At 42.2% G+C, this 1,153,433-nt stretch overlaps 2 protein-coding genes, 1 long non-coding RNA gene and 1 pseudogene across 5 annotated transcripts; 2 read left to right on the plus strand and 2 right to left on the minus strand.

Moving 5' to 3' along the window:
- The first annotated feature begins 884 nt into the window (after nt 1-884).
- LOC124796417 lies at nt 885-524,300 on the plus strand. 3 transcript variants are annotated; one of them, XM_047260593.1, is made up of 13 exons: nt 885-1,049; nt 301,010-301,182; nt 342,322-342,398; nt 351,906-352,004; nt 410,049-410,175; nt 429,641-430,057; nt 434,377-434,533; nt 435,057-435,163; nt 441,691-441,841; nt 455,269-455,593; nt 457,814-459,050; nt 481,019-481,301; nt 522,851-524,300. In XM_047260593.1, exons 1-13 carry the CDS (start codon nt 976-978, stop codon nt 522,879-522,881), a joined length of 3,258 nt encoding a protein of 1,085 aa, XP_047116549.1. In that variant the 5' UTR covers nt 885-975; the 3' UTR covers nt 522,882-524,300. The 3 variants fall into 3 exon arrangements, with proteins under 3 accessions (XP_047116549.1, XP_047116548.1, XP_047116550.1); XM_047260592.1 differs by lacking the exon at nt 522,851-524,300 and adding an exon at nt 491,721-491,993; XM_047260594.1 differs by lacking the exons at nt 885-1,049; nt 522,851-524,300 and adding exons at nt 208,802-209,044; nt 491,721-491,993.
- LOC124797098 lies at nt 433,273-433,391 on the minus strand (annotated as a pseudogene).
- Nucleotides 524,301-686,541: 162,241 nt separating the features above from the next.
- Nucleotides 686,542-1,045,822, minus strand: LOC124795610 (JNK-interacting protein 1). The gene is made up of 9 exons (XM_047259681.1): nt 1,045,817-1,045,822; nt 1,045,486-1,045,703; nt 837,278-837,591; nt 813,163-813,315; nt 789,461-789,577; nt 779,605-779,784; nt 749,956-750,239; nt 718,013-718,191; nt 686,542-687,255 (listed from the first exon to the last, which is right to left on the minus strand). The coding sequence occupies exons 1-9, from the start codon at nt 1,045,820-1,045,822 to the stop codon at nt 687,183-687,185; spliced, it is 1,524 nt and encodes a 507-aa protein (XP_047115637.1). The 3' UTR covers nt 686,542-687,182.
- LOC124795406 lies at nt 801,369-801,943 on the plus strand. The gene is made up of 2 exons (XR_007016687.1): nt 801,369-801,574; nt 801,687-801,943. It is a non-coding gene; the product is annotated as an uncharacterized LOC124795406 (long non-coding RNA).
- Nucleotides 1,045,823-1,153,433: the final 107,611 nt, after the last annotated feature.

Raw genomic sequence — 1,153,433 nt, forward strand, 5'->3', positions numbered from 1 at the left:
AAGAAGCAGCATGCACAGGATGGAGTAGCATGGAGAGCTGCATCAAACCAGTCTCAGGGCTGAAGACGACAACAACAACATCAACAAGCTCACATAGGCAGTAATGTAAAGTTATCATAACTTTAAATCGAGAGCTAATCTTGCATTTTCACCAACATTTCGATCTTCGACAAATTAACATTTTCGTTATCAGCACACTCGAAAACATGGAGAGTAGTTGTTTTCATGCCAGTTAAAAAAAATGAAGTAAAATTTGTAAGCTGGTGTAATAGCGCAAGCACAGAACGCTGAGGGACTCCAACCAGTATTATGTCCCACTCGGAGGTCGCCTTATCTTGGGATATGGCATTTGGAACGACGAAGACTGCCATACGTTTACAAGGTAGAATTGTGAATCAGTGCCACAGGTCCTGCGGTTGCCTGACGCCGAGCACCCTCATTTGACACGTCGTTCCGTGTCTTCCATTACGAACCGACGTTAAGGCACCTGGTCGCAGTGTCTCCCAAAAGCACCTCGCCGAGGTGGTGAGTGCGTAAACGCACGGGGAACTGCAGCGGTGCACCGCGGTGCCGGAGTGCGCAGCAGCAGCGGCGGAGGCGGCGCAGAGCTGCAACCTGCGCAAGCACGCGTGTCGTGCGTGGCGCACTGCGCGGACGCGTGGCCGTGGCGCTGGCGACAGGTGGCTGCGGCTCTGGCTGCGGTTCCAATCTCCCGCCCAGCGCCGGCCGGCAGCCATGTTGGGCGGCGTTGCCTCGCGGCGGCGTTTGCGCGCAGAGGCGCCGCGGCAGCAGCCGCTCGGAAGGCCGCCGGCGCCCCCCTCCATCCGCCGCGCTATCGAGGAGGGTGGGGGCCGGCGCGGAAAATACACGGCGCGATGCCAGTCAAGTTGCGGACGGCTGCCGCGACGACATGCGACCGTGCTAGCCCGCGCGCCCTTCAGCTTGAGGCAGGCTGTCCGTAGCGCCGCAGCAGAGATGACGAGCTGGGTGCACTCCATCTACGTGCCGCCGCCTCCGCCGGACGTCTACCATGAGCTCTGTCCGGTCAGGTAGGTGTCACACTCACCGCTGTGCTCTACCGGCGTCGGCGTGACGTTCGAACGTGGACAGCGCGTGGCCCCCGGCGGCGGCTTCTCCCTGCCTGCGCGATCGGTCGGACCACTTCTTCGCCGTCAGCGAGTTGCAGCGCGGAAGGCATCCTCAGCGTCTATCAGTGTTTGAGGGTTTCAGAAGTGTTCGTGTACTACGATGATGATGTTTGGTTTGTGGGGCGCTCAACTGCGCGGTTATCAGCGCCCGTACAAATTCCCAATCTTTGCTCAGTCCAGTCTCGCCACTTTCATGAATGATGATGAAATGATGAGGACAACACAAACACCCAGTCATCTCGAGGCAGGTGGAAACTCCTGACCCCGCAGGGAATGGAACCCGGGACCCCGTGCTCGGGAAGCGAGAACGCGACCGCGAGGCCACGAGCTGCGGACTCCGTGTATTACGTCGAGCACTAATTGTGGAACTTTGTCAACTGGTTGAACATCCTTTTAGAACGCGACCACCGTCTAGTGTCGCCTGTGACAGCTCGGGAAGTTCCTGGATTCTAGACAGCAAAGAGAAATCGCCAGTAGGCGCCTCTCAGAGGGATGCCACTTTCTCGGGATGTGATTCGGAAATATCTGTCTCTCAGTCCAAAAGCTGAACAATCGACAACGCGAACGATATCGTCCGAGCTACTTGCCTTTCAGCTACGAAAACAAGGTAGTGGCGACTTTGATCTGGCGGTAAAAAGTGCTGCGAACTTGGTGTGAGGAGAGGCTTTGGGGCCCTGAGTGAAAATGATGAATCGTGCGTGCCGTGGAGCGGAGATAATGGCGTTTCCGCTGTTACATAACGATTGATGTAGGTCGTGTGGCCAGGACTCGCCCTAGCCGCCGGTTTGGCAGTTTCCTGGTGGCCCTCGCGCCGCATTGTCACGTTCCGGCTGGCTTTCCGTTAGGAGGCTCGACTGCTGAGAGCCACCGGAGATGACCAGGCGAAGAGCTCCCGCCCGCGCCCGGGTATACGTGCTGGTGCTGATGCTGCCTAGCGAATAGCCCCCTAAAATAATGATAGGGGCGTCTTGTGTGCTGAGAACCCACGACACAACTGTTACTGGTTTATGACTGTGCTGCCGAAGTACGATTTTTAGGTCTTTGTATCTTGTTGGCAAAAGAAAACTTGTAGGATGCGAAAAACTGAAAACCGAACCTTGGCAACTCGGTCGTAAACCAATAAAGCTAGTGCCACTGGCACACTAGATACAGCGCCAAAAGAGCTCAGTGGGCACTACAGACCCTCCCACGTCGATAAAATATCCGTCTGGCAACTATAAAAAAGACACTTGGCTCGGATCTGCGCGTATTATTCGCCAGTACATCGCGCAGTCGAAGGTACCTGAGAAGTGTCCGACGTGACAAAATACCGAGCCCAGTACAGCCATCTCGTTTGCTGTTTACCGGTGGCTTTTATGCCAACAAATATTTGCGATGGATATATTTCCTAGTGCACTTTCAATATTCCTATTGGCGGAGAGATGGAGAAAGAATGGAATGAAATGAAATATAAGACGCCGTAACAGGAAATTCCGGTATTTTAAAAGACTTATAGATAAACGGTCTCGCGTTGTCAGCGGAGACGGCCATTTGGAAGTACGGAAAACATGGTTTTTAAACAAAAAAGTTTATCGTCGCACACACGACATGGAAGTGTCTTGAACAGATATGGGTAATATGAGGTGCCACTGCATGTTTTGAAAATGCTTGAGAATAACGCCTTACAGAGGTATAATTACGGTGTCGGGAGGGAAACAAGTATTAAATGACGTAGGAAACGGGAGAAGTGACGCCAGCGGTCGGCAGGCCGTTTTATGTCTATGCACGCGCGATTTGTGTGGCCCTTTGTTGCACTCACGGACGTTGTGACTTCCTAAACGCATTCGTTTTCCTATCAAAATGAATACAATGCGGCGATGTCTTCGATGTGCAAAGCACTGAAGCCAGTAAACGAATAAATGTGTGCGGGCACAAGCAACCGTGTTACTTTAGGCCCAAAGTTTTGCCTCCTGCTATGGAACTTCTGGCATCTGTGTTGCACCGAATTCATAATATACATTGGAACATTTACATTAAGACGAATGTGTTAATGCTTTGCTGGTTTCTTTAGGTATTGACCGAACAAAAAAAAAGTAAATGATCCGAAAGTGCAGGAAGATTAATCTAGGGTAAGTAGTTGATGTCTCGGAAATTAAATGTGTTGTTGATGAGTTAAACTGTTCCTCGACAACTAGAGCATGAGATACAAAGCTTTAGTTTGTACGTAAAAGGATTCTTGTGTTGTAGATATAACCATCTCGACAGAAACTTGAGAGGAATCAGTGAAATCACAGGAATCATAAACTAGAATAGGCGAAAGGTATTTGAACCCACTTGTCATTATGATTCCTGTGCCTTGTACTTTGGTGGTTCGTGCCCAGTTTCATTTGCGGTATCCCTTCGGATTTATGAAGGAAAATATCTAAATTGCTACTTTGCAAGCCTTACAGGACAACGAACAATTTGGCTTGGATAAGTTTCCTGTAACAAAATGGCTTAGATAAGTTTCCTGTAACAAAATAAACTGTTAGGATTTGTATAACATTCTGATAGGAATTCGTGCCGGTAAAGAAATCCATAATGTATTTGACGATAACGATGTACCATATTTCGCTTACATATTTTAAGTTTTTCAAATTCTGTGTTGTTGAAGACTGATTAATAATGGCTACCATTCAGTTGCTTGTTTACTGTCTTTTGAAATTTGTGAAAAAATGTATTCGCAATCTGGACGTGGCAGGTTTCACAAAGTGAGAATTGTGAAGCGAAAACTGTTCATTTAAAAAAAGGACGCATTTAACGACGTGTAACTGCCGTGCAGTACAAGATAATACTGATCATGACAACAGTGGCAAAAAAAGCACTTCGCCCAAGTATAGTTTCAACAAATGTAGGCTTATTTAGGTTTAGTCGCAAGTCCATTCTTACACGGCGAGATACAGTTGTACAGTGGGCAGGAAAATTTGCTTGAATTGTTTGTGAAATTATATGCTCATTAATAGGTATCGCATTTTCGGAGGAGGAAGTCACCATAGTGAGACTGTATGTTTACGGCTCTGACCGCTTTTCAAGCGGGGCTCCGTACTGGAAGCGTGTATATTTTTCTTTTTTTGAAACGCTGACGGTTTGCGAGCCGATGTAATTTGCGGGAGTCACATATGCACCCAGAAAAGTTAGAAGTTTCGAAAACGGACAGTGATAATTGTCCATAATGAAACAACGTGGAAGCGACGACGAGAAACACAGCGAAACCGTCGTTTCCATTGCGCCCTCTGTTAGTCACCAGCGTAACAAACATCTCCCAAAATAATACAAGTAGCTGAGACGACAGTCTAGTTCAGTGGCAGCTGATTGTTGAGTGGTTACTCGTACGTTGCGGAGCAGCACTAATTACTGCTCCTAACGTAGAAAAAATCCCTGGATTACGATAAGGAAACAAGGTTAAATTACGATGAGCTGCAGAACATCCATAGCTGTCAGCGAGCTACTGTCAGTAACTACTTGTAAGAAAGTAACTTTGTTTAGCGCCGGTGATATCGAAAATGGATTAGCGTTCTTTTTTCGGAAAGAGGGACTTTTTCCGGAAATTCCACTGAGAAGAACACGAGAGAAGCAATAAAGCAGATTCTTACTTCAAACCACCGTAATTACACCTCTGTCGGGCACCACTTCACGCCTCATCGCTACTATGACGACTAAGACAATTAAACACGGCTTATTTGTAACTCCTATTCGTCATATTATCGAATATCTTATACCAGACGGTAGGAGAAAGCTATCATATTGCCAATTAAAGGTCCGTCACTAATCGGAGAAGAATAAGAAAACAATGAAAACACAGGGGAAGGAGCAATATAAGAGAATAGCTTACCACCTACTAACTGTGAGTACAAATGAGCGATGGTATGTACGTGTGTGTGTGTGTGTGTGTGTGTGTGTGTGTGTGTGTGTGTGTGTGTGTGTGTGTGAGAGAGAGAGAGAGAGAGAGAGAGAAAGAGAGAGAGAGAATTTGGGACAGTACTCTTACCGGTTGTTTTCTACGAAGCAAATTGTCATACTACTCTGGGTGCTTTAATAAGAACAGTAAAACATTTGTAAACTCAGTAGGAGAAAAAGAAAGATACTGCGTATAAACGCATAGATGTGAATTTACTATTGTTTGGATATTACTTTAGGAGAAACCTCACGAAATGATAGCTTAGTCACTTAGTTACTAAAAAATACGCAGTTTCCGGAAAATGGGTTTAATAGTAATTAACAATTATAGCCTTATAATTCAAGTCACCGCTGTGCTCTTTTGTACGAGGAAGCGAGCAACCAATTCTACCTTTGCGTCGTTTATACTGTCCTGATTCATTCATGAGAGCTCGACTGTTTTCTCCTCTTTGTGACGGCACTGTTCAACGGACAATTGCCATACCTTCCTTTTTAATTTTCTCTGAACATTTACGTGCAGCCCATAAACAATATTTTGCAGCGGCATAAGTGGCTCTCTAGTGCGCTATTGCCATCTTCAATTCCCAGAAAACCTGACAAGCGTAGAGTCGTCATAATAAGTCACACTGTCGATACCCATGTCTGTTCACTCCTCGCCCCATACACGCCATACCTGTAGGACAGTAAGTCGCTTCGTACCAGCATCCTTTCCACACTTACCATATTGCATCCCATGTATTCTAATACTCATTATCTCCTCTTACTTAATTTTATTATTAATTTATTTATTGCTTGCTTAGCCTGACCGGATTAGGGCCTTAAGGCCCTCTCTTACATCTCACTAAGAACAACACATACCAAAGACACTACAAAACATTCCCACAGATAATAATAATAATAATAATAATAATAATAGTTGTAGTAGTAGTAGTAGAACAAAGCATTTAGCATGATACAGATTGGCTTAGCGCATTTGAAGGCACATTTAGTGTTATCAGAAGTGGATACAGGAAGGGGAGAAGATTGAGATGACAGTGACTGGCTGTTGGGAAATAACGGAATATAAATAGAGGATTCTGCCGACAGGGGGTAGGGAAAAGTTGGGTTCAAGGGGGACTGACGAGAGTGAGCTGCACACAATGTGAAGGAGGGATTACCATTGTTACAGAAGGTGGATCGTTAGCTGTCTTTTGATGTTTGGAAGGAATTTAATTTCTCTGTTATTTTGAGGAAATGATTTAAAGAACATGGTTGTGTTATGTAATGGTAAAGAGAGGTTTTTATTTTGTTGAGAACCAGTATTTCTGCAGTGTTGTTCATATAGTAGTGTAAGAGGTGAAGATGAATAGGAGGGAGTGCAGTGATTGAAAAGACGCTTGTCGGCATGTAGCCATGACAGTTGTTCGTGGCTGGTGTGGTACGGTCGAAAAAGTGTACGTCACGAATGAATCGCACACAAACATTCATCGCCAGTTCCATCCTGCGTGATTCTTCGTACGAAAGTCCTTGGAGAATATCACCATAGTCAAGTATGGGGAGTATTATTACCTCTACGAGCTTCTTTTTAAGCTCGAAAGGAAATACTTTTTTGTATTTCTGTATTGAATGAAGTGACGCTGAAATCTTGCAGACTGCAGTTCTGTGTTCAGTCCCGTTCAAGCGATGGTCCAGAATTATCCCCAAATTCTTTTTTTAATTTAGTTACGGGACCAGTCTATGGCACGTTGTACACATGGCTACGGCTTAGCAATAGAGAAGGTAAAGATAAGAAATATAAAAGCAAATAAGCGGCGATAGACTATGATCTTAAAATAGAACTGGAAGCGGCGATAGAATATGATCTTAAAATAGAACTGTAAGTGTTCGAAATGTAGAAATGTGCAGTGAGTATTTGTAAATACTGAACTCATATGTTCTTTTGGCATAGCGTAGATGAGTTTGTGTTTACTCTCAGGATAGATTATGCAGCTTCCCCGAACGCATTACCTTTCATTGTTTTATCACTGTGCGAAGCAAGGACCGCTGTCAGTTTCGGACCTGTTCAAGTTGTCTGCGTTGTGCAGCGACGCTAGACACGGCTATTTTCGACCAGCGATTGTTCTTCCCTGATTGGAACTTGGCAGGCTGCATGACTACAGTCGCCAAAGATAAGCACGTCTGCTTGCTATTTGTGAGCACCGTCCGCTGCTATGGTCTTCTATAGCCGCGTTGTTGCATATCTTTGTTGAATTTACATCGCGTGTCGAATAATGTACGAAGCTGTCTGCAAAGGCAAAAGATTCTTGATGGCATAGCGCTCTTATTTATGTGACTGTTAATGTCGCGATGCCTGCTCTGCACCTCTGCCAACCCGTCGGAAGTTGCGACGAGCTGGTAATAAGTAGGAGGTAACTGAGGAATTGTTCCACACGTCACGCATCCATTAATTATTAGTGGAACTGCCCTCCTTCTTTGGTCTGTCTATTCACACGTAAGCTATTCTGGTGTAATAGTGTTTCACGCGTCTCGGATCTGTGTCATCATTGAGTAAGCATTGCTATATAGAATGTCCATAAGCAAAATAAAAAATATTTCGAGTAAATGTTGTTTTGCTACCACGGGAACGTTGACCAGCTGAATTGCCTCCCTTGTAACTTCGTTCGTCGGAAGATTTGGACAGCAGTGCATTTTTTTTAAATAGTAGCACCCTATTGTCTTATTCGGTAATCTACTTCATTTTCTCAAGCTCAGTTCAGAAAAGTATCACAATTTTCCATTTAGCAAACATGACAGTATTAAAATGGTAACACAAAACTGGTAACTTAACTCGTGCACTTGCAGGAGTTGACAATAAACAGATCAAATCACACGAAACATGCACACCGGTCTCCAAGTCAACCGTCTTAAGTTGAAGCCATTACATTTATTTTCAATCACAATAAAAGAAAAGTAATGACAATTAGTTTTTAATCGAGGACTACCTTTGCTGTATACGAAGTTCAATCCAAAAGTGCTACAGTACTCTTTTACATGTACCCTTATTATTGTAAATAATAAAACATAATTGCAATTCTTGTTTTTTTTATTTACCTTCCCCACAGGATGAACAGCATTTCTGCCTTCTCTTCTGTGGTGTACATTGCACTCACACAAACTGAAACTTAAGACAGCTGAGTGAATGAGTGGTGCATATTTTCCTTGTATTTTGATATGTTTACGGTCAACTCTAGCAAGTAGACGAGTTACGTCGCCCACGGTTACGTTTTAAATAACGTCATGTGATAATTTTCTGAACTGATGTTGAGGAGAATGAGTGGATTACCGTATAAAAAAATAATGTGCTGTATACACCGGATACGCGAATGGTTATAAGGATATTAACCTACTTTTGAAAAAATTCCAACGGCGAAAACTACGAAGCATAGTAAATTGATTATTGTATACTTTGTATAGACTCTACCTGGGCTATGTCGTGAATGACACTAGCGAATCAACTGAAAACCTATTCGTGGTATTAGACGCCAGGAAAGTCTGACGCTCCATTTTTATTTACTGCCACGTTATGCAAGTCGATAGTATCCTTTCGTGCCATTTTGCCTGGGTTTCCACATTACGAACAAGGAGATACCCGAACGCCAGCAGAGAGCTTCATGCCGCCACTGTGACCGACATGAAAGTTTATTTGGGGCGACAAGAGTTATTGTCGTTTGTAACATCCGTCTTCGCCTGTCTCGTGTTTCAGATCACTAGGAATTTTTCTGTATTAGCAAATATAATCTGTGGTATTTGGAGTAGGAGAAAAAAGTTTGACAAAAGAAAGCGATAAATCCAAGAACGAAGCGTAGTTCCCAACGGCCGTGATTCGTAGATTAAGCTGCCAATGCTCCAGTGAGATAAGCTTTTCGCTGAAAGGCACTTAGCGTTTCTACGCGTCCACAGAGGGATTGTGCGTGCAAAGCTTTCAGCGCAAGACACCAGCTGCTGCCAGCATTCAACACCAGTGTATGCTTACAGCTTGTGTTTGCATCGCTCTGGACGAGCAACTAAAATAAGTACTTATCAGTGGCATATGACCAACGTCGGAAATGGGCGCGTGACGTCCCTCGCTCGTTCTGTGATGGTTGTCTTGACCGCCGAATTTACGAAAGCGTTGTTACGGTAAGGGTTCGATGCCAGGTAAACTTAGTGACAAGCAAAAATATAGATGTCATCGCTTCTCGTTTCACTCGCAGTGATTTAAGCTGTACCCTTAGGTTGCTGCCTAGCTATACCCTCGGAAATGTGGATATATTCGGAAAATACAGCCACATATTTGTGACAAGAAAGAGTATAAATTTCATTGCTGTTTTTTTTTCACTCACTGCAGTTTAATCTTTCGTTTTTTACTCAAACTAAAGTTACAAAATCGAACACACTCACTCCTGAGAGAGAGCGCTCTTAACACCGAATACTGCAGAACACACTTCTGCTACATTAATAAGTAAATCCCAGAGTCTTTTATAAATGCGAAGATGGAAAAAAAAAAGATTATAGGAGGCTGTGAACCTACTTCCTTCAGCCCCGTAACTCGACGTCTCTAACCACTACATGATGGTGAACACAAACAGCTTTCAACGACAGTGTCTTTCGTCTTAGGATTTATTGAATGCTTTTACCGTCTTCTGTCATTAACTGGCATTTAATTATAAGAAATCGTACCAAGATTCTACAAAGAGAGCGATTTCTGGTTTCAGTGAAACGCCATTGTGGCGTTCATTCACATTTTAGTTGCTCGTCCTGTCTTGTAACTCCAGGGCGTTCCTAAGTAGGAACATATGCGAGGTGGCGGATGAGTGGGTCGTAGCACAGATAAACCTCCATCACGATTTGTGCAATTTCCCTAGATGTAGCGGTCAAGTACAGTATCTGTTCACACTTTTCTTAAAACTGAGCAGGTAATATCCCACTAATGACTCATTCTCACAAAACATTTGTCACTAATGCTGCAAGAAGAGACCCTATTTGGGCATGGTAGGATCAAAGTGAGTAAACTCTTCACCGTCCTTTTTCTTTCCCGTAATTGCACATTATAAGCTTAAACTTTTTGCGGCACTATGGTAAGACGTATTAGACTTTTAGCGAGGGCGTGTACAGGCTTAGTTTTTGAAGCGTCCACTTTATTGACGGATATCCGCAAAGGTGCAGTTTATTCCATGTACGGCTCTTTGTAGTTATTTGCTTTCGCTCATGAAAGTTACAGTTATCGCTAATTTTCAGCGCATAAAGTAAGATATTTGGTAGACATTTCTGAGCGAGCAAGTGTCTGTATTGTAGAAGCGGACAGCAGTTTGTGCTGTGGGAGACATTCATCCCATTCACTCGAGCGAAACATTAGAATTTTTCCTACAGTTCTCTCTTTAGCGATTCCTGTTGTAGACGAGTTGTGTTTCTCTCTTTAGCGATTCCTGTTGTAGACGAGTTGTGTTTCGTCATTAACTCGCCAAAAAACTCGCTTACCAACTATTGAGTTTACATAATATTTACATTTCATGAGCTCTTTCACTGTTCCTTTCATGTATCTGTAAGAAGCTACTGTTTGTAGTTCACACATTAATGTTGCTGTCGAAAACAATTATGTTACACAGATTTGATGGGATATTTCAGCTAATGCCACGAAAAGTACTCACATAGATAGGGAAAGCGTGTCTAAAAATTTATAGGGCAATCAACAATCTCAACACCACATTAGACGTTGGGGGGGGGGGGGGAGAACTACACTCAAGCAAACCAACTATTTAATCTATTAAAGCGTCACCAGCCCGTATACATCGATTACTTTTGACCAATACGCATCTCGGAGCAGGTGCTCCAGCCTTTGGGATCTAAATGTAGGCATTTGTTTTTGTGCATTTTTAGAGCTCATCCTCGAAACAGTAATATCGTTTATACACTCGGAATAAAACGTCGTGGGGTTTCTCGCCGCGTCATTGCAGTTTGTCCGCTACCTTTCGGAAGGCACGTCCGCTCCTGACATGTCCTGGGGAAGTCCCGGCGCCCCGCGCACCTTTATATTGTCATCAGCGGAAGAAGGGAACATGGCTTGTGGAACGTTGCGGACACACTACGAACTGATGCCACAAGAAATCAGAGATGATTTTATTACGTTGACGTGCCGGTCTTCTGATAAAGTATTGACATATTGTTTGCGAAGTTCGTCATCTCTAAAATAAGTGAGGTTGCTGATGAGAAAGACTTAAATTATGGCATGCTCGATTTTCCTGCGTGTGCGCTGTACTATGTATCAGTTGACACGAATGTTTTCTCACAAATGTGCACCAGGGATAAGCTCACTTAGTGACAGTACAAAAACCAACTCGAATCAGTCACAAACGATTTTGTTAATTTATACGGAGCATTTCAAGGTTTTATCTCTCGTCTTCGGTTATTTTGAATTAAATTTGGTCTACAAAATATGGCATAGTTTCCAGCTGGTGATATTATTATAGTATCACAGCAGAACATAGCCGGTAGAAAATTTTGTGTTATTTCTTAACATGTTGTCTTCCGAATTACATACTTTCTTCTCAGACTTTTTGTGATAATGAATTCTAAATTAAAGATACTGTGTGTCTAAGTTCATGTAGTGACGAAACATATCTACGCTGTACCCCATGTAGATAACAAATGGTTCAAATGGCTCTGAGCACTATGGGACTTAACATCTGTGGTCATCAGTCCCCTAGAACTTAGAACTACTTAAACCTAACTAACCTAAGGACATCACACGCATCCATGCCCGAGGCAGGACTCGAACCTGCGACCGTAGCAGTCGCGCGGTTCCGGACTGAGCGCCTAGAACCGCTAGACCACCGCGGCCGGCGTGTAGATAACAATTAATATTCATCTTTTAAAAATTAATTTTATTTCATTGCAATAGACGAGTAGTAGTGCAATGTAAACGACGTTGAATAAACAAGTGAGAAAGGAAGGCTGCAAATATTTGTAGTAGTGTTTGAACTTCAGTTTTAAAGTGAACTAAGTGGAATTCTCAGTTACATATTTCGTAACTTTTGTGAGCCCTGCCACCAGATGGACAACAGTCTAGATGCTATGGACCAAGTTATTAAAAACGTCGTGTCTGTGACCGGTTGAGGATTTCATTTTCTGTAAAACAAGTGTGTAAAAGATAGACACGATAATCGTAACCTCAGAATATATAATTTCAAAGCATTCGTATACTGTGAACTCGTAACTTCAGAATATATTATTTCAAAGTATCCGTGTGCTGTGAACATTCTCGAGTAGCAGTACTCTAAGAGTTTTCTTGAATCGTTTCTCCCGCCTCATTCCATCCGGAACCAACTTCTTTTTTAGTCTGATGTTTATGTTATTCTATTACTATTACTGTAGCACAACGTTAACAAATTTCTGTTGTATTTGATCTCTTTCAATATTGGTGTTCCCAGTGATCTGCATATGATGTTAAATCTGTATCAAACAAGATTTTCTCATCTGCTTCACTCTCACACTAATCTTCACGTGCCTCGATAACAAAAGCTACATTATTAACAACCGAGATCACACATCTCTTGCCACAATGTTGCCAGAGTTTTATCTGTTTACGCATTAAAAGTGTCTACGGTGCAGTGCTTCACCTTGCATTCGAGATAGTATCGTTTACTCAGTGGCGTTATCTTGTCTGGCCAGTCCCTAGGTTAACGCCGATTTCATTTTATCGCATTACCGACCGTCCTTTTTGTACACATTACCAAGAAGACGGTTCTTTCGTGTAGAAGGCATTAAACTCTAGACGCATTCGACTGGCAGCAGGTACTCCAGTGGTCCACTTGTTTCTACTTGCAAATAACTGGTATTTGGGTCAGCGAAACACGTAAGCAGGCGTGGGGGGGATGGATGGAGGTTGGTTAGCAGTGAAAGGTTTGTGTTATATAATTTGCGTGCGCCATGAGTGTTCACGAAAAGAGGCGCGTAAGCAGCGAACACATGATACCATCAGATTCGCAGAAACCACTCTTAAACAACTTATTTGGAATAATACCCGTGATATACTACAAACGAATTGTGAATCGAATCTGTGACTGATAAGAAAAAAATTATAGGCCAATTTTCACTATCATTCTTAGTGTGAAGATCACGAAGGAGTTAGTAAATCTTCGTAAAATTATTTTACGTGCTCTCTTTCGTCTGTAAACAGAAATTTGTGAGATCTGTGCTGTTAGGATAATAGTTGAAATTTCTGTGCTGTTGAAATAATTGTTAATATTCGCGAAAAAATGCTACGAAATTTACGGAAGTTATTGATAAACGAGCCAGTTATACGCCGGATGATTGAAGCTAGTATTCTTTTATTCCTTTTCGGGTCGTCTCGATTTGCTTGGCTTTTTCATATTGACCCAGGACATAGAATCACTGCGTTTGCACTCGAGTGAATTTCCAGGATACACTACAGCGCAAAATTAGTCAGATATTAACGTGGCGGTGTATGCTTCACAGAAACAACACATTACTCCGAAAATCATAGGTTGCAGAATTTGAGAGGAATTTCTTTGCAACTACAAGAGTCCCGTGCTTTTGGTTTAAATAGGAAGTGCATCTGAGTTTCAGTGTTGTGATGCTACTCAATGGGCGATTGTTGCCGAGATATAATAAGTTTCATACTACTGAAATACAGTAATTGGAGAAACATCACAGTTACAGATCCAGATTCGCTGATAAGTGAACAAGTTGGAACTGATTCCAATTAAAATAGGTAATTAACATGTACAATGTATTTATCTTAACACCAAAAATGTTTGAGTATCAGTAATTTCAAGCCATTTATAATACAGTAACATCAATCGAGCGCGAATCTGTGTACATCGTGAAATGTTTACTGAATTTCAACAGTGGATAGTCTTTCTTCTGATGATAACTTTTATACATATTGGAGGATGTTAAATTCTGACAAGTGTTGAAGCATAATGTAAGTGATGTGTTATTTTCACCATTTTCTGCAACTTACTGCTGTCTGATGGCATGTTTGTGCGACAGTGTATACAGGGTAATTCACGTAAAGCTTGCACCACAAATATTGCAGAAATGGATAGTGCTATTTGCATGCGGTTTTCACAGAACGGATTGGTACTCAGGAGCTTTAAGCCAATAATAAGATTGTAATAATACTTCTTTTGAAAACATACACTTTTAAATGGAACAATACCTATTGACATTAGTAGACTAAAATCAGGGTAAATTAGAATGTCAGTGGCTTTCGTTGCAGGATTCCAGTGAGAGTCGTTTACGAGATACCGTATTTTGAAAAATTCGCACACCGACGGTTGTACAATGCCTGTGGCAGCACATGCAAAAGAACAACCCAAGTTTATACACGTTTTGTGGATTCTGACCAGTAACGAGATAATTGACCATCACTGGTTGTGCTCATAGTGATCACTGGCAGCGCCAATACACGATTCCAGGCTGGTATGGAACGACTGCATTTCAACGGAAATGCCCGAGCTAACTGCAGTAATACATCGTTAAATATCATCGGCTGTAGTTTGTATGTCCCAGTAGACAGCGTCTTCCAGCTTTTCTCACAGAAAAAAGAAGGAAGATTGGGTTTAACATCCCGTCGACGTAGAGGTCATTAGAGACGGTTCAAATGGTTCAGAGCACTATGGGACTTAACATCTGTGGTCATCAGTCCCCTAGAACTTAGAACTACTTAAACCTAACTAACCTAAGGACATCACACACATCCATGCCCGAGGCAGGATTCGAACCTGCGACCGTAGCAGTCGCGCGTTTCCGGACTGAGCGCCTGAACCGCTAGACCACCGCGGCCGGCATTAGAGACAGAGCACAGCTCGGATTGTGTCAAGGGTGGGGAAGAAAATCGGCCGTGCCTTTTGAAGGGAACCATCCCGGCATTTGCCTGGAGCGATTTAGGAAAATGACGGAAAACCTAAATTTGGATGGCCGAACGCGGGTTTGAACCGTCGCCCTCCCAAATGCGAGTCCAGTGTATTCTAACCATTGCGCCTCCTCTCTCGGTAAATCCGGGAAACTGGCCGGCCAAGGTACTGATCCTCTGCGTGCAGTCCAACAATTTGGAAACAATTTGTGCACCATGAGCTGGACAGCCATCTTGTTGGTACCATATGTTCCTCCTAGTCTGTAGAGGAACGTGTAGCATCCGTGGAAGATGCTGTGTTGGGAGGGGGGGGGGGGGGGGCTGCGATACTTGCGCGCGTTCAGTGTTTTGTCTATGAAAAACGGGCCTATGAGCTGATGGCTCACTATCCTACACCACACGTTTACACTGCATGGACACTGACGTTCCACCTGACGAGGCCAAGAGCGATTGTCAACAGCCTATATAGTCTGTTTCGACGGTTTACCAGGCCATGATTTGGAAATGTGATTTCATCACTAAACAATATACATGATACATCTGGAGTATCCTGTCTTAATGCCAGTATGCAGAAGTCAGAACGATTGTCACAATAGGGACAATGCAGCCCTTGATGGAGGGAGATGTGATAGGGATGGAACCTATGTTGCTGGAGAATCCGTAGGACACTTGTCTGGCTCATGCCATTCCCTCGTGCGATTCCGCGGGAGCTAACGTGCAGATCAACTGCGACAGTGGCGTGAACACTAGTTTTTCTCTCTTCTGGCGACAGTGGTTTCCTTTTGTTACGAAAATGGTTCAAATGGCTCTGAGCACTATGTGACTTAACATCCCCTAGAACTTAGAACTACTTAAACCTAATTAATTTAAGGACATCACACACATCCATGCCCGAGGCAGGATTCGAACCTGCGAACGTAGCAGTCGCGCGGTTTCGGACTGCAGCGCCTAGAACCGCTCGGCCACCGCGGCCGGTCCTTTTGTTACGTTGTCTAGTTGTTACACCACCACTTTCATGTAATTGGATGAGGACGTTGATAAGTAATTGCCGAAATGGTTGACGTCTGTTGGGATATATTGCCGCATAACCGTACAAGAACGAACTGCATTCTTCCTACAGTCTCTGTACACCACATGCATGTCTGCTTTTTCTGCATTGGTAAATCAAGACCTACTGCGTGGACTGTCACACAGTAACTGACTGGCAAGTCGCAATGCACTCAAGGAATACACAGGCGCACTGGAAGTAAACGTATCAGCATCATACCTAGCAATTATGCGTGTCGAATGGCACAAACAAGTGTCGGCATGGGAACATTTCAAAATACGATGTCCCTTAGACGATTCGCACTAGAATCCTGCAACGAAAACCACTGGCATTCTAATTTCCCCTACTTTTAGGCTGTTAACATCAATAAGCATAATTTCATTTAAAAATGTGTATGTTTGCACAGAAAAGAGACTTTCTAAGTATTATTACAGTATGTTTATTGGCTAGCAATACGAGCCCCTGACTTTGAAAACGGCACATCAATAGCACTTTCTATTTCCTCAATATTTGCGGTGTAAATTTTACGTGATGCACCCCGTATACACTCTGTGCTTCATTTTTTATATATTTTTTGGCTTTGACTATACCGCTTGATAATAGCCCAAAAGCTAAAATCGGTATAGTAAAATAAAAAAAAAATATAGTCGACGGCGAATATGAAATTCCTTCAAAAAATTCTACGTGACTGTGAATAATGACCAGGATACGTTAAATCAGGTAAAAGTTGTTCTCATACTGAGAGAAGTATTCGCACTGGGTGAGTAACGTCGGGCCCGCCTTCTGTAAGGCGACGTTTTGCGGAGGGAGGTGCTGAGTTGCTGCCGCCTGACGAGAAGTAGTTTACGGTCGCTGATAGGAGGCGGCAAACACGGTTGCCGATAGCGCCGGCCCGGCGCACTGCCGCGCGACGCGCCCGCTCCACAACCATTCGCGGTTCTGGCGTATTTTGCGCGAGTTGCGCCGGCAAAAAACTCGTGGATCACTGTTTTCGGAACCGGGCTATTTTTCAAAACCTGCTTAGTACAGGCGTAAGAGCTTCACCGTGCAACGCGTCTCTAAAACTTGTTAAGCAGCATTTCGTCTGACGGTATTTGAAAGAACAGTATTTCATATGTTATGTATTCACATCCTTTGGAATTATGAGATTGTCAGGGACAAGAGGCAGAGAGTGAAAAGATTATCTACAACTGTTACAGAAAGCAAACTGTCGAAGAACATGAAAGCAACTGAAAAAGGAGTCAGACAGGGCTGTAGCGTACCTCTCACATGATTCCATCTGTAGTCTTAGCAAGCAGAAAAGGAAATTAACGATACGACAGCAAAAGGCTATGGAAATTTGTTGGACGGGGGTGGCAAAGTGGTTATGAAATGAACATCTACAGACGTAATGGTAAGGGTAATGGGCGATTCTAGAATTACCTCAGGCGACACTGTGGGAATTATTTTAGGAAACGAAATGGTACAAGCACGAGGGCGTGCTGAAAAGTAATGCCTCCGATTTTTTTAATGTGATAATTATGAAATCTTGTTTAAATAAAACAAACGTTAGTGACATTCTGCATCTTTATTCTTAACGTCTACGTACTTGTAGCCCTCCGTCGCTAGAGGGCTCCGAATTGTAGGGTGTGAAGTGGCGGCGTGTAACCTAGCTTTGTTGGTGCGTGAGTAAGAGCGTGCTGTAATCGAGTTTCGAATTCGAAGGGTTCGTCCTTACATGGAACACCTTCGGCTTCAGCATGACAATTCCAGGCCACACAGGAGCGCTGCGACATGTGCAACAATCCGACGCCTCGGTTACAGTGTCACTGGTCGTCAGTGCTGACTTGACTCCATCCTTTTTTATCTGTTTCTAAAACTTAAGGAAAACCTTCGAGGACTTTACTTAGATAGTGGTGAAGCGGTGCAAGCAGAGGTGAGGTCGTGTGCCCGTCAATCAAGTGATGATATCAACAGACTGGTCTCTCGTTGGGAGAAATGTGTTCGTTGCCAGGGTGACTATTTTAAGAGATACTGTAAATATGTCGACACGAACGGTAGAGGTGTAGAATATTAATAAAGTTTGTTTTACATAAAAAATTCCAAGTCATTGCTTCTCAGCTCGACCTCGTATTAGGCAAGTTTTGCTGCTGAATAAATGACGGTAACATTAATTTGTAGATAGGAAGCCTTTTCAGAAGTTACCTGCTCAGAATAAAGCTTTAGATGAAAGTGAAAGTATAGAGAAGGAGAGAATGCTGAAAATTAGATGTGTAGCTCGAGTAACTGTCCAAGAGCTGCAGAATCAACCTGGGGTTAAAGAACTTTACGCCACAACCTTACTGGAAGAAGGAATCTGTTGATAGGACATATGTTGAGGCATGAAACAAGAATTTGGCCGTGGAGAAAAGAGGGTGTGGTGACGGTAACGGGGGGGGGGGGGGGGGGTAGCTTTTGTAAACGTTGTAGAAGGAGACGAGGGTTGTGTACAGTAAACGTGCCCAAGTGAAAGTATGAAGTCCATCTAGTGATGGAACTGTAGTCGTCCGAAACGTTTAGTTGAAAGAGTAACGTAGTTCAATTTATATTCATAACAGTCCGGTCAAACTTAACCTAAAATGTTCACATGTTAGGTAAAGACTGGATATAAATAGCGCCGGAAGTATTGTGTCCACATGTGATTGTCATCGTTGAAGGTCTTACGCAAGTAAAAGCAAAGAAATCGAGAAGGAAGTAATAGAAAACTATTGACTTTGATTCCATGTGTTTTCATTACGTTTCGGTTTGCATAGCAGTTAGTTGATTAGCCAACTGCATTAGTCAGTAGTTACATTTATTTAATATCTTGTTGCAGTTGTGTCATTCTCTTTATAACTCATTTGTAATCTTGTCCATTAACCGTTGAACATTTTAGGAAATGGCGATTAGTGGGTGTTTAGAGGGGTGTTCAGAAGCTAATTGTAGGCACAGGAGCGTTACAAAGTAGCAGCCGGGCTCGAGTTTGGCGGCGCCGCTCTCTGGCGCTCCTTGTGATGCAACGCTGATGGCGCGGCGTTGCAAGTTCACGCGCTTGCTGCCCCCCCGCCCCCCTGCCCGCTTCTCTCCTCTACATCACTCACGGTTAATTACGGGTTCGTCCTCAGCGGCGCTCGACGCACTCCCCATCACACTGCAGCGCAGCAGGTGCCCCTGCGCTGTACAGCAGCTGGCATCGCACTGCGCGTTGCGCGTCCGGCCTGGCTAGGTCGCGACACTCACCTTGGGACGCGCCAAGCCGGCGGCTGTCCGTTGCGATATCAGCGCCTTCTTTTGGACTGCCGTGTTCAGGAGTCTGAGGCAGTGCACCAAAGATATTAAGTATAGCTAATATTTTGTTTGGTGCACTCAGACCTTGGGCGTCCACACAAACGGAATGTTCCACTGCAGATTTCCGCCGTTACTCTGCAAAAACGTCGTTTCATGTGAATATTCTCCTTAAATACTGCAACGAGAAATGCTGCTCAAAACGATATAGCAGTTCGTCAAGCATGCGGCGCTAGCCACAATTCTCCATTTTTAAGTCTTCTATACACCCAAATTTTGTTTTACCATGCCTCTGTCGGAGCATTTGCACAGAAAGCAATGTCTACGAGTGTAAATTTATTGTTATCACTGGAAGGTCTTGAAGTACAATAGAAAACTCTGCTGTTCAAAAACCATGTACGAAAGTAACTTTCATATGATGCACCATTACCAAGTAATATAGCTCAATGAAACTTGGACCACAAACAGAAGTAACTACTACAATGTAGTAAAGAAGGTAACTGAAAGAAAAAAGCATAGAGACGACAGGAAAGACACTTTTATTCGAAGACAGTAATTCCTCTGAAATCACTGCGTTTTATGATGGTTGCCTGGACATATTACTAAGCGTAGGGCACGGTTCTTAATGGAGCGTGTGATCACCACAGACAGTAGCGCGTCCCATGCTGGCCACAAGCTTGGTAAGGAGTTGTCGTCGTAGACGTTCCATTCATCCACCAGCGCGGTTGACAACTGCTGCATGTGGGACTGCTGCAGTGCGTCTCCCCAGCGCATCCCAGAAGCGCTCCGTGGAATTTAAGGCGGGGAAATGGGCAGGCCAGTCCAAGAGCTGTAGTCCGATGCGATCGCTCATCTTGCAGTATATGAGGGTGCGTCCAGAATCACTACTCAGACTGAATCTGCCCTCATCAGAGAAGGTGCGCAAGCGACCCCACTTCACGTTGTCCGAGTCCCTGTGCTCTCGACACCATCGCCAACGGTGCCGCTGATGTTTGACGTCAGCAGAACACACGGGCAGCGAGACCACCCCCATGCAACTGCCGTTCCACCGTGGGGCGTGAGTTGCGTGCTTTCAGTCCTGTGCATCTGCACCCGGTGTTTGGCGTGGGTCCCTTCCATGCGCCTGGAGCAGAGCTACGAGCGATACCTGACTCCTGGGCTACACTCGTCACACTTCGTCCTTCCTACAGTTTGCCGCTGATTCTTCCCTTTGCGAAGTCATCCAAATGGTGTCTCCAGGCCACGGTGCAAAGAAGAAAATCACCGCAGTACACCGGAACTGCTCGCTAATCGAGACACTTTTTTTTCTATTCCTTGAACTGCCTCGTGTTGCGGGGCAAACCTCATTTGGCGCGATAGTCATGCTGATATCAAGCCCTGTAAAATCCATTTTGGTACATTTCGCATAAATCGGGGAAACTATGAACCGGAGCAACTGATTCCCATGTGGCCCTACAAACTTTTTTTCCACATCAGAAGAAAGATAATGGAAATAAATACAGGATGTAAAAAAACCGTCTACCATGTTAACTAAATAGACACCCACTTGATCGGTCCTGTTTCATCGAATTATAACAGTAAGTAGCTACAGTGCCATATTTTCCTGTACGCATCTGTCTTTCAATCACAACAATAAAGTCGAAACGGATGCACCTAAAGGATGGGTATAGGGAACTGCAAGAAAATTTTGAGCTTTATAATACGTTACTCTCAGACTCTCTTCCATAGAAGCCATGCTCACAGTCTGAATCAGCTGTAAGAAACAGAACCTTTCAAATAAGTTCTCACAGTTGAAACACGATTCCATCTCTGCGGTTTCCACTATCTACAACTGTTTTCCAGCATCCCCAAACAACTGCTGAAGTTGGCGCTTTTTCAAAACACTTTTGTATTAAGAATCATCTTTTCGGCGAAAAAACCTGATACACACTCCGCTAACTTCGTATTTTGCATTCACCTTCGAATCTCATCGTTTTCAAAATTATGCCATATGTTTTGACAATGGCGAAATTTTGAAAAAGATGAGATTCGAAGATGACAGCAAAGTAATGTTGAAACGGTCATCAATTGAAGATAAATATTTCAATGCAATCTTAGCTGTGAAGTATTTCTTCAAATATTATAATCTCCAGATCGGCCCCCTGATCACACTGTCTGTAATATATAACTCCACTGTTCCTCTGCAAGCGAATTATTACCTCTCATTGCCATTGCTTAACGACAGCTGTACAATGTTGTACGGGAAAGAACGCAGGCTGTCTAGCAATTAAGGCGAGACCACTATGCAGTAACTGACGCGGTGCTTCTGGCAGTCACATCATGCATTGAGATGTAACTGACGCACACGGGTAACAACATCGCTTAGCGTCATCCGGTTGCAGTCGGGAGATGAAAACGAAGCTCTTCACACTAAGATACGCGTTTAATAGATGAAGAGGCTTTTTCAGTATAATGCAAAACATAGCGCGCCCATATCGTTCAGATATCGCATTTGGTTATTTAAGCATTTAGCGTTGTTTATGCCTCAGTCAAATGGCTCTGAGCAGTATGGGACTTAACTTCTGAGGTCATCAGTCCCCTAGAACTTAGAACTACTTAAACCTAACTAACCTAAGGACATCACACACATCCATGCTCGAGGCAGGATTCGAACCTGCGACCGTAGCGGTCGCGCCGTTCCAGACTGTTGCGCCTAGAACCGCTCGGCTATGCATCAGTCGCTTAAAAGTAAGAGAAGGTCACCATTTAATTATAGTGGCTTTCCGTCAGCGCTATCAGTTTTCTTCAAAATTTTGTTGGAGCTGTTATTTTCCGCAGCTACTATAGAAATATTCGTTTGTAAAGAAATACACATACATGGACTTCAATAGATCACGTCTTAATTTTTTTTTTTGTAGAAAAAAGGGTCCTTAGACTTTATTCTTAACCTGGCGATCTCTGATTTATCAACAAGCTGAAACACGCTTTTCCGCTTCACTTACGAAAATTCGACACACATTTACGTGGAAGGCTTCGATGAAATATTATTATTAATTTATGGAAAAACAGAACTGTATGCTATTCCGATGATCAGCTGGAAATGCCTATCACATACAAGGCAACACGCATGGGGGAAATTAAATACTAATGATGCAGCAATAAAAATGAGTTTTGCTTATAAACAGATATTCCTGCAGACCATCTGGCTTTATTATGAACTAGTCTTATTGAATTTTATCCGTCCAAATATCTTCTGCTGCATACCAGGGATGTAAGAGAACACATTTAGTTACAGTCTCACAGCCAGAAAATTGGCCTGAAAAGCGATAACTTGGACCATAATATTTTCCTAGTGATATCGTGATAAGAGTAATATTCTAAAATTCCTGCACCGAACGAATTTAATTAGAACGTAAATCGAGGCACTTACGAATAATTCGAATTATCTATCTATTCCAAATTTAAGACCGGTATAATAAAACTCGTTGCTTCCTGTAGTGTGTGTGTGTGTGTGTGTGTGTGTGTGTGTGTGTGTGTGTGTGTGTGTGCGTGCGCGAGCGCGCCTTGATTAATGTACATCCTGCCGGACTATTTGTGGGCTCAGCGAAAGAAGTGCGTGCCATCCAGCTGAATGGCATCTGGCGATTGTTTACAGCACAAGTATTCGCTGAGCCGTCTGCAGGCGTCGTGTGACACGAACAGTGCTTGCACGTTTCTCGGTAATCTCCGAAACGCTAAGGAGCTGCTAAATACCCAGCAGCAATTTGGCTCAAATGTTAGCAGCGCTGTTTCCAATAGGAGTACAAGGATGAGCCATGTTCGCTTTCCACACTATCCCTGGCGTTACTTCTGAGTTAATAATCTAACCCGGCAACTCGTCACCCGATTTTTAAGCTCACAAATCACTGATTAACTTCCTAAACGTGCGACAAACTTAACGCTGTACTTAGTGCCCCCCTTAATGACACAGCGATGTGTGAAGAGAGTTCCCTCTTGATACAAGAGTGTCAATGCTTTATAGTTGAAAGAGACAACACGCATCGTACAATTTTGTATGTTAGAGTGTTAAGCGTTACAAAATATGACGTTCTCTTCGAAATTTGCAGTCTGTTTGAATCAAAAATGTTCAAATGTGTGTGAAATCATATGGGACTTAACTATTAAGGTCATCAGTCCCTAAGCTTATACACTACTTAACCTAAATTATCCTAAGGACAAACACACACACCCATGTCCGAGGGAGGACTCGAACCTCTGTTTGAATCAGACGTTAAAGAAAAATCTTCACTCATTGTAGTTTATTCTATATTTGAAATGGAAGACTATGAAAATGTATGCATCTTATTAAAAGAAAGCGAAGAGGAGTCGGTTAATGTTATCAGCTGCTGTGGGTTAAAAAAAAAAAAAAAAAAGGCTATGTTCGTAAGCTCTTACACACCTTTAGATGGAGTGCTTTGAAATACCTTAGATTCTTCCCTTTGCAGGACAGTGTATATGATGTCACTAAAAGCGATGAAGCGTAGTTAAACTCAGGCGATGCTTATTTGTAACCGGAATTTATTCCAGAGACTCGGCAGATATTATGACAGCCGGACCTACCATAATATCGGCTTTTGCACACTTTCTACTTGAAGTCTATAGATATTACTCTTCTTAAGGCAGAAGGGTATTGTGCTTGTATGTGCTCGTTAATCCTAAACGCAGATTAAAATCTTCCTCGTTAAAGTTTCAAAATTGCATGTACCGTTTTGCTCAAATAAAAGTGTCACTATTTTGTTTAAGAATGAGATGCTCTCTCTTTTTCCTGTTTCTGTAACTTTACCTTTTTCCCGAGGTAAAGCGTCTTCTATTATGTCGCTGAAAATGTCATCTATTCCTTCACCGAACGTGTGATAAAGAATCACAATGACAAAATTTCACCCAACGGAAAATTCTGGTGAGCAACTCGCCAAAGTATTTTGGAAAACCTGTAGTTTATAGCTTTCAAGGTACGGAAAGTAACTGTTTAACTGATAGAAAGCAAAGGGTGCAGTTTTCATGATGAATCTTCTGAGTAAGAAAAAATTACCACTGATGTTCCACAGGGACGGTACTTGACTCGCTCCTGTTCAGTAATAATGCTCTTTCCTTATGGTGTAGTCATCAGATGGAACGATAAATGAAATATCCACAAAAATATTGATAAATTTTCGGTAAATAATCTATGACTTTACGTAGAAGAAACACAGTTCACTCAGTTCTGTACACGGCACAATATACGACAGTCAGCAGTGGTAGTCGACGGAGGAAAGAAAGAATATAAAACAGAACGTTCAAAATTTCTGGATGGCTTTATTGATCAGAACTTGAAATAGTAATCGCGTGCTACAGATCTTCTCAACGCTTCAGATCAATAACATTTTAAGTACGTGTAATTGCTGACTTTGGTGATAACCGTCAGAAAGTTGTCATACATTGCGTACTTCAGTTCATTAATTTAGTATGGAATAATTTCGTGGAGAGATGCCTCAATTACACACGTATTTACTGCACAGGAACGTTCTCCGAAGATAATATTTAATGTCCATCTTCGGGCTTCAGGTAGGCAGCAGTTATAAAAAAGTAGGTGTTGTGGCAACATTCTTACTTGTTCTCTGTTGAAATTTGCTTTGAAGATCCATTGACACTTGGAAAATTATACTAGCGTTTTATAACACTAGAGACAAAAATAGCCTCCACTGTCAACAATTTCGCCTTACTCTTACACAGGAAAGAGAAAAATGGGCAGCCATGAAAATAACTGACCACCTCCACTGTGATTTAACCCTTTGATTATTTGATTATCAGTGGTTTCTGCCCAAGCAACCATTTTTTTTGGAGTGCCGGTACCTGTAGCATGAAAACAGCGATGTTGTTGCAAGACAGACACATCTAGTGGTACGCTTACGTAGATACTTCTACGAATACGACGCTCGGCGAGATCACTGAGAGTAAAAGAAAGTTTGTCGAGAGTTACTGAGGACATTAAGTAGTTTGGATAGAGTATTTATTGAATTTTAGGACCATTTTTGCTTGTTACTTAGGACTAAAATTTGTTTTAGGCATTGTGAGTTCATGGAAGTTTAGAGATGTGGGATTGTGTCTAGGAAAGATTCGAATTTGCTTTCAAACATATCACATGAAATGATGGTTTTTAGTCATCAGTCTTCTGACTGGTTCCATGCGGCTCACCACGAATTCCTCTTCTGTACCAACTTTTCATCTCAGACTAGCAGTTGCAACTACGTCCTCAATCGCCTGCTGGATGTATTTTCCACGGTGTCTTAACAGATGTCCTATCAACCCGCCCCTTCTTCTTGTCAGTGTGTACATGTGTTCTTTTATTCGCCTACTTTGCGGAGAACGTCCTCGTTCCTTACCTAATCAGTCCACCTAATTCTGAACGTTCTTCTGTAGCATCCGTCTCAGATGTTTCCCTATTCTTCTGTTCCAGTTTTCTCATAGTCCATGTCTCACTACCATATAATATTGATACAATGTTGTGCTCCAGACGTACGTTCTCAGAAATTATTCCTCGAAGTAAGGCCTATAATTCATACAAGTAGATTTGTCTTGGCCAGAAATGCCCTTTTTGCCATTTCCAGGCAGTGCTAGTCTGCTTATTATGTTCTCCTTGCTCGTTCCGTCATGGATAATTTTGCTGCCTAAGTAGCAGCATTCCTTAAGTTTTCATACTGGACTCGCATTCGGGAGGACGACGGTTCAAACCCGCGTTCGGCCATACTGATTTAGGTTCTCTGTGTGATTTTCCTTAATCGATTCACGCAATTGCCGGGTTGGTTCCTGTGAGAGGTCACGGCCGATTTCCTTCCCCATTCTTCCCTAAATCCGATGGGACCGATGACCGCGCTCTTTGCTCTCCTCCCGCGAAACAGCCAACCTCAGCGTTCATCTGCTTGGTGATCACCAATTCTGATATTAAGTCTCTCGCTGTTCTCATTTTTGCCACTTCTCATTAATTTCGTCATTTTTCGATCTACTCGCGGTCCATATTCTGCAGTCTTTTTGCCACTTTCTTCTTGTATTCGTTGCTTCCTATGAATAAGGTTACTTAAATGAAAAATTCCATTTGTTTTCATGTAGTTGGGCCCGAAGGTTTTCTAAAATTTGTCTGATCAGTTCCATAGACGAACCTCAGGACAGGTAACCTCTTGTGTTGCTGAGCTACGTTTATAAATTTTGTTTCAGATTAACATTAAAGTAAAAATGAAATTACGTAAATGGACAGCGTGTAGACCTAGAGGGTGACAATTATTGAACTAAATGAAGAAAAACGTAAATTAGTTGCAAACTACGGCTTGCACACACTTTATTCAACATGTAACATCACTACAGATATTCGGATTTAGGTTATGACATGTTCGATATGCCTCCATCATTGGCGATGGTGTGAGGGAGGCGAATAGCGAAATTCTACAGGACTCGCTGAAGTGTCAGAACATCGATACTGTCGATGACCTTCTGAATGGCTGTTTTCAGCTCACCAATCATTTTGAGGTCATTGCTGTTCACCTTGTCTTTGATACAGCGCCACAAAAAGAAGTCGCATGTGTTCAGATCGTGAGACTATTGCGGCCAATCGAGGCCCATGCCAATGGCCTCTGGGTACTTCCAGAGCCAGAAAATGTGGAATTTGGAATATCTTAAGAGATGAAACTACTGAGGTCATCGGCTCCTCAGTTTACACACTACTTAATCAAACTTAAATCAACCTACGCTAAGGACAACACACACGCCGATGCCCGATGGAGGACTCGAACCTCCGACGTGGGAGCCGTGCGGACCGTGACAAGTCGCCCTAGACGGCGCGGCTATCCCAGGTGGCCCAGAGCTAGAATGCGGTCCCGAAAGTGTTCCTCCAGGACATCAGATACTCTCCTGCTTCGATGGGGTCGAGCTGCGTCTTGCATGAACCACATCTGGACGAAATCAGGGTTACTTTGGGTAAGAGGGATAAAATGATCTTTCAAAGCCTTGACGTACTGTTCGGTAGTCACCGTGCCATCAAGGAATGTCGCTTAACACAGACACTCGTTAAGGGTGAAGAGACTTTTCGATCGAGAAATGTGGGTTATCTGTCGCCCGAATGCGCCAATTTTGCTTATTGGTAAACCCATCCAAATGAAAGTGAGCGTCGTCGCCAAACCAAACCATGCACATGCGCACACTAATTCCCATCATGCCCCGCGGTCAACCGTGCAGTTTGGACGTCCTAACGCAAACCGTTCAGAAGTTACGACGATTTTTCTTTATACAGATGAATAATTGTCACCCTGAATTTTTACTGAGGAAGATACTTACAAGCTTAATGACTCGTCGCATGCCATAGCTAATTATCGCAGATTGGTCCACTGAACATGAAATAACTAACTACCAGCTAGTTACCCTCTTACCGAAGACTCGCCGATTCCGTCCACAGCGCGACACGGGAGCACGTTGTCTCGTACGCTTCCTTTTTTGTACTAAGGTCGCCACAACAGAGCACATTCATAGTCGTTCCGTGTTCAACACAAATACGGATCTCATCTAATTCGGTTCGCGACTGTGCGTGGGAGAGCTGATTACTGCGGCGGACCTCGCCTTGGCTGCTGCAGTCGCCGGCGCGCACAGTCCTTTGTCGCCGGCAGCAGCTGACGTCCCGCTGCCTTGGACAGTTCGCGTCGCCAACTTGCCCGATCGTAATTGCCGTTGTGTTCTTTGTAGTCTATCGGTACACACGTCACGGCGATATAATTTCACTCCCCCACTCCGACGGGAAATTTCAATAGCTCTTGAAGGGGTCTGTAGAGTAGGTCCTCGTCCAGGAGTACCGACTTCAGTGGCTAATTTATTTGGGAGTCGCAGAGGTCTTTATTACATTTCTTAGAATTCCATTGCAGCTTCTAACAATACCACCACTTGCAAAGTAGGTTAGAAATCAGATTAATAATGTTGCTCGCGCAGCATATATTCGCTTTATCGGGCAACAACAGTTATCGACTGTGAATGGTATCGTCAGAATGGAAATAATGAAGTCAGTGTAAAAAAGTCATTAATTTTGGCACTTATCTTGAATGGATTCCCACGTAGATTTCGTCGAAGTTGTTATGACTCATCTTGTTGATTCTAGGGTGATTCCACTTTGACTGCTAGAAGCTCCAGATCTGTATTTTAGCGATATTTGAAGACCTAACAAATGCGTTTTTCAGGAAATTCTTAATGATCAAACAATCCCAGATCAGAACAATGGTATGGTAGAAATAATTTTTGACCTGGTGTTTACGATCCACATTTTTATTAAACTTCTTGTAAATTCACATATACTTCTTCTTAATTGTCACATCATCAAGAAAACAGTTTTTTATCAATCTTCACATATTTAATTTCCACTTTAAACAAACCAAGACTTGACTGTTCTTTTACAAAGCGAAATAGCAACTTAACGTCTGCAGAGTGAAACAAAGACTGCTCTGTGCGCATTCGCGCCAAAATGGTTACAAGTAAGTCAAAGATTATGACAGTCTCACAGAAATGATTACACACAAGAACCATATCACTGTAATATATCGATACATCGGAGTACCTATACATTAATAAAACCAAATGTGAATATTGTCACAGAACTATGAGTCTTACTTCGCAGAAAAGTAGTACGATATTACTGGTATCGAGAACTGGGTTTGGAGTGCCGTAATGGTCACATAAATAGAAAACCATTACAAGCTGATGCCTACATTGCCCAAACAATTAGGGCGTCAATGCGTAACTGGAAGCTAAATGTTTGCAACGCGAAGCTTTTGTGAAAACAATAAACATTCGTACAGAATGCTCGCAAAAACTCTGTATATGAAAGGAAAAGTCCTCACTGACTGACTCGTCAGTGCTCAGCCAAAACCACTAAGGATAGAAATTCGAAATTAGGAGAGAATAGACACCGTTTAACGAAGGATTTTTCGAAATAAAGACTGAAAATATGTCGATGTTAAGGTAATTTTGAAGCTAGAACTAGGACAGTTGGTGTTTGGTTTCTCGGTTAAAAATTAAAAAAAAAAATGTGTTTCACCATTTGTGGAAACTGAATGACTAGGGGGATGAAATAGCGGTCGAAAGTTTCTTTAGATAAGTCGTTATTAAAGAACGACTGAAGCACTATTATAGCTACAGTTATGAAAATTAGCATTTCACTTCTCGATTAGAAATAAAAACATACCTGTTTCAGGGTTTTTGGAAATTCAACCTTTATGGGAGTGAATTAGAAGATGAAAATTTTAAGAAAATACCTTGTGAGTGAATCCCAAGAAATAATGAGAAGATGGGAAGAATATATATAATGGCTGTACGCTGAAATTGCCCCTAAAGGCGGAAGAATCAGCAATGATCAACGACATGAGGATGCAGAAGGCAATGGAAACCACTGCATTAAAGACAAGTAACGTGTATCCACAGGACATGTGGCCTGTAATTGAAGAAGTGTCATGATGATCTCTCCATTGGCAAAAGATTCCGAAATAGTCCCCCACTCGGATCTCCGGGAGGGGACTGCCAAGGGGGAGGTTACCATGAGAAAAAGATTGAATAATCTACGAAAAGATAACGTTCTACGAGTCGGGGCGTGGAATGTCAGAAGCTTGAACGTGGTAGGGAAACTAGAAAATCTGAAAAGGGAAATGCAAAGGCTCAATCTAGATATAGTAGGGGTCAGTAAAGTGAAGTGGAAGGAGGACAAGGATTTCTGGTAAGATGAGGATCGGGTAATATCAACAGCAGCAGAAAATGGTATAACAGGTGTAGGATTCGTTATGAATTGGAAGGTAGGGCAGAGGATGTGTTACTGTGAACAGTTCAGTGACCAGGTTGTTCTAATCAGAATCGACAGCAGACCAACACCGACAACGATAGTTCAGGTATACATGCCGACGTCGCAAGCTGAAGATGAACAGATAGAGAAAGTGTATGAGGATATTGAAAGGGTAATGCAGTATGTAAAGGGGGACGAAAATCTAATAGTCATGGGCGACTGGAATGCAGTTGTAGGGGAAGGAGTAGAAGAAAAGGTTACAGGAGAATATGGGCTTGGGACAGGGAATGAAAGAGGAGAAAGACTAATTGAGTTCTGTAACAAGTTTCAGCTAGTAATAGCGAATATCCTGTTCAAGAATCACAAGAGGAGGAGGTATACTTGGAAAAGGCCGGGAGATACGGGAAGATTTCAATTAGATTACATCATGGTCAGACAGAGATTCCGAAATGAATACTGGATTGTAAGGCGTACCCAGGAGCAGATATAGACTCAGATCACAATATAGTAGTGATGAAGAGTAGGCTGAAGTTCAAGACATTAGTCAGGAAGGATCAATACGCAAAGAAGTGGGATACGTTTGAAGTTCTCTAACGCTATAGATACAGCAATAAGGAATAGCGCAGTAGGCAGTACAGTTGAAGAGGAATGGACATCTCTAAAAAGGGCCATCACAGAAGTTGGGAAGGAAAACATAGGTACAAAGAAGGTAGCTGCGAAGAAACCATGGGTAACAGAAGAAATACTTCAATTGATTGATGAAAGGAGGAAGTACAAACATGTTCCGGGAAAATCAGGAATACAGAGTCGCTGAGGAATTAAATAAATAGGAAGTGCAGGGAAGCTAAGACGAAATGGCTGCAGGAAAAATGTGAAGACATCGAAAAAGATATGATTGTCGGAAGGAGAGACTCAGCATACAGGAAAGTCAAAACAACCTGTGGTGACATTAAAAGCAACGGTGGTAACATTAAGAGTGCAACGGGAATTCCACTGTTAAATGCAGAGGAGAGGGCAGATAGGTGGAAAGAATACCTTGAAAGCCTCCATGAGGGTGAAGATTTGTCTGATGTGATAGAAGAAACAGGAGTCGATTTAGAAGAGATAGGGGATCCAGTATTAGAATTGGAACTTAAAAGAGCTTTGGAGGACTTACGGTCAAATAAGGCAGAAGGGATAGATAACATTCCATCAGAATTTCTAAAATCATTGGGGGAAGTGGCAACAAAACGACTATTCACGTTGGTGTGTAGAATATATGAGTCTGGTGATATACCATCTGACTTTCGGAAAAGCATCATCCACACAATTCCGAAGACGACAAGAGCTGACAAGTGCGAGAATTATCGCTCAATCAGCTTAACAGCTCATGCATCGAAGCTGCTTACAAGAATAATATATAGAAGAATGGAAAAGAAAATTGAGAATGCGCTAGGTGACGATCAGTTTGGCTTCAGGAAAAGTAAAGGGACGAGAGAGGCAATTCTGACGTTACGGCTAATAATGGAAGCAAGGCTAAAGAAAAATCAAGACACTTTCATAGGATTTGTCGACCTGGAAAAAGCGTTCGACAATATAAAATGGTGCAAGCTGTTCGAGATTCTGAAAAAAGTAGGGGTAAGCTATAGGGAGAGACGGGTCATATACAATATGTACAACAACCAAGAGGGAATAATAAGAGTGGACGATCAAGAACGAAGTGCTCGTATTAAGAAGGGTGTAAGACAAGGCTGTAGCCTTTCGCCCCTACTCTTCAATCTGTACATCGAGGAAGCAATGATGGAGATAAAAGAAAGGTTCAGGAGTGGAATTAAAATACAAGGTGAAAGGATATCAATGATACGATTCGCTGATGACATTGCTATCCTGAGTGAAAGTGAAGAAGAATTAAATGATCTGCTGAAAGGAATGAACAGTCTAATGAGTACACAGTATGGTTTGAGAGTAAATCGGAGAAAGACAGAGGTAATGAGAAGTAGTAGACATGAGAACAGCGAGAAACTTAACATCAGGATTGATGGTCACGAAGTCAATGAAGTTAAGGAATTCTGCTACCTAGGCAGTAAAATAACTAATGACGGACGGAGCAAGGAGGACATCAAAAGCAGACTCGCTATGGCAAAAAAGGCATTTCTGGCCAAGAGAAGTCTACTAATATCAAATACCGGCCTTAATTTGAGGAAGAAATTTCTGAGGATGTACGTCTGGAGTACGGCATTGTATGGTAGTGAAACATGGACTGTGGGAAAACCGGAACAGAAGAGAATCGAAGCATTTGAGATGTGGTGCTATAGACGAATGTTGAAAATTAGGTGGACTGATAAGGTAAGGAATGATGAGGTTCTAAGCAGAATCGGAGAGGAGAAACACTGATAAGGAGAAGGGACAGGATGATAGGACATCTGCTAAGACGTGAGGGAATGACTTCCATGGTACTAGAGGGAGCTGTAGAGGGCAAAAACTGTAGAGGAAGACAGAGATTGGAATACGTCAAGCAAGTAATTGAGGACGGACGTAGGTTGCAAGTGCTACTCTGAGATGAAGAGGTTAGCACAGGAAAGGAATTCGTGGCGGGCCGCATCAAACCAGTCAGTAGACTGATGACCAAAAACAAAAAAAAAGCGCTGCAGACCGCCGACGACGTGAAGAAGACCTTGCGATAGAAGAAGAAGATATAGTTGCAGATGATGACAAAGGAAATGCAATACTAACTAGTGAGATTGAAGAATCTTTGAAGGAGATGAAAAATGGAAAGCAAATGGGAATTGATGAGATTCCTGGGGAACTGTTAAAGTCATTGGAGAAAGAAGGGAAAAAGGAGTTGATTGAATTGTGTAATCAAATATACATGAAAGGAAAATGGTCAAAGGACTTTACAGAAAGTACCCTAATACCCATAGAAAAGAAAAAGAACAGAAAAAAGTGTGAGAAACATAGAACAGTGAGCGTGATATCGCATGCAGCCAAAGTCTTGCTGAGGACTCAACAGAAGGCTATATGGAAAGTTGAATTGCGCAATAGGAGATGAACAATTTGGTTTCGAGCGAGGAATGGGAATTAGAGATGCCATTGAGCTCCTGAGGAGGAGAGGTACATAGAGAAGAAAATGAAGGTGTATGTTGTGTTCATTGATCTTGAGAAGGCTTTTGACTGTGTCGGATGGGGCAGACTGATGGAAATCCTAAGGAAACATGGAGTTGACTGGAGAGATAGACGGCTAATTAGAAATTTATATTTGAACCAGAGAGCACGAGTAAGAATAGGAGGTGTGACGAATGAAGAAATTGAACTGGAAAGAGGTGTAAGACAAGGTTGTTGTTTATCACCAAAACTGTTCCGTATATATCTGGAGGAAATTATTACTGAAAGTTTTGATGGAAGGAGAGGAGTTCGTATAGGGGGTCGGAGAGTGGAGTGTGTAAGATTTGCAGACGACATGGTTGTGATGGCAGAGACTGCAAGAGAGATGGAACAAATGTTAGATGGTCTAAACACAAAATTAGAATAATATGGAATGAAGATTAACAAGAAGAAAACGAAAAGCATGGTAATTGGAGGAAAGGGGAGAAAAAGCCATATGAAAATTATGGGGAGAAGAAGAAGAGCAAGTGAATAACTTCAATTACTTGGGAAGTGTAATAATGGATGATATGTATTGCTCAACAGAATTTAGAAAAAGAATTGCAATGGCATAAGAAGGATTCAAGAGGAAACAGAACTTACTTTGTGGACCACTAAACAAAGATCTGAGGAAAAGACTTGCCAAATGTTACATCTGGAGCGTTACACTATATAGTGCGGAGACCTGGACATTGAGGAAGGAAGATGAAAGAAGATTGGAGGCACTAGAGATGTGGATATGGAGAAGAATGGAATAAGTGAAATGGGAAGACCGAGTAAGGAATGAAGAAGTATTAAGAAGAGTTGGAGAAGAAAGAAACAGGCTGAAAGTCATCAGAAAGAGAAAACGGAACTGGATTGGACATTGTTTGAGGAGGGACTGTTTATTGAAGGGAGGAATAGAAGGAATGGTGGAGGTAAAGGGGGAAGAGGAAAAAGAAGATATCAAATGCTAGACAATATAAAAGGAGACAAATATTCAGAAATGAAAAGACTGGCTATGGACAGACAAAAGTGGAAGAGGCTTAACCCATGACAAGACCTGCCGTAAGGCAGAATACCATACTACTACTACTACTACTACTACTACTACTCGTTATATTAAAATATTGTTCAAGCTAAATGTGTGAAAATTGTTATATCACTTCTCGGCAGAAATAAATAAATGGTTGAGAGGATGAAATTTTCAATGTAAATATCAGCACAAGACCTCAAAAAGCATGATTAACAAAAACATCTGCTTCTAGCTACCAGACTCGGCTTTTGGTCAGAAGTACATTCGGAAAAGACTTTACTTCCATGGCGTTAATTATCGTGAAAAGCTTAGAAGGCGTGGCAATTTGATTTGTGAACAATATAAAAAATCTATTAAAGAAAAAAATCTTTGCAGACCACACACAGCCTACCCGAGCAAGGCAGCGGACACTGAGCTAGTCATAGATATTTCTCCAATCGACGCTCTTTCTACAAACGCAGTCCCACTATCGACATACGTTTAAAGAGTTCATCCGACTCTTTGACAAAAAAGACAGGTGAATGCTGGAGGAAATTTTACACAGGAAAGTATTGCCACATCAGTTAATAGAAGTAATTAACAAATGCACAAATACTGGAGAACTGCCGTTGCTGGACACGAGGATGCTAAATTTAGAAGAGCTATAAATTTAAGACAAGGATCCAGTTACTTTCCGATACCCTTCTTTTTAATATATACTCGTACATTATAGATATCCTGAGGTAACGGCTCAGGGAAATACAGTTTCGCACTGACAACCTTACATGACGAACTTATTTAGATGATCAAATTTTTAAAACTGAAAACGTCAGCTACTACCAAAAGTCCATCTATTAATCAAATGTAACTACCAAATGTGTAATTGAACAATTTTTGCCCCCAACCACAGAAAAAGAATCAAATTAAAATTAATTTTGCTGTTACAGTTCAAGAGATGGTCCCAAGCATAATTGTAATAAGCGATAAGAAAATATTGTTGCTTAAGAAACTAAACTCATTTATTCCTATCTTCTGCACAGATGAGTCTTCCCGAAGACAAAAGAATGATTCATTTATATCAAAGTAACCATGTAGAAGACATATGATAATCAGACGAGGGAAGAAACTCGTAATAATTTTGTGAAAAGGCAGAAGACAAATTGCAGAGATGAGGCTTTTAAGGAGAACAGATCAAAGAATACAGCTTTTAGACAAGAATTGAGAGCTACAATACTATCGAACAGATTAAGGAGCATATAAATAAACAGAGCTATTACAACAAAAATTATGAAAAATGAAATACCCAAAGTAACAATGAACTGTGGAACTATGGAGAAAAGGATCACTAAATATACGAAGAAAAGAGGTGGAGATACCAAAAAAAGCAATCAACCATGTGCAGTAGACGTATATAACGAACGGAGGACATAAGAGGCGAAGTCCAAAGGAAGTGGTGTAGCGAATAATTATGAATTGTTCTATGGACCTCTCCCGTGGTTTGTTTAATTTTGATGACCATGTCACGAACATGGCTGCGAAAGACTGCTACGCTAATTGTTGACACATGCTGACAGTGTAAAAATGTTATATTTTCTGATGGGACCGTTCCAACAGAGAATAGTTTTGGACTGAGAGTGTGGCACGGTTTTACGCATTTGCAGTGTGTTTAGTGTTTACGACGTTCGCTCGCGTCCTCAGCGAAATCACGCACGCTCCATTACGGGAACATTGTATGGGAGGGGCTTTTTGCAGCTGGGACCTCGGTCTGCTAATAGTTTATTTGACTGGAGAATCCATTCGAGCAGTAATCGAAGAGACGTTATTGCTGTGACTTTCTTTTTCCTCTCTCTTGGTTCTATAGACAAATATGGATCGTGCTGCCCCGCGTCTGCACTTGCCGTAACTGTCCGGAAAGCTTTTATCTTTGAGCTGCGTAGCGCAGCGAAGAGTGCCAAACGTTCGCGTGGAGCTCGTATTTCTGTTACAGCAACAGCGTAATGAAACGAGTGGGGTTTCTGGGCGGTAGAACAGAATTCTGATCGAGACGCAACTCAATTAACAATATGGCAGCTGTCGTTAATTTACCTATGAATGCAGAGTTCTACTTGTGACCGTGCCTTCCGCTCGTCGAGAGCTCGATTTACTTTTTATTTCCTATTGGTTATCCGTGTAGTTATTGTGACAAGTCGGTTAATGAAGACAACGGTAGGTAATACCTCCAGGAAAGTGTAAGGAGGTCTCTATTTGACGCATATTTTTTTCGGTCCTCTGTTAACATTTTCGTCTGCCGAGAGGGGCTCCTGGCACAAAGTATTATATTGGTATATGTGAGGGTCAGCTAGCTTCGGATCCTCATAGTATTTGTATGCACTAATGAAGCAGATACATTAAATATATGTCGTGTGGCAGGGTCTGGTCTGACTACAATCAGAAAAAATTGAAGAAGCTGGCCTGCTGTTTTGAGTCAGTGACTAGACTGTATTGTGAACTTCAAAATTCAAACGATAGTCTCACAAGAGCCTTGGATTATCGTCGATCGGTTACAGAGAAATGGTACGTGGAATCTGATTAGCATATTTGCGGCTAAAAAATTTGATGATTATATGCGTAATAGAAGCTCACGAATCTAAGATTAATTTAGTAACCTGGATTCGGTCACGTAGTGGGCAAACCAAGAAATTTTCCCCGAGCAGTAGATCCCATTTGGATATAGTCAGGAATAGTTAGAGCGTAGCTTGTGAGAGCAAAATTCGCTAGATAATTTGCACGTAGAGAGAGGGAGGCGAGGAGTGGGAGGAGTAGGGGGAGGGGGGGGGGGGGAGAGAGAGAGAGAGAGAGAGAGAGAGAGAGACACGTGGGCGTCAAAGCGAGCTGGAATTTGCGTATTGCGGTGCGGCGCGTGCCGATAGCAGCGCAGCTTTGTCGTAACTACACGTGGGAGTTAATCCCGTTTTGAAAACATAAACGGGAACTATTTGCTCGTATTGATCACCGGCACAAAATTTGCGTCAGACGAAGAACCATTACGATGTAATAACACGATTCGGCTAACGCGCGATTTTTAGATTTGCGCAACTGCATTTTTTTGAACTTCTGTGCCATTAAGGCATCCTTCTCACGCAAGAAAATGAAGTTTTTTTCCAAGCTTGGATGTCTGAATTTTGCTATTTTGGAGACTGAATGGTATTGTCTGGTTTGTTTTCATTATAACTGCGTTACCTTAACATGATATTGTTTTATTCCAATCAAATTGTTCAAATGGCTCTGAGCACTATGGGACTTAACATCTGGGGTCATCAGTCCTCTAGAACTTAGAACTACTTAAACCTAACAAACCTAAGGACACCACACACATCCATGCCCGAGGCAGGATTTCAGCCAGCGACCGTAGCAGTCGCGCAGTTCCGGGCTGAAGCGCTTAGAACCACTCTGTCACCGTGGCCGGCTCTTGTTTTATTGAGTTCTCGAATTTGTAGTTAATCTTTCATTATTTATTGGTCGTCTAGAAACGTCTTTTGGACAGCTGTTCCATTGTGGGTATAGGTATTTGGAGAGGAGGTAATACGAAATGTGAAATTAGCGTTTAAAGCAGCGTAATGTGTGATCTTCTGTAGTCAAGCGTTGGAGTCCGCATCTTCTTGTTGTTATTTATTGATTTGTCAATGACTGTCTCTATTTCTGTCAACGACACGTGGAGTTTAATAATAGGATCCAGTTGCTAGTCTGAGGAGATTGCTGTAATCGAAGACGAATCTTCAGTTTCCAATATCCTTGAGAACCTAAAGTCATAAGAAAAATATAGATTCCAAGACGCGGCGTTATCAGCACGTATCCATAGTACCTGAGGAGTATAACGCCTTTTGCTTCGGCTTTCAGAAGTTGGGAGAAGATAAAGAAATGTACGTACAAGGTTTTCAGTATTCTGATGTATACTAAGAGGCAGACGACACGCTGGCGCCATAGTCCCATAAGTTGAACAATGCGACTTAATAGGAGTTTCACAGGGTTCTTCCGATGTCTGCGTGTTTTATTATTTCATGATAGTGAGGTTCACAAACAGAGTATAATCTAGCTACACCTGGATATTGGCATATCTAGAGGGCTGCATTTCTTCCCGCTGTAAACTGACTGAAATGTATTTAGTTTTCGGTTGATAGCGTTGAACACCGTGGGGAATAAGAACAACTAGATATTGGTAGCGTCCGGCTCGTTATGCCACATACCACTTCAGATATTTAGCTCCGAAATTTAAAGATGTTGATGTGTAATAGGCAGAGTGTATCGTAATGAATGACGTAAATGCATACAGTTTAAAGTGCACGGTACTGGAAGCAAAAAAGTCTCAGTAAACATGGGGTCGAAAATGCATACCTTATGAGCTACGAGCAATTTTTGATCTTTGATACTGTCAATCAAATCTCTTCTGTTGCAAGCTCTTTGCTTTCCACATTTTGTGAAGTAGTAATATGGACCAAAACAAGAAAAAAAGTCCACTAAACATGTGCTTTAAAATGCATACCTTAAGAGCTATGGGCACGTGCTCATCTTCGCTCCTTGGAAAAACAACTCTTCTAATGAACAATTCCAGATAACTTTTAAGGTGAGCATTTTTGAACAAATGTTTACTGGAAATTTTTGTTTTGGTCCATACAATTACTTCCCAAAATGTGGAAAGCAAAGAGCTTGCAAAAGAAGAGATTTGCTTCACAGAATCGAAGATGAAAAATTGCTCGTAGCTCTTAAGGTGTGCATTTTCGACCCTATGTTTACTGAGACTTTTTTGCTTCTAGTATCGTGTACTTTAAACTGTATGCGTTTACGCCATTAATTATGATACACCCTGAAGATTTACGTAGTTTTCCTCGTACAGGGCGCACAGGTTGGGGATATTAGGACTGTTTACTGGTTAGCCGGGCTTGTGTATAATCTCTTGAGGCGGCTGTATCACAGACTGTTAAAACCCCGGGGTTTGAGTAACACGTTACCTCAGCGTGTTCCGCGCTTTACTTTTCGTCCAAAGCAAATTTCGAGGCTGGCGAAAAATCTCCATCTAGTTTCCCATGTCGCTGAAATTCCTTCTGAAATATACCCATCGATGACGAAAGATAAGATTACGTATTTTTCAAACACTGTTCCGCCATCTTTGTGAACCAAACATCTCCCTTGAGCGACGATCACAGTACGTGATAAATATAACAACTACTCTTTATAAATAACGTGAAGGTAAATAAATTAACAAATAGCATTGTCAGTACTTATATGTATTTACAATTTCTTTTGTCTTGTTTTTTTTTCCGTGGCATCGAAATGTAGTTTCACAAGTAGAAGTGAACTGCGATCAATAAGGGCGTACAGAGGCAATAGAGAACAGTTTTCATACTTTCATCAAAGTGTCCGCGTTCCTGTCTTTGTTCTGTCGTTTAAAATAAATTGTTTTGTCAATTTCACAATCCTTATTAGTCCGCCGATCCATTCAGTGCCCTGTAACATTTCAGAAAAAGCTGAAACAATTCCTTTTGTGACCCTCTTAGTTCTTTTAATTTCTAAACGTAGTATAACATTGTAGTATAAAATTTCTAAATGTAAAATAACGTGTTTACCCTAATACATAAGGGGCATTCATATGAAAACGAGGCAGTTGGAAAAAAATTAAGTACACTGTTATTATCTTAAGACGGTCAATGGTTACATGGAAAAATGTTTTTGTTTGGCTACGGAACCATGTTTGTACCTGGGAGAGCACTTCTTCATCCGAAGCAAATCGACGGCCACGAATGTTTCCTCGGAGCTCCAGAAATCTCGAAATCGCATGGGGAGAGATCGGGACTGTATGAATGATGTGTAAGGGTTTCCCAGCGAAACTTCCGCAGTGTAATCGAAACAACCTTGGCAGTATGTGGGCGGGGATTATTCTGCAGTAGAATGACACCGTCCGTCAACATTCCTGGTCGTTTGAACTACGCTGCAAAAGTTTCGCCGGAAAGCCCTTACACGTACTTCATACAGTCCCGATCTCTTCCCATGTCAATTCCATATTTTTGGAGCTCAGAACAAAGACATTTATGGCCATCGGTTTACTTCGGCCGAAGAGGTGCACACATAGGTACAAACATGGTTCCGTAGGCCCCGAAACATTTTTCATGACGGTACTGACTGTCTTATTTCACTGTGGGATGCTTGTATCAACGGTTATTACTTTTAAAATAATAAACAGTTTACCTATTTTTTCCCGTCTGTCTCTTTTTCATTTGACTTTCCCTTACATATAACGTAAATTGTATAGAATACCACATTAGGTGTAGGAGAGGATCTGATGCTACCAGGTTAAATAAATCAACAAATAAATTAAAGCAAAGTAAGAATCTGTTACCTCACAATTTCTCCTTTTCCCGGTTGCTAGGCATCGGCAGCAACGGTTAAATCTGGGTTGGTTTAACGTGTGGCATAACATAGGGCGCTTGGATAGAACGACTGAAATACCATGTCTTGTAAAGTTAACTAATTTGTGACCACACAGCGCCCACTTGGTTAGGGCTTACAACAGCCAAGTAATTCGTGCAAGCTCATTAATGCCACAAGTTGGTGCGAACCCCTCAGACAAACATTAAGTGTAAATGTTTTACCTCTCGTCCTATCTCGGCCGTTGACACGCACATAATCAACCGAAAAGGCCAGACGAAGCCCGAAACTGCGCACGTGAACTCTGAAATTGTAGCTAGTTTCTTTATTTATTAACATTCTCACTAAAGTCAGTGGAACCTGCTGGGAATTACAGCAATAGAGCGCTTGTTAGTAAACGTTTCCTTGTTACGTAAACATCATATGAAGACTGGAATTATTGCGCTATGAGAGGCGTAGACGCCGAAATCGGCTGAGAGAAACTGCAACGCTGTGCATTCTTGACCTTCTTGAGCAAGTCGTCCATGGGTAACTTGGGTTCGCCAAATATTTTGAGGTCAGCCATGTCCAATTTTCGCAGACACTTGCCAGCAAGACCGGTTTCTGACACACAGGCCGTCTGTGCTAACTGGAATACTGCGCCACCATTTAACTTTCCATCGACACACCTGTGCATTTATTCTTGGCACCTATGATGCGTGGTAGTCTCTCTCTCTCCCTCTCCCTCTCTCTTTCTTTTTTTCTCTCTCTCTCTCTCTTTATTGTGTGTCCCAGTCGTGATACAGTTAAGACACTGCTTTCATACATGAAAGGAACGCATCAAACTGTCCGTCCCCAAACAGTTTAGCTGTACCATTGTTTCTCTAAGTAATTTGATGCGAATGCCGGGATGGCTCTTAAAAAAGGCCACGGCCTATATATCCTACCCACTCCATGTGGGATGTGAGCTTGCCTATTGTCGCTAATGGTGTCAGTATCGAGAGGACTTTAACCCCCCTTGCTCTCTGTTCGTAATTGCTAATACTAGGTGTAGGTGCGTTTTACTTGTATCATAAAACTGTTTCAGAAATCATTGTTTGCGACTGTAGTTGTACGTCGCCTTGTAAAACTAGCAGTATCGGTCAAGCAACAATCATTCTCAAGCATAAAAAGCGAAACTAATTACAGGATATTTGATACTGTTTTTATGACGCAAGATAATATGTACTTCAGTCTGATCTTTTCCTTCGCCACTTTAACAGACTATCGGTTACTTTCCTACATTCTGTAATATTGATATAGTTAATGCATAACGATAACCCAGATAGAAAGTATCATGATAGAGCGCATGTTCTCTAATTAATGTAGTTTTATCACGCCCGAGTATGGTCTGCCGTTTGACCGAACCTGGTAGTTATAATAGATATTTTGACATATGAAGTTCTTTCAAAAATATTTAAAAGTTGAAAATTTCGCTTTCATAGAATAATGTTATAGAACTATGTTCCAGAGAGAAAACTGAAAAGCTTCTGTCACAATACAGTACTTTTACATCCTTGGAGTTGGTCTGTGGATGGCGTCTCAAAGTTAGAATTCCTGTCATTACGTAAGGAGGCACAGCGATTAAATGCTGGGACTCGTAATGGCCTTAGACCACGTTTCGAATGTCTGTCTATCCATACGTGAGAGATTCCTCGTGGCATCCCTAACCGATGGTGCAGCTGACAGCAGCTGATGAGAGGGAGTACGTAGTACTGTGCGGGCGGGTGTCTCGAACGAGTGTGTCGCAGCAAATTGCTCGGAAGTCGCACAACTTCTTGCAACTTAAGTAAAATAACAAAACAGAAACTCGGATACCGCGAAGAATATCAGTAGTCATTCTCTAAGCCCTTAGTTTTAGCTTACTTTCGTTTCTCGTATAAGCAACCGTGCGTGTGAACAGAGTCTAACATAGCAAGAAATCGCGGTGCTTAAAGAGATTTTTCACTTTTCAGAAGGTTAGGACTTCTGAATCCACTATGTGCAGTTGTGATAAAGATTTTCGGTGTATACTCTTAACCACATCAACGAAATATCAGAATTAATCATGGCACAAGGCCACAGGTCAACAGAAAATCATTGATCGTCGATTGACCTCCATGTGGACATCCTGCATACGTCATATAAAATACATCCACACGGAAACGTACAGCTGCGGCTACGGGCGAGTGCAGTAGTTATTGCCCAGACAGGACCGTACCCGAATTCCGAAATTGCCCTTCAATTAGAAGACTAGTTCTCTGTGCTTTTGAGTACGACAAATGCGTGCGAGAGTTTTTAACTCTGTGGTTGAATCGGCCTACGCTAATATTTAGATTTTTATGAGTAATTGGAGAAGATTACAAACACATATCGCTAAATGGTGTCGGCTCTGATACCATACAAAAAACTGACAAGAAAACCAAAGCAGCACAAACATTCATCCAGAGCAAAATCGTCCAATGAAAAAATATTGAAATAAACAAATTGCACATTTTAAAGTGTATTCTATACAAGGCTTAAACGTTATCATTAGCTTAAAAATATGTTCTCAATACAGGTACTTGCTTTTGTAGCTCGTTATTATATACTTCCTTTCCTTGAACACTTTTTCGTCATCCTTCACCTATATGGGATTATAGTTTATCTTTTTATAAACATTGCCATAAAAATATAATAATGCGCATTGCTCTCTCTCTCTCTCTCTCTCTCTCTCTCTCTCTCTCCCAGAACCCTTGTCCTTCCCTTCTCTCCTCTTACTGCTCCCCCTCTACCTTAATTCCCCCTCTCTCTCTCCTTTTTCTTTCACCATTCCTCTCTCTCCCCCTCCCTCCCAGAACCCTTGTCCTTCCCTTCTCTCCTCTCTGTGCTCCCCCTTTACCTTCACCCTCCCTCCCTCCCTCCCTCCCCCCCCACCCCTCTCTCTGCCTGCGTATACCATCATTCTCTTGCAGCCTGCCGTGTTAGAGCCACTTAGAGCATACACCACCTGCACATGTGCAGTCCACAGTTCGTGTCGGACCGGCAGTATCGAGTTGATTCGTCGTGCCGCTATGTTATTGATTTATCAGCCATCTGAGGCGAGTGTGGCGGAACCTGGAGGCGGATAAGCATTCGTGGGGGGAGGTAGCGGCTGCGCTTTGCCGTGGCTGCCTACATTATTCATGCCGCGCAACAGGTGTGGCTCACGGAGACTGGAGGTGCCGCCGCTAAGTGGCAGGCGGCTGGACGCCGAGGAATTAGGCCGGCCTCCGCTTCTGCCTTGCAGTCAAGTATTGGGTGAAACAGCGGGCAGCGCAAGACGAGCTGCGAGCAAGTGTCCGCCAATGATTGTGAATCAGTGCGGTCTTGATATTCCTCCACTGAGGGACAAACGTATTTAGTTCACAGAAGCCTTCGTTTATAAAATTCCCGAAAGTGTTGGCGAATATTCACTTTGGACAGAGTGGCCAAAATAAAACTCGCCATACAATTGTTTCGTTACAACTTGAGTAGAACGAACGTTAAGTCATGGTATTTCTGATGGACATCTCATCAACGACTCTGACTTATTGCAAATGGAGACAGTACTACTAGATCGGCAGTAAGTCGCCCTATAGTCCAGAGCTGCGTCGAGAAGCCTTACATTTTTCTGGTAACATTGTTTAAGCCGGTAGAAATGTTTCCAGATCTCTGCCTCCCCCCTGTCTCTCTCTCTCTCTCTCTCTCTCTCTCTCTCTCAATCTCTTTTTTTCTTTCTCTCTCTTCCTCCCTCCGCTCCTTCCTCTTCTGCCCTCACCGCTTTAGGAACCAGGTAACGTTATTTAAACACAGAAAAGATTCTAAAGATTATCTTAATCTAATCCCAACACGGGAAAGTGAAAGACAGCACGCAGAAAAGTCGGATAAAATCGCAATATCCGGATTAAAGGGTTAGTGGCGTCAGATCGTTATAAAAAAGGAGCTTCGTCTCTATCGTTACAATTTTTCTCTGCTCCATGAGGAAAAGTATCTACACCAACCAGCAAATGTTCAGTACTGCCGCTGATTTCTAAATAAATTTATATCGGGACAGTTGCGTCCTGAGTTTTTCATTTCACCAGGTGAGACCATTATGGTTCAGAAAACAAGAAGTTTGCGCCATCGCTGATACTGTGCGTCCAAAATATCGACTGTGCGCGATTTGTGCGTGTGGTTGCTTGCGTCGGATCTGTCTGTGGGAGGAGCTCAAATTCCGCCCTTTGATTTCCTTTGAAGACTGCGTATGTTGTTGGTTCGAGTCAGAAAAGTGACTAGAAGTATAGGAACATTTATCGCGGCCTTTGACGGAACGCGTATTATCTGAGACCGTCGTGTCGTTCCAGCAGTGAACTACCTTATGTATAGCATACAAGACGTACATCAAAGATCGCGTAAATATTTCTTTATTTACGAACAACCAGTTTCTACAGACTTTGGTGCGATCTTCAGGTCTTCAAACATTTTTCTTATAAAATGTGTTCATTTTGACTTAGAACCTCACTTCAAGTTATCATGTAGATAAAATGCAGCGCATAATATAAAGGTTTGTCATAAGTAAAACTTTTAAAATCAAAAAGGACCTTGTGCGCTTGGCCATTTCCGTACCTGTAGCGGTCACAGATGATTGTTACGTCTTAAAAAACACAGTACACAATAAAACGCACAATAGCACATCTGTTTACGTTAGCAGGATGTGTTCTGCAGTCGTACCTTATCTAAACGGGTTATTTGTGGATAAGGATATATCAATGCGCTCTAGGCCTTAGAAAGTTTTTACCAATGAAACAGATCACTCCTTCTGATCTCTGTACATGAGAAAATTTAATCCAATTGTACATCGGTGGAATATTTCAGCAAAGCAAGTATTGCCAAGAGACGTGGAATTATAGGTACGTAACCCACGTTCGTACCCGAGTTTTATACTATTATTATTATTATTATTATTATTATTATTATTGTTTGCGACAAAGAAATGGAAGGTAACTTGCGGTACTCCGTTCATAAGTGAAAATATGTGTATGTTCCATTCTCCTGACGACTTGTATTTCATTTTGAAACTTGAATCACATTTGCAGTAGCTCCGCTGTTCAGCCGAGGTACACCTGGAAGCAGTAAACTTGTTTTTTGAAGATGCGAGACTGCTCCACAGTGAGGCCGGCGGCGGTCGGCGCCCCCACTCCTTTGTATCCAGGCCCCGCTTCACCCCTGCTAAGCTCTCCGTTAAACCTGTAATCGGATTGGTGTCTGCGGTGAGAGCTCGCTAACAGCGGACCCGTAGTCGCATTTGCAATCGTAACTACAACACCAACAACGTACAACACGTTGTTTCATCTGCCACTCCGAACACCTTTTTGTCGTTGGTTGGTTTAAAGGGAGAGAGGGGGGGGGACCAAACTGCTTGGTCATCGGTCCCTTCTGGTCGTGCAAAAGCAGTTTTTGCATCACGTTACATTATGTAACTGAATAATGCTGCAAATGCGTAATAAGGTATCACTGTTGTCCACTAGTTTTGACTTGGCCAGCCATGTTCTGCTCGTTTAGTTAGCCGCTATGTGTCGTACGCGCATGTAGTCCTATACACTCTTTCACTATTAAACTGTACATTACATCGCTTCTGTTCAAGAAGGCGTTGGTGTCATGTGTTTTTATTGCAAAGTCAGGCCGACCCCATTCGCTTTCACCGTTGCGTGTTTTGATGAACGCTTATACTGTTAACCAAGTATGTCCGTTTTAATCATACCTACATCTTTACTTCGGTGTGTGGCGGAGGGTACTTACTGTACCAATGTCACTCCCCCCCTCTTTCCTTTTACTGCAGAATGGTTCTTATTCGAGCGACGAAATATTTTATTGTTACAGTCTAATTTCCTTCACAAGCTTCTGAGCTCATGCTTCTGGTGTTTCGTCTCCCTTGTTCTCAAATGTAAGCTGGAGGCTGTAATCTGTAGTAAAAGGTCAAAACCGTGTGGAAGTTACTGTGTAAATGGGAACCTGCACTACCGTAAGACGGTGTGGCCTGTTGCTTGTACCGTAAGCTTAAAAAGGCGCTGCTGAAAGCCACTCACGTGCATCGATTGACGTCCGGCAGCCGATTAACTGCGCCGCAGTTCGGCGCTGCATAACCTCAGGCGAACGGCGTGTATGTAAATCTAAAGCTCGCCGTCGTAGCACATTAGCAAACCTGTCTTCTCACCATTCGTCGGGGTACTGTGGATGAGGCATCACTGCTGCGATACATCGGTTTCTTGAGTCTCTCTCCTTCTTAGCCATTACCCCGTCGTTCAGTGTCCACTGTTTTTTTGAAGAATTCTCAAATTTATTCGCCCCTTAACCTGAGAAAGGGAACTAGTGTGCGCCATCTGCTGTGGATCGTGTAAATCTTGTCCTCTATGTTACTGTATGTGAACTGTGGTTCGCATTTTCTGAAGCGGAGATTGGGAACCAGCTCAGCATTTGCCAAAATGGACTTGGAAAAGGCGCACTCAGAATGCCCGGTACACCAGACCAACGGTCTTAATTTCTTCTATGTCTTTTTGCTAGTGTACGTGGTACACAGTGGTGAAAATTAGTATAAAGGCATGTGGTTGTTTGTGGAAAGAACACGTTTATTTATGTATTTGGTAATAATATAATGTGTGTGAAATCTTATGAGACTTAACTGCCAAGGTCATCAGTCCCTAAGCTTACACACTACTTGGCCTAAATTATCGTAAGGACAAACACACACGCACCCATGCCCGAGGAAGGAGTCGAACCTCCGCCGGGACCAGCCGCACAGTCTATGACTGCAGCGCCTTAGAACGCTCGGCTAATCCCGCGCGGCACGTATGTGGTATTGCACGTATTTTTCCCGTACAGTTTACAACAAAGCAAAGCAAAACAAAATACATTCTCATTTTACTATTGCTACTTAAGAAATTTAAAGAAACAAGAAAACCTTAGGGGTGGGAACTGCACTTATGAATTGTTTTCAGAAAAACCTAACGTATACGGTAAATAGATCACAACTATGACCTAGTATTTAGTCGACCATCCATTGTTCTTAATAACCGCTAAAATCCTCTTAGGCATTGATTGTAGAAGGATAGTGGTCTGTTGTACCGAGTTTGAGGTCCACCCCATTGGAATTGCAGTTTTCAGGTTGGGCACAGACTCGAACTGTCTTCCATTGCGATAAATACGTCGTAATAGAATCCCACACTGATATTCCATAGAATTTAAATCCGGACTTTTCGATGGCCAGCTCAGAAATGGAATGCCTTTATCTTGAAGCCACGACTTTGTTTTGGCAGACCTGTGAATTCCGGCGTTTTCGCGTTGGAATAGTAAATTTTCATAGTCAAATTACTCATATATACGAGCCAGTTCGATTTCCAGCATTCCTGTACAATTACCTGACTTCATTGTGGGGTGCAGCCATGCTATGTTGGACGTACCTTTAGCACAAAATGCTGCCCAGGTCTTAACGCTGCCACAGCCAAAGTTTCTACTCATCCGAACGTGTTCTTCTCTACGGAGATCATACCAGTAGTTCTGAAAACCAATTGCCACTTCCATATTAAACTTCTTCTCATTACTGATATTTTTTGTTCCATTCTACGGTCCACGGTCCACTCCGCAAACTTCAGTCGAGCCTACTTACGTCCATTGTTTAAAGATGGCTTATGGAGCCGTTTCTTGAATGCCAGATGCCGTCTTGAGCCAGGATTTGTTTAACGCGCCGGTAAGTGGCTGATAACTGCAAATCAGACACTGTTTGAGAGAGACAGAAGCAGACGACTTTTTCTTTACGCAAAATCAAATGCGTATCTGATGCTGACAGTTTTCGTGTCCGGATAAATTTGCCATTTTTGTCACACCGTGCACCCAATCTGACAAAATTATAAATAACAAACCTGGAACGCCTTAATGTCTTCGCAGTCTGGCGATTAAACGGGCCCATTTCTTTGTACGCTTTAATACATGCTTGCTCATCAGCTGGTATGGGCTTCCCACGTGCCATTACCACAATACGACGTTAGCAGACACACCTCCGAACTGTAACTGTAGGGAACTGTTGACATCTACCGCTGTGCGCCTTATCCAACGGACCTGTCGTCATACCAACTTCCGCCCCTACTTACTCGTAAGACCACCCTTTTTCGATAAGCACTCGGCCTAATTCTTACGGTGAAACCGGAATGTATTTTTTGTGTTCTGTTTTGCTTTGTTGTAAGCTGTAGGGGAAAATGCGTGCAATATCAAATACGTAAATAAATATGTTTTTTCCCACAAATAACCACGTGTATTTATACTAATTACCACCACTGTGTATTGTAGGAACGGAGTCCTGTCAAACGTTTCCATCACCATAAACGTTAAGAGTGTCCTTAACCATTTAAACTGTGGATGTCGCGAATAGAGATACGGCGAAAGTGCCCTCAGCGACGGGTGGGTAGCGGTTTGGATTTAAGGAAGACACGCATTGAAATGTATGCTGGAATATTTTTGGCTCGAGCAATTTCCTTGGCAGCTTTCTCCCGAGGTGACGACGAATCAGAGACATGTCACACGGTCACCTTGGTCATTGATGTATATCCACTTAGGCTCAGTATGCCGTAGGACCGCGTCAGCACGGTCATTCTTAAGATGACGGAAACTGAAGAGAAGTCGCTCAAATATTTTGTGAAATTATGTGTCTAAAGATAAGAAACAAACTAGATTCAACAAACATTACACGTACATTACTTCGAGCATCATTCAGATGCGTGTCAAATGTCTTACAACTCTTTTATTTCTTATTTTCAGGCAAAGCATTTCAGAAAACATTCGACAGTTTTGTTAACGTTTTTTTTGTTTTCACGTTTTGTTGATAAAGCGTGAACTTATTGTCACTTCATTTGCTTTCCTAGCGTCTTCTGTTCTCGAAATGCCCTGTATTTTATACCTGATTCGAAGTAAACCATTTTGACAGTTAAACATCACACCCACGTAACCTCTTATGCACAGGATATTTAGGTCTTGAAGAGAGTAATTTTTTGGCACTTCATTTACGTAGCTAGCAGCATCTATTCGTTAAATATATTAAAATTTCCCTCAAATCATTGATTAAGTTTTTCTTAATCACCGTAATTATTTTAAAGCAGTTGAATATATTTGTGCAAAATTGCACCTAACGATAGTCTATTTGATACCCCACTCTTCGTTTGGGTAAGTAATTTCGGACAAAATTTGTCCCTCAAATAATTAATTCATTTTTTCATAACTAAGCTGATTTCTTTCGACCAAATGAACCATGTTTTGTAAAGCAACACGTGACGCTTGCCAATTTGATACCGTTGTCCATTTCCTACTCATCGTTTGGCTATGAAAATTCGGACAAAAACGCTTTGTGTAATTTGAAGGGAGTCTTACTTTCGCTCCGCTTAAACATTTGACCAAAAACGCTACTGCCCCGATGGAGTAACATATAGGTGACAGTTGTCGAAAACAATAGTTTCCCCATGGACTTTGTTCACAAATACTGCAGATGTTCTTCGCTTTGAATAACGCAGGTTTTCCAAAATTTATTGTTTCCGCTCTTTTTCGATCATGTCACTTCCAGATAACCGAATAGAGTACTTATATCCCACTGGAAATATAACCATTCGCTATGTGTTTTGTCCTTTTGTATATAATTGAGTTGCTATATTACACGTCAGATTTCACGTTAACAATGTATTTATTGATTCTTTTAATCGTTTGCGTACTTCAACATAAAACGCATTGGCGGCAGAACGGCCTGTTCGGTCAAGGTGCTTGTGGCATCCCTTCCTCTTTGCTACCGTAGAATCTGTCGCGTTGACAACGAGGGAAGATAGAAAAAAGTATGAAGAAATTACATATTTGAGTAAGAGACACATTTCATGGAAATTTGTGTTACGATAGCGGTATTGTCATTCTTGACATTGTTCGCGTTGTTGTTGTTTATTTACCATGTAAGGCTTTTCCGAGAACAGGCTGCACTGGAAAAACTTCATTAACGATTATGTGACTATGTAACATATCGAACTACAAGAAAGTACTTATAGGTCGAGTGTGTGACTTCTTCGACAGACCTTATTGCGGTTTTCTTACTTCCTTCACACTTTAGACGGAAATTAATTTGATGCCTGCGGCTACTTTTATACAGTTTGGCGTAAAGAACAGGGCGTGCTCGGTGCAGAGAAACCGCGCTGGACTGGCAGCGACCCCTCCGGAGTACTCTGGAGATTGCTGGCCAGTGGCTTACGTAACCAGCTGAAGGCAGGAGGCGCATGCGTTCGTGCGCGTCTGCTGCTGCAGGTGCCCTGCCGAGAGAGAACTGACTAAATGCTGTCCGTGTACCGCATCTGTCGTGTTATGGCACAGTTTGACTAAGAGAAGGGATAGGACACTTTCTTAATCGTGAAGAAATAACCAGTTTGATGATGGATTGAAATTGAGAGGGGGAGGGGATGTGAGGAGACTAAAGCTTGTCTAACAGCAAGCAGGTGCAAGTCGGAGAAAGTTGCAGGAGTTACGAAAATATGACAGACAATGAGACATGCACTGCTTTGATACGTACAGAGAGCTATATCATGCCATTCTTCAGACTGATGACCGCAGCAACAGCAAAGCAAAAGCAGTGAAGAAATGAAGAAAGAGTGACACACAAGACCTTAATCTTTCGCGGCTGCTATTGATTAAGTTAAAAGTCCTGTGGTTTATTCCGCCGATACTTAGAGGAATCTGTTCAGTCTTGTCGTCTGATGATGTCCTAGAAATAGGCTTAACGTACGTCCGCGTAATGTCCGGGATTGCGGAAATATCCGGGGATTGATAATTTTGTGGATAGCGAGGATTTTTTTTAAACTATAGATCTATACGCTCGACATCACGTTTTGAAACATTTTCTTACGGCCGTGCCTCTCTCAGCCGACCTTGGAGCAAGCGCTGACCTCGATGGGGAGGCGTGGCTACCAGTTCTGCCACAACTTTTCAGCTGGTTATTTGGCAACACTATAGGGGCAATGTGTGATGTAACACGTCTACACGATATGGACCATTTTATTTCTATTCGTATTTTGGTCTCATCGTTATGCAATCGGCAAAACAATATGCGTGTTTAACAAGGATAATCCTTCAACAAGGATACAGGTTTTTTTTTTTTTTTTTCAAATTGTGTAATGACAGTAGCCATGGACTTTTGTATTGCTCACTGTGTAGGCTACTGGTGAATTTTCTATTGCACTTAAAGGAAAGGCGATATCATACTAATTACCGTGTGAAAACAGCTAAACATTGGAGTACCATCAATACTGATGCTTAACAAAACGTAAGATAATTTTTTGAATCCAAAGATGAGAATAACTGTGATCTGAACTGTATTGCAAAAGAGGCAATTTTTTTGTTGGAATACTACTAAAATGTTTGTGTTCGCGATGTCTTTACTTGGGACATCTGCCGGCCGGTGTGGCCGAGCGGTTCTAGGCGCTTTAGTCTGGAATCGCGCGACCACTACGGTCGCAGGTTCGAATCCTACCTCGGGCATTGATGTGGGTGTTGTCCGTAGGTTAGTTAGGTTTAAGTAGTTCTAAGTTCTAGGGGACTGATGACCTCAGATGTTAAGTCCCATAGAGCTCAGAGCCATTTGAACCAACCATTTTTGACCACAGCTGCTAAGCCCCATAGTGCTCAGAGCCATTTTAAACCTTGGGACATCTGCCCCAGTTGCGAGTGTGCTTCAGTTATTGGGAACATCTGGTCTCAGTATCTATTGTTATAAATCTGCTAAAAGTTAAAATTAATTCAGAAAATTCCTGTGGTATATTTTATGATGTGATTAAAACAAGCAATTTCTGAAGAAAGTCAGTGCAACTGAATAAGTGAAGTATAATGTTTCGGCACACTGTTAAGACTTTCAACTAATTTCTGATATACGTACTGAGCTAGATACAAAGGAAAGTTATATGTCCAAGGCTGGACCCAAAAACAATGGTAACCTGTCCAGAAAGCCGAAATCTCGTGTATTACGAAACATAATAGAAACATTGTTGTGCAAAGTTAGTACTGTATATTTCAGTTTTTAAAAGGTTTTTAGGTTTTGATACCGCGTTATTCTTTTTCATTGTAGGCTCCAAAAAATCTGCATAAAATGATGCTGTATGAAAACAAGCGAGAACTTTATACGTCAAAATAAGAGTGACAAGTAGTTAGGTACAAACGTGTGGCCGCATCCCCGTGGCGCCCGTTGAACGCGTGGGAGGGCAGGGCGGCGCGGTGCGGCCTGTCACCAAGGCGACGGCGCGCTCGGACGCCGGCAAACAAGTCGATATGGCGACACTTGCCGCCCGCCGCTCGATGGCGCCAGGTGAGCGCGGCTGGCAGCGGGGAACTCCGAGTTACGTTGGCCATTTACGTCGCTACAATATGCAACCAGGCGGTTTTTTGTGAATTTTGATACAATTTATTGTGCCATTAACTAGTTTTCGAGTCGCTACAAGCTCATCGGATCGACGTGTTAAAGTAATCTTACATGGACCATATACCGCTAGACCTAGGCTCGTCGCATCCATGGCTTGGTTATTCTGATGATGCCCTTATGGGGTCTTTCTGCCCTCCTCTCTCCAACCGTCTTCCTCCCTGCCTCCCCCCCCCTCTCTCTCTCTCCCTCTCTCTCTCTCTCTCTCTCTCTCACACACACACACACACACACACACACACACACACACACACACACACACTGTCTAGCTGCACTTTGCTTCACATTCACTCGCAGTAAGCAAACAGCGTTACATCTATCTTCCGATGGATCATGCAACAGTAGCTGTTAATAAATATTTGTTTAGTGTGGATGACACGTTCGGCTTTATTTAGATGTCTTACTGTATTTGCAATCGACTGCATTGTTGCTCTTTGCAGTCGATTGCCGCTGTCATCTTCATGAGCTTGATCTTATTTACTGTGGATTCGCTGGTTTGTCCCATTGACCGTTATGGCACGGTTAATCTGCGTACGCCGGCCGGGGTGGCCGAGCGGTTCTAGGCGCTACAGTCTGGAACCGCGCGGCCGCTACGGTCGCAGGTTCGAATCCTGCCTCGGGCATGGATGTGTGTGATGTCCTTAGGTTAGTTAGGTTTAAGTAGTTTGAAGTTCTAGGCGCCTGATGACCTCAGAAGTTGAGTCCCATAGTGCTCAGAGCTATTTGAACCATTTTTGAGTCTGCTTCCATCTATCTTCAGATAGCTGTCGTCCCAGTCTGACAAACAGTAAACAAGATCAAGCTTATGAAGGTGACAGCGGCAGTCAATTTCAACAAGCAGTGCGTGGAAGAAGGGCCCAGCAGATGGTGTAATGCAATACCGAAACCCATTATACACATAATAAAACATGTAAGTAGTCAAACCCCCCCCCCCCCCCCCCTTCTGCACATAAAAGTCGTACAAGAAACGTCTCTCTGTCGTCAATGCCGGCCGGAATGGCCGAGCGGTTAAAGGCGCTACAGTCTGGAACCGCACGACCGCTACGGTCGCAGGTTCGAATCCTGCCTCGGGCATGTATGTGTGTGATGTCCTTAGGTTAGTTAGGTTTAAGTAGTTCTAGGTTCTAGGGGACTGATGACCACAGCAGTTGAGTCCCATAGTGCTCAGAGCCATTTTTTTCTGTCGTCAATCATCACGCTGGCTACGTTAACCCAGCTGTCGAAAAAGCGCCGGTTCCAGTGGAGGAGGAGCACACGTGGTGCTCACAGTGGCAGGTGAAGGAGGGTCTGCCTCGCGATGCCTGCGGTGGCGCTTGTTTTCCGTGACATGTGTGGATTTCGCCTCCGCCGCAAGGCCGGGGTGACGCAGGGCTCGGCTCGTCCGGCACGTGTCACTGCAAGGGCGACCACCTGTGACTCGTCCCGGCCAAATAATTCGCCCGCTAATGAGCTGGCGCTGCAGCTGTACAGTCGTAGTTTCCAGCTCCGGCGTGTAATTAGCCACGCTCTTTTCTGTGTATCTCACGGAACGGATTGCACTGAAGAATAAATGGATCCTCGCATCCAGTTATTCACTATCAATAAATCGCACGATTTTATACACGGTGCTCGCAAATTCCCGTTACAGACTTCTAGCACTTGCAAAGGGGGCCGGCCGCGGTGGCCGAGCGGTTCTAGGCGCTTCAGTCCGGAACCGCGCGACTGCTACGGCGCAGGTTCGAATCCTGCCTCGGGCATGGATGTGTGTGTTGTCCTTAGGTTAGTTAGGTTTAAGTAGTTCTAAGTTCTAGGGGACTGATGACCTCAGATGTGAAGTCTCATAGTGCTCAAAGCACCAGAGGGGAGTGAGTACGTATTATTTTGAGTAGGAACCCTCGTCCTGATACGGAACGCGTCCACGTCCACTGAGGTAAAGAAAATAGTCTCGGAGTTGCTTGCTCTGGAATATAATAGCGTAGACAGGATGACGTGCACTAGTAGTTGTGTGGTCGTACACAAAGTTTAATTTGCGAGACTCCTGTAGAGACAGAGGGAGATCCGCTGGCACGATTTCAGGCCACTGCAATAGCCGCCGTTGCAATGCATCAGTACGGATCTGTACGTACAGTATGCTGGACTGTAATTTGTTTTGGAATAATGTAAACATTTAATTTTTTGGTGTTCATACAATCAAATGCGCGTAAGTGACAAATGGATGTTTCGCTGTGTTTACCTTCGTATTGTGACCTAACAGTTGTACTGTATTGTTACCTAACAAAAAAAAAAAAAGGTTCAAATGGCTCTGAGCACTATGGGACTTAACATCTGAGGTCATCAGTCCCCTAGAACTTAGAACTACTTAAACCTAACTAACCTAAGGACATCACACACATCCATGCCCGAGGCAGGATTCGAACCTGCGACCGTAGCAGCAGGGCGGTTCCGGACTGAAGAGCCTAGAACCGCTCGACGACAGCGGCCGGCGATAATATCCAAACTACCTGTTGTATATTTTAAGAGGGAAAGGGGTGGGAGGACGTTTGTTGTCACTTCTGCTGGAACTCTAACTTGAGTTACATGATATGACGCGGAAACAGCAGTATCGTATTCACAAAACGGTTGAAAATTTGAAAAATGCTTGTTATGATATTGGTTTTAGAACCGCAGGAACTTTGAGTTACTCCTTTATCTTAATGAGCATTGTCGGACCTTGCTGCCGCAGGAACAGTTTATTTGATCCATTGATCCCGTAGGACAGCAATTTTGACGACGCGATTTAAATGCAGGGTGTAAAAAGAACCACGAATGCAAAATTTTAAGAGTATGTAGAGGAGATAACAAGAAACAATCTTTAAAATCACAAAAATGTCTACATCGTTTCTCCGCTAGGGGTCCATGAACGTTTCGAGGTTATATTCCATATTCCTAGATTTCCGGAGAGCGTTTGACACGGTGTTCCGCCGCATACCGTTAACAAAGCTTATGGGATAGATTCCCAGGTATGTGAGTGGTTTGATGACTTGTTAACCAATACAGCCTAGTACCTTGTCGTCGACGGCGAGTGCTCATCGTAAACAGGGATATCGTTGGGAGTGCCCCAGCGAAGTGTGATAGGACCGCTATTATTCTGTGTACACACAAATGATCCGACGGACAGGTTGAGCAGCAATCTCCGAGTATTTTCTTATACTTTACGGAAAAGTGTCGTCGTTAAGTGACTGTAGGAGGATACAAGATGATTTAGACAAAATTTCTAGTTAGTGTGATGAATGACAGCATGCTCTAAATGTAGAAAAATTTAAGTTAATGTAAATGAGTACGAAAAATAAATACCGTAATGTACGAATATAGCATTAGTAGTGTACTGCTTGATACAGTCACGTCGTTTAAATAGCGGGGTGTAACGTCGCGAAGCGATATGAAATGGAATCAGCGCGTAATGACTGTTGTATGAAAGACGAATGGTCGACTTCGGTCTATTGTGAGAGTCTTAGGAAAGTGTGGGTCATCTGGAACACTAGTGCGACCTATTCTTGAGTACTGCTCGAGTTTCCGGGATCCCCGTCAGATCAGATTAAAGGAAGACATCAAAGCGATACAGAGGCGTGCTGCTAGAATTGTTACCGGTACTTTCGATCAAGACGCTAGTATTACGTAGATGTGGGAATCCCTGGAGGGCAGAGGATGTTCTTTCTGCAGAACACTGTGTACAAAATTCAGATAACCGCATTTGAAGCTCACATCGGAACATTTCTGCGCCGTCAGTTAACATTTCGCGGAAAGACCACGAAGGCTCGTCCGGAGGCGCATAGGCAGTCGTTTATCTCTCTCTGTTTACGAGTGGAGCAGGAAAGGAAGTGAAAATATCCATGACACGGCAGTTTGAACACCGTCTCTGAATGTCACTAGCCTCAAAACTATCACAGAAAAGGTGCAACTGAGACATTTTTGTCACATAAAGTAGTGTTTCTTGTTCTCCTGTAGCACTCTAAAACTGCGTGTTCGTAGTTATGAAGCCACAGTGTTGTGCTACTATCAAATTTTGGATTAAATTTATCTTCTGATACCTTGACCTTTTACACGGTAGTTGTGCCATGCTACTGGGTAATTTTTCTATTTTTGTGAGCTACATTGACGTGGAGTTGTGTATTGAATAACATTGATGCAATTTCGGCCCTTTAGGCACATTGAAGTGACTCGTTATTATCTTTAAGTAGTTAGTCAATTATTTTTATGCTAGTTACCATTAAAACCAACAGACAATAGTCTCTGAGTGTTTAACGGAGGACTAGACCATGTAACACTACCGTCCTGCTCGGACGTAGGTTAGCTCTATAAAGCCTGTACTGTAATAAGTTCACGGGCTTCACCTTATAAACAAGGATTTTTAGTACATTAGTTGACCGCGTGTACCTAATAGAAGCAAAATCGGACTTATATTCAGTCAATAACTACAGTGATGAATCAAGCAGAAGCAAAGTATAATTACTCTTTGGCATGGACAAGAAGTACACACAGTAGATGCTACCTATAATTAACAATTCGGTCGCCAGCCTACTTAGGCAATTAGTGAGTTTTTCCTTGTACAAGTGGGTGCATGTACAAGCATAGTAACACGTAGTAATGATGCGTTATATGGCAAAGTTTGGAGCCCGAAAAATCCACTGAACTAAAGTTTTCTCTTTTTGTACTAATTTGTACGAGCTAAAATTACACAACACCACACAGTAATGATTACTACTAACTGCATTTTGTATGTTGAGCAGACTGAAATCGGGCATAGATTGCCCTAGCATCGACAATCTTGAAAGTACACACACAATATCACTATTAATGATGGAAAAACACTAATACATTTAGGATTAATATAGAATTTAGTTTTACTGGTCAAATCTGATCAACACATTTCAAGGTTTGAAAGAATGAACAAGAGAAAGGGGGGGGGGGGGCTGAAACTGTTATAGTCGTTATACTGAAACTGTTAAGTACTGAAGGCAAATTAACACTCAAAATTTATTAATCTCTGGATAACTACTCTTTTGTCTCACTTCTGAATTATTTAACAGTCATTATTTCTGTCTCAGATTAATTAAATAACATCGCTAACTCAATTCAAAAAAAAAAAACTCTTTTGTTCTTTACCAACATTTGCAACAACACACAGAACTTTAGATCCCTTTATGGCATAGATTAATCTGCTGATAATTTTCTTTAACACAAACATTAAACTTTCAGTTTAGGATACTCGGATTGCACAATACGAGGTAAGGATCTTGTCTAGGTCAGTGATCAGGATAAGTCATGGCTAAAGCAATTCTGGTAAAAGTCACGTTATTATTGAACCATTAGAAACAGTTTCGACACTGGTCCACACAGTTACACTTCTAAAGATGAAATAAATGTTTGACCTGTGCAAGTCGGTGCGGCGGATGGCGGGCAGCGAGATAGCGGGCAGCACGGCACACATGCAAGCACGGCTAAGGCTCACACAACATCGGCACTTTCCATCTTCTTAGCGTCGTAATCTTTCCATCTTCTTAGCGTCGTAATTTTTCCAATTTTGTGCCTCAGAATATAGCCATGCCAAGTAGTCGTCGGAATCGGTTCATCCGAGGCTCAAAGGCTCAATGGAATCCACTTTTCCTGGGTAGCCTCCTCGGTATAGTACGTGTACTTCCGACTGTTGCTCGCCTCCGACTGTAGTACTGAGCCCGTTGTGCCGAACCGCGCCAGCGTGCGTTTTCCCGCCTCGCCTGCCTCCACCTTTTCCCGCTCCCCTACAGGTAGGGTATTCACCACAGGTTTTCTACTACACATATCCTAATGCATTACCTACGTATGGACCAAGTGTATAAATTACAATTTTCACATCTTACAATAGTTTTAACATTAAATACACTTCCTTTGATTACCACATTATTTGAAATCTAACATAAATAATAATATTCGTTTCAAAAGTTGCTCACAGTTTCTTTAACACGACACGAAAAGAATCGAAAAAGAAATCCAACACATTGCTATTATTAATTTATCTAAATTCATAAATAAAAATTATTATATGTATAATTCTTGTTACAACCACTGTTCACAGTTCATGACTGGTTGTGGAAAATGGGGCATTACTCATTACAGGAACTAGTAAACTTTCATTTTATACATAGTGCAGAAGAATATAGTATCCATAAAGCCGAAGAGATATACAGGGAGAGGTTTCGGAGTAGGTGGGATCGAAAGAAATTTATCGCTGTTTATAAAAGCCGGCCAGAGAGCCGGCCAGTGTTTTCCACAAAGACTTATTCGTCCAATAGAAAGTGAGAAAATGGCGTTGGATAACATGGAAGAAGATTTGTCAATGAGCAAGCGTTTACCTGTCCGCGAAGTGCGCTATTCGGAGAGTATATTGTGCAGAATATTGGTGGATCAGCAATACATCCGTATCTCGAACAATATCTGGAAACATCGGGACCGGAGTTCGTATTTATCAGTGGATGACGTTGTCACGAAGCTCTCAGACTGGGGATAGTCTCTTTGAAGACTTAACTGTGAGTCTATTGTTGCTATAACGTGTAAGTCGTTTACACCATTAAAAAATATATTGCCGACCATTAATTCCTTATTCAGAGCATTCTGTTTAGTCTCCAATGGCATTTACACTCCTAATGTGGACCGTGGAGGTTTGGGTTACCCTATGTCCATAAACATTTCTGTCAGTCGACTCTCTGTCTAAGTGAGAAAAACAACCTGCCCTCATATCCACGTCAGAGTCTGGACCCGAACCCGCTACCTCCACTTTCCGCAGTAGTCATGCTACCTCTACACGACGAAGGCTAGTGCATGACAGCTCTGTTACGCAACAGTAGCAACTCGTTTTTCACAGTCCTTCGCTAACAGGTTGTGTACTGACAAATAGAACACACACTGCACATGGACGCTGCGAAAATTTCGTGACGTGTCATGAGGAACAAATATACAGCGAATAAGCACAATCGTGTCAAATCTGACAAAAACAGAACTCCTTCCTCTGCCTTACTTTCAGCCGCTTACCAAGGATTACAGTTCTGGGAGTTTCTCTTCGTTTTCAAAACGTCAGTCACGTTACGCGTACTGCACGGATGAGCCAAATGTCATCATCGCAGTAGGTGGATATTTCTTTCGCAAGAGCGAGTCAAAGTGACATTCTAATGTGATGTCATGTTTTATGCGATGTGCACACTCATTGCTCCCACGCCTCTTACCCCCCCCCCCCCCCCCCCCCACACACACACACACGTTTGTATTCACAGACTCTAATGACAGCGTCGGGCTGCGGACGTGTGTGAAATTTCCAAGAAGGGTGCGCTTCACGGTAGTCGTAACCTTGGTAGGTAACTGCAGCCAAGGTGAGGGGCAAGGGCATGGCCGTGAAACAGCCGCTGACCCGCGGCTCACCAACTCCGTCTGTTGTCTGTGTCGTCCCACTTCTGTACACTCTTAATGATCTGTAGTAATCCAAAGCACAGTCAACCATATTCTGGACGAAGCGTTTCTCGGCTCACAGCTTACACGCAGGCTGTTACATGTAGTAAATAACAGATTATTCAACTTCTCATTAAGGAAGTCACATATTCGCGACCTCCTGAAGAATCTGAAAAGGCCTGTATTAACGAGTAGAACAATAGCCACAAGCAGGAGCAGCATTAAAATAATACTCGTCTAGTTCTTTACGCATCTTATTTTTTGCATCGTGTGGGATATTACTTTGGGGAAAATAATTTCAGGCACCAAGATAACTTACAGCCTGAAAAATTACCAACAGGGCCATACATGGGGTAAATACGAGAATCTCCTGTAGATATTTACTGAAAGAGCTGGCGATGATTACAATAACAACACGTGCATCTGCACCTTTATAAGATTTGTTCTCTAAGAACATGAGCTCGATTAAAAGGAACAGCAATATCCATTCAACGAACAAAAGACAGCCAGATTCTGAGACAACATCTGTAACCTCTGTTCAGACTAATAAGCAGCATTCTACAACATGTATTTTTAATAGGCTTACACAAGAACGGAAAGTCGTAAAGGACAAACCGCAGTATGTTTATAAATGAAAACTGAAGAAGGTTCTGTTTACAAAATTGTTTATTCTTTAGCTCCTTTTGTGGGAATGTACACACAAGTCAACAAAAGTGTTGCCTTTCCCGATATGCCTTGCAGTGACTGCTGTGACTTCCCTGTGCCGATTGGAGGGTCACTCCTGATATGCACCCAGTCACTATGAGCGCCATATAGGGCCTACAGGTAAAATGCCGCACTCGAATGTATTGCAGCATTTCAGGTGAAACTGAAGCACCAGTAGGACGCATAGAGGTGTCTGTGAACAGGAGAGTGAAAAGCCATCACGTCAAGAAGTTCCATACTACCACGTCACTCGTAGAAGGATTGTCACCCACGGAAGTTCCTCGACGTGTTCGCCGGAATCAAAGTGATGTGGTGCGGAGAACATGGAATCGCATCAAATGGCTCTGAGCACTATAGGACTTAACATCTATGGTCATCAGTCCCCTAGAACTTAGAACTACTTAAACCTAACTAACCTAAGGACAGCACACAACACCCAGTCATCAAGAGGCAGAGAAAATCCCTGACCCTGCCGGGAATCGAACCCGGGCGTCGGAAGCGAGAACGCTACCGCACGACCACGAGCTGCGGACCATGGAATCGCATCCCAATTGACAGCTAGTTTTGAGGACTAACACAGGACAAGGCCACCACCGTTCGACAGGTGCACAATATGATCACTGTCTACGACTTCTGATTCAAAGGAACCGTGTTCTGAGTGTTCTAGAACTGAATTCGGCGTTCCAAGAGGATGCAGAACGTCATATATCGCATAAAACTGTTAGGACACGATTGCTTGATGCGAAACGCCGTTCCCAACGAGCACATCGCCATTCATCATAGCATGGACTCCGTTACAGATGGGCAAGATATCGTGCATAATGGACGAACAAAACTCCGATCTGTTTGTACCCTGACAATCGCAGACAACGTGTTTGGAGACAAGCGGGTAATGTCGAACGCCCCCACCCCTGTGTCCCGCATGAGCAACAATAGTATGGAAGAGTGAGTGTTCAGGAGTGGCGTAACCGGGTCCACCATACACCTCTAGTGGCTGTTGAAGGCCATCTCACTGATTACATTATGGGCACAACATTCTGCAGCAATTAGTGGGGACGTATCGCCAACATTTTGGTGATAATTTCATCTTGATGGATGGTAATTCATGTGCCCATCGTGCTGTTTTCGAGAACACGTTCCTTCAGCATGGTAGCATCTCCAGAATGGAGCGGCCTGCCTGTTCTCCGGACATTAACCAAGTTGAAAGTGTGTGGGATCGATTGAAGCGGGCTGCTTTTGTGCGTCAACAACGACGACGCACTCTGCACGACTTATGCAGAATCGCCATCGAATAGCGGAACATTTGACGAGAGCTGACTTGATGATCTCATCAATGGTATAGCAAGACGGTTCGAGCTTATATCCGAGCAACGGGACCTACCACCACGTATTGACATTGCTCAGGAGTTATTTGAAAAACCCCCATGGTAAACAGACGAGGTTGTCGGTACATAATTTTTTATTTGGAGATTGGACCCATTGCAAATGAATATGTACGCATGCTTCAGTGCCACTTATTATTTTCTGTGCCATGAATTTCGAAATAAAGGTGTGCTGCCGGCCGGAGTGGCCGCGCGGTTCTAGGCGCTACAATCTGGAACGGCGCGACCGCTACGGTCGCAGGTTCGAATCCTGCCTCGGACATGGATGTGTGTGATGTTCTTAGCTTGGTTAGGTTTAATTAGTTCTAAGTTCTAGGCGACTGATGACCTCAGAAGTTAAGTCGCATAGTGCTCAGAGCCAGCCAGCCAAAGGTGTGCTGTAAAACTTTTATTGATGTGTGTAATTAACTGAAATAAACAGAAAAGTAGAAAATACTGCTCACACATGTGCATCCTTATGACATTGTTATGGTAATTTATCATATCAAAAAGAAATCATAAATACCAAAAATTGTTTGTGTTATCCATGTCTTTTTTTCTTTTCGAATAAATCGTGGTGGATGCTGGAATGACCCTTACTATGAGCTATGGCCGACACTTCCCACTTTCCTAAACCGTTATGAGATTTATAAAGTGAAGTAACTTCTTATGTTTATTCTTTTTATATTATTATTATGTTATTATTATTGTTTCCATTTGCGACTTTTGAATGTACACAATTAATATAACTAAGAACTTAATGAGTTCGCTCTGTTTGGCTGTTGTGCTGGAGAACACGCCGTGAGTATGCGACTGGCAATGTTATGTAGCCGTTTAACCAGTGCCAGAGAAATCGTACGTTAAAATCAGCTGTCGAAATCGCAATAATATTTGTTTATTTATTGGTTTCGTCTTATGTTAAAGCCAACTTCAGAATTTTAGGCTCCTTATGGCTGATGCTGGCGGCTCCTCGGTATCCTCGTGATACTGTGATCGTCCACTGTACGCAGCGCACGAGCGTGGTACGACAGTGCACAGTGTACAGTCGCGGTAGAACGAGGAAACCGACGAGCCGCCAGCACCAGCCATAAGGGGGCCAAAAATTCTGAAGACAGCTTTAACATAAGCCGAAACCAGTAAATAAAGAAATATTATTGCGACTTCGACTAAATATAGGACCAGGTCGCTGTGCTCTAGGTACAATGCTGTCTAAATTTATGAACATTTTATTGGAGTGCTTTAGGTGGCGCCATTGGGCTCTGAGAATACTGTTATAAAATTAGTCTTTCTTTGCCTGCCTCCATTAACGATTAAGTTCGTCAAGATCGACAAAAACGTGTAGTTGGAAAAAAGTTACAAATGCTGTGCCCAGGATTACTGAAAATAGTCGATATGTGAGATACAGGCATCGTTAGGCGTCTCGAAGAGTGCAGTACATTCAGTTTTGCAGAAACATTTAGCCGCGAAGAACTTCTGTTCCATGTAGATGCAGCTCAGCGTGACCGAATCCCAGAAATAAGCTTGTGTGAGCTGGTATTAGAATGTGTTTCAAAAATTCGAAAGCAGATATGCAAAATCCGTATACAACATATGAAAGGACGATATGGTTATTGTGAAAGCTGTAAGAATATTACGCAGATATTTCGATGTAACTAGTACTCCAAAGGCCAGAGCGATAAATCCCACCAGTGAAGCGTAAAATGACGCTTGCGTACTGAAGGAAGAGGTTTAAATCACGTATTCCATTGAATACATGTCGGAATCCAGTAGTATGGCAACGAGGCGCTGTTTTCAAACACTAATGTTCCGAAAAGAGCCGATGCGAAAACCATTCACAAAGATCTTCGTCATATTTGGACAGGCGGAGTGGCTGATGATCTAGTGCGGAATCTGATTCACAGGTGAAGCAAGTTTCCACCCGAATGGAATCGAGAATATACAAAACTGACGAGTTTGAGGTTCCGAAATTCTCCATTTACTGTTTGGGTTGTATGCAGCAGAGGCATTATCGACCCCATTTTGAAGCAAGAATCGATAACTTGTGAACGTTACGTTGCCATTTTGGAGCTGAGTTATGGCTAGATAGCAAGCGTCGGTGCATCGACCAGACACCGAGTGATTCATGCGAGATGGGATACGACCACATCGTACCGAAAACATCTTTCGTTTTTTTGATGAATACTTCAGGAAGAGTGCCATTGTGTTGGATTGTCCTAAATTTACTGGTGCGGGCATGAATTAGCCTTCATATTCGTCCAATTTCACTCCTAGGGAAAAAGTTTTTGTGCGGCATATTGAAAAACGTCGTTCACCGGAACTATCATTCTGGGCGAGCTTGAATCGTCGATTTATGTAGTACCTGAAATCATTTTCGCCGAGACGGTACAAGATGCGATAGGAATTTTCGTTGTTAGTTTCGTCACCTCTGTACTCCGAGCGGTGGATGTTTTGAGAAGTTTATGATGTGACTACAAAGGCTGCTTACGGAAGACGAGTTTATTATGCGTGCTGATAAAGAGCTGCACAAGGTGCAGTGCCATCTACTAGCCGCTTTTGTAACAACTATTTCGAAACTTCTACACGAAGACAGAACTTTTGTAGGAGTACAGTTTTCCCACTTATACCGCTTGATGCATACTTCTATCGCTCTTTGTTTTCCTGTTATTTAATATTAAAATCAGGGAGTTTCTTGTTGGACACCCTATATTTTCAATACGGTGTACCATACGCAGCAAGAGATGTCAGGATGCTGAATTGTAATGAATAATCATTCTAGTTCAAGACCATTGTAAGGTACAGGTGTATTTGTAATTTGGGAGCAGCGAGATTTTCGTAGCAGCCTGCACCAGAGGCGCGAGGTTGGTCCCGTTTGGGCTCGGTTGTGGGCATCGGACAGGACAGGTAGGCATTGTTCGGCGCCGCCAACGCGCTTACCTGCCGTCGTGTGCGTAATGTAATCTGGCGGCCAGTGACGCAGGTAAGCTCCATTCTGTGGAAGCGCAGCGCGCGCGGTCCAGTCACACACAGCCATGCGCTGCGCGAGCGCCTTTTTATCTCCGCTCCAGGATAGGCTAACCACCAGAAAGCACAATCTCATCCTCATTCCTCGAGTCAGGCTTAAGCATTTCATTATCTATTGCTATACTCCTTCATTCTCAGGATCCCTGCCCTTTCCTGTGTGTCTGTGCTCAAAGTCAGGCGCGAATCGAGGACTCTGGCCGGGGGTGGGATCACAATCTCTTCCCCGCTTTAACCAAACCCCCAAATCTAACTTCCCGTCGCCACCTTTTAACACGCCATGTACGCCAAGGATAGTAATAACAAAATATTTTAACATAAAAATGAGTTTTTGTACATTAGGAACTCCATCGCTTGTGCAGCATTTGAAAACATTTGTCCAAAAATTTGAGAAGTACATGTATCAGACGATTGATTTAAGAACTAGAATAGTAACAAACTCCCACAAGGTTGACGTCAAGATTTGCACAATGTAAAATCAAAGTGTTTCTTCATCATGAACGATCTTCCACTTACCACTGTCATTGTGAGTAGAGGCATGCAGAATATGCATATGCGAGCATGTTATCGTGTGGAAATGTTGCCTCCCTTAATCATTTCCGCCTGCCTTCAGGAAGTCGGACTGTCGGTAATTTTTTCTTATTATGGTGGGGTTTCCTTCCCTTATTGTTTCGGCATACCCATCTTCCTCTGGTTTAGCCTTTCCCTTCCTACCAATAGACTCACGAACCGCACCGGATTTATTGTCGGCAGCACGTATGGCCAGCCTGTGAATGTTCTCTGCAGGCTAGCAGACTGCAGGCTCTCCCACGTGGGTAAGAAACAGAGGAGGTGATTGAAATTCCTTAGAATTCGAAATTCGTTTCTCTGTTTTCGAGGCTTAATTTTTGCGTTGCTGTGTTCCTCGACACTGAGCTGAGAAATTAGGAAATTTATATTTGTAGCCTATTATTTTTGGGGGGGGGGGGGCGGGGGGGGGGATATCATGAACTAGTCAACTCCCCCCCCCCCCCCCCCCCCCCCACACACACACACACTTTTGGAATCCAATCCTGCCATCCAGCCTTACGTTCTCCTACGGTTATTGAACTCGCTCAACGCAAATTTAGTTCCTTTCGAAAAGGACACTGTCATTTTGCTTGCCATATCCTAGCTTGAGCTCCGTGCCAAGGACATCGTCGTTGACTAGAACCCAAACCCTTCCTTCTTCTGGGACCATATCTAGTACGTACCCATTAAGTTACCTCATTGCCTGTTTCGCAGCCAAACATGGGAGTATCTCACATTTCAGCTTTTGCGTTCAGTCCGTTTCCCGAATCTCTCACCCTTTTCCGGCTAGCAGCTTCTTAACATTATTTCTTCTTGTCCAGCAGACCTTGCTTCCTAGACATTAAGTTTTGTTCGTGTACGGTTACTAAACTTTACGACGCCGACTGGCCGCTGTGTCGCCATGCGAATGCGGCCCGGTGACTTGGGGTCAGCCGGCCCTCCTTGTCAGCTTTCCAGACCCCGGAACTGATGCTTCCCACACAAGTAGCTCATCGTTGACTGCACCCAGCTGCAGACTGGGAAAAGCTCTCTAGAAGAATCGGGAATTTTTCGGGGGTCCTTCGTTTGGCAGTGACCATTATGATTACGACTTGGTGATCAAAATTTGATCAAGGCAAGAAGGTACAACTGTCAGAAAAGTAGAGATTATATTGACTGTTTTTTGACGTTGTTGCGCATTATACCACAGTCATTGAAGGCAGCGTCCATTAAGTTCCGTCTACCACAAGTTTACAGGCGGGAAACATTGAGTTTCCATAAAATATAAGCATTGCTCAATTGGTGGTCTATTTCTAGTCCTCGTAAATTCTGTAGGAAAGACGGAATTTTACTGTCATTTCATTATTAGTCTATATAAGTCGAAAATATGATTAAAAGCAATACTGAAATTACCTACCGTTTCGGTTCCTGGCAGCGTCCGACCGAGTAACTTCGTGTTTCAGTAATCCCTGATTGCGATGTGCTGCACCACATGCTCATATAGCATATTCTCGCATTTTTATATCTGTAGGAAGCTGTGTGGCTGTCTAACGTTAACTGTGAGACACACATGAGAGCATATGATTTACATAATAGAGAACAGTAAATCATACGCAGAAATAGTGCAAACGAAATAGGGAAAATCATCAAAATTAAGTCATTCAGGGCGAAGGGGCGCGGAGGTAATGTGCTAGATTCGTAATCGGACTATTTGTTCTTTAAGATTATTGGTAACATGTTTTAATTTTTTTATTGGTATATAGCAGAATTAAATACCTGGTGTGATTTTAGCCGAACAACTGTGGTCTTAATAGCAGTGGAGGAAAGAGGTAATTGAGAAGCAATTTATGCACGCCAAGACGGACGTGTTCGCTGAAGATGAATTTCCAGTCTCAACCTCCGTCTCTGCTCACCTCATCATCGACGTAGTTAGACGCTAATCTAGCTTGCTTTTTCCTCCAAGTCTTAACCAACGATACTCTTTTCTTCCGCCAGTAACACTAGGAGTCTCTTTAAACAAAGGTGAGGAAGTGCCTGCTTGCGGAAAGATGCGTCGATAGACAACGCTTGTAGTTTCAGATTGAGGAGTTGATTCGAAAACTTCAATTTTTAGCATTGCACCTTGTGCCCTTAGCGGGATAGGTCGATATGCCTGCTGCGACCTGGAAATACGGTGATCGCGTTTGTTCAGTGGCTTCCAGGCACTTGGAGCCATAGGTGGGCAACTTTAGTGAAGAACTTAACTTCGCTAAGCATTAATCCGTTCCAAAAAACTTATCTACGTTAAACGTTAAAACTTTACAGGAAATTTATTTGAAATTAATCGTTAATCCTTAACTCGTAATAGTAAAATTCATGAATTTTTTAACCGGTTACTGCTACTGACTCCGCTGTCGACATCTGAATGCCCATGTTGATTTTTCTTTTGGGCTTTCCTCGACCGGACCCTGCTTTCACTGTTCCTTCAAACTATATATTTCCTTATGCGTCATTTCAGGTTCGAAGTGTGAGCGCTAACTGCTGTTTTTTTTTTTAGGCTACCACAGTTTACAAGGAAAAGGATTTGTTCCTCAGATCTGGATACAAAATTAACGTTATACTTAAATGCTGCCATGGATTTTCATCAGCTATAGAGCTGCAATCTGATTCCACGATTTAGTTTCCACAGTCGATCCACTAACAAAAAGTAGTACTTATCGCGGCCCGCGCCCGGGTTCCCGGATTCGATTCCCGGCGGGGTCTGGGATTTTCTCTGCCTTGTGATGACTGGGTGTTGTGTGATGTCCTTAGGTTAGTTAGGTTTAAGTAGTTCTAAGTTCTAGGGGACTGATGACCATAGATGTTAAGTCCCATAGTGCTCAGAGCCATTTTGAACTTATCGCGAACTTGGTAAACAAACAACAGTAAACAGCCAACACCTATAGTTATTCTCGCTCGCAGCACTCCGTTCTGTACATAAATCGCGCGCACCCGGCGATGCCACACACCTACATGACGTTAACTTGTTAGAACATGATTTGCGCGGGCGGCGCGGCGCAATTTTTGTCATAAACAGTAAGTACGTAATTAACCCTTAACGGGCTCAGAAAAAGTTAACGAAAGTTAACGTTTTTTAGAATAAACGAAAAGGTCAATCTGTTCCTTGAAAATTTAACTTCGTTAATTAACGATTAACGCTTGGAGAACAGCTTTGCTCTTTATCTGTGACGTCAGCAAAGTGAAGCCACGTTTGATTGCGGAACGTGACAGGATAGGAAGTACTTTGCAGTTTTATGTCTCGAGTATGTGTGCTTGTTACCTGGTCTGTAGTTTTAACAGGTTTCTTTCTCGGGGTCGTTCAGATCGCGGCAGAGTACAGTACCTCAGTGTAAGTAGGCAGTGCGCAAGCCCTTACTGTGGCACCTCTGTCATTTCCCTTTGCTATTCGGTAATGGTGCGTAGGAAGAATGGCTCCGAGCACTATGCGACTTAACTTCTAAGGTCATCAGTCGCCTAGAGCTTAGAACTAATTAAACCTAACTAACCTAAGGACATCACGCACGTCCATGCCCGAGGCAGGATTCGAGCCTGCGTCGTAGCGGTCGCTCGGTTCCAGACTGTAGCGCCTAGAACCGCACGGCCACTCCGGCCGGCAGTGCGTAAGAAGAACCTGAACCTCTTCATAGTTGGTATTTAGGCCTTACGAGAGAATTATTTTCTCTTACGGTAATATGTCCCCATTATGTTCTCGGCACGGACGCGTGCGACCGCGGTGGGCGTGTCTTCTAAGTTTTGTTGCCTACAAACTGTGTCCATTATTTGTGGCTTGATCGCGTCGAGAGCGTAGCGCACAGGCAAAGGTAAATGGTCGGGAATACAGGGTACAGCGAACAGACGCGTTGAAGTATTGGATTTGTTGGTCTGCGACGCCTAATCACTTTGATGTGGGCGGTTCTCCGTTGCAGTAGACTTTCACCAACCTAGCATGTATTGCTGCTGCGTTGTTCCCCTCCCCTAGAGTGTACGCCTCATCGTGGCTGAATGCTATGCGGAGGACCCGGGTTCGATCCCCGGCACTGCCAAGAATTTTTCGTAGTTGGGTGGGCGGGAATGGAGTGCAGTCAGCTACGTGAGGTCAACTGAGGAGCTGCGTGACCGACTAGTAGCGGTTCCACTCTAAAGGCATCCTACGACGACCGGGAGAGCGGTGTGCTGACCGCGAGCCCCTTCACACTGCATCCACTGACGCCATTGGCAGAGGGTGACGAGACAGTTGCGCTCGGGCTAGAATACGGAACTTCTTCGGCTGCCTTATTCCTCCACTATATTAATGGGCTGCCCCAGTTTCTTTTGGTCCAGTAGCGACGTGCTACAATATTGTAGCGCGGGGATTTCAGCGTGTACGGAGACTGTGATGCATCTGGGAAAAAAAAATTAATTATCTGTCTTTTTTCGAGGCAGTAATTAAAACTTTGATTACTGGTCGTATGATTCTGTTTCGGGGGGAATAATGGTAACATTATGTAAGCAGACGGGTATAAGCCCATTTTGAATACTTTAATAAGGAAGACTATTTTTTTGGGGCTAGAGTACAACAAAATAAACATCACGCAGAAGAATATAGGTGTCTCCTGTTAAAATGTGGAAATAGAACTTACATCCTTCTGCCCGAGAGGATTAACAATAAGCTATTGGCAGTCTGTGGAGACGAAACATTGAATCGAAGTATTGTGTTTCGATGACTTCAGAGATTTCGGCATAGTGATGGAAGCATTTAGGACAAGCCAAATTCAGACACGCCGCCAACAGGCAGTGTCAGTGAAAGCGCGTCAACCATTATCGCTTAGACTCCAGCAGTGCCGACCAGTCAGTGTTCGTAACAAAACTATATTCACATCTAATCAGTATTCCGGCGCAGAATTGCTAAATACCGCCTAGGCAATTTTCAACCAACTTATAAAATGAGAACTTCGTGACGATGACGAAACGCCTGTACCGGCTGCAGTATAGAAAAGCGAGTTGACGCTAGTAACACTAGGCGCCGTGGGGTTTGGTTGGATGCGCGCGAACTCGCAGAGAGTTCGGCGGTTATCGACAGGCAGAAGCTGCCTCCCAGTTATGCAGCTACTGTTGTGCTGTGACACGTTCTCCAAATTCCACTGCTTTAAAGCCCGGCCAACTGCCACGGTGGTATGCGACCTGCATTCATGGAGGCAGGCATGTGCAAACGGATCTGTGCATGCTGGAATTGGTCCTTTGTGGAAATCACCTCCCGTTGTCTGACCAGAAAACCTCTCCTCTGCTTTGACTCGACATCCAAAGCGAAACCTGTCGCCTCTTCAGTTCTTCTGCTCGGAAAACAGCAACTATAATGGGATGTCAGCTGCATTAAATAAAAGGGGTACGGAAGAGCTGTCCCGTCGAAATTGCTGTTGGCATTACTATACGTGTCTCCTATGAAAAGACCAGTGCAGCTGCCGAATATTGCGACAATTATTCCGGAATTTCTGGCTCCTGGCGGAATCTGAAAACAAAGCCTTTCCTGTCACTGTTATTCAGCATTCACATTTCTGTCGTTTCAAGACCGAGACCGGTGTCTCGTTCAAAAATGGTTCAAATGGCTCTGGGCACTATGGGACTTAACATCTGTGGTCATCAGTCCCCTAGAACTTAGAACTACTTAAACCTAACTAACCTAAGGACATCACACACATCCATGCCCGAGGCAGGATTCGAACCTGCGACCGTAGCAGTCCCGCGGTTCCGGACTGAGCGCCTGAACCGCTAGACCACCGCGGCCGGCCCGGGGTCTCGTGGCTTTGCAACCGACATGACTTGTGAAGAATGCAAAAATAAACTGCTGCCCTCGGAAAGGTACTTATTAAATGGTTTGCTCCGGCTTTCCGCGAATTTATCTACTGCGTGAGGAAAGGCGTCTTTTCGCAACTCACTAGCGAAAACAAAAAGCGCAACAGAAATGGAGTATGGTAAATTTATATTACCTATGGTCTTTCCGAGAACCTCATGTGTCAGGTGGAATTGCTTTTGGGTGGGTATGTACCTGCCATGTATGCCAGTAACTCACAAAACAGCTTACTACGGTAGCTGATTCTTCCGTGAATGTCCTCGTCAAAGCAGCTACAGTATTTGTTAACTAGATTGGAAAAGATGGTACTCATCTAACAGAAGCGCAGACACACAGTAGATGTCTTATTTGTTAGTGCTATGGTAAAGTAATTAGAAATGGATAAAAGTTGAACAGTAAATAAATATAAATGGAGCGAACCAGGAAAAACCAAAACACCAAACTCTAAAAACAGTGCCTATATAACAGTTTTAATCAACAATCCTAATAAAATAAAGTTAGTTCTTGACAGGACTACTAAAGAATAGCTTGAAGATATATTACACATGAAAAGTAATACGGAAAGAGTAAGAGTTTGAACTACGGGCCGGCCGCGGTGGTCTAGCGGTTCTAGGCGCTCAGTCCGGAACCGCGCGACTGCTACGGTCGCAGGTTCGAATCTTGCCTCGGGCATGGATGTGTGTTATGTCCTTAGGTTAGTTAGGTTTAAGTAGTTCTAAGTTCTAGGGGACTGATGACCACAGATGTTAAGTCCCATAGTGCTCAGAGCCATTTGAACCATTTGAACTTCGGGTGCTAGTATTTTAAATTGTTTTTATAGGCATATTCAGTGATTAGTTGTCGCTGTCCAGGTACTAAATGTGTGAGGCTCGAAAGAATTATAGCGTTGCACAAGACGGATATGCGTGTTCACTATTCCCTTCGTCGTAGATTCCGTCGTCTTGCTACATAATGTCATGCGGCCATTTGATGGAGATAGAACTGGATGAAGAGGGGCATGCAGCAAGTTGATCTCCGATGTCTCATTAATTATCCATCGTGGCAACGGCTAGCAATAATTTAGGCCAAACACGACAGACCTCTATCAGAATAAGCGCATTGGGGTTAGCCAAACTCAGAGGTAGATGAAGTGCAGAAAATGAAAGTACAATTCGACATAAATTATGATGGTTTTGATGGAAGTAGTATCGGCGTTTAGGAATGCTTTATAATGTGGCGCAGTTAGTCACATAAAATTCTACAAATCTTTCTTTACATATGTTTTACATAATCCATTCGACGTTGTTCTGGATATTAGTCGTTCTTTGCTCTCGAGCGGGCCAGGTGGAGTGCTATGTCGAGTCTCTTCAGCGCATCGTGCATTGTTTTGTGTGAAAGTTCACTAAAGTCCGCCTGCTTAGCTGAGTGGTAACGTGTTTACCTACCATGCCGCGGGCCCAGGTTGTAGATTTTTCTCTGCTCGTGGACTGGGTTGTATTGTCCTCATCATGATTTCATTAACATCGACACGCAAGTAGCCCAATGTGGCGTCACCTGAAATACACTCCTGGAAATGGAAAAAAGAACACATTGACACCGGTGTGTCAGACCCACCATACTTGCTCCGGACACTGCGAGAGGGCTGTACAAGCAATGATCACACGCACGGCACAGCGGACACACCAGGAACCGCGGTGTTGGCCGTCGAATGGCGCTAGCTGCGCAGCATTTGTGCACCGCCGCCGTCAATGTGTCAATAAAGTTTCCCCTTCCTGGGACAATGAATTCACAGTGTTCTTATTTCAATTTCCAGGAGTGTAATACTTGCAACCTGGCGTCCGAACTGCCCCCGGAAGGGGCCTCCCGGCCATCAATGCAGCTTGGTCGTTTTTTTTTTTCTAGTAGAAAAATTACTGTCATCTGTATTTAAATATTTGCTTTCAGTCAAAGCTAACAATAATTACCGACAGTTTAATACGAGACTTTAGCCGGAAAATGTCGCTGCTTGTTTCAAAATAGTGTGTCACGTATGTTTAAAAAGTGTGTATAGTTTTGACGTTATCTTAATGCCACAGATTCATTCTGATCCAGAGACGTACCCAGCCAACCGAAACGCTTTAAGCTACATTGTACGAAAAATTATACATAATGAAATAAATTTCGACAAATTTTTTTATGGGAAGGGCATTTTTTACTTCATTTTCGACTAGTTTTGGTACGTTACGTGACAGCGAGCCTGTATACGAAACGGATGATATACTGTTGTGCAATTGTTCTGGAGACTGTAGTAAGTAGTAAGGTCTTTCTAAGATAGAGGTATATCCTTTTCGAACAATACTAGAGGACGTAAACTTGACAACGTCATTGATGTCAGGGCGAATACTGTTGATCTTATGCAAGAGGCCAGCTTTTATGCGTTCTTTGTATGATACTCAAGCTCACATTTTTGTGCTGTTTCTGCTGCGATTCTTCATACATCTCCTGTCTAGACTTACCTGCAGTAGAAATCGCTTCAGCCGTTTCGCATTGTGATAGAAAAGAGCTTTTTTCCCACGAAAGCCTGGTATGCACTTGGAAGACCACGAGTGATTTCTGGATCATGTGCTACTTGCATGAGCATCATAAACTGACGATTCGTCTACAATATAGCAAACTTTCGCTGCAACTTCTTATACGGCGGCCACGTTCATGGTAAAATAAACGGATACAGCTACAGAGCAATACCGAGAAGAAATACTGTTAATCACCGACGGGCTCTCGTACAGAATGCTTTATTCGATAAATTTACGTTGCAGGAATCTCCAAAGGCAGTTGAATATGTAACGCGATTAGTGATTCAAGAACGTTGCTGATCTTTGTTGCTAGAAGTGTCTTCCTGAAAATTTTAGGAAATAGAACTACCCTTTGTCTCCAGGAAGGGCCTTCATTTTTTTATTTGTGACTCAGTCTCGCTTGAAGCAATGCACACAGCTTACAGAGGGTATTTAAGAGGAACTGTAATGGTGGACAAACGTATGCATCAATAACCAGGAACTGTGGATCGACAATAATTATATTCTGATCCATACGGTACCCTGCTCTACCTTAGCGTCAGTTCACCTCGTACATTAAATCAGATACAAATGTCTAATTCTTAATCTTGTTCGTTAAATGTTTTGTTTTCCACATTGAAAGCACTCTTAACTATGCTCCTTCCCTATAGTCAGACTTGTGCTATCGCCACAGTATCATCATCAATATCATCATCATCATCGTCTACTTGACATCTACTGGTGGATAAAAGGAATCTTGCAGACCGGTTCCCAGCGCCATTCTCGTTGCTGGGCATGTTTCCTGATTTCATCTACCTACATACCATTAGGTCGTTGATTGGTTCTCGTCTGTTGGAACTCAAGGAAAAAATCTTTGGTCCATCTACCCATCCATCCATATTTCATTTTCATTGCAGCCATGTGTACGTCTTCCTCTGTGAGCTGTTCCGTGACTGACTTGTTTGTATTCCAGCTTTTCCTAGTAATTTACAACAGGAGATTCTCTCTTGCACGCTGAGCAACGCTCAGGTTTTGAATAGATTTCGCATTGAAATTTCATGTCTCACAGTCATAAATCAACAGTGTTGATTGACGTTGATTATAGGCTTGGTGTCCCTTGCGCTGTTTCATGTTGCTTAAGTGTATATATCACCATACTCAAATGCAAATGTAAACACCTACACTTTTTGCTACGGGATGGAACATGTGCCAAGTTTATCTCCTATTACTTTCTTTCTAGGTTTTTTTTTTTTTTTTTTTTTTTTTTTTGGCATGGCTCTGTAACATAGTGAATTAATTAAAATGTCCAGGGTTAAATCGACGGTTGGCCCATGTTTCGGAGTCCTCTTTAAACTGCATGCCCTTCCTATAACTTGAGCCGGTTAATTGAGTTCAAACGGCGGCAGAAGGGAAGGGCTTTCTACTTCCTATAGGGCCATGCCAACCAGTCCTTCGGTTGATAGTAACTATATCGTACTTAGAATTGTTTATCGTGACTGTTGCAAGATTTCGAACGCACGTACGTGTTTCTGGTATAGGCACATGGTAAAATGTCATAGTATAACTTGAAAATTAGAAGCAGATAAGAAATAAATAGACAGATAAGCAGGAGTAATGTCCTTCTGGGCCTAGTGAGAGTGTTTTCCATGTTCTCTGTAACTTTTGTCACCAGAAACGTCCTTCGAATAGTGGACTAAGTGTACAAAGGACGACACGCCTTGTAAGTGACAGCTGTGTAAGCGATGCCCATTCTGTTTCGCTTTTTACATCATTGGTGACGCAGTGCACAGACAAATTCGGGGCGTGTTTATTTCCCACTGAATGCGTTTACACTGCATGAAATACATAAATTAGTGACGCATTAAGTAATTCGAGAAACGCACACGATCAGAATCTACGTAAATACCCAGACGCTGCACGGCATTGCTAAAAATTTATTTTTAGTTATCCTACCAGCCTGCATAGCCGACGGCGTTAACGCGTCGCTCCCGGTATGACGAGGGCCACACTGTCCCGGGTCGAGTCCGCCTCGCGGGTAAACGACGAGGACTGTCTGTACGCAGACGAATAGGATACACGCATTCCGCCGGCCGTGGTGGCCGAGCGGTTCTAGGCGCTTCAGTCTGGAACCGCGCGACCGCTACGGTCGCAGGTTCGAATCCTGCCTCGGGCATAGATGTGTGGGATGTCCTTAGGTTAGTTAAGTTTAATTAGTTCTAAGTTCTAGGCGACTGATGACCGCAGATGTTAAGTTCCATTGTGCTCAGAGCCATTTGAACCATTTTGAACACGCATTCCTTCATGAGGGGGCGGGAAGGGGGCAATGAGAGACTGACGACTATAGATGTTTGGTCTCTTTAAACCCACAACAGTAATAAGGGTCAGGGTGCCTGCTCCACCAAAAGCGCTGCTCGCTCTTGGGTTGACAGTCAGACTATACTCGCGACGTGGCGGTACACGCCTACCAGACGCGTTCGGCCGCAGGTCTCGGATTGCAGCTGCAGCCGCAGCCCCTACTCCCGAGAGGAGGACGGCTCTGCCGCCGGCAACCGCAGACTGCGAGCCAGCTGGGGGGCCTGGCCTCGGCTTGTCGCAGCTCCTCCCCAACCCTCTCTGCTCTCGTCTTGTTCCGCAGTTCTACTTCCTGAGCCGCTCTACACTGCGTGCCTGTGATTACACATCTCAGCTCTAGTCTTACAAGGGAACCGCTCCTAATTCATCACCGATTTCCTCCAAATTTATGCAGGGCCTGACCAGAAATGAAAGTGACTAGAGTGGGAACCTCAGATGGCCAGGCGTTTAGAGAAAATAAATTTCAGCGCGAGTTGGGTGAGGTATGAGGCATGTATGTTTGCATACTTGCCAGGCTGTTGTTGGTGCAACAGAAAGAGTACGGAACGGTAATCCGAGGGAGGTGGGATCTAGTCCTTATCCAGAACTTTTTTTTTTTCAATTTTCACGGTACTTACACAGCACATAAAGTGAGATGATTCTCAGTATTTGATGTGATGAAACGCTACGTGCAGGAGAAACAATTTCTGTTAATTGACTCGTGGGAGGACAAAAAATAATCGGCAGTTACACCACGAGATTTGTCATGATAAGAGGATTGCCATCTCGCACTGTGAAAGTAATTTCCTCCTAAATGCACTCTGCTAGTGCAACTCTGCGACATCTAGTTTTATAGTCGGTTAAACAATTTGATCATAAAGTTTCAAAAATTGGTCTACGGGAAAAAAGAAACCACGTCCCGAGAAGATGTATTAGTATATAATATTATATATATTAATAATAAATATAAAAACTGTGCGATGAGTGAGTTTTTGTGAATGTAAACCAAATTTGTTTCTCTATCGAAACTTTAAAACAACAATGTAATTGGAAAAATGATACGTTTATAACGAGTGAAAGATGCAGAGAAAATTACTGGTTCCTCTGTTTTTATGATGAATATTACTACAGCACGTGTAAATCATCAACTTTAAAATAATAAACGTATCTAATTTTATATGCGAAGTTCTCATGTATGCCTTATAATACCTTTCTGGAAGTTTATTTGCAATCCCAAATCTTCATTTTATGAAAATATTAGTAAATATTAGAGGTGGCATGCCTTTCCGATTCACACAGTGGCCTGCCCCCTCTCATGTTTACAGCAATCATCTTACTCTTAGTAATTCGATTTGGAGAGGTATAGCTGAGAATGGTCATTACAATGCTAGTATTGAGAACTCGGAAGATATGAATGTTTTCCTCTTTAATTGCATGCGGTGAAGAGTAGCTGCTCCTTCCCACGCGGCGTCTCTAGTGCCTGGGTGCTCCGGAAGGACAGGAGGGCTCTGCTGGTCAAGAAAGGCTTATGCCGGTTGGTGTGAGGGACTGGCTGAATGGGGTGGATGCTGCCCCGACGCCGACATTGTCAAAAGAGCGGGACGACACGCCCACGGTGGGTTCTGAGGGAGCGCCTGGCGTGAGATATTCCGTTTCTTCGCGGAAATTCGGTTGGCTGGCTCTCAGCACTATGGGACTTACAGGCTATGGTCATCAGTCCCCTAGAACGTAGAACTACTTAAACCTAACTAACCTAAGGACAGCACACAACACCCAGCCATCACGAGGCAGAGAAAATCCCTGACCCCGCCGGGAATCGAACCCGGTAACCCGGGCGTGGGAAGCGAGAACACTACCGCACGACCACTAGATGCGGGCGGAAATTCGGTAAACACACCTTCTGGCGAGCAACGAGCGAGGCGTGGGAACGACGCCAGTTCCCAGGCAGTTTTGGTGGGCAAATTCCTGCGTTTTCTGTGAAAGATTACGTATGTGTGATTGGCTTGCTCAGGGCTAAGCTCCGCGACGTAGCAAAATCGGCGCAGAAATTGGCGCCAAGTATCTCTATTGGTGTAGTATAAGTGCTTCGGCAATAGAGTGGAATTTTCTACCGGTTATCAAGTTGCTGATTGGCACGTTTAACCACGGCCACTGTGATGGGGGTGGTAATGTACTAGGCTCGGCTTGTACTGGTGCTCTGTGAAAGAGTCTAGTCTCGCCTTTCAGTCTGAGTAGGTGACAAGACTGAGCACTAGCTGCTCTTGACAGTCTGCCTTCCGTTGGCTGTCTAATATGTTTTTGTTTAATAGTACCTCTGTGACGAAGTTGCTGAAGTTTCGGCTTGAACGTAACTTTCCGCGTACAGTTGGCAATTGAGCGTTCTGCGTACAAACGGCCTATGTTGTCCGTCTTGAGCACTTTTGGCTAAAGTTGACTGTATCGGAGTTACTGTCAGACTTCACTTGCTAAAATCAATCACTGTAGCGATTGTGTAGCGAGCTTTCTTCTTCTCCCTCAGAGGCGCATTTGAACTGCTAGGAATTCTTTAGTCTGCAACAACCAGGCCAGGATAATTAGTATTGGGCTATACTCGGACATTATCATCACCACGACGGGACGTCGAAGCAACCAGCCATCGCTTCCGGTACGCCAGATTGTGTTCTTGCAGTAAAGAAGACAGCTTGGTAATGTATGTCCGGAGCACCGGCAGATTAGGGAATTTTGCTTCGTGATAATCAGAGCTCAGCAGAGAGCGCCTGTTTCCGTTCTTTCTATCTTGGTTCTGTCTTGGGTTTTCATTGTCTGAGTTCTCGCTACTGTTGCATCGCGCCGGCCGGTGTGGCCAAGCGGTTCTAGGCGCTTCTGACTGGAACCGCGCGACCGCTACGGTCGCAGGTTCGAATCCTGCCTTGGGCATAGATGTGTGTGATGTTCTTAGGTTAGTTAGGTTTAAGTAGTTCTAAGTTCTAGGGGACTGATGACCTCAGATGTTAAGTGCCATAGTGCTTAGAGCCATTTGAACTATTTTTTTTTTCATAGCCCTGTAGTAATTAAATACCGTGTGGTTCAATGGTCTGGTGCAAGTCTTTCAGTTTTACCCCACTTCGGTGACTTGCGTGTCCCTAACCTACCCTCCCTATCCAACTGGAGAAGGAGGATCCACAGTTTACTATGGAATACGAACCACGTGTCGTTTCTAGCGACTCTGCGCATCGTTGAGAGGTGAAGGTTGGGTTAAAGGTAGACTGAATGAGAAGGTTACAATCGCAGGATGCCAAATCAAGAGGATAGACAGGCCGCTAAGGATATCTCCACTCAAATGCCCAAATTTTCTCTACAGTACACGAGCAGTATTTGGTGTTTCAAGACCTCGTTTGTGTCATATTTGCTGCTGTTAGTACGAAACTACGCTGCCGTTTAATACTACAGGCTAAAACCAGCTTGCCCTGACCTCCAGACATTACGCTGCACCAGGTAACGAGAAGCAGTACATTGGAGTACAGGTCATGTGGACATTGTATATGCAGGGTGTCTCTCCTAGGGATCGCCAGACGCATTTGCTCTGGTGTTTCAGCAGATAATTCCATTTATATGTTTGCTGGACTCAGCGGAAACAAACACTGCGCATTACGTCTTTCATACGACACCCAGCGTCGACGGAAAGCTTCGGTTTGTCTCCCGTTACAAACAAAATGATTTTTAAATCGCAATTTCAAGAGCCCATTCGATAGAGTAGTCGCAAGTCAGTGTAGTGCGATAGTCGTTTCATCGTTGTGTATTGACTGGAAGTACGGTCGCAGGTTCGAATCCTGCCTCGGGCATGGGTGTGTGTGATGTCCTTAGGTTAGTTAGGTTTAAGTAGTTCTAAGTTATAGGAGACTGATGACCTCAGATGTTAAGTCCCATAGTGCACAGAGCCATTTGAACCAAGCCATATTAACAGGAAGAATAATCAGTGCTCGAGCAGTGACAGCGCCTCTCTGGCCCGCGCTGACTGCTGCCGTCACGCAGCAGCGCTGCCCAGCCGGTGCTGGAGTACCGGTCATTCACTGTGTTTTCCTGTCCCTCTTAACAAATATCCCACTAGAGCAATCCGGGACCGCTCTATCGAACAGGCGCGTAAAATTCCGCTTTAAAAATAACAGTAACACTGTGTGGGACGGGACGGGAAACAAACGGGCGCGTCGTGTCGACACTGGGCATCGCATGAGACACAAAATGAGCAGTACTTGTTTTGGCTCAATGCAAATACGAAATGGCAAACATCTGCCGAGACACCAGAGCAAATGCGCCTGACAACTCTTGGGAGAGAGACCCTGTATATGCAAATTACTTGGCATGACGGCCTTCCCCCGAAGTTTCTTCCTTAAAGCCTCAAGCAATAGGATGTGCACGCGCATGTGCACTAAAGTGAGTTAGCTTCCATTGGATATGTAACTAGCAACATTTTTCAAATATCGATGTCGTCGCATGTATTAATGCTGTATTTAGCCAAAGGCTCCCATGTAGATGCACTGGCGAAAACAGAATGTTCATCTGTCATCACCGTCTGTGCAGTTTACTGGGCACGAGCACAGACATAATTGATTTACGGAGACATCGCGAATTCTGAGGATCAGCTGATGACTAACTTGAAAGACGTAGGGTTGTTGTAGCTTCTTAAATTGTCTTTGTGTGTTAGGGCCTTGTGTCCGTTATTCCAACTCTAAAAATCTGTTGTCTTCCGAGAGAGTGTGCAACTCTGCCTCTACGAAATACGAACGAGCCGTCTTCTGTTTATGGAAAATTCCAGGCTTGTGTACCATCTTCGCGGAATTTCACTATTATTGCTGGTTGTCAGATTTAATCTGCATGAACTTTTTTCGAGGCGGAGATGTATGTTTCTTGCTTAGTCAAGATTGGTCCACAATCGGTATGCTACAGAAGTGCGCTGGCGCATTCCGATGAAAATTGGCAGCCTTTATATGCCATCGGAAAGTTTCCGCATTTCTAGTGGAGACTTACTAATCTTGAAGAACGAGACGATCAAACCTGGACTAACCTGTCCCCTGTGTTACGTAACACTCGTCGGTGAAAAGGCTCTCCTGTTTGCTACGAGTAGGGATCAAATTCAAACGAAATGACTCACTACCTACCACTCAGCTTAAGTGTGATAAAGGAAGGAGTGATTTGCCCAACACGAAACGTTTTTACCACCTACCTAGGAATGTAAATAATTTAATAGATACTAAAATAAACTTTGAATACAAAAAAATATGTCAGCAAGGTAAGAGCACGGTAGATGGCGTCGAACAGAGCAAAATTTTGCAAATAACCATAGGTCGAAAGTGCACCTATCTGGAGCTACGGCTATAAAACTACTGCCAGTCGAGGACAAGTGCGCGTGCATTGAAACTAGACGAACTAAGGAATTTAACCTGAATATTCATAGATAAGCAAACTTTAAATTCCTGTCTGGATGGTTATGTGAGTTTTTTGTCATGTTTACTTGACGAAGCTTTATTCAGCTACGCTAAAAGTACAGTAATGCTATTAATTTGGTAAAAAATAGGCTGTACTGTAGGAGTAGCACTGTAGTAAGACGTGGACATGTGGTACTGTTAGGCTCGTTGCACACGAGCGAATATCTGCAGCGCGTGGTCGCAGCGAGACCGCGGCGTCAGACTGCGGTGCACACAAGGCGGTATCGCAGCGGTCATCGCGCAGCAGTGCTAGATTGGAAGCGAACCAGTGTGGACGTAGACAGAAGAAAGCAGGCAGTGTTAGCTTATTTCGCTCGTGAGTACATTGAGAAGCTCAGCCTAAGGTTTTACTCTCACCGACTGGTTAGTTCACCAAGCCCTTGTGGTGCACCTGCCAGAGTTCTTTGTTGCCTTGGATGACAAGCACGCGATACTAGTTAGACCAGATGTCAGTGGTTCTCATTTCTGCAACTACGACAAATTCCATTCTGTAGTTCTGTTCGTGGCCGCAGATGCAAACTATTTGTTTAGCTACGTTGAAGTTGGTTCTCGTGGTAGCGTTTTTGACAGCACTTTCTTCTAAGTTGTGTATAATGGTAGAAATTGGCCAAGTGAGCATACCAGTAGGATAGCCACTACCAAGGACTACAGAACCTTCTGTGCCCTTTTAATTATTGGGGGATGAGGCAGTTTCTCTGTCTAATTTTGTGATGAGATTGTACACAGGAACTTTCCTCTCTTACAAGTAACTACAGTTTATGGAGGCGTACCTCGAGGTATGTAGAGTGTGCATTTGTAATTGCAACGAATAAATGGAGAATATTTCACAGACATGTCATTGTTAAGCTTGACTTCACTGTTTGCATTATGAGACGTTAGTGTGTCCTTCACAAGCAGTGCCATTCGAGAGATGGTTGTAATTTTGAAAACACTTTAAGTATAAAGGGGCTAAGTGATCTGGATAGTGAAATACCAGCAGCCAAAAGAGTAAGTTTACTGAACAGCAGAAGAAATGTTTCAGCTTATTATTTTATAGAAAATGCTGGAAAAGTACCATGGCGGGACAATAATGAATGTAAAACTGATCGGTAATAATAATAATAATATCGTAGTAAACTCTGAACCGATTTTTTGTCAAATGTGAAAGACTGTAGAACTTAAATCACTATTGAAATGTGGGTAATCATGTATTTTGTAGCTGGAAATACAATAAAGCGTTGACTTCATTGAACCGACTTATTATTAATTGAAGATTTGTTCATTTGTATAAAAGGGCTCTCGCCATGGAGGAAAGCATTTGGAGTTTTGCGGTATTTCGAGTTTTGATTGTCTACATTCGAGCAATAAGGCCACCGCTGGTTGGTTCAAATGGCTCTGAGCACTATGGGACTTAACATCTATGGTCATCAGTCCCCTAGAACTTAGAACTACGTAAACCTAACTAACCTAAGGACAGCACACAACACCCAGCCATCACGAGGCAGAGAAAATCCCTGACCCCGCCGGGAATCGAACCCGGGAACCCGGGCGTGGGAAGCGAGAACGCTACCGCACGACCACGAGATGCGGGCGCCACCGCTGGATCACATACACCAAATAGTTTAAAAGCGATACTTAACTATAGCATTTTTCTCCTGATCCGGTTTCGCAGCAGGACGTTCACAAAACTTTTACCACATTTGAAACCAAGAGGCTCCCTTCTTAATTCCATCATGATACTCCTTGTGAGATGTGTTCCATACTTCTGAGTGCTTTTTCACCTCTTCAGTGAACAATTCCACGACGAAACGGGCTGCATCCATGACAGGCTGGCGGCAGCTGTTGCTGGGATTGTGATCATGTGTGCAGTGTCCCAATAATTTAGAACCACAAAACACCAAGATATCAGAAGTGCAAGACCCATGTCGCGACGCGGAAACGGAGGACCACAGCAGCGCTCCGAGCCGCGTGGCATTGATCTCTGAGCTTTAAATAATAAGGCAAGGCAATCACATGAGGAACAGGAAAAATTAATCAAGACAAAATACCACCAAAAACAGCAACAAACAATAAACCAATTATACTGTACGAGAGATATGACGTGGTATCATTGATTCCGAAATACGAGTACTAGATGATAGTATTTTTCATTTATACTTTATTGGTGGGTCGGGTAGTCGCCTGGTAAACTGTATTTATCTGTACAACAGACTATTGCAGTTTTGACCGTGTGGCTGTTATCAAGTGGAAATTATTGTTCAAATGGCTCTGAGCACCATGGGACTTAATATTTGAGGTCATCAGTCCCCTAGAACGTAGAACTACTTAAACCTAACTAACCTAAGGACATCACACACATCCATGCCCGAGGCAGGATTCGAACCTGCGACCGTAGCGGTCGCGCGGTTCCAAAGTGAAGCGCCTAGAACCGCTCGACCACTTCGGCCGAGCGTGAAATTATGGTCCTGATTACGGACTTCTTCTGCGTAGTGTACTCCTTGAATTGCAACGTAAATATGTTGCTCGTATTGTGCTTAATTTTTGCTCTCATCCGTAATATGAGGTGGGGTAAATGTTTCAATGTTTGCTTTTCTTTAATATGAAATAGAAACTGATGTCGTCGCACGGCACTCTGTGGAGTCATGTCTATTTGTTACTGCTTATTAATCAGTGTGTAAACGGCTCGATTCAAATGAACTGTCAAGTATATTGTACGTTATTTTTGTTACTATCTGTTTTTCGTAGTCACGCATTCAACGGTGTCCATCAGAATTTTCATTGACCTCTATTAAAATATACTATTTGTAGGAATTGTTAATAACGCAAAGGGCGAAACACGAAATAATCAGTCTTTGCAGTGACTGCTTGTCTCTAACTGACAAAGTCTGTCCTGAACTGCTATCCAAGTGGGTAATCTTGAAGCTGCTATCGAACTGGGCCGCCACCAGTCGAGGGCGGCGCTTATGTCCTCTTCACCCAGGGTCCGCTGCTGTCGCGTTGTCGTCCTGGAAGGGAGGTCGGTCAGCTTCCCGTTGGCTGACCCCTTCTCGCAGCCTTCTTTGCTCTATCGTTCCCGTCCTGCATGCCGGCGCTTGACTTTACGCCGTAACAATACCCACTCCAGTTCAAAAGAGTACAAGATGTCCTCTTTAACTGCACAGTGTTCTTAAGTCGGAGTGAGTATTTACTTTAGCTGGTATTTAGATTGATATTTTGTCAAAAACTGACATATTGAGCCCGTGGCTGTGTACAAAATATAGGTTGACTGTTACACAGAAGCTTACACCAATTACAATTACACTTAAAAATACATTCATCACTTAACATTTCCGGGCTGAGTTGCCGTGGTCCGTACGTAAGACTCTCCCCTGACGTTTCGCCTTCGACTGCGAAAGGCATCCTCTGCAGTCGAAGGCGAAACGTCAGGGGAGAGTCTTATGTACGGACCACGGCATCTCAGCCCGGAAATGTTAAGTGATGACAACACCTGTCGTGAAAGCCTTCATTCTATGATAAAAATACATTGTCTCACATCTTGTTTTGGTTGTAGGACATCAGCACCCCGAAGAAGTTTCATCAGTTGGGGAAACAAAACACGAAATGTAATGTGAAACGTGAACTTGCCGTCTGAAGATGAACCTATCGGTTCGAAACCGGTAACGGCGCTGTTGAAGTAAATAAATAGCATTATAAAAAGTGGCTGGTTGCTGTAATCTTCTGTGTAAGAGTCAACCTATATAACGGGTATTTAGATGTGTTGGTATGCATGTGCACTGTTCCTAACCATCATGAGTCATGACCTACTGCCCCTGAGACCAGATTTAAGAAACAGTGACGTATGTACAGACTGCTAGATTGCCAGCTTGTTAGTACCTCTGAATTTAATGTCCTCGTTACAGAGCGTTGATCATTCTGCATTTTCCTGAACTGTAGGCCGATGTTAGTGTAGAAACTGATGAGAGTTTTTGCATGATGGGAGTTTTAGCGATGGTCAAAACATTCGTTGCCTGCCCCCATATCCGCTGGAAAGATATTTTCGTATGGAGAGCTTTCGCCAGGTAGATTTTCTATATGGTACACAGTTTTTCTTTCCGAACCCTGCTACGGATTTAAGTGCTTTACAGGTCTAAGAGGTTTGCAGAAATCACCGGTCTCAGAAGCGGCTACTATTTTCGAGGAAGGCAGCAGCGTTACTACTGACGGCTGCGCACAGCAGTGGTTATCTCGGCTCGGAAGGAGCGCTTGCCAAGTGTTTACTCCGCGTGAAGGCAAAAACGCGAGGGTCAAAGGGCCGCTGTTCCGCGATTTGAAGGTGCCAAGTTCGGACTGAGACAGTCTATCTTTGTGAGACGGAAGACCAGTGTGAACGGAGTAGTGCGTGCACGCATCACTGTGTCTAGACTTCGGTGCTTATTTTTCTGACACTTTAAAGTATGATGTGAAATGTGTTTTCCACGTAACTACTTGCCAGCGCAAATCCACGAGGGACAGGACGACACACTGAGGAGAATATAGTTTTAGTTCTTTCTGCTGCTTCTGACGTTTTCTTGAACACTTTGCTTATTTTACCACAGGCGACTACAAAACATTTTGTCTGGAGAAGGGATACTGCAGCCTAATGATGATTAATATGTAGTTGAATGATAAATTATTTCCGAATTTCGTTGAGACTATTCCACACAATACCTTGGCACAACAGTATTGTGTCTTCTCAACAGTAATGACTCGACACCAAGACTTATCCATCTCCTCTCACGTCTAATGGTACACAAGATGGGAGGTAATAAATAATTTCCTTCTTCCCCGCAAGTAAGAGAGCTGCCAAAGAACAGGCGCGGCCCTGATATTCTCTAATATGATTGCTGATCACAATAAAACTATCTTTAGCTGTAAATATTAAATATTTTTTTTGTTATGATGATCCAATGTTTCAGAATGTTTCAGCTCGTCAAGTAAACAAGAAAGAGAACGGGGACGCGACCGCGAAAGTAGTCGCAAAAAATTAAATGTAAATACGAAATAGAAACTTTAAAGTTGAGCTGTGGAACTTTTATTTCCGAAATAAATACGTCATCGGCTAAGAACTTGCAAATACAAAATGATGGAGAAGATCGTGGCAAATAATGAATATTCAGAATTATTCAGTGGCTCTAGTACGGAGCAATTTCCCATATACGAAAGGGTCGTAGCGTTGTATCACAGGAGGTACAGACATTTAACATTTTAGTAACTATTGCTTCATTATTGGGCGAACTATGTTCAAGTATTGAAAACTACGTAGATAAAAGAGGAAGGAGAGTATCTGGTGCAGACGAAGGAAAACTAGCAGCGTCACCTTGTTAAAACTTAGCAACGCTATAACAAGGCACTTCTTTTGTTGAATGCAGCTGTTTGTATGTCTCCGGTCTTGAGATTCGCCTGCCCATGAACTGTGTTGACGTATTGTGTGACACGAAGTACTTCCTTCGTGTGACTACATTTTGTAAGATGTTGTTACGTCGTCTTTTGGTTGGCTCCGATGAAGGCATTGCTCATGACGGTCGAGGGAACTGTGCAAAGAAGGTTCCCACTTCTACAGTTGGCTTTCTTTTACACCACTTGGTTTCAATGCTAGAAGCGCCAGAGAAAGCACAATAACATACAGTTATATTGTGTTATTTTCGGGAGTCCGTTTTCGCCGGGCACTGTAAAGGAAAAACTTGTTGCTAACATCCTCCCTCCCTTCTCCTCCTTTGGTGCAACGAGCGCGGCTACCTTCAGCTAGCCTGATACCTTTTTTATGGTGGTTTCTCGTCGGATGTGATCCTCTAACTCGAGCAAGGTGTGTGGTTGTTTGTCGTGCACCTCCTCCTTGTTAAGAACAGCTCCTCCGTTGCGGCTTAAGTTATCAGATGACAAATGTATTTTCTTTTTATAATATCTTCGTTTTGCAGTTTGCGACATGTGTATGATAAGAGAGAGAACTTTCGCTTTGGCATTTTCGGACTGCAATCAACGGCCGGTGAAGGAAATTTATTTCACTATTCTTCAAATTAATTTATGTAGCTAACATGTGAATGAGATGTAGTATTAACATGGAATATTCGTACAGTAGTTATTGACAATTGTGTAATTGCCAGCTACTGTCCTCATTTGAAATTGTGCAGTGACATGTATATTCCATAAACTTTCACAGCTCATTGGCGTAAAATGGCAGAGGACCAAATTGTTTGTGAATCGTGTAAACTTTATTTTGTGATTTATCGTATTTCACCGTTTCTGTAATTATGGTCTTTCCTGAGGCAGAAATTGGGGATTTGCTCATTATTAGGCAAAACTAGCGTGGAAAACCGCCTAAAAACAACAGCCAGGCCGCTCAGTCCACAAGGCCAACGGGAGTTAACCTCCACGGATGAGTCACCTCCCAGTGTCGCAACCTGCAGTGTGTACTGAGCTACACGAGTAGCTTATACGAGGTGTGTCAGTCGAGTAGTGGCATTGATTTTTTTTCACATGTTTTATTATTGCAACTTTACAGTTGAACATTGTCTCCATCAAAGGACTTGCCTTGGGAAACCTCACAGTATTGGAGACGGTTCTTCCACTCATATAAGTTCTGGAACTCATATTCTGAAATAACCTTCAGCTGGTCAGTTAAAGCTATTTGAATGTAGTCCAGGACCCCAAAGCGACGGCGCTTAGATTAGATTAGATTAGTTTTTCTTTCCATAGATCCGTGCTGAGGAGATCTTCGTAGATGCGGAACGCTAGAGTGCGTTTCTCCTCGGAAAGAGAAAAAAGTGACAAGGACTTAAATAGGACACGCCTTAAATCGCCGACACACCTGGGCCATTGGCGTATATCACCATAGGCCTGCCGAAGTCTCCGTTGTCGAGGTCTGAAGCAAAATCAGATCGCACACCGTTGCTCTAAATTCCTATCAATCATTGTCAAAAACGCACGAGCAAAACCTTCTTCAATGAAAAAGACGCTAAGCACAGGCAACTTCACACTAGCCGTGATCGGAATAAGCGTATCACACATTCACCTGTCCGCCGTCGTCAGCGTTGCCGGATCCAACACTACGGTACCAGTCTCGTTACTTTATTTGCACAACTCGTACACTTTGTGAGCGCCTACAGTGAGTATGCCATACACGGCAAAACTTTTCTTGAAGTTTTCGGGACCTTTAAACGATAAACGGTTGCCAGTGTTTCTACCTACATATGTAAGAATGAGACAGCTGATTTTCAAAAATGGTTCAAATGGCTCTGAGCACTATGGGACTTAACATCTATGGTCATCAGTCCCCTAGAACTTAGAACTACTTAAATCTAACCAACCTAAGGACAGCACACACACCCAGTCATCACGAGCTGATTTTACACCTAAGGAAAAAGAACATGTTTTTCAAATGAGCAGTTCGCTCACGGCAGTGGAGGTTCTCGCGATTTCTTTTTATTATTAATGACAATGGTTTTGTGATTAATGACTTAATCACAAAACAATAAACAATAAAATTCATTTCTCTGGAGCACTGAAATATATTCTTATTATGGGCGTATACGTTATTTCCGCGTGTTGGCGCCGCCGCATGTCTTTATTGTTCTTGGGAGTCTGTCAGGCCCGTCCAGTATTTGTGGTCTTGTTTTTGATTAACATATAGATGATGGTCTGTATTTTATTCTTCGTCAGGTATTAGTGTAAAGTTGTGTATTATTGTGCTATTGAAATTTCCTTTCTCACTTATCATCTAGCAGAGTGTGTCATAGAGTACCATTAGTTTCTTGGACTCTCCCTGAGAAGTTTTTGGGTGGTACTTTAAAACAGGTTAAGATTGACGTGGCCATGAGTTGGGGATCAGAACTATGATTTTACAAGACAGGGGTCCCCGTTGCTAAAATGTCTAATTGTCCTACGATACGCACCAGTGACAGGACCGGCTGTTTCATTTGTGAACTTCGCCTGAAAGTGAAACGTACTGTTTGTTCCTTATAACGTCTGTCTGAATGGAATGGCAAATGCAGTAAGTCAGGTGGGCAGGGTACAGGCTGTTAGTCACTATTCATTTGGCCGTGACATTTATAGCGGTCGTGCTAAAACGTACGTTGGCATCCCGCCTAGGGCGTCAGTACGGAGCTGCCGGGCTCCTGAACGACAGCCCGCTAACGCGCCACGCTGGCTCGGCTGCCAGACACTCAGTAGGCACGTCCTTTGTGCCCTCCCCCTCCCCATCCTCCTCTTTCTTCTTCTTCTTCTTCTTATGTCGCCCGTTCAATACGTATCAGTAACGGTTACCATATCTCTTCATGCGAGCTTTTGATGTGGCGCTCGCTTCTGACGCAGCTGGTTCGAATCCCGTTGGCGGAAGAAGTTGTACTCCAAAGCGAGGGAGACGTGCTGGCGTAAAGCTCTGTGTCATCAGGCTTCCTGCCGGTATTCTGAATTCGATTCTACTCTTCTCTGCGATGCGACACGGTGGTGGTGATTCTGCCGGCGAATGGAGACATTAAAGTTCGCAGACACCGTTGGTGTTTTTCGAGAGGAGCCGACAGTGTGCCGGCATCGGGGTTCACACCCACCCTTCACTCATCGTCATCGAAAACAAAAATGGCGACTCAAAAACTACACAAGCACCAATCACAGTCATCTGCAGACAAGATACAACTCTGACAGTTTGCGAAAGAGAGAAACCTTTCCTATTAGTTGGCCGAATCTACCAGCCAAAAATACCATTGTGGTCTTTTTAATACATTCGACGCCAAATAACATCGTGTAAGCATGAAGTTCGGAAGGATCAACAAGTCACTGACTCTACATCTTCTTCGAAGTGCACACCGCAACCATCCGTTTCCTAAACGCCGGCGACATTTTTCCACTTAATTAATTACACGTTTTATTACTTAAACAATTAGTTTAGAATTAAAAAACCCATTTTCGAGCGTTTACCCAGAGTTTGAAAATGTCAGCGAACGAATACGCCTTGCCATCGTTCGTAAAGGTGGTTTGCAAATCGTGGTAGAGATGCTGTTGATCGTGAAGGCTTGACAGTTAGTCGCTTCAAATATGTCATGTTAATGATAACTGTTTGACATAAGCTACTTGTTCGTAATACGTCAGATATTTAAAAATGATAATAACAGAAACAGTAACTATAGTGCTACCTATACCTGAAATAAATGAATTTCGCTTTCGAAAGGCTGCTACTCATTAGAGTATTGTAATGACGCTTAAACTGTAACGACGCGTTTCGGAAAGAATAGTCGCATCTCAAACAAATTTGACTAGTATTTTCAACAATGACAGTTACCGCTCAATACGCGAGAGGAGACACGTGTCAGCTAAACTACTACAATTCGCAAACTTGACGATTCCTCAGACTAATTTGTACAATTGTTGTGTGACTGCGAGCGAAGAGAGAGAAGAACGGACACTTCCACAAATGAGAACACGGATATCGGTAGCTTGAACGTTGGCTGATCTTTGTCTGACCCTATTAAAGAACAACGAATGTAAAGAACAACGAATGTAAATGAAATGGAGAAGGATGCCTCACGATATCTTCCTCCGAATCATTTTGTGATCGTTGATGGGCGTCTTAAAAGAAGAGACGAGAGGCTTTTTTAAATTCGTATGGGCAGTATAGGACGGCAAGAGCTATAATGCGTGATTGGCTATGTGGGTGATATTAGAAAACATGCGGGAGATTCAGGGATGCGTATAGCTGAAGAAAGAATCTAGAGGACGCATTTATCCAACAAACAATGTGGGATGGTGGTGGTGGTGATCACGAATATGACACACCTAATGAAATCATTGCGTTGATTGTATAGCACGGAAAGCGGGAGTGGAATAGGCTTGTTTTATTTGTTTGTAACATCATATATCAGCGGAGAAGATACTGATGTAAAAAATACTTTAATGTACGTGGTGGAGAGCTTTTCCGAGAGTTCGTGTACCTATACGAGTAGCGAAACCTGACACCTCCTCTATCCCTCACCCCTGCCCAGCTATTCACTGTAAGCGGCGGCTAGAGCAAGACGTTGTGGCGTGGGTGTCTGCCGGCGCGGTACTTTTCCGCGAAGCGCGTGCGCTAGTCTGCGCCGCTGGGTGTGACGGGGCGTGCGTGAGCCGGGCGGCAGCGACAGAGGCGCTCGCGGTGGCCACGACGAGCTGCAGGAATAGCAGCGGGCAGCCAAGGTCACGGCCCGTGCCCCCTCCCCCGTGTATTTATACGCACGCGGCTGCAGCGCACAGCCGCTGCAGTTTTATGGCCGACACCCGCTGCCCGCCGCCTGCGTGCCAGCCCTCGTCTTTTTGCACGCAGCGCCGGAATTAGTGGCGTTTCAATTCCCCGCAGAGCCGCGCTCTTGCTCCGCTGACCGAGTGCCGCACTTAGGCCCCACGTCGTCTCTTCACACAACAAACGTTAGCTTACTTGTTCGTCTGTACGCATCCAGCCCCCGTCAACAAGTGCCAGTACTTTGAAGTGCGGAACACTGTGTTCACTCACAGAGTTACATCATGTGTCATGTAAAAAAAAAATGGTTCAAATGGCTCTGAGCACTATGGGACTTAACTTCTGAGGTCATCAGTCCCCTAGAACTTAGAACTACTTAAACCTAACTAACCTAAGGACATCACACACACCCATGCCCGAGGCAGGATTCGAACCTGCGACCGTAGCGGTCACGCAGTTCCAGACTGTAGCGCCTAGAACCGCACGGCCATTCCGGCCGGCCCCACTGATAATTCATGCAGTCCTAATTCATGCAGTCCTAAATGCTTAGGCAGTTTCCTACTAGTGACGAAATATGAAATCTGTTGTTGTTGTTGTTGTTATGGTCTTCAGTCCTGAGACTGGTTTGATGCAGCTCTCCATGACAGTAAAGCTGCATGCCCTCGGGAAAAATTACGGCTGTAGTTTCCCCTTGCTTTCAGCCGTTCGCAGTACCAGCACAGCAAGGCCGTTTTGGTTATTGTTACAAGGCCAGATCAGTCAATCATCCAGACTGTTGCCCTTGCAACTACTGAAAAGGCTGCTGCCCCTCTTCAGGAACCACACGTTTGTCTGGCCTCTCAACAGATACCCCTCCGTTGTGGTTGCACCTACGGTACGGCTATCTGTATCGCTGAGGCACGCAAGCCTCCCCACCAACGGCAAGGTCCATGGTTCATGGGGGGGATATGAAATCTAGCCTACTGAATTCATTTGCTACGTTTACTATTATCACAACAAGAGTGCTGAAAAGTAACGCGTCCGGATATTTTATTATGTTCTCGTTATCGGTTGAGGTATTACATGTCATCTACAGTGGAGATTCGATTATCGGGGCTTCAGTTGTATGGATTCGCGATTATCCGTATTGTAAATCGCGAACAAATGTCTTTGGAGACTACTCCGTGCGTGTACGGACGTGTCGCGTTGGCTCTACCCTCCCGCACTCCGCACGATCTCTGCCCCACGCTTTTCCTTATTGTTTGAGTTGGACAGTTGCCGATCATTACCGTCCTGCGGCGTGTCGAGTCTGTGCTTAAAAAATGTCAGTCCGCAAGAGAGTGGTGTTTTCGCTTAAAGGTAAGCAAACATTATTGATTATTTTTTTTTAGAAAAAAAGGGGAAATTGGTCGTAAGTTAGCCGATAAGTATGGTGTAGGTACTTCTACGGTAAGCGATATTAAGAATATCCAAACAGTTCTGAGATACAGTTGCAAAAACGGGAGTAAACATCGAAATCTCATGAAGAAACCCAAAACTGAACTTTTGGAATAAGCTTTGTATTGTTGGTTTTTACAAAAACGATAAACTGGACAATAGATATGAGGTCCTTTGCTTTGTGAAAAGCACTGCAGTTGAATAAAATAGTAGGTATCGACGAATCGTTTGTGACAAGTAACAGATGGTTGTACGGATTTAGATGTCATGGAATTCGCGATTCGGATATAGGAGAAGAGAAAATGTCAGCTAATGTAGATGCAGCATTTTAAGCGAGATTATACTACAGCGATTGTCGTATGTGACCTGACAGGCATTTGATGATTACAGTTTTCGTATTTTAGTAATTTCAAGAAAATATGTACGTTCCTTAATGAACATCAGTTTTCTTTGATTTTAGTAACTTTATACGCGGGCGATGTACGTTATCTTTCTAGAGTTATTAATACAAAATGACTTTCCTTCATACATTCAATTATCCGGATTTTCGGTTATGCGAATGAGTTATGAGACTATTAATTCGGTTAATCGAGTCTCCGCCGGCCGGTGTAGCCGAGCCGTTCTAGGCGCTTCAGTCTGGAACCGTGCGACCGCTACGGTCGCAGGTTCGAATCCTGCCTCGGGCATGGATGTGTGTGATGTCCGTAGGTTAGTTAGGTTTAAGTAGTTCTAAGTTCTAGGGGACTGATGACCTCAGATGTTAAGACCCTTAGTGCTCAGAACCATTTGAACCATTTGAATCGAGTCTCGAATGTTTGTTACTTGGTCGACTTTCCCGCTTCGCTGACGAAAATTGCAACCCTATGCCGCTATAGGACTCCGATTTGTACTCTGTAGCATGGCTGTGTGTAACGTCGGTGCGTGAGAAGCAGCGTGCTGTAATATTGTTTCTAACCGTGCCTCCAGCTGAAATCCATAGGAGGAGGAAACCTGTGTATGCTGATGGTTCCCTTAACAACACTGTGACAGGTGATGAAAACCGGATTAACTATTTTGACCCCGAAAACAACACAGGATCAGTGGTGCTTTCGCCGCATAGGATCAACAACGCCAATAAAGTTCAAAACGATGCCATTAGTGGATAAAGCCAAACTCAAGGAGTTTTAGGATGTTCAACGTGAGGTGCATTTGGAAGTCGTGGGGTTCCACCATATCCTCTGTAACATACTGCGAGACCATCAGAAAACCGTGAACGTATAAACAAACTGATCTCTCGTTGGCAAAAATGAGTTAAATACGAGTATGTAGACTTGTGGAATAAAGCTGTAGAATGTTAAAAACGTTTGCTTTATTTAAAAAGCCTTAAGTGTTATAATAATAATAATAATAATAATAATAATAATAAAACTAATGATGATAAATATTAATAATGATAAAAGTGAACATCTGTGAATACAGGCTTGAAGGCTATGGCTACAGGGACTGTGTAATTCAGGGGAATCCACTTTCTTTCAGCCCTTTCCGCTTACCTTCTCGTAGTCTTATTTCTGTTGTGTTTTCCTTAGTGGACGATCTTTTGTTCTTCGTCGTGCCTTTCTCAACATCCTGCGGTTTGCCGGTTCTGCCTGTCGACTGCCGAAGCGTGTCAGGTTTTTGTTGCCAGACGGTACGATCAACCCCTTCAGTGGACGCCTTCACGTGGCTCCTGGGCTTTCTCAGACCGCATGCCCGTCCGTCTGTGTGTGCCCCTCCCCCCCCCCCCCCCCCCCCCATTGTCAAGCAACGGAAAAAACCCACGTTAAATATAGCTCGTAATTTCTAGAATTCTGTCCAATCTTTAACAGTGTATCAGCTTTGATGCCACTTTATTCTCCAAAAATTTGCTCAGCGGTTTGGAAACTAATATGTGAAAAATTATAAAGACATTTATTAAAAAGGTCATTTTTTGGGGGAGGGGGGATGTCCTTACCGACCATCGCTCCATCCCACTCCATCTCCGTGTGTTCTTGTGCAATAAATAATTGAAAGTGCTCCCGGACTTTATGTAGTAAAAAGAAAGTAGTTAAAAGAGCATGTGCAGTTCGTAGGCTGTGGTGGCAGGGAACTTCACATGCAGACCAGGAAGGACACCTGGAGAGAACCGACACGTACGAGGGGCGTTTGAAAAGTCCTTGCAAAAATAAAAACTACTTACGTGTTTGGGGTAAACCTTTTTTATTTTTCGACGTAGTCTCCGTTTAGATTTATACACTTCGTCCAACTCTGTTCTAATTTGTTGATCCCTTCCGAATAATAGGAATTGTCCAAGTCTGCAAAATAGTTATTAGTTGCTGCAATCACCTCCTCGTTTGAATAAAATCTTTGTCCCGCCAGCCATTGCTCAGATTGGGGAACAAATAGTAGTCCGAGGGAGCCAAGTCTGGAGAATAGGGGGGATGTGAAACGAGTTGGAATCATGTTTCCATTAATTTTGCGACCACAACTGCTGAGGTGTGTGCTGGTGCATTGTCGTGATGGAAAATGACCTTTTTGCGGTCCAATCGCCGGCGTTTTTCTTGTAGCTCGGTTTTCAAACGGTCCAATAACGATGAATAATATTCACCTGTAACAGTTTTACCCTTTTCCAGCTAGTCTATGAGGCTTATCCCTTTCGAATCCCAAAAGACAGTCATCATAACCTTTCCGGCCGAAGGAATGGTCTTCGACCTTTTTGGTGCAGATTCTCCCTTCGTAACCCATTGTTTAGATTGTTGTTTGGTCTCAGGAGTATAGTAATGTATCCATGTTTCATCCACAGTGACGAAACGACGCTTTAAGTCCTGCGGATTCTTCCTGAAGAGCTGCAAAGCATCCTTGTAACACTTCACACGATTCCGTTTTTGGTCAAGCGTGAGCAATCGCGGAGCCCATGTTGCGGATGTCCAAATATTTATGCAAAATATTATGTACCGGTTCATTCGAGATCCCCACAGCACTAGCAATCTCACGCACCTTAACTCTTCCGTCATCCATCACTATATCATGGAATTTATCAATTATTTCTGGAGTTGTAACCTCCACAGGGCGTCCGGAACGTTCAGCATCACTTGCGCCCATGTGGCCACTCCGAAAATATTGAAACCACTTATAAACTGTTCTAATCGAAGGTGCAGTTTCACCGTAATGTTTATCAAGCTTCTCTTTAGTCTCCTAGGGCGTTTTGCCTTTCATAAAGTAATGTTTAATCACCACACGATATTCTTTTTCGTCTATTTTTTGACATTTACTCGACTTCCTTGATTCACAAGAATGCCAAACACAAAGAAATAGACCAATATGGCTGAAACGTGGTGTGCGTTCTTTTCAAAGATGCTACTAACTAAACACGACCTCGATACGCGCCGGTGGTGCCATCTCTTGGAACTGGCACGGACTTTTCAAACGCCCCTCATGTTATTAGTAATGGAACATATTGAATGATCAAGAGAGTGCTAGAGCGAAAACTTTATATAGCTTCCAAGTACATTTGCACAGCATGTAAGTTAAATGTGGTGCATTTAAGCGGAAATACATGGTGACAATTATTGCACTATATGGAAAAAGAAACGTAAATTAGGTACAAACTACAGCATGCCCACACTTTATTCAACGTGTAAACGTCACTACAGATATTCGGATTTAGGTTATGACATATTCGATATGACTGACATCATTGGCGATGTTGTGTCACAGACGAATACCAAAATTCCTCATAACCCGATGCTGTTGGTGACATCTTGAATGGCTGTTTTCAGCTCAGCAATGGTTTTTGGGTTATTGCTGTACACTTTGTCTTTAATATAGCCCGATAAAAAGGAGTCGCACGTGTTCAGATCCGGAGAATATGGCGGCCAATAGAGAACCATGGCAGCGGCATCTAGATACCCCAGACCCAGAATGCGGTCCCAAAAGTGCTCCACCAGGACATCAAACACTCTCCTGCTTCGATGGGGTCGAGCTCCATCTTGCATGAAGCACATCTTGTGGAAATCAGGGTCACTTTGGATAAGGGGGATGAAATCATCTTGCAAAACCTCCGTCACTGGCCATTGCATATAGTCACCGGTTGAGGGTGAAGAGACTTCTCGATCGTGAAAAGCGGATTCTCAGTCCCCGAAATGCCCCAGTTTTGCTTATTGACGAACCCATCCAAATGAAAGTAGGCTGCGTCGCCTAACCAGACCACACATGTGTATATTAATTCCCATCCTGCCCCACGGCCAACTGTGCAGTTTGAATGTCCTAACACAAACCGTCCGAAATTTAACGACGATTTTATTTCATACAGTTCAATAATTGTCACCCTGTACGTATGTATTTCAAGCGACTGAAAATGTTTAAATAAATGTAGGCTATATGCATTGGTCAAAACGTAAATTATGTTTATTCAGTTGCATTTAGCTTTAAGCAGCGAATCATGAACACAAAGGTAACGTGAATAATAGTTACGCCTTTGTATCAGTTGACGCATTAAAATGACCAGCAGTGCCAGAAAGCACAAGGACAGTAGATTAGTATAAAATTTATACTCTATTAGCATTGTGACTTTTAATTATAACACAGTCGTAGAAAACCAATACTGCCCATAGGACAAATGTTTAGCGTAATGTTGCGGACAACTGAGGACAGGCAGGTAAAGATTTTACAATAAAAGTTGACGTAATTTTGAAACGCCTTGTATTGGGCGTCGGGGAGGAAGACGAGAGCTGCGAATGGCTGCAGCAGGGCGAAGACAAGAAGTAGACGCTAGTGTGGTTGGCGTTGCGTCATCGTGAGCGGGCGCCCTGCTGCAGGGCAGCTCGAGGGGAAATCGAGTGGTCGAGCGGGGGAGGAGGAGGAGGAGCCTTACATCCCCTGTCTGTGCGCCGGCGTCGCGGGAGAGACGCGCTGTGGTGCGGTGTGGTGCCCAATCGTGCAACAAGGCGGTGAGTCACGGCCGCAGCAGACGAGGCGGCTGCCGAACCTCACCTCGCCCCGCCTGTCAAAGAGCGGGCGCCGCGTCGTGAATCACGCCGTCTGGGCGGCCCGCCGAACTCACTTCCAGAGCTCTTTGTTTTGTCCTTGCCGCGGTGTGGTCTTGATGTCAACGTTCTGTTCAGCGTGCGTTTAGTTTTGGCAGTTTTTTCCCTTACTTTGCTTCCTTTTAAAATTCATTTGTGAGTGGTGTTATAAATACACTTATGCTCATAAATTAAGGATAATAGCAGAATGTGGTGCCACACAATGTGGCACTACACAAAACTAGCGCTGATAGCATAGGCACATAGGGAACACACACGACACAGATCTGTAAGTCCACGGTATTCGTGATAAGTTGAGAAAACCATCCCGAAACACATGTGCTACAATACGCCACTGTTTCCTGTGCATGTACCCCGACATCTATATGGGATATGATGACCATGCACACGTACACAGCCCGCACAACGGGTTGGCATACTCTGGATCAGGTGGTCGAGCAGCTGCTGGGGTATAGCCTCCCATTCTTGCACCAGTGCCTGTCGGACCTCCTAAAGTGTTGTGGGGGTTTGAAGATGTGCAGCGATACGTCGACGGGGAGCATTCCAGACGTGCTCGATGGGCTTTAGGCTTAGGGAACAGGTAGGCCACTCCATTCGCCTGATATCTTCTTTTTCAAGGTACTCCTCCACGATGGCAGCTCGTTGGGCCCTTGCGTTATCATCCATCAGGAGGAAGGTGGGACCCACAGCAACACTGAAAAGGACTTCCTGGTGCAAAATGACGTCCCGATGCACCTGACCTGTTACAGTTCTTCTGTCAAAGAAATGCGGGGGTTTACGTGCGCCAATCATATTCCCACCTCACACCATCAAACCACGACCTCCATACAGATCCGTTTCAAGGACATAAAGGGGTTGGTATCTGGTTCCTGGTTCACACTAGATGAGAACCCGGCGAGAATCACTGTTCAGACTATACCTGGACTCGTCCGTGAACATAACCTGGGACCACTGTTCAAATGACCATGTACTGTGTTCTTGACACCAGGCTTTACGGGCTCTCCTGTGACCAGGGGTCAGTGGAATGCACCTTGGAGGTCTCCGGGCGGATAAACCATTTCTGTTCAGTCGTCTGTAGACTGTGTGTCTGGAGACAACTGTCAGTGGCTGCGGTAAGGTCCCGAGCAAGACTACCCGCAGTACTCCGTGGCCGTCTGCGGGCCGTGATGGTGAGATATCGGTCTTCTTGTGGTGTTGTACACTATGGACGTCCCGTACTGTAGCGCCAGGACACGTTTCCTGTCTGCTGGAATCGTTGCCACAATCTTGAGATCACACATTGTGGCACACGGAGGGCCCGTGCTACGACCTGCTGTGTTTGACCAGCCTCCAGTCGCCGTATTATCCTATCCCTCATAACGTCATCAATATGTGTTCTTTGAACCATTTTCAACACACAGTCACCATTAGCACGTCTGAAAACGTCTGCACCGTAATTTGACATGCACCAACACACACCTCTGCGTATGTGGACTACTGCCAGTGCCACCGTGCGATGGCCGCAGGTCAAATGCACCGCATGGTCATACCCCGAGGTGATTTAAACCCGCAAACCGCCCACCAGAGCGTTGTTTCACCATGTATCAGCATTATCCTTAATTTATGAGCATGAGTGTAGCTGATTTTGCAAGACATTTCCGTTTTTAATAGGAATAAACTCGTATATCATGTCTCCCGGTAGTGCGTCGCTACTGCTGCTGCAATGAGGAGGGGTTCATACCGCTACGCCGCTTTCGCTGTCACCCCTTCCACACTCAGAACTTGATCAGAGTGCGAGACGCACCAGGATTAGCTTTTGCCGCGATTCCAGTTTACGGACCACTCTTAATCATTTTACGGTGGAATAAAATTTTCACTGTCAATAAGAACGTCTACATACGATTAGAAGGATCGCCACTGATTTTTAATCAATGTAAATAATGTATCATTTACTGGTTGCTGTGTTGTTCTTTCTTTTACGTTTCTTTCTTTTACGTTTCCCCGGACCTTTGTTAGAAATCGGTGCGTTATTAGTGTACGTAAGGTCATGCGATCAGTTAAGTCACACATAGTTTCATCCATCATGTGGAGAGCGCTAGTAGTGTTGTTCTCTTGCTTCATTGATAATATTCCAGTAGCTATATGGGAAAAATGCGATAGCTCAGCGATATCGTCCGTTTTCATACTGATTTCTCTGACCCTTTTGCACTTGAAGCAGAAAAGCTATACGAAAACGTTTAAAGATTTCTTTCTGACCATCGGGCCCGAAAGACACATGGTTGATCAAGCAAGTGTCTCTCAGCCCGATGATCAGAAAGAAATCGCTGAAATACACATGGTTGATTTTAAAATATATAACATTGACTAAATGTGGAAGAGTGATAAGAAATCCACAGTTTCTATTTAGACAAGGAGTGAAACAAGAAAAGCTATAATCACAACGGAAATGTTATCCAGAGTTGTTACCACTAAAGAAAAGATGATACCCGAAACTTGATATATAGGTCCAAAGGACATCCGATGTATAGAAGCCTTCGACAAGACTGCCAGGTAAAAGCTGATGGTAAGTTGTCCAACTTATTACAAATGAAGAATGTGGTAAGACAGAGATGAGTACCATCTCCACTTTTCCGCAACCTTTATTTGCAAACACATTTTCAGAGGATTTTGTGAGAAAGATATGGCAACTGGAGCTAAGGCTGACTGCATCAACAACATTTGTTATGTTGACGGTGCGGTGCTAATGACCAGTAATATAAATTATCCACAAGATTGGCTAGACTAATAGAATAACACACTAAAAATAGAAACACCAAAATTCATGGCAGTGTCAAGGAAATTTAATTTGTTTCACAGTTCGAAAATTCTACAGCGTAGAAGACTAGAAGAAAGAAAGAAGGAAGATTGGGTGTTTCACATCCCTTCCACATCGACGTCATTAGGGACGGAGCCCAAGATCGGATGTGTCGGGATGGGGAAGGAAATAAGCCGTGCTTATTCAAAGGAGCAATTTAGGGAAAGCCCGGAAAACCCAAATCTGGATGGTCGGACGCGGGTTTGAACTGTCGTTCTCCCGAATGCGAGTCCAGTGTGCTAACCACTGCGCCTCCAGGATCGGTAGAAGAATGGAGTGGACCACGTGGAGTGTGGCTGTCCTCCTAGCACCCACTCAGACATCCATGGGAAAAGCCGCTCATAAAATGTTTTATATTGTCCACACACGCACTGTCGTCAGTCTGCTGTAGAAATGTACTAAACAGCAGATGAGTTTGCATTGCGTTTGCTGGAGGGCCATTGCCGCCGGATGTATTGGCCGCTTCTCTGGATACGGCAAGCTTTCGCTCGTTCTTTGGCATCGCGAATTCCCCTGCAAAACTTGCCAGCTCTCTTCTGCACGCTCCAGTGCCGTAACACTGCACAGCGTTTCATTTTCTTCTGGTAGTGCCAAAGTGGTCCATTAGGTAGCCGACACAGCTGAGCAAGAAACATTTCGATAGAAATTTGCAACGCAAGTCGCACTAAGTACAGCGTCTATCTCCTGTTCAACCACAGGCGCAAAATACGAAACAGCACAGACGATGTGAATCCGGATGATGCGTGAAACCGAACAGAAACGCTTCGACCGTCCAGTCTTTCGCTGCTTTGCTCCAATATGTGTTTGTTATTAGTCTGCACTTACATTTCCCCGTTCTATTCGCAAATATATAAAGTGTTCCGAAAAGATTCGTATTGTTTCAGAATAATATATCTTGTGCATGAATGTAGATAGAAAATTGTAATAGATTTCAACTTACACGTACACTACGAACTTTTATGTTCAGCACAACCTACACGATTTTAGAAATTTGTATCTTATACATCGTTGCTCATACAACCACGAGGTGCAGGGCGCTTATAATTAAATTTCACTGTTTACCGGTACCGCATGGGTGCCCAACTTCATGGGAATGATGCTCAGCCTGTGCGCTGCAAGATTTACGTTGTTGGCAGTGTTATGGTTGAAACACAAGGAACAGTACAGTTGCAGACAGTAAGTTTGGGTCTCGACAAGGTTAGCGGGGCGTTACACGTAAACCTGTTTTATCAGAAGGAGCGCCATAGTGCTGCAGCTCTTCCCGAGTATCGACCCGTTAAAGGAACACGGAGAAATCCTCATCCGCCCCGAAGTCGAAGAAAATTATTTGAAAGTCGACTTAACTGACGATATGGTAATTGCTCCATGGAGAGGCCGACGGCGAATTACACCACAAACTTTCGAAGAAGCTGCTGTTGCTATGACTGAGATCGCCGGAAGCAATGTGCAGTCTTCAGGCAATGCACGAGCTGTGTCACGACAGCTGAACATTCCGTAGTCCACTGTTCGAAAAGTGGAGCGGACAATTGCGAGGCGGTGTCTCTAGTGCGGTTCCTGGCTTTCGTGGATGGAAATGGCCGTTGCATTGACCAACGTCTGTAACCTGGAACGTAAACGTGGTGCGCAATTGACAAATGTTACCTTCTCGTCTCGAAATTAAAATTCGTTTCTTGCAATGGTTTATTCGTTATTTATTTTCGCATGTCAATACAGATGTTACAACAATGTTTCACTGTCCTTCGATTACTCGTTTTACACGGGGCCCTCTCAGGTAGCGAAAGTTTAACCATAACCACCCTGTAGTATTTACAATACGCTTAGGATGAAAATTTTCATTTACCTTTCAGAAATGATCGATATGCCCTTCCCCATACACGAGAAAACTCTAGAAGATAGTCTAATTCATCCCACACTTTTACGGACAGCCGGCCGGAGTGGCCGTGCGGTTCTAGGCGCTACAGTCTGGAGCCGAGCGACCGTTTCGGTCGCAGGTTCGAATCCTGCCTCGGGCATGGATGTGTGTGATGTCCTTAGGTTTAAGTAGTTCTAAGTTCTAGGCGACTGATGACCTCAGAAGTTAAGTCGCATAGTGCTCAGAGCCATTTAAACCATTTGAACTTTTGCGGACATGTTTGGAGTTACTGCAACGCGTATTTTCCATGGGGCGTCGGAGTTTATGCCAAGTTGTAGCAAGTGGGGCACATAAACGAAGTTCTTCTCCCCCCCCCCCCCCCCCTTACACCTTTAACCTTCTCTGTTACGACTCTCTCGCCGCTAACTGGGTAGTCCATGAACAAGTGAGTGAGATGTCCGCCACTAGAGAGACCCTATCGGCAACCGCATTAAGCGACATCACGGTAAACTTTTAGTTTCGATGTGTAAATTAAAATTTGCGCCTAGTTTCTGTCTCGATTAATGTAGAATGTAATGTTGTGAAATCGACTGAATCTCTTAGAAACGTCCGGTACACAGCACGATAACTGAGTTAAACTTTTATGTTTTACTGTAGAGCGCATTTTTTCCAAATTCAGCAAACTCGTTCACAAAGAGCAACAACGGCTTTTTATTAATCACGGTTAAGTTAATTACGAATGACATTTCTGGAGAAAACGTACTCCTTTTCACCTGAAGCGCTTCAGTCGAATCCCAAGTTTTGGGCTTAGTGCAGCTTTTCCGAGTTACGTGTAAGTTTCTACCATGACAACTTCACGCTGTGCGATTCAGTGTTGGACGAACTAAAAAGCTTGCCAGGCTTAATTATATGCCTTCATCTGCCGCTGTCCGGTTTCCGGCCGTTGAGTTCCGGTCCTCTGTCACTGGAATGAAAGTGAAGCTTGTAGCGGAACTAATGCTTTTATGCGCAGCTATGCAAAACTTGGGACCTTTCAGTAACTGCAGCAAAAAATTCAGAGCATTTTTCATTTGTAGAGTCTTTTCAGAGAATGTCTGCAGCAGACGATGGGCTTGATAACGCGAAATGGAATGATTGACTGAGAACGGAGGCCTTATAGGGGAAGGGTTGCTATCGATGGGCTGGCTCCGTCGAAGGGTCGGATAGATTTCTCTGTAGGTATTGATAATAGGTGCATTCTAGCGGTCAGTAAGTGTACTCGCTGTTGCCAAACGTTGGCTTAGTGGTGAGTTATCACACGAAGACACAAAGAAATGCTGGGTTGGGTTGGGTTGTGTTGTTTGGGGGAGGAAACCAGACAGCGAGGTCATCGGTCTCGTCGAATTAGGGAAGGACGGGGAAGGAAGTCGGCCGTGCCCTTTTCAAAGGAACCACCCCGGCATTTGCCTCGAGCGATTTAGGGAAATCACGGAAAACCTAAATCAGGATGGCCGGACGCGGGATTGAACCGTCGTCCTCCCGAATGCGGTCTAAAGAAACGCTGGAAAATGTAAGATGTCCACTATGGCTCAAATGGCTCTGAGCACTATGGGACTTAACATCTGACGTCATGTCCACTATGTTTTCCTAATTGATTAATATTAATGACTGAAACGTCGTAGTGATATGGTAATAGTGTTTAAATTTCTGCAACCATCGTTGGAAAGAACGATCATTTTACAACATGTTGTCTGTTCACAATATGAAGTTACGTGATGTTGACGAAGAGTAGGTGTTGTTAAGTGATGCGCTGCCTTGAATGAGTCACCTCGAATTTTGTGTAGTCTTTAGCTGGAAGTCACTGTGAACAAAATTTAAGAATGGTTTTCTTATATGTTTTCTAATAGTTCTTTCGTAATCGGTCAAATGATGTCCTTTTTGTATTATACTTTCGAAGGCGACACTTCTACTTTAGCCTCCTTGGTGTCGAATACATATTATTCGGTTACAGATGCTAAGAAAAGAATTCCTAAAAATTAAAAATATGAAATGTATCGACACCAGTTTAGATGTGTGTAGTATATTGAGAGCTATTACACAGTAGCCCATTCACGGACAGTGCCTGGACCAATGAGGAAAAGCTGTTTCGTTGAATGGGACTGTGACATGTAATTTTATTTTTCAACTATTTCATTAACGCTGAATTAACTGTCGTAAAATGTGTTCACGGTACACTGAAAATGTAGTGTTGCTACAATATCAGAGGATTTTTCACCCCTTTTTTTAGGTGACCCATCAATAACAACCTTCCCCTATGTGACAGCAATAGAGTTTGTCACTGTTTCACGGCAGTGGTGGAAGATGCAGTATCATGACTTGCCTTTTGGATACTATATGCGGTTTGAAACTTTAATTTGACGTGATTTCCTACGGGCGTTATCCTTTGACGTAAACCTCATTGCATTTACAGGACGTTCCGCGGTCCACGCGAATTTCTTCAGCATAATATCACCTTTTTGTTGGTTTGTACGATGAAAACATTCGTTCATTGATTGACACAGTAATTAATCAGGATTTGTATAAAATATTCAGTATTTTTTCGCCTCCCTGTGCGCTTGTCTTGTCATACTGTAGTCGTTGTAAGTATATCCACTTTGTACACTCGGGTGTCTTCATAAAAATACACTCCATTTACATTTATTCAGGCTCCAGCCCTAGGCTGGTCTCAGATGTGGGAGAGAAACCAGTCGGTCAATCTTTGTTGGGGCGTGTGGCATTGCGTTTCAGTCCGCAACGTATCGTAGGTGTTATACATGGAACGTATATTGTAATGTGCTTTTGTGCTTGAAAACATCGTCATGTCCAACTTCGGCAACAATACAGACGTTTGATTTTGCTGCAAATATCTGTGGAGTCAGAGGGACCTAAATATATGTGACATGAATATAGATTAATGCAGATGGGCACATTTTTACTTACAAAAAGGAACATTTTTACTTACAAAAATAAAAAGCACTTTTGATTACTGTTTACCAAAAAAGTAATCACTGTAATGTAAGATTGCATGTGTCTAGAACATTTGAACTAACAGTACTGGCTAGGAACCGGTTTCAAGGAAAATAGTGTTACTACTACCGCTGTTGCTACTGCTGCTGCTGCTGTTACTACTACTACTACTACTACTACTACTACTACTACGTAGTAACAGTAATAATAACAACAATAACAATAATAATAATATTAATATTAATAATAGCGACAGTAGTTGATGCAAATATATTCATGGGAGTGCAAAAGTGAGATATTGTTATATAGAAGTTCTAACTTCGAGAAATTCGAGTAGAACGTCCTAACTATGGATTTTGGCAAATGAGAAAGTTGTGATGGTAAACAAGTTAAATTTCATCGATTTGGAATTATCACGAGGGCGCGCTCGAAAATGATGCCTCCGAATTCTTTATGTGAAAACTCTAGTTTTTAAATAAAATAACGTTATTAACATTCTGCATCTTTATTCTTCATGTCATCGTTTTTATTTCTCGACGTAGCCACCCTGGCGACGAACAGATTTCTCCCAATGAGAGACCAGTTTGTTGATAGCATAACTGTAGAATGTTTGTTGACGGTGCCTCAACCTCACCTCTACTTGCACCGCTTCATCACTGTGAAAGTGAAGTCTTCGAAGTTGTTCCTTAAGTTTTGGGAACAGTTGAAAATAGGATGCGGCAAAGTCCAGACTGTATGGGGGATGACCGAGCAGCGAACTCAAGGCGTCGAATTGCTGTTAATGCCGTAGTGTTCGTGTGTGATCCGGCATTATTTGTGTTCATGAGTTCGTCAACCATATTCCGCCGAGCCTCGTCGGTTTCCGTTCGCGATCGTCTCAACTCAGAGCTCTGCCACACACGTTGAGGTTGTCACCACCGTTTCCTTTATTACGAGCACCGACAACGCAACATCGCACATGACTGATGTGGTACAATCATTACCGTACACAGGTTTCATTCTTCTTTGGGTTTCAGTCGAAGGCACGTTTTCTGCTATTGGAAACTCGATTACAACAGGCTTCCCTACGCACCGACGTATTTACGTTATGCATCGCCACGTTATACGTTACTATTTGGAGCACTCTAACGGTAGAGGGCTGCAAAGATGTAGACATCAAGAATAAAAATGTAGAATGATAGAAACATTTGTTTTATTTAAAAAGCTGTAAGAGTTTCGCTTAAAAAAATTTGGAGGAATCAGTTTTCAGCTCGCCTTCATGAACAACAAAATAAAAAACCATGAATATTGTCCCAGGAACGAATTACGCACTACACAAAGTATATTCCAGAAAATATCTGAGAAGTCTGCAGGTAGAATGCTGGGAAACTATAGTGAAGCAAGTCAATAATAATGTGGAGGATGGAACAGAGAGATTGGTGCAGTGATGGATATTTACTGCAGGCCCAAGTTGTATAATAACTGCATGACGATGGTGGACGAGGTTGGAGTCCCCTAGCCCCGGAGGGGCAGCGCAATGCAAGCAGCAGAATAAATACCGCCGAAGAAGGGGAGAAGACGCGGGGATGCTCTGCTCCTTGTCGTGGATCAATGCGGCGTCTCTCGCTCGTTGGTCGGGAACATAAGGGGAAGAAGCAGAGCCGTCATTAACAGTGCGCGCCCCAAGCCACCCCTGTTTGCTCGGGGGTCGACGACCGCGGCGTCAGCTGACTGCTGCTGCTGCTGCTGCGAGGGGAGACAGCGAGGAGGGTGTGCTCCCGTCGTCCCCGAATAATAGCTCGGGCCTGCTCTAGCCGGCTCCAGTGTGCCCAGGCATGTCGCAGCTGCCGCTCCGAGCCGGCTGCCGCCTCTGATGGAGTGGTAAGCCCTCCGCGACGAGCCAGGCCTGCACTGAGCTGCCCGCGCTTCTTCCTAACGCCGACTGCTGCAGCATTCCATTTTAGTTTTGTCGATCTCCAGCCAGTCGTGGTAGTCCTTACACAGTTTAAATCGGTATAGAGATCGTGTGTGTTTTCGGCGGGCATCTGCCCTCACAGTTCCACGTTGAACTGCAGATGTGCGCGAGTGGTGAACTCGTCGATCTTGGTGTATTGGCTGTGCAGGAAGACCGGCTGCCGGAAACCGCGGTAACGAGTCGAATATTACAGACTATTCCCTAGGGACGCTGGACACTGTACGGTCACGACAGAAATGTGACTATAGGACGAGCCAAGTGCTGTACAACAAACACACCTTACTCTGTCTGTTTTACTGATTTCTAAATTTTATTCTCTTAGGTATTCTAATACTTGTGGTGGTGTGTATCTGCAAGATAGAATCCTGAGTCTTCCGCAACACATGTTTTATTGTGATTAGATTTTAAGGCGATTACGTTGTAAGTGTAGTTGAGATGAAGTATTGTCTCATACTGAAACGTACATGACTTCATACTTGGAAAACGTGCTTATTTGTTAAAGTAATTCAGTTCTTCGATCATTACCAGCAGACTTTGTTCGTACGAATCATTTAATATACCCATATTCGCTGGAAATACACATCGTGGCCGTTAAATTTGGAAGTTCGTTTTCCATAAAAGTGGTTGCTAAGGTGTTACAAATTGCAATAAGGGACAAGTCGTCACAAAGATGAGAGCCGGGCACAAAAAATGAAAAGTCGTGTAAATTTTTAAAAGTAGTAATTCCATCGATATTTTGTAGACAACGCTAGAGATAAAGGTTTCGCAGTAAACTAGAGTAGTGTGCACATCCGTTAGAGTTTCTGTCATGTGAAGTAAACACGGTATTGCTGGTTAGAAAAGCAGCATCTGTGACGGGCGTTGAGATTGTTGCGTTAACATTCACTGAACGTTCTCAGTCAAGTGGCTGCGATTGAGAAATGTAGCTCGACCACGATAGCTGAACTATCGAGACACAGCAGGGTGTCATCGTGGTGGGAGCTTGGGCAGTGGCGTACCTTCAGGGGCGACAAGGTCCTATTCAGAAAGTAGAGGGGAGACCGTCATAGCGTGCTTGCCGTGACATCAAACTGTGCTCCCGAAAGTGAACAACTGCTAATTATACAATATACAACTGAAACTTAATCGAGACATAGTGTTAGTGTACACTGTGAATGTAGCATAAGGAAAGTACGTTTATCTTGAGTGAAGTACCTAAAATGACTGAAAGAGAGTATTTACTCGAACGAACTACTTTATTGTTGTAGTGTACGCGTAGCTAAACTCCTCCCCTAAGTGGTTTCCTGGAATTCTTCATCGTTGTCTGAGTATACGTGAAGTACAAGTGCGTACGAAGAACTATGTAAATATATTGCCCAAAACTGCGATGTGCACGCCCGACTTCTACCACCACCACCACCACCACCAGCACCACCACCAGCAGCAGCAGCAGCAGCAGCAGTAGAATAATGCAATTGAAGACGGTTGTTCCACAATCATATCTACGTGTGTCATCAGGCCAGCTGTTTCCCTCTGTGCACATTATCAATAGTGACAGGCACTGGAAGGCACTGGAGCTTCGTTAGCGGTCATCAAATCCATGGCGTCTTTCAACATCTGTGTCTTTCCGAGATGAGTCAACATAAAAGACCAACTAGGATTTCAAAGGGGTTCATTAGCGATTGTCTTAGTGTGGATGACAGTGATGAGTGCTTATGCTCTTTGTTTCTGTTGCTGATTTAATCAGTCTGTTTCCTTTCAGTCATGTGTTCGTCTTAGATGGGAGGATGTGTTCCAAACAGAAGACGGAAGTGAGCACCTAGGTGACGTCTTCCCAGATACCCCAGAGGCGTCCGACATTGATTGAGTGATTGATTCATTCATTCATTCGTTGGTTCCATAGACAACATCAAGAAGGAGAAATTTGAGGTGATGTGGAACGAGTGCAACAGAAATAGGTATTGCCCTCGTTATTTGGTCGGATCGCTGTTAATATTCTCCTGATATTGACGTTTTTGTTATTATAAATCATGAACCCTTTATCCTGAAGCCATTACTAGACTGTGTCACGCATTACGATTTTCATCCGTGTTGTTCCCGCCTGTTTTCTAACGTCGTCTCTGCAGCCTCCTTTTAATGGTCGTTTCGTTCTTTTGTTATCTCTTGAAATCCAGCAACGAACTTGCTTTGCCAATGTACCATCCGACCGCCTTGATTCATCTGCTATCCATTCGTGTGGCTGGTGTCGTGCCAGGTCCATTTCATTGTCATTACAATCATAAATACATCCCTTGTGTTCCTTATCCAATCCCTGTCCTGCCTTTCTTAATTATTCCCAACGTTTCTCGGTGAGAAAATCTGGTTTTGAATGGTTTTTACATTAAAAGTACATCTCACTGGCGTAACTTTTCAGTCATGTCTGTTGTTTCAAGTTGTATAAGGTCTTTTAATCTTAACATGGGTAACGCACTCCGACTGCAGGCTTTCATTTTCGGAAGCGTCAGAAGCTTGGTGTTGAAAACATTGTTTAGTTTATCAAAAGCATTCCTGCCCGTTTTCAATCTTCTGTTTATTTCTTTTTCCGCCCATCCAACCTCGACTTTAATGATCCTTGAACAAGTTTCTTCCCGATATACTTTTATACATAATTTTTTTAATTATTGTAGTTAGACACTTTTGAAAACGTTACTAGGAATCAACGGCGATCTGATAGACAATTAAAATACTAATCAGTCGTGATCGTCGGGACGTATTAAAACTGAAGTGCGATTTTCAATTTGTAATAAATCCTTGCTATCAGACTGATTACTATTTTATTATCGTTTAAACTGCAATCTCACTGTTAAACTTATTACCGGTATATTAATTGTTTTAACGAATCTATAATACTTGAACACGACGCGCGTGCACACACATACATACACACACACACACACACACACACACACACACACACACACACACACACATAAAAATAAATATTTAACGAATAAAATCCTGTCGATTGTCTGTCTGTAAGTACATTTTTATTTCCTATTCGTATTTCGGAGCGAAAGCACCATCACCAAAGATTCAGGTAAGGTATTTTACGTATAGGAAATAAAAACCGAAATACAGACAATGGATCAATTTTTATTCATAAAGTATTGCTCTATTAATTTCTTTAATTCTTTGTTGAAATTTATCTGTACTAGAGGCAAATTGTACAATATGATTCGCAAAACGCCCATGCACTTACTTGCTAGTTTGAAATAATTTTCGTCATTTTGCTTGAATAAAGTGGTTGTTGACTAATGCCCTATGCATTTTCAGTCGCTTCCCTTAGAAAACGACGTATATTCCTCCGACAATGCGATCGCTTCCACTAAGAACGGTCAGTATTTCGAATTTGCCTTCTCATTAGAAACTAATAGCAACCTTTCCCGCGATCAAAAGAAAACGGCTAGATTAAGAGAAGACATGGCCACAATAGAGAGGAACTGGCTGTTAGTTATTTGTTACTGATAGGTTCGATAAACAGATGAATATTACGGAAATCCTTCGTGAACTCAAACGGGAATTCCTGGAGGGAAGAAGATGTTCGTTTCGTGAAACTACTGCGAAAGTTGTGACAATACTGGTTTGCCACATGTCTCTATATATAACCGCTCCCTTTGAGGAGTTCACGAAATATCTCTGCAATATTCATCTGTTGATCGAACCTACCAGTACCAAATCTAGCAGCCAGCCTCTGTATTGTTTTCATGCCTTCCCTTAATCCGACTGTGTGGGGCTGCCGAAGACTCGAGCAGTACCCAAGAATGGGTTGCAGTAGTGTTCTGCACGCCGTCGCCTTTACAGATGGGTTACACTTCAAAATTCTCCCAATGAAACGAAGTCGGCCATTCGCCTTCCCCACAAACGACCTAACGTGCTCGTTCCGATTCATTTCACTTTGCGACGTTACGCCCAGATATTTAATTGACGTGACTGTGTCAAGCAGCACACCCAATATATTGTATTCGAAAATTATCGAATTCTTTTTCCTACTAATCTGCACTGATTTACATATTCCCATACTACTTAGAACAAGCTGCCATTCATCACAAAAAATAGAAATTTTGCTGATGTCATCCTGTATCCTCCCACATTCATTCAACACTTTACCGTATACTACGTCATCAGCAAACAGTTGCTGATGGTTGCTCACCTATCCGTCGAACTGCTCATACACATGGAGAAGAAGAACGGTCATATCACACCCCCTCGGAGAATTCCTGACGATAGCTTTGTCTCTGATGAAGACTCGCCGTCCAGGAAAACTTAATTGTTCACTTTAAAATACGATAAAGATTATTATTCACAAACGATTTATTGTTTCCTACTTTATCCATTGGTTTACGAAGTGTCCAGACGCTTGGAATATTCTTTTCTAGTGGTAAAAATTCATAAAGTACCTCATAGGTGCAGCGCGATTGTGGATGGGAGGCAAAGGGACGTGACTGTCGTAGGGTTAAAAAAGTATTCGAGGCGCACACATATCTGAAGACCTATTCCGTATATTCGGTCCTTTCTTAAAGGGGGACGATCATGAAATTTACCGAAAATGTAAATTTTCATTTTTTATTTATTAGTAGAACTCGTCGACAATATGTTCTCAAAGTTGCAGTGAGAAACCTCATCCGAAGTTTCTGAAAAATAATTAAATGTGTGACGCAACCTCCCTGCCACGCCCTCTTTTTGAAGCAACACTTCAGTACTAGCACGATTCCGTGGATTACTTTCAAGCATCTAGAAGGCTGTGATTACTCTCTTTGGTTTTATAGATCATCTGTGACTCTGTTCCATAACGTAAAAAATAAGAAACCAAGTGCTTTGTTTATGAATTCTTGTTTTACTTTGTGCTACTGACGAAGATTTACGCAGGTGTTCGATTCTTTCATCATTCATGTTCTTGCGTTTAATAAGGGGAACGTAGGGAGGAAGAAGTTATTACGGAGAATGGGCATTACGATAGTAGGAAATTTCATTCAAGACATCTTGAGAAAAATAGTTTAACAGCGCATCTGTGATGCTGAAAAAATCGGGTGAAGACTCGATAAAGGAAAGAAAACAGAAGAGAAACCTTGAAGGGAAAGAGGACCCTGAGTACAAGTCTAGGGCTTTCTGGAGAGATGTCATAAGAAAAAACGTTAAGTTCAACTTTCGATTGCATTTCTTGGAAATTATGTTTTTTAGAGTTTATATATCTTTTTCTCGGAATCTGTAAAGGCTAGACTTACGGAATTTTGTACACTTATTTCTGTAAACCCAATAAATGTCTCAAGAGTAAAATTTGAAATTCTGACTTTAAGGTGAGGTGTGGATCAAAGTGCTTGGAATTTTGCGTGAATTTTGTATTATACTTACAGAATCATAATTTAAAAAAATAATAAAATTCTACCATTCGATATATTCAAAAAATCATAATGAGAGAAGCTTATCATACGCAAAGAGATTAAACAAAGAAAATTTTGTAGAAATTTCTCGAATAGTTTTGAGGAAAAGGTACATAAATTATTTTTTGAAAATAAAATTTTTAAATTCCATTGTAAAAAGTTACATAATAGTAAATGTTTTAATTTTATGTAAAGCATTTCACAGCCACATCTTCAGAATTGTGGATTTGGTGAATGTTTTATATATTGTGTGTGTTTTTCATTAATGTCCCTCCATAATGGTCTGCAGTGTATTATTGCGTCAAACAGGACAACTTCTTCAAATTGCGAGGTATAACTAACACCTCATGAAGATTGAAAATGAGCCCAGTTGCACTGGATCCTTGAGTTCTGGCGCACCCGCGAATAGTAAGCTTCAAGATCTTGTTTTGAAGAAATGTTTATATATAAAAGGGAATATCCTGACTGTTCGACTCATCATCCTCCAGCTCAAACTGCTAAGGATAGGAACTTGAAATTTGGAGAGAGTGTTGGTTCAAATGGCTCTGAGCACTATGGGACTTAACATCTAAGGTCATCAGTCCCCTAGACTTAGAACTACTTAAACCTAACTAATGTAAGGACGTCACACACATCCATGCCCGAGGCAGGATTCGAACCTGCGACCGTAGCAGCAGCGCGGTTCCGGACCGAAGCGCCTAGAACCGCTCGACCACAACTGCTGGCGGAGAGAGTATTGATCTTATACTGTAGGCATAGTTTAAGAAGCGATTTTTCGAACTTTCTCCCCTAAGTGGGTGAAATAGGTCACGAAAGGGTTTTTGAAAATTTGTCGTTATTAAGGAAATTTTGAAGTTAGAACTACGAAAATTGTTATTTGGTTTCTCATTCAGAAATTGTGTGTCAACATTTTTGGAAATTTAATCCTAAAGGGGGTGAGATAGTAAGGTGGTTGTTGCGGGTTGTTTTTGGGGGAAAGAGACCAAACTGCGAGGTCATCGGTCTCATCGGATTAGGGAAGGTAGGGAAGGAAATCGGCCATACCCTTTCAGAGGAACCAACGTGGCATTTGCCTAGAGCGATTTAGGGAAATCATGGAAGACCTAAATCAGGACGGCCGGACGCGGGATTGAACCGTCGTCATCCCGAATGCGAGTCCAGTGTGCTAACCACTGCGCCACCTTGCTCGGTGGTGAAATAGTAAGTGTAAGTTATTAAAGAACTACTAAAGTATTTTTAAAGCTAAATGTATGAAAACTGTTATTAGACTTCTTGGTTAGAAATTAGAAAAAAAAGAAAAAAAACATGTTTCAGCGTTTTTGGAAATTCAACCCCCAAGGGAGAGGAATAGTGGATGAAAGGTTGTATGAAAATATTGCATTATGAATGCAAATTCGCCGTTCTAATCAGAAGTACATTCGGAAAAGACCGTGCATGCTTCTATGGTCATGATTAGGGGAAAAGTTTAGGTGCTACAGTTTCTGAAATAAACCAATAAAACTATTTAACAGTCACCGTCACCACGACAAATCGGCCTTGTCAAAATTGCGTAGTAAAAGAAACGGATCTTTAATAGATTAATTTTTCATTGGGCCTGATATATGTCTTTTTGTTGTAATTACTACGCAAAGTAATCATTACTGATCACAAAACAGATACCACTTTTAAATGCGGTTCCATGTAGTGGGATGTCCGTTAGAGATGAGAGAACTGAGTTCAGAATGTAAGACTAGCGCAAATAACTATAGAACCTCCGATTTGTCTCTATCTTCTTTTAACTCGCTACATGGAATTAAATTAAACTCATTGGAACATTTTTAATTATGCAAAGACTGGCCGTCATGTAAAGGACCAGTAGCTTATTTATAGCGTATAGATTTCCACTTGAGCAATGGGCGTAACAACATACAAATTCGATGAAACAAATACAAAACACTGTGCACGTCATACAGTCTACGCGAACGAAGCAGCGGGCGCTAAAGCTAAGCAGCGGGAGCGCCGAGCATCCAAAGGAGCACGCTTAGCATTTATTTGGGGGAATAAAGCCCCTCGAACCGCCCAGTTCCCGCATCTGTGTCGACGAGAGCGATCGAGGTCTGCCCGCGTCCGCATTAGCACATGAGTCGGTGCAGCCGTTACGTAAGAAGCCGGCGGGCACGTTGCAGCAGTTATAAGTACCAGTACTGCAGTGAAGCCTGCCGCTTGCAGCTGCCACGTCGGCGAGGTTTCTCCGCACTCGCCGAAATCTCTCCCGCCTAATTGGCCGACACAGCCGGCCAGCCGGCGGCAGGCAGTTGCCTGCCTCGCGTTTACCTTACCCAGCACCGGTTAATCAATCGAATGGGGAAAAGCGGGCGGGCGCCTGTTTACAAAGCACCGATTCTGTCAACAGCGCGTGGCCCTTCTTCCCTCCCCTACCATTTCTCCGTTCTTTCCATTTTATCATTTTGTTTTTTCTTTGCTGTCTGCCTTTGGAGTGGTGCTACTTTTCGCTGTTTCTGCCGGACCTCCGTCTCCGCCCTGGCTACAGTTAGAATCACGAACACCTGATAAATTGACGACACGTCGTTTCATCTCGTGTTCGTTTTTGTGGTCTTCAGTCCAGAGACTTGTTTGATGCAGCTCTCCTTGCTACTCTATCCTGTGCAAGCTACATCATTTCCCTGTACCTACTGCAACCTACATACTTCCGAATCTGCTTAGCGTATTCATCTCTTGGTCTCCCTCTACGATTTTTACTCTCCACGCTGCCCCAGATAGTAAATCGGTGATCCCTTGATGCCTCAGAACATGTCCTACCAACCGATCCCTTCTTCTAGTCAACTTGTGCTACAAACTTCTCTTTTCCTTAATTCTATTCAATACCTCCACATTAGTTATGTGATCTACCCATCTAATCTTCAGCATTCTTCTGTAGCACCAGATTTCGAAAGTTTCTATTCTCTTCTTGTCCAAACTATTTATCGTCCACGTTTCACCTAGCTAAAAATCTATCTACATATTTCTACATCATACTCCATAAGCCACCCTGTTCCACTCACGAATAGCACGTGGGGAGAATGAGTGTCGGTAAGCGTCTGTATTGGCTCTCATTTCTCGAATTTTCTCCTCATGGTAATTACGCGAGTCGTATTTAAGAGGAAGTAATATGTTGTCCGACTCTTCCCGGAAAGTTCTCTATCGAAATTTCAATAGTAAATCTCTCCGTGGTGCACAACGCCTCTCTTGTAACGTCTGCCAGTGGAGCTTGTTGACTATGTCCGTAACGCTCTCGTGCCGGCTAAACGATCCCGCGACGAAACGTGCCGCTCTTTGTTGGATCTTGTCTATCTCCTCCATCAGTCGTATCTGGCAGGGATCCCAGGTAGATGAGCAGTACTCAAGAATGGGTCGAACAAGCGCCTTATAACCCACTTCCTTCGTGGATGAGTTACATTTCCTTAAGATTCTTATTATGACTCTGGGTCTGGCATCTGCTTTTCCTACTATTTGTTTTATATGGTCACACTTCAAGATAATTCAAAAATACAGTCTACACTTCATATCTGACCTTGCTGTGCCGCTTTCTTTATGTCTCGTCAATATGATAATAAATACATGAGTACTATAGGAAGACCTACTCTTATGACGACTTTTAATTTAGGAAAGCGTAGGTCACTTTCGGATGACAGAAACTTTTCGTACTTCACCTGGCAGTGGAAGTATGCAGTAATCGAGGAGATACATTTAATCAGTGTAAGCCTCGCACAAGCTCGATATATGACGAGATAACTACGCCGCAGTCAAGGTCGTTTAGTTTTATACGTAAATAGTATGATATAAGTTCCACCAAATCGAGCTAAAGCAAGAGCTAGGTTTCCTGTGTTCCATACAGGAAACTTCAGAAGTAATCATTTTGAGCCACTCTTCTAGTACATTAAATTTGAGAGATAGTAAATTTGATGCGAGCTTTATTAAAACTGCTTTTGTATTTAATTTCACCAAATTCATATGGTTTGGCACAAAAAAGTACTAATGTGCTGCATACATGTCTTACTTTTATCGGAAATTGACATTCTCTGAAACAAAACTTACCCATTACATTGTGTATTACCCATTATTGGTGTAGTACTGCGTAGACACCATTGGTCAAGTACTCATGAAACAACATTTTAATGAAAAAGGCTCGTCGTTGGATTGGCGAAAACTGCCACAGTAGTCCTAAACGACGAATTTAGTACATATGTTACATATTAGCTAGATGGTCCTCCACAAATTCTGTTATTCATCTCTATACATTTTGTGCGTACTTTGCCTATCACGTCTCTCATGCTATCCCTTCTCACCCCCTTTTTGTTAACATTTGACGTCAGGATGACACTAAGATTCTTACGAATTAAGTAGTGGACCATATTTAGTAAGGTCAGAGCAAAAACAGTATTGTTTCAACATATTTTATTGCAATTTTACGTTGTTTGTTCCACAATTCTTTCGTAGATACGGTATAGAAATACGTAACTGAAACATATAGGGCGACAATTATTCAACTACATGAAATAAAATCGTTCTAACATCTGAACGATTTGCCTTAGGACGTTTAAACTGCACAGTTGGCCTCGGGGCATAATGGCAATTAGTAGTATGCGCATGCACATGGTTTGGCTTAGCGACGAAGCCTACTTTCATTTGGATCGGTTCGTCAGTAAGCAAAATTGACGCATTTGGGGGACTGAGAATCTGCATTTCACAATCGAGAAGTCTCTTCGCCATCAACGGGTAACTGTGTGGTGTGCAAAGCCCAGTCACGGAATAATCGGTGCTGTATTTCTCGATGGCACGGCGACTACCGAAAGGTACACAAATGCTTTGCAAGATGATTTCGTCCCCATTATCCAAAGCAAGCCTGATTTTGACAAGCTTTGGTTCATACAAGACGGAGCTCGACGTCATCGAAGTAGGAGAGTGTTTGATGTTCTGGAGGAGCACTTTGGGGACCACATTTTGTCTTTGGGGTACCTAAAGGCTACGGCATGGGCCTCGATTGGCTGCCCTATTCTCCTGATCTGAACACATGCGACTCCTTTTTGTGGCGCTATATTAAAGACAAGGTGTACAGCAATAACCCCAAAACCATTGCTGAGCTGAAAACAGCCATTTAGGTCATCGACAGCATCGATATTTCGACACTTTAGCTGGTCATCAGAATTTCGCTTTTAGTCTACGTCGTAACCTAAATCCGAAATCTGTGGTGACGTTTATATGTTGAATAAAGTGTGTGCACGCCGTAGTTTGTAACTAATTTAAGTTTTTTTTCGTATAGTTAAATAATTGTCACCCTCTACCTTTCGTTTTGTCTTTAAGAATGCAATATTCTTTGTATTTCCACGACAGTAGGCATATGGTGGCACGCTTCTGTCATTATCATCAAATGCAGTTGGACAGCAAGTCTCCACATCATTACAGAATTGCTCTTGTTGTAGCTCGAATCTTTAAACTAAAGTATGTGGTGGTTTTTTGCTACACGATCCGAGCACTGACGCTTCCGGTAGTTATTAGTTTATAAAATATTCACAGCCACCATTTTTAGAAATTCTAGTTTCGTAACGTTAGTTTGCGATGCCGCGCGACTCACAATCAGTTCCCACAAGCGGTGAGCCAATTGCAAAATCGAGTTGCCTCTGAACACTTCTGTAATAACGAAGACACGCCTTTAATGCCTGCATGATAGTCATAGTAATACTGATGCTGAGTTTTATTGTTAGCTTTAGTATCAGTGACGTCAAAAATTAATCAGCAATTAAAAAAAAAAACCTGACTGTTGGCGTAGTTAAATTGTTCGCAATGCCCAATCGCAGACTGTGTCATTACAGTGATGACAGTGACCTAGTCCATCATTGTCTTAGTTACAGGTTGCCTGCTGTCCATTTTATTATGAACTATTAGTAAGATCGCTAAATCCTTAGTCACGAAGTTGTTCTTGAATCTGGACACTGTCCGCTAAAACGCGTGACGCTGTAACTTGACATTTTTTTCGTTTTGTTTCGTGAGGCGGATAACTGCATTTCGTCTAGCTTAAATCTCAGTCTCCAAGAGTGGGATTTGCTGCATAAAAAGCTTTTACTCGGTCGGGATTTACTAGAGCTTGTGGGCACACATGCAATACCAACAGGTTTAGTGCTCGGGCACTTCATAGGATTTGAGCTCGGAAACATAAGCCGAAGTACATTAATGTAAAAAAGAAACGAGAGAAAAAGAACGTTTACTCCCAGCAGCCCTCCACTCTGAGACAGAACTGGATATGGAAAGCGATTCTTATCGTCGTCCTGCAGGTAAAACTAATGGGGCCAAGTACTGATTACGAGGAACCATCGTTCTGAAGAATTGATACGGCAGGGCGATGGATGTAATATATCCGAAGTTTGTTTGTGTAGGGCGTACGTAGCTATCTCTCCCCTTTCGGTTTCTTGCTTTGTTTTCTAATTGTCAGTCCTTTCGCATTACGCTTGTAGTAAGGTTTAGCGATACAGTCGCCACGCCACGCTTCACGGAGATACATCAGCTGATTAGGCCAGTCAAAGCATACACAGAAAAAGGTTAAAAACGCAAATCAGTTATGGTAGTGCCAACGAAGTTTGCAGCTGCGAAAAAAGTTCTTGAGTAATACACAGAAAACTGCTAACTTTTTGGACGGTTTTTACTTGTTGCTTAATAAACTATGCGTTTTCCAATATTAGTCGTTCTTTACGTTTTTAAAGTACATTAAGTATGCCACAATTTAAGTTCAGCCGCAGCTCTAAAGATCCAGTAATTTCCGAGGTATGGAACTTCAAATATGGCCCTTTTTTTAACAAAAATTAAAATACTAAGTTGCCTTTGTTTAGGGGTGAATAGCGGCATAACAGATTTTCCTGCGAGCACACTCAGGGAAATTGAAATTGTTGTAAATTTTATTAGCCTTCATTTAAGCACAAAATGAAGTCTCCAGATCTAGTATTTCTCTTGAAATCGTACAAAAACAAAATACCAGGAAACTGAATATTTGAAGAAGTGGCCCTACATTTCCAGTAACAAATTGTGGGCATTCAAAGAAACGGGAAAATGCATAGCATCGTGTTTAAAGGTTGGATTGTATGTTTGTAGGAAACTACAACCACCAGTACCAGCTTTCTCTAACGAGTATATATAGTTTTATGACCCAGTGGATTTTATTGTTGGACTACGATCGTATTTCTGTGTCACTATCATTTTGTTGTGAGGACTGTTAAGAACTGTCTCGATCTGCACATTCATCTGTAGTCGGGTGTTCTTTCAAAGTGAACCCAACAACCGTTGATCCATCGTTCGGGATCGTTTCATCTTTCTCGATAACAGCACAAACACATTTATTATCGAAGACATTTTTTCTCGTAGATGTGATCTGTCTAGCAACTAAGTGACGGACTGGTTTGTTTTGTTCCGTACGCGCTTTACTTCTTTTTATTTGTGAAGTATCTTCATAACATGTAATGCATGTTTGTTTTATTTATATAATAATTAGAACACACACACACACACACACACACACACACACACACATAAAACTATATGCAATCACCATAACAGAAACGAAAAACGATTGAAAAACACACAGCGGCAATTGGAAAAGCTGTATATAGTAAACACAACGACCAACAGAAAGCAAAAAGTGAAAGTGAAGTGTTTAATCAAAATGTGTTCGAAAAACTTTGGATGTCGGACATTTTGGTGTACACAGAACAACAAGGTGCAACTCGAGGACGTGTGTGGATTAACAAGAAAAACAAATCGAAAGTAGAAGAAAATAGTAATTTAAGTCCGCGAAACTTGCGCTGCAAAATGTTCTCGCCACAAAACAAGAGAATAACAGAAAACTCTAATGTGATAACATATATATAATTATTATATGACGCATTTCTTATATACATAAACAGACAAGTATTACAGACCACTGAAGACGCTTCACAAACGAAAAGAAACGAAACCTCGTACGACACAAACCAAACAGCCTTTCGTTTAGTGTGATAGGATGACCAAATCTCCAAGAATACAGAAGGAACAAAAAACGGTGGAAAAGGTAAAAAAAAAAAAACAAAAGTGAGTATTTGAGTACCTCATACAACACAAAATGTTCAACTAGAATAACCAACTAAGGTCGTGCACTTCTAAAGAATGGAGGCTCATGCTCTGCCTGGTCATTCTGAATTGGGTTTTCCGTGGTTTTCCTAAATCAATTCAGGCAAATGCCGGGATGGTTCCTGCAATCACAGCCACGGTCAAATACCTGTCCTGCTCCCTCCTTGTTAAAGACGTTTGGATATTCATATATTTGTGTATATCACTTATGTTTTCCTTGTACAGGTTGGTGCACGAAAAACCGACCTCTAGAACTAGACTGCTCATTTTCGGCCGGCAGCTGTCATCAGGCATTAGATTATTTATTATTTCTTTATTATCTAGTTATTACATGCACGTCAGTTTCTTGTATCTGCTCGTGGCGGGCAGCGATTCGTGCGTAACTGGCGGGCAGCCTACTCGGGGCCGGTTTTTCGTACGCCACACTGTATTTAGTTGACGGATCCTACATCATTCTAAAATGATCCGAATCAAATAAATTACTGAAACTGATAGCTTCTTCACAGACAGCTCACGCTGTCTGCATACGGAACGTATGTTACCGTTGACCCCGCATGAGTCTAATGTCATGCTTCGAAGGGTAAGTACGATCAGCTGCAAAGAATTAATATAACTGGTGACTGTCAGTGCGTGTGAATGGCTCTCTTCGTCACTCCGTACCGCATCCGAGAGTGCGTTCACGTACATAGTCATGGGAAAAAAGTGTTCATACATCGTTTTTCATGTAGAGTAACTGTATTTGTTAGAACTAAAGATAAAAACAAGAGATTTTATTTGCTAAACTAACAGTATGGAGTTTCCTCCCTAATCTTTGTATAAAGGATTAACTAAATTAGCCTTTTGTATAAAGTAAATAAAAATTTATACCAGGTGGCTTCACACATTGTGGAAAAAAAGTATTCACGCGTACAAAGAAAATTAAAATGTACATAAATATAATGACAATTCCTCCTTGACTTGAAATAAAAGAGTTTTTTGATCCTCTGTGCTGTAAGATTTTGCTGTTCTTGTTGTAGACATTGTTTCAGAGCAGTCTTACTTCGTGTTTCCTGTTTTCTGACCCCCTTTCACCATAATCCAAAGAAGTTCAATCCAGTTTAGGTCTGCGCTCTGTGCTGGAAACTTGAGAGTGAGGGGAGTACGGTATAACAGTTTCTGCTGTATTGTTTGGGCCATTGTCTTGTTGAAAGTAGTTATCAGATTTTCTTGGCTCAAATGGCTCTGAGCACTATGGGACTTAACATCTGAGGTCATCAGTCCCCTAGAACTTAGAACTACTTAAAACTAACTAACCTAAGGACATCACACACATCCATGCCCGAGGCAGGATTCGAACCTGCGTCCGTAGCGGTCACGCGGTTCCAGACTGAAGTGCCTATAACCGCACGGCCACCCCGGCCGGCTCAGATTTTCTTTTGGGATACTTAAATTCTGAAATCTGCCCATGTTACCTTCAACAAAAACCGAGTTGCGCAACATCAGATGTAGCCATACATCCCCATACCATAATTCCTCCGTAGCCGCACTATAGTGTGGGATGAATGTGTTTGGTTGTCTCCACACCAAAGTTTTACTTTCATCTATGAACAGTAACTTGCCCCGGAAAGTTACGTTCTTGCTTAGGCTCTAGAGCACATTCCAATGTCAATTTCTTGTTCTTTTTGCAGGTGTATGGTATCTTCTATGTTCCCTAGCGCCATAACCTCAACTGCTTAAAATATAGCGAACAGCCCTTGGTCTGATGACCTTCCCGAACTGATCATTAACATGCGCAGACAATGCAGAACCTGTCAATTTAGAATCTTTTCTGATCATCCTCATTAACATATCTCGTTCTCTTTGCGTCAGCTTCTGTGGTCGACCACTTCTTTTGCTATTAATGAGAGCACTTCTTTCTCTAAGTTGCGATATGATGGACTTCACAGTTGCCCGACTTCTTCCAAGAATATGAGGTTTTTCTTAAAACGATTTTTCCTTTTCATATTGGGAGGTAACTATTTGTCTTTCCTTCTCTTTGCGGTCCATTTTGCTGTTTTTGCACGGCATTCACCGCGTATCAGAACTAACATGCATGAAGTGCAGCTTGCCACTGGAGACATTCCTAGGCGCAAGCGGTTCGTTGGTCGTTTCTACATTTACATTTCCAGCAGTGTATGAATACTGTTCTCCCGACTGTATGAAGCCAGCTGGTATCGAATTTTTGTTTCCTCTCTGCAGGAGATTAGTTTAGTTAATCCTTTTATATGTACAGATCAGAAAGGAAACCCCATACTTTTAGTATGTGGTTGTAATCCTTAGTTCTATTAAATAAAGTTATTCTACATGGACAGCCTTGTATGAATATATGAGAAATATGAGAGCACAAGAGAGAAAAAGTTTTGCCTTCGTTGAATAAAGGTAACTGCGTGTATGTTAATGATGCGGTTAGTGTTGAACCCAAATTAGTGCGATATTAGCGTGATGATGTAGCGACTGCATTGGGCTCGCTTTCAGCAGAGGCCCGTGCAACCGGCCGGTAGCCATTTGTGCGCGAGCTGCTGTCGGAGAGGCATAAGAAGCGGCCAGGCCAGGCCAGAACAGGCGAGACGTCTAAATGTCAATGCCAGCGGCACAGCGGGGCGTGGGAAGCGCTCTGCCCGCCGTGCGCGCGCACGCATGCGCGCACACACACACACACACATAGCGCAGCTGGATACCGGCCAGCAAGCGGCTGCGCGCGCTCACTTTCCAACCAACCCTTTAGACCGCTGCTCTATTTGAGAGCTATGACCAGCTATGACCACTATTTCCGACTCCTTTCTTAGTTTGCGGTATAGTTACTACTATAACATCTGCTTTACGGATCGACAGTTCCGTCAAGTGAGCAAAGCTATTGCTTTTCATGTGATTGCTCACAAGCGTTTGTCTCTGTTTCATTGAAAAGATCTACACAACAGTTCAAACGTCGACGATAGGAAACAACTCCTACCATTCACATACACAGTGTTTGATATTGACACCTGTAATTCCCACTTGACTCACCGCCTTCAATGCTGCTAGATTCCCTCTCGACTTCCCTGTTTCTTCGGACAAATGGCTCTGAGCGCTATGGGACTTAACATCTGAGGTCATCAATCCCCTAGAACTTAGAACTACTTAAACCTAACTAACCTAAGGACGTCACACACATCCATGCCCGAGGCAGGATTCGAACCTGCTACTGTAGCGGTCGCGCGGTTCCAGACTGAAGCGCCTAGAACCGCTTGGCCACTTCGGCCGGCGTTTCTTCGGAAGTGTCGGTGTTGGGTTAACAGTTATGCACAGCAGTAGGCTATGCTTGCTGATGAAGTGTGGACCGACATGCACCACGTATACGTGTTAGCTTTATGCAGTGAAAGAGCCGAAGAACGACGAAATGTTGAACTGTTTCCACGGCGATGGCAACCAAATCACACAACTTTTGCATCTGTGCATATGCTCCTACGAGAAAAGATGCGGCTTCTGTGTTAGAATGAATGCATATTACAAACTTGTTCGCTATTGTGAAGGTGTTTTCACAGGAACGAAGGCAACTGGGATAGCTAACTGAATAAATCATGCTGTATATATGCAGACTGAAGTAATGAATGAAAATCTGTACCGAGCCAGGGATTGCCCCAGTGGGGTGAGGTGCGAATGGAAATTCGGAATGAGGAGGGAGGCGTGCCAGGGTAAACCGCTCAATTCTGGAACGCCACTGTGGCAGGATGGTGTAGTGGTTAGCGCATCTGCCTTGTGATCGGGGGCCCAGTTTCGATTCCGGCCTCAGCACAAATTTTTATTCGTCGCTGCAGTTTGCATTTGTACATCGTAGATGTTTGAGACTTGAAGCGGACTCAGGAACCATATAGTTTCATATGAATAAATCATAATTACATTTCTACTATGCAACGAGCCACCCGAGAGCGCGGGTACTTTTTACCAAAATTCATACAGAATATCCCTAGACAACCCCCGAAATTTTGTCGGTGTAGTTCGTCTGAACTCTGTAGATATGACTATTTGCGGGTGATATATTTGTTTATGGGGAAGACGCAACGCCTGAAAATAGTGTAGGGAGACCTCGCGACGAATGACTGTCAGTGCGGGGACTGGCAACAGACCCCAAAACAAACAAGTGTAACATAATTCGTATAAATAGAACCTACTGTTCACACGGCTGAAATAGTCAAGATCTTAAATGTCTATGAGTATGCTTCCTGATCGATTCAAGGTGGAATTACCACATAAAACTAATTGTACGAAAATTAGACAAAGATTCAGTGGAATAATTTTAAGAAAATGTAATTTATCCACGTAAGAGGTAGCTTGCAAGTCTCCCATCAGACCGATTCTTGAGTGTTACTCGTAAGTTCGAATATTCCTTATCACCTGTTGTATTCGTGCCAAATGAGAAAGGTCCCACAGATAAGCTGCGCATTTCATCACTCATGAGTTTTTTTCGCTGCGACAGCGTCACGAAAGCGCTCTACCAACTCTACTCTTTGTAGTACCAGAGTCTGCAAGGCACATGTTTTGCATTACTGAGGGTATTTCGTTTAAAATTACAAGAGCGCATGTTCGTAGTAGGCATGGGACATATTACATCACATTTATTATGCGAAGTGACCATGATAGTGATAACTAAAAAATTTGGACTCATGTGAAGCTTACCGTAAGTCGTCCTTTTCTCGCACCATTTAGGAGTGGAACAGGCAGAGGAGAGGTGAGCAGGTCAAGGGTAGTGGTACTCGCTTCACACATGCGCCATGTTGTGGCCTGTGGAGTCTAAATACAGAGGCTGCTTCTGAGTATTCTCACAGACCGTTCGCAGTTTTCAGAACTGTCGTCGACTCCCACAACGAGTGCTGTTCTGTGAAGCGTAGTAGCAGTTGCAACCCAATGAGAGAAAAACAAATACTCATAACCCCCCCCCCCCCCTCCTTGCGGACGAACAAAAACCGACAAATTTTTGGAGGAAAATTCTGGTACATAAGTGTCATTTGTTGGAAAAAATACTGCGTGAAATTTTGCGTAATTTTCTTTCATTGAAAGATAACAATGTTTTCCGAGCGGACAAAGGCCTATTTAAAGACAACTGCATGGTACTTGGTGGAAATTATTATATTTCGTTTTTAGCGCAAGATCCACAGTGATGTTAACTACAGACAATGTCATCCACACTTTGTCTGCAGATAGCATATTCGTCGGCAAATTCAGTAACCTTTCCAGGAAAGTGAAAGTCTGTTGCAAGCGGTTTTGCACAACTGGTTTGTAGATACGAGAATGTAGCTCCGGAAATTGTATTAATGTATTTTCGGATATATTTCGAGTTTAATTAGCGGCAGAGTCATCTTTTTGATTGCATTTTTGTCGGGTCTGCAACCGGATCATACTACCGTCTTGACAAAATATTTCAGCGATCCATTTGGCCGCCATCTTTAGCGTTTTCACCTGAAGAAGGTAGCCCGCGGAATCAGGATTGGCAATATGATCCGGCAGCAGACCCGATAAGAATATAATCAGTCGGTACCTCGTGAAAATTTCCGGACTCACATCTTATTCCACTTATAAATTATTCAATAGGAAGAGAAATCAGAAAGAGAAAATGGGCCGCGTGACAAGGATAAGTTGTTCCAACTTACTGAAGTAAAATAAATGTGTAAATAATCATCGACAAGATTATGTGCAATGCCGTTGAACTGACCCTCAGCAGACGAGACAGTCAGGACAAGCAATACGAAAGAGCCGGCCGGTGTGGCCGAGCGGTTCTAGGCGTTTCAGTCTGGAACCGCGCGACCGCTACGGTCACAGGTTCGAATCCTGCCTCGGGCATGGATGTGTGTGATGTCCTTAGGTTTAAGTAGTTCTAAGATCAAGGGGACTGATGACCTCAGATGTTAAATCCCATAGTGCTCAGTGCCATTGGAATACGAAAGAAACTTTAACAGTACGAAGTAGCCTGTCGTTGTTGTTGCTGTAAATTGTATTGTTTGTATGAACAGGGAACTTAATTGTGCGAAGGTGCTAAGTGTCATATTTACGGAAATTTAGGTACTGACTTAGGCAGAGCGGTGTACTAAGGAGCATTATATGAGGAAGGCGACGTGTCAAATGATGTTTCCATAATGACCACTTGGAAGACAGTGAGGCCATTCTCGGTGACCGCACGTAAAAAGTGTACAATATGACACTCACATGTCCATTTTGAGTTATAATTGTAGTGTGTAGAACAAGAATCGAAAGATTGTCTTCCTCTGTAGCTTGTGGCAAATGGGTTATTCAAAAACACACATCAACGATTTCGTGTCATTGAAGCCTTCTTCCTCGTGCCCCTGATTTTGAATGTTAGAAAGCAGATAAACTAATCGTTATGGAATTTGTATGAAGCTACTCGTAACTGTGAAAATCAGTGATAGTGTAATGTAAGGATTTAAACCATTTGAAATCACTTACAAAAAAATAAAAATGTGCCATCAACTTCAAGGTTTGTTATAACACCACATTGCTTCGTGTTTATCGGGAGGTTTATGTGCTAGTTTTTCATATAGATGGTCAGTATTTCTTCCATGACTAACTGCTTCATAGCTGCGTAAAAACTAAACATTTCCACACGACTCACCAGGTTTAGACGATGTAATGGTTAAACAATCGCACAGTGATACAGAAATATTAAGATAAAGAGTCACTAGAAAAATAAAATATGTGAAGAATTGATGGCATTTGTAAGTTTACTTTTCACTGAATCGTGAACGGAAGAAATAGCAAGAAAAAACACACTAAATTTTAGACATACTTGTGGCGCAAGTATGTTGTATTCTCACACTTCTCCCGGCTGCGGCATAATGCACTCCCTTCGGCTTCGTGCAGTGCTGTTCTTTGTTACGTCTGTTTCGCTATCGATTACATCTCTGCTGCCATTTTCAAATGTCACGAAACGAATGAAGATTTTTGAGGGTTGCTCTTGCCCTTTACCAGTCGTTTCGAGTGGTCGAAAGTCAGAAGCGCACTTGCATTTGTATGTGGTTTCACAAAAAAAGGGTAAGTTTTTAAAATAATAGAAAAGAATGGAGATTTTTTTGCATAGACTGAATGATAAATTGATACCTGACGTGCTTAGTGTAATTTTGTGCTTTTCGTAAATTTTAATATGTACGAGTAGTATCCACTCAGCTCGCTTACTCAGCAAACTGACTTCACTTGTCATCCGGAAGTTATTATTTCTTGTGGTATTCAGGTTTGAAGACTACACCGTGTGAACACTCGAGTGTATCCTACATCGATAAATTTGGCGCTTTAAGCGCGATGTGGAGCTGCTGTAGTTGGCCGCATCGCTCTTTCTGAAGTGTCGCCTCCAGCGCGTCGCCCGCAGGCGTGGGCGGGCGCGGTGCACGGGCGAAGTGCAGGCCGTGGGATGCCAGCAGGTCGGCGGTTTACGACCTGGCTGCGATGAGGCAGTGCGCGGGTTATGAAAGCCAGCCCCCGGGTCGGCGAACCCTCGCAGCGCGCGCGCGTGGCAGCCAACTGCCCCGCCTCACTTCTCGCAGCTTACGGCTTGTCACTTAGTAGCGCAACCTCTCATCGCTTTAATGCGAGCCACGTGGAGAGTTGAACGTACGGCGAATGTTTCCCGCGAAGTGCACCAGCGTGCACTCAAAGTGTTGCACTCTGGGAAACGAATGACGGATTGTTTGCTTACATTCAAGTGTCCTCCCTGTCGGTGGGACGTTCAACTCTAACCTCGGTTCGTCCGGCGAAGACTTACAAACGCGTATCACACTGCTGCACGCTGTGACACATGTTTTTCATCGTGTTCTCAGTTCGAACACCTGACTTATTTAATACCCACACACTTTAATTTTTAGCTGATCCTGAAATAAGCTGAAGACAAGTTCCACGTGGATTCTTCTACTTCTCGTATCTGCCATCTGCGGACCATCTTATTTCTTCTGTAATGATCCTTGCGCCGGGGCTCAAATTTTAGCACAGTATTCACACAGTCGTTTCTTGTGCTGTTCCTCCGTTGCCAGTCTTTAGTTGTGGTTCTTCTTGGAAATCGAGCGCTCTTGTGTTTCTTCTGTATTTCTGCGCTCTTGTGTTTCTTCTTGAGCTGCGTGCGCATCTGGATATCATCCTCTATTGTCTCCACTTCTTGCAGATGAACCGCGCCTCCTTCGTTTCGTTATTGAGATAGTAGCTGAAGAAGCGATTGCTCTGTCTTGTAGGATTCATGCCCCTAGAAAACAATCATCCTCTCACAAATAGCGTCTGTTAACCATTTCAGTGATTATCTGTAGTATACTACTTAACGTCTTGATGTTACATCTATTCTGGCTTTTTAAAAATAATTTTCCAACAATTGACCACTTTTATGTTGAGGAGAAGAAGAAATCTGTCGTATCATTTAATTCGAGTGCTTCAGGTTTTGATTGTGAATGATGAATTCTCGGGATACAGAAAAGGAAAAATATTTGTGTGTTGATGTAGAGAGCAGTCACAAACACTTTCTGAACTGACTGAAAAACCCATTCAGCGAGCACAAAAAAAAGAAAGAAAGAAAAAAAAGATATTACTAGATCAGAGAAAAGAAAAATTTCGTTGTTACGGCATTCAGGACCGCGTAACTAATTAATAATGAATTTCTTTTAAGAAAAAAATGTGTTGCGAAAATAAACAAGTAGGCTGCCCAGAACATCCGTACTCCAAAATATGTGGAATGGAATGCATTAGTTTACAACACAGTGGTATCAAACTGCATTATTCCAGCAACTCTGCTAATGGTGCATCTTTACGCGTCGCGTAAAATACAGGTGCAGCTGTAAACCCTTCTTCGCATTTGGCTAAATTTCGTCTGGACCAGTCCAGTGTCATCAGAAAGTTTTGGGATACGCTTGACAGCTCCCTCGAAACTAACGACCTCCTAACACTTCTTGTAAACAGTAACTACCATGACGCATCGTCCATTGCAGTGACTTGTGCAGTCCAGAACCACTGTTCGGAAAGAAGCCTGCTGAAACTGAAGTTGCATTGGCGGAACGGTTTTAGTTTTATCAAAACACGTATTCTACAGGCTGTTACAGAGGGCCACGGAGGAAGAGATAGCTAACGGATGTTGTTGCAGTAGCTGTAGGCAGAGATGAAGATAGTTGCACACGAAAGACTAACATGGAGAGTGCATCAGAACAGTCTTCGAACTGAAGACAACACGTAAAGTGTTGCCAGTAATACACGACGATTAATGTTGATGTGTTTTGCACTCTGACGATTAGTGACTAGTGACTCACAAAATAAGTGGCCAACTCATTTTCCTTAATTAATTTACTGCGTATATAACAGATATTTTACCAGATGTACGTTAGTCGCTGTCTGAAGGAAGTACCATGGCGCCATTGTCTACAATGACAATTTTCGAGTTAACTTAAAGTGTGCTCTTAGTAAAATACGTTATAGTTCGACGAGAGTGGGAAGGTGACTTAAGGCAGAATCGCTGTTTCATCGGAAACATTATACTGCTTATTTTTGCTTCTTCGGGTCGTGTGTCGCGAACCTTATTGACAGAACTTAGCGATCTGGAGTGAGGTGGCTGCAGCTCACTTTGTGTTACTCTTTATGCATTTCGCTAATGGATTAACTTCATGGCTTCCACCAGTTCGTTAGTAAAACTCGTTACAAGTGGATAACGGTTCGACGATGCTGATGTTTTCCGGTCAGCGTGTCAGCAAATTTCGAAATTTGTGGTGTCATCGGTCTCTAAGCTTACTTAAACTAGCTTACGCTAAGGACAACATACACACACCCATGCCCCACGGAGCACTCGAACCTTCGACGGCGGGAGCCGCACGTACCATGACAAGACGCCGTAGACCGCACGGCTAGCGTGTCACGCAATATACGCAACACATTTCGAGCATCTTCTATGCTTGCGAAGCATTTTACGAAAAGATAATGACAGTAGGCTCCGGCTAATGCATCGATCAACCCACTACAAGAATAAGAACGACGACAGTAGAACTGTACTTACATTTTTCAATGCAGTTTACCTTTGGATTTTTCTAAGCCTACAAAATAGTCTTACCACAATCACTATCACCAAAACTGCTGTGCTGGACTGTTACGCTAGCAATTTTGTAGATATAATTAGTGTTCCATGTGTAATGGCGTCTGATCGTAGGATAACAGTAGTAGAGAAAAGACCATCTGATGGTAACAAAAATTGTCGGAACCGTTAATTCCAAGGTTAGTAAAAAACGCGATCGTGACAAATAAATGAAAGTGACTAAGTTTATTATTTAGAATCTGTTGGTACCAGTATCTCTCTCTCTCTCTCTCTCTCTCTCTCTCTCTCTCTCTCTATCTATCTATCTATCTATCTCTCATATTGTCTCAATTATACCTGCTTTTAACACACTGAAGTTATTAATGGTCGTTGTTCACGTGGCTGAGCAGTTGGATGAAAACAATCACCAGCTTCATTTCTTAACTTCATTAGCCACTGAGAAAAGAAGTCGATCGAAGAGCGGCTTCATGTGTACTGTCTCTTATCTTCATGTTAATCCTGACTGATTGCAGGTCACTGGCGTGAAATGAATTGAATCAATGAGGATGAATTTTGCGGTGACGTGAAGTTACATCATCTAAGCAGCCGTACACTAAATAAATAAATAAAATAAATATGCATTGAAGTATACTCAAATTTCAAAAAACTCCTTTGTAATGATGTTACGAATTCGAGTCACTTGGCTTGAGGAAACATCAACCACAGCGAAAGTTTAAGTGATGTTCGGATGCTTGCTCAGAAAGCCTAGTGGTGAAAGTGATCTCTCAAAAAAAGCAGCAAATCCGGATTAGAGTCCCGGTCAGTCGCATTTTGACAGCATCAACTACATATTCATCTCAGTCCTGTTGTCAGTGGACTTTTCATATGTGCGGTAAACCAATACTGTGCATATGACATTTACTAATCTATCCAGCGGTAAAACTAGCGTGAAGCCTCAACGTGTTCTCTCATTCTAATGATGTACAGAGGGCGTCTAAGAGAGAACTAAGGACGACACGCAACATTCGAGATTTAAACAGAACACCAGAAGTAGAGACCTCGACCAGCCTTGAGGCTGTTTAAAATATAGCAGCGTAGACATGGTTCTGGTTGTGGCTAAATCCTATGTAGGGAGGGGGGGGGGGGGTCGGAGAGATGCTGATAGGCCTTTACTAATATGGGGAGAGATACCAGTCTACATTGAATTCAAAAAGTAGTACATGCGGTAGTTTTCCTACATGGCAGTAGTTTCGTAGTGGAAACCACGATCAGGTCTGCGCCAGTCCCCATGCAATCATTGTTGATTAATGTTTATCAAAGTTGAACCCGAAAGCGTGTCATCCTGCGTTCCTTCTGATGCCACAAGTCGATATTGCGCTCCTCCTCCTTCTCTTCACTGACGAAGCAGAAACAGGTATTTATTGTGTTTGCAGTCATGTTTCGAATCTTGCTGTAGAGTACAAGACAGAGTCTACCTTCATGTGTCAAGATTTCTGTTAATTTAAGTCTCTTTAATGCTGTGGTGGAACTTAATAATGTTACTGTCTTTGCCTTGCATTTACGAGGAAAGTTTGATATATGAGATTCCCTCTCACTGGTATATACGCGGAACTCACAATATCGTTACGAATGTTTTCCACCGGTTCTTGATCAAAATATATTTTCGCCCACAGTTAGGATATTGAGCCTCCTTCCAAATTTTACAAGGTTCCCAGCATTTGTATTGCGCTGCTTTGTGAGCAGGGTGGCCGGTGGCGTCTTTGAAGACACGCCGTTGTCGCTTTTACAGCTAGTGCAGTGATCGCGCTCTTTAAAGGCATGGCCGTAGTTTGCGGATCGGGGCCAAACCTGTCTCTTCAGCCGTAAGAAAAGCGTTTGTAAGGGTTTGTCCGTGCTCGTATCTTTGTGAACATCTAGACGTGAGTATAAGCTAGGTAGCTATATTTGTTCAGTAATGACTGAGTAATGATACAGAGAAAAGGATTTTTTAACGTATGTTCTTTTATCAATCGTGTTATTTGTTTGAGATGAGTTCCGCGCTAGTGGGCTATCGTAAACAATTTATAAAATTGACAATAGTAGTATTTTCCACCCAGGTTATCCAAATGTATTGATTTTATTGACCGTTACGTCGGTGAGCAGATTATTTTGCGTTTTCCGTTTTATTCTTTGTGTTCCATAGTCTGTTGAATAATAAGCAGAAGTCTTCAGTCGAATTTTTGGAGTATGTCATTGCCATTAAATAGTGAACCTTAACAGTTAATATAAAGATTGTCCCATAGATGCTAGATTGTCCCATAGATGCTTCATTGACTGGTTCTTAATAGCCACAGCTCGTTCTGTGTTCTGTAATTGTTCAATACAAATACTTCGCAGTGGACTGAAGTTGCCTTCCCACCAGATGAATGATTCCTAACCAAATAACTGATACATTTTATAATTTATTTACGGAATACCGAGCTGCCAAGTTTACTTTACCACACAGAGCGATAGTGTTTGTGCCTTAGAGATATACAACAAAAATATGTACTATGTAATCAAAAATATTGCGGACACCAAGCTGGAAAATGACTTACAAGTTCGTGGCGCCCTTCATCGGTAATGCTGGAATTCAATATGGTGTTGGCCCACCCTTAGCGTTGATGACAGCTTCCACTCTCGCAGGCATTCGTTCAGTAAGGTGCTCCAAAGTTTCCTGGGGAATGGCAGCCCATTCCTCACGGAGTGTTGCACTGAGGAGAGGTATCGATATCGGTCGGTGAGGCCTGGCACGAAGTCGGCGTTCCAAAACATCCCGAAGGTTTCTATAGGATTCAGGTCAGGACTCTGTGCAGGCCCATCTATTAATGGGATGTTATTGTCATGTAACCACTCCGCCACAGGCTGTTCATTATGAAGAGGTGCTCGATCGTGTTGAAAGATGCAGTCGCCATCCCCGAATTGCTCTTCAAGAATGGGAAGCAAGAAGGTGCCTAAAACATTAATGTAGGCCTGTGCTGTGATAGTGCCAGGCGAAACAACAAGGGGTGCAAGCCCGCTCCATGAAAAACATGACCACACCATAACACCGCCGCCTCCGAATTTTACTGTTGGCACTAAACACGCTGGCAGATGACGTTCACCGGGCATTCGCCATACCCACACCCTGCCATCGGATCACTATTTTGGCTACCGCGATTCGTCACTCCACACAACGTTTTCCCACTGTTCAGTCGTCCAATGTTCACGCTCCTTACACCAAGCGAGACCTCGTTTGGCATTTACCGGCGTGATGTGTGGCTTGTGAGCAGCCACTCGACCATGAAATCCAAGTTTTCTCACCTCCCGTCTAACTGTCATAGTACTTGCAGTGGATCGTGATGCAGTTTGGGATTCCTATGTGATGGTCTGGATAGATATCTGCCTATTACACATTACGACCGTCTTGAACTGTCGGCGGTCTCAATCAGTAAACAGACGAGGTCGGCCTGTACGCTTTTGTGCTGTACGTGTTCTTACGCGTTTCCACTTCACTATCACATCGGGAACAGTGGACCTAGGGATGTTTAGGAATCTGGAAATCTCGCTTACAGATGTATGACACAAGTGACACCCAATCACCTAACCACGTTCGAAGTCCGCGGAGCTCCCATTCTGCTGTCTCACGATGTGGTCGCTGATATAGAGTACCTGGCAGTAGGTGGTAGCACAATCCACCTAATGTGAAAAACTTATGTGTTTGGGGGTGTCCGGATACTTTTGATCACAGAGTGTATAAAATTTTAAGTATTTTGTTTCTTCCAAACCTGATATAGAGGAACTCTGTATTTTTATTACTTTTCTGAGTTTATTTGAGGCATTTTGGGCTGTTAACGACAGCTATTTTTATCTTACTAAAAGTGGTTTGTCATTATCGGAAACGGATACCGTTTTGTCCGTAAAGAGCAATTGGCGTCCTGTAGAGTGGAGTCCTAGGCCACACTTTCAGAAGGAAGCAGGTTTCAAATCCTCGTTCGGCCATTCTTATTTACGATCCGTCGACTTTCTGAATCTTTTGAGAAGGATGGTTCAGTTAGCTCTCCGTGAAGACTATCGCCGATCGCTTCCTAATACGTCTCTGGAGCTAATGGCCACACCGTCGAGGTAAGGTTAAGCTCTAACTCTGTTCCTTCCCCAGAGTATTCGTAAGGCCTTAGGGGACGAAAGTGATCGTCTTGTAAACGAATTCTTTTTATATATTTTGCAGTCTCAGATCACACTAAGGGTTACATAACCGGTTTCGAATATTTATGTAGTCGTCGTTAGATGATCTGACTTGCAACTGGCTGCACCGAGTGCTCTAGATTACCGTCGGCAGAGCCCCTTCCACATCTCGGCTCGGACACCCCCTCCCACTTAGCGTGCAGTCACTGCCCTTCCTTCCCGACTTACCTGCAGTATCGCCAAGGGGGTTCTGTCACCCAAGATGGAAATCCCAGTGACAGCAGCCTCTGCACTAGTCCGGATCTTTGCCGCTCCCAACAGACGAGGCGTCTCCTGCTTTACTTCAGCAGTGTGGGGAAGAAGTCTAACCTGATGTGAGGCTTAAGCAGACAACTGTGCTACCAATACACACATCTGGCTCCTCCCAGATATCCGTGATCTCCACCACCGGTCCAGTGCAGGAGTCTGAAACGTATGAGTAGTGTCCATTGCATCTCCAGGCGATCCCAAATCCCCCAGCATTCGTAAATATAACAGGCACACTCCCTATCCATCTTTAACCTACATTCGTCTAAGAAAAAATGATACAAGTCAAGGTGACGCTAGATGTTATCCAACCACTGTTGTTGCGCAGCTTCCGGCTATCACTAACTGCACTGCTATCACTAACTGCACTGAAGAGAACCGCTGCAAATGTGGTCGAAACGTCAGTTTTAGTGTTTCATAATAACGCAGCCTAATTTTATTCCAGCTAACACTGCCCCTGTAAACATGCGAACGTATATTTAAAAGAAAATAAACAATTTTTTCAGCCTCCAGTTGCAAGGTAATTTTTACTCGTTTACCTAGGTTTCGATTCCAGTAATGGAATCTTCTTCAGAACAAAAAATTAAATTATTTTGAGAGCCGAACACTGGCCATGTCACAGATTAAAAATTAAAACAATAAAGACGCATAATCATAAGATTATGTCTGTCGTAATTAAAACCATTAAAAACCATGATAATTTAATTTTTTGTTCTGAAGAAGATTCCATTACTGGAATCGAAACCTAGGTAAACGAGTAAAAATTACCTTGCAACTGAAGGCTGAAAAAATTGTTTATTTTCTGTACATTTCACAGTTGCTGACGCACTGCAATATGTTAAAGATTTGTATATTTAAAAATGAAACTCCCAATCGCACCCACCTCAGATTTAGTGATAAGATAGTAAAGAGGATAGCCCGTCAAAAACGGGACACATATTAAGCATGAAAACAGGAAGAAAGTGTATCGAGCCGTGGAAAAAGAAGCAAACTGGAAACAGTGAAGGGTACAAGATCATGAAGTGCAACATTGAGCGAGATTGAAAAGTCTACGCATTTTGGTTACGTGATCACGGTGTTGGACGGACTGCGAAGTGGGAGACCACTGTTAAAATCTCTCTCGTGCCTCACATTTTTCTTTCACAGAATTATGAACTTTCCGTCCGGTGATTGCCTTGTCTGTTTGCTGTTTTCAAATATGTGTCGTGGGGTGATGTCCGTTTGCATTAGCGAGCTGTAAGTAGGGACCTCCAGGCTTACGTACCTCCTATTTGTTCTACACAAGTACCACACGTTATGAGTCTTGCGTTCCGTTTTATAAGTTTTGACTCTTGAATTTCTTGTTATTGTAACATAGTTCACACCAGTTTATTTGTTGTTTACATTTCTGTGAGAGGTCTGTGTGGCATCTCGCCCGCATCTCGTGGTCGTGCGGTAGCGTTCTCGCTTCCCACGCCCGGGTTCCCGGGTTCGATTCCCGGCGGGGTCAGGGATTTTCTCTGCCTCGTGATGGCTGGGTGTTGTGTGATGTCCTTAGGTTAGTTAGGATTAAGTAGTTCTAAGTTCTAGGGGACTGATGACCATAGATGTTAAGTCCCATAGTGCTCAGAGCCATTTGAACCATTTTGGCATCTCGCCTGCTCACACTATTCATCACATTTACTTCCGACGTAATATGCTCTTACCCGAGAACTCATATTCTATTACCAGTGTATAGTATGACAATTGCCAAGAGTACAGAAGAACAAATACGTCAATGATCGGACGGTGAGTTCATAATTTTGTGAAAAGAAAGGGGGGCACGAGGGAGATTTGAACACGGACCTCCCGCTTTGCAGTCCAAAACCGTGACCATACAACCACGAAGCCGTGGTTCTAGTAATTCGCTCGATGTGGCACATTTTGGGCTTGGACCGTTCACTGTTTCTAGTTTGCTAATTTTTTTTCACAGTTCAGTACATCTTCTGCATGTTTTCATGCTTGATCTTTGTTCATTTTTTGATGTACTATCCACTTGGCCATTTTACCGCTAAATCTGAGGGGTGCGCGATGTTAGAAAAGAGTTAATAAACACCACTAACCATAGCTGTGTACAAACAGGAGCTGTTACCGCTTCTCGCGGCTGAAGCCAGACGAATTTGAAAACTGCCACGAATGAATCCATCGTTAAATAATGAATCCATCGTAAAATTAATAGAAACTGTCTAATTATCCTATTACAGGAGGCAGATAATGTCGAGATACCTGCGTAATGGCTTCTCTCGAAGCAAGATCTATAGTTCTCTACTTTTTTGTCACTCAGACATAGCTCTCTGACTGAGAACGCGGTTAAATGATGTGTACGGAAGTTCAGTATCCAGTAATAATCTTTTACAGATAGCATCTTTAGCGAATTCATCACCTCTATCGTTCTTTTTTATTCCATAGTGTGCTTCTGTCCAAATAAACACGGTGATGTGGCTCCGTTTAACGCGTTCATAATAGGTTAGACGGGTTGCCGAATGAGGAAGGGGGGGAGGGGAATTTGGGCGGGGAAGGATCACGTTCCCGCTATCCTGTTTTCCGAACCATTGGAGGTACCGGTGCGTAAAAGATTCCTTAAACATGCTGATGACGAGGACCACGGAAGTGCGCCACAGGTGCGGTAAGCTGGTAGCGTGACGGGAAGTGGTCGGCCAGTTTGGGAGAACAGCGAGTGTCGTGCCTGGCTGAAAACTGCGGCGCATCGGTCGGGGTGACCCAGTGCGAACCAAGGTCACGCAGCGGCGGTGTAGGGATCGATACGGGCGTCTGGCGGCTCGGCTGTTTGGGTCCCGACTCCCGACCCGCGCAACGCAACGGAACGGCCGCCGCCGCTGCCGGCCCGGCACAGCACGGCCGCCACCGCCGCCGCTAAAAATAGTGCCGCAGCCCAGGCCGGCCCGGCAGCGCCGAGGCGCGACCTTGGCCACGACCCGCTCCCGAAAAATACCGCGCCACGCGACACATCGCAAGTGTACTCCTTGCCTGGGTATGCAAATGGTTACCATCACAGAGCTGTCGCATAGCGTAACGTCATCTGAATTTCGTATACAGGGTTAATGTAATAAAACCGACATACTGCAGGGACAGTGCCTCTGACCGCGTGTCGTTTCTGTAGCGCACAGATAACGATTATGCAGATGATGCCAGTTCTGGTAAAGATTGCTTCGTGTGTAAAGAGTACTGATGACAGAAATCCAATAATTGTCATGATATGCTGCAAAAACCATCCACAAAATCCTTCCCGTAGAGGGAAATCCGCTACTGATAAACCTTGCACTCGTTGCAGGTGATAGGAATTGTAGATGTTGTCATGCAGAATACGAATAACCGTACTTTGGCTTACAGCATGTTGGCGGACCACTTGCCTGGAGCTCGTACTATGTTTCGTTTCAATATCGTGTAGAACCCGGTCCTACAAATCTGGTGTATGCACAGTCGGCCTCCTCCCTGCACGTTCGTCTGGCTGGGACGACCCGTGATCACATAAACGCCCAAAAAGGGCTTGAAATGTTGTGTGATGTGGTTGATGTTGTAAGGGTACTTGTTTTGGTACAGCCGCGCTGACTCTCGACCGTTTCCATCTGCTTGGCCGTACACAAACCCCATCTCAGCGTCTTCCCAACATGAATTCCGGACCATTCTGCTTCTTCCACTGCTCTGCTTCAATCACACAGCCTGCAACACACAAGGAACACACGGCACGTGGTCAGAGGAAGAGTCATTCGTCAGTGCCATCTACCGTGGCAGCGATGCATTTCCGGACACATGTTCATAGGACCTTCCTTCCTCGATTTCCAGTCAGGGATCCGCCCCTGCCAGTCGGTTTTATTAACGTTCCCCCTGTATAAGAAAAGCAGATCGGGCAAGAAGAGAACAGAAGCTTTTAGTATCTGATGCTACAGGAGAAAATTTGATGCGTACATCGAATAACAAATGAGGAGATACTGAATGGGATTAGAGAAAAAGAATTTGATTAAACAAGGGATGGATTGATAGGACACATTGAGCGGCATCAAGTAGTCGCTAAAAAAAATGGTTCAAATGGCTCTGGCTCTGAGCACTATGGGACTTAACTTCTGAGGTCATCGGTCCCCTAGAACTTAGAACTACTTAAGCCTAACTAACTTAAGGACATCACACACAACCATGCCCAAGGCAGGATTCGAACTTGCGACCATAGCGGTCGCCCGGTTCCAGACTGTAGCGCCTAGGACCGCTCGGCCACTCCGGCGGTCTTTATATTACAATCTGCTGGTTTATTGAAGTATGATGAGTCAGATGCACTCAGTTATTGGTAATAAATTGCTTAATCACTCTTGACTGCTGTATCATGTCCTTTACATATTCTGGAACAATACAATTCGTAACTCTTTCTCATTTCTCAATAACAGCGAAATCCCTGTCGCAATTTAAGGAATGACCTAATGCAAGGAACTTGTGGTTTATTTCTTCAAGAACACCGGGTTATAACTGGGTACATCCAGAGAAAGAGAATGATTGTTTTTGTTTTGGCCGCAATAGTTGTCGCTCCAGATTATCATTTTTTTAGAAGGTGTGTCATTGGCGAACCAGTCTCATTAACACCACGCCCTGTGACACCTTCGTGCCACAGAGTCACGTATACGTCATTGTTATCAGCGATATGCACAGCGTAGTTGTAAACTGCCAGCCGTCTGAGGTAAAACATTTAGTTAAGTGTCAAAGTTGGAACGAACAGCACTCGCTGTAAATCAGTGGGTGCTGTACAGGTAACACTACTTCGTTTCTGGGGTTAATTCTGCTCTAACTTCATCATAGTCAAAGGTTTATCGATCTTGCGTTGATGTAACTCCAGACAAGTTGTCAGCTCCTTTTTCTCATGCGGGTTAATGAGAATCTGTGCTTGTCACTGATCACACGCGTCTGAATGAGAATGGTGAAAAGGGAAGTTAAGGGAATGATTCTTACAAGTATCGTAATAAAAGGAGTATGTCACAAGTGTGAATCACACTTGATGTTCTTGAAGACAATGAACATACGATGCACATTAAGTTCAGGTCTGAGATATTCCTTTCTTGTTTCGCACCTAGGAAAGGATTTTACATGCTGTACCATTTGATTTTCTGTTTCGACTCTGAATTTTCTGTGTTGCGTTTTATTACCCCTTGTCTCCTTATATGTGGTAAGATCTTTTCATCTTTTTCAGTTAGTACTGCCTGGATTTTTATTTCTGAGTTAACGAAGATATTCTAGCAAATGTTCATCTGCAAACTTGCACGAAGTCACCTTCCCCACCTGGAACAGTGTAATGAACAGTTGCTTGTCTCCTGCTCTGTGCGGTGTCATCGTAGCTGCCACGACGTATCTTTTAACATGCGATACTTGCATCAACCCCATCAAGTAAATCTTTTGCCTTTCAATATCTTCCAGGGCATAAAAATCTTCAAAAAAACCTACTCTATGTACATAGATGAGGTTCTTGCATTAAGAGTTTTTTTTCCATTTGTCATAATCATTTTGTATGACAGGGCATGCGTTTGTGGAACCTCTTCTCCTGACGGGGAGACAGTGGTTTGAGGCGCTGTTTTCTTGATACTATTTGATCACGTCAAATGCATGTTATGTCGTTGAAGTTCTCTTAGAAGCTTCTTTCAAATGCCACAGAAAAAAGTTTATAGTTCCATTAGGAAAGAAAGACAAAAGTCGGTGCCGTAATTCGACGATTACAAACGATGAAAATTACTTGCGAACGACAGGAAATTCCCCATTTTGTCCGTCGTGAAACTCGCACCTCTTCGCCTGATCTGTTCTGGAAGTATTGGGAGTGGCATATTCTAGATGCCTCACTCTGTGTGTACGCAGCAGCTATGTCCACATACAGCGCGTAGCAGTGGCTATACTGATAAGGTTGTCTATACTTACTGACGTATTCACGTCACTTTGCTGGTTATCATTGTGGCTAAGACAGCCCAGTCGGTTACCGTCAAGCCATCCGTTCTACCGCCGAAACAACATTGAAAACCACTGTACCCGGCAGTCGCCGTATCAGTGTACTATCAAGTGTCGGTAAAAAGTACCAGATGTGACCGTGAACGACCTACCCGTATATCGAAATACGCCAGCATGGTCCATGAGAGAGGCCTTGGGTTCACTCATTTTCAGATTACGGCTGCCCCAATAACGGTGGCTTATCGTCAGTTAGTTACATGTATACAGCCCTACAGTAATATCTCTCCCCTCCCTCTGAGATGAGACTATTTAATTTATTTCAAATACGAACTGCATCGTCTAACACATTTTCATCGACTTTGGTGAAAACAAATAGTTTGGCGTTGCGTAAGTGTATGCATAAGGCCAGTACGCATGTTTTGTTCGCACAACGCTAGTTTCAGCTATTGTTATTTAACTTAGTGATGTGATACTCGTGCATGTTGTAAACATTAGATCACAAGGCGTATGGATCTGTTGTTAGCCGTTACCTTAAGCAAACGTTTTGACACAATATTTAAAAAAAACCGAGCTTCTGGAAATGGCGACAGAGATTTGTAATCACGGATACTTAATTTGCCAGACAGTACTAGAAGGATGACAACTGCTTGTGATGCACTCCTGCTTACTTTAAACCACGTGCACCTTTTGTCACACAGTTACAACTCAGAAATTGTTTCGTTTTTGCACTCTAACATAGCATGTAGATGTTATTTTACTTCTAAAGCGTAGTAAAACAAACCAGCATTTCTACTTTTAAAATGAAATGTTGTTATTGTAGGATGTGAGGTCTGCCAGTTATGCAAAACACAGTTTTTATCTTAGTACCCCAAACATGTTTCAGCACCACTGTGCCATCATCAGTGGGTTTGCGTTCTACGGAAAAATCGTGCACACCAAGTGTAAAGAATAAATAAAACGGAAACCCACTGATGATGGCACAGTGGTGCTGAAACATGTTTGGATACTGAGAAAAAACGGTGTTTTGCATAACTGGCGGACCTTACATCCTACAAAGGTCAACACAAGGAGCTGCAAATCCAAATGATGAATAAAATGTTATTATTGATTGTAAAATGGTAATAAAGCACTCACTCCGTCTTCAGGCCACGAGTGGCCTACCGGGACCATCCGACCGCCGTGTCACCCTCATGGAGGATGCGGATAGGAGGGGCGTGGGGTCAGCACACCCACCGCTCTCCGGTCGTTATGGTGGTATTCTTGACCGAAGCCGCTACCATTCGGTCGAGTAGCTCCTCAATTTGCATCACGAGGCTGAGTGCACCCCGAAAAATGTCAACAGCGCATGGCGGCCTGGATGGTCACCCATCCAAGTGCCGACCACGCCTGACAGCGCTTAATTAACTTCGGTGATCCCACGGGAACCGGTGTATCCATTGCGGCATGGCCGTTGCAAAATGGTAATGAAGAGAAATGGAAATTATAATTAAACAATTAGAATTGCCTCATTTCATAACATAAATTAACAAGCGGTACTGTTGCTAGAAACATGTCTGTAACGATATATCACCGTTTCCAGTTTTCCGTTTCATTACAAGAGTGTGGTAATTGCAGAGGGGGAAAAAAAGATCTTAGCTAATGCCGAATACAATTATGACAAGATTAAATTAATGGTTTGGTTTGTTATAAAAAGACTTCTTTGCTTTTATTTTATTTATTACTTTTACATTTGCAAATGTAGAGGCGAAAATATCAGTTAACTGCACCTAAGTATCACAAGACATTGGAGAACATGCAGATGCAAAACATACAGGAAAGATAGGATCATCAGCACCACGATCCCTACAACTTCATACCACTCAAACATTCATAAACAAGCAACATAAACGTCAGTGCTATACAGGGCAAATAAAAGTACCTCTAAACTAAGAAAACACGCAACAGGAGACAAAGAAAGTGAAAGATATTGTAATTGTCAATTACTACACTCCTTTCGTAGTACCGTATTCATTCCACTCCATCGTGGGCTAATTGATACAGCAACCGGTTTTCATGGTCATATTAAAAATAAAATAGTCACCGTTGAAAAATTATTTTTATTTAAAAATAATGTGTTTCGTAGTGATAGGCATCATCATTTTAGACAGCCTGATGATATCTAACCACGGCGAAACGCGTCTATTTTAAAATAAAAAAACTTTGCCACCCTGACTGTTTTAAATTCAATAGATACTGCTTTTGCTTCGTTGACTCAATTACTGGGCCAAGCAAAGAAAGACCCTGATACAGACCAAACGACAGAAGAAAAAGATAAAAGCAAATCTGTATCTAGCATACCCCTTATTTGCAAATATTACAAAAGATTGCAAATATCTTCAAAACACACAAGGTAGAGACTGAAGTCCATCTAGAGCAAAATGCCAAAGTACTGCGACGATTAAAAAGAGGTCATAAAATATGCAAACAGTACATTGAGTGAAAACGTAGAAAGTATGACTCAATGAATTTCTTCACATGCTGCAGTGTCTTCTTTAAATAAGTAAATAAAATATTGATACAAAGAAATAAATTTCTTTGTAACTAATATATAAACAAATAATGATTCAGATTACGTACGGAAAATACCTTCTGCACTAAAGAATAGTGTACACGATCTGTGGACGATCTATAGCATTCTCTATCTTGATCATATGTAAAAATCTTTGTGACTGTTTATTAGTATGTGTCTTTTTTTCAACTTGTATTGTACACTGTAAATTGTGTGAGTAACATTTCATGTTTTTTAATTTCTACGTAAGAGAACTATAAGAAAATTGTAAGTAAAAGAATTTTTTCCCACATTCGCCATCAACAGATATATGAAGAACCATAATTAATTTCAATATGGTGCGTGTTTATATAATGCAGGAAAGGCAATAGAATAATGCAGCAGCATCCATATCGAAACCTACCGCATAAGCGCCACAATACAAGAAAAACGGCACTTGAAAGAGAGAATTATTTCCCAAAGCACGTCGTGTTGAAGTAAATAAAAGAAAATCTTAACTTGTACCAGCAAACATTATTATATACATAAAATATGATTTGGTGAACAAGCACAACTGAGGATCATATTGATAAGCATTGAGAAACCCCGTTCAGTTGCAAATGATACTTTCTTAGCACGAGTAGTTTCGGAGGCTATAGCTCCATCATCGAGAGCTACACACCGCAACAAGAACGGGAGGCCTTGGTGTAATGCAGTATTAACATCAAACGTCAAAATGATTAAGGCCTCGGTTGTGGGGCTGTCCAGTTAATCGCAGTTCGCCGGTGCAACGTCGTACTGATTAGTGTGTTCTTTCTGCTGAGTTCTTACAAATTTAAGTAGATTAAGTAACATTGAAATAACATGACATACCCTCTCAACCTGTGGCGTTTCACTTTGTTTCTTGCTCCTCTTAGGTGATTCATTTTTCTCCAGGGAGTGTCAGTACTGCTCCAGGTGCTAATGACATTTCTATGCGTACTAGAGAGATGAAGTGTACGCTGCAGGAAGAGCGCTGTGTGCGGCGTGCGGCCTAACAATCTCGCCGCCTGGTTGTCTCCAGTGACTGCGCGATCAGCAGTCTCACCGCCTCTCCAAGTCTGTCGTCCGGGTCCCTTCTCGGTGACATGCGCACCACCTCTTGACGGTCTCGTAGCCTTGACGATGTCCTATTGCCTTGGTGAAAATTCACTGTCCAGTCGCATTAGTGTAACCACCTGCCAAAAGCCTCAACAATCACCTTTTGTCCTGCGGACCGCGACGAGACGTGCAACAAAAGGGCCAGTGAGGTTTTGGGAGCTACGGGCCGGGATATGGAGCCGTGATGAATCAAGTAATGTGGCCGGCTGCGCTACGTTTCTCGGTTCAGGATCCATTGCACGAACAGCCCGATCGATGTGGTCCCATACATTCTCGACTTCGTTTAAATCCGGGAGAGTTCGACGGTTGGGGGGGGGGATAGACTCATCCGGTGCTCTTCGAACCACGTACGTGAACTGCGAGCGGTGTGATACGTCGCATTGTCTTGCAGGTAGATGCCATCGTACCGAGGAAAAACAAACCGCATGTAGGGGTGGACATTTAGTAGTGAACTTGGTCCTCGAAGATAGATGCATACTTGTGTGGTGTTGATATCTGTAACAAGACAAAAGCGATTACCCAAAAAATCCTGATTAACGCCGGTTCCAAAGTGAACATCAGAGGAGAAACGTCTGATACCTTTGAAATTAGGACAGGAGTGAGACAACGAGTTGGAGTACCGCCTATGTTCTTCAACTTAGTTTTGGAAATGGTCATCTACGAATGACGGCAAGAGATGAGCAATTCAAGGGTGGAAAAATGCTAGGCTACAAGTGTATCAATATTCCAGTCGCCCATCTAGCCTTTACAGATGATCCAGTGATATTTTCAGACTCCATAGATACGGCAGCAGAACAGCCTAACCAACTGAAGACACAAGCAGCGAAGACAGTGCTTCAAATCTCCTTCGAGAAGATGCACTGTATGACAATCATAAAATCAGCTCCAAGGGAACTGTAATTCGGACTAGGAAAAATTAATCTGGCAGGAAAGTTTAAATACTCGGGTGATTGGATAGTGCATAACGTATTAGAGAAAGAAACCTTCGCGTCCGTATTTAAAAAAAATGGGAATGGCCTCCCAACTAAACTAAAGGCAACTACGATAAGAAATAGAAATCCTAAAACGCTAAAATTAAACACTACTGCATTGGTATTCGACTGGTGGCTCTAAAAAAAACTGGTGTGTGCAGAAGGTTTCACGATCAGGAACTGTATAAGTATTTGGAGAAGATACGTGACACGACTCGGAAAAGGAGGATTGCCTTTTATGGTTAAGTGGCACAAGTAAGCCGATGAAGGATATGTGAAAGGATGCTGTCCTACTGTCAAGATAAAAAGACCAAAGGGGCATGGATCACAGAAGTTGGAAAAAGATCTACAAGAACTGGAAATTTCTAAAGATATCTAGGAGCACGATCCGCTTAAGAAAAAACTGCGTAAATACAAAGGTTCCCAGGAAAAACCGAAGCTGAAGACAGGGAAGGCATTGACGCGAAAGAGTAAAGAACAACACCAGAAACGAATGCAGGGACGTTGGGCAGCAGTTATAACTCGAAAAAAGAGTCAGTTGAATTGACGTGATTACAAGTCAGCTGAAACCAGGGAAACAGATGAATAATTTGTTTACATCACTGCTTAGGACACTGCTTTAGTACAACTTTCAAGAACTCGGAAGTTCAGAGGAATATAACATTTGAAAAGAATTCGTCCATATATTTGAGGAGTACTTGTGCCATTCAGTTAATTTCAGGTATATTAGATACAAACTCTCACAAATCTGACAACATTATAGTTTTACACAATGTAAAATTGAAGTGGTCACACACATTAGCTGTATTTCGCCAAGCAATAAAGTTGTGAACACTACTCTCCAGACTAGACATGCCCATAAGAAAGTAGCTGAAAAGCATGCTGTGTTATACTTGCCTTGTTATTTCGAGACTCGTTTTCATGCTATTTCATTTTCTGGAAGTTAGCTGTGACTTCAGTCCCATGATCCCAATGCTGTCTCCTCCCCTTGAGCCGGCCGCTGTGGCCGAGCGGTTCTAGGCGCTTCAGTCTGGAACCACGCGCCCGCTACGGTCGCAGGTACGAATCCTGCCCCGGGCATGGATGTGTGTGATGTCCTTAAGTTAGTTGGGTTTAAGTATTTCGAAGTTCTAGGGGACTGTTGACCTCAGATGTTAAGTCCCATAGTGCTCAGAGCTATTTGAGCCATTGTGAGCCTCCGCTTGTCCCACCTCCCCTGCCCCCTTTTGCGCGACACGGATTCGGTATGGTACGTCGGTCAGATAAGTCCTAGGCATCTGGAAGGTATCTAGTCCGACCCGGTAGTGCGCTGTTTCCGCATTACCGATAGGCGCAAAACATCCAGCGTCGGATTATGAATTTACACCCCTATAAAATGCTGACTCGGCAGAAATTAGGTGCTAAAGCCGATCGGTGAAAAAGTTTTCACAGAGTTTAGGTTGGAAATGACAGTGGCTCGAGATGATCTGACGTGTGATGCGCTCCAGAACTGCTGCTTTTGTCAGCAAAATTTCTGGGATGAGTCTAACGTCTGTCACTACCTTCTGCATTACCATCCACTGACAGTACTATGGAGTAAAACAAGAGCGCAACAGTGGATAGCATCGGACTCGCATATTTTTGAATCATTATCATGATTAGCATTATCCTCAATCACAACGTCCCCCTTTGTTTGTCAATAATTGGCATCATTCGCCGTCTGTCTACTGTTACTCGCAGTAATACCCAAATGTGTGTGTCTTTTTTTAAAAACATTTTCAAAAGCATCAGTTCTTTTGCCGACTTTGAATGGGGCAGTGTGAGTCCAATAACCGAACTCGTCGTTCCTTTTGTGCATGAAGCAAGCAGCAGCGCTCCTGGTGCAACGATTTGACCGAAGCGCGGCGCAGTGCTTGCGTTACATAAGCAAGGTCGGCACGACGTGACGTCAGCGTTCCCTTCACGGCGGTGCCCGCTCTGCTTGCTCAGAGCGGCTAAGGACGCTGTTGCGAACGTTTTAGTAGCCCCGCCTTCTACTCGCCTGATTTTGCCAGTCCAAACTCGAAACCCACCAAGTTCGCTTAAGCTATATTCGTTTCGGTCACAGGTAGACTAGTTACATTTAGCGTGGAAACAAATGATGCCGTTTGCTTCTCTACCACTGCAGCCGTCGATGTTACCGAAAGTAGTTTTTTTTTATCCGCTGTTCAAAACGACCATTCGAGACGGAATGTTGCACGCTCACTTTTAAAGTTTCCCCGTTGCCATGTGCACTGCTAGTCACTGATAAAAGCTTCTTGGACGTCGACATTTCCTGACTCGTTAAATACCACTGACCATCATCATTAGCATCATTGTGTGTAACTTTTAGTGGCATGTTGTATAACTTTCTCCCTAGTTCAGCAGTTCCTCTCACAGCATTGATACGTAGCTGGCTATTAAAACTGCAACACGGTTTAGGCGGCGAGGAACAGATGTGTGGCATGAAGTGTTGGATATGCGAATGGTTGGTATTTCTGCACAACCGCACGAAGTAGGTAGGTGTTAACGTCAGCTACCGACACCGCGCCTTCACAGGGACGGCACATACTGGAGTACCGCGCCTACTCGACAGTGCCGATTTCCTCCAAATTTACGGTTTATGCAGGTCATCGGCGGAAGTGAAAGTGACAGAAGTGGGAACTCCATATGGCTAAGCGTTTTGAAGAAAACGGCTTTTTTAGCGCGGGTCGGGTGAGACGTGAGTCATTTTATTAGGGTAGTTTCCAGGCAGCTGGTAGCGCAGCAAAAAGAGTATGGAACGGTATTTGGAAGGTCATGGGATCGAGTCCCTCTTCGGGAACTTTTTTTAAAATTCTTATGTTATTTATACTGGAAATAAAGCGAAATAATTCAATATATTGTGTTATTTATATTTTCGTAAAAGACATGAAGAGGAAAGGCAAAGGAAAATTTAGGATTGTAAATAAATTTCGGGGAAGCGATTGTAAAGCGTACATGAGAACTTCCAATATAACGTGAGATACTTTTATTTTTGTACAATTGATGATTTACACTTGCTGTGGTAGTACTCACAGTAAATAAATAAATAAATAAATATACAGGGAAGTAGTAATTTTCTTGCATCTTGCACGCGTTATAAACGGCGCATTTTGCAATTACGTAGTTGTTTTCAAGTCTCTGTACAAAAACGATCTTGGTTTAAATTCTCAAAAGGTTCTCTCTCATCGTGCACTTTAGCAGCAAACCTTGCGTAATGTATCATTTCGCCAATTATCGGTGACGATAGCTTGTGATGTACAATAGAATGGATTCTGATTCAGTCATTTCAGGATGTGGCTGTATTTTTTTTTCTCTGTCTACGGGATGAGAGCCGTTTTGAAGTTTTTAATTAAATTCCTCAGATGACATTAAAAATAGATATCGCAGGGTTGCATTAGCTGTTTGCCTTTGGGATGATCACTGTAATACTAAACGATGGAAGTCCTTCATCTTGAAAATTCTCATCGTACACATGGTTTTTGTCCTCCCTACAACGAGTCAATTAACAGAAGAAATTTGTTCTTCAGGGTGTCATAAAATCAAATGCTATATGTCGAGTATTATCTCGGTTTATTGGAAATATAAGCAGCGTAAAAAACTGAAAATAAAAACAAGGACCCACGCAGGGAATCGATACCACGGCTCTTGGATTACCGTTCGTACTCCTTCCGCTGCGTAAACCGCTGCCTGTTAACGACGCTAACCTTAATGGGTCATACCTCGCCCGACACGTTTTTTTTTTTTCTTCTAACGCTCTGCCATCTGGAGTTCCCACATCTGTCTCATTCATTTCTGACCAAGCCTCGGATATACCATAAATTTAGGCGAGATTGGAGATAAAGGGTAGGCGCGGTCCGCCGTGTACGGGAGTAGCAGGACGACTTGTCTGGCATAGCCTTGAAAAATATATACAAACAACTGTTCCTCGTGAATCAACTGTAATTCCCTGATATTAGACTTTATCTGCAGACAGAAGAACGCGACCGGGGACTATAATTTATAAACAGAGTGTACATAAAGTCCGGGAACACTTTCAATTATTTATTGCACTAGAACTAAACATTGTACATGTGTCATACATATTGCATTTTGAAGAGAAACTCTGACTTTTTTTTTTGTTAAACATTCGATATGCAAACCATGAGACCGGCAGATGTCAATACGTTAATCGAATTATTGCCATACCCGTCCCAACATGGCATCGTCGACTGTCGCAGTCGCTTCTCGTATTCTCTCCCGGAGCTCTGCTACATCACGTGGTAGGGGTGGTACATACACCAGATCTTTAATGTGTCCCCACAGAAAAAAGTCATACGGAGTGAGATCTGGTGATCGGGGAGGCCATTTCATGAAACAGCTGTCCCCTTCTGTAGCACGGCCATGTTTGCGACTAGCGCTGACTATAGGCAAATTACCAAACTACGCTGTGGCGGTGTACATGAAAAAAAAAAAACTTTGAGGGTTCCCTTCAAAATACATTGAAAGTGTTCCCGGACTTTGTGTATACCCTGCATTTATAGATATTATGCAGGGGATTTCTCGTTTAGAAAGCACACCTGAGTGTTGTTTGTGAAAATATCGTATTGTGCCCCCTTGTAGGAAGGAGGAACTTCTGCCAACTCGTATGGCTGGGATCTCAAGAATGTCACGATGGCCGTACTCAACTCCGGGCCGGATCTGTGACGTTTCGAGCAAACGTTACACTTGTTGACGGAAGGTATAAGTGATCTAGTGCTGTAAGTTAAACGTGATACACTGGGGTGTACTTTCTTGGCCAGTCAGGCAATCAAAAACCGGTTACAGTGCAAAAAATAAGGCTGCAGCGGAAGCGATTACACAGTAGACGAAGAACGGAGTAGGCGTGTTGTCAGCGAACAGCGAACACGTCAAGTTGCATTCTGCAAAGAATAGTTCAGTGCTCTATCATGGCAGCGAAGCCAACCAAACGCAAACTGAATAGGAAACTTGACGCACATCATTTTATGAAAAGGTTATGTCGAGTATCATCTTTCACATGACTGACAATGTATCCTGTTTTTGTTACTTAAGACTGTCGCTTCTGAGTTAGAAATGGTACTAAAAAAAGAGATGTCTCTCCGCGTAGCATGGGCGATACGGGCTACCTGTGGTTCTGGAGGCGGTGCTTTCAATGTCGCCTGAGAAAAATTTGGTTTGACCACCACAGTGCTTTACGAGGCGTGATCCTAGTTGCCATGCCCTTGGCTCCATCCGCCCTTTGGAAAGGGGTTACCTAGGGTTTACCCGTGCAATTAATGCCCACTTACAATTTAATGTGGTAAAAGTTGGCATTTCTCACGTACAGAGACCATGCCAGAGATGAGAGACAAGTGACAGAAAAATCCCAGTACCGACTGAGGATAGAATCACGGACCTTACGATTGGAAGTTTGACGCGTGTACCACTCGACTGACACACGTCACTGCGTTCTCCGCAGTAGTACATCCAGAGTATGAATACAGTTAATGTGGCCAGTTGTGTAGTGTAATTGGAATTACTGTAACATTATTGATTAGTAATCCTTTAAATTTTCAATGAATTTTAACCACGTTCCGTCCAAAGGAGAAAGATGAAACTAATTAGAACAGGGCTAAATTCTGATAAAAAGTTCAGACTGACGCAATTATTGGTTAAGGAAACGATCAATAATTTCACTGTGCGCCAATAACACACAGGGAAGGCACATGTATGTAACTGAAAGATGTTGAACTGGTGACTATTTAATCCGAAGTAGGATAGCTGGGTCAAACCCTGGAAGCTGGCAGCGAGGCAGCCGCCGCACGATGAGCGACCGTAACGATCTTCGACCGAAAGTTGGGTGGAGTTGGACCAACGTTGGAAGACGATTCTCCTCTGCCTCTGCGGCCGTATAACGACTCGCAGACTCGTTTCGTTCGAGTTATTAGTTGAGTGAAGCTGCTAGTTGTCCGCTGCCCTGCCCACCGCCGAGAAAGGCGTCTGACCAGTCCCACGACACCCATATCCTTCACAGGCAGTAGCAGCCCGTTCATAGAATCCGCTTTATTTATGATAATGGGGATAAAACATTGATGTGGTTATATTTTTACTTTTGTTTGTTTCCTGCAATTCACTCAAGCATAAATACCGTTGCTTGGGATTAGGAGCTATTTTGTTTCCAAATTTACCAGTAGCAAAATACTGCGTTGGTAGTGAAACCTTCTACAATGTTCATCTACCCCGTCGTAAGCTGCACTGCTGCAGATAGCGTAGTCATGTTGAGGAATTATAAGGCTGACAGCAAGGTCCTTTCCGGTACTTTCTTCTTGCGCGCAATTTGATCACATCTTGGCATCACTCGTAAGCATGTAAGCCTCTAGTAACAGCACAATGAACTGTTTCTTCAAAATGATACAATAGCAGATATCGGAATTGTAAATGGATAGATTTGATAATGTTCCAGTCACCAAAATACGTGGAATCACAAATAGCTAAAGTTTAAAGAGTTAATAAATTTACATACTGTACATTAGAGAAACCACACAGCAGTGCAACAGACGTAAGGATTAGTAAATTAGGAAGAGTATACGGTTTTATTAAAATAACAACGCCCAGGACTGCGTAAGAAACTGATTCACAGGGCCGTAGTGCCAATACCAGAATAAACATTCTGCTATAAGGTGTACAAAATAGAGATACTTGAAAGATGGATTATTAAAAAGAACAGTGGGTGCTGTGAAAATTTCAGTTTGTTGGGAATTAGATGTAACGATGAGATTCACTAAGATAAACAGAAAATATCAATAGTAATAGCAAAACTAAAGTTAATCATCTTCAAACACCTCTGATGCGTGAATGAGAGCAGATAAACGAAACAAATATTTCTTTGTGTCTACAAATGCAGTCAATAATAACATTGGTATCAGAAATAAGAGCCGGCCGGAGTGGCCGAGCGGTTCTAGGCGCTACAGTCTGGAACCGCACGACCGCTACGTCGCAGGTTCGATCTTGCCTCGGGCATGGATGTGTGTGATGTCCTTAGTTAGGTTTAAGTAGTTCTAAGTTCTAGGGGACTGATGACCTCAGCAGTTAAGTCCCATAGTGCTCAGAGCCATTCAGAAATAAGAAAAGAAACAAACAGAAACGAGGAATCTGAAGCAACAGAAAAAAATTTTTAGTAATAAAATAATTGGGAAGGCTTTCAGGGCAGAAAAAAATCAAGTGATCACGAACAGCGTGAACAGAAGAAAGGAAAATAGAAGCAGAGGAGAAAATGAAGTACTCCAGTACTGGAAAGTAAGAAACAATAAAGAAAGAAGAATTTTGGTTACGTCATTCTAGTTGGTTAATACGAATATCTAAATAAATTAGAATGTAAATGTACGTTTGTTCAAAATATTAAAGCTCCGAAAGTTGTTCACCGAAATTCTGACACAACGTTGCATTCGAATACGCACTTACATACCTACTGGAGCGCCGTTTGTTGAACGTAATACAGGTATAACATATTTTGTTAGCAAAAATTCTTGAAAAGCCCTCGACAGATTTATTTCAAATTTTTTCACAATACTGTAATAAAACATCAAACGGACGTAGGCTCTATATTTTTATGGGCAACAATGTCCAGGCTTTCTGTTAAACCAAATGCGAGAAAGAAAATGCTGCGCTGTGAAAATGTGCGATTTCATATTCTTCCCTGCTCGTTTCAAGTGCAGTAGCAGGGCATTTAAACCATTAGACAGATTGTTTCTCCCATAGATTTTCTTGTATATAATTTTAAACAAAAACTATATACACAACAACGTGCGATTTTATTTTCTTCCTCGCCGTCTGTTTTAACAGATTTAGGAAAGTTGTATTTATGGCATTTGATTAAAGTACTTCTGCAGAATGTAAATTGTTCGAAAGTTTGTAATTGTACGGGTTCGCAGATTGAAACTGCGAAAAATTGGCAGTGGAACCAGTATCCTCAAAGACGCAGCAGCTAGAGACGTCTGTCTCATACCTTGTAGCCAACGGTCCCAGTTACGAAAAGGTTCAAATGGCTCTGAGCACTATTGGACTTAACGTCTAAGGTCATCAGTCCCCTAGAACTTAGAACTACTTAAACCCAACTAACCTAAGGACATCACAGACATCCATGCCCGAAGCAGGATTCAAACCTGCGACCGTAACGGTCGCGCGGTTACAGACTGAAGCGCCTAGAACCGCTAGGCCACTCCGGCCGGCCCAACCAGTTTACCCGTTTACTCTGTGCAACTTCAGTTCCCAGTCAAGGTTTCGTTTGCTGTGACAGTAAATAAGAGACAAGGTCAGAGAGAGAGAGAGAGAGAGAGATAGAGAGAGAGAGAGAGAGAGAGAGGGGGGGGGGGGGAGAGAGAAGATCGACGGAGAAGTGGGTGATGATGGACAGGGAGAGAGGAAGGAGGAGGAGATGGACAGATAGAAGGGGCAGCAGGAGATTAGCACGTATATCCAATTCCCATACATATTTAGTTGTTGTAAAGCATTGACAAGTTTGCCAGTATATAAAATGTAAAACTAGCCCAGGCGAAAATTGTCATTAAAATACTGTGGAGACAAGTATACAGTAAATAGATGATCCATTAGTTACTAGTCGTAAAAGCGAAATCTGGGGACAGCTGTCCAGCGAGCATAACCGAGAAGGAACACTGCTACCACCACTTCCCAGTGTCCTTATGAACTGGTGAACTGGCCAGGGTTGTACAACACTGCCGGGCGCGTGGCTCGTCGCATTCATTACTGAAAGCTGGCAGCGAGTGACTGAATGGCGGCAAGTACGCGAGAGTACGTGTTTACTGGCGCTTGGGAGCCGGCCTTGGATAAATTTGGCCGTTAACAGTGGCGGCCTTGATGTGCTGACTAATGCGCTCGCGCCACACAGTCCGGCCACTGCATGTCCGCCTGCAGTTACTCAGTTCCCACCTGCTCAAGCTCGCGCCGCATCACTCGGCAGCTTCCGTGATTACTTGAAAGGCTCATAGATGCCTCCTGCGGAAGAAAAAGAAATTATTCTAAATGTTCTGAAAGCCTCTGCGGACGCCGTTGCTGAATCTCGACGTCATCTGCCGACAACCGAAGATTATTGATTGAAAGTTGCGCTGTTAATTTTTGGCACCTTGAAGGATGGGTAAATACTCGGGGCAGTTTGAGGTGACTAGATTTTATCCCGGGGTTTTGATTTCCGACGCCATTTCCGCGTTCAGTTTATTGAACGACAAATATAGCGAACAATACACTTTGCAGGAAATCGTGTAGAATATAACGTCTCCGGTACGAGGAACAAGACAAAGGAAGCTACTAACAAGCGGCGGTCACCAGAACTATGATAGAGCGATATTCTGCGCGGTCTCTACTCACACAAGGGACCATGCGGTAATCGCATTTTTGTAATTTTTTTATATTTATTGTTCGTGAAATTCAGAAGTCAGATACACTCTCATACAGAAAAAAACGATGAAACACGAAGGAATTATCCAAATGGGATGGAAACAGGAGACGTAACGTAAGTACACCGCCAAATATATGATTGCAATTTCAAGAAAATTGGATGATGTATAACAGACAAACAGCGTCATAAATTTATAGGAAATTAGTAACGCGTTGGTCCACGACTGGCCCTTTCGGAAGCCGCTATTTGGCATGTCATTGATTCGTGGAGTTGCTGGATGTCCTCGTGAGTGATATCGCACCAGATTCCGTCCAATTGACACGTGCGATCGTCAGAATCAAATGGTTCAAATGGCTCTGAGCACTATGGGACTCAACTGCTGAGGTCATTAGTCCCCTAGAACTTAGAACTAGTTAAACCTAACTAACCTAAGGACATCACAAACATCCATGCCCGAGGCAGGATTCGAACCTGTGACCGTAGCGGTCGATCGTCAGAATCCCGAGCCGGTTGGAGGGCTCTGTCCATAATGCTCCCGGTGACCTTACTGGCCAAGGTAGGGTTTGGCGAGCACGAAGATGAACATTAGAAACTCTCGCCGTGTGCGGAAGGGCATTATCTTGGTGAATTGTAAGCCCAATGTGGCTTACCGTACTGGCGACATACCGCTGTGCCGTAAGAGTTATGTGGACGGCCGCTAAAGGGGTTCTGATGTGAAACAGAATGCCACTCCAGAACATCACTCCTGGTTGTCGGGCCATACGACGGACGACACTCAGGTTTGTATCCCACCACTGCCCGCGGCGTCACCACACGCGTCTTCGTTTCGAATAGAGCCCCTGTGACCAGCGAATACTTATGTGGAAACATCCTGGGCAGCGGTGGGATACCAACTGACTGTCACTCGCCATACCAAGAGCGTTGGTCTGGGATGCCTTTTCTTTGCATAGTTGCATTTGGTTGTCAACTGCGACACCCGTACTACACAGCGGACGTCGACAACATTCTACGCCTCGTTTTGTTGCCCTATCCTGGGCTAACATTTCAACAAAAGTAATGCCCGCCCTCACACGGCGGAGTATCTATTGATTGTCTTCGTGTTTGCCAAACCCTATGCTGGCCGGTAGGGTCCCCGGACCTCTCTCCAGTTGAAAACGTTTGGAGCATTATGGGCAGGGCCCTCCAACCATTTCAGGATTTTGACGATCTAAGGCGCCAGTTGCACAGAATTTGGCACGATATCCCTCAGGAGCACACGCAACTACGTTATCAATCAATACCAATCCGAATAACTGCTTGCTAAAGGGCCGAACGTGGACCAATGCGTTATTTGACTTGATCAATTTGTGAAGCTGTTTCTCTTGAATAAATCATCCAATGTTCCTGAAATTAGAACCTTGTATCTGTACGTGTACATTACATTTAACGATTTCCGCCCATTCGGATAATTCCTTTGTGGTGCATCTTTATTTTATTTTATTTTTGCTTGCCCTGGAATGAATTAATCTACCAAACTACTTCGAGGCAACTGTGAAAAATTCTCGGAAAAATAGATTTTGAAGTTTTCCGATATCTTAAAATGCTAGAGCAAGACTGATTTTTCTCGACAGGCTGTGTGGTGGAATGCTCGCCTGCGACAAAGGGAGTTTAGGTTCGATTCTCCGCTGATGTAAATTGTTAAACTGAGATGCCGGCCCAACTATCAAAATACATAAAGATGGAAAAAATCAGTAGCGCCTGAGACTTGTAACCGCTAGTTTGAGTCACGTTTCGAGCAGTATACTCGTTTTTTTTCGTTCTTTTCGAATAAGTACCCCATTTAAATATAAAATTCATCAAATATATGTTGATTAACAGATATTTAATTGCTATTTTTATGCAACATGCGCCTCTTCATATTTATAACAACATATCGCACAATACAAAAGTCCAGTTCTCATTACAAATATACATTCTTAAGTACTGTTCTTATATAAAAGATCGTTTGAACTAAAGAAAAACGTTAAAAATTAAATTCTTGTCAATCCGTATGGAAATGTTCATGGAAAATCAACCGTTGTTTAAAAATTTTGGTAGGGCTAAAATGGAACCTTTGTCACACACATGATAGGCGGGCATTCTATCACACAGCCACACGACTGTTTAAGGACGGTGGCAAAAGAATTTTTGTGTGTTGCATTGAACTGTTGTTTTTGATTGTGAATTCTGAACTTTAAACGGCTTGCGTGAGGGGTCCGTTTTCTGGTTTGAAGAGAGAGGATCATCACACGCTGTGTAGTGTCTGCGCGTCGTTTGATACGTTCCTCATATTTCCTATATGTGGGTGATAACTTCTTGTTGGGAAATGACTGCTTGATCAAAGGCTGAAACTGAAGACAAATGAGAATTAGTTTGGGAATTCGTAAGCTGAGCGCAAGTGTTCTTAAACGGAACTGAGAGGAGCTGGAAACCAGTAACAGGCCGACGGACCAAAACCTGGCACGTAGCAAGGATATCTTGCCAAGACGTCTCTCTGGAGAAGCGGTTCAGGGTTGCACGTGTCCCCAGTGGCCTTCCGTCTTGGCAGATAATGCGAAGGCTGTTCGGCGTGCGCGCAGATGGTCATTTCGTCACGCATTTAAAATAGGATAAATACAAGACTAATAAGATGCTGCTTCTTCTTACGTCAACCAGGAAAATATTTAGCACTTGTTGTCTCGAAAGCGCCCTGCTTTACCACGTAACAAACGCGCAGAAAAATCGGTTGGTCACCGATAGTTGCGATTTGCTTACCAGTCTGTGTGCAGGAATGGGCCTGGGTGCCCTCTGGGGCGGAGATGGTGTTTTAAAGCGTTTAACATTTTTGAAGTCGAGAGTCTGATATCCGCTACCAATAAAGATACTTCTCGGATACAGAAAGCCGACGAGAGTTCGAAAACATCGGTTTTATGCACGGCAGTTCCAGTTTCCTGAGCATGCACCTGCTCGCTAGACAGAAGCAGTAAGTCATTAGCTAGCCGGAGGTAGCGTTTATCGAATGTAACGATCTGAATCCTATGTATCACGTATGTTTCCGTGCAGCCTTGAAGTGTGGCGCTTAAACTGTTATCCTGTTTTCTTCAAATGGTTCAAATGGCTCTAAGCACTATAGGACTTAACATCTGAGGTCATCAGTCCCCTAGACTTAGAACTACTTAAACCTAACTAAACTAAGGACATCACACACATCCATGCCCGAGGCAGGATTCGAACCTGCGACCGTAGCAGCAGAGCGGTTCGGGACTGAAGCGCCTAGAACAGCTCGGTCACAGCGGCCGGCTAGAAAAGTTTAAATTATTATTTGTTTTGCGGGGGAGGGGTCACGCTCTCTTGGAACCATGCCTTATGTATATACATAAAGACAGGATCATGCACTAATTTGATTAACCGGTGTTACAAAAATATCTTAGTACACTGTCAATTATTTTATAAAACATCTTTGACAAGATGGTTTTGCAGTGTTTTACAGGTCATGGAAAACACATGCAGTCATGGGAAAGTCACTAGCACTTACGCGAGTATAGTAGCATCTCCACGCTGGAGACAGCCGAGAGCATGACCTTCAAGGCGCAAGTGAGAATGGATACATTACAAACCCTTCATTAATAATATAATAATAATAATAATTTTAATAATAATAATAATAACAATAATGAAATAGAGAACTATTTGAGGACGACACGGGTACGAACGGAAATCGGATTGTAGATATTTGGTGTCTGTGAGGTACTGGGTGGTTATAATTAAAATGACGCTGTCCCAAGTGCAGCAATGTGTGCTGTATACATAGTACGGCGGTGAAACATTGTAGGTATGTTCATTAATCAGTGCCCTCGCAGAGTATGGTGGAAAATAATAGTTCCACTTTCTGCCACCAGGTGAAAATACGACACTGTAAGCAGTCAGAATGTGGTGTGGGTGCAGGAAAAGAGGAGGAACGATCAAACTGATGATAACGGCGGTTCTAGCACGTTTATTAGGATGTGGTCACAAGTTATAACATGTGTGCAGTTTGCTCTCCCCACTAAACAACACGTTGCATCCTTAACACGCCAGTCGAAGTTGCTCGCAGCATATCCGGATACATGCCTGGTAGACAAGATCTTTCAGGTATCCCCATAATGAGAAGTCACGTGGATTTAGGTCGGTGAATCGGGAGGGGCATACAACTTGAAATTGCCTAGAGATGAAGCCGTCCTTATCGAAGGTTTCTCGAAGCAAATCTTTCACCTGGCAAGCGATTTGTGTTGTTGTTCCATCTTGCATGAAAATAGTGGTGTGGACTCAGTTGCGTTCGTATAAAGCTGGAATCACATCTTGCACAATGAGGTCCTTATATGTCATTGTAGACCTAACAGGACCGCGAGGTGTCAACTCCTGTAAGTAAAACGGACCGAGAATGAAGAAACTTGTGAAACCACACCACACAGTCTTATAAACTGAGTGCAGTGGATGTTCCTACACAACTTGAGGCAAAGTTCAACCCCATGTGCGACCGTTCTGTGCATTTGTGGCACCGTGCAGAGTAAAATTTGCTTCGGCCGTCCAAAGAATTTTACCTGGCCACTTGTACTCATTTCCATGTATGCCAAAAAAACGAAGGGCAAAGTCACGACGTTGTAGCGTACTTTGGGGCTTCATTTGATGAGCATTCTGAATCTTGTACGGCTGCCAGTGTAAAATGCCCGTAACACAGCTCGAGCATTGGCTGCATAATTTGAGGCATGTGCCACACGGTAGGCTGCATCTACAGTAACTTCATCAACGACCGTCGTAGTAGTGGGCCGCTCCCTTCTCCCTGCTGCATCACTAAAGTCATCTATTTCTTCAGATTTCTTTATTATAATCTGTAGCCCGTTTATTGACATGGGTCCTCTTCGCAGCTGTTTCTGTCGGCGATATTCCCGCATTGTAGGCCGTTATTACAGCCGTTCTGATAAAATGACTTCACCGGAAGTGCACAGCCTTTCTTCTCGTTGAACTGCAATACTCAAGCTCCTTAACCCATTGCACCAACAGTCGCCTCCCGAAAGAAATCAACACACGTCGTCAAATGACAAACATTTTACTGACGTTAAAAGACAGAGAACGTTTCACATTCTGATAGCTTATAGCGCCGTATTCTCACCTAGTGGTTGAAAGCCTAACTATTATTTTTTCAGTATACTCCATGAGCGCAGGGTTTAATGAATATACCTACGATGTTTCAGTGTCCTGCGATGTTTACAGCCCGCAGTGCAGCACTTGGAACACCGTTAGTTTGATTATGTGCGCTCGGTACATGAGAAGCCAGTGCCTGTAGAAATAAGATCAGTGAAAGTAAATCCAGTAAATACTGTCAACTGAAAGGAAAAGGTGTATCAGTTCCGGATCACGTGATAAACTATCAGACGGAAATACGATTACAGATGCGGCGTTGGGTGAAAGAGGTAGGATAACGAAGATCGGAGTACTTTAATCAGCAGGCGGTAGCGTGAGGCTGATATTATGAGATGGGGAGGGATGTAGGTCTTCCACATTCGGCAGTCTGTAATGAAGAGTAGGAGCGTCGGCGAGTCGCCGCTCCCATGTCCTGTACCTCGCATGAGTCGTGCGCGTAATGAAGTGGCGGCCTCTCCTCTCCTCTCGTCCTCCCTCCCTCCCCTCCCCCCCCCCCCCTATCCGACTTTCCACTCCATCCGTCCCACCTCTCTGTGGGAGGCCGCCGCTGACCAGTGCCGTGTCGCCGCGGGAAAACCGCCCAGGCAAAATACCGGTTTCCTGTCCGCTTGCCGCACGACGTCACCCTTTTTGCGCCCGCCACTCGGTTCCAGCACTGCTTCCCAGCTGCAGCCTACCCGTTTTATGCCATTTTTATTTCTGTATATCTGAGAGTTCGTACAATTCTCTCCAGAGACATTTCCACTGATCTGTAAGATTTCGATGCAACCACTTTACAAGAACAGTATCGTAATGGATTATGCAGTTTTATTTCGCAGTTGTTCTGCGGCCGACGCAAAACTTTCACTACAGACGTTTACGTTTTTTGACATCTACGAACATCGTATACAAGCTCTTCATTCGTGTCAGCCCGCATATTCTCGCTTAACGTACGAGACGTCAACACTACACGCCTGTCATTGCTCATAGATGTGTGTGCTGCAATACGATCTGTGTCTCACCACTTTTCTAACCGTCAGTATGTACCGTGTGGCCAAAAGCTACCGGGGAAAAATGAGTCGTGGGCTGGTGAAGCCTATGCGTTGCATTTGACACACTATCTTTTTACCTTCCCATCTGGTTTGACCGCTCATTGTATTATGACATCGCTTATCACAAAAGATTGGATTCATTACAGCCACAGTATACTCTGAAGCTAAAACATTATTGAGTTGGAAAGAGACACGGATTTCGGAAAGTGGAACATACTGAATGATTACTGGTGTCAAAGAAATACTTTTAAACACTTTATTTGACACTCAGAAACCCAAAATAAATACATTGCAGAACAGTTACACCATCCTCTATCACATCAGTGCTAGTGCTCGTAACTTTTCATGAATTTAATGTTATACCTTACAGAGTGCACTAACATTTGACCATGCAGATTGCATAGGAACCTGCTGAAGCTCAGTTCTAGCTGTTTGTACACAAATACAGTCAGATTAAACTAGCAGCCTTCACAAACATAAAATCTTCTCATGTGTAAAAATCTATTAAACTGATTTGCCCACGTTATTAAAATGCAAATTGGAAATAGAAACGAGCTTAAAACAAAATATTTATCGCTGTTACACTGCAGAATGTTGAATAAGAACCTTTGTTATTAACAGGCTTATCCCCAATAACAATTTTCAAATGTATATTCATTCTGCGTAATTAACCTGACTTCTTAATATCTACCATTCCTCTTCGAGCGGTTAGGTTTCCTACAGTTCTAGTATCGTCTCTCTCTGGTCTTAACATTAACGAAGTGTGGTAGTGAATCAGACCCAAAGTTACACTTGTACAGAAAAATGTCCGTAATACAATTCGGTTAAGTTCTCGAACATAAACCCTTATTACTGGTGTGACATAACAGCGATACTCTTGCTTTAAATTTTTACAACTATTTTTGAAGATTCCCAAGGTTAACGTACCGTTTTCTTGCGCAATGTAGTCGAACATCAGCGCCAGTGTTCATCATTCATGGTGAATGCATTCCAAATCCATGCACGTAATCTAGGCATTTGGCGCTGCTGTCAACAGCACGCTCTCTGTGACCACGCTCTCAGTTCTTACTCACAAGGGAACCTCCCCATCGCACCCTCCCCCCCCCTCAGATTTAGTTATAATTTGGCACAGTGGATAGGCCTTGAAAAACTGAACACAGATCAGTCGAGAAAACAGGAAGAAGTTGTGTGGAACTATGAAAAAATAAGCAAAATATACAAACTGAGTAGTCCATGGGCAACATAGGCAACATCAAGGATGCTGTAGGCACAGGAGCTCCGTGGTCCGGTGGTTAGCGTGAGCAGCTGCGGAGCGAGAGGACCTCGGTTCAAGTCCACCCTCGAGCGAAAAGTTTACTTGCTTTATTTTTGCAAGTTATGATCTGTCCGTTCGTTCATTGACGTCTCTGTTCACTGTAATAAGTTTAGTGTCTGTGTTTTGCGACCGCACCGCAAAACCGTCCGATTAGTAGACGAAAGGACGTGCCTCTCTAATGGGAACAGAAAACATGTGATCCAGGAAAACACGTCTGATATATTCTATACGACACTTGTGACGGCATGTGCGTCACATGACAGGAATATGTTGTCGACCCACGTAACTTGCACACTTTGCGAATGGGTAAAAATATTCTTCTACCTTGGCCGATTTAGGTTTTCTTGTGGATGTGATAATCACTCCCAAAAAAGTGATGAAAACATAAGAGTGTGTCACATAAACTGCAAGAAATGAATGCAACAGTTTCACAGTCGCACAGTTTTCTCTGTGCTCTGTCAAGTCATGTTTTTAACGTTTTTCCGTGTGTAGACCGTCAAATCCTGCATATGTCCAAGCAAATCTGAACATGTCCTGGAATTTTGGAGAGCGAAATTGATTATGTGTGAGTGCCTGAACTCTGATAATTGACTGAAAATAAAAATTTAAACTTTTTAATGGAGGGAAGACTTGAACCAGGGACCTCTTCTTCCGCAGCTGCTCACGTTAACCACGGGACCACGGCGCCCCTGTGCCCACAGTACACTTGATGTTGCTTATGTTGTCCATGAACTACTCAATTTGTATATTTTGCTTATTTTTTTATAGTTCCACACAACTTCTTCCTGTTTTCTCGATTGATCTGTGTTCAGTTTTTCAAGGCCCATCCACTGTGCCAAATTATAACTAAATCTGAGGGGGGTGCGATGGGGAGGTTCCCTTGTCAGTACCCGCCTCTGACTTACTCTATGATTGCCCTCTCCCTTCTTACTCTGTCTAGCGATTGTACATAACGCAACGCATAGTTCGTCATTTTCGTAGCAGCCGAATGACGGTTCGATCATAACTTAGAATAATCGATATATTATGACACGGTTCATTTATGACAACTGCCCACCGCGGGATTGAATGCCGCGTTTATTTATGATGTGGACACGTGCCGCGGTGGAGAAAGTGCATAAACGGGACAAAGACGAATGGGGGAATCTTTCTAGCAACAATATAGGCTCCCAATTGCGGTTAATCTATTGACATAAACGACTTTGGCAAAGGGCAGGTTGTTATGGCCCAACTCCTGGGAACGAACATTGCAGAAACGGCGAAACTGATTTGCCATTCGTGGGCTAAAGTGATTTGCCATTCGCGGGCTGCTTTCGTGAGCATCTACGGAAAGTGGTTGAAAGAAGGTGAAACCACCAGTACGCGACAGTATATTGGACGACCCCGCCTCCATCACAGAACTGAATATCGGTGGCTTGTCCGCTGTGTAAAGCAGGATAGACGGCGATCTGTGGCGTGTCTGGTGACAGTGTTCAGTGGAGATGCAGGCAGAAATCTTTCGGCTCACACTTCAGCGCATACTGCTGCAGAAACGACGAAAACCTCGTGCGGAATTTAAACGAACGCAAAATCTCTAAGACTGGCGATCTTTTACAGAAGCTCGAAATTTAGTACGGCCTTCAATGCGAGATGCTTGTGATAGTTTCCACAACGAAACTTTGTCTCTAAACCTGGCAGAAAATGCAAAGAGGTTCTGTTCTTATGTAAAGTATGCTGGCGGCAGGACACAATCAATGCCTTCCTGCGCAATAGCAATGCAAATACTATTAGAGCGCGGCTAAAGTAGAGTTAGAGCCTTCCGAAATTCCTTCACCAAAGAAGACGAAGTAAATATTCGATGATTCGAATCGAGAACGGCTGCCAACGTAAGTAACTTCGAAATAGTGATAATAAAAGCAACTCTTCTGGTCCAGACTGTTTAGCAGTTAGGTTCCTTTCAGAGTATGCTGATGCAATAGCTCCACACTCAACAATCATATACAACCGCTCGCTCGACGAAAGATCCCTACCCAAAGACTGGAAAGTTGCAAAGGTCACACCAATATTCAAGAAAGGTAGTAGGAGTAATCTATTAAATTACAGGTCCATGTCCTTGACGCCGATATGGAGCAGGATTTTGGAACATATATTGTGCTCGAACATTATGAATTACCTCGAAGAAAACGACCTATTGACACAACACGTATTTAGAAAAGATCGTTCTTGTGAAACACAACTAGCTCTTTACACACAGGAAGTGTTAAGTGGTGTTGGCAAGGGATTTCAGATCGATTCCGTATTTCTGTATTTCCGGAAGGCTTTTGACCCTGTACCTCAGAGGCGGCTTGCAGTCAAATTGCGTGCTTATGGAATATCGCTCTGTTATGTCACTGGGTTCGTGATAGGTCACAGTTCGTAGTAATTGAGGTAAAGTCATCGAGTAAAACAGAACTGATTTCTGGCGTTCCCGAAGGTAGTGTTATAGGCTCTGTGCTGTTTCTTATCTATATAAACGATTTAGGAGACAATCTGAGCAGCCATCTTGGGTTGTTTGCAGATGATGCCGTCGTTTATCGTCTGGCAAAGTCAAACAAGTAAAGATCAAAACAAATTACAAAACCATTTCGTTAACATATCTGTATGGTTATCGTCGAAATTGGATCTTAGATCGGTGGTAACGTGTCACCTGGTCTGATGAAAAATGGTTGAAATGGCTCTGAGCACTATGGGACTTAACATTTGAGGTCAACAGTCCCCTAGAACTTAGAACTACTTAAACCTAACTAACCTAAGGACAGCACACACATCCATTCCCGAGGCAGGATTCGAATCTGCGACCGTAGCGGTCGCACGGTTCCAGACTGAAGCGCCTAGAACCGCTTGGCCACTCTGGCCGGCCTGGTCTGATGAGTCACGTTTCTTATTACATCAGGTCGCTGGTCGTGTTCGGATACGCTCCCATCCAGGCTGCTGCTCGAAATGTGCACCGCGCGATGGACGCAGGCCATTGGAGGCAGTGCTGTGGTATTTGCGTCCATGCGACCCCGTGGTAATAATCGAAGGCTCCAAGGTAGCTGTGGATTACGTGAGCATTATTGCGGACGACCGGCACCCATTCCCCGACAGCGATGCAATAATTCATTGTGAAAACTGCCCGTGTCACAAGGCCAGAAATGTACTACAGTGGCTTGAGAAGTTTGATAGTGAAATCAGATTATGTCTTGGTTATCAAATTCGCATGATCTGAACCCTGTGGAACACATCAGGGACGCTGTCAGCCCTGCAAGTGCTAGCCACCGGCCATACATTTCCAGGGATTTCTTGATGTGTGCAGTGACATCAGGTGACACATTTTATGAAACTGTCAAATCCGTGTCGTGCAGAATCGTTGGTGCATTGCGTTCCATAGTTGGATCAACACACCGTTAAGCCGGTGTTGATAATTCTTTGGCTCATCAGTGTATTTCCCAACGAAATGTGATAGAAATCCGCAACGGAAATCGCGGCTGGCATAATACTTTCCGTCGGTCTTGCGGGACAGGAAGGAACACACGTTGAGGTTATTAGAGCTGGAGCTTAAGCTCAGATTATGGAACGATGGGGAAGGAATTCGATGTTGGGAAATCAAGGGACAGCTAAACAGAATTGCCGAAAGAGGGCCCGAACAGCTGTTCTCCCGAATACGAGTCCTCGCTGTTGCCTCGCCGGGCGGCAGGCCATAGCATGCAGCTCCTGAGCAGCAGCAGCATCTGAGGCGACGTCGGCTGCAAGCTGCTTTAATTCGGTTACAAGACCGAGAGCGAGACTGCCCCGCGGCTGTTTTTTGTGGGGCCGACAGCCGGGAGCCGGCACATCTGGCGGCGGCCTCGATTGGGCGTCCAGCGGAGCAGAGGCGCGCGCCCTGATTGGCCCCGGCAACCCTCGGCAGCGACCCCGTGTACAAAGGGAGCAGCACCGGCTGCCGGACACGGCATACCGCGCCGCGCGCCGCAGCACAAGAGGCGCTCCTTGCCCCACAATTGGCCGCCGGCCGTTCCCACGGGACAGCCCCTCTGTGCGCCCTGCACCCCTCGCTGACACTCCCGGGGCACGCACAACCTTCGTTGGTACGTTCACTACATCGACAGGGTGATGGAGGCTTGTCCCAAAAATCGGAATACTCGGGCGAATTGATTTACTGGAAAGTCAGGAATATCACCGGGAATTGCTGAAGACTGTAGAGGGAATTAAAGTGTTCGTTCACGGAAACAATGTTACCACTCATTTTGTTACAAATCGTTCTGGGATTCTGCTTCGGAGAGAATCCATTATGGAGTCGAGTCACTTAAAAAAAAGGCGAAGAACTGCTGTGAGTTGTATATTCTATTTTGTTCTTTTGGAAATGGATGGGGAAGTGCAGCGTCTGTAAAAATAGTGGTTTAACTATAAAATAACACTTGCTGCTGTGAGTAACGGTTTTTCTGTATTAATTTTTTTTTTTACAAATAACGTTTCGGGAAATGATTCCCTTATCAAGTGCATTTTTCGTGAATTATTAAATTTTTAGGAGTGATGCGTGAGCTGCTGCGCTGTTGTGGTGCCTCTACTGTAAAATAACAAAACACAATTTTGTTATTACTGATGTTTATTCTTGTATAGCTGATGGTGAATTTGGAAATAACTTTTGCTTATAGACTAGTTGTTCTCCACTTATGCAGAAACTAACATCGGTTATAAATCACTAATACAGTTGACAGTGTGCAGTAGACGTTACGTATAGTTACATGTTAGGGTCGTACAGTAAACAATTCCACACAATTTTTTCTGAAGGTATTTGGTGTTAAATAGTTACAATTTGATCAGAATGTCAGTTAACATTTCTTTTGCGTGCACTACTTTTTACGTAGTCTGCATCACGTTCTATGGCCTTAGGTCAGCGTTGTGTAAGAGCATGTATTCCCTTAGAGTTTTCACACACACACACACACTGACACGGGAACGTTGCCTGTCTATAGGATAATGGTTATAAACCCGGCAAGCCTTTTTCTTGTATAGTTACCGAAATGTAAGAGAAATTTGGTATGGGTACCATCGAACTGGGGGCTTTTCCTAATTTCACGATCCCGATTGATCACTAAAGTGACGTCGATCCAAGGTATCGTCTGCCCCGATAGCGAGGAACACTTACGACTTTTTATACTTTTTTCGACCTTCTTTTGACAGTGGAGAGAATTGGAGCGTCAGATTGCTCCAGTTTTTCAGTGGGGCCATCCCGAAGGTTGCGCATGATATTAATGGATTCTTCCGTCGTTCCTTGAGAGACCGGTTTCATAGGAGAGAGAAAGCAGTGAACTGTTAACGAACTGGCGAATATTCTGCCTTGAGCAAAACACTGTTTGTTCTTTTCTCGCCCAAGCATGTTGGTGTGAAGTTTCGCTTTCATCAGCAAGTTCCCTTTATTTTTTCTGTCGAAGAAAAAGGAAAACTTACTCGAGAATACATACAGTTTTGAAGAGCCATTCTATTCAAAGCGTTTTAACAACAAAGTACTTTAATAGAACATTGTACTGTTCATCTCATTTTTTGACAATAAAAGTAAGGACAACCTGTTTATGATGGCGAAACTTCGCTCAAATATGTATAAGTGAAAAAAGATGAAACTGTGTTTCGATAAAAGCAGAATCTTTTTGAGTTCATGAACAGTTCCTGTTTTTATTATCGACTATGAAACTGGTAACCAGCAAAGTGTAGCTCACCAGAACGTTCAAATAATTTAATATCATAGTAGTCGTGGCACTATTTGGTGCGGATGAAGTATGAAATTGGCTGCGGCTAGGAGAAGTGCCTGCTACCGGTATGCGAGGACTCGCGGGGCAGGACGGCGGCCCGGCGGGCCGGGATGGGGCTCGCCCCGTGTATTTGCATCCGAATGGAAGCGCCTGGACAGCTCCTGGGCCAGCTGCGGCCCTGCACTGGTCTCCAGCCGCCCACATCCTGCCTGCTCTTGAGGGTGCCTTACAAGTGGGGGCAGTCTCTTGCGGCCGAGAAACGCTCTTGGCCTCGACGACTTCACCACCGCATTTTCTTCCATCAGTAACGCACTCGTACACGTCGATCATACAGTGCGCCGAGGGGAAAGCAAGAGCGTCGCTTCAAAATTTTATTATTTCTACAACGTTTTACGTATGAGGAATGAGACGGTAGTAGTGGGATAAAGAGAGTTCTGGGACACCTATGATACCCATGTGATATCAAATTTGTTGTGCAAATTCATTAAATTAATCAATTAATTGCCCCCACCCCCTAATGACGTCACAGGTTTTTCCCAGCCAGCATGCATTACGTCCCCCTCAGCGAAGTCCCAGCCCTTCCCCTGCTAATTTCTGAACCATAATTGGATGTGAGCACTTGGCACTATACACTTCTGGGAAGTATATTGTGCACGTATCACAAAGAATCTACGTTTTTCTGTGGTGTAGAAGGAAGTAGTTCTGCCATCTTAAAGTTTGCTACCATAATAAATGCGATAGCAAACTTGCAGGGTGGATGTATGTCAAATGTTGGACATATTATGTCCTGCATTAGAGTATTAGGAACTTTGCACTCCACATGACTAATATTTCGGAAACCATGTGGCTGAAACATTTTAGTGTGTTTAATGGCAGAACCGTGTAGCCTTAGGAGTGTATGTGTTTACATTATATCATCATTTCTCTGTTGCCAGTATCTTCGTGGCTCTGACCCCAGACACGAGAACAATACTTCAGAATTGTTGGCACTATCCAACTGGAGCTCCATATGCTTAAACCACGCATTTCTTCTTAACTGAAACTGGATGGAGCTACCGTCTAGCTCGATCAATGACAACTAAAATGTTTAAATAAACAATGTTCCAAACTGTGTACAAAATAATGAAGACTTACATCTGTCCCATCTAGCAGCCCACCACAGACTAAAGTTCCCTCACAAGTGGAGAAAGGGAGGGGATGTAGGGTATTTGGGGAGAGCTGGTGGTGGGCGTGGGGAGGGCCAACAGCACCCTATGGCGAACATGTTGTAAAATAATTCAGTTGGTCTTCGAACCTCAAGGTAAACACACAAAACCTGATATTCCTGCAAATAACTTTAAATTTCCCACCATTTTTAAAATTTCCCACCAAAATTTTAATTTCGCTCCTTTTTGTCCTGGGCTACCATCTCGGATTATGTCACATGAGGGGGGGATGATGTCATCAGGGGGTGAGAGTGAATAATCGATAAATTTAATTAATTTTCATAATTGATTTGTTATCAAAATTGTTCCAGAACTCTCTTTATCTCACTACTGACAAACCATCTCATCTGAGGACAAAATATTAGTTACCTTCCTCCGGGGTACATCTCGCTAATAGTGTGTAACGTCACGTAAAGGCTCGATAACGCCCTCAGTACGGCGCGGAGAAAGGAGTCCACAAGTTTCATCGCTATGCTGTATCGAGCTGAAGCTACTCACTGGTCATTATATCTCGTAGAGTTAATAGGTTGAAGGAATATTGATTGCTATGTCTCACACGCAGATCCATATCATTCCAGACATTTATCTATGGGATGAGGTGATCTACCTCGTGCATCAAGTTACGATTATGCGCCTGAGTGTTCATCAAACGTATGCATGTAGCAGTGTGAACAGTGCTGTTGTCATCTTGGAAGACGTGATTATCCGCAACATATTCACATCGAGATGTAGAAAAAGGATGCTGAGAACGCTGAAATAAGTAACCTGATTCGTATTAACGGTAACTCCTACGAGTAGACCCAAGTCTTCGTTCGACGAGCACCCCCAAAAGTTCACAAAACAACATGTGGCCTGAAGCACACCCTCCACACGTTGCATTGGGCCTTCGGTGGACTCGGATTTGAACAGAGGCAAAATTGCGTAATGCATCTCCGGTCATCTACTCTCCAGTTTTCTCGTTGTGTAATCCATGGAATACGTGCAGCTTCATGTGTTGCTGCGAGCAGTGGCCTTCTGCCAGGTACCCGACCCCGGATGTCCTTTGCAAGCAGTTCCCTTGGCAGTGTTCACTCAGCAACTGGTTGAGATGGACCTGCAGTCACTGACAGCAGCGACTCCTGTCGATTCTGGAGTTGATTGTCACTGACAACGTGTCCCCGATCCCTGTCGGTCACTTGGCTACTATAACGACCACCATCATTGCGCCGTGTTACATGGGTGCGAGGTGTACACCGTTCCCTGTAGACACTTTCGACAGTCCTCGTTGATACATACGCAAATCGGACAACTTCATCCACGGTGTGGACATGGGCACGTCCAAATCGAAGAGCTCCTTTTTACCATTCTGTCACTTTTCAACATCGACCCACTGGGCCTAGAGAGTAAAAGAGCTAGAAGCATTATCTGAAATCTTATCAGTAGTTTTTTCACTCTGGTTGGCGGAACGTCGCATTGTATTTGTGAACTGACACCTTTTTCGCAATGCGACAGTCTGTGATATGATATTCTGTTAATTGAATTAAGACAAACGTCATCCCTTTTTGTTTACGATCGCGTTTTATTTTTATTTCTCAGTTGTCAAAATAGGCGCTAATAAATCTATAACTTTGTCTATGTCTCTTTACAACTTGCTGACGTGTCCGCCCAGACAACTACGTCTACTATGAACAGTTTCAGAGCCACAGAAATTACTGTCTGATCATATTGTATTAGCGCACGTGTAGTAGACAGGAAGCGCCCTATTCTGTAATTCCAACTAATATATAGTTCTGAAAGTAAAATACAAAAGTAGACTGCCGTCTGACACCAGAACGCACACGACAGTTGCTACGTCCTTGACTGTTTTAGGCGTTACGTTCTTAAAGTTCGTAACTTGTTTAGCACATTACAAAAAACAAGATGTGCGTCCTATTCCACATTAACTATAAATTATAGATATTGGTGCCCCTCTGTATCCGAGAACACCGATACGCACTGAAGATGAAGGTGATGTTGTGATGATGATCTATTTTCTCGCAAGGGTTGAGCAGGTATATAATTTACCAAAGGCCTGTTTGCTGTCACATCAGTAGCTTTTCTGTTCCGGGAATGGGCAAGTGTAACGGAATCAAATCATTTTTAGTGCTGGTTTTTGTGCCGCAGACAGAACATCATGCCCGTACCTTTGCTGATCGTTTGAATAATTGAACTATGTTTGTGTTACAGTTAGTGCCAAAACCGGTTTCATACAGCTGTTGGTGTCCTTCTTCCGTATTCCAATTTTTGTCTTGCAGTCCACGTGACTACATTGTTTGTAACTTTAGCTTACGGATGGAACAAAAACGTGTAACATCCTTTTTTCGTACCGCGTATTTTTTATGGCTTTATTCTCTTCTGTAGCTGTGCCAGTTCTTCCTGTTTTGCATTTTGGGAATGTTCCTTCTCAGTCGACCGAAGGTCATCCGGTTGTGGTTTGTTTTTCGCTTCCCACATGGCTACTGGTTCTCCTTGATCAGTCACAACCACCTTCATCGCCTGCTGTCGGCTCTTTCTAATGTTTTTTCTTTACTACATAACATTTGAAATTATGATGGAGCTACATACCGTTCGCAAATAATTGATCAACTACAAACGGTTAAGGACTACAGTCTGCGATCTGTTCTTAACACTGGATCCGCTTTCATCCGAATATCTCGCACAATGATTCTTCCACCACAGTGTTTCTCTTTCAAACTTGTTAATTGGTGTAAGTAGTTCTCTCGAACACTGTCTTCTGTGGATAAAGTAGGCTCCTGGCTGTCTTTCGCTTGAAGCAGGCGTGTGGAGGAATAATTTGTATGTTCATTTTCTTGAACAAATGTTTACTGCGTAAATCGCAAGTGTAAAGTGACTTGCGGAAAATGCCTATGATGTATATTACAATTTCAATCACAATTCAAATGAACTGACGCTGTCTTATTAGAAGTCAGCGGTGGGCGCTGCGATTTTGTAGACGCTTCATATCAAAAGAAACCTTTGGAATATTGAATGCTGCGGTACTAGAAGGCGGTTTTTTGCTGGAGTTCAAAAATGGTTCAAATGGCTCTGAGCACTATGGGACTTAACTTCTGAGGTCATCAGTCCCCTAAAACTTAGGACTACTTAAACCTAACTAACCTAAGGACATCACACACATCAATGCCTGAGGCAGGATTCGAACCTGCGATCGTAGCGGTCGCGCGGTTCCAGACTGAAGCGCCTAGAACCGCTCGGCCACTCCGGCCGGCATTGTTGGAGTACACAGACCCTTATGACCGATAAACAATGGAAAAGCTCCTCTTTATAGCGCTACGTAGCGGAAGCTTATCGTGTTTTGAGCGAGACAAACTTTACAAGAGTGTCCAATTTCTACGACGTTTCGGCTGCGATATGCATTTTGAAGCATAACATTTTTTGCATTTGATATAAATATTTAAGCTTTGGTAGTGGTTTTCAACATTTAAGAATAATTATATAGCGCACCTTACTGATGTATACAGTCCACAGTGTACTAAGAAACGACTGATTGTATTCTGGACTATGAAGGGGCGTGACCTAAGGGTACACAGTGAGAACAATGCGAGAGGAGACACCCACGATTGAGGCAAGGAGCGCCCAGTATGCAGTACTTAACGTCGCTTGTGTGGACTACAGTAGACTCTTGTCTCGTCCCTCGTCGCGCACGGCAGCTCTTTGACTTCAGTCTGTTTTCTGCTACTGTTACCAGCATACATCAGTAAGAGGCTTGTAGAGTCAGCCGTGGAACGACCACTGACTTCGAGGGAAGCAACGTTGTCGCTGATACACTAAACGTATCTGGCAGTAGTGGAATACAAAACTTGATCCACCCATCTGATGTTTGATCGGTCATTTCAGATGAATTTCTGGGATTCTCTCTCTCTCCCTCTCTCTCCTACACCTTCGTATCCAATTGAACTAGTGCTCCGTTTTGAATTACTACGATGTAAGCACGCCGTAAAATGTGATGGTTCAAGATCAATGGCTGGTCTCTGAATCTTTCATCACAGCAACACCGGGGCGCATCGGTGGAACGTATACTGATCCTACAGGCGCAGCAGGTTTCAAAGAACTAGGACATTACCTGTTGTACCGATGTGCCTCAGGTGATTTCGTTTCCACAACGGATGACTGGTGGGAAAGGGAAGGGGAGGTGGGAGATTACGACCAAGGTTATTCTATTGCGACTTTTCCTGTGGACAGAGCGCCCCTGCAGGCTTCAGGAACTGAGTGTCCCTTGTACCCGGGAGGTATTTTTTAGTTTTCGGGGTGTCTTCCAAACATGAAGGGAAGCATTGATTGCGGGGAATACTATTTTGAAAAAGCAGCCTAAATAAGCCCGTACTGCAAATTCATCTAGTTCCCTTTTTCGCCTTACGCAAACGAATTCAACGATGAAGATTCCAGTAATGATACAAAGATCCGCAGTAGACTGATGGCCAGTTCTTCCGTATTTGACTAAGAAGACTGACACCGTTAAATGTTTTTGTTTTCCTACTGCAGTTATTAGCATCATCATAACTAGAAATTTGTATTCTCTTTCGACGAACTCGGATGTGAAAATTGGACAAGAGTTATTGGAATTCGCCCAAGTAAGATGTGTTGATGCTAAGTCTAAAACAGTAGCTGTATTTATTTGTGCAAGAGTATTTACAGTATACAATCCCCATAAAAATTTTAGTTCTCGTGGAATTGTGGCTACATTGTTATTTCCCTTCGGCATTTGGTGAACATGCTACAAAAATTTATGCAGCTCTTGTACGTATATTTATGTCGAAGGCTGTATACTTTTGTCACTGTACTGTAGACAAATAGTGTCTTGTATTAGGAGATACGTTTTGTTGTTCTTGAATGGAAGGCATTATAACCATCCCTTGTTCCCCTGTCAAGAAAACGGTGTCTCACTGCCGGCGCTTGACTGCTTGTGCGCCTCAGCGGAAATGCTCCGAGTAACTCTCACTGATCCAATTTCGTCCTCTGAGCGCACATCGCAGGTGGCAGCTTGTTGGATCCGCCTGCGCGTTTTCGCGCGTTCATGCCGCGAAGCCCATTTTCCTAGCAGCAAGGCGGGGAGTACTTCGTGTACCACATCCCATTCCTCCTCCTTCCTTCCTTTTTCTATGCAACTGGTGAATGAAGCCCGTGAAGACGACTGCTGGTAAGCATCCGTAGGAGCTCAAATCTCCATTATTTTACTTTCGTGGACATTTTGCGGGATAGATACAGGAAAAAGCAATCGATATAAAGGCTGGTTCTTCAAGGAACCTACACACCGTGGCACACAACAACGTCCGTCTTGCAGCGTCTGCCATTGGATTTTTGCAGCGTCTGCACTGGATTTAGATGAAAATCCTCGTAACCCTTTCCCGATTACTAAATGAATCCGTGACAAACCGCAGTTTTCTTCGTTGGGTCTTCACCATATCGTCCGTGTATCCTACCCGATAAAAATTGACGGAGGAGAAATATGGATCGAATGATGGTTTTGTAAGCTCTTTCGTGGTTGGAAGACACGCGCTAAGAATTCATCTATTGAATCTATCTGGCGTATGACTTCCAAAAATTAGTTTTATGTAGTCGTTCCACCTCAAATCGACGGGTACGCACACTTTCAGATATTCGATGGATGCGAATGATCCCAGTGATTATTTGACAGTGGTGTAGTCGTACAGTAACGGGCCGCTCTGTCTATTTATGAGGAATACTTTAGATTTTTGTGTGTTATGGATCAACTGTAAAGTCTCGCACCAAACGTCGACCCCATGAATGTCTTGTTGCATCTCGCTGCTAATAGTCAAACAGATCGCCAGGCTGCATCATATTATCTAATGATTCTACATCCTCCTCAAAAATGTATTAGATTTAGCGGCTCCATCGTGTTCTTATAACGAGACAAACTACGTGAATAGTGAAAACTAGAACAAGCGTGGAAGAATGAGATGCAAGCTGTCCATAAGATATGTAAGGACAGTGCCGTCGAAGGCATTAGTTATGTACTTCATCCGGCCCAAAATTTTGTATACTGTAGAGAGTGGAACGTGGAAATAGAACTATCCATTCTACGAAGCAGCTGCTATTGCAGACAGAAAATGCAGCGAGCAACCGGAACTTGCGATGCGTTGTTCTCGATGCCAGGTGGTGACGTGAAGATGCCTTACGTTGTGTTCTTTTTGTCTGTTGCAGGTAAGTGTTGCGGCCTTGGTGCATTCCAGCGGCTTGGCGGGCGGGCCTTGGACCTTGACACTGCAGGCGGGGCTCCAACGGGCGCCAACTGACAGGTAGCAAGTACGAGGAGCTTCTCTCCTCTGGCTGTGGTCATCACGCTCAGAACAGTGCGTGGGTAGATCTGACTTCCAGTGAATGGGAAATTTTCCTCTATTTACAGTGGCATAGTGTGTTGTCTTGTGGTCTTCTGTCCGAATACTGGTTTGACGCAACCCTCCCCGCTACTGTAGTATCCTGTGCAAGCCTCTTCATCTCCGAATAACTAAAGAAGTTTAACATCCAGTTTTATCATTGCACCATTTGTTTTTCTAGCTCCGTACGTTGTACGCGGCACCGATCCTCGTACACGTATTAACAAATAATAATAGACAGCAAACTATAATTATGGACTGATAATAAATGTATAAATATAATATCTCATTGATAAAGAAATATTGGTATATGTTTATTTGACATTTGGACCTAGTTTCTTTATACAAGGTTCACATTACATGGTTATATTCAGCAACAGCTAAATTTTTGTACTGTCATATCGGTTGTCCATTGTAAATAATCGATAGCTGTTTTTAATTGTAGCACAAATTTTAATAAAAAAGCAGCTTTTTCTGCCGTACTGTCTAGTGCCACTTGTGTTCAGTAACGCATTATCATGATTCACTAACACTTTTCGAGAAATATGTGACCATTTTTACTCTATTAATTATTTTTTCTGAATCAAGCGTATTTCATCTAGGCATCTTCAGTGGTCTGCAATGGAAACAATTGCTATACTAATTACTTGTCTACGTGAATATTTTAGTTCAGATATTCAGTGTTCGATAGTAGTGACTTTTTACTGGCTCATTTTCATCTCTTTTATTTCAGTTGAGTAAATAATAGGTAACCTAAACTGTTGCTGTTGAACACTTGATAGCTAAACCATTCGGAACGGGATATTTATTGAGAGCAAAAGTGGTTTCCTTTGTAGATCACTGGAGAAGACTATTTGGACGAAACTCGTTTCGTTAAGAAAAAGAATTAAGAAATGCTCCGTTTACAAAAGGCGAGTAACTCTTAATCTTATCCCCAAGACAAATAGCTTATATTTCTTTATACGTTTCATTTTCTATGATGTTGGTGATCCCAGCTCGTGACAATTTAAAATCACGCGTTTGTGAAATGCTATTGCACGCACTTTTAATCGTGGAGCACTATTCATTAGTAGTCGATTAGCCACGTAAAATATAGGCCAAATATATTGCTTTATTCTGTTTCTGCTTGGATATTCAGAATTAGTTTATGAATCATCTGCTCCATACTAGGTGACTGCAAAGCTCCTTGACACAGAGGCAAAACGTATGATAATTATTGTTTGATTCGTAGCGTGGAAACACATTAAGCTCGTTAACAGCAGAAATAACTCGGAAGGCGTAATTTAAATAAAATAAAAACCTCATGAATCGAGACGATATGGTTGTATTAGGATGGTTACAGAACCACATAAAATCGAAACAGGACAATACTCGGCGAGAACCAAGAGCACCTCTGAAGATGTCCAGCTCATGTCCGGTGGAAATGTTAGGAACGGAAAAATTTTATGGACCACGAACTTATAAGCTGGAAGATTCCCCAGCAGCATTCTTTTTGCAGTGCCCGTTTAACGTCAGCGGTGAAGCGGCAGGTCGTACTCTGTTTTTTTAGGCCCTTCTTGCTTCACGGTTGCATTTGTCGTATCACTGGATTTATTTACTAATTCCAGACGGGAGATCTTCCGCTATCGATCCGAACAGTCTAACGTTCAGTCCGCAAGACACTCTTCAGTGTGACTACCCGCCATGATATTTCCGGTGTGTTTCCTATCTTCCTGTATGTCAGTTTCCCTTCTCATACTAAATATCCATTTGGTCAGAGAAACGGTGTCAGTCTCACTCTCCACGGAGACTCTTAAAAATATGAGTGTCGAAAAAGTCACTCTGTAATAGATCACACCTCTTCTTGCTGCGGTATAACTCTTTACGTTTAGTTTAATGGTTCTATGTGCGATTTCCATTCTTATTTTTGTCGTCAGGTTTCATTTACTGTATATTAGGTGTTCATTTGAGCAATTTCACCTCTGCTGACGTCTCGTTTTCAATTTTATTGACGTAAATGAAAAGTGGGCGAGGCAGACCTAGCTTGATTCTCCCGGTGGATGTTGAACTGAGCGGACCGGAAGTGAAGCGCGCTCACGTTTTGTAATATATTAGCCACTAAATGGTGAATCTGAAAACTCTTTCACGAGAATTACAGCAATCAGTAACCTTTTAAGTTGTTTTATATTTAGGTTAACAGAAAGACACTGAAAGAGAGCATTTCCGACGAAGCAATCCAAACATTTCTCCATCCATTGTCGCTGAACATGAGATGAGAACTCGTACGAGATATTAAACGTGATTAGTAGCGGTGCCCATACCTACAACACTAACAGAGAAATGATCTTTATTACTCATTAGTAAAGCTGTCAGTAGCCGAGAAAAGAGCTCAATATACAGCGAAAATTTTTGATCGTTTGCCTAATAACATAAAATGCCTGACAGCTAATAAAGAAAGCTTTAAATTCAGCTTAACACCATTGCTTTTTCCTTCAATACCATAACCGATTTTTCATTTAGGCACTAGTCACCATTAAAATAATTAAAAAAAAACTGGTGTTACTGAAATCTTCTAGGGTTTCCAGCCGCATCAGATGGTTAAAATCTTGCGAGCTTTCGACCCAGCTCTCTTCGGCCATGATTTTAAGTGTAATTGCTTTAGTAGGAGTGACATGTTCCTTAATGTTAAATTTAGCCCAGCCTCCCGTTTAGGAACTTGTAAGTGACCAGCATGTACGTATATACTGAAACTAATCAAATATACGTGTGCTGTAGGTTGAATTGTTCCATATCATGCCGATAAAAAAATCGTTCAGATCATCAGTGGAACATGTAATTAACTAACTAACGAATAGAGGGAAAGGCTTACACGGTGATAGTTGTCTGCTTATGGAATATGAGGTCTAGGGTTCACGTGGACAGAGTCTTTAAACATATGTAGCATGTAAAAGTGACCGTTGCAAGGGAGTGATAAATGAATACAAAAGCGATGCTATGCAAGAGTACACAGACCTTATGAATTTAAACAGGATCACAGAGGTTGAAGGCGACAAAGCAAAACAATGAACTGTGTTACCATTCGTAGTAGATTGGTGCAAAATGGCCGTCCTGAAGCTGCAGTGACACCGGAATTATAGTATTTCGCAGATTATAGGCAATTTGGAAAGTCAGCTGATTTCTGATTAGCTCAACGAACGGTATGTGACAGATCTTGCGATGTATGTCGATAGTTATTCTGAAGTGGACATTCGGGGTTTTTTGCATTGTGCTAATATACACTGATCCAGACAGCGGCTAAATGATGGTTGCTTAATAGTCGAATTGATAAAGGTAATAATTTGTGGTGGCCTGTTGCAGGTAGTGTTAGTCATGTATGCTAGACCACTTTGCGGAGCAATCTTCACTTAGATTTTCAGAGGTCTAAAGAGTCAACAAGACTGAAGTTTTAGCGCCTCAAAGCGGAGTCACTGCCTGTGCAACAAGGTAATCAGTGTAAAAGCAGTGCAGCTAGGATCACGGTGCTGCAGACAGATTTGTCGTAAGTCATTTAGCATCTTTCATAGAGACTGTATTCATAACAAAACAAAGGCAAGCGGTAGAAACCTACACTTAGATTAATGCGAACCACTGAATGGTACATTTCTTTCAGTTGATGAAAGTTGATCACTGTCTAGTCAGTATCGCTTGAAATTTGTTTTATCAGACGAATCTTTCAGTTGCAACAACATAATAGAGCGCACCGACTGAGAAACAGATTGTCGTGTCTTGAGTAACACAAATCTTTCAAAGAAGTCACTTGTGGCTATCGACGGTATGTTATTTCATAGCACACCGTCGCTAGCCACAGGTGTCTTCTTTGAAAGACTAATTATCATAGCTTAGAGTTGCCACAAATGACGTATAATAGTTGCTTCAGTTGCGGCAGATGTATTCTTTGCTGAGATACAGTTTCACAAACAAGTTACATAACTTGCACGTAAGTCAGGCAAGCGATTCGCTTTGTTCTATGAGGTTTATCATAAAGCAGACTGAATTTATACTCATATGTTGAGTTCATAAATTATTATAGCGTTCTGTAGAGAAGGAAGAAAATTAAGATTCAACTGACCTTCGATGCCAAGGTCGTTAGAGACGGCAGAACGAAAACTGTAGACGAAGGGGATAGGAAATCGGCCGTATCTGGAAATTTGCCTTGAACTAATGAAGGAAACCACGGAAAACATAACCTTGGAGCAGCTTGGGGAAGACTAAAGGCAGTTCAAATTGTGAAACAAAAACCGCTGTTTGACTAAATGGCCAAGGCGAGGTCTTTGAATGTCGAGGTTAGCCTCTGACGTCACAATTAAGTAATAAATCTGTACCCGTGTCAAAACGAAACTCGGCTGAGAAGTTGGTGCGACTGGTCGCAGTTATATAAAATGCTGGTAGACGGAGCGCGCGGAGAGTTGCGTGCAGAATTCTCGCAAATGCGATGGACGGAGCTGCTGCGCAGAATACGTTCCCTAAATTGCTACTCCGGCGCTGTACTTAGCCCGCTGTCTCATGCGACGCACCTGTAATTTTGCGGAAGCCGACGACCGCTGCCTCGAGACTGCATCCTGCTCGCTCTCCTGCTGTGGAATGCACCTGTTTTTAGTTAGCTGCAAAGTAGTTGCAGAGACCTCAGTCCGTCATACGACGGCATCTTAGTCTGAGCGAGCAAATGGCTCACAGTTGCACAGTGCTCGAATTGTCTTCTGTAGTCTGCAGAATTTCTTAACGTACCTGTATGTCCAAGAAAAGACTGTAGAAATTTGTAGTGGTGGTGGTGGACGGCAGATACATCAGTTTGAGATAACCGTGGTTTGGTAACCGCTGAGTTGAAAGTTGTGAAACCAAACCTGTTGTGGGACAACTACCAGTCGATACGATACACTACGAACAGTTGTCTTCATCATGAAATTGATTTATTGTGTGGAGTGACTTGGCGAAGAGTTAATGTGCCAATCCTCAAAACAAAGGCGTTTTTCACGAAATTTCAATCACTATCTTTCTCCTCAGAATGCGAAAATGGCCATAGTATAAAATAAGAGAAATTAGAGCTCGCACGGAAAAATTCATTTTTCCCATATGCTTTTCGAGAGTGGAACGGTCGCGAAATAATATGAAAGTGCTGTAAGAACTGTCTGCCAAACACTTGGGCGTGAGTTGCGGAGTAGTCATGTAGGTGTACGGTTCGGCGTGAGCGTGTCTGCTACGTGGAGATCCGAGTACCAGGGATTTTTCTTTGTTGGGATGACGGGAACGCGGTTCACTGATCTACGCGATGGCAACTGAAGATCTACTTGAATGAGGAGTAGCAGCTTTTATGATTTGATTTCCTATTTTGTTTTCAAAAGCATATTTTATGTCTGTTTTGCATCACTTTTATAATTTAAATGCTAATTTTGTACGTATAATACAAATTAAGTAGAATAGCAATCTGCCGTTTCAACTGATTCTAGTAGCTCAGCTTTGAATCTGTTCCTTTATTTTATGCAAATAACCTTTCATGGCTTCTCAGTTCAGGGCTTCTAAGTGACATAAAATAATATCAAAATTTGAAGACAATGTGTCACACGTGATTTGGTACGACCAGTGTGTACGAAAGAATGCTGTCATCTAGTATCCAATTTCGAGAACTGGCATGTATTAACCCTAGGCGTAAGAGAAGCACAGTAGCACTGCGGTGTGCCAGCCACAGTCGTGGCCTAGATAAGCGTCCGAGTATTCTCCCTGAAACACAGCTCGCCTGAGGCCCTAGAGTTCCGCTGAGTGCGAACGAACTACAGCTTTGCACCGTTCTAGCCCCTCCCCACCCCTACTAGCTAATTAATTGTTTGCCCAGCACCTCTCTGTGTACCCAACGTCATGTCATTTACACACTGCCGCGTTGTCAAAGTCGGCGAGAGCTCTAATTCGCATTTATCAGCGCCAGATGAGTCTGCGACGGTAGTGCTCCAGTTTGTCAATACTGTCTGTAAATCGAGAAAGTGCATTTAATTAGGCTGTACAGTACTTACTGTTCCGCTGTACGAAAACATGGATTTGATTACACAGCCGTGTTGCGAGTCTTAGGGTATGTCTTCTGCCTTTTCGTAGAACTGTGTAAATAACCAATTTTTCCTAAAACATTACCTGAATTAGAACACGAAAGATGTTGTAAGCAGTGGGACGGCAGTAACATACTAACAAATACGGTTCGTAGCTTCCCCCTAGAAACGGAATGCCTATTAATCTTTACAGATTATGCAGCGTAAGAGCGGAATGTGACGATTTTACCCTGTGCCACACCGGAGCCCGAACCCGGATAACAGCCTGTAATAGGCTGTGCTGTTACCTGTTGAGCCACCCGATCAAGCCTCAAGGACACTGAAGATCAAATTACCGCTGGCTTTTCTCCTCACCTTTCAAATTTCCGTGAGATTCTCCGACGATACTACTTGCCTATCTTCTCCGAGAGAATGCGGATATTGGGTGCAGCGGAGAGAATTTGGAAGGAACGTAGAGGAGACTGTGTCAAGTTGAAGCTGTGAGGGTTCTAGGCGCTACAGTCTGGAACCGCGCGACCGCTACGGTCGCAGGTTCGAATCCTGCCTCGGGCATGGATGTGTGTGATGTCCTTAGGTTAGTTAGGTTTAAGTAGTTCTAAGTTCTAGGGGACTGATGACCTCAGAAGTTAAGTCCCATAGTGCTCAGAGCCATTTGAACCATTTTGAAACTGTGAGGGGGTTTGTGGCGCGTGCGCGTGTGGCCTTGTTGGTAAACGCCCTGCCTGCGAAAGGGAGAAATACAGATTACATTCGAGTGACAAAGTTTACTCAAAAACAGCAACAAAAGTTCCATTTGAGATAAGAACTCTCCTTTGTATCCATTTCTCCGGATTCTATAGTCCCGCCATATCGTGGGAAGTCCTCACTGGGCCAGGGAGAGAACGGACGGCTGCTTCACACTGTCTTAATTTTGTGAAGCATGCTTAAATCGCCGTTCATACGAGCGCAATAAGAAACCCTAATGAGCTGTATAATATGAAGAACCCTCTGGCGTGCACTACCACAGTGGTTTGCAGAGCATGGGTGTAGATGTACGAGTAGGTAATGTGACAGTTAGTTACTGATAACAGCATTCTGCTCAACTATAGCCCCCTTTGAGTAGCTGGCTGGCTCCTCTGGATCAGTGGGAAGCTACCATTGTCGGCTCTCCTGTGTTGTCACTTTCGACGCGCAATGGTTCCTGCCAATTCTCAGCAGTGTTGCCAATTTAGCTTTTTTCCCCGCTAGATATGCGTTACTACATTGGCGAGTTTGTGGGCAAAAATAATTAATCCTGCGTTGCAGGACGTCTAACGTATTAGCTTCATGCGGCGGATCCTTTTTTTTTTTTTTTTTTTTTTTTTTTTTTTTTTTTTTTTTAATAACTCATCATAAATTTCTATTCTCGTGTAACATGGCCCAATCAACAAGGAGGAGGATAAAACATACTACTATATGTAAATAATCTCGATGCATTCGTTGAGATCTGACTTGTCTAGCTTCAAAACGCTTTGGCTTTCACAAACCACCAACTTAACGTCAAGAGCCGCTGTTGCGTGGATAGGGTATTCCCCGCCGTGCCTCGCTCCCTCCAGCAACGCGTTACTCACCCGGTAGCGATTAGTGATTCCCGAATCATTTATGTATCAAGCCCTGCTAATTATTTCGTTTTATTTACTATATATAAATACAAGCAGAAAGTACTCGCGTGTTAATCTAAAATTTCTCCACAATACCAGCAGAGATTCCGCAAAGATTGGTTAAAGGATTCTTTATTCAAAGACCGGCTAACAAAGGTTACTGGTCAAAGTTGTAAGGCAAAATGTAAATTTTAAAAATCGGTTTTTCACGCCAAGCACAGTAACATTGAGCGGCACACCAAAACAAAAAGGAAAAAAAAAGAAAAAAACTCATTTCATCATCCACAATAACCGCGTCGTCGATGAAGTTAGTCGGACTTGCTACGTTAGCAAAGGACGAGCTGTAGCTTCTCTGGCCCTTTTTGTAGCGTGCCTGTCGTCAGTACATAGTATCGATGACCTCAGTGAACTTTGCAAAAGTGCGTTTAACGACAGTTCAGGTGCAGCAGGAATTAAAACCCATAGAACAAAGTGCAGTGCAATAATGAAATTGTCTTGGCACCTCATTTTGAAAAACTTTTGTTACAGGATATAGTGCATGGATCTTTGAGTATTCTCGCTGATGAATGTAATGCCAACAGTGTTAGCAAAACGTTGGGAATAGCGATTGTGTAGTTCAGTCGTAGTATAACGGGTATGACAGGCTTTTTTGTCACTTTCTGAGATACAAAACTGTGACGCCAAGAGTGCTGCAAACATTACATTACAAGGGACTAAATATAAAGAACATGAAAGTACAAGGATGTTGATAACGTCAGTTTTGACGGGAATTAGCAACGGAGTTCGTGCCAGGTTGCAAAATGAATGCCCCAGTCTCATCATGGTTTCACGTGTATGCCGTTACTACAGTTAGCGATTTCGCCAGCTTCAGAATGTTTGCCGGTGAACTTACATTTTCTCGTACGAGAAATAACTGGTTTGCCCATTCTGCTGTTTGCCGGTATGTATTACAATGCCCTGCTTGCCGCAATAAATGATGGACCAGAGTGTAGTAAAGTTGTCCAGGTTTGTCACACTAGATGGCTTTCTAACATTGACCGAATTTTCCATCGGTGCTTGGCAAAATATCATAATAATATGGAAAAGGGAAACACTTCCTAATGTTCTGCAGAATTAGATTTATTTCGTCACGAACCGGCTTTCGCCTTTTCAGGCAGTCTTCAACTGAAGATGACTTGAGAACCTGAAAGCCGGATTGTGACCAAATAAATGTAAATTCGCAGAACATTGGGAAGTGTTTTCCTTTCTAATATTAGATGGCTCTCGATCGAAAGTGGAGTTGTTCAAATTGTAGGACAATAGCTTAAGCACTCTACTATGCGAAGTGGAAGGAGAGGGTCTGTACTACCTTACCCTGCATTCCAAGTAGCTACATCAAAAAAAATTTTGTATATCTCATTTTTCTTTGTTCAGTTTTGACCAAAGGGCAAAGGGTGAAATAAGTCGTTTGAAGCCCAGGCTGCAGATCCTTCTGAAGTATTGGAATACAATGGTTTTAGTGGAGGACATTGCAAAGAAAATGGTCCTCTCAATATGCAACAAGAACTTTCTGACAGCGAATCTCGAAAGCTACGTACACCTAAAACAGAGACAAACTATACGATTTAAGACTGTCTACAGAGGAAGAAACTGAATTTAGGAAAATATGCATTATTTACCTTCTTAAGTTACATAAGGGGCTTCAAGCAAGACTTTCTGATAATGTTATTGTCAGTGTTGTCTGTTTCAAATTCTTTGTGACTAGTCAAAGTACCACTTACCAATAATGAAATATTTAAAAGTCTCCAGAGAAACGATCACAAAAGTAGAATTTCAGTGACAAGATTTAACATAAGCAAGTTCTGAGCCTGCGTTTCTGGCGTGAGGTATCGAACCGTAAGAATGGCACTGAGCACTATGGGACTCAACTGCTGAGGTCATTAGTCCCCTAGAACTTAGAACTAGTTAAACCTAACTAACCTAAGAACATCACAAACATCCATGCCCGAGGCAGGATTCGAACCTGCGATCGTAGCGGTCTTGCGGTTCCAGACTGCAGCGCCTTTAACCGCACGGCCACTTCGGCCGGCGAACCGTAAGAATGCTTCGGATGTTAATCCGGTTGAGTATTTAGTGGATGCAACCTCTGTAATGGTTTTGCCTTGATCAGATACAGAGTTGGAGAGAATTTTCAGTGCCATGAACATTTTGAAAAACAAACTGCCCTGTAGAATGTCATCGTAAGTGCTAAAATCAGTAATTATAATAAAAACAGGGCTTAGTCGAGTCGGAAAGTGTTGCGTAAACTACAGATTTCCGTCGGAAGTGTTACGCAAAGTAGGAACTGTGGCTGTATACAAAAGTTATACGGCTGATATTCTGCCAGCATCTTCAGCTACGTACGCCTTCGAGAGCCACAGACATTTCGGGTACAACTGAAGGCGCACCTTCACTTCTGTAGATCACAGTACTTGAATTTGAACCTGATTATTCAACAGAAATATTTATTTCAGTAAGGTTGTATCTTGTAGGATGTTAAAAATGGTGGTAGATAAGAAATATTGAAATTAACTTTTAAGTGCATGGCGTTTAACATCTATACGTATAATAAAATACCCGTAAAATCTAGGTTATTTGAATACAAAATAGCTTATTTTCGGACATGTTTTAGCGAGATCTTCCCTTTGGCATTTGGCAACTCTGGTTCTGACTAACCCGCCGCAGAGGGAGGTTGGTGTAACATTTAGTTTGTCGTGTCTGACGACGTGTGATGAGAGCAGACAAAACCGAGGAGAAAGCAAGAGAGGTATATCATACGCTAATTTCAGTTTTTTTTACGTAACTGTAGAAGAGGGAGAGACTCGGAAGCAATTTATTGCCCTTGCGGGCGCAGTACCGTTCGCGGACCAATTTAAATTATTTATTTCTTATTTTATTTCTTTATTTTCGTGTTCCATAGATCGTTGACGCGAGTGTATCGCTAGGATGTAGAACGTGTCAGATTATTACAGTAATAACCATATCTAAATGGTCTTGAGGCTTACAAACTAAATCATATATAAACAGATACATGAGGTTCAAGTGTTTAAACAACAACACAGATTATAATAGTAATAATGATTACACAAACAAATTATGACTCTTACATTCTAATACATATAAAAAGCATTATGTCATCAGTTTATATGCCAGTGCTACATAATGAGTTCTTATAGGAATACTTAAATACATTGTACTAATTGTTACAGACTGTCAAACAATTCCTGTAAAGAAGAGAAAGAACTGTTCACAAGATAAAGTTTCAGCTGTTTTTTGAATTTAATCATATCCCCAATGATTGATTTAACATGAAATACAAGTTTATGGTATACTTCTATGCTTGGATAATGTACTCCTTTCTGTATCATGCTGAGATTTTTTTATATCTTTGTGAGATCATGTTTACTTCTTGTATCATTATCATGATAGGCACTGTTTGTTTTCTAAATTTTATGATTATTGTTCTCAAAGCAAATTAGTGAAAAAATGTACTGAGATGGCATAGTGAGGATCCTGAGCTGTTTCAGTAAGTTTCTGCAAGAGCATCTGAAGTGGTGCACTCTAGCAAGAATCCTAATGACTCTTTTCTCGTGACTGGTTACCCCAAAATATGATGCCATATGTCGTAAGTGAATGGAAATATACTAGGTCTACAGCTTTAATTGTTTACAAGTTACAAACAAATGAAATTGAGCGAATGGCAAATGCTGCTGATTTCTGTCTTTTACCTAGTTCGTTGGTGTGAAATGATCCATTTGGATTGTTGTTTATGTGTAATCCCAGGAATTTGGAAGACTCAACTCTCAATGTTCCTTTGTCGCCACATTATATTTCAATATTTTTCCCGTTTTTTATTTGCTGTTTGAAACTGAATGAATTGAATCTTGTTCACATTGAGTGACAGACCATTTGAAGTGAACCGGTGTAGAGCATCTTTGAATACAGTGGCCGCAGTGTTCTCTAGACTGCAATTGGCGTGAAGTGTGCTTTTTGTGTCATACGCATTGCAGATCATTGATAAACATTAGGAAAAGTAAGAGACCAAGCATCGAATCTTATGGCACTCCACATTTTACTGTGCCCCAGTCAGAGGAGGCAGGTGCCATTGCAGAATTGTTCAATACTACCTTCTGTCGTCTAGATATGAGTCGAGCCACATCCCTATTCTATCATTTAATCCAAAGTGCTCAGCCTTCAGAAGTAGAATTTTACGCTCCACACAGTCGTATACTTTAGACAGATCACAGACGATTCCAACTGGTGACTTTTTGTAGTTTATAGATTTAAGACGTAGGTTAACAAATGAGAAGGTGGCGTGCTCTGTTAAGTACGCTTTTGGAACCCAAACTGATTTTCATTAAGGATTTTAATTATTAAGATTTTCCATGATTCTCTTGAATGTTAGTTCCTCTAGGATTTTAGAGAGACTTTTTAACAATAAATTGGCCGCTGGTTGGAAACATTAGCTTTATTACCTTTTTTGAACAGTGGTTTCACAATTGCATATTTGAGTCTATTAGGGACAGTATCTTGATTTGTGGACTCATATATATGACAGAATTTCAAGAATAAATCAGACCATAAAAGTCGTTCTGCTTGCGGCACTGCTGCTCCGAGTTACGGAAACGTGTGGATTGTGCTACGCGGTTTTTCCCAGCGTGTGTACCAGGCGCATTTGTATACGTAACGCTAACTGGGAAGCGAAAACGGAGACAACTGCGCCGGCAGGTGCGTAGCGGCGGAGCCACGTGGCAACGCTGTACAGAAAGAAGATGGCAACCGGCCGCTAGGCTGCTGGAGGGGCGTCCCGTGGACTCAAGCTGCCGCCGGTTGACTGGGTCTGGGACGGGTTAGTTTCGCTGCGACTCGCCGTCGTGGAAACGGGGCGCATCCGGCTCCGCTCCGCAGCCATTCTGTTTCATTACTGCGCGATGTAAACCAAAGTGAAAACAGAACGGTGCGGTCTGCTTGCAGTTTTACATGTACAATGACGGATATTGTTCATTATTCATTTTATAAACAACACAGTTAGCTGCTTCAGTCACGTTTCATACCAGTATTTACTTTAGCAGCATGCTGCCATCTTCGGGTGCACATCTATTAATTACACTCTATTTTGTGTGATTACAAACGCGACAGATTCAGTGTGCTTGTTGTTGTTTTTGGCGGCGTGTGCCAAGGAGGAGGACAGGTGTCGGTATTCTGCCGAGAAATTTAGAAAGAATGAGGTACATTGGTCGAGCGGCCCCTCATAAGCCACACATTTACATAGTTTATGTTAAGCGGCAGTTGAGATTATCAAAAACTTGACACTGGATGACGGGAAACGAATGATTAGGCATGATGACCCATGCTGTACTCTTTGGCAACCCGGTGGAAGGGTTTCGGCTTGGCGAATGCCTGGCCGGCCGTTGTGGCCGAGCGGTTCTAGGCGCTTGAGTCCGGAACCGCGCTGCTGCTACGGTCGCAGGTTCGAATCCTGCCTCGGGCATGGCTGTGAGTGATGTCCTTAGGTTAGTTAGATTTAAGTAGTTCTAAGTCTAGGGGACTGATGACCTCAGATGTTAAGTCCCATAGTGCTCAGAGCCATTTGAAGCGTTTTTTGCCAACAGGGAAGTACGGAGGCGGTGGTGTTACGGTGCTGGTGTGATTCTCGTGGCTGGGGTGTGTTTCCTCTACCTCACGTAAGAGAAAACACTGAATGCGGAAGAATATGAATACATTTTATTGCATTGTGTACTGTGTACCGTAGGGGAACTGTCCGGAGACGGTGAATCTGCATGAGAATGCACCCTGTGATAAATGAGCATCTGCGAAGCAATTGTCCATGGACAATAACATTTCTGAAATGGGCTAGCCTGTGCAGAGTCCCGACTTGAGCCCAGTGGAACACCTTTCGGTGGAAGAGTAGTCGACTTCGCTCCAGATCCCGGCATCCAGCTGCTTTTTCTGGTTTCTGCTCTTCAGGAAGAATGGGGCTCCCATTCCTCCACAGACATTTAGACACTTCATTGGAAGTGTCCCCAGTACACTTCAAGCCGTCATAAAGGCAAAGGCTGGACATATCCACAATTAATGTCCATTAACTGGCATCCTTGAATTGCACGAAGGCAACGAATAACACAGAATGAATGGGTTTTTACGCTAATCACAGAAAATGTTACAAATATTCAAACACAGTTTTTTTAAAGGTGAGGATTGGTAATTAGGTTTTTTTTATATTAGAGAAACATGCAAACTGTAGCTTATCGACGAGTTATGTACTTCCATTCTTTGTGCTGTATATAAAGATTTCTCCTTCTTTGGGTAAGTACCTTTCATAACCTTTTCGAATATATGTAATATTTGAAGACCATTTCGAGTCTCGTGGCAGTTGTATCCAGTGTTATGTTTGTGGGTGATTATTGCTGATTTGGAGTAATTACTAATGTGGTGGGCATTCATTGATACATTTATTTGCTTATGGGCTGTTTGTAGTCATAAGGATGCATTTTATGTTTACTATGTCTCATGAAATCCTAATTCAACATTTGACTGTTTTGCTATTAATTATATATGCAGTAACCTACCAGATTCTACACAAGTGCCACAAGATTCTGTCATGAAGCCTGAATCAAAAAATAAATCTGTAGGATTAGTCTAGACTATCAGAAACACACTTGGATGCTTATCTGATGTGGAAAGTGCACATATGCACACATGTCACACATGCATGCCCCACCCCAACACACACACACACACACACACACACACACACACACACACACACACACACACAAGAGGGAGAGACCGGGGGGAGGGGGTGTGGCAGTAGTGTGTTTGTGTTAGGCTATCCGTAGTGATATTCTTTTCGTGTAAGTCCACAGTATTATAAAATAAGAGGTTCTCTTCCACACCATATTTGATCGCGAACCACAAGCAAATTTCCTGAGGTATATCTCCTGTGCTGTACGGACTATGTTGTGGATGCGGAAATTAGTAGTCTTTATGTGATCCACAATGCAAAGAACCAAGAGTATTAGGAGTAGAATCTAATATTATTTAATATTTTTCATTTCGTTTTGAAGGCAGGTAAAAATGTCACTTTAAAGGCCCACAGTTGACGATTACGAGCTAGCATTAGAAACGACACCAACTTAGAATGAACCAGATTGCTAAAATAGCGTCTGTTTGATGAATTTGCAATCCTTGGCGGTTCTTGTATCGTGTCCCGTCCTGCCGGCCACGTTAGCGCTGCTCTCGCTCCAGAAATTGGCTTTGCTTTGCTAGGTGGGTTGTTGGGGAGAGGGCAGGGGGGAGGCGGTTAGCAGCCGGCGCCGTTTTTGGTGCAGCTAGAGCGCCGCTCCGAGCTTTGATGGGGGCGCGAGAGGGATATGAAATGATCGTATGACATTCATTGGCCGGGATATCCCCCTTTCAAGGTTCGGCCACCGTATTCCGAGTCTTTTTAGTCGACGCCAATTCGGTAACTCACGTGTCATTGATGATGAAGGACACACAACACTCATTCCCCTGCCGGGTATCGAACCCGGGCCCCCTTGCGTGGTAGGCGCAAGAAGGAAGTAGTCATTGACCTGCTGCGCTGTCAGCGTTGACGCAGGAGCGAGCGCCGTGACACCGCGGGGTCGGTATATCCGCCGCGTCGCCGGTGCTCAGCGCGGGGCTCTGTCCCAGCTAGGGGAGGCGGCCGGGGTTGCTGAAGCGATCTGTGCTTGGTGGGGCTGACGGCGGCGACAGCAAAGAGGGCCTTATCTAGTAGCCGCGGCACCAGCAGCTGACGAATCGTGAGTGTGTTGGACAGCCGAGAACAGGAAGCCGCCTCCAAAAGCTGGTGCGCCGAGGAGCCGAGTCCGGGACTTCACGACTGGTCAGCGCTGGACGTGGCCGCAGTGTGGACGCGAGCAACCCTGTGGGACAGTTGGTGTGTGTTCCCAGGGGAGAAGGTGGCGATTCCAGAGGTGACGCAGGCAGGGGCATCCAGATAACGTTCGCCCTCCTGAATGTGTGTGACCTAGCTGTGCCGGCCGAAGTGGCCGTGCGGTTAAAGGCGCTGCAGTCTGGAACCGCAAGACCGCTACGGTCGCAGGTTCGAATCCTGCCTCGGGCATGGATGTTTGTGATGTCGTTAGGTTAGTTAGGTTTAACTAGTTCTAAGTTCTAGGGGACTAATGACCTCAGCAGTTGAGTCCCATAGTGCTCAGAGCCATTTGAACCATTTTGACCTAGCTGTTAGAGTTATTCTGGACTTCTTTTCTTTTTTATTATTATTACGGTGTACTAACTATGTTACTAGTTTATAGTGGTGACATTTTTATTCATACCCTATTCTACTGTAAATAGCAGTTCAAAAAGTGTATAGTAGAATAATCATTAAGGAGGATTATTTGTAAATGTGATGGTGGCTGTACGTCGATAGCCAAATACCAATAAAAAATAAGAGAAGCAAAAGCAAGGTGCTTTGGTCGCTTGTGTGACGCAACATAGTGTACAGAGAAGAGTGCAGGCTGTGCATTCAGCGTGACGAATATAGTCAGTATATTTTATGCTGTGAAAGTGACTGATTTGTATCTGCTATTGTACAGCAAATTCTAACTGTGAAATTTCGGTAGGTGGTATTGTAGTTAGTATAGTTTTTTGGTGGCTAGGTAGTGGTTTGAGTCCTCGTAGTTCTAGGTTTAGTTCAGTGCTTCTGTTAGTCCTACTAAGCCATGGAGTTGTCCTCTGATCTTTTGCCAAATTTCCGTACTGGGGCGAGGTCTAGTTTAAATTTTGTTATATTGTGCTGAAGAACTTTATGTTATCCTCGTACTTAAAGCCATGCTTTCTTAAACTGTAATTTGGCTGCAGATTAAGTTCAGTTGTGTTATTTATTGTCGGTTGTCGAGACTTATATTGTTTCTAAAAGTAAGTCCACACCGGAAGAACCCAATCACGAACACTACTCCGTCCATATCGTACGCTACACGTCCAATGTATATTGACATGAACCGATGACTGCGAGAGATTGGTCTCACAACTGTCCATCTTCAGTCTTCTACCCAACTTTGCACTGGACTTGTTGCACAAAGGATAGCGAGTGATGTGAGGCAAAATAAGCTGTTTTCTGAGGGGATACTGACAGACAACCAAACAGTGGCACACAGTAAATAAGAAACAATTCACACACAGACAGAAAAGGAATTATTATACATACTAGCATATTATGTATTTTACGCAGTGGTTACGTACTAGCAGATTATGTATTTTACGCACTGGTCACGTGTCGCCCTTTTTCAAGTTTTATTTCTTTGGTTACGGTTGGCATTAGATAGTTTAGGATGCTAATGAAGGATTAAATCACATACTCAGATATGTTGGTAGTTCACAATCGGAGTAGAATACATTGTAAAAGAAGCATTTGTATTGTATGAATAGTTTCAACTGATGTAAACATATTTCATTCACAGTTACATTAATTCAAAAGTACCTCACTGAAAGTTCGGAAAGTGCATGTGAGGTAAGTTAAACGTGGATAAATATAATTAGATATGCGTTACTTTAATGCAGCTCTAAGTCTTTGTTAACTCCGGTATCTTATTAGAAACGATACAGTTCCGGATACGAGGGCATAAAGGAGCCGCGAAGTTCGTCGTACTACTGAGCTAGTTCTCAGGAATATGACATGTCGGACGACCGCTGATGCAGCAAGATTCGTGTGGTTGACGCGGACGCGACGAGATGATCGACGAGCGCCTGGGGATATTGTGCCTCTCGTCATGTAGCGCTCTAGTGTTCCGGGAGGTGCTGACTCGTTGCAACGCACCTGCCGAACTTATCGCAGACACCCAGTGGGATTTAATCCTGCGATCGCACTAGCCACCATTATTCGTGGAGTATCCCTATCGTGCAACCCGTCCACCCACTGTACGACCTTTCCGACGGCGAATCAACGATGACACGAACGTACGTCGAAACCAACAGTAACTCGAAACTCCCATCATTCTAATCCCTGTACAGTTTGATGGAAAAACACTTCGTCGCTCCCTCCATGACTCCTCCAGAACGTAGACTTACATCTGGCTCACCAAGAGACACTATTGTTTTAATTCGGTGTCGCGAGCGGAAAACATTTTGGTTTCCACTTACAGCTTTCTGTGGAATTAAAAGCTCGACTAAACGTACGGTGCAGATGACTGACAGGTTTGCACGATCACCGAAGCTTTGAACAATGCGGCAGGGAAACGCAAGATGTATTATCTACGTATTCGACCGAAAGAAGGGATTCGTTTGCTTTCATCCCGCAAGTGCTCTCGATAAATGAGACACGTTTACTTTCTCTACTCTGCCGTGCGCTGCTCTTGCGGGGAACTGCGTCGCGCCTGCTCGAAGGACGAGCGCTGATCGATTTGAGGACAAGCTAGCGGCCGTGTAGCAGATAGAGGCTGCGCAGAGCTTCCGGGAAGACCCTAATCACAGAAATAAGGCTTATGCGGACAGCAGCAATCCCGACTGCCAGTCACCAACGCTGGTTACCTTTTTCGGTGAAACACTGTTGAATCATGGATAAAATGTTACAATACGAGGTGTATTCAAGTTCTAAGGCCTCCGATTTTTTTTTCTCCGGACTGGAAAGAGATAGAAACATGCGCATTGTTTTAAAATGAGGCCGCGTTCATTGTCAATACGTCCCAGAGATGGCAGCACCGTATGGCAGATGGAATTTTACCACCAGCGGCGAGAATGAGAACTGTTTTAAATACTTAAAATGGCGACGTTTTCCTTACTTGAACAGCGTGCAATCATTCGTTTTCTGAATTTGCGTGGTGTGAAACCAATTGAAATTCATCGACAGTTGAAGGAGACGTGTGGTGATGGAGTTATGGATGTGTCGAAAGTGCGTTCGTGGGTGCGACAGTTTAATGAAGGCAGAACATCGTGTGACAACAAACCGAAACAACCTCGGGCTCGCACGAGCCGGTCTGACGAGACGATCGAGAAAGTGGAGAGAATTGTTTTGGGGGATCGCCGAATGACTGTTGAACAGATCGCCTCCAGAGTTGGCATTTCTGTAGGTTCTGTGCACACAATCCTGCATGACGACCTGAAAATGCGAAAAGTGCCATCCAGGTGGGTGCCACGAATGCTGACAGACGACCACACGGCTGCCCGTGTGGCATGTTGCCGAGCAATGTTGACGCACAACGACAGCACGAATGGGACTTTCTTTTCGTCGGTTGTGACAATGGATGAGACGTGGATGCCATTTTTCAATCCAGAAATAAATCGTCAGTCAGCTCAATGGAAGCACACAGATTCACCGCCACCAAAAAAATTTCGGGTAACAGCCAGTGCTGAAAAAATGATGGTGTCCATGTTCTGGGACAGCGAGGGCGTAATCCTTACCCATTGCGTTCCAAAGGGCACTACGGTAACAGGTGCATCCTACGAAAATGTTTTGACGAACAAATTCCTTCCTGCACTGCAACAAAAAGTCCGGGAAGGGCTGCGTGTGTGCTGTTTCACCAAGACAACGCACCCGCACATCGAGCTAACGTTACGCAACAGTTTCTTCGTGATAACAACTTTGAAGTGATTCCTCATGCTCCCTACTCACCTGATCTGGCTCCTAGTGACTTTTGGCTTTTTCCAACAATGAAAGACACTCTCCGTGGCCGCACATTCACCAGCCGTGCTGCTATTGCCTCAGCGATTTTCCAGTGGGCTAAACAGACTCCTAAAGAAGCCTTCGCCGCTGCCACGGAATCATGGCGTCAGCGTTGTGACAAATGTGTACGTCTGCAGTGCGATTACGTCGAGAAGTAACGCCAGTTTCATCGATTTCGGGTGAGTAGTTAATTAGAAAAAAAATCGGAGGCCTTAGAACTTGAATGCACCTCGTACTGGACAAATCTGTAGTTCAGTGCAGTGCTCATCTATGTGTATTAGACAAAACGGGCGTATTCTCTGCATCTGTATTCTCAAACCACTCTAGTGTATGACATTATACCACTAATTCGGGCACCTTCCAGTTCCGTTCGCGATCGAAACATCTGAAGAATAATTGGTTAAATGCCTCCATGTTTGCTGTAATGAGTCTGATCTTGTCCCTACGGGACTGATACGTAGGAGATTGTTGTATATTGCTAGATTCGGCACATAATGCTGGCTCATGAAACGTTGTAAGTAGCCTTTCGCGAGGTATGTGGTCTGCTTCTTAAAGCGCATGCCAATTCAGGTTTTCAAACCTCCATGACGCTTGTGCATGAGTCCAAACAAACTTGGGACCATTCGTGCCACTATTCATTCCTTATGTTCAGTGTTCCTTGTTTCGTATTGACACCACACACATGGGTCGCACAGTCAATGAGCAATCTCGTTCGTAGCCTGGCTGCATTTTCCAACTAACCTATCCATGAATCGAAATCTGCCAACTGCTTTACTTACGACTGATCATGTGGTTATTCCGTTCCATATCTCCACAAGTAACTAACTACACACAGGTATTTTTATGACTTAACTGATTGCAGGACCCGTTGATTTTGTACTCGTAGGATACTTCTTTTCTGTGCTTTGCGAACTGCACTGTTTTACTTCATTCCTGCCCATTTAAAGCAGGTTACCAATTTTTGCACCGACTAGAAACATTATCATGATCTGACGCCATATGTGAAACTTTTGCATTATGGACAGTTGCATCATCTGTAAAAGGTCTGAGGTTACTGTTAGTATTGAATGCCAGATTCATAATATCCACCATAAAAAGCAAGGATGCCAGTACACATTCCTGGGGCATGACAATAATGAGCTGCTGGTTGGCAATGAGTAGTGACACAGGCGTGAAATTCTTTAGATGTTTAGACCCTTACTTGCTAAAGAACAGTTTTTTTCAGAAATTATAATTTGCCTAATTTGATCCATAGCTAGATGTAACAGGGCGTTCACTTGCAGGAATAACCCCTGACACGCTTTAATGTGGGTAAGTAGCGACTAAAGAAAGAGCGGTTGCCCGCTGCGGTTAAGGCTCACAGATCCGGCTGTGGCGCTCTTTGCTAGTGAGTCACCCGGTGCGCTGTAGACTTGAGTAGTAGTTCTCATGATGATCAACTGTCGGCTTTTTATTTGCACAATAAAGTTTGTACATGATATCAGTAAACGAGAACACAGTGGTGAACTTCTACGTCTTTGAAAGGAAATGCAGTGTAAGGAAGACGGTTTCTTCAGTTATTTTTGCATGTCTCTTGAACAATTTAAAATTTTGTACAAGCTCATTGAGCCGCAAATCTTAACTAACTCCTATTCTGCATCGTTAATCTTGGTTTATATGGCTCTGAGCACTGTGAGACTTAACATCTGAGGTCATCAGTCCCCTAGAACTTAGAACTACTTAGACTTGACTAACCTAAGGACATCACACACATCCATGCCCGAGGCAGGACTCGAATCTGCGACGTAGCAGCCGCGCGGTTCCGGACTGAAGCGCCTAGAACCACTCGGCCACCGCGGCCGGCGAGAATTTAATTAAATGATTCTTCAAAATCATAATGCATTATTACAATGTACAGGTCTAGTTACTACATAAGAATAATTATAATATGCAATTGTTAGCTGCGTATTACTATATCATATTACTATATCACTTTAACGTCATTTACAAAGTGTACCATTCAAGTATGCATTTATTTACAAATACACGTACAAGCAGTTATTTCTTTCCACGTACCGCCTTTTTAGGCACATTTTTGTATTCAGTATGGCGTCCATCGCACAAACATACGTTTGCACTCATCAAATCAGTTAACTTTTTCCGTTTCTTCCGGCATTTCTCCCACTTACCCGTCGTGGTTTCTGCACAAAAAGCACAACCTGCTAGCTGACAGCCACGGGCAAGGGATGACCGGAACTGTGCCACAACTTTCAACATATATGGTGCTGCGGGCTGCCGGAGATATCCTATGTGACCGGGATGTAACAGTGGAAAAACTTATCTATTGCAAAATTTGAATATTCAGTGCCCAGCACGAACTATGAGAACGTTCTGAACGAATAAGTTACCAAAAGGGCAAATGATTTCTTCAAAAGCTTTGAGGAAATAGTATAAAACGTAACGCTGGCTACAGCGTCAATCAAGAGTTGCGTCACCATGATAGCACTGTCGTCAAATAAGACTAATATTCATAATATGGCCTGATGCCGTACTACAGTTAAATGTCGGATACAATTTCTGACTAGTTTTGCAAGTACGATGTTGGCTGGTAGCTACCTCACGATGTAATGTAAATGTGAGGCGACGAAGTTGGACTGGAGATTTGCGCGTATGATGAAGCCATTTGACCTGTAGGGAGAAAAGCTGCTGGAGGGTGGGACAAGACGAATAATAATTGCATTACAGAATGAGATTTTCACTCTGCAGCGTAGTGTGCGCTAATATGAAACTTCCTTGCAGATTAAAACTGTGTGCCGGACCGGACCGAGACTTGAACTCTGGACCTTTGCCTTTCGCGGGCAAGTGCTCTACCATCTGAGCTACCCAAGCACGACTCACGACCCGTCCTCACAGCTTCAGTGCTGCCAGTACGTGCATTGACCAGGAACGCTACATGGGTCAACACACTCAGAGGTCGACGATGGAGATAGTGGCCGAAGAGAAGACTACCAAATGATGTAAAACGAACACAGCTTAGTCTGTGGTTCATTATTTTATTCGATGATGTACTCTGGCTTCCGTAGTGGTGACTAACTGAAGATGGAAGCTTGTCGTTCCGAAATGCATCACTTTTAATGTGATCTTTTTAAGAGATGAACATTGTCAGTGTGGTTCAGACGAAATAGTCTTTTAAAATTATAATTTGAGTTTCTTGCTACTTGACATTTAGTACAGGAGATAGTGCAACATGTTCCTAAAATACATAAAATGCACTGTGGAACGTATTCACATCTTCATCTATAATGTGAAGTGCGTGGCAGAGCGTACTTCCCACTGTACTAGTTATTAGGGCTTTTTCCCGTTTCATTGACGTGTGGAGCGCGGGGAGAATGATTGCATAAACGCCTCTGTGCTCGCTGTAGTCAGTTTAATCTTGCCTTCGCGATCCGTATGGGTTTTACTTTACCTGGGAACAGTAGTGTTTTCCTGGACTGAAGTTGGTTTCAGAAACTTTCACGGGTTAGCTTGCGTCTGTCTTCAAGATTCTGCAGATTAAGTTTTATTTTTAGCATCTTCGTGGCACTCTTGCGTGGGTCGAACAGACCTGTGACCATTCGTGCTGCCGTTCTTTGCACCATTGTGAAATCTTATCAAGATGTGAGTGAATATTTGCGCAGCTTTTTTTCAGAACTCATAACACAGCGGTAGTTTCATTGCTTGATCAGAGACAGACCCTCTGTGGTAGTAAGTGCCGTCTAATGCAAGGCCCCAGGCTCTGTTAAGGCAGAAACTATTACTGGCCTTGTAGTCGTTGCACAGTGTGAGAGGTATTGCCTAAGGTTGTAGTAATGTATAAACGACCGCATCAGCCGCAGTCTGTTAGGGAATGGAATAACAAGTGGTTTGAATCAAACAGTTAATGTGTGTCGAGTCCGTGCTTTGAATTACAAAGCGCACATGTAAATGTAGTAGAGCGGCTGGCAGTAGCGCTTGCATCTCGTTTGCATCGCGACGCGTATCACATCCGCACACGCACCAGGCCCTTGGCAGCGCCCCAGTCGTGCACTGCCCCGTTGGCGCACTCTACCTCCCACGGTTGGTATCCGATACACTGTGTCCGATTAATATCTTCGTCTCTAGGTAAAAACGGTATGTTGTGTATTGGAGTATTCGAAACAAAACTGTGTGCGCAGCGGATGTGTGGGTCCACCGTCGTGCCTTACAGATACCTATGCGTCTCCTCGCCTTCCTTGGTATCTTGCGTAGCATCTCATGTCCATATCGATGTTCTCTGATGCTGCATTCTGTGTCATTGACTAGCAGACTACCACAATATGGCCTTTTTTCCAACACTTACAACAGATGGCCCAACATTGGGGACACACTGACCTCTCATGTTGGGAGTAACAAGACACACACAATGGCAACATGCAGCAGTGGCTGGAGCGATGTTTACGTGCTGTGCAGAATTGGCTGGTGTCCACCTTCATTACATCGTCTTCCCCATGTCATCAGCTGGGCCACCCTGCACCACTGTAGCTTGCACCATGCTTCCAACTGCCACAGCTTCTTCAACACAGTACTGCTGTTCTCAATCTCGTACCAAAGTTGAGCCAGATGTGAGGTTCTGCATAATTACTCGTCCCGTGTGGTAAGTTCCATTCTTCGTAGCTGCCATCTCATTGTCGCTGGAGATGTTACCGAACCACTCTCAATCCAGCGCCCTCGCAGCTGTTTGTCAAAGAAGTCGCTCATATGAAGAGCAAAGTGTGCTGGAGCTCCGTCCTTCTGTAATCACACATCATCCTTTATTCCCTTGTCTCAGACCTGAGTTGTTAACCACGTTTGCAAAATGGGCATATGCGAATTTCCGTTCACGTACCCTTAAAAAGAGTGAGTCGAGAAGTTGCCGTGATGACATCTAGACCCCTCTGACAACGTGAGACGAGTTCGTTTCCAACTCTTTCACATAAAGGGCATTTTCGTTAGATCAGGAAAACCAAATTCTTCCTGTGCGAACTGCGATCTGTCACACATTCGTTGAAATGGAACACTTTTGATCGAAAGCGGCCATTTTGAAAAGTAGTAAGAATAAAAAGAATAAACTAAACGAGAAAAAGGGGAAAGTGGTTACGATGCCGTTCCATGGAACTGTCAAACAGCGTCCCAGACAAATAATCTAATGAGGTACAACTCTGAAGCATGATGTCGTTAAAAAGATAAACTAGTAACAAACATCGGAAGGTTATAAAATACACTGCGCGACCTATGATGCAACTACGAAAAACCGGCTGTTTCGAACCATGTGTACGAAGCAAGCCATCTCCTTAAGGGAATAGAAGATGGCTTACAAAACCTGCACACGGAAAATGAAGGACGCAGATGTGGGTTGCTAGAAGAATTTTACTGAAGAAAACGCACACAATGTGCAAATGCAAAACAAATACAAAACTGAGATATTTTGTCTAATACTAGTTTTAATATTGACATTCCTCTTTTTCTGCAGTTTTTTGCGTGATATCTTTCACAGTGTTCACTGCAGGGTTCACACACACGTACTCTTCATTCAGCTAGTGGAATCTCTTGCTTTGGCAGGACTTGTGGTGAAAACCATGTGTTGTTTGTCGTGTTACATGCCGGAGTTCATAGTATAACTATTTGCATTCTTCCGTCATTACGGCGTCGAGCGAGAGAAGTCTTTCCAAATAAAGCTGTGTTTTCCTATGAGTATTTCGCGAATGTTTTCGTAGACCTTGGTGTTTGGCGAGAGCATCTGCATTCTGATGCTTTCTATGAAGAAGGTTTCTTTCGTTAAAACGTAAACCATTGTTTAAAGTGCTGTCTTCCCAATGCCCAGGATTCGTTTCATGTAGCAGGATTTGACTTTCTGTAATGTTACGCCGTCGTTGACTTTTAGTTTGTCCCAGATTATGTGGATCACATTAGTTGCTATTGGTGCTATGGCCCTATAAAATAGTCTCATTGCCGGTTTTATTGAGAGTTTTTGAGGCCGTTGGATGTTGTAAATTGCTTTAATTGCTGCTGCTGCTCTTTCTTTCACGTGGTTGTAGAATGATGTTAGCGTGACTCCGAGACATTTGTATTTTGGCACCATTTCTAGCAGTTTGTTTTGAAGAGCCAGCGTGTCTTTTGGTGTGAGTTAACCAGCTCTTCTGAAAATCTGTTTGGTTTTGCTGTGATTTATTTGTAAATCCGTGTATTGTATGAGTGTTACTGAGCTGTCCACGATTATCTTTGTGACGTCTGCTGTCACGCTGTCGGACTGATCGAGACTCCCTGTAGTACTCCGCTTGTTTATGTTAAGCTCTTGGATACGGTGATGTCATCAGATATTTGGATGATGTTGTATCTTAGGATGTCTGGAAGTACTTTCATCCCCTGGTTTGTGTCACAAATTAATAGGCTGAGTTTTCGGTTTAGTGTTGCTCTGTTGATAGCGTCGAAGGCTTGCTGTAGTATGTAGACTACAAAACGTTTTTACGTTGATGGCTTAGTGTGTCTTGAGATTGCTCTGTTAAGCAGTTCGCTGCCTCTAAGGTGCTTCTTCACTTTCTCAAACCACATTTGTTTTAGGGTATCCGGGCATCTACTTCAGCGGTAAGCCTGCTAGTGAACATATCCTTGAAAATTTTGAAAGATGTGTTTTCGATGAGCCCGGGTTGCAGGTTTCTCCTTTCCCTTTGAAAAGGATTTTTATCTTGGATGCTATAAGAACTAGAAACTACAGTTCATGAAAAGAAGCACGGCAGTTTTTTGAACGCGCAAGTGAGAGACAACGGAAAGGTATTTCTTTGCGGCTGTTATTTTAAAGCAGATGCGTAATTAAAAATTTGAAATCCTTCTTTGACGAAACAGCTGGAAGCTGGCGATCGTAAACGAGAGCACTCAAGTAACGTCTTTGGAAATGAGCGAACGTAGGTGACCAATAGAATAACATTATCGTTGAGCCGATATTTGCGCTTGCACAGTGATAACGCGAACATGTTAGTTCACAGCTACTTCCAGACACTTGAAGAAGCCACAGCTTGAAACGTTTGTTGGAGCCCACATCAGATCAGGAAGCGGCCGATGTGGGGTGCGACGGCTATCGACTCAAGTCGACGATTTTACTAATAGATGGTGACCCACAGTCTAAAGCCTTTTCCATCTATTTTTTACGAACACCGCAAATGCGTTGGTATACTTCTTAGTGCTTAACCTAGTGAGCTGATTTTGACAACCTGGTGATGACAGCATTGTCTCTGGAAAGACGTTATTCAGCTGTGTGTAGGACTTAAAAACGGTTTGATGCTGCCCGTTGTTGCTGTTAGATAAGAAGCAGTCAGTGAAAACCAGCTAACATTTTTCCGTGGAGGCACTGGTCTTCTTCTCTCACACTGGCTCTTAACATATGTGGCGATTGCTTTTGAAATGATAAACAGTTTACTTACATTTTAGATGTGTCCTGTTTTTATTTGAGTGCCCCTTACAGTTCCAAAAAATCACCTATGGCCACGACATTACTTTGGTGCGTATCACAGGAAGTTTTAAATAATGTTCGTCCTGCGCTTCCATCGCGGAAACTTTAGATTGCACCTGCATCAGCTATTATCGACTGAATCACCTCTGTACGAGTCCCTCGCCGAGGAGGACACCGATATCATTTCCATAATCATTATCATCATCATCATCATCCGGCCGCAACTATCACAAAAACAGCTATTAGTGGAGAGCCAGGTGGACAGCAATTACCAATTTACCTGACGACATTATTAAAAACTAACGATGTGGTGATATACAAAAATTTATTATTTTGCTCTTTAACCTCTGCGCAAATTATATATATATATATATATATATATATATATATATATATATATATGTGTGTGTGTGTGTGTGTGTGTGTGTGTGTACGATATGTTCGGAGGACAAAAACTAAAAAAAGTCCAGAACCTAGGGAATACGTCGCTCTTTTGTTACTGTTTTTAATAGGAGATATCTACAGAATGTTGTTGTTATGGTCTTCAGTCCAGAGACTGGTTTGGTGCAGCTCTCCATGCTACTCTGTCCTGTGCAAGGTTCTTCATCTCCCAGTACCTACTGCAACCTACATCCTTCTGAATCTGTTTAGTGTATTCATCTCTTGGTCTCCCTCCGCGATTTTTAGCCTCCACGCTGCCCTCCAATACTAAATTGGTGATTCCTTGATGCCTCAGAATATGCCTTACCAACCGATCCCTTCTTCTAGTCAACTTGTGCTACAAATTTCTCTTCTCTCCAATTCTATTCAGTACCTCCTCATTAGTTATGTGATCTACCCATCTAATCTTCAGCATTCTTCTGTAGCACCACATTTAGAAAGCTTCTACTCTCTTCTTGTCTAAACTATTTATCATCCATGTTTCTCTTCCATGCATGGCTACACTCCATACACATACTTTCAGAAACGACTTCCTGACACTTAAATCTATACTCGATGTTAACAAATTTCTCTTCTTCAGAAATGTTTTCCTTGCCATTGCCAGTCTACATTTTATATCCTCTCTACTTCGACCATCGTCAGTTATTTCGCTCCCCAAATAACAATACTCATTTACTACTTTAAGTGTCTCATTTCCTAATCTAATTCCCGCAGCATCACCCGATTTAATTCAACTACATTCCATTATTCTCGTTTTGCTTTTGTTGATGTTCATCTTATATCCTCCTTTCAAGACCATGTACAGAATACGTTCGCGTATTGCAAGTCTTTGAGTTACGCAGATGGAACTCGAAAGAGTTGTAGTGGCCAGGAGCTTGACCGGAGCATAAACTGAAACCAAAATTGATGAGCCTTGCGTGGCCATTAGTTGGCTTTCGTATGTGTACCTTCGGTCCAGGTTGTTTTGTAGTTTTTCTGACTTTTCACCAGCGCGAGTAGCTGCATTGTCAAAGATTCACTCTCCTTTGCTGGTGGTAGACTGGAATCGAGACCGCGGCCGAAGTTTTTGTACCTATCGAATCAACGTGCGAGGGCATTTCCCCAGTTCTGCCCTCGTCACTTGCAATGGTTGTTCAATGCAGCACTGGTATGCAGGATTTGCTTACCTGTCTGTCTATTTCTTGTTAGAACCATCGTCATATGTATGAATTTCAGTGGCTCCTCTGAACAGGCGGGGGTGCTAGCTCTTTCCCGCAGCAAGAATAAGCGTGTTGGCGAATTTTATCACCTGCAGTACCGTTAATGCTCCACGACCTGGTATTGATAGACGGTGTGGTCATTCTAACATGGAGTTTATTCCTCGTGTGCAGGTCATTCTGTATACTCACGACATTTGGAACAGCTCCTTTTTGTCCTTTGCCGACACTCTCTGATGTTCTTGGACGGTTTGTAAATAAGAAATATCAATGTCTGTGTTATTAAGAAGTACGACGCAGTGTTCCTTCCGACATGCATAACACAGGCATTGCTATTTCGTATTTATTCGCCGACACCTTGCCCTCGACTTTTAACAAATATGCCGTTCCCGGAGGATAATATACGTAATATACGAGAGCAGTTTGTAGCACGAGTATGACATATGGAAGTTTGGGTGTGATCGTGGTTTGTGCACGGATAGCTGAAGCGGTTAAGGCGACCGCTCACATAAAGCGAGAAATCCGGGTTCGAGTCACTAAGCGACGCAAATTTTCCTTGTCGTTATTCTGATATACAGCGAAAGGTGGTTTATATTCACAACTGCTAATACATTTTGTAAATATCCTTCACGCTGTGTGCGCAGTATACGGCCAATTCTATCATCCTGGAGATGTACGGTAGAAAGGCTGTGCCCGACGAAAGTTATCATGCCCGTTCGCGCAAGGAACGTCAGAAATACATTTAAACAAAAGTCGGCCAAAGATTCCGAGACGAAACCGAACAGCAATACTTTCGTGAAGGCCTCGTCGCTACTGCTGTGGAGGCCGAGTTTGTGAGTTCTTGAAATGGCTTCTGGTGCAGTACACCGCTACGCTAAGACAATTTCTCCCTGCCACTATTACACAGCTGTGCCCCAGGGTCAAGTAACAGGATAGGAGAACGAAGGTTCTACAACACTAACAAATTGTAACAAAGTCACACAAATGAGTTAAAATGTTTACTTATCTCAGAGACCTGTTGGATAATGAAGTCTGCAACACTGCTTGTAATATAACACAAAAAGGCCCTCAGTGGCTAAGTGCAAATAACCGTAGGTAAACTTCACAGAACATAGCAAATGCAATTTACAGTGACTGTCTGTCCACTTCTCAGAGTTCACTAAACGACGTTCCCTGTCTTAAGTCAGCCCTTAACGACAACCAAGTCGGCGAGAGCTACTCTTCTATCTTCCGAGTAGGCTTCCGTCCGTTGTCGTCCAGTCATTGGCGGATTGTACTCGGCTGGCAGTTGGCCGAGGCGAAGTCGATATCTTCATCCTCAGCGCCGCCCTTGGAGCTGGTGGAATTGGCAAGGTTGAGCTGGCAATTGGCGAGTCTCTACGGCACTGGCACCAGCTCGCATCTTTGCGCTTGTGCTTTTGCCCTGGTTGTGTCTTGTTCGGACGGCACAACAAATACAGCGAACCATCTTGAATCAAATAATGAGACACGGGTGATATCGCTCGGCCACAGCGCTCGGCTACAGAGTGTGCAAATTCCCAGGGAGTGGATGGTCCGGGTGTGGCCGGCAGAGGCCGCGAGCACATTTCCGGCCGAGCCCGGCCCACGGGATAGCTGCGCCGCTGCGTCACCGCCCGCTGCGAGCGGACGTCGCTGTGCCGGCCGAACGCCAGCGCAGTCACTCTTTATTGTTACTTTTGTGTTTGTCTTGGTCTTAACTTGTCAAATCGCTTTTAGGGGGTAGATTCCTCAATAAAATTACTAACATCATGAGAATTTTTCGCTCATTTTCCCTTTTGAAGTAAATGAAAATCTTATTTTGCTTATTAACCAAACAAAAGGGTTTAATTGCTTCGGTACATAACGGAGACGGAGTAGCTAACACAAGTGGGAGATAGTACGTGGTATCTTATACTGTACTAGTAACCAGTAGAAACAATGAATTCAGCTTCTTTGACTGCTAGGAAACGCTACATATATAAAGAGCTCAAAGCAGAACAACTACTATAGTAACAGAATCACAATCTTTTGTAGTTGTAGACCAGCGTGGCTTTCCTTATACAGTCAAGCGAAACAGGTTTGACTAGGAAGAAAAAAAATCGCATGTGCAACATCAATAACACGTAATTTCTTTATGAGATAAACAGTGTACGAATACTTGTAGGGTTTGGAAGTTTATGGCTGTGTACAGGTGAGTAAACGTAAATTATGTTATACAACAAGAATTGCGCTTCGTTGTATTTGATGCATCATCAGTGACCTGAAACACATTGGTGTTGTGCGTCGTTACTGAAATTTCGAGAGAACAGTTTCCGGGAAGACTCCGACAACGTAATGCTTCTCCCACACATATCTCGCGAAATGACCACGACGAACGTTTTAAACATTTCTGGCACCTTGATTCAATAATTTTTTTTTCGGTCACTAGTTGTTAGTGTCTACGTGGTATGCGCGCGCGTTTTGCAACTATTTCACTACTTTTTACAGTAAGACGCAAAGTGTCTATAAATATTGATGTAAAAGAAAAATTGAAACAGAGACGGAGTTTCAGTATCACGATCTAATATGAACAATATAAAACAAAACAAATTGCAGTTACATAAATTCTAAATATGAATCGTTATTGTAATAATAGTAGCAACTGAAATCGACAATTTCACAATAGTAAAGAGTAGAGATATTAATGGTGACACTTTTTAATCCGTGTGACTGTTAATTAATTCCAAAGCGATATTACGTTTGAGATGCGAAAATGTAACGTGCTCCTTTGTTGTCGCTTATCAATGGCAGCGACACGGTGGCTGCGTGAACGACGCGAGGGCAGCGGCGGCGAGTTTTCAGGCTGCCTCGGGCGGCAGCTGTTCGTCCCTGGGTCGGTGACCCTGGCCGCGGACATGACCTGCACAAAATGGCCGCGCGCGCGCACGGCTGCCAACAGCACAGGCCGCCGCGCGAGCACGTCAGTCGCCCCTCGGGCCCTCGTGCTCGCGTATGCAGCGCTCCACGTCCTCACCGTTCACTGTGCTGTTACGGGAAAACGCGAGTTATTAGTGTCCGTCATAGTGAATTATGTTGCCGACGGTGGTAATAATCACGAAGAAATGTGAAAATGTGTCTCGTGAGTGAGAATGGAAGTGCTGCACTGAAAAAAAACTGTGCTCCATTGGCTGCTTAACGTCAATCATTACGATGGAAACCATGTGCTATCAGATGTTTGGAAGGTGGGTTGTTAAATCTTAATTTCTAATGCTTAATTATATTGCATTCGGTAGTATGCATTTCACACGCCTGGAAACCTTGGACGAACAATGAATGTCTGTTAAGGTGATACAAATCCGTGAAGCATCTGCCATTGCATCATGGTTTAGTTTTGCCGTAGTCGTATTTTTGTGACGTGACCAGGGCTATTATGGCATAGTCACTTGATCTATATTCTTCATTCTCCACGCGTAACGGATGTGGTTTGGACATTGTCAACGTGAGCAAGACACACCGTAACTAATTCACTGTAGGTAAGTCTTCACCCTATAGTAAGTGACACGTTCCATACCTTGGAAACCAAAAATTCTTTGTCTTCCTGGGCCAGTAACTATAAATGCGAGAATAACTCTCCATCCGAAATATAAGATGGCTATGCGAATGTACCTAATACTGTCCTAGATAGCGCAACAGGTGGAAATACAGAGATTACTTTATTGTAACAAACACAAATGCTAGAATTATCGTTTTCCTTTTAAGCAGTACTGCAATAAGGAATAATCATTTTTTCACTAGAAATTGAATTAAGTGACAGCAGCGACAAACGGTAAATCGAAGGTCACTCTCTGTATATAGCACGCAATCGTGCGACTAGTTTTATCTGCGTTCGCGGTATTCTTATCGCAGGCGGCTGTTACTACGGGCGCCTGTTTCGCGAAGTGCAGTTGTGGTGGCAGCCTTGCGGACGTGCAGCTACTGCAGTGTTGGCCATGTTGCCACGACCTATCCCAGCGCCGGCCCGCATTCCGTCCACAAAAGCGGACAAAAAGAGGAGGGGGCAGACGCGTTGGCGTCATCCTGTGACTTCAGCATTTCCTGGGAACCACATCCCGCGCACGTATTCGGCGCTCTTATGACGTGTGCCGAAATTAATAGCGAGTAGAATGATACGTGTGTGGGAAACAGTAACGGAACAGCATACAGCTTGTCTGTGGTACTGCCAGCGCTGCAGCATGCTGTAGCTAATTTACGTTCTCTGTTCCTGTCCATAGACAGGCAGCTTTTATTGTTTCTAATCTGTCTTCTACGTTAACTAAAAAAAAAAAAAATCCGTCCCCTAGAACGTAGAACTACTTAAACCTAACTAACCTAAGGACATCACAACACCCAGTCATACGTTAACTCACTGAGTGGCTTTGACCTTCAGCGACAGTAGCGCGAACGCGTGGTTCAGGGCCAGGAACAACAGCATAAGAGTATTTGCAACAGATTAGGATCCCAAGTGAACGCGAATGTATGATCTTAAAGTACAGATTTTTGCTCATGTCTAAGAAATGAACACTAGAATTGTTTTGAAGAAGTGTTACGTACGTTCTATACCAATCTTACAGTACGAAATAGCCATCGGATATTGAATTACACAGTACTAGACATCGTTCCACCTCGAAGGGCAGATGTAGCTGAAGAATTTGTCATCGGCCAGTTAATTAAGAAACCCGCAAACTGTTAAGCCTTAGTCGTTAGTATCGTGCTAAAGAAGCAAGTATCAACCACGGTTTTTCTAAGAAGACAGTTTTGAAAGCACGCCGCTGACACAAAACGAGTGAAAGGGTTGGGAATCATATTTGACTACATTAATAGGATCCATTGAAAAATGTAACGTAAAAGCGTAGGAATATTTCAAGGATTGTTTTTAAACCACACAACTAAACACTGTTTCAGGATGACATGTGTAAGAGCTTTTTCAGTGCGGTTGCTCTCAGTCAGTAAACAGTACGTTCATTTCAACTACCCAGAAAATCTAAAAACATTGTATAAACCAGGGTTGGCGAGTCTCTGTACGTTTACGTGCCTTTTTTCAAGGATATGTTTAACACGGCCATGACGTGCCTTCAGACTAATCGCAGAACTAAATTTCTTTACTGAAACTACTATTTTTTGCCTTGCTTATTTTGTACAAGTTTATAATATGACAGTGAATAAATGCATGCATATTTTAGTATTTGATAGCGCATAGAAATTTCTACTCTTCTGATAAATGAAAGAAACTAAGTACTTTCATATTAATACCCTTTATCTGCAGTCAGAAATAGAACTGTTATACAGCTATCTTAAAATAAACATTTTTAGTTTATCGAAACGAAAGAAAAATTAATGTTATTTCTGCTGTTGCAAATCCGATGCCAAATAATGTATATTAGGTGTATGCATTGTAACTTTTAGCGTAATGCAAGCTGAGCTCGAGGCAATTCGATCTTAAAAACAAATCAGATTGTAAATATCTTTAATTACAGACCACTGATGGAGCTTTACCTCAATAGAGCAAAACACGTCTGGCGAGGAAAACTCGCATTTTCCATTTTCTTGTTACTGTAGGACAATATGGCCACACAAATGAAGAATTTAATTGACAGTCGGTTTTTTTAGCGCCTCTTTAATGTTATTCATTTCAGAAAATAATGACTCATAGACATAGGTAGATGAAAATATTGTGAAGATAGCAAACGGCAGCTTCCTCAGACGGCTGTGTATGTTCGGAATTGCATTCTCCAATTCCATCATTTTAATGTTGGCCCATTTTTTGCTCATATTGCCTTATAGTCTTACTAATTCGGTTACTTCTGTTCTTTTCTTGTTTCGATAAATTTTTTTGAGTCCAAATTGAATTAAACTGGAAAACAATCAGCTACATTTTATGAAACTTTCTGGCAGATTAAAAGTGTGTGCTGGACCGAGACTCGAACTCTGAAGAAAGTTTCATATCAGCGTACACTCCGCTACAGAGTGAAAATCTCATTCTAGCTACATTTTAATTTCCAACTAGACTTAGACAAGTTCAGTTTATCAAGTGAAGAAGTGACACCTGGGTACATAATAACTTCTAGTGTTCCCAGTAACTCTTTAAACTGAGAAAATCTGATTAAAAGTCTCCGATTGAAGACTGTGCCACCGAAGAATATTCCTCAGTGACTCTCCCCTTCATCTGGCTTTTTTTGCAGTTCAGCCTCAAAAGCGCGAATAAGATCATTGATAACAATAACTGGATTGTTTGTGGCTTGAAGCTTTACGTTCAAATTCTAGAAATGCTGGCAGCATGTCCATGAAAAAACATGAATTTTTGTAAGCCACGTAACTTCATCTAACAGTGTTTGTTGCACAGTTTTTCTCCCATTTTGTGAAAACAGCCTCATTTTTTCCAAACAATCGACAAATCTAAGTACGTTGCCGCGGCTCAATCAGTGTATACTCCACTCAATCAGTGAACATCCTTATACATCATTAGGCCATTGTACAGAGTTGACTTCAACTAACAACACTTCGAATTTTCTTTTATTAGAAGCTTGCGACGATACAACGTTCAGTATTTTTTTGTGACAACGGCCTTTATACACTGAGGTGTGATGTAAGTCATGGGATAGCGAGCGATATGCCCATACATGGATGATGCTAGTATACGTGCACGAGGTACAACATGGCGCAGATAAAAGTAGCGAGGAAATGCAGTGAAATTACAGAAACGAAGAACTGATGTAGACCTACCCTTTATTTACAGTGAAAAATATAGTGAAATATACCATTATAGAAGATGTTGAAAGTGACCCCCTGCAAAATCAATGCACGTCTAAGGATATTCAGATACATCCGTGTAAAGTTCGGATATCGACGGCGGCAATTTCACGGCTGATGATGTCTTTCATTTCCTGTATTGTGTGAGGAATTGTTTCATAGACCTTGTTTGTCAAGTGTCCCCACACGAAAAAAATTACATTTTGTTAGAGCCGTCCAACGTGATGGTCACAAATGTTTGCTAAGAGGGACTCTTTCCAGGGATACCTTAGACATGTGGCGTGTTGCCCCATCTTGCTGGACGAAACTGTAGTGTCTTTCATATTCAGTGAGTTGAGCACAAAAGTGTCAATAATTTCCATATATGTAACCGTGCTGAGGGTAGGGCTGTTGATAAAATATCGATATATCTATATTTTTTTAAAGTATCCGTATTTATCGTGATATCTTTTCCTCCGATATATAGTATATCGATAACGAAATGGCAATATCGAGTGCTGATATTTTTATTTTATATTACATTTCTTTCGCAATTTCCTGTACATATTTGAAATTGCAGTAGAACATAATTTTGCCTTCCCAGTGTGAAGGAAGCTTACTACTTTTTGAGATTTCAACACATCCAGTCTTTCTCCTTGACTGTCCGGAAGCGTCATAGGAGGCACAAAGAAGTTCGATCGCACTGAGGGTGGTATTGTGAATGGAATAAGAAGGTGTGAAGGATAGCACGTCAGTTGCGTTAAAAAAAATTTGTAACGCATCTAATGTACTATTTCTTCACATCGGCATTCTTCAAAAACAGCTGCTGTAAATACTGAACAAAAATGTAAATGACAATTCGCGGCGTGTGGGTACGTGGGAGGGTAAATGCTGACGTAATCGGCGCGTTTGGAGAAACGAAAATACAGGGAAGACGACATGAAGTGTTCCGGATGAATCCGACATGTGACGAAACCGAACGACGGACCCATCGGACACCTTTTATTGTGCCACTTAAATGCAGTTACCATTATTAGCAAAGTGGTTATCGCCAAATGCGAACGTGCATTGAAATTCTTGCTCTGAGGGAGATAAGCAGCTACTAGCTTGTTGATGTACAGAATATCTAATAATAGATCCGTACTTAAATATACAGCTCTAAAACCAGCAGTGTATTTACAACGTGCAGCCGATATTGTTATAGGCTCGGGCGTCGATGTTTTTTCCGTCTATACATCGATACTTTTTCGCTATATACCGAGGGCCTATAGTGATATCTCTTTATATATCGATATGTCGGATTCCCGATATTTTTAAAAATATCAACAATCCTGGTTGAGGATAGTGTCACAAAATATCGTTCCAATAATGCGCGTTCCAGTTACACCGAATCAAAGGCTGTTGCCGAGTGCCTCGTTTTCTGTGAATTCTCGTGACCGGAAAGATGAAACCATGGTTCATCACTCATGATGCAATGGAAAGGGTCTAACAAAGCATCGTCGGAAAGGGTCTAACAAAGCATCGTCGGTGTTATTTAAAAGCCACGCACAGTAATCAGGACGTTCCTGACTGTCACCCTCCTGTAATTGCTGTAGAACCGTCGAACGATATGGCATCAAATTAAGACTTTTCAATATGCGCTGGCAACTCCTCCTACTTACATGCACCTCTTGACCGAATTTGCGAATAGTCTTCTTTGGGCTCTCAATAATTCTACGGCGAATGTCAGCATTAACTTCTGGTGTGCGAAACTGAATGAATTCTGTATCGTTTTACATTTTGCGTAGGTCTGTAGGTGCGCCAATTTTTATACCGGCTGTGTATTGTCTCTTAGCTGGTTGTCCTCTGTCAGGATACCTGACCCAGAAAATTTCGCAAGTTTCCTTAATCGAACCTGTTTCCACACTTGCTTCCACAATTTCAATTCTTTCTTCTGTCGTGAAAGTCATTTTGCAAACCGCAAAGAGAAACGTCTAACTTCACGGATGAAATAAACTGAAATGCTGAGCGAAGAATACTAACAGTCAATCCACAGTGTCAACAGTGTGCCGAGATACCAAACTTCAGGCATTGCCTCTCACCACGGACAACGCAGTGGCCGACGGCCTGCACTTAACGACCGAGAGCAGCGGCATTTGCGTAGAGTTTTCAGTGCTAACAGACAAGCAACACTGCGTGAAATAATCGCAGAAATCAGTGCGAGAGGTATGACGAACGTATTCGTTAAGACAGTTCGGCGAAATTTGGTGTGAATAGGCTCCGTCAGCAGATACGGACGTGAGTGCTTTTACAGACAGCACGACACCGACTGCAGCGTCTCCCCTGGGCTCGTGACCACATCGGCTTGACCTTAGACGACTGGAACTTGGAGACTATTTGCAGCCAGACAATGATGGAATTGTAATGGATGACAGTGCACCATGTCACTGTGCTACATTTGTTCGAGATTTGTTTGATGAATATGCCGGACGTGTCGAGCGAATGATTTGGCCACCCAGATCGCCAAACGTGAATCTCGTCTAACATTTATGGGACATAATCGAGAGGTAAGCTCATGCATAAAATCCTGCACCGGCAACACTTTCGGAGTTGTGCACGGCTATAGTGAGAGCTTGGCTCAGTATTCCTGCAGGGGATTTCCAGCGACGATTTCAGTCCCTGCCACGCTGGGTTGCTACACTGGGCAAAAGGAGGTCCGACACGGTGTTAGGAGGCATCCCGCGATTCCTGTCACCTCTGTGTGTAGTGCATACATCTCCTTCTCCCCCCTCTGAGGCAACTTCTTCCTACCCCCAATCTGCCTGTTCATGTTGTCGTTCCATGTCTACCTGTACATTTCCTACTCTGTCTCTCTATCATCTCCTTACCACTCTCTTTGTCCATATCCTTCTCCCCCTGCCTATCAATCCTCTCCTTCCGCATTTCATTTTCCAACTGCCCATTACCTGTCTACACATGGACAGAAAGGAGGTCAGTATCGGTCGTAACATCATCTGTCTTTTTTAAAATTGCGTATCTAGGTTTCAGTTAAGAGTGCAGCCATCATCAGTGTGTTATAGGTAGTCAAGTACACTCAACATACTTACAACAACACATATTTCAGTGTAACGTAAGCATATACAAGCAATAGGGGGCACCTTCCACCTGCGTCCTGCAAGTCCCCCTCTCTGCCCATATCCCCCTCCCCCTTTCTTTGCCCGTCTACCTCGCTCTCTCTATCGGTCCATCTCCTCCTCCACATTCCTGTCCATCGCCTTCTCCCCCCATCTCGGTCTGTTTACCTCCTCATCCCCTCATTTCTCCGCCCAGTCGATCCTTCTCCTCCTCCTCTCACTAGCCATCTTCTCCCTCCCCTCTCTCCCTGACCAACCATGCCCATGGAAAGATGTAGCCCCTCTCCCCTGCGAGGCATGGCGATACTACCCTCACAATAACCGCGTCTCTCTCGCTGTCCATCACCTCCCCTCCTGTCCATGCAGGCCATCAACAGAGGAAGTGGCTTACAAAACACCCGTTCGGCCTATACTTGAGTATTGCTCGTCAGTGTGGGATCCGTACCAGGTCGGGTTGACAGAGGAGATAGAGAAGGTCCAAAGAAGAGCGGCGCGTTTCGTCACAGGGTTATTTGGTAAGCGTGATAGCGTTACGGAGATGTTTAGCAAACTCAAGTGGCAGACTCTGCAAGAGAGGCGCTCTGCATCGTGGTGTAGCTTGCTGTCCAGGTTTCGAGAGGGCGCGTTTCTGGATGAGGTATCGAATATATTGCTTCCCCCTACTTATACCTCCCGAGGAGATCACGAATGTAAATTTACACGGATTCGAGCACGCACGGAGGCTTTCCGACAGTCGTTCTTCCCGCGAACCATACGCGACTGGAACAGGAAAGGGAGGTAATGCAGTGGCACGTAAAGTGCCCTCCGCCACACACCGTTGGGTGGCTTGCGGAGTATAAATGTAGATGTAACTGCCCTCCTTCTCCTTCCCCCTTTGTTCTGTCCACCTCATCTTCTCGTCTCTGTCACAATCTATCACCTCCTTGTCTCTCTGCCCAAGCATGCCCTTCTGTACTTGAAGAGGTCAATAAAGCACGCTGACAGCACTCCAATAGCAACACGTCTGTCGAGCAGGGCAGCGTGTTCGCCAGTGGCTGAAAAGAGTCATGTTTTTGTGTGTATCTCTGCTCCTAGTGGAGGTAGAAGGTCATGAAACCGTCAGTGCTGATGCTTGTTCGGATTGCTATTTTTGTGCCAGATTTATTTGAAACCGTTCCAGGGTTCGGAAGGATATCCCAGATATACACACATACACTTTGTTTTATACATATGAGGTCTAACGCTACGCAATGATGTAATGGCATCACGAGGTAAGCCCGTCTCCACGAAGCTGAGTCTTAGGCATTGTGAATGGCTTGCTGCAAGCCCATCCCAGTGAAACTCTTAATTTGGTTTTTATACCATAATAGTGTGCATCCTCTAGATCTTCGGTTGTCGACTTTTCTTGTATAATTGTTCTTTGCACTATCATAATGTGGCCAAAATATTTCAGCTGATTTTGGTTGACAAGGTTCGACTTTTTGGTACTGAGCAGCCTCACGATCGATACATTAGGTCGATGTGCTGTTCGTGAAGTAATCTATAGCACCACATTTCCAGAGAATCAATCCTATGACGATACACCTGTTCTCCTGCGTAGCTCGTGATGAGGAAGATTTAGAGTTTGGACGAAGGTGAGTTTTGTTCTGCCAGTGATGGAGGTGTCCTTTCAGATAAGAGCAGCTTTTGCCATAGAATTTCTCGCTATCAGAATGCGCCTAACGGATCTGAGTCTCGAAATCTCCAGTACTAGTGACAACAAATCATAAATACACGAAGCGACTGACAGCGTCTTAGCCAGCAAGGTCGTTGTAGTGTTGATTTCAAGACCCATTCTCTGGTTTGTTTGATCAACCTTTCCAGTTGATACTCGTCTGTTGCAGCTTCATACCTGAGAAATGTTAATTTTCCTGTCACGTACAACGATGCCGTTATAACGCTTTTATAAAACAGATGAAATATTTATGTAGCGTTTTTCATTAAGTACTCTACATAGCTAACTGCATCGTCAACTTAAGTCTGCCAGATTCATCTACGACATTAATAGAAAGGACCCCGACAAGTTTCCTGGGGCACGCCTGACGTTAGTTCTACGTTTGACTCACCATCGAATATAACATGGGACTGTCAAAACTTGGATTTTGAAGATGATTAATTTCGCCTGCAGTATTATCTTCAATGTTTCCTGTGTGAAAAACTTGAGATTCGGCTCTTCTCACTACCGTTACGTTACGCAGCGTTGCAGACACTCAGCGGTACATTTGCTGCATATGAGCAACATGTCTGCATAGAGAGCGCATACTACTACCTGAGCTCTGTCGCCCACAGCAGCGTTGCTGAACAATCTTACAGATGTACACTTTTCGTTATGAAATGGTTTAATTGAAAATCTCGCTTTGTTGACGACTAATTAGAAGATTTATGTTCCAGTTCAGACACTTGGTAAAATTCTGTACATTACATTTCGTACGTACGTAACCTTGGAACGCTCAACACGGTTTTCGTGCATCGTACTGGTGCATCCTCGTGGGACTGCTAGGCAAACGATCTGAGTCATTAAGTGAAGTGTTCACCGAGATATGTCGAGTATCTTGACTTGATTTTTCCACATTTGCAAATGGTATCACAAGTCGATTATAGTATGTTTCGAGAACTTCAACACCTTCGCTGCAGACCTTTTGCGACAAGTCTGTTTCACCACAAAATTTTATTTTGCTAAGTCTGCTGTTGTCTTGTCGATAGAAGCACTGCAGAAAATACACTCCTGGAAATTGAAATAAGAACACCGTGAATTCATTGTCCCAGGAAGGGGAAACTTTATTGACACATTCCTGGGGTCAGATACATCACATGATCACACTGACAGAACCACAGGCACATAGACACAGGCAACAGAGCATGCACAATGTCAGCACTAGTACAGTGTATATCCACCTTTCGCAGCAATGCAGGCTGCTATTCTCCCATGGAGACGATCGTAGAGATGCTGGATGTAGTCCTGTGGAACGGCTTGCCATGCCATTTCCACCTGGCGCCTCAGTTGGACCAGCGTTCGTGCTGGACGTGCAGACCGCGTGAGACGACGCTTCATCCTGTCCCAAACATGCTCAATGGGGGACAGATCCGGAGATCTTGCTGGCCAGGGTAGTTGACTTACACCTTCTAGAGCACGTTGGGTGGCACGGGATACATGCGGACGTGCACTGTCCTGTTGGAACAGCAAGTTCCCTTGCCGGTCTAGGAATGGTAGAACGATGGGTTCGATGACGGTTTGGATGTACCGTGCACTATTCAGTGTCCCCTCGACGATCACCAGTGGTGTACGGCCAGTGTAGGAGGTCGCTCCCCACACCATGATGCCGGGTGTTGGCCCTGTGTGCCTCGGTCGTATGCAGTCCTGATTGTGGCGCTCACCTGCACGGCGCCAAACACGCATACGACCATCATTGGCACCAAGGCAGAAGCGACTCTCATCGCTGAAGACGACACGTCTCCATTCGTCCCTCCATTCACGCCTGTCGCGACACCACTGGAGGCGGGCTGCACGATGTTGGGGCGTGAGCGGAAGACGGCCTAACGGTGTGCGGGACCGTAGCCCAGCTTCATGGAGACGGTTGCGAATGGTCCTCGCCGATACCCCCGATACCCCTAATTTGCTGGGAAGTGGCGGTGCAGTCCCCTACGGCACTGCGTAGGATCCTACGGTCTTGGCGTGCATCCGTGCGTCGCTGCGGTCCGGTCCCAGGTCGACGGGCACGTGCATCTTCCGCCGACCACTGGCGACAACATCGATGTACTGTGGAGACCTCACGCCCCACGTGTTGAGCATTTCGGCGGTACGTCCACCCGGCCTCCCGCATGCCCACTATACGCCCTCGCTCAAAGTCCGTCAACTGCAAATACGGTTCACGTCCACGCTGTCGCGGCATGCTACCAGTGTTAAAGACTGCGATGGAGCTCCGTATGCCACGGCAAATTGGCTGACACTGACGGCGGCGGTGCACAAATGCTGCGCAGCTAGCGCCATTCGACGGCCAACACCGCGGTTCCTGGTGTGTCCGCTGTGCCGTGCGTGTGATCATTGCTTGTACAGCCCTCTCGCAGTGTCCGGAGCAAGTATGGTGGGTCTGACACACCGGTGTCAATGTGTTCTTTTTTCCATTTCCAGGAGTGTATGTTTGCGCCAGGGACTTGGCTTGGGGTCACAGCGGAAACAATGGCAGTGTGCTGGTGGGAATTAAAAGTATTCCAACAGGCAGACGATTTCGAAAGCACTCGTATTCTTAGAAGGCGTTTGCTCTGTACGAAATCCGGCAATATTGCAAACGTAAATACATCGTAATGGGCTACTTATCGACGGCTGCAGCAGATTGAAAAATAAAATGCGTGCTTCAGTTATTCCATATTTAAGTCCGGTACGAGTTAGACGATCGCGGTGCAAGAAGACTGCATTGTGTTTCCATCTTTACTGCGTTGTGTTTCCGTCTTGATTGCATTTGCCGCATGCGTGTCGTGATATCTTTTTGGCAAAGAGCGGTGAAGCGGCAAGGTATGTGTTGTTTGCAGGTATTGAGCAATGATAATGTAAGTTACAACTTTGAAAGGTATTTAATCCATGTTTACATTTATATAGAGCAGCAAAATATCGTTTACAGGAGTGTATAGTGACAAATGCTGGTGATACATTATGTCAGCTTACAGCAAGTATTTCTCTCCTATTACTGAGTAACCAAAGTAAATGTATACATTAGGAAGATTGTAAAACACTTTTTGGTGCTGTAACTGACGATAACGTTTCACATCTAGTACTCTGCGCGATTAGCCTTTTTGTCTCGCCACTGTCTCCGGAAAGGACGTCACATGTTCATGTTATAAAAATAATACAAAATGCAAACAGAACGATATCCCCTAATGTTCACGATGATGACATGACCGTCGGCACGTGTAGGGAAAATACACTACTGGCCATTAAAATTGCTAAACCAAGAAAAAATGCAGATGATAAACAGGTATTCATTGGACAAATATATTATACTAGAACTGACATGTGATGACATTTTCACGCAATTTGGGTGCATAGATCCTGAGAAATCAGCACCCAGAACAACCACCTCTGGCCGTAATAACGGCCTTGATACGCCTGGGCATTGACTCAAACAGAGCTTGGATAACGTGTACAGGTACAGCTGCCCATGCAGCTTCAACACGATACCACAGTTCATCAAGAGTAGTGACTGGCGTATTGTGACGAGCCAGTTGCTCGGCCACCATTGACCAGACGTTTTCAATTGGTGAGAGATCTGGAGAATGTGCTGGCCAGGACAGCAGTCGAACATTTTCTGTATCCAGAAATGCCCGTACAGGACGTGCAACATGCGGTCGCGGTCGTGCATTATCGTGCTGAAATGTAGGGTTTCGCAGGGATGAAAATGGTTCAAATGGCTCTGAGCACTATGGGACTTAACATCTATGGTCACCAGTCCCCTAGAACTTAGAACTACTTAAACCTAACTAACCTAAGGACAGCACACAACACCCAGCCATCACGAGGCAGAGAAAATCCCTGACCCCGCCGGGAATCGAACCCGGGAACCCGGGCGTGGGAAGCGAGAACGCTACCGCACGACCACGAGATGCGGGCTCGCAGGGATCGAATGAAGGGTAGAGCCACGCGTCGTAACACATCTGAAATGTAATGTCCACTATTCAAAGTGCCGTCAATGCGAACAAGAGGTGACCGAGACGTGTAACCGATGGCACCCCTGGGTGATACGCCAGTATGGCGATGACGAATACACGCTTCCAATGTGCGTTTACGGCGATGTCCCCAAACACGGATGCGATCATCATGATGCTGTAAACAGAACCTCGATTCATCCGAAAAATTGACGTTTTGCCATTCGTGCACCCAGGTTCGTCAATGAGTACACCATCGCAGGCGCTCCTGTCTTTGATGCAGCTTCAAGGGTAACCGCAGCCATGGTCTCCGAGCTGATTGGTCATGCTTCTGCAAACGTCGTCGAACTGTTCGTGCAGATGGTTGTTTTCTTGCAAACGTCCCCATCTGTTGACTCAGGGATCGAGACGTGGCTGCACGATCCGTTACAGCCATGCGGATAAGATGCCTGTCATCTCGACTGCTAGTGATACGAGGCCGTTGGGATCCAGCACGGCGTTCCGTATTACCCTCCTGAAGCCACCGATTCCATATTCTGCTAACAGTCATTGGATCTCGACCAACGCGAGCAGCAATGTCGCGTACGATAAACCGCAATCGCGATAGGCTACAATCCGACCTTTATCAAAGGCGGAAACTTGATGGTACGCATTTCTCCTTCTTACACGACGCATCACAACAACGTTTCGCCAGGCAACGACGGTCAACTGCTGTTTGTGTATGAGAAATCGGTTGGAAATCTCTCGTCATGTCAGCTCGTTGTAGGTGTCGCCACCGGCGCCAACCTTGTGTGAATGCTCTGAAAGGCTAATCATTTGTATGTCACAGCATCTTCTTCCTGTCGGTTAAATTTCGCGTCTGTAGCTTGTCATCTTCGTGGTGTAGCAATTTTATTGGCCAGTAGTGTAAATAAATGGCGGATTAAGCAGAAATTCGATGGAGCTCGTGTATTGTAGTCGTGGCAAGAGAGGAACTACATGGATGGGGTTTATATCACTGTCGTGATTTATGTCGAATTTATAACTACACTATTTGATGAAAAGTACCTGGAGGGCTCTAGGTAATACTGTATTAACCACTAGATGTCACGAGAGGAGTTGCGGCAGCATGAAAGAAGCTGGGGGAGTCCGGTGTTGTAAGTAAAGAAGCAGCGACAGGAGGACGGCTCGGTCAGGGCAGCTCAGTGGCTTCGCACGAGCACTAGCCGTTGTATCGTCAGCGTAACAGATCCATCAGGGATATTTCATTCCTTCTAAAGCTGCCGGTGGCAACTGTCGGGGATGTGATTGATGTGGAAACGCGAAAGAAGAAACAGATAAACCAAGACCAGGTAGACCTCATGAACTGACAGGTAGTGACTTCGAGCTCTGCAGTGAGTGATAATAGAAATCGCATGAAATCAGCGGAAGGAATCACTCGCGAGTGCCAAAGTGCCACCAGCAGTCCAGGTAGTACAATGAATTTGCGTTTAAAAAAAAAAGAGAGAGAGACTGGGATACAGTGGTCAAGCAGCTCCGCATGAGCCACATTTCTGCAGTCCGTGCTTAGGGACGCTTGAGGTGGCGTTAAGAACGACGCCACTGGACATCGTATAAGTGGAACCAGTCGTTTGGAGTGATGAATTACGCCGTACCCAGCGGCAATTCGATGGAAGGGTTTGTGTGCCGAACTTCTGGAGAACATTACCTGCCATTATGGGTATATTGCCAACTGTGAAATAAGGAGGAGATAGAGTTACTGTATGGGGGATACTTTTAGTAGTTAGCGTGTGATCGCGTTATTGCGCTTAAGGAAAAGTAGAAGAAGAGTCCGTACACAATGTTCGTTAGTATCGGCATGACACCGCAAATCGTCATAAAGCAGCATCTGTAAGGCAATGGTTTGTGGACAGTAACTTTTGTGAAGTGGACACGGACAAGAGTCCCGACATGGACCCAGTGGAATACCGTTGGCATGAGAGAGAATGTCGATATATCCCAACGTCCAACGTCACTACATTCTCTGGTTTCGCTTCTTGAGGAAGAATGGACTGTCACTCCTTCACAGACATTCGGAAACGTCATTGAAACTATCCATAGAGGACTTCAAGCCGTCATAAAGGTGAAGGTTGGACACACGCCTTACTAATGTTCACTGACAGGTGCCCGGGTACTTTTGATCAGACAGTAGTGCTCCGGACCAAGTTAAAGCTCCGTGTCTAATTTCCACAGTGTCGATCGGACGTTGTCCATTGACAGAAATTATGTGTCGCATCTTTTTCTTCTCCTACTGAAGCAATTTCTTCCGTAAAACCTCCAGGTCTGAAATCGTTGGGGAGGGGTGTGCTACCGTAGCTGTCTAAGTAGCGATAGTCCGGCGCCAGTGTCACGGAGCTCTAAGGGGAGTAGGACGTCAAACGGCGAAATAATTTTCTTTAAATGTGAAATTTTGTCATTTTCACTTATTAATGGCAGCATTAGTTGCTATAGGTACACTTTTCTTCATAAGTAAGAGAGATTCTTCGATGAATTTTGCACAGCATACAAACCATACTTACAGGTGTGTAAAACTCTAGAATTTTCCAAATATATTAAAAACTGTGGTAAAAATTGAGGTAATTAACTATAAAATTTGTGTTTTTTCTAAACATGACGTTTAAAATATAACAGTTCATTCATTTTTTCATAAATTAAATAAATTCTACAGTTTCATACACCTGTAACTATGGTTTGTATGCTGTGCAAACGTCATCGAAGAATCTCTCTTACTTAGGAAGAAAAGTGTACCAACAGCAACAAATGCAGTCATAAGTAAGTGAAAAAATGATGAAATTTCACATGTAAAAAAATTGTTTTGCTATGTTTTCGAACTTCCAGTGCTATGAATGTGAATCCTTAATCCTTCCTAGTGATGCTGACAAAGTTTATTGACTTTAATTGTAAAATTATAGTCACTGGAAATTAAAATGTCCTGTGATGCCTCTGCTGCTCCAAGTCGGCCTGTTTGACGTCCTACCCCCCTTAAGGGAGTAACCGGAAGCGTCCTTGCGAGTTTCATTACAGAGGGCGCTATTCTGAACAGGGGGGAATTCTGCTGAATAACATTTCAATGAATCATGCGTTCAGGAGCTGTTAGCGTCCAGTACCTCTCACAGGGGGTAATTTCAAAGGCACGCACACTATTTTATTAACAAGAGATTCTCTATAACAGTAGCAACAGCATGTCACTCCTGTATGACACATGATGTTTGCCAGTTTTAAGGCAGTTGGTTAATTAAACTGACTTAGTCGTAATTTAATCTACACAGTAAAGAGGTGTCCCAAATGAACACCTTATATTTATGGATAGGTGATGTGCAGTATAGGTTTGATGAAATTTGTTACGGGACTTCGAGCGTCATTAGTTTACTTAGGAATGTTAACGTAGAGAAGAATTTTACGATATTGATGGCAGCTGCTGATGACTGCTTCTTGTCCTGTGAATTACATAGTAGTCTTTTCAGTCCCAGGAGTTATTCGTGCCTCATCTCTGCCTCTGTTCTCTGCACTCACTAAATTTCATCAGTAAATCTGTCCTTGATGCGCAACGCCTCTCTTGTAGCGTCTGTCAGTGGAATTTGTTTAGTATCGGCGAAACGTTCCCACGCAGGCTAAACGATCCCGTGATGAAACGTTTCGTTCTTCGTTGAATCTTCTCTGTCTGTTCTATTATTCCAACCTGGTGGGCGTCTCCCGACTGACGATCAATATTAAAGAATCGGTCGAGCAAACGTTATGCAAGGCACGTTTTTAGGGAATGAGTAACACTTCTTAAGACGCTACCAATGAATCAAATCCTGGTGTCCCTTTTCCTGCAGTTTGTTTTGTGTGGTCATTCCAGTTTAAGGAGAACCGGATGATTATTTAATTAGGCATTTTACAATAGTTACTGTTTACCCTGATTTTTAACTAATTGTATTCAAACTTTAGTGTATTTTAAGAACTGCATTATGCAATAGACTGTTGTGACAAAATATTTTGTGAGACGCTCGCTTTCGGTCAAGGATCAGACCCTCAACAGGGTCAAAATCCACCTCAGCTAAGCATTTCCGTAATTGAAATCGTTGTTACCAGATGTACATATGCCTCTGAGGTTAAATGGATATGTTACATATATACAGCGAACATCAATGATGGAACAATGTATATCTGACAACTGTTAATCCAGTACCGCAAATGCTTAGCTGAGATGGCATTTGTCCCTATGATGTTCTGATCCTAGACCGAAATCGATTGTCTCTAATAAAATATACCGTTACATCAACGTATTGCATAATGCAGACCTCTACATTCATTGAAGTTGTACAACACCATGTCCACAAAATATTTGTATTGGATTTCTTCAAATGGTTCAAATGGCTCTGAGCACTATGGGACTTAACATCTATGGTCATCAGTCCTCTAGAACTTAGAACTACTTAAACCTAACTAACCTAAGGACATCACGCAACACCCAGTCATCACGAGGCAGAGAAAATCCCTGACCCCGCCGGGAATCGAACCCAGGAGTTCTTCAACTGTGCTTCATATCTCTCGGTGAATTGTTGACAGGGCCGTAGCTGGAGGAATCTAACAAATGTATTCGGTATAGACGCTTCGGGAGACTGCCTTGGTTGAGTCTGATCGTATTGGTAGACGATATTCCCTTTCTAAGCCAATTAAACCAAGCGAACCATGGGTGTGATGCTATTGTAGGCAGCGTAATGCATTTCCTTGAATATAGGTTCATTTTTCTTGCCGCTGTTTAACAAGACGGTTAAATTAAGTAAGTGGCATTCCAGTATTCTGTAATAATGATTTGACAGTAGCGTCCATTGCAAGTGAAACTGCTCAGTTATTCCCTTCGATAGCAGAGTCGTCTTCGTTTTCTCCTCAGTCCGAAAGTTGGTGGACTGGTTCGTACTTTGTCCCTTGTTGATGCTCTCCCGTCTTCTCCGAGGCTTCATTGCAGCGATCAGAGCAGTGAGGAGAGATGAGTGACGAAGTAAGTGGCTGACCTTGCTCTCCTCCTAGCGGTGACTTTTTTGAGTCGCGCTCCTTGTCTCTCCTGCGCTTCTCAGCACTTCGGCAGTCCACCGATATCTACAGCACCCTCCTTCAACGCTACATCTGGAGAGTTTCCAGGTTTTCTTTTTTCTTTCTGCTACGTAGGTTTCTGCAGCGTACAAGCATCTGTTCAGAATGCAGCCCTTGAAGAATCGTTTGCTGATAGTGTGAAAAGGACACTGTTTACCAAAGTGCGCAGAAAAAAATTGCGAGTGGAACAGCAACGGAGGCTGGCCTTTAAGCCCCCGTGCGTTGCCGGCGTGCGTGCAAGATGGCGGCGGCCTGCGCCCTGACCCGCTATCGACCCGGCGCGTTGCGCTAGGTTATGTCCGCCGGCGCAGCGCCGTGCAAATCGATGGGCGTGGCACACACGCCGCCAAACAAAACCTGCCCCAAGGCAAAAAGCCGCGCGCCGGTCGCCGCCGCCGCCGCCGGCGCTGCCCTTTGCTCCCACGCACCTTCCAGGAAAAGCCCTAATTATCGGCCAGCGCGCTTTTGTGCCCAGCCAGCGTGTGTAGCCTGTTTTGTCCCGCTGACCGTCGACACGCAGACCTTTATCGCGAAGGCGTAATTACGGGGTAGGCGTACTTTGTGCACGCAGTAGACCGTGTAGGCTTATGTAGAAAAAGCTACGTAGAAAGTACGGTGAGAGAAGCACAATGAAAACGCGTGGGAATTATTCTGTCGGCCGGTCAGAGTGGCCGAGCGGTTCTAGGCGCTACAGTCTGCAACCACGGGACCGCTACGGTCGCAGGTTCGAATCCTGCCTCTGGCATGGATGTGTGTGATGTCCTTAGGTTAGTTAGGTTAAAGTAGTCCTAAGTTCTAGGGGACTGATGACCTCAGCAGTCCCATAGTGCTCAGAGCCATTTGAACCATTTTTGAAGATGTCAACAGAGTGGTCAACTTGGGTTCAAATGGCTCTGAGCACAATGGGATTAACTTCTAAGGTCATCAGTCCCCTAGAACTTAGAACTACTTAAACCAAACTAACCTAAGGACATCACACACATCCATGCCCAAGGCAGGATTCGAACCTGCGACCGTAACGGTCGCGCGGTTCCAGACTGGAGCGCCTAGGACCGCTCGGCCAGGTCAACTTGGGACTTAAGTGTTCGTCTCCAGAGTAACACTGTTGAGAAATAAATACGTAGACAGGCACAATAAAGATGTAGAATGTCAATAACGTTTGTTTCATTTAAAAAGCCTTAACAATTTCCACGTAAAAAATTCGGAGGCATTACTTTTAAACACGGCCACTTTTAAACAAGTACTCAGGTACTTAAAAGTTTAAAATCGTGCATAGCACACCCCCATTATTTCAAATACTACACATGCAGTTAGTAGAAGCAAGTGGCCTATGAACTCAGGTACTATTCACATTGTTTAAGATTATTAACCTTTGAACCCTAATTTATTGGCTACGTGTTTCGACCAGGAGTGCTCATCATCAGGTTTCAAGGGGTTTGCTTGTTAATTAACGCTCTAAGGTGAATAATCTTGAACGCTGTGAATAGTTGAAGTACATAAGTACACCCTGTATTGTAACACACTCACTGGAAACTGACCTTTCAGTATGGCTAATGATTATACATCTGAAACATCTCACAAGAAATCACGAATTAACTACAGTGAATTTCTAGATTTTGAGTGCCGCGTCGCCCTGAAGTTCATTCAACTAACCGTGGCGAACGACCTAAACGCTTGTGGGTTGCCTCCACCTCGCTAGTTAGCGTACTGAGTGGAGATTACTTCCAGACGGTGCACCATCCAAACTGTACAAGAAACCGTATTAATTGTATTTTTACTCCGTAATTTCCTGCAAGAACTACAAAATAGTCGTATCACTGAATTTGTCTCATACAGATACGCTATTCTAGCGCAATAAATTCCATGTTTTCATTTAAAAACTTCACTCCTGTATCTCGTTGGTAAATGAAATGGCGAAATCGTGTTCCTCTTTCTTTCGTGTTCCCCTGCCAACTGTTTGCCTGTATGAAAAGAAATCACCAATATGTTTAACGGGTCGAAAGGCAGTACTTCAGGTGGAAAAGTTAGGCGCCTAATAGTACATATACATTTCTCATCATTTGGCCACTGTTCTTGGGAAAAGAACCAGTATTCGAAATGGTATGGCGTACAACTTTCTCTTGACTCCGTGTTTTCCCTGGCAAATGGCGTCTGAAGACTTTGCGTTGATCGGCACTACATAAACATTCATTTCCCCTTGAGGCAAAATGTCATACGTGATGCATTACTCCATTACAGCCAAATGTGCCAAACTCTACTTCTCCAGATGTTGTTGGCTCAGCTGCCTGCACTACAGAGATAATGTTACTTAGCACGACCGGCGATGAAAAGACGCCAGACAATACGCACCATTTGAGCTCCTACACAGTGTCTACATCTACACTTTGTTTGTGGTCCTCCATTTTAACCGTATTTAGATTCATCTCTGCTGTAACTGTATTCCTTTTGCGGCACTTGACTTCTGTTTCAGATATTCAGTATCAGCTAACAATTGGATAACGGGTTTATGTGCTTGAAAATTGTGAAATAGAAAAATGCTTCTGTCACGATAGATGTGTATCCCAAGGTTTTGCGTTGCAGACACGTTATCAACCAAGGTGGCGCCCCAAGACGATCACTAGATTCGTATTCTGAACGAGTGTTCAATCCCTTGTCTGACATATGTAAGATAACATCGTACATTTCGCGTTGAGATCGTATCAGTAAGTTAGAGAAGGTTAGTTTTTTTGTCATTTTTTCATATTACGCCAGTTAAACGGGAAAGAAATCTAATGTTGATAGGAAATACCCTGCGGAATGCGTTCTGTATTTTAGCATTTATGTAGACGCAGAAATCACTTTTTAAGAAATATTCCCAGACGATTCCTTTAAAATCGGGACGGCGGTTTTCCTTCCTCATCCGTGTCCAATCTGCTATCGTGTTCTGTCACTAATTGCGAATTTGGTATTCTAGGGAAGTTTGGGGGATAATAATTGTAAAGGGAGATCAAGGGAAGAATACAGTGAGCAGGTTCAGAGGTATGTAGGTTGCAGAATGTGTTCGGAGATGAAGAGCCTTGTATGTGGCCGTGTAACCTGGAGAGCTGCATCAACCAGCCTTCGAACTCAAAACAACAGCAGCTACAACAACAACACGTGACAAAGTGAATGATATAACTCTTTTGTGGCTCTGATAGTAAACTGCGTAGTTTCCGTGGACATTGGACTCAACTTGCCGGCGACGAGTCTTTCAAACAGCCGGAACGACAGCGTAAAACTCCCCCCATTCATTGTACAGGGTGTTTATAAATGAATATCGGGGTGTTAACGCTTTATAATATTTATGAAACTTACAGTTATAAATGATATGTCAAATGAAAGAGCAACTCAAACAGTTTTACCAAGAACCTTTTAAATGTTCAATGTGAGCACAATTTGTCACACGGCACACATCAAGTCTATAGCCGAGTTCTTCCCAAACGTTGATAAGTGTGTTTTCAGTGATTTAGCAACAGCTGCTTCAATCAGGTTTCTTAATTCAGGGAGGTCTGCTGGTAGCGGAGGCTCGTACACACGATCCTTGATGAAGCTCCAAAGGAAAAAATCGCATGGCTTTAGGCCGGGTGAACGTGGAGGCCATGCTAAGCAAGCCCTGTCATTGCGCCCCTTGCGGCCTATCCAGCGCTTGGGTACAGTGAAGTTTAACCAATCTAGCGGATTGCGGCGGAAACATTGCGCGCTGCACATGCGAACTGGTGCCAAATACAACTGAGTTGCTCTTTCATTTGACATATCATTTATAACTGTAAGAACTACAAAAGAGTTATATCACTGAATTTGTCCCATATAGTTCTTCCATTCTGGCGCAAAGATACACTAGTTTATAAAAAAATGTAACGGCTCTATCTCGGCGATTATTGAGATTCTGTTTGTGTTCCACGAGTTTCCTGTTCACACTACTCGTCTAAAGGAAAAGAGATTCGAAATATCGTGAAAGAGGCCAAAGTTATTTAAGGTGAAAAAGAGAGGTGTCTCATCTTTTTTGCGGAAAAAAACATGTTACGTTTTATCGGGTGAAATTGTTTCTACCAGTTTGTCATTAATAAAGTTGTTACTTTTATTTTTCCACTGCTGTTGCGTCGGACGTGTTCGCATTATAGATGGTTGTACGAATAATGCGACTTTAAATCAGTGTCTCTCCAGTGTCGTACATCCACAAACAATTCTTTTGCAATCTCCTTGGGACAGCCGCCTCATAACATTGCTTTATTTACTGGATCACTGCGGCCGAATACAAAACTTAACACATTAACCGAAATAATCATATAAATGTCAACGAAAATAGATTGTGCCTTGACCTGAATGAAGCGTTCGTAATGCTCTAGATAACTAGTAATTTGACCAACAAGTAGATTCTAGCAATGGCTCTGAGCACTATGGGACTCTAACTGCTGTGGTCATAAGTCCCCTAGAACTTAGAACTACTTAAACCTAACTAACCTAAGGACATCACACACATCCATGCCCGAGGCAGGATTCGAACCTGCGACCGTAGCGGTCGTGCGGTTCCAGACTGTAGCGCCTTTAACCGCTCGGCCACTCCGGCCGGCAGATTCTAGCAGTAGATGAACACAACCCTATTTATGCAACTTCCGAGCCGAGCCAGTTTTCCACCGAGCAGATCGCTACGAGGCGGTAACGTAATCGTTAATTAGTTATTTAGCGTGCTCTAATTACGAGGGTGGAAATTTGCTTTCACGCTTCGTGGTTTCTCGCGAGTAGAAGTGAGGCGTCACGTTCTGGAAACTAAATCGCATACCTTGTGAAATTACAAATCTGAGTGCTGTGTGATCTAAGTGGAAGACACTGCCGGCATCTTACATGTGAAATACTATTCCTCTTGTGTATAGGCTTTTGTGGCTTTTTCAGGAATACATAAATGCTCACTGTAAAGCGACAATATTCGTTACGTGGAAAATAGATGGTCAAAGTGAGATTTAGAATGAACCTAACTTCCATTTTCCTTTATTAACTGTCAAGTCTCGAGTCTCGCAAAAATCAACGAATTTAATGCTTCTTTGGGGGAAAAAAATTAGATCCGTAAAGGTATCTTACGTTAGGGCACAGAAACGCACTGAGACCTAGTTTGTTACGGCTGACGGTAGTATGGTAACTTAAAGCATTTATTTCCGTGTAGAAACAAACTGTAATTACATAGTTTTTCTTGTTAATCAAATCAAATCGACATTATTTAGTTCACAAATATTAGTGCTCAGATGGTCCAGAATGGTCAAATGATGAGAAGAAAGAAAGAGGAAAAATAATAAAATTACCATTTGGATTGCTGACACTGGCGACATTATTCAGTTCACAAATATTAGTGCTCAGATTGTCCAGAATGGCCAAATGATGACAAAAAAGAGGAAAAATAAGAAAATTACCATTTGGATTGCTGACACTGGGAAAACGGGAGCATCCGGAAGGTAAGTTTTCCTCGCCGCCATAAGTTGGTAGCCGAGCGTGCAATGTGTAAAATGAAGTAGCATACGGCTGTCGCATGCGACAGATACTCGCTCGCAGTGTCGGCCTTGTAATAACTAAAAATGACTGTTATGATCATCTCACTCGCCTTTTGCGATGCTGGACTTCTGATAACGTCGTTGAGGCCACAGAACGCATCGGTGATCGTCAGTTCTATGTCGAGCATGGATCAGAAGTCACTAGGGTCAGTGGACGTATTCTTGGTGCAGACATCCCTAATGAAGAGTGAGTGCGTTGGGTGACAATTCTAATTTCAACTACAGTTCTTTGCAGAGTGAGGCGAATTCACGAGATCACCCGTGTGCATTGGAAAAGTGCACATCTCTTTACGGGCGTTTCGCTGGGAGATGGCTTGACCGTACAGCTGGCTCGCACCGTTTTCTATCGTTTCTGGTCAACACTCACAGCGCTGCCACCTTATGCTTCCTATCTCAGGCGGCAGGCTGGTGCAGCTTATAAAAGTTGGTCCCACGCCAGCACAAAGGTCTTAATTGCTGTGTACAATATATTGAAAGGAAATCCAACGATTGCTGTACTTGTTGTGTCTAATCTTTCCAGGTAACGGTGTGTGTTTTCTGTTAGTTGCCCTATGGAAATCTACTTTTACTGACTGACTGAGTGAGAGAAAAATTCGAGGGATGCAGGATTAATGGTTGGAAATTCATGAATAAGGGACATGAATGTGACTTCCTATCCAACTCTCGTTATGTAGATTTTTCAGTGATTGCCGTTATTGCAGCATGACGAGTGTGGAAGGGGGTGACGGTCTGCAGAAGAGCGGAACTTTTTCCCTTACTCGGCCAAACGTGTTCCCTCGATGTGTTGTGGGAAATGGACACCAGCAATGTGGAAAAGAAAGCGTACAAATAAGCTGCCGAATAAAATGCAATTACGACGCCGACCTCATTCAGTATGGAAGCGCCGAAGATGAATATTAGGTTAGAGCGGAGGAAGGCGCATGTGGCCACGGCGGCAGTATTTGCGCGACCTCGTTACTGCGCGCGCCGTCTACGTCATCGTCTGCTCGCCTCTCGTTACGCGGCGCTTGTTCTGAGCGGGCGACGTCTCGTTACCTGCATCTGGCGGCCGCCGCCACAGCCGCCACCCACTCCCCTGCCGCGCGCCGCGCCTACTCCATTGCTCACTGTGCACCCTTCTCTCAGTCTTCACGCCTTCTGCGCCTTTCGGATCGCCGCCCCACCTTTGGTAACAATTCCAAGAAAAGTAAATGTTGTCTGTTTCATAAGGACGTTAGGAGGCTGAACAAACAAGTTAGATGAGCTTCTTGTGTGTCTAGAAGACGTGACAGACATTCTGTGCCTACGTGAACACCACGCAACCGTAGACTGAGCAAGTAAAAATGGTGGACCTGCAACATACACAAAAGTTGGAAACAAAGTCAGAATATTGATAAAAGCAATTTTTGTGTCGATCAGTGCCTAAAGCTGTGCTTGCGAGTTGTTACTGCAGAATACTTCTGTGGTAATTGTAACAGTCTACAGATCCCCCCGTGGAAACTTGCAGTTGTTTTTTAGAAATCTAGATGCATTATTGAGCTGCATGTCAAACAAGTAGTAGTTTGTGGAAATTTCAATGTAGATTACTTTCAAGATGCTGACAGAGAAAAGGAACTGATATCTTTATTGGACCGTTTCAGTCTGATTTCAGTGGTAAATTTCGAAACTCCTGTGCACCAGGATAGTAGCATCCTTCTTGATAACATTTTTATAGACAGTGCTCAGATTGAAACAATTGATGTGTACCTAGTACGTAATCGTCTATCCGATCTTGATGGGAAAGTAATGGAAATAAACAATTCACCTTAAATCTCTGAGGCAGGTCCATACACAGCAGTGAGGCGTATTAATGAGAACGGGACGCAATGTTTTAAGAAGTTGTTAAAAGAGGTGTTACGGAGTGACGTATATTAGGTACCGATACTAATGTCAATTCAGTATATTTCATAGTAAATTGTGTCAATATTTGAAAGTAGCTTTCTTAAAAAGTTTTATAGAATAAATGTTAAAAACAGGTAAGCCATGGACCACTTAGAAAATTAATATCTCATAAAAGACGGAAAGGGAAAATTATATGAAGGCCAGAGTAAATCAAGATCCGACATTACTTGCATATTACAAAAAATACTGAAGTGTTTTCAAGAATTGTCCAGAACTGTAATGCAGATAATAAGATTATCTATGGAATATTGTGCAAAGGGAGACAGGTCAACCAGTTACTGTACCAGACACCACAACAGTAAAACTAAATGACAGTGTTGTGACGTAATTCAAAAGTTGCCAGTATTTTTAAGAAGCACTTTATAAATCTAGCACCAATAATTGGGTTGAATGGTGCAGTTGAAGAAGCAAGAGAATATATTAAAAATGCATTTCACAAAGCTTTAAGCAGCCAGTAGGGGTGGCACCAACATCCTTCAGTCAAATTAATGGAAAAAGTTTTGTGATCATTGACGTAAATGAAAGAAGTTTATTCCACACTTCCTGGATTACTGTTTTAGTCCGAGGTCTTGTCGCAGCTTGTTAAAATTAATGGAATTATAAAAAATTGTAAAAAAGAGAAACTCATATGATGTTGATGGACTATCAAACAGAATTCTGAAGAGTTGTTCTAACTTAATCAGTAATGTATCTAGTGATACATGTAATTCATCACTGGCACGGGGACCTTGTGAGCGTCTCGAAGCGGCTCTCTCGGGACGCGTATCGTTCCCGAGTACACCCTCGCCTACAAGTGGAAGCGCACTAATGAAATGGTCGTATGACATTGGTGGCAGGTAGTACCCACCTGGAGGAAGTTCGGCCGGCGGTTCACGCCACATTGGGCGATTTGCGTGTCGACGATGATGAAATAATGATGATGACAACATAACACCTAGAAAATCTCAGACCCGGCCAGGAATCGAACCCGGGCCCGCTGCATGGCAGTCAGACGCGCTGACCACTCAGCCAAGGAGGCGAACAGTGCAGTAGTGATTCTCTTTTTGAGGGAACGAAGTGTCGTTTTCGCAGCTCTTGTCGGTTTTCTCGTGACCTTGTCGGGGACGGATGTTGATAACGCGCGTTTGAATAACCGGATGGTGTGACGCAACTGGCGAGGACAGAATGTTTTTCTCCTTGCGATCAAACTGTTACATTTCTGCTCATCTGCATTGTGTCATTTTCTCGGATCTACATCTGATCCCGTTCTTTCAGAAGACGAAGGAATATTGACAGTATTTGTGGACTATAAACTCAGTTTATATTTGCGAGTTACTTGTGACACAGCTGGCAATACTATTGCAAAGTCGCGCATCGTGCTAACGGCAAGTGCCCGATTAAAATTTGTGTTATCGCGCGTGACCCAGTTTGGGAGAGATCTCGGCCAGTCCTAATTCGTAGTCGGTCATGTGTGGTCACGAAACACGTAGTGCGTATAGTGAGGAAGGCTGTGTGTTCTGGAAGACCTCTTTTTTTTTTGGTACAAAGTAATACACTGTGTGAGACGGGATGCGATAACCGCAGGATTAGATAAGGGACTCACTTAAGTAAACAGTGTTATACTGATTAGGTATCACTGGAATCCGACGAGTAACATTTCTGGCGGAGCGTTCCACTGCGCCATCTCCTCCTCCATCCCGCAGTGCCGCTTTCATTGCAGGATGGCGCGTTACGAACTTCGGCTCGTCCTCGGATGCACACAGCGAACTCCAGGCTGACGAGGGGTACCTTACTGACAGCTCTGTCCTTCTCAGTTTTCTTGATACTTACACGACTTGAAGGCCGGTGTCCAGACCTAGGTTCCTTTTATAAATACGACGCAAAAAAAAGCTTTGAAGAATTACAAGCGCCTAAGGGCAGAACATTTCTACTAATTAACATAGTCGCTAGTGGCAGAGTGTCTTGCCTACGAGTTTTGAATTGCTTACTCCCTCATTAGATTCTGACTAGTAGAGTTATTTTTTCTTTTATTTAAATTCTGTTTCTGTTATCAAATAGAGTTTTTTATGAGCATATTTCATTTTTAATTTTTGAGCGCATGAAAATGGGAGTTGTCACATTAAATTAAAATGTGGTACCAAAATGCGAAACGCGAAAACGTTGAAATTTGAAGATGCACATAGTGGTCTTCAAGGCCCGGATGGCTTCATGCGGGGTAAATAACATTGGCACTGCGCAATAGGCTTTTATCGCAATCTCTTTTTTCTCAGTACGTCTTCACAACACTGTGACGAAACTAGGCGACTAATAATTACTCTTATCTGCAAGATAATCATATATCTGTGACGTAGAAACCTGAACAAAAAAATTAATGTACGGAGAAAGCAGGTGCTGGGACGAAAACTGTCATGGGGCCAATACAGTAAAACAAGTACTATTGGGAAATGTTAATTCTGCAGTTTATTTTCTTGTCTGACCAATATTGTGTTCTTTGTCTCGTATAAAAAGAGACATGCTGCCTGCCTAAGTCGAACTTAACTGTTGGTTACTAGTTGATCTGCTTTGTTAAACGCCCAACTCGGTTCGTGGCTGATGGGGCATAGTTCGTGTTGGCCGGCCGCGGTGGTCTCACGGTTCTAGGCGCGCAGTCCGGAACCGCGCGACTGCTACGGTCGCAGGTTCGAATCCTGCCTCGGGCATGGATGTGTGTGATGTCCTTAGGTTAGTTAGGTTTAAGTAGTTCTAAGTTCTAGGGGACTGATGACCACAGCTGTTAAGTCCCATAGTGCTCAGAGCCATTTAGTTCGTGTTGCAGGTTGCCTCTCTAATGGTATTGAGGTGTAACAAAAAGTTGACTGTCAATATTTCATCTAATAATTGACCGATTTTAGAAATATAGACTGCTATCATTATCTACTCATTAACAGGCATAATCTTTGGTTAAAGATTGAACACAGTAAGTCTAGTATTACAGTTACAAACCTCCGTGTATGTCTTGAGGAAGCATAACTCTCGGCGCGCAAATTACCTATACTGTACTTGAGAAAGAGAGCACTTCGTGACTTTTAACGAACTTTAAAAGTAATTTTAAACCTTTACGAAACTTTTTCTCGCAGACTCTCCCCACAAAATGATGAATAGATTAAGAAAACTTCATCGCTTACATTTTCGCTGTCCTTGCAGTGAAACTGCCGCGTCAGGCATGACGCTTATCAGAGTCACAGGAAATTAACTCCATTTGAAACACACCTTGCAGACAGTGTTCACATGTACCACAGAATGTACTTCCAAAATTATATCATTGTTCAACACTTAGATCGGGAGATACCATTTCATAAACACTGACATGCCTGAAAAACTAGCTTTTGCTTAATACAGAGTCCAAATTACCCAGACTGTACTCATCCAGTGTTTGATAGCGAGAGCGCTTAGCGACTTTAAACATAATTTGAAACCTCTTCTCAACTCTTCCTCGTTTACGTGCTCAACGTCAAATATTTAACACATTAGCTCATTTGTAAAGTAAGTTCGAAGCTATTTTATAATTGGGAGTTAGATTTTTTGAATTAAAGGGGTACACTGGTTTTATTTTTAAACTGCGTCCTTACCATTGTGGCTAAAGCCACACTGGAAATTATAATTTCATCTAGATATGAAAAGCAGGAAATTTTATTAGTCTCATGTGCATAAGGTTATGTTGGGGTCACAAGAAGAGTATAGTTTCAGAAAAGTAAGTACTTGCTATTCTCAGCAAAGCTAATAGAGCTTTCTCCGACAGTGCGATAGTGTCTCCGTGACAGGAACTGTCACGGAATGTAAGATATAAGTAAAATTACAAAACCACTTACTCTCCCAACCTTTCTTTGGACAGGCCTGCCGATACACTCGTCTGCCAGCTACTTGTGCACCAGATTCAGTTTATGCTGGATACCTCAATCGGTATGAACACTGCCCGCGAAAGGCAAGGATTCCGTTGGGGTGCAGTCGTTCTTCCCGCGAACCATACGCGACTGGAACAGGAAAGGGAGGTAATGACAGTGGCACGTAAAGTGCCCTCCGCCACACACCGTTGGGTGGCTTGCGGAGTATAAATGTAGATGTAGAGCTGCACACAGCTTTAGTATGTCAGGAAGTTTCAAACCATGTTCGTTCTGGTGTTCAGTCAGCTAGTCATTTAAAGTTGGGTCTCCAATGTAAACAAATTTCTCCAAATGTGATTCTGATCTAACGATATGCACGTCAAACTTTACTAACTAATAGACTTTCGTAGGTTAGGTCGTTAAAGCACACTTGACCGAAAGGTAAATGGTTCGAATCCTTAGGCGAACAGAGTTTCTTACCAGTATTTGGCCGACCAGCAAACAGCGTACCGTTTAAATGGTTTACATTCGAAACCATTCGAGTACGTCACGGAGTGAGAGTATGTGGCGCTGCAGATTGTGATTCGTCTGTCGGATAGGGATGTTGAGTTCGCTTATTCGCACGTGGTAGACTCACTAACGGTGTCGATTTCGATTCTTCCCATTGCATCTTGTCAACAACACAAGCACTACAGTACACCTCAGATTAAGAGTTATTGCAGTAAACAGGTACACAAAACACATTTCTCAATGCAAGGCAAATGGTTCGAATCGTAGTGATGGACAGAATGCGAATAAAAAAAATGAGATTTGGTTTTGAGGAGGAATTCGGCTGGGACCTCCTAGATGACAGTGCCATAAGATGTTTACTATTATAAATGCCCCCACGCTTGGATAATGCGTTAGAGGAGACGGTTCAGTTTCATCGTACTGGATAATGGCAATAGCATTGCTGCATCTCACACACGGGCTTGTTCCACAGATCTTCGAGCTGCCCCTTGTACTTTGTCAGCGACAATTGCCTCGCGCGTAAGGTAACTAATAATGAACTGTTTACCTAAGACTCCATCAGCGACTAGCAAAATCTCTACCTAGCAGCAGTGTTGGCAAACTTTAAATTGATTCCGGTAGAAGATCGCCTGCAGATGTTAGAGCGTTCCGCTAATGTGAAATGAAGGGGGCTAGTTTAATTTAGAGATACAAGAAGTATCTCGAACTTCGCATTATGATGAGTGAAATAAAAACGTTCTTGTTCCGCCTTCTGAAAAGAATTTCCCGAAGCGTTTAGCTTAGGATGAAAACGATGCGGCTAAACAATGCAGAAGTTTTACATGTTTTTGAGGACGTTGTCGAAAGATTGCCGAGGTATATTGTAACCCTGTTTGTCAACGGAAGTCGGTGTGTTTTCTCGCTGCTTAATACATTTTCAATATTTATCCTTCGTTTTAGTAATTTCCTTCATTTTAATGTAAAAAGCTCTAGTCAAAGGGAACTAAAATATTATGGGCAACGGAGTGCTAATTCCACAGTAGAGAAGCTCCACCTTTAACGGTGCGGTATTTGATGTGTTACCTCGACAGCTGCTGCGGAAACTACACTCATGTTCAGAAGAAACAGAACACCTAGAGATAGGATGTTCATATTCACAGGATATGTGCATAAGTATGTTCCGCAGAAATGACAACTAGCATTCCAGTCACTTCGATTTAGCGTGTCCTGTTGCCTAGAAGGCACAGGGTCCGCCAGAGGCCTGGTCACTTGTGCCATGCGTGATGGCATCGACGTGTTTAAGGTGGGAATGACGTCCTGTGGTATAACTATCAGTGCTGCACTCACCTTGTTCCAAAGTTCATCTGTGATGGTTGGCATTGGGTCACAGCACTGCATCCGTCGTTTCGCCATATCCTGTACATTTCCGATTGGCGAGAAGTCTGGTGATGTAGCGGGCCAGGTTAAAAGGTTGACATCCTGTGACACCAAGAAGGCACGTGTTCGTGCGGAAACATGTGGCCGTGCATTGTCTTGCTGAAAAATGGCGCGCTGAAAGGGTATGGCTGCGGGTCACAGGATGTCATTAACGTAGGTCTGACTGGTCACAGTGCCCTGGACACGCACCAACTGTGATGCGTGGTTGTACCCAATTGCACCCCGCATCACAAAGCCTTAAGTTTGCGCTGTACGTCTTGTGCGAATGCTGTCACTGTGATGCCGCTCCCCCTGTCTGCGGCGTACCGAATTGTCCAGGCTTTTATCCTGGGCATTTGCCCCAACTTTTAAATGCCCAGGCGTTTTACACCACTAGCAGGCACGAAAGCGTCGCGGAGATGATCAACCAACTCCAGTGGCAGACGCTGCAAGAGAGGCGTTCTGCATCGCGGTGTGGCGTACCGTTAAAAGTCCCGAGAGCGTGCTTTCCTAGAACACTCAATTAGTGTATTGCTTTCTCTACATATATCCCGCGAGAACACCATGAAAAAAAAAAAGATTCGATCCCACACGGAGGCTTACCGGCAGTCGTTTTTCCCGCTAACTATTCGCGACTGGAACAGGAAAAGGGGAAAGCGACAATGGATGTGAAAGTACCCTCCGCCATACACCGCAGGGTGGCTTGCGTTGTATCGATGTAGATGTAGGTGTGAATAAACACGTACATCGTAGCGAAAGACTACAGTATGTACATTATTTTATCCATTTCTGTGTTGGTTGAGCACTGGACATGTACACTATGTGATCAAAAGTATCCGGACACCCGCAAAAACACACCTTTTCATATTAGGTGCATAGTGCTGCCACCTACTGCCAGGTACTCCGTACCAGCGATCTCAGTATACATTACACATCGTGAGAGAGCAGAATGGGGCGCTCCGCGGAACTCAAGGACTTCGAACGTGGTCAGGTAATTGGGCATCACTTGTGTCGTACGTCAGTACGCGAGATTTCCACATTCCTGAACATCCCTAGGTCCACTCTTTCCGATGTGATAGTGAAGTGGAAACGTGAAGGGTCACGTACAGCGCAAAAGCGTACAGGCCGATCTCCTCTGTTGACTGACAGGGACCGCCGACAGTTGAAGAGGGTCGTGTGTGTAATAGGCAGACATCTATCCAGACCATCACACAGGAATTCCAAGCTGCATCAGGATCCACTGCAAGTACTAAAACAGTTCGGCAGGAGGTGAGAAAACTGGGATTTCATGGTCGAGCGGCTGTTCATAAGCCACACATCACGCCGGTAAATGCCAAACGACGCCTCGCTTGGTGTAAGGAGCGTAAACATTGGACGATTGAACAGTGGAAACACGTTGTGTGGAGTGACGAATCACGGTACACAATGTGGCGCTTCGATGGCAGGGTGTGGGAATGACGAATACCCGGTGAACGGCATCTGTCAGCGTGTGTAGTGCCAACAGTAAAATTCGGAGGCGGCGGTGTTATGGTGTGGTCGTGTTTTTCATGGACGGGGCTTGCAACCCTTGTTTTACGTGGCACTATTATAGCACAAGCCTACATTGATGTTTTAAGCACCTTCTTGCTTCCTACTGTTGAAGAGCAATTCGGGGATGGCGATTGCATCTTTCAACACGATCGAGCACCGTTCATAATGCACGGCCTGTGGCGGAGTGGTTACACGACAATAACATCCCTGTAATGGTATGACCTGCACGGAGTCCTGACCTGAATTCTATAGAACACCTTTGGGATGTTTTGGAACACCTACTTCGTGCCAGGCATCACCGACCGCCATGATACCTCTCCTCAGTGCAGCACTCAGAGAAGAATGGGCTGCCGTTCCCCAAGAAACCTTCCTGAACGTATGCTTGCGAGAGTGGAAGCTGTCATCAAGCGTAAGGGTGGGCCAACACCATACTGAATTCCAGCATTACCGATGGAGGGCGCCACGAACTTGTAAGTCGTTTTCAGCCAGGTGTCCGGATACTTTTGATCACATAGTGTAGATTCTATTAAACGAATAAATACAGAAACTAGGCATTTTTTGTGGTTTATTTTCCGCGATTAGTTTTGAATTCAAAGAAAAAGTAGGTATTCGATTCGGTACGGGACCAGTTTGGGCACTGAACTTGAGGTCGACAAAAGAACCGTAGGTATGCACCTGCAGTAAGCCAGCTGAAGAGGAGCAGAAATACGAAAACCGTCATTGCGAAAAGGTGAAGTAAGGAAAAAATAGTCTATTGATACATTGTGTAGTAGTAGTTGTAGTAGTAGTAGCTTTATTCATCCGTAGATCTCTTTTTACAAGGATATATAGGACATGCCAAAGTGTTTACAAGTTCAGACCAGTTTAAAATAAGCTAATTCGTATACACATACATTTACAGACTTCATTAGAGACAATCATTAGATTTACTCCTGGTATACAATACTTTTTTTTTACAAATAACTTACTAAATAATGTAATGCCACACTGTTCACTCGTATCTATCAGTCACTGCACACACTATACAGACATTGCCGCGCGGGATTAACCGAGCGATCTAGGGCGCTGCGGTCATGGACTGTGAGGCTGGTCCCGGCAGTGGTTCGAGTCCTCCCACGGGCATGGGTGTGTGTTTGTCCTTGAGATAATTTAGGTTAAGTAGTGTGTAAGCTTAGGGACCGATGACTTTAGCAGTTAAGTCCCATAAGATTTCACACACATTTGAGAATTTTTGAACTATACACACATTGTTTCATAACACCTCACTCACTACACGCACGCACTGGTGATCTCTGGGCCATTTTCTGTACCACGACTTCCCATTTGCTATCCTGAAAAACTAAGTCACCATCCCTCTATAATCACTAAGATGTTCAGCTCAGTGTGCCAAAGTAATGTTAGCTGTTCCTTTTGTGCAGAGAGAAAATAATCCCAAAGGAAACAAGTGGCGGTTGACCGAAATCGATCTGTCTTGACTAAGAATATTTTCATTTCTCGGCAGAATACCAGCTGCTTCTACCACGATATTGAATACCTTCAGAAAATAGTATTCGGGGTGCAAAGAAAAGGAAGAGACTGAATTCTTTTTGGGTTTAGTGTTACAAACACATTCTGAAAATTAAATGAACTGATCAGATTACGAATGATGAAGTCCGTAAAACAGAGGGATTTCTATTGAAACATGAGGACTTCCTAATATGTAAAAAGAATATGTCAATGGAAAAAGGTACAGTGAGAGCGCGTCTGATGTAGAGAGAGAGAACCGTGAAAGATGTGGGCTGTAATTCCTACATGGAAATAAGGAGGACGCAGAGATCGTGAAGGATGTCATCGATTGGGAGCTAAGCAAGTAAGGAATTTGTCGTGTGAACATCAACTTTCGCTCTGGAAGAGCTACGGTTCGGCAGTTTTGGTACAGCACATAAATGGTGTAGTAAATGATAGGATTGGTTGCATTAGTGGGGAAAGAAACATAAATATGTGTATGGGAGAGGAAATGTGAAAGTTCTAAATAAATAGAAATATGTCTGACTTCAGTTTCTGATTGTAGGCCTGAGCTGTAATAATGAACTGTCGTAATGTGAAGACAAGCTGCTCTGTAATAATAATTAATTGTCGTATTGAAAAGGGAACACTTTCATACTGTCAAAGTTAGCAATCTCGCCCTAGAATTTTGAACAGTATAAACTGCGCGAATAATTATCTTCGATATGAAACCTAAAGCAGTTGACTTTGCAAAATTTGATCACAAAAACTGTCTCTGAGTAACATAAATATTGAATAAATAAAAAATGCTATGATCATTTCTCCTTACCTCTATTCTGCGCAAATCTGGATAACGCGTTGCAGTACTGCTCTGTCTTGCGCGCCGCTATGCTAAAGCTGCAAATTACTGTGTCTGTGCAGAGACACTCGAGAGGTGCAATGAGTTCTCTGTTAATTGCAAATCGAACATATTTGGTTGAATAATCCATCAAAAAGAGTTGGAAGGGAAAGGTTGGTAAGAAAATGAAATATACGAAAAAATGACAACACCCTATCTCTCACATCTAACAACTTTCGGTACAATAACCAAGTTAGTCCGATGGCGCAGCAACAGTGGAAAAAAAGGTAATAGCATTATTGTACTTACACGACATCCTATTAGATTTCTTCCTTCACAGATCAGTTTCATAATCATGTCAGTTGAATAAAATGATAAAGTGATAATATTGCCGTAGCTTCATCACAAACACTGCTTAAGATTATCAGCCTAACTCTTAACACAGAACTTCGACTTTCTCTCTACCAAAGCTAAACAATGTCCGCTCCACTGCGCCCTCGCACAGCTCAAAGATACTCACTTAACTTCTGCGATACAGCTTCCAGCATCGCTGCTCGCTCACAGTCGATTCAGACACCAAAAATGGACATTCCAAAACTATGCATCACACCTATCAACTGGATGTTGAGGGCTCTCTTTGATTTTTGTTTGTGTGTTTTGCAGTGTTAGAACCGCGCATTGTTCAGTCTTAATCCATTGTGTATCCTTACGATATATAAATTACATTATATAACTTAAGGTGCTCGCATAACTTCGGCGCTTTTATCTAAACAAAACAATTAATTTTGATGCAAGTACAGTTTACGTGTACAAGCACAAAAAATCTATATAATTATTATTTTGTGCTTAGTAGAACGTTCTTCATCATGAACAAAGGGTAGAGATTCCTGTTATAACTGATAAATATGAAAAATGTTTATGAGTAACACATCATGATCAAAGGCAAGAGTTTCATGTTATAACTGTGAAAGATGTTTATGAGTAATAGAAACATGTTTTATGTAAGCTCGGTGAGGTATTGAAGCGATGTTTGATATGTTTTGTTTTGCGTTTTTTACATTGTTTTGAGGAAATACTGTTTTCTAGCACTTCATGGCATTTTTTTTTTTGCATAATTATATTTTTATTTTTTCTACGATATCCATCTGTTTCCAGTTACGAACCAACAGTTTTCAAATAAACCTGATTTAAACAATGACAGTTTCAATTTTGCTATAAATACTGTCCATTTTTAGGTGACAAATGTAAGTATAATTATGTAGAGCAAGAATGTTTCGTAGGTTACTCGGTCCTCTATACATTGATGAGCCGAAGAAACTGGTACACCTGCATAATATCGTTCAGGGCCCCTCGTGATCACGCAGAAGTGCCGCAGCACGACGTGGCATGGACTCGACTAATGTCTGAAAAATGCTGGAGGGAACTGACACCATGAATCCTGCAGGGATGCCCATAAATCCTTAAGAGTACGAGGGGGTGTGGATCTATTCTGAACAGCACGTTGCAAGGCATCCCAGATGTGCTCAATAATGTTCATGTCTGGGGACTTTGGTGGCCAGCGGAAGTGTTTAAACTCAGAAGAGTGTTCCTGAAGCCACTCTGTTGCAATTCTGGACGTGTGGGGTGTCGTATTGACCTGCTGGAATTGCCCAAGTGTCTCGGAATGGACAATGGACATGAATGGATGCAGGTGATCAGACAGGATGCTTGCGTACGTGTCACCTGCCACAGTCGTATCTAGACGTAACAGGGGTCCCATATCACTCCAACTGCACTCGATCCACACCATTACATAGCCTCCACCAGCTTGAACCGTCCCCTGCTGACATGGAGGGTCCATGGATTCATGAGGTTGTCTCCATTCTGGTACACGTCCATCCACTCGATAGAAATTGAAACGAGACTCGTCTGACCAGGCAACGTGTTTAAGTCATCAACAATCCAATGTCGGTGTTGATGGGCCCAGGCGAGGCGTAAAGCTTTGTATAGTGAAGTCATCAAGGGTACACGAATGGGCCTTCGGCTCCGAAAGCCCACATCGATGATGTTTCGTTGAATGGTTCGGACGATGACACTTGCTGACGACCCAGCATTGAAGTCTGTAACAAATCGCGGAAGGATTGCGAGAATGTCACGTTGAACGATTCTCTTCAGTCGTCGGTGGTTCCGTACTTGCAGAATCTTTTTCCGGCCGCAGCGATGTCGGAGATTCGACGTTTTACCAGATTCCTGATGTTTACCGGCTTCCTGATATTCACGGTACATTCGTGAAATGGTGTACGGGAAAATCCCCACTTCATCGCTACCTCGGTGATGCTGTGTCCCATCACTCTTGCGCCGACTATGTCACCACGTTCAAACCAACTTAAATCCTGATAACCTCCTATTGTAGCAGGAGTAGCCGATCCAATAACTGCGCCATATACTTGTTGTCTTACATAGGCGTTGCCGACCGTCGTATTATGTGAGATTACATATCTCTGTGTTTGAATACGCATGCCTACCAGTTTCTTTGGCGCATCAGTGTATATGCACACTCATTTTCTAGACACTTCACCGCTGTAGGCTTCTAGACGAATCTACTAAGACACTGGTCTCATAAACAAACGGAGCGATCGAATTGAAGTAAAGCCCCATCGGTATGCAACACATCTAACGTATAGGTAACGCGCTTATGATGTTTACTGAGCAGCGCTACTGGGGAAACTACTGTAGTCTTCGCGTACTTACTATAGCCTACGGTAGACTACAGTAGTTTTACAACTCTTTTAACTGTGAGACATGGCCCATCTCCAGTAGTAAAGAAATAACGAGTGCAGTGTGCTCTTTTGTCGTACCTCGTGGCGGTTATAGAGCAGCGGTGCACGATTGACGTGAGGTTGGTTTCGTTAGCCCACTCGGACAGCCTTGCCCCCTGCCACTGGTTCTCCTTGCCATCGCAGTAGCTGTCCCGAATACGAGCACAGGTTTCCAGAGGTTTGGCGCAGCCGCGCAGGGCAGAAGCGCGCGGCCGGCGGCTGGTAGCTGGTCAGTGCCCTGTTGACAGGGCGCGCGCCGCGGCCTGCTTTGTTTGCCCGCGGCCAGCCTGCTAATGAGGCGTCGCGTCGCATCTGCTCTCGTCTTGAGACACCGCCAGCCGCCTCTTAATTGGCGGCGGTTCCGGGGCCGCCGCTTCTCTCTCCCTTCGCTGCAATTAATGACTATGCCTCGTGTGCTTCGATTCGCCGAAATGTAAATCCTTGTTCTCTCTGAAGTTCATTCGAGGTGGCGGTTTTATTTTTCTCCATTCCGCAGCAGATGTGACCTCCCTCGAGTAGCTACTGCACTATTTTTCAAAGAATTCGCTGCACCGAGCACTCTGATCATTTCCGTAGCATTACGGTCTTGCCAATGTAGGACATGAAAAGGAACCAGTAGCTAAGAACGTTGCGACAGGGTAGCAACCTTTCCTCGATGTTGTTCAGTGTGTATGCAGGCTAAGTCTTAAATAAAACAGAGGAAAGTTTGTAAAAAGCATCACAGCTGAGACAGAAGCAGTAGAACGGAAATTTTGTCCTTGATACTGAAATTCTAACAGAGATGGCGGAATACTTGGAAGATCAGAATGATCGTGCTTCAAGGACAGGTTTGTAAGAACCTAATCAACACGGTTAATGGAGTGTAGTTGAATTCGTCAAGTGCTATACACTGAGACGTTGGAAGTAATTGTCGAGTTTCGTTATTTGAGGGAGGGGAAAATAATCTTCTATGGCCTAAGTGCAGAGGATATAAAATTCAGACTGGGAATAACAAGAAAAGCATTTATGAGAAGCAGATATTCGTTAGGCTGACATCGAATATAAATTTAAATGTTAGGACGTCTTTACCAAAGGTGTTTGTGTGGGACTGTAACCGTATGTGGAAGCTGAAACCTGGACGATTATCAGTTCAGACAAGAATAGAATAGAAACTTTCGAATTGTAGTGCTATAGAAGAGGATTAGATAGGTAGATGGATAAGGAAGTACTGAATCGAAGTGAGGATACAGAAATATATGGCACAACTTTATTAAAAAAAACCTCTTTGGACTAGGCAACAACAAGAAAAGCAGTTCAGCAACCAGCTTACAGAAAGAAAGGGCAGGAGGTAAACACACCAACATTTGATGAAACACACCAACATTCTGTTCAGCTTATTCACGGAGACAATGAAAAATCTAAATTAGGGAAATTGGTTTGGATTTCACTCCACCTCCTCGCGAATAAGAATTCAGTGTGTTTAAGTATTCCGCCATCTTCGTCAGTACCCACTAGGAAACTGGTTCCGTTAATACAGCTCGCCCGTTGATTCGTACTTCTGAAAGTCAAACAATATTTGACGCTCCACCCGTAGATACAATACCAATTATGGCTGTATCTAACCATGCAATACGGTTTACTACGCCAACGACAGTAGTTCGCTGTACTTGTCTGGGCAGCGTAACACAGTTCAGAATCTCTTTTCGAATTACACTCGTATATCTGGTTCTGTATATTCCGGGATGATTTGTGGATAGCTGACTTACTCCAGTTTACCACCAGCTCTGACACGTTCTGAGGCTCCGATATGTTCGAAATATATTGTCGTTTTCCACGATGAATCTTTTCCAGGCTCTTTCTCTTCCATATCTTCTTTCATCTGCTTTTTCTTGCTCTTGCGATCTTCTCCTCCTGCGAAGTCGCCTTTATCTGTAAATTATTGGTTATTAGAAACCAGAAAATAAATATATCCAGCATATAAATGTCGCTTTATCTCTCAGTACCACTGTCCTCGTCTTTTATCTTCAACCAAACAACACTGATTAAAACTTCTCCGTCTTCTTTTACCGATTAACAGTTCTCTGCCTAACAAAGAGGCGAGCTTTTTCCATAATATAATTTCGTCTTAGTCCTTCGCTGAACTCCCTACACCGTCCTTCAGCTGTCTCATTCTCTGCGTTATTAGTACTGCTATTAATTTTTCTATAGGGCCGAGGACTATAATTACAGTGAAATTATATGTACACGTAAAATACTCAGATATGCATTGCGCAGAGTCCCTTCCCCCCTCCCCCTCGTTAAACCAACCAACCAACCAACCATTACGCAGAGCTCTCACAACATAAAGAACTACATAATGTAATGAAAGACAATACACAAATGATGAAAATTAAAAAAAAATTAAGGCGCACACAAAGCGTGGTTCAAATTGTCCCGTCACATTACTTTCAAAGACGATACAGAAACGTCTGTGGCGTGTTTACAGTGGAGTTCACCACTGTTTCCAGTCATAACTGACTGTGGAAAAAATCTTCCGTCGTTACGGGAAGGTGCAGAGACGCGCTTGATGTATAATGCAGCAGAATCTAGGGCCCGCAAAACAACGAATGTGCTGAGATAAGTTTCGCAACCGGTGGTATTGCAATTGGTTGAAATTTGTAGACGTGCACTGAAACTTGAGAAAAACTGGGTCGTCCCAACCACAGAGAGCAGGCCGAGGTTCTCGACAAGTAGCTGCTGCCAAAGTAGAGCTTGAGGAGATGCAAAGAATGAACCCAGAGTTCAGTTCTGTCAATAGATCACATTGTAATGAGTGCATTGGGTCTGACGCACGACGTTCGGGAGACGTATTAAGAGCTTAAGTTACTGCAGTAAGGTCCAAGCTATATGGCTATGACCACACGCGCGATTTTTGCAGCGGAATTTGAGCTGGAAAAAAGCGCAGCAGGAATAGAAATTGCAGCGTCTAAATGAGGGTGGCCATACGAAGCTAGAATTCACGCCGCTGCTGCACAGGCGGGCACGCCATATACATCTACATCTGTACTTCAGCTGAGTGCGCTCCGGACTGTTTCTCTGTAGGAATTCAGCTGCCAGAGCGAGTGGCCGCACGAACAGCTTAAAAGCGGCGTTCAGCCCTTCGCGCGCTCCCGACCACAACTTTTCCGAGTTGACGTGCAGCATGTATTGTGTGGCCAGGAAGGTGTTGATTCTGGGAGTACAAAAGTATCCGTGTAATTACGGTATAAGGTGCCGAGGCGATAAAAAAGCTGGAATATGAAGACAGTATCATGACTAGCAATTACCGTAGCAATTGTTGTGGGACAGTGGCAAAAAAATGCAACTGGAAGAAGAAAGAAAGAAAGAACGTTGACATGAACGAAAACTGTTTAAGTGTTATTTTTTAGTTCACACATATTTACAAGCAACTTCTTGACATTCCCATCAGGACAGTCATTTGATGTTAAGCCCTTACAGCAGTTTTGCCAGGCACTGATCCATGACTAGAACAGAAGTAATGTGCAAAGTGCTCTGCGAAAAATTTTCAGTTTGTGTTGCCTCTCGTTCCGCATGCAGAAATACTTGTCACTGACTGGCCGGAGTGTCCTCAAAGTTGTAATTGTCAGCCATCGTCACATATTTGTGAACTATTTATATTGTTGCTGTAATGTCAACAAAGCCAACACTTACATCTGTCGACCAGTGCAAAGTCCACCATTTACTTCATACAATGCCAAATGCGTATGCAACAAAATGCCGTGCGCTTGGTGATCTGTTATTGAAAAAATGGAGATCTAGATCTTTTCTGGAAAATGTCTTAAGAGATTTTCACGTACGGTAAATATCTCATCAGGCACAAATAAAATGGAAGAGGTGTACGGATAGGACAGTTTGCAAGAGGTTTTGAATGAGGCAAATTTCATGTACGTGCATAAATTTATTTGTGTAGATCAATTGCTCTGGTCATATTTGAAACTCCTTCATGGATGTACATGTAGTCTCCCAAATCACTGTATTTGAAACAGGAACTGCTATGAGCCTTCGATTCTCGGCGGGGTTAGGGTTTTTCTCTGCCTCGTTATGACTGTGTGTTGTGTGATGTCCTTAAGTTAGTTAGGTTTAAGTAGTTCTAAGTTCTAGCGGACTGATGACCATAGATGTTAAGTCCCATAGTGCTCAGAGCCATTTGAACCATTTGCTATGAGCCACAACAAGTAGAACAATAAAAATAACAATTCCTGGCTGTATTTGTTTTAGAAATTTCAGTTTTTGCTATTGATAGCGGTTTTTCGAATAAATTAGCTAACATTCGATAACACCAAATAAAAAAATCTGAGTGTTCCTTGAACTCCTAACGTAGGAGGACGAACTTTCCATCTGTTGACTTGTCACTTACAAGGGAACCATACTAACTTCCCTCACCGATTTGATCCATGTTAATAGCGCATGTAGCTGTCGACTAGGCCTTCAAGAGCTGTAAACAGAAGGACACAACTCTCAACCGTTTCCGAGAAAATCTAGTTTGAAAATTACAGGCGTGCTTATACCATACTTTGTATGGCCAGTTGTATTCTGATAGTGTGCAGCCGAGCCAGTAAGCGCTGAATTTCGTAAAGGCAAGGTCTCTGGGTCGAATCTCGCTGCCGACAATTTTTTCGTTCCAACGTAATTCTAACAACAAATTTATGTGGAGGTTATCAGTATCTAATTTTCTATATTTCTATTTTCATAATCTTTACCTTGACTAAACTAATTTCACTAAAAATTTATAGGTAGTTTCGTATTATAACCTAGAACCGTTTATGAATGTAAACATCGCTTGTTTTACAATAGGAACACTGAAAAAACCGTGCATATGCATAAATTTGTCGTTCATTACAAGTGTCTGTTTGTCACAATAATTGTTTTCCGTCGCAACCGCTACGGTCGCAGGTTCGAATCCTGCCTCGGGCATGGATGTGATGTCCTTAGGTTAGTTAGGTTTAAGTAGTTCAAGGCTCTAGGGGACTGATGACCTCAGAACTTAAGTCCCATAGTGCTCAGAGCCATTTGAATCGTTTTTTAATTGTTTTCCGTGTTTCTACAGTCAGCATCATCCCGATTCTTGCAATGCTCCGTAGGTTACACATTTTACTTGTCAAATGTAGATAACAATAATATAAATAAACAACTGTACTGATTTGATTGAAAGTTCTAATGTATCCTTAATTTACTTCCAATCCTCTTAAGCAGCGAGATTCGATCTAGAGACATCGCTGTTTAAGAAACTCAGCACTTGCTCGTTTGGCTACGGGATAGATTCATCATATCCTCTGTTTACTCTGATGATTGAGTAATAAACAGGGTGCGAAAACTGAACTGCTTTATACCGAAACACTGGATTGCCCAAGCCTGGCAGTTTTTTACCTGCTGTGCGTGGCCGGCTCGTTTCGTCCTGCGTGTATCGCAAGTGTAGCCGTAGCCAAAGAAACTAGTCGAGCTGAAAATGAATTGACAAAAATGACGGGAAGAAAATTGGGACAGGTATGAGCGGTACTGCGCCTCCCTTGCTGTGAAGCTGGCAAGGCGCGTTGTGTTCCCAGCAGCGTGGGCCGTGGCGTCTGGTGGCGGGGCGCGACGGTGATAAGGGCCTGGGCCTGGGCAAGCGGCGGCCGCGTGACCGGCCCGTGCTGTGGCCGGCTGCGCCCGTCACTCACGCCACGCACCTGCTGCTCAGCTGCAGAGGCGCGAGGGGCAGGCGCCGCCTTCTCTATCTTTCCACATTCATCGGTGTTTAACGCACGATACGTTACAGTTCCTTACACACGTGGACGCACTTGTAGCCTGACCAGGAGCAGAAAACTTTAGAGCCAGGTAACGCCACACATTCACTGGCTAACCGTACCTGCTGTCAACAACAAATGCGACACGCTTCTTTAGTCTCCAGGTGGATCTGGTAAATCACAGAAAGTTGATTAAGGCAAAACAGGAACTGAAAAACCCACCACTAAGAAAAAAAGATTAAGACATCTCTGAGCGTAGAAGCAACTATCCCCCAGGGTCACGGTCATAAAGACAGTCTGCGGACATGATGAGTTCACAATCGTAGTATTAAGGCAGATACTGATAATGGTAGGAGAACACTTGGAATTTTAGCTCATCTAAATTACAGGGTTGTCAAGATTGTGAGCCTTGCGTGTATTATACAGGGTATTTCAGAAATATTTTTACAAAGTTCTCGGACTGGTTCTTTACGCCAGAAGAAGAAAAAAACTGTCAATTAAACGTGTTGTAATATGCATACTTTAAGAACTATGAACACTTGTTCAATTTCGATGTTGTGAAACACTTCTACTGCGATCTCTTTGCATTCTGGCCGTGCGGTTCTTGGCGCTGCAGTCCGGAACCGCGGGACTGCTACGATCGCAGGTTCGAATCCTGCCTCGGGCATGGATGTGTGTGATGTCCTTAGGTTAGTTAGGTTTAAGTAGTTCTAAGTTCTAGGGGACTGATGACCTAAGATGTCAAGTCCCATAGTGCTCAGAGCCATTTGAACCATTTTCTTTGCTTTCCATATTTTGAGAGATGGTAATGTGGACCAAATCGAGAAAAAAAAGTCTAGTAAACGTGGGCTGTAAAGTGCTTACTATAAGAACTATGAGTACTTGTTCATCTTCGCTAGTTGGTTGGTTGGTTTGCGGGGAGGGGAGAGATGGGGAGGGAAGTCGGCCGTGCCGTTCCAAGGAACCATCCTCGCATTTTCCTGGAGCGATTTAGGTCCAAAATGGTTCAAATGGCTCTGAGCACTATGGGACTTAACTTCTGAGGTCATCAGTTCCCTAGAACTTAGAACTACTTAAACCTAACTAACCTAAGGACATCACACACATCCATGCCCGAGGCGGGATTCGAACCTGCGACCGTAGCTGTCGCGCAGTTCCAGACTGAAGCGCCTAGAACCGCTCGGCCACACCGGCCGGCAGCGAGTTAGGGAAATCACGGAAAACCTAAATTAGGGTGGCCAGACGCGGGTTTGAACCGTCGTCCTCCCGAATGCGAGTCCTATGGGCCAACCATTGCACCACCTCGCTCAGTCGTCTTCGCTACCATGAAGCATATCTTTTGTACACACTCATAGGATAGTGATATGTACATATACTGATGGCAGTAACACCGCGTACACGAGGTATAAAATACCGGTGCATTGGCGGAGTTTTCATTTTGTCATTTATACCCAGGTGATTCATGTGAAAAGTTTCCGATGTGGTTATGACCACACGACGGGAATTAACAGATTTTGAACGCGGTTTGGTGGTAGGAGATAAACGCTTGGGACATTTCATTTCCGAAATCGTTAGGAAACTCCTCCATCCACGATGCCAAGAGTACCATATCTCAGGCATAACCTCTCACCGCGGACATCGCAGCGGGCGACTGCCTTCACTTAGTGACCGAGAGCAGCGTGTTTTTGTACAATTGTCAGTCATAACAGACAAGCAACACTACGTGAAATAAACGCGGAAATCAATGTGGGACGTACGACGAACGGATCCTTTAGCCTAGGGGGCGATATTGGGCGTCAATGGACTTAGCAGCAAACGATCGACGCGAGCGCCTTTGCTAACAGCAAGACATCATCTGCAGCGGTTGGACCCTAGACGACTGGAAAACCGTGGCCTGGTCAGATGAGTCCTGATTTCATTTGGTAAGAGCTGATAGTAGGGTTCGAGTGTGGCGCAGACCCCGCGAAGCCGTGGACCCAAGTTGTCAACAAAGCAGTGCACAAGCAGGTGGTGACTCAACAACGGCGTGGATTGTGTTTAAATAGAATGGTTTGAATCCTCTGGTCCAGCTGAAGCGATCATTGACTGGAAATGGTTATGTTCAGCTACCCGGAGACCATTTGCAGCCATTCGTGGACTTAATGTTCCCAAAGAACGGTAGAATTTTTATGGATGACAATGTGCCATATCACCGGGCCACAGATGTTCTCGACTGATTTGAAGAACGTTCTGGACAATTCGAGCAAATGATTTGGCCACTCAGATCGCCCGACATGAATCCCGTCGAACACAATGGACAGGTCAGTTCGCGCTCAAAATCTTGCATCGGCAACACTTCCGCAATTATGGACGGCTATAGAGGAAGCATAGCTCAGTATTTCTGCACGTCGAGTTGGTATACTACGTGGGGCAAAAGCAAGTCCGACACGATATTAGTAGGTATCACATGACTTTCGTCACCTCAGAGTACTGAACAACTGCTCATCGCTCTTAAGGTATCCATTTTAGAGTCCATGTTTACTAGACTTTTTTTCTAGTTTAGGTGTAAAGAAACTGTTCCCAAAGTCTGCAAAAGTATTTTTGATATAGCCTTTTGATCTTAAATAAAGTACGTGGTTAATGTAAGGGTCATATTTTCGGACGGTGCTTTTCGGAAGATGCATCACTCTGAATTACAATTTGTTGGAATTTAACGCAAAAGAAATATACTGAGCAGCGAAGTAAACAAATTTGTATATATTTTATTGTTTGAATCCTAGGCACCCGAGACACATTGAGAGTGTGGGTGACGAATGAGTTCGGTGCGGGGGGTTGGGAAAGTAGTAAACTGTGAGCATCCCACTTCCTAGCTGTAAGTAAATTCTCGAATGACATTGCTTTTAATTTTCATCGTTGTTCCGTTCTACAACAGAACATCCATCAGCGTACTTCGCTGGCTTTCTCAAGAAGCCCAAGTGTTCCCACGTGTCCGACTTCCTCTGGTGGTTTGCAACATTAACCATCTACGTACAGTAAGGTTTTATATTGCTCCATCCGACACTTCAGCATATACCCCGCCTTATGGTCGATTCGGGCTGGTCGTCTTTGGGACAGAACGGCACTATAAAATGGCTGTGTGTGCACAGTACACGGCCGTCAACGTACCTTCATGCCGCTCATCCCAGTATTTAACGTTGAAAGTGAGATTATGAGGAACCGTTCTTCTTACAAGCAGTCGGAATATATTATCATGATTAAGGAATTGACAATAGTAGTAGAATTTATTGATGACGGAAGTCAAATTCGTAGTGGATACTCTTTGCAGTACTTGTGATATTTACTTCACAAACTGAAGTAATACGGGAAAGTGTCGTACAAAATGGTTCAAATGGCTCTGACCACTATGGGACTTACCATCTGAGGTCATCATTCCCCTAGAACTTAGAAGTAATTAAACCTAACTAACCTAAGGACATCACACACATCCATGCCCGAGGCAGGATTCGAACCTGCGACCGTAGCAGTCGCGCGGTTCCGGACTGAAGCGCCTAGAACCGCTCGGCCACCACGGCCAGCAAAGTGTCGTACAAACGTTTCGAAATATCAATTACATCCTCGAGAAAATATATCTACAAACAGTATGTACAAGGTAGCAAATACACATTTTTACTTAATCGTTCACTTCTTGGTTCCTGTGTGACTGCCAGATAACACCAAGGGGGTGAAATCCGGTGCCAGCACATATCCTAAACCTCTCGAATAGCAACAAGCAGGTAGCCGAGTTTGACGTCCTTATCCGACGCACGGATCACCATCTACCGCCAGGGGCATTGGCACCCACTCTGGTGATCAGTCATATTGCCAGCCAAAAGCAGGTGGTGAAACTGTCCTTTAACGTCAAGATTCGGACCGGGGCTACCTCCGATTTGAGGGCTCTCGGAGCGGTCGCGAACGAAGTACCTTCTGCCCTGCTTCTAAGCTAGTCTTCTGTTGGCTTATTACCACAAACATGTAATCACATGACGGATTAAGGCGTTGCTAGTTGTCCCTAGAATCCATTTTGGAGGCTGGATCTGATCTTACCTTAGTTTTGGATACATTCTTGCATGTATTCCGCAGATTTGAGTCAAAGTAGTGTCTGCAGCAGCCGCAAGTGGAACCGCTGTGCCTCTGCTCTCCTGTTTCGCTTTGCAGGAAAAGGATGCATGAGTAGTCTGCGAGTGAAACATTTTGACAAACATTTAAAAATGTACATTTATCGTACTGCTGTGCGCGTTTAAAGCAAAGGATGAGGATATTGGTACCAGTCATCATCCGATTTCGTACATTCGTTCTTCAATCGCTCTTTCTAACTGTAAATTGGTAATTTCTCCAGTCTCGCAGTATCCAATTGCTGATAAACTGGCTGTAACAGCCGCCCTATTGGATGAAAGAGCTATTTAGCGAGATAAGTGACTGTTTAGTTACCATACACAGAACAGAAGCATTTCACTACGCGCGTTATTTCACTTGTTAATTATGGGAAAAGTATTATGCGTTGCACGGTTATTACGTAATGCTTGTGAGTAAATTACAAATTCACAAATTGAATAGATTTTGATTAATGATTTCTAAGTCCATGGAGTAATACCGTTCAGCGTTTGGATGTGGTTAGGAGGACATAAGGGAAAATCCATTGTAATGCGCTTATATACGACTGAGCTTTTTGTTTACTTCCGTTTTGCCACACATCCCACGTCATTCTATCCCTAACGGAAAGCCGGCGTTAAAAAAGGTTCAGATGGCTCTGAGCACTATGGGACTTAACTTCTAAGGTCATCAGTCCCCTCGAACTTACAAATACTTAAACCTAAGTAACCTAAGGACATCAGACACATCCATGCCCGAGGCAGGATTCGAATCTGCGACCGCAGCGGTCGCGCGGTTCCAGGCTGTAGAGCCTAGAACCGCTCGGCCACAGCCGGTGTCAGCTCGTGAGAGAAAACTACTGACACGGGCTACAAATGAAGCTGTCTGCCTCCACTCCTGTCCGTTAGCTGCCCATTAACGTCCGGAGAACGCTCACGTATCACGACTCAGTCACTCGCGTGACATGCGAAATGGCGTTGACTGCTAGCCGCTGCACTTTGTGGAACTGCATGTCGGATTTCGTGGGTGAAACTTCGTTATATTCTAACGAGCTGTCTGAAACATCTTGCGTCACAGATGTAGGAAATAATGTTCAACAATAGGCGCTAAACACACAACAAGTAAATCTCTTTTATTACATCAATTGTGTTTGATTCTTTAACTGGAATGACATAATATTTCGAAGACTTGTTGCTCTTGAACCACGAGATAATTACAGACTAGTTACTGATCGAAGTATACAACATAAACGGCAATACAGCGTAAATAGTTTCCTTGCTGTGTTGCCAGGTAAATGTAGCGACGCGCTTTTTGACTAATACAGACTTCATCTTGGCAGTGGAACGTTTCTTGCAGTTTGTAAGTAGACAGCTGCTGAAAACGGCCATTAGACTGTGGCTATTCGGGCGACGTACCAAACAGGCTACGTTTCTCGCCCATCCCGTTAGATTCGCCGGCCGCGGTGGCCGAGCGGTTCTAGGCGCTTCAGTCCGGAACCACGCGACTGCTACGGTCGCAGGTTCGAATCCTGCCTCGGGCATGGATGTGTGTGATGTCGTTAGGTTTAAGTAGTTCTAAGTTCTAGGGGACTGATGACCTCAGATGTTAAGTCCCATAGTGCTCAGAGCCATTTGAACCGTTAGATTCTTACCTGCCTGACCTTCATCACAATGCAACTTAGAGGCAAGAAAATATGTTGTGCTTTTTAACGTGGACTCTCAATATTTAATAAACGGTTCAAGTAATCAAAACGAGGTTCTCTGCAGGCGGCAGCACGCAAAGCGGCTAATACTGTGTTCTTTGGTTAGCACTTATCTTTTTTGTTTACCAACGTACTATAGAAAATATGGAATGATCGTTCTTTTTAACAGAATTCGATAGATCGGAAGAAGTAGAGTTCATTGACAAGGCCGAAGTCAATTTTCACTACGAACGCTTTTCAAAAATAGCCGATGAAAGTGGCAAATGTAAGGTGAAATTCGGCCGCAACAACTATGTTTTCTCCTAATTTTCTGCCGTTTTGATGGCGATGATACCAAAGCTTTATATCTCCGACTCTTTTTCGTCTCATATTTAACACATTTCGCGGCCATTTAATGCTGAAAAGAAAGGTAAATTCTTTCATTTTAAAAATACGTAATTACTTGAGTACGTTCGCAATTACGAAGTTAGGAGTTTTAATCAATCAACAAAATAATTGTGATTTTAGTAATACTTTCCGAAAACGACTTTCGACATCCTGAACCGTCTGTATAAAATATGAAATTTCCACTTTACGTCTACATAAGCACCGCATCAAGTGCGGTACGGAAAATGAACTGAGACCATGACTGAAGGGAAATTACTTCTGTACCAGTCTATTACAAGTGACTTTTTCGATTATTGTAGAAGCCGTTTCGAGACATCGAGGGAGCACAAACTGAAAACGCAAGCTAGGCTGTAGTTTTACCTACGTAATCGGTTCAAATGGTTCTGAGCACAATGGGACGTAACACCTGAGGTCATCAGTCCCCTAGAACTTAGAACTACTTAAACCTAACTAACCTAAGGACATCACACACATCGATGCCCGAGACAGGATTCGTACCTGCGACCGGTTCCGTACTGAAGCGCCTAGAACCGTTCGGCCACATCGGCCGGCCAATATGCGTAGTCATTAATGAAAATTACTTCACATGGCAAAATGAGCGTCTGGGAGTAGAATATGAACTGACATACAAAATGTGGAAATAAAATAGATTCTTAAGAGCCGGCCGCGGTGTGCGAGCGATTCTAGGCGCTTCAGTCGGGAACCGCGCGACCGCTACGGTGGCGAGCCGAATCCTGCCTCGGGCGTGGATGTGTGTGATGTCCTTAGGTTAGTTAGGTTTTTAAGTAGTTCTAGGTCTAGGGGACTCATGACCTCAGATGTTAAGTCCCATAGTGCTCAGAGCCATTTGAACATTCTTAAGATCGACGTAATACGTGTGAGTAGTAGTAACAGAAATTTCCAAGATTGGCAAAGGAAATAGCACATAATTGTGTGAAAGTCAGAATAAAAAGTTTGAAGCATCGTCACATCTATAACTCGAAACTATCCAGCTTGAGAAAACAATTAAACATAGCCGTAAGTGTAAGATAATTGACAAGACAATGGCTATTAATTAAAATCTGCATAGTCGATGACACATTCTTAGTGGAAAGTACGTGGCGCCGCCTCCTGGCTTCTCAGAAAGACCTTCTTAATTCCCTGTGGCGGAGTTTGCGGAAGCCGGCGCATAATTGAAAATTTGGTCGGTAACTGTGTGATGTCTCGTTTAGGTGAGGCTGAGGGCGAAGATTTGGGCCGTGCGGGGTAGATGACTGGAGCGCACGCGCGGGCCGTAGTGGAAAGTGCCGGGCGGCGTATTTCTGCGGAGGCGGCACGTGCAGGAAACACGGGTTCGTCGACTCGGCGTAAATCAGCAGGATCGGCGGCGGTGCAGTCGCGCACTCTCGCTGCAGGCCCGTGGGCGGCGCAGCGCGCGCTGACGTAACGCGGCCGCTATTAATACGGCGTGGCGCGGCGCTCCTCCCCGCGAGGCGTGCACTCGCAGTGCGTGGAGGCTGGAGGGCACCGGGACAGGCCGGCCGGCCCGCCGGCCCGCGCGTGCAGCCGCTGGCGCCACGCCCGCACACAACGTGCGCCTACACTTGGAGAGCGCCGGCACTCGCCGCTCCGTGCGTCCGCTCTCTCCTGGCTACACTTACCTCGGAAGCATCCCACTAACGGCTTTCATTACTTACATTACTCGGCTGGTTACCGCGAAAGTTTTCCTACGTACTCGGAAGTTTCCGTGGCGTTGCGAGAAATCGCGTTCACGGCAGTGCACTCTTAGCGATTTACTGCACATGGGACAAGCTACGCGACGTATTAAGGTCGATTCACACACGATAGAACGTAACGGAGGGTCAAACTGTCCCACAAAGCATTTCAAACGGCGGTCTTCACACAGGTCGTCAACGGAGGGGGACGTAAAGGTCAAGGATTCTCGGAAAGACAACTTTGACGTTGGCGTTGGTGGTGGGAAGGGGTAGGAGAGGGGGCGATGGCTTCTAGCGACGGAAGCTTATCTTCGCATGATATAGCAGTGGAATTCGTGCTTGTACTTCTTCTTGCAGTTTTTTTTTTTCTCCAGTTCTTCGCTGACGATTTTGATATTATTTCCGCTGAGTGTTCTTCTGCAAAGGCCAACGGCCTTGCCGCAGTGGTAACACCGGTTCCCGTCAGATCACCGAAGTTACGGGCTGTCGGGCTGCGCTAGCACTTGGATGGGTAACCATCCGGTCTGCGGAGCACTGTTGGCGAGCGGGGTGCTCTCAGCCTTTGCGAGGCCAATGAGGAGCTACTTGATTGAGAAGTAGCGGGTACGGTCTCGGAAACTGACATACGGCCGGGACAGTGGTGTGCTGACCACATGCCCCTCCGTATCCACGTCCAGTGACGCCTGTAGGCTGAGGATGTCACGGCGACCGGTCGGTTCGGTTGGGCCTTCGTGGCCAGTTCGGGAGGAGTTTGGTTGTTTGGTTTTTCTACAAGCTAGGGCGTACATCTGAAACCGAACAGTAATTTAGATTTTACAATACCTGGGCACAGAGATAGCCTACACTGTTACTAAATAGCAACATAAACTGATAAAGCATTTTCCTTCGATAACTGTTTTTCAATAATGATAAAGTCAGCTTTGGTGAAGGACAAAAGTAAAGTTATATTTGATGTTAAAGCGCAATGAATAAGGTTAACAGGCCTTATCCATTGCCTTGTAAATATTGATTTACTTGTTGTTGTTCATGTTTTTCCGCTATAAAAAAATGTCGCCGTTTGGAAAGGTTAGGGTGATAATTTTCCTCTTGTTTCACTTCTCAGCATAGTTTACCGTAAAAATTTTATAAAGAGTACCCGTTATGAAGTTCGCTTTGACCATTTAATAATTTTGATACTGTTTCTTACTTTTTTGTATCACAAACGCTACTTTGTAACATCACTTTGAGCTTTCGGTGCGGGACTAAGCGAACGAACGTCGTATTGATGTTCTGTCTTCCGTGAATACTCCACCGTTTGACGATGACGTCGCCTGTCGTAGCGTTGACGTCTAGTGTGAGTCGCAAACGTTTATTGGCGCTCTCGGATCTTTGACACTCGTTTAAATTAGTGTAAATGAGGGTCGGCAGTCTCTCATTAACCAGCGAGACAAGATTCAACTTACCACTAAACCGTCGCGAGACAAGTTGAAAATAATTGTTGTTGTTGTTGTGGTCTTCAGTCCTGAGACTGGTTTGATGCAGCTCTCTTGAAAATCATAACTAAATCAAAATCAGTAAGGTGCCCTATGGGAATGGAACGACATTAACACAGATTCCGAATCCAAACCAGGACAGAAATCGAACACCGCTGGCAGTTCACGCACCATCTCTAGCTGGCTCCTAGCAATTTCCACCGATAATCTGCACAACAGCGAAACGGAATACTGTTCCTGAAAACACACAAAAAACAATACAGACGACATAAAAGTTTTCTAGGTATGCTACCGCGTCATTTGGTATAAAACAACTGCTGGAGAAAAACCAACGTTTCGGCCTCAGTTGCAGCGGCCTTCTTCTGGGTCTACAATAGGACGCAGTACCATAACCAGAAAACTTTTATGTCGATTGACTCTGGCCGTGGAAGTCTACGCAATTATAAAAACACCACACTAAGTTTTCGCCAGAGTCTAATGGGTTTTACGGGCTTCAGCTTAGCCCCTCTTCACAGTCACTTTTATCACGTGCCACACACAGCTAGCTATTGACTTCACAGCCTAATTCCTACTGGGCATGCGCACACTTGCTAAACGCAACACACTCCTAGAAAACAGGAAATCAATCAGTCGCAATACCACGCCCACGCACGGGCGCTCCATTTCGGATTCTTCTAGGCTTTCCGTGTGCTTGAATTGAAATCTGTTGATCACTGAGGATAACTTACTATAGTGTTCAGAAATGCGCTTTCAAACACCACATCCACCCCAGAGGGCACACAACACCCTGTTCCGCGAGGGCTGGCAGCCGATACCTTTTATATTTCGTGAGCTCCAACTAACTCTTCGAATTTATTTATTAACATTTGGACTTTTCAGCCAGTCAATTAGCCTCATTAACAGAATTCAACCATTTCCATAGGACGCATCCTGCTCCCACTATAGTACTCTTCAGCAAAGAGCCCGTTCCTTACAGGACTTTTCAAAGTTATTTTCTTGCATGTGCTGGAAAACGCCGGTTATTACGGGAAAATCACTCACGATATAATCACCGTACCTGGCCCCTACTGCATCCCATTTATAGTGATTACGGAAAGACTAACCCATCATCTTGAGGATGGATAGAACACTTCATTCCCTCCGGCGCCCCCCCCCCCCCCCTCCCACCGCGCCGGAAACGTAAAACTGGCTTTGCTGTCAGAAACTTCAGGCGTCACACACGAGTCCCTCCATTCTTGTCCAAATGAACATACACATCTTTCTCAATGGCATCGCTATCGGTGAGACGTTTTATATTCCTTGCTTTATGTGTCTCAGTATTTATACTTCCTCTTAATACTCTGTTACTCTGACGTTGATTTCCTCTACTCGTTGCGTTACCACACTCGCTTGGCGTATTGTTTTGAATAATTAATATGTATTCACATGTTCGTTTCCTCACGTGATACGGTCAGTAGATCTCCATATATCCTGTTAGTACTATGAGCTCGTCTGTTAACCTAGTATTCGTTCATTTACCTACAGAACTCTTGTCTTGTGTTCTGCGGATCATTTCCTGGTCTCATTGTGATTAACTTCTGTTAGGAAGAGTCTGGCTTCAGTAGCTAAATGTTAGGCACCCCTTCTCTAATATTAAGTTCTACAAGGTGCTTCCCTATTTGCTTGATGTTCAGGATTCCATTAGCTTTAACCATATTGGCTACTTTGAAGATCGTAGAGGACAGCCTATGTGGATCCATTCTGTATATGTGGTCACGTATAAGGCTCGTCGTGTTTTTCTCATGACATTAGTGAGATTTCGTTTGTGTTGATAGAGTTCACGATTAGGTATTTGCCGTCGTCTCGCATCTGGTAGGAGCCTTGGTCCCGCTATCTTTCTCAGAAATTTCCGTATAATTCCAGGAATTTTATTTACGTCTTCTAGGTCATTCTATAGGCGCTTTGCTGCATAAAGAATTGACGGGGGTGACTGTTGTGTTAATAGTGTCTTAGTTTAATTTTCATCAATAGGTACTTCGAGGCTTACATTTTTCTGCAAGCATAGTATACCCTATCTAGTTTGATTTTACAGTTTCACCTAGGTCATCTGAGAGCCATACGCCAAGACACTTTACGGTTGTGGTTTATTTGCTATTAAAATAAAGTGCCTGGAGTTGCTTGGAAGCAGCTGGCAGGTCGTTTGTTAACGAAGCAAAGCCCAGGGCACGGGATCCTTAAGTTGTATGCGTTCATCCCCGTCGTTTATTCGGTGTTTTCTGGTAGAGATCTGGTTCACTCCAGGAAACAGTTAAACAGTAGACGTGTAATACCGTCTCCTTGCCTCATACCTGTATGGGAAATTCCCCGAGAATCGTTCTTGGCACTTGACTTTGGATCTGAACCAATCTGTTGAGTGTTTTTTTTTTTTTTTTCTTCTTTGTTGAGTCCTAGTTGTCAAAGAGAGTAGTTCTATCTGGGGAGTCGTACTCCTCGTGGAAGAATACCAACTGTCTGGCTCGTTTCTTGCTGTATTGGAAGATGGTCTTGAGGTGTTGTATATGTTCAGTACAGGATCTCGATGCTCTGAAACTGGCGTGATATTCCCACGACTCACTGTCCAGGTGTCTTGGAACTTGCCGTTCTAGGATCTACAGCCGACCGCTGTGGCCGAGCTGTTCTAGGCGCTTCAGTCCGGAACCGCGCTGCTGCTACAGTCGCAGGTTCGAATCCTGCCTCGGGCATGGATGTGTGTGATGTCCTTAGGTTAGTTAGGTTTAAGTAGTTCTAAGTCTAGGGGACTGATGTCCTCAGATGTTAAGTCCCATAGTGCTTAGAGCCATTAGGATCTACATATTATCCCTGTTAACGCATTTTAAAATGTTTCATAGGTGGCTATTTTCTTTGGCTCTAGCCTATTGACTATGAAGATTTGTAAATGAGTCGAGTAACACATTGCCATTTTATTTTCAGACTTTGTTAGGAGACTTACGTACAGTTAGCGCTCCTGAAGTACGTACTGTGGTGTAAAGCTGTTATTGTGAATGGTGTGCTCGCCAACCGACGCCGCTGTGCCTGTAGCATTTCACTTTCTTCCAACGAGTCAAGTTTGCTCACCCAGATTTGGTCCGATGGCAGGGATCAGGTCAGGCGGGTCTGGGCTGCACGCTAAAACCGGGTCACCCAGATCTTGCTGCGGCGGCGCGACCATTGAGAAACCACCAAAGTGACGCTGCAGCTGCGTACTCTCAACCACAAGCGGGCAGCAACAGCAGCTCCGTCGCTGTTCCCCCGCACTGCTGAGGCTGCTTTCACACTGACGACTTGGTGGCGGCGATTCAGCCGTGCCGTTCAGTCGCTGCAATGCGCCACTACCGGTGTGCGGTTGTACCGCCGGCCACGCGACCGAGCCGTGCGGCGTAAGCTCTGTGACGAGAGCTGCCTGCGTGCTGATGTGAGCCAGTTACGAAATGTATCCCGACGAGGAAGCGTTGCTTTTCGCTTTATTATTAAAAGGAAAATACAAGTACTGTATTCATCCTACTCGAGAGAAACATGGCATTTTGTTGAAATTTATAAAGAACTGAATGGATACTCTGCAAAATTCTTTAACTGCGTAAACAAATTGCTCGTTTTACACATAACTTTTTGTTGTAGATTAACAATATTTGTTCCGATGTATAATATTAAAATGCAGTGACACAACTCTTTAATATTTACGATATCCAGAGAATAAATCAATGACTGATGTATAGGATGATATAGGTCAAAGTGTGGCAACGTAATTTGATGTACGTGGGCTTGCATTGGATGCAAGAATAGTTAAGGTTGGATTTGAAAATACAGCTTCTGCTGTGTGTTAAGTGAACTGAAAATCACTGTTTCTCCTCAAAACTGACATTATTTCAAATTTGGGCTCCATCTCCAAACGCTGAGGTACAATTTCAAATCATCTAATAATCCACAATAGAAAATACTTGTCAGGATCATCTGTTTCACGCTTTGATGATTTTTTTTTCTTGATGTTTGCTGCAAGTACCTTAAACAATTCCTCCTTTCCTGACATCCTTTGTCTCTTAAGAGAATTTGATGTAACTGCATCCCGAACATCAGAATCAGTTGCTTCATCGGTATGAGCAACATCATCTTCTAACTGTGCTGGTTTAGTGGAAGTTACAAGTTATAGGAAATTTAGCATATCAAAGCATCGATCGCGAAGAAAGTAGTGTCCCCCGGAAAGTAACTGTAATTCATTTTCTTCTTCATGACAATTCTCGGCCACGCCCCTGCGGCATTTTCGATGGGAAGTGTTTGACCACTCACCATATAGCAAGGACTCGGCGCCCTCTTATTTTTATCTCCGCCCACATGAATCGCTGGTAATGAAGACAACATTTTGGCAAAGACAGCAAGGTGCAGGTCAACGTAGAGAATTGGCAGAAAGCAAAGGTGGCTGCCTTCAGTGACGAAGATGTTGGAAAGCTGGTATAATGCTTCAATAAATGTATCAGTCGCAGCAGCTACTATGTAAAGAAGTAGCTTGCTGCAAATAAAACATTTTTTTTTTCACTTTGGTTTCGGACCTGACTTTCCGAGTAGCGCCCATACATTTTTGTTTGATTTTGAAGGAGAAGCACATTTTGAGGGTTCCTTTAGGTAGTTAAATTTGCCAGAGACTCGACTTTTTTCTGACTCAGGTGAGTCTCTTCCACTCTGGTTTGTCGGAGGTGAAGCATTCGCTCGGGAAGACAATTTACAACGACTGTGGAGTGGAAAAAAATTGACAGAGAAAAGAAAAGTTTATAACTACAGGTTGCCCTCGGCGCCGCTACATAGAGCGCACTTTTGGGATCTTATTCAACAGTGGCGAATATTTCGTCATCCTTTAAACGCGGGAGAGGACCTCTGTGTAATAATAATTGAAGCATCTTGCGTTCTGCACAGCTTCGCTACCAAAAGACGTGGATCAAACTTTAGAAACAGTTTGTTTATTTTCGAAGTTAGGAACAAATTTTTCACACAACTGCTCCAAAGCATCATGTTTTTCGATCTTATTGTTGTAATTCTTATTTCCTGAATTCCAGTATTACAGGACGACGTTCAAAGTCATTTTTGCAGCGGAAAAGAGCACATTTTTTAAAACGTCACAGAAAACGATCGTAATTTAGCATTCACAAAGCGTCGACAGACAACAATAGCAGCACAAGCGCGCGAGGCGACAAGTGTTTACCACCCTCCCCTCCCCCCTGCCCTATATAGCCGTGCTTCCAGATCGCCACGTTTGAAAGTGTCAGAAACAGCAAACCGCCGCGACCAGCTGCTGGGACCTGCGGGTGCACAGTGGGTCGCACCGCCAAATCGCCAGTGTGTAAGACCTTAACCCTGCGTCACACGGGCGATTTTTGTCGCTGCTACTTGAACAGTAGCGAGTAATCGCTTCATGTGACAAAGTACTCGCTGCTACTGAGAGGACTAGCAGCTACTAAAAGCTAGCAGCGATTGGAATTGACCATGATCAATTCTAGTTGCGGCGTGTGTCGGTTACGTGACCTAGTCGCCGCAACAGATCGCTGTACAACGGAAAATTGTACTGAAATTCAGGAGGATCAGCAGCGAATTGACGCATGGTGCAGAGAATGGCAATTCAGTCTCAATGTAAACAAGTGTAATGTGCTGCGAATACATAGGAAGATAGATCCCTTATGATTTAGCTACAAAATAGCAGGTCAGCAACTGGAAGCAGTTAATTCCATAAATTATCTGGGAGTACGCATTAGGAGTGATTTAAAATGGAATGATCATATAAAGTTGATCGTCGGTAAAGCAGATGGCAGACTGAGATTCATTGGAAGAATCCTAAGGAAATGCAATCCGAAAACAAAGGAAGTAGGTTACAGTACGCTTGTTCGCCCACTGCTTGAACACTGCTCAGCAGTGTGGGATCCGTACCAGATAGGGTTGATAGAAGAGATAGAGAAGATCCAACGGAGAGCAGCGCGCTTCGTTACAGGATCATTTAGTAATCGCGAAAGCGTTGCGGAGATGATAGATAAAGATAGATAAACTCCAGTGGAAGACTCTGCAGGAGAGACGCTCAGTTTCGAGAACATACTTTCACCGAAGAGTCAAGCAGTATATTGCTCCCTCCTACGTATATCTCGCAAAAAGACCATGAGGATAAAATCAGAGAGATTAGAGCCCATACAGAAGCATACCGACAATCCTTCTTTCCACGCACAATACGAGACTGGAATAGAAGAGAGGACTAATAGAGGTACTCAGGGTACCCTCTGCGGAGTACGCATGTAGATGCAGATGTCGCCTCGTCTGACAATTCAGTTGCTTGTCGCTGTGTTGTTATCAGCCGTGGCGTTCAGCTTATTTGGTTTGTTCATAGCATTTGTTTTGTTTATGTTTCTTTCTCAAAAAAATGTTCAAATGTGTGTGAAATCTTACGGGACTTAACTGCTAAGGTCATCAGTCCCTAAGCTTACACACTACTTAACCTAAATTATCCTAAGGATAAAAACACACACCCATACCCGAGGGAGGACTCGAGTTTCTTTCTCATTACGGTGCAGAACGAGGAAGGAAATGTATGCAAGTGGTCAGGCAACAACGTGCTGAAATTTTTGGATGCTTTTTGGAAATATGAAGGGCTGTGGGACACAAAAAACAGTAATTACATGAAGAGGAATGTGCGGCAAAATAGGTGTAGAAGATTACTTTTGTAACTGTATAAAAATTGGATTGAAAATTCCCTCTGAATAACATCTGAGAAAAAATTTAAGAATATTAAGAACGCTTATAGAAATGAATTAAACGAAGTCTTTGAAATCTTGGGAGTAGAATACGCGTATAAACCCAAGTTAATTTTATTAGACAAAGCGCGTTCTTTTTTAAGGAATGTCATGAGCGATCGTCAATCCAGCTCAAATCTTGTAAGTTAAACATTGTACAAACAGTTATACATTACAGGAGCCACATTTTTAAGTGGCCGTTTGCTCCCGCAAGCTGACGATGACCGTCTTTTGAATGTGCATTCACGAATCCATGTTGCTCCTTTGGTATCGGCGCCTATATTTTATCCATCTTGTGTACTCACATTGTTTTATTCGTGTACTGTTCTCGACAAGACGATGTTCGTATGTCATTAAATATAATCTAACAATAGTATTTAACAATTTTGCCCGTACTTCAGTTGCCACGGCGTCGATAATGTAGTTGTGAAGGCTCTAACGTAACGCGACCCAAAAAGGTCCACAACAGTAACTTTAATCATAAGATAACACCATCCTTGTCACTTGAACAAATTATTTTTCGCGGTTATAATCTACACCTAAAATTTTATTTTGCCTACTTGTGGTTTCTAATAAATCAGTGATTTGATTCCATAGTTTCCGAGCTATATCCAGATTATGACATTTTCCATCCTCAGGGTGCCACAAATTATTTCTTTCACTAAACTTTTCAGTTTCTCATAGTCTATGTTCCGTGTCGTGTCGGCCATTATGACCAAAAGAAACAAACTGATTTGAATTTCACTGATTATCGTCCGAAATCCGTGTGTTCAGGCGATGAATTGGGCTGCTTTGCGACCGCGCGAGTAGTGGCGTACTGATTTGCGGCCGTTTCCGGACGATATCGGTCGTTGGCGGAATGTGCCGAGTTTGGTGCCACAGTGACCGCAGCATTATGGGAACTGCGTGTTACGTGAAGAACGCGACTTCGCCGCGTGGGCAAGTTGCGCGATGAAATCACCAGTGTGTAAGCGGTCTAAACTGTGGGTAGGACGCTGTGTGAAGCTAGTGGCTTGTTCGCTCTTACAAGGGAGGCGGACACCTACAGGTCTCCGACTATCCTGATGTTTCGGTCTGTTGTTGCACACACTTAGATCTGACAAAAGCTGCTTTAGTTAGATTCACTTGTGAGAAATCTACTTTGCACATTTCACGAGCCTGCTGACTACCTTACGAGAGCAGTGGCGTTAGTGCAACCGGCTTAGGCGCTCGACTACAAGTCACCCGCACTGCTTTCCACTTTCGTCATTTTCATTTTTATTTCTTATCATGCACCTGTACAGCGAACTATATCTCTTTGTAAGGGAGCAACAACAACAATAATGCTGATCATTGTGGTCCGTTAGGAATCTCGGTGATGTCAAAAATTTTATTTATCGATATACATTAATGGAGGTATAGCAGTGAATTCATACCGGCTTAACAGGTACTTTCAATAGCTTTATATAGTACGGCCAAACTTTCAGGAAACATCCCTCACACACAAAGAAAGAAAATACACTCCTGGAAATTGAAATAAGAACACCGTGAATTCATTGTCCCAGGAAGGGGAAACTTTATTGACGCATCCCTGGGGTCAGATACATCACATGATCACACTGACAGAACCACAGGCACATAGACACAGGCAACAGAGCATGCACAATGTCGGCACTAGTACAGTGTATATCCACCTTTCGCAGCAATGCAGGCCGCTATTCTCCCATGGAGACGATCGTAGAGATGCTGGATGTAGTCCTGTGGAACGGCTTGCCATGCCATTTCCACCTGGCGCCTCAGTTGGACCAGCGTTCGTGCTGGACGTGCAGACCGCGTGAGACGACGCTTCATCCAGTCCCAAACATGCTCAGTGGGGGACAGATCCGGAGATCTTGCTGGCCAGGGTAGTTGACTTACACCTTCTAGAGCACGTTTGGTGGCACGGGATACATGCGGACGTGCATTGTCCTGTTGGAACAGCAAGTTCCCTTTCCGGTCTAGGAATGGTAGAACGATGGGTTCGATGACGGTTTGGATGTACCGTGCACTATTCAGTGTCGCCTCGACGATCACCAGTGGTGTACGGCCAGTGTAGGAGATCGCTCCCCACACCATGATGCCGGGTGTTGGCCCTGTGTGCCTCGGTCGTATGCAGTCCTGATTGTGGCGCTCACCTGCACGGCGCCAAACACGCATACGACCATCATTGGCACCAAGGCAGAAGCGACTCTCATCGCTGAAGACGACACGTCTCCATTCGTCCCTCCATTCACGCCTGTCGCGACACCACTGGAGGCGGGCTGCACGATGTTGGGGCGTGAGCGGAAGACGGCCTAACGGTGTGCGGGACCGTAGCCCAGCTTCATGGAGACGGTTGCGAATGGTCCTCGCCGATACCCCAGGAGCAACAGTGTCCCTAATTTGCTGGGAAGTGGCGGTGCGGTCCCCTACGGCACTGCGTAGGATCCTACGGTCTTGGCGTGCATCCGTGCGTCGCTGCGGTCCGGTCCCAGGTCGACGGGCACGTGCACCTTCCGCCGACCACTGGCGACAACATCGATGTACTGTGGAGACCTCACGCCCCACGTGTTGAGCAATTCGGCGGTACGTCCACCCGGCCTCCCGCATGCCCACTATACGCCCTCGCTCAAAGTCCGTCAACTGCACATACGGTTCACGTCCACGCTGTCGCGGCATGCTACCAGTGTTAAAGACTGCGATGGAGCTCCGTATGCCACGGCAAACTGGCTGACACTGACGGCGGCGGTGCACAAATGCTGCGCAGCTGGCGCCATTCGACGGCCAACACCGCGGTTCCTGGTGTGTCCGCTGTGCCGTGCGTGTGATCATTGCTTGTACAGCCCTCTCGCAGTGTCCGGAGCAAGTATGGTGGGTCTGACACACCGGTGTCAATGTGTTCTTTTTTCCATTTCCAGGAGTGTATGTTATGTGGACATGTGTCCGGAAACGCTTACTTTCCATGTTAGACCTCATTTTATTACTTCTCTTCAAATCACATTAATCATGGAATGGAAACACACAGCAACAGAACGTACCAGCGTGACTTCAAACACTTTGTTACAGGAAATGTTCAAAATGTCCTCCGTTAGCGAGGATACATGCACCCATCCTCCGTCGCATGGAATCCCTGATGCGCTGATGCAGCCCTGGAGAATGGCGTATTGTATCACAGCCGTCTACAATACGAGCACAAAGAGTCTCTTCATTTGGTACCGGGGTTGCGTAGACAAGAGCTTTCAAATGCCCCCAAAGAGCTTTCAAATGCCCCCATAGATGAAAGTCAAGAGGGTTGAGGTCAGGAGAGCGTGGAGGCCATGGAATTGGTCATCGGTCACCGAATCTGTTGTTGAGAAGCGTACGAACACTTTGACTGAAATGTACAGGAGCTCCATCGTGCATGAACCACATGTTGTGTCGTACTTGTAAAGGCACATGTTCTAGCAGCACAGGTAGAGTATCCCGTATGAAATCATGATAACGTGCTCCATTGAGCGTTGGTGGAAGAACATGGGGCCCAATCAATGCCTACCCAAACGTTCACAGAAAATCTGTGTTGATGACGTGATTGCACAATTGCGTGCGGATTCTCGTCAACCCACATATGTTGATTGTGAAAATTTACAATTTGATCACGTTGGAATGAAGCCTCATCCGTAAAGAGAACATTTGCACTGAAATGAGGATTGACACATTGTTGGATGAACCATTCGCAGAAGTGTACCCGTGGAGGCCAATCAGCTGCCGATAGTGCCTGCACACGATGTACATGGTACGGAAACAATTGGTTCTCCCGTAGCACTCTCCATACAGTGACGTGGTCAACGTTACCTTGTACAGCAGCAACTTCTCTGGCGCTGACATTAGGGTTATCGTCAACTGCACGAAGAATTGCCTCGACCATTGCAGGTGTCCTCGTCGTTCTAGGTCTTCCCCAGTCGCGAGTCATAGGCTGGAATGTTCCTTGCTCCGTAAGACGCCGATCAATTGCTTCGAACGTCTTCCTGTCGGGACACCTTCGTTCTGGAAATCTGTCTCGATACAAACGTACCGCGCCACGGCTATTGCCCCGTGCTAATCCATACATCAAATAGTCATCTGCCAACTCCGCATTTGTAAACATTGCACTGACTGCAAAACCACGTTGGTGATGAACACTACTAACCTGTTGATGCTACGTACTGATTTGTTTGATGCTAGTAATGTAGAGCAATGAGTCGCATGTCAACACTAGCACCGACGTCAACATTACCGCCAACTGGCGGTGAATCGAGAAAGTACAGTACATACTGACGAAACTAAAATGAGGTCTAACATGGAAATTAAGCGTTTCCGGACACATGTCCACATAACATCTTTTCTTCATTTGTGTGTCGTCGTAACTGCCGTCCGCTTCACTTCTGCTGTGCAGCGAGCTACCTTAATTTAAGTATTAACTGTATTTTTCTTACTTGTCACTTTTTCCGTGTGTTTTTGCTCTTAGGAAGCTTTAATTGTTTAGTGCTTGTAATAGTGTTCCATAGACTTTGTGTTTGTTTTGAATACAGTCAGAGAGAGTCCCTTTAGTCAACCATAGTTCCAGTAGTGCTAGTGTTTGTTTTCAATACAGTCCAGAGACAGGTAGTGCTATTTTCATTGTTTTCTACAAGAAGTGGCTAGCAACCACAGTTTAGTCAACAATCAGCCGCCTTTAGTGAATTAGCAGTCTAGTTAAAAGTTGATTAACTCTACAGTAAATTGATTTCTTAGGATGGATAGGATGTGTGACTGCTGTGTACGGACGCAGGAGGAGCTGGCCACTGTTCGCGAACAGCTGAGCGTGTTGATGGCCGCGGTCAGCCGTCTTCAGGCTGCTGCCTCGGAGTGTAGCGGCAGTGGGGAGTCTGGTTCGTCGCATGGTACACCCCAGGTGTTACATGCTTCACCCACTGTCCCTGCTGTCGAGACGTCTTTGCGGGTACCGGGCGCGGTTGGGCCACTCTCTCCCCAAGGGGAGTGGCGGGTTCAGCGGCGTTCGCGTCGCAAGAGGCGGAGGGTAAATGTGGAGGTTGCCCGTGTGGCATTGCCCGCTCTGCCTGTGAGTGTACATGTGGCCGCTCCTTCAGCAAGGTTCGAGCAGGCACACGGGGGGAGGGGTTTATTAGTTATTGGGAGCTCCAACGTTAGGCGGGTGATGGAGCTCCTTAGGGAAATAGTGGAAAGGTTGGGGAAGAAGGCCAGTGTTCACTCTGTCTGCTTGCCGGGGGCTCTCATCCGAGATGTGGAGGAAGCCCTGCCGGCGGTGATAGAGAGCACTGGGTGCACCCGACTGCAAATTATTGCTCATGTCGGCACCAATGACTCCTGCCGTGTGGGTTCAGAGGTCATCCACAGTACGTACAGGCGGTTGGCGGAATTGGTGAAGGCGGAAAGCCTCGCTCTCAGGGTGGAATCAGAGCTAACTATTTGTAGTATCGTTCCCAGAATCGATCGCGGTCCTCTGGTTTGGAGCCGAGTGGAAGGCTTAAACCAGAGGCTCAGACGATTCTGCGGAGATCTGGGGTGCAAATTTCTCGACCTCCGCTATTGGGTGGAGAAATGTAGGGTCCCCCTGAATAGGTCAGGCGTGCACTACACGCGGGAAGCGGCTACACGGGTAGCGGAGTACGTGTGGAGTGCACATGGGGTTTTTTTAGGTTAGAGAATTCCCTCCCTAGGTCCGCCAAGACGTCTCCTGAGACGCGGCAAGGTAGGAGTGGGCAAAATGCAACAGGGAATAACAATATTAATGTGCTAATAGTAAACTGCAGGAGCGTCTATAGAAAGGTCGCAGAACTGCTCTCATTAATAAACGGTCACAACGCCCATATAGTACTAGGGACAGAGAGTTGGCTGAAACCAGACGTAAACAGTAATGAAATCCTAAACTCAGATTGGAATGTATACCGCAGAGACAGACTGGACAGTGAAGGGGGAGGCGTGTTTATAGCGATAAGAAGTGCAATAGTATCGAAGGAGATTGACGGAGATCCGAAATGTGAAATAATTTGGGTGAAGGTCACTGTTCAAGCAGGCTCAGACATGGTAACTGGATGTCTCTATAGGCCCCCTGGCTCAGCAGCTGTTGTGGCTGAACACCCGAAGGATAATTTGGAAAATATTTCAAGTACATTTCCCCACCATGTTATAGTTCTGCGTGGAGATTTTAATTTGCCGGATATAGACTGGGAGACTCAAACGTTCACAACGGGTGGCAGGGACAAAGAATCCAGTGAAATTTTTTAAAGTGCTTCATCTGAAAACTACCTTGAGCAGTTAAACAGAGAACCGACTCGTGGCGATAACATATTAGACCTTCTGGTGACAAACAGCCCCGAACTATTTGAAACAGTTAACGCAGAACAGGGAATCAGCAATCATAAAGCGGTTACTGCATCGATGATTTAGGCCGTAAATAGAAATATTAAAAAAGGTGGGAAGATTTTTCTGTTTAGCAAAAGTGACAAAAAAGCAGATTACAGAGTATCTGACGGCTCTACACAAAAGTTTTGTCTCAAGTACAGATAGTGTTGAGGATCAGTGGACAAAGTTCAAAACGATCGTACAATATGCGTTAGATGAGTATGTGCCAAGCAAGATCGTAAGAGATGGAAAAGAGCCACCGTGGTACAACAACCGAGTTAGAAAACTGCTGCGGAAGCAAAGGGAACTTCACAGCAAACATAAACATAGCCAAAGCCTTGCAGACAAACAAAAATTACGCGAAGCGAAATGTAGTGTGAGGAGGGCTATGCGAGAGGCGTTCAATGAATTCGAAAGTAAAGTGCTATGTACTGACTTGGCAGAAAATCCTAAGAAATTTTGGTCTTATGTCAAAGCGGTAGGTGGATCAAAATAAAATGTCCAGACACTCGGTGACCAAAATGGTACTGAAACAGAGGATGACAGACTAAAGGCCGAAATACTAAATGTCTTTTTCCAAAGCTGTTTCACAGAGGAAGACTGCACTGTAGTTCCTTCTCTAGATTGTCGTACAGATGACAAAATGGTAGATATCGAAATAGACGACAGAGGGATTGAGAAACAATTAAAATCGCTCAAAAAAGGAAAGGCCGCTGGACCTGATGGTATACCAGTTCGATTTTACACAGAGTACGCGAAGGAACTTGGCCCCCTTCTTGCAGCGGTGTACCGTAGGTCTCTAGAAGAGCATAGCATTCCAAAGGATTGGAAAAGGGCACAGGTCATCCCCGTTTTCAAGAAGGGACGTCGAACAGATGTGCAGAACTATAGACCTATGTCTCTAACGTCGATCAGTTGTAGAATTTTGGAACACGTATTATGTTCGAGTATAATGACTTTTCTGGAGACTAGAAATCTACTCTGTAGGAGTCAGCATGGGTTTCGAAAAAGACGGTCGTGTGAAACCCAGCTCGCGCTATTCGTCCACGAGACTCAGAGGGCCATTAGACACGGGTTCCCAGGTAGATGCCGTGTTTCGTGACTTCCGCAAGGCGTTCGATACAGTTCCCCACAGTCGTTTAATGAACAAAGTAAGAGCATATGGACTATCAGACCAATTGTGTGATTGGATTGAAGAGTTTCTAGATAACAGAACGCAGCATGTCATTCTCAATGGAGAGAAGTCTTCCGAAGTAAGAGTGATTTCAGGTGTGCCGCAGGGGAGTGCCATAGGACCGTTGCTATTCACAATATGCATAAATGACCTTGTGGATGACATCGGAAGTTCACTGAGGCTTTTTGCAGATGATGCTGTGGTGTATCGAGAGGTTGTAACAATGGAAAATTGTACTGAAATGCAGGAGGATCTGCAGCGAATTGACGCATGGTGCAGGGAATGGCAATTCAATCTCAATGTAGACAAGTGTAATGTGCTGCGAATACATAGAAAGATAGATCCCTTATGATTTAGCTACAAAATAGCAGGTCAGCAACTGGAAGCAGTTAATTCCATAAATTATCTGGGAGTACGCATTAGGAGTGATTTAAAATGGAATCATCATATACAGTTGATCGTCGGTAAAGCAGATGCCAGACTGAGATTCATTGGAAGGATCCTAAGGAAATGCAATCCGAAAACAAAGGAAGTAGGTTACAGTTCGCTTGTTGGCCCACTGCTTGAATACTGCTCAGCAGTGTGGGATCCGTACCAGATAGGGTTGATAGAAGAGATAGAGAAGATCCAACGGAGAGCAGCGCGCTGCGTTACAGGATCATTTAGTAATCGCGAAAGCGTTACGGAGATGTTAGATAAAGATAGATAAACTCCAGTGGAAGACTCTGCAGGAGAGACGCTCAGTGGCTCGGTGTGGGCTTTTGTTAAAGTTTCGAGAACATACCTTCACCGAAGAGTCAAGCAGTATATTGCTCCCTCCTACGTATATCTCGCGAAGAGACCATGAGGATAAAATCAGAGAGATTAGAGCCCACACAGAAGCATACCGACAATCCTTTCCACGAACAATACGAGACTGGAATAGAAGGGAGAACCGATAGAGGTACTCAGGGTACTCTCCGCCACACACCGTCAGGTGGCTTGCGGAGTATGGATGTAGATGTAGAATGTTTCCTGAAAGTTTGGCCGTACCTTTTTGTTGCACCCTGTAATATATATATATATATATATATATATATATATATATATATATGTTGGGTGATTAGAAAAAAGAAGACTTAAACACAGTGCTGGCAGAAGTCCAGTGCGCCGTTTAGCCGCTCACGCCAACGTCGCTGCTGTACGGAAGACGCTTTCGTTTGTTATTGAAGAGCCTAGTAAAGCGCTCGAGTAGCTGATCGTACTAGAGCAGTGTTTCGTATTCTACTGTTTTATGACTGTTTTATGGAAGTCGTCTTAAATGGTTAATGACGTCATTTTATGCTCATGGCATGCTTTTTTCCCTTATAAATTTCTGTGCTTAAAAGAACGCCAAGACGCTCCATTGAGTCATGAGAGCCTGTGACATCTACTATTGTAAAGCTTACTCACAGTAATATCTTGCTTTTGAAATTAACGTGTGGGAAATGAATTACAAATTGTGTACAGTACCACTTTGTACAAGTACATGAGTAAGAACACGTGAAGGATTGTTTTTGAGTGCTCCAGAGAATGAGATGCCTAAAATGTGGATGCAACTCGCTCTTTGAGATCCAGATGAGATAGTGATCACTACGTATTCTTATTTCTGTGAAGATCATTCTGATGTAAGTAAACACTCCAGCATCTCAGCATTCAGCACGTTGTACAAGTTCGTAGGACGTATTGAAGATGACATGCGAACAGAATATGGAAAAAAAATTGACAGTGCAGACGACGTAGGTAAATTTAAAAAAAAAAAAAGTTGGCTGGGATACCTGGGCTTCATTCAGTAGGCTCAGGTTCGATTCCCGGCGTGGGAAATTATTTAATTTGACAGTACAAAGACCATTGTCACAATGTATTTGTACGTAGTCCATAGCATATTATCCATAGCAAAAAAGAAACATATTGCAGGACAGTACACGTATTGTAAAGATACACCCAGGAATTTAACCGTATTTCACAGTTTTCTGTTTGTTACAGCTTGCTACCAGTTATTGTACGTAGAAATGACGGATTTCCCGTACCTGCGATCTTTAAGGCATAATTTGGGGGCGTTATTTGTCACATAACGACTGGAAAACGTACGGAACTAAAACCGAAAAATATATTTTCAGATCCCTCGTGCAATAAGTAGTGAAATCAAGATTGACACTAACACCATTTAACGTGACAAATTTCTTTGTAACCAAACAGCACGAAAAATATCACGTAGAATGACTTGTGAAAAGCGACAATTTGCTCAAGATGAATTCACGTGAACATACAATTTAATCTGAATCCAAACTGTAACAGCATAGGCGCACACATAGTATGTAAATTTTAGTGTGACTATTGAAGATAATGTTCGTTTGAAAGCGCAACGCATTGGATAGAGAAATAACGACTAAGTCTAAGTAGCGACCCCTATTTACGCACATATTTACGGTGTATAATACTTTGCAGTGACTTCAGAATCAGTTCAAATGGTTCAAATGGCTCTGAGCACTATGGGACTTAACATCTGTGGTCATCAGTCGCCTAGAACTTAGAACTACTTAAACCTAACTAACCTAAGGGCATCACACACATCCATGCCCGAGGCAGGATTCGAACCTGCGACCGTAGCGGTCACGCGGTTCCAGACTGAAGCGCCTGGAACCCCACGGCCACACCGGCCGGCTCAGAATCAGTCTCTTAACACAAACAAGTACAGTTTTCACGTTTCTTATTCCCGGAAAATAAAAATGTTTGCTGTTTTTTGAGAACAAAGAGACCACAAACGCATCAGCTTTGAAGTTTTCAATACCAGCCTTGCAAAATTCCTTTGCATTGTTGCTTAAACAGTTGTAAATACGTTTTCTGTCACTAAATAACTATACTGTTCGCAGAAAAAGTACAGAAAAGCACTGGTAGCTTCGACTTACACTCCTATAATACACGTTTAGCTTCGTCTTACGCCTAGCCTGTGACGTCACCAGAGCTTCAGCCAATTACAGGGCTTTTTCGGTCACGCGACCAAAGCTTGAACTTAAATGATTTTAGCCGGCCGCGGTGGTCTAGCGGTTCTAGGCACTTCAGTCCGGAACTACAGGACTGCTACGGTCGCAGGTTCGAATCCTGCCTCGGGCATGGATGTGTGTGATGTCCTTAGGTTAGTTAGGTTTAAGTAGTTCTAAGTTCTAGGGGACTGATGACGTCAGATGTTAAGTCCCATAGTGCTCAGAGCCATTTGAACCATTTTAATGATTTTATGATATAATAAGTACATAAACCAGTCTGGGTAGCCGAGAGCGCTAATGCGCTGCTTCGTGGACTCGGGTAGATGCACCGGCCAGCCTAGATGTGGTTTTTAGTGCTTTTCCACATCCCACTAGGTGAATACCGGGCTGGTCCCCACGTCGCGCCTCAGTTACACGGTCACAGACATTTGACGACGTCCGCACTGTTTCATGGCTTACACTAGACGCAGACATCTGGTGTATACTACTTACGTCCCAGAGGGATCAGGGTGGTGGCAGGACGGTCATCCGGCCACCCTCTGCAACTAACACTGCCAAATCCACGATTAACAAGGCCGACCCCGCGTTGAAACGGGACAAGGCCTAACGAAAGAAAGAGAGAAAGAAAGAAAGGATATAATAATTACATAAAAGACATTTTTGAAAATATTTAGCGAAAATGCTATTTGCATGTTATAATGATTCAGAATAAAAATCCAAACCATATTTTTGACATACGAAAATAGGTCGCAACTCGTTGTGTGTAGGCTGCCCTTGCTGGCGCTAGTGCGTCCTATGCTGCCTCACTTAAAAGCGTTGACAGTTACTCCCGTAGTTCCGTGCTCGCCGTCGCCTGTGAGGCATGGCGTTTTGCGCGCCCCGAAACGACGGCTTTTTCGCTCGGTAATTAGTGCGCTAATGTAGTGCTGAGATTGGATATCGACACATCGGCCGCTGTGGCCCAAGTGATGGAAGTTTAATCCCACATACCCGCTCTTCCTGTCTCCCTCTTTTTAATTTCAGCCTTGTTGCCCGCCGTCTCTATTTAACGAAGTTTAATCGAATTTAATTTACGTTGTTCATTCCTGCCAGTTAGCCCTATTTCCGACTGGTTCCGCGCTGACCGCGCTCTTTTTTCGTCGGAAGGTGGAACCGCGTGACGCAACCTGTAGGACTTCATAAATTTTAACCAACGAAAAACATTATCATTGTCAAAATGGCGTTGCTTGTCGAAAAAACTGGCATTTTCCGAATCATAGATTTAGGCGGGGTGCAAGGTTTTTCCACTTAGCGGCATAATTTGAGTTAACGGTATTCGTATCAGGCAACATCACTGGTGACAGTGACCCTGCTTTCTTGCCAAAATTCGTTACAAATACCAATTTGGACAATTTGTTGACATTTTGTTCACTGAATCGTTTTGCTCGAGAAATCGTTCTCAAGTATCAATTTAGAAAGTCAGTAATTTATACGTATCTTCCAAGCGCTTTCAGAGCTGCATGCTGACGATTTCCGTAAGCTTTTCAGGCTTAGCACCCCTGTGGTTATGGTGAAGCAACCGTTATGCGAACACTGTATATGAAATCCGGGAAAACGCGCCACATATTATCCTCATTATACAGTTGTTAGCTGTGAATAATTTCTTCTTCCAAGAGGAGGTACTCCAAGATATTAAATCAAATCAACGAAATTCTTCTCTAAAGCTTGTTATTACACGCAACTCACGAGTGGCAGTGAGACAAGCAATTTATCTGTGATCATTTTTTTGTACGCTGAAGAAGTGTTTTGCACTGGTATGTTGCATGTTACCGAAAAGAGCATTATACGCAGAATGCAGTGTGTCGAAGCGTCTGCGTGTTTTTGGCACCTTCCATACCGGAATTGTATAACGCATTAGTTCACATTTTGGATCAAAATATACAAATCAGTATGCAAGCACAGTAACGAATCTGCGTTCACAACTGTTGGAGATAAACAAAGTGTGTGTGAGCGATAAATCCCGATAGGTCTCATGACACGTAACTATATCGACATTGTGTGCATCACACGTGAAAAGTAACTGCCTTGTGGAGAGAGATTCGTTACTCACGGCAGTAGTTACGGCTAATTATGATATTGAGCGAGAAAACTCGATAGGTCTCATGACACGTAACTATATCGACATTGTGTGCATCATATGTGAAAAGTGACTGCTTTGTGCAGATAGAGTCGTTACCCACGGCAGTAGTTACGGCTAATTATGATATTGGATCACTCAGTTTTGCTGTGAGTTTGTAATTTTCAGTTTGGTACCGTTACGTTTTGTGCTCAATGTTTCGCTGCGCACCACGTGTCGTATTTGGCAGGAAGGGACGCGATACGTATGGCGCTCGCACTGCAGAGGTCGATCTGCCTTTTGCCACGTTCAGTGCCGTGCTGTACTTTGGTTGATGCAGTTTTTTTCTACGTCCACGTGTTTGCTACGTATGTGTTGTTTGGGTGACTGGCGCGGCTTGTTAGCACTTCCGGTGAGCACAAAGTTTCTCAAAGCGTTCAGCAACCAGGCCTTTGCAGAGGCGACAGCATGCTTACGCCAAACCAGCTGGCGTCCTTTTCTCTCGATTTCGCATCTACTGCCCGACTCATATCATCACTTTCTTTCCTACTCATTTGCTTGTCGTTTAGCATACACGTTTCCCTCATCTTCCGCGAAATAAAGCGTAAGAAACGTTCGACGCTGCCGCTCATGTCACGCACATAATTTCATGGCGCCACGTGATTACTCCGCGCTTGCTAAAGAGAACTTTTATCGGCGGATGGGGAACCAACTTTCTACAGTCATGTATTTGTAGAATAATTTATCTGTTGTTGCCAACCTCTCTTTTTACTCGCGAGACAATGTTTAGCCACAACTCCTACACGTCCGGTACGGGCAATTTAGCCATTTGCGAAACTCCAACATCACGAAAATGAACCAAAGTCAAACAGGCAAAAGTCTCTTCTTAATTTACGTAGTGGTACCGTGCAACATTCTCGGAATATGAGAAAAGAAATGCCTGCGGATCATAAGCCAACAGTACAACGGAGAAACAAGTATTCAAAATCAAACACACAGGTTTTCAGTGCAATGATTTATTTCCATTTTTAAGGTACCTTTGAAAGTTTTCTCGAGCTTGCTGTTAAGCCTTCGACGTAACACAGGATTAATATCCAAAAGTAATGAACACTCGAGCTATATCACAAAGACTGCCTTCAAAAAACACAACTCGGTAGGGATATGATGGCCTGTTAAGATTTCAATTTCTCCAACAGCCCATTTCACAGAAGCTACCCGGAAAGAAAATTTGTTTCACGCTCAGCATCCACACTTGAAACGTAACACCCCTGTGGACCAAAATTTCCGCCAAGGAAAACTGAAAAAATGTTCCTAGTTCTGCACGTCGTCGAAACCAGCCATCTAGCTTCGATTTCGCAAGATTCGTGCTATTCACGAAAGTTATAAGCATTAATTATTTCAGACAATCTGCGTTTCGTTCGGTTGCAGATTGATTGGCTTACCCCTTGGTGAAGGGTAGTCTTTCGATTCAATAGGTTCTTTCTCTAATTATGCTATCCAGTTTGAAGCTGCTTCTTGTAACTTGTAAGATTCTCACCTTACACTTTTTTCCCTTCTGGACGGTCACAGTAGATAAACACTTTTAATTTAGTCGAGATACTCCAGGACAGAAAGGAACCTCGTCGTCAGATTAGATAATGGGTAGGAATGACAAATCTCTTATAATTTTCACTGATAGCGATAAACTTTTTAAGTCACAAATATGCTGATTTATTAACATGTACCACTCAATAAAACACACTTTTCACATTCTATCATTTGGTAAAGTACATCACTAACATTATGAACTCCGCTCTTTGATACACGTAACGAGCGCACAGATGCACATACGTCTTGTTACACTACTGTGACTACAATACACTTCGCAGTCGCTACCGTGATCCATAGTATTACGTTAGCCTACAGCAAACCTTGCGTACTACAAGGTGATCTACGGGAAACGGATGTTTGTAGTCATACACCGTTATCGGCATTGGAAGGCAGACGGAACATACACCTCTTGTTCACTTCGGGATTGTCCGCCATTTCAATAGGAATGGAATGTTTGCGTCCGATATCTTTATCTTAAATTCTCAATACGTCATTGCAACGCTGGGAGTATTTTGTCGTCAGTTTAATCTCACAACTCTGAGTCGTAATACGGTCCTACGATGGGCTACAGCTTTAAGAATAAAAGTAAACATTCTTAATTGAGCTGGTTTGGATTGTTGGGGGGGAGGAGACCAAACAGCGAGGTCATCGGTCTCATCGGATTAGGGAAGGGACGTCGGCCGTGCCCTTTCAAAGGAACCATCCCGGCACTAGCCTGGAGCGATTTAGGGAAATCTAAATCAGGATGGCCGGATCCTGGAATGAACCGGCGTCCTCCTGAATGTGAGTCCAGTGTGCTAACCACTGCGCCACCTTGCTGGGTTTTAATTGAGCTGAAAGCTGCCGGTATAGAAGAGGTTTGATCAAAACCCATTGAGTTGCTTTCTGCAGATTGTTGAAAATTGTATTCGCAAGAATGTTCGCCTTTTGGATGACATTATTTTTCGTACGTAAGAATATTAGTATAAACTATTTTTTGCATAACAATCAATCATTTGAAAACTGCCAGTTTCTTGTAGGTTGCCTGTATTTATTCCCTAGTTTGAAAAAGTTTACCACTGGTTTGGAAATCTTTGTGAGATATAGGGCAATCCTGAAAACTCTTGCAAGAATATTGATCGAGTATTAGGAATCTTCCTTAGCCTGTTATGTTCAGAAAGAGCAAAAAAAAAATACTTTCGTATACGTACCAACGGTTGCTTCTCGCACGGAAATCCACACATCAGTGTCTTGCCTCAGCGATGAAAAATTTCACCCTTGCCACAATGGTCAGTTAAAGCGTATGAAATCCGGGTCGCACCGTCAACGGCGACGAAAACCGCTCGCCAGACTCTGAAATACAAGTATTAGGCCAAAGGCTGCGCCAGCATCCTCCCTTCTAGTCTGACATGAATTCGTTACTTTGTTTTTTATCTTGAGTTGCAATTCGCTTTCACTCCTTTTTTTATTTAGCTGCTTATGAAAATAATCGCTGTGAACCTACCTGTGTATTATTATCACGGGGCGCAGGCATGTTCACAGTATTTTGAGAAATAATAGATTTATTGGTAGCTCACTACGAGATAAATTCGTACATCAAAAACTACGCAGTATTCTTGCAAACCTGTGTTAGTTTCGCAACCAGGTAATCCAACAGAAGGATTTCTCTTAGTCACTTCAGTCACTTCGTATAACTACCACAATAAACTTGACACAACTTACTTCATGTGGCTTCGTCGTAGTTTAATCAGTGCTTAGTTTCCTGCATTCTTGCAGTCGTTAGTTACAGCTTAAAATCTTGAGTGGTCTTCAATCTGGCTATTTTTCAAACCAGTTTTTCGATGTTTGTAAGATTAACTACGCCCATATTTCTTTGGAGCGAGTGAAATTGAGAATATGGAATTGGGTACCAAAAGTGAGGGCAGGCTCGTCAACGCTGAAAGCACGTTTATTATTCAGCGCACATGAAGTACACGCGGAGCTGACCTGTCTACTAGCGGTGTGTGCTGTTATACGTATACACATAGAAACAAAGTTCTAGTAAAGTAAATTGTTCCATCAATAAGTAAGTCTCAGAATCTTATAAAAATTGAAGATATTTAACGACATATGAGCCAGCGGCTGCAGCTGTTAACACCACGACAGACGACGTACAGTAGGCGCCAGTGTGTATCACGTACGCAGATGACGCAGTCTTGTTGCACAACATTATACTTTTGGAAGGATATTTCGAAGCAGCTGTGAACATCAACAACATACACTCAGATGTCACAAGTTCCCCAGCAGTTCAAATTTTCGGTCGCACAGTCACGGAGAATAATTCAATTTCTTCCTCCGCCGGTGCAGTTTTTGTGTTTTATTTTGAAGAAAAGCGCAGGAGAAGTGTATTGTTGGATACGGCACGTGGCAGAAAATCAAGTGCTGTCGTGTACGGCTGCGAAACTTCCAGACAAAGAGCGGCCAACTTCTTAACGAGCCTCACCACTTATAACCAGCGCTGGGACTTAAAATACGTAAAACTATTTGTCTCGTAAAACTGTTTGTCTCCGCGCCCGCTATCTGTTTGCATTCGTGTTATTGGTGATTGTGAAAACGTAATGCAATTTTTGAAGGGGTTGTTACCTCCTCTTGGTCGCAAATATGACGACTCTGCTACACCTTGTTACAGACACAAACGTATATCCCTTGCCTACTTTATTTTCTACGTCTACATGATAGCAATTTGCACATACGTGCGTGACAAAGGCTAAAACAGTACTTTCAAACTAAATCTCTACCATTCCACTCTCAAATAGCGCGTGGAGCAGTGCTCCCCAGATGTCCTAGCGGTTAAGGCGACTGCTCGCCGTAAGCAGGAAATCAAGATTTGACAGTGAGTCCCGTTCTGCCAACTGTAAGTGTTTTGTCAATAAACCACTGTCTGTGGTTGGCCGTTCCTGTAACATTTTGTATACGGTCGTTTTGAGTTAAGATGTTCCTATTGCGGCGGAGCCGGTTTACAGTGTTCGATAGCACTGTGTAAAGCAAGCTGCAGAAATAATGTCTACCTACCTTAGTATAGCGTCAGTTCACCACTCGTTGCTCTGCATTCGATGGTACTATGTGGTCGATGTCAAAAGCAGCGTTGAAGAAAACCATCTTCCGTACTTACTATTTCAAAGTTGCGCCTACAAAAAACACTCTAAAATCTCCCAAATTTCACAGAACTGTCCGTAACTACATATGCTTGAACAGCGATATAAACCGAACGCGATGTAACAGTCATTTCTTCATCTTACAAATAATTTTTTCGGATGCGTCTAACATGACCTTCTCGTCCGGCAGCTAGTCCACGACTCACTGCTTGCTTTCAGGGCATATAACTCATCCCAATGCGCGGGAAATACTTTACGTATTAACAAAATGTTCCACCAAACCAAACGAAAACTAAGAGAAAACTATGCTTGAAATATACTTTAGAACTGATTTTCCTCTTACTACCTTTCTGGCTGCCTTATTACAAAAGCAAACGCTCATAGACATAAGTCATCCGCCAGTTAGGGGATTCACAGTTTTTCATGACATCCTGGTGGCGTAACACTTGCTAGTTACGTAAGGTGTAATGCAATATAGAATTGAAATTTGACGTATGTCCCACAGACACACATTCACTCTCGTTTACTCTCACCCTAACACAAAATATAAATATTAACTTTTAAACTGTTATTACCATTACAAATGAAAAATTATCGAAAGTTTGAAATTGAAAATCTTTATAAAGTAAATCAGCACACTAAGAATGCTATTACTGTTTTCAAATAGCGAAAGAAATATAAACTTATTATTACTATCTGAATTTATTTTCTTAAGTGTCGGTTAAGTACTTTTTTAATACGTTTTTTTATATCTCTGAAACTATTATAGGTAGCGGTATCAAATTTCGACACAAAGCTCGTCTGAATAACGAAAGGTCATGTACCAAATTTGGAATAAAACAGCTAACATTTAACGTAGTTATTTAGTTTCTTAGGTGAGGTGAATAAGTGATTTTAGTGAGCATTCTCACGGTCCTCTTTAGCGACAGATCTATGACGCCTACGGCAGGCCATAATTGTCGTTTGGGCAACACTGTTAAATCGACAGTACCAGATCATGCACTGGAACAAGGGAACGATCAAATTGGTTTCTGCGATACTTTACGTTGGCCTGTGTCAACTCATTACCCTGCTAGGATGTATGGAAGCGCCATAGAAACTGCAAAACGCGAAAACAACTTTAAGAGAACAGGTGAAGACTGGAATTAAATGAAGGCGAAGTAACTAAAACTAATATTCAAGAGAATTTAACGCTAACCCCACAGAAAGCAACAACAGCACCAAAGGGTATGTACAGTCCTGTAACCGTAAGGTTTATATATATATATATATATATATATATATATATATATATATTGTTACCAGGAACGTTTTTCTTCTTACAAGGCAAGCTCAGTTTTGGAAAGCAACGTGTGAAACGAAAAACTGACACTCGTAACGGTGCACTGCAGACTTCGTTGCCCTAGGCTCAGAGGCCCGGAAGGACAAGTGGGAAGCGAAAGGAAAGGGAAGGACGCATCCGCTTCCTGCGGCAGCCGCGCCTGGGGGTCGATTAGCGCAGAACGTTTCTGCTTGCCTTCCACAAGGCCATCACTCCGGCGACGTGCCAAACACTGCGCTGCAGGTGCTGCACCGTCAGTCGATTTTTTTTGTAACAGAAGTCATGGGATACCTCCCTAATATTGTGTGGGATCTCTTTTTGCCCAGCGCTGTGCAGCAACTCGATGTGGCATGGAGTCGGCAATTCGTTGGAAGTCCCCTCCAGAAATGTTGAGCCGTGCTGCCTCTGTAGCCGCCGTAATTGCGAAAATGTTGCCGGTGCGGTATTTTGTGCACGAATTGACTTCTCGATTATGTCCAGTAAATGCTCGATGGGATTCGTGTCGGGCGATCTGGTTGGCCAAATCATTCGTTCGAATTGTCCAGAACGTTCTTCAAACCAATCACGAACAGTTGTGGGCCGGTGACAAGGCGCATTGTCATCAATAAAAGTTATATCGTTTTTTGGAACGTGAAAACGACGAATGGCTGCAAATGTTCTCCAAGTATCGCAACATTACCATTTCCAGTCAATGAACGGATCACTTAGACCAGAGGACCAAGTCCATTCCATGTATACATAGCCCGCGCCATTATGGAATCACCACTAGTTTGCACAGTGCCTTGTTGGCAAATTGCGTCCATGACTTCGTGGGATCTGAGGCACACTTGAACCCCTACCATCAGCTCTACCAACTGAAATCGGTACACATCTGACCAGGCCACTGTTTCCCAGTCGCTTAGGGTCCAACCGATGTGGTTTCGAACTGAGGAGAGGGGCTGCAGGCGATGTCGTGCTGTTAGCGAAGGCACTCGCGTCGGTCATCTGTTGCCAAAGCCCGTCCTAACGGATCCTTCGTCTACGCCCCACATTGATTTATGCGGTTATTTCAAGCAGTATTGTTTGTCTGTTAACACTGACAGCTCCTTACGCCAACTCCTGTGCTTTCGATCGTTAAGTGAAAGCCATCCGGCCATGCGTTGTCCGTGGTGTGAGGTAACATCTGAAATTTGGTATTCTCGGCACTGTCATGACACTGTGAATCTCGGAATATTGAATTCCCTATCGATTTCCTAAATGGAACGTCCCATAATCTAGCTCCAACTACCCTTCCGCATTCAAAGTCCGCTAATTTCCATTGTGCGGCCATAATCACGATGGAAACCTTCACACGAACCAACTGTGTACAAATTATAGCTCCGATAATGGTTCAAATGGCTCCGAGCACTATGGGACTTAACTTCTGAGGTCATCAGTCCCCTAGAACTCAGAACTACTTATACCTAACTAAGTACGTCACACACAGCCATGCCCGAGGCAGGATTCGAACCTGCGACCGTAGCGGTCGCGCGGTTCCAGACTGTAGCGCCTAGAACCGCTCGGCCACTACGGCCGGCGCTCCGATAATGCATTGCTCTTTTGCACCGTATTTAAGCGATATTACCGCCATCTGTATTATGTACATATAGCTATCCTATGACTTTTGTCGCCTTAGTGTACAGGGAAACGGATAACTAGTTTCGACAGTTCCCTGTCAACTTCAGATCATAATCCAAAAATGGGAGGCTACGTTCGAATCACGGATGTACTTAAGACTTCGTACATCTTTGATACTCCAATAGGACAGCATAATGTGCAAGTAGTGAGGCGGTTTCGAGAAAGTCGGAAGGGAAGTACATCGCCTCTGTGGTGTACAGGTGCGTTGCTACCCGCACGAGCTGCCGGCGTTGCGTTCAAGTTCCATAATCGGTGGACCGCAGGATCGAGTCCCGCTCATTTTTCTAGTCTTTGTTTTTTCAACACTAGTCTTATTATTTCGTACATATTACATTTGAAAGTGCTATGGTGAAAAGACTTGTGTTTTTGCATGAACTTTCATTCAATTTCCAATGTTATTTGATTGATTACTAATTGTTGTTATTACAACAAATATTATGGGACTTTTATTTCTATAGGCAGTTTTAAAACTTTATCAAGCGCCTGTAGACTTGTTCATAGTTGATTGACAACGAACGAGAAATTGCTTCTCGCGAAGATTATATTAAAATACATTCAATCGTACGTCGCCAATTTTCGGCGCCAACCTTTACGAAAATGTTGCGATATGCATGGATTGTACCCAAATTGTCACAACAAAGAGATATTTCTGAAAATATCAGCGAGATTTGTTTTTCCTTAGAAACTCTGAAGATTCCTTGTACATGGAAAATTTCATTCGTTCATTCATTCAGTGTATTAATAGTTACACATTTTAATTTATATTTTCCGTGTCTATATGAGAAATATCATCTTGCAGCTTGTAATGTCGAAAGCACATTGGACGATTACCCGTATACATTAACCTCATATTCTGGTATATAACTCATTGTGTTACTGAATAAAGTTACTTTCACCTTTATTTATCGATGTTTGACTTTGCTTCCCAAGCCTGTCCTTCGTCTTTGGAACCTGTGTTTGCAGTTCGAAGCGTCCAGGTGCAAAGCAGTTCTCGGTACGTTACCCGATTGCAGGTATAAGGGATTTCGGAAATCACAAGAGGCATAAATTGACTTGCCGATTATTATAAATATATTTGTTGCGATTGTAAAAATTAGCAAACAGCTAAATAAAATTGAAAATTAATAAAAGTTCATACAAATACGCGTGTCTTTTCATCATCTTACCTTTCAAGTGTAATACGTATGAAAAATAAGACTAGTATTGAAAAAAATTAATTAAAAAAGTTAGCGGGACTCAATCCAACGATCCACCAGTTATGGACCTTGAACACACGTCCTGCGCCATTTGATGCCAAGAGTCGCAACGCACCAGTACGTCAGTGACACGTAAAACTTTTCTTGCCATATTCTAGAAATCGCTTAAGTAATACGTCTTACTAATTACACCTTATGTTGACCTAATTGGCTACTAAAAGTTTACAAAGTTCGAAGTAAATCCGCCATCATAACGTCGTGATCTCCCCTTGTAAGTTAAGACTTCCGCCAATTGGTTATTAACAAAGCATGGGAGAGTCGGCTTCGAACTCGTGCTTGTAGCATGTGAGTGTATAGTAATTACAGATCAGCATTGTTGTCGTGCATTCAGAGTGACGTAGAAAACAGTCATGGTGTCACCAGACAGTCTAAAGGACTTTTCGTTAGTCGTCATAGTTACTGTGCTGCATGAAAGTAAGTAAACTATTGCATGAAATTTAAAGGAGTTTGCAGAGGTAAAATCGCATAACGTAGACTTCGTGTTTGGTTCATTTTAGGTCATACATTAATGTAGGTGAAGTGTTGCCAGCATATCGAAATTGTATTTAAAGCTGAGAGTAGAACAATAGTTCTTTCCGTTCTCGAGATATTGTTCTTATGTTGGGTGACGGGTCATGCTCAACGCGCCTAGTTCAGTCCCTACTCATCGGGAAGAATGTGGTCGTAACAATCGTCATATTTCATAAACGGTTCAACATATGAAAACGAGTTTTTTTGCAAATGATAGCATGCAAAGAGACTTTTTAATTCACCAAGATACGGAAGTAACTATAGGTTTTTTTGATGAAGCGATATACTTTTTTTAACAGCTTGTAATATCTGGTCAATGAAGCATGCCGTGGTATGATACACGCCAGCATTTACGGTGTTCTGTGTGGTCTACTGAGCTTTACTCGACACCTATTGTTTTGTCACAAGATGTAATGGCTTTGTAGTTACATTTTTTAATTATTTCAGTTTGCATCGAGATTTTTGTTTATTTCAAACGGTTAAAATGTTTTGTAGTACTTGTAATCACATCAGTATTTGTTTGCTGTCGTCCTCAGTGCAAAACGTCGTTTGATGCATCTCTCCAAGCTAGTCCATCTGGTGCAGGCCTCTTCATCTCTCTACAGCTACAACAAACTATATCCATTAGAAACTGCTTTACCGAGCAAGGTAGTGCAGTGGGTAGCACACTGGACTCTCTTTCGGAAGGACGACGTATCAAACCCGCATCCGGCCATCCCGATTTAGATTTTCCGTGATTTTCCTAAATCGATTCAGGCAAATGCCGGGATGGTTCCTTTGAAAGGGCACGGCCGGTTTCCTTCCACATTATTCCCTAATCTGATGGGACCGATAACCTCGCTGTTTGGTTCCCACCCCCAAATCAATCAATCAATCAACCAACCAACCAACCAACCAACCAACCTGCGTGCTTGTTTTAGACAAGTCTTGGTCTCCCTCTACAGTTTTTAACTCCCACACTTCCTCCTATCGCCCAACTGACGATTTCTTTACACTTCATGCTATCACCCAACAATCAGTCCCTTCTTTTGGTCAGATTATGCCATAAATTCCATTTCCCTCCAGTTCGGTGGAGTACCTTTTCATTAGTTATTTGAGCTACCCAGCTATTTTTCAGCATTATTCTGTAGATCACATTTCCAAAGATCCTATTTGTTTCTTCACTGAACTGTTTTAGTGTTCACATGACTTCCTAACACTTAAATTTATTTTAGATGTTAATAAATTATTCCTTTTCAGAAATTGTTCTCTTAATATTACCAGTTTGCATTTTACATCCTCTCTAGTTCTGCCTTCTCAATTACTGCTTCAACTGCAGTCTGGTTTCTGTACAAGTTGTATAGCGTGTCAAGCGAAGGAGTCTTCGATTTCAAAATAAATTATTACGAAAACCAAGGTCGATAGACGAGTGCAACAAATGGCGTGTTTATTGTGATAGCTGTAAGAATTTTATACAGAAGTTTCTAAATAGTTAGAAAGACTGCTAACTGGTGGAGTTGTAATCGCAATATGTAGTATAAGTAAACAGCTCAGAGCGGTCAGTTTCGCCATTGTAACTGGAAAGGAGATTTGTGCATTGAAGGAAGAAGTTGAAATCATGTTTTTCATTGAAAGCGTTTTTCTGGTACTGGAACGCCGGAAAACACCCTTGCAGAATATGAACTACATGGTTAGTGAAAAATAAAGACTTTCCTTGTAAGTCATCGTCTTGGGACACTGGCCAACAAAGCATATTAGAGATTCAAAATGGTTCAAATGGCTCTGAGCGCTATGGGACTTAACATCGGAGGTCATCAGTCCCCTAGAACTCAGAACTACTTAAACCTAACTAACCCAAGGATATCACACACATCCATGCCCGAGGTAGGATTCGAATCTGTTACCATAGCAGTCGCGCGGCTCCAGACTGAAGCGCCTAGAACCGCTCGGCCACCGCGGCCGGCATTAGAGATTCGAAAGGTGGGTAGTCTCAGGACAGTGCTTGCTTATCCATGTGTTAAAATGGATGACAAAGATCATGCTTGGGAGCGTTCATGCCTACATGCACGTTCAAGTCCATTCCTCGTGCTCAAATAGAACCTCTACATACCATATAACATTAATCGGGACTTAACTGAATAGTGTGTTAAAAATGATTCTCTGGTACATGTGACTGACTAATCAGTGATAAAAGAACGGAAGAAACCAGTCACTTTGAAAACAAGTAAATGTTGGTTTATAGTAAAATAAATGCCGTGTGGCTAGGACCTCCCGTCTGGTAGACCGGTCGCCTGCTGTGTTGATTAGAAGAAATAATTTGTGTTTTACGTCTTGAGTTGCAGTAATGACATCGAGCGAAGTGGCAATGTGCTAAGACACTGAGCTTACCTTCGGCAGGCTGACGTTCCAAATTCGATTGCGGCCAACCTGATTTAGATTTCCCTCTGTTTTCCCTAAAGCGCTTAAGACAAATGATGGGGTCGTTCCCTTGAAAAAGACAAGTTCGATTTCCTACATGCTTCCCCAGTCCGGGCCTTCACTTCGTCTCTAATGGCCTCATCGCTGACGGAACGTTGAACCTTCCTTTTTCCTTTGCATTAACGGTATACAAATGCCCTATGTTTTGGCAGCCCCCCTCCTCAAGATTAAGCAATGAAACAATAGTAAAGGGAAGAAATACGAAACCGAAATATACCAGACGCCATCGTTCCTCCGGCAACCTCAGTGCGCGTTTGCTATAGACGGGGACCTAGAATACACTTAAGCGCGCCTGGAATGTTTTGGATTGGTGGCAAGTCCGGATACCTCACTGCCTAAGGAAAGTTGAGGCGGGATGTGTCGACACGAGCATTATTATGTTACATGATAGTGTTCGTCTGCTTCGATGGAATGAAAGGAGCTGAGGTTGAAGTTTGCTTTAGGTCCTCAACCTGTGGACGTTGTTTCCTTCAGTGGCATTATTATTGTCTCTCTGCCGTTGGCAGGAGCGGTCTGTGGGAAAGAAAGGATGTTGTAAGTTTTGGCTGATGTTCATACCCAGATGACTAACTTCTAATACGATACATCGCTTGCGCGGCGTGGAATGCAAGCTTGTAGTTACTTTGGTTGTCAGCACGCAATTGAACAGCAGTGCCACATTTGATTGTACGAAAAAACAAATTTCAATAACAGGCTATACTCGTTTTTTTGGAAAATAAATAAAACTGCGCATTCATTGCACAAAGAAGGATCGTAGAAGCTGCGTGCCTCCGAGTTCGCATGTTAAGTTTTTGCGTCGTAGTACGGAGAAACAGGGGAATTGCCAGTGCTAGGTAAATTGCCAGTGCTAGGGTATAATTGGCTCTTCACCTGCACAGCATGTCACGCCCCCATTTCGTAATACGTGTAGCAGTTCAGCTTTTTCAGTATTTGTCGTAGTTGCTGGCGTTAATTCTCGTGTTTATGAGGCATAAGCCTCGTCCTGCCATTATGCATTACATCATTCAGCTCCGCTAAGCTTTTAGCGATAGTAAGCACGGACTAGTGGACCTGAGCAGTTCGACTGTACAGAGAGCGTTTTAAAGTATTTCAAGCACGATCTTGATGACTGCTATCTGACCTTGTGTTCTCCGAGCAGGATTCATCACTTTCCGATGTACGCTAGTGCTATTAGCACTTTTCTGAACACCAAGATTTCATTTTTATTTATTTATTTATTCTCATGTTATGTGTTTCTGTTCAAATGGCTCTGAGCACTATGGGACTTAACATCTGAGGTCATCATTCCCCTAGAACTTAGAAGTAATTAAACCTAACTAACCTAAGGACATCACACACATCCATGCCCGAGGCAGGATTCGAACCTGCGACCGACGCGGTCGCGCGGTTCCAGACTGAAGCGCCTAGAACCGCTCGGCCATACCGGCCGGCTTATGTTTCTGCCCGCATCTCGTGGTCGTGCGGTAGCGTTCTCGCTTCCCACGCCCGGGTTCGATTCCCGGCGGGGTCAGGGATTTTCTCTGCCTCGTGATGGCTGGGTGTTGTGTGCTGTCCTTAGGTTAGTTAGGTTTAAGTAGTTCTAAGTTCTAGGGGACTGATGACCATAGATGTTAAGTCCCATAGTGCTCAGAGCCATTTGAACCATTTGAACCTTATGTTTCTGTAAAGGCTTGTTCGTGCACTTGGAGCATGTGTTCAGAGTCTGTATTGTCTGCAGTGTTAAGCATTCTTGCCTTTTCCCGACGTATCGCCATCTTAATTTTAGTTTAATAGTTTATTGCATATTGATGTGCTTATTGAGCAACAAGAGTGAAAGGATTTCTGTTATTGTCTCTTTCGTAAGGGTAATCGTTCCTGAGCTGTTCTACAAGTACGTATTCTGTGATACTGATGTCGATGTTTGTCCTGCTATTCTATTATAGAAAGTGTCCAGGTTACACATATAATAATATAAAGGTAATAATTTGAGACGTAATTGAAATACATACTGGCGGTTTGCTTCTGCTAACTCAAAATGTTTTCTTTGTTTGCTTGCGGTGGCTGGTGCCGCGTGCGCAAGCGCGATGCTTTGTTGACGTAATGCGCGTCGCTAGCCTGTGGCCACCACAGACAGCTGTTCGTGTGCCTTCTCTCGCGGAGCTGAAGTCTGTTACATTGGTACAACATCGTTTTCGGCGTGAGTATGGACTGCGACCAACTGACGATGTTCCCACTTGACGTACCGATCAAGAGATGGGACAAGCGGCTGCGGGAAACTTTTGAGTTTGCTTTCGATGTCGGGCCACCATGCTAAGCACGCATTTGCAGAGGCCACTGTTGAATTAACCCATACAGCCTTCCGAGTCCTCGCAGGTCAGTCCGACAAGCAAGTCAAGAATGAAGTAAACCAGACACCAGCTCGTGATTACCAGATGTGGACCATCGCATTCGTACAGCTACCGCAAATGTTACTCCTGGAATGCTACATAACGTTTTTAGAAAAGTGAACAATGGATGAGATGTCTATTCCGCCACTAATGGCGTGTATTTCGTAGTGTATTAATTGATTAAAAACATTTTGAATTGTCGTACTTGTGAAACATGCCGCTAAGAAATATCTCGATTACTTCAAAAGGTATTAAATTTTATGTTAGTATATGCTTAGCCTGGACAACTTGTATGTACAGTGTCTCAAGAAGCATTTGTTCGTAATTCCATTAACTCTATTGGCACCGATTTCGCTTTGTGCTGGAGCAAGAGCGGAATATGATACTCGGGTTTCTGAACTCTGGCCAGCCGAAACAAGAGGGGCGGCTGAGTCCGTAGTCGTACTGCCGGTCCGCCAGAGACGCCGCGCTCGCCGTCAGCAGGTGCGACGCAAGGTCGCCGCCGCGCCGCGCCGGCACAGATCGATCCCTCGTCTGCGCTCACGCCGGAAGCTGCCAACGCAGCGGCGCTCAGCTGTTTGCCAGCGCGAGCCCGCGGCGCGCCCGGACTGCTGCTTCGTCTTGCAACAAAACTACACTGACGTCGCACACATTTCAGTGATGACGTAGCGACATTATCCAGGTGCAGCTCTACATCTACACCGTTACTCTGCCTGGCAGAGGGTTCATAGAACCATTTTCATACCACTTCTCTGCCATTCCACTCTTGAATGGCGCGTGGGAAAAAAGAACACCTAAATTTTTCCGTTCGAGCTCTGATTTCTCTTATTTTACTATGATGATCATTTCTCCCTACGTACGTGGGTGTCAACAGAATATTTTTGCATTCGGAAGAGAAAGTTGGTGATTTAAATTTCGTAAATAGATTTCGCCGCAAGGAAAACCGCCTTTGTTTCAGTGACTGCCACCGCAACTGTCGGTGAGAATGCGCCGCACTCGTTCCCCGAAAGATCGTGATTCAAAATTTGACGTGGTCTTCTCGATTTACGGTATTTTTGTCGGGGCTCAGCGTGTCATTGAGATCTAGATTTGGTCGGTCGTCTCTTGTATAGCTTAGCCAAGCTACGCTCACCAAAACATACTCACAGAAGCGTACTAAGCCATAAGAATATCTACACTGGTGTCCAAAATTAAAGCAACAAACCACTATTTCCCCTTCCTGCGTCTAATTCACGATATAATCATACAAATCGTCAATCAGATATCCGTACGGTGGTGTCCTGCACGGAAGGTGGCATTCTGGTAAACGGACAACCACGCCAACGATGACGTCAGGGCACCTATGAAAACTGGTTGCTTATTACTTCATTATACCACTGAACAATGCTTTTCCCCCAATGGTGATGCTGTGTTCCAAGACGACAGAGCCCCTGTTCACACATCCCGCATCGTCCGGAACTGGTTTCATCAACAGGAGGATGAGTTGTCGCATCTCCCGCGACCATCACAGTAACCGGATCTCAGTATCACTGTGCTTTTGTGATGTACTTTGGAGAGAAGGGTACGTGGTCGCTGTCCACCTTCCTCGTCGCTGTCTGCACTTGCCACTATTTTGCAGGAGGAATAGTATAAGATTCCCTTGAAAACCGTACACGGCCTGTATTTATCTGTTCCCAGACTACTGGAAGCTGTTTTGAATGACACCGAGTTTCCTGTACTGCAGTAGGCAAGGTAATGTGTTGTGAATTTGGTCGTTCCGTATTTTTGCCCCACAACTGTATCTACAGTCCTAACACATTGACATCCACGCGGCACAGTTCCGCAGCACGCCATTAGGCTTGTCAAAATATGATGGAGTAGCCCATTAATGAAGTACAAATGGTCGGAGGCCATTTTGTTTTGGGTCCTCTAGCGGGGTGTTGCGGTACTGTGGAGCGAGGATTTCAGTGTGTGCCAGGGCTACAGATAAAGACACTGCTCAGAGGTGACCGTTAAAACTTTATGACTACCCCTTGTAAAACAGGGAAGTGGGGGCATGTTAGTGCTTATTTTCTAAGTTTCTGTTACAATTTGTCGTACTCACACCGGTACTTTTTGTGTTGCAAAATGATGTGATTGATATCAGTTGTTTGAAATGCATTGTCACGGAAATACGGCTTCATCAGTCCGAGATCAACATATTCGAATCTCCAGCCCAGGAATGTGGCACTGACGGTGTTCATGTGAATGGAAATGTAGGTACTGAATGGAGGGGAGTACTTTGAGAAACTGCAAGGTGAATATTTGGAACGCCAGACACAGCCATAGGATCGGGTACATCTCTTATTCCCCCCCCCCCCCCCCCTCAGTGGTCACATGTTGCAGTCTCAAGGTGGAGTGAATAAAGTGAAAAATAAAAAGCAGTAAGGTGTCAAGTGTGTTTCTTGGGGGTTACTGCCACTCGTCCGCGAAGAAAATCTCTTAGGAGCTTCATACGACGCTCGTGATACATTTATTAGCGTAGTCGAGACGACAGCATAGGGGAACTCCCTGCAGACCTTGGATGGAACAACTGCTGTAGAAATTCTTGGAGTAAAAGCGTTTGCTGTCTATGTTACTTCCCACGTTCCGTCGCATGAGAAGCCGGGAGGCAGTCGGCGGAGCTTGTATTGTCTTTTTTTGTACCGTACGGTGCTTTTAGTCCGTTATGTGTAGAACGTAAGTAATGAAATCGCAGTTTATATTCTTGCCTTATGCTCAAGTAAAGGTGTCCTGGCCGTCTCTTTTTCTAAAGCGTACAAATTCTTTGATGACTTTGGAAAGGGCCTTTATTTATACCTGGAATGCATAAGTTTACTTCTTCATTACTGAATTGCTTCCATTCGAACTTCATTGAGCCGTTTGTTGACACAACTTCCATTTCGTAGCATTCGAGTCATTTCAGATTGGTACGTATCGTCTAAGTCTGTTAATATTTCTAACGAAATTATTGTAGGAAGCTTTTAATACTAGCTTCTCGAATAGTAACTGAGAATGACTCTTTCAGCAAAGTTATCAAGTGCCAGATAACAGTGCGTATTGTCTTTTTCGCTTTTATCATATGATCCCTGCTAATCTACTTGTATCACACTCTTGCGTTAACGCACATGTTCTTATAAGTTTTGTTCTTATGTGTTACTTACAGAGGAAATAATTTAAAAGTTACATTTCTGAATGGTTTATTTCACTGTAGAAATAGTAACTGCGCTCCCACATCACTAGTACTGAACTGAATCAAAATTCGTAGCGTGATACATGCTCGACAGAAAGTAGAGAGAACTAGTGGAATGCAGATGTTTCGCACAGTAGCACTCGTCAGCTGTGGATTAATATCAGACAGAACCAGCAAACCGATTCTGTGTATTGTCTGTGGTCTCGGAAGATGTTAATGTTCGTCTCGAAACAATCGCTATGAGTTATTGCATTCTTCCTCAAGTTCCCGAAGGCGAAAGTACTGCATTAACGTTACTCTCTAGCTACTGGTAAAAAAAAAAAAATGGTTCTGAGCACTATGGGACTTAACTTCTGTGGTCATCAGTGCCCTAGAACTTAGAACTACTTAAACCTAACTAACCTAAGGACATCACACACATCCATGCCCGAGGCAGGATTCGAACCTGCGACCGTAGCGGTCACGCGGTTCCAGACTGAAGCGCCTTCAACCGCACGGCCACACCGGCCGGCGCTACTGGTAAGACAGCGTAATTTGTTAAATTAAATGCCTTGCGAGAAACGGTATCACTTATTCAGACTTGACGCTCTTAACTTCCTGTATCACCAAACACGGTGCGATTTTCATTAATAATCTTAGTTTTCAAAATTTCGCTTCTCCTATTCAAACTTGTGTTTTAATTTACTAACAGCAGCACACCAGGAAAGTACCAGTTAGGGGTACATACTTTCTGAGAGACGAATAGTGAGTGATGCATGTAACTGTTGCAATCTCGCGTTCCACGACCGGGAACGACAAGCGTGCATATAGCGCACGTGATCCATATTTTACGCTAGCTGTGGTAACCGGGGTCCGCAGCTTGTGGTCGTGCGGCAGCGTTCTCGCTTCCTACGCCCGGGTTCCCGGGTTCGATTCCCGGCGGGGTCAGGGATTTTCTCTGCCTCGTGATGACTGGGTGTTGTGTGCTGTCCTTAGGTTAGTTAGGTTTAAGTAGTTCTAAGTTCTAGGGGACTGATAACCATAGATGTTATGTCCCATAGTGCTCAGAGCCATTTTTTTTGTGGTACCCGGCTTCGCTCAGGATGTTGATATAAGATTGTGTGGTAGTAGGAATAAAAGGATAAACTTTAGGAGGTAAAAGAAATTATTGGAAACATTGTAACTACTGACAATACTTGTTAAAGTACAAGAGGTAATTTTTATTGAAAACAAGTTCTAACTATTTACTATACTTGTTTATAACAACATTTTTCATTTTGCTATCCGGGGTGTATATGTACAAATTTTTGTAATTTCCTACTCGAGAGCAAGCTACGTATAGCTGACCATGAGAGAAGCAGGAGTATTTGAGGTTGATGCTGTAATATTTTTAAGTTGGTGCTTGCGCTTTGTTAGCTGTAAAACTGTAGACAAATTTAATTGGAAATTACAGTCTTTTAAACTGACGTTCGAACCCACAATGGGCCTTTCTTTATATATTCATACCAGTGGAGTAGCCCCACTAGTGACGAATTCCAGAACATACTGGAATGATTCACAATGTTCCAGAATATTCCACAACATTCGAGAGTGTTCTGGAGTGTTCCACGATGATCTGGGCTGCTCCGGAATCTACCCGAACGTTCTGGAATCTTCACGAATGTTTCAGACTATTCCCGAACATTCCAGAACACCCCGGATATCGTAGAACAGTCCGGAATGTTGTGAAAAGTTCTCGAATACTCTGAAATGTTCTAGAAATTTTTAAAGGGCGAAAATTACCAGCCCTTATATCTTGAAAAGCACGCCCTTCAGATGAAAACGGGAACCTTCTTCATGGATGTGGTTAGTGGGCTACCACACCATATAACTCCCTTGATCGTAGCGGGACTCGTTCCTGAATTTTAGCGGCATGCACGTTGTACCCTCACAGATATAATGTGTATTGATTATTCCTTTCATTATTACTTTCTGTTTGTTTAGCGAACATCTCAACCTTCAGAAACTGTGCGCTGACCTTTGCTCGCAAGTATCGGAGATACAGTTGAATGTGATGTTGTGTATGGTACTGGTTCGTCTGATGTAATATTGCGACACAATAGACAACTGCCATGCTCTGGAGACTCAGTCAGTGCGCTCAGTATTCGCGTATTCGTCTCCAGCGGAACTAATATGTGCCAAAAGTCGATCTTAAACCGTGTTAGACATTTTTTCTAGTTTTCAAACTCTGTGCCCGCGTTTGCATAAAATATGATTAAAGAGTCCACCTTATGCAAAAACGCAGTTCTATATTTATTTTTACCCCTTCGTGTGTCGCGAAAGTTGAGGTCTTCTCACTCCCAGGCCACAGACCGCCGTTTATTTCCTTTCTCGTCATTTAGTTTTTCTGTGACACTACACATTTCAGCCACAGATGTACAGTTTATGCAGCATGTCGTTTTGGTTGTAATGAGGCTATTCTGAGTTTTGTGAGATAAGCTCTTTATGCTTTTGATTTAATACTGTTGCTCTTTATCTTTTTCGTAGAGACATCTTCCTCTTGTTTCTTTAATGGTTAAGGAATAAAGCGGTGAGGAAGAAACGTCGTGTCAGAATGGCTCGTAGGGGCATTTCCCTTGGAAGACAAGGTTCTGAGTTCGGCAGAAGTTTCATATTGCCGGAGAGTTGACTATTTTTGACTCACGCGTTGCACGCAGAGGTTCAAGTTGGTAACGTTAAGTTTGTGTTGGCGTGTGTTGCAGCAACAACCGCCAGATGCGGAACAAGGCGGAGAAGCAGCGGAGGGACAAGTTGAACAGCTTGATCACCGAGCTGGCGCACCTGGTGCCCATGGTGGCGCAGTCGCCGCGCCGCATGGACAAGACCTCCATCCTGCGCCTCAGCGCCACCTTCCTACGCATGTACCGCTGCCTGCGTGAGTACCGACCAACCATTTCTCTCTGTCTCTCTCTGCTTGCTAACCGCAAGACTTTCCCCGATGTTTCAGAGACAGCGGCAACGATTGGTGGTTGTTGTTAATGGTGGTGGTGGTTATACGGCCCCACCCTGCACAGACAACCACCCTTGTTAAAATAACCAAAACGTTTAGGCACTAGATAGGCACAGTGACAGGTAAGGGGAGAGAAAACTTGCACAGCAGAAATCAACACCTTAGTTTCGCTCAGTTGTACTCGAGAAGCATCTCCTATGTTAGCTCTGTCGTGGAAGTATGTCACTCGACTTTACAGGTAAGACTACACCCAAGATAACCAGCGGGCCTGAACTTCTGTATTGGAAATATCGTCTGTCCGGGTGACAACGTTGACATTTTTACTTGCAAGTATAATTTTCATGATACATCCCACACCACGTACCACTGCGAAGATATTGTGCGTTACAGAAATGCCACAGATGCTATTTGTGGTTTGACGGGCTAGTAGTAGAAAATGGTTTAATCAGCGATAACCTCTCAACCACACCACAACAATATATATCGCCACATAACTGGAATACCAACGTATTGATAAGTTTTAAAATTCTCCCACTTACCATAATTGTGAATACGCTTATCCCACTACGGGACAAGACGTTCCATGCCTTCATGGTGTAATGTTTGCAGTCCGATACGGAACCGTGACTGTACACAGGCATGTACCTTTTCGTCCGAACCAAATCGACAGCCACGTATGTCCATCTTCCGGCCTCCAAAACACGGAATTTGCACGGGGAGAGATCGGGACTGTATGGCGAACGTGTAATGGCTTCCCAGCGAGACTTGTACAGTGTAGTCGGAACAACTTGGGCAACATGTGGGCGGGTATTTTGTTGGCAGTGTCTTTCGACTACGCTGCAGAAATCTCGGTGGGAAGCCATTACACGTTCTCCGTACAGTCCCGATCTTTCTCCTTTCCACATTTTTAAGCCGTGAAGTGAAGAAAGACACTCGTGGCTGTCATTTTCCTTCAGACGAACATGTACTCCTCTGGGTACAATCACGGTTCCGTAGGCAGCCGCAAACATTTTTCCATGAAGGCATTGACCATCTTCTCTCACAGTGGAATAAAAGTATTCACAATTATGACGATCTATCGGGCAACAAGAAACCTTTCGAAAGGGGAGCTAGTTTCCTCAGAATCGCCTGCTGCAGCCGTCCTAGCGTGTCACGTTGACCAGCAACATTCAAGAACTGTCCATGGGTCAAGTGGTCAACCTGCTGTACACGCTGCATATCCCAAAAGATTGGCAATGACTTTCATCGAGCGTATCGTTGTTCATCGGAAGACGAACGTTGTTTCCATGACATTGGTGCTTTCTTCGTCTGGGGCGCCAAATACGCGTTTTGTCCTCTGGGAATATATGGTGCAAAAATGAAACACCTTCCTCCCGATAGCTCGTTAAATGCTTGCCTTTATTCTCTTCTGAAAGTAGCTGCGACATCCAACTTGAACACGTCTTTCAATTGTCGATAGACAGTGCACTGCTAATGCAAGTATAGAATTCGTTGTAATCTGCATCACATGAATATGATCATCGGCTTGAAGCAACCCTTCGAACCGTCACGCGTTGTCATCTGAGTTGTGCATGCTTGGCTGCCCTGATTTTTATTCGTCTTGCACGTCTCTTCCGCGTTTATAAAATTCCAATGCCACTCCTGTTTTTTGTGACATAACACTCTCTTCGTAATCTCTCACTAGCTACCACAAGTGCTGCTGATATAATGTTGTTCGCTAGTGATACGGCCTATCTGTAAACTAGATGAGCGTTCTTGCTGGTGAAAGGATCATTCGGACGTGAGAATACACTAGAGCTGCCGTGGAAGCAGACTAAGGACATTTTTCATTTAGCAGTGCAGTGCAGCGTGAAGTGACAGAAGTCGAGTCTTCTCGAGTGTATTTCTTGTGATAGGTAGGATTAGTTTCATTTCTGACACCATACCTGAATTTATCTCTATATTTACTTGACATTTAAAAGATATTGGAACGTATGCTATCGCTAAATATGTGTCTTGGTGACTACTGTTCTGTAAAATATAAGTTAAAACCTTTACGGAATAGCTGTGCAGTACAGTTCCAAAAATTTCTTCAAATGGGTATATTCATTTTTGATCTCCCATCCTTATTCGGGATGATTTGATGCGCCCTGTCACGAGTCCCTGTCCTCTGACAATCTCGTAATCTCCGAGTAGCACTTACACCCAACACCGTTGATTATTCATTGGGTATCTCTGTTCTGTGGCACAATTTTTACCTCTACCATGTGGGTTATTTTCTGAGGTCTTAACATGTCCTATCACCCTGTCCCTTCTTTTCGGATTAGAAGCTATAAAATGCATTATTTTCTGAAGAAAATACCGGCGGGGTCAGGGATTTTCTCTGCCTCGTGATGACTGGGTGTTGTGTGATGTCCTTAGGTTAGTTAGGTTTAAGTAGTTCTAAGTTCTAGGGGACTGATGACAATAGATGTTAAGTCCCATAGTGCTCAGAGCCATTTTTGAAGAAAATACACTGTACACCATTTACTTGTGTACAGATTTTTCTTGTAAGAAACAACCTTAAATACTTTTAAATAATTTCTCCATAAGGATTTAAAAAGCTTAGCGGAATCTGTCAATGCCTTTAGGAGAAGATTTTGGACATACACATTTTAAATTTCGCCATAATTATTGATTTACATTCGTATCTTAATTTAACGTGCTTAGAGGAAAATAAATTCTCCCGGGACTTCTTTCTGGCTGAATCAATTGCGCTGCCGATTATTTAAAAAGCGCACTGTGGAGGACTTAGTGTGACGACCTGGTGGAACTCCCCGTTGCTCCGAGCGGTGTAGCTGGACGAGGGGAGAGGAGGTTGGTGTCACTCCCTTCAGTTTGCCGACACGCTACACCATGTTCCCAACCAGAGAACTCCATATGCCGATTACAATGCCGGGCCATTAGGTACATTTCTGAAATTGGGGCCCTCGTCTCCTGTCCTGTCAAAATTATGGAAACAATGTCATCGTATTCCTGCCCGTAGAGCTTATGTGACACTTTAGGTCACTTGAGTTTTGTGTGGCCAAATACCAGCAACTTCGGTATTGATCCAGCTCGGACTTTTCCAACCCTGAGTATTTCAAATTCAAGTACTCTCTCTCTCTCTCTCTCTCTCTCTCTCTCTCTCTCTCTCTCTCTCTCTCTGCAACCGTTCATGTAAAACCTTGACTATTGTGTTCATATTTGCTAGTTGAAACGTGCTCGGCGTCTAATTTTTGTTGTGATTGTCAGCTCCGGCTGGACGTGCACATTTTTCATCCAGTTGTGACAGCTTCCCTCTGTTTCACTTTCAGTAACATAACTGTGGACAGCTCAAGTACAGCAGGTGTTTTTACTGACGACTCTGGCAACGTTGCCCCTGGGAATGGGTTAGATTAAATTATATACTTACATGTACAAAAGCTTAAGAATAAATATAATGTTTTCAAATTAATTTTGTACATATTTATTTTAGTTTTTCCTCCGTCGTTCAGAGCATTTTTCATCAGTCTCAATGAAATAAGCTCTAGACGTTAAATTATTGCAATTAATACAATGAACGTGGTTTTTGTTTACACAAGGAAAATAATTTCCGCTCAGCTGGATCACGAATTGTACGGAGTGATTGAATCCATACATAATATTAATTATCTGTTAAGATTTGATTAGCTGTGTAACGATTGAAAGGAAGGCAGAAAATGCATCCTCCAACGCCTACATTTTGAAGCTTCATTTCGAAGCACTTTTCGCCCTTATAATACTGTTCTTACCGAAGCATGTAATATCTCATGACCATATTTGAGGCACTCATATTTTAATGAAACTGCTTCGTGATCGAGACTTTTCTTTTTACTGGAGGAAAGAAAATTATGAATGAAATTACTGTGGAAATGAGGGTATTGGAGATTAAAGTACAAGTTCCGGTTGGATCCAAATGGCGACGGACAGCCGGCCGGAGTGGCCGAGCGGTTCTAGGCGCTTCAGTCTGGAACCACGCGACCGCTACGGTCGCAGGTTCGAATCCTGCCTCGGGCATGGATGTGTGTGATGTCCGTAGGCTTGTTAGGTTTAAGTAGTTCTAAGTTCTAGGGGACTGATGGTCTCAGAAGTTAAGTCCCATAGTGCTCAGAGCCATTTTTTTTCCTCGCCAAGGGAACCACTACGGCGATTTAGGAGACCCGGGCGAAATCTAAATGTGACTGGATACGTGGGCTTAAACACCGCTCCTCGAGAAAGCACGTCCTGTGTCTTAATCACTGTGCCACATCGTTGATTTTTTTTCTTGTAGTTTGGTGCACTTATCTCATTCGCGCTCTTCCATTCTACAGCTCCTGTAAGATAATGTAAAGGGAAAAAATCTAGCTCACTACGTTACTATCATAATGGCACAATATCTAGAAGAATCTGGAGCTTATCCGGGAGGCTAGAGAGGGGGTAGGAAGTAGTCTTGTGAAGATTTTCATGGTCACCACAACTACACAGCCTGCTGAGCATCTCCTGATTTGTCGTTGTGATTTTACCATGATTCTCTTTTTATATTTATATTTTTTCCGAGCACAGACAGTAGTGCGATTGACGGGTAACGGAAAAGAAAGTCGCATGAACTATCCGATGTTGCGTCTCGCTAGGCAGTGAGGGAAAGAGAGATACAGTTACTTAACAGTTAGTGTTTGAAAGAAGTAAGAAATACAATATACCTGTGTAGCGACTCGTCTTTATGATCATGGAAGGCATGTTGTAACGAAATGACTCAAGCATGATGTGTTAAATATGTGCTGTACTAGTTTCTGTGTGTAGCACCACTTATTTCGAAATACTTGAACGACAATGCACCATTTAAAAAATGCGTAGTTTTAAACTTTGTTTTATACAGGCCAATCCACAATGTGAATCAGTTTTATCAGTACTTATTCCGACTAACGTATAGTCCGTCATAATTTGTAGGAAACAGTTGCTTTCATTGTGTGAAATACACTATGATGGATATCATATAACTTTGTTTTATTAATGCACATTATCAGTTTATTTTGAATAAGAAACAGCAGTACAGAGCATGAGGGTCAAAATCATTAATGGCAGTTTTTAAAGAATACAGAAACATTGTTGGGTGTGTCATGTCTTTTCCAGTTTAATCACCAGGGCAAGAAATGAGTGTAAAAACCGTCTTCAGTATTAACAGACCGCTTCAGCTGTATCTAGTATTTCATTTTTAGATCACTACCTCTTTCATGGCACTGAACATTTGCATAACAATAAACTAGGAAGGAATAACAAGCCTGAGACATGCAGTAATATGATAATTTTCTAAAATTATTTTAAAATTTAAATTTAAAAAAATTATGTAACTTTTACACGAAAATATTAAAATATTTATACCCACATAACTGAAACATTTGAACTGGAAAGCTCGAACTGTGTACCAAAATTCGTTGTCTGTCTGAACCAATCACCCCAACGACATACCGTGTTTTAGCGGTGTTTTGTTCTGACGGACAACGAATGTTGGTACACAGTTCCGAGCTTTTCAGCTCTAATGCTTCAATTATGTGAGTACAAATATTTTAATATTTTAACATAAGCTTTTAATAGTTTTTTTAAAAATAAATTTTATAATAATTCTAGAAAGTTATCGTTTCAGAGGATGTCTCAGGGCTGTTATTCCTTCCTGATTTATTGTCCTGAAGATAGTCACCTGAAGATGTGGCCTTTAGTACCATGAAACCGGTAGTGATCTAAAAGTAAAGGACTAAATACAGCAGAAGCTATTCGTTTATACCCAAGAAGAAGACCTATGGCTGTGGTTGTCCTACGTACAAGGATGTCTGCAGAGTGTGAAAACATATTTGAAGATTAGTACAGTATCTGGTAAACGGTTCGTATTGAGACTGTAAGTAAAGCTGCGAGCAGAGTTCTGGAAAATTCATTCCAAGTGGCGCGGAGAGAGTGGCAAATATTTCTGATTTGAACTTCCGATTCCGTTATTGCATTTTTGGTAGCTTCATCCTGCGACTCTTACCAAATTGACACGTAAGTGACCTTTGTGCGAGGTACTTGTGCAGGCGAAACTTGTACGATATTATTTCCACGTGCTTCTGATTTGAGGGCGAGATGCTAGCAATCGCGTGGAAATTTGTTTCCAGTTGCAGAGAGTCGAGCTCTTGAAATCAGAGTTAAGGGCCCAGTGAAATACAATGTGTGTGGGTTAGTAAGCGAAGGCCATTCCAGCCAGCGGAACCAGTTTGCAGATACGCTGAGGCCAGATTTATGGCGAGAGGATAGCTGAAGCACTCTCTCGGCGCTGCCGAGGACCCTGCTGTGTATCCTACCGTACTGTGGCAGTTGGACGCCCACGCGGTCATCCGCTGTTCGGCATTTGTAGCCGAATCCTCTTCACTGATGGTTTACTGAGGCTGCTTTGTAGTTTCGGTTCAGCGACGTTGTCTGTACAGAAAGGAAGAAAGACTGGGTTTTAACGTCCCGCTGATCACGATGTCGTCACCTGCTTCGATAGGGCTGGATGGGGAAGGAAATCGCCCGTATTCTATTCAAATGAACCATCCTGATATTAGTTGTAACAGATTTACGAGCACCACGGGAAACCTAAAGGAGGATTGACGGAAGGAAAGTGGAACTCTGGCATAAGGGTACGGCGGCTGTTACCCATGACAATGACGCAGCATTATTTCGACATTTCCTGTGATTTCATAGCGCAGTCTCTAAGCAGCCACGGTCTTTTTGCAGTAATAGCGCGTTACAGTGCGTTTAACCGCACGTCTGACGAGTACGACGTAGTATTAGGCGGTTGTTTAAGTGTCATGTGACATCCGTTTCTAGACTTGTAACTCAAGCACAATATTTCTTTTAATTTTTAAATTGGTAATGTTCATATTATTGTGGTCTTCATTGCGAAGACTGGTTTGATGCACCTCTCCATACTACTCTATCCTGTGAAAGCGCCTTTGTATCGGAATAACTGCTACAACCTACATCTTTCTGAATCTCTTTACTGTATTCATTTCGTGGTGTCCCTCTACGATTCCCCAACCCCCCTCACTCCTCCTCCTACACACACACACACACATATACACACACACACACATACACACACACACTTCCCTCCAGTACTAAATTGGGGATTCTTTGATGTCTCAGAATGTTTCCTATCAAGCGATCCCTTCTTTTAGTGAAGTTGTGCCACAGATTTCTTGTTTCCTCAGTTCGATTGAGTACCTCCTCGTTAGTTACGTGATCTAGCTATCTTATCTATAGCACCACGATTCAAAAGCTCCTTTTCTGTTCTTGTCTAAACTGTTTATGGTCCACGTTTTGCTTCCATACAAGGATACCCTTCAGCCACATAGCTTCAGAAAAGGCTTGCTAACACTATCTATATTCAATGTTGAGAAAAATCTCTTCTTGAGAAACTCTTTTCTTGTAATGTCCATACACTTTGTAGAAACTGACTGTACATTCGAAGTGATTTATTTTCTTGTAGATCCGTTTGAAATGACTATATAGCCCTGTTATCGGCAAGAAATTTAAAATGGATGTGTAGCTTACTCTAGGGGGGGGGGGGGGGGGAACAGCCACGAGGACTTCATCTTAAGCCGCGCCATGAGCGGCCGCCTAACAGTTACGTGTGGAGATTCTGCTTGATGACAGGGTTCAAATTCTTGCCAGAAAAGTCTGATACTATTGTGTAGTATTTCAACTGAAGCCTCAGTATTTCTCTGAAAAGGCACTGGGTAAGTTCTCTGAAGCACTTGGAGACTTGACAAAACTGCGAGTGTGGATGTCACTGTAGGAAGTAAGAATGTTAATTTTTAATTTTTCGAGCTAACTGGCCGGCCACTGTGGCCGAGTGGTGCTAGCCGCTTCAGTCTGGAACCGCGCGACCGCTACGGTCGCAGGTTCGAATCCTGCCTCGAGCACGGATGTGGGTGTTGTCATTCGGTTAATTAGGTTTAAGTAGTTATAAGTTCTAGGGGGCTGATGACCTCAGATGTTAAGTCCCATAGTGCTCAGAGCCATTTTTTACGAACTAATTGCCCAAAACATATCCCCGCGGTTGCCTTACCTTGGCCTTGACCGATGTCACAAGGCCGTATCTTCTACATGAATGAAAATAGGAACTGGAGGTTAATTTTAACGTGCGCAGCGAAACTTCCTCTATGTGGGTGTTGCCGTTCCATGTGGTTGCCATAGGGGTCTTCGTGGGGCAGGTTACATAGCTCATTCATTAGCCTGTGTGGGTTCGAGTAGAGAAGGCATCTTGCGTTTTCAGATCAGCAGTTCAGTTACAACTGTGCAGCGTGATTTTAGTCGGGAGTTGGGCACTGTAGTGCTCAGTGCATAGCGTAATGCGTCGTCACAGGAACCGTGCGCTCGAACGGCAACGCTGAGCGTGCCCAAGTTTCTGTCGCCGTAACGCGGGAAAGCACGCTGGGGAGTCTTCCCGAACGTGTGGAGCAATATCAGGCAGGACAGAACGTGGTTTTGAACATAGACCAATGAGATGGAACGTCTCGTCAATGAATACAGTTTCAGGTGATCTCTCGAGAATCCGTTGTTCATTGGTAGCTGTGATTTGTTTTGTTAAAATGACGAGAAACGTCGTATAGATGTTTAAATAATTTTAAAATTGTAATTTGCGTCGTAATGAAGGTGCTGTTTCAAGGCAAAGACACATTGAAGAACCGTGAAAAACAAATTTTTCTTTGTATGAATTGTTATAATTAAATGTCAGATATTAAGGTATCAGCGATCAAAGCCTTCAGAAGACAGTAACGTACAAGACAAAATCGTGTGTGAAAGACGTTCAATGCAGCGTTATTAATAGAGACGTCGAATTACAAAGTGGTGTGTAATGTGTTGCAGGTTCGCGTCTCGCTACCTCCAAATTTTTTTTATCACTTTCGCGTCAACTAATAGGTACTGAGACTTATAAAATATACATATATTGTGTAATACTCGATATTACGCGAATATACGGGCGCTTTCTCTTAGGTCTCTCTCTCTCTCTCTCTCTCTCTCTCTCTCTCTCTGTGTGTGTGTGTGTGTGTGTGTGTGTGTGTGTGTGTGTGTGATATTTTCTACTCTCTTGTTTCGTCTTGTATTTCACACGTTCTCAAGTTCAAGGTTTTACTAAAAGGTGAAAAACGTGAAATAATTTTTATACTTTGCGATAGACTACAGCACATTTGTATCGCACTGTTTCTAATGGAATTTTTGTAAGGCTGGTGTCCTTAGTTACTGTACATGTTCAACTTTCCTTTTTGCCTTGTAACATGTTCAGTGATATTATAGTTTCTATTTATATGTAATAACAGACAGAACAGCTGACTGGGGCATGGACAAGGGAGGAAATGTGCATTTTAATTTAACTGAGCTAGGAATTTTTCGACCAACCATTTCGTAAACAAACTTCGTGATTTGCGGGCCAGATGTAGTCGACAGCTGCCGCTGGAACGCGCTGCGATGAGTATGCTACGTTCAGAAGCGCGTAGCGTATGCGCAAACCGCATCGTTTGTGAGCCCGTTGAATTCGGCACGCTCAGCATTGACGTTCGAATGCACAGTTCGTGGTGTCGATGGCTTTAGGAGCGTACGGATCTCACATTACGCCATGTGCCTTCAAGTCGTCTGATCTCGCGATATTTGATTTCTTTTTGTGGGGATTTGGGAAAGACTGCATCTATGCGGCCACACGACCACCTGGTTTGAACTGGGACGCTACTTAGCAACAGAAGGGAATTCAGTAACTGCAGACGTGCGCCGTAGAAGTATCAGACGAGTCTGTGTATTCCCTGGATGCTTGTGCGTCCGATGGAAGGCACATCAACATTTGAGAATTGTTAATGAAAAAATTACTCGTAAACAAGGAACAAGCACCCAGAGTTGTAATGCATGTGTGTGTCTATTAGTGCAGCGCGTCACTGTTTGTAGCTACACACAACACACACACACACACACACACACACACACACACACACACATACAGTGACGTTGAGCAGAGTGGTGTAGTTCTGGGGGAGAGGGAGGGAGAGAGGGAGAAAGAGAGAGAGAGAGAGAGAGAGACTAAAATAATCGGCATGGGTCCGGTGCTGACTGCTGGTTTCGGCCGCTCGGTGTCGGTTGGCAGGCTGCCGCCAGATAAGACGCTGTCGCCGGCAGGTCACACACACTCTGTTGCCAGGCCTGCTGCCGTGTGTCTGCAGGCGCGCCACGTGCTCTGGCAGGTCCTGCCACTGTTGACCGCCTCCTCTGGTCTGGTGATCAGCTACGCTATGCCCACTACTACATCTTTTTTTGCCACCTGGGTTGGTGCAGTCCGACACGATTTCCTCTCCTATGTCAACCTCTTCATCTCACAACATATTACTTGCAGGATATGAAGGTTAGCGCCGGGACATCAATTTTCTAAAGCAGTACGACGCACAAATAATAATAATAATAAAAGTGCTTAGGAAATTTCCGATCGCAGTCAACTACGAAACATTTCATGCATTTCAGCAAAATGCTTTTATAGCTGGGACTACGAGTTGTGAGAAAAAAGTAATGAAACTGACAACACTGGGAGCGATCTAGCAAGGCTGGGTTGTTCTACTTGTCTTATACCGATGTTCATCCCTTCCAGGTGCTCAGTCCGAGTTCCAGCTCTGTACGTTCGTGACGTGGTTTTAGAGAATGTCATCAGTCAAGGAATGTTTTTCTTGTGTGTTAAAATGGAACAGCGGAATTTAGAGCAACGTTACGCCATCAAGTTTTGTGTTGAACTTGGGAATCCACTAGTGTGACCTTTCATAAATTGAAACAGGCCTCTTTACCAAGAGCAAGTTTTTCGCTGGCGCAAATCATTTTTGAAAGGCTGATAACACGTTGAAGATGAATCTCGCTCAGAGAGAGCTTCTCGAGTTCAAAAAACGAAGAAATCGTCGAACGTGTGCATGCTCATGTGGGATCAGACCGACGACAATAAGGATGATGGGGGACGCCACGCGCATCAAATTTTGACCGAAGTTTTGCATTTGCGAGAGGTTTCTGAGCTAAAAGATAATCGAACAAACGTGTGCGTTGTCTTCTCTAGAGGATTGTCAATGACCACGAATGGTTCAGTTTTGTGACCACAGATGATGAATTTTTGAGTACAAGCGTGATACAAAGCAGCAATGCGATGGCACTCGATCGAGAAAAGCTCGAATGAGCAAATCAAAGATCAAAGCAATGCTTATTTGCATTTTTCACAGTAGGGGTATCAGGATACTGAATTTCTTCTTCAAGGACAAACTGCCAACCAAATGTTTTACAAAGATGTCCTTGAACCGCCGAGGAAAAGGGTGAATGGAGTGAGACCGGACACTGCAGACAAGCGCATGCTGCACCATGACAACGCCCCATGTCACGCCAGCACTCCCATCACGGAATTTCTGATCTCAGAAAACGCCCCTGCTGTTCCATAGCCCCATAGTCCCCCATTTTCACCTGATATGAGTTCTTGTGACTTTTTTCCTTTTCCCGAAATTGAAAAAAACTTAAAAGGACGTCATTTTGGGTGGGACACTGGAGAACATGCAAAACAAAGCGACCTACATGTTTAAGGCGCTACCAGTTGAAGCCTTTTAGCGCTGCTACATGACTCCGCCGGTGTCTTTGAAGGAGACATCATTGTTGTTGGAACGAAATAAAAACTTTGGTAGATGATAAAAGGTCTCATTACTTTTCTCACACACCTCAGAAGCACTGCGAAGACGAGAATTTGGTTTGTAATTTGCTTAACATTGATTTGTCGTATTTAAATTTCTGTTTGTTGTCTTGTACAGTGTGAGCCATAAGCTAGCTGTCAAAAATGCGTTGGTACAATAATACTGAACAAATGAAGGAATTACGTATCTGCGACATGCTAAGTGGGTTGCTGAGTTAACAGTGAAGGACTTTTTAGTCTTCTGTTTATATCTTTTGCTTTTTATTCGGTGGTGGTAGTTATCATTAGTCATCGGTAATAAATTGTGATATTAACTCTTTTTATGACTTGAAAGACTGACAAATATATGGATCGTAAGACCCGTTTCTGTGTGTGAAGGAATATTTAAGCTTGTGAAATTCGAGAAGTGCTGTTCCGTGGACCTCGGAAAGGCCACACACTATAAACAGAGCTGCATGAAACAGAACTGACATTATTTTAGCGAAAGGTCTGCGATTAGTAGCTAATATTATCGGACGAATTCTTAAGGATATAGATTCTATGCGTCACAGTTTACAGGTGTGAAAGTAGACCTTCGACTATGGTAGCAATGGAAACAAAAGTGAAGAACCGAATGAACTTTGAGCGTAACTTACGATGTGCTATGGCGGACACAGAATCAGGCACCCCATTGACCCACTGTACTTCGGTTTTGTGAAAAACGTAGGAAACGTGGGAGTTGCCATAGTTTTAACGTTAACCAAATACTATAAACGGTCTGTGACTTAAAAAAATGGGTGTGTAAATCTCTTAGAGAATAATGTTTCATTAGGTCCTACACTTCGTTCACGATATTGGATGACATCTGAGTTCGTTCAGGGAAACCATTGGATAAGGCCATAAATTTTAGGCGATGCGAGGTGCAATAACGAAGAACAGTAGTGCCATATTTGACTGCACGATTCGGAAAATACTACGAAATTCTGCAGCGGTAGAGCCCGCAAGTTATTTCAAACCTATACATTCAAACGTCATCCGTTGTACACTTTCTGATCAAAAATGTCCAGACACCCCTAAGTAATGCGGAACTGACCACTAGAAGTCACTAGAGGCGGTCTCGCCACTAGAACAGGAGGCGGGGAGTACTGGGTTGTCAGTCGAGAAGCGGTAACAGTAGAATGAGTCGATCAGAAGAGTTCAGTGACTTCATTGGATGTCACATTATCATAAAATTCATCAGGGATATTTCGACCATTCTAAAACTGCCCAAGTCGACTGTTGCTGGCGTGATTGCGAAAGGGAAATGCAAAGGAACAGTCGGAACTGAACAAAACCCAGGCAGACCTCATGTAGTGACGAACAGGGACCGTCAAGCATTGCGAATGGTGGTTGTATATGTGCAAGAAGTCAACGGAAGAAATTGGTTCAAATGGCTCTGAGCACTATGAGACTTAACAGCTGTGGTCATCAGTCCCCTAGAACTTAGAACTACTTAAACCTAACTAACCTAAGGACATCACACACAACCATGCCCGAGGCAGGATTCGAACCTGCGACCGCAGCAGTCGCGCGGTTCCGGACTGCGCGCCTAGAACCGCGGACCACCGCGGCCGGCGTCAACGGAAGAAATCACCCGCTAATTCCAAAGCGCTGCCAGTAGTCCAGCTAGCACAGTGTCCGTAGGGAGTTAAAAAGAATGGGGCACAGTGGTCCAACAGCTCCTCATAAGCCACACATTTTGTAGTTAATGCTAAGCGACGCCATATTGGATGACTGGAAACAAGTGAAGAACACGCTATACCCTGTGGCAACCCCATGGAATGGTTTGGATCTGGCTAATGCGTGGAAAACCTTACCTGCCAATATGTGTAAAGCCAACAGTGAAGTGCGGAAAAAATCGTATTACAGTATATGGGTATTTTTCGTGGTTATGGTATTGCTCCCTTACTGCACATAAGAAAAAGCTAAATGCGGAATGATATGAACGTATTTACAGCATTGTGTACTCCGTACAGTAGAGAAACAGTTAGGCGAAGAAGATTGTATCACCGTGACAATACACCATGCCATAAAGCAGCATCTGTGAGGTAATGGTTTGTTGACAATAATTTTCCTGGCCTGCCAAGAGTCCCGACCTGAACTCAATGGAACATCTTTGGGATGAATTAAAACGTCGACTTCGTCCAGACCGCATTGTCCAACATCACTACCTTCTCTGGTTTTGGCTCTAGACGAAGAATGGGCTCCCATTGCGCCACAGACATTTGGACACCTCATTGAAAGTGTCTTTCATTCTCCAACAATGTTCGAGCCGTCAAAAAGGCGAAAGGTGGACACAGACCATATTAGCGTCCACTAATAGGTGTCCTGATACCTTTGATCAGATAGTTCATGATCGTTTCGCGAACCTTATTGCAGACTGTACAGAGAAGCTTCACTCAGTCAGGTAAGCAAACAAGTGAGCCGGACGGTCGATGTTTGACCGGTTAGTCATGAGAAATTGTAACGATGTATGGAGGTGAAACAAGCCGTAGACCTTGCTTGAGTAACTAATATGCTGAGCACTCGAATGGGAAAAGGTTGCAGTTGCGAAGGAGAGAAATGATGTGTTTCTGGCGTCAAAAGCATTCCCCTCCACACTCGCTCTTTCTGAAACCAATGTACTCCTCAAGTCGCGACAGTTGTCCTTTCTAGTAAGCAGACTGCTTTGCCATAAATTCTAATTGAGACTCTCACGGGTGGAGGCAATTTACTCTCTCAGCCATCTGGGTGCACGAATGGCATTTTCTGAGGAATGGTGGAGTGTCAAAAGTGATTGCAGTAGCTGGAGCTGACGTAATTGCAGTCTTGCTAATTTACGTCCTTTAGCACATCAGGAAAATGATTGCGCAGTTACTGGGAGATAATCTTGTTACCTGATTCCTCGGAGTAATGTCGTTAACTGAGGAGGAACTGTTTCAGCTTCCCTGTCTGCCACAACGTAACTTGTTATTGGGTATTGGAGGAAAGCAGCGACAGCTCTACGTGGAGTGCTCTTCAACTTTGCGGGCAGCTCTACGTGGAGTGCTCTACCATTCTGCGAGAGTGCACATCGTGGCGAAGCATGCAGAAACGCCAAACTATGCTTGAACGTCATTGTCTGCTCGGAATATTACAATAGAAATTCACTCACTGTTTGCAAAGTCTAAAGACCAGCATCATGGAACCATCAGAAGCTGTTGTAATAAATATTTATTCACAGGCATCTAGTTTGGTCAAGCAACACAACATAAAGTTTGAGTAAGGGTCCTTGGCGTTAAATACATTATTACATCTGGAACTAAAAGCAAGTACTATTTGACGCCAAGGGTTGGGTTGGGTTGTTTGGGGGAAGAGACCAAACAGCGAGGTCGTCAGTCTCATGGGATTAGGGAAGGACGGGGAAGGAAATCGGCCGTGCCCTTTCAAAGGAACCATCCCGGCATTTGCCTGGAGCGATTTCGGGAAATCACGGAAAACCTAAATCAGGATGGCCGGACGCGGGATTGAACCGTCGTCCTCCCGAATGACTCCAGGGAAACTTCTTTAAGCTTGATGTGTTATTTATATGTAAGTGACTTGAAGATGGTCACCTGACTGAAACTAGCTGTCTGTGAACGAATATTCATTTATAAGTTGGTGGTTTCATGGTATCTGTAAAGTACTTCACAGAAAATACGTATCTGCGGTAGGATTACCTGTTTTACGCGTTTTTGTTGCAGTACGCAACATGATAATCTTTTGATGGGTTTAGGTAGTTATTTGTTCTTCAGATAGGGATGAACGAAAACGTGGAAGCGAATCCGTAGTAGTATCATCACAGTCACAGCTGTCTGTTACTGCCTTCGTCACCCCATGCGAAGAGATCTAGCGAGATATCGCTTTGGGGTAACCCACTGGAGTCGCATTCGGCAGAGCCTAGTTTAAAATCAGCCGTCCAACCACCCAGATTTATTTTATTTTCCTACCTTGGGTCGCACAACTAGAATCATTACTGATTTTGACTTCTCAGCAACTTGTCATCACATGGTTCGAACGCGTTACATAGTCCGAGTTTTTGTATGGCGCAATCAGACCATCCGATGGTGACTTGCTGAGAAGTCGAAACCAGTAATGATACTAAGTGTGTGATCCGAGACAGAAACACAAGAGTCGAATTCCGCTACAAGACGATCTCTGTGTGGAACATGATGCATAGTTTGTATTTAAGATTTAGATTTCCCACGTTGCATTAAATCGCTATAGGACATCGCTAAATTCCTTCCCCATTTTCCGCAATCCGAGTTTGTACTCCGTCTCTCAATGACATCGACACGCCTCGAGACTGTAATCTTTGCATAGGCAGTCCCGTCTTCTTTGTATGAAGGAACAAATAGACGTCAGAAAGAATGGTGTTCGATTTTTTCTTCGCAAGCGCGAAGGTAAGTCTTGAGATTAGCAGCGTTGCAGGTCTAATTTGGGGCTGCTAAATGATGCCTTCTGCCTGCCTCTTCCCGTGAGGAGTGTCAATAGTGCATTGACTCTTAAAATGCTTTCTCACATTCATTCGTATCAGCGGCGCGGTTCTTCAGTATGACAGAGTCAGTGTTTCCGCATGCGTTAAAAGCCGCGCGGGGTGACCACAAGGCGTTTCTTTTTACACCAGAGTGCTGTCAGTTCCGTAGCGGAGTGGTCAGCACGGCTGGCCATGCAGGGGGCCGAGTTCGATTCCCGGCTGGGTCCGTCATTTTATCCTCTTGAGGGCTGAGTTTTGGACTGTCCCCATCATCACTGTTGCACAAGTCGCCGAAGTGGCGTCAAGTAAAAAACTTGCACTGGGCTGCCGAACTACACCAGATGAGGTCTTTGGGCCAAAATGCCATAAGATCATTTCATACCAGAGTACTTCTACGAGAGTCACTTGAACTCATTGGTCAGAAATTATGCTGGGAGGACCACCATCCTTTTCCGGCGTTTCCTGACTTCCATGTATTTTCTGTTTGCTGGAGAATTCCACGAAGAAACGGATGGAGTCGCAATGGGCGCTTCACTCTCGCCATTGGTTGCGGATTTGTTTATGGAACACATCCAGGAAGAAGTCCTGAAATCATCCAAATTGAAATTCACGTGCTTTTTCCGCAATGTGGACGACATGTTCGTCATCTGACCCCATGAAAAGGACAAACTCCATGATTTATTTGCACGGCTGAACTCTATTCATCCTAACATCAAATTCATTATTGAGACCAAGGCAGAAGGAAGACTATCATTCCTGAATGTCATGGTCAGGAGAAGAGCTGGTGGCACCCTGGACCACGGTACGTATCGGAAGAAAACGCTCACTGACCTGTTTTACATGTAGACAGCAGCCACAACCCTGCGCAAGGGAAGTGGGTGTTATAACCTCTGATGCAAGGCGCGCGCCGTATCAGATGCAGCGGGAACTCTGACACCACAGAACTGTGTTCCGAAAAATCTGTTACCGGAATTGCAGAGTAGGTGCGCCTTCCGTCCAACCACTACAGTACAACCTGTGGGACGGATGAAATCGCAGAGAAAAAGGCAGCCTTTTTACCTTACACCAGCGCAAAATCGGGAAAAAATCGGGCACATACTGAAAAAGTACCGAATAAGATCTGCCTTTGGCCACCCAATAAAACACGGGTGTTACTGGGGAGCGTCAAAGATGACCACGGTTTACTGAAGGACGGGGTAAATCAGATTGCGTACCAGTGTGTGAGGACATATACAGGGTGTTAAACATGTAGTATAAAATGCGAAGTAGTTGAGATGTTTAATGACAGTATGTTTATACAAGTATCGTAACTTCAAATGTTTTTTTTCTTTTAGAAACCTAATACATCACGATATACGCACAATTAGTGGCGCGACAGACATATAATCTGTGTCCCGCTTCTCTCATAGTTGCAGCATTGTGGGCGTAACATTTGCGGTAACTGCGTGAATGCGATGGCACAGATCTGGTAGATCACGAACTGGTGTCTGGAACATTGATTCTTGATAAACCCCCCACAGAAAAATATTAAGTGGCGTAGTGTCTGGGCATCTAGGGGGTCAAGCAATCGATGGACTACCTCTTCAAATCCACCGATCTGGAAACTCATGGTCCAAGAATCCACTTACAGTATTCGCAGAATTGCATGGTGCTCCATCTTGTTGAAAGATCACATCACGAGAAAGCTGTGACACAGCATACAGTTCCAACAAGCCTACGTATGTTGGCACATTGCATTGACTGTAGGTTCGGCAAAGAAGTGTGGGCCTATAATCCTGTCCTTTTCACAGTCTACACCACATTCACTTTCGGAGAGTCACGTTCGCGCTCTTTTCAGTACGTGGGGAGGGGTCAGTTCTTCATATGCGGCTGTTGTGCGTGATTACCGCGCCGAAAATGTAGAATGTAGCCTCGTCCGCGACGCAGATGACATCGACGAATGCCTCGTTTTCATCCATTTTTGCTATCTCTGCGAATCCCTCCCGTCACGGCCTCTCATCAGGGTCGATTTTGTGACGAAGCTGCACCTTGTACGCCCATAGGCGCATCCTTTTATGGACGACATCTTGTGCTGTCGAATGAGGTAACTGTAATTGCCTACTTGCTTGTCGGATGGACTTACGAGGAGGTCTCCGCTGAAAGGATGTACGAATCAATTCAGCCGTAGCTTCTGGCTGCGTGCTTGGCGTGGTGGCCCGACATTGAGAGCAAACTCCCAGTTGCCCGCAACCGGTTATCCGATTTCTAGATTGTTACGTAAGTGAGAACATCGTCAGTTGGCCACAGTCCACACCACACCGAAACGACGCTGTGCCAGTGTAACAGACTTAAGCTCGCGAGAGAAAGCACACCCAACACCTGCTGTGAGCCCGCATGGCTTCTAAAGCGCGTTTTTGAACAGAGCAGTCACTCGGATGCACGCGCGCTACCGACTGCCGCAAGCAAACCGCCAATAAATATCTCAATTACGACTCAGGTTATTACATTTTTTATTATTATATGTTTAACCCCTTACACCCTATGTTGGACAAACAAAGCGCACCATCTAAGCTCGATGTCAAAGAGCTCCAACGGCACAGTCGGCTAATATATCCCAACAAATCGCGGGCCAGTGTAACAGACTTAAGCTCCTCGAGAGGAAGCACACACAACACCTGCTGTGAGTCCGCATGGCTTCTAAAGCGAGACTCACGCGACGGATTACGAACGTACCACGATTTTAAGCACGAACTTCCAAACATTGTGGCAGCGTCTAGGGGAGGGATGGAGGGGCATCGAAATACGCTCCAGGGACAATTTTATCAACCGGGACTGCGGCTATAATCTCATCAAGGCTTGGAAATCACCACAGAGTCTAATTAAGAAGACACTTAGCAAACACAGGGCGAACGGAGTAACCATATCCACACCACCGCAACCAGTGCACACTGCCGGCGTCGGTGACTTTTCTGATCACAGAAATACTGTGACCATTGGACACTGTGAACCGGCAGTACATCCGTGGTCTGTCCGATTGACCACAGGGGTTTGGCGAATGCATGTCACGCTGCGTCTGCAAAGGGAAATCGACTAGTGTACGTGCCCTTACATTTCCTCACCTCTTGTGGCCTAGAGAACGTCACTGACAGTCGCTAGCTAAAGATAGCAAACATTTCCGCGCCTCTTGTGGCCTAAAGTACGTCACTGACAGTTGCTAGTTAAAGATAGCAATCATAGCGGCCGGGCGGAGAAGTACTAACCCCCATCCCCGCTGTAACAGCAGAGCGAAGGCTGGTGTGTGGCCTACATACGGCCGCACCTTCCGGTGATTTGCCCGCATTGAGGAGCTCCGGGCCGTCTTGTAATGGCGACTGATTGCGGGAGGCCGTCGTGTTTACGAAGTGACCGCGGCGCACCCGACCCGTCGGCAGAATTGCCCCTCATCTTCGCTGGAGACCGCTGGCAGGATACACGCACTACCTCAAGCTTGTGCGATCTCTGTCTCCCCCAGGAGACGTGCCTGTGGGTGGTCAGTTTGTTCATCTGAGATGGATGACTCGTTCCGCAATATGCCAGTAGCGAGAAGTGACTGTGCCCTGCTTCTGACTGTCTGAAAATTAAATGTTCTATTTAACCCACTTGGTTCGCGCGTGTTTGTGTGTGTGTGTGTGTATGATGTTGTTGTTAAGTGACGCACGACAAAGTCTTATTTACATTTCAAAATAGGGGTGTTTCAAAATGAACATGCCGCTTTTAAGGCGTTGTAGCATTTATTATTTTCAACTTATAATTGTAAATAATACACCAAATGAAAGAGGAACTCAAACAGTTTTTTTTGTATACCGGTGCGCAATGGGAAGAGTATGGAATGACAGAGAGTGACTGAAAAACGTGTTTAACGAGTGCGAGTCTTTCACGCTTAGCCCCCAGAAATATCCCCGCGGTAAGTTTATGGGCCTTTCTTTTTGGGTGAATCAACTGTAACTGATGTTTCTTATCTTGATGTGCTACAGCTATGGCCCGTGCCTCAATGGGAAGAAGCTGGACAGCACATCTTTATTTGGGAGCAAGGTGGTGCGCCGCCTCACTGACGTAACTCAGTACGCGACTGGTTAAACGACGTTGTATCCGACCGGTGGACTGGGCGCAAGTGGCCGCTTGACTCAGCATTTTATTCGTGACCTCCACGTTTACACACTATCTGACGCGATCGTGTGTATGTGCCCCCGATACCAGCTGATCTATCGGACTTTAGAAACAGTGTTATTGCAACAGTTACTCCTGACATATTGATCCTGGTTTCGGAACAACTTGCCTATCGACTCGGTGTGTGATCGGTGTTCACAGTGAATAACTGTAATAAAAACTGTTTGTGTTTCTCTTTCGGCCGCGGTGGTCTCGCGGTTCTAGGCGCGCAGTCCGGAACCGTGCGACTGCTACGGTCGCAGGTTCGAATCCTGCCTCGGGCATGGATGTGTGTGATGTCCTTAGGTTAGTTAGGTTTAAGTAGTTCTAAGTTCTAGGGGACTGATGACCACAGTAGTTGAGTCCCATAGTGCTCAGAGCCATTTTGTTTCTCTTTCATTTGGTGTATTATTTATAATTGTAAGGTGAATGTAATATGTGCTACTAAGCCTTAAAACCTGTATATTCATTTTGAAACAGCAGGTATTATACAAAGGAATTTAGACATTTTCACACTGTACAAACAGCTTTTGTTGAAATCACTATGCGTCAAGCACCCGCACATTTTAGGTAGGGTGAGAATGTTGATCAGACAAGAATTTCTGTAGGCCAGAGAAGATGAGACGCTGTCAGTATTACGGAAGGACACATGCTGACTGAAACTTTTGAGACTGTTACGTTAATTATCTTTTGACGTGGCCCTTTTTGCTCAAGAGTCAATACTAACATTTTGGGACGGCACCTCTTGCCACATACGTACAGATCTTCTTATTAATTGGTAAGGCTTCAATAGATAGGAAATACTAAGGGGGCGATACGTTGTCCGCCAGCCACCAAATACTGGTCGTTGAAAGTCGGCAGGGTTCGGAACACTTCGTGTCGACTGTTCTCTATTTCAGATCGCTGCCACCCTCAGCGACTCCACAGTTATGGACGTAGTAATTGCCTAACGAAGTTTTGTTGTGTTCTGTGTGTGAGAGGATGATTAATTGATTAATAACAGTGACTGTACTTAAAGTAAACGCATTATGTATTGTGAGACACGATCACAAATGTATACTAAATGTTTTAAATGTCATTTTTTTCGTAATCGTTGTGTTACATTACAAAAGCCCTAATAAATTTCAAATTTCTTGCTTCAAATATGTACCACGTTTGACAGTGACCGTGTCTATAACGAACATTCGCGAATCCACGTTCCTCCCGTTTGAAATCTATATCGTAGCAGCTGGTCGGTACGAATTACACACGCGCGTGAGTTGTCAGTGCTGGAAGACAGACAATAAAACATTACCCCCTCTCACACCCGCTAACCCCAAAGTGGCCCTCTGCTTCTAAGGAAGCGGTCAGCTGTACTTACGTCATGGCGGAAATAAGCAGTGTCCGTTCCAAGTACTACTGTCTCTGTGTTCTTGTTTGTTACTGAAGTAGGGAATTACACTCATAAGAAGCTCTTAACATTAGATGGCGTTTAAGGATTCAGTTGTTGGCTGCTGGATGCATATTAGCACATTATTAAAAAATACAGCTGAGAACCGCGGGCCACACGAAACTTGATTCGGGCCGCAGTTTCACGACCACTGCCGTATAGCATACAGTGTTATCTTGTGGTTGGGCTATGAGACGCGCCGTGAAGTCAGCGTGCTGTTTCCGACAGCAATATTGTTTTAGCTGCGGGTTTCTTGACCATCAAAGGAAGCCGCTACGGTCTGCCGACCGTTTTGTAATAAGAACATCCCTTCACATTTTACCGAGGTATGGGTCTGGCTATGCGCATAGTACTCTACGTAGGCGTGTGCAAACATTATTTATTTTTACCTTTTTTATTTATTCTTTTAATTTTTACCTTTTCTAGTGTTTCTAGACATTACTGCAGCAAATGATTAAAATTATTGTCTTATTTTATGAATTTTAATTTCTCACACAATTTATTATAAGAAAGCCATAGATTTTAAACTTCTAAATTCCCCGACTCGTTATAAATTCTTATAATGTCTTTTGACCTTTTGTCAGGATTTCTGTATGTTTTTCTTCTGTTTTGAAAAGGCAGGGCAATGGAATCTCTTTTAATTGAAGATACAGCATATACTGCTTCTCCTTCAGCTTACTTATCAGGAAGTATACGTTGGCATGTTTCTGATTTACGGTACTGCAAAGTTTAGTTTCCTATGCGAACCTTGGACAGCATTCGCTGTCCTCTGTTACTGGTTAAAAATATTCCATATTTCAATTGGTATTCTAGGGTTTTCCATCAGCTCTTGTGTTTTCTTCCGCAGTCATTGGTTAAGTGAAAATTGCAGGAGGAAAGCAATGTTTCGGGCAACACTACTTTCATAGCTTTATTGTAGCCATTTCAGATTAGCACTGCAGTTTTCGGTGACCACCCAGGCATCTAATTTTTCAATCCAGAAAAAGTATTTCATGTTTTTTGGACTTCTGCCTGAGAACAAAGCCAATAGAACAGGAAATATCTACATCTCTTCTGTTTGGAATTTTATGGTAATCTTTTGTGGGACCAAACTGCTGAGGTCATCAGTCCCTAGACACTATTTAATCTAACTTAAACTAAGGACAGGTGTGCAGTTGTTTGAATTATTTCGAACGACTGTCAAATGTCCCGTCCACAAGGACAACTCCATTTTCACACATGATTTTTTCGCTTCTGCACAACCAGATAGCAGGATTCTTTTGTCAGGAACAGACCCATCGTCAATTTTTTTTAAAAAAAACCTCTATTACCTTGATTAGATTTCAAAATATTTTCGCATCTCAGAACTAGTACCAGAAACTCCTTGCTTTACACAATGCAGTCTTGGAGTGACTATAGTTGCCATATTTGCGACAAAATGTAAACTATTTCCTTTCAGATCTTGAAATTCTTCTTCGAAAATTTGGATTGAGTTGTTTGCGGGAAGAGACCAAACAGTGAGGTCATCGGTCTCTTCGGATCAGAGAGGGACGGGGAAGGAAGTCGGCCGTACCCTTTCGAAGGAACCATCCCGGCATTTGCCTGGAGCGATTTAGGGAAATCACGGAAAACCTAAATCAGGGTGACCGGACGCAGGATTGAACCGTCCGTGACATGGCGCCTCAAACCGCGCGGCCACTCCGCGCGGCGATTTTAACGAAACTTGCAGAAAAGAAAAAGCGTAATGTCCAGCTCTCTCTACTGTAATTGATGCAAATGTTATTGTTTTGAACGTCCTGCTGCCCCCCTCACGTTTTGAACCGCACGATCAAAAAAGTTGATAAACTGCTCTTTCCCCTCTTCTATACAGTGCGACGTCACTTATGCATGAAGTGTCCTGAAATGAGTGTTGCTTATCGGAGGTCCCATGGTACCTGCGGCCAGAAGAAAACACTGCGACCGGAAAGCCCACGTAGCCGTTGCGAGACAGGGAGTGGAACAGCCTCGGATCAAATCCACGCTACAGATCATCGACTGTTGGCTCCGTACACAGGCTAGCCTGAGTGTGGCTTTTCGGCAATTTTCCGCCTCATTGAGGCAGAGTGCTCTGATGGTCCCCAATCTTCTCCGCAAAAAGATACCGCATACAAATAGTCAAAAGACTGTAACACGCAGAACAAAGGCTACTCGAATAGCAGGCAAATGGCGAACACCACCTCATCCCCCCTCCCCCCACCCCTCCTCTCTCACAGATTAACTGGCGACTGTGGCCACTGTAAGACCATCCGGCCTCATAGCTTAAATGAAACAAATCACGAACACAGCGGACCCCGTGCGACTGGATAAACGCTAGGAAAGAAAGATACAAGTTATCGTCTTTTCAAATTCAAACCTATACATCTTGTCGAAGTATTCTCCATGACATTCATAGCACTTGGTGGGTGTTTCACGATTTTATTCCCTAGGGAGCTCCTCGATACACAAAACAGCTGCCTCTGGAGATTCAGATCGATGACATAAAATCTAGAACTGAACAAGTCAGGAAGCTATTCCTCAACGTGCGGAATTCTTCATGAGGTTATAACTCAGCACCAGAGTGATTCGGTGCTAGATATTCGCTGTTCATTCGTCATGGCTGTGCAGTTTGAACATAAATACTTATCACTGAAACACGAAATGTATTTCTATCGTCATCTCTTGCGTATATCCTGCTTATTGAAAATATCGGTAGTGGAGGCCCTTCATCGGATGAAAAAACGAAAAGAACTGCGTATTTGCGATATGTTACGAGGAAGCGAGGGATATCAGTTATTGGAATCTGTTATTGTCCGAAATATACGTGCCAGAAAGTCAGTTGGTAGAAGAAGAAACTCAGGAGTAAAAGACTTTCGAAACTAGCACAGCTGTACACCAGGAGAAGCTGTACTGTCGCCAGCCTTCCATAGGAGATGGCATCTTAAGGAGGAGGAGAAGGAGAACAAGATGTAGATGTAGTCGTTCTTCATAACACATTGAGGCTCGTGTTCCACGACGAGGAGCCACACACTCTGTGTGCTCTTCGTCATGGGTACTTTGACAACCTCGGAAAATTGTCTGCATCAACATTGCGGAATCTGCTTGCTCATGCCGCAGACCCGTGTCACAGGTGGAGCTTGCTCTTCGAGTACTGGACTTGCAGCACATGTATTTAAGTATAACTATTACCGTATTGCGGAAATTGTACATGTAAGAGAGAACTAGTGGGATGTTAAACTTAATATGCAATTTAATGTGTGTGCATTTACACGTCTGTAACTGACGTTACAATGCATCGTCGCATTACAATAGTTACGAAATGCTTACAGTGATAATGCCCGGCTTCTGGAAGCCACATTTTTGGTTTTGTTTATATTCAATTTTGTGTGATTAACTGTCAGCCTGAAGGCGCGGCGCACGTGACGCCAGATTCGTCCGAACCCGTAGCTCTGATGGAAACCAATTTGAATACCGTAATTGGGACATCAGAAAGCGCTTAAATCTTCAAATGTTGTTGTTCCGAATCCCATCGAATTTCTGTGGTCGGTGCATCGGCTACCGCGAATTTGTTTATATCAGTTGGAAATGCTTGCTGTAGCGTGGTATGGACGCTTCGTTTTGCTTGAAATGCACTCAGTAACCTGTCCGATATCCGTTGCGCTGGCCTGAATCCTTCTCCAAACAAATGTAACGGCACTGTTTGACTATATTTTCCCTTGCTCAGAAAATGTGGGGTCTGTAGAGGGGGTTAGAAATTTTTATACCATCTAGTGATTCATAGACCAAAGGTATTGTTAGTTGTACCGTCACCGCTGCCGTCATACTATCGCTTTGATGCTAGTCTAGACACTTCCGTCCAACACAAGTTTGAAGGAAGCAGTGACAGACACAAAGACTGGAACATTTTGGCGAAATAAAATTGTGTTCCGGATCGTGAGCCGAGCCCAGCCCAGCCCAGCCGGCAGACAGGCAGTGCCCCCATCCACTGACATATCCAGGTACGCCCCGCAGCGTCACTCTGTCAGTACCTTTCTCTCACTTTCCGAAGTTCCAGCGACAGCATTTAAAAATATTGAAGGCGATCCGTCCGTCGGATAGGGATGTAAAGTAGGCACCGGATTACTCACTTTTCAGAAGAGTAGGCACTGGGCCAGAATCAGTTTTTGCCACAACATCATTCTCATTTCCATGCTGGTACACACCGCCAACAACAAACAAAAATTACCCTCACGGACATCCATAACAGCCATCAAAGCGAAATAGCGCTTGCCCCGAAAACCCACGGAGGGAGGGTCACCCAAGTCTAGCTTGAACAAATGACTCGGCATTAAAACATTGTGTAATGTTTGATAAGAACAAAACGTCAAAGAAATCAGTGAAACTGCTGAGAGTGTGCTAAGGTTAGCAGATTCGAATGCGCGACCTATTGTGGCCTACTGCTCCGGTGTTTGCTAGCGCATTGGTCTGAAGGAAGAGATCGTAAGAAATCGAAATAAGAAGAGCAACTTATTTTTCTCAAGAGACATTGCTAGGTAGATTTGGAAAATTATTGTTTTGGATACTTAAAATTTGCTTTCATCGTATATTGTTTGCGTGATAAGAAAAGAGTAACAGAGAACCGACTGCGCAAAAGGTACAAATACAGCAGTCTTTCCTCTCCCGATGCTTGAATGGTATGGGAGGGACAGCGAATAATAATGGTACCCTTCCCATTCACCGTCTGTGGCTTGCGAACGAGTTTTGCCTTCCCGGGGGCAATGACAGTTTTAAAATAGTGGCTCACTCCTACCTTCTTAGATTGCGTGCGTGCAGCGTATTCTGATGCGTCGCATCGAGTGCTTGAGGGGAGTACTTCATGTCTGAGGATTGATGTGCGAGAGAAAGAGTGATCTAGGTAGAGAGAGGAGCGGACAGAGGATAGGGAACTCGGAAAGTAAAGCATGTAGCTTTTTCTTCACCCAAATCAGTGTCAAATGCAGTGTCGTCGTCCGAAAGGAATCACTGTCAGTGCTTTATCATGTAATACACCATCATTTCTTCAGAAAAAGAAAGGTTCGTATCAATTACCTTAAACCCGTTTGTCGCCGGTTTCCACCTACTTTCTCGTAGATACGTAGTATGCGATATGTTGCTCGATGGCTCCTTTAATTAAAACAAGACAAACTGTTCGTTGCAGCTGTTTGAAGGAGTCACTGTTTCTGACAAGGCCGTAAATTTCCTAGTAATAGTGTTTATTTATGTCACTATCGGTGAATTTCGGTAATAGAGCCATTTACAAGTGGATTTAACTTACATGGCCGTGCATAAAAATCATTTGACATCGAAACACTACGCAGTTATCACCATACGTAAACAGTCACGTTATCTAATCGTGCTATTTATCATAGAGTCGACAAATATAATGTGGGCTTTAGCCTTTTTTTTTTTTTTTTATACATGTTCTCCACTGTGCTTTCCATTACGTTGTTGTCAGAGCGTAATGGAGCAGATATGTTTTTTTAAGTGGACGGCTGTGGTAGTGGCTGACAGGCTGTAGTTCATCTCCTAAGTTCCTTTCAGTCATGTTATGCAGCGACCTTGCAAGTCAGTCATTCCATTGGAAATTCATCTACCTGGGCATTTTGTTGAAGATTGTCATTAGCGTCTACGAGAAAGGAAACTCTCGACCAGTTGTACGTCTGAAAAGTTGTCTCTGTACCCCTGTATCGAATTCTTCTCTCAACCAAGTAAGATGTATAGCTTCGCTAGTACATCTGCATCTGCGTCCATTCTCTGTAAAACAGTGCGAAGTGCATGACAGAGGGTATCTTACATAATACTTCCCCGTAACGGGACACCACCACCACATAACTATTTTTTCTCCGCCATCTTTCTGCTTTTGTAACGAGTACCACTTTCCCACCCGATTAATTCTTCACCTTTTTGCAGCACATTCTTCCTCTCATTGTTCGGACACACTTCCAGTTTCACAATAAACTGATTTGTCTCTTCGTTGTCGCTAGGAAGACGTGTACTGTTGGGGATGTGATTAGATTAGACAAGGACTGGATTTAATTTTCGTTCCGATAGGTCCATAGTTCGGGGATCCTTCAGAATGTAGAAAATGTTATAACATCTGAGTTAGAGTTATACGCTGTGCAGGCAGTTATTACGCAGACTTCGGACGCTTTGTCGTGTAGATAAGGCCAGTTATCGGCCTATTTGTGAAGTGGCTTCTCTGGGCCGACTATCTGCGACGAACTTCTCCTGCGTCTCAGAAGCCTTACAGAGATAGTTTGTGTCGCATTAAGCTCTCTCGATACTGGTCATTGTCTGACCTGCTAAGGGACGTCCGAGGATTCTCTGTGTTCCAGATGTCGCATTTGTGGCATTCTGTTATAATCTTCACCAAGAGACCGCACCCTGTTTGCAACGCATGTGTAAATACGACTTAGACATTGAAGGATCGATGCTTTGCTGTTTGTTGGCTTTGAAACACACACCTGTTCGAAGCTACACAGATTTATTATATACTCGATTTTTGGGGAAGTCGTGGCAGCTTGACTGCTCACCATTTCTCTTTGCAGTTCCTCCTTTCTTGATATCTTTGACTATGGGACAAGAGTGAAAATAGTGTACTGCACCATTTCTGATATGTAGTGACGTAGATAACGTCCGAAACTCCTTGAGGCTCTCCCCTGGCGATGCTGTTGGTATAGGAAAGTTACAGTGCCAGAAAGTACGAACAGTAGCGAAATTAGGAAGATCTGTAGTCTGTCCACGTTTGCTGCACGACTGGCAGTTGATCCTCAGTATCAAAAACTTTAATACATTAGGAACAAATAGGCAAAACGACGTATTATTTACCCAGCGGAGATCAACCATTGGAAACAACATCAGCCGGGAAATATCTAGAAGTTGCAGGAAAAACAGATGCTTGGCTGAGATTCATTGGAAGGATCCTACGGAAATGCAGCTTATTCACGGTAGAGGTATCGTACAAAACCACTGTTCGACCGTTTCTCCAGTACTGCTCGCCGTTGTGGGGCCCTTACCACGTAGCATTAATAGAGAGGTTAGAGAAGATTCAGTGAAGAGCGGGTTCGTTGCGGAGGCGTTCACCGAACACTAGTTTCAGACGCTGCAAGAGAGGCGTTGTGCATCACGTTAATATTCCGAGATCGCGTGTTCCGAGAAGATTGAGGCAAAACATTACCTCCTCCATGTACAGTTCGGTAATTCACCGTGCGTGGAAAATCTCAGAGAAATTTGAGAGCATACGGAAGATTACCGAAAGTTATTATTCCCCCTTACCATTCGCGAATGAAACAAGAATGTAGGTACATCGTAATTACACACTTTTCACATATTTTTTCTTCCTCATTCCTCTTCTTATTATTTTATTTAAAACAAAAAAAAAAACTATTCGTCTCTCAGTTTAGTTCTCTGCTTCCAGTGGATGCCGACGAATTTTATGAACACAACTGCGTGACGAAATGCCTTCTGTGGTAATTTCACGTGGAACGTAATAATAGTCACCCACATTCCTCTTTTTTTGCTCCTCATAGCTGCAAATTTAGGTTAAGTAGAGTTATACCGCGCGGCACTGGTTAATATCTGCGTTGAAAAGGACTCCATAACGTTGGAAGGTCTGTTGGTTTCAATATTGCTCATTCTGCTCTTTCATTCCGAGCGTTTTAATGATTAAAGTTTTCTGGGTCATGTTTACTAACAGATCTTTTTATTATACTAAACAGTATATTCGAAATTTGTTCTATAATATTTCGATGTTTCTGTTTTTATTTATTTCGATTTCGTATCTCCCTATTCGTGCGGAATCTGAGGATAGTAGTAGTAGTTGAAATCGCCTTATTCCGATACGTAAAAATTTTATTGGCAGCTCTTTAGTACCAGAGAAGAGTTTTTTTCTTTCTGGCTGTCGTCTTCGGAGATTTTTCTAGTTTGACGTAATCTACATATTCCGTAACAGGCCGTTATTATAATTTCAGCTCATCGCAGCAACCCACGGCTTCCGTAAACTTAATTATTGACTTTTTTCTCAGCCTTCGTGTAGTTTCTCAGCTAAAGATTAACTAAACTCAACCTAGGAAATTCCGCAAGCTCCATGAACGTCGATGAAACTACAGCAGAGATCGTTAAAGATGTGAAGGTTAATTATCATTGGAACAGTGACACATGCAAATTGCGCTCCATATTGTAGGCCTTGTAGGTCAGTTGCTTTACTACGAGTATGTCTCTTGTGGCTATATCCACAACGTTACTGTAAATTGAATAGAGGACTACGCTTAATTCCTTATTTCTTTTATGCTCTAACACGCTGTCATTTTGCCACTGCGCGGCTGTGTGATGAGAAATTTAGTTGTTATTTCTTGTCCGTATATTAGCGTCAGTGAGGTGTGTCTGAAGGATGTGATCAACCCCGAGTTTATCGGCCATCACACACCCTTTAAAGTGAATAATAAACTGGGTAAGATTTTAATAGTTATAGCAGTAGTAGTTCATTTTTTAAGGATGTTGGACACTTCATGGTGCTACATTTAAGAACAATTAATAAATATAATTCCTTTATACTGGCATTAGCGTAATATGGCAAGGACGGAGCAGGTAGTCGACCGTGGCCTTATACAGCGTGTGGTGCTAAAATCCGGACAAATGAAACTTTTTTAAAAAGCAAATTTATTAAAACAAAATATAAATGAAAATGAAAATCCTTTTACATATAAGTGGACAAGGAGGCGATTAGGGACGAGATACGCAAACTAGGAACTGCTTACCAAACATCCCGCACGACCTACAACAAGAAATACCTTTCCCAGAACACTAACGTAGTCACTACGAAACACTTTCGAAGCGAGCAGTTTTGTATGCGGCCGAAACCTTATCCCTAATCGCTTATAAAACTCCTCGAAGAACTGGAGAAAAAGGAGCGCAAAATCATTAAAAGAATCCTAGGATCCAAGTACAAGAATGGCATCCATCAAAACAGATCCAACAAGGAGGTCTGCAGTAAAATAGAAAAAATTAGAGACACAATCCGTAAAAGACGGGCACGATTTTATGGTCACCTCAAACGAATGGACGGAAATAGGTTAATCAAAAATATATTTCTCTTTTTTTTTTATTCAAAACCAAAAACTGCGATGCCATGGTTTAAAAACACTAATGAAGACCTTCAGACGCTACATATCAAACCCGAAGATGCTTTTGACAAAGTTCTTTCCCGAAAGAAGATATTGACAAACGGAATAACCCGAGACGAGCAACCGAGAAAAAAAAAAAAACACGGTGTCTTTTGGTCAGAAGAGCGCAAGCAGGCCCACTCACAATGGATGAGGAAAATCTGGGCTCAGAAGAAAGCCAGGTTCAGTACTAAGTGCAACAAGACTTAACGTGGACCTAGATGGCCCCAACGAATAAATAAATTAGTAGTGGTATCTTTCAGGAGTAACATTACTCGATGTAATCCCCTTCTGTTGCAATACCCGCCTCCAATCTTTTTTGAAGCGACCGAACGCACTCTAACGCTGTCCGCATTCACGAATGCTGCTTCGATAGCGGGACTACGCTCCAATCATAGTAATCGAGGGGGTTCAAATCCGGGCTACTCGAAGACCAGAACTCCTTTGACCAGAACACTTCACCGTTATCCGAGAGCCAGTTTTGGACTAGGGTTAGTATGAGGTCCCCCTCTGCCATCCGACGCATTGTTCGCTCGCTTGACGTTCAATACTGACGCCAATTTCCTCAGCGATTGTCCCGAGTCCTCCGAAATCAGCATCTGAGCCTTTTCGATGACTGCCGCAGTTCGTGACACGCGTTTCTTCGAATGAGGTTTCTTGAGGTTTCCTCGCCGGGTTAGCGGAACGTCCCACAGAATTTTCCGAAGCATTATACTTGGCCTCAATATCATAAACGGTTGATCTCTGGTGCCCGAAGAATCTAACTATTTCAGTGGGCGTAGGGCCAGAGCGAAGACTATCTGTAATCGCGGCTCTTCGATTGTACTCCGCACTTGTCCGTTACATCTCGGCCATTTTGAGGTTCTGACTGTTTGCTAGATGCCTATGACTTCCAAGAACGCCAGTTCTCCGGCGGAACTACGATATAGCGGCAAATTCAAATTGAAATTTTTCAGGATCTAAGCGCCGCACTCTTTAGTAGAAACCATACCAACATGACTGAATTAATTTGTGGAAACCACGGAGAACCTAAATCAGATTGGAGACTGGAGCCTCTGTCTTTCCGACTACAAGGCTAATCTGTTTGTTCAGGCCCCAGCGACCATCCAGTAATCCTGATTTATGTTTTGCGTTCTTTCCCTAAATTAATTCAGCCAGGTTCTGGGTTGGTTCCTACTATAACGCCGCGGTAGACTGCCTTTCCCATCCATGTCAAACTACAGCTGTAAGGATTTAACTACTTGTAAATACGAATTATGTTTTTTCCTCGTTCTTAAATTGTAATATAGTGACGTGTCCAGTAATTTGTAAAGTTGGTCCACAGATGAATAAAACTACTAGTACTACTAGAAACTTCACGGTTTCCTGCGCAGTCGTGGTACCAAACGAGGTGACTCATACGCGAGCGCCGCGAGTTTCAGATCAGTATCGACTTCTATTTCTGCCTGTGTCCCGCATCGGCGCAGGGTCGGCGTGGTGGTTAACGGATTTGGCACGGTTAATTTACGGGGTGGTGGGATACCCTTCCTGTCGCCACCCCGCCGTCCTCGGGCGCAGAAAGTGTGCACCCCCAAACTGTCTATGTATAGTGGGCGAATTGAGCCGAAGTTTTCTAAGTGTTTGCGAATCCCGTAACTGAGGCGGGACTAGGGTACCAGCCCGGTATTCACGTATTGGGATGTGGAAAACAGCCTAGAGAAATCACACCCAGGCTGGCCCGCGTAGAATCCCCCGTCGTTGATCCGCCGGGCAAATTCAGTCCGGGCCGGCGCACCTCCCGTCCCGGAAGCGCCGCTTTAACACGCACGGCTATTCGGACGGGTCAGGTCAGTATCAATTGATAACGATTTAGATTTCCGTGATTTCCCCAATTCGTCGTAGGCTAACCTGTGAGTCGCTTTCTTCTACAATCTGTCTGCGACTGAGTTAGTGTCGCTTGTACACTACTGGTCATTAAAATTGCTACACGAAGAAGAAATGCAGATGATAAACGGGTATTCATTGGACAAATATATTATACTAGAACTGACATGTGATTACATTTTCACGCAATTTGGGTGCACAGATCCTGAGAAATCAGTACCCAGAACAACCACCTCTGGCTGTAATAACGGCCTTGATACGCCTGGGTATTGAGCCAAACAGAGCTTGGATGGCGCGTACAGGTATAGCTGCCCATGCAGCTTCAACACTATACCATAGTTCATCAAAAGTAGTGACTGGGTATTGTGACGAGCCAGTTGCTCTGCCACCATTGACCAGATGTTTTCAATTGGTGAGAGATCTGGAGAATGTGCTGGCCAGGGCAGCAGTCGAACATTTTCTGTATCCAGAAAGGCCCGTACAGGACCTGTAACATGCGGTCGTGCATTATCGTGCTGAAATGTAGGGTTTCGCAGGGATCGAATGAAGGGTAGAGCCACGGGTCGTAACACATCTGAAATGTAACGTCCACTGTTCAAGATGCCGTCATTGCGAACAAGAGGTGACCGAAAGGTGTAACCAACGGCACCCCATACCATCACGCCAGGTGATACGCCAGCATGGCGATGACGAATACACGCTTCCAATGTGCGTTCACTGCGATGTCGCCAAACACAGATGCGACCATCATGATGCTGTAAACATAACCTGGATTCATCCGAAAAAATGACGTTTTGCCATTCGTGCACCCGGGTTCGTCGTTGAGTACACCATCGCAGGCGCTCCTGTCTTGTGATGCAGCGTCAAGGGTAACCGCAGCCATGGTCTCCGAGCTGCTAGTCCATGCTGCTGCAAACTTCGGCCAACTGTTCGTGCAGAAGGCCATTGGGATCCAGCACGACGTTTCGTATTACCCTCGTGAACCCACCGATTCCGTGTTCTGCTAACTGTCATTGGATCTCGACCAACCCGAGCAGCAATCTCGCGGTACGATAAACCGCAACTGCGATAGGCTACAGTCGGACCTTTATCAAAGTCGGAAACGTGATGGTATGCATTTCTCTCCTTACACGACGCATCACAACAACGTTTCACCAGGCAACGCCGGTCAACTGCTGTTTGTGTATGAGAAATGGGTTGGAAACTTTCCTCATGTCAGCACGTTGTAGGTGTCACCACCGGCGCCAGCCTTGTGTGAATGCTCTGAAAAGCTTATCATTTGCATATCACAGCATCTTCTTCCTGTCGGTTAAATTTCGCGTCCGTAGCACGTCATCTTCGTGGTGTAACAATTTTAATGGCCAGTAGTGTATAATGACCTCGGCAGCGAGGAGGGAAACTTGTACTGTGCCACTTTTGGATAAGCAAATGGATCGCTAACCGTGTGAGCGACAATGTACTCGGCCGTCCGGTAAACATGTCTAAATATCACTGTACTTCTTTCGGTGAATGGCTTTGTTAAGCAGTACACTGAATACTTGCTATTCTTGGTTTTATTTGTTGCAGGATCAATATTTTACTATTCAACCGCAAACAATATACTCTAGCGTGCTATGTGTGTCTTATTATGGTGGACAACATGTCTTCATCAAACAACACCACTACCGATCGTTTTACGAAACAATGTTCACTGATCGGATCACAAGTACTAATTTAAGAAAGAACTTCTACCTTTAGAATGCGTAATCTAATAAACAAATCATCTACGCCTTTGTAGTACTTAGGCACACGCCACAATTTGTAGTTTGTGTTGTGTCTCGGATTATTCACGTCATTCTGTTTCTCCCACGCGAGTAAACCAACATTAATCACAGTGAATAGTTTTTTACCAGACGCTGTGTTGATATAAAATTATTCGATTGCAATATTGTGTTAATTGATGCAGTTGCAATCACACAATGCTGCTCTTGAGTACCAGCCGCGTCAGCTTCCAAATGCAGCTCGGGTTCGTACTACTTTGATAAGAGCGAAACGGTAACCCTGCACTGACTGCTTTTCTCTTGGAAGGTCGCAGAACCTATCATGCGACCGCTCCTACAGTTCAACTACTCGTATTTCAGTTACCTTTGTTACTCTGAGTTTAGCTTTTTCTGTGCTCAACTTTCAAGATTTAAATACACGATTGTAGCGCCTGTGACTTAACAAAAGTGTTCAAGAATAATAGCAAACGAGTGAAAAATTAATCTGTTCGTAGCTAGCGTTGTTATAAAACCAAAATGCTGTGCAGAATAGCACTCTCGTGCAGAATAGCTCTCGTATAATTAATCTTCCAAACAAATGAAATAACAGTTTGACGGTAACAGTCCGTTAATGCATCTTTCTGTCATTAGTATGATAATATCTGTTGCCTAAATAATACTACTTTCCCACACAAATCCCGTATTGGCTCTAAATATATGAATAACCAATAATTCTAGCTTTTCGTAATTCAAAAATGGTTCAAATGGCTCTGAGCACTATGGGACTTAACATCTATGGTCATCAGTCCCCTAGAACTTAGAACTACTTAAACCTAACTAAGCTAAGGACATCACACCCATCCATGCCCGAGGCAGGATTCGAACCTGCGACCGTAGCAGTCGCGCGGCTCCGGACCGAGCGCCTAGAACCGCTAGACCACCGCGGCCGGCTTTCGTAATTCAGTGCAAGTTAAACTTAAATGGCGGTCCAACGCGTACTTATGAATCTCGCAGGTTTACACCTCTGTTGATTCACTTCATTTAACTTACCGACCCACGAGTTAAATACTCACAAAATCCTGTACCATTAAAGTAATGCTCTTCAAATAAGCAAGCTCTGTATTGTTATTCAAATATTCATATGGCAATTCATGGTTAAATATTCTCTTTTAAAGCTTACAAACCTGTTCTCTACAGTCAGCGATGAATGTAATTACTTGCCAGACTGATTACTGGTAATCTTTCTTTACTATCATTGCGGAATGCTTCGTAACATTAACTGTTCAAAATCTTATTTCAGTTTCTCAAATTATTCCTACTTTTCCTTCAGAATTACTTATTATTACTTTTTACACTTTTATTTGCAAATTATGTCTGTAATTAACAACTACTTCGTAATATTCTTGGCTATACCACAGGCTCTTAAACTTCCAGCTGTTTTACCAAACCTCTCTGATTTTTCTCTTCGTAACATTCTCTTTCTTAAAACTGTGGCTTTCTGTACTCATTTTTTTCCTCTTTTTTTTGCATCAGCGGAGAGTAGGTGGGTTTCAGTTTGATAATAAGTCTGATTGTATTTTTTTTTTTTCAAACAAAAAAAAAATGGTTCAAATGGCTCTGAGCACTATGGGACTTAACTTCTAAGGTCATCAGTCCCCTAGAACTTAGAACTACTTAAACCTATCTAACCTAAGGACATCACACACATCCATGCCCGAGGCAGGATTCGAACCTGCGACCGTAGCGGTCGCGCGGTTCCAGACTGTAGCGCCTAGAACCGCTCGGCCACCCCGGCCGGCTTCAAACAAAAATGACATGTGACGAGGGCTAAAACTCCATGACACGCGGTCTAAATATCACTAAAATAAATAAAAATGAACCAAACTCTGAAATTTAACAGGTTAGGCTACAGAGTCATTTCAGGCGTTGGACCAACATATCGCGCAAACTGAAGACGTTATTTTAAGCCGCTCGTAACTTTCTATTCAAAGTAGATAGACCAGCTGTATTTGCCCATTCAGATGATTCCATCGTTATTGGTTCAGTTCCACTGAAGATAAAATTAAACCTTGAAATCTGAGTCGCAAAATTCAATCACCAACCGCTGTTACCATACAACTTTCCGCCCAGTTGCTCGTAGCGTCTGTAAAAAAATTTACGTAACCATGCACAAACCCATAACAGTACCACCATATATCCAAAAGCTTCGGCCCAGCCAAGTGCCGACTGCCTAACGAACGATTGACTCTCAGGTCAAAAGTGAACTACCCATATCTCAAGCTGATCATATTGGCGTTAATTTCATTCGGAACCGTTTTCCGAGCAAATGAACAGCGTGTTTCTCCACCTTTAACAATCAAGTCGTTTTTATTCGCAACCGCCTGCTGATGCCAGTGTGGGTAGCTGCGCGGTTATTTATTCCGTGCGGCCCTAGGTTCTGTTTTGCTGCAAACCACCTTCTGGCCACTGTACGACTGCATTACATACCCTCCACAATTGCAGCATTATAAAAGAAACACATATGAAAAACATCGGACACACGAAACACGCTTGTAAGTCCTTGCTTCTGCTACAGTTGACCACCAACGGGGCTGAAGCGACCAAATCGGATGTAAAATTTGCTCTTGAAAATTTTGGACCCTTGCTGACTCCTCTCTTCCCTTCCACGCTTACCTAATCCCCACCATGCTTTCTACGAGGTAGACTGTCTGGCCAGTAGCCTGTAGACAACAACGTGTGTTTAGACTTGCAGGAAAATTAAAGAAATGAGAGCGGCGGAAAAGTTCGGACTCGCGACCTCGTTTTAAATAAGGTCATAATAAAAGCCGCGGTGCCGCCTTCAACTGGTTCGGTGCAAAGATAAACTCACTCAGCGCTGAAATAAGCTCGAGAGCACCGTGATAACGATGGGCGAGAGAAATTTCGAATCGGGACGGCAAGCCTGGCTGCTAAGTTGCGTACGTGTTCGCATTCCCCGCGAAACGCTGGCGCATACCGGCCAGCCTCTTCGACTCAGCTGTGCTTGTTGGCCTTGGAGCAGCTGACGCAAATCAACATGGAGCTCCAATTCAGGCGCCACAACGATGTTCGACTGACTTACCCGTCGTGTGTTGCAACGTTCCGAAACCACGGTTCCGCGTTTCTAGTTGGTCGAGCGTTTAGGTAGTTTTTAATATCATTCATTTGGATACCATTTTCTCTATCGCGCATTGCCTGTGTAACGTGACGTGCTTCCGCGGTCTCCTAAGAATGTCAGTGTAATGTCTGTTCCATCCGGTTCTTTTGATTTAGTTTTCCTACCGTTACCCGCTGATCAGGAAAATATTTCGGTGTACTTTAAATTCCATAGCTTACCCAAAATAAATTTCGCTACATTCTATTGCACCAGCTTATCCACGGAAACTAGTCGTCGAACTGGCTCAGCCGCGTTTCACGAGTGACATAGAGACTAGCAGAAAGAACTTGAACCATTTTGGGAAACTTGCTGTGACTGTAATTTGTTCCCGTGAGAAAAAGTGCTCGGTGAAATGGGTGGCCGTCTCTATTTACCGGAAGATAGCCGGCTTTTTCAGCGATTTGATGAGGAAAGAATTTGCTACAGGAGCCAGACCGGCATTGTAGCGAAGTCAGACGGGCAGCCTCTACATCTGCATCAGTTCTCCTCTAACCACCTGACAAGTGTGGCGGAGTGTACTTCTGGTACCTCTATCAACCAAAAACCCATCCCAGTTCCTCTCGCGAATGCCGCGTGGGAGGAACGATTGTCGGTAAGCCTCTGCATTAGCTCTGCTTTCTCGCTGTGCTCATTTCGCGATATGTATGTGGAAGGAAGTAATACGTTGTCCGACTCTTCCTGGAAAGAACTCACGCAAAATTTGAATAGTAAACCTCTCAGTGATGCACAACGCCTCTCTTGTAAAGTCTGCCTCTGGAGTTTGCTGAGCATCTCTGCAACGCCCTCTCACCGACTGAGCTATCCTGTGACGAAACGCGCCGCTCATCGTGGGATCTTCTTTGTCGTGTCTATCAATCCTACGTGGTAGGGATGCCAGATTGACGAACAGTCCTTAGTTACAGCATCGCTTATCTCAAATGAATACACCTTTTGTTAATTGGAAGTGGATATACAGTACGCTGTGAAAGAGATCTCAGCTGCGCTGTGATATGTCACATTAATGCCGGCCTCGGACCACTGATTTGACACTCTGACCTCTGCATACTGAAGTTGCCCCCGTCTCGTCACAGGAGTCATTCCATCAGTCATAGATAAGCACTGAAGAGCCGGTGTATTTGTAGCACAGAACTGCACCGTTTTCTATTTTTATCAATACCGTGAGGAGAGTATCAGTGCCGCAGAGGCTAACGGAAATTAACTGGTTCTGCTGACCAATGTGCCGATATTCTTAACTCTCTGTAAAACTTCCCTAGTAAAATTGACGTCTCAGAGGCGGGGTAGCGTCATTATGAATTACTGATTAGGGAAATGATAACAGCTATTCCTTCCACCGTAACGTATGGAGAAGTGAACATCTTGTTGGAATTTAGCTTTTAAGTAAATATAAACTGAACTTGTCAGTTCACTAGCTGGATATCGTTGGTCTTTTGCGAAGAACTCTTCTTAATAAAGTTTTATGGATCTGTTAACAATATTGTTTCGTATGAGATCACAAAATTTCACAGTTACTGTATCTGGTAGCTAAAATTTTACTACGACTTCATAAACTGCTTATGGTACGGCCGAATGATCTAAACTGTGTTTCTAGTGTATGTAGAGATATTTTTGTATGTATATCAGTCATGAAGCTATATACAAAACTACACTGAATTTTAACAATCCGGTATATTCTTAAATCCAAGCAAACACATCTTGTACCTACGTCAGCAGTACAAAGATAGAAATGACATTAATGGTAAATAAAGTAGATGGTGTCTATTCTTTCGGACATCTCCGAAGGAGCAGAAACCCACGTGGAATCAGCAACTGTAATACGTATTATGTAAACTGAAGATGGAAGGGAGATAGGAGATGAAAGTGAAGGAACTCTTTGTACTAGCTGCGTCGGGACTTTCTGCAGTCAGTGGCGACGAGTAAAAATGAGTGCCAGATCAAACCCGGGACTCCCGGATTAGTGTCGATGTCCGGTGTGCCGGCCAGCCTGTGGATGGTTTTTCAGGCGGTTTTCCGTCTACCTCGGCGAATGCGGGCTGGTTCCCCTTATTCCGCCTCAGTTACACTATGTCGGCGATTGCTGTGCAAACACCGTTTCCACGTACGCATGCACCATTAATTATTCTACCACGCAAACACTTGTGGTTACGCTCGTCTGGTATGAGACGTTCCCGAGGAGGGGCGGGGGGGGGGGGGGTTCCACTGAGTCGGAACCGCACAATAACCCTGGGTTCGGTGTGGGGCGGCGGTGGGGTGGGCGGACTGCTGTGGCCTGTTGTGGGGTTGTGAACCACTGAGGGCTATGGCGGGATGAAGCCTCTTCGTCGTTCTAGGTCTCCGTTTTAATACATAGATACACCCCTCGGCCGACCCAGATTCGCACCTACCGCCACCTATCCCCAGTCCGCGTCCATGTCCCCTTTGTCCGAAAGAACACGCCACGGATTCACATACGTGATTCGCCTGGAAAGGCTATGAAACCATCACCTTCGGTGCCAATGCACAGTTACGTTCAACTTCCTGTGGGAATCTCAAAGTATCAAGCAAAGAGTACATGGACGGGAACTGCGAATAGGCTACACGTGAATGTGGGTCGACCGAGGGGCGTACCAAGAGAGTCGGCGTAATTGCTATAAACACTCTGTCCGGCTTGTGCTGTGGTTAATGCAACTGACTAGCAAGCGGGAGATCCCGGGCTCGAATCCCGGTCCGCACACATTTTCACTTGTCTGCACTGTCTCCACGTAAAGTCCCGGTGCAGCTGATATTATGAACTCCCTCCATTTCCTTTACTGTCTCCTCCCCCCTTTTCACTTTCAATTTACGTGAGATATTCATGCTTAGTGAGTGTCACGGATTGTGTTTCCAGGTTGACTTTTTCACTCGGCAGCGGCGTGTGGTCTGTTCTGTTGAACTTCCTGTCGGATTGAAACTGTGTTACGATCCGGGGTTCGAAGCGGGAACCTTGCCTTATGTGGAGAGTGCTCTTAACGGCTGAACTACCCAGGCAGGATTGAGCATCTGCCGTCACAGGAGAACTTACGTGAAGTTTGGAATGTTAGAGACAGGTACTAAGACGTGACACTGTGAGATGAGTCTGAGGCGAATCGTCAGATGTTCCTGGATAGCTCACTCCGTAAGTGTATTGCCGGGGAAAGGCAAGGTTCTGGGTCCGAGTCCGGGTCTGACATGCAGTTTTAATCTGCCAGGAAATTTCATGATGTGTACGTTTGCCGCCTCCGTTGTGGTAAAGATAATATGCTTGTGATTGTCGAGCCTTGAAAAGGATGAACTTGTGATGGCGACTGAGTGTGGGTTCTTTGTTGTGTTGCAGCGCTGAAGCCTGGCGAGATCCACGAGCCCTTTCTGCCCTTCCTGGAAACGCTGAAGGTGTCGCAAGTACTGCTAGATGTAAGTATGCTTCCTCGCCTTATTAGCCAACAATATGCAAACATCTCTGACAGTACAAAGACACGCGAAACAGTAAGTTAGATCGTCCAACCACTCAGATTTTCGTGATGCTTTGCCCGAAACGTATGTCTATTTCTTTTCGCTTTGCGCAGTTAAGTGGATTTATTAAAGATGTAGTTTCGAGTTGTGGGAAAGTGATTCTCTCACATGTTTAGATCAGGCGCAAATGAGACATACGTGGCGGGGCGTGGGGCACTGCAGAGCGAGTTTTCGTGGTTGGAGGTTTTTGTACTAGTGCGCGAGTTGTGGCGCAGGCCAGGACGACACTGTACCACGGCTTCCGCTTGAAACTGAAGTGTCTCTCTCGGGCACTGAGAATCCCCCAACTCAAGAATCCGGGACACCTCGACCTCACGGTGAAACACAAGACAGCGCTTCATCGTCGACACCTCTTAATACCTCCATGGACGTGCTTCTGTTTCAGTGACTGGACCTTACTTCAGCTATGTTTACATCTGCACTCGTCAAGCCGCCTTACTCTGTGTGGCGGAGCGTACCTCTTGTGCCAGGAAGTTACGTTTCCCCATTCCTTTTCCCATTCGTCAATGCTGCGTCGGAAGAAAAGGCTGCCGACAAACTTACGTATGAGATCTGATTCTCTGGATTTTTTATCGACGTGGTCATTTCTCGAGATGCATGTTGGAGGAATGAATGTATTGGCAACTCTTCTTTGGACCTACACTCTATGAATTAGAACAGTAACCGTGTCACACAACGCATCTCTTGTAGCATCTGCCACTGGAGGTTTTTTGAGCGTCTCTGTTAACTTTCTCGCTGGTAGTAACTGCCGCTCTTCTTTGTATCTTCTCTGTCTCTTCTGTTAATCGCGCTTGGTAAGGGTCCCTGACTGGTGAACTGTACTGAAGGATACATTTTCTTAAGATTGTCCCAGTGACACTCAGTCTGGCATCTGCTTTGCCGACAATTTATTTCATACGGTCATTTCACTTTGTTACTGCGGATGGTAGCACTCCTAGGTATTTTACTGTTGTTGTTTCCAGTGATTTGTCACGAATAGCGTTATTGAACAGTAATGAATCTCATCGCATATTCAAACACAATGTGTTAAATTTATTTAAGTTCACAGTGAAGTGTCAACTCTTTTCCTGCCAATCCCTGCAGTTGCTAAACATCGCCGACAATTTTCCCAATTAAGTTTTTACATCTACATATGTAATGCTAGTTCTCTGTCTTTTATATACACCTCTCTCTCTCCGTTTTTAAAATATACACAAAAAGAAGCTGCCGATCCAGTTTTCCTTCGCTTCCAGTTGGTAATGGATATTACAGCCTTCAGAGTAGAAAGATTTCCACATACGCTCGTAAACCCCGTGGAACTGACTCCGGTTCAAACGGAAGCGCTTTAGTGAACTGAATTGTTGTCAGAAAAAGCAGGCTTCAGAGCGAATTGAGTCGAGTTTTTCTCGTGTTCGTGTTGTATCCGCTTTTCCATTCGGATTTGTTCCTTTTTTTAATTGCTATCCAATAACATTTCCTCATAAAAGTCCTTCTCTGTACTAGGATCTGTGGGTGCAGACACTGCTTCAGAAGAGAAAAAAGCAGTGTAAGCAATGGTTAGGAAACTGTCCCACCCACTCGCGCCCGTTGCTCTGCCCTCCGTAGTCGTCTGTGTCCCAGGGTGCGCCTGGTCTTCTGCTCATTACGCTTCCGTAACTACGTGCGACGGCGTGCTGAAAAGTAATGCCTCTGAGTTTTTTTAGGTGAAAACTTTTAAAGCATTTTGAGGAGAATAAACATCATTAACATTCAACATCTTCATTGTTCATGTCTACATGTCTGTAGTCCTCTGCCGCTGGAGCGTTCCGAATTGTAGAGCGTAACATGGCGGTGTGTAACGTAACTATGTCGGTGCCTAAGAAACAGCGTGCTGTAATCGAGTTTCGAATTGGAAGAGTTCGTCCACAGATGGAACATGCTCTCCATCAGCTTAACAGTGCCAAATCACGCACGAGTGCTACGACGTCTGCAACAGTCCGACATCTTCGGTTCACTGCCATCGTTCATCCTCCGTACAGTCCCGACTTGGCCCCATCCGGTTTTCATCTCTTTCCAACACTTAAAGAACAACTTCGAGTACTTCACTTTGATAGTGATGAAGCGGTGCATACAAAGATGAGGTTGTGACTCCGTCAGCAAAGGGGAGCATTTCAGAGTGACGGTATCAAAACACTGGTCTCTCGTTGGGAGAAATGCGTTTGTTGCCAGAGCCTATGTTGAGAAGTAAATACACTACTGGCCATTAAAATTGCTACACCACGAAGATGACGGGCTACAGACGAGAAATTTAACCGATAGGAAGAAGATGCTGTGATATGCAAATGATTAGCTTTCCAGAGCATTCACACAAGGTTGGCGCCGGTGGCGACACCTACAACGTGCTGACACGAGGAAAGTTTCCAACCGATTTCTCATACACAAACAGCAGTTGACCGGCGTTGCCTGGTGAAACGTTGTTGTGATGCCTCGTGTAAGGAGGAGAAATGCGTACCATCACGTTTCCTACTTTGATAAAGGTCGGATTGTTGCCTATCGCGATTGCGGTTTATCGTATCGCGACATTGCTGCTCGCGTTGGTCGAGATCCAATGACTGTTAGCAGAATATGGAATCGGTGGGTTCAGGAGGGTAATACGGAACGCCGTGCTGGATCCCAACGGCCTCGTATCACTAGCAGTCGAGATGACAGGCATCTTATCCGCATGGCTGTAACGGATCGTGCAGCCACATCTCGATCCCTGAATTAACAGACGGGGACGTTTGCAAGACAACAACCATCTGCACGAACAGTTCGACGACGTTTGCAGCAGCATGGACTATCAGCTCGGAGACCACGGCTGCGGTTACCCTTGACGCCTGCGATGGTGTACTCAACGACGAACCTGGGTGCACGAATGGCAAAACGTCATTTTTTCGGATGAGTCCAGGTTCTGTTTACAGCATCATGATGGCCGCATGCGTGTTTTTGCGACATCGCGATGAACGCACATTGGAAGCGTGTATTCGTCATCACCATACTGGCGTTATCACCCGGCGTGATGGTATGGGGTGGCATTGCTTACACGTCTCGGTCACCTCTTGTTCGCATTGACGGTACTTTGAACAGTGGACGTTACATTTCAGATGTGTTACGACCCGTGGCTCTACCCGTAATTCGATCCCAGCGAAACCCTACATTTCAGCACGATAATGCAGGACCGCATGTTGCAGGTCCTGTACGGGCCTTTCTGGATACAGAAAATGTTCGACTGCTGCCCTGGCCAGCACATTCTCCAGATCTCTCACTAATTGAAATCGTCTTGTCAATGGTGGCCGAGCAACTGGCTCGTCACAATACGCCAGTCACTACTCTTGATGAGCTGTGGTATCGCGTTGAAGCTGCATGGGCAACTGTACCTGTACACGCCATCCAAGCTGTTCCAGTTTTCATGCAGATTCGGAAACTATTTATCAAGTCATTTGTGTTTATAGGTTTAATATTGCTGTCTTTAACATTTCATACGTTCTTCTGTATGACGAGAACAGAATGAAAGTCGGTGCACGCAACTATTAAACGTGAATACACAACTCAGGAAACGTAGTGCGAAAGGGATTGCATATGGCAGTTGCACCGTTCAAAATACAATCGACGAAGTAGTCACATTGACAAAGATATGAATGTATTACACCACATTATGATCTGTGAAAAGCCGAAATGCGTCTTGGCGTAAATAAATCTATGTAAAAATTAGCTGGTTGGTGTATATCTTCAAGTAATTTAATCCACACCTACGGAGCCCAACCACCATTCTCATGGATAAATCAGTGTTGCATAATTTTCTTTATCACATACCATAAGAGCTGGTCCAGAATAATACACAGGCTGTTGTTGCAGATCTGAGCGCTGTTAAATGCACGACATGCGTGTGTAATTTTTGACACCCATCTATAGTACAGGGAATATGTCAGAGTTCCGTTATAAAAGGCTACATGACTGGTTAAGTGTTCATAATGTAACAACTTGTAAACCAGATTGAAGTACATGCAAAGAAATTCAAGAGGGAGGTAATGCAAATGCAGTATTTTGCGTAACGTACAGTCGTGAGCTCCGTACACACACTTACTGTTCGTTCTCACTGCCTTCACTCAACAGATCCAACATAGTGCAGCACAATTTTTATTTCTCCAAGAATACTTCAGCCTGTTCTTGTGTCGATCTTTCCTAATTATGCAGGCAATCCTTGCGCTTTCTGTGTTTGAAGCATTTGTATGCAGAAAGCGCTGCAGTTTTGTACGAGGTATCTCTTCTCTCTCGCGAGTGCAGTCAACATATTCGACGCACGAGATGTCGTATAAGATTTGTCCCCCTATGCAGTAGCGAGTTGTAGGCGACGCATAGAGATGGGTCGCACGCCCGAAGCCGTGAGAGGATCTTCTTCTGCCAGCATGACGTATAAAAATTCTCCCTGGAACACTGTTTTTCTTCTTGCACATCATACGAACTCAGAAGACAAGAGCAGTGCGTTTACGTTAGGTCGATACGAAGAAGCGAGATAAGACGGTACTTGTGACCTTGACGCCGGAGTTCTGCGTCTGCAAAGTGCCTCTAGTAGGGAGATATTCAGCTGCTCGCCTGCGCTCCTGTTTCTTACGCTTTTACCTTGCGTCGTATCCTCCTGTCCCTCCACGATCAGAATTGCAAATTATCTGTCGATTGGCGACGCTCTTGGCAGCGATGGAGTAGTTTTTCAACCTATCTGCGCTCCATCGGTATTCTATTATCAATGCCCCAATCGATATAGTTAAGTTGCCTGAACGAAGGCCAGCGGAATTAACGGCTTTAGTTGTAATTTGAAAATTTCGCTAGACTCCTGTAAATTTTTTGTTACGCTTATTTTTGTTAATCGCGAACCCTCAGTACTCCTGATATATTTTGTGACTAATTTTTATAAAATTTTATACAGTCCAGGAGTCGCTATTTGCACCTAATAGCCCCTACATTTTATGCATGTGCTTCTGTGCCTTTCCTTTTCTTTTCACCTACTAGCGCTGTTTAATTAGTTCTTACCCGAAATCTGTTTTATGCTATCAAGTTTTACAAGACTTCATGAGAGATTATTTTCTTTACTTTTCGAGTAAAAATTCTTATTTTAGCTCAGAAAATCACATTATTACAGCAGACTGTACGTTAAGTCGAAGTCAATTACTTAATCTTGTTTCTATCTTTCAGTCACCCTGCATTGCACTTCGTAGAGAAACTATTTTGAAAGTGTATATATGCGAATACTACGTGTTTTCCAGATTCATTATCTTTCACAGTTCCGTCTTGTGAGAGAAACTGCAGTGTTGAGAACAGAACCTCTGAGTATCTCAGTTTTCTGATTACTGTCCAGCGTTTTCTTTCCGTCTCAGACGCTACTCGTAACTGTTTTATTTCTAGGAGTGTGCAAGGAACAAGTTGACAATCGTGACGAGCCACAAATGTTTTTTACGAACACAGCATGACGTATTTCGCTGTTGCAAGCGTCGTCTTCGGGTAGTTCCGGTTTCCACTTTACCAGCAGCGTATGCGCTGCCTTCCATCTGGGCGGTAACATATTAACATTACTGTCGCAGACACTAAAATTACGAAGTGCAGTTGAAAATCTCACTGGGAGAATTTTGGAGAAGGTCAACTAATTAAATACTTGGTTCTATTTTCTAGGTGCATTAAGATACCTCAACGAAGGTGCTGTAAATCAGTCGTAGAAGGAAGAGATTAGCGTTTAACGTTCCGTCGACAACTAGGTCATTAGAGACGGAGCACAAGCTCGGGTTAGGGAAGGATAGGGAAGGAAAGCGGCTGTGCCCTTTCGAAGGAACCGACCCGGCATTTGCCTTACGAGGCTTAGGAAAATCACGGGAAACGAAAATCAGGGTGGCCGGGCGCGGATTTGAACAGTCGTCCTCCGGAATGCGATTCCAGTGCGCTGATCAATGCACCACCCACCTCGGTTAAATCAGTCGCGTGCTAGTGTTAGCTGGAAAACTCACCGTAGTAGAATAAGCTGCCTAATTGGAACGGTTTTCTTTCTTCGCGGTGATTGCCGCTATTCCTCCGCGAAGTGTGACAAGCACATGCCGAGTTTCAGTGTGGTCTCTCTGCCGTTGATGAAGGCGAGAGAGAGGAGTAGTGAGAGAAACCTGCAGCCTGTTCATTGCGTACTCCGCTCGCATCGTTGCAAGGAGACCGCCAAACGTTAAGTCCCCATTCGAAGGGTGATCACCGCAATGTCTCGCGCGTGAGGTTTGTAATGTTGCCCAGGACAGTGGCGCCAAGTTTAGTGGCGAGGAAATGTGCGCCACCACGGACACAGATGCGGATGCTGTAGATACGTCGAGGACGAGTACTACGTGACTCTGAGGATTAAAACCTAGAAAAGCGCCGTGTAGTTCGTACAAAATAATTTATAATATGTTATAAACTAATTTATGATAGGTTACGAATGTCAGCTTTATTAATAATGAGGAGTGGCAGTCCATTGTTCCCCAGGAGCGGAAACCAGACACTGGCGTCTAGTGCGAAGTCGGTGCTCTAAGTCACCCCAAGAGCGTTCCATTGGGTTCAGGTCGGGACTCTGAGCAAGGCAGTCCGTTTCAGGAATGCTACTGCCCACCCACCACTGCCTCACATATGCCGATTTAAAACAGTGTGCGTTGTGATGCTGGTACGAACAATAATCGTCCCAGAACTATTCGTCTACTGTACGCAGTTGGCCTCTTCAGTGTAATAAAACGATTTCATATCCTTGTGCAGGTATCGTTTTCTTAAGCGTAAGCGACCATGCCTCAACCACGGAAACCACCCCCATAACGTAACACCGCCTTCTCCGTACTTCTCTGTGGGCACTACACAAGATGGCAGGTATCGTTCTCCAGCCATTCGCCAAACCCAAACCCTTTCATCACATTGCCACGGGATATAACATCCAGATCAGTCGTTTCCAGTCATCCAGTGTCCAGTGGCGTCTCTCTTTACACGTTCTCAATCGTCGCTTATCACTGACTACAGAAATGTGTGGCTTATGAGGAGTTGCTCGACCACTGAACTCCATTCTTTTTAACTTCCTACGCACAGCCAGTGTGCTAGCTGGAGTGGGGCTAGCACTTTGGATCTCACGAGCAACTCCTTCTATTTATTCCAAGCGGTATTTTACACCTTCCTTCGCAATGCTCGGCGGTACCTGTCCGTCAGTATGTGAGGTCTCCCTGATCTCGATTGAGCTGTGATTGTGCCTTCGCGTTTCCACTTCGTAATCGTAGGTACCTACAGTCTCTCAAGCAGCTTCAGAAGCATTGAAATGTCTCTAATGGATTTGTAACTCAGGTGACATCAGTTGGCCAGTCAACGTTCGAAGTCACTGAGCTCTCCTGACAGATCCATTCTGCTGTTATTGCTTCTTTACTCACACCACAATACTCCCCGCATTCTTTTATGCTACCGGGTCTGACATCTAGTGGTCAGTTCCGCGTTACACAAGCAGCCACGGCTCAGTCAGCCGGAGAAAATTACGCGCAATAAATGTTGAAATACACGAGAAATTAAGCGAGTGGGAAAGAGAAATGATGCCACGGCGGCAATAAAACATTTGGCGCACCTTAGCGGTATCTTCGTAACATCTATTGAGTAAATGCCAGCCAGACATTATAAATCGGCAGTATGGCCGTGAGCTGTTCGATGGTGTGTTAAGTTGATTGCGGTAGACGAGCAGCGAATGCTTCAACGATTTGCTCTTTGCAAACCGGTTGCTTTGCGTCGTTTCATCACTCGGCTATGCTGCTACGACATGGCGCCTTCACTGCCGTTCCATGTCCCCCGTATGGGTCAGTATCCACTGTGGAAACGCTTGTCGACTTCCACGCAGAGGTTCAAGAAGTGGGCAAGTCAGGGCCACTGCTCACTTCGGGTGCTATTTAAAACATGAGCTCCCAAAGAAAACAGTCGATAGACCAAAGTGGCTCTACTTTTAAGGCCAACCTAATCGCGTCTTTTGCAGTTATGGAAGGACCACTCTCGGAGGCCATCTTCACCTTGCAATTGTATCGTTGCAGGATAAAGCGTTCAAGTTTTTACAAATTTTGTTTTTAACGGAAGTTGCCATCTCAGAAATAATAGTAACTTTTTAATACGACTACGTACTACCTCAAAGGAATCCGAAAGATATGCCTGTTCCTATCATCTTTATCATCTCCCGGCCGACCTCGCACCAATTGTACAATTGATATGCAAGTTTTCCCGTTCCTCACTTACGGAGGTTTTTGAATTAATTTTTAGCTTTAAGTTCTTAATCTGTAATGTGTTATTGCCATTATGTGACTTCTGATTTCTAACTTTTTATTCGTCCTACTCTCGCGTCCGTCGGCCGCCGTAATTTAATTTATTATTTACTACAGAAATTGATTGGTAATGGTGATTGTGTGGGCCTTAATCAAAATGGTATTTCATTCAATTTTGACTTACCATTAAATGCTTTTGTGAAGTTCTCTTTTCTAGCAATATTGATCTTCAGTGGAAATTATTTGTTACGTTAATGAACGTTAGACTCGCTGAATCTTAAAACATGAGCATATAAGTTGAACAATGGAATAAACTTTTCATATTTATTTCCTCTTCTAGTCAGTTCACTTTAAAGCAAAAAAACTTTAGTTGTTAATTACAATTGCGGCCCACACACGCGCGAGAGTATTTTTTCTTACCTCCGTTAACCATAGCATTGTAGTCGGAGTCCTGGCTCTGGTTCCTGGCTGTTGTATTGAGAATAAGAATCTTAAGCTACGTATTTTCTGCAACGTCGGGCGGCTGTGGAGGAAAATGTATAATATGTTAATAGCGGGCGAGTTTTTCGCTTCCGCTAATTTTTATAAGTTAATATCGCCAGGAAATGGCGTCGTTGGCTGCATCGGCCGCTGTGATTGTTGCACTGTAAATTACTCGAATGCAGGTTAATTCAAGGAAGGCGGACATGAAATCGGGATCACCTCTTAAAAATTGAAAGGGAACAATAATATTAAATCAATATATTATGTGCTTAATTAGTACAAATATGCTTACATTTGCCAGCACTCGCAAGATGTCCGTCAACACGCAACCAAGACAAGAGAAGAAGTGAAGACGACTAAAAAATTAACAAAAGAGCGTATCTTGTCGTCTCTTTAGATCATTTTGTTATATTTCTTTGCCCGCGAAATTTACACGGAGAAATTATTATAATACGGATACATGAGAGAAATGTTCTCCTGAGCGGCTAGTGTCCATTTATTATTCAGTTTTTAAATGCCTCTTCTTTATAAATACTGTGGTTTTATTTTTTTTTTTTTTTGGGGGGGGGGGGGGGACGGTATACTACGTTTTATTCAGCTGTGTAAAGTAAGCGTTGTGAGTTGGTTACGATGGTATCGTGTGATGTTTCAGTTCCTGCAAGGCATGGAGGGCTTCATGCTGGTGGTGACCGGCGCGGGCAAGATCGTCTTCGTCACGCACACCGTCGAGAAGCTGCTGGGCCACACCCAGGTAGGGCAACTCAGCATCAGCCAGCTTTGCCGCTGCTCCTTTCCATGCTTCGCGCGCGCACATGACCTAGCTCCTCTCATGTACAGCCATAAATTGCTATTAAATGTGTCGGCGTTCTAGAACGTGGAGTGCTTTCTCTGATGCAGCAGTCGGAAGATATGAAATAGTAAGGGAAATCTAATTTACTGGAGATATCGAGGAATAGTGGAATACTCCTGGAATCCTGACAGACTCTGGAGGGAGTTGAAAATCATTATGTGGTTCTGCTTCGGAAACCATCGGTTGTTGAGTTGCGTAATGGAAGGTGAAGATGGCTTTGAATTATTGTAAGAAACGGGTTGTAATATGGATCCGCAGCTTATAAGAATTGCTTAAACCGTGTCATTTACCATACGAGGTGTAGGGGAAAACACTTCTACAGCCATAACATTGCAATGCTATTCGAGTTTATTGGGAATGTCAAGTGGGCCGAGGAAGGAGGCGTGCTAGGGTAGTCTGTGCAGTTCTGCAGGGCCACTGCTCGTGTGGGGCAGCGGTTAGCGCTGCTGCCTAAGGAGCAAGAGACCCGGCTTCGAAACCCGGCCTTGGTACAAATTTTCATTGATCGCTTCAGTCTGCATATATACGTCATAGATGTTTGAGACTTGAAAAGGTTTCTCGAACCGTAAAGTTTCAATTCAATTTCTGTAATGTTTGTTGCTCGACTCGCGCTAACCGATATCTGGAATCTTCGTTATTGCCCGTGGATCTTACGCTGAAACTCTATTCCCCTGTAGCTTGATTTTGAGGGACACTGACTGTAGTATACCATAGCGTGCTCGTGAGATTTTGTTGCGTAGCTGTGATTTCGTAGTTCACATAAAATCGGAGGGGAGTCTTAGTTCCGTAATACGGATCCATATCACAACACGCATGCTTTGAACATCGGGTTTCAGTATTCAGGCATCTGTTGTGCTCTACTAATTTCGGTGTAGAGTAATACTTTACTGACCTATGCAGCTCTTCAAAATCAACGATGACCGTAGTGTGAAGAGCGACCGGTTTGAAATGTGATGCATCTTTGCTTTCTAAGTCTACTGTATTTCATCCAGTGTTCCACCGGAGATTTCTCACATCCAAGGTTTCCCTGTAGGAATGATCAGTATTCAGGGGTATGACAGGAACGCTCATTTCAAGCAGAAAACTTCATTTGAACACGTGCCGAATGGTTTCCGATACGGACCCCATTAATATACGTGACGCGAACTCTTTGGTCACATTGTGGACTCTCTTGGTCTACTTACAGGACGTGCAACGCTAAATGTTATCCGAAGAGCGCACAAATGCATTCAAACTAACGGAGTGATATTCGAACATTCATTGTATACGACAAATGGTTTATGACGTGTACGACAATGCTTACAGGTGAATGTGTTAAAAATACGTAGTTTTCAATTGATACTTTGTAAAACGCATCTTGTAATGATTGCCAACTGTTTGTGGATGTGTACGTGTGTAAACCTGACAATGTATCGAATGATACAGAAAATAAATAACAATGTGCGTTAAATGTGTTCTATATCGAAAACCATTCAGAATAGGCCATATATCCATATGAGGGTTTTTGCTTCAATGATCGTTCGTGTCATATCCCTGAATTTTGATCATCCGTTCTGGTACACCCAGAATGTACTCTAGGTCATCACACAATAAATTTTGTTTTATCAAGGTCTTCGCCTTATAACTTAAAAATGTGATCATGAAAGTGTAAATCCTAACTAAACTGTGAATAATCACTAAAAAGCGACGTGACAGCTCAGAAATTTTCATTTGCGGCCATGAAATCAAGTAAACTAAAACTTGCTATCACGTACGACGAAAATTGCTTCAGGGAAATTTGAAATTTCAGGTTGGAAAAACCTGATGGAACAAAGTCACCACTTTGCAATATTAATTTGACGTCATTCCCACCATCGTGTGTTGTATCCAGTGATTTACGTTAGTTGTCACGTGCTTTACCACGCCTGAAAAAAGGTACAAAGAAAATAAAAATACGACTGTAATTTTTGAACTTTAGCATAGAATTTGTTCTGCGTATTTATGTCACTGATGAAGATTGCCTACAACGTGCAACGGCAGCCAGAATGTCTTTGCAAGAGTCGAATGTGTGTTATTCCATCTGCACACGGAAAAAAGTTTGAAGGAAACTAAGGATAAATTTGGAAAAGAATTAAAGTCCAGGAGGACGAAATGACAACTTTAAGGCTCGCCGGTCACACGTTAATCCTGTCAGAGACGTGAAAGAAACTTTGAATATCAGTTGAACGGAGTGGGTAGTCTTGAGAAGAGGTTATAAAATTAACATAGAAGAAAACGTACTGCAGTCGAATTGATTTGCTGAGGGAGCAAATCTAGGTAGAGAAGACGAAAGTGATAGACGAACTTCCTTATTTGGACAGCGGAAAAAACCCTGACTTTGCTAGAAGCGAAAAGGATATACACTTTGTGATCAAAAGTATCCGGACACCTGGCTGAAAATGACTTACAAGTTCGTGGTGCCCTCCATCGGTAATGCTGGAATTCAATATGGTGTTGGCCCACCCCTAGCCTTGATGACAGCTTCCAATATCGCAGGCATACGTTCAATCAAGTGCTGGAAGGTTTCTGGGGGAATGGCAGCTCATTCTGAACGGAGTGCTGCACTGAGGAGAGGTATCGATGTCGGTCGGTGAGACCTGTCACGAAGTTTGCGTTCCAAAACATCCGAGAGGTGTTCTACAGGATTCAGTTCAGGACTCTGTGCAGGCCAGTCCATTACAGGGATGTTATTGTCGTGTAACCACTCCGCCACAGGCCGTGCATTATGAACGGTGCTCGATCGTGTTGAAAGATGCAATGGCCATCCTCGAATTGCTCTTCAACAGTGGGAAGCAAGAAGGTGCTTAAAACATCAATTTAGGCCTGTGCTGTAATAGTGCCACGCAACACAACAATTTGTGCAAGCTCCCTCCATGAAAAACACGACCACACCATAACACCATCGCCTCCGAATTTTACTGTTGGCGCTACACACGCTGGCAGATGACGTTCACCGGGCATTCGCCATTTCCACACTCTGCCATCGGATCCCCACATTGTGTACCGTGATTCATCATTCAACACAACGTTTTCCCACTGTTCAATCGTCCAATGTTTACGCTCCTTAAGCTAAGCGAAGTGTCGTTTGGCATTTACGGGCATGATGTGCGGCTTATGAGCAGCCGCTCGACCATGAAATCCAAGTTTTCTTACCTCCCGTCTTACTGTCGTAGTACTTGCAATGGATCCTGATGCAGTTTTGGATTCCCGTGTGATGGTCTGGATATATGCCTGCCGATTACACATTACGACCCTTCAATTGTCAGCGGTCTCTGTCAGTCAACATACAAGGTCGGCCTGTACGCTTTTGTGCCTTAAGTGTCCCTTCACGTTTCCACTTCACTACCAAATCGGAAAGAGTGGATTTAGGGATGTTTGGAAGTGTGGAAATCTCGCGTACGACACAAGTGACACCCAATCACCTGACCACGGTGGAAGTCCGTGCCGGCCGGAGTGGCCGAGCGGCTCTAGGCGCTACAGTCTGGAACCGCTCGACCGATACGGTCGCAGGTTCGAATCCTGCCTCGGGCATGGATGTGTGTGATGTTCTTAGGTTAGTTAGGTTTAAGTAGTTCTAAGGGACTGATGACCTCAGAAGTTAAGTCCCATAACGCTCAGAGCCATTTGGAAGTCCGTGAGTTCCGCGGAGCGCCCCATTCTGCTCTCTCACGGTGTCTAATGACAACCGAGGTCGCTGATATGGAGTACCTGGCAGTAGGTGACAGCACAATGCAACTAATATGAAAAACGTATGTTTTTGGGGATGTCCAGATACTTTTGATTTCATAGTGTAAATTGTATACTGGCAATAGCAAGAAAAGCTTTCCCCCTGCTTATACAGCCGTATGTGTAAGTGAAATGTGCATGTTAAACAGTATAGAGAGGATTAGAATAGAACCTTTTGAAATATAATAATACAGGAAAATGCTGGTGATTAGCTAAGTGGTTTGGGAAACTAATCAAGTGCTTGGGGAGAAAATAACTATGTAGCGTAACTTGAGTAAAAGATAAGATAGGCCACAGGACACATCCTGAAGCATCAAGTAATAGTTAATTTGGTGGTGGAGGATAATATGGGGCTTAACGGTTCAGTAGTATTGATTACTGTAAACTTGTCCAAGTTTATGTCGGTCCTCGTAGAGCGTAGAGATGCAACAAACCGTTCTTCCAACGAATGGCTCCAACAGTATCATTATACTGCTCTTTAGACACACACACACACACGCGTTTGCCGTAGCATTGCACTGTTAATGAATTAGTATTTAGGCCTGTGGTGTAATTCAGTATCTCGCCATTTTCCGGACGCAACTCGTAATGTCACATGATGTGTCTTTTTGACGAACTCTGTATCCCTTACATTGCACTTGTGATCAGTCTGTGCTCGAGTGACGCAACAAATGGTGATATACAGGGTGTTTCAGGACGAATAGTAAATATCTTTTTGTGCGCTTCGGATACGAAAGAGTAAATCGTAAACAGAGCAAGGGCCATCATAATCTGCGCCCTGAATATATCCTAGTAGCAAAAAGCAGACAGTCTAGCAGGGACGATACGACTAGAAACTGAGCACTTGATACAGCACGGAGCTAGTGACTGTGGCCGCCCAGCCTGCAAGGGGCGCGGTCTACGTGAGACACCTCTCCCGCCTCTTGCGGCGGCTATCCTAGTATTTCATACGGAAGCGCAGCATGTCTTGAGTTGCTACCCATACCCGCTGTGGCCGGGCATACTGAAGTGCTAGTACGGACTAATTCGAAAAAAATAATCCGTTTAACGTATGTCCAGTTGTTGTTGATTTTTGGAATGTAACCCAAATAAATACTCATAAAAGTTGTTTATTAAAGGTAAAAGTTTAAGTTCAAAGCTGATTTTCATAAATTCCAACGCAGAGCTCAGTGCATTTCCGAATTCTCTTGACAACACCCCGCGTAGCTCCTCTTCGTAATCTTCTACGAGGCCAGAGCTACTTGTAATCCGAACGATCTGTCTTCGTCTCTTTCATTTACTTTTCCTTTGTAGACTTGACCCTCCAACCATCCCCATAGACAAATATGTGAAAGGGTATATCGACGATATTTTACACCCTATTTTGTTGTCCTTCATGGCAAGGCACCCTGGACTTTAACATTTCAGCAAGATGATTCCCCTTGCGCAAACAGCGTGTGTTTCTATGGTTTGTTTCCATGCTTGCTGCCATACCCAACACGGACAGCAAGGTCGCCGGATATCTCCCCCAGGTGAGAACGTTTGGAGCATTTTGGACAGGGCCCTCCATCCATCTCGGGATTTTGACGATGTAACGTGCCAATTGGCACGATGTCCCTCAGGACGGCTTCCAACAACTCTATCAATCAGTGCCAAGCTGAATAACTGCTTGCATAAGGACCAGAGGTGGCCAACGCGTTACTGATTTGTTCAATTTATGAAGCTCTTTCTCTTAAATAAATTATTCTATTTTTCTGAAACTGTATTGATTTGCTCGTCTACACATGTACACCACGTCTACCTATATCCATCCCAATCGGACAATTCCTTCGTGGTGCACCTTTTTTCGTCTTAGATTGTATTTACTACACCTCCTTAAACTCCCTTTGTACAAGCGATATTAATGCTAACTTTAAAGACTGACGCAATGCTAATTTACCTATGCTGTTAGAAGATGTTTCGGCGTATCTTGAGTATTATTGCGTAGTCAGTAAAGAGGTTTGACGGAAGCAGACAGGGATTTTTCATCGTCGGCTTTGCATAATCGTGCCCCCAATCTCAGAGAAAATGACGGGACGAGCTCCCCCTCGTCAAGTGGCTTATGTGTTTATTTGCAGTAGAAAAACACTTGACTACGGTATTAATTGCCTATCAGCCACACGCTTCGGTAAGCCTTTTAATTGGGAGCGTGAAGTCTAGGAACTGCATAAATAATACCGCGTTAGGTTGTTGCTCATAACTGTGTGCCGTTCGTTAGACCTTCAGGCACCGTAATGCCCCTGCTGTTTTTTTCAATCCGTTCTGAGACAATTCTTCAACGATGGTGTGTTATGATGTCTTGCTGGAGACGGGGCATCCTGTGAGATGCTGCTAGAGAACAAAGGGATGCATGTTATCAGACATTACCTTTGTGTATCGTTCTTCGGCGACAGACGATAGCAGGTGTATCAGGAAGTCACTTTAGTTCCACACAAACATCTGCCTGAACGGTGTCCTGTTGGACAAACTGAATTCATTGCCGCATTTGATTGTCAACTGGCTATAACAAGAAAGTCATTTGTGGGAAAATTTAACTTCGAAAGTAGATTTAAGTGTTAGGAAATCTTTTCTGAAGGTATTCGTCTGGCGGAAGGGAAACCGGGACGATAGACAGTTCAGACAAGAAGCGAATAATAGCTCTTAAAACGCGCTGCCTTAGAAGAATTCTGATGTTTAGATGGATAGGTAGAATAACTAATGAACAATTGGTGAATCGAATTGGAGAAGAAGAAATTTGTTGCACGAAATTTGTTACACAACTTGACTAAAAGAAGGGATCAGTTGATAGAACACGTCCTAAGACACCAAGGAGTTCTTAATTTTGTAACGAAAGATGCGCGGGTGTAAATATTACGGGCGGGGATGTAGGCGTGAGTACAGTAAGTCGGTTGAAATGGATTTAGGTTGCAGTGGTTATTCGGATATAAAATAGACTAGCGTGAAGAGCTGTATCAAACGTGTCTTCGCACTGCAGACCACTGCAACAGTAGACGGGTGTGTATGATGCAGTTGTTAGTGCATCCAATTTTGAAAATAAAGCTAATCAGTCAGAAATGTTTGTTTGAGCATAAAAAATTCTGCAGAGTGAGAGACTCACCCAACTGCCAACCGTAGCTCGCAAGGATCGCTGACCATGCTTCGCGGTAAACTGTCAGAATGCGGAATAGACGGTACGAACCGACCTTCTTCATCGGTGTGTTGAGCCTCTTTACCTGCTACAATAGCCTTGTGTTCCATTTTTCATATTCGCATCTGTCATAGTTTTGCCCATTACTGCTATGATCATAAGTAACATTTATTAAGGATACGAATAGATGGAGCTTTCCCCGCACATACGTGTGGAAGGTAAGATGTTTAGTGGCCACAGATTTTCACTGTGGCACAAATAAGATGTAACTTGAAAATGACTAAGAGCAAGAAATTAGTTTGCCGGCCGCGGTGGTCTAGCGGTTCTAGGCGCTCAGGCCGGAACCGCGCGATGCTACGGTCGCAGGTTCGAATCCTGCCTCGGGCATGGATGTGTGTGATGTCCTTAGGTTAGTTAGGTTTAAGTAGTTCTAAGTTCTAGGGGACTGATGACCACAGCAGTTAAGTCTCAGAGCCATTTGAACCATTTTTTGAACGAAATTAGTTTACAGCAAAAGTATGAAATAAACTGACATGTCGGATAATCGGGTCTTCTGCCGGGTTTTCATTTCGTTATCGCACGATATTTCAAGAGCTTCACTGGCTTGCTCCCCTGGTGCTTCCCTTGGAGCACCTGAAGAAGACAGCGAGAACGACGCGAACAACCGGAAGAAGATCCGATTATCCGACTTGTCAACGTATTCCCGGGAAAGCATGGAGAATTACATGAAATGAAGCGTTTTATTTCAAAAATAAAAACAACCTGCGCCGGAGAGTGACTTCAATGTTATCTGCAACGCTCCTATTGGAACTGTAGGGGTTACAGCTTAAGCTTGATGAAGGAAACAGATGCAGAAAGACGCAGTTGTCAAAGCACGCCGCGAAAAAAAAAACTTACATGAAATGAATAAATCTAGAAATAGTTATTGTTGTCGGATGTGCTGTGACAGCTCTGTTAAACCGTTTATGAGCTTAATTTTATAAGCTAACAGACTATACATCACAGATGTACTGCAACCTAGAAATGAGATAATCTGGCATTTTTTTTTTTTTTCATGTTTCTTTCGTGCGCAATGTTGCGTCATATTGTGTAAGCGAGGGCCAACGAGATGTACGGGCCGCGTAAGAAACCTGTGACGTCAGACTAGTTGGCTTGTCCTGTCACGCTTCGCTAACTCGTGGCTCCCTGCAGATCCCGCGAGAAATCAATGTTTACTTGAAAAGAAACATTAAGGTCTTGATTATGTCGTGTGCTGTTGAAGACTTGCATGCATTTAAACATGCAGTCAAGAATTATTAAACTCGTAAGAAATAGTTACTCCCTTCCCGCCGGATACGGGGTTGGGTTGTTTTGGGGAAGGAGACCAGACAGCGAGGTCATCGGTCACATCGGATTAAGGAAGGAAGTCGGCCGTGCCCTTTCGGAGGAACCATCCCGGCATTTGCCTGGAGTGATTTAGGGAAATCACGGAAAACCTAAATCAGGATGGCCGGACGCGGGATTGAACCGTCGTCCTCCCGAATGCGAGTCCAGTGTCGAACCACTGCGCCACCTCGCTCGGTCGCCGGATACGGCTGCTGACACTCGTAGGTAGTGACGTGTATCACGTGCTGTGACATACGCGCCACGACCTGTCTTTCACGTGGGCCTTGTTCAGAGCACTGCATGAATTATATTTCCAGAAAATAGGAACTACAAGTTGCCGTAATGATAACGCTGTTCAAGAAATGGAGGAAGATTATAAACCCTATAGACGATGGAGTGTGTAGAAACCCAGCTTAGGCTCAGATTGTGGATATATGCGGAAGAAAACTGGCTGTGTCCTTAAGATGAAGCACCACGGCATGTGGGTTAAGCGCTGTTTAGGGGAATCACGGAAAATCAAAGTTTGCATGTTGCGATGGGGATTTGAATCGGCAGTCTTCCCGAATGCGAGCCCAGTACCTTACGATCACGGACGCTGCTCGGATAACGTAATCTCTGATTACTTGCCCGTATTTCTAAATAAAGTGACTTTACTTATCTACTGACACTTATCCATAGAACAACTAGCGAAAAAATGCTCCTGTCGGAACACAAAAAAGGCGAATTTGTTCCCTCTTTAAAAGAATCTGCCATAAAAGTGGGAAACTAGCAGCGTAAATAATCATTCCGCTTTCCTCCGAAAAAGTTTTGCATGCGAATATATTCACGCTCTTTTAAAATGGAACATTATAAATCCTTTTACCCAGTCTTTCTTTGTAGTTGAGCCTTCGTACTCAATATCTCCCTCTCACGGCCACTCTCTGTATGTGTTACTCTCCCATTGTCTCATTTTTCTCCCTTTGATTGACACGACATCCCACTGCCACTGTCTCCTTTGTTCTTTCTTTCCCACTGTCACGGTCTCCACTGTACTACGGCACCTCAGAAATTCAGGGGCAAATATATTTTTTTTTTGCCTCGTACACATGCGTTCAAAATTTCGGTTTAAAATGCGCATTCTTTTATACCTAGGCGTCAGTGTTCGCCAGTCTGGGGGATGAGAGGTGGAGGGTTCAGACCCCCGCTAATATATGTATGATCTCCACCCATATGTATTTTTCATTTCTACTGTTTCCCCTCACTTTTCCTCCCACTGCTTCTATTTCCACCCATCGCTCTTTCCTTTTTACCACCATTGCCTCGCTGACCACCAATATTTCGTCTCACTGTCTCTTTCACTGCCACTTTCTCACTGTTTCGTCTCTGTTCACCGTCACTGTCCCTCTCTCTCGCTGCTATTCTATTTCAGCGCAAAGAGGTGCAGATATGTTCCCGTGCCAAACTTTTATTGGCCAAAGCGGAATGTGGATTGAGGCAACTGGTTCCCCAATTTTCTGTCAGTGGGTTTTAAAGAAGAACATATTCGCTTTTTGGTACTGTGCTAGGAGCATTCTGCCGCTGGTTTCCTTCTTTTTCCTGTTTCAGTAGGGTATGATGCGTATATAAAACGAACTCTTTAGATGAGTAAAATTTTGACACTTTTTTATGTACTTAAACACATGTATGTACTTTAAAACATATAAACAACAAATAAGTACGCGAAATATAATGTTAACTCGAAATCGTTTAACTTACGTTTTGACGCTTTGCTACAAGCTTTTCCTCTGCGATAAGTCCAACCAACGTCCGGAAACTTTTCCTAGAAGGCAGAGTAGGCGTTCTTCTAGGTGAGATGAGAGTCGCCATTCGCTTCTTTCAAGTCTAAATCGAGTGCTGCGTTAAATTCAAAAACATTTTAAAACCACCGCCTGAGGAATGAAATTAGGAAGTTATAAAGCGATACTACAAATGTACGGTGTAAAGTCACCATCCCACAGATTCGACGCTTTCTCTAGTTCAAAGTGAAGACATGACTCCCAGCCAACGCAATTTCACTTTACACTACTTTACATAAGAACCCACAACATTTTTAGGCTATACCTACAGTGAAGCAAAACATGCGGTGTTTGATTCGCAAGTACGAAGAATTTCGTATGAGAAAATAATTTTCCTACATCAGTTAAAACCACATATTACGCGCAAATTTCACATGCATAAGGACTTTAACTTCAACCTCGGGATCTCGTAATGGATAATGATATCGAAAAAAATTTCAACGTTCCCCGAGAACATCACATTTAAAAATATGGTGAAACTTTCGACTATTTGCCGTGAATAGATGTTATAGGAGTGGCCTTCCCCACAGTTGGTACTTTTGGTACCCAAATCACGTTTCTTGGTCTTGATAACAGCTAAAGAGTTTCGAAAACGAGAAAATGGCATATCTAGATAGATGACGCAAGAATATACAATTAAAATTTGAACCATTTGCTATGGTTAGTTATTTAGATAGTTGCGGTCCACGGTGCAAGAAATGGCGGAAAACAAATTTTTGTGGTTTTGTCAGGGAACTGCCCATGAACAAATGTTGCTCTTACAAGCCGTCTAGGGCTCATGCTTGACCACTTCTAACGCAAAAGAACCTCCCCATTTGCTGAAGTTGCCCGGGCTGAAAGAAGTGTGTAATGCTTATATTTTGGCCCTGTACTGTAGTATAGCTACAGTATGCCCTTTCCTGTGATAGGTATACAAATGGTCGGTAGGCCAAGGGCTATCCAAAACAGTGTACCCCCTTCTCTGTGCTCAACAGAATCCTAGATGTGACCATTTGAAAAATAGCATTTTTGCGCGTGGCTTTTTGACATATTGGTCACATGCTCTGTCGTGCACGGATCGACTCATCTAAAGACAGAACAATTCACAGAACAGTTGTGAACGGGTACATGTTGTTCATCAGGAAGGGAGTGAAATCGGGGAAACCCAAATAATCTGTGGCTTCGCCATCCCATTTGTATGAAATTTAATGTACTTTAATTTTTTATTAGTAAGCATTTAAGCTAGAAGCTGCGGATTTCAAGTTATTCAAGAGAAACGTAAAAAAAAGAAAAGGTTTTCAAACGTCTCCCAACCACCACGCTCACAACCTATGCTGTCGGTTTCTAGTGTGTTGCTTATGACACTCCCTCGTACTTGCCACTACACCACATTTTTCCCCTGTTTGACCTGTTTTGGTCTTCGCTGACCGGATATTGGCACAAGCGACAGGAGAAAAAAAGTCTAACTGAGACTAGAATGTAAATGTGATGTATATCTTTTAGAAGAGATACCACCCAAATCTACGAAAGTATTGGCACTTCATTATTATTATTATTATTATTATTGTAATAGATGGTTCAAAATGGTTCAAATGGCTCTGAGGACTATGGGACTCAACTGCTGAGGTTATTAGTCCCCTAGAACTTAGAACTAGTTAAACCTAACTAACCTAAGGACATCACAAACATCCATGCCCGAGGCAGGATTCGAACCTGCGACCGTAGCGGTCTTGCGGTTCCGGACTGCAGCGCCTTTAACCGCACGGCCACTTCGGCCGGCTTATTGTAATAGATGCCGTGTATGTTAAACGTCCAGGTAACACAAGGTAAAAAAAAAAACATACATACTTCGTAGTGGAAATAACAACATGGTAATTTTGGATTTTCAAATGAAAATGAGTGTTGATCAGTCTGAATTGTAATAAGATTTCGTTTGTGATGTGCTTATAGACGGTTAATTTTAAAGCGAGATTTCTCGGCAGCTGGGGGAAAGCGTTCCATAAGGCACAGAACCGCTAAAAATGTAAGTAGAGCAGTCCGCAGAATTGACCTTCTGAATCCGGACTGCAACCGGGCTAGTGAATCATTCACTGGGTGACCTCTGTCCAAGCGGTACGGCTAGTAAGCTGATGTAGATATAAATGCGACGGGTAGGTATTGATTGTATATCTTAAGAGTTCGTGGAAACGAAATTTAATTTATTGTGATGCAGAAACATTTTAAAACTTGAGTAGTTCCTGTGGCACAAAAATGAAATGGAAAAACTCATCCCGCCACCTACGATACTTCCGGTGTGATACAGTAGCAAAATTACTACTTTGTGATGTATGGTACTCACAGAGCTGTACCTAAAACAGGTAACAGAATGAAAGCAGGAACTGAAGAAGAGACAAATTTAATTTACTGTTCCTTTTTTCACTCTCTCTCTCTCTCTCTCGTTTTTTTTTCTTTTTTTCTTCTTGACTGGTTTGACGTCTCCTCCACAGTTACTAAAATGGGTCATTTTTTTCATTTCTACGAGCGAAATTCCCTCTAAAATTTTCTTTGCGCATTCTGATCCTAGTCCGCCGTTACAATCCACTTCTACTGCTCCTCGTAATGGAAAGATGACAATTCCCGCTTGCCTTCCCTCACTCGCACTATCTTACCACTGCTTCTGGTAAGGACTGTACTTTTGACTTCGTTCTTCATCCGTGCTTTTAACATTTCTTCATTTTGTATTTAAGTATACCCATTTAATTTTTAATATCCTTCTATAGCACCACGTTTCAGGATTCGAACCTGCAACCGTAGCAGTCGCGCGGTTCCGGACTGAGCGCCTTAACCGCGAGACCACCGCGGCCGGCGAAGATGGTTATTATAACTGATGCCGGTAGGGAATAAATATACAATTGTACAGCTGATGGCGCAAATGTGCCTTTTTCAGAGTAACTACTAATCGTTGTTAGCATACTGGGAAACAGCTGTGTGTCTGCAAAATTGATAGCATAGAAAACACGTACATGCACGGCCCATTCTTCACTACTGTTCAGGTATAAAGGACCAATAATAGGGGATATCGACGTATACTAAGAAAGGTATCGAGAATAGTCACAGGATCGTTGGACTGATGAGAGAGCGTAACAGGAATGTGGAAAAATTTTATTTGACAGACACTCGACGAAAGACGCCGTGGACTTCGCAAGAACCTGATTAAAAAAACCTTCAAGAACAGCCTTCCAGGGCAGAAACTACCAATATCCATACATATCGTGAATACAGATTTAGGCAAATAACAGACCGCAGAGAGGTGTGAAGGGACTCGTTCTTAACGTGCCTCATCCGTGATTGTATAAGTATCCTCTGTCACGCACTTCGTGGTAGATAAAAGTGTCACGAAACGTGTAAAATTTTTGACGAGAAACTCTTTAATAAAACTTCCGCTGATTTCTCATTCGGAGAAGTAAAACCTCTCTCATAATTCACTTCATTGCCATTGATTGTGCGAAAGCTGGAGAAGAATTAATCATGCTAGGTAGCCGAATTTCCAAACAATTGACATTACTTTTCCAATTATTAACTTGTTGTCGGGCGGTGGTGTAGGAAAGTAATGAATTTTGGCGTATAAAACGCGCGAATACTCTTACACGCCCTCCGTAGAACAACTACGAACCTAACTCCAATGTGATACAAGTTTTGGTGATCCCATTGTGTGCGCCAATGTGATGAAAGTTTTGTTCATCCCGTTTCGTCCTTTTCGTGTATGAAATTCCTTGGTTTGTCGCCACCCTTCGCGAAGTGGTCTCCTGCAATAGTCGCCACGTGTAGTTGTCCTACGTTCCCGCGCTCGTAGCTCTGGGCGCACACTTGCACGGATTGCAGCGTTTGTCAGTCCCCACACAACACGTCGAAATCGAACGGTACTAGTTTTGTCTGATATTTATATATATTAAGCAGTCATTCGGATCAGTTTCACTAGAATTGGGAACTAACGGTCTTCGATAAGCAACTTTACACCTCACTCTGTTATTTGTCCATGAGATCCACGGCGCTGTAGACGTCGGCGCTCAGTTTTGATGCCATGTTCATTTTTATGCCGTGTTCATTGACTTCAGTGAGGCATTTTGACACAGTCCCGCAAAGCCGTTTAGTGAGAGAAAATATCAACTTACACCGAGTGTCGGACTACATTTACGACTGGATTCAAGACATCCGTGCAGTCAGACCTCAGCCCTTCGCTCTTAACGGAACAAAACGCAGATGTAATTTCAGGAATACCGCAAGGAAGCGTTATAGGATATTAATGAAGTGACGTGTTAGACAACGTCGGAAGTTCCATAAAGTTGCTCGCAGATTGATACGGTTGTCTGTAACAGAGTAGCAATACCAGAAGACTAGCGAATTGCAGTAAAACCCGCAGAGGATTGATAAATGGTAGCAAGACTGGCAGTTGACCCTCAACGTAAATGAATATAACATATTGCGCGACATAAGAGAATAAACCCACCACTGTACCGTTTAACTGTTGATGGCAAATAGCTGGAAACGCCAACTACCGTAAAATATCTTTGAGTAACCATCCGGAGCGACCTTAAGTGGAATTACCACATAAAATAAATAGAAGGAAAAACAGATGCAAGACACATTCGTAGGAATTAAAGAAATGTATTTCATTCATGAAAAAAGTGATTTATAGAACACTTTTTCGACCGATTCAGTAGGTATTAATAGAAGTAATAGAGAAGATCCAGCGAAGAGTGACGGTGGCACCCACCCACGTTTATTGAGAGTTTTAAAAAGTGCCTTTATAGACAGAACCTTCGAAGTAGTCCTATATGCCTGCAGGCAGGCAACTGGCACCGACGGTGTGTCAAGTGGCTGCCTACCTGCAGGTGCCAGGGGTTAGTTCGAAGGTTTTCTGTGTAGCCACATTTTTAAAATTCTCAATAAATGTGGAAATGTGCCACCGAGGGTACTGCCTAAGTGGGTGGGCTTAGAGGGACTCATTGCCGTTTTTTTCACGCTTGTGTCAATGTCGTTCCTCTCTGTGATCACACCATAGGAGAGAGTGAAACAGGAAGGTTCAAAAAGTGTAAGCACCCATTGCTGCTTCAGATCAAGTTCAGTTTTCGTCTAAACGGTTTTGAATGGCCGCTAGTGGTTCCACCCTGCACAGCACATTAAAAATTGGTGTCACGTTATACGCCAAAGTGATGAGAACACATTCAGTGGAGTTGAGGCACCGTGATGTCCTTAGAGTAGGGTTGAAACGCCCAGTGGGTGGCAGCAGTGGCCAGATTTGCCACGAACGTTGTCGTGTTGCTATTTGCACTGTGAAATTTCGGTTTCGACCGCGAAATATGTGCCCTAAGGGAAAGGGTGGTTTCATAGACGTCCTTCGTGCCACCTGCTGGGGCCTTTTCGTGTCGGTTCTGAGCGTCGGTGTGTCTGAAATGTTTTCCCCGACCGCCCGTAAGGAAACCGTGGGATTTCAACGCTGGGTGTCATGTATCTGACCTCCATTGCATAGAATTCAAACGAAGGGGATGAAATGTAAGAGAGAGTGTGACGACCTTCGCATCGTGTGACACGTTCACGGTGGCGTTGGGCAGAATTGTGGTGGAATTTGGTACCAGTGTAACATCACCAGCCCTCTTTACACGTGACATGAACTTGTGAGCTCTGGCCTTTTTTTCCCACGTGCCCGACAACTAGCTGCCTGACGTGTCGTCGAGCCAGGGGGTAACGTCGCGCGGCGCCACGCCTTTACACAGTTACAGAGGTAGGCGTAGGCACCTTTGAGCCAAATTCCAAACTTATTCGTCGCAATCGAAGACAGTTGCGGGGTTTCGAAAAAGTGATCCCTCAATTATGTTGCGCAGCGTACATAGATTTATTTTCCATGTACTGGAATTAATTCAGTTGTTTCTCAGGGAATTAGATTAGGGAACAGAGCAGTGAAAGTAGTATAGAAGATTTGCCATGTGGTCAACAAAATAACTGATGATGGCTGAAGTAGAGTGGATATAAAATGTAGACTGGCAACGGCAAGAAAAGCGTTTCTGAAGATCAGGAATTTGTGAACATCGAATATAGATTTAAGTGTTGGGGAATCTTGCTTCTAAAATGTGGGGCTACGGAAGAATGCTGAAGGTAAGACGGGGAGATGGTGCAGCTAATGAGGAGGTACTACCTAATAGAATTAGGAAGAAAAGAAATTTGTGCCACTACTTGAGTAAAAGAAGGTGCCGATTGCTAGGACATGTTCTGTGACATCAAGGGATCGCCCGTTTAGTATTGGTAGGAAATGTGGGGGCGGGGCGGAGGAGGGTGGTACAAATCGTAGATGGAGATTAAGAGCAGGTTCAGAAGTCTCGCACAGCATGGAGAGCTGCATCAACACCAAACCAGTCTTCGGACTGAAGACCACAACAATGTAAGCTGAAGAAACTGATAAGATAGAGATAAAAGAAATACTTGAAGGTGTATTTAAGTGGACCGGAATGCTTTTCGTAAAATGAACAAGAGCTGTAAAAACTAAACTTCCGACGTATCTGAAAACAAAAGCTTGCAGTCAGAGCACGTTACCAGTTATAATTTATTCCAGTGAGACATAGTTAACTGCGAAAAACAGTAGACAACAGAGGGCACTTCAGAGAGCAATGAAGATGTGCTTGTTGGGAATTAACTACAAGAAAACAACCGACTCTGTCAAGAGACAGAGTGTAGTGGAAGACGTGACTACTACATTTATGAGACTGAAATGGACGTGAGCAGGACATGTAACCTAACAATTGGATATATATGGACCAGAGAAATTACTTAGTGGATTCCAAGATATGCGAAAACTCTTAAGGTGACAATGCAAGCTGCCTAAATGACATTAGGCGACACGCGTGTGTATGACGGAAAAGTCTAGAAGATGGCTTAATCCCGCGGTCGATGTCAAGTCACTGGTGGTGCTCACTTTAAAGGGTAACTAGAGAGCAAGAAAGAACAGCAGTCGACCATTTTCTCTCAGACGTATGCAGTTCAGCTGCACCAGTTACGGTTGTGCAGCTCCGGCAAAACTTTTTTTGTATGTAAAGCAAATAATTGATTACTCGAATTGCGGCCAGCATTCGTCACTGGATAAACTAGAAAGACAATGTGCAAAAAGCTGATGACCTTCAGCCCACAGTGGTGCGCTTGTTACCGGCCTACCAGAGGAATACCACGATTACTTCAGGCTGTTTCCAACCAGACCACGTCTGCGTTTCGTAACGGCTACACGTTCCAGTGTTTCCATAAACAGGAAATTGTCCGTTAATATTGCCGACATTGGAAGCATACAAAGCGACAGCTTATCTTCAGAGGTATAATCCGAGCCGTTAATTATAATAGATTTGGTTTGACGCTACCATTTGCAATGTTCAGAAGGGCGAACCTTCCCTGTTAGTTGCTGGAGTTCGTCAGTCTGCCGGTTTTGCCTCCCTGTATTTGTTTGATCGTGTTTTTGTTTTCTTTCTTTATTACCTCCGTTTTCTTGCCTTGTTTCTTGCAATTTTTATATTGTTCTGACGAGTGGTTTAACTCTATTTTTCGTAACACCGGTCCTAATTGCAATTTTTTGAATATTTCTCCGTATTTTAGGGCAAATGCCTGTCCTTAAAATCCCCCCCCCCCCATACCTAATTGCAAATCACGATGACAGCCTAAAAGAATTAAGCACTCCTCCGAGCCGAGATGTAAAACGGTTCCAGATAGTTAGTCTACTGAAAGTGGTACGGTATCGACATAGCACTTCACGCTCTCTCCACTTCCCATTTCCACACTCCGTCATAACGAGAGTTGTTGTTTTGGTTATCTTTAGTCCAAACACTGGTTTTAAGCAACCCGCGATGATTGCCGATCTCGTGCAACCCTCTTCATATTTGCTTAACTGCTACAACCTACATGGATTTAACTACGTTTGCTGTACGCAGTCCGTGGTCTGCTACAGCTTTTTACTCTCATTTACCTCCGCTACCAAAGCGACGATTCCTCGATGCCTTGGAGGAGTCCTGTCAACCGATCCGTTTTTCTATGTCCATCCATGTGATTGATGGTCTGTGGGACTTCGGCCATTCACTTACATAATAAGTTGAAACACCTACAGCCGACGTTTTGAAGTTATTTTATTATATTGCAACCAGAGTGGGTGACTCAGTACACCATGTTCAGATCATAAATGACGCGGAGGAGGTGAACTCCAAACGTATACACGATCATAACTAATGGGGAGGCATTGAATAGAATTGGGGAGAACAGGAGTTTGTGGCACAACTTGACTAGAAGAAGAGACCGGTTGGTAGGACTTGTTCTGAGGCATCAAGGGATCACCAATTTAGTACTGGAGGGCAGCGTGGAGGGTAAAAATCGTAGAGGGAGACCAAGAGATGGAAACACTAAGCAGATTCAGAAGGATGTAAGTTGCCGTAAGTACTGGAAGATGAAGAAGCTTGCACAGGATAGAGTAGCATGGAGAGCTGCATCAAACCAGTCTCAAGACGTCAACAACAACAACAACAAAGCTGTCTGAACCGTGTTTGCAGACAAAGCATCGGTTTTACAGCCAGCTAATAAATGTTGGTCACTGATGGAATTATGTATACGATTGGGATTCACCTCCTCCGCGTTATGTAAGGCCTGAAGATGGTATATCGAGTTAATACAAATAAAAAAGTTTTTGTGTCACTGACTTCTTTATTTTGTCACAACGCGTTTCGGTAGTTCGCACATCATCTGTTTATTTACGTGACTTCTGTTGGTGAAGAGTACAGACGTCTCATCACAGTCGCAGACCAAGGGCAGTGTAGGTTATTTTGCACCTCTCACTAGCGGCGAATCATAAGTGCCCTGACTAACAACGAATGACTTAGCCGTTTCGTCCAACACAATAACCTCCGTCGCTTACACTCTGTCCTCTACACGGTTAAAATCACTTCAATACGCAGTCTTCAAGACGAGAGAAGTCCCGGGCCCGCTTCCTTCCTTAGTACGATACGTTCTCAGCATACTTACTTTTCTGCTTCCGAATTGCCGACAGCATGGGTGACCTGATACCGGAGGTTTTTCCGCACATACTCAATTTTTTCCCTTCTTCGTATTCTACAGCATCAATAACAGGTTCATTTTTGCAAAAGTCAATCGCTTGTATTTCTTTGAAGCCATTTTTAGAACTGATTTGTGCGCTGTGTGCACATACAATTATCTGAACGGTTGACAGAACAAAACGGTTCGAATTACCAAGCGCTATATAGCCGCTAACTTCAAATTATAGAGTGGTCTGTCATGGGTCCAGACAATCACTCCAATTTAAAAAAGAGTGCCTAAACATACAGGTTTTCTTCACTTTATCGATGTTCAACATTTATATTCAGGTAAATAAATGGGTATAAATGTTGTGAATGGCTTTATTCGGTTTAAATAGAACCTTAATCTTTTGACTGTAGGTAGACACAGACTTTATCGCTTTTATTTGTCCGCTTCTTGGCGTTGCTAAATTTCTGATAAGTTCTTTTATTCCTTTGTGTACAGTGGAGCACCTGAAGAAGCAAATTTAATTTCCGAAACCAGTCGTTTTCTCCACTAAAGAATTCTAACAGACGTAGTGGTCTTGTTTACTCAAAGCATGTAATATTTCGGCTGTGATTGCCCTGCATATAAAGTAGTGGGTTGAAAATTAGTGCCGGATCGGGATTTTAACCCGGATTTTCCGCGTCCCATGAGCGGTTGCGTTAACAACCTCGTCCATCCGGACACGATCCCTGATCGATTCCGGCACAAATTTTCAACTTTTGCCGTTGCATTACCACAAAGCCCCATGCAGCTGGAAGACACGAACGCCATCCTTCGCTTCCCTTTATTTCGCTGTTCTGTGTTTCATATAAAACCAACCAAGTATTTGTGCGGCCCACGGATGTCAACGGTATTTTGAAATACATATGCATCTAGTTACTAGCAGCCGAATCTAAAAACGCATCTAACGTTAAGGACCTCTTAAATGTGTAGTTCCCCTGCTCAGTAAAAAACAGAAATAATTAGAGACAGTAATATTTTACGATGTGCGTAATTGTAATTGACGTTTGTGAATTCGACAGCCAGCTAAGAAAGTTGGCCTTATATCCGGGGATGAGAGGTAGATTGCCCGGCCACTGCGATGTTCAGAGGATGTGAGAGAGGAATGTTTCATTGTTTGTGTTTCAGTATGCGCAACGCTCCGGCGATAGTGACTCGTACGATCAGCTGCTATGGTACGAATCTTGACACAGAAGTAACATGGATTCGTGAGTGGACTTTATATAGACGGTCATCTTCAAACGCGCTACATCTTTATAACAAGGAATGTGTAATTAAATGAAGACTGCTGTAGAACAAAGCGATGACTAGCAGAAAAATGACATTCAAAATAGTAAACATACGTGATCGTGTCTCCTGTTGTACGAGGGCCATTCGGAAAGTGAGAAACGATCGGTCGCGAAATGGAAACCACTGTGAAAATCCGACGAGGCTTTGCGCAAATGTGTTGGCAGTGTCTCTAGTATGCTCGTCGATCGCATCAAGACGCTCTTTTCAGTTGTGAGCGCACTGTGAGCGAGTAAAGGTGCCTAGAACAACCATGTCTCTTGTCAAGTAGGAGGACCCACTGAGAGGCTTCGCCTTAATGAATGCAGCCCACCTAACACAACTGCCACGCACTTCCTTCTTCATGGCAATTCTCAGCCGCACTCTGCAGGGGCAATGACGCTCCTGCAGCCGTTTCGGTGGGAAGTGTTCGATCACCCACAACACAGCTCTAATTGGCTCGTCCTGAGTACCATCTCTGTTCACATGAAACGCTGGATACGAAGACAACACTTGGGCGCAGGGTACACGCTATAGACCAGCGTAGAGAATTATCGGAAAGCACAGGCGGCTGCCTTCTATGACGATGGTGTTGGAAATTTGGTATAACGGTCCGACAAATGTCTTAAGTCGGAGTGGCGACTAGATAGAGAAGTACCTGGAAGGTGTGGCTAAATGTGCAAAGAAAACAGTTTTGATTTTCACTGTGGTTTCCATTTCGCGACCGATCGTTCCTTACTTTCCGAACAACTCTCGTATAAAGCGCTAAAGTATAAGTACGGTTACTGTTAATAATCGATTAATCATCTGCTCACATAGTTTCAGTGGACAAAGTTCAAAACCATCGTACAATGTGCGTTAGATGAGTATGTGCCAAGCAAGATCGTAAGACTTGGAAAAGAGCCACCGTGGTACAACAACTGAGTTAGAAAACTGCTGCGGAAGCAAAGGGAACTTCACAGCAAACATAAACATAGCCAAAGCCTTGCAGACAAACAAAAATTACGCGAAGCGAAATGTAGTGTGAGGAGGGCTATGCGAGAGGCGTTCAATGAATTCGAAAGTAAAGTGCTATGTACTGACTTGGCAGAAAATCCTAAGAAATTTTGGTCTTATCTCAAAGCGGTAGGTGGATCAAAATAAAATGTCCAGACACTGTGACCAAAATGGTACTGAAACAGAGGATGACAGACTAAAGGCCGAAATACTAAATGTCTTTTTCCAAAGCTGTTTCACAGAGGAAGACTGCACTGTAGTTCCTTCTCTAGATTGTCGTACAGATGACAAAATGGTAGATATCGAAATAGACGACAGAGGGATAGAAAAACAATTAAAATCGCTCAAAAGAGGAAAGGCCGCTGGACCTGATGGGATACCAGTTCGATTTTACACAGAGTACGCGAAGGAACTTGCCCCCCTTCTTGCAGCGGTGTACCGTAGGTCTCTAGAAGAGCGTAGCGTTCCAAGGGATTGGAAAAGGGCACAGGTCATCCCCGTTTTCAAGAAGGGACGTCGAACAGATGTGCAGAACTATAGACCTATATCTCTAACGTCGATCAGTTGTAGAATTTTGGAACACGTATTATGTTCGAGTATAATGACTTTTCTGGAGACTAGAAATCTACTCTGTAGGAATCAGCATGGGTTTCGAAAAAGACGGTCGTGTGAAACCCAGCTCGCGCTATTCGTCCACGAGACTCAGAGGGCCATAGACGCGGGTTCCCAGATAGATGCCGTGTTTCTTGACTTCCGCAAGGCGTTCGATACAGTCCAACACAATTGTTTAATGAACAAAGTAGGAGCATATGAACTATCAGACCAATTGTGTGATTGGATTGAAGAGTTTCTAGATAGCAGAACGCAGCATGTAATTCTGAATGGAGAGAAGTCTTCCGAAGTAAGAGTGATTTCAGGTGTGCCGCAGGGGAGTGTCATAGGACCGTTGCTATTCACAATATACATAAATGAGCTTGTGGATGACATAGGAAGTTCACTGAGGCTTTTTGCAGATGATGCTGTGGTGTATCGAGAGGTTGTAACAATGGAAAATTGTACTGAAAAGCAGGAAGATCTGCAGCGAATTGACGCATGGTGCAGGGAATGGCAATTCAATCTCAATGTAGACAAGTGTAATGTGCTCCGAATACATAGAAAGAAAGATCCCTTATCATTTAGCTACAATATAGGAGGTCAGCAACTGGAAGCAGTTAATTCCATAAATTATCTGGGAGTACGCATTGGGAGTGATTTAAAATGGAATCATCATATAAAGTTGATCGTCGGTAAAGCAGATGCCAGACTGAGATTCATTGGAAGAATCCTAAGGAAATGCAATCCGAAAACAAAGGAAGTAGGTTACACTACGCTTGTTCGCCCACTGCTTGAAAATACTGCTCAGCAGTGTGGGATCCGTACCAGATAGGGTTGATAGAAGAGATAGAGAAGATCGAACGGAGAGCAGCGCGCTTCGTTACAGGATCATTTAGTAATCGCGAAAGCGTTACGGAGATGATAGATAAACTCCAGTGAAAAACTCTGCAGGAGAGACGCTCAGTAGCTCGGTACGGGCTTTTGTTAAAGTTTCGAGAACATACCTTCACCGAAGAGTCAAGCAGTATATTGCTCCCTCCTACGTATATCTCGCGAAGAGACCGTGAGGATAAAATCAGAGAGATTAGAGCCCATACAGAGGCATACCGACAATCTTTCTTTCCACGAACAATAGGGAGAACAGATGGAGGTACTCAAGGTACCCTCCGCCACACACCGTCAGGTGATTTGCCTAGTATGGATGTAGATAGAAAACACAGCAACACATTGTCAGTGTTTAACGTCGTTGAGGGTGGCAGTAGTACGAAACAGAGAACAGTCGATGCGAAGTGTTGCTAATGGTGCCGACTTTTAAGGATCAGCACTTGGGAGCCGGCGCCTATTACACGGGCGGAAAAAAATCACAACACCAAGGAGGAGTTGTGCGACATAAACGGAAGTTGGTAAGCGTGTTTGTGCACCCCAAATATGATGTCTATTCAAATTGCGCGTCAGTTGCGTAAGAGCGGCGCTAGTAGGGGCGCTATGAGGATACGAACCTAGTTTACTTTAAATACGCTTTGACGGTCGTTAGCGTTAGTTGCCTTTGAGATTGGACGTGGTGAGTTGGTTAGTCAAGAATATCTTTAAAGCGACAAAGATGCCATTATCAACACCTCACTGAGCTTGAACGGGGTCTTTATCAGAAGGTGCATTTTCATTCTGCGATATTGCAGCAAGACTTAGCAGGAATGTAGCCATTGTAAATGATTGCTGGGAGTTGTGGTCACGAGAATGTACGGTCCCGAGAAGAAGAGACTCCGGACGGCCACGTGGCACTGTCCCGCATATGGCTCTGTCGCATCGTACTGCATCTGCACCCGCAGTTCGCTCCACAGTGACACAACCAACTGTTACAAATCGGTTACTGCAAGGACAGCTTGGAGCCAGACGCCCTTAGGGTGCATTCCAGTGACCCCAAACTACCGCCATTTGCGACTTCAGTTATGTCAGGCGAGAGCTCATTGGAGGCAGAGTGGAAGTCTGGTGTGTTTTCTGGTGAAAGCTGGCTCTGCCTCGGTGCCAGTAAAGGCCGTTTGTTGTACAGCAGGAGGCCAGTTGAGGGCTGCAACTAACCTGTTTGTGTGCTAGACACTGGACCTACGTGTGGAGCTGTGGTCTGCGGGTGCGATTTCGTGTGACAGGAGGAGCACACTTGTTGTGGTTATCTCACGCATTCAAACTGTAAGTTTGTCGGTCAGTCTGGTGGTTCGACCTGTTGTGCTGTCATTCGTGAGCAGCATTCCAGTGCTGTTTTCCAACAGGATAACATTCGCTGTTGTAGCCGAACACGCTGGCGCGATCACCAGACATGTCTCCAGTCGACTACACATGGGACGTCATCGGACGACAACTCCAGCGTGGTTCGCAACAAGCATTAACCACCTGTTTATTCTCGGACCAAGAGCAATAGGCATGGGAATCCACCCCACAAACTGACATCCGGTACCTGTACGGCACAGTGCATGCAGGTTTGCATGCTTGTGTTGAGCTTTCTGGCACTTATTAATGTAGGAGCACTTCACATTTGCTGTGGCTTATGTCCCGCATACATTAACCCGTGATCTTACAGTGTTAAATATTTTACACAGACAAATGTATCCCCGAAATTTCATTACTCTACATTGATTATTTTTTTATTGGGATTTTTTTCCCGTCAGCGTTTATTGCACATTTAGTGTAGCCAATTTATTGGGGGCTCGTAAGACGGTAATTTATTTAGTTTACCATTTAGTAATAGGATATGTATCTATCCGGCTGGAGATGCCGCCCCACAATGTCGGGATTGGCTCATGAGCAAAGAGGTTCGACGACCAATGGCCTAGATGACGGTTGGGTAGTCATGTAGTGGTGCGGTAGACGAAATGACGGTCGTCAGCGGACTCAGTCGAGATGAGGGTGTGTCTAGAGAAGGGACGTGGAAAGCGGTGGCCACGCCCATCGCAGGTGCAGCCGGTGGCGGTGGCGGCGGCAGCCCACTGCCCCACTGGCGGCGGGCATCGATTGGCGGCAGCCGCGACCTTGGCCGTCACGTCGCGCCGCGCTGCGCCGCGCACGTGTTGCACCGCCCTCTCCTCGCCTCCCTTCCTTTCCTTCCCTTTCCTTTGACCCGGGTGTTTTTCGCTAGACAGCGGTCTCACACACACCGGTCCAGCATCCTCTCTGCAAAACGCAGGCGCTGCGCTGCTTCTCTTCCTCCTCCTTCCATCCTCGTTGACGCATGCTCCCGGTAGCGTTTTGTACTGGGATTTGAAGCCGCGTGTTCTGAGTCTTCTGGCCTGGCCGCTGCTGCACCACCGAGCCTTTGAGGACGTCTCTCTATCTATCTATCTTACACACACACACACACACACACACACACGCACACACACACGCACACACACACACACACCTCACTTCGGTAGCCGGTTCAGGTTTGTCATTCAGTCGTGTTAAGCGTCCGCGGTACGGCCACCTTTTTCTTGAAATGTACGTATATGGCTGCTGAAATAGCACACTGGCAATGTACGAGGGACGTTCAATAACTAATGCGATACATTTATTTTGTTGCCCAGTTTCAGTTGCAAAAAATTCAGAACATCGTGAAATATTGCCGCTTCAAACCCTATAGTTTCAAGAAGTTCCTATAGGTGGCGGTGCTGTACATAGCCTTCAAAATGGCGCCTATAACGGAGGTGCGTTTCAAGCCGGTATCTGTTGTTGAGTTTCTTTTGGCGGAAAACCAGAGCTTCGCAGATATTCGTAGGCGCTTGCAGAATGTCTACGGAGACCTGGCAGTGAATGAAAGCACGGTGACTCATTGGGCGAGGCGTCTGTCATCGTCGCAACCAGGTCGCGCAAACCTGTCCAATTTCCCGTGTGCCGGCCGGCCGCACACAGCTTTGACTGCTGCAATGGAGGAACGTGCGGACACACTCAATGTAGGTAATCGGGAAGCCACAGTCAGACAACTCGCTGTTTAACTGGACGTCTCTGCTGGTAGTACTCGTTCACCAGTTGGGATACTCAAAGGTGTGTTCCCCACTGGGTTCCTGGCAGCCTAACAGAATACCATAAAGGGCATCTCTGCGGAATTGCTTGCGGGTTACGAGTCTGAGCGTGACAATTGTTTTTTGCCCATCGTCGCAGGCGATGAAATTTTTGCTACCACTTCGACCCGGAAACAAAACGGCAGCCAATGGAATGGGGCCACACCACCTCTCCTCCGAAGAAAAAGTTCAAAGCCGCATCTTCATTTGCTAAAATCACGGCGACGGTCGTCTGGGGCTCTGAAAGTGTTATTCCGTTTTGAAAGTGTTATTCCGTTTGATGTTCTCTTTCATGGCGCAACCATCGCGTCTGAAGTGCATTGTGCTACCCTCAGGAAACTGAACAAGCGATTTGAGCGTGTTCGTCGCCAAAGAAGGGTAAACGAACTTCCCCTCCTCCATGACAACGCAAGGCCTCACACTGGTCTACGCACCCGAGAGGAGCTCACAGAATATCATCAGACTGTTCTTCCTCATCCTCCCTGCACCTTCCGACTTCCATCTCTCTGGCCCAATGAAGGATGCCCCCCGGGGGATGCAGTACGTGCATGATGGGCAGGTTGTTGACGCAGCAAGACGTCGGCTCCGACATCGACCAGTAGAGTGGAACCATGCGGGCATGCAGGCCCTCCCAGTAAGTTGCCGTAAGGCCCCCGCATTGAACGGAGATTATGTTAAAAAATATGCTTTTGTTCTTTTCTCAAATACAAACAAGCTGCGGAGCACCCAACACTCTAGTTCATCTGACCGTTTAACACCAGTTCTCCATTTTCGTATCTCGGAAATCCCCAGAGCCTGCACGACTGTTCTAAGATTTTCCGTTTGGTAAGTCTTCTGCTTGTACTCCCAGGATCGTTCTTAACGTTCAAGTAGCGGGGTATATGCACTTCGTCCGTCTGGACTCGTACATTTTTCATATGGACTGTAAAAGAAAACTCGACATCCAAGCACTCTCTCTGTAATTTTCTCAATTTTAGAATAAATTTATTTTTTATTCTCCATGTGTAACAAGGGCGATGTACTTGAGGACAATATTATGGAAATGGAAGAGGATATAGATGAAGACGAAATGGGAGATAAGATACTGCGTGAAGAGTTTGACAGAGCACTGAAAGACCTGAGTCGAAACAAGGCCCCTGGAGTAGACAACATTCCATTAAAACTACTGATGGCCTTGGGAGAGCCAGTCATGACAAAACTCTACCATCTGGTGAGCAAGATGTATGAGACAGGCGAAATACCCTCAGACTTCAAGAAGAATAGATTAAGAAAAGGCAAACCTACGTTTCTAGCATTTGTAGACTTAGAGAAAGCTTTTGACAATGTTAACTGAAATACTCTCTTTCAAATTCTGAAGGTGGTAGGTATAAAATACAGGGAGCGAAAGGCTATTTACAATTTGTACAGAAATCAGGTGGCAGTTATAAGAGTCAAGGGGCATGAAAGGGAAGCAGTGGTTGGGAAAGGAGTGAGACAGGGTTGTAGCCTCTCCCCGATGTTATTCAATCTGTATATTGAGCAAGCAGTAAAGGAAACAAAAGAAAAATTCGGAGTAGGTATTAAAATTCATGGAGAAGAAGTAAAAACTTTGAGGTTCGCCGATGACATTGTAATTCTGTCAGAGACAGCAAAGGACTTGGAAGAGCAGTTGAACGGAATGGACAGTGTCTTGAAAGGAGGATATAAGATGAACATCAACAAAAGCAAAACGAGGATAATGGAATGTAGTCAAATTAAATCGGGTGATGCTGAGGAATTAGATTAGGAAATGAGACACTTAAAGTAGTAAAGGAGTTTTGCTATTTAGGGAGTAAAATAACTGATGATGGTCGAAGTAGAGAGGATATAAAATGTAGACTGGCAATGGCAAGGAAATCGTTTCTGAAGAAGAGAAATTTGTTAACATCGAATATAGATTTAAGTGTCAGGAAGTCGTTTCTGAAAGTATTTGTATGGAGTGTAGCCATGTATGGAAGTGAAACATGGACGATAACTAGTTTGGACAAGAAGAGAATAGAAGCTTTCGAAATGTGGTGCTACAGAAGAATGCTGAAGATAAGGTGGGTAGATCACGTAACTAATGATGAGGTATTGAATGAGATTGGCGAGAAGAGAAGTTTGTGGCACAGTCTGACTAGAAGAAGGGATCGGTTGGTAGGACATGTTTTGAGGCATCAAGGGATCACAAATTTAGCATTGGAGGGGACCGTGGAGGGTAAAAGTCGTAGAGGGAGACCAAGAGATCAGTACACTAAGCAGATTCAGAAGGATGTAGGTTACAGTAGATACTGGGAGATGAAGAAGCTTGCACAGGATAGAGTAGCATGGAGAGCTGCATCAAACCAGTCTCAGGACTGAAGACCACAACAACATGTGTAACTCAATTTTATCCTTTGAATAAAATGGTTCAAATGGCTCTGAGCACTATGGGACTTGACAGCTGAGGTCGTCAGTCCCCTTAGAACTTAGAACTAGTTAAATCTAACTAACCTAAGGACATCACACACATCCATGCCCGAGGCAGGATTCGAACCTGCGACCGTAGCGGTCGCGCGGTTCCAGACTGAAGCGCCTAGAACCACTCGGCCACTCCGGGCGGCTGTTTGAATAAGATCTTCCTGTTTGTTCTCAATAATTCAGCTAGTAAATAAATGTCAGGAAGGATAAACAACCAAATACATGCACCCATCGGCTTGGTGACAGAATTGTTATACAGACGCACTAGTATGGTGACAGATTTGTATCGATAAATTTTTGTGCCAGTGGTGAAGTACTGTTTGTTAGGGAGGCTGTTTTCGTTTTCCTGGCACTCGCTTTCAAGGTATCTTTAGCTTTGAGTTCAGTATATTCTCCCAGCGATTTAAAGCTCGTTCTGTTGTTTCGTACCTGCGTTGTAATTGGATTGTACTGTCCTTGTTTGACACTGTCGGTTTTTCCTTCCATGTAGCGTTGTAGTCCATAAGCTGCGATGCCTCTCAGCACTTCAAACGTACACTACCTGATCAAAAGTAGATCCTGACACCTCTACGTAATGCCGACTCGAACGCTACATCTCACAAGAGGCGGGGACGCCAGTATAAAAAAAGGCGGGAAGTGTTGTGTTGTCGGCAGAGATGTAGCAACAGCAGGATGCATAGCTCAAGAGAGGTCAGTGACATCGAACGTGGACTAGTCATGGGATGTCATCATTTCCTCCGTACTTCACTGTTGGCACCACACATGATAGCAGGTAACTTTACCTAGGCATTCGCCAAACCCCAATTCTTCCATCGGACTGCCAAGGGGTCAGGCGTGATTAATTGCCAAATCACTCGTTCCCAGTCATCCCCTGTCCCGTGGCATCGCTCTTTACCCCACCTAAAGCGTCGTTTAGCCTTAACTACGAGAAGCTCCTCGACCGTCGTACCTAATTCTTTTGAACTCCCTAGGCTCAGTCACTGTGCTAACTGAAACTCACGAGTGATCCTTCCGCTGATTTCGTGCGATTTGTTACGGTCATCCTTTGTAATGCTAGACGGTCCCAGTCTCTCAGTACATGAGCTCGGCCTGGTCTTGGTTTAGCTGTGGACGTTCCTCCGTGTTTCCGCTTCACAATCACGTCACCAACAGGGGGGTTGAAATGTCCTTCGTGGGTCTTTTACTCAGTTGACATCCAATTACTAGTCCACGTTCGAAGTCGCTAAACCCTCCTGACTGCTTCTATCCTGGCAACATGTTACTCCCTGCCTCCTTTTCTACTGGAGGTTCCGCCTCTCGCAAAGTCTAGTGGCCAATCCCGCATTGCATGTCTGAAAGTGCACGTGCACTTCACCTCAAAGGGGAAGTGTGTATACTCAGGAATGTCCCGTGCTGGCCTAGTTCCACATTCCGATGGCCCAGGACGCCACACTGGTCCATTTGGCCTGTCGGTACTGTACTAGACCTATTTCTTATTTTTTATGTTGCAGTTGAGATACATTTAACTTCGAATAAGAGAAGACATGATTATAATTAGACTTTAGTCTGTGTTCTGGATGATTTACTGGATATGTTGTTCGCCCACGAACGTTATTAAGTTGCGTCAAAAGCATCTGTGTAGTTTATTACCGATGGAACGGCAGAAGCGAAATAATTTCATCCTCATCATTCTCTCCTTTCAAGTATTAGGATGCTGCCTGTGTCGAACTCGCAAAAAAAATCTTTCCCCTCTTTTCCGAGTTCTTTTAATATCACTTTTTCCCATTTGGCTTACAGTTCAGGAACTTTTGAAGAATTGTAACATGGCATTCTCACGAAGTGTTGTTTCCAATTTTCTCGATACTTTTGAATTTTGTCATTTATGAAAATATTTCATTCTGTTCTGGTATATGCATTTCTAATAATGTCTCTCGTTATGCAGCCTCTCGTCTTCCTTTTCGATTTTTTTTGTCCAGCTTTCTCTTCAGTAAGATAACACAGTAAGCGCCCTTACATTATAGAATTTCAGTATGTTTCTTTTAGTTATGGCCCAATACTCCACTGTTGTACCACTGAAGGCTTGGAATTTGTGTATTTTATTTTCAATATGAGAGTTAAAATCAAAACTTATGGTACAGCCTAAATAAGAGAATTGCTCTAAAACTGAATTATCTAAAACAATTTATGATCTGACTGGATGCTTTACTCGGAATGCAGGATTTCCTTTTTAGTTTTACTGCTGGAAACTTGTAAATTGTGTTTCTTTCACCTGGGCCGGCCGGTGTGGCCGAGCGGTTCTACGTGCTTCAGGCTGGAACCGCGCGACCGCTGCGGTCGCAGGTTTGAATCCTGCCTTGGGCATGGATGTGTGTGATGATGTCCTTAGGTTAGTTAGGTTTAGGTAGTTCTAAGTTCTATGGGACTGATGACCTCAGATGTTAAGTCCCATTGCGCTCAGAGCCATTTGAACCATTTTTTTCTTTCACCTAATATACTGATCTCTGAGGGCCATCTCCATTCTTTGCTATCTTAATTCCTTTGTGTATTTTACGTTTCCATAGATTAAGAATAATATTAAAAAAGGTAGGTGATACTCCACGGCCTTGTCTTACATCTTGGTTAATAATTATTTCTTCTAATTGATTACTGCCTGTGTTTATTACAATGCGTGCATTTTTAAGACATTTTAGTACCTCTGTGAGGTGATAAGGATATCCAGATTCAGACATAATTTTCCGCAGGCTATCAGGACTCACACGATCAAACGCCTCAACATGATTGATGAAGGCCATATGGGTTTCTAAATTAAATTCTGTGTGTTTTTCTATAATGTTCTTAATTAAACATTGTCTGTGCGCAAACGACCTGATCTAAATCCATTCTGTTCCTAGGAAACAACATCTCTTAAATCCTTGCTGTGGTTATTATCTTTGATTATACTTCGTAGTTAGTGTTTAGAAGACTGATGCCACGATAGATTTTACAGCGATCACTTTTCGTATACCGACGCTCTGGGATTTTGCAGTTCATCCAACATTGATTTATTAATTGTAAAAGTCTTTTAATGTAGTGATAAGCCTCCAAATCTAATTAGTTAGGCATTTATTGCATCTATTCCAATAGTTCTTGCATTTTTTCATGCTTTTCAAAGCTAATGTTTCATTGTACTTGTTTTCCCAAATGGAATCTTGGGCCTCCCGTATACACCATAAGTCGGTACAATGATTTATCCGTTGGTCATTGGGTACAATGTTCAGTGAGTCAGTGTCTTTCTTCCTTGTTCAAGGCTTTACTGACTGTCTATCCACATGTTGCCTAGTACGTATGTATGTCGTGTTGACATTTATGAACATGTCCCGTGGCTCTTGGTGTTCTTGTCCTCTATTTGTTTCCCAGCGTCTCTTTTTACTTTGTATGCTTTCCATCTCTCTGACGTTTTTGACACTAGGAGCAGATAATCTACCTGTCTTCCAAATTCTGATTCGTCTTTCCATCTGGATTTTTATTTTATTTTTTTTAACCAAGTGCTTCTGAGGCTGTTACGATGATGCACGTTATACCACATTCTACATCGATGTCTTTATTGACTGGTTGTAAAGCAAGCTTGTCTTGCAGTCTGTGCTGATAAAGGTTTGTAGTACTGTATTGCGAAAGGAGATGTCTTTTGAAGAAACCGTTATGTGGCTGATTCTGGAGTTTCTTTGCCTTCTTGCATTTTGACACTAGCCTTGTCTTAATGTCTTAAACGAAATGGTCGTTACCTATGTCGCTTCCTCTATAAATACGTATATAATGAGTCAGATACTTTGATCCTCGTGCACTCCATGTAAGCTTGTGAGTGTCTTTCTTTGTGTAAAACGTCCTAGTAATTTTAAAATTATTGAAAGAGGCAAGTTGGTGTATTTCCTATTATTATTATTATTATTATTATTAACAATCCTTTCTCCAAATAATGCTACTATTCCTAATATATGTAGTTTTCGAACACTAACAGCATCGGTGGACGATGACAACTCGGCTTACGTAATTTTGTTCACTTTTTTCCGAAGGTCTTCATGAAAAGTATCAGTATCATCCTTCCTCCCCGCCCTTCTCTGTTCCATGTATACCTATAACTGTTAGATTACCTCTTGGAATTTGAGTTACGTCATTCTTTCTTTTGAGAAGTTGTATTCACGAATCTTTCCATTTGTCACTGACTAAAATTGCTACTCTAGTACTAGCTCGTTTTCTTCGTGATACACCACTGTAAGCCACCCAGTACCCTATCAAATATTTTGTTCCTTTTAGTTTGGCTGAAAGACAAACAGTGGTTCACATCGAAATTGCCTGGCAGGTTATGGAGATTTTTGATGCTATAATATTTCGTAGTATTAAACCTCCTGGCAGATTAAAACTGTGTGCCGGACCGAGACTCGAACTCGGTATCTTTGCTTTTCGCGGGCAACTGAGCTACCCAAGCACGACTCACGCCCCGTCCTCACAGCTTTACTTCTGCCAGTACCTCGTCTCCTACCTTCCAAACTTTACAGAAGCTCTCCTGCGAATCTTGCAGAACTAGCACTCCTGAAAGAAAGGATATTGCGGAGACATGGCTTAGCCACAGCCTGGGGGATGAGAGTCGTGCTTGGGTAGCACAGATGGTAGAGTACTTGCCCGCGAAAGGCAAAGATCCCGATTTCGAGTCTTGGTCCGGCACACAGTATTAATCTGCCAGGAAGTTTCATATCAGTGCGCACTCCGCTGCAGAGTAAAAATCTCATTCTGGAAACACCCCCCCAGGCTGTGGCTAAGCCATGTCTCCGCAATATCCTTTCTTCCAGGAGTGCTAGTTCTGCAAGGTTCGTAGAAGAGCTTCTGTGGAGTTTGGAAGGTAGGAGACGAGGTAGTGGCAGAATGAAAACTGTTAGGACGGGTCGTGAGTCGTGCTTGGGTAGCTGAGTTGGTAGAGCACTTGCCCGCGAAAGGCAAAGGTCCCGAGTTCGTGTCTCGGTCGGGCACACAGTTTTAATCTCCTAGGAAGTTTTATATCAGTGCACACTCCGCTGCAGAGTGAAAATCTCATTCAATATTTCGTTGTATATTTCCATTGCTCTGCGGTCACCGCATCTGACGTATGAAAAGGACCCGTGTTCAGTTCCCGGATCTGCTAGAGATTTTTACTTGGCGGGAAAACTGAAACGGGGAGCACTCAGCAGCGTGAAACCAGTTGATCTACTTGAATGAGAAGTGACGCAGTATTGACATATAACTCGAGGACAGCGATTCATACCCCGGGCAGACCGCAATCGCCTGCCTGAAGTGCTTTAAGAAACCTACAGGAAACGTAAGCCAAGGGGATTAGACGAGGATCTGCCGGCCGCGCGGCGCCCACGCCGCTGTCCCGGCTGCCGTACTCTGAGCTTGTTGGCTCGCGGCCAAGAGCTGCTCTCACGTCAGTTGCCGCCGCCTGGCGACCCCCGAGGCTCACGTGCGCCGCTTCTCCTCTGGCTACGGCCCCGCCGCAGTTGGAGGCGGCGCCGGGTATCTTTCTAAAACCGCCGTGTCATCACACCTACCTTCACTGCGCCAAAAAAACAGTTGACCCGATGAAATGAGTCTTTCACAGACGAGCGCCTTGCAGCCGAGTATGTACAAGAACCACCTGATGACTTCCGTTTGTTTTGTGACCGGCACATCTCGTCCAGAAAACTTGAGGTTTCTTTGTATATGTCGCCCCTTTATTCGGGAAAGCACAGAAGGTGCACTGCCACATGTAAATATCCATTAGATACTGTTGAGGTTTTAATTGCACAGAACTTCCAGATCTTCGCAATTATCCCTGAGTGTAGCATGTGCTGTTTTAGTGCTGACTGCTGTACCCGGAACACACTGCTGTGGCCCAGTCTGCTTAAATGGAAAGAGAAAGCACACGTTTGTAATACGTACGGGAATTGGGTATACAAGGGTCACTCCAAAATAAATGCACACTATTTTTTTTTTTAAATCAATCTTTTATTCTACTTCTTTGAAAGTTTTACAGTGTGTAAATAGATCCTTTAGGAACAATATTTTCATTTCTTCACATAATTTCCATCCCTCTCAACTGCCTTACGCCTTCTTGTAACAAGCGCTTGTATACCTGCACGGTAAAATTCTGGACCAACATGTTGGAGCCACTGTTTGGCAGCGTACACAAGAGAGTCATCACCTTCAAACCTTATTCCACGAAGAGAGTCTTTCAGTTTCCCAAAGAGATGATAGTCACATGGAGCCAGGTCAGGACTGTAAGGCGGGTGTTTCAGTGTTGTCCATCCGAGTTTTGTGATCGCTTCCATGGTTTTTTGACTGACATGTGGCCGTGCATTGTCTTGCAACAGCAAAACATCCTGCAAACACTACCTTCCCCTATCCCAACGTAGCGTGACAATTCGTTCACTGTGATGCGTCTGTCAGCAGTTACCAATTCGTTAACTCTATGCACATTGTCTGGAGTTTGTGCAGTACGAGGCCTGCCGCTGCGAGGACAGTCCTCAATATTGCCGTGCCCCCTTTCGTCACGTAACCTGCTTAGCCACCGACTAACTGCACTGCGATCGACAGCAGCATCTCCATACACCCTTTTCAACCTCTTGTGGATGTTTCCCACTGTCTAGTTTTCAGAGCACAGGAATTTTATGACAGCACGTTGCTTCTGACGAACGTCAAGTGTAGCAGCCATTTTGAAGACATGCTGTGACGGTACCACTTACGGGAACAGGTTGAACTAAGTTTGAAAATAAGCGGGAAGGATGTATTTACACACTAAAAAACTTTCACACATGCAGAATGAAAACTGTATTTTTACAAAAATAGTGTGCATTTTTTTTGGAGTGACCCTCGTATATCCAAATCTCCTCTCCATTGTCTCTGTCCATCTCACCCTCCCCCGTTCTTTATCCGTCTAATTCTCATGCCCCCGTCTGTCAGTCCATCACATCCTCTCTTCCCCCCCCCCCCCTTTTCTCTCACCGTTTCCTCCTGGTCCGCCCGCCTGTGTCCCTCTCCTCCTTCCCGTTTTCTGTGTCCATTTCCTCCACAAACATCTACAACTGTATTTACATAGAAAATGTATATGTTCCTAATCGCGAATTTTCTAAAGTTTTTGACCGATTGCTTTGAAATTTTGGCACTTCATTCTGTTGTTACACACAAATGTCTTTTTTGCCTATTTTTAAATTTATGTAATACATAAATTTACATGAATTTAATAGTAGAGAACGTTGTTACAAAAATTTCATGAAGTTACATATACATGTATTATACATCATACGTTAAAGAATTAGCTACCTGAAAGTACGCCTATATTAGAGTGCAACGTTGTGTCAAAATTTCAAAGCATTCGGTCAAGCACTTTCGGAGATAATCGATTTTAAACAAACGAATATTTACATTTTTATTTATGTAGATAGATAACAGGAGGAATTCACGACGGGAAAAGGTAGCATAGAAGCAATTCTGATATTACTCTTAGTTGTGGAAGACAGTTTGAAGAAAATTCTGGATGCGTTCCAAGCACCTGTTAACCTAGACAAAGAGCTATTCACAATCTTTAGAAGTTTGAGGCTCAAATTCAGAAGCATACGAACAATCTAAAAGTGCTACTAAACACGTATGGGAGTAATTAAATTATAGGATCAACAAAGATATACCGAATTAATTTAGTTGCAAGGTAGTTTTGCAACTTATCAGCATTGTTATTCAATGTGTACGTCGAAGAAGCAACGAAAGAAATTTCGTAGCAGGGATAACAGTGAAAAATGGACAGGTGCCAATATTAAGGCAAGTGGATAACATAACCCTTCTGTTGGAAGCAAGGAATAGTCTTCGTAGCACATAATATGAAAGAGTTACACACAGCAGTGACCAAACGTTATGAAGGGTGGTAGCAAGCAGACTGGCGTAACGTCAAAATTGGAAACGATTCACAAGTAAAGAAAATCTATCTCAGAAGGAAGACGATATAGGACGGTTGAGGCAAGAAAGACGTCAGATATACATGGACAGAACTCTAATATCTCCTTGACGTTCTACTAGCGCGGAGTGGGGCACACATTGAAATACTGGCATAACGGAAAAAATGTTTGAGAGCTGCTAAAAGTTTTATAACAAATACGGTGATCCGTCTATAATAATTTCTAAGTTATGATTTTTTGAAATGATAGCGGGAGTTTATGGGCACCCCACATTTCCTGGTCCTGGCTACGTGCTCGTTCTCTTGGCTATTGTGGACGCCGGAGCAAAGAGTCCGGTGGCTGGAGGTGAGCGCTGAGGTCGCGGGCCGCTCTGCTGGTCTCTCCCTGATCCTCGTGGATGGGTTATGTGCCGGCCGGAGTGCCCTGCGGTTCTAGTCAGTACAGTCTGGAACCGAGTGACCGCTACGGTCGCAGGTTCGAATCCCGCCTCGGGCATGTTGTGTGTTATGTCCTTAGGTTAGTTAGGTTTAAGTAATTCTAAGTTATAGGGGACTGATGACCTCAGGTGTTAAGTCCCATAGTGCTCAGAGCCATTTGAACCATTTTGCTAGCGGTGAACATGTTACAGTCCAATGGTAGGGTCTCGAAATCTCATTGAGAGTAATTAGCAGCTACAGGGCTGTAGTAATTGTCTTTGGACGTGTGAGAAATTTGACCCCGTCTCGCGGCTCAAACTGATGCTCGCAACCATTGCTTGGATTAGTTTTGATATGATGTAACTGCAGGGAATTAATCCGATTCTAAGACAGCCTGCAGAGCTATATTTCGCATAATTTTTCTCGGGGCCCCCATAGCAAATTGACATCTGCTAGGCGTGGCACAACCTGATTAGCAGCGTCTCACCGTCCCTGCATACGCCACGGAAAAAAAGGGTTGTTGGACAGCTGCTGAAAGCCACAAAGCGCATGTTTCATTGCTACCGAAAGATTCACTCGAATGTACGGGTTGGCGCAGAGCACCTTGCTTATTTAGAAATGCAGTTATTAAAAATTTGCGCAGATATATGTTTAATTCGTTGAACAGAACCAAGAACAACATTTAAATTTTATGTTTACAGGGTTTAAAAGATCATATCGTGCAAATGGCATACATTATTCTCAATACATTACGTTAGCTGAACGAAACTTCCCAGTTCTATTATTTCCAGCATATCGACGGGTATGTTGGCGACAGCTTGAAGAATTGTGTATTTCAGGTGAACTAGGGTCCAAGGACGATCGATGTAAAAATGTGATTTTAGATAGCCCCATTAAAAAAAATCGCAAGGGGCTAAACCAGTTGACCATGCTGGCCGGTGCAAATCGCTCCCCAAGCAAGTATTGCCGCAAAACAGTCATTGACACACGCGTTGGTGTGCCGTGACACCGTTCTGCTGGAACCACATATCTCCCACATCCATCTCGTTGACTGTTGGCAGGAAACACTCCTGAATCGTGTAGACATAACGGTCAGATGTCACCGAAACTGCCAGATAGTTTTCTTCAAACGAACATAGACCAGTTCAAAAACGTTCAAATGTGCGTGAAATCTTATGGGACTTAACAGCCAAGGTCATCAGTCCCTAAGCTTACACACTAGTTAACCTAAGTTATTCTAAGCACAAACACACACACCCATGCCCGAGGGAGGACTCGAACCTCCACCGGGACCAGCCGCACAGTCCATGACTGCAGCGCCCTAGATTCGGCTAATCCTGCGCGGCCATAGACCAGTTGTCTCAACGCGCGATAGTGCAGACCAAACAGTTACACGCTGTGAATGTAGTTGCCAGTGAAGTTGTCCGGTGGTATCGGGCCCCCAATAGCGCGTGTTGTGCATATGTGCAGGCCTCGAAAGATGGAAATGAGCTTCGTGACTGAAGAAAACAAAAGCGTCGTGAGGCATGCCAAGAAGCATCTCACATGCATCTTCTCGAGCAACAAAATCGCGTGGATTAAGTTCCTGCACCACAGCCAATTTTTAGGAATGAAATTTCATTTCTTCACGGACAATTCGTCTCACAGAACGAGTAGACAGCTCAATATCAGCTGGACGTTGGCGGCCAGACCGCTGAGGGGATCGTAAAACAGAAAGCCGTACTGTGTTAGTGTTTTGGCGTGACTTTGCTGTTCGTGAAATCCTGCTTTTTTTGTTTTAACATTACTGACGTCCAGGCTGGCTCTGAGCACTATGCGACTAAACTTCTGAGGTCATCAGTCGCCTAGAACTTAGAACTAATTAAACCAAACTAACCTAAGGACATCACACACATCCATGCCCGAGGCAGGGTTCGAACCTGCAACCGTAGCGGTCGCTCGGCTCCAGACTGTAACGCCTAGAACCGCACGGCCACTCCGGCCGGCTGACGTCCACGAACAGTGCGGTATTCAAATGGGTACAGATTGCACGTTGCGTGGCGGTGATTGAGCGACCATCTGTAAAGTATGCCAGTCCATGATACTAACCAAGCCAAGCGGAGCTACAACTTTACGTTCCACCCTCTCGAATGTACTCACCTCCACACTCCTCGGAGCAGCTGTCGCTTCTGGTCGCCAAATTAAAGTAAGCAAGTTGCTCGGTTCCATCCTGTAGGAAATTCACGCGATGCACGGAAGCGTCACACCTGCTCCTCGCGATCACGCATTCTCCATCGGAGTTGGTGGAGCATTTCTGCGACACTACCGCGCTTGCCGAGCACACCAGCGACCGATCGTGAAGGTCTAGCTAATAGTGTGAGAGGAGACTCGCTGTGGAGTGTGGCGGCTGCGAGGCCAGTGCACCTGCCGTGCTCCTCTCTATAGTTAGGCACGCGCCGGCTGCCCACGCAGTTCGCACGGCGCGGCGCGGCGCCGCCTGTTTTGCCTGAGCCGGCGCGGCGGGACGCCCGAGCCCCGCGGGGCGGCCAATCAGGGCCCGTATTGTGGCGGCGCTAGTTGCCGGCACGTGCTCGCGGCCGGCGGCCGGCGCTGATGTCTTCTATTCAGCCGCGCCTCCTACCACCGGCGCGCGTTGTCTTACCGTAGGCGCCCGCTTCTCGTCAACAAGTTCAAGGTGGCGCAGCTTCGAGGAATCGCACATCTCCACATAGACGCTCTCATCTCGTCCAGCTCTCCGGTTCCACGTTACTGACGTCGCAAATGTACCGTAACTACCCCGTAAGCCAAGGGCCGGGGTTCTGAGAGACGCTCCTTCCAAGTATGCGGCACTGGGCGAGGTACGTGGCAACAGAGGGTTCGCTGATGTCCAGCAACGGAGTTATTCCAGAATGAATAAGGAGTGTTCCGATGGAAATGTAACAGAGGTCGGAACAACCAAACCTGGTGAAATTTGCATATGCCGCTTTGGGGTAACGCAGTGAGACAGCCAGGGATGACGAGGCATACTCCGTCACATCCCCCTTAAAAAGAAAAAAATTCAAACTTTACCTTAACCGGGCAAAGTGCTGCTCACCGTCTTTTTCGACGTCAGAATTGCTCGAGCATGGGAAAACCACTAAAGATGCGTACTGTGAGACACTTCGCAGTCTACGCCAAGTCCATCAAGAGCAAACGGCCTGGAATGCTCACGGAGGAAGTGATCCTGCTCCACGGTAACGCGCGTCCACACATTTCGCAGGTCACACAAAGTGTAGTGGCCAAGTTCGAGGAGTCTGTGATACTTGTTGACATTCCCATGGAGCCCAAGGCACTACAGGTAGTAGTGCCTCGGAACAGGTTTTTCCGGAAGTACGATACACCGGCCTGTTAGCCGCTGCTCGATACGTACTACTGGGGAAAGTCCACTTCCTGCTCTAGGAACCCTGCCCGCGTGTCAGCTCATTGACAGACGAACGGCTGTGGTGCGTGACTTTCTTCAGAGTTCAGTACTGCAGTTAATCTGACTGGCAAGTCATGTTCCAGCGAGACCACCAAAGGAAACACACTAATGATTTACAACGGGCATCACTATTTTGTGGACTACACTAACAAACAAGATTTAACATATTGCCGTTGTGTAAACTATAGCAAGAGTAACTGCAAAGGAAGAATATCCACTAAAAATACCATATTAGGCGATTGTACTTCAGATGAAGCAGCAAATGAAGTGCGAAAACATTTTGTGAGTGGAAAAGAAACAGATACTACGATTTCATCAATTTACGCTGAAGAAGCTGTTCAGTCGAGGCTACGAGTTAGTAACATCGTTACCGTCACATAGAAGTGCGGAACCATCGCTCCACATCGCTCCATCGCTTTAGGTGAAAGTATGCGACCTACACAAGATCTGATCGATGCTGGAGGAATATTCTTTCAATAAAATAATTTACTGATCAATGATGGCAGCAAATTTGTACTTGCAGATGATAACAGACGACGGAATCACAGAATATTGCTGTTTGCTAGAGGAAAGGGAAAATAATTTTTATTCAAAATGGTTCAAATGGCTCTTAAGTACTATGGCACTTAACATCTGAGGTCATCAGTCGCCTACACGTAGAACTACTTAAACCTAACTAACCTAAGGACATCACACACATCCATGCCCGAGGCAGGATTCGAACCTACCACCATAGCAGCAGCACGGTTCCGGACTGAAGCACCTATCACCGCTCGGTCACAGCGGCCAGCATGTTTATTAAGCTGTGTATCATTCTTTGTACGAGCTAGCAGTTCAGACAGTTGTTTATACTTCAACCTGATCGTAGAAGTACGTGAGAAGCCAAACACTATTCCAGCTGTCTACGCTTTGCTGCCGAAACATGTGACCGTTTTTTCTGAAACAGAAACTGCGGTTGCAGTTATGATTTTAATCAGTGTTTGTGGAAATAAGTTAAGTGCTGCGACCGTGTTCCTGCCTGTAAGGAAAATTAAGAGGTTCACTGCCACTCAAGAATGTCTTCAGATCTAGCACATCTCCTGTGGAAATGTTCGATGATGATTGGCTAGAGGACTTCTCTGACTATTTTATGGACCAGTGGCTCGATAACGAGTATGCCAAGAAGTATTTGGAACTGTAGTGGAAGGCGTCATCGCACTGACAACGTCTCTGAAGGACGGAAACGAAGAATAGAGAGATTAATATCGAAAGTTGATCCAAATGTGTACTCTTTAGTAAAAAATTCTTTGAGAGGTGACTGCTTTCCATCAGTTTGAGGACCAATTTTAAATATCGATGGGGAAAAAAAGAACTACGTCAGCAATGAAGACTGACGAGACCATTGAAGAGGCTTTAAAAACACTCGAAATTGACGGTAACGTGAGATCGTTTCTAACTTGTCTGGCGTACGCACAGAAATTAACAGCGATGAAAAAAGTGTCAGTCACTGGAAATTACGTATATACTGAAGTGAATTTGATGCACGTCATACTAATTGGCAATCTTGTAAATAAGTTTAATGGTGGGCGAAAAGGGAGCAGCTCCACTTTGTGTTTTATGGAAACGACACAAAGGCGGTTAAATGTCCCTTGCAATTTGAAAAATACTTTATTTTATCCTTGATGAATGTTAGAAATGTTGATATGATAGAGACACCTTGGAAGCAACATTTTTGCGAAACTGTCCTTATATGTAGACGTTCGTATGCAACCGCCCTCTCGAAATGGCCTGAAACAGCGTTGTTTAACCTTTCACCGTATATTAAAAATAATTCCTGTTAACATGTCTCGCTGCACTGCTACACAGGAAACAAATTCGTAGGGTGCCTGTACTGGCCAGTTGCTATATGAAGAGCCCCAGGCTCCGTGCAAGTGTCACTCTCTGCAAGTGTGCCAACCCCAGTTCAAGTGGGAGCTGCTCAAACATCCGCCCTGCAGCCCAGACGTGTCGCCCTGCGACTTCCGTGCGGTAGATCCGCCAAAAAAGTATCTCCAAGGGAAACGTTTCAACTCGGACGACGAGCCAAGGCATACAGTGGAGCACTGGCTCCTGTCATGGCAACAGGAATTCTGGCTACAGGGAATCGTTCGGCACGTTAAACGGGGGTAGTTGCGGTGTTGTTTCGTACCTTCTCTTTCGAACACCCCGCATATTTTCGCTCTGCAGCGGAGTGTTCGCTGATTTGAAACTTCGTGGGAGATTAAAACTGTGCGCCGAAAAGGGACACGAACCTAGAACGTTTGCCTTTCTCGGGCAAGTACTCTACCAACTGAGCTATCCGAGCGCGACTCATGCCCCGCCGTCACAGTCTTAGTTGCGCCAGTACCTCTCATCGTACCTTCGAAACTTCACACAAATTCCCGTGTGGACTTTGGAGAACTAGCACTCCTGCAAGGAAGGAAACTGCGGAGAACTGGCTTGTTTTGGAAACTTGTGGTATGACCGTCGGGAATCATCCTATTTGCACAGCTACTCGAAAGTAGCTGACGACCTCTTAGGAGAAGACGTGTAGAGCTCTATTCCAGAGAGTTCCATTTACGAGTGTTTGGCATTTGCGTGCTAGCTTCGTCCATACTGACCTAGCGGGTCACGAAGCTTCGTGATTCAGATCGATCTCCTGTAAGCAGTGTAGGTGGCGAAACGTGCGTTGCAGTGGAGGCGACCACAGAAAGAAGCACAGTGGCCAAGGATGTAACTCGCCCCCGGTGGGGCGCCTGCGGAGAAGATCAAAACTAAGATTGCGGTTTATCGTCCCGTCGACGATGCCAACACTAGAGATGGAGCACATGCTCGGGTTTAGGGAGGCGAATAGGTCGTGTCCCTGAAGGAACCATCACGGCATTCGGCCTGAACGATTTGTCGATTGTTCCTCATGCAGACTTGCTCTTGACATCCTTGGTCTATCTGGACTCTTCCTCTTATCCGACTCATTCTTACTTTCATTCCGTTGCCTCTAGAGCATCGAAACTTTTACCATAACTAAGGAGTAGATGCCTGTCTTTGGATCGTAAGTTTTGGAACAGTTTTCTCGCAATAGCACTTCCCAGAATTATCTTGTCTCTGAAAAGTATCAAAGCTGCCTGTGTTACCTCCTGCTTCATTGACATATATATTGAGTTGTAATTGTCTCATCAGCGTTCTTTTCGGCAGTACAACGTTGCATTCTCTATTGGCATCTTTGCATCGGAAACGACACTGTGTTCTGTCCACTAGGGAAGTTGTCTCTACGAGGTTTGGTATTCTACCTAGGACATCGAAGGAAGATACTTTCAACTTATGCCAACGCTCGGCTCGTGGTCCCGTGGTGACAGATCCAGTGAAAGCTACATCCAGTACTATGGAGTTTCGGTTAGGGGGTACCACGGAGCCATAACATTGTGTCTTAGTGAACAGGAGCACAATGCATTGTGTGCTGAGACGGTAATAACTAAGATCTGAGTTTACCAGTTTGGCTGCCTCCTCTTTATTCTAAGTGTTGCGGGAGTCGGTGCTCTCATAAGCTCTTGGCTCGAAATAACCCCCTTGTGTGCATCTGACTCGCCCCGAAGATAGCTGGACGTTTTACAGCCGAAATGTTAGCGGCAGACAAAGTATGGTTACAGCTGAATATCAGGAATTTTATAGTGTCTTTTAGGGCAGTTGATAAGATATCGATATGTCAGTATCGAAATGGCAATATCGAGTGCCGATATTTTTATTTTATATTTCTTTCGAATTTTCGGTAAAAACTTGAATTTGTTGTTTTGAAACTAGTAGAATATAATTTTAAATTTATCCATTTTACATGGATGTTGTTTGAGGTCTGCAACTGTATTATAAAATTATGTGGAATAATTTTATACTGCTGTAGGCACTTTTTACTAATATTTTACAGTTACTGTATAATGCACCTGATAATGGCAGCATGCTGCCGAAATGCATTGTGCTAATAAAATGTTAGTAAAAAGTGACTACAGCAGTACAAAATTATTCCGCTTAATAGTAGAATATAATTTCTCCTTCGCTGTGTGAAGGACTCTTACTACTTTTTGACCTTTCATCAAGTCCATTTTTTAACGCAACTAGTGTGCTACTTCTTCACATCGGCATTCTTCACAAACAGTTGCTGAAAATGATGAACAAAAATCTAAATGACAAAATTTGTCTGTGCGGTAGGCGAAGACGTGTGAGGGGAAATGCTGACGTAGTCGGTGCTCGGAACTACTAACAGAACCTGCAGCGTTTAACTTCACCACGCAATTTTGACACTAAGACTGCTTTTGCAGAAATGAAAAAAACAGCGAAGTCGATCTGATGTGTTCCGGATGAATCTGATGTGACGAATCCAAGCGACAGACCTATCGGACACTTTTCATTGTGCCACTTTCATTCATTTACCATTGTGAGCGAACTGGTTATCGTCAAGCGTGAAAGTGCATTGTTTTCCTTTCAATTCTTGCTCTAAGGGGGCAAGCAGGCTGATAGCGTGTTGTACAGAGTATCCTAAACCGTGGGTTGCCCAGGAAATATTGGATCGCACTTTTTTTACAGCCGAAAACAATGCTACGGATGCGAAACGTGACTTATGTATTTTTCGAAGTCTCCTGAGAGAGTACGCCAAGTTTGTCACTTCCGGCAGATAGCGTAGCTGCAAGCCAGTTTGAAAATGGGGTCTGTAGGTGACGTACGTTACAAGCAACTTGCAGTCATTGAATTTCTCACTGCAGAGGATGAAACTGCAGGAAATATTCATAAACGCTTGCGCAAAGTCTATGGAGCATCTGCTGTCTACAAAAGTACAATTAGTCGCCGGACACGGCGAGGCCTACGAGAAAGACAGGCGCCGGCGCGTACGTCACGAAGGTAGACCTTCGCTCGATCGCTCATATTAGCAAACTACGTTTCTACACCTGTTAACTCTTAACTAGGCGTGTCCGTACAAACGAGAACAATCTTTTACTGGAATCCGTTATTATGGAATCTTAGTGTTATTAGTCCTATAATGATGGAAAGTCCATGGGCCTACTTATAATCTGTTACGGCTGTACTGGCGTATAACAAAATAAAATCATGCTAAAATGATTATCAGTTGCATAAGGCACCACTTCCAGTATTTAATGAGTACTGTTAAGCAGAAGAGACTAAATGCTATAAAAAAAGCCATTATACCATTTATGTCGAGTATTGATCTTCAATTAAATTTTGCTGTAGTACTATTAATCAGTAACACTTCATAATAGCAGATTTAAGTGGAAGATGCAATTCTTGTTAGTACTTACACGCGAATTAACAGGTTTAGAAACGCATTTTGTCTGCTGAGCTGAGCGAGCGAGCGAGTTCAGGACTACCTTCCTGACGTACGCGCCGCGGCCTGTCTTTCTCGTGGGCCTCGGGGACACGAAGGGTGAGGTCATCAGATTCGGCGGAGCTCCACAATTTCCAGCGGTCCGGGAGACAATCCATGGCTGTCACGCCTGACGTGTTGCAGCGAACTGATGTTATTCGCGAGGACAGACGCATTACGATTCAACAGTTTGCGCTGCATCTGACAATCAGCAAAGGGAGCGTTTTGAAGCTGAAGGGGAGGCCGCCTCGGATTGTGACAGGTAATGAAACCTGGGTTCACCATTTTGAGCACGAAACAAACGACAGTCGATGGAATGGCACCATTCCCACTCCTCACAGAAGAAAAAAATTCAAAGCAACTGCTTACGCCGGTAAGGTAGAAATCACCTTGTAATGGGACTATGAAGGTGTGATTCTCATTGATGTGATGTCAGGAGGCGGTACCGTTAAGTCAGAAGCATATTTCAGTACAGTAACAGAACTCAAGAAGTGCTTCCGGCGACTTCGGCGCCATAGCAACCCAGGAGATGTTTTGCTGCAACACGATAGCGCTGGGCCCCACACGAGTCAGGCTTCTGAAGACGTCGCAAAACAGATTTGGACAGTCTCATCCCATCCACCCTACAGCCCTGACCTCGCCGCCTCGGACTTCCACTTGTCTGGGCCATTAAAGGATGCCATTCGTCGAAGACATTTCGAGGACGATGAGGTGATCCACACAGTGGAACACTGGCTCCGCTACCAGGACATACACGCTCTTGTTTCGCGCTGGAGGAAGGCCATATAATGGGATTGAGATTGCGTGGAACAATAGGGTGTGTAGATAAAACACCATTCTTTCGCATATGTAATTCTCATTATGTCCAATAAAGAATTGTTGAAGAAAAAATGCGCTGCATTACTTTCTCGACAACCCTCGTAAATCAGTACTTAAATCTACAGCTCTAAAACCGACTGTATATTTACTATGTGCGGCCGATATTTTTGTAAGGCCGGTACGTCGGTATTTTTTCCGTCGGTATATAGATGTGTCTATACTTTTGTCGGTATATCGAGAGCCGATAATATTGTTTAACTATCTATATGTGGGATTCCCGATATTTTTGGAAAGCATCAACATTCCTACTTTCTTACATCTTCTTTCTGTCGTATTCTAATGATCATACGTTTCATACAAATGTTTTAAGTTGTACATCACGTCTCATGCATGTACACTCAGCCACTATGTGAACCTGCCAATATAGCAAATTTTTTTTATTGCTCGTCTTGATTGCTTTAATTTTTTGAAATGACCTGTTTGGATTGATTATAAGCCATCCTCAGATCTGATTGTATCAGTTATCCTGTGAAGTAGTATTTAAAATTCGCTGATGAGTTGGCGCGTTACTCTTGTAATCGAGACAATCAGATTTGAGGGAGGTTCATGTTGAACCGAAACAAGTCATTTAAAAAACTGTAAGCAATCAAGACGGACAATAAAAAATGTTGTACTACGAGTGATTGCGGATTTCGTCCAAGAATGTTATGGGTCATTTCACGTCAAGTGGTCTACTTTCGGAAAAAGTTCCCGCGCGATCATCACAGATGTTGCTGAAATTTTGTGTCAACATTCGCACATGTTCCCACTGAACATTGGTAAAGTTTCACGATCATTAATTCAAAACTTCAGATCTAATATCTCAGCCAATATTTTCTTGAAAGAAATAATCCTTGGCCATCGTCTACAAAGTTTTGTGCTCTCTTAAGAGAAATAAATATTTCCTAAGCGATGTGAATATGGATAATTTGAAACAAAGCTGGCCGAGGAAAAAAAGTGAAGTTTAGCGTTTTATATCTCCGGAAGTAACTACGGGATAAACCAGAACCTTTGTACGTACTGACTTACCAATGCAGTTTTTTAGAATATAAAATTTCAGCATCCTACTGCTTTCCAATAGGTTTCAAACTGAGGACAAAGTTGACGGTTTTTCTAAAAATGCCACAAAACTGGCTATTTTTGGCCCACATTTACAAGAATGTTTTCTGTAAACTCTTAAATCGTTTTCATTAAAAAGACCATGTACTAAACCATTAAAAAAACTGCTTGGTTTTGCAATGCAAACAGAAGGCCTTAAAAAGGCTGAGAAGCATTGAAAATGGACCCGTAATCCGCTGGTACTCAAATCTGGCATCTTTTGTTATGTTCTACAGTTGTTTAGTACTCTCTGTGGAAGACAATATCAGAAATCCTGATGACTACGAAATGAGCTTGAGTCAGAGAAACTGCACGTAAGTAGTATTTGTTTTTTAGACGTCTCTGCAGCATTCAGCTCTACAAAATTCTTTTTGTGAAAGATGAAATGGAATAAGGAATCCAATATAAAGTTCTTTTTTGTGGCTGTAATAATTTGGGGTGATCACATTTGGAAAGTGTAATTTGTCGTATGAAAATTTCGATATTGCAGTGCCTGTGTCATTCTGAAATATGATGCAATATTCCTTCGGACATGCATGCATTCCATAAATGTCAGTTTTTGCACTGCTCGCATAGCTTAATGATCAGCGCGCTAGCCTGTCAAACAGGGATGCGATCAAATCCGCGCGGCGGAATTACTCTAGCAATACAAGCAAGTTTTCGATAATGCGCACGACAAAAGGGGTGGGGTACTATTTGCCCACTACAAAACAATTATTAACTCTTATTAACATCCTTTTTTAAATAGGTACTGATGCATAAATCTAGTCCGGAACCTGAAAATCTTTCTGTACAATCTTAGCAATACTAACGCATTTTCCGTAATTTTTAAACAGTGGAGCCAATTTAGGTGGAAATTGACGAATAGGCATTAATTGTCGAGGCTGACTTGAATGAAATTCCTTTGCTTGTTTAAACAGTTGCAAATAGTAAGATCCGGCACCCTCTGGACGATGGGAAGACGCAAGACGCCCTCTCTGTCCTGCCGGCGGAATTGTGAATCTCCGTCGAATGACACGGAGGCATCCCGCAGACCGCAAGGGCCGTGCCGACTGAAATACCAGGCCTTAATTTTATCAGTCAATCAACATAAATTGCAGGAGAAGCAGAGCTAAAGCTTTAGCAGCGGAACTTTTAAAACTTACTGTACTTCAAAAAGGGCTAAGGGCTGGCCAAGTTCATAACTACTCAGCTCAAATACAAAAAAGTTACTGCCGCACAAGCTGCCCATGCGGCCACAGAATCACAAAAATCAGCTACAGATGTCGATAAACTTAACCATAATTGGACCTGGCCTTTGAAGCGAGGGCAAATACCGGACGGGCTTCAGCACAACTGACCCAAGGGCGCTGTGCAGACCAAGTCAAGTAAGACACTGCGACCGTATCCAGATCAGTACTTGCGGTTAAGCAATCTTAATTAAAACAACTAACAACTGTGGTGTACCACTTCACTATACAAGCGAAGCGCCCCACTGCACGCAAACGTGCCCCGCAATAACAAAGGCCACAAAAGGCAAAAAACACCTTAACAACTTTTAAAATCAACTCAGCAAACCAGTGACAAAGAAGACAACTGATCTCTCAACGCCCTGCGCTGTCGGGAACAGTCTGTGCGACAACACACCAGAGGAAAGCGTCAGTTTTTCACAATCCAAGTTTCATCGTTTTGGAAACCATACCAAGGCGGCAGCCTACCACTCTTTTTGATTAATCCGGTAACTACAACAAGATAGAGAAATTCGACACATATCACACAGTCTTGAGAGGTAATGATCGTTTCCGTCGCTTCACAACGGCAGTCTTTCGCAAATAATAGACTTAAAATAAAATAACCCACGTTGCTGTCTTAGCCCAGTCCTCACAGTAATCCACAACGGCAACACCGCACAACTTCTTGACGACGGCCTGCTATATCGGCGTTTCCTTCTTATAATTTAAAGTAAACGTTTCCGAGTCGTTTTTCAGCCCATTAAGGCACCATTAACCGCCTTGCTGACAACGGTGAAGCTACATACAAGAGAGAGCGATCAACCACCACTGAATAACCACCACTCTCGGCTACAAATTACCCAAGTCTGTACCTTAACTGTGGCCAATGCAATAACCAGAAACGGCGAGCAACAACGTTAGGGCCGGGCGGTGTGGCCGTGCGTTTCTAGGCGCTTCAATCTGGAACCGCGTGACCACTACGGTCGCAGGTTCGAATCCTGCCTCGGGCATGGATGTGTGTGATGTTCTTAGGTTAGTTAGGTTTAAGTAGTTCTAAGTTCTAGAGGACTGATGACCACTGATGTCAAGTCCCACAGTGGTCAGAGCCATTTGAACAACGTTAGGACTCCATATACAACTATGTGCTTAGTATCACCAGACTTCAGCCGAGCTATCGGAACCCACAATCGTGGCAAACACCAACTCTGCCTCCTTGCCGTAGTGCCCCTATCCGACGCTGTGCTTGTAAACTCGGACTGGAACTTCTAATTTACCGGGAGAGGAGACCAACTGGCATAACCTAGAGGTACTTCATGAGCACTACAAAACAATTTTCCACAATACAAATTTCGTTAACTGTAAATTTTTTTCACAATATACTTTTTTTAAGATATATAGATGTGTAACGAGGGTCCTGATCTTGAAGATAGGAATATCACATTTTTGCGAAAAGTCGCTTTCACTACTAACACTTAATTTTTCGGGTTACGTTTTACTGAAAAATTCAGAACAGTTACGGAATTTGGTAAAATAATTCATTAAAAACAGTGCTTTTTAAATTTTTCAATATAAATTACACTACTAGACAGCAGCATTTACAAAGTGTGGGCATAAAGTAATCCCCACTCCACACCGACTTTTGGTATTTTGAGGGTTAACCCTAACGATATAGACCCGTGCGAGGAGGCTAGGTGGCACTTTATGCGTAGCTTTTCTTATCTTCTACATCTGCATAGATACTCCACAAGCCACCGTAAGGTGCGTGGCGTAGGGTACCCTGTACAGCTACTTGTCATTTCGCCTCCTTTCCACTCACAAGTAGAGCGAGGAAAAATCGACTGTCTGTACGCCTGCTTATGAGCTCCAGTTTCTTCGTGGTCCTTACGCGCGATATATCTGCGGTGGTAGAATCGTTCGGCTCTCAGCTTCAAATGCCGGTTCCCTAAATTTTCTCAGTAGTGTTTCTCGAAAAGAACGCCGCCCTCCATGCAGGGATTCCCACTTGAGTTCCCGAAGCATTTCCCGTAACACTTATGTGTTGTTTGAACCTACCGGTAAAAAATCTAGCAGCCCGCCTCTAAATTGCTTCGATGTCTTCCTTCAATCCCACCTGGTACGCATGACAAACACTGGAGCAGTACTGAACTATAGGTCGTACCAACGTCCTATATGCATACAAACGTCCTCCTTTACAGGTGAACCACTCTTTCCTAAAATTCTCCCAATAACCCGATATCGACCACTTGCCTTCCCTACCACAGTTTTCACGTGCTCGTTCCACTTAATCGCTTCGCAACGTTACGCCCAAATATTTAAAGGACCATATCCGAACATCACGGGTTTGTTTTGTCTACTCATCCACATTAACTTACATTTTTTTTCACATTTAGGGCTAGCTGCCATACATGACTCCAACTGGAAATTTTGTTTGTCATCTTGTATCTTGTACCTAATTCTATAATTATAATTCTTTTGTATTTTGACGTTAAACTTAACCCCCCCCTCCCCCTTAGTAGTAGACACAGCCTTTCACAACAAATGTCCTACGCAACGCATAACAGCATTAAAAGAATTTTCAGGGTCTGGAATCTGCTTATACATCAGTGTCTCTTTGAAACGTATGTTGTTAAACTACCAGCAACACCACTACCCCTCGGTGGTAGTATCCGTTAGTGAAAGTGCTTTGGCACTTGCAGGGTTAACGACCGTAACTGGTACAACCGCCAGCCTGGGTGTGGTTTTTCGGCCGTTTGCCATGCTCGTTTAGGCAAATCCTGGGCTGGTTAAGTGACGACTTCAGTGTCAGGAAAAGCATGCGGTGTCAGAATTAAGATAAAAGTAGATCTTATACATTCCCGACATATTGCCGGTGGAGCAGCGACCAATACAGTACTGAAATAGTAGATGGGCCAAATAATGAGAACAGCGGACGCTTTATGGAGGAAATAAGGCTAAGGAAGAGGGGGAACATTAAGCTACTACGCATTTCTGTATGCTTATCACTGAATTACACACGCGTTAATATACAACTTCGATTCCGAATATATTTTCCGTGTCTCGTCCTCTCTGGCCTGTGTTGCTTATATATCCGTGGGTAAAGTCTTTCGAAGAAGTGACGTGACTGAATTACAACCGAGGCAAGGAATGCCAGTTAGTAAGAGAACCAAGAGTTTCCCCTGATGCCCGGAGACTTGGATGATTATAACTGTAACCGGGCAATAAGAGAGCAAACGTTGAGACAGTTTAGAGTATTACGGCGCCCCGTGCCACCTAGCGAAGGGAGTGTGGCGCAACGCAAGCAGTATGCAGGCAGGAGAAGCTGTGTGTGAAGCGGCACTTATCTCGGGAGTCGGCAGGGAAGCGGAGGGCGCGTCGAGGTGAACGCCTGATAGCGGGCCACCCACCGTGGGAGGAAGCCGCCTACCGCAACCTCCGCTGCGCCAAGGCTCGCCAGCAGCTCACAATCTCACGCGGCTGTGGCGTCGCTGGAGGCAACATCCTCGCCTTTCGTACTCACTGGGTATTACGCTGGGTAATAATCCGACAGCTTCACAGGACTCATTCAGCAGTTATCAAAAGATTAGACGGTGACGCATATTTCGCACGAGTAAATAAAAATGTCGGGCAGGAATGCAGCCTGTTGCCATTTCTCATCAACAATTGAGAATGTAATAAAAGAATGGAGAGCTAGGCATGCCGAAGAAATAACTATGCGTGGACACGTTCATTTCGTCCGCGCCTCTGTGCTCCCGTGCTGTCGCGCAAAGTCACTCTCGGCGAACTGCTGCGCACGACGCAGACAACTTTATGTAATTCTAAAATTTGCTGGCGTACCACCCGCATTAGTTCTCTGCACTGGCACACATGCAAAGCCAGTGTGAGTAAGGGTCGCTTGCTTCTCTTCGATCCGCGAGACAGGGCTAAATTCGCAACTCCAGAGTCAATAATCAGAAGCCTGCAACCGTCTAACCACTTTCAGGAAATATTCCGAGAAGCGACCACTGGACAGGAATGTGTTCACCGCCAACAGTTCCACACGATAATCACCACAACTGCAAACAGGAAAACAGTTCAAAGTCCAAAGGGAAAGAGTCACACAAAAACATCACTCTCAAATTTGGACGGAGAAAAGTGTTATTTATTGGCCTGAACAACCCTAGCCAAGCTCGTCACTTTTATCCAACACCACCTCCAGCTAGCTAACGGCTCTCATTCTACCCTGAGATCTCTCTTTTTATTGAGCAACTGCACGCTCATTAATCTTCAACAATCACCGATAAAGACACTGACACGCGTGAGCAGAGTTCCACGCCTGCGCATGGGAAAGCCCTTACAACTCCCCCCCCCCCCCCCCCCCTCTCTCTCTCTCTCTCTCTCTCTTTCTTTCGTAATGCACTAACAAGGAGACCAGGCGGCACTCGGATTTTTGTAATCTTTTATATTTATGGTACATGAAGTTCAGAACTCGAAAGTCAATCTACAAAAGCAGTCCTATGCAGCTCTCTGAAAATTCTCGAGAAAATCGACTGTCAAGTTTTCCGAGGATCTTGAGGAACATTAACTTTCGCAACAGGCAGCGTGTTTCACAAGGTAGCGTTGGAGAATGCTACTCGGGCAGCCGATGGATCGCTCGTTCGAATCTTGCTTGTGGTTTTATTTTTTCCTACATCATTTAAAGATGAAGTTCATCAAATATACGCTAGTTACACATTTTCATGAACGACGCAATTTTTCTAGTTTTCTAGCAACATACCACCGGCAAAATTCCAATCTTCAGTGCAAATATAACCTCTCATTTATCGATATATTATAAAAGATGTTAATAAGTTTAAAACTTTTTTAATTTAAATAATGTTTGTTAACAATATTTTATTCTGGGTGATTGAGCTGCCCCTCCCTATGTGTTTCGTGCAACTAACAACACCTTCAAGAACCAAGCGCGACAGTTACATATTCTGTCGCTCGTTCTCTACATGCCAACTATTAGGCTTGCAGAAAAAAAATGAACAGGACCTTTTTGTTCGACATTTAATGTAGTTAAATTTTGTTCTGGGATACTTTTCGCTCGAGGCTATAGTTTTCTAGTTATTCAAGAAATACGTACAAAATTTAACTACATTAAATGTCCTCCAAAGAGATCCTGTTCATCTTCCCTGTAGAAGTAATAGTTTGCGTGTAGCGAGCGAGAGAATATGAAACTCTTGCACTTGGTTTTTGAAGGCGTTGCGGGTTGCATAAAATAGAAACAAGAACCCGATTACCACTTGCCAAAGCTACCGAGCGAGCCACGCTGCCTGTCGTGAAAATCATCTTCATTTTAGAGGTAACTGGGTTGATCGCTGAGTATCACCAACTCCGGACTTTTGAAATGCACTGTAAAATCACCACCTCCACCATAGAGGGCACACGAGTTTTGGAAGACTAGAGCTTAACGTCCCATCGACAGAGAGGTCATTATAGACGGAGCAGATGCTCGAATTACGGAAGGATGGGAAGAAAAATCGATCATATCGTTTCCAAAGGAACCATCTCGGCACTTGCCTTAAGTGATTCAGGAAAATTACTGAAAACCTAAGTTTGTATGGCCAAACAGTTGAGCACGCGTCCTCCTGAATGTACGAGGCCGCATACTGACTCCTCAGTTTCGGTGTCTCCAAATAGTTCCACGAAACTGTCTCACCTTTAGGTCTTCCAGTCAATCAGAATATGGAGCCAAGTGGGATTGGTCATTTTATGTTTCGGCTTGCTGGATCCCGGCAAACTTCTAAGAGTTCCTCTGCCAGGGAGTTGGAAATCCCGGCCGTTATGGGGAACAGCCGAAGGAAGGGCACACAGACACAGCCAGGAAAAAAAAAATAAAAGGTTTAGACTTGCTGTTGCAATTTAGAAGACGGGGTCGGTTGGTATGATACATTCTGAGACATCAAAGGATCACCAATTTTGGAGGGAAGCGTAGAGGGTAAAAATCGTAGAGGGAGACCAAGAGATGAATACACTAAGCAGATTCTGAAGGATGTAGGTTGCAGTAGCTACTCGGAGACGAATATGCTTGCACAGGATAGAGTAGCATGGAGAGCTGCATCAAACCAGTCTCTGGGCTCAGGACCACAACACAACAACACATAGCAGTGTTAACCAGAACTGAAATCAGTCTCCAGAAGACCATAGAAGGCATGAACAAGGTATTTTCAGAAAGATATGATATGAAAATAAATAAGAAGAAGAAAACCGAAATCTTCCCAACAGTAGTAAACCTGAGTCTGAACAGAGCGATTCTGAAGCAAGTCACCAGCTTCAACCATATGGGTAGCAGAATAACGTAGGATAGTAGAGCATGGTAGGAGATTAAATGTAGAATTGCACAAGCTGAAACAGCATTCAACTACAACAAGAAACTACTAACATGTAAAAATATTGGTTTAAACGCCAAGATACAGTATGTAAAAACTTGTTTCGTAATGATTTCAAGGGCAAAGAGAATAACCAATGAAGAAGTCTGCAAGAACGTAGGAGAGAAAAGATTGTTGTGGAGGACTATCAAGGGACGGAGAGGCTGTTGGGTTAATTCCATACACAGATATTCCCCTTTCACTGAGAAATTACCGAGTGAGGTTGCGCATTGGTTAGCACACTGGATTCACATTCGGGAGGATGACTGCTCATATCCGCGTCTGGATATTCATATTCAGTTTTTCAGTGAGTTCCCAAATCGCATCCGTAAATCGGGATGCTTTTTTTTAAAAAAGCACGGCTGATTTCCTTCTCAATCTTTCCTTAATCCGAGCTTGTGGTCTCTGGTGATCTCTCTGTCGATAGAACTTTAAACTCTGATCTTCCTTCCTTCTATCATTGTGAAATTAATAGAAAGGAAATTGTCTGGGAAGAATGCTCAAGGAAGATCAAGGCAGATAAATCAAGTTCCCAAATTGACCGTATATTATGAACGGAAGAGACTTCTGAAAAATTGAGCAGGAGAATTGCTGCCGATCTATCTACGGCTTGAGAACAAAAGAAGATGATAGTCATTTACATGTGGCTCAGCGATGACAATCCAAATTCGAAAACCAAATTTTAGAATCACTTTTGCTAGCCCAATCAAATATCAATTTTCCCAGTATTTTACTCGGATTATGTCTGAAAATCAGGTATTCCATTTTCGTCAGTACGGTTAAGTAATGTTTTCAATAACTGTGGTATTAATTTTTAAATAAGAGAGTCTTTAATTTCCTGCTTTATGAGACTGAATTCTTAAGGACGTCGAGGAGGAGCAGCAGATGTTTACAAACCTCACCGTCATCGATCGTTGCGTGCGAAGCTTTTTTATTCTGTCATCAGAGTCACGCACGTCGTGAACGCAAATGTGATCACTGATGGAACATTTTCCAACATGGGTTGGCTAAAAATCTTCCAAATACTTAATACACAGTGCATTCCTGTACAGGGAACCCTGCATTGTGCGTAGCTGTCTCATTTTCAGACTCTTTCTTTAAGTGCCTAATGTTCTTATTATGCAGCCACTGCATATTGCGCTTTTATGTATTCATAGAGATCAAGAAGATTTCTTCTGGAGAGGACGCCTTCTTGAATTTGAAATTTCTACCACAAAAAATATCATTTTCTCTTGCTGACTTTGCATTTGGATCAACAGATGAAGCATAGATTAGAACACCTACAGTATAACATGGTAATTTTTTCAGGGTCTGCTAACTTGGAACAGCAGTTGAACCAAATGTCTTGAAAACAATATCAGAAGTGAAACAAGGGTAATAGAATGTAGACTTATTAAATCAATTGATGTCGGGGGAATGAGATTATGAAATAGGACACTCACAGTGTAGACGAGTTTTCGTATTTGGGCGGTAAAATAATCATGGCAGAACCAGAGGGGATATAAAATACAGTCCGCCAATAGCAAGTAAAGCATTTCTGAAACAAAGAGATATTTTTCAACATCAGCTATAAATTTAAAGTCTATTCTGAAGGTATTTGTAGGGAAGTGAAATATGGATGTTAAAAAGGTCAGACAAGAAGACAACAGAAACTTTTGAAATATGAGCTGCATAACAGTGCTGAGCAGATTCAGAAGGATGTAGGTTGCAGTAGGTACTGGGAGATGAAAAAGCTTGCACAGGATAGAGTAGCATGGAGAGCTGCATCAAACCAGTCTCAGGACTGAAGACCACAACAACAACAACAACAACAACAGTGCTGAATGTTAGATGGGCAGTTTGGGTAACTAATGAACAAGTAGTAAATAGAAATGGGAAGGAAAGAAATATACCGCAAAACTTGATTAAAAGGAAAGATTGGTTGATGGGATGTATTCAGAGCACCAGGGAATCGTCATTGTAGTGATGGAGCGAAGTGTGTGTGTGTGGGGGGGGGGGGGGGGGTGAAAATTGTAGAGTGGGAGCAAGGCTTGGGGACAGTAAGTAGCACAAAGTGGATGTGGAAGAGGTTTACACACTTGAAAATTTTGCGCAATACTCTTAATAAACATTCAGACATATTTGCCCAGAAACAGAAGGCCTCATCAGTATCAGCACATTGGGGTTTATTACCTTCTAGCTGCTCTGCACAACAGTCGCTTTGTTGTGTTGTAGTTATCGGTCTGTTTTATCGACGTGCTTTGCATGGCAGGCTGGATGTCAGGGGTAAATAAATGATTCTCAAGTCCCTGAAAGCCTGCTCTGAATGACGGACGTCTTGTGGGATAAGCAGTATGAGCCTGCTTTATTTATTTGTGCAGGGGCTACATGTGCCGATGAGCATGGCTGGGGGGAATGGTTAAGATGGATAGAGGAGGGAGTGGACAGAGCGAGGACTAGGAGGAAACGAACGGAGAGAGGGAAGGAAAGAGGGATACATGAGGCAGGTGAAAGGCGTAGAGTGGTGGTGGGCAAGCGGTAATGGAAGAGGGTGAAGCAGAGATGGGAACAGAGGGGGGAAGGAGGAAGTGGTCAAAGAGAGGGAGAGGAGGAGATGATGGGCAGAGATAAGGGGAAGGAGGAGTAGATGGACCAAGAGGGGGGTGAGAAGGAGATCCAATGTCCAGATATATTTAGCAATGGCGAAGTGTTTGTGCGTTCACTAGTACCATTTTAATACGACGACGACGACAACGACTACAAGAAGGATCCGCTAATTCCGATTGCACAGGCAGCACTGTCGTTGTGTTCCAGAACGACCTGCTGGGACAGTCGCTGTACAACATCACGCGGCCGGAGGACCACGAGGAGCTGCGGCGTAACATCGAGACGGCTCCCAGCGACGGCCGCGCCTCTTCCGCCGCTTCCGGCTGTTCGCCAGGTGCGTACGTCTGCCCTGCCTGCGTAGCGTAGCAGCTGCGTGACATCCGGCGTGTCTAGCCGCTGTACTCTCTGTGAGAGGGCTTTCTGCGAATTAAACGTGCAAAGCGCAGGTACCACGCTAACACCGCCTCAGACCTTGACAGTGACCGCAGTTCGGCGGTGAACAGAATCCGTACGTTGCCTCAGGTATGCCGTATGCCGCTCAAGCCACTCATTGACAATTAAGGAGCAAAAATATGGAAACACCATGACAAGTTCTTGCTTGAACATAAATGCAGATGCTGGACGAGCCTGCAGGTTGCGCTCTTGAATCTGACCACGGACGGCGCCTGTGCAACGTCCTCGATACGTTGCAAGTGTCAGTCGTGGTCACGACAGTGTCCTGCGTAGGTGTGAGTGCGTGATACAGGAACGTGGGCAAATTGTTGGTGCTCGTGTGGTGGGCGCTTCCGTAACCAAGGTAGCCGAAGTACGACGGTCACTCCAAAAGAAATGCACACTTTTTTTAAAAAAAATCCATCTTTTATTCCACATGTTTGAAAGTTTTACAGTCTGTAGATACATCCCATAGGAACAATGTCTTCTTTTCTCCACATAATTTCCACCCCTCTCAACTGCCTTACACCGTCTTGGAACCAGCGCCTCTATACCCGCGCGGTAAAATTCTGGACCATCCTGTTGGAGCCACTTTTTGGCAGCGTGCACAAGGGAGTCATCATCTGCAAACCTTGTTCCACGAAGAGAGTCTCTCAGTTTCCCAAAGAGATGATAGTCACATGGAGCCGGGTCAGGACTGTAAGTCGCGTGTTTCAGTGTTGTCCATCTGAGTTTAGTGATCGCCCCCATGGTTTTTTGACTGACATGTGGCCGTGCATTGTCGTGCAACAGCAAAACATCTTGCTTTTGCCAATGTGGTCGAACACGACTCAGCCGAGCTTGAAGCTTCTTCAGTGTAGTCACATATGCATCAGAATTTATGGTGGTTCCACTTGGCAAGATGTCCACAAGCAAGAGTCCTTCGGAATCTAAAAACATCATAGCCATAACTTTTCCAGCAGAAGGTGCGGTTTTGAATTTTGATTTTCTCGGGTGAATTTGCATGATGCCACTCCACTGATTGCCTCTTCGTCTCTGGTGAAAAATGATGGACCCATGTTTCATCACCTGTCACAATTCCTCCAAGAAATTCATCTCCACCATTTTCGTACTGATCCAAAAGTTCGCTGCATGCCGTTTTTCTTGTTTCTTTGTGAGCCACTGTCAACATCCTGGGAACCCACCTGGCACAAACCTTTTTTAACGCCAACACTTTCACTATTCTGCAACGTGGCGTGACAATTCGTTCACTGTGATGCGTCTGTCAGCAGTCACCAATTCGTTAACTCTCTGCACATTGTCTGGAGTGTGTGCAGTACGAGGCCTGCCGCTGCGAGGACAGTCGTCAATACTGCCGTGCCCGCTTTCATCACGTAACCTGCTTGCCCACCAACTAACTGTACCGCGATCGACAGCATCATCTCCATACACCTTTTTCAACCTCTTGTGGCTGTTTCCCACTGTCTCGTTTTCACAGCACAGGAATTCTATGACAGCACGTTGCTTCTGTCGGACGTCAAGTGTAGCAGCCATCTTGAAGACATGCTGTGACGGCGCCACTCACGGGAACAGGTTGAACTAAGTTTGAAAACAAGCGGGAAGGACTTATCTACACACTAAAATTTTCACACATGCAGAATGAAAACTGTATTTTTACGAAAATAGTGTGCATTTCTTTTGGAATGACCTTCGTATTTGATGTTTCATGAGGCACCATAACCGAAAATTTATATCGCATACAGGGAGAGCGGAAAAATATCCACTAAGTCACAGCGCGCGGAAGTATGTGTTGAGCGATCGTTGCAAACGGCCGCTGAAGAGGTTTGTGATGAAAAATAAGGAGACGACAGCTGCAAAAGTCACTGCAGAACTGAATGTTACATTCGCGAACCCTTTCAGTAACGAAGGAAGCTTTATAAGCAATGAAATGCAGGGTGAGCTGGAATTCCAAAATCACACATTAGCGATACAATTTGCCAGTAACAGGTAAACATGACGCTGAAGCAATAAAACATGGACGATACAACAGTGCGAGGAGGTCATTTGGTCGGATGAATCTTGTTTCAGTTTCCAACTTTGGGTTGAGTTTACAACTCAAGAGTGAAGCGCGGCGGGGGCTCGGATATGATTTGCCTATCTGTATTGTGCTTTTCCGTGGGTTACGTAGTTGCTGTGCAAGGTAGCATTACTGAAAAAGATTATGTGGCCGTTTCTGGGTGATCAGGTCCATCTCATGGTGATGCTGTGTTCCAAGACGATAGGGCGCCTGTTCACACAGCTCGCATTGTCCAAGGCTGGTTTCGTGAGGACGAGGATCAATTGTCGCATCTCCCCTCCCCTGACCATCAGAGTCACCAGATCTCAGTATGATTGAGCCTTTGTGATCGACATTGGAGAGAAAGGTGTGTGATTGCTATCCACTTCCATCATCATTACCTGAACTTGCCACTATCTGTAGGAAGAATGGTATGAGATTCTCGCGTAAACCTCGCAAGAGCTGTATTTATCCGTTCCTAGATGACTGGATGCTGTTTCGAATGCCAACGGTTTTCCTGCACCGTATTAAGCATGATAATGTGTCCTGGCTCTGGTGTTTCCATACTTCTGTCAACCTTTTAAATTCCGTAGAGCTTCCAAATTGCAGGGGTCTTTATTCCAACGTATCACATTTTCCCCGTAGCTCCAGACACTTACTATGCGATTACCATCGGTTGATTTTAGCGTGGCAGTGGAGGTGCGAAGGCATGTGAATAATCAAACCAGTTGTCAGCTTGGAACACAACAGAGTCCACAACGTAATCGTGACGAAGATGGAGCAAAAGGGAAGCACTTCCTCCTTGAGAATGTTGAAGTAAACATCTTGGTTCACAATCATCTTGGTCTTGAAGCTCTTGCAGTAGCCGTGCTTGCAGACTCAATTACGGGAATGCAGGTCCGCCTACTACGCAGAGAGCTTATCTTTTTAATGCCGAAACATACTTCAGCACCTTTGTGGTATTATTAGTGGCTGCTTTTGTTCAGGTCTGTAAAATTCAAACCCGTTTTAGGCATTAATTATTCGAAAGAAATTTAGGCCTACACTGAAGCGCCAAAGAAACTGGTATAGACATGCGTATTCAAATGCAGAGATGTGTAAGCAGATAGAATACGGCGCTGCGGTCGGCAACGCCTATATAAGAAGTTATTAGATCCGTTACTGCTGCTAAAATGGCAGGTTATCAGTTTGAACCAGTCGACGCACGAGCGATGGGAATAAGTGTCTCCGAGGAATCGATGAAGCGGGGATTTTCCGGTACGAGCCTTTCGCAAGTGTACCGTGAATATCGGCAGTCCGGTAAGACATAAAATTTCTGACATCCCTGAGACCGGAAAAAGTTCCTGCAAGAACGGGACGAACGACGACTGAAGAGAATCGTTCAGTGTGACAGAAGTGTTCAAATGGTTCAAATGGCTCCGAGCACTATGGGACTTAACATCTGAGGTAATGAGTCCCCTAGACCTTAGAACTACTTGAACATAACTAATGTAAGTACATCACACACATCCATGCCCGAGGCAGGATTCGAACCTGCGACCGTAGCAGTCTAGCGGTTCCGGACTGAAGCGCCTAGAACCGCTCGGCCACCGCGGCCGGCAAACAGAAGTGTAACCCTTCCGCAAATTGTTGCACATTTCAATACTGTACCATCCACAAGTGTCAGCGTGCGAACCGTTCAACGAAACATAATCGATATGGGATTCGGAGTCGAAGGCCCACTCGTGTGTACCCTTGATTACTGCACGGCACAAAGCTTTACGCCTCGCCTGGACCTGTCAACACTGACATTGGACTGTTGATGACTGGAAACATGTTTCCTGGTCAGACGTGTCACGTTTCAGATTGTATAGAGCGGATGGACTGGTGCGGGTGTGGAGACAACCTCATGAATCCATGGGCCCTGCATGTCAGCCGGGGTCGGTTCAAGCTGGTGGAGGCTCTCTAATGGTGTGGGGCGCGTTCAGCTGGAGTGATATGGGACCCCAGATACGATTCTGACAGGTGACACGTACGTAAGCATTCTGTCTGATCGTCTGCATCCATTCATGTCTATTGTTCATTCCGACGCACTTGGGCAATTCCAGCAGGGGAATGCGACATCCCACAAGTCCAGAATTGTTACAGAATGACTCCAGGAACACTCTTCTGAGTTTAAATACTACCGCTGGCCACCAAACTCCCCGGATATGAACATTATTGAGCATATCTGGCATGCTTTGCAACGTGCTGTTCAGAAGAGATCCCCAGCCCCTCGTGCTCTTACGGATGTATTGACAACTTTGCAGGATTCATGGTGTCAGTTCCCTGCATCACTACTTCAGGCTTTAGTCGAGTCCGTGCCACGTCGTGTTCCGACACTTGTGCGTGCCCACTTGAGCCCTACACGAAATTAGGCAGGTGGGCCACTTTCTTTGGCTCTTCTGTTCATATCTGTTGCCGTTATCAGCTTATTTTCTGCATTGCTCTATTCTGTAGAACATTCTCAACATTACTGAATATCGGTGGCTTGTCATCTCCAACAAAATAATAATATTGTGACTTTTGTTCGTGAGTTAACAAATTACTTACAAGCATAATTTTGTTGTGCGAAAGGACACTGCCTGAGAAACAAAAGTGCAGCACCCGGAAGGGAATAAGAAAAACTAAATGAAACTTCACGAGTTGAAAGGGTATATGATGTTATTTCAGTATTTACAAAATTTAGTGGAATTTGCAAAGAACTTGGCAGTATGAGCCCACTTAACAGTGTAACGTAGTACCCCCTCTGATCGGGATGCATGCCCTGATTCAGTGGGGAAGGGTGTCGTAAAGCCGTTCTATCCTGTACTGAGGCGAACTGGCCACAATTTCTCTAGTAACTGCTCCTTGATACACTGGATACTGGCAGTGAGATGGAGCTGACGTCTGAGCTGGTCTGATGCATGTTCTACTGGGAACAGATCGTGGCCGTAGGAGTACCACAGCATAACGGACAGTTCATAGAGATTCGTGCCATGTGTGGACAAACATTGTTCTATTGAAAAAATTAGGACGCCACAGGACGTCCGTGTCGTACCGTAGTGCTGTCAGCCAAAATCTGAGATCGTACTCGATGGTTCCCCCCACTATGAAGCCAGAGTTCCGCCGTTGTGCCAATGCAAAACAATGAAAGAATGGAACCTCTTCCCAGCCCGCCGCCATAATCGCCGGCGATTGTCATCCGGTGAAATGTGCGTGTGGGTAGACCGGTCGTCTGGTGCAAGTCTTTTTAGTTGACGCCACTTCGGCGACTTGCATGTGAATGAGAGTGAAATGATGATGACAACACAACGCCCAGTTCCCAAGCGGAGAAAATTTCCGACCGCCGGGGAATCGAACCCTGGCTCGTCGCATGGCATCCTGGCATGCTGACCACTCAGCTGTGGAGGCGGACGGTGTAGTGTAGAAACGCTGGTTACCGCTGAACGCAATGCAGGGCCCCCAGGTAACGGAAGGCTACGCATGCGACGTAATTCGCTATTCCAGTTGCTGCTAGTCTTCAACCAGTGATGTGGGATGACACAGAATGTTGTATTAGTTGGGGTTACGACGTGCTTGATGCACAGTACGGCGATCCTCCCTTGTAGCGATGAGACTACGCTGCCTGGAACCTCGGTGGCAATATACCTGCCCTCACGTATCTGTGTAGTCCAACGTAGGACCACCGTTACATTCGAATGCCTCACAAAGCTGGATATTGCGAGTCGACTAGCCAGGTAAATGGAGACACATAATGAAGACCCATTTCAGACTGTCAAGTTTTCCTAACGCGGTATTTACGTGTCCTTCACAGCGACCATTCAGCATCTGACGCTGTGCGCGCCCCTTATATACCCTACCAGGCATGTTAACAACATTACACACGAACAACAGTGCTGCACTACCGTGGCCGTTCTACTTCTCATAGCGAATTACAACTCGTCATTTACATACGTGCCAGTGGTGTGTACGTGCACGAAGTTAATATTTGCTTTCGAGCAAGTCTTCTGGATGCTTATGTGCATACTCCTCGGTTCGAAAATAACTGTAAGTAATCGCAAAACATTGTCGCGAAATATGTCGCGAAATAAAATTACGTTTGAAGTTAGTTGGTAACTCTCAGCCAAACTCACAATAGCGTCACTTAGTTGCAGATGACATGCTACCGGTATTTAGGAACGTAGAAAGCATCCTACAAAACGTAGCCAAACAGAAAATAAGCTTCAGGTCCAAATTTCAGTAGAAAAATTATTAACTACAACTTTTTGCTTTTTGCAGAACTGAGTATTTCTTCGTGTCGGAAGCATGACCAAGTTACATATTATAATGTGTAGAACACAGTTCCAGAGCGGAGAAAATTTGCGACCTGCCGGGAATCGGACCCCGGCTCCTCGAATGGCATTCTGGCGCGCTGTCAACTCATCTATGTAATACATACGAAAAACGCAACTTAGAATTGTAGACATAAAACTATGTGAAGATTACAATACAATAAACATAAAAATACGAAATACATATCGTGATTTTAAGCTAGAGCTAAACGTTTCTTGCCCAGAAACGGGCGACTTCAGTTGTATTTGACTTTGTTGTTATAAGGTCCTCAATAACGCATTTGGCGGGGTGCTGGGCAGGAGTGCATGTGAAGCGTCGTTTGTAGTGCTCCGCATTCGCAGAGGTTAAAATTTTTGGGGTAGCCCCATTTATTGAGAGTGTACGTAGACTGTTTAGCACATTGCAGGTGCCCCAGTTTTCATCGCATCCTGCTGCTAGTTTCCCTTTCCGCTCCATCCAGTGTTGATTTGAGGTCTTCTTCCGACGGTCCAGTCTGGTTTTAGGTTCTTCGTAATCTTCCGCCGGTCTCAGGAAACTTCGCGTTGATTTTAATCATTGGTGATCCGGTTGGAGACCGTAGAGGCATTTTAGAGCCCAAGTTCATAAGACTTTATTGCTTCCTTCCTGTTATATCCCCGATTAATAACCTTTCCTCCCGGAACACCCTGTGTAGATGCCAGACTGCAAGTCTTTGGCGGCTTTATGGGAAGTGTAGTTGTACGAAGAGAGAGATGTACAAAACTCTTCTACGACCTATTTTCCAGGTATTTTAGTCATTAAATTAAAAATGGTACCACTTGTAACAATAGCACGGCTTATTTTTTGTCACAGGCCAAAATATGCCGCTCTGAAGATTTTTTAGCCAAAATATTTATAGTTGATAGCACTAGAACTTATAAGATTTGCCCTGGCTCAGAGAGGACGCGTGACCCAGATAACCTCGTTCTTGGAAATCGTCCGATGTCCCCCCTGACGATTTTAACATGCGGAATGTTCTGCGCTAAGCGGCGAACTTGTCGCTCGATTTCCCTTCGTAATAGCCCTAATATTAGTTGGATACTTCCATGTGTTTGCGCAAAGCGTTATTTTTACAGAGTAGTACTTGGTTGGGAGGCCATTCCGTCGTGTGCCCGTTGTTCGGGTCAAGCCATCATTCTCTCTTATTTTTGTTTTGTTATTGCCAGTCCGTCGTGGGGTTTTGGACTATTCTTCGCCGCCGTAGAAGTTCTGGAGAAACTTTTTAATTCATGTGTTTTGGGAGGATTGCAGCCTAAGTAGTTTCAGGAGAGATTTTTCTATCTTTAGGGGTTCTAACTGTTAGTCTGCTACACCTAAAATTCCGATGTTTACAAGAACGACATACTTGAAACGAGATATTGGGAAAAGGGGGAAGCGATGGAGGGTAGAGAGGAACGATAAAAAGAAAACCACTGATACTGTTGTTCTGACTTTTGCGCTATTTTTCAAGTGCCTCTAGGTTTCCTCCATCCTGTAACGCATTTACGTAGTTCGTTTTAGTCACTTCCTGTCGTCTGATGTCTCTGATATATGAATATTGCTCCGGTTCAGAATGAATAATTGTCGGAAGTAGTTCGTGACAGTTCACACGAGGCATTGTTTCTTACAGCATTGTATACGTGCACTCCTCGAATTTCGACTTTCACTTTTCAACTAACGTCCTGTTCTCTACGGTAATATGTTGCTCACCCGCGACCGCATATAGCACCACAAGGACACTCCGTAATGAACCTCGTGCCTCCTCGCTTGGGAGATAATCATTAATTAATTTTGATTAACTAAAGCAGAAACGTATTGAATAATACAGGACCTTACGCCGTTGCCACTGCCACATAAATCTATGTCGTGTGGTGAGGAATGTAAGTTACATATGCATAGCTGAAGTTAACTTTCGTATTCACTTTATACAGCAACCTGCTTTGCTTTGAAGAATTCATGTTTAGGGCAGCAGTGATAAATAAAGTTTCGCGTTCTAACCTTAGGCGAGCCAGTTGGGCCCGATCGACCGCCCTGTCATCCTCTGCCAATAGCGTCATTGGATGTGCGGTATGGAAGGGCTTGTGGTCAGCACACCGCTCTCCCTGTCGTTGTTGGGTTTCTTGAGCTTGGAACCTCCACTAATCGGTCGAGCAGCTCCTCAGTTCACCTCAAGAGGCTACGTGCATCCCATATCAATCCTCCAAATCCGTGGCAGTACCAGGAATCGAACCGGGGTTCCCTGCGTTTCAATCAACCGCGCTGATCTCTAAACTGCGGAGGCGGACACCTACGAATAATACCACCTGTACCACTCAGAAGTCTGGTGTGTCTATGATCGTCGGCAGTATACAGGCTCTTTCCGTTATGATGAAAAAATTTCATGATTATGGAGGAGGGTAAACGTATCAGTTTGAGATGCGAAACCCTGCTTCGATAATTATAAGCGAGTCGAAAGTTTGGAGCGAAAATGTCTGCTATCGATGTAAAACTCCAAGTAGACACAAATTTCTGAAATTATTTCGTTTATCTGCGCAAAAGTGCTACACGTAACATTAATTGTTCAGCGTGGCGTCCCACAACCAGACAGGCACGTCCATTATGAAACTCTGCATGGATTCTGCAGATATCTTGCCAAGCACTGCTTGCTCTCATCGTCCATGACATCTAATAGTGCTCTAGACAAAGGCGCCCAGGTTGACTCCGCGTTCCTCGACTGTCGTTTAGGGAACCGAATAGGAAGTCACCGAATATCGTAACACACCTGTGATTGGATTCAAGGTTTCGTTGCAGATACACCTCGTCATTCTCAACGGAACAAAATCGACAGGTGTAAAGGAAATTTTGGAAGCGCATTAGGGAGTTTATAAGGCCGGAACTGTTTACATTGTTCAGGGTGTCTCAAAAGGTACGCATAAACTTCGATGTGTTGTAGCTTCCAAACTAATGAAGATATTCACGCTTATGTGACAGACAGACTTAAAAAGTTTTGTGTCTGTGTGTTCCAGGATGTCGTAAGTGAAGCGTAATGAAAAAAGTTCGGAAAAGGCTCCGTGTGTGGTGGAATGATTTATTTAGAACAAATAGGGCACGCAGGATCAAAGCAACTTCCAAACACTGTATAGAAACCAACCACTCTCGCGGACGTCGATATGCCAGTGGTACAGAAATATGCAACAGGAAGTGTTGCTATTCTAGACCAGGTGTTTCCAGACCGCCGGATTAACAGGGGTGGTCCAGTTCCCTGGCGTGCGAGCTCGCCTGACAGTACACCGATGGACTTCCTCCTATGGGAGTATGTCATGGACAGAGTCTACCAAATACCTGTTGACAACATCAATGGCTTAAAGAAACAAATCGTTGCTGACTTTGCCACAGTTGATGCGGATATGTTGCGCCGAGTGTGGATGGAGCTTGAATATGAACTGGATTTTGTGCTTACCACCATATGTTGAGATTGGTTGAATGGCATAAAAACTTTGTAAGATAATGTGTCACGTGAGTCAGACTTATTGTGAATATCTTAATTAGTTTGGATGCTGTAACACTTTAAAGTAGTATCGTAAATTTCGAGACGCCGTGTATGTAAATGATCTAGCAGATAACTTCGAAAGCTCGATGGCTGTGCAGAACCTGTTGTTGTCTATGGGAAGGTAGCTCCAGAAGACATTAAGCGAAAGGCAGGAAGACCTGCAAAGCACTGGTGATTGATGCAGGCGGTTGATGCACAACTTGAATGGCTGTGAAGTACTGCCTATAGATAGCCGAAGAGCTCCACTAACTTTACGGGCGACAAAGTAATGGAAACAGTAAATACCGTTAAATACCTAGGAGTAACCATTCAGATCGACCTAAAGTGGAATGACCACGTAAAACAGATTGCTGGAAAAGCGGATGTGAGACTGAGATTTATTTGGAGAATCTTAAGGAAATTTAATTCATCCATTAAAGAAATGGCGCACAAGATGTTTTTCCAGCCGATTATTAAGTATTGTTCATTAGTTTGAGATTACGAAAATAGATTAAAGAGAAAGAAATAGAAAAGATTCAACTAAGAGCAACGCGTTTTGTCACGGGATCGTTTAGTAGGCGCTAGAGCGCTACGGAAATGTTCAACAATCGCCAGTGGCATACTCACAAGAAAGACGTGCTTCACGCACAGGTTTACTGCTGAAATCCTTAAAGCATATGCTCCAAGAGCAGGCGGGCAACATATTACTTCCCGTCACATACGTCTTGCGACATGACCGCGACGAGAAATCCAGAGAAATTAGAGTTCGTAGGGAGGTGTATCGAGTCATTATTACTTCGTTTCATTCTTGAAAGGAACATATGCTACCAGAAGTAAGGTCCGTCATTGACTTGCGTTGTTGCAGAAACTTCTATTGTACTCGTTCGAACAACGCCGGTGTTGTTGCAACGGTGCCAAAGGGCAGCGAGAATTCTTGCGGGGAGGGGGGAGGCTTGGGGCCCTAACAGTCACGACTGGTGTCTGGGATCCGATCGTATGGTCGCGGTGCTCGTGAAACAGGAATTTCGGGAAAGGCGTATAGGATAGTGTTCTGAAGCTCCATCAGGTTGGAACCGAGGACGCGCGAAAGAATCAAATTGAACATCTTCCTACAACGTGTGGATTGTGTCTTCCAGTGTACGCTCGCACTGGGTGTAAGGAGCTGTGGGACTACTGACCAATCATTGCGTATGCCTGCACGCACTTACGATCCAAATCTGTGCTTATGGTTTTTGACAGCTGCAGGCTGCGATTTCTCAACGGTCCGTACACGGGTGCTGCGACTATTGTGCGTTCTGTCTGTGGGGAAACGGGCTTGTCCGAGAAAATTGAGAGGGCTGGTGATACAATTTTCATTGTCAGCTCGAAGAAATCAGCTTGGGGTTCCACCCCGTGTACTTCTGTCACCCGACTGCGCGTGAGTGCCAACTTGAAGTCGCCCGTCTTTAAGGTAGCATCTTCAGTGGACCTATGTGCAGTGCCATTAGACCGTGCCGTGAGACTTGAGCTTAGCCAGTTGGGCGGGCGCTGAAGGAGAGCTCCTATTTGTTCAAGCTGCTAACCTTTTTGCAACAACTGTTGTGTATCGCAGTCGCGGTGTATTCTCTGTACAATTACTTTTACTGTTCCTGGTTATACAGATTTTTGATATTTCGTAGCAAACAATAGATCATAACATGTATGTACACTGCTTTGATATTAATTTGTTCCGCGTTGACATTTTTGCTCGCGTCTCTTTCCCAGTGACTTTCAAGGCAAGGAACCGCCCAGTCGCAACGCCAGAGTATAAGCGGGCCTCCACAGCAATGGAGACGGACTCTCCCCGTCGCGTCTTGTCGATAACTTGAGCCGACAGCTTTCCACTCCCCATCTGCAAATATGTTAAGCCAAAGCGCGCACAGTGGAATGTTCCATACTTAAAAACTACCTAAACATAGTTTTGGGTTCCCACGAACGTCTTTCAAGGGCCTGACTGGGTTAGTAGTTATTCCTTAGAATCGAAATGTTACACCAGAGGACTTTGCTTGTAGAAATTGCTTCGTCTAAGTTGGAACCGACTCACCTCGAAATCACCTCGTCCTCATTCTGGAAATGCCTACCATGCAGTGCTTTCTTCATCTAAGTGAAGAAGAATAAGAATAAGAGGAAGAAGGAAGAGGAGAAGTCGTTGGGTACCATGTCATGATCAATGGGTACTATGTCATGAGTTAACGAAATGGGGCGGGGAAAAATATAATAAAGAAGTAGCATATGTAACTCTGTCCTGCACTGAGTGAGCTGGGGTGTTGTCTACATCTGCATCCATACTCCGCAAGCCACCTGACGGTGTGTGGCGGAGGGTACCTTGAGTACCTCTATCGGTTCTCTCTTCTATTCCAGTCTTGTATTGTTCGTGGAAAGAAGGATTGTCGGTATGCTTCTGTGTGGGCTCTAATCTCTCTGATTTTATCCTCATGGTCTCTTCGCGAGATATACGTAGGAGGGAGCAATATACTGCTTGACTCTTCGGTGAAGGTATGTTCTCGAAACTTTAACAAAAGCCCGTACCGAGCTACTGAGCGTCTCTCCTGCAGAGTCTTCCACTGGAGCTTATCTATCATCTCCGTAACGCTTTCGCGATTACTAAATGATCCTGTAACGAAGCGCGCTGCTCTCCGTTGGATCTTCTCTATCTCTTCTATCAACCCTATCTGGTATGGATCCCACACTGCTGAGCAGTATTCAAGCAGTGGGCGAACAAGCGTACTGTAACCTACTTCCTTTGTTTTCGGATTGCATTTCCTTAGGATCGTGTAGCAGAAAGACTTCTCGCGACACGTCTTCTTGACAACCCCACGTAACTTCGTCAGAAGATTTCGGCAGTATGCTCCTAAGACGGTTTACACCTTACGAGCGTAATCCGTTAGCGCTACGCCATGGCTGTCGCAAAAAACGCTCAGCGTCACCTTGCCTAGATGATGCTTTGGTTTTCGCCCTTTTCGGCGGTGGTAATTCCACACGTTTCCACTGCTTGCTTCGTTCCTTTTCCCTGGAGTCCTAATGGTACATTTGACACTCGTCCGTGGTGGTTAGGTGGCTAGAGAAATCATTTGTGTTGGCCTGACACGATTGTCGCTACTGCGTCAGTTCAGCGGGCTGCTTCAACGGGAGTGAACAGTCGCGGATTCCAGCGGGTGGCAACCTCTGTCATGTTCACGATGTCGTAAACTGATACGTGACTTATTTTCACTTTCTCCATTGTGATACGCCGATCTTCGAGCACAGAGTCTCCACTTTGTCCTTCTGGATCATCTGACCAATAATGGTGGCGTGCTTTGCTACGCTTCGGTCACCTCAGTGTGAATTATTGCAGTGTTTCATCACATTCAGCTGCAGAAACGAAATACCGCACGAAACATCTAGTTTTTGCTTCTTTAGCTGCGCAGTACGGTATTGTTGGGCGGGAAAAAACTTAATGGCTACTCCTCGTGTAGGTGTGCTCAAACGCTTAGCTTCAGTAATATTTACGCTTCATGTAATTGCTGATGCGGGCACCAGAAAATGGACTTGCTTGATAGCATTCGGTAATATCTCGTTGAAGAATTTTCTGTGGCAATTCTGCACATAAGCGCAAAGTTTTCATTGCCGAAACGCTTTGTAAGACTTACATCTGATGCCTATTTGCGAACCTCACATAGGAAACTGTTTAAAAAACTAGGCGAACTAACAACATTCTCTCAATAAATTTGCTCTTTAATGAAGTTTTATTTAAAGAGCTGTACATTATTAAACTGCATTGATGATTAATAAATTCCTGTTACATAACTTGCAGGCATGAGCCATCTTCTCACAGATAAATTCTATCTTACAATAAAATTATTTTGGGTGTTGGTCGCGTCTTTATAAAACATCGAATGTATCTTATTTGCAAACACACTGACACATGTCTCAATATGGGGAATTGTCACATAGTTCCTGTTCTGGGCCGATAACGGTCGCTCGGTGCCCACAGCACTCACAAACTGTGGGTATCTACTCGGCAATACTATTTTACTTCCCTATACACTGTCCAGTCACACTGATATGGACCCATTCCGCCTCCAGTGTTGTGCGTGAAATTGCGTGCTTGTGGAATATCGTCTCAGTTATGTGAAGGATCCGTGATTTCCTGTCAGAGAGGTCACAGTTTGTAGTAACTGACGATGTCGTCGGGTAAACCAGAAGTGATTTCTGGCGTTTCGCAAGGTAGTGTTATAGGTCCTTTGCTGTTTCTTACTTATATAAACGACTTTGGAGAGAATCTGAGCAGCCGTCTTAGGTTGTTTGCAGATGACGCTGTCGTTTATCGACTAGTAAAGTCATCAGAAGATGAAAACAAATTGCAAAACGATTTAGAATATATATATATATATATATATATATATATATATATATATATATATATATATATATATATTAGTGCGAAAATTGGCAATTGACCTCAAATAACGAAAAGTGTGAGGTCATCCACATGAGTGCTAAAAGGAATCCGTTAAACTTCGGTTACACGATACAAATCAGTCAAATGTGAAGGCCTTAAATTCAACTAAATACCTAGGAATTACAATTATGAACAACTTAAATTGGAACGAACACACAGAAAATGTTGTGGGGAAGGCTAACCAAAGACTGCGTTTAATTGGCAGGACATTTAGGTAGTGAAAGAGATCTACTAAGGAGACTGCCTGCGTCAAGCTTGTCCGCATTGTTTTAGAATACTGCTGCGCGGTGTGGGATCCTTGCCAGATAGGATTGACGGAGTACATAGAAAAAGTTCGAAGAAAGACAGCAAGTTTTGTATTATCACGAAAGAGGAGACAGTGTCACTAAAATGATACAGGGTTTGGGATGGACATAATTAAAACAGAGCCGTTTTTCGTTGCGGGAGAATCTTTTCACGAAATTCCAGTCATCAACTTTCTCCTCCGATTACGAAAATATTTTTTTGACGGCGACCTACATAGGGAGAAACGATTACCGTGATAAAATAAGGGAAATCGGCACTCGTTCGCTCTTTCCGCGCGCTGTACGAGATGGGAATAATAGAGAATTGTGAAGGTGGTTCGATGAACCCTCTGCCAGGCACTTAAATGTGAGTTGCAGAGTATCGATGTAGATGTAGATGTGGGTAGCTGCTGTGGGTTTCTCCGTTGAGGATCCGTGGTGCGAACATCCCGATCGAGGGGATCCAACAGATACTGGCTTGCGCTTAAATCGAGAACTTTGGTGGCCAGGGGAGCGCGGTAAACTCGTTCTGGTGCTCTCCCAAGCAAGCACGTACACTGTGAACTTGTGACGCGTTACACTGCCCATCGTGCTAAGAAACACAAACAGATGGTCCCCAAGGATACAGGTATACTTGTGTCATCCATTGTGCTTTCCAAAATGACAGGATCACTCTTTGAGTGGCACGAAAACATTCCCCAGACCATAACACCCCCTCCTCCACCCTGAGCCCTTCCGACGATTGTTGCAGGGTGTTTCCAACACGCCAACGGCCAACTGTCAGATGGAGAATAAAACGTGATTTTTTTGAAAAGGCCACCTCACGCCGCTCAGCGGACGCCCAGTGGCGATACTATCGTGTAAATTCCAGCCTTCGTCGCCGATGAGTAGCAGTCAGCATGGGTGCATGTGAACTAGGCCCCTGCTGCGGGTGCCCATACGCAGCAGCGCTCGCTGAATAGTCGTTGAGAAGACGCTGTTGGTAAACTCTTAGTTCATCTGGGCGGGCAGCTGCTTAACAGTTGCACGTCTATTCGCCCGCGCACATCTCCACTACCGTCTTTCATCCCTGTTATCTACGGCACGTAATGCACAGAGTTGCCTCGGTGCGGATTTTGGATAGCGCTATTGTGCCATGCTCGGCATACTTCGATTACTGCGGCACGTGAACAGTTTACAAACTTAGCGGTTTCGGAAATGCTCCCACCCTTGGCTCGGAGGCCAACGATCAGGCCCTTACACGATTATGTACCCTCTACTGCTAGTGCTGCTACCTGCTGTCTGTGAATAGTTTTTACACGTTGACGTCGAACACAGGCGATGGCCACATGAATGTGGCTGGATCGTGTAACGTGTGAAGCAAACATGTGAACAAGATTTTGTTTGACTAATTTCAAAACTGACAAATGATGCGCACTCGAATTAGCATCATAATCAACATTATGCAAGATACCAAAACTGACCTTCGCAATTGACTCTTATTAGTTCTTCCCACGCAAGAAACCTCACTGCTAACCATTAATGAGACACACTATCATAAAACTCAAATAAAGTTTTTGGACCACAAACTCCTTAGACTGTGCATCCATTAAAACTGACCAAGCGATGAGTGAGCTTTTAGCCTCGTTTTCACTAACATGGGACCGCGCCTAATCGTCATCACCGATTTCGTCCAAAATTATAGTGTATGCAGTGGTTGGCCAGAAATAAAAATTGACTGACGTGGGAGATCCAGATGGACAAGCGTTCACACACACACACACACACACACACACACATACATACACACACACATACACACGCGCGCGCGCCCGAACAAAGCAACATGCGCGCGCCATAACCTAGTAATATATTTAATCAAGTCGAAACTTCTTGGCAGATTAAAACTGTGCGCCCGACCGAGACTTGAAGAAAGAACCTTTGCCTTTCGCGGGTAAGTACGCTACCAACTTAGCGACCCAAGTACGACTCACGACTCGTCCTCACAGCTTTACTTCCGTCAGTACCTCGTCCCCTACCTTTCAAACTACTCTGAGGTGTGAGAACGCGTCGTGAGTCATGTCACTTGGCAGAGCACTTGCCCGCGAAAGGCAAAGTGTCGGTCCGGCACACTCTTTTAATTTGCCAGCAAGTTTCACGCCAGCGCACACTCTACTGAAGAGTGAACATTCCGTTGTAGTTTACTAAACGCGTCTGTAGTTAGTTATGCACCTTAATTTTGAAAAGTTGCTTGTAGTGTTTACTGACGTCACCAGCTTCGTATGATTTGACCTCTCTAGTGATTGAATTGCTGTTAATTCCGTAATCTGTCGTAATGAACTTAACAATAGTAACTCTCTTAATTATCGTCCTAAAGTCATGCTTGAAGTTTCCATGAGCTCATCTCATCGTCGTGATGTTTCCCAAGTACTAGGTTTTCTATATCATTTTTGTTAGGTCTGTAACGTAGTTCCATTGAAAATATAAGGTTGAAGCTCTTCTGTTGGTGTCTGCTAAAAAATGTTTTTTTTTTTTTTTTTTTTTTTTTGGAGGGGGTCCGCCTGGAGCAAAAACAATTTTTTTCTTTGTTTCTCTTACCCAGACTGGTTTCGCTGAAGTTTGAGCTTGACCAGTGAGCTTTTATTATGTTTCATCAAACAGCAGGAAAAATACTCGTCACTACTTGTATACATACTAATTCAAATAGCCGGCCGGAGTGGCCGTGCGGTTCCCGGCGCTGCAGTCTGGAACCGAGCGACCGCTACGGTCACAGGTTCGAATCCTGCCTCGGGCATGGATGTGTGTGATGTCCTTAGGTTAGTTAGGTTTAATTAGTTCTAGGTTCTAGGCGACTGATGACCTCAGAAGTTAAGTCGCATAGTGCTCAGAGCCATTTGAACCATTTGAACTAATTCAAATTCTTAAGTAAGTCTTTAAACAATGGGAAACCCAGGATGGAAAGAAAATTTTTACAAATTTAAACAGTGTTTACATCTATTCTTTGCCATCACATACTGTGTTTGTACACGCTCTGTTGTGCTTTGTATTTCAGTTGTCTTCCTTTCACTGTTCATCGTCTGCAGCCATATGGAACTTAAAGTAGAAAAATTGTTTAGCTCGAAACTTTACGACTGGCATTGTTGTGGTTTCGTTTTTCTGCTGCAAGTTCTATATGGTTGCTGATGACAGACTGTGAAAGGAAGACGACTTGATGTGAAACGTAACAAAAACCAGGAAAACCACGGCATATGGTAGCAAGGTATATAAAAAAGCATTGTTTTTCACATTTGTAAATACTTTCTTGGAAACTCGAATTTGTAGGTGTACAAGTAGTGAAGAGCATTTTTCCTGTTGTTTTATACAAAGAAAATAAAAGCCCACTGATGTTATGAAAGTTCAGCGAAGTATGTTTGGGTAATAGAAGAAAGAAAAAAAATTAGTCCAAGGCAGGCACCTGTAAATTTATTCGTAATGAAATTTTCCCTCTACGGCGGACTGTGCTCTTAATGAAACTTGCTGGTCGGACCGAGACTCGGAATTCGGGACCTTTGCCTTTTGCGGGCAAATCAGTAGAGCACTTGCCCGCGTAAGACGAAGGTCCCGAGTTCCAAGTCTCGATCCGTAACATAGTTTTAAGCGACCAGGAAGTTTCATATTTATTCATCTTTTCGTCTCGATCACTTAGTTGCTACTGAGGCTTCGGCCTCAGCGCAAAACGCTCGAGGACGTCATAACGCGAGCCGACGCTGTAGTGTCCGTAGTAGCAGTTCCCTATCCAGCGGTGCCTGTTATAGCATTCTGCAGAGACCAAACAATAAGAGTCGGACGCACTGCTATCCGATTTGATACTGGAAGGACATACATTTCTGAAAGTCCATGTCTTCGTTGTAAGGAGAGGTCCAATTGTTCTAGTGAAACAGAGAGGATTGGTTGATGGGACCAAACAGCGAGGTCATCGGTCCCATCGGATTATGAAAGGATAGGGAAGGAAGTCGGCCGTGCCCTTTCAAAGGAATTATCCCGGCATTTGCCTGAAGCGATTTAGGGAAATCGTGGAAAACCTAAATCAGGATGGCTGGGTGAGGATCTTGAACTGTCGTCCTCCAGAAAGCGAGTCCAGTGTCAGAGAGAACCGTTTGAAGAGTTTCATACATTATGTGAGAGTTTACAATTAGTAACTAATAGTGACTTTAGTTTCTCTTTTTTCAAATTTTATTTTAAACGAAAATAATGTTACACAATTTAAACAATTGCATCTAGTCACTAGTGGCAAGAAATGTGCGAGGCACGTTAGCTAATTACTTTTGTCAGAGCAGAATTACGCTATAAAAATATTTAGTTACCGTCAGTATTAAGCTTCATTGCTGTTTGACTGTATAGGTCTTTCATCCAGTCGGCCTACTTTTGCACTGAGAATGACTAGATTGCCAAATTTCTGGCCCTTGTAGTACCGCTGTGGTAATTTCTTCAAAGGACACAGCTCTCCGCTCGCTGCACGCTCGAGAAAAACTGGTTCACGTTGCACGCGCACGCTCTGCTCGACGCCGATGATGCCAACTGCGCGCGTCTTCGGAAGTGCTCGCAGCCAGGACGCTACTGTATCGTCAGATAGTTTTGTGTTCCACGCTGCGGGGAAAACAGCGTCGGCCACTGTCCGCTGCGCTCCACCATTCAGCCGAGCACGCCCGCTGCGGCACTCGGCCACCTGCACGCCTCGCTCGCCCAGTCGGCTAGTGCCTCTCGTAATGTGACTCTGTGTGTGTGTGTGCGCAGCGCTGACGTCCGACGAGAGCAGCTGTGAGGACGGCGCGGCCGGCGGCTCGACGCCCAGCAGCTCGCCGTCGGCGTCGCGACCCGGCACGTCGGCGTCCACGGCGTCGGTGGGCTCGTCCTGCGACGGCGGCCGCGCCGGCCTGGGCGGCCTCTTCGGCTCCGCGGGCGCCGCCGAGCACCACCGGCGCTCCTTCTACATTCACCTGGCGCAGCGCGCCGGCGGCCGCGCGGCCGGCTCTGGCGCCGCCACTGCGGGCGCCGGCGGAGGCGGCGGCGGCGGGGGCGGCGGCGGGGGCGGCGCGGCCGGCCAGGGCGCCGAGCAGACGACGTACGAACTGGTTCACTTCCTCGGCTACCTGCAGGTCCCGCGGTCCCACGAGCCGCCGCCCGCCACGCACCGCCCGCGCCGACACCGCGGTAAGTGTCGACAGAAACGCTAAATTACTCGGAAAGAAAGATTAAAACTCCGTGCCCGGCCGAGACGCGAACCCGGAACCTCGCCCGATATTAAAGGCGGAAGTAATGCTGTGAGGGCGGTTCACGAGTAGTGAGCGGCTAGCGTACTGCCCCCGAAAGGCGGAGGTCCCGGGTTCTAATCCCGGATCGTGTTCTGCCGGGAAGTTTCGTAATAGCACACACTCCGCTGCAGAGTGAAAAATTCCTTCCGGAAACGTTCCCCGACGCTGTGGCCGAGCCGTTTCTCTGCGACGTCGTTTTGTCGCAGTGTGCGAGTCCTGCTACGTACGCGGGAGAAGTTTCGTGAAGTTTAGGAGAGAGATACTCGCAAAATGTCGAGGGCTGCTCAGCAGTGACACCTGGATAACTCTGTCTCTATTCGCAGTAGTGACGTACAGTTTGACACAACTCTTTACTTACAAGTCACAGCATATATAACAAAAGAGTTGACAAAATTTGACGGTTTAGGAAAAAGTACTGCCAATCACAAATATAAATATCTCGAGTACATCGGTTCCCGACATCCTCCCCACCGTGCTCATCTCCTAGAGGAGGACCCGCTACCTGTCATCCTTTTCTCACCGTTCTCCCCACCGAGACGTCTGTCGTGCTGTGAACTTCTGTGCAATTCTGTTGTTGGCAAGGAAATGATCGGTCTCTGAGATTGCCGGTGAGAAGTCTCCTGAAGCGATGTGACTTGCTGACGAATATCAGATGTCGTCGCTCACCAGTGAGGTCTGAAAATTGTAATGTTCCTCCCAGAGCGAGAGTCCGTCTTCGACGAACGGATGAATGTATCCGACTTGTTTGAATTTCCTACGTGAAGTGTTGGCATTGTACTGTTTTGATGCAATAAGTGTGTGTGTTTGCAGGTTCGAATGCTGTCGACACTTTACGAGTTTATCTTTGTGACGAATCTTGTGAGTCGGTCGAAGGATTTGGCCAGATGTACGAGTTAGTCTCCAGCAGGAACTGAATTTGGAAATGTCTGAGAGTTAACAAGTTTATTCTTGTTATCTGCCTGGTGCAGAAGGAAAAACATGGCAGTACTCGGTTCTTCAGGAGGAGCGAGTTCTCATGGTTCTTTGTAATGTAGTCCAACACAAGATTGGTATAGTAAGTGCCATCACACGGTTTACATTCCTTCTCTCTTCCGAGAGGTCACGGCACGTGTCCGGAGTATCGGGTGACCGATGTTCTTCTGCGTGTGCAAGCCACAGAGGTCCTATCCACCAAACGTGTGCAAATTGCATTTGATTGCCCAGCGGTCCTTATGTTAAGTGATCCGTGGCTTATCGTGTCCAGGACACGTTCCCACTAACTTGGTGACGTACGTGTATAGATTTCTGTCACTTTGTTATAGATGAAAGTATCCCATCGATCAGCATTGCTCTGCATCCAGCCTAAAGTCACTGTAACATTTGTCGACAACACTGAGTGAGTAATTTCGTACCCTGTAACTTAACAGAAATATCGTAGTAACTGTGCTCTTACAAGTGCATCTAGAAGTTCGAGATGTGGCAGTGTTATCTTTTCGACGAGTGCAAGTCTGTTCTTTCTTCAGGTTAAGTGACTCATTGTGCAGCCATGTAATATACTGCGGATGTACAGAGCTGCCCAGTATGCTTGTTCCGAAACATCACAGAATATTTGAATCTGAACATTTGGGTTTTTAGTACTTGACATCCATTGTGGGATACAAATGTGAGGCAGAGAATGTAAAGTGGACACTCAAGTATTCCACTGTGTCACAAGATTGTTGGGTAGCAATTGATTTCAGTCAAAGCCCCTACACCACATTCCTTGGAACACTAATTTTGTCATGATTGACACAGGAGAAAATAGTCCTAGTGGGTCATAAAATTTGACTACAGTCTGTGGTAGTTTCCTTTTGGCAGTGGATCCATCAGGTAATTTTTCTGTGACATCTGTGTTAATGTAGAACCTCTCCCTTGCCGAATTCCATTATACACCTAAAACTTGAGTATCTGTGGTAAATTCTTATCCTTTGGTTCTCCATATCTTGTGTAACTGGTATGAAGTAGTGCCTCATTTTGCTAATTGGAAGTTCAATAATTTCATGAGGGCCGTTAGTTCATAATACACAGTGATAGCTACATTGTCATTACCTGTGCCAAAAATGAAGTCATCCACGAAAAAAATTGTTTTCTAGTATCCGTGTGGTGACGTGAAATACAGCCTCATGTCTAGAAGTGTGTTCTTTCAGCATTGCCAAAAGCAGAAATGGACTGCATGTCAGGCTGAATGGAGGTCTAGGGAATAGCAAGTCATTACTTCATTTGTGGCATGGTATTTTTCCGTAACTTCGTTATGCCACAGAAATTTTGTCAAATCCTTAATGTCTTTGTGGTACACAAGTTGCAGAAATGCTTGCTTAACGTTACTGATAATAGCCAAGTGATGTAATCGGAAACTCTAACAGACAACAAGTGTTTCTGGCTGAAGATTTTACCCTGCCTCCAAAGTATTGTGATAGAGAGTGTGTTGATCTAGTGAGAAGATGCATAAAAAACTATCCTTCACTTTATTTTAACAAGTTTATTCTTGTTATCTGCCTGGTGCAGAAGGAAAAACATGGTGGTACTTGGTTCTTCAGGAGGAGCGAGTTCTCATGGTTCTTTGTAATGTAGTCCAACACAAAATTGGTAAGTATCCTTTGGGGAAATGTGCCAAGACATCTTCTATGTAAACTATAAGTTCTGCTTTCTGTGTTCAGTTAGTTAATACAATATAGAACAATATTTTGTTTCTTAGTTAGACAAAGGGTGCTTCAAGGATCACATACAAGATAAAATGCCTGAAATTGTCAAGGGAGGACAGAATCTTTATTGGTCTTTATTGTATCATGATGTGCAGTTATGCTTATTGTCTCCGATTCCTACAGTGGTCTCAGTTGCTCGTCTGTGGACATGGAGCCTGAAGTACAAAGTTAACAACGACTAAATGCACTCAGATGGTAGATCTGCTCCCACTGAGGATCCAACTGAATATGATAGGAAACAGAACAATTTATTTAAAAAATGTGGATCAGTAAACTGCAGATGACGATCTTCCAGTAATTTTCTGCCGGCTGTTGTCAGTTTTCTTGACTGGAGCTGCTACTTCTCAGTAAAGTAGCTCCTCAGTTGCCCCACAAGGGCTGAGTCCATACTGCTTGCCAACAGCACTTGGCAGACCCATATGGTCACCCATCCAAATGCTAGCCAAGCCAGACAGTGCTTAACTTTAGTCATCTGATGGGAACCAGTGCTACCACTGCAGCAAGGCTGCTCGCTCCAGTAATGATAACTACCAAATAAAAGCTTTATGGGCATATCTTCTTGGGAATCTTTCTGTGGATCAGCTAACTGCAAAGTGTGGATATTTGCTACAGTTCTCTTGAGGTTTGAGGCAGAGGTAACTTTCATATCTTCTGTTCTTAGTCCTAGAATTAGCCCACACTCATCTGATTTCAAAACTGACTGTGCTACACCATTCCGAGGAGCTAGTACGAGATTTGTATGTGCAAACACTAAGTTGTCATTTGTCAAAGGCAGGCAGTTTCAAATCTTCCGGTAATGACTTCGCTGTGCAGGTTGCAGGGTGAGAAGGAAAGTCTACTTCTTATTCTGTCCAGTAAGTCCCCTTAACTGGGGGTTCAGGACTACTTTTCCGTAACTCACCCCATTTCCTAAATCTCGCCAGTCGTTTTTCTTCAGCCCTCTTCCTGTCCCTTCTACTCTTCTACCAGAAGCCACTGACTCTGAATTCTTGCATATTTCCATATCTTTATATTAGTTTTCTCCAGCTGCTGCTTGGTGAGTAGACTCAAACATTGATTATTTTCATTGATAAACACTGGAAAGAGTTGCTTGGTTTTTGCTGTGTGAACTTTCTCAGCAGATTTCCATATCCTATAATTAACTTCTGTTTCCTTTTTCTTTCAAAGTTTATTAAGTCATTTGGTTTTTTCTGTGTGAACTTTCTCAGCAGATTTCCATATCCTATAATTAACTTCTGTTTCCTTTTTCTTTCAAAGTTTATTAAGTCATAAACAGAAATAAAAAAGAGAAACAGAAAAGAATGTTTTGATCAAACTTTGGCCGTATTTATTGCCTTAGTTAATCTCGAGGACTATGTGACACAGCGGAATACTGTTGATGTTTCACATACGATTTTACTGTAGAATTTTATGCCTTGTTAATCCTTTTTTAACATGTCATAAAATTTTTGATGATAAGTATTTCATTAATATTTTGGTGGGAATTTAAATGTTTCAGACACAGTTCCAAGTAGCAACAGTGACAATGTCCTGGTTGCTGTCGTCCAACTGTTCCGGGAGAAAAAAGTCATGGAGTTATCTCTCCTGGAGGCAACACTGGATGAGTACCAAACGAGGCATCTAAAAGATGGCAGTATTGTGTATTCAGATCACAGGTACTACTCAGTTTTGTGTAGTTTTCATCTAATTCTGTTTGTAGTAGTTGCTAGGAATATACACATAGCATTTCACGTACAGAGGTTGTTAATAGAGACTGACTCGCAATGACTCCTTTGTTCATTCCCACATTCAGCATTTTGGGAAATTTTTCTTTGTTTCTGTTATATTGAGGATTACATTGTTGACAATAACATTACACTTGCTTGACATGTCAGTAGGTTAGAAACAGTCTAACATTTCTCTCCCAAAAGACAAACTAAAACTGTTCCTTTTTCTGTATAATGTTCAGTAAGAGAGTATTACATTAGTCTAATTGCATTTGACTTGGAATGAACTTTTATTTTAAAATAAAAGTCTGACTTATTTTCAGTTTGTGGAACTATCTCAGAAAAAGTCCTTAATTACAGTAGAGAATGAATGTAATGTGACACAAAATGTATTTAGTACATAAGAGCACTTATCCTAGATGGACTTGCTGTTGAAAAGATATTTCAGTATGGTGATTTTTTTTTGTTTCAGAATATCTGTTGTGGCCGGATATCTGGCAGATGAGGTTCATGGCCGCAATGCATTCACATTCATGCATCAGGATGACATGGCATATGCCTTAATAGCCCTTCAGCAGAGTAAGCTGGTTTCATTTAATATAATTTTAATGAATCATTGATGCCTCTAGTGAATTGGGAGGGAGTTGTTGCATAGATGCTGAATGTTTCCCTTAGTTCACATTCTGAAAGTGGAAAGAGGGTGGAGGGAATACATCACTATGTATTTCAGAATATCAACTTCAAGTAGCAATAATGAATCTAATATGCAGCTTTTACTTGTCTGCTTTAAATGAAGTGTTAATGTATTTAATCCAATAAGATGTTGACACCTGACACTATATTTTGTGGGTCACTCATGAAAAAGTAGTTGTACACTTGGAACAAAACAGCAAGTTAGATTTTACAAGGTATGGAATGAATAAGATGTGCAGTTCCAGCATTACTACTACTGCTACATTGCTGCTGCTGCCACTATTACTACTACTACTACTACTACTACTACTACTACTCCAACACTAATAATTTTCATTTGGGGGTGTACGGGAATAATTTTACTTTGGCGAACAGTGTACTATCACTCAAAAAAGAAAGGAGGATTCATAACATTTCAAGTTTTATCTTAGAAGTCACTAGGTAAGTATCAATGCTTATCCTCTTAAAATGATCATTTGACGTTATTTATGTTGAGCCATTGTTTTGTGCAGACTTCGGATGGAACTGAAAAGTACCAGTTGCAGGTTTAGAGTGGAAAGAGTATCTGCAAATGTATCAGTATATGCATCTGAAATTGCAGTTAGATTCTTCTTGGTGTGAAACTTGCACATAAAAGAAAAGCCATGGGAATCCACCTTAATGTCATTGACATGAGACACATTAATACTCTTTCACTTGAAAGTGTCAGTGTTCACGTACAAAGAATAAGCGTTATCACATGGAAATATTGTGTCATCAACATTATGTTCCAAATAATTATGAGTAGTCCTTTTAACCAGAATTACACTAGTCTTGCAACAATCTCATTTAGCCCAATTAGGAGATACAATGGATGTATCCGCCCCTTTCTCTGTTGACTACAATAATTGTGGTAATAAAAAATTAGCAAACTTTGTAAACTACTGACATTACATGTGTTTGCACAGTAAAAAACATATTGGTATGAGCTGGTGCAGGTACAGTAATCAAAGTTTATTATCTCTACTTAACTTTGTGCTTGTTGAAATTGTTATTCTACTGTTTGTCTAGATGGTAGGTTGTCCGTCCTGTGAGACACAGTTGGGTTGTTAATTGGAAATATGTATGTTGAAATAATACTGTGATGCATATTACTTTCTTCACATTAACTTTTTAATGAACATGTCTCCCACAATAGCTTTACAATGCCTCATTTCACAGACTAAACATTCTGGCTCTATAGAGCAACCACAACAGACTAACTCCGTATTACATGTTACTCTGTAACTGCACAACAGACTGACTCCAATTACTTGTTGGGAATTACAAAGATATACAAAGTTCCCATATGTAAGGAGATACAATCAGTGTTTCTTAACCAAAGAGATACAGTTAATTAACATTTCATAAACAAAAGCATTTTTATATCAATTTATTTTCTTAACTAATTATAGAAAACAATAATTATGATTGTAATACAGAATTTTAATATTCATAATTTTAAATTATAGTGTACCAGCTACTTCGATACTTCACAAAAAAAGAGGTGTATTGAGCAGTTCCATCCACTATTGCATCACCTTGTATGGCTTCATAATTAAAGCCATCAAGTACCAGATTTTGTCTTGCGATGTTAATGGAAACTTTATTCACATGACTCTGTGTTTTGAGATTTGCAGTCTTATCATGAAAATTAGCAAGATTTCTAATTTTTGACAGTGATGATGACAGACATGTACACCCCCCCCCCCCCCCCCCCCCCTCTCTCAACAAGTTACTAGTGTGATCTCCCCATGTGCGTGTTATCATGTCTTTTGATATACTAGTTATGTGGTACTCTCCATGCAGTTATGAACAGAGTTATTATGTGTCATGCCTGTATTTTCAAACGAAATCCAAATGAGCTGCAAGTCCACATTATGCGGTTGTGAACAGTGACATTTTTCAGTTAGGCAAAAACTTAAATTTAAAAGCTGAAAACTACAGAAGTAAGTTCATTAACATGCAAAATATGGCTCGTATGACTTGTGCATACAGAGTACATGGAGTTCAACTGGAAATGCTGTTGTACTGTTATCACAACACTTTGAGAAAACATGAGATTTGGGTGGGGATACCTATCTGGAGACATACCGCAAGCTTCAGTGCCTGGTGAAGATGGTTACAGACATAGCTAGTGATAGACAGAAAAACAATAGATACAAAAACAAAAGACAGAAAAACAAAAGCAGCCTTTGTTTTGTCCATCAATCCCCCCGCACTGAAGCAAGTAAAGAACTGCACTACATCACGTCTGGCATTGCTTAAAATCAACAACTTTAGGTGTGCTGTTAATCCCATGACAATCTACCACATTCAAGGCACTAAAAATAAAAATCCTGGAAGAACACAACATAACGAGTCAGAAAACAATAAAAGTGCAAATGCTGTGGTGCTAAATTAGGTAACAGTTTTGTGAAAAAGCCAAAAAGTGCTATCATCAAAGCTTATTGATGTTTCTCTGTGAATGACCCTGCTACAAAGTTTTGTGGCTCCAACATTTTTTGGTGCATAGATAGTTGTTGCACATCACACATGTGTAACAATCTAACAGTGAGATAGAAACACAAGAGAATTTAGTGCTTGCAGACAACAGTGTTACCCAGGTAACAGCTAAAGGTGACATGCATCGCAACAGCAGTCAGTGATGCTAACTCCATAATGCTGAAAAACGCTTTGTATGGGTGAAAGCTCATAACTAATCTCATTTCATTGACAAAGGTTGTGAACAACAAACCCACATTGACTTCTGAGAAAACTTGTGCCATCATATGAGGTACTAGCGATAAAGTCAAGCTGAATGCAAACAGAGTTTGTAATTTGTTTTATTTACAAGAAAATGGTCCAAAGGCATGCGTCTTTACCGAGCCAAAAGTTAGAAGTGATATGCAAATCTGTCATACTCACTTAGGCTACTTGTCCTTGCGAGATGTGATCAGAATGCTCAAAAATGATTGAGTGACAGTTTAAAATTCAGTGATGTCACTCTCACTAGATTCACTACATGGCTTGAAGGAAAAATCAGTTCACTCCCTTCACCAGATTAGAAAAGGATCTTGAACAAACTTATGGAGTTTATCTATTCTGTACACAGCTGACTACGTCTGAAATCATTGCTTAACTAGAGGATCGCCTGATGGAACTCCACATGAGAAGTGACTGAAGAGAAAACCTGACATATCTCACCTTTGTATGTCTGGTCAAAAGGTTGACATCCTGGATAAATTGCCAAAGAAAGGAAAGTTCGGTCCTAAAGTCAAAGAAGGGATTTTTGTGACCGTTCTTACTGTTCAAAAACCAATTGTTTGTGGGTACCAAAAGATTACAAGATTCACGTGCCAAGAGGTGTGAAGTTCCTTGACCGTGACAGTTTTGAGCCCAAACAGACTCAGGTGGACTCCTGTGAAGATGAACATGAAAAAGATCATCACCAAAGAGGAGGCACTAACATGAATTCCTTGGGAGGAGATTTCAGTGGTGATACAAACAGCGAATTGGAGCCATTGTCAGATGATGAACCTGTCTACGGCTTTGAAAAAGAATGACTTCCAATAATTACTGGTCAAGAATTGAATCCCGATGATGACTTATCATGTGATGAAGATGATAATTCTCCAAACATCACAGCTACTCGACACGCTCTGCCAGGTGTAAACTCGACAGATATTAACTTCATTGTCAATGCAACAGAGCAGAATGTCAGTAATGCATTACATGGTCTATATCATCGAGAGTGATTTGAGGCCATATATGATAAAATCTGATAATTTGTAAAAAATTATTCTGGGACATCGTAGATGAGCCATCATAAATGAAAGGGTAATTGATTGTGGGACTGTTTTGAGGAATAAATATGGAAGTGATGGATCTTTACTGGGGAGAAAAACAAGAACAAGTGCATGTGGAAACAACCAATGGCCTTTAGTTGACTTTATGGAAACACATTTTCCAGTTGCAAGAATTGAATCATTTAAACTACTCTTGGCTTTGTCAGTCAAATTTGATTAGGCATGTCATACAGTTTGATTTCTCAGTGGTGAAATTGACACAGAAATATTTCTGGAACAGCTGGACTCACTGGTTGAATTCTTACAAAAGATGAAATATGTTGAGAAAAATAATCATATAGTCAAGAAGGCAAGTGACATGCTCTAAACATTCAAATCTGGTGATAAAATGTGTAAACTTAGAAAAGCCATTTATGGGCTATGCCAAGCTGGTTGATAGAAGTATGCCAAACTGAATGCAACATTAACATCAGTTGAGTTACAATCCAGAAATTCAGATTCATGTTTTTGTCTAGACAATGCAGAAAAACATCCAGCCTTCCCACTCATCTATGTAGATGACATTGTAATTGCGTCAACAGACTCAGATAGGTCAGAACAATTCAGGGATGAGTTATCAGCAAGATTTGATGTCAGGGACCTTGGTGCCATGAGATGCTTTCTGAGCATTGAACTAAATTAATCAGTTGACAGAATTACATTTTGTCCAAGTGGATCTATCAGAGAAGTTTTACACCGATTCGGAATTTTACCTGAAAGCCACTAAGGAACCCATTGGCAACTGGGAGCAAGATGGATACAACAGGTGTGAATACAGAATGTGGTACTCATTATCCATTCAGAGAACTGATTGGAGCATTGATGTTAATTGCCATTGGTACTTGCCCCGACATATGCTGTGCAGTCAGTGAGCTATGCCAGTACATTAAAAGCCATATTTTTATTCACTGGCACATGGATAAGTGAATCCTTAGTTACCTCAGAGGTACCATAAACAAGAAACTGAACTACATCAAGGATAAGGAAGGAATCTCCGGTTTCGCGAATGCTTATAGGGGATGTTCCAATGCTGATAGGAAGTCATATGCTGGCTACAGCTTCACCTTATCCAGATCAACAATCTCTCTGTGTTCACACAAGTAGAGAGCCATTGCTCTTTCATCAACTAAAGCTGAATATTGAAGCAGCAGAGGAAGAGATTCACCTGCCAACATTCGTGAATGAGCTAACTGTCATACATGACCCTGATCAGTGACAATCAGTCAGCTGAAAGTTGGCACATAACTCAGTTTTTCACTAAAAGATGAAGCACAAAGTGTCTCCTCTGAAGTTGGAATACCAGCCAACAGGCGATATGATGGCAGATATCTGACAATGGCTCTTCCTGAACCAAAGCGTGAGAAACATGTTGAAGGTATTAGACTTCAATCCTAGAACCATTAACTTGAGACTCAATTCTTAATTTGTGATAGTGTGTAAAGATTGAGTGGGCATGTTGAGGTTCAAATTTTATCACCATGTAATATATTTGGTGTCTGTAGATATCACTATGCACTTGTTTTCAAGTCAAATGTTAGTAATACTGTATTGTTTCTGTGCAGTGAGTTACGAATAAAGTAGTTGTATAATTACATGTCATGCATGTGTTGTCAAACCAAACTGCAATAAATGGTGTAAGAAGAAAGAGCATTGAGCAGTGTTGTGGTGAAAATTAAATTTATGTAGGAGGAATGCTGGGGAGACAGCAAGAAGAGAAACTGAATGTACTTGGTTGTAAGCACACATCCATCTCTTCAAGGAAGTGGAACAAGTAGAGGCACATTAACACCAGAGAGAGAGAGAGAGAGAGAGAGAGAGAGAGAGAGAGAGAGATAGTGTGTGTAAAAGAAAAAGAGAGAGGGAGGGATGTTGACCATTTGCTGCCAAAAACACACGACACTCCCTAATTTTCATGTAAGATTGGACATTTAGTTTGCTGTTTTATACTTTATAGAAATTGCCCGCAATAAGTGCATCTTAAATCTTTCCAGATACCTGAAGGCTCTCCTTCTTGATGGGTTTTGTGAATCGCAGAGTGTGAAGGAATGAGTGACATAAAAATGTTTGCAATTCCTGTCATCTTCTGAATAAGACTATTCAAAAACACATCATATTTGCAAATCAGGAGCAGCTCACAAAATAAACATCAAAAGCACAAGAGTCAGAATTAATAGCTTAGTTCCTGTCTTTCTTTTCTGTGGGAGAGCGTTAACATAATGCACTTTGTGCATTTTGAATATTTTATTTTGCTGATGGCCAACATTCTATTCCAATACCTAAAAAGCATTCGAATCACTGGATATTGCTACTGCTTTATGCGATTGGTTAAAAATGTACTAATTACTATAGTCACTGTAAATTACTAACACACATCCAGATAGGGCTTTGTATTCAAAGCAATAGCCAGCTAGCACCTTCTAAGTGCCCCAGGGATATCTAAGGAGATTTTGTCATCGTACTGTATATCATACATTAAAATCTGTGTTCCGTAAACAGTTACTACATATTGTAAGATATGCTTTATTGTCTTTGACTGCTAAATGTTTTTTATGCATTTCTTAATTTCAGTGTTTGACAAGAATGAGCCCTTTGGCAGTTCCACTTACAGGCTCGTTACAAAAAATGGGCAATACATTTATATGAGAACAAGAGGCTATTTAGAGTTTGCCCATGGATCAAAAGATGTGGAGACATTTTTGTGCATTAACACACTTCTTTCGTAAGTATTGTTTATCGAATTAAAATAATTACACAGACCTTCAAAATGTAGGTTATTAAAAGCCCATTTTCACTTTCAGTTGCAGATTTAAAACATAAAAATTACTTTTCTTTAACATAGAACACTTATTAATAAATCAGTCACAATATTTGGGAACAGGGCTGATTTGTGTTAGGCATACCAGGAAATTCAAATAAACATATTCAGTTAAGACAGAAAATAAGTGTGAAAATACTTGCCTGCCTTTACAAGTCTTTATACAATTCCTCTTTTTCTCCTGGGAGTTTCTTTTGATACACCGTCTCCTGTGTACAGTGTGTGGCTGATCACAGTGTAACATGTAACAGTAGTTAGAATAGAAAGCATTTTTAAACTGTTAACTATATTTTGTTAAAGTCTTCACAAGCTGTTTCATTAGCCCTCCAGCAATGGGCTACACTCATGTGTGCATTCAGTTCTTTCCATACGATTCTGTGGGGCACACCATTATGGCATCCGATATAATTTGTGGGCTAGTTCTACACTGTAACTCAGTATTTTCCCATCGAATATTTTTCTGTTGCTCTGAAATACCAGGAGTCACATTTCACACATTCTCAAGTCTCATGGCTGTTAGAAAGTTATGACCTGATGGATCACACTCCACAGTTGTAAGCAACAATTTCTTGCTAACAGTTTATAGTAACAGTATGAAGTTTACATCTAAGCAGCAAGAAAAATCTGTAAACATGCTTTTTCACTAAAACAGTGATCAGTCATCTCATTACAAAACAGCATATTTACACTTCAAATAGAATCAAATTTATTATACAGCTTCACTTGCTCTATAACAGATGTTGTTATTTTCAACTACTGGATGTCACTTGAAAATGGATGTGACTGTCTGAAACAGCTATTTTGAATGAAAGGGAAAGCATGTATAAGAAGGAAGTGAGACAGGGTTGTAAGTTATCCCCAATGTTATTCAAACTAAACTGTACATTGAACCAGCGGTAGAGGAAACCAAAGAAAAATGTGGAGTAGGAATAATAAAAGGGATAATAAATAAAGACTTTGAGGTTTGCCGATGACATTGTTATTCTTTCAGAGACAGCAAAGGACTTGGAAGGGCAGTTGAACAGAATGGACAGAGTCTTGAAAGGATGATGTAATATGAATATCAACAAAAGAAAAACAAGGGTAATGGAATTTAGTTGAATTAAATCAGGTGTTGCTGAGGAAATTAAATTAGGAAATGAGACATTTAAGGTAGTGGATGAGTTTTGTATTTGGCAGCAAAATAAGTGATGATGACTGAAGTAGAGAGGATATAAAATGTAGATGCAATGGCAAGAAAAGAGTTTCTGAAGAAGAGAATTTTTTTTAAACATTGAGTATAGATTTAAGTTTTAGGGAGTCTTAATTACATTGTTGTTGACAAGTTTAGCAAAATACATACATTTCTATCAGAGGCATGCCGACCACTATTTACATTCTGCAGTACTCATATTATTCCGAAGAGTTTACAAAGCAAAAGGGTTTGCAAAACAAAAGATGAATCATCTCTAAAATATATCATTATTTCATAAATTAATCCAGAAATGAATTTAATAATTAGTGTTAGATTGTGCAATTAATAATGTGAATTTTAAATACGCCACAAATTTTGTAATTTCCAATATTTTTAAAAGGAGAGTAATTTTAACTGTTAGTACATATTGGTTGTAACACATTAACTTCTTTTTATACATTTTAGCCTGAATATAATACATTGTATAGAAAATCATATGAGTTCTTTTAATGAAACAGCTGAGATAATTTAAACCTATGTAAGAGTCGAGATTAAACATGGTAGCGGTTATCTCTATAAAAAAAACGGTAATTGTAGAGGATGATGATTCATTACAGCCTGGAATAGCAGTGTCTTGAAAGGAGGATATAAGATGAACATCAATAAAAGCAAAATGAGGATAATGGAATGTGGTCGAATGAAGTCAGGTGATGCTGAGGAAATTAGATCAGGAAATGAGACACTTAAAGTAGTAGATGAGTTTTGTATGTGGGCAGCAAAATAACTGATGATGGATGAAACAGAGAGGGTATAAAATGTTGATTGGCAAAAGCAAGAAAAGAGTTTCTGAAAAACAGAATTTTTGTAACATTGAGTATAGATTTAAGTTTTAGGAAGTCTTTTCTGAATATATTTGTATAGAATGTAACCATGCAGGGAAGTGAAACATGGGTAACACCCAGTTTATACAAGAAGAGAATAGGAGCTTTTGAAATGTGGCATTACAGAAGACTGCTGAAGATTAGATGGGTAGATCATGTAACTAATGAAGAGGTACTGAGTAGAATTGAGAACAAAGAATTTTGTGCCACAACCTGACTAGGAAAAGGGATCGGTTGGTAGGACATTCTGAGACATCAAGGGATCACCAGTTTAGTACTGGAGGGAAATGTGGGGGATAAAAATTGTAGGAGGAGACCAAGAGGTGAATTCAGTAAGCAGATTCAGAAGGATGTAGGATGCAGTCGTTACTTGGAGATGAAGAGGCTTGCACAGGATAAAATAACGTGGAGAGATGCCTCAAACCAGTCTTCAGACTGGAGACCACAACAACATAACAAAAGAACAATGTTAGCAAAAATCTCGAAATATTCTTGACTGAATTACTACAGATTTTTACATATTCTTAAGGATGAGGAAATCAGAGTGTTGTAAAGAGGCAAAGTCACAGTCATAATTTGGCAAGACAAAAGAAACGATTTGTTCTTTGAGCAGTATTTGCATCCAATCATTGTGCATGATGGAAACAAAAAGAGGTGACGAAATGACTAAACCTCAGTTGATATGTGAGTGTAACGATACAATAGGCAGCTCTGGCAGAGGTGATCAAAAACTTTCTTGTTACTAGACAACTAGGAAACAGCAGAAGTCTTACTAGAATGTGTTTTTACACCTTATTGATCAATCGCTGTTTACTGCATTTATTATATTGGGGGCAAGGGGGAATTATTGTTGTTATTGTTATTATTATTATTATTAATAATAAAAATGTGGAAAGAAACAAGAATCTGGTGCAAAGATTGCGATTTGGGTGTATAGAACCTTGCTCAGAAAAATTATCAGGAAATTTCTCCTATGTTTCTAACACTGATTATGATGTTTGCTTTTCCTGCAATATATATGTTAAATGTAAATTAAAAATTGCTTCTAAATTCAGTTTTTAGCTTTCTTGTTATATTTCTGTAGTACAATCTGTATCTGATTATTGAATAAAATTGGTCCACAACTTTATAATGAAAAATCAGAAAATTTCCCTGGGTTGGAGGGTTAATGGCAGCTAATGTGGAATGGAGGCAAGGAAACTTTCTTCAGAAACAACCGCACTGTTCTGAATTATATTTTTGCTTTCAGTTTTGAAGTTTATTCTATAAGATCAACTACAGCATGGAAAGGATAGACAGCAATTTGTCATGTAGTGGAGGCAGCGAGTTGCAGACAGACATGACGAAAATCAATGCTAGAAAAGTTCAACTTTTGGACAACATCCTTAATCAGAAGTAGGAATCACACACGCATTCACACAATCATAGTTTGTATGCACATGGCCACTGTCATCTCTGGCCACTAAGACCTTACCTTCCAGAGGCAACAGTGGCCATGTGTGTGTGAACTGCACCTGTGTGAATGTGTGTATGTTTTCTACTTCGAGAATGAGATTTTTCACTCTGCAGTGGAGTGTGTGCTGATATGAAACTTCCTGGCAGATTAAAACTGTGTGCCGGACCGAGACTCGAACTTGGGACCTTCATATCAGTGCACACTCCGCTGCAGAGTGAAAATCTCATTCTGGAAACATCCCCCAGGCTGTGGCAAAGCGTGTCTCCGCAATCCTTTCTTCAAGGAGTGCCAGTTCTGCAAGTTTTGCAGGAGAGATTCTGTGAAGTTTGGAAGGTAGGAGACGAAGCACTGGCGGAAGTAAAGCTTTGAGTGAGGACGGGGCGTGAGTCGTGGTTGGGTAGCTCAGTTGATAGAGCACTTGTCTGCGAAAGGCAAAGGTCCCGAGTTTGAGTCTTGGTCCGGCACACAGTTTTCTACTTCTGATTGAGGCTGAACATTTCTAGCATTCCTTTTATTGTGTCTGCCCACAGCTCCGTGTCTCCACTATGTTGTTGTTATTCTATCCTGGACTTTCTATTGATTGATCCTTACTTAAGGTCATTCCGTTCTAATCCATTGTTAGCCTTTATCAGGGCTGTCCCATTTCATAAAATGCCAGAATGTTTTGTGCAGCCTCTCTGTTGACCAAAAAGCGTGGAAATATCTTTCAAGTTACCCCTTATGGTTTAAAAGTGGTCACCGTATTTCAGTTTTTTTGGACAAATACTAAGTTTTGAAAGCATATCTTGAGATGCACAAACTTTCCCACAGGTACAGGCACTGAAATTATCATTATGGAGGAAAACTACAATGAGACTTCTTTATGAAGAGCCATTGAGGAGTCTGCTTTCATTATGTCGCTCTTTATGTTAAATTATGGTACCCTAACAACGAGGAATGATACTGGAGTAAATTAGGTTATGCCCCATAGAAACGTGTTGGATCAGCTCTTGTTCTCTCTTTCCAAAGCATAAAAAAAGAGGTCTCAGGGATGTGTCCTTACCTTTCCATTATTCTAGAATCTAACGGTTGTAGTAAATCCTTAGGAAGACATAAGCCTCATTCATTTCAGCCTGTATGAATGTATCACTCTCGTTGCTATATGGAGTGTCATCAAAGGTCTCCTCAGAATCTGAACCATTGTTCATTAAGATTTCAAGAGAATCTAATGTTTTTGTGGGTTAAGGTACAGCTAGATATGGTACATTGAGGTATAGGGCAGACTCGCATAAAAACAGCCCGAAGCTATACACATCAGAAGTATTAGTTGTTACAATAATTCTAAATTTCTCTTCAAATCATTGGTATCTCAAAGTTGAAAGATGCTTTCTTACCTTGAAACCTCTTTTACACAAAAAGAACGTTCTTTATGTGGGGCCATGTGTGATTTTGATTACAAAGGTTTTTGCCAAAATATGCATAGTATATTTTCTTTACCAAGTCAGTAATCTTTCGTTACTGTTTATTTCCTGCAAAGATGCAGAATAAGTTGTCAGTTGAATTAAGGCAACTTTCAGCCACATTTGCACAAACGAATAAAGGGATCACTTAAATGAGGTACATTCAAAAAGTAGGGGAAAATTTGTTCATGTTTAATTGTTGGCAGCTCAGAGCAAAGTTGCTCAAATTCAGTGCCACATATTGATTTTTTACGAAGAAACAGAAGTCGTTGTTTTGTTTCAGTAGTTGTTGGATTGCGGGTGAAAGAAAACAGCAACAGTGTTGAAAATTATTTCTCTCGCCAGTTGAGAAGTGTGTGCTGCAATTCGATTTTTATGTACAAAGGGAGTTACGTCTGCTCAAATTCGTCAGGAGCTGTGCATAATTTATCTGCCTGCTGTAGTGAGTAGAGCAGAGTATGGTAATAGAAAGTCCTTGATGTAATATAAATAATTGAAGGAATAATGGAAATTACTCACTATTAGGTTGAGGTCAATAGGCACATCAGCAAACCTGAAAACATTTTGCATAATGTACTTCTTCAGAGCTAACTACTACAGAAAGCACTGACACCAGTATGGCTCACTGTAACAGCGAAGTACATTGTTCCAGCACAAGAGTGGAGTTGCAATGTGATCTGATGCTTTAGCAGCTGAATTTCCTCCTGTCAGACACACGACTATGTACACGGCTGTGATGAAAACTCTAGTTTATCACAGATTATTTGAACGGTGTGTACTGGGAATCTTAATGACCAAAAAAAACAGACCAAAGATGAGTGTTTTGGACCACAGTTGACAAGATAGAACTGGTATGTGTTCCTTCATTGTTAGAGCAACACGGCAGGGATAGCCTACACCAATGCAGATTCAAAATAGCAGTCAATACAGTGGCACAATTCAGACAGAAAAAAAAAGAAAAAAAATTGTGCAGTTGCCTTAAATCAATAAATGATGACTATAATTTTTCTAGGATGAAAAGAGTATTCTTTGTGTTGATTTCATGTAATTTGACTCAACAGTTACAACTGAGGTGTACTTTGGAATGTCCACCAGAAGGAGATGCACCATCCAAAATCAGTAGCACAGAAAATTGTCATTCAGGAGGGTATTCCTTCTCCACAACAACACTAGTTTTCACACTGTTGCCTTTTGGAAACTTTTTGTCACTCACGTGCAGTCCCAGCCTCACACCCAGTGACTCTTGGTTATTTTGCAATCCTTTTGCCCAGCAGAATTTTTTGTCTGTAGGCCTGTTACCTTTCTCAGTGCACTTTCTAGCACTAGATTAAATTTGGGGGGGGGAGCGGTAGACAATCTCCCTCACACACTCCAGTCCTTATTTCAAACTTCTCCGACAGCCTTCCATTCACTTTCACTGTGCATGTCATCCCTTTTATACGTGCTTATGTTAGTTTCATTAGTTTTCTCAGAACTTGCGCTCTTTCTCGTTCTTGCCATATTCCTTGCCTGTTCACATTGTCATTTGCTTTCTGGAAGTCTGCAAAAAGACAGTGAACATGTCTGTGAAATTCCCATCTCTTTCATCACACTTGCCTTATTATATGCAATTGGCCTACAGTTGATTTTAGCTTTCTAAATCCTGCTTGCTGGAATTCAATTAAGTCCTCAACTTATGGTGTTAGCTGCTTCAGCAACAGCATGCTCAGGATGTTATAAGCTGATTGTAGTTAGGCAATTTCTTTGCAGTTGCTGCGTCTCACTGGGTCGCCTTTCTCGAGTATCAGACAGGTGCCAGAGTGTTACCTTTCTGCTGGGATACTTTCTCTCCCACAGATTAAACAGAGGTACACTCTCTCTTGTAGGGTATCTCTTCCCTCTTTCAGTATCTCTGTGACTGTTCTGTCCATTCTTGATGTCTTTCAATTCTTCAATATTTTTATAACTTCTCCTACCTCTTCTGTGCTCAGCAATTCATCCTCTCTTGTTGGAACTGTCACTCTATTTTGTCTGTAGAATTCTTCTTCTTCTTCTGCTGCTGCTGCTGCTGTCATAACACTGTTGATGATTTCATCCCATTCAGAGGATGTTTGACGTAGTTTTCCTGTTCCTTTCCATTGGAAAGATTTAAAATATTTAGTTTCCTGTCTTGACTAATACTGTACATTTTTTCTGTACTTGTTAAATAAAAAAGTAATTTTGTGAAAATAAGTGAACGATGAGATTTTTCTATTATTGTTACTGCAGTCAACATTGAAAAATCTCTTAAGAATTAATAATGAGCTTTTCCATTGCAGTCCTTTGTCGCATTGACATATGAATAGCATAATAAACCATATCACAAAAACACAAGAAAATATGCAGTAATTTCCAAACCTTATGGGAGGGTATAAGCACTTCGTCATTAACAACATTCAGCCCTTGTATAACTGTGTTGAAAATACACTAATAGAAAAATGTCCCAGCACCAAGAAGGAGCTGTGCAAGATAAATGAAAACTGACAGGCATGTTTGTACCTCTGAAAGATTGCATCTGTTTAAATTTCAGTTCAGTCTCTTGAGAGCGTTGCTAGTAGCACTGTAATGGTTGTGAGTGTTAGTTCCCTTGGAGACTGAACATAGTGAGTTGATGTTAGACAAGAACGACTTAAGGGACGAAGGTGCTATTACAACAGATCATTGATTTTGAATGAGGTTGTGTAATGTGGCTGTGAGAAACTGGATGTTCCTTCTCCAATATTGCAGAATAACTTAGCAGGAATGTGACCATTGTACATGATTGCTGGAAGCTGTCATCATGGGAAGATTTGGTTGAAAGAAGACTGGGCTCCAGATGGCCACGTAGCACTACTGAGAGGGTAGACCGTTGTGTTTGCTGTATGGCTGTGGCGCATCGTACTGTGTCTGCAGCAGCAATTTGAGCAGCAGTTGGCACCACAGTGACACAGCAATCTGTTAAAAATCATTTACTTCAAGGACAGCTCTGATCCAGATGCCATGTAGCATGCTTTCCCAGGTGATGGCCATTGTTGATTAGGAGAAGGCCAGGTGAGCGCCTGCAACCAACCTATCTGTGGCCTAGACAGACTGGACCTGTTGGGGCACTATGGTGTGAGGTGCAATTTTGTATGAGAGAGGGAGCACTCTTATCATTACCCTACGCCCCTTGACTGCAAATTTGTACATCAGTCTGGTGATAAGACCTGTTGTGCTCCCATTCATGAACAGTATTCCAGGGGGAGTTCTACAACAGGATAACACACTCTAAAATGCCTCTGTTGTAACCCAACATGCTCTACGGAGTGAACACCATGTGACCACTGGTATAGGAACTAGGCCTAAGCACAATGAGAAACTCAGACAGGAGAGTACTGCAAATGTTAGAATAAGGAAAGGTTCTCATAAAAGTATAATTAAAAATAATGTAAGTATATTTCATCAAAATATTGGGAGTTTAAAGAATAAAGTAGATGAGCTTCTGGTTTGTTTAGAAGATTTAGAAGCTGAGAATGAAATAGATATACTATGCCTGTCTGAGCATCACATTGTTACCGATATGGATAAGGTAAATGTAAGTGGTTATAAGCTCTCTGCACATGTAATGAGAGAAAATATGGAGAAAGGAGGAGTTGCCATATATGTCAAAAGTTATCATTGTGCAAAAAGTATAGAAACAAAAAAGTTTTGTGTAGAGAAACATATAGAAGCATGTGCCTGTGAGCTTAAATTAAATAAAGGCACATTTATAATTGTAACTGTATATAGGTCCCCATCAGGAAATTTTCATCTATTTCTGAAAAATTTGGACTCCTTGTTGTGCTATCTGTCAGACAGGGGGAAGCAAATTATTATTTGTGGGGACTTCAATGTAGATTCTCTGAAAGAGGGTAATAGGAAAAATGACCTTGAAGTATTACTCGGTTCTTTCAATTTGACACCCGTTATTGATTTTCCTACTCGGGTGGTAAAGGATAGCAGCTCACTGATAGATAACTTCTTTATAGACCAAGATAAGTTTAACCAGATAAATGCTCAGCCTGTTGAGAATGGTCTTTCTGATCATGGTGCACAGCTAGTTACAATATATGACATAGCTCCATTCAGCAATACTAAACAGTCCTCCAAAGTAGTACGTTCAGTCAACGATTTAACAATTGCAAATTTCAGGGAAAGCCTACAGCAGTTAGACTGGGATGAGGTGTACCGTGAACCTGATGCCAGTTTAAAATATAATTTATTTCATGACATTTTTGTAAATGCATTTGAAAACTGCTTCCCCAAGAAAATAGTTAAATATACTCGTAAGAAACCTTGTAACAAACCATGGCTTACTAAGGGTATAAAAATATCTTGTAACCGGAAAAGGGAAATGTATCTGACAGCAAGAAAGAGTAGTGACCCAGAAACTATCAAAAATTATAAAAACTACTGTGTTATATTAAGAAAAGTTATTAAAAAATCCAGGAGTATGTGTATCATGTCTGAAATCAGCAACTCTGATAATAAAATTAAAACAATTTGGAATATTATTAAAAGAGAAACAGTTCAACCAAGAGCAGAGGAAGACAGTATTACCATCAAATTGAATGAAAGCTTTACGAACAAAAAGTCAGAAGTTGAAAATATGTTTAATAATCATTTTCTAAATGTTGTGGATATAGTAGGATCCAGGTGTTCATTAGAAGATGCTAGGCTGTTAATGGAAGAGGCCATACCTATGCAATTTGATACAATTGAAATCTCACCCACTTCTCCCTCTGAAATTAGGAAAATAATAAACTTGCTTAAAAGCAAAAACTCACATGGAATTGATGGCATTTCCAGCAAAATACTAAAAGCTTGTTCTCAACAGATAAGTAAGATTCTCAGCCACGTGTGTAATAGCTCTCTGGAACAGGGCATTTTCCCTGATAGACTGAAATATGCTATTGTTATACCTTTGCATAAAAAGGGGGATAGATCTGATGTCAACAATTACCGTCCAATCTCCCTTCTAACAGCTTTATCCAAAATTTTTGAGAAAGTAATGTATTCAAGAGTAGCTTCACATATCTGTAAAAATGAAGTACTAACAAAATGTCAGTTTGGTTTCCAGAAAGGTTTTTCAACAGAAAATGCCATATATGCTTTCACCAGTCAAATTTTGAATGATCTGAATAACCGAACACCACCCATTGGGATTTTTTGTGATCTCTCAAAGGCTTTTGATTGTGTAAATCATGAAATTCTGCTAGACAAGCTCAAGTATTGTGGCATGAGTGGGACAGTGCACAAATGGTTTAATTCGTACCTAACTGGAAGAGTGCAGAAAGTTGAAATAAGTAGTTCTCGTAACATGCAAAGATCAGCACATTCCTCAAACTGGGGAACTATCAAGAATGGGGTTCCACAAGGGTCAGTCTTGGGTCCTTTGTTGTTCTTATTATATATTAATGACTTGCCATTCTATATTCATGAAGAGGCAAAGTTAGTTCTCTTTGCTGATGATACAAGTATAGTAATCACACCAGAGAAACAAGAATTAACTGATGAAATTGTCAATACTGTCTTTCAGAAAATTACTAAGTGGTTCCTTGTAAACGGACTCTCACTGAATTTTGATAAGACGCAGTACATACAGTTCCGTACAGTGAATGGTATGACGCCATTAATAAATATAGACCTTAATCAGAAGCATATAGCTAAGGTAGAATATTCCAAATTTTTAGGTATGTCCATTGATGAGAGATTAAATTGGAAGAAACACATTGATGATCTGCTGAAACGTTTGAGATCAGCTACTTATGCAATAAGGGTCATTGCAAATTTTGGTGATAAACATCTTAGTAAATTAGCTTACTACGCCTATTTTCACTCATTGCTTTCATATGGCATCATATTTTGGGGTAATTCATCACTGAGGAATAAAGTATTTATTGCACAAAAGCGTGTAATCAGAATAATAGCTGGAGTCCACCCAAGATCATCCTGCAGACATTTATTTAAGGATCTAGGGATATTCACAGTAGCTTCTCAGTATATATACTCTCTTATGAAATTTGTTATTAACAACCAAACCCAATTCAAAAGTAATAGCAGTGTGCATAACTACAATACTAGGAGAAAGGACGATCTTCACTATTCAAGATTAAATATAACTTTGGCACAGAAAGGGGTGAATTATACTGGCACTAAAGTCTTTGGTCACTTACCAAATAGTATCAAAAGTCTGACAGATAACCAACAAGTATTTAAGAAGAAATTAAAAGAATTTCTGAATGACAACTCCTTCTACTCCATGGAGGAATTTTTAGATATAAATTAAGAAAAAAAGAAAAAAACAAAACAAAAATATAAAGAAATAAAAATAAAAAATAAAGAAAAAAACACAAAAAATAAAGTTGTTATATTAACTTAAGTATGTTGTTAAATTAACCTAATTATGTCATGTATTGGAAAATTCGACTCGTTCCACATCATTACGAAATATCGTATTCATGATCCATGGAACTAGTATTAATCTAATCTAATCTAATCTAATCTGCCTTGGCCCACTCGATCACCAAATCTGTCTCCAATCGATCACATACGGGGCATCATTGGATGACAACACCAGCATGGACCACAACCAGCATTAAGCATCCCTGTATTGATTGACCAAGTGCAATAGGCATAGTACTCCATCACACAAACCGACATCAGGTGCCTGCATGACACAGTGCATGTACGTTTCCATGCTGACATTCAACATTTTGGCAGTTACATCAGTCAGTAATGTACCAGCATTTCACATTTGCAAGGGCTTTCCTAGTGTTTGCGTTAACCTATGAAATTGCAGTGTTAATCACTTAATATGTTACCTATGCAAATGTATTCCAAAAATTTTGTTACTGTACGTCAATTATTTTTTGGTGTTGGGGTCTTTTTCTGTCACTGTCTATGCTGCATAATTTTTTGAAGGGTGGTTAACCATACTGAACATTTTTCCTCTGTGTTATGTTTACTGGATGATTGCTACTGTTCCTTTTAAACAAGTTGGATGATGAAGGTTATCTCTTAATCCCATTTCAGTGTATTCATTTGCATAAATTCATGCTGGTGTTAAATATCTTGCTGTAGTCCATATGTCATACTCTTACAGTGCTAGGATATTTCATGATCATTGCCATAGTATCAGAATTCTTGGAGAACTGTATCTGTCAGCAACAGTTTGTCTATTATACACTTGAAATTATAAATGACAACTAACTGATGACCGAATACACCATGCTGTATATGCATGAAAACTTTGCTAACAATTATGTCTATGAAAAGCTCACCCTTTTAAAAGAATTGCGTTTGGAAGGTAGAAAAGATGGTTCAGAAATTATAGATTGTAATGGAGAAGTAATTAAAAGGAAAAAAGTTGGGATAAGAAGTAGTTTGATGTTCCCTACAGCTCTATCGTGGTCTCATTGTAATATGACATCTTGGCTAAACAAATGTCAATCACCTCAACACCCATGCACCTAAGAAGTAAACTGTTCTGACTGAGATATTCTTGTAACAGCTTGTTCTTTATATAAGATTTTGGGTGTACACATATAACAGGTTATTGTGAAAGCAGTAGGCTTGTGATGTACGCAGTAAAACAACAGCCAGTGTATGTCTGTTAATAAGATTAGCTCCACATTGAAATTTTCAGACTGTATGCATTGTGTATTTTGGATTAATTCTTTCGGAATCTGATGTTGAAGTACTACTACATTTCTAGAAGCAGGTTTAACTGTTATTGTCTTCAGGCAGATTCTGTTACCGAACAATATCCAATAGCCTTGTGCTTTAGAATTCAGCATGATTTTGTGCAAAAGGGTACTTACTTTGGAATCTCTGGGAGGTATCTGGTTACATCCTTTTTTGTTCCACACTACATTGTCAGTAATATAAGGAAAAGTTATACACATGCATTGAACAAGAAAAAAGTATCAGAATTATTAAAGAAAAGTTCATGGTTGAATATAGAGCATTGCTTTCCATGAAGATAATAATTTTTCTCTTTGTTACTGAATTGACTGAGTCTGACTGTACACAAGCTTCAGGTCTCCCTTGGTCAAAACAGTGGATTTGTGTTAATAAAGAACAGGCTTTCTCTTGCCCTTTCCATCTTGATTTGGGCTTCATTTGAATATGTTAAACCTCTTTTATCATGCCATCTTTGTAATCACTGCCAGTGATTTGTATCTAGTCCTCTCACTGTAAAAATTAACTGTAACAAATAATTGAATAAAAAATTGAAAATGCAAGATAGTGACGTGTACATATATCATGAGAAAGATGAAATATTTGACTGTCTGTTTACTGATTGCAGAAATATTTATGCTTAGAAGGAATGCCTGTAACAGTATGGTAATAATATTTTCCAGGAAAGAAGAAGGTGAAGATGGGCTGCGGGAGATGAAGCAGCGCTTCTCTGCTTATGTCTCTGCACTGAGAGCTGCTGGAGCTGACTTGTCCTTGGCTGGCATTGCTGCTGCTATGAGTGCTGCACCGCCCCCACCCCGCATGGTGAAAGGTTCCGAGCTTCCCAAACTGCCACCCCCACCCCCACCACCATCTTTACAACCATCATCACCATCACCATCAGCACTGCCACCACCACGACCACCACCACCACCACCACCACCACCGCTACCACAACCACCTGCAGCAATCACGTCATTGTCATCGCCTGAGATTATGACTAATTCAGTGAGTAAACACAATTTCAATTATCCAAGAATATGTAATCATTGTGTGTATGCTAGGGCTGTCATATTTATAAAAAAAGAACTCATTTGCAGTAAATTAAAGTTGAGAAATAAAAGGTCATTTTGTGACATATGTACAGTACACCAGTTGCTACTGTAGTATGTTAATTAAAAATTGCAGAGATTCTCAATGTGAGGGATGTGCTGCACCTCCTCCTCCCTCCTTCCCACCATAAAAATGATGAGGGGGTGACATAAAAGCTTTTGGCAGTATCATAATACAAATATTCTGAACAGAACTTTTGTTCAGAGATTGGGAGGGGGGGGGGGGGAGGAATAAAAAAAAATGAATAATGCCTTTCAGTGTAGTGGTTTATGGTATTTTATATTCTGATGGAAGAAATAACAGTGTTGAATTCTTTTCTGATGTTTAACCTTTGATGATATTGCAAAAGTAATGAAGTTAGAATGTAGCTAAAAATCTTTTGCTTGCTTATGATAATCTTCGGATATTTGTTATCTGGCAGTAGCTGCAATAACTGAAGGAGTGAGTTGTTGGCTGACAGATTTGTAGCTAGGAGGGATTGAGTTGTACAGAAGTTCTCAAACAAATATTTGTATAATTGATGGGTCTCTTTTTAGGACAGTCTCTATCAATAAGTGCCCTGATATTCAAAAGGCCTGTTTCCTATTCAGTGGTTATGTTTAAACACAAAAATGTGGTACATTGGTGGTTCAACAATAACAGGACAACAGTGGCTTCAAAGGGATTGCTATTACATCAGCTGCTTGCTGGATTTCTGATATCATACACAGCTAAGGTTGTGTTTGCATTCTTTTACTTTTTCATTTCAGTTGAGAGTTTTGTGTGTATTCTTCTTGACGAGACTTGACAAAGAAAACCTCATTCATTTAGTGTCTGGAAATACACAGTGTCTTGCAAAAATGAAGAGATGCACTATTTATCTCTGTGCTTCACAAACACTGTGATGAATAATGAAGAGGATCGAGATATGGTATGACTTCACAAATTTGACAAAATGCATTTTTCTCAAAAAATCCTGTTAGGTTGAAGTCCACACTCAAAAACCTCTCTTGTCCAAAAAACTCCTAATCTAATACTCTGTTGGCATCTTATAACATTTATTACAGAATTGCTAAATGCAAGAATGTCACAAAATTGAGCTACACTTACCTTATCAGTGGCAACTAACATAGTCTCAAAAGTATTTAGTAAATCCACTTCTCAGCAGCTAAATTCTCCAACAACATAGTATGTAGAGTAGTTTCTGTGCTCTCAACAATCGCTTGAAAAATTGTACAACAGTTGCTGTGTACTTCAAATGGGTCAAGCTGCAGATATTCATATCAAATATTCATCTGATGCCATACTGAACACCCCTTATATTTTGCTGATGTGTAAGAAAAGCTTCTGTTATGTAAACATAATTCTGTTCATGAAAAATGCTCAAAGCCCTTTAGTTATTGTCAATAATTTATTTACCGAAAATATGATGCCTTAGGATAAATGTATTGTAATATATACAACTGGAACTTTTTACAAGATCTGGAGTCAGTGCTGGGTTACCACAAGGTGTCAAAGACTCATGGGCTCTATTCATGAAGTGCTGTAGATTGTAATATAAACTGCATGTTTATTCCAAACTAGTTCAGAAGTTACAAGGTCCTGTGTGAGGAAAGTGAACTGGAGCAGATGTATAAAGTTGAAGAGAGTATTTGTTCCCTTGCTGGGGATTCTCAATCATTGTTGCCAAATGTAATACAAGCTGAATGTATGAAGTTGTAATATGCAGACTGAACTGAAAGACATCATCAGTAGTAACTGGCACCATATAAAGGAACAGAATTGGTATTAAAGTTAATTGTATATTGCTGAGTAAAATTGGAATCTTTTGAAACATTTGGTTAAAAGTGAAAAATACAAGTGAGATAACTGAGGTGATATTGAAAAGATGCAGTCATTAAAACCAGGCATTAATACGTAGGCTATACTGATGGGTGAACTCCATTCTGTTGAAAGGAAAGCATAGATGGTATTATTAGAAAACAGTATTCAGTGTATTATTTGAAACTGAGTTCTCCTGTGTCAGTTACATGCTATAAGTCACTTCAGATGAAGTTTTTCTGTACAAGCAATACAATTCTCTCTTATTTGTGCTTTGAGTATAGTTTAACTCTGATATTTTCTTTCCTTTTCTAGACTCTCTGTGAAGTGTCTCCGCCCTTCACAGCAATGGTGACGGAGAGTACAGCTAGCTCAGAGCAGAGTGCAGATGTCTTTAGCAATGTTTCACGCTCAGAAGCTGCAGCAAGCAAATACAGAAACCAAGCACCAACAGCAGCTTCCAGATCACCTACAGTGGATCCATATCTTCCAGCAGCAAGACCTCGTGCAGTTTCTGAAGGAGATGACACTACTGGATTCAGTTTACAGAATTTTGTAAATCTCTTCAAGGTGCCTGAAGAGGAAGAAAATAGTGTTGAAGTTCAGCTGTCACCTCTTGCCAATAGTACCGGCATTACCGCAGACTTAGAAGAAAAAGAACGGCTCAGAAATCCACTTTCTCCTTCATCACCTCCATCGAGGCACCCATACACCGCTGCCCAGAGGATTAGGGCAGCATCAGAAAGTGAACTACAGACTGCCAATAGTGGATCGACCTTTATTCAGTCAGATCCTGCGAGCAGAGGGGGCAACTGGCAGTTTCCGAGGCCCGGAGACATGCCTCATTCGGGAACTACGGAGAGAAGGCCCCCAGAAAGACCGACGGTTATTACCGGACGGTGCTGTGCTGGATCTGAGAGGATGAAGTGCAGTAGATTGTCAGTTATGTCAGTCACAGGAGATGAAAAGAGGATTACCAGTGTGCGTGGTGAAGTTACTGTGTTAAAAAGGACTATGAGTGCAGATGTAGAAAATCCGAGCACTACAAAGAAACTGAATGTTGGACCCCGGTACTGTAGGCAGCGGCACAGAGTTGAGCATCCTCCTACGGAAGCTCTGAGTGTGGAAGTAAATACACTTCCACCCGATGAACTGCAGCATATGATATTGTCGAGGGACAGTGGCATGTACAATTCACAGCCGACAGTTCTCGTATCACAGCACAGCCTGTTTCGGACATCACAGCCAGCACTTCAGACTGTGACACAAAATGTGCCTGCATCTTCTTTGAGCCCCCCTCAACTAGCCGAAATGCAGAGCACGTCTGTTACACCACCATCGTTTGTTATGGAAGAACCTAGTGGCCTGCCTCTTGTGAACTTAAGTGATGCCAACACATTGTCAGTTGGTTGCCAGGATCCTCTTATCAGCCCTGATCATGGAGACAGTGACTCATTTTCATCTCTAGGATTACCTGATCCAGAGAATAACCCAGAGGTCTTAGACCTGTTAGAAGCATCTGAACTGAAGCTAAATTTTGACACATTGCAAGGTGAGGTAGCATTTTAAATTTGTTTGCCCCTTCATACATATCTTTGTGTTTTTGTTCAGTGATTCTTTCCAATATAGCTCTAGCATAGTATATGTGATATTTTATTAATGTTAGTATGTATTTTCTTTTCCTTTTTTCACCCAGTCATTCCTCATTGTCTTGTACAGTCATTCTCTTTGACACTGCTTTTGGTTTGTGAATTTTGCTCCTTGCTTTGAATTAACCAGGCTCTTGCTGATACCCTCAACATGTGGTCACCAGGTAAGTTGATGACACTAGTAGAAAAATATTGTACCAAAAGCATGTGCTTATTGCTTTCTGGAATATACACTGTTATCTTCACTCTTCCATCAGTTGAAAGTTTTATTTGTAATTTGGTTACTGGTTTCACATGCAGTTTGAATTCATGATGTTTGTGTTCTGTCTTTTACTGAATGTGCGTAGTACCCAATACTTTGTCAGATCCAGTACTACAAGAGATTAAAGAAGACTTGCTCGTTACTGTAGGTAACTCTGTGTAACATGAGTTTTTGGTCAACTTACTGGATATATGATCATGATTTTTTCCCCACAAGATGATGTTTGAACTTCAGATATTTTTGAATAAAATGAAAATGCTTTTGTGTTCAGATTTAAGGATTTAAAAGACTCAGCTTTTTTTCAAATACTGAAGTAAGTGTGATTTCAGGATTATTGTTGTTAGGGTTGTAAGTTGAGCTATGATGACAAACATTTTATTAATACTTATGTAAATGGCACTATGTACACAACTGTAAAACTAATTGTGACAGTTATGAGTGTCTCTCGTCTGTTAATCAAACCTCACTTTGTGGTCTTCTTGCAGTTATGTATTTGCTGTATTTCTGGAATTCTTTAAGGTAATTCACATACCTACATCACTTTCACATTCAGCACTACTCTGTTCCAGCTTCTGCATGTGGCCAATTTGCTCCAAAGTGTCAAAGCATTTGCATTTTCTTATCAGTACCTTACTCATTTTTATAGTCGTGTCATAGAAATATCCCAAGTCTTTGTTGTTTATGTTACAAATTTGACCTGAGTGATTGGTTTTATTGTCTCTTGCTGCCAAAAAGGATGTATAGAGGATATGCAGAAATTCCATCTTACCTTTCTCTTTTTCATATTTAAGAAAATTTGCATGTAATCAGCACACTGTTCAGAAGTAGTATCTCTGTCATTCGCATTCAAAGAGAAAGCTGTTATCACTATAGTTTGTCCTGACAAAGTGTAAATAATTTAGGATTGAAGGAGACCACTCATGAAATAGCAGATGTGTTGAATCATTGAGAAGCACACAAAAAGAATGAAAACTTTACTAGATTTGTGCTGGCTGGATACACAATGCTGTGATTGAATTTTGGCAGATGGACTGAGGTGGGGGTCATATTGGGTGGGGTGGTTAGAGCAAGAAAGAGATGGAAAGCAGGAGAAGAGGGGGGGCAGATAGTTAATGACTCTGAAGGAGGCGGAAAGTGTGCAGGATAGGAATGTGGATGGGAGGAGCAGCAGGTGTTGGGCTAGGCATGTGGCACATCGATACTGGAGCCAGGGAATTGGTGTGGCGTGCTGTGAACATAATGTAGAGATGTGGATTGGAAGGGAGTGAAGGACACATAAAAAATTGTCACGTGGAGTACATCATGCTGGATAATGAAGATGACACATTGAAGTGTGGTGGCATAAATAAAACTGTTCACATCAAATATATCCTACACACAAAATTTGTGACTTGTGAAAATGGGCAAAGCATGAAACTAATCAGCCAGTAAATAAAGAGCAACTTGGTGTTAAACTTTATAAAATGTCTTTTCTTCAATATTTGAGAGCTAAAAGATGCAATGCACTGAAAACATTTATATGCCCCACAGTTGTCATCTAGTTAACGAAAACTGATAGTAGTCTGAATTATACAAGTTTTAGAATAGTGAGAATGGGTAAACCCAGGTATTTCTTACTTTGGAGATTAGGTGTGTGAAGAGATTATTTGTTGTCTCATTCTTTTCAGACATTAATTCGTAGTTCAAGCAGATTTGTGTGTGTGTGTGTGTGTGTGTGTGTGTGTGTGTGTGTGTGTGTGTGTGTGTGTGTGTATGCAGTTGCTTTATCTGTTTCACACCATGAGGGAGTTGTGCAGATTGGTCATTTCAAATGTGTATTGACAGAAAATGCAAACTTATAAACTTTGCAGTGTACGCATTTGGACAGTAACTGTGCATCGCAGACAGGTGCATGAACAATATACGCAGTTGTCGGCATTCGCCAGAGGATGTGTTGTTGGGCTTAAAGAAGACAGTTGGAGTAAATGGTGAATTGCTCGACATTTTAATAGGAGTGATGCCACTATTCAGCGATGCTGGCAGAAATGGGTGAACTGTGGCCGAATCCAGCATCAAGAAGGAAGTGGGTGACCTAGAGACGATAGAATGCGAGGACCAAGCAATCGTCAGAGAGACACTCAGAGCCCTGGATTCATAGTTGTTATTGATCTGACGTGCAACTGCTACTTCGGTGACACCGAGGACCATTAATAGGTGGCTTATAGAAATGGGGCTGAGCTCATGGTGGCCCATGTGCCAACTACTGTTGACCACTGTACACCGACAAGCCTGTTCGCAGTGGTGTTGGGCACATTTGGCCTAGAATCTCATTGACTGTAACGGAATTGTCTCCCGTGATGAGATCCTCTTCGAACTGGGCCCTGAAGATCAGTGAAGATGTGTCTGGAGACTCCCCATACAGTGATTGGATATCAACCTACCAACTGCTGTGGTCGGGAGTGCCATTTCATTGGTATCTCAATGATATTCTACACACCATTTTGTTGCCCTTCATGACAAGTCATTCTGGGCTTACATTCCAGCAAGATAATGGCCACAAACATGTGGTGAGTGTTTCTATTGGCCTTCTTCAGCTTACCAGACCCTGCCTTGGCCAGTAAGGTCGCCAGACCTCACCCCTTGTGAGAATATTTGAACATTATGCATGAGGCCCTCCATCCATCTCGGAATTTGGATGATGTAACGTGTCAGTTGGACGGAATTTGGCACGATGTCCCTCAGGAGGGCATCCCACAACTCTGTCAATCAGTGCCCAACTGAATAACTGCTTGTGTGAAGGCCAGAGGTGGAGCAACTTGTTATTGGTTTGTTCAATTTGTGATGCTCTTTCTCTTGGATAAATTGTCCTATTTTTTTGAAACTGTAATAATTAATGTGTTCTGATGTGTCTTTCTTTCTCTCTTTTTTTTGTTTTAATAAATAAAGATTGTGTATTCTGAAAGAGTACTGACTGAAATTTCCTGCTATAGAGTCCTGATCACAAAAGCAATTTCTTTTCTTTCAGAAATATATATTAGTTTTACTTCATCTTGGTAAAAATCTGAAATATACCTTTTAAGTTCAAACAAAGAAATTAAAATTTGTCGTTTCATGCTGTTAAATTTTACTATTTTCCCATAAAATTTAAACGTGTATCAAAAATATTATTGCTATATTTCCTAGTACATGATACAAGGCCATTTCTTCCTCCATTTTGTGTTGTCTCCTTATGTATTGAGTACTGTAAACTTCTAGTGGTTCTGTGCAGGCTGGATGAACGTTTGACTTTGGTATCTGGTACAAGAGGCAGAGTGAACAGTGTAGTTGTAATTTATGTAACCAGGTAGAAAAATCAGTTCTGGTTTTTGCTACCAGGCACAGTAGCATCATGTACCATCCAACTTCTATCGTGTGCACTGTGATGAACTTCATAGGTGGTGAAAGGGCATTTGCTATTGAAGCTGTGTTGGTAGAATAGTGACAATGTCACAATGATAATGAAAAATGGTTAAATGACTGGTGACAGAGAATGGTTATAGATGATAATAAATGTAAAAATACTGGCAATGAGATTGAGGCACCATGTTTAGGTACATGTCTTAATTTGGTGGAAGTTTTTGACTAGCTGAATGCACCATGTGTCCCACATATCGCAACCAGTGCCTCATATAAACTGTTTCTTTGTGGCTGTTGACAGCTTTGCAAAATCATGTGACACTGAAAGCTTGAGAAGCTCACCATTGTACAGAAACTGAAAAGTCTCAGTGTTTGCACTCCAAACTCCCCCCCCCCCCAATATGTGCTGAATATATTGTGAACTGACACAGCATGTTGAATAACAGTTCCACTTGTTCCTTGTAGGGTTTATCTGCCCTATGTGTTGTACATGAAAGCAATTGCTTTTATTGCGCATGTGGTACACATTCACATCCATTCTTCACCAGTTCTTCTTTGATTATTTTTGTGCAATGTTGGGCAGTATATGTACTGGGTGAGTTGCATAAGATGTGACACCCATTTTATTTGGTGAACAGCTCAAGATATCAAAACAAACATGAACACTTGTTAATGTAGGTGTTGAAGCTGTTCCAAAAGATGTCTGAGAAATATTTGTAACATTGCAAAGCAAGGTGGCTGACTCGTGTTATTGTGGTGTAAACAGAATGAAGTGGGGCTGTTGGGCCTGGCTCCAGTGTTGTACACAGCAAAGAGATAGGCCTGCTCTTAGCATATACATCTTATGTTATTTGTAAATGGAACTATATGTCAACTTCAGCACTAGAAAGACTATTTTCAATTTGTATACATACTCGTGTAAGTGGACAGCTTTTGTGGAAACAAATATACAATTCAAAGGCTGGACATGACGAACCCAGATACAAAGGCCATCCCCCCCCCCCCCCCCCCCCCCCCCCCCCCTCCCCCGGCCCCTCCCCTGACAGTGTTTATGCTGTGATAGTCAGTGCTGACTGCAATACCTTTCAGTTCTAGTACAGTTCTCAGATATTAGTTTCAACAACTACACGAACAAGTGCTATATCACTGTACCCATCTTTTCATGAGATTTTTTTTCTTTCTGTCTTTTCCTCGCTCTGTCTCTTCTTCTTCTTCATTATCTTGAACCATTTGTGAAATAAGAGGGACATTATGTCTTATGCAACTCACCCTTTATGTAATTAAAATACCATCAAACAAAATGGTGGGCCGTTTCTTGTCTTCAGGAGGTGAAATTCCGATACTGCTGATAGATACTTTAAAATAGAAAAAAATCTATTTGTAGCTTTCAGAACTGTTAGTTCCTTCAACTTGGAGGGAAGGAGGATAGGTTGTGGAAGGTTGGGAAGGAGGAACAGGTCACTCAGACACCAGGATGTGAAGACTAGGGGCACACAGATCGATATAATATTTGCAAGATTTGGATTTTGAAGACTGCACTGTCATTTCCATTTTCCCCTTTTGTTTTCTGGAGATGTGACATACAAGAACACTAAAACGGAACCCATATGAGTTACAGCTGTAGTGGGGTGTAAGTGATAACGTCTACAGAGAAAAATCTGCCCCGACTACTCCTTTTATTTTGTCCCTACATTCTGAATCTTTCATTTATTGATACATTTGATACTGCCGTACATTGCTTCGCAACAAAAATTTGGAACATTTTTGTTGTAACTTTTTTGCAGTTATCGGTGTCATTAGTCTATTATGGGTTGCACTGGGCAGCTGTAGGTAAAAACCAGTAAACTTCTGTCAAAATTGTACACTATCATTAGAGTGTAAGTAAACAGAATAAGTAGTGTAACCACATCCTTAAACATAATACTTGGATACTGTTTTGTGGTGTATGTAATTAATTGTGTCTAGGCAGATACTTTACATCAGCACTGCGAAGTGATAGCTAACTTTCCATGCTACATACATCTACATCTATATCTATTCCCTGCAAACCACCATGATATACATACATTATATTTAGCACAGCTGTGAATACTTACCATTCATTTATTTTGCCTCTGGCAGTTATTCATTTTCCACTCTCCTGGTACTACAATAATATTGTTTTTTTTTTTTTTTATTTATTTTTCCCAAACTGATTATGTACGAATTAATTTTTCTTAAAATGAAACTTTGCTGTATGTGGCATTTTTTCTTTTTGGGGAACAAAAATATTGAATCTGTCGTTGCCTTTCCTCTTCCAGCTGTTTCATCTTTTTTCTGTTGATTTTAATGTAAATTTTAGTTATGATATGATATGATATGGAATGGGTAAAAACTCGAAAGCTAGTATACTTCTCAGTCTTGTTTTCTGCACCTCTAGGTGACTCAACACCTTTACTATTCTTTGAGTTGTTACTTGTACTCCTAAATCATTTATATACTACCAGAACTTCACATTATCATAATTCCTGTGGTTTTTTATGCAGAAGGAGGGATTCTGCCACATACAACCCACTTTGTCAGAACTGCAGTTCTTAAAAGCAGACGGTAGGGGGTTTCAAGTAGAGTGTTTAAGGGAAGTGTGATAGTTTGGAGCAAAATAAGCAAGTAGTGTAGAAGAATAAGAAATCCTAGCAGAACTCATGAGGAGATGGGGTAAAGGACGAGTGGGGTGATAGTATTCCAAACAGCTACATCTATCTTCACATGTGTGGACGAATTTCATATGCAAGTATTTCACTCTTTGCAACAGCATGTGTGTATTTATTGAAACTGTCAAATAGCATTAGAAGAAAAATTCGTTCATCTGTAAAGATAAGCTATTAGTGTTGTTCAGTATGTAATGCTGGGAGTCCTGTTTTATGGTGAAATCCAATAATTGTTCATGAAGGAGCTCAGGGCTTACAAAATTGTAGTGACAGTATTACTGTGAGAGCATTTTTTTACACTCTGCCCTGTACGGAATTTGAATCGAGTAAGACACAAATTATGAATATATGTTTGAAACTTTTGCTGTTGTTTTGTGACACATTATTTCGGTCAAACCACGCCTCCCAGAGCAAATCTGCAAGTCTTATTATTGTAAGAGCATTTTTTAGAAGTTTTCACTCGACGATTTGGTTTTGTTATTGTACACTATGTAACAATCAGGCAAATATTAGGAAAGGCAACCACTCATCTGCATATAAATGATGGATGGCACATAGACACATGAAAGAGATCCCAAAATATCTTGTATGTTTCTGATGTGTGATTTTCTGACCTGTTATGTTTTCCCGTCAGTCACATCTCATCTGTGGATGAGCTGCTGCCTTTCCAAATTTTGATTTTGTGCTCCTCTACAGTAGAATTTTGATAACTGGATGTTTTGTAATATTTCCTCAAGCTGATGGACGTTCGCCAAGTTCGGCACTTTTGCCACGTAAAATGTAGCAGAATGTCGAACCTCAAAAGCCAGTGGACGAATGCTCTGTTAACAGTTTCACATTCAAAACATTTTCCATTTAACAAACAATAACATATAACATAAGCTCTGTTAATGTAGTCAGTGGTTTTAGCTGCTTACCAGTCTGTACAGATACTCTCAGATCCAATCCATACATTATTCTTTTTTGGTTTTCATTGAGCTTAGCAGCATCAAAACCAAATATAACTGTTTTTCACTTTTTATTCATGGAGTACTGCTGCATAAGTATCTCAAAACTTAAAATGTTTAGTTTGGTCCCTTTAACTCCAACAACCAACCAACCAATGTAAAATGTTTGATTCTGATTAGATTTAATTTTGTAGATTGCTATCATCACTTATGTTGTCTGCAGTTACTGCAAATAATAGAATTTACCTTTTTTGTAAAAAGAACTCTTATCTAAAATGAAACTGCATGCTGTCAAAGTTGTGACCATTTCAACTATATATTTTTCTAACATTATGCACTGGTCCCAAAGAAATAAATCCTGTTGTCCTGTTGTAAAATACTACATAATTTCACACCATTCATTGTTTTGTTGCCCCTTTTGTGTGTTATAGACATAATTAATTTTCTCAAGTTAAACAGTGTGTGCAATGAGAGAGCCTCTTACAAGGAATAACTCATTAAAGAGTAGGTAATGTACTGGGATACTCCATGTGGGCACCACTTCACTGGTGCATTCTTAAAACTGATTTTTTATGCTACTGTTGTTTTGGCACCAATGGTTCTTTGCCACCTCAGACTTTAAGCATCCCTTTTGTAGACAATATGAATTCATGGGGAGTAAGGCGTGAGGGTTCATAGTGTATTTTACATAAGAAATCTCCATACTAATGCCATTTATGAAACTGTGCAGTGTCATAATAATGACTAAAATTTGTGTTGAAAAAATATAAATCAGCAATGCTCCTATACTGTTTTGTATATGAAAAGGTGACTGCTTATTTAGAATAAACACCATCATATGCTCAGCTATAGTTTGATATCCACTACAGTCCTTACAGTGAAATTAAACACATTAAAATTTGAGTCTTTAGTAATGTTTTGGAGCATGTGGTCACACCAGTCAATGTGCTTCCTGCTATGCTCAGCTGTACACAGATGTGCCAGCCACAGATTGATTGAGACATCCCTTAGCTTAATTACCAGCTCTGCTCCAGGCAATTTAAACTTTCATTTCTGTATCTGTATAACTGGTACGGCTGGCTCCAACCACTGTGTTTACAAGTGTGTTACATTCCGACTTTTTGCTGTGAAGTGAGAAAACCCAAGAGGTGGCCTTTTGTTACAGCATGTGCTTCTGTTTATAAATTCATTGTTCTTACTGGGCTGCATGGCCCATTGGAAGGAAGTTCAGATGTCACTTTAATAAATATTTAATATCTAAAATTATGTTAAATCCTACAGATTCTTGATGCTGAGGTTACACTTATTCAATTTGTGTGTCAGCTCCTGGAGTACATGTAATTGCCACTTTTGTCCTCTCTTTATACATCAGTTGACCAGAAGAGGACAGTATCCACATTCACAATGAAATGGTTGCTCAGAGTGACAGTTTTTATAACTGAGCAGGTAGAGATGGTGGTATTTAAAGTAACAAAGGCAGAGTAAAGAATAAATCACTTACAACCAATGTTGAAAGGTACACAAACTATATAAGTGATTTTGGTTGAATATAAAGAGCTGGAATAAGAACTTTATGACATCTTTGGTTAATATCAAACTAGTGTGTGCAATTGCTCAGTTAAATCTAAATGTCTGTGGTAGACCAAGTGCAGAGTTCATACCTATTACACTGCTCAACACAGATCTTGGTGCCAAGAATCTGAGAACTATTTTAGGGTCACTTTACTGCACTGAACACAAATGTAGTGTCAGTTTTTGTAGATTGGCTCTAGTTTTCTAGTTATTTTGTTTATTGAACCAAAAAACGTGTAAAAACATAGAGTTGAACAGGAAAACTATGAATCAACTCAAAAACAGCACGAAAACAGTACTAAATCATTATAAAATAAAAACATGAAATAGACAGCGACATTGGCATTAGTCCTTAACAAAAGAAAAACACAATCTTTCCCAATTTTACATGAGAAAATTCAGTTTTTGTGATTGTCTCCTATGTGGTTGATGAGGACAGTCATGATTGAGATTCCAGCAGTAGTATGCCATCAAGTGGCTGTTCAATCTTACTTGATACCGTTTGTCCATGATGTGGATGACGGAAATCACAAAGATTGACAGGAAATTTATGTAAGTGGCTACGGAGGAACTGCGCCTTTATCTACATCTACATCTGTACATTATAAACTGCTGTGAGGTGCATGGCAGAGGGTACATTCCACTGTACCAGTTACTATGGTTTCTTCCTGTTCCATTCACGTATGGAGTGTGGGAAGAATGAATGTTTGAATGCCTCTGTATATACAGTAATGATTCTAATCTTATTCTTACGATCCTGATGTGAGTGATACGTAGGGGGTTGTAGTATATCCCTAGAGTAATCATTTCAAGCTGGTTCTTGAAACTTTATCAATAAATTTCCTTTGGATAGTCTGCTTCAGTATCTCTGTGACACTCTCCTACAGTTTAAACAAAAGCTGTGACCATTTATACTGCCCTTCTCTGTATACATTCAATATCGCCTGTTAGTTCTATCTGGTACGGGTCCCACACACTGGAGCTATATTCTAGAGCTGGTTGCACAAGTGATTTGTAAGAAATCTCTTTTGTAGACTGATTGTACTTACCCAGTATCCTGAAGTCTACCACGTGCTTTATCCACAACTGAACATATGTGATCATTCCATTTCATATCCCTACAAAGTGTAATTCCATTTCATATCCCTACAGAGTATTACACCCAGGTATTTGTATGAGTTGGCCAATTCCGGGAATGACTCATTGATATTATAGTCATAGGATTCCATGTTTTATCATTTTGTGAAGTGCAAAATTTTACCTTTATGCTCATATTAGCTTCAAATTAAGGAAGTTCATGAGCACGTTGTGGACCAGTTGTTCGTATTGTTCGTAGTTCCATCCTTAATGATTGCCCAAGAAATTCCTTGCAATAGGGACCAGACTACACCAGGCAAATGCTTCGGTGAAGGTCATCACTTACTGAAATCTGAATCATTGATAAGCTTGCGAGTTCGAGGACCGTAGAAGATTCCTGCTTTAAGTTGTTGATGACTAAGTTCAGGGAAGGATATTCAAATGTGCTTGAAGTGATTAGAATTTCTGTCCTATGGTTTATGCATGCTACCTGGATATGGAGCAGATGGAGAATGACTTTGTCCTTATCAGCCAAAACTCTCACATATGATGTTCGCTACACCAACTGTCATATGTTCTGTGGAAGGCCATGCCACATTTTCCCATTGTTGTTGCTTAGCTGTACAATCCCCTATGCAGATGAAACATGGTTACTTCGTGTAGCCACTTTGTTGCCCAAGCAAGTTATTGTCGATCTTCAGAACAGCAAAAATAAGCCACCTGTGCTGATGATAACGAAGTTTCTGCAGAACCATCTTCATATTGTTATATTCTTCATGGTGTTTCATGAAGTGGGCGAGTGAAATAGATACAAAGTTACTCCCATTGTGTAACATAATGCATTTCAAGCTTTTTATAGATTTCTCTATAAAAAGTCACCAGTCTTATGGTTGGTACTCCGGCAGATCCATTGAGAAGTAGTAGCACCGGGATATCATTGCAGTAAACAGTGTCATCATTTTCATTGAAATAAGGGAGAAGCCCCTTTTCTTTTGTCTGGTAAGCTGTTATAGCAGTTTCTGGCTTGGGGCAGTTCATTTCTTTGAAACTGGATGCCAAGAGAGTAGAAGCTTGTTTAGACAGACTGAGGTCTTAAATAAGATCACTGAGATTTTCCTGGGAGAACTGTTGAGGTGTAGAGATACTGGCTTCATATTCAGTGTCATCAATGCTACTTTTTTTTCACAACCTACAATTCTTCAACATCTGACCATGAAAAGTTCAGGCCATGAGGTAAATACTGACATTGGAGTATCTTTACTAGGTGTCACAGGTCACGTTGGCAACTCCCAATTCAGGGTACTCCCACTTCCATTTCTTGTATTTATTGGAGACAAAAAGGTTTATTTGATGAACACCCTGTATCTTAAAAATAAAGCCAATTTGGAAAAACCAATGACAGATTTGGGTTCAGTGACACCAAAATACCAAAATGTTCATAGCAACTTCCTTGCCACCCAGAAATTTTTTTCGCCTTTGTAACTTTTCTGATAGCTTCTTTATGAAGTAGCTCTGGCTCTATAAGACTTTATTGACATTACCCACTTTCTTGCCCTCACCCACTCTCCCACCCTGTCCTCCTTGTCACTCACTCTCCCCCAGTCCTTACTCATTCTTATCTTTTTATCCACTCTCTCCTGTTACCTGACAGCCCACCTCTCTTTTTTATTTCCCTCCTTACCACCTGTCTTGCCCACTATTCACTGTCTTCCTCCTCCATTCTGCGTACCGTATTACCATCTCTCTTTTCTCTCTCTCCCCTACTTTCGTCTCTTTCTCTCCCTCCTTCTTTCTCCTAGACTTCTCTCTCTCTCCCTCTCTCTCTCTCTCTCTCTCTCTCTCTCTCTCTCTCACACACACACACACACACACACACACACACACACACAAAAGGTTGAGTACCACACCAGTATTTCCTGAGAAAATCATGGGACATACAGCTTGATTCAAATGAACAGTCAAAAACGGTTGGGATGTGTTCAAGATCAGGGAATAGTCAGACATTTTGTAAAGAAGAGGGAATCAAGAGCAAGCAGTGCTTGGAGTAGCTGGTATAAGGCCCTGATAAAAGAACATTGGGATATTAAGAATAGAGCTAAAAATAAGAACAGGGCGAAGTGAAAGCTCAATGAATATCAGCGAGGCTTATACCGTTTCATCCTTGGATGATGGCACTGAAAGTATGTGATTCGGGCAGTAATGACCAAAGCTCATGTGCTAGTTGCCAAAGTCCCAATACAGCCTGCTTGCTATGTTTTATCAATATACTCTCGTATAAATCCAGTGGATATATTATCGGTATCTGTTAAATCTAATAAGTAGACTTTATATTTCCTGTGGTTGGAAAATGTGTCTTTTGATTGCATACAGCAAGTTTTTGATCATCATCGTGGGAGAGGGATGGGAATCATTGTCATGTTGTAGTGTGCAAATGTATATCTGATGGTTATAAATTACCTACATTTTAGGTAGAAATTGCTCCACCACTACTGGAGACAGTTGACAGTATTATCCGTGTACATTTTCCTACCATTACACGAGTTTATTCTGTGACTGCTTTCAAATGTGTACACTGTAAATCCCTTTGTGACTTCATTATAAACCATTGATTCATCTTTTACTGGATCAATATCCTTTGAATAAGCAAATAATTTAATTCTGATGATCAGATATACTGGAGTCAAACAGGCGTATGTGCAAGAATGATTCTTCATCTTTGTACAAAAACATCCTAATTGATCATTTTGAGACAATGTTCTTCTCTAGGTTTGTAACCCTGTAGGGATCTTTCAAGTATTAGATTTATTGCTGAAAACTTCACTGTCTCATCTTCCAACAAACCAGAAATATTAAATTTCTTGTTGTAGCCTAATTTCTTCTTCAGATAAATACCTGTGGTCTGAAAGACGAGCCTCCGGTAATGACAGCTCAATGGCGTAGTTTCATTGCCCAGTGACTGCAGGAAGTCAGTCAATGATGGATGGCATTTGAGCAGCTAGTACGAGCCACATTGCTGCATTGCAGAATGAATGCACACATGTGTTAAACATTAACACTGAGTTACTTTCATGGAACTGGTTCTTTAGTTTCAGTTTGTATAACTAGAAATCTAGGTCATAGTTTGTTTCATTTGGTATTTTTAGTAGTGTTTACTCACAGTTGTTTCATTTTAAACCAAGTCCATTGTGATGCATGGTGCAATCCCAACACGAGAAGTGAAAAAGTGGAAGAAGAATGGTGCTACATGGTCAGACTTTCAAATTTGTGTACTGAAAAAGAAAATGACCAAGGTGAGCCCATATTTCCTTATGTTCCAGTCATAAAGATGACAGCAAATACTTTGAAACTAAACAAAGTAACTGTTATGACAATAGGGAAAGAAAAGTGTAATAAAGACCGTAATGAGATTTGCACAAGGCTGCTGCAGGCACCAGGAAAAAATGGTCAAGGAAGAAGCACGTGAACTTTAGACCGATTTCAGAAAGACACTGTTTGTTGTCCCACTTGTAACTGTTATAAGTGGAAGGAACAGCCCACATTATTAAAACTGTATGTGTAGCTTCTGAAAGACAATAATTTTAAGACCACAAATTTTCATTATGTACAGTGGTCAAAGACATAGGCTCAGCTAGTTCAGTTAGTAATGAAAATGACAGGTGTTGTTGGCATGGTGGATCAGTTTCTGCACAGTGTCATGGGTGTGACATTTAAAAGTTTTGTGTAGTTAGATTGAAACTTAGGTAAATGTCAGTGATTGCACAAGCAGTGCCGAAAGAAACAATTCAAAATTGCATTGTGACAGCAATGAGAGTGGAGGTTTTTGATTACAGTAACTGCAGCACACAATGAAATTTAAGGGGAGAACATACTATATATCAATCATCATATTGTGAAAACTTACTTCAGGTTAAAACTCTTAATATACTGATAAATTATTCTGTCTAGTAGATACTAGCTAATCAGACAGGAATAATCAAGTTGATTCTAGACACAAACCATATAACAGTATATGAAGGCATATAAATGTTGAAGGACTAAAAAATGGATACTAGGGAACTCAGTTGAAATAAAAAGCTCAAAGATGAAAGCAATGAAATTTCATTGAGGAAGAAGAATGTCGCAGACTATCTCACGTGCGGTGGATCGGTATTACAATTTGTATCCAGATTTAAGTACTTTGGAGTAATGCTACAAACAGCTGGAACAATTTTCTCTCTGCATATACAAGAACGAGCAACAGTGACAACAAAAATCATTTATGACTTCCATAAACTGCAAAATTTATCCTTCCATCTCTGACAATGCTTTTCAAGCTGCCACATATGGAATACAATTAATATGGACTTATCAGATGGTGAAAAAATTCAAGAAACTGCAGACTGTGAAAGAAAGATTCTTAGAAAGATCGCTGTCAGTCTCAAAATTCACAAGAAAGAGATACATGTACATAACAATGCAGGAGTCTTTCTTCATAGAAGGTATTAGACAATGTTCTGCTCTTCCAAAGATGCAAGCAGACAGAACTCTCACTTAGGTGACACACAATAGAACCAAGCAGGTACTGAGGAAAGTTGTGGAAACAGAAGCGATGAAGTCAGATACGTGGAAAGAACTGAAGATACAACTCTGCCATTTGCACACACATTTTGTCATCCATAGCTTCCAGAAGGGATCATATCACGACCCCAAGGAGGACTCCATCTGTAAACTATGCAAAAAGTTATGCCCCAAATACCATGTAGCGAAGTGTGAAGGCATAACTCGATCTGTAGGCACATTAAGAAAGATTAGTGAAAGCATAACTCAGATGTGTTGAAGCTATTGTAAATTATTATTTTGCTCCTTGTAGAACACATTAATAATGAAAATATTTAACAACAAGGAGAAAAATTGTGAATGTTCCACAGTATTGCAAAAGTATTTTGCATTTGTGTCATGAAGTAAAAAAAAATATATATATATATATATATATATAAAAAAGGTATAAGTCAGCATACTAAGCACTTAATAATTCTTCTCAATTTTTTAACTGATATATTAAAACTAGTTACTGTAAGTAAATTTTGGTTTACAGATAGGAACTGCATGCTGTTGAGTTTCTTTTTTATTTCTGCCATTAGAGCAACTGAGCTGCAGTGACTGGGTGCAGTACTCCATATCCAGCAGCAAGCCACTTGGCCATGTGAACTAACAGTACCAATCATTTGTCTCAAGGACTATAACTGAATTCATGATGACATTCTTAGAGTTGACCTATTAATTTTAAGTGATTGTCTTCATATCTCTGTGCATAACAAAGCCATTAGCAAAGAACAAAACTTCTTAATCCAAATGTCACCTGTTAGTCTTGAATGTAATATAGGCCATTGTTCCAGATAAGCCAGTTATGTCATAGCAGACACACAACTGAATTCACTAAGGCTTTCACTTGCATGGATTATTTAACAGTCTGTACAATGTTAAAGTGGCACCACATCAGTAATGTGCTCATTTAGACATATAAACATGTAATTTTGTGTAAACTTGGAAAATACTCTTCAAAGTCACAACATTTAAAAAATTACAACTTATGTGAAAAGAGCTCATGCAGCACCTGTATGCAGTTTTGTGCTCTTGAAATCACATTGAAGCTCATTTTATGCAGAACTGTAATAATGATTGTTGCAATACTTCGGTGTACATTTTCATACAGTTGGTCTACAATTTTACGGTTATTTTCATACACTTTTACATTTAAATATCTCTATAGATGAAAATAACAAGCAGACATGTCCTGCAAATGAGGTGGTCACAAAGCTTTTGTTTACTGTGGATTCTTTTGTGAAGATGTCATAAATACAAGCCAACATTCAATGAGACGTGGCATCCCACTGAAAGAAGGAGAAAAAGAAAATGGCATTGATATCTTGCTGGGAGGTGAGTGAGAGTAGAAGCTCTCAAAAATATGAAGATAATAAACATCTATATTGACAGTGGTTTCAAAGACCACTGGACTGATAATGGGACTACCAGACTTTTGCACCAAACTTGCTTACTGAATTTTTTTAAGAGGAATTTTATGCACTGTGCGTGGTTTCCATCGGACCAGTAGCAGTTAGTATAGCTATTCACAGGATGGAAAAATGGGACCAAACTACGGCACCCATAAAATACGATCTTGGTTCAAGTTTGCCTTCCACTTTTTAAACGACCACTCGCAATAATTAATAAGGTTTCAGATGTAAGAAGCGAAGTACAGCTAGAAAAGATGTTCGTTTCACACTGCCTGTTGCAGAAGCTATCTGACAAAATTATTCAGAGTTTGAACAGAACATTTATTGTTCCACTTAAACTCAGAAACATTGCCACTCAACTCCAATTTTGCTTATCAACTTTTTGCAGAAATACTAGAGCTCAGAAATTGTTCATGAAAAATTTCATGAGTTTTCTTATAGGAACCTGTACAGATGTAAGTTTCAACTATACACACACTTTCATTTGTAGAGTACAGCATACTTTTCTTCCTTAACTCAGAGAGTGACGAAAATACACTAACATCACATTCAAACAACGAGCAACAACTGAGACAGTGACTATTAACCACCCACTTCACATGAATGGGAGGTTTGGGAAGTGGGAAACAGTGAAATTAAGCACATTCCTTACAGAGCAGAGCCACTTCTATTTTGGCCGAGCTTTCCATTTTTGTCTCTAAAACAAAGACAAGGGCTTGGTATCCTTTCAAATTCGACTTGAACACCTGATAGAAGCCTCCTGAATGATCTGTTCTAACTGCTGTTTCTCATACAATCGATTAGCCCTTCGTAAAGTTCTGGCTACATGTTTTTGAACTTCACGGAATACATCAAAATCTTCAGGTCTCCTAGTTGAGTTCCACTTTTTCCAGGCATTTGTTCTTTGGGCCACCACTCATCACAAATCTCTTCCACCATCTATGCTTTCTCTTTTTAGTTCTAGGATTGCAGTATTAGCTGCTTGTTGGATTTTGGTGGCGATGTCTGTCCATTTATGAGATTCAAATGTCAGTCGCTGGTGGTATTGTTCCAATACGTTTTGATTGATTTTGAGCTTTACAACATCATATTTATGAATTTTATTTCCGGTTTTCATGGCCTTATTAAGAGGGATGAAATTCATTGTGATCTTGGAGAGGTAATGATTTGAGTCAAAATGAGCACCTCTCTGTACTGTAACATTCATTATTGCCTTAATTGCTCTCCTAGAGATTGCTACATGATCAATCTGTTTCTTTCCACACACATTGCCTGGTGATTGCCAAGTCTTCTGTTTACTTGGCTTGTGTCTGTAAAATGTTGACATTATCTGAAGATTGAAGAATCGACACAAATTTACGAGTCTTATACCATTTCTGTTGTCTTGTGAGCAGGATGCTTTCCAATTGTTGATCTGAATTGCGGTTCTGTTTCCAGGTGAGTGTTAAAGTCACCTAGTAAGATCTTTATGTTCTTAGATGGTATTTTCTCTAACTGTTCTTCAAGAAGATCCTAGAACTGTTCAACTTTCTCGGGAGTACGTCTGTTGTCCTCATTGATTGGTGCATGCGTATTGAGCAGTGTGTATCCTTTGTTACTGCAGCTGAGAGTTAGGATAGAAAGCCTCTCAGAAGGGTTGAAGAACTCCACGATTGAACTGACAACCTTCTTACAAACAACAAAAGCTGTGCCAAGTACAGGCATGTTCTTACCTATTTTGACTACCTTTTTGCCTTTATAAATGTTATGATGACGACGAATGAATTATTGCCAATGTGAATGACTGGTGGCCAGTGCTAAATAGAAACATACAAATCTCTTCTTTGCATATACAGCAGGTTTGTCAGTGAAGTCAATAAGGAGCTGGCTGCATGGTTTGGGTCTACAACAACTAAAATAATTAGAAGTCATTGGTAAAAAATAATATTTTGTACTTAACTGGTGGTACAGGAGTCTTCATAGTCAGGAGGAATATAATTACAAACAGAGAGCTATAGAGGCATCATATAGGCCATACTTCAACTGAGTGCCTTGTTAGAGGTTACTTCCTATCAGCTGAAGGCTATACTACTTTCCTACTTGACGTGCTGAGCAAGAGTGGACGAGCTCTCGCTAGAGACTTGTTACAAGCTGCAGAGCGGCGCTAGTGGCAACTTGTGGGTCCAGCGATACTAATACGGACCACGGTCGATAACTGCAATCCCTAACAAGTGTGGTATCAAATGTTGGTACCACAATAAATCCTGTAACCTTCAATTTCCATTGTGTCTTCATCTAGGTATCTGGTCTCTTGAATGGCCAAGATAGTTATGTCATGTTTGTCCATCATCATTCTCAACTCTTTGTGTTGCCCAACTTTAATAGAGAATTGATGTTCAAAGTCCCAAAATAGTAATTCTGTTTTGTCTTGAATTTTGCATGTTAGTCGTGTTTTCAAAGCATCTACGTGCAGGCTCCCCAGAATCCACAGGCTTGATTGCACTCCTAAGAGTGGTAGATTCCCTCAAAGAGGTACTACCTGGGGTAGTGTCCATTTTGTGACGACATTCCGTGATGCTTGGTTGTTCAAACTAGTGTGGGTCGAACAAATCCTTTCCGGTAATAGAATAGTGGTTGTAAGCCTACCTTTGGAGTCAGATGCCCTTCACAGCTACTTCTCTGGAGAACAGATGCTGCTAAATGAAGATAGTTCATCTGCTTTATCCATCATTGGGATACGATTATTGTCTTCCGCCTTCGAAACCATTGACCAACTTCACCGTCACCCTGGCAAGGGCCCTCATGAGGTACTGTCAGCCAGACCAGCTGAACCAAGGCTTTTTAAAGAGGTGTTGCTCCTCTATTACTCCCCCTTTGTTCTGGCTTGTGACAGACAGACAGCCTAGCTTTGGTGGGGTTTATGATGTACTATATAATCCATAATCACAAAGAAATATGTTTTGTGATCTGATTTGTATTTTCTGCACTTGAAATCCTTATGCATTGTGTTGTGTAAGACTTCGTTTGTTTCCAAAATGGCTTAAGACAGACAGTTCCACTGCTGCCACATGGGGCATGCTCAATCCTGAGCACCTGTCAGCTGACCCGCAGGCAGGCAGGCAGGCAGCCTCAGGTAGTATAGGCTGCTTGCCACGTAGTCTTGTTGCACTGTGTTCGCATCTCGTTTTGTCGTGTATGTAAGCCACTTGACCACCCTTTCCTGTGGGTGCTTGACTGAAGCAGTATGGTCACATTGGCAATGGCTTTGCTCCCTGAATGCGTATTTGTGAGCTGTTTTCTCACCCATGGCTACCTCTGGCCAGGGAGAGGGGCACCCAGCTATCCACAGGTGGACGTTGGAGAACATCTTTTAATGTATCAAAATGAGATGTTCAGCATATGATTGTATGTGTGGGAGCCCTGTGATTCTTTTGAATATGGTATTTGTATAAATACATTCAAAACCGTCTTGGAAAAAAGAGTACAATGGTATGTGCTTGTTAATGTTGACCTTGAAACATGTTGCTAAAGCATTTGAGTAATATACTAAAATTGAGGAGTAATACGCTGAAATTGAGAAGCAAATCAGCCAAAATTTGCTGTTACCCTTGCTTTATACAACAATAGAACTCGGCACGAGGTTTTCTCTTAGTGGTACTTACTTGGCAGTACAAGAATCTGGAAGCATTATCTTTCTATTGTAACAGGTTTCTCAGATGCTGTAGAAAAAAGCTTCATTGCCAAAATAACAATTTTATTTCACTATTCTTGTCTTTCTTTTCCAAGAGTTTTCAAATGCCATTAAAAAAGTATACTGTTCCATAAAAAAGAAAGTTCTTGCTTCAGTATTACAATTAATACAGCAATTAATAGTGATTGCAATTAACAAAATTTTGTGCTCCCATAGGTACTATCAGTTACTGAAAAATCTTCTGTTGATACCTTGAGTCTTTCATAAAATGAAGCGGTGTTACATCTTATGTGCCTCACCTTGCATAGTTGCGAAAAGAGTTCTCAGCTATTCCACATGTCACTGTCTTTGACTCAAATCCACAAATCACCTCAATTGTGTTGATGTTTTGTGTTTTGTTAAACCAATTCTCAAAATATGGCTTACCACTTCTGCATAGTATTCGTGCTTGGTTTGTGATGTTTGTGAGCTTCCTTGCTCCTACCTCTCTGTGCATAATTCAGTTTGATGTAGAAACTGATCTGCCTAGTACAGAATTCTGTTCAGAGTTGTTCCTTATTCACCGAGTCAAAGCATTTATTATCCAGCAGTCAAAATTGCTATATTGGTGCACACATAGATGTTCCCAGTTTTTCATAACAAGGGAACTATACTTGAAATAATTGTTCATAGTCGGTTGTGCAAGCAAGTAACTCAGTGCTCAGTGCGAGCCTGTGACATCATTCAATTGATTAATGATACTACAACCCAACATGACTGCTCAGAAACTGTGATGGAGGGAGATTATGTTAGGCATGGGCTTCACTCTTAGGGCTTCTTATTGTTCCATATATTTATTTCTACTTTTTTTGATCTGCTTCAGCAGTATTTCCTATGGCAATGTGAAGGATTCAATATGTTTCTGAATGTCATGAGACATTTTGTCTACGGAGCATATGATGTGTAACACTGTTTACGATGCAGGAGTGATGGCTGTATTGTGGTGTATCTGATCTGCCATTGTTGCTGTTAGTTGAATCCATAATTTGTATAAATAACTTCTACAAATAAATAAAATATGTGGCAGCTAGAGTGCTGAATTGCGTTAGTAGCCTAAAGCATACGTGATGGCGTGAATACTTTTATTTCTCTGATTTTGTTGAGGACCATGTACAGTAGATTTCCTTTATATTTTTTATTATCTTTCTGCCTATTCTTGACAGGAATAAATTCGATCAATACTTAGCTGATTATGAAAATGAATTAGATGGCATGTGGATCCAGTATTGGTTGTGAGGACCTGTGACATTTTCCGTTCTGTTTGACCGCAGAATGCTGAAATTGTAGGAGCTGTTGGTGAATTTGATTGTTTACATTACTCTTGTGTTACAAATTTTGTTTACTGAATGTAGGTGCTGTTCCTGTGTGTTCATACAGTAGTCACTACGAAGCATTATTGCAGTTTAGTGTTTACAGATACTTTGCCGCATGCATTAGGCTGTATTTAATCTGTTATTAGGTGTCCAATTTCCAGCCTCACCAAATTAGTCCAGTTGTGCATAAGATCACATGTTACTGCTATAAAATAATACTAATTAATTAGATCTTTACAACTACTTGAAAACTGTACATCACCTAGGTTGAAAATTCCACTCCGTATTCTCCACAGAATGTTATATGTTTTAAAGTAAGTCTGTTTTTGTTTAGCATACTTCCTGTTCCTTTTAGTATCATTCATGCAGGAACTGATTGTGAGATGTTCTACAAAAACTGTGGAACCTCTTAATTAAAGGCTTGTTGTTGCAACCAAAAATGTGTTATAATGTAGTATGTTGTCATTTACTGGCAGTGGCATCCGAGTATAAGACCTTACGTCATAGCTGTCAGTTCTTCAGACAAGGACAAAGTTTGAGTAGGAACATTGTGTTGCTGTTATTCTTTTGTAAAGTTTCTTGTTTGTTCTCATTTCATAGCCCACAAGTTTTCCTGAAATTAGTGTTTCAGTTTTAATTGTAGACGTATGTTCACACTTAATTATGTATTAATTTTCACTGTAGGTGTGTTTTCATGTGTCAAGTGATAATCTTTCCTTACACCTTTCATCCTGTAGCGTAAAAATAAAAATGTACTGAATGTAGAATCCTTAGTTTAATCACGGTAGTGCAGTTGTAATGCACTGGTGGTTCAATATTATTTTATGAGTGTAGAAAACTCTTAAAAGTGAGAGTATCCCAGTTCAATCCTCTGTGACATCCCTTTCTCATAATACCAGTGACCCCCTCATGGTACTGATGTTGTACGTGGTACAGAGGTGCGCAGTAGCAACGAACCAGAAGCACCTTCCGGACCGGAGACTGCAGTCACTCTGGAGCGCTTTCTGGCACGCAAACACCTACAACTCGAGTCGTGCATGCAGCGACAGGAAACACAGATGCACTGCATCGAGCACGACCTGACTCAGCTCCCATTGGCAGACCATGTGTTCCGCTCAAACCTCACACAACTGCAGGCAAGTGGCCCGATACATGCCAGGAAGGAAGAGAGACAAGCTTCAAAATTACACATTCCTGTCCTCACACCTATATTTATGAGGTATGTCCCAAAAATATCAAATTTCCTAATTTAAGTCAGAATTTCATTCAGGTTATTCAAATGTTTACAGGTAAGAGACCTCACCGAGGCTTAAGCATTAGAGTACATTAGGTGCAGGAGTTGTTTAAAGTATAATTACTACATAATGAGAAATTGTGTGTGTGTGTGTGTGTGTGTGTGTGTGTGAGAGAGAGAGAGAGAGAGAGAGAGAGAGAGAGAGAGAGAGAGTGCAAGTTTGTAGTAGGCATGTAATTCACAGTCACACTTCTCTTTTTTGCCCAGTATACACCAGTCTGGTCAGCATTTGAAGTATCACTTTATTTCAGTTGTTGGGAACTCTCATTTCCAAACTTGTATTCATTTTACCACGTTTACATTGTGTTATGTTGCAGATTTGTATTTGGGATGTCCTCTGTAAAATATTACTATGGATCTTTTGAAATAGGAAAATTTTGTGTTCAGTTTCTAATTCATAACTGTTACTTCATCCACATAATGCTATATTTATTCGCATTACTAGTTCGTGATTGAAATAGACAATACCAGACTCATTTTTTTTACAACCAGGATAAATCTTTCACTCTACAACACAATGTTCACAGATTTGGACTTTCCAACGTGATTAAAACTGAGCTCTAGGTATTTGCCTCTTAAGGTAATATGAAGCTTTAATCCAACTCTGAATTTCGATAAAGAACAATTTGGACAATGTAAGAATTCTGTATTGCTGTCGTAGGCAAGGTCCTTGTGCAAATATTGTGCCATTGCTTTTCTCCAACCTATTGATGAAGTTTTAAATGTGTACTAATATTATGTGAATCACTTTGTCAAGAGCCAGTGCAAGGTAATGTTATGTTTCTGGCATATGGATGAATATGGGATGGAACAAAAACCAGATGATGATGAGCGCTCTTGGCTCTTGAATGATACTAAGGAGGGCAATGAGCATAAATCTTTCCAACAAATAACAATAATGGAAATTCCTGGATGGAGCAATACATAAAATAAGGGAAAGGCAGCCACCAACCTACAGTGGATCAAAGCATGGAGCACAGATACACTTCACAGAAAACGGCATTCCCTCTAGCTTCCTAATTGTAGCACTTGTTCTAGCAACAAATGGAAGGCTATTAATAATGTTATGTCACTCATACCACTACATGCTTAACATATGTTGTAATTTAACCCTGCATACTGCTAGGCACTGAGGAATTGCATGCTTCCACATTGTTTGCACAATTCTAGTAACAAAAATTTCTTCTACTGCAAGGATTTTAACCAGTTTCCTTTGTGAAGAATGCCACAGCATTTTAATGAATTGCCCATGGGGACAAGTTTCATACCCCCCCCCCCCCCCCCCCCCCCCCCAAATCTCTCTCTCTCTCTCTGTGCAGTACTCAATACAGTTTGTAGAAAGGATATAATAGGGTTGCAATGATGGCAATGTGTGGATATCAAAACATACAGGATGGTGCTGGAAAAGGGTACACAGATGATGGGAGGAATGGCAGAGTGTGCAGCTTGAAAGCAAAAAAGTACTTTGAGGAATGAGAGTGACTGGAAACAGCAAGAGATAAGTAGAAGAAGGAAAATCTTTAAAAATAAATGAACTAATATAGAGTGGCAAAAATAATTACTGTAACTGTATATCATGATGCCTAAAAATTAATCACCATAAGAATACACCACGAGGCATATGATATAGCTGTTAACTACTGAGGAGTAATTCTTTAAATCATGAGGATGCAGATGTCTGTGCTGGTTGTGCCACATGAATTTGGGGCTGAGCTATTCAAAGAAGAAAATTATTGCAGTGAGACTTTTATAGCAAGAAGGGGTTCCTGTTTATGGAAAGTTGACATTGCTAGTGATGTTGAGGGGGTCCAGTAACAAGCAGTGCTACAAAAGAAAGATGAAGAAAGAACTATTCACAAGTTCCCCTGAAGGGATGTAATTGTTTGTTATATAAAGATAGAAAATGCATTTATATTAACACAACTGAAAACTGCAAGACCTGCTAACTTGTAGAATATAGTTCCCTTCACTTTGAATAAAGGACAGGTTTCCCTGCAGACTTGTAGGACGTAGTTCCCTTCGCATGGAAAAAAAGGACAGGGTTGGAAAATATGGTCTGGTGAAGATTTTCATAGAGAGGTCTTCCAATACCATGTACCAAAGAAGCAACACCAGAGTAAGATTAGGTGAAAATTAATCAGCTTACTTATTTATGAGCTTTTCATTTGTGATGTATGGATGGTAGGTTTTTATGTGCTTAGCTGAGTTGATAATTTCATTTTAAGTGCAGTATTCACACAGCTGGCCTAATCACCATCATTGGTGATATAGATAATGGTATTGTGTGTGCCCAGTACTTAAGCTCCAGATTAATTGAAGGCCAGGCAATGAGCATAACTAAACCCATCACTTCATCAGCTGACAAAGATGACTAGGTTCAGATGTCAAAATATTGTGCTTAAAATTGTGCTGTGAACCCACAAAGACACCCAAAAGTGTGCTATGAAGCAAGTCACATTCTTTGTAATATCAAACATCTTTGAAAATAGGCACTGTGTAGAAATGGTTGCCCTTCTATAGTTGTGAATGTTTCACAAACCACAATACCTGTGTGTACTGACATCACTACTACTGGTGAATTTATGTTGTTGTTGTTGTGGTCTTCAGTCCTGAGACTGGTTTGATGCAGCTCTCAATGCTACTCTATCCTGTGCAAGCTTCTTCATCTCCCAGTACCAACTGCAACCTACATCCTTCTGAATCTGCTTGGTGTATTCATTTCTTGGTCTCCCTCTACGATTTTTACCCCCCACTCTGCTCTCCAATGCTAAATTGGTGATCCTTTGATGCCTCAGAACATGTCCTACCAACCGATCCCTTCTTTTAGTGAAGCTGTGCCACAAATTTCTCTTCTCTCCAATTCTATTCAATACCTCCTCATTAGTTATGTGATCTACCCATCTAATCTTCAGCATTCTTTTGTAGCACCATATTTCGAAAACTTCTATTCTCTTCTCGTCCAAACTATTTACCGTCCATGTTTCACTTCCATACATGGCTACACTCCATACAAATACTTTCAGAAATGACTTCCTGACACTTAAATCTATACTCGATGTTCACAAATTTCTCTTCTTCAGAAACGCTTTCCTTGCTATTGCCAGTCTACATTTTATATCCTCTCTACTTCGACCATCATCAGTTATTTATCTGTAGGAATTTGGATGTAAAAACAAATTGCTATAAGAAGTTACACTTAATGAAATGGAACTCGTGGCTGTAGTTTTCAGAAGGCTGACATTGTTTCTTTTGGGGCATTATTGGTGCTTATGTAGTGAATTTGAGGTTCTTTGTGTCTAAAATTTGAATTGCTGTTTTTATTGGGAAATGGACCATGAGCTGCAATTGGTGAACTATAATGGATATTATGCTTCATAATTTGAAAGTAAGCCAGTCCAGCATACTGACGGCATATCAACAATATCAACAGATATAAATGCTGTGCAGAATTATCGATTAGTGAATTTTTTTCTGCATTGAGGTTCCAGTTAGACAACTTTTACATTTTTCCTTTAATTTTCGTTATGACTTCCTTTTCATCTTTATTACTTATTTCTGTTGTAATTTTCTCTTCCTTTCTGTTACTTAATGTAATGTAAATTTGCCATCACTTTACTTAACCAGAATCTATTACATTTTTCTCTTTAAATTCAATGTTGACAGCCTTCGTACAGTAAATGCTTAAAGAGATTTTTTATTTGATACCGTCTCCTATTTCCCCAGACATTTCTCCATGTAATTTCTTGTAGCTCATTGACTGTGTTTATGTGGCTGGAACTTTTCCACTTTCACTACCAGTGATATTTTTGAAAGTTATCTCAGGGTCATTTTAATTGAATCAACTGTGGGCTCTTGGTGAAACATTGTAACTAAACAAACACTTTTTTGCCTGTTTCACAAAGTTTATTATTTATGTTACTGCACAACCTAGGTTTTGGGTTATAAGCCCATTTTCAGGTACAGTAAACAGTGTTTGTTTAGTTTTCTCTGGGTGGTTACAATTACTGACGCAGAAACAACAACATATAAGGTCAGATTTAATTCATGCTGTTTAAAGGTAGCATTGAATTGAATTGAATTGATCCTGTAGGATTGTTTGGTGCACAGTAGATGTACATGCAATATGGGGCACATCAAAAATGGAAAACATTCGTTATCAGGTACTTCCTAAGCATTTTTCTTACAGTCTAACATCATTGATTATAGAGGATGATATGTACAAATTTAATGTGATAAGTACTATTCAACACTGTAAAATTCCTTTCCCAACAGAGAGTCTTTGAGAATCTTTGGAAAGTTAGTGTCATGTACACTGTCATGTAGACTTCTTAGTAATTTGATACCTGAGCACTGAGATCCTTTTTCAAGCATTGTCAGTTGATGGGGTATGCTTCATGTGTCATTCTGTCTCTGTTTGTTGTGGATGTGTAACTGTAATGTGTAATCCAGTCTGTGCTATCTTTTGTGATATATATTATTGTTTTATGCATCTACAACTATCTAAAACTTACAGATACCTAGATATTTGTAGAAGCTTCTGTGTGTTTCAGAAGTCGTCGTTCTTAATAGATTCTGTACTTTTATTTTTATTTTATTTTGTACACACTCTTTTTTTGTTTCTCAAATGTTTTAGTTTCCCCACACTTATACTTCATACTGCTGGTATGGTTCTAAGGGTCTATGATATACTGTGCCACTGTGCACACTGTGATAGCTGCTTCATTATGAATATGATGCAGCAGAGTTTCTTACAGGCAGAATTAATATGTTGTTTCCAATTGAGCTCATTATCCACAGTAATACCTAAGAATCACGTGGTTTCTACTTCTTTCAGCCTTTATTCATTCTCCTCTAAACTCAAGTCGGAAGAGTTCTCTTTGTTTGTGACTACTGTACATGTAATCTATTTTTATCTTTGTAACCAGTCCATTTTCCAAGAGGCATTGAGCCGTAATGTACAGAAATGTATGTTCTGCTGTCAAGTTATTCCACATTTTGGTCACTATTCAGTATTATCAGTCACCTGCATACAATATTTTATTCTGTTACTTTTCAACACCTATAATCATTAATGAATAGATCAAATAGCAATGCCTCCATTACCAATCCATGTGGTACTCTATATTTGATAACTTTGGTTTCTGACTGGTATGTTTTTCCTATTGATATGAACTGATAAGCGAAAACAGTATGACCACTGCCCACCGTGACATTCGATACTGCCTGGTAATGTTGTGGGCACGTGATGCAATAACAGAAATATGTAAGTGGAGCAGACATGGATGGGGGGATCAGCCTAGTGAAGATGTGTGCTGCATATGGATAAATTCATTGAGATAAGTGTTTTTGACAAAGGGCAGATTATTGTTATGCAGGGCCTGTGAACGAGTGTCTTGAAAATGGCGAAACTGGTTGAATGATCAATTGCTACTGTCATGAGCATCTACGGAAAGAGGTAGGAGGACAGTGAAAGTACCACTAGGAGCTAAATGGTTGGACGTCCACGTCCACGACTCTTCACGGAACGTGGGGTTTGGAGGCTTGTTTGCACTGTAAAGCAGGATGGACGGCGACCCGTGGCATCTCTGCTGAAAGAGCACAAAGCTGGTCCACATACGAGTGTTTTGGAGCACACCATCATCATACAGTATTGAACATTGAGCTCTGCAATAGAACATCCCCACATGTTCACATGTTGACCCAATGACCTTGACAGTTGCAATTGCAGTGGGCATGGGACCATCTGGATTTGACTGTTGATCAATGGAAATGTGTCGACTTTTTGGGTGAATCACTAGCTCAATGGTTGTCTCCACAAATGCCATCATTCAGGTGAACAGCACAATGCAGGCTGTTGGAATCAGAATTATATGATGGGTGACGTTCTCTTGAGCTTGTATGGGATCTGTGGTAGTAATTGAAAATGTGCTAATAGCCGTGGTCCACCTGCATCCTTTCATGCTTGATGTCTTCCCCAACGTCGATGTCATCTTTCAGCAGTATAATTGTCCATGTCTCGGAGTGAGAACCATGCTACAGTAGTTTGAGGAGCATTATAGTGAACTCACATTGACATTTCAGTGACTCACTTCGCCTAATGTAAATTCTGTGGAACCCAACAGGGTCATTGTTGGATACCATCACTGCATACGCAAACCAGTACCCCATTATTTATGCAAATTACGTGATCTGTGTATAGTCATCTAATACCAAACACCTCCACAAACCTACCAACAAACTATCAGATCCCTGATGTGCAGAATCAGTGATGTATTTTGTTCCAAAGACAGATGTAAGTATGATTCTGTCCACTCCCCTAGCCTGCCCTCAAATAATAGAATTTTCCAATTTTCATTTCAGGGTCGCTGGTGTCAAATGCTTTGGAGAGACCAAGAAACATTGCAGATATAACTTTTTTTCATCTAATAAGAACTGTATAGTGTATTCTGTCAGACAGGCAACTGCTGTTTCTGTAGATTTGCCAAAACCATGCTGTGATGGTACAGGAATGTTATATTTGTCTATTTAATCAATTAATCTAGGATACATAAGCATTTGCAGGAGTTTTGAGGAACTTGAGACCAGTGAAACTAGGCTGTAGTTGTTGGGATCATTGTTATCCCTTTTATTGTACACAGTCAACACCCTGCTTATCCTCAGTTTTTCGGGAAAAATTTCACCTCTGAAATAGCTGCTCACTGTGCAGTGTTGATGTGATTATGTGCTCACTTACTAGCTTTAATATGTGAATTGATATGTCATCACCAGTTGACTTCTTGGACTTCAGTCTCTGTACAGTTTTTCTCATTCCATCTTCTGTGACTGGTTTCAAGAACACAGGTCTGCTTGTTTTTTTTTTTTTTTTTTTTTTTTTAAAAAAAAAAAAACCTCAGTAACCTTTCTAGTATTAAAGAATGGAAAGTCCAGCTTGGAATATCAACAGTTATGGAAAGGATGGATTGCTACCCAGTGTAAGGATGAAACACGTGAGTTGCAGGCACAATGGAAAGACAGTTACATGCTAAGCATTTGGCCAGGCTTTCATCAGAAAAGGAAAACATGCACGAATTCATACAAGCAAGTGCGCGTGCATGCTCACACACACACCGCACACACACACACGACAACTATCTCTGGCTGCTGCCCAGGCAGGCCCAGTTTTAAGTTCTCTATCACATTTATATTGTTATCAGTGAGTATGTTGGCTATTTCTCAGCCATCTTTAAACACTGTGTTCTTTACTTCTATTGAACTGCTCTTTGTTTCTTTGTTTGCTCCATCTTTTTCCTTTCTTTCACTGTTAGTTACATTCCAAGCTGTTGTTATCATGTTTTTGAGTTAACTATGGTGGTATTAATTTCTCTTGTTGTCTTATTATTTTTCAGTACTTATTTTTCAGTGTTTTATAGTTTCCAGATAATCCATTACGTTTGACCTTGCAGCTTTTCTTGTCTTTCTCTACTTTGGGGAATGCTACTTTAAAATTGTGTTTAATTGTTGTAATAAATGAATCATACTTTCCATTTACATTCTGCACTTATGGAGTTTTATTCCATGTTTCCCTTCTTAATATTGTTCTAAAGATTTTGCTCACTGATGATATTGATCTCTTTTCGGGTTCATTTTCATTCTGATACTATGTTATGAAGCAAATCATCTGCCCCATACTAATAATAGTAATGCTGTTGTCGATAACTGTCTGACTTTGGAAAGTCGCTCTAGTTGGTGCAGATATTGTTGGCACGATATTATACTGTATTAACGATTCTTCAAAATCTTTTCTTGTTTTTGATCATTTTGCCATGTCAGTATTTAAGTTTCCATGTGTACTAATGTTATATTCTTAGTAAGCTAGCAACTTTTTTCAGAAAGATGCTAATCTCACCACCTGATTATCAGTGCTTAGTCTATGTAAATGCTTGGCATCCTTCCCTAGGCAGTTTTCATATAGAAATTTGTTTGGATGTATGAAAACTGTACGGAGATGATCACATTGTTCTTTATGGCTCAGTTTATTTTGGAGATATATTTGTTACTCACTGACCTTTATTTTATGATACTACTAAGTATCACTCCGGATCCGACATAGACACTTGTTGCTGAGTGAATCGTGTTTGTTCTTTTGTTAGTAATTTCTTCTTCACTGCTGCTTCTTAGTGAATTTTTTCCAAAGTGTTTAAAGACATCGTGTAATTATACTTGGTTTCAGAATCTAGTTTTAAAGTCACTTGTCTTACATTTACCTTATTTTTAAAAATTTTCCTTGAGTTTTTGATTCTAATGCCTCTACCTGCACATTGATTTCACAGTTCGGGAGAGGGATATTTTTCAGCAGTGAGCCTCAATTATTAGAAACTCATTTTTGTTCCCTTGCATAGCTGTGGTCTTGTCTTCTATTTCAGTTCTTTTTTTTTTTTTAGTCGATATTTTTGTTTTTAATGACTCGGTGTCATTTTGTAGTAATTTTATAATTTCATTTTTTGAATCCCTACACTTAGTTGATCGGCTGATTAATCATGTAATAGTAGTTGCATTTGATACATAAAACACCATTCATCACTGGATTTTCACATTCTCTACAAGAAAAACTATTTATTTTTGCCCTGTTAATGAGAGTGAAGTGTCACTACAGTTTTCTGTCACTGCATCAGAGTGTCTAGAGGCAGCTAAAGTTTGTTTAGTAATTACTGACTGTCACATCAGATTGTTTAGATGCAGAAGCTTGTAGAAGAAAGGAGGTTTATGTGTGGCAACAAAAAGTTTAGAGTGGTTATCATGACACAGGGATTTTAGTGGGTCTTTCTGACCAGGTTACCTAACGATACCTCATACCCCAACACAGACCTAAACTCTGTCATATTCTCTCTAGAACATTACAAATGCCATAGAGCATCATTAGTTTTGTTTGCTGGATAAAAACATTTTGTGCGTTGTATCTTTGATCACAAGAAATTCTGAGTACATTTTGAGGAAAGGACTGTTAAGCTGTTTCACTTTGAGTGCAGTGTTTAATAATGGAGGTGCTTAAGAGTGTGAAGCCCTCTTGCAGATAGTAAACCCTATAGACTTTTGTTAGTGAATATTCAGGCGAAGGCTAAGTGCATGTAAAGTAGAGATGACCACATGCTAAGGTTTGCTTTCATTCTTCTTCATGGGAAGGAGTATTCTTCTTCATGGGAAGGGGTTTAAATGCACTGACTTATACACACACTATTTGAGCCTTTAGTCTGTAGGTGGGTATGGTGTAATTAAATTTCTTGCTGTGAAGAAAGTTTACAGTATGAATGTTAATATGCAAACTGTTCAGCAGTGTGGGGCAGGAATTTATCCTTCTGGAATATTACACATTTCAAGATAATATGAAAGAATGGTATCACCTCAGATTGTTTGCAATTTGTAGGGTGTCAGTTACCATCATACAAGTCAGTTCTCAACAAGTGTAATTGGGAATTAATTATGTTATCACAAATTCTATTAATGGATCCTGCTTAGTCTGCCAATAGAAGTTTATCATCCTAAGTAGTGTTCATCTTAAAATCTACAACTACTTGTATGAGCATCATGATTTGACAACTTCCATGTGTTATTGAGCAGTAATAAAACTACTACACCCCTTCTTTATTCACGGATTTTGTTCTGAATACCATTGTTACTGTGACTCACCCACTACATATGTAATTTTCGAGAAGAATTTTCCAACACAGCATCTTTATTATAATATCCATTCAGTGTCCATAATTTATCATTTGTTCAAGATGCATTAATTGTCACTACTGGATTGACTATTGGTTACTCACATAAAACAAATTCCTATGGTCCTCTCTGAAATCCCATTGTTTATATTAGAGCAAAACTGTGTAGAATCCATTACAATTTCACAATATATGCGGACATGTTGGGAATGTATTCAGTTGTAGAAATCATTGATGTGCAAATAAGTCCACACACCTTAAATTTACGTCTTGAATCTAGTCAAGTGTCTCACATTGATGTATGTAATAATCTAACTAGCTACGTAATGACATTTAAGAGTTTAGTGAATGATGTCTTTTATTTTGCTGATATTGAAGCTAATTGCCTGTTTCTTTGGATTTCCTAAGCATATACCAAGACTCAAAAGGCTGATGTCACTGCTTTATTATTATCGCATTTCTTTTTCTCTGGAATGTTTTTACTTATTTCAAAATTTTTGGGACATACCTTAAAATAAGAATCATAGGTGTTTAACATATATTAAGTATGTAATTTGTTGTAGTTTTTGGTGCTGGTGATCATATATTACACTGTATACAAACATAAGACATAGACTGCATGCGAAGTCATACCAGAGTATGCTCTTTTCAGGTGTCCATGTAACCCATCCATCACAACAGGCCTGTTCTGTACTACCTCAAGATTATGGTAGTACATATGGATTTTCATATTACTGCTGTAGCACTGTATGATACTGTGTGTTTCATGGAAGGGTTGCTTGTTTTCATCTGAAAAAAATTACATAACACCTTATTATTGACTTTTTACTAACATTAACTATTGGTATAACTCTAATAATTTGAACTTCTGTAACTTAACCTACTTGTTTATATTAGCTATGCTTTCTTGTGACATCCTCATGATCAGTGGAGCAACATTTGTGATTAATTTACAGACATTCTTTTGTGTTGTAATAAATCTGTAACCAAAATGTTGTATCTGTTGTTTTGATTTAGAATTTGCATAACTACAGTGCCTATGCAGGTCTGAAAACAAATGGATTAAATATGTACATTTTTTTGCATATTATGGTGTCCTTTCAGTTGTGGAATGAATGCTGCTTCGTAGCAAGTTATCTGAGTTTATATCACTATTAGTGCAACATGTTTTCATTATATAGGTAAAGCATTTGTAAGGAGATTCAGTTGAGGTAGTTTTGTAGTGGGGTAAGGGGTCTTTAAGAAACAGATGAAGAAAAAGAGCATGGATTAGAAGAATTCGGCACTGTTAAAATGACGTTACCTATAAGTTTGGATTCTCAGAAGCTAGTTACATGAAAATTATGAAAACAAATTGCAAAAAGTTCTGAATATACATTCCTCATGAGTTGATAGCAAATGAAGTAAATGAACTGTTAGTTACTTCTATAGAAGAGTGCTGTAATTAGTCAAAAGTTGCCACATAATCATAATAGAACTGGGACTAATCTTTTCAGCTTGTTACCTGGTTACCTCTGTTTCATAGTATTATGGAGATCTTTTTTGTATAATTAATATAAAGGATGTCCTTAAACCATTGTATGCCACTCGTGGTGTAGAACTGTGCTCTTTATGTTTGCCGAAAGAAATAATTTTCAGCATATTTTAGATATACAAGTCAAAGAAGATGCTATTGTTGCACGCTGTCTTATTATAAAGATCTGATAGTTTGAATTTGTTTCAGTAGCCAGTTTGACATTGTTTCTAGACTGTAGATTTGTAAAGGAAACATCAAACATATTAAGACAGAAGAAAAAGTCTTGACTGACAGGTGGTGGAAGATATAAACGTGGAAAGAAACATTGGCAATACAGACCGAAGATCCCCTCTGTTAAGAGAGATGTGCCATGACTGGGGAATAGAGACTACACTATAGTCGAGTTGGCATAAGAAGATCTTTGCCAGTGGCAGTAAGCTGGGTGCTGCAGCTATGTGTGCATACTCCAACCAGTTGTGTAATGTGATTTTGTAAATGCACTTCATTGTTGTCGCAGCTGTATAGATGACTACTGTTTTTGCCTGCAGCTGTTAGCACTACACAGCTGAAAGCTGGCAACAGCACTGCTAGCTGTCAGGAACCTTCTTACACTAACTCAGCTACAGCATCAATTTCCAAAATTATTCAGACTTTTTGTAAAAGGGAGTCCAACAGGACTTATGTTTGTAGCATTGTTTTATTTTCCATCTCTTCCTGTCTCACAGTTGTGTGTTCCATTTTATGTAATCCTTGAATCGGTCAGTTTTTTCAACCCCCATCTCCTACTTCCATGGATGAAAGGATCTTCAGTTTACCCAGTTAACCGTGAGTGTAATTTTCTTTCTCATTAGAGTGATCTATTTTTAGATGAGTGTTTATGTAAATGGCGAAATCTTCATAATCAGCCATGCCAGAAGCAAATATTAATTTGTTCAGATTTACAGTCAAAATCCATTCATGTCGTGACTGTAATCAGTAATGAAGTTTCAAATCTATATATAATCTGTCACAGGGAGTTCACATGAACTGATAAGAAATATAGATTGTTTAACTTGATAGTAATTAATTCATGTTATGGCTTGTTGCATTGAAAATCCCGTTGTGAAATAATTGAGTGAAGCCCTTCCTTAGAACACATTCACAACTTTTCATATAGTTTGCTGGTGATTTCTTACTTGAAGGTTAGGAAATGTTATGAAGCCTTCAGTTAGTAGGAGCTACAAAATTTTTAAGCTGGATTGTTTGTATTACATTAATTTCACCCATAAAGAAAGTAATGAAATCAGTACACCTGGTTCAGGGATGAGCTGATATTTAGTGAAATGGCATAATTATATCAAAAGAATGACACTCAGATTCCAGTGTAGTCATCCTGGTTTATGTTGTTCTTTTATTTATCCAAATTACTGTGACAAGTGTTTTGATTATTGCCGGCACAAGAACAGACCAACTCTTTCTAGTTCGATAGTGTGACATAACTGGAGTTCCACCATATTTCACCTTGCATTGATGTAATATTTCCATTCATTTTTCATGTGTTCAAATCTTAAATCATTATTTGAAGTACCTTACTTAGAAGTATTCCCATAATAGAGCAACAATTGTATTCACTTATTTATTAGTTGTAGCACATGCCCTTACATAACATGAATAATGTTTGATTGCTACTCCATTTTCCCTGTTTTTGCGCAAGCTAGTGCACTGGTATGTTCTGAGATCGTAAGTCACCTGTATGAAGAATGTTGGACAGAACCAGAGGTGTATATTGCATAATGAAGTCAGATGACAATGATGAGCTCAGGGATCAGGGAAGTTTTACGTTCCTCATGGCACTGTTCTTAAGGGTCACAATATTTGTCTGTTCTTAAGGATCATAATTGAGTGTATCAACTGCTCTAGTTAGTTAATTTTATATTAATTTTGTGTTAATGAATAATTTATTCTTATCCCAAATGATGGAAAAAAAGAAGTTGCCGCTTTTAAGGCTTGTGCATGAGCTTAGTGGGCAATTTGGAAGATTGATATGAGTTGAGTTCTATTGGGTTGTATTTTTAGAGAATTTAAGTGGTTGCTACTGTAAGTAAATCACTAAAAATGATCTGACATTGAAATTCACTTTCATCAACTCCGGGGTTTCAAAAAAATTATAATGTCAGTTGAATAAATAACAAGTTTGTGAACTGCAAAAGAAGTTAACTAAAGTGTGACCTATTTCACAGTATTTATCATTCAGTGGCTAAGAATACCATTGCTAAATACCTTCAGTATGTGGATGCATTGCAATTTGAAAACTGTACTGAGACATAGTAGTGAAAATCTCTCATAAATTAAATTGCACTAAAAATTTATGAACTGCCTCCATAAACAAATTTTTGCTGAAAGATGTCTAATCGCAAGTTATATGTAATGACTTCAGAAAGTGAGTTACACATGTGGTACCACACTAGGCCCATTGCACAAGAGTGGCTCATTGTTAGAAGAGAGTACACATCCCAGGTTTTGTGTAGAGACAGTTCTGCTGAGATATGGATTACAGATGCAGCACTGTGTGTGACTGCTGTGTCGTGAAAATTAGAAATGTACTCCAAAGTTGACGTCGTGGACAAAATGTCTAAATTTCACAGTGACTTACCCTGTACTTTTGGCAGTATATGGACCAAATGCAGTGTCGCTTCCAGGTGTAGAGAAGTAGTGCCAACAATTTGACCTAAGTCATGGGTGATGCTGATTGGGAGGTAGGCCACCATCATCGACCAGATCTTCCATCGTGAGATTTCCGCCTTTTTGGCAAGCTGAACATCATCTGGAGGAAATAGATTTTCCAACAGTGAGGATATTCACACAGCAGTTTTCTGATGTGTATGTGACCAAGGAATAGATTTTAATCATTGAGGAATTGAGCGATCGACAGAAAGTTCTGATATTTACAGAGACTTGGTGACTGTTTTTCTATATAGTATCGTGTACTTGTCTAATTCTGGATTGCAGTGGAGCACTCAGTAAAAGTTGCTTGGCCTACCATAATAATGTGTAATTCGCTTTTTGAAGTCTCCTCCTTTTCTAAAAGATTAGGTGCAGTTATCAAGCAAATCAGTGCTCAAAATTTTCTTTTCAGTGGGTAGCTTCTTTATTTCTCAGTGTTTATTTCACCCCGATAACAGATTTTCACATTTAGTGAAAACTACATGTTTTAATGAGAATTTTAGTTACAGGTTTCATTTCACTTCTCGTTTTGTTGCTCTATGTGTATGTGATGTGTGGAAAGTCATTTTGCATTGGTTCATTGCTAGAGGCATAGAAATGTTTGAGACATTCTTTAATTTTATTGTGGAAATGAAGAGCCACTTGGAGTACTGAAAACTGTGGTGCCAAAGTTGAATAATGCGTATTTTGGTTAAATATTGCTTTAAGCAAGTCACCATATCTCCATTACAAAATCTAGCCCCCTTTTTGTTGGAAGAAGCAATATATCTTATTTCTTCCTTCCATCACAGGAAGGTAGCAATGCTAAACATGTATTAATTCAAGTATGTCCGCTGAAGCAGTTAGGGCCCACTGAAAAGATTAAGAAGTTAATAGTGGCTAAATACACCATTATGTACATGAAATAAGTCTATTCTGTAGTTATCAGCATATAAGTAGTCATGAATTTAAAATAAATATCTCATGGATAGTAAGTGGGATGTGGAGGATTCACCTTTTCTTCTTCTTCTTCTTTTCTTTTTTTCCCCAGTGCAGTGCAGAATGCAGTGGCTCTGATTATTGTAAAAGTTTAATGTGATCAGTAATGGAAACTTCATGATGAGTGAAAAGTTTCTTATTACCTTAATAATATTCTTTACTCTCAAAGTATCATATTAAAGCTGCATTAAGTATCACATACTAAAATAAACACTTATCATTACAATTTCTCATCAGTTTTTTTCCTTTATTATTGTATACTTCAGTTAAAATTTATTACCAGATCAATAATGGAAATTCCTGGGTGGAACAATATGTAAAATAAGGCAACCACTCACCTATATCAGATCGATTCGTTGAGTGCTGTAGCACATAACAGAAAATAGCATTTACATTAGCTCTCGAGCACTAGGTCTTTTCTCAGCAATAGTACACAAAATCAGCCACACAATGTGTGAATGTGCGAAATATTGCTTTGCATGTGTACTTAGAATGGTTTCCCTTAAATTGATGGTAATGATTAATTAAAACCACCAGAGCTGTGTATCACTCATTTATTGTGCTTTTGCTGGATTTATTCTTAGATCATCTTCATGTTGCCTGTAGGTAACAAAACAAGAAATTAGGCTACAGCTACAGCATCTTAATGGACACAAAGAGCAACTGACAGTAACAACAGTCTTATACTGAATCCTCACTGAGTTGTTCTAAAAGTCACAATATAAATGGCCTGGTTGTCATGCGTAATGTTAAAGACCAAATCCAGAGACAATGATTGCAAACATTCTGCTGACCGCCTTGCGGAAATATGGCAAGCAGGCATGGCCTACAGTAAACTTTCCAGGCAGGGCCGCTCCATGAGAGAGGTAAACATGCAAACGCAGTACTTTGCCTCTGCCAATTGTGATAACAGATTGTGTGATCATAATCATTACAAGTAGTAACAAAGCCTTAAGTACAGAACTGATATTAACGAGTGAAAACCATTACACAGGCAATCAAGACAACTGAAAAATGCACAATAAAAGGAAACAAGTGACAGTGCTTTCACAAATGTGAACCATCATTTGACAAGTGTGACATTAAGTGAATAACTGTAAAATATGTAAAAATATCAAGAACAGTAATGTTACAAAAGATGTATTGTCATTGAACATGTACATGAGCTAAAGCGACCAAACTTGTTTTCATCATATGTTGTTAACAAAATTACAGGCAAGCTGTGTTAAACTTGCTGCAATTATTTACAACAGTGGAGAATTAATGTCAGTGTTTACACAAAGCCATATCGTCAGTAAGTTGATAAAGTGGTCAGCATAATATTTGGGCTTATTGATTCTGAATTTGGTCATTAAAATTTAATGCAACAGCCACACCATTTGTATCATGGCCGTAGCACAACCTGGTGAGGATTTAGTATAGGAATGTTGCAGTGAGCATTGCTTATTGTATACATTAAGCGTAATTTCTTGTGTTGTTTAACTGCAAGCAAGCTGAAGATGTTCTTAGAATGAAATCGGCCATAACACAAGAAATATGTAGTAATATATCTGAGATGGTTTTCATTAGTAACTAAAATTAATGTCAACTATTATTCCTGCAAAATATTGGCAAGTTCAGGTAACGATGATGGAGATAAGTAGTGATCCTGCACCCTTCTCTTCAATCTAGACCATGAAGGCTTGTTGTTTTGGGGCTGACAGGATTTACGAGTGTGACACTCAGTTATGCAGTGACGTTTGCAGCTGTCACACACTTATTTTTTGTCACATTCTTCTTCAGTGACTGTCCATCATGACCATTAAACACACACTTTTATCCACATTTTGACTTTGCGAATGATGTTTTAATGCTTTCCTGGAATGCGGTATAAGTCTTCGAAATGGTGCCTCTTGAAACACCAAACACTTCAGCTGCCTGGCTTACTGAAGCACCTGCCATACAAGCACCAACAATTTGCCCACATTTGAATTCACGTAGCTTCAACATAATGTACTCACAACTACACAGAACACTGTTCTTTCCATGTCTGACACTTGAAAAATATTGAGGACAGTGCACAGGTGCCATTTATGGTCAAACACTGCAGCACAACCTGCAGGCGTGGCTGTCGAGCATCTGTGTTTATATTCAAGCAAGCATTTCTTATGGTGTTTCCATATTTTTGTCCAGCCCCTGTATTTGGGCAAGTGAACATGTCAAATGCTTATATCCTAGAACAGGGATACAACATGCGCTGAATTAGGAAAGTGGCTTTGCAGTTTGAGTTGGTAACGTAACTTTTTATAAAGAATTCAAATGAATATGAACTACTTACGCAAATTTTATCCTGGCTGTATATTCAGAAATGTGAACAACATTAGAAAAGTAGCAAAATTAATTATGGCACAAAAAATATATGGATGGAGTATATGAAAAATATCAGTGAAGGATGCTGAGGTATGGGAAATTTAAATGCACTATTTTCCACAACCTGAGAAAACAGATTTAATGACTCAAATGTTATCTTTCAAAGGTGAACTGTAACAAAAGCGTAAATCACCTGGTGCAGCAACATAAAATATGAAAATAAAGTTTAGATGAAGATTTTATGTTCAAGTTTAATGTGCGTAATGGCTGTGTCCATTTAGTACAGAAAAAAGTAATGCCTATACTGAGTGTGATTAACATGAGCAGCAATAGAATCCAGTGATTGAGTAATGATGGTTTTGATGTGTAAGAGTTGCTTAGAAAATGAATACTATTATTACAGAAAGATGCTTGAAACACAGGGAAGGTCAAGAGTGAGCTGTGAAGAAAAACGCCCAAAGGAGGAACTAGATAGGTTGAGGAGGGTGAAGGATAGTGGGGAATGAGAACTGGCAGTTGGCAAGAAGGCAGCTAGGAGGAGGTGGTATTCAGACAGTTATTCAGTGCGTGTATGCAATAGATTTGATCAACTGTCAGAGTTGAGTGGAGAGGAGCCTCTTGTAGCTGTAGATGTAGGGAACATGCAGCAGTCCTCAGCAGTTAGGAGGCCTAGGTTAGTTGCAAAGTCAAACAGAAAGAAGAAGGTTCTGCTGCTAGGTACCTTGCATGGTAATGGTGTGGGCCAGCAGTTGCGGAAAGTGTTGGGGAGTGAGTACCAGGTCACCAGCATTGTGAAGCCTAGTGCAGGGTTGGCTCAGGTGACTGACAGCATAGGGGAGTTATGTAGGAATTTTACAAAGGCAGATCAGGTAGTGATAGTGGGTGGAACAGGGAAGAGTCTCGATAGGGACGGGGAATATGATGTAGGTGGTGACCTGGTAAAGATAACTACTCAAACTGGTGGCACTAATGTGCATTTCGTGTAACTGTTTCAGCGTTATGAGCGGCCTCATCTTAATGCAGCCGTTAGGTGTGTTAACATGGGGCTGGAGAAGGCGCTGATGACAGAGGGCATGGGTTACATTTCAGTGGTGCCAGCTGGGTCTGTCAGCAGATCAGCTTTCACTAGGCGTGGTATGCACCTCAATAAGTATGGGAAGGGGAGGCTGGCAAAGTTTATAGATGACAGTGTAGTGAGTAGCGGTGGGATCACTCATGGAAAAATTCCTGTAGTAGTTGGTGTTAGAGGTGCACCTTTTTTAGCCTGAAGTCAGCTGATAGGTATATCAGCTTAAAGGAAGACCCTCTAGGATCTCACCTTCAGAGGATGTCATGTTTCCAAGTAGAGAAGGAATTAGCATATTTCATCAAAATATAAGAGGTATTAGAGATGAAGTTAGTGAACTGCTTACAGATGTTGACTCTGAAATTATTGGTACGTCGGAGCACCACTTAAATTATTTGGCAATTCAGAGGCTTCCTTTACCAGGATACAGATTAGCTGGCTGTTTTTCGAGGAGTTCCTTGTGGGGTGTGAAATTGGCTGTGTAGGTAAAAAACAGTATTCCTTTAGAGTCCATAGACCTATCATGGCACTGCACTGAAAAAATATTTGAGTGTTGTGCAGAGGCAGTTGAATTTAATGAAACTAAACTTCTAATTTGTTTTGTTCATAGGTCCCTGAACTCTGACTTAAGAGCATTTATGCTCAAGCTAGAGAGGGCTCTTAACTCACTTTGTAGGAAGTATCAGCAATTAGTCATATATGGTGATTTCAATACACATTTTGTGTTTGATTGTGTAAGAAAAAGGATGGTGCTAGATCTGATGCAGACTGTTTTTTCCAACTAGGATGCAGGGGAACAATGGCATAGCCAAAGACAATATTTTTATTCATTCTTCATTACTAGATGGGCATTCTATTAGTAAAAGTGTGAAGGGCCTTTCAGACCATGATGCACAAATGGTAATAGTCAAAGGCTTTTGTACTCAAACAAATGTCACATGTAATTACAAATTGTGTAGGAAAGTTAATCCAACAGCAATAGAGAGTTTTTTAAACCTTGTCAAGGAACAAGAGTGACAGGATGCATGTAGTGCCGATAACATAGATGATAAATATAATGGTTTCTTTAACACATTTCTCATGCTCTTTGAGAGTTTCTTTCCATTAGAACATTCTGAATGGGCTACTAGCAGTAATAGGCAGCCCAGGTGGCTGACTAGTGGGATAAGGATATCCTGTAGAACAAAGCAGGAATTATATCAAAATGTTAGACATAGTCTCAATCAGGCTGCAGTATCCCATTACAAACAGCATTGTAATGTGCTTAAAAATGTTATTAGGAAGGCAAAGAGTATATTGTATGCAAAGAGAATAGCTAATTCACAGGATAAAATTAAAACCATATGGTCAGTTGTGAAGGAAATGTCTGGTCAACAGCACAAGGTCAACGATATAAAGTCAGTTCGCAGTAAAAATATTTCTGTTACTCATATCAGATATATATACACTATTTAACAATCATTTTCTGAGCATTGCTGGTGTACTAAATAAAAATTTAGCTTCTACAGGGAATCATACAACTCTCTTGGCAAATGCGTTTCAAAGATTGATGTCTGAAATACTCCTCTGTGATACAGACAAGGGGGAAATTGAGTCAATAATTAAATCACTGAAGACAAAGGACTCTCATGGTTATGATGGAGTGCTTAGCAGAATATTAAGGTACTGTGCTGCACATGTCAGCCCTGTATTTAGCCATATTTGTAATATTTCCTTTAGGAATGGTCAGTTTCCTGAATGATTAAAGTACTCAGTAGTAAAGCCACTTTATAAAAAGAGAGAAAGGGGTAATGTAGACAATTTTAGATCTGTTTCTATGCCATCAGTATTTGTTAAAGTTATAGAAAATGTTGTGTTTGTAAGGATAATTGAACATTTTATGTCACAGGGTTTGCTATCAAATGTACAGTTCGGCTTTAGAAGTCACTTAACAACTAAAAATGCTATATTCTCTTTTCTCTGTGAGATACTGGATGGGTTAAACAAAAGGTTTCAAACACTAGGCCTATTTTCTTATTTAACTAAGGAGTTTGATGGTGTTGATCACAAAATATTGCTCCAGATGTTGGACCATTACGGAATACGAAGAGTAGCTCACAATTGGTTCACTTCTTACCTTAGCAACAGACAGCAAAAGGTCATTATTCACAATGTTGAGAATGGCTGTAATAGGGGCTCAGAGTGGGGTACAGTCAAGTGGGGGGTGCCCCAGGGATCAGTGTTGGGGCCACTCCTGTTCTTTATGTATATAAATGTTATGTCCTCTAGTATTAAGGGTAACTCTAAAATATTTCTCTTTGCTGATGACACTAGTTTGGTAGTAAAGGATTTTGTGTACAACATTGACTCAGTTCCAAATAGTGCAGTACATGACCTAAGTTCATGGCTTATAGAAAATAAACTAACGCTAAACCACAGTAAGACTCATTATTTAGTTTGTAACATGATGTTTTAATTTCACAGAATAGGTATATGATTAGTGAATCGGAACAGTTCAAATTTCTAGGTGTTCAGATAGATAGTAAACTGTTGTGGAAAATCCACATTCAGGATCTTGTTCAAAGACTTAATGCTGCCATTTTTGCTATTCGAATGGTATTTGAAGTGAATGATTGTTCAACATGAAAATTAGTCTACTTTGCTTATTTTCATTTGCTTATGTTGTATGGTATTATATTCTGGGGCAACTCTTCCCATTGTAAAAGAATATTTTTGGCTCAGAAAAGGGCAATTTTGCCAATAAGTGGTATAAGTCCATGAACCTCTTGTTAACCCGTGTTCACGAGTCTGGGTATTTTAACATTGGCACTCAGTTAATACTTGGCAGAATTCAAACCTGCTTTTGGATCAGACTTCCTTAACTCTTGTGCAGAAAGGTGTGCAGTATACTGCTGCATCTATTTTTGATAAGCTACCACTGGAATTCAAAAATATTAGCAGTAATCCACGTGCTTTCAAATTGAAACTGAAGAGTTTTTTCATGGGTCACTCATTGTATTCTGTCGAGGAGTTCCTGGAAAATGGAAGTTGATCCTTGTTAATATTGTTGATTGCTTTTAATTAAACTGATAGATTGACTTTTTTTGGTTCATAAACATTTTTTGTATATGTTATTACTTTTGTGTTGTAATTTCTTGTACTGACATGTTCCATGACCTTGGAGATTGGCTCCTCATTTTGGTCCTATCGAACTTGACGTGTAAATAAATAAATAAAAAGCACCTGTTGTGATAGTAATTTTGAGCATCCAAGTGGCTACTCCAAATTGTCTGGTAGAATTTTGTACAGAATTCAGAGCTGAGTGCTACGGTCGCAGGTTCGAATCCTGCCTCGGGCATGGATGTGTGTGATGTCCTTAGGTTAGTTAGGTTTAAGTAGTTCTAAGTTCTAGGGGACTGATGACCACAGATGTTAAGTCCCATAGTGCTCAGAGCCATTTCAGAGCTGAGTGCATCTTTTAACTGCAGTATACTGTGGACCTCTGTGGCCAGTAGTTGGAAGAAAATACAGGTCATGCCTGTATACTAGAAGGGCAGCTGCCATGATTCACAGAACTACAATCCAGTGTCATATGTCTGTTGTGGAATCTATGAAGATATTCAGAGCTCAAAAGTAATTAGGTATCTAGAACAAAATGACCTGCATTTCAACCAGCATGGATTCTGAAAAACAGTTATGATGCAAAACCCAACTCCCCCCCCCCCCCCCTGCACACACACACGCACACTACGTCCTGTAAATGTGTATTAAAGCAGTCACGTGGATGCATTGTCTCTTAACTTCAAGAAAGCATTGGTCTCACTCATTAATAAAAGAGCAATCATATGGGATATCAAATGAAATCTGTGAGTGAATTTCTTGCTAGGGAGGATGGATAATTATAGACTTAAGGCCTGCCACTGTTGCAGAGAGGCGTGCTGGAATCCTTCATGTTGTATATTAGCTACCTGGCAGAATATGTTAATAGTAATCTGAGACTTATTGCAGATATTGCAGTTATCTAGAGTCAAGTATTATCTGAAAAAAACTGCACAAATATTGTGTCAGATCTTGATAAGATTTCAAAGTGGTCCAGAGATTGGAAATCTACTTTAAATGTTCAGAAATGTAAAATTGTGCACTTTGCAAAATGCAAAACCACAATATTGTATAAATAGAGTATCAGTGAGTTACAGTTGGAATCAGTGAGGACATGCAAACATGCTGGTGTAAGAATTAATGGGGATATGAATTGAAATTATCCACATAGTCTGTTGTAGATAAAGCTTGTGGCCGACTTCAGTTCATGGGAGATATACAGGGAAAAGCCAGTCTGTTTATGAAGGTAACTGCTTACAAAAATTCTGTCGGAGACCCATATCAAGTAGGCATAACGTGATGTGGTCACACATTTTAGAACTCACGGCAGAGTGTCACGGAAATGTTGGAAAATCAGAACAGGCAGAGCCCTGAACATATCTGCCAACTAAACACTGAAAGCATATTTCGAAAGCTTAAGGAATCAGCAATACTTCAGGAAGCTGGGAACGTATTACAACCCCCCCCCCCCCCCCCTCAAATGCCACCCACTTATCACATTGGCAGGGGCTGCAAAGACAGTATTAGGTTGCAGTATGCTCAGATGCATTTAAGAAGTTATTCTTACTGAGCTTCATATGTGAATGGAATGGAAATAAACTCTTAGCGACTGGTACAGTGGGAAGAACCCTTGGCCATGCACTTCATTATTTCACAGAGTATGGATGTAGATGTAGGTGATGGTGTACGTAAGCATCAAAGACACATCTCTATAGAACTGAGCAGCCATAATTCCATAAGGAAGGGAATGGACACACACAGACATTGCCTCATCTGGGCATCTCTCTTTCACAGATGGTTTCAAATCAGAGCATGTTTACTGTCAGTATTGGCAGTATACAGCAGGACTTGTGTGTAATAAAACATTCATCAATTAATTTACAGTCCCAGGTGCATATTATTGTGCCCGCTTTTGTCTTTCTTTGATTTACTCCGAATCCAGTACTGTCCCATAATTATCTCCCATTTTCATAGAGGATAGCAGTGTCATGAGCAAATCTTATTGTTGATGTTCTTTTACCCCGAATTTTAATGCCAATCCTGAACCTATCTTTTACTTCCATCATTACCTCTTTACTGTACAGACTGAACAGTTGGGGAGAAAGGTTGCATCCTTATTTTACATCTTTCAGTCCAATCATTTTGTTCTTGGTCTTCCTATTGTTCCCTTCTGGTTCTGGAATATACTTTCAACCATCTTGCACCATTTAACATTGCTGAGTGCTTCTTATAGGTCAAGAAAACCTATGAACATGTCTAGACTTCTTGTTAAAAGTCTTGCTTTCATTACCAACTGCAACATCAGTACTGTTTGTGTGCTGTCTTTAACTTTACTAAAGCCAAACTGACATATCCTCAGTTTTCTTTTCATTCTTCTGTGTATTATTGTTGTCAACATCTGGGATGTATGAACTAACAAGCTCATTGTGCAACAGTTTTTACAGTTATTTGCCTTTGCTATCTCCAGTCCCACCTGTCCACACTTTCTCTTCTGCATTTAACAGTGGAATTCCCCCTGTGGTGAGCAGTGTACACATAGATGAGCACTTGATATACCTGCATCTTTACTGATGCCTTCTGCACAGAATACATAATAGCTGCCAGAGACTGTAGTTGTGTGTGTGCGTGTGTGTGTGTTGTCTATTTTCGACAAAGGCCTTGTTTGCTGAAAGCTCACTTTCCGACAGTCTTTTTATTGTGGCTATCTGTGACTCAACATCTTCACTGTATGGTGAGTAGCATATATCCCTTTCACGACAAAGTTACATTCCATCCTGGATTTTCCAATGTTTGATTTTGCCTGATAGCTTTTCTTCCATTTCATAACCCAGTGCTGTTCTACTTTATCACTATTTTCTAATGCATTACTCCCATCCTTCTGTCTCTTCGTTCCTGTGTTTCTCCTGTTGCCTTACAAACTGCACTGCATGCTGTACCTAGCCACACCATATCAACTGTCTTGGCTGTGCACAACATATGGCTACAAGACCATGCCGATTGTTAGTGCAGCGTCTCATGTCCCACATTATCCTGCCAATATCATTAATCCTATACCAGTCTGGCTTCAGCTGCCAGAGACTGTGGTCATGTATGTGTGTTTTTTGTTGATTTTCAATGATGTCCTTGTTGGTCGAAAGCTAACTTTCTGACAGTCTTTTTGCTGTGCCTATCTGCGACTCAGCATCTCTGCTACACAGATGAATAATAATATGTTGGCTACCTCTATCTGAAATGACCTTAATAGTTACTGTTAAATCTAAGATGAAACCTTTGCTGTGGTATAGAAGATTTACTCATTTGTAACCAAAGAGTCTAAAAAATGTCGCTTTTGATGGTTGGCCTTCCTTTGTGTCCAAATTTGTTTCTTCCTTTCAGAATGAAGTCTCTTTCTTTCATCAGACTGCACTGTTCCGGTCCATTTTCTGATTTCATTCTGACCAACTTGCCAAGCTAATATCTTTTGCCTGAATGTTTTTCCATCTGTAACATCTGCCTGAGTTATAATGGCTACTTTAAGATCCACCTTAATTGCAGCGATCCATTTAATTGGCTCAGTTTTGGCCTTGCTTCTGTTTTTGTAGAATTCTACTATTTGTTTTGTCAACCTAATGCCATTCTTTTAATGTGCCTGTAAAATTTAAGTCTTTGTTTTCTCCTGTCACCATGTGTGTCTGTGTATTCCTCTATTTCCCTATTACTTCTCAGCCTGTAAGTTTCTCCATCAGTAAATTTTGGGTCTAATATTTTTCCAATAACCTTTTTTTCTTTCTTTTGAATTTCTTCAATATCCGGTGCTGTAATGCCTAAGTTTACTGAATTTAGAAATTGATTTTTATTATAAATATTTTGTGTTAATCTGAATGCAGTTGCCATTTTTTGGACAGTGATCTTCGATTGCAGCTTTTTCCACACCTTTTTCTTCTATGGCTTTCCCCAATTATTTAAACTGTGGAAGCCTTTTTATTTTTCCATATTTTGTATTCAATAACTTTGGTGCTTGTTTGTTGCATGTCATACATTCCGTTTTTTTCGAATGATATTTGTAGTCCTACTTTTTCTGCAACTTCTTTAACAATTTCAATTTGTTTTTGAGCTATGGTAATATCCCTAGTTAAAATTGCCAGATCATCTGCAAAGGCGAGGCAATCTACTCTAATTTCTTTATTTGATCTTGTTTCTTTCTTTCAGCTGCATGTTGCTTACCTGACTTACATTCCTAATATCTCACCTTCTGTTTTAGCCACTGACACTTTAGTAGACCATCTTTTGATTTCTTTTCTTGCTAACTCCTATAAAGTGCATACTGAAAAAAATTACTTTGGAGATGTTTTATCATGAGATTCAACAGGTGATGGAATCTGATGTGTAAATTTTTAAGAGTTCAAACAAAATCTCTTGGTGTTTTCCAGTGACTTGTTGGATCTCTTTTTAAAACATGACAAATGAAACAGCTCCTGTCACCACATAATTGAGAATTTTTGGCATTTAACAAAGATATGTATACATAAAATAAGTTCATGTAACAAACAGCACAAAATTTATTCATAACTGTTACTTCAGTGTTGAGCTTTAGTGTATTACAGGAATAACTTCACATTGTGAAACAGTGTTTAGCTAAAATGAAATTGTTGGGTGTTGTTTAGTAAATGTCAAGAATAGTTAATTAGTAAGCAACACATTACTCCTAAGATATTTAATTTTTTTAACATTTGGAGAGAAATGTCATTCCATTGTGGAAATAGAAACTATGAGGGAAATATTTACTGTTTGAAGTGCGTAACTGATTGTTTAAGATTTATACGAGGGTCACGCCAAAAGAAATGCACACTATTTTGTTTTAAAATCCATCTTTTATTCTACATGTTTGAAAGTTTTACAGTGTGTAGATACATCCCTTAGGAACAATATTTTCATTTCTCCACATAATTGCCATCCCTCTCAACTGCCTTATGCCATCTTGGAACCAGCGCCTGTATACCCGCACAGTAAAATTGTGGACCAAGCTGTTAGACCCACTGTTTGGCAGTGTGCACAAGGGAGTCATCATGTTCAAACCCTGTTCCATGAAGAGAGTCTTTCAGTTTCCCAAAGAGATGATAGTCACATGGAGCCAGGTCAGGACTGTAAGGCGGGTGTTTCAGTGTTGTCCATCTGACTTTTGTTATCCCTTCCATGGTTTTTTGACTGACATGTGGCCATGCACTGTTGTGCAACAGCAAAACATCCTGCTTTTGCCGATGTGGTCGAACATGACTCAGTTGAGCTTGAAGTTTCTTCAGTGTCGTCACATATGCATCAGAATCTATGGTGGTTCCACTTGGCATGATGTCTATAAGCAGGAGTCCTTCGGAATCGAAAAACACCATAGCCATAACTTTTCCAGCAGAAGGTATGGTTTTGAATTTTTTTTCTTGGTTGAATATGCTTGATGCCACTCCATTGATTGCCTCTTCGTCTCTGGTGAAAAATCATGGAGTCATGTTTCTTTCATCCCCTGTCACAATTCTTCCAAGAAATTCATCTTGACCATTCTCGTACTGTTCCAAAACTTCGCTGCATGCCGTCTTTCTTGTTTCTTTGTGAGCCACTGTCAACATCCTGGGAACCCACCTGGCACATACCGTTTTTAACGCCAACACTTTCAGTATACTGCAAACACTTCCTTCTCCTATCCCAACGTAGTGTGACAATTCGTTCACTGTGATGCGTCTGTCAGCAGTCACAAATTCGTTAACTCTCTGCACATTGTCTGGAGTGTGTGCAGTATGAGGCCTGCCGCTGCGAGGACAGTCCTCAATATTGCCATGCCCGCTTTCATCACATAACCTGCTTGCCCACTGACTAACTGTACTGTGATTGACAGCAGCATCTTCATACACCTTTTTCAACCTCTTGTGGCTGTTTCCCACTGTCTCGTTTTCACAGCACAGGAATTCTATGATAGCACGTTGCTTGTGACGAATGTCAAGTGTAGCTGCCATCTTGAAGACATGTGATGCCGCCACTTACGGGAACAGGTTGAACTAAGTTTGAAAACAAGCAGGAAGGATGTATCTACACACTGTAACACTTTCACACGTGCAGAATGAAAACTTTATTTTTACAAAAATAGTGTGCATTTCTTTTGGAGTGACCCTTGTATGTCTCATGAAATTATGCATTTCTATTTTAGTCCTAAGACATGCTTATGCTACATATATTACATTTTTATGCTTTTACAATTGTGAGTGTTGTTGGTAATGTAGAATGAGGCCTCTTTCTTTTTTTTTCTTTTTTTTAATCAATTTTGCTGTTTTTCTTGTAGTTCGAAATTGCTTGCAATCATTTGCAAAACTGTCTGATACTATAGCAGATTGTGGTACACCTGTTTCTTATTTCTGAAATGGGTTTTAGATAGAGACTTTTATTCTCACAGTCATGTACTTAATTGTTCAGTCACATCATTTACCTGAAGATAGGAAAGGTGATACAGTGACTGATTACAGATTTCATTAAAAAAAGTTGTTGGAAATACTGGAGCCAAATTCAATTAATTTTCTGTTATGATGGTAGATATCTGTACTGCAGAAATGGAATTGCTTTTATTTTTATTTATTTTGCACCTTTTTTATCACAGTCATTATGTAGGACTTGTCAAAATACAAGACAGTATAGAATTTTACATATTTACATTCATGTACAAAGTATAGGCACAGACAAATTGTAATATTACATCTAGATTGGTAGCTTTCTTATCAACAAATTGAGGTGAATAGGGGAAGACAAAGAGTATTCTACATAATTAATTGTAAGAAAATGAAATTTTATGTACGTACTTAGGCTTACCATACGTCTGGGATTAGCCTAGGATGCACTGGTTCTTTAGTCCATCATTGTAAAAATGTGCTGGGTTTGATTTTTTAAAATCCTGGACATAAATGTTCAACATTGCATTTTTAAACATTCTCGTAAGACCGTTCCTCTCTCAGCCGAACATGAAGCAAGCACTCATCAGTGGGAGGGGGAGGTGTGGTTCCACGAAAGTTTTTCTCTTAGTCATTTGCAACATAACAGGGACAGTGTGTCACCTACAAGTTTTTGATCATTTTATCTGTATTTGATTTTTGTCTTTTCATTTAGCAATGGGCAAGAGAAAGTGTGTAATTTTAACCTATGACAGGAATACAAATTTTTGAAATTATGTAATGGCAGCAACAATGAATGTGTTTATTGCACAATATGTACTGCAAAGTTTCCTGTTGCGTTTGAAGGATAGAGTGATATGAAAGACCATGTGCATACAGCTAAACTTAGGATTGCTATTAATCCTGCTCCTTCACAAAACAAGAAATTTCTTAAAGCTGAAGATAACTGCGATCTGGAGCATGCCACTAAAGAGGCTACTTGTTCAAACCACACTGGTGGAAAGGAACACCATTTCCAAAAAATGTCATGCCTGGTGAAAAATACAACTGAATAAATAAAATTAATGTTTCAGTAAGCTGTTGTAACTAATTTCAAATACATTTACTGGGTCGGACCCAAAAAAAATGTGTTAAGCTAATAATATGTTTACACACAGTTGAAAAGTTACTGAAATATCTTGGTTGTTTTTACTCAAGTATTACATATATTAGTTAAATAAGTGTAACAACATAGAATTTCATATCCACATATAAGGCACAAAAGATACATGATTACACATATTAATTAATAGGAGTACATTAGCAGAAAAGGAGTTTACCTAGAAATACTTTGATAGTTACAAATATCCATGTAAAGAGATCATTTGAGGCACCTACAGATTTGAGCTGTGTTCCAGATATTCATTAATGTTGTAAAAGCTGTTGATTGTTGGTAGATCTTTTTAGTTCTCCTCTGAGCATATTATTCTTTTGACCTTACCCAGCAATGCAGTGTAGAAAATTTTTGGTCTTGATGTATTGGTTTTGTGTGTATATTCCTATGAAAGTCATCCCCAATTCTTGTTTGATAATTGTGGACCTCACTGTTTATAGCTGAAAGCCCTCAATGAGTCATAATGAAATATATTTTCAGATATAAATATAGGTGGCAGTATCATGATATTTATTTCTTAAAAAACAAAAGCAAAATGAGGATAATGGAATGTAGTCTAACTAAATCAGGTGATGCTGGGGAATTAGATCAGGAGACTTGCGGTACACGTCTGTTAGAAGGGGGGAAAGTTCTTTCGCATACTCTGTGTAGAATCGAATTGGTATCCTGTCAGGTCCAGTGGACTTTCCTCTGTTGAGTGATTTCAGTTGCTTTTCTATTCCTTGGACACTTTTACAAATAATAGTTATTGTGATCTGAGGTTTCTAATGCCACACTTGTCTTTTATAAACCAGTAATACTTTGACAGCTTCAGTCTGCTTTGAACACTCCAGTTACAAAGGAGTCACTTATTATGTTAATAAATTGAGAGGCACTATTGTTAGCAGTACATTTATTAATTTTGTTAGAGGTACCATCCATATCCCACCTCATTTTACTCTTTAGTTTATTGATAGCTCTTTGTACTTCTTTGGGTGTTACTGGATGTAGCTATTTTGTCTTTACACTTACTGGAATTTCTACCTTTATGTTAGGATTATATTTATTTGTGATCAGGTTTTTATCTTCCTTAATGTAATGATAATAAATATATTAGCTATTACAAATGGATCATTGACAACTTCATTTCTGTGTTTTATGGTGAATTAATTACTTGATGTAACACATTTGCCTGCAAGGTTTCTTCATTGATTTATTTTTCCCCTTTCTAATGTATGAATCATTATATTGCTTTTTTGCACCTTCTATAGCTTCCCTGTACTTTTTCCTACAGCACTTCATGTGTGGTTTCAGAGCAGTTTTCTGTTTGCATCTTTATATAATATTCAGAGACTTTCTGATGACATTTTGATTTCACTTGTTATTGATGCATTTAATTTCTTGTATATTTAGTTCTCTTCAGAGGAATGAGTTATCATAATGGTATTTATAATTAGACAAGAACATGTTGGATTTTACATCCACAGAACTATAGGTTTCATTGTCCCAATTTACATTTTTAATGTGACATTAAAGACCATAATGTTGCCATCATTAATTAATCTTCTCTCTACACATTTGTCATTATTACATTTTGTGTGTGATACCTCTGTGATATCTTTAAAGTTAGTGTAATTACTTAATGGTTTTGATTTATCAATGAATATTTGGTCAATAGTAGTTTCACTTTTGCTGCTATACCTGGTGGTATGTTGTAGATCATTGAAATACTTAGAAAGAAAACATTGAGGACGATTGAACAAAACAGGACTAAGATATAAGGAAGCAGGTATCGTGCACCACGTAACGTCCTAATTTCTTTTCAGAACAGCATCATTTTTGTATTATACACTCCCTGCTTGCATCTTTCTGTGTATAAGGTAATAACTGCATGTTGTTTGATCACTGCATTTCTAAGAAAAAAGACGTACTATACATAGCTTATGATTAATCTTCCTTGTCCAACATTTACGTCACAGGTGAGTATATTACCAGCTAGTTTATTGAAACACTTCAGACTTACCTGTAGATGAATCATTGTTAAATTTCAGTGTAGCTACTCTGCAGCACTCTGCAGCAGTAGTTCCTTGTGTTTTGTTTAAGAAATTCGAGCTTTGTACTAGTTGGTTTGGCCTCTGTATCAACAATAGAGTTGTACTCTTCCTTCTCTTTGACCAGATTACATTTTCCTGAACAAGGACATTCATGTCCATTTCATAAGAGTTCTTCAGGCTGCAGAAAACAGTGTGATTTTTGATCACGTGTGTCCCTCAAGAATAACATTGTTGAAGATATGTGATTTATTGAAATGCCTTCCATATGTCGCACTTACAGTGTCTGTCCCTCTGCTGGTGCCAGTCACAGTATTGATATGAATTGCAATATTGTCATATGATAATGCAGGATGGATAAAGGCTCCCACTTCTGCGGATGAGGTGTCCATTATGGCGGCTTGTGGTCCACCTTACTGGACAAGTGCCCTTGGGGATCACCAAAGACCTTTATTTCCGATGTTAGGGCTGCAATCCTTTGACCGAGAGTGGCCCTTGCATGTTCTATCACATTAAATCTGCGGAGTGACCTGATCACTGAACCCTTGATGTTGGCATGTTGCAGCTATTTGTCTACTTGGCCTGCCTTGTGTATGCAGGGATTATCATCCCATCACGTGAAACCCAAGTTCATAAGTGCCACAAGAAGTACATACATGCTATTGCCGGAAGTCATTCCCATGTTCCAAAGCCCCATTTTACTCCAGGGAAGTACTTGCCGTGATATGCACGCTCCGAACATGATGTCACTGTAGACAAGAACACAGGCACCACCATATGAGGCTTGTGCAACACTGTTGGCAGGATTTTAATGTCTGACAGCTGTGTGCCAGATGAACAGATGATGGAAATTGTTTTCTGGACTATACTGTGACTTAGTCTTGAGTAGGACACTACCACGCTGCTCATAGAAATGCTCTTGGGAGCAAGACACCACATGCGTCAGACTACCTAGTGTCTTTGTACAAGATAAATAAATCTGGTAGGGTCACCGAGCAAAGCAAATAATGCCCGATCTGATAAGAGATGTGTGACCCAGAGCCTGCCTCTGGGTATCTTGTTTTAACAAGTGCTGTGCTGGTTGGACAACTTTGTGCACTTGTGACAAGATAATGATCATTGCACTGAGTTATGGCATGTGATGAACCTTTGATTTTCCTACCTCTCAGAATCTGCTTCACGTTACTTGCAGCACACTTCATGCTCACTGTGACTGCCCCCTAATCTGTCAATGTTTCATCCGCAGATAATAACATGCAGTAGTTTTCACTGTGCCATCCTGCTTTCTTGTGACTTGAATACCTTGTGGCAAATGCACACTACATACAGTGATAACCAATATATCCAGTACTTCTGCTTGCTTAGAGTGTTGCAGATGCTCTACATGGTCTGTTACTGACATGCTACATACATATATCACTTTTTTGTGTTATTGTGCTATAGTGTTGGTCACACAGTACCCTATTGCCGTGATGGTATACATTTTTGTGTGTCTCAAAAGTCACTTACTTTATTGACATGAATGTATGACACTTGTTTGCAAATTTATCTTAACATTTATGATTTTTACACTTTATTGTTAATAAGATTCCAATCATGGTATGGTATTGTCTCTATACCGTTCTCTGTTTCTGTTCCATTTTACAACAGTTGTTGTGTATTAGGAGCCAACTGTTTCCTAATAAATCCAGCAGAAATATTGACATAGTATTATTTGTTAGGTTGTCAAAGGGCATTACCTATGCAGTATTGAAACTTCCTCTTATTAAGTAATTTGTCATTTTCTCTTGAACTATACTGATGTATTAGACATCATGTAAACATTCGTTACACATTTCGTGTTACAGTTTGTGTTTATTAAATTTGAAGCTTCACAATATTCTTTATGATTTTGTTTCCAGTGTTTAAAGATCCCTTGAAGTGCTCTTTTCAAGATGAAACACATGATAATCAAGTTTGTGGCTGTTCCTACCTTTTCCTTATGTTAATTATCGGAGATAAATACTAATAATTATTTGATTATGTGAGTTGTACTCGGGGACTGTGATAGGTTGCTTTTTTTTTTATGGGGGTGGGATATCTGAGATGTTCCTAATCATCTCCTAATGTGGTTGTTGTTCTCTCAGGCCAGTATGGAGACTACTGATTCACAAGATCATCATTTTGGTTACAATCTCGCCTACTCCCACAGAGTTTGCTCCATCTCTTTTTCTTGTAGGAGCCTGTATCACGGAGGAGTAATATGTAATGATTCATAGCTAAGAAGACTTCAATTTAATTATATTTCAGAGCTGGATTTTATCATGCTTGGTTGCTTTTGTTTGACTATAAACAGGTTAATGACAACTGTGTTGTGTCACACAGGTATTTACATATTATTAAGTACGGGAATATGCTCTGCATAGGTATCAATTAAGCTTGTTGGTTTTACATAGTCTCTAACAAATATTAACAAAGAGATCGAGGGGCTGGCCAGTACTTACCTCAGCTCAGTACAGCCGATAGATACACATAAAACAGAACTGAAAATTTACATTCCTAGCTTTCGGAACTTTGTTCCTTCATCAGGGAGGAGAGAGGGGAAAAAAAGGGAAGAAGGGAAAGTGGATTCAGTTACTCACAACCCAGGTTATGAAGCAACAGGGAAAGGTAAACAGGGAGGGTAGCAAGGATGGAGGCATGGTTGTCAGAGGGAAGCCAAAGATATTCTACTGTAAGTACTGTGCCAGCTTCAAACCAAAGAGGATGCATACAGAAGTAAAGTATAAAGATAAACACACAACTATGTAGGATGAAAAGATGCGTGAATGGCTAAAGAGGAAAGGGAAAGAGGAGAAGACTGAAGAGTGAATGGGATGAGGTTCTTTAACATAGGTTCAGTCCAGGGGGATGGCGGGATGAAAGGATGTGTTGGAGTGCAAGTTCCCATCTCCGCAGTTCAGAGGGACTGGTGTTGGGTGGGAGAAGCCAAATGGCACATACGGTGTAGCAGGTTCCTAGGTCCCTAGAATTATGCTGGAGGGCATGCTCCGCTACTGGGTATTGGGCATCTCCTAGGCAGACAGTTCGTCTGTGTCCGTTCATTCGCTCAGCCAGTTTGGTTGTTGTCATGCCGATGTAAAAGGCTGTGCAGTGCAGGCACGTCAGTTGATAAATGACATGTGTAGTTTCACACATAGCCCTGCCTTGAATTGTGTATGTTTTACCAGTAGCGGGGCTGGAGTAGGTGGTTGTGGGCGGATGCATGGGGCAGGTTTTGCAGCGGGGTCGGACCCTACAATATTCCCAGACTACCTTCTCTTCCCTTCTCTACCCAGCGGTTCCTACCCCTGTAACCGACCCCGCTGCAAAACCTGCCCCATGCATCCGCCCACAACCACCTACTTCAGTAGAATATCTTTGGCTTCCCTCTGACAACCATGCCTCCATCCTTGCTACCCTCCCTGTTTACCTTTCCCTGTTGCTTCATAACCTGGGTTGTGAGTAACTGAATCCACTTTCCCTTCTTCCCTTTTTTCCCCTCTCTCCTCCCTGATGAAGGAACAAAGTTCCGAAAGCTACGAATGTAAATTTTCAGTTCTGTTTTATGTGTATCTATCGGCTGTACTGAGCTGAGGTAAGTACTGGCCAGCCCCTCTATCTCTTTGTTAGTATTTGTTTCACATCTTATATGAGATTTTCCATTAATCATTTACATAGTCTCTAGTCAAGTAACTTGATATTCAAACAGTCTCCGTTAACAAATTTTATAATTACTCTCTTCAAGGATAAAAATTGATTCCTGTAGTTGAGTTGTGATCTATGTGTAGCACTGGCCGTGTCATCACATATCATGTGGTTCTGAATCATACATACACAGTGTCTGTGGTGACTCTTGACTACTGGTGTTGTTTCCCTTCAAAACAATGTTTGTCTTCACATCTCTCACTGGACAATCCACTTTTATACCCTTAATCTAGCCCTCAGCAGCTACTGTCTGCTCACTGTCTTGAAGGACTTCCCAAACATATTGTGTTTGATTTGATTTGATTTATTTCGTGTTCCATAGGTCCAGCTGTGTTGGATACACAAGGAAATGGAACAAGTCAGTTTTTTACAAATACAATTTGATATTCTTATAGCATGTACAGAAATTTGAGTACATAATTATAAAAAAAATTATGCAGTAAATTCTTTGGACAGCAATACAGAAAAAGAAAATACATATTGTCTTAGAATCATTAAAACACTACAGAAAACAGATACAGAGCACACACAGATACAGAGCTCAGGTTAAATAACATTCTTAGTGGCATTTTGTCAACTTGTATTATATAATATTAAAATATTACAATTTATTTAGTTAAAAATTCATCCAGACTGTAAAAAGCTTTTTCTAGCAGAAATATTTTTAGTGCTTTCTTAAACTTACTCTTGTTATGAATCTCTGTCTTTATTTCGGGAGGAAGGGCATTGAAGAGTTTTGCTCCAGTGTAGTGGATACCCTTTTGTACCAAGCTCAAATTTCTGAGCTTGCTGCGTATGTAATTCTTCCTCTGTGTGTTATGCTCATGATAATTACTGTTTGGTTGAAATATCTCTATATTTTTACAAACAAAACACGAGAGAAAAAATATATTGGCATGTAGTTGTGTAAATTTTAAGTTTATGAAAACTATTTCTACACGAGTCTCTTGAGCGCAATACACATATAATTCTCAAAGCTCACTTCTGTGCAATGAACACTTTCCTTGCTAATGGTTGGTTGCCCCAAAAAATAATTCCATACTCAATGAGAGATTGAAAATAGCCATAGTATGCCACTTTTGCAGTGTTATGTTCAACACATGTCGTGACTACACGTAAAGCATAGGTGGCAGAGCTAAGCCTCTTACAGAGATCAATAATATGTGAAGACCAGTTCATTTTCTTGTCAATGTGCGCTCCAAGAAATTTTGTTGCTTCCATTCTTACTATTGGTTGATTACCACACTTATCTCTCTCTCTTTTTCTGTTTTTGTACAGATTTGAATAAGGCTGTGGAGTTACAGGCTGCATTGACATAAATCGTAAATGGCACGACTACAGGCATACGATAGCTTTTGTATTGTGTATGTAACGACAGTCAAGGCAGTTGCCATATATGTTTGCTTATTCCAAAATTGGTGCTGCATTCCATGTGAATCTCAGGATTCTTGGTTATGGCAATTCCATATTCTCTTAGAATCAACAGAACTGTCCAAAGTGAATATGTGGATTCCCATTTCATGGTGGATGATTTTGTAACAACATAATACTCCAACAAACCATAAAGATGCTTATTAAGCACGTGTGAAAATTTATATGAAGTGCTTAACTCAAAAGCAACTTTTATTGTTGGGCACAAACATCAGTCAAGTGTGTATACGTCATTGTCAGTCTCCTTAAAGATACTCTCAAGTGCATTCTTCAGTCGTGGCTTACATTAATGATATTTTTATTTATTTATCTCTAATCATTTTGTACAAGCAATCAGTAAAACACACACAAACACACACACACACACACACACACACACACACACACACACACACACTAAACTGGTTCGGCATTTATTCTAACATTTCTTAAACTCTTTTATTTTTTTATTTCATTTACACACATAACAATTATCCCTAAACTATATATCTGCTTTTGTAGTTGCAGGAACTTCAGATGACCTTTACTGTATTCTTTATTAAAATAGGCTGCATCATATGTAAATAACTATGTCACTGCAGCTGACTTTGCAATTTTTTAATCCTTTTGAATGCATTACTCTAGAAACGGGGTCCATAAAACACAAAGCAGATATCCTTGAAATCTGTTAACAATTCTGATGCTTGGCAGCCGTAGTGAAATCAAACAGTGGAAAATTGGGGTGCAATAACACCATTAATTATGATAGAGTGCTGTTCACTACAGAAAGGAGGCACTGAACAACAGAAAGGCACAATTGTAGACTGCTGGATTTTTTAATCCAGAAGCCTACTTCTGTATGTGCTCGTCTGCTGTGCAGTGCCTCCTCTGTGCTGAATAGTGATCTGTATCACTAAACAGCTAAAACTGTACACAGTCCCAATTGCAGGTCTTCCAGGAGTAACAAAAATTTGCTATCCAGTATTTCATATAATTATTGGTCAAATTAAAAAAATTGAAACACTATAATCATATTTTAAAAGCTTAGCACACTAACTCAAGTATTAAAATTAGGAACTGTGTGTATCTCTTGAGGCAACATAACTCATGGCATACAAAATTCACAGACTATATTCATACAGTAATTGAGGATGAGAGCACTTAGTGATTTACAACAAACTTCACACATAATTTCAAACCTCTATGAAACTATTTCTCAATACCACCTCCCATAAAATGAAAGGAACAAAGCTTGTCACTTACTACATTTTTGCTGTTGGTACAGTAAAACTTCAGCACCAGGCATGCCATTTTGTTTTATTTCTAGTTTACTGCTAACAGTATTTGCAAAACAGTTTGGAGACAGTATCCATATATATCACTGATTGTACATGCAAAATTATGTTATTGTATGACACAAAGTTCAGGAGATATGGCATCACATTTCTTAAAACATAGTGTGAATTATTCAGTCTGTACTCATGCAGTGATAACATGTGAAGCTGGTTTTAAAGATCGGAGTTTGATTCTTTAAAGAACTGAGAACTGAGTTTTTGGGGGGGGGGGGGGGGGGGGCGACGGCGGCTTACTGGTCTATTTTGATTCATGTTGTTAAACATATTTGCGGGGAGGGTTCCCACCCGCGCAGCTTAGAAAAGCTGGTGTTGGTAGGAAGTATCCAGATGCCACAGGCTGTGAAGCTGTTGTTAAAGTGAAGCGCTTCGTGTTGGGCAGCATGTTCAGCAACTTGGATCATCCAACTGTCTCTTGGCCACATTTTCTTGGTCAGACAACTTCTTAGTTGTCATAACGATGTAGGAAGCAGCAGAGAGATTGCAGCTTAATTTGTAGATCACGTGACTGCTTTCACAGGTTGCCCTGCCTTTGGTGGGATAGGTGATGCTTGTGACAGGACTGGAGTAGGTGGTGGTGGAATGATACATGGGTCAGGTCTTGCAAAAAAATGGTTCAAATGACTCTGAGCACTATGGGACTTAACATCTTAGGTCATCAGTCCCCTCAGGTCTTGTATCTAGGTCTATTGCAGGGATATGAGCCATGAGGAAAGGGGTTGGAAGCAGGGGCAGTGTAGAGATGGACAACAATATAGTGTATGTACAGTCGATGGTGGATTACCGCTGTGGGAGAGGTGGGAAGGTTAGCAGGTAGGATATTTCTCGTTTCAGGGCGCGATGAGTGGTAGTTGAAACTCTGATGGAGAATGTGATTTGGTTGCTCCAGTTCTGGGTGATACTTAGTCATGAGGGGAATGCTTCTTTGTGCCTAGATGGTGAGAATGTGGGAGGTGATATGCGACTGGAGAGACAAGGACTTCTCCATATGGAATGGTGGCAGGTGGTGAAGTTCAATTATTGCAGATGATTGGTTGGCTTAATCGTGGCACTGATGTAGCCATCTTGGAGATGAAGGTCAACATCGAGGAAGGTGGCTTGTGTGGTTGAGTTGTACAAGGTGAAGCAGATGGGGCAGAAGGTGCTGAGGTTCCGGAGGAAAGTTGACAGGGTGTTGTAATTGTCAGTCCAAAAAAAAAAAAAAAAAAAAAAAAAAGGCTCTGAGCACTATGGGACTTAACATCTGAGGTCATCAGTCCCCTAGAGCTTATAACTACTTAAACCTAACTAACCTAAGAACATCACACACTTCCATGCACGAGGCAGGTTTTGAACCTGCGATCATAACGGTCATGCGGTTCCAGACTGTAGCACCTAGAACTGCATGGCCACTCCGGCCAGCCCATTGTCAGTCCAGATCAGGAAGATGCCATAAATGAATCTGAACCAGGTGAGGGGTTTGGGATTCTGGGTGGTTAGTAAGGATTCCTCTAGATGACCTAGAATAGGGTGGCAGAGGATGGTGCCATCCTGGTGCTGATTGCTGTTCCACAGACTTGTCTGTAGGTGATACTATCAACAGTGAAGTAATTGTGGTAGAGGATATAATTGGTCATGGTGATCAGGAAGGAGGTTGTATGGTTTGTAGTCAGTCGGCCATTGGGAAAGGTAATGTTCAGTAGTGGCAAGGCCATGGGCACTGGGGATGTTAATGTGTAGTGGGAGGTGGCATCAGTAAGTGATGAATGAGGCACTGTATGGTAAACAGACAGGAACACCTTCCTCAATGTTGACCTTCACCTCAAAGATGGCTACATCAGTACCTCCATACAAATCAAGCCAACCAACCACTAGCAATACCTCCACTTCGACAGCTGCCATCCATTCCATACTGAGAAGTCCCTCCCATACAGTCTAGCCAACTGGGGCCTTTGCATCTGTAATGATGAGCAGTTCCTCTACAGATATGCCAAAAGTTTCACTTAGGCCTTCACAGTCCGAAATTACCCTCCCAACCTTGTACAGAAATGCATCTCCTGACCCTTGTCTCTCTAGTCACCTCCCACCTTCCACATTCCCATTGCCCGGCTACAAAGGAGCAATTCCCTCATGACTATGTACCACAAAGTACTGGAGCAACTGAGTCACATTGTCCACCATGTTTTGACTACCTCTTGTTGCGTCCTGAGATGAGGAATGTCATACCTGCTATCCTTCCCACCCCTCACACAGTGGTATTCCGCCACCCACCAAATCTGCAAAATATGCTTGCCTGTCCCAACTCCACCCTTGCTCCCAATCTCTTGCCTCACAGATCATATCGCTGCAATCAACGTAGATGAAAGAACTGTCCCGTACATCGTCCCATCACCACCTACTCCAGTGCGGTCTGTGGCATTGCCTAACCCATCAAAGGCAGGGCAAACTGTGAAAACAGTCATGTGATGTACAAACTAAGTGCAGCCACTGTGCTGCTTTTATGTAGATATGACGACCAAAAAATTACCTGTTGGCATGAATGGCCACCAAGTAACTATGGCCAAGAGACAGTTGGGCCACCCGGTTGCTGAACATACAGCCCAAAACAACATGCTGCACTTCAGTGACTGCTTCACAGCCTGCACCATCTGTATCCTTTGTACCAACACCAGCTTTTGCAAAGTGTGCAGTTGGAAAAACTCCCTGCGGTATATCCTACATTTACATAACCCCACTGGCCTTAACTTTGACTAAACCCTGTCCTCCACCTATCTAACCCCTGCCCCTGCTCTCATTCCAGCACTACACAGCCTTCTATTTCACCGACACTCCCACTAGTCTGTTTTCTCTTCTTTAAATCTCTCCTTACCCTCTCCCCCCTCCCTCCCTCACAAATTTCCTGACTACATTTAACAGCCCTACCGTGTTCTCACCATGTCCATGCCTGTTCCCATTGCATTTATGATCTTGTGTCTATCTTCAGATCATTAAGAAAGTCAATGTAGCTCCTCATAGAACGTATTACTGAAAAAACTACAGTATGAGATGTAATAAATAATGCATCCACTTAAATGGTCAGTTGTTTCAAGGGACATCTGTGATACCTAACATAGTATCCCATAATGGTTTCATTTTTATGTATTGAAATTGCAGTCTACATATTAATAGTACTCTTACTTTCAAATGTAAATAATGATGTAACTTTTATGGAAAAGGTAGTCATCTGCCTATTTTATGTAGCAGATCTTACTCGTGAATTTGCACATCTGTTCTTTTTTAGATCAGTCTGATGGTTGTAACGATTAAAAATAGTTATTGAATGGAATAAAAAAAATTTTCATTAAAGGCTGTTTTGGTTTCCATGATCTTATAAATTGTCTTAGAGATAATTTTTCTGCAGGTGGCATGGACTTAAGCGTAATTGTCTCCATTACCTAAGCCCCAAAAACTAAGTATTTATTGTTCATCTGTTGCTTCATGCTTACTGTTCCTGTGAGTTGTCGAATGAATACATTGTCCATGTATTTAAAAAGTGCGCAGTGTTTTCTGTTATATCGCAAACAGCAATTTACTGACACAAAATTTAGATAATTCATTATTTTTGTTTACTGTGATACTTGAGCTCCCCAACACAGTTTTTATGAATTCTATTATCTCAAGACTTATTAGTGATTATCTCATTTAGAGAGCTTTAAATTCATTTCCTGTGTTTGTGTATGTTGTGAGACTTTTTTGGCGTGTGGATAATTCTTTACAGGCCATCAGAAAGTTAATGTTTGTTCATGATAATCTGTAAAAGCAGGGGAAGGAATAAAAAATCTGGACTGACTTGTTTCCATACACGTATTTGTTTAGCAAAGAAAGAGTATAAATTACAGCTTACAACATAACATTGAATGTCAGAAGTAATGTGCCACCATTATTCTTTGATAAGACATTGTACTAATTTTAGATTACAACCCTTCTGCAAGTAATAAAAACCTGTACTATTGCATTAGCAAGATTCCCATGTGTTAATAATATATTTCACTGTTTCAGGAACAACATAAGAAGCACCAGATACTGCTGAACAACCTCAAAGAAGACCGTTATAATATACATAGTAATAAAATCAAAATTTGTAATGTTAAGCAAGATATTGGTGTGTGAAGCATAATAGATATCACAAACCACACTGGAATCATGGGTGGATGGTGAAATTTGTGAATTTTTTTATGCATACATCAGAGTAAATAATAGTTTATACACAGTTTATGATTTCAAGGAAGTGATTCTAAACACTCAGGGATTTCTGTGTAGTTAAGAAGGAAAGTTTGGTTGATATTGGCCAGTTTTTGCAACATTGTTTTGTAGGCAACATGTATGACAATTGAACGTATAAAAACTTATAACTTTAAATTCTGTACAGCCTTAAATTCAAACATGAGCTGGATTCATCATGATAATGCAAATACTTTGAAAAATGAAACTCCATGTTCTGGAAATGCATAAACGAGGTACATCCGTTTCAAAATTTTAGTAAGCATTACATGCCATGATATTTTTATTCGGGGGAACACATCTGGGGCCACAAATTTGATTATTGCTTCCTCTTTCTACTATCTTTCGTCCCTGAGTAGGTAGTACATTGACTTCATTTTTATAGAAAAGGCTAAAATGTTTACAAAAAGTATCAGCTCAGTATTTTTGAAGTAAGTGGGCTTTGTAATCCCACATTGACTGCATACTTGACTGACACTGAACATTTATTAAAATGAGTTGACTTAATATACATACATTGGATATAAGTAACTTGTTATAGTTTATTAGTAACAACCTAACCCAAAAAGGAGAAAAGGGAAATAACATTATATCATTATATATCTGCTCAATGTCATTACTTACTATATAGCACAGCTTATCTCCTCTATCTTTGCAAGAGGAAAGAACTGGTGCAAAAGACTTTGCATTTTTATGTTATTTTTGTAGTATGGAATTTTGTACTTTGCATAAATGTTTTAGTTTTGGGAATTACCTTTTTACTCTCATGTATGCATTAGAATGAAACATCTTTGTACCTGACTTGAATTTTCTCATACATTGTAGACTGTTAAAAGCGAACTGAAATTTTTGGTGTTATTTCACCAACCATCCGACTGAATATTTCATATATAAATTAAGACAGCACTATGCGCAATATATTCCACAATTTATATATTTCGATACACATGTTTAGAACCATTCAGTCTGTCCATATAATCATCAGATCTCAATTTGAAGAACTCACTTAAAACCATGTTCCTGTCATGTTTCCCTTGTTACTGTCCTGAGGAAAATTCTTTTAGCATTGTGCACTGAGGTACTGAGTTTTATGTTATACCCAATGACATGTAAATGATATATTTGTTAAAAATAATTTGTGTATCATTGAGAGAATCAACTAGTCAGTGTGAAAGTACTTTGTAATGCAGAAACAGAAAAGTCAATGAAGTGCCTTCTGATTGCAGAAGAATAGTTTTAGTATGTATGACTTTGTTTTCCACCCAGAAACTCCAGCTTTGCTGTTTCATCATACAGTCAGTACTATACCACCATGGAAACTTCAGTGCCCCTACCTTGCTTAATGAAGAACAACTCCTCAGAGATTACCAGCAAGATCCTATAGTGTGTGTGCCAAGTTACGAAAAACTGATCAGTGTTGTTTAGTGGTCCTACCTGCAAGTTAAGTACAATGACTTCACACATAAATATCCCAGACTTGAGTTGTGTACCTCCTGTCCTAAGTGACTAAAAAGACTGTGGTAGTGAAGTGTGAGTGAGTGAAATTGTTTTAATTGCACTGGAAACATTTTATTTAAAGGGCAATGAATATACTAACTGCTCAATATGATCGACATAGACTGATTTCAAAAAGACTGAAAATGATAATATTTAACACAGCAGCAAATGTATAGTGAGCTTTTTGCTCTGTGTATTCAAAAAGTTGCATTTGATTTGGTTGGAGTCAGAGGCTAGTGGTTAATTTACTGTTTAAGAGATTTTTACAAGAGAACTTTTATACAATGGAGATTGTAGTACATCGTATAATACCTCACTGTGCAATACATTAAAGTGATGCTTGTGAAAAGGAAACAGTAAGTTTCATTCTTGTCTTTTATGTCAGCTGTTATGCTGCTTTATACACGTGTTCTTTTTGTATAAACTGAAACTGCCTAAATTTGATAGTAGTTGTACGACTGACATAGCATCAGACAATTCTTGTAATGTAACTTACGGCCTTGCCTCATCCCGTGTCAGTGCTTTGTGTTCTTGAACATTCACCTTGTTGATTATTCACAAGCTGTTGATAATAAATTCTGGATTATAATAATTTGTGTCTGAAAAGATCTATCCTTCATAATGGAATTGTAGTTGTCTATATGAATATCTAAAATTTGTAATGATTGTTTGCTCATTTACCTAAAGAAAATGAACAAAGGACAACAGTTATGGGTGCATTTAGTTGTTTTATGCACTTACCCCTAACTACAGATGTAATAGCTCTCAAATGGCACATAACCATACAGCTGTAAAGTTTTTTGGACCATTGCATGACTGTGTGGGTGAACGTACTAAGGGCAATTGTAATTAAAACACGAAAAATAACTTTCTTGGTGTACATTGTAATAATCATATTGTCTCAAATTTTGACTGGGAGTTATTTTCACATTCATGTCATGTGGATTATGTAAATTGTAGTGTCAAGATATAATTTAGAAATTTGATTTTTATGTTTCTCTGTATTCAGAAATTGCAAAAATATGATTATTTAATGTACAGGAATATTTAAAAATTTAAATTTACTATTTGTCGTGGGTAAACTGACTGTGTGCCTTCCAGTAAATGTTCAATTATTTTCAAATGACTCAGTGCTTGGATGATTAAATAGTATTTACTCATCTTGAAAAATCATAAACAGAGGAATAATTGTATGAGAGAGACTTTGTGAATCCTTTTTGTTTTATTGTTGAGTGTGAGTAATGATATGTAATTGTAATGTGACATTTTTCTAGTATATTAAAGCTTCTGACTCCTAGCCACAAAATCAAATTGCTTTGTTAAATGGAAAAAATCATTAATATTAAGACTGTTATAATTACTGTTAAAAAGTCTGAATAATAAATAAAATTTTATACCATTGACCATCATATTGGATTTTAAAACATTCTCTATATGTTGACATTAATGTATAAAATTGAGATATCTGATAATTTTTTAATGGACTGTGATGTAACAACTGACATCCTCTTTACGTCATAAGTTTGAAATGCAGATGTATATTTCACATGAGGCCACATTCTAGTAGCTACCTTCGGGTTCAGATTCCTGGTGTGATGATGTAATTGTCATTCTCTGGATAGATCTGAATTTTTTGATTCAAATTTTCTTACTATTGAAGGAAATACAGTGCCCATTTGTATAATGGGAAAAAAATATTTTGACTGTTGGACAGCAGATAAAGTTTAATGGATCTTTCTTAAAATTTTTAAAGAAATGAACAGTTCACAGATTGTGTAAAATATTTCCTTTAGTACTCTTTTGTTTTGAACTAAATAGTGGCATAAAGTTGTATTTGTTATCACAAAGCAAATGTGTGTGTTTTTTTTTTACTGTATCAGGAACAACATCAATACAGGAATGATGATTTCAGTAAGTTATTGACTATATCGCATTCAAACATTATCATCTTCAGTATTGATATTGATGTGTGGTGAATTCACAAAGAGACAGATGAATTGGATAGTATTTAGCTTTGGGAAGTGCAACTCCTGAAACATCTGATAGACACACATAAAAGTACATACAGCCATCACTGTTAGCTTTTGGAACCACAGCTTCCTTCTTAAGAACAGGAAAAAAGGAAAAGCTGAGTGATGTTGGAGAGACGGTTCTTTTCTTTTCTTTGAGGTGGGAGAAATCACAACCCGGATCAAAGTCTGTTAAGGAAAGGAAGCAGCAGTGAAGAAACAGGTATCTGAAAACATATGGTTCTGAAGAGTAGGGGTAATTTCTTTTTAACAATGTAGTAAAAGACAGATTGCTACTTACCATAAAAATGATACATCAAGTTGCAGACAGGCACAATTAAGACATTCATGTATAGCTTTCAGCCACAGCCTTCATCAGTAAAACAAAAACACACACACACACACACACACACACACACACACACACACACCGATTCAGGCACGAGATGCCTTAGTTGGCGGTCGTGTGTGTGTGATGTGTGCTTGCTTTTGGTGTGTGTGTGTTTTCTTACTGATGAAGGCTGTGGCCGAAAGCTACATGTAAGTGTGTTTTAATTGTGCCTGTCCGCTACTTGATGCGTCTTCTTTACAGTAAGCAGCAATTTGTCTTTTCGTACATTGTTGATGTTCTTACCTGGAGTTTTCATCTTTTGGTAATTTCTTTTTTATTTCCATGTGCGTCTGTTCACCAACTTAAGAGTTACACCTCCTGAAGTTAAGTGATAGTCACCTGCCTCTTTGTGAATTTATTAAATCTCTATATGGAATTTTCTTGTTTATAGTATTTTAATATCAGATATGTATTTTTTTTTTCTACAAATCAATTCATCTGTATTTTGTGTCGTTGACTTGTTGAGGGGGGAAAAATAATCACTTGCCCCTTTTTAAAATTCATATTAAGTTTTCAGCAAATTTGAAGTGCAGAATTTTTTCTTAAGATCGTAATTCTGTATATCCACATTATTGTGGTTTGTATAAATTTACGAAGCTTGTTTATGTTATGAAGAAGTCTTGAAACATTTCTGGGTAAGTAATTTCTTTTGACCAGTTGAATACGTGTGTGTGTGTGTGTGTGTGTGTGTGTGTGTGTGTGTGTGTGTGTGTGTGTGTGTGTAACACTTTCAGTAAATGAAGAAGACAACATTGCGGAATTAGCCCCAACAATATTTTTTATGCGACATAAAGTACACCTATTGCATTAATTGTGGGTAGCAAATATACTTAATTGTGTCTTGTTTTGCTTAACTCCATACTAAAACTGAAACAGTTTCCTTGTTGTTATGTCTTCAGCCTCCAATAGGTATAATTTTTTGAGTGCTCAAATAGTGTGGCAGAAATTCAATCTTCAGTAACTGATTACTATGTTTCATCCTGATAATACCCACATTGACATTTTAGTATATGGTGCATCCTCTCTAGTTCTCTGAAGAGAATGCTGTTATTAGCTGTAGTGTTGTTTTAAGCATTCTTTACTTATTATTGTGCTGTTTTTCTCTCTTATTTTGAGAGAACAAGTACTGTTAGTTTAAAAATTGTTGGTCAGCTTTATGAGTCTACATATATTAGCTGTGTTATTACAGTCCTATATATAAGTCATATAATGACTGTATTATTTGCTACTTCCAGAGTCTATTAACATTCCTTCAGAAGAGATTGCTGCCTTTTGGTTCTGTCTTCATTAATTCTTACATTGTGTTGAAATAATTAATGGAACCCTTTCGTATGCCAGTGAGTGCATTATGCAGTTGTCACATGCTGTTATGGTATTCTTGCTGTATTGAACTACTAAGTGCACCAACAAAAAACCATGAATGCCAGGTCCAACATAATTATACTATTTGTCCTTTGAATAGTAAAATGTTATTGCCTGGGTCTCCTGTCTCACTTACTTGTAGTGTGCAACTTGTCCATCAATTATTGGACAATCGTCAGGTTGTCTAAGGAATATCATGGTTGTTTAAGCAACACTTAAAAAACCTATTCTGTTCATGTCATATATAAAATTTCCTTATGTCAGTAACTGATTGTGTTTTGAAACTAATGTTTTTGTGTGTTCCCATGTGTCCATCTTTTGCTCTATTTTTCATTGTAAATTGAATTACTTTTGTAAAGTATCACGTGATTCATAAGTTGCAGAGGCTTATTGGAAGTACATTTTGCACATGGATTTAGTCCTTGTATGTAACAGTGGATAAGATTAGTAGATGAAAAGAGAAACATAGGACACAATTTCTGCCACATCTTTCTAAACTTTTTGATTGATGATTCATACTGCTTTTAAACCTTACTTAAGTTGTTATGTTTGACTTTTAGTGTAATGTGATAAGTTTATTTTGTTATTGGCTTGCTGATCTGCCCATATTGGTTACTGCTTATTTTGGACTGCCAAGTTATTACCTGTGCTCTACTAGGATTAATTTTCTCCCTTAAAATCTATAAATTATGTGTAATCTTCCTTTCCAAATATGTCCACAATAGTGACATAGTGCATGTTACATTTTATGGCACATAGAGGATTACTTTAGGGCTTTTTTTTAATGTTTCTTGTTGTCGTAGTTGATAGTTACCGGGGTAAATTATTTGATGCCGTTCGTACAATTAACTAAACTACTGTAGTCTCTGGTGATATGCTGTGTGCTACTTAACTCTTAATTGGTCGATCACTTCTAATTACTTAGGTACATACTTCTTGTCTGCTATAACAATTTTTGTTTTTATACAAATGTGTGTTTTGCAAAAAAAGTGTCTTTGTCTACAAAGAACTCAATCACCACTCAGTGACATTACTGCATGTTACATGCATTATATGGTTTTTAAATTATTTATACAGGTGATAGGAATTTAGTAAATGCATAATGCATAGTTTTGTTATAAACTGATGTCCATTGCTAGTGTGTAAATTTCAGTCGTGTAACCTTTGCTAGAAAATGCTGACATATGGTTCGCATTTTTGATATTTAGTTTTGTATAGTTTTGATAAAATTTACACAGAAATTAAAGTTTTCCTATTGTAAACGCAGCTGAAATATTTTTGTAACATAAATTTAACATGACTGTCCATAAGATCGAAGTTAAAGGTTCATTCTGAGAGGCCTCATGTCAAATATACACATTTTACATCACTAGCATCTCAGGCTGGGATTTCAGCTTGCTTGTGTAGTCTGTGAGTTCAGTGATCAGATATAGATGCTACTTGTAGCTACTGGGTGATGGGCTATTCATCTTGCTTTTGTATTATAAACTGTTTGTGGTCATGCCCTTGCATTTTCTCATCAGTTAGCATACAAAAAAAGAGCACAAAAGCTTAAGCTTGATTAGAAAGATATTATCAGTTTATTTTGCTTGTAGAGAAGATATGTTGTGTACAAAAAATGTAGATATGTAAATTGATAACTCATAAGACCGATAAATGTAAATGCTGTATAATCTTTCTATAGGCTAAGAGATACTTTAGATTGGAATTCTGTCCAAGATATCCTAACTTTTTTAGGCGTGATGCCAGGAACATTTTATTGGAAGCTTCTCTGGAAAAAAAGAATACATGAAAACATTATCTGAAACATTTCTGATGCATGCTGTATTTTACGTCTGTTACATTTTCCACGGTGACTGTTTAATTCTTGTTAATCTGTGTACTGTAATTGTATGAGTACTGGTATATATAAGACTGATAAAGAACTTTATAGATATTAACACTGTTTGTAAATAACATAGTAGTTCTGTGTAGGACAAAGTTTGACATGTATAATACAGTGGCCAATATTGGTTTCTTATGATTGTCATTAAACTGTGATTGTAGTTCCCTTTATTCCTATGAAACATTCCCCATGAAATCATTTCTTTTTCATTGCAGATGTTGAATATGTAGTTCACAAACTTTAATAAAACTTCCAGAAGTTAATAATATGTATTTGTAACAGAACTACGTATCATTTTTTGCAGGATGAAAGTCCTCAGTATTCAGGAACACACTTGTAATGTTACCACAATGATATGAAACTGAATATGCTGGCTGTTCAGAATTGTAGGTTATATGGAGAGCTTCTGATATAGGCTTTTGGTGTTACAGATGGTTCAATAATACATGGAAACTGTGCTTCTCTAAATTATGTCATGTTTACTCTCCTAAAGAAGATGAATCTTTTTCACATAAATCGTTATCTCACTTAGTCACCATTTCAGTAATTTGACTAACTTGAATAAAAAATATTGTCATGTTTAAATTGTTTCTGCAAGCTCAGAAGAAATAAAATCAGATGGAATTATTTTCAGACAATGAAATGGCTGGTTTTGGGTCTCAGTGTGTTCTTTGCCATTCAGCAGTCCCATTGAGACACTGCTTGATTCCAGATCTTAGTTTTTTGTCCACCAATTGGCTTTGCTCTTCTGCTGGTGTGTGTGTGTGTTCTATATTCTGCAAAACCACTGTCAAGTGCATGGCAGAGGGTACGTTCCATTGTATCAGTTATTAGGCTTTCTTCTCGTTCACGCGTGGAGCACTGGAAGAATGATTGTTTAAATGCCTCTGTGCATGCTGTAATTAATCTGATCTTTCCTCCTGAACCCTATGTGAGCAGTATGTAAGGGGTTGTAATATATTTCTACAGTCCATGTTTAAAACTGGTTCTTGAAATTTTGCAAGTAGGCCTTCTTGGGGTAATTTACATCTGTCTTCAAGAGTCTGCGTCTTTTAACTAACTCTCTCCCTTGGGTCAAACAAACCTGTGACCATTTCTGCTGCCCTTTATATATGTTAAATATCCCCTGTTAAGACCTATTTGTAATGTGTCCCACACACTAGAGCAATATTCTAGAATCAGTCATACAAGTAATTTGTGAGCAATCTCCTTTGTAGACTGATTACACTTCCCCAGTGTTCTATCAACAAACCAAAGTCTACCACCTGCTTTATGCATCAATGAGCCTATGTGATCATTCCATTTTGTATCCCTACAAAGTGTTACACCCAGGTATTTGTACGAGTTGACCGATTCCACTCACTAATGTTATAACCATAGCATACTGTGTTTTTTCATTTTGTGAAGTGCCTAACTTTACATAGCTGAACATTTAAAGAAAGTTTTTACTACTTTAAAATGCTACCTAGATCTGATGGAATATGTAAGCACCTTCTTTCAGATAGTAATTCATCATAGATAATTGTATCTTCTACAAAAAGCCTGAGGCTACTGTTAATATTGTCCACAGGGTCATTAATATACAACATGAACAGCAAGGGTCCCAACACGCTACCCTGGAGCACGTTTGAAGTTACTTCTACCTCTCTCGATGACTCTCCATTCAAAATAACTTGCTATGTCCTCCCTACCAAAAAATCCTCAGTCCAGCCTCAGATTTCGCTTGATACCTCATATGTTCATACTTTTGGCAATAAGTGCAGATGTGGTACTGAGTGAAATGGTTTTCAAAAGTCAGTAAATACTGCATCTGCCTGACTGCCTTGATCCAAAACTTTCAGTCCATCAAGAGAAAAAAAAGTGTGAGTTGGGTTCTGCATGATCAGTGTTTTCGTAGTCCATGCTGGTTGGCATAGAGGAGGTAATTCTGTTTGAGCTCAGAATATGTTCTAAGATTCTACAAAAAATTGACATAAAGGATATTGGGCATTAGTTGTGTGGATCACTTCTACTACTATTTTTGTAAACAGGTATGACCTGAATTTTCTTCCAACTACTGGACATAATTTTGTGTTCTGAGTTCAGCTGTTTCTCAACACCACTGATGCTAACACTTACGTCACTTATCTTTTCAGTGGTATGAGGGTTAATTTGGAGCAATTCTCCTGGGTCTTCCTTTGCAAAAGAACATTTGAAAACGGAGTTAAGCATTTCAGCTGTTGCTTTGCTACCTTCAATTTCAGTTCCTGTCTAATTCACAAATGACTAGATGCTAACCTTGGTGCCACTGCTTTTACATGTGACTGTAATTTCTTTGGACGTTATGAAAGATTATTTGACAGTATTCTGCTATTGTAATCACCAAAGGCTTAATGCAGTGCTTTTTTTGACAGCAAAACGCTTTTCATCATCATATCTCTATCTATAATCCTATACTTTGTTTTACACCTATTATGCAGTAGTCTCTCTTTCTTTAGGAGTCTCTTTACAGTGACTGTGTACCATCCAGGGTCCCTCCCATTATGACTGTTCTACCAGGTACTTGTCCGTCTAGAGCATGGTCAACTGTTTTTTTTTTTTTAACTCTAGGCTTAGTTCCTCTGCTTAGTTCTGTCCTGTGCTGAGAGTTTCAAATTATTCATTGAGATATGTCTCTAATGCTTTTTTATCTAGTTTTCTGAACATTTATCCTTCTATTTGTTTTAGTGATCCTTTGTACTTTGTTAATAATTGTTGCTACAATTGCGTCAAAATCAGTGATACCAGTTTTGATGTCGACACTCTCAAAGAGGCCAGGTTTATTTGTTGTCATTATATCTAATAAATTTCCATGATGAGTGGGGTTTCAAACTAAGTGTTCTAGGTAGTTTTCAGGGAATGCGCTTAGTAATGTTTCACAGGGTGTCTCGTGGTGCACATAACAACAAAACTGTAATTTTCTCAATTCATTGTTGGATGATTAAAGTCCTCACTGATGATTACAGTATGATTGAAGAATTTAAATAAAATGAAGTTAGATTTTCTCTAATGTTTACGGTTACATCTTAAGGTGAGTCCGGCAATTGATAGGAAGGCCCAGTTCCAATTTTATGCCCATCCCCAATACTAAATTTTGCTCAAACAGTCTCACATTCAGCTTCAGTTTCTATCTCGGTGGATATAAGTTTCTTGCCTACTGCGACAAATATGCCACTCCCTTTCCCATTAGCCTACCCTTTTAATATATCCTTAAATTTTCCCCAAAAATCTCACTGCTTAACTCCAGGTTTCAACCAGCTCTTTGTACCTAGTATTACGTGAGCTTCATTGCTTTTCAGGAAAGCTTCAAACTGTGGCACTTTTTGTGACTACTTCAGCAGTTAACCACTAAAATTTTAATACCAATGCCTATGAGGGCTATTCTTTTGCAACTTACACTTATACTTCTGTGTCTCCTACAGCTGTCATTATCTGGACTGAATGGAGAGTCACCTAATCTGAAGAAAGGCCTTATGTGAGTCCCACACACGAGTAGTGCACACCTGACCCATTTAGGAGAACCCTACAGTTCTTAACACTACGGTGCAAGTCCACAAAGTCACAGCATGCCTTGTCAAAGAATCTTCAAAGTCTCCGGTTCAGTCCTTCCACTAGAATGGGAATCGAGGAGCCACAAGCAGTGCTGGAGACAATTCTGCAAATTGTGAGCTTTGTTGAAACTCTGTGCACAAGCTAGGTCTTGTAAACCCCTCTGCCGGTTGCTGGAATTATCCAAGTGTGACCGATGTGCACCATAATCTGAAACTGTTTGCACCCTCTTCCCTCAGTGGCTGCCGGAATTGCCTCTTCAGAATGTTGAATGGGGCCTCTTGGCATGCACACTGTGTGCACCCAGTGAACCTTCTTGTCGCTTGCTGCCATTTCCCTAAGTGGTACGATTATTCACCATATATTTGAACTGCTGACAGTTAATAGACCCCTGCCGTATTGCATGTGACTTCTCTTGGCACAGGACAAAGCAGGTGACCCCAAAACATGTGCAGTGTGTCCCACTGGATCAGTTTCAGTGAAAGACTGCACATTGAACCTGTTGGCTAATGTGATCTGTGTAACAGCCTGAATACTCCCTGGCCCGTCTGCTCTGTACAGGTCACCAAGATATACCACTGACATGCCCCTCGCAGTCAAGTGGACAAACAGTGATGGATCCCACACTTCTTGCAGAGAAATGTTTAATAACAGCTTTCTTGTTTGTTAGCTTTGACAAAGGGCTTTGTCTGAAAGCTGAGTAACTTTATATCTCCCCTACATGCCAATGTACTACTCAGCACCTGCTTTATTTGGTGAGTACTGACTTAGTCACATTTACATCGTATTCCATTCTGAATCATTCACTTCTGTGTAGCTTATAAGTAAATCAATTAATGAAGAGTTACTACTCTTAAACTACCCAGAGTCCGTTTCTGTCATTCATACGGAATACTCGAGACAAACGAGGGGTAACTGTAACGTTCTGAAGCATTACATCAAGGAGGTACACATGCTATGCAGAAAAGGTGAAAAGACAAACTAAAGCAATTACCAAGACATTTCTCTTCTGCAAGATTCTGCAAGGTGTTCGCAAGAGCCTTCTTTGCTTTATTAGAAGAACACGTGGAATGGGAGATACGTAAACACCGAGCAGACTTTCAACACTGTCAGTTGTGTGCACAAGGGATCTGAAACCTCAAGATGATTCTGTAGCACTGCCAGTTGGTTCTCTGAGGGATTGTGATGGCAGATTTAAAGAAAAATCTGTAACTCGATAGACCGCACTGTCCTGTTTAATGTACTGCATGAATACTGTGTGGTTAGTAAAACAAGGAAACTGTTCCATCAGATTTTAACTACTGCAGCTTCGAAAGTAAAATCGATTAGTGAACTCACTGGAACTTTTGAAATAAAATAAAGCATAAGGCAATATCATGAATTATCTCCACTCCTTTTCAAACTGATACTAGATAAGATCTTCAAAACATGGCAGAAGTATGCAGAATAAATGTGTAAAAGAACAAAGTGAATCTGTTTCAAATACCTTGCTTTTGTTGATGACCTATCAGTAATTATCAGGAACACTGTGATTGTAGGCTTTCCTGGCGTATGATGATTTTGAAATGTCAGATATTCAGCAGAGTAGTGTTCTGTGAATGGTGTGGTATTTCAGCAAGCTGTCTTTTGGCCATCTTCAAGCAGACCTGATGGCTGATTTGTCTTCTGCTGGGTGCCATCTTGATCTCCTCCCTCCTGCTGTTGAGCTCAGATATGCAGTACCTGGGCACTGCTCTGCCATTGAGATGGGTGAGATAGTAAACTACTGAGTGAGGTAGTAAACTACTGAGTGAGAACTGCAGTTTGCATGCCGTCACTACAGGAATCAGAATGCCACTGATCCGGAGGAAACACATCTCCATGGTGAGAGCTACATTCTTTATTTGGGGTGTCCTCAGTGGATTTTGCCACAGATTGTGTTCTTCTTTGAGCATGCTCAAGCTGCGTCTGCATTACTTAGCTGGAAACTGCTGTCTTTATCAGCCCACTATCTAACTGGACCTTTACAGATTCAATGTTATCTGTGTGATGATTGTGCTTTGCACATCTTTCCTGTGTCATCCAGATGATCTGACTTGCATATGTTTTGCACAATGGTATGGGATGTAGTAGACTCCAGGTTGTTTCAGAGTTATAAGTCATCCTTAACAGACACCACTGAGGCTTTCATTTTGGGCGGCGGACCAAATACACATTTGACATAACATTTTCAAAGAATTCTGCCAATTTTCATGGATATGATACCAACTTAAGAGAGAAACTCCATTGCGGCAGGTTTCTGTTCTTCCACTCCACACTGTGGCCTAGACTTCTGGGTTTTATGGCATGCTTGATCTGGCAGTGGTTGTAACAGTTTCATGGAAACCTGTCTCCGAGTGTTACAACTCTGCTGCTAAGCCCTCATGGTCAGTGATTTCAAGCCCTCTGCATTAATGTGCTGAGGACATCTTGTTGTGAAGGGGCATCTTAACAGGAAGCACACAAATATAAATCCATGTGTCTGTTTATGTCAAACATTGTGCCAGTTGCCACTTGGCTAGGATGTCCAGGAATGGAAGTTGATGATTTGTTCTCTTTCATCTCTGCTGTGAACCTAATTTATTATGCAGCAATTTCAGATGTTGCAGAAGTCTTGTAGATGCTGTCATCCATGTGACCAGATCACAAATGTACTATTCATATATTGTAACGAAACTGCTGACTTGAGGGTTTCTTTTTCAAATGTCGCCACAACATGGCGCCTACCACTGTTGATTGGGGGGGGGGGGGGGGGGGGGGGGTGTAGTCCATCCACTCTATCTGTTCATCGTTATTTTCCATCCACTCTGTCTATCTGTTCATCGTTATTTCCATCAAATAGGAAGTAGGCTGATGGGAGAACAAATCCGAGGAGTTTCTTCAGTGATGGCCTGACTTTTTCTCCTTTGAGGTTAACGGAGTCTCTTATAGGTACTGGAGTAAGGAGGGAAATCACAGTGAAGCTCACCATTATGTCACCATGGTTTAATCAGAAGTTTTGAAACTGTTGTATGAAATGTGCTGAATTGCACGTATGGTACTGGGATTTGTCAATGAATGATCTGAGAAACACTGTCAAGTGTTTTGCTAGCTCATATCATCAGGACTGCCTTAAGATGGCAATAAGTCAACTTGACGAAATATAGTGCGATTTGGATGACATTGAGTCACAGACAGACACAATGAAAAAGAGAAATATTTCAACTTTTGAATAGAATAGGACATAAGTTTATTGTCTCAAACATACAATATGTTTACAATGGAATGTAGTGGAATTTTTTCTTTGTGGACATAATGTAGACTGTAAAGTCTTGGAGGTGCAGTCATCCATGGATAAAATCGGTTCCTGGAAAGTGTATGGAGAAGTTCAAGGGGTCTTCCATCATGTGAGCCAGTGAAACACTTAGCAGCTGTGGTCAGCCATTTTGTTGGCATCAAGTGTCAGTGTGGGAAAATATATGTATATCAGGCCATCTGGAGAATGTACAGAAAAACATAAGGAACAGAAGCATCAAACAGATATAGATCACTTGAGTCAGTTGTTGCAGAACACTGCCTCTTCAGTGGACATAGCATGAACTATAATAGTATCAAGTTGTTAAAAGAAGCCAACACAGTCTGGAATTGTGGTTCAAAAGACTCTGTAGAGACACAATTACATTATGAGCTGATAAATACAAACAGCACTTACCAGCCAAGTAAGGAAGTCCCAGCCTTGAGTATGCTCGAAGTACAAAACAGTCTGTGGGAAGATCCATTGATGCCACACCAACTGAAGTGTTTTGTTCACAATGTGGATGTGTGCCTCCTCCACACCAGCAGCATCCTGACCTGTGTAGTAGTGGCACTGTCCTGGCAGCATGCCTTCACCTCCATCTCCACCTCTCTGGCAGCGCCACACCCAAGTACTGTGCACCCAAGCTGATGAGTGGGAAGGAACAGATGTATAAGATGGCCACCAGGGATGACACAGAGAACATTTAAAAAATGTGGAATACCGCTGAATTCAAACTTGGCATAGATGATCTTTATCAGACTGCTATCACATTGCTCTTTTAAGTGGAAGGGGGGGGGGGGAGGGGAGGGGAGGGGGGAGAGCAACCGTAATGGATTCAGAGCATGCGGACCTGGGGTTCCTAGTGATGTGATGTGGCTATAGTAATTAAATTCAAGTAAAATCGACAGTGGTATGTCAAGAATGGAATAACAATAATATGGAAAGGGTAGATTGTTGCTCACCACATGGAGGATTGAATAGAACAGATTAGAATGGAAGTTTATTGTCTTGAAACATACATTTTCAAGTACAGGAGACTTGTCAGAACACAAAAATTTGTTTACAATTTGTCTTGTAATATCATTAATGTAACATACTGTACTGGATACATAACTAATATGCAACTAATATTTTTTTCCAAAAAAAGTAACAGACTTTTAAAAATTAATAGTCCTAAGTACTTGCTCTCTCCTGCTCAAATTTTCAGGTTGTCCTTCATGAATTCTTCTACTGAATAGTAATATTTCTGCACTTATTTCTCACATAAGATTTTTTCAGTGTTTCTAAATTTATACTTTGTTATATTATCGTACCCGTGTACTGTGGAGTTTGAGCATAAAGTTTTAAACTTGGGTGGCCAGCATGAAATTATTTTGATTTCTGGTGTCATAATCATGCTGAAAATGATTTGCTGCAAATAAATCAGTGTTACTATGTACAAAGATAATCAGCTCATGGTTGTATAGTGAGGGAATACTTAATGTACTTAGATTTTTTTATTAATTGAGTGTTTTCCATGTTTAATTTTAACCCATTTAAATCAAACCAGATATCAAATTTTTCTTAAGTATTTAATACAGTTTGAGGACTTTGGTCACTATTTGTATTTTCAATGATTACAGATGTGTCATCTACAAATAAAACTGAGTGATGCTCAGTGTTATGGGAAACAAAGAAACAGAATGGGACCTAAGACAGAACCTAGGGACACTTCTTGTGAAATGGTTTTCCATTTTGAAGTATAGCAATTCTTTGTCTTTGTTTGATTAGGTAGGACTTAAACCATTCTGATAGTGCGCCCCTAATTCCATATTTTTCCAGTTTACAGAATAGCAGTGAGTGTTTCACATTGTTATAGGCTTTTGATAGATCACAAAAAATTCCTGTGACATGTAGTGAATTGTCTAGAGAGGTGCTAATTTTATCTACAAAAGGATTACAGCAGATACTGTGGTTTTGCCTTTTTGAAATCTGTACTGATTTTTTATATTATTGTAAATTATTTTTTGAAATTTTGAATTTTTATTGTGACTACCTTTTCAAATATTTTTGATAGTGATGGAAGAAGAGAGATTGGGTGATAGTTTCCCATATGTTCTTTTGTGCCTTTTTTTAATAGTGGCCAAGTACTGCGTACTTAAGTGTGTCAGGAAAATAGCCTTCTTGAGGGGACTGGCTAACTATTGTAGATAGTGAATCTGAAATTATTTTAGATACTGTTTCTAACACTTTTGCTGGTATCCCATCCCATCCTGCAGATGTTTCACTTTTTAGTGACAGTATAACATTTTCTATATCTTTTACAGCAGTTTTGCTGAATGTACTGAAAAGTTCACCATAAAATTGCGTAGTGTTAAAGAAATTTACCTTATCTGGATAATTTTCTGCATCGATGTTTGATTTGTTTGCTTTTATGAAGAATTCATTAAATAATTGTGAAATTTGAGCAGGATTTACAATAGTTTTGTCCTCTATTTTGATTTCAGAAATATAATGACCTCTAGCAGTGGCACCTATTTGCAGAAAAATTCTTCAAACCCGACACAATTAGATGGAATATCTTTTCACTGAAGTCAAACTTCATCACCCTCTGACTGTCGTTCTCCCAGAAGCACTCTGTGGAGCTGTGACAAGTCCATAAAACTATTGATACCAAGCTATCGAGAAAATGGAATGTCAGATATTGCAAAAGTAATATTTACACTCAAAGTCTAAGAAAGAAACTGGGCATGCAAAATCTCAAAAGAACTGTATTTCCTGACCAAATGATTTAGTTCCTTTGTCTCAAATTTTATGAACTTAGAACACAAATGGACAACTTGCGATTAATCAAGAAAATCATGAACTGGACCCGAGAAACTAAAGAACAGCATATAGCTGAAATCCAAAAGTATGTCAAACAGTGCCTATTGACCCATTGCCAGCAATATGAACTCTTGTTGTGGTCTTTAGTCTGAAGACTGGTTTTATACAGCTCTCCATGTTACTCTATCCCGATTTCCCCTGTCTCAACACTTCTCTCCAGTGATATGGTGATGTCTTGATGTCTCAGAACATGTCCTGTCTACGGTGGTTCCTTCATTTAGTCAGGTTATGTAACAAATTTCTTTTCTCTCTTAAATATTCATGAAGTTTTAAGTGTGTCAGCTAACTCCTTGTAAACAAAGAGAATATGTTTTGTTAAATATTAATTTTTCTTATAAAAACATTTGAAATATAGGTCTGAACAATTACTTACAAATATGCTAATTATTAGAAACTATTTCAGTTGCCTCATTTACAAACATTCCAATGCTCAAGTGTTATTAATTCTTACCTAAAGACATTTTAATATCAAGCTAAAGGTTGACTTCTTTAAGATCAAGATGAAAGTTGTGAAAGCTTGAAATGTTTACATTTTTGGGAACTGTAAATGTTGTTTTGCCTTACTTACTAGATAATTCTTTATGTGTTTTATTCAATTTCTACAAAATTTTTCATAACCTCCCATCCTATATCCAAGACACTACTCACATCTTTCACTGCCTTTCCACAGTTCCTGTCCTATTACCACCATACACCTTGTAGGTCACTGTGGATGTGGCACCCTTATACATCAAGATACCCTATGTCTATGGATTCATGGCTATGGAATACTACTTTTTCCAATGTCTTCCTGATACCAAACCTGCTACCTCTTTCCTAATCCTCCTAGCCAGCCCCATCCTGACCCACAATTATTTCACTTTAGAAGACCAAATCTATAAAAACAAATCCATGTTATTGTCATGGTCACTCACATGACACCATCCTGTGCCAGTTTATTTATGGGCATTCTGGAGGAATCCTTCATATCTAGTCAACACCTAAATCTATTGCAAGGACAGGCTCTGCCCTATCTTTCATAAACTCAACATGTACCCCCCAAATCTGCTTAACCTGGTCCTTCTCAGTTCAATGAGCCACCTTCCTAGATGTCAATGTCCACCTCTCTGATGGCTCCATAAATATTGCTAGAAGCTGAGTGTGCTATGAACGTGACCACTTGCTCATCAGTGCGTATGCAGATTTGACTGATGCAAATTCTATCACCCCAGATTAAGTAAAATTTTGGACTAACCCCATGCAATTACCAGACTACCTGAAAAATCAACTGCTGTGTACATTGTCAACATTATTTGATAAGATGCTGAACTTGTCAGGGGCCTTGCCTATCACTTGTAGTTAAAAGACTTGGGAATTTCAATTAAATAAATTTACTTTAATGGTTACTGAGTGAAGAGTTTGATCTGGTGTTATTGAAACAGTAAGCAATTTTCTCAAAACATGTTAACTTCAAAATTGCAACTTGAGAATTAATTTTACACAAATAAAATAAGAAAACCATCAGAAAAATGAATGGTTATTAGGGCCACCACCAGCAGGGCACTGGACAATTATGGCTGAAATGGTGCCCAGACGCACACAAGATGCAAAATATGCTTTCAACTGTGATTGTAAAACTTTGTAATAATGTGAAAAAGGAGAGTATGACTTTGAACAGAACACATACAGATCAATAAATAAAAGAAGGAACAGAAAGAATCATCACCATACTTGTGAACTCCAATGAATTAACTCACTACCAAAATGAAATACCTGTGGTTACGGAAAAGATCCCCTTTGAAACAACTTAGACTGTCGAAATCAAGCATATTAGTTCGTGAAGTGAGTAGGTCAAATTATGGAAACTGAAAGTGGAAAATTGGAATGAAGTCCTCTCCCTTTACTATATCATGATTTCCAAAGCCGGGAATGCACATTGCAAGTGTGGCCTCATGATGATTGCGGTCGAGATCACTGCAGACTAGTTGTGGACCACCATACTGGTGTGGCCTGCTGAGATGTGATTGTGAATCTTCTTGATTGCTGATCGTGGATGAGAGTAAGTTGGAAATAAGAACTTTGAAGACTTGGCAGAAGTTGGAAGTCAAGAAAAGCGCGTACGACAGTGGAATACAAAAAGGTATGAGCACCTAAATGAGACTCCAAAATAGGATAGAATGCAATAATCAGACTCAGAAAGAGAATCCTCTCTAAATTTTGATAGCTTTCCTTCAGATCTTGGAAAGGCATCTGGCACAACTTTTCTAGCCTATCCAAGAAAGGGCCTGCACATCCAGTGAGTCATTGTATATGGAAATGAGACCCAAGCATTACCCCATTTCTATTGCCACATTTGTTTGTCAAAAATTCTGGGGATTTTGTAGAGATTTGCAAAGTGTTCCCATGGAAACAGTAGAGAATGGAAACTTCTCAGATCCATGTACAATGATATATTTAACTTCTGGAAACGGTGCCTCCAAACCAAAACACACCAGGATAATGGCAAGTGTGGCAACCTGGGCTGCCATTGGAAGGTTGGTAGCAAGCAGAGTTCTCATCCCTTCCACCACCGGTCTCTCGTCCTGCTATAGCAGATGTTCCACTGTCCATTGTTCGAGGTACCTTCAGGATAATCCCTAAAAGGCTTGCTTGCTCCCTGCATGGTTCACTAGTGTGAAAACTGCTTGTTGAGTGACAGTCAGCACTCAAGAGCATGCAAAACATTTCACTTGTTTCTGTCCACAGCATAGAGGAATTCTCATGATCCAGACCGAATACTTTAAAAGGAAAAGTTTCTACAAGAAGAAAATGTTAGATTAGGTACAGAGATGCGTTCTTTACATTGCTACAAGGTACTCTTTTAACCACTCATGTGATCAGCACTCAAAACATGTGAGAAGTAGACGAAAACCAGATAGGAAAGAAAACGAAGTGAGGCACTCTCGCATGCAAATTCGGTATGAAAATAGAATAAAATGTAAGGAGAAGGCTTGGAAAAAGGCCACCACCTCACATCACCTCATACTTTGATTTAAAATCATTGCCAGAAGAGGTTTGACTGAGAAATATGGTGAGACCTTTCCCAAACAATTTCTCCTTACCTGGCAATCTACAGAAAGGAGAAGAAATAAGAAAGAAATTAAAATAAAAAACAATAAGAAAGGGAAAGAACATAGAGAAAGCATCTGTTGTGTCCCATTTATTCATATTACAATATTTACAGGAACTCTTAAGTCTTATGTGAAAATGATACAAATGAACCACGAAAATTGATTTGGATTGCCGCACATTCATCCCAATTACTATCAACTATCTCAGAGATGTGACATCAAAAAGGTTCAAAATGAAAAACACAAAAATAATGAAATATACAGATATATACAAAACTCCCCCCCCCCCCCCCCCCCTCCCCCCATGAACCGTGGTCCTTGCCGTTGGTGGGGAGGCTTGCATGCCTCAGTGATACAGATAGCTGTACCCACAGTGGATGAATATCTGTTGAGAGGGCAGACAAACGCGTGGTTCCTGAAGAGGGGCAGCAGTCTTTTCAGTAGTTGCAGGGGCAACAGTCTGGATGACTGACTGATCTGGCCTTGTAACACTAACCAAAATGGCCTTGCTGTGCAGGTACTGCAAACGGCTGAAAGCAAGGGGAAACTACAGCCATAATTTTTCCTGAGGGCATGCAGCTATACTGTATGGTTAAATGATGATGGCTTCCTCTTGGGTAAAATATTCCGGAGGTAAAATAGTCCCCCATTCGGATCTCCGGGCAGGGACTACTCAGGAGGACGTTGTTCTCAGGAGAAAGAAAACTAGCATTCTACGGATCGGAGTGTGGAATGTCAGACCCCTTACTCGGGCAGGAAGGTTAGAAAATTTAAAAAGGGAAATGGATAGGTTAAAATAAGATATAGTGGGAATTAATGAAGTTCGGTGGCAGGAGGAACAAGACTTCTGGTCAGGTGACTATAGGATTATAAATACAAAATCAAATAGGCGTAATGCAGGAGTAGGTTTAATAATGAATAGGAATGCAGGTAAGCTACTACAGACAGCATAGTGAACGCATTATTATGGCCAAGATAGATACGAAGCCCATGCCTACCACAGTAGTATAAGTTTATATGCCAACTAGTACTGCAGATGACAAAGAGAGTGATGAAATGTATGATGAGATAAAAGAAATTATTCAGATAGTGAAGGGAGACAAAAATTTAATAGTCATGGGTGACTGGAACTTGGTAGTAGAAAAAGGAAGAGGAGGAAACGTAGTAGGTGAATATGGAAGGGGAGTGAGGAATGAAAGAGGAAGCCGTCTGGTAGAATTTTACGCAGAGCATAACTTAATCATAGCTAACACTTGGTTCAAGAATCATGAAAGAAGGTTGTATACATGGAAGAAGCCTGGAGATACTGGAAGGTTTTAGATAGATTATATAAGTGTAAGACAGAGATTCAGGAACCAGGTTTTAAATGTAAGACATTTCCAGGGGCAGATGTGGACTCTGACCACAATCTATTGGTTATGAACTGTAGATTAAAACTGAAGAAACTGCAAAAAGGTGGTAATTTGAGGAGATGGGACCTGGATAAACTGAAAGAACCAGAGGTTGTAGAGAGTTTCAGGGAGAGCATTAGGGAACGATTGACAAGAATGGCGGAAAGAAATACAGTAGAAGAAGAGTGGGTAGCTTTGAGAGATGAAATGGTGAAGGTAGCAGAGGATCGAGTAGGTAAAAAGACGAGGGCTAATAGAAATCCTTGGGTAACAGAAGAGATATTGAATTTAATTGATGAAAGGAGAAAATACAAAAATGAAGTAAATGAAGCAGGCAAAAAGGAAGACAAATGTCTCAAAAATGAGATCGACAGGAAATGCAAAATGTCTAAGCAGGGATGGCCAGAGGACAAATGCAAGGATGTATAGGTGCATATCACTAGGGGTAAGATAGATACTGCCTACAGGAAAATTAAAGAGACCTTTGGAGAAAAGAGAACCACTTGCATGAATATCAAGAGTTCAGATGAAACACAATTCTAAGCAAAGAAGGGAAAGCAGAAAGGTGGAAGGAGTATATAGAGGGTCTATACAAGGGCAATGCTCTTGAGGATAATGGAAATGGAAGAGGATGTAGATGAAAATGAAATAGGAGATATGATACTGCGTGAAGAGTTTGACAGAGCACTGAAAGACCTAAGTCAAAACAAGGCCCCAAGAGTAGACAACATTCCATTAGAACTACTGACAGCTTGGGAGAGCCAGGCCTAACAAAACTCTACCATCTAGTGAGCATGATGTATGAGACAGGAGAAATACCCTCAGACTTCAAGAAGAATATAATAATTCCAATCCCAAACAAATACATGGAGAAGAAATAAAAACTTTGAGGTTCGCCGATGACATTGTAATTTTGTCAGAGACAGCAAAGGACTTACAAGAGCAGTTGAACGGAATGGATAGTGTCTTGAAAGGTGGATATAAGATGAACATCAACAAAAGCAAAACAAGGATAATGGAATGTAGTCGAATTAAGTCAGGTGATGCTGAGGGAATTAAATTAGGAAATGAGACACTTAAAGTAGTAAAGGAGTTTTGCTATTTTGGGAGCATAATAACTGATGATGGTCGAAGTAGAGAGGATATAAAATGTAGACTGGCAATGGCAAGGAAAGCGTTTCTGAAGAAGAGAAATTTGTTAACATCTAGTACAGATTTAAGTGTCAGGAAGTTGTTTATGAAAGTATTTGTATGGGGTGTAGCCATGGATGGAAGTGAAACATTGACGATAAATAGTTTAGACAAGAAGAGAATAGAAGCTTTTGAAATGTGGTACTACAGAAGAATGCTGAAGATTAGATGGGTAGATCACATAACTAATGAGGAGGTACTAAATAGAATTGAAGAGAAGAGAAATTAGTGGCACAACTTGACTAGAATAAGGGATTGGTTAGTAGGGCATATTCTGAGGCATGAAGGGCTCACCAATTTAGTATTGGAGGGCAGCATGGAGGGTAAAAACTGTAGAGGAGGACCAAGAGATGAATACACTAAACAGATTAAGAAGGATGTAGGTTGCAGTAGGTACTGGGAGATGAAGAAGCTTGCACGGGGTAGAGTAGGATGGAGAGCAGCATCAAACCAGTCTCTGGACTGAAGACCACAACAACAACATACAAAAATCTTACTACACATCAGTAGTGTGACTATGTGAAAAGAATGCTTATAAGTAATGTATGTGTTGTATAAAACAAAATATGAACGCTATGAACAAATGGTGCACTCGACAATTGGTGTGCAAGTTAAAACCCAGTGAATTTATGAAACATGAAAAAATTTAAATAATGTACAGAAATCATGAGACATTTGAATCTCAGCACATTTACAATTACCAAGCGTGAACACTTGATGTGACATGTCACTGTACATAATATAAGTTAATGTACACATGTAACATATATGTGATGGAATAAAAACAATATGGTGCAGTGCTATGTCGTCCACAGAGGGTGACTAGGTGTGTGTGTGTGTGTGTGTGTGTGTGAGAGAGAGAGAGAGAGAGAGAGAGAGAGAGAGAGAGAGAGAGAGAGAGAGATATCACAGTCACAGCCCACTATGAACCCCAGTCTATTTAAGGCTAACTGAGCTATGTCCGCCTCAGTTCCGTATGTGTATTGCTACAGCTACAGCTACAGCTACAGCTACAGCTACAACTACTGGCTCCTGCTGAATGCTATGTAAATACTGTGTTCAAGTTGTTAACGCTTCTGTAGAATAAAGTTCTACATCTACATCTACATTGATACTCCGCAAGCCACCCAACGGTGTGTGGCAGAGGGCACTTTACATGCCACTGTCATTACCTCCGTTTCCCGTTCCAGTCGCGTATGGTTCGCGGGAAGAACGACTGTCTGAAAGCCTCCGTGCGCGCTCTAATCTCTCTAATTTTACATTCGTGATCTCCTCGGGAGGTATAAGTAGGGGGAAGCAATATATTCGATACCTCATCCAGAAACGCACCCTCTCGAAACCTGGCGAGCAAGCTACACTGCGATGCAGAGCGCCTCTCTTGCAGAGTCTGCCACTTGAGTTTATTAAACATCTCCGTAACGCTATCACGGTTACCAAATAACCCTGTGACGAAACGCGCCGCTCTTCTTTGGATCTTCTCTATCTCCTCCGTCAGACCGATCTGGTACGGATCCCACACTGATGAGCAATACTCAAGTATGGGTCGAACGAGTGTTTTGTAAGCCACCTCCTTTGTTGATGGACTACATTTTCTAAGCACTCTCCCAATGAATCTCAACCTGGTACCCGCCTTACCAACAATTAATTTTATATGGTCATTCCACTTCAAATCGTTCCGCACGCATACTCCCAGATATTTTACAGAAGTAACTGCTACCAGTGTTTGTTCCGCTATCATATAATCATACAATAAAGGATCCTTCTTTCTATGTATTCGCAATACATTACATTTGTCTATGTTAAGGGTCAGTTGCCACTCCCTGCACCAAGTGCCTATCCGCTGCAGATCTTCCTGCATTTCGCTACAATTTTCTAATGCTGCAACTTCTCTGTATACTACAGCATCATCCGCGAAAAGCCGCATGGAACTTCCGACACTATCTACTAAGTCATTTATATATATTGTGAAAAGCAATGGTCCCATAACACTCCCCTGTGGCACGCCAGAGGTTACTTTAACGTCTGTAGACGTCTCTCCATTGATAACAACATGCTGTGTTCTGTTTGCTAAAAACTCTTCAATCCAGCCACACAGCTGGTCTGATATTCCGTAGGCTCTTACTTTGTTTATCAGGCGACAGTGCGGAACTGTATCGAACGCCTTCCGAAAGTCAAGAAAAATAGCATCTACCTGGGAGCCTGTATCTAATATTTTCTGGGTCTCATGAACAAATAAGGCGAGTTGGGTCTCACACGATCGCTGTTTCCGGAATCCATGTTGATTCCTACATAGTAGATTCTGGGTTTCCAGAAATGACATGATACGTGAGCAAAAAACATGTTCTAAAATTCTACAAGAGATCGACGTAAGAGATATAGGTCTATAGTTTTGCGCATCTGCTCGACGACCCTTCTTGAAGACTGGGACTATCTGCGCTCTTTTCCAATCATTTGGAACCCTCCGTTCCTCTAGAGACTTGCGGTACACGGCTGTTAGAAGGGGGGCAAGTTCTTTCGCGTACTCTGTGTAGAATCGAATTGGTATCCCGTCAGGTCCAGTGGACTTTCCTCTATTGAGTGATTCCAGTTGCTTTTCTATTCCTTGGACACTTATTTCGATGTCAGCCATTTTTTTCGTTTGCGCGAGGATTTAGAGAAGGAACTGCAGTGCGGTCTTCCTCTGTGAAACAGCTTTGGAAAAAGGTGTTTAGTATTTCAGCTTTATGCGAGTCATCCTCTGTTTGAATGCCATCATCATCCCATAGTGTCTGGATATGCTGTTTCGAGCCACTTACTGATTTAACGTAAGACCAGAACTTCCTAGGATTTTCTGTCAAGTCGGTACATAGAATTTTACTTTCGAATTCACTGAACGCTTCACGCATAGCCCTCCTTACGCTAACTTTGACATCGTTTAGCTTCTGTTTGTCTGAGAGGTTTTGGCTGCGTTTAAACTTGGAGTGGAACTCTCTTTGCTTTCGCAGTAGTTTCCTAACTTTGTTGTTGTACCACGGTGGGTTTTTCCCGTCCCTCACAGTTTTACTCGGCACGTACCTGTCTAAAACGCATTTTACGATTGCCTTGAACTTTTTCCATAAACACTCAGCATTGTCAGTGTCGGAACAGAAATTTTCGTTTTGATCTGTTAGGTAGTCTGAAATCTGCCTTCTATTACTCTTGCTAAACAGGTAAACCTTCCTCCCTTTTTTTATATTCCTATTAACTTCCATATTCAGGGATGCTGCAACGGCCTTATGATCACTGATTCCCTGTTCTGCACATACAGAGTCGAAAAGTTCGGGTCTGTTTGTTATCAGTAGGTCCAAGATGTTATTTCCACGAGTCGGTTCTCTGTTTAATTGCTCGAGGTAATTTTCGGATAGTGCACTCAGTATAATGTCACTCGATGCTCTGTCCCTACCACCCGTCCTAAACATCTGAGTGTCCCAGTCTATATCTGGTAATTTGAAATCTCCACCTAAGACTATAACATGCTGAGAAAATTTATGTGAAATGTATTCCAAATTTTCTCTCAGTTGTTCTGCCACTAATGCTGCTGAGTCGGGAGGTCGGTAAAAGGAGCCAATTATTAACCTAGTTCGGTTGTTTAGTGTAACCTCCACCCATAATAATTCACAGGAACTATCCACTTCTACTTCACTACAGGATAAACTACTACCAACAGCGACGAACACTCCACCACCGGTTGCATGCAATCTATCCTTTCTAAACACCGTCTGTACCTTTGTAAAAATTTCGGCAGAATTTATCTCTGGCTTAAGCCAGCTTTCTGTACCTATAACGATTTCAGCTTCGGTGCTTTCTATCAGCGCTTGAAGTTCCGGTACTTTACCAACGCAGCTTCGACAGTTGTGTTCAGTCTACCAGCTGTGTTGTACTTATACCTAATAAGAACACAATTGGTGATGAGTGTGGTCCTGTTCTCTGTGCAAATTTCTACTCTGGCTGTTCCTTTACCTGATGGTGTTGTGGAGGATGTTTTCTGTTCGTCGGTTGAACAGCAAGAACCATTCTCCACTGCATTGCGCCACCAATCACAGGTGCTGGACAATCAAACTCGGGTACTTCAATCATTGGCTCCTGTTTTGTCTAGTCGGTATGCTCCTTAGTCTGTGTCGCATGCTGCTTTGATTTCTGTGGCTTCTGTGGTTTATCTGGCTCCCTTTTGTACATATGACGTATTACGGACACACAACACCATGATTCCAATAAAACATTAATTTATTTGTCTCCAAGGAACGTACATCATGGAATATAAAACATTAATTCAAGGATAATCAATATTTCCAGTGTGTCTATAATTACAAATATCAACCCGCAACACCCTCCCCACCCTGGCCAACTTCTAGAGGAATGACCAGTTGAACGGGACATGAGATTATGGATCCTTCTGAAGTTCGTAAGGTTAAAGTTCGCATTTTCCCATCTCTTCCTTCATGAAGATCTTCTATCCGCACCTTCCTCCACACGTGTCGTGGACGAACATCCTCTTGTAGAAGAACGACATCACCCAGCTGGAGTCTTCCTGAACCTGGCCTTGGTTGATGAGTTTCATGGAAGTTTTCGAGCAGGATCAGATATTCTTTCTTCCACCTGCTCCAGAAGTGTTCTACCATTTTCTGCAGCCGTTGAAATTCCGTGGACAAGTCCTTTCTAACTGGTGATTCTAGACCAGTAGGTAGTGTTGTGAGTCGATCACCTACAAGGAAATGTGCAGGCGTCAGTGGCTCGGATTCCTCTCCCCCTTGTGTAATTGGTATAGAGTTTAGTGCTGCTTCTATGCTGACCAGGATTGTGTTGAGACCTTCTTCATCCAACTGTGACTGTCCTAAAACTTTTCTCAGGCAGTGTTTGACAGATCTCACCATCACTTCCCAGAATCCTCCCCACCAAGGCGCGTGTGGGGCTATGAATTTCCAAGTGGTGGTTTGCTGGGCAAGGTACTTTAGCGTCTTGCTTGCCATGAGAGCCTGCCAGAGCTCCTTCAGCTGTAAGTGCGTGGCATGGAAGGTAGTAGCATTATCAGTGTAAATTGTGCTGGGCACTCCTCGTCTTCCGACAAACCTTTGTAGGGCTTGAAGAAATCTGTCAGTTGACATATCTGAGCATAGTTCCAGGTGTATGGCTCGTGTTGTTGCGCATGTGAATAGAGCAATATATGCTTTCTTCATAATATGTCCTTGTCTGACATATAATGGACCAGCAGAGTCAATACCTGTTGTTGTAAATGGTTTCAGTGGTGAGACTCGTTCAGCTGGTAATGGAGCCTCAGTTTGTTGAACAACATGAGCTTTCACCATCTTACAAGTTAGGCAACGGTGTATAGCATGTTTAATTGCCTGTTGAGCTCTAAGGATCCAGAATTTTGTTCTCAGTTCAGATAACACTATGTTTACTCCAAAGTGACGCAAACGAATGTGAGTCTGCTGGATCAGTAAACGTTTGAAATGATGATGTCCTTCAAGAAGAACCAGGTGGCGTTGATCTCTTGGTAATTCTGCAAACTGCAGCCGTCCACCGAGACGAATAAGACCATTATCCAAGAATGGGTTGTAGCGAGCTATCTGAGAATTACGTGGTAGAGGCATGTTGTTGTATAGTGCATGCAGTTCGAGCATAAAATGTTGCTGTTGAACAACTTGAATCCAGTGAGTGCGTGCTTCGCCCAAATCTGATGCTGTTAGTTCTCCAGATGTTCTGTTTTCTTTCAATAAGTTCTGTTTAAAGCAAAGTACCCATCCTGTAACTCTTAACAGCTTGAAGTAGCTACTGTACCGTGTAGCTGTTAAAATAGGAATCTTTGTTTGCACCATGAAGACTTGGTCTGTTAATTTCTTCATTTCTGGCAAGGAGTGCTCTTCCATCTGTAAAATTCGAGGCCACTGTGTTCTGTTCTTTGTTAACCAAGCAGGTCCATCGAACCATGCAGAAGCATGGTGAAGTTTATCTGCTGTGGTACCTCCGGAGGTTAGATCAGCTGGATTTTCGTCACCAGGGCAGTGCCTCCACTGTGACGGATTCGTTAGTCGTTGTATTTCTGTAACTTAACACAAAGTTTGACACAAAGGTTTTCCATCGATTAGGGTCATGTTGTAACCATCCTAAGGCTACAGTTGGGTCAGTCCACAGTGTTCTATAGTTCTTAAACCTAGCTCATCAATCAGGAACTTGGAAATGAAGCTTGACTGACTACCACTATCCAGAATGCAGTGAGTAAGTTTTCTTAATCCTGCGGGTCCACTAACCCAAACTCGAGCTTTCTGAAGATACGTAAAACCTGCTGAACTTACATCGATTCTCCCTACAGATGTAGAGCTATTTTGCTGAGAATATGAAGAAGAGGCAGCAATGTCAGTACAGATAGCTTTGTGATGACTTTTCTTGCACTTAGAACACGAGACCTTGCCCTTCTTACTGCAGTTTCTAGCATTATTACCTCAGTTTAGACATATAAAACAGCGATTATCTTGCTTTAGTTCATCGATACATTGTTGGCTGTCAGTTACTATGTTGCAGTCTTGAACCCAATGAGAGCGAGCTTCGCAAAATACGCAATATGGTTGTACCGGTACTTCTCGTTTAGGCTTACGCGGATTTTTTGCTTGCTTTGAATTTGTGTGAAGTGCTGCTGCAGTGGGCGTGAAGCTAGGAGATGACTGATATTCTGTACGAATCTTTTGTGCAGTGAGAGCACCACGAACTACTTCTTCCAAAAAGTTAAGTAGTTTCAGTACATCTCCTTCCGCTACTTCAGTTCTTCTAGCATGAATGACCCATTTCTGGCACATTTCAACTGGAAAAGCATGCAGAATTTTCAGAGTGAGAATTTTACCGTATGCCACGACGTCTTCTCCTAAGGCACGCAGTGCTTGAATACGACGGTTACATTCCAGGAATGTACTGTTCAGCATTTCAGGTGTCGCTGACTGTACAGGCTTTAGCATATCCAAATAATCGAGGTGCGCCTGTATAATGCGATTGCTATCTCCGTATCTATTCAATAACATTTTCTTTGTTTCTTCATATGTGTTAGCCGTTATAGGTATTCCATCTACTAGCAACTTCGGTTCGTCTGACAGATACCCTCGTAGGAAAACATGTTTGTTTACTGTAGAAAGGGATGGGTCTTTATCAGTGGTTGATTCAAATTGTTCCAAGAAGCAGGACCACATTTCAACATCTCCACAAAATGACTCGCGCTTAATTGCTGGTAGCTTGACAGAGTGGAATACAGTTGGTTGTGTGAGCACTGGTGGTGACGTGATATTCATCTGCGACGTTGTGCCTGAAAGCTTGTAATCAATTGCTTTTGTAGCCTTCTGTATAGCACGTTTGACTTTGTCTATACATTCCTCACAGCTCAGCACGTCTGCATTGTATTCATTGTCAGAGAGAAAATTGTGAATAGCGTCATCTAATGAAACGAGATTCTCTAGAGTTTCTTGAAGACGTTCCGTGTAATGTTCAACATCATCAAACGGGCTTTCTATGGTAAGAGCATCAACAGCCGCACAAAACCGCGTAGCATTAGTCCTCTCCCTAGTTCGCTTTCTTTTGAAGTTTGCTAACTGTATCTCTGATTCGTCCTGCATTATGTCTTACTAAAGACGGCTGTTGTAAGATTGTTTATGAGTGCGCTTGTGAATAGTTTAAATGTTTAACAAGCAGCGTATGCGCAAATGTAAGTGAACGACAACCTTTTAACAAAACTAGCTACTCTGAGTGCAAGTTTCAGGCTTGCAATACAAAGCCGCAAAAATTGTTTTGAAGCAACCAGTTCATGCGATCATATTATATTGGAATGGACTTAGCTTGTGATGCGGTCCGACGTCGTCTCTTGTTTCCTACAGCGTGAAGTAAGCTGTTAATTGTTGAAATCACGCAGGAAATCGCAATTTCTTCATGGGTTTCGGCACCAAAATATTACGGACACACGACACCGTGATTCCAGTACAACATTAATTTATTTCTCTCCAAGGAACGTACATCATAGAATATAAAACATTAATTCAAGGATAATCAATACTTCCAGAGTGTCTATAATTACAAGTATCAACCCGCAACATGACGAGTCTGTTCATGAATGGGACACATACAAGTAACATCTGCAACAACTCTTTCAAGCTTTTGGGATTACTGACACTATTTTATATTGTGCCTTGTTCCTTTCACAGATATTTCCAAGAATGTATCAAGTCCTATGTCAACTCACCCATATGCAGGATTTGTCTTCTTTAACGTTTGACCAAATGTGTGAGCTTCTGTCAAAATACTTCTGTAAGTCCACCCATGTTATTGCACCACGAATTGAGTTTTAGCACTGTAGGAAGCAAACACATCAATTGTATCAAGCATGGGCAGCTGAACTCCATGGGTTAAGTTGTAGTTATTTTGTGTCCGATGTGTATGCTGATCAGATGGTGCGAGATACTATCATTCATTTAGCTCTATATTGTGAGGTGTGAGAGTGTACCTCCAGCAGAAAATCCATACCTCTCCAAGGTTTTAGCTGCCGCACAGATGTTAGAGGTGTCATGAGCTACGGGTAAGCAAATTGAGTCATGGTGTGAAGTAGCAGCAATCCAACCCTCTGCTCCAAACCAAGCTTCAGGTAGTTCACAGGGAGAAGGCACGGTTGTTTTGGCCCACACATTATCACAGTATCAAGGCAGCTGGCCTCGGTCCCAGCAGCAGCCGTATCAACAAAGTAAACAGCAATTTACACGTTCCAGGCTCCCATCCTGCCCTTATTGTTTCCTTAACCATGAGTGCCCAGACTGCCCAAAATGTTGGGCTGTCTATCATAATTGCAATAAGAAAGGTCACATTCCTTCTGTTTGTAATGCAAAAGTTCAGCACAATGATCCTGATGCGGATTTGGGTGTAAACATTGTATCAACTATTCCTGTTGCACCAGACAAGCTTTTCATTGATGTTACAGTTTTTTGTAGTTCTGTGTGTGCAAGTGGATACGGGAGCTGTGGTAACCATTTTAAACTCACAAACTTATGTGTACTTGGGCTCCACTTCCTTTCTCCTTGTGTCATGAAAGTTAGTAAATGACTATTCCTATTCCCAGCCAGTTCTCTGCCCTAGTGACCTACTAGTCAGTGGTCCTGCCAATTACATTTCTTGTTGTAGATAACACATGTTCAGAGAATCTTTTTGGATTAGATGGTTTTAAGTTGTTTGGTTTTACCATTTCAGATGAAGTGAATTTAGTGTCTGAACAAGTGCTGTATACACAGTTAGATGCATTATGTTCTGAGTTTTCCTCTTTGTTCTCTCCTGTATCGGGGTGTGCCAACAATTTTCAAATGCACATCACCACAAAACCTTCTGCTTGACCTCATTTTTCCCCAGGCCTGTCCAGTTCCAGTGGCATTCAGGACACAAGTCAAAAATGAGTTAGAATACCTCACAGTATCTGGAATTGTTCAGCCTATTGCATCAAATGAATGGTCTACCCCCATAGTTATAGTAAAGAAACTGTCACACCGTTACACTTCTGTGGCGATTTTAAAGTTTCTGTGAACACACAATCGATAGTGGATAAATACCTGACACTGTGTCCAGATGAACTCTTTGCAGACTTATCAGGTGGCCAATATTTCTCAAAAATTGATGTGTCAGATGCCTATTTACAACTCCCTTTAGATACAGAGTCACAACAAATATTAGTTGTCAATACCCCTTTTGAACTGTGCCAATACTTGCAGTTGGCTTTTGGAGTCATCAGCATTCCCACTAGTTTTCTATGTTTCCTGGAACAACTTACAGTGATTGTGCAGGTTGTGCAAACTATTTGGATGACATTGTAGTTTCCGGTGACTCCACTGAGGAACATTTATGAAACTTCCACTGTACTCTTTTTTTCCTGTCCTCTAAGTGGCCAGGTTGAAGTGTAATTTAAAAAAAAGTCAGTTTTGTAACTTTGTATCATTTACCTTGTGTTTGAAATGTCTTGTGAGGATCTCAAACCCCTGCATCAACATGTTTCTGCTATTATGTTGCTTCTGTGCCCTATGTCAGTCAGTCAAAAAACCTCAGGTTTTTCTAGGCAGTCACCCACTACCATAAATTTTTGCATGGGGCAGGGACAATCATACATCCGTTACAGGCGTTGCTGCATAGAGGAACTCAGTTTTGCGGGTCGCCAGCTTGTGAAACCACATTTTCCACCCTTAAGACCATACTGCAATTGCACCCTGCTTGTGACTTACCAGTTATGCCTCCACTTGGTCCTTGCGATGGACACTTCACATTACAGATTGGGGCAGTACTGGCTCATAGATATTCTGATGGCTCTGAGAAGCCTATTGCTTATGCCTAAAAAATGCTGGCACCTGCTCAAGTTAGGAACCCTCAAACAGAAAAGGAAGCTCTGGCCATTGTACGAGGGTCATTCGATAATTAAAGAGACAAATTGATCTGGAGGAAAAAAACTGTTAGTAGGGCAAGTTTGGTACTTTTATGGCTTTAAGTTGATATCACTGGGATGGGCCCTGATCAGCTCATGTATCAACATTGTTTTGTTTGTAACCTCAGAAATACATTTCAAGATGACGAGTCTGCTTGAAATGTCCACATTAGTTGAACAATGTTTTGTTATTCATTTTTTACATGCTGAAGGCGAGAAACCAGTGAATATATACTGTAGAATGCTGAAGTTGATGAAAGTTGTATGAATTGTGCAAATTTTTACAAGTGGGTAGAGCAGTTCAAAAATGGTTGTGAGTCAGTGACTGATGAACACCGTTCTAGCCGACCGGTTGTAATTTCAACTCCTTCACTTGAAAGTTGAATTGATGATATTATTCGTGCTGACCACCGTGTGACTGTAGAAATGATAGTTGATAACATTATCTGTAAAAAGCTAAGTACTGCAAAACATGTGCAAGATTGGTCCCAGAGGAGTTGATGCGGCTACACAAGGAAACAAGGCTGAGAGTGTGCACAGAGCTAAAGGAACATTATGAAAGAGAAGGTGAGCACTTCCTCAACAAAATTTTAGCTTATGATGAAACTTGGGTTCACTGTTATGAACCAGAATCAAAAATACAAAGCATGGAGCGGAAGCACACCAACTCACCTGTCAAGAAAAATTTCAAAACCCAAGCATCAGCAGGAAAAGTCATGTTGTTGGTGATTTAGGATGCTGAAGGTCCAGTTTTTTGTGATTATCTTGAAGAGCAGCATACAATGAACAGCCAATACTACTTGGATTTGCTTTTGAACAAGGTGGAGCCAGCCATGAGAAAGAGACATCGTGGATCTCAGAGGAGAGGTGTGATTCTCCAGCAAGACAACGCATATTGCTCAACTAACCAGTGAAACCATTGACAAAATGGGCAGGGAAATTCTGCCTTATCCCCCTTACAGTCCTGATTTAGCATCTAGCGATTTCCTTTTTTTTGGTGCACTGAAGGAGGCAGGAGGTTCCAGGACAATGAGGATGTGAAAAAGTTTATGGGAAATTGGTTCAAACATCAAGATAATGAGTTCTTTGCAGCCAGAATAAAAAAGCTTGTAGCCCATTGGAACAAGTGCATCACTGTTCAAGGGGATTATGCTGAAAAGTAGAAAAAGTATTGTTGTGTAAAAATAAATGTTTTTTTCTCTAGACCAATTTGTCTCTTTAATTATTGAATGATCCTCATATATGCTGTGAAGGAATTCCATGTTTTTCTTTGTGGTACGAAATTCCACCTGGTCACTGATCATAAAACACGTCTCCTTATTCAGTCCTTCTGTGTTATTATCAGGTTAAGTGGCACATTGCATTCGACATTGGGCTCTTTTCCTTTCATTTTACAACTACGTGATTGATTTCTGCCCCACAAATCAACACACAAATGCCAATGCTTTGTCCTGCCTGCCGGCCGGTCCAAACCCAGTAGTTGATCAGGAGCAATTGCTTTGTTTCCACATTGATGTCGCTGCACAGCAGATGGCTTATGGTTTTCCTGTAACTAGCACATGGATTGTGAAAGTTGTAGCTTCAGATCCAATTTTGCAGAAGGTCATAACATTTATACAACATGGCTGACTGGGTTCATTGCCTCCTTATGCATCCAATCCCCTCTGTAATTATTACATCTTTTGACACTGATTCTCTGTTGTGGATGGTGTTCTGCTTTTAGACATGGATCAAATGGCCACTTGTGTAGTGAACCCCTCATTGCTTCAGTCGGAGGTTCTCTGTTTATTACGTGCAGATCACTGGGGTGTATCATGCACCAAAGCACTGGCCCATCGACACATGTTTTGGCCTGGCTTGGATGGTGACGTTACCCACCTGGTTGCCTCCTGTTCACTGTGTGTGATGCACCAAGCGGTTCCCCGGGCATCATTGTCTCCTTGTCCAATGCTGTTGTACGCATGGAACTGTTTACATGTAGATTTTGCTGACTCATTTCTCAAACACTTATTGGCTGCTGGTTGTTGTTACATATTCTCATTTCCGTATGTCGTTAGTTGTGTTGGCACATCCACAACTGCCACCATCACAGCCTTGTCCAAAATTTTTTCACTCGAAGACTTGTTCACGGCATTAGTGACTGATAATGGTTCACAATTTTCATTGCAAGAATCTGCAGCATTTTGTAATTGCCATGGCATCCATCACATCCTCGCCCCACTGTTCCATCCACAATCGAATGGTGAGATGGAATGCCCAGTGGGAATGTTCAAAACTCAGATGAAAAAGTATGTTGCAAATTCTTCATCTGACGTTTCCTTAAATTGGTTTCTCCCCTTGTACCATTTCACACTGTTCAGCGAGAAAAGCCCAGTGGAGCTACTCCATGGGTGCCAGCTGAGGACACTGCTATAGCTCCTGTGTCCTCCACCTGGACATCAACCTTTGCAGCCACTGCACTTCTTCCGGGCCAGTTGTGGCTGTCTGGGCATGCAGTTTTGGATGTTGCCCTAAATGGATTCCAGCTGTCATCACCAGATGCAGGGCGCTGCACCTCTGCAACATCTGTACAGAGGCGGAGATGGCCTATGCTTGAGGCACCATGATCAGCTTCACCTTTGTTTGGATTACCAGGCAGCCCCTGATGTCACATCATTGCCATCGAGCCTGTCCACATGAGGCGTCACATCACCTGCTACTGCCAGTTCTCCACTCCAGTGCAGGTGAGGGCATCTGTCCACAGTGGCCAAAGCAGCAATGCCATCATCAGGGATTCCATCATCTGTTCCTGAGCAACTGCTGATACCAGCATCACCAGCACCACAACCACCATCACCAGAGCTGATGCCCGAGGTCAGCACCTAAACAGCCCTGGTGTCACTGGTGTTGCTGTATGTTGGATGCAGAATGTGTCTGCACCCAAAGCACTTCAGACTATATGCTCCTGCTGCAGCACACCATCTTAGCCAGAGCTTAGTGGACAAGGAGGACAGCATGGATGTCTCAAAGAATCTGTGATACTCCTAAGAGAGGTGTGTGTGTGTGTGTGTGTGTGTGTGTGTGTGTGTGTGTGTAAGAGAGAGAGAGAGAGAGAAATGACCATCAGAACCTGCCACAGGACCCAGCCTATTTAAGGCTAGCTGACTTACGATCAGCCTCAGTTCTCTATTTGCATTGCTGCAGCTCTTTGTGTATGTAATTGGCTCCTGCTGAATGTCACTTAAATACTGTGTTCAAGTTGTTAATGCTTCCAGGAATAAAGTAGTGCTCAGTCTAGTGGTCATGTTGTACTTACACCTAATTACAAAATGTAAAAAGCTATGTGTGTTGTATATGAACACAGGTGTGTAGAAATGTTTGGAACTCTGTGGCAGGAGAGGGACAAGTAATACTATCAATGAAAATATTACCTAATTTTGTATATTTCTACTTAAAGGTCACTAAGTTGGAGAAGGCATGGCACAACAATAATTAATAACAAAAATACCAACATATCAAATTTACAAATGTAAAACAATAAAAGAATGCCTAAAGTTTGCAGAGAAAAAAAATGTATAGATTGCTTTGGAAACAGTTTGTGGAACAGCATGAAAATAATATAAAAGGAACAAGATACTTTTAATGCTTTACAGTGAGGCCCAAAATTTAGCTCATGATTGTTTTGAAATTGGTTCTTGGAGCAGCACAAAAATGATTAAAGAGAGAAAAAACCTTTAATACCTTGCAGTGAGGTCCAAAATGTTTGTGCCTTTCAGCAGTGAGGGCCAACAATTGCCTCAAATTGTGGTGCAATGTCAACCTTTAAAAACCTACATAGATTTGTTTTGAAGCTAGACATATGATTTATTGACTGTACTAGCACTTCACATGCACAGTTCACTGATTTCAACATTCTGGTCACTTTTTGTGTAATCATGAAAGTGGCTGAGGGCATCTTACAGGAAACATCTGGTGAAGTCAAATCTTATATCTTTGGCAGGAAACAAAGGGGGTTATTAGGAAAGAGACATGTATTAAGCAATCAGGCATCATCCAACTGGGAACTAATTACATGTGGGGTCCCACAAGGTTCCATCTTAGGGCCCTTACCTTTTCTTGTGTATATCAATGACCTTTCATCAGTAACATTACCAGATGCCAAGTTTGTTTTGTTTGCCGATGATACAAACATTGCAATAAATACCAAATCGAGTGTAGTCTTAGAAAGATCAGCTAATAAAATATTTGTGGACATTAATCACTGGTTCCTAGCCAATTCTTTGTCACTAAACTTTGAAAAAACACACTACATGCAGTTCAGAACTTGTGTGGGGTGTCCCACAAGTATATACCTAACATACAATGACAAGCAGATAGAAGTGGGCAGTGTTAAATTCTTGGGATTACAGCTTGTTAATAAATTCAATTGGGAGGAGCACACCACAGAACTGCTGAAGCATCTTAATAAATCTCTATTTGTGATGTGAATTGTGTCAGACACAGGGGATATAAAAGCCAAAAAGCTGGCATACTGTGCTTACTTTCATTCCATAGTATCATATGGGATTATTTTTTGGGGTAATTCATAAAGCCAAGCTAAAGTTTTCCGGGCACAAAAACGTGTTATATGTGGTGAGAACTCATGAACGTCCTGCAGAAGCCTGTTTAGGGAACTAGGGATACTAACTACTGCATCCCAATATATTTATTCCTTGATGAAATTTGTCATTAAAATATATCACTTTTTCAAACCAACAGCTCAATTCATGGAATCAGTTCTAGAAATAAGAATAATCTTCACAAGGATTTAAAGTCACTTACCCTTGTACAAAAAGGTGTGCATTATTCAGGAACACACATTTTCAATAACTTGCCAGCAGCCATAAAAAGCTTAGCGACCAATGAAATTCAGTTTAAGAGAAGCCTAAAGGATTTATTGGTGGCGAACTCCTTCTACTCCATTGATGAATTTATCAGTAGAACTAACTGATTTGTGTGTGTGTGTGTGTGTGTGTGTGTGTGTGTGTGTGTGTGTGTGTGTGTAAGTACAATCTAACTTCTGCACCATTTCAGTGCAGTAATGTGTTCATTGTAAATAAGTATTGTAGTAGTTCTATTATATGTTTATTACCTTATAAATTAAAAAAAAAATTAATTTTAAATTCAGTACATTAATGCGATCTTAGTAAATGAGTGTCTATAAAATGATTCTTTCATATAGTGTTCATTTGAAAAAATGACAATCATTCCACTTGGGACCTGTGGAAGGTCCATTAGCTTATTTGTTTCAGTCATAAATATTTGTCATGTATTATTGTTTTTCTGACATGTTCTACATCCTGGAGGACCTCCTCACTATGGATCAATTGGAATGAAAGTAAATCTAATCTAATCTAATCTAATCTAAAGTCAACTGGAAAGTACAGACATATCTTGTCTGTTGGCAGATATGAGGGTGGCAGCTCATGTTATAACACTACAGTTGCATTTACGTAGCTTGTGCAATCAAATACCAAATTTGGTCTATTACATATTATGCACCAACAGAACAAGTAGTCCTATCATGGGAAAGCCACATATAACACTATCGTCCACTACTGTTATACTATAACCTCGAAGCTGGCGGCAGTTTGTATAATGAAATTATTTTTATTCAAGCAATTATAGTATAAAGAAGCAGTGCAGTGTTACCCTCTGAGAGGAATTTTGTTATGTTGACTGTGTAGTACCTAATGGAGGTGGCTTATTGGAAGTGAAAGTCAAAATTACGTAAATATTTAAACAGTTGTTGTTGTTGTGGTCTTCAGTCCTGAGACTGGTTTGATGCAGCTCTCCATGCTACTCTATCCTGTGCAAGCTTCTTCATCTCCCAGTACCTACTGCAACCTACATCCTTCTGAATCTGCTTAGTGTATTGATCTCTTGGTCTCCCTCTACGATTTTTACCCTCCACGCTGCCCTCCAATGCTAAATTTGTGATCCCTTGATGCCTCAAAACATGTCCTACCAACCGATCCCTTCTTCTAGTCAAGTTGTGCCACAAACTTCTCTTCTCCCCAATCCTATTCAATACCTCCTCATTAGTTACGTGATCTACCCACCTTATCTTCAGCATTCTTCTGTAGCACCACATTTCGAAAGCTTCTATTCTCTTCTTGTCCAAACTGGTTATCGTCCATGTTTCACTTCCATACATGGCTACACTCCATACAAATACTTTCAGAAACGACTTCCTGACACTTAAATCTATACTCGATGTTAACAAATTTCTCTTCTTCAGAAACGATTTCCTTGCCATTGCCAGTCTACATTTTATATCCTCTCTACTTCGACCATCATCAGTTATTTTACTCCCTAAATAGCAAAACTCCTTTACTACTTTAAGTGTCTCATTTCCTAATCTAATCCCCTCAGCATCACCCGATTTAATTTGACTACATTCCATTATCCTCGTTTTGCTTTTGTTGATGTTCATCTTATATCCTCCTTTCAAGACACTGTCCATTCCGTTCAACTGCTCTTCCAGGTCCTTTGCTGTCTCTGACAGAATTACAGTGTCATCGGCGAACCTCAAAGTTTTTACTTCTTCTCCATGAATTTTAATACCTACTCCGAATTTTTCTTTTGTTTCCTTCACTGCTTGCCTAATATACAGATTGAATAACATCGGGGAGAGGCTACAACCCTGTCTTACTCCTTTCCCAACCACTGCTTCCCTTTCATGCCCCTCGACTCTTATAACTGCCATCTGGTTTCTATACAAATTGTTAATAGCCTTTCGCTCCCTGTATTTTACCCCTGCCACCTTCAGAATTTGAAAGAGAGTATTCCAGTTAACGTTGTCAAAAGCTTTCTCTAAGTCTACAAATGCTAGAAACGTAGGTTTGCCTTTTCTTAATCTTTCTTCTAAGATAAGTCGTAAGGTTAGTATTGCCTCACGTGTTCCAACATTTCTACGGAATCCAAACTGATCTTCCCCGAGGTCCGCTTCTACCAGTTTTTCCATTCGTCTGTAAAGAATTCGCGTTAGTAATTTGCAGCTGTGACTTATTAAACTGATAGTTCGGTAATTTTCACATCTGTCAACATCTGCTTTCTTTGGGATTGGAATTATTATATTCTTCTTGAAGTCTGTGGGTATTTCGCCTGTCTCGTACATCTTGCTCACCAGATGGTAGAGTTTTGTCATGACTGGCTCTCCCAAGGCCATCAGTAGTTCTAATGGAATGTTGTCTACTCCCGGGGCCTTGTTTCGACTCAGGTCTTTCAGTGCTCAGTCAAACTCTTCACGCAATATCTTATCTCCCATTTCATCTTCATCTACATCCTCTTCCATTTCCATAATATTGTCCTCAAGTACATTGCCCTTGTATAAACCCTCTATATACTCCTTCCACCTTTCTGCCTTCCCTTCTTTGCTTAGAACTGGGTTGCCATCTGAGCTCTTTTGTGCTATTAATGCAATCAAACAATATTTACAATATCTTAATGATAGAAGGTAGAACAGGCAAAACAGAAAAAATTATGTCCGTAGATCTATGGAGCTCTGGTGTTACAATGTATGAGGACACTTGCATTGTATGGTAATGTCTAACTATGGTAACTGTGTAACATGGGATGGAAGTAGTAGGTTTGATATTAGGCTTTCAGTTGTTTCACATTGCCTCCCTATGCATGATTACTACTTTGAGATCTCCTTAGGAGATAAAAATTTGGAATGAGTTTCTGGATGTGCTTGTGGCAACGGAACATCAAAGGGGAGTTCTCTTATGAGATCAAACTCTCAAACTTTGTTACACGCTTCACCATACATAACCAACACAGATTCAGAAAATATCATTCTTCTGCAACACAGATAGCTCTTTATTCCCATGCAATAATGAGTGCTGTCAACAAGGGATCTCAGATCGATTCCATATTCCTAGATTTCCAGAAGGCTTTTGGTACTGTTCCTCACAAGCGACTATTGATCAAATTGTGTGCATATGGAGTATCATCTCAGTTGTGTGACTGGATTCATGATTTCCTCTGAGAGAGGTCACAGTTCATAGTGATAGATGGTAAATCCTCGAGTAGAACAGAAGTGATATCTGGCATTCCGCAAGGTAGTGTCATAGGCCCTCTGCTGTTCCTGATTTAAATAAATGATCTTGGTGATAATCTGAACAGCCCCCTTAGATTGCTTGCAGATGATGCTGTAATTTACCATCTAGTAAAATCATCAGATAATCAATTCCAATTACAAAATGATCTAGAGAGAATTTCTGTGTGGTGTGAAAAGTGGCAATTGGCACTAAACAAAGAAAAGTGCGAGGTCATCCACATGCGTACTAAAAGAAATCCGATAAATTTTGGGTATATGATAAATCGCACAAATCTAAGGGCTGTCAATTTGACTAAATACCTAGGAATTACAATTACGAGCAACTTAAATTGGAAAGACCACATAGAAAATATTGTGGGGTAGGCGAAACAAAGACTGCACTTTGTTGGCAGAACACTTAGAAGATGCGACAAACCCACTAAAGAGACAGCCTACATTACACTTGTCTGTCCTCTGCTGGACTATTGCTGCATGGTGTGGGATCCTTACCAGGTAGGATTGGTGGAGGACATTAAAAAAGTGCAAAGAAGGGCAGCCTGTTTCGTATTATTGTGCAATAGGGGTAAGAGTGTCACTGATATGATACGCGAGTTGGGGTGGTAGTCACTCAAACAAAGGCAGCTTTCTTTGTGGCAAGATCTATTTACAAAATTTCAATCACCAACTTTCTCTTCCAAAAGCGAAAATATTTTGTTGACACCAACCTACTTAGGGAGAAATAATCATCATAATAAAATAAGAGAAATCAAAGCTTGAACAGAAAGATTTAGGTGTTCCTTTTTCCCACGTGCCACTCAAGAGGGGAATGGTAGAGAAGTGGTATGAAAATGGTTCTATGAACCCTCTGCCAGGCACTTAAGTGTGAATTGCAGAATAACCATGTAGATGTAAATGTAGACCATTGAGTATGACAAGTAATGTGTTTCTCAATCTGAGAGAGAAAGGGCTCCTTGTTGGTGTCGTATCCAACCTCAGTTGACTCATTGATGTGGATATTTGACAGCTGTTGTAGAATTACTGATCAGCTGTAATTAAATGTCCTGCTGACAACTCCATAAGACCTTGACCCATGTCCATTCACCCTTGTTGGCTGCATATGTCAGCAATGAATGAGTCACTCTCATTATGTCGACATGCCAAGTCAGATGCCTCACACTGTGAAACCACCTTTGCCAGTGCTCGTGCTACCTTCCTTTATCTGTATACACTTATAATTTTTTTTTTTTTTTTACATTGTGCCACTGATATCTTACAAAAACAACATAATGTCCCTGTTTTATGAAGATCATGCTACCAACAAACTTAATAAACAAGAAAATTAAACAAGGGTACCTTTATAATTACTGTATCATACTATTTCATTAAATTTAAAATAAAATTAACTTGACAAGCAACAAAATGTTTGGTACCACAACTGGGTTAATGAACCTGCCATAAATCTATAATGCATTAAAAGAATATGAGAATATTTACAAATATAAAACTTAACCAGACACATACAGAGAAATAAAAGGAACAAAAAGAAAAAAAATGTAGCACAGACATCAATAAGACAAAGTATCTTCATTCAAAAATACTGAAAAGATAGATAATTTCTAGATCTAAGAAAACTTGTGTATTGTTGTCAAGTATTTGCTCATTATTTCCGCATTGTCTTATGAATAGTTCATCCTTTAATACCTTCAGGGCTGATGACATTTCTTTGCTGGGGCCTTTCTTTCTATCACCTATGATTATCTCTAATAATATAGGGCTGCATATCATCATGTAGTGAACTTCTATAACATAATGGCTAGAAAACACTTTAACAAAAGTGCGAGACCGATGACCGCACTGTCTGATCTCCTTCCCCAAACAACCAACCAACCAACCAACCAACAAAAGTGCTTAGTTGTGCTTCAGCAATGTCATCATCCAGATATTATGACTAAGTGTTGTGCTTAATGTTTGTTGCATGTAGTAGTAATGAACTCTCATTGTCTCTCCCATGCAGGACGATCTGTCAGCCACAGAATGAACACCAAATCTTGTAATAGGTCCCTAACCTTCTTAAAACTACTGGTGATCCCAACACACCACAGTGTGGGTGGCACATAAACATCAGCCCTTACAAACACTTCATTGGTACAAGCGTACACTGACAAAAAACATCACTACAAATACCTTGTGTGGTCAGTACCACCTTCAACACAGACACACAACCAAAAAACTTCCTTCCACATCATCTGCAATGGTGATCAAGTATGGCCTTCTTCCCCTCCAATATGCTGTAATTGAGTTCATCGACTCCTCTTAAACCAACTAGACTGACCAAGTTCTGGTTTCATTCTAGTACCTGTTTAATGTGCAGGGTAAACTTGTGCCCTGCTGCAACATTTTGTAATGTGGATGTATGTCATGAGAATACCAACCTCAGAAGTACTTCCTTCCTCACTCTCCAATTTACAAAAATACATGCACCTGTGTGCCATCTCAGATGCTTTCTATCTCTTTAATTAAAGGAAAAAATTACCAATTTCATTTGCTCAACAGCATATCAAGTGAGACTTAGCCAACAAGCATGATCATTTTCTCCAACCAGCAGTCTACTTCATCAAATTGTTACCCAAACAATTACAAGAACACCATGATCCCTCAAAATATTTATGTTCAAAAACTTTGTAGTGACACTACCCAGTATTTTATGTGAATGTATTAAATCTTTAATGTAAGGGACTGAAAGTAGCACAGAGGCTGCTGTAGAGTATTGTGGTAACAATCCTGGCTGTCAGCCATGTTATGTTGACATTTAGATCACAATAACAGATGCACAAGTGAGTTGTGAAGCACAGATAGGGGAGCACAGCAGTACGCTGCCCCGTGCAGCAAAGAACGATGTAGTAAGTGGATCATTGCCACCACACTCGAGTGTGTCTCTTTTTTATGGGCGATGTGACTAGACACCAGGTTTTAGAGAAACAAATGAACATTAATGGAATATAAATGAAGCTGAAGTTGAGTACAGAAATCATTCAGTTTGGGGACTTGGTCATTGCTGAGTAGCTGCATCACGGTGCCAGAGCACCGCTGGACCGTGAGATGATTGGTCAGTGTCAGCAGCAGCCTCCGGTTGGAGCCCAGGCTGCATCTGCCGCTTCACTGGGTCTTTCACAGGAGCTGCCAGCCTGCTGTCTGTGCCAGCTGCCATTGATGCTGAGTCAGGGGTGGGGATTTGGCATCGGAACACCACCTGTCGCTCATCTGAGGGGCGTGAGTCGAGGCCCACGCGTGCTGCCTCCGCCATCACAGAGTGAAGAGCAGCGGGGCGCCACCTGGCACGTCTGTCTGCTGGGAAGTGCCGCTGTCGCAATTGGCCGTGGCCTCGCCTTTGCCTCTGAAGAGGCATTGCCTGGCGCCATCCTAGCAGCCGATGCCAACTGCACAGTCCAGAGTGCATGAGGAGAGGCATGCCTGTCCCGTGTAGAATTGAAGATATAATAAAGTTATATTGTCAAATTGTCTGCAGTGACTCCACTAGTTCCCAACCATCCACATCATCACTACACATGCCACTCTATACAGAGGAACCATTACAGAGAGGTCCATACAAAGTGGTGTCAGGAGGGCCAATGTTGCAGCAATCAAATGTGGAGGGGATGCCACCCCTGCAGCATCTTGTTGGAGCCAAAGCCTGCAGTCATCATTGGAGTGAGTGCTACTATTTTGTTCTTGTGTGGTGGTAAACATGGCACAAAGTTCAGAGGGCATGATTTTATCAAAGTTACATTTACAAAACCAGGGGAACCTGTGGATCTGTCGCAGTTTAGGAGTAACGGTAAAGATGAATGGTCAGTACCTATGTGTTGCACTCAGTGTAATTTACTTAATTCTGCACCATGTTCTGTATCGGTAGCAGAACTGCTTTGCTTGGAACAATTTTGGGCATAAGGTTAGGCAATGTAGACAGTCCAGGTGGCTCATGATTAGAGAGAAGAAGTAACTTGATAGAATGCTATGGAACTAATTGTTCTGTGTGTACTGTTTCGTTGTAGTGTAATTTTTATTGTGGATAATGGATGCAGGGGCAAAGTCACAGACATGAGGTGTTGGTTGGTTGGTTGGTTGGTTTGGGGAAGGAGACCAGACAGCGTGGTGATCGGTCTCATCGGATTAGGGAAGGATGGGGAAGGAAGTTGGCTGTGCCCTTTCAGAGGAACCGTGCCGACATGAGGTGTCACCAGTGAAGAAGCAGCGCAGTGATTAGTGGATCAGGTGGCTCAACTGAGAGTAATTAATGGGGTCACGTTTAATGAAATAGCAGGAAAGAATCGTGAGACAGAGGTGTTGAAGTGGATCTGACTGTGGCGAATATTGTTTCTCCTTTCTCTGTCAGGGCATCTGAGTATATGTTGATATTTGTAGAGAATCTTAAATTTTCAGCTGACACAGGGGGTTGGTCAGATAAAGAGTTGTAGCAGATCACAAGGTTACTTCTGTCAGGAGGAGCAAAATTATATGTAAGGTGCGCAGAAGCATTGCAAAATGCATAAACTTTTGGCCAGTTGGGGCAGGGGATGGAAAAATGATACAGGAAGCATAGTAGTGCACAGGTTTTTCATGAACAGTTAGGAATGGTATCTAGGAGACGTAATGAGACAGCAGAAGACTTTGCAGATGTTGTTGTTGTGGTCTTCAGTCCTGAGACTGGTTTGATGCAGCTCTCCATGCTAGTCTGTCCTGTGCAAGCTTTTTCATCTCCCAGTACCTACTGCAACCTACATCCCTTTGAATCTGCTTAGTGTATTCATCTCTTGGTCTCCCTCTATGATTTTTACCCTCCATGCTGCCCTCCAATATTAAATTGGTGATCCCTTGATGCCTCAGAACATGTCCTACTAACCGATCCCTTCTTCTAGTCAAGTTGTGCCACAAACTTCTCTTCTCCCCAATCCTATTCAATACCTCCTCATTAGTTATGTGATCTACCCATCTAATCTTCAGCATTCTTCTGTAGCACCACATTTCGAAAGCTTCTATTCTCTTCTTGTCTAAACTATCTATCGTCCATGTTTCACTTCCATACATGGCTACACTCCATACAAATACTTTCAGAAACGACTTCCTGACACTTAAATCTATACTCGATGTTAACAAATTTCTCTTCTTCAGAAACGCTTTCCTTGCCATTGCCAGACTACATTTTACATCCTCTGTACTTTGACCATCATAAGTTATTTTGCTCCCCAAATAGCAAAACTCCTTTACTACTTTAAGTTTCTCATTTCCTAATCTAATTCCCTCAGCATCCCCCCGACATAATTCTACTACATTCCATTATCCTCGTTTTGCTTTTGTTGATGTTCATCTTATATCCTCCTTTCAAGACACTATCCATTCTGTTCAACTGCTCTTCCAAGTCCTCTGCTGTCTCTGACAGAATTACAATGTCATCGGCGAACCTCAAAGTTTTTACTTCTTCTCCATGGAATTTAATACCCACTCCGAATTTTTCTTTTGTTTCCTTCACTGCTTGCTCATTATACAGATTGAATAACATTGGGGAAAGGCTACAACCCTGCCTCACTCCCTTCCCAACCACTGCTTCCCTTTCATGCCCCTCGACTCTTATAACTGCCATCTGGTTTCTGTACAAATTGTAAATAGCCTTTCGCTCCCTGTGTTTTACCCCTGCCACCTTCAGAATTTGAAAGAGAGTATTCCAGTCAACATTGTCAAAAGCCTCCTCTAAGTCTACAAATGCTAGAAATGTAGGTTTGCCTTTCCTTAATCTAGTTTCTAAGATAAGTCGTAGGGTCAGTATTGCCTCACGTGTTCCAACATTTCTACGGAATCCAAACTGATATTCCCCGATGTCGGCTTCTACCAGTTTTTCCATTTGTCTGTAAAGAATTTGCGTTAGTATTTTGCAGCTGTGGCTTATTAAACTGATTGTTTGGTAATTTTCACATCTGTCAACACCTGCTTTCTTTGGGATTGGAATTATTATATTCTTCTTGAAGTCTGAGGGTATTTCGCCTGTCTCATACATCTTGCTCACCAGGTGGTAGAGTTTTGTCGGGACTGGCTCTCCCAAGGCTGTCAGTAGTTCTAATGGAATTGTCTACTCCCCGGGCCTTGTTTCGACTTAGGTCCTTCAGTGCTCTGTCAAACTCTTCACGCAGTATCATATCTCCCATTTCACCTTCATCTACATTCTCTTCCATTTCCATAATATTGTATTCAAGTACATCGCCCTTGTATAGACCCTCACTTTGCAGATAGAATTAGGAAAATGAACATTAACACATACCAGCTCTCATTATACAAGGAGGTAAATAAAATGATGGTGCAAGAGGCCATGCAATGATCTCTTCATGCTTTTTTAAGGGGTTTGACATCAGAAATTTCCACCAATTGTGGAACTCACAGTACAACTGGAGTAACAGGGGTCACCAACAGCCTCTTTGGTGAAAATGGCAGTAGAGGAGGTTTTGGTCAACACTGAGGTTATATGGACAATGGTAGAGGTAGTCCAAGGAATAGGAAGGGTCGTTAAACGCAGAAGGCTCGAAGGACTCATCTAGTGAGTTAACAATAAGAGCATTGAAACACAATGAATTTGATTATGAAGTACTCCACAAACTGGGAAGGAAACACAGAAATGCAGATGGGCTAAGCAGAAAGATAGCTGTAACACAAGCACTGGGTCACAATCTTGTGGAATGGTGCGCAGCACAGAATACTGATGAGGAGTGTAGGCAGTATAAGAAATGGCAGCAATATGGTATGCATGATGGATTATTGTGCAAAGAGACGTAGTACTACAAGTGGTGGTGCTGGCCAAGTTACAATTGGAAGCATTACATGGGATGCGTGATGACATTTTGTCAGGCTGAAGAGGATGCAGGGCGGTGAATAGAAGGGTGGAACAGAAATATTGATGGGAAGGAAGGAAGGAAGGAAGGAAGGAAGGAAGATGTGGTTAGATACATCAAAAATTGTGTGGATTGTGCACAGAGGGCCAATTTGAGTCAGTAGCAGGTATTGTTACAAAGATTGTCAGAAGCAATAGAACCTTTTAGTTTCATTGAGGGTGGATGTTTTTATTTATTTATTTATTTTACAAGTCTAATTCCGCATGGCCAAACTGAGGAGCAACTCTCCAAGATCATTGAACATGTCAGTACATGAAATTACAACATAAAAGTAATAACTGATAAAATAAAATGTTTATGAACCCAAAAAAAGACAAGCCATATGTTTATGTAAATGCAGTCAACAATATAATAGAGGAATTAGCTTAATTTTTCAAGGAACTCTTTGATGAATGGAGTGACCCATGAGGAAACTCTTCAGCTTTGATTTGAAAGTGTGTGGATTGGTGCTAAGATTTCTGAATTCTTGTGGTAGCTTACTGAAAATGGATGCAGCAGTATACTGGATACCTTCCTGCACAAGACTCAAGGAAGTGCAATCAAAATACAGATTGGATTTCTGCCTAGTATTGACTGAGTGAAAGCTGCTAATTCTTGGGAACAAGCTGATATTGTTAACAAGAAACGACAGTTAAAAAAAAAAAAAAAAAATATATATATATATATATATATATATATATATATCAATATAATGGAAGGAAACATTCCACGTGGGAAAAATATATATATATATATATATATATATATATATATATATATATATATATATGTGTGTGTGTGTGTGTGTGTGTGTGTGTGTGTGTGTGTGTGGATGGATATGTGTGTGTGTGTGCGAGTGTATACCTGTCCTTTTTCCCCCCTAAGGTAAGTCTTTGCGCTCCCGGGATTGGAATGACTCCTTACCCTCTCCCTTAAAACCCACATCCTTTCGTCTTTCCCTCTCCTTCCCTCTTTCCTGATGAGGCAACAGTTTGTTGCGAAAGCTTGAATTTTGTGTGTATGTTTGTGTTTGTTTGTGTGTCTATCGACGTGTTCTAGAGTTTTCTTGGAACATTTTATGCAGAGGACAAAACAGAGGAAGCTACAAATGTGCAGGGTACCTTACAATTCAAGACTTATTTCGTTTTGCTTCTTTATTGCAATGCTATGGACCCAGTAGAGAATGTCAATGAAAAAATTCAATGCCCTCATCTAAGTGTTGCTGATCCGGAAAAAAAAAAAAAAAAATGAGTGTTTAATTTGTATATTGAATGGAAGGTGTGATAATTTTGAACACTATTGGGAATTTTGTTTAAAAGAAAAACCTTCCCAAGTTGATGAATCGAAGTATACCAAAGAAGTGTGAAAACAATGAAGCCAGCTCACTGCACACTTTCAAAACCCCAAAGGAATACTACAAAGCTATTTACATTGAAGTTTGTGAAATGGTGCAATCTTGGATTACTGAGTGGTTTGCTTCAACTGGACTCACACAAGTCATTGCAGTTGAACAAGAGAACTGGACTCACACAGGTCATTTCAGTTGTACAAGAGTGTTTGCTTTTAGTAAACAGAGGTGAAACAAATTTGGAAAAATCAACTGAGTTTTTCAGAAATGACCTAGACATTGAGAGACTGCGCTTACACTTGAATATGTTAGCCGATATCTCTAATAAAAAACAACTGGTCTTAAAAAACATGTGTGATGTAAGAAAGTACATTACACAAGAGCCAGCAGTTGGAGAAATGTTATGTGAAGTAGTGAAGTGCATTAAGCTTCTCCAAGTAGTTCCAATCATGACAGAAACAGCAGAACGGTTGTTTATCACCCTTAGACATCTGAAGTCACATCTCCAATTAACAACGGGACAGAAGTGATTGAACAACTTGGCAGTTCTTCATGCCCACTGAGATGTTTTGGATGAAATGGATATCTGACTAGTCGTCAATGACTTCATATTCAGTAATCCAGTCAGAAGGTCGACATTTGCACCTTTCTAAAGAAACTCTTGCCTTAATAATGGCATTTAGAGCAATATTAAAAATCTTTGTAAAATAGAGAATTAAATACATACACAATGCTTGCTTTTCAGTTCTAAAATATTAGTACTAGTTTAGTGCTGTATTACTATAGTACTGTGTTACTTATTTTCAAATACTTACACTTTTAGGGTGTAAGGCCAAATTAAAACCCACTGTTTACGTACTTTTGGACTGAAAGTATTAGGCATACTGTATTACCTTTATTAACAGTATTAAACCATTAACTTTGAGATATTGTTTTTATTTAATGAACACTGAGCCTTATTCAAAGTAAGCTTAAATTAGCTATTTCACTTATTAATCAAAGAGCTATTACTGTGCAACAGTAATATTTTATATTTTATTCTTTTAATGATAATTTAGGATTTGTTTAAATATAATTTCAGTCTTTTCAGAGCTATATGTTCACTGCTCTGTAATAGTTTATAAGAATAATTATTACTGTAAATTAAATTAGCTTTTTACAAAAATACTGTGCATGTTTATGTTTTGTTTCTTTTTTCAAAGCCAAAAAAAAAAAATGTCAGGCTTGAAAAGTTCACTGAGTGTTGAGCTATCAAGAGACCAGTTTTCAGGGTTCTAATGTTGATTATATGACTCTCAAATACATAAATAACTTTAAAACTCACTATTTTTCATCTAAAATTTAGAAAATTTCCTGGGGCAAGACCCCCAGTATGGGGCCTCCCAATATTTTTTATAAGTCGGTGCCCCTGAACAGTGCCATTGTTGCACACAACATCCTTTACTACCAAGCTAGTCTCATCAGAAAACAAAAATATTTTAGAATCACATGTGATAATAGAGGGCATGTCATTTATATCAATAAGGAACAGGAATATTCAAATGAACACCAGCAGGTAATCATTTTGTGCTGACCATAATAGGTCACTTTTCTCATTACATCAAGATGACACCAATGCCAGACCAAAAGGCAATCACAGTCGCAAAGGCATTAGTTAACATGTGGATATTGAAGTTCAGTGTATCACAGGCAATGATAATAGACCAGGGGACGAAATTCATGTCACACCTGATGAGAATTGTGGCGGCTGCTGAGAGTGAAGAAGTCGAGGACTAGCCCACTATGTCCACAAGCCAATGGAAGTTCAGAGAGAGTTTGTAGAACAATTGGAAATGATTCATTCAGATAATTCAAATTAGGATACATACCTAGCTTTAGTGAGAAATGCATACTGTATAATGCATAACTGCATAAAATACGTACTGGCACTAGGTTATCACCATTCCAGGTAGTGTATAGCAAAAAGACGCTGTCATCTTTCAGCATGATTGACCAGAAGAGTAGCAGAAAGGGAGAAGCAGTCCAAAATTTTGTGAGAAAAGTAAAGGAGGTGTTGAAGAGGGTACAAAGAGCAAATGCGAAGGCTTTGGAGAAAAAGGAAGAGGCAGTGAGGTGTGTGGGGACATTACCACAGAATAAGGCAGGCCAATGGGTGGTGTTCTTGAGTCCACATATGCCAAAGGGAAAGACAAAGAAGTTTTTAACATGGCACCAGAGCCCATGGCAAAGTAGTTGAATCTAAGTCACTGTTGAATGTGAAGCAGGAGATGCCAACAAGGATGACAATTGTGCATATGGAAAATCTGCAACCATACAAGGATGCATGAGACAATTACATGAGAAGTGCTAATAAATGCAAGGAAGGATATTAAGAGAAAAAAGTTAAATGATGAACAATGGGAGAGGACATCCGGATACCTCAGACCCATTATACATTAAGGTTAAGAAAGTAGTTTGTTGTTGTTGTGGTCTTCAGTCCTGAGACTGGTTTGATGCAGCTCTCCATGCTACTCTATTCTGTGCAAGCTTCTTCATCTCCCAGCACTTACTGCAACCTACATCCTTCTGAATCTGCTTAGTGTATTCATCTCTTGGTCTCCCTCTACAATTTTTATCCTCCACGCTGCCCTCCAATGCTAAATTTGTGATTCCTTGATGCCTCAAAACATGTCCTACCAACCGATCCCTTCTTCTAGTCAAGTTGTGCCACAAACTTCTCTTCTCCCCAATCCTATTCAATACCTCCTCATTAGTTACGTGATCTACCCACCTTATCTTCAGCATTCTTCTGTAGCACCACATTTCGAAAGCTTCTATTCTCTTCTTGTCCAAACTAGTTATCGTCCATGTTTCACTTCCATACATGGCTACGCTCCATACAAATACTTTCAGAAACGACTTCCTGACACTTAAATCTATACCCAATGTTAACAAATTTCTCTTCTTCAGAAACGCTTTCCTTGCCATTGCCAGTCTACATTTTATATCCTCTCTACTTCGACCATCATCAGTTATTTTACTCCCTAAATAGAAAAACTCCTTTACTACTTTAAGTGTCTCATTTCCTAATCTAATTCCCTCAGCATCACCCGATTTAATTTGACTACATTCCATTATCCTCGTTTTGCTTTTGTTGATGTTCATCTTATATCCTCCTTTCAAGACACTGTCCATTCCGTTCAACAGCTCTTCCAAGTCCTTTGCTGTCTCTGACAGAATTACAATGTCATCGGCGAGCCTCAAAGTTTTTACTTCTTCTCCATGAATTTTAATACCTACTCCGAATTTTTCTTTTGTTTCCTTCACTGCTTGCTCAATATACAGATTGAATAACATCGGGGAGAGGCTACAACCCTGTCTCACTCCTTTCCCAACCACTGCTTCCCTTTCATGCCCCTCTACTCTTATAACTGTCATCTGGTTTATGTACAAATTGTAAATAGCCTTTCGCTCCCTGTATTTTACCCCTGCCACCTTCAGAATTTGAAAGAGAGTATTCCAGTTAATATTGTCAGAAGGTTTCTCTAAGTCTACAAATGCTAGAAACGTAGGTTTGCCTTTTCTTAATCTTTCTTCTAAGATAAGTCGTGAGGTTAGTATTGCCTCACGTGTTCCAACATTTCTACGGAATCCAAACTGGTCTTCCCCAGGGTCCGCTTCTACCAGTTTTTCCACTTGTCTGTAAAGAATTCGCGTTAGTATGTTGCAGCTGTGACTTATTAAACTGATAGTTCGGTAATTTTCACATCTGTCAACACCTGCTTTCTTTGGGATTGGAATTATTATATTCTTCTTCAAGTCTGAGGGTATTTCGCCTGTCTCATACATCTTGCTCACCAGATGGTAGAGTTTTGTCATGACTGGCTCTCCCAAGGCAATCAGTAGTTCCAATGGAATGTTGTCTACTCCCCGGGCCTTGTTTCGACTCTTTCAGTGCTCTGTCAAACTCTTCACGCAGTATCTTATCTCCCATTTCGTCTTCATCTACATCCTCTTCCATTTCCATAATATTGTCCTCAAGTACATTGCCCTTGTATAAACCCTCTATATACTCCTTCCACCTTTCTGCCTTCCCTTCTTTGCTTAGAACTGGGTTGCCATCTGAGCTCTTGATATTCATACAAGTGGTTCTCTTCTCTCCAAAGGTCTCTTTAATTTTCCTGTAGGCAGTATCTATCTTACCTCTAGTGAGACAAGCCTCTATATCCTTACATTTGTCCTCTAGCCATCCCTGCTTAGCCATTTTGCACTTCCTGTCAATCTCATTTTTGAGACGTTTGTATTCATTTTTGCCTGCTTCATTTACTGCATTTTTATATTTTCTCCTTTCATCAATTAAATTCAATATTTCTTCTGTTACCCAAGGATTTCTATTAGCCCTCGTCTTTTTACCTGCTTGATCGTCTGCTGCCTTCACTACTTCATCCCTCAGAGGTACCCATTCTTCTTCTACTGTATTTCTTTCCCCCATTCCTGTCAATTGTTCCCTTATGCTCTCCCTGAAACTCTCTACAACCTCTGGTTCTTTCAGTTTATCCAGGTCCCATCTCCTTAAATTCCCACCTTTTTGCAGTTTCTTCAGTTTCAATCTGCAGTTCATAACCAATAGATTGTGGTCAGAATCCACATCTGCCCCTGGAAATGTCTTACAATTTAAAACGTGGTTCCTAAATCTCTGTCTTACCATTATATAATCTATCTGATACGTTTTAGTATCTCTAGGATTCTTCCTGGTATATAACCTTCTTTTATGATTCTTGAACCAAGTGTTAGCTATGATTAAGTTATGCTCTGTTTAAAATTCTACCAGGTGGCTTCCTCTTTCATTTCTTCCCCCCAATCCATATTCACCTACTATGTTTCCTTCTCTCCCTTTTCCTACTAACGAATTCCAGTCACCCACGACTATTAAATTTTCGTCTCCCTTCACTACCTGAATAATTTCTTTTATCTCGTCGTACATTTCATCTATTTCTTCATCATCTGCAGAGCTAGTTGGCATATGAACCTGTACTACTGTAGTAGGCATGGGCTTTGTGTCTATCTTGGCCACAATAATGCGTTCACTGTGCTGTTTGTAGTAGCTAACCCGCACTCCTATTTTTTTATTCATTATTAAACCTACTCCTGCATTACCCCTATTTGATTTTGTATTTATAACCCTGTAATCACCTGACCAAAAGTCTTGTTCCTCCTGCCACTGACCTTCACGAATTCCCACTATATCTAACTTTAACCTATCCATTTCCCTTTTTAAATTTTCTAACCTACCTGCCCGATTAAGGGGTCTGACATTCCACACTCCGATCCGTAGAACGCCAGTTTTCTTTCTCCTGATAACGACGTCCTCTTGAGTAGTCCCCACCCGGAGATCCGAATGGGGGACTATTTTACCTCCGGAATATTTTACCCAAGAGGATGCCATCATCATTTAATCATACAGTAAAGCTGCATGTCCTCGGGAAAAAATACGGCTGTAGTTTCCCCTTGCTTTCAGCCGTTCGCAGTACCAGCACAGCAAGGCCGTTTTGGTTAATGTTACAAGGCCAGATCAGTCAATCATCCAGACTGTTGCCCCTGCAACTACTGAAAAGGCTGCTGCCCCTCTTCAGGAACCACATGTTTGTCTGGCCTCTCAACAGATACCCCTCCGTTGTGGTTGCACCTACGGTACGGCCATCTGTATCGCTGAGGCACGCAAGCCTCCCCACCAATGGCAAGGTCCATGGTTCATGGGGGAGGGAGAAAGTAGTTACGTGTATAAATTTTGTGTAGTTTATTTGTATGTGTGATGTAGTATGTGATATCAATAATAGTAGAGGTAGACATACACACTGAAGTGACAAAGAAACTGGTATAGGTATGCATATTCGGATCCAGAGTTAATGTAGACAGGCAGAATACGGTGCTGCCGTTGGTATCACCTATATAAGGCAACAACTGTCTGGTGCAGTTGTTAGATAAGTTACTGCTGCTTTAATGGGAAGTTATCACGATTTAAGTGAGTTTGAACTTGGGGTCATAATCTGCGCATGAATGATGGGCTACAGCATCTGTGGGGTAGCAATGAAGTGGGGATTTTCCCATATGACCATTTCACAAAAGTACTGTGAACATCAGGAATCCTGTAAAACATCAAATCTCTGTCATCGCTGTGGCTGGAAAAAGATCTTGCAAGAACGGGATCAATGACGGCTGAAGAGAATTGTTCAACATGATAGAAGTGCAACCCTTCCACAAACTACTGCAGATTTCAATGCTGGGCCATCAACAAATGTCAGCATGCAAATCATTCAACAAAACAACATTGATATGGGCTTTTGGAGCCGAAGGCTGATTTGTGTACCCTTGATGACTGCATGACACAAAGCTTTATGCCTTGCCTGGGCCTGTTAACACTGACATCAGACTGTTGATGACTGGAAACATGTTGCCTGGTTGGACAAATCTCATTTCAGATTGTATCGATCGGATGGATCTGTACGAGTGTCGAGACAGCCTCATGAATCCATGGACCCTGCATGTTGGATGTTCTGTAATGGTATGGGGCGTCTGCAGTTGGGGTGATGGAGTGATATGGGATCCCTGATATGTCCAGATACAACTCTGACAGGTGACACGTACGTAAGCATCCTGTCTGATCACCTGCATCCATTCTTGTCCATTGTGCATTCCGACAGACTTGGGCAATTTCAGCAGGACAATGCGACACTCCACACATTCATAATTGCTATAGAGTGGCTCCAGGAACTCTCTTCTGAATTTAAACACTATGCTAGCCACCGAACTCCCCAGACATGAACATTATTGAGCATATCTGGGATGCCTTGCAAAGTGCTGTTCAGAAGAGATCTCCAACCCCTCACACTCTTATTGATTTATGGACAGCCCTGCAGGATTTAGGGCATAAATTCCCTTCAGCACTACTTGAGACATTAGTGGAGTCCATGTCACATTGTTTTGCTGCACTTCTGTGTGCTTGCAGCAGCCCTGCACGATATTAGGCAGGTGTACCAGTTTCTTTGGTTCCACAGTGTATATTTATTTGTGGTAGTCTTATCAGTAGAACAATAAGATGATCACTGTTCAGAGATAGCAGGCTCCTTGGGGGAGGGGAGGTGATATGGACCACTGTCCTCAGGTTGCCAGGTGAAGGAGAAGAAGTATGCTAGTTTTGGCAGTACTGTGCCTCTTTGCTGGGGTTGAAGTAATGGGACTGCAAGCCCACCTGCAAGGTGTGTTGTTTCCCAGACAGCCAGATGCATTGTTTTCTAGCAGTAAATGGCCTGTAAGTTTAAACTTTGGAAACTTGAGGTAGGAATATCAACAGTGTGGGAAAAGACAGATTGCTACTTACCATAAAGAAGACGTGTTAAGTTGCAGACAGGATCAATTAAAAGACACTTACATGAAGCTTTTGGCCAAAGCGTTCATCAGTAAAAGAGAGACACACAAGCACATCACATGTTCATATGATTGACAACTCCAGCATCTCGGGATGGAATGCACCTATCACATTGGGATTCAAGCAGCAATCTGGAGGGAACGGGACAGGGGAAGCAATAGTAGTGTATAGATGGGGAAAAATATGAAAGCTTTCTGGGGGAGGGTGAAGGGACTAGAACACAAAGAGACACAGTATCAGGATGTTGTGGGGCAAGGAGGTTGGGGGAAAAAGGAACAAAAAAGGAGAGGAGTGGGGAAAGATGTATGGATCGTTGGGAGAGGGTGATAAATAAACAGGGTAGTAGATGAGAATGGGGAGGAGATGATAGGATGGATGGAGGGTGTGGGGGTCATATGTTAGTGTAGGCTGAGGCCAGGATAATTACAGGAGCAGAGAATGTGTTGTAAGGATGACTCACATCTGCCCAGTTCTGCCAGGATAATTACAGGAGCAGAGAATGTGTTGTAAGGATGACTCACATCTGCCCAGTTCAGAAAAGCTGGCGGTGCAGGGAAGGATCCAGATGGCTTGGGAAGCCACTGAAATTAAGGGTGTTATGTTCAGCTATATGTTGTGCCACAGGGTGGTCTACTTTGCTGTTGGCCTCAGTTTGGTGGTGACCATTCATCCTGGTGGACAGCTGGTTGGTAGTCATACTAATATAAAAAGCTGTGCAATAATTTCAGCAGAGCTGGTAAATGACATGAATGTTTTCACAGATGGCCCGGCCCCTAATAGTGTAGGATAAACCTGTGTCAGGACTGGGATAGGAAGGGCTGAGTGGGATGATTGGGCAGGTTTTGCACCTGTCTCTTCCACAGGTATATGACCCTCGTGGCAAGAGGTTGGGATTGGGAATGGCATAGTGATGGACTAGGATGTTGTGTAGGTTGGGTAGGTGATGGAACACTGCTTCAGGAGGGATGGAAAGTATCTCAGGTAGGATGTCCCTCATCTCAGGCCATGATGATAAGTAATCATGTTAGCAGAAGCGAATAAGGTGACTGTAGAGTGGCATTCCACACCAATTAAGAGAGAGGTGCGCTGAACACACATGCATGCTCCACCAGCTGACTAAGGAAGTAATCGATTATGCCAGGATATTTGCTAGTACCCTGAACCAGGATTTGGAGTCAGTGCAAGCATGACTGCAGGTATTAGATGCAAGGTTAACCTTGACAATGTCTTTGCAGCTGCTAGATGATAGCATATGGGATGCAAGGGTCGAGCTAACAAATTTGCAGGAGGCAGTCCATAAGGTCCTACATGGTCAATTAAATCCTGTGTTGCTGTCATCTGAACAATTTCAGAAGGAGCTGAGGAAAGTACAAGGACAGTTGTGATCAAAATTACAACTGGTAGTGGAACTGAGGAGTGAGAACTTATGATTTTGCTACACAGTGCAGCAGTGGATGTAGTAACAGATAGCGCACAATTGTACAGATTGGTAAAAATACCAGTAAGTAGGAAACATACAGTATTTAGGTGTTACATAATGCACACTTATCTGGTGAAGCTAGCAGCAATTGGGAAATTTATGCAAGTATGGAAAGAAGGGGTGTTACTACCAGCAGAAGGAGGGGATCGACACATGGAGATGAGTGTGCATGAGCTCCAGGAATGTCAGAACAGATTGGTCACCATATGCCCAACTCACATGGTGATAATGAGTAGGGACACATGTATCCTGCAACTATATAAGGGAAAAATGGGGTAACATCTTCATCCAAAGGAGGTCATTGAACATAAACCTTATTTTTGGAGAGGAGGACTCCACCAGGACTATTCACTATACGATGACACGGTGGTGGTCGCTAGTTGTTATGAGCAAGGGAAACTCATGGGGGCGCATTTGGAGTTGCAAGGAAGCAGATTGCTAATTACCAGGACTAGGTGTGCTATGGTGGGACCTACATTTCATTTACCAGCGACTATGATGGAAGTGACTATTTAACGTGACACGGCCATGGCTGTATTGGCCAGACGAACCACTAGAGATCTTATCCAAACAGAATTTTACCTTTCTGAATGGTACTTGGGAGCCAGGTCTGGACCACTCCTTAAGCCAAATGATAACAGCCCATGAAGGGTAGATAACTAAGGACAAAATGGTACAGCATGTAGAGCAGCATAGAAATAGAAGATGTCAAGTAACATTGACTTTCTGTGTCGCAGTTTCTAGCACCATGGTGATTCTGATTTTGCTCTGCCTACTTTGTGCACAGCAAAGAATGATGTAGTAAGCGGTTTGTTGCAGCCACACTTGACCGAGTCTCTTTGTTATTGGTGATATGACTAGACAACAGGTTTTAGAGAATCAAATGGACAATAATGGAGTATAAATGAGACTGAATTTGAGGACAGGACATCATTCAATTCGAGGCCTTGGTCACTGTTGAGCAGCCGCACCAAGACGCTGGAGCACTGCCAGATCGCAAGATGACAGGGCAGTGCCAGCAGCAACCTCCAATTTGAGACAATGCTGCTTCTGCTCCACACTGGGTCATTCGTGGGACTTGGCACTACGGCCCCACTGGCCTACTGCCTGCACTTGCTGCCGCTGATGCTGAGGCCCAGGGAGGGACTCTCTGTCACAGTGCTAGCTGTCATCTGCCACCTGTCTGAGGGGCACGGGTTGAGACCTGTGCACAGCTGCTGCATTTACACAGATGAGGTGTGCATATACGCAGACATACAGAAAGCAGAGCAAATGCTCTCCGAATGTGGAGGTGATGGGATACAGTCGAGTGCAGTGTTATATTACACGTCCCGATCAATGCATTTGGGACAGGTGGTGGCATCTGTGCTACACAGAACGAGATGTTATGTCATAATCGCATATATAGATCTGACCTCAAATCGATAGAATTGCCAAGAGTGATGAGGGAATAGGTATATATTGACCAAATATAGAGCCTAATGCGGTCAAATTGAGGAGGTACTTTGTTATCTTCTAGTTCTGCCTCTGCCACTGCGGAATGAAAATCAGCTGGGCCACTGCCTGGCACTCATACAATGGGGAGCACTGCTGTTGCAGCTGGCTGTGGCCTGCCTTCAGTGCCAGGCCAGAATCCTGATGCTGCAGCACTGTCCAGAGCTCACAAGGAGAGGCATGCCTGCTCATGTAGAATTGAAGATATAATAAAGTTATATTGATAAATTGTCCACAGCGTTTCCATTGGTTCTCCACTGCCTATGGTGCTTCACTATACTTACACCCTCCCCAACAGAGGTGCCACTACAGAGTGGTCCATAGAACTTACTTATTTTCTAGGTTGACACAAAGTACCATTTTCATATATTCTATAATACATGCTCCTATTCCAAAGAAGGTTTCCAAAGGTTTGACGTTCACAACATGGTGGTGCCCAAAGATTTTCCCTGTTTTGAAAGGTTCTAGTTCTAAGACATTTTGGTGTAAAATACTTTCCACCTGTAACAGACCCATGTATGGGAATAAAAACTTCTGGCATTGTTTCTGCTGTTTGTTAGGTAGCCTGTGTACATGGACGAGAACTTTATCACCCGTGTAGTAGACCCTGGGACATGCTATGCTATCAGCCTTCTCTTTATGCTTGCACATGGCCAGCTGGGTGCAATCTATAGTTAACTGCACAATTTCCTGGTGCCATAACTGCTGTTGTGATGTGAAATGGGTCACTTCTCTGATGTTATCTGAAAGCGATTGGTCCTGGGGTGTTTGAGTTCATTGATAACATCTTGGAAATTGTGTATGAACACATACCTGGAGGCATGTTGTTTGGAGCAGTACAATCTGCATAAACTACCCAAATTCCACATCACACATTCAGCAGGATTGAAGAAAGGTGGTGGGCTGATATACTTACCCCCTCCCCACCCCACTCCACACATTGACCTGACAAATTGTGGCCCATTCTCCAATATGGTTCTGCAAATCCATCGTACCTCTTTAAAGGGGGAAGCGACTAATGAATGCATCCACTATGGTCTTCCCCATAGCTTTTTTCAGAGGCATGAGCACCTTATACTTGGAGGTCAGTTCAGTCAGCATTATGACATAGCAGTAGCCCCTACTCCTCCATGGAAGCAGGTCAGAAGATAAGTTGTGGCAGTTTCTGCAACTGTAACAGAACAATTGTGAATAGGATTGATGGATTCAATGTTAATGGCCATTTTGTCTTCTGTCAGTCCTTACATGTTGCAAGTAGCTTGCAAATTCGCCACTCCATATTCTTAAAATGGCACATCATTTTCATTTTGAGAAAAACTTTCTTAGCACCAAAGTGCATGTAACTTTGGTGTGTGAACCAAACCAGTTTATCAAAAAGTGCTTCCGGGTTACACACCAACCACTGTCATCTATTGTCCTATGTCTAAATAGCACTTCTTTTCTGCTGAGACAGAGCTCTCTTAGCCTTATGTTGTCTTGATTATAACAACCCAGTTTGTTTTCCCGCAATTCTGGATGCCTGTCTCGTTTAGCAACAATGTCCTTTAGTGACACTGTCATGTGTTTCTCAAAAATGTTTTTGCGGTACAGGCTAAAGAGCTTCTCTTTGAGATCCTCCCTGACACCATCTGTTAGACACATGGGGGGATGTGACAAAGCATTTGCAATGATGTTGAAACTGCCACAGACACATTGTAACGAGAAATCATTTTCCTGACTCAAGAGTACTCAGTGTGCCAGCCATAAGTAAAAACTGCAGTGCCTTGTGATATATTAGAATATTCATTTTCCTACCAAACAGAAAGAATCTGAACTTCTGGAATCCCCATATGATTTCCAGGGCTTCCAGCTCTGTGAGGGACTAGTTTTGTTCAGATTTCTGTAGTGCATGACTACTAAAAACAATGTTTTTGTGCATGAATTGACCATCTTGCACCATCTCCTGAAATAGAACCACCCCAAACTCCATTAACACACTAGAATGCAGAAATCAGCAGTCAGGACCAGTAGTAGATTGTAGAAAGCATATGGGGGGACCACAGTGTTGAGCTCCACCAGCTCTCTATGCACAGGTTATGGTGACCTTGAGGAACAATGACTCTGTTTCCAGTTTAGTTATAGTATTTATTTCCCAGATCCAGGCTGCTGTTATCCTCATGTTGTCACACAGGAGGGGTGTAGCTAAGCATTCCATTGAGACAAAACACTTCTAAAAATTTACAATACCTACATATCCTGTCAGGTGTTTTTTAAGTGGGCATCAGGAAATCTTGTACAGCTTCTATTTTTTCAGAGTCAGGTGGGATCCCTTCCTTCAAAATGATATGGTTAAGGAATTTTACCTTTCGAACCCCAAATTTGGATTTCCTCAAGGTCACCATAACCCGTGCATAGAGAGCTGGTGGAACTCAACACTGTGGTACCCCCATATGCTTTCTACTATCAAGATCTCGTCTACATAACAGTTGATGTTCTTCCATAGTGACTCATTTAGTAAATGGTTAGGGCTCTGACAAAGGCTGCTGAAGGAGCGTTAAGCCTGACCAGCAAACACCAAAAATGGTAACAGTGACTGAACAGAAGAAAGATTGTATAACTGTGGCAAGACGGATCAAACTCTATTTCCCAATAGCTCAACTGCAAGTTATCTTAGGAGAATGCTTGTATTCTGTCGAAATTTTGCAGTAACTCCTCAAGACTTTTTGGTTTTTCTGTTTCCAGTTCAATTATAGTATTTATTTGTCTGGAGTCAAGTACTAGGTGAAGTGTACTGTCTGACTTTGAGACAACAAGGAGGGGGTTGTTGTACATTGTTATGGCTGGCTCAGTTATACCTCAATTGAGCATTGCCCATATTTCTCTGGACACCTCGCGGTTGTATGCTGTCAGTATGGATTATGGTTGGATGAAGAACAGCTCTTGATCTTTCACTGTGAGCTAATATTGTTCCAAGTGAGGATGAGAACATCTCGGCATTGTCCCTCAGTGCATTCATCAGTTCGACCTTCTCTTTACTGCTGATGTCTTTGGTGCAGTTAGTCTGATCCGTGATGGTAACTACTACTTCCTCTTCACTGAGCATGGTTCTATCTGGCCTGTTATTTGTGTGACTGATGATCAATCACCTTTCTTCTGCACCTGACCCATTGGCATCTGGGCAAAGTTTGAGGCAGGTTGACAGGATTTGTGCTCATATCACATGCTCTTCAAAAGGTATGCTCATAGGAACTTCTTTGGCAGAATAATTTTGCCACAACTTAGATCCAAGAAGGCCTGAAAACCTCACAAGAAGTCCATTCCCAGTATTACATCAACAGAGAGGTTGCTAATGATGAAGGAGTTCTGCTTGAGTGTGTGACCTTAGCACTCAGATTTAAGGTGAACCTGCCTCTTGAATTCTGTCATCTTTCCCACAATAGCTCCTTTTACCTTCGTCTCCTGTAATCACAAATTGGCCAAGCAACCATTTACATACATTTTTCTATCTGCAATTGTGGAGATGTAGCTGCTGCTATCCCGTATCATGTTTAAATGAATCCCACCTACAGTGTTGATTATGGAAGGATGTAGGTTCTTTGTCTCTGTTGTTTCTTTTTCTTCCAGGAGCTGCTCCTGAGTATTATGGTAACCCAAACTGAAAGAGGCTGCTCCTGTCTATCTCTTTCTCACTGTTGCAGACAATTTTATAAGCTCTTCTATGGGTTCATATGTGGACTCTGCACCCATGAATGATTTTCATTATTGTTTGTTTCTACTGTATTGTGACTGATCACAGCGTCGGTCGTGTGTTCTGTACTGGTTGTTATCTTCCTAATTTCTTAGATAAATGAAAAATTGTTTGTGGAATCTTACATGGTATATTGTGATAGGACCACTCTGATCACGTGTTTTTGAATGGGGATAATAACGACCAGTTCCAGCACAGTTTCAGCAAGAATTATTTTTTAGTAGCTGCTGAAAGATTACACACTGCACATCTCATTTGTCTAGGGGTTTTTTGTAGTTTGGTCTGCAAAATAATCATTCCAACAAGCATGTCCTGGGTTTGCTTCTGTTTGAGATAAACTCCAATGGATCTGAAATACTTTCATATAAAAATTTTATTTATTCATACTTTTTGTTAGGAATTACACCATTTTCACTATCAACATTGATAATCTAAATCCATTATACTACACTTGTCACATAAGCATATCCGTCTTTCTCCAGTACTGACAAAGAAGTGGCAGGCAAGCCAACATGTGCCCGGAAGTTGCAGACATTCCCACTTCCTAGGTTCTTTGGTCTACTGAACTTATAAACTCCAAAGATACATATAAATACATATTTAAATATACAGCATTGAAGATCTTAATCAAGCCCATTATTTATTATAAAAGGACATATTCATAATTAAATAAACTAAACACATTTTCTGACAATATAATACTATAATGAAATTACCTAACTCTTTACTGTTTATACGAGGGCTATCCACAAAGTACATTACGTTTTGGAATTAAAAATAAATAAAGTATTGGAAATTTTTTTTATTATATGCAGATGAAAGCCACACTTAAATACTACTTTTCTACATAGTTGCCATTTAAATTAAGGCACTTATCGTAGCGATGGACGAGCTTGGAAATTCCTTCATCCTAAGATTCGGTCGCCTGCGCCTTCAACCACGTGGTTACCTCTTCTTGAAGCTGTGGGTCGTCATCAAAACGCTGCATAGTCAACCACTTCTTCATTGCTGGGAATAAGTGGAAGTCACTCGGTGCCAGGTCGGGACTGTATGGCAGATGAGGAAACAACTCCCACTTAAAAGATTCGAGAACTTCACGAGTGGCATTTACCGTGTGGGCCCGGGCGTTGTCATGAATCAGCAAGATCTTTGAGCCCAACTTTCCCCTGCGCTTGTTTTGTATTGCTCTTCTGAGGTTGTGCAGAGTTTGGCAATACTTTTGAGAGTTTATTGTAGTGCCTCTTTCCAGGAAATCCACAAAAATCACACCTTTTCTGTCCCAAAAGAATGTGGTAGCCTTTATTTTCCTATCATGTCTGTTTTTCCTAGCTTCACCTAGTTTCTTCATGGTTTTCTCAAGAACCCTGTACATTATGTGATAGATATCACTATTAAGAGGTGAAATAAGCCAACATAAAGTATCTGTGTTGTGTGTTGAACACAGCTGAATAAAAATGGTTATTCATGGTGAGCATGATGTAAAACAAAAGCACACTTGCATATACAAGAAATTATAGTCTATTAACTATAGAGCATATTTTATAAGCATTATGGCCTATTTAAGTGTATGAGCAAAATTTCCAAAATTATGAGATTTGCTATTGTCAGACTGTAGGATGGGTGACATGTATAGTCTCATAGCATCATCATGAAAATAAAATCCCTCATTTATCAAGTTCACATATATTGCAGTTCATTAAATACTGTACAATTACTTAAACAAGCACATTGGAATAATGAAATCTAATCTTATAACAGAATTAAGTGACAATCAGCCTAGATACAACATCATTTTGCATGAGATATGTTACATGGCTTAGTATGGTGATTAAAATTTGTTCCTGTGACTATATCTCACAGCATTTCATTTTTTCAGTAAAATTCTTTCCAGATAAAGGCATGTTTGTAGGCTCAATTTGTACTTTTCTCAGTATATGGCTTCAAAGAAACAACATTCCTAAGACCAAACAGCTTTCTTGACTTGGGATATACTAATCGGTATGCATTTGTGTGGGGGTTCTCAATAATCTCAAATGGCCCAATGTAAATATCAAAAAACTTCTTGAGTTCTGCCGTTAGTAACTTCGATTGTTCATGGGATTTCACTAAGACATGGTCGCCTACTCTGAATGTGGTAGCCTTTATTTTCCTATCATGTCTGTTTTCCCTAGCTTCACCTAGTTTCTTCATGGGTTTCTTTACAATCTCTTCACGTTCTTTCAATGATATTAAGGCACATTGTGGAAAGTCTATTAATTCAGAAATAAGATTCGCTGGTTTGAGATGAAACATAATTTCATATGGTGAAAATCCAGTAGAACTATGCTGCAAGCTGTTCATGATGTCCTCGAAGTTGTTTACGTGGTCGGCCCATCTAGGGTGTTTGTGACTACAATATGTCCTGCAAAGTCTCCATATTTCTCTCACAAATAAAACAAAAGTATTGGCAATAGGAGGAAATAAGGAAATAAAAATTGTGCTGAATGGAGAAACACTAGAACAGGTGCAAAATTTTAAGTATCTTGGAAGCAGGATAGACACCGACTGGAAGTGCACCACAGAAATTAAAACAAGGATAGCAATGGCAAAAGAGGCGTTTTATAAGAAAAGGAGAATCTTCTGCAGCGGTATGGACAGAGAACTCAGAAAGAAACTCATAAAATGTCTTGTATGAAGTGTTCTTCTATATGGCGCTGAAACATGGACTATGAGGAAAAAAGACAGAGAAAGGCTGGAGGCTTTTGAGATTTGGACATGGCGGAAGATGGAAAGAATAAGTTGGATGGACAGAGTAAAAAATGAAGAGGTACTGAGAAGAGTGGGAGAGAAAAGGCAGTTACTAGATGTAATAAAGAGAAGAAAAAGAAATTGGATTGGGCATATATTAAGAAAGAATGAGGGACTGATAAAAACTGTTTTAGAAGGTTATGTAGAAGGGAAAAGGAAGCGAGGAAGGAAGAGATTCCAGATATTGGATGACATGATGGACGGTACAACATACAGCAGCCTTAAGAAGGAAGCAATGGATCGCAGAAAATGGAGAGGCAAAGGACCTGCTAATACAGCAGATAACTGATGATGATGACCTTTCTGTTGGGTTTGAAGATGGGTTGTACACAGATATCAAGATGTGTTTTGTGTTAGTTTTTTCCATGAACACTTTCCAGTTTTTTGAAACAAATTGTGAACCATTATCAGATAGTATGGCTTTAGGTTTCCTTACGCTCTCGAAGTAATCTCTCTCAATCTTTGTAATGATCTCTTTACTCGTAGCTTTTCAAACAGGATAAAGTTTTATTAATTTGGAAAATACATCAGTACTCAGCAGTGGCAGAGTGAGAACACGTTCACTGCTGTATGAAGCACTGATACAACTGAAATCGTCTTCTGGGGTGGGTGAACAAGTTGCAAGTGCGATCGAGTAGTAAACAGCCGGGCGGTAAGCGTGCATAGTGTCGGTGAGTTGTTGACAAGATGCGGGTGCGGGAGCCGTGGTGGGATCGCACGTCACGCAGCTGTTTGTTTTGACTGGGTCGAGGTCTGTGAGCCAGCAGGCGGCGGCCGTGACATCACTGTCGGTAGCGGTCGGGCAGAGTCGGTGTGGCTCGGGTGCTGCGTAGTGCATTGTCGTTGATCGATAAGATGTCCTTGATGAAATTGTTCCTGTGAATTCGACCAGGCGTGCAATTTAGCCATAGTTCAGAGTTCGTGCGAAGTGGGATTTGCAGCATAGTCCCCGTTTGTTGCAGTCCATTGTTTGGTGTGATTGTCCGGTATCGAAGCACTGCAAAAAGTTAATTCATTACACAAAAGCAAGTCAAAATAGTCCAAATTAATTGGCGAAGGAGCACTGCACTGTCCAGAAGTGAAATTACAGACGTGTTGAGCGGGTTTCGACAGACGATGTGCGCGCCTCGGTCGCATTGTCGATGTGTGAGAAGGTGACGAAAGTTACCAAAAAGCACGATTCACACAAGAGTCGGGAATTTACAAACTAATTACACTTCCTGTACACTGCATTCAGATGCAGCACAATGTGAAGTCGATGGATGTAGAAATCCGACAAAGGGTTGCTGCATTGTTTGTCCATGGCGTTGGTCCAGTACACATTTCTGGCATCGTAAGTGGCGTTCGTGAGCGTCTGAGATGTTACGTGTGGTAATATCGAACCCAACATTAAGTATTCACTTGTTTATAGTGAATTAACTTTATTTTGATCATACCGGTACAAACACATTCGCTTGAATATAGAGTTCGGAACACACTGAGATCAACAGTTTTCAAAGAAGTTCATTCTCAAAGATGAAGCGGTCGACTCTTGCAGTCGATAACCATCACAACATCAACCATGATGAATATAAAACAATGACCACCTTTGCTCTCAGGTAAAGGACCATAAAAGTCTACAGCTACTAAATCTAATGGCTTATTCAGAATAATGTTCTGCATTTCTCCCTGACATGCTCCGTTACTTACTTTTACTCTTTGACATTTGTCGCATATTGGTATTTCATTCCTCACCTTCTTTACCATGTTATAAAAGTAGATGTTTTCTTGTAACATTTTTACACATTTCTGTATTCCACAGTGACCATAACTTTCATGGGTGTACTTTATTAACTTGTCTGCCTCACACTCTGGCCAACATAGCTTCCAATTGTCAGAGTCCACATCTGTTCTTCTAAAGACTGTTCCCTTAAAGACCTTATAGTATTTGTCAAGTTTATCATATCCTCTTTTGCCTAAACAGTCCTTAACCAATTTCCAGTTAGTATCGTTATTTTGTCCCCTCCTGATGTTATTGCAAAGTGTCCTTATGAGCTTTTCATCTATGATTCCCTTCATGTATCTTATTTTAAATTCTTTTTCTTCCTCTTGATCAAACATTTCCTCATCTCTACCTACTGGTAACCTGGATAAAGCATCATCTACTACATTTTCTGACCACTCAATGTACTCAATTTCATAGTCAAGCTGTTGCATGAACATTACCAACCTGATTAATCTATAATGATATAGTCTACACTCCTGTAAATAACTTAAAGCTTTGTGGTCTGAATACACTTTTATTTTGTAAACGCCCAGTGTACTGCAAGTAATTCTTTTTCTGTGACTGTGTAAGTTCTCTCATGTTTAAGTAACATTCTACTGGCAAATGCTATAGTACAATGAAGATTTTTTTCCATTCACAACTTTCTCCTGAAATAGTTCTGTTCCTAGTCCATAATCACTACTGTTTGTGTGAAAACAAAACTGCAAACTAAAATCTGGTCTGTGTAAAAGATTGTTCTTACAAAGTTCATTCTTAATTTTCTCAAATGCTTTCTGACACTCTTCAGACCAATTCCATGCAGCATTTTTTCTAAGTAAGTTGCTTAAACATGTTTCGATAGAATCCACTAGAAAGATTTCAATTGTTTTTGGTTTCTAGGAGATGGAAAGTTTACAACTGATTTTATTTTCTCGGGGTCTGCACTTATCCCTTCCTTAGTAATGACATGATCTAAAAATTTGAGTTTTGACACACCAAATTTACATTTTTCTAGCTTTAATGTCAATCCTCCTCTTCTGAGTTTCTCACACACCTTTTTCAATAACTTCACATGAGCCTCCCAACTTTGATTTGACACTAATATATCATCTACATAAATGGTTAATTCTGACACAACTTCTTGGCCAAGTACATAGTCTAGTGCTCTTATAAATTCTGCGACTGATGAGTTTAATCTGAAAGGCACTACACAATATTAGTTACATCTCCAATTGTATAGGAAAGCAGTGTACTTTCTAGAACTAATTGCAAGAGGTACTTGATGAAAACCTGAAGTTAGGTCAAGGCTTGACATAATTTGGATATTTTTAAATTGATGTTCTCTGGATTGTTAGTTTCTCTGTATAAACATTTGTTTAACTGTCTGGAATCTAGAACTAATCTGACTTGTCCATTAGGTTTATTTACAATGACCAAGGGATTATTATAAGGGCTTATACTCCTCCCACTGATTTCACACACTTCCATCTTTTGTAATTCTTTCTCCACTGCTACCCTTTTTGAGACTGGAATACTGTACGGTTTTGTAAAGAAAAGTTCATGGGGCTTCAACTGCAAAGTACATTGGTATTCAATTACTTTACCTGGTATGTTGCTAAATACATCACTATATTCCCACAAAAATAATTTCAACTCTTGTTTTTGGTTCTCAGTTAGTTCTCTAGCTTCGGCTACGTTTTCATTTACCAAGTTTTCAAACTCTATCTCACCTGCATCAAAATCTGTGACATGGCTTTCGATGTACTTACCTTCTTTTGTAAATTCGATACTGTTCATACATGACACATTTGATGTAAGAAGTTTCGTAGCAATGACTTCACCACTTGGTAGAGTCATCATTAATTTCTGTCCTACCCAATCAAATGATGCACTTACTTTTGTTATCCAAGACACGCCTAGGATAAAATCCTCTGAGAGATCAGGAATGTTGAAGACACAAAATTCCTGGGTGCTTACATAGACAGTAAATGTAATTGGTCGGTTCACATTCTTCATCTATGTAAAAAACTTAGCTCGGCAACATTTGCATTACGGGTAATTTCTTCAGTGGCTGAAGTTGACACTATTAAGGTTGCCTACTTTGGCTACTTCCACTCATTGATGTCATATGCTATCATATTCTGGGGGAACCAACCACTTGCAAAAAAAGTTTTCACCATCCAAAAAAAAGCAATCAGAATAATGTGTGGGGTCCATCAAAGACACTCTTGCAGGCACTTGTTTCGGAAGATAGGTATCCTAACAACTGCCTCACAGTATATTTTTTCCTTGCTGACCTTTGTGTGCAAAAATTATTCCATCTACCAAGACAACAGTAAATTCCATGGTTATAATACCAGAAACAAAAACAATCTACATTTAGAAATGAAACGTCTCACTCTGGTACAAAAAGGAGTTTACTACTCCAGCATTAAGCTGTTCAATGCTCTACCACTACATATCAAATGTGTTCATACAGAACTGCCAAAATTTAAACAAGTTCTCAAAGATTACCTGACAGAGAAATCTTATTATACTGTGGATGAATACCTGAAAGAAAATGTATACCATCACTAAACTTATTGTGTCTAGAAGTAGTTCAGTTGATTTTATTGTGCATTTGGGCATTAGCGCACTTTTTGTAACAACAGATTGGCTGTACATGTATTTACTCTTGTAGGTCTAATATCTGATTTAACTTTGTGCTCTTATCTTTAACCTTTATTTGAAACTCCTTTTTCTGTCAAATGGTAGTTATGTTATCTAGCTGACATTGTATCTGTTACTTTATTTATAGTATGTCTTACTTAAACTATGTACAATTTTCCATTGAATTGCCCTTGTATTTATTGTAAGTTTAAATTGAAACCTGTACAATTTGACACGTTCCATATCATTGTGATTGACTCACTAACTGGATCTACGGAACAAGAAATAAATAAATAAATAAATAAATAAATAAATAAATAAATGAATAATGAGACACCCATATGACCATAATACTCCTTCAATTTCAAAAGTAATAAAAGCCTGACTCCTTACTGATTTACTGTGCCTCCCAGTAGCACTTTTAATTCCTACTACAGGTAACTCAACATAATCCTTATTAGTTTTCAGCTTTTTACTTAATGATTCTGATTTTCCAGATACTTGACTTCCTGTGTCCACTAAACACTTCCCTTTCCATGATCCTATCTGTACATCAATAAACGGACTGGTTACATCAAAGTCAAATTTTTTATTAATATTCTCATGTTCCTTCTCATTGTTTTTCTTACATGCATTAAGATCAAATAGCTCATGGACTAACATTCTGGCATCCTTATCATTCAAATTGTCAACTGTGTTCATGTGTACCTCACTAACTTCATTACTATCCTCTTTTATATTAGTAATCTGTTAAGCTTTCAACTCCTCACTTACACCAGTAAAACATCTTTCTTCACTATTATCCTCAATCTCCTTTTCTTCCCAATCAACATCACAAAAATTATCCTACTGATCCTCTGCAGCCTCACCTTCAGTATGCAGATACACATTTAATTCATCTTTACTACATGCAATTTTCATTCCTAGCCCACCAGACTCTTCCATAAGTTCTCTAATTCCTAACACACTTTGATCATTTGAACAACTACAGGGCTATTACAAATGATTGAAGCGATTTCATAAATTCACTGTAGCTCCATTCATTGACATATGGTCACGACACACTACAGATACGTAGAAAAACTCATAAAGTTTTGTTCAGCTGAAGCCGCACTTCAGGTTTCTGCCGCCAGAGCGCTCGAGAGCGCAGTGAGACAAAATGGCGACAGGAGCCGAGAAAGTGTATGTCGTGCTTGAAATGCACTCACATCAGTCAATCATAACAGTGCAACGACACTTCAGGACTAAGTTCAACAAAGATCCACCAACTGCTAACTCCATTCGGCGATGGTATGCGCAGTTTAAAGCTTCTGGATGCCTCTGTAAGGGGAAGTCAACGGGTCGGCCTGCAGTGAGCGAAGAAACGGCTGAACGTGTGCGGACAAGTTTCACGCATAGCCCGCGGAAGTCGACGAATAAAGCAAGCAGGGAGCTAAATGTACCACAGCCGACAGTTTAGAAAATCTTACGGAAAAGGCTAAAGCAGAAGCCTTACCATTTACAATTGCTACAAGCCCTGACACCCGATGACAAAGTCAAACGCTTTGAATTTTCGATGCGGTTGCAACAGCTCATGGAAGAGGATGCGTTCAGTGTGAAACTTGTTTTCAGTGATGAAGCAACAGTTTTTCTTAATGGTGAAGTGAACAGACACAATGTGCGAATCTGGGTGGTAGAGAATCCTCACGCATTCGTGCAGCAAATTCGCAATTCACCAAAAGTTAACGTGTTTTGTGCAATCTCACGGTTTAAAGTTTATGGCCCCTTTTTCTTCTGTGAAAAAAACGTTACAGGACACGTGTATCTGGATATGCTGGAAAATTGGCTCATGCCACAACTGGAGACCAACAGCGCTGACTTCATCTTTCAACAGGATGGGGCTCCACCGCACTTCCATCATGATGTTCGGCATTTCTTAAACGGGAGATTGGAAAACCGATGGATCGGTCGTGGTGGAGATCACGATCAGCAATTCATGTCATGGCCTCCATGCTCTCCCTACTTAACCCTATGCGATTTCTTTTGTGGGGTTATGTGAAAGATTCAGTGTTTAAACCTCCTCTACCCAGAAACGTGCCAGAACTGCGAGCTCGCATCAACGATGCTTTCGAACTCATTGATGGGGACATGCTGCGCCGAGTGTGGGAGGAACTTGATTATCGGCTTGATGTCTGCCGAATCACTAAAGGGGCACATATCGAACATTTGTGAATGCCTAAAAAAACTTTTTGAGTTTTTGTATGTGTGTGCAAAGCATTGTGAAAATATCTCAAATAATAAAGTTATTGTAGAGCTGTGAAATCGCTTCAGTCATTTGTAATAACCCTGTATTTTCCAGCTAGGTGTCCTTCTCAGCCCACTCATAGAATAAATCTAAGTTTAATTCTTCTTCACAGTTCTCTAAGCAATCAGTGTCTTGAAATAACTTACCTTTTGTTTCTGGTTTATTTGTATGACATATATTATTTGTAACTGATACCACATTAATGGGATAACACTTCTCTTTAAAATAATTACCATTATGTCACTGGTATTTTTCTGTTTAGTTTGACAGTTTGGGTTGGCACTTTCCATTTGTGAATAAGTAGCTCCTACCTTGCGAACCAGCAATGAAGCCCTATTCAGTTTTTTAACTCCTGTATAGTTGCCTGTTCAGTTCTCCCCATACCATTATGACTATGCCACTCCTTTGGTTTCTTTCCAAAGTGTCTGTTACCAAATTGATTACGATTATTTCCATATTGACCCTTGTAATGGTAATTGTTTCCTTGTGATCCCTTGAAGTTGTACTGGTGATTTCTCTGATGAGAATCATTACTTCCAAAATTCAGTGGTTCCTTTTTATCATGTTGTGTGTTTCCCCAATGTATGTCCTGTCTTTTGAAAATGGTTTCAACTATGGTGTGGTGGTTTACCTGTTTTCTCAATAATTCTGTCTAGTTTGTCTACATTCTTCAAAAACTGATCTATTGTGTCATCAGGTCCGCTTAATTCCTACTGTAATTCATATGGCAGCCTTCTTTTTAGTGCATTGATTTGAGTGAGTTCATCAAAAGGTTTGCTTAGGTGAGCGAGTTTCATTAACTGATTTTTGGAAAATTGCTTCATGCTACCAAACTCTTGTTTATATACAGGTCCATTCAAGAATTCGCTTTTTATTCTAGCTTGTTCTGTCCCTGGCCAGAATTTACTTAAGAACCTCTCCTCAAACTCTGCAAAAGTTATTCCCTCCACAAATTTAATTTTCAAATTATCATTCATATTTGGAAAAAAGTTATCTTTGCAATTCTGCAGGAAATCTACCGGATGCATACTGCCCTCATCTGAAAAGTTTTTTACTGGAATGTTGCACTACATAGTGCCAATATTGTTTGCCAAACTATTGGTGACCATATTGCTACTAACACTTTCAAGTTTCTTAGTGATGTCACTAATACTATTTTCTAAACTCTTGACTTCATCTTTGCTTATTTGCTTATTTACATATATTTTTTCAGTAATGATTCCTATATTTTGTTCAAATTTGCCTTCTACTTGAGAACAATTTTATCATCTACAATAGAAATACGATCAGATACTGTATCTTCCACGTGTTTGATATCTGCATGCACAACTTTAAATGCTTTACAGAGTTTCTCTTTACCTATGTTAATTTCAAATTTCAGATTTTTTACTTTTGCATCTACATTTTTAACCTTTCTCCCGACATAATTGACCTTACCCATGATCTTAACCATATTATGACTCAAACTGGAAATTTTTGCTTCTACTTTTTGAAAGTAATAGTCATTTTTCTTTTCATGTTCTTTGAACTGTTTTTCAAATCTATCACTGATGTCCTTAAGATCCTGGTTTAACTGAGCAACGTTGTTTTGCTCCATTTGATTAAAATGAATCTCATTATTTCTCTCCATGTGTTCCAAATGAATCTCATTAGCATCAAGTCTGTCTTTAATATTTCCTAACCACTGCCCATTTTGTCTGTTAGTGTCATCAATTGTCTTAAATTTTCCCTCCATATAATTCATTATTGTTGACAACATGTCTTAACTCTCACAAAATAAGCGTCAACCAAAAAACCACAAAGAACGAAACTTGTCTAGCTTGAAGGGGGAAACCAGATGGTAATCACGCTGTAACAGCATGCATTCTCAGAAATGATAAGTTCACAAAGGTACATGTATCACATTGGAACAACCGAAATAAAATGTTCAAACATACCTATGTTCCGTATTTTAATTTAAAAACCTACCTGTTACCAACTGTTAGTCTAAAATTGTGAGCCATATGTTTGTGACTATTACAGCACCATCTATCACAAAGCGAAAAACGTGGTCCAACTAAAACATTCATATTTCTTTACGTACTACGTGATCCATTTGTTCCAAACGAATCTCATTAGCATCAAGTCTGTCTTTAATATTTCCTAACCAGAAAAGATTTCGAAATGCAACAGTGACAATAACAAACGTAATTGTTAGGTTCAAATTAATGATATGAATATAATAGAGTTCGAAATCTTTTCTGTCGTCTTATTTTCTCTTTCTGTTTTTGCCAGTAGTTTCACTTTGTACATCTTTGACCAAACAGTTTGTTGCGAAAGCTTGAATTTTGTGTGTTTGTTTGTGTTTGTTTGTGTGTCTATCGACCTGCCAGCGCTTCGTTTGGTAAGTCACAGCATCTTTGTTTTATATATATATATATAATGAAATAATGAGGGAAACATTCCACGTGGGAAAAATATATCTAAAAACAAAGATGATGTGACTTACCAAACGAAAGTGCTGGCACGTCGATAGACACACAAACAAACACAAACATACACACACAGTTCAAGCTTTCGCAACAAACTGTTGTCTCATCAGGAAAGAGGGAAGGAGAGGGAAAGACGAAAGGATGTGGGTTTTAAGGGAGAGGGTAAGGAGTCATTCCAATCCTGGGAGCGGAAAGACTTACCTTAGGGGGAAAAAAGGATAAAAGGAGGAAAGAAGGACGGGTATACACTCGCACACGCACACATATCCATCCACACATATACAGACACAAGCAGACATATTTAAATATGTCTGCTTGTGTCTGTATATATATATAGCATTTAACATCTTAAACAAGTCCATTATTTATCACAAAAGGACATATTCATAATTAAATAAACTAAACACATTTTCTGGCAACATAACATAATACTATAATGAAATTACCTAATTCTTTACTGTGGGATCGCACTTTTCGCTTCAGATAAACCATATCTCTGATGGTCGATTACATTACAGTTCTCACCTCAATAATCTGGGCATCTTGCCTCTTATGACTATGTCCCTATGCCCTTTCATCTCCTCAGCTGTTATTATTATTGTTACATAACTATTCTGCTAGTTTGCCCTATTGCGATGATTTCTGTAGAATGGCTATCTCACTTGTGAGTAGAACCTATCATCTCTACATCCATTATGATTATGTTACAATCTTGCAACATGTCGTTGGTTGCTGTGATTTGCGTTGTTATTACTGTTCTCATTATTTATGTATTAAAGCATTTGTAACAGGGTCTTCAATGTTTCTTCATTGTCTCCATAATGTCCTATTAGTTGCTGCCAATAAGTGTGTGGCAGCTTGCCTTAGCTGAGCAGGATTATATGAGATGGTGTAAAAGGACTGTCAAGGAACTGGTTCTTTTGACACATTTTATTGAAAAATTTAATGGGAATGTGTATACCCAAGTGTGCAAAGTTTCTTTTTAACATGCTCTTATTTTTAAGACACATGTTAATCTCCTGCAACCAATACATCATGAGAAACTTCTCCTTAAAATCTCAGTAAGATTGGGAATTCTGTGCCACTTCACATTTTTGTTGCAGCTTCACCTTTGGGAAAACTGCACACAAAGTCTAGTTGAAAGTGTACAGGCCATGATGGTGGGACTGAATAAGCAAACTGTACTGCCCAAGGTTTGGGCTGGAGATTTGAATTATTTTCCCAAAATACCTGAAATTTGCAAAGTTTCGGGAAGGAGTTAAGGTCAAAAGCTACCGCTTCTGCCCACCTCACAGCTTCATTAAATGCTGGATATGGCTCTTAGCATGCACCACTTGGTGTTTGTGGTGGCAAGCTCCTGTTGCTGGAGAGTGATCCATTTTGGTCACTACATACTGTAACATCGAATACTGACATTATGCTGCATGCGGTTGCACTGGTACCAACCTCCATGCCAAATGCTTAGTGCAGAGGATGTCCTGTTGGACTGTATCTCTGCATTCTGTACCACACTTCTGTGTACTGCTCCTGCTGCTGGTCAGACTATTCCAGCTGGCTGAGACAATTGAGTTTCTGTACCCTGTGTGTTTTCTATGCTGTTGCCCTCCTACAGGCTATCCATGTCACCTAACAATTCTTCCTGACTCCCATCAGCTCCATTGCCCATCTTGCCACTATTATCATTCATTGGGGCTACCCGATCTGCACTCAGTAGGGATCTTCTGCATTACTACTATCTTCCCACTGGAACGGCTCCCCATTCATAGTCTTATCTACTGTATTGCCTGCTCCCATGTGAACTAATGCTGTCACCATTTCCATATTGCCTAGTTTTCTCATCTGGCTTCTAGTCCTCATTCCCTAGAAGCTCCAATGCACCTACCTATGCCTATGATGTACAGTGTGCAGGAACACTCATTCCCTTAGTTACTAACACAGAAAGAATATGAAAAAAGAATTTTTGGCCAAGACTTACAAGCTGCATGAAAAATTTCACTTGAATATGAACAGTGCTGTACTATGAGCTAATGTGAAACACACCCCCAAAAATTTAATCATGTTCATTAACAGTTATGTACTAATGTTCATTAGTCAACTGAGTATTCAGTCCATACATTTATTTATCTGACACATCACAAGATTTTCCTGGCATGTCACCAAAATCTAAAACTTGAAGCAATGACAAAGTGTCAGCAAATTAGCACTCCACCAAATATTAAAATTAAAGAACTGGCAGGAATATCCAAATTATGCCAGCAGTTGAGTGTGCTGTGAACATGAGCACTTACTTATCAAAAGCTCTGGGGTAAGTAGATTAGAATGTTGCAAATTCTATCACCACAGATCAAGTAAAATTATAGATTATCCCTATAAAGTTAATAGGCTACTTTGGAAATAAATTGCCACACACATTGGAAACTTGATTTGATGAGATACTGAATTTGTCAGGGACTTCGACTGTTGCTTATGGTTGGAAGACTTGGGCATTTCAGTTAAATAATTTACTTTAATCATTGCTGAATGGCAGAGTTTGATCTAGTAAACATTTGATATATTGAAGCAATGTACAATTTTTCTCAAAACACATTAATGTCAAGATAATAAACAACTAGAGAATTTATTGTATATAAATAAAATAAAACAATCATTAGAAAAAGAATGGTTATTAGGGTTGCCACTAGCATGATTACAGCTGACATGGTGCCCAGACACATAAAGGACACAAAATACATTTTCCGCCATGATTGTAAAACTTTATAATAGTATGAAAAAGGAGAGTAAGAATCTGAACAGAACACATCATCACCAGATGCGTGAACTCCAATGAATTAATGCACAGCTGAAATGAAACAAGAGTTGTTAAGGAAATGATTCTCTTTGAAATGACACTTAGACTGCAGAAAATATGCATACTAGTGTGTGAAGTGCATAGGTAAAATTATGGAAAATGAAAGTGGAAAATGCAAATTAACTCCTCTCCCTTTACTATACTGTAATTTCTGAAGTCAGTAATGTGCATTGCAAGTGCAGCCTTACTGTGACTGCAGTTGAGATCACTGCAGACGAGTCATGGTCTGTGGTACTGCAGTGGTTGCTAAGTGTTGCTGGTGTGGCCCAGTGAGATGTGATTGCGAATCACAGATCTCATTGTCTTCCTGATTACGTCACAGACATGAATGAGCTGAAAGTGAAACTTTGTACACTTGGCAGAATCCTGAAGTCAAGAAAGGTGCATATGAGTTTGGAATCTGGAATGGAATGAACATCTGAATGAGACACTGAAATAGCATAGAATGTGAGAACCAGAATCAGACAGACTCAGAAAGAGAATCCTCTCTAAACTTTTTTAGCATCTTTCAGACCTTAGAAAGGTACCTGGCATAACTTTCCGAGCCAATCTCAGAAAGGGCCTGAGTGCTTGACCAATGAGCCATCTGGATGTCCATTTACTAGCTCCCATCATCACATAAAATATGTATCCACCAATGCGATTCTTATTATTGGAAGCAATAACTGAGTGTTTCTCATTCCCATGGTCAGATGTGTTTGTTGGATATTCTGGGGATTTTGTAGAGATTCACAGTGTTCCCACAGAAAGGGCAGAGTTTGGAAATTTTTCAGAGCCATGTGCAATGATATATTTAGTTTCTGGAAATGGCATCTGGAGACCAGAACACAATGGGCTAATGGCAAGTAGACAGCTGAGGTCCCCACCAAAAGTTTGGTAGCAAGTGGAGGTCTCACCCCTCCCACCATTGGTTTCCCATTCTGCTACACAGGATGCTGGTCCATTAATCTACTACCCATTATTTGAGATACCTGTCGCATAGTTCCTGAAAGCTTTGCTTGGCTGCCCCCATGGTCTGCAAACATGAAACCTATCCTTTGAGCGTCATGCAGCTCCTCAAGAGCATGTACAACATTCCACCTGTTTCTGTCCATGGCAAAGAGGAGTTTCCATGATCCAGACCAGATATATCAAAGGGAAAAGCTACTACAAGAATTAAATGTTAGATTAGGTACAGAGACATGTATTTTTCACATTGCTAAAAGCTACACCCTAATCACTCATGTAATCAATGCACAAAATGAATGACAAGTCAACAAATATAAACTGAATCAGAAAATAAATGAAGAAAGAGACTCTTGCATGCAGTTTTGGTATGAAAATAGGTTAAAATGTGAAGAGAAGGCTTGAAATAGGCCACTACCTCACAATATGTCTGTTCATATCAAGTGCAATGAGGACAACAAAATGTAGTTGAATTAAATCAGGTGATGCTGGGGGTATTAGGTTAGGAAATGAGACACTTAAAATAGTAGATGAGTTTTGCTATTTGGGGAGCAAAATAACTGATGATGGTCAAAGTAGAGAGGATATAAAATGTAGACTGGTAATGGCAAGGAAAGCATTTCTGAAGAAGAGAAGTTTGTTAACATTGAGTGTAGATTTAAGTGTCAGGAAGTCTTTTCTCAAAGTATTTGTGTTGAGTGTAGCCATGTATGAAAGTGAAACATGGACGATAAAATAGTTTAGAGAAGAAGAGACTACAAACTTTCGAAATGTGGTGCTACAGAAAATGCTGAAGATTAGATGGGTAGATCACATAACTGATGAAGAGGTACTGAATAGAATTGGGGAGAAGGGGAATTTGTGGCACAACTTGACTAGAAGAAACTAGAAGAAGGGATCAGTTGGTAGGACATGTTCTCAGGCATCAAGGGCTCACCAATTTATTATTGGAGGGCAGTGTGGAGGGCAAAAATCTTAGAGTGAGACCAAGAGATGAATGCACTAAGCAGATTCAGAAGTATGTAGGTTGCAGTAGTAACTTTGAGATGAAGAAGCTTGCACAGGATAGAGTAGCATGGAGAGCAGCATCAAACCAGTTTCTGGACTGAAGACCACCACAACAACAACAACCACAACAACATAAAGTGCACCAAACAACAACAGTACCTCCACTCTGACAGCAGTCATCCAGTCAATGTCAAACATTCTCTTCCTTACTGTTTCAACACCTGTAGAGGCCACATCTGGAGTGGAAAGCAGGAGTTGTCCAAACATACCAATAACTTTGCCAGTGGCTTGATTGGCAAACTTTGCCAGAGGCTTGATTGACAAACAGTGTCCTATCCAGCTTGTGAGACTTCTATTACTCCTAACAAACACAAATATCATACTCGTGAACTTCAGCCACAGACACGACCTGCCTGAATACTCACCCATAAACAAAGAAATTCGCAGAACAAATGATAAACTCAAGAGCACATGTAAGATGTTCAGTAATGTGGAACTAATAGATGTCAGCTCACTTGACAGAACATGCTTCACCAGACATGGACTTCACTTGAATCGTAAAGGAAAGTGCAAATTAGGAAAACCGATAAGTGAATTAATTAAAAGTAAGTCCCAAAATACAGTCAGAGAACTAGGGTGGTATGAACCTTGTGTAAGATCGACAACAGCAGCCCCTTCAACAGAGGACAACAGCAGTGCACCAGCTAGAACTGCGGATAGAGCCACATCAACAGCCACGAGGAACAATAGAGCTGCCACTTGCCTATCTACCAGCAGTAATAATGTGAGTAGCTGCAGTGAAGATTTTTTATGGACTATCATCCCCCAGCCAGTGCCACAAAAACTGTAAATTTAGAAGCATCTAATTCTTTGCCTGTCCTTCTCGAAAACAGAACTTTAATTATGCACCTAAATGTACAATCAATCAAAAACAAAATAGATGAAATTGATGTGTTCCTAAGTTCAAACCCGTGACGTGTTTTCTGTGTAAATGAACACTGGCTCACACCAGCTGAAATTGCTCTGTATACCCCAGAAGGATTTGAATGGGCAAGCTCATATTGTAGAACCAAAAGTAGTGATGGAGGAGTTGCTATTTTTATAGAGAGAAACTCTAACATTGAATATGTAGCACAAAAAGTCAATCATTTTTGCAAAGAGCAACTTTTTGAAATTGCTGCATTGTTGCTTCTCAAACTTAAATTACTGATCATCTCTATTTATCGCACTCCTAGCTCTGACATTCATCAGTTTATTGACCAAATGGAGACTTTAAATAAGTACCTGCTGGTAAAATACACAGACACCACAAGATAGCATACATTGGTGACATTAATATAGACATATGACTAAAAACACCAACTGTCACCCACTTTCAAAACATGTTAAGGTCTAAAAACTTGTACTGTATGAATAACAAGCCAATCAGATTAGATGCCTGCCTAGATAACATAATCTCCAATTTGACAAAAGATGAGTGAGTGTCAGTGCAGAGTGATAAATCCAATATTATCTGACCGTGACAGCCTATGGCTAATGGTCAACTGTGAAAACTACCCTACTCAGCAACCTGAACACATTAAGAGGATCAGATTATTATATCCTGACAACATTACAAAGTTAAGGCTAAAATTATCAGAACATGAGTGGGACAGAGTATATAATTGTAATAACAACGATAATTCTTTTAACTTATTCATGAACATACTAACGAGCTTAGTTCAAAACTGTTGCCCACAAATAATCAAAAAGATGAAAATAGATGGTGCACCAAATAGAAAAAAGAAGCACAACTGGTTCACTCCTGAACTGCATTACCCGAGAAACACACTTATTGCCCTACATAAAATGACTAAAACTGGTAACCTAGAATCGAAGCAGAGGTATAAAGAAGCCAGGAAGAATTATAGGTCTGAAATACAGACAGCAAAGCAGAGGGCCAATGATGCTTTCATTGAAAACTCCAGCAACAAATGCAAAGCAGCCTGGCAGGTAATAAACAAAATAGCAGGGAAGCATAAAAACAGACAAGAAATTCCAATAGTGCCAGAAAAATTAAATGAATTTTTTGTTAACAGTACTAAGTTTGAAGCTACTGCTACCTCTGCACCAGATAATGCAACTTCTGAAAGTTTTACCTACAACATTCCTGACCTAAATAACTTATCCTTTAAATGGAAACAGGTGATCTGCCAAACTGTATACAAAGTTGTCACAAACCTCATGGCTCATACAATGAAGATCTCTATGGCATCTCCAACACCATCTTGAAACAAATAATTGACATTATTGTTGCCCCCCTTACCTTTCTGAGCAATAGTACTTTTACAGCTGGAAAATTTCCTGAGGTCCTGACGGCTACTATTGTTATCCCAATCTATAAAAAAGGAGAAAAAAACAAACCTGAAAGCTACCGTCCAATATCTCTCATACCTATATTATCCAAGATAATAGAATGTTGCATTAAAACACAGCTTTGCAACTACTTTGCTGCACAAAATCTGTTTTCCTTCTTGCTCTTTGGTTTTAGGCCAGGATTGTCTACAATAAATGGAATAGAAACTCTTGTGACAGACATACTTGATGGCTTCGAGAACAATTCCATCACTTGTGCTGTACTACTAGATCTGAGTAAAGCATTTGATACTGTATCCCATGAAATACTAATAAATAAACTAGAGTGCTATGGTGACAAAAATAACGAACTGGCACTAATCATATCATACCTGACAAACAGAACTCAGGTAGTTATAGTAAATAGCCAGCAATCAAATGCCCTACCAGTTGTAAGAGGCATGCCACAAAGCTCAGTGCTTGGACCTTTTCTCTTCCTGGTATACATGAATGACTTGCCTACTTTCATGCTTCACAAGTCAATAATATATGCTGATGACACAACCCTGATTACCTCAGATAACAAATTGGAGGAAGTGAAGAAACAAACAAAAGTAATGCTTGAAAAGTCTGCCATATGGCTCCATAGTAACAAGCTGATACTCAACAGTAGCAAGACTGAAACTATGTATTTCTTCTTGCACAATCTACAGGAAAAATTAAATGAGTCTGACTCTGTAAGACTTCTAGGAATCCACCTGGACCCGAAATTAACATGGAACACGCACACGGGAAAAAATGTAAATGCCGTGTGGCTAGGGCCTCCCATTGGGTAGACCTTTCGCCTGGTGCAAGTTTTTCGAGTTGACGCCACTTCGGCAACTTGCGTGTCAATGGGGATGAAATGATGATGATATGGGCAACACAACACCCAGTCCCTGAGCGGAGAAAATCTCCGACCTAGCCGGGAATCAAACCCGGGCCGTTAGGTATGACATTCTGTCGTGCTGACCACTCAGGTACCAGGGGTAGACACCCACACGGAACTGTTATGTACCAGACTATCTAGAATAGTCTTTTTGTTAAGGAAACTAAAAACATTAGTTAGCAGAAAACAACTTTTATCTTCTTATTATGCCTTCTTTGAATTTCACTTACAGTACGGAATAAAATTATGGGGCAACTCATCTGGTGCTCAGACAGTGTTCATGTGGCAGAAGAAAGCAATTAGAGCAATTACAGGTATTACAGGTATTAAAAGCCAAGAATCATGTCGAAAGCACTTTAAGGAACTTAACATTACCTTCTCTGTATATAAAAACGTGTCTTCTTCCCATAAAAGACAAATACATACCTTACCTTCCAGAACAGATGTTCATTCACATGATACCAGATATAAAAGCAATCTTGATGGAGACTTTACTAGGCTTGTCTAAGGTCCAAAGTAGCTTTAAACAAACAGGATTAAAATTATATAACAAGTTACCACCGTCACTGAAAGACCTACAAGGTAATGACTGCGAGAAGCAACTGCACAAATTGTTAGCTGATAAGTGTATCTATGACATAAAGGAATTGGAATGTAGTAGAGTGTGAGAGTAACTATGATGTAAAGGAATTGGAATGTACTAGAGAGTAACTATAATGTTAAGAATTGGAATTTAGTAGAGAGTAACTATGATGTTAAGGAATTATATAATTATAATGTAGAGAATAACTCTTTATCCTCATGTAATGTAATCTGAATGTACATAGTTCCCCAATTTTAGATTCACTATCAAATGTAATGTCAAAACTGTCTATTTCATCAAATGTTGGCTAATGACAAGTAAATAAATAAATAAAACACCCAAAAATGGATCTCCTGTGCTATCTCCTCCTCTGACACCAGTAAACGTGTTAACCAGCCACCAACCAGCAGTTTTCTGATTACTGAGTATCACCTTGGCCTTGAAAAGCTCAGCCACATCCTTCACCATGGCTTCAACTACCTCTTCTTGTACCCTTAGATGAGTGATATCCTACCCAATAAATTACCCATATCACCCAAAGTACCGTTTTGCTGCCCCCCTAACCTACAGAATATCCTTATCTATCCTTATTCTGATCCTGATCCTAGTCCTGCACCCATGGGTCTTTCTCATGTGGCTGACCCAGGTACAAGACCGCTCCCATACACCTGCACATCTCCTCCTACTGCAATCCAGCCAAAGGCATTTCCTACCTAATAAAAGCAGGGCCATGTGTGCAAGCATCCATTTATGTATCAGACATGTTACTTGCAGCTATGATATACAACTTGAATATGAAAGTATCACTGGATACAGGCGAATTTACAAGGATCTTTACATGGAGTATGTAGACATAATATTCAGAGTTAAAGTTCAGTATAAGACATGAGTGCCCCATCTAAGATGATTCTGTCATCTTCATCGTTTATCATATCTGTGTCTACATCTACATCTACATGTATATGCTGCAAATCACACTTAAGTGCCTGGCAAAACCACCTTCACAATAATTCTCTATTATTCAACTATCGAACAGTGCACAGAAAAAATGAACACCTGTATCTTTATGTGCGAGCTCTGATTTCCCTTATTTTATTATGATGATCATTTCTCTCTATGTAGGTTGCCATCAACAAAATATTTTTGCATTTTGAGGAGAATGTTGGTGATTGAAATTTCATGAGAAGATTCTGCCACAATGAAAAACATGTTTTTAAAAATGGTGTCCATCCCAAATCCTGTATCATGTTCATGATACTCTCTCTCCTATTCCATGATAATAGAAAAAAAAAAGCTGCTCTTCTTTAAACTTTCTCGATGTACTCCATCAATCCTATCAGGTAAGCATCCCAGATTGTGCAGCAGAACTCAAAAAGAGGACATACAAGCATAATGTAGGCAGTCTCTTTAAGTGTTTTGCCAGTAAAATGCAGATTTTGGTTTGCCTTCACCTCAACATTTGCTATGTGCTATTTACAGTTTAAATTGTTTGTAATTGTAATTCCTAGGTATTTAGTTGAATTAATGGCCTTTAGATTAGACTGATTTATCATGTAACTGAAGTTTAACAGATTCCTTTAAGCACTCATGTGGATGACCTCACACTTTTCATTATTTAGTGGCAAATACCAATTTTCACACCATTCAGATATCTTTTATAAATAATTTTGCAATTTGGTTTGATCTTCTAATGAGTTTTCTAGATGATAAACAACAACATCATTTACAAAAAAATCTCAGACTGCTACTCAGATTGTCTCCTAAATCTTTTATATATAAGAAACAGCAGAGGGCCTATAACACTACCTTTTTTTTTTTAAATCGCATGTTGTTCATTTTCGTTCATTGTATCTGCTCGGGGCGGACGTCGCAAGCCACCCGTTTCAGTTCGTTGTTGATCAATTACCTCAGCTTTTGTTATTACAGAGGGCAGCTAACCCCCTCACTGAACACACTGAGTTACCGTGCTGGCTGCTTGGCGAACACTGGATATCACATCTGTTTTAATCGATGACTTTCCATCAGTTACTATGAACTGTGAGCTCTCTTGACATGTAATCATGAATCCAGTCACATAACTGAGACAATGTTCTATAAGCATGCAATTTCATTACAAGTTGCTTGTGTTGTACAGTGTCAAAAGCCTTCTGGAAGTCTAGAAATATGGAATCAATTTGAAGTCTCTTTCAATAGCACTCAACACTTCTTGTGTGTAAAGAGCTGGTTGTGTTTCACAAGCATGGTGTTTTCTGAATCTGTGTTGACTGAGTATCAATGACCATTCTCTTCAAGGTAATTAATTATGTTCAAACACAATATATGTTCTAAAATCCTGTTGCATATCGACATTAATGATATGGGCCTGTAACTTAGTAAATAACTACTACTACTACCTATCTTGGATATTGGTGTGACCAGTGCAGCTTTCCGGTCTTTGGGTATGGATCTTTCATTGATTGAGTCATTGTTTATGATTGTTAAATATGGAGCTATTTCATCAGAATATTCTGAAAGGAACCTAACTGGTATACAGTCTGCACCAGAGGACTTGCTTTTATTAAGTGATTTAACTTGCTTCACTACTCTGAGGATATCTACTTCTAAGTTACTCTTGTTGGCAGCTGTTCTTGGTTCAAATTCTGGAGTATTTACTCCATCTTGTTTGGTGAAGCCATTTCGAAAGGTTGTGTTTAGTAACTCTGTTTTTACACCACTGTCATTGATAGTATGTCCATTACTACTGTGTAGAGAAGGTATTGATTGTGTCTTACCGCTAGCATACTTTACATATGACCATAATCCCTTTGGATTTTTTGCCGGGTTTCAAGATAAAGTTTCATTGTGGAAACTATTATAAGCATCTTGCTTTGATGACCATGCTAAATTTTGAGCATCTGTAAAAGACTGCCAATCTTGGAGGTTTTGCATTCATTTGAATTTAGGATGCTTTTTTCATTGTTTCTGCAACAGTGTTCTGACACAGTTCGTGTACCAAGGGGAATTAGCTCCAGCATTTGTTAATTTATTTGATATAAATCTCTCGATTGCTGTCAGTACTATTTCTTTGACTGTCCTACACTTACATTGTTAATTTGGAAGGGGTGAAGATTCTCTCTCACGAAGCATCAAGTAAATTTTTATCTGCTTTTTTGGATAGATATTTTTTCATTTATTTTTGGAGGATTTGAGAGTTACAGTATTCAGTCTTGTGATGACAACCCTGTATTCACTAATGCCTGTTTCTGTTTTGATGCTCATTATTAGCTCAGGATTATTTGTTGCTAAGAGGTCAAGTGTGTTTTCACAACCATTTACTATTCGCATGGGTTCATGAGCTAAATGCTCTAAATAATTTTCAGAGAATGCATTTAGCACAATTTTGGATGATGTTTTATGTGTAGCTCTGGGATTAGACATGCATTTTCACCAACATATCATGGGTGAATTAAAGTCACCACCAACTCTGATTGTATGAGTAGTGTATGTATTTGAAATTAAACTCAAATAACTTTGAACTTTCTGCAGTTGTATCCTCTGAGTTGGGAGATCAGTAAGAGGGTCCAATTATTATTTTATTCTGTTTGCCAAGAATGACCTCTGCCCATTTACAGGAACTATCCACTTCAGTTTTGCTGCAGGATAAACTACTTCTTACAGCAACAAACTGCCAACTGTGTTTAGCCTATCCTTTTGGAATACCATTAGGTTCTTTGCAAAAATTGCAGCTGAACTTAGCTCCAGCTTTAGCCAGCTTTCAGTGTCTATAACGGTTTGAGTATCAGTACTTTCTATCAATGATTGGATCTCTGGCACTTTCCCAACAAGCTACAGCAACTTACAACTGTTATGTCAATTGTTCCTGTATCTGTATCTTTCCTATGTTTGACTGGCACCCTTTGAGACTAAAGCCCTCTTTGTATTTTCCCAAGACCCTGTAACCTAAAAAGTGCCCAGTCCATGTTGCACTGCCCCTGTTACCTGCCCTCTCCATGTAGTGGTCTCTGTGCCTATTCCACAAAACCCAAAATCCAACCACCCTATGGCACAAGTCAAGGAATCTGCTGCCTATACGGTCACAGAATCGTCTGAGCTTCTGATTCAGACCCTCCACTTGACTCTGTATTGAAGGTCTGCAATTGGTCTGGTCAATATGCTGCAAATTGTGAGCTCTGCTTTTATTTCTCAAACAAGACTGGCAGTCTTTACCACTCCTGTAGCCACTTGAAACCAGAGAGAACCTCTTCTGATCTGAAGTGACACACTTCATTGGTACCAGCATGAGCCACCACCTGCAATTGACTGTAACCTGTGCTCTTCATGACATCTTGAAGGACCCTTCCCATATCTCGAATGACTGCACCTGGTATGCACACAGAGTGCACATTGGCTTTCTTCCCCTGCATGGCATCCATGTCCCTAACGGGCCCCATAATGTGCCTAACATTGGAGGTCCCAACTACCAATATTCCCACCCTCTATGATTACCTGGATCTTGCAGGCTGAGAGGTTTTTCCTGAAACAGGGACAACTGACTGCATCTGGGTGAGGAACAGTTTGTCAGACTAACCATGGAGGCCTTATGTGCGGCCCCCTGGGAAGCCTTTTGCCTGTTGCCACACCCTGAAGCGACCTCCCACTTGACCACAGGTGAGTGGCCAACCTCAGTGCAAGCAGGAACTGGGCTGGTCACTGGTGCGGGCCGATTGGCGGACTCAGACATGATGGATGGGCTTTGGATCCACATGGCCAACCCACAATAGTGTTGCCCATCTACTGCAGCTTCAAGCAGTGTAACCAAAGCCGTCACAACCTGGAGCTGAGAGCGAAGTGTCACCAACTTGGCTCTCATCTGCACACAGCCATCACAGTCCATATCCATACTAAAGACCGTGGGAAACTACATTACACAGACAAACAAGGACAATCAACACATGCTATGGAAGTCTACTGTGGACACACAGGAAAATGCAAGAACTGTGTGCAATAAATTAGATTAACATGCGGAGATACAAAAACTGAACTGCCAAAGCACACAGGTGAGACTTAATAGTTTGCTCCTGATTAGGAACTTGTAATATGTCACAAAATTGGTTTACTTTCTGATGGAAGTGAAAACACGAGAACTATGTCTATTAAATATTAAATTAACACACAGAAACTCAAGAAAATAAATTACCATAGCATGAACTGGGCTGAGCCTTCCTCTGCTTGCCTGTACATCGGCATCTCAATACAGTGGTGCTGCAAAGCTGAGAGATGGTATGGCTTCACCAGCGCTTCCCATTCATCATTGCAGTATGCAACAAGACTTCATTATCTCCTGTGGTATTGATGGGAGGTGCCAGCCTTGCTATGGCACCCCAATCTATGGATGATACAACACATATGCATTAATAAAGGATAAAGAAATCAGAGAAACTTAATCTGTACACTGTATTAACAATGCTTTCACTACACTGCTAAATGCTACTCATTCTTATGCTAGCTAAATTTAATCAAATAAATTAGACAAAGTTGTTACTTTGAACGTGATGTTATCTCTTCAGTTATGCAAAGTAGCTGCTGGTTGTTTGCTATTGGTAGTTTAATATTCACTTAATCAACTGGTATTTTTTAAAGAAAATAAATATCTACATATGTGAAAGCAGTGCCCTGTTTACTACTTTTATACAGCTTTACAATGAATGCTGCCACTTACAAGGGTGGTTTGAAAAGTTCTCGGAATAGAATAGAAAAAAAGTACTTACATCACTGGAACTTTTTTTATTTTTCAATGTAGTCTCCTTGTAGATTAATGCACTTCCACTGATGTTCCAGTGCCTCCAGGCCTGCAAAATAGTTGTCAACTCTGGCTATCAATTCTTTGGTTGAAGTGAATCTTTGTCCACCAAGAAAAATTTTCAGTTTTGGGAAGAGATGGAAATCTGATGGAGCCATATCAGGTGAATAAGGTGGGTGTGTCAATAATTCATAACTTAGTTCATGCAATTTTGCCATGGCAATGACACCTGTGTGCAGGCATGCATTGTTTTGATGGAAGGTGACTTTCTTCCTTGCTAAACCTGACCTTTTTTCATGTATCTTTTGTTGCAATTTGTCCAGGAGGTTAGCACAGTATTCTCCAGTAATTGATTGCCCAGTGGGGCGATAACCTACAAACAGAATCCCCTTCATATCGCAGAACACTGACGCCACAACCTTTCCTGCCAAAGGAATTGTCTTTGCTTTCTTTGGTTGCAGAGAATCAGCATGTTTCCACTGCTTTGACTGTTGTTTTGTCTCTGGGATATAGTAGTGCACCAAAGTTTCATTTGTGGTCACAAACTGGTGCAAAAGGTCTTGTTCATTTCTTCTAAAATGGGCCAAAGATTGTTCTGATATACCCATTCTCATGCATTTTTGATCCAGTGTCAAGAGTCGTGGCACTAATCTTGAAAATAATTTTTTCATTTTTAATTCTTCAGTTAAAATGTCATATACACTTTCAGATGACATCTGGCAAGCATGAGAAATTTCACACACTTTCAGTCGGCTATCCTCCATGACCATTGTGTGCACTTTTGCAATGATATCTGGAGTAGTGACACATATTTGCTGACCACTGCATGGATCATCATCTAAACTCTCCTGACCAAATTTAAATTCATTTGTCCACTTGGAAACAGTCAAATATGAAGGAGCAGAGTCCCCCAGTGTGTTCCAGAAATTGGCATGAATGTCCTTTGCTTTCATACCTTTCTTTACAAAGTACTTGATCACTGCTCAGATCTCAATTTTTTCCATCTTCGCAAATCACTTCACAGGAACAACAACAGAGCCATGTCACCACCACAGCCGGCTGGTGTGGCTGAGCGGTTCTAGGTGCTTAAGTCTGGAACTGCGCGACTGCTACAGTCGCAGGTTCGAATCCTGCCTTGGGCACGGATATGTGTGATGTCCTTAGATTAGTTAGGTTTAAGGAGTTCTAAGTTCTAGGGGACTGATGACTTCAGATGTTAAGTCCCATAGTGCTCAGAGCCATTTGAGCCATTTTTTCACCACCACAGCTCTCTTCCAAGACCACTGATGTGGCATGTGTTTACAGGTAACAATCCAATGAATATCACATGAAAAACTCATTGCGCTAGTGCTGACCTCTCATGGTGATTCTGAGAACTTTTTAAACCACCCTCATATCACGTAACTAACAGAACTTTTCAATACATGAATATAGATAGTTAGTTAATCTGTAAAGAGGGTGGCTAATGAGGTATTTCCTAAATTTTATTTTGAACTGATAGGGATTCCCAATTTCTAGCATTATGTTAGATGGGAGCATCATCAAAAATGAGTACTGAACTCCACTCTCAATCCGAGAAAAGGAGACAAATCTGCATGAAAATTTTGTGTATGTTTATATTTTGATTCTGTACACATTTCAAGTGAAACTTATTATCATTGTCAGCAACAAAAACAATTAAGAAGTAAATGTGCTGTAAAGTTAGTGTAAGAATTAAAAGATCCCATAACAAGGCTTCTGCAGATTGTAAGATTGTCTGCTTTTCCCAAAATTCTCATTACTTGCTTTTGCTGAGTAAATACTTTACTTACCTTATGTGCACTAACCAGAAAATAAATCCATAGGACAACAGTGAAAATATGCGCAATAACAAGCAGAAACCGGAACTGAAAAAAAAAATACTGGTTCATTTGATTACAGGATAGATATGAAGATATACTTAACTTTGTATAATCCATTCCCAAAGGAATGTTCTGAGTATTTACAACTTTCTCTGAATATGAAAATATGACCTTCAGGACAACACAAGCTGAACTGAAACTTTTTTGTTAGTTTGTCTTTGTGTTCATTCCATTGTAAGTTATCTGGATGATTGCTAAAAAATTTGTGCAGGATGCCTCATCCAGCATATGGCCATTAATGTCTACTTCTGGTACTTGTTTTAAATCACACAATATGCACGGAAAAGCTTAAAGATGGATGGATATATAAATAAAAGTCTCTGTGAGATTAAGACTGTTAGCTGTGAACCACATGTAGGCATGTTCTATATCTACATTTATAACTAAACTCTGCAAACTACTGTGTGGATGGCAGATAGTACATTCCATTGTACTATTTATTAGGTCTTTCTTACATTATATACATACTTGGTTCATGAGAAGGACGAGTGGTTAAATGTGCCTCTGCTTGCTGTAACTAGTCTAATTGTGTATTCACAATCCATGTGGAAGTGATACATAGGGACTGTAATATATTCCTAGATTCCTAACTTAAAGTTGGTTCTTGAAACTTTCTAAATAAGTTTTCATGAGATAGTTTGCATTTTCCATTTCAGTTCTTTCAACATCTTTGTGAGATTCTCTCAAGGATTGAACAATCCTGTGACCCTTGGTGATGCATTCAGTATCCCCTGTTAGTCCTATTTGGTAGGGGTTCCACAAACTTGAGCAATATTCCAGGATGTTTTGTAGGTAGTGTCCTTTGTAGACTGACTCCAGCTTCCCTAGTGTTCTACCAACGAATCAGTCTGCCACCCACTTTACCTAAGGCTGAGACTACGTGATCACTCTATTCTGTACCTCTACAAATTGTTCAGCTATCATGTATGCATTGTCTGGTAAGGTTTAATTTGGACCCCCAAATTGGTAAGCCTGTGTCATCAACAACCATTACAGTTTTTGAATTACCCTTTGAAGTAATTTGTGTGACGCCACATGTCATATTCACCCATTATGAGGTTAGTTTTATGCTTGTGATACAATCTTTCATTGAAACACACAACTTTCTGTTATGAGGATGAGATGCCATCTGTGAGAGAGGGATACCGTCAATGCCATAACACTTAAGTTTTCCAAGTAAAATTTTTTGATCCACACTTTGGCAAGGTAACAGAATGTACCACCAGGATAATTTTTCTCATTTATTTCTACTAGCACTTCATTTCTGAGGTTATGTATTGCTTTCTCTGTAGAGAATTCTTTATAAAAGCCAAACAGGAAGATAATAAGTTCTTCTCAGCTAAATGAGTCTCCATTATGTCATAGAATGTGTTTCACAGGACTGTGTGATGACTATTGATCACAAAAAACATCATGTATGAGTCTGACTTGAACGTTTATACAGTTCTTCTCATGAAAGTTCCCACTTTCTGTATATGTGCCTCACTTATTTAATAAAAGTGTTTTTCAATGTACAGTCATGGACAAAATGAGTGAGACCCCCCACCTTTTCATTATGCTGATCCACACAGGTTTAAAGTCTGCTACACAGCATAACAGGCAAGGCGACAAAGTGCTACCAACATACTATGCGGAGGTGTGAAACTGAGAAACTATCCGAACTCTGTCAGACTGTTTTCAATCATGTCTAAGACTATATTAATGCTGATTACTGTGTTAAACACAACATTTAAATATAAGATATAAATGAAAGAAGAAACACTAATTAGTATGAACTGTACTAATAAAAATGAATTTCAGCTTATCGAGATGACATAACTGTTTTAGTAAGGCAAAGTACCCCAGATCTTTACGAATTAGCAAAATATTATGTGCATTTGGCCGCAAAATGGTCTGTGTCAATGTTCAAACCAGTCATACTGGATTAGCGTTGCTGACCTACCATGAAAGTGTGCAAATTTAGCAATGTGTGAAGATTCATAACAAAATTCAGTTAAAAATCATTCAGTGCTATTCTTAAGTCAATTCAATTATTGGCAGAAGCACAAAAAGTATGCAGTAACAAGTATGAAATTCTACAAGAGTTTCATATTGACATCCACAGGGCACTGGTACAGAATAAATGTAGCAATAAAATGTATTGGGGGCACGAGAATTTCTTAAAATTGCTTTACTGATAGTCTATCTGCCTCCATTGAGATTAGAACCAAAACCAAACCAGACCTCTCTTGTAGTAGCAAACATCCACTACACTAGCAGACAACCCAGGCAAACAGCCCTCTATTATTACCTCAGACATGAATGGGCTGGCAATTTCACAATGCAAATGGCAAAATGATCTGCAGTTCCTGTTGTATAGAGCTTTCTGGACTCAAAAACATGAATTTTCTACCTTTATGTCGCCGCTTATGTGACAATCATCTGGGATGTTTATCAAAATAACAAACACTGTTATTAGTGAGTAAATTTAGTAGGATGATTCTGCACCACCCCAAGAAATAAACGGCGACATCGCTGCCAAACTTATTCTACATTGTTTCGAGTTCTCCGTTACACTTGCGACAGCCAGAAAATGTTCATTAGTCGAAGTGTTTCTTGAGCTAGCTAGCAATGGGAATGCTTGCACTTCTAAAATGCAATGGCATTAATACTGGGATCTGAATTACCATGTGTATAGGCAAATGGATTTTATTTGCATTTCTGTAAACGTGATTTGGATTGAAAGTGTAGCTACGATTAATATGCTGATGTATCGACTGCAACTAGAACATTTTGAATAAAGAGTAGGGGGAACTATTTATGCGGCTCTCATCTTCAGTAACTGTCATAGCTATTTTTGTTGTTAGGATTTCGTCACCTAGATCAGTAAAACCTACTAGTCTCACTTTCTTGACAGTCTATCTGTCTACCCAACCCTTAAAATCCATTTACCTCAAGCACAGGTAGACATAATAAGCATAAATGTATCACATTTCCTGTGGTATACGGTCCCTTAGTGGCGTAAAAAGTGAGCTTCTATGTCAACGCAATCTAAAGACATGGCCATTTATGCAAAGAAAATTTACACGTAAGGTCAAAAAATGGCTCTAAGAACTATGCAACCAAACTGTTTAGGTCATCAGTCCCATAGACCTAGAATTACTTAAACCTACCTAACCTAACAAGGATTCGAACTGACGGCGCAAACAACCGCGCTGTCCACAATATGACGCCGTTGTAACGCACAGCTAACCTGTGCCGGCAAACTGTTAATATCATTTGGTGTTGCTAAAAAGTTATTCACTTCTGATGAATGATTTTCTGTACAGTTAATTTAAGATAGAATAACTAAAATATATTTGATGTTAGGAAGAGGAAGGATGCCTAATTCATTTCCCCTTGTCTTTATTTATTTTATGATGTTTGATTCACAATCTGAGCATACGTACTATCCATATCCACACTTTAGCACCAAGTCGTAGTCACAGATATGCGAATACAACACATTGGCTTTTACTTGAGGTATTTCGTTTCCCACGAAGTGGTGACAGATGATGCTGTGGCGTCTTCGAAGCATGAGCTTCGGCGGCACATCAGCTGAGGGAACATTTTCATCCTGCTGCTAGTCTAATGGACAATGGCAACACCGTAGAATATATTTGACAACTATGTGATCATCGACTTACATTCTTGAATGGTTCATAATTATGTTAGTAAAACCATTCAATATTTTTATGTCCTTTAAATTACATTTTCTACATGATTCGCACTGAAGATGTAGGAAATGTACGTTATTTGGTCCAGGAAGCACTTTCCAACAGAAATTGCTGCTTACATTGACATTTATGTTACAAATAAGTCATCTTATCCATCACAAGGACAACGAGGGTGCTCTGTTTTGCTACAGCTGTTTCATATCTTAGTGGTATTGTGTGTTGGTGGTGTTGACAGTTTACATACTGCGCATGTAACACACAATAAAAGCATTGGATGCCTACAGTGATCAGTCTACTTGAAAAATGTTTGTTGTCATCGTAATTTATGTAACTTGCTCTTTGACTTCCAATTTGACAATTTGTGGAAAAATGTTTTACCTTGCTAGTCCTAGTTTCAAACATTGTCTTGACTGAGAAAACATAGGCATGAAGGAGTCAGCGAAAGCAATTATTCGCTATTATAGCAAAGTTTTGAATCCACTGGACACTTGAATTCTCTATATTGATTCTGAGAGTTTTATTATTCCTCTTGTTATTTACTGTCTCACTGTCATTCGTGAGAATAAAATTAAAGGCAGTGGGGTTAGGTTCCTGATCTATATACTGTGTATTAATATTCTGAAATGCTATGAAAACCAGAATATCGGATTGGATTGTTTTTGGGGGAGGAGACCAGACAGCGAGGTCATCGGTCTCATCGGATTAGGGAAGGACGGGGAAGGAAGCCGGCCGTGCCCTTTCAAAGGAACCATCCCGGCATTTGCCTGGAATGATTTAGGGAAATCACAGAAAACCTAAATCAGGATGGCTGGACTCGGGATTGAACCGTCGTCCTCCCGAATGTGAGTACAGTCTCCAGAGTATCGGTTTCAGTCATAAGATCGACGATAAACTTCAGAAATACAATCACGGAATAGTGGCATATCGATTATGGCTCCTCACCATCAACAATAGTTGTTACCCATAATTTTGTATTTGCTATTTGATCGTTGTCACCCTTTAGAGACAAACCTGATCTTTCCACAATGTCATTTTTGACTTGCTTCTTAATTTGCCCTATGACTACAGGTTTTTTGAAATTATTAACCGTTAAATATGCTATTCCACAAATTAAAAACTTACAATTATTCTTTATATCTTGAAACTTACTGCCATTCACTTTCACTGAAGAAAAGATACATAATAATAAAATGAAATCATAGATTAGAATCTCAAAAGCATACTGTGAATGGTGAAAATGAAATTAACCAAAAATCATCTTCTTGTCTAAAACACGTTACTGTTCCAGAGAACTTTGGCACCTCTCAAAATTTGTTACACCTCTGATGTTTAGCCACATGTGAACAAATAATGGGTCTCATGAAGCAGCATAATGTTTTGCTTAGTTCAAAGATGATGCTCAGATTGATACTGGTGTTGACCTCATTGGCGCCACACAGGCCCCCCCCCCCCCCCCCCCCCCCTCCTGCAGTACGGAGTACTCCTGAGAGGTTGGAGGGGGGGGGGGGGTGACTATGGCGTCGGCAGGGGTGGTCCACGTGGGAGCCGGACCACGGTCAGCTCGACAGCATCGTCGGGGAGCTGTGTGGGTAGATGTCGTGATGGAAGGTCCAGCCACCGAACCTGGAAGTCATTGATACGCGCCGGTTGTCATACTGGGCATGCTGGTCATGTGGCGACAGGTAGGCCAGCAGTTTGTGGGAGGAACGGAGCGACGATGACGGTGTCTCCGGTGGGTGTGGCGAACACACGAAGCATGTCCAGGTCGATATCGGGCGAGAGGGGAACACGTTTCACCAGGTGGCAGGGAATGGCGGAGGTTGTGTCATATGAGCACCTGATGAAGGGAAACACACGATGAACAGTGTGTCATCGTGTAGTATTATAGAGATGCCATGGATTATGTGCAGGGGGACAGGCACAAACACCTCGAGTGAGGTCATGTTCAAAATTGGGGGGGGGGGGGGGGGGCGTGAGAAACCTCGACAGGGTGAGGCAGGCGACGGGGGAGAGGTCGAAGGGACCAGAGAAGGGCCTGGTGGCAAGGGTGTGATAATAGGTAAGCTCAACGTGGGGATTGTGTGATCACTCGATGGAGTGCGTGAGACCGGAGTAGAGGGCAAGGTCGGAGAAGAGCTCGACGATTGGAGCTGGAAGTCACTCGACTGAGTGAGTAAGTCTGACGTGGAGGGAGTGGTCGGAGCGTCGTGAGCCACGACAGTGAGTGGCGTGGTCGTGGCCTGAAGGGGGGTAGAAGTGGGCTCAACATGAGCAGGCTTAAGTCTGTTGAGAGAGACTGTAATAGCTGAATCTTTTATCTGGATGTCATAGGTGTTGGCTGAACGCTGGAGAACTCGGTACGGGCTGGTACATGGGGTTGGAGGGGAACACGAACAGTGTCATCTCGGAGCATGACGTACTCGCAATTGTTCAGAGATTTCGGGATGCACCCTAAGGGCGGGAATGGCTGGTGGGGGGAGGGATGTGGAGGTTGATGAAGTGGCATCTGACGCGGTCCATGAAGGAAGGTAAGTCAGACTGACGTACAGAAATGGAAGGGCTCACTAGTTCGCCAGGGAGAACAATGTTCTGGCCGTATACGATCTCGGCTATTGTGTCTTTGAGGTCTTCCTTATAGATCGCATGAATGCCGAGTAGCACAAGGGGAAGGGCCTCCATCCAAAGAGAGTCGTGGCATCGAAGAGCCGCCTTGAAAGTGCGGTGCCAGTGCTCAACTATCCTGTTACTTTGCGGGTGATATGCTGTGGTATGGATGTGCCAGATGCCACAAATGTTACAAGTCTCATTGTACGGGGCCGACTCAAATTGTGTGCCCTGGTCAGTCGTGATGATAGCTGGACATCCGAAACGTGATACCCATGACTTGACAAAAGCTCGAGCAACAGTTTCTGTCGTGATATTGGGGAGGGGGACAGCCTCGACCCAGTGAGTTGTTCGGTCGATAGACGAGAGAACATAACGAAAGCCGTTAGAGGGGGGGAGAGGGCTGACAATGTCAATGTGAACATGCTGGAAACGCCCAAGAGGGATTGAAAAGGCGCCAAGGGGGGGTGAAGTGTGCTTGTGTACTTTGCAGCGTTGGCATGCGATGCAGGAGCGTGCCCATTGCTGGCAGTCCTTGTTGACATTTCTCCACACAAAGCGCTCCGCTACAAGGCAGGCGGATGCATGAACACCACGGTGGGCTACATTATGCAGTGCGTTGAAGACAGCTCGACGGAGCACAGGGGAAGTGAGTTTTGGACGGGTGATGAAACACGGTGTATCGCACTAGGTCTGGTGAAAGTTTGTGGTGTTGCAAGAAGTCAATGCCTAGTATAGGTTCCTCAATATTGCACACTAAAAAAGTCCACTCGAGTTTGCAGTTTGCGGAGAGTGAGACGACGTGGGAGGTTGAACCCAAGCCTTGTAGTTTAGTAGAATTCACAGCATGCAGTGAAGTATGATGAGGGCAGATGTTCAATGACACTAAGGACGTAGGCAGCAGTGAAACATCAGCACCTGTGTCCGCTAGGAAAAAGTATCCCGACGAAATGTCTTTAATATAAAGTCGTCCGTAATTATCCGATTGTTCCTGGACAGAATGGAGCACTGGGAGGTGCCTGTCATGTTGTGTGCAGGAGGCGGCACCTGGACCTACCTGCGATTTGCATTTGGGAAGCAGCAGGATGGTCTGCAGTTCCGTGCCGCATCACCAAACCGTGTGTGGAAGTAACAGTATGGGTAGTGGGGCTGCATTTCCTGGGAAAAGTTCATTGCCAGAGGCGGTGGCTGAGGTTTTTTTGGCTGCAGCCAGTTTGGTTGCAGGAGGGGGCGTGACCAAGGGCAGAGCCGGTGACGTCCCAGCTGTTTGTATACTGCATCGCAGAGCGAGCGGAACAGTAAGTACAGTGCGGCCCTGGCTGCGGCACGAGGAGCCTGAAACTGAGACTTGGCAGGTAGGAAGTGGCTGGCGAAATAGAGCAGGGAAGCATCATGTAGTTTGTCAGCAATTGTCGTCCATTGCTCAACAGGTTCGTGAGACCTCTGAGCCAGAGCAAAGCGGATGTGGAGAGGTAATTTATCTGTCAAGATGGCGAGGAGAGCTGCGTCAGAGAGTAGATCCCGTCTCCAAAGTTGTGAAGGTTTGTCGTTGCCTAGTTGTTCGACGTGGAACACTTGCCGTATTGCTGTCTCACTTGAGCGCTCAAGCTGACGTAGAACTGTCTTTTTGGCTAGAGAGTACCCAGTAGCTGAGTCCGGGGCATCGACCAGGTCAGCAATCAAGTCCTCCTGGTCGTCCAGGTGGGTGATAAGGCACAGAAATCTGGTTGATTCGTCGAGTTTGAAATGGTCAAACACTTCATCCACAATTCTGAGCCAGGTTGTTGCCCTGTCGGGATTGAACGGCACCAGTGTTGGTAAGCGTTGTAGAACGTTTGGAAGAACAGGTTGAGTTGAATTCGTCGGGGCACTGCCTGAAACGAGCTGTTGTTGCTGCAGTATTCCAGGAGAGTGTGTCTCCAGGGTATGTGGCGACGATGGCTGGTCGGGTGGCAGCGTGAAGGTGACGCGTTGTGGTTGAGCGCGATCCGTCACGACGCAGGAGGCCGACGTGGGTGAGACACCTTAATGTGTCAATTGCGGTTGCAGAAGTTTGACATGTTGCGGGTGTGTTCGGATTGATGTGTCGCAGAAGACCGACGCAGATGAGGCACCGAGATGTGCTGAGAATGGGAGCGGAAGCTCAACTGGAGCTGGCGCAGGGCGACAATTGAGAAAAAGTTCAAAGTTTGAAAACACGTGCCAGTCCGCAGAAAACTCGACGTGTGATCAGAGTCAGAGCCACCTGTGTTGCAGGGAAGCTTCGGAGGTGTGGGCTGTCCAGAAGCACAGTGAGGAAAATGATGTCAAACATTGGGTGGAATGTGTGAATGTTCACTGTTCATAGTCACTTCACTCAAAACGGTGTGCACATAAGGTGATTGTCGTGGCACAGAACACTGACGTGTAGCAGTAGGACAGAGATGGAGGTCAGGCACAGATAACAAGCCATTGTTCCTGTTACAGGCTGAGGTATTGAAGCAGGAAGGCATGTGCTGATGCTGAACCGAGGCAGGCACGGGCATGGTCGGATGCTGAGGAGGTTGACCTGTGAACAAAGCAGTTCCGGCCATGTGGCAGGAATCTGTGTGGTACTGCACAGATTGCGGTGTGGCAAACCATTGTCCTGGCGATTGCAGGTTATCTGATAAAGCATTTGCAGAAATCGGCATTGATCCCACACTGCACGGAGATCCATAAGATGTAACTGCGCCGTCGATGAGGGAGGACACATCTGGCACGAACAAAGGCATCTGATAGCTTGAGTCATGCACACTCCTAACCTCACTTATTGTTGCAGGTACGAGAACATCCAGCGAAATCGGCATAATCGATGAGTGAGAGGCAGTGTGTTGCAGTCCTGGTGGGTGTACATTGCCCGCAACATGATGCATGTTGATCACAAAATCCAGCATTAGGCGTTGGGCCAAAGCCATTGTTCAAATGTTGTGTTGATGTAATACATGCAAAAATAACCGACGCAGAGGCCGCAGACACAGTAAAACAGCGAAAACGGAAGACGTTACAACTTGGGGTCACCAGTGAGGTGGATGCTCGGATGAGATGCACCAAACAACACCTTATAATCAGGAGTTCATTTATTCACCTCTTTACACATGTAAGGCTTACAAAGACCTGGATGGCAGAACTACACAAAGATAATGTTTTGATTAGTTCAAAGATGATGCTCAGATCGATACTGGTGTCGACCTCATCGGCGCCACAACCCTAATGGCATAAGTAGCTGAACTCAAACATTTCAGCAGATCATCAATATGTTTCTTCCAATTCAATTTCTCATCAGTGCATACATCCAGAAATTTTGAATATTCTACCTTAGCCACAGACTTCTGTTCATACTCTGTATTTGTCAATGGTGTTATGCCATTTACTATACAGAACTGTATATACTATGTTTTCTCAAAATTTAGTGGGAGTCCATTTGCAGAGAACCACTTAATAATTTTCTGCAAGACACTGTTTGCAATTTCCTCATCTAATTCTTGTTTGTTGGGTGTGATTACTATACTTGTATCATCAGCAAAAAAATCTAGCTTTACATCTTCATGAATACAGAATGGCAAGTCATTAATATATATTAAGAACAATAAGGGACCCTAGACTGAACACTATTCTTGATACATCCCCAGAAAGATGATTGGCTCTGAAAATGGCTCTGAGCACTATGGGACTTAACAGAAAGATGATTCTGCTGTTTTTGCACACTACGTGTACTGTCAATTTCAACCTTCTTCATTCTTCTAATTAAATATGAACTAAAGTGGGACTGTATATATAACTGTTAAGTGGGAATAAATAAAGCTGAAACTGCTTTTGAGAACTTCATTAAAATTTACTTAGATTTGTGGTATTCTTGTTCTCCTCTTATAAAAATCAATCATAAAGGCCAACCTATAAAGAAAAGTGGTACACAGATGAACTTACCAATATGAGGGAAAATATGTTATCGTTGTACCACATGTGTAAAAATTCTCTTAAATAAGGAATGGAGCAGAAAGATGAACTGTATAAAGCATATCTTGAATGTAAGAGAACCTACAGAACTAAGCTTAGAATGGCAAAAAGAACAGCATACGAAAGATACATTGAAGGGGCTCCTAATAATTGCAAAGCTGCATGGAATGTTGTTGCACAAGAGCATTGCAGGAATGATGAACATAGCATAGCTCTTGACCAGGATAAAGTTAATAGTTTTTTCATGGACTCTGTAAGTGATATTAGGAACAAAATTGAAACAACAAACACTTGCTTAAGTAGTTAAGCAACAACAACATGCAAACAATACCTTTAAATAGAGGACAATCACACCCACTGAGATTACAAAGGTAGCGGCAAAGTTCTCAATCTCCAAGAGCATGGACTACTCTCAGTTGTCCAATTACATAATTAAAAAAACAGTGCATATAATTAGTGAACCAGTGGCCTTTCTGCTTAATAGGTGTCTAGAGTTTGGAGTCTATCCTACAACTCTACAAATATTGAACGTTGTCCCAGTGTATAAAAAAGAGGACAAACATGATCTCAAAAATTACTGACCAGTTTCAATAGTTTCCATTTTCTCGAAAATATTTGAATTTCTTATTTATAACCAACTACACTGCTACTTTGAGTCGCACAACTTACTCTCTAATAGTCAATTTGGCTTCTGCAAGGGAAGAAATATCACCCTTGCTGTCCTTTCAATTGTGAATGAAGTAATAACAGCCTTTGAGAATAAAAATAAAGCCTCACTTCTTTTGTGTGATTTAAGTAAGGCATTTGATTGCATTTCTCATTATATCTTACTTGCTAAACTCAAATTCTATGGTGTACAAGACTCTGCATTGGCAGTAATTGAATCATACCTAAACAATAGGAAGCAGTTTGCCTCTGTCAGAAACAAAAACTCACAATTGCTAGAAGTTAAGACAGGAGTCCCACAAGATTCTGTCCTTGGGCCCTTCTTTTTTATAATTGCAGTCAATGATTTACCCCATTGTATCCCCAATACTGTTATTTGTTTTGCTGATGACACAACTTTGCTTGCTCAGCATGAACAGCATGCCTGGAAGCAGCACTAAATTGGTACTCATCAAATACACTGCTTTGCAATCCTGATAAAAACCAACAGATTATACTAGGATTGGCAAAAGAGGTAGACGTGAAAGCAATTAAAATTCTAGTGATTCATGTAGACTCTAAGTTAATGTGGGAAACACACATCAACCATACCTGCACAAAATTGTCTCAAGTTACGTATTTAATGTGGAAACTGAGAAGCCTGGTGACAAAAGAATATTTAGGAGTTATTTATTTTGGACTCATTCAGTCACATATAGAGTATGGACTGCTGATATGGGGACACACTCTTCACATCACTGAAGTTCTAAAAATTCAGAAGAAAGTCATACGAGCAATGAGCAATCCTGGTAGATCAGAGCACTGCCGGCCACTGTTCATTCAGCTGCAAATATTAACAGTTATTAATCTTTATATATATGCCCCTACCCTCATGAACCATGGACCTTGCCGTTGGTGGGGAGACTTGCGTGCCTCAGCGATACAGAATGCCATACCGTAGGTGCAACCACAACGGAGGGGTATCTGTTGAGAGGCCAGACAAACGTGTGGTTCCTGAAGAGGGGCAGCAGCCTTTTCAGTAGTTGCAGGGGCAATAGTCTGGATGATTGACTGATCTGGCCTTGCAACACTAACCAAAACGGCCTTGCTGTGCTGGTACTGCGAATGGCTGAAAGCAAGGGGAAACTACAGCCGTAATTTTTCCCGAGGGCATGCAGCTTTACTGTATGGTTAAATGATGATGGCATCCTCTTGGGTAAAATATTCCAGAGGTAAAATAGTCCCCCATTTGGATCTCCGGACAGGGACTACTCAGGAGGACATCGTTATCAGGAGAAAGAAAACTGGCATTCTACAGATCGGAGTGTGGAATGTCAGATCCCTTAATCAGGCAGGTAGGTTAGAAAATTTAAAAAGGGAAATGGATAGGTTGAAGTTAGATGTAGTGGGAATTAGTGAAGTTCGGTGGCAGGAGGAACAAGACTTTTGGTCAGGTGAATACAGGGTTATAAATACAAAATCAAATAGGGGTAATGCAGGAGTAGGTTTAATAATGAATAAAAAAATAGGAGTGCGGGTAAGCTACTACCAACGGCATAGTGAATGCATTATTGTGGCCAAGATAGATACAAAGCCCGTGCCTACTACAGTAGTACAAGTTTACATGCCAACTAGCTCTGCAGATGATGAAGAAATTGATGAAATGTATGATGAGATAAAAGAAATTATTCGGGTAGTGAAGGGAGATGAAAATTTAATAGTCATGGGTGACTGGAATTCGAGAGTAGGAAAAGGGAGAGAAGGAAACATAGGGGTGCATACGGATTGGGGGAGAGAAATGAAAAAGGAAGCCGTCTGGTTGAATTTTGCACAGAGCATAACTTAATCATAGCTAACACTTGGTTCAAGAATCATAAGAGCAGGTTGTATACGTGGAAGAATCCTGGAGATACTAAAAGGTATCAGATAGATTATATAATGGTAAGACAGAGATTTAGGAACCAGGTTTTAAAATGTAAGACATTTCCAGGGGCAGATGTGGACTCTGACCACAATCTATTGGTTATGAACTGTAGATTAAAACTGAAGAAACTGCAAAAAGGTGGGAATTTAAGGAGATGGGACGTGGATAAACTGCCTAAACCAGAGGTTGTACAGAGTTGCAGGGAGAGCATAAGGAAACAATTGACAGGAATGGGGGAAAGAAATACAGTAGAAGAAGAATGGGTAGCTCTGAGGGATGAAGTAGTGAAGGCAACAGAGGATCAAGTAGGTAAAAAGACGAGGGCTAGTAGAAATCCTTTGGTAACAGAAGAAATATTGAATTTAATTGATGAAAGGAGAAAATATAAAAATGAAGTAAATGAAGCAGGCAAAAAGGAATACAAACGTCTCAAAAATGAGATTGACAGGAAGTGCAAAATGGCTAAGCAGGGATGGCTAGAGGACAAATGTAAGGATGTAGAGGCTTATCTCACTAGGGGTAAGATAGATAATGCCTACAGGAAAATTAAAGAGACCTTTGGAGAAAAGAGTGCCACTTGTATGAATATCAAGAGCTCAGATGGAAACCCAGTTCTAAGAAAAGAAGGGAAAGCAGAAAGATGGAAGGAGTATATAGAGGGTCTATACAAGGGCGATGTACTTGAGGACAATATTATGGAAATGGAAGAGGATGTAGATGAAGATGAAATGGGAGATACGATACTGCGTGAAGAGTTTGACAGAGCACTGAAAGACCTGAGTCGAAACAAGGCCCCGGGAGTAGACAACATTCCATTGGAACTACTGACGGCCTTGGGAGAGCCAGTCCTGACAAAACTCTACCATCTGGTGAGCAAGATGTATGAGACAGGCAAAATACCCTCAGACTTCAATAAGAATATAATAATTCCAATCCCAAAGAAAGCAGGTGTTGACAGATGTGAAAATTACCGAACTATCATTTTAATAAGTCACGGCTGCAAAATACTAATGCAAATTCTTTACAGACGAATGGAAAACTGGTAGAAGCCGACCTCAGGGAAGATCAGTTTGGATTCCACAGAAATGTTGGAACACGTGAGGCAATACTGACCCTACGACTTATCTTAGAAAATAGATTAAGGAAAGGCAAACCTACATTTCTAGCATTTGTAGACTTAGAGAAAGCTTTTGACAATGTTGACTGGAATACTCTCTTTCAAATTCTAAAGGTGGCAGGGGTAAAATACAGGGAGCGAAAGGCTATTTACCATTTGTACAGAAACCAGATGGCAGTTATAACAGTCAAAGGGCATGAAAGGGAAGCAGCAGTTGGGAAGGGAGTGAGACAAGGTTACAGCCTCTCCCCAATGTTATTCAATCTGTATATTGAGCAAGTAGTAAATGAAACAAAAGAAAAATTCAGAGTAGGTATTAAAATCCATGGAGAAGAAATAAAAATTTTGAGGTTCTCCGATGACATTGTAATTCCGTCAGAGACCGCAAAGGACTTGGAAGAGCAGTTGAACGGAATGGATGGTGTATTGAAAGGAGGATATAAGATGAACATCAACAATAACAAAACGAGGATAATGGAATGTAGGCGAATTAAGTCGGGTGATGCTGAGGGAATTAGATTAGGAAATGAGACACTTAAAGTAGTAAAGGAGTTTTGCTATTTAGGGAGCAAAATAACTGATGATGGTCGAAGTAGAGAGGATATAAAATGTAGACTGGCAATGGCAAGGAAATCGTTTCTGAAGAAGAGAAATTTGTTAACATCGAGTATAGATTTAAGTGTCAGGAAGTCGTTTCTGAAAGTATTTGTATGGAGTGTAGCCATGTATGGAGGTGAAACATGGATGATAAATAGTTTGGACAAGAAGAGAATAGAAGCTTTCGAAATGTGGTGCTACAGAAGAATGCTGAAGATTAGATGGGTAGATCACATAACTAATGAGGAGGTATTGAATAGAATTGGGGAGAGAGGAGTTTGTGGCACAACTTGACGAGAAGAAGAGGCAGCGTGGAGGGTAAAAATCGTAGAGGGAGACCAAGAGATGAATACACTATAAGCAGATTCAGAAGGATGTAGGTTGCAGTAAGTACTGGGAGATGAAGAAGCTTGCACAGGATAGAGTAGCATGGAGAGCTGCATCAAACCAGTCTCAGTACTGAAGACAACAACAACAACAACAACATATATATGCTGCAGCATTGTATGCAAAAAACAATATAGCAGATTTTGAAATGAGGAAAACATACACCACCATAATACCAGAGGCAAAACAAAATTAGACGTACCAAGGCACAGGCTGACAAGAACAGGGAATTCCCATTTAATCAATAGTCTAAAAATATTTAATAAATTTACATTTTCTTCTCAGTTGGCTCATATAAGTAGCTTCAGGAGCAAGCTACTAAACTGGTTACTAATCAATCCTTTTTACAATATAACAGAATTTATGAATATGAAATCAATTGACATTAATTTTTAAGGATTTCATCATGTGATGTCACTGAATGGATTTATCTTATGTTATGGTGTATGTTATCAGCTACGGGCACTATTTGCAATGCTCATTTAGCTTTAAGGTACTAGTCAAGGAAAATATTATATGATATCCATGTAAATTGCCTATTCCACCTCAGGTGGTCAATGGTGAATAAAGAATCTGAATCTGAAACCAATTGTGCACTGTCCTACTCATGTCATGGCACTTACGCTTATCTAGAAGAATTTCAAGAATCATGCAATCAAAGTCTTTGAGAGAACACAAAAAATACCAGTTTGTGATGTTTGGTTATTGAGAGCATTTAATACTTGATCAGTAAAAGCCGATGTTGCATTTTGTGTTGAAAAGCCTTTCTGAAAACCAAACTGGTGATTTGTTAGTACTTCATTTTTACAGATATATGTAGCTACTCTTGAATACCATACATTACTTTTACAAGAATTTTGGATAAAGCTGTCAGTAGTGAGACTGGGTGTTAGTTATTAGCATCAGATATATCCCCAATTTTATGCAATTGTTTAACATAGCATATTTCAGTCTACCCAGAAAAATGCAAAAAACTTTGAGGGATCCTAAAAAGCAGTCAGGAGGCATAAATTCATAGGATCTTGCAAACAAATAGAACTGTTGGCTCCTATGCTTCCATAAACTTTGGACACATGGATAGAAGTACTTCTGTACATCTTCAAAGTGAACTTGGAAGATGTTTTCCCAAATTTAACAACTGCATTAAGAAAATTTTTGTGCACACCGGTGTTTGTAGCTTCTGCAGGTTGTAGATTTCCCAAGTTAAGGATCATTAAAAACTACTTCAGATCTTCAAAGAGCAATAAGCGGCTAAGAGGTCTTGCCATAATAGCAGTGGAAAGACAGGTTGCTCGACTTGGAAAAACTGGTGAAGGTCTTCACTGCCCAAAAAATGTGAAAAGTGAAGAGTTAGGTTAGATTATTAAAATAACATTTTTACAGCTTAGTAGGATTTACCCTGTTTTATTTATCATTAGAAACAATCTATTAAATTATATGCCTAATTTTGCATGGTTATAGAGGTGTATGTAAAAGTTATTACTGCCAAGTCAGCCAGGCTTTGCTTGCAGCTATTGTGAACACTAGTGTGTGGTCATCAGTGATAAAGGATCACAAAAACGAAATTCAAGAAAGCATACAAATACAGTTTATTTCTGTAACAGCTCTCACTGGCTGCTTGTCTTGAATGTAGAAACAGATCAATGCTTAAAGCAATCTGGAAACCCAGTGTTGAACCAGCTTCTACTGCTTCTTAAAAAGTAAAAATTATGATGAAATGCTCATTTATTATAGCCACTGCAATATTCATAGTAATATGTGATTCCCTCAGTTTATATGAAATACTGTCAGTAAGTTTTTTAATGCATTACAAAATCACCATACACTTGTTGCCATTAAATTTGTGACTTAAAGAAAAACATCATATCAGGCATTATGATTCCAGACCTAATTTCTGAAGAACAATTTTGCAAGTGACGTTGCAACACTGAAATTCTACTTCCTTCTATAATATGACACATAGGGGACTTTTCCAAATGTGAAAACTGATTTGACAGATGTGAAGATGGCCTTTCTGCAAGATTTGGAAAAACAGACACAACTAAAATAAATTCAGAATCGGTTCAATATTAATGTTATCTCAGAAAAGCCTTGTAAATTTTTAGATTTTGTTTTTCCTATTCTATCTGACGTTGTTTAAGGTGCAGGTATGTTCATTTTAAGTGCATATTAGTGTATTTTTGGGGCTTATTTTCCTTGTTTTAGTGTACATTTCTGGTATTTTTGTACATATTTTAATGCATAAGTGCTTACATTTGTCACAGCAAAGCCAACTGGTGACCTAGCTGGGGCAGCAGCACCATCTGTTTCCATTTTAAAAAGAAAGACAAATGAAGATATTGTGAAATATACACTATCTAGTATTCTCACAACTTGATGTTAACATGCTACACTCCAGATAAAAAATAACTTAATGCATTTGTACCAACAATACTAGCTTACTCCTGACTTTGCATGCGAAACTGCAAGTAAGCTAGTATTTAATAAACTCCTGGCCTCTTTGTATATAAATTCAAAGAATCCTCAGTCTGTGAATTTTTTCACACACACACACACACACACACACACACACACACACACACAGACACACAATGATCATATATAATCATGAAAAATCATACAAAGTGTAAACAAAATTAAATTCCAGAAAAGGAGTGGTGGCCCCAAACTCAGACTTCGTAGGGACCCCAAACTTTCTTAAACTAGCCTGCTTGTTGAACACCAGGCACTGGAAATCATGTGGGATCAGAGGGCATGTCCTACTGGTAGAAACATCACAGAGAAGATAATCATCAGTGCTATGCAGTTGATGATGTGAGATATTAAGGTTAAATATTGAGTCTGAGATGGGAGGTTGCAGTTCTGTATCTGTGATTTGGGCCTGTGCTATCATGATGAAGTCAAGGTTATTGTTGATCAGTGACACTCAGGACAGATAATCTGTGACAATGTTGTCAGCACTGTTCATGTGTCAGACATGAATCGAGAAATAAAGTCTAAATGTCTAAACCCCCACAATGAGCAGTTAGAGGGCAGGTTGTCACTCAACTCTGCTAGTGGACAGTGATTGGTAAATAACGTTAGTTGTCATCCTTCTACATCTTCATGGAAAAAAACGTGATGCCAGGAGCTCCCAAACACATGCTGGCTTCTTCTTCTGATGAGAAGAAATGGAGGAACTTTGGTCTCCATCAAGTTGTTGTTGGAGGTTGTCTCTGATGGCAGTGTCACTCACAATGGATGTAATAATAAGGTGGACCTGAGGATCCAATAGTGTGAAAGTGACAGCTTGTTGAAAGCACTGTCTCCAATCATCGAAATCATGCAACATGTGGGGTGTCCATGGAACCATGCATGTCAGCAGTGAAGTGGCTCTAAGGTGGTCAGGAACTGAGTGGCACTCTTTCTGGCACTCTTTAGGTCAGAATTAATAACTAATGGTGGTTGTAATTTTTATCCCAGCACATACTCATTTTACTTGAGAGAACACCTCATTCTGGCACCCAAAGTGGTGGCACCGAGAATACTCCTGTGCTGAAAAAGTGATCAAAATGGCATGAGAAGAATAAAGTAAATACTAATTAAGAGGTAAATAATATTTCTGAAGAAAACTTTCAGTGAAACATATTGTTGGTGTACTTAACAATGGAGTCAACAAGCATTACGGCAATACAAAAGGCATCATCATCACTGTATTGAAAAGGCATTAATAGCAACTGTTAGTTATCCATCATTCAATCCATTGGCTACAACTACACTGAAGAAGAATTTAATAAGTCTGTGAACCAGAAGATGCTCAACTGTGGGTTCCACAACAACATTCCAGCTGTGGGCAGTAATCACTTGTGCAGCTTATCTGCCTGCAACAGCAGCAGCTTTAGCCACACACTACCTTTCAGCAAAACAGTTGGCCTTTATCATTATTCAAACTTCCTATTGCAATTGTGATGCGGAAATCCACACAAGCGTTATTCTGCAAGCTGTATTTAATCCAGGCTGATTTTTGATTGATTGTGGTGGTGGTATGTGTATTGTGAGGGAGATAAGAGTGGGTATTTACAATGGGAAGTCTATCATTTGTTCAGTAAAGTTCTTAACATACTGTGAAAATTGTTAGCACATTGATATTAGTTATAAACTTATTATTGCTATTACTGTATCCTAATAGTAACTAGGAGTATGGATTAGTATACAGAGGAATTATCTGGAACCTTTACAAAACAGTTCAGTACTAGATTAGACACTACTAGTGCAGGTATTGAAAATAAAGGTGAGGAATTAAATGCAAGTATGAGGAGTTATGTTCTGACTGGTTAACCAGTTCAAGGTTGTAAATAAGGATACAATACAGATTAATTGCTGAACAGATGTTTTTGGAACATATCTCAGGCATGAGAGTCCAATTAAACGTTTTGGAACACAGTAAAGATTCTGACATAAGAGCTATTTATGACAGTTCAATTAAATGTTTTAGAGCAGAGGAAAGATTCTGACTTACAGCTGTTTCAGGCTCTATACTCATGAGTTTGGAGGAGCAGATTAGTGTGTTAACTGAACGAAAACTTCCGTAGAAAACTGAATCATCTGTTGGTATGCCTCATTCTTCAGGAGATATAGATAGATACAGATACAGATAGAATGGAAATGGAGCTCCAAAAGATCTGGGATGAATTAGCCAAAACTAAAGTAGAGGTTGGTAGAATGAGAAGGAATGATAACTGTGGCATTTAAAACGTAACTTTTCTTAAGTTATGCATTTATATTGGGGTTTGTGTACTCATCCTTTCTGATGATCTGTCACAGCTGAAGTCCTAAGTTTTTAGCAACTGTAACATTTAACTTCGGAAAAGTTAAATTTAAAATTAATCTTGTATTATGTTTTAAATACATTTATTATACTTTCAAAACAAAATTAAATTATTATTACAAAGGCAAACAATACTTACAATACAAAAGGAGCAGCTACATGGTCACTGCTCAATGAGGATCACCCTGTGGCTAAACATGCCTTGGTGCACGGCCAGCACATCTTGGCACAGTGTTACACCGTCCGGGTTATCTGGATACTTCCCACTAACACCAACCTGTCAGAACTCCGGAGATGGGAACTTGCCCTTCAATATATCGTCTCTTCTCGTTATCCGCCAGGCCTCAATCTCCGCTAATTTCAATTTGCCGCCACTCATACCTCACCTGTCTTTCAACAACATCTTTGCCTCTGTACTTCCGCCTCAACTGACATCTCTGCCTAAACTCTTTGCCTTTACAAATGTCTGCTTGTGTCTGTGTATGTACGGATGGATATGTGTGTGTGTGTGTGTGTGTGTGCGAGTGTATACCTGTCCTTTTTTCCCCCTAAGGTAAGTCTTTCTGCTCCCGGGATTGGAATGACTCCTCACCCTCTCCCTTAAAACCCACATCCTTTCGTCTTTCCCCCTCCTTCCCTCTTTCCTGATGAAGCAACCATTTGTTGCGAAAGCTTGAATTTTGTTTGTATGTTTGTGTGTCTATCGACCTGCCAGCGCTTTTGTTTGGTAAGTCCCATCATCTTTGTTTTTAGATATATTTTTCCCACGTGGAATGTTTCCCTCTTTGTTTAGAATCATTTTTTGATTAATTAACACTTAAAATTGGCATATAAAAACTGAAAATACATATATAAACATATGTCTGCTCCAGAACAGTAAGTACACTATGATATTAGTACGTGTCTATTATTTCATTCAAGAATAAACTCTCAAATAAGAAATTACAATAATACATTTACATATTTTATTAATTACTCGAGACTCCCTTCATGGGAATTGTTCCTTTCATTAACAGAGCTTCTACACTTTGAACTGAAAGAAATTAATCAGTTATTATCTCAGTTATAATTTTTTCTAGACGAGTTACATATTTTGTTTACAGGTGCGATCCTGAATTAGGCTGGGAAATATTCTTTTTAATTGGCTCTTAATGGGCTGTTACATTTCACGTTCCACTTGAATTAATAGAGGAACTACAGTTAGTGGGAGCAACAATGCTATCTAAGCAGTTTCCAAAATTTAAGCCTGAAAGGAATGTGTATCCTACACACATTTTAAGAGTATTTCCAAAGTCATTACCCAAATTGTAGGGCGACTCCAAGAGGATTGATTCCACCTTAAGTTACAAGAAGGGATATAACTGAAAGCAGAATGATCCATTCAGAAGAATTCTCTCCTTGAAATGATTTCCAGGGTTAGTTTAAGTAGAAGTACTGTACTCAAGAAAAGTTGATCTTAGAATTACTTGACTTAGTGTATTACAATGGTAACTGGGGTGGTTACAACACATATATTGAATGACACCTGATGATCCCATAGAAGAGTGTCACCTAATTAAAGTGTTGGTTCATAGGCTGCCGTATCAAGTAAGGAGAGAGGCATAGTATCAAGGGTGGACAATTGTAAATTGTCTATTAATGTTTATTGAAGCTTTGTACTCATTACACTAAGAACATTGAGACTACAAATGAGAAGAAAGCTGACAAGCGAATAATACTAATTGAAACTGTTATCTACTCCAATTTCAGAAAAAATTGAAAGTGAATATTGTAAGATGAAATAGAATAATAATAATAGGAGAAGTAAACAACCAAAAAGTTTTCAAACATTAAAACTGATATTAGGAAAAGGTGAATGAAATTCTTTGGTCATCTCAGTGACTACCAGAAAATCAATTGCTGAATAGAATAATAGATTATGTAACCTCAATTAAGAATTCCATGCCTTGGCTGGATGAAATTCGAAAGGACCTAAATAATGCAAACATAAGACCAGCCAACATTCTAGAAAGACACACCTTCAGACACAAAGTAGACAAATGGGAAGTTATATCAGAGCAACCAAAAGAAAAACAGTACAGATCAAACTGGTCAGATGAGTGTAAACAAAAGTGAAAGCCTATGGGAAGAAGAAGAAGAACTCAAAGAAAAATTGATCGAGTTATTTGTTTAATGCTTTCCATTTGTGGGGAGAAATCACCAATAATAATAATAGGAGAAGTAATCAAGAGTGTAATCAGAAACAGACATTTGCTTCTAACAGTGTTAGTACTAGTATACTGACGGATTGGACAGTATTGCATCGATCGTCAGAATACAGTGGACATTCAGAGGCAGCAGCCAGACTTCAGGATGTAACAGTGGAGCAGTAGGCCTGCATACAGAGAAGCTAGTAGCCCTCAGCCACTCTCTGCCTACTTGTGAGTGGTTACTTAAAGAAGAAAGCAGTTTAACAACAGTAAATAAAACTCATAGTCTTATGGAAAGTTTTTGAATTGGGGTGTGGATATTCATTTAGGCTAAGTGAGATATACATTATATTGCATGAATTAATAAGTATTTTACCTGACACTACATGTAATAGGAATCTATGTTGTAGGTATAACTGAAAGTAAAGGAAAGCCTGCAAAGGAAGAAATGAGATTACCCATAAGAATTAACCTCCTTACTTTCCATCAAACATTGTCAATTGTGCCAAATCTAAATGTAGAAGCACTTTTAGGTCTAGACTGGCTACTCAACAATAAAGCATCTCTTGGGGTTGATGCAGTTAGAGTATGTCAGAAGAAGGAAATACTAACAACAGAGTGAATTTAAAAATAATTTAGTCTCCTTTTTAAGCAAGAACTACAAAGGGTAGATCATGTTCAATAGGTTACTATGGTTAATATAATAGTAATGGAGAATCGGCATACAGCACCAGAAGAATTAGTAGGAGTTATTAAGGTAAGGTCATGGGAATCTAAAATACACCCCTGGAGCAGAAGAAGGAGTTACAGAAAGTACTACTCACATGTAAAGAAATATTTTCAGATAAACCAATGGTAGCTGGTGACTATGCATGTAAATTTAAGATAAAGGATAAAAAGCATTCTTTTTGCAACCCGTATACTATTTTCACTTCATGCTACTGTCCAGGAAAAGATACAAAATATGACTGAAAATGGTATGACGGCTTTCCAGAGAGGAACAGATGTTTTGGTCTGTCATGGAGGTGGGTGAGGCTATAGCCACCATCTTGGTGCAATAGCATTGCTGTGCTCAACATGCATCCAGTGGTGATAGTGTCTGGTGTGTGCCTCTGCCACTTTTCTTTCTGTGACATTAAAATGTGCATTACAATGGAAAATCCTGCCACTTGTTAAGTGTGTTCTGTGATTAGGTTTTTTTGGCAAAAAACTGGAAGACAAACGAAATTTACCATTACTTTTGTGATGTGTATGGAGAAGGAATAATGAGTGAAAGTTGGATGAGGCAAGGTTGCACTGATTTTAAGAAATGGTCATACCAATGTTCATGATGAGAACCACAGTGGTAGACTTAGCCTTGTGACTGACCAACTGGTGATAAAGATCAGTGAAAAGATTTGTGAAAATTGTCATTTTATGAACTTTCACACATTTCCCCAGATTTCGCAGAGGACAACATCAGAAAGCAGAAACTGGATGCAGCACTGACCTTCCTTGAAGAGAATGAGAAAAATGGAGACAAAGTTATCAATCATATCACAACTGGCAATGAGACTTGGGTGAAGTTGCGAAACAAAAAGACAGACGATGGAATGGGGACACACAAATTCTCCCAAGAAACCGAGGAACTCTTTGCAAATGCTGTCAGTAATAAAGATTGTGGCTACTGTGTTTTGGGACTCTAAGGGAAAGATTCTCATTAAATTCCTTGAATGTGGCACAAAAATTATGAGTAACTCTGAGAAATATTGTCAAACACTGACAAAGTTAATATGGGCAATAAGAAAACAAGGGTCAGGGTAAACAGCAAAAGTTCTGTTTTTTTCATGACAATACATATCCACACATGACCAGTCATACCAAAGAGCTCCTGGAGACTTTTGGTTGAGAGATATTTGATCATCCACCACACTGCCTAGATTTGGTGCCAAGTTACTATCACCTCTTCCTAGCAATGAAGATATGGCTCACTACATAATGCTTTGATACTCATGCTGAGCTGCACGCTCTTACAAATTGCAGGTGGCAGATTTCTATAGAGACAATATTGAAAACTTGTGCCAGGGTATGATGAGTGGCTCAGTTTGAATGGTCTGAGAAGTTTGACTAGTGTGAGACACGTAAACTTCAAAAAAGCATACTGAAACAGAGAAGGATAGGGGAAAAAAAAAAAAAAAAAAAAAAAAAAAAAAAAAAAAAAAAAAAAAAAAAAAAAAAGAGGAATTACTGTCAGAATTTGAGCAAGCTAAGTCCTTTAGCTCCTTAGCTCCTTGGATGCCTTACATGGAATCATACATACACTAGACAAATCCTTGGGTAGTCAATAAGTACAAGAGTTAATTAAATATGTAGATGCTCTGCTATTTGTTTCCAAAACCTGGAAAGGGCATTGTGCATTGTTAATTAAAACTTTAACCGCCCAGTGGGCACACTGTTTTTATAATGCTAGTAGGTATATGACATACTTTGTACACCTGAAATGAATAGCTGTCTTTACATTACCAAGTTAAACATATATGAGCAGAATCTCTGTTTAACCTTAGTTTAATTAAACAATGATAAAATCAACTTACATAAGCTAAATCACAGGTAGTTAAACGGTAATAAAACAAAAGTTCATTTTATCACTCTGTTGCCGTGCACAACTGTTACCCCACACTAATGACCCAGTTCAAGCATTAAACAGCACAGTTGCATTAGTACCTGCCAACCACTTATTTGATAACTAATTATCTCATAGATAACTGCATCACTGTGTGATTGTGCTGCTAGCTTGGCATTTTCTTGCACAGGTCATAAATTCTTTATCTCTTGGCTTGCCGTTTATTTTATATTGTTGCTGCTCACTTGGATATATGACAACACAGCTTATCACTGTGTTCAGTGTAACACTAATGAAGGAATAGGTAAGGGCTGAAAATTGTAAAACAACAATGGGACAGTACTAAAGAATGTATTTCTTTATTGGTGCACTTTATTCATAGGCATGCCCACTTGAGGGTTAAAGATTATGGTAGAAAGGCACAACAATAAGACTCAAAAAGTCCTGTTTTGGAAGGAAGTAACTGCACTTTAAGGATGCTGAGTTGCAAATAGGCACAACAAAAACACTGTCACAGAGAAAACTTTTGGCCAGCAAGGCCTTCATCAACAGAAGATAACAGACAGATGGACACACACACACATACACACACACACACACACACACACACACACACACACACACACACACACACATGACAACGGCAGTCTCAGGCAACTGAAACCACATTGCGAGCAGCAGCACCAGTGCACGATGGTAGTGGCGACTGGGTGGGGGTAAGGATGAGGCTGGGGTGGGGAAGGGGCAGGATGGTATGGTAGGCGTGGCAGACAGTGAATTGCTGCAGGTTATCAGAGTGCAGGGGAGAGGTAGGAAGGGGGGGGGGGGGAGGGAAATAGTGGACAAGGAGAGAAGTAAAAAGACTGGGTGTGATGGTGGAATGACGGCTGTGTAGTGCTGGAATGGGTACACGGAAGGGGTTGGAGGGGTGAGGACAGTGACTAATAAAGTTTGAGGCCAGGAGGGTTACAGGAACATAGGATGTATTCAAGGGGAAGTTCCCAGCTGCACAATTCAGAAAAGCTAGTGTTGGTGGAAAAGATCCATATAGCACAGGCTGTGAAGCAGTCATTGAAATGGAGGATGTCATGTTTGGCAGCATGCTCAGAAACAGGGTGGTCCACTTGTCTCTTGGCCACAGTTTGTTGGTGGCCATTCATGTAGACAGACAGCTTATTGGAAGTTATGCCCACATAAACTGCAGCACAGTGGTTGCAGCTTAGCATGTAGATCACAAGACTGGTTTCACAGGTGGCCCTGCCTTTGATGGGATAGGTGATGTTTGCGACCCAACTGGAGTAGGTGGTATGGGACAGGTCTTGCATCAAGGTCTATTACAGGGGTATGGGGCATGAGGTAAGGGGTTGGAAGAAGGGGTTGTGTAAGGATGGATGAGTATATTATGTAGGCTCAGTGGATGGCAGAATACCACTGTGGGAGGGGTTGGAAAGATTGTGGGCAGGATACTTCTCATTTCAGGTCATGACAAGAGGTAGTCAGAACCCTTGTGGAGAATGTAATTCAGTTGCTCCAGTCCTCAGTGATACTGAGTTACGAGGGGAATGCTCCTCTTTAGGAGGTGGTGGGAGACTGGAAAGATAAGGCATGGGAGACTTGTTTTTGTACAAGTTTGGGAGGTTAATTATGGTCTGTGAATGCTTCAGTGAAACCCTTGGTATATTTTGAGAGGGACGGCTCATCACTGCAGATGTGATGACCGTGGGTGGCTAGGCCGTACGGAAGGGACTTCTTGGTATGGAATGGATGGAAGCTGTCAAAGTGGAGGTATTTCTGGTAGTTAGTAGGTTTGATATTGATGGAGGAACTGATGTAGCCATCTTTGAAGTGGGGGTCAACATATAGGAAGGTGGCTTATTGGGTTGAGTAGGACAGGTGAAGCAAATGGGGGAGAAGTTGTTGAGGTTCTGGAGGAATGTGGATAGGCTGTCCTCACCCTCAATCCACAATGCAAAGATGTCATCAGTGAATCTGAACCAGGTGAGGGGTTTAGGATTCTGGATTTTTAGGAAGGATTCCTCTAGATGTCAAATGAATAGGTCAGCATAGGATGGTGCCATGCAGGTGCCATAGCTGTATCTTGGTTTTGTTCGTAGGTAATACCATCAAAGGAGAAATAATTGTGGCTGAGTATATAGTTGGTCATGGTGACTAGGAAGGAAGTTGTTGGTTTGGAATCCGTTGGGCATTGGGAAAGGTAATGTTCAATAGCGGTAAGGCCATGGGCATTACGAATGTTAATGTAAAGAGAGGTGGTATCAATAGTAATGAGCAAAACACTGAGTGGTAAAGGGACAGTAACTGTGGAGAATCAGTTGAGGAAATGGTTGGTATCTTTTATATAGGAGGGTAGGTTCTGGGTAATAGGTTGTAGGATTTGGTCTATGAGAGCAGAGATTCTCTCAGTGGGAGCACAGTAATCGGAAACATTGGGGCATCCTGGGTGGATAGGTTTATGCACTTTAGGAAGCATGGAGAAGGTAGGAGTGGTAGGGGAGGGTAGAGATGGACTCCAGGGAGAGGTTCTGGGTTGGCCTAAGGATTTGAGGTGTGACTGGAGATCCTTCTGGATTTCTGGAATGGGGTAACTCTGGCAAGGTTTGTAGGTGGAAGTATATGACAGCTGGTGGAGTCTTTATGCCAGGTAATTGTTGTGGTTCAAAACAACAGTGGTGGAACCTTTGTCCGCAGGTAGGTTTATAAGGTTAGGATCAGTTTTTAGCTGGTGGGCTGCTGTTCTTTCTGTGGATGTAAGTTAGTTTGCATGTTGAGGGATTTGGGGAATGATGGTGAGGCAAGGTTCGAGGTTAAGAAATTCTGGAAAGTTAACAGAGGGTGATTTGGGGACAGTGCATGTGGATCACAGTTGGATAGAAGATTGAACTGAGTTAGGCAGGGTTCATTATTGGTCTTTGGTTGAGTCTGATTGGTAGGATTGGAGACAAAAAAGTGTTTCCACTGTAGGAACTGGGAGAAGGAGAGGAGGTCTCCTGGTCCCTGCAGTGGGAACACTTTTTTTGCCACCAATCCTACCAAACTGACTCAACCAAATTATGTAAGCCATAAATGTCAACCGACAACCATGGGCTGACTGCCATTCCACTGAAAGTGCACTATTTACATAAGGTCTCCTGCTGCTATTTCTTACCACAGTGCATAGAAGTACCTTCAATGTGATGTGATATCAGAAGGATTCTTTCACTATAATGCCATAATAAGGTATGATAAGATGCTTATTGTAGGAGAAGCAAGAAACAACCTGGCTACATATAAATACAGCATTAAAGGTGACCTGGCAAAACCAGAAGCAGCAACAGAACACAGTCATGTGGGGTTTGTCAAAGTCTTGCAGCTACATGACCAGCACTGGTTAAAATGGCCATTAGCCATGTGAACAAAGAGCTGAGCAAGTTGATTTTGATTGAAACAAAGTCTCATACAAGTGCCATGCCTGTTGCTGCAGTTGGGAGATAGGGATACAGTAATCATGGCCTACACCTAAATAGGAGGGGGGAGGAAAGATTAGCTGAGCGCCTTGCAGAAAGCGCAAGGGGGACCAAAATCACATAAGACAAAATCCCTGTGATTACTGGAATCAAAAGAGCACACTTGTTTAGATTAGAGTCAGGTTACAGACGGAGGGTATTGAAAGAAATTAGAGAAGTACAAGACCATAATACATGTAACAGTTTTCAGAAAAATAAAATTAATTTGTTCTCTTAGAACATTAGAGGGTTGAAAAACAAGATTGTATGCCTAGAAGACATGGAAAATTCTGAAGGGATAGATGTTCTGTGCCTCTCTGAACACCATGTAATCACAGTGATGGAGAACTTAAATATTAAAGATTATAGACTTGCACCATTTCCATGTAGAGTTAACATGGAAAAAGAAGGAATTGCAACAAATGTTAAAGTTGGACATAAAGTAAAATATATTGAAACAAATGTTTCTATGTTGATCAGAACCTAAAAGCATGTGTTTGCAAGTTATGGTTCTCTGATAATTGTAACAGTCTGTTATGTAATGTTGTAATGTTAAAGTTGGACATAAAGTAAAAAAACTGAAACAAATGTTTTTATGTTGGTCAGAACCTAAAAGCATTTGCTTGTGAATTATACTTCTCTGGTAATTGTAACAGTCTACAGATCTGCTATAGGAAACTTTGAACTGTTTATCAGAAACCTAGATGCATTACTGAGCTACTAATCAGGTGAGAAGAAACGTTTAATAGTTTGTGGGGACTTCAATGTACATGTCTTAAAAGGTGCAGATGGGAAAAACCAACTAGAATTACTTATTTGGGTGTTTGAATCTAATTTCAGAAGTCAGTTTTCCAACTCATGTGCAGCAAAGTAGTGGGACACTAACTGATAACATTTTAATTGACAGTGTTCAGTCGGAAACAATTCATATACACCCAATTGCAAATGGACTATGTGATCATGATGCAGAATTAATGGAAATAGAAAGTATGGCACCTTACAACCTGGAAGCAGATTTGCACAAAGCAGTGAGGCTTATTCAAGGGAACAGGATATGATGTTAAGAGTAAGCTAAGAGAGGTGGTATAAGACGAGGTATCTGTAGAAAGGGATGCTAACACCAACTTCAATTTATTCCATAGTAAATTTGTGTCAATATTTGAAAGTTGCTTTCCTAAAAAAATATCCAAAAGATCCATAAAAAAAAGTAAGCTGTAGATAATTAAGGAAATTAAAATCTCATATAAGCGGAAGAGAGAAATTTAGGCAAAGGCCAGAGTGTCAAGATCCTACATTACTTGCATACTACACAAAATACTGTGGTATTTTAAGGAAAGTCACTAAAATGTTCAGAAGTATCCATGACCTGGCAGAAATAAATAATGCAGACAAAAAGATTAAAACTGTATAGGGAGACAGACAGTGTACATGATTCCATAACAATTAAGCTAAATGGCAATGTTGTGACTGATGATTCACAAGCTATAAGTACTTTTAACATTCACTTTCTAAATGTAGCAGCAAATATAGGATGACATGGTTCAGTTGAAGAAGCAAGAGAATATATTAAAAATGTAATTCCACAAAACTTTAAGTGACTAGAAGCAGCACCAACAGCCTTCACTGAAATTAATACAGTTACAAAAATTGTGAAAAACAAAAGCTCTTGTGGGGTTGATTGTATTTTCAAACAGACTTCTGGAAAGTTGCTCCAACTTTTAATGTCCTTAGATATATACGCAGTGCATCACTGGCTCAGGGAAGTTTTCTGGACATGTTAAATGACTTCATAAGTTAGGTGACAAGACAGACTTAAACAATTATGATCCAGTTTCCTTACTGACATCTTTTCCCAAAATATTCAAAAATGTGATGTATTCAAGAGTAGCTGCATACTTAAGGGGAAACCATTTACTTAGCGCATCACAGTTTGGATTCCAGAAACGTTGCTTGACTGAGAATACAATCAATAAATTCACTGCTGAAATATTACAAGCCTTAAACAATAATATACCACTAGTTGGTATTTTTGTGATCTCTGCAAGGTCTTTAATTGTGAAGATTGTGATACTCTCTCAGAGAAAGTAAAGTTTTATCGAACTGATGGCATTACATGCAGATGATTTGCATCATACTCAACTAACAGAATGCAAAAGGTTGTGCTGAATAATTCAGACAAAGTCAGAAAGGTAGAAATTTGTAGTGACTGGGGTAAAAATCACATGGTTCAATTTTTGGTCCACTATCAAGCAAAATTGGTAGTTTTTGCAGATGGTACTAATGTTATAATAAATTCTATTAGGGAGGAAGCGACAGAAATGTCAGTAAGTGACATTTCCTAAAGAATTATTAAGTGACTCTCTCCATAAATTTTGAAAAAAAAAAAAATGCACTATATTCAGTTCTGTACAACAGATAGAGTCATACCAACAACTGGTGTAGCAGTTGAGCAGGAGTCAGTAAGTAGGGTAGACTGCCCCAACTTGAACTAGAAGAAGCATATTACTGAGCTTCTCAAACAAGTAAGTTAAGCTACTTTTGCTCTTTGTAAAGTTGCTAATCTTGGAAACAAACATATCACCCTACTGACATATTTTGTATGTTTCCACTCAATAATGTCTTATGGAAAATAATTCTCTGGGGTTACTTGTCACTTAGAAATAAAGTACTGATTGCACAGAAGTGGGCAGTAAGATTAATATGTTGTGTTCACCCATAGGCACCATGTAGGTACCTCTTCAAGTAGTTAGGAATTTTAACTGCACTGTCCCAATACATATTTTCACTAATGAAATTTATCGTAAATGATCCATTACAACCTGAGAAGAATGGTGATATACATACCTACAGCTCTAGAGAGAAAAATCACTTTTATTAGCCATTGTTGAAGCTGCCAGTGACACAGAGAGGAGTTCAGTACACACCAATAAAATTTTTTGATCATTTCCTCACTAATATAAAATGTCTGACATGTAGTGAAGGAAGTTTTAAATCATTTCTCCTGGACAGCTCATTCTATTCCACTGGTGAATTTTTACTTAAAAACTGGTAGCCAATAAAAAAGTATTCATTAATGTTAACAGTAATCATATCCCATAAATTGACTCATTCCAGATCGTTTCAATAAAGGAATCATTCAAATGCTCTATGCATAAAGACTAACAAACCAATCAGCAAAGATGTCAGCAACTTGTGGTCTTGTGGTTAGTGTTGCTGACTCTCGACCTTGGGGCTTGGGTTCCATTCCCAGTCAGGTTGAGGATTTTCTCTGCTTGAGACTGAGTGTGTGTACTGTCCTCATGATTATTTCATCATCATTGATACACAAGTAACTGAAGTGGTATTAACTAAAGAAGACTTGCAAGAGGTGTCTGTTCCCCAGATGATGGATTTGGCCACAAATGCCTTATGCACATTTCATCAGCAAAGATGGTGGATTAACAGTCTTTACCTGGTCCCCATAAATTTTTTAAAAGGGCACACAAGCCGCCCCTGCAAAATAATTGACAAATAAAGTAATAGTATACTTGGAAATGAGGAAAGGTGTGGTAACAAAGCTTTTCAGGATATTTTGCATTAATTACATGATTAACATATGTGCTGTTCATGACTTCCCTAACGTAATATCTTCTTCATTGGTTGACAGGCATTGTGTCAGATAATGTCATGAAAGTTGCACAGTATTTTAATGAGACCACAGCTTGTCATCTTCAGGTGCTTGCTGGTGTGTTGCTGCTATATTCACTAAAATACACGTAAGCTAACTAGAAAAGTGCTGGCACCAAGGCATAGAGCTATAACATCATTAAAGATGAATCATAAGGGATATTGATGTCCAGAGACTGGAGAAACAGACCACAGTCTTCGAAGGTGCAATGTGGGAAAAGCATGGCCACAAGTCATGGCCCAGTACATGCACAATGTGTTGGCACCAAGTTTGAGGGTCTTGACTGTGATTCCCCATCAGTGTTAACTTTTTTATTCATTTGTCTGTGGCAGATGATACCTTAGTACTGCCAATGCTGGTTCGCATACCTTGCTAAGTTGAAATCATGCATTTCTGTTAACCATCGAGCAGGTGTGCCTATGTATAAGGTGCAACAACCACAAATAAAATTGTCTTACACCATTTTGTTGTTTTTTGAGGACACACCTATTCCTTCATATTGCTTTGGCTGACAAAATGATAAGTTGTGTTATTGTATGGCCAAGTGAGGAGCAATAATATAAAATATAAACTGAGCCAGGTGAGAAAAAGTTTATGATCCATGCAAGGAGATGTCACAGATTCCAAGATAGCAGCACAGTCCCACAATACATAATTAGGACTCAAATAAATGTTTGGCTGGGATCTGGTGCAACTGTGCTGTTTAATTCTCCTAGTGGGTCACTACCATGGGTCACAGCCGTATCCTGCAACAGAGAGATACAATGAAAGTTCATTTTATTATTGGTTAATTAAAGTCATTTAGCTCATATAAGCATAAGCTTATTTTATTGTTTTTTAATTAAACTAAGATTAAACTGCAATTTTGCTCACACACATGTACCTTGGTAACATAAAGTCAGAAATTCTTTACATGTGAACAAAGTATGCTGTGCAGCTACTCATGTTACGAAAATTAGCTTGCCTGCATGAGGATTAATCAGGTCATTAATTATATTGTAGTGGCACCACCGTTTAGGATAGGGAAAGTTAGTTTGTGCAATATTCTGAGCTCCACTGGCTTGCACAATGCCTTGTTGACTACATGAATCCGTGGCTTCATGGGGTCTGCACTGCACTCAAACCTTACCATCAGCTCTTACTAACTGAAATTGGGACCAATCTGACCAGGCCAAGGTTTTCCAGTCATCTAGGGTCCAACTGATATGGTCATGAGTCCAGGAGAAGCACTGCAGCTGATGATGTCCTGTTACAAAGGCACTCACATCAGTTGTCTGCTGCCATAGCCCATTAATGCCCAATTTCACTGCACTGTCCTAATAGATATGTTCATTGTGCATCCCACATTGATTCTGTGGTTATTTTACACAGTGCTGCTTGTATGTTGGCACAGATAATTCTAAGCAAACATCGCTGCTCTCAGTCGAGAAGTGACGGCCATCAGCCACTGGGTTGTCTGCGGTGAGAGGTAATGCCTAAAATTTGGTATTCTCAGCTCATTCTCGATACTGTTGCTATCAGAATGTTGAATTCTTTAATTATTTCTGAAATGGAATGGCCGATTAGTCCAGCTCCAACTACCATTCCACATTTAAAGTATGTTAATTTTCATCGAGCAACCGTAATCATGTCAGAAACCTTTCCACATGAATCACCTGAGTTCTTAGTACAAATGACAGCTCTGCCAATGTACTGACCTTTTATATCAAGTGTACATGATCCTGCTACGGTCAATTTATGTGTATTTTTCTATTCAATGACTTTTGTCACCTGAGTGTAAGCTGAACACCAAGGATACATGGGGATTGAGTTCTTCAAAATATAAGAGGAAATCGGAGAGTAGAGTAGTGTGTAATATTAAACAATACATCCTTATATACAAATTTGTGAAATTATTAGAGTACAAATGACAGGATAACCCACTCCAAAATGGGAATGAAAGTATATGTGTACATGGAGGGACACTCTCACTGTGAAATCTGATGGTGGTTTAGTGAGTGTATTTGATGGTGCATACATGGGAAAGATACCACTGATTTTGAGGCTCACTCCAAGGTTACAGAATAGGTGAACCTACCTGAGCTCAGTCTATTGTTAATGCAGGTGTAATAAATGAATGATAAGGATGCAAGTGATTGAGTTTTCTGTGTTTTGTATAATTAAGTTAATAAAACCAACAAAAGGTTGCTACTCACCTTAAAAATGCAACTCCTCTGATTTAAGGACAGTGGCATAAATAGATAAAAATATTACATTCCTGTATCTCTCCTATGGTGCTTAACGTAGGCATAGTGGGCAAGTATATTTGTATGTATTTTTGAAATTTTCATACATTTTTCTATTGGTTGGTAGAAATTTGCTTTGGGTAGATAAGAAATTTTGTATGGGAGTTTAGCTCAACTTAGGTTAAGTAGTAAATATACCTGCTTATCTGTCTTACTTGAATACAATGTATGGCAAGTAAGAGGTATAGCCCACAAGCCATAGTTTCCTTAGATGTGTAGTGGGTTAACTGAATGGAAGTTATTATTCGTATTGCTACTCTATCCATAGGCTGTCAATAGTAGGGTGTTAGAACCAATTTTTGAGGCCTGTGGAGGTGAATCCAGTGGTGATAATTCTGTAGGAGTGGCAAACATCATAATCCGGCCCACCAGTGATGTACCTCTCAAGGAGGGATCCTTAGGATGGGGTGTAGGATGGGCATCTGTCTTTGGGGTCTCTCTTCTTTCCTCTTCGATACTAATGATCCTAGACTTTCTTTTCCATCATGAATACCATGCCTATCCTCCATGTTTCCATATTCAGTAATTTCCATTGCAGAAACCCTTCTCTTATCCATGTGATAGAATCTGTTTTCACAGAATTTCCATAGAAGAAGCAAACATACCAGTGACAACATGGTGATCTAAAAACATTGTAAAATAATTAATAAAAATTTATAATTGGTGCATGCCTAATGAGCACCACGGAGCAATGAATATTTATTCTGTGAAATGGAAGAACTGTTACTGAAAATAGAGATGCAACTGAGCTACAACAATAGCTGCTTTATCATGCTCCATGGTACCTGCTGTTTGGGAGGTTTAGTCCATGCAGTCTTGTTCCAGCTCTGGGATTTGCCACACACCATAGAGCAGTGAGTACTGAGATAATCGGCATTACATCATGGGAACCAATGAAGAAGATGAACAGTCTTTAAGAATCTAGAGATCTGTCACTCATCTCAAACTCAACGCATCTAATACTATGATGCATGTATTAGTATGAATATTATGAAGTGTTTCCTGTTTTGTAAGCAAAAGTCAGTATATGAGTGTTTCTGGAGTAATGGTTTAGACCATTTAGTAGAGCTCTAGAATTGAGAAAATATTTCAGCTATCAGTGCAGAAGAAGATGCAGAGGTACATAAGTCCATAAGAACAAAGAAATAGTCATATTCTGAAAACTGAAGCAAAAAGTTAGAAGGTAAGAATTAATGATTGACAGTAATCATAAATTTTTATTCATACGCATACATTTTACATGAGGGAATATTTCAAGGTGCAAGACGGTGCACAACTGATGAAGTATGGCTTAACTGTCCACATGTTATGTAACTAGTTTTAAAAATAGCCAGAATTTTACTCACCATAAAACTGTCTAATTGACAGATTAACAATATCCACCAAATATCTTTAATATATTGTCACATAGAAGAAGAGGTAGTTAGATGAGTGACAAACACTAACTTCACTTAACGAAGGTTTATTCAGCACTTGCACATACAAGAGCGCAGAGCGAACTGCCTCTGGCCAGAACACATACAATATATATACAGGTACAGAACATTCCAGTACAATGATTCTTGACATTTGTGGATACTTCTAGAATGTACTCGAACAGAATATAGAAATTAAAATTGTACATTCCAGGTGACTTTTGAACTCACAACCCTCCATGCAACAGTTTAGTATCATAACCACTACACCATGGTGCTACTCAGCTTCTTCTGTGACATTGCTCCCCTCTTAAGAGAACAGTGTCTTGGTGTTATGTCATCCTAGCCCGGGAACAAGTCATTGGTCCTGCATACTCCAACTCCTGATGACTGATTCTTGCACTGGCGGTGGTCTTCTTAGAACTTCTTTTGCCACCACACTCTTCGTCACCTTTCCGCTTGTTGCCTGTCACTGGAGCTTCGAATTTACCCTGGGTTGCATGGTCCTTACAGGGCTTCATTCAAAGGATGTGGACCATATCTCTGATCTTTTGTCTTCTTGTGTCAGGGTCAAAATCTTCAACTTCATAAGTAACATCAGACAACTGTCATACAACCTTATAAGGTCAAATGTAGCACCTGAGGAGCTTCTCAGAGAGACCAACCTTCCGAACAGGAGTGAAATCCAGATGAGGTCACCAGGCTGGTAGACAACAGGGCAGTGGCTCATGTCATACCTCTGGTAATCAGTGTACGGAGTCGAGCTAACTGCTGAGCTTCCTCAGCTCTGGTTAACACCTGGCCAATGTAGTCATCATCCATGTCATCAGGATGTAACGAAAACACAGTGTCCATCATCGTAGTCACCTCACGCCCATGCACCAGGAAGAATGGCATAAATCCTGTGGTGTCTTGTTTGGTGGAGTCATAGGCAAACTTCATGAAAGGTGGCTCCTCATTCCAGTTGCTCTGCTCAACATTGACGAACACTGATAGCATGTCGGCCAAGGTCTTATTAAGGCATTCAGTAATCCCGTTAGTTTGCAGATGGTAGGCAGCTGTCATCTGATGAGTAATGTTGCACAGATTTTTTATCTCTGTCACAAGATTTGATTGAAAAACTTACCCTCAATCTGTAATTAACAACTTTGGGGCACCATGTTTTTATACACTGTCTTCTATGGTGAATTTGGCTATCTTGAATGCTTCGGCTGTTTTAATGGCTTTTGTAATGGCATAGCATGTCAGATAATCAGTGTTTAACATTTTATTATTACTGTTAAACACTGCATTCAGTCGGGAGAATCAATCGTGTGGACAATTTGTTCCTTTTATGAAAGATTGCGAATTCCAGATGTGTACGAAGCCTTTTTGGATGATTCAACACAGACTCAGTGATTGCAGGCTCTCTTCGACACAGCTGAAACTTCCCCGCTAATTACAGGGCCAATGTGATCATCAAATGATTCAGAAAAAACTCATTCGTTCATTCACTCCAGAACAAAAAAGTCACAAACCTTATTTATGAAGGAAATTGTGTATTCAATCCATCTCCATTACATGTCCAGATCTCCGGTGATGCCATGTCTTAATTATTTTCCGTTTACAGTCTCTTTCTCTTCAAACAAACCGCTAGCGGCACAAATGTTAATTGGCTCGCTTTAGTGAGAAGAAAAGCAAAATAGGTATCTCCCAAAAACACGTCAATCCCTCAACAGATATTCCAGAAGCTGTCCTAGTTATCACTCTCACAACCATGGAGAATGCATATATGCATCTCTGTTATTTCAAAGAATAAACGCACTAGAAAATACTTTGGCATCGTCGAGCTGTTGCCACATATATTATGAGAAAATCAGATCAGATACTTTTCCAAAGTGAATGAATGTGGATGGTTTGATTGAAAATGATTAATTGGTGCATGGTAGAGGGTATTTTCTGTGGGGACATTACAATGCCCCTCGCAGCGAGCAAAGTTTGTGAGCCTAATTTTGATTTACCAAACACACTTCGCGAGCTATCTATTAGAGTGGGTAACCCGGAAGTGATGAGTGTCAGTCCTCCGACTGAAAAAAATTAATTATGTTTAAGACAGACGAAGAAAAGAAACATTGAAAACAGAAGAAATGAAGAGACAGGTACCGCGGCTGTATTGCTTTTACGTGCATCATGGTGTTATGTTTGCTGTGCACAACCAAGGAAGATGATCTTTCATGAAACTGTTATCAGGGTCTACCCATTCGGGAACTTTCTTAAGCAGGGAAACCTTGGAAAACCTCTTAAGCCTAGACCCCCAGCCTACAGTACATAGAAGATAGGAAAGCCTACAGAAGAGAAAAAATAATTTTGAAATTGATCTCTAAATGAAAGATAGGTATCGATTTGTAAAACGATGTGGAGAAGAGTGATTTGTGCCTCTAGCTAAAAAAAATTTACAATAAATAACTCAAGGTTTTATTTATTTATTATTTTTTTTTTACAATCTTGTTCCCAGGGCAATATCTTGCGGTGCTGAAACTCACCCGGATCTTGCATGTCCCCGACGTCCACATTTGTAGTCGGTCTTCTTCGTGGTCCACAATGGGAAGAGTAGAAGGGACAGGGATACCAGATTTCACATGCAACATTCATTCCAAAAGAATTAGAAATGACCGAAAGGGAAACTCTTCCTGTAAAAGAACTGGTTAGGTTGCACCGTCCAAGATTCTCCTTTTTGAAAACAAAATCACCATGGCTTCATGCATCCTTTTTCTTATGATGTACTGCAAGGAATTTAGCCATTGACTTAAGGTTTCCATTTATTGATTGACTAATTCTGTTGCCAAAAACATCATAATATTTACTCTAGTTTGAATTTTCTTTTGGACTTCGGATCACCACTTGTGGTTGTAAGTCCAAAAATTCTGACACATTTTCTGTCAATGATTTATTCTTCGTAATTTAAAGGATTCATGCAACTTGCAGTAGATTTTGGATTCAAATCATCGAATAATGGAAAGTGTGGTTCATTTTATACAAAGACATAATCCATCATTTCCTTGAAAAGTCATATCATTTAACTATACTCACAAAATTTTTATCCTAAATACATATATTTCTCTACTTGATTGCCGTAATGTAAAAGTTATTAGTAGTGAGGAATGTGGATTCTCTTCTTTCATTTATTCTCTGATTCATCCGGCATTCATACATGCACATGTATGGAAATGGATTTTCAAACAAAATTCCAAAGTGAACAAGACCCATTAAATAACTACTAATTCTATGAATCTTAGTTTCTTTTGACATTCAACAATAAATCAAGAACTCTTAACGTCTAATTATGACACTTTTTTGAAGTTCAACATCAATCAGTTTCCCCTCGCGTTTGATGCGAGTCTCTTACAAAGCATATCTGTGTCGTCTATATCGATTCTAACTCTCGCGCCGACATCAATTGTTTTGCGCGGGAAATTATCTTTGCGGTGTTAACTGTCACTCATGATTCACTGCATAAACGCATCACTTCACACGTTTACACTTGAAATTATATATGAACATTCACTGGGAACCTCTTTTGATTATGCAGCGACATTTTCGGGAAACATTTCTTTCTTCTTGAAGATCATTCAGATCCTTTATAAATCTTGATGACATTAGCAATGCTAAAGTTCCATGTTTACCCAAACACAGGGGAAGCCTATCTCCACTATCTTCTTTACAGCACTTGATAGTAATAGTTAGTCACTATTTCTACAATCTGTGTCACTGATTAATTATTTCAGTTTAAAGTTTTCTAGCACTAAACACACACAGTTTATTGTTATGTTTTTACGAGCGTTCATCTCTGTCACTCGCAACACCATTCCTCCCTATCTTCTAATCTTCATTAAATTTTTTCAAGTCGTTATGGGAAAATAACCCTTTAATTTTGTTAGATCTCGGGTATGCTAACAGTTAAGCCCCAGGGTTTGGAATTTGTAGACTGATGTATGGGCCAGTATATAATAACTCCCATTTCTTTATACTCTTCTTTATTAAGGATGATTTGGTATGTCTTTTGAGTAGTACCTTCTCTCCGACGTGGTACACCTGTACCCTCTTGATTAATTTGTCATATTGTTGTTTTCTCTGATCAGTCTTTTGCATCATATTTATGATGGCTTGTCTTATTTTTTCTTCCCAAGGCATCTCAGTTTCCTGAGTTTTGGGCATATGTTCAGTCCAGAAGTTTTCTTCTTTTGCCTCGAACATCATTTCATGAGGTGTATATCCAGTGGAGGAGTGGGGCATGTTGTTGTATATCTGCTCAAATTCTTCTACATAATTTGCCCACGCAGTCTGCTTATTATGGCAATAGGTCCTCATAAATCGATTGAACTCTCTAAAAATTCTCTCAACCGAATTGCCTTGTGGGTGGTAAAATGATGTTAGTATGTGTTTCACACCAACTTGAGACAAAGCCTGTTTCAATCGGAGTCCCGTGAATATCTTAGCATTGTCTGTTATGATCACCTTAGGTATACCAACATGTGGAAGATAATCCCTTGTCAAACTTAATACAATTACTTTGACTGTAGCTGCCTTTATCGGGTATAGCTTTATGTATTTCGTACACACATCAAGGAATGCCAACACATATCGAACACCACCTCTTGAAATAGGTAACGGTACACACAGATCGCACGAAATTAATTCTTTTGGTTCTTGGACTAATATAGAGCATAATGGGTGCTTACTCCCTTTTGAATCCGGCTTTGTTTTTTGACAGATTATGCATTTCTTCAAGACCTTATGCACTCTGTGCTTTATGTTGGGAAAATAACAGTACACACTTATCTTGTCTGCACATTTTGTTGCACCGAAATGTCCCCAGGTTAAATGGGTGAACCATACGAGTTTCTCTATTTGCGCCTCAGGTATACAAAGACACCAATGGACTTTGTTTGGCCTTCCACAGCAGAAAAATAATACGCCATTTACCAGCTTGTAATAATTTGCCACCTGATCCGAAGGTTGCTGTTGTAACCTTTGAATGACACTTCCCCATTGAGCATCTCTTTTCTGTAACTGTGCCATATGCGCACACAAATTGACATAGTACGTCTTATATGGATTTTCCTGCAGCAGCAATACAGGGAATTCTGAGTTATTATTTACTTCAATCTCTTTGGTCATACCCTGTGGTGACCTCGATAGAGCGTCAGCAATAATGTTTTGCTGTCCTGAGACATGCACGATGTTAAACTGGTATTGTTGCAGAGTGAGAGTCCATCTAGCCACTCTGGGGTGTAACAGTTTACACGTTTGTAAAAACATTAATGATTGATGATCGCAATATACGATAGTCTTTGACCCATATAGATAATAATGAAATTTTTTAAATCCCCAAATGACTGCAAGAGCCTCTAATTCTGTCATCGTGTAAGTTCGTTCACAGTTGGACAAAACACGACTAGCAAATACAATAGGACAGAAGGTGAGTTGTCCATTTATCTTGCGTACGTGGGAAAGGCACGCTCCAATACCCACATTTGATGAATCTGTTGACAAGTAAAATTCTTCTTGCATGTCCGGATGGTACAAAAGCGGTGCATTTACTAATTGCTTCTTTATCTCTTTGAATGCTTCTTAACACTCTAATGTCCAGAGCCAGGGCACATCCTTCTTCAGCAGACTGTTTAGAGCTGCTGCGTTCATCGCCTGATTTGTTATGAGTCTTCTAAAAAATGAGGCAAGGCCCATAAACCCTTTTAATTGCCTCCTATTCCTGGGTGTTGGAAACTTACTAATCGCAATTAGCTTCTCCTTGGTTGGTAAAATTCCCTTTGCGTCAATTATATGCCCCAGGAACTTGATTCTGTTTACTACAAAATGGGATTTCTGTAGGTTAGCAGTTATTCCCATGGTTTTGAACACGTCCACCACTCGGTTCAATAAGGTAATATGCTCCTCCCAAGTTTTCGATGCAATAAGCAAATCATCAACAAACACTGTTATCCTGCTTCTGAGTTCTGGGCCTAGTGCATAATCTAGAGCTGCTATAAGGATTCCAGCACTAATGTTGAGTCCAAAAGGAACTACAGTAAATTGGTAACTTCTTCCGGAATAAATGAAAGCCGTATACTTCCTTGATGACTCATCCAGCTTGACTTGCCAATAAGAGCACCGCAAATCAATGCTCGTCAAATATTGGACATCCTGGAACCATTGTATAAGTTCGTCTATGTTTTCCGAATGTGTTCTCACTGGAATTATGATTTTATTTATTTCTCTAGCGTCGAGTACCAGTCTAACAGTCCCATTTGCTTTTGGCATGACTAACAATGGGGAGCAGTATGGGCCTGTAGAGGGTTCGATCAAACCCCATTTCAACATGTGATCTATTTCCTTTTGAACTTGAGCCTTTAACCTCCAGGGAACAGGATAGAAAGTTCTACAATACATTTCGTGTGGCTTAACGTAGAGATGGCATATGCATCCCTTAATAACTCCTGGCCTTTCATCAAAAACGTTTTCATACATTAATAATAATTCATTGAGCTGCTTCTTCTGATCTTTGATAATGCAGTCAGATTCATTTAACTTTTCAAACACTAATTGACCGAAATCTTCTTTGACTTGGAACTCATTAATTACATGCTCTTTCGAATTTTGGGCCATCCTGATTACTTGCACACTGATCCCACAATTATATTTTCTCATAAGGCTTTTTTTTCTCAACAACTCCAACTCAATTTCTTGATTATTAACATTCAACCAAATTTTTCCTGTTTTAAAATCTATTTTGCATCCGTATTGATGTAGGCTGTTGACTCCGATAATGCAATCTACCACCAAATTTTTCACAACAAGGAATGTGCTTAATATTGCTACATTTCCGAGTTCCACACCAAGTAGTGACTGCACCTTTACATTAGCCGATCGAGCCCCAACGGCGCCTATTATTCTGCAATCTTGAACTGGAAATACTGGTACTCGTCTTATATTTCTGATCCTGTTGAATAGTGCCTCCGAAATAACATTTGTGGTTGCAGCTGTGTCTAAAACTGCCACTATAGGTATGGTCTCCATAATGACTTGCACTTCGGCTACTGCCACCTGTTCCTTATCCTCATCTTGTGATTCTAAGTCCTCGATCAGTTCATCTGCCAGTAATCGTCCATCATTATACGTTAGCATGGGTACACATATCCTGTTGCACCTCAACCAATTGTTGACCGCTCCTCCGGGGCATGAGTGGGTCCTTACAAGTTTGTTGGATTTTGATTTGTCTGCTGGTTGACATCATCCGTCACTTCGGTAATTGCCGGTTGATTCGTAGATGTCCGTCCCCACTGATTTCTCCATTATTTAACGATCTCTGTTCATTCCCTTTAAGTGTCGATTGATAGCTATTGGTATAACACATACTTCCACATTGCCTACCGTTTGGCGGAGATTCTATCTCCCTATATTGGAATCTGTTATTACGGGCTTTCTGGTTGTTCTCTTTGATAATATCTATATGGTCTAACGTCGTGTGGAATGACTCCAAGTCTTTGTCGTTGCCATAAATCAATTGATTACAGATGCTAGTTGGTAGTCTTGCCTTAAGTATGTTTATTATGTCTGGCAAGGGCGTAGGTCTGTCCCAATACCTCGTTTTATTTATATATTTTTCGAAATACTTTCTAAGGCTTCCTTTCGAAAAGGAGAAAGGCTCTGGTTAGAGCACCTTCTGCCTTAGGCGTTCCTGTACCCCTTCTGACCAGAACTTTGCTAAATACGCCTTCTCAAAATCGTCATATTTCGAGCAAGCAGAAGTCATGTCCGAGGCCCAGATCGCCCCCGAACCTTGTATATATCCTGTAACAAAACTGATCTTCTGCCACTCCGACCAGTTTCTGGGTAGCACTCCTCTGAAACTTCAAATAAAAACAATTGGATGGACCCCCTTTTTGTCAGGGTTAAAAATCTGGAATTGCCGATGCTTTATAATTTTTTCTTTGGCATGGCAAAGGCTTTCGTAATCTCCGTTAGATAAGAATTCATGCGAACAACCAGCTTGTGACAATTTAATGTTTGAATTACTTACACAAGTCAGTATTGTGTGTGAATGGGCAGTATCTGGCTCTATAGTCACTGCCAACTTCTGCTGCTGCCCTGTATTCATTTGTTCTGAGCTTTGTTGTGAAGCGCGGATCGACTCTTCTATCGTTTGTTTCCAATGCTCCAAATCAGCACCTAACTGCTGTCGCATCTCCTCAAGTCCTTTCGCAAACAAATTCTCTTCCTGTTTGCCAGATAAACTCTGAAATGCTGCCTCAACATTTTGCTCAACGTTTTCACACATTAGCCTTTTGTTTTCTAATGTGATTTCGGATAATTTACCTGTTAATATGTTAATTTGGTGGTCTATAACATCTTGACGCTCTGTCAGATGTTCAACGCTTTCCTTTAGGTTAGCCTGTGTATGTGCCAATTCAGGAAGTTGCGCAATTGCACATGACATGGTGTCTTGCTTTTGTACTAATTGCGGAACCATTTCCACTTGTTCCCGTACAGTATCAATCTTAATAGCCACATACTCCTTCATTTCAACACATACGCGGTGAGTAGATTCCTCAGATTGTGCTTTCCCCAATTCTATTTGTGCAGTTAATTTTCATTCTGTCTTTTCGGCCTGATCTTTGAGTTCCTTGGTCTTCGCCTCTATCCGCTGCTCTAATTTGGAAAAACTGTCTTGTAACTGCTGCTTAATCTCAGTCTGGACTAATTTCATTTCTTCTTGAGTTGAGTGACTGTCACTAATTGTGCTTTAATATCAGTTTTCAGATTTTCCTGCCCTTCAGTAACTGAGGCTCATTTTGCGTTAATGTCGGTTTTCAGATTTTCCTGCCCTTCAGTAACTGAGGCTAATTTCATATTCAAATCATTTTGCCCTTCAGTAACTGAGGCTAATTTCACGTTAATGTCGGTTTTCAGATTTTCCTGCCCTTCAGTAACTGATGCTAATTTCATATTCAAATCATTTTGCCCTTCAGTAACTGAGGCTAATTTCGTATTCACATCATTTTGCCCTTCAGTAACTGAGGCTAATTTCGCGTTAATGTCGGTTTTCAACGTATTCATGCTCTCGGTTATCATCTGCATCTGTCTCATGATAATTACCAATGGATCTAATCCATGCTGCATACTTGCTGTTACACCTACAGCCGTGTCTACAGGGCATTCTATTGCGCTATCTCTAGCCATTGGTCCTACAACACTTCTTACTGCATCATTATTATCAGTGCTAACAGCTGAAGGCTGTTGCGTGCTGCTATGCTCTGCTTGGCTCATCCTAAACATTGCCCTAGTTAAAACCATATAAATGTTCTACTGTCACTATATATAACTCCCTTTTACTGTCACTATATGTAACTCCATTCACACAAGAGTACTTCTGTGTCTACTTTCTTAATGTACATATAAAGATAAATGCAACTGGGACAGGTCAATCAAAACATATCTAACATGAACACAATTAATCAATGTTCAAATATCAAATAACACTAAACAGAAAAGCGTATACTTCAACTATACTAGCAACCTTTAATAATAAAAATATAGATCTGGCCTTTTCTCTGCGCCCAACATGCTGTCTTTCAGCTTTATTTGTAGATCCAATTATATCACCTGCGAGTCTTTCCTCTCTTTTCCAAGTGTCAGTTAGGTTAGCTCGTCGTAGTTGACATGAAACAGAGAACAAAATTATTTTAGCAATGTCCGAAAACCATGTCCTGTTATGGATTGGCCATTTTAACATTTTATTATTATTGTTAAACACTGCATTCAGTCGGGAGAATCAATCATTTGGACAATTTGTTCCTTTTACGAAAGATTGCGAATTCCAGATGCGTACGAAGCCTTTTTGGATGATTTAACACAGACTCAGTGATTGCAGGCTCTCTTAGACACGGCTGAAACTTCCCCACTAATTACAGGGCCAACGTGATCATCAAATGATTCAGAAAAAACTCATTCGTTCATTCACTCCAGAACAAAAAAGTCACAAACCTTATTTATGAAGGAAATTGTAAAACATCTAAGCGTATGTGTTTAGGAATCACTGGTAGCCACCTCTTTCCAAATGGATCAAAGTTTTTCTTACAAAGTAATCCATTAACTACCTTAAATTGTCCTTTCACATCCTCTGACCGATTTAAGGCGAGCATAATTTGAAATATCTTGGCGTCCTTCTGCTCAGCAGAGAGATCCTGGAGTGCAGCAAGACAGTCACTATCTTCATCAAAGTCTTGATGGTCTTGCGCATGGTTTCTTGAGAGACAGCTGGCATCTTGGTGTTTTCTTCCACTTTTGTAAACTATGGTAATGTCATACTTTTGAAGACATAGTGCCCACCTGGCGGAGTTGTCCTGTTGGATCCTTAAGACCTGTCAACCAACAAAGAGAATGATGGTCTGTAACAACTATGAATGGCCTTCCATAGAGATACTGTCAAAATTTACAGATGGCCCAGATCACAGTAGGACATTATCTTTCTGTAGTTGAGTAGTTTCTTGCTGCTTTTGTAAGTGTCCTAGAAACATAGGCAATAACCTTCTCTTTTTCATCCGAAATTTGCACCAGAACAGCACCGATCCCATACCCACTGGCATCTGTGTGTTGTAGTTCTGTAGGTGCTCTCTCATCATACAGACCAAGTACAGGGTCAGTCATCTGAGCTTTTCACAGCGCATCAAAAGAACCTTGTTGAGCACCACCCCAGATAAATTTAGCATCAGCTTTTATCAACTCTTGGAATGGCCTGGCTTTGATACAAAAGTCTTTGATAAAACAACAGTAATTAGAACATATTCTGAGGAAGCTTCTCACATCTCTAATACTTTTAGGAATAGGAAATTCCATTATAGATCTCACCTTTTCTGGGTCTGGCCACACACCTTTGTTCAACAAGGTGTCAAAGTATTTTGATTTCTTTTGCTCCAAAGATACACTTTCTTGGATTAAGTTTCAGTCTGCCTTGTTGGAGACACTTCAGAACACATCTCAGTCTTTTTATATGTTCATCAAATGTCTCTGAGAACACTATGATGTCATCTAAATAACAAAGACACATCATCCACTTCAGGTGCCTTAGAGGATTATCCATCATCCATTCAAAAGTTGCTGGTGCATTACACAAACCAAATGGCATTACCTTAAATTCATACAGGCCCTCAGGGGTGATGAATGCAGTTTTCTCATGATCAGCCTCATCTACTTCTGTTTGCCAGTATCCCAAGTATATGTCCATGGTTGAGAAAAGCTTAGTGCCCTTCAGACAGTCTAGTGTATCGTCAATTCGTGGAAGAGGGTAAACATCCTTTTTAGTTATCTTATTAAGCTTCCTGTAATCAACACAAAAGTGCCAACTGCCATCCTTCTTCCTGATGAGGACACTGGTGATGACCATGGGCTCTGCAAAGGCTGAATGATGTCATTCTTCATCATTTTCTTTGCCTTGCTGCAAATTATTCAACATTCTATTGCTGACGCACAGTATACTCTCTGCCTCATTGGTTGATGGTCTCCAGTGCTAATCCAGTGCTTCACCATCTATTTGTCTAATTTGCTCTTCATCTGTGAATTGAAGCATGCAGAGAACTCTTGAAGAATGGCAAGTAGCTTCTTCTGTTGTTCCTTTGTGAGATCTGGTGATAGTCGAGCTATAAGATCTTGTCTCATAGTGGTAGTGCTAATTTCGCCCACAGACTCAGCATGGGAGGTTTCTATGATGCTCAGCTGTTCTTCAATTAATGGCTCAGTGTTTGCTATGCACATACGTCTTGGAAGGATCTGTGGTTCTCAGTGACAGTTAATTGTCCACAATTCACCAAATCTGTTCTTAAATGAGACAACAGAGGCTGGGATGACCAAGTTATTCTTCAGTGGTATGCTTCTCTTACATTCTACCACAAGATCCATGGGTTGATGCATGGCATGACACATGACAGTTACCTTTCTAGTGCTGACTGCAGGAACGATCACTTCATCCAGCACACACAGTCTCCACACACTCAGATGCGCATCTTCCTGTCCACAGTATCTCATCTCGCCTAGCATAATCTTTGAGTGACCACATCTATAATTGCCTGAGAAGCTTTCAAAAAGTCCCATCCAAGAATGACGTCATGACTACACTCCTGTAAGATGATGAATTCTAAGGGCTGTGTATGGCAAATTATACCCACATGAATGGTACATCTTCCTGTAGGTTTTACATATTTCCCATTAGCCACTTTCAGCAGAGATGTTTTGTTATCAACAAGTACAGTTTTCTGCAACTGGTGATGGTACTTCTCCGAAATGACTAAATATGATGCTCTAGAGTCCACAAGAGCTTGGGCCGGTTGGCTATCCATGAGGATATCGATGTAGTTTCCTATCATTTTTGTAGTGATTGATGGTGGAGGACATTTATCTTCAGTGGCCTCACCTCCAAGGAAGGTCGCACCCTTTAGTTTTCCAGATTGCATTGGCTAGGTTATCAGCTGGAGCTTCTAAATGGCGATGGAGACCATGATTGGCGTGTTGGGGAGCATCCTCTCCAGTGGCTAGTTTGCAGCAATGGTGACCTACGTCATCCTGCACCCACATCTTGTTCATCTTCATTGTCCTGACGTTGGCATCGGCTAAGATCAGTCTGATGTCTTCTGGCACAGGCGTCATCAAATATCTCAACGATAGTGCACCATGTGTCCTGTACGTCCACAGTGGAAACATACTGGTTGGTTATTCCAGGTTCTCCAGACGTCAGTCTTCCTTGGTGTCTGAACAGGTTCCTCATGCGGCATTGTAGGAACGTAACTCCACCTGGGTCTCGACTTTTTCACCACTTTAAAGGTTGATGAAGGACAAGAGATTGGGTTCAATGTCTGTTCTACTTTCTCCCTTATGACGTTTTGAAGCATCTCAGTTTTTTGCTCGCTGTGCAATCCAAATGCCTTCTGAACTTCCTCTCTCACTATATGACGATTATGAAATCAGTTGCTTCCTCCATCACAGACATCAATATGACATTTGGAAGCCGTTCAAACTTCTTGCATGTAATTCATTTTTGATGCATTGTCTCGGTATACTGGCACCATTTTATGAAGTCGCCTGCTGTCGAAACCTCCTTCACGAGTAGGGCTTGAGACATGTCCTCAGCAACACTCTTCATGAGATGTGCAACCTTATCTTCCTCCTTCATTCTAGGATTCACTATTTTACACAGCTCCAAGACGTCTTGAATGTAGGATACTGTAGTTTCTCCTGGACGCTGTGCCCTGCACTTTAATTTTTTAATTTATCTTCAGCCTTGCGCTTCTGTCGTTATGTGTCGCCGAAATACTTGTGCAGTTCTGCCTGGAATACTTCCCAGCTTGTGAACTTCTCCTTGTTCTCATAACATTGCTTGGCAGTGCCCTCCAAGTAGAAAAATACGTTAGCCAAACACACGGTGTCATCCCATTTGTTAAATTTGGCTATACGCTCATATACCTTCAGCCTCTAGTTTGGCCATTGTCACCAGAGAACGCGAAAGAATGTCTCATGTGGTGGCACACAGTTGCTGTCATTGTAACGTCCTCTTCTTCTGTCTCTGATAGATTGTGACCTGTTGAAAATGGCTCGAACTATGGTTTCTCGCCATGTAAATGGCAGCTCTGTCGTGGCCTGATGGGAGCCAAGCCACTGTGTCATCAATAATGTGCACTATCACAAGTTCCAATACCCGGCATCACCACCAGAATAATTTCACATAGAAGAAGGTATAATTAGATGAATGACAAGCACTAACTTCACTTAATGAAGTTTTATTCAGCACTTGCACGGAGTGAACTGCCTCAGGCCAGAACACATACAGTATATGTGCAGGTACAGAACATTCCAGTACAATGATTCTTGACATTTGTGGATACTTCTCGAACGTATTCAAATGGAATATAGAAATTAAAACTGTGCAGTCCAGGTGGGTTTTGAACTCATGACCCTCCATGCAACAGTTTAGTATCATAACCACTACACCATGGTTCATGATATTTACCAATTCTGCACAAAAAACAGCCTCATGTCCCACAACAACAAATACAGTAGAAAATGTTGGGACTTATGGCATTACTAGTGCACATTCCTCCATGTGATTTTAATATCAGTCACCAGGTTGAAACATCAACCAGGAAAAACCATGTGCTTTTAAGTACACTGTTATCCAGATTTAACATTCTCCACTACTGAATTTTTATGGACCGCAATTCGACTGCTTTGTTCCACTGGGTGATATTTTTTCTTTTTGATATACATTTTGGCTAGTAAAAGGTTGTGATCAAAGTTAACATCGGAACCAGGATAAGTCTTCAGACAGTTATGGAATGTCTGAGGCATTTATTGATGAGGTTGTAGTCAATTTCGTACCTGATATCAATGTTTGAGGTCCATATGTAGAGATTATAAGGAGTCAATTGAAAATGAGTGTGTGTCATTATGGCACAACTGGATCAGCTGATCACCTGGATCATTGTCAGTTCCTCAACCAAAATTATCTACTACACTAGCATTCCAACTGTGGGCTACATTGGTACTATGGTAATCTCAAGAAAGTCAGAGCTATGTTGACTGGGGTGTAAAAAGTTTCAATATTTTCATCTGATGCATCACTATTTGGGATGCTCATCTGCAAAACATTCAACAGACTAGGTTTTGCATTGAATTATAAAAAAATGACCCTAGCAGACACAGGAACAAATTTCTTGAAGTTCTGTTGATAACCAGGTATACTATGAATCCTGGTCCACTGAAATAGAGTGGACTATTGTTGCCTGCATAATATACTTGATAGCCATTAGTGTTGCATTTTCCTGAATTGGTCTGGCACATCTCACTGATTCCAGGGATGTCAACTTTGAGCCTCTCCATGTTTCTGGTGGCGTTGTGTGTCTTTCCACTTTCAAATAATCTGCAGACTTTTATCTGGGGGAAAAACTGGAACATGAGACCTACAAGGAAACAGTGATGACTCACAAATCTGTGAGAAATGTTGAGGCAAAAGATCTACAAGTAAACTCTGATGACTCACAAAGACACAATGCTGTATAAAATTGGCCAGTGCTGTCATAGAGACACATGGCATGCAAAGTGCAGTATTGTGTCCCCCAGAATTTTTGTTTATAATGTACCAATACTCAAAACCAAAATTTTACCCTGATAATATCAAACATATCATCCTTACCTGAGTTATATTTTTGTTTCTGTTTGCTACAGTAGGGGTATCTCCTGATGGTGGGAATGAGGTCTGATGTGCTGTTATCTTGATACAACATTGCTGACAATTAAAATTGCTACACTACAAAGACAGCATGCAACTAGTGTGAAGTGTACCACGTGCTCGAATACACAAGTAATTATAATTTCAGCAAAACCACATCAATTACGTAAATGTGCTGTCTATATTATGAAACTAAGGCAAGATTACACAGTGGGTTTGCCACTCAGAAATTTCATTTACATGTTGGGTGTTTGTGAGTTGACTGTGGTATGCTTTGTATAAAAAGGAGAACTGTGTATCTGCACTGGTCAGAATTTCACAGTGGCAGGATTGTGGCCTACTGAACTGTGCTTTATTGTTCCAGGACATTGCTGCTTCTATTTTTGGGATCCCACAAATGTTGTGCATACATAGAATTCGTGTGTTCAAAAGGGCCAATGTTCCCAAATGAGTGGCATCTGAGAGGACAGAAGTACTGTTCACTTGACCATGCAGGATCATACAGCCATATCGTGTGCCTTGAGTCAGGAAATGGGCTCTCTTGCACCACGAAATCCATACAATGTAAATTGTTTCACAGATTAAAAAAGAAATCGAAAGATTGGTGCTCCAAACAAGTATACTGGAAGAAGTGTGGCACCACACTGATTTTTCAGAGAACTTGTAGTTCTGCTTACAATGTCATGATCGACGTATCCATGTTTGGAGCCTCTAAGGAGAACAAATGTTGCCAGACTGTTTTCATCCTTGTCATACAGACTCAGCACCTTGTGTGATGGTATGGGGTACCACTGAGTACACTACATAATCACCTCTCGTTCACATAGCCAGTAATTTGGACAGCAGGTATTACAATTCTTACATGCTACAGCTGGTGGTCTCAGTGATGTTATCTTTCTTCAACATAACACAATATTGTCATGATGCCAATACTGTCCTGACTCACCTCAATATAGAGGATGTTTAACTGTTGCCCTCACCAGAGTGTTTTTCAGATCTCTCATCTACTAAAAATAATGCGGTCACTGGTTACTGAGATACTGACATGCCGCATCCAACCAGCCGCTATCATTGATAGACTGCCATATTGTTGAAGCTGCATGGAATTATGTACCTGTATCTGTTATCCAACCTCTGTTTGACTCAATGTCCAAATGGGTTAGAGCCTTTCAAGCTGAATATCTCCGTATTACACTTTACACCCTCAAATCGCTTACAAATTTAATCACGTGTTCTTTGTACAATTCTGTATACACATAATAGGTAAAATTTTGTTATTTGCTGCCATTCTTTGTGTTGCAGTTGTAATGGACAGTAGTTTGTATTGGGAAGTGGCACTTAGTATCTGCAGTTCCTCAAACAGGCTTCTGCAGGATGTTCTTCACTGACACCACGAATGGTTTTGTTTGGACTCTGAAACTTAACGCAATGAGCGACCCCAAAAAATGATTTTGTATGAAATAATCGTATGAAAGTAAGTGAAGTATACTAGGCTTTTTATTTTTATATCACATGTTTGACAACAGCTTTAATTTGACATTTATCGCAATGTTTTTATCATGTGCAAACAATATTTATACACACTACATGTAATTAGTTCCCCATTGAATATTGACTGATAGCTTAACACAGGATTATTTTCTCTTGACGCCCATTATTTTTTGTAACAGAGAAATAATTTGAAGCATTCTGCAACATTTCTTGTCACATCTTAATAGTCTAATTTATTTCAAAATAGTGTGATTTATAGAGAAGCAAGATGGTGGCCAGGGTGAAAGTGTATCATGTATCTCCACAGAAAAATATAAATTTTGGTGGTAAAAATAAAGTGTGCGTAAATTGTGAGGATGAGTTATTGAAGCTAAATGAATGAATATCCAGTTCACAGTTTTTAATCAGTGCTTTAAATGTGGCCATGAATAAAATACAATTTGTAAAACATGAGACGCTGATGAAGAAACAGAAAGAAGACTCGGTTTTTGGGAAATGAAAGATAGTGACAAAATGAAACTGTCTTGAGAAAGCAGAAGATCAGAAAACAGTGAAACTTTAGTGTATAAACGCTCTTTTGACGTGCTTTCTGCCCTGGACTCAGAGAGCACATCAGAAAAAGCTGAAAAGTTGGTAAATAGATCACAAAAAGTAAACATTGCTCATTGAAACTAGGTCACAAAATGAGAATACTATGTCAGGAAAGGCGCTAAGAATTCTGAAAATAATTCTACAGACAACAATTCAACAAAGGAACTTACAAACCCACAAACTCGAGTACGTTTTGAACACATGGAGGAAAAAAACACTAGTCAGAGGAGATGAACCACCTTGTAAAAGCAAAAGAAAATGCAACATCATGGTTTAATGCAAATGGTTTGCTATTAAATGAGGAAAAGACCCAGAATATGTGGTTCAGTCTATCAAAGACTACAAAAATAAAAAAACAAAAGGCAACATTATTAGGTATCGTATTTGACAACAGTTTAACATGGAACTCTCATGTTGATCGCATAGTGGTTAGGTTGTCAAGAGTTATATATTTGTTGAAGAGACTGATGTGTTGTGTGACATTTGAGTATGTAAGGGCAGTGTACTTTGCCTTCTTTCAATCTGTTTTAAGGTATGGGCTAATACTCTGGGGAAATAGCAGAAAAGTAAATGAAATTGTGGTGATCCAGAAGAAAGCAATCAGAGTAATGGCTATGGTAGATAATAGAACACATTGTAAACCATTGTTCATTAAATATAGAATTTTAATAGCTATTAATTTATATATTCTTGACAGTGTTAACTACATACTTGCTGAACTACCTAATTTAAGTGTAACAAATCAAAGGCATGACTACTATACAAGAACCTGTACTTCTCTGCTGTTGCCACAAAATAGATTGGCTAAAACTAACAATAATCATAAGTATATGGCAATTAAAATATACAACAAATTGTCTAAAAATGCCTCAATCAAGCCTGACTTATTATTTAAAGAAAATGTACATAACTTCTTGTTAACTAATCCATTCTATTCATTAGAAGAATTTTTAGAAATGCCCAATATCAACTTAAATATGTAAAAATTTACTTTGTAAAATTAATAGATTAAGTGAACTGACGATGTCTATTGCATGTAATAATGCTGAATGACCAATAAAGAATCTGAATCTGAATCTTAATTCTCTGGGTGGGGTAGGGGGTGGGGGTGGGAGGGGGTGGGGTGGGGGTGGGGGGGGGGGGGGGGAAGGGGAAGTGAAACACAAAAGAATCTGTGTGTGTTACATGACAGTCAAGGCCATGAAATTTCTGCAGTGTTGGCAGGAACATTTAATCTAATCTAATCAAGGCATCTGGTTTTGTAAAACCAAGGGCTCCACTGAACGAAATAATGAACCTGTCAAAATTAACTGACATAGCTAGTTTGATTAATAAAAGTCAAATGAATCCGTTACTCTTTCTGATGCAGTATCAGAGTTGGGTTAAACTGCTGTGATCCAGGATTATGAGCCAAATAAAGACTTCAAAAATGATAATCAAGAGCAAACCATTCATATAAGAGAGTCATTTATAGAATTAGATCCAGGAAAGGGGATATTTCCAGTAACAGATTCTCAGCGTGATGATTTAATTCAAAATGGTCCCCAACATAACATGGAGAAACCTAATGAAAGTTACCCCAAGGATGCAAATAAAAGACATTTTACTAAATATCATTTTACTAGAAAATTGAGTAATGGTAAAAAGCAACATTACAAATGGTTAGCTTACTCCACATCTGAAGACAAAGTTTATTGCTTTCCATGTCAACTTTTTTCACATTTGCAGACACAAATGGTAAAAGAAGGATAGTGTGACTGGAAAAAATCTGAGTAGGATATTGAAAAGGCATGAACAAAGTCAAGGACACATGGAGTGCATGATTAGATGGATGGAATTCTGTAAGGGAATCAAATACAGAAAAACAATAGATAAGGAAAACAAGAGACTGATTAGAGAATCACAAAAGTATTGGTGTAGCTTGTTTGAAAGATTGATCATATTATAAAATACTTAGCTTCACACAATCTGGCATTTAGAGGGCATTCCCTTAACCAGAACAAGAGTGGAAACAATGGAAATTTTATAGACCTATTTAAATGGTTATCCAAATATGATCTAATACTAAAAGAGCACTTGCAACATATTAAGAAAAAGTATATCTGAGCCATGACATACAAAGTGAATTAATTACATTAATGTCTGAATCTGTTATCAATGAAATTATAAACAGAGTCAAACAAGAAAAAATGTTATGACTCCAAGCTCAATTGTACCAGGGATTCAAACCATGTGGAACAAATGTCAATAATATAATAATATTAACATTTTGTAATTCCTCAACTGGAGAGATAGAGAAACATTTCATTGGGTTTATTGCTGTTGCAGAAACAATGGGAGAGTATTTAACAAATGCCGTTTTAAAGGAACTAGAAAATAATGGTCTAAAAAACCAAGGATGTTGAGGACAAGGATACAATAATGATGCCAATATGGTTGGCGTTAATAAAGGTGTTAGAACAGGAATACTCAGTATTAATCCTTGAGCTTTATTCATGCCATGCAGATGCCATTGTTGAATTTGCTTTTGCTAGATGCCGCTAACACTTCTACAACAGCTAAAATGTTTTTGGCTTCATCAATAAAGTTTATGTGCTTTCCAAATCAAGCAAGCATTCTGAACTTATAAATTGAAATTTACATTGAAACCTCTGTCTGAAACACAATGGGAAAGTAGAATCGGAGCTGTAAAAGCAATACTTTTGCAAAGTGTGAGTGACCTCAAAAATAGAAATGATTCCAAAACTCTTAGCGACTGTGAGGCAATAATGTGTGGTATGAGATTTTACTATGTATCAACAGTATAAGTAAACTATGGCAATCAGTTCAAGTGAGCTTGAAAGTTGCTATTGATACTTTACGTTCATTTTGTGACTGGATTCAAGAATTCTGTAACACAGGGTCTGAAGCAAGTGTTGCAGAAGCTCAATTGTTTGTAGAAAAAAGTAGTTACAAAATTGAGTCTCAGTTTAAAAAGAAAAGAATAGCACAGAAAAAATGAATGTTCAGTTATGAACAAACTGCTAAACCTATACAATGCAGTACAGCATTAGCTTTTATGTATAACACAGTGATAGATGGTGTAACAGTCTACACTGAATGTTGATTCAAAGTGCTCAACAAATATTTTGAAAGATGTGGTTTTATGTATGATATGAATTATTTGAAATCATTATCCAAGGATGACCTTAGCAAACATTGCGACAGTTTAGGTACAATACTTCGTGAAGGAAAAAGTAGTGACATACAGGCTTTTGAACTTTAAGAAAAACTAAACTTTTAAAATTCAGCCTATAGGACTCAATCAAAGATGAAAAACAACTTATTCAGTACATATTAGAAAATCATTTGGAAGAATTTGTAGGGAAGCAGCCTACTCACACCATATAGAATTCATATGCTTTCCATTGTGTGCCTGCCTAGTCCACTGTAACTAGCTATGACATCACAAATGTTGCTCAATACCTAAAGTAAATAATCTGAAAAGTTAATAACATGTCAGGAGTGATGCTAAAATGATAATGTGTTAAGTTTCAGTTTAGTAACTTTAACAGTTTTCGAAATTTGGACATTTTATGTAAAAATCATCGGCGCAGCAGGAAGGAGCTAGAAACTTCAAAATTTATATTTGAATTCCCTTTTAATTGTAATTTAGTGGAAACAGCATGCTGGATCTCACAAAGTAATATTTTAGTTGAAATTCATGATTTTCTGTTTTTGTGTCCTAAATGTACGGAAGCAAGGTAGATAAAGTAAGTGATTAGATAAAGCTAGGATGTTTAGATTTAGGTAGAATGGAGATACGCTATAATAACAAAGATGTGAGACGTTTCCAAAAGGCAGCTATAGAACTATAGCTGTAGTGTCTCTCCAAAGGGCAAGTTCAGAGCTCATCTACTGCGCACAGTGCAACTAAAATAATTCTCTCGCCAAAAGTATTTAACCTAGCCACATCAGAATTTTATTATAGATACTTACCTGTGTGCTGATTGCACAATTAATTTGAGAGAGCTTCATTGGCCTTCAGCGAATGAAGCAATTAATTATTTAGGCACTTGAAGTGGTGCTCTACTAGCCCCAGCAGCTAGTCAGGAAGGCAAATTTAGTCAGTTGCACTCAGCTATATAAATAAGAGCACTGCAAGCTAGGGCCAGGCTCCAGTTCTCTTCTAGATTTGTATCAGCATGCACTCCATGTTGCAAGCTGCATCACGTCTGTGCAGTTGCAAGGAACAGCCTTGGATGCTGTGTTATGTAACTCGGAATGCGCGTAACGGTGAGTTTACATTGAGGAAAAGTGTTAATTGTGGAACGACCTCAGTGATTTATTCTCAGTTTGTGTATGTCATATTTTCATGTGTGGCCACAGGACAGACCTTCCATCATTACTAGCGTGGCATTTGATGAGTATTAGCATCAAAGTTTGGTGAGCATTCACTTTGAACACTTACATCGATAACGATTATTGAACAGTTTTGTTATCTAGGGATAATAGGATCCACGCAATAGACACTGAACAGCTCTGATAGTACAAAAGCTGATAGTATCACTGCTTGGGTAAACTTTTGTCTGGAACTCTACGTTTTATCATTTTCAGAATATAGTGAAAATTGTTATAGTAAACTGCATTTTCTATAAATCCCAGACATAATCCCAAATCCTCAGTGTAATGAAATTCAATGATCAATAACTTTATTTCTCCATCAGAGTGGGCACAGTGAACTTTAATTACAGGCATCATGTTTTTGCTAATCAGTTTCTGGTTGCCAACATTGTAGTTAGAGAGCCTGCATTGAGAATGGCAACAATAGAAAAATTTCATCCCGCCGCCCCATAAAGTATATCCAAATCTTTATATCACAATCAGAATAATGGTCACAGTTCTGATCAGTACAGCTTCTATCCTTTGACTCTTCTTCTTCATTGTAGCTATCAATGATTTATCTAACAGCATAGCCATGCTGTTGTATGTTATGCTGATGACACAACACATCAGAACATTTCAGATCTGAATAGTGTCATCAAAGAAACACTTGATAAGGCCATGGACAGGTTTGCAGCCAATAAGCTCCTGTGCACTCCTGATAAAATCCAATAACTTTTAATGGGAATGTCAAATGAAGCAGGCAATTACTCAGTGAAACTCTTAGGTATTTACGTTAACTAAAACTCTATCGGGAGGAACATGTTAATCATGTATGTGAAAAAATATCCAGGGTGAGTACCTTATCTTCAAAGTAAAGGAAGTAGTGAGCTCAGAGTATCTTAGGGCTATTCCAGTCACATATTTCATATGATCTGAATTAGATAACAGTTTTTGTAGATGAGAGAAATCACGTGGAGGTTCTTGCATACTTACTCATTCTGACATGAAATATGAAGTAAGGAACGATTTTAATCATTTGAATGAAGAATGTATATTTGAAAGCTGTTGTATCAAGTTAAGGGACCTAAATGTCTTAGTAGTTTCTATTTACAGAGTACCAGACAAAACTACAATTGAAGCTTTCCTGCTCAAATTGAAGTGCCTTCTTGAAAATCTTAATAAAGAAAAAAGGAAAAATATTATAATAGCTGCTGATTTCAATATTAATATCATAGCTAACAGCAATGATGTGTCCAAATTCAATGACTTAATAAAAAACTTTGGCTTCAAAGCAAACTTCATGCAACCCACTAGAATAAATGCACAGTCAGCAACCTGTATTGATAATATTTTAACAAATTATGTGTTTGAAGATGTTAATAAATTTTGCTTAGATTTAGGAATCTCTGACTACTCCACATTATTCATTGAACTACCAAAACTCTATAAAGAAATTTCAGGTAACAAAAGCCACATGAAAAGGAACTTCAATGAAAAAAACCTAACTATATTTAGCAATAAATTAAGAGAGGTTGAATGGCCTTATGACAGCTGTATCTCAAGTAGTACTAACTTTAACAAATTTCTTGGTAGCTTTCTTGAAATATTTAATGAAACTTTTCCACTTAAAGCCAAATGTAACAAAATGACTAGGAAGATTAAATGGATAACTCTGGGTATAAAAATTTCTAGTGCCAGAAAGAGGCAACTACATAATGAACTGAAATATAACAAAAACAGACATTTTGCTGAATATGTGAAACATTATAAAGCCACATTGAAAAGAGTTGTAAATGCAGCAAAACAAATGGCAAACAATAAGTTTATCTTACAACATAATAGTAAGACAAAGGCAGTGTGGTCTGTTGTCAAATCAGAGTTAGGTGTTAAAGTCAGTAGTAATGAAATAACTAAGATTAAAGTAGATGATAATGTTGTTGTAAACCGAGCTCAAATATCAGAGTGTTTAAATGAATTCTTCATAAATGTCACAAAGTCAGAAGTTGATGTAGCAGGATATCAGAGTAAAGTAAATCCCTTTGGACTCGACCAAGAAGCTGAGTATCTCACAGATTTAAAAAAAGTCACAATGTGAAAAATGTTATATTGTCATTAAAAAATAAAAATTCTGCTGGGTGGGATGGGACACCAAGTAAAGTGATTAAAGCAGTATATGACATAATAGCACCCCTGTTAGCTAAAATAACCAACCAATCTTTTGAACAGGGGTGCTTTCCTGATGTGTTAAAATATGCCAAAGTGAGACCTCTGTTCAAGAAGGGGTCGAGGCAAGATATGGGAAACTATCACACTATTTCTATTCTCCCAATCCCATCAAAAGTGTTAGAGAAAGTAGCTGCAAATCAGATCAAAAATTTTATCGTAAAACTGTAAGAACCAATTTGGATTCCAATAAGGAAAAAACACAATGGATGCAGTAAATAACTTTATTGAGAAGATATGCAAATCATTGGATCAGAGGAGTAAAGTCGTAGGTATCTTCTGCGATTTTTCAAAAGCATTTGACTCGGTGAACCATGACAGTCTCAGTATCTGTTGTAACAAAATTCAATGACTATTTCACTTCACCAGCTGAAGAACTCATTCTAGTAAAGGGTAAAGGACTTGTCCCAAGTATCGCTTGCAAATCAGTGATTGTGGATGACTCTGCATGTTTATGAAACAAATTCCAATGAAATTAAAAGTAAAATTAAATCATTAAGCAATAAAATGTCAAGTGGCCATGATGAAGTACCTGATTTCATATTAAAAGCATGTGCTCACCACACAGCAAAACCTTTGTCAAAAATTTCGACCTCTCTTTAGAAGCTGGTGTCTTTCCAGATGTTCTCAAAATAGTAAAAGTTTCACTGCTGCTAAAAAACGTTTATTCTGATCAAATATCGCATTACCAACTTGTGTCACCGCTAAGTTCCTTTTCAAAAACTCTAGAAAAACTCTTTTATGACAGGCTTTTAAGTTTCATAAATAAATATTCACCTCTTACTGTACAACAATATGCTTTTAGAAAGTCTAAACCTACACAGACAGCAATTTTTGAATTCTTGGACTGTGCTTTAAAATCCCTTGATCAACATAAATTAGCTGCATGTATTTTTCTAGACCTGTCAAAAGCCTTTGATGTCCTAGAACATAACTAACACTGTGTTTGAAAAATTAAGAGTGTGAGGAGTAAGAGGTGTAGCACATATCTGTTTGTGTTCATACCTAAAAAATCGCAGGCAGAAGGTATCACTCCAGTATGAATTCAAGACTAAGAACAAAACAAGAAAGAACTACTTCCTCTCTAGCAAATTACCAATAAAATATGGTGCAGCACAGGGCTCAATCTTAGGTCCAGTGCTGTTCTTCATTTATGTGGACAACTTTATTGAACATATGAGTCTCCAAAAAACTATCCTATTTGCTGATGACACCTGCATATTGTTTATTGGATCGAGCCCAGAACCCTTGCAGTCAACAGCAGAAAGTTCTATGAAAAGAAAAAAAAAACTCATTGTAAATACTGAAAAAACTGTGAGTGTCAACTTTCATTTATTTTCTCCATCTAACCAAATGTCTATTTGAACATGATTAAATAGTTATCTCTCAGAACATTTTTAGCTTTGTGGGTACAGAAATCCTTAAAGTGGGATACACAGATAAATAATGTGTCTTGGAAACTCTCATCAATGTGCTGTGCTCTAAGAATGTTAAAGTCTACAACAAGCAAAACAACAGCACCGCAGCCATATTACGTACAATTCCACTCACTGCTTCGATATGGTATCATTTTCTGGGGACACTCAACATACAGCATAAAGGTTTTTAGAATGCAAAAAAGAGCTCTAAGAATAAAAAATGGAGTCCTGTAAATCTCACTTAACTTGTGTTCTGACTGTGCCAAGCTTGTTCATTTATGAAACTATCTTGATCACTAGAGGCTACCTCTTGAAAACAGGCAAACCACTACAAAACAAAAATGTACACAACTATTGTACCAGAGGGAAATCAAATATTCATCAAAAATATCATAGAGCTACAAGCGTATCAGAGGAGCATAATTAACATTGGTGTAATACTACACAAGAAGATAGCAAAGGAAATAAAAATTACTAAGTATCCAAAATTGAAAACTGAACTAAATGCATTTCTAATAAAGCGCTGTTGATATTCCATAAAAGAATTTTTGAATACGTAACTAAATAAGTTACTGATCAATTAAGTTTTAAGAATATGTACCTAATTCTGATTTGCTACTATTTGTGAAGACTATGTGTTCTTTCAACTTTTCTTTGACCTGTCCAATATCAACTGTACAGTTTGTGCTGTATGATATGACAGGGCCCATAAAAAATCAATCAGTCAATCAATTAATCCATCAGTCAGTCCATCAAATGACTTAGATAGGTCACTGAATACACCAGTATCTTGTACTTTATTATATTATGAATTAGGTACATTTGATGACTGTGTAAATAGGATCCCCCAATATTAAAAAACCTTTAGGAATCCCAACTCCGACAATATATTATTTGTAGTCAGATGCTTAAGTAACATCTGTGTACTGTCTTTACTCAAATTTTGAAGGAGGTTGGTAAAAAGTAAAATGGATGGAAGTTTGATGGTATTTCCTTATCTTCTTTCATATATAGAGGCTTAACTTCAGCACTTTCCAGTCAATCAAGAAATGTTCCAGTGATAAATAACTGGTTACACAAATAATTAAACATAGTACTAAACTCAGAAGAACATTCTGTAGTTAAATTTGTTGATATTTTATCACAATCACTAGATTTTTTTTTATTTTAAAGACTTTATGATGGACACTACCTTCTCTGGTGTAGTGAGAGTCATTAACATTACTAAAGTGCTACAGATGAATGCTGAAGATAGATGGGTGGATCAGGTAACCAATGAAGAGGCACTGAATAAAGCTGGAAAGGGAAGAGTATTATGGGACAAATACATCAAAATAAAATCAAACAATGAAATATCCAGGATGCAATGTAACAATATCGTGAAAAGGAAAGTTGCTACTCACCATACAGCAGAAATGCTGAGTCACAGATAGCCACAACAAAAAAGACTGTCACAAATATAGCTTTTGGCCAGTAAGACCTTATCAGAATTAGACGGCAAACACACATACACACTCACTGGATTCTCTGGCAACTGAGACCACACTGCACTCAGCATCTCTGCTACATGGTGAGTAGCAACTTTCCTTTTCACAACATTATTACAGATCAAAATAAGTTGGAGATTGATAGGACATGTCCTGACATAGCGAGGATGTCCTGACATAGCAAGGAATAGTTTAGTTTGATAACAGAGGGAAGAGTTGAGGGTAAAAACTGTAGAGGGTGCCTATGGCAAGCAGATTCAAGTGGATGTAGTTTGCGGTAGTTATGGAGACTTACACAGGGCAGACTAGCATAGACAGCTGCATCAGACTATAATAGACAGGGACAGAAAAAATCATTTTATTTTTTGGCCAATTTTGGTGTTTTTTTCACCAGTATCAGCGTCATTTTTTGTCAATATCAGCATTATTTTTTGACAATTTTGATGTTGCTTTTTCCCAAATTCAGTATTATTTTTTGATGTTTTCAGTCTGTTTTTCACAATTTCAGTGTTTTTTTGACAAATTTGGTACTAGTTCCTGAAAACTTATTTTTTAAGTGCCATATGTTCTTTTCAATTCAATTCAATTCTTTATGTTTACCTGAGTGATCAGTTAAGATGGCTGCCATGTGGAGGACTCATGTTTGATTCCTAGTACTACCAAGGATTTGTCCTGGGTTGGAGGACTGGTGCAGGGTGCGCTCAGCCTCCTGTCCAGTTGAGGGGCTACTTGAAACAGTAGTAGCGGCCCCAGAGTCTGAAATGACCAGAAGAGCAGTGTGCTGGCCATGTGTCCTTACTTACCACATTCACACGATGATGCAAGGCAGAGGATGACACGGTTCCTGGAAGACATCCTTTGGGCCTTCATAGCCTAGTGTGTTGTTTTAAATGTTCTTTACTTTTGCCTTATTTCATTGTTTTACAGTATCATGTTGAGAATGAAAATGTACCATCCACTCGCACGATATTTGTTGACATCAGTATCACATTCATTTACATTATAGAGGAAAAACACAAACAGTGGAAGGTCTAGTATGGAATAACAACAATATTATGAAGAGGATAGCTTATTACTCACTCTGTGAATCAATGTCTCTTCTGTGTGGTCAGTAGCAATCTATCCTTCTCATAATATTATTGGAAAAAAGAAATTTACTTTAAATTTGTTAAATGCAATTCATTAGAGAAAAAACACTGCATTGCAGCCAGACACAATGAAAAACAACACTAGAAATATTTTCATCTTTTGGACAAAGTCCTTCTTCAGAAATAGAATGCTCACGCATTCACACAACAACAATGTACACACTCAAGAGCACTGTCTCTGGCTGCTAAGGACCTACTGCCACTGTGTAAGATGTGAGTAGTAATGTAGATGGGTTGGATGGTGGGGGTAAGGAGAAAGTACGACACAGAGAGGGGCATAACAGGTTAGGGGTGGGGTGAGACACTAGTGCTGTATGTTTTAACCTGCAGGTATGTGATGGGAATAGGATATGGCTGGTAGGTGCAGAATTGAAATCTGTGATTGGGGGTGGAGGTGAGGGTGAGGAAAGGGGGGGGGGAATGGTGCAAAAGGGGGGGGGGAGAAGAGAGACACAGAGAAGACAGAAGCAGAGAAGACGAAAGGACTCTTAGTTGCATTGACAAGATGGAAGTTGTGTATGTACTGCAGAACTAGGGAAGAGGTGCAACGAGGGACTAGTGAAGGTTGAGACCAGAGGCTGGCATTACATGGAAACAGGATATGTTGTAGGAAAGTTCCCTCCTGTGCTCTTCAGAAAATCTGCTATTGGTAGGAAGTATCCAGATGGCACAGGCTGTGAAGCAGTTATAAAAATGAAGCCCTTTGTAGTGGATGGCATGTTCAGCAACTGGGTAATTCAGCTGTCTCTTGGCCAGTTTGGTGGTCATCATTCATGTGTGAGAGGGAAAAAAATAACAAGACCGTAATTGGTGCACAGTAACAAACCTAGAGGACAGTAACTTCAACATGCAAGAAGCCTGGAAAATCAATGGCATGAGCAATCTTCTATGAAACATCACCAACTAATCAAAACTCCCTGGGAGCAGTCAGGTTTCATCTAACCCAGCAGCACTTGTGCACACTGAATTGGATCATAATCGACCAGGGCAGTTGTGGAGCATTGCTGCACCAATGGTTATGGAAGTCCTCCTCTGAATTCACTGTGGTAAAAATTCACTGTGATGAAAAGCAGCAAACAGTAGATCACATAACATTTGATTGTTCACTAAGAGCATTAAGAGCGATAATGCAAGACCTTCACAATTCATCTGCAGAAATTTCTGACTTGATTCCAAACCTGGACCTATAGCTATGAACCCATTATAAATTTGAGATTATGTGGATCTGTGTTGAAATGTATATATTTGTTGTAAATTGTTGTCTAGTATTTCTCCTAGTCATAATTCGATAGATAGCTGCTTTCACAGATAAATCTACCATTTTTGGAGGTAGAAGATGCCAGTGACAGGACTGGAGTAGGACGTAGCGGGACAATGTATGAAACAGGTCTTGCATCTAGGTCCATTACATGGGCATGAGCCATGAGGCAAGGAGTTGGTAGTGGGCAGGGGGGGGGGGGGGAGGTTGAGTATGGACAGACAACGATATTGTGTAGTTTGGGTGGGTAGTGAAATGCCACTGTGGGAGAGGTGGGGAGAATATTTCTCATTTTAGGAAAGGATGAGAGATAGTTGAAACCCTGGTGGAGAATGTGATTCAGTTGCTCCATCACTGGGTGGTATTGAGTCATGAGAGGAGTGCTCCTTTGTGGCTGGACTGTGTGCATGTGGGACTGTGGTGGCTGACTGATGAGACAAGACATCAGAGATCTTTGCTGGACGTGGCTGAGTAATCTCAGTCTGTGAAGGCCCCAGTGGGATACACGACATAATTGGAGAAGTACTAGTCATCATTAAAGATACAATAGCCTTCAGTGGTTATACTCTATTGAAGGGAATTTTAGGTGTGGAATGGGTGGCAACTGTTGAAGTGGAAGTATTGTTGGTGGTTGATGAGTTTGATGTGGACAGAGGTGGAGGTTGACGCTGAGGAAGATAGCTTGTTGGGATCAGGAGGAGCAGGTGAAGCAAATGGGGGAGAAGGTGTTGAAATTATGAAGGAATGTTACATGGTGTCACCATTAGTCCAATTCATGAAGATGTCATCAATGAATCTGAACTGGTGAGGGATTTGGGATTCGTGGTAATTAGGAAGAATTCCTCTAGATGGCCCGTGAATAGATTAGCATAAGATGGCACTATGCAGGTCCTTGCTGTATCAGAGATTTGTTTGTAGGTGATGCCTTTAAAGGAGAAGTAATTATGGGTGAGGGTCTATAGTCAGTCATGGTAAACATGTGACCAGAGAGGAGGTTGTAGATTTGGATTCAGTCAGGCCATGGGAAAGGTGTTGTTCAATAGTGACAAGGCTGTAGGTATTGGGAGTTGTTGATGCAGAGGGAGATGGCATTGACAGTGATGAGTAGTGCACAGGATTGCAAAGGGATAAACTGTGGAGAGTTGGTGGAGAAATTATAGTTGTCTTTTTTTGCAGGAGGGTTGGCTACAGGTAATAGGTTGAAGGTGCCTGTCAAAATTTCAAGTTAAATGTCTTGTGGCTGGGATGATGTTTCACCCAAGCTGCTAAAGGAATGAGTGAAGCCTCTGACACATTTAATAAATATGTCCCTCTGCCATGGAGAATTCCCTGATCTTCTGAAAATCATTGAAATCCCACTGGTGTATGAGACGGGAACAAAAACTGACATGAGAAACTGTAGGCCAATATCATTAACTTAAGAGCTTGGGAAATTGCTAGAGAAAGTAATATTAAATCAATTTGAAGCATATTTCTTCAAACATAATCTATTCAGCAATGTACAATATGGTTTTAGATAAGGAAGATCTACTTTAACAGCAGTAGCAACTTTTGTACATGAAACATTAAACAAGCTAGATGAAACAGATAAGGTAACAGGCACATTCCTGGATATGAGTATAGCTTTTGCTCTGTGACACACACAATTCTATTGAATAAATTAAAAGCATACAGGGTGAGAGGGGTAGCCTCACCACTACTTACCTTTTATTTGCAAGATAAGACACAGTGTGCCAAGCTAACTCATAAAAGGAATGAACAGTTGGCAACAACCAAATAAACTCACAAGATACTTCAATGTGGTGTGTGTTGTGTCCCAGGTGCAAACTACCAAATGGAAAGTCAGAATTAATTACAACTCAGAAGATTTATTCTGAAAACAAGGTGAAACATAACTCAGCGTAATCACTTGTGTCCAGGTCCACATCCAAAGCTTATCTCTTGTAAATTCTGTCACAGTAACAGCATCACAACTGAGAGGAGACCTACTCGGTATTTATTTATTTTATTATCCATCTTTAGGCATTAAAAATGCAATTGATGTCATCATTTGTGTACATATACAGTTTACATAACTAACAGAAATGGTGTAATATATTGTAGATCATTATTGTCTAATAAGTTACAAAAATTTGTCCTTGATGCTGCACAAGGTATTTGCATTATATTTACATTTATAAGTTTAATCTAAATGAAACTATATTAGTACTGGTACTTAAGATCACCTTTAGTGCACATTATAAACTCTTCTGTTGTATAAAAAGCTTTTTCTCTAAGCCATTTCTTTGTGACACTTTAAACTCATTCAGTGACACGTTATGTGCCTCTGTTGCTAACATGTTAAACAGTTTTACTCCCATGTACCTGTAACCATCTTGAGTTTTCTTTAGTCTAGCAACTGGGATGTCAAATTGCTGTTTTATACATGTGTCATGGTGATGGATAGATTGTCGTAGTTTGTGACTGTGTTGGTTTTCTTTTGTGTGTATCAGACAACTTAGTATAAAGAGGGCTGCAACTGTTAGTATTTTTAGATTTTTTAAATATGGTCTACAAGACTCGTTATTTCTGACTCCATGGATGCATCTGTCTGCCTTCTTTTGCAAAATGAAAACTTGTTTTGCTCCGGGTGAGTTTCCCCACAACAAAGTGGCATATGTTAAATGGGTGTGGAAAAAGGCATAGTATGCATTGAGTAATAACTTACCACTAACACATGACCTTAGTTTACCTAACAAATATGTCACATGTGCTAACTCAGTACAAATATATTCCGTATGACTCTTCTACATTAATTTTGAGTCAAGATGGATCCCAAGTAGTTTAGCTGAGACACAATCAATCTTATCACTCTCATCACATGAGCTAAAGAGAATATTTACACCCTGATTGGCTCTGTCGACTCCAGCGATATGACTGCTGCATCCCTTGTGATGCCCCCACTGTGAACACTTTGAAGTATGCTGAACTGCTGACACTGGAGCATTGGCACACAATACTTGAGAAGGCAGTGGCCGTGTCATATGTGTGGCGACCATGCTGTATAAACGCAAGGCTCAGCAGTGTGCTCCAAGAAAGTATATTGGAGCCTTTTCTGTTTCTTGTTTCATTAATGATTCAACTGAACCCCAAAACTGCGAGGTTGTTGGCTATGCTAATGACACATATTTTGTCATCAGGATCCGTGGTATGCAAACTACTACAAAGACTAGCAGAATCAATTATAAATTTCTGTCAAATTATCTTACTGAAAATAAGCTACTTGCAAATAAAGAGAGGACAGTGACAATGCACTTTATTCTTATCTATAATCAGAACATAAATAGTACTCGTTTGTGCCTCCATTGGCCCTTTGCTACACATACAATTGCAAATTTTTTGTTATAATTGTTGATGAACACATGTCGTGGAAAGAACATATAGACCATATTTGTAAGAAAATAAGTAAAATTATGTATCTACTGAAATGAGCCTCAGCCTTCTTGGACCATGACAGCTTGAGACAAACATACTTTAGAGTGATGTATCCATATCTTCAGTATGTTACTGAGATATGGGGTGAGGTACCAGCTGTCTATATAGAAAGACTCTTCAGACTACAAAGAAAAGCAGTAAGAGTGGTAGCTCACGTAAACAGGACAGAGCTTTGCAGAAAGATTCAGAAAATACAAAATACTAACCATCTACTTTATGTACATCCTGCAGGCAATAATATTCATGAAACAAAATCCAGAATGTAATGTAACAAACTGTAATTTATATAGGTACAATACACGGTGAAGGGAAAACTTTCACAGAATTGCAAGTAAAAAAGGGCTGCAGACCACAGTCCACATGCAAGAGGAACACTGTTTTATAACAGACTACCATCTGACTTCAAGACAGCTAATTTGAACATCTTAAAGAATAAACTTAAACATTTATCAACAGAGAAAAGCTGTTATTCAGCAGAATATTTAAAGTTGTAATATCCCTTTGTAAAACAATGTATATAGCATAGTTTGTTTTTGCAGCAAAAATATGATAGTTTCTGATTTTCACACTCTATATCAATGTTGTTGTTGTTGTTATGGTCTTCAGTCCTGAGACTGGTTTGATGCAGCTCTCCATGCTGCTCTATCCTGTGCAAGCTTCTTCATCTACCAGTACTTATTACAACCTACATCCTTCTGAGTCTGCTTAGTGTATTTATTCATCTCTAGGTCTCCCTCTATGATTTTTACCCTCCGCACTGCCCTCCAATACTAAATTGGTGATCCCTTGATGCCTCAGAACATGTCCTACCAACCGATACCTTCTTCTAGTCACGTTGTGCCACAAACTCCTCTTCTCCCCAATCCTATTCAATACCTCCTCATTAGTTATGTGATCTACCCATCTAATCTTCAGCAGTCCTCTGTAGCACCACATTTTGAAAGCTTCTATTATCTTCTTGTCCAAACTATTTATCATCCATTGTTCACTTCCATACATGGCTACACTTCATACAAATACTTTCAGAAACGACTTCCTGACACTTAAATCTATACTTGATGTTAACAAATTTCTCTTCTTCAGAAACACTTGTCTTGCCAGTCTACAGTTTATATCCTCTCTACTTCAACCATCATCAGTTATTTTGCTTCCCAAATAGCAAAACTCCTTTACTACTTTAAGTGTCTCATTTCCTAATCTAATTCCCTCAGCATCACCCAACTTGATTTGACTACATTCCATTATCCTCGTTTTGCTTTTGTTGATGTTAATCTTATATCCTTCTTTCAAGACGCTGTCCATTCTGTTCAAGTGCTCTTCCAAGTCCTTTGCTGTCTCCAACACAATTACAATGTCATTGGCAAATCTCAAAGTTTTTATTTCTTCTCCATGGATTTTAATACCTACTCTGAATTTATCTTTTGTTTCCTTTACTGCTTGCTCAATATACAGATTGAATAACATCGGGGAGAGGCTACAACAGTGTCTCACTCCCTTTACAACCACTGCTTCCCTTTCATGTACACATTTATATTTCAAATTGTAGTGGCTTTCTGTAAAACAGTGTATTTAGCAAAAGTTTATTTTCGCAAGAAAAAAATGATAATTTCTGACCTTCACTATTTGTATCAGTGCATGCACTTATGCATGTTTACTAAACCTTTGTACATGTGAACTAAAATATATGAAAACGTCTGAAACTGATTATTATATGGATAGCAAACAAACATATAAACAAATCCACATTTTGTGATGACATGGATACTTGCTCTTCCACAAAATAATGAATGGATTTGAATCCTTTCAAGAATACCTACATGACTGAGACTTGCCACTCTAGGGATACTGAACATACTATCTGTCATCCCGGTATTAATAGTGTTCCCCTTATCTTGCTATGATTGAAATAAAAACATTGGGCTGTATCCAAAGACTTGCATAGATCTCTGGTCATGAGTATTGTTAGCCTAGATACAACCCAGGCTTCTCTGGCATTTTCTTTACCTCAACCTAAATTATTTTTCTTTCATATTTATCGAAAATTTGCCAGTTTCATCACAATTACCTTTCCCAGAACAGTGAAGCAATTTAAGATGGAATGGAGGAAACGGTTTCATCCAGCAATGCCATATTTTCTGATATTTTTACAGGATAAATAATAACAAAACTCTAATATAGTGCATTAAACTGTATATTTTCATAGTACATAAATATAAAACTGGACACCACTAATCATGGCACATTACTTTACAAACAAGTGAATCAACATTGCCCTTGCTCCATTTTTTTCTAACACCAAATCACAGCACCGGACACAAGACTTCATGCAAATATATTACTAGCAGTAAAGCAGAACTTTGATTAAGTGCATCTCAATGTTATTTTTACTATTTTGGGTATGAATTTTGTGTTGACATACTGATATGTGGCACAGCCTAATATCCATGGTAAGACTGAGTTGACAAACTAATGAATATGATTATGATTCTGTAAGAAGTCATACTAGTTATGCAGCATGATTTAAAGTCTGTGAAGACAGAGAGCTTTGCACTGTGTCATGTCTCCTGTGCTGTGATTCATTGTTACAAGCACAGGGAGCAAATACCATGTTGACTTACATGTTTGCAAAACAGATGTGCCCCAGTTGTGGTTTTCACATATATACTTGCATACTATGAAAATGTGCAGTTTATTTGATTGTACATATTGATGGTCTCTCAAAAGCATTTTATGTTTGGTACTATTAGTTGTGTAAAAATGTTGGGAAATGTCATGGCAGTGACTAAAATTGATATTAGAATAGAATCCATGGGAAGTAGAGAATTTTTGTTTTACATTACATCTAGAGTTATGGTACTTTGTGTGGGAAATGGCCTCTCATTTTTAGATTATATGATATTTACAACCTTGAGAAAACAGTCTATATCCCAGTTCAGTTTCAATAACTATCAGTTATCAGTGTTAATAAACTACTGCCCTCAAATTTACAACATTTTTAACTGGGAATGAAAAAAAGCAAGTTTGGTAGACACCAGTGATCTTGCATTATACAGCTAAAAACTCCCAATAACATATTGACATTAATGCAAAATTTTCCTGTCCCTATTGATAGACACTATGGGAGAAATTTCAGCACCTTAAAATTTACAACAAAAGTAGAACACAGTACCAGAGCAATTTAAAAAATTCCTAGCCAATATTTAAACAAAATGAATTGATAGATCAATGGATATAAGTATTGCCTTTAATTCCTGTTGTAGTGATATTTCAGAATAAAATTCAGTTGTCAATTTATTTTGCCATCTGGCTACAGCCACTCTTGTACATACAGCTGAGCACAGTAGTGCTCAGCCCCAGTCCATGATCGTTGACTAAGATGACAATATTCATCTTCTAGTACTCCAGCTGTGTGATCACTGTATGACGCAGAATTATGCATGAAAGTTACTGGTAAATGTAGTCTGCATGAGAGATTTGTATTTTGTCTGTATCAAGTGGTACATTAGAGACAGTTATAAACACTCATGATGTTCCTGTGGAAATAGATTGTACAAAGTTAAGTAATTCTTCTCATCTATGTTATAATAAAGTAATATGTGTTATATCATCCCCTCATTCTCCTTTTGGAGCGAAATAAAGAACACACCACTGTACTGAGGAATATATTTTTGTCTGGTACAAAAGATTCACCATCAGTTTATTGTGCAAAATAATGCCTGTTTAACATTATATATTCAAAACACTACAAAAGCAAAAAAATCCTCAAAAATTATTCCATGGTAGCAGTACTAAACTGATGTGTAGGAAGAGTCAAAAATTTAATGAAAATGGGGTAGGTGACTATGTTTCATCACTCCCATCTTAATAACTGGTGAACAATATTTTAGTTTAGGAAACTCTTTTAATTAATATAAACACCATTTTTGGAATTATGACAGGACCACAAGTGTTCATACAAATAAAGATTAACCTTAAAAAATTATACAGAATAAATTATTTGGCATCTGTAAAGGGCACTTTATGTACAGGGGTAAGAACCTGTATGAATTGTCAGGAATATTACAGTATCTAAACTAAAACAATGACAGATGTTGTAAACCAGTCTGAGCATGTCGAATAAATTACCTATTACACTAGTGTGGAAATGATATCTTTACAATCACACAGATTCTGTACAGTTCACAGCTCCCTGTTGATCTTTACACAGTCCTGATACTGCAACTTGGCAACAGCAGAATAGGAGCCTCTAAATGAAGCCAAGAAGCAGTTACATATGGTTTTTGTTTTGTTACTTCGGAAGTACTTAGTAACAAAGCTTTTCATTCAATGTAGATATCTTCTACAGGGTAAGCAGTCTCAATGAATTTTGTGTAGAATCGGTGAAATGCCCGCCTGAAACATTTAAAAAGAAAAAGATATTATGACAAGTAATCAGCTTACATAAAGATTATACATACAAAAATTAATTAAGCAGCATGTGATGACAAAATGCAGATAGTAAATTAAGTGGTCACTGTGGATTTAGATATGTGCCTTGAGGTATCACAAAATCTCTTCATTTAGTATTATGTGTAGAATGCTGTGATGTGAGACAGGGAAGAGGGCCAGAGCTGGACTGAACCAGTGAGGCAGATTAACAAATACTGAGATAGTACACTGACCCATGTAAGCATGGTGTTTGGGCAACTTTCCATACTTCTCTCAGAAAGCCTTGTTTCCCACCTCTGCCTCAGAAACACGACATACATTTTGTTAAAACATAAATACTCCCAAAAATTGTTTACTGAAATCACAGACAGGTGGTGCACACAACTCTAAGTTGTGGCAACAGGAAGGCCTTCCTGTCACAGAATGAAAATAGAAGTAATTGCCCAATCAAGGATGTTTGATTGTCCATCATTAGTAAATTCTGCTACAGGTAGGACAAATCCTGAAGAAAAGAATTTATCCATAAGTATTAAATCAAGTTAATTTTATTTTGAAACTTCTGTAGGTAGTGGATGCCCTTGGCCTATTTTACTAACATTTCTACAACTGAATAGTTACCACAGCAGCTATAAAATGCCCTCAGAAACATAGACTACATTACCTTTGTGATTGAATAGCTGTAACCAGCAAGAAGTTAGTGCTTGTGGAGGTAATGACTATGAAACTTATCCTAAAAAACAAAATTTCTTTGCACAGTGACATAGTGAGCCTTATTTTTCAGCAATGGAAATATTTATGGTTCACATTTTCAAACATTTGATAAGCCTTTAAATGAATCTGACCAAATAAAATTCACAATATCTGAATAAACTGAAATGCATTTGCTCAGGGCACCTTAGAATGGACTGGAACACACTTATTTTTTTGTTTATTTGAAGTCCGTAAACTGTGTGATTCCCTATGTAGCTACAAAGATATGGGGCTGATGTTAAACAGATTTTCACATGTTATATTTGTGTACAATAGCAGATATCCAGTAATGACAGCAATAACTTAATATTTATCTTAAACAGTTAAGTAGATTCGAATATACATAAAAATCTAGCACACATACAATAGTGGCTACAGTAACAGGAATGACAAAAGATGCAATGTTTATTTTAATATACTAAAATATAGAACATACATCGTAGATGTATCTTCTTATATATGAGTGCAAGCTTATGATTTCTATATAATTCTGCAGAACATTAACAAATAGAAATTCTGCCTTAATCAGGAGGCAAGCAATAAAAGCAACTGTAAGTTCTGTTGAACACTGAGTGGGAGAGGTTAAGGTCAGGCAGTTAATAGAAGTTTGCCATCAGGTACTCATCGCCACGATAAAAAGTATTTTTCTTTTGTAAATCCTTAACTTTCTTTCTGAAGCTACTGCTTTTGTTTTTAATTGATAGCAGTAGTTTGTTGAAGAATAAAAATACAAATACAAATTGAGCATATTTACATGCAATTGGTGTCATCAGTGTTAACACAATAATAATAATATAAACTCTAACACGACAAATGTCATTAATACAAATAATAATCCAAGATGGATGCAATACATATTTATGCAAATGTCAATAATAACAAGAAGTTTCCTGAGACATCAATTATAAGATAAATGAACTAGACAGTTCAGTGAATGGCAAATAAATAATCAAACAGATAATTAACAATAAGTACATGAAACTGCAATAAAATCGATCCACACTGTGGCATATGTATAGTTTGCAGTTAATTTATTGTTCATTCTCATATGGAAAGTGGGTCACTTGTCACATATTCAAGGAACTCTTGAACAGAGTAAATTACTTTACTTTTCATCCACCTTGAAAGACTAGTTTTAAATTTATTTACTTGCACTGTGTAGGCATTTTCAGGTAATTTGTTGAAGTAGACAAGACCAAGATATCTGTAACTGTTATGTGTCTTTGCAAGCCTAGCATATGGCATATTAATTTATGTCCACTTCTTATGTTATGGTCATGAACTGTCCTCCGTAAGTCAAATTTACTCAGATTCTCTTTAACAAAGACAAGGCAGTTGTAAATATATAGGCCATGCACTGTCATTATTTTTACTTTCTTAAAATAGTCTTGACATGATTCATATGGACTAACTACTTCTATGCACCTTTTGGCTTTCTTTTGCCATTTGAACATTAATTTTGAGCCTACAGAACTGCCCCATAATAGTATTCCATAACTCAGGTGGGAATGAAGAATGCAAAATATGCATGTAACAGAAGTCATTTACTGACACTGCTCCTCAGCTTGTACAGCAGATAGGTGACAAGTGCCAGTTTGCCACATAACTTCCCTGTGTGGGTATCCCAGCTGAGCTTTTGACCTATATGAAATCCTAATAATTTTACTATTTTGTTATCATGACTGGGAGCATGCAGACAATACAATAGCTTCAGTTTTACTATCTTTCTTCTGCAGTACATTTGCCTCAAACCAAGTAGTGCATCTCTCCATTGCCGCTGCCATGCTGTATTACACAGTTTCAAGGTTGGTATTACATGTGATGAGCATTGTGTCACCAGCATATAGCACTGCATCACATGGTATAACTGCAGGTAAATGATTTATATAAATAATGAAACAGAAAGGTCCAGGAACAGATCCTTGAGGTATACCCTTTACAACTAGGAGATATTCTGACATTTGATTATTTACCTTAACTGACTGTTTTATATTGTCCAACTAAGACTGGATTAGGCACTCTCACTCCATAGTTGTAGAGCTATTTTACGACAATATTGCGGGAAACTATATCAAAAGCTTTCCTGAGGTCCATCAGTGTTGCACAGATAATATCTTTATTTTCAAAACAACTGTATAGTTTTGCTACCATACTCTCAACTGCTTTGACAGGCTGGACCTGAAACCATACTGTGAGGAGGTAAGTATATCATTAAGTTCAAAATATTGACTCGTCTGTTTATGCATGCAGTATTCTATTATTTTTGATGTTAGAGGTATAAGTGATATTGGTCGATAGTTATCTGGAGATGCTATATCTCCTTTTTTATGTTCTAGTTTAACTACAGATATTTTGTTGATTATTTTAGTCAGTGGCATTACAATTTGATTTCTGATATATTTAAGAACATAATGTGAGAGACCATAGTAGCCCTCTGCTCTAGAATTACTGATCTTAGCTATTGATTTATTAACCATCTTCTGAGTTACATGAGTCCAGTGAAAGCTCTCTGTCTGCTTACTACTAATTTCTGGGAGCAGTGCCTCTGCCTTTCTCATATTGTCCATTATGCTGTTATCTGATTCAGGACTGACAAAATGTGCATTTAGAATATCAGGTGGAATTGGTGTCTGGTATACTTTATCATTACAGTTTATTTCTGTTTTATTAATTTCCCATACAGCTTTGAATTTATTCACTGAGTTCAGTATATATGTATCACTTGCTTTGCACTTAGCTGCCTTGATTTCAGAACTGTAAATCTTATTCACTTTCATACACATTTCCTTGTCGGCATTATTGTGCCTGGATCTATAATGATAGAGTATTATGATTCTTATTCTACTTGTGGCATGTACCAGTTTTTAGATTTGGTGGTTTGGTGTAACGATTTTGCTTTCATATTTTCTTGCTCCATTTAGGACAACATGCCTCAAAATTTTCAGTTAACAGTTCTAAAAATTTGTTGGTAGTTTCATTTGGACCTGCAGTTATTTTATCCCATTTTATTAAGTTCAATTTACTTATCAACCTGTTTAGCTTTGATTCGTTAATTGGTCTTATTATTTTTCTACAGCTTGTAGAAGTTTCTGTTGCTTTACTGTTAAGAGTTTGTCTGAGCCATAGTCCCTCATGATCTGAAATGCCTAGCTCGATTGTGTCGAATTCTGTTTTGTTTAGATGAAAATAATATATTATGTTATCTAGACATATTTTCTGTCTTGTGGGTTCGTCATTTACGCAACTGAAGTTAAGGGATCTTAATGTATTTAGCAAGTGAGCAATCTTCCTATTCTTAAACCTAATGTCTATATTGATATCACCAAATATTAGTGTCCTGTAATCTTTGTATCTGAGTAGCAGGAATATCAATTTGTCCAGGGGTTCCACAAACATGTCTTCATTGTGTTTTGGGGGGCTGTATACTGAAATTATTATAATTGCCTGTTTTGGCAACATTATGGCTGCAGCTTCAAATTTTGCTTCTATGCACAGGCCACTTAAATCTATAACTTCATAGATTGGGTTCACACTATTTTCTACATATACAGATACACCACCATGCTTAATATTGTTCTATATAAGCTGGTTGCCAATTCATATCCAAATTGTACACTTAATTTTAGTTCCTCATTGCTAAGCCAGTGTTCATTTATTGAAATCAGTGTGCAGTTTAACTTTTCCAGCCAATACTGAAGTTCATTAAGTTTATTCTTAAGAGACTGCACATTAATACGTAAGAACATTACACATGAACTTATCTTACTGTGGTTTTCCCGTAGCCCTTCAGCAACAAATTATTGTGATCTACATCTACAGCTACACCCATACTCCGCAAGCCACTTGACAGTGTGTGGCGGAGGGTACCTTGAGTACCTCTATCGGTTCTCCCTTCTATTCCAGTTTCGTTTTGTTCGTGGAAAGAAGGATTGTCGGTATGCTTCTGTGTGGGCTCTAATCTCTCTGATTTTATCCTCATGGTCTCTTGGTGAGATATGCGTAGGAGGGAGCAATATACTGCTTGACTCCTCGGTGAAGGTATGTTCTCAAAACTTCAACAAAAGCCCGTACAGAGCTACTGAGCGTCTCTCATGCAGAGTCTTCCACTTGAGTTTATCTATCATCTCCATAATGCTTTCGTGATTACTAAATGATCCTGTAACGAAGTGCGCTGCTCTCCATTGGATCTTCTCTATCTCTTCTATCAACCCTATATGGTACGGATCCCACACTGCTGAGCAGTATTCAAGCAGTGGGCGAACAAGTGTACGGTAACCTACTTCCTTTGTTTTCAGATTGCATTTCATTAGGATTCTTTCAATGAATCTCAGTCTGGCATCTGCTTTACCGACAATCAACTTTACATGATCATTCCATTTTAAATCACTCCTAATGCGTACTCCCAGATAATTTATGGAATTAACTGCTTCCAGTTGCTGACCTGCTATATTGTAGCTAAATGATAATGGATCTTTCTTTCTATGTATTCGCAGCACATTACACTTGTCTACATTGAGATTCAATTGCCATTCCCTGCAATGGGATGGAACTGCTGTTTTCCTCTTCCTCAGTATACAACCATTCCTTCAGATGGCATGGTGGTTGTTCTTGTTTTGTTAAGGGGATGAATGGCTCCTATTACTTCTGCCAGTGTAGATGTTGCATTTGCAGTTATTGCTGTTGATTCTTCTCTTGTTGCCTGTGTTTCTGATGATAATGGTGCTGCCGATGGTGACTATGGCTCTGTTGCTGTACCCAATGGTGGTTGTGGTTCTGTTGTTGACTAGGATGATGATGACATTTCTTTTTTGGTTGTTGCTACTGCTTCTAATAATAGTTTTGTTTATGTAGGCTGCCCATATTGTTCACCATATTGTGATTTCTGCTTAATCATTCTCTTACCAGATGAATATTTGGCTTCATTCTTGTGTCATGACTGTGGATTTCTCCATTCGTTATAAAGGGATATATATATTATATATATATATATATATAAATAGAGGGAAACATTCCACGTGGGAAAAATATATCTAAAAACAAAGATGATGTGGCTTACCAAACAAAAGTGCTGGCAGGTCGATAGACACACAAACACAAACATACACACATAATTCAAGCTTTCACAACTGACGGTTGCTTCATCAGGAAAGAGGGAAGGAGAGGGAAAGATGAAAGGATGTGGGTTTTAAGGGAGAGGGTAAGGAGTCATTCCAATCCCGGGAGCGGAAAGACTTACCTTAGGGGGAAAAAGGACAGGTATACACTCGCACACACACACACATATCCATCCGCACATACACAGACACAAGCAGACATTTGTAAAGGCAAAGATTTTGGGCAGAGATGTCAGTCGAGGCGTAAGTACAGAGGCAAAGAAGTTGTTGAAAGACAGGTGAGGTATGAGCGGCGGCAATTTGAAATTAGCGGAGGTTGAGGCCTGGCGGATAACGAGAAGAGAGGATATACTGAAGGGCAAGTTCCCATCTCCGGAGTTCTGACAGGTTGGCGTTAGTGGGAAGTATCCAGATAACTCGGACGGTGTAACACTGTGCCAAGATGTGCTGGCCGTGCACCAAGGCATGTTTAGCCACAGGGTGATCCTCATTACCAACAAACACTGTCTGCCTGTGTCCATTCATGTGAATGGACAGTTTGTTGCTGGTCATTCCCACATAGAAAGCTTCACAGTGTAGGCAGGTCAGTTGGTAAATCAAGTGGGTGCTTTCACACGTGGCTCCGCCTTTGATGGTGTACACCTTCCGGGCTACAGGACTGGAGTAGGTGGTGGTGGGAGGGTGCATGGGACAGGTTTTACACCGGGGGCGGTTACAAGGGTAGGAGCCAGAGGGTAGGTCTGCTTGTGTCTGTATATGTGTGGATGGATGTGTGTGTGTGTGTGTGTGTGTGTGTGTGTGTGTGTGTGTGTGTGTGTGTGCGCGAGTGTATACCCGTCCTTTTTTCCCCCTAAGGTAAGTCTTTGCGCTCCCGGGATTGGAATGACTTCTTACCCTCTCCCTTAAAACCCACATCCTTTCGTCTTTCCCTCTCCTTTCCTCTTTCCTGATGAGGCAACAGTTTGTTGCGAAAGCTTGAATTCTGTGTGTATGTTTGGGTTTGTTTGTGTGTCTGTCGACCTGCCAGCACTTTCATTTGGTAAGTCACATCATCTTTGTTTTTTATATATATATATATATATATATATATATATATATATATATATATATATATATATTACAAAAGAAACTGCCTAGAATATAAATAGAAGGGACTACCAATATATTAAACTCTTTGAAAATGGGTTTGGTGGCAGATCATATTGGTATTCTCTTCATTACTTTAATTATATTAAATTTTTATTTGTCCTTTTGATCATTTGTTGTACAAGGTATACAATATGATATTGGACAAGTCATTGTGATTTACAGTACATGTTTTTAAATCATACAAGAATATTTACATTGATTTAGGCTTAATATTATCACAACTGAAGGTTCAGCTTCCATACATTATATTTAACCTTGGCAATAAATTTTTATGCTTAGAGATATTCATATATACTATAATAACATTTTTGCAATAATTATTTCTGGACAGCAGTTTTAAATTTTGAAGTGTCTTTTATTGTTTTAATGTTTGTAGGTAGCTTATTGTATAGTCTGTTTCCTGTTTGCAGTGGTCCATTCTGTTTTAGTGTTGTGTGTGCATGTTGAACATGTATGTCCTGCCTTCTCCTTGTGTTATACAGGTGGGTGCTCTGATCGGTTGACACAATATTGTTGCTGTTTTCTAAGATTTTCCTTACAAATATGATTACTTGTAAAATGTACAGACATGCTAGTGGAAGGATATGTAGTTTCTTGAATAAGGGCTAGCATGAGCTTCTTGATACAGCATTTTCTTCTGCTTTTGGCATACAAAACATCGGAGTAAGAATTCTGCCTGGACGAAGTACACATCTTTGAGAGTCTCTTTTGGTATGCAATCAGAAAGAATTTTGATAGTTTAGCAAATGGTTTTTAATTTATTTGTAATGTATTTTGTACATTGTACCCATCTTAGATCTTATTGGATCCATACCCCAAGAAATTTCGTAGAGCTTACATTTTCGAGGGTTCTAGTAAACAACTCTATGTCTGGTGCTAGTGGACATTTATTTTGCACTGTGTGTATATGCATTGTAACTGTTTTTTCTGTGTTTATTACTAAGTTGTTACCAAAATACCAGTCTGTAATGTGGGTGGTACAATTTTTAATCTCATGTTGTAATTCTTCTTTAGTCCTTCCTTTTATCGTCACATTTGTGTCATCCTCAAATTTTATGTAATTATGGCATGGGCTAGTCGGTTCCAAGTCATTTACAATGAGTAGAAACAGAACTGGTCCTAGAATGGAACCTTGTGGTACACCACACTTGATGCTCTGCTTTTCTGAGCAGTAGGACTTTATCTTGTTCCCTTCTTGGATAGTAAGCTCAACTATTTGCTCTCTGTTTTGGAGATATGATTTTATCCATTCATAGGCCGGGCCCCTAATACCTACAGATTCAAGTTTCTGAACTGTGACTGATGACATCAAATGCTTTAGAGAGATCTAGAAATATGGCTGAGATATGTTCTTTATTGCCTATTGCATTTAAGGCTTCATTTAGGAATGGAAAGATAGCTGTCTCAGTAGATTTATATTTTCGGAATTCATGTTGAGTATTAGTTTTTGAATGAGGAAACGTTTATGTGAGTAGCCCCCCAGAAAGGGATGCCATATGCTATTACTGATTGCATAAGCCATAATAAACAGTTTTTAGTGAGTGAATATTACATGACTGCCTGAGAATTCTGAAGCATAGCAGAGACTACCAAGTTTGGGTAACAGTTGTGTGCTGTAATGGCCCCACTGGAGCGAACTGTAATCTGGACTCCCAAAAACTCATTAAACTTCTTTGCCTTCTGTCTTCAAGGGTTCCAGATAGGCATGACAGTTTCAGGATGGGTAGAAGAGCGTATAAGCTATACTGTTTGTACTTAACAGTAATTTATTACAGTGTAGCTATATTACAGTTGTATCATTAATTTTGAGCTTCAATTTCATGGCTGAGTCTGACTTGGAGAGGACGTTTATGTCATCTGCAAACTACACAAAGGAACTATTAGGAAGATTTGAGGGAGATATTTGGTTTTGAAGATTAGAATTACCTTCACATGATATTTTATGATATTTCCATAGCAACAAGTTAATTGCCACAAGATTATTTAATTCACAATGTGCTAATTTCCATTATATTTTTTACCAACAATACAACACTGTTCTGAATTAAGTTTAATGTCTGAACTTTTTGACACTTGTACACTCAAACTAGAAATGGAGCATCTGAGATCTTTAGTCAACTTATCATTGAGACAGGCAAACCTATCCATCTCAGATGTTCATATTTCCCTTGATATAAATTTATTTTCTTCTTTCTTCTGCTTTTGTTCTGTATACATTATACAGCATGAAAGATGAAGACTGCCTATGTCTGCCAATAAAAGCATTAAATAATTTAAAGAGTAAAAGTAAAATCAAACAATAGAAAATCCAGGATGTAATAATGACAATAATGTGGAAAGGATAGATTGCTGCTCACAATATAGAGGGATGCTGAGCTGCAGACAGGCACGACAATAAGTCTGCCAAACATGTGAGGTTTAAGCCAAAAAGCCTTATTCTAAAGTAGAAGATGTACATGCATTCATGCAAGCACAATTGACAAACACATCACTGACTCTGGCCATTGTGGCCAGTTTGGCACAGGTAAAAAGCAGCCATTGATATCGGGCATGTTGTGCTCAACAGCATGTTCCAACACTGGATGGCGAACTCTGCTCAGGGCCACAGTTTGAAAGCGGTTATTCATTCAGGTAGACAGCTGGTTAGTGGTAATAATTACATAAAATACTGCAATAAAACTGGTATATGACAGGACTACTTTCACAGGTAGTTTTACCTCTGACACGCCAGGCTAGGAACGTGTAGCATTAACCTGTGATGACACTGGAATAGGGCATGCTGTATGTGTGTGTGTGTGTGTGTGTGTGTGTGTGTGTGTGTGTGTGTGTGTGTGAACAAGTCTCACTCCTGGGTCTTTCACAGGAGTATGACCCATGTGGCAATGGGTTAGGACTGAGTGTGGCGTAAGGATGGACTAGGATATTGCATATATTGGATGGATAGCAGAATGTACTTTGAGGGGCCAGGGAAGGATTGTGGATAGGATGTTCCTCATTTTCAGACATTATGATGAATTGTCAAAGCCCTGGCAAAGGATATGGTTCAGTTGTTCCAGTCTGAGATGACATTGAGACATTAGTGGGGTGTTCCTTTGCAGCTGGTTCTTGGGATTGGATTACGGTTGAGGGAGGATATGGTGCTGGAAATCTGTCTGTGGACTAGATTTGAGGATAGTATCTGTCTATAAAGGCCTTAGTAAGATCTTCAGCATATGGGGCAAGTAATCTGTCATCACTGCAGATGTACCATCCACAACTTTGATGACAGCTATCAAAATGCAGTAATTTTTATGGCTAGTAGGCTTTATGTGTACAGAAATATGGATGGAGCCATCAGAGAGGTGATGGTCAACATTTGGGAATGTGGCACATTGGTTTGAGGAGGACCAAGTGAAGCAGATTGGAGTGGAGATGTTGAGGTTGTGGAGTAATGAAGATAGGGCATTGGTTTCCAAGCTGGGTGTAATTACCCCCTCAGGGGTAAAAACTAAATGATTTGATCCTGTTTCAGTCATGAGACTAAATTATTTTCAAAAGATCATAACTATTATCACAGTTTTGTAAGGCTCTAACATTGTTTATATAAGTTATCAATAACTACTTTTCCTCAATGAGTAGCATTATTCAGGCGGAGGTTACAGGTTCCTCATATAGTCCATCCACTAGACACATATGTTGTGCATTGTCCCATACATTGCTGATGATAAAGGTCTGACTCAAATGTAAAAGCTAAATATCTCATGAAAATGTCTTCTCCAAGTTGTAAATAGTAACTTCAGTTGCCCAGAAATTGCTTCATTGCTCACTTTCAAACAGGTAAATTAAATGATTGACAGCATGACACTGCGGTAACTACATTAAGCTGAGTACAGTATTATTATTATTATTGTTAGACTGTGTGACAAAGCAAACTGGGATATTTTTACTTCCTCTCTTGCTTTGCCATCTGCCTTCTTAAAATTAATTTTTTCACATCTGACTAATTCCCATTAATATACGTGAGTATAATATGCATTTTTGCAAAAGAGAAAGGTTGGCCCTCAGTTTTAAAGAATATAACACCAGATATAATTTAGTGCTTAGTTTTAGATATGTAATTGATTTTCTAATTTATTTTGACTATTTCTATTTAATACTTTCATTATAGGGTGAAATCAGTAATTGTTTTGTGACTTAAGTTCTGTTGTTGTCTTGTAAACAAATATAAATTCTGTACTAATTATAAACATTTGGAAGGTGAAACACTAGCATTCTTTAAATATTTATTTGGCTCTATTTGAAAACATGTTTGTAAAGCCAGCCCTTAATTAATTCCAAAGTAATTACCAGTTTTGTCAAAAGTATTCTTTGTATATAATAGAGGGAAACATTCCACGTGGGAAAAATATATATAAAAACAAAGATGCTGTAACTTACCAAATGAGAAACTGTTGGTATGTTGATAGAGACAATAAAAAACCCACAAACACATGCACAAATTTCAAGCTTTCGCAACCCAAGGTTGCTTCATCAGGAAAGAGGGAAGGAGAGGGAAAGACGAAAGGATTTTACATATGTCTGCCTGTGTCTGTATATGTGCGGATGGATATGTGTGTGTGTGTGAGTGTATACCTGTCCTTTTCTCCCCCTAAGGTAAGTCTTTCCACTCCCAGGATTGGAATGACTCCTTACCCTCTCCCTTAAAACCCACATCCTTTCGTCTTTCCCTCTCCTTCCCTCTTTCCTGATGAAGCAACCATTGGTTGTGAAAGTTTGGAATTTGTGTGTGTGTTTGTGTGTTTTTTATTGTCTCTATCAATATACCAACACTTTCTCGTTTGGTAAGTTACAGCAGCTTTGTTTTTATATGTATTCTTTGTATAACTATATATGTTAATTTCATTATATAAACAAATAATTTGACTTAATCCTTGCAGTGGAAGAAACTGTTAAAAAGAAAGAATTTTTCTATGTTTTCAGTTAATTGAATGAAGTATGTTTTAATTGTAATTTCTGTAAATTAAACATCAAACAGTGTGTAATTTCAGTGCCTATTATTGTGATGATATGTAAGCACCCAAGTTTTGGTCCCGAGACAGTCAGTCCATGACCGAGTTTCAGACGAGGAACCCATATTGGCTAGATCAACAACAATGCATCCACTTAACTGTGAAATAAGTTAATAGGGTGTGTGCTAAAACAATGACAGTGTCTGTTCAATACTTAGCTTATTACATGGGAAGAACTGTGTGGTTAGGTTTCCACTGTTCGTAGATGTTAAACAGTAAACTATTGTCGTAGTATGTTGATGTTTGCCTGAAAACTATTAATGAGGCTTATCGTAAGTTAACAATAGTGCACTGGGCATATTAAATGTGTAATATTGGGGGGTTGTGAACAGTGAAAGTAAAGAACTGTGAAATGTAACTGTGCAGCTGTTTGCTACTCATTTATAGTAGTCAGTGTTGAACACTGTGCCTTCCGATCTAAGAAAACTTGTACGTATACTGGGACTTCAGATTGTGGACCTAAGGGATGGTACAGAAGATCTTCCCATCGAGATTCTTATCGGAGCTGATTACTATTGGAAAATTGTTCAAGATTCCCCTCAGATTCAACTAACGTCATCAGTTGTTCTGGTACCTTCCATTCTAGGTTGGATTCTTAGTGGAAGCAAATCAAGCACCAAGGTTAACCTTGTGACGGCAAACTACATCAGTTTAGAGACAGTGACAACAACAGATGGTATTTTATAACGTTTCTGGAATTTAGAAACAATGGGAATCACAGAAGATGAAACTACAACTCTGAATCAGAAGGAATTGGCATTACTGCAAGATTTCTCAAAATCCTACTGCGTCGAAGACAAAAGAAGAGTGGTGTCTTTCCCCAGAAAACCCAACGTTATGTTATCTAATAATCTTCAGCAAACAGAGAAGAGATTTGCTTCACTGGAGAAAAAATTTACGAAGGACAAGAAACTAAAACAAATTTACGAGGTGCAAATGATAGAACGCATCAAGAAGAAACATGTGGAAGTCACCCCTTCTGGACAGAAATTGTGTGACACATTTTATCTGCCACATCATGCAGTAAAGAAAGAAAAGTTAGGTGTCATCAAATGGAGGATTGTATTTGATGGTTCATCACATGACCAGAATGCATGTTCATTCAATGACTCTTTAGAAATAGGTCCTAATTTACTTCCTGACATTCTTTCAGCATTACTGAGATATCGTCTACATCAAGTAGCCTTAATTGCCGATATCAAACAAGCATTTGTACAGTTAGTTCTTCACAGGAAAGATAGAGATCTCGCGAGGATTTTTTGGTAAAAAGTAATCGTAGATCAACAAGGAAACTATATTACAACTGATGAAAGGATTACATACTGCTTCACCCGACTACCTTTCGGGCTTACCTGCAGTCCGTTTCTTCTTGCAGCCTTGCTGGAAGAAATTGCTGTAATGCACAAAACGAATTTTCCGCAAGCTGCTTTACTTGTTGAAGATAATATGTACATGGATGATTTTGTAGCAGGTCTAAAGATGACAATGCTGTAGTTAACTTATATTATGAGCTTACATCATTCATGGGACAGATCAGTCTACCAATGGCAAAGTGGGCCACAAATTCAAGCCAGCTGATTGGAATATGGCAATCAGAAGGTGTCATAAACACTACAGATACAGAGGTACTGGGAGTGTACTGGAACACACAGACTGATGCGCTCAGTGTTGTTCACAACAATGTTACCGACAATGTTATAAATCATTCTGCCACTAAGCGAGAAGTGCTATGAAACACTGCTAGATTCTATGACCCACTGGGTTTGTTGTCGCCTGTGTCCCTCACTGCAAAAATAATTTTTCAAGAAATTTGGTCAAGAAGAATTGAATGGGATGAGCTTTTACCCCTTGATCATAGCAAACACTGGCAAATGTGGGTATCAACATTGATATCATGTTCACACATAAAAATGCCCTGATGGGTTGGTGTATCTGAAAACACTGAGCCAGAAATCCATGTCTTTTGCAACACATCAGAAAAGGCCTACGGAGCAGTCCTTTATGTACGGAACACCACAACAAATATGGTGTCAGTCCATTTAGTTGGTTTGCAGTAAAAACCAATTAGCTCCCATAAAAAAAATAACTCTTCCATGGCTGGAACTTCTAGTGACACTTCTTGGATCAAGACTACTTCATTATTTCTGTAAGGCAACGAGCTATAATGCAAGTTGTGAACCTTGTGGATTGACTCAACTGTAGCCTTAGGATGGATACAACATGACCCTAATTGATGAAAAACCTTTGGGTCAAACTGTGTTATGGAAATACAATGACTAATGAATCCGTCACAGTGGAGGCACTGCCCTGGTGATGAAAATCCAGCTGATCTAACCTCCAAAGGTACCACAGCAGATAAACTTCACCATGCTTCTGTATGGTTCCATGGACCTGCTTGGTTAACAAAGAACAGAACACAGTGACCTCAAATTTTACAGACAGAAGAGCACTCCTTGCCAAAAAAGAAGAAATTAACAGACCAAGTCTTCATGGTACAAACAATGATTCCTATTTTAACAGCTACACGGTACAGTAGTTACTTCAAGCTGTTAAATGTTACAAGATGGGTACTTCACTTTAAACAGCACTTATTGAAAGAAAACAGAACATCTGGAGAACTAACAGCATCAGATTTGGGTGAAGCACACACTTACTGGATTCAAGTTGTTCAACAGCAACATTTTGCGCTCAAACTGCTTGCTCTATACAACAACATGCCTCTACCATGTAATTCTCAGATAGCTCGCTACAACCCATTCTTGGATAATGGTCTTATTCGTCTCGGTGGATGGCTGCAGTTTGCAGAATTACCCAGAGATCAACGCCACCTGATTCTTCTTGAAGGACATCATCATTTCACATGTTTACTGATCCAGCAGACTCACATTCGTTTGCATCACCTTGGAGTAAACATAGTTTTATCTGAACTGAGAACAGAATTCTGGCTCCTTAGAGCTCGACAGGCAATTAAACATGTTCTACACTGTTTCCTACCTTGTAAGATGGTGAAAGCTCACGTTGTTCAACAAACTGAGGCTCCATTACCAGCTGAACTAGTCTCACCACTGAAACCATTTACAGTAACAGGTATTGCCTCTGCTGGTCCATTATATGTCAGACAAGGACATATTATGAAGAAAGCATATATTGCTCTATTCACATGTGCAACAACACGAGCCATACACCTGGAACTATGCTCAGATATGTCAACTGACAGATTTCTTCAAGCCCTACAAAGGTTTGTTGGAAGACGAGGAGTGCCCAGCACAATTTACACTGATAATGTTACTACCTTCCATGCCACGCACTTAGAGCTGAAGGAGCTCTGGCGGGCTCTCACGGCAAGCAAGATGCACAAGTACCTCACCTAGCAAGCCATCACTTGGAAATTCATTGCCCCACATGCGCTTTGGTGGGGAGGATTCTGGGAATGGATGGAGGGATCTGTCAAATGCTGCCTGAGAAAAGTTTTAGGACAGTCGCAGTTGGACAAAGAAGGTCTCAACACAATCCTGGTCAGCATAGAAGCGGCACTAAACTCTAGACCAATTACACAAGGGGGAGAGGAATGTGAGCCACTGACACCCGCACATTTCCTTGTAGGTGATTGACTCACAACACTACCCACTGGTCCAGAATCGCCAGTTAGAAAGGACTTGTCCAAGGAATTTCAATGGCTGCAGAAGATGGTAGAAAACTTCTGGAACAGGTGGAAGAAAGAATATCTGATCCTGCTCAAAAACTTCCATGAAACTCATCAACCAAGGCCAGGTTCAGGAAGACTCCAGCTGGGTGATGTTATTCTACAAGAGGATGTTTATCCACGACACATGTGGAGGAAGGCACGGATAGAAGATCTTCATGAAGGAAGAGATGGGAAAATACGAACTGTAACCTTATGAACATCAGAAGGATCCATAATCTCACGTCCTGTTCAACTGGTCATTCCTCTAGAAGTTGACCAGGGTGGGGAGAGTGTTGCGGGTTGATATTTGTAATTATAGACACTCTGGAAATATTGATTATCCTTGAATTAATGTTTTATATTCCATGATGTACATTCCTTGGAGAGAAATAAATTAATATTGTTTTGAAATCATGGTGTTGTGGGTCCGTAATATGCGGAGGGGGGAGGGGGGGAGGGGGGGGGGGGAGGAGCGAAGGTGGACATAATACCTAATGTCTGATTTCATTCAGGGGTAATGGTCTAAGAAAGATTGAGAACCACTGAGATAGAGTGTCTGTCTTTACTGTCTAGACTCAGGGTCAAGACACACTATACTCATTCCTCCACAGCCTCAAAAACTTCTCTCCTACCTGCTTCATATGGTCCTTCTCAATCCAGTGTGCCATCTTCCTAGACATTGACATCCGCATTCATACTGATCCCACTAACCACAAAACATTACTTCATTTTGGAATGACAAACCTGGGTGTAAGAATGGCAAAACATCATTTTTTTGGGATGAATCCAGGTTCTGTTTACAGCATCATGATGGTTGCGTCCGTGTTTGGCTACATCGCGGTGAACGCACATTGGAAGTGTGTATTCGCCATCACCATACTGACGTATCACCCAGCGTGATGGTATGGGGTGCCATTGGTTACACATCTCAGTCACCTCTTGTTTGCATTGACAGCACTTTGAACAGTGTACGTTACATTTAAGATGTTTTACGACCCGTGGCTCTACCCTTCATTCGATCCCTGCGAAACCCTACATTTCAGCAGGATAATGCACGACCGCATGTTGCAGGTCCTGTACGGGCCTTTCTGGTTACAGAAAATGTTCGACTGCTGCTCTGGCCAGCACATCCTCCAGATCTCTCACCAAGTGAAAACATCTAGTCAATGGTGGCCGAGCAACTGGCTCATCACAATACGCCAGTCACTACTCTTGATGAACTGTGGTATCGTGTTGAAGCTGCATGGGCAGCTGTACCTGTACATACCATCCAAGCTCTGATTTACTCAATGCCCAGGCATATCAAGGCCGTTGTTACAGCCAGATGTGGTTGTTCTGGGTACTGATTTCTCAGTATCTATGCACCCAAATTGTGTGAAAATGTAATCACATGTCAGTTCTAGTATAATATATTTGTCCAATGAATACCCGTTTATCATCTGCATTTCTTATTGGTGTAGCAATTTTAATGGCCAGTAGTGTAGCACATGACTGAAGCAACCCTTTAAGAGAATAATAAGATATTGAGAGAGGGAAGTAGTTTTTTAAAGTGTTGCACACATATAGTTTTGTGTGTTTATGCTGTAGTATAAAGGACATTATAGTGCAATTGAATGTAATAATGTTTGTCATACCATTATTTATTTCTTCTGTATAGCTCAACATGTCTTAATATCACTTTAGCAGCTAATCCCTGGGTAAATACAACAATACTATTAAAATGCTGGGAGGAAGAGAAGGATGTAGGATATAGAAAAAAATGTGGAATTTTTGCAAGAAATCCTCATTGTCATCTCATGATTGGACCACATCTGAAACTAGCTAGTGTGAAATAAATCTTTCATCTGTAGCTGGTCACAGTTTTCCTTCAGTTATATTTAGGAAAACAGCCAAGGTGTTCTCAAACCGTAATGCATATAATAATTAATTATTAAAGATTTTATAGCATCTTGACTCTGTTTGAAAGGGTATCAAATTCACTATGCAAACAGCAGAAGATGATTACTTGTCTCCTACAGCTTCTGTGGATAGTATGATAAGACAGATAAAAATTCTTTGACAAAAATTAGAACTGGCTATAAAAAAAGGCTACAAATAATAATTTTGCTCTGAAAACAAAAATCTATTTCTCTGTTTTGTGTCATTAGTTATGACTCATACATAGACTGGATCAAATCAATTGTTTAGGAGTTAACAGCAAATTAAAAAAAGGCTATAAAAACCATTAGGATGACACAATGTAAGTTATGGGAAAACTTAATATATGTCAAAACCTCCTTGAATCACACTAGTATCCTAGAGATTGAGCCAACCACAATCTACGAACTTGCCACAGTTTCTGTAACAGTTCCTGCCATTCCTTGCCTTGAAAGAATACAAGTAAGTGGATCCTGAATATTATGAATGTGGATATTAATGTACGAAAACCACATGCAAAATGTAACAATGGAAATTACAGGATGGAATAATGCCTGTCTAGAACTCAGCCTAGCGTCTTGCAAAATATCATATTTTACATTGTTGAGTTTATACTCCATCCACCTATACCTGTTAACAGATACTTCATGACCCAGATTATGTTTTAAACCATTATATCTTCAATGTTTCACAAACTACAAACGATTGATTTTCATGGGATTTAGTACCACTTCTTTTGGGCAGAGGGTCTGCTGTCAGCGGTGCAATTTCTTAAAAATGTCCACATCTCCCAACTGTTGAGATCTTCCTATTTGATGATTATATCACCGGCAGTATAATGTTTGTGCGATTACATTATCCACTAGGAGGTGACCAAAAGGCAGTGTTGTATGAGTATAGGAGATTTCTCTTGGTATAAGTATGAGCTACATGGTTGCTGAGTTAATTGAGGCATTAAAAATAATTTTTATACATTGCTTATTTTTAGTCCAGGTTGCACATATTTAAAAACATGAGTAGTTTCAATCACCTTGGATCATCTTCATATTTGCGTAGTTGCATCAGAAACCTGTCTTGTGGTTCCGGTACAGGGAGATTGAAACTAATAATGCATCAGTTAAAGCATAAAGTTCGGCTGGCCAACTTCTGTATAGATGTGTCCTTATGTTTAGTAATCAGATGTCACACTGGAGGAAACAAATTTATTAGGCTCAGAGCTATAATTGCCTTGAAATTGTTTGATGATACAGTTCTGTTTTCTCACTACAGAAAATGATTCAGAACAGCAAAAATGTTAAGAACGGTAGACAGAAACAGGTTAAAAAGAATACCTTGGAAAGAGTAATTACATTTTATATCATTTTTTCCCCTTTAAACCTGGTGCAAACTCCCAAAAGTTTAGTTCTATCCAGTCTGTGTAATAAATAATAACATGAAATAAAAAATATAGTTTTTTCCTCTTTTAGAACAAAATTATTGTTTATTGCCTTTTTGTTTTTGGAAACAAATTATAGCACTGTTGTAATTTTATTTTCTTAGACCTGAGCAGTTTCAGCTACCAAGGACTTCTTCAAGTGTTAAGAGCCTAGCATCATGGAGATACACAGATGCACATTCATCTGTGTACCTCCATGACACTAGACTCATAAAGCCTTGAAAATGGCCGTGGTAGTTGAAACCGGTTGTTGTGTCTGAAAATAAAATTGCCACTGGTGCTATTTTTATTTTCAAATTAATTAATACAGTTTTGGACTGGCTGAACTATTACATCCAACATGCTGGAAAATTGTTTTCTATTTTCTTTTTTTGTGATCTGTTTTTGGAAGTTAGTTTTAATTATTTTTAATTTTTCTTATTTCGTACTTTTCATTGTTATGTTAGCTTTCCTATATTTTTGTTTATTATGCTGACAATATGAAAAAAATTGTTTTGTAAGAACAATTATTTTGCAAGTAACACAATTAATGAGAAAGATGTGGCTTAAAATAAAAGGCATGGCGTAGAAAAGGGTATGGCTTAAAAAAAAGCATGGATTAAAAGAAAAGGTATGGCGTAAAAGAAAAGGAATGCAATGAAATGTACTGAAAAAAGTAGCTACATTCATGAACAAAGGTTCTCTGGAATGTAGATGTAAGTAAGTTCTAAGTTCTGTGAAGAAACTAGGCATGAAAAATAATGTTGTCTTCATTTAGCACATAAATATTTCAAATAAGACTACTGAGCAATGTACTCATTGACTCAGTTTGGTACACAAGTACTCTCAGATGAAACTGCTGAACAATATTATCATCTGAATTTAGTGCACAAAAGATTAATACACACAGCTGATGAAAACAATTTACACCAATTTACTTCGTCATGAAAACATAACTACTAGATTATTGAGAATGAAACACATGAGAAGAAAAATAATTGTTTGCAAAATAAGGCTCAAATTGCTCAGTGTCAGAGGTCCTTTGATGGTGATGCTTTTGAAAAAGTGATCAATGTATTTGCTCGTGTAACTTGTTCCTTGAACAAGAAAACTGAATATGCATGCACTGGAAGAATACTTCAACTATTCATGTAAATAGCTATGTTAGAATAAAAGAAAAAAATACATTCCTTTCTAGGTTTTCCAATGTTTAAAAGAATAAATTATTTCAAAACAAAATTCAGACATCAGTTGCAAATATATTTTTACATTACTTCACTGGTTTTGACAAATTAATTTGTCATCTTCAGAAGCTTAGTGATTACAATAATTACATATAATATGTACATTATTGGACAAGAAACTCAGATCTACTGAAACAGAAATTGAAGCTGCATGAGAGATTGTTTGGGCAAGACTCAGTATCATAGTTGGGCATAAAATGGTGGTTGGATCCTTCTATTGCCCATCAGACCCATCTCCTGATGTAGCCAAAACTGTTAGAAGAAGATTTCAGTTTACTGTACGTAAGTTCCCTAATCATACTGTAAAAATCGTTGGAGACATTAATCATCCAATAATCAGTTGGGAAAATTACAGTTTTGTTAGTGGAGGGTGTGATAAGACATCCTGTGAAACATTACTAAATGCCTTCTCTGAAAGCTACCTGGGCAGATAGTTCAGAACCATACTGATGATGTCAGGCGCGTAATGGGGACCCTTAGGGATATGCAGCAAGAGAGGGGAAGAAAACCAATGTGCACTCCGTGTGCATACCGGGGGTGTCATTCCAGATGTGGAAAGGGTCCTTCCGGATGCCATGAAGGATACAGGGTGCACCCATCTGCAGGTGGTCGCTCATGTCGGCACCAGTGATGTGTGTTGCTATGGATTGGAGGAAATCCTCTCTGGCTTCCGGCGGCTATCTGATTTGGTGAAGACTGCCAGTCTCGCTAGTGGGATGAAAGCAGAGTTCACCATCTGCAGCATCATCGACAGGACTGACTGCAGACCTTTGGTACAGAGCCGAGTGGAGGGTCTGAATCAGAGGCTGAGACGGTTCTGTGACCGTGTGGGCTGCAGATTCCTTGACTTGCACCATAGGGTGGTAGGGTTTCGGGTTCTGCTGGATAGGCCAGGAGTCCACTACATGCAGCAAGCGGCTACACGGGTAGCAGGGGTTGTGTGGCTTGGACTGGGTGGTTTTTTAGGTTAGATGGCCTCGGGCAAATACAAAAAGGGCAACAGCCTCAAAGGGTGCAGGGCAAAGTCAGGACATGCGGGGACCAAGCAGCAATTGGTATTGTAATTGTAAACTGTCGAAGCCGCATTGGTAAAGTACCAGAACTTCAAGTGCTGATAGAAAGCACTGAAGCTGAAATCGTTATAGGTACAGAAAGCTGGCTGAAGCCAGAGATAAATTCTGCCGAAATTTTTACAAAGGCACAGATGGTGTTTAGAAAGGATAGATTGTATGCAACCGGTGGTGGCGTGTTTGCCGCTGTTAGTAGTAGTTTATCCTGTAGTGAAGTAGAAGTGGATAGTTCCTGTGAATTATTATGGGTGGAGGTTACACTCAACAACCGAGCTAGGTTAATAGTTGGCTCCTTTACCGACCTCCTGACTCAGCACCATTGGTGGCAGAACAACTGAGAGAAAATTTGGAATACATTTCACATAAATTTTCTCAGCATGTTATAGTCTTAGGTGGAGATTTCAATTTACCAGATATAGACTGGGACACTCAGATGTTTAGGACGGGTGGTAGGGACAAAGCATCGAGTGACATTATACTGAGTGCAATATCCGAAAATTACCTCGAGCAATTAAACAGAGAACCGACTCATGGAGATAACATCTTGGACCTACTGATAACAAACAGACCCGAAATTTTTGACTCTGTAAGTGCCGAACAGGGAATCAGTGATCATAAGGCCATTGCAGCATCCCTGAATATGGAAGTTAATAGGAATATAAAAAAAAGGGAGAAAGGTTTATCTGTTTAGCAAGAGTAATAAAGGCAGAGTTCAGACTACCTAACAGATCAAAATGAAAATTTCTGTTCCGCCACTGACAATGTTGAGTGTTTACGGAAAAAGTTCAAGGCAATCATAAAATGCGTTTTAGACAGGTACGTGCCGAGTAAAACTGTGAGGGCCGGGAAAAACCCACCATGGTTCAACAACAAAGTTAGGAAACTATTGCGAAAGCAAAGAGAGCTTCACTCCAAGTTTAAATGCAGCCAAAACCTCTCAGACAAACAGAAGCTAAACGATGTCAAAGTTAGTGTAAGGAGGGCTATGCATGAAGCGTTCAGTGAATTCGAAAGTAAAATTCTATGTACCGACTTGACAGAAAATCCTAGGAAGTTCTGGTCTTACGTTAAATCAGTAAGTGGCTCGAAACAGCATATCCAGACACTCTGGGATGATGATGGCATTGAAACAGAGGATGACACGCGTAAAGCTGATATACTAAACACTTTTTTCCAACGCTGTTTCACAGAGGAAGACCGCACTGCAGTTCCTTCTCTAAATCCTCACATGAACGAAAAAATGGCTGACATCGAAATAAGTGTCCAAGGAATAGAAAAGCAACTGGAATCACTCAACAGAGGAAAGTCCACTGGACCTGACGGGATACCAATTCGATTCTACACAGAGTACACGAAAGAACTTGCCCCCCTTCTAACAGCCATGTACCGCAAGTCTCTAGAGGAACGGAAGGTTCCAAATGATTGGAAAAGAGCACAGGTAGTCCCAGCGTTCAAGAAGGGTCGTCGAGCAGATGTGAAAAACTATAGACCTATATCTCTGACGTCGAACTGTTGTAGAATTTTAGAACTTGTTTTTTGCTCACGTATCATGTCGTTTTTGGAAACCCAGAAACTACCATGTAGGAATCAACATGGATTCTGGAAACAGCGATCGTGTGAGACCCAACTCACTTTATTTGTTCATGAGACCCAGAAAATATTAGATACAGGCTCCCAGGTAGATGCTATTTTCCTTGACTTCCGGAAGGCGTTCGATACAGTTCTGCACTGTTACCTGATAAACAAAGTAAGAGCCTATGGAATATCAGACCAGCTGTGTGGCTGGATTGAAGAGTTTTTAGCAAACAGAACACAGCATGTTGTTATCAATGGAGAGACATCTACAGACATTAAAGTAACCTCTGACGTGCCACAGGGGAGTGTTATGGGACCATTGCTTTTCACAATATATGTAAATGACCTAGTAGATAGTGTTGGAAGTTCCATGTGGCTTTTTCCGGATGATGCTGTAGTATACAGAGAAGTTGCAGCATTAGAAAATTGTAGCAAAATGCAGGAAGATCTGCAGTGGATAGGCACTTGGTGCAGGGAGTGGCAACTGACCCTTAACATAGACAAATGTAATGTATTGCGAATACATAGAAAGAAGGATCCTTTATTGTATGATTATATGACAGTGGAACAAACACTGGTAGCAGTTACTTCTGTAAAATATCTGGTAGTATGCGTGCGGAACGATTTGAAGTGGAATGATCATATAAAATTAATTGTTGGTAAGGCGGGTACCAGATTGAGATTCATTGGGAGAGTCCTTAGAAAATGTAGTCCATCAACAAAGGAGGTGGCTTACAAAACACTCGTTTGACCTATACTTGAGTATTGTACATCAGTGTGGGATCCGTACCAGATCGGGTTGACGGTGGAGATAGAGAAGATCCAAAGAAGAGCAGCGCGTTTCGTCACAGGGTTATTTGGTAACCGTGATAGCGTTACGGAGATGTTTAGCAAACTGAAGTGGCAGACTCTGTAAGAGAGGTGCTCTGCATCACGGTGTAGCTTGCTGTCTAGGTTTCGAGAGGCTGCATTTCTGGATGAGGTATCGAATATATTGCTTCTCCCTACTTATACCTCCCGAGGAGATCACGAATGTAAAATTAGAGAGATTTGAGTGCGCACGGAGGCTTTCCGACAGTCATTCGTTCTGCGAACCCTACGCAACTGGAATAGAAAAGGGAGGTAATGACAGTGGCACGTAAAGTGCTTTCCACCACACACCATTGGGTGGGTTTCGGGGTATAAATGTAGATGTAGATGTAGAATATATTGGCTCTAACGGCAACAAATACACCTGATCTCTCTGAGGATGCCCACATCAAAACTGTTATCAGTGACTATGATGCGGTTATGGTAACAATGATTACCAATGTACAAAGAACAACTAAAACAAGCAGAAGGTTTATATGTTCAATAAACTACATAAAATAATTCAGTAGTGCCGTATTGCAATGAGGAACTTGAAATTTTCAGTGCAGGGCAGGAACATATGTAGGAATTATGGCTTAAGTTTAAAAGAACAGTTGATTATGCACCCAGTAGAACAGTTCATAATGGGAGGGTCTGTCCATCGTATACAGCCACTCCAGAGGCACTTCTAAAGAAACAGAGACAACTGCATAATAGGTGTAAAACAAAGCAAAGGATTATAGACAGAGAGATACTGAATAAAATGTGTCTGGCTATCAAGAGAGCAATGCTGAAGCCTTCATTGAATATTGTCAAATGATCTTTCACAGGATCCAAATAAACTCTGGTTGTATGTGATTATAATTTAAATGGATACATAGAAGAATCTGCTATAAAAGCCATTAAAGTGTGCAAGCTTTTGGAGCCAGTGTCTCCTTCTTCAGACATAATGACTGAAAGGGAAGGAAGAGGGATAAAGGAAAAGAACTCGTAAGGTTTAAGAAAGGGGGTAGATTTCAGAAATGTTGCCCAGAACCCTGGGTCAGGGAAGACTTGCCAAATGGGATGAGAAGAAAAGACTTCCTTCTCATCAGCCTGTATGCAACTGTCACATGAGTCTGGAGTGGGGCAGGGATGGGTAGGGGTGGCAGGGTATGGGTGGGGCGAGTAAAGAGTGCTACCTTGGAGGATGTGTAGGGACCAGAGACTGACAGGCACAGAGGCAGGAGGTGGGGTGTGGGAGAAAAATAAGGGGAATGGAAATGGAGAGGAACAGAAAAGGAGAGGGGCAGTGAAGGGGAAAGAACAGCAGGCATAATGGCAGAGGGTGGTACACAGAAAGGGAGAGGGAATGGGAAAAGTGAGGAGGTGATGGGACAAGGGTGGCAATAACTGTTGGGTGGAGGATGTGGGAACAGTTACTGATGGCCCGGGCAATCTGGATCATCTACTCCACCACCAGATTTTTTGAACTGCACAGATGGGAGTTATCTTTACAACATACTCTCTGCTCCTGAAATTATCCTGGCCCCCACTTACAGTAACCTACTCTGCCCACACCCTCCACCCAACAATTTCTGCATCCACATCCTATCACCTCCTCCTTTCCACATTCCCTGACCATTGTTATGTGCTGACCACCTCCAAAGCACCCACCCATTCTTTGCCATTCCCTGATCCTCTACTTTCCCACTCCTCTCCATTTTTGCTACCCATGAGGACAAAATTGGAATAATTACAGCATGCACAGATGCATTCAAACAATCATTCTTCCCATGTTCAATACACAAATGGAACAAGAAGAACCCCTAATAGCTGCTAAAATGGAATGCATCCCTTGCCATGCACTCCACAGTGGTTTGCAGAGTATAGGTGTAGATGTAGACATAGCTGTAGAAGCTTCTATTAAGAAGATCTCAATGTCTAATGATCCAATACTAAGCTTCTGCAGAAGACAAACTAATTTGTCAAAACCAGTAAAGCAAAATAAAAGTAACAACTGAATTTTATCCTGAAATATGTACTAGAGTTGCTGAAAAATAACAGCTATGAATAAAATAATAAATTTTTATAATGGTATTGAGCTTAGTAACTTTCAGTGCCTTCAATTAAATAGTGAGTCATTGACAACATAGCTAAATGAGTTCAGCAACAATTTGGCAAGCAGTCATCACACAAGGGGATTGTGTCTCATGGCTCCAGCTGTAGAAGGCATTTAATGCACTAGTGGAAAATTAAATAGTAGTTTCTTGTTTGTACTAGCCAGTAACAGCTCATGATGATACTGGACCATCCTGGGTGCATCTTGTGTCAATTGCATCCAGAATCTTTACAATTGGTCAACCCACTGAGTTAATAATGAAAGAACAAACATAAATAATTAAACATGTAAAATTGATAACCACCTCCTTTTTGAGGGTCAACTAAAAATAGTGGCTCTCTAGGGCATTCAGTTTACTATAAGTTCACTACAGATGAGTAGTATGTTGTCTTTGAGCTGTCATCACTCAGCACAAACCATAAAGTGCTTAAAACACTTCTTCACAGGGCAGATACAGTTTTTGATTTGGATGGTTTGCCTAAGAAGCTTATCTCTTTACTAAGTGTGTTTAACAAAAATAGGTATCACATTTAACAGATTAACAAGGCACAATCAACTAAAGGAAAAGTCAGCCAGTGGGTAAGCAGGATAGTACACTGGCAAAACCTACAGCTTTCCTTCAATGTGTTGGAAATATTTTGCTTGTGAGAGCCAGAATCCTACAGAAAATCCAAGTTGAAGTGGTTCTCTGCCCAAATGCAGCCCCTCTTGGATTGGTGAAGAATTATTTGCTATTAGGCTGGATTTTTCATGTAATATCTTCCCCATGTGATTTGACTTGTATAGGTCAGACCACATGCACTATGCTGTAAACATCAAAACTGCATTTGCCTTTTGCAACCCATCCAGTATGCTGTCATCAAGGACTGAGCCGGCCGGTGTGGCCGAGCGGTTCTAGGCGCTACAGTCTGGTACTGCGCAACCCCTACGGTCGCAGGTTCGAATCCTGCCTTGTGCATGGATGTGTGTGATGTCCTTAGGTTAGTTAGGTTTAAGTAGTTCTAAGTTCTAGGGGACTGATGACCTGAGTAGTTAAGTCCCATAGTGCTCAGAGCCATGTGCCTCATCAAGGACTGTTTCTGTCAGATGTTATTTGGAAGAGGACATACAATTTTGATTATGGAAACATTGTTTTGGAACTCTGTTATTAGAGTCTGTAGGGATATGTATGGTGAAAAACCCCTTTAATTGTGATAGTAGGTACCGACTGGATAATTATTGGATTCTTGTCATTTCCACTATTTGCTCTCAGCAAAAGTGGGTAAAAGGTCACAATGTATGGCAACACATCAGACAACTTACACCATCAATGATGCAACAGTCTTTTTAGAGTGGCCTAGACATACACACAATATACATACAAAGCACCAATAAGTAGTGCAATGAGGGAAGTCTGTCTTATTTTTCTGATAGCTTAACTGAAGCTGACCAGCTGAAATACCAAGCCAGGAAGTAAACATCAACAACTGCATGCACCCTGTAACATCACTGGGACTGAGATCATTCTTTATCATATTGTTATTCACTACTGCTCATTACTCATTACTACATCTATTAAAACTTACATTTGGCCCAGTTTTTTGAAATATGTGTATAGCCAGTGCATATTATTTTATCATTTTTACTTTCAATTATTCTTCAGAAAGCATCTTTTGATTTTATATGAGGGTTGGTCTTGGATCTTTAGACACAACTGTATGTGTTGATTTGGGGCATATATTCATAGCATTTTTGCATATGCTCAATAAATACAACATATGCACATAAAGAGACTTTAGTCATCAATAATTCTTTCCCCTTTACTATTTACAACAGTCTGACAATGCTGGGTTAACTATAGATTCTGTGACTGTAGAAACCACATAGTTTTGGGGCAAAGAACTCATCAGGCTACATTTGCAGTGCATTTTCATCTTGAAAGGAATTTTATTGAAGGTTGTTTGACAGAGAATGGAAAAGGTGAAAATCTGAAGGCACAAGTTCGGGTGAATAATGTGGATGCAGAATGACTTCCCAACCCAGCTCCTGCATAGAGCTTTTTGTCAGTATAGCAGAAGGCAGTGGAGTAGCATTACTTCACGCAGTCTTCCTGGTCATTGTTCATGTAATGTGTCTGCAACACATCACATCACATTATTGACAGTAAATGTCAGCAGTGATGGTTACATCTTGGGGAAGGACACCATACCGCACCACACTGTTCCTGTTCCACCAGATGTGTAACATTATGGGCACAGGTCATTGTATGGGGAGTTGCTGCTTTGTTTGGGCTCAGCAATTCCTTCCTTTTTCTTATGTCAGCATAAAGACATATTTATTGTCCCCAGTAATGATGCAGGATAGGAATGGTTGGTATAGTTCAAGATCCAATTGACGATGAGCAAACAATGATGCACATATGTCTATCCACTGGGTTTTGTGACTTTGGCTTATTGTTAGAGCAATTTTGATCCTTCCCCATTGAATGCAAATATTGCACAATGGTGGAATGAACACAGTTCATCATATTTGCCAGTTTTTGAGTACACTAACATGGATCATTGTGGAATAATGTGTTTAAACAGTCTTCATCAAACCACAAAGGTCGTCATGAACATAGAGAATCGCTAACATCAAAACAATCCACCTTAAAATGAGAAAAGCATTTTTTTGCCATGCTGTGCCAGTAGCGTTATCACCATTGAGAAAAGCATTTTCTTGCCACGCTGTGTCCAGTAGCATTATAGCAATACATGTTGCAAATGTTTCTGGCTGTCTCCACTGCTGTCACCCCTCTATTGAACTCAAACGGACAAATATGTTGGAAATGTTCCAATTACTCCACTTCGCACTCCATTTTCTAACATCTACAGCTCCACCTGTAATGACAACAACGACGCTGTACTATTGTACAGATAAGTAAATTTTTTTTCCATCTGATTTTTTGATAAACTAGTGTAATTGATGTTCTGATTTCATTTCTTTTTCGTTTCATACCATTGTGTTAAGAAAACTGTAAACAAGTTTCAATGTGAATATTAATGTTTATGTCAAATGTCAAGCAATATTGTAATAGAATTAAAATGTAATAAATGTTGAGACTGTTGTAAGATGTTTAAAATTGTAACTGTGTGTCTGGTCCATACGTAGGCAATGTGTTAGAATATGTAGAATGCAAAACCTCAGGTGAATACCCTGTCTGTAATGGAGCGGTAAAAGGTGGATGGCAGGCGAGCGCAGGAAAATGCGCACGGCACGGTACGGCACAACGGGCTCAGCAATAGTAGTTGGAGTTTGGCATTGGTCTGAGCAACACCTTCTGGAGCGAGGAGGCTCTCCTGGAAGACGTAGTTTCACTGAGCCTCGGGTATGCTGTTCCAACGCCCATACAGCATGGCAAAATTCCATAGGCACTAAATGGAAAAGTATTGCGACGCTAAGAAGAATTAAAGTGCCGATACGTCAAGAGCCATAGCAGTGGTTGTATGTGTGCTCTGTGCCTCGCCATCTCGCCGCTCACCAACCGCCACATCGATAAAAGCAGGTTGAAACTTTTAGTACTGTATTCGTATGGACCATAGAGTGAACTGTTCAATAATAACCTAAATTTTACCAGAAATTTCCTCTCATTTAATTATCCTCACAACTAACCTAGGCAGGGTCCTTTCCAAATGTTGTGCAATCCGAGTGTCCCGAAATGAAAAATTAAATTTTGTGTTAATAATAATTACTTGCAGACCTAGTTATGTTAGAATGGTGATTAAAGAACTGTTTTGTTAATGAACCAGTAAATGAATGACGAAGGTCTAATGAAGTTGAAAGGTAACTTTAATATTGATATAGTAATGAAGTTTAATTATTTCGAGACAGTTATAAAGGTATTTAAATGAGAAGTAAATAAGATAAAAAGAGTAGTAACTCATATACTGGAAATCTTGAACGCATGATAATTTCAGTAATCAATTTTTTAATATAGCGATCATAACAGTTTCAGGGTCCCCACCCCCTTTTTATTCATTTGAATTCTGAAGTGTTCCACATTGGTTTGACCAGCAAAAGTTAAGGTCAATATATAAGTCGAAATTTATCAGTGTTTTATCTTTATCAAAATCGAAATTTTGTGTGTGGCTCGAAAGTGCTATTTCTAGGGTAACCTATGCCCGATTTTAATCAGATCAATAGAGAGTACGAAGCTTTGTAGTATACATTATAGTGTAGTGTTATGTATTCATGGTTTTTCCATATCAGTACAGAACGTGAAACTATCAGTTCAATAGATTCTCTGGTTCTAAAATTTTACTATATTATGCAGTGTTGCTACGTGTTGTTTTGCATGAATATACATCAACTTGTACAGGGAAGAAAATCAGTTAATGCCTAATTAGGCTGGCAACCATATTATTATCAAATTGGTAGCATCTTCAGTGTTGCTTTTGGTACATACTGACGTGTAATTGCATTTTGAACTTACTTGACAGATCATTGTTATTACAGAGTGGGTGTAAGTCTGATTTGCCACCATTCAGGTACACGCGGTCAATATCTATATGAAAATCCTGTCTCGTAAGGTGAACCCCGCTCACTTACCATAGTACAGGCTTTAATGAGTATAGTGTGCCCCACATGCACGTTACACACCCACTATCTCCAAATGACAAAATGGCAATATGTAGACTCAAATATCAATAGTGGACTTCAAATAAAAAATGACAATCATTAAATAAGCTCATAGCAACCACAATAACAACATGAAAAACAAAAATGCTATGAACTTATGCACCAACCTAATACATTACATCTTTTTATTATTTACTTGTAGTACTTACCCAACAGCTTCAGCAACAGGTCTTGTTGACTCTTGACCCATGAAGACATGACAAGCAAACCGCTGGAGCTGCGGATGTTTTGTAATAAATCCCATGTACCGATGGTCTCGTGGATGAAAAGCACAGAATGAGACATTCTTCAGAGAATAGAAATAGTCATGACATGGTGAATCCATAGGCTGTAAGAAGATTAATTAGTTTTTATTTTATTGTACATGAAAGAAGGAAACTTACAGTTTTCTCCAATATTATTATCTTATCGAAGGCATAATGTTGTCAGGAGGATTATTAGGCACATGTGTAGTTTAATAATAATAATAATAATAATAACACTTTATTCAACACTGAATGATTCACTACATATCCATAGAAACAGGTTAGTATTCTTGATACGTAGCACAATAATACATTCTTCTGAATACATCATCAATTAACAAAATGGTTAAATTACAAGTAAAATGGTTTGCTTAACACTATTTACATATTTTTCAAAGCACTTCTTATTCTGCGTGTACAGACATGTTCAAATTATTAGACTAAATGATTATTTTTGATACTCTTAAGTTTTATGGTGCAAAATTAGGAGAGAAAAGTGTAATAATTGATTTGTTTTAATGGTTTGATTGATGTCATGAATTTTCCCTTCCAAGCAACTCACAGATCACTGAATTTTTCACATTTGGTAACATTTGTCATTTTCCCTCCATATTGTGTTGGTGTTAGTAGTCTGTGTACATGCTTTGAAACTGTGTTTATAGTAATGTTTTATGTATCTGTGGAGTAATTCAGCTTGCTACATTAACAAGACATTATATAGGTTGTGAACTTGCATGTTTTTAGCTACAGGAATAAATCATGGAGTTTCCAGAGAAAGTGAGGTTATGGGGAAGACGAAAGGTGTTTCACCTCGGCTGTGGTAGCACTTCTTGCTGAAAATCATTATACACAGCAATAAATTGCTGACAGAAAGAGAATATGACAGAAAACTGTCAGCAGGATTAAACTCCCAGTGCAGAAAGGTGGTGAATACACGCCAAATAGGAAAGGAAAATGTGGACATAAAAGAAAAATCAGTCCTAGAACAATGAGAAGACTTACAAACGTGGTAACAGTGAACCATAAACTTACTTCTACAGACATGAGCCATCAGCTGAAAGGTTTCGGTAACAGTCAGGAGGAGGCTGTTTGAATGTAGTTTAAAGGCATGCCAATCAAGGAAAAAACAGAAAATCACACCTGTCATGAAAACCAAAAGATTGCAGTGGGATAAAAAACTTCAGGAGTGGACAAATGAGGGCTGGGATAAGGTATATGCAACGATATGGTAAATTAAGTGGGTCTGATCTCTAAAGTTAGGAGTTTTTGCTTGAAATTGTGATGTTTTATTGATACTTAAGAAATGCACATCTGAATTTTGGTACTGTTGAGGTCTCCTGTGCTACTATTCCCAACTTTTCTAACTTGCAATTTTGTACAGATGCTTCAGGTATGCTTCAGTGATGAATCTGTATTCACTGTGATGGAAGAAAGCAGCCAGTATGTTCATTGCAGACCTGGAGAACAGTTCAGAGCTGAGTGTGTGCAGCAAGGTGTGAAGCATCCAACTTCCATTAAAGTCTGGAGGGACAATGAGGCAAAAACAACATAAACAAATCCTTAAAAAGGAATTTTTCCCCCAAATAAATGAGTGGTTTCCTAATAAAGGCGCCATTTTTTATGCATGATGGGACACCTTGCCACAAAGCTAAAAGTGTTTCTAAGTACTTGGAAGAAAAACAACCTGAAATGTTGCCCTGGCCAGGGAGTAGCCCTGATATGAACCCAACTGAAAATTTATGGACTATTGTCAAACAGAGGATTAGGAAATTTACAATAACCACCAAACAAGATCTCATGGAGAAACTAGAGGAAATATGGCGCCATCACAATGATATTAAAATGTATGTGAAAAATTAATAGAAACTATGCGAAACAGGATAAAAATGTTGATTAAGAATGAAGGCATGCGTACAAAGTATTGAACATACAAATATAATCTGTATGTGGGTGTAAATGTGTAATAAATGTCAAGTTTTGGAAAAAATGTCTTTAGTCTAATAATTTGAAAACATCTGTAAGTATGGTATTCATCTGATGAAAGAGATTTTGTAACAGGAATTTCTTTACCTGAAATTTAAGCTTCACTGTGGCTAGGATCATAGCTTTACTGGGCAGTATGTTGGCTAACTTGAAACCTGCATATTGTGGACTCTTTTCATAGAGTGCTGTTCCGTGGCTGCTGATGTAAAATTTTTCTTTATTTCTGGTATTGTACTGATACAAATGAGAACAATTGCTGGGCTGCAGTCTTTTAACAAGTAATATGGCTTTTAGAATGGAGATGTTTACTATGGTTAGCAAACCAGTTTTTGAAAAGAAGCCACGGCATGATTACTTATATTTTAATCCACTGATGAGTCTTATAGCTCTTTTTTTGGAGTAGCAGTAGCTTATTTAGATTTGTTTTGGTTGTTACTCCACAAATTTCTAGTCTGTAACTCGGGTGAGAGGGAAAAAAAATAGCATGGCTATCTTTAAAGTGTTGAACTCCAATATAAAGGTAAAATGTTAGTTAATGGAAATAAAATCTGTTTGCTGGGATGTTTAGAATCTTTTCAATTTTCCAGAGATAAGATAGACTTGTCTAATTTATAGTTTGTATCTAGTTTATATTAAGTTATATCTGTATAATTTAAGAATAGATGAACAAGATTAAAACAGCTACAGTTTTGTGCTACAGTCAGGTTCAACTGCTCACTCATTTTCACCCATATTTGTCAAAAGTAGAAAGATGAAAATGCTACACACACCTAACCATCATCTTCATGTAAATCCGGGAAATAAGCAGCTCCTTTGAGGTAAAGTAAAACTTAAATTTTGTTTTCCCCAAAGCATTTAATGTAGCCCATAATTGCAATCCTTCAATAAAGATCTGTGATAGCTTGATGCAATTTTTAGTTGAAAAAAATATAATTATTGCAAAAAATCAACATTTTGGCCATACTTCCAGTTGCACATGCAAACTTCCTGAATTTCATCACCGGCCTACAGCTTTCTTCAAATCAGTTACATGGAAGCCTAGTGGTGAGAGGTTTACCATAAAGAAGACATGTTAAGTTGCAGTCAGGTGCTGTCTGCAACTTAACGTGTCTTCTTGTCTTCTTTACAGTAAGTAGCACTCTGTCTTTTACTACATTTTTAAGCTCTGTTAGCTGTTTCTTTATATCAGCTATGCTTATTACTATGTCCTCGATGCAGGAGTCTGTGCAGTGATATAACAACAATATATTTGTATGATTCTCCAGAGTGAATAATTTCGTAATGTAAAGTTTAAAACTTCGTCTTTACTTTTAATTTTTTTTGCAGCCATTCCAGACTGGTCAACAAGTAACTGGATAGAAGAGTTAGACCCACTTAGCAATTTTACTTATGACTAGAATTGTCTCAGGTTCATGGCAAACCCTGTTTCTAAGACATCACAGTGGGAGCTGTAGTAAGCTTCATGGATCAATATTTTTACAGACACATGAATTTCTATTAACCTTTTTCTGTTGTCATATACACATCCTCTTTTCAACCAAGAGTGCAACAGCCTTTGCTTCCTCAGAATTTTTCAAATTTCATTGTTAAATCATGGTGGGTCTTTTCCATCCTTACTTGTCACATATTTTTCCAGAGCATGATTTACAATCTGATTAAACTTTGCCTAGAATTTCCCACATCCATTGTACTGGAACTAAATGATGTCAATTCATTGTCTAGGTGGGATGCTAACAATTGTGTCTGCTATTTCTAGCAGAAGTACTCTCCTAGTCTTCTTGATTGATTCGTTAAATTTAGTAACAAAAGTCATTATGACAACATCATGGTCACTAATCCCTGTTTCTATGCTGATGCCATCAATTACATCAGGCCTGATTGTAGCTATGTCTAAAATATTTCCTGCAATGGGCTGTCAAATTAGCTGTTCACAACAGTTTTCGGTAAACATCTTCAAAAGAACTTGCAAGACTGTTGTGGGTACCCCCTGCAATGAATCCACACATGTCCCAGTCTATACTTGGTAGGTTAAAGTAACCCACAACTAATATTGGTATTTCTGCACTACTGATCATAGACTTTCTGCCAATGACTCTAGAACCATCACAGCAGAATGAAGTGACTGATAGAAACATCCAACAATGAATTTTATTTCACCTAGACCTGTTATACATGACCAGATAACTTCACTGTCACACTCAAATTCGGCCTCAGTAAAGACAATATTGTTGCTAGTTGCAATGAACACACCTCTTACTATGGTGTCCAATCTGTCTTTTTGATATACATTCCATGAATTGCTAAATATCTCAGAGCTTTCTACATTGGGTTCCAACCAGCTCTTGGTTCCAAGAATAATTTCAATGTGATAAGTAAATTCAGGGACTTTGTTATGAACGCTTTGATAATTTATGGATAAAATTTTGACAGTTGAAGTGTCTTTACTATGGACATGATCTGATTTCACTACCTGCGAGTTGTCTGGTGAGTGTTCATCAGAGATTCTCAACCTACTGCCTAGCCTAGAAGACCCCATGTGTACTCCACAAGTACTCTGCTACCTGAATAGATGCTTCCTTTGTGTAGTGCACCCCTGACCTATCCAGCAGAGTCCTACAATTCCCCAACCAATAACACAGATCCAGAAATCTGCAACCAAGACCATAAAAGAGTCAAAAGAGTCAACAAAGCCTTTGGTAGAGATCCTCCTCACAGCTCCAAACCAAAGGAATTCAATTGACTCTGGGAATAATGCTGCAAATTGTGAGCTCTGCTTGCAGTCTATGTGTGAGGCCAACAGCCTTCACCACCTCCACCAGATGCTTGTATGAACTGAGAATGGCCTCAGAACCCAAGTTACAGGTGTCGTTGATGATGAAATGAGCCACAACTTGCAGGTGACTGCATCCTGCATGCTTTATAGCCATAGGTGATGCCTCCTCCACAACTCAGATGAGGCCCACCAGCAGACAATCTGAGTGCAAATTGCCTTTTTTCATAGTCCTGAGTGCTATCTGCCTAAGGGGCTATATAATGTGCCTATGCCTAGTGTTGGATCTCCTGATAACTCTGATAACTAGTAAATGCCCCTACCGCCGCCCCCCCCCCCCCCTCTTCCCCCATGTGCCTGCTTGGACCCTACTGATGGAATGACCACCTGTCCACTCACAGAATGATAGAGCGAGGCAAGATGACCATCTTATACATTGGCGTTCTTCCTCAACTGTTAGGAACATGTTGCCACCTGCCATATATCCTGCAGTGAGGGCAGATCAATCATGTCGGTTATACTGGGAGATGCCTCAGCAGTAGCGCCCATGGACGATACAAGTGACATCTGATGTGTGTCATGCAATACTACACACCAAACCTGCAACCTGAAGATGACTCATCATAGCCAAAAGCACATTCATTTCTTTGTGAACTACAGCTAGCTTCTTGTGCATATGCACACAGATTGCACACATCCTACCCATACCAGTATTACTAACTTAATAATCAACTATAAAAGCACAGACAGAAACCTACATATGTTAATTGCTAACCTCCTGTTGTGTCACCAATGGAGGCTGATACCTTATGAACTGTGAAGCTGACCATTCAGCAAAAACGAAAACTGCATTACATACTGTCTGGCAACACTTTACAGCTAGAAAAATGTGAGAATAAACTTCTTAAATAGAGGAAAAAAAAACAAGAATGAAATAATGATCCAGAAACTAATAACACACAGAAGCAGCTAAATATGTAACTTGCTGTTTTTCAGGTGTGTACCAGATGGCAGTAGGAGCCTGACTGATGCCTACTAGGCTCAAAACAAGTGGCCACTACCTCTTCCAAACTAACAAATAAGTAACTAGTGTGCCACTGAATGCCTGAATTTATACTTTGTTACAAAAAAAGTGAGAGTAAACTTCTTAAACAGAGAGAGAGAGAGAGAGAGAGAGAGAGAGAGAGAGAGAGAGAGGGAAAAAAAAAGAAACTTGCTGCTCTCCAGATGTGTACCAGACCATGGTAAGAGCCTGAGTGATAAGTATCTCCATGTCTGAGTGATGTTTCCATAACTGGGCATTTTTAGAAAATACTAGCTTGTCGCTGAAGTAAGTGAAGCACAATGGAAGCCCCTTAGAACCCTGTCCAAGAAATGTTGCCGCATCTGGGCTGCATTTTTATGCCCAAAAAGGCATCTAAGACCTCAAAGAGTTCAAACAGCATTATCACTGCAGCTTTAGAGATGTCATTGGTTGCTTTTCAGCACCCCAGCACACTAAAAATGGTCACATCCACCAAAGCAGCAGTGAAATGCTGAATGTTTGGTACTGGGTACCTGTCCAGGCTTTTTTGGGCATTCACCACACTGTAATCACCATGAGGATACCATGAACCATCGTTCTAGCATACTAGGTAGAGTGGTGAGGACCAAGGACTGTCTGTGTCACATGTGATTGCGTCTTGAAGCATCATTTTTAAAATAACTTTGGTCTCATAGAATTGTCCCAGCACAGTCCAATGGGCATGTAATGAAACAGGTGGACCAGGGGTGGTACAAGTACAGTGCACTGCTGGGTGTGTGGTCGTGTCCTGTGGCTTCACAGTCCACTATGTTTCTGAGAACAGCACTGTATGGGAGGCAAGATCACACCATGAAGGTGTCTTAAGCATGTCCAATTTTTTGTGGGATGCTTGCAGCTCACATTCTGTAGCCTTCAGAGTCTCTTCTAACACACTGTTTTCCATACATAACCTGGTAGTTTCATGCTTGACTGTTGCATAACCACCTTCTGTGTTATGGAACTCAGAAACCAAATTGCAATTGTAGGACTCCCACTTTCCCCTTTCATCATGCAATATAGAAGTATTGAAGCTGTCAACCTTATGAGAGGTGCTTGTTGTCGAACAACCCTTTATACCAGGAACAGCATGATGAGCAATGGGATGTATCAAGCAACCATTCTGTAAGTCCACAGTCAAAGTGGCTCATGTGAAGAAATCTATGCCCAAAATTAGTTGTGAAGTGTGGTAAGTCCAGTGTCTTGTGACCATATGTGCATATGATGGAATTGTTGACTGCCATTAGAGGGACTGTACTGGCTTACTTGGCATCAGGAGAGCATGTGTCCAGCACTGTGCTGACATCCAATCATGTGTTGATTAAAAACACTAAGCCTGAAGAACAGTTAGTGATGAACATCCTCTGTGATGTTGCAGAGTGTAGTCACACTGGAGGTAACAGTGTCGATGTCATACTGCAGTTAGCAGCACAATGAGTAGACCTACATGGCTCATATATTAGAGCATCAATGGTTCCTCTGCAGTAGATGCTGTAGATGGATGTCACAGTTTATTGCACCTAAACCAGACCACATTTGACAACCAGAATGTCTGTCCAACCAGCAAATGTCTGGCTGAGGTAGTTCATAACAGTGAGACTGGGGCACAAGGGTGTGGTATGTATCTACACTATCTATAGCCATGATTCATAATTGCAATGTCTCTTAGCCAGGGGCAGAAGGTTTGGAGATCCTTGTTTTCTCTCGATGGTTGTCAGGCAGAGGTGGTATTGCAGTGAACCATTGACATGTAAGACTGGCCTGGGACGGATCGACTGTCTTCAGGAGGAATGATGACTGTTGCGGCTGTCACCATGATGCATAAGTCAAGGGTGGTGTGTGCCCTATTAGCAACCTGGAGCAACTAGTATAACATCTTTCCTTAGTGAGCAATCAAGATTAGCCAAACTTGTCATAGCAGGCTTTGTTGCCAGATGTGTAGTAGTTAAGTGTCCAAAATGATACTGGGTGCAATCATTCCATGCAAATATCCCCAGAATTCTGGCAGTAGCTTGTGACCACACCACATCATAAAGGATTGGTTATGTCCAACATGAAATCAGCATCATTTTGAGAATGTTGTTGGCATTTTGGGTAGGGGGTGTAAGATAATATCAGACACCAAAGAAATTGCTCTTTGATCAAGGTTACTGATTACTAAAGTGAGCTGCTCAATGTTATTACAGATTTGTTGTTGGGTGAAAATGTTTTCCATGATTGCAAGCCAAATATCGATGGTAATGAAAACCTTGTATCGCTATTTTGTTAAATCTTGCAGGTGAAATGAAAAAGGTTTATTAAAAGATAATATAAAGTGATACAGAAAGGTGCTACATGTGCAGCTGTACAGTAGAAGCCCAGTAATTGACAGATTACAGAAATCTATGCACTTTCAATTCTCTCTTTGATTATGAAGTTACTGGTTACTGGAATTACGAGTTTTCACAGAAAGATGGAGTTATGAGGTTTTCATTGCCTACCATCAATATCTGGTTGGTTGGACAGAAATGGCAGAGCCTGTAATTGTAAACATGGTGCAGGAGGACTGTGAGAGTCAATGGCTGGAAAGTCTGTTGCTCTTGTATGTGGTGCTGACTCAGTGGAGGGACTGGATCCAGTAGCATATTCAAGATGAGTTTAATGTCACTTAACACTGCAATGTTATTTTGTGAACCTTTGTTCTATGGTTGTGTGTGTGTGTGTGTGTGTGTGTGTGTGTGTGTGTGTTGTGTATTTTTGACAAGGGCCTTGTTGGCTGAAAGCTTTTTATGTGACAGTCCTTTTGTTGTGTCTATTGCAAGTCAGCATCTCTGCTATACCATGAGTAGCAACTATACTTTTCATAAAATTGTTCCATTCCATCCTAGATTTTCTATTGTTTTAAACAAATTATTGGTATGATAATATGCATTTTTATCACACACAATCAAAAATTATGATTCAAGTGCATCAACAAGCTAACAAGAACAGAAAGATTAAAGAGCATCTCAAAATTAAAGAAACATTGCACTTATCACACATCAATTAGTCAATTATGTCACTCCCACAATACAGCTCCATTGACACGCATCTGTGTAGAATCTAAGAACAATATTCTGAGCTCAAACAAAATGAGATTTTTTAAAGATAATGACCTCCTCCATGTCAACTAACATGAACTCCAGTCATCGACCATGCAAAATGCAACTCGTACTTCTCTCAGATAACACATGGATAACTATGGATCAAATCAGTCAGGTAGATTTTGTATTTCTTGACTTCTAAAAAGTATTTAATTCAATACAAGACTAAAAATCATTAACAAAAGTATGAACATTAGGGGTACAGTATCACATGCAATTTGTGATGTATATTTTTGGTAGGAAGGACACTGCATCAATACATGTAGAAGTAACTTCAGTCATGCCCCAGGGAAATGTTTTGGAACCCTTGCTGTCCACATTGTATATTAATGATTTGGCAGACAATTTTGCACATGAGGCGATCATCTATAATGAATTGAAGAAAGCAGCACAAATATCTCATCAGAGCTCAATAAGATTTCAAGTGGTGCAAACATTCTTAACTTGCTCAAGATTTGCTTAATGCAAAAAATGTGTATCCCATTCATTCACTCATTCATCATGATCTGTATATCCCATCAAGAAGAACCTTCAGGGATAGGGAACAGGTCAAGGTATGCATTAACAAAACAAATTTAACTATAGAAACTTTTTTCTGTATACTGCATTAAGAACAACCTATCAATATAATTAGTGTTATTCATGCTTATGCCAGCTAATTTGAATCATGTAAAGTATGAAAGAGAGCTGATATTTTGGGGAAAAAATTGCCTGCCTTCTTTGAAACACTAAATAGCTGCTATTTATCTACTGTTAGTAGTTACATATTTACCTGACTGCAATGCTATTTTTCAAAGAAAATGTTTACCTATATATGGAAACATTGGGTTCAATTTACGGTACATTATGTCTCATCATGCAGCTTTAAAATGAACACTGATACTTGCAATGTAGCCAATACAACTTTGCAGTCCTTGAATCTAGCAATATAGATAATTTGGAGGGATTATTGCTAACAAGGTTTGTTTTTAATGTTCTTTTGATTTGGAAGATGTTCCCAATGTCTTGCTTTGTGGTAGCTGGGAGATTGTTGATTATCTTCCCAACAGAGTACATAACAACACTCCAAATTCTATACAAGACAGCAAATTCTACATGAAAATCATTCTCATATCTTGCATTATAATTCTGTAAATCACAGATCAATTGAAACTGATTTTTTTTGTCATCAACAAAAATAATTAAGGAGTAAATGTAATGGTAAGTGAAAGTAAGAATTCCAAGATAATTAAAAAAAGTTTTTGTAAAATGTGCAGTGATATACCTTACGCAATATTCTCACTTTATTATTTTTACTAATGTAGAGTTTTGGTAGAATGTAAATAATTTAGTCATAAAGATAAAAACTCACAGAATAGTAGAGGCACTGAGTCAATCACAGGCAGGTGAACAATAATGAAAACTTTGCTAGCTTCTGGAGAAATCTTTTTTTGAGTTAGAGGGTGCCCAAGCACACACGCTCACACACAATCACACACGTGGGTGTGTGAGTGCATGTGTCCACACGTAGGCTTGTGCATGCCCACACATGCACACATGCACACACACACACACACACACACACACACACACACACACACACACACACACACACACGCCACACCTACATACTGCCTGCTGGATGCACAATGCCAGGAGAGCAGTTTGGCAGATGAATGAGGATGGGGTTGGATATTGTTACAGATAGCATGGGTAGAGGGAAAGAGAGGCAGCAGGCATGAAGCAGGTTTTGGGGGCAGGTAGCTAGCAACTTTGAAGGAGGCAGCCAGTTTGCTGGCTACAAATGTGAGAGAGAGTATTGGCAGCTGCATGAGCTAGGCATGTGATGTACAGGTGACGAGTCAGTGGGGAGCAGTGCATGATGAAAGTGACATGGAGATGTGAATTGGAAGGTGTGATAGGACAGAGGAAGGAGCAGCCATTGGGTAGAGGGTGTAGGGGGTAGTCAGTTAACAGGGACTGAGGCTGTGATGATTTTGGGAGTGAAGGATATTTTGCAAGGATAACTACCATATGTGTAGTCCAGGAAAGCTGATGATGGAGGAAAGACTCCAGATGGCTTGGGTCATGAAGCAACCACCGAAATAGAGCATGATGCATTCACCTGTATGTTAGGCCACTGGAAAGTCTATTTTGATCTTGGCCAGAGTTTGATGGTGGCCACTCATTCTGATGGACAGGCATATTGGCATAAAAGGATGTGCAGTGATTGCAGCAGAGTTGGTATATGACACTGCTACACTCACAGGTGGCCAGGCTCTGATGTGTAGGATGAGCCTGGGATGGACTGGAATATGAAGTGCTGGGTGGGTGGTTTGGATTGGTCTTGCATCTGTGTCTTCCATAGGGATACAATCTGTGGCATGATGGTAGATAATTAAAGTGCAGGTGAAGGATGTGCTGGGTGGGTGGTTTGGATTGGTCTTGCATCTGTGTCTTCCATAGGGATACAATCTGTGGCATGATGATAGATAATTAAAGTGCAGGTGAAGGATGTGGTTCAGTTGCTCCAGTCCAGGGTGATTCTGGGTGATGAGCTGATACTTGGGGGGTGGTGGGAGAATTAGGTGTATGTGAGGATATGGCATGGTAAATCCGTTTGCAGACTATGTTTGGGGGATAGTGCCTGTATGTGACGAGCCTCTTGAGGCCTTCAGCATTATGGGCAAGAGAGTTCTTGTCACTGCTGATACATCATCCACAGAATACCAAATTGTACGGGAGGGATTTTTTGGTGTAGAAGGGATGACGCTGTCAAAATGTAGGTACACTTGGTAGTTAGTGATTTAATATGAACAGAGGTGTGGGTGGAGCCAATAGAGAGGTGGGGATCAGTCTCCAGTAAGGTGGTTGTGTTGAGGACCAGGTGTTGAGATTGTGAAGGAATGAGGATACAGTGTATGGCCCTGACTTCAGATCATGAAGATATCATTGATGGACCTTAACAAGATTGGGATTTTGAGACACTAGGAAAGTTTCCTCTAGATGGCCCAAAAAAAATTGGCATTGAAGGGTGCCATGCAGATACCCATGAGCATGCGTTTGTTTTCTGAAATGTTTACGCTTTCTCTTTTTAGCATAAAGTACCTTAATTCCAGTTGCTATTGATCCCTTATCTCTGCTTCTGTTTCAGCTTTCCCTTGCTTATATTAAGAAAAAACAAGACTCATTGTGCTTTAGGAATATGTAAGAAAGGTTAAAATTTTCCATCTACATTTTCTGCTCCATAGTTTTTCTCCCCAGTGTTCTTCATGTAATTTATCTGTAAACAACTTGACTGAGTCTGAGATAGTAGTTTTCTTCTGTAATATGTACCTTGTTGGTGAACACATATTACTGTTAATATTTGACCGCCAAGGCTGGATAAATCACTGAGTACCGGCTTTACAGACATCACTGTAGGTTTTTGGGTCTAAAAATAAATTGTAAATGGCTGCTGAAACATGTCTTTTAATATTCTGACTGCAATTTCATTGAATCACAAGTGGAATCAGTCAACTCGTACAAACACATGGACGTAATAATGTGTGTGAATATAAAATGACATGATCCCATTGGCATAGTTGGAGCCATTTGACTCACAAAAATAGTTGAGTTTAATAATCCATTCGGATATGAAATGGTATGAACACAATGGCTCATTCATAGGTAAAACAGGTTGCAGACTTTGCTTCAATTATAAGATACTGGGAAAATGCAATTGGCCTATGAAGAAAACTGCTTACAAAATACATGTGTCACCCCTCCTAGAATATTGGTCGAGTGTTTGGGACCCATACCAGGTCGGACTAATAGGAGCTATTGAACATGTAGAAGGAAATGCAGCACGGATAGTCAGAGGTTTGTCTGATCCATGAGAGAACATAACAGAAATGCTGAAAAATATGAACTGGTAGATAAAAGACAACTATCCCATGAAACTTATGTGCAGAATTTCAAGAACCAATATTAAATGAGGCAGGTGCTTCATCCATCTACACACAATACCATACATGGCCACATGACATGCTGACTATGTCAGTTACAAACTGCTGCTCAAATTGATCACTTTATCCTTGTCTCACTCTCCTACACATTCAAACATGTCTGGACACAGAAAGGAAGGCAAAGTGAGGGAGAAGCCAAAGTCTCAATTGCTTGCTGCCATTGTGGAGCACCTGGCAGTCAAGGTTCTTGAGCCAACTGGCACCGCAGACTGGAACAAGATGAATGCAAAGAGGAAGGAGAAGTGCTACTACTGCCAGAAGCTTGGCCATGTTGCCAAGTACTGCAGAGAAGATGTGGCATGTGTGAAATGCATGGAAACACATGACAATGTGCCAACCTGAGCCAACTGTGGCAGCTGCAGCTACATCACCAACTGGAGCTGTGAAAAAAAGAAAAGATGAAGAAGACCCACTCGCAAGGCTGCCAGTGAAGATGGGGTGGCTGCCAGTGGCACTAAACAGGAAGAGATGGCTGCTGCCACCTTCCCCCTGCCCTCCCCCCTCTCACTCAAGAGGGGGCCACCACCCTCAAACTGCCATTGCAGCAGAGAGGGCTGCCTCTAAGGCAGATGTGAAAGCAGTTCAACACCAGCTGCAGAAGGAGCTGAGGGCACAAAAAGAAGAAACACCCATTTGCGCTATCTCTCTCCCAACAGGACTGAGGGTGGGGTGGATGTCACCATGAAGTGGATGTCTCCGTGGCCACTGCAAAGATGCAGGGAGCTGTGGAGGTTATCGCCAAAGAAGAAGAGGAAGAAGAGATGCCTGCTTGAGCCTCCCCAGAGGGGCCACTGGCCATGCAGCAGACTGCTCCTGATGCAATCTGCACCCAAGAGCGAGTAACATAGTGAAGGCAGCTTGCAGAGCTGCCTGGTTGTCAGTGCTCCCCAGAGTGCGAGTTGCAGCAGTACCACGTACCTGCCTCCCTTCCAGGCATCAGCAGTTTGGTACCAGTGGTTGACAAGACAGTTTCATCCCTACAGGATGGCATCTATCCCCATCTCCTCAGTCCCTAACCTTTCATCCGTCCTGGTCAACCACACCTCCTTTCCCCATCATCCCTATCCTTTCACCCCTGAGCAGCAAGAAACACTGCTCCAATTTCCTTTTCCTTGAATCCATCAAGTTAATCAATGCCAGGGCCATCTTCACCCTGGTGTAGTGACAAAACATTGTTGGTGTTGTGAAGGAGACTGTTCATGTACAGGAGGAGATTTTCCACAGTGCCAGCTGTCAGGAGGAGGAGGTGGCCACCACCATAGTTAAACTTTCTAAGCAGCCACTCAGATGGTCTGCTAAGGACAGGAAAAAGAAGAAGAGGATGAGGCTCTAAGCTGGGTGCTCATCACCATTTATTTTGTCATAATCTGATTTCAGATCAATCCATGCTGATTCTACAAGAGAGGCCATGACAAATGAACTAGACAAGACAAGCAGGAATAGCACACTAGTGTTGTGTTTAGCCTATGCCACCTCAGGCCTGGGTAAGGCTTGTCCTTTCAGTTACTAGTGGCAAGTGACTCAGGTATCAGCTGACCAGCCAAGACAGAGCAGCAACAGGGAATTAACCAATTTTGTGACATTTTATGAGATTGTAACCAGAAGCAAATTATATAGTTTCATCTGTGCAGTTTGGTAGTTTATATTTTGAATTTCTGCATGTTAATTTAATATTTAGTGGTCAAAGTTTTTGTATATTCATTTGCATCAGAATGTAAATAATTTTGTCACATTTTACAGGTTCCTAACGAGGAGCAAATTGTTTACTCTCACCTGTGTGCTTTGGTAGTTTAGTTTTGAATCTCTGCATGTTAATGTAATTTACTAGACACAGTTCTTGCATTTTTGTCAGTGTCTGTAATAGAGTTTCATAGCATTTGTCAGTAATCTTTTGTTTGTCTATGTAGTGCAGTTTTCCACTGTCTTTAGTATGGATAGGGCTGTGATTGCTGTGTGTGGATGTGAGCTAAGACGGTGACCTTTCATCTCAGCTCCAGGCTGTGTTGGCATCAGTTACACAGCTTGAGGCTGGGGCGGGATGGACATCACTGTTTTTTTCTGGCCATAGGGAACCTATGGATGTGCAGCATGACCCACGAGTCCACTGGTCAGCCTGCATCGGTGGCCAGCCCAGTTACTGCTTGCATTGAAATTGACCCCTCACACGTGGTAGAGTGAGAGAATGCGAAAGACTTTCCATGGGCTGAACATAAAGTCTCCCCAGTTGGTCTGACAAACAGGTTCCTGGTGCTATCTGTGGCTGACATATGTTCCTCAGCCAGATGCAGTTGCTTGTCCAATTTCAGAGGAATCCTCTCAGTCTGCAAGATCCAGGCAGTCACAGAGAGTGGGATAAATTGCAGACCTCTGGTACACTGCCAAGTGTAGGGTGTAAATCAGAGTATCAGATGGTTCTGTGACCTGTAGGATGCAGATTTCCTTACTTATATGGTGGTAGAGTTTCAGGCTCTGCTAAACAGGTCAGGAGTCTACTACATGCAGGAGGTGGCTACATGGGTGATGGGGACTGTGTGGCATGGACTGGGTGTTTTTTTTTAGGTTAGAGAGCCTTGAGGACAGACAGAAAGGCCTTCTGTCTCAAAGGGTGCAGGATGGAAACAGGAAGAGCATAGAGCTATGAACCATCAATAAGACAGTTGTAAATTGTCATAGCTGTGTTGGGAAAGTACAAGAGCTCCAAGCTATAATAGAAAGCACTGATGCTAAAATTGTTGTAGGCTCTGAAAGCTATCCAAAGCTGGTGATACATTCCGCAGAATTTTTTGCAAAGGACCTAGCAGTGTTCAGAAAGGACAGGCTAAATACAGTTGGCAGTGGTGTATTAGTAGCTGTTAGAAGTAGTTTATCTTGTAGCAAAATTCATGTATATAGTTCCTGTGAATTAGTGTGGGTAGAGGACATTCTTGGCAACCAGAATAAAGTAATAATTGGATCTTTTTTGAGTCACCCAACTCAGATGATACAATTGCTGAAAGATTCAAAGAAGACTTGAGTGTAATTTCATGCATGTATCCAACTCATACAATTATACACTCCTGGAAATGGAAAAAAGAACACATTGACACCGGTGTGTCAGACCCACCATACTTGCTCCGGACACTGTGAGAGGGCTGTACAAGCAATGATCACACGCACGGCACAGCGGACACACCAGGAACCGCGGTGTTGGCCGTCGAATGGCGCTAGCTGCGCAGCATTTGTGCACCGCCGCCGTCACTGTCAGCCAGTTTGCCGTGGCATACGGAGCTCCATCGCAGTCTTTAACACTGGTAGCATGCCGCGACAGCGTGGACGTGAACCGTATGTGCAGTTGACGGACTTTGAGCAAGGGCGTATAGTGGGCATGCGGGAGGCCGGGTGGACGTACCACCGAATTGCTCGACACGTGGGGCGTGAGGTCTCCACAGTACATCGATGTTGTCGCCAGTGGTCGGCGGAAGGTGCACGTGCCTGTCGACCTGGGACCGGACCGCAGCGACGCACGGATGCACGCCAAGACCGTAGGATCCTACGCAGTGCCGTAGGGAACCGCACCGCCACTTCCCAGCAAATTAGGGACACTGTTGCTCCTGGGGTATCGGCGAGGACCATTCGCAACCGTCTCCATGAAGCTGGGCTACGGTCCCGCACACCGTTAGGCCGTCTTCCGCTCACGCCCCAACATCGTGCAGCCCGCCTCCAGTGGTGTCGCGACAGGCGTGAATGGAGGGACGAATGGAGACGTGTCGTCTTCAGCGATGAGAGTCGCTTCTGCGTTGGTGCCAATGATGGTCGTATGCGTGTTTGGCGCCGTGCAGGTGAGCGCCACAATCAGGACTGCATACGACCGAGGCACACAGGGCCAACACCCGGCATCATGGTGTGGGGAGCGATCTCCTACACTGGCCGTACACCACTGGTGATCGTCGAGGCGACACTGAATAGTGCACGGTACATCCAAACTGTCATCGAACCCATCATTCTACCATTCCTAGACCGGCAAGGGAACTTGCTGTTCCAACAGGACAATGCACGTCCGCATGTATCCCGTGCCACCCAACGTGCTCTAGAAGGTGTAAGTCAACTACCCTGGCCAGCAAGATCTCCGGATCTGTCCCCCATTGAGCATGTTTGGGACTGGATGAAGCGTCGTCTCACGCAGTCTGCACGTCCAGCACGAACGCTGGTCCAACTGAGGCGCCAGGTGGAAATGGCATGGCAAGCCGTTCCACAGGACTACATCCAGCATCTCTACGATCGTCTCCATGGGAGAATGGCGGCCTGCATTGCTGCGAAAGGTGGATATACACTGTACTAGTGCCGACATTGTGCATGCTGTGTTGCCTGTGTCTATGTGCCTGTGGTTCTGTCAGTGTGATCATGTGATGTATCTGACCCCAGGAATGTGTCAATAAAGTTTCCCCTTCCTGGGACAATGAATTCACCGTGTTCTTATTTCAATTTCCAGGAGTGTAGTTGGTGGTGATTTCTATTTACCCTTGATATATTGGTGAAAATACATCTTTAAATCTGGAGGTATGTATAAAGCAACATCTTAAATTGTGCTAAATGCATTCTCTGCAAATTATTTTGAGTAGTTAGTTCATGAGCTCACTCAAATAGTAAATGGTTATGAAAACACACTTAACCTCTTAGCAGTCCTGAGCTAAAAATGAGCATCAAACAGATACTGGGCTTAGTGAACACAAGGTTGTTATAGTGATAATGAATAACATAACTCCCAAATCCTCCAAAAATAAACAAAAAATATATCTATTTGAAAAAGCATATAAAAATTCACTTCTTGCCTTCCTGAGAGACAATCTACACTCCTTCCAAATAAACAATGTAAGTGTTGGCCAGATGTGGCTTGAATTCAAAAAAATAGTGTTGACAGCAATTGAGGGATTTATACCAAATAAATTAACAAACAATGGAGCTGATCCTCCATGGTACACAACATAGGTTGAAGCAACAAAAAAGGATGCCAAATTTAAATGAACACAAAATCCTGAAGATTGGCGATCTTATACAGAAGCTCAAAATGTAAAAAGGACTTCAATGTGAGATGCCTATAATGGATTCCACAATGAAACTTTGTCTTGAAACCTGGCAGAAAATTTAAAGAGATTTTGGCTGTATGTAAATGCCTTCTTTGCACAATAGCAGTGGAAGTTCTATTGATGACAGCACTGTCAAAGCAGATTTACTAAACACAGCCTTCTAAAATTTCTTCACCAAAGGAGACAGTAAATATTCCAGAATTCAAATCAAGTACAGATGCCAACATGAGTAACTTAGAAATAAACATGCTCAGACTTGTGAAGCAATTTAAATCATTTAATAAATTCAAGTCTTCCGCTCCAGATTGTGTACCACTTAGGTTCCTTTTGGAGTATGCTGATGCAATAGCTCCATACTTAACAATCACATACAACTACTCAGCACGAGTCACACCAATATTCAAGAAAGGCAATATGAGTAATCCATTACATTACAGACTCATATCCTCAACGTCAATGTGCAGCAGGATTGTGGAACATATGGAACATATATTGTGTTTGACCATTATCAATTACCTCAGAGAGAATGATCTATTGACATACAATCAACATGGATTTAGAAAACATTGTTCTTGTGAAACAAAACTAGCCCTGAAGTGTATCACACTTGTATCAAGTGTGCTGACAAAGGAATTCAAATTGATTCCATATTTCTAGATTTCCTGAAGGCTTTTGACACTGTACCTCACAAGCAGCTTGTAATCAAATTGTTTGCTTATGGAATATTGTCTCAGTTATGTGACTGGATTTGTAATTTCCTGTCAGAGAGTTCATAGTTCATAGTAATTGAAGGAAAGTAATTGCATAAAACATAAGTGATTTCTGGTATTCCCCAAGGTAGTGTTATAAGCCCTATGTTGTTCCTTATCTATATAAATGACTTAGGAGACAATCTGAGCAGCCATCTTAGGTTGTTTGTAGATGATGCTGTCATTTATTTCCTGCTAAAGTCATCAGAAGATCAAAACCAACTGCAAAACAATTTAGGTAAGACATCTGTATGGTACAAAAATGAAACGTGTGAGGTCAACCACATGAGTCCTAAAAGGAATCTGTTAAACTTCAGTTACACAATAAATCAATCAAATCAAAAGACCATAAATTCAATTAAATACCTGGAACTTACAATTATGAACAACTTGAATTGGAAAGAACACATAGAAAATGTTGTGGGGGAGGTGAACTAAATGCTGCAATTTATTGGCAGAGCACTTAGAAGATGAACCAAATCTGCTAAAGAGAATGCCTACACTATGCTTGTCTGTCCTCTTTTATAGCAGCTATGCTGCATATTGTGGCATCCTTACCAGATAGTATTGACAGAGTACATCGAGAAGGTTCAAAAAAGGGCAGCACATTTTGCATTATTGAGAAATATGGAAGAGAGTGTCACAGACATGATGGAGGACTTTTTCCTCATTGTGGTGAGATCTCATGAAATCACCAACTTTCTCCTCTGAATGTGAAAATATTTTGTTGCCATCAACACACCCACATAGGGAGAAACAATCATCATAATAAAATAAGGGAAATCAGGACTTGCACAGAAAGATATCGATGTTTGTTTTACCTGTGCGCTTTTGGAATCTGAAACAACAGAGAATTATTGTGAAGGTCATTCAATGAATACTGGGCACTTAAGCGTGATTTGGAGATTAGCTATGTTGATTGTGTACTATTTGTATCTGACTAGAAAGATCTCTTTAGTTGTGTTACAAATCTGCATAATGTTTGCGCTGTGTTTAATTGTGTGGTGCCATAATAAAGGGTCCTGGCAATACTATCTGGCAATCATCATTCCTGAATCATCATTTTTTTTGCATACAGGCTTAGAACCTGGGACATAAACACTGATAATGATGGTACAGCCTGTCTTTCAGTTTGTCATCTGGCATTACTGCAACCGCGACGCCGATGAGGCCGACACCAGCATCGATATATGTTTTTCTCTAGACTCCGAGCATCATCTTTGGACGCTAAGCTAAGATTATCTTTGCTCTCTTCCACCATAGCTAGTTCTTTGTATGCCTTGCTTGTGTAAAGAGATGAATAAACGAACTACTGCAAAATGGGAGTGTTGTTTGGTGTAACCGACACGAACTTCCTCCTCACTGGTGACCCCAAGTTGTAACGTCTTCCGTTTTCGCTGTTTTACTGTGTCCGCGACCTCTGCATCGGTTATTTTCGCATTTATTACATTGACACAGCATTTGAACAATGACTTCGGCCCAACACCTATCGCCGGATTTTGTGATCGACATGCATCATGTTGCAGGCAATGTACACCCACCAGGACTGCAACATGATGCCTCTCACTCGACAATTACACCGATTTCGCTGGACGTTTTCAAGCCTGCAACAATAAGTGAGGTTAGGAGTGTGCATGACTCCGGCTATCAAATGCCTTTGTTGCCACCACATGTGCCCTCCCTCATTGACTGTGCAGTTACCTCTTACAGATCTCCGTGCAGTGCGGGACCAATGCCGATTTCTGCAAATGCTTCGTTGGAGAACCTACCACCGCCAGGACAATGATTTGCTATGCCACAATCTGTGCCGTACCACACAGATACCTGCCATGTGGCCGGAACTGCTTTGTTCACAGGTCAACCTCCTCAGCATTCGACCACGCCCATGCCTGCCTCGGTTCAGCATTAGCACATGCCTTCCTACTTCGATACCTCGGACTGCAACAGGAACAATAATTTGTTATCTGTGCCTGACCTCCACCTCCGTCCCACTACTACACCTCAGTGTTATGTGCCACGACATTCACCTTATCTGCACACTGTTTTGAGTGGAGTGACTATGAACAGTGAACATTCACGCATTCCATCCTATGTCCAACATCATTTCCCACACTGTGCTTCTGGACAGCCTGCACCTCCACAACCTCCCTGCAACACAGGTGGCCCTGGCTCTGATCAAATGTCGTGCTTTCTACGGACTAACACGCATTCTCAAACTTCGAACTTTTTCTCACTTGTTGCCCACACGCCGGCTCCAGTCTTGCTTTCGCTACCATTCTCGGCACATCTCGGTGCCTATCTGCATCGGTCTTCCACGATGCATCAATCCAAACACACCCGCAGCGTGTTGAGCTTCCGAAACCACAGTCGACACATTATGGTGTCTCACCCATGTCAGCCTTCTGTGTCGTGACAGATCGCGCTCAACCACAATATGTCACCTTCATGCTGCCTCCCAAACAGCCGTGGTTGCCACATCCTCTGGAGGCACACTCTCCTGGAATACTACAGCAACAACAGCTCGTTTCAGGCAGTGCCCCAACGAACTCAACTCAACCTGTTCTTCCGAACATTCTACAACACTTACCGACGCTGCTGCCGTCTAATCCCAACAGCACTACAACCTGGTTCAAAATTGCAGACAAAGTGTTTGACCATTACAAACTTGATGAGTCAACCAGGTTTCTGTGCATCATCACCCACCTGCACGACCAGGAGGACTTGATTGCTGACATGGTTGATGCCCCGGACTCATCTACCTGGTACACACTAGCCAAAGAGACAGTTCTATGATGGCTTGCACGCTCAACTGAGGCAGCAATACGGCAAGTGCTCCATGTCAAGTAACTAGGCAACGACAAACCTTCCCAGCTCAGGAGACGGCTATGTGCCATGGTCAGCGCCGATCTATTCTCTGACACAGCTCTCCTCACCATCTGGTCAGATAAACTAACTCCTCGCATCCGCTTTGCTCTGGTTCAAAGGCCTCCTGAACCTGTCGAGCAAAGAGTGACGATTGCTGACAAGCTACATGATGCATCACTGTTCCACTTCGCCAGCCACTGCCTACCTGACAAGTCTCAGGTTCAGACTCATTGCCCTGCGGCCGGATGCGGCCGGGGCTATATTGTGCCGACCGTTCTGCTCGCGCCGGGAAGCAGTAAACAAGCAACTGGGACGTCACCAGCTCTTCCTGCAGTCACACCCCCTCCTGCAACCGAATCTGCTGAGGCCACCAAACCTTAAGCACCGCCATTGGCAACGAACTTCCCGCAGGAAATGCAACCGCACTACCCGTACTGTTACTTCCACACACGGTTTGGTGAGGCAGCACGGAACTGCAGACCACCCTGCTGCTTCCAAACGCCAATCGCAGGTAGGTTCGGGTGCCGCCTCCTGCGCAAGACATGACAGGCACCCCCTAGTGCTCCATTCTGTCCGGGAACGGCCGGATAATAATTGTGGATAACCTTACATTAAAGACATTTCGTTAGGATCCTTTTTCCTAGTGGACACAGGTGCCGATGTTTTACTGCTGCCCACATCCTTAGCATCTTCACACATCCACCCTCATCATACTTCACTGCAAGCCATGAATTCAACTGAACTACAGTGCTTGGGTTCAACTTCACACGTCGTCTCACTCTCCTCAAACTGCAAACTCGAGTGTACTTTTTTAGTGTGCGAAATTGATGAACCTATACTAGGTATTGACTTCTTACAACACCACAAATTTTCACCGGACCTAGCGCAGAACACCATGTTTCACCATCCATTCAAGACTCACTTCCCGTGTGCTCCGTTGAGCAACTCCCCCCCCCCCCCCCCCCCCTTTCCATGACACATCGGTCTGGGCTCATCTCATCCGTACATGCTCGTCTCTGTTGATGACGTTACAAGAAACAACGCACAAGTGCCTTGTCGAGCTTGAAAATGTCGCAAGCCTATGCAAGGAGCTCTTCCTCCGGCTCCGTGAAACACAGCTCCAGATCTCTGATGAAGCAAAGGAATTACAGACACTGCAGCAAGGACAAAGCAAGGTCAGTAAGTGCGCCGAATCTGCTTGTAGTCCCAGCAATCGAGCCTCCATGTGCTTATCTCCTGCTACCTCTCACAACTGTGCTATCAAGTCCACAGGGCCACAACCCCCTAACACGGCAGCGTTTGACACTCGGGCGAACATGAGTGCGCATGCGTGATGAGCATAATATGTTCCCAATGTGACAGCTCCTATCCCTCCACTTGTGGACAGCACCTCAAACTATGCAACTTCGGCTCCTGCATGCCGCCGTGCGACCGTCACTGACAACACAAACAGTGCATTCGCAACTAGCGCTTCGCCAGTGACCGTGCTGCCACAGGCCGCAACCTTGGACAATGGACTCACTAACGGTTCACGAGCTCACCTGACCTTGGTGCCACTGCTTCGGGCTGGCAGCCATTTTGTCGCATTGACTCCTGGGACACCTTGCCGCCTCGGCTCTCGACGGATCCGCTGAGTGGCTCTGAACACCACGACCATGCCTCGCCTGCCCTGCCCACCACACATTGTAAACAAACCGCCTCCCATGCTCTGTTGTCACCAACGGCACGGTTCACAAACGTCGCCTCACGCCAGGTCCCCCGATCTCCAGTAAACCACATCGACTTTGTCCCGAGCGCCTCTCCGAGCTTAAAAAGCTGATTTCTGAACTTCTAAGCTCCGGCGTCATTGAACCCTCTGCCAGTAGCTGGTCTATGCCCATTCATATGACACCCAAGAAAGATGGGTCCTGGCACATGTGCAGTGACTACCGTCGACTAAATGCACGAACAATTATGGACACCTACCTCATACCCAACATTGCCGACTTTACCAGTTCCCTCGCGGGTGCGACCACGTTCTCTGTCATTGTTTGCAAACGGGCCTACCACCAGATCCCCATGGCACCTGAAGACATCGAGAAGACTGCAATCATCAACCCAATCTGGTTATTTCAGTTTTGATTCATGCCCTTCGGTCTGAAAAACGCAACCCAGACCTGGCAATGTTTCATCAGGAAAGTGCTATTCCACCTAAAATTCTGCTTTGCATATCTTGATGACATTCTTGTGTTCGTCTCCTCTGTTGAGGACAACATTTGACATGTCCAAACTGTGATGAACACTCTCGCGGCAGCAGGCATCGAGACCAACCAGGACAAATTGCAGCTACATCAACCCACTGTCACTTTTCTTGGTTTTCGGGGCTCTGCCGACGGCATTTCGCCACCCCCTGAGAAAGTACAAACAATACTAAACCTACCCAGATCTGCATCATTCAAAGAGCTCTGGCACTTTCTGGGGACGGTTAATTATTATCGCTGACATCTACCTCAGGCTGCAGAGATTCAGGCTCCACTGACGGATGCCTCGGCAGGCACCCATGCTTCTGGATATCGGCCCATTCCATGGACCCCTGCTATGACTCACTCTTTCACTGCCCTCAAGAAACTTCTTACCGAGGCCTGCACCATCGCGCATCTTCATCCCAATGCGCAGCTTTTCATCACCACAGACGCGAGCGATACTGCCATCGGCGCTGTCTTTAGCCAGACTATCGACGGCCAGACTTCGCCTCTGCAGTTCTTCTCACGCAAGCTCACCAATGCACAACAGAAATATTCCACATTTGACAGGGAGTTGCTCGCGGTCTACGAAGTGATGAAGTATTTTAAGACCGACGTTGAGGCATGCCCTTCCTATGTTTTAATGGACCACAAACCCCTGGCTGTGGCCATTACAAACCCGCCAGTGGACGCGCCTCCTCGCCACTTCAGATACATGGACTTCATATCTCAGTTCACCACCGATCTCAGACACATAAAGGGTGCTGACAATATAGTTGCTGATTTCCTTTCACAAGCTGACGCCATCCATTCGCTGTTAGACCTCTCTGAACTGCTTAACCTCCAACCTGCCAACTAGGACACACAAAACCTGATTTCAGACTCTACCTCTTCACTACACTTCGTCTGCACCACCTTCCATGGCATTTCTGGTGAGATCTGGTGCGATGACAGTACGGGCACGTTACACCCCCTTATCCCAACCACGCTCCACCAAGCTGTCTTCAACGCACTGCATAATTTAGCCCACCCTGGTGTTCGTGCATCTGCCTGCCTTGTAGTGGAGCACTTTGTGTGGAGAAATGTCAACAAGGATTACCAGCAATGGGCATGCTCCTGCATCGTGTGCCAATGATGCAAAGTACACAAGCACACTCCACCCCCCCCCCTCCATCGACCCCCCCCCTCCTCAGCGTCTTCACGATACCTCCTGGGCGTTTCCAGCACATTCCTATCTCTCGCCTATCGACCGAACAACTCGCTGGGTCGAGGCTGTCCCCCTCCCCAATATTATGGCAGAAACTGTTGCTCGAGCTTTCATCGAGTCATGGGTATTGCATTTCAGATGTCCAGCTATCATTACGACTGACAGGGCAGACAATATGAGTCGGCCCTGTTCAACGAGATTTGTAACATTTGAGGCATCTGGCGCATCCATACCACAGCATATCACCCACAAAGTAACAGGCTAGTTGAACACTGGCACTGCACTTTCAAGGTGGCTCTTTGATGCCACGACTTTGGACAGAGGCCCTTCCCCTTGTGCTACTCGGCATTCGTGCGATCTATAAGGAAGACCTCAAAGGCACAATAGCCGAGTTCATATACAGCCAGAACATTGTTCTCCCTGGCGAACTTGTGAGCTCTTCCACTTCTCTCCCTCAGTCTGACTTACCTTCCTTAGTGGACCGCATCAGATGCCACTTCATCAACCTCCATATTCCTCCACCCGCCAGCCATTCCAGCCCTAAGGTTCACATCCCGTAATCTCTGGACAATTGACAGTACGTCATGCTCCGAGATGACGCTGTCCACGCTCCCCTCCAACCTCCTTACACCGACCCATACCGAGTTCTCCAGTGCTCAGGCAACACCTACGACATCCAGATGAAAGATTCAGCTGTCACAGTCTCTATCAACAGACTTAAGCCTGCTCATGTCGAGCCTTCTTCTACCCTCCTTCAGGCCACGACAATGCCACTCACTGTCATGGCTCACAATGCTCCGATCACTCCCTCCAGGTCGGACTTAAACACTCAATCAGGTGACTTCCAACTCCAATCCTCGAGCTCTCCTCTGACATCGCCCCCTACTCTGGTCTCACGCACTCCGTCGAGTGACCCCATGCTCCCCACGTTGAACTTACCTACAATCACGCCCTTGCTGCCGGGCCCTTCACCGGTCCCTTTGACCTCTCCCCCATCGCCCGCCTCGCTCTGTCGAGGTTTCTCACGTCCCCCCCCCCTCCCCCCCCCCCAATCTTGAATGTGCCCTCGCTTGAGGTGTTTGTGCCTGTTCCCCCGGACATTATCCACAACATCTCTATAATACTACGCGATAATACACTGTTCATCATGTGTTTTCCTTCATCTGGTGCTCATGACACAACCTCCGCCATTGCCTGCCACCTGGTGAAATGTGTTCCCTTCTCGCCCGATGTCGACCTGGACATGCTTCATGTGTTCGCCATGCCCACTGGAGACATCGTCATCACCGCTCCGTTCCACTCACAAACCACCGGCCCACCTGTCGCCGCATGACCAGCACGCCCAGTACGATGCCTGGCGTGCTTCAACGACTTCCAGGTTTGGTGGCTGAACTTTCCTTCACGTCATCTACCCACGCGGCACCCTGCCGACGCTGTTGAGCAGACTGTGGTCCGGCTCCCGCGGACCACCCCTGCCGACGCCTTGGTCACCCCCCTCCCCCCTGGCCTCTCAAGAGTACTCCGTACTGTGGAGGGGGGCGGGGGGGGGGGGGGGGCTATGTGGTGCCATTGAGGTCGACACCAGCAACGATATACATTTTTCTCTAGACTCCCCGTCTTTGGATGCTAAGCTAAGATTATCTTTGCTCTCTTCCGCCATAACTAGTTCTCTGTATGCCTTGCTTGTGTAAAGAGGTGAATAAATGAACTACTACAAAATGAGGGTGTTGTTTAGTGTAACCGACCCGAACTTCCTCCTCACATCCAGTTCTGACTGTCAGTGGGACCCACCTGGGCATTGCTCACCATGCCCAGACCCGATACTGCTTGTTACCTTCATATTCACCATTGTGAAGGTAGGAGATGAGGTACTGGCAGAACTGAAGCTGTGAGGATGGGACGTGAGTCGTGCTTGGGTAGCTCAGATGGTAGAGCACCTGCCCATGAAAGGCAAAGGTCCCGAGTTTGAGTCTCGGTCCGGCACACAGTTTTAATCTGCCAGGAAGTTTCACCATTGTAGTTCCAGCCTGGTTATCCTTCCTCATGGGGGTGATGCAGCACTTTGTGCCTTCATTCTTTGGGGCATCTTGCAACACTGTGCCGTTACACCTTACTTCCTTTGCTGCTTTGTCTCTCCTCTTCCTTGCATTTTTTGCAGTGTACATCCCGGTACCTTCTAATACATGCCATTTATAGTCCTCTTGATGTTAGCTTCACATGCTCTTATGTGTGCTATGTATCTGGTAACATCATTCCCACTGTCTTGAGCTCCTGTCAGCTCTTTTTTTGTTTGCCCACTCCTCTTCACACTACGCATTACAAGCAGTTCTCATCTCCAGGGAAATCTGGCAGTCTCTCCTTGTGCTCCTCACACATGGATTTGCAGCCTACAGCTTCTGCTGCTACAGCCCACTGTCCACCCTCCAGGTGCAACTATGCTCATTCACATGCATCGCTTTCTATGTTGTTGTCCACAGCCTTTTGGCCTTCTGACTATCCTTCTTCTCAACACCTGCACCACTTTTCCTGCCATCCCAGGTTTCTTCTGGTCCTCTGGGAATGTTTTCTTCTTGTACTCAGGGCTCTCATGCTTTTCCTACTGGTGATCACTGCCCCACACAACTCTTCACCATTGCCTTACCATCATTATTTAAGCCCTATCTCCTGTTGGCCACCAGTGCATTGCTAGCATCATTACACATCTGACATTCATCACAGTGAGGGTGTCTTCTATGCCCTCGCCCATTTTTATCCGGGAGTAGCTCCTTCTTCAGTGTGGGGTCCACATCACACATGACTTCATGGCTTCTGGATGGGGGATTCTGCTTGACATACTCCTTAGACATGTACGTGCATCTGTGATGTGCTGCACTGGTTTTGTCCAGGTCTTCCATCTGCTAGTGCCACGATTAGCCATAGGACATTTTGCACCTTACCACTTGCTAAAGTTGGTTACTGGAATTCCCTCCAAGGAGCACCAGCTGGTTTTCACTGTCCTGTATCTGCTCTACATCTACATCTACATGATTACTCTGCAATTCACATTTAAGTGCTTGGCAGACGGTTCATCGAACCACAATCATACTATCTCTCTACCATTCCACCCCCGAACAGCGCATGGAAAAAACGAACGCCTAAACCTTTCTGTTCGAGCTCTGATTTCTCTTATTTTATTTTGATGATCATTCAACAAAATATTTTCGCATTCAGAAGAGAAAGTTGGTGACTGAAATTTCGTAAATATATCTCGCCGCGCCGAAAAAGTCTTTGCTTTAATGACTTCCATCCCAACTTGCGTATCATATCTGGCACACATTCTCCCCTATTACATGATAATACAAAACGAGCTGCCCTTTTTTGCACCCTTTCGATGTCCTCCGTCAATCCCACCTGGTAAGGATCCCACACCGCGCAGCAATATTCTAACAGAGGACGAACGAGTGTAGTGTAAGCTGTCTCTTTTGTGGACTTGTTGCATCCTCTAAGTGTCCTGCCAATGAAACGCAACCTTTGGCTCTCCTTCCCCACAATATTATCTGTGTGGTCTTTCCAACAGAAGTTGTTCGTAATTTTAACACCCAGGTACTCACAAGGGAACCTCCCCATCACACCCCCCTCAGATTTAGTTATAACTTGGCACAGGGGATAGGCCTTGATAAACTGAACACAGATCAATTGAGAAAACAGGAAGAAGTTGTGTGGAACTGTGAAAAAATAAGCAAAATATACAAACTGAGTAGTCCACGGGCCACATACGCAACATCAAGGAGAACGTGAGCTCAGGAGCGCCGTGGTCCCGTGATAGCGTGAGCAGCTCCAGAAGCAGAGGTCCTTGGTTCAGGTCTTCCCACGAGTGAAAATTTTACTTTCTTTATTTTTGCATAGTTATTATCTGTCCGTTCATTCATTGACGTCTCTGTTCACTGTAATAAGTTTAGTGTCTGTGTTTTGCGACCGCATTGCAAAACCGTGTGATTAGTAGACGAAAGGACGTGCCTCTCCAATCGGAACCAAAAACATTTGATCACAAGGTCATAGGTCAACCAATTCCTCCACAGGAAAACACATCTGATATATTCTATACGACACTGGTGACGCCATGTGCGTCACATGACAGGAATATGTTGTCGACCCACCTAACTTGTACACTTGGCGAATGGGCAAAAAGATTCTTCTACCTTGCCCGATTTAGGTTTTCTTGTGGATGTGATAATCACTCCCAAAAAAGTGATGAAAACATAAGAGTTTGTCACATAAACTGAAAATAAAAAACTAAAGTTTTCACTCGATGGAAGATTTGAACCAAGGACCTTTTGTTCTGCAGCTGCTCACATTACCATGAGACCACGGCAGTCCTGCGGTCCCAGTGTCCTTGATGTTGCCTAACTTCCCTTGAACTACTCAGTTTGTATATTTTGCTTATTTTTTCACAGTTCCACACAACTTCTTCCTGTTTTCTCAATTGATCTGTGTTCAGGTTTTCAAGGCCTATCCACTGTGCCAACTTATAATTAAATCTGAAGGGGGTGCGATGGGGAGGTTCCCTTGTCAGTTGAATTGACAGCCTCGAGAATTGTACTATTTATTGAGTAATCGAATTCCAATGGATTTCTTTTGGAACTCATGTGGATCACCTCACACTTTTTGTTATTTAGCGTCAACTGCCACCTGCCACACCATACAGCAATATTTTCTAATTCGCTTTGCAACTGATACTGGTCTTCAGATGACCTTACTAGATGGTAAATTACAGCATCATCTGCGAACAACCTAAGAGAACTGCTCAGATTGTCACCCAGGTCATTTATATAGATCAGAAACAGCAGAGGTCCCAGCACTGCTCCTTCAAGGACTGCTCCTCACCACCAGCTGACCCACTCCAATGGGGCTTCGTCCAGCCACAATGCCTATTCTACATTACTTGTTTCCTTATAGGTTTGCTTGAGACCAGTATTTGCATCACAACCTCAGGTCCAAGATTCCAGGGGATAGGGTTGCAGCTACCCTGAGCTCCCCATTACCTTGGACATCTCCTGTGTCAATCCGTGGAAGGTTCACCTTCTGTGTGGCCACCCACTGTCTCACTGTCTTCAAGTTCACACCATGGTATTCCCCCACAGGGAGAAGGGATGCAGAATCTGTAGCCACCGTCAAGATGGCTTCACCAGCTCTTCCTTAAAGGCAAGTGATATTACATCTGGTCATATGACAGTTTCAAGAACTACACATGCAGCCTACGGACAGCCTGATTTCAGTACCTCAGGCACTTGTATATCCAAAGACATTCACAATTATGACAAGTGCATCACATGTTATGGACACTTCAGTGTAGATCACTAACAGGTGCAACCAGAGGGCACCATTACTGCCTATGTGCGGTGCATGCATCGGCAATGGCAGTGCTGCAACCGAGGGGACTAGTTTGCATCCAGAAGTCACTTGCCTGCCAAGCAACATGGATATCTCTCTGCCTGCTGCATATTGAAATCACAGCTCAACCTCCAGCAGACAGTCTCTTCAGAGCTCCAGGCTTAATGCCGACCACTTCGAGAGGCCCACCTGTTGCAGCTCTCACCAGCTCCTGCCGAGCCCCTGCAGGGCTGCTGTTGAGCCTCTGCAGAGCTTACGCCAGCCGTTCCCCACAGCCATGCCTTCTCGAGCTCATTAGCTCCTCCAACTGACAAACCAGCCTGGGGACCTCATCTGCACCGTATTGTGAAATCACTCCAGTAGCCATTGGGGGTAAAACTAACCCAGTAAGACTTGTGCCCAGTGCTGACCATTGTGACCAGTCTGCATAATGTTTGAACTGTGCTTAATTGTATGGTCTCTAATAAAGTGTACTGACTACTCAACCTGAGATTCATCATTTAGTCATCCATTATTTTAGTGCAGCTTTATGGCTAAATATATAAAACATGGCTCCTCTAGAGACTATGAAGACAAGATTAGACTAATTACAGAGTGCACAAAAGGATTTAAGCAGTCATTCTCTCCACTCCTCCCAGCAACTGCAAGAGAAAGAAGCCCTAATTCATGGTACATGGGAAGTACCCTCCACCATGTATGTAACAACGTGCAGGTCGCCTAAGTGGCGTCAACTCGAAAGACCTGCACCAGGCGAACGGTCTACCCGACGGGAGGCCCTAGCCACATGACATTTCATTTCATTTCAGTTCTATGCTACAAATGGCTGCAGATACTGATGTAATCCATTTTGGTAATTTCTGAAGATCGGTACCATTACTTTCATTTTTCCACGAATCATAAGAAATCATACTGCCTGAAGTTTGTATCTGCTAATATATAAGATTATTTCGAACTGAAATGAAAGGAAAGCCTTGCAGAGCACAAAACTGGTGTAATAACATATGGACTGACACTAAAACAACATAGAGTAACTAGTATTTTAGTTATGAAAGTAAAATAATTAAAGGGTCAAGCTAAACAAGAAGATAACAGCAGTGGCCTAATAGTCAATTATGATATCTGGAATAACTCTGCACATACATGAATAATTTTTGAGAATGAAAAAAGTGTCACTTTTTAAACCATTTCTCATCTTACAGTGCCATTATGAGGTGACAATGAAAGTATTTTACTTTTTATGTATTAAAAGTCTGTTTTACCTATTCCAGTATCAACTACCGCAATCAGCAATCTTATACCTCAAAACGAACCAATACTAGCAACTTAGTCATGAGCGCAGGATTAATGATTACCTCGCGCATTACAAAATACACAACCAGCAAAGATAGTATTCCATAATACTGTAATTATTAATAGAATCCATAACTGAACTATTTTGTAATACACTCACTGCAGGTTTGCTGCGATCCACCATACGAAGTCCTTGGTCAGAAACCTCTAGGATACAGGAGTGTGGCTTGTGCTTTGGTGTATTCCCACTGCCCACTATCTTTTTCACTGCCTGGCACAACACTGAATTGCCTTTGTGGCACTTTGTTTCAACTGAACCAAGGTAACCCAGCAAATAACGTTCTCGTTTAACTTTTGGTGTGCTGGGATCAAAATCACTATAATCCACATCAACTGCATATGCTGAAGGGAAAATACCTTGCCTTCCAGATCTCAGATTTACACCTGTAAAATAATATAATAATCTTAATTATAATTACAGCTAAGAATGATTATTATAAAAATTTTAAAGAAAATTGTAGCAGTGAACAATTTTAATAAATATACCCCGGAGAAGAGTATCCAAAACCAAAAACAATTCTGCCCATGTTGATCAACTTCTTCTTAACAAAATACCACAAAATATAAACAAGCTGCCAGACAACAAAATTGAAATGGTGATGGGAACTTGATGAAAAAGATAGCCCCTCTATAATGTTGAGTTCATTGTATGGCAGGGTAAATTACATAATAATTTAAATGTGATATGACCCAAATGTTGTATAATTAAAGCAATATAACATGTAATGTTCAAGTAACATTGTGATCAATTTATTTTCCTTAAAGAAATGACTTTTACTCTGATCATGTCTCATGCAACAGCAATTTTATCTCCAGACAAATAAATGGATTTGATTATATTCTAAGCCTGTTAATGAGCTGGAGTTTGACAGTTCTATAATAGAGAAAAGCAATCTTACGTTAAAAGGTGAACCAAAATTATGTTCATTGTTTCATAGATAAAATTATTCATGTGAAAAGTTAGACACAGTAAAACTGGTATTGATAGAAGTAGAAATTAAATGTGAAAGAAAGAAAAAATCACCAAACATTAAAAATTTTCAATTTGCACACATTATGTCACATGGCACATATCAGCTGATAATCAAACCCATCACAATGTAATACACTGTAGCATTAGCTATGACTGTGGATGAACAAATGATATGAGGATTGTCTTCACATTTACTGTATGGCAGTACCAACTGTGGTTTCTTATTTCATCCTTTGTGTGTCCATTTGCTTGTAGTTTGGGCTGTGTAGTACTAACAGTGTGACTAAGAAAATGGGCAAAAATGGGGAGCAAAAAGCATTCTGTGTTCTTGGTTTTCACAAAATAGTTCAATTGCTATGATGTCTTATCATTTCTGGACTAAATCCATGATATATCTGCACAGGACAAGTAATTTGGAAAGAATAAACAAGCTGTATTCATAAGAGTGTGTTTTCATTAATAGCTGTAAGAGGAATTGTGCACATCCATGGAAGATTCTTAACAAGCCCTCACAAATCCATGCACTAATTAGCTGAGATTTGGTTGTGCTATAGAAAACAATTTCGAATGTGTTACAGAGATGTTTGTTGATGCATTTGAGACAGGCTGCAAGAATATTGTCAAAGATCTTTGTGTCTGAATATTGTCAAAGGCCTTTGAGTCTTCTTGTTTTATGTATTCATTGTCAAAGGCCTTTCAGTCTTCTTGCATGTATATATTCAGAGTAGTAGAAGGAGATGGTTTCTGTGGAAAAATAGATTTTAATGATAATATGACTTTGCTCATTTCCAACTGGAAGACACACATAACATATAGATTTGAGGATGAGAAAGTACTGACCTGTTCTTGGGACATAAACACAGTTCACCAAAACTCAATATGTTTCTTTAAATTCCAGCCAAAATGCTTGTATGCCATTTTTCATTGTTGAAATCACTGACATAGTCCAAAAACCTAACATGCTACAATACCTCTTCCCACAGGTGAAAGAGGGCAGAAATAATGCAATAGCTGTCATGTTATTTCCAGTCTCACCTCTTATGTTATCCTCTTACAGAATTTTATAAAGAATGATGTGTCTGTATTGTAAGTTATTTGTCCCTAAAAGCAGCTAAATTGAGGATAAAACTGGAAAAAAATCATAAGAGAAGGGTAAGGAATCTACAGACAAAGGTACAGGCACTTTGATAAGCTTCTCAGTTTAAGGGGGGGTAGGACGTCAAATGGGCCAACTTGGAGCAGGAAAGGCATCACAAGACATTCCAATTTCCAGTGTCTGTACTTTTACAAATAAATTCATAAAACTTAGTTAGCATGACCAGGAAGGATTCATGATTCACACTCATTGTAGTGGAAGTTGGGAAACATAACGAACTAATTTTTTTTACGTTTGAAATTTCATCATTTTTTCACTTACTAATGGCTGCATTTGTTGCTATAGGTACACTTTTCTTCATAAGTTAGAGAGATTCTTCGATGACTTTTGCATAGCATACATACCATACTTACAGGTGTATGAAACTCTAGAATTTATTTAATTTATGAAAAAACTAATGATCTGTTGTATTTTAAACTTCATGTTTAGAAAAAACACAAATTTTGTAGTTAATTACCTCAATTTTTACCACAGCTTTTAATATATTTGGAAAATTCTAGAGTTTCATACACCTTTAAGTATGGTTTGTATGGTGTGCAAAATTCATCGAACCATCTCTCTTACTTATGAAGAAAAGTGTACCTATAGCAACAAATGCAGCCATTTGTAAGTGAAAAAATGATGAAATTTCACACGTTAAAAAAAAAAAAAATAGTTCGTTATGTTTTCGAACTTCCACTGCTATGAGTGTGAATTCTGAATCCTTCCTGGTCATGCTGACAAAATTTTATGAATTTATTTGTAAAAGTACAGACAGTGCAAATTAAAATGTCCTGTGGTGCCTCTCCTGCTCCAAGTCAGCCCGTTTGACGTCCTACTCCCCTTAAGGTTGACACAAGGAGCTGTATTGATGAACAACAACAGGAGCATTCCTCCACCAGTTAGAGTAGTGAAGACTTCCCTGTAATGACTGAAAATAACATGAGATCTAGGACAGACAAACCACTGCCAGATAAATGAGAATGATAATAAGTTGGAATAATTCTTCATAAAAATGATGATGATTATCTGTGAAAAAGTGGAAATGCCATAATACTGGAAGGTAAGAGTGGCACTAATTAAGTAATGCAACGCTTTTTTCCTGAAAGCAGGTTGGTTTTCTTCAGGATTCCATTACACCATATTATTCCCCACTTTTTTGGCTACAAAATCCTATGTTTCTAAATATTCTCCATTCTATGTGAAGGCCTTACGCTGCCTTACTGGTTGGGCTGTATGTCTGTATAGAACCTCTCTACTGGTCAACATTGGAGCCAACATTTTGTCACATCAATAACCTCTCAACCATCTGTGTACTGCTTCCCACTATGTGCATCCTTCATTGTACCCAACAGATGGAAGTTACATGGTATAACATCTGGGCTGTAGGGTGGAAGAGGAAGAACAGTCCAATGAAGTTTTGCAAGCTCCTATTGGGTATGCAGACTTGTGTCAGGCCTTGTATTGTCATGGAGAAGGAAAAGTTCATTTGCATTTTTGTGGTGATGAACATCATGGAGTTCTTTCTTCAGTTCCCTGATGGTAGCAGGTAGCACAGTACATTTCAGAGTTGATTGTTGCACCATGGTGGAGGACATCAAACATAATAACCCTTTCAAAATGCCAGAAGACCATCATCATGCCAGACTTCACAAAAACCTCACTAGGATACCAGCTAATCCAGGAGGAACTTTAAGGAAAGAGGGTGAGGAGTATACAAGGACAGCACATGAAATGCTGGAAGTGCTCCTCAAGACACATTTTCGTCAGTATACTCTGACAGACAACATAGACCAGAATGAGATCCCTGTGAGAGATATCGGTTTTCAGGTATTCGAAGGGAGAACTGGGAATCTGCCATAGAATGTGTTGACCATAGTAAAATCCAATGGGTGGTGGGAACATTCCAACCATTCAAGTCACCAGGCCCAGATGGAATTTTTCCTGTGCTCCTGCAACAAGCAGGAGTGAACTTAATAAGATTCATATGCAGGTTATTTAGGGTTAGCCTAGCAGCATGAATCATTCCTAATGTCTGGAGGGCAGTGAAGGGTGTCTTCATTCTAAAGCCAGGGAGAATTGAACATGCCAAGCCCAAGGATATGAAACCAATCAGTCTGTCCTCCTTTCTTCTTAAAACATTAGAAAAACTGGTAAATGTGCATGTTAGGGAGAGGAGGTTAACTAGGGTCCCTCTACACATAAATCAACATGCATACCAACCACAAAAATCGCGTGAAGCTACACTCCACCAACTTGTTGGGAAGGTGGAGAAAGCACAACACTTTCAGGAAATAGCTCTCTGCATTTTCTTGGACATCGAAGGGGCTTTTAGCAACATGGCCTTTGAATCCATGGTTAAGGCAGCAGAGGTACATGGCTTGGAGACCACCATTTGCAGGTGGATTAGAGACAGGCTTAGTGGTAGAAAGGTAGAAGCCATCATGATGCAAGAAAAAATGGTAATCATCACCACCAGAGGCTGTCCACAAGGAGGGGTCTTGTCCCCTCTACTGTGGAACATTGTGTTGAATGAACTCATTGTAGAATTAAACTCTAGACAGTACTTTTGCCAGGGATACATAGATGATCTTGTCTTAGTAATACTTGACAAATTTTCAAGTACAGTCAGAGCTATGGCACAAGGACCACTGAACACTGTGCAAAATTGGTGCAGGAAACAGGATCTAAGGGTCAGTCCTAAGAAGACTGTTGTAGTACCATTTATGAGGAAGCAGATCCAACACACATATTGGAATCTCTAACTTCTCAATGAAACTCTGCCAGTGAAGGGGATAGTGAAATATTTTGAGGTAACCCTGGGTGAGAAACTGTCATGCACCCCTCACGTAAGGCGCACCTGTTCCAGGCGAAAGGTACTCTCATGAGTACCAGAAGAGCTTGTGGTAAAAACTGGGGCTTAAGCCTTGAGAGTATGTACTGGATATACACGATGGTAGTAAGACCTATGCTCACTTACGGGGCTACAGTGTGGTGGAAAAAGGTAGAACAGCAGGTAGCAGCTAAGGAGCTTATTAAGGTGCAGAAATTGGCCTGCTTAGCCATTACAGGTGGAATTAGCAGCACACCTACTGCTGGGATGGAACTATGCTGAACATGCCCCCATTACACCTGTGGGTAAAGATGGAGGCAGCAGCTGGAGCACACAGGTAAAAGACTGGCAGAAAATGGAACTCAATGGGGTATCTACGATCTCACACTAAATACTGAGTGAGGTAGACATAGGTATGGTTGGGTAAATGCTGGCCAAGTATATAATAACTCCCAGCTGCTTCAACACACCTTTCAATGTAGTATTGGAAGTAGAGAGCTCTGGGAGAACAAATTTTGACACCATACTTGGGACATAGCCTGGTTCATTGTCAGTTCGAAAACAGACCAAGGTGTTGGGGCCAGGGATATACAAAGTGCAGCCAAGGCTGGAGAGTACAATCTCTCTAGGGAAGATGGCCACTGTGTTTCAAGCAGAAATATCTGCTAACAGGGTGTGTGTGGAGGATAATTTTCAGAGGTGCTACAGAGGTCATAGCATTTTCATTTATTCAGACAGGCAAGCAGCCCTGAAAGCACTGGCAGCCTCTGCAATGAGATCAAAGATGGTGGCACAATGCCACAAAGTCCATATGGAGCTAGGGGAAAGCAATAGGATAAACCTATTGTGGGTTCCTGCTCACTGAGGGATTAGTGGTAATGAGCAAGCTGATAGGTTGGCCATTATAGGGGCAATGACACCATTTATTGGACTGGAGCCTGTCCTGACAATCACCAAGGCAATGATCAAAATAAAACCATGAGACTGGACAAGGAGACACATGTACGATATTGGGCTAAGGTCCAAAAGCAAAAACATGGCAAGGTACTAATGCCAAAGCCATGTTCTAAGAGAAGTCTCTCAATCCTGGGATTGAACAGGAGAAAAATGAAACTCATGGTTGGACTATTGACAGGCCATGGGAATTGCAAAACACACCTACATACAAAGGGGGTAATAGAAGAAGACCCCAAATGTAGGATATGTGCTATGGGTGAGGAAATCGCATCACATTTGATCTTTGAATGTGAGACATTGGAGATTAAAAGACACAGAATTTCAGATCAACCAGGTCTGAAGAAATTGTGTCTAGCAAAGCACTGGTAAAGGATATCCTTACACTGTTAAAGGGCATTGGTTGGCTTTACCAGAGACACAGGGAATGATATCACACAATAAACTCTGTTTCACTGTGGGCAGCAGTGGGCTTGACCAATGTTGTTTTTGCTTCCCTAATAAAATCACATCAAATCAGACCATCATCATGATTTTACTGGCTGAGGATGTGACTTTGAACTTTTTCTTTGGAGGACAGGTGGTGTGGCATCATTCCATGGACTGCTGTATGGTTTCCAGTTTGAAGGGATGAACCCATGTTCCATTGCCTGTGACAAAATATTGTCATGATCAGCCTCATAATGTGCAAGCAGTTTCACACAGATGATCCTTTGTTGCTCGTTATGCTCCTCTGTTAGGTGGTGAGGAATACTGTGAGTACACACCTTTGAGTACCCGAACTGATGGGCAAGTGTGACAGCATTACTAACAGAGAGCTCCAATGTGTGGAAAGGTGTTTTATTGTAATCCAATGATCACCTCAAATGAGACTGTGTGCATATTCCAGCATCGTAGGAGTCACAGCTGTGTGCAGCCAGCCAGTGTGCAAGAGAGCCGATGGATTTGTATGAACTTGTTGCGGTGATGACAGATGCCTCACCCAATGCTTTCTTTCACTGACAAGTCTCTGAAGACATCCTGCAAGTGCCTATGAATATCTGTAGTGCTCTGGTTTTCTGCAAAAGGAAACTCAATGACAGCTCTCTGCTTGGGATGCACCTTAGTTGCAGATACTATTTTGAAGGCTATGTGTGGTACCACAACCTATTGAGACTTCATGAAACCACAGGGCTGATGCAGGAATATCCCACAACAAATTACAAATTTTTTCTATTGAAATTGGCTGAAAAAAAAGTTTTGTATTGTTTGTTGAATGTCCCTCTTAGTAATGATATGTAGGTATTACAAAAAGGAGATGAAATGGAGTGTGCAAATTATGGAGGTGTAATACTCTTAAACCAGAGGCATAAGATGTTTTAGGGCCTCTCCAAATTCAGTGTCTTCAATCAATAAATTTGGACAGAGACAGGTATGTATCAGTATGAATACCTCCTACAAAAGTTAACAACAGACTAGATTTCAATCCGGAGACAGGTCCCCCCCCCCTCCCCCCTCCCCCCCCCCCCCAAAAAAAAAACTGAATTTGGAATTGGTATACACCTATTTTCATTGATTTTAAAAGTGAACCTGGTAATGTTAATGTGAATAGGGAGAGATTATAAATTGCCTAAGGGTAAAGTATGTGTGAGACACAAAGAAAGGATTCAGGGAATATTGTCATAGATGGTGTATGGGAATTAAGTGGGCTACTCACACCAATGATGCAGACATAATAACAAGAAGTCAGAAGGCAATGGGTTAGTCATTTATTGCATTACAACATGCTGATGAGACTATGGGACTGACTATCAGTGAGTCTAAGACTAAATACACAATCTCAGTAACTATATCTGATTGGAATTTGAGAAAGCTGAGCAGTACAGACATCTGGGATCAATCATGGTCATATATGAAATTAAGCAATAACTAGTGGCACTTAATAAAGCTTATTGTTTCCTAACAAAGTTGCTGTCCTTAAAGCTATCTTGCACCACTAACTAAATTAATCTTCTATAAATTACTTACACAACTATAGCTCACTTAAGGCCTCAGAAACTTGGCCACTAACACTAAGGAATATCAAAATGCTGGACGCCATTGGCAGTGAGGTACTCCATATGATAACAGACAACTGCTGCAAAGGAGGAAGATGAAGAAATTATAATAATGAGCTTTCTACCATATATATATATAGATCCACAAATCAGAAAAGTAGTAAAATCAAGAAGCATAAGATGGGCTGAGCATCAATACCTACACCTACACTCTGCAAGCCGCCTTACAGTGGGTGATAAAGGGTAGGGTATTTCTGGTACCACTACCATTTCATTTGGACACTTTCTAGCTGTTATGTTTTTCTTCCCCCCAAAATTATTATTATTTTATTTTTCAAATTCAGTGATAATTTCAATAATTTCAGTACTATTATTTATAGGACCTATGCACAATACCTAAATATTTTGAATATTTACTCAAGGCTTATCTACTTAACTTCATCATCTATAACATTCCTCTGGTATCAGGAGTTAATGAGCTAGTAGGTTACCTAAATATGTGCTAATTATGAAACATTAGTAATCTCAAGGTTCATTGTCATTGTTAATTTGTAAACATATACCTTGTTATTGACTTCCTGATAAAGTAGATGAAAATGATACATAAATAAGGCAATGAATGACAAAAATATGTTATCTACACTTGCATTCATTTAATCATGGAATAATTAAGGTCCTCATTTAAAACATTGTTACTCAAATATAATCACAGATTTAGGCAAACTAGCCAGTGTTATTCCATAAAAATTGTTGTTGTTTCTAAAAGTCCTTTTTAAATTGAATTTACCTCAGCTATTCAGTTATTCAGAAACTTAAAAGGTCTAGCAAACAACAGTAGCTAAATTTAGATCTAATGATTGTAAACTTGTAAAAGTAGCTTGTTGGAAGCCATTTTATGACAGTTTGTGGTGAGTTTCAAAGGAGCAAGACCTATGTTCGCTGAAACATATGTATTTTCTTGCAAAACAAAAAATGGGATTGGGAGCTTCCTCATCTGGCGTGATATTTCTCAGAACTACCTCCAATCTTTCATAAATTTCCACTGTGGGAAACATGTTTTTGATGAAATTCACAGCCTCACGTATTTTGGAGCAACACAACTATTTGTGGTAACAGACAGATATGTTTTGCCGAGAGTATGACCTGATCATCATTTGTAGGTTAACACCTGCTTACCTTGTCAGTCAGCTAAACTTGGACACTACATCCACAAGCCTCCCAGTTCCTTTTGAAAACCAGCATGCTGCATTTTTCATGTCCACATAGACCTCATAATGCCACTACACTCGTTGCAAGAATTCAAATATATTTTCAAGGCTTTGACAAATTTATGTGCTGGGTCAAAGCCACACATATTATGAACATTCCTGCAGAGGCAGTTGCATGAGCCTGTTTGGATACATGTATCTCAAGGTTTGAGTGCCCAACAGATGCAATGACAGATCAAAGCTGACAATCTGAGTCCTCTTTGTCCTGCAAACTAGTTACTTTATGTTGGTTCACTCATCATCATTCTATCAGCTGCCATGTGGCGAGCAATGGCACAGTGGAGCACTAGCGCAGGACACTGAAGTCAGCATTAATGTGCCAAAAGTCTTCCTGGTTGACCATCTTGACACTGATGTCATCTGGGCTGTGGACTGCATTCAAAGTCAGCCTCAGTGCTTCAGAAGCAGAAATAGTGTGCGTTGTAATCCTTTGGCTTCTGTCAGACTTTTTCTACATTACATGCAACAAGAAGGTCACTGTGAAAGTCCTTGCTTATCGGTGCTACAAATGAGGAATTGCATTTCAAATTTCTGACCTTCAACAGTCTCTTACTATGCAAACTCACACATTTTTATTCATAAAGACCCCACTCACTGCACCCATGTCATGCTCTTCACAGATGTCATTAGAGTATCCTTGCAACTGCCTTACACTGGTGCCTTTCCAGTCCTAGAAAGAGATGCTCACACAATTACAATCTTAATTAATGCCAAACCAAACATGATTTCCACTGAGTGGGTAAAAACCGCATACCTGCTTCCATCAGATGACACTGTGCAATGGCAACCTCCCAACTGGCTGATGCCTGCTTCTAAACCTTCCCTTGCTGACCAGGCCTCCATTCTGCCAGCCCCACCCACCTCCTGCCATTATTATCAATGGAGTCAGCTGCCACAGTTGTTCACACACTCATCACCAACAAGTGCTCTTACTCGACAGTACTGGTGCCGGTCCATGTGAGAGCAAGCAGGACAATTCAATTCAGCCTCCCTTTCATCCCATGAGCTCCACTTTGCAGGAGGAGGGGGGGAGGGGGGAAGGGAGACTTACTTGGTGATGTAAGTAGTAAAGCTGTAATTGGAAGTGTGGACTATCTTTGTGCCACTTGATGGATGATGTAGCAGCATCTTTGGTTATGTTTAATGACTTTCTTTGAGTTATCTCCCTAGTTTTCTCCTGAGTTTTTGTTTCTTGATTTTTGCAGACTGAAATAATAATGTGTATAGGACTTACAACACCTTTATTCAACTGAGGATAATAGTATCCATAGATTTATTTAAATTTATTGGTTGGTTTATTTAAATAAATATTGATAAAAAACAAAGATACTGTAACTTACCAAAAGAGAAATCGTTGGTCTGTTGATAGACACAATAAAAAACACACAAACACACACAAAACTTTCAAGCTTTTGCAACCCAAGGTTGCTTCATCAGGAAAGAGGGAAGGAGAGGGAAAGACGAAAGGATGTGGGTTTTAACGGAGAGGGTAAGGAGTCATTCCAATCCCAAGAGCCGAAAGACTTACCTTAGGGGGGAAAAAGGACATGTATACACTCGCACACACACACACACACACACACACACACACACACACACACACACACACACACACACACAGAGAGAGAGACACAGGCAGACATATGTAAATGCAAAGAGGTTGGGCAGAGATGTCTGTCAAGGTGTATGTACAGAGGCAAAGATGTTGTTGAATGACAGGTGAGGTACGAGGGGTGGCAACTTGAAATTAGTGGAGGTTGAGGCTGGTGGGTAACGGGAAGAGAGAGTATATTGAAGGGCAAGTTCCCATCTCCGGAGTTCTGATAGGTTGGTGTCAGTGGGAAGTATCCAGATAACTCGGACGGTGTGACACTGTGCCAAGTTGTGCTGGCCATGCACCAAGGCATGTTTAGCCACAGGGTGACCCTCATTACCAACAAACACTGTCTGTCTGTGTTTGTTCATGCAAATGGACAGATTGTTGCTGGTCATTCCCACATAGAAAGCTTCACAGTGTAGGCAGGTCAGCTGGTAAATCACGTGGGTGCTGTCACACGTGGCTCTGCCTTTGATCGTGTACACCTTCCGGGTTACAGGACTGGAGTAGGTGGTGGTGGGAGGGTGCATGGGACAGGTTTTACACTGGGAGCAGTTACAAGCGTAGGAGCCAGAGGGTAGGGAAGGTGGTTTGGGGATTTCATAGGGATGAACCAGGAGGTTACAAAGGTTAGGTGGACAGCAGAAAGACACTCTTGGTGGGGTGTGGAGGATTTCATGAAGGATGGATCTCATTTCAGGGCAGGATTTGAGGAAGTCGTATCCCTGCTGGAGAGCCACATTCAGAGTCTGATCCAGTCCCGGAAAGTATCCTGTCACAAGTGGGGCACTTTTGGGGTTCTTCTGTGGGAGGTTCTGTGTTTGATGGGATGAGATAGTGGCTCTAGCTATTTGTTTCTGTACCAGGTCGGAAGTGTAGTTGCGGGATGCGAAAGCTGTTTTCAGCTTATTGGTGTAATGGTTCAGGGATTCAGGACTGGAGCAGATTCATTTGCCACGAAGACCTAAGCTGTAGGAAAGGGAACGTTTGATATGGAATGGGTGGCAGCTGTCATAATGGAGGTACTGTTGCTTGTTAGTGGGTTTGATGTGGACGGATGTGTTAAGTGGCCATTGGACAGATGGAGGTCCATGTCGACGTCCCATGAAAGAAGGAAATATAAAAATATAAAAATACTCAGGGAAAAACTGGAATACCACACTGTAAGTGATTTAGGAATGGAATAAATAGGAAGTGCACAGAAGGCAAAGTGAAATGACCATGATGAAGCTGAAATTCAATGGTCGTTGGAAGGGGTTTGTCAGCTTACAGAAAAGCCAAAACAATCTTGAGTGAAATTAAAAACAAGGACATCAACATTAAGAGTGCAATGGGAATTCCACAGTTCAGTGCAGTTCAGTGCAGAGGTGAGAGTTGATATATGGAAAGAGTACACTGAAGGCCTCTCCAAAGGTGGATAACATGTTTGAAGAAGTGATTGAGCAAAAAAGGGCAGTTGATATGGAAGCCAATATTAGAGGCAGAACTGAACAGAGATTTGAAGGGCTTGTGGTGAAATAAGGCAGAAGGGATACATAACATCCTCTGGTATATCTGAAATCACTTGGAGTAGCAGTAGCCAAGTGACTTGAAGTTGGAATGTAGAATCTGTAAGTCTGGAAATATCCCATCGTACTTTTGGAAAAATATCATCCACACAGTCCTGAAGATAACAAGGGCAGGTAAGTGCAAGAGCTATTGCACATTCAGATTAATGGATCATGCATCCAATTTGTTGATAAGAATAATATACAAAAGAAGGAAAAGGAAATTGTGGCTCTGTTAGATGATTATCAGTTTGGTTTTTGAAATGGTAAGGGCACCAGAGAGGGAGTTCTGACATTGTGACCGATAATGGAAGCCAGATTAAGAGAAGTCAAGACACAGTGAAAATGATTGGTTGACCTGGAAAAAGTATTTGGCAATGAACCTAGAGGGATCAATAAAAATGGAAGACCAAAAACTAAGTGCTTGGACTGAAAAGACTGTAAGACAGGGATGTAGTCTTTCCAATCCATGCATCAAAGAAGCAATAGTGTAAATAAAAAGGTTCAATAGTGGGATTAAAATTCAGGGTGGAAAGTTATTAATGATAAAATATGCAGCTGACACTGCTATTCTCAGTGAAATTGAACAAGAATTACAGAACATGTTGAATGGTATGCACAGCATAACGAGTACAAAATATGGACTGAGGGTAAACCAAAGCAAGACAAAACTAATGAGAGGTAGTAGAAATGAAATTAGCTGTAAACTCAACAACAAAATTAGGGATCATGAAGTATATGAAATTAAGGAGGTCTGTTACCTCAGAATCAAAACAGTACATAATGGACCAAGCAAGGCATAAAAAGTAAACTATCACAAGCAAAGAAGGCATTCCTGCCCAAAAAGAAGTCCAATAATATCAGAAATCAGCCTTAATGAAAGTTTAATGGCCTGACCATAGATGGCCTCTGCGTTATTCTCTGCCAGTGGCATCAATGGGTGCGGTATGGAGGAGCATGTGGTCAGGACACTGCTCCCGCAGTTGTTGCTATGTTTCTAGACTTTGGAAGTGCTATCAGTCAATCAAGTAGCTCCTCAGTTGGCCTCACGAGGCTGGGTGCATGCTGTACCAGTCTTCCCAGCAAGGAAAAATCCCTATAAGTACCAGAAAGTGAATCTTGATCCCCTGTATGGCAGTCAGCCATGCTGACCACACATCTATTGACCTTAATATGAAGAAGACATTTCTAAGAATGTATGTTTGTAGCACAGGGTTATACGGTAGTGAATCATGGACTATGTTCACTGTGGTTGTACCTACAGTACAATTACCTGTATCAAAGAGGCACACAAGCTGCCTCACCTGAACAAAGTCCATCTTTCATGTGGATGCTTACTATAAAGTCTATATAATATTCTTTTGGCTTATTTTTGCAGAATAAATGATTTGTTGCCCCACAAGATTATCATGTAACGCAGCAGGAGATGAAACTGTTCTTGTCTGGATGACCAGACAATGAAAATATTACAGAGAAAAAAGAAGATTTAACTAAGTTTCCTGACCAGCTTATCAATGTCTTGATTCCATTTTAACTTACTGTTCATTTACACACCAAGAAATTTAAAAAATGGAGTTTATCCTTCACATGATCAATGGTATTATGAGCCCTGTAAATTACTGTTATTTATTTAGCACTGCACAAGACAGGATTTATTAAGATTAAGACTTAACACAAAAATCAGCCATTAAGCTCTGCTTATATTCCTCAGAATACAGAGCACTAGCTTGTGAGATTGGGAAATGAGACAGACCCAGAAAAATCTGAATGTCATTTCCTGCTACTTTGAATATGTGCTTGCTGTGATGGTGTCTAGAGATTGGTTTTCATGCTATCTATCTGTATTTAAAAAACAAATCTACAAAGTAAAGAGGTATGATTCAAGCAACTAAAAAGTGACTGGATATTTACAGATTTCCAAGACATTGTTTCTCACAAGCAACTTCTAATCAAATTGTGTGCCTATGGAGCAGTGGCTTAGCGAATATAAGTGAGACCCAGGGTACAACACTTTATTGGTGACCCTCTTCCCCCCATCAGTGGCCAAGTCACATAACTGTCTTCCTACAACCCTTCTTGGATGCCTGGGACATGACATTACTGACACTACACTTTATTGGTACCCATACCCCCACCAAATACACATATAGTAATACAATATACAGAATTTGCTCTAACAACAATGCAATTCCTGGAAAAACTTGTTTTTTCTTGGAGAGCTTTTGGTGCCTCTCAGAATGTGGTACCTGGGGCATGATAGACCTAGAACCCATTGAAATCAACTCCCCCCCCCCCCCCCTCTCCCTATACCACTACTAAGCTGCTACAGAGTATTGCTTCAGTTGTGTGACTAGATCCATGATTTCCTGTCAGAAAGGAAGTAAAACAGAAGTGATATCTGGTAGTCTCCAAGAAAGTGTTATAGGGCTTCTGCTGTTCATAATCTATAAATGACTTAGAAAAACTTTTTTATTTTATCATGAAGAAATCCACAGGACAGCCTTGGGAACCCGCATGGCACCCTCCTATGCCATCTTTTTTATGGCCTATCTAGAGGAGACCCTCCTAGCCTCCCAAAACACCAAACCCATAATCTGGTTCAGGTTCATTGATGATATCTTCATGACCTGGACCCAGGGCCAAGACGCCCTACCTTCATTCCTTCACAACCTCAACACCTTCTCTCTCATCTGCTTCATGTGGTCCTCCTCAACCAGTATGCCACCTTCCTAGATGTTCACCTCCTCCCCTCTGGTCACTCCATCCACACCCCTGTGCACATTAAACCCACCAGCCACCAGCAGTACCTGCATTTTGACAGCTGTCATCCCTTTCACACCACAAAATGCCTCCCGCACCACCTGGCTATCTGGGGACTGTGTATCTGCAGAGACAAAAACTCCCTTGCTCAGTACACTCAGGGTCTCGCCAAGGCCTTCACAGGCTAGCTCTACACCCCAGACCTAGTCTTCAAACAGATCTCCCATGCCATTTCCCCTCACAACCCCAATCCTCCCACCACCCCCAAAAAATAACCACAAAGGAGTGTCCCCTTCATCACCCAATACCACCGCAGACTGGGACAACTAAACCACGTCGTTCACCAGGGCTTTGATTACCTATCATCATGCCCTGAAATGAGGGACATCCTACCTATGATACTTCCCATCACTCCTAAAGTGGTATTCTGTCACCCACCCAACCTCCACAACATCCTAGTCCATCCCTACACCACTCACAATCCCAACCCCTCGCCACAAGGATCATATCACTGTGGAAGAACCAGGCACAACACATACCCAATCCACCCACCCAGCACTTCCTATTCCAGTCCTGTCACAGATTTGTCCTACTCCATCGAGGCTGGGCCACCTGTGAAAGAACCATATCATTTATCAGCTCTGCTGCAATCATTACACAGCTTTTTATACTGGTATGACTATCATCCAACTGTCCACCAGGATGAACGGCCACCACCAAACTGTGGTCAAGAGCAAAGCAGACCACCCTGTGGCACAACATGCGGGTGAACATAACACACTTGATTTCAATGGCTGCTTCACTTCCCAAGCCATCTGAATCCTTCTGTCCACTACAGGCTTATCTGAATTGTTCAGATGGGAGTTATCCTTAAAACACATTCTCTGCTCTCATAATTATCCTGGCATCAACCTACAGTAATATACTGTCCCCACACCCTCCACCCAACAGTTTCCACCTCATCTGTCCTATCATCTCCTCCCCATTCTCATCTCCCAACCTGTTTATTTGCAGGCCTCTGCCAATGCATCTGCCTGTCTTTCCCTGCTGCTCTCCTTTTTTGTTCCTTTTTTCCCCACCTCCCTGCCCCACAACCTCCTGATGCTCCACCTGTTTGCAATCTAAAAGTCTTCAAATATGTCTGCTTGTGTCTGTATATGTGTCGATGGATATGTGTGTGTGTGCGAGTGTATATCCGTCCTTTTTTCCCCCTAAGGTAAGTCTTTCCGCTCCCGGGATTGGAGTGACTCCTTACCCTCTTCCTTAAAACCCACTTCCTTTTGTCTTTCCCTCTCCTTCCCTCTTTCCTGATGAGGCAACAGTTTGTTGCGAAAGCTTCAATTTTGTGTGTATGTATGTGTCTGTTTGTGTTTCTATCAACCTACCAGTGCTTTCGTATGGTAAGTCACATCATCTTTGTTTTTAAATATATTTTTCCCCCGTGGAATGTTTCCCTCTATTATATTGATATCATTTTTTTGTACAATTTTATATGTATTATTCTTTGTACTACTTAATGTAAAATTTTGTATGTTCCTTTTGCACAAATTGTTTCCCATAAATTTACCTGTACTTTTGGATAACATCCATACAATATTTATTGTCTACAGATGGATAAATATATAAAATGATCACCTAGGTAATGTCGTAGGGAAGGCAAACCAAAGACTGCATTTTATTAGCAGAACACTGAGAAGATTCAAGTCTGTTAAAGGGAGTACCTACACAAGTTTGTCTGTCCTCTGCTAGAATGTTGCTGGGCCATATTGGATTCTTTACAGACAGGATTGATGGAGAACATAAAAAAAGTGCAAAGAAGGGCAGCTCAGTTTGTGTTATCGTGAAAGAGGGGAGAGTGTAACAGGTTTGATAAATGAGTTTGGATGGCAATCATTAAACCAAAGAAATTTTTCATTGCAGTGAGATGTTTTCATGAAATGTCAACCACCAACTTTCTCCTCTGAATATGAAAATATTTTATTGTCACCAATCTACATATGCAGAAATGATTATCATAAGAAAATAAGAGAAATCAGAGCTTGTATAGAAAGATTTAAGTGTTTGCTTTCTCCACTGCTGTTAGAAAGTGGAATGTTAGAGATATACACTGGAGGTCATTCCATGAACCCTCTTCCATGCACTTAAGCATGAGCTGCAGAGTAGTCATTTAGCTGTTGATGCAGATGTGGATGTTGATGTAGAGATTACATCAACAGTGTAGCTCCTAATTCATTTTTTGTGACACAGGGCATATTAGAGCCAAATTATGAACGAAAAAAATCTGTGTGTAAAATGATAAAAGAAATCATTGTCAAGAGAGAGAGAGAGCGAACAGCAAAATTCCATGTACTGGTATGTGACCAGTCTCAGTAGCAGAAGAAGCAGCATGATCAAAAGCAGCAGAATCATCACTGGCAGGACCAACAGCTGAAACATCAACACATGCAGCAGAAATGGTTGCCTGTCCTGCATGCAAAGAAAGCAGACCCATTGTTTTTTATGGTGAGAGACACGAGAGAAAATGTTTCCAAGTTGCACAAAACATCACTCTCATGTGTTCAATACGAGTCTTCTATACCTCAAGCAATATTATCAACTAGTGTACTGGAAAAAGCCACTCCTAGCAAACATCATGCAAATGCAAGGGTGAGGAAATATCAAACTTTGTCATTATTCCACCAAAATATATGTAGTCTCAAGAATAAAATGGACCAGTTGCTAATAAATTTAAAAGATGAGTGTGAAAGTGAGCCAGCTATACTGTGGTTCTCAGAACATCATGTTATGAGTGGAATCCACATGTTACAATTTGAGAACTTGAGTTTAGCTGCACATTACTGTAGATCTATTATGAGAAAAGGTGGAGTTGCAATATTTGTAAAAAACAATGTAGTGCATAAATCTCTAGATTTATGCAAATACTGTGATGAACAGCATTTTGAGGTGTGTGGCATTGAGTTAACAGCAGACATTGCAACAGTTATTGTACTGGCTATTTAAAGGGCACCTGCTGGAAATCTGAATGTATTTCTGAGACAAATAGAATCACTTCTGTCCCACCTATGTAAGAAAGCTAAATAAACCATTGTTATGAGTGACTTCAATGAGGTCTTTTTACAGAAAATAGAAACAAAATGGACTTTTAACACCTGATGTATTGTTACAACTTAGTACCAGTGGTGGACACTCCAACTATAGTAGTTCTAATACTTTAATAGATAATGTATTTGTAGATAAGGATATAACAATTGATGTTAACTCAAAATTTAATATATTTATCAATGAAGTTACAAGTCTTTTTGAAGAAACCTTTCCAAAATAGTCAGTGAGAGAAAATCTGTTAAAATCTGCAAACGAGCCTTGGATTACTAAAGGCATCAAAACTTCTTGTAAAACAAGAAGATAACTATATGCAGCAGCCAAGAGATCAAATGATCCCAGTAGAAGTATGCACTATAAACTCTACAAAAAAGTTCTGAATAAGACCATTGTTGTTGTTGTTGTCTTCAGCCCTGAGATTGGTTTGATGCGGCTCTCCATGCTACTCTATCCTGTGCAAGCTTCTTCATCTCCCAGTACATCTACATCTACATTAATACTCTGCAAGCCACCCAATGGTGTGTGGCGGAGGGCACTTTACATGCCACTGTCATTACCTACCTTTTCTGTTCCAGTCGTGTATGGTTCGCGGGAAGAACGACTGTCTGAAAGCCTCTGTGCGCACTCGAATCTCTCTAATTTTACATTCGTGATCTCCTCGGGAGTTATAAGTAGGGGGAAGCAATATATTCGATACCTCATCCAGAAACGCACCCTCTCGAAACCTGGACAGCAAGCTACACCGCGATGCAGAGCGCCTCTCTTGCAGAGTCTGCCACTTGAGTTTGCTAAACATCTCCGTAACGCTATCACGGTTACCAAATAAGCCTGTGACGAAATGTGCCACTCTTCTTTGGATCTTCTCTATCTCCTCCGTCAACCCGATCTGGTACGGATCCCACACTGATGAGCAATACTCAAGTATAGGTCGAACGAGTGTTTTGTAAGCCACCTCCTTTGTTGATGGACTACATTTTCTAAAGACTCTCCCAATGAATCTCAACCTGATACCCGCCTTACCAACAATTAGCTTTATATGATCATTCCAATTCAAATCGTTCTGCACGCATACTCCCAGATATTTTACAGAAGTAACTGCTACCAGTGTTTGTTCCGCTATCATATAATCATACAATAAAGGATCCTTCTTTTTATGTATTTGCAATACGTTACATTCGTCTATGTTAAGGATCAGTTGCCACTCCCTGCACCAAGTGCCTATCCGCTGCAGATCTTCCTGCATTTCGCTACAATTTTCTAATGCTGCAACTTCTCTATATACTACAGCATCATTCGCGAAAAGCCACATGGAACTTCTGACACTATCTACTAGGTCATTTATATATATTCTGAAAAGCAATGGTCCCATAACAATCCCCTGTGGCACACCAGAGGTTACTTTAACGTCTGTAGATCTCTCTCCATTGAGAACAACATGCTGTGTTCTGTTTGCTAAAAACTCTTCAATCCAGCCACACAGCTGGTCTGATATTCCGTTGGCTCTTACTTTGTTTATCAGGCGACAGTGCGGAACTGTATCGAACGCCTTCCGGAAGTCAAGGAAAACAGCATCTACCTGGGAGCCTGTATCTAATATTTTCTAGGTCTCATGAACAAATAAAGTGAGTTGGGTCTCACACGATCGCTGTTTCCAGAATCCATGTTGATTCCTACAGAGTAGATTCTGGGTTACCAAAAATGACATGATACGCGAGCAAAAAGCATGTTCTAAAATTCTACAACAGATTGACGTCAGAGATATAGGTCTATAGTTTTGCGCATCTGCTCGACGACCCTTCTTGAAGACTGGGACTACCTGTGCTCTTTTCCAATCATTTGGAACCTTCCGTTCCTCTAGAGACTTGTGGTACATGGCTGTTAGAAGGGGGGCAAGTTCTTTCACATACTCTGTGTAGAATCGAATTGGTATCCCGTCAGGTCCAGTGGACTTTCCTCTGTTGAGTGATTCCAGTTGCTTTTCTATTCCTTGGACACTTATTTCGATGTCAGCCATTTTTTTGTTTGTGCGAGGATTTAGAGAAGGAACTGTAGTGCGATCTTCCTCTGTGAAACAGCTTTGGAAAAAGGTGTTTAGTATTTCAGCTTTATGCGTGTCATCCTCCGTTTCAATGCCATCATCATCCCGGAGTGTCTGGATATGCTGTTTTGAGCCACTTACTGATTTAACGTAAGACCAGAACTTCCTAGGATTTTCTGTCAAGTCGGTGCATAGAATTTTACTTTCGAATTCACTGAACGCTTCATGCATGGCCCTCCTTACGCTAACTTTGACATTGTTTAGCTTCTGTTTATCTGAGAGGTTTTGGCTGCGTTTACACCTGGAGTGAAGCTCTCTTTGCTTTTGCAGTAGTTTTCTAACTTTGTTGTTGAACCACGGTGGGTTTTTCCCGCCCCTCACAGTTTTACTCAGCATGTACCTGTCTAAAATGCATTTTACGATTGCCTTGAACTTTTTCCATAAACACTCAACATTGTCAGTGTCAAAACAGAAATTTTCGTTTTGATCTGCTAGGTAGTCTGAAATCTGCCTTCTATTACTCTTGCTAAACAGATAAACCTTCCTCCCTTTTTTTATATTCCTATTAACTTCCATATTCAGGGATGCTGCAACGGCCTTATGATCACTGATTCCCTGTTCTGCACATACAGAGTCGAAAAGTTCGGGTCTGTTTGTTATCAGTAGGTCCAAGATGTTATTTCCACGAGTCGGTTCTCTGTTTAATTGCTCGAGGTAATTTTCGGATAGTGCACTCAGTATAATGTCACTCGATGCTCTGTCCCTACCACCCATCCTAAACATCTGAGTGTCCCAGTCTATATCTGGTAAATTGAAATCTCCACCTAAGACTATAACATGCTGAGAAAATTTACGTGAAATGAATTCCAAATTTTCTCTCAGTTGTTCTGCCACTAATGCTGCTGAGTCGGGAGGTCGGTAAAAGGAGCCAACTATTAACCTGGCTCGGTTGTTGAGTGTAACGTACACCCATAATAATTCACAGGAACTATCCACTTCTACTTCACTACAGGAGAAACTACTGCTAACAGTAACAAACACGCCCCCACCGGTTGCATGCAATCTATCCTTCCTAAATACCATCTGTGCCTTTGTAAAAATTTCGGCAGAATTTATCTCTGGCTTCAGCCAGCTTTCTGTACCTATAACGATTTCAGCTTCGGTGCTTTCAATCAGTGCTTGAAGTTCCGGTACTTTACCAATGCAGCTTCAACAGTTTACAATTACAATACCGATTGTTGCTTGGCCCCCGCATGTCCTGACTTTGCCCCCCACCCTATGAGGCTGCTGCCCTTTCTGTACTTACCCCTACTACCTGTGTAGCCACTTGCTGCATGTAGTGGACTCCTGACCTATCCAGCGGAACCCGAAAGCCCACCACCCTATGGCACAAGTCAAGGAATCTGCAGCCCACATGGTCGCAGAACCGTCTCAGCCTCTGATTCAGACCCTCCACTCAGCTCTGTACCAAAGGTCCGCAGTCAGTCCTGTTGATGATGCTGCAGATGGTGAGCTCTGCTTTTACCCCACTAGCGAGACTGGCAGTCTTCACCAAATCAGATAGCCGCCGGAAGCCAGAGAGGATTTCTTCCGATCCATGGCGACACACATCATTGGTGCCGACATGAGCGACCACCTGTAGATGGGTGCACCCTGTACCATTCATGGCTTCCGGAAGGACCTTTTCCACATCTGGAATGACTCCCCCCGGCATGCACACGGAGTGCACATTGGTTTTCCTCCCCTCTCTTGCTGCCATATCCCTAAGGGGCCCCATTACGCACCTGACGTTGGAGCTCCCAACTACCAGTAAGCCCACCCTCTGCGACCGCCCAGATCTTGCAGACTGAGGGGCAACCTCTGGAACAGGACAAGCAGCCATGTCCGGCCGAAGATCAGTATCAGCCTGAGCCTGAAACCGGTTCGTCAGACAAACTGGAGAGGACTTCCGTTCAGCCCTCCGGAATGTCTTTCGCCCCCTGCCACACCACAAGACGATCTCCCATTCTACCACAGGTGAGGGATCAGCCTCAATGTGGGCAGTATCCCGGGCAGCCACAGTCGTAGTCTGATCGGGGGATGTATGGGACGAGCTGGCCGTCCCTGACAAACCCCCATCCGGACCCCCACAGTGATGCCCATTGGCAACAGCCTCAAGCTGTGTGACCAAAGCCAACACTGCCTGAAGCTGGGAGTGAAGGGATGCCAACTCAGCCTGCATCCGAACACAGCAGTTGCAGTCCCTATCCATGCTATAAACCGTTGTGCAAAGAACATCTGAACTAATCTACAGAGAGCACAAACAATTCGACACAAAATTTAAACAGTTATTAAAATACATGATTGCCTAATAAATGCAGTAATGCTGCTACTTGCGCACTGCTGACACACTGCTTGGCAGCGGAAGGAGAATACGCAAATTTACACTATTGAGGTACTAAAACGCAATGCTACAACTCTCAAATACTATAATACGCCCGGAATTTATGAATCAAGCAATGCAAATACCAAAAACACGCAAAGAAATTAAGAATTAAACTATGTAACAAATAAGTGAGCTAAGAGTATATGACTTGCTGCTGCAGCTGCTTCTCCAACGGCGGCAGGGAGTACTTACTGCAACCTACATCCTTCTGAATCTGCTTGGTGTATTCATCTCTTGATCTCCCTCTACGATTTTTACCCTCCATGCTGCCCTCCAATGCTAAATTTGTGATCCCTTGATGCCTCAGAACATGTCTTACCAACCGGTCCCTTCTTCTTGTCAAGTTGTGCCACAAATTTCTCTTCTCCCCAATTCTATTCAATATCTCCTCATTAGTTATGTAATCTACCCATCTAACCTTCAGCATTCTTCTGTAGCACCACATTTCAAAAGCTTCTATTCTCTTCTTGTGCAAACTATTTATCGTCCATGTTTCACTTCCATACACGGCTACCCTCCATATAAATACTTTCAGAAATGACTTCCTGACTCTTAAATCTATACTTGATGTTAACAAATTTCTCTTCTTCAGAAACGCTTTCCTTGCCATTGCCAGTCTACATTTTATATCCTCTCTACTTCGACCCTCATCAGTTATTTTGCTCCCAAAATAGCAAAACTCCTTTACCACTTTAAGTGTCACATTTCCTAATCTAATTCCCTCAGCATTACCCGACTTAATTCGACTACATTCGATGATCGTCGTTTTGCTTTTGTTGATGTTCATCTTATATCCTCCTTTCAAGACATTGTCCATTCCATTCAACTGCTCTTCCAAGTCCTTTGCTGTCTCTGACAGAATTACAATGTCATCGGCGAACCTCAAAGTTTTTATTTCTTCTCCATGGATTTTAATTCCTACTCCGAATTTTTCTTTTGTTTCCTTTACTGCTTGCTCAATATACAGATTGAATAACATCGGGGAGAGGCTACAACCCTGTCTCACTCTCTTCCCAACCACTGCTTCCCTTTCATGCCCCTCGACTCTTATAACTGCCATCTGGTTTCTGTACAAATTGTAAATAGCCTTTTGCTCCCTGTATTTTACCCCTGCCACCTTTAGAATTTGAAAGAGAGTATTCCAGTCAACATTGTCAAAAGCTTTCTCTAAGTCTACAAATGCTAGAAAAGTAGGTTTGCCTTTCCTTAATCTTTCTTCTAAGATAAGGCGTAAGGTCAGGTTTGCCTCACGTGTTCCAACATTTCTACGGAATCCAAACTGATCTTCCTCGAGGTCGACTTCTACCTGTTTTTCCATTCGTCTGTAAAGAATTCGCCTTAGTATTTTGCAGCTGTGACTTATTAAACTGATAGTTCGGTAATTTTCACATCTGTCAACACCTGCTTTCTTTGGGATTGGAATTATTATATTCTTATTGAAGTCTGAGGGTATTTCGCCTGTCTCATACATCTTGCTCACCAGATGGTAGAGTTTTGTCAGGACTGGCTCTCCCAAGGCCGTCAGTAGTTCTAATGGAATGTTGTCTCCTGGGGCCTTGTTTCGACTCAGGTCTTTCAGTGTTCTGTCAAACTCTTCATGCAGTATCATATCTCCCATTTCATCTTCATCTACATCCTCTTCCATTTCCATAATATTGTCCTCAAGTACATCGCCCTTGTATAAACCCTCTATATACTCCTTCCACCTTTCTGCTTTCCCTTCTTTGCTTAGAACTGGGTTTCCATCTGAGCTCTTGATATTCATACAAGTGGTTCTCTTTTCTCCAAGGGTCTCTTTAATTTTCCTGTAGGCAGTATCTATCTTACCCCTAGTGAGATAAGCCTCTACATCCTTACATTTGTCCTCTAGCCATCCCTGCTTAGTCATTTTGCACTTCCTGTCGATCTCATTTTTGAGATGTTTGTATTCCTTTTTGCCTGCTTCATTTACTGCATTTTTATATTTTTCCATTCATCAATTAAATTCAATATTTCTTCTGTTACCCAAGGATTTCTAGTAGCCCTCGTCTTTTTACCTACTTGATGCTCTGCTGCCTTCACTACTTCATCCCTCAGAGCTACCCATTCTTCTTCTACTGTACTTACTTCCCCCATTCCTGTCAATTGTTCCCTTATACTCTCCCTGAAACTCTGTACAACCTCTGGTTTAGTCAGTTTATCCAGGTCTCATCTCCTTAAATTGCCACCTTTTTGCAGTTTCTTCAGTTTTAATCTACAGTTCATAACCAATAGATTGGTCAGAGTCCATATCTGCCCCTGGAAAAGTCTTACAATTTAAAACCTGGTTCCTAAATTCTGTATTACCATTATATAATCTATCTGATACCTTGTAGTATCTCCAGGATTCTTCCATGTATACAACCTTCTTTTATGATTCTTGAACCAAGTGTTAGCTATGATTAAGCTGTGCTCTGTGCAAAATTCTACCAGGTGGCTTCCTCTTTCATTTCTCTCCACCAATCCATATTCACCCACTATGTTTCCTTCTCTCCCTTTTCCTACTCTCGAATTCCAGTCACCCATGACTATTAAATTTTCATCTCCCTTCACTACCTGAATAATTTCTTTTATCCCATCATACATTTCATCAATTTCTTCATCATCTGCAGAGCCAGTTGGCATATAAACTTGAACTACCGTAGTAGGCATGGACTTCATGTCTATCTTGGCCACAATAATGCATTCACTATGCTGTTTGTAGTTGCTTACACACACTCCTATTTTTTTATTCATTATTAAACCTACTCCTGCATTACCCCTATTTGATTTTGTATTTATAACCCTGTATTCACCTGACCAAAAGTCTTGTTCCTCCTGCCACCGAACTTCACTAATTACCACTATATCTAACTTTAACCTATCCATTTCCCTTTTTAAATTTTCTAACCCACCTGCCCGATTAAGAGATCTGACATTCCACGCTCCGATCCATAGAACGCCAGTTTTCTTTCTCCTGATAATGACATCCTTTTGAGTAGTCCCCACCTGGAGATCCGAATGGGGGACTATTTTACCTCCGGAATATTTTACCCAAGAAGATGCCATCATAATTTAACCATACAGTAAAGCTGCATGCCCTCGGGAAAAATTACAGCTGTAGTTTCCCCTTGCTTTCAGCCGTTCGCAGTACCACAACAGCAAGGCCGTTTTGGTTAGTGTTACAAGGCCAGATCAGTCAATCATCCAGACTGTTGCCCCTGCAACTACTGAAAAGGCTGCTGCCCCTCTTCAGGAACCACACATTTGTCTGGCCTCTCAACAGATAACCCTCCGTTGTGGTTGCACCTACAGTACGGCCATCTGTATCGCTGAGGCACGCAAGCCTCCCTACCAACGGCAAGGTCCATGATTCATGGGGGTAGGGAATAAGACCATACAAGCACATGTTCTTTGTTGAATAAGACCATACAAGCAACAAAGAACATGTGCTTGAGGGCAGAAATTAATTACTTGAGCAATAAAATAAAAACTAGTCATAATTTTGTAAAGAAGAAAACAAGGAAAAATGCAGTTTGTTGTGAAAATATCAAAATAAAAAATGAGGGTCATCTTGTTAGCAATGCAAAAATAGTTGCACACACTAAACAAAGATTTTTTAACAGTAACAGAAAAAATAGGTTTACAAGGCTTCATGAACCAAGCCATCAATCTTTTGAAAGCCAAAGTACCTAGCTCAGTAGAACACATGAAGGTAACAAGAGTCACAGTTCAAGAAATTGAAAGAGCCATTAAATCCCTGAAAATTAAAAACTCTACTGGAATTGGCAATATTTCTAACAAATTATTAAAATACTGCTGCATCCATGTAAGTAAAGTCCTTTTCCACATTTTTGGTGCATCACTTAAAGAAGGAATAGTTCCTGGTAGGCTTAAGTATGCTGTTGGAAAACCGCTGTTTACGAAGGGAGATAAGATGGATGCTACTAACTATTGGCCAATATCACTACTTACAAGTTAGATTTCAGAAAGGTTTGTCAACAGAAGATGCAATATTTGAATTTGCTGGCAAAGTCTTGGAATAATTCAACAGAAAGCTTAAGATGGTTGGGATTTTTTGTGACTTAACAAAAGCATTTGACTGTGTCAGTCACCAGATTCTTGTACAAAAAGCTACACATCGGTATAAGTGGTTCATCAAGGAAATGGCTTCACTTGTACCTGTCAAACAGGAAACAAAAAGTCGTAGTGGATAGTCAAAATGGAGTCCCATTATCTTCAGAATAGGGTACCATGACATGTGGAGTGCCCCAAGGCTCAGTTCTGGGCCCCCTACTTTTTATTATCTTTATAAATGATCTTCCTCTCTGTTGAGAATATTGTAGATTCATCATTTTTACTGATGACACTACACTATTGATAATTCAGTAGATAAACTTGAGGAAACAGCAAATAAGTTTTTAAGTGAAACAGTGAACTGGTTTAACATTAATGGCCTTTCTTTAAGTTACGCTAAAACAAACTACATTCAGTTCCACACAACATTCAAAGATGAAGAAATAGTAATAAAAATAGGTGAGCAGGTAATAGATAACCATGGCAGATACCTCAAAATATCTAGATTTGCATATTGACAGCAAACTGAATTTGTCAAACCACATCCTGCATCAGTATAAAAGATTGAGTTCAGCTGCTTACACATTATGCATTGTTTCTCCTTATAGAAATATGGGAACCATGAAGTCAGCCTATTATGTTTATTTTCACACCATTATGGCATATGGAATCATATTTTGGAGAACTCAGTCACTGGCTAAAAAAGTACTGTGTACACAAAAAAGAACCATAAGGATTATGTGTGGAGTCCATCCTAGAGCCACATGCGGGAATCTTTTTAAGAAACTTGGAATCCTTACATCCACTGGACAATATATATTCTCTTTGATGTGCTTGATAAGGAAAGAAAAATTCATTTTTAAACTGAACAGTGAGTAACATAGTAATGAGATGAGAAGAAAACATGACACTTACTATGAACAGGCAAATCTAAGTATGGTACAGAAAGGAGTCCATTTCACTGGCTGTAAGGTTTTTATCACCCTCCCTTCAAGATTTAAGTGTTTGGTAGAAGATGAGCTCATGTTCACAAAACTTTTAAGGCAGTTCCTATTAAAAGGATTATTTTCTATGATAGAAGAGTTCCTGAACTGTAGTGTTTAGCATGTTTTGTATTGTTAACTGCAAATATATATCCAAATCTACATTTGTAATCCTAACTATTCTGTATTGTAAACACATATTTTGCAATATTTATTTTGTGTAACACTTATTATTTTGTAATATTTATTTATCTCTCAAAATTGATTTTCTGTAGTAGAGCCTAAGTAACTGTTTACTGTAATATGAAATCATTTTGTTTTGCTTTTATGTGCTACCACAGATTTATGAAACTTCCATATCCTGTGATATTGTCACAGCATGGATCACCAAAACAATAAATAAATAAATAAACAAATTAGAGAAATAATTGGACCTATATTCAGGAGGTATACTGTTGAAATTCCTTTCTTCTCCACCCTGACTGAGTGATTTCTGAGGTTTTTTCATCACATTGATGGATGCTATGTTTTAGGATTTCTAGCCATCTTGATTATTTCATTTTTGTACACAATATTTACAGCTGACCTACTGCTTCAATAGCTGTGAACAGTTGTATTGTGTGTACATTGGTGCCTAAATTTCAACTAAAATGTAAGGTATTGTTAGTATTTTGCCTATATTTATATCTGAGTTTGATGGTGAGCATCCCCTATGGCCTTAAAATCTCATTTATACCTTAATCCAACTAGACACATCTTTGCATTGTTTTCTGGCTCTGACAAATGATACTGTTAGTGATGTCATAATAAATCCCATAATAAAACATTGATCCCAAGGTTTGCTTAAATGGAAAACATGGACTCTGTTCATATAGTTCTCTCGTTATGTGTGCTGTCCTGAACACCTGGAGTGTGAATATCAGTACTGATCTTGCCATACCTCATTTCATGGGTGTTCTTTTGGGTCTGGGCAATGCTTGGTACCTGGCTGCTTCAGTATATTATAAGGTATAAAGCAGATCTTAATGACTGATTCAATGTGGTTGAGTTTCTTTGCATCAGACCCCACTTCTTTTGTTATCTCTCATGACACATTGTCACATACCTCAGTTAACTCAGTCTAAATTCCCTTTTACATTACAGAATGACTATTTGTCTTTATTTATGGGAAAGAAATGCATTTGATTCCATGTTTCCATAGATATCTGCCAATATTTTTGGTACTGAACCAGCACGCAGTTAGGAAGCAACCTGTGGTTATTCTTTTTATTTCTTGGTATTGATTTCTTCCAAAAGTGTTGTCGTTTTTAGCTAAAATGTCCATTGTTTTGTGAATCAAAGTATATGTCTTTTAGAAATCTGTTCTAGGTTTCATAGTTCTTCAGTGCACTCTTTTCATCTGAGGGCTTGCAAACTCTGTTGATCAAATACTTACCACTGCATTTCTTAATGGCGAGACAGGTGCTCATAATGTGCAGGTCAACGAGTTTGGAGGTAAGAGACCACTTTAAATTTTACTTTTTACTTTCATCATTTTCAATATGTCTCATCTTGCACATCAGCAAAGGCAATTGGAGCCTAATAATTGAAAAAAATATGCTAATTTTATGGAAATGCTTAACTGTTATTGTTATGAAGAAGGTATCTGATAGTAGACTAGACATTTGTAGGAGTGACACACTTTTAGAGTAAAATTAGCAAAAATCTTTGTGAAAGAGCTACTTATTATTCATTGGTAGTAGTCCAAAGTAGTTTCACAAGATAAACCATGTATTTAGAGAAATCTTAAATCCTGTCAACATATTTAGATCTTTCAGCATGAGTATGGTTTATGAACATTAGCAGTAAAATGCATGCATCTCAAGCAATAAAAATTTACTGGTAGTGAATTACAAGGAAAAATTCATTTCACTATGTCAACTACGTCCTGCCTCCACACTGAAAATCATGGAGGGAACTTCGTATACTAGGCCCAAAAAATATTAAGATTTTCTTAGAATTTAGTGACTGTTAAGAGAGTTTAATACCTTCACACCACAGATCATCAGCCTCTTTTTGTACATATATGGGATCACCAATTTCCACCTCTATCTCATCATGGTGTCGAGGTATAAATTTATGCAGTCCTCTGTGTGTTGCTTCTAGAAGCTCCACTTGTGTGAATGGAACTCCTCCACTACTGCCTGTTGATTCTGGCGAGAGACTGTCTGTAAAAGTATGAACATTTAACTAATCTAATTTGCATCCATTTTGCTGATTTAATAACATTATGCAATACAGAAATTTGAAAATACAACACATACTTTATATGTCTGACGTAAATATAAACTACATCAGGTTTCATAAGATACAAAAGTGATAATTACAAGAACCAAACAGTGTCTAGTCCCCAAGTTTGCACTATGTAATTGTAAGTACTCACAAGGTAAGGATCTTGGAGGAATGCTTATAGGAAACCGATATGGATGGACTAATTTATAACCCACATTGCAGACTGTGTGGTGAATCCAAGTCAACTAACCTTCAACTAGATGTATCATGGGCTAGATGTATCATGGGGATTAGCTGACTTCCAGTTTACAGTATTGTAAAATTACGAATAGAATGGCTAGCCAGTACAAACTGTCAGGGGGCAGGTCCTGGCAGGCTAGTGTTCTGTGGGTAGGGTAATTAAAGGCCCTGCTGACACAAGTGAGTAGTGGTGATCAACTGATTGATAGCGAAGTTTGATCACCAGATCTGTCTCCAGCTGAGTACTTATGGGGCATCATCAGACAACCCAGTGTCATCACAAACAGCATTAAGTGTCCTTGTATTGATCAACCAAGTGCAAGAGCCATGAAATTCCTTCCTACAAACTGACTTCCAGCACTTGTATGACACAATACGCACATATTTTCTTGCTTGCATTCAACATTCTGGTGGTTACATTGCATATTACTGTGCCAGCATTTCACATTTGCAATGGCTTATCTCATACTTACATTAACCTGTGATCTTGCAATGTTAATCACTCACATATGTTACCTACACAAATATATTCCTGAAATTTCATTGCTCTACATTAATTATTATTTTTTTGTGTTGTGATTTTTTTCCATCTGTATTAGCATTACTCAGAAAGTATTATAAAGACCATTGCCCATACTTAAGAATGGGGAAATGAATATCTGAGATTCACATGACCTCATGTAAAAAGTGATACATTGAGTGCAAGGGTGGATTACAAAATTCAAGAGATTTTAACACTTAAGCAATTCTTTCAAGATAGATTAGCATCCCAAGATATCAACTTGGTATGAAGATGAAGCTCACTTTTTGTTGGCAGTTCAGCTCCCAAGTTACAAATCATTACAAATAAGATAACTTGAGGTCATATATTACTGATCAGTGTTTTGTGTCAAGTTGCTGCAGATCTCATGACTGTCTGCAATAGTAAAGCAGTTGTCTTTCATGAATAATGTATTCATTAAGTTTTTTGTGCCCTGTTTGAGCTGCTTTTGGTGAAATGAATAATGATACAATCATGGTCCACCATGGGTGCTAACAATAACTTCTTATTTGAAAAGAAAGAAAATTATCCACAGTGTAAATAGTTCTGAGTATGAAGCTTGAGTGTCTGTAAACCATTGCTCTCTACACAGCAGTCAATGTGCACTTAATCTTCCACTAAATTCAGCTAAGAAGAACTATGTACATAATAGGACAATTGTGAGGAGAAGACATGCAGTCTGTTTTATAATATTATTTTATCCTCATCTGCTCAACAACTTTTTAGCTGCATCAATACTTTGTTTTTGCAGAAAGTTCCAAGCTGTGTAAAGTTTCAGATTCCACATTAAACTGCACTGCAATTTCAAGTTGAGTGCTGGGCCGAATCAAGTAATTAAGGGGTTAGGGACCTTGTGTAAAGTTTTGACATAAGATGAGCAGGTGGTGATAGTGGGTGGGGTGAGGAACAGTTCAGACAGGGACAGAGAATACAACATACTTGGTGAACTGAGTAAGACAGCTTCCCTAACTGGTAGCACCAATATGAACATGACTGGGCTGTTCAGGTGGCATGATCAGCCTCGTCTTGTGAATGCTGTATGGAAAGTCAATGAGGAGCTGGAGATGGTACTGATGACCACAGACCAGGTGCACATTGTGCTGGAGTAGGCAGTGACTATTGGTAGATGGGGCTATGCTAGGATGGTTGGCACCTAAGCATTTCTGGGAAGGGGAGGTTGGTAGCATTAATTAGTGAGATTGTAGCAGGTGTGTGGGGTCACACATAGTCAGATACCTTTTGTCATGAGGAGGATGACTAGACCCTTTTTAGGATAAATCATGATTCCTCTTCCTTAACTGTGTCTCAATCATTTTAAAAATTACTTCAGTGTGCATGGAGGATGGAATGTACCAGACTGAGATGCACAAACACAACAGAAGTATGCTCAGAATTATATATTCTTCATCAAAATGTTTAGTATATAAACATTAAAAATAAAGTACACCAGCTTGAAGTTGAATTATGGTCTTTGAACAACATGGTCATATGCATTGCAGAGTGATAAAAGAATAAAGTTGCTACTGTAGAACTATCTTGCAGGCTGGGAAATCACATACTTATTACAGAGGTGACACACATTTTAAAACCAGAGAAGATCTGCTCACAGTTAGTGTAGATAAGCATTTTGGATTAGCAATTGTTGAACTAACATAACTAGACATCAGTAAGAAGTTAATCATTCTGTGCATGTAGTGCACACCTATGGTAATATGAATACTTTCTCCAACAAATTAACTGAAGTCCTGGAAAGAGCCTTAAACCCTAAAACTAACGAAATAATATATGGAGACATTGAAATAAACACAGGTATTGATGGTGACATCGATGTTAAGTTCTTAAACATTTTGAGCACTTTTGGTGTGACACTAGTGCTGAGCACTGCTACTTGGGTTTCAAAAAGCTCAGCATCAGCCTTAGACCATACTTATAGATATCAATAAGGAAAACTGAAAAGTTCTTATAAGAGATCTTGGCCTTTCTGGCCATTACTGTCAGATATTAAAGCTAAATATAGGCTTGGTAAAACCCACACAGAAGTACTTTCTTATCAATGCAAAATTCATAATTTTTGAGGAGGCATATACATAGATAGCCACTTCAGTAGTAGCAGCTAAGAGAAATAGATGAATAACTATGGATATTAGAAAGTCCTTCGAGGTTCTTAAATTTCTCAGTTCTTCGCAAAAACATTATACTAATCTCAGTAGCACCCCATGAGTATATATTCTGGGTGTTCACAAGTTTTTAGATTCAGATAAATTTGAGATTGTGAAATTAATAGCATCTGCAGTATAACAGTTATGCTTATCAATAAGTTTATACAACTACAACCACTGCCAATAATAATAAGAGCAGTAATAATTATAATAATAATAATTACTATATGCATAACTTATCTGACAAAAGAAAGACTTGTTTGGTGGATTTTTATTGTTTTGTACATAAATAAGTACAATTTAGAGCAATAACAAAATAATGCTAAGCTTTTGGAACTCTCCATTTTGCATTTTTGTCAAAGTGGGAGTTTTCATGCTTTTCCATTTTTTTGGACAAATGTACGAGATCCCTAACAGACGTATTAGTTCACGAATTTACTTCTGGGTTGAAAATCAGATATTATTACACTACACCCACACAACAGCTTGTGCCAACTATAAACTTTCTTATTAAATGTTTGCTTGTAGTCATGTTTATTTGATTTTGTCACTCTCTCAATCAAAGGATCTGTTCCCGGAGGCCCTAGGCCTTTGTGGCTACCTTTTACTGGTAATTTACTTTTCTGTTTCCAGAATGAGATTTTCGCTCTGAATCAGAGTGTGTGCTCATATGAAATTTCCTGGCAGATTAAAGCTGTTTGCCTGACCAAGACCCGAACTCGGGACCTTTGCCTTTCATGAGCAAGCACTCTACCGACTGAGCTACCCAAGCACGACTCACAACCCGTCCTTATAGCTTTACTTTTCTGTTAGCTTTTAAAATAAATTTAATGTATTTCATGTTTACACTGCTCACAAAATCCAATTCCCATACAGTAAACAACAAACTGACAACACAAACTGCCATTTGTGGAAGTGATTAAACTCAAGTAGTAATGTCTACCAACATGGTCAATTGACTAGAATACAAATGAGGTGCCGAGGTCCATAAGGGACCAAAGCACACCACTGTTGATCCCATACTTAACCTCTAATTGTTATCATGGGGTCCGACAAATCCCCAGCACATTAGTTTAGCTAAATTTATATGAACAAAGTTGGTAAGACTGCCTGCCATCTAGCAATCCTCCCTCACTTTTGTTTACTTTCTGTCAGCAGTTTTCAGTTCTTGTGTTGCTCATTGTTGGTAGTGTTTGAAACTTATTTAGTGGCTGGGGATTTACTAGACCCCCCATTAATTCCTTTAGAAGATAGTGGTGAACAAGTAGGTATAAATTTCCATACTCACACTTTCCTGTCAGTTTGAAGCTTTTAAGATTGGAATTCTCATTAACTGATTTCATTTTTGCACCATACAATGAAAGAAAAGGCTTCCAATTGCTTCACTGAGGAAGTTTCAGATGAAGATGCCCCTGTAGATGGAGTGTCTTCTGATTCTGTGTCAGACTACTGTATCGAGTCTGAGCATAATACCATTAGTCAGCAGTCTGTTGATTCAAATGGTGCAGATACAGACCTGTCTAATTTTTTGATAGGTAAAGAGAAGAGTACAAAATGGAGGAAGGTTCCTGCCAGTCAGAGGGTCAAAGATAGAATGAGAAATATCGTAACTTATCCCTCCAGAGTAAAGGGATTGGGAAAGACTTGTAAATCTCCCAATGACTGTTTCTCTGCACTAAAAGATACCTCCCTCATTAATCCTATTACAGTCATAAAAACATAAAAATTCATACAGACAAGGAAAATAATAAAAATGATAGGACTGCATGTTTCACTGATGGTATTGAAGTAAAATCCATCAGTGGACTTCTGATGTTATAATGATCTATTCGCTCAGGTCGCCAAAACTTGCTCAAATTGTGGAATACACAGGGAATGGGAATTCAAGTTTTCCAACAACAATCATTTTGAATAATTTTTTTCCAACAACAATCATTTTGAATAATTTTTTTCCAACAACACTCACTCTGAATCTTTTTCAGTTTCTTCTGAGGTACATTCATTTCAATGACGAGTACTCAATGACAACATAAACAACAAGACAAACTGGCACCAGTTTAGTTTACATTTGAACATGTCATACACAACTTCAGAGCCAATTACATACCTTATGAATATTTGACAGTAGATGAGCAACTTGTTCCATTCAGAGGTCACTGTAGCCAAGTATGGCCTCAAGGTCTTCTCTCTAACAGATGTGAAAACTTGGTACATTATTTCCTTGAATATTTACATTGGAAATCAACATAATGTCCCATACAAGGAGGAAAATCTGACATATGTCAGTACACTGAGAATGAGCTAGAGGTCCTTCCCCAATTTGTGGCTAAGAAGAGAGATGTGAAATCTAAAATGTTTGGCTTTGTAAATCACTTCACTTTGCTCTCCTCTGTCCCAAAGAAGAACACAAATGTGCTGTTAATTTCTTCTATCCATCTTGAAGATACATCAATAGACCCTACCTCTGGTGCAAACAAGAAGCCAAACATATCACATTCTACAATGATACAAAGGGGGGGGGGGGGGTGATGATGTAGTGGACAAGTTGTGTGCCACATACTCAACTGCAAGGAAGTGCAGTAGACAGCCTCTGACGAGATTCTTTTCAATAACTGATCTAGCTGGAATCAACAGCATTGCAATTTTTAGAAGCAATAACCCTGAAAAAATGGCAAGGATTGATTTTCTTTGGCAAACTGTGTTCGGCTTGGTGCAAGACTAGCAAAAGAAGAGGGCAACAATGGATTGCTTACCCTGAGAAACACACTAAAGGGCAGCAAAAATGAGTGGATCAACATCTGCTGTCAATGGTAAACCAGCAGAAGAAGAAGTGTCAACTGCTAAAAGAAGGTACATCATCTGCCATAGAAATAAGAATGTAAAACCTCGATTTACTTGTCATCAGTGTGGAAGACGTAAGTGCATGAAACATTTATTTACTGTCTGTGATCAGTGTCTGAGTGGTAATCATAAAGAGTCATTAGAAGAAGACTGTTGAATCACTGAATGTTCAGCTTATATTGTGTAAACATAGCTGTAGGTATTACCTGGTTTCTAATGTAATAAAATGCATTATTTCTTCAAACAAGCACTAACTGATTCAATTTCATAATTTATATGGTTGCCTCTACATTATTTTGTATTAAATAATGTAGTTATTAATATTCTACATTAATTAACATATCATAGGGATCCACTGGATGCTGTGTTACCAGCTGTGGAAAATAATGCCATGTTAGCAAAGGAAGGTTAAGTGAATATCAGAGAAATCAGTGATGCAGCTTTTTGTTAATTTTCATATATACTATGTGGGCCTACAGCACTGATAAACCTGACGCACCACAGGATCAACACATTTCAGAAGCATAAATAAATGCTACAGTCTCACAAACAACAGTTATGTGCTTTAGGCCCTTATGACTCTCACCACCTCAAATGGATTACTGTATGATAAAATTTGTGACATAATATACTGTAACTCATTCAGAAACCCACAAAATAGGTTTTTTGTCAATAAAATTTTAATGTATACTGACATCTGACCTAATTCTACTATTTAGTGAGTGAATTAACATATCCAAGAAGTGTGCTGTCACCTAGCAGGATTTATGCTGAGTGAACAGAGATAAAAGTCGGACACAGTGTGATCACCTGGTGGCAATGACATAAAACTTCTCTTTGAGTGGCAAGGACTAGCTGTGCACATCATGATGCTTGCACATTGTTTATCAAATCTGTTTGTATTTGCCCATAAGACAATTACATCACATGAGTTGTGCATGCAAAAAGCTCCTTAAACCGTGCACAACTGAAGGTGTGCTTGCGACCCTGATGCCAAGTTTCACAGAGTCTAGAGTAGTAGTAGTACAGTAGATTTAAGTGCTGCATCTTTAAGATCACAGCATCTATGTTATGTTTAAGAGCTTTCAAAGAAAAAAACCAATAAATTGGAAATATGCCAAAAATTAGGGTGTTCACACGCTCTTGAGCTCTTACACAGCAGCCAACACTGACTAATCAAGTTCTTGTATTACTATAACAGGTATAAAAAACTACAGGACCATACTCCTTGCAGGTAAAAAAAATTAATTACAAAATAATATATAATTCAGAAAATAAAAGTAAAATAGTGTGGCATGGCATACAAAAAACAGACTGGAAAGGGTAGACAAGTATGACGTGTGGCTATAAAATAATGCAACTGATGCTGTCACAGAGTAAGTATGCATGCACCAAAGATGAAAGACCAGTAGCTGTGAAGTATGAAGCCTTCTCAGTCAAATACATCTTGGGTGTCTGTAAACAAATCAGTATGGCCATGAGCTTTGTTTTTGTAAGAGTAGTTATTTTGTTATGCAGGAAAAATGATAAGTGTAATAACAGAGCAAGGAATTGTCATGAAGTTTCATGTGAAACTTGGAAAAATTGCTACTGAAACCAGCCTTTCACTAAAAGAAGTGTATGGTGAAGACTATTTATCATGTATGTGAATTTTTGAGAGGTTCAAATTTTTCCAAGATGGCCGAAAAGATGTTGAAGGTGACACACACCCAGGACACCCTACAGCATCAAAAACGGATGAAAATATTGAAAAAGTAGGTAACCTGATTTGATCTGGCCAGCAATTAAGTATCTGATTGATTGCTGCAACTATAGGAATTGACAAAGAATGCATAAGGCTTGGTTTTTCTCTTGTAATACACAAACGTAGTGTCAGTCTGTGCACTGATAGGGCCCAACTTCGCTGAAAGTGAAAGAAGCTCTAATGAACAAATCAAGATTCAAAGAAATGATGATTCTTTTTTTGAAAATATTCATAGAATTGTGTATCTTCAGTGGGTTCATGAAGATCAAACTATTAATTAACATTACTACCTCAAGATTCTTGCTCAACTCCATGAGAAAATAAGAAAAAAATGGCCTAAATTGTACAAGAACAAGTCATGAGTTCTGCATCAATACAATGCTCTGGATTATACCACATTGTCTGTTAAGAGGTTTTTAGTAAAGTACAGCATCCCAGTGTTAGACCACCTACCTTATTCAAGTGACCTAGCACCATTTTGACTTATCTATTCCCATGTCAAATCTGCATTAAAAGGAACAAGATTTCAGTCCATTGAAGCAGTGAAAGTGAAACTGGCATATGTCATTGAGGAGAACACAGAAGAAGACTTCCAGCACTGTTTCCATCAATGGAAAATTCACATGTAGTGTTGTAGGGGTTGAGGAGGGGAGTATGCTGAGAGTGACTATAATTAAATATGTATGTTTTTCAGATAAACTGTTTATAACAATAGTCCCGTCATTTTATAGTCACACATTGTATCATGACATACCGAACAAAGGTGGGGGTAATATAAAAGAAAATCCTCAAGAATTGGTGAATTTTGTAAATGACTATTTACCTAGTATTGCAGAGAAATTGAAACAAAATATTCCTAACTCAAAAATAATTAGTAGAAGTAGTAGTTGGGGTCAATGTAAAGAACTGTTTAAAAAAAGGTATCTGTATTACATCAAATGAGTACATCTACCAATCTCTTCTGCATATCAGGGGAAGCATTAATAAATGTTTCAGAAATAGCTCAACACACCATCAAGGAATAAGTGCCTGTTTGGATGTACATTTACCGAAGAAAAACCAACATAAAGCTCTGAAGAGCATTTTCTATTAGGAAACAAAATTGTATAACAAACTGCCCAAGGTGATGAGAAAGATTACTAAAACACATGGTTAATAATTAAACAGATTAATTGCAACAACCTTGTCACATTACATTGCTTTTCCAAGAAAATTATGTGCCAAGATCTGTAGTGCATAATAGTAATGTCTTTTCATTCTCCTGAATTCAGCACCTCACTCATCATACGGGATGCTGACTCAGTTTTCAGGTGGACTGAAGGGAGACCATTATGATGTACATGAGGCAAAGTGGCACATTTACAGGCATAGAATCAGTTTTCTGAACAGACTGAAGCTCATCCAAGGTGCACAGCAGTGTGTTTGTGGTTGAGGAGTCACTAGCACATATACTTGGTACATGCAACAATGAAGTGTGAAACTATATTTATATTGTAAGTTATCTGGAGCAAATAATGAATACATCAAAGAACACTGTACAACAGGAACCAACCAGATGAGACAGTGCAGTTGTTAAAACACTGATCTCATATTCAGGAGGACCCAGTTTGCTTTGTTTGGCGATCCTGATTTAAGTTCTCCATGATTTTTCCTAAATCAAAAATTTAGGCAAATGCCATGTTGGTTCCATCATTAAGGCCACAGCCAAACACCTACTCCATTCTCATAAAAGGATATTTGTATATTTTACATGTATGTATATTTTTGAGCTATTTATTTTCAATCTATTATGATGAAAAATCCTATATAAGTTTAAGATGAAGCGTGGATGAATATATAAACAAACTAACATCTTATTACAGCTGCCCTGTTGAACCAGTCCACAGTTTAAGGTAAGGTAAAAGAAGGAAGGCCATGGCTGGTAATGCACTCAGATTCAAAACAAATAGATGCAATTCCTAATTTACTAAGTTATATTACATCATTGTAATGAAATCTGGTACTATGTTCAGTGAATAATTAGCTCTTTCTGTGTAATATTAACAATGAATACATCAGAATACCTTAAATATTACAGCAAAACTCACCATTGAGCATAGGTTGTGGTGATGTAGACTTCGGTCCATCTGGGGAATGTGCTGTTGAATTGCCTGAATCAACGTCAGTGCTGTGGAAACGTTCAGAGTCAGGTGAACTATCTTCATCTAAAAAGAAAGATAAAAAATCAGTCTGTGTTGCAAGCATGTCAAGATGAAGTTTTACACAATTAACTGTAAACACCTTGTACAAATCAATTAAATTTGATTGAAACTAAAGCAGTCTGCTATTATGTAAGCTGTCTGTTGTGAATATCTTAAATATTTATTTTTGTAGTATTACTCATCTGATGGCAATGTGTCCCAGTTTCTGAAAAGAGTTGAAAGTGTCAGGCAACTAGATAAATCTAAAATATGGATTATGTCATAATTTCAATCACATAAACATCTTGGCAACAATTCAGTGTGGGATGAAATCCATCACCAGATTCAACTATCGGTCCTCAACACTGCAGCTTATGCAAACTGTACATGGGGTCCACCAAACTTCTTAGAATGTTTAGCACTTTCCTTCATAAAAAAAAGATTTTATGTTGTGTAACAAGAGGATTAATGTCTTTGCTCAACAAAATTCTCTTGGTGAACTTTCCTGTACATGTTAAAGTACTTTTAGAGTCCACATAGGAAAAATTTCCCATTAGTCAGCATAAGTCACCAACCAGATGCTGATTATTGCAATCGAGAGAGAATCCTACACTAGCATTTACCAGTCGTGTTCTTATATGCATCTAAAAAGACATGGAAAGTGACCATAGTCACACAAGATTTCTCTAAATACTTCATGACGCCACAAAAAATTACCAAATCTTTTATCATGAGTCTATGCGAAACATGGGCAGTTGAGACCAGCACTAATGACAATTGCCCTGGTTCTAACTGAAGACAACAATGAACCAAACATTATACTAACAACAATGCTGCTAACATGCTTTCCATGTTTTCAAGTATCATGCAGTTCTATATTTTTTGTATATCAGAAATGCAATTGCCAATCTAATTCTCTTGGTGCCTTAGGCCTGAGCCTACGGTGTGTAGGGGCATGACAAAAGGGCTTGAAGGTTGGACTGTGGCAGAGGGACAATGTGTACATTGGAATCGGGTGGAGGTAGTAGACAAAGCTGGTTGAGATGGCTTTGTGGCAGAGGGACAATGGGTACATTGGAATCAGGTGGAGGTAGTAGACGAAGTTGGTCGAGATGGCTCTGCCATGTGGAGATCCTCCTCAATTATGTCAATTCTGTGCTGGATGGCATCATTTTTGTGTTGCAGATGGCTGTTCATCATTTGTGTCAAAATAAAGCTGTTGTAGTATCTGAATGCAGTTGATGGCAAGAAGGCAGTCCTGAAGATACCAGTGACTGTTGTGTGAATGGGGGTTTGTTGTGACAGTCCACAAGTTGTCACTCTGGCTGGCAGTAGTGATGTCAGGGTCAGCAGAGGTTGGATAAGACTGGCATTCTCATCAGCATTATTAATGAAATTTTCAGTGTTGAATGATGGAGAATATTCTATCTGCATATTTAAGATGGGTATCCAGTGGCCCTAGCTCATATGCAATGATGGCCAGCTGAAATTGCAAAGGAAGCCTGACAACCTATAATGTCCATAACATGTGGTTGGGCATGAGGTGCAAATTTATTTGAGTGCATAACTGATACAATGTTTGCGATGGAGACCTGTCCTTAAATCTTCATTGTAGATGAATATTTAAAGGGTGAGAATTACTGGAGCAGGTTAGGGACACAAAAGTTACTGAAGTGGCATCCAGTCAAAAGACCTGTACCAGGCAAGAGACTGAGCATAAGCCCAGCCTAGTAAAGGATATTGGCTGAGTTTTTCAGAAAGGAACTAATCATTATAAGGGCAGACTCATTTGTGTATACTCCCACAGCATCATGATCATCTGCTAGCACAAAGGTCAGTACCACAATTTCTGCTTGTTCTCCTGATGTGGGTGTGTGCTCTTCCCCACTAGAGTGGTTGGTGCTGAGTGCCATTAAAAAAGAGAATGGTTCATAAGATCAACACTACATCTATCCACTTGATGTGTCACAGACTGCATAGACTACTGCCAATCTACTTGGCCTTATGAAGGCCGTGATCAAGAAACACCTACCAGTTGGCATCATGTGGCCTCAAATAATTCTTGGGCTTTGCCAATCATATTAGTTCCAAAAGAAGATGGATATGTCAGGTTGTGTGGTGATTACAGAGCTGTCAGTGCTTGTACCATGTTGGACAGCTACGCAGTCCCAATCATCCCTGACTTCACATATTATCTTGATTTCCAAAAAGCATTCAACTCAGTACCACACTCATGCTTATTGTTGAAAGTCTGATCATATGGGTATCAAGTGAAATTTATGACTGGATTGAGGACTTTTTGGTAGGGAAGACACAGCATGTTATCTTGGATGGAGAGTCTTTGCCAGATTTAGAAGTAACTTTCAGTAATCCCCAGGGCAGCGTGTTGGGACCCTTGCTGTTCACATTGATAATAATAACCTTGAAGGCAATGTTAACAGTAAAATCAGCCTTTTTGCAGATGATGCAGTTATCTATAATGAATACTATCTGAAAGAAGCTGCATAAATATTTTCTCAGATCTCGATAAAATTTCAAAATGGTACAGAGATTGGCAACTTGCTTTAAATGTTCAGAAATGTAAAATTTTGCACTTCACAAATGAAAAAAAAACCACAGTATCATAAGACTATAATATCAGTGAGTCACTGTTGGAATCAGCCAACTCATACAAATACCTGGGTGTAACACTTCATAATGAAATGAAATGGAAAGATCACATAGGTTCAGTCATGGGTAACACAGGTGGTTGGCTTCAGTTTATTGGTAGAATACTGGGGAAGTGCAATCAATTTACAAATGAGAGTGCTTACAAATCATTCATATGGCCAGTTCTAGAATATTACTCAAGTGTGTGGAAGACGAACCAGACAGGACTATCAGGGGATACTGAACATATACAGAGAAGGGCAACACAAATGGTCACAGGCTTATTTAATCCATGGGAGAGTGTCGCAGAGACACTGAAGGAACTGAACTGAAAGACTCTTTAAGGGGGTTGTAAATTATCCCAAGAAAGCCTGTTAACAAAGTTTCAAGAACTGGCTTTAAATGATTACTCTAGGAATATATTACAACCCCCTACATAATACTCACACGGGAATTGTGAAGATAAGATTAGAATAATTACTGCACACAAAGAGGCATTCAAGCAACCATTCTTGTCATGCTCCTTATGTGAATGGAACAAGAAGAAACTCTAATAACTGGTACAATGGGGCGTACCATTTGCTGTGCAGCTCATGGTGGTTTGAAGAGTGCAGATGTAGATGTAGATGCAGATGTACATGTAAAATACTGGCAGATGTAAACTTATTTAGACTTTGGAAATGAAGTCCACTTTTGAATGTATTAAAGAGTGTCTTGTCCAAGTCATTACTCTGGTGTACGCTCTCCCTGACATCCAGTTTGTCATAACAACAGAATCAAGTGACTCCATTATTGGCACTGTCCTGCAACAAGAGGTAGGGGATGTTCAACAGCCACTCCTTTTTTTCTTATAGAAGCTCCCACCTTTGCAATGCAAGTGGTCAGTATGTGGCAGAGAGCTTCTACCTGTTTATGAAGGAGTGCATTATTTCTGGCAAGACATCAGGGAATGCCACCTGATTATTTACTTGGACCACTGACTGCTTACAGACTCTGTGCAAGCCATACAAGGTTTTGTCACCAAAATAATGTCACACAGTTCACCGCCAACATCCAGCATAAGAAATGCGTAGAAAACATCATGGCAGATTACCTCTTGTGCATCAACGCTATGTCATTCCTCTTCATCTATGATTGGTTCACGGTAGAACAGCAGCAAGACCAGCAGTTTCAGACTTTTCTTTATGACTCCTCCATGAACCTCCAGGTTGAACTTCAGCTATTCCTGGTGTGACCCCTCTGAACTTCTGTCTGTGATGTCTCACAAAAATGGACGTCCCCTTGTTTCTCAACCTTTCTGCCACGTCATCTTCAACCAGTTACATAACTTGGCACATACCAACATCCAAGGATTGCCCAGATAGTAATGCACCGCATTTTTTTGCTCAGGCAAAAACAATGAATGTGACACATTATGTACATACTATTTGAAGTCTCCTGAGTGAGTGCACCAAGTTTCCATCCGACAGATAGCATAGCTGCACGACAGCTTCAAAATGGCGTCTTTAGGTAATGTACATTACAACCAATGTGCCGTCATTGAATTTCTCACTGCAGAGAAAGAAACTTGGGGAATATTCAAAAACGCTTTTGCAAAGTCTATGGAACATCTGCTGTTGACAGAAGTACAGTTAGTTGCTGGGCATGGAGAGTGAGGCCATCAGAAGGTGGTTCGGTGGAGCTCCACAATTTGCAGCGGTCAGGGAGACCATCCAAGACTGTCACACCTGACATGTTGCAGTGAGCTAATGTTGTCATTCAGAAGGACAGATGCATTATGACTTGGTAGTTGGTGATGCATCTGGCAATCAGCAAAGGAAGTGTGGATGCAATTATCCACACCCTTGGATATTCAAAAGTGTGTGCAAGATGGGTCCCATGGTGTCTAACAGTGGATCACAAATTGCACAGAAAAAACATTTGTCTTTATTTGTTGCAAAGTTTTGAAGCTGAGGGGGAGGCCTTCTTGTCCCAGATTGTGACAGGCAATGAAACCTGGGTTCACCATTTTGAGCCCGAAAAAAAAATGATAGTCAATGGAATGGCAACATTCCCATTCCCCCAGAAGAAAAAATTCAGAGCAACTGCTTCCCCTGGTAATCACCATGTCCTGGGACTGTGAAGGTGTGATTCTCACTGATGTCATGCCAAGAGGCAGTGCCATTAATTCAGAAGCATATGTCAACGCATTTATTCTCACTATGTTCAATAAGGAACTGCTGAAGAAAAAAATGCAGTGTGTTACTTTTTGGGCAACCCTCATACAATCAACCATGATCTTGGTGAAGGACCAATTCATATGGTCTGATGTGAAGAAGGATTGTAAGCTCTTGATTTGTATGTGCATTCCACGCCAAAAGGAAGACGATCTCACAGCATGCTAAACCACCCATAGATTGCTTTGAAGTCCCAGAAGGATGTTTCCAACATGTGCATGTCAGTCTTGTGGGCCCACTACCCATATCTGATGGCTATTGGTACATGCCGTTGGTAAATGATCATGTCACTCGACAGACAGAAGCTATACCATGTAAAGATGTTACAGTAGAATAAACTCTCAAAACCTTTATCGAAACATGGATTTTGCTCTTCATATGTCCCATGTCCATAACGGCTGACTAAGGTCAGTAGTTTGACTTTGACCTTTTCATTGAGCTGTGCTACCTATCGAGTTACAATGAAAGCATATAAGGGGTGATCAAAAAGTTTCCATTTTGGGGCACTTATGCAGCATATATGCATCTTAGCATGACTCTGATGTGGATATATATGCACCAACGTATAGACAGGGATTAGTGTGGTATTCGTGATTTCCAGAAGTGTGTGCAGTAAATGCAGAAATGTAAACTATGGTGATGATGTTATCAAATGCATCCAAATGTATGCTATTACCATTTTCCTGGCTTCTGAAGGACAAACACCACTGGAGAATGAAGAACGTGTACAGAACAGCATGTCTGTCAAAAACTACCATTGTGGAATGTCCGCGGCTCGTGGTCTTGCGGTAGCATTCTCGCTTCCCACGCTCGGGGTCCCGGGTTCGATTCCCGATGGGGTCAGTGATTTTTCTCTACCTTGAGATGACTGGGTGTTGTGTGTCTTTCATTGTCATTTCATCTTCATTCACTCGCAAGTCACCGTAGTGGTGTTAAAGAACTTGTGGAGCGGCGGCCGAACTGCCCCCGAGGGGTCTCCCGGCCACCAATGCTATATGCTCAATATTATTATCATTATTGTGGAATCATGCAACAAATTACCTGTAGTTCTTAGTTTGACAAAAAGACTCCAGTCAAACTGGGAAACCAGCCTCATCCATTAGGGACAAGTGGCACACACTTCAAAACCTGCCCCATAGTCCTGAAACCACCCCATGTGATTATCATGCCTTTGGTCTCTTAAAAAAGGCCTTGAAGGGTCAATGATTCCTGTCAGATAACAGGCAGTTACAGACTTCTTAATGCAGCAGGACATGGTGTTTTACTAACTGGGCGTTTTCAGCCTAGTACATCAGTCGGATTATTGCCTCAAAGCTCACAGCATTTTTGCCTGACTGGCATACCAATTCTGGACTGTACAGCATTTGAATGGAGAACTCTTTGCTCACCTCTTATACCATCCATGGAGCAATGGGTTTGTTGAGCAGTAGCATCACACTTTAAAGGCAGCTCTCAATAAGCCATAGCAGACTCTGGACAGAGGCACTACTCTGAATACTCCTTGAGGTGTGTAAGGCTCAAAAACATAGTCTTGGAGGTTTGCTTCCTGACATTTTGTATGGCAAAGTGCTCTTGTTGCCTACTAACTTTGTGTTCCAACAATTGTTACTACACCTTCAAACCTGCCTGATCTGGTCTTGCGAGTAAAAGGGCACATCACCTGTCTCCACATACATCACCCTCTTCCTCATACTGCACCTAATGGATTCCTCCACAAGGCTCTGAAAGATTGCAAGTTTGTGATGTTACATGATGACACAATCTGAACAGCCTTGTAACCCCCAATCTTGGGTCCCCTCAAGATACAGTACTTTGGAATGACCGTACCTTTGACGTTCTGTTATGTGGAACACCTATGAATATGTGTCTAAATTTTGTCTAGATCTAGGTAATTCAGATCATTGTGCATTGTTTGTTGAGCTGCCACAGACAGACAGGAACATTTCATGTATGAGAACTCATAGGAGCAGGGACTTTAGCAAAGAAAACTTGCTAACATTTAGTGAGAAGCTAAGTCAGAAAACATGGCCTTTTGATCATTGTAACTCAAGTAACCTTGAGAAATTCCTAAATAGTTTTTTGGTGTCTTTAATGAAACATTTCCACCTGGACTCTGCAGCAATAAAATAACAAATAAAGTAAAGTGGATTAGCCAGGGCATGAAAATTTCCAGGGTAAGGAAAAGGCAATGGACAGAGAACTAAAATATAATAAAGATATTGAATTCATTAAATATGTTAGACTCTATAAAACCATATTTAAAAGAGTTGTCAAGGCAGCAAAACAACTGGCTAATAACAGACTAATTTTAAATCATAAAAATAAGAGAAAGGCTGTGTAGTCAGTCATTAAATCTGAGTTAGGTGTTAAAGCCTGTAACCAAGAAATTTCAAAAATTGACACTGAAGGAAATACTCTTGTAAATCCAACTCAAATACCAGAGTACTTCAATGAATTCCTTATAAATGTAGCAAAGTCTGATGTAGATGTAACAGATTATCACAACAAAGTAAATCTCTTTGGCCTAGGTGAAAATTCTGAAAATTTTACAAAATTCTTAAAAGTTTCTGTGGAGGATGGGTTGGAATATCCACCAAAGTTATTAATGTGGTACACAATAGAATTGCAAACCCACTAGCTCAAATAATAAATCAATGTTTTGAAGAGGGCTGTTTTACAGAGATACTGAAATATGCTGAAGTCAAACCACTCTTCAAGAAGGGATCAAGAGAGATCATGGGAAATTATCACCCTATCTCGATTCTCCCAGTCCTATCTAAAATACTTGAAAAACTTGCTGTTGCACAAATCCAAAACTTCATTGCAAAATATTCTGTTATTCTAAACAATCAGTTTGGTTTTCAACAGGGGAAAAACACGATAGCTGCAGTAAACAATTTCATTGAGAAAATAAATACATCATTGGACAAAAGAAATAAGGTGGCAGGAATTTTCTGCGCCCTCACAAAGGTGTTTGATTCTGTATACCATGCATTGCTTGTTTACCAACTTGAAAAGTATGGCTTAAATCCTACTTATCCAACAGAAAGCAAAGAGTTCTCATCTCTTCAAATGGCACATATCACTTTTCTGACAGGAAACGAATATCTCAGGGTGTTCCACAAGGCTCCATACTATGCTCAGTCCAATTTCTCTTCTATTTTAATGACTTACTATTAAATATCAGCTCCCCATCAGTTCTGTTTGCAGATGATACTTCTGTCTTAGTTGAAAATCCGGATCCGGAAAAAATTCCCAAATCTGTGATCAGTACCCTCAGTACAAAACTTGGTTTCAGCTAAATAGGTTGAATCTAATCATATCTAAGACTCATGTGATGCAGTTCAAAACCAAACAGCCAAAATGTGAGCAGATTAAGATTGTACACAACAACCAAGATATAGAACTTGGCTCTGAGCACTATGGGACTTAACTTCTGAGGTCATCAGTCCCCTAGAACTTAGAAATACTTAAACCTAACTAAACTAAGGACATCACAGACATCCATGCCCAACGCAGGATTTGAACCTGCGACCATAGCAGTCGCGCGGTTCCAGACTGTAGCGCCTAGAACCTCTCGGCCACTCCGGCCGGCCAAGATACAGAAGAAGTTGACTCAGTCAAATTCTTAGGTTTAAATGTAGACAAAAATTTGAGCTGGCTGGCGCACATTGAATACCTGTCAAACAAACTGAGCAGCTTTGCATTTTCAATGCAAATATTATCAACAGCAACTGACATGGACACACAAAAAGTAGCATATACAAGCAACTTTGAATCCATTATTAGGTATAATATTGTTTTTTGGGGTAATTCGACAAACATAGTGTGGATACTAAAAATACAGAAAAAAATCATTTGAGATATGTGCACTGCAAATCACAAAGAACCATGTTGACCATTATTTAGAAAACTTAAAATATCAACTCTGCCATCCTTATACATATATGAGATTATTATATTTCTGTACACCACACATGAATTATTTGAGGGAAACCATTTTGTCCATTCACACGATACTAGAATAAAAGAAAATTTTATGCTCCCCACCCACCATCTCAGACTGTATGCCCAAGGACCTCGATACATGGGAATGAAAATTTGTAATAAATTGAAAGGGAACAAGTTGATGCAGATGAATTTAGGTTCACTTAAAAGAAAGCTATATGAGGTACTGACACTGAAGTGTTATTACTCAGTGGATGAATTCATGCAGGACAAAATGGAAATTTGAGCTGGATACAATGTGTTACACATTCCAAGAAATATCCTTATTATGTTCTTAGCTATTGTAGTGCTATATTTATTAATATAAAAATCATTGTAATTGCATTACAGATTTTTGACATGTCTCCTGTACGCAAACCAAATGGATTGCAAATGTACGTCATGAGAAAAATAAAATATAATTCACAATTCACAAGACAGTGTCTATCAATCTCCTTCAGCCAGTGTGGACTCTGCTAGAGTCTTTACAGGTGTTGACCCTTTCCAACTGCCCTCCAATAATCCATCAGACCGCTCACCCACTCCGAGTTATGTCCCCACAGCTTTCAAGTTACACCTTGAAGTTCACTATTTCCTTCCTGAAGACCTTAATCATCATCAGTGATCTTCAGGCTGAGAGGCAGCATTCAGACCACCAGACCATGGATGGCTCTATCAACCATCACTTCAAGAGAACCTCCATGACAATGAACAGTGTTGCTGGTGGTTGACTGAGACCACACATGAGTGATCTCTGACAGACAGTCTGGCTAATAGCTTCAACCACTGAATAAGTAGCTTCGTAGTGCTGACTTTGTTGTAATAAAGGGCACACTTATTCAGATATGAGTTGTTTTATTGTGCATTCCACATCCCACGTATAGTAGAACACTACAGCTGGTTTTTGCTACGCAGGAGGAATCTTCATAATCTACAACAGAAGTAAAAGGAAAGAAAAAAAAGCTTACTATCTACCAGTACTACAATAGTAGATTAAAATCAAATGCCAAAACATATAAAAATGGTATACCTCCCATTCTGCTGCACAACAGCAAGTCATAATCATGTAAGCATAGTATAAGTCTAAACTGCCATGAATGCTTCATGCTTCCACTGGGTTTGTATATATATGATGCAAAAACATCCAGAGTTCAGTGATGCATGCATGATTTACTAAAATGAGAGGCATGTTCTCATAGTTTATTCCATGTTCTTCCTTCATAATACTAATTCTAGGGCCATTGCAAAGTATTCAGTTTTAGAATTGTTTTAGTAATCAGTTTTTATTTTTGAACATTTAATTAAATTATGACAGCTTTAAGTGATCAGAAGACAAATAGGTTCCTCAGATGTTTAAATACATTTTTTTTTGCTTATTTAAATACAGCTGAAAATATTTTAAAGAACCACATTTTATAATGAACCATCTCTTAACAACTTGGTACAGTTATGAGTATGTTATTCATATCATACATCAGTGACTTCTAGGGTAGCTTTGCAGCCTATAAATATCTGGTGTTGAAGCTGGTATGGAAATTTAGATTGACATTATTTTTACATGGTTATGACTTGTTGGCGAGCAGCAGAATGAGAGACATATTTTCTGTCTTTTGTTTTTAATTTCTTATTGCAGTCAACAGTAACATTTTTTTCTTTTATATCTATTGTAGATTCTGAAAATGGCTATTGTATGGCCAAGACCAGTACCTCTTTTGAAAAAACTTTGTGATCATGACAAATAAAAAGTTGGTTGGGCAGACATAGGGAGTGGACGGAGATGTGGAAATACCAAAAACACAACACACAGTGTTGGCTCCCAATACAGCTTCTAGTTGTCTCCAAATGGGTAAATATGGGTCCTGCTTGGTTTTCAAGGGAATTTTATACCATTCTTTGTACAAAGTAACGACCAGTTCAGGTAACAATTTTGCTGTAACCAGTTTTGGCTAATTTTTTACCAATTTTAGCCAGTTTTTTGACTAATAATCTGACATAATTGTCCCAGTTTGTTACAATGGGATAATGCATTGGCCAATTTGTCACTATTTGGCTGTAAAATGATGTATGTAACTGCCATGTAATCTTTGCTATGCAATAGCATATTATGAAAAACATTTTGTCCAGCAAAATAAAGGTAATCTTCTAGCATGTGGATCTTTATAATGTTTAGTTAACTTTGACATCAGTTTTAGCTGTACTAGGTCAAGTTTTTTACAAATTTAGACATGGGATTGACATAGTTTACTTCTGTACAAAGATCAAACTATTCTCATCGATAAGTGAACATTACGCTGCAACTTATAATGTCCATGTGTTTTGTTAATGTTAACAAGCCAATTTTTGTGTATTTTTATAAATTTAAATAGGGCTACAATAATGAATTAAGTTCAGCAAGAAACCTGTCATTTATTAGTAGTTCCAAAAGCTTTATTTGTGACAGTCTTTTTATTGCGAGTATCTGCGATTCAGCATTTCCTCTACATGGTGAGTAGAAACTTATCTTTTCATGATATTGTTACATTCCATCCTGGATTTTACATTGTCACCTCAGTGTCATGTAACCTCCATTGCATGGAATCATTATTTGGTGTTATCATCAGAAGATGACAAATATTTTGCAGTGTAATATGAAGTTAATATTCTAGTGTGGGAGTCACTATACTGTTTGGTTAATTTTGATGTAGGTTTTAGCCGGCTGATTATAAGATTTTCACTAATTTAGAACTAAGAATAACATTGTTTACTTTGGTATAAAGATCAAACTACTCTTGCTGATAACTGCACTTTAAGCTGTAACTTTGGTTAGCTGTAATCTCCATGTGTGTTTTGTGACATTATTGAACCAATTTTTATGTATTTTCATAAATTCAGTGTATGGTGATGATGATGATGATGAGTGTATGGTAGACAAATCAAATTAAGCTAATCAATTAACTTATAATTTATCTGAAAAGTGCCAATAAGTGAGCCATGCATATTTTGATAAGTATTACAGACATTTTAAATGTAAAAATATTTAATTTGAGGGTCCATTGTGCCTTGCAAAGTATGGTACAGCAATTGAACTTTGTTTTCTGCCAGGCACAGAAAAATTCAGTTATGATGGTAGTGCCATATGTGTTTTATGCACCAAAACTTACGTATCTAGAGAAATAATTTTTATTCTGGTGTAAGTAGCAAATTTTTGTTGATGATCAGTGACCTGTAATTATACTTACACATCACAATAAGCAACCTGTATATGTGTTTTTGTACTCATGCAAAAATCGAATTTTTGTTAGGATCAGAGATCTGCGGTGCAAAGAGTTGCCAAAATTCCATGATGAAATAACTTTGACTGTGTTTCTATTTGTATTCTATGTGTGGCAACATTCACAGATGTAGTTAAACATCGACCGTCACCAGCTACGAAGGTTTGATTTCTCTTTGCCATGTTCTTCGGAGCGTCAAGCAGAGACCCACGTCTTGGTGCCCTTTTCTTTGTCTTTGTGCTGTATACATTGTGCCATCTAGTACAATAAATCAGTGTTTTTAGTAATGGGTGTATTATTCAGTATTATAGTACCTACCTATACCCCATATATGTATATGCCATTTAAGTATTACAATACAATAATGATCTCATCAAAATGTCTTCTTAATTCCCTAAAATGATACTTGTTCTATTTATTTGTCTTTGTCCATGTTGGAAGTTTTCAAATTGCATAATTTGGAGCATTATGATCAGATCATGGTATTAGTTTGTATTTGATTATGGGAAACAAGTCCAGAAACTTTTTAGAAAGCCTTGGCATCATAATTCCAATTGGTAAATGTCACAGTCATCCTTGAGAGTGTTTTTGTACACAAAGTCAAGTATTCCTAGACGAAATATAATAAAAATGCAATTTTAGTCTGTCTGATGGACATTTTAAATAAGCAAATAATGCTGTGTCACTTTGTATATGTTGTTATTTCTTCCCTTCTAGAATTGTGCTTATTTAGACATGTTTCTGTTTATACTCTCTTTTAGGTTTAGAATCACATTAATTGCATTCTTCCAGCAGCTGACAGTAGTTCAGATTACCCATTTGTTTTCTGCTTGCCTCCTTAGCATAGTATTTTAGTCAACATATACCTTGTGCAGTTATGGACTTCATCAGGTTTGTTTTGTACGGTACCTCATTTAGGCCTAAAAATGAATTATCAGCTACCTGCTTAGAATGTTTAGAGTACACAGTCATGGGTTAGTCATTGTGTGTTTTGCTGGTAAAGCTTATGTATTTTAAATGCAGAAATACTTCTAGTTACACGAATTATGTAAAGTATTGGGACATGACTGGCTGTTTTGTTTAAATGACCACCGGTGTATCAATAAATGATGTGTGATTTCTTGGACAGTGAATGAAGTCATAGATAATGTGGGCATGTCTGTGTGTATGTGTTTTGCTGATAATGAAGCTTACTTATATTAAATGCAGAAATACTACAAGTTACACCCTTTATGTAAAGCACTAGGATATGATAAGCTGTTTTGTTTCAATGACCACCAGTGTACCAAGAAAGGATGTGTGAGTCCTTGTGAATGAAGTTGTAAATAATGTGGGCATATCTTGTGATATCGTGCATATGGTAGGCAGTGCTGGCACTGCATAGAGCCAAACCAGTTCTTCAGCAATTTTTTTCTTTTTCAGTATTGTGATTCTGCTACATCAGGATGGTTTCTTCCTTGATAGTCTGTTAGATCCTGATCTTCCTTCCTTCCTTTTTTGCACCCATTCACTCTACCTTTAGTCTGACTTAACATGGACTGCCCACATTCTAGCATTGTACCAGAATGAATCCAGGACTTGTTTTGTTAATATTTTCTTCAGTTGAACTTCAGTTTGCATGTACCTTATCAATGAAATGGAGCCTGCCATTTTATTTTAACAGAAAAGAGAGTAGCTAATGATTCCACTTAATATCAGCATGTATTATTACTGCCAGGTCTCTACATATGACTGACTCCAATTGAACATTCCTACAGCTTCCATTGCATAAAATTTCATCACAAATTGAGTGTCCAAAATCCTGAGGATTAGAATTATATAGACTTTATGAAGTCCTAAACTCTATATTTTCAGCCAGGAAACCAATAGCTGAAAATGAATATTTTGGGCAGTATAAGGCCTTGAATGAACAAAATGCATGAATCATGTCTTTTTAAGCTATTATGTGTCATAACACATGTCTGTCATATTGGCATTGGCAGCACTACCTTAAAAAACTTTACACAGTTAGCTGTCATGTGTTGCTGGTGGAGTATGAAGTGGACACTCCTGTCTTTCAAGAGGACAACAGCTGTGACCATAGGCCTGTGCACTTACGTTGATGAACACTCAGGCACCCTATCACACCTTGAGTAGTCTGCTAAATCATATGACCTTAATCCCAAAGAATGTCTTGTGCTATTTACAACAGTGTGTGAAACCTAACAATCAACAGCCAAGCAAGTCAGCAGCTCTACAGGATCTAATCATCAATGAGTGACTTCAGCTGGATATGGCACAGCTGAAGAAATTTGTGGACTCTCTTCCTCACTGAATAGAGACCACCATCAAGGCTACATGTGGTTTAAATAGTGTTAGCATGACACATCCTAAAAATTACCCATTCTCTTCCAGTGTGCTTATTTGCTGTGTAGTTCCCAAGGAAGCAAATACACTGACCAAAAAAATGAAGCACTCAGAAGGGAAGGAGGGAACAAAATGTAGCTTCATGGGTTGAGAGTGGACATAATGTAAAATTTAAAAAGAATTTGGCAATATGAACCCACTTGTCAGCATGACATTGCATCCCCTCTGCCCTGGATGCATACATTGATTCTTTGGGGAAGGGTATATTAAAGCCTTCCTGAGTCATCTTGTCCATAACTGTTGTAACTGGTCCTTGATGTTCTGAATAATAGCACTGGATGGAGCTGACCTCTCAGCAGATCTCACAGATCTCTGAACAGATGTTGTCCAGGGCTTTGAAACAAGGCACTGTGACACTGTGACATGAGAAATAACATGTAAGGACACAGGATCTCTGTGCTGCACCTTTGTGCAACCAGAGTTCTCTCAGTCACTATCAGCCACAACCTGAAGTCATAACTAATGCCTCTCCACAACGTGATGCCAGGTTGGTTGATCTGAGGGAGGGGACCAAACAGCAAGGTCATCGGTCCCCTCAGATTAGAGAAGGATGGGAAGAAATCTGGCTCTGGCTTTTCAAAGGAACCATTCCAGCATTTGCCTGAAGTGATTTAGGGACATCATGAAGGCTGGATACAGGTTTGAATTGTAATCCTCCCAAATGCAATTCCAGTGTGCTAATCACTGCACCACCTCACTTGGTATGACATCAGGAATAACATGGCTGTTCCTCTGCAAAACATCCAGTTATTTATTTAATCCTGCATCATAAACATACATATTATACATAGTTATGGCTATAATACTTCTGTGCAAACCTTGCAGACTTCTAAAGCATTTTCTGTTCCTTCACAAAGTTCATTTTCTGTGCGGGAGGCTGGACACAGTCGGCATTGAAGCATATGATGAACAGCTCGGTCTTCTCAACAGTCACACTGAATATCATCTCGATCAGTGTAGCCTCGATCCTGGCAAATTAACCTTTGACTTCCAAGTCGTTCATTTCTCATCATAGCCAGTCATAGCCAGGAAACTCTTTTCCAGCCAGGAGGAAGGTAGGTCATCGCCCTGCACAGCTGCAACCTAGTTTTTCAAAGTGGATCTAAATGCTGTCAGTGTTGCCAGGAAACTCCTCCTTGACTTCAATTGTTGGGGGTAGGGTTCATGACCATACAGAGGACATTTTTTCTCCTGTTCCACTTTCTTTCTTTACTCATTCACAGCTGATTCCTTTCAAACAGGAGCTGGTGCTATTCCTTTGAGGTGGTACAGCGATTTTCCAGGACAGGATTTTGAACAACCTGTTTGATTCTTCAGGTATCATTGAGAATATATCTACCTGTATGGAATGTGCTGAATTGAACCAAACAGGAGACGTACACTTTGTCACAGAATAGCATAGTGCCGTTGCAACGGTTTGACTATCTAACTGTGATCTGTCCAGTTTCCATAGAAGATTGTTCCTGGTGGAAACTTCTGACTTGCAGTTCATGCAGTGCTTCTTGAAAGCAAGTGATTTATGAAGTGCCACTCTTAGACATTTTGAGGTCTCACAGTATTCCAGTTTGACACACTGGAAGAATGGGACCTACCCCAGGTCAGCGCCATACTCGCTAACTGTGGTCATCTGGGGAAGTGCAGAATTGTGATTCACTACTGACCACAGTGAGGCATGACCACAACATCTCATAACGTTAGCCATAGCCTACACACGGGATTGTAATTCCCTAGCGTGGCAGTGACAAAAAGTCCATAAGAGGAACCTTAGTGAAAAGTGAGATGACATTTTAGTTCACTAGTAAGTCCGTTTCACTGAGTTGAAGTCACTTCAGTCTATCGATAATAAAGTCAGCCAAGTTGCAAACATGATACGTGCACTTCCCCACAAAAGGTCTCAGTAGAGGGGTGAGATGTATTGCCAAATCATACATGGGGTCATCGATATTACTGATGATCAGCCATAACGGAAGGAAGAAGGAAGAAACGTGACCACTCATAATGTCAAGAAGATGAGGAGCTGTTCAGGTCCAGGGCGTTCCTTCCATACATCGGCAATCTTTCATCTAAAGTAGGCAGGATCCTAAGGAAGCATCAAGTTAAAGTAATCTTCCAGCCACTGTCGAAGATTAGTGCCTTCTCAGTTTGGTAAAATACGATCTGGGTCTGCACAAGGCTGGAATCTACAAACTTCCTTGCAAGTGTGGCAAAGCTTACATCGGTCAGACGACACACACAGTACATGAAAGGTGCGTTGAACGTGAGGGCCACACTCACCTTTTGCAGCCCAGTAAGTCAGCCGTAGCTGATCATTGTATCACCACAGGACATGCTATGGATTTTTCCGCTACGAAAATCTTTGCCCCAGCGAGAAGCTTTTGGGATTCAGTAATTAAAGAATCTGTGGAGATACGCCTAGCACAAAATCTTATAAGTCATGACGGCGGTTTTCAACTGGACAAGGCTTGGGACCCGGTGATCTGTCTAATTTCTTCTGAGAGAAGACAGTTTATTCATAATGACATGTCTGGTGACATCTGACGTCTGTTTTTGGTGATGCAAGTGCGCATTCTTACAGAGGGCAGACATGTAGTTTTCACCTTTACGCATGCGCCTGTGCACCACAGATAGAACAGTATTTCCAGAGGTCGCGGATTTCTATAGAGGAAACTCCTGTGATGGGTGCCAATGCCCATGCATTTATGTGCCAATTTTTGCTATAAAGCCAATGGCAGAAACTTGCAGTCTCCCGCAATTCCTCTATGCCCGCACCCTCACCATGGCCATCAGTAAATACTTCCCCAATGCCCCCATCTCCCTTCTTATCCCTCGCAAGGACTCTTTCCTCATTAAATCCCCCAATGCTTCCTTCCACACTGATCTCCTCTCCCAAATCCCATGCATCCAATTTGGCCAACGAGCCACCCTCACCCCCTACCACACCCCGTCCTCTCCCCATCATCCTCAACCCCCCCCAACGTCCACCAACCTTCACCGCCGTGAACACGAAGCTTAGCTCCGTGGTCACAGAGGCTGAGGTGTTGGCAGGACTCAACTCCCAGCCCAACATTGAAATCCGCTCGGCCCATCGCATCTTTAATGATGCCGGGCCGACTTATCTAATGTGGATATTCACTGAATCCTCCTCCTCCACTGACCACCTCCTTACCGAGAGAGCCCTGATATACAATCGCCATCACAAAGTCGACCCCTCCCATTCCCCAGTCCAATTCTACCACTGCCAACGCTGCCTCAAGTACAATGACCATGTTACCTCCACCTGCAAGAACCCCCCTACCTGTCCCCACTGCAAAGCTTCACACTTCTTAAAGAACTGCCCCAACCTCACCTCTTCCCCCTCCTGCAACACCTACAATGAACCCAATCCTACCTACTCCTCAAAGTATAAAGCAAAACCTCCTCCAATCACCCCTGAGCTCACCGTCCCTGTCCGTCCCGGTGATGACCCCATCCACCCCAACAACTCGCTCCGTCCTCCTCCTACTGCATAGAACATCATTCGTTTCATCACCATTGTGCTCCCAAACATTCACCCCTTCCAGCACTCCCACACCCTTTCCCAAATCACCCTCACTGCACGTTCCATCTTCCATCTTACCACCTATGCCATCTACTCTGACAACCAGGCTGACTTCACCTTCAATCCCCTCACCACCCTCGTCTAACTCTCCCCTCCCATGGCGCAACAACACTACAGTTTCCTGTACCATAATATCCGCTCCCTGTCCACCCACTAACTTCTCTTCCTCCACACCCTCCATCAGCACCATGTGGATGCCTTCTCCTAAATGAAATCTTCCTTCAACCCCGGATCTCCATTTCCACAGCTCCTTACACCCTTCACCACACCGATAACCCGTACCCTCTGGCATGTGGTGGGGTTGCTATAGGCCGCCTCAATCACCTCCCTGTTCAGCCCCAACATCTCCTCAACAATCCTGACAAGCATCTCACCCTCAGCTTCTTCTTCCCCACACACCCCCATCACATATGATTTCCTGGCCCACCTACGTGATTGCCGCCGAGCTCGTATCCACAGCCATGCTCCTGCCAATCTCCAGCAGTGGCATCGGTTTCTCACCACCCTTCAGAGAGACCTGGTTCCCCTGCCACAGCACACCTGACCCGAATCCAACACCACTCCCGATGTGATCGTTGCCTCTCCCAATCTCCTTGGGTGCATCACCACAGTTGTCCTTGACCTCATTGGCAGTGACCATGCCCCTGTTCTCCTCACTATCTCTAATGGTTGCCATCCTCACCGCGCTCCTCGCCCTGACATCCCTTCTAAACTTGTCCATGATTACTCCCGTGCCAACTGGAATGCCTACCTGGACTCAATTCACACCCAGGTCAAAGGCCATGACCTTACCCTCCAATCTCCTGATGACATCTGCTGCACTACTGCCTTCCTGCACCAGTACTTTTCTGACACCGTCGCCACCCATATCCCTACCTAAACCATCCACCCTCACTGCCCAGCCCTGCTCCTAAAAGCCGTCCTTCTCCCTCGTTAATCCCGCCGCCTCTACCGCTCTTTTCTCCACACTCGTGACTGGGACACACTCTCACGCTACCGGCAATTACAACAACACCTCCACAACCTGCTTACTGTGCAGAAACACGGGCATGGTGACAGACATGTACACAACTCAACACCATGCTCCCAATAAATTCTTCCAAGTATTGGTCTGCATTCCACCGCCTTACTGGGATCTGCCCCACTCCCTAGTACCCTCTCCTCTTTGATGCCCGTCCCTTTCCTGACAACCTGAGTGAGGCCAACCACTTTGCCTCTCACCTATCTGATGTTTTTTCCATCCCAGATGATCCCCAATTTGATTATTCCCTCTTCCCTGACATCATCGACCGTACCAATACCTCTGTTCCTCCCCTTGCTCCTAGCTTCCAGTACTTGGGCCACACACCACCACCTGAACTTAACATTTCCATCAGCCTCACACTCCGCACTAAACGCAACACTGCTCCCGGCCATGACCGCGTTACCTACCGCCACCTCAAAAACTGCCCTCCCTCCTTCCTCGCAGTCCTTGCCACCCTCTACAACGTAATCCTTGCTGCCAGCTTCTACCCCAACCTGTGGAAAACCTCTTGTATCCTGATGTTCTCCAAACCCAACAAGCCTCCATCTGATGCCTCTTCCTATCGCCCTATATGTCTCACCTCAGTGTTCAGCAGCTGTTGGAATCCATCCTTACCCGATGCGTCCATCATCACCTCCACCGAAACCACCTCCTCCCCAACACCCAATGTGGCTTTTGACCTTGCTTCTCTGCCAATGACCAACTCCTACACCTCACTCATCTCCTGTCCCTCCAGCTTAACTCCCGTCGATCCGCCATTTTTGTCTCCCTCGACCTCGAAAAGGCCTATGACCGAGTCTGGCATCACGGTCTCCTGTTTAAACTCTAGACCTACGTCTTCCTGTCAACTACATCCATCGGATTGCCTCCTTTCTCTCCAACCGCCCCTCCTACATTACCATTCATAACACCGATTCCCACACCTTCTACCCCTCTGAACGTGTGCCCCAGGGCTCTGTCCTCTCCTCTCTCCTCTACCTCCTGTACAGGGCAGACATGGCCCAAGCCTCCCCCCCCCCCCCCAGTACACCTCCTGCAGTATGCCGATGACATGGCATTCCTTGCCCTCACTGCTACCCTCCAGCAGTCCCAACGCCTTCTCCAGAATCACCTTGACCTTTTTGCCGCAGGGTGTAACCAGTTGCTTCTGAAAATCAATCCTTCGGAGACCCAGGCAATCATTGTAGGTCTTACCACTCGCTCCTTCTGGCTCCTTGATTTTTCCGTTACCATCTGCACCCATCCTGTGGACATGGGGGTTGAACCTCTCTACCATCTTCCACACCTACAGATCCTTAATCTGTCCCATCCTCTATTATGCCAGTCCCACCTGGATATCCTCCCCCCCCCCCCCCCCCAATTCTATAAGTCCCTCCAGATCCTCGAGTGCCATGCACTCCGCATTGCCTTCCAAATACGCCTCCAGTCCTCAGCGTGGATTCTCTACGACCTGATTCCTTTCCCCCATCTGCTCCTCTTCCTTGAACATATCCGCATACTCTTCACCTCCTGCTGCCTTGATCCCCCTCATCCCCTGGTTGCTCCTCTCCTCTCCAACCCCCGCCCTCTGCCGCACCTTCACTGTTGTGTTCCCCCTACCCTCCATCTCTACACCCTTCATCTCCTTCCATCAACTCCCCCTCCTGATGATGCCCTCTCTCCCTCCGTTTATCCCTCCTATCAACTCTGATCCTCACCTCCCCATCCTTTCCTTTGTCCTTTCCATGGACTCCCTCTTCCCCCCCCCCCCCTTCCATCCTGTTTTTTTCTCCGCCTATCCTCTCTCTGCCTCCCTTCTCTCCCCTGAGTCCTTTGTGCTCTCCCCTTCACTGCCTTTCCCAGTCCTTCTCGCATCTTCTCAGCCCCCCCCCCCTTTTTCTATGACCCCTCCCTCCATCGGCTGCCCCCTTTGTCTTTTCCTCTCCTCCCCCCTTTTCCCTGTCATAGGTCCGGGTCCTTCCCTCACCCCCCCACCCCCCTCAATCCCTCAATCTGCCACCGTGTCAACTGTATAGTGCTGTTATAAGTGAGTATTCAGTGTTGTGCGTCCCCTGTCAGTGTTGTGAACAGCCACCATAGTGTCACTAGTTGTGTTTTTTTTTTCATTTCGTGCTAACAGAAACCAGACTGTCACCAGGTTTTCTAATTGTGCCTGTCTATTTCTTCAGCGTTTTTATATTTTAAATTCCACAACATACCGCCATTTTACAGTTTTTTTACAATGTCACCGTTTTATCGCCTGTTTTTCTTGTTTGTTTCTATTCTCATTATGTTTTTTAACTTTTCTGTAGGCTGTAAAGTGGCATACTGCGCTGCTGCCAGCCGCCCAACCCCCATCTGGGGAGGGGGGGGGGGGGGGAATTAAAATCCAATAAAAAAAAAAAAAAAACTTGCAGTCTCCAGTGATGGACACTCACTTGAAGATGGCTGGACGATTGCCAGCCGAAATATCGTGGCAAGAAGTCAACATGTTCCAGTTGCAATCCCGGAACCTCATCAAACATTCAGTTTGTCGGGAAAGCTTCAAGAATCACAGGCCATTAATTGTTTCCATATGCCAGGCGCTTCTGTGAAGAGGTTATGATGATGATGATGTTCAGTTTGTGGGGTGCTGAAATGCACGGTCGTCAGCACCCGTACAAAGTTCCAATTTTTACACAGTCCAGTATAGTGACTGTCACGAATAACAACGACGACCATGATGATGATGAAATGATGAGGACAACACGAACACCCAGTCCCCAGGCAGAGAAAATCCTGAACCCAGCTGGGAATTGAATTGGGGGACCCCACTATCCGAAGGGGTTACGAGGCGCTGTGTGCGCGAGGCAGCGATCCTCCATTGTGATTGTCAGATGTGGTCAACCAGAACCTCGATGATGGCTATGCCTGCCCTCACGTTTCTGTACAGTCCGACATTGGTCCACTGTCACATCCAAATGCACCATAAATCTGGATGCTGCACGAATCGACCTGCCAGCCAAATGGAGATCTACAATGAGGCTTCTTTCTCACTCTGTCACACTTTCTCACACGAGTATGTGGGATCTCCGTGTCCTCCACAGCGATTACTCAAATTCTGAGGCTGTTCACGTCCCTTATGTAACCTACCAGGCGTGGTAATAACATTAAATATGAAAAACGCTGATGTTGTCTGTCGGCTGTTCTAACTGTCAGAGAGTATTGTAAGTCCAATCGTTTACACCCAATGATGTGTTAAGGCGCGTTTACATTGAGCTAAGAACATGTTTTGTTGGGAACATTGTGTGCAACTTGTTCGCTCAACATGTTGGCAACATTGTTTGTTGTTCGCATTCCCGTTTACACTAGTGACCAACATTTCTACGTATTCGCATAGTCTGCTGCGGTGAACTGATAGGTTACTTTGCGTATTTACATCAAGAGATACGCTATGTCAAGTGAAGAGGAAGAATTAATGACATTTGGTGCTGCATTAATAATACTTAACGAAATGAACAGACGAAGGAAACTACGTAGTTGTCGTTGGTGGACCAAAACATACTATAGAAGACGTGGTGGGAATTACATGCTTTGTGAGCTGAATTTGGGAGACGGACTTCACTAGGATGTCGCCGTCAGATTTTGAAATGTTGCTGAATATTATAGGACCAGTTGTTTAAAAGAAAGACACAAATTTCAGAAAAGCAATCCCTGTGAACCAAAGACTTGCTGTTACTCCTCGTTTTCTGGCATCAGGAGACTCCTATCAAAGCCAACCATATCTCAAATAGTTCCATATCATCCAGGAAACGTAGATATTTAAATCCAAACCACTTCGTTTCGTAAAGTGTGTCAGTACCACATCCAGATTTTTTACTTTCCTCTACTTTTCTTTTCTCTCGTCGGTACTGAGACAAGAGAGATAAAATTTTTTTGTCCACGTCACTGCTGCTGGTGCCAATCGCCGCAGCAACTTTTTGTAATGAATCACGTTTGATTTTAGTATTTTTGTAACCTGCGCAACGTACATTCCACAGGCACTCCTCTGCCTCATAGAGCGATATAAATTGGAAAATTTTGTCTCGTGACCACTCCATTTCAAATAAAAATGAAGGGACATAAAATAAACGCACCACTACACTCCAGCAAAACAAACACCAGAACACTCACTCAGAGCAAACGAACACCAGCGCTGCGTAGCGGAATTCAGTGGCAGCAGGCCACGAACAACGTTTCTTTGATCTCTACCGACGCAGCCGTGGAACATTGATTTTGTGTTGCGAACATGTTGCCAACATGTTGCGAACATCGGTAGTCCATAACTAGCCACGAACAATGTTGTGAACAATGTTGCGAACTCGGTGTAAATGCGCCTTTACACTGACGCCTGACCGTGTCTTCTGGGCGCTTCACTTCTTTTGCGGGGGCAGTGTACGTACAGTGAAGTCCTCTGCTGTTGCGACACTGCACGAAGTGAGAGCAGGAGGCGTGACTGCCGTGGTTCAGTGGAGACTCACCCCGCAGGTAGCTGTGGCACTTGAGCACCATGAGAGGCCGCGTGCGCCCGCCGATGGCGAACTGCAGCGACTCCGGCGCCGCAGAGTCCCGCCTTTCCATGGCCTCCCCCAGCTCGTCCGCCAGCGACGGCTGCACCATCGCCATCACGGCAGCTGCAGGGAACAAACACACCAGTGTAGAGAACGAGCAAACTGAGGTAACTTTACGTCCCTGCTATGTTTCGTACACACATATACAGGGTTATTACAAATGATTGAAGCGATTTCACAGCTCTACAATAACTTTATTATTTGAGATATTTTCACAATGCTTTGCACACACATACAAAAACTCAAAAAGTTTTTTTAGGCATTCACAAATGTTCGATATGTGCCCCTTTAGTGATTCAGCAGACATCAAGCTGATAATCAAGTTCCTCCCACACTCGGCGCAGCATGTCCCCATCAATGAGTTCGAAAGCATCGTTGATGCGAGTTCGCAGTTCTGGCACATTGTGTCTGTTCACTTCACCATTAAGAAAAAATGTTGCTTCATCACTGAAAACAAGTTTCGCACTGAACGCATCCTCTTCCATGAGCTCTTGCAACCGCGCCGAAAATTCAAAGTGTTTGACTTTGTCATCGGGTGTCAGGGCTTGTAGCAATTGTAAACGGTAAGGCTTCTGCTTTAGCCTTTTCCGTAAGATTTTCCAAACCGTCGGCTGTGGTACGTTTAGCTCCCTGCTTGCTTTATTCGTCGACTTCCGCGGGCTACGCGTGAAACATGCCCGCACGCGTTCAACCGTTTCTTCGCTCACTGCAGGCCGACCCGTTGATTTCCCCTTACAGAGGCATCCAGAAGCTTTAAACTGCGCATACCATCGCCAAATGGAGTTAGCAGTTGGTGGAACTTTGTTGAACTTAGTCCTGAAGTGTCGTTGCACTGTTATGACTGACTGGTGTGAGTGCATTTCAAGCACGACATACGCTTTCTCGGCTCCTGTCGCCATTTTGTCTCACTGCACTCTCGAGCGCTCTGGCGGCAGAAACCTGAAGTGTGGCTTCAGCCGAACAAAACTTTATGAGTTTTTCTACGTATCTGTAGTGTGTCGTTACCATATGTCAATGAATGGAGCTACAGTGAATTTATGAAATCGCTTCAATCATTTGTAATAGCCCAGTAACTCTTAATTGTGCACTTCTGCTGGGTGGGATGGGACACCAAGTAAAGTGATTAAAGCAGTATATGACATAATAGCACCCCCGCTAGCTAAAATAATCAACCAATCTTTTGAACAAGGATGCTTTCCTGATGTGTTAAAATACGCCGAAGTGAGACCTCTGTTCAAGAAAGGGTCGAGGGAAGATATGGAAAATTATCGCCTATTTCTATTCTCCCAATCCTGTCAAAAGTGTTAGAAAAGGTAGCTACAAATTAGATCAAAAATTTTATCGTAAAAATGATATTATTGTAAGTAACCAATTTGGATTCCAACAAGAAAAAAAACAGAATGAGATTTTCACTCTGCAGCGGAGTGTGTGCTGATATGAAACTTCCTGGCAGATTAAAACTGTGTGCCCGACCAAGACTCGAACTCGGGACCTTTGCCTTTCGCAGGCAAGTGCTCTACCATCTGAGCTACCAAAGCACGATTCACGGCCGGTGCTCACAGCTTTACTTCTGTCAGTATCTCGTCTCCTACCTTCCAAACTTTACAGAAGCTCTCCTGTGAACCTTGCAGAACTAGCACTCCTGAAAGAAAGAATATAGCGGAGACATGGCTTAGCCACAGCCTGGGGGATGTTTACAGAATGAGATTTTCACTCTGCAGCGGAGTGTGCGCTGTAAAGTTTGGAAGGTAGGAGAAGAGATACTGGCAGAAGTAAAGCTGTGAGCACCAGGCGTGAGTCGTGCTTCGGTAGCTCAGATGGTAGAGCACTTGCCCGTGAAAGGCAAAGGTCCCGAGTTCGAGTCTCGGTCGGGCACACAGTTTTAATCTGCCAGGAAGTTTCAAGAAAAAAACACACTGGATGCAGTAAATAACTTTATTGAGAAGATATGCAAATCATTGGATCAGAGGAGTAAAGTCGCAGGTATCTTCTGTGATCTTTCAAAAGCATTTGACTCGGTGAACCATGACTTGCTTATCTACAAATTAAACAAATATGGGATTAAGGACAAAGCTCTGAAATGGCTCACATCATACTTGCACAACAGAAAGCAAAGGGTAAGTGTCACATCAAATGCAGTGAATTATTATTCTAAATGGAGTACAGTATCACAAGGTGTGCCTCAAGGCTCCATTTTGGGGCCAATTCTGTTCCTATTCTATGTAAATGACTTGCCCATAAATATAAATTCCCCGTCACTTCTGTTTGTGGATGATACTTCTGTTTTAATTGAAGATGATGCAGAAAAAAATTCAGAGCTCCATTGTGAGCACAATGGATACTCTCTGAAACTGGTTCCAGTTAAATGGCTTGAAACTGAACACTGCAAAAGCCAATATGGTGCATTTCAAAACCAAACATTTGAAATGTGTGGATCTTAAAATACATCATCACAATCATCCTATGGAAGAAGTTAACACAGTCAAATTCCTAGGACTAAATGTGGACAACAACTTAAACTGGAGTACACATATTGAGTTCCTATCAAATAAACTAAGCAGCTTTGCATTTGCAATGCAAATACTAGCAAACTCTACTGACATGAGTACACGAAAAATAGCATATCATAGTTATTTTGAATCTGTCATTGGGTATGGTATCATTTTCTGGGGAAATTCACGTAGAGTATCTCAAATACTGAAACTGCAAAAGAAAATTATAAGATACATGTGTAGTGCACAACAAACAGAATCTTGTCGCCCATTATTTCGGAACCTGAAAATCCTAACAGTTCCCTCCATATACATTTATGATATTATAATCTTTGTACACAGCAGACAAAAATTATCTGAGGAAAATCATTTTAACCACACATACAACACAAGAAATAAAAATAATTTTATGTTACCCACACACAATTTGAAATTATATGCACGAACTTCACAGTATATGGGGATGACAATATATAACAAGCTAATGGGCAAAAATATATTTAATATGAAGCCACAGAGTCTAAAAATTAGGCTGCAGCAGATTCTGTGGGAGAAATACTACTATTCAGTAGAAGAATTCATAGAGGATGACATGGTAATTTGAGCAAGGGGTAATTAATTGTTAGGCTTTTATTGTATGTGTAACAAAATTGTATTATTATTATGATACCATTTGTTAAAATCAGGTGTTGTATGTATATGGTAAAACTTTACCAAAATTTTGACGTGTATCCTGTACCTGAATCAAATGGTTTAGATTATGTACGTTATGAGACTAATAAACCACAATTCACAATTCGCGGTGATCAGAGTTGACAAATGAACGAGAATTTTACATTATTAAATGACACCTTTGCAAGACTATGAAATAAAATAGTATTCATCTTGAGGTTGAAGCTCACTCTTGTGTACGTGTTTGATTTCAAATAAATTCGTTTTTGGATAGGGTCCGCCTTGAGCATTCAAAGTTTCTTTTTTCTTCTTTTCATACAGACATGTTGCGCTGAAGTTACAGCACCATCAGTTGGTTTCTTACTTTCTTTTCCGAAATGCCTTTTACGGCGTTGAAATATTCATTTTGAGGTTGAAGCTCACTCTGTTCAAATGGTTCAAATGGCTCTGAGCACTATGGGACTTAACTGCTGATGCCATCAGTCCCCTATAAATTAGAACTACTTAAAGCTAACTAACATAAGGACATCACACATACCCATGCCCGAGGCAGGATTCGAACCTGCGACCGTAGCAGTCGCGCGGTTCCGGACTGAAGTGCCTAGAACCGTTCGGCACCACGGCCGGCGCTGGACGAGACTGGAACGCAAAAGGCATTAGCGGAAGTGAAGCTGTGAGGAAGGGTCGATTAGTCTGTAAGAGCTTTTCGCGAAAAAGGCAACAATCCGTTATCAAATCCCAGTTTGGCACACAGTCTTCATTTGCCAGGAAGTTTCACTGTTATTATTTCGTTGAGCCCTCTAAAGAGCATAGAGAAGCATTAGTTGTTCTTGCCTTCCAATGACTGTCACTATGGCTTTGTGGTATTTCTAGTGTCCGTGCCTTTTTGAGTTTCGGACTGATAGTTATTTGGATGCGAACTCGTGAGCGTCAGTCCAAGTCTGTAGGCAGTCCGTGTAATTCCAGTGAGTCCACAGCAGCTTCCAAGTCGTCTGGGTGGTTCAAAATGGTTCAAATGGCTCTGAGCACTATGGGACTTAACATCTATGGTCATCAGTCCCCTAGAACTTAGAACTACTTAAACCTAACTAACCTAAGGACATCACACAACACCCAGTCATCACGAGGCAGAGAAAAATCCCTGACCCCGCCGGGAATTGAACCCGGAAACCCGGGCGTGGGAAGCGAGAACGCTACCGCACGACCACGAGCTGCGGACCGTCTGGGTGGGTGTTGGCCGTGGTATTCTGTGGTATGTCGGGTCCCGTTTATGGTAGGGCAGATTTTATTTAGTTAGTTATCAGTCGTCCGGTCGTGCTTTATTATCTGCCTTTTCTCGGTGTTCCGATCTGCACAGTTTCGTCTGGATCATTGTTGAAATGATAAAATTATCGGGGCTCACACACTTTTAAGAACCCAGGCAGTCCTCAGGGTAATCTGTACTGGCTCACTCAGTAGTCTTGTTTCTCTCTCTCTCTCTCTCCCCTTTTTTTTGTCCTCCCCCCACTCTCCAACCGACCATCCCCGAATATTCTTCATTGACATTTTTCCAACTTAAGCTTCTCGTAAAGTACTAAAGCCCTCGCAATGCTTGCAACCGGAAGATGTGAGCCTATTATTTGCAACTCTTCCTGCCACTTTCATATGTTTACTATATCTTATTGTGCTTATCCATATAACTCATATCCCCATTGCAGTCGCACCACCGAGGGTTAGGTAGCTTTCAATCCTTTTCTTTGCGCGTAATACTGTTGTTGATTCCGGATCTCGGAAGTTTGATAACAAACATACAGGTCTTCTGTTCTTACATCTAACAATGCCCAACCCAGTGTCACTTGTAGCCCATTCATAGGAACAACGTTTCAAGCACATCTTTCAATATTTCTCTACAGAGTTTCTTTATGGTCTGAAATAAAGGATAAAGCTTCAAATCATACCTATTAAATCCATTTACTCATTCACGCAATTTAACCACACGTACAAAGCAGATAATGTGTAACATTTCTCGAATGATCACTTAGCATTTAATTTAGGTATGCCATTGCATGTTATTAAAAAGGTTTTCTTCATAGCCATAGCAAAACAGAGTTTACCTAAACATGTCGAGCCACAGTTGTGGTGGCCATGGTGGGCTAACAGGTAGAGCACTAGAATTTGCCTCTGGAGGTCTGAAGTTCAATTGTGGGTGTGGTGGAGATTTTTTTCTCCCTCCAGGACGACCTCGGCTCCACTCAGCCTGCTGCCAAAATGAGTACTGAGGACATTTCCTGGGGGTAAAAGACGGCGGGCGATTGAATCGTCGCCCTTCACTCCTAGTGGCGTGGCGAATAGAAATGTTGCGCTTTACCTGTAGTCAGGCCAACAGCCCGGTCACGAGCTTCCACCACAGATTTTACCTTTACCTTTGGATACCACTTAGTTTCCTTCAGTGTGTACCTGTTGCTGTCTAAAATCTACATTTAATGCAACAAATCATTGTAATTGTAACAGACCTGCTCTGGGCCTTGTCACATCTTGATTAGTATTACCGCAGTTTTTGTTCTTAAAAGAATGACTTCCAGTGGGAGTCGCTTTCATTCTGCCAACAGCCTTGTTGAAGAGGATGGAGGAACAGAGTTTCACTGTACCCCCTGTCGTATAATGTGATTTTAGAGACGGAATATTGAATTAAACTGTCGTTGTAGCTAACTTCTGTCTTGGGAAGGCAGAGGCAGTGTTGGCGCCATCGTTTATCACACAGTGTCAGCATGGTGCCGTACTGCACACAGGCGACGCACACGCATGCGCGCGTGGCTCGGGTTCCATACTGACAAGGGAACCTCCCCATCGCACCCCCCTCAGATTTAGTTATAAGTTGGCACAGTGGATAGGCCTTGAACAGCTGAACACAGATCAACCGAGAAAACAGGAAGAAATTGTGTGGAACTATGAAAAAATAAGCAAAATATACAAACTGAGGAGTCCATGCGCAACATAGCCAACATCAAGGACATTGCGAGCTCAGGAGCACCGTGGTCCCGGGGTTAGCGTGAGCACCTGCGGAATGAAAGATCCTTGGTTCAAGTCTTCCTGCAAGTGACAATTTTAATTTTTTATTTTCAGACAATCATTATCTGTCCGTCCGTCCGTCCGATGGGACGTAACTGCGCCGTAGTATTGTGACGCTACGCCCAAACGGAAAAATTTGAAAACGTTAAAAACATATGCTTTGACAGAGCACAGGGAAAACTGTGCGACTGTGAAACTGTTGCATTCATTTGTTGCAGTTTATTTGACAAACTCTTTATGTTTTTGTGGTGTCACCGCCAGACACCACACTTGCTAGGTGGTAGCCTTTTAAATCGGCCGCGGTCCGCTAGTATACGACGGACCCGCGTGTCGCCACTATCAGTGATTGCAGACCGAGCGCCGCCACACGGCAGGTCTAGAGAGACGTCCTAGCACTCGCCCCAGTTGTACAGCCGACGTTGCTAGCCATGGTTCACTGAGAATTACGCTCTCATTTGCCGAGACGATAGTTAGCATAGCCTTCAGCTAAGTCAATTGCTACGACCTAGCAAGGTGCCATTTATCCTTTGCTATGTATCTAATGAAGCATGTACAGTAACAAGACCAATGTTCACCAATTGTGGATTAAAGTTAAGTAATCCAGCAGCTACGTACTTTTCTTTATAGCATTCATTACGTATCCTGTTTCAGACCTCACGCCAGCCTGCGTGAGTTTATGCGCGTGCCTTTCGGTTACCCGTCACTGTGGACTGGCTGTCTTGTCAGTCCACAACAGTTTTCATTACTTTTTTGGGAGTGATTATGACATCCAGAAGAAAACCTAAATCGGGCAAGGTAGAAGAATCTTTTTACCCATTCCCCAAGTGTACAAGTTAGGTGGGTCGACAACATACTCCTGTCATGTGACGCACATGCCGTCACCAGTGTCATATAGAATATATCAGACGTGTTTTCCTGTGGAGGAATCGGGTGACCTATGACATTGCGATCACATGTTTTCGGATCCCATTGGAGAGGCACGTCCATTCGTCTACTAATCGCACGGTTTTGCGGTGCGGTCGCAAAACACAGACACTAAACTTATTACAGTAAACAGAGACGTCAATGAACGAACGGACAGATCATAACTTTGCGAAAATAAATTTTCCAGTCGATGGAAGGCTTGAACCACGGACCTTATGTTCCGCAGCCGCTCACGCTAACCACGGGACCACGACGCTCCTGAGCTCAAACTCCCCTTGATGTTACCTATCTTACTCGTGGACTAGTCAGTTCGTATATTTTGCTTATTTTTTCATAGTTCCACACAACTTCTTCCTGTTTTCTCGATTGATTTGTGTTCAGTTTTTCCAGGCCTATCCACTGTGCCAACTTATAACTAAATCTGAGGGGGGTGCGATGGAGAGGTTCCCTTGTGAGCGTGTCACCGCAGCGTAAGCGCCTCGTGATTTGACCTAGTACGGCAATTTTCACACACAGGCTCGCTATGGACCTCAGAGTGAATCTTCCAGAAACTTGAGGGACGCTATAAACAGGGGACCTGCCCTAAAACGAGCCACAAACACAGTCTGGTAGTCGTCTGTGGCGCTACCATTGCGTCGGTCGTTGCCAAGCTGAGGACATGGAATATTTGAGCGGCTGCGGTATTGAGAAGACAGACTCGGGATAGTGAGAGCGCAGGCAGCTGATTAGTAGAGTTGCGCAGACCGCATACGCTAATAACGGGTCTCGAGTTAGAGCAACTCTATTCGGTGGTGCCGGCAGAAGAACTGCATTGAATTTTGGTTGTTCGGAGTTTCAGTTGGTACCGAGTTTGTTTGTAGACACAGTATTCGTCAACGAAGTGAAATGGAAAGAAGAAAAGAATACCTGGTCAGACGAATACAGTGTAATATCAACAGCAGCGGGAAATGGTATAATGGGAGTAGCGTTCATGGTTCAAATGGCTCTGAGCACTATGCGACTTAACTTCTGAGGTCATCAGTCGCCTAGAACTTAGAACTAATTAAACCTAACTAACCAACGGACATCACACACATCCATGCCCGAGGCAGGATTCGAACCTGCGACCGTAGCTCCGCTCGGTTCCAGACTGTAACGCCTAGAACCGCACGGCCACTCCGGCCGGCGGAGTAGCGTTCATCATAAACAGCAGTGAGTTACTGTGAAAAGTTCAGTGGTAGGACTATTCTCATCACAGCCGACACAAATAAACGCCAAGAACAGTAATTCAGCTGTATATGTCGACGTCACAAACAGAATGAGTAACTCGGTACGTAAAAGAAGACTAAAATCTAATAATCATGTAGCATTGGACCGCTATAGCAGGGGAATGAACAGAAGACAGAGTTATGGGAGAAAATACGCTCTATATTACGAGTGAAAGATGAGAAACTCTCCTTCTGCAATAAATTTCAGATGGTAATAGTGAATAACGTGTTCAAAATTGTAAGAGGAGGAGGTAGATTTGGAAAGATACTGTCTGGATTACATCATTGTGAAATCCTACACACTAAATTGATTAATCTTTTGGTTAGCATTTCTCCTAATGAATTTAGAAATTCTGAAGGCTCAGGAGTTACCCAAAGCTCTGTCAATCTCCGACTCCGATAGTGGATCCCCTACGTTTTCCAAACAGACATCTGTTTGTTGAACTATCACGTCAGACTACAGTTTTTTCTCCTAGTAGAGGCCCCTCTATGTACCCTTTCCACCTGTCCCTCACTACTCTGCGTTTAACAGTGGAAGTCATTCTGCGCCATTAATCCTGTTGCTCTTTTTTTTAATTTCGTCGAAAGTTACTTTGACTTTTCCTATATGCTGATTAAGTCTTTCCGGTACTCATTTCCTTTTCGATTTCTTTATATATTCCCTGTAGAATTATCGCTTTAATGCCCCTGCACTTCCTATTGATTTCATCCCTAAGTAACACATATTGGTGTAGTCTTTTTCTTTTTTGTACTTTCTTCCTTCATCGATCAAGCCAACATTTATATGCAGAGCCTTTCTTGTACCTATATCTGTTTGTTCAACTTCTATGGTTGCCCTTTTTGGGGCAGCCCATCCCTCTAACTCTGAATTGTCTACACTGATATTCATCATCATAGTATCTCCATCTTTAGTGAACTTCAAACGCACATAACCATTTCTCAGTACTTCAGTATCACAATTTTTTACACAATGATACTACCTGACGATTCTCCTAAATTCCAGACTACTCTTCATAACTAAATTGTGATGTGAGTGTATACCTGCTCTTATGTACCCCCTACAATCCACCATCTAATTTCGGAATGGGCCTTTACCAAGATACCTCTTCCTCTGGTGATTTTTGAACAGTGTATTCGATATTAATCAAACTGGTGTGCAGAATTTATGAGACTGTAGACGTATTATCGGATTTTGTGAAGAATAGCATCCACATGATTCTCAAGAAGCAAAACCAGATAAATGTAAGAACTATTGCAGCTCACGCAATCAAGTTGCTGACTAGGATACATGGAACAGAAAACAAAATTGAAGATCTGCTTGTTGACGATCACTTTGCTTTATGAAAGGTAAAAACACCAAAGAGATAGTTCTGACGTTGCGATTGATAGTGGAGACATGACTTTTGAAAAAGCAACACACGTTCATAGAATTTGTTGATCTAGATAAAGCGTTCGACAACGCAAAATAGTAAAAGATGTTTCAAATTATCAGAAGAATAGGTAGAAAATACAGGGAAAGACGGATAATGTGCCATATGTACAAGAACCAAGAAGCAGCAGTAAAAAACCAGGAACGAAGTGCTGAGATTAAAAAGGTTTTAGGAAAGAACCAAGAACTAAATGGAGTTAAGGAATTTTGTTGCCTCGGAAGCAAAGTAACACATGATAGACGAAGAAAGGAGGACATAAAAAGTAGACTAGCACTGGCAAAGAGGGCACTGTTGACCAAAATAAGTCTACTAGTAACAAACACAGACCTTAATTTGAGGATGAAATTTCTGAGATGGTACGTTTGAAGCGCATTATGACTATGAATCATGAACCGAGGAAACACCGCAAAAGAAGAGACTCGAAGTGCTTGAGATGTGGTGCTATAGAGGGACGTTGAAAATAAGGTAAACTGATAAGATAAGGAAAGAGGAGACTCTCTGGAGAATCCACGAAGTAGGAACATGTGGAAAACAATGACAAGAAGACAGGATAGCATCATAGGACACGTGTTACGAAATCAGGGAATACTTCCATGATACTAGAGGATGCTACAGAGGTTAAAGATTATGGGGTAAGACAGCGATTGGAATAAGACGAATAATTGAAGACGTAGGGTGCAACAATTACTATGAAATGAAGTTGACACATGTAAGGAATTCACTGGAGGCTGTGTCAACCCAGTCAAGGGACTGATTGCACACACAAAAAAAGCCTAGGACAAGAAAGGTAAATGAATAAATGTCACGTGGGTAACAACATGTTGCAAGACTTTTGACTTTATGTCTTTTGCAGGGTCTGAGCGTTTTATTTAGTAACTTAGTTTTATGTAGATGCCCTTCTGATCTTTCCGCACCTGAAACACCTGAAATAACAAGCAGGAATCGAGAGTGGGTCATCTGCATTAATTCTGAACGATATAATCACTAAGCCACGGAAACTTAGACAGGTATTCGTTAAACACACGTACTTTGTCACCTGGTCGGCGTATGATGTACCGTTGCTGCTAACTAAAACACTATCCTGCACACTAACGGCGAAACCTGTCAGAATTTCTCTCGCAACCATCTCACAAGAGAATTAAGGACCAGAAATAGAACCAGGAAGAGCACGCAATGAAAAGGAGAAAGGAAGAAATAATACACACATCAAAAAAAGTTTTACATCACCTCGGTTCCGAGAGTTCCGGAACATGTGCAGAAAATTGGAATAGAGAGCAACATAAACATCATTTCCGCCCTTTTTATTGCACATGAAAACCACACATTGCATGTAGCACCACCATACAACGAGACCTTCAGAGGTGGTGGTCCAGATTGCTGTACACACCGGTACCTCTAATACCCAGTAGCACGTCTTCTAGCATTGATGCATGCCTGTATTCGTCGTGGCATACTATCCACAAGTTCATCAAGGGACTGTTGGTCCTGATTGGCCCACTCGTCAACGGCGATTCGGCGTAGATCCCTCAGATTGGTTGGTGGGTCACGTCGTCCATAAACAGCCCTTTTTCACTCTATCCCAGGCATGTTCGATTGGGTTCATGTCTGGAGAAAATGCTGGCCACTCTAGTCGAGCGATGTCGTTATCCTGAAGGAAGTCATTCACAAGATGTGCACGATGGGGGCGCGAATTGTCGTCCTCAAGACTGTCTCAATGTGCTGCCGATATGGTTGCACTATCGATCGGAGGATGGCATTCACTTATCGTACAGCCGTTACGGTGCCTTCCATGACCACCAGCGGCGTACGTCGCCCCACATAATGCCACCCCAAAACGTCAGGGACCTCCACCTTGCTGCACTCGCTGGGCAGTGTGTCTAAGGTGTTCAGCTTAACCGGGTTGCCTCCAAATACGTCTCCGACTATTGGAAGGCATGTGCGGCACACATTGGTGAAGAGGACGTGATGCCAATCCTGAGCGTTCCTTTTGGCACGTTGTTGGGCCCATCTGTACCGCGCTGCTTGGTGTCGTGGTTGCAAAGTTGGACCTCGCCATGGAAGTCGGGAGTGAAGTTGCGCATCATGCAGTCTATTGCGCACAGTTTGAGTCGTAACACGATGTCCTGTGGCTGCGCGAAAAACATTATTCAACATGGTGGCGTTGCTGTCAGGTTTCCTCCGAGCCATAATCCGTAGGTAGCAATCATCTACTGCAGTAGTAGCTCATGGGCGGCCTGGGCGAGGCATTTCATCGAGAGCTCTTGTCTCTCTGTACCTCCTCCATGTCCGAACAACATCGCTTTGGTTCACTCCGAGACGCGTGGACACTTCCCTTGTTGAGAGCCCTTCGTGGTGCAAGTAACAATGCTGACGCGATCGAACCGCGGCATTGACCGTCTAGGCATGGTTGAACTGCAGGCATCACGAGCCGTGTACCTCCTTCCTGGTGGAATGACTGGAACTAATCAGCTATCGGACGCCCCCCGTCTAATAGGCGCTGCTCATGCATGGTTGTTTACATCTTTGGGCGGGTTTAGTTCAAATGGTTCAAATGGCTCTGAGCACTATGGGACTTAACAGCTGTGGTCATCAGTCCCCTAGAACTTAGAACTAATTAAACCTAACTAACCTAAGGACATCACACACATCCATGCCCGAGGCAGGATTCGAACCTGCGACCGCAGCAGTCGCGCGGTTCCGGACTGAGCGCCTAGAACCGCTAGACCACCGCGGCCGGCTGGACGGGTTTAGTGACATCTCTGAACAGTCAAAGAGACTGTGTCCGTGATACAATATCGACAGTCAACGTCTATCTTCAGGAGTTCTGGGAACCGGAGTGATGCAAAACTTTTTTCGATGTGTGTAGAATAAAACAAAGAAAAATAAAATAAGTAAGTATGTGTGTAAAACAGTGGCACACAGAAATCACCTGTCAGAGGTGTATGATGAAGAATGTGAGCGAGACTAATGCAGGAGGACAGAGAAAAGGATATTGTGACGACGGTGGACTGTGAATTGAAGGCGCCACTGGAAAGCATACAGCGCAAAAGAACGAGCAGAAAAGAAGTGGACCTTAGCTGGACGCTTGAGTAAAAACTAGACCGCGTCAAATTTTATCATTTCTGTGTTAACCGTAAGAACTGCGCCTTGCGACGAAACACACACTTGTTACGGAAAAAACAGATAATGTCCTGGAGGTGTATATTTCTCTGTCTTCTGTCATTTGTGTACCGTTAACAATCTCTTTGTTTGTGAATATAATGAGCCATGACCATCTGCTTTTCAATGTGATGGAATGTGATATGAATTTCACATTTACAGTCTTGCTGGAGACGATACAGGTAAATAAAAAAATAACAGTGAGTTACATACTTATATATTCCAAGCTTTAAAATAAAACTTATGTGCACTGCGACACGAGAGCAATTCGGCGTATCGCTTTTTATCGAGACAACTACGGTTTCTTCTGGGAAAGAACATTGTAGCCCATTAAGGAACGGACCCAGCCGGCCGCGGTGGCCGAGCGGTTCTAGGCGCTACAGTCTGGAACCGCGCGACCGCTGCGGTCGCAGGTTCGAATCCTGCCTCGAGCATAGATGCGTGTGATGTCCTTAGGTTAGTTAGGTTTAAGTAGTTCTAAGTTCTAGGGGACTGATGACCTTAGGAGCTAAGTCCCATAGTGCTCAGAGCAATTTGAACCGACAGACAATGTTTCACTGCACTTGTACATTGCGTATAATGCAATCTGTCTTTCCGCTCTCACTCCCCGTCCGAACCAGTCTCGGAAGACCCTAACGGTACTGGTTGACCGCCGTGTAATCCTCAGCTTCACTGGGTGCGGAGATGGAGGGGCGTGTGGTCAGCACACCGCTCTCCCTGCCTGTGTCAGAGTCCGGAGATCGGAGCCGCTACTTCTCAGTCAAGTGAGTCCTCAATTTGTCTCACGAGGACTGAGTGCACCCCGCTTGCCAACAGCGCTGGGCAGATCAGATGGTCGCCCATCCAAGTGCTAGCCCAGCCCAACAGCGCTTACCTTCGTTGATCTGACGGAACCGGTGTTATCATAGCAGCAAGGCCATTGGCTAATCTACGAGGGCAGTTCAATAAGTAATGCAACACATTTTTTTTCTCGGCCAATTTTGGTTGAAAAAACCGGAAATTTCTTGTGGAATATTTTCAAACATTCCCGCTTCGTCTCGTACAGTTTCATTGACTTCCGACAGGTGGCAGCGCTGTACGGAGCTGTTAAAATGGCGTCTGTAACGGATGTGCGTTGCAAACAACAGGCAGTGATCGAGTTTCTTTTGGCGGAAAACCAGGGCATCTCAGATATTCATAGGCGCTTGCAGAATGTCTACGGTGATCTGGCAGTGGACAAAAGCACGGTGAGTCGTTGGGCAAAGCGTGTGTCATCATCGCCGCAAGGTCAAGCAAGACTGTCTGATCTCCCGCGTGCGGGCCGGCCGTGCACAGCTGTGACTCCTGCAATGGCGGAGCGTGCGAACACACTCGTTCGAGATGATCGACGGATCACCATCAAAGAACTCAGTGCTCAACTTGACATCTCTGTTGGTAGTGCTGTCACAATTGTTCACCAGTTGGGATATTCAAAGGTTTGTTCCCGCTGGGTCCCTCGTTGTCTAACCGAACACCATAAAGAGCAAAGGAGAACCATCTGTGCGGAATTGCTTGCTCGTCATGTGGCTGAGGGTGACAATTTCTTGTCAAAGATTGTTACAGGCGATGAAACATGGGTTCATCACATCGAACCTGAAACAAAACGGCAATCAATGGAGTGGCGCAACACCCACTCCCCTACCAAGAAAAAGTTTAAAGCCATACCCTCAGCCGGTAAAGTCATGGTTACAGTCTTCTGGGACGCTGAAGGGGTTATTCTGTTCGATGTCCTTCCCTATGGTCAAACGATCAACTCTGAAGTGTATTGTGCTACTCTTCAGAAATTGAAGAAACGACTTCAGCGTGTTCGTAGGCACAAAAATCTGAACGAACTTCTCCTTCTTCATGACAACGCAAGACCTCACACAAGTCTTCGCACCCGAGAGGAGCTCACAAAACTTCAGTGGACTGTTCTTCCTCACGCACCCTACAGCCCCGATCTCGCACCGTCGGATTTCCATATGTTTGGCCCAATGAAGGACGCAATCCGTGGGAGGCACTACGCGGATGATGAAGAAGTTATTGATGCAGTACGACGTTGGCTCCGACATCGACCAGTGGAATGGTACCGTGCAGGCATACAGGCCCTCATTTCAAGGTGGCATAAGGCCGTAGCATTGAATGGAGATTACGTTGAAAAATAGTGTTGCGTAACTAAAAGATTGGGGAATAACTTGGTGTATTTCAATGCTGAATAAAACAACCCCTGTTTCAGAAAAAAAATGTGTTGCATTACTTATTGAACTGCCCTCGTATCTTTCCACACACACACAAAATCATGTGACAAGTATATGATCAATTTAAAATTAATAACCACATCGCAAATGAAGGGTGAAGGTAAACACTGAAAAGTATTCGTGGGCTGCAATTGCGGGAGACAAAAGTAGCAAGAAAGAGCGTCAGCAAACCTAAGGAGCACCGAGAAACCTCTTCGTTTCGCAGCTCACAAGAGGCCATGCTTTCTTTCTGAATTAACTTCAGAGACTGCAGCTAATGAAAATACGAGAGAAACGTTGCTGAAAATGAAGACTAGTACACCAGCATCTCCGAAAGTCGGGCCAGCACCGCATTCCATGCAGATGTGGCCTGCCCTACGTGGGGCCCACTATCAGAACAGTCGAGATGATTCTTGCACATCAGCGTCGCAATCGATTAAAACAAACAACCAGATCAGATGTCGTCGAAGACTACCTTGAACATAATCGTGAAATGAAGTACAAAGAGATCAATACTGAGTCGCAAATGCCAATTTTCTGGTTCAAACGGTTCAAATGGCTCTGAGCACTATGGGACTTAACATCTATGGTCATCAGTCCCCTAGAACTTAGAACTACTTAAACCTAACTAACCTAAGGACAGCACACAACACCCAGCCATCACGAGGCAGAGAAAATCCCTGACCCCGCCGGGAATCGAACCCGGGAACCCGGGTGTGGGAAGCGAGAACGCTACCGCACGACCACGAGATGCGGGCCCAATTTTCTGGGACAGCGCAATTAACCCTTTCAGAAAGGGAAAGGATAATTTTTGTTTTTGCTCTAATCCTCTTAGGTGATTTTTTAAATCATTGTAGAAGCAAGATTAATACAAATATATGTACCCATTGTTGAAATATATGTTGTACACAACGCTTCATTTTATGAACAAAGTAATTACTGTTGCAATATTCACTGCTATAATAAACAGACTGATCATTCAATAATTACCGTGCAAAAGAACAGTAATAACATTTAATAACGCAAAGGAATTTGCTTGTATCGTGGGAGTCATAAGCTGCTGCACATTGCTACATTCACATGCTGATAGTTTTGTAGTGATGCCCGACCGATGATGTACATGATAAAAAGACTGAACATTCAATATGTGTAAATGAGGTTTTCCTTGAGAAAGAATATTTCTGTTGTCGCTAAAGACACAGTAAAAGTTAATGTACACAATTGTAGTCAGTGGGTCTGAAAGGGTTAAGGGGTCTGTCGAAATAAAGATGTCTGAAAACCTAATAAACCTGGACACACGTTACAAACTACGCAGTGCTTGAGGTCCAGCACTCAGTTCATTAAGGTCGCAACAGAGCTGGGAGATGAGAAAATTTGCAATTTTCGGAATAGCCGTGTGGGTTCTGAAAAACAAAAAAGCGTGAAAGGGTGTAGTGGATGTCAGGAACCGAACTCTGCTATGAACAGCGGCGCGAGACCAACATTAGTTTGCAGTCTGGTTGGGATCCAGGCAGCGAGCATACGTGACGGCAAAACTCGCAGCACCTGATGAAGGCGACTGAGTCGGCCGTCGAAACATCAAGTCTTCCTGTGGTAGGTATACTAAATCCAAAGTTCATTATTTTCTAGGTCAGTGAATAAACCGAACTCAATGTGCGTGGTTGTGGGATAAACTTTGCACCACGTGCTTTCTGTGCATCATTTGCTTCCGTTTCTGCATGTTCCCAGTAGGTAGCAACATGCGCTTATAAAAAGCTGTTTACCACAGTGGCAGCACGTCTTCGATGAACAAAGCAATTTCTGTTTGTTTTTAGTAATTTTGGACTAGAATGTCTTTGGAGCATGTGCTAAGATATCCTATACTATCCAGTTTCATCGCAACTGTACACCGATATATTTTTTCGATGTTGCTGTGCGACTACATTCGGCAACGACCTATTGTTTCATATTCAATTGGGACTGTTTCCAAAATTTTATGGGATTAATATTGAGTTTTTTGAGTACTGCATATACACTCCTGGAAATTGAAATAAGAACACCGTGAATTCATTGTCCCAGGAAGGGGAAACTTTATTGACACATTCCTGGGGTCAGATACATCACATGATCACACTGACAGAACCACAGGCACATAGACACAGGTAACAAAGCATGCACAATGTCGGCACTAGTACAGTGTATATCCACCTTTCGCAGCAATGCAGGTTGCTATTCTCCAATGGAGACGATCGTAGAGATGCTGGATGTAGTCCTGTGGAACGGCTTGCCATGCCATTTCCACCTGGCGCCTCAGTTGGACCAGCGTTCGTGCTGGACATGCAGACCGCGTGAGACGACGCTTCATCCAGTCCCAAACATGCTCAATGGGGGACAGATCCGGAGATCTTGCTGGCCAGGGTAGTTGACTTACACCTTCTAGAGCACGTTGGGTGGCACGGGATACATGCGGACGTGCATTGTCCTGTTGGAACAGCAAGTTCCCGTGCCGGTCTAGGAATGGTAGAACGATGGGTTCGATGACGGTTTGGGTGTACCGTGCACTATTCAGTGTCCCCTCGACGATCACCAGTGGTGTACGGCCAGTGTAGGAGATCGCTCCCCACACCATGATGCCGGGTGTTGGCCCTGTGTGCCTCGGTCGTATGCAGTCCTGATTGTGGCGCTCACCTGCACGGCGCCAAACACGCATACGACCATCATTGGCACCAAGGCAGAAGCGACTCTCATCGCTGAAGACGACACGTCTCCATTCGTCCCTCCATTCACGCCTGTCGCGACACCACTGGAGGCGGGCTGCACGATGTTGGGGCGTGAGCGGAAGACGGCCTAACGGTGTGCGGGACCATAGCCCAGCTTCATGGAGACGGTTGCGAATGGTCCTCGCCGATACCCCAGGAGCAACAGTGTCCCTAATTTGCTGGGAAGTGGCGGTGCGGTCCCCTACGGCACTGCGTAGGATCCTACGGTCTTGGCGTGCATCCGTGCGTCGCTGCGGTCCGGTCCCAGGTCGACGGGCACGTGCACCTTCCGCCGACCACTGGCGACAACATCGATGTACTGTGGAGACCTCACGCCCCACGTGTTGAGCAATTCGGCGGTACGTCCACCCGGCCTCCCGCATGCCGACTATACGCCCTCGCTCAAAGTCCGTCACCTGCACATACGGTTCACGTCCACGCTGTCGCGGCATGCTACCAGTGTTAAAGACTGCGATGGAGCTCCGTAGGCCACGGCAAACTGGCTGACACTGACGGCGGCGGTGCACAAATGCTGCGCAGCTAGCGCCATTCGACGGCCAACACCGCGGTTCCTGGTGTGTCCGCTGTGCCGTGCGTGTGATCATTGCTTGTACAGCCCTCTCGCAGTGTCCGGAGCAAGTATGGTGGGTCTGACACACCGGTGTCAATGTGTTCTTTTTTCCATTTCCAGGAGTGTATTTAAGTTATTTTCTAGCAATCCAGGTATTCACTTTGAACATTTTCTGAAATTCCGGTGAGCCTCAACAATTTTTAAATGTAGTATTTTAATCTATTAATCAATGATACAGAGAAAATCTGCGAGATCTTAATAAAATAATGTTATCATATAAGCTATCTGCATTGTATGCTATTAACCCTAGAATAACAAGGTCGGGTAAAAAATTACCCCAGTCGATATAATTTTTTATCCTATGTTGGTACCACTGGCTTCTCGGATGGATGTCATTGTTTAATGGATGTCATTGTTTACCTTTCCAGTCGGTATAATCTCTCAGGCTTTATTTTCCATGCTCCTTTAACAGGTAAAGTGTGAAATTTTGCGGGTAAAAAATCACCCCACCTTGTTATTTACGTAAAATTTTTTTGTTTATAAAATAGGTGGTACTTACACTTTTGCAGGCGTAGAAAATGTGTTCTCATGAACTGTTAAGTACTCCAGAGCAAATAATAAGAGAATTTGAGCGTCAAGAGTCTGAAAACATATATTACAGTGAATTAGACGAAGATGTGAGTGAACCTGAAGACGGTCATATCACAGACGACCAGGAGGATGACGAATTCGATGTACCGTCATTTGAGGTTCGTTCATCAGACGAAGGAGATAGCCAAGTAAGGAAAATTTTGTATGGCAGAAATGGGTATTGTTGGAACGCACATCCCTTCCACAAAAAAGCGTCGAGAGTGCCAGCGAAGAATATAGTGGTACATGTACTTGGTGCACTAGGCAAGGCAATAAACGAAACGTCGCCCCTGAAATTATTTGAACTGTTGTTTACTAGTGACATGGTTTCACTAATAGTTACGTACACAAACCAAAAATTGCTAATTCATGGGAAAAATTCACATCACCGCAGTGGTATATTGGAGATACCAACCAAAACGAAATAAAAGCTTTATTTGGTATACTTTTTATGAGTGGAGCTCTAAAAAATGAGCATCTGAATTGTACTGATGCGTGGTCTGTAGTATACTGATCCCCATTTTTCCGAGGAGTTATGACGAAAAACCGATTCGAGTTTTTGATCAATAATCTAAGATTTGATGACCAACTTACCAGACTGCAGACAAGTTCGCTGCATTTTCTGATTTATGGTGTATGCTGGTCAAACATAGTCAAGAATTGTACACTCCCTCTGCCCTCCAACCATTGACGAGACAGTCCTTAGCTTCCGAGGCAGATGCCCATTCAAAATGTATCTGCTAAGCAAGCCGGACAAATATGGGCTAAAGATAATTTCTTTATATGAGGCGAAGACATATTATTTTTATGCAGGAATTCCATATTTGGAGAAAGAGACTAGGGACAAATGTGTTTCAGTTCCTACATATTATGTGATGAAACTATGTGAACCTGTATATGGAACCAACCGGAACATTACAATGGACAACTGGTTCGCTTCTTGTGAAGAAGCTGACAAACTTGCTGACAAAAAGTTGACAATGGTTGGCACCTTACGCAAGAATAAACTAGAAATACCTGAACCCCTGCTTCAAGCCGAGAATAGGCCAGTTCCTTCGTCTGTATTCATTTACAGGAGAGAAAAAAATGTTGGAGTCATACATTCCAAAGAAAAATAAAAATGTTATTCTTTTGTCAACGATACATGAGGTAGGTGAAATAGATGAGAAGACAAAGAAATCGAACCTAGTACTTTTCTACAATGATAACAAAGGGGATCAGTTTGGATTCCGTAGAAATGTTGGAACACGTGAGGCAATACTAACCTTACGACTTATCTTAGAAGAAAGATTAAGAAAAGGCAAACCTACGTTTCTAGCATTTGTAGACTTAGAGAAAGCTTTTGACAACGTTAACTGGAATACTCTCTTTCAAATTCTGAAGGTGGCAGGTATAAAATACAGGGAGCGAAAGGCTATTTACAGTTTGTACAGAAACCAGATGGCAGTTATAAGAGTCGAGGGGCATGAAAGGGAAGCAGTGATTGGGAAGGGAGTGAGACAGGGTTGTAGCCTCTCCCCGATGTCATTCAATCTGTATATTGAGCAAGCAGTAAAGGAAACAAAAGAAAAATTCGGAGTAGGTATTAAAATCCATGGAGAAGAAATAAAAACTTCGAGGTTCGCCGATGACATTGTAATTCTGTCAGAGACAGCAAAGGACTTGGAAGAGCAGTTGAACGGAATGGACAGTGTCTTGAAAGGGGGATATAAGATGAACATCAACAAAAGCAAAACGAGGATAATGGAATGTAGTCAAATTAAATCGGGTGATGCTGAGGGGATTAGATTAGGAAATGAGACACTTAAAGTAGTAAAGGAGTTTTGCTATTTAGGGAGTAAAACAACTTATGATGGTCGAAGTAGAGAGGATATAAAATGTACACTGGCAATGGCAAGGAAATCGTTTCTGAAGAAGAGAAATTTGTTAACATCGAGTATAGATTTAAGTGTCAGGTAATCATTTCTGAAAGTATTTGTATGGAGTGTGGCCATGTATGGAAGTGAAACATGGACGATAACCAGTTTGGACAGGAAGAGAATAGAAACTTTCGAAATGTGGTGCTACAAAAGAATGCTGAAGATAAGGTGGGTAGATCACGTAACTAATGAGGAGGTATTGAATAGGATTGGAGAGAAGAGAAATTTGTGGCACAACTTGACTAGAAGAAGGGATCGGTTGGTAGGACATGTTTTGAGGCATCAAGGGATCACAAATTTAGCATTGGAGGGCAGCGTGGAGGGTAAAAATCGTAGAGGGAGACCAAGAGATGAATACACTAAGCAGATTCAGAAGGATGTAGGTTGCAGTAGGTACTGGGAGATGAAGAAGCTTGCACAGGATAGAGTAGCATGGAGATCTGCATCAAACCAGTCTCAGGACTGAAGACCACAACAACAACAACAAAGGGGAAGTCGATGTATTTGATTTACTATGCCACAACAAGACCACAGCACGAAAAACCAGGCGCTGGAGAATGCGATACATGTATGGGCTTTTGGATGCATCAGTAATAAATGCCTATGTCTTGTATAAGGATAACGGCGGCACAAACAGCCGAAGCAATTTTCTCAAGTCACTGGCATTCGGGCTGGTTGACGCAGAAATGAAGGACAGAATCACGAGAAAAAATTTACCCCTTTGGGTAAACCATGGAACAGATTTTGACACATTTTGGGAGCGATATTCCAAGCGATATTCCAAGATCAGCAGCACAACCAGAAACGATCTAAAAAAAAAAAAAAAGTGGACGATGCTTTCTTTGTAATCGAAAAGAAGGCCAGAAAAGTTCCTTTGAATGCTGTGTCTGTTCGAAACCAGTGTGCAAGGACAATCGGTAAAATATTTGTCAAAGTTGTCATAACAGTTTAGTTTGAAAATGTTTGGTATATTCAAAATATGATCAAATTTTGAAAATAATTTATAAAATCTGTTTCCTTTCACATGGGGAATTATTTTTTCGTAGTTGTTAGCTTTATACTTTTTACCAATTTACATGCTATTTCCTTCGATGATTCTTATGCCTTTTGATTTATTCTATTGTGTTTTGAAATGTCATAACACAAAGGGTAACTGAATGCAATAGATAAGTGCAATGTAATATTTCTGCATATGACAACCACGATACTTTAAAATGCATTGATATTACAGTCATGATTTGCTTTGTCATATTATAAAACATAACTATACTTTGTAATAAATGTTTCTTATTGTGTGATTATTACTTTATGTTACTCCAGAACATCTTCTGTGAAACAAATAATTCAGAAAACGTGGGGTAAATACACTCCTGGAAATGGAAAAAAGAACACATTGACACCGGTGTGTCAGACCCACCATACTTGCTCCGGACACTGCGAGAGGGCTGTACAAGCAATGATCACACGCACGGCACAGCGGACACACCAGGAACCGCGGTGTTGGCCGTCGAATGGCGCTAGCTGCGCAGCATTTATGCACCGCCGCCGTCAGTGTCAGCCAGTTTGCCGTGGCATACGGAGCTCCATCGCAGTCTTTAACACTGGTAGCATGCCGCGACAGCGTGGACGTGAACCGTATGTGCAGTTGACGGACTTTGAGCGAGGGCGTATAGTGGGCATGCGGGAGGCCGGGTGGCCGTACCGCCGAATTGCTCAACACGTGGGGCGTGAGGTCTCCACAGTACATCGATGTTGTCGCCAGTGGTCGGCGGAAGGTGCACGTGCCCGTCGACCTGGGACCGGACCGCAGCGACGCACGGATGCACGCCAAGACCGTAGGATCCTACGCAGTGCCGTAGGGGACCGCACCGCCACTTCCCAGCAAATTAGGGACACTGTTGCTCCTGGGGTATCGGCGAGGACCATTCGCAACCGTCTCCATGAAGCTGGGCTACGGTCCCGCACACCGTTAGGCCGTCTTCCGCTCACGCCCCAACATCGTGCAGCCCGCCTCCAGTGTTGTCGCGACAGGCGTGAATGGAGGGACGAATGGAGACGTGTCGTCTTCAGCGATGAGAGTCGCTTCTGCCTTGGTGCCAATGATGGTCGTATGGGTGTTTGGCGCCGTGCAGGTGAGCGCCACAATCAGGACTGCATACGACCGAGGCACACAGGGCCAACACCCGGCATCATGGTGTGGGGAGCGATCTCCTACACTGGCCGTACACCACTGGTGATCGTCGAGGGGACACTGAATAGTGCACGGTACATCCAAACCGTCATCGAACCCATCGTTCTACCATTCCTAGACCGGCACGGGAACTTGCTGTTCCAACAGGACAATGCACGTCCGCATGTATCCCGTGCCACCCAACGTGCTCTAGAAGGTGTAAGTCAACTACCCTGGCCAGCAAGATCTCCGGATCTGTCCCCCATTGAGCATATTTGGGACTGGATGAAGCGTCGTCTCACACGGTCTGCACGTCCAGCACGAACGCTGGTCCAACTGAGGCGCCAGGTGGAAATGGCATGGCAAGCCGTTCCACAGGACTACATCCAGCATCTCTACGATCGTCTCCATGGGAGAATAGCAGCCTGCATTGCTGCGAAAGGTGGATATACACTGTACTAGTGCCGACATTGTGCATGCTCTGTTGCCTGTGTCTATGTGCCTGTGGTTCTGTCAGTGTGATCATGTGATGTATCTGACCCCAGGAATGTGTCAATAAAGTTTCCCCTTCCTGGGACAATGAATTCACGGTGTTCTTATTTCAATTTCCAGGAGTGTATTTACCCCACCTAGTTATTTATGTCTCGGGATTATCACCTTGTTACTCTAGGGTTAAATATTGAAAATGCACAACTGTTCCTCGATAGCCAGAATACGGACTCAACCATTTTATACTGCTCAAGCGTTGCGCAATCGTACGGAAAAACGCGTTTCGCAAATGGCGGACTCACGTTTCTTGTTCTTGGGTATCTCGGGCAGGCGCCGACGGCGGCGCTCGGGTCGGTGGGCGTCCGTCCAGGGGGCGGGCGGCGCGCCGCTCACCGGCTGCGTGGGCTGCGAGTCCGGAGGCGCCGAGCCGGGGGCGGTGGCGGGAGCGGAGCCAGCCGCGGGCGTCGCGCCGGCGGGGGCGGCGGCGGGGGCGGGGGCAGCAGCCGGCGCGAGCGCGGCGGGCTGGTCTCCGGGGCTGCCGCACGCCGAGCCGTCGTCCTCGCCTTCGCTGCGCGATGACGCAGACTCGTCGTCCAGGGCGACATCGTGCACCAGCCTGCACACAGGGCAGCCTGTGTACCTCTAGCCACACCGACTGCTCTGAACCTTTCCCAACACACCTCCCGCTTGGTTGCCTAGGAATGGTAGCCTTGATCGAAACTGCCGTTAATAACCATCCTTTTAATTGAGTGTTACGACAATACTGTTTGGACAAAAATATTAAGTACACTGGGCAGCCAAAACATTATGACCACTGACCACCGAGCGAGGTGGCGCAGTGGTTAGACACTGGACTCGCATTCGGGAGGACGACGGTTCAATCCCGCGTCCGGCCACCCTGATTTAGGTTTTCCGTGATTTCCCTAAATCACTCCAGGCAAATGCCGGGATGGTTCCTCTGAAAGGGCACGGCCGACTTCCTTCCCCATCCTTCCCTAATCCGATGAAATGGCTCTGAGTGCTATGGGACTCAACTTCTGAGGTCATTAGTCCCCTAGAACTTAGAACTACTTAAACCTAACTAACCTAAGGACATCACACACGTCCATGCCCGAGGCAGGACTCGAACCTGCGACCGTAGCGGTCTCGCGGTTCCAGACTGCAGCGCCTAGAACCGCACGGCCACTTCGGCCGGCCCTAATCCGATGAGACCGATGACCACGCTGTCTGGTCTCCTTCCCCAAAACAACCAACCAATCAACCAACCACTGACCAACGCGACATTGGATGCAGCTGGTGGTACTGCGGGGGCGTGACACAGTAAGGAACGTATGTAAGCGGAGCAGACGCAGACTGCTAACAGAGAAATCCACTGAGATTAGCGACTTTGACAAAGAGCAAATTATTTTTTATTTTATTTTATGGGACTTAACTGCTAAGGTCATCAGTCCCTAAACTTACACGCTACTTAACCTAAATTATTCTAAGGACAAACACACACACACCCATGCCCGAGGGAGGACTTGAACCTCCGCCGGGATCAGCCGCGCAGTCCATGACTGCAGCGCCTGAGACCGCTCGGTTAGACAGATTATTATTACGCAGAGCCTGTGAACGATATCTCGAAAACGGAGAAGCTGGTCAAATGTTCACGTGCTACAGACATGAGTATCTTTGGAAACAGTTAGGACAGACTCTTCGCAGAACGTGGGGTTCGGAGGCTTGCCTGCTCTGTAGACTACAATAGATGGTGATCGGTGGCATCTCTACCGAAAGAGTACAATACTGGTGCACGCACAAGTTTTTCGGGACACAACATTCATCGTACATTGTCGAACATGGAGCTCCGTAGCAGACCACCCCTACGTGTTCACACGTTGACCCAACGATACCGTCAATTACTATTGCAGTACGCACGGCACCATCTGGATTCGACCGTCGATCAATGGGAACGTGTCGGCTCTTCGGATGAGTCACATTTACTACACTAGGTCGATGGTCGTCTCCATAATTGCCACATCGAGGTGAATGGCGACTCGAAACGTTCAACGCACAACGGGCGCAGGCTGGTGGAAGCAGTATTATGCTGTGGAAGACATTCTGCGCTTGCACTGGGATCTGTGATAGTAACCGAATACGCGTTGAAAGCTGCGAACCACCTGCATCCCTTCATGCCTGATTTCTTCCCTGATGGCGATGTCATCTTTCAGCAGTGTAATTGTCCGTGTCTCGCAGTCAGAACCGTGCTACTGTGGTTTGAGAAGTGTTATAGAGAACTCACGTTGAGGCCTCAGCGACCAAATTCACCTGATGTAAATCCTATGGAACCCTTATGGGTCGCTATCGGGCGCCATCACCTCGTACGCAAATCAGCGGCAAGTTATTTACGCGAATTACATGACCTGTGAGTAAGCATCTAATGCCACATACACGCACACACCGTCGGATCCGTCATGCGTAGAATCAGTGATGTATTTCGTTCTAAAGCCGGACAAACAAGCTATTAAGCATGTGGTCATTATGTTTTGATTCATCAGTGTATGTGCTTGACATTGCATCAGTTTGGTGGTGATCTGAAACTTATATTATTCTTGAAGAATTAAGTTAGTCAAGATCACTAGCAATTCTTTTTATTATTACTATGACCGGAAGCGAGTAGTATTTGCTGGGACATCAGCACAACATATTGTATGTTTGACTGTGTGTTTTATTTCTGAAATGCTGATGTTCCCTGTCATGTTTTATTTGACACCAAATCATTACGTGACATTCCTAATATTATTTCAAGATCCGATGATGACAGTGCAGATCTGTGAAAACCGGTTATAGTAATAACGAAAAGAATTGCTAGCGATCTAGGCAAACTTGATTCTTCAGAAATAGTAAAGATATGATGGTCTAATGCCTATCTGAATATTCACATGTGTAGGAAAGTAAAGACGTTGACTTGCTCAATAGGTGCACCGTACCTATTCTGGAGACTGCCAGCAACCAAGTGCATCTAAAATACTGGCCAAGTGACGTCACTTGGGATGGGATTTGCATGCATGCCCATAAGGTAAGTTGCTTTAGGCGCTACAGTCACAGCTCGCTGCACACGCAGTAATTGCTTTTGATCAAGGAGAAGGGGATGACAGCATTTTGAATTATACTGTACAGTGCTTTCTTAGAATGACAGAGTTGACTGAAAATCTCGCCACTTGTTAGATCCCATCCGCATTTCGTTTTCTGGATGTGAAGAACACTAAACCAGTCGATGTTTACTGACAGCAGAACACCTGGCATTGCCTGCATATTAGTTACTTCCAAACTTCTGTTCGTCCATCTTCTCCTTCTCCCTCTCTCTATCCATCTTCTCCTTCTCTCTCTGTCCATCTTCTCCTTCACTGTCCACCTCCGCCATCCCCACCCCCTTCGTCCACTGCCACCCCCCCCCCCCCCCCAATTCTGTTTCCATCTGCTCCTGCCCATCTCTGTCCATTTTCTCCTAGCCTTCTCTCTATTCACCTGCTTCCTCCTCCTTCTCTCTCTCTATCCATTAGTTCCTCCCCATCTGTAAATCGGTTCCTTGCCCTTCTGTTCTTCTCATCCTCCCCCTCATCCTCTTCCCCCTAATTTAATCTCCTTCTCCTCTTTACACATCTCCCCCTCTCTATCTCCATCTCATCGTCCCCTCTCTCTCTGTCCATCTCCTTCTCTTTCCTTTCTCTAGCTATCTCTTCTTCTTCCCTCTCTCTGTCCATACCCTCCTACCTGCCTCTGTCCATCTTTTCCTCCACCCTATTTGTGCCCATATCCCCCTTCGCCCCCTCTGCCATCTCCTCCCCATCCTCTCTCTACATCACCCTCCCCACCCAAATAACAGGCTGATGGTTCTTTTCCCCACAGTATTCCTTTCCAGTTCGTAACTAATATATGTATCAAATATTGTTTCAATCGTTCCAGAAGCTTAGGATGTGCTTTTTCCCTTCGTTTTGCCTGCATAAGCAAATGTTAAATGTATTTCATACGTATTTAACCTATCTCACACGTATTTGTACACATATTTCACCTGTATCTCCCCCGAAATTCACCCTGCAGTTTCATTTTCACGTAGCTCAATGTTTATGACGCTGTATCTCCCGATCTATATGTTGTAGAATGATATAATATTGCAGGTACATCCACTGTTGTATGTGGGTCTCATTAGTTATAACTTCCAGGCTGAGAGGCCGTGGTCGGTCTGTTAAACTTATTCTTCCTGACGTTTCGTTGCCAACTGCGGGCAACGTCTTCCGAGGTGAGTCAACGACTGGCTGCCAGGCCGTTGAGGTCCCGTTTATATAGAGCGCATAGAGGGCACCACCATACGTCACGGGAGGCCGACTGTATGTCTATCTCCGGCCAACATCATCATTCTCGATTGGAGGTAACACAGGCCTACGAAATTTTTTTAAAACTTTTTTTTGCTTTGATAGCTGATATTTATAGAATTTTATGAGCAGAATCCAAATCTAACCATAGTTTCTTTGTATCACCCATAGTTTTCGAGCAATATGCTTTTTTATTATATAGTATAAAAATCCTATGCTATACAGTAAATGGGGAAATTAATGAAATGCTTTGTTACAACATTAGCATGGTTTGTATTTACAGTAAGCTACTTAAAACAATGATATGTGTTAATAGAGGTTTCACTTGTCATCTGGAATTGGTTCGTATTTTCTTTCTTTTTTTTCTTTGAAGCTTCTTCTGTAGCTTTTTCTGTGATGAGTCACTTGCTGAACTTCTCGGTGAAGTGACCAACAGTAGTCCCCCATCATGTTGGTGTTCCAGCGGCCTTGGTAGCGGTTTTCCTTCACTTTAATGTCCTGGTGAAAACTCTCTCCTTGCTCCTCACTTACATATCCCATATTGCCTGGGAAGTAATCAAGGTGACTGTTTAAAAAGTGAACTTTCAGGCTCAGTAAAAATCTTAGGGTTTTAAACTTCTTTAACATTGTAGCTATAATATAAACATATTCTGGATCTTTTTCATGTCCTAACAACTTTTCGGAGCATTTTCTCAGATCTTCAACACACACATAACATACCTTATGCAGCACCCAAGATTTATCTTGATTACCAAGTTTAGATCCAAAGTATGATACGCAAACCTTTTCCACAAAGTCTTTAATGTTTATTTGGTGTTTTTTAATCACAAATTCACCAAAAATATAACAAAAACTGTCAGCAGAGTTTTTACAACCACGATTAGACATTGTACTCAGCACGTGTACAGGAAACGGGAAAGTGAGGTTAGGTAGACAGTAAACAAAACACCATCTATTAACACAAAAATAGAATCGAAATTTCTTAGCCAGCAAGTGTTTTTCAGCAGTGCAACCAACGTCATCTACATTCATTACACCTTTTTTTTAAATTATTTTAACTGTATACAAGCTGTTAAATTCTTTAAAAAATCGCGCAATTTAACCGTAAAATGTGAAGAAATGGTGGATGATGCAGTTTTCTAAGTATCATATTTGGATTTCCCACCATAAAAATCATAAGTATAAGGTATTTTCAGCAAAAAAGTTTTTCTATCGTTGGCCTATGTAATCGGTTGTCACGTTGGTGCAAAGTCGGCCGCCATATCTTGTCTAACTTTAAGCCTTCCTCTTTTCTATTAAAATTACTGTGGTGTTTCTGAATCTCTATAGCTTCCCTATATATATATATATATATATATATATATATATATATATATATATATATATATATATATATATATATATATATATATATACGTGCGTAATAATGCAATGTCCTGGCTATCAAGCCCATCACACTAAATTTTATATCATGGTCACCGTCTTTAAAAACATGCTCCGCTACAGCTGATTTGTCGGTATGTCCCAGTCGACAGTTCCTTTTGTGTTCGGATAAGCCGGTATTGACACAGCTACACGGAATTTATTAGCAATGCAATTTGATTGGAATAAGGTGGACAGACTAACATTTAAATCTATGGAACTAAGTGCGGCAGTGTCTTCCAATAGGCAGAAGAAGTTAGTGAATTTACAGAAGGGCAGACAGGAAACACCAGTTACAGATGATTCCCGCGTGGTTATTAATATGTCGGAAAGGGAATTATCTAAGGAAAAAATTTATCTTCTCTCGAAAGGAGGAAATGTTGCAATTACTCCACCAAAAATTCCTATGGAGGATATTATAGCTAATACAGAGGCGGCATCAAGGACACACGAGTGGGCTTTCGGCTTCGAAACCCCACGTCGACGATGTTTCGTCGAATGGTTCGCACCCTGACACATGTTGATGGCTCAGCAGTGAAATCTATAGTAATCTGCGGAAGGGTTGCACTTATGATTCTTTTCAGTCGTCGTTGGCCCCGTTCTTGCAGGATCTTTTTCCGGCCGCAGCGATGTCGGAGATTTGATGTTTACCGGCTTCCTGATATTCACGGTACACTCGTGAAATGATCTTACGGAAAAATCTCCACTTCATTGGTACCCCGAAGATGATGTGTCCCATCGGTCGCGCGCCGACTATAACACCACGTTCAAACTCACTTAAGTCTTGATAACCTGCCACTGTAGCAGCAGTAACCGATCTAACAACTGCGCCAGACACTTGCAGCGCCGTATTCTGGCTGTTTACATATATCTGTACCTGAATACGCATGCCCATACCATTTTCTTTGGCGCTTCAATGTATGTGCCTTAAAATGTAATAACGTCGCTGGTACATTTAGAGCCACATGTGAAAACTGTCTGCAAAATGTGTCGCGAACATAGTTATCGTTAAAGAAATAATAAATTAAACCGCCATGTGGCAGTTTTACTGCTTGAACAGCGAAAATGTAGTAAGTGGTAAACTTTTTTTCCTTTCATCATTTTGTGGGGATTGTCAGCGAGAAACGGTTTGGGAAGGTTCGAAATTATGTGCAAAGTTTGTTGCAAGTCACCAATCGCTCTCATTCTCAAATACTCGATGCCTAAAGTAACGTTATTCGCGAGTCGTGGGCTACTGTGCTTTTCCAAGCCCACCCCTTTCCGCACCTCTTACCCCCACAACGATTCTTGCCAGACAGCAAGTGATGTGTGTACCACGTTTGGTTGAAATCGGTCCAATGGTTCAGGAGGAGATGTGAGACATGTATATAAACATCCATTTTTTTGTAATATGTATGGATTGCGAAGTTCACAAAAAAATGCGACGTTGAGTGATTGAGTGGTAAGGAGATTGGTGCGACAGTTCAATGAAGGAGAGATCGAGTAAACGATGACGAAAGGAGTGGTCACTTATGTTAGCTAGTGAAGAACTGGTTCCTGCAGTTGAACTCTTAAAGGAAAACAGTAATTGTACGGTGTGTGATGTTTCTAAGAACTTTCTGAAAATTACAAGATGGTTTGTGGAAAACAGAATTTTCGAAATCTGTGTGTTCGTTGGGGGCTAAAAACTCTTACAGAGCAACATAATAGACAGTATCCGTACAGCTCTCGTGCCTTTTATACATTACAACAAAGATGGCGCTGATTTTCTAAGCAAGACAGTGACCGGACGTGAGATTTGGGTCGCTTATGAAACCCCCGAATGGAAACAATCAGGGGAATGGAAGCGTACTGCACCGCCAGTAAAGACTAAAGCTAAGCAAATTTTAATTCCGCCAGAAGTTGCGTGCACTGTCTTTCGGGATGGACACGTTATTCTACTGGTGATTTTTTTGTGAAACAATCAGTGCAAATGTTTATTGTGTAACGCTTATGAAACTGCGTTGCTCAACACAAAATAAGCCCCATGGGAAGCTCACAAACGGTTATTTTTTAAATTCACGATAATGCGCGACTTCACGCTGCGAAAGAGAGACGACAACTTCTACACGGACTTTGGCTGGGACGAGTTTGACCGCCTTCAGTACAGCTCTGATATCACCCCTAGTGACTTCCATCACATTTTGCACCTAAAACTGCCCTTGGTGGTAAGAAATTCAGTATCGATGACGAGCTCAAAGAACATGCTATCACACTGTTGACAACACAAATGGCGACATTCTATGACGAAGGCACAATAAAACTTTTGCTACGCCATGGAAAGTGTCTACAAAATGGTGAGAGCTATGAAGACAGATAGCTTAAGATTCGAAGTTTTTTCCGATAAATAGCTTTCTGTATCTGTACTAGTTTTGTTTTTATTACCGAACAGAATATACTTTCGGAACAAAATACCACCACCAAGTTGTGTAATTAGTGGAAGGATGTTTTTGTGTTTTCTCTGCAACCCATGTGGCCTCCGCTGTAGAGTTGAACAGATTTTTCTTAGCGCTCTCTTCGAGTGAGGAGTTTTTTTAAATCAACCATATAACAGAATTTCGCTGCTGAGATCCTTAGTCAGCTTCTTACATGCTGATCGAATAAATCGATCTGATAGCAACAGTGGACGACAGAGACCGACAATGGCCAATTGTGCTCAGTGCGGCAACACGCGGAATTTAAATTTTACTTCAGTCAGTAGCGAGTCCGGTGTAAATTGGACATTCATAGAATGGCACATTAGCTCGGAATATTTCAACAAGTTTTTCTGCACTGAACTTATGTACGGTACTGAGAAACTTTACGCCACCAGTTGTAACTGTGTGAAATTTTTAGCACAATATGTTCTGGGACTACGTTATCTCATTATAAAATGCTATAAAAAAAGGAAACCAATCAATAAATCGCAATAATACACGTACTGGAAACCATATAAAAATATTATATCGTCCTGCGGCATAATATACCTTAAAGCTTCTAAGCCACTAGACACCGTCAGAAGTAAAAACGTACAAGCAAATGTACATTGTCAAACATAAACCTCGCCTAGAACAGCTCGTGTTAGGTGTATTATACTCTCAAGGCACAGTTGAAAACTAAAGGCAGTCGCTTTCACCTACGAAAAATACAGGGTGACACAGAAAAACGGAAACATTTCCACGATCCAATAAAACTAGAAGTGATGAAGGAAATGAATTGCATTCATAGTACTTGAGGCCTTACAACTTTGCCATTTACGAAACATTGATGGCATTAATCATTTTTAAAAAATTAAGTCCTTTAGATGGCGTCCTTCTGTACGAACACAATCGTGAAATCTGCCTTTGAGATTCGTCATCTGGGACACTGCGAATTGCATCCAGAATTCTCTGTTTCAACTCATGCAGGGTTCTTGGGCGAGTCGTGTAGACTTTGCTCTTGAGGTAGCCCCACAAGAAAAAATCACAAACGGATAAATCTGGCGATCTAGGGGGCTAGGGAATGTTACCGAATCGTGAGATCATACGGTTGCCAAACAATTCTCGCACATATGCCATTGATTGCCGCGCAGTGTGTGAAGTCGCTCCGTCCTGTTGAAACCAGGCTTCTTGAGGGTTTGGAAAGTTGTTCAATGCAGGTGTAACGAAAGTTCTTGACATCTCCACGTAACGATCGGCATTGACAGTTATTGTGTTACGCTCTTCATTTGCGAAAAAATACGGTCCGATAATCCCATGTGATGAAACACAAACACCAAACCGTACTGTCACATTACTGGCGTGTTAAGGGCGCTCATGAACGTCATTAGGATTTGTGTTTGCCCAGTAACAGTAAAAATGGTTCAAATGGCTCTGAGCACTACGAGACTTAACTGTTGAGGTCATCAATAACTTAGAATTACTTAAACCTAACTAACGTAAGGACATCACACACATCCATGCCGGAGGCAGGATTCGAACCTGCGACCGTAGCGGTCGCGCGGTTCCAGACTGTAGCGCCTAGAACCGCTCGGCCACCCCGGCCGGCAATAACAGTAGCTCTGTTTATTCGTATACCCTGTGAGACGAAAATGTGCCTCATCTGACATCCACAACTTGTTTAGAAATTTATCGTCATTGTTTATTTTTTTATGATTCGTTGGCAGAATCCTAATCGTAACCGGTCATCGTTGTCTTTCAATTATTGCACCAACTGTGGTTTATACGGATGAAATATTAAATCAAGATGAAGATTTCTGCGAACACTCTCCTGGCACATTCCAACCACTACTGCTTGCTTACGAATTGAACGCCGAGGGCTTCGTAAGACACACTCGGTTACATCAATGTTCTCTGGAGAACGCACACTTCTTGGTCGTCCTGTTGGTTTCTTCTTGAGGACAGATCCAGTCTCTTCAAAGGTATTAATCCAACATGTTTCGACGGAATGGCATCATGACGTCCTAAATGATACAAACGTCGAAACTCACTCTGCGCTGCTACCAAACAATCATTGTTTTTATAAAACATTTTTATGCCTAACGCGCGCTGTTGTCCGTCCCACTGATCCATGATTACTGAAATGGCGGACTGTTTACTCGCTGTCACGAACCCGCAGTGCTGCCACCTGCCCATGGCTGCCACCACTCATTTCAAACATTCCCGTTATAATGTGTCACCCTGTATTACTTTCCTGCTACGCATATGTCACGGTCCCCAACGACGAACGCTTGGTCATAAAATCTATGCACATTATTTGCCAACTCCTACTAAATTCTGAAAACCAATACGACAGCAATGCTACAATGTATGCATCCATATAAAATGGCCGACAGAAGAGATGAAACCTAAGGTTGCTAATTCAAATAAGTTGGTGACTGCTTCCCAAGCAGAATATCACTGAAGTGAGCCCAGAAATGTCCCTTCGACACTTCTGCCTTCTCATCTAACACACTAACGTATTTCTTTCTTAAAGCGCAAAAAGTCTCCACTTTGAAAATGAAAGCATGGGCCAAGTAAGCTGTTTCTATTTATTACCCGTGCTATTGGCCAGTTTCAACCATGAGTCATTTCCAAGCATATATTTTAAGCTCTACGCTTCATTTCACATTCTAACACATCTCTGCTACATATGGACGGGTATACATCGTACTCCTCGTAATAGGTATATACCTCTCCACATATAGCAGCGATGTATCATAATATGGAATGAAGCGTGAAGCTTAAAATATGTATTTGAGAATTATCCAACGTTGAAATTGGCCAATGCACTGATGATAAACAGAACACAGCCTACTTGGACCATATTTTCAATCTCAAAACACAAAAACAAAATTTTAAAAATCACCATTTCCTCTAAATTTCTAAAGCAATCATCCTTTATCCTCAAGTGTAATATCCTCAAACAGTCTGTGATATTGCCCAACGTATGCTGCTCACTCTTGAGGTGCATCGCCACCGCCGATGAGTCATTCTCTTCATTATTAAGCTCTTTAAACCTTACTTTAAGGCCTCTCCCTGTTTGTCCCACGTACTATCACTTTCATAAACTCCCGCTTTCCCCGTCGTCCATTTCTCCTCTGTGTCAGTCTTATGGTTGCGTACCTGCTCCAGTTTGTTATCCGTCCTGAGTGCAATTTTCACCCCTTTGTTGCTAAATAACGTCACCAATTTATATGAGATAGTTCCCCAAAATGTTTTTTTTCCGTTTTATTGGTTTCTGTGCCCTGCCGCTGCATCCATCCCCTCTATTAATCCTGCCTGAAAACCATTTTCTATCGCTATTTATCTAGGAGTTTTCATTTCTTCGTCCTTGTTCTGTGGATTCAGCGGGATGGAATTAGCTCTGTGTACAGAATTGTTTAAGAATGTCAATTTACGTTAGGACGTGGCATGTGGTCGTATCAATTACAGTACCTGTGAACGTACGTCTCCTAAATATTCCTATCTCTTCTTTCTATCCCTTCAGGCAAATGCCACGATGGTTCTTTACGCTAGGCCCCAAGCTGATTTTCATCCCGTTTCTCGTCCAGTTGACAATACATATTACGTCTCTAATGACCTCGACGTTTACTGGACTTAAATCTACAGCCTAACCTCCTTTCTTATTTTTCTAGCTGCCAGGCTATGCCACACTTGACGACCGTCCACACATTCTTAGCAACACAACTTCTTCTGGCCAGGCCTGCTGGCTTGCTAGATAGGTCGCTGAACGGAACTTATTGACGGGGCTCACATCAATACGCTTGTGTAGACAGCGCCAGTAGACGGTCGGTCTGGATCGATGTAACCCGACAGGCAATATCCTAGGAACAGATCGATGCGGCTGTGTGTAAGAACTCTCATTGCGATTAGGGTCGCCCTGTGCAGAGCCCATGCAGTATGCAGTGGTCACAGCGCCGGTGCAGTTTCCGCTTTGTCTCTCAGGCGCTCTACTGCTCCGACCAGAGCTGGGTCCCGCGACACTCCCACAAGTTGCGCCGTTGACAAGATCGCGAAACGTTTTATGGCGAAACGAATGGACAGAGAAAAAACTCTCCTCAAAAGCCAGAATCACGTACCAGCTTCACAGATTTAAGTGCGATTTTACAGACTCTCTGAAGGAAGCGAACAGCTTTGATCCGTTAGGTTTTCTTGGTGTGATTGGTTGATGATGTTCTTCCAGGTGTTCTGGCGAGTTGTTTTCGTTTTATGCACAATTTTCGACGACGCACAATTGTTCAGGTGCTGGGAGTCGTGTTACGTGTGCCCGCTGCCTGGACTTCAACCCAATTGTGAACTACGGTTTGGTCTCGCGACGCTACTTACACACAACTGGACATTTGACGCTTACTGCGACCTTTGATATTCTCTTGTTTTTCAGAACCCGGGCTGATACTTCGAAACGCACTTCCACTCGGCGGTCAGACAGCCGGAGAAATCTTTAACAGCCGGCCGCCGTGGCCAAGCGGTTCTAGTCGCTTCAGTCCAGAAACGCGCGACTGCTACGGTCGCAGGTTCGAATCCTGCCTCAGGCATGGATGTGTGTGATATCCTTAGGTTAGTTAGGTTTAAGTAGTTCTATGTTCTAGGGGACTGATGACCTCAGATGTTAAGTCCCATAGTGCTAAGAGCCATTTGAACCATTTTGAGCCAAATCTTAACAGACAGTGTCGAAACACAAGCATTGCTCACATTGCAACCTCCGTCCCATTGTATTAGTATTTCCGACAACTTTATTTCGAAGGACTCTTTAATTCCACTGTCCCGGAAACTCGGCGTCTGCACCACTACACCGGTCTCATCATATTGAAATGTTTATTTTGTTAAGTGGGCTGCTTCTGTGTTGGCAGCGCTGTGTAGCGCTTTGCATTGGATCTCTGACTGCGCTTTCTTTGTACGAGAATCTCTGTGTTGTGACTTGGCAAGACAGCCAAGTCACTATGAGAGGAAGCCGAAAGGCACGCGTTTAGCTCACGCAGACTGGCGTGAGGTCTGGAACAGTTAAGGGAATTTTTAGTAGCAAATAAAGTACGTAGTTGATGTAATACTTAACTTTAATCCATAATTGGAGAACATCGCTCTTGACAGTACATGTTTTATAATTTCAATATTAACTGGTAATGGCGCCTTGCTAGGTCGTAGCAAATGACGTAGCTGAAGGCTATGCTAACTATCGTCTCGGCAAATGAGAGCGTAATTGTCAGTGTAGCATCGCTAGCAAAGTCTGCTGTACAACTGGGGCGAGTGCTAGGACGTCTCTCTAGACCTGCCGTGTGGTGGCGCTCGGTCTGCAATCACTGACAGTGGCGACACGCGGGTCCGACGTATACTAACGGACCGCGGCCGATTTGAAGGCTACCACCTAGCAAGTGTGGCGTCTGGCGGTGACACCACACTGTGGCTGGTTGGACTCGTTGGAAGTTAATCGCCAGTACTGTTGGGCAGTTGGAAGTTAGTCGCCATCAGTGATGTAAGTACTGTTACGTGTAGGAAGTTAGTCGCCAGCAGTAATAGAAGTACTGTTGGGCAGTTGGAGGCGAATGGCCAGCAGTGATGGATGTTGGATGTGAGAAATTAGCATAGATGGAGGGTGGAGGTCTGAAGGGTTAGCGTAGGCTAACGATCTGTACATGTTCGACCTGAAGACTGAATATTATTCATGATTATATACCTTTGTACTAGATGTCAGTGACGATTTATGTTTGTGTCTGAACTGGATGTCACATTATTAAGGTAAAAATTACATTATTTGGTTTGCAACAAAATCTTTCCTTTGCTAACCACATGCCTATTCGTAGTTAGTGGCTTTAGTAGTTTGGCAGTATTGACACTCGCGATATTGCAGTAGTTCGCGTGATGAACATTTTTGTAAGGTAAGTGCTTAATGGAATGTGTATGTTATTGTTAAGATTTCTTTTTAGTCAGGGCCATTCCTTCGAATTAATTATTTGAAGTCAGGTTATCCGTTTTTTGAGCAGTCAGATTGCGTTGCGCTTGAATATTGTGGATCAGTCTTGACATGATCAGAATACGTAAAGAGAAAGTAGATTCACTTGCATTCAATTTCACTCAGCAGTTTAAGTGAAATATTTAATACAGAACTTTCAATTTGACATCACAAATGGACGTCAAGGCACTGTCACTAAAATAATGAAGTTTTTAAAAGATTACATAACTAGTTTCGACGCACTGAGTCGTTATTTTAAAATGTAATCACAAACCTGGAAAACTGCATTAATAATTGCAACAACACTTATTACAAATATTACGGAAAATACATTAGAACCTGTAAACTGAAGGGCCGGCCGAAGTAGCCGTGCGGTTAAAGGCGCTGCAGTCTGGAACCGCAAGACCGCTACGGTCGCAGGTTCGAATCCTACCTCGGGCATGGATGTTTGTGATGTCCTTAGGTTAGTTAGGTTTAACTAGTTCTAAGTTCTAGGGGACTAATGACCTCAGCAGTTGAGTCCCATAGTGCTCAAAGCCATTTGAACCATTTTGTAAACTGAAGCATTTAGTGCATTTTTCGTAATATTTGAAAAAAAGTGGTTGCAATTATTAATGCAGTTTTCCAGGTTTGTGATTACATTTTAAAATGACAACTCAGTGTGTCGAAACTTGTTATGTACCTTTTAAACATTTCATTGTTTTATTGACTTTGGCTTGACGACCGTTTGTGGTGTCAAAGATTTTAAATTTCATCCAGCCTTGATGAAAGTTGTGTCGAAATACATCATCATATTTGACTTCATGATTATATTCGAGGCAGTTCTCGGCCACAGCTGAGTTGTTCGGTTGTTATAAGTGGTTGTGTCGGTGATGTTCCTTGCACGTCTCTTCAACTGTTCCGATAGTCTGCCTCTCGTAAGCCAAGCCACATTAGCATGCAGTGCAGTGCTCACCCGGTTCTCGGAAACCGAGATCGTTTTTGACACTACAAAGAAGACTCTCATTTTTGCTGACGAAAATGAGATACGATAGATTACATGTTCCCACAGGAGTCTAGCGATATTTCCGGAGATTGGGGCGGCATATAGCAGATACGCAATTTTTGGTTCCTCATATCCTTACTTAGTCTCAGCCTCTTCCTTGGACGCTGTTGGTTTCGACTGCAAAGTCCACTTCGTTTGACTAACTGAGTACCCATTCCTTCGCGACACTGTTTCTAGGTGTTGTTATTTTTCGGCGAGCTTCTCCCTGTCTGACAGTATTCGAGCTTATTTGGCAAAGCAGCTGAAACCAATTAGTAAGGCAATTAGCCGCACAGCGATTTATTTCAAGTACAAGCAGTTCGCTAGGTGTTTCATCATTTCATATTATACAGCAGAGCTGTGTTATCCGTTGCAAGCGCCTAAACAGCCTTTGTGAGATGAAGTTAGGAATTGTATTGATATTTAAAATTTTCAAACAATTTAGCAGATGCATTTTATAACTGGGCACACTTTCAAAACTTAGCACTTAGCCAATCTATTGTGATTGTTTGATGAGGAAGCCATTATGTGTACTGGTGATAGCCATTATTTCTCTTCATTTTCATTTACAGATAGATTTAGTTTAGAGTAATTGACTCCATGTACAGCGAACGTGATTTACACAGTTAACGTCCTTTTTAAAAAGTGAGTAATAAAGGTCAACTCACATCAGAGTACGTAGACGACACTGTAATCGGAATTTAAAAGTCACACAGTTTTGAATTACAAGTTTTTTAGATAACAAGTTTCAACCAGATTGGTTTCAAGCTGTTGCCGAGTGCTGCTTCGAATATAATGTTGAAACGAAATGCAGTGGGACCAACATCGTGGTGCAAAACTCAAGTTCTGGGACAGCGTAATTAAGGAGTCCATCGAAATAAAAATGTTGGGAAGCCTAACATGCGAAGGAGGAGGTTACACACCAAGCAGTGCTTGAAGTATGGCATGCAGCTTATTAAGGTCTCGCTGGGTTATCACCCAGCAGAGAGAATATGCGTTTCAGGGAATAACAGTAGAGGCTCCAAATACCAAATTAGCATCAAAGGTCGTGTGGCGGGAGTCGAACTCGGCTACAAATACTGGCGTGAACGCCAGCAGTGTTGCACCGTCTGGTTGCAGCCCACAGCCAGCGAGTACGCTTACCAACACAGCTCAAAATGTCGAAATATCGTGCGCAAAAATGGAACCCACAACTCGGCTGTACACCCTAAAGCAATCCATAATCTTTAATTCCGTTTATCAGTACCGCGAAATAAGTACAGCAGACGACGTTCTCTACTTTCAAACAAAAGTATTCATCGAAGAGCAGCAAGTAAAAAAAGCAAACAACACTTTAATACTTTCACCAGTCTTGACCATCCTTTTTGTTATTTCCAAAATCGCCTGACGTATTCCGACACTGTGTCATATTCAAAGGCTGTGAAACGCAAATAGAACTGGTATCAAAAGATATGAAAATAAGATAATTTCACCACTGATTAAAAACATAGTACAGTCAATAGAATATGGTTTCTTAGCTTACCAATGTCGTATCAGTCACAGAAGTTTGTTCAGTAGACACATTGTATCTAGTTAACATTCTTAACCAAGAGATAACTGAAAACTGCTACCAGGGAACAAATGAGAAACCGAGGGGACTAAATCGCTAGGCTGGTACACGCTGCATTTGTTTGTCCACAACTAACTTTTTCCATCATTACATCGTATAAAACAATTTCATCCTTAAATAATTCATGTATATAACTTTAGAATGTTTCACAAAAAGGTATTTTTCACAGAACAACGTGTAACGGATTTTTTTTGAACGGCCGAAAATAACAGTGAAAGGGGCCGCTGGGCGGCGCCAGGTTATATTAGGCACATTCTATGTTAACAAGCATAATTTTTGACAACTTACAGTGTACAAAATACATAAAAAAGCAAGCGTATTTTCAATAGACAATTTTCCTTCTGTATCGTAGCGCCCACTGTAGTATAATCGGATAGTAATAATAACAATAAACACTGTTGCCCATGGTTTTGTAAAAAATTACCTATTTGCAAAACAACGTAAAGTTACTTCCATGAATTGTTTAAGGATGAAATTGTTTTATACGATATAATGATGAAAGAGGGTAGTTGTGAACAAAGAAATGCGGCGTGTACCACGTATCCAGCCCCGCGTAGCAGTTTAAGTCCACTTGGTTCCTAGTACATACATCAAAAAAAGTTTTGCTTCACCTCGGTTCCGAGAGTTCCGGAAGCTGTACAGAAAATTGGAATAGAATCAACATAAACATCATTTCCGCCCTTTTTATTGCTCATGAAAACCAACTACATGTTGTACCACCTTACTGCGAGACTTCAAGGTGGTGGTCCAGATTGCTGTACACACCGGTATCTCTAACAACCAGTAGCACGTCCTCTTGCATTGAAGCATGCCTGCATTTGCCGCGGCATACTATCCACAAGTTCATCAAGCACTGTTATTCCAGATTTTCCTACTCTTCAACTGGCGATTCGGTGTAGATCCCGCAGAGTGGTTGGAGGGTCAAGTCGTCCATGAACAGACCTTTTCAATCTATCCCAGGCATGTTGCCGGCCGCGGTGGTCTAGCGGTTCTAGGGGCGCAGTCCGGAACTACGCGACTGCTACGGTCGCAGGTTCGAATCCTGCCTCGGGCATGGATGTGTGTGGTGTCCTTAGGTTAGTTAGGTTTAAGTAGTTCTAAGTTCTAGGGGACTGATGACCACAGATGTTAAGTCCCATAGTGCTCAGAGCCATTTGAACCATTTGAACCAGGCGTGTTCGCTAGGGTTCATGTCTGGAGAATATGCTGGGCACTCTAGTCGTGCCGTGTCGTTATCCTGAAGGAAGTCATTCACAAGATGTGCACGATGAGAGCGCGAACTGTCGCCCATGAAGACGAATGCCTCGCCAATATGCTGCCGATATGGTTGCACTATCGGTCGGAGGGTGGCGTTCACGTATCGTACAGCCGTTACGACGCCTTCCATGACCACCAGCGGCGTACGGCGGCCCCACATAATGCCATCCCAAAACAGCAAGGAACTTTCACCTTAATGCACTCTTTGAAAAGTGAGTCTAAGGCGTTCAGCCTGACCGGGTTGCCTCCATATATGTCTCCGACGATTGTCTGGTTGAAGGCATATGAGATACTCATCGGTGAAGAGAACGTGATGCCAGTCCTGAGCAGTACATTCGGCATGTTGTTGGGCCCATCTGTACCACGCTACATGGTGTCGTGGTTGCAAAGATGGACCTCGCCATGGACGTCGGGAGTGAAGTTGCGCACAGTTTGAGTCGTAACGCGACGTCCTATGGCTGCAGGAAAAGCGTTATTGAACATGGTGGCGTTGCTGTCAGGGTTCCTCCGAGCCATAATCCATAGGTAGCGGTCATCCACTGTAGTAGTAGCCCTTAGGCGGCCTGAGCGAGGCATATCGTCGACACTTCCTGTTTCTCTTTACCTCCTCCATGTCCGAATACAGTATGTCTCTAATCAATAGTGAGATGTAAATATTTTCAATTCTTTTGATACCAGTTTTATATTGCATACTATAGCCTTTGAAAATGACGAAATATCCAAACGCGGAAGGTGATTTTAGAAATAAAAGAAAGTGTGGTCAAGATATCTGAAAGTATTAAAGTGCCACTTCGTCTCATAGCCCTTTCATACAAATTGCAAAGCAAACTGCATTATTGCTTTTTTCCAGCAGCATCTTGGAGGGATACACTTCTTCCCAATGACACATCTCGTTTTTCCCAGCTATGCTTGCAACTTCGCATTACTTGCAGAACTTCAGTGGAAAAAAATTATCGTGGTGTAAAAGCTTGTTTCAGTCCAAGATATGCAGCTCCCAGCCCTCGTCAGGAAAACTAATGCAGTAGTAGTAGTAGTAGTATTAACGCCACCAAGTAAACCTGAAATGTCAGGACTAACGTAAAACTTACGTTGTCAAGCGACACGGTAACATAAAATACAATCAAATAATTGATTACTTAGCGAATACCCCCGTTAGCAACAACGCACTGAAAAAAATATTAAGCTGCCACCGTCATACCAGAAGAATACATAATATAGAATAGTAAGACGCCAATGGGAAGAAGAATATGAACAATCGAAACGCAGTAAATGGAAATATTGTGGTCAAATACAGCTGCAAATTCCGCCGAAGTCCTGGATCGACGCAGAATAAAGAACGACGAATAAAAAAACTACTCGGTAAGTTCCACTATCCGCGTGATGGGTCGTTCTACAGGCATCCCCAACGAATAAACGTGCGAAATAATCGTTTTACTGTCAATGTGACAGAGTATCTGTAGGAGATATAAACCACACTTTCTTTGCATGTAGGCTGTTTAAAACTAGTAAATGGATTTCTTGCAACAACAAATCAGATATCATCATCCACTACCCAACAATGTAGCTCATCAAAATACTAAATTAGTTTTAAAAATGTTTATGGAGGTTCTATTCTTAGAATTACAGACATCACCAGCTTACAGTCACTCTTAAATTAGACACACCATCACTACATCATGTTCTTCTCAACTTCTTAACATTACTTTTTACAGCAGTACCGTGGTTTGGGAATTATTCATATAATGTTTCACAAGTCTTCGTAAATGAACCACTACGTGTGTATGATTCGACTGTAGACACCTTTTCAATCTTACAGGTGTAAGGACTTAGGTACAAAATGACAAGATTTACGTTCAACGCCTGTGGGTTCGAAGGCTGCCTGTAAAATCCTAGAAATTTCCTTAAACACTGAAAGATGGTTGTACAAGGGTCACTCCAAAAGAAATGCACACTATTTTTGTAAAAATAAAGTTTTCATTCTGCATGTGTGAAAGTTTTACAATGGGTAGATACATACTTCCCGCTTGTTTTCAAACTTAGTACAATCTGTTCCCGTGAGTGGCGCCCTCACAGCATGTCTTCAAGATGGCTGCTACACTTGACGTTTGTCAGAAGCAACGTGCTGTCATAGAATTCCTGTGCTGTGAAAACGAGACAGTGGGAAACATCCACAAGAGGTTGAAAAAGGTGTATGGAGATGCTGCTGTCGATCGCAGTACAGTTAGTCGGTTGGCAAGCAGGTTACGTGATGAAAGCGGGCACGGCAATATTGAGGATTGTCTTCGCAGCGGCAGGCCTCGCACTGCACACACTCCAGACAATGTGCAGAGAGTTAACGAATTGGTGACTGCTAACAGACGCATCACAGTGAACGAACTAACACGCTACGTTGGGATACGGGAAGGAAGTGTTTGCAGAACACTGAAAGTGTTGGCGTTAAAAAAGGTTTGTGCCAGGTGGGTTCCCAGGATGTTGACGGTGGCTCACAAAGACACAAGAAAAACGGTATGCAGGGAACTTTTGGAACAGTACGAGAATGGTGGAGATGAGTTTCTTGGAAGAATTGTGACAGTTGATGAAACATGGCTCCATCATGTTTCACCAGAGACGAAGAGGCAATCAATGGAGTGGCTTCATGAAAATCCACCCAAGAACGAAAACTTCAAAACCACACCTTCTCCTGGAAAAGTTTTTCGATTCCAAAGGACTCTTGCTTGTGGACATCATGCCAAGTGGAACCACCATAAATTCTGATGCATATGTAACGACACTGAAGAAACTTCAAGCTCGACTGAGTCGCGTTCGACCACATCGGCAAAAGCAGGATGTTTTGCTGTTGCACGACAATGCACGGCTACATGTGAGTCAAAAAACCATGGAAGTGATCACAAAACTCGGATGGACAACACTGAAACACCTGCCTTACGGTCATGACCTGGCTCCATATGACTATCATCTCTTCGGGAAACTGAAAGACCCTCTCCGTGGAACAAGGTTTAAAGATGATGACTCCCTTGTGCACGCTGCCAAACAGTGGCTCCTACAGGTTGGTCCAGAATTTTACCGTACGGGTATACAGGCGCTGGTTCCAAGATGGCGTAAGGCAGTTGAGAGGGATGGAAATTATGTGGAGAAATGAAAATATTGTTCCTAAAGGATGTATCTACACACTGTAAAACTTTCAAACATGTAGAATAAAAGATGCATTAAAAAAAATAGTGTGCGTTTCTTTTGGAGTGACCCTCGTATGGCCTGCAGGAACAAATGTCTTCTGAAACACAGTATGTCCAAGATACCAGCATGCTGTGGTTTCATACCATATGTGCAGTACCTGCATTAATTTTAAAGGATTTGATAGATCGCTAGACTGCATCTTTTTGTACAAACTGCCGGAGGCTCAAATGGTTCAAATGGCTCTGAGTACTATGGGACTTAACTTCTGAGGTCATCAGTCCCCTAGAACTTAGAACTACTTAAACCTAACTAACCTAAGGACATCACACACATCCATGCCCGAGGCAGGATTCGAACCTGTGACCATAGCGATCCCGCGGCTCCAGACTGTAGCGCCTAGAACAGCTCGAAACTGCCGGAGGACCTTGAACGTCTGTCATACCTCGAACAAACAGCAAAGAGTAGACGGTGCTGACACCACGAATCTACCTAACTTAGAGAATTGTGCCGATCGAAAAATACCGAAACGCAATGCTAAATGAAACGTCGTGCTGCTCCGGGAACTTCCGAGAAGGAGCGAGCAGAGCCGAGTGACAGGCCGAGCGTTGTCTCGCACGCGGCCCGCACGTGTTGCACGTGTGAAGTTTGGCAGCCCGTGGCCGGCCCTGATTTAAGAAGACGCGTGAAATATTTATTGAATAATTTACAGACTTCAGTACTGCTGCGAAAAGTGAAATTCAGAAGTTGGAGTGCCCCAGGGAAGTGTGGTAGGTCCGCTGTTGTTTTCTATCTACATATATGATCTTTTGGATGGGGTGGATAGCAATGTGCGGCTGTTTGCTGATGATGCTGTGGTGTACGGGAAGGTGTCGTCGTTGAGTGACTGTAGGAGGATACAAGATGACTTGGACAGGATTTGTGATTGGTGTAAAGAATGGCAGCTAACTCTAAATATACATAGATGTAAATTAATGCAGATGAATAGGAAAGAGAATTCCGTAATGTTTGAATACTCCATTAGTAGTGTAGCGCTTGACACAGTCACGTCGATTAAATACTTGGGCGTAACATTGCAGAGCGTTATGAAGTGGGGCAAGCATGTAATGGCAGTTGTGGGGAAGGCGGATAGTCGTCTCCGGTTCATTGGCAGAATTTTGAGAAGATGTGGTTCATCTGTAAAGAAGATCGCTTGTAAAACACTAATACGACCTATTCTTGAGTACTGCTCGAGCGTTTGGGATCCCTATCAGGTCGGATTGAGGGAGAACATAGAAGTAATTCAGAGGTGGGCTGCTAGATTTGTTACTGGTAGCTTTGATCGTCACGCGAGTGTTACGGAAATGCTTCAGGAACTCGGGTGGGAGTCTCTAGAGGAAAGAAGGCGTTCTTTTCGCGAATCGCTACTGAGGAAATTTAGAGAACCAGCATTTGAGGCTGACAGCAGTACAATTTTACTGCCGCCAACTTACATTTCGCGGAAAGACCAGAAACATAAGATAAGAGAGATTAGGGCTCGTACAGAGGCATATAGGCAGTCATTTTTCCCTCGTTCTGTTTGGGAGTGGAACAGGGAGAGAAGATGCTAGTTGTGGTACGAGGTACCCTCCGCCACGCTCCGTATGGTGGATTGTGGAGTATCTATGTAGATGTAGATGTAGACAAAAACAATGGCGATGTAGTGGTCGTGTCTCTAATTCTAAGCCTAACTTCAGCAGGTGATGTGTCTAATTCTAAAAACATAACTATAAGTCTTCTGTTGGAGCTCTGGAGGCAGCTGCAAACATTTCTCGGACAATCGCGGTAGCATGAACAGTCTGTCAAGTCTGTCAAGTAGGCTTACAACAGACAGGTGTCTAACTTAAATCTTGTCATTATCTAAGTCCTCACACCTGAAACATTACCGGCTTTCGTGTGTATAGGAAGTGCTTCTAGCCGATAACAGAAGAGGGTTAAATACTGCGCGTGAATGTGGATGGCAAACTTAATCTCACACTGTGTTGTATGAGTGACGGAGCTTAGAGTCATCTTTCTGGCAACGTGAACGGACAGACCAGACACTACTGGTCAGCCGGAAGCAAATGGTTCAAATGGCTCTGAGCACTATGAGACTTAACATCTGAGGTCATCAGTCCCCTAGACTTAGAACTACTTAAACCTAACTAAACGAAGGACATCACACACATCCATGTCCGAGGCAAGATTCGAACCTGCGACCGTAGCGGTCGCGCGGTTCCAGACTGTAGCGCCTAGAACCGCTCGGCCACCCTGGCCGGCAGCTGGTAGCACATTGTACTTCTATTTCTTCTTCGCGACAAAAAAGTTTAAGGTTTTCGCGTTGTTTCTTGTAGAAGAACAGAAGGCCCCATATTCTCTAAAACCAATGTCGGTAAAGACGTTTACATTCAAAATTTCGTGAAATTATACTTTCAGTTAATGGAACATTAAAGTCAGCACTGCTTTGTCCAGCAAGATAAAGTCATCAGCCGCACGTTTCACAACTGCCGTCTGTATTTGAGAAGCTTCCACAAAAGAATGCACGATAAACAAGGCCTCGTTCGTCCAATTTGTCTGTTTATGATTTTTAACCGCAGGGATATTTAAAAGAAAAGTTGTACGAAAATAATTCAAAAACCTTAGACAAGCTAAAAGAAAGCATACACTATGTGACCGAAAGTATCCGGATACATCAAATGCGGAACTGTCCATTTGATGTCACGAGATGCGGACCCAACAGCACAACAGGAGGCGGGGAGTACTGTGTTGCCAGTGACAGCAGAATAGGTCCGTGAGGAGCGCTCAGTGAGTTTGGACGTTACCTGAGCAACAGTCCCGTCCGGGAGATTTCAACCCTCCTAAAGCTAACCAAGTCGTCTGTATGTGATGTGGTGGTGGAGTGGAAGCGCGAAGGCACAACGTCAGCTAAACTAAGACCAGGAAGCGTACAGGGACCGTCGAGCACTACCCAGCGCGGTTCCAAAGTGGTACGAGTAGTCCAGCTATCACAATGACTGTACGTAGAGAGTTAAAAATAATAGGGTACGGTGGTCAAGCAGCACCTCCTCAGCTGCGCGTTTCTGAAGTCAGGGCTAATCTGGCCTTGAGGTGGTGTAAGGAAGACGCCACTGGACAGTGGATGACTGGAAACGGATGATTTCGATTTAGCAAACTAGGCTTGCATTCAGGAAGACGATGGTTCAGACCCCCATCTGACATCCAAATTCAGGTTTTTCATGATTTCCCTAAATTGCTCCAGCCTAATGTGGGGTGGTTCATTTGAAAGGGCACGGACGATTTCCTTCCCCATCCTTGAAACAATCCGAGCTTGTGCTCCGTCTCCAATGACCTCGTTGTCGACGGGAGTCTCCTTCCTCTTTGGAGTGATGAAGCACGCTAGGCCGGCCGCGGTGATCTCGCGGTTCTAGGCGCGCAGTCCGGAACCGTGCGACTACTACGGTCGCAGGTTCGAATCCCGCCTCGGGCATGGATGTGTGTGATGTCCTTAGGTTAGTTAGGTTTAAGTAGTTCTAAGTTCTAGGGGACTGATAACCACAGCAGTTGAGTCCCATAGTGCTCAGAGCCATTTGAAGCACGCTATGCCTTGTGGGAATCAGATGGAAGGATTTGGGTTTGGCGAATGGCTGTGGAGCGTCATCTGCCATCAAGTGTAGTACCAACAGCGCAGTATGGAGGAGGTGGTGTTACGGTATGGTAGTGTTTTCCGTGATTGGAGTGTGCTCCCCTTTACTGCGCCTTAGAAAACGCAAAATGTTGAACTGCGTACAGTGGAGGAACAATTCGGAGACGGTGATTGTATCGGGATGCCAATGCACCTCTTGTAAAGCAGCTTATGTGAAGCAGTGGTTTGTGGACAATAACATTTATGAAATGGCCTTGCCTGCCCACAGTCCCGACCTCACCCCAGTGGAAAACGTTAGGAATGAGATAGAATGTCGAGTTCGCTCCAGACCCCCATCATCCAACATCACTACTCTCTCTGCTTTCTGCTCTTGAAGAAGAACGGGCTGCCGTTCGTCAACAGATATTCAGACATCTCAGTGGAAGTGACCCCAGCGGAGCTCAAGCCGGCATAACGATGAAATGTGGACTCATCCGATATTAATGTCCACTAACAGGTGTCCGGATAGTTTTGACCAGATAATATACACACGAGTACTCAGAAAATCAAAGTCTACGGAATGTGATATCGTGAGCACAAATATGTGTAGGGGTGCACAGCGGACGTTTTCAACATAAGGCGCAATTTTTAAATTATTGTAATTGTTGAGAGTATTTTCTAATTTGAAATAAAATTATGTTTTTCTTTGTCTGAATATACGTATTACTCTTACAGATCCGCTTTTATCTTGGACATGTTGTTGCTTAGATTCCCCGAAGTAAAATGACGTTTCGCACTGGAAATATATCTCACTGAAAAAATTTAGATCGAGAAATTAAGTGTATTATTTGCCGTTTAATGGTTTCATTTAATTTAAAAGGTCAACAATTAAATTTGTTTTCCAGGGTCCGTATCTCAATGTTAAAATCGGAATGCTTAGAGGATCGCTTTGTTATCTGAATGTCAAACCAAACACCTTTCAGCCGTCTAATTTCCAAGCTGTTATTTTATTGGGCTACCAGTTTCGGCGATTTATTACGCCATCTTCAGGCCCCCTGACCGACGTGTAGGAAGACTCCAACCTCGGTCTCTGCCAAAGTAGGGGCCAGAATTCAAAGACTGGTACCTGTCAATTTCTGTTTGATACAGCGATCACTCCAACATAACGTCGCCCATCGTAGCTCTGCGTCGAATAGTGAAACTCAGGTTATGTGACTTCATTTGTCGTACAATATTGTTACTGGCCAAAGCAAAAACTTGAGAAAGGTTTTGTTGTTCATTTTCCACGCTGGTGAGTGGTGGAAGACTGGGAAAAATGTCTTCAATACATTCCAAAAGATCGCCCTTTTTTACCCTATCCATTGTATTTTCTTTTCTAAGTATCAAACAACAGTCGAAATATTTGTCATGTGAGCGTAACAAGAGTAACTCGGACAAGTCTTGCGAAAAGTTTATCTATCTCATTTTCAAGAAGAGTACAGACGTATCCAGTTACCAAAAGAGTGTTAGTGATATATAATATTTGTTACGGCGTGAAGTCAAGCCTGCACGCCAGTCGGGAACGATAGAGAAGAGATGGCTGTGAGAAGACGTCAGCCAGTCGCATGCTGACCGACCCCTCTCCAGGACGACAACGCGACAACAGCGGCCCCTATGTGAAGAGAACATGAGCGCCGCGACCGACTGATCGCGGTCCAGTTGAAGAGTAGCTTCAAGACTAGCGACTCGGATAGAAGCGTCTGCGCTCGTTACTTTGCTTGTACTGTCTACGTAACACGGACTTAGGATTGTTTATACTGAAGAACATTGCTTATTTTGCATGTCGCCCTTTGCTTGCGACACTCCTGTGTAATAGTCAAAGGTAAGTATTGTAATGTCTGCCTCCGTAGCGTAGCGGTAGCGTTACCGCCTCCTAGGCAGGGGTCCTGAGTTCGATTCCTGGCAGGGGATTGGGTGTGTCATCATCATTTTCATCATCATTGACTCTGACTCGCTAGTCGCCGAAGTGGCATCAATTAAAAAGGACTTTGCAATACAACGGCCGAACTCCCCCCAATGGGGCCTCCCGGCCAACAATGCCATACGATCATTTACATTTTTCAGTATTGTAATCTTTTCCTTTTGTAATAAAACTCATTAATACGATTTGTTTGAATGTTGTCTAGCCATCCGAGAAAGCAGGTTTCCTAGACACACCACATTTTTGACGACTAGGCTGGATTTAACAGTACTTATAACTGATAAATACATATTTACGTGATAATTAATTGAAACCCTCAGCTGCCGACAGGTGTTGTTGATATACCTCGATGGGGAGAGCTGAAAATGTGTGCCCCGACGGGGACTCGAACCCGGGGTCTCCTGTTTACATGGCAGACGCTGTATCCATCTGAGCCACCGAGGACACAGATGAATACCACGACTTCAGGGACTTTTCCCTTGCACGCTTCCCGTGTGACCCACGTTCCCAACTGTCCACAATCTACGTATGTAATGTTCAAATGGTTCAAATGGCTCTGAGCACTATGGAACTCAACTGCTGAGGTCATTAGTCCCCTAGAACTTAGAACTAGTTAAACCTAACTAACCTAAGGACTTCACAAACATCCATGCCCGAGGCAGGATTCGAACCTGCGACCGTAGCGGTCTTGCGATTCCAGACTGCAGCGCCTTTAACCGCACGGCCACTTCGGCCGGCTACGTATGTAATGTACCTAAGACATATTTGCCCATGTAGGTCTCACGGAAAGCGTCAAGGGATAAGTCCCTGCAGTCGCGCTATTTATCTCTGTCCTCGGTGGCTCAGATGGACAGAGCGTCTGCCATGTAAACAGGAGATCCCGGGTTCGAGTCCCCGTCGGGGCACACATTTTCAGCTGTTCCCCTCGAGGTATCTCAACAACACCTATCGGCAGCTGAAGGTTTCAAGTAATTATCATTTATTCTAGAGAAGCTGCGCGGTCATCAATGGTATCTGTTCTTTCGAAAACAGTTACTATCTTCAATACATTTTTACGTCATTATCAACACAACTGTGTTTAACATATTCTATGAGAAAAAAAGCAAAGCACCACGAAGGAATTGTGCGGAAAGGGCGGAAGTCGGTAGAGGTGATGTAAACATACAGATAACCAAATGATTACAAATTCGAGAAAATTGGATGATTTAGTCAAGAGAAAGAGCGTCACACATTGTGCAAGTCAATAATGCGTCGGTGCACTTCTACCCCTTATACAACCAGTTATTCGGCTTGGCATTTATTGATGAGGTGCTATACGTCGTCCTGAGATATTGCGCTAAATACTATTCAACTGGCGCGTTAGGTCGTCAAAATGCCGAGATGGTTGGAGGGCCCTGTCCATAATGCTCTGAACGTTCTCGAGTGGCTAGACATTCGGCGATCTTGCTGTCAAGTTAGGGTTTGGCAAGAATGAAGACAAGAGGCAGAAACTCTCGCCCTGTGCAGGTGGGCGTTATCTTGCTGAAATGTAAGCTCAGGATGGCTTGCCATGAAGGGCAACAAAAATGGGCGCAGAATATGGTCGACGTACCGCTGTGTTGAAAGGGTGCTGCGGATGACAACCAAAGATGTCCTGCCATTAAAAGAAATGGCACCCCGGACCATAATTCTTGGTTGTCGGGCCGTATGATGGGCGACAGTCAGCTTGATATCCCACCGCTGTCCAGGATGTCTCCAGACCCGTCTTCGGCCTGGAACCTCATTGACTGCCGTAGAATTTTCTTCGGTCCTGTTTCGAAATGAGCCCCCAGACCAGTGAAGGCGTGTCAGGAGATGCCCCGGACACTGACCGCCGCCATACGGCCCGAGAACCGGGAGAGACGTTCTAGGGTGCCATTTCTTTTCATAAAAGGACTCCTCCTGCTGTCATCTACAGCACCCTTGCACAACAGCGGTACGTTCACGATATTCTACGCCTCGTTTTGTTGCCCTTCATGGCAAGCCATCCTGGACTTACGTTTCAGCAAGATAATGCCCGCCCGCACTCTGCGAGAGTTTCTGCTGCTTGCCAAAAAACACCTTGGCCAGCAAGGTCGCCACATCTATCCTCAATTGAGAACTTTTGGAGCACTGTGAGCGAGGCCCTCCAACCAGCTCGGGACTGACTACCTAACTCGCCAGTTGAACAGGATTTGGCACGATATCCTGCAGAAAGACATCCAAGAACTCTACCAATCAATGCCAAGCCGAATAACTGGTTGCATAAGGGCCAGAGGTGGGCCAACGCGTTATTGAGTTGCTTAATTTGTGAAGCTCTTTGTCTTGGATGAATCATCCAATTTTTCCGAAATCGTAATCGTTTGTTTGTAAGTACATGTTCATCACATCTAACGATTTCCGCCCCATTCAGATAATTCCTTCGAGGTATGTCCTTTTTCCTTTTTTTGTTTTAGAATTTAAATCAGAAAGCAAGATACTAAAAAGAATTTTTGCCAAGTGCCAGAAAACGGTCCACGTAGACCGAAACTGGTGGCATATTTCGATAAATTTTTATAATGCAGGTAATGGTGTAGATAAAAATGTCTTTCGTTAAAGTACCAAATAATCGCAAAAAATCAACTGGGCTTTCCTCCTCCAATGCAGCTGGTTTTATTCACGGTTAAAAAAAGGTTTTAAATGAAAATTATTTCATCCATTTATGTTCTTTTTTATGCACTGTGTAGGCTCTTTCTTTGCCCAACTATTTTAAAACCTAAATCTTTTTCCCCTCTCGGATATTTGACCTCTTTTGTGGAAGAACGCTGGTAGCAAAAATATCCATTTCGTTAGGAACCTTTACAAAGTGTCACGAAAGCTAAGCAAGCAGAACGTTCAGAATCACAAACCCACTACTACAGCATGAGTGAGCACGCTGACTGTAGACTAACCATCGAAGCTAGCAGAGGACGCACGAAGTCAAGACTTTCTTCCCGGAAGACGTTGACGTCTCGTTCCATTGACGTCTCGTTCCGTTGACGGTCTGTGTGGCTGCCGCCATTTGAAGTGCATTGTGGGACGTTCTAACGTCCCGTTGCCTTGCATGAGGTCCAGTGTTAAGTCCTCGCGAGGCTCGCGCCAGTGCACAGCTAGACCTGGCTCGGACGCGTTTTCGTGCACAACGCTGAGTCGGCTAGGGGCGCCGGCGTCTGAGACACGCTGTACGGCTATGGCTTCGCCGCTGCGGCCCGCTTTGCCACCACCCAGGGTCTGCGGGGCGCTGGGGGCCATGCGGAATAATCTCAGCTCTGCACCGCCGCTGACTCACCGGAAACTCGAGGCACCACCAGGAGTCGAGGTGGCAGGGGCCGCACAGATGTGGCGCCATCTGACGTCACCGTTACACATTAAAAGTTACGTATTAAGTTCTGCGGATGATGACCAAAGCAAATTTTTATTATTCTTGTAATATCAAGTTACTCTCCATGAATAGGTGAAAATATCAGTTACTGTGAAACGTGAAACTTGAGTTCCTGGCGGTGTATAATATGTCCTAACAACTTAATTCCAATTCCAATTCGGTTTTACAGAGAGTACTCTACTGCATTGGCTTCTTAATTAGCTTGCATTTATCGCAAATCTCTCGCCCAACGTAAGGTCCCGAGAGAGTGGAAAAAAGCGCAGGTGACGCCTGTATACAGGGTGTTACAAAAAGGTACGGCCAGACTATCAGGAAACATTCCTCACACACAAATAAAGAAAAGATGTTATGTGGACATGTGTCCGGAAACGCTTAATTTCCATGTTAGAGCTCATTTTGGTTTCGTCAGTATGTACTGTACGTCCTCGATTCACCGCCAGTTGGCCCAATTGAAGGAAGGTAATGTTGACTTCGGTGCTTGTGTTGACATGCGAGTCATTGCTCTACAGTACTAGCTTCAAGCACATCAGTACGTAGCATCAACAGGTTAGTGTTCATCACGAACGTGGTTTTGCAGTCAGTGCAATGTTTACAAATGAGGAGTTGGCAGATGCCCATTTGATGTATGGATTAGCACGGGGCAATAGCCGTGGCGCGGTACGTTTGTATCGAGACAGATTTCCAGAACGAAGGCGTCCCGACAGGAAGACGTTCGAAGCAATTGATCGGCGTCTTAGGGAGCACGGAGCATTCCAGCCTATGACTCGCGACTGGGGAAGACCTAGAACGACGAGGAAACCTGCAATGGACGAGGCAACTCTTCGTGCAGTTGACGATAACCCTAATGTCAGCGTCAGAGAAGTTGCTGCTGTACAAGGTAACGTTGACCACGTCACTGTATGGAGGGTGCTACGGGAGAACCAGTTGTTTCCGTACCATACACAGCGTGTGCAGGCACTATCAGCAGCTGATTGGCCTCCACGGGTTCACTTCTGCGAATGGTTCATCCAACAATGTGTCAATCCTCATTTCAGTGCAAATGTTCTCTTTACGGATGAGGCTTCATTCCAACGTGATCAAATTGTAAATTTTCACAATCAACATGTGTGGGCTGACGAGAATCCGCACGCAATTGTGCAGTCACGTCATCAACACAGATTTTCTGTGAACGTTTGGGCAGGCATCGTTGGTGATGTCTTGATTGGGCCCCATGTTCTTCCACCTACGCTCAATGGAGCACGTTATCATGATTTCATACGGGATACTCTACCTGTGCTGCTAGAACATGTGCCTTTACAAGTACGACACAACATGTGGTTCATGCACGATGGAGCACCTGCACATTTCAGTCGAAGTGTTCGTACGCTTCTCAACAACAGATTCGGTGACTGATGGATTGGTAGAGGCGGACCAATTCCATGGCCTCCACGCTCTCCTGACCTCAAACCTCTTGACTTTCATTTATGGGGGCATTTGAAAGCTCTTGTCTACGCAACCCCGGTACCAAATGTAGAGACTCTTCGTGCTCGTATTGTGGACGGCTGTGATACAATACGCCATTCTCCAGGGCTGCATCAGCGCATCAGGGATTCCATGCGGCGGAGGGTGGATGCCTGTATCCTCGCTAACGGAGGACACGTTGAACATTTCCAGTAACAAAGTGTTTGAAGTCACGCTGGTACGTTTTGTTGCTGTGTGTTTCCATTCCATGATTAATGTGATTTGAAGAGAAGTAATAAAATGAGCTCTAACATGGAAAGTAAGCGTTTCCGGACACATGTCCATATAACATATTTTCTTTCTTTGTGTGTGAGGAATGTTTCCTAAAAGTTTGGCCGTACCTTTTTGTAACACCCTGTATAAGATGGGTAGAAGGACGGCTCCTCAAAATTAAAGACCAATATCCTTAACGTCGGTTTGTTGCAGGATTCTCGAACATATTCTCAGTTCGAATATAATGAATTTCCTTGAGACGGAGAAGTTGCTGTCCATGCATCAGCACGGCTTTAGAAAGCATCATTCCTGCGAAACGCAACTCGCCATTTTTTCCACATGATATCTTGCGCACCATGGATGAAGAGTATCAGACGGATGCCATATTCCTTGACTTCCGGAAAGCGTTTGACTCGGTGCCCCACTGCGGACTCCTAACTAAGGTACGAGCATATGGGATTGGTTCCCAAATATGTGAGTGGCTCGAAGACTTCTTAATTAATAGAACCCAGTACGTTGTTCTTGATGGTGAGTGTTCATCGGAGGTGAGGGTATCATCTGGAGTGCCCCAGGGAAGTGTTGTAGGTCCGCTGTTGTTTTCTATCGACATAAATGATCTTTTGGATAGAGTGGATAGCAATGTGCGGCTGTTTGCTGATGATGCTATGGTGTACGGGAAGGTGTCGTCGTTGAGTGACTGTAGGAGGATACAACATGACTTGGACAGGATTTGTGATTGGTGGAAAGAATGGCAGCTAACTCTAAATATAGATACATGTAAATTAATGCAGATGAATAGGAAAAAGAATTCCGTAATGTTTGAATACTCCATTAGTAGTGTAGCGCTTGATACAGTCACGTCGATTAAATATTTGGGCGTAACATTGCAGAACAATATGAAGTGGGACAAGCATGTAATGGCAGTTGTGGGGAAGGCGGATAGTTGTCTTCGGTTCATTGGTAGAATTTTGGGAAGATGTGGTTCATCTGTAAAGGAGACCGCTCATAAAACACTAATACGACTATTCTTGAGTACTGCTCGAGCGTTTGGGATCCCTATCAGGTCGGATTGAGGGAGGACATAGAAGCAATTCAGAGGCGGGCTGCTAGATTTGTTACTGGTAGGTTTGATCACGCGAGTGTTACGGAAATGCTTCAGGAACTCGGGTGGGAGTCTCTGTAGGAAAGGAGGCGTTCTTTTCGTGAATCGCTACTGAGGAAATTAAGAGAACCAGCATTTGAGGCTGACAGCAGTACAATTTTACTGGCGCCAACTTACATTTCGCGGAAAGACCACAAACATAAGATAAGAGAGATTAGGGCTCGTACAGAGGCATATAGGCAGTCATTTTTCCCTCGTTCTGTTTGGGAGTGGAACAGGGAGAGAAGATGCTATTTGTAGTACGAGGTACCCTCCGCCACGCACTGTATGGTGGATTGCGGAGTATGTATGTAGATGTAGATGTAGGTGTAATGGAATGCAGCCGGGTGACATTCGACAATCGCTGTTTTCGAAGACTTCACGTGGTTCCATTCCCATAAGCTGTTAGATCCGTTACTGCATAACTCAAACATTGCCAATCACCAGACGCAGTCACATCCATTAAAAATCTAGGGTATGAGCTCGGAACAATTTAAAAAGAAACTACCACAGAAACTTAATCGGACGAAATGGGGATGCCAGGCTGATAAATGTCAAACGAAAGACTGTCATTGACATTAGTAATGCATGTGACTTTTATCGCAAGCTTACAACAATGCCGTTGATAATCAGAATTCTTCCCATCCAGAGCAGCAAAAGAAAGCCTATTTCCAAGCAGTGATAAGAGGATTACTTAAGTTACGGCTTGATAATACAGAAACTAAGAAGGATGTGAATATATTTCGCCGAACTGCCTCCAAAAATGGCAATCATTTTTGCATAAATGATAAGATAATACACGAGTCTGAACTCGAGATGCTTCAAAAGAGAGACAACAAGGTGACGATGCTGCAGAAAGGATAAAACTCATGTCGTTTCCTTCCATGGGAACTCTTGTTGTAAACTGAGTGCATTGCTTCGCATATTTAATGTTAGGATTGCCTTCAAAACCCATAATATTCTAACTTAGCTACTTACAGACAATATTTAAACTAACAACAAATTTATATCGCTAGACAAGGTTGGTTGGTTGATTTGGGTGTAGGGTACCAAATAGAGAGGTCATTGGTCCCATCGGATTAGGGAAGAAAGTCGGCCGTGCCCCTTCAAAGGATTCATCCCAGCATTTGCCTGAAGCGATTTAGTGAAATCGCGGAAAACCTAAATCACGATGGCCGGATGCAGGTTTGAACCGTAGTCCTCCCGAATGCGAGTCCAGACTTACTTAACACAGCCTTCCGGAATGCCTTCACCAAAGAAGATGAAGTAAATGTTCCAGAATCCGAATCAAGAACAGTTCCCAACATGAATAACGTAGAAGTAGAGTCCTCGGAGTAGTATAGCAACTTAAATCAGTAAATAAAAGCAGCTCTTCTGGTCGAGACGGTATACCAGTTACGCTCCGTTCAGCGTATGCTGATGCAATACCTCCATACTTAACAATCATACACAACTATTCGCTAGACGAAAGGTCCGTACCCAAAGACTGGCAAGTTGCACAGGTCATACCAGTATTCAAGAAAGGTAGTAGGAGTAATCCATTAAATTACAGGCCCGTATCATTAACGTCGATATGCAGCAGGATTTTGGAACATATATTGTGTTCGAACATTATGAATTACCTCGAAGAAAACGGTCTATTGACACACAGTCAACTCGATTTAGAAAACATCGATCTTGTGAAACACAACTAGCTCTTTACTCGCGCGAAGTGTTGAGTGCTATCGACAAGGTTTATCAAATTGATTCTGTCTTTATGGGTTTCCGGAAGGCTTTTGACACTGTACCACACAAGCCACTTGTAGTGAAATAGCGCTACAGTCTAGAGCCGAGCGACCGCTACGGTCGCAGGTTCGAATCCTGCCTCGCGCATGGATGTGTGTGATGTCCTTAGGTTAGTTAGGTTTAAGTAGTTCTAAGTTCTAGGCGACTGATGGCCTCAGAAGTTAAGTCGCATAGTGCTCAGAGCCATTTGAACCAGTGAAATGGCGTTAATATTCAGCACAATGAGAAGCCAGGGCAGTGCGTCAACAAAATCACCATTACGTCACTATTGCACAACAATACTACATGTAGGTGGTTTAACTTGATGCATGCCTAGAAAGCAACCAAATGCGTTACGTGGTTCAAGCACTATAATAGAGTCGGCGTAATTTCATCCTTTGCAGATTCAGTGCGCTGGGCACAATAGATTCGCGCGTTTACCTAATCCAGTCACATAACGCGATTTCATAAACGTCTCTGTAACAACGCCTCAGAGTTGTCACAGCTGTATAGATGGCTACTGTTTTCGCTCGCAGCCGTTTGCACTTCGCAGTTGAAAGTTGGCAACAGCGCTGCTAATTGCCAGGGATATACTTACAACGACTCGTTGGAGGTGGTACTTCACGATGCGCTCCTGACGCCAGAGAAACGACAGTGTCATGTAATCCAATTTACGGTCTGTGAAATGTTTATCTTTTCCCTTTTTTATTGAAAAGTTTAACATTCCTTAGTTATCTAGTTTAATTCAAGGACGCCAGAAACCCCTGAGGCCATAGAAGTAAAATTTTAGGCTTTTCCACGTTGTCCGCATTGAATTAAATTAGATAACTAAGGAATGTTAAACTTTTCAATAAAACAGGGAAAAGATAAACATTTCGCAGACCGTAAATTAGCTTATGTGGCATTGTTCGTTTCTCTGGCGTCAGGAGCGCATCGTGAAGTACCACCTACAACCGAGTCGTAGCAAGTACAGGGCTATTACAAATGATTGAAGCGATTTCATAAATTCACTGTAGCTCCATTCATTGACATATGGTCACGACACACTACAGATACATAGAAAAACTCATAAAGTTTTGTTCGGCTGAAGCCGCACTTCAGGTTTCTGCCGCCAGAGCGCTCGAGAGCGCAGTGAGACAAAATGGCGACAGGAGCCGAGAAAGCGCATGTCGTGCTTGAAATGCACTCACATCAGTCAGTCGTAACAGTGCAACGACACTCCAGGACGAAGTTCAACAAAGATCCACCAACTGCTAACTCCATTTGGCGATGGTATGCGCAGTTTAAAGCTTCTGGATGCCTCTGTAAGGGGAAATCAACGGGTCGGCCTGCAGTGAGCGAAGAAACGGCTGAACGCGTGCGGCCAAGTTTCACGTGTAGCCCGCGAAAGTCGACGAATAAAGCAAGCAGGGAGCTAAACGTACCACAGCCGACGGTTTGGAAAATCTTACGGAAAAGGCTAAAGCAGAAGCCTTACCGTTTACAATTGCTACAAGCCCTGACACCAGATGACAAAGTCAAACGCTTTGAATTTTCGGCGCGGTTGCAACAGCTCATGGAAGAGGATGCGTTCAGTGCGAAACTTGTTTTCAGTGCTGAAGCAACATTTTTTCTTAATGGTGAAGTGAACAGACACAATGTGCAAATCTGGGCGGTAGAGAATCCTCACGCATTCGTGCAGCAAATTCGCAATTCACCAAAAGTTAACGTGTTTTGTGCAATCTCACGGTTTAAAGTTTACGGCTCCTTTTTCTTCTGTGAAAAAAACGTTACAGGACACGTGTATCTGGACATGCTGGAAAATTGGCTCATACCACAACTGGAGACCGACGGCGCCGACTTCCATCTTTCAACAAGATGGTGCTCCACCGCACTTCCATCATGATGTTCGGCATTTCTTAAACAGGAGATTGGAAAACCGATGGATCGGTCGTGGTGGAGATCACGATCAGCAATTCATGTCATGGCCTCCACGCTCTCCCGACTTAACCCCATGCGATTTCTTTCTGTGGGGTTATGTGAAAGATTCAGTGTTTAAACCTCCTCTACCAAGAAACGTGCCAGAACTGCGAGCTCGCATCAGCGATGCTTTCGAACTCATTGCTTGGGACATGCTGTGCCGAGTGCGGGAGGAACTTGATTATAGGCTTGATGTGTGCCGAATCACTAAAGGGGCACATATCGAACATTGGTGAATGCCTAAAAAAACTTTTTGAGTTTTTGTATGTGTGTGCAAAGCATTGTGAAAATATCTCAAATAATAAAGTTATTGTAGAGCTGTGAAATCGCTTCAATCATTTGTAATAACCCTGTACATCCCTGGCAATTAGCAGCGCTGATACCAACTTTCAACTGCGAAGTGCAAACGACTGCGAGCGAAATTCATTGAATGACAGACTTTTTTTCTCTCTAAGCAGGCACTAAAATTTATTCTCTCGCAACCGCTTTCGGAGTGTTATAACTCTATGTTCATTACAAAATTGTCGATACATTTGCCGCCACTTATTACATATTGGCTGTTGGCTTTTGTCTCGGGATTTTCGGCTAACGTTTGCTTAAAGATTTTTTTTTTCTAACGTTTCGTCAGGAAGAGTGGCTGGCATAGTCAAAGGTTCATCCTCTGTTGCTGGTGATTAGCGACAGTAAGTCAAGTATTAAATTAATTAAACGAACTGTTGCATTGAAACAGAAGTTATATCACTTAGAAACTTTTTCTCTGCCTCGTGATGGCTGGGTGTTGTGTGCTGTCCTTAGGTTAGTTAGGTGTAAGTAGTTCTAAGTTCTAGGGGCTGATGACCATAGATGTTAAGTCCCATAGTGCTCAGAGCCAGCCACTTAGAAACATTTCTGGAAATAAACTGAGGTAGCTACTTGGTGAAAAATTCCCTTTGCAATACAGGTAAACTCTTGAGTATCATGAGCAGTATAACGAATATGAGCTCTGAAATATGTTCTTTCAGTCTACTTTTATGGGAATAAAACATTTGTCATTTTACATTGTTTGAGAGAACTGAAGAGGATTTGAGTTTTACGCCCAGTGTACATGTGATCTATATCAATCGACGAGCTAGTCATTACAGATGCAGTACAGACTTGGATAACAGCTATTGTTTACTACAACGAAAAAACATTTGCTCAGGAATTTACTACGTTTCGAGATCCAATACACAGGTACGTCATCACTGTAAGCAATGTCTGATGACTTAGACTTGCATTTTTATGCTCATGTCTACTACAGCCCAACAAATCAGCCATAGCAGAACACTGTATTTCGACGGGACACTCCATGGATTATTGTGGAACAAAAATTTTAGTGACAACTAGATCTTTTTGGGAATCCATTATCAAGGGGTCCGTGGAGATACGATTGGCAAAAGATCTTATTAATCGAGACGGCGGCTTTCAGATGGATAAAGCATGGGATCCTGTAATTTCTTTAATCGCTTCACAGATACATGGGTCTGCATCTAGTGCGACGGCTGACGAAAATTGATTTTATACTTTCGACTACCGCGCCTCAGATACGCGAAGGCGCTTTACGACAGATAGCGCAAATGTAGGTACACCACTACGCTTCTGCTGCAGAGCGCGCCAAATTAGATAGGGGGCGCGGTATTAGCCTTCTCCACTGCGCAGGCGCCGCCGCGCCAATTTTCGGTATATATAGAACGACGCGCACCAGTAATCTTCAGTCTCGTACTCACCTGAAGATGGCTGCATGTTTGTTAGCCGAAATATCGTGCCAAGATGACAACGTGATCCGGCTGCAAGCCCGAAATATGATGGACTAATATACACGAAGCCGTTCACACTGGACAAGAAAAAATATTAAAACCTGTTGACACGGTGCACAAAACACTGACGACTGCGACGGCACAGGTGAACGGTGGGGCGTGACGGCGAAAGAACACTAAACACAAACACGAAGGCACACACACGAGACACTGATGGCGATGATCTCTGGCGCGCGAATGTCCACTGAGCGTGTACGAGTCTGGGGACCTGCCAAGAGAGGAGGAGGGGGGTGGGAGAGGGAGAGGGGACAGCAGAGATGCGAAGGGCAAGGGAGATAGGGGGGAGGAAGGAAGGGAGGATGGGGGTAGGGGAAGCCTGGGGGAAGAGGGGTGGAGGAAGGGGGGATGGAGAGAAAAGGAGAGAGAAGGGAGGGAGGGTGCCAAAAGGAAAAAAAACATAGGAAGTGGGAGGATCAAAGTTGGTAGGAGGGGTAGATGGAGGGGAGGAGGGCATCATCAGGGAGGGGGAGCTGGCAGAAGCCACCTTGGGAGAGGGTAAGGAGGGTGGAGAGATGGAGAGCGGGTGGGACGTGGAGATACAGGCGCGGCAGCGGGTGGGGGGGTGGGAGAGGATGGGTGAGACAAGCGGGTGAGCAGGATCGAGTTTACAGGAGGTGTAGAAGATCTGTATCCGTTCGAGGAAAAGGAGGAGGTGGGGGAACGGAATTAGGTCATACAGGATCCGCGTGGGGGAGGGGAGACAGATGTGATAGGCAAGGCGGAGAGCATGGCGTTCAACGATCTAGAGGGATTTGTAAAAGGTAGGGGGGCGGAGATCCAGGTGGGATGGGTGTAAGAGAGGATAGGGCGGATGAGGGATTTATAGGTGTGGAGTTGTCATGTGGTTGTCATTGCCGTTCTTATATAGCCGCGCAGTCGCTCGTGACGTCACTGGTGCTCGGTCCCGCACCATACATGGCAATGTTTTGGCCGCGCGACTGCCGGGCCCGCTTCAACTCCCTCAACACCGGATCCCATACTCTACTCAACTGCAGTCCAGCGTCTCTATTCAGGGGTTGTCAGAAATTCTAATCTCTATGACCTCATTTATCACGCTATCCCAGAAGCCACTGGTCCGATTAATAACAGACGACTCATCGAATGCAATTCGGTGTCCATTTTCCAGAGAATGTTCGGCTACAGCTGACTTTTCGGGATAGCGCAGACGTAACACCTTCCATGTTCTATGCGATGCTGTTCAATAGTGCGAACAGTCTGGCCGACATAGAACTGCCCACATCCACACGGTATCTTGTAAATTCCTGGCGTTCTGAGGCCTACATAGTCTTTCACAGATTTCATTAGTTGCTGGATCTTTGCCACAGGCCTGAAGATTGTATCTATTTTATGCCTCTTCAGGAGCTGAATAATCTTTCCTGTTGTCGAACCGCAAAACGGTAAGAATACAACCTGCTTGGTGTCTCCTTCAGAGGTCTTCTTCCTTTGAGGCTTGGATGACACTGCTTGTGAGATCTGTCTGTTGTAACCGTTTTCCTTAAAAACATTTCGTAAGTGGTTCAGTTCTCTCGGCACGTTTTCAGCGTCTGAGAGGGTTTCAGCTCGATGTACGAAGGTCCTCAGAACTGATTGTTTCTGTGCTGGGTGATGGAAGCTGGTGGAGTGCAGATACTGATCCGTGTAGGTGGGCTTGCGGTAAACGCTCTGACCTAGAGACCCATTGGGTTTACGGCGGACAAGCACGTCCAAGTACGGCAGGGGACCCCCCTTCTCTACTTCCCTTGTGAAGATGATGTGGTTGTGGATGCTGTTGAGGTGCTGATCGGTATCTGCACTCCACCAGCTTCCATCACCCAGCACAGAAACAATCAGTTCTGAGGACCTTCGTATATCGAGCTGAAACCCTCTCAGACGCTGAAAACTTGCCGAGAGAACTGAGCCACTTACGAAAAGTTTTTAAGGAAAACGGTTGCAACAACAAACAGATCTCACAAGCAGTGTCATCCAAGCCTCAAAGGAAGAAGACCTCTGAAGGAGACACCAAGCAGGTTGTATTCTTACCGTTTTGCGGTTCGACAACAGGAAAGATTATTCGGCTCCTGAAGAGGCATAAAATAGATACAATCTTCAGGCCTGTGGCAAAGATCCGGCAACTAATGAAATCTGTGAAAGACTATGTAGGCCTCAGAACGCCAGGAATTTACAAGATACCGTGTGGATGTGGGCAGTTCTATGTCGGCCAGACTGTTCGCACTATTGAACAGCGCCGCATAGAACATGGAAGGTGTTACGTCTGCGCCATCCCGAAAAGTCAGCTGTAGCAGAACATTCTCTGGAAAACGGACACCGAATTGCATTCGATGAGTCGTCTATTATTAAACGGACCAATGGCTTCTGGGATAGCGTGATAAATGAGGCCATAGAGATTAGAATTTCTGAGAACCCCTCAATAGAGACGCTGGATTGCAGTTGAGTAGAGCGTGGGATCCGGTGTTGAGGGAGTTGAAGCGGGCCCGGCAGTCGCGCGGCCAAAACATTGCCATATATGGTGCGGGACCGAGCACCAGTGACGTCACGAGCGACTGCGCGGCTGTATAAGAACGGCAATGACAACCACACGACAGTCATCCACTTGACAATGGCAGAGGAGATCACTGCCGAAAGCTCGTGGGCAGTAAACCACTTGACGAGGCTTGAAACCCGAGAATGTTTTACTAAAGGATATCGCCCTGGAAGCATGCATTCGTACAGTATTTCTTCCAGTCACCTTCTGTATTACACTGTAACAGTTCTTTCTACCTGTGGTCCAATTTTCATCGAGGTATGTTACTTAGCAGTGACACATGATCCTACAGCCACTTTCGTTCTTAAGTTTTGCACACCAGTGTACATTGTTCTGAATAAACTCAAAGTTTATCGCTTTCAATGTACAATGAGTGAATGGTTCACTTCGTGTACCGATAGTAAGCAAAAGATAGCACGATTTCCAGATGAATTATCTTCTCCAGAATTACTACTGGCCTTCCACAGCATTAAGCATCAGGACCACTCCTGTTCTTGCTGTAGAGGGTACTTAAAACATTTATCCCATTTTCTTTCAGGAGACAGTATTAGTCGGAACTAGAGAAAAGTGCTGAAAACGCATGCCCAGAAACAAATGCAGTGTCGAGAGAGGTTAGTACTCAGATGTGTTGGCTGTATTCCTGTTGATATTTAGTGCTTAATTGTCATTGGCTGTGTTTGTCATTGTTTTGTACTTAATCTTCTGACTGATGCTGTCGTCGGACGCAGCAGTTACAACAGTATAAATCAGCCATTCCGTACATTTTGAGGTTGTGCTGGCATCAGAACAAAATTAATAATTCCTTGAGTATGAACAACGAAAACTGTGAAATGGAGTCCTATTGTTCCACGGGCAAATTGGTAGACATTATGGTACATTTAACCAGCGGTGTTAATCGAAAGCCGCGTGTAATTTACGCTGAATGACACTATCAACGCCTTGTACCATCCGAAAAATAATCAGCAAGTTCTTCCTGCGACTTGCAGACACGCAATCAGCAGTGGCACGTTCCATCGGACGAAATGTTCAGCAGCTTGTTCCAGAGAGTTACAGACGCGGAATCATTAACGCTGGCTTACATCTGAGAAAATGATCAGCAGGTTGCGACTTGCAGGCCACAAGGGCAAGCGGATCGCTTTAGGCTTCGCACAGTTCGCACGCCCAGTACGGAGAAGTGAATGCTGCTCCGAGTAGATGATGACGCTGAAACAAGTGTGCGATGAAGTCGACCTGCTGAAGACTTAAATGACGGTCTTTCTTGGCCAATTCCACACCAGCATTTAGTTTATCCACATTATTTATAGCGTGAAAATATTCTCGGACGAAAAGACCATCATTTCAGATTACTATTCTGACAAATCCAATACGAATTGCTGAAGATCAGCTATTCACAACTTGCCATTCATTTTCGGGTATGGTCTGATACACACTGGGTGAGATAATTAATTACCACAATAACCATGCGTAGGGAGATGTAAATTCTCGTGGAACAATGGAGGCGAGGCAATGAGATTGATGTTCGTATCAGTGTGTGGGCAGAAATTTTGGATGTCAGACTTATCAGGCCCCACACTTTGCCGAATAAATCAATAGGCTCTGCTTATCACCGATTTCTGAGCGAGAATTACGCCCGCTATTTGAGGAAGTTACCACTAGAGAAAACCAACGGATGTCGTTCGCACACAACGGGGACCTTCCCTTGCACGGAAGTATGTTACAAAAACCTTCAACGAACGACGGATTCGTCGAGAAGGGTCCAGTAGCATGACCTGACCCTAATGCCTTAGGTTTAAGGCTATTTAAGGGTATTGGCCTCTTCTGAACCCATCGACAACACGTACACGTTAGAGGAGCTTGTGTATCATGCACATTACTAAGACTGAGGGGAGCCAAGTGTGTTCGCACGAGTTCATGGTTCCTTGAGAAGCATGGCTGAAGGGCATTTAACGACGAGTGATAATCACAGAGACAGATGACTATCGTAGGAGAGAATGGCCCATGTCTCAACAAGTATGTGTCTGTTATCTTTTTCTGCTACTTCGATGAATCAGTCGTATATAATTTTTCAGTGCAATGTCATTATGTATCCACACGTACACGATTTCTTATGTTTTATAGTGCAGTCAAAACCATTACAGAAACTAAATAATTTACGTGGCCTTTTGACTAAAACAAACTTTATTCTTAAAAGTAATATGTTCACTGATATTCTCTGCCCGTAACATGGAAAATGTGAACAAAAATGGTTCAAATGGCTCTGAGCACTATGGGACTTAACATCTGAGGTCATCAGTCCCCAAGAACTTAGAACTACTTAAACCTAACTAACCTAAGGACATCACACACATCCATGCCCGAGGCAGGATTAGAACCTGCGACCGTAGCGGTCGCGCAGTTGCAGACTGAAGCGCCCAGAACCGCTCGGTCACAGCGGCCGGCAATGTGAACAAAATACCTGCATTTGCGTTTTACGTCATCGGTAAGGCTATGCTTCAAAACTAGTGACAAGATATTTCTCAGTCGCGTTGGAGCAGAATGTGGTCTGGCGTCCTACATCTCCTTCAGCAGTAACAGCAACTGAAGCGGCAGCAGTAGGCAAAACGACCGACGGCCACGTGATCACGCCATCTTTCTTCACGGTATCGTCAAATCACCAGTACATCAAAGAGTTTTTCGTCCGAGGTGGCCCTCATGCCGCAACTGTTTATCTAAGCCTAATCCACGTGGCTGTCCCCTCCGGCGCATGGAGAGTGCGTGTTACCACAAGGCGAGGCTGCTTCTAGCAGCCGAGACTCCACGGCGATGAGCGTTTTTCTCAGGCGGATCACCGACCGTAAACAGTACAATAGTACTCTGTGGAAGGCACGCCATGCGAACTAAGTATCATCTGTACGAATCTGGCTCATGTTTCGCTGGTTTTCGAAGTTTTTTATTTTAGGCATAAGACTGTAGAGTTTTTTATTGTTGCGATCCCGTCGTCTCGTCGTGAGTCAAGTGAATGTTGAATTTGTTATACTTTATAGCCTGATAGCGCGTCTCCGCAATGTAGCGAGAAATACTTGCTCTCATCAATCGAGTAACAGTAATGTTATTTTGCAGAAAATTTTGAGAGATTGGCAACAGAATATGCGCCTTGATTTTTTTGTTGCCATATTTTATTCCCTTGCTATGTTATACGTGATAAACTGATTTCTGAACACCACGGAAGCAACATCGGCTTATTTTTTTTAATTTTCATTTGTATTCACTTGTATTCAGGGGGGTATAATGAGGGGCAAGGCATTTTTTTTGTGACAATGGGTGCTCGGTTTGATGCATTTTCGAGAGACAACGGCAGCAGAGGATGTACTTTGAATATTCTGCTGTCGTATTTTACTTCCTTACTGTGTTGTACACACACTATGACAAAAAAAAACACACACACACACCACGAACGAATTATCCGAAAGGGACGGAAATCGGTAGATGTAATGTACCGGGTGATCAAAAGGTCAGTATAAATTTGAAAACTGAATAAATCACAGAATAATGTAGATGGAGAGGTACAAATTGGCACACATGCTTGGGGCAGTTGGCACCACAGAGACTCGAAGAATTCTTACAAATCGGTCACCTCAAGGAAAGCTCTGAGCGAGACAAATTCCATTGATCCCAAACCACCACCATTTGTGACTTCAGTGGTGTCAAGCGAGAATTCGCTGGAAGGACGGGTGGACGTCTGTGTTTTCTGATGAAAGGCGGTTCTGCCTCGGCGCCAGTGACGGCCGCATGTTGGTTAGAAGGCCTGCAACGAACCTGTTTGCGTGCTAGACACACTGGACCTTGTGGCCTTTCAAATAAAATGAAATGATGATGTGATGGCCCTCAACTACGTACCCTCTGACTCAAGAGTTCAAATATCAAATGTTTTGGCTGGTTTCGTTGTTTAGGGGCTGGGATACGTAGTTTCTGCATTACAAGCCAAATACGGCTAAGTCTACAGTATACAATATGCACAGATTCCGTAGAAGTGTTGGAACACGTGAGGCAATACTGACCCTACGACTTATCTTAGAAGCTAGATTAACGAAAGACAAACCTACGTTTCTACGATTTGTAGACTTAGGGAGAGCTTTTGACAATGTTGACTGGAATACTCTCTTTCATATTCTGGAGGTGGCAGGGGTAACACACAGGGAGCGAAAGGATATTTACAATTTGTACAGAAACCAAATGGCAGTTATAAGAGCCGAGAGGCATGAAAGCGATGCAGTGGTCAGGAAGGGAGTGAGACAGGGCTGTAGCCTATCCCCGATGTTATTCAATCTGTATATTGAGCAAGCGGTAAAGGAAACGAAAGAAAAATTTGGAGTAGGAATTAAAATCCATGGAGAAGAAATAAAAACTTTGAGGTTCGCCGATGACATTGTAATTCTGTCAGAGGCAGCAAAGGACCTGGAAGAGCAGCTGAACGGAATGGACAGTATCTTGAAAGGAGGATATAAGATGAACATCAACAAAAGCAAAACGAGGATATGGAATGTAGTCGAATTAAATCGGGTGATGCTGCGGGAATTAGATTAGGAAATGAGACGCTTCAAGTAGTAAATGAGTTTTACTATTTGGGGAGCAAAATAACTCACGATGGTCGAAGTAGAGAGGATATAAAATGTAGACTGGAAATGGCAAGGAAAGCGTTTCTGAAGAAGAGAAATTTGTTAACAGCGAATATAGATTTAAGTGTCAGGAAGTCGTTTCTGAAAGTATTTGTGTGGAGTGTAGCCATGTATGGAAGTGAAACGTGGACGATGAATAGCGTAGATATGAAGAAAATAGAAGCTTTCGAAATGTGGTGATACAGAAGAATGCTGAAGATTAGATGGGTAGATCGCGTAATTAATGACGAGGTACTGAATAGCATTTGGGAGAAGAGAAGTTTGTGGCACAACTTGACTAGAAGAAGGGATCGGTTGGTAGGACATGTTCTGAGGCATGAAAGGATGACCAATTTAGTATTGGAGGGCAGCGTGGAGGGTAAAAATCGTAGAGGGAGACCAAGAGATGAATACACTAAACAGATTCAGAAGGATGTAGGTTGCAGTAGGTACTGGGAGACGAAGAAGCTTACACAGGATAGAGTAGCATGAAGAGCTGCATCAAACCAGTCTCTGGACTGAAGACCACAACAACAACAACAACAACAACATGAATCGAATGGTCGAAGGTTCCTATCAGTCACCAATTGCGAATTTTTAATGCAGCATAGTAATTTATAAATGAAAGATTGCAATTAAATAAAATCTGCAGTTACTATCTTAATGACTTTAAATGATGAGCACTATAGCACAAGTACCTTTTACAATGCCATTATTTCTGCAAAACACTTACTGGTGTCGATGGTCCAGAAATTAAATAAAATATAAGTTGAATATCAGGGAAACGATAGACTCCTACTTCACGTAATCAGTTATGACCAACAACATGGCTCACTAGATATTCACTTCTAAACGTATACTGCGTCTTCACTGCAGAAGCCACGGAAAATTTCAGAAGTGCACAATTCGGCACTACGAAATATTTCTATCTCCCAAACTGCTCCACTGTCCAAGTCTTTCCCAAGACTGTCCGCCGTCACGCCGTCCTGCCCAGCACTCTCCTCCAGCACCTCCCGTGTCTTGTGCCGTACTGGCCCTCGCGCCGCCCTGTTCAGAACTCTCTTCGTGTCCTGTGCGACTGTCCCTCGCGCCGCACTGTCCAGCACTGCGTCCCCCACTTCCATACAGTCTCTCCACGTGTCCTTTTTGGAACGATCGCTACGATTGGCTAGACCGCTCCCGCCAACACACACTCATTCGAAATACTGGATTTACATTTAAATAACTTGAAATTAAAAAAATATTCCTACGGCTGGACCATAAACACGCTCTAACCCACATTATTAAATATAAAGGAATAGAACAGAAGTAAGCCAACGGCCTAATGTCTCTGTGTTTTCTAAAACACAGTAATTAATTGACCAATTTCTTCGTGAATAGTATATATCGGATATAAACAAAGACATAAATGAATAAATATGAAACTTCCTGGCAGATTAAAACTGTGTGCCGGACCGAGACTCGAACTCGAGACCTTTGACTTTCGCGGGCAAGTGCTCTACCAACTGAGCTACCCAAGCACGACTCACGCCCCGTCCTAGAGCACTTGCCCGCGAAAGGCAAAGCTCCCAGTTCGAGTCTCGGTCCGGCACACAGTTTTAATCTGTCAGGAAGTTTCATATCAGTGCAAACTCCGCTGTAGAGTGAAAATTTCATTCTAGAAACATCCCCCGGGCTGTGGCTAAGCCATGTCTCCGCAATATCCTTTCTTCCAGGAATGCTAGTTCTGCAAGGTTCGCAGGAGAGCTTCTGTGAAGTTTGGAAGGTAGGAGACCATTTCGTGGCCGAATGCGCATAATATTTTGCTAATTCGTAACGGTCTGGGGTACTTCGTCTTACTGAAACAGTTACATTATCGCGATAAGGTAAAATTCATTTTTGTTAGTACAGTTCATACTAATTAGCGTTTCTTCTTTCATTTATATCTTATATTTAGGTGTTGTGGTTAACACACTAATCAGCGTTAATACAGTCTTACACATGATTGAAAACAGTCTGACAAATTTCGGAGAGTTTTTTAATTTCACGCCTGTGCATAGTATGTTGGTAGCACTTCGTCGCCTTGCCTGTTATGCCGTGTAGCAGACTTTAAAGCTGTGCGGATCAGCATAACGAAAAGCCGAGGGGTCTCGCTCGTTTTGTCCACGACTGTACATGTTTCTTTTTCAGGTATCATGATGTACTTGGCTACTATTAATTTCTATACGATCTATATCTTTGGCACTCCCGGCATGTCTCCTTCATCGACACAGCGTCACCATGGAATTCCCAGCCACGCGGTCCCTGGACGACTCACTGGGGCTACCCCTCTTGTCCGGCACCACGCTGTCGGCCTGCCGATAGGCCCCAGTGTGGCCACGCCAACTCCGAACTTACAATGTTTTCAGGGCACCACAACTCGCCGGTTACGTTACAGCCTGCATCTGGGGTGAGATTTTGAATGTCAGCGGGAGGACTCTGGTGGTCACCCCACTCATCCTGACTGCAAATTTTTACATCAGTCTGGTATTCGACGTGTTATGCTACTATTCGTGAACAGCATTCTAGGGGGTTTTGCAACAGGATAATGCTCGCCCACACACTGCCGTTGTAACCCAGCATGCTCTACAGAACGTCGACATGTTGCCTCGGCCTGCCCGATCACCAGATCTGTCTCCAATCGAGCACGTCATCGGACGACAACCCCAGTGTCGTCCACAAACAGCATTTTCCGTCCCTGTACAGACTGGCCAGGTGCAACAGGCATGCAACTCTTACCAACAAACTGAAATCCGGCATCTGAATGACACAATGCATTCGCTTTTGCAAGCTTGGATTCGACATTTTGGTCGTTACACTGTTTATTAATGTACCAGGATTTCACATTTGCAATGTATTATCTCGCGCGGAAATCAAATTGTGATCTTTCAATGCTAATCACTTAAATATGTTATCTAGACGAATGTTTTCCCGAAATTTCATTTCACCGTTCGCTGCTGTTCTCCGTTACAAGCCATCGTTGGCTGTGTAAATGATTAGAGTTTAGTTCTCTGACAGGTAGAACGGCCACCAGAGTGCATTAGTTATTCTTGTTTAGTGTTGTTACCAGGACTGATAAAGCATATAAGGGGGTGTGAACAGCGTAAGACGTTGTGTGAACTTGGTATTTTCTTCACGTAGACGCCTTTGATTATAGGACGCACATTACAGGTATAATAATTATTAACAATATCCATGGGCTCCCTTTAAATCATCCGCCGTCAAAATGGACATGCGGTGCCCATTTTTCGTAGTTGTGACCAACGTGACATGTAAATGACTACGTTGTTTTTCCCTTTTTGTTTGTAGCGCAAGACGTTATAACTGGAAAACTTCCAAAGTTCTTTGAATACCGTAAGATCTTTAGTTACTGTTCTGACACTACATCACCGTATGTTACACAATAACAAGAATTACTTTGCATTATTATATTCTATTCCTTTTTATGAACGTAAAGTTTTTCATTGTTCCATTTTTTATATGTGATCAATTTCAATGTTGTGAAATTAATTTATTACATTTATTGTAACTTTTATAAAGTAAACGCACTGGCAATGTCAGGCATATTTTTGTATGAGGTCTGCGGTATTGACTAAATAGTAAAAACGCCCGCTGTGGCCGAGCGGTTCTAGGCGCTTCAGTCCGGAACCGCGCTGCTGCTACGGTCGCAGGTTCGAATCCTGCCTCGGGCATGGATGTGTGTGATGTTCTTAGGTTAGTTAGGTTTAGGTAGTTATACGTCTAGTGGACAGATGATCTCAGATGTTAAGTCCCATAGTGCTTAGAGCCATTTGAACCACTTGAAATAGGAAAAGAGTCTGTCTGGAATACGTGCGGACAGAGCGAGTCATTAGAGAGCAGGGAAAGGGCGTGGTCGTCATTTAGCTTCGAGTGAAAGCGGATGCAAGGCAGGGTGCGGTTTTGGCATAGTGTCTATGCGTGCAGCAGTGCCTCGTGGCTGTGAGAAGCAATACAATTCCTGTATGCCAAATTACAGTGATAATTTATGAGGAGGTTTCAAGAGGATTATAAAAGAAGAGCATTGTTTGGCCAATGCACGCATAGGGAATACACTGATGTCCAAAATTAAAGCAACAAACCGCTCTTTCCCCGTCCTGTGTTCGTTCACGATATAATCATACAAACTGTCAACAGATGTCCGTACGATCGTCTTCTGCACGGAAGATGACATTACGATCAGCGGACAACCACGCTAACGATGACGTCAGGGCACCTTTCAAATGGAGTAGTGTTTGCCAGGTAGTCCCACATCCGCAATCGCGGCGTACACATTCACAGACGGTGCAGTATGGCACGGAGACGACACCTACCACATTCTATGTGGTGTAAGACAAAAGGAAAAATGGAAGCAGGACAGTCGAAAATTGATGTAGCCCGATCGCTTAATGTGAAGAGTTCTGTTGTTTCTCGGATGTGGCGACAGTTTATAGAGACCGAAACTGTATCCCAAAGACCAGGGCAGGGCCGACCGCGTGTGACATCAGAAAGAGTACCTTTGCTTGATTGTAAGAGCACGACGGTACCTCCTCAGTACTGCACGGCAACTGGCATGTGACCTCGCAGCAACCACTGCAGGTGTTGTATCGAGGCAAACTGTGAACTGAAGGCTTCAGGAGAATGGCCTTCATTGTTGGAGACCTACTGTATGTGTGCCTCGGACGTGTCTTCACAGAAGGCAACGTCTAGAGTGGAGCCGTCAACATGGCACCTGAGTGGTCGAACAGTGAGCCAATACTCTTTTCACAGATGAGTCCCGATTTGGTCTGGAGAGTGATTCTCGAAGGGGTCGGATCTGGAGGGAACAGGTAACACAATTTCAGGACCCAAACATTACGGAAGATACCTGTATGGAGGAGGATCGCTAATGGTGGGGGGGGGGGGGGGCAGGTGGCAGGAATTATGTTGCCCACTCGAATATCTGAATACCTCTTCATAAAATAGTACGGGTGAAGCGGTAAGGTTCAACTGCTGTCAGGTATAGTGACGAGGTCTTGGGACTTTACGTGCGGCTTTGTGACGTGCTGTGGGGCCTGACTTCTTACAGATGGACGATAATGCTCGACCTCATGGAGCACAGGTGGTTGATGTTTTCTTGGAAGCGGAAGATACTGCACACATGGCGTGACCTGTTCGCTCTCCCGATTTGAATCCCATAGACCATGTCTGGGATGCATTAGGGAGGCGGGTTGCACCACACTGGCATCCACCAATCAATCTCCAAACTGGCGAGCACCTCTGCAGAAAGAATTGGCGTTATTGCTTCAAAATGAAATTGATGACATCATTCACAGCATGCTCCGTCATTGTGAGGCCTGTATTGCTCCTAGAGGAGATCACGCCCTTTACTGAGCACATGAACCAGTTGTCGGAATGTATGTGTAAATCAGTTAAGTTGGAAAAAAACGCGGAACATTCTGTTTACTCTTATGCATGTTAGAAGCCGGCCGCGGTGGCCGTGCGGTTCTATGTGCTACAGTCCGGAACCGCGGGACTGCTACGGTTGCAGGTTCGAATCCTGCCTCGGGCATGGATGTGTGTGATGTCCCTAGGTTAGTTAGGTTTAAGTAGTTCTGAGTTCTAGGGGACTGATGACCTAAGATGTTAAGTCCCATAGTGCTCAGAGCCATCTGAAAAATATGCATGTTGAAGTTGTTCACATTCTGCGTTCTTTACACTGTTTCTACTTTACTATCACTTGTTTACACTGTTTTGTTTTGTGGCAAAATAAATGCAACCTTGCAAAATTTATTTTTGTTGCTTTAATTCTGGACACCAGTATACATGCAACTTGAAGATGAGACGTAATTATTATAACTGTTGCAGCCGAGCTAATAGCCGCGCCATCAGTTTCGAAGAAAGTAAGACTGAATCATATCATAAATCTAGTCCCATAAAAGACTTGCCAGAGTCTTAGGTTTTCCTTTGGACTTTACATTAATTTTATGAACTTCAATCACAATTTTACAGTAGTCATTAACCCACATCACCGTCCCATAAACAGGGTCCAAGTCGTATTACCCTAAGTTGTGTAAATCACATCATGAATAAAAAATATTAACGTAACAATGCATAATTTTGCCAGACAGTGAATTTAAATACCCTCCTAAATTGGAAGTTCATTTCTTGTTGCTTAATCAAAGTCATTAGGAAAGTTTTGAACTGCAAAAATCTTAATTAACTGTTGAAAGTAATATTTGATAGCTGTTTAAATTATTAAACTTGACAAAATATAGTGAATTTTAACTTTTAATCAACTATACTGTTTTGAAAAATTTGTGTATGTATGTCTTGGCTATTGTGTTTCAGAGTCGCCTTGGTATTCTATTGTTGTTTTGAAGTCTCTCGGATTTAATTGTTATATTCTTGAGAGTGAATTGTAAATATCTGGAGGGACTGGTTAGTAAAAATTAGCAACAGTAAAGATAACTGTGAGGTTACGCTATGTATTCATTACCGCTGCATGTAATGCGATAATTCATCAAGTTTTGATTCTTTTATTTGGTAATTTCCTTTAGAACTCTAAAGTTTTGAATACATACTTGGATCTGAGTAACTAATTTTGTGATCACTTGCCCGTAAAAATTATTTTCCGTATGAGCAATAATCGTTGTTGCCCATACACGTATTCCTAATAGCTTCAACTTAAATTCAACTAATCCAATAGACTTCCAGAATAAGTTGTCCACTTTAGGACTGGCGACCTTTTATTTCTTTACGTAATTAGCATTTCGTTTAACTGCACTCTTTTCATTAATAACAAATCAGATCTGTTATCCAAAATTAATCTTTGTAATTACTACAGATGTTTGCACTAATTCGTTATTTGCGGAGCGTATACACTAGTCTTTTAACAATTAATTGCACGGTTTTCCACTTCGTTTCGGTTTATTTTCTTCTGAATCGATGACTTTCCAATACCTCAGGTACACAAAATTATGGTCGATAATAGCGTGTACCGGAAATAATGAGAAAGCTACACTGTCTCTGAATTACACTTAAACACGTCTGATGCTACCGATCTCAACAATCAGAAACCAAGTGTACAAGAAGAAAAGGATTAGAAAAGAAATGATCAATAACCTACCTGCACGATAAAGTTACTGTTCGATGATGATGGTGATGATGATTTGGATGACGAGTAACATAATTTGAATTACTGTCATGTTTTGTCGTCGTCGTTCTCAGCGGTTTTAACAAAATCGATATCTGCCGCCATGGCAGATGGGCAAACGATGTATATTGCTTGCAGGTGATCTTGGAAATTACCAAGTTACTAAGTTACTAATACGGCGTCTCACGCCGATTTACTGAGCGGAGTAGCTCAGTGGTTAGCATATTGAACTCGCATTCGGGAGGACGGCGGTTCAAACCCTAGTCCGGCTATCCTGACGTAAGTTTTCCGTGATTCCCCTAATATCTCTGAAGACAAATGTCGGAATGATTCTTTCGAAAGGGCACGACCGATTTCCTTCTCCATCCTTCCCTAATCTGAGCTTGTTCTCCGTCTCGAATGACCTCTTTGTCGTCTCCTCCCCCTTCTCCTCATCCTCTCACGTCGGCTTACACACGACTGAAGTTAGGACACAGACATAATAAACTAGAAGAATGATTGTTCCCCTTGTGTTGACAGACGTCATGTGCAGATGATAACAGTGAAATAATGTTTGATATTAACTGAAAGTTTTGGTATACTATCAGTTTGCAAAGTGAATTTGAGCGCAGCTAAGTAATGTCACGGAGATAAAGTTGTGTCACGCAACTGTGACGTCATGACGAGACAACGTCGACCTGTAATAGCGTGAACCAGAGCATCGACCTTTTTTTTTTTAAATGGCGGGGCATGACCCGAGCCTTGAAATAACTCGAGGCAAAGGCTTGTGTTCACTGCTAGGTTAGTTCTTTACACAACACACTTTCCTGCCTGCTAAGAGTGAGATGCCGCTGATTTAGCACGAATGGAAAATGTAAGTGTTCTTGGTACATACTGAATCACTTCTGACGAGAATGTATCGGGTGGTTCGGAATGTTATAGAAATGTTTACGCTTCCACATCCAGAGGGCGTTTCCTCGAACAAGATCCTCAAGATCGGTTCGATTCAACGTCCCGTCAAAACATACTTGCCTGCGAGAAAAAAAGGAACAACTTGTTTCTCTTGACGAAATTAGAAGTGTCTACAGCTCATTCATGAACGATAAATTCAGAAAAAGGCATAGAGTACGTGTTACGCACTGTGGAACTGATATTAAAGGTAAACGTTGATATTAATGTAGTTCTTTACTGCCGTTGTTTCGCACAGAACAGTATAATGTACAGTAACAGAATGGAATGCAATTTACTGAAACTATAGTACTGTTCATACGTTGCATGTGTTATAAATTTCTGTATTAACGTCCATAGTTTCCAGAGACACACTCATCTGCTCGAGGCTGTTGCGTGCATTTTTTCGATCTAGTACAATAAAACCACTGTCTCTATATTGGTTCTGATTCATGCTTACTGTCTTTCGGTACGTTTTATTTATTATTCATTGTGGCGGCGATTTAAGTGAGCGATCAGTTGCAGCTAGACTTATTCGGAGCTAGATGAAGAAGACAACAGCCTCGTTTGGCGCCAATTTAATATCGAGTTTCTATTGTCTAACAAAACAACAGTAATTGTTTTAGATTCTTCCCTGCTATCCGATGTGGAATACACATCTGAGTTGTCTCTGAAATATGTTAACTTGAGCGGCTGAAGTTCAAGATGATGCAACTGAAAAAGCGTACGCTGTTAACGTTTTCCAAAAAAGCGGTTCCTCTAAATGTATAAATTTTAGTTTAATAGTTATTTCGGTTCAGATAGTTCATGCAGTCGATTTCTGTATCCATGCACAAACAATTATACTATCGGGAAGTGTCATCAGTCGTTTTTATGCCATGACAAACGAAACGGAAAGCTTGGAAGGATTATAATAAATAAAAATTACCTAGGTGTCTTGTATTTAAAGAGCACTTCGTTAGAAAATGTAGCAACGTACACATATGGATCATTATCATCTCTCCACGGCGTTACACATATTCTCGTGGAGGAGCTGTTATAAAGGTATTCAGCTTAGTAGTATGTGATTAACCATTATGGAAGCATAATAGTTAAGCGTCAGGCCAATAAAACCAAGCGAACTAACTCTGTGAACAAAGTGCCGACCGGTGTGACCGAGCGGTTCTAGGCGCTTCAGTCTGGAACCGCGCGACCGCTACGGTCGCAGGTTCGAATCCTGCCTCGGGCATGGATGTGTGTGATGTCTTTAGGTTAGTTAGGTTTAAGTAGTTCTGAGTTCTAGGGGACTGATGACCTCAGATGTTAAGTCCCATAGTGCTCAAAGCCATTTGAACCATTTTTTTTAACAGACTCAAAGTAATACGCGACGTATTACTTTGTGCTGATATTGCGCTAGACGCCACTGTTGCGAAACCCACCGCCCTCCTGGCCGTTTCTGTTGACTTTCCAGCTGGAGGCACAACTTCTCCATTTACTACCACCCAGTTGTTCTGACGAGGCAGAATGGGCCGAGTTCTTATCCACAGGACACGGGATACTCCTTGACACACACACACACATACACAACGCACACACACACACACACACACACACACACACACACACACACACAAACACACCAAAGTTAATTAATCTTAGTTGCTCACATGAGTCTGATGTCCCAGCGGAACTGTAGTGGTTGATAGTCAAATTATGGTATTGTGCTATGCGGGTAACGTCTTTGACTAGTAATCTAATCGATCTCGGTTCTGGGCTCGAATCAAGTAATTGCTTAAATTTTTAATAAAAACATCAGCAATGGGGTGGGGGTGGGAGGGAGTGGTGAAAGCTCATGGTATAAAGGTTGGCCATCAGGCTCGTCAAAGAGGGCGGAGGAGCAAACAAGACTTCCAGGGCCTCTTACCCTTGGGGTGGGAAACTGCCCCTAAAAGGCGAAAGAGTCAGCAATAACCAACAGCTTGAGGATGCAGTAGGCAATTGAAATCACTGCATTAAAGACACACAACGTGTATCCACAGGACATATAGCCTGTGACGATAACTGAAAAAGTGTCATGATATTATTTCCATTGCCAAAGGTTTCAGATTAATTTAATTTCGCTTCTGATCTCCGCAAGAAAGTGCAAACAGGGAGAGATAACCAAGAGAAAAATGTTGAATAGTAAACAGTGAGGCCAACGGCCTTGCCGCAAGGGTGACACCAGTTCCCGTCAGATCACCGAAGTTAAGCGCTGTCGGGCTGGGCTATCACTTGGATGGGTGATCATCCGGTCTGTCGAGCGTTGTTGGCAAGCGGGGTGCACTCAGCCCTTGTGAGGCAAATTGAGGAGCTACTTGATTGAGAAGTAGCGGCTCCGGTCTCGGAAAGTGCCATACGGCCGGGAGAGTGATGTACTCACCACATGCCCCTCCGTATCCGCAACCAGTGACGCCTGTTGGCTGAGGATGACACGGCGGCCGGTCGGTACCGTTGGGCATTCATGGCCTGTTCGGAAGGTGTTTGGTTTTTAGTAAACAATGAGAGGGTAACATACTAGGAGTCGGAGCGTGCAATGTCAGAAGTTTTAACGTGGTAGGAAAGGTAGAAAGTTTGACAAAAGAAATGCAAAGCATCACTCTAGATACAGTGGGGCGTCAGTGACGTGAAATTGAAACTCTAAAAGGATTTCTGGGCAGACGAATGTAGGGCAATATCAAACTCAACAGAAAATACAATAATGGGAATAGAATTCGTTATGAATACGAAAGTAGGGCGCGAGTGAGTTACTGCGAACAGTTCATTGTTAGGGTTGTTCTCATCAGAATTGACGTCAAACCAACGCCAACAACAAATGTTCAGGTGTACATGTTAACATACCAAGCAGAAGATGAAGAGATATAGAAAGCATATGAGGATAATGAACGGGTAATGCGGTGTACGAGGTGTGGCTAGAAAAAAACCGGACTAGTACTGGTGAAACAATAAAACGAATGCAATAAGGCTGAAAGTCGCGTGGCCTGTCACGTGACTCTCGCTCCGCCTACTGCTCGAGTTTCATCTGCCTCTTGCACTCAGTCTGCCCGCGGCGTCTGTTTTAAGTAGTTGACGTTTTGTCTGTGCGTCGGAAAATGTTGAGTGTACAGAAAGAACAGCGTGTTAACATCAAATTTTGTTTCAAACTAGGAAAATCTGCAAGTGAAACGTTTGTAATGTTACAACAAGTGTACGGCGATGATTCTTTATCGCGAACACAAGTGTTCGAGTGGTTTAAACGATTTAAAGATGGCCGCGAAGACACCAGTGATGACACTCGCACTGGCAGACCATTGTCAGCAAAAACTGATGCAAACATCGAAAAAATCGGTAAACTTGTTCGACAAGATCGCCGTTTAACAATCAGAGCAGTGTCTGAGTTAACAGGAGTTGACAAGGAAAGTGTTAGGCAGATTCTTCATGAAAGTTTCAACATGAACAAAGTGTGTTCAAAAATGGTTCCAAAGTGTCTCACAATTGAACAGAAGGAACGCCGAAGAATGATTTGTTCTGACATCCTGGAAAACATTGAAAGTGATCCCACCTTCTTACAAAATGTTATTACTTGCGATGAATCGTGGTTTTTTACTTACGATCCCGAAACTAAACGCCAATCGATGCATTGGAAAACTCCTGGTTCTCCACGACAAAAAAAAGCACGAATGTCAAAATCGAAATTCAAGACAGTGATGATTGTTTTTTTTTTGACATCAAAGGGATTGTGCACATTGATTGGGTACCAGAGGGACAAACAGTGAATCAGCATTACTACATTAGCGTCCTGGCTACCCTACGTGAGCGAGTACGGAGAAAACGGAACGATTTGTGGAGAAAAAAGTCATGGATCCTTCACCAAGGCAATGCCCCAGCTCACAGTGCGTTGTCAGTGAAGACGTTTTTGGCAAAACACAACATTCCCATCTTAGATCATCCACCCTACTCACCTGATTTGGCCCCCTGTGACGTTTTTCCTTTCCCTAAAGTCAAGTCAGCTTTGAAAGGAACTAGATTTGAGACTGTTGAAGCAGTAAAAGAAAAAGCGACGGAAGTAATGTATGGACTTACCGAAAATGATCTGCAGCATTGCTATGAACAGTGGAAAATTCGTATGGAGCTGTGTAGAGACCGAGGAGGAGAGTACATCGAAGGAGATAACATGAAATTGTAAATAATTGTAAATAAATGTTTTTTCCAGCATCAGTCCGGTTTTTTTCTAGCCGCACCTCGTATAAAAGCAAATGATAATTTAGTAATCATGGCCGATTGGGCCGCGGTAGTGGAGGAAGAAAGAGATCAGTTACACGAGAATTTGGACTTGCTGTTAGGAATGAGAGAGGAGAAAGACTAGTTCTCCAATAAATTTCAGTTGCTAATACTGAATACACTTTCAAAAACCACAAGAGGAGGAGGTATACTTACAAAATTATCGGAGACACTGGGAGATTCAAGCTGGATTTCAAAATTCAAGCTGAATTACAAGATCCAAGCTAGATTAGATCATGGTCAGACAGAGATTCCGAAACCAGATACTGGACTGTAAGGCGTACCGAGGTGTAGAAGATATAGACTCTGTGATAATTTAATAATTGCGAAGAGTAGGCTAAAATTGAGCCAAATCGTCTGGAAGCATCAACGAGGGAAGAACTACTGAGAAATGATGAGATGCATTTTAAATTTTCCAAGGCTGTAAATACTGCCATCATGGTTACCATGGTAGGCAACTGAGTTGAAGAGAAATACATATCTCGAAAAAGAGCAATCACTGACGGTCGAGAGGCAAATATGTAACGAAGGTATTGGGTAACAGGGGAAATGCTTTCAAAATCGCTCTGAGCCCTATGGGACTTAACATCTGAGGTCATTAGTCCCCTAGAACTTAGAACTACTTAAACCTAACTAACCTAGGGACATCACACACATCCATTCCCGAGGCAGGATTCGAACCTGCGACCGTAGCAGTCGCGCGGTTCCGGACCGAAGCGCCTAGAACCGCTCGGCCACAACGGCCGGCGAGAAATACTTTAATTGATCGAAGGAGGAAGGAAGTAGAAAAATGTTTAAGGAAGTTAAGGAACACAACAACACAAGTTACTTAGAAAGGAAATAAATAGGAAGCGCAGGGAAAAACTATGCGAAATGCCCGTGGGAAAAATACGAAGAAATAGGAAGAAAAGACAAAACAACCTTCAGCGAAGTTAAGAGCAATGGTGGCAACATTAAGAGTACAATGGTAATTCGACTATTAAGCACAAAGGAGAGAGCGAGCGGATAGGTGGAAAGAGAACACTGAAGGCATCTACGAGGGGGAAGACTTTTCCAACGAAATGACGAGACAGAAATGGGAATCGATACGGAAGACCGAGAGGCTCCAGTATTAGAGTCAGAGTTTAATAAAGCTTTCGAGGACTTAAGATGAAGTGAGGCAGAAGGAATAGAGAACATTCCTTCGGAATTTGGAAATCATTGGGAGAAGTGACAACGAAGCGGCTATTGAAGTCAGTGTGTAGAATCCTAGGTGAGGATCAATTTGGATTTATGAAAGTAAAAGGCACCAGAGAGGTGGTTCTGACGTTGCGCTTGATAATGGAAACAAGACTTCAGGACAATCAAGACACGGAACAGTTCCAAGGAAAATGGGAGCTATCTGTAGGGGAAGACATATGATGTGCAATATATACAAGACTCGATAAGGAACAACAAGAAAAACAAAGAGCTCGGATTAAAAGGGGTACAAGACAGGGAAGCAGTCTTTCGTCTCTAATGTTCAATCTATGTCGAAGAAACAACGACGCAAACAGAAGAAAGGCTCAACAGTGGATAAAATGCAAGGCGAAAGGGCATCATTTATAAGATTCGCTGATGATATTGCTATCCTAATTGAAAATGAAGAAGAATTACGAACTGAATGGAATGAACAGTCTAATTAGTAAAGAATAAACTAAGAGGAAACCGAAGAAAAACGATAGTAATGAAGTGTAGCAGAAATGAGATTAGTGATAAACTCAACATGAAACTTGGGGTCCACAAAGTTAACGAATCATTCTACCCTGTAAGCAAAGACACGACGCAAGAAGGACATAAAAAAAACTAGTTAGCACAGTCAAAGAGATCATACTTGGCCGAGAGAAGTCTGCTAGTATTAAACATCGGGCTTAATCTGAGAAAGGAAACATAAACTGCAGTTTTGGAGCACAGTGTTGTATGGTAGTGAATCAGGGACAGTGAGAAAATTGGAGCCGGCCGCTGTGACCGAGCGGTTCTAGGAGCTTCAGTCTGGAACGGCGCTGCTGCTACGGTCGCAGGTTCGAATCCTGCCTCGAGCATGGATATGTGTGATGTCCTTAGGTTAGTTAGGTTTAGGTAGTTCTAAGTCTCATGGACTGATGACCTCAGATGTTAAGTCCCATAGTGCTTAGAGCCATTTTTTTGAGAAAATTGGAAAAGAAGAGAATCGAAGTGACGGATTTGAGACGTGATGCTATGGAAAGACGCATTGATAAGAGAAGGAATGTGGAGGTTCTTTGCAGAATCAAGAACGAGAGACACATTTGGAAAACACTGGCTAGATGATAGTACATGTGTTAAGACATCAGGGAATAACTTCAGTGGTACAAGAGGAAGCTGTAGAGGATCAAAACTGTGGGGGAAGAATGGAATACTTCCAACGAATTATTGACGACGTAGGATGCACATGCTACTCTGAGATGAAGAGGTTGGGCAATAAAAGTATTCGTGGTGGGCGCGTTCAATCAGTCATATGACTGTAGCGGCTGGAAAATGAAGCAGCCGCGCAAGACGCCATTGCTCACGGGACAGAATCTGACTGGAGGTATGTTGTGTGGGTCGACGAGTCGCTATATTGTCTCTTTTCAAACGATGCAAGACATTGAGTGCAATGCCAGCGAAATGGGCGTCATCCCAGCAGTGGGGGGGAGGGGGGGGGTGCGTGTAGTTCAGCACGAAGTTGGCTCTGTAGCGTTTTGATAGCAATTATCGTATCATCAGTTGCTCCCACTCATTACGATTACCGTAAATATGAAGAAAGATGTAATGTTAATATTTTCTGTTACCAAGTGTTACCTTTTCTTCCACAGGTTCACGATGAGTATGCTATGGACACTCCCAAGATGACAACACCGTGTTTACTGGTCTGCGCGCATATATTTTTGGTTTGGCGACCACTCAGGTACCTTAATATACCTCAACTGACCCGCTGAATCATACGATCTTAATCTCATAGAAAATATCTCGCACTATTTGGTTCAAAAATGGTTCAAATGGCTCTAAGCACTATGGGACTTAACATCGGAGGTCATCAGTCCCCTAGACCTAGAACTACGTAAACCTAAGTAACCTAAAGACAACACACACATCCATGGCCAAGGCGACCGTAGCAGCTGCGTGGTTCCGGACTGAAGCGCCTAGAATCACTCGGCCACCGCGGCCGGCGGACTCCCCCCGGAGTTTGGTATCTCTACGGGATCTAATAGTCAACGAATGACGCCAGATGGATGAGACGTACCTATAAAAACTTATGTATTTTCTTCTTCGCTTACCTAAGACCATCATCAACACTAGCGACGGTAGCACACAGCTGACTCCTGGGGGTGATTAATTTTTTCTCCACTGTTCTTAAGTCAGCATGTGCCCTCAATCGCCACCGTTTTATTTTATGACGCATCCACTACACTGGTCTTGTTTTTCAGTTGTTGATAAAGCTTCCACATTCATAAACAGTGACCAATCATAATACGCACACCTTTGGTCAGGTAATTTCTTTCACGAATTGTTGCTATTTCCAGCCGTAAAGGGTACAGTTTATGACCTCAAACGCGAATTGAGTTTGCTGAATTCCATTAAGACGGTTACTAGGTTGACGAAGCTCGTAGACCAAGTAAATGTCAGAGAGCGAAGTCTCTCTGCGGGACTTAAAAGGTCACAGAGCGGTCAGCTCGTCTTTGCCGCACCACTTAGAAAAAGATTTTACTCTTGCCATACAGTCTGTAGGAAGAAATATTTATTCTCTTGCTTTTATTGCATTAAAGCTCTGCTTTTTGATGTAACTCACCGCAGCTATTACCGTTACTTTCATGGCTTTAAAAAGTTTTCAAATAATTTTTTTTAAAAAGGTTACAGTGAATAAAACCATTATTACAAAATGCCAATAACCAAGAACGCAGCTAAATCAAATTAGGCGATTCAGAAGAAATTAGATTAGGAAATGAAACATTGAAAGAAGTAGACACATTTTTTTACTTTGTGAGCAGATTACCTGACCACGGCAGAAGTAGAAAGCACATAAAACGCTGACTGGAAACAGCGAGGAAAGCATTTCTCAAAAAGAAAAATTTCTTCACATTGAAGTATTTTTTGAAGGTATTTGTGTAGAGCATAGCCTTTTACGGAAGCGAAATATGGAAGATAAACAGTTCGCACGAGAAGAAAACAGAAACTTACTCTTGTTATTTTACTCATGGGCAGGGGTAACATTGCAGTTGTGTTGGATGACCAGATGACTTTCAAAAGATGTAGTGTTTGCTATCTGATTCAGCGTATCGCATCGTGAATACCGATCCTACAAGAGGTGCTGAGAGAAAAACAACCTCCTGAAGAAAAGTCCCTTGTCGCAGAAGACTATCAAGTGTCTTAACCCTTACTGTCGTGTTCCCGCTAGATTAAATGGCCTTCCAAAAATCCACCAAGAAGGGGTTTCTCGTAGACCTATTGTCAGTAACACTGGTGCTCGACACATCGTGTAGCAAAACACCTTGCTACTCTGTTGAACACGGTAGCAGGACGGCGTGAACATCGCATTAATAACTCGGCGGATATCTTACGCCGATCAGAGCGTTTGAATGGCCCCGATATTTTAGCAAGCGTTGATGTGGCCTCCGTCTTCAGTCGTATTCGTCTGTCTGATTCGTTACGGTTAAACGAGGCTAGGTTTGGTACTGAATTAACGAGTCTCTTTCGACAGGTATTAACTTCCACTTATTTTTTATTCAGTGACCAGCACTGTCACCTTACATATCGAGTTGCAATGGGAAGCCTGTTGTCATCTATTACTGCCAATCTGTTCATGGAAGACTTCATGAACGTACCTCAGAGTTGGCAACAGTGAAACCTGCATATCTTTTTTCAGATATGTAGATGTTATTTTTATTGTTTGGCTAGGTTAATAATTGGCTCCTTTTATCGACCTCCCGACTCAGCAGCATTAGTGGCAGAACAACTGAGAGAAAATGTGGAATATATTTCACGTAAATTTTCTCAGCATGTTATATTCTTAGGTGGAGGTTTCAATTTACTGTATATGACCTAGTAGATAGTGTCGGAAGTTCCATGCGGCTTTTCGCGGATGATGCTGTAGTATACAGAGAAGCTGCAGCATTAGAAAATTGTAGCGAAATGCAGGAAGATCTGCAGCGGATAGGCACTTGGTGCAGGGAGTGGCAACTGACCCTTAACATAGACAAATGTAATGTATTGCGAATACATAGAAAGAAGGATCCTTTATTGTATGATTATATGATAGCGGAACAAACACTAGTAGCAGTTACTTCTGTAAAATATCTGGGAGTATACGTGCGGAACGATTTGAAGTGGAATGATCATATAAAATTAATTGTTGGTAAGGCGGGTACCAGGTGGAGATTCATTGGGAGAGTGCTTAGAAAATGTAGTCCATCAACAAAGGAGGTGGTTTACAAAACACTCGTTCGACCTATACTTGAGTATTGCTCATCAGTGTGGGATCCGTTCCAGGTCGGGTTGACAGAGGAGATAGAGAAGATCCAAAGAATAGCGGCGCGTTTCGTCACAGGGTTATTTGGTAAGCGTGATAGCGTTACGGAGATGTTTAGCAAACTCAAGTGGCAGACTCTGCAAGAGAGGAGCTCTGCATCGCGGTGTAGCTTGCTGTCCAGGTTTCGAGAGGGTGCGTTTCTGGATGAGGTATCGAATATATTGCTTCCCCCTACTTATACCTCCCGAGGAGATCACAAATGTAAAATTACACAGATTCGAGCGCGCACGGAGGCTTTCAGACAGTCGTTCTTCCCGCGAACCATACGCGACTGGAAAGGGAGGTAATGACAGTGGCACGTAAAGTGCCCTCCGCCACACACCGTTGGGTGGCTTGCGGAGTATAAATGTAGATGTAGATGTTGGTGAGAACTGAAACGGCTGTTTAGACCAACTGAATTCTATCCACCCGAAAACTTGTTTCACGATGGGGATCGAAAATGACGGCTCCTGTCCCCTCCTTAATGTGTTGGCCAGGAGGAAGGATGATGGTACGTTGGGACACACCATTTATAGGATGGTAATTCCCACTGACGTGTATCTACCGTCTTATAGCTGTCACCATTGAGCTCAGCGTGATAGGGTACTTCGTGCCTTAGTTCACAGGGCCGACGGCATTTCAGATCATAAAAGTTGTCAGCCGGGTTAGCCAGTTCCAAAGTCACCGTTCGTCTGATTTTTTTAGTGAAAGACAGATTGGATATGGGTTGCGCTATCATCAAACAATACGCCGGGTGGGTGATGATAACATCGAGGTGGCACCAATGTCTACGATCTTTTTGCCTTACGCAGGAAGTATTTCCATCAAAATTGGTCGTATTTTGAGGAAATACGATGTGAAATGTATTTTCCGACCTCCATCTATGATTAGGTCTCCTTTAGAATTCGTAAAGAATGATCTCGCTTTGGGTACGGCAGGCGTGTATCGTAGTCCTTGCAGTTGTGGCATGTCATTTATTATATATATATACTAAGATGGTATCTGTTCTTGCGGACATGTCCGAAAGAACAGATACCATCGGTAACCATGCAGCTCGTTAGAACGAAATTACAATGAAATGAACACCCTTAGTTGCTTACAGGCGTTGACATACGTCAACGGGGACACATGAAAATGTGTGCCCCGACCGGGACTCAAACCCGGGATCTCCTGCTTACATGGCAGACGCTCTATCCATATTAGCCACCGAGGACACAGAGGATAGCGCGACTGCAGGGATTTATCTCTGGCACGCCTCCCGCAAAACCCACATTCTCAACGTATTGTCCCGCACTACATTCGTAGTGCCCCCGCCCATTATACTCATTACTCGCGGCGCGTTGCCGATTCCCGTGAGTTCGGGCACTGTTCGTGCATCCACACAGAAGAAGAAGATGGTCAAGTGGCCGGTGAGCCTTAACTATATACACTCCTGGAAATGGAAAAAAGAACACATTGACACCGGTGTGTCAGACCCACCATACTTGCTCCAGACACTGCGAGAGGGCTGTACAAGCAATGATCACACGCACGGCACAGCGGACACACCAGGAACCGCGGTGTTGGCCGTCGAATGGCGCTAGCTGCGCAGCATTTGTGCACCGCCGCCGTCAGTGTCAGCCAGTTTGCCGTGGCATACGGAGCTCCATCGCAGTCTTTAACACTGGTAGCATGCCGCGACAGCGTGGACGTGAACCGTATGTGCAGTTGACGGACTTAGAGCGAGGGCGTATAGTGGGCATGCGGGAGGCCGGGTGGACGTACCGCCGAATTGCTCAACACGTGAGGCGTGAGGTCTCCACAGTACATCGATGTTGTCGCCAGTGGTCGGCGGAAGGTGCACGTGCCCGTCGACCTGGGACCGGACCGCAGCGACGCACGGATGCACGCCAAGACCGTAGGATCCTACGCAGTGCCGTAGGGGACCGCACCGCCACTCCCCAGCAAATTAGGGACACTGTTGCTCCTGGGGTATCGGCGAGGACCATTGGCAACCGTCTCCATGAAGCTGGGCTACGGTCCCGCACACCGTTAGGCCGTCTTCCGCTACGCCCCAACATCGTGCAGCCCGCCTCCAGTGGTGTCGCGACAGGCGTGAATGGAGGGACGAATGGAGACGTGTCGTCTTCAGCGATGAGAGTCGCTTCTGCCTTGGTGCCAATGATGGTCGTATGCGTGTTTGGCGCCGTGCAGGAGAGCGCCACAATCAGGACTGCATACGACCGAGGCACACAGGGCCAACACCCGGCATCATGGTGTGGGGAGCGATCTCCTACACTGGCCGTACACCACTGGTGATCGTCGGGGGGACACTGAATAGTGCACGGTACATCCAAACCGTCATCGAACCCATCGTTCTACCATTCCTAGACCGGCAAGAGAACTTGCTGTTCCAACAGGACAATGCACGTCTGCATGTATCCCGTGCCACCCAACGTGCTCTAGAAGGTGTAAGTCAACTACCCTGGCCAGCAAGATCTCCGGATCTGTCCCCCATTGAGCATGTTTGGGACTGGATGAAGCGTCGTCTCACGCGGTCTGCACGTCCAGCACGAACGCTGGTCCAACTGAGGCGCCAGGTGGAAATGGCATGGCAAGCCGTTCCACAGGACTACATCCAGCATCTCTACGATCGTCTCCATGGGAGAATAGCAGCCTGCATTGCTGCGAAAGGTGGATATACACTGTACTAGTGCCGACATTGTGCATGCTCTGTTGCCTGTGTCTATGTGCCTGTGGTTCTGTCAGTGTGATCATGTGATGTATCTGACCCCAGGAATGTGTCAATAAAGTTTCCCCTTCCTGGGACAATGAATTCACGGTGTTCTTATTTCAATTTCCAGGAGTGTATATACTAAGATGGTATCTGTTCCTTCGGACATGTCCGATAGAACAGATACCATCGGTGACCATGCAGCTCGTTAGAATGAATTACAATGAAATGAACACCCTTAGCTGCTTACAGGCGTTGACATACGTCAACGGGGACAGATGAAAACGTGTGGCCCGACCGGGGCTCGAACCAGGGATCTCCTGCTTACATGGCAGACGCTCTATCCATATTAGCCACCGAGGACACAGAGGATAGCGCGACTGCAGGGCCTTCTGGCACGCCTCCCGTGAGACCCACATTCCCAACTGTCCACAAGCTACATACGTAAGGTTCCTGATAGACATTTGCCCCACCGAGGTATATCAGCACCTGTCGGCAGCTGAGGGTTTCAGTTAATTATCATTCATTCTACAGAAGCTGCATGGTCATCAGTGGTATCTGTTGTTTCGAGAACCGTTACTATCTTCCCATATGTAGTTAAAGGCTACCCAGCCATTGACCTTCGTCTGTGCGAATGCGCACAGGTTGCCCAAACTCTTACGGGAATCGTCACCTTAGTGTGCGCGAGTAATGAGTGGATGGGCAAATATCTATTAGGAACATTACGTATGTAGATTGTGGACAGTTGAGAATGTGGGTTTCGCGGGAGGCGTGCCAGAGATAAGTCCCTGCAGTCGCGCTATCCTCTCTGTCCTGGGTGGCTCAGATGGATAGAGCGTCTGCCATGTAAGCAGGAAATCCCGGGTTCGAGTCCCGGTCGGGGCACACATTTTCATCTGTCCCCGTTGACGTATGTCAACGCCTGTAAGCAGCTAAGGGTGTTCATTTCATTGTAATGTCATTTATTGGTCAGACTATTAGAACCGTGGAGGACTGAGCATAGGTTTATAACAGCCGAGCAAATCTGCTATTACAGAACGTCATCGTATGGAATGTTAACAACTCTTACATTATTGCGTGCACTTCCAGGTACTGGGATAGTGTTTCCGAGGAAGCAGTTGACCTTAAGTTAGCAAGTACCTTATAAATATAAATGGAGATTTTTGATTAAATTCCGTATGTAATCCTACTCTCTCTCTCTCTCGTGTCAATAAGGAGAGGAACGGAAATAATGCTACCTCATCTGTTAGTTTTTAATATTTACTATAGGTAATTTCTGACGGAAATCATCTTTATAAAGATGGTATCTGTTCATGTCCGAAAGACCGGATACCATCTTCATACTGTTAAGGCTAACCGGCCATTGACCTTCTTCTTCTGTACGGATGCGCACGCATTGCCCGAACTCTTACGGGACTCGGTAAGATTGTCTGCCGCGAGTAATGGGTGTAATGGGCAGGGGCACTACGAATGTAGTGTGTAGACATTAAGTTGGGAATGTGGGTCTCACGGGGAGCGTGCAAGGGATACGTCCCTGCAGTCGCACTATCCTCTGTGCCCTCGGTGGCTCAGATGGACAGAGCGTCTGCCATGTAAGCAGGAGATCTTGCGTTCCAGTCCCGGTCGGGGCACACTTTTTCAACTGTCTCCGTTGATGTATATCATAGCCTGCCGGCAGCTTAGGGTCTTGATTTTATTATTATCATCATCATCATCATCATTTAAGACTGATTATGCCTTTCAGCGTTCAGTCTGGAGCATAGCCCCCCTTATAAAATTCCTCCATGATCCCCTATTCAGTGCTAACATTGGTGCCTCTTCTGATGTTAAACCTATTACTTCAAAATCATTCTTAACCGAATCCAGGTACGTTCTCCTTGGTCTGCCCCGACTCCTCCTACCCTCTACTGCTGAACCCATGAGTCTCTTGGGTAACCTTGCTTCTCCCATGCGTGTAACATGACCCCACCATCTAAGCCTGTTCGCCCTGACTGCTACATCTATAGAGTTCATTCCCAGTTTTTCTTTGATTTCCTCATTGTGGACACCCTCCTGCCATTGTTCCCATCTACTAGTACCTGCAATCATCCTAGCTACTTTCATATCCGTAACCTCAACCTTATTGATAAGGTAATCTGAATCCACCCAGCTTTCGCTCCCATACAACAAAGTTGGTCGAAAGATTGAACGGTGCACAGATAACTTAGTCTTGGTACTGACTTCCTTCTTGCAGAAGAGAGTAGATCGTAGCTGAGCGCTCACTGCATTAGCCTTGCTACACCTCGCTTCCAGTTCTTTCACTATGTTGCCATCCTGTGAGAATATGCATCCTAAGTACTAGAAACCGTCCACCTGTTCTAACTTTGTTCCTCCTATTTGGCACTCAATCCGTTTATATTTCTTTCCCACTGACATTACTTTCGTTTTGGAGATGCTAATCTTCATACCATAGTCCTTACATTTCTGATCTAGCTCTGAAATATTACTCTGCAAACTTTCAATCGAATCTGCCATCACAACTAAGTCATCCGCATATGCAAGACTGCTTATTTTGTGTTCACATATCTTAATCTCACCCAGCCAGTCTATTGTTTTCAACATATGATCCATAAATAATATGAACAACAGTGGAGACAGGTTGCAGCCTTGTCTTACCCTGAAACTACTCTGAACCATGAACTCAGTTTACCGTCAACTCTAACTGCTGCCTGACTATCCATGTAAAGACCTTTAATTACTTGCAAAAGTTTGCCTCCTATTCCATAATCTCGTAGAACAGACAATAACTTCCTCCTAGGAACCCGGTCATACGCCTTTTCTAGATCTATAAAGCATAGATACAATTCCCTGTTCCACTCATAACACTTCTCCACTATTTGTCGTAAGCTAAAGATCTGGTCCTGACCAGTGGTGTACACGTTCCGCTTTTAACCCGCCCATGCTTGCCCGGTGGCCAGGCGGGCAGGCCGGCGCGTGTTTGTCAACAGAACGGGCAGGCTGCTTCACTCCCAGCCAAGCCAAGCAGAACCCAACCCGGGCAGGCTGCGGGAAACTTGCTTGCCTGCCCATATTACTGCTGAGCTGCGGTACGCAGCCGTTTAGTCTGCGCGCGTCATTGTCGTATTATAAACGTTAATTAAAAGTTTCTATTTTACCTGCGCCATGTCGAAAAATATTGGGTTTTATTTGTACATTCTTCCTTTAAGCGTAGATTTCGGACTTATTATCTATATAAATAAAAATGAATTGCCAAATGTGTTGATAATCGTAAAACCCGAGAACGGCTGGACCAATTCCGCTAATTTATTTATTTATGTATTTTTCTGTGTTCGTAATTCCCATGACAAGGTTTTTATGAAATAAAATTTTTGGAAAATCGACCGAAAAATTGGAATATTTGACAAAAAGTGAAAGTGCCTTTTAATTGTGTCTGTGTGTTTGTATTGCATACAATCATGATAAAATTTTGTAAACTATATCTTCAAACCAAGAGGAAGGTCACCGGCCGGCCGAAGTGGCCGTGCGGTTAAAGGCGCTGCAGTCTGGAACCGCAAGGCGCTGCAGTCTGGAACCGCAAGACCGCTACGGTCGCAGGTTCGAATCCTGCCTCGGGCATGGATGTTTGTGATGTCCTTAGGTTAGTTAGGTTTAACTAGTTCTAAGTTCTAGGGGACTAATGACCTCAGCAGTTGAGTCCCATAGTGCTCAGAGCCATTTGAACCATTTTTTGAAGGAAGGTCACAGTCTACATAAAATTTCGTAGGGTGCATGGCAGAGGTTACTTTACCTAACGGAATTCGACAAATTGTACGTTTTTATTCCGATCTTGATGAAATTTGGCACACTTGATATTCAAATCAGGATTAAGGGCTCTGTCTGCTTAAATTCTGAATGGTGCATGGCGGAGGGTACTTTGGTTGCGCACTTCTACACCAACCTACAGTTTTATTCTGATCTTGAAGAAATTTTGCACACTTGACCATCAAGAGTAACATCACTGTCTACATAATATTTTGGACAGTGTATGGAATAGAGTACCTTACAAAAGATTTTGACATCGTTTGCGGGTTACCATGATATCCTTCTCCCTCTATACTGCTAAATGGTCTCAGGTCCTTAGCACACATTTCGATGCACTTTTCGGCCACTTAATCTTTGTCCTCTTTCAAGATATTTACGGAGTGAGGGAACTGCTTGTCAAATTTGCACACACATGTCGTAACATACTCGAGATTCCCGAATAAGTACTTAAGAGCTTTTTGCAAAGTTTGCATTGAGACACACCTACCGATTTAATTGAAGCGGCCTCATAAACACACGAAAACGTTTCCCATGCGGCACTTGTGCTCTGTTTCGATACCAGAATGTATTCGCCAGTTGTTGATTTTTTTTCAATCTCACTAAAGTTCGGGCTAACTACCTGGCTACTCTAGTCACGGTAGCTTGACAGCGCAACGTGTTGTCATGCGCAGCAAGCTGAGCGGGTCCCGTGAAGCTTGGCAGGCCTGCAGGAACCCAGGTAGCCCGGGCTTGTGGGAGCCCAAGTCGGCCGCATTACCCACAATGCCTCAGTACACGCGCACTCTTGTGTTTACGTCGCGGCAGGCTGATCTGCATGAATGGTTGCAGAGGAGCTAGGGGCAAGCAGGCTGCAAGGGGAATTTGTACACCTCTAGTCCTGACAACCTCTAAGAGGCCTAAACCCACACTGATTTTCATCCAATTGCTCCTCAACTAATACTCGCACTTTCCTTTCAACAATACCTGAGAAGATTTTACCCACAACGCTGATTAAAGAGATACCTCTGTAGTTGTTACAATCTTTTCTGTTTCCATGTTTAAAGATTGGTGTGATTACTGCTTTTGTCCAGTCTGATGGAACCTGTCCCGACTCCCAGGCCATTTCAATTATCCTGTGTAGCCATTTAAGACCTGACATTCCACTGTACTTGATGAGTTCCGACTTAATTTCATCCACCCCAGCTGCTTTATTGCACTGCAATCTATTGACCATTTTCTCCACTTCCTCAAACGTGATCCTATTTCCATCATCATTCCTATCCCATTCTACCTCGAAATCTGAAACATTACTGATCGTATTTTCACCTACATTGAGCAACTCTTCAAAATATTCGCTCCATCTGCCCAAGGCATCCACAGGATTCACCAGCAGTTTTCCTGACCTGTCCAAAATACTTGTCATTTCCTTCTTACCTCCCTTTCGAAGACTGCTAATTACACTCCAGAATGGTTTTCCAGCAGCTTGACCCAATGTCTCCAACCTGTTTCCAAAGTCTTCCCAAGATTTCTTCTTGGATGCTGCAATTATCTGTTTGGCTTTGTTTCTTTCTTCAACATAACTTTCTCTGTCTACCTGAGTTCTAGTATGTAGCCATTTTTTATACGCCTTCTTTTTCCTTTTACAGGCTGCCTTGTCTGTGTCATTCCACCAAGCTGTTTGCTTCCTCCTACTTTTACACACTACTGTTCCAAGACATTCTTTAGCCACTTCTAGTACTGTGTCCCTGTACCTTGTCCATTCCTTTTCCAATGACTGTAATTGACTACATTCAACTAACTGGTACCTTTCTTAGATCGCTGTTATGTACTTGTGCCTGATTTCCTTATCCTGAAGTTTCTCCACTCTTATCCTCCTACATATGGACCTGACCTCCTGCACTTTCGCCCTCGCAATCCCAATTTCACTGCAGATTAAATAATGATCAGTGTCATCAAAGAATCCCCTGAATACACGTGTGTCCCTCACAGCCTTCCTGAATTCCTGATCTGTTATTATATAGTCAATGAGAGATCTGGTTCCCCTGCTTTCCCAAGTATACCGGTGAATGTTCTTATGTTTAAAAAAGGAGTTTGTGATTACTAAGCCCATACTGGCACAGAAATCCAAGAGTTGCTGCCCGTTCCTGTTGGCCTCCATATCCTCTCCAAATTTACCCATAACCTTTTCATACCCTTCTGTTCGATTTCCAATCCTGGCGTTAAAATCACCCATGAGCAGAACACTGTCCTTGTCCTTTACTCTAACAACTACATCACTGAGTGCCTCATAAAAACTATCCATCTTATCTTGATCAGTCCCTTCACAATGCGAATATACTGACACAATCCTAATTTTCTTGCTCGACACTGTCAAATCTATCCACATCAGTCGTTCGTTTACATACCTTATTGCAACTACGCTGGGTTCCATTTCTTTCCTGATGTAAAGCCCTACACCCCATTGTGCTATTCCTGCTTTGACTCCTGACAAGTAGACCTTGTATTCTCCCACTTCTTCTTCTTTCTCACCTCTTACCCGAATGTCACTAACAGTTAAAACGTCCAGCCCCATCTTACTTGCAGCCTCTGCGAGCTCTACCTTCTTCCAAGAGTAGCCCCCATTGATATTAATAGCTCCCCATCTCATTACCATTTGTTTGCCAAGTCGTATCTTAGGAGTCCCTGGTTTGTCAGTTAGATTTTATTATCATTTCATTGAAATCATCTTTGGTTGTACGGCTGCGCTAGTATCATCTTTTCGAATGTACTCTGCATACCGAAGTTTTAAATTCCCCTTCATACCGTTCTCCTCCTGCAATTGTACCTTGAAAATGTTTGTATGTGCACCTGTAGAAATGTCAGCGGTTGTCGACGACATCACCCGGCTGCATTTCCGTGAGTTATTTGAACGATGAAACTCAGGATTCACAACACCGACACTATTCGCTGCACGCGCAGATCGTGGAGGTTACACGATGAACATTGGTATTTGATTTATATGACTCCAGTTGCCGCTGAAATCAAAAATTTTGTTGAGTAGTAGTATTGCAAGAAACAACAATCGATTGAAAATGTATTTTTTGTAAGCAGTTATTAAATAATATTCTGTTTCATGTGAATGTTTCCGCTTACAGTCTGTGAAAGGAAGAGCGCGAAGTAACCACCACGTTTCGGGTTGCAAATTGAGCTTGATGGAAGCAGGACCATGCGGTCACAGGACAAATATCGGTCAACGGGACTGTGGCGAGCCATCATTTACGGACAGAAGGTTTCATCCAGTAACCTACAGTCATTTTAAAATGGTTCCTCTTATTTCATCTCCAACACCGGTACTGAATAATGTGGCATACATCGACGAGCGTTCTGTCCAGTACAGCCACCGAAAATGTTGGAAACGTGTGACTAGAATGTATTATTTAAAATGTCACAACCAATGACAAACAAATTTTAAGAAAGATTTTTATTGAACGGCTTGGGCGGTGTCGTTCGATCGTCCATGGACGTAGTCACCTGATGTTCTTACTTTATTGATCGGAGCTGAAATTATCCCTGTTAATGGGGAACCTGAGACTGCAAGGAAACACGAAAAAAGGGGGAAAGATAATCCAAAATATACATTTTTTACTAGATAATGCTATCCACTGTATTTTCAAAACGGTATATGCCATATCTGAAAGCCCACGGCATTACGTACTCGTTGCTCGCAGGAAACTGCCAACTTCTTCACAAAATTACGCTTAAAACACACTGTATTACGCATTATTTGTTTTCGGTTGACTTTCGGAAATAATCTTTCAGAGTTTTCGATTTATGTTTTTTATCCTTTTTTTTTATCTGACGCCGGTACTCTTCATCCGGTGAGCCAAAACATGAGCAGAAATAAAACTTTGTCCTGCACACTGTAATCACAAAACTACTGATTTGAGTGCCTCGATGTGGAAACGGGTACCTCGATAGCCTCACATTCGCGCTTTTCCTCTACACACAATCTTTATTCAATGTATCCTCAACACTTAGCTTCTCAAATCTCTGTTCGAAGGCATCGCTGTTTAAGCACTCGCGAATGGTTTCGTCTTCTTTCTCTTCACAATCAAAAATTGTATAGTAAACGAAAATATTTGTTCTCATTGTAACCAAATATTTTAGGCTTGATTTATTTACACAATCGCCGACTATTGGCAGATAATCGGGAGTTGCTGTATTGTAATCCAATTTTGAATGTTGGAAATGTTTCCAGGAACCCTTCCACAGAAAAAAAATATGAAAATGCCGCAAGAAAGGTATGATGCAAAATATTAAGTAATACTATAATGTTGTTGTTGTGGTCTTCAGTCCTGAGACTGGTTTGATGCAGCTCTCCATGCTACCCTATCCTGTGCAAGTTTCTTCATCTCCCAGTACCTACTGCAACCTATATCCTTCTCAATCTGCTTAGTGTATTCATCTCCTGGTCTCCCTCTACGATTTTTACCCTCCACACCGCCCTCCAATGCTAAATTTGTGATCCCTTGATGCCTCAAATTATGTCCTACCAACCGGTCTCGTCAAGTTGTGCCACAAACTCCTCCCCAATTCTATTCAATACCTCCTCATTAGTTATATGATCTACCCATCTAATCTTCAGCATTCTTCTGTAGCACCGCATTTCGAAAGCTTCTATTCTCTTCCTGTCCAAACTATTTATCGTCCATGTTTCACTTCCATACATGGCTACACTCCATACAAATACTTTCAGAAACGACTTCCTGACACTTAAATCAATACTGGATGTTAACAAATTTCTCTTCTTCAGAAACGCATTCCTTGCCATTGCCAGTCTACATTTTATCTCTTCTCTACTTCGACCATCATCAGTTATTTTGCTCCCCAAATAGCAAAACTCCTTTACTACTTTAAGTGTCTCATTTCCTAATCTAATTCCCTCAGCATCACCCGACTTAATTCGACTACATTCCATTACCCTCGTTTTGCTTTTGTTGGTGTTCATCTTATATCCTCCTTTCAAGACACTGTCCATTCCGTTCAGCTGCTCTTCCAAGTCCTTTGCTGTCTCTGACACAATTACAACGTCATCGGCGAACCTCAAAGTTTTTATTTCTTCTCCATGGATTTTAATACCTACTCTGAACTTTTCTTTTGTTTCCTTTACTGCTTGCTCAATATACAGACTGAATAACATCGGGGAGAGGCTACAACCCTGTCACACCACCTTCCCAACCACTGCTTCCCTTTCATGTCCCTCTACTCTTATAACTGCCATCTGGTTTCTGTACAAATTGTAAATAGCATTTCGCTCCCTGTATTTTACCCCTGTCACCTTCAGAATTTGAAAGAGAGTATTCCAGTCAACATTGTCAAAAGCTTTCTCTAAGTCTACAAATGCTAGAAACGTACGTTTGCCTTTCCTTAATCTTTCTTCCAAGATAAGTCGTAAGGTCAGTATTGCCTCACGTGTTCCAACATTTCTACGGAATCCAAACTGATCTTCCTCAAGGTCAGCTTCTACTAGTTTTTCCATTTGTTTGTAAAGAATTCGCGTTAGTATTTTGCAGCTGTGACTTATTGAACTGATAGTTCGGTAATTTTCACATCTGTCAATACCTGATTTCTTTGAGATTGGAATTATTATATTCTTCTTGAAGTCTGAGGGAATTTCGCCTGTCTCATACATCTTGCTCACCAGATGGTAGATTTTGTCAGGACTGGCTCTCCCAAGGCCGTCAGTAGTTCTAATGGAATGTTGTCTACTCCCGGGGCCTTGTTTTGGCTCAGGTCTTTCAGTGCTCTGTCAAACTCTTCACGCAGTATCGTATCTCCAATTTCACCTTCATCTACATCCTCTTCTATTTCCATAATATTGTCCTCAAGTAGATCGCCCTTGTATAAACCCTCTATATACTCCTTCCACCTTTCTGCTTTCCCTTCTTTGGTTAGGACTGGGTTTCCATCTGAGCTCTTGATATTCATACAAGTGGTTCTCTTTTCTCCAAAAGTCTCTTTAATTTTCCTGTAGGCTGTATCTATCTTACCCCTAGTGAGACAAGCCTCTACATTCTTACATTTGTCCTCTAGCCATCCCTGCTTAGCCATTTTGCACTTCCTGTCAGTCTCGTTTTTGAGACGTTTGTATTCGTTTTTGGCTGCTTCATTTACTGCGTTTTTATGTTTCCTCCTTTCATCAGTTAAATTCAATATTTCTTCTGTTACCCAAGGATTTCTACTAGCCCTCATCTTCTTACCTACTTGATCCTCTGCTGCCTTCACTACTACATCCCTCAGAGCTACCCATTCTTCTTCTACTGCACTTCTTTCCCCCACTGCTGTCAATTGTTCCCTTATGCTCTCCCTGAAACTCTGTACAACCTCTGGTTTAGTCAGTTTGTCCAGGTCCCATATCCTTAAATTCCCACCTTTTTGCAGTTTCTTCAATTTTAATCTGCAGTTCATAACCAATAGATTGTGGTCAGAGTCCACATCTGCCCCTGGAAATGTCTTACAATTTAAAACGTGGTTCCTAAATCTCTGTCTTACCATTATATAATCTATCTGATACCTTTTAGTATCTCCGGGATTCTTCCATGTATACAATCTTCTTTTATGATTCTTGAACCAAGTGTTAGCTATGATTAAGTTATGCTCTGTGCAAAATTCTAACAGACGGCTTCCTCTTTCATTTCTTACCCCAATCCATATTCACCTACTATGTTTCCTTCTCTCCCTTTTCCTACACTCGAATTCCAGTCACCCATGACTATTAAATTTTCGTCTCCCTTCACTACCTGAATAATTTCTAGTAAGTCCAAAGCAATACTGACTGATCAGCCGGAACATTATGAATATCTACCCAATAGCCGGTATGTCCATCTTTGGCACAGATGAGAGCTGCGACGCGTCGTGACATGAAAGCAGTGAGACCTTGGTAGGTCGCTGGAAGGAGCTGGTACCACATCTGCTCACACAAGTCACCTAATTCCCGTTAAGTCCGTTGAGGGGGCGATGAGCTCTGACGCCACCTTGAGTCATATCCCAGATGTGTTCGACAGTGTCCAGATCTGGAGAGCTGCGGGCAAAGCACATCAATTGGAACTCGCCACTGTGTTTCTCAAAGCACACCATCACACTCCTCGCCTTGTGAAATGGCACTTTGCAAAAACAGACATAGTGTCTGATGGGATACCGCAATCACTGGTTATACAATGTTACTTATAATCCGTCTTGATTGCAAAAATGTTTATTCACACGACTGGTTTCGTTTCCTCTAGAACCATCTTCAGATCTGCAATTTCGGTTACAGGGAACACACACAGCAACCTTCACGTGCTGCGTCACATTAATGTTAACACGTTTGGAGCAAGGTTCCATTCACCACACCAACTAGGAATTATGCCTAAGTCATCTTGTATCCCCGTACAGTCATTCAAGGACGACACCTACCCGTACGCCACAGCGTTATCAGCAAAAACATACGTAAATTGCTATTCACCCTGTCAGTCAGATAATTTATGCGTATGGAGAATAAGAGCTGTCCTGGTCTGTGTTAGTAGTTATTTATTATTTATGCATCCAATCATCAATGATTACGACAGCGCTAAGCTGAATGTTCAACTCGGTGCACTGCGTTCCCCAGTAAGGTTTGCGTCACTTACATCTTGATACTGTCGGTATTCTTGCTGAGTGGTATTGAGTGTCCAGCGCAGTACACGAGGACGACGTGTTGCTTGCCACTTGCTTCCGGACAGCTGTTGGTTCGCCTCTTTCTCGTTGTACTGCAGAGACGTATAAACACTGATAGCCTAAACATAATGACAACTGCGCAACGTGAAAGTCACTGCCGCCTACAGTGGTGTTGCAAGCACGTGACGCGGTAAGGTAGGTGTGTAGATGGAGCAGAGACCAATGGGGAACACTTCCAGGAATGGTACGAACCGCAAATGTGGAAATCCACTTACGTAAGCAGTCTGAACAAAGGGCAGATTGTTACAGCCCAGCGTCCAGCATCTCGTAAACAACGAAGCTGGTGGGCAGTTCGCTGGCTACTGTTGTGAGCATGCATGGAAACTGGTTGGAGGGCGGTGAATCCACGAGGGGGGAATGGGATCGGATGTCCACGCCTCCATCACAGGCTTGCACGCTCTCTGAAGCAGGGTGGCCGGCAATTTGTGGCAGATCTAACGATAGAGTACAGTGCTGGTGAAAACACAAGTGCCCATCTAATCTTCATCATTTCTCTGTAACACCAAATTTCAAGAGATTATGTAGTCTTCTAGTCTGAACAGTTCACCCTCCATACATCACTTCAGTGCAAGGCTATACTTCAGAGAAATGCCTCCAGAAAAGATTTCCTAAGACTTTAATTTATCTATGATGTCCGTAAAGTTCTGTTTTTTGTGAACACTTTCCATGCTGGTGCCCGTCCGCATCTTATATACCCACTACTTCCGCCAATTAGCAAAACTCATCTACTCCTTTTAGTGCTCCGTTTCCTAATCTAATTCTCTCTGCATCGCCTGATACGATTCGTCTTAATTCAATTACTCATCTTTTACTTTTATTGACTTCATCTTATGAATTTTTTTTAAGACATTATCTGTTCCAGTCAACTGATTTTTTCGTCATTTGGCGTTATGCTATCTCCATCGCCCAGTGAACTTTATTTCATATTTATCTGGTTATTTGTTTGAACTGACATACACAGAATGGTTCAAATGGCTCTGAGCACTATGGGACTCAACTGCTGAGGTCATTAGTCCCCTAGAACTTAGAACTGCTTAAACCTAACTAACCTAAGGACATCACAAACATCCATGCCCGAGGCAGGATTCGAACCTGCGACCGTAGCGGTCTTGCGGTTCCAGACTGCAGCGCCTTTAACCGCACGGCCACTTCGGCCGGCATACACAGAATGTGCAACTTTATTGAGAACGTTCCATTTCCAATATTTCATGCAAATTTGCGCAACGCCATAGAGTGCGTCTAGTGATGTTATAACCCTGCTTACGTAAAGTTAGCTTTACACCTTTATACTCCCGGGACAATGAACGAGGGTTAGTCCTTGGAGTGAAAATTGGCAATTGAAAGACATTATTCGGGGGACTTCTTTTTGGGGTTGGGTACGGGACGTACTAGAAAAAAAAATGTATTAACAAGAATGATATTAGTAATGCATTGTATTTTTGGAGGCCATTCTACGAGAAATTGTAGTTTAATAAAATACGTCCAATGAGCCACGTCTACGATAACAACTCTGAAGGAAGTTATTAGGGGGAGTGACTGTTAATGCTGAGTCGCAGATAGGCACAACAAAAATACTGTCACAAATTTAGCTTTCGGCCAGTATGGCCTTCGTCAGAATTAGACGGCAAACACACGCATACACACTCACATGACTGCACTCCGCATGTGTGTCTCTGCCGTCTAATTCTGACGAAGGTCTTACTGGCTATATTTGTGACTGTCTCTTTGTTGTGCCTATCTGCGACTTAGCATCTCCGCTATGTGATCAAAACTATCCATTAACCTGGCTGAAAATGACTTACAAGTTCGTAGCGCCCTCCATCGGTTATATAAGAATTCAGTATGGTGTTGGACCACCCTTAGCTTCGATGACAGCTTCCGCTCTCGTAGGCATACTTTCAGTTAGGTGCTGGAAGGTTTCTTGGGGAAAGGAGTGCTGCACTGAGGAGAGGTATCGATATCGGTCGGTGAGGCCTGGCACGAAGTCGGCGTTCCAAAACATCCCAAAGGTGTTCTATAGGATTCAGGTCATGACTCTGTGAAGGCCAGTCCACTATAGGGATGTTATTGTCGTGTAGCCACTCCGCCATAGGCCGTGCAGTATGAACAGGTGCTCGATCGTGTTGAAAGATGCAATCGCCATCCCCGAATTGCTCTTCAACAGTGGAAGCAAGAATGAGCTTGAAACATCAATGTAGGCCTGTGCTGTGTTAGTGCCACGCAAAACAACACCGGGTGCAAGCCCCCTCCATGAGAAACACGACCACACTGTAACACTACCGCCTCCGAATTTTACTGTTGGCACTACACACGCTGGCAGATGACGTTCACCGGGGATTCTCCATACCCACACCCTGCCATCGGATCGCCACATAGTGTACCGTAATTCGTCACTCCACACAACGTTTTCCCACTCTTTAATCGTCCAATGTTTACGCTGCTTACACCAAGCGAGACGTCGTTTGGCATTTCCGGAGTGATGTGTGGCTTATAAGCAGCCGCTCGACCATGAAATCCAAGTTTTCTCACCTCCCACCTAACTGTCATAGTAGTTGCGGTGGATCCTGATGCAGTTTGGAATTCCTGTGTGATGGTCTGGATAGACGTCTGCCTATTACACATTAGAACCCTCTACAACTGTCGGCGGTCTCTGTCAGTCAACAGACGAGGTCGGCCTGTACGCTTTTGTGCTGTACGTGTCCTTTCGCGTTTCCACTTCACTATCACATCGGAAACAGTGGACCTAGGGATATTTGGGAGTGTGGAAATCTCACGTACAGAGGTATGACACAAGTGACACCCTGTCACCTGACCATGTTCGAAGCCCGAGAGCTCCGCGCAGCGCCCCATTCTGCCCTCTCATGATGTCTAATGACTACTGAGGTCGCTGATATGGAGCAAATGGCAGTAGGTGGCAGCACAAAGCACCTAATACGAAAAACGTATGTTTTTGGGGGTCTTCGGACACTTTTGATCACATAGTGTATATCGCACGTCTAACGAATGATTCTTATACTTCCTTAACACCATATTTAATCCTCAACGGAGTTCGCCACCGAAATTTACATGGATGAGTGAAGGATGATGCGTTAGTCGAATTGTACTCCACGGTCCTTGCGATTTTACATGATTTTATAATTAACGTGCAAAATATTTTAAATCCTTTCCCCTTCCATACACTGCTCCATACTGGCACAGATGTACGGACTCTGTTTCTTCATCAAGACGCAGCAATTAAATCCAGAGATCAGCATTTTGCTAATAAACAGTCTTTAGCAATTTCAGGCATGAGGCAGTGTAGGTATGCAGTGCTGGTGAATGCAGAATTACCAAGGCAAAAGTTATCAATTAAATATGTAATTTACAGAAAGGAATCCATTGAGCATTCCTGAAACACACGAGATAGAATTTCTTGTCACTCACTTGTGGTAAGAGAGAATTTCCTCTTGAATAGTGGTTCAAGAATTGTTAACTGAAAATTATCTGGAATGAAATTTTCACTTTACAGCGTAGTGTGCGCTGATATGAAACTTCCTGGCAGATTAAAACTGTGTGCCGGAACGAGACTCGAACTCGGGACCTTTGCCTTAATCTGCCTTGAAAATTATCTGTTTGATTAAGGATGTTACAGTGAAAAGTGCGTAACTCTCTTTACCAGTTTTCGTCAGAAACAATAAAATTATTTTCTGAGGTGAAAGTATTTCCGAAAACACAGTTTTTAATACATACAAGGTTAGTAAATCTGCTTCTGATAATTTCAGATTATTCACACTTACAAAATACGGTCTTGTGTTGTGTTATTGTAATTACTGACTGGCATGTGTAGATACAATACAATAATGTCATCTACAAACCTCAAAGCCTTTATTTTTATCTCCTGAACTTTGATTACGTCTCCAAATTGCTCCTAGGTTTCCTTTACTGTTCAGTGTGTAGTGTGAATAACGTTAGGGGTAATGTACAACGCTGTTTCAGTCCTATCTCAACTACTGCTTCTCGTTCTTGTCCTTCGACTCTTGTAACTGCAGTCTTCTGTTGGTAGAGATTGTTTCATTTGACAAGGTCATCTTACTGTTAGTGGATGCACTCCGCACTACAGAGCTCGCAAGCAAACGAAAGCTGGCGCTTAAACCGTAAGCTCAGTTGCAGCTCCTTGGAGGGTCCTCCGCTCTGCCAAGTTGTCAGTGAGCATGCGCCGGTGTGTTGCTAAGCGACAGGTGCTCATTAGTGACGTACACGCGTGCGTGACGCGGCCTTTCGTGGGAGCGCTGGAGCACTCCGCGTGAAGACAAAAGACGCGTGCAGAGTCGCCTGCGGCAAGCGTTTGGCACTGCACGGCACCATCCTAGCTGGCGGAGCGAAAGCGGCCGCGAGGGTGAGCGGGGGTGCAGCATCATTAGTGACCTCTTGGCAGGTCTCGTTTACCGCTGCACAGAGCCAACTCAGAAGCGCTTTTCCTGGACTGGTGTAGCACACGTAAGGAGATTACTAACTTTGCCTTTAGCGTTCTTTGGAACTGTGAACTGCTCACGCCTGAAGGGATTATTACGCTGATTATAGTCTGACACGTGAAACGATTATGCTTAACCTACCTGGTTGACACTGTTCGCTGAATATGAGCCCTATGACAGAACTGCTTCGGAAAAATGTTTATTTTCTTAGCTTGAAGTTTCACTAATATAAAAAAAGATCCATATCATTGTTGTTATTTCCAAGAATGATTGCCTATCGAAGTCGCGGGGTCCAAACGATACATTGCGAACATGCGATCGTAAATCGATCATGCGACACTGGTGGCGGGCGTTATGAGTATGGTATGTTTACGGTGGTCGCTACAGCAATGACAAAACAATAACATTACAAAAATACTTGTAATTCCAAAGGAGACGACTTACCTTACTCGTCGCCGGTGTTGTCATCATGTGAAAGTCCATTACGGTGGTCTGGATGGATAATTTGGAAGAGTCGAACCATGTATTCTTCCTGATACTCGTTCATTTTTCGCACTGTCCACAACGAAATTGTAAACGGTATTTCAGAATCAAAACTGTTCTTACGTAGTTTTACTCGCTTTGCACTACCACAGTCTACATAGTCCCTTCTTTCCTCGTCCCGTGGTACTCCATATTTGCGACAAAAGTTGAACAATTTTCTACGTTGGATAAACATGGAATTAGATTTTTCCATGTGAGAGAATCCGCCGAAGAAACGTCAAGAACGCCAGACATCCCATTCACTAACGACATAAATCGTCTGGGATTCCCTAGTAACTCACAAATAATTCGCGGAGGTATGTAATTTAGAGCAACTAAGGGAACGACGGGAAACAGATAAAAATGACGATCACGAATAATTGATCACAACGCCCGCCACCAGAGTCGCATGATCGATTTGCGATCGGACGTTCGATATGTATGGTTTGCACACCGCAACTTCGATAGGCAATCATTCTTGGAAATTACCTCATTGTTAAACAAAGCATTTTTCAAAGTATTTCTTGATTTGTTACGTCTCTTTTCACCGTCGCAGCCTTTTTGTTTTGTTGGTGTTCCTTTTTCCAAAGGCCTACAGTTCTTTGATACTGACTGTTTAATGTACAGTTGATTCCGCCAGGTACTAGTTTGCTATGGGACAAGCCACACTACTTCTGCAGAACATTTAAGAGAAGTGAAACGCAAGCCAGCTAAGAGAAAGATATGAAAATAATTAACAATAATGAAAGACACTTGCTGACTTTCAAAGGAAACTATCACATATATGGAACAAAAAATTGGTTCCAATGGCTCTGAGCACTATGGGACTTAACATCTGAGGTCATCAGTCCCCTAGAACTTAGAACTACTTAAACCTAACTAACCTAAGGACGTCACACACATCAATGCCCGAGGCAGGATTAGAACCTGCGGCCGTAGTAGTCGCGCGGTTCCGCACTGAAGCGCCTAGAACCGCTCGGCCACCGCCGCCGGCTATAGGGAACAAAGGCAGAAAAGAAAGAACTACTAAATGACCAGGTTAATAAGACTAACCACTTACTGATTTCGCTAGTTGTTTATATAATAGGCAAGTATCACAATAGATGATTACTAATATCATTCACCTATTAAATAATAAAAAAGTACTGCCACTCACACACACACACACACACACACACACACACGGGCGCGCGCACTTGCATCAACACACATACAGTTAGAAAAAAAGTGAAATAAAAATCCGGGAAAGTTAGAAACACTTAGAAAAGCATATGAGACACTAGACATCGGAAATGTCAGTTGAAATGTTGATACGAAATCACAGGGGCTACACGAAAGAGTGGACTTTTTCAATCCTTTTTCCACACGAGCAAAGACTGCATAGTTTTCAAATAATGAATTACACGTTTTACTGTTCTTTCCATTTTATTGTAGAAAACGTCAACGAACTATTTTTAAATATATAATCAATTCCTGAAAACGGAAAAATCATGTAATATTCCGTGACACCCGCGGGAGATGCCTTGTCAAAGAGACAAAATAAAATAAAAAATTGATTAGCAGCGTGCAAAGCCGTTTATCTTCAAACTACTGCAATTTATATACAGGTGCTGTTAACAATGGTCACCACAAGAAACTTTTTGCTACTTTGCTACTAGCGGGTTGTGTCTGCAGACATGCTTAATTTGTCCTACTTCTAGTTACACATCTAACTTATGTATACCAGTGGTTAAGTATTTTTTCTCATTTTCATTTTGATTAGGCTCTCTCTCACAATCAATTTCACATCCTCAATATACTTAATCATATGTTTCCAGTTTAAGAACTACCATCTTTACACAGTGTGCGCAAAACTTAAGGACGTAAGGAACTTCCGCACGAAACAAACACACCAACTGATTCGCACACGGCGAATCCCGCCATCACTCGGCTCGCTAACCGCCTGGGCAAAGTTACACAGCGTTTCCCAGGAAAACTTATACGACAACAAAATAAAGAGTCCGGTGACGAGAAGGACAAACAAAGCGAAATACAGGCTGCCGAGCGCGGCGGGAGAGGAATGTAACGCCCTACCTTACCAAGCTTGTGGTTAGGTTGTATGCACACAGTAGAGCTTGCATTGCCGTTCGTAGTGATGGCACACTGTATCGAGAGCCATGTCTCGCCTTTTAGCGTCCAGGGGACCATCATGAATCTCTCTGACTTCAGTGTCATTATTGCTTTATAAAGGAAATGTCATTTCTGTTCGTCTTATTGCGTATTCTAAACCTAGCTTTCAAAAATTCGTTTACGGTAGAGGACTGCAGCACCATTCCCCCTTTCAATTATGGAACAAACGCAAGGATGGCTGACATAGTATTTAGCGTGTCTGGGATTGTGAAACAGTTAAGATCCTTAGACGCCAGGAAGGCATCTGGCCCAGACGGTATCCCCGTAAGATGAAATGTTGACTATGCTACAAATATAGCAGCATTCTTATCCATCATCTGTCAGAGATCATTGGAACAGCAGAAAGTTCCATGGAAATGGAAGAAGGCCCAGGTCATAGCAGTCTATAAAAAGGGTAGAAAATCGGATGCACATCATTACCGGCCAATTTCACTGACATCGATTTGTTGTAGAATCATGGAACATATTTTGTGTTCAGTCATAATGACCTTTCTAGACTCTGAGAAGCTCATCTGCAGAAACCAGTACGGTTTTAGGAAACAGCGGTCATGCGAGACACAACTGGCCCTCTTTGTGCCGGATATCCAACAGGCTCTAGATACCGGCTCCCAGGTTGATGCCATATTTCCCGACTTTCGAAAGGCGTTCGACTCAGTTCCGAACTGTCGCTTGCTACCAAAAGTGCGCGCTTACGGCCTAACAATGTCGCCATGCAACAGTCTCGTTGGTCTGATGCAGTGATACTGCAGAAATCATCACAGTTCTACAAGGGAGTAAAACAATTACGAAAATTTGGTTCATGTTTCATTCTGCAGACGTAGAGCCTACAGTGAAGCGTTCCATTAAATTATGTTGTTTCATGTTCAACCAGTTCAAATTCATACTAATATTTTCAAAAGATGTAGGCTAAGTTATATTAAATTCGTATAAGAAACACTATATGGTATTAGGACGTGGTGGTGTTTTTCGTGGTTAAAGTGAAGTCCCCTTGTTGTGCTTAAGAAAACGGTAAATGCGGAAGAATATGATCACAATTTACACCATCGTGTAGTGCGCAGAGTACAGAGACAGTTTGGAGATGGTTACTGTATGTATCAGCGTGACAGTGAACCACGCCATAGAGCAGCATCTGTGAGGCAACAGTCTGTTGTCAATAACATTTTCGAAATGGACAGGCCTGCCCAGAGTTCTGATCTGAACACAATGGAACGCCTATGGGATGAGTTGGAACGTCGGCTTTTCTCCAGACCCTGGCGTCCAACCTTCCCCGGTTCCGCCTCCAGAGGAACAAAGGGCTGCCATGCCTCCAGACATTGATACCACATTGCAATTGAAGCAGAACTGAAGTCGTCATAAAGGCAAAGGTTGCGTACACCCCATATCCACTTGCGATAGGATTCAGGACTTTCTTGCAGATAAGGTAATATCCGTAGTACCACAGCGAAGTGTGATGGGACCGTTGCTGTTTACAACATACATAAACGATCTAGTAGAAAGCTTCGGATGCTCTTTAAGGCTATTCCCAGATGATGCAGTTGTCTATACTGAACTAGCAACGACAGAAGATAGTACGAATTTGCAGAACGATCTGCAGAGATCTGATGAATGGTGCAGGCTCTGGAAGTTGACCTTGAACTTAAATAAATGTTATGTATTGAGCATTCATAGGAAAAGAAATCCATTACTGTACAGCTAGACTATTGGAGACAAACAGCTGGGGACAGCGTCTGCCGTAAAATATCTAGGCGTAACTATACAGAGCGGCCTTAAGTGGAATGACCGCATAAAACAGATAGTGAGAAAAGCAGACACCAGACTCAGATTCATCGGAAGAATCTTAAGGAAATGTAACTCATTCACGAAACAAGTGGTTTATAAGGGCTTGTTCGCCCGATTCTTGGGTATTATTCATCTGTCTGTCATCTCTATCAGGTAGAAGATCCAACGAAGAGCGTCGCGTTTCGACACGGGATCGTTTAGCTGGCGAGAGAGCGTTACGGAGATGCTAAACAAACTCCACTGGCAGACGTTACAAGAGAGGCGTTGTGCATCACGGAGAGATCTACTATTGAAATTTCGGGACAGCAATTTTCAGGAGGAGTCGGACAGCATATTACTTTCCCCCACATACATCTCGAGTACTGACCACGAGGAGAAAATTCGAGAAATTTGAGTTAGTACAGAGGTTTACCGACAATCATTCTTCCCATGCACTATTCGCGAGTGGAACGGGATTGGAGGGATCAGATAGTGGTACCGAAAATGTCCTCCGCCGCACACCGTTAGGTGGCTTGCGGAGTATGGTGTAGGTGTAGAATATGTATCTGAAGACTTTTGATCAGATGTTGTATAATATATAAAGATGGCAGTACCATCCAACTGCAGAACTTTTAATACTTTGGCGTGTACATGGTGTACAGAAGAACTTTCAAGACAAATTTTGTATTGTGCAATGGGACAAATTGGTACAGCCTAATAGGACGTCGCATCTACACTACTCGTAGAGGTTATAGAAATGTGAATGGTAGTTCATGATGTTTGTACTAATCACATTTTTGTTAATTTTACTTTCTCTTTTACATTTTCTGTAACAGATCTGAAGCTGGCTAACACCGAAACCGGTGATCATAAAAAGCGCATATGCGATCAGTGAATGAAAATAATAGAAGTTAAAGTGCCACCACCAGCTCAGACTGTAAATGAAACATTATGTTTGTCTTGGAAAGTCAGCACACTTCTTACAATCACGATTAGCCACTGAATTAAATATATGCACTAAAACGTAGAAAAGAGGGATTGATTTATTACAGAACGAACAGATGTAAACAAAGAGGAACTAAGTAACTAGTCAAAGTAGTCGCGATACATTAAGCTTATCCGTTACGGATCTTTAAGAACCGGTTACGTTGTTGTTGTTGTTGTAGTCTTCAGTCCGAAGATTGGTTTGATGCACCTCTACATGCTACTCTATCCTGTCCAAGCCTCTTCATCTCACAAGAAATACTGTAGTGCTCACCGTATTGATCTCTTGGTGTCCCTCTACGGTTTTTAACCCCCACACTTCCCTCCAGTAATAAACTGGTGATCCTTTGATGTCTCAGAATAAGTTCAGTTAGTCGATCCCTTCTTTTAGCAAACTTCTGCGACATATTTCATATTTCCCGAATTCTCTTCAGTACCTTCTCATTAGTTACGCGAGCTACCATATAATCTTCAGCATTATGCTGCAAACTCCATTTGAAAAGCTTTTATTTTCTTCTTGTCTAACTACTTACCGTCTTTGTTTCACTTCCACACATGGCTTCACTCCACACAAATACTTTCAGAAAAGACCTCCTAAAATTTAAATCTGTATTCAATATTAACAAATTTCTCTTCTTCAGAAACTTCTTTTCTGCAGTTGCCAGTCTACATTTTATACCCTGTCCATTTCGGCCATCATTTATTTTGCTGCAGAACTTATCTGCTACATTAAGTCTCTCGTATCCTACTCTAATTTCCTCAGCATCACCTTATTTAATTCGGCTTCATTCAAATACCGTGGTTTTAGTTTTGTTGATGTTCATCCCATATTGTCCTTTCAAGACACTGCCCATTCCGTCCAACTGCTCTTCCAAGTTTCATATCAACGCACACTCCGCTGCAGAGTGAAAATTTTATTCCGGTGGCTTGTTGTTGTTGTTGTTGTCTTCAGTCCGAAGACTGATTACAATACCATCGGCAAGTCTTAAAGCTTTTACTTCTACTCTCTCAGCTTTTTAATTCCTACTCCAAATTTTTCTTTAGTTTCCTTTATTCCTTACTCAGTGAGCAGATCGAATTACATCGGAGATAGACAACAACCCCGTCTCACTCCCTTCTCAGCTACTGCTGCCCTATCATGCCCGTCGACTCGTGTAACTGCCATCTTTAAGTGCGATCATTTTAGGTTAGGCTTTACCGTGATTGTTATACAGGGTGTTACAAAAAGATACGGCCAAACTTTCAGGAAACCGTCCTCACACACAAATAAAGAAAAGATGTTATGTGAACATGTGTCCGGAAACGCTTAATTTCCATGTTAGAGCTCATTTTAGTTTCGTCAGTATGTACTGTACTTCCTCGATTCACCGCCAGTTGGCCCAATTGAAGGAAGGTAATGTTGACTTCGGTGCTTGTGTTGACATGCGACTCATTGCTCTACAGTACTAGCATCAAGCATATCAGTACGTAGCATCAACAGGTTAGTGTTCATCACGAACGTGGTTTTGCAGTCAGTGCAATGTTTACAAATGCGGAGTTGGCAGATGCCCATTTGATGTATGGATTAGCACGGGGCAATAGCCGTGCGCGGTACGTTTATATCGAGACAGATTTCCAGAACGAAGGTGTCCCGACAGGAAGACGTTCGAAGCAATTGATCGGCATCTTAGGGAGCACGGAACATTCCAGCCTATGACTCGCGACTGGGGAAGACCTAGAACGACGAGGAAACCTGCAATGGACGAGGCAATTCTTCGTGCAGTTGACGATAACCCTAATGTCAGCGTCAGAGAAGTTGCTGCTGTACAAGGTAACGTTGACCACGTCACTGTATGGAGAGTGCTACGGGAGAACCAGTTGTTTCCGTACCATGTACAGCGTGTGCAGGCACTATCAGCAGCTGATTGGCCCCCACGGGTACACTTCTGCGAGTGGTTCATCCAACAATGTGTCAATCCCCATTTCAGTGCAAATGTTCTCTTTACGGATGAGGCTTCATTCCAACGTGATCAAATTGTAAATTTTCACTATCAACATGTATGGGCTGACGAGAATCCGCACGCAATTGTGCAATCACGTCATCAACACAGATTTTCTGTGAACGTTTGGGCAGGCATTGTCGGTGATGTCTTGATTGGGCAACATGTTCTTCCACCTACGCTCAGTGGAGCACGTTATCATGATTTCATACGGGATACTCTACCTGTGCTGCTAGAACATGTGCCTTTACAAGTACGACACAACATGTGGTTCATGCACGACGGAGCTCCTGCACATTTCAGTCGAAGTGTTCGTACGCTTCTCAACAACAGATTCGGTGACCGATGGATTGGTAGAGGCGGACCAATTCCATGGCCTCCACGCTCTCCTGACCTCAACCCTCTTGACTTTCATTTATGGGGGCATTTGAAAGCTCTTGTCTACGCAACCCCAGTTCCAAATGTAGAGACTCTTCGTGCTCGTATTGTGGACGGCTGTTATACAATACGCCATTCTCCAGGGCTGCATCAGCGCATCAGGGATTCCATGCGACGGAGGGTGGATGCATGTATCCTCGCTAACGGAGGACATTTTGAACATTTCCTGTAACAAAGTGTTTGAAGTCACGCTGGTACGTTCTGTTGCTGTGTGTTTCCATTCCATGATTAATGTGATTTGAAGAGAAGTAATAAAATGAGCTCTAACGAGGAAAGTAAGCGTTTCCGGACACATGTCCACATAACATATTTTCTTTGTTTGTTTGTGAGGAATGTTTCCCGAAAGTTTGGCCGTACCGTTTTGTAACACCCTGTAGAAATAAAATAAAACAACAATTTTACTGTTACCAGTCACTGTTTATCTATCTCAAAGGTTTGAAACCCCATCGTCAGGTCGATTTTCATTTGTTAGTATGCCATATGTGTGTGTTGCGTTATGATTGTTGGAGGAACTTATGGCACTGTCTCCAGTGGTCACAGGTTCCTTTCACTGTCGTAATACATCACATGCATACTGTCATATTTTGCAAACAAAAATTTGATTACAGAATATTACAGTATACATGCTCGGTGACCAAGTTTTGCCCTTCCTTACACTTCACGAATTTGCTGTGGATTGACAGAAGCCGCACTCACAGTGTTGCAGGCGTAAGTTCGAAGAGCAACCAATACTCGGTCACACCACTGCCGGATTGACCCCTTTTTATTCCCGTAGAAAATGACTGGTTCTCTTTGTAATAGCGAGCGAAACGTTCCAATTAACACCCCCTAGTTTGGTAGCTCTGCGGGATCTGATCATCAATGAGTGCTTTCAGCTGGATAAGACATACCTGAAGAAGGCTGTGGCCGCTCCTCATCGTCGAACTGAGGCCATTGTGAAAGCTAGTGGCGATGGTACACAGTACTTACGTGAACTCTCCTTAGGGTGAACAGTGTTCTGTTTGATGTGCTTATTTGTTGCCTGTTGAGATCTTGTGTTGTTATGGTCTGTTATCAACTATTATGTGCTCTCCATGTACGTACACAAGTCTGTTTCAGTAATAAAATGTATCACTTACGTGCACACCTAACGCCATCGAAATAAATTATTGGTTTAAAAATGTATGTGGTGTTTGTTCTTTCGGACATGCCCGAAAGAACAGACACCACATATGTGCTTAATTAACGCGAGGATGGGCACCGAGCGTGGTGGCACAGTGGCTACCACAATGGACTCTCATTCGAGAGGGCGATGGTTCAAACCCGCGTCCGGCCATCCTGATTTAGGTTTTCCGTGATTTCCCTAAATCGCTTCAGGCAAATGCAGGAATAGTTCCTTTGGAAGGGCACGGTCGATTTCCTTCGCTAATCCAATGGGACCGATGACCTCGCTGTTTGGTCCCCTCTCCCAAACCAACCAACCAAACGAAATTGGAAGTTTGTGGTAAGTTCTGTGGGACCAAACGGCTAAGGCCATCGGTCCCTCTCCGCCCCAATAGCAGTCCGGCTTTCGCCGCCGTGCAGTGCGGACGTGTTGTTGTTTCTGCCTGCGGAGCACGCGCGCTCGCTGTTGTTTACATTTCAGCGGCCGTCACTTACGTGTCGCTTACGTGCACTAGAACCATGGCCAACCGTTTTCGAAAATCAACATTACGATTCAATTTCTGCAACGAATACGCACGACCAAAGGCCTTGGAAGTGGAACGCTTCCTACTCGACGTTGCTAAGATCCCAGCTTCCGACATCTTGGGCATCCATTTGTGCATATTAAGCAGTACTGCGTACGTCAACGTCGTCAATGACGCGGTATGTGAAAGAATACTTCGTGACACCAACCATGAATTACGCTTTTGCCACGCCGACGGCAATGTCGGAGCGGTCACTGTCGACCATGCCGGCTTAGGAATGCGCACCATACGAGTTTTCTAACTCACGTTCGAGCTTCCGGCGGAAGACGTTATCACGGCTTTCCGCCCATATGGCACTGCACATGGCCACACTGCCGAACGCTGGGCGCAATTCCAAACGTACCCCGTTCTTAACGGTGTACGGCAGATCACCATCGACCTCCATCGCCACGTGCCATCTTACCTGCAAATTAGCGGGTGCCGCGCGATTGTCATATACGACGGCCAACCCAAGACCCGTTCCGGGTGCGGCAAAGAAGGCCACCTCAGATCTGAGTGTCTTCAGCGACGAATCACCCAATTGCCAGCCGCTACCGTGGCACCTCCGGCTCCGACGACGGTTTTACCGATCACCTACGCATCGGCGCTCTCTTCTCCTCCCACCGGCCGCCGCCCATCGGACCACGTACCGGTGACCCTTCCAGCTGCTGCGGATAGCGCCGGGGCCGACACGTCGCGCTCAAAGCCTGACGCTACTCCGGCGCCACTACCGACAGCGACGACTTCCGACACCCACCCGCCTGAACATATGCACGCCCCTTCATTTGACGTTCCCGCGACGGCCTTCCTCTCAGAGCGACGCGACTCCCTTCCGTCTTCCGACACGGAGGGACGAACCCGCAAACACCTACACGACGATACGACTGACGACAACATGACGCCGACTGTGGCTGTGGCTGTGTCGATGCCTACTCTACTGGCTCGCCCAGGTGCTCCTGAACCAATGGACTCCACTGCTGCGACTGCCGCCGAGACGTCCTCCGCCCCTACGACCGAAGTGGAACGTACGACCATCACAATGACAGCGCCTTCAATGGTGTGGAGTGAGGATGTCGATGAGGGCCCGAACCACACGCTGGGGACAGAGTTACCCCAGACGGAAGCATCGTTACGCCGCTGATACCTCCGTCAGGTGGCGTACGGCACGACTCGCCGTTGCCTCGCCCCTCTTCATCCTCCGCCGGTGGAGTTCCCCTCCACGGCGGGGTACGGCTCCAAACCTACCGAATAGCGACCATCAACACTAACACCATTAGCTCACCAGTGAAACTTCAACTGCTGCGAGAGATGATATGGGCGTCGGACGTCGATATCGCACTACTACAGAAGTACACTTGGCCACACTTCCAGACATCGCGGGATATAACACTTATCCTTCTCCTGGTGACCACCTGGGACGCGGCGTAGCCATCTACGCCAGAGAAGGCATTCCAGTGGCCGATATCACATACCTTCCATCTGCCAGAGGCATGGCCGTCACCGTCATGGGGACGCGAATCGTCAACATTTACGCTCCGTCAGGCTCCACCCGCAGACGCGACAGGGCACTCTTCTATTCAGAAGAAATCGCTCCTTTGTTTCTTGGACGCTGCGACCATTACTTGCTTGGGGATGATTTTAATTGTGTATTGCACCCTAAAGATCAAGTGCCCCACTACAACACCTGTCAAGAACTGCGTCTTGTAGTCCGAGATCTGTTGCTCCGCGACACTTGGGAAGTTCGGCACGGCGACGCGCATGTATATACTTACCAGACGAGTCACTCCGCGAGCCGCCTTGATAGGATTTACGTCTCTCGGGAACTCACACCTGCAGTCCAAGGTGCATAACTTTGGCCCCTGGCCTTTTCGGACCACTGTGCCTACATCTGCAACATCCTCTTCCCCAAGCAAGTGGTCTGGCGTAGCCGCGCACCGTGGAAGCTAAACACCTCCCATCTTCATGATCCCGAATGTCTTCAACGTGTTACCGATACACGGGCCACCTGTGAACGTCGCTTACCTAAATACTGCACGACCTTGACCTGGTGGCTGGAATGTGCCAAACCTGCCATTCGACGTACTTTGATTCAGTATGGAAAGGAAGTTGTTATGTGACGCCGGCACACTACCGACTATTTCTACGCCGTTCTCCGCGACCTGGACGCCCAACCGCCCACCCCCGACACCCAGAGGGAACGCAGCAGGATTAAGGCGCAAATTGTAACATTGACACGCCGTAGACTGCAGGGGGCTATGGTGCGAACCCGATGTCAAGATTCGGCGGAACAAGAACATCCGACCATGCATCATATCGCCTCCGATAGGAAACATCGACGACAACAACTCACCACCGAGATCACCACCTGTCGCGGCCAGCACGTCACTTGCCAGGCCGAAATCGTCAGTGCCTTTGTCGACCACTAGCGCACAATGTACCAGGAGGAGACTACCGACAACCACGCTGAGGAGTCTGTGTTACCACACGTAACTCGCACCCTCACCAGCGACGAAGCGGACGAGCTGATGGAGCCCATTACGCGTGACGAAATCCACGATGCAATCAAAAAAGGTGCTCTGAATAAGTCACCTGGTGTCGACGGATTGCCGATCGAATTTTATCACGCTTTCTTCACACTAATGGCGTCACGGTGGACAACGATGTTTCATGAACTGCTGACGGTGGGGAACGCCGTACCGTCGTCCTTCGTCACGGGAATTATTATACCCATCCACAAACCGACACCAGGTGTGACGACTGCACATTACCGTCCCCGACTCTGCTTGACGCAGACTGTAAAATTTTTACACGCCTACTGGCAACGCGATGCCGCAAGGTTCTGCCCAGCATTCTATCCCCGGAACAGACAACTCCGGGCGGCTCGGTTAATATACAAACGGCCACAGGAGAATGTCGCGATTTAATTGCACTGGCAGCGGCGTGCAGACTCCGCGCCGCAGTGATTGCCATTGATTTTGACAGCGCATTCGACAAAGTGCGGCATCTTTTTGTGTTCTCAGTGATGAACCGCATGGGTTTTCCACCAGCCTTTATCGACGTGATCCGGCGCCTGTACGGCACCGCCGAATCGCTGATCCAGGTTAATGGCCGTGTGGCGGGACCAGTGGCGATCCAGCGTTCCGTACGGCAAGGCTGCCCACTTTCGACCCTACTCTATGCCATAATCCTGGAGCCACTCATCGGGAGTCTGACGAGCCACCTTTCTGGTCTCACTCTGCGACAGCACAGTTTTGATGTCGTGCGTATGCGGACGACCTCCTCCTCTTGATCCGCTCACGGAGTGAAACACACACGGTACTTGATTTGATATCAACGTACGGCACTGCAGCGGGCAGTAACATGAATGTGGCTAAATCCGCGGCGATGCCCATTGGACGCGGCCTCTCACACGACGACTTAGCACCTCTCCAGTGTGTACAAAAACTACGATACCTTGGTATAATTTTCACCTGCACCGTGCGCCGCTCCGCCGCCATCAATTTTCGGCGTGCACTCCAAACTATCCGCACGACGGTGCGTCAAAATCTTCTCCGACGACTCGATTCTTTACAACGTGTCCAATACCTCAATCAACATGTGGCGTCCAGAATGGTCCACATTGCACAGGTCCTCCCGCTGCCATCAACTATTGGACGCAGCCTCCAGGCTGCCTTCGGATACTTCCTTACGGCCGGTACGCTCTTTAAGGTCCGCTACGACACGCTCACTCTTTCCCCCGCGAGCGGGGGGCCTCGGCCTTGTCAATGTGCGACTCCGAGCGGCGTCCTTGTACATGTCCACCATGTACAAGCAGTGGCACGGGGGAACCTCCCTTAAGCGCAGCTTGCTGGAAATTCTTGTGCCCGCGACCATAACACCACCAGTACCAGTCGGACACATCAAGCACCATCTGAAGCACATTTCTGATTTCATCGTCGACTTCAGTTATGCTCAAACACACTTACCGACCACGCGTTCTCCTCGACCTAAAGATTTTTACACCCCACTACTTCGTTCCATATCCAGCAACAATATCGAACTGAGACATCCGTCCACGCGGTGGCCCACGGTTTGGCGTCACATCCACCAGCCTTTTCTTCCCTCCAACGTCCGGGCCACATGGTACCAAGTCGAAAATGAAAAATTCGCCACAAATCATCGTCTTCACGCCATCGGACTAAAGGACTCTCCACTTTGTTCCATTTGCCACCTCGTGGATGACGATGTCCATCGACTGACATGTGCTGTCACCAGTGATGTCTGGAAACTTGCCCGACAGTTCGTTGCCTGTTACCTCCGCGTACCGCCGGACTCGATTGACCCATGGACTTTTATCCATCCTGAGAATACTTATTTCCCCGCCACCAAAAATCATGCGATTGTGTGGGTCAAGGGATGGACGATCACCTACATGTATAATAATGGCGACAAATCACGCCCTGATATCTGGCAGTACTTACAAACCGCCCACAGTGAAATCGAACACCGACCGCGCTACCGCGCCTTCTTCGCCAATTACCTACATGCGATCTTTACGTCACCCCCGATCAGTTGGATGGTGCCACACGCCGACAGCACTCCCGCCCCCCCTGCTGACATCTGAGACCCCCCGCGCTACTTTCTACATTGTAATCCACAGTGGAGTAGGCGCATGGACACGCGCCTCCTTTCTTTTATTACCTATACCAGAAAACACTGGTTTTTCCCTCATTCCACTGTATATTGCTTCACACCTCTTAGCTTACATCAGTATTATTATTCTTTTTTTTCCTACACCTTGTTCATAAAAAAAATTGCTCGCCTTGTACGAGTATAATGTCTTGTGTTATTTTCGCCGGAAGGATGGCATTTCTGTTGTATTTAAGTTTGTACCAATAAAGATCTTTTGTTCATTTACCCTGTTCCTGGTGAAAAAAAAAACATAATTAAAAAATAGCTGAGTGATCATCGTGACGGATTGCCGTCCTACGTGCCTGAGTTCGATTCCCGGCTGGGTCGGGGATTTTCTCCGATCAGGGACTCGTTGTTGTGCTATCTTCATCATCATTTCATCCCCATCGGGCGCGCAGGTCGCCCAATGTGGCGTCTAACGTAATAAGACCTGCAGCAAAGCGGGCGGACCTGTCCCCACCATACCTCGGCAGTTCAAAAATTCTTCCATTTTCGTTATACATACATGTTTAATTTTGGGTCCAAAATGCATCCTCCAGTATACCTACGTGTTCAAGGTCTCCAGCCTGGGAGGGCGCAGACCCCCAAGCCTATGTCTGCTCGTCTATATTTTTCATTTCCACTGTCTCCTCATTTTTGCTCCCAATGCTGCTATCTCCAAACATTGCTGGTCGTTGTGGCCGAGCGGTTCTATGCGCGTCAGCCCGGAACCACGCTGCTGCTATGGTCGCAGGTTCGAATCCTGCCTCGGGCATGAATGTGTGTGATGTCTTTAGGTTAGTTATGTTTAGGTAGTTCTATGTTCTAGGGGACTGATGACCTCAGATGTTAAGTCCCATAGTGCTCAAAGCCATCTGAACCATTTTTTCCAACGATTTCTCTTTCTCTTATGCTGCTTCTGTTCCTCCTTTCTTTCCAGCTGCCACTGCTATTGTCTTCGTCCCTCTGTCTTTGTCTTTCACTACCACCTTCCCTCGCCCAACATCGTCCTTTCTCTGTCGCCCTCCCACTGGAACTGTCTCTCTTCGACCGTTACTATCTCTCTGCTACTCTCTTGCTGCACAAAAAAATTGCTTATATAAAACGAATTGTGTAGGTCGATAAAGTATTCGCTGCTTATATACTTCAACACATTTATATAATTTGATAGATGTAAACAACAACAGTATAATGTCAACGTAAAAGAGTTTGCTTTACCTTTTTTCTGGGTACTTTGCAATTAATCGGAAACGCACGGGCTATGATTTGTATCTTAAACGAGAAAAGGCGTTATTAGAAATATTTTGCTGAATTTACAGTCTTCCCAGTTTCACATAATCTTTAACAATCATCTTAAGTTCTTTTTAGGCATCTTAAAACCATTTTTTGTCACTGAAGTACCACTTTGAGCATATTTACATAGCCCTGAAGTGCACATTATACAGAGACAGAACGTCATGAAGTTTTATTGGTGAAAAAATGCTTATCAGAAATATTGTTTGGTGACCTCGGAACCCTCGATGATACTAGAACCCTTGCCATTTGTTTACGACATCAGTTAAAACTACACTACTGGCCATTAAAATTGCTACGCCAAGAAGATATGCAGATGATAAACGGGTGTTCATTGGACAAATATATTATACTAGAACTGACATGTGATTACATTTTCACGCAATTTGGGTGCATAGATCCTGAGAAATCAGTACCCAGAATAACCACCTCTGGCCGTAATAACGGCCTTGATACGCCTGGGCATTGAGTCAAACAGAGCTTGGATGGCGTGTACAGGTTCAACACGATACCACAATTCATCAAGAGTAGTCACTGGCGTATTGTGACGAGCCAATTGCTCGGCCACCATTGACCAGATGTTTCCAATTGGTGAGAGATCTGGAGAATGTGTTGGCCAGGACAGCAGTCGAACATTTTCTGTATCCAGAAAGGCCCGTACAGGACCTGCAATAGGCGGTCGTGCATTATCCTGCTGAAATGTAGGGTTTCGCAGGGATCGAATGAAGGGTAGAGCCACGGGTCGTAACACATCTGAAGTGTAACGTCCACTGTTCAAAGTGCCGTCAATGCGAACAAGAGGTGACGGAGACGTATAACCAATGGCACCCCATACCATCACGCCGGGTGACACGCCAGTATGGTGATGACGAATACACTCTTCCAATATGCGTTCACCGCGATGTCGCCAAACACGGATGCGACCATCATGATGCTGTAAACAGAACCTGGATTCATCCGAAAAAATGACGTTTTGCCATTCGTGCACCCAGGTTCGACGTTGAGTACACCATCGCAGGTGCTCCTGTCTGTGATGCAGCGTCAAGGGTAACCGCAGCCATGGTCTCCGAGCTGATAGTCTGTGCTGCTGCAAACGTCGTCGAACTGTTCGTGCAGATGGTTGTTGTCTTGCAAACGTCCCCATCTGTTGACTCAGGGATCGAGATGTGGCTGCACGATCCGTTACAGCCATGCGAATAAGATGCCTGTCATCTCGACTGCTAATGATACGAAGCCGTTGGGATCCACCACGGCGTTCCGTATTACCCTCCTGAACCCACCGATTCCATATTCCTCTAACAGTCGTTGGATCTCGACCAACGCGAGCAGCAATGTCGCGATACGATAAAGCGCAATCGCGATAGGCTACAATCCGACCTCTATCAAAGTCGGAAGTTTGATGGGTCGCATTTCTCCTCCTCACACGAGGCATCACAACAACGTACCACCAGGCAACGCCGGTCAACTGCTGTTTGTGTATGAGAAATCGGTTGGAAGCTATCCTCATGTCAGCACGTTGTAGGTGTCGCCACCGGCGCCAAACTTGTGTGAATGCTCTGGAAAGCTAATCATTTGAATATCACAGCGTCTTCTTCCTGTCAGTTAAATTTCGCGTCTGTAGCACGCCATCTTCGTGGTGTAGCTATGTTAATGGCCAGTAGTGAACATTTACGCCTCAATTAGGGTATTACGAGGATGAGTAGGGTAACTTTAAATTTCTGTCCCTCGATATTGGATAATAATATAAAAAACTAAGTTTCTCCGAGAATATCACCTTAAGAACATGTGGTGAAAATTTCGCCAATTTGCCATTAATACAAACTATAAAAGTGACCATTCCCACTACTGGTACTTTCTGTACCTAAAAATCGTTTTTCGGGTGTATCTCTATAACGGAAATAGGTTTTCGAAAGTGGGAAAATGGCGTTTCTCGATGAATGTCTTAAGAATTTACAGTTGAAATCTGACCCATTTGCTATGGTTACTTATTTTGATAATTGTGGCGCATGGTGTAAAAATGGCTAAAAGCCGATTGTTGCTGTTTTTTGCATATGTACAGTAAATTTAAATCTGTGAATCTCGGTAACGGATAACGATATTGAAGAAAGTTTCGAAGTTCCCCGGGAATCCCATCTTAAGGACATATCGTAATATTTACGACGATCTGCCACGAATAGAAATTATAGAATGGCCCTCCCCACAATTGATACTTTTCGTACGCAAAACAATGGTCTTTTGGGAGTTTTCTCTTGAACAGTCCTTGAACAAATGATGACTTTATAAGCCACGTAAGATCAATGCTAGACCACACCTAATGCTTCATTTACCAGGGTTGGATGAAGTGTGTAATGTTTAAATTTTGACCCTGTATCGTAGGACAGGTACAATATGTCCGTTCTTCCTACGGGTATGCAAATGGTCGCTAGGCCAAGGACTATCCAAAACACTTGACCCCTTATCTTTGTCATTCATAGAACCCGATGTATGACCCCCTGAAAAATTTTCACTCGCGGCTTTTTGCAAGATATTGGTACCGTATACTGTTGCGCACGAACCGATATAAATAACGCTCCTCTTCAGTGATTGATTCTATTACTTTTGATAACGAGAACAGAAAACAAGTCGGTATGTAACGCTCATATCATTAATCTATATCAAGAGGCCCCATAAACATGTGTAGTAAATCCGCTGAAATTGCACATTATAATTTCTAACATTTGGCGTGGCACTCTGCAACATCATCTGACTCAACAGTGTGTTCCTGCGCATCGCTGAGGCTGCAGTTCAGTGCTCAGTGACAATTTTGTCGAAAAGCGCGTGTTTATTGCGAAACAGTATTGGATAACGAGTTCCATTAAGGCATGGCACCGAGTGTTCGTTAACCGTCTAAATGTTGCATAAAAAAGTTAGTGAACAAGATGGAGAGCAGTGAAACGGTGTTGGATCTTCACGGCGGAGGACGGCCGCCATTCACAGACGAAAGGGACTGACGTGAAAGAATGATTCGCGGCCTGTCCTGCAAAGTCTGTTCAACGTTTATCTCAGGAATGTGGAATGTCAAGGAGCACATGCAACAGAACTGCGAAGAAAGCTGGCATGTATCCATATAAGTTTACAGTTGTTCGGGAACTGAATGTCAATGACATAGACATACGCATTAAATTTTACCGTTGGTTTTAGCAATTTATTGCTCAGAGGACAGGAATATTGCAGTACATATGGTTCAATGATGAGGCGTGGTTCCACCTCCCTGGCTATGTAAGCTCTCAGAATACACGTTTGTGGTGTAATGAAAATCTGCGTGCACAGGTCGAGCAACCATTGTGTTCACAAGAGACTGGAGTGTTCCGTGCAGTATCACAGCTTCGCATCATTGGAACAATTTTCTTAGAGTCTAGTGTGACAAGTGCAGTTTATACTGAAATGTTTCGGGAACCTGTGAACCAGCTGGACGGTGAAGAACTTAACCTCGGCAGGTACCAACAGAGTGGCGCCACATGCCACACGTCTCGAGTGACCATGGCTAAGGTCCAATCATGTTTCCTTGGCAGAGTGATTTCGAAAGGACTGTGGCCACCATTGTCATCTGTTTCAACACTATCTGACTGTTTCCTCTGGGGTGGCCTAAAACGCCGAGGCTACAGGGAAAAACCACACAACTTGGACGATTTACGAGAGAACATCATCCGTGAAACCCAGGCAGTGACACCAGAGATTCTAGCAGCAACGTTCGAGGGTCTGCAGCGTCGGGTTCGACTTTGTTTACAAGCCGAGGGCGGTCACTTGCAGCACCTTTTGTGATTCACCTTTATTTCCTCATGAACGAGGTATGACATGTTCACTTCATTACCTGATTTTTATGAAAAGCCTATAAATGTAATTTAAGCAAATGTCTGTTTGTGGGGCTTCTCGAGTGGGACACCCTGTACGATACTGTAACCACATGTAGCAGGTATTTTCAGGGAGCTACTACTCAGAAGAGCATTCCGTCTTTTGCGATGTTGTAGGCAATTACATCGGAACTGCGATGCACACTTTGTACTCCTAAAAGTCCGAAGTCAGGAGGGAAGATAACGTTTAACTCTCAGTCGACGGCGGTATCATCCGATACAGTGCATAAGCTGAGAGAAGACTAGCAGGGGGGGAGGGGAGAGGGAGGGGGGATTGGTCTTCAGAGATACGGTCCCAGTATCTGACCGAATTTAATCTCTGCTCAACGTCGGTCGGAACAATTTAGACGTTTCGCGTCGATAGGTGTCACTGTAGCTTTGCATTTGACACACACCCATGACATGTGCGTGTTTCTTCTAGAAAAGTTAAAACATTCTTGGTAGAATGTGAGTGGCTGTAATCTGCATCACACGGCGCATGAACGTTCTTGCGACCGCGGAGTGTATTTTTCATCCTTGGCCGTGCAACTCATAGTGTGTCGGAGTTTTGATTTGTCATTTTATAGCTTATTGATACATTTGTCATCTGAAACACGGATGAGGAATACGTTATAGTGTGCAAGTATCCCCTATTGTCTGATCAGTCCAATCCAAAAGACACGGCACCCATTTGAACAATACTATCGGGAATAATACTGGATTGGAAATGGAAACAAATGGTGCGAAATTCGTGCTGACTTGTGGTTTTAGTCCTTATAGTCTTAATGTTAACATCTTACGAAGCAAATTTATAAATCTTTTTAAAGTTTGCTTATCTGTTTGAAGCTGTATTTCAGATTTACGTTTTCTCATGATTAGGTATTTAATTACCAAGATGGAGACCTAGTATCAGAATTATTCAGTGAACGTTTTTCCTTGCAAGAAATACATCTGTCGTAGCGTTCCTTCCAAAAAATGTAAATTTTGACGTGTGCTATCCCCACTCCAAAATACACTTGCTGAGTAATGTAATTGTATGTATTTATACCCTATATTTTTAATAAAATTATGCAGTAAGCGAATGGCTAAAATCTACGTGTTCTGGATAAGCCTGAACCTCTGTACTGTAAAATCTAAAATTAAATTATAATGCCAAAATAATACGTTTTCTGTTATTTCGTTTAAGGAACGAAGAAGATTATGCACTTACACCAAAGCTCTTGGGTGTGATAGCTTTTTCATAGTAACTTACACTTACGTCAACGATAAACTGAAAAAATACTGACATTCTAAAGTATTTATAAAACCTAACCCCATAGCGTCTAAATTCGTCGTTCTAAGTAACAAATGCCTATTCTGTCACTCGATTTTTTTATGCCTGGTGGACCCACATTCAAAATCACAGCACTCTCGAGAGTTCATCCTCTGAAAGTATCGTAAGTTTTGGCTACTGAAATGCATTGTCAAACGGCGGATGTGCACTATGTGATCAAAAGTATCCTCCGGACACCCCCGAAAACATACGTTTTTCATATTAGGTGCATTGTGCTGCCACCTACTGCCAGGTACTCCATATCAGCGACCTCACAAGGGAACCTCCCCATCGCTCCCCCCTCAGATTTAGTAATAAGTTGGCACAGCCCTTGAAAAACTGGACACAGATCAATCGAGAAAACAGGAAGAAGTTGTGTGGAACTATGAAAAAAATTAGTAAAATATACAAACTGAGTGGTCCATGTGCAATATATGCAACATCAAGGAGATTGAAGTATAAGGAGCGCCGTGGTAGCGTGATTAGCGTAAGTAGCTGCGGACCGGGAGGTCCTTGGTTCAAGTCTTGCCTCGACTGAAAATTTTAATTTCTTTATTTTCGCAAAGTTATGATCTGTCCGTTCGTTCATTGACGTCTCTGTTCACTGTAAGAAGTTTAGTGTCTGTGTTTTGCGACCGCACCGCAAAACCGTGCGATTAGTAGACGAAAGGACGTGCCTCTCCAATGGGAACCGAAAACATTTGATCGCAAGGCCATAGTTCAACCGATTCCTCCACAGGAAAATATCTGATATATTCTATACGACACTGGTGACGGCATGTGCGTCACATGACAGGAATATGTTGTCGACCCACCTAACTTGTACACTTAGCGAATGGGTAAAAAGATTCTTCTACCTTGTCCGATTTAGGTTTTCTTGTGGATGTGATAATCACTCCGAAAAAAGTGATGAAAACATAAGAGTTTGTCACGTAAACTGAAAATAAAAATTTAAACTTTTCACTCGAGGGAAAATTTGAACCTAGGACCTCTCGTTTGGTAGCTGCTCTCGCTAACCACGGGACCACGGCGCTCCGTGACATCCACTGTCCTTGATGTTGCCTATCTTGGCATGGACTACTCAGTTTGTATATTTTACTAATTTTTTTCATAGTTCCACACAACTTCTTCCGGTTTTCTCGATTGATCTGTGTCCAGTTTTTCAAGGACTATCCACTGTGCCAACTTATTACTAAATCTGAGGGGGGTGCGATGGGGAGGTTCCCTTGTCAGTAGTCATTAGACATCGTGAGAGAGTACAATGGGGCACTCGGCGGAACTCAACGGACTTCGAACGTGTCTCGTTAAACGTCTGTACGCGGGATTTCCACACTCGTAAACATCCCTAGGTCCACTCTTTCCGATGTGATGGTGAAGTGGACATGTGAAGGGACACGTGCAGCACAAAAGGGTACAGGCCGACTTCGTCTGTTGACTGTCAGAGACCGCCGTCAGTTGAAGAGGGTCGTAATGTGTAACAGGCAGACATCTATCCAGACCATCACACAGGAATTCCAAACTGCATCAGCATCCACTGCAAGTACTATGACAGTGAGGTGGGAGGTGAGAAAACTTGGATTTCATGATCGAGCGGCTGCTTATAAGACACACATCACGCCCGTAAGTGTCAAACGACGCCTTAGTGTAAGGAGTGTAAACATTGGACAATTGAACAGTGGAAAAACGTTGTGCGAAGTGGCGAATCACGGTACACAATGTGGCGATCCGATGACAGGGTGTGGGTATGGCTAATACGCGGTGAACGTCACCTCCCAACGCGTGTAGCGTCAACAGTAAAATTCGGAAGCGCTGGTGTTATGGTGTGTTCGTGTTTTTCATGTTATTTTGCGTCGCACTATCACAGCACAGGCCTACATTGATGTTTTAAGCACCTTATTGCTTCCCACTGTTGAAGAGCAATTCGAAGATGGCGATTGCATCTTTCAACACGATCAAGCACCTGTTCATAATGCACAGCCTTTGGCGGAGTGGTTACACGACAATAACATCACTGTAATGGGCCCTACAGAGAGTCCTGACCTGAATCCTATAGAAGACCTCTGGAATGTTTTGGAACGCCGACTTCGTGCCACGTCTCACCGACGGACATCGATACCTCTCTTCAGTGCAGCAGTCCGTGAATGGGCTGCCATTCCCCAAGAAACCTTCCAGAACCTGATTGAACGTATGCCTGCGAGAGTGGAAGCTTTCATTTAGGCCAAGGGTGGGCCAACACCATGCTGAATTCCAGCATTACCGATGGCGGGCGCCACCAAATTTAAGTCATTTTCAGCCAGGTGTCCGGACACTTTTGATGACATAGTGTATGAGGTCAACAGCGATGGAGTCATTTGCCAGCCACGACACTGTCCCGGCACTGCTGCCCGTGAATCGATTTTCAGTGTACCGTGACAGCAAGCGACAGCAGGCAGCCGGAGACGAGTGAAAGATCTGCGGCTGAGCCAGCGAGCGTTCCCCTTTAGCTGCGGTCGCAGCGAATCTGCAGCGCGCAAACCGGGCCGTTGCTGACGTCACGCCACGAGTGGAAATTTCAGACGGACCGCGAATCACACAGACGGCGAGCGCGTCTTGGTCGGGGTCGGTCGTCAATAATTGACGCCAGTGGGAGCGGTCGTGGTCCCCTAGGGGGCTCGCTACAAGAGGCCCTGATCTGCTCCGCTCTACCCGTAACAGAACAATGTCCGAGGCTGCTGGAGCTGCGGCTGTGCGCGAATCGGCTTCGATCCGATCGGAACCACTGCTGTACGCCCCCCCTCCCCCCCTCCCCCCAAAGTTCCTACATTTTTTACAGCGGAGCGAGGGAGGCGCTACGGTGCAAGTGGTCACTGCACTGTGAAACTTCTACATTCTCTAAACTCGTTAATAACTAACTAGTGCATTGTTTGAAACTTCTGATCCGACGCACATAATACGAGAAATACACGAGATTGAGAAGCACAGTAAAAATCATAAAGTACTAATGGTGACTGAATGATTCTTCGTTTTTGTCCAGGTCCTGAATTCAGATAGTACCATCTCTCAAACTACGATCGTTTCATTTGTATAATATGCAATACAATCTCTCTTATTGTATTCCTCGAGATTTACAGCGTCGGTACAGAGCATAAGCGACCATTTGTAACGCCTTACTGCACTTGGTGTGGCGTCGAACTCTTACAACTTATCCCTCACTATCCAATGACAGTACTTTGGTGCCAAACTAAACATTAATTCAAATGAACATTTAATTAGAATAACAATTTCTGAAATTTTTCAAGTTTGTAAGAGGTCCGTGACTAAGGAATTTATTGCTAGCGCACTCGAGCAGATGTAATTTCGATGGATTGCTCACGCGCTGCCTGCGATATGTAAGCTATAAGAGAATCTCAGACCAGAGAGCAGTGTTGACTGCAGTAGGAACTGTGTGGCAGTAGGAGTAAGTAGTTGCTAGCGAGCAGTCTGGTACATGGAGTTGGCTGGGCCGGTCGTGGGGAGCGATGGCGGTTTCTGAGCGATGTAATATAAGGTAAAAGCAGCCGCGCGCATATGTAGTTTGTTATAACAAGATTTGTACTATTGTTATACCAAGTCCCATGTAAATGTTTCAAAAAATCTTTAAATAATAATCCTTCTTATGAAATTAACTTTTTGACAATCATACATCTGAATTTAAAGAATTTACTAATTTCTGCAATCCATGGTCATCCCGATTATCGTAAAGAAAAATCAGTCGTTTCCTTTTATACGTGACAAATCTAGCGGCCAGCATTGCACTAGGCTGTGCCAGAAAAATTTCTTATAGGAGCATATATATATACGCGTTATCCGGCGACTTCACTGAGGTAAGAATTTTCAAATTATTCAGAATGATCTTTCAGGGCCATGACGCAGCACTGCTGACGTGCAAATTTACCAGTTAAGATTCACAGTCAGTTAATTATTGAAAGGTTATGTATAAGTCACATTTTTTATTAGGAGGTTAGTCACATTGTATTATTGTTAGGTTACGGAATTTATCTGTGGGGAGGTTACACTAAAATGTGAGTGTTATATAATTATTTTAACTGTTGGGAGGTTACAAGTTTCTTCTGTTTTCTTCTATTTACATGCGCCGATTTTATTTTTAGTTGCTAACGAATTGAAATTATAATTTTGCAACGCTTCTATTTTTTTTTTGTGCACTTTATCGATCACTCCAAAAACATGGACGCGTATTACCATTTACGAATATTTCTACTACGTGATGTAAGAAAACACAATTAACAGATTTTTATTCTCTAAATTATATCAGACATGTGTAATCGATTTATAAAACATACAGAGTAAGTATATTTTTCATTTTATTCACAATCCATGTACCTTCAGCCGAAACAGTTCTACAGTAAACACGCTTTCTGATAGAAATGAACGTTGTTCTACTCATGAACGATTATCAGTTCTTTAATACAGTACACGTTTGGGCAGTTTCATCGTAACTGGAGCGCAGGTGGAGCACGGTTCTTATCCTCGACCGGCAACCCTGATTTCAGATATTTTTTGTGCCTTTTCCCTAAATCGGTTGAGCTGAATGGTGGAACGTAGCCATCAGTAAGGCTCGGAACTTATTCTCTCCCTCATCTTCGTTTCTCCGTCTCTAGCGATGCGACGCCGACCTTAAGTCAGACTCCAATTTACTTCTTTTCAGAAAAGAAAAAAAGAAAATTAATCCATCGTAAATAATAGGCAATAAAAATGCTGAATATATGTGACAGCTGTCGTTGTGAGATTTTCTGGATGTTGTCCTTTGAATAGTTCCCATGCTAGAGATAAAGACTTCGTACTCAGTGGTACGCTTTGCGCCCATACATTTGCTCTCTGCATATTACGAAGGTCATTTCAAACAAAGGGCTTTGCCAACAACAAGCCGGTCATTTGGCGTTATTTACAGATAACAGGGCAATGATGTAACAAAAAATCTCAAATTTTTCGTTACTTTTGGTGGTCTTAGATTTTAGATAGCACTAATGTATGCTTAGTTATTTAATTTTGACTTATTTCTAAGAACACACGTAGTTTTGCTCTCTAGAATAAATCGCTGCTCTTTTCTTTGGAGGAAAGTAGACGACGTTGGCACTCGTAAATACACTACTCAAGGGAAATAGGGAAACATGATATTGGGCGTCTGCCATACATCATTGAGCAGTAACTGAGAACTGGTTTGTTACCAAATTATACCTTTATTCTTCACAAATTAAGTACACAACAAAACATCGCTCTATCTTCGATCGTTTACATAGAAAGAACTGGAACGTCCAATCGGTGCCGAAATCAAAGTGGAAACAGTTATTCATCGCGTCATCCTGGGTGCTTTCCATTGGGCCCTGGAAGCTTCAGCAACGTGTATGCTTTCCATCGGCATTTATCACCACCTGGCACCTATGTGGCATGTTCCGTATAAGTCCACAGAGGTCATCTTGTGGTATCCGTCCCATTCTTCAACCAAAGCCAATGAGAGTTCTTGGAAAGTCTGTGGTGAAACAGGACGACCACGAACACATCTGTCATGCTGACGCCCACCACATTGACCCTGGCATAAAACGGAATTCAGTGCCACCACCGTATGCACCAGCCACCACATGGCCAACAATATCTGTTCGATATACTGCCTGGCGGTAAGGCAGCCTTGGACAACGACAAGATCCGTATGGCTGTCAACACTGAGTCATTTCCACAGCATCTAAGAACCTTGGATATCTGTCGATATGCTGGGCAACATTTGGCAAGTACCACACACGAATACGACCGTCAACTTGCATAAGAGAATATGTGGACTCGTCTGGGAATAACACGTTTCGCCAGTGACAAGATTGCCAATTGACATGGGAACGGTAGGCTGTCAAGAGGGGTACTCGAACAGGACATCTGCATCATAAGGTCCTTTCTCGTAACCTGTTCATTACAGTCTGATTGGAAATGACAGTTCGAGTGGCCGTTCTGAAAACGTCTTGGGAGGCTCTGGCGGTACCCGTGCGACGCCGCAACTCAGAGATAGCCAGGTATCAGTCTTCACGTGAAATTATAATGCGTCGACAACCTTGGCAAACTGTCCTTGTGTACTGACATGTCTCCCTGTAGCGTATGCACATCCCATGGATGACATATAGAGAGGCACTGGCATGTGCAGCAACACGATCGAAAGTCCATCCATTTTGGATCAAACAGGCCGCACCTGCAAGTTGCACTGCATTAAGGTGGCACATCGCATGTGCTACAAACGACAGCTGCCATTTGTGTACCTGACTATAAGTTGGGACACCGATACTCATTTCCTTGTCAGAGGTCGCCTGACACTGTATGCACAACACTGACAATAGACGGCGAATTGCTTTACCTGTTGTCTACATTGAAAGTGAAGAGTTCAAGCCATGCAATAACAGCACAGGTACAGCGTGTATCAAAATAAATTTAATATATCGGTCGTTGATATACGTGCTCTCCTAATTCTTTCGAAGAGTGTATTATTGTTGCGAAACTTGAACGCCTCGCAGTGCGTCATATATTCAAGTAACTTACGTGAGTACAGCCGGGAAACGTCCTCGACAACCGCAGTTCTTTCCTCAGGCGAACGGACCCTCATTTTCAAGGTACAAATCAAACGAGAGATGGCTGTTCTTGGCAACGGAAACCTTCGGTAGGCTGCCACCCAAGGAATCAAAAGACGGAGTATGTGGAAAGACAACGCATACCATAAACAACAAGCGCCATCAAGTAACCAAATATGAGCAACATCAGGCGCTGTTGACAGTGATACAAACTAATTAAGAACCTCTGAGCGCGTAGCGCTGACTCTGCCCTTCTGTTTGACCAGGAAGAGAACAGGATTACAGGCAGAATTTCTAACCAGATAGAGCTATAATACGGAGTGTCTGCAAATTCTACCCATCAGAGAAGTCAACTATATCGACATTCTCAGATGGGTGGATTCGGCGCACCGAAGTCACTCTTTGGCCGCAGAGGTCCCCAAAATCTAATACACAATGATATTAAGTGTGGTGAAGGATGAACAACGCCGTTCCAAGAAAAAAACATACAGACAATTAGACATGTCTGTCGTGGAATGTGAACAGCACTGCACTCAAATAAGACCTCAAAGATTTTCTAGGAACAGCTACACATGAATTGATAACTTCACTTCGGGAAATGTTTGAGAGAAGCGTTTCGACAGTTTCCTTCCTTGTTATCTTCCGGCGAAATCTGAGATGAGAAGTAAGAAACTTCCCGAAAAGTCATCCTGAAGCGAACAAAGTACTCATGTAAGGTGGCCGAATAAATGTTCAGATTCGCACCTTACACGAGAGCTTTATACATCGCAACGAGAAGGTGAATATGACACCTAACGTAATTTGGCGGTTATGAGAACATTTGTTTATCAGTATGTAATGAAAAAGGGATGACAGTCAATCAATGGTAATTAACACACCGTTCCTATACAATATATGTCCTTGAGCAGAAGATGGAACAGGCAACGCGAGTCGTTTTTAGTTTGAAAAGCCAGGTGCACGATGGTATAGCGAAGGCGCGCTGCAGGGGTTATGACAGAAACCACTTAAAGGGGTGGCAGGAGGAAGGTCAATTACCCCAGCCAGACGATTCAGGAGGGAGGACCGCATGTAGTGGCACATCTGCACAAGGGACAGAGAAAAAGCTTTAGAAAGTTGAGTTTCGGAATTGCAATGGGATACAAACAAAAACTAGTATTGCGTTTTGATCACGTGTCCAGCAAGTGCAACACATGGAAAGGTCAGTGTACTTTATACGTCTAGAACGGGCACAAAACGTCCGATTGGCGGAAACGCACTAGGAAGGAGAAAAATAATGAAGTTTCGACACTGTTCGATAGAACGGACATTGCGATTGGTAGAGAGAGCTTCCACAAAATAAGGGGAACGCTCCTATTGGTCGAAAAAGGCTGTGACGTGAAGAACGAATGAATCCAAGTGCGGGAGGAAGTTCTGCCATGAGTAGGACAAGAGAGAAATTTTTAGGGACTCCTCTCTGAACTGGCGTCACATACAGAATAGAGCGCTTAACAATCTGTACGATGGAGAGAAGAACTTTGTGTGGACACTGCATTCACAGTGGCTGCAATCCAGCTAGAGATTAGCTGTAGCAACGTTTAGCTCCAACTGTGGAGAAACGAACCAGCCAAATTAGTTAATTGTTCTTGTGAGAACTGAGAGGGCACTATAATATGCTAACTGCTCCAACCATGCACATGTATATCGCCACATACTAAGAATAAGGCTGAGTACATGTTTTCTCGCATAACGAGAAACAGAGAAACTTTCTGCTGGAAAGTTCAGCAAAAGCCTGATTTGTTTTGTAGGAATTTCAGTGGGAGAGAGCGGCCTTGCAGACAGCAGATCATCGCAGCTTGAGGTAAATACCGCGTGCAGAGGCATAAACTTCTTTGGTTCACCAGCTTGCGTCCACTGTACACTCGAGTGGCCTTGGGTAATCTTGCTCTCAAATATGTCACATAACTAACCATCCACCGTATACTTGATTGTCATCCTAAATAGTACGGAACTTTGAACCGGAATCGGACGATTTTCGTAGTGCTGACCATCATCGTAATGTATGTGTAGGAGCAATTTTGTAAAGAAACTTCCAATTAAACTTTCATATTACTGTGCTTAGGTTTAATGTTCTTTCAGAGAGTTAATATTTAATAATGTTGTGTATAGGATTATTTCACTTTTTGATGTTGGCGAGATGCGTTATCCATTGCGCTGTTTTTATGTCATCGAGTTGAAAACTGTGTAAAAGCTGTAGTTTTTGTGCTAAATTTGCGACATTGAACTTGTCTCAATTCTAGAATAAGCACCCACGTTACACTTGGCTAATTTCCAGAGACGAATTCATTGGTGCAATTTGCCGAGTAAACCTACGATGGCAGAAGGATCTGGAACGTGTATTGATTACGGTGATGGGACTTTTGGAATTCACTGTAAACTATTACATTATACGTATTTTTTTAATGGAAATGAACTACTTTTGAAAGTTATTTGCATGTTATTGATCATCTCCTACATGGCTCGGTTCTGGCCCCGCTTTTATTCAACTTTTATATGAGCGACATAGTCACCACTGATTCTATAAAATTTAGATATGCCGATGACCTAGTGATTGCAACGCAAAGGAATACATTCGAAGAAATGGAAGAAACACTAACTATCTAGAAAAGATCGACCAGTATTACAAAAAGTGGAGACTTTGTCCGAATCTAAGGAAAACATAAGTGAGCTTATATCACCTAACCAACAGAATGGCAGACAGAGACTTGAAAGTATTTGGGTGCGCCTCTCGACAGATTCCTGACATTTAAGAACCATCGGTAACTAACAGACAGGGGTTAAAATCGACAAATAACATATTAAAGAAACTGGCTGGGCGGGTCTAATGCAATCACCTATTTCTGCCCCTCTTTCATTCAACTTCTATACGAGCGACATAGTCACCACTGATTCTATAAAATTTAGCTATGCCGATGGAAATAAAGCAGAAGCACCTGTGCATCCAGCCGCCGGACACTGTTCTCCTGCCAGGAGTAGAAGTAGCCATTTCAATAAAATAGATATCCATCTAAATGACACGATGAGGACCGTGACAGGAGCTCTTAAATCCACACCAATACCGTGGCTGTCAGAACTCATCAATATTGACCCTCCAGATCTCCGACGACAAGTAGTAATACATGAATTGATGAAACTTTGGAGCTCCAGAGACTTACAAGTCCTGAAACACTTGACAACTTACCACGCACCCGACTAAAATCTAGAGAACCAATATGAGTAAAAATGGCCAGCTCATCTCAGAAAGCTGCAATACAAGAGATGGTTGCAGAAATCAGTGGATGCCCTTCCACGTTCATAAGAATTTACGGAAATTAGATCAGAAAATCCAACTCACGCGTACGAACCAATCAAGAAAAATATGGAGCTCCCTCAACCGTATTATAACTGGTCAAGCCGTGGCCAAAACAACGCTACATAAACGTGGAATTGCCGGTTATGACCAATGCAACTGCAGAACGTCGGAACAAACAATGGAGCACGTTTTACACGACTACCCACAAGATGATTCATGAGTGCCTGAAAAGACTTCGTAGACGCAGGACCTGCAGCAATTAACTAGCTGGAGTCTTCGGATATCCAACTATGTTAGAAAATGGATATCTCAATCTTCTTTGAGCTACTGTCATTTCTCCAGCCTTTATTAGTTTGTTGATGATTGGGCCTTGAAATGACATTTTCAGTAAGGTTCCAGTATTACTGCTTAACACATTTATTTATTATTACGACAGTGTATCGGAAGATTTCCATTTTCAAGTACGTGTACGTTGTCCTGACAATATTTCACGTTGAGATAATGTTATAAATATAAGACATCAATCGTGTGAAATATCAAAAAATTAGAGGAAATATGTATTTCTTGTAACATTTTTATATATTTTGACATAATGTTATAAATATAAAATATCAATCGTATGAACTGTCAAAAAATTACAGGAAATATGTAATTTTTTTGACAGTGCACACCATACATGTTTTATATTACAATAGTACATCGAAATATTACGCCACACTGTATAAAACAGCACAAAGTCGACGTGAAATCGATATTTTAGATTTTTATAATAACGAGAACAGTCGCCAGATACAGTCAGACCAGAAGTTATATACTGAAGCGCCAAAGAAACTGGTATAGGTATGCGTATTCAAGGACAGAGATATGTAAACAGGCAGAATACAGCGCTGCAGTCGGCAACGCCTATATAAGACAAGTGTCTGGCGCTGTTGTTAGATCGGTTACTGCTGCTACAATGGCAGGTTATCAAGATTTAAGTGAGTTTGAACGTTGTGTTACAGTCGACGCACGAGCGATGGTACACAGTATCTCCGAGATATCGATGAAGGGGAGATTTTCCCGTACGACCATTTCACGAGGGCACCGTGAATATCAGGAATATAGTAAAACATCAGATCTCCGACATCGCTGCGGCCAGAGAAAGATCCTGCAAGAACGGAACCAACGACGACTGAAGAGAATCGTTCAACGTGACAGAAATGCAACCCTTCCGTAAATTGCTGCAGATTTCAGTGCTGGGTCATCAACAAGTGTCAGCGTACGAACCATTCAACGAAATATCATCGATATGGGCTTTCGGATCCGGAGGGCCCACTCGTGTACCCTTGATGACTACACGACACAAAGCTTTACCCCTCGAATGGACCCGTCAACACCGACATTGGACTGTTGATGACTGGAAGCGTGTTGCCTGGTCGGACGAGTCTCGTTTCAAATTGTATCGAGCGGATGGATGTGTACGGGTGTGGAGGCAACGTCATGAATCCATGGACCCTGCATGTCAGTAGGGGAGTGTTCAAGCTGGTGGATGCTCTGTAATCGTGTGTGACACGTGCAGCTGGAGTGATATGGGACCCCTGATGTGTCTATATACGACTCTGACAGGTGACATTTACGTCAGCATCCTGTATGATCACCTGCATCCATTAACGTACATTGTGCATTCCGACGGATTTGGGCAATTCCAGCAGGACAATGCGACACCCCACAGGTCCAGAATTGCTACAGAGTGGGTCCAGGAACACTCTTCTGAGTTTAAACACTTCCGCTGGCAACCAAACTTTCCAGACATGAACATTATTGAGCATATCTGGGATGCGTTGCAACGTGTTGTTCAGAATGTTCAGAAGAGATCACTATCCACAAGTACTGTTCGGATTTATGGATAGCCCTGCAGGACTCAAGGTGTCAGTTCCCTCCAGCACTGCTTCAGGCATTATTCGCGCCCATGTTACCTCGTGTTGCAGCACTTCTGCGTGCTCGCTGGGGCCCTACACGATATTAGGCAGGTGTACCAGTTTTTTTTTTTTTTTTTTTTTGTTCTTCAGTGTATACAAATCAGGACAACGTAGACGTACTTGAAAATGCGAATCTTCCGAAACAGTTGTGGTAATAATCAATAAATGTTTTAAACAGTGATATTGGAACCTGGCTTACAATGTCTCCAGTTTTCACTACCATCGGAACCTTTACGAAGAGTATGCCAGCCCTGGCGTTCCCATGGAACCCAACATGGCATAACTGTCACATCCGAATGCCCCACAAATCTCGATATTCGACGATTCGATCAGCTGGCCAAAGGGGACCCACAAGGTTACGCCAGTTTCAAACTCTGTCTGGTGCTCTTAACGCTGTCTGACACGAGTACGTCGCACCTCCGTGTCCTTCACAGTGATCACTCAATACCTGACGCCCGTGACACATCCTGTCGGACCTGGTAACAACTACAAACGCAACCAACACCGATGCACTCTGGTGGCCGATTTACCTGTCACAGTCGATAGTAACCCTGCTCATTTCACACAACCGCCCATGGTGCGTACGTTTACCAAGTTAGGCTGACATTCGACCACGTCTTCCAGATGCTTCACTTTTCTTTGTCAAACGGTGTATATTGACTGGTCGCGCGTGACGTGGAATATAAAGGCTCAAACATACAAAAAAGAACGTCACTATAAAATAGCCAATAAAAATTGAACTGTCTCCTTGATACGCGTAGTAAATGATTAAATTTGATTCGCTGATTAGAAGGTTGGATCCTGAGTTAGCCAACACAAAGTATTTCGATGGCGTCTTATAGCTATTTTAAATATCTGTTATTAGTTGAAACATTGTCTCTTAGATGAAACAAGTTACTTGTATCGAGTTATTTTGACCTTGAGCTTCTACTCAGATACACCAGATGCCTCACAATACTTTTTCAAGGAAGTGTCGAAAAGCAACTTGAGCGGTGGTATCGTGTTCTGTTCTCTGGAATTAGTTGATGTGAGCCTTCCACCACAAAACATGTTACATCACTACGAATCAGACGTGCTTCTGAGTTCTAGTTTGTGTTAGCAGTCTTGATATTAAACTATAAAACTGAAAGCAACTGTGATAACCTGAATCACTCGATGAGAGCTGGTAAATTAAATATAAGTAAAAAGAATGATGCAAAACGACACTAATAATTTCACGCAATTTTTCAGTTACGTTGCATCAGAATCAACTTCTATTATGCGAAAATTCTGGTGACGATGAGTAAAGGGCCTTATGCCTGGAGAAATCGATTAGGTAAAGATCTTTTATTTATAATCTGTCATAGACGAGCAAAAAGAGTAGAGAACTCTCTAGAATTATATAACACGTTACCTTCCGGAGAAGCTTCGAAACATTCGCCATCACACGGGACAGTGGCTGTATGTGTAGCTCCGGAACTTGCGTGACGTAACACTTGCCGTTCATAACGGCACACTGCCACAGCCCAGACTCCAGTTGACGAGGACTCGCATTCCGGAGGACGACGGTTCAAATCCGCGTCAGGCCATCCAGGTTTAGGTGTTCCGTGATTTCCCTAAATCGCTCCAGACGAATGCCGGGACGGTTACTCTGAAAAGGGCACGGCTAATTTCCTTTCCCATCCTTAATGCCATCGTAGCCTGTGCTCCGTCTCTAATGACCTCGATGTCGAAGATACGTTAAACCCAACCTTTCTGTCCAGTCGACGGCGTAGAGTGGTCGATGCGAAGAGACGCACGACTGCAGTGTTGTAGCGTCGAGCGAGCGTTGCGGACGATATAGTACACTCCGTGGGTGGATTACGGCCATCCCACGCTGCCATCACATGAAGTCGTCTGGTACTCTAATGTCTTTTGTTAACCGATTGGAGTCCACACTCGCATCATGATCGCAGAAGCGCGTCCTGGGCAACGCTATACCTCGTCAACAAGACAACGAGCTTTCACACTTTCACTTCATTTGATATTTCTGCCAGACTGAGTAGGGTCCCCTGGGAATTAGTGTACATAAAATTTCTAAGTCATTATTTTTTAGTGTACTATTCTAACAAGGGAACTTCCCCATCGCCCCCCCCCCCCCCCCCCCGTCAGATTTAGTTATAACTTGGCACAGTGAATAGGCCTTGAAAAACTGAACACAGATCAATCGAGAAAACAGGAAGAAGTTGTGTGGTACTATGAAAATATAAGCAAAATATACAAACTGAGTAGTCCATGCGCAAGATAGGCAATATCAACGATTGCGTGAGCTCAGGAGCGCCGTGGTCCCGTGGTTAGCGTGAGCAGCTGCGAAACGACAGGTCCTTGGTTCAAGTCTTCCCTCCAGCGAAAAGTTTACTTTCTTTATCTTCGCAAAGTTATGATCTGTCCGTTTGTTCATTGACGTCTCTGTTCACTGTAATAAGTTTAGTGTCTGTGTTTTGCGGCCGCACCGCAAAACCGTGCGATTAGTAGACGAAAGGACATGCCTCTCCAATGGGAACCGAAAACATTTAATCACAAGGTCATAGGTCAACCGATGCCTCCACAGGAAAACACGTCTGATATATTCTATACGACACTGGTGACGGCATGTGCGTCGTGTGTTTCGATGTTTGTTTAGGTGTAGCGTCCCCATAGTACGGCGCAGTTACCTCGCATCGGACGGACGGACGGACAAATAATAATTGTCTGAAAATAAAAAAATTTCTCACTCGAGGGAAGACTTGAACCAAGGACCTCTCGTTCCGCCGCTGCTCACGCTAACGACGGGACCACGGCGCTCCTGAGCGCGCACTATCCTTGATGTTCCATATCTTGCGCATGGACTACTCAGCTTGTGTATTTTGCTTATTTTTTTTTCATAGTTCCACACAACTTCTTCCTGTTTTCTCGATTGATCTGTGTTCAGTTTTTCAAGGCCTATCCACTGTGCCAACTTATAACTAAATCTGAGGGCGGTGCGATGGGGAGGTTCCCTTCTGGGCTTGCGTTCGTTGGGGAAATTCCTTCTGGATAGTGTAAACATATGTGTATGAAACTTTAAACTAGGAATTGTCCGTGCTATCATTGCGATCTACCAAACGTTTATTGGAAAATATTTCTAGTCTCCATGAATTTAAATTTTGATACAGGCAAATTGATTACTTTGAAATTTTTTAGCTCGTTGTTTCGTCCAGGGAGGCAGTTCCACAACTCCACTCCGAGTTTTGAACTGGTTTTGAGTGCAGTAAATGATTAACTGCGGAAACTCTGTGCTTCTTTGTCACTTCGAAACCTAACAGACGATAATACTGATATTCTGTCGCTGTTTCAGGTATACAGAAAAACGTGAAATCTATACTACACTTACGTAATACATTTTCAGACCACACTGTTTTTCTACCTGTGCTTGAAAACAGTGTGCAACTTCAGCAGACACTTTCTATTTACCAGTGTTGGTGACTCCGTTGTTCGAACGTCAGACAAGCTATACCGCGTAAGGATGGTAATGCTAGAAATACTAACAAAGAAACAAAATTAACCGTAATACTACTAAATTAAAAACTGAATGGAATGTTGTTGTCATGTGTAGAAAATGATCTGAGAAATATGAATCTGGAATCCAATTTTTTTTTCAGACATTGTCTGAATCGATTCAGTTATACCTTCAGGTTCGATAGAAATATTTCAGTTACTTGGGTAACTGTTGACAAAAACCATCTAAAACCGAGTGATGCAGTGATTTTATATCACGTTTGGTGGGATTAGCCCGTGAACGCTATCTCCCTGGAAACCTATTACCTCGCCGCGAACAACCGAACAATAGACATAATTTAAACGAAACAATTGAATGAGGAAATTTGAATCAAATGAGGGGAACTGAAGCAAAATGTCTGGTAAGTGAAACAGAAAATCCTATGCCGTCTTATATGTCGTCGTAAATGTACCTTACAACAGCATCAACTTTTACTACTTGAAAATCTTTCAAGAATGAGAATTTCACTCTGCAGTGGAGTGTGGGCTGATATGAAACTTCCTGGAAGATTAAAACTGTGTACTTGAAAATCTGTGTTAGACAAAGGAAGAACTTTTAATTACACATCGATCGATACCTTGTTATCGTTCTGTCAGTGTTGAGAGCCGTGGGTTCATGGACGTTATATCGCACAGTCTGTCGATATATTTACCATTTGCCCTGAGACTGCATGAATATACACTCCTGGAAATGGAAAAAAGAACACATTGACACCGGTGTGTCAGACCCACCATACTTGCTCCGGACACTGCGAGAGGGCTGTACAAGCAATGATCACACGCACGGCACAGCGGACACACCAGGAACCGCGGTGTTGGCCGTCGAATGGCGCTAGCTGCGCAGCATTTGTGCACCGCCGCCGTCAGTGTCAGCCAGTTTGCCGTGGCATACGGAGCTCCATCGCAGTCTTTAACACTGGTAGCATGCCGCGACAGCGTGGACGTGAACCGTATGTGCAGTTGACGGACTTTAAGCGAGGGCGTATAGTGGGCATGCGGGAGGCCGGGTGGACGTACCGCCGAATTGCTCAACACGTGGGGCGTGAGGTCTCCACAGTACATCGATGTTGTCGCCAGTGGTCGGCGGAAGGTGCACGTGCCCGTCGACCTGGGACCGGACCGCAGCGACGCACGGATGCACGCCAAGACCGTAGGATCCTACGCAGTGCCGTAGGGGACCGCACTGCCACTTCCCAGCAAATTAGGGACACTGTTGCTCCTGGGGTATGGGCGAAAACCATTCGCAACCGTCTCCATGAAGCTGGGCTACGGTCCCGCGCACCGTTAGGCCGTCTTCCGCTCACGCCCCAACATCGTGCAGCCCGCCTCCAGTGGTGTCGCGACAGGCGTGAATGGAGGGACGAATGGAGACGTGTCGTCTTCAGCGATGAGAGTCGCTTCTGCCTTGGTGCCAATGATGGTCGTATGCGTGTTTGGTGCCGTGCAGGTGAGCGCCACAATCAGGACTGCATACGACCGAGGCACACAGGGCCAACACCCGGCATCATGGTGTGGGGAGCGATCTCCTACACTGGCCGTACACCACTGGTGATCGTCGAGGGGACACTGAATAGTGCACGGTGCATCTCTACGATCGTCTCCATGGGAGAATAGCAGCCTGCATTGCTGCGAAAGGTGGATATACACTGTACTAGTGCCGACATTGTGCATGCTCTGTTGCCTGCGTCAATGTGCCTGTGGTTCTGTCAGTGTGATCATGTGATGTATCTGACCCCAGGAATGTGTCAATAAAGTTTCCCCTTCCTGGGACAATGAATTCACGGTGTTCTTATTTCAATTTCCAGGAGTGTATAATAATACGGTGGCGCTAACCTCACATGCTTTACTTTTGCTCCGTCAGTCTCGCTGTATAGAGATACCGGCTAGCCCAACGGTCACCCCGCCACAGGCCCGCCGACCTCCACAGGGGACTCCCGTGACAGGCAGCTGAGGTGATCCGAGCTCTCCCCTGTCCTGGAAGTGAGAACCAGATGAGTCGACACTCAATAGCCGCTCCGGGAGTGTCAACACACACGTGTTACTCCGCACAGCCCGTCTCCACTAACGTGTCTGCTCGCTAGAATGTGCGATCGTGTCCAGACAAAGGTTCGGACTGCTTCCCCTACAGGTGTTAACTGTGGTGTCTCGAGAGCTTGAGATGCAGCAAGAGGACAAAATTGTAATTCACCACAAGAGAAACAGATATAAAGGGAAACCTGTAGAGTAATGCATAATGGCAGCTGCTTCTTAAAGCAAACATCCCACGGTAGATTAACTTTTGGAGCGTTTTTAATCTTCATGCTCTTTCAGATTTTCTTTTTCTGTTTAAATCAGACCATATTTACTCAAAGTACTGGGATGCTGTGCACAGGCGGGCTGTGGGAGTAAGAAAAACACGGAGTATTGATCCAGTGTATGACTGACTTGCGCTTCCAGCGTACCGAATAATCGATCCGTGTACGGTACCAATACATTCCAAAATGCCGTTTCCGAAAATGCGATGTCTCTGCTTATGTTGATCACAGAGATAAGGGGTCAAGTATTTTGGCTAGCCATTTTCGTAGCGACCATTTGCACACCTATCGGAAGAACGGGCATACTATACCTGTCCTTCAGTGCGGCGTCAAAATTTAAGCAACACACACTTCAGCCAGCCCAGGCAAATTGAGCAAATCGGGTGTTTCTTTCGAATTAAGTGTGGTCCAGGGTGGATCTTAGGCAGTTATAAAAGCCCCCTTTATTCATGGGCGGTTCCTGAGAAAACCCACTGAGCGAGCTGGCGCAGTGGTTAGGACTCTGGACTCGAATTCGGGAGGGCGACGATTCAAACCCGAGTCCGGCCATCCTGATTTAGGTTTCACGTGATTTCCATAAATCACTTCAAGCCAAGGCCGGGATGGCCCCTTTGAAAGGACACGACTGAGTTCCTTCCCCATTCTTCCCTCATCCGATGGAATCGATGACCTCGCAGTTTGTCCCCCTCCCCCCCCCCCTACCACCACCCCACCACCCCCGAATCAACCAACCAGAAAAACCTAAAAACCACGATTTTTGCTGGCAGCACTTTTTTCTTTTCCCAAAGCTCAACAAACATCTAGTTGGAACCCATTTTCGGTCAGATGACGAGACATGGTGTGATCGAGGACTTTTTCGTCATGCAGGAAGAAACGTTGTATAATGAGGGTATAATAGGCCTGCTGCACGGGTGGCAAAAGAGCGTGGCTCTATTAGCGGACTACGTTGAAAAATAGCTATAAACACTTGAACTAGTGACAACCCTTACTGCGCGAACAGAGAACGCTTCTGTCACCCGTCGTACATTCGTGCCGACAGATACGATTCCGCAGCGTTGTCACGCCCTTGCAGACACGACTGGATTGGTGACGCAGGTGATGCTCTTCTTTCTTTTCGTAGTGTTGAAACCACCATGAACCGGAAGTTTTGCTGGCCCCTGTGGCCGATCGGTTCTAGGCGTTTCAGTCCGTAACTGCGCTTCTGCTACGGTCGCAGGTTCGAATCCTGCCTCTGGCATGTATGTGTGTGATGTCCCTAGGTTAGTTAGGTTTAAGTAGTTCTAACTCTAGGGGACTGATGACCTCGGATGTTAAGTCCCATAGTGCTCAGAGCCATTTGAACCCAGCAGTTTTGCTACGAAGGCAGGAGCAGTTGTGCCTTCGAACGCTGCAGCAGGAGCAGAGATGCAGCAACTGCTCCGACAGAATGCGGAACTGTTTCGTACCTGCGGCACGTTGGCGACGGGCCATGCGCCCACCGAGAAGTTTTCTCACCGTCCCCGACTCCGTTCGCCGCCTCAACTAGTCGACGGAAAGTAGGAAGAATTACCTGCGTCGGTTCTTGCTGCATTGCCAAGGCTGCCTCATTGTTTTCCACCAGTGTTAAACCGCACAGCCGGCCGGGGTGGCCGAGCGGTTCTAGGCGCTACAGTCTGGAACCGCACTACCGCTGCGGTTGTAGGTTCGAATCGTGCCTCCGGCATGGATGTGTGTCATGTCTTTAAGTTAGTTAGGTTTAAGTAGTTCTGAGTTCTAGGGGACTGATGACCTCAGAAGTTATGTCCCTTAGTGTTCAGAGCCATTTGAACCATTTTTTAAACTGCACAGAATTAGAAGCCCGCTGCGGACCCTGAGAAACTTAACTTTGAAGAACTTCGTCAGTTGCTGACGCAGTATTTTGGTCATCAGACCCATGTGGTGACTGTACGCTTACAATTTAAATCGCACTTAAAGCACGATGGGCAGTCATATGCGGAGTCGATCGCCAGCCTTTAAAGTCTCGTGTGGAAATGTTGGTTTGAATGTGGCCAACGTGCTACCTCCTATGCGGATGCCCTGATTATGGATGAGATCGACCGAGAGGTTCAAACTAGGGCATCAGGCTTGTTCGAGCCTTCTTTAGCCGAAGTCGCTGGGATTGTTGAAACGTACGAAGTTGTGGCAAAGGCAAGGGACGTACTTCCCAACAACTGGCAGGTGGAAAAGTTAGACGTACATGATAAACAGCACCTAGCGTCCCGTGGGTTCAAAAATGGTTCAAATGGCTCTGAGCACTATGGTACTCAACTGCTGAGGTCATTAGTCACCTAGAACTTAGAATTAGTTAAACCTAACTACCCTAAGGACATCACAAACATCCATGCCCGAGGCAGGATTCGAACCTGCGACCGTAGCGGTTTTGCGGTTCCAGACTGCAGCGCCTTTAACCGCACGGCCACTTCGGCCGGCGTCCCGTGGGGTCAGCCAGATGGCCTTTTTTTCGCTGACCCACCGTGTGTTGACGACGTTGGTGATTAGAGTGCAGTAACGACACGGCGCTGCCCGTCCTCGCCCACATCGTAATCCCCACTCGCAACGTTTTTCGGTTTCTTTGTGTCGCTGTCCTTCCACACCTGTTTCTGCTCATTGGGCAAGCAAGTGGTCCTGTCCCGATTGTCATTTGGTGCATGTTCGACAGAATTGCCCTCTCATAGAGGCCATGTGTAGATTTTGCTGCAAAATAGGGCACCTGGTAACGGGTTGTGACAGTGGGTGAGGTGCGAGAAGATTCTCGGAGACCCAAGTGCTTTCCCTGGACCCAGGGACTGCCCTCGATGCCGCACAAGTATCTCCCCAGCGTCTTCTGCTGTCGTTGGCAGTGCACGAGCGACTGATTAAGTTTCACCCTAGGCAGAGGAGCGACAGTCAGCCTAATTAATCTAGATATACAGGTTCTTCAGCTGCCTTCTGCATTGCGATGTCCACTGTATCAAATCATATATTATACTGAACAGTGTATTACTTTGAGGGGGTGTGGTTCAAATGGCTCTGAGCACTATGGGACTTAACATCTGATGTCATCAGTCCCCTAGAACTTAGAACTACTTAAACCTAACTAACCTAAGGACATCACACACATCCATGCCCGAGGCAGGATTCGAACCTGCGACCGTACCGGTCGCGCGGTTCCAGACTGAAGCGCCTAGAACCGCTCGGCCACACCTGCCGGCTTTTGAGGGGGCAGTTGTCCATCTCCGTACATTATGAGAATGTGAAATGGCAACTTATGCTGTTAGCGGTAAATTCGCGGCAGGCACAAAATATTTTTGGTTAGACGTCTTTTCTGTTTTTGACTTCCAGATAGTTGACAGATTACATCTGGTGTCTCAGTGGGTCTCCTTTCTAGACTTCTTACTGCAGTCGTTTCGACCAGCTGTTTCGGAGTACCTTGGAATGCACAGAAAATTTCGAGGCACACATCTACCCTAAGTTGTCGGCGATACCTAAATTTTGTCGCCCCCGCCTCATTCCCTTCGCCATGCGTGAACAGCTCCAAGTTGTAGCGTTGGTTCCACCTCACCGCCGTTTCTCCTATTTCATTGAGTCAGTAGGCGATCCCTTTGGTAGTGATACTGAAACCAGACGTCCCGTGTGCCTTTGCGGGGATGTTGAACAGACAGTGAATGTGCCATGTCTTGTGGAATGAAATTCAATTCCGCGGACGGACGAGTCGTCGCTGAAGTAGTCGGGCGGCCAGCATTTTTCGCCCATGCGGTGCTTACCAGCAGTTGGCACTGGATGGCGCTTCTTGGAATTTCTTAGTGCTCGACAACCCCTAATCGCTAGGCTTTTTGAATTTTTTCTGCACCAGGAATTTATCACTGATACGAGGGCAGTTCAATAAGTAATGCAACACATTTTTTTTTTCTCGGCCAATTTTGGTTGAAAAAACCGGAAATTTCTTGTGGAATATTTTCAAACATTCCCGCTTCGTCTCGTATAGTTTCATTGACTTCCAACAGGTGGCAGCGCTGTACGGAGCTGTTAAAATGGCGTCTGTAACGGATGTGCATTGCAAACAACGGGCAGTGATCGAGTTTCTTTTGGCGGAAAACCAGGGCATCTCAGATATTCATAGGCGCTTGCAGAATGTCTACGGTGCTCTGGCAGTGGACAAAAGCACGGTGAGTCGTTGGGCAAAGCGTGTGTCATCATCGCCGCAAGGTCAAGCAAGACTGTCTGATCTCCCGCGTGCGGGCCGGCCGTGCACAGCTCTGACTCCTGCAATGGCGGAGCGTGCGAACACACTCGTTCGAGATGATCGACGGATCACCATCAAACAACTCAGTGCTCAACTTGACATCTCTGTTGGTAGTGCTGTCACAATTGTTCACCAGTTGGGATATTCAAAGGTTTGTTCCCGCTGGGTCCCTCGTTGTCTAACCGAACACCATAAAGAGCAAAGGAGAACCATCTGTGCGGAATTGCTTGCTCGTCATGTGGCTGAGGGTGACAATTTCTTGTCAAAGATTGTTACAGACGATGAAACATGGGTTCATCACTTCGAACCTGAAACGAAACGGCAATCAATGGAGTGGCGCCACACCCACTCCCCTACCAAGAAAAAGTTTAAAGCCATACCCTCAGCCGGTAAAGTCATGGTTACAGTCTTCTGGGACGCTGAAGGGGTTATTCTGTTCGATGTCCTTCCCCATGGTCAAACGATCAACTCTGAAGTGTATTGTGCTACTCTTCAGAAATTGAAGAAACGACTTCAGCGTGTTCGTAGGCACAAAAATCTGAACGAACTTCTCCTTCTTCATGACAACGCAAGACCTCACACAAGTCTTCGCACCCGAGAGGAGCTCACAAAACTTCAGTGGACTGTTCTTCCTCATGCACCCTACAGCCCCGATCTCGAACCGTCGGATTTCCATATGTTTGGCCCAATGAAGGACGCAATCCGTGGGAGGCACTACGCGGATGATGAAGAAGTTATTGATGCAGTACGACGTTGGCTCCGACATCGACCAGTGGAATGATACCGTGCTGGCATACAGGCCCTCATTTCAAGGTGGCGTAAGGCCGTAGCATTGAATGGAGATTACGTTGAAAAATAGTGTTGTGTAGATAAAAGATTGGGGAATAACCTGGTGTATTTCAATGCTGAATAAAACAACCCCTGTTTCAGAAAAAAAAATGTGTTGCATTACTTATTGAGCTGCCCTCGTATTTAGTGCAGTTGATTCCGGAAATTCATTGTTGCATAAATTACCTCAGTGACATCTGGGTCATGGGCTCCATGTGGAAGGAACATTTATGGAATGTGCAGTGTATTTTCCAATGCTTGTCGCACAGCGGCCTTTGATGCAAATTGGAAAAAATTAGTTTTTCCGTAGAAAGTGCATTTTCGGGGTCATGTCCTCACCAGAGGTCGAGCATCGTCATCTTGCTGGCATCCGACAGTCTGAAGGAGCTCTAATCCTTTTTGGACAAGCTATCGTATTATGCTCCTTTCACGCCCCACACACATGGCGCAGATCTGCCACTCTCTTAACGGGCTTCGCCAAAAGAGCGTCATATTTTCTGTTCTGAGAAATGTCAACGGGCTTTTCACTCCCTCAAGCAGTGTTTGTGCTCTGTTTGCCTTCTTTTACGCCGCGTAAATGTTTAACCCTGTCCGTGGTGCATAACGGTGTGGCACTGGTGCGGTCGCGGTCCTGTCATATCAGAACCAAAATGGCTCCGAGCAGCCCATTGCTTATGCATCAAAGACGCTTTCCGCGGTTCGGCGTAATTATTCACAGGTGTGAAAGGAGGCGTTTGCTTTCATTTATGGAATTAAAAAGTTTAACAACCACAAGTCGCTGGGTTTCTTATTCGTCCCTCGTTCTAAGCTGCCAAACAGGACTGACTGCCGATTTCAAAGGTGGGTACTCTTCCTCACTAGTTATTTTTATAACTCAGTAACCCAGAGTTTTGTGTGGGGCGGCGGAGGAGTGGGTGGACTGGTGTGGCCTGTTGTGGGGTTGTGAACCACTGACGGCTACGGCGGTGAGACTCCGTCGTTTCTAGATCCCCAGTTTAAATACACACAATACACATCCTTTCTAAACTGAAAAAGCATAAGGTGCTGGATATGTACCTCCCCTCTTATTTCGGTTCTAGGCGCTCAGTCCGGAACCGCGCGACTGCTACGGTCGCAGGTTCGAATCCTGCCTCGGGCATGGATGTGTGTGATGTCCTTAGGTTAGTTAGGTTTAAGTAGTTCTAAGTTCTAGGGGACTGATGACCACAGATGTTAAGTCCCATAGTGCTCAGAGCCATTTGAACCCTCTTATTTGGTTGGCCATTTCATCATTAATTTAAACTTAAGATTTAATTATTTACGAGTAAATAAGACACTTTCGCCTTAAAGTGTCTTTGGCACGATTCTGAAGCACGCAATGATAAATGACAAACGAATATCGAAAAGTGCAGGAACGACGCTACTTTCCCGTCCCCTTATGTAACTTCACTCGTTACACATCTGTAGAGGCTTTTCCTCCATGATGAGATTTACAGAATGTGATGTGCGAGTGAATAAATCGTGGGCAATGCTCCATCATGTGAGCCATCCGGGCATACATTGTGGCTACACTCAAGACTTCAGCAGGACGGCGGTTTAAGTCGCCGCTCGGCAGTCCAGGTTTAGGTTTCCCGTGATTTCCCTAAAACGCTTCAGGAGATTTCCGAGATAGCTCCTTTAAAAGGGTACGGCCACTTTCCTTCCTCATGCTCTCCAAATGCAAGCTTGCGTCCGTCCCTAATGACCTTATCGTCGACAGGACAATCTCTAATTTCCTTTTCGGTTCAAAACTTATACTGCACTTTAGGAGTGTAATTGCTCGTGTCATAAGTTCAAATGGCTCTGAGCACTATGGGACTTAACATCTGAGGTCATCAGTCCCCTAGAACTTAGGACTACTTAAACCTAACTAACCTCAAGATATCACGCACATCCTTGCCCGAGGCAGGATTCGAACCTGTGACCGTAGCAGTCGCGCGGTTCCGGACTGAAGCGTCTAGAACCGCTCGGTCACCGCCGCCGGCGCGTCATACGTAATAATGCTTCTAGCAAGTGCACGGGGTTTCTGTTGCCCGGCCAGCTGCGTCATCTGACCAGAACTTCTGCCGCTATAACGACGTGGGAGAAGGCAGTGCGCTAAAGACCAAACCCATCTCGCTAAAGAGTCGCGGAAGCTGGAGAAGAGATAAGAAAAGGTTTCTTTTTTCTGTGGGAAAGAGAGAGCGGAGACGTAAGACGGCGCGGGATGAGAGAGAGAGAGAAGAAGGAGAAGGGTTTGGCGGCGGCTGGGCAGGGCCACGGAGCTACGGCAGAGGTCCACGGCGCGGCGGCGCTGCGGTGGCGCCGGCTATCGATCGCTCCCAGCTGACTGCTGCCGCCGCCTTCCTCGTGGCGAACCCCAGCCGGCCAATTACACGCCTCCACCCGAACCCTGCACTCGTCACAGGCTGCACAGTGGCCTGTAGCGAACCAGAATCCATCTAGTGGCGCACTAGGTAGGCCTATAGCGTCCGACAGTGTACCTCAAGGTACTGAGCTCCTCTTGTTAAAGCGAACTGTAGTGCTTTCGAAATTGTGGGTACCAGACTACGTCCGATGCAACAGACGACTTTATAAACAAATTACGTTACTTGAAAGACAGAGCACTGAAAGACCTAAGTCAAACAAAGCCCAGGGAGTAGACAACATTCCATTAGAACTACTGACGGCCTTGGAAAAGCCAGGCCTAAGAAAACTCTACCATCTAGTGAGCAAGATGTATGAGACAGGCGAAATACCCTCAGACTTCAAGAAGAATATAACAATTCCAATCCCAAAGAAAGCAGGTGCTGACAGATGTGAAAATTACCGAACTATCAGTTTAACAAGCCATGGCTGGAAAATACTAACACGAATTCTTTTCAGACGAATGGAAAAACTGGTGGAAGCCGACCTCGGGGAAGATCAGTTTGGATTCCGAAGAAATGTTGGGACACGTGAGGCAATATTGACCCTACGACTTACCTTAGAAAATAGATTAAGGAAAGGCAAACCTACGTTTCTAGCACTTGTAGACTTAAAGAAAGCCTTTGACAATGTTGACTGGAATACTCTTTTTCAAATACTGAAGGTGGCAGGGGTAAAATAAAGGGAGCGAGAGGCTATTTATAATTTGTACAGAAACCAGATGACACTCATAAGAGTCGAGGGGCACGAAAGGGAAGCAGTGGTTGGGAAGGGAGTGAGACAGGCATGTAGCCTATCCCCGATGTTATTCATCTGTATATTGAGCAAGCAGTAAAGGAAACAAAAGAAAAATTCGCAGTAGGAATTAAAATCCGTGGAGAAGAAATAAAAACTTTGAAATGGCTCTGAGCACTATGGGACTTAACAGCTGTGGTCATCAGTCCCCTAGAACTTAGAAGTACTTAAACCTAACTAACCTAAGGACATCACACACATCCATGCCCGAGGCAGGATTCGAACCTGCGACCGTAATAGTTGCACGGTTCCGGACTGCGCGCCTAGAACCGCGAGACCACCGCGACCGGCAAAAACTTTGAGGTTCGCCGATGACATTGTAATTCTGTCAGAGACAGCAAAGGACCTGGAAGAGCAGCTGAACGGAATGGATACTGTCTTGAAAGGAGGATATCAGATGAACATCAACAAAAGCAAAACGAGTATAATGGAATGTAGTCGAATTAACTCGGGTGATGCTGAGGGAATTAGATTAGGAAATGAGACACTTAAAGCAGTAAATGAGTTTTTCTATTTGGGGAGCAAAATAACTGATGACTGTCGAAGTAGAGAGGATATAAAATGTAGACTGCCAATGGCAAGGAAAGCGTTTCTGAAGAAGAGAAATTTGTTAACATCGAGTATAGATTTAAGTGTCAGGAAGTCTTTTCTAAAAGTATTTGTATGGAGTGTAGCGTTGTATGGATGTGAAACATGGACGATAAATAGTTTAGACAAGAAGAGAATAGAAGCTTTCAAAACGTGATGCTACAGAAGAATGCTGAAGATTAGATGGCTAGATCATGTAACTAATGAGGAGGTATTGAACAGAATTGGGGAGAAGAGAAATTTGTGGCCCAACTTGACTAGAAAAAGGGATCGGCTGGTAGGACATGTTCTGAGGCATCAAGGGATCACCAATTTAGTATTGGAGGGCAGCGTGGAGGGTAAAAATTGTAGAGGGAGGCCAAGAGATGAATACACAAGCAGATTCAGAAGGATGTAGGTTGCAGTAGTACTGGGAGATGAAGAAGCTTGCACAATATAGAGTAGCGTGGAGAGCTGCATCAAACCAGTCTCAGGACTGTAGACCACAACGACAACATATTGTAATGTTCAAAAACTGGAAGGATTCAGCTAATGTGATTTACTTCACATGTTTTTCGTTTCCTTGCACTTTTTAAGAAATCTTTTTTACAGATAATTTTGCCGTAGTACTGAAGACATGTTACATTTTTCACGTTGTACAGTACAATCAACAGCAGCTATACATTTTCATCATTCCGTCCACCCGTCCACTGAACATTTAGCAGCTACATTATGTACAGATATAGCAAAACAGTATTGTACTACTTCCAGCAATTTATTGTAATCAACACTACTACTCCTCATGTATTGGTACCATTTGTCAGCAACACTTTTCCTTAACAAAGTTGCAGTATGCTCTTAATGTATTTATTTCATCAAAGAGTACAGAGTCATCAATAACAATACTAACGCCTCCTGAAGAACACAATTCTTAACCACTGCTTGCCAATCTGTCTCCAGAACACAAAATGAACAAAAGATGGCACTTCAAGCGATATAAAACCTAAAATTAGCAGAACAATTGGCGGAACTTCCCGGCATATTAAAACTGTGTGCCGAGCCGAGACTCTAACTCTGGACCTCGGCCTTTCGCAGGCAAGTGCTCTAGCGACTGAGCTACCCAAGCACGACTTACGACCCGTCCTCACAACCTTAATTCCGCCAGTACCTCATCTCCTACCTTCCAAACTTCATAGCTTTCCTGCGAAACTTGCACAACTAGCACTCCTGTAAGACAGGATACTGCGGAGCCGTGACTTAACCACACACGGGGGGATGTTTCCATAATGAAATTCTTTCCCTGCAGCGGAATGTCGGCTGATGTGAAACTCCCTGGCAGATTAAAACTGAGAGAGACGTAGAGCACTTGCCTGCGAAAGGCAAATGTCCCGAGTTAGAGTCTCGGCCCGACATACATCAGCGCACACTCCGCTGCAGAGTGAAAATTTCATTCTGGATAACAACTGATTTTTAGCAAAGGCGATGTTCTTTATAACAAATGTTCAACATGTCAGCCGTCATTCATCAACGACACCTTTAGCCGAGAGACAGGACCATACAGCAACCGAGTAATAGTAATGTTATTTTGCAGAAAATTCTGTGAGATTTTTTTTGTTGCCGCGGCGCGGAGTGGCCGCGCGGTTAGAGGCTCCATGTCACGAATTGCGCGAACCCTCCCGCCGGAGGTTCGAGTCCTCCCTCGGGCATGGGTGTGTGTGTTGTCCTTAGCGTAGGTATAAGTAAGTTTAAGTAGTGTGTAAGTCCAGGGACCGATGACCTCAGCAGTTTGGCCCCTTGTTGCCTTTTTTACTTCCTTGCTGTGTTGTAAACTGCAGAGCCAAAGGAACTGGTACACCTGCCTAATATCGTGTAGGGCCCCCGCGAGCAAGTGAAAGTGGCACAACACGACATGGCATGGACTCGACTGATGTCTGAAGTAGTGCTGGAGGAAACTGACACCATGAATCCTACAGGGCTGTCCATAAATCGGTAGGAGGAAGAAGGGGTGGAGATCTCTTCTGAACACCACGTTGCAAGACATCGCAGAAATGCTCAATAATGTTTATGTCTGGGGAGTTTGGTGACCAGGGGAAGTGCTAAAACTCAGAAGAGTGTTCCTGGAGCCACCCTGTAACAATTCTGGATGTATGGGGTGTCGCATTTTCCTGCTGGAATTGCCCAAGTCTGTCAGAATGCACAATGGACATGAATGAATACAAGTGACCAGACAGGATGCTTACGTACGTATCACCTGTCAGAGCCGTATCTAGACGTATTGGGGGTCCCGTATCACTCCAACTGAACACGCCCCGCACCAGTACTGAACCTCCACCAGCTTGAAATTCGCCCTGCTGACATGCAGGGTCCATGGATTCATGAGGTTGTCTCAATGTCAGTACACGTCCATCCACTCGATACCATTTGAAACGAGACTAGTCCGACCAGGCAACATGTTTCCAGTCATCAACAGTCGAATGCCGGTGTTGGTGGGTCCAGGCGGGGCGTAAAGCTTTGTGTCGTGCAGTCATCAAGGGTACACGAGTAGGCTTTCGGCTCCGAAAGCCCATATCGATGTTGTTTCGTTGAATGGCTCGCACGCTGACACTTGTTGATGGCCCAGCATTGAAATCTGTAGCATATTGCAGAAGGGTTGCATTTCTGTCACTTTGAACGATTCTCTTCAGTCATCGTTCGTCCCTTTCTTGCAGCATCTTTTTTGGCCTCAGCGATATCGGAGATTTGATGTTTTACCGGATTCCTGATATTCACGATACACTCGTGAAAAGGTCGTACGGAAAATCCCCACTTCATCGCTACTTCGGAGTTGCTGTGTCCAATCTCTCGTGCGCCGACTGTAACACCACGTTCGAACTTTGTTAAATCGTGATAACCTGCCGTTGTAGCAGCAGTAACCGACGTAATAACTGCGCAAGACTCTTGTATTCTTACATATGCGTTGCCGACCGCAGCGCCGTGTTCGGCCTGTTAGACATATTTTTTTTTCAAATGGTTCAAATGGCTCTGAGTACTATGGGACTTAACATCTGAGGTCATCAGTCCCCTAGAAGTTAGAATTACTTAAACCCAACTAACCTAAGGACATCACACACATCCGTGCCCGAGGCAGGATTCGAACCTGCGATCGTAGCAGTCAGGCGGTTCCAGACTGAAGCGCCTAGAACCGCTCGGCCACCGCGGCCGGCCATATATTTGTACGAGGGCTGTCCAGAAAGTAAGTTACGATTGATCGCGAAATGAAAATCACAGTGAAAATCAGAAATGTTTCATTTGTAACAGTTAGCTACACCTTTCAGCTACTTCTCTACGTAGTCGCCAATACCCTCATCATAGAAGGCAGCCGCCAGTGCTTTCCGCCAATTCTCTACGCTGGCCTAAAGCTCGTTGTCTGTGCCAAAATGTTGTCTTCATAGCCAGCGGTTCGTTTAAGCAGAGATGAAACTCAGTGGGAGACAATTACGGGCTGTATTGTGGGTAACCAAACATTTCCAATTGAAACGATGCAGGAACATCTTCATTGCCCCTGCAGAATGAGGCTCAGAATTGTCTTGAAGAAGAAACCGCACGACAGTTATGTAATGTTGGTTGCATAGCTTCAGGGGAAAATTCTCACCAGGCCCTCGTACTTGGCGGGAGACACTATTCTCTATAACATCTTTACGCGCTCACAAAGAGCTCAGGAATAATAAGAGCGACATAATTCTACCTAGAGTCATACTAGAGACACTGCCCAACACATATTTGCAAAGCTTTATCGGATTTTCATAGTCGTTTCCATTTCGCGACCTATCGGAACTTACTTTCTGGACAGCCCTCGTATTTGAATAAGCATGCCTGTATCAGTTTCTTTGGCGTTTCAGCGTATATGACGATGATGTGGGGGCACAGAGGTTAACGACCCCATCCGACGGATCACCATTAACAGTACTACATGTCCTCGTTCCATGAGACACCGTGGAGAGGCTTGGAACTCAAGCGAGTACTTGGCACAAAAATTAGTGATCAGGGACTTTAGACCACCCCCTCTCCTCCGCTTGCTAAGCAGATACTGGCAAGGAAAATTTCATCCAGCGCACAGGCTCTCATTAGCGCCCTCAGCTGCGAATGCAGGTGGTATAGGCTGTTCTCGTGTTTACTCATGAAGAGTTAGCCTATATGGACCTCGTGTATGTTTCACTGAATGCAGTGGAAAAGCAGCACAAAGTGCTGAGCTATTCCAGCAGGACTTTTGCATCAGTGCGTTACTTTGTGTTTTCTGTCGTACGTTTAAAGACGTCATAGTACAGGTTTTTTTTACTGTTGCGAGGATATGTGCACATTAACGAAAGTAATTGGCTTAACAAACGAAATAAATCATGTTTTCATTGTAACTGTGTTACGAACCATCAGTAATCACGGATCTCTTTTATCAAAATGCTCGACAAATATCCGTCAGCAACAGCCAAAATTTTGTCCATGGACTTCGAATTTAACCTGTACAGTGCCAGTCTTGTGGTAAATAAAGCATGTTGTTCAAATAACATACAGCCTCACTGGCACCTTGCCTTCTTTTAAAATGTGTTTTATGACTTTCGGCGCCCGCATCTCGTGGTCGTGCGGTAGCGTTCTCGCTTCCCACGCCCGGGTTCCCGGGTTCGATTTCCGGCGGGGTCAGGGATTTTCTCTGCCTCGTGATGGCTGGGTGTTGTGTGATGTCCTTAGGTTAGTTAGGTTTAAGTAGTTCTAAGTTCTAGGGGACTGATGACCTAAGATGTTAAGTCCCATAGTGCTCAGAGCCATTTGAACCATTTGACTTTCGGCCCAATCATAAGAGAAACGAGTTTCAAGGTAACACAGAAGTCCATAGCAAATTCTTGTAAAGTAAAGATGGCGCCAGTTGTTTCGAGGTAACAGACGGCAGTTGAGAATCATAGAAATACATGACAGACGTTCAGACGCTACTACAGAGAATTTATTCATCACGGAAAACTTCCATTAAATTAGTGAGCAGACATTCCAAAATAATAAACATATTTTCTGTTACCACAATGAAAGGCTCTTAGTGCAGTTGTCTCTCATTTTTTCGACTAGGACGTTTACAGTTCTGAACGATTAAAACACGTAATCAAGTTCATTATTGCAAATTGCGTGTTTAGTACATTTCCGTACCTTTAAAGGTAAGTTTCGCTGCTAATACACTGAAGTGCCAAAGAAACTAGTACAAGCACGCGTATTCAAATACATAGATATGTGCACAAGCAGAATACGACGCTGCGATCGCAGCCCCTATATACAGGGTTATTACAAATGATTGAAGCGATTTCACAGCTCTACAATAACTTTATTATTTGAGATATTTTCACAATGCTTTGCACACACATAAAAAAACTCAAAAAGTTTTTTTAGGCATTCACAAATGTTCGATATGTTCCCCTTTAGTGATTCGGCAGACATCAAGCCGATAATCAAGTTCCTCCCACACTCGGCGCAGCATGTCCCCATCAATGAGTTCGAGAGCATCGTTGATGCGAGCTCGCAGTTCTGGCACGTTTCTTGGTAGAGGAGGTTTAAACACTGAATCTTTCACATAACCCCACAGAAAGAAATCGCATGGGGTTAAGTCGGGAGAGCGTGGAGGCCATGACATGAATTGCTGATCGTGATCTCCACCACGACCGATCCATCGGTTTTCCAATCTCCTATTTAAGAAATGCCGAACATCATGATGGAAGTGCGGTGGAGCACCATCCTGGTGAAAGATGAAGTCGGCGCTGTCGGTCTCCAGTTGTGGCATGAGCCAAATTTCCAGCATGTCCAGATACACGTGTCCTGTAACGTTTTTTTCGCAGAAGAAAAAGGGGCCGTAAACTTTAAGTGGTGAGATTGCACAAAACACATTAACTTTTGGTGAATTGCGAATTTGCTGCACGAATGCGTGAGGATTCTCTACCGCCCAGATTCGCACATTGTGTCTGTTCACTTCACCATTAAGAAAAAATGTTGCTCCATCACTGAAAACACGTTTCGCACTGAACGTATCCTCTTCCACGAGCTGTTCCAACTGCGCCGAAAATTCAAAGCGTTTGACTTCGTCATCGGGTGTCAGGGCTTGTAGCAATTGTAAACGGTAAGGCTTCTGCTTTAGCCTTTTCCGTAAGATTTTCCAAACCGTCGGCTGTGGTACGTTTAGCTCCCTGCTTGCTTTATTCGTCGACTTCCGCGGGCTACGCGTGAAACTTGCCCACACGCGTTCAACCGTTTCTTCGCTTACTGCAGGCCGACCCGTTGATTTCCCCTTACAGAGGCATCCAGAAGTTTTAAACTGCGCATACCATCGCCGAATGGAGTTAGCAGTTGGTGGATCTTTGTTGAACTTCGTTCTGAAGTGTCGTTGCATTATTATGACTGACTGATGTGAGTGCATTTCAGGCACGACATACGCTTTCTCGGCTCCTGTCGCCATTTTGTCTCACTGCGCTCTCGAGCGCTCCGGCGGCAGAAACCTGAAGTGCGGCTTCAGCCGAACAAAACTTTATGAGTTTTTCTACGTATCTGTAGTGTGTCGTGACCATATGTCAATGAATGGAGCTACAGTGAATTTATGAAATCGCTTCAATCATTTGTAATAGCGCTGTAAGACAAGGCACTGCTGTTTGCTCGCTGAAGCCATACACGATATTAGACAGTTGCACTAGTTTCTTTGGCTCTCCAGTATACTTCCTCAGAAAGAATCTTTCACTTTGCAGCGGAATCTGCGCCATTTTGAAACCTCCTGGCATATTAAAAATGTGACATGAACCATTACTCGAACCCGTGGCCTTGTACCGGTCAATGCTCTTAGCGTTTGAGCAATCCAGAACGACTCTCAGTTCGTCCTCCAACAAGGTATGAAGGTGAACTTCTGTGAAGTTTGGAAGGCAGAAGAGATACTGGTGGAAGTAGAGCTGTGAGGACGGAATGTGCATTGTGCTCGAATAGCGTACTCGGTAGAGCAGCGTAACGCAAAGCACAGATCAGGGTTCGAGTACCACTATGGCACACAATTTTTTTCTGCCAGGGAGTTTCAGACTCTGTAATACTGAAGTGCTCTTTACAGGAGGTTTCGAGTGACACTACAAAATGTAACACTTGATGGCTTAGTCACTCGGTAGATACACTGCCTGACATTAGGAGCGAAGGACTCAAGAAGACGTGGTCGAATGTTAATGCATCTTCGTAAAAGTACGCGCTGTCGGCGGGAATGTAAACGATTAAAGTTGTGGTTCTCTATGACAGGTAGAACGACCACCAGAGTGCATTAGTGTTGTTCGTGTTTAATATTGTTAGCAGGCCTGGAAGGATATACACCGTGTTTCGAAACTCCGGGAACACCTTAAAAATCTATTGTAGCCGATCGAGTAGCATTACAAAGTAACAATATACTTAATTTGAAAGATAAACTTATGTGCTTTTTTTTCTCATTGCGGGTGTGACGTGTAGTTCCATGTATGGTCGCCAGGTGGCATCATAATAAGATGACGCTTTCTGGAGCTGAAGAGGCTTTCTACGTGTTAAAATTTGAGAAAACAAAGAATGCAACGGATGTCCGACGAAAATTTAGTATGATATACCGGAAAGCAGCACCAAACAGAAAGGCAAACTACAGTTGGCACGCAAAGTTCGTTGAAACTGGGTGCTTCTGTGACAAGAAAGAAGCGGTCGGACAGGTATGCATGCAGATGACATTGAACGAGTGAGAAAAGCTTTCACAAGGAGTCCGGCAAAATCTCTACGTGCTTCACGTGAGCTGGAATGTCAACAACGACTTTGTGGTGTGTTTAGCTTATGAAATTAAACATCAAACCATACAGACTACAGTTAGTGCAAATGTTATATCGTAATGACTAAGGCCGGTGATACGAGTTTTGTTGTGTATTGCAGGCTGAAGACGATGGATTCGTGAATTCGATAATTTTTTCCGCGAGGCAACTTTTCATACAAATGGGAAAGTAAAGAGGCACAATTGTGGAATTTGGGGAACAGGAAACCCGCAAGACATTGTTGAACACGAACGAGATTCTCCGAAGGTCAATGTTTTTTGTGCCATGTCTCACAAGACACCTAATGAGGCATCTTCTTTGAAGATGAAACTTGCTGGAGAGTCCTTCCTTCGGATGTTGCAGAACTGGTCAGTGTCAGTGTTGGAAACGGAATCAGAGAACTTTGTCCCTCAGTTACACAGTGCTACCCAGTCGTTAGATTGCAGAATGGAACAAGCAACAGCCACAGTTTCGAAAGACATGTTGGCCCATGTATGGCGCGATTTCAATAATCGCGTCGACGTTTGTAGGATCACACATGGTTCCCCAACAGAGTGTATGTTAAGATGTTAAGTGAATATTGTTGAAAAATACTTACATGTTTATTCTTTCAAATTATGTACATTGTTACTTTGTAATGTTACAATAATAGTTTACAAGAAAGTTTCAAAAGTATTCCCGGACTTTTGAAACACACTGTATAAGGGGCGTTAATAGCATCAGATCCTGAGTGATCACTGTGAAGGAAACAGAGATACCGTATACTCGTATGAGATAGCGTTATCAGCACTTGAGAGATCTTGAAAGTGACGTGCTCGTGGATTTCCGTTTTTTTGGTGGGGTTTAAGGGCGCTCAACTACTGAGGTCATTAGCGCCCAGTCACAGTTATTAGAGCGCATGGAATCTAGTAAAACTCAAGGGGAGGGGGGGACACCAGAAAGGCTTGACAAAGATGCAGATAAAATAAGTAAAAAAGTTAGATGTCTTCGGACAAGCCAGTCAAAGTTATAAAACGCAGAACACGAGCAGCTGCTCGAGCGTCATCAGCTAAAATATCCAGTAAAGTAGATGGCAGGGATAGGACAACACGAGATTGACTAAAGCGGGGACACGACAATAAAACATGGCGCACTGTTAATGCCTGACCACAGGGGCACTGCGGGGCTGAGTCACCAGAGAGCAGGTAGCAGTGGCTAAACCGGCAATGCTCAATCCGCAACCTGGTCAGAAGGACCTCCTCTCACCGAGATGGTCGGGAGGAGGTTGTCCAAGCAGTTGGGAACGGTTTTACTGTCCGGAGCTTGTTTCCTTGGAGGGATGACCAAGCATCCCACCACAACGACACAAGCCTCTTACAAACATCCCCACGAACGTCAGATGACGGGACACAATGGGAGGCTGGCCAAGGCAGGAGGACTGCAGCCTTGGCTGCAGCATCCGCAGCCCCATTCCCAGGCACTCCTACATGTCCGGGAACCCACAGAAAGCTGACAGGAGAACCATTATCAGCGAAAGAATGGAGGGACTGCTGTATCCATTGAACCAAGGGATGGACCGGATAGGGAGCTCCAAGGCTCTGAAGAGCACTGAGTGAGTCAGAGCAGAGTACATACGATGAATGGCGGTGGCGGCGGGCATACTGAACGGCCTGATGGAGAGCAAAAAGCTCGGCCGTAAAGCTGGAACATTGGTCGAGGAGCCGGTATTTAAAGGTGGCGGCCCCGTCGACAAAGGCACAGCTGACACCATCGTCAGTTTTGGAGCCATCGGTGTAAATAAAGGTGTGACCGGCAAGTCGAGCACGAAGTTCGACAAACCGTGAGCAATACACTGCAGCCGGAGTACCCTCCTTCGGGAGTGAGCTGAGGTTGAGATAAATATGAACCGGAGCCTGGAGCCAAGGTGGTGTCGGGCTCTCACCCTCTCTGAAGGTGGTAGGGAGGGCAAAATCCAATTGTCGAAGCAGGCGACGGAAGCGGACTCCGGGGGGCAGCAGGGCAGACACATACAACCCGTACTGACGGTCGAGAGAATCGGCGAAGAACGACTGGTAAGAGGGGTGGTCAGGCATAGACAACAGCCAGCAGGCATACCGACACAGCAGTACGTCGCGCCAGTAGGTCAATGGTAATTCAGCAGCTTCAGCATAAAGACTCTCGACAGGACTAGTGTAGAAGGCTCCGGTCGCAAGACGTAACCCCCGATGGTGGATGGAGTTGAGACGGTGTAAGAGGGATGGCCGAGTAGACTAGTAGACGAAGCTCCCATAATCCAGCTTCGATCGGACTATGGACCGATACAAGCGAAGCAGGACAGTGCGATCCGCTCCCCAAGATGAACCACTAAGAACTCTGAGGACATTAAGAGAACGTGTACAACGGGCCGCCAGATAAGAGACATGCAGAGACCAACACAGTTTCCTGTCCAACGTGAGCCCTAGAAACTTAGTTGTTTCCACGAATGGGAGAACAACGGGACCGAGATATAAGGATGGCGGAAGGAACGCTTTATATGGCCAAAAGTTGATACAAACCGTCTTCTCTTCAGAGAACCGGAAGCCATTTGCCACGCTCCATGAGTATAGGCTGTCTAGACAACGCCGAAGGCAGCGCTCCAGGAGGCATGTTCTCTGGGCACTGCAGTAGATCGCGAAGTCATCGACAAAGAGAGAGCCTGAGACATTAGGTGGAATGCAATCCATAATTGGATTGATCGCGATGGCAAAAGGGGCTACGCTCAAGACGGAGCCCTGAGGCACTCCGTTCTCCTGGAGGAAGACGTCGGACAATACGGAACCCACACATACCCTCAACTTTCGATCCGTTAAAAAGGAATCAATAAAAAGGGGCAGGCGACCGCGTAGGCCCCACCTGTGCATAGTGCGGAGGATACCTCCTCTCCAACAGGTATCATAAGCCTTCTCCAAATCGAAGAACACGGCTACCGTTTGGCGCCTTCGCAAAAAGTTGTTCATGATGAATGTCGACAAGGTCACAAGGTGGTCAACAGCGGAGCGGCGGCGACGAAAGTCGCATTGGACATTGGTAAGTAGCCGTCGAGATTCAAGAATCCAAACTAACCGAGCATGAACCATGCGCTCCATCACCTTACAGACACAGCTTGTAAGAGAAATGGGGCGGTAACTAGAAGGAAGGTGTCTATCCTTCCCGGGTTTGGGTATAGGAACAACGATGGCGTCACGCCAACGCATGGGGACCTGACCTGCGGTCCAGACACGATTGTTGCTACAAAGAAGGAAGCTTTTGCCCGCCGGAGAAAGGTGTGCCAGCATCTGAACGTGAATGGCATCTGGCCCCGGAGCAGAGGACCGGGACAGTGCAAGCGCGTTGGAGACAGCCACAGGATCAACGAGGACCTCATTACCCGAGGTCAGGCCAGGTACCGAGGAGTGGGCCTTAATGCCCGACAGCCGGCGCAGGCCACCCCATACGACAGAAGATGGAGTAAAACTGTTAAAGGAGCTGGTGAAAGAGGCCCAACAAGCTTTTTTGCTGTCTTTGATGACTCTACGGCATTGCGCTCAGAGTTGTTTGTATCCAATACAATTCGCCAACGTAGGATGGCGGCGAAAGGTGCGTAAAGCACGTCGTCGAGCACGGATAGCAACTCTACAAGCCTCGTTCCACCAGGGGATGGAAACGCGACGTGAAGAAGAGGTAGTACGAGGAATGGAACGTTCAGCAACATTGATGATAACAGCCGTGAGGTATTCGACCTGACTGTTTTTTTTTTTTTTTTTTTTTTTTTTTTTTTTTTTTTTTTTTAATCTTATGGGACTTAACTGCTAAGGTCATCAGTCCCTAAGCTTACACACTACTTAACCTAAATGATCCTAAGGACAAACACACACACCCATGCCCGAGGGAGGACTCGAACCTCCGCCGGGACCAGCCGCACAGCCCATGACTGCAGCGCCTGAGACCGCTCGGCTAGTCCTGCGCGGCGACCTGACTGTCACAACTGAGAAAATCGTGGTCCGGAAAGGTCGCCAGGGAGGAGTAAAGTCCCCAGTCAGCTTTCGGTGTGTTCCAGCTCAAAGGACATGGGGATGGGGTGTGGTGCAGGAGACCGAACGTCACAGGGGAAGTGGTCGCTCGCATAGGTGTCAGAAAGGACATACCACTCGAACCAACGGGCAAGAGTGGTAGAACAGATCAAGAGGTCCAAGTGGGAGTAGGTATGAGTAGAGTCCGAGAGGAAAGTCGGGGCGCCAGTATTGAGGCAGACAAGATTGAGATGGTTGAAGACACCGCCAAGAATGAGCCTCTTTGACAGGATGCAGGAGAGCCCCAAAGGGGATGATGGGCATTGAAGTCGCCAAACAATAAAAACGGCGGGGGAAGCTGAACAATCAGGTGCATCATGTCAGCCCGATTAACAGCGGATGACGATGGAGTGTAGATGGTACAAACTGAAAAAGTAAAAGCAGAAAGAGTAATACGGACAGCTATTGCTTGGAGTGGGGTGGTCAATGGGATGGGATGGTAATAGACATCGTCCCGAACGAGCAACATGATCCCACCATGAGCTGGGATACCGTCCACAGGGGTGAGGTCATACCGCTCCGAGGTATAGTGGGTAAAGGCAATACGGTCAGTCGGGCGCAACTTGGTATCCTGGAGACCAAGGACGAGCGAACAGTGCAGGTGGAGAAGCAGTTGTAATTCCTCCCGATTAGATCGAATACCTCTTATGTTCCAATGTAACAAGGCCATCGCTAGTCAAAAAAAGAGGGGGAACGAGACGGGGGAAGAGCTGGTCACCTCGACGGCCGCGGAGGGCCAGGTTTCGAGGGAACAACGCTACAACCAGCGGGAGGCGGATCCTGTTCCATCGAGTCGTCGCCAGCTGCGGCCGCTGTCCCTGGTTGTGTAGGAGGGGCAGCATCATTTGCCGACGAGAGGCCAGCTGAGCGCCTGGCAGCAGAGCGTCCCGGCGAAACTGAGGACGGCCAGGAGCAGCGACTCACAGATGGAGCGTCAGACGAAACGCGCCGGGGTGGAGAGGGGGATAGAGACTTCTTCTTGGAGGCCTTCTTGGAAGTCCGAGGAGGCACAGGGATGGTGGGCTGGACCCGAAGAAGGTCCTCATGCGCGGGGTCCATTATGGAATGCCGGACCTCGGAAGCTGGGGTCCGGAACATTTCCCCGATGGACGCCTGAGAAGAGGATCGCTTCTCAGGCGGCGGGGGGGGGGGGAGGAGGAGGAGGAAGGGTGGCCCCTGGGGCAGGGGGGGCAGGGGCCACGGGGGAGGAGGTTTTGGAAGGGAGGGATTTGGGAGGCAGAGACCCCGGATGGGGGGAGGAGGTGGAGGGGGGACAGGATAGGGGTGAGGATACCGCGGAAGGAGTGGGCACAACTGAGGCAAACGAAGTGGTCAACGGCACGGGATGGAGGCGGTCATACTTCTTCCTGCCCTCAGAATAAGAGAGACGATCCAAAGTTTTGAGTTCTTGTATCTTCTTCTCCTTCTGATATGCGGGGCAGTCTGAGGATCTAGGCGAGTGGATGCCAGGACAATTAACGCACCGAGGTGGTGGGGTGCATGTATGTTCCTCACGAAGAGGACATCCACAATCGCCACAAAGGTGCTCAGCCTCACACCGTGACGACATGTGCCCAAAGCTCAAACACCGAAAACAGCGCATAGGAGGCGGGACGTAAGGTCACATGTCACACCGGTAGCACATCACCTTTACCTTCTCCGGGGGAACATCCCCCTTGAAGGCGAGGATAAAGGCCCCGGTGTCGATGCGACGGTCTTTGGGGCCGCACTGGACTCGCCGGACGAAATGCACGCCTCGGCGCTCCAGGTTGGCCCTGAGCTCCTCATCAGATTGCAGCAGGAGGTCCCGATGAAAAACAACCCCCTGCGTCCTATTTAGTGCCAGATGCGGGACAATGGACACTGGGATGTCCCCTAGGCGGTCGCACGCCTGGAGTGCCGCCGACTGTGTGGCGGAGGTGGTCTTTATAAGAACGGACCCCGAAAGCATCTTGCTGAGAGCCTCGATTTCCCCGAAGATGTCCTCAATGTGCTGAGCAAAGAACATGGGCTCGGAGGTGGCGAACGTCGCCCCATCGGTTCGAGAACAGACCAAATAGCGGGGGAAGTACTTCGCCCCAAGCCGGCGGGCCTGTCCCTCCTCCCAGGAAGTGGCCAAGGGGGAAAGGGCAGGAGAACCAGAACCAGAGACAGTTCCTTTCCTTTTGAAAGACTCGGCCGCAGAGCGACCTGATACGTGTTGACGTTTCATCTGCGAAACGTCCGCCCCGATACCACCCACTCCGACCAGGGGCTCTCCCCACGGGCGCCACCCAGCCTCAGCAAGGGCCACCTGGCAGGATGACCGTTGCCGGGAGTCCTGATGCCCCAAGGAGACGGGCATCTACTCCTTGGCTGACGTGGGGAGGGTGCAGCTCAGGTATCGGCAGTACGATCCCTGTGTTGTCAGGGGGCTACAACCTAGAGGGTACATGACGACCCCACCACAACGGGCTGGCTACCGTGCTGGATTTCTGGTGCCATAGAAAGTCCATCATGATCATAGGTGCAGATGGGGACGCACTATGGGCGTAACTTGTACAACCCATCAGGCGTTTAGGCCCAATTTGAGGAATAGTGGGTATGGTTACAACGCCGGTACAATGCTGAGTGCCAAGGTCTTAGTACACTGAGGACCATTGGTACACCACGTAAGGCGTCCTTCCCCAAAAGGCTCGTATGTCTGTAGAATTTTGAAAAATGGAGGTCAAACCCCAAGGGGGACCATCACATGGAAGGTCGAAACGGTTGAAACTCCTTTTAGTCGCCTCTTACGACAGGCAGGAATACCTTGGGCCTATTCTTACCCCGGACCCACAGGGGGTATGGATTTCCGTTGACCGGTTGTCCGAATCATGCAGTATCCAGAGTTGTGGTGGGGACGTGAGCGGCCAGGCATACTCGCCATCAAGATTGCAGTCAACCATTTCTGATCACCACAAGGGAGGATCGCCGTATTGTGCACCGAGCACACCGTAGCCCTCCACATCAGCGCCTGCCCTCCAAGAACAGATAATGCATTTCAACAACTTTCTGTGTCATCCTGCACCACTGATCAGAGACTAGCAGCTACCTAACTAGGTACTTATCGTCTCACACGTAGGATACCGTTAACACAACACAAGTGGCTGCGTTTGGTGGGATGCCGTCATGGGAAGATTGGTCTGTTGGCAGCGCCAAAGAGATATAACGCCTCAGCAACGGACTTGTGACGTCACACTAGTAGGCCTGTGCACACACTTTGCGAACGCTCAGCTCCATGTAGGGTCCACATGAAATCAATATACAAGTCTAAGGTCGCCACTATAGGTCTTAATTTCGTCGTGTGCTATCGAGAAGTTATATGCACTGAAACGCACAGTTAATAATTATTAAACTCATCTGAAATATTTACTTGCTCTCAGGCGCGTATAGCTGCTGGCACTCGTAAGACCTGCAGTGTCACGTGCTATGAAGCATGCGCCACACCCTGTCTTTCTCGTGGGCCTCGACTGCTGGCGAATAGCGTTGCACTATGTTCAGCAGTGAATCGCCGTTCTGCTATTACCAGGATGACCATCATCAGAGTGTATGGCTGCGACCTGCTTTTATTTGCACATACTACAAGAGAGGTGCTATGCCTCCGCTCCTTTTGAAGATGTCCTTCGGCTTTTACAAAGGTTTCGTCAAGGCTATGGTAGGCACTGTAGGACACGAATCAAAGCAGCAGCTCATTGTGCCTTCAGCTAATGCATTCTTTGAAATTTTGGAAACTATTGCTCTCTTTTGACAGTGAGAACCTGCCATAGTCATACTCGTTATTCACGTAGCGGTATGTACCACATAAAGTAATTAAGCAGAAGCTCCCCCCAGGCTACATAAATGTGCAGGCTGTGTGAAGTATGCTGTAATTTGTGCAAAAAATTACTATTCACTGCCAAATCCTTGCAGCTGAAAGCGATTAAAACAACGAGAAGAAACACCATTACGAACATTTTTGTACCTGTAGCAACCATATATTTTGCCTCAATATGAATTTCGTCGCAATACGCATTTTAATTGAAGAGTTTCTTAAAACTTCCTGGCAGATTAAAACTGTGTGCCCGACCGAGACTCGAACTCGGCACCTTTGCCTTTCACGGGCAAGTGCTCTACCACCTGAGCTACCGAAGCATGACTTACACCCGGTCCTCACAGCTTTACTTCTGCCAGTACCTCGTCTCCTACCTTCCAAACATTAGGGAAGCTCTCCTGCAAACCTTGCAGAACTAGCACTCCTGAAAGAAAGGATACTGCAGAGAGCCGGCCGGTGTGGCCGTGCGTTTCTAGGCGCTTCAGTCTGGAACCGCGTGACCGCTATGGTCGAAGGTTCGAATCCTGCCTCGGGCATGGATGTGTGTGATGTCCTTAGGTTAGTTAGGTTTAATTAGATCTAAGTTCTAGGGGACTGATGACCTCAGAAGTCAAGTCGAATAGTGCTCAGAGCCATTAGAACCATTTGATACTGTGGAACATGGCTTAGCCACAGCCTGGGGGATGTTTCCAGAATGAGATTTTCACTCTGCAGCGGAGTGTGCGCTGATATGAAACTTCCTGGGAGATTAAAACTGTGTGCCCGACCGAGACTCTAACTCGGGACCTTTGCCTTTCGCGGGCATGTGCTCTACCATCTGAGCTACCGAAGCACGACTCACGCCCTTCGGTAGCTCAGATGGTAGATCACTTGCCCGGAAAAGGCAAAGGTCCCGAGTTCGAGTCTCGGTCGGGCACACAATTTTAATCTGCCAGGAAGTTTCACATCAGCACACACTCCGCTGCAGAGTGAAAATCTCATTCTGGAAGAGCTTCTTGTTTGGAAAAGAAGTGTCCTAAAATAATTAACTTGCGAACTTTCTTGTTATACTTTGTAGACGGCAGAGACGAAGGCCCTTTTAATCGTTTTCCACAAGTGTCAGTCTTTCCTACTTTTTTATGCTGAGTGGAAGTTTATTTTGCCAGATAATCAACGTGTTTTGAATATTTACTCGTATTTCCGTATTTAGTGTTTAATTATTGTTTTACTGACAATGACAACTTTCTCCCGATAGAGCAGCGCTCTTATACGTACTTAATATCGAATATTGTAAGGCGTCCGGATTTTGACGGACCTTACGTGAACTCCATAACGACAGTACTGTACAGTATGAGATCCTCAGAAAATAATAATTACATTATATCAACAAAAGGCAATTGCAGTTAATCTCATACACCCAAAAACTAACAAAACAATCTCAACCAATATATGATCAGTGGCATGAAACAAACAAGTTTACGCGAAACGCATTTTGGAGATGAACAGAGCAGGTGGCTAATGATACCGTGAAACCCTCATTATCAAGAGAATGACGAGCTTCTGCGCAGAAAGGGATAAGGTTGGAACAATACATTATTGCTTTTAGGATAATAAGGCCAGGACCGAGGGAAAGTGGCTGCACATCATTAACAGGGATCGGCCGCAACCCAAAAAGAAAAAGAAAAATATTTATTCACCTCTAGGTAGACAGTGATTGGCTGAAGCCATACTTGGTGACGCAGACTCGACACTGTCGGGAAATCCCCGTTATATAAAAGCATTTTGAGGCCTAAAATTAAGGCTCTCTCTCTCTCGTCTCGCAGCGGACTGCACAAGTGTTTGGAAATAAGCGAAAGTGTTGAGAGTTTGTTTTCTGCGAAGTGAAAACGACCGCTTCACGTATCGTGGCAACAGATAGCAAAGCGGTAGTTAAATATTCCTGCAAGAATTTTTGCGGGCAAAGAAATTGTGCATGTCGCTCCAACCCATAGCGAGTGTGCAATAGCCATTATTTCGACTAGAGAAAGATTAACGTTCTACAGAACGCATGAAAGTTGCTACTGAGTGAATTCAATCAAGACCAGAGTAAGGAATTAGCGTTTCAGATCCAGCATGGAGACATCGCCGTTGAGGATGCCGCTTGGTAAAGTACCATCGCGCTTAGGCCACAGTAAATGTTGAGTCTAGATTTAGCTCACTCCAACTTGCATTCGCTTTGACCATTGAATATCAAAAGCTAGGATACTAACCTACCTCACAATGAACACATGGGAGTTTTTCATTGGTTCAAAAAACAAACTTATTCTCCACCAACTAGGTGCATTGACCAGCTACGACAATGTGGATTTAAATGAGCTGATGAGGATTTTTAATATTCATTCTTTCATGTGATAAAAAATTTTCATGTGTGGAGATAACGATTGTAATAATCGTAATTTCAATATGTCCAAGAATTAAATACTTTGTTATTGATAATCAAAAGTAATTGAACATGATTGTTGTTTATCACTTGACCCCTGAAAGTAACATTTGACAAATTATATGTAGAATAAAAAAATTTGTTTTCATACAATGAGCCACGTATAAAGAATGTAGAGACGTACGCATTACGTGGGACACCTGGTGCCGCATCGTAACGGCTATACACTGCAGTGTCTCGAGTTTGTGCCACATAGTGCTGACATTTCCTTGTGTGTGTTCTGAGCGGTCGGATGGTAAGTATGGAAACCTTACACCGTGTGCATGTGAAGACACACGAGGTTTTAAGAAGGTGAATGTGTGACAGAACTTACACAATATGTTGCATTCTACTTTGTAACGAAGGTGTGCGCGCGAACCTTGCTTACACATTTGGAGTGTTAGTATCGAATTACCGTAATGAAAAAAACATTTCAGAAGTTGGTGAAAATTCATTCATTTATGGTTAACCTAAGGTAATTCCTTACTGAATGTAACAACTGCAACCAGTCACCGTTGAAGTAATCTTAAAAAAGTTTCCATCGGTTTCCGTTCTGTCGGTTTCATTTTTGGATGGCAGTAAACATTTTATCTTATGTCTTTTCAGTATATCTGCGCTGAAAGGGTGCCATTTCCATGTTGTGGGGAAAGATTCTTCTCATGTTGGTGTACAGCGAGCTTAAACACATCATCATTGCCAGAAACTTTAAGCACAAGGCAATCTGTAAACATTTCACCGTTCACACAATGTAGAAGACATCAAATGCACCTCTGCAGATGAACGCAGAAAATTAGAGCTACAGTAAGAATTTTGACAGTAGTAAACTTTGAAGAACTTGGAGAATGAAGCTGGCAGAGTTTCGGATTCAAATTCTTTGTGGTTTACTCAGTGCCTTCCGCCATCAATTATCCGAAACTCTACGTTGAATGCAAGCGGGTGTGCTACACGAATTCCTCGAAGAGGTGGGGCTGGTCTGTGCATTAACTGGAACACAAACGAGAACTGCCAAAGACAGCACTTATTTGGTGTTCACCGTGCGACAACGGAATGCTTAAACGAGAGACTGTGGGACGAAGCATTTGCGATTCCAATCCCCTCGGTCTTCCATATTCATATACGTATTCCCCACTTTTCCCTTGTTTTGCATCTACAGCTACGCCCACTCCTAAAGGATCATGGGAATTCAAAGCATCTTCCGCAGACTTCACACCGCCATAATAACTCTCACAGTTATCTCATTATTGTACGCCAATAATACCAGCGTACTATGTCGCGGGAAATTCTCGATGTAAATTCAAAATTTCTTTTGCTCTTCTATTTGATGAAAGCCTATGACGGAGATATGGTGAAGAGAGAACGTGTATATAAAGGATAAGTGCTTAGGCTTCGGTGGCCAGTCAGTTGACATAAAAGTTTTCTGAGAATAGTACCGAATCATACTGGAAAACTACACTGAAGAAACCAATGGTCTGGTCGCGGTTGCAGTGGCCTCCTTTTAGGCCTGGGTCTGGCCTAGAAGAAGATCACCGTAACCGTAGCCGAAACATTGGATTCTGCAGTATAGTTTTCCATTATGACGCGGTACCATCTCATAAATTTTATGTCAAGTATACAAAGTGTTTACTCATGCTGGGAAAGGTTATAGAAACTTTTTAACGTATTCACACATATCAATGTATCATAAAATACCCCATTACTTCCTTGTGTTATCATGCATATGCAGCGGAAGCAAAGTATACCAACTGCACATCATGCCACATGCACTCCCGTTTCATTCTTTTGTACTTTTTGACATACTTTGCATGTTGCTAGAATAGAATGGTTCAAATGGCTCTGAGCACTATGGGACTTAACATCTATGGTCATCAGTCCCCTAGAACTTAGAACTACTTAAACCTAACTAACCTAAGGACAGCACACAACACCCAGCCATCACGAGGCAGAGAAAATCCCTGACCCCGCCGGGAATCGAACCCGGGAACCCGGGCGTGGGAAGCGAGAACGCTACCGCACGACCACGAGATGCGGGCATTGCTAGAATAGAATGCTAAAGCTGCCTGAAGGAGCTTTCCATCCAGTTTCCAGAGTTTGAAGCCAAAAGTGAGTCGAATGCGTAGATATGTTGGAATTGACTGGTGCACAAGGAGGAACAGATCGGTGTGCTGACATAATCGCACAGCGAAAACAAGATACGACATTGTTTATTTATTAACAGATATACAAGAAATTACGCAGTATCATGTATAATCATCAATTTTTAACCGGAAAAACCATTCTGACACTTTTGGGTCTGAAAGTTCAGATTAAAATGTTATTTTTATTCCAGTCTTTGATCACAATGTAAATTACTTTGACGATGACCGGTTTCAGTCAGTAATGACCACCTTCATATCTGTTCTACACCATGTCCTAATGTGATAAAGCCGTAATGGCATCGTCGAAACATATAAATACACTCAGCAAAGCATCGTCATGTAGAACTAAAATATGGTGTAAAATAGGCCACATCGTCCACACAGTCAGTTTGCAGCTGGCGTAGTAACGCCAGTTGAGTGTATTTATATGTTTCGACGATACCATTACGGCTTTATCACATTAGGACATGTGTAGAACAGATCTGAAGATGGTCATTACTGACTTAAACCGGTCATCGTCAAAGGCATTTGTATTGTGATCAAAGACTGGAATAAAAAACATTTGACCGTATCTGGATCACTGTTTATATTCGCGACTATGTGGCAGCTGATGAAAGGTCATATTATTGGCCTAATATGAGTATAATATATTTGTATATCTTAAAAGAGTCTTCCACGACACAAAAATTTTGCCCTCGAAGAATACTTTACTGCATTAACGGAAATACAGTGTGTAGAGACAGCTGTTATGATCAGATATGTAATACTGTGGAACATCCACACTTTTTATGCTTTTTATTTGTAAATATGCGTTCTACCAACCAACGACGGAAGAATCAATAAGGTTTGTTTTATGCAAATTTTTCTTTTACGTAATGAAATTAACGGAAGCAAAATATCCACAATGTCAGTTAAAGCACCGCCATAGAATTTAATACCCAAGGAGTACACCGTAGGTCGACATCGCCCTAAAAACTACCGATGCTACTATAAAAAAAGACCGTGTTCACTGCCCAGTTGTGTAACCAATAGCTACAAATAGAAAATGGCACCGGCACAGCAACACCAAAGTAATATTATAGACTTCAGGCGCCTTTGATTAGATGATTAAAGCGCCGCTGTAAAAACTACTTTAAGAACATCATCAACCGAAGCAGTGGATTCTTACAAACTGAGGTGTGAAAGCCACTAATCCCAATTGTGTGTATTCACAGTAAAGTCACCTTCACTATAGACTACTCGCTGGAACTTTGCTGCAGTACCACACCTACATGTAACTTGCCCCAAACATTCAGGGTCAAAATTATACGGATGCTATAGAATCCTAAGTTCTGTAACAAGCGGCAAAGAGCTAATGACCGGAAATATCTTCACTGAAATGAATATTCAGTTTCTTACTCACGTAAACAATTTACACACCATAGTAACAACTTAAGGTATCTGATGATAACTGTTCAAAGCGACGACCGCCAATATCAATCTATTGAACGAACTGCGCTCTGCATTCAGAACCATTTGGCCACTTTCCTTTTACGAGTTCTGAGTGACGAGGGTGTATTTGCTGTTCCACTGGTATTCTTCTAATTGGGCGTTTCACGGGCGAGTTGAAGGATACTTTTTGATGAACCTTCCCCCAATATAATCTTCTCAAATTCTACTGTGTGATCAATTCTCTGTTGTCATTCAGTTTTTTCATACGTTTCTTAACATGGTCATAAATATCTTCTAATTAGAATGAGATCTATTGCGAAACTGTACTCTATGTTTCCTCTGGCTTTTCTGGCGTTGATTCTTGCCGCACCATATATAAAATGAATGTAATGCTCCACTTTCGGCAACCAGTCACGAACTGTAAACAGTGTTACATTCCGCCATAGACACATCACAACATTATTGTTTTTTCAAGGTAGCACCGCCATTATCTATGCAGCAAGCATTTGTTTGTGCCGAAAAATAAATAGCGCACAACATGCGCCCAACACACATCGTTCATTCGAGACTTCGTATCGCCTGAAATATTTATTTCTTAGCATTGATTCTTATCTTGAAATGCCGAGTTAGTATACATCACCAACTGTATAATGCTGGCAGTAAATATTTGTTACAACTGGTAAACGGGATGAGGCTCCTAATATTTTCGCCTCAAATTGACCATTTAGACATTTGTAACCTGTTTTCACCGACATGAACATTGACCGAGATCACATCAAGCAGCAATGCGTTCTCACAACTTCATCAATAACAGAGATACAGTCATCGGTTCAGTTTTTAAACTGAAACTGTGCTATCTTTTGCTCACAGAATATCAGATTTCGACGAGAAAAATTCAGTGATATAGTTCTTTTGTAAATCTAACGAGAAATCACGGAGCAAAAATACAATGAATACGGGAATATTTGTGCTGTTGTAGCGGCACGCCGCTGGGAGTTTTCCGTGACTCTCCAAGCCGCCGAGGCCACAGGTATGTTACGTTAACGACTCCCTCGAAGAGGCCAGAGATACGTCGTCAGTTGTGCGTTGCCCTTCAGATGAGTTAATTGACGTGCAGTGGATCCACCGTCTACGTAGATCATATTTATTATGGAGAAAGCTGTAATTTATTTATAGTGTGTTGCTAGCAAAAAATCCACATGGTCGAATCGTTGGCAATGAATGAACCATTCTTGGAGTACATTTACTAAGGAAAAGTGATCAACATGGTCTTAATTTATGGCGAATGTTAGCAAAAAACATCTAGAGACGCAGGACCATATGTAGAAGTGTTAGCAGTCAAACGCGGAGGAAATTGTACCACCTTCATTAATACTATCTAACGACTCCGCAACACTGGAAGTTTTGGGCCATGATAACTGCAGAAGTGGCGGTTTTTGCAGCTGCTACGATAAAAACTGACGCCAGTTCTCGTCAGATACAAGAAGTCTGCTATCAGTCAGAGAAGTGTTCTGCGTAGTCTTCATAGAGCCGTTCCGTATTTCTCTACACATTACTGGCCAATAAAATTGCTACACCAAGAAGAAATGCAGATGATAAACGGGTATTCATTGGACACATAAATTATACTAGAACTGACATGTGATTTCATTTTCACGTAATTTGGGTGCATAGATCCTGAGAAATCAGTACCCATAACAACCACCTCTGGCCGTAATAACGGCCTTGATACGCCTGGGCATTGAGTCAAACAGTGCTTGGATGGCGTGTACAGGTACAGCTGCCCATGCAGCTTCAACACGATACCACAGTTCATCAAGAGTAGTAACTGGCGTATTGTGACGAGCCAGTTGCTCGGCCACCATTGACCAGACGTTTTCAGTTTGTGAGAGATCTGGGGAATGTGCTGGCCAGGGCAGGAGTTGAACATTTTCTGTATCCAGAAAGGCCCGTGCAGAACTGCAACATGCGGTCGTGCATTATCCTGCTGAAATGTATGGTTTCGCAGGGATCGAATGAAGGGTAGAGCCACGGGTCGTAAAACACCTGAAATGTAACGTCCACTGTTCAAAGTGCCGTCAATGCGAATAAGAGGTGACCGCGACGTGTAACCAATGGCACCCCATACCATTACGCCGGGTGATACGCCAGTATGGCGATGACGAATGCACGCTTCCAATGTGCTTTCACCGCGATGTCGCCAAACACAGATGCGACTATCATGATGCTGTAAACAGAGCCTGGATTCATCCGAAAAAATTACGTTTTGACATTCGTGCACCCACGTTCGTCGTTGAGTACACCATCGCAGGCGCTCTTGTCTGTGATGCAGCGTCAAGGGTAACCGCAGCCACGGTCTCCGAGGTGATAGTCCATGCTGCTGCAAACGTTGTCCAACTATTTGTGCAGATGGTTGTTGTCTTGGAAACGTCCCCATCTGTTGACTCAGGGATCGAGACGTGGCTGCACGATCTGTTACAGCCATGCGGATAAGATGCCTGTCATGTCGACTGCTAGTGGTACGAGGCCGTTGGGATCCAGCACGGCGTTCCGTATTACCCTCCTGAACCCACCGATTCCATATTCTGCTAACAGTCATTGGATCTCGAGCAACACGTGAAGCAATGTCGCTATACGATAATCCGCAATCGCGATAGGCTACAATCCGACCTTTATCAAGGTCGGAAACGTGATGGTACGCATTTCTCCTCCTTACACGAGGCATCACAACAACGTGTCACCAGGCAACGCCGGTCAACTGCTGTTTGTGTATGGGAAATCGGTTGGAAACTTTCCTCATGTGAGGAAGTTGTAGGCGTCGCCATCGGCGGCAACCTTGTGTGAATGCTCTGAAAAGCTAATCTTTTGCATATCACAGCATCTTCTTCCTGTCAGTTAAATTTCGCGTCTGTAACACGTCATCTTCGTGGTGTAGCAATTTTAATGGCCAGTAGTGTAGTTCTGAATACTGTTTAAAAAAACAATAGTTTTGCTGAGAAAGCATTGGTACGAATAAGGCCACGTTCAGAAATCACGAGAATGTAAATTTGAGAAAGAAACACAAGTGGTCAACGGAAAAACCCATACTGACTTCGTCCTGTACTCAGCCAACAACAGTGGAGTGTGAACATGCCGTCGCATAATCGGGCACCATGTATCTGACTTATTTAATTGATGGTATGTTGACAGGGGAAAGGGTACACATATTTTTATAAATACTTTACCTTTGTCATTAGAAAACTGAGAGCTCAACAAATGAAGTGGTTCCAACATGGACTTCCTACCCATAAGTTTTCAGTGGCAAGAGACGCATTAAAACGCTTATTTCCAAACAGGTTCAAAATGGCTCTGAGCACTATGGGACTTAACATCTTAGGTCATCAGTCCCCTAGAACTTAGAACTACTTAAACCTAACTAACCTAAGGACAGCACACAACACCCAGCCATCACGAGGCAGAGAAAATCCCTGACCCCGCCGGGAATCGAACCCGGGAACCCGGGCGTGGGAAGCGAGAACGCTACCGCACGACCACGAGATGCGGGCTTCCAAACAGGTAAGGGTAAAGGGACAGACGTATTCAGAGGTACCCAGTCCGATCGCCTGACCTGATGCCATTAAGACTAGCTCCTCCGGAGTCACATAAATTACGTGGTCTATACGGAAAATCCAGCAGCTGTGGAGAACATGAGAGAGAGAATTATTGCTGAGCGCAAAGCGAGTATTGCAGACGGTTGACTACAGTGGGGTCATAAGTGATTCTGCGTGTGCGACAGTGTCGTGATACAGATTGTTTTCAAAAGTTGTGGTATCATAAAATCCTTTATTAGTCAAGAACGCAGCGTAAGCCACCAATTGGAGAGACACGTCCTCATAATTTTGTTTAAGCTGCACCGTTTGTTACATAACCCAAATTTATGAGACGGTTAAGTGCCATTTGTTACATAACCCAAGTTAATGAGATTGTTGAGTGCCGTGTATAACAACAAAATCAAACATTCTCCACATGTGGATATTGAGAAGATAACTGACATGCGTATGTTACTCTGAAGGCGAAGCACCAGATCAAATGTAAAATGTTGACTCCATTATACATTGTGTAAATCTATTACTAATTACGCTCCATATCTGAATGTCGTTAATAAAGAATTGTATAATGTTGACTCCATTATACATTGGGTAAATCTATTACTAATTACGCTCCACATCTGAATGTCGCTAATAAAGAATTTTTCTGAATCCACAAACTTTAATAAACACAGATCGCTCATCTCCAGTTCTACTATGACAAATAACATAACTTAGGTGTACTCTTAAGAAAAACAGAAAAAAAGGCAATATGAAGTTGCATAAATGTCTTCACTCAGTTTTGTTCACAAGCTTTAGTTTCAATAATTTCAAGTGTTATTCTAATGTAAGATTTTTCCCGGTGTGCAAATGTACTGAAAATGCTAAGAACGTTGTCACTAAGAAACATTTCCTTGCGAGCATCAATTGTTCTCACGGATATTTGAGGATTTCTTGAATGTTGAGGGAGATAAGAAAATTGTTTCTTTTATTTTTATGCCAGCTGAATGACTTTCGAGTGGTATAACATTTTCTTTGGTACGAAACATTTGTAAACGTCCGTAATGTCTAACAAACAAGCATAACACTGCGTCTTAAACCGGCGGCGCACCTTTCCTTGGGCAGTGGCGTAAACATCCAATTGTCGGCCCATTCGAACTGCAAGAACATCATAAGAATTCCCACATACTTTTTTTTTTTTTTTTTGCTCTGTGATTGTTAGGTTTAAAAAGAGTTATATCTTTGAATTTGTCTCATTGAGATCTGTTATTCTGGCCGCAAAAAATTGCATAGTTAAAAAGAACTGATGCCAGCGAGTCGGTTATTAATGAAGTTACGAGAACATTTTGCTGTTTCTCATTTTCTTATATGTGAAAACAGATTCCAAATGCCTTTAACACATCAAAAGTAATTTTAAGTGGAAAAGTAGGGCGGCTCACCCTGTACATTCTGCAAGGGACCGAACTGTGTAATAGCGATGTTCCGTACTAATCCATTCGTGTGTATAGCGAGAAACTACGAGGGACTGTAGACGGTGACTGGAACAACAAGTAGGAGCCCCTGTCCGGGAACGACAACCAGCAACTCTGCACAGTGTCCAAGTCAAAAGGACTAACGCCTATTATTAGGCCACCCTTTCAGCAGCAAAAGCAGTTCGTATGCTGCTAGACCGCAAGCGGAACTTTTCGTAGCGGGCCTGGCAGCATTCAGGGTGTAGAGTTACTTTCAGATGGTCCGTAAAAACTGAATATTGCGGACAGTAAATTCCGAAATTGTTGCCTGGCAACATTGCGCCCACAGGTATTACAACATTAGCGGCCGTTATAGCGTGGCATTGTTTGCGGCAACACATTTCCGGGTCAGATGGGCTTACAAGGGGCTACACTATTGTCGTAAAATGTATGAACGCGAGCTCGTGGACTGACTACGGATCTACCGGTTTTACATCACGTAAGGAATCAAGTTATAAAAAGACAAGGAATCGTGCTTCGTGGATGCGTTCTTTTTTTTTTTTTTTTTAAGAAATCGGAATGCTTCAGAAAATGTTCCATAATTTTACCAGAATGCCGGAACATAATTTTGAGTATCTGGTACAAGCAAGACCTGTACTAATATGAGAAAGTATACCAATTGCAACCCGACTGACGATTAACCTCCAGTTTTTAGCTACTGGCGATTCACACAGACATTCGATGAATCGTACTTCTTTAAATTTCACTGTTCACCAATCAGTCTCAGGGAACTAGAGGTACACAAAGCTTTGGTGGAACGACTGAAAGATTTCATAAAGGAAAGTTTCAAATAGGGACACAGTTTTTTTATTTTACTTTCGTTCAACAGCACAGACCACAGTTTCTGCCGCAGATCACTACTTCACATACGTCTACATCTACATTTTACATTCGTCTCGAGAAGGTTTGAAGCTCACAGCATCCAATGCAAACAATGTGGATCAAGAGCCACTTGCGCTTCCACTCGTCCTACGCAACCTTTTTTGCCTCGCGTTTGGCAGAGATTCGAGGACTCCGAAATTTTTTGTGTGCTTCATGAAATCTGATCCGAGCTCATCGGCTACAGCTTGCCAACTTTTTTTTTCCTTCAGACTGCAACTCCATACACATTACGTACTAATGCCATAGCTCTGGTCGTAGATGAATAGCATTTATACAATTCATAGTTCTCTCGTTCGTCCACTTTCTAATTGCTATAGACAACAGACTTAAAACAATAAACTACAGAACACGTGGCTATAGTTATGTAAACACGCAAATTTTTTTAACAAAATCGATAGTGTCTTTGTTCAGACACGTGACTGCGGTGCTGTTGGTGAGAGAAGTAGGAAACAAAGGTGAGAGCGAGACGGAAATACGAGGGTCACTCCAAAAGAAATGCACACTATTTTTGTAAAAATACAGTTTTCATTCTGCATCTGTGAAAGTCTTACAGTGTGTAGATACATCCTTCCCGCTTGTTTTCAGACTTAGTTCAACCTGTTCCCGTGAGTGGCGCCGTCATAGCATGTCTTCAAGATGGCTGCTACACTTGACGTTCGTCAGAAGCAACGTGCTGTCATAGAATTCCTGTGCTGTGAAAACGAGACAGTGATAAACGTCCACAAGAGGTTGAAAAAGGTGTATGGACATGCTGCTGTCGATCGCAGTACAGTTAGTCGGTGGGCAAGCAGGTTACGTGATGAAAGCGGGCACGGCAATATTGAGGATTGTCCTCGCAGCGGCAGGCCTCGTACTGCACACACTCCAGACAATGTGCTGAGAGTTAACGAATTGGTGACTGCTGACAGACGCATCACAGTGAACGAATTGTCACGCGTCGTTCCGATAGGGGAAGGAAGTGTTCGCAGAGCACTGAAACTGTTGGCGTTAAAAAAGGTTTGTGCCAGGTGGGTTCCCAGGATGTTGACAGTGGCTCACAAAGAAACAAGAAAAACGGTATACAGCGAGCTTTTGGAACAGTACGCGAATGGTGGAGATGAATTTCTTGGAAGAATTTTGACAGGTGATGAAACATGGCTCCATCATTTTTCACCAAAGACGAAGAGGCAACCAATGGAGTGGCATCATGCAAATTCACCCAAGAAAAAAAAAAAATTCAAAACCACACCTTCTGCTGGAAAAGTTATGGCTACGGTGTGTTTCGATTCCGAAGGACACTTGTTTGTGGACATCATGCCAAGTGGAACCACCATAAATTCTGATGCACATGTGACGACGCTGAAGAAACTTCAAGCTCGACTGAGTCGTGTTCGACCACATCGGAAAAAGCAGGATGTTTTGCTGTTGCACGAAATGCATGGCCACATGTCAGTAAAAAAACCATAGAAGCGATCACAAAACTCGGATGGACAACACTGAAACACCCGCCTTACAGTCCTGACCTGGCTCGATGTGACTCTCATCTCTTTGGGAAACTCTTCGTGGAACAAGGTATGAAGATGATGACTCCCTTGTGCATGCTGCCAAACAGTGGCTCAAACAGGTTGTTCCAGAATTTTACCGTGCGGGTATACAGGCGCTGGTTCCAAGATGGCGTAAGGCGGTTGAGAGGGATGGAAATTATGTAGAGAAATCAAAATATTGTTGCTAAAGGATGTATCTACATACTATAAAACTTTGAAACATGTAGAAAAAGGATGGATTTTTTAAAAAAATAGTGTACATTTCTTTTGGAGTGACCCTCGTATTTACAGACTGACAGAGAGAGATACTGTCCAGCCATAGCCGGCCGCTGTGACCGAACGGTTCTAGGCGCCTCAGTCCGGAACAGCGCGACTGCTACGGTCGGAGGTTCGAATCCTGCCTCGGGCATGAATGTGTGTGATGTCCTGAGGTTAGTTAGGTTTAAGTAGTTCTAAGTTCTAGGGGACTGAGACCTCAGATGTTAAGTCCCATAGCGCTCACAGCCATTAGAACCATTTTTTTGTGCTGCAATACGAATTACTCTCCACCCATGGTGGACAATACCGGCACACCCTCGGCAATACGTCGACAACTGCCTGCAACAACCTGGCTGCAACATCAGCAACATTGCCCAGCCATACCGTAAAACTGCCGTGTATTGCAGCCACATTTCCTCAACGTTGTCGGCAAACTTATTGTGCCCAAATATTGCCGTAAAATATGGCCCATCTAAAAACACCTTAAGATGTCGAAATGCGACAACACCTTGTTGGCCCGTTTCACACTTGTCCAGTAGCCGCCTAAACGGCACCGTGTGTGCGGCATACCGCCGTGGCGGTTTCACATCTACCAGGTTCTTGTTATGCGCGGGACGGCTCGGCATCACAGCTCCTTTCGTTTTCTTGCATCCCAATCCCTCAGCACAGTCCCAGCCAAATCGGACGTGAACAAATGTTTGCAAGGGTTTTAGGTTACCGCCCGCTAGAAAGGAGGAGAAACAGAATACAGGGTATTCATTCAGTTCATTTAAAAAAACAAAAGTGCTGCGTTTCGAGTACTATTTCAAGAACTCCATAGCGATCCACAGAAATTCTTTCAGTACAGTACAGTAGTGTATCAACAATCTGTTATTACATGTGCAACTGAAGGGGGCCCCGAGATACCTTATTTTCCCTGGGCTGTGAGGCTTTTGGATTGCATTGACATATTTCTCGATCATATAGAGGGAATATGTTGACAGTTGCAAAGAGAGTGTCAGATGACCGTCCTTCCAGAGCTCGAGCCTATGAAGAATGTAGCTTCGGAATATTGAGCAAAAAATGGTTCAAATGGCTCTGAGCACTATGGGACTCAACTGCTAAGGTCATTAGTCCCCTAGAACTTAGAACTAGTTAAACCTAACTAACCTAAGGACATCACAAACATCCATGCCCGAGGCAGGATTCGAACCTGCGACCGTAGCGGCCTTGCGGTTCCAGACTGCAGCGCCTTTAACCGCACGGCCACTTCGGCCGGAATATTGAGCAACAAATGAAGAATTTTTCGAAGATCTTTGAACTTGGATCCTGATTTTTCTGTAGATATTTCAAAAGCCTGTGTAAATTTGCGTAACTTTGTTTGTAACAGATATCGCAATCAAACTGAAGACACATTGTCGATAATTGGACTTGTACGGGTGCAGGCAGCGGTGTACCGTAGGTCCCTAGAAGAGCGTAGCGTTCCAAAGTATTGGAAAAGGGCACAGGTCATCCCCGTTTTCGAGAAAGGACGTCGAACAGATGTGCAGAACTATAGACCTATATCTCTAACGTCGATCAGTTGTAGAGTTTTGGAACACGTATTATGTTTGAGTATAATGACTCTTCTGGAGGCTAGAAATCTACTCTGTAGGAATCAGCATGGGTTTCAAAAACGACGATCGTGTGAGACCCAGCACGCGCTATTCGTCCACTAGATCAGAGGGCCATAGACACGGGTTCCCAGGTAGATGCCGTGTTTTTTCACTTCCCCAAGGCGTTCGATACAGTTCCCCACAGTCGTTTAATGAACAAAGTAAGAGCATATGGACTATCAGACCAATTGTGTGATTGGATTGAAGAGATCCCAGATAACAGAACGCAGCATGTCATTCTCAATTGAGAGAAGTCTTCCGAAGTAAGAGTGATTTCAGGTGTGCCGCAGGGGAGTGTCGTAGGACCGTTGCTATTCACAATATACACTCCTGGAAATTGAAATAAGAACACCGTGAATTCATTGTCCCAGGAAGGGGAAACTTTATTGACACATTCCTGGGGTCAGATACATCACATGATCACACTGACAGAACCACAGGCACATAGACACAGGCAACAGAGCATGCACAATGTCGGCACTAGTACAGTGTATATCCACCTTTCGCAGCAATGCAGGCTGCTATTCTCCCATGGAGACGATCGTAGAGATGCTGGATGTAGTCCTGTGGAACGGCTTGCCATGCCATTTCCACCTGGCGCCTCAGTTGGACCAGCGTTCGTGCTGGACGTGCAGACCGCGTGAGACGACGCTTCATCCAGTCCCAAACATGCTCAATGGCGGACAGATTCGGAGATCTTGCTGGCCAGGGTAGTTGACTTACACCTTCTAGAGCACGTTGGGTGGCACGGGATACATGCGGACGTGCATTGTCCTGTTGGAACAGCAAGTTCCCTTGCCGGTCTAGGAATGGTAGAACGATGGGTTCGATGACGGTTTGGATGTACCGTGCACTATTCAGTGTCCCCTCGACGATCACCAGTGGTGTACGGCCAGTGTAGGAGATCGCTCCCCACACCATGATGCCGGGTGTTGGCCCTGTGTGCCTCGGTCGTATGCAGTCCTGATTGTGGCGCTCACCTGCACGGCGCCAAACACGCATACGACCATCATTGGCACCAAGGCAGAAGCGACTGTCATCGCTGAAGACGACACGTCTCCATTCGTCCCTCCATTCACGCCTGTCGCGATACCACTGGAGGCGGGCTGCACGATGTTGGGGCGTGAGCGGAAGACGGCCTAACGGTGTGCGGGACCGTAGCCCAGCTTCATGGAGACGGTTGCGAATGGTCCTCGCCGATACCCCAGGAGCAACAGTGTCCCTAATTTGCTGGGAAGTGGCGGTGCGGTCCCCTACGGCACTGCGTAGGATCCTACGGTCTTGGCGTGCATCCGTGCGTCGCTGCGGTCCGGTCCCAGGTCGACGGGCACGTGCACCTTCCGCCGACCACTGGCGACAACATCGATGTACTGTGGAGACCTCACGCCCCACGTGTTGAACAATTCGGCGGTACGTCCACCCGGCCTCCCGCATGCTCACTATACGCCCTCGCTCAAAGTCCGTCAACTGCACACACGGTTCACGTCCACGCTGTCGCGGCATGCTACCAGTGTTAAAGACTGCGATGGAGCTCCGTATGCCACGGCAAACTGGCTGACAGTGACGGCGGCGGTGCACAAATGCTGCGCAGCTAGCGCCATTCGACGGCCAACACCGCGGTTCCTGGTGTGTCCGCTGTGCCGTGCGTGTGATCATTGCTTGTACAGCCCTCTCGCAGTGTCCGGAGCAAGTATGGTGGGTCTGACACACCGGTGTCAATGTGTTCTTTTTCCATATCCAGGAGTGTACATAATTGCCCTTGTGGATAACATCTGAAGTTCACTGAGGCTTTTTGCGGATGATGCTGTAGTATATCGAGAGGTTGTAACAATGCGAAATAGTACTGAAATGCAGGATGATCTGCAACGAATTGACCCATGGTGCAGGGAATGGCAATTGAATCTCAATGTAGACAAGTGTAATGTGCTGCGAATACATAGAAAGAAAGATCCTTTATCATTTAGCTACAATGTAGCAGGTCAGCAACTGGAAGCAGTTAATTCCATAAATTATCTGGGAGTAGGCATTACGAGTGATTTAAAATGGAATGACCATATAAAATTAATCGTCGGTAAAGCAGATGCCAGACTGAGATTCATTGGAAGAATCCTAAGGAAATGCAGTCAGAAAACAAAGGAAGTAGGTTACAGTACACTTGTTCGCCCACTGCTTGAATACTGCTCAGCGGTGTGGGATCCGTACCAGATAGGGTTGATAGAAGAGATAGAGAAGATCCAACGGAGAGCAGCGCGCTTCGTTACAGAATCATTTAGCAATCGCGTAAGCTTTACGGAGATGATAGATAAACTCCAGTGAAAAACTCTGCAGGAGAGACGCTCAGTAGCTCGGTACGGGCTTTTGTTGAAGTTTCGAGAACATACCTTCACCGAGGAGTCAAGCAGTATATTGCTCCCTCCTAAGTATATCTCGTGAAGAGACCATGAGGATAAAATCAGAGAGATTAGAGCCCACACAGAGGCATACCGACAATCTTTCTTTCCACAAACAATACGAGACTGGAATAGAAGGGAGAACCGATAGAGATACTCAAAGTACCCTCCGCCACATAACGTCAGGTGGCTTGCGGAGTATGGATGTAGATGTAGATGTATGTGGAGCAATTTTGGTAAGCAATGTGAAGAACGTAATGATGGATCAATTTTCATTTTAGCTGGGTCTGTAAATTGGCAGTTTTCTAAAAGATAATTTCTGAAAATACTTTACTACTCCAGTTTTGAAAATGGTACAATAAAAGATCTTTAAGGGATTGAATATGTTGTTATGTTTTTACTTACCAGATTAATTTTCTCCTTGTCGTTCACATTTTGAGATTATCCACTTAATTTCTTCAATATGTTGTTCTATGCGGTTGTGTGTGTGTAAACCGTGCCCTTGTAATTTGTAACCTCCGGCCTCTACACTACTGAAAATACTGGCCCGTCACAACCCTAATAATGCATTTCTGAAATCGTTCCATGCCTACTTTCTAAGGACTTCAAATGCTCGAGCGGTACTACAAAACTACTCCTCATCTGCGGTTTTTCCTCTTTACAGATGAACTGCACTTTAGCAGATCGTTTCTGACAAACCTCTCTCTTCCGTTCCCCTTCTGTACTAATAATTTAAGCGTTCGTTCCATTTGTATCACTTCGCAGTGAAAAAAGACGGGGCGGGCTTCACATGTTTATCACTAATCTACTAATGTAGCGCTATACCGTTTTTTCTCTTGTTATGGGCATGCCATATATGATCATCAGTTTTAAGTCTCGAATTTCTTTCAAGACATCTCACGAAGCCGGGGTCCCTGGAAGAATATTGCGCACGTTTAGCAATATCGTCCAGGCGCAGACGAAAGAGTAGAAAAAACTACTCTCTGTGTTCTTTATGTTTTATATCATGAATGAAATACACACAACACTGGCGTAATATTCTACAGTATTCATTATTTGGTCCACGAACCGGTTTTCGACTGTTACGCCATCATCAGGTATAAAGATAAGTATGTGGTGCAGTGATATTTTGTTGGAACAAGGATTTTAAACTAGTGCATCTAAGGAGTATCTCTGTTTCCAGAGAAGAAAAATGTAAATGTTGGAATTAGGGATAAAACAAGTGTAAATACGATGTAAGATTATTTAATTAATATAAAATATGTGACACACTAACTAGTGAACTACAGATAAATTAACACAGTTGTACATAGAAGAAAAAAACTGAACGATAAACATTGGTGGAATATTCCAAAGATGTGGCTGAACAAAATAATCTTGTCTTTAAAAGGTCCTGAGTTAGAAGCAGATAAGATATAATAACGATATTAAGCGGGTGAGCTTTAAACTGTTTAGGTATTGTGTATCAGGATCCGATGCGTGAAAACATTTAATAATGGCTTTACACCACATACTTGGTGTATAATTGCATAAATACCGCCGCGTTTTTCTCATTGTACCAGATTACAAAAGCAAACAACACATCAGTGCGAGGCGTTTGCCAGGATGAATAGGAGAACAGTGATGGCTACGGACAAACGCTCCATATTCCTGCGCTGGATTTCAGCTGTGCCAGCTCGTTTCGTGGCGAAATAGAGCCCGTTACAGCCCAGCTCACTTCTCGTTATCGGAAACTACGGCGAGGACGGAGAGAATCGAGTATCTGAAAATCGAAACGAGGATCGCGCCGGGCGGTGTTCGAGAATGGTGAACAAAGACGAACTGCGCAGAGCCCCAACGAGAATGGCGCCTCTCAGGAAGCTAGTGTTGATAACAGGACATTCTGCTAAAAGAAACTGCCCATCTGATAAGTTCTGTTGTTAAAGATTACGTTCTCTGATACGGTATAAAACGTGGTTGTATTACACAGAAAATGATAAAGAAGCAGATATCAGAACTTTCTAAACACAAGAAAAAACAGATTTTTGAGCTATTTAGAAAAGGGAATCGACTTTGGTTAAAGTGCCATTGGAGGAGTATGTAAGATCCATAATATTCTTTGCTAATGAAGTTATTTAAAATTTGTGCATGTTATCGATGGACCAACAAAAGGGTTCACATCCGTAGATCGTATGTGTTGCTAATAAGGACTACGTGCCTTAACAAATAAAATCACAGGACTCTTCTCCATGTTATGAGCTATTAATGAGAGGAAAACCTGAATTTAAAAATTTTTTAAAAATGGATATCACTATTGGTAGTTTTGTAAATGGTAATTTATATCACACCCCACCTAGATGTCGCAATTCTGCCTTTCTATCTGCGTGGTACATTATTCGAGATATAGGGTTATTACTCCTCTCAAAATTAATTTAGCGTATGTCCAACGTGCTGCTCCATCAACCGCAACGCAAAACTTATGGCAAATGTTCTAAGTTTGTTCAACAAGTGCCTACCAGTCATAAGAATTTAAATCCACAGAAGCCGGACGTATCCTTAATACTTTGCAGTATTCTACAAACCGCATCTATACTCCACAAGCCAACTTATGCTGCGTGGTGGAGGGTAGTTACGGTACTCCTTTTCTGTTGCGTAGCGAATGGTGGGTGAAAGGAAGACTGTCGACAAGTCTTCGTATGTGTTCCAATTTCTCTGATTTTCTTTAAGCGATCGTTTGGTTAGACGCATGTCGTAGGAAGTTGTATGCTGCCCGACTCTTCTGCGGACGTACACTCGAATTTCCGTGATCCATAACGCCTCTCTTCCAGCGTCTTCTTCGTCAACGATTTCGTGACGAAACGCGCTGCTCTTTGTTCAGTCTTCTCTACCTATTCTATTAATCCAACTTCATAACAATCTCAGACTGATGAGCAACACTCAAGAATCGGTAGAACAAGCGTCCTGTAAGTGAACTTTAGCGTTTGTGAGGTCGTCGTGCATGAACCATTTTCGTTCCTAACGTTTCGTCAAGAGGTGCGTTGGACGTCTTCAGAGGTTCTCCTGGTTTCACAGGATCTTGCTGACTGATGTGTCGGTCGCCGGAGAGAGCCATCAGTTTACATAGACAAATCGCTTCACGCGTCGTATGACACATGACGAAACATCTGAGCTTGGGTCTTGGGGACTGGGAAAATGACAAGAAAAGCTAGTTTATCAGTTTGTATTAGGAATTACAGGAAATACGTCGAGTGACGTGCTGAATTTCTTAATGAGAATGATATCTTAAGTTAATGCTTGGGATATTTCTCTTGGCTACCAGTTTAGTGCCATTGTTCGCTAAGTGCTGTATAAGCGTATTAGATTACTGAAAGTGAGTAAAAGCAGTAGCCGTGGTCGCTAACGCACGCCTGACTCATAGGTAGCCACTTCGAATCCCTATACCGGTAGAAATTTCCACCGCCAGTATTTGGCTGCCAAGAGTAGGAGAAGTCATGGCGTAAAGTTGCTGATCATCAGACTCTGCGTCAATCTCGTGGATTGAATTTGGATACATTTCAGACATGTTCGTAGTTTATTAAAGAGAAAGGGCACGTGACACTGTTCAGTTTTATCTAAGACAACTCCTACACACCGTGTGGAAGATGGCCCGTGCAAGGCGAAGCTCGATAGTTTGTCTTATTCCGTCTTTGCGTAATTTACGGGAATGTGTTTGTCTTCCGCCCCCAAACAGGCAGCTGGTGCTTCACCGACTTAAGCGAATCGGTCACACGAGCGCGATAAATCGTATGCTGGAGCTAGATGGGACAGTTTCACCGCTGGTGGGCCAGAGGCTTACATTGCCATACGAGGTCTGTTCGAAAAATTCCGGAACATTCGTAATTTCGCGCCACTGATGTTTTGGGGCGAAATGCGGTTGGCATCCCTGCACACGTCTGTGTTTAATGTGTAACTGCCGGAAGTTTGATTGTTGTCTGTCTGTTAGTTGTCGTTAACTGCCGTACTGTGTAGAACGCTGTTTCGCACAGTCTACGAATTCCGTTACGACAGAGCTAAAGGAGCAACGGATCTGCTTTAAATTTTGGGTGAAATTCAAGAAAGCTTTTACACAGACACACCAAATGATAAAGGAAGTCTACGGTGATGAGTGGTTAAGGGGGGTAGGACGTCAAACGGTCCGACTTGGAGCAGGAGAGTCACCACAGGACATTTTAATTTCTACTGTCTATACGTTTACAAATAAATTCATAAAACTTTGTCACCATGACCAGGAAGGATTGAGGACTCACACTCATCGCAGTGGAAGTTCAAAAACGTAGCAAAATACCTTTTTGTACATGTGAAATTTGATCATTTTTTTCACTTATTACTGGCTGCATTTGTTGCTATAGGTACACTTTTCTTCCTAAGTAAGAGACATTCTTCGATGAATTTTTCATAGCATATAAACAGTAGTTACAGGTGTATGAAACTCTCGAATTTTTCAAATCTATTAAAGAACTGTGGAAAAAATTGAGATAATTAACTACAAAACTTGAATTTTTTCTAAATATGAAGTTTAAAATGTAACAGTTCATTCATTTTTTCATAAATTAAATTAATTCTAGAGTTTCATACAGCTGTAACTGTGGTTTGTAGGCTGTGCAAAAGTCATCGAGGAATCTCTCTTACTTAGGAAGAAAAGTGTACCTATAGCAACAAATGCAGCCAGTAGTAAGTGAAAAAATGATGAAATTTCACATGTAAAAAAAATGTGTTTTGTTATGGTTTTGCACTTCCACTGCTACGAGTGTGAATCCTGAATCCTTTCTGGTCATGCTGTTAAAGTTTTATGAATTTATTTGTAAAAGTGTAGACAGTGGAAATTAAAATGTCCTGTAGTGCCTCTCCTGCTCCAAGCCGGCCCGTTTGACGTCCTACCCCCCTTAAGTCGTACTCGCTGTTACGAATGGTTCACACTGTTTAAAAACGCCCCGACGGAAGTTGAGGATGAATCTCGTTCAGGACGCCCTTCGACGTCTACCGACGAAGCTTATGTCAGGAACGACAATAAAACTGTGCGTGCCTGTCGAAGACTGACTGTCTGAGAGATTACAGAAGAATGTAAAATTTCAGTTTGGAGCATGTCATGAAATCCTGACTCTGCATCTTGGAATGCATCGTATTGCCGCCAAGTGCGTCCCATGGCTCACAAGTCGAGGCCGGAAAGACCTTCGGTCCACAATCTGTAAAGAGCCTTTGAATCGCGCGAATGAGAACGAGATGTTCCTTAAGAGACTCATTTGGCCCCTTCGGACTCTTTTGTTTTCAAAGTTGAAAGGACGAAGATTTGCGACGATAGACGAGAAAAAGGAAAATTCGCAGACGGTGCTTCACGCGATCCAGCAAAGGCATACAAAGACTGCATGCGGAAGTGGACACGGCGCTGCGAGAGGTGTATCAATTGTGGAGGAGAATATTTCGAAAGAGACCATACACAATAAGTAAAACGTACGCGCCAGCCGGGGTGGCCGAGCGGTTCTAGGCACTACAGTTTGGAACCGTGTGACTGCTACGGTCGCAGGTTTGAATCCTGCCTCTCGCATGGATGTGTGTGATGTCCTTAGGTTAGTTAGGCTTAAGTAGTTCTAAGTTCTAGGGGACTGATGACCTCAGATGTTAAGTCCCATAGTGCTCAGAGCCATTTGAACCATTTTTTTATGTAAATGGATGGTCGTGGTCTAAATATGGTGTCTTCATAATTAAATATTAAGGTAGTCTGTTCCTTGTAGTCTTGATGGTTTGTTTTAAATTCTTTGGCTCATGCTTATCGATTCCTACGAACAATACTAACCTTGTAAAATATTTTTGTAGGATAAACCGAAAGGACACTGTACGCCCACCATAGGACTTGGAAGAGCAGTTGAACGGAATGGACAGTATCTTGAAAGGAGGGTATAAGATGAACATCAACAAAAACAAAACGAGGATAATGGACTGTAGTCGAATTAAGTCGGGTGATGCTAAGGGAATTAGATTAGGAAATGAGACACTTAAAGTAGTAAAGGAGTTTTGCTATTTGGGAAGCAAAATAACTGATGATGGTCGAAGTAGAGAGGATATAAAATGTAGACTGGCAATTGCAAGGAAAGCGTTTCGGAAGAAGAGAAATTTGTTAACATCGAGTATTGATTTAAGTGTCAGGAAGTCGTTTCTGAAAGTATTTGTATGGAGTGTAGCCATGTATGGAAGTGAAACGTGGACGATAAATAGCTTGGACAAGAAGAGAATAGAAGCTTTTGAAATGTGGTGCTACAGAAGAATGTTGAAGATTAGATGGGTAGATCACATAACTAATGAGGAGGTATTGAATAGAATTGGGGAGAGGAGGAGTTTGTGGCACAATTTGACTAGAAGAAGGGATCGGTTGGTAGGACATGTTCTGAGGCATCAAGGGATCACCAATTTGGTACTGGAGGGCAGCGTGGAGGGTAAAAATCGTAGAGGGAGACCAAGAGACGAATACACTAAGCAGATTCAAAAGGATGTAGGCTGCAGTAGGTACTGGGAGATGAAGAAGCTTGCACAGGATAGAGTAGCATGGAGAGCTGCATCAAACCAGTCTCAGGACTGAAGACCACAACAACAACAACAACATATGTAGGTAGTTTGCGGCATGTGTGTTTCTACAATGCGCACAGTACGTGATTATAGAGCTGTCTTCAGCTAAAACCACAATAACATGTAAAAACTGTTGCCGAAGTTTCGTATACATATCTTCATTCCGTGCAATTACTCTAAGAACTAGGGATTAACTTTAAAAAGAAATAGGTTACCTTAGTGATAATTACATAGAAATGTAGCCAACCATTATAGAGGGTGAGTTCAGGAGATAAGGTACATGCTTTTAGCGGTGATAGTATTAGTGATGTTGAACAAAGAACTTGAAACGGACATATGCCCTATTCCGAATAGCTTCCGAGGTAGAACAAACTTAATACCATTTCTGTATGTTTTTCTGGAATAGCTTAAAAACAGCACCCTCCGGCGAAAATGTGTAGCAGTACAAGACTGAACTACATTGGGTTTCCTACAAAAAAAGTCCTGCAACTTTTTTTCTGTAGGACTGCTAGTTTGCGCGAAGAGGGCGCGAGAATACTGAAAAATTTTGCGCGACGCACATGCGCTGCAGCTCAGGTAATTTTTGTAGGCCAATTTGAGGTGGTTTCCCGGCTTGACAACCACAAATATTTTTTTCTGTACCTAATTGTTCCCCTTAACTTCCTCTACACTGTTGTGGTACTTTGTAAACAATGGAAATGTCTTAATAATACAGAAGATAAATAACAATGTCCTTTAAATGTGTTCCATGCCGGAAACCATTCGGAATAAGGCGTATGAGGATATGAAATTTTCTGTTCATTAATCACTGATATTATCACTCCTCAAGGCAAGTACCTTTCCTCCTCTCTCACCCTGTATAGGTAACACTGAAAACTACAACATAGAATCACAAAATGATATGGCTCGGAATTCTTTGCACGTATTCACAAAAATAGTAGCTTGTAATATTTTTCATTTATCTTTGTCTTATAAATACGTATGTGTAAGTGCTTAATGTCACTCTTTAATTTTTATGAGTAACAGTAATTAAAATGTTGTAAATATGTAATCTCTTTTGGAAGGGAAGTAGAAGCGACCGTTCTGGCGATAAAAAATACGAACTATTAGCTTCCTCATTAGGCAGAATGTGGTCGCTGCCTGGTATTCACCAGCTGAATCCGCGCACGCAAATTAGCAGCCTCTTGCAATCTATTTGATGCACACGTTATGTAGTTTCCATGTTTAGTTTTCTAAATGCATTCAGTGATAAGTAAAACCAGCAAACGGAACTACATCATCTATTCAGTCGCTCACCCAAACTAATTATGACAGAGAGAAGATCGAAGTACTGAATTCAGTATTTCAAAATTATTTCACCGCGGAAGATCGTAATACGTTCTCTCTTCTCAGTCATCAGACAAAAGCCGAGATGTCAGATACTGAAAAAAGTGATCGCAGAACATAAAATCAACTGTGTGTTCAATAGTGGAATGGCATCTGCACCCGATGAGATAATTGAGTTACTACAGATATTATGCGAAAGAACTAGCTCCACTTCTAGCAGTAGTTTATCTTAGATCGCTAGAATAAGTTTACCAGTCGATTGAAAAAAGAAACACAGGTTATTCCAGTTTTCAATGCTGGTCGTCGAACTGATGTGCGTAATTATAGGCCTATATCATCGACATCAATCTGTTGTTGAATTATGGACCATGTTTTACGCTTACGGATTATGACTTATCTGGAGAACAAAAATCTCCTCTATAAAAAATTATCTGTAAATTGAAGATGGAGAGGGGAAGAAAGAAAAGGAAAGGGAGGGGATCACTGCTGACAGATGCGTCGGTTATGTCCGAAAGTACAGACACCACGCATTCATATAATCCTCTACAAAAACCAACATGGATTCGGTAAACAGAGATTTCGCTAAACTCAGCTCCCCCTGTCCCTCCGTGAGATCCATATCGCTGTACACAACGGTGCTCAGATTAATTCCACATTCTTTGACTACAGAAAGGCATCTGACACTGTTCCCCACAGTGAAGAAAATACGTGCTTACCGAGTATTGGACCAGATTTGTGACTGGATTCACGACTTCCTTGCAGACAGAACTCACCATGTCGCTCATAATGGAATAAAATCGACAGATGTAACTTAATTTCGCAAGTATTCCAAGAAAGTGTAACAGAATGTTTACTGTTTACAATGTTCATAAATCATCTAGTAGAAAACGTCGGAAGCTATTTAAAACTATTCGCAGATGATGCTGTGTATATAAGAAAGTAGCAACGCCAGAAGACCGTATCGATGTGCAAAATGACCTACAGAGGACTGATGAATGGTGCAGGCTCTGGCAGTTCACTCTGAACATAAATAAATGTAATATACTGCCCAGGCATAGGAAAACAAATCCACAACTGTACAACTGCACTAATGATGACTAATTGCTGGAAACAGTATCCACCGTAAAATATCTAGGAATAAGTATTCAAAGCGACCCGAAGTGGAATGGCCGCATGACACAGATAGTAAGGAAAGCAGAAGCCAGACTGAGATTCATAGGAAGACACTTAAGGAAATGTAAGTCATCCACGAAAGAAGTGGCTTTCAAAGCGCTTGTTCGACCCCTTCTTGAAATCGTTCATCAACCTGGGACACTTACCATATAAAGACAGATAGAAGAGAGAGAGAGAAGATCGAAAGAAGAGCAGCACATTTCGTCACGGGATCGCCCAGTAGGCACGAGAGCGTTACAGACGGGCTCAACAAACTCCAGCGGCAGGCGCTACAAGAGAGGCCTTGTGCGTCACGGAGAGGCTTACCACTGAAATTTAGAAACAGCACTTTCCGGGAAGAGTCGGAAAACTTACTACTTCTTCCAACATACATTTCTCGAAATGACCAAGATGAGAAAATTCGAAAAATTTAAGCTAATATGGAGGCTTACCGACAGTCATACTTTCTAAGCGCTTTTCGCAAGTGGAGCAGTTGATAGTAGCAAAAGTATTCTCTGCCGCACGCCTTCAGGTGCCTTGTGGAGAATAGATGTAGAGTTAGATGTACATGTAGGTGTAGATGCAGAAAGACCTGCGAAAGATCGTTGATTGGTACAGCAATTGGCAATTGACCCTAAACATAAATAAATGTAATACGTCGTTCTTAAATAGGCGGAGAGGTGTATTAGATTATTTTGTTGCTTAAAAAATTTCATTGGAAACAGTAGCCACCGTAAAATACCTATGAGTGATCTTAAGTGAGATGAGCACATTAAACAAATTGTGGGAAAGCAGACACCAGGCTGAGATTCATTGCGAGAATCTTAAGGGAGGAAATGTAATCCATCCACGAAAGAAGTGACTTGTAAAACACTTGTTAGATCGATTCTTGGGTATTGTTGATCAGTCTGATACTCTTTTCAAGTAGTTTTAACAGAAGAGATAGAGACATTACAACGAAACGCGCCGTCTGGAATAGTTTAGTAGTCGCGAGAGCAGCGTGGAGATGCTTAATAAACTCCATTGCTACAAGAGAGATGTGTACCATGGAGAGGGTTACTGCTGGAATTCCGAAAGTGTGCATCCTAAGAAGAGTCGGGAAACATTTTACATCCTCCCATATTCGTCTCGCGAAATCACCACGGCGAGAAAATCATCGAATTTAGAGCTGCCCACGCACGATTTACGAATGACACCGGGGAGGGGCATAATGATTTTGGTAACAAAGGTACCCTCAGCCACGTAACATAAGGTGATTTGTGGATTGTAGAAGTGGATAATTTCATTACTAATGTTTTTGAGTGCCTGAGTATCAAAGCAGTTTCATTATAAAGGGTTCCATACTCAGCTAAAGTTGAATGCTTTGTGAACAGCTAGTGCCAAGTTACGTAGTTTTTTAACGGCTACTGGAGCCACACCCGTCTCTGGCGAACCTAGAAATTAATATAACGGGTGCGTTTCTGTGGCTGCGGTAAATGTGCTCAAGAGGATAATGACGGCTGCAGTTTCAAGTATTACATAACCATTGTTATTTCTTCAAGCCACAACGTCATATTTGGTACAGTGAGGCGAGCCGAAGATTCATATGATTCCAAGTCCTTGTCTTCCCAGTTTACTCTGGAACATTTTCCTTAATACATTGAGCTCGGAGCCGATCCGTTGAAGCGCCAGTCCCGCGTGCCGGCGACCACCTGATGTGTGTCGAGTTCAACAGGCGTTTATTGGTGCGCCTGCGGGCCGGCAACCCATCAGACGGCCGTGCAGTGCTTGCCACCTAACACACAGGCGTTATCGTGGAAAAATTCACTCTGCAACTGCCGTCAATCTTGGTAAGTAAACAAAATATAAGTATCTCACCTGCCGGTTGTTGAGTTGCTGTATAAACGGGAGTGGTATGGTAAGAAGACGACCACTTAGAGAAACCCACAGTTGTGTAAAGCGAGCAATTATTTTCAAAATTATTTTGCCCTTAGAAGCATAAATGCCGAGAGCAGAAGACATTGAATCATCGAAGAAGTTATTTGTACTAGGCAAACGTCGCTGTGCAATGTGATTGCCGTAGTCAGAAAGCTAGAATTCGTCTGGTGGTTCAATAAGTGATCAAAGTTCATGGTTGATCCTCGAGGTAACCAACCGAACATTGTACATTTTACGAATGCCCATGATGCGAGAGTGAAATATGAAAATGTGGAAAGGGTAACAAAGCCGAAGATTTTTATGGAGTTTTTGTCACAGATAAAATATCTGATCACATCAGTGAACAAACAAATACTTATGCTACACGAAAGACAATGGTTTGACTCAATAGGAAGCATCAAACTAGCATGAAATAAAGCGGATGTTTGCACCTACTTTGTGGACTTAAGTGGTGAAACTTCCATCAATACATTTAAATTTGTCCCAGGATCCACAGTTTATTCAAGCATACCCACAAAAGATAGTGAGTAGGGATCGCATCGAAATAGTATTGAGATTGCTGCACTTCGCAGACAATACAAAAGTTAATGTTTTAGATTGTCTTTCAAAGGTTCGGTTCATCATCGACGACATGAACAAAAATATTAGAAAAATATTGATTCTGCAGAAATAGTATGTATCGACGAGTTTCTGACACCATTCCGAGAGCGAATTATATTCAGGCAATATTTGAAACAAAAGAGAAACAAATACGGCATCAGTATGTTTAAACTGTTCCGTGATAGTGAATACTGGTGGAGTTGTCGAGCTTACACTGGCAAAGAACTTGAAAATACCATACGAACCAATGTAGTGAAGAATTTATGTCAAGATGTGTTCAGTGAAGGACATACATTATGTACCGATTACTGCTACACCAATCTAGATTTGGCACGCAAACTCATAACAAAAATGTTTCCTTTGGTTCGTACCCTTCGACTAAATCGTAATGAAATTTCAAAACAAATTGTAACGACCAAGTTAAAACACGGGAAAGTGACTGCAAAAAAGTGCCGTCAGGGAATTACGATCCTGTAATGAAAAGACAAAAGAGACGTTTTGGTCCCTTCCACTAAACATTAGAGTTAAATGGTAAACGTGACAACCAGAAGACGGCGTTATTGAAAACCAAATATTATTACTGATTTTAATAAGGGAAACACTGCTCTTCACTTTCATGACCAGATGAATGCATATAGCAGTCCACTGAGAAAGACAGTAAAATAGTATCGAAAGTTAGCATCAGATACTTTATTGAACACCTCTGTTGTGTATGTGACGTATTCCAAGACGTGACGGGACGGAAAATGTCAGTCACAATATTTCGGGAACAGTTGGCAGATGCGCTCACACGACATCCGCATGAAGGAACTCCAGTCAGAGTCGATACAAGAAGAAGCGAAGCCAGCTGGAAACAAAGGAAGGGCGCTTAAAGTGCAAAGGTATTGTACTGAACGTTGAAAGACAAAGACGAGAATAGAAAATTAACTAAACTGGCGATTATCTTTTGTAATACGTGCAAATGTAAACACCATCTTTGTACTGAATGTTTTAATAAACTTTATTAAAACTAGAACACTTGTTTTGTAAGCTTGGTACGGCCGTTCCTTAGCACTGATGTGGAAACGAAAACTGCACTGTCAGTCTCCACGGACTGACTTCGTCCGAAAGAGAAGTAGAATGTCAGTCCCAGGAAACTGACGGCGGGCTTAGCGTGTTAATAAATGTAAATTTCCGTTGTCTGAATATTAGCGTTGGCGTTCTCATTGTTGCTACCAGTTTCAGGTATCAGCCAATCATAGATTTTCAGGACCAATTATCGTCGAAGTGACTCATAGCGTGTAATTATCAATATTTTACTACTGCAGAATGAAACCTACGCTTTGTAGTGTGTTTTACACTGAAAGTTAATGTGCCAGACCGAGACTCAAGCCGGCCGAAGTGGCCGTGCGGTTAAAGGCGCTGCAGTCTGGAGCCGCAAGACCACTACGGTCGCAGGTTCGAATCCTGCCTCGGGCATGGATGTTTGTGATGTCCTTAGGTTAGTTAGGTTTAACTAGTTCTAAGTTCTAGGGGACTAATGACCTCAGCAGTTGAGTCCCATAGTGCTCAGAGCCATTTGAACCGAGACTCAAACACAAAATTTTGCCTTTTGATGCAGTAAAGGGAGTGGAGGGATTTTCAAAATTTTCATTTTATGGGATATCAGAATCAGCTTTACAATGAATTTCGACAATTTTTACAAAATGCCACTGTTTTTAAATGTGCAGAATTCTATAGTATAAGCGATACAATAAAAAAATCAATAGCAGGAAACAGATCCTGAATTCACTCAGATACTGTTGAAACAACTGGAATAATAAAATTACAGGGGGTTACCGACCACAAAAAAGTATAATTAGCCAAGACATTTTAACATGCATAACAGACTAAAATTATTGTATCTAGGCCAAAACACCACCTACAATCCTGCTACAACCACCAGAAACAGTTGCACGTCTAATCGTACACATCTCCGCAGCTTCCGTTCACCCCTGTCATCTATGGCCCGAGGAGCAACACAGTTCCAAGGGCCAATGGTTCTGAGCACTATGGGGCTTAACTGCTGAGGTCATCAGTCCATCTGAGGTCATCAGTCCCCTAGAACTTAGAACTACTTAAAGCTAACTAACCTAAGGACATCACACACATCCATGCCCGAGGCAGAATTCGAACCTGCGACCGTAGCGGTCGCGCGGTTCCAGACTGTAGCGCCTAGAACCGCTCGGCCACTCCAGCCGGCTGCACCACAGTTGCCTGATCGCCAGTTTTGAATAGCGCCATTTTGCATGAGCGATATAGTTTAACCACGGCGGCACTCGGACTGTTTATAAACTTACAAGGGGAGGCCGCCAGTTGTGAAATTCAGATTCGATTCATACTGTGCATAATAAAAGCTCATGGCCAGAGGTGTAATGTGGCAAAGCACCAAGATGCACTTCTCAGTCGTTGTCGAGAAAATCGACAGTTAAAAGAAACCGTTCGGTGAAATACTCTCGACGATTAATAATTTTCTACAGCGTCGTGGCGCAACGGTAAGCGCTCGGGTTCGTAATCCGAAGGTCGCCGGATCGAATCTCGCGCCATGCAATTTTTTTAAATTATTTTTTTGTAATTCAAATATATATTAATGAATTCCTTATGCATGTTGGTGAAGGCGGATCGCTCTCCAATTGTACCGCCTCCATTTTTCCGTTTCTTTTAACAGGGTGTACCAAAGCTCTCCCGTCCTCACCGATTTTCGACAATGTTATAAGTTGCACTAGGGACCGCATCTACCTTCTTTCGAAGTTAGCAGGCAACTACGCTGTTATGCGGCGGCTCGTTTCGGCCCATTCAACATCTGTCATTCAAGTGTAACGAGCGAGTAACGGAGTCTATATTTCATACCTGCCACAGCAAATTTGTGTTCGTGGGGTCTCTATTCTATTTCGAACGTTTGACTTCCGCTATACGTATTCGTTTCGGAATTCCTTTCTACGTCTTCCGTTAACTATATGTGGTTAACATTATGAAGACAATTAATAACATTTGTGAAATACAACTTTGTTTGCGGAAAACATAATGATGTTCGAAGTCGCCAGTTTTTCCACGACAAGCGACTTTCAACAACTTATTATATGCATAATTGTTGCAACTGATTGCCGGGAATTATATATTTGAATTATATATTTGAATACTAAAAAAAAGAAAGGTTGCATAGGGCGAGCTTCGATCCGGCGACCTTCGGATTACGAACCCAAGCGCTTACCGCTGCGCCACGACGCTGTATAGAATTATTAATCGTAGAGAGTATTTCACCGCAACGGTTTCTTTTAACTGTCGATTTTCTCGACAACGGCTGAGAAGTGCATCTTGGTGCTTTGCCACATTACACCTCTGTCCATGAGCTTTTATTATGCGCAGTATGAATCGAATCTGAATTTCACAATTGGCGGCCTCCCCTTGTTAGCCATTTCTGAAATGCTTCCACTCTTGGTCCGAAAGACAATGATCGTGCCCTTTTGGACGTTAGATAAATCGCACCTTTTCCCCATTACGATAACTACAGCACTGTTTTCCGCGTCCCGGCGACACGCTTTATATACCCTCCACTGCTAGTGCTGCCACCTGCCTTCTGTGAGTTGTTATTGCACGTTGACGCCTAACGTAGGTTGTTGTACTGTTAATATGACTGGACCGTGTACCTTCAATAAAATAGTGTACTGGATAACTAGTAATGCTTTTGAAATTTCCTGGCAGATTAAAACTGTAAGCCAGACCGAGACCCGAACTCAAGCACGTGCTTGGGTAGCTCAGTTGGTAGAGCACTTGCCCTCGAAAGGCAAAGGTCCCGAGTTCGGGTCTCGGTCCGGCACACAGTTTTAATCTGCCAGGAAGTTTCGTATCAGCGCACACTCCGCTGCAGAGTGAAAATCTCATTCTAGTAAGGGTTTTCTTTGTGTGCTTTCTGTCAAATTTATTTCTTGGGGTAGGACACGTTCTGAAAGTCAGCTACTCAGTAGTATAAAAAATTGTACTTTTGGAATCTTGCCCCCTCTTGGATAACTCTCTGCGGCCGCCAGTAACGACCAGTGACTTCAAATAGTAAGTGACACACGCCGTCCCACGCTAAGACCACTGCGCAACAATAGTGGTGCATTGTCAGCAAAGAGTACAAGTTGTGACTTTCCTGCAGGGATATATCTGCTGCGGTACCTATGATGCATCACGGAGTGGGAGTGAAGTGGCGTGACAACTGATGAACGTACTCCAGAATTGAAGCGCGCGGGACAGTACGCTTGGATGGAGAAGAAAGTCGGCCGTGCCCCTTCAGAGCAACCATTCCGGTATTTGCCTGAAGCGATGTAGAGCAATCACCGAAAACCTGAATCAGGATGGTTGGACGCGGGTTTGAACCGTCGTCTTCCCGAATTCGAGGTACAGCACGATTATTGTGGGCGAAACGTGTAAACTGCACTCGGCTTCGCCGTGAAACTCTGGCAGTATACGGACCAACCGCAATATCGCGCCTCGTCGTAGTGAAATGGTGGCAACAATTTGTCCAAGGCCGCACAAACCTGGGTGATGCCGATCGACAAGGAAGTCCACCGACAACGAGCTCAGGCGGCAATGTCCACTCAGTCGTACAGCTGATTCTCGCAGTCGCAGTTTTTCCGACGCTGAAGACGTTCACACAGCGGTTCCCGACTGGCTCTGTGAGCACGGAGCGGATTTCCTTCGTCGGGGAACTGAACGCCTGGTTCAACGTTCCGAACGTCGGTGACGACGTTGAAGACTAGTGTCATGCATCGGTGCCACTTTGCTGTGCTGTACTCAATAAAAATTACTTGGCATGCTGTAATACTGAACAACTTCATTTTTGATGTCGTCTTGTAAATAGTCAATTTTTTCCGCCTGTTACAATTTAATCATTTTTGTCTTAATTCTCTCAAAATATTGCAACACAATTATTTTTATGAATAGGGATATAGAGAGGAACTGGTTCCACTAGAAAGCGAAGTTTTGCTGCACATTTTACAAACACCTTTGCAGCCTAGAATTTGGATCTGGCTTCTATTCGTTTTTAATACTGCAAAGCTCATGTTGATAAACCGAAGCCAATAAGTACTCGATCTAACGGACAAAGTATCCCAAAAACCTAATCTCACTCCTCTTGTGGAATAAGCTATGGTGGCACCTGCTGACAATTCAGAAACTGCTAAGAAGTACTCGCTGTGTTAAAGAAGCAATGCAGATTTTCACAACAACTCAGAGTAAGAGCTTGAGAGAGCTACGATGAGCAGACCTCTGCTACACATGACACTGAGATCTACCTAGGTTTAATTTCCAGTATTTAACCGAGTCCCTACTAGCAGATACCCAGATGCAGAACTTCCGTGGATATTATCTCAGTTGATGTCTAAAGTAACACGTACCGTGTCTTCATTTGGTGGATGAGGTGAAAACTGATACTTGGATAACAAATAACAACTTTCTAAGATGTTTGTTTATTATTAATTTCCAGTACAAACAAAAAAATGAATATGTATCGCTCCAGTATGGCTGCCACCTTTGATTGCTCCATAAAATTATTCAAGACGAAAAGGCAGCGCATGTCAATTGCGGTACAGTATGTATTAAGCTTCCCTGTTGCTGTCGGCCTAACCACTACCTACCACTGCCCCTCGCTCTGCAAACACCGACCTTTATCAGCCAAGGTAGATTATTTTAATGGTGGCATGCGACGTCATTGTTTCAGTGTGAACCAAGCTATTTCTCATAGACTGACAAGACATTTAATTCCAATTATCTTTCATATAATTTCATATGATACTGAAGACTAATATTTAATATTAGCCTTCAGTATCAAACTCACTACATCGGAACCAAAATCGGAGCCCCTCAAACGTTGCCGTTTTCATATTTATAATATGGTGATTCATCTGGATTGACACGAGAATACAAAGGCTAAAAACTATTAAAAAAGTGACTAAAATGCCAAAATAAAAACTGAATAGAATGTTGTAACGCACATCGAATGATTCCGAAGTCTGATTTCCTCAGGACAAATCATTTTGAAAGTTATCGATGTCATAATTAACTGCAATTGAAACAGCGTTTTTTTAGGTTTAAAAATATGTCTGAATCTATGTTGTTTGACCTTTACTGACAGTGCTTAAACTTCGACTCTTTAGTTGCCTCAAAAGGCTTTTTTCAACTGTAACAAAATACGTTATGCAGATCTCTCGTATCAGGCTTCAAGCGATTATTTCCTGGAAGCTATCCCTCGCAAAACCAACAAATCAAGAACGAAAACTCGGTCACACAGTGAAGTAATAGAGCGATTATAAGAAAAACGACTAGTATGAAAAAGGACGAATAATTTCATGCAGTTACATGTTGTAGGTGAAAGTGTGCGTTACATTACATTAGAATCACATTACGCTCTAAGGCAATATAAAGGCGCATCACAAGGGAATTATCCGAATGGTAATCGGTAGATGTGATGTATATGTACAGACAAACAAAAGATTCAAATTCCTACCAGAAAAACTGGATAATTCGTTCAAGAGAAAAAGTTTCAGAAATTGAGCAAGTTAATAACGCGTTGACTCACCTCTAGCTCTTATGCAAGCAGTTATTCGCCTTGGCACTGGTTGATAGAGTTGTTGGATGTCCTCCAGAGGGATTTCGTGTCAAATTCTGTCCAATTGGCGCTTTAGACCGTCGAAACCCCGAGATGGCAGGAGGGCCCTGCTGGTAATGCTCCAAACTTTCTCAATTCTGGAGAGATCCGGCGACTTTGCTGGCCTAGGTAGGGTTTGGCAAGTACAAAGATAAGCTGTAGGAACTCTCGCCGTGTGCGGACGGGCTTTACCTTACTGAAACTACCATGAAGGGCAACAAAACGGGGCGGTAAGGGTGTCGCGGATGAAAACCAAGAGACCATCAGTTCTGGTTGTCGGGCCGAATCGCGGGCGATAGTCACATTGGTGTCCCACCACTGGCTAGGATGTCTGCAGACACCTCCTCACTGGTCATCGGAGCTCGTTGTGATGCGGGACTCATCACTGAAGACAATTCTACTCTAGTCAATGAGATTCCAGATGTGTCTGGACACGCCCCAGAGAGTGATGGGTTACCAACCTGACTATCTCCCGCCATACGGCTCGACAATCAGGATGTTCGCATGGGGAGCCACTGCTTTTCTTAGCAAGACCCCTTTGGTTGCCACCTGTGGTGCCCTTAGAAGACAGCAGTAAGTCGACGATATCCTACGCCCCGTTCTGTCGCCCCTCACGACAAACCATCCTGGGCCTATATTTCAGCAAGGTAACGCCCGCAAGCGGCGAGAGTTTCTACTGTTTGTCTGTGCTAGCCAAAACCAACGTTGGCCAGCAAGGTAACCGGATCTCTCCCCAGCTGAGAATATTTGGAACATTATGGGGTGAGTCCTCCAACCATCTCGGGATTTTGACGATGTAACGCGCCAATTGGACAACATTTGGCACGGTACCCCTCAGGAAGACAGCTAACAACTCTGTCAGTCAGTACCAAGTTGAAAAACTGCTTGCACAAGAGCCAGAGGTGGACCGACGTGTTATTGACTACACCTACATCTACATTTATACTCCGCAAGCCACCCAACGGCGTGTGGCGGAGGGCACTTTACGTGCCACTGTCATTACCTCCCTTTTCTGTTGCAGTCGCGTATGGTTCGCGGGAAGAACGACTGCCGGAAAGCCTCCGTGCGCGCTCGAATCTCTCTAATTTTACATTCGTGATCTCCTCGGGAGGTATAACTATGGGAAAGCAATATGTTCGATACCTCATCCAGAAACGCACCCTCTCGAAACCTGGACAGCAAGCTACCCCGCGATGCAGAGCGCCTCACTTGCAGAGTCTGCCACTTGAGAATGCTAAACATCTCCGTAACGCTATCACGCTTACCAAATAACCCTGTGACGAAACGCGTCACTCTTCTTTGGATCTTCTCTATCTTCTCTGTCAACCCGACCTGGTACGGATCCCACACTGATGAGCAATACTCAAGTATAGGTCGAACGAGTGTTTTGTAAGCCACCTCCTTTGTTGATGGACTACATTTTCTAAGGACTCTCCCAATGAATCTCAACCTGGTACCCATTTTACCAACAATTAATTTTATATGATCATTCCACTTCAAATCGTTCCGCACGCATACTCCCAGATATTTTACAGACGTAACTGCTGCCATTGTTTGTTCCGCTATCATATAATCATACAATAAAGGATCCTTCTTTCTATGTATTCGCAATACATTACACTAGCTCTATCTGTGAAACTCTTTCTTTTGAGTAAATCATCCAATTTTTTCTGATCTTGGAATCATGTGTGTCTATACCTGTACATCACATCTACCGATTTCCGTCCCATTCGGATAATTCCTTCGTGGTGCGTCGCGGTTTTTCTTTTGAGTATATATTACGTGAAAATGTAGCTTCTGATGGAGGAAGTAACCGATTAGATATAGACAGTGCCTGAGATCTATATAAACGAGGAAATGAGCGGAGAAATCAACAGAAATATATTACAACATCAGTTTTAATTTGCTACCGGTCTCCTTGGGCTGCCGAGTCGCGTAATGTTATAATAGTACCTTACATTTGCCATGGTAATCACCGTTCGCGGCCTACGCAGCAGCTACATTCACCCAAAGAGATTCTGTCGAGTCCTCTTAGATAGCCACTAGGCATCTCGACGTTTACTGGCCGGAGCGTTTTCTACAGCTGCTGAAGGGTCGTGGCGGAGGAGTAACTCAGCAGCTATTAACGAAGATTTCCCACTGAAGTCCCGTTCGGTACAAACTGTGGGAAGCTGGCAGCCGGGAAAGAACTTTTAAGTCCTGATTGTGCTACTCCATAAAATTTGGAGGCATTCGTAGCTGCGTGGGAAGATAAGACACATCATTCATGTAAGATCGCGCCCTGGTGAAAGAAGGGAATCCTTCTGTACAACAGAATGAAATATCTGAGAGTGCACTACATCTGCATCTACATCCACACTCGGCAAGCCACCTGACGGTTAGTGGCGGAGGGTACTTTGAGTACCTCTATCAGTTCTCCCTTCTATTCCACTCTCGTATTGTTCGTGCAAAGAAAGATTGTCGGTATGCCTCTGTGTGGGCTATAATCTCTCTGATTTTATTCTCATGGTCTCTTCGCGAGATATACGTAGAAGGGAGCAATATACTGCTCGACTCCTCGGTGAAGGTGTGTTCTCGAAACTTCAACAAAAGCCCGTACCGCGCTACTGAGCGTCTCTCTTGCACACTAGAGTTTATCTATTATCCTCGTAACGCTTTCGCGATTACTAAATGATCCTGTAACGAAGCTCACTGCTCTCCGTTGGATCTTCTCTATCTCTTCTATCAACCCTATCTGGTACGGATCCCACACCGGTGAGCAGTATTCAAGCAGTGGGCGAACAAGTGTACTGTAAACTACTTCCTTTGTTTTCGGATTGCATTTCTTTAGGATTCTTCCAATGAATCTCATTATGGGATCTGCCTTACCGACGATTAATTTTATATGCTCATTCCATTTTAAATTACTCCTAATGCCTACTCCCAGATAATTTATGGAATTAACTGCTTCCAGTTGCTGACCTGCTATATTGTAGCTAAATGATAAAGGATCTTTCTTTCTATGTATTCGCAGCACATTACACTTCTCTACATTGAGATTCAATTGGCATTCCGTGCACCATGCGTCAATTCGTTGCAGATCCTCCTGCATTTCACTATAATTTTCCATTGTTACAACCTCTCGATATACCATAGCATCATCCGCAAAAAGCCTCAGTGAACTTCCAATGCCATCCACAAGGTCATTTATATATACTGTGAATAGCAACAGTCCTACGACACTCCCCTGCGACACACCTGAAATCACTCTTACTTCGGAAGACTTCTCTCCATTGAGAATGACATGTTGCGTTCTGTTATCTAGGAACTCTTCAATCTAATCACACAATTGGTCTGATAGTCCATATGCTCTTACTTTGTTCATGTTTATCGAAGATGTCTCCCAAACTGTTTTGATCATAAAACCGATTTACCTTGAGTACCGGTCGTGCGACCGGTTTCGCGGCATTTTAGCTGCATCGTGCGTGCATCGTCAAGTGCAATGAAATCGTCACGTTCTGATCAGAAATGAGGATGGGATGACCCAGTATTCCTAGTCAGCAATTTTTTTCGATAAGTAGATAAGTGCTGAGTATGAACGTGGTGTCATCCCATTAACTTTTCTGATCAGAACATGACTTAATTTTATTGCATCTGATTTGCAGCTTCAGTACTAAAAACCTGTCGTGCTTATAAATAAATGACTTACAGCTGAAGCTATTTTATTTTCAAAATGTATATCAATGCTGTGGCTGCCCGGACTACAAAGTCTTGCATTTTATATTGATCAATGGCCGTAGGTAATTCCGCGGAAACAATCACCACACAACAGACGTACCACCACTGCTTCCAGAACTACAGTCAAGACACTTAATAGTGGACAGCCTGAAGCCTGCTGGAGACACTTTCAACGAGGTGTCCGAATGTGTGTAGAAGAATGCCAGCCCAGACTTCCTCAACAGACTAAAGCTGAGACGGTAGTGACGGACGCTGGGGTCTGGGGAGAAGTCCTCGTTCTGACTCATCCCAAAGGTGTTCCATTTGGTTCAGGCCGAAGCTCTGGGCTGTTCAGTCCATTTCAGGAATGTTTTTGCCCACAAATCATTTCCTCACAATGCTGCTTTATGACGGGGAGGGGAGGGGGGGGGGGGGGTTGTCATGGGTATGCAAACAATGTGCGTCTCCGAACTGTTGCTCTACTATACGCAGTCCACAATGCTGTGAAACGTGTTCAAATACTTCCACATTTAGCGTTTCCTTGAGCACAAAAACGGGACCCTACACGAACCACAGGAAATGCCTCCGGACCGTAACACTATCTCCTCTGTACTTCACTGTATCACACTACACACGATGGCATTCGCTACACCCAAACGCATCCATCGGATTGATTGCCACAGGGTGTAGCGTGTTTCATCATTCCAAACCAGTCGTTTCCAGTCACCCATTGTGCAGTGGCGTCACACGTGACGTTACCTGAAGTGCCGCTTATCAAAAAAAAAAAAAAAAAGTTCAAATGTGTGTGAAATCTTATGCGACTTAAGTGCTAAGGTCATCAGTCCCTAAGCTTACACACTACTTAACCTAAATTATCCTAAGGACAAACACACATACCCATGCCCGAGGGAGGACTCGAACCTCCGCCGGGACCAGCCGCACAGTCGATGACTGCAGCGCCATTAGACCGCTCGGCTATTCTCGCGCCGTCGCTTATCACTGACTACAGAAGTGTGTGGCTTATGTGGAGCTGTTCGGTCTTCTTAACTCCCCACGCACAGTCACTTAGCTTGCTTGCTGTTAGCACTTAGGAACCCACTAGTATCCCGTCTGTCAATTTCGCACGATTTCTTACAACCCCCGTCCACAATGCTCGACGGTCCCTGGCCGTCATCACATAAGGTGCGCTTGGTCTTGCTTTAGCTTTGGCTGTTCCTTCGCGTTTCCACTTCGCAAGGACACCTCCAGCAGTCGACTTCGGCAGCCTTAGAAAGTCTGAAACGTCCCTGATGCATTTCATTCGTTACTCAAGTCACATCCAACGACTAGCCCACATTCGAAGTCAGTGAGCTCTCCTGACAGACCCAATCTGCTGTTACTTCTTCTCTGCTGACAAATACTCTCTCACTCTGATCTGATACTTTCGCCTCTATGAGGAAGTGTGTTTTTAGCCTTTTGGCTTTTACACCGCTTGTTTGCTTGTGTATGTGTGATTGTTTTCTATATTTTTTGATGTCTGTGTAACGTGATGAACGTTCTGTGTGTGTGTCTCGTACTTGCCTGAGATTGGTGAGGTAATTGATTTTACGGGAGAGGGAACAGGATTAGGAACTGGAGATAGGGATTTTCTCTTCGACTTAGTCGTCGAAGATCGTCATTGGGCATTTGTGCTTGTCGCAGGACTTGTCATACCGACCTAGGGAGCGCATGAGGTCAATCCCACATCTGGAAGAACTTTTATAGAAGGCCCTTGCCAGTTGTTGGAAACGCTCGTTCAGGAAGGGGATTTCAGCTGCGGCGTGCAGATCGTCAGTGGGGAATCGCAGAGGTAAATGCAAATGCAGTGTTCTCCTGTGGGAGCGGTTCTGCAGCCTGAGGAGTTTGTTCAGATGCTACTTCACCGCATATCCCCAGACAGGGCATGCGTACTCCGGCAGTATAAGTGCCTGATACACATTTACTCGTACAGAGCAGGGAAGGGAGCCGGTTGTGTTGAGGATTGGTTACTCCCTGCCTCCTTTTATACTGTCGGGCCCGTCTATCGTAACATATAGAGGTCAATTCCGCATCACATAGGGGTGTCCGGATACTTTTGACCAGTTAGTGTATGGTTCCTTATTCTTCTTTTGACCTACGTTCTCGGAATTTGTAATTAAGCTATGTAAGCCACATTGCTTCTCTAGTAGCCTAGAGAGATAATGTCAGTGATGTTTTTGCTCCTATGGGACAAAGCCGCCGCTACGGTCTCAGTTTCGAATCCTGCCTCGGGCAGGGATGTGTGTGATGTCCTTAGGTTAGTTAGGTTTAAGTAGTTCTAAGTTCTAGGGGACTGATGACCTCAGAACTTAAGTCCCATAGTGCTCAGAGCCATTTGAACCATTTGACAAAGCCGCAACGAAAACAGTTGCTCATTTAAGTCTCTCCCCCTCGTCTTTCTCTGCCCCCCCCCTCTTCTTTCTTTCTTTCTTTCTCTCTCTCTCTCTCTCTCTGACTAAGCTGTAATATTCACTAGACGAACGAATCAAGCTAACTCCTTCGTCAAGCGCAAAAACGGAACTCTACCCTAACGACGAAAAACTCCACCATAAAGTAACACCACCTTATCCGTACGTCACTGTTGACTCTACACTTGATGGCATTCGCTAAACGCAACCCCATCCGTCGGATTGCCACAGTCCTTCAAACTGCATCTATCGCAGTTCTTTTAACGTAAATATATTTTGGATAAATGGCAGCATCGGTCATAAATATACAAATCTTTTCCAGAATGAAATTTTCACTCTGCAGTGGAATGTGCGCTGATATGAAACTTCCTGGAAGATTGAAACTCTGTGCCGGACCGAGACTCGGGGCCAAGTGCTCTACCATCTGAGTTACCCAAGCACAACTCACGCCCCTTCATCACAGCTGGCAAATGTAAAGCTGTGAGGACGGTGCGTCTGTCGTGCTTGGGTAGCTCAGGTGGTAGAGCACTTGCCAGCGAAAGGCAAAGGTCTCCGAGTCTCGGTCCGGCACACAGTTTTAATCTGCCAGGGAGTTTCATACAAATCCTTTATTTACATATCGATCTCGATAACAGCGTGACCATCTTCAGTGCAAATTATTCGAAACTTGTTGGTCCATATCATAACAGCACAACGTACAGTCTGTACGTTGGATCGACATCCGCTAAAGGTTAACTGTTAAGGTTACAAGATAGGCTCTTCTGTAACTTTGTATGCAATAAAAGAGAAGATATCGGTTGGAAGTAATCATCACAGTACATGTTACACCTCATAGAAAGTTGTTGTGCTATTATGACATGCCGCGCGGGATTAGCCGAGCGGTTTAAGGCGCTGCAGTCATGGACTGTGTGGCTGATCCCGGCGGAGGTTCGAGTCCTCCCTCGGGCATGGATGTATGTGTTTGTCCTTAGGATAATTTAGGTTAAGTAGTGTGTAAGCATAGGGACTGATGACCTTAGCAGTCAAGTCCCATAAGATTTCACACACATTCGAACATTTTATTATGACATGGCCCTACAAGGTTCAAATAATTTGCACTGAAGATAGTCACAGAGCGACCGAAATCGACCTGTACAATAAAGGGCTTCAACATTTACGACCGATGCTGCCATTTATCCAAAATATATCGACAATAATACAGTCGTGGTGCACACGGTTCCCAGTGAAATTAGACATCTTTTAACGTAGTCACTCCACTTTAAAATCTCTCGTAATGCACAATGCAAGGTTCAACTGCCAGTACGCTAGTATCATATCTCTCTCGGTCTTCGTGAATTTTGCTACAACTTCATGGCGTTGTAGCGTGTTGCTATTCACAAAAGAGTTACCCGCGGACCGCCTCTTGGACCTTCCGAAGTTAGGTAAATCGGCAGCTGTAACGCTCCTGGAACACGTCCTTCCGGTACTGCAGAAGCTGCTAAGCCTGACGATTTCACCTCGTTAGAACGACACACTTCTGTCTAAGAGGAAGTCCTCAATTCCGTGACAAGGCCGGTCCGATATCCCGTGAGTTCGTGTTTTGTTCGCTAGCCAACCGTGCGGAACTGTATCAAACGCCTTCCGGAATACAAGGAACAAGACACCAAACAGTGCCGCTATCTATTGCTATCCGGCCTCGTGGGAAAGAAAAAAAGAAAAAGAAAGGTCGTAGTGCACGACAAGGTGGTCCATTGAGAGTGACCGGGCCATATATCTCACGAAATAAGCATCAAACGAAAAAACTACAAAGAACGAAACTCGTCTAGCTTGAAGGGGGAACCAGATGGCGCTGTGGTTGGCCTGCTAGATAGCGCTGCCGTAGTTCAAACGGATATCAACTGCGTTGACATTCCTCGTTGTAAACAGGAATGCCCTGCTTTCTTTGCAATTCATTGGAACGCTATATTGCTTCAGTTACTCCCGATAAACTGTTGCTGGGAGCAAATTATTACGCATTCCAGATTGCAAGAAATGAGATAGAGGGGCCACGACAAAATAGAGACCCATCAGGTACCAACACGTAAGGCACGTGGTATGCACTAAAATTATCACCAGCTACGTAGGAAAAAAAATCCTTAGAGGTGAATCGGGTAAAGGAACATTGCAGTTACAGGCTTAGACAGTTTCCACGCTTTCGATCACAGACGATCAATATGCCCTCCACTGGAAACTTGAGAAGGCCCCCATGACAAGCAATTGATCGTGGGACAATGAAACTTTGTGAAAATATTTGTGAGGACATGCGGGAGAAAAATTACGAATAAATCATTGAAAGAAACACATTTTAATTTATATAAGAGAGGATAACATTTGTTGATTGGGTACCATGTTTACGTTCTAGGTTACAAAAGCGACAGTCTGCAACCACAACAGCCTGGAAACGCAGTAAAGATTGAAGAGAGTGCAGGACAATCGTTCGCAGCACTTTTCGATTTGTGGACCATGGAATGTTCAGCTCTTGTGAAACAGATCGTGGATTGCTTTAAGATCGCACATTGCGTCCAGCCTTCTGAATCATTGCAACAGTACCTTGTGGCGCAATTGACCATCGGTCTCTTCCAAGAGCAAGTCCGAAATCCCTGGTTAATTCGAACTCCCGAAACATGTTTTTCAGCTTCGGTTCATTTAATGTGTCAATTCTCGCGAAGAACAGCAACACTATTGCTATTGTATTGATAAAACTGCATTACGAGTAACGCACTGCTCACCTTCTCCAGACCCATGTGAGCGGGGTGGGATTAGCCGAGCGGTCTCAGGTGCTGCAGTCATGGACTGTGCGGCTGATCCCGGCGGAGGTTCGAGTCCTCCCTCGGGCATGGGTGTGTGTGTTTGTCCTTAGGATAATTTAGGTTAAGTAGTGTGTAAGCTTAGGGACTGATGACCTTAGCAGTTAAGTCCCATAAGGTTTCACACACATTTGAACATTTGAACAGACCCATGTGTCTGTCTGCAGCTGAAAGAGCACTGGCGCACTACGTCGCCGTATTCTACTAATAACGCAGATCCTTCAGCGCCAGTCTCACCATCATATCTATAAAGCTGGGTACCAATACGCTAAGTAGGTTTCCGTCTACGCTGGCACAAGTAACGAAAGTTAAATTATAACCACCCTGTACGTACCCGCCAGTCAAACCCGTCCCATACTTTTGCAAGTGTGGACTTACTGCATTCACTCTTCTTACTGTGCACACGTAGTTGTTGGAAACGGAGACATATAGACTGAGTCTGTACTACTCCACCGACTGTAGCTTTATATATGTAGCCTGAATATGCATGTGGATACCCAATGAAGACTTAATTATCAGTTGTTAAGCAAGGATATTTAATTAACGCTAAAATATTGCTTTACATACTTCAGGGAACAGTGACACTACTATTTAATTTTGTGGTCAGGTAAGATTCTCGCGTAATGAAAGCCAAGGTCACCAGATATTCTATTGTTTATGACAAAACCTGCCATAAAAGTGTGTAGTAGTTGCAGTGAACATCTTTAATTATCCTTTGCATTTACAAAGTTTTTCCAACGTACATGAAACAATTACAAGGCCCTATAATTGGCGGAGATTCGAGATCAGGAACTCATAGCAGGACCGATCCGTTACCGCAATCCGACGACAGTGATTGCCATAAACCTGAGTTATTAATGTTACGCGTGCTAGAAAGGTGTATTCCTTCAGCTCATGAAAAACTAAGTTCACTGAGAACACTCGCGTCCTACACCAGCTGAAGCCGACTGCAGAGACTACCAGTTTTAACTGCGTTGTTTTGTTGCCGCCAGTACTGCTCTTGACTCGTTAGGTGCGCTGGCATAAGCGTGACCAGTGCAACATCGGAGGTCTGCTCCAGGCTGTGACTCTGTCGAATCCGATGCCTGTGAAACTTAAAACGCTACCTAGACCAAACTTTACATTTTTCTTCAGTTGAAACTGCAACTGAAGTAACTACTATTCACTCTGAAGACGGAAACCGAAGTCAACGAGCAGAATTCGAAGGGTTTCTCCTGCACGCAGAGTCTGAAGTGTCTCCTTAGCGCCTAATCTCGTCCTTCGTAGAAATTAAAAAAATCTTACCAGCAGTTATTCAGTGACAAGGATCAATTTTGCTGGAGCGTCCTCCCACACAATAAGAATAAAAACTGCCTGCGAATCCAGCTGGAGAACGTCCTCCACTTCTTTTGTAAAAAAGTCTGCATCACAGCAGTCTGTCCAATGAAATTTCCATATTTTTGCGCCAAAGGGCTTCCTGTTTCCAACTAACACAAGCAAATTACACCACTGGCCATTAAAATTGCTACACCAAGAAGAAATGCAGATGATAAACGGGTATTCATTGGACAAATATGTTATACTACAATTAACATGTGATTACATTTTCAAATAATTTGGGTGGATAGATCCTGAGAAATCAGTACCCAGAACAACCACCTCTGGCCGTAATAACGGCCTTGATACGCCTGGGCATTGAGTCAAACAGAGCTTGGATGGCGTGTGCAGGTACAGCTGCCCATGCAGCTTCAACACTATACCACAGTTCATCAAAAGTAGTGACTGGCGTATTGTGACGAGCCAGCTGCTCGGCTACCATTGACCAGACGTTTTCAAATGGTGAGAGATTTGAAGAATGTGCTGGCCAGGGCAGCAGTCGAACATTTTCTGTATCCAGTAAGGCCCGTACAGGACCTGCAACATGCGGTCGTGCATTATCCTGCTGAAATGTAGAGTTTCGCAGGGATCGACCACTGTTCAAAGTGCCGTCAATACGAGCAAGAGGTGACCGAGACGTGTAACCAATGGCACCCCATACCATCACGCCGGGTGATACGCCAGTATGGCGATGACGAATACACGCTTCCAATGTGCGTTCACCGCGATGTCGCCAAGCACGGATGCGACCATCAATATGCTGTAAACAGAACCTGGATTCATCCGAAAAAAATGACGTTTTGCCATTCGTGCATCGAGGTTCGTCGTTGAGTACACCATCGCAGGCGCTCCTGTCTGTGATGCAGCGTCAAGGGTATCCGCAGCCACGGTCTCCGAGCTGATAGTCCATGCTGCTGCAAACGTCGTCGAACTGTTCGTGCAGATGGTTGTTGTCTTGCAAACGTCCCCGTCTGTTGACTCAGGGATCGAGATGTGGCTGCACGATCCGTTACAGTCATGCGAATAAGATGCCTGTCATCTCGACTGCTAGTGATACGAGGCCGTTGGGATCCAGCACGGCGTTCCGTATTACCCTCCTGAACACACTGATTCCATATTCCGCTAAGTCATTGCATCTCGACCAACGCGAACAGCAATGTCGCGATACGATAAACCGCAATCGCGATAGGCTACAATCCGAGCTTTATCAAAGTCGGAAACGTGATGGTACGCATTTCTCCTCCTTACACGACGCATCACAACAACGTTTCACCACACTATGCCGGTCAACTACTGTTTGTGTATGAGAAATCGGTTGGAAACTTTCCTCATGTCAGCAAGTTGTAGGTGTCGCCACCAGCGCCAACCTTGTGTGAATGCTCTGAAAAGCTAATCATTTGCATATCACTGCAACTTCTTCCTGTCGGTTAAATTTCGCGTCTGTAGCACGTCATCTGCGTGGTGTAGCACTTTTAATGGCCAGTAGTGTATTTCAGCTCTGCCTTGTCGGTGATTCAAATGAGCCTATTATTCAACGTAACAGCATGTTTCCCAAAACCTTCCAAGATCCATGTATGCTTTTTTCAAGAGTGCCCGACTGCAAGTATTATGGGACGAGGAAGCTGCAGTCTGACAGTTTATGGAAACCTCGCTCCTAACGTGGCGTGTTCTGCCGAGGGCGTAGGGTCATTAATGCCTTCCCACCTCTCCCTGTTGCTTTCACAAAGGCATTTTTTTCCTGTTGAAAGACTGGCGCCGTTCTCCCTCTGCGTTTCTACACAGAGCTTGTTGTTGCTTGCTTGTTGTTGCTTGCTAGTCGAAGCATACAACAGACATTTCCATAAAATTTTTTAGGACATATGAACGAGGGCCAGGCGGTCTAGAATTTCGCCAACTCCTGCCGGTGCGGATTAAGGACTGCCCTCCCGGGCGAATTGTCTCGCCTCACCAAAGGCGCCTCCCTACCTCCACGGTGCACACAGCAGCCTTCGGCGAATGCTATCCCACCTGAAGTCGCCTGTTTTACAACCCATGTTTATCGTGCCCTTCCGTTTACTCCACGCTGCTGACACTCTGTAAAACTGCCAGCTACATAATTTCTATAGCTGTCTTTCCCACGACAAGAAAGGACCGTAAATCCTTACTCGGGAAACGTCGAAATGTAGATGAAGCTTTTGGAGAGTCTCCCTCGTGTCAGACTATGCTATGAGGGGCTCGTGGTTTGCCGGCCGGTGTGGCCCACTGGTTCTAGGCGCTTCAGTCTGGAACCGCGCGACTGCTACGTCGCAGGTTCGAATGCTGCCTCGGGCATGGATGTGTGTGATGTCCTTAGGTTAGTTATGATTAATTAGCTCTAAGTTCTAGGGGACTGATGACCTCAGATGTTAAGTCCTATAGTGCTCAGAGCCATTTGAACCATTTTTGATTGTGGTTCCTAAACTCTTACGCTGAGGCGATTGAGTTTGCCTTTTAAATGGAACGCATCTCGTCACTGAACATTAAACAGAATAGGATAACTAGTAACTGCCAGCCATCCACGTGGAGCACGTGTTGGTCTCACCGCGGACTTGTAGACTGAGCCACACACAACTGATTTCATCTAAGTGTAGGGCCTGAAGATGGCGTTGACGCAACATCGAAAGTGGTAGCGAAGTAAATATAAAATCTTAAGTACAGCTGGAAGAATTTCATTTTGAACAAAAATAAAAATTCAGAGGTGTTACTTTTCAACACGCCCTCGTAATGCCGAATACATAAGTTTTCAGGAGACACAAAAGCTTCTGTGCGCATATCAGCTCGGTTTTAGAAGCATCGGCCGGCCGCGGTGGTCTAGCGGTTCTGGCGCTGCAGTCCGGAACCGCAGGACTGCTACGGTCGCAGGTTCGAATTCTGCCTCGGGCATGGGTGTGTGTGATGTCCTTAGGTTAGTTAGGTTTAAGTAGTTCTAAGTTCTAGGGGACTTATGACCTAAGATGTTGAGTCCCATAGTGCTCAGAGCCATTTTTTTTTATTTTAGAAAGCATCGCTCGTGCGAAACTCAGATGGACCTTTTCTCACATGATACACTGCGAACTATGGATGAAGGGCGACAGGCAGATTTGATATTTCTAGATTTCGGAAAATCATTCTACATGATACCCCACTGCAGACTGTTCACAAAGATACGAGCATATGCAACAGATTCCCTGATTCGTGAGTGGCTCGAGGACTTTTTCAGTATTAGAAGCCAGTATATTGTCCGCCACGGCGAGTGTTCATCAGCGACAAGCGTACCGTCAGGAGAGCCTGCGGAAAGTCTGACAGGCCGCCCATGATCTCTAGGTACGTAAACGATCTGACGGACAGGATAACCAGCAATCTGCGGTTGTCCGCTGAAGACGCTGTGGTATAGGGGAAGGTGTTGTTATTGAGTGATTGTGGGAGGATAGAAAACCACTAGTTTGTCTGATAGATGGCGACTTTCACTAAATGTAGGAAAGTGTAAGTTAATGATATGAGTATAAGAGAATAAAAATCTCATAATCTTCAAATATAACAGTGTCACGTATATTAAATAATTAGATGTAACGTTGCAAAGCGATATGAAATGGAATGAGAACGTAAAGATGGTTGTACCGAAGGCGAATGATCGACTTCGGTTTATTGGGATAATTTTAGGAAAGTATGGCTGAATTGTAGAGACTACATATATAATACTTGTGCGACATCTTCTCGAGTACCGCTCGAGTGTTTGGGATCCCCACCAGATCGCAAACACCAAAGCAGTTCTACATCTACATCTAATTTATACTCCGCAAGCCACCCAACGGTGTGTGGCGGAGGGCACTTCACGTGCCACTGCCATTACCTCCCTTTCCTCTTCCAGTCGCGTATGGTTCGCGGGAAGAACGAATGCTGGAAAGCCTCCGTGCGCGCTCGAATCTCTCTAATTTTACATTCGTGATCTCCTCGGGAGGTATAAGTAGGGGGAAGCAATATATTCGATACCTCATCCAGAAACGCACTCTCTCGAAACCTGGACAGCAAACTACACCGCGATGCAGAGCGCCTCTCTTGCAGAGTCTGCCACTTGAGTTTGCTAAATATCTCCGTAACGCTATCACGCTTACCAAATAACCCTGTGACGAAACGCGAAGCTCTTCTTTGGATCTTCTCTATGTCCTCTGTCAACCGATCTGGTACGGATCCCACACTGATGAGCAATACTTAAGTATAGGTCGAACGAGGGTTTTGTAAGCCACCTCCTTTGTTGATGTACTACATTTTTAAGGGCTCTCACAATGAATCTCAACCTGGCACCCGCCTTACAAACAATTAATTTTATATTATCATGCCACTTCAAATCGTTCCGTACTCATACTCCCAGATATTTTACGGAAGTAACTGCTACCAGTGTTTGTTCCGCTATCATATAATCATACAATAAAGGATCCGTCTTTCTATGTATTTGCAATACATTACATTTGTCTATGTTAAGGGTCAGTTGCCACTCCCTGCACCAAGTGCCTATCCGCTGCAGATCTTCCTGCATTTCGCTACAATTTTCTAATGCTGCAACTTCTCTGCATACTACGGCATCATCCGCGAGTAGCCGCATGGAACTCCCGACACTATCTACTAGGTCATTTATATATATTCTGAAAAGCAATGGTACCATAACACTCCCCTGTGGCACGCCAGAAGTTACTTTAACGTCTGTAGACGTCTCTCCATTGAGAACAACATGCTGTGTTCCGTTTGCTAAAAACTCTTCAATCCAGCCATACAGCTGGTCTGATATTCCGTAGGCTCTTACTTTGTATATCAGGCGACAGTGCGGAACTGTATCGAATGCCTTCCGGAAGTCAAGGAAAATGGCATCTACCTAAGAGACTGTATCTAATATTTTCTGGGTCTCATGAACAAATAAAGCGAGTTGGGTCTCACACGATCGCTGTTTCCGGAATCCATGTCAATTCCTACAGAGTAGATTCTGGGTTTCCAGAAGTGACATGATACGCGAGCAAAAAACGTGTTCTAAAATTCTACAACAGATCGATGTCAGAGATATAGGCCTATAGTTTTGCGCATCTGCTCGACGACCCTTCTTGAAACCTGGAACTACCGGTGCTCTTTTCCAATCATTTGGAACCTTCCGTTCCTCTAGGGACTTTCGGTACACGGCTGTTAGAAGGGGGGAAAGTTATTTCGCGTACTCTGTGTAGAATCGAATCGGTATCCCGTCAGGTCCAGTGGATTTTCCTCTGTTGAGTGATTTCAGTTGCTTTTCTATTCCTTGGACACTTATTTCGATGTCAGCTATTTTTTCGTTCGTGCGAGGATTTAGAGAAGGAACTGCAGTGCGGTCTTCCTCTGTGAAACAGCTTTGGAAAAAGGTGTTTAGTATTTCAGCTTTACGCGTGTCATCCTAAGAAGTGTGCAGCTAGATTTGTTACCGGTAGGATCGATATCACGTGAGTGTTACAGAGATGCTTCGTGAACTCAAAAGGGAATCCCTGGACGGAAGGCTACCTTGCTTTCGAGCATCACTATTGAAAAAAATTAGAGAACCGTCATTTGAAGCTGACTGCAGAATGATTCTACTGCTGCCAATGTACATTTCGCGTAAGGACTACGAAGATAATACAAATTAGGGCTCTTACTAAGACATATAGATAGTCACTTTTCCGTCGCTATATTTACGAGTTTAAGAGGAAAGGAAACGGCTAGGAGCAGTACAATGTTCCCTCCACCATGCACCGTACGATGGCTTTCTGAGTACGTATGTTTATGGAGATTAAGAAATAAAAGCTTACAGTTTACCGATGACATTGTCATTCTGGAGAATACAGCAAACTCTTAGAAGATCATTCAAATGTAATACATGTCATTCCGAAAAGAGGTTATAAGCTGAACATCGATAAAAGCAAAAGGAGGGTAACGCAATGTCGAACTAAATCAGACGACGCTGAGGGAGTTATATTAGAAAATAAGACACTACAAGTCACAAATGACCTGCTACATAACGTCTGATGGCCGAAGGTATAAAACCCACTCTGGCCAAAGCAAAAATAGCATTTCTGGGAATGAGGAATTTCTAAACATCTAATACAAATTTCAGTGTTAGGAAATGTCCCCTGAAGGTATTTGTCTGCAGTGTAGCCTTGTACGGAAATGAAACGTGGACGGTAAATCGTTCAGACAAGGGGAAAACGAAAACTCTTGAAATGTCGCGATGCAAAAATAATGCTGAAGATTAGACAGACAGGTTGAGTAAGTCATTAGGAGGTTCTGAAACTAATTTGGGAAAAAATTGTGGTACAATTTGGTTAAAAGAAGGAATCGATTGAGAGAGAGAGAGAGAGAGAGGAATCGCCGAAGAGGAGTTTTGATGGCGGACGTGCCGTACAGAGAATGAATTTTATTTGAGATGCTCCCTGATGTGATTGAAATAGTGGATGAACTTTTGCGCCAATTCTAGAGCGACGATACTTTTGGAAAAAGGCAATATGCATTAAGGTTTATTTGCCACAAGCCCTAGCGAAGTAATTATTGTAGAGTAATTACATTTTGTTTAACAATATGTACGTTCTCGTGTCCACGCCCCACGCCCCAGTCTTAATAACTATTCTTCACCTTCCACCTTCAGTTCAAAGTGTTTCATCAGAAATGCAAAGAGTAAATTTTATGCAATTTAAATATTATTTGTATGAGTTAATTGTTATGCTGTTTGACAATGCCAAGAAAACAATCATAGTTCGTGTAAGTACGAGTCACTTCTGTGTCATTAAAAGGACTTTGGTATAATTCAGTCCAAACTATTTATCGTCCATGTTTCACTTCCATACATGGCTACACTCCATACAAATACTTTCACAAACGACTTCCTGAAACTTAAACCTATACTCGATGTTAACAAATTTCTCTTCTTCAGAAATGCTTTCCTTGCCATTGGCAGTCTACATTTTATATCCTCTCTACTTCGACCATCATCAGTTATTTTGCTCCCCAAATAGCAAAACTCCTTTACTACTTTAAGTCTCTCATTTCCTAATCTAATTCCCTCAGCATCACCCGATTTAATTCGACTACATTCCATTACCCTTGTTTTGCTTTTGTTGATGTTCATCTTATGTCCTCCTTTCAAGACACTATCCATTCCGTTCAACTGCTCTTCCAAGTCCTTTGCTGTCTCTGACATAATTACAATGTCATCGGCGAACCTCAAAGTTTTTATTTCTTCTCCATGGATTTTAATACCTACTCCGAATTTTTCTTTTGTTTCCTTCACTGCTTGCTCAATATAGAGATTGAATAACATCGGGGAGAGGCTACAACCCTGTCTCACTCCCTTCCCAACCACTGCTTCCCTTTCATGTCCCTCGACTTTTATAACTGCCATCTGCTTTCTGTACAAATTGTAAATTGCTTTTCGCTCCCTGTATTTTGCCCCTTCCACCTTCAGAATTTGAAAGAGAGTATTCCAGCCAACATTGTCAAAAGCTTTCTCTAAGTCTACAAATGCTACGAACGTAGGTTTGCTTTTCCTTAATCTAGCTTCTATGATAAGTCGTAAGGTTAGTATTGCCTCACGTGTTCCAACATTTCTACGGAATCCAAACTGATCTTCCCCGAGGTCCGCTTCTACTAGTTTTTCCATTCGTCTGTAAATAATTCGCGTTAGTATTTTGCAGCAGTGACTCTAACCCGTATGACTGTAATATCAAACAAATTGGGGGCTTAACGGTAGTAATTCATCCCGTACACATTTTGTGGTGTCTAGGAAGCCTGCATACTCAGTTCGCGAGACAAACATTGGAAAAAGTGGTATTAATGAGTTTTATTACAATAAGAAAAGATACAGTACTTAACTTTCTCAATTACACAGATGTGTCGCAAGCAAAGGGCGACATACAAAATAATCAATCTTTCTCAGTATAAACAACCACAAGTCTGTGCTACATACAGAGTACAAGCGAAGTGACTAGAGTTCACGCTGCTATTGAACTAGGCCGTCTGCAGTCGGTCGCGGCGTTTATGTGCTTTTCACATAGGAGCCGCCGCTGTCGCGTCGTCGTCCTGGAGGGAGGTCCGGTCAGCGTGCGATTGGTTGACTTCTTCTCACAGCCTTCTCCTCTCTCTAGTTTCCGACTGGCGTGCCGGCGCTTGAGTTTACCCCGTAACACACTTCGTAAGTGTGTCAGAAGAGTAAAAAGATAGTGGTGTTGATATACGCCGTACCATTCGACATGAACCATAGCGTGGCTGTCCGACAATAAACATAGGAAGTTTATCACTTTTTTGTGCTACCTCTTAAGATTTTATTTAATAAAATTGCAGCCAATTAGCCACATACAGTTAAAAATGGTTCAAACGGCTCTAAGCACTATGGGACTTGACATCTGAAGTCATCAGTCCCCTATACTTAGAACTACATAAACATAACTCACCTAAGGACATCACACAAATCCATGGCCGAGGCAGGATTCCAACCTGCGACCGTAGCAGCAGCGCGGTTCCAGACTGAAGCGTCTAGAACCGCTCATCCAACATCCCGTCGACAATAAGGTCACTAGAGACGGAGCGCAAGGTCCGAACACGGAAGGACGGGGTAGTAAATAGGCCGTGCCCTTTCAAAGGAACCATCTAGGCAATTGCCGTGAGCGATTTAGGGAAATCACGGAGGAGCTCAATCTGGATCGACGAACAGGGATTTAAACTGCCATCGCCGGTCGGGTGGCCGAGCGGTTCTAGTCGCTACAGTGTGGAACCGCGCGACCGCTACGGTCGCAGGTTCGAATCCTGCCTCGGGCATGGTTGTGTGTGATGTCCTTCGGTTACTTATGTTTAAGTAGTTCTAAGTTCTAGGGGATGACCTCAGAAGTTAAGTCCCTTAGTGCTCAGAGCCATTTGAACCATTTTTTAAACTGCCATCCTATCGAATCCAAGTCCGGTGTGCTGACCACAGCGCCACCTCACTCGGTGTTGCTCCACCATGTGCTCTGTAACGTGCTTGGACCCTCCCCAGCACGTTGTCCAGAAGGCGGTAGTGACGTGCTTTCTTCGGCCACAGTCCTCCTGAAGTCATCTGTAGCATGAAGAGTGTTCCTGCATGAAGCATTGCAAGTTACAACTGGTACCAAGCACGATCAAAGGGGTTCAGATCAGCGTACATCTCAGGCCATTCCATTCTGTAGATTCGTGTCACTTGGAGAAAGGTGAGCCCAGTGTCTTCGTGTGTTACCGTCGTATGTGACAGACCCATAGTCTACATGTTGAGTGATTGTTGAACAGTAGCTTGTTGGACCCTGTCACTTTTCTGCACAGCTCTCAATTTAATCTTGACAGCGACGAGGGGCGTCTGATCCATTACAAGGTAGCGGTTCCATCCAGAACCCGTGCCACTGCAGGTCTGAGACGTAAACTTACGATTGTTAGCCTCCACACACTTCTACGACGATCGTCAGGCATAAGACAAATGCCGCATTCGTTGCAGAAGAGAAAACAATGCGTCTGATCCAAAGTCCATTACAGGGTTTCCGTACCCAACTCCTTCGCACAAGACAGTGCTGGGAGAGGGGGCTGTGGGGGGGGGGGGGCGGGGGGGGATGGATGGTGTTCTACTATTAGTCCTAATCGACACCATCCATCCATCCATCATCTCAACCTTTTCCCACGTCATGTGGGGTCGGTGTTGCTTTGCTGGATCCTTCTCTTCCATAAATGCCTATCCAGTGCTTCTTCTCTGAGCCATCTTTTCTCCCATAGGTCCCCTGCTGCCTTGTCTTTCCACCTCAGTTTCGGTCTTCCTCTTCTCCTTGATCCTACAGTTTCTAGGCCTTCAACTCTCCTCCCCCTCTTCTCTGCACATGTCCATACCATTTTAGCCTACTTCCTTGGATCTTCTTCCCTATGGATCCCACTTTCACTGTTCCTCCGATGTACTCATTCCTTAGTCTACTCTTTCGTGTCACCCCACTCATCCTCCTTAACCTAGAGGCTGAATTTACATTATGGAGAGGGTTGTGTGCTGGCAGGGGCGACACAACCCACCCAGTCGCCTCCTGCTTCATTCGCCTCGGAGAACCTACGAATGATAATCTGTGGCTACGTGGTTGCGACAGCGGCTGACCACTAGGAAGCAGGTCTCCAGTGTTTTGCACCTCACGGTAGAGGCTTATAGTTCGGATGACGCCATTATGGTGTGCGCCAGTTTGGTGGATGAGTTCCTGTGTTGACAGTCTGAACGCGGTACACGAGCGGCACTTCACCGTTCACGATTAGACACACCGCACTATCTACGTAGCTCCACTGAGAATGCACATTTACTCAACAGGTGGATGTACATAGCGATTTATTGTGAACAAAGGATTTTTAGCAAAGAGCTTTTGCCGTAAAAAAGAACAGATTATAAGAGTCAAGAAGATGGTGAACACGTTTTTGAGCAGTTTATATATGATAACAGGTATTTGACGGCAATAAATTACAGAACCGAGAACTTTAAGATGGATTCGTGAAGATGGAAGACAAATTGAATAGTATCAAACAGGATGGTATATGACTGTCGTAGCTGGCCTCTGTGGCCGTGCGTTTCTAGGCGCTTCAGTCCGGAACCGCGCTGCTGCTACGGTCGTAGGTTCGAATCCTGCCTTGGACATGGATGTGTGTGATGTCCTTAGGTTAGTTAGGTTTAAGTAGTTCTAAGTCTAGGGGACTGATGACTCAGAAGTACCATAGTTCTTAGAGCCATTTGAGCCATTTTTGACTGTCATAAGACGTCTCTCTGTATTATTATTGATTTACATTTGATCATTACTTGTGTCGTTGGGCTGGGTCATCGGACATTCGGAAGTAGCCAGTTTTGAAGTGCAGACATACTCAATTTTCTAATAATAATTAAAAGCTTGCAATATGTGAACACTTTTGCACGACATAATTTATTTTCCTTTAACTTTAAGTATCACATCCCTACTGTTCTGATCGCACTCGCACTACAATTACAGTCACTCATCTATCAACAGCTTGTGTGGGTTTCCAACTGCCGTTTCCTTACAATGCAATCGCCTTTTAATTATATAACAACTCCCCTGATAAACAATTGATATTGTGCTTCAAAATTATTATTTTAACCATGATCGCTTTTCACACATACATACACATCCTACTCGCTTGATGGCTCTGGCGAGACTGACTCGCTCCTTCACGCCAAACGATTTCCAGGCGCCAACCTGTTCCTTCGAGAACTATGGGAAATCCCCGTCAGCGATGCCGCTGCACTGCAGCAAAGAAGTGTCAGGGTAGATTCGATCCGCCAGGTACGGAATCGATGTTTGTATCCTTCCACTGTCATAAGCGGGGGGAAGATCAAATGGTAAACAAATCAAACCGTTTTATTATGAGAATTTCTCTGAATATCATTCAGATCTATACACCAGTGTTGTTGTCTCTTTGACAACGAGTAACACATTTAAAAAAATAATAAATTTGGTGATACACGTCATGGAACAAGGCACTGATTCAACATATTATTATGCTGAAGAATAAAGTACGTTAATCCTGAAGCTTTCATTAGTCTTCATAAGGAAAACAATAAATTCAGAATTGAGATAGGACTCAGGCAATGAGAATTCATATCACCAAAACTATCATCTACAGTTCTGGGGCTAGTTTTCAAGTACCAGTGTTGGTAAGAAAACAGAAATATGTGTTAATTTGATATGTGTGATCCAACTTCTTTTTTTCTGTTGACCTCATGCTGTTTGCATCTAGTGCACATAATCTTCAGAAACAGAGGAGAAACTTAACAAAGAAAGTTTGACACTAGGTTGATAATGTATAACCAACATATCACAAATAATCTGTACAAGTTAACAACTTGATCATGGAACCTGCTGAGGTTTGTACCTGTCTTTATGGCAAGCTGAGGGAAATGCCTACCTATACAACACAAGTGATAGGAATAGTAGTAAGAATGACCAGGAACGTTTCTAATAAACAAAATTGTCTGGAGAGGAAAATTTACAATTAGTATCTATTGCAAGTTTTGATTTACGGCTGTGAGACATTGACTCTAAATGCGAGAGCCAATGAATAACTGTCAGTATCCCAAAGAAGGGAGAGAAGAGGGTTGGGAATTATTGAGAGAGGCAGGTAAACAAACAAATGGATTAGGGGAGTAGAGTGGAGTGGAGGACGTAATTATGAATGTGGTGAAATTTCAGTGGAAATGTGCGGGACATGTAGCCAGACGAATTGAAGGTACATGGAGCAAGGAAGTTCTTTGCTGAATTCAAAGACGTTGAACAGAGACGCAAGACATGGGTTGGTGACACCAGAAAAATGCAGGACGTGCATAGTTGAACACGGCAATATCAAAAGGTCTAGAAGCGGGCTTGTATCTCATACGACTGAAGACGACGAGATTTACATCGTGAAGTATGGAGTGGTGTTTATCAGCAGTTGCATACTATCGCATCAGTTAATTCGACTGTCTCTGACGCACAAATCGATACTCTAACACTCATTTATTCTGCTTCTCCCAATTCCCTTTCCAAATTTCTCCTTGGTTTCCTTTACTGCTAGCTCTACGTGCATATTGTATAATATGAAAGGTAAACAGCAACCCTGTCTCACCCCTCTCATATTCTTCGAATCTTATAACTGCAGCAGAACTTGTAGACAGCCTTTTCACTATCTATATTTTATCCCTGATAACTCCTGAATGCCAGAGAGTGTATTCAAGTCGCCGGCCGAAGTGGCCGTGCGGTTAAAGGCGCTGCAGTCTGGAACCGCAAGACCGCTACGGTCGCAGGTTCGAATCCTGCCTCGGGCATGGATGTTTGTGATGTCCTTAGGTTAGTTAGGTTTAACTAATTCTAAGTTCTAGGGGACTAATGACCTCAGCAGTTGAGTCCCATAGTGCTCAGAGCCATTTTTGTATTCAAGTCAACAGTATCAAAACCATTTCCTAAATCTCCATTTCTTTAGCCTGTCTTCTAAGATAAGTCATAGGTGACTTTTACACGTCGTTCCGAGTACGATTTGTGTCAATATTTTGCAACCACGAATTGTTAAATTGATGGTTCAGTAATACATCTGTCACTAACTCATGTTTTTCATTATGTGATTAAATGGAGACAGAAGTGTACAGAAGAAAACTGGATACCTGAGGTGAACTACTAATAACTGATATTGCTGATCTTGTAAAAGAACGTAGGGAACTTCTTATATTGCTAGTCCTAGTAGAACACTAAAGGTACAAAACTGTAGCATTTTGGGAACTGTTCATGAACTATAGCAAAAATGTTATTCACTGTTCTATATTTCTAACGCGATAAGTATGAAATTAACAATGATCATATCAACAATGAAATAAAGCCATCATACAAACGGGAACACACATTTACAAGCACTTATTTCGGGAACCATTCAAAATAGAGCTTATGTCTGCGGCGCATTCTTTGCTCTATGTGACCAGCACATTCTTTGCTCTATGTCACCAGTCGTATAGCTTTTCAGAAGGGTGACTTTTCCTCTTGGGACGTCCTATTAACCTTCGCTATGAATACAACACAAAAAGCGCGAGCGCACTTGTGCGTGCATGTGAATGTATGTGTGTGTGTGCGTGTCTGTGTGTTCATCGTTACAAATTGGAACGGGTGAATTTATGTAATACTTAATAAGCTACAAGTTTGTGAGTAAAATTTTTTCTTTGGAATAGAAGGAATTCCTCAGAATACTTTGAAATTTGACTTTGTTTTCCGTTAGTCACCTGCTGCACTGGGGCTGTTGCCAACGTTTTTAGCAGCAGCAATATTCACCCCTTTTCGTGATAAAGTTTATACTAACGAAAAGTAATTATTGTATTGTAATTATGATAGCCTGTTTTCTTTTGAACGCCGAAGTATTATTTACAATAAACACTGGTGGAGAAAATATGTGGTGTTAATACGTCGTTACGTTTTTTAGCTACAGTTGTCCACTTGACGATCGTGGATGAGAGCTACAAACACTTTCGTGCGATGAAGGCTTTTTCTGAAGATATATCACGCAGCCGTACAATTTTTCCGGCATTATTGAATCGAATTACACAAAGTGTGTAGAACTGGTAAGTTTTTGGTCTCCAAAACTTGCAATAATATGAGGTGCAAAATAGATTAACTGGATTGTTTAAGAAATTCTAAAATGGGTTTTTAACCATTTTAAACGCAATCAATCCATAAAAACAAACATTTTAAAGATACTAGCTATTATTATTAACTGTCCCCCATTATTTAAATCTATCACTGGAATTATACCCTTTGTAGAATTGAACATGCCATATTTTTAGATAATTAAGAGAGAATGTACTTGTAAAAACCAGTCAATACTTCAGTCAAAGGCATTATTTGCAGTTTTCGCTGTTTTTCTGTGTTTATTGGGACTAATGGAAATATGTGTGTCGTCTATAAAAAGAATTCTGCGCGATGCGCATTGAATGGGGGATCATTTACATAAATGAGAAACGACAGTGGTCCTAACGTTGATAAACATTGAGGAACTCCATTAATGATTTTTTTTCCAAGTCAGAAAAACATCTGATGTTTACAATTTGTTGATGACGTGCTGAGTCACTGTCAGGACACACACACACACGCACACACACACACACACACACACACACACACACACACACACACACTCACAGAGAGAGAGAGAAAGAGAGGAAGAGAGGGTGGAAAGGGAGGGAAGCTTGAAGAAGAAGCTAATGGCGGTGTCAGATGGGGAAAAGCTTCAATACCGTCGTAGATGCATGATAAGTACATAAATTCCACGTAATTTCTGTCACTCTGACAGTGCAAGTCAGCTGAAGTCCTGCAAGTGGGACTGTAGTTACATTACGTGCTACCTCTGGACACGTGCCACATTTTTGTCATGTAGCTTCCCCATTGACAGTTGTCCACACGCTATGACGACTTCGAGAGTTCGTTTTTTATGTAGATAAGAGACAGCAAGGAAACTGAATTCAGTCGAGGAAGCGGCGGTGTGAGCAGGCGGAGTCAGCCACGGAGTCACCTGATGGCTATCGATCTCCGGTGTCGCGCCTCTCCCCTGAATACCTGCCTGCTACAAACATCCCCCACTCCCTGAACACATACACGCAGCGGTCGTTCTGGCATCTACTCCTCGGTAATTTTTCTAGCTTCTCTGGCCCGGAATGCTGTTCTAAACACGAACAGTAGAGGGGAAGCGTCGCTATCTCCAATACAAAATTCAAGGAATTGTCGACATAACTTCTTGAGCTATGCATTCATACCTCCTATTGTGAAAGGTCATTTCCTACAGAATGCTTTCCTTTAACTAACGTTCAGAAACCGACTGTAACCAGTCGTACGAAGGAGGAAGGGGTTAAATTACTGTTCCATAGCTGTGGATTCTGTATCCCTCAAGGGGTACTTCAACAGAAATATTCTTCGTTATTAGCATGACAGCGTTGTCTATTTGCTCACCATGGGTGGGCTGAAGTAGACATCTGTTGCAATTAACACTGAACATTTCCAGTTATTTCAGACAGTTAAATGGAGGAAAACAGGCACCTATGAAAATCGCTATCAGTCGTAATTTATTTCTGATGATACACTGCGATATTTCGGTTCCTGTGACCCTACCATAATCTGAAAGGAATTCAGCTACTTCTCTGTCTTACATTCGTGCCCCATAGCGTGTGCTGTTTTAACTAGGTCTATGTCTTTTGTTACTTTCGCGTAACAATGTCATGGAATGAAAGTCTGAAGCAGAATGCAATTTTATTTGGGGGGGGGGGGGGGGGGGTTGCAAGTGGTTTTCACATTCACATGCCTTCAGGCTGCAAACACGCTTCGTCCACACTTAATGCAATCGTGCAATAATACGGAAAGCAGTTACAGCCCATCTGCGATATCTATGATTTACGTCATTCCTCTGTCGCTGCAGACGAATTTCTGGACTCTGCGTCCTTTTGCGTGACAACCAGTTACATTGCGTGTGGTTCGCCACACGTGACATAACATCTGGGCCTCCTTGTTATTTCTACCTTTGCAGCACAACGGAGGTTAGTGAATTTGATCGTTTCTGACATATCGTTTCTATACTTCGAAGTTAGGTTTTCTTTGGTCGATGTGCTACAGTTGAACTTCGGATTTTCACACTGAATTCTCTTACGAAAAAAATAATAATAATAATAATGATCACCTTTCCTAACGTATTAACAATCGTCTGCACCAGTACATTCAGAACGAGAGCCATCAGATGGAATGACAAGGGAAAAAGCAGAGTATCGAAATGTCGGGAATTTAACAGTTGCATTCTGGAATGCGAACAAGAACACTAGTGTAGATAATTGTATCGAATTGCCAGCCAATAGATTTTTTTCAGCTGCTGACCTTGCAATGACGTCGAGAACTCTATGGAAAGAGAACACTTCTAGAACTCGGCAAGGTTAAGAGAGAAAGCCTGGCATGTTAGCAAAGAGCAAAACTCGAACTCCGTTTCCTGTACAGGTGGATCGTTGTGGTAAAACCGGTACCTCAACCGCAACAGTGCAAAGCATGATTAATTTCGGTGCACACTAGTAACAAAACTCCGTGAGGTTTCTTTCGTTTGCCACGCGTTGTGCTGAACGTTTTGAGAGATATATCACTGCAGTCACAGAGAACTTCCGCACACTACGTATGTACAGACACGATGTTGCGACGGTAATGCGCTGGCTTAGATGTACGCTTATTTATTGAAAGTGACAGCAACAGAGGCAGAAGAAATGCAGCGGCAGTGCATCGGCAAGGTGGTAAGGGCAAAAACGCAAGGTGGGGGGAGGCGAGCAGCGGGAGCCAAGATGTGGGTCGCGAAGGTGGCGGTGGTAGTAGGGGGGGGGGGGGGGGGAGGCAGGAGCAGTCGACGTCAGCGTGAGGCGGACACGGCTGGGCACGGCAGCGGCGGCCAGCGTCCCTACTCACGTGTAGCTCTGCGCCGGGGCTTTGATGTGCTGCGGCAGCCGCTCGAAGGCGTGGCGGAACTCCTCAAACTCTGTGTCGGCCATCTTCGGCTGCGGTGGCGCGCAGCCCTGGCTGCCGTTCCACTGGCCCGCCTGCGCCCACCGTAACCGCCCGCCGCCTTTCGCGTATTGATTCGGCGCCACCGTCGGCGCTGCTGCTGCCGCCACTGCCGACGACGCCTCCGCGGCGCAGCAGTCGACTGCGCGGTCGACTCTCGAAGTTGCGCGCCCGAGCCCAAACCTTATCGATTCTCTGTCGCTGTGCTGCGCTTACGGGCATTTCCCTGTCTCACCTTCATCTTCCGACAATGCAGGCGATGCGCGAGTGCGACGGTTCTCGTCGCTGCAACTGCACCGCGCTGTTTACACAAGCGCAACGGACTGTAATTGCGCCTAGTAAAACATGTGCTGCGCCATGGCAGCTTATAGCCAGTATTTCACTGCTACAGCGATCGCAATACATTAATTACACTACTGGCCATTAAAATTGCGCGCGCGCACGCACTCACACACACACACACACACACACACACACACACACCAAAGTTAATTAATCTTAGTCCCTGACATGAGTTTGATGTCCCAATAACCCATAATCAAATGTTTTCAGAGCGCGAGAGTAGTGACTAGGTCAGCTGGCAATGACCTCTGTATCGAGGTAGGTCAGGACAGCACGTATAGTGTATGGTCTTGCGATATCTTGTAGGAAGAACATCAAGGACACCTCGAGGGTAGGGCACGGCCACTGGCCTTAACAAGGCGGAAATGTATTGGTTGATGGTCAAATTATAGTATTGTGGTATACGGGTAACGTCTTTAATTAGTAATCTAATCGATCTCAGTTCTGAGCACGAATCAAATAATTGCTTAAATTTTGAATAAAAATCTTCAGCGGTGGGGAGAGGGGGGAGCGGTGAAGGCTCACGGTATAAAGGTTCACCATCGGTCTCGTCAAAGGGGCCGGAGGAACAAACAAGAATTCCAGAGCAACCTCTTACCGTTGGGGTGGGAAACTGCCCCTAAAAGGAGAAAGAGTCAGCAATAACCAGCAGCTTGATGATGGAGAAGGCAACAGAAATCACTGCATTAAAGACACAGAATGCGTATCCACAGAACATATAGCCTGTGACTGTAATTGAAAAAGTGACATTATATCCTTCCACTGCCAAAAGTTTCAGATTAATTTCGCTTCCCACGTCCCCCATTCTCATCTCCGCAAGGAAAGTGCAAACAGGGAGAGATGACCAAGAGAAAAAGGTTGAATAGGAAACAATGAGGCCAACGGCCTTGCCGCAGGGGTGACACCAGTTCCCGTCAGATCACCGAAGTCAAGCACTGTCGGGCTGGGCTATCACTTGGATGGGTGGTCATCCGGTCTGTCGAGAGCTGTTGGCAAGCAGGGTGCACCCAGTCCTTGTGAGCCAAACTGAGGAGCTACTTGGTTGAGAAGTAGCGGCTCCGGTCTCGGAAACTGACATACGGCCGGGGGTGCGGTATGCTGACCACATGCCCCTCCATATCTGCATCCAGTGACGCCTGTGGTCTGACGATGACACGGCTACCGGCCGGTACCGTTGGGCCTTCATGGCCTGTTCGGGAGGAGTTTAGTTTTTAGTTTTTAGTAAACAATGAGAGGGCAACATGCTAGGAGTCGGAGCGTGCAATGTCAGAAGTTTTAACGTGGTAGGAAAGGTACACTACTGGCCATTAAAATTGCTACACCACGAAGATGACGTACTACAGACGCGAAATTTAACCGACAGGAAGAAGATGCTGTGATATGCAAATGATTAGCTTTTCAGAGCATTCACACAAGGTTAACGCCGGTGGCGACACCTACAACGTGCTGACATGGGGAAAGTTTCCAACCGATTTCTCATACACAAACAGCAGTAGACAGGCGTTGCCTGGTGAAACGGTGTTGTCATGCGTCGTGTAAGGGGGAGAAATGCGTACCATCACGTTTCCGACTTTGATAAAGGTCAGATCGTAGCCTATCGGTATTGCGGTTTGTCGTATCGCGACATTGCTGCTCGCGTTGGTCGAGATCCAATGACTGTTAGCAGAATATGGAATCTGTGGGTTCAGGAGGGTAATACGGAACGCCGTGCTCGATCCCAACGGCCTCGTATCACTAGCAGTTGAGATGACAGGGATCTTATTCGCATGGCTGTAACGGATCGTGCAGCCACGTCTCGATCCCTGAGTCAACAGATGGGGGACGTTTGCAAGACAACAACCATCTGCACGAACAGTTCGACGACGTTTGCAGCAGCATGGACTATCAGCTCGGAGACCATGGCTGCGGTTACCCTCGACGCTGCATCACAGGAGCGCCTGCGATGGTGTGCTCAACGACAAATTTGGGTGCACGAATGGCAAAACGTCATATTTTCGAATGAATCCAGGTTCTGTTTACAGCATCCGTGTTTGTCGACATCACAGTGAACGCACATTGGAAGCATGTATTCGTCATCGCTATACTGGCGTTATCACCCGGCGTAATGGTATGGCGTGCCATTGGTTACAAGTCTCGGTCACCTCTTGTTCGCATTGACGGCACTTTGAACAGTGGACGTCACATTTCAGATGTGTTACGACACGTGGCTCTACCCTTCATTCGATCCCTGCGAAACCCTACATTTCAGCAGGATAATGCACGACCGCATGTTGCAGGTCTTGTACGGGCCTTTCTGGATACAGAAAATGTTCGACTGCTGCCCTGGCTAGCATATTCTCCAGATCTCTCAACAATTGAAAATGTCTGGTCAATGGTGGCCGAGCAACTGGCTCGTCACAATACGCCGGTCACTACTCTTGATGAACTGTGGTATCGTGTTGAAGCTGCATGGGCAGCTGTACCTGTACACGCCATCCAAGCTCTGTTTGACTCAGTGCCCCCGCGTATCAAGGCCGTTATTACGGCCAGAGGTGGTTGTTGTGGGTACTGATTTCTCAGGATCTATGCACCCAAATTGCGTGAAAATGTAATCACATGTCAGTTCTTGTAAAATATATTTGTCCAATAAATACCCGTTAATCATCGTCACCGACACCGACGCTTTCATAATTTGGTCACCAGGTTCAGTTTCAAGTTCTACAAGGTCTTCAAGACCACCTTCATTTTGTTCTTGCCCCTTAGAAGTAGGTTATGAGTACCACAGAACATCACAGTTGAAATTACTGATTAACTAAACAAAGACTGTTTGGCTTTGGTTCACAAAATTTATTATGGTTACTGTGCAGTTTCCGGGTCGTACGTCCATTTTCAAGTACATTACTGACGCCAAAGATGATAAAGCAAAGATAAATATGACTAGGCAAAGATAAACAACTTCTTACTGTATCGATCCTTGGCATATGTAAAATTACTTCAATGACAATTTTTTGACAAATTACATATGGAATTATACCATTGAGCAATTACACTAACATGACTAAACATACCTAAGAATAAAGTTATGCATCAGCCTAGACCTTTTTACCTACTCATAGACTGAGGCTCGAAGTTTTACTTCTGTCTAGGAGTTGTGATACCATCTAAAAGGGGTGAATAATTTAATTGGGTTTGCTCATTTAGTAGTAGGTGTGGAAATATACTCATCTGTTTTTTTTTTTTTTTTTTAATTTCTAGAATTACTATCTGGCTGAATTTTGCCCCCTGTCCCTCTGTGTGTAAGACTTCTACATCCATTATGTATTGTGGTTTTGTTAAGCTAATGTTCCGCAAAGGCTAAATCAGGCTTCTTCAACCTCCAGCTTCTATGATGTACTTTAAACCTCGTACACATTGACCTCTCAGTACGTCCGTCGTAGCAATATTGACATTCCCAGCATATTACCTTGTAAATCCCTGTTTTTGTGATGGCTGGTTGTTTGTCTTTTGAATTGAACGCGCATCTACCTATTGTCTGAGGGATATATACAAGGACAGAGAATCCCTTTACCTTCAAAAGGTTACTTATCATGTTTGACGTTCCCTTTCTAAAGGGTAACCTACACCATTTCTTTTCCAGTTTGTTTGTGCTTTTCACTGGGGGCAATAGGGACCTGGCTTGGTTCTTCACCTTTTTACTTAGAATTCTGTCAATTACGTTGCAGTTAGATTCAATATTTGTGGCTATTGTTTCTATTGTATTAATTTTCTGGTCAGAGTCTTCTCGGTACATTGGTATATATGTTGGAATGCTGCATGTTTATAGGCTGTAGGATGTTGGGGGGAAGCTGGGACGAATGTGTCAGTGAAGATGTCTTTTCGATAAATTTTAAATTGATGTTTGCTGTCTTCTGTCTTTAAGCTAATGTCCAGGAAATTTATGCTCGGTCCCCCTAAGTCCACGCTGATCTTTATATAGTGTACCACTCGTTCATATTTTCCCAAATTTGTGGAGTTGTCTATTGGAAACTTTCCACATGCAAAGAATATGATGAATATATCTATTGCAATAAAAAACATGTTTGCCAATGGTCCCCTCTTAAGAGAATCAGTCTCCCACTTATCCATGAACATTTCTGCTAGAAAGGGGATAAAAATAAGCCCATTGTCAGACCATCTGCTTGCTTATAATAAATCCCTTGAAAACGAAAATAATTTTGATTTAAACCACATTCCACTGTACTAACAATTCTCAGCTGTTCTTCTAGATTAATGTTGTGTGAATAAAATGATTGTCACACAAAATCTACACAATCTTTGACTGGAATACTTGTGAACAAGCTATTCACATCAAAAGAGACTAATTTTGCATTTGTTGGAACCTTAACATCTGTTAACCTGTTCTGTATTTCCCTTTGAAGTTCAGATTTTTCTTCAAGATGGTGTTGATCCGTCTGGCAGTTCTGTATACTAGAGCTTGTATTACAGACACCGTGGACGGATTGGAACATCTGGTTCAGATCCAGATGGGAGCACAAGTTCACTTGACACAGTTGAAGTGAAAACAGGAATCGACACCATCGCTAGTGGCTGGTATGTTCTTCCACTTCGGCCCTTCTTCGCTGCTATCACTTTTGCCACTACTATTTTTACCTGGTTGTTTGCTCTTCTTACTCTGCTTCGCCAAAAACATTAGGTAGGTGTAATTAATTGAAATCCAGGCCAGGCTAAATAATGCTTTTACCGTTTTACTTTCGAATTGTAATCATCAAATATACTACAACAACAATTTTACAAAAACAACTACATGAAATTTGTAAGACTCAAATAATGTAGTTAGAAGGTAACAAAAATAGGGGAGGTTTGTGTTGGAAAGGCAACATTCGAAGTAAAGCAAAGTATTCGCAAATATACTACTTACAAAATAATGTGATAAATAAAAATACTGAATTAAAAATGAGTTAGAGAATCAACATTTCATCATGACACCATATAAATATTAGAAGGTTTCTACCCTGCAACTTCTCTCGCGTTATTCGAATTACTCATAAGAATGAAATATTTTCTCTTTGTTTTATTCCGATATATAAGCTATATTACTGTAAAGTTTCATCCAAATCCGTTCAGTATTCAGCATCTCCATAAAATTTTATGTTTATAACATTAACACGATTAGATATACCTTCGTTACAAAAATATTGTTACTGACAAAAAGTAAATAGACGTTTAATTCAGAGTAGTTAATTTAATTCAGAGTAGTTAATTCAGAATAGTCTCTTTACAAATCTTCATAAGTAGGTATAATAGTTACCCGTCGAATTTCCTTTAAATAATCCAAACCAAACGCAAGCGAACAAATAAAATTATGTTACATGACTAATGAAAATACACTGAAGCACCAAAGAAACTGCTATAGGCATGCGTATTCAAATAGAGAGATATGTAAACAAGTAGAATGCGGCGCTGCCGTCGGTAATGCCTGTATAAGACAACAAGTGTCTGGCGCAGTTGTTAGATCAGTTATTGCTGCCAGAATGGCAGGTTATCAAGAATTTAGTGAATTTGAACGTGGTCTTATAGCCGGCGCACGAGCAATGGGACACAGCATCTCCGAGGTAACGCTCAAGTGGGGATTTTCCCGCACGACCATTTCACGAGTCTACCGTGAATAACAGGAATCCGATAAAACACCAAATCCCTAACTTCGCTGCGACCGGAAAAAGATCCTGCAAGAACGGGACCAACAACGAATGAAGAGAATCGTGCTACGTGACAAAAGTGCAACCCTTCCACAAATAGCTGCAGATTTCAATGCTGGTCCATCAACAAGTGTCAGCGTGTGAACCATTCAACGAAACATCATCGATATGCGCATTCGGAATAGAAGGCCCACTCGTGTACCTTTGATGGTTGCACGACACAAAGCTTTACGCCTCTCCTGAGCCCGCCAACGCCGACATTGGACTGTTGATGACTGGAATCATGTTGCCTGGTCGGACGAGTGTCGTTTCAAATTGTGCCGAGCGGATGAACATGTACGGGTATGGAGACAACCCCATGGATCCATTGACACTGCCTGTCAGCAGGGGACTATTCAAGCTGGTGGAGGCTCTGCAATGGTGTGGGGCGTGTGTAGTTGGAGTGATATGGGATCCCTGATATGTCTAGATACGACTCTGACAGGTGACACGTACATAAGCATCCTGTCCGATCACGTGCATCCATTAATGTGCACTGTGCATTCCGACCGACTTGGGCCACTCCTGCAGGACAATGCGACACCCCACACGTCCAGAATTGCTACAGAGTGACTCCAGGAACACTCTTCTGAGTTTAAACGCTTCCACTGGCCACCAAACTCCCCAGACATGAACATTATTGAGCATATCTGGGATGCCTTGCAACGCGCTGTTCAGAAGAGATCTCTACTCCTCGTAATCTTACGGATTTTTAGGGGCCACCCTGCAGGATTCATGGTGTCAGTTCTCTCCAGCACTACTTTAGACATTAGTTGAGTCCATGCCACATCGTGTTGCGGCTCTTCTGCGTGCTCTCGAGGGCCCTACACGATATTAGGCAGGTGTATCAGTTTCTTTGGCACTTCAGTGTATTATACGAATTAGATTAATGTACTTATATACCTTCCAAATTCTGAAGGTGGCAGGGGTGAAATACAGGGAGCGAAAGGCTATTTACAATTTGTACAGAAACCAGATGGCAGTTATAAGAGTCGAGGGGCATGAAAGGGAAGCAGTGGTTGGGAAGGGAGTGAGACAGGGTTGTAGCCTCTCCCCGATGTTATTCAATCTGTATATTGAGCAAGCAGTAAAGGAAACAAAAGAAAAGTTCGGAGTAGGTATTAAAGTCCATGGAGAAGAAATAAAAACTTTGAGGTTCGCTGATGACATTGTAATTCTGTCAGAGACAGCAAAGGACCTGGAAGAGCAGTTGAACGGAATGGACAGTGTCGTGAAAGGAGGATATAAGATGAACATCAACAAAAGCAAAACGAGGATAATGGAATGTACTCAAATTAGATCGGGCGATGCTGAGGGGATTAGATTAGGAAATGAGACACTTAAAGTAGTAAAGGAGTTTTGCTATTTAGGGAGTAAATTAAGTGATGATGGTCGAAGTAGAGAGGATATAAAATGTAGACTGGCAATGGCAAGGAAATCGTTTCTGAAGAAAAGGAATTTGTTAACATCGAGTATAGATTTAAGTGTCAGGAAGTCGTTTCTGAAAGTATTTGTATGGAGTGTAGCCATGTATGGAAGTGAAACATGGACGATAACCAGTTTGAACAAGAAGAGAATAGAAGCTCTCGAAATGTGGTGCTACAGAAGAATGCTGAAGATAAGGTGGGTAGATCACGTAACTAATGAGGAGGTATTGAATAGGATTGGGGAGAAGAGAAGTTTGTGGCACAACTTGACTAGAAGAAGGGATCGGTTGGTAGGACATGTTTTGAGGCATCAAGGGATCACAAATTTAGCATTGGAGGGCAGCGTGGAGGGTAAAAATCGTAGAGGGAGATCAAGAGATGAATACACTAAGCAGATTCAGAAAGATGTAGGTTGCAGTAGGTACTGGGAGATGAAGAAGCTTGCACAGGATAGAGTAGCATGGAGAGCTGCATCAAACCAGTCTCAGGACTGAAGACCACAACAACAACAACACATATACGTGCCTTTCGCTGTGCTAAAAGAGTTTGTTACATCCATTTCAGGCAGACAGCTGACTGCAATTTAATTCAAAAATGGTTCAAATGGCTCTGAGCACTATGGGACTCAACTGCTGAGGTCATTAGTCCCCTAGAACTTAGAACTAGTTAAACCTAACTAACCTAAGGACATCACAAACATCCATGCCCGAGGCAGGATTCGAACCTGCGACCGTAGCGGTCTTGCGGTTCCAGACTGCAGCGCCTTTAACCGCACGGCCACTTCGGCCGGCTATTTAATTCAAATTTCGTTGAACAGACTAGGTATATCGCTGTTCACTCACATGCAGGAACGCTTAGAACACATAAAACAACTAAAACTTGAGAAACAATGACAATCGATCGCGGTTAATTTGTCGATGCACTTTAAATTTTGATGACTTACGAGTATGGCATGGAGCGGAGCCGGCTGCGTGCGGAGGGGGTCATGTCGAGAGTACATCATCGACAATGCATTATTTCGCACGGTAATTTTGGATGTTCTATGTTAACATAGAAATTTCGTGTTACGAATTTTGATAAAGAAGTTTTTTTTTTTTTGTCATCAGCCTACTGACTGGTTTGATGCGGCCCGCCACGAATTCCTTTCCTGTGCTAACCTCTTCATCTCAGAGTAGCGCTTGCAACCTACATCCTCAATTATTTGCTTGACGTATTCCAATCTCTGTCTTCCTCTACAGATTTTGCCCTCTACAGCTCCCTCTAGTACCATGGAAGTGATTCCCTCATGTCTTAGCAGATGTCCTATCATCCTGTCCCTTCTCCTTATCAGTGTTTTCCACATATTCCTTTCCTCTCCGATTCTGCGTAGAACCTCCTCATTCCTTACCTTATCAGTCCACCTAATTTTCAACATTCGTCTATAGCACCACATCTCAAATGCTTCGATTCTCTTCTGTTCCGGTTTTCCCACAGTCCATGTTTCACTACCATACAATGCTGTACTCCAGACGTACATCCTCAGAAATTTCTTCCTCAAATTAAGGCCGATATTTGATATTAGTAGACTTCTCTTGGCCAGAAATGCCTTTTTTGCCATAGCGAGTCTGCTTTTGATGCCCTCCTTGCTCCGTCCGTCATTGGTTATTTTACTGCCTAGGTAGCAGAATTCCTTAACTTCATTGACTTCGTGACCATCAATCGTGATGTTAAGTTTCTCGCTGTTCTCATTTCTACTACTTCTCATTACCTTCGTCTTTCTCCGACTTACTCTCAAACCATACTGTGTACTCATTAGACTGTTCATTCCGTTCAGCAGATCATTTAATTCTCCTTCACTTTCACTCAGGATAGCAATGTCATCAGCGAATGGTATCATTGATATCCTTTCGCCTTGTATTTTAATTCCATTCCTGAACCTTTCTTTTATTTCCATCATTGCTTCCTCGATGTACAGGTTGAAGAGTAGGGGCGAGAGGCTACAGCCTTGTCTTACACCCTTCTTAATACGAGCACTTCGTTCTTGATCGTCCACTCTTATTATTCCCTCTTGGTTGTTGTACATATTGTATACGACCCGTCTCTCCCTATAGCTTACCCCTACTTTTTTCAGAATCTCGAACAGCTTGCACCATTTTATATTGTCGAACGCTTTTTCCAGGTCGGCAAATCCTATGAAAGTGTCTTGATTTTTCTTTAGCCTTGCTTCCATAATTAGCCGTAACGTCAGAATTGCCTCTCTCGTCCCTTTACTTTTCCTAAAGCCAAACTGATCGTCACCTAGCGCATTCTCCATTTTCTTTTCCATTCTTCTGTATATTATTCTTGTAAGCAGCTTCGATGCATGAGCTGTTAAGCTGATTGTGCGATAATTCTCGCACTTGTCAGCTCTTGCCGTCTTCGGAATTGTGTGGATGATACTTTTCCGAAAGTCAGATGGTATATCGCCAGACTCATATATTCTACACACCAACGTGAATAGTCGTTTTGTTGCCACTTCCCCCAATGATTTTAGAAATTCTGATGGAATGTTATCTATCCCTTCTGCCTTATTTGACCGTAAGTCCTCCAAAGCTCTTTTAAATTCCGATTCTAATACTGGATCCCCTATCTCTTCCAAATCGACTCCTGTTTCTTCTTCTATCACATCAGACAAATCTTCACCCTCATAGAGGCTTTCAATGTATTCTTTCCACCTATCTGCTCTCTCCTCTGCATTTAACAGTGGAATTTCCGTTGCACTCTTAATGTTACCCCCGTTGCTTTTAATGTCACCAAAGGTTGTTTCGACTTTCCTGTATGCTGAGTCTGTCCTTCCGACAATCATATCTTTTTCGATGTCTTCACATTTTTTCTCCAGCCATTTCGTCCTAGCTTCCCTGCACTTCCAATTTATTTCATTCCTCAGCGACTTGTATTTCTGTATTCCTGATTTTCCCGGAACTTGTTTGTACTTCCTCCTTTCATCAATCAATTGAAGTATTTCTTCTGTTACCCATGGTTTCTTCGCAGCTACCTTCTTTGTACCTATGTTTTCCTTCCCAACTTCTGTGATGGCCCTTTTTAGAGATGTCCATTCCTCTTCAACTGTACTGCCTACGGCGCTATTCCTTATTGCTGTATCTATAGCGTTAGAGAACTTCAAACGTATCTCGTCATTCCTTAGTACTTCCGTATCCCACTTCTATGCGTATTGATTCTTCCTGACTAATGTCTTGAACTTCAGCCTACTCTTCATCACTACTATTTTGTGATCTGAGTCTATATCTGCTCCTGGGTACGCCTTACAATCCAGTATCTGATTTCGGAATCTCTGTCTGACCATGATGTAATCTAATTGAAATCTTCCCGTATCTCCCGGCCTTTTCCAAGTATACCTCCTCCTCTTGTGATTCTTGAACAGGGTATTCGCTATTACTAGCTGAAACTTGTTACAGAACTCAATTAGTCTTTCTCCTCTTTCATTCCTAGTCCCAAGCCCATATTCTCCTGTAACCTTTTCTTCTACTCCTTCCCCTACATCTGCATTCCAGTCGCCCATGACTATTAGATTTTCGTCCCCCTTTCCATACTGCAATACCCTTTCAATATCCTCGTACACTTTCTCTATCTGTTCATCTTCAGCTTGCGACGTCGGCATGTATACCTGAACTATCGCTGTCGGTGTTGGTCTGCTGTCGATTCTGATTAGAACAACCCGGTCACTGAACTGTTCACAGTAACACACCCTCTGCCCTACCTTCCTATTCATAGCGAATCCTACACCTGTTATACCATTTTCTGCTGTTGTTGATATTACCCGATACTCATCTGACCAGAAATCCTTGTCTTCCTTCCACTTCACTTCACTGACCCCTACTATATCTAGATTGAGCCTTTGCATTTCCCTTTTCAAATTTTCTAGTTTCCCTACCACGTTCAAGCTTCTGACATTCCACGCCCCGACTCTTGGAACGTTATCCTTTCGTAGATTATTCAATCTTTTTCTCATGGTAACCTCCCACTTGGCAGTCCCCTCCCGGAGATCCGAATGGGGGACTATTCCGGAATCTTTTGCCAATGGAGAGATCATCATGACACTTCTTCAATTACAGGCCACATGTCCTGTGGATACACGTTACGTGTCTTTACTGCAGTGGTTTCCATTGCCTTCTGCATCCTCATGTCGTTGATAATTGCTGATTCTTCCGCCTTTAGGAGCAATTACCCACCCCTAGGACAAGAGAGTGCCCCGAACCTCTATCCGCTCCTCCGCCCTCTTGATAAAGAAGTAGTCTTCAATATTGTACGCAGATCTTTAGCTTCGAGCTGGGGTGAAGGGTTGCGCCACCGTGGGTACGCGCGTGGTTACAGGGACATCTCGCCCACCTTGTACATCTGTACTCACACACGGATGGCGATGGTAGTCTAGCTCCAACAACAACGGTTACCCACAGCAACTAAGATACGATGCTCAGGCAAGATCGGGCGTCAAACCTACTAAGGATGCAAACAACCAACAGTCATCGATGTTTACCAAAGGGACAGCATACAGCCACATTCCAAGCGGATTCTAGATAAAATCCAGAAAGTAAAAACAGTGAACGAATACATCTTATCCAACGAATTTATTTATTTTTAGTCGTCAGTCTTCTGACTGGTTGGATGAGGCCCGCCATGAGTTCCTCTCCCGCGCCAACCTTTTCATCTCAGAGTAGCACTTGGAACCCACGTCCTCAGTTATTTGCTGAATGTTTTCCAATCTCTGTCTTCCTCTACAGTTTTTGCCCTCTACAGCTCCCTCTAGTACCATGGAAGTCATTCCCTCATATCTTAAGAGATGTGCTATCATCCTGACCCTTCTCCTTGTCAGTGTTTCCCGCATATTCCTTTCCTTTCCGATTCTGCACAGAACCTCCTCATTCCTTACCTTATCAGCTGACCTAATTTTCAACATCCGTCTGTAGCACCACATCTCAAATGCTTCGATTCTCTTCTGATCCGGTTTTACTACAGTCCACGTTTCACTACCATACAATGCTGTACTCCAGACGTACATTCTCAGAAATTTCTTCCTCAAATTAAGGCCGATATTTGATATTAGTAGACTTCTCTTGGCCATGAATGCCCTGTTTGCCATTGCTAGTCTGCTTTTGCTGTCCTCCTTGCTCTGTCCGTCATTGGTTAATTTACTGCCTACGTAGCAGACTTCCTTAACTTCATCTACTTCGTGACCGTCAATCCTGATGTTAAGTTTCTCGCTGTTCTCATTTCTGCTGCTTCTCATTACTTTCGTCTTTCTTCGATTTACTTTCAGTCCATATTCTATATTGATTAGACTTTTCATTCCAATCATGAGATCATGTAATTCTTCTTCACTTTCACTCAGAACAGCAATGTCATCAGCGAATCGTATTTTTGATATTCTTTCACTTTGAATTTAATTCCACTCGTGAATCATTTTTTTTATTTCCATCATTGCTTCTTCGATGTATACATTGAACAGTACAGGCGAAAGATTACATCCGTGTCTTACACCCTTTTTTATCCGAGCACTCCGTTCTTGGTCATCCACTCTTATTATTCCCTCTTGGCTCTTGTACATGTTACATTACCCGTCTCTCCCTATAGCTTAAGCGGTTTTTCTCGGAATTTCGAACGTCTTGCACCATTTTACGTTGTCGAACGCTTTTTCCACGTTGACAAATCCTATGAACGTGCTTTGACTATTTTTGAGTCTTGCTTCCATTATCAACCGCAACGTCAGAACTGGCTCTCTGGTGTCCTTACCTTTTCTCAAACCAAACTGATCGTCATGTAACACATTCTCAATTTTCTTTTCCATTCTGCTGTATGTAAGTTACTTTGATGCATGAGCTCTTAAACTGGTTGTGCAAAAATTCTTTCACTTTTCAGCTCTTGCAGTCTTCGGAATAATGTGGATGACATTTTTCCGAAAGTCAGTGGTATGTTGCCAGACTCATACATTCTACACACCAACGTAAATTGTCGTTTTGTTGCCACTTCCCCTAGTGATTTTAAAAATTCTGGTGGAATGTTATCTATCCCTTCTGCCTTAGTTGATCTTAAGTTCTCCAGAGCTCTCTTAATTTCTGATTCTAGTATTGGATCCCCTACCTGTTCCAAATCGACTCCTGTTCCCTCATAGAGGTCTTCAATGTACTCTTTCCACCTATCCGCTTTCTCCTCTGCATTTATCAGTGGCATTCCCGTGGCACTCTTAATGTTACCACCCTTGCTTTTAAATTCACTGAATGTGGTTTTCACTTTCCTATCTGCTGAGTCAGTCCTTCCGACAATCATTTCGTTTTCGATTTCCTCACATTTTTTATGTAGCCATTTCGTCTTAGCTTCCCTGCACTTCCTATTTATTTCATTCCTCAGCGACTTGTATTTATGTATTTCCAAATTTCCCTGAACATTTTTGTGCTTTCTTCTTTCATCGATTAGGTGAAGTATTTCTTATGTCACTCATGGTTTCTTCACAGTTACCTTCTTTGTAGCTATGTTTTTCTTTCCAGCTTCTGTGATTGCCCGTTTTAGAGATGCCCATTCCTCTTAAACTGTGCTGCCAACTGAGCTATTACTTATTGCCGTATCTATAGTCTTAGAGAACTTCAAGCGTATCTCGTCATTCCTTTGTACTTCCGTATCCCACTTCTTTGCGTATTGATTCTTCCTGACGAATCTCTGAAATTTTAGCCTATTCTTCACCACTACTACATTGTGATCTGAGTCTACATCTGCTCTTGGGTACGCCTTACAATCCAGTATCTGATTTCAGAATCTCTGCCTGACCACGATGTAACCTAACCGAAAACTTCCCGTATCACCGGGCCTTTTCCAAGTATACCTCCCCCTCCTGCGATTCTCGAACAGAGTATTCGCTATCACTAGCTGAAACTTATTACAGAACTCAATTAGTCCTCTCTCATTCCTTGTCCCTGTAATGTTTTCCTCTACTCCTTCCCCTACAAGTGTGTGTGTGTGAAATCTTATGGGACTTAACTGCTAAGGTCATCAGTCCCTAAGCTTACACGCTACTTAACCTAAATTATACTAAAGACAAACACACACACCCATGCCCGAGGGAGGACTCGAACCTCAGCCGGGATCCCTACAACTGCATTCCAGTCCCACATGACTAGTAGATTTTCATCTCCCTTTTCAATTGTAGTTCATGTATACGTATACACTAACGTATATTGCCAGTACCAGAGCCGAAGGCCAAAAGTTTGATATTTTGTACGCCATAGTAATATTTTCAAGGTTAAAAAAAGAAGATGTTAGAACACTAGACCTCTGTCCTTGAAATCCTCGATTCGACTACGGGTAGAGGCGGGGATTTTTCCTGGTTCTAGTCTCTCGAGGACGGCTTCAGGTGAAGCCAGGTTGGGGACCCTTATGGAGGTTTAAAGGCGGCCGGGGCAACGGGCCCGCTACCCTACTGCTCCTATTGCCGGGGCGATTAAAGGCTGCACTTATTTCAAATCAGTCCAATGGTCCAGATATCGGCTTATGCTACCGACTATATCTATTATAAAAATACCGTCATCAAACCACTTTGAAGGGCGTGGCACAGGGTTCTTCACATCGTACCATTAGAGTACCACTCGTCTGTAGCAGTGTTAGTAGTAGTGGTGGTGGTGGTGGTGGTGGTGGTGGTGTTGGTGGTGGTGGTGGTAGTAGTAGTAGTAGTAGTAGTCCCATACTCCGAGAAGTAGCGTAGTGGAGCAGATACAGGAATTCAGCATTTCCGCTCTATGCGAGGTGCTTGTGGTGGTGGTTTACATCTACATCTACATCTACATCTATACTCCGCGAGCCACCTTACGGTGTGTGGCGGAGGGTACTTATTGTACCACTATCTGATCCCCCCTTCCCTGTTCCATTCACGAATTGTGCGTGGGAAGAACGACTGCTTGTAAGTCTCCGTATTTGCTCTAATTTCTCGGATCTTTTCGTTGTGACCATTACGCGAGATATATGTGGGCGGTAGTAATATGTTGCCCATCTCTTCCCGGAATGTGCTCTCTCGTAATTTCGATAATAAACCTCTCCGTATTGCGTAACGCCTTTCTTGAAGTGTCCGCCACTGGAGCTTGTTCAGCATCTCCGTAACGCTCTCGCGCTGACTAAATGTCCCCATGATGAATCGCGCTGCTTTTCGCTGGATCATGTCTATCTCTTCTATTAATCCAACCTGGTAAGGGTCCCATACTGATGAGCAATACTCAAGAATCGGACGAACAAGCGTTTTGTAAGCTACTTCTTTCGTCGATGAGACACATTTTCTTAGAATTCTTCCTATGAATCTCAACCTGGCGCCTGCTTTTCCCACTATTTGTTTTATGTGATCATTCCACTTCTGATCGCTCCGGATAGTAACTCCTAAGTATTTTTCGGTCGTTACCGCTTCCAATGATTTACCACCTATGGCATAATCGTACTGGAATGGATTTCTGCCCCTATGTATGCGCATTATATTACATTTATCTACGTTTAGGGAAAGCTGCCAGCTGTCGCACCATGCATTAATCCTCTGCAGGTCCTCCTGGAGTACGTACGAGTCTTCTGATGTTGCTACTTTCTTGTAGACAACCGTGTCATCTGCAAATAGCCTCACGGAGCTACCGATGTTGTCAACTAAGTCATTTATGTATATTGTAAACAATAAAGGTCCTATCACGCTTCCCTGCGGTACTCCCGAAATTACCTCTACATCTGCAGATTTTGAACCGTTAAGAATGACATGTTGTGTTCTTTCTTCTAGGACATCCTGAATCCAATCACAAACCTGGTCCGATATTCCGTAAGCTCGTATTTTTTTCACTAAACGTAAGTGCGGAACCGTATCAAATGCCTTCCTGAAGTCCAGGAATACGGCATCAATCTGCTCGCCAGTGTCTACGGCACTGTGAATTTCTTGGGCAAATAGGGCGAGCTGAGTTTCACATGATCTCTGTTTGCGGAATCCATGTTGGTTATGATGAAGGAGATTTGTATTATCTAAGAACGTCATAATACGAGAACACAAAACATGTTCCATTATTCTACAACAGATTGACGTAAGCGAAATAGGCCTATAATTATTCGCATCTGATTTATGACCCTTCTTGAAAATGGGAACGACCTGCGCTTTCTTCCAGTTGCTAGGTACTTTACGTTCTTCCAGCGATCTACGATAAATTGCTGATAGAAAGGGGGCAAGTTCTTTAGCATAATCACTGTAGAATCTTAAGGGTATCTCGTCTGGTCCGGATGCTTTTCCGCTACTAAGTGATAGCAGTTGTTTTTCAATTCCGATATCGTTTATTTCAATATTTTCCATTTTGGCGTCCGTGCGACGGCTGAAGTCAGGGACCGTGTTACGATTTTCCGCAGTGAAACAGTTTCGGAACACTGAATTCAGTATTTCTGCCTTTCTTCGGTCGTCCTCTGTTTCGGTGCCATCGTGGTCAACGAGTGACTGAATAGGGGATTTAGATCCGCTTACCGATTTTACATATGACCAAAACTTTTTAGGGTTCTTGTTTAGATTGTTTGCCAATGTTTTATGTTCGAATTCGTTGAATGCTTCTCTCATTGCTCTCTTTACGCTCTTTTTCGCTTCGTTCAGCTTTTCCTTATCAGCTATGATTCGACTACTCTTAAACCTATGATGAAGCTTTCTTTGTTTCCGTAGTACCTTTCGTACATGATTGTTATACCACGGTGGATCTTTCTCCTCGCTTTGGACCTTAGTCGGTACGAACTTATCTAAGGCGAACTGGACGATGTTTCTGAATTTTTTCCATTTTTGTTCCACATCCTCTTCCTCAGAAATGAACGTTTGATGGTGGTCACTCAGATATTCTGCGATTTGTGCCCTATCACTCTTGTTAAGCAAATATATTTTCCTTCCTTTCTTGGCATTTCTTATTACACTTGTAGTCATTGATGCAACCACTGACTTATGATCACTGATACCCTCTTCTACATTCACGGAGTCGAAAAGTTCCGGTCTATTTGTTGCTATGAGGTCTAAAACGTTAGCTTCACGAGTTGGTTCTCTAACTATCTGCTCGAAGTAATTCTCGGACAAGGCAGTCAGGATAATGTCACAAGAGTCTCTGTCCCTGGCTCCAGTTCTGATTGTGTGACTATCCCATTCTATACCTGGTAGATTGAAGTCTCCCCCTATTACAATAGTATGATCACGAAACTTCTTCACGACGTTCTGCAGGTTCTCTCTGAGGCGCTCAACTACTACGGTTGCTGATGCAGGTGGTCTATAGAAGCATCCGACTATCATATCTGACCCACCTTTGATACTTAACTTAACCCAGATTATTTCACATTCGCATTCGCTAATAACTTCACTGGATATTATTGAATTCTTTACTGCTATAAATACTCCTCCACCATTGGCGTTTATCCTATCCTTGCGGTATATATTCCATTCTGTGTCTAGGATTTCGTTACTGTTCACTTCCGGTTTTAACCAACTTTCCGTTCCTAATACTATATGCGCACTATTTCCTTCAATAAGAGATACTAATTCAGGAACCTTGCCCTGGATACTCCTGCAGTTTACTAATATTACGTTAACTTTTCCTGTTTTTGGTCTCTGAGGACGGACGTTCTTTATCAACGATGATAATGTCCTCTCTGGTAAACCGTCAGGTATTTTATCGTTTCGCCCAAGGGGGGGTCCCTCTAACCTAAAAAACCCCCGTGTGCACGCCACACGTACTCTGCTACCCTAGTAGCTGCTTCCGGTGTGTAGTGCACGCCTGACCTGTCTAGGGGGGCCCTACAGTTCTCCACCCAATAACGGAGGTCGATGAATTTGCAACCATTATAGTCGCAGAGTCGTCTGAGCCTCTGGTTTAGACGCTCCACACGGCTCCAAACCAGAGGACCGCGATCGACTCTGGGCACTATGCTGCAGACATTAAGCTCAGCTTGCACTCCGCGTGCGATGCTGGTTGTCTTCACCAAATCAGCCAGCCGCCGGAAGGAACCAAGGATGGCCTCAGAACCCAAGCGGCAGGCGTCATTCGTTCCGACATGTGCTACTATCTGCAGCCGGTCACACCCAGTGCGTTCAATAGCTGCCGGAAGGGCCTCCTCCACATTACGGACGAGACCCCCCGGCAAGCACACCGATTGCACACTGGCATTCTTCCCCGACCTACCCGCTATTTTCCTGAGGGGCTCCATAACCCGCCTAACGTTGGAGCTCCCTATAACTAATAGGCCCGCCCTCTGTGACTGTCGGGACCTTGCCGGAGAATCGGCCACTGGCCCAACAGGCGAGGCATCCTGTGGTGGCTCGGAAACGATGTCATCACCACTAGGAAGCACCCCGTACCTGTTGGAAAGGGGTAAGGCAGCTGCCACGCGGCCAGATCCCACCTTTGCCTTTCGGCCAGGCACGCGCGAGCCCACCACTGTCCGCCATTCACCCTGGAGTGATGGCTGACCGGTAAGATGCTCACTGCCGGAAGACGCAGCGACATCAGGGGTTCCATGTGATTCCAAGGCCACCGAAGTAGGCATAGGTCTCACCACAGTTGCCCCAACGCCACTACGAGCCGACGCCTGCGCCTCGAGTTCGATGAGCATAACAGACAAAGCCTCCACCTGCCCCCGAAGAGTGGCCGATTCTCCTTGCGTCCGCTCACAACAACCACAGTCCCTACACATGACTATGTTTACCCTACTCTATACGGTGACAAATTCCCAAGATAATCTTCTGATGAGCTACTCTGATAATCAAGAAACACTCACTGAAATACGAGACGCGAAAACTACGCTAGGTTTTCCCAGAAAAACTATTTAAAAGCTAAGCGCAGCAAATAAGTACAAAAACGCTTTATACAAACAGTACTCGCTGCTGCTGGTGCTCTCGCTCTGGCTGTCACAAGACAACTGCTGATTCAAGTGACTAGTGGCTAACGGCCGCGAAACAAACAAAAGACGGTTTTAGGGCGCTTTCTGTTCTAAACGATCAAGAAAACACTAAGAAATCTAACACGAAAACTACGTAAAGTTTTATCAAGAACTGTTAGTTACTATGCAGAGCAGATAAACACAAATAGAATCCCTTCCTTAGTGGATGGTCGTAAACAAAATGCAAAATAAACGCTTTATACAAACAGTACTAGCTGCTGCTGGTGCTCTCGCTCTGGCTGTCACAAGACAACTGCTGATTCAAGTGACTAGTGGCTAACGGCCGCGAAACAAACAAAAGACGGTTTTAGGGCGCTTTCTGTTCTAAACGATCAAGAAAACACTAAGAAATCTAACACGAAAACTACGTAAAGTTCTATCAAGAACTGTTAGTTACTATGCAGAGCAGATAAACACAAATAGAATCCCTTCCTTAGTGGAAGGTCGTAAACAAAATGCAAAATAAACGCTTTATACAAACAGTACTCGCTGCTGCTGGTGCTCTCGCTCTGGCTGTCACAAGACAACCGTTGCCTTCCTCCGACTTGTTACGAAGTGTCAAGTGTGTACCTGTGTTGCGTGGATGGTTGTGATGAGAGCTTGATCATGTACGCGTGAGTTTCTGTTGCCACGCATGATGGGAGTGGCTCATACTGATGCTTTCAAGTGATCACAGTCACATTTTCCTGTGGTGTTATTTTAGCTCCTCTCTCGTTTTGTTTATGTTTTAATCCCAAGTATAACACCTTTCACCCTTTCTCCGTTGTTTTATCATGTGTGATATCGAATAATTGTGAGAGTCAACGCGAGTGAGGTTGGAGTGAATGAGTGTCATTTTGTAGATTTACTCCTCACGGTGTGACAAGACTTTTGGCCCTTTTATGCACATTCGCTTCTTTTATATTTGTAAGGGTGCTGATAACCTCGACGTTAAGCGCCCGTTAACTAAAAAAAAAAAAAAAAAATGAAGGGAACTGACAGTGAAATTCAGGACCCGCACATATCCTACTCCTCTCGAGGAACACCAAAGGGACCGCCGAGCTTAACGTCCGACGAACGGATCAACATAAACAATGCTGTATGCCCTCACTTCATAAGACTCTGCGGAGATTTTTGGAACTGAATCCAGGACATTTGCGCAAAGAATGGTGATTAGGAACTCTACCGCCACCACAACCTCTCCTCTTGCCGGCCAAAAAGTAACAGAGACAATTTTTTCCACCACCAGCATTCGAACCAACGTACCTCCGAGCCGGGCGCCGCCGCACTTGCTGGCGTTAGCGACCTCTGCTGTGGAGACGAGTAAAAGTCTCTCTCTGCACGCTGATTAGTCTTCGCTGTTTATGCGGGAGCGATACTACAAGACAGTAGTATATTCCTAGATTCCTCACTTACTGCTGTTTCTTGGAATTTTATATAAGTATGCTTTAGCAGGATATTTGGCGTCTGTCTTGAACTGTCTGCCAGTTGAGATTCTTCGGCAACTCTATGACGCTCTCCTTTTCGTTTAACATGACCTTTCGTGTAACTCTTCTTTGTATATATTCAATATCGATTGCTAGTGTCATTTGGTAATGGGACGCATACACTTGGGCAATATTACGGAATAGTTCGCACGTGTGTTTTGTCAGCAATTTCCTTTGTAGACTGTCTGTATTTTCCCCCTATCCTACCAGTATATCGAAGTTTACCACCTGCTTTACAAATTCACTACATGACTCACTACTAAAAAACAAAATCGCGTGCCAGACACGAATAAAAAGAACAAGAATCAATCCTACTCCTGATGGTGGTGAGCCCACTAAATAGCTTAGGGGATAGTGTACAGGGTTCTGAATTCTTAGATGAGGTCCTACTGGTCAAAATTATAAAAAAAAATGCATTTTAAGTATATCCGCGAAATGAATTCGCAGTTGCGAATGTAGACAACCATCAGCGACAATGAAAATTTATGCCGGACTGAGCTTCGAACCCGAATTTCCTACTTATCGCGAGCGATCGCCTTACATTTAAGCTCTCCGAACACGTTCCACCGTCAGACCTAAACTTTCAACCGTATGTCTACACCAGCACTTGTACATTCATTGTCTATATTCCTGTACACGAGGACATTTTGATTGAAAGTCGCTTGCCAGGTGTCAGGGAATATGATACTGCAATATCGTCTAAGTATATGTTCGCAAACATACTTCTTTATATATGGGTCATTTTGTTTTATAATAGCTGTCTGTTGACGCTATGTACATTCTCGATGCGGTGACCATCCTCCAACCCTCCTTCTCAAAGGGTCATGAATTGGCAGAAACACACCTGGCTGCTCTCGCATTTGGTCATACGCACGGGACACACCCACCTGAATGTGTGCACGTTGGTGTGTTTACCAAGGCCTTTCAGTGTTCCCCCAGCAACAAATCTAAAATCTTTAGTAACATTTTTGGGAAACAGCGAGCTTATAAAATCAGTAAGAAAGCAGTCTAAATCGCGATGGTTCTTTGTTAAAGTGACCGGTTTCGGTCTAGGCTTAGGACATCTTCAGACAGCACCATCAGCTGGCAACTGGCAGTTTGAGGGACTCAGATCAACTGATTGTTCTACGCATCGGCAACTTCAACTGATGGTGCTCTCTGAAGAAGCCGTAAGAATAGGCCGAAACTGGTCACTTTAATAAAATAACCATCGCGATTTACACTGTATTTTTATTGATTTTATAAATCTTAAACATTGGCGTCAGGTGAACGGGGGACCTTGCTGCTGGACATCCTCGACTAATCCATCGCTCATTTAGCTTTCACGTTAGGTACTGTCGTTCAAGGCCTAGAAGACAGAGTGGCGCACCGTATGGAATAAATCATAGCACAATGCCATAGCTGCCGATTCCTGTTTGGAGTAATAGCACTTCAATTCAGTGCTTGTGTTGTTCACAACGGACGGGATCACGAGCCTTGTCTGATGCCTTAACAACCTCAGAGGGATAGCTGATGTACGAGACGGTTGTATGAGCTACAAAAGTTGCACACAAATATGGAAATACCGAAAGCGCAACACACCACCATGTCTAATACTGTGTAGAAAACCCGTTGGCATTCCAGACAGCTTCCACTCTTCTGGCAACGGATTAATACAGGTTTGAAATGGATTTCAGGGCATCTTATTCCATTCTTCCTGCGAATTAGTGGCAAGTTCAGGTAACAAGACAAGGTGGATAGCGTCCAGTCCCTACTGAATGAGACAGGAACTAAAATTGAGGGTAGCAAAGCAAAAGCTGAAATGCTTAACTCCGTTTTCAAATGTTCCTTTACCAAGGAAAACCCAGGAGAACTGCCCCAGTTTAATCCTCGTACCACTGAAAAGATCCATGAGATAAGTACTAGTGTCAGTGGTGATGAGAAACAACTGAAATCGTTGAAACTGAACAAAGCTCCAGGCATCGATGCAATCCCTGTCAAAATTTACACCGAGTTAACCCCTCTTCTTCCTATAATCTATCGTAGATCCCTTAAACAATAAACCATGCCCGGGTCTTAGAAAAAGGCACTGGTCATACTTGTGTAAAAGAAGGGTAGAAGAAGTGATCCACAAAACTACCGTCCAATATTCTTGACATCGATTTGTTGTCGAATCTTACAAAATATTCAGAGCTCAAGCATAATGAGGTGTCTTAAACAGAACAACCTTCTCAATGCCAACAAGCATGGTTTTCGAAAACATCGATCATGTGAAACCCAACTCTCACTTTTCTCACATGACGTACTGAAAGTTTTGAATAAAGGAACCAGGTAGATGCGAAATTTCTCGGTTTCCGAAAAGCATTTGACTCAGTACTCCACCTACACTTATTATAAAAATTACGATGCGTGGTGTTAGGTGAAATTTGTGACTGGATTGAGGACTTTTTGGTAGGTAAAACACACCATGTTATCATAGATGGAGAGTCGTCGTCAGATGTAGATGTAACTTCGGGTGTGCCCCAAGGAAGTGTGTTGGGACCCTTGACCTTGAAGACAATATTAACAGTAAAATCAGGCTTTTTGCAGATGATGCAGTTATCTATAACGAAGTACTATCTGAAAGAAGCTGCATAAATATTCAGTCAAATCTTGATAAGATTTCAACGTAGTGCAAAGATTACCAACTTGCTCAAATTTTCAGAAATGTAAAATTTCTCACTTCACAAAACGAAAAAATGTAGCATTCTATGACTGTAATATCAATGAGACACTGTTGGTATCGGCCAATCATTACAAATACCTGGGTGTAACACTCTGAAGGGATACGAAATGGAATGACCACGTAGGTTCAAAGCAAGTGGTAGACTTCGGTTTATTGGTAGGATACTGATGAAGCGCCGTTAGTCAACAAAACAGACTGCTTACAAATTACTTGTGCAACCATTCCTAGAAAATTTCTCAAGTGTGTGGCACCCGTACCAGATAAGACCGGCCGGCCGAAGTGGCCGTGCGGTTAAAGGCGCTGCAGTCTGGAACAGCAAGACCGCTACGGTCGCAGGTTCGAATCCTGCCTCGGGCATGAATGTGTGTGATGTCCTTAGGTTAGTTAGGTTTAATTAACTCTAAGTTCTAGGCGACTGATGACCTCAGAAGTTAAGTCGCACAGTGCTCAGAGCCATTTTTGAACCAGATAGGACCAACAGGGGGTATTGAACGTATACAGGGAAGGGGAGCATGAATGGTTACAGATTTACGAGGTGCGGCTAGAAAAAAACCGGACTGATGCTGGAAAAAACATTTATTTACAATTATTTACAATTTCATGTTATCTCCTTCAATGTACTCTCCTCCTCGGTCTCTACACCGCTCCATACGAATTTTCCACTGTTCATAGCAATGCTGCAGATCATTTTCGGTAAGTCCATACATTATTTCCGTCGCTTTTTCTTTTACTGCTTCAACAGTCTCAAATCTAGTTCCTTTCAAAGCTGACTTGACTTTAGGGAAAAGAAAAAAGTCACAGGGGGCCAAATCAGGTGAGTAGGGTGGATGATCTAAGATGGGAATGTTGTGTTTTGCCAAAAACGTCTTCACTGACAACGCACTGTGAGCTGGGGCTTTGTCTTGGTGAAGGATCCATGACTTTTTTCTCCACAAATCGTTCCGTTTTCTCCGTACTCGCTCACGTAGGGTAGCCAGGACGCTAATGTAGTAATGCTGATTCACTGTTTGTCCCTTTGATACCCAATCAATGTGCACAATCCCTTTGATGTCAAAAAAAACAATCATCATTGCCTCGAATTTCGATTTTGACATTCGTGCTTTTTTTTGTCGTGGAGAACCAGGAGTTTTACAATGCATCGATTGGCGTTTAGTTTCGGGATCGTAAGTAAAAAACCACGATTCATCGCAAGTAATAACATTTTGTAAGAAGGTGGGATCACTTTCAGTGTTTTCCAGGATGTCAGAACAAATCATTCTTCGGCGTTCCTTCTGTTCAATTGTGAGACACTTTGGAACCATTTTTGAACACATTTTGTTCATGTTGAAACTTTCATGAAGAATCTGCCTAACACTTTCCTTGTCAACTCCTGTTAACTCAGACACTGCTCTGATTGTTAAACGGCGATCTTGTCAAACAAGTTTACCGATTTTTTCAATGTTTGCATCAGTTTTTGCTGACAATGGTCTGCAAGTGCGAGTGTCATCACTGGTGTCTTCGCGGCCATCTTTAAATCGTTTAAACCACTCGAACACTTGTGTTCGCGATAAACAATCATCGCCGTACACTTGTTGTAACATTACAAACGTTTCACTTGCAGATTTTCCTAGCTTGAAACAAAATTTGATGTTAACACGCTGTTGTTTCTGTACATTCAACATTTTCCGACGCACAGACAAAACGTCAACTACTTAAAACAGACGCCACGGGCAGACTCAGTGCAGGAGGCAGATGAAACTCGAGCAGTAGGCGGAGCGAGAGTCACGTGACAGGCCACGCGACTTTCAGCCTTATTGCATTCGTTTTATTGTTTCACCAGTACTAGTCTGGTTTTTTTCTAGCCACACCTCGTATTTAATCCACGAGAGAGGAAGGAATTGAAATGCTGCCTCTTGAGGACAGACTTAAACCATCCCAATCTATTAACAAAGTTTCAAGAATCGGTTTTAAATTATTACTCTAGGTATATACTACAACCCCCTATGTATCGCTCACATAGCGATAGTGAGGATCACTTACCCTTCTCTCAGAAGTAGACCACAAATGCTCAATAATATTGCTATTTGATTACTCTTGTGTCCAGGGGGGATGCCACAATTCATCCTCGTGCTCACAAAATCTATCCTGGACGATGCAAGCTGTGTGGCCAATGACCCTGTCGCTATGGAGTACAACACCTACAGTGGGGAACAAAGATTGTACCATGGGATGGGCCTCATCGGCCGTGGCATTAATGTGATTTTGCAGAGTAACCGTGGAGGCCTTAGAATACGACGATGTGGCTGCTGAAATCCGCCAAGTTTCACTCTTGGAACGTAAACTTGGACGGAAGATGAAAACAAATTATGACTCATCCGACCAAATGACTTTCTTCCGTAGTCTACGGCTTCGGCACCACATTTTGCTGTTACGGGCATTTGCATGACTGATGAATGATTCTGGAATTCAAGCTGGCCCTGCAATCTCTTGCTTCTGATGCTCCCTTCGTATTTGTTAAAAATATATCGGCTCAACCACTTGTTTATAGTGTAAAACACTATAAACAAGTGGTTGAGCCGATATATTTTTTAACACTGACATTCGCAACCACGACCTCTCATGCAGTATGGATAAAATCAAAGTCCCTTCGTATAGTTTTGGTGGTGACAGGGTTCGCGAGGGCACCATTCAGTTCAGCGGTGATTTTTACAGATACAGTCCTCTTGTTTTCCGTCTCAATCCTATTCAATGACACTCATCACCAGCACTCAACACACCATTTCGTCCGTGGTGTTATTTAGTGGACGATGTTTTTCCGCTTTCCCTGAATGCGGTGTAAATCTTCGATATGGTGCCTCTTGAAATACCAAACACGTCGGCTAACTTTGTTATGGAAGCATCCACCATACGAACCCACGTTCGGATTCACTCAGCTCCGACATAATGCACTCACAAGTACACAGAACACTCTACTGACCACGCCTGGCACTTGCAACCTATCGATGACATTGCACAGGTGTCGTTCGTGGTCAAATACAACATACCTGCAGTCTTTGGTAGCATCTTCATTTATGTTCATACACGCATTTCTCGCAGTGTTTCCATATTTTTGTCCAACTCCTTACGTCTGAAAATAGCTTCGCAGTCAGAGTGCTAAGCCCACAAGCAAACACAAGCAATACGAAATGAACAATTAAGTAACATCAAGAGGAAAACACTCTGCAACAGTGAATAGTGAACGCTAACGACAAAACTGATCTCGGCAGCATCTCAAAAGTGCAATGAGTGGAGTGCCGCGCATCAGAAATGGAATACCATGAAAGTGACGTGTGCCATACGTTAACTCTGGTATGACATGTACTACATACCTGGATATGAGAATGATAACCATGTTGGAACACGTGAGGCAATACTAACCTTACGACTTATCTTAGAAGAAAGATTAAGGAAAGGCAAACCTACGTTTCCAGCATTTGTAGACTTAGAGAAAGCTTTTGACAATGTTAACTGGAATACTCTCTTTCAAATTCTGAAGGTGGCAGGTATAAAATACAGGGAGCGAAAGGCTATTTACAATTTGTACAGAAATCAGATGGCAGTTATAAGAGTCGAGGGGCATGAAAGGGAAGCAGTGGTTGGGAAGGGAGTGAGACAGGGTTGTAGCCTCTCCCCGATGTTATTCAATCTGTATATTGAGCAAGCAGTAAAGGAAACAAAAGAAAAATTCGGAGTAGGTATTAAAATTCATGGAGAAGAAGTAAAAACTTTGAGGTTCGCCGATGACATTGTAATTCTGTCAGAGACAGCAAAGGACTTGGAAGAGCAGTTGATCGGAATGGACAGTGTCTTGAACGGAGGATATAAGATGAACATCAACAAAAGCAAAACGAGGATAATGGAATGTAGTCAAATTAAATCGGGTGATGCTGAGGGAATTAGATTAGGAAATGAGACACTTAAAGTAGTAAAGGAGTTTTGCTATTTGGGGAGCAAAATAACTGATGATGGTCGAAGTAGAGAGGATATAAAATGTAGACTGGCAATGGCAAGGAAATCGTTTCTGAAGAAGAGAAATTTGTTAACATCGAGTATAGATTTAAGTGTCAGGAAGTCGTTTCTGAAAGTATTTGTATGGAGTGTAGCCATGTATGGAATAAAAATATGGACGATAACTAGTTTGGACAAGAAGAGAATAGAAGCTTTCGAAATGTGGTGCTACAGAAGAATGCTGAAGATAAGGTGGGTAGATCACGTAACTAATGAGGAGGTATTGAATAGGATTGGGGAGAAGAGAAGTTTGTGGCACAACTTGACTAGAAGAAGGGATCGGTTGGTAGGACATGTTTTGAGGCATCAAGGGATCACAAATTTAGCATTGGAGGGCAGCATGGAGGGTAAAAATCGTAGAGGGAGACCAAGAGATGAATACACTAAGCAGATTCAGAAGGATGTAGGTTGCAGTAGGTACGGGGAGATGAAGAAGCTTGCACAGGATAGAGTAGCATGGAGAGCTGCATCAAACCAGTCTCCAGACTGAAGACCACAACAACAACAACAACAACCATTTCAGCGCAACCGTGCGAAGCAGGTGCACATGTAAACGCTGCGCAGTGGCTTACTCATTCAGAAATCGCATCTGAATGTTGCTCGTTTGCGGTAAGATCGTGTCACGCATCGTGTAAGAAAGAGAAACGTCTACAAACACGTGTCGGCGCGCTAATAGAAAGCAATGATGCTCAAATCGTTATAGGCACTGAAAGCTGGCTAAAGCCGGATATATGCTCAGCCGAAACTTTTGCGAAGAACCTAACGGTGCTCCGAAAGGATAGGCTAAACATGGTTGGCGGTGGCGTGTTTGTTGCTGTTAGAAGTAGTTTATCTTGTCGAGAAATTCAAGTAGATACTTCCTGTGACTTAGTATGGGCAGGGGTCATTGTAGGCAACCGGAATAAAATAATAATTGGGTCCTTTTACCGACCTTCCAGATCAGATGATACAGTTGCTGAAAGGTTCAAAGAAAACTTGAGTTTTATTTCAAACACGTACCCGACTCATACGATAATAGTTAGTGGTGACTTTAATTTACCCTCGATATGTTGGCGAAAGTACATGTTTAATTCCGGAGGTACGCATAAAATATCATCCGAAATTGTGCTAAACGCATTCTCTGAAAATTATTTCGAGCAGTTAGTTCATGAGCCCATGCGAATAGTAAACGGTTGTGAAAACACACTTGACCTCTTAGCAATAAATAATCCTGAGTTAATAACGAGCATCAAAAACGATTCAGGGATTATTGAACTCAGGACTGTCGTGGCGAGACTGAATATTATAATCCCCAAACCCTCTAAAAATAAGCGTAAAATATACCTATCCAAAAAAAAAACATAAAAATTCCCTTGACGCCTTCCTGAGAGACAATTTCCACTCATTCCAAATTAATAATATAAGTGTAGACCAAATGTGGCTTAAATTCAAAGAAATAGTATCGGCAGCAACTGAGAGATTTATACCAGATAAATTAACAAACGACGGAGCTGATCCTCCTTGGTACACAAAACGGGTTACAACACTGTTGCAGAAACAACGAAACAGACATGCCAAATTTAAACAGACGCAAAATCCCCAAGATTGCCGATCTTTTACAGAAGCTCGAAATTTAGCGCGGACTTCAATGCGTGATGCCTATAACAGTTTCCAGAAAATCCAAAGAAATTCTGGTCGTATGTGAAGTATGTTAGCGGCAAGACACAATCAATGCCTTCTCTGTGCGATAGCAATGGAGATACTGTCGAAGACAGTGCTGCCAAAGCAGAGTTACTAAACACAGCCTTCTGAAATGTCTTCACAAAAGAAGACGAAGTAAATATTACAGAATTCGAATCAAGAATAACTGTCAACATGAGTAACGTAGAAGCAAATATCCTCGGTGTAGTGAAGCAACTTAAATCACTTAATAGAAGCAAGTCTTCTGGTCCAGACTGTATACCAATTAGGTTCCGTTCGGAGTACGCTAATGCATTAGCTCCATACTTAACAATTCAACTAAGTACCTAGGTATTACAATCATGAACAACTTAAATTGGGAGGAACACATAGAAAATGTTGTGGGGAAGGCTAACCAAAGACTGCGTTTTATTGGCAGGACACTTACAATTAGAAAATGTAACAGACCTACTAAGAAGGCTGCCTACACTACGCTTGTCCGTCCTCTTCTAGAATACTGCTGCGCAGTGTGGGATCCTTACCAGATAGGACTGACGGAGTACATCGAATAAGTTCAAATAAAGTCAGCACGTTTTGTATTATCGCGAAATATGGGAGAGAGTGTCACAGAAATGATATAGGATTTGGGATGGAAATCATTAAAAGAAAGGCGGTTTTCGTAGCGGAGGAATCTTCTCATGAAATTCCAATCACCAACTTTCTCCTCCGAATACGAAAATATTTTGTTGACACCGACCTACATAGGGAGCAACGATCACCACGATAAAATAAGGGAAATCAGAGGTGGTACGGAAAGATATAGGTGTTCATTCTTTCTGCGCGCTATACGAGATTGGAATAAAAAAGAGAATTGTGAAGGTGGTTCCATGAACCCTCTGCCAGGCACTTGAATGTGATTTGCAGAGTATCCATGTAGATGCAGATGTAGATGGATGCGACAGCAGCAAGGTGAAGATATAACACCGAAAAAGTAGATAAAATACCTTCTGCACCACCCAAAACTTTTCGCCGTTTGGCCGGCCGAAGTGGCCGTGCAGTTCTAGGCGCTGCAGTCTGGAACCGCGAGACCGCTACGGTCGCAGGTTCGAATCCTGCCTCGGGCATGGATGTTTGTGCTGTCCTTAGGTTAGTTAGGTTTAACTAGTTCTAAGTTCTAGGGGACTAATGACCTCAGAAGTTGAGTTCCATAGTGCTCAGAGCCATTTGAACCATTTTTTCGCCGTTTAATATCCGTTGATAACTTGTAATATATTGCTAATTCCGAATCTGTTAGCTTTATTGCAGGAAGTATGTTTAATATAAGAGGGCTGACTGAAAAGTAATGCCTCCACCTTTGTAACTCTTCAACAGTTGCAAGCATTGGTTTGCGGCAGATACTGTCTTGTTCCGTAGCCTCTTCTCTATGCCGGCACGGTAATTCAGCCTGTTTGGTCAGAGGGCTAGCTGCCCTCTGTAATAATAATAAAAAAAACTGAGTTGGATCAACAACGAACTGAAACGGGTGTCTTTCGACGTCCGCCCCAAGCAGATACAACGAACGAAAACGAACAAAAAAACAGCTCTAGTTGACGGGAAGGCTTAGCATTGAACGGTTGTATTGTTACAGTGTAAAGTATAAAACCCAGCACAGACGGTCGGTCAGTGCGATTTAAGCAATGTACAGTCATTGAATTCTTGACATAGAAGGTGTCACCCCGAAGGAGATTCATAAGAGAATGAAAGCAGTTTATGGTGATTGTGTTGATGCGAGTACTGTGCGTCGTTGGGCGAGTAAGTTTAAAGATGTTGAGGCGGGAACATCTGACCTGCGTGACAAACAAAGAGTTGGACGTCCTGTGACAGCAACCACCGAGTTTCACAAGCAAAATGTTGACAGATTGATTCAGGATGATCGTCGTATCACCCAGAGAGAAACTGCAAGCACAGTCGGCATGATACAAGAACGTGTGGGTCACATTATTGCTTTGCTTAGCTATCGGAAAATCTGACAACGATGGGTACCCCGGATGCTGACCTCTGAAATGAAAGCTCACAGACTTGAAATTTGCCAGGAACTCCTCTCGTGTTACGAGATTGAAGACGCAGAGTACTCATATCCACACAATCACCATAGACTGCTTTCATTCTCTGATGAATCTCATTTGGGGTGACACCTTCTGCTGTCAGAAATTCAATGACTGCACGTTGCTGCAACAGGTAACGAATGGATTGAGTAGCCCCCCCCCCCCCCCCCCAATCACAACTGCGCTTACACGCTCTAGCGTTGTTGCCGGTCCCAAGCCCGGATAAAGGAGGAGGGTTTGCAGCAGGAAGGGCATCCGTCCAGAAAAAAATAAAATAAAAAAAATAAAAAAAACACCTGGCAAAACCAAAACAGTGGTGGATACTTCTCAAAGTAAATGTTCCGGAGTAATAGTCTCCCAATCAGATCTCCGGGGGAGATGTTTTGTAAAGAACCCAACAAAAGAAGAGGGTGCGAAAGAAGAAATGAAGTGCAAAATCAGACTAGGAACTTTAAACAATGGGACACAGAAGGGAAAGAGTCGAGAGATTGTAGACATGGTGCAAAGAGATTTTCACTTATCCCCGAAACTAACTGAATTTTTTAGTGTGAAAGCAGTTTGCAAACAACGAAGATCTCAGGCAAGTAGTGACATCCTGGCTCAAATCTCTAACGGCAGGGGGGCACAACATGGAAATTGAAAAATTTATCACACGTTACCGTAAATGCCGCGAAAGCTATGGCGACTACATTGAAAAATAGAGTAAGGTACTGTAACGTTGTAAATAAAGTAGTGTGTTGATATCTTCTGTTTTTATTTACTAATGCCAAAACGTTCTTTGCTTTCTGGACGCCCCTCGTAAATTTTCAGAGATATTTATTTAAGTTGTTCCGTCCTTTTCAAATAAAATTTTGAAGTTCAGCAATAAAGTTCGCCACTCGTCGTGTGTATACATAATAATAAACTGTTGAGAATCAACTTTATTGTATTCTGCTCCAGCAAATCACACAAAATAAAAACCAGACATTCTGCCGTCATCGGTGATAAAATGTTCAAAGTTTTGATTGGTTTGGCAGACGGACATAGACTGATTCATTTGACAATATCATGACGTAAGACACTGTTAAGTCGGATTTTCACAGACGTGAATTCCTTACACCTCTTCCCCCTCCCCCCCTCCCCCCTCCCATCTGCGCTTACGCGCTCTAGCGTTGTCACACGTCAAAGTTGGAAATGGTACTTACGCGGCTTTCAGCATTACACAAGTGTTATTACTCGTACATGAGTTTCGCAGCTTTTAGACTAAGAGCTTGTAGTGACGTTGATGAACAAAAATCGCACACACAGATGTTCGGTATGCAAATGAGCATCTCGTGGGAATCGTTTGGGAACATTCAATTCGCTGGAAAGGGAGTTTACTGACGAGAACGGCTTTTCGTTCGAAAATCATTTTCGAATGCGTAAAACCAATTTTGAAATTATTTTGAGCCGTATTTCTGGCTCTTTACCGGAGTCTAATACAGGTTTGAGAGATGCTGTGCCAGGTCGCATTAAATTACGAGTAACACTGACATATCTGGCAACTGGAGTCACTGTAAAACATTTACTGCATTCCGAAGAGCACTGTTTCTAAATTTTTATGTTATCAACAGTACACAGTTTTGTCTCAACAGTTCAGCTTTGTTTTTATTTTCAGGGTTAGTCAAGGTCCTGAGAGATCACAGGTTCTTTAAATATACTTCGTTTTATCGGCGCAGTACATAATTTTGAAACCATGCTTTGTACTACAGTGTCGAAGTTACCTTTGAAAGTCAAATATAGAAAGTTCTTTTAGAAAGAAAATACCACTAATTTGCCCAAAAAGGCATCTAAACGATACATCGGATTCGATGGGTAGTGAACTAGAAGACAGCAATGAATCGGAGAGTTTGCAATCACCCAAATGCACATTGACGCTCAAAAAGAATATTCAACAAAGTCAAATAAATTATATAGCAACACACAACATAAACTGACTACTTAAGACCGGAAAACTCAAGAATTTCACAGATGAATTAAATAAACAAAAAATTTTAATAAGCGGAGCCTCAAGAGATGAGAAACATGACAGAGGAACCTTTCGAATCGCAAGGATATAGAATTGATAATGGAAAACCAGGACAGACAGTTATGAATCAATGTCACAAATTAGAACAGGATTTATAGTGAATAACTGATTTTCAAGCAATATCACCAAGAACTGCAAACTCTGATTTTTTAAAAAATGAACAAAACCTACTCAATTATAAATGCTCATGTTCCTACAAATCAAAAAAATTTCTAACGAGAACAAGAAGAGGTAGATAAATTTTGGGACCGTCTTGAACAAACTGTGGACAGAACAAATAGGACAAATGAAAAATCTCATTGGGATACTTCAATGCTCAACTGGGAAAAGAAAGGAAATATAAAGATATAAATGGAGTCCACATAACTTTACAAATAAGAAGGGCCAAAGACTTGTAAAACGCTCCAGAGAACACAACTTTATACCTGAATCAACATGCTTTAAGAGGAAGCCAAATAAACTTAAAACGTGGAAGCACCCAGACAGGAGGAAGGGGGAGTGGCAGCTAGACCATATCAGTGTAGACAAAAGTTTTCATAGGAAAATCTACAATGCTGGAGGTATGACCCACACCAGCTAATTAAAAATGGCAAAAACCAACAAAAAACACAAACCATTAAAGTAGCAGATGATCTAGAAGAACTGGTAACAAGTCTCAAAAAACAAGCCGAGAACCCAGCTCCCTTGAACCCACGGAGAAAACATGCTTAGTAGACTCCAGATGTGACAAAATTCCATGAAGAAAGACAGCAAGCGTGGTTAAAGCTTCAAACAAACGAAAATGAAGAAAATGCTATCAGCCTCAAAAATTAAAGGAAAAATGCACACGAAACATTAGAAGAATTAAGAGAGGAGTCCATAAAGACATAATCCACTCTGTAGAAGATGATTATAATAAAACCGAGACAACGCACTACAACAAAATCTTTGGGGACCAACAACAACATTATGAGACCTCGACATTAGTGCTGAAAGATGACGATCTAACAAGGAAAATGCTGAAATCATGGCAAAAACATTTACTAAGCTTTTGAATTGTGAAGGGCCTAAGGAACTCCTACAAATCAACGTAACTATCCCAATTAAAACCGAACTGCATTACAGCCAACAACAGCACCCTTAGGCATTGCTTACACATACTAAAAACACTATTACTTATATATCATTCACTGAACCAAAGTGACTAAGCGAATCCGATAACACGAAATCTTTCAGCATCCAATACACAAGTATGGGCGCCAAAAAGTTCCTCACAAGGGAAACTCCCCTCGCACCCTCCTCAGGTTTAGTGGTAAAACGGTTCTGTGAATAGCCCGTCAAAAACTGAATGCAGATCAAGCATGAACACAGGAAGAAGGTGTACTGTACTGCGAAAAAAAGAAGCAAAATGGAAATAGTGACCGGTCCAAGCTCAAGATGTGCAACATCGAGCGATTTGGAACAACCGCAGCGTCTTCGTTGTGTGGTTGCGGTGTTGGACAGCAAAGCAGAAGATCCATGTTTAAATCTCTCTCGTAATCCATTTTTTTTCGGAAAATTATAAAGTGTCCGTCCGGTCATTGACGTGTCTGTTCTCCTTCTGTAGTCTTGACAATAGTCGTACTACGCATTGGTAGTAGAATGTGAATCATTAGATAAGAATATATTACCGTCACAAGTAAATGTGATGAACAGTGAGAGCAGGAAATATGCCGCATAGACTTGTCACACAAATGTTAACGACAAATAAACAGGTACGAACTATGTTACAACAAAGGAATTCAAGAGTCAAAACTTCCAAAACGGAACACAAGGGTCGTAACATACACTTGTGTAGAACAAACAGAAGGTACGTACGTTTAGAGGTACCTTCCTTACACCTCACTGTTGCAAACAGACGTTACACCACGACATAGACATAAATCTGAATACAGCGAAAGACACGTCAATGACCGTACGAACAGTTCATAATTTTGTGAAAAGTATATATATATATATAAGTTTAGATTAGATTAGATTTACTTTCATTCCAATTGATCCGTAGTGAGGAGGTACTCCAGGATGTAGAACATGTCAGAAAAACAACAATACATGACAAATATTTACAACTCAAACAAATAAGCTAATGTCCCATTCCACAGGTCCCAAGTGGCATGGTCGTTATATTTTAATGAACGCTATATGGAAGAATCATTTTACAAATACTAATGCACTGAATTTAAAATAAAAAAGATCTTTATTTATTTATAAGTTAATAAACGTGTAATACAACTACTAAATACTCATTTACAATGAACACATTACTGCATTGAACTGGTGCAGAAGTTAGATTGTACTTACGCATGCACGCACACACACACACACACACACACACACACACACACACACACACACGCACACACACACGCACTTATTTACAATAAACACGTTACTGCACTGAAATTGTGCACAAGTTATATACACACACAAATCAGTTGGTTCTACTGAGAAATTCATCAATGGAATAGAAGGAGTTGGCCACCAATAAATCGTTTAGGCTTCTCTTAAACTGAATTTCATTGGTTGTTAAGCTTTTCACGGCTGCTGGCAACTTATTGAAAATGTGTGTTCCTGAATAATGCACACCTTTTTGTACAAGACTAAGTGACTTTAAATCCTTGTGAAGATTATTCTTATTTCTAGTATTGATTCCATGAATTGAGCTGTTGGTTTGAAAAAGTGATATATTTTAATGACAAATTTCATTAAGGAATAAATACGTTGGGAAGCAGTAGTTAGTATCCCTAGTTCCCTAAACAGGCTTCTGCAAGATGTTCTTGAGTTCACACCACATATAACTTTTACTGCACGTTTTTGTGCCCAGAAAACTTTAGCTTGGCTTGATGAATTGCCCCAAAAAATAATCCCATATGACATTATGGAATGAAAGTAAGCCTAGTATGCCAGCTTTTTCGTTTTTATATCCCCTATGTCTGACACAATTCGCATTGCAAATAGAGATTTGTTAAGATGCTTCAGCAGTTCTGTGGTGTGCTCCTCCCAGATGAATTTATTATCAAGCTATAATCCTAAGAATTTAGCAATGTCCACTTTTTCTATCTGCTTGTCATCGTATGTTAGGGATATACTCGTGGGACACCACTCATAAGTTCTGAACTGCATGTGGTGTGATTTTTCAAAGTTTAGTGACAAAGAATTGGCTAGGAACCAGTGATTAATGTCCACAAATATTTTATTAGCAGACCTTTCTAAGCTTACACTTGATTTACTATTTATTACAATGTTTCTATCATCGGCAAACAGAACGAACTTGGCATCTGGTAATGTTATTGATGAAAGGTCATTGATATACACAAGAAAAAGTAAGGGCCCTAAAATGGAACCTTGTGGAACCCCACATGTAATTAGTTCCCAGTTGGATGATGCCTGATAGCTTGATACATGTCTCTTTCCTAATAACACCCTTTGTTTCCTGCTAGAGATATAAGATTTGAACCATTTTGCACCATTTCCTGTTACACTATAGTATTCTAATTTACTTAAAAGGATATTGTGATTTACACAGTCAAATACCTTTGACAGATCACAAAATATACCAGTTGCCTGCAATTTTTTGTCTAATGAATTAAACACATTTTCACTGTAAGTGTAGATAGCATTCTCAATATCAGAACCCTTTAGAAATCCGAACTGTGACTTTGACAGTACGTTATTTGAGATAAGATGGTTATAAAGCCAATTGTACATTACTTTTTCTAAAATTTTTGAGAATGTTGGCAAAAGTGAAATTGGACAGAAATTTGATGCTATTTCTTTATCTCCCTTCTTAAACAGTTTCTTAACTTCAGCATATTTCAACCATTCAGGAAATATTCCACTGATAAATAGCTTAATATGTTACTTAACTCAGAATCACATTCTTTAATTAACTTTGTTGATATTTCATCATACCCAATAGATATTTTTGATTTAAATGATTTTATGATGGATATTATTTCTGCTGGGGTGGTGAGGGTCAAATTCATATTATGGAAGTTACTTGAAATGTCTGGTCTGAGGTATTCCATAGCAGCATCTACAGAACCTGACAACCCCATGTTGTCAGTAACAGTTATAAAATGTTTGTTAAAAAGTTCTGCAACACTACACACATCTGTCACCAATGTATCATTTACTCTTAATGCTATTTGTCCCTCTTCATGCCTGGTTCTACCGGTCTCCTCCTTCACTATATCCCATATAGTCCTTATTTTGTTATCTGATATGACTTTCATTTCCTTGTAATATATTTGCTTTGATGTCCGTAGTAAAGTCTTTAATATTTTGCAGTATATCTTGTAATGTGCTGTAGCATCAACATCAGAACTGTTTCGGATTGATGGATACAGTTTTCTTTTTGTTTTTCAAGATACCCCTATTCCTTGAATAATCCATCGCTTCTTTGTAGAATTTGCTCTAACCTTGGTAAGTTTTGGGGGAAAACAGTGTTCGAATAAGATAAGCGCTTTATTAGCAAAAGTGTTATATTTTTCATTCATGCCATGAGCACTGTACATCAGTCCAGTGGATGTCTCTGAGGAGTGTCCTAAAATAATCAATTTTTGGCTTATTGTTTACCCTCTTGAGCTCAGATTCAACAGATTTTATATGCTGTTCAGTATTAACATTTAACAGAAGGAACTTCATGTCATGGTCTGAGATGAGCCATTGACTATTGGTTTTGTAATATAATTTTGTTCATTGGACTCTTCTATAAAGATATTATCAATGGCTGTTTGTGAGCAATTGACTACCCTAGTGGGGAACTTTACAGTGGGAATTAAGTTGAATGATAGTGTTACTAACTCAAATAAGTTCTTATTGGGAGAGTTTTTAACGAAATCTACATTGAAATCACCAGCAGCCACTATTTCTTTGTTATTGGTTGTTAAATGGGCCAGTGCAGCTTCAAGGTGGTTTATGAACAGATTAAAATTACCTGCAGGTGCTCGATATACACTTAATATTATGAAGGATTTTTTGTGAAATTCTACTTCTGTTGCACATGCTTCCATATGCTGTTCTAGGCAAAATTTATGAATGTCTATGTTCTTAAATTTATGACAGTTCCTGATGAATGTGGCAACTCCTCCTTTCTACATTTCTGATCTACAAAAGTGAGATGCTAACCTAAACCCTGTAACAGTTAAAAGTTCTATACCAGTGGTCACATGATGTTCAGAGAGGCAGATTATGTCAGCTGGGTTTGAAGACTTTAATTCATCTATGCAGATAATTAATTCATTAACTTTATTTCTCAGTCCTCGAATATTTTGATGCAATAAAGATAGCTGACATTTCACATTGACAGAGTTAAAATTGGATAGAGTTAGAACATCTGCTGACTGTTGTAAATCCTTAACCAATAGCTGTTTATGCTGATGTAATAAGCTAGAATTATGTTTTTTGGTTTCTTTCTCAAACTGAAGGTTTGTCTCAGTCCTAACCTCTTTTAAAATTTGTTTTTTTTTCTGTCCTCGCTCCCCAAAAAAAGGGTCTTTTCTGAACCCTATAACCACTGGTATTTTATCACTCACAACAGTGCCTCCCCCTTTTAACTTTCCTGCTATTTTCCCCCATTTTACCCTTCCACTTCTTGTTGAGGTGAAGGCCATGCCTAGTATAATCCCACCTATTGAGAGAATCAGCAGGCACCACACCAATGTGTGGCCCTGCACCCGACATAAGCAGCCGTTCCAACTCTTGACAGAAGAGTTCAAATGAGGTCGGTCATTGCGCCCAAGAACAGATACAAACTCAACACTAGTATGCTTCGATGCTGATTCAATCTTTGCCAGGTCACGCTCTGCACCGTACCCAGGATCTCTGTCAATACTATTACCTGCCGCACCCACTATAACCACGGTGTCTTCCTTAGTGAAATCTTTGCAAAGTGAACCTAAATCCTCTGTCACCTGCTCCAGACCAGCACTAGGTTTACAAAATATTAGTAACCTGGTGTTCTGACCCTAGTTCATCCTGCAAAAGCTGGCCAAAACCTCTTCCATGGGAACTACCTAACAACAACACTTTCTTTCTCTTTACTGATTTCACTACATTCTTACTTTTCAATTTGCTGCTGAAACTTTGTTGTGCCCTGTTTACACCTGCAACTGTTTGAGGCTCACCAGCTTCTAACTGAAGCAACAGGTCAAATCTATTTTCCACATTCACCACGAAGCTGTCAGACAAAGTTCTAGGCCTGTTCCTCCCGTTGCCCGTTGCCACTTCCCACCTCTCTTTACCCTTCTCCCTCGTTAACCTGTCAAGATCTCCCCTGGCCTTGTCTAACTCAGCCTGAAGGGCGGCAATTTTCCCCTCCTGTTCTAGTATCTTCCTATCTCTACTACAAATCCTAGAAAACCACTGATGAGTCTCATTTACTTCCGCTATTCCCACGCCACTACAGTCGCCCACATGGAAAAAACTACAGCACCCATCACACCAAAGCCCCGACCTAACAATTCTATGGCAAGTCAAGCACTTTTCACTCATGATAAACGTAATAGAGTATTAAGAATAAGTCAGTTAAATTACATATAAACACGAAAATATGGTTCCACAAATTTGGCCTATACGCAACTGTGTGTAAACAAAAACAACAGTGCAAAGTTTCTGAAATAACAACTTAAACTTTCCGCTACTTTCCGCAAATGTTAGTTAAATAATGAAGAGGTACTCTACAGTTAAATAGCTGGAGAGAGCAAAGAACAACTAAACTAAATTCTGTAGATTCACTGCTGCAAAATGTAAACAGAAAAAAACGACTTAACGATCTTTTCGCTTTTTCTGCTATATTACGTAAAGAAAAATGAAACCTTTAATGGTACACTTAAAAGGCACACTAATACACCTATTCACCAAGTAATCAGTAGTAAACTATATGTTTTATAATCTAAAATGACTTAACTTTACGAGAACACCAAAACTCGCGCTAATCGCCTGGTTGCAGGGCTGCCAACCTGTTGACGGGGAGATTCCCTTGTCAATAACGCGAATCGCACAATAGTAGAAATGCGTTCGCTTCTGCGCGCTGCTATTATCCTTCTCCCCTTTCCGCTTTAAACAGTGTGTTTCCGTAAGAGCGTGCCAGAATGTAATGACATAGAGAACGCTTCACTGAAGCATTTGAGGCAGAGAACCTGGGGTCGGAGAAGCCATCTTAAGGAGATATGGAAGTAAACCTGTCCACAGCTTTGTCTAGCATTACTGTTTTCAAGCTTACTTACAACTAACAAGCATACAAATTTACGCATACTGTGCTGTTTATTTCCATGTACATTCGTTATTTCCTGCAAGAAAACAAGGAGGACAAGCCTGGTTACTTGTAAGTCATGGTGCAGGTTTTGTTTACTTTATTTGTTCATAAGGTGGCTCTGTTGTATCGTACAGGTATTTACATTGTCCCATGACAGAACGTGCTATGAATCAACTGCAGACCCATTCATTACACAGTGCTATTCAGAGAGGTATAGTACAACACGATGGAGCAGTACCGGTACAATTTCGCAGAACTCACTGAAATGCACCTTGTGTATGGGGATGCAGAATGCAATGCTCTCGACGTTGAAAGGCTCTGCAGGGAACGATTTCCTAACAGCCATCATCCGTCACGACGACTGTTTATTTCTCTCAATGGACGAATGTGGAAAAATGCTTCTTTGGAAAGAAGGAACGAGGAAGCCGCCAACATGAGGACCACTTGCACCCGATTTTGAAGAGGATGTGCTGGAACGTGTTGCAGCGGACCCCACAACAAGTAATCGTCGTATTTCACGTGAAATGGGAGCTGCACATACCAGCATGTGGCGAGTACTCCACGATCAATAATTAAACCAATATCATCCACAACGAGTCATGCATTGCTTGTAACTGACTTTGCGCCAAGGGTTGCATTGTGTCAGTGGTTGCTCCGGCAGTGGATTGATCGACCAGATTTCCTCCAAATCATGCTGTTTACTGACGAGGCCTTATTTGATAGTGATGTTATTTCGAACAGCAGGAATACCCATGTGTTGGATGAGGAAAACCCTCACGCCGTAGCAGAGTCACACCATCAAGTACGTTTTGCTGTGAATATCTGCGCCGAATTGTAGGCGACAGTCTCATTGGCTCATATCTTCTACGTGGCCGTCTGAATGGCCACCTGTACTTGAGGATCGTGCAAAGAGTTCTACCTGAGTTGTTGGAGGACGGACCCTTGGCTGTTCGTTAGAGGATGTGAACACAACACGACTTTGCACTGCCTCACTTCAAGGTGTATGTCCGCAACTATTTGAGTGCTATATTTCCTGTTCGCTGGATTGGAAAGGGAGGTCTTATGCCATTGCCTGCGAGGTCACCTGACATGAAGCCACATGAATATTTCCTACGGGGATATCTAATGTCACTTGTGTATGAGACCCCAATGGATACAGAGATGGAATTAGTTGCCAGAATTCTAACTGCTTGTGAGGTGATTCGAAATACACCAGGGATATTTGTCAGGGTGCTCAAAAATGGTTCAAATGGCTCTGAGCACTATGGGACTTAACAGCTGTGGTCATCAGTCCCCTAGAACTTAGAACTACTTAAACCTATCTAACCTAAGGACAGAACATACATCCATGCCCGAGGCAGGATTCGAACCTGCGGACGTAGCAGTCGCGCGGTTCCGGACTGCGCGCCTAGAACCGCGAGACCACCGCGGCCGGCTGTCAGGGGTTCGTCGTACGCCGATGTCATGATTGTATTGAGGTTGATGGCCGTCAGTTTCAGCACATTTTGTAAGGTACAGTACAAATCAAATGGCTCGGAGCACTATGGGACTTAACAGCTATGGTCATCAGTCCCCTAGAACTTAGAACTACTTAAACCTAACTAACCTAAGGACATCACACAACACCCAGCCATCACGAGCCAGAGAAAATCCCTGACCCCGCCAGGAATCGAACCCGGGAACCAGGGTGTGGGAAGCGACAACGCTACCGCACGACCACGAGATGCGGGCACAGTACAAATGGTACGTTCATTGTGTCAATGATGGTATTTGCATTTAAGTGTAACTAATGTAAATAAAAAAGTACTCGGTAATGTGATTTGGTTCCTATTACCCCCTTAAGCTGGCTTATCCGAACCTAGATTCCCTACCTCAAACTGTTCAGTAGAGCATTCTGTGTGTCCCGTTAAATTTTTGAGCGTTCTTACGTAAACGCTCTGTATATACCTTGATTGAATAGGGCAGAGGCACTGTGGTAGCGCTCGCCGTTAGCAGGCCGTTTATTAAGCGAGGAGAGAATAAAGCGATGGGCGCAGTATATTGCTCATTGGTCATAGGTGAAGGTCCGGCCGGATGGATATGTATATTCATACGAGTAGAGGCAAGGTAATGATCGCGTAAATGACGGCGCGGCCTGCAGTTTCGTAGCTGCAACGATTTGGTAACGCACCACCTCTTTCTGTTTCTCAGACAGCGATTGGATTTAAACTGTGTAAGCGGCCATTCAACTTCACTGACGAAAACTTTATTGAACACGTATTTGCGTAAACTGATTTACTCAAAGCAGGAATAAGTTAATCGTTCCTGATACGTAAAATAACGGCTGCTAGAAAAGTAGACTAGATTTAACACTGATACGAGAGATAATTTAATTCACTGGCAAAATTTTCGAGATCTGCAAAGATTTTTTTGCTGCGTTGCACTGAGCAGCTGTTTCGATAACAACTAAGGCAACAGCTTTGCACTATCACTATCGCTCCTAACCACCGTTTTGTTAAGTACAGTATTGAAATTATGTTTTCTAATTGCTATTTATGTATGTAACTTTGTTTACATGATTAAGTGAGAAAAAAATGGTTCAAATGGCTCTGAGCACTATGCGACTTCTGAGGTCATCAGTCGCCTAGAACTTAGAACTAATTAAACCTAACTAACCTAAGGACATCACACACATCCATGCCCGAGGCAGGATTCGAACCTGCGACAGTAGCGGTCGCTCAGTTCCAGACTGTAGCGCCTAGAACCGCACGGCCACTCCGGCCGGCATTACGTGAGAATGTGTACTATATTTACCTATTTTCAGTTTTATTCCATAGAACTGGTCGTTGAAAATGAAGTAGTTTCCACAGCGTTCATCGGTATAAAGATTTGTAACCAGCATTGATAGTTAGTATGGAAACGCTGTCTTTCTTTTAGAGACGGTATGTAAGAGGTTTGTATTACATTTAGATTCTGAACCTCTTAACTGCATGAATAAATCTCATTCATCTCAATTAGTATTAAATAACAAAATATGCTTTATTAAAAACGTAACTCAGTTTTCACTTTGCCTCAGCACAGAACAGCATCCATTGAACAGCAATCCATCCTCCAATGGTAACAATACAGGGGACCCATTGTTGCCCGCATCTCGTGGTCGTGCGGTAGCGTTCTCGCTTCCCGCGCCCGGGTTCCCGGGTTCGATTCCCGGCGGGGTCAGGAATTTTCTCTGCCTCGTGATGGCTGGGTGTTGTGTGCTGTCCTTAGGTTAGTTAGATTTAAGTAGTTCTAAGTTCTAGGGGACTGATGACCATAGATGTTAAGTCCCATAGTGCTCAGAGCCAATATGTGTGTGTGGACCCATTGTCAGCTACGCTGAAGCGCCAAAGAAACTGATATAAGCAGGATTATTCAAATACAGTGATATATAAACAGGGAAAATACGGCGCTGCGGACGGCAACCTCTATTATAAGACAACAAGAGTTGTTAGATAAGTTACTGCTACTACAATGGCAGGTTATCAAGATTTTGAGTTTGAACTTGCTGTTATAGTCAGCGCACGGGCAACCTCTATTATAAGACAACAAGAGTTGTTAGATAAGTTACTGCTACTACAATGGCAGGTTATCAAGATTTTGAGTTTGAACTTGCTGTTATAGTCAGCGCACGAGCGATAGGACACAGTATCTCCGGGGTAGCGATGAAGTGGGGATTTTCCCGTACGACCATTTCACGAATGTACCGTGGATATCAGGAATCCGGTAAAACATCAAATCTCCGACACAGCTGCGGCCAGAAAAAGATCCTACAAGAACGGAACCAACGACGACTGAAGATAATCGTTCAACGTGAAAGAAGTACAATCCTACCGCAAATTGCTGCAGACTTCAGTGATGGGCCATCAACAAGTGTCAGCGTGCGAACGATTCAACGAAACATCATCGATATGGGCTTTCGGTGCCACAGGGCCACTAGTGTACCCTTGATGACTGTACGACACAAAGCTTTACACCTCGCCTGAGCCCGTCAACGCCGACAGTGGACTGTTGATGAGTGGAAACATGTTGCCTGGTCGGACGAGTCTCGTGTCAAATTGAATCGAGCGGAAGGGCGGGTACCTGTATGGAGACAGCCCCATGAATCCATGGACCCTGCATGTCAGCAGGGGACTGTTCAAGCTGGTGGAGGCTCTGTAATGGTGTGGGGCGTGCGCAGTTGGAGTGATATGAGACCCCGGATACATCTGGATACGACTCTGACAGGTGATACGGACGTAAGCATCCTGTCCGATCACCTGCATCCATTCATGTCCACTGCGCATCCCGACGGACATGGGCAATTTCAACAGGACAATGCGACACCCCACAAGTCCAGAATTGCTACAGAGTGGCTCCAGGAACACTCTTCTGAGTTTAAACACTTTCGTTGGCCACCAAACTCCACAGACATGGACAATATTGAGCATATCTGGGAGATCTCCACTCCCTCGTATTCTTACGGGTTTATGGACAGCCCTGCGGGATTCATGGTTTCAGTTCCCTCCAGCACTACTTCAGACATCAGTCGAGTGCATTCCACGTCGTAGTGCGGCACCTCTGCGGGCCCTACACGATATTAGGCAGATGTATCAGTTTCTTTGGCTCTTCAGAGTATATTCGGTTGTCATTATTGTTATTATTATTAGCTTTTATTAGTATAGGTAATATTATTGTTATTAGTTCATAGTACTATTATTCCAAATGGCAGTAGCTGCATCCAAGTTTTATTCTAAATCATTTTATTTCTGTTACTTTCATTTCATGTACCATATTGAAATTTCTATCATTCTAAAAGCAACTGTGATCTAAAAGGTATTGCATATTAAAACCAAAGAGAGGGCCTGAAGGCCATAATCTGATCAGGTTAAATAAATTTACTGTCTATAGCACACTCCAGCTGAAAAAAAAAATTGTAAAATTCTGGGATAACACAAAGGAAACTTTCTGGGATAACATAAAGGAAACTTTCGTGAGCAAGGACGCATGACACGCTTCATTTAACACAGAATACGATACTCGTATTTCTCTGGATCGTAGCCATGTACGGAAGTGAAACATAGGCGAGATAAGAAGGAAATCAGGAGCTTTTGAAATGCGTTGCTGCAGAATAAAGATGAATATCACTTAGGTAGATCGAACAAGTAATTGAAAGTCACTCAATCGCCTAAGGGAAAAAAACAAAATCTTTGACACAACTTGAGTAAAAGAAGGGATCGGTTGAAAGGACATACCCTGAGGCACCAACGAATCATGAGTTTGGTAAGGAAGCGTAGCGTGTAAAACCTGTCAAGGGAGACAAAGCCTAGAATGCAGTAAGCAGGTTCGAGTCGTTGGTGTAGTAGTCCATCGCGATTAAGAAACATCCACAGAATGGACTAGCGGGGACAGCTTGTGGCGTTTATGCCACGTCCATGCCCGCGTTTATTACGTTTTTTGTTGCTATTGTTTAATGTGCAGTACAGGAAGAGGCTAGCAAGTAGGTCCGATCACATGGCAGACGTATCGAACGACGCGCCAGATGATCACGTAGCTCGAGAACGGTCGGACGAAGTCGTGTGAAGTTAGCACCCCTTTTTCGAGAAATATACATTTTTTTCAGAGTTCTTGATAGATATGGCATAGTTCTAGAGTTCTTTGTGCAAAATTTCAATAGTTCTGCAGAATTTAGCGAAGAAAACAACAATATTCGAAAAAATTTTCGTATCGAAAACGTTTTTTGGCAATTTCCGCAAAATGTAAATAAGTACAAGAGTTCTGAGCACAGTTCTGAATAGAGCTCCAAGAGTTCTTTCGAAAGTCCAAGTAACATTTTTTTGTGCAGCTAATAGTTTACGAGATAATTGCATTTTAATGAGAAAATCTTTTCACTTACTGTGAAGTTGGCACCCTTTTTTTCAGAAATATATATTTTTTTCAGAGTTCTTGATAGATATGGCATAGTTCTAGAGTTCTTTGTACAAAATTTCAATAGTTCTGCAGAATTTAGCGAAGAAAACAACAAAATTCGAAAAAATTTTCGTATCGAAAACGTTCTTTGGCAATTTCCGCAAAATGTAAATAAGTACAAGAGTTCTGAGCACAGTTCTGATCAGAGCTCCAAGAGTCCTTTCGAAAATCCAACTAACATTTTTTTGTGCAGCTAATAGTTTACGAGACAATTGCAATTTAAGGAGAAAATCTTTTCACTTACTGTGAAGTTGGCACCCTTTTTTTTAGAAATATATATTTTTTCAGAGTTCTTGATAGATATGGCATAGTTCTGGAGTTCTTTGTACAAAATTTCAATAGTTCTGCAGAATTTAGCGAAGAAAACAACAAAATTCGAAAAAAATTTCGTATCGAAAACATTTTTTGTCAATTTTCGTAAAAATTAAACTTGTACAACAGTTCTGAGGACAGTTCTGAACAGAACCCCAAGAGGTCTATCGAAAATCCCAACAACATTTTTCTATGGCGATAATGGTTTGAGATAAATTGATTTAATATGGGACACACTTTCTTTACGGAAAATATAAATATATTCGTACAACAGTTCTGATGACAGTTCTGGACACCACGTGAAGAGTTCTATCGAAAATGCTAGTGAAATTTTTTTGTGCAGGTAATAGTTTAAGAGGTAATTGCAACTTAATTAAGAATTCCATAAGAGCTCCTACTGTGAAGCTGGCACCCTTTTTTTCACAAATGTATACTTTTTTCAGATTTCTTGATAGATATGCCATAGTTCTAGAGTTCTTTGTACAAAATTTCAATAGTTCTGCAGAATTTAGCGACGAAAACAATATTCGAAAAAATTTTCGTATCGAAAATATTCTTTGTCAATTTTCGCAAATTGTAAATAAGTACAACAGTTCTGAGCACAGTTCTGAACAGAACTCCAAGAGTTCTATCGAAAACCCAAGTAACATTTTTTTGCGCAGCTAATAGTTTACGAGATAATTGCAATTTAAGGAGAAAATCTTTTCACTTACTGTGAAGTTGGCACCCTTTTTTTCACAAATGTATACTTTTTTCAGATTTCTTGATAGATATGCCATAGTTCTAGAGTTCTTTGTACAAAATTTCAATAGTTCTACAGAATTTAGCGACGTAAACAATATTCGAAAAAATTTTCGTATCGAAAACATTCTTCGTCAATTTTCGCAAATTGTAAATAAGTACAACCGTTCTGAGCACAGTTCTGAACAGAAATCCAAGAGTTCTATCGAAAAGCCAATTAACATTTTTTTGTGCAGCTAATAGTTTACGAGATAATTGCAATTTAAAGAGAAAATCTTTTCACTTACTGTGAAGTTGGCACCCTTTTTTTCACAAATGTATACATTTTTCAGATTTCTTGATAGATATGCCATAGTTCTAGAGTTCTTTGTACAAAATTTCAATAGTTCTACAGAATTTAGCGACGAAAACAATATTCGAAAAACTTTTCGTATCGAAAACATTCTTCATCAATTTTCGCAAATTGTAAATAAGTGCAACAGTTCTGAGCACAGTTCTGAACAGAACTCCCAAGAGTTCTATCGAAAACCCAATTAACATTTTTTTGTGCAGCTAATAGTTTACGAGATAATTGCAATTTAAGGAGAAAATCTTTTCACTTACTGTGAAGTTGGCACCCTTTTTTTCAGAAATGTATATTATTTTCAGAGTTCTTGATAGATATGGCATAGTTCTAGAGTTCTTTGTACAAAATTTCAATAGTTCTGCAGAATTTAACGAAGAAAACAACAATACTCGAAAAAAATTTCGTATAGCAAACATTCGTTATTAATTTTCGCAAAAAGTAAATTCGGACAACAGTTCTGAGGGCAGTTCTGAACAGAACCCCAATAGTTCTATAGAATATCCTAATTACAATTTTTTGTGCAGCTAACGCGTTACGATATAATTGCAATTTAATTAGGGAACCTCTTCACTTACTGTGGAGTTGGAATCCTTTTCTTCAGAAATATATATATATATTTTCAGAGTTCTTGATAGAAATGTCATAGTTCTAGAGTTATTTGTACAAAATTTGAATAGTCCTGCATAATTTAGCGAAAAAAACAACAATACTCGAAAAATTTTTCGTATCTAATACATTCTTTGTCAATTTTCGCAAAAAGTAAATTCGTACAACAGTTCTGAACAGAACACCAAGAGCTCTATCGAAAATCCTAATAACATCTTTTTGTGGCGATGATAGTTTATACGGTAACTGCTTTGATGTTAGACCCACTTTCTCCACAGAAAAAGTAAATTCGTTCAACAGTTTTGATGAACAGTTCTGGTTAACACGTCAAGACTTCTATCTATAATCATAATAACATTTTTTGTGGTTGTAATAGTTTGTATGGTAATTGATTAATTGTGGGGCACACTTACTCAAAAATAAAAATTATGTCTGTTCGTATGCTCTGATGCCAGCTCTGGATAGCATTGTAAGAGTTCTATCGAAAAAACTAGTAACATATTCTGTGCAGGTAATTGTTTACGTAGTAACTGCCATTATTAAGGAATGCTTATGAGCATTTCCCGTGAAGTTTGAACCCCTTTTACGATAAATATAAATTTTTTCACAGTTCTTGATATATATGTAATAGTTCTAGATTTCCATGCTCAAAACACGAATAGTTCTACAGAATTTCGGGAAGAAAACAATAACACGGCAAAATTTTGGTATGGTAAAAAATTATTTGTCAGTTTGGAAAAAATAAATTTGTATAACAGTTCTGTTGGCAGTTCTGGATAGCACCGGAAGAGTTGCATTGAAAATGATAAGAACATTTTTGTGGCGATAACAGTTTATACAATAATTGTTTTAATCTGATACTCACTTTATCTAATATAGCAAAATTCGTAGAATAGTTCTGATGACGGTTCTGAACATCACCCACAGAGTTCTACCAAAAACTATAATAACATTATTTGTGACGATGACATTATATGAGATAATTAATGTGGGACTCACTTTTGTCATGTAAAAGTAATAAATTCGTACAAAAGATCTGACGGCATTTCTTAATACGACCCTAAGAGTTCTACCGACAACTGTAATAACATTTTTTGTAGGGATAACAGTTAATGAGATAATAGCATTTTCGAGAGACCCACTTGGTCTACATTATAATAAATTGGTACAACCCTTTTGCTGCCAGTTCTGGATAGCACCGAAAGAGTTCTTTTAAAAACCCTCATAACATTTTTATGGTGCCAGTAGATTATGAAATGAATTGTGTGTTCACTCTGCAGTGGGTGTGCGCCGATGTGAAACTTACTGGCAGATAAAAACTGTGTGCCGGACCGGGTCTCTAACCCCAGGCTGTGACCAAAGAATATCGTCACAATATCCTTTCGTCCAGGAGTGCTTCTTCTGCAATTTTCGTAGGACAACTTCTACGAAATTGGGAACGCAGGAGATGAAGTACTGCTGGAAGTACAGCTATGAGTACGATCGTAAATCCTCACTTTTATTTTGGAAAACCGAAAATCGAAAACCGGATGTATATTCTACTAAATACAAAAAGTCTAAATGTTCAGCACTATACAAATGCCAGTACACCTTCTTAAGACTGACTGTAGTAACTGTAGGTGGAAGCGTGGGATGTGCACGCTTAGATGATTCAAGGAGAGAAGGCTCGTCAGTTCAAAACAAACAGATGGCTGAGAGAGCAGATACATTCACACGCGCCACTAACCAGATGGTGTCACACCTGTCGAGAATCGCACCAGAGGTACAATGAGCTGTGGTGGAGTGCTGTTGGCGTGGTTACTATGCAACTTACCTGATGGGCATCAATACACCGTTATATTAATGTACAATACTTGAGAAACAATGTCATTCACACACTCCGAGTTCCTTATCACTCAGTACTAGACTAAATTACCGGCCTGGTGATAAGCAGCCTATGTACCTCACCGACTACACATCTTCGTGTTATAAGAAAAAAAAGAGAAAAATACCAAGGGACACAAAATATGAATCAGGATAAACCGGAAATCCGGATTATTGAGGACCAAATAAACGAGGTTCTTATTTACAAATTTCGAACTTCTTATTAACTTTAATACTGTATCCCCTCAACATTATAACACCTCTATCAGTCATGTATTGAATTAGGATTTAAACATACTACTTAGTTCGTTTGTACGATATATTCAGTAAATATACTTACATTTCTATACATTGTAAAGACTTTTAACTCTCGCTGTAGTGTATCTCATCAAACTTCCACACTTCCTTTCTAACTAGAACAAATGTTTGCAACAATATTAACGACATCAATATCAAATTTATTCGTTACACACAGCACATGTTTTTATGTATCCTAGCGGCTGGTGATGTTGCAATATAACTTTCATCCATGAGGGTCCTGGGCATATTTTTAGCTGTTAGTGGGTCCTGGATGTCATGAGAGTTCAAAACAATTACTGTTTTACGTGATAAAATTCATCTGGTTCTTCCTGATTCTAAAAATATACACTTCATGTGTGCCTTTCATTGTTGTATGTATGATTCAGTATCGACGCTAATGCTCTCTTGATGAGATATGAGCCGATTGCTCGTTTTTATCCACTGTGCCCTTTCGTATTTCATTTCAGCGATTAGTTTATTTGTTTATCGACGTAGTAAGTAGTACAAAGCTAATCCAGAATGTAAACTGCACTTAAATTCTGTTTGAACTGTTTAATAGTCAGTGTCCGCTGTCTGAACGTCAAATATCAGATTAATACACTGCGCCTGGTTGCGTTATTTTATAGGAATTTTATTATTTTAAGTGGGAAGTACTAGATAATGTTGAAGAAATTCGAAGCATATTGTTCGAAGGGCATAATATTATTCGAAATTTACCTGTACCAATAGGTGCAGCCAAAGCAGCATTTGTGATGCTGTAATTACCTCATAGATAACGATATTTGTCTATTGTAGTTTTGTATTCCAATCAGAATTTTGAGAGCATCAAAGCCTCATTTCAGCGTGAGAGAGGGGTAAAATCAATAGATGATATTGAATTGAAAGCCTTCATCAGTCTCTTGTTTTTAATTGTTGTTAACAAAAGTAACAGATAAAGCCTGGAAGATCTGTGTGGAACTGATGGTGATGGCATTGAAAAATTTCACCTCGCAAACGAACATAAAACGTTTCAAATTTATTCTGGAGAGCCTTAGATTTTACAGTCGCGCTATTCGTGATGAAAGGAGACAATTAGACAAGCTAACAGCTATTCGGGAAATATTTACTGTGTTTGTACGCAACTACCACAAATCTTACACCCTTGGAGAAAATGTTACAGTAGGCAAGAAGCTGGAAGGATTCTGTGGAAGGTACAGTTTTCGCCAATATGTATCAATCAAAACAAACGAGTATGGATTCTAAAGTGTGGATTCTTAAGTATTTTACCTGTACAATTTGGAAATATACGCTGTGTTGCAACCAGAAGGATTTACCAACTGAGCAATAAACAATTTGATGTTGTTCTGTGACTGTGTAAACCTATATATCAGTCAGGTCGAAATGTGAAAGCGGACAACTGGTTTACTAGTACTGGAATGATAGTAGAGCTATGAAGGGAGAGTTTTTCTTTTGTTGGCATGATGAAGAAAAACAAGTGTGGAGATTTCTCTAGAGTTTGCTATCAGTAAAAGAAGGGCTGCCCACATTTCCTTTTTTGACTTCCACAAGACTGAACTCTAGTTTCCTCCATACCTAAAAGGGGAAGTGAGTGATCCAGGCATCACGTTTGCATGAAGATAATTCGATAGATGCTGACATTGTAGATAAACGGAAGCCATCCACCGTAAATTTTAAAATAGCGTTAAGTGTAGTATTTTCACAGCGGATAAGCCGAATGCTTTGTACAACGCTGCAAGAAATGTGCGCCGCTGGTCAATGGTTGTATTTTTGTAATGATCAGTACAGTTGGAATCTATGCACAAGTGATTTATTGTGGCAGCAGGAAGAATTGTATCAAAAGGAAAGGGTTCCTGAATCAGCTTTGTTATACAATATTGTTTTCTTCGCTAAATTCTGCATAACTATTGAAATTTTGTACCGAGAACTCTATAACTATGACTTACCTATCAAGAACTCTGAAAAAAATATATATTTCTGAAAAAAAGGGTGCCAGCTTCACAGTAGGAGCTCTTATGGGGTTCTTAATTAAGTTGCGATTACCTCTTAAACTATTACCTGCACTAAAAAATTCTACTAGGAATTTCGATAGAACTCTTCACGTGGTGTCCAGAACTGTCATCAGAACAGTTGTACGAATATATTTATATTTTCTTTAGAGAAAGTGTGTCCCACATTAAATCAATTTATCACAAACTATTATCGCCATAGAAAAATGTTATTAGGATTTTCGATAGAGCACTTGGGGTTCTGTTCAGAACTGCCCTCAGAACTGTTGTACCAGTTTAATTTTTGCGAAAATTGACAAAAAATGATTTCGATAGAAAAATTTTTTCGAGTATTGTTGTTTTCTTCCCTAAATTCTGAAGAACTATTGAAATTTTGTACAAAGAACTTTAGAACTATGGCATACCTGTCAAGAACTGTGAAAGAAATATACATTTCTGAAGAAAAGGGTGCCAACTTCACAGTAAATGAAAAGATTTTCTCCTTAAATTGCAATTATTTCGTAAACTATTAGCTGCACAAAAAAATGTTAATTGGGTTTTCGATACAACTCTTGGAGTTCTGTTCAGAACTGTGCTCAGAACTGTTGTACTTATTTACAATTTGCGAAAATAGACGAAGAATGTTTTCGATACGAAAATTTTTTCGAATATTGTTTACGTCGCTAAATTTTGCAGAACTATTGAAATTTTGTACAAAGAACTCTAGAACTATGGCATATCTATCAAGAAATCTGAAAAAAGTACACATTTCTGAAAAAAAGGGTGCCAACTTCACAGTAAGTGAAAAGATTTTCTCCTTAAATTGCAATTATCTCGTAAACTATTAGCTGCACAAAAAAATGTTAATAGGGTTTTCGATAGAACTCTTGGAGTTCTGTTCAGAACTGTGTTCAGAACTGTTGTACTTATTTACAATTTGCGAAAATTGGCGAAGAATGTCTTCGATACGAAAATTCTTTCGAATATTGTTTTCGTCGCTAAATTTTGCAGAACTATTGAAATTTTGTACAAAGAACTCTAGAACTATGGCATATCTATCAAGAAATCTGAAAAAAGTATACATTTGTGAAAAAAAGGGTGCCAACTTCACAGTAAGTGAAACGATTTTCTCATTAAAATGCAATTATCTCGTAAACTTTTAGCTGCACAAAAAAATGTTACTTGGATTTTCGAAAGAACTTTTGGAGCTCTGTTCAGAACTGTGTTCTGAACTCTTGTACTTATTTACATTTTGCGGAAATTGCCAAAGAACGTTTTCGATACGAAAATTTTTTCGAGTATTGTTTTCGTCGCTAAATTCTGCAGAAGTATTGAAATTTTGTACAAAGAACTCTAGAACTATGCCATATCTATCAAGAACTCTGAAAAAATATATCTTTCTGAAAAAAAGGGTGCCAACTTCACAGTAAGTGAAAAGATTTTCTCATTAAAATGCAATTATCTCGTAAACTATTAGCTGCACAAAAAAATGTTGCTTGGATTTTCGAAAGAACTCTTGGAGCTCTGTTCAGAACTGTGCTCAGAACTCTTGTACTTATATACATTTTGCGGAAATTGCCAATGAACGTTTTCGATACGAAAATTTTTTCGAATATTGTTGTTTTCTTCGCTAAATTCTGCAGAACTATTGAAATTTTGTACAAAGAACTCTAGAACTATGTCATATCCATCAAGAACTCTAAAAAAATGTATATTCCTCGAAAAAGGGGTGCTAACTTCACACGACTGTCGGACGAGCAAGAGCCGTATCGTCCTGGAGCACAAAGAGACAGTGGGAATTCACTTAAAACACTGGGTGCCACGTAGCGAATCTTGTTATTTATATTTACTGATTAAATATTAATGTACAGCTCCAACCGTGCCGATGACGTTACTTTCACTGAAAACTTGTGCAATAACTTCAATATTACTCAATTCATTAGGAAATGATAATTAGAATTGATAGAATGGAGTGCGCCCTGAGGCGGCAGGCGCTAAACTGCTAAAGTCAACAATCGGTTTCCGAGGAGGTATTACGTGAATCCGTGTATAAAATCTGATTTCGTGTAAGAACAGACTGTTAAAAAAATTGCCTCGGATGACTACTTATGCAAGATTGTGTTAGTCCAAAGGAAACTACGATCGGATTTCCAGGTGCAAAAATGCGAGCTAGAGTGCCAAGTGTGGTGGAATTAATTCCTAAAGTTGTCTCGGAAAACATATTTGGGCGATCTCACGTTGATTCTAGGACAGAGTGAACCATTTTTGTGACTTTTGCGGTGCTCAGGAATTAATGATTAATCACTGGGACTTTTGTTATGAATGTTAACGAGAGAATAGCTAATTTTGCGATTGTGAAATAAAACAAAATTAGTTGGCATCCTAACATTTTACGGTTCTTATTATGCTTAGCATTTAAACCTAACCCAATTGTCACATTGCTATGCACGGTTTATTGCACAAGCGCTTGAGCTTGCGACCGACGGAGAAGAAACCAACTGGAGCTACATCTACGAGGCGCGAGGTAAGCAAATTGGCTACAATTCAGTTACGAGACGTAGGGGCGGACGCACTAGACTTCCATCTGTAAAAACACACGTAGCATCGCTATGCGGCCCCATATACGTACTGTAGCAGACGATTTTTCGAACGTTCATTTCCCTTTCTGCTGTGATAGTGTTACATATTTTAGTATTTTCTGTGTGGGGCAAAAAACGTTTAAACAGCGGTTAACTTTAATAGGAAGCATTAAACCATCATTGTAGTGTCACAAGCTCCATCAAATCAGTCTTCGCACTGAAGACAATAACAGTAGCAGTATTATAGAGCAGGGGTAGTCAACATTTTAAACCTACCTCCCACATTTTTTTCTATTAATGTTAGTAATAAAACATTCTAATCAGCCACCTTTTCGACAGTAATGGTAATTTTTAAAGTATGGAAATAAATTTACCTCACAAATTTTATCAGTCACTGTTACATCAAGTTAAAGCATTACGAACAAATACTTTATACCAAAATTTTATGAAACCTGAACGAAAATGTTTTTAAAACCCCTACCGCCCACCATGAAAGCTGCAATACCCACTAGTGGGCGGTATGGAGCAGGTTGACTGCCACAGTTACAGTGGTTCCCTGTTTGGGAATCATATCCTGGATCGATGCAGCAAATTTTTATTAAATGATTGAGTAAAAAGAAAATTGTGTTAAACAGATAATCACACGTCTAGATCTTCGAAGCCTTACGCGCTCTTCCCAATACACCTGGTCTTTGATGCAAGTTGTTCGTAGAAATAAGAATTATCCTCAAACTGACAGTTACGCAACTACAATACAAAGCACAAAAAACTGACCTGAATACTATTTGAATAGTATTCAATGAACTGTGGATGAAGCCTGACCAACAGGCATTACATGCATTGATCAAAAATCATAGTGCATTGAGAATGGCTAGTTTCTAGCTGAAATCTAGATCTGCCAATAAAATTTTAAAAGGACGACTGTTAGCTGAAATCTATTATTTACGAGTCAGTATAACAGTCTCTGCGTGCAACAGCCTTCTGAATGGAAGATAACCTGATGTACATTATTTTTGTTACTGACAGCTCGGTGTTATCAGGTTAGGTGAACAGTGCAATGGAGTATCTGAGACCAGTCTTTAAAATAACTTCAGTAAAATGGAAATGACACTCACATCTCCCAAAGAAGTAGCATCCATCATAAAATCCTGTAAAACTAAGTATTCTAGGAGGGTATCATACCATGTCAACGAAGTTAATCAAAGAGTGCTCATGAGAGTCGAATTCTATCTTAAGTTATTTGTTTAATCAATCTCTTATCAGTGGAACATTTCCAGAGTGGCTAAAATATGCTGAAGTTAAGCCTCTTTACAAGAAGAGGGATACAGGAATACCATCAAACTAGCGACCAATTTTACTTTTGCTAGATTTTTCAAAAATATTTGAAAAGGCTGCGTGCAAGCATCTCCTTAAGCATCTGAAAGCAAATGATACATTTTCCGAGTCACAATTTGGGTTTCTTCAGGATTCTTATATAGAGGAAGCTATTTATACGTACAGTCAGAATGTACTTACTTCATTAGATAACAAATTAGAGGCTACTGGCATGTTCTGTGATCTGTCAAAAGCCTTTAGCTGTGTGAACCACAGAATTCTCTTAAGTTAACTAGAACATTATGGTGTCACTGACAATGCTGCGAAATGGTTTGAGTCTTATCTAACTAACAGGAAACAAAGGGCGTCGTTGCAAAATACTTGTACAGTATGCAGTCAGTCTTCATCTTATTGGGAATTAATTACATGTGGTGTTCCTTAAGGTTCCATCTTAGGTCTGTTGCTTTTTCTTGCGTACATTAATGACCTCTCTTCTGTTATATTGCGACATGCTAAGTTTGTTTTGTTTGCAGATAATACAAACATTGCAATAAGCTTCAAGTCAACTACAGACTTAAAAATAGCTGCTAATCAAAGTTTCACTGACATTAATAAATGGATTAAAGCTAATTCACTGTAATTAAACCGTGAAAAGACCCACTATATGCTATTCAGAACCTGCAAGAGATTTCCTTCCAGAATGTGTGTAATATATGGAGGCATGCAGATCAAAGACGTTGATAGTGTTAAATTTCTGGGATTACATCTCGATAATAAATTCATTTGGGAAGAGCATACCACAGAATTACTGAAGTGTTTAAACAAGATTGTATTTGCAGTGAGAATGCCAGATGTAGGAGATATAAATATAAAGAAACTTGCATACTTTGCTTTCTTTCATTCTATTATGTCATACAGGATCATCTTCTGGGTTAACTCATCAAACCAAGTAAGTTTTTAGCATGCAAAAGCATATAATAAGAATCATTTGTGGTGTAAATTCAAGAACATCATGTAGAAACCTGTTCAAAGAACCTCGTATTCTAACCACTGCTTCTCAGTACATTTATACCTTAATAAAATTTGTTGCAAGTAATATATCTCTTTTTCCAACCAATAGCTCAATACATAGTATCAATATTAGGAGTAAGAACAATCTATGGAAAGACCGAAATCACTTACCTTGGTCAAAACAGGGGTCCAATATTCAGGAACACATATTTTCAATAAATTGCCAGCAACCATTAAAAACTTATTTTCAGATAAAACACAGTTTAAACAGAGTTGTAAAAACATTTTTAATAGGCGTCTCCTTCTAGTCTATAGATGAATATCTTAACAGGGACTGCTAGCCCAACCTAAGTATAATGTCTGTCAGATTTCTGTTTTGATAAGACATGGTCACAACAGTCATGATTAGGTATTTTATGTGTGATAAACTTATTAAAAGTGCATAACAATGTTTCATTCTGACAGTGTATTAATCCTGTAAATACTAACAGTCCCATTTTACTGTAATGTCTTGACCTATTTTGTCAATCTCCTGACAAATTATCGGGGCAGCAAGTAGTATATTCAAATGTTTTACGTTTTTTATGTTATATTTTCTGACATGTTCCACACCCACAGAATCATCTCCTTTTTTGGGTCTACGGAACAAAAATTGAGTCTCATCTAATCTAATCCAGGTGCGCCACTATGAGGATGCAAATCAGGTTTGCTTTAAATACACGGTCGTGGGTGTTAGTCTCCTTTGATACTGAACGTAGTCAGTTGATGCCTTTAAAGCGACAAAGACGCCATTATCAACACCTCACTGAGTTTGAACGATGTCGCGTAATAGCTAATGTTCTTTCTGCGATACTGCTGGAAGACTGGTAGGCATGCACCCACTGTACGTGACTGCTGGCAGTAATGGTCACGGGGAAATACGGTCGCGAGAAGAGCGGGCTCCGTACGGTTACGTGGCACTACCGAGAGAGCAGATATAGACTCAGATCACAATATAGTAGTGATGAAGAGTAGGCTGAAGTTCAAGACATTAGTCAGGAAGGATCAATACGCAAACAAGTGGGATACGGAAGTACTAAGGAATGACGAGATACGTTTGAAGTTCTCTAACGCTATAGACACAGCAATAAGGAGTAGCGCAGTATGCAGTACCGTTCAAGACATCTCTAAAAAGGGCCATCACGAAAACATAGGTACAAAGAAGGTAGCTGCGAAGAAACCATGGGTAACAGAAGAAATACTTCAGTTGATTGATGAAAGGAGGAAGTACAAACATGTTCCGGGAAAATCAGGAATACAGAAATACAAGTCGCTGAGGAATGAAATAAATAGGAAGTGCGGGGAAGCTAAGACGAAATGGCTGCAGGAAAAATGTGAAGACATCGAAAAAGATATGATTGTCGGAAGGACAGACTCAGCATACAGGAAAGTCAAAACAACCTTTGGTGGCATTAAAAGCAACGGTGGTAACATTAAGAGTGCAACGGGAATTCCACTGTTAAATGCAGAGGAGAGAGCAGATAGGTGCAAAGAATACATTGAAAGCCTCTATGAGGGTGAAGATTTGTCTGATGCGATAGAAGAAGAAACAGGAGTCGATTTAGAAGAGATAGGGGATCCAGTATTAGAATCGGAATTTAAAAGAGCTTTGGAGGACTTACGGTCAAATAAGGCAGAAGGTATAGATAACATTCCATCAGAATTTCTAAAATCATTGGGGGAAGTGGCAACAAAACGACTATTCACGTTGGTGTGGAGAATATATGAGTCTGGCGATATACCATCCGACTTTCGGAAAAGCATCATCCACACAATTCCGAAGACGGCAAGAGCTGACAAGTGCGAGAATTATCGCACAATCAGCTTAACAGCTCATGCATCGAAGCTGCTTACAAGAATAATATACAGAAGAATGGAAAAGAAAATTGAGAATGCGCTAGGTGGCGATCAGTTTGGCTTTAGGAAAAGTAAAGGGACGAGAGAGGCAATTCTGACGTTACGGCTAATTATGGAAGCAAGGCTAAAGAAAAATCAAGACACTTTCATAGGATTTGTCGACCTGGAAAATGCGTTCGACAATATAATATGATGCAAGCTGTTCGAGATTCTGAAAAAAGTAGGGGTAAGCTATAGGGAGAGACGGGTCATATACAATATGTACAACAACCAAGAGGGAATAATAAGAGTGGAAGATCAAGAACGAAGTGCTCGTATTAAGAAGGGTGTAAGACAAGGCTGTAGCCTTTCGCCCCTACTCTTCAGCCTGTACATCGAGGAAGCAATGATGGAAATAAAAGAAAGGTTCAGGAGTGGAATTAAAATGCAAGGTGAAAGGATATCAATGATACGATTCGCTGATGACATTGCTATCCTGAGTGAAAGTGAAGAAGAATTAAATGATCTGCTGAACGGAATGAACAGTCTAATGAGTACACAGTATGGTTTGAGAGTAAATCGGAGAAAGACGAAGGTAATGAGAAGTAGTAGAAATGAGAACAGCGAGAAACTTAACATCAGGATTGATGGTCACGAAGTCAATGAAGTTAAGAAATTCTGCTACCTAGGTAGTAAAATAACCAATGACGGACGGAGCAAGGAGGACATCAAAAGCAGACTCGCTATGGCAAAAAAGGCATTTCTGGCCAAGAGAAGTCTACTAATATCAAATACCGGCCTTAATTTGAGGAAGAAATTTCTGAGGATGTACGTCTGGAGTACAGCATTGTATGGTAGTGAAACATGGACTGTGGAAAACCGGAACAGAAGAGAATCGAAGCATTTGAGATGTGGTGCTATAGACGAATGTTGAAAATTAGGTGGACTGATAAGGTAAGGAATGAGGAGGTTCTACGCAGAATCGGAGAGGAAAGGAATATGTGGAAAACACTGATAAGGAGAAAGGACAGGATGATAGGACATTTGCTAAGACATGAGGGAATGACTTCCATGGTACTAGAGGGAGCTGTAGAGGGAAAAAACTGTAGAGGAAGACAGAGATTGGAATACGTCAAGCAAATAATTGAGGACGTAGAAAGGATATCTGTTGTGATTTCTGATGAAAGCTGATTCTGTCTATGTGCTAGCGCTGAACCTGTATTGTTTAGAAAGAGGGCAGTTGAGGCCCTGCAAGCAACCTGTCTGGGGCGAGATGTCGTATGACATTAGGAGCACTCCAATGGTTATCCCACGCATCCCGACTGCAAATTTGTTTGTCAGTCTAGTGATTCGACCTGTTATGCTACCATTCACGTTCAACATTGCAGGGGGTCTTTTCCGACAGGATAACGCCTGTCCACATGCTGCTGTTGTAACCGAACATGCCCTACAGAGTTATCGACATGTAGTCTTGGTCTCCTCGATCACCCCAGTCGAGCACTTGTGGGACATCATCGGACGATGACTCGAGCGTCATCCACAACCAGCATTAGTCGTCCCTGTATTGACGACCAAGTGCAATAGGCATGGAACTCCATCTCACTGATTGACGTCCAGCACCTGTACAACACAATGCATTCACCTTTAGATGCTGCATTCAACATTCAGGCGGTCACCACGGTTATTAATGTACCAGCATTTTACATTTCAATGACTTATCTCGTTCTTACGTTAACCTGTGATCTTCCAACGTTAATTACTTAAATTTGTTACGCATGCAAATGTATTCCTGAAATTTCTTTACTCTACATTAATATTTTTTGGTGTTGCGATATTTTTTTTCTTCAATGTACGAGTTACCGTATGGATGACTGTCGAGACTGAGTGTGTAATTTAGTGTTGTGAACTGAAATTTTGTGGCTGAGTACGAAATGAGACATAAATGTTAGTACGGTCATTTTCTGTTGCTTGTAGTTTACTATTCGGTCACTATATAGCTGGTGTACGATCATACTCCTTGATGCATTTCATCAAAGACAAACATTTGTCGGACCTCTGAACCTTTGTAATGTTTAGAAGTTTTTACGAAATGATGCCGCTTTTTCCATTTACGAGTCATGTCTTCTTCTACAAAATTTTAGCAAAAGGTAACTGTAGGAAAGAGAGTTTGTAAACCTCTTTGTATTCACTGGGAAACTTATTTGTGTGGCAGAGATTACTGACTGTCGTCGGCATATGTTTTGAACTATTTTATGTTGTTCGTATGTAATTTTTTCCGTTATAGGTCGCTGCATGAGTTGGATCGGCTATTAGAAAAAAAGCGGCTTCTATTCCGTTAATTTTTTATTATATATTTTTTAAAATCGAGTTTGGCTGGCTAGGAGAAGTCCTTATAAGAGAGAAAAGTGAGTATTGTTGTTATAATTGTTGTTAATGGAATTAAATTAACAGACATTTAGTCATAAATCAAAGCTTTTTTAGCTTCGTGATAATATTCATAATCGTATATTATTTGTTTAAATAGTGTAACGCGGTGTCGCATATTTCATAGAGTATCCTTAGTTATAAGCATTTAAAAAGACCAGTAGGCTATCACATCTCTACTAGACAACTGAATATGCCATTACTGTGGAGCTAAATGGCAAAGTCAATATCGTTCACTTTCTATCAGTTTCATTTTCATACTGCGTTTTATTGTGAGAGCTGCCTGATACTACATTGATGTTACGTTGTGGTATACTAATGCAACGCTACAAAATCTTAGCCGTCGTGCTCCTTACGCTTGTAATGAATAGAATAATGGGTGATGTGATTTACCGTTGTCTTTGAGGATCCTCTGTCAAAAATAACAGTAAAAATACGGGGTCGAAAGCAAACCAACTGTAGTTGCTGCGAACATAAGTTTACGTAAGTCATTTTACGAATATGACAGCTTCAATGGACATATTTTTACTTTCACCTAACAATTAACAAATAACTTTTAACCGTAGTGCAACGTCACTGTTATAACCTCGCAGAGTATGTCCCAGTCGACAACTAGAACTTCGTTGATTTTAAAATCCTTGACAGTAGCATCCAATACGTCCAAGATGCGAACGTTTAGCGTTTGATACCTGTATGACTTATACACACACGGTAACCTGTGTATCACAGACATCCAAGTCAATTTTAACATCCTGAACATTCATACCTGACTCGGGCATCATTTGGTATAGACGTACGCAATATATGCCTAAATACAGGTCTGGAAATTAAATATTTTTACATGCAGCTCATGATGTTCAGCAGGATGCCTTTTAAAAAAGTATTAAATACATTTTTACGACAACTGGCAGAAAATGGCAGTTCACACAACACAAATTTTGTAACTCTTAACTGTCATTTGACGTTGTCGTAAGAAGCTGCGTACATCGCAAACAATACTTTCACAAATGCTGACAGCAAACGACAACTCACACATAACAGACCTTTGAAACTGTTACCTATTGTTATTATTTAGTACTCATCAGAACCAGCATAAATGGCATACAATACTTTTAAATAGATATTGCAAGGTAGTTTCGAATAAATAGCTGTAAACTTTATGATTTCAAAGAAATTTGGGATTAAAAGTTGAAAACTGTAGTCATCAACTCATATTTCAATCTCATTTCATTTGGGAGGACGAATATATGGCGAATGAAGAATAGATTATTTCAAGATACTTCCTTTCTGGGACATTTAAGCGTAGCTTACATAAATTTTCGAGTATAAATTTGTAGGCTACTTTATACTTTTTAGCAAGTTTTTTAATCCAAACCTTTTAATTTCAATACTATGTTTCTCTGACAAGAAGCCTAAATTTTATTGTATCCAGGATGGTTTGGGGTACCTCACCATCTCTTCAATTTTGTAGTTAACACGATTCTCTGGAAGTTAACATAATCAGGTAACATCACGTACTGTGCTGCGAGAAAGTAGACTTCAAAAGTATGAAAATAGAACCAGTCGCCACTGAAGACAACGGGTACTTAAAAAAAAAACTGAAATATACCTTGCAAATATCGGTGGTCCACAAGGAAGTCGGCAAAAATATCTCCAAGGGAAGGCGAATCCCAAAACTGGCATTTTTGATGTAAATCAATCGGTGAGTTTGTGAATGTCCCATGCTCATAAAAAAAACTGACATGACATAAACAAACTTTATTATGTCTCAAAGTACTGATAGTTACCCACCAAATTCAGTTTTTGAAAGGTAGATAACTTTTCGCAGAAAAACAATTACCTTATTTCATTAGCAAATGCTTCATTGATATTATCGAGCTTTTCTCATCTACACCTACATCGTACTCCGCAAGCCACCTAATGGTGTGTGACGGAGGGTACTTTCGGTACCACTATCTCATCCCTCCAACCCTGTTCCACTCGCAATAGTGCGCGGGAAGAATGATTGTCGGTAAGCCTCTGTATTGGCTCTAATTTCTCGAATTTTCTCCTTGTCGTCAATACGCGAGATGTATGTGGGGGGGAAGTAATATGTTGTCTGACTGCTCCTGAAAAGTGCTGTCCCGAAATATCAATAGTAAATCTCTCCGTGATGCACAACGCCTCTCTTGTAACGTCTACCATTGGAGTTTGTTTAGCATCTCCGTAACACTCTCTCGTCGGCTAAACGATGCCGTGACGAAACGCGCCGCTCTTCGTTGGATCTTCTCTGTCTCCTCTATCAATTCTGCCTGATAGGGATCCCAGATAGATGAACAATACTCAACCGGGCGAACAAACACCTTATAAGCCACTTCTTTCGTGGATGAATTAAATTTCCTTAAGATTCTTCCGATAAATCTGAGTCTGGTGTCTGCTTTTCCCGCTATCTGTTTTACATGGTCATTCTACTTAAGGTCACTCTGGATAGTTACGCCTAGATATTTTACGGCAGACGCTGTCTCCAGCTATCAGTAGTGTAGCTGCACAGTAGTGCATTTGTTTTCCTACGTATCGCAATATGTTACATTTATTTACGTTCAGGGTCAACTGCCAGAGTCTGCACCATTCATAAATTCTCTGCAGGTCGTTCTGCAAATTCTTACTATCTTCTGGCGTTGCTGCTTTGGTATAAACAACTGTTATCATTTGCGAATAGCCTTAAAGAGCATCCGACGCTTTCTACTAGATCATTTGTATGTATTGTAAACAGCAGCGGTCCTATCACTCTGTCGATTTAGTTCCGCTAAGAGCAACGTGTTGATGTTCTATCTGCAAGAAAGTCTTGAATCCACTCGCAGGTCTGCTCCGATACTCCGTGAGCTCGTATTTTTTTCATTAAACGGCAGTGCGGGGTGGTGTCAAATGCCTTACTGAAATCAAGGAACACGACATCAGCCTGAGCACCGTTGTCCACTGCGCTGTGGATCTCATGGAGGAACAGAGCGAGCTGAGTTTTGCAGGATCTCTGTTTGCGGAATCCATGTTGATTTTTAAAGAGGATATGTTTATTTTCCAAGAGCGTCATAATTCTAGAGCATAAAACATGTTCCATAATTCTACAACAGATTGACGTCAACGGTATAGGTCTATAATTGTGTGGATCTGTCTTGCGGCCTTTCTTTTAAACAGGAATGACCTGCGCTTTTTTCCACTCGTTGGGTACCTTTCGTTGCTCAAGCGATCTACGATAAATTACTGTTAGAGGGGGAGCAAGTTCTTTCGCATGATCTTTATAGATCCTTGTAGGTATCTCATCTGCTCCTGAAGCCTTTCCGCTACTAAGTAATTGTAGCTGCTTTTCAATCCCGCGATCGGTTATCTCAATATCTGGCATTTCGACGTCCGTGCGACAATTGAAAGGAGGGACAGTATTAATATGATTATTGTGCTACCTACTCGATTTAATGATCTCAAATAACATGTTCATCTTATTAAATCCAGTGTTTCCAACGATTTGGGAAATGAAGCAAGAAAATATTCGCTAAAGATGTTTTTATTTATGTACCAGTAATATTAGGTTCTCAATGAACATTAAAAATCTGTAACAGAACAAAGGTCAGAGTGATTGAGTAAAACCCTATTGGATAGCAACAAAAGCAGCCATTAATAGTGCCATTGATGAACACACTTCAAAGGGGAGAAACGAGAAATGAACTTTAAAAAAAATGTTTATTTAATTTTGATGCTATCAAAAAACTTAACGTCAGATCACGTTACTGGATTTAGTGCATTGTTTTAATGCTTTTTTACGTTGACAGGTCTAAAAAATTGAACAAAATGTCCCTTTCTGCAGATCGTTGCGAGCTGTACGAGGAAGCGAAAGGGTAAAGGTTGGGAGTCCTTATTTCGCCAAAGTTCTGCAAACGTTCGCATCCACCATATCGTAGGATAACGCTATAACCGCCACCACATCAAGCAATGATGCAGTTCCTCGTGAACAACCTGATAACCAATCAAACACATTAACATTGCGACAACTAAAACCACAATATTTCTCGTTGCGATCTGAAATGCCAACTCGGAAATTTAGTGGCACCGTAGACAATTATTTCTAAAATACACCAAGTTCAGAGTATACACTCTTCTCAATACCTGGGATGAAAATGAAATGGAAAGCCATATATCGCTGGGAGGGACCGCTCTGAACTACAGTATATGTATGTGTTAAAAAAATTGATTAATATTCTGAGCATTTTTTTATTCTTTATCTGTAAAATATCCACTCACTCACAACTCCCATATGGTACCGATTTTTCTAGACACATCCATTAGGACAAAGCTTAAATGTACGTTGATTAGCATAATAACTAGAGTTTTGTTAGCTGTCGGAATCCTTATTTAAGTACCCTTTCACTGCTTGCTTCATGCATACTTCCATGTGGTATTCCAGTTTACTTAAACCATTAATTCTGTTTCGCCGCTCCTTTTCTGTGTGTGAAAAATGGGTACTGTAAGCAATTAATTTTTTTCCTCGTGCCTGTCTGTGACAAATTCAAAAATCAGGAAAAGTAGTCTTAAAGACTGGTTCACTGAAAATTTGGGTTGGCAGTTTTCTTCACAACTTATAGCCCATATGACCAATTTCGAATATCCTGAAACTTATTAATGTTGTCTCTGAAAGAAGTCAAGTTGTTTTGTGTGTTATACGGAGGTTATATTACATTATTCTGTATCACTGACATTTCATAGGCGGATGTAGCAGGATAGTGAGACTGGCGATGTCACCTATCATACGGTTTTTAATTGTACATAAGCCCCCACTTGTATTAATTCATAAGATTTGTATTACCACAGTTGCTGGCGATAACTATAATTCTCTGGGTCACAGCTTGTTACGCTATTTTCTCCTCTACCAAATATAATTTAATTAGCTGCCACTTCGGCTTTTGACATACCACAGTTGCCTAGGATTTAATAACAATAATAACAAGAACGTGTACAAAAGGTTTTGATAAAATAATAATAACAACTTCCTTTATCGTGACTTACAGGAATAATAATTTATATGATATAAAATCGAAATGTGCATTATCAATACTCCACTTCACAGTTTTGCAGACTTGGGCAATACGAGTCTGTAAATGAGGTGAATGTCGTGTCTTTCAGTCGTTTACGCCTACTGTTAGGAAAGTCAGTGTTTATGCTTTTTTTTCATTAGTGGATGACGTTGCCATTTTTGTCTTGCCCTATTTCAGTTGCTGTGGTTTGCCTGTTCTACCTGTGGGCTCTCCAATTGTGTCTGATTTATTGTTGACAACAGGTGTGAACACCATGTGATTGGTTGCCCTGAATGCTCTCTGCAGCCGGTAAGTCTGCAATCTAGTTCTAAAGCGAGCAAATGAAAAGTCTTGCGTATTAAGCACAGGTTTTAATTTTCTAGAATCCTTTGACCTTTTTAGACTGCTTCCAGGCTTCTTTATTTTGCGAAAATTATCTAATTAAGTTGGGAACTCATATACCTACAAATTGTAAATACTTGTTGCAAAATTTTCTTTGACGGGTTGGGGGGAAGGTTTATGACACCCTTGCCTCTCACCTACCCTCCCTTCCTTGGATCCGCGCTGGTTTTAAAGTTTTCATCGAATTGTCACAGAGCCTTGCATCAGATGCATTTATTCACTGCACAAAATTTCTGTAGAGTAATTTACAAATTTGTTTTTCTGGTATAAAGTTTGGATGAAGCCCATTAATTTGGTATGTGACAGTTTTCCATTAAAACAAGATAGTTGTTGGTTTGACATCCTTTCTGTCGATCTCTGTATAAGAAACTATATGGTCATCCGCAAATTTTGGCCGATGCAGCGATATTTTCCAGCGCATTCTCCTGTAAATCCTGTTAGTTAGAATCTTTTCCATAAGAGTGTTCAGAATTAAAGGAACAAAAGGAAATTTCGCAAGGCTGCGTTAATTTTGTCACAAAACAGTGTAAAAGGTGACAGAAAAGTATAAACAATGCAAAGAATACAGAACGAAAACGACTACAACATGCATAACGGTAGACAAAAAAGTTCTTAGTTTTTTTTTCAACTTCACGGAATTTTACACACATTATGACAACTGGTTAGTGTGTTCAGGGTGGGGTGTGGCCACCTCTGGCAGCAATAAAGGCCTGGAAAGGATGGAGCATGCTGTGAATGATGTCATCAGTCTCTTGCTGAGGCAGTAACGCCCATTCTTCCTGCAGAGCTGCTCGCAGTCTTAGAAAGTCGCTGTTGGACGCTGGCGTCATGCAAGCCGTCTCCCTACTGCATCCCAGACATACTCTATGGGATTCAAGATGGGAGAGCGGGCAGGCCACGTCATGCGTGCAGTATCTTCCGTTTCCAAGAAAACATCAACCACCTGTGCTCTGTGATGTCGAGCCGGCCGCGGTGGCCGAGCGGTTCTAGGCGCTTCAGTCCGGAACCACGCGGCTGCTACGGTCGCAGATTCGACTCCTGCCTCGGGCATGGATGTGTGTGATGTCCTTAGGTTAGTTAGGTTTAAGTACAGGGCTATTACAAATGATTGAAGCGATTTCATAAATTCACTGTAGCTCCATTCATTGACATATGGTCACGACACACTACAGATACGTAGAAAAACTCATAAAGTTTTGTTTGGCTGAAGCCGCACTTCAGGTTTCTGCCGCCAGAGCGCTCGAGAGCGCAGTGAGACAAAATGGCGAAGGGAGCCGAGAAAGCGTATGTCGTGCTTGAAATGCACTCACATCAGTCAGTCATAACAGTGCAACGACACTTCAGGACGAAGTTCAACAAAGATCCACCAACTGCTAACTCCATTCGGCGATGGTATGCGCAGTTTAAAGCTTCTGGATGCCTCTGTAAGGGGAAATCAACGGGTCGGCCTGCAGTGAGCGAAGAAACGGTTGAACGCGTGCGGGCAAGTTTCACGCGTAGCCCGCGGAAGTCGACGAATAAAGCAAGCAGGGAGCTAAACGTACCACAGCCGACGGTTTGGAAAATCTTACGGAAAAGGCTAAAGCAGAAGCCTTACCATTTACAATTGCTACAAGCCCTGACACCCGATGACAAAGTCAAACGCTTTGAATTTTCGGCGCAGTTGCAACAGCTCATGGAAGAGGATGCGTTCAGTGCGAAACTTGTTTTCAGTGATGAAGCAACATTTTTACTTAATGGTGAAGTGAACAGACACAATGTGTGAATCTGGGCAGTAGAGAATCCTCACGCATTCATGCAGCAAATTCGCAATTCACCAAAAGTTAACGTGTTTTGTGCAATCTCACCATTTAAAGTTTACGGCCCCTTTTTCTTCTGCGAAAAAAACGTTACAGGACACGTGTATCTGGACATGCTGGAAATTTGGCTCATGCCACAACTGGAGACCGACAGCGCCGACTTCATCTTTCAACAGGATGGTGCTCCACCGCACTTCCATCATGATGTTCGGCATTTCTTAAACAGGAGATTGGAAAACCGATGGATCAGTCATGGTGGAGATCATGATCAGCAATTCATGTCATGGCCTCCACGCTCTCCCGACTTAACCCCATGCGATTTCTTTCTGTGGGGTTATGTGAAAGATTCAGTGTTTAAACCTCCTCTACCAAGAAACGTGCCAGAACTGCGAGCTCGCATCAACGATGCTTTCGAACTCATTGATGGGGACATGCTGCGCCGAGTGTGGGAGGAACTTGATTATCGGCTTGATGTCTGCCGAATCACTAAAGGGGCACATATCGAACATTTGTTAATGCCTAAAAAAACTTTTTGAGTTTTTGTATGTGTATGCAAAGCATTGTGAAAATGTCTCAAATAATAAAGTTATTGTAGAGCTGTGAAATCGCTTCAATCATTTGTAATAACCCTGTAGTTCTAATTCTAGGAGACTGATGACTTCAGATGTTGAGTCCCATACTGCTTAGAGCCATTTGAACCATTTGTGATGTCGAGCATTATCGCCCATCAGTACAAAGTGTGGGCTCACAGCAGCTCGCAACAACAGATGATGTCCTAAGATCCCGCCGTGGAGCCTGACAACAGTTAAACCTTATCGCTTCACGCATACAATTTCGTGAAGAGGGGTTCGAGTGAAACATAATCCCAGCACACACCATTAGGGATCCTCTTCGATCTCTGTCTCTTTCCACAATATTTGGGTTCCAAAATCGTGTTCCACGTTCCTTCCAGACGCAAATACATAGAGAATCTCTCTCCAGACTAAATCGAGACTCGTCTGTGGGGAGAAAAAAAAAAAAAAACAATGGCCCACTGTTCGACCGCCCAGGTCGCATGTTGATGACTCCACTCTAGACATTCTCTTCTGTGAAGACGCATCAGAGGCAGACATACAGCATGTCTATGACAATAAACGCCACTCTGCCAAAGTCTTCTGCACACCGTTTGTCTCGATATAACCTGTGCTCTAGATGCTGCGAGCTCACGTGCCAGTTGCCATGTAGTGCTCTTACAGCCAAATAACGGCCCTGCCCTGGTCTTCGGGAAAGAGTTTCGGTCTCTACAAACTGTCGTCACATCCAAGAAACAAGAGAAAGATTCACGCAAACCATCGGGCCAAATCAGTTTGCGACTGCTCTGCTTCTTTCTTTCTAGGCCCTTCAACTGCAGAGAGTCTGGTAGGCATCTTTTCTGTGCCATACTGCACCGTCTGTGACTGTGTACACAGCGATTGTGGATGTGGGGCTATCTGGCAAACGCTACCTCGTTTCACAGGTGCCCTGACGTCATCGTTGGCACGGTTATCCGTTGAGCGGAACGCCATCTTCCGTCCATAACACGATCGAACGGACATCTGGTTGACAGTTTGTATAATTATATCTTGAATACACACAGGAAGGGAAAATAGCAGTTTGTTGTTTTAATTTTGGACACCAGTGTATAAGTAAGCTTTTTGTACACAAAGCAGTACCGCGGTTTACCTTTACACGGTGTTTCATAATTCCTATTGCAGGTTCCTAAAGCCTGTAGGATGGTGGATGGATTTAGTAACAAAGTGTTGATAAGGAACCCATGTCCGGAAGTGTACCGTTTAGATATAAAATATGTTTGAAGATCCGATTACTTTCAAATTTCCCGCTTCACGGTACGCACACAAACTGACAAAGATGAGGCCTTCGTCAATCCCTGTTGTAATTACATCACCTCCATTTCGCTCGACTACAATAACAGCTGCGATAAACCACGAAGTTTGTAACTAGGAAGACTAACTGTGTTGCTCCACGAACACGCCGCACTCGTGACTTTAAAGACTAGATCCTTCATCACGTAGAAGATAATCCGAGGCCAAGTGCTTGAAACTTTGTCCACACTATGGGCTTCTATTGGGCACACAGGTAAATAAATATCGTGTGACGAGGACCTCCCGTCGGATAGACCTCCGCCTGGTGCAAGTCTTTCGATTTGACGCCACTTCGGCGACTTGTGCGTCGATGGGGATGAAATGATGATGATTAGGACAACACAACACCCAGTCCCTGAGTGGAGAAAAACTCTGACCCAGCCGAGAATCGAACCCGGGCCCTTAGGACTGACAGCCTGTCGCGCTGATCACATTTTTTTTTTTTTTGCATTTTGTTCGTTATTGATCGTTGTGTTTGGTCGTTGCGGACGTCGCAAGACATCCTGTTGAAGTTCGGTGGTTGATCCTTCCACTCAGTTTTTTATTACAGAGGCCAACCGGCTCTCTGACCGAACACGCTGAGCTACCATGCCGGCTGTTTAAATTTCATTTTGTTCGTTTTCGTTTGTTGCATCTGCTCGGGGCGGACGTCGCAAGACACCCGTTTCAGTTCGTTAATGATCTGTTAACTGAGTTTCTTTTTTTATTATTATTACAGAGGGCAGCTAACCCTCTGACCGAACACGCTGAGCTACCGTGCCGGCGACCACTCAGCTACCGGGGGCGGACAGGGCCCAGAGCTTAGAGCTCATTGTCTTTCCTGTGTACGTACCGTAAAGTGGGAGATTTAAATCTGATCCGATCTTCAAACTTACTTTACATGGAAACGGTACATTTCCGGACATGGATTCCTTATCAGAACTTTACCTAGTAAGTCCCATCTACAACCCCTCAAATCGAGTAAGAGGAATTGTGAAACACCCTCTATAGCACATGCTATAGGCTCAAATGTTCAAATGTGTATGAATTCCTAAGGGACCAAACTGCTGAGGTCATCGACCCCTAGACTTATACACTGCTTAAACTATTAAACTAACTTATGCTAAGAACAATACATACACCCATGGCCTAGGGAGGACTCGAACCTCCGGCGGAAGAGGACACGCAATCCGTGATATGGCGCCTCTAACCGCGTGGCTACTCCGCGCACCCATGCTATAAGTGCTTTCAGACGAAATGAACAGTAATGAACATTAGATCTACACGCAGATAATGTCGGAGGACCGTAGCAGCAATACTTAGATTTCATCTAGCAACTACTTGGTTTATTCTTACAATTCTTGTTCTATGGTCGAACGAATGTTACATCAGTATTTGGACGAAAATATGGAAACATCGAGAGAAAGCATAAGATGATAACCGAGCTAGCAGGTCGCGTTGCTGTATTTGACCACAAACGACACCTGCGCAATACTGCCAGTGGTGTTTAGAACAGTGCTCTGTCCAGTTGTGATTGCAGTGTGTCGGACGTAAGTGAACCTGAACGTGGTCAAATTGTTGGTACTCATATGGTGGGTGCTTCTGTAACCAAGACAGCCGAAGTTTGGCGTTTTACGAGGCACCATATCAGGCTACCGCCCTGGGCTACGTTGGCGAAAGCTGTACATCTCTGGTGGCTATAGAGTCTTTTTAAATTACCGCTACCAGTCACAAACTTGGTCAACTATTGTATTACTTATTTATTTAGCGACATGTTTCGAGGGCTATACCTCATCTTAAGGCTAAATGGCATTAGAAAAACAACTTTACAATAATGTCACACTGATGTCACGTAGTCTTTTCGTAAATGCTGTGGTCATCCTGTGGAAGAAGAGAAAACTTAGTAAGAGGCGATGTCACTCTGGAAAGTGAACTGACGTTTGCAGGAATAAGTTTTGTAACGGTTACTCACTTTGTTTTTCTGGCGTGGCAGTCTCGTTGTGATGTGCTGAGGCGTTTCCATTTCCGTGGCTCTCTTGGTCACAGTTCACAAATTGTCACTAACATAGCAGTAACTTGGAAACACGATCACAAACTGTTCTGTAGTGCAGTGGACAAGATGGCGGTCGAAATATAGCTGCTTTCGATTTGACTATCGATTTGTCGATCTATCTAGTGTCAGATGTTTACATGTCTTTTCGGGTAAACAAACGGCACCACATAGATCGACAAATCGATAATCAAATCGAAACCAGCTGTATTTCGACCGCCTCAGCACATCACAACGAGACTGCCACGCCAGAAAAACAAAGTGAGTGACCGTTACAAAACTTATTCCTGCAAACGTCAGTTCAGTTTGCAGAGTGACATCGCCTCTTACTAAGTTTTGTCTTCTTCCACAGGATGGTCACAGCATTTACGAAAAGACTATGTAACATCAGTATGACATTATTGTAGAGTTGTTTTTGTAAGGCCATTTAGCCTGAAGATGAGGTATAACCCTCAAAAAATGTCGCTAAATAAATAAGTAATGCAGTAGTTGACAAGGTTTGTGACTGGTAGCGGTAATTTAAAAAAAAATACCTTTACATATTTCTTGAGACAGTCACAGTCAAAAAATAATCAAAATGCCTTTAAATTCGGATATAGAGTCGCCTGGTACCCTGATGCCGGCGCGACTTCAGATACATTCGACCTGGTCGGTACACTTTCACCCGTGTATGAACGCTGAACATTGACGGGGTCACGAGTCTCTGGGCAGAGAGTGAAAGTGAGTACTGGTCGCAAAGGAAATGATAATTTTGTATTTTTTTAAAATTATGAAGATTAATGCAAATAAAGAACATTTATTAAATATACAATTCCATTAAATGATTTCATCAGGCCAATATTCAGTGATGGCAAAAGTTCACGGAGATTCTCATACATAAAATTGTTAAATGGAAATTATCGGACATCGTTTTAACAGATACAGGTTAGTATTACAATCAAGAAATAACTCAATAGTTCAGTTACCAAATAAATCGTCACCAAATTATTTAAAACGGCCAGAAGAATTAACCAATATATGATCGTTTCTAACAGATTTACACATTTCCTTGAATGTAATAACATTATTATTAAACGGATAATAAACAGTTTACGAAATTTACTTCTCATTAAGACAACAGCTCGAGGAAGAAGAATAGCGAAGGGATTAAAAAGAAAAGTGTGCTTTCTTAAAACTAAAAGGGACGGTATCTATTGTTTCTACTTACAGATCATACTATTACTAGTGTTGTGGTCTTCAGTTCAGAGACTGGTTTGATGCAGCTCTCCATACTACGCCATCCTGTGCAAGCTTCTTCATCTCCCATTACCTACTGCAACCTACATCCTTCTGAATCTGCTTAGTGTATTTATCTCTTTGTCTCCCTGTACGGTTTTTACCCTCCACGCTGCCCTCCAATACTAAATTGGTGATCCCTTGATGCTTCAGAACATGTCCTACCAACCGTTCTCTTCTTCTAGTCAAGTTGTACCACAAATTTCTCTTCTCCCCAATTCTATTCAGTACATCCTCATTAGTTATGTGGTTTACCCATTTAATCTAGAGCATTCTTCTGTAACACCACATTTCGAAAGCTTATATTCTCTTCTTGTCTAAACTATTTATCGTCCATGTTTCACTTCCATACATGGCTACACTCCATACAAATACTTTCAGAAACGACTTCCTGACACTTAAATCTATATTCGATGTTAACAAATTTCTCTTATTCAGAAACGCTTTCCTTGCCATTGTCAGTCTACATTTTATATCCTCTCTACTTGATCATCATTAGTTATTTTGCTCCCCAAATAGCAAAACTCATCTACTACTTTAAGTGTCTCATTTCCTAATCTAATTACCTCAGCGTCACCCGATTTATTTCGACTACATTCCATTATCCTTGTTTTGCTTTTGTTGATGTTCATCTTATACCCTCCTTTCAAGACACTGTCGATTCCGTTCAACTGCTCTTCCAGGTCCTTTGCTGTCTCTGACAGAATTACAATGTCATCGGCGAACCTCAAAGTTTTTATTTCTTCTCCCTGGATTTTAATTCCTACTCCGAATTTTTCTTTTGTTTCCTTTACTGCTTGCTCAATATATAGATTGAATAACGTCGGGGATAGGCTACAGCCCTGTCTCACTCCCTTCCCAACCACTGCTTCTCTTTCATGTCCCTCAACTCTTATAACTACCAACTGGTTTCTGTACAAATTGTAAATAGCCTTTCGCTCCCTGTATTTGACCCCTGCTGCCTTAACTATTAGTAGCAAAAATGAAGAAAAAGGAATATTAACTTTGGCTTTTAATAATGTGTAGGCGTTTAGATAATATTAATGTTCGCGGGAGACAATATTCAAAGAACTTCTGTATCCCTTACGCCATAAAAACTGCTTTGAAGTGTTGTCCGCTGCTGAAAGTTAATCTCAACCAGCACGGAACGCCTCGCCTGTTGAAACTGGGGCCGATCTTCCTCAGAAGTTTGAACAATCGCAGAGGGTGTGATTACTTACCATTTGGAACTCCAACGCTAGGCAGGTGATGGAGCAACTCTGGAAATAGGGAAAGGAGGCCAGTTTCTACTTTGCTTGCTTGCCGGGTATTGCGTTCGAGATGTGCCTGAGGCTGTGGTGGCAGATTGGCCCGGATGCAGACTGTGGCTACGTCAGCACGAATGGCGCCTGCCTCCTTGTTTCAGAGGATAGCCTCGCTCGCGGGACTCCGTTTTGCGGCATCATTCCCAGAATCGACTTTCACAGGCTTAAACAGGAGGCATATAAACTACTGGCCATTAAAATTGCTACACCACGAAGATGACGTGCTACAGACGAGAAATTTAACCGACAGGAAGAAGATGCTGTGATATGCAGATGATTAGCTTTTCAGAGCATTCACACAAGGTTGGCGCCGGTGGCGACACCTACAACGTGCCGACATGAGGAAAGTTTCCAACCGATTTCTCATACACAAACAGCAGTTGATCGGCGTTGCCTTGTGAAACGTTGTTGTGATGTCTCGTGTAAGGAGGAGAAATGCGTGCCATCACGTTTCCGACTTTGATAAAGGTCGGCTTGTAGCCTATCGCGATTGCGGTTTATCGTATCGCGACATTGCTGCTCGTGTTGGTCGAGATCCAATGACTGTTGGCAGAATATGGAATCGGTGGGTTCAGGAGGGTAATACGGAACGCCGTGCTGGATCCCAACGGCCTCGTATCATTAGCAGTCGAGATGACAGTCATCTTATCTGCATGGCTGTAATGGATCGTGCAGACACGTCTCGATCCCTGAGTCAACAGATGCGAACGTTTGCAAGACAATAACCATCTGCACGAACAGTTCGACGACGTTTGCAGCAGCATGGACTATCAGCTCGGAGACCTTGGCTGCGTTTACCCTTGACGCTGCATCAGAGACAGGAGCGCCTGCGATGGTGTACTCAACGACGAACCTGGGTGCACGAATGGCAAAATGTCATTTTTTCGGATGAATCCGGGTTCTGTTTACAGCATCGTGATGGTCGCATCCGTGTTTGGCGACATCGCCGTGAACGCACATTGGAAGCGCGTATTCGTGATCGCCATACTGGCGTGTTACCCGGCGTGATGGTATGGGATGCCATTGGTTACACGTCTCGGTCACCTCTGGTTCGCATTGACGGCACTTTGAACAGTGGACGTTACATTTCAAATGTGTTACGACCTGTGGCTCTACCCTTCATTCGATTCCTGCAAAACCCTACATTTCAGCTGGATAACGCACGACCGCATGTTGCAGGTCCAGTACGGGTCTTTCTGGATACAGAAAATGTTCGACTTCTGCCCTGGCCAGCGCATTCTCCAGATCTCTCACCAATTGAAAACGTCTGGACAATCGTGGCCGAGCAACTAGCTTGTCACAATACGCCAGTCACTACTCTTGATGAACTGTGGTATCGTGTTGAAGCTGCATGGGCAGCTGTACCTGTTCACGCCATCCAAGCTCTGTTAGGCTCAATGCCTAGGCGTATCACGGCCGTTTTTACGGCCAGAGGTGATTGTTCTGAGTACTGATTTCTCAGGATCTATGCACCCAAATTGAGTGAAAATGAAATCACATGTCAGTTCTATTATAATATATTAGTCCAATGAATACCCGTTTATCATCGGCATTCCTTCTTGGTGTAGCAATTTTAATGGCCAGTAGTGTATTATTCTGTGGCAATCTTGTATGAAGCTTTCTCGACTTCCGTTCTCGGAGGAATCGGCTTTTAGTGTAGCAGAGTACGTGTGCCGTGCACATGTGGACTTTTTAGGATTGAGAAACCCCTGCACGTGCCCTATTAAAAGTGTTCTGATTTCAGCCAGGGAAGAATACCAGCTACATTAACTGAAGAGAGCAGCATTCGCCATGGCAGAACGGAGAAACAAAATATTAGTATAGTGTTCTACATCTACATGGATACTCTGCAAATCACATTTAAGTGCCTGGCAGAGGGTTCATCGAACCACCTTCACAGTTCCCTATTATTCCAAACTCGTATAGCGCGCGAAAGGAACGAACACCTATATCTTTCCGTACGAGGTCTGATTTCCATTATTTTATCATGGTGATCATTTGTCCCTACGTAGGTCGGTGTCAACAAAATATTTTCGCATTCGGAGGAGAAAGTTGGTGATGAAATTTCGTAAGAAGATTCCGGCGCTACAAAAAACGCCTTTGTCTTAATGATGTCCACCCCAAATCCTGTATCATTTCAGTGATACTCCCTCCCCATTTCGCGATAACACAAAACGTGCTGCCTTTTTTTTAAGTTTTTCGACGTACTCCGTCAATCCCATCTGGTAAGGATACCACACCGCGCAGCAGTATTCTAAAAAGAGGACGGACAAGGGTGATGTAGGCAGTATCCTTAGTTGATGTGTTACATTTTCTAAGTGTCCTGCCAATAAAAAGCAGTCTTTGCTTAGCCTTCCTCAGAACAACTTCTATGAGTTCCTTCCAATTTAAGTTGTCCGTAATTGTAATTCCTAGGTATTTAGTTGAATTTAGGGCCTTTATATTTGACTGATTTATCGTATAACCGAAGTTTAAAGGTTTCCTTTTATCACTCATGTGAATGACCTCACACTTTTAGTAATTTAAGATCAATTGCCAATTTTCGCACCATACAGATACTTTTCTAAATCGTTTTGCAATTTGTTTTGATCTTCAATAAACGACAGCGTCATCTGCAAACAACTGAAGACGGCTGCTCAGATTGTCTCCCAAATCGTTTATGTAGATAAGGAACAGCAAAGGTCCTGTAAAACTACCTTGGGGAACGACGACTTTCCGTCGGTTACTACGAACTGTGACCTCTCTGACAGGAAATCACGAATCCAGCCACATAATTCAGACGATATTCCATAAGCACGCAATTTCACTACAAGCGGAATGAATCTGAAATCCCTTGTCAATAGTATTCAACACTTTATACGAGTAAAGAGCCAGTTGTGGTTCACAAGAATGATGTTTTTTAAATCCGTGTTGACTGTGTGTCAATACACTGTTTTCTTCGAGGTAATTCATAATGTTCGAACACAATATATGTTCCAAAATCCTGCTGCATATCGACGTTAATTATATGAGCCTGTAATTTAGTGGATTACTCCTACTGCCTTTCTTGAATATTGGTGTGACCTGTGCAACTTTCCAGTTTTTGGGTACGGATCTTCCGTCGAGCGAACGGTTGTATATGATTGTTAAGTATGGAGCTATTGCATATTGCCAGAAGACTTGCTTTTATTAAGTGATTTAAGTTGCTTCACTACTCCGAGGATATTTACTTCTACGTTACTCATGTTGGCAGCTGTTCTCGATTCGAATTCTGGAATACTTACTTCGTCTTCTTTTGTGAAGGCATTTCGGAAGGCTGTGTTTAGTAACTCTGCTTGGCACTCCTGTCTTCGATAGTATCTCCATTGCTATTGCGCAGGCATTGATTGTGTCTTGCCGCTAGCATATTTCACATACGACCAGAATCTCTTTGGATTTTCTGCCAGGTTTCGAGACAAAGTGTCGTTGTGGAAACTGTTATAGGCGTCTTACATTGAACTCGGGTCTAAATTTCGAGCTTCTGTAAAGGATCGCCAATCTTGGGGATTTTGCGTCTGTTTAAATTTGGTATGTTTGTTTCGTTGTTTCTGCAACATCTTTCTAACCCGTTTTGTGTACCAAGGAGGATCAGCTCCGTCGTTTGTCATTTTATTTGATATAAATCTCTCAATTGCTGCCGATACTATTTCTTTGAATTTAAGCCACATCTGGTCTACACTTATATTATTAATTTGTAATGAGTGGAGATAGTCTCTCAGGAAGGCGTCAAGTGAATTTTTATCTGCTTTTTTTGAATAGGTATATTTTTCGTTCATTTTTGGAGAATTTGGGTCTACAATATTCAGTCTTGCTATGACATATTAGTTAATTGTAGGAGCATCCATGAAGAGGTTTCAGAGTTACGTCTTGGTTGTAGACGGTAATAATGCCCACATAGTGCTAGGGGGAATATGCTAACTGAAACCAGATGTTAATGGCAACGAAATTCCGGATTTAGATTGGAATGTATGTCTCAAAGATAGGTTCAAATGGCTCGGAGCACTATGCGACTTAACTTCTGAGGTCATCAGTCGCCTAGAACTTAGAACTACTTAAATCTAACTAACCTAAGGACATCACACGCATCCATGCCCGAGGCAGGATTCGAACCAGCGACCGTAGCGGTCACGCGGTTCCAGACTGAAGCGCCTAGAACCGCACGGCCACAACAGCCGGCTCAAAGATAGGCTGAAGGCAGATCGTGGATGAGTGTTTATTTAGCTGTTCAAAATTCGATAGTATCTAATGAGTTTAGTACAGATTCCGAATGGAAATCATTTGGGTGAAGGTTAAATGTTAAAAGCGGATGAAACATGGTAACTGGATGATTTTATATACCCCGTCCCAGAAACAGTAGTGGCGGAATATTTGAAAGGAAACTTGGAGAACGTTGCACGTAATTTTATTGGTCATGTTGTTCTATTAGAGGGAGATTTTTACTTACCAGCTGTAGACTTGGAGGCTCAAGTGATTAGACCGGGTAGTAGGGACAATGAATCAGGCGAAATCATTCTGAATGCCGTATCCGTAAATTACCTTCATCAGTTAATCGGAGTCTCGACTCGACTGTGTAACATCTTAGTTTTCAGTATTCAGAAAATATCGTTCTTGTGAAACACAACTAGCTCTTTAAACTCATGAAGTAATAAGAGCTATTGACAGGGGATGTCAAATTGATTCCATATTTTTAGATTTCCAGAAGGCTTTCGACACCGTTCCTCGCAAGCGTCTTCTAACCAAACTGCGTGCCTATGGAGTATCGCCTCAGTTGTTCGACTGGATTCGTGATTTCCTGTCAGAAAGGTCACAGTTCGTAGTAATAGACGGAAAGTCATCGAGTAAAACAGAAGAAATATCCGGTGTTCCCCAAGGAAGTGTTGTAGGCCCTCTATTGTACCTTATCTATATTAAAGACATAGGAGAAAATCTGAGTAGCCGTCTTAGATTGTTTGCAGATGATGCTGTCATTTACCGTATTGTAAAGTCATCAGATGATCAAAACGACTTGCAAAATGATTTAGATAAGATATGGTTCAAATGTCTCTGAGCACTATGGGCCTTAACTTCTGAGGTCATCAGTCCCCTAGAACTTAGAACTAGTTAAACCTAACTAACCTAAGGACATCACACACATCCATGCCCGAGGCAGGATTCGAACCTGCGTCCGTAGCGGTTACGCGGTTCCTGACTGCAGCGCCTAGAACCGCACGGCCACTTCGGCCGGCAAAGACCTTGGAATAATATCGCACCACATAATTATGCTACAACCACGAAAGATATGAACTACGGTGAAGAGATGATCATAAGAACTCAAACATTTGTTGCTGATGTCAATGCGCTTTTCACGACAGAAAACATCTAAACAGGGCAACTATGAGCTTCCTTGCGAAAGAACGCTATCCATGAAAGGGGAAAGAAACTCTGCTTCGACGTTGCAGTCAGTTAACCATGCAATACCAGCTACATGATCGATGTTGTTAGATCAATGGACGGACGATTGGCATACATACGCTATATATGCTTCGAAAAAACAAATGGAAGTCTGGACCCTTAGTGCCGAGGAAAATATAAAAACGATCTCCTCCAATTGTCTTCCTAGATGCAAGTGTGATCGGGAACATGACGAAAGAACATCTAAAGACGTATTTTCTGTCAGTTTCGAATACATATTATCCGACAAAGTCAATACTACTTGGTGAGACCTGGTCAGGACATACGGACGAACAAGTACCACTAGAAGCCGCTGGAGGAAAAGACGCAGTTTTAAAAATCATTCCACCTAGAATTGAAAAATACACACAAACTCTGGTTGTGTATTTCTCCAGCCAATATAAAATGTATGCCAAAAGAATAACAGGCTTTCTTCAACTACGTTAGAGGAAAATGCAACCGAAATCGCCTGGCGGATTCTTTATCATGAAAATACATCCTGTCATTTACAATCCATTAATTGTCTGCGGAAGTATATAGACCAGTGCTTCGTTACACGTGGCAGAACGCCGGCTAAGATACTGATGAACCTATGAACAACTAAGAAAATGTAAATTGACGTGGCGTTCAGCACTGATGTTATACATGTGCATTTGTGACATGTGACCTGCTTCCTTTTCTTCACTGTGTATTTTATAGTCATTCATAGTGCTTTGAGCATTTTAACGAATGTCCTCACCTGAGTTTATATTTACGATACTTGCATTGCGTTTGGCCTCTACAGCGACATCTAGAGCACGTTAGCAAAGTCTTACAGGAAAAGGACACTCAGCAGCACATTGAAAGGTACATAATGGCTCTGTTACGAAAATTCCATACAGATATGTTCGTTCGAAAGCAGATGCTTTCCTTGATGGACAAAATTTCTTGTTGGTGCGATGAATGACAGCTATCTCTAAATTTAGAAAAATGTAAGCTAATGCGGATGAGTAGGGAAAAATTCCATAATGTTCGAACATAGCATTATAAGAGTGCGGCTTGACACAGTCAGGTCGATTAAATACGAGGGTGAGTCAAATGAAAACCTTAAATATTTTTTTAAAATATTACAGTAGTTATTGTGCAGTAGTGGCACAAAGCTGTATCACTTTTCAACATAATCTTCTCCACGCTCAATGCAAGTCCTCCAGCGCTTACAAAGTGCATAAATTCCTTTAGAAAAAAATTCTTTTGGTAATCCGCGCAACCACTCATGCATTGCGTTGCGTACCTCTTCATCAGAACGGAACTTCTTTCTTCCCACTGCGTCTTTGAGTGGTCCAAACATATGGAAATCACTTGGGGCAAGGTCTGGTGAGTATGGTAGATGAGGTAGACGCTCAAAATGTAGGTCTGTGATTGTTGAAACTGTTGTACGGGCAGTGTGGGGCCTTGCATTGTTATGTTGCAAAAGGACACCTGCTGACAGCAATCCACGTCACTTTGATTTGATTGCAGGCCGCAGACGATTCTGTGTATGATGCACTGTTGACAGTGGTCCCTCTAGGCATGTAATGCTCCAAAATGACGCCTTTTTCGTCGAAAAAGAGTCAGCATAACCTTCCCTGCTGATGGTTCTGTTCGAAACTTCTTTGATTTTGGTGATGAGGAATGGCGCCATTCCTTGCTCGCTCTCTTCGTTTCCGGTCGGTGGAAGTGAACCCAGGTTTCGTCCCCAGTAACGATTCTTGCAAGGAAGCCATCACCTTTTCGTTCAAAGCGCCAAAGAAGTTCTTCACAAGCATCAACACGTCGTTCTCTCCTTTCAGGAGTCAGCTGCCGTGGCACCCATCTTGCAGACACTTTGTGAAACTGGAGCACATCACGCACAATGTGGTGTGCTGGCCCACGAGTAATCTGTAAACATGCTGCAATGTCATTCAGTGTCACTCTGCGGTTTTCCTTCACTATGGCTTTAAGTTCTGCAAGTTATGTGGAGTCACAACTCGTTGTGCCTGACCTGGACGAGGAGCATCTTCCACTGTAGTCACACCACTTGCGAACTTCCTGCTCCATTCGCAGACTTGTTACTGTGATAAACATGTATCACCATACTGAACCTTTCATTCGTCGATGAATTTCAGTAGGTTTCACACCTTCACTACGCAAAAACCGAATAACAGAATGCTGTTCCCTGGTGCAAGTCGCAAGTGGGGCGGCCATCTTTATTCTGATACTGCGACGGTATGTGTGCATCTGCACTATGCTGCCACTTACAGGCCATTCTGCACGCTGTTTGTAGCACGCTTACCAACTTACAGGATAACGGCGCGAAATTTCGATTTGTTATTACAAATTTAAGGTTTTCATTTGACTCACCCTCGTATCTAAGCACAACGTTGCAAAGCGATATGAAATGGAACGATCATGTAAGGATTGTAGTCGGGAAGAGGAATGGTGGACTTCGGTTCATTAGGAGAACTTTAGGAAAGCGTGGTTCATCTGTACAGGAGACCGTGTGTAGAACACTAGTGCGACCCATTCTTGAGTACTGCTTAAGTGTTGGAACCCGCGCCAGGTAGGATATAAGGAAGACATCGAAGCAGTTCAGAATCGGGCTGCTAGGTTCGATCAAGAGACATATATTACCGAGGTGCTGCGGATACTCAAGCGGGAATTCTGGAGGGAAGGTGACGTCCTTTTCGAGGAACCCCATTGAAAAAGAAAACCAGAGAACAGGAATTTGAAGCTGAGAGCAGAATGATTTTACTGCCGACAAAGTACACTCAGCGTAAGGACCTCGTTTGGAGACGGTCGTTTTTCCTTCGCTCCGTTTGCGAGCAGAACAAGAAAGGAAGTAACTAGTAGTGGTACAATGTATCCTCCTACACTCACCACACAGTGGCATGCGGAGCCCCACTGACTGCAGTTGTAAATAGAAATGTAAAGAATGTAGGAAGATGTTTCTGCTTAGCGTGGCAAGAAATATATTTCAGGTTACCTGATCAGTCAAAATATGTGCGAATTGAAAGTTTTGAGTATAAATGGACAAAGTTTAAGAGCAGTGACCATTACAACGTCGATATATATGTGCAGAGGAGGGACGGGAAAGAACTACGGTGGATCGACAGCCGTGCTAGAAGGCTGTTTCGGAAGCACAGAGCTTCCCGGCAGATTTAAAAGAAGCCAGAACCGAGTAGACAAAATTAGTGTAACTAGAATCAGGTGCGAAGCATTCAAAGAATTCGAAAGTGAAACTCTATCTAACGACTTGACAGAAAATCGTAAGAAGTTTTGGTCTCACATTAAATCAGCAAACGGATGAAAGCCATCTGTCCGCACCCTGTGACAATAAGGACCTTACCGAACGAGGTAGCGCAGTAGTTAGAAAAGTGGGCTTGCATTTGGGTGGACGACTGTTCAAACACGCATCACCCTCCAGATTTAGGTTTTCCTTGATTTTCCTAAATCGTTCCAGACAAATTCCGGGGTGTTTACTCTGAACGGCCACGGCCGATTTCCTTCCTGATCCTTCGCTAAACCGAGCTTATGCTCCGTCTCTAATGACCTCGATGTCGACGGGACATTAAACTCTCATCTTCCTTTTTTTCATGATGACATCGAAACGGATGATGACAGAGGGGTCGAAACACAAATTCCTGTTTCAGAAATCGTTTCACTGGGGAAGACCGTACCTCCTTTCAATCGTCGCCCGGGCGTCAAAATGACAGATTTCGAAATAAATGACTGCTATATAGAAAAACAACTAATATCGCTTAAAACAGGAAGGACGACTGGAGCTGATGGGAAACCAATACGATTCTATACTGAGTATGCAAAAGAATTTTCTTCTCTTCTCGTAGTAGTCTACCGTAGGCTGGAGGAACAAAGCGTTCCCAGTGATTAGAAAAACTGCGCAGGTCTTCCTCATTTTCTCGAAAGATCGTCGAACAAACGCACTCAATTATAGGTCTATATCGCCTACGTCAATCTATTGCAGAATTTTAGAACACATTTTGCGCACGCATATTATGATGTTTCTGGACAACGAACATCGTGTGAAACGCAAGCTTGTTCTGTTCGTCCGCGAGATCTAGAAGTAAGAAGATATCGGCGCAATCTTCGTGATTCGATTGAAAAGTTCCTAGTAAACGGAGCACAGCACGTCATTCTTAACCCCAGTGTTTCAGATAAGGTGAAGCGAATATTTATTTAGATCGGTAAACGTATGAAACTTTACCCTTTCTGTGGAGTATTTAACATAGTCTATTTGTTTATTTTCTAGAGAGCTACAGCAACGACTTAAAATTTCTGAAATAGAACATAACTTTTTAGTCTTGTAGGAGACGATTTAAACTATGTATAAATAAATTTAAAGCAAGTTTCCATCAGTTTTAGTCAAGAAACTAGAAACGTTCAAAATTTCGGGGGACGGATGTAAAATACTGTACATGATTAGATGTTTTCAGATGGATGTTTTGATGACTGAATTGTCATTTAAATGAGATGGGCAAGAGTGCCCATTTTCCTGAATGCACAACTTCGTGCAGCTTCTAAACAATCTGCAGAGGCGAGGTAAAGATGATGATGTCGCGAAAAAAGCTTCCTCGGCGCACTGTCTGAAGTGTATTCGTTTACATCGTAGAATTGTCCTTAATCTATCGCTTATAGGACCGGTCGGACTGCACAAACGAGGTTCGGTATGTGACGGATTCTGAAGTGGAATAAATATGGCGCACACATCCAACGAATACACTGGTATGTTGCTGATGTTCGGCGAATGCTGACACGAAGGCACTAAAGCAGCCATGGCTTATGCTGTGAGATATACTAGTCGAAGAGGTCCCATCAGCCAGTACATTCTTCAGTGCTGAACGACAACTTCCGGAAACAAGTAGTTTGAGAAATCGTGTAGTAATATGCGAAGACAAGGCAATACAATACGATCCTTGTGTCAGCTTATGATAAGATTCTTGAGTTTCTCCCGGCGTATTTGATAATCAAAATATCCACGGGTGTGCTGCCGGTCTATAGTGTCCAACGGGCACAATATTTCGGCGATCATACATGTTGCCATCATCAGGTGAACTGACGGACTGAGCTCCTGTGAACGTGCCGGCACGGAGATCCGTACGCTATGGCTGCTCACAAGGGAACCTCCCCATCGCACTCCCCTCAGATTTAGTTATAAGTTGGCACAGTGGATAGGCCTTGATAAACTGAACACAGATCAATTGAGAAAACAGGAAGAAGTTGTGTGGAACTGAGAAAAAATAAGCAAAAATATACAAACTGAGTAGGCCATGGGCCACATATGCAACATCATGGACAACGTGAGCTCAGGAGCGCCGTGGTCCCGTGTTAGCGTGAGCAGCTGCAGAGTGAGAGGTCCTTGATTCAAGTCTACCCTCGAGTGAAAATTTTACTTTCATTATTTTTGCGTAGTTATTATCTGTTCGTTCGTTCATTGACGTCTCTGTTCACTGTAATAAGTTTAGTGTCTGTGTTTTGCGACCGCATCGCAAAACCGTGCGGTTATTAGACGAAAGGACGTGCCTCTCCAATGGGAACCGAAAACATTTGATCGCAAGGTCATAGGTCAACCGATTCCTCCACAGGAAAACACATCTGATATATTCTATACGACACTGGTGACGGCATGTGCGTCACATGACAGGAATATGTTGTCGACCCACCCAACTTGTACACTTGGCGAATGGGTAAAAAGATTCTTCTACCTTGCCCGATTTAGGTTCTCTTGTGGATGTGATAATCACTCCCAAAAAAGTGATGAAAACATAAGAGTTTGTCACATAAACTGAAAACAAAAAATTAAACTTTTCATTCGGTGGAAGATTTGAACCAAGGACCTTTCGTTCCGCAGCTGCTCAAGTTACCACGAGACCACGGCGCTCCGGCGTTCCCGGTGTCCTTGACGTTGCTTATCTTCCCATGAACTACTCAGTTTGTATATTTTGCTTATTTTTTCACAGTCCCACACAACTTCTTCCTGTTTTCTCAATTGATCTGTGTTCAGTTTTTCAAGGCCTATCCACTGTGGCAACTTATAACTAAATCTGAGGGGGGGGTGCGATGGGGAGGTTCCCTTGGCAGAGGGAACTGGGTTCGGTCGCGGCTAACAGCCATAGCGTACGGATCTCCGTGCCGGCACGTTCACAGGAGCTCAGTCCGTCAGTTCACCTGATGATGGCGACATGTATGATCGCCGAAATATTGTGCCCGTTGGACACTATAGACCGGCAGCACACCCGTGGATATTTTGATTAGCTTATGATAAGTTGCTGCAGTCATTGGTATCAGCCTTGCATCAATGTGGCGAATAGTACACGGTCACAAGCGTCAAACGTACCACCTGTCACAAACACAGGAGCTTATTTGGAACGATTCCAATCTAAAAGTTACTTCCTGCGAATGGACCGTTTTACACTTCTATATCCAACACGAGACATTGGTGTGCTGCTATCACTCATATGTTTGTCTCTCTTTTTAGTGTACCAATGCAATAATATTTATGCTATCATTTGCAACATCATCTGTCGCAGTTTAATACACAGTAGTAGGAGTTAGTCCTCCTGCAGTCGTCCTAACCCGTGTTTGTGGCATAATTCCCTGTAACGAAATAAGTAGGTAAATAACGTGTCTGTTCAGTAATAACGAGTTTGTTCAGCAAGACCCTGCTACTCCTAACAGTATCATACCTAATTTACTGTTCGCTAACGAAAAAAAAAAAAAAGAAAACAGGGGACCTGCAGCTAATACTTTTTTATTAACGGGCACGAAAGAAATACTGTTACTTTCGTCCCTAGCAGTAATGTTTCTTTTGTCCCCGACCACGCTTTTCTGTTTAATTGATATTTTAGACACAATCTATACAAGTAATGAAAAAGTTGGTACTGGTAGCATAAAACTGAAAGTTTCACATAATTAAATTATTACAGTAGACTTACGTTTACAGCGTAATGCCACCTTTATCACAAAACTAAGAAAATTGAGATAACTTATGTGAGACACTGGAAAAACTTTTTACTGCGCCACACTCAACAGAGACTCTCCAATACTGGCCAACGATTGGTAGACAGTTGGGAAACATGAAAGGAATACATTGTTTGAATCACGTGATTTTCGGAGCTACATGCGAGGGTAGGGGAGGAATGTTACTCTCACACCCTGTTACTTTTGTTCCCGGTCTCACCTATGTAATTTGTCAAAACTGGCAACAAAGATAACTTTTACAATTTAAGTCAAGAACGGATAGACTTAAAATGTTGAAATGTTTATATTTGCTTGGCTCTCATCTTCGAGATCATCTATGCACTAGAAAATGGGTTGTTAACCCGAGACTTACGTCGCACAGCAATAATAAAGTTTGTAAAACAAGGCAAAAAAAGGCAAATACGGCATTTGGTGTGGAAATACGTTTGACCTATGCAGACTATAGAAAGTCTTACGCTCTACAAGAAAGGTCTCGAGTGGCTTTTGTCAGGCTAAAAGAAACAATGGAAAAATATGAAAAAATATCCAAAATTTTCCGTTTTTCGGCTATCTTCCACGTTAGCACCAAGTTTTCGCGGTGGAAAAATTGGACATTACATTACACACTGTGGCCTACTTACAGACAACATTCTGAAAGTTCATGTAATCCGAACCTTTTGTAAGGTACAATGTACAATACCTGCCAATTTGACTAGAACAACTGGAGCAGCAGTTCGTGCAGTATGCGCTATAGATGATCGCTTCCACATTACCGTATTTTACGGAGTATAAAACGCACTTTTTTCGAAAATTACCCACAAAATTCAGGTAAATTAATGTAAAAATGTTCAGTATTTGATTTAAAATTCCCGCCAGTCTTAAAATGGCCATATAGTCGACGCCCCAGAAAACCTGTCTTTATCTTGCAACACTGAATTCAACTGGCAGCTTCACCGAAGCGACGAACATGAGTTACAAGGATTCTCAAGCTTCATAACAGCTGTCTCCATCCCGCCTCACCATCACAAACCCAGAACACTGTCTAGCCTGCGACGTGTCATTGCAGACCACGGTGCCGCTGAACTTGAACTGAACGTGATTTGCGTTATCTGTAACAGTACAGTATTTTTTTAGCAAGTAGAGTCGAAATGGAAGAAAATTAAAGGTATTCATATGTCGCGTACAGTAAATTTACTAATACCAGAACATGGAAACACAGTAGCCGAGCGGCATTTCGGCACTCCATCAACAGAAAAAAAATGATTCGCGATTGCTCGGCCAGTAAAGAAGAACTGAAAAAAAAGTGTGGAAGACTAAATGTGCAAATTGAGGAGGGAATACAAAATGACCAAAACTATAAGATGACATATTGAAATGGATTCAAAGATACCGTCAAAATGGCGCTGGAATTAATACAAAAATAATTCAAATACACGCTCGTAATCTACCGCTGCAGTGGAGCTTAAGACTTTATAGGTGCTACATACGGATTATGAAGCGTCATGGACTTAGTGTGCGAACCAAAACCAAAATATCACAGAAAATTTTACAAGAACGTACGAGAAAATATTATTTTTCCATCGCGTTATTATTCAACATTCAAAGAAAACCAGTGCGGAAGTAAGCCAAACAACGAATATGGAAGAAACTCCTCTGACATTTGACGTGTCGAGTAGCAGAACTGCTGCCATGAAAGGTGCTAAAATTGTTAACTATAAACACAAATGGACGATAAAAAATGTTGTGCTGCCGGAACTAAACTTAATCCAGCGCAAAACAATGTCAAAAACTTCTGAATACCTCTCGGTGTTCACTTACATGAAAAGGGCTGGATGGACGAGATTGCTGTGAAATTATGGATTAACAGAGTGTGGGAGAGAAGAAAGGCGCTTTATTGAAGAAGAGTTCTCTTCTTGTGCTAGATCGGTTTATTAGTCATTTGAAAAATTCTGTGAAAGAGAAATTGAGACAGGGAAACACGGAACTTGCTGTTATTCTGGGAGGACTTTCGTCACAATTGAAGCCTCTTGCTGTCTCGATAAATAAACAATTTCAAGTGTATACGAGAGAGGAATGGTACGAAAGGGTGATGGATGAAACCCAACATGAATTCACGCCCAAGGGTGCTTTAAAACGACTTACGATCAAACAAGTGTATCAGTGGATAAAACAATCGCGGTCTAGAGTGAGAGAAGATGTTAAATCTTTCAAGAAGTGCAGCGTAAGTAACGCTCTCGATGGCGGTGAAGAAGGGGACTACGATGACGTAGAAGAAGAAGAAAACGAAGAAGTTGATGAAGAAAGTTCAGACGACAATTTTCAAGGATTTTAAAGGTCAGTTTGGTTTTATAAACAAAGAATTTTTTTTAGTCTGGCTTTACGATATACGGTGATAATAAAATTGGTAATGTTATTAAAAAAAATTAAGGTGCGTCTTAAAGTCCGTAGTGTCTTATAGTCCGGAAAATACTGTACCCTAGAAGTTACCAGAACCAATGAGCCTGTTATAAAAAAGTAATTTTCCAGCAATAGGCGGGTCGGAAATGAAAGCTGATACAAACTGGCTCGAGAGGACTTTGTTGGAATTTACGATACAGTATGGGGAAGAACCACGGCAAATAGGCGGCTTCGAGCGATGTGTCATTAGAACTACTTCATTTCAGCACCATGTAATCAGTCTCATTAAATAACACAAAAGAATGAAGGAAGATTAGCGTTCAATGTCTCAGCGACATCGATGGGTGAAAAGATGAATGATAAGTATTAGTGCCAGTGGTGTTGAGAAACAGCTGAAATCGTTAAAATTGAACAATGCTCGAAGCACCGGTAGAATCCCTGTCAGATTCTATTCTGAATTTGCGGCTGAATTAGCCCCTCTTTTCACTATAATCTATCGTAGATCCCTTGAACAAAAAACCGTGCCTAGTTCGTGGAGAAAGGCACAGGTTACAGCCGTCTACAAGAAGGGTAGTAGAACTGATCCACAAAACTACCGTCCAATATCCTCCACAGGTTGCCCAAACTCTTACGGGAATCGCCAAAGCGTGTGCGAGTAATGAGTGAATGGGCAAATGTTTGTAAGTTACAATACATTTGTAGAATTGTGGACAGTTGGGAATGTGAGTCTCACGGAAAGCGTGCAAGGGATAAGTCCCTGCAGTCGCACTATTCATCTGTGTCCTCGGTTGCTCAGATGGATAGAGTGTCTGCCATGTAAGCAGGAGATCCCGGGTTTGAGTCCTGGTCGGGGCACACATTTTCAGCTGTCCACATCGAGGTATATCAACAACACCTGTTGGCAGCTGAGGTTTCCAGTTAGTCATCATTTATTCCAGGGAAAAGCTGCACAGTCATCAACAGTAACTGTTCTTTCGAGAACAAGTTACTGTCTTCGTATAGACACATTTACAGATTTCTAAAAACATTTATACCATGTAAAATATTGTAATATATGGAGAAAAGCACATAACTCAATGTTATGTGACTCATGTTACTTGCTACTTATTGCTGGACAAACTTTTTTCTGCAAGCAGAGAAATGAAAATATGATGTTTCTTACCAAATAAGATAAACTTAACATTAACATATCATTTTTTAAGCACTGTGAAAAATTATAAGAGTGTGACATCTGGGAAAATAAACTGTAAAGTCAACGAGAAGTCAGAGAGCAGAAAATATCGACTTGTACTGGCAGCATCAGGTGGATTAATTGTCTTTATAATTTTGTCCTCTGTGAACAGAATTTCATCTCATTTTGCAGGCCATTTCCAATAGTGATCAGCATGCTCCATTGCACTGATTAGGTACGAGTTTCCTAAAATTGCTTGTACTTCTCCAGCACAGAATTTACCATTGTATTCTACTTTGTACCAGTCTCCAATTTTCACACTTTCCATAGTTTCTTCAATATGATGATCTACAACAGGGAAATGCTTTGGAGACAGCAGATATGTTTGTAGTAGTCCTTTCTTGTAGTAAAAGCAGTGAATGCTATTTATGTTGATGATGCTGAAGAAAATATCTAAGCCAGATTAAGTTTCTCATTGATTCCTTGAATTTCATCAGTGTTCATATGAAAAACCTGCACAGTTGTGGTACTTGCAGCTGCCTGAGCAAAAGTTAATGCTTCACCTACTATGAATTTTCACTTTTTTACTGCATTCCACACTTGTCTTTTTGCAACTGCACCAATTCCATCTATGGCTCCTTTACTGTGGGATGTAGAAAAAAGTTCCATTACATTTCCACGTTGTGGAATGATTGAAATTGAGATACAGCAGCTGTAATGTACACTCCTGGAAATGGAAAAAAGAACACATTGACACCGGTGTGTCAGACCCACCATACTTGCTCCGGACACTGCGAGAGGGGTGTACAAGCAATGATCACACGCACGGCACAGCGGACACACCAGGAACCGCGGTGTTGGCCGTCGAATGGCGCTAGCTGCGCAGCATTTGTGCACCGCCGCCGTCAGTGTCAGCCAGTTTGCCGTGGCATACGGAGCTCCATCGCAGTCTTTAACACTGGTAGCATGCCGCGACAGCGTGGACGTGAACCGTATGTGCAGTTGACGGACTTTGAGCGAGGGCGTATAGTGGGCATGCGGGAGGCCGGGTGGACGTACCGCCGAATTGCTCAACACGTGGGGCATGAGGTCTCCACAGTACATCGATGTTGTCGCCAGTGGTCGGCGGAAGGTGCACGTGCCCGTCGACCTGGGACCGGACCGCAGCAACGCACGGATGCACGCCAAGACCGTAGGATCCTACGCAGTGCCGTAGGGGACTGCACCGCCACTTCCCAGCAAATTAGGGACACTGTTGCTCCTGGGGTATCGGCGAGGACCATACGCAACCGTCTCCATGAAGCTGGGCTACGGTCCCGCACACCGTTAGGCCGTCTTCCGCTCACGCCCCAACATCGTGCAGCCCGCCTCCAGTGGTGTCACGACAGGCGTGAATGGAGGGACGAATGGAGACGTGTCGTCTTCAGCGATGAGAGTCGCTTCTGCCTTGGTGCCAATGATGGTCGTATGCGTGTTTGGCGCCGTGCAGGTGAGCGCCACAATCAGGACTGCATACGACCGAGGCACACAGCGCCAACACCCGGCATCATGGTGTGGGAGCGATCTCCTACACTGGCCGTACACCACTGGTGATCGTCGAGGGGACACTGAATAGTGCACGGTACATCCAAACCGTCATCGAACCCATCGTTCTACCATTCCTAGACCGGCAAGGGAACTTGCTGTTCCAACAGGACAATGCACGTCCGCATGTATCCCGTGCCACCCAACGTGCTCTAGAAGGTGTAATTCAACTACCCTGGCCAGCAAGATCTCCGGATCTGTCCCCCATGGAGCATGTTTGGGACTGGATGAAGCGTCGTCTCACGTGGTCTGCACGCCCAGCACGAACGCTGGTCCAACTGAGGCGCCAGGTGGAAATGGCATGGCAAGCCGTTCCACAGGACTACATCCAGCATCTCTACGATCGTCTCCATGGGAGAATAGCAGCCTGCATTGCTGCGAAAGGTGGATATACACTGTACTAGTGCCGACATTGTGCATGCTCTGTTGCCTGTGTCTATGTGCCTGTGGTTCTGTCAGTGTGATCATGTGATGTATCTGACCCCAGGAATGTGTCAATAAAGTTTCCCCTTCCTGGAACAATGAATTCACGGTGTTCTTATTTCAATTTCCAGGAGTGTATTTGGTTTTAATTGTGAGGCAGGCCCATCTGACCAGATTGAAATTACCTTCAAATTTTCGGGTATAGTAGATAGTACCTTACTAGTGTACGCAATCACAGTAACCTCGGAATAGGTTAAGCTGTCTGAGTCAGCAACAATTGTGTGATGTGAACCTGAATGCCACAGTGACATAGTGAAAATACTAACTTGTGCTTGTGCTCAATATGCAATTTACATCTCATCTTGACAAACAGAAATGTAATTTTCAGCAAAATCAATATGCCACAATGCAAGCTCCTTAGAATCTTGGCTCAGAAACATTTCGTTTTGCTGATAATAAGATGCAGTCTGAGCTCTCTTTATATAGCAACGAACAAGAAACTGAGGAATTATGGAAATTTTATATTTCACTTTATCAGCTTCAGAGCCTTCTTCTTTGTCTTTAATAATTTTAGAGACATTTTCTTCCACCTTCCAAACATACCATGATAAATTTGCAATTTTCAGCTTGTCAGTTTTATAGGATTCCTTGAAATCTCTACCATTTTGACAGTTTGCATTCATTCCACCAACAAAGCTCACTAGGTGGCTGGCATATGAAGGCTGATGCAAATTTGTTGCTGTAAGCTGGAATATTATCATGTTTCCTATAAAGGCTACTGACAGCATTTGTGAAATTTTCGTAATATTTACACAAACATATGTTATGAAGTAGTTTGCTGCTTAATTGAACATGTGGTGGCCGTAAATCTGCAAACTTATATTTCACATTTTGCACTTCAGGACATGACCAAGTGACAAATGTGAACTGTCTTTTTCCCATTATTTTCTCTAATCGCTATTGTGTCCTTGCTGCCTGGTGACTGGCAGCTGACATCACAATGGTAGAAACCAGTTACCAAGTCTCTAGTTTCAGAACTAAACCTCTATTTTGTGGACTACTGCCATAACTGGATCTTTCAGACTTTCCATCTGATGAATTTCCACACAAGTCACTGAATAGCTCACAAACGACTGCAGCTTTACATTGTGATGAAGATGGCAAGAAATGACAGCTCGAGCTGTGGCTTTACCTAGAGCACTATGTGACTTACGCAGTGACAAACCAGCTTTACTATGTTGCTGATCTTGCGTCTTACATTATGTTATGTTTTCTAACTCTCTCCCTAGGTTTAGCTCAACTGCAGAAACTTTTGTTTCTGCTGTTGTTGACTTTTCTAGCTTCTTCCACAGGCTTCTTCATAAATTCTTCATATTTTTCTTCACTCTTTAACTTTCCCTACCTCCTTCTCTGTCTTTCTGCTGCTCTTAAGGGCATCGTGTTCTTTTAACCTTAAAAAAAATGTAGCTGTGGCTCAGATTATGTGATTCAAGTTACACATTTAATTTTCTGTTTTTACAGTATTGGTTTAAATTATGAAATTTTTAATAGTGATGTTAGTTACACATTCACACAAAGAAGTAAATTATTTATTTATTTAGCGTCCATATTATCACATTCATGATATTGGACTTGTCAAAGTACAAAACAATATAAAATATTGTATAGTTCCATCGTGTACATTTCTGTTGTAATTTCATGTATTGACATGTTCCATGAACATGGAGATTTGCTCCTTAATTTGGTCCTATGGAACTATAAGTGTAAAATAATAATAATAACAATAATACTGGTTCATCCTCAATGTGTGGGCAGGGATTATTGGCAACGCCTTTTGAGTGTCACGCAAAAACACTGGTTCAAACAGAACATTCACATTTGCATGGTGTGTTCTCACACGTAACTTAAACTGCCACAGGGATCTTCTCTCCACCCTCAAGTGGTACTGCCTCACCTGGAACACATTTGTGGATGTATGTCCATATGACCTTAGTGCTCCTTATCATCTCTGAAATCATTTCCCGAAGTTTGTCAACATGTAGCAAAATCACCCTGTGTATGTATAAAATCGAATGTGAAATCATAGAAACAGCCTCATGCTACTCTAACGTATTACGAATCAGTACATTGTGCCCAGCATACATGTATGTACATTACATATGTCAGTGTAACAGAAGCTACTTTGAAAGAAGCCACTATTATTCTTCCACTTTACTATTAGTAATGTGTTAGTCCAATGATCATTTTACAGCAGTGGGCTTGTATTAATCCAGTAAGTCATTTATATAGACATATGAATATATACGTTTTTAATGAGGAGAGAAGAAGGCAGAGAAGGTGACTGAGGTGGTTGGCTGAGGTCTTACTGAAGAAACCATCCCAGTATTTGCCTGAAGTGCTTTAGGTAAACCTTACTCATAATGACTGGATAGGGAATGAGCCTTTGACCTTCTGAATCTGATGCCAGTGTCCTAACAAATTTATTTATTTACTTTTCATCTATTTCAATCTTACCTCACTTGGCAATACCTAAGGTACAACTCTCTTTCTGTTTGCACATACTTGAAACAAATATGGTTCTCATTATCTATATTTTTTTAATAACTGTGGATTTCCCGTTTCCTGCCTGATGTCTGATTAACTGCTAATTTAGTCTACTACTAAGTAATAAGCAGTTCTGTATATTTCCTGGTCACAGAGAATGCTATTGCCTAAAGACTGGGAAAGTTAAGATCTGTCTAATATGAAGAGTCATACCAATTAAAATTAGTGTCGCCCAAGTCCAACTACTACCATAAGTTACATAAGTGGCTAGTAAAGTTCTCTCTGATTTTGTTTTTGAATATCTCTGGATTTTCTGTTTCTTTCCTGATGTCTGCCAGCATCCTAGTAAACAGGGTCACATAGTCTACATGGGAACTGGTTTTGAATCTAGCATTGTGAATGTGATTTCACAGTTCATCCTAAATGCTCTCTTATTACTAACTGCAAATACCATCATGGAGTAAATGTATTGCCATTTAATTGTAATAACCCCAAGTGTCTGTAGAGACTTCAACAAAATGTTAGCTCATCAACTTTACACAATATTCTTATCTTACACTTCTGTAAAATAAGTATTTTTTTGACCAAAGTTGCTCTTTTCAAAAAGATTGTTGCAGGACGGTATTGAGTGAAAGGATGCCTAATGTGCTAGCAATCAACTGCAGTTTGGCACAGTAAGAGATATTTCTAAGTACAAAGCAGGATAAAATTGATCTTTATCTTTAACTTGTTCATTTGTTAGTGCCACTTCAGTTTATCTAAATGGATATGTAGGAATTTCACATTCATGGTTTCATTTAGCGTGTGCTCATTGATCTCCTTTGGTATCTTTAAGTCATTTTTATTTTTCTGTAATTGCATAGAATAGTCATCATGACTTTAATAGGAGTTAGGCTGTTTGCTGTGAACCAGTTGTAAACTTTCTCCATTATTTTCCTGGCTGTGTCTAGTATGAATGTGTTTGGGACATTTATTAGAATAGTTGAATCATTAGCAGATAACACAGCTTTTGAAGAGTTAAAATGTCTTCAGGCAAACTACAGGAGTTGACCAAATACAGAATCTTGAGCCCTTTCCAGGACAACCCCATGTAACTGAGAATTCAAACTCTAAATCTCTGCAACAAGCACCATCACACAGATTTCCATTAGCAACCTTTCCTAGGGTAGTGGCTGGGATCCATACTTGTCATTAAAGTGATCCATATACCACAGATCCTTCATGGACATATTTTATACATTATTATCAACAATGCAAGAAAAGAGAGATTACTGCGTACTGTAAAGTAGACACATTAAGTTGCAGACAGGCACAATTAAAAGATACTTACATAGAGCTTTCAGCCATAGCCCTCATTAGCAAAAAATAAACACACACCATTCTTACACACTAACAAGCACTTCTCTTGCACACATGACCACAATCTCCAGCATTTCGAGCTGGAATGCAACCATCACATGGGATGCAAGCAGGAATCTGGAGGGGGCAGGGAAGTGGAAGGTATACTAGTGTACAGGTGAGGAAAGAGACAGGAAAGAGACAAACACCATCTGGCAGGGTGTGCAGGGACTAGAATGCCAACATGTGCAGTGTTAGGGAGTTGTGTGGCAGGGAGGTGGGGGAAAAATGAGTGAAAAAGTAGAGGAGTGGAGGAAGATAAGCAGATGCATTGGCAGAAGGTGGCAAACAGAGGATGGGAGACAAGAATGGGGAGGGGTTGATAGGACAGAGGGAGTAGAAACTATTGGGTGGAGGCTGTGTGGACTGTATGTTACAGTAGGTTGAGGCCAGGATAATTACAGGAGCGAGGAATGAGTTGTAAGGATAACTCTCGTCTGTGCAATTCGGAAAAGCTAGAGGTGGAGGGGAGGATCTAGATGGCTCAGGTAGTGAAGCGGCCACTGAAATCAAGCATTTGATGTTCAGCTGCATGTTGTGCTACAGGTTGATCTACTTTGCTTTTGGACACAGTTTGGAGGTGGCCATTCATCTTATCGAACAGCTGTTTGGTAGTCGTATGAATATAAAAAACTGTGCAATGATTGCAGCAGAGCTGGTAAATGACATGGCTGCTTTCACAGGTGCCCCAGCCCCTGATGGGGTAGGATAAACCTGTGACAGGACTGGAATAGGAAGTGCTGGGTGGGCAAGTCTTGCACCTGGGTCTTCCACAGAGATATGATTCTTGTGGCGAGGGGTTGAGATTGTGAGTGACATAAGCATGGACTAGGATGTTGTCGAGGTTGGGTGGGTGATGGAACAGCACTTTAGGAGGGGCAGGAAGGGTGGGAAGTATCTCAGGTAGGATGCCCCTCATTTCAGTGCATGATGATAGGTAATCAAAGCCCTGACAAAGGATGTGGTTCCCTTGTTCCAGTTCAGGGTGTTACTGGGTGACAAAGGGGACACCTCTTTGGTGCTGGTTCTTGGGGTGAGGGGAAATGGCATCTCAAGTAGCAGTCTATCTTTTCCTATACTGCTGATATTCCTTCCTGGAGTTTCCATTGTTTTAAACATAAATGTCACCTTTATAGGACCAAATTTTGAGCAAACTGATCAGATTTATGTTGATGAAATCTTTTTGGTATTACCTGTATAGTAATAGTGTTGGTTTGATGCAGTGTTTTCACAGTTTTCCTATTTGGCATCTTTATACAATATGCAGGCTATACTGTAGAATTTGAGCATCTGATTCTCTGAGAGGATTTCATCTATAAAATTTGTCATGTTAGTCTGCATTGTCAAACACTTCAATTTTGTTCCAGTTGGCTGCAAGTGGTAATATGGATTTACATCAGCTAGAAGATAGAAATGATATTAACAGTGATTCTGAGCGGCTTGAAGCTTCACCAAGGTCTCGAGGAAAGGTGAAACACATGAAAGCTTATTTTGAACCTCATGAGACCAGAGATGATGACCTGCCACACTTCAGTTTATCAAATTACCAGTCCTCCGTGCAGAGCTTCACTTCTGATGCTGAAGTGAAGTTCTCCAGGTTTGATATCCATACTTCAGTAGAAGAACACAAGGTTTGTCCTGAGTGTGGCGACTTTCAGGCTGAATGTAAATGTAAACAGCTAAAAGCCCCTCAAAAAGAACTTCCTGAGCCACAGAGGACTACTTCATCAAAAAGTGATACAAGACCTAGTGAATGCAGTTTCATTTCAAATGCCAGTCTCAGCACTTTGCTGCCCCATCCAAGCTCTTCTTCCAATGATCTGTTTGGAAGTGATGCCTCACTTGTATTGGGATCTTCTCATGGAGATGGGAAGCATCTTCAGGAAACAGATGCAAAGGTAACACTTTTCCTTGGAAAAAGTATTATATTTTATTTCATTATGTGTCATTTTATGTGAACTATCAAATTTATTCCTTACACCTGTGAAATAAACTAACAGTGGGAGCATCAGTTTGCAAACAAATACATTTATCTTACTTATAGAACTTGTGTATGTAGTCATCAGTTATTCTTTCAGTTTGTGCATGAAAGTCCACAAGAAGAGTCTCACTGATTACTTTTTCTTTTGATGATAGTGCACAAACGTGACAAAAGTGTGCAGTGGTCGATAAAGTTCTTATGACACATATAAAAAAAAGACTCCTTCACAGTTGTCAGCATAGGGTAGCAAATAATGAAAGAAATAAGCTACAGTGCAATCTGTGAGTGCTTAGGGAGCCTGTCTTTTGTATTGCTATCAATCAGAGAAAAAAATATTAATGTTTATAGTTTCTTAGCAAACATGTAACTAGATTGAAATAAGACAGCTTATAATGAACATTTGAATATTTAATGAAATTGTTTCTTGAGTCTAATAGTGGTAAGGGAATGAAATCGTGTTAGTGCTGGTTAGTGGCAGCTGCATTTTTATGCCTATTTTGTTGCAGTGATTACTGTATTGATATTTCAAAGAAATAATTGGCACAACAGATGCTACTGCAGGCCCATATCACTACTGATATTTCCCTCATAAATTCATTATTTGGTTTCATTCTAAGGTAGATCCATAGTTCTTTCTTATTAACAGCACATGCCATGGTGCTGAAACACTGAGGCAAGTGATAACCGTGAAAAATGAATTAAATAGTTTGGAGCTGTGTCATAAAATCATGGTGACTGATACGTGACTGACAACCATTGCTCTTTCAAGGTAGCTGGTAGCACTAAATGAATCCAAATTGCAATATTATTATTAATTTAGGCAAATTAATGACATCCAATCACCAATTAGTGACTGCTGTGTCAGTTACAGAAGAACTCTTGCGCAGATTCTCTACAGTTAATCAGCCACATATGGTGCACAAAATACAATCTTACATCACATCACATATTGGTGGGTTGCAAGTACTGGTAAATGACAGTACTCTCACAAAGCATTGTATTAGGTATGAATTAAAATAGCTCAAATACCATGTTCCAACCAAAGTTTCCAGGAGATTTTCTATGGTTGGGAGACAAATGCTGGAACTGAAAATACCCTCCTAAATATTCTCAATTGAGAACCTCTGTGCCCTAGTCACAACTCACTGAGATTTGGCTGGAAAGAACAGAGCTTGTGAACAGGAATAATCTCTAATCACATATCCTGATATTTTTATGAAAGTGCTGCTCACTGCTGAGAACGAGGAGAAGAATGACAGACATTGCGCGTTATTAACTTTTATCTGGTCAGTGGTGACCGTATCAAACCATACTGACTGCAATAACATTGGATAATAATAATTTGTAATTTGTAGCAATACAATTTCAGATTGGTTATATCAAACCTAAGGGACTGCTAACTCCATGTGTCACTTATGCTTTTGAGAACTGCTGCCAATTCTTAAAGAGCAGTCCATATTCTATGGCGAAGAAACTTCCTGAGGTGAGAAATGTGTAGATTTGTTCCCAAAACTCCAACATCCCCCCCCCCCTCCCCAGTCCCCCTCTCTTTCACATACAACTGAAAGGAAATCAATAATGATGGGATGACAGTGCAACGAGAGGCATCGTGTCACCACACATTTATGAGTTTCAACCCTTGGTCTATGGCTGGCTAACAGACTCAGCAGTAAAGTTCCTCACTCATGGGCTCACTGGAACTGCTTTTGGCATCATTAACAACTCTGGCTGATACAGCAGCTACTCTGCTGGCCTGAAAGGCTGAAAGGACACCTCCTCATCCACCAAACTGAGGGTCATACAAATTTCTCACACATATCACTTACCTTCATCTACTTTAGGAACTATGCATATCAGTATCACTCTCAATACACAAATCTTTTGATTTCATAATTGTTACCTATTCAAATCATAATAGCACAACACAGATAAAAAATATTTCATAATTTGCAACTAAGTTCTCTATTATTCCAAAACCTCTACAGTAACATCTAACCATCACCCCACCTTTGTACAGAGACAGTAAGAATCTCTACAAATTACTGACTGCTGTAAATAACACAAAAAACCTAATGTGTACAGCAGACTGTACGTGTACCAAATGCTCTTGTACTTACACTCTAAGCTCAAGGGCTAAGTGTTGAACACAAAAATGTTATAGAGGTAGAATTTGAATAGAATAGAATAGAATAGAATCTTTATTTGCCTTTCAAAATGTTTTCCATACAGTTGGCATTGTCAGTGTGTTCAATACATTTTTTTTAAAATTACAATAATTATTATTGTACATAATTGTACCTGTGCAGGGCAAGCAGATACCATGCTAAAGTAATATTGATAATACCACAATTATTCATTCACAATAGTAATAATAATAATAATAGTAATAATAATAATAATAATAATACATCCTAACAGTTAAATATACAATAGTATCAGGATATATTTATGGTACATCTTATGTATCCATGTAAAAAGTCTTTGCTGGTACATTACTGTCACAAACATATATGTATAATTCACATGGCAGTTTTTTGTTTCATGTAGCATATTTCTTTTGTGTCACTGTTTAGAAACTCATCAAGTGAGTAATATGGCATACATTTGAGCCACACTTCCATTGTCTGCTTAAAGTTATTCATCGGTAGTTCACTCACAGCTTTTGGGAGTTTGTTATAAAATTTTAAGCTAAGGTGTTTATGGCTCTTTTGTGTCAATGTCAGCCGTGTGTGTGGTAGGTCTATGTTACTATTATTTCGAGTATTATGAACATGCACTTCAGATCATAAGTTAAAGTTCTTTACATTCTCTTTAGCATATATTAAACAATTATAAATGTATATACTAGGTAGTGTCATTATGTTAGTTCCTGAAAATGGTTTTTGCAACTTTGCCTTGGCGCTAGTCCTAAAATGCACCTGACTGCTTTCTTCTGCCACTTGAAGATGGTACTTGAACCCACTGAGTTACCCCATAGAAGTACCCCGTATTGCAGTTGTGAATGGAAAAAAGCAAAGTATGTGGAGATTAGCAGATTTTTACTGATAACATGTCTCAGCTTGTGTAATAGAAAGAGAGTTTGCCACACAGATAATTTGTGTGTCTGTCCCATGTAAGTTTTTGATATATATGTAAACCTAGTAACTTGACATTTTTTGTATTCTATTCAATTGGTTTCAGGGTGAAGTAAATTTCTTCAGTGGAATTTTTTAGGCTAGGCTCAGGATCAATAACAGACATAAACTTATAAGTCAATCTTCTGTTAACTTCAAGATTCATTCCCAGACATAACAGAAAACTTTACCAAAAACCTCAGCTCACTATTCTCTAGTCATATAGGCATCACTGGAGGATATTTTAATGACCCAACAATCATTTGGTATAATTGCAGTTTTGTAAGTAGTGCACATGACAAGACATCCTATGAAACAATATTAAATGCTTTTTCTGAGAGATGCTTACAACTGACAGCATGAAATTTCATCTTGACAGAAATGTATTTATACATTTACAGCTTATAAGCTCTAATGGCAATGAATATACCTGACTTCTTCCAGGATGTCCACACTGATACTGGTACTTGTGACCATGAGGCAGTTTTAGGAAGAGCAACTAAAACAAGTAGGTAGTTTTAGATATTCTGTAAACTAGACAAAGAGGCATTAGTGTCATATATCAAGGAAGAATTGGAACACTTAGTTCTTCACATGAGCATATAGGGGAAGTGTGTCTCAAGTTAAGAAAAGTAGTTGAAAAAGTACTGGATAGATGTGTGCCTGGTACAACAGCTCTTGATGGGAAGTACCCTCATGGTATAACAGTCTCTCGATAGAATCTTATAAAGAAACAGTGAGTACTGCGTAATAGATTTAAAACAAAACATAGGTCTACAGACAGAGAGATGACAAAATGATGGGTTTTGCTAGCAAAAGGGTAATGTGTGAACTCTCAAGAACTACCACACTGGATTCTTATTACTTTTAACAGAGCCCAGAAAAAGGCTGTCAGTGGCACCAGCGATAATGTTTGGACATTCTTGGATGATACACTGAAATTGAAGGCAGCAAAGCAAAAGTAGAAATTAGGAACTCCATTTTCAAATATCATTTACAAGGGAGTATCAAGGATTATAATGTTTGGACATTCTTGGATGATACACTGAAATTGAGGGCAGCAAAGCAAAAGTAGAAATTAGGAACTCCATTTTCAAATATCATTTACAAGGGAGTATCAAGGATTACTGCCGCAGTTTAATTTTGTGTCACTGTGAAAATGAATGACATGGATATTAACAATATTATGAAAAGGATAGATTGCTACTCACAACACAGAGAAGGTGCTGAGTTGCAGACAGGCACAATGTAAAGGCTGCTAAACTTTTAAGTTTCTAGACAAAAAAGTCTTTCTTCAGAAATAGAAAACACATACACACAAGCACAACTCTGCACACATGGCCACTGTCTCTGCTCACTGTGGCCCAACAGTGGGTTGCAGCTGTGACTGCGTCTGATGTGAGCAGCAACCTGTGTTCAGTAGTGGGGATACATAGGAGACATTGGGTGAGGAGGGGGAGCTATAACAGGGTAGGGGTGTGAGAACATATTGTGTTGCCTGTGAGAGCATGCAGTGATGTGGTGGGGACAGCATAGTGCTGCTAGGTGCAGAGTCGGGAGGGTTGTGGTGGGGGATGGGGGGGGGGGGAGGGGGATGAGTAGAGAGAGGAAGGGGAGAGAATCAGAGAAGGGGAAAAGACTGTAAATGCACTGGTGGGATGAAAGTGTGTGTAGTGTTGGAGTGGGAATATGGAAGGTGATAGGTACATGGAAGACAGGAAGTAGTGAAGGTTGTGATCAGGGGGTGGTTATGGGAACAAAGGATATGTTGCAGTGAGAGTTCCCACTTGTGCAATTCAGAAAAGCAAGTGTTGGAAGGAAGGATCCAGATGGCACAGGCTGTGAGCAGTCTTTGAGACGAAGCACATCGTATTGGGCAGCGTGTTCAGCAACTGGTTGGCCCAGCTACTCCTTGGTCACAGTTTGGCAGTGGCCATTCATGCCGACAGACAACTTGTCAGATGTCATGCCCATGTAGAAAGCAGCACATTGGTTGCAGCTTAGTTTGTAGATCAAATGGCTGCTTTCACAGTAGCCCTGTCTTTAATGAGACAGGAGATGCCTGTGACAGGACTAGAGTAAGTGGTAGTGGGAGGATGTATGGGACAGATCTTGCATCAAGGCCTATTCCAGGGATATGGGCCATGGGAGTACGGATGGACAAGAATAACGTATAGTTTCAGTGGGCACTGGAATACCACTGTGGGAGGGGTGGGGAGGATAGTTGGTTGGATGTACCTCATTTCAGGGCATGATGAGAGGTAGTTGGGACTCTGGCAGAAAATGCGATTCTGTTGCTCCAATCCTGGGTAGTACTGAGTCATGAGAGGAGTACACCTTTGTGGCCAGACAATGGGGATATGGGAGGTGAGATGTGACTAGAGAGACAAGGTAAGGGAGATCTGTTTTGTCTGGAGAATAATTTCAGTCTGTGAAGGTCTACGTGAGCTCCATGGCCTATATGGAGAGGGACTGCTTGCCACTACAGATGTGATGAGCAGATGCGGCTAGGCCATATGCGAGGGATTTCTCGGTATGGAATGAATGACAACTGTCGAAGTGAAGATATTGTTGGTGGTTGGTTGGTTTAATGTGGACGGAGGCACTTATGTATCCATTCTTGCAGTGGAGATCAACATCGAGGAAGGCAGTTTCTTGGGTTGTGAAGGACCAGATGAAGCAGAAGGGGCAGAAGCTGTTGACGTTCTGGAGGAATGTGCATAGGGGGCCCCACCCTCACACCAGATCATAAAAATGTGCTCAGTGCACTCTCTCACAGGCAGCACAATCTCTTCCCAAACCCCTACCCTACTATCACTCCCCCTCCTTGCCCCATGCCTCTCTCTTACCCCCACCGCTCAACCCAGACTGCTTCTCATATCAGAGTCAGTCACTGTCTGCAATTGGGCCACAGCAGCCATAGACATTGCTCGTGTGTGTGCGTGTGTGTGTGTGTGTGTGTGTGTGTGTGTGTGTGCGTGTGTGTTGTGCTTCTGTGTGGGCATTTTTTATTTCCATTGGACTTTTTTGTCTGAAAGCTTAAGTGTTTAGCACTCTTTCCATTGTGCCTGTCTGTGACTCAAAACCTTCTTTATGTGATGTGTAGCAGTCCATCTTTTTCATAATATTGTTGGCATTCCATCCTGGAATTTCTGTTGTTTGAAGTGGGTATTAGTCTCATGGTGCTGAGAAGCAGATGAAATAACTCAAATGAACAATGCCCCAAGACCTGATGGAGTCCCTGTCAGACTGTACAAAGAGTTTGTGCCTGAGTTAGTTCTCTCTAACCAGAATGTACTGTAGAACCAAGGAACTAAAAACTGTGCCCAGTAATTGGAAGAAAACACAGGCCACATCTGTCAACAAGAAGGGTAACAGAAGTGATCCACAATATAATTGACATCCATATGTTATAGAATCATAGAAGATATTGTGAGCTCAAAGTTAATGAGATATCTTGAATGAATGACGTCCCACATGAGATCAGCACAGATTCCAAAAATGTCAGACATGCAAAACATAACTCACACTGAAATGCTGCTGAGTGGAATAGCTCTACTTGTAATAATTCCACTCTTAACATACATACCTTTTTCCATTTCTGTGCATAGTATGTATGTACAAATCTCCAAATCTATAACAAAGCTGTATTTTTCTAAACTTTATTATTCTTTGTATGTTTTACACACTGCCACTGATAACTGAAAAAATAGTTAATGCATAAATATTTTCTTTAATGATTCATGAAAACCATATGTACTTGAAAATTCAACCCTGCTACTTATTGTTCATTTTATGACTGACATACCATTTTTGAAGACCCTTGTTTGCTTCCTTGTAAAGAGAATATGTTTTCAAAGAACAGAAAGTCCAGAATGAAATAACAATATGAAAATGATAGATTGCTACTCCCACATATAGGAGGGGCTCTGCTGGTAGTCACAACAAAAGAGAATACTGTGGGTTTCTGGAAACAGTAGTCATTTGTGAAACTTCCAAACTTTACAGAAGCTCTCCTGCGAACCTTGCAGGACTATCACTCCTGAAAGAAAGGATATTGCGGAGACATGGCTTAGCCACAGCCTGGGGGATGTTTCCAGAATGAGATTTTCACTCTGCAATGGAGTGTGCGCTACAATGAAACTTCCTGGCAGATTAAAACTGTGTGCCGGGAACTTTGCCTTTCGCAGGCAAGTGCTCTACCAACTGAGCTACCCAAGCACGACTCACGCCCCGTCCTCACAGCTTTACTTCTGCCAGTACCTCGTCTCCTACCTTCCAAACTTTACAGAAGCTCTCCTGCGAACCTTGCAGAACTAGCACTCCTGAAAGAAAGGTACTGGCAGAAGTAAAGCTGTGAGGACAGGGCGTGAGTTGTGCTTAGGTAGCTCAGTTAGTAGAGCACTTTGCCCGCGAAAGGCAAAGTTCCCGAATTTGAGTCTCAGACCGGCACACAGTTTCAATCTGCCAGGAAGTTTCATATCAGTGCACACTCTGCTGCAGAGTGAAAAACTCATTCTGGAAACAGCCCCCAGGCTGTGGCTAAGCCATGTCTCTGCAGTATCCTTTCTTTCAGGAGTGCTAGTTCTGCAAGGTTCGCAGGAGAGCTTCTATAAAGTTTGGAAGGTAGGAGATGAGGTACTGGCTGAAGTAAAGCTGTGAGGACAGGGCGTGAGTCGTGCTTGGGTAGCTCAGTTGGTAGAGCACTTGCCCACGAAAGGCAAAGTTCCCGAGTTCAAGTCTCGGCCCGGCACACAGTTTTAATCTGCCAGGAAGTTTTTCATATCAGCGCACACTCCACTGCAGAGTGATAATCTCATTCTAGTAGTCGTTTGTGTGTGAGTTGTTCTTGTGTGAATGCATGACACTCCTATTTCTGTGGAAGTACTTTGTCCAAAATCTTAATTATTTCTAGTATTCTTTTTTGTTGTGTCTGTCTGTGCCTCAGTTCCTCCTCTATGGGGTGAGTAGCAATCTATCCTTTCCATATTGTTGTTAGAATACCTTGTCTTGTCTGAAATTACAAAGTTATAACTATTCAAAATTATTGTTTACACAAGAATTCTATGATGT

This window comes from Schistocerca piceifrons, chromosome 4 (assembly GCF_021461385.2).
Source record: "Schistocerca piceifrons isolate TAMUIC-IGC-003096 chromosome 4, iqSchPice1.1, whole genome shotgun sequence".
Taxonomy (NCBI): domain Eukaryota; kingdom Metazoa; phylum Arthropoda; class Insecta; order Orthoptera; family Acrididae; genus Schistocerca; species Schistocerca piceifrons.

Excerpts from the sequence above, each read along its gene's own strand:
- LOC124795610 (XM_047259681.1), bottom strand. Across the intron at positions 837,592-1,045,485 it reads GCCCCGGCGCAGAGCTACAC|GCTGGTGCACGATGTCGCCC; the intron begins GTGAGTAGGGAC and ends CCCTGTGTGCAG. Across the intron at positions 813,316-837,277 it reads GATACCCAAGAACAAGAAAC|CTGCCGTGATGGCGATGGTG; the intron begins GTGAGTCCGCCA and ends TGTTCCCTGCAG.
- LOC124796417 (XM_047260592.1), top strand. The coding sequence starts at position 976 with ATGACGAGCTGGGTGCACTCCATCTACGTGCCGCCGCCTCCGCCGGAC. Across the intron at positions 435,164-441,690 it reads CTTAATAGCCCTTCAGCAGA|TGTTTGACAAGAATGAGCCC; the intron begins GTAAGCTGGTTT and ends TCTTAATTTCAG. Across the intron at positions 441,842-455,268 it reads TGCATTAACACACTTCTTTC|GAAAGAAGAAGGTGAAGATG; the intron begins GTAAGTATTGTT and ends AATATTTTCCAG.